Raw genomic sequence first — 837,506 nt, forward strand, 5'->3', positions numbered from 1 at the left:
TACCTGTCCCTTTTGTCTGGGAAAATGATGGGCCTTGGATCTGCAGGAGGACTTCTCCTGGGCCTCACCTCTCCTACTCCTCCATTATCATTACCCGTATCTCTGCTTTGCGGAGGCCTCAAATTTCAGACTCTAGCTCTCATTGACTCCAGTGCCAGAGGTAATTTCATTCTGAAGCACTTTGTTGAACATCTACGGATTTCTACCATACCAATAGTTAAGCCTCTGCTATTGTCATCCATCCATGGAGAACCACTTCCTGGAGAAGTTTCATTGACCAGTCAGGCCATCGGCCTGTGCATGGGAGCTCTACATTCAGAATCAATTTATTTTCTAGTGTTGGAAAAGGCCATGCATCCGGTGGTATTGGGGCTTCCATGGCTTCAAGACCATATGCCACAAGTTAATTGGGTTACCTTGGAACTGTCCTGGTGGGGACCAGACTGTCATTGTCAGTGTCTTGCTGAAGTTTCACCGCTCATCTGCATGCCTACTACACCATGATTACCTGGCTTACCTCCACAATACGCCTCCTTCCAAGATGTTTTCTCAAAGCAAGCAGCTGATGTTCTTCCGCCACACAGAGAGTTTGATTGTGCCATAAATCTGAAGCCAAATTCAGAATCTCCCAAAGGAAGAATTTACCCTCTTCAGTAGCTGAGACAAAAGCTATGTCTACCTACATACAAGAAAATCTACAAAGGGGATTTATCAAACCTTCCAAATCACCTGCTGGTGCAGGCTTCTTTTTTGTAGGGAAAAAGGATGGCACCTTACGCCTCTGCATCGACTAGAGGGGTCTGAATGAGATTACCATCAAGGACAGGTACCCCCTGCCCTTAATATCTGAACTGTTTGATAGGCTCCAAGGGTCCAAAATATTCTCCAAATTTGACCTAAAAGGAGCTTACAACTTGGTGCATATTCGAGAAGGAGACAAATGGAAAACTGCTTTTAACACCTGTGATGGACACTTTGAATACCTCATCATGCCCTTCGGTTTAAGTAATACACCCACAGTCTTTTAAAATATGATGAATGACATCTTACGGGACTTACTGTTTCAATGCGTAGTAGTATATCTTGATGATATACTGATCTTTTCTGAAGATTTGCAAAGTCATCAGGAGGATGTTAAGAAAGTCCTAAGATGCCTGCGTAAGTACCACCTTTATGCCAAGCTTGAAAAGTGCGAATTTCACAAAGAAGCTGTACCCTTCCTGGGATACATTGTTTCTAAGAATGGTTTTCAAATGGACCCCAAGAAACTTGAGAGTATCCAGGACTGGCCTCAACCCACAGGCCTGAAGGCATTGTGTCACTTCTTGGGATTCACCAATTACTACTGATCCTTTATTAAAAACTAATCATCACTGACAGTCCCTCTAAGTGCTATGACCAACAAGGGAGCCAACCCTGCCAATTGGTCTCCAGAAGCCATCTCAGGCTTCTTGATGCTCAAAGAGGCTTTTCAAAAGAAGCCATGTCTCTGCCACCCTGACCCACATCGTCCTTTCATCGTGGAACTCAACACATCTGACGTAGGTGTGGGGGTGTTTCTGAGTCAGTACAACAAGTCCAACGTGCTCCATCCTTCTTCTTTTCTAGGCGATTCTCACCCACTGAGAGAAATTATGGGATAGGAGATAAGGAGCTTCTCACAATCAAGCTGGCTTTTGAAGAGTGTCATCCCTGGCTAGAAGGCACACAACACCAAATAGTCATATTTGCAGAAAGTTCATCAGACGATTCCTCAGTGGACGAAATTGGGGCCTCTACTGTACCCACAGCACCTATTCAATCGGCTCTAGATTTTGGTCCTTCTACTTCATCCTCTTCCTTCTCCTCTTTATTAGAATCAAATCATCCACCACCCCTGCTCCGTCACCTTCAAAATCAGTCCTGTCCTCGTCAGAAGCCACCAGACCCCACTCCCCAGACCACTCGATATCAACCTCGGACATTCGACCCATGGCAGTAACTTCTGTTTCTTCCACTTTATTTAATTTGTCTTCTCGCTCTTTATCCAAAACCGAGCAACAATTTTTACAACACGGTCTCTCTTTTGTCCCTACTACACAATATGATCCTTTTAAGACTCAAACCTTTTTTCAACGTTTCTTGAGGATGTTAAAGATCAAACTTTTATTTTCAACCTGGATCTGATATTTCTATACTTTCCTGGAAGTCTCTTTGGGTCCCTCCTGGCTCCTTACTCGCTACTTTTGAAAAATTGGTTTTGCATGACCTGTCTCTTCGGGAGCAAGGCTTTGTCAATAAATTCTGCAACATCTCATGGCACGAGAGGGCTGCTATTTCTTCTCTCACATATGACTCCCTCCTCAATCATCATTAAACCAGCTGACAAAGGTGGGAGTATTGTTATACAGAACCATACTGACTACGAAGCGGAAGTGTTTCAACAATTATCTGACAACACCTATTATCTGCCTCTTTCAGTAGATCCTTCTCCACATTTATATACAGCCATTGCACATTTGATTCAGCAGGGCCTTGATCAAAACTTCTTTACCCACAAAGAGGCAGATTTCTTATGCGAGAAATACCCTGTTACCCCTGTATTATTATGTGGAAGAGATACATGGATGATGTCTTTCTCCTTTGGAAAGGCAGCACGGTATCACTAAAATAATTTTTTGCATGGCTAAATACTTTAGTTCCAAATCTTAAATTCACCATGACTCACAATAAAAAAAAACAATCTCTTTCTTAGACATTCAGATCAATTATAGCAATGGTTCATTCAGCACAGATATCTATAGAAAGCCCACTGACACCAATAAACTGCTACATTATAAGAGTCATCACAATAAATCTTTACTTAAAAATCTACCGTATTCACAATTTTTACGACTTAGAAGGTTATGTGCTGATGAAACCACTTTTCAAAAAAGAGCTATAGAAATGAAACAAAGATTTATTGCTAGAGAGTACCCAGCCAGACACGTACAGAGTTGTTACTTAAAGACATGTAATCAAAATCGATCAGATTTATTAAAAAAAAAGGAAAAGAAATCAACAGATCGCATTGTTTGTCCCATTACTTACACATCAATGTCACATAAGATCATTACCATTTTGAAAAAATACTGGCCCATCATCCAAGCGCTACCCTCTTTTGAAAATAAAAATCTTTTAGTTGCCAAAAAATGAGAAAAAAATTTGAAAGATTTAATAGCGCCTTCAGCATTACCACGTAAGCGTATCCCTGATATTAGACCACCTGGACATCGCCCATGTGGGAGATGTTCAGTGTGTGATGTTAACATAAAAACATCCTCTTTAAATACATCATTTCATTACAATAAACCAAAAAAAAATATTGAAATATCATGATGACTGAGTTGAATTAACACCTAGCCGCTCCTGCTCTCCCCAATGCGCTGCACTGCTCCTGGGGTCCTCGGGATGACAGGGAGTCATCTTCACCATTGCCGGGGTCTTCGGCTGGCAGGGAGGCCGATCCTGCCAGTGCCTCCTACAGCCTGGGTCCTTGCCCAGCAGGGAAGCCATCCCTGCCTGTGCCTGCAGCCAGCCTGGAGTTCTCTCTCTGTCTTCGTGGCTAGAAGCCGTTCCTGCAGCCTGCCTTCCTCCAGCTTCTTGGCAGGTCTGCTCCCGTGGCCTGCCTTGCTTCTCCTCGTGCCTTCCACGTGGCTGGGGATGCCACCAGCCTGCTCTTTTCTCCCAGCACTCCTTAGGCGCGGGCGCGTGCCTCTCTCCTGCTCTTCAAGGGCCAGTCAGGTGTGGCCCCCTGCTGACCCCTCCCTGGGCGTTGTCCTCTTCAGCCCTACAAAATGGCTCAGCGTCCATTCCAGTGTTGCCTTCGCAAGGAGTTAGACACTCCTGGGATCCTGCTGTTCTTTGCTCCAGGAGTTGTCCCTGTTCCAGCACTTCTTCAAGGTCCTGTGTTTCCTGTTCTTCGTTGGAGCTCCTCGTCTTGTCCTGATGTCCATGTTCTAGTCCAGATGTCCGCCTGCTGTTCCTGATGTTCGTGATCCAGTTTTGAGGTCTGTCTCCTGACCCTGTAATCTGTGTTCCAGTCCAGATGTTTGTTCTCCTGATCCTGATGTCTGTGATCCTGTCCAGTTGTCCTGAACCCCAGTTCCTCGTACGTGCCATTTCGTGGTCCGCGACCAGCCCCATGGACAGGCTGTGTAGGGCGCTCCGTGGTGCAATGCCTTCCTCACTTCTGGAGCATAAGCCTCCGGGAGACTTCCGCTTCTGTCCTTATCCTAGTCTACAGAATCCCTTGTGCTTGCTCCATCCATGCCAAAGACTCTGCCAGAACCTGTACAGTCCCAGCGTGGTCCGCAACCAGCCACTGGCGGCTGAGTAGGGCGCGCCTCGGTGCAGGCCTCTACAGCTTCTGTGACATGTTCCTTTTCATTGCTCCACATCTCGTCTAGAGGCTCTTCGAGTCCAGCGTGGTCTGTGGCCAGTCCCGTGGGTGGACTGTGTAGGGCGTGCTGTGTCGCAGTCTCAACCCAGTACTTTGCCTTTAACCTAGCTTGAATCTTCTGAATACCTAGAATCCTGCCTGAGTCTTCTGAGTCCCTAGAACCTTGCCTGAGTCCTCGTCTGAGCATCCAAGTACCTTGTTCCTGAGTCTCGTCTGAGCATCCAAGTACCTTGTTCCTGAGTCTCGTCTGAGCTTCCAAGTACCTTGTTCCTGAGTCTTCTTCTGAATCTCCATGTTCCTGTCTTTGCTGCCCTAGCCTCCATCCGGCCTGCCGTTTCTTGCCATACCCTGCGGCAGGTCCAAAAGGGCTTGGAACGGTTGGATGACTGTTCATAAGACCACCATTGCGTTGCTGGTCTTCCAAAGCGTGCAGGTCCGGAGGAGGGTCAGTATCTCCAGTCATCTGTCTTCAGTCCAGCCTCGCTCCTGTCCAGCTCATGCTCGGGCATGCCTCCCCTCCCGCGGCACCTCTTCGGAGTTCCTCTGGGGTCGAGCCATGGTGCAAGAACACACATCCCCTGGTAAGCAGAACCGCTCTCCTTGCACTTCCTAACATATTGTGAAGGCCATGTGTTCAGTGTTCATGTCCTCGTGATGGGCTCATGCCAAGTCCCGGAGTTTCTTTGCCAAGGAATTTTTTTTTAGGAAAAAAACTTTTGTTCCAGTTTTTTCGCTGAAAATCTACCGACCTGCTGGAGTTGAATTTTTGTTTTTTCCACATTGCTAGAGGCTTTAGCATCTGTTTCCACCAAGTGCCTTCTTGAGACTTTGGCCTGGGTACACTTGCTGTATGACCTGCAGGAGGCGCCTGTGCCCAGGTTCACCATCATCTTCCAAGCAGCAGCATCTGGTTCCTGTTCTGCACGACCATCTTGTCCATAATTTTTTATTTTTTTCCCCTCTGAGCACTTCTTGTTCTACCCAAAGGACTCGCCTGCTCTGTAGAGCTTATCTTGCTGGAATATTGTGCTTCTCATTCACCATCTTGCAAGAGAAGTCTTCGACTCGCCAGCCTGTGACCCTTCTCTCCAGACGACTTGCAGGAGGCACCTACACCCCATCCGTTGTCATCCGTCCAATGGGGCCTGGAGCATCACAGTCTTGCCTCATTCACCATCCCGAGCTCAAGACCACTGACCTCTTCTCTGGAATCCGCTGCAAGCTTCACCATCCAAGTAAAGGTGCCTGTCCAAGTGTGCCTTTTCAAAGTACATCTACTTCCAGCTTGCTCTCAAGTAGTCCAGAGGATGTCCATCTCCTACCATCTGTCTAGGACCACTCTAGTGTGAGTGTCAACTAACCAAGCATCACTAAGATTCTGCCCTGCCTTAGGGCCTACTCGTAAATGGGAGTTACAGAACTTTTGTGCCTACAACATTTCTGCTTTCCTTGAATCTTGAATCTCACCACCAGTGACTTAGAACTACCAGTTCAACTAGCCTGAACATCGGCCATACGTCCACACTAGGGAATCCAATTACCAACCAAAGAACTTCAGCTTACATGCTTTGCCAAGCATTATTCCGTCCGTGACCGCCAGCAGTGACTAAACAGTCTTCTACCATCCATAACTAATGTATACTAGGAAGTCATGCTTGCCTTTACTTCCTGTCATCTAGAGACTGCCAAGCCATCCGGTCACCAGAATCCCTAAGCTCTAATCTTTGAACAACTTTGGGATGCCTGCCATCATTAGAGACCTCTACACCACTCCTCGCCGCATCCTGAACTGCTATCTTGACTCCATGCTTCAACTTCTTCCACCTTGTCGCTGGAGTGTTATGTCTCTGGAACTGTCAACTCAGCGCCTAGTCTTCGCCTTGTTATTCCATCCTGCACTACAGCTTCAGCATTAAGAAGTATTACGGACTTTCGTTCAAAGCCAAGTCTTGGATGGAGCCTTGCCTCTGCTACTTTGATCCTTGAACCAAGATGCCATCTTGCGGTTCTGTACCCTGCACCCTGCCTAACCTGCGCCTTCAGCATTCCATGTTCTGTGTTCGTCTTGTCTGGATCTTGACCACTTCTGTCTTGTCTTCTGCCCAAGTATTCTTCTCGCTACAGTTCCTCACCAAGAAGTTCAGCTTCATCCTTGGATCCTTGATTGTCCCTGACGGTATATGGAATACAGCCTTCTTCCCAGGAAGCTTGAGGAGGGGGTACTGTTGTGAACCTGCCCGCGAGGAGCAGGGGCAGGTCCCCTACCTTGCCGTGGCCAGTCGGGCCGCTGGCGCTACTTCCGTTCTGGCGGGCGTTCCGCCGTCGCCGGGCTCATCCACGGCTGCCTCCAGCCCTGCGTGGCAGGGTCGGGCCGACGAGGGCTCTCCCTCATGGCCGGGACCAACGCTGTCACTCCTGCTCTCCCCGATGCGCTGCTCTGCTCCGGGGGTCCTCGGGATGACAGGGAGTCGTCCTCACCGTTGCCGGGGTCTTTGGCCGGCAGGGAGGCTGATCCTGCTGGTGCCTGCTACAGCCCGGGTCCTTGCCCGGCAGGGAAGCCATCCCTGATGGTGCCTGCAGCCAGCCTGGAGTTCTCTCTCTGTCTTCGCGGCTAGAAGCCGTTCCTGCAGCCTGCCTTCCTCCAGCTTCTTCGCACGGCTCCGCACGCGGCCCGCCTTGCTTCTCCTCGGGCCTTCCACGTGGCTGGGGATGCCACCAGCCTATCCTCTTTTCTCCCAGCTTTCCTTAGGTGTGGGCACGTTCCTCTCTCCTGTTTTTCAAGGGCCAGCCAGCTGTGGCCCCCTGCTGACCCCTCCCTGGGCATTGTCCTCTTCAGCCCTACAAAAGGGTTCAGTGTCCATTCCAGTGTTGCCTTCGCAAGGAGTTAGACACTCTTGGGATCCTGCTGTCCTTCGCTCCAGGAGTCGTTCCTGTTCCAGCACTTATTCAAGGTCCTGTGTTTGCTGTTCTTCGTTGGAGCTCCTCGTCCTGATGTCCATGTTCCAGTCCAGATGTCCGCCTGCTGTTCCTGATGTTCATGATCCAGTTCTAAGGTCTTTCTCCTGATCCTGTAATCCGTGTTCCAGTCCAGATGCTTGTTCTCCTGATCCTGATGTCCGTGATCCTGTCCAGTTGTCCTGAACCCCTGGTTCCTCGTGCCACTCTTCCTGGCATGCCATGTCGTGGTACACGACCAACCCTACGGGCAGGCTGTGTAGGATGCTGCATTGTGCAATGCTATCCTCACTTCTGCAGCACAAGCCTCCGGGAGACCTCCGCTTCTGTCCTTATCCTGGTCTACAGAGTCCCTTGTGCTTGCTCCGTCCGTGCCAAAGACTGTCATAACCTGTACCATCTCAGCGTGGGCTGCGATCAGCCACTGGCGGCTGAGTAGGGCGCGCCTCGGTGCAGGCCTCTACAGTTTCTAAGACATGTTCCTTTTCATTGCTCCACATCTCGTCTAGAGGCTCCTCGAGTCCAGTGTGATCCGTGACCAGTCCCGCGGGTGGACTGTGTAGGGCACGCTGCGTCGCAGTCTCAACCCAGTACTTAGCCTTTAACCTAGCTTGACTCTTCTGAATACCTAGAATCCTGCCTGAGTCTTCTAAGTCCCTAGAACCTAGCCTGAGTCCTCATCTGAGCATCCAAGTACCTTGTTCCTGAGTCTCGTCTGAGCTTCCAAGTACCTTGTTCCTGAGTCTTCGTTTGAATCTCCATGTTCCGGTCTTTGCTGCCCTGGCCTCCATCCGGCCTGTCGCTTCTTGCCATACCAATCGGCAGGTCCGAAAGGGCTTGGAACGATCGGAGGACTGTTTATAAGACCACCATTGCATTACTAGTCTTCCGAAGCGTGCAGGTCTGGAGGAGGATCAGTATCTCCAGTCATCTGTCTTCAGTCCAGCCTTGCTCCTGTCCAGCCCATGCTCGGGCATGCCTCGCCTCCCGCGGCACCTCTTCGGAGTTTCTCTAGGGTTGAACCGTGGTGCAAGAACACACATCCCCTGGTAAGCGGAACCCCTCTCCTAGCGCTTCCTAATACTATGTACATTCTTTTAATTATATTTTGATATTTTTATATCATATTTATTTCGCAGATACAGTTTTTTTAGTTCCATACCAAATTATTTTTTTATGTTTTTATTTTATTTATTTCTATTTCATTTGATGATATTTTTTTGCACAGGACACTTTTAAAACCACTTATACCACACACCTTTCATATCTTCTTTTATTCATGGATTCATGCTGTATTGATTCACGTGAATGTTTTCCATTAGCATTTTTTACGTCACATGCGCTGAGCCACACTCCCTTCATTCAGATCGACACATTTCTTGTGCAAACAGTTGTGACAAATACCCACTACAGTGATTTGTTTTTTCTTGATGTTTGTCTTGAGCAGAGACGGCACACACTGACCAGGGCACAACCGGCATAAATCATTTTGTTACAGTTGCAGCCTATATTCACCACATTTTTATTTTGTTACCTTGCATTGCCGCCGTTAGGCTGCGCTCCTTTATTTATTTTTATTTATTTAAATTCTTTTGATATACCGATACTCTAGACTAGTGTCTTATCGTACCGGTTTACAGTGAAACAAGGGGTAACCAATTAACTAGGAAGATAAAGTTACAATGAACAGGGATTTACAGAGTGGGAGAGTTGGGAGCAAAAGCATACGATTAACATAACAAAGTATAACATAGCAAAGTTTAACATAACAAAGTTTAACATAAGGAACGAATGTAGCAAGCTTTGACAATAGCTTAATCTTTAGGTCTATAAAACTGCAGGCACGAATGTGGGAGAAGGTGGGGGCTGATCTGTGAAAATGAAGTGCAGGGCTGTGCTGTTAGTGGGGTGTCCATCAAGGGAAGGCTTGAGTGAATAGCCACGTTTTTAGTTTCTTTCTGAATGAAAACGGGCATTGTTCCTGCCGAAGTTCCGGGGGAAGAAGATTCCAATGATACGGTCCGGCCGTGGACAAGGTTCGTTTCTTGATGGAGGTGTGACTAGTGGATTTGTTAGGGGGGGCTTGGAGCGTTCCTTTGTAAGCCGATCTGATCGGTCTTGTGGAAACGTGAAGTTCGAGTGGTATTTTGAGTTGTAGCGTAGATCGGTGATAGATGTTTTTGTGGATGATGGATAAGGTCTTAAACATTATTCTGTGGTTGATAGGTAACCAGTGTAGGTTTTTTAGGATTGGTGTGATGTGGTCCTTGCGCCAAGAGTTAGTAAGGATCCTTGCTGCGGCATTTTGAAGCTTCTGTAGTGGTTTCGTTGAGGCGGCCGGAAGGCCAAGTAGGAGCGCGTTACAGTAGTCGATCTTTGAAAACAGTATGGCTTGTAGTACTGACCAGTAGTCTTGAAAGTGAAGGAGAGGTTTTAGTTGTTTCAGGACATGAAGCTTATGGAAGCATTCCTTGGTGGTGGTGTTAATGAACTTTTTGAGGAATGTCTTTAATTAATTAATGTCTTTAATTTAATTAATTTAATTTAATTTAATTAATTAATCCTTTAATGTCTCTCATACAATGCTTTTTATATCATTTTACTTCATTTCGCACATACACATTTTTTCCTTCATTAACAGTTTTTTAGTTCTATATTAATCCCTCTTTTTGGCACAGGACACTTTTTACACCTCTTTAACATTCTTTAATCAGTTTTTATTCATGGTTTCATGCCGCAATGTTTTTCCATAAGCTTCCTATTATTTTTTTAGTTTTTTTGTTTAATGCAACCCCCTTTTTTGTTTCCTTCTCTATTTACCCATTTTTTAAAAATGTGGTCCTTTTCCTTTTTTACATTTTTTGACACACATTTTGACCCTTCAAATTTTAGCGTTCAGCAATTCACTTGAGATGTCCCATCTTTCACAAGAAAGAGATTCCCCTTTCAAGAAATATGGTGTTTTGTCTTACTATTTGTCTGTTTTTCCGCATTTTTTAATTTATTTTTTACATCACACACGCTGAGCCACACCTCTTTCATTTAGATTGACACTGTTTTTGGTGCCAATATTTGAGTTAAATACCCACTGCAGCGTTTTGTTATTTCTTGCTGTTTGTTTTGAGTGGAGACGGCATACACTGACCAGCGGCATAAACGGTAAAAAAGTATTTGGTTACAATTGCAGCCTGTATTTACTACTTTTTTATGTTCTTACTTTGCACTGCCGCTGTAAGGTTAGGCTCTAATAATGCCTCTTGTACACTTTTCCACATCAGCTAAGCGGTACTTATGTTTCTATTGTGTTTCAAGTCAATCACACCTCCTTTTATAGCCTCTATTCACTTCACTTTCTTTTATAGCCTGTATTTACTATGCTTTCATGTCCCTACTTCACACTGCTGCTTTAAGGTTGTCCGTTTGCGATGCATCAATGTCTCTCATTTAATCTTGATAATCGCGTAATAATACAGCCACACTTCTGTTCACAGTCTAAAAATTTTTCAAACAATTTTGCAAATGTCTTTCTACACTCACAACAAATGTTTGTCCAATATGTGTTATATATAGACGACGAACTTGGCATGTCACTATCAGTTTCCATCTTTCAATTATTCATTGTACACACCTCAGTCACACGCTGAGGTAGATCTTCAAAAAAGACGCACGCGAGAACAAAAGTAAACCAGATTTTATAAGATACGCGCATAGCCGCGCGTATCTTATAAAATCCGGGGTTGGCGTGCGCAAGGCTGCGCAAAATCGGCATCCTGCATACGCCGAGCTGCGCAGCCTGCCTCCGTTCCCTCCAAGGCCGCTCCAAAATCGGAGCGGCCTCGGAGGGAACTTTCCTTCCACGTCCCCCCACCTTCCCCTCCCTTCCCCTCCCTTCCCCTATCTACCCCACCCCCCAGCCCTACCTAAATCCCCCCTCTACCTTTGTTGGGCAAGTTATGCCTGCTTGAAGCAGGCATAACTTGCGCGCACCGCCCCGGCATCCCCCGGCACAGGCCACAGTGCCAGGGGACTCGTGACTGCCCTCCCGGCCCACCCCCTAACCGTCGCCATGCCCCGGACCCGCCCCGGACCGCCCCCTGCCCCAGACACGCCCCCGGACACGCCCCTCCCACCCCTTTTAGGAAGCCCTGGGACTTACGCGCGTCCCGGGGCTTTGTGCGCACCGGCGGCCTATGCAAACTAGGTGCGCCGATGCGCGAGTGCCCTGCGCATGTAAATCCGGGAGGATTTACGCACACAGGGGTTTTAAAATCTACCCCTTTATTTCTCTTCCTCTTTGCAGTTCCATTAGATTTGCTAAGGTTTTATCCATCATCATTTTTCTTTCATCAATATTTCCATAATTGATTATGTTTAGTGTTCAAATTGAGACACCCAACATGCTTTGAATAGTAATTTTCCCTGTTTTCCTCCAGTATGAGGCACCATTAAGTGCATGGAGCCATCAAGAGTTTATGAGCTACTTGTTCTTCATTAAGGTGTGTCTTTTAAAACATTTTCTTTGATACATTCACTTTTTAATGGTTATTTGGTATGCATTCAAATTTTGACCTTTTATTAATTTTTTAATAGATACGTCCATGCTGCGGATCATGTTCGATTACCTACAGAATATTTTCCAATTTGCTTCAAATTTGACAAGTTATTTGCAAGGTATCCTTTTTAAATATGGTTTGATTGTTTTTTAAAAAAAGATATACATAGGTCTGCTATATACTTTTTTAGATAAATTTACATAGGTTTATTACACACTTTTTTAAAAATATACATAGGTTTGCCACACATTTGTTTTACTTGGTTTTAGATTGATGTTGCCTATATGTTCTTACATTTAGAATGCATGGTATAATGATATGTCTCTTTTTTTGTTGCTTCCCTGTTTTACATTTATTCATTTATTTATTTATTTATTATGTGAGGTCTCTGATTTTGTTTTTACGTATTTATTCATTTTATAAGTTATTGATTTTATGCCATTTTCCACTTTTTTTATATATGTTTTTATGTATTTATGATTTCAAATTGTTCATTATTTATATATGTATGTTTGTCTCATAGCCCCTGAGGCAGCCACTGGCATGTTGCAAAACTCGGCCTGAGTCGGGTGATTTTATTGTTTTCATACGTCTCCAGCCAATAAAGATATAGAAAAAGACAATCTTTGGCATCTACTTTCCTACATTTTCTCACTGACATATGTAAGTAATCTTTAACATAAAGGCTTTAACTGTCCCATTCACAGCCCCAGCCCCCAATGTATCCAAAACCTTCTTCCTTAAACCAGGTTTTGAGCCATGCATTGAAGTTGTCTGTATGGATAAGCCTTTCCTACCCCTTTCCATGAAGAGGTAACACTACTAAAAAAGCAATAGTCTTTGTCATGTGCTCAATCTGTTTCTCCAGAGTCTGGAAATCCCTATATACTATGTGGATGCTGTTTCTAGCAAGGTTATTGGTCACTAAGGGCCTCATTTTCCAAGTGGATCGCACGCGATAAGGGACGTTTTGCATGCGAAAAGTCCCTATCGCGAGCGATACCAGGATGGGGGCGGAGTCGGCCCCGGAAGAGGAGGAGTCGGGGTGTCATCGGGGCCGACTCCGCAAAGACGCCACGGACGACGAAAAGGTAAGGGCCTTTTCACGTCCGAGTTCGCGCCCAATAGCTTCACCTTCTATGGTGGTGCTATTGGGTGCGAAACCAGCAGCGATCGCACCGTGGCGGTGCGATCGCTGCCAGCTAGCGCAAGACCGCCCCCCCAGGGTCAACACCCCACCCCCCGGGTCGACCCCCCGCCCCTCATTACCTAAAGTATCGCAGAAAATGAGGCCCTAAATGGATAAAAACATCAACTTTTGAGTCTTTATTTAGTGTATTGACTACCTGGTTTGTATTTCTACCAGGTGAGGATCCTGGAAGGCATTTAACTATTGTTTTCCCATCAAAATGAATTCCCAGATTAGTGCCTTTGATGACATTCTCACAGCACAAGGAGCTTTCAGATATGATGTTTGATAGAGATGTGAATCGTGTCCTCGATCGTCTTAACGATCAATTTCGGCTGGGAGGGGGAGGGAATCGTATTGTTGCCGTTTGGGTGTGTAAACTATCATGAAAAATCGTTAAAATCGTGAGCCAACCCCCTAAAACCCACCCCCGACCCTTTAAATTAAATCCCCCACCCTCCCGAACCCCCCCCCCCCCAAATGCTTTAAATTACCTGGGGATCCAGCGGTGGTCCAGAATGGCGGCGGTCCGGAACGGCCCCCTCAATTGAATCCTGTTGTCTTCAGCCGGCGCCATTTTGCAAAATGGCCGCCGCAAAATGGCGGCGGCCATAGACAAAAACGATTCGACGAAGGAGGTCGTTCCGGACCCCCGCTGGACTTTTGGCAAATCTTGTGGGGGTCAGGAGGCCCCCACAAGATATTTTAAATCGTCAAAAAACGATTCACATCCCTAATGTTTGATAGTGTTATGGAATTTCTGTGCGCATTGGATATTCCCTTTCAGATACCACTTTGGTTTTGATTGTTAGAGCATCTTCATTTTTCTATATTGAAAAGCCATTATGTATTGGTTTCATTTGAGAGGGTGAGTGTTTCTGTGTCACAGGTCTAATCCTACCAGTGTTCATTGTAATCCATTTATTGATAGGTTTCTGAATCATCTGAGTTAGAGGGGACAATATTTGTGAATGCTGTAAAGTTGGGGCGATTTTTCTGGTGGTTGCTAATTCCTTTTTAATTATAGTTAATTATGCTTTAAGTTGAATCAACTTGTTTTCATTGAAGAGAGCGATGAAGAAATGGGGAAAGCTCTAAGCCTTCAGATGAAATGCCTTAAGACAAATGTACCACAGTTATTATATTAAATTTTATTGATGTTTACATATGCGGAGTACTTTGCTATCAATTATTGTAATTATTTACCCTAGCAAGATAATATTAGAAAAGCAAGCCTGGGATAGGTGGGTAGAAGGGTATGCAGGGAGGGCTTTAAACAGTTGAGATTATCAGCGAACAAAAATTTTGCCTTACATGCAATTATTGGGATCTTTTATAATCCAGAGTAAAGTTAGTTTGTTTATATTAAGCAAAGAAACAGTCTAAATACCCACATTTTATGACTTTTAATTTTAATGTAAGCAGCTCCCCTCAAAAAGATGCACAATAATGCAAATATAGACAACTTTTATGCAAGATCCCATATATTTAAAAGCAGGTAGAGAGTGTCCCAAACTATGTACAGATTATTGCTTTTAAATATTTGTGATCCAGGCTAAATATCAGAGATTTTCAAGGTATAGGCAGGATAGGAGGGTTAGAGGAGGGGGAGGAGGGAAATATGGGGGCCTTCATTTTACAAATGTCATAACTGGGAAGGGGCAGGGGAGGAGGAGGTTGGGACCAGTGTGGACTTTAGCTTATCAAACAGTAAGGAAACAATGCCTAGCATTGTTACAAGCCTTGTCTTTCTTTGTTATGACAGATCCTTATCAATTGCATTCGCTTTATAGCTGAGTGTCACAGACCTCCTACAGTCTCTGATATTCAGCCTGGATCACAGCATGTTGCTTCCTTTACTTGGGACCGGTGCTTCTAGCATAGCTATGTGACCAATACTGGAAGCGTAAACTATCAAAATTGTGTGCGAATAGGGACACAGGTAGCTTATGCTTACATATATCAATGCTAGAAACACTTGGCTCTGATGCAGTAGAAACATCCATGATCCGGACTGAAGATAAGGTATTTGCAATATCTGCTAAAAGACAGGAAACAGAGAGTAGGATTAAATGGGCAATTTTCTCAGTGGAAGGGAGTGGACAGTGGAGTGCCTCGGGGATCTGTATTGGGACACTTACTGTTCAATATATTTATAAATGATCTGGAAAGAAATACGACGAGTGAGATAATCAAATTTGCAGATGACACAAAATTGTTCAGAGTAGTTAAATCACAAGCAGATTGTGATAAATCGCAGGAAGACCTTGTGAGACTGGAAAATTGGGCATCCAAATGGCAGATGAAATTTAATGTGGATAAGTGCAAGGTGATGCATATAGGGAAAAATAACCCATGCTATAATTACATGATGTTGGGTTCCATATTAGGTGCTACATCCCAAAAAAGAGATCTAGGTGTCATAATGGATAACACATTGAAATCGTCGGTTCAGTGTGCTGCGGCAGTCAAAAAAGCAAACAGAATGTTGGGAATTATTAGAACAGGAATGATGAATAAAACGGAAAATGTCATAATGCCTCTGTATCGCTCCATGGTGAGACCGCACCTTGAATACTGTGTACAATTCTGGTCCCCGCATCTCAAAAAAGATATAATTGCGATGGAGAAGGTACAGAGAAGGGCTACCAAAATGATAAGGGGAATGGAGCAGCTCCCCTATGAGGAAAGACTAGAGAGGTTAGGACTTTTCAGCTTGGAGAAGAGACGACTGAGGGGGGATATGATAGAGGTGTTTAAAATCATGAGAGGTCTAGAACGGGTAGATGTGAATTGGTTATTTACTCTTTCGGATAGTAGAAAGACTAGGGGACACTCCATGAAGTTAGCATGGGGCACATTTAAAACTAATCGGAGAAAGTTCTTTTTTACTCAACGCACAATTAAACTCTGGAATTTGTTGCCAGAGAATGTGGTTCGTGCAGTTAGTATAGCTGTGTTTAAAAAAGGATTGGATAAGTTCTTGGAGGAGAAGTCCATTACCTGCTATTAAGTTCACTTAGAGAATAGCCACTGCCATTAGCAATGGTTACATGGAAAAGACTTAGTTTTTGGGTACTTGCCAGGTTCTTATGGCCTGGATTGGCCACTGTTGGAAACAGGATGCTGGGCTTGATGGACCCTTGGTCTGACCCAGTATGGCATTTTCTTATGTTCTTATCAGCAGGGTCAGAGGGTTAGGGTGGGGAGGGAGAGGTAGATGTGGGCCTTCATTTTATAAAATCTATAACCAGGAAAGGGTGGGGGAGGGGGGACTTTGTTCATACCCAAATATTTTAATATTTTATTAATACCTGGAGGTTATTGTTGGGGGAAGGGAGTGTCAGGCCAAGTGACAAACCACTTTTTGAAATATTCAGTGGGGGGTATGTATTCGGGCCACTAAGGCCATGCAGCACCTTTTTTGTAATAGGCCATCTCTACCTGAATATATCCAACTAAAGCTAAAGTTATCAAGCCACAAGAGACGGGATAACTTTACATCTAATCAGCTACTTTTTAAATATTAGCAGTGAGCTAGCTGGATAACTTTAATCATGGATATTTAGTGGGATGTTTATCCCGTTGAATATCCTGGAGAATTTACCTGGTTAAATTTAGCTGGATAAGTTATCTATTATACATTTTTTGAATACTGACTTCCAAGAGTTAGAAGAATATATTCCTTTTTTTTGCATAAATCTTTCTCTGATGAAATAGAGAACATAAGACCATGCACTAAGGGCCGGATTTTCAAAGATTTACGCGTGTAGAGTGGCTTACTCGCGCCGAGCCTATTTTCAAAAGGCCCAGCGACGCGTGTAAAGCCTCAGGGCTTTACTAAAGGGGTGGTCTGGGGGCAGGGCGATCTAGGGGGGCGGGGTCAGAGGCTCCCGGCACAGCAGCCATTTGCTGCTCGGCCGGCGTGCGCAACTTATTTCAGCCCCAAGGCTGAAGTAAGTTTGAAATAAAAGAACACAAAAGGATAAGGTAGGGGGGAAAGGGCAGGGAGATAGGGGAAGGGAAGAGTAGGTGGGGTGGGAGGGAACAGGGGAAGGCAGCGCGGCTCGGCACACACATGGGGGTAGATCTTTAAAAAGTACGCTGGATTTTATAAGATACGCGCGTAGCCGCGCGTATCTTATAAAATCGGCGTGCTCGGCGCGCTCGGTGTGCGGCGTGCTCGGCGCGAGCAAGGGGGTGCACATTTGTGCAACCGGCACGCGCCGAGCCCAGTGCACGCTGCATGTTCCCTCCGAGGCCGCTCCGATTTCAGAGCGGCCTCGGAGGGAACTTTCCTTCACCCTCCCCCCACCTTCCCCTCCCTTCCCCTACCTAACCCACCCCCCTGGCCCTATCTAAACCCCCCCCTACCTTTGTCGGCAAAGTTACGCCTGCTGAAAGCAGGCGTAACTTTGCGCGCGCCGGCCGGCAGCCCCGCTCCGTCCTCCGGTCCCGTGGGCTGGTCTGGAGGCCTCAACCACGCCCCCGGGCCGGCACCACGCCCCCGGGCTCGCCCCCGAAACGCCGCGGCACGACCCCGAAACACTGCATCATTTCGGGAATGCCCGGACATGCCCCCTCACGCCCCTTTTCGAAAGCCCCGGGACTTACGCGCGTCCCGGGGCTTTACGCGTGCCGGCGGCCTATGCAAAATAGGCGCGCCAGCGCGCAGGCCTTTTAAAATCCACCCCATGGTGCACAATTGTGCACCCCCTTGCGCGTGCCGACCCCCAATTTTATAACATGCTCGCGCCTGCACGTGGATGTTATAAAATCGGGCGTGCATGTGTGCGCGCCAGGTAGCACACGCACGTGTATGCCCCCCTAAACTCTCATCAGATAAAATACAATAAAATATGTAGCAATACTATTTTTATATATTAATTTTTATAAATAGCATATGGGATGATCACATGGTAAGCTTCTAATTTTGAACTTACAAAACAAAGAAATCCAGATCCAGGGTGGGGGATATCTAGTCCCAGCAGAAGTCTTGTGATAGAGATCATATAATCCTTCACAAATGACTGTGAGATGAAAAGAGGCTTTCATGAACAGATGAGCTGCTAATTAAAATTCATAAAATGAAACTACAGACACCAATAGCACTGCAACTGCATAGTTCATCATTTTACATTTCATAATCATTAGGATATTTTTGCTTGGTTGCTTTAAAGGAACTGTTATATAAAAAGATATTCTTCCCTGCCAAAATATGTTTAATGACAGCTGTTTCAAAGAGATATCTTGGGAAACCTGAACCATGTACATCTGCTAAAGCTTTAGAGAACCACAGTGCACTGTGGGATGAATGCATAATTCATCAAGGCTAGAATATGTCTGTAGAGTCATTCATTATGCATTCATCCGACTCATGCCCCTTTGAGTTCAACGATAAATGGATCAAGACAGACGCACATTTTACTAACTAGCCAAAACAAATTATCTTTAAACTTGAACTGTGATTCTGGAAGGTGATGGCCTTTAGGCCTCACGTTGCACAAGCAGTGGCAGAGTGAATACACTCTACCAGTCCACTGCCAGAGTTGCCTCTTCAAGGAGCTGGATTCTTACCAGTATAGTTTGCAGCTTCTTGTCATATTGTGGATAATTAAGCCACCAGTGAAACCCCACTCATTCCTACTTATAGGTTGTGGATTGCTACCTCCTGTCTGCAATGCTCTGCAGACATTTGCAACCATTTACCCAGACAGATAAAAAAAATTAATAAGAAATTGTACAAACTTAACATTGGCATTGCAGAATCCTAGTACTGAATATTGCTGAACTGTTTGTAATCCAATAATCAAGCCATATCAATTACAATGCTTAGCAAAATCTATTGCAAATTAAGAATACTTAAAATCAAATCTAAACTCATTTTTGTGTTACTGCTATCTGCATCCCCTGTACTTTGTGGACAGCACTTAATTAGTTTGAAAAGAAATTTAATTAAAAGTTGCAATAATGCTAGAATCTGCAAAAGGAAATCCTAAATGAATAAATACATTTATAGAAACAGAGAAATGACAGCAGAAAAGGACCAAAAGATCCATCGAATCTGCCCAGCAAGCTTATGGTAGTATCAGCCACCCCATAATAATGGTAGCACCAGGGGGTGGCATCTGCTGTGCCATACAAGTTACGCCCATATTTAGTTTCCCAAACTGTCAGTCAGGGTCCTTGTTGGTTGCTGTCTGAATCTAATTCCCCTTTACATCTTTTCCCCCTGCTGTTAAAGCAGAGAGCAATAATGAGTTGTATCAACAGTATGAAGGCTTTTTGGTTAAGGGTAGTAACCACCACACCAGCAAGTTACCTCCATGCACTCTTTTCCTTATCTCCATCCTCTAGCCTTTAGGGATCCACAGTGTTTATACCATGCCCCTTTGAAATCTTTCACCCTTTTTTGTCTTCACCACCTCCTCCAGAAGAGCATTCTGGGCATCCACCTTCCTCTCCATGAAGAAAAATTTCCTGACTTTGGCTCTGAGTCGTCCTCCCTGGAGTTTCTGTTGCAATCGTGGACCCTTGGCACGAGGTGGTGCTGGCGCCACCTGTGGAGGAATCCCCACAGGTCCCCACCGGCCTCACAGGTCCTCACCGTCAGATGGCAAGACCAGATAGGAGGCAAAGGCCAGCTGGAGCTTTGCCACTACCAGCCCATGTCCCCCGCAGGTTGAGCCCTTGGGTGCCGGGGCAGGCTGGTCTTAGGTGGGCCTCTGGTGGATGATCCCAGGAACATGAAGCCGGGGTCGAAGGCGAGGTCAGATCCAATCCAGAAGTCAAAGGCAGGTGGTAGAATGCGTGGTCAAGATGTGGTCGAGAGCCAGGGTCCATCCAAGGGAGGAAGGAGAATGAGCAGGAACTGGAGCGAGAGAACTGGAGCAGAGGCATAAATAGGAGATGGTGCAGGTTCAGGAACGCAGGAATTGGAATGCGAGCCAACTCTAGAACTCAAGCAGACAAGAGTGAGGAGACCTATTGTAAAAGGCAAGCTCTGACTGTCAGAGCTTGCCTTATATACTCAAGGCTGGAGATGTTATCACTAGGGGCCGCGGGAGCTTTTCCCGTCATGGCCCCTTTAAATCCCTGACAACGGCACACACACCTAGGAGCAGGGACCAAGGAGGAAGGCTGCTGTGGCGTTGATGGCAGCCCATGAGGAGGTTGGAATGGCGGCAGTTCCCTGCCATGGAGGAGAGAGAGAGAGAGGAGCAGTCTGGAACTGAAATATGGAGTCGGCAGGTGGCAGACACCCGGCAAGCCGAAGGAGAGGAGGGTCGTGGCCCAGGCCCGGTGCTGGGAGGTAGGAGCAGGCACCTTGTGACCGGGAATTGTAACAGTTTCATTTTGTGAACCCTAGTTCCTTCTCTGGCTTTCGCGATGCTTTGTTTTAATTAAACAGTCGGATTCCCCTGGTCTGCACCTGTTCTAAGTCAGCTGCTGGGTGCCAGCTGAGGCAGAACGCCGTTCTGTCTTGCCCCCCAGGAAGGGGAGGGGGAGAAACACCCACTGCAGCTGGGGCAATTCACAGGAAGGGCCTGGCTCGCATACAGAGTCACCGCCGCCCCCGAGGCAGGGGCAGTGCCTCGTCCAGCCGTGGCATGTGCCCAGCCCCGCTTCGTGCCCCAGCTCTTAGAACCAATCCTTATCCCAAAGTTACTGATTTCTTCCCACTGGAGAAGGTGTGTCAATTGTGCACCATTAAAACCTTTCAGGTATCTGAAGGTCTGAATCATATTCCCCCTGCACCTCCTCTCCTCCAAGGCAGGGAATGGAGCATTGGGCCAGCTTATCTGCTGACTGGTACCAGCCCAGCCATGAGTCATCCTTGCAAAACCTTCTCCTGTCCCAGGAACCAGCCAGGCATGTGCAGGCAGAAGAGAGGGAAGCCAGTGAGATTACAATCCAGCACTCTGACAGCCCAGGATAGGGAATCTGCTGCCGCCAGGCCTAGCAGTCGAGTGCACTCTTTCCCGCAGTGGTGCCAGTAGAGTTGCCAACTTTCAACTGTGAAAATTCCAAACACTTGGACATGTGAAGTAAAATTTTCATTATTTCCTTCCACACAATTATTTTAAACTTTTATTATTTATTTATGTATTTGTTGCCATTTGATAAGAACATAAGAAAATGCCATACTGGGTCAGACCAAGGGTCCATCAAGCCCAGCATCCTGTTTCCAACAGTGGCCAATCCAGGCCATAAGAACCTGGCAAGTACCCAAAAACTAAGTCTATTCCATGTTACCATTGCTAATGGCAGTGGCTATTCTCTAAGTGAACTTAATAGCAGGTAATGGACTTCTCCTCCAAGAACTTATCCAATCCTTTTTTAAACACAGCTATACTAACTGCACTAACCACATCCTCTGGCAACAAATTCCAGAGTTGAATTGTGCATTGAGTAAAAAAGAACTTTCTCCGATTAGTTTTAAATGTGCCCCATGCTAACTTCATGGAGTGCTTTTTGCCATGAATGGACTCAAAACAGATTACAATAAATTTAAAATTGATTACAATAGTAATAGATCAATAAACAATATTGGTTGAGCATACTTGCCTTATTACTAAAAACTGTGCTCAAAACAAGATACAACCAAATGGTCCCAAATATGAACATATCATTCTGTTAAAATAGAAAAACTATAATTATTTAACAACTTTCATCCCTAACATTAGAGAAATTAAAAATTATGCAGTTATTGTAACGCTGTAAAGTAATTTGGGTATGGGCTTGGTCCTCAGAAAGCCATGAATAAACTGAATTACAATGATAATATAATAAACCTTCCATACTATAACAGCATCATGAAGCCCATTGAGGGTGAAATGAGGGTCCTTGTCGGGAGCTGATGAGTCATGCCAATAGATGTTAGGAATTTAACCTATTGACACTGCATTGTTATTTTTTGGACTTCACTATGGATTTTGTGTGATTCCTATACTGTAATAACTGTTGCAATTGGCTGAAGTGGGGGTTTGTTCTCTTTCTATATGCAATTTTACATGGGATGATAAAACATGTATTAATGAGTGAGTATGACCGTATTATGGTATGAGTGGTTGGGAATGTGTGAGCATTGATTGGGGGGTATGGTAATGTTTTAATAATTAATATTGTGGGGTATTTACTTGTTGTAAACATTATATGCAGGTTGTACAAAGAAGATTTTCAAGAAGATAGATTATACAAGCTGTGAATAAAAAATTCAGGTGATTGTGGAAATATGTGTTATTTTAGTATATATGTACCTCTGATTATTTTGGTAATGTTCTAATATGGTTAAAGCAGTATCTGACAGTGGATACTAGAGATGAGTTTCGGTTTTCTGGGTCGGGTCGGGTTTCAGTTCGGGCACTTCGTGGGAAAACTCGTCCCATGGATCGTTTTTCAGCAAAAACGAAGCTGAAACCCGAACCTGAAACCGGAAAAATGAATTTAAAAAAATCCGAATCGGAAAAAAAAAACACCCCAACCCTTCAAATTTACTGTATTACAAACCCCCCCCCCCCCCCCCCACCATCCAGATCCCTCCCCAAGACTTAATAAAAGCCCTGGTGGTCCAGCGGGGTCCCACGAGCGATCTCTCTCTCCGGGCCATCGGGCTGTCGGGCCTGCCATGAATCAAAATGGCGCCGATGGCACTTTGCCCTTATGATGTCACTGGGGCTACCGGTGCCATTGGTTGGCTCCTGTCACATGGTAGGAAAAATGGATGGCCGGTGCCATCTTGTGCTCCTACCATGTGATAGGGGCCAACCAATGGCACCGGTAGCCCCTGTGACATAGTAAGGGCAAAGGCTTTCGGTGCCATTTTAAATACTGGCAGGCGACGGCGCGAGTGCAGGAGATCACTCCAGGACCCCGCTGGACCACTGGGGACTTTTGGCAAGTCCCCCCCCAAGACTTGCCAAAAGTCTTGGGTGGTCTAGCGGGGGTCCTGGAGCGATCTCCTGCATTCACGCTGTCGCCTGCCAGTATTCAAAATGGCACCGATAGCCTTTGCCTTTACTATGTCACAGGGGCTACCGGTGCCATTGGTTGGCCCCTGTGACATCGTAAGGGCAAAGGGCCATCGGCGCCATTTTGATTCATAGCAAGCCCGACAGCCCAGAGGGAGAGATCGCTCGCGGGACCCTGCTGGATACCATGGCTTTTAGTAAGTATAGGGAAGGCATCAGGATGGTGGGGGGATTGTAATAGAGTAAATTTCAAGGGTTGAGGTGTTTTGTTTTGTTTTTAATAAATGTTCCCCTCCCCCCATACTAACCCGAAAAACAAATTTTCCCTGAAGTTCGGGGAAAATCCGTTTCGTGGTTCGGGTCCCCCAAACCACAACGAATTAGGCAATTTCATTGAAATTGCCTAATTCATGATAAATGAATGCACATCTCTAGTGGATACCAGGGTGTCAATGCTTCACTCACACCCTGCATGTAGCAGTGAAGGAAGCACTGGGGCTGGGGTCCAGGGATCCAGAACATGCATACTCACATGACTTACTAGAGTAGTGTAGAAAAATAGCTGGACACTTCCACTGAAGCATGAAGGTGGGTGACCTCCTACGTGAAAAGCAGAGATGCCTCACAAGGTTCTCATCATAGAGGGTACCCACGGCAAAAACACACAGATAAGTGCTTGCTAAAAAGTTTAAAAATTATTTTAGAAAAAATTAAATTGATTTTTGAAATGGTTCAAATATATTATGAATGACTGATGATTAAAACTATTAGCACATGGAGGGCCATTCAATAGTCCCTTTGCATTAAGAAGGTACATAAAGCAGTTCCTCATGTGCTTGACTCAGCGCTAAAAATATGATGGTCATTCACATAATATTTTGGGCATATATGGGATCTTTATTACACATCTGTAATTTTTGAAGTGAGGTTTTGTTTGTGTAGAGGCTAGTGGAGCAGCAGACAATCCTGAATGATCTGTCTCGGGAAATGGAGTTAGGTGTGCAGGCTCCCTAGGGCATCAAGACTGGTCAGTCATGAGACAGCTTGTGAAAATCCTGAAGTCCTTTAAGGATGCCACAGAGGAGCTGAGTGCCACAAGCATCAACTTGCAATATGTCATCCCAACAGTAAACATCCTGTTAGAAAAGTTGGAGGGCTTTCAACAGGAAGAGGGAATGAGAGGAGATGTGCTGTGCTGTTTGGGGTCTATGGAAAAGAGGTGACAGAGAGACTGGCACATCTCCCCAGAAAACCTACATAATTGCTCACTACATTTAGGGGTAGATTTTCAAAGAGTTATGAGCGTAAGATATGCGTGTAACCCCCGAAAACCTACCCCTGCGCGCGCCAGCCGTCTCTTCTCCAAGCTGAACAGCCCTAACCAGCCTTTCCTCATAGGGGAGCTGTTCCATTCCCTTTATCATTTTGGTCACTCTTCTCTGTACCTTCTCCATTGCAACTAAATCTTTTTTGAGATATGTTGACCAGAATTGTACACAATAATCAAGGTGCATTCTCACCATGGAGCGATACAGAGGCATTATGCCATTTTCCCTTTTATTCACCATTCCCTTCCTAATAATTCCTAATATTCTGTTTGCTTTTTTGACTGTAGCAGCACACTGAACCGACGATTTAAATGTATGACTATGATACCTAGATCTCTTTCCTGAGTGGTAGCTCCTAATATGGAACCTAATATTGTGTAACTATAGCATGGGTTATTTTTCCTTATATACATCACCTTGTACTTATCCACATTAAATTTCATCTGCCATTTGGATGCTTAATTTTCCAGTCTCACAAAATCTTCCTGCAATTTATCTCAAATAAATATAGCATTCACTTTGTATTTATTTTATCAAATACTTAACTCTACTCCTGGTGGTCTTTTGCAAATTATTTTTGCCTTTCAAAAATATGAAACCTCTTGTCAAGATAACCCAAAAACTTGAATTCCCAGGTAAGAACTTTCCTAGGTATGTGTCCCTTTCTTTGTGCATGGTATGTGTTTTCTCTAATTTCTTTTTAAATAAGAATATTTGCTAGCAATTGTGCATTCAGTTTGGCACTTATCTCAAACAGAGCTTATATACACTGTTAGCTATCGATGCCTTGCCTTTACCCAAAGGATGATGAGAAGTTTTAGATGATTGAGTTCAATGCTTGATTTCGATGCTTGATAATGAGGACTAAGATGATTACCACCCTTGAACCTTTAGTCTGTAACAGTTCCTACTATCTATCTTTACAAACTTAATAAAAGGAATGGACTCTCTTCTCGTGATTATCTTCTGCAAACTAAATAAGTATCTTTAATTATACTTTAATACTCGCTACAAGAAAATAAATGATAATCAAAGTTTTTCCCCATCTAATGAGAGAGATATGAATCTTTTAACGTGAATGAGAGTATGAATGGAACTGGAACTTGTCAGATGAGAATGAGATGCATGAGATCAGTTGTACACTTATAGAAATAAAAACACTTTTTGGAAAAATCTCATCCCAATATCTTGTATGAGAATGGAAAGTGTGATGGGAAAAGAAAAGATTCTGTGGCTCTGGACTTTATCACATAACATACAAACTCAGTCAATCAAATTTATGCTCCTTTACTTTTACTCTTGTTTCTCAATTCCCATTATTTTAAGTAATAATGAGAAATTTATGAGAATGTACATATCACCACTTATTTATTGAATGTGGTTATGAAATTTCACCATCCAGAAACATAGAAAAGCTCTATCTGCTTGGTTAAACAACCTATTAGCTCATCAGCTTCACTTATCCTCTGTCTCAGTAATATCAGCACTAACACTGTATTCCAGGTTAGACACTACAGCAGTGCTTCAGAGGAACTCCACTCACAAGCAAGGAATTTATTTAACCAGCCAATCAGAGCTTATTTTTCTCTGTGTATGTGTTATTTACAGAGCACATGAATAAGAACATAAGAACATAAGAACATGCCATACTGGGTCAGACCAAGGGTCCATCAAGCCCAGCATCCTGTTTCCAACAGTGGCCAATCCAGGTCAAAAGAACCTGGCAAGTACCCAAAAACTAAGTCTAATCCATGTTACCGTCGCTAGTAATAACAGTGGCTATTTTCTAAGTTAACTTAATTAATAGAAGGTAATGGACTTCTCCTCCAAGAACTTATCCAATCCTTTTTTAAACATAGCTATACTAACTGCACTAACCACATCCTCTGGCAACAAATTCCAGAGTTTAATTGTGCGTTGAGTAAAAAAGAACTTTCTCCGATTAGTTTTAAATGTGCCCCATGCTAACTTCATGGAATGCCCCCTAGTCTTTCTATTATCCGAAAGAGCAAATAACCGATTCACATCTACCCGTTCTAGACCTCTCATGATTTTAAACATTTCTATCATATCCCCCCTCAGCCGTCTCTTCTCCAAGTTGAAAAGTCCTAACCTCTTTAGTCTTTCCTCATAGGGAAGCTGTTCCGTTCCCCTTATCATTTTGGTAGCCCTTCTCTGTACCTTCTCCATCGCAATTATATCTTTATTTAGATGTGGTGAACAGAATTGTACACAGTATTCAAAGTGCGGTCTCACCATGGAGCGATACAGAGGCATTATGACATTTTCCCTTTTATTCACCATTCCCTTTCTAATAATTCCCAACATTCTGTTTGCTTTTTTGACTGCCGCAGCACACTGAACCGACAATTTCAATGTGTTATCCACTATGACGTCTAGATCTCTTTCTTGGGTTGTAGCACCTAATATGGAACCTAACATTGTGTAACTATAGCATGGGTTATTTTTCCCTATATGCATCACCTTGCACTTATCCACATTAAATTTCATCTGCCATTTTGATGCCCAATTTTCCAGTCTCACAAGGTCTTCCTGCAATTTATCACAATCTGCTTGTGATTTAACTACTCTGAACAATTTTGTATCATCTGCAAATCTGATTATCTCACTCGTTTTATTTCTTTCCAGATCATTTATAAATATATTAAAAAGTAAGGGTCCCAATACAGATCCCTGAGGCACTCCACTGCCCACTCCCTTCCACTGAGAAAATTGTCCATTTAATCCTACTCTCTGTTTCCTGTCTTTTAGCCAGTTTGCAATCCATGAAAGGACATCGCCACCTATCTCATGACTTTTTACTTTTCCTAGAAGCCTCTCATGAGGAACTTTGTCAAACACGTTCTGAAAATCCAAGTGTACTACATCTACTGGTTCACCTTTATCCACGTTTATTAACTCCTTCAAAAAAGTGAAGCAGATTTGTGAGGCAAGACTTGCCTTGGGTAAAGCCATGCTGACTTTGTTCCATTAAACCATGTCTTTCAATATGTTCTGTGATTTTGATGTTTAGAACACTTTCCACTATTTTTCCTGGCACTGAAGTCAGGCTAACCAGTCTGTAGTTTCCTAGATCACCCCTGGAGCCCTTTTTAAATATTGGGGTTACATTTGCTATACTCCATTTCAAATAAGTGAATGTTAGTTTTTATGGAAGATTTTCTCAAAAAGAAATGATCCCTTTTTTTTTAAACAACCCAAGAAAATTATTTTCTAGGTTGAAACAATCAATTCTTTCTGTCACAGCACTAACTAGGCTGGCAAAAATCTGTGAACTAGCACCAATTATTTTTAAAATTGACACCTATCACTTCTTACCTTTTTCAGGATTATTTTAACTAATTTGACTCTCACACTCACACACAAACATTCACTAAGGAATTCCCTGTGTTTCACAGTAGTTTGGTTTAACTATAGCCACCAGAATCTCAGCCTGTCAGTTTGCAGATCTCTCTCTCTCTCTCTTTCTCTCAATGAAAGCAAGCAACAACAGACACAAACTAACACTGTTTGATTTGTATTTGTTTTATAGAGAATACTCCTACTTTGATGACATCATGTGAAAATAGTTCCACCCCCATTTAGTTTATGATTTTATTACCAAAAACCCCCAGAAAAACCTATTGGTTTTAAGAGATTAGGATTTTTTTAAGAACCCAAACATTTACCTGTAATTGAGATAAATCTATAAAATCCACTGTAATGTGACTGATTTATGTGCTCCTACATTAACCTGCTTACTTGCCAGCTCCTTGTAAATATGCAGTAACCATGACATTACTATATCAACATTCTCATAGCTCTGTTTTTTTTATCTTCTTCAGTGAAACAAAACTTTTTTTTTATGTTCCTTTATTTATAGATTTGCACATATAAACAAAGATGAAATCTGAACATTCCCTAAATCCCCCCCTTCCCAAGGCACACATTGCTGAAACTCTTCTTCCTGCACAGAAATTTCAAATATAAAGTACAAAGATCAAAAAGAATACACAGAACATAAAGCATAAAGGAATACCCAGGTCCGGCACTTGCAATTAAGTTGACTCTTCCACCCCTCCTTTTTAAAGCAATGCAAAAAGCACATTCTGTGCCTTAACATTCAATGACAATAGATAGTTCTGCCACACTTCCAGGAAAAAGTCATATTTGGCAGATGATATCTTCAAACAACACTAACTTATGCAGTTTTAACGTCCACTGAGTGAAAGTTGGTTTTTCCACAGTGATCCATTGATCCAAAATCAACTTCTTAACCAGCAGGAATGCCTTCTACAAAAATAATCTCTGAAATTTGGTGGAAGAAGCATTTATCTCTTCCAGATGGCTGCGACCTTTGCTGCTCACCTCATTTTGCCCTATAGCTCCGATTCTGGAAAAGATGGCCACCACTACCTCTGCACACCGACCTCCCTGGGTTCCCGGGACGGCGTGGGTGATCCCAGTCGCCATCTTGAATCTGGTGTAACTTAGGGCACACGTGTGCACGCCTGCCTCCGTCTTATCCACATCATGGCGAGAACCTCAGGGGCGTCCCCTCTGCATAACGACACTGCCTACATGTACTTAAGCCTACCATACCGTCCTACCAATGAGTTAGCAAGGATTCCATCTTGCTCAATTCCTTTTCTCTGAGACGCTTCACCTCACTGTTCCTGCATTCTAGACTGAGTGACTCATGTACCTGCTCCTCAGGGGCCTTGCTGCACTCAAGGCTATCTGCTCCTTGGAAAGCCTTCTCTGCAAGTCACATCTTCACCAGCTTAGTGAGTACCTCTCTCTACTTCTATGGACAACCCTTCAGTGTTCTTGCTCCGGGTCTCCGCTACTGTTTCCATCACATCTCTACTGCAACGCTATGGAGTGAGTACTAGACCTGATCTACAACTCTGCTTCTCTCTTGTTGTGTGGATCCTCGGGTTATCCCACTCTCCGGACCACTACTGGATCCACGCTGTCGTGTGCCTGCTGCCAACATCTATCTCTGGCCTACCCCATGCTGCGGACCACTACCGGAGCTACCACGCACAAGAACTACAAAGAAGCAAGTATTTCACGGGTTACCCCGTTCTGCGGACCACTACCAGAGAATCCATCTCAGGTATTCCTACTCAAAGACTGAGTTTACAAACCTGCTCCTCGGGTTTTTCTTTGCTGTATAATAAATATTTCTCTGACTCCTGTGTCCATCACTGCTGAAACCCTGCCTGTCATGGAGAGTCCCCACAGTGCTCCTCCCTGTGGGTGGAGTCAGCTCTCTCCATGACCCAAGGGCCCACAAACCAAGTTCAAGTATAACAGATTGCTAACTCCATGGACCCGGCTCAGCTCTCAGCCTTACAGGCCATTCCTGGCCTGGCTCAACAGATTTTGGAGCAAAAGAGGACTTTGGAGACATTGGCTACCACCTTTAATCAGCTGAACGCCAGACTGAATACTTCTCCTACTTCTGACCAGAATGCATCACCCCCGGTGGTTACCGGTCATACTACAGTTCCTTTGCCTGCCCCTACTCGTTTCTCAGGAAACTCCCTTTTCTGTATGGGCTTTCTAAATCAGTGCTGTATGCACTTCTCCTTACAACCGCTGTACTTCCCTACTGCGGTTACCAAGACGTTGTATATCTTGTCCTTGTTGGATGGAAAAGCCCTGACCTGGGCTTCACCATTATGGGAATGCAATGATCCAATCCTGAATGACTTGCCTGGCTTTCTGACTCTCTTCAAGTCTGTATTTGATGACCCCACATGCCAGTCTATAGCTGGTTCAGCACTCCAACAAGGGACTAAACCACTCCAGGACTACGTAATTGAATTTAAAACCCTGTCTTCTGAACTTCTATGGGATTCGGGTTGTTCATGAGCTATCTTTTTAGAAGGCCTCAACTCCCGGATAAAAGATGAACTTGCCGCACGTGAGTTGCCTGACACTCTAAGTTCTCTTATTGACCTCGCTGGACGGATTGACCGTCTTATACGAGAGCGATCTGCTGAGGAAAAACCTCTCAAGAGACACTCCTCCGGAGGTAATTGCCCTCACTCCTTGCCTTCAGCTCCGGTCCAGGCATTACCCAGTCCTGAAGAAGAAGATGAACCCATGCAATTAAGCCATAGCCACTTAACCTCCAAAGAGAAGCGCTTTCACAAGAAGATGGGCCTCTGAATGTATTGAAGGAGAACCGGCCATGCAGTCCAAACCTGTCCCATCTGTCCAGGAAACATGCAGACCTAGGAAACACTGAAGAACACTTCCTAGGTCTGACTGCACCATTTCCTCCACTGTCTCTCTCAGTCTCCATCATCTCTGGGCCTCTCGAATTTGCCACACAAGCACTAGTCGATTCTAGTGCAGGTGTGAATTTTATTCTGAAAAGATTGGTAGAGCACCTTCAAATTCCTACCGAACCAGTACCCACACCACTGCTTCTTTCTTCCATACATGGCGGGCCGTTGCCAGGAGAAGTCTCGCTCAGCACACAATCCATTTGCCTACGCACTGGGTCCCTGCATACCAAGACCATCACGTTTCTGATCCTCGAGAAAGCTTTCCACCCCATAGTGCTTGGCATCCCATGGTTACAAGACCATTCTCCCCAGTTCAACTGATCTTCAATGGAATTATCACAATGGGGCCCAATCTGCCATGACAGATGCTTGAAAAAAGTAACCCCATTACCATGTATGGTCACCACTACTGCTCTTCCTGGTTTACCACCGCAGTACACGTCATTTCAAGATGTAGTTTCCAAACAAGCAGTTGATGTGCTTCTACCAAAAAGCATTATGATGCTCATCACAGAGCAGCACCCCAATTTGAACCAGGAGACAAGGTATGGCTCAGTACCAAATACCTCCGCCTCAAGCTGCTTTCATACTACATTGGACCCTTTGCTGTCCTTCGCCGCCTAGGTCTCTTGACCTACAGCCTGAAGTTACCTTCATCCATGAAAATACACAGGGCTTTCCACATTTCACTTTTGAAGCCTCTCATCCTCTCAGAGTTCTCATGCAAGACTCCAGATCCACAGTCTCTTCATGCTAAAGAGAACATCGCATACAAAGTGGATGACATCTTGGATGTACATAAGAGAGTAAAGCATTGGGAATATCTAATTTCCTGGGAAGGATACGGACCAGAAGAAAACATCTGGGAACCTGCTGTCAACATCCTTGACAAAGATATGATACACCAATTCCAACTAACTCATCCTAGGAAGCCAAAACCCCTTGGGAGAGGCCCTAAGAAGGGGGGTACTGTTGTGCCCATCGGTCACAGACAGCTGCGACCTTTGCTGCTCAGTTAACAGAAAGAGTTTCAAACATGAACTGAAAACATGACTGTTTAGAAATGCATGTGATTTAATGTAAAATACTAATATTCTGATCTCGGTCAGTACCAGAGATAATGTTAGTAGAGTGAGCAATAAGTATTGAGCAATGTACTTGAGGTTGAAGTGTTGACCTAGAATACCTATTTGCTGTTGTGTTGACCTAGAATATGAATGCTGATATTGTAAACAGTTGTGATCTTCTTTTGGAACAATGGTATATAAAATGCCTAAATAAATAAAATAAAACTGCATGAGACAATTAGCTGGAGTAAATGTGTTCCGGCAAGGTCGGCAATGTATGCATCTGTACATCTTATGAAATAGAATCTGACGCAGATACTTCAGAGCACCATCTCAGAATGTGCAAAGACTGCCCCTTGTTCCCCTCATTAAAATGTAAGTGAGATATTGCAAGTATGCACATACTCTTGTAAATATCATGCACGCATGCGACTGCCATGTGACTCTTTGAGCATTCTCTCCTAACTTATAACTGTGCAAGTAAAGCTGAAGTCTACAAGCAGAAAGTACTTGCAGATATTAGCCCAAGTGATATTGAGGAAAAACTAGAAAGTGTCTTTTTGTAGTTAGCATTAAGATCTGCATCAGACACACCTGAAGGAGTAGAGAAAATGAGGAGCAATCTAAAAAAGCTTGAGGAGTGCTTAACATTTTTCCAGCTCAGATTCAATGCCAAGAAGTGCAGCGTCATACATTTGGGGTCTGGAATGATGGAGGGTAAAAGACTGATATCCACAGACCGAGAGAGAGAGACCATGGGATGATAATGTCTGATAATCTGAAGGCAGCAAAGTAATGCGGCAAGGCAGTGGCTATGGCCATAGGTAAGATTGCTAGGCTGCATAGACAGAGGCAAAATCAGCAGGTAAAAGGAGGTGATAATGCCTCATCTGGAATATTGTGTTCAGTTCTGGAGATTATATCTCAGAAAGGAAAAGGAGAGGACAGAAGTTGTCCAGAAAAATGGTGTGAGCTCTACACCAAAAGACTTATGAGAGGAGACTGGAGGATCTAAATCAGTGTTTCCCAATATTTTTGAGCCCAAGGCACATCTACAATAATAAAAGTATTGTATGGCACACCAACCTTCATGGGGCAGGCAATGCAGATATGGAAGTTGAATATGGATATGGTCATAAGAAGAGCTAGTAATGCACTGAAAGTCTCACCAATGTCTCTGCCAAATTTTAAAACAAAGGGAGAGAGGGGACGGAGACACACATGAATCCATCACAATGGACGAGCTCCCTCTATATATAAGTGCAGGAGAAGGGAGAAATCGGTGTAGTGTGGGCAACTGGCTCAGTGAGTTATCTTGGCTGCTGCATGTGACTGCCAGAGCTCTTCCACTGCTTTTGCTCCCAACACTCAGTGAGTCATATCCAGTGATCAGCACATACTCTCTCTCTCTGTTCACTCAACCTGAGGATAAGAAAGAGGCTGGAAGGACATAACAGAAGAAGCCCGGGAAGAAGAAAATGAAGAGGATGCTGTGTGCACTGTGTGTGCCACACAAAACAAGGTCCGCTTGTTTCGTGTGGCACATGCTGTCCATGTAATGCATGCTGTCCATTAATTGCTACATTCCATGGCTCATGCTATAGCTAGAAAGAAGAGGCATGCATGATTACATAGAGTATGTTCTCAGAAACAAGCTTCTAAATGTTTAAAAGCCAGCACTGGTGACTCTTGTGGCTGTGAGGTGCTGAGAGCAGAGCCCAGGTGCTGGCCTGGATCCGAGCATCAGGCAGTGGTGACTATTCCATGGCACACCTGATCAGGCCTGAAGACACGCTGGTTTGGAAGCACTGACCTAAATATGTATACCCTGGGGGTGAAGAGAGATGGGGAGATATGATACAGACTTTCAAATACCTGAAAAGAATAAATGATGTACAAAAATCAAACCTTTTTCAATGGAAATGAAGCTGTAGAACTAGGTGTCATGATCTGAAACTGCAAGGGGGAAGACTACTCAGGAACAATGCCAGAAACTATTTCTTTGTGGAAAGGGTGGTGGATGCATGGAATACATTCCAGGAAGAGGTGAAGACAAGGAATGGTGATGGACTTCAGAAAGATATGGGACAACCACAGAGGATCCCTGGTTGTCCCATATCTTTCTGAAGTCCATCACCATTCCTTGTCTTCACCTCTTCCTGGAATGTATTCCATGCATCCACCACCCTTTCCACAAAGAAATAGTTTCTGGCATTGTTCCTGAGTAGTCTTCCCCCTTGCAGTTTCAGATCATGACACCTAGTTCTACAGCTTCATTTCCATTGAAAAAGGTTTGATTTTTGTACATCATTTATTCTTTTCAGGTATTTGAAAGTCTGTATCATAGTGGTAGCTAGTGAATAGAAATGAAGAAATGGAGTAACCTCTGCACTCAGCAGCAGTTCCAATCCTTAACAGAAGGCATGGGGTAACCTGCACAGAGCAGCATTTATTTCCAAAAGCAACTTACTGGGCAGACTGCCATCATTTACTCTGAAACCCTGCAGTCTTACATGCACACATTTTCACTTCTTCCAGAACAGGGGTCAGTGTGTGCACTTACATTTATCTGGGTATCTATAAAAATCAATAGTACACATTTACATGGTTTCACCATCCCAAATCTGCTGCCCAGAATGCCTTTTTTGTGCATGTAAAAATATGTGCATGAGGCATGTGCATAATTTTGCACACACAATCCCCTCGGTAATATTCAAAAGCCTATTTATGCACATAAAACCAGGTTTTATGTGTTATGAAAAGTCTGTTTAGTGAACCCTTGGCCCGGCTGTCTGGATAGTGGAAACCAGACGATGGAAAAGGAGCCGGGAGGCGGAACGGATCTGGCGGGTAGAAGCAAGTGTTCGCCCTGGAAACCCGAGACCCCCCCAGGAGGAGCCCGTAGGGGTCCGGGTCGCTGGGACTTAGGAGGTCCGGTAGTCAGGGCTGGCTGAAGACGAGAAGGGTCAAGCAGAAGTCCGAAGATCAGGGCTGGCTGAAGACAAGATGGGTCAAGCAGAAGTCCAAAGGTCAAGGCTGGCTGAAGACGAGATGGGTCAAGCAGAAATCCGAAGGTCAAGGCTGGCTGAAGACGAAGGCTGGAAAACCTGGAGCGGAACCACAGGAACAAGGACAGGAGCAAACAGGAACGGATCCTCAGGAATAAGGACTGGAACAAGCAGGAACGGAGCACGGCAGGAACCACAGGAACAAGGACTGGAACAAGCAGGAACGGAGCACGGCAGGAACCACAGGAACAAGGACTGGAACAGGCAGGAATGGAGCAAGGCAGGATCCAGGGAAGCAACTAAGTACTCACAGGAGCGACCTCGTTGCAAGGCAAGGTAAGAGAGACTGAAGCTGGCTTATATAGCCAGCCAGCCTCTGACGTCAGGAAAGGGGCGGTTCAGCACTTCCGGGTGCTGGACCTACAAATGCTGTCCCCTCGCGCGCGCGCGTACCTCGGCAGGGGGGAGGAGTTAGAGTCGGCCTCGACGGCGTCTCCACGAGGGAGACGCCGCTGCCATGCGGCTGCACAGGCCTGAAACCCCGGCGGAGCGCGACACGAGCGGGGGCCTCGGCACGGAGGTAAGCGCCCGGTCGCTAGTCTGGCGACCGGGATAGCAACAGTACCCCCTCTCTTACGCCCCCTCTTCAAAGGACCAGGCTTTTCAGGGTGATCCAAGTGGAACTGTCGCAGGAGAGACTTGTCTAGGATGTTGCGAGCTGGTTCCCATGTATTGTCTGCATCTTCGCAACCCTCCCATGCTAGCAAATACTCCCAACGTCTGTTGACAAAGCGAGTGTCCAGTACTTCACGCACTTGAAAGGTGGGATCGTCCACTGTAGGTACCGGGGTAGCATCAGGGGGTCTAGGATGAAATCTTGAGAGTATGACTGGCTTCAGAAGAGAAACGTGAAAAACGTTGTGAATGCGCAGGGAAGTGGGTAGTCGTAAACGGTAAGAAACCATGCCCACTCTCTCTGCTACGCGGAAAGGACCGCAGAATTTGGGTGCCAACTTCTTAGATGGTTGTCTAAGGTGGAGGTGTTTGGTACTGAGCCATACTTTGTCCCCTGGGAGAAACAGTGGTGCGGCCTTTCGATGCCGGTCGGCAAATCGTTTAGAAGCTAGTGCCACCCTTTGTAGTCGGTGCTGCGTAGAAACCCAAAGTCTATCCAGTTGGTTAGCGGTTGACTGAGCGGCAGGAGAGGAGACTGGTATTGGTAGCGGCAAGGGAGGTTTAAGCTGTTTCCCGTATACAATCTGGAAAGGAGATCTTCCGGTTGCGGCGTGCACTTGATTGTTGTAAGCAAATTCTGCCCAAGGTAACAAATCTACCCAATTGTCCTGTTTGTGATTGATAAAAGCTCTCAAGAACAACTTTAATGAACGATTCATGCGTTCCGTCTGGCCATTACTCTGTGGGTGGAATGCAGTGGAGAAACTTAACTGTATCTTGAATTTCTTGCATAGTGCTCTCCAGTACCTGGCGGTGAACTGGGGACCACGGTCAGAGACAATATCATGAGGTAGCCCATGGATGCGAAAAATGTGGTGGACGAACAAGAAAGCCAGTTCCGTAGCGGAGGGAAGTTTGGGTAAAGGCACAAAATGGGCCATTTTAGAAAATCGGTCCACGGTGACCCAAACCACCGTCTTGCCTTGAGAAGGCGGAAGTTCTACTACAAAGTCTGTAGCAATATGTGTCCAAGGTTCCGCTGGGATCGGTAATGGCTGTAAGAGCCCCCTTTTGGAACCAGTTAGGGGTTTTTGTAGAGCGCAGGTAGGACAGGAGTTAACAAAAAGGGAAACATCCCTCCGAAGTCCAGGCCACCAATAGAAGCGACCTATAAGATCCAGTGTTCTTTGTACTCCCGCGTGCCCTCCAGTCAAGGAATCATGCCCCCAGCTTAAGACCTTTCTGCGAAGTCTTTTGGGTACAGGAGTCTTAATAGTGCTGTCCAGCGGAGTGAGGTTCAGTTGTATGCTTGCTGGGTCCAAAATGTGCTGCAAAGCCTCCTCCTCTTCCGGTTGAGTGGTCCGAGATAGAGCGTCTGCCCGAACATTCTTCTCCGCAGGTCGGTATTTAAGAATAAAATTGAAGCGACTAAAAAACAGTGACCACCTTGCTTGACGAGGGTTTAACCGTTGGGCTTGAGCCAAGTACTGCAAATTCTTATGATCTGTGTATACGGTCCGAAGAGTGAGGGGTCCGGTGACCTCCGAGATGTCTCCCGATAACGGAGTTCCTTGAATCGAGGTGACTCGGAGCGGAGGCTCCCGGGGTAATGTGGGAAGCCCCAGTTGATTGACCAGTTCTTTCAAGATAAAATTCCCTCCAGCTCCAGAATCGATAAAGGCTAGAGTCTGGAAGGAGCCTCCTGGGTAATCCAGGGTGACAGGTACCGTACATTGAGGAGCAGGATTAAGACAACCTAGAGAGATCTCCTCCTTCTTCTCTAGGTTCAAGCGTTTTCCGGCCTCACAGGGCACTGGGCCAACAAATGACCCTTGGTACCACAGTACAGACACAGTCCTAGGGTGCGGCGTCGCCTCCTCTCCTCGTCGGTTAGCGGCGTTCGCCCAATTTGCATGGGCTCCTCGGAGGAGATATGACTGGGAGTGGATTGTGTCTTATGGGCCGAGGTCAGAGGCCGTGAAAAGGTGGGAGCCAGAGCGACCGGTCGCCTAATAGTTCGGCCCTCCTTGGCTCGCTGCTGAAGGCGTCGGTCGATCCTCCCCGCCAAATCTATCACTTCGTTCAAGGTAGTAGGAATGTCCCGAGTCATCAGTTCGTCTTTTATACGTCCCGCGAGACCTTCCAAGAAAATGCCTCGCAAGCAATTATCTTGCCACCCAAGCTCCATAGCCAGGGTGCGAAATTCAATGGCGTAGTCCGCTAACGAGCGGCTCCCTTGTTTCAATTGAAGAATTTCTGTAGTGGCGGTAGTCTGGCGAGCCGGTTCGTCAAAAGTCTGTTTGAAGTGATCCACAAACCTTTGCAGGTCCAGTAGTAAAGAATCTTGATGTTCCCAGAGGGGAGAAGCCCATATCATGGCCTTCCCATCAAGCAGGGACAAGATGTAAGCGACCTTGACAGCATCAGAAGGAAATTGCCCCGGCAGCAAGGAGAAGCGGATGAAGCACTGATTCAGGAAGGCCCTACAAGTCTTGGCATCCCCAGAGTAACGCGTAGGAGCCGGAAGTTGGGTCTGTACGGACGGCTGAGGTACTAGTGCTGGGAGTGACGGTTGTACCACCACGTCACGCGGCTGAGCGTCCAGGCGATTCGCCAGGCGGTCTACCGTGGCAGCCAATACTTCTAAACATTGTTGCTGTTGCTGGATTCTTTGAGCCATTCCCGGAATGGCCTGCAGGCCGGAAGTGTCCGCCGGGTCCATGGCCTTGCAAACTGTTATGAAAAGTCTGTTTAGTGAACCCTTGGCCCGGCTGTCTGGATAGTGGAAACCAGACGATGGAAAAGGAGCCGGGAGGCGGAACGGATCTGGCGGGTAGAAGCAAGTGTTCGCCCTGGAAACCCGAGACCCCCCCAGGAGGAGCCCGTAGGGGTCCGGGTCGCTGGGACTTAGGAGGTCCGGTAGTCAGGGCTGGCTGAAGACGAGAAGGGTCAAGCAGAAGTCCGAAGATCAGGGCTGGCTGAAGACAAGATGGGTCAAGCAGAAGTCCAAAGGTCAAGGCTGGCTGAAGACGAGATGGGTCAAGCAGAAATCCGAAGGTCAAGGCTGGCTGAAGACGAAGGCTGGAAAACCTGGAGCGGAACCACAGGAACAAGGACAGGAGCAAACAGGAACGGATCCTCAGGAATAAGGACTGGAACAAGCAGGAACGGAGCACGGCAGGAACCACAGGAACAAGGACTGGAACAAGCAGGAACGGAGCACGGCAGGAACCACAGGAACAAGGACTGGAACAGGCAGGAATGGAGCAAGGCAGGATCCAGGGAAGCAACTAAGTACTCACAGGAGCGACCTCGTTGCAAGGCAAGGTAAGAGAGACTGAAGCTGGCTTATATAGCCAGCCAGCCTCTGACGTCAGGAAAGGGGCGGTTCAGCACTTCCGGGTGCTGGACCTACAAATGCTGTCCCCTCGCGCGCGCGCGTACCTCGGCAGGGGGGAGGAGTTAGAGTCGGCCTCGACGGCGTCTCCACGAGGGAGACGCCGCTGCCATGCGGCTGCACAGGCCTGAAACCCCGGCGGAGCGCGACACGAGCGGGGGCCTCGGCACGGAGGTAAGCGCCCGGTCGCTAGTCTGGCGACCGGGATAGCAACATTATGTGTGCATATGCTTTTGAAAATCAAACCCAGGGACTTTCAAAGTGGCACACGGGCACACACGTGCGCTTGTTCGTCAACCCGCACCCAGGGATGCAACTATTTTATAACATATGTGTGCATATGCATGCATGTTATAAAATAGCCTGACCGTGCGCACATGTGCTTAATTTAAAATGGACATGCACTTATGCGGCAAATGCTGCTTCTACTGCGTAAGTGGGGGGACTTTAAAAGGCATGTGCGCCAACGCCATTGCCAGTTTTCCCAGTACATTCCCAGTTTATCGAGGAATAGAGCTTCCAAACCTATTTTAATAGCCTCCCTTCCCCCGTTAGCCCTGACCTTTATAACTCTGCTGATCTGCCTAGAATTTTTTGGTTTTTATCACTTACACACAGAGTAGAAATAAATTTACAAGGCAGGGGACCCCAGCGTGTGCTAGTGCAGGAAAGTATTTAGCACAGATTTCATGTTAAAATCTGAGAACACCCAAACCCCACCCCTTTTTGGAAACTTTTCATTTGTGCGCACAGTAGCATATGCGCATGTATACCAGCGTGTGCGCCGGCCTGACATATTTGTGCATCCCCCAATTTCAGCACCCAAAGAGCTTTTAAAATTCACCTTTAAGAAAATTGCAACAACTGAAATTTAAAACATTTTTATAATGGACTTTAAACTTTAATTATATTTGTTTACTATTTTGAATATGCTATTGAAAATTTTCAGCTTTTTCTTTTTATTTATTTATTGGAAAGCAGTCATTACTTACCTCTCCAAAGATGAAGAGACTGTTGCACTGTTATTGACTAATTATCAACCCCCCCCCCCAAAAAAAAACAAAAAAAAAACAGTTCTTTCGCTGCACTGTTCCCTATTAGAGGACCAATTTATTATTGTCTCTTGGAAGTGCATCAGATTTATGTCAGCGGGTCAAGCCTTGAATCAGCCTATGAGAAACCCGGCTGCATATATAGATGAATAGATAGATAAACAGATCTCTCAGATCCTGTGATATCTCTGTTTTGCATCTGGCATCTAAATGTTGTTTTGCGTGAGAATAGCTTTCCTATGAGTAGTATGGACACATTAGGAGAGACTTCTCTGATTTGTGTGCTACTGGTCTTCTTTTCCCATCTTTCTCTGGACACAAAAATTTCGAGAGCAAGGCTTTCATCAGGACTTCAGTCAACTCTAGAGGCATCTTCAATGGTAAAATATACACAGAAGAAACTATAGTATCTGGATTTCATTTCATTTATTGTATATCTTATCCGCCCCTCCACAGTTCAGAGCAGGGTAGTTTATGAAAACACATGCAACATCAAATTAATTTGGTATATCTTAATGACTATTGGTAGAGATGTAAAAAAACGTGCAAACCTTTTAGTTGGGAGGATCAAACTCGAGTTTGAAAAAGTGAATGTTCAGCGCTTTCTTGAAGACTCTTGGGCCTTTATTGAAAAAAGCATTTAAAGTACATAATAGCAATTAACCATCAATCTATGTTCTTTGCCCAAGGGCCACTTCTAAATCCATTGATGCCTGCACGACTACCAATTACATGCAATGTTCCATTTGGCTCCTACAATTTCTCTCTAGGGCTACAATTTACATGACTTATATTTTTAATTTACTTCTTATTTATAAATTTGCATTTAAATTAGAAGCTAAGCTTTATATTTATCATTTGGAGTTAGCCTTTACAGTGTGCTATGTTGGCATTGATATGCATTGATTCCAATCTTATTTCTAATCAGAATTTTATAAAATAAACCCAGCAGGGGAAGGAATGCGATGATTGTTCAATCTTCAAATAAATCACTATTGTAAAAAGAAGCGTTAAAAAAGACCTTCCTGTTATTACACGTTTAATGACATCAACACTAAGTAGAGATGTGCTTTCCTCTGAAATGACAATGTCAACCACATAGTCTGTATCCCTTTATATCATTTTGTAAACAAAACAATAACAATCACTAACTTTTGGGTTTTTTCTTGCTTTTTTAGTACACACTATTTCTGAATCTATATATGTTCACTTTCAAAATTGTCAGATCATTGATTGAGTATGAGCACACATTCTCTTGCGTAACGTCATACTTCCTCTTCAGAGGGCATAACTTACACAGGTACGCTTACGTGCAAAAGTGGATGTGGGAAAATTAATACTTGTATTTTTGTTTCAGTCCATGTGTATATTTCTAATGTAAGAAAATGCATTCTTTCTGTATCCATTCTATAAATATACGTGCATATATTTTATGCACAAAACATCCAGAATTAAACGTGGAGGCGGATATTTAATATTATTTTGAGGACTTATATACTACCCACCCCACAGCCGTAGGTGGCTAACATAACAAAACAAAGCACATATGTATGTATACAGTTTTGAAAATACTTATTTGCGTGCATACTTGGAATCAGCAGTTCACTGATATCTCCCCCAGTTTACTCAGTCCTTCTCTAGTTCATCAAGACTCTCTAGCATGTTACCCTGAACCCCCAGCAATTTTCCCAGACTTCTCATCCCAAAACTGCAGACCACAAACAAGTCTGATTTCACTTGTGCGCCTATTAAAAGATGTACAAGTATTTGAATAAGTTACCTCTTATTTACAAAATAATCGGCAAGCCAATTTAAATGTATGCATGAAACCAAAATTAGGTGCATACTCTTGCCATTTATAAAATAGCATATACACACATAGTCTGCTACTTAGGCACATATATGCTACTTTTACATGCAGATCCACTTTGAAACTTCACTTCATACTTTTTAAAATAGAAAAAGATATGCATGTAAGTGCTGACACTGCCCCATTCACGTTCCTTGGAACATGATGAAACCAAGGGGGTCATTTACCAAGCGGATCACACGCGACAAGGGACGTTTCGCATGTGAAAGCACCTTTATCGCTGTCAGTTTCGCGCCGAATAACTACACCTTTTATGGTGTAGTTATTTGGTGAGACACTGGGAGCGATTGCACCGCGGAGGTGCGATTGCTGCAGACTATCGCGGACCGCCCCCCCCCCGCTCCCTGTTACTGTGGGATTCAGGGAGCCCTGCAAAGTTGGTAAATCTAGGTCCGAGTAAGTATTATTTTACAAGCACTGAGCTTGGGTCAGTTTTAGAACTACCATTCACATGCATGGCATCTGGTTTTAGGTTCATAGATGGCTTTGAAAATTACCCCCATAGGGGGGTACTTTTGTTGGTGCACCAGGCGCAAACAAAAGTACGCTGGATTTTATAAGATACGCGCATAGCCGCGCGTATCTTATAAAATCCGGGATCGGCACGCGCAAGGCTGCCGATTTTGGGCAGCCTGCGCGCGCCGAGCCGCGCAGCCTGCCTCCGTTCCCTCCGGAGCCTCCGGAGGGAACTTTCCTTCGCTCTCCCCTCACCTTCCCCTCCCTTCCCCTACCTAACCCACCCCCCCGGCCCTATCTAAACCCCCCCCCCTACCTTTATCCATGGATTTACGCCTGCCAGAGGCAGGCGTAAATCCGCGCGCACCAGCGGGCTGCTGGCACGCCAAGACCCGACCCGGGGGCTGTTCTGGAGGGCGCGGCCACGTCCCTGGAACGCCCCCGGGCCGAAACCACGCCCCGGGCCCGCCCCCCAACGCTGCTTCATTTGGCGACGCCCCGACACGCCCCCTTAAAAAAGCCCCGGGACTTACGCGCGTCCCGGGGCTCTGCGCACGCCGGCGGCCTATGCAATAAAGGCCGCCGGCGCGCGAGGGCCCTGCTCACGTAAATCCGTCCGGATTTACGCGAGCAGGGCATTTAAAATCCGCCAGATAATAATTAGTCTGGCTTCATGAAACATTAGTCAAGCCGATGACTATCAGGGAACTGCAAGCTTACCTTTTGAAAGAGAGAGTGAGTAGGAGTCCTTGACTCTGAAAAGCATGAACCTCATATTGGCAGGATGAGTTAATCTGGTAATAATACTCAAACGAGAACAACCTATACATAAAATAATAAATAAAAATCAGCATTATAGAAATCCAAACTGGATTGCCTGTAGCACTGGGGATTGTTTAACACTTTGGTAGCAAATGTCATGGTTACCTTTAAGCCACTGGAAAAAATACAAAATGAACATTTTGCTGTATCTTTCAGGAATGTTCTGTTGTTTCACAGTTTTTCAGTGTTCAGGGTAGAGAATGATTGATAGGTGACAAAAAGCTGGGTAACAACAGAAATAGGTTAGAAAGAAGAGCAAGCTGGTTTCAAAAAGAGAAGCATGAGGTAGTTTCTGAATGGTGGAATTCCTCACCAGACTTCAGGCATTATGATACCTGCAGTACTAATTTCAAATGAAAGGAGAAAATTATAAATCCCATAAAACTCTAGAATGCAATTTCAAAAAATCAAGACTGAGAAAAGTCTTCCTCCTATAAAATACACTCCATTCATTTAAGTGCAGCGACTGGTTCCACAGGATTTATAATGGTAGAAAACAAAGAGGCCAATATTCAATAGGCTATTAAGTGAACAAGTTATCCTTGTAAAGTTAGCTGGATAATTTGTCACATATAATCAGCGGGATAAACATCCCCCTGAATATGCAAACCTAACTGGCAATCTTTAAAGATATCTGGTTAAGTAGTAGAGATGTGAATTCACGGCATCGTGAATTTTTTTTCGTGTGGCCCGATCGGGTTTTGTTTTTTATATCGGCTGCGCCCGAATCGATAAATAAAAAAGCCACCCCGACCCTTTAAAACAGCTCCCTTACCTTCCCCTACCCTCCCGACTCCCCAAAAAATGTTTTAAAATTACCTGGTGATCCAGTGGGGGTCCTGGGAGCAATCTCCCGCTCTCGGGCCGTTGGCTGCCACTAATAAAAATGGCACCGATGGCCTTTTGCCCTTACCATGTGACAGGGTATCCGTGCCTTTGGCTGGCCCCTGTCACATAGTAGGAGCACTGGATGGCCCGCGCCATTTTTAAAGATGGCGTCGGTCGTCCATTACTCCCGGGACCCCCACTGGACCACTAGGTAATTTTAAAATTTTTGGGGGGGTCGGGAGGGTGGGGGAAGCTAAGGGAGCTGTTTTAATGGGTCAGAGTGGGTTTAGGGGTTGTTTTTGTGTGCCGTTTTTCCCGCCCTCCCCCAAAACGATAAGAGAACCCCACAAACAATTTCGTGGGGTTTTCCTATCGGTTTCGGGGAGCCCCCGATTTCTGACGACTTTGAAAATATCGTACAATATTTTCAATCGTCAGAAAAACGATTCACATCCCTATTAAATAGCACTATCAATAAAGAATCCCCTCCCTCCCCCTCAGGCCCTGTTGGGCCATGACCTCCTCACCCCAAATGCTTTAAATGATATCGAGACCCGCTGTCCCAGGGGTTTTTGAAAATCAAAAATCAGGCTACCCCAATCCACAATAAATCGTGGATTAACAACTTCAAGGCTCCCGCTACCCCCAACTCTCCTGATCACCTCTGATACAGTATTGTTTATTGCTGGCAGCCCTGATCCCAGCAGCTCCATACAGCTCTATCCAGCTAACCTAGTCAGATATACCCGATATTTGGGGTCTGCGCCCTTTCGGGTCAGGGCCGTCATAGGAGCGACAACGGAGGCGTAGTGGGGAATGAAAGAGCGGTAATAATTGGCGAAGCCCAGAAATCTTTGAAGTGCCTTTAGTCCAGACGGCTGTGGCCATTCCCGAATAGCTTTTAGCTTTAGTGGATCCATACGGAATCCCTGGCTGGAGACTATATATCCCAGGAAGGGGAGAGACTCTTGCTCAAACTGGCACTTTTCGAGCTTCGCATATAATTTATTCTCCCTGAGGCGTTGTAACACTTGGACGACGTGTTGGCGGTGAGCCGCTAAGTCCTTGGAGAATATCAAGATGTCGTCTAAGTATACGACCACGCACTGGTACAAGAGGTCACGGAGGATCTCGTTCATGGTATTCTGAAATACGGCAGGGGCGTTACAGAGCCCGAACGGCATCATCAAATACTCATAGTGGCCGTCTCGGGTATTGAAGGCCGTCTTCCATTCGTCCCCCTCCTTGATTCGAATGAGGTTGTATGCCCCTCTGAGGTCTAGCTTAGAAAAGATCCTCGCTCCCTGTAATCAGTCAAAGAGTTCAGAGATGAGAGGCAGAGGGTAACGGTCCTTGACCGTTATGGCATTCAAGCCCCGGTAGTCAATACATGGGCGAAGTGTCCCGTCCTTCTTCCCGACGAAGAAGAACCCCGCCCCTGCGGGTGACTTCGACTTCCGAATGAAGCCCTTTTCCAGGTTCTCTCTGATGTACTCATTCATGGCCTGTGTCTCAGCAGGCAAGAGGGCGTAGGTGCGGCCCCGAGGAGGCTCAGTACCAGGGAGGAGATTGATGGCGCAATCGAAGGGACGATGGGGTGGAAGTACCTCGGCCTTCTTTTTTGAGAACACATCTGCAAACAAGGCATAAGGGGCCGGCAGGCCCGGAAGGCTGGTGGAAGCCACGGGATAGGGGACGGGAACCACGGTTTGGAGGCAGTGGCCTTGGCACTTCGGCCCCCAGCGAGACAACTGCAGAGTTTTCCAGTTGAACTGAGGCTCGTGCTCCTGCAGCCAGGGAAGACCCAAGACGATTGGGTGTATGGAGTACTCCAGAACATACAATGGCATGCGCTCCTTGTGGAGGATTCCAACCCTCAGTGGGACCGGAACTGTGGTGTGAGTCACACGTTCTGGGAGAGGTTTCCCTTGAATGGAGGAGATGACCAAGGGCGCTGGGAGGCGAGCTTGTGGTAACTCCAAATGCTCCGCTAGACTCTTCATGATGAAGTTACCCCCGGCGCCGGAGTCCACCAAGGCCAAAGTGTGGAACTCGCCGCCGGCGAAGGTTAACACAACTGGTAGCGTTAGTGGAGGTACTGGAGAAGCACGGCCCAGGATGAGACCTCCTTTTGGTCCTAGGCCCGAGCGTTTCCCGGCCGAGTCGGGCATACTGCTATCTGATGGCCCGCTGCTCCGCAGTACAAACAGAGTCCTTCCCTTATCCGCCTGCGGCGTTCCTGCGGGGAGACTCTTCCGCGACCCAACTCCATGGGTTCCTCGGCGGACGTTCCAGGAACTTCAGAAGCATTCTTGGAAGGCGGTGAGGATCTCCTCATCCCCTTGACTACTGGGAGTCGAAGCCTCATCCGGCGATCTACTCGGTTGGCCAATTCTACCAGGCCGTCGAGGTCCTCCGGAAGTTCTTTCGCCGCTAGCTCGTTCTGAAGGCGTGAGGCTAGTCCTTCCAGAAAGATCCCGTGGAGGCAGTCGTCTCTCCAATTCAGCTCTGCGGCCAGGGTACGGAACTCCATTGCGTATTCGGCCACAGTCCGAGTACCTTGGCGCAATCGGAGTAACTCAGAGACCGCAGTGGATTTGCGGACAGGTTCATCAAACAGCTGCCGAAAGGCAGACAGGAACTGGCTCAAGCTTTCAAAGATGGGGTCCTTTCTCTCCCACAGATGCGAGGCCCAGATCAGAGGCCTACCGTCGAGCAGGGACATAATGTAGCTGGTTTTGACCAAGTCATTGGGAAACTGCGCGGGGAGCAAGGAAAAACGAACCTGGCACTGGCTGAGGAAACCTCGACACAGCTTTGCATCTCCAGCGTATCGAGAGGGTGCTGGGAGTTGAGTGGGAATTCCTTGTCCCAGGTCGCCCCCGGAAACCTGGACAGTGTGCGGCTGAGTAGGGCGGCCTCCTTGAGCCCCAGGCGGAGACGGCAGCGTGGGGTTCATGGGCCCTAATGCCTCAAGGCGCTGGGTCAGGCCCTGTACAGCAGAGACCAGGGCATCGAGGGTCTGTTGTTGCTCCTTCAGGCGCTGGGCCATTCCCGGAATGGCCTGGCGGGCAGATGCCTCGGCCGGGTCCATGGACTTGGCAATCTGTTATGCTCGGGCTTGTGGACCCTTGGCCGACAAGAGGGTGGTGTACCTTTCGGAGGGTCCGTAGGCTCTCTTGTCGGGTGGTGAGGCAGAACAGGAGGCGGGACCAGCTGACCCTTGGCACTGGAGGCTGAGGCGAATAGAGGCGATGAAAAGACGGGATGAGGCGCTGTGTTCTTCACCACTGGTGGTCTGCGGTCCCCCCGGGAGGAGCCCGTAGGGACCCGACCGCTGGGACTTAGGTGGACCTATGGAGGTCAGAGCAACGGTGCAAAGGCCAACTGGAACTTTGCCCTGGAAGCCCGCGGTCCCCCCAGGAGGAGCCCGTAGGGACCCGGGCCGCTGGGACTTAGGTGGGCCCTTGGAGACGGAGTCTTGAGGGAGTCCTAGGTCGAGTGCCAGAGGGTCGTCGCTCACCAGTCCGAAGTCGTGCACCAGAGAATCACCGCTTGCCAATCCAAAGTCAGGAACCAGAGAATCACCATAAGCCAATCCGAAGTCAGGAACCAGAGAATCACCGTAAGCCAATCCGAAGTCAGGAACCAGAGAATCACCAAGACGTAACAGGAACAAGCAGCAGGAACTCACCGCGGCAAGCAGACTCAAACAACACTCGCAAGAGACGTTGCCAAGTCAAGGAATGAGCAGAGGAAGCCTCCCTATATACTTCCTCTGCTCTGGATCATTGGAAACAGGTGAGTCTAGTTAAAGGGCCCAGGTCCCTTTAAATGCAAATGAGTTGAGGGCGGCCATCTTGGATCTCATGGCGGCGGCCATCTTGATCTCCCCGGTGAAGGAGAGACGCCGGTGAGGGAAGCAGGACGGCTTCTCCTGCAGCGGGCAGCACAGGCCCGAGTCGGAGCCCTCCCCCGGGGCTTTCATGGAACTGAGAGGCAGGTAGGGGAACGCGGTCGTGGGGCACCACGGCCGCGGAGCACAACACCAGGGTCTTACTGAGCCATTCACATTATTTTTTCTTTAAAGAGATTTCATTTAAAAAATATGAGGTCAATATTTAAACCATTTAGGTAGATAGCTCACAAATTATCCATTTAAATGACAAGTTATGAATATTGCCCTTGCTTATCCAGCTAAAAATTAGCCAAATAAGAAGGGGGCATGATATGGGCATTCAGTTAGCTGAATAACTATGATATAGTTAGCTGAAAAAATTATTTGGAAAACTCAAGACATGCCAGCTAGTACGTCTAAAGTTATCCTGCCCTGTGTGACTGGATAACTTTAGCCTTAACTGGTTAGCCAGCTAAGTGCCGAGCTGCATTTAAAAAAAATGTTAAAAACTTCTCTGGCCTAGTGCTCCTATCACTTCCACCCATACACATACATAAAAATAGGGCTCTGCCTGACTGAGTCCAGAAACCTTCCACCCTATCCCTCCAAACTGCTCAAACATCTTAACAAAAGTTAGTTTTTAAGGTTGAGTGCAGCCACCCCTCCCCTCCTCCAGCCCACTCCCCAACCCAGCCAGAAATATGGGAAAAATTTCCTTGCCAGGCCACCTTCTCACCTCACCTATGCCCTACCACCCCAACCTTCCCATCATCCAAAGATCTTTAGTCCGGATCACGATAGCAGCCTGGTCATGTTGCTTCAAAAATTGCGAGGAGAGCTACTCTAGAAGCATCCGCGGCTAGATTAGCACTTCTACCATAATTAGAGGAGATACTCTGGAAGCACTGGGACTGGGCTGCAAATCTCACATTGATGTACTGCAAGGGAGGGAAGGGAAGGGCCTGCCAAGGCAATTTGTACAGGGAGTAGGAAGGAAGAGGGGAAGCAGGGAGTAGGAAGAGGGGAAGCAGTACCTCCCTTTAAAACTAACTTTTGTTAAATTGTTTGATGAGTTTGAGGGGAATGGTTCAAGACAGCCCTGCAGGGCTCTGCTCTTGTGTGTGTATGTGTGTGTGGGAGGGCAGCTATATTTGTCTTTTTTTGAATGCAACTCGGTACTTAACTGTCTATGTTTTTTTGAATATAGCTGCTGGTTAAGGCTAAAGTTATCCAGCCACATAGAGCCAGATAAGTTTAAACCTAACTGGCTATATTCAAATGATAGCCAGTAAAGTTTAAACTTATCTGGCTACAGATAGCTGGCTATCTTTAATTGTGGATACTGAATGGGGCATTTAACCCACTGAACATCCAGGACAAATTATCTGGCTGTTTGTAGCTGGCTAACTTGTCCTTTTATCAACTTTCTGAATATGGACCTCATAAATAGCCAGAATTTTCTGCTTTTATTAAGTTGTGAGGTGTATTATTTTTGGCAATTTGCCCTGCAAGAAAATGGTTAGTAATTTTAAGTTCAGATGGAGCTCAAATGGTAATATCATCATAATTTCTGGGGGAGCTTGATTGGTAGAATCATATTAGATTTTTGTAGTTTCATTTCATTTTTTAAATTTTATATACTGCTGGTTAAACATGTTATCCAAGCAGTTGCAATAATATAATACATTCATAATCAAATAAATTGTACATAAAATATAAATAAAACATAGCAATAAACTGGATAATAATATGGTCACACATAATCAAAATAAACCTTCAGGATAAAATAAAATAAAGGACAAAGCTAAACATAAATAAAAACAAAATTTCTACATAAAAAAAAAAGAAAATGTTGCGGCCCCGGTCCGTGGCCAGTCTCTCTCACTACCTCAGGGCTACTCCAACTGACCGCAGTGTCTTCAGTGCCCATTCAGGCCTTGCTGGGGCCTTCCCGCCGTGCTCCCTCCACGAGGGAGATGCCACCGATTCCCTGCTGCTGATCCCACCCCCTAGGTGCACGCGCATGCACGCACGCAGGGGTTCGGAATTTAAAGGGACCAGTGCGGGAAAGATGGCGCCGCCTTCGGGGATGATGTCAGATGCCATCAGAGATGTAAACCCTGCTGTCAGCCCTACTCTTTGCCTTGCAATGGGTCATCTCTTCTGAGAAGTGAGTTGCTTGTTCCTGATTCCTGTTCCAGTTTATTCCTGATTCAGCTTGTTCCTGACTCCTGCTCCGTTCCAGCCTGTTCCTGTTTCCAGCTCCATCCTCGCCTGCTCCTGTTCCTTCTCCCCTTGGCTTGTCTTCCTGGCACTTGACTTTGGTACGTCCTCTGGTAATCCTGCTTCACTGCCCGTCTTGATCCCTGGCTTGTCTCCGGTTGCTGCTGTCTGATGCCGGCCCTGACTGTTGGTTCGTCTCCAAGGTTTGCTCCACTGCTGCCTGCCTCGACATCTGGACTTCTCCAGGATCCTCTTCACTGCCACATGCATCAACTCGGACAGTTCTTCAGACTTCTCTTGGTCTCCTGGCCCAGATCCGCCACCCGGCTACGAGTCATTGAGGGCCTTCCCTCAGCAATTCAACTTCTTTCTCTAGCTGGCTCAAGGGTTCACAAATTCAAATTCAACAGAAAAAGAAAAACTGGATAAAAAATTGTATATTTCTGACTATTGGACTGCTGAGCTAGGCCCTACTAATTTTATGCCAGCACATGTCAAATACATGCTGTGCTGTTTGCTATAAGGAAAGCAGCTAATTACAACTATAGGATATGGGCCTAAATCAGCGAGGCATGAAGGACATAGGAATGGCTTACATACAATATATGTATGGTCTGTGTGGAGATCAACTACAAAGGAAAATGCAGATAATGATGTCTTCCTACAAGCTGTGGGAAGATAGTACAGAAGGAGAACAAACATTTGGACACAAAAGAAAGAGAATGAATGCTTGAGTGCAGGTGGTCTAGGGAAAGGAAGCCAGGCCTGGATGACATATTTAGAAATGATCAATACTTGGCAAAGGTAACTAGAAAAAAATGTATATAAGCCATGTAAGATTGTGATATAGGTAAGGATGAGCTTAAGGGCTTCTGATAATTTGTAGTCTACACTTATCCTTCCCAGACATTTCAATTGTACAAAATAAAGTGACCAGACATTCTCTAGTATATTTCTAATTGCTTGAGTTTATTTTTATACCCTAGTAACAGTACAAAGGGAGCTACACTAAACAACATACTTCATAGATTTATAAATACATATTACAGTCTGAAAGAATATGATTTATTTATTTATATTATTACGTTTTTATATACCGGTATTCGTTTTCACATCATATCAGTTTACACGGAACGGATTAACGAAGAAAAGAAATACATTTAACCGGTGAAGCTCAAAAAAGAAGATAAGAGAAAGGTTAAGATATGTAACAGCAATGATATAATTCAACATGGTGGAAATTATGTACAATTATAGGTAGTCATATTATTTACACTTTCATAAGGGTAGGTTAGGTGGTAGGAGAGGGATGCAGGGGGGATGCTGAGGGAGTCTTATGCTAATAAGTATGAGTAGGGAAAGGAGGAGGGTGGAGTTAAGGGAAGGCCTGTTTGAAAAGTCAGGTTTTTAGCTTTTTTTCGAATCTCTGAATACAGTGTTTCTAGCTCAAATCAGGAGGCATGGAATTCCATATCATGGGCCCTGCAACGGATAAGGCACGTTCTTTTGTGGATATGCGTGAGGTTGGGAGAGGGAGCGCGTAGGGTTCCTTTATAGGTGGATCTGGTGGGTCTGTTGGAGGTGTGGAACTGTAAGGAGTCATTGAGCCAGTGTATGTCATGGTTGTGTAGGGTTTTATGGATGATTGTGAGGGTATTGTAGAGGATTTGAAAGGAGATTGGGAGCCAGTGGAGGTCTTTGAGATTGGGGATAATGTGACTTTTCTTGCGAGTGTTGGTGAGGACTCTAGCTGCAGAGCTTTGGAGCATTTGGAGGGGTTTGGTAGAAGCTTTGGGGAAGCTGTTACCGCTCTGCTAGGGAGTTAGCAAACTGTTATGGCTAGCTCTGCCAGGAGGGCGGAGTTAGCCATCTGTTAGAGCTCTGCTAGGAAGTTGGCAATCTGTTAGCTATCTGCTAGGGAGCTAGCAATCTATTACCGCTTTCCTCCTCCAGGGGGCAGGAGTTAGCTATCTGTAATGCTAGTCTTGCCAGGAGGGTGAAGTAGTAATCTGTAGCGAAACTGTAGTGAATGCTCTTGTAAGGAAGGAGATGGCAATCTGTATGGAACAACTCCCCAGGAAGGAGGAGTTGCCAACTGTTCAATGACACTCTTCAGAAGAAGGAGCTATAGTAGATATATATATATATATATATATATATATATATACTTCACTACTGAGATAGCAATCTATCATGCCTTTGCTATGGAGTAGTAATCAGTTATATATAGGCTGCTGGCAAGTCCCATAGAAGAGAAGATAGCTATCTATATAATACTTCCTTAAGCGGTGGTAGTGGTCGTTAGTGGTTGGCTCCCACAGAGTGATAGTAGTGTAAGGAATGACCACTTAGAGGAAATGGTGAGTCCCTTGGCCAATGGCAGATGACAGCGCCCCCAGGAGGAGATCCCGAGAGGAACCACCGGCTAGGCTAGAATATGAATGAAACACAAATAGTTCTTTATTAGGCTGGAAGCTGGACCACCAGTGGTGGCAGTAGTGAGTCGATATGCACCGCAGAGCTGAAGTCCTTCTGATACTGGAATGATAATCTCTGGGTCGCTGAGCTGTAGAGAGATAGGGTATAGTGGATACAAGATGGTACACTCACAATAGTAGATCTCAGCAATGGTCTCTATGCCGCAGAGAGTCTTCAGTATTCAGGAACAGAAGCCGTAGGCGAGCACTGGTTCTTATGAATAGCCTGTAATAAGAACTCACAATAGTTGTATGTGAAATGGCTTCTAGAGTAGAAGAGAGTCTGTAAAGGATTCTAGGAACATAGGCCCTCTTGGAGCGAGTACCAGTTCTTGTCTATATTCTTGCCAATATAACTCTTGATCTCTCTACCTGTGATAACATCTTAGACGGAAGGGAGTCTTCAGAGCTATAGGAATATAGGCCCTCGAGGAGCGAGTACCATTTCCTATTACAATAGAACTCACTGAGTTCGCATCTGCGATCGCCTCCAGGCTATGAGAAGTCTTCCGAGTATACAGGGATGTAGTGAGTACCGGATCCCGTCTTGGCAATCTGAAATCAAGAAGAGAGAGCGGAACCCCCGAGGAGCGGGTACTCCTGGTAAGTTTGAATAGGCCAAGCAACGGGGAAGGATTCCCCTTAGCTGACTCAGATCGATGTTGCAAGTAGCGTGGACTGCCAAAGCAAGTCCGTTGGAGATTTGTTTGCAAGTAGTGTGGACTGCCGAAGCAAGTCCATAAGGAGTTCCTTGCTAACTCGTTAGAGGTTAGCAAACAAAGACCTTTTAAAGTGGAATAAGATGACGTCACTACGGGGGGACGCCCCCGAGATTCGCGCCCTTGCTGGTACAAGTCTGGAGCATGTGCGCCTTTACGTCATCAGGAACATGGAGGATCCATAGCATCAAGCCAGCCCGGGGACGCCGGGACCAAGAGGCAGAGAGAAGCAATGGCTGCAACTGTCCGTCAGAGCCGAAGAGAGTCAATCCTAAGGTCAGAGAGGGTGGGGCGAGGGGCGAGAAGAGGCACGAATGCAACAGAGGCCTAGTAGTAGGGCATTGCAGTAATCAAGTTTAAAGAATATAGTGGCTTGTAGGACCGTGCGGAAATCAATGACATGTAGTAGGGGTCTATGTCTCTTGAGAGTGTTTAGTTTGAAATAGCACTCTTTCATAATTGAGCTGATTAATTTTTTAAGGTTTAGGTGATTGACTAAAGTGACTCCTAGGTCACGTACATGTTGCAATACTGGTATTGTGGTGGGACAAGTTTTTAAGTCAGAGATGGTCATGGTATTGTGTTAGGATGAGATGACAAGGAGTTCCATTTTGGATGTGTTAAGTGCGAGGTTAAGTTTGGAGAGATGATCATTGATTGCGGAGAGAGCATTTTCCCAGGTCCTGAGGAAGTTTTGTAGTGAGTCAGTGACGGGGATGAGTATTTGGACATCGTCCGCATAGATGAAGTGGATGAGACCTAGGTCTGAAAGGAGTTGGCAGAGGGGGAGCAGGTAGATGTTAAAGAGTGTGGCGGAGAATGAGGAGCCTTGGGGAACACCTCTGGAGAGGTTGATAGCTTTGAATTCACTATTACCTATTTTGACTTTGTAGTTTCTGTTGTTAAGATATGATTTGAACCAGTTGAGGGGTGTTCCTGAGACGCTAATTTCTGTGAGACGGTTTAGTAGGATGTTGTGGTTTATGGTGTCAAAAGCAGAAGAAATATCGAGTAAGGCGAGAATGTATGAGTGGCCTTTATCTAATCCTTTTAGGAGTGTGTCTATGAGGGAAATTAATAGGGTTTCTGTACTGTGGAATTTGCGGAACCCAAATTGTGATGGGGAGAGTATATTGTGTTTCTCCAGAAAGTCAGACAGTTGGAGGTTAACAACTTTTTCAAGAATTTTGGCAAGGAAGGGCAGGTTTGAGATTGGTCGAAAGTTGACTAGGTCTGCTGGGTCTAGGTCGGGTTTCTTAAGGATAGGTTTGACAATGGCTTATTTGAGGGGGTCTGGAACCTTTCCAGTGGAGAGGGAGCAATTTATTATATTGGCTAGGGGTTGTGCTATGGTATTGGAAATGGATAGTAACAGTTTAGTGGGGATAGTGTCAGATGGGTGTATAGTGGGCTTCATTTTCTTTAATAATTTCAAGTACAAGTAAGCAAAAAAGCAGGACTACAAACAGGGATTCAGGGAGTGGAGATAAGGGAAGGAGTATACTGGAGAAAACCCCCAAACACCTTAAAGGACTGGACCCAGAGATCAGACCCAGTCCATCTTAAGTGCCCTGAGAAGGTGGATAACTAGCCAGACACAGGAGGGAACTGAAAGCCCAGGAAAGAGAAGGTAGCTTAGAGAAAGAAAACATAACTGAACTATAAGTTGTAATACTATCTTTGTGTTGTTAAACTGTGAAGAATAGCAGAGCTGCTTTTGTTTCTTTTCTTGTCACTAATGAAGAAGTTTATGCAAGATTTCTGCCAGAGTCCAGTCAGAATCTGTTCAGTCTGAATCTGTCCTCTGATTACTCTAAGTTTGAGGATTTCTTCACTAAAACTTTGAACACAGAGAAACCACACCAAAAGAACAAAAGAAAAGGGGGACTTTTTTCCTTCTGTTACTTTCTCCTTTATTGGACCTCACTGCAGTGAGAGCCAAAAGTTTAATTTACAAACAGGCAAAGAAGGAGTGCCTCACTGAAGGGAGCTGGGTGGGTTTTTTGGTGGGCTCGGGACAGAGAATGAATAAACTGGGAGAGGGGATGGGGGGCAGCACAGTAATTGTTCACACAGGGTGCAAAAAAAGCTAGCACCAACCCTGGTAATATTTCCTGATGTTGTTCTTGAGTCGTCTCTCCCCCCCCCCCCCCCCCTCTTAAAGCATCAAATTATGACCCCCTAGTTCAACAACTTTCCCTCCATTGGAAAAGGCTTGAGTCCCATGCATCATTTATATCCTTCTAGTGTTTATATCAAATCCTCCCCTGTCCCTTCTCTCCTCCAGGATAAACCTATTTAGATCCTTCAGTGTCATTTCATATAGCTTCTGTTACAGTCCACTCACAATGTTAGTTGCCTTTCTTTGCACCGCTTCAATCCTGTCTTTGTCTTTTTTAAGATACAGAACTGAACACAGTACTCCAGATGAGCCCTCACCCAATGACCTGTACAGGGGCAATATCTCCTCCTTTTTCCTCCTGGTTATGCCTCTTTTGAAGCAGCCGAGCATTCTTCTGGCCTTAGCCAACACCTTGCCACATAGCTTTGTTGCTTTCAGATCATCTGACACTATCACCCTGAGGTCTCTTACCTGATTCATACAAATCAGTCTCCCCAGCCCCTCATCACATATAGCTCCTTTCGATTATTGCAGCCTGGATGCATGACTCTGCACTTCTTGGCATTGAATCCTAGCTGCCAAAACTTTGACGACATCTCAAGCTTTCTTAGATCACTTTTCATTCTCTTCACTCCTTCAGGCATGTCCACTCTGTTGCAGATCTTTCAACTGCAAAAAGACAAACCTTTCCTTCTAAACCTTCCAACCTTCCACTATATCACGTACAAAGATATTAACCAAAACCAGCCCTAAAACCGATCCTTGAGGTACTCAACTTATCACTTTTCTTTCCATTTACCACCACTTGCTGTCATCTGTCAATCAACCAGTTTGTGATCATTCTACTATCTTGGGACCCACTCTCAGGTTTCTTATTTTGTTTACGATCCTTCTGTATGGGACAGTATCAAAAGTTTTGCTGAAATCCAGATAACATAGAAACGACGGTAGAAGAAGACCAAACGGCCCATCCAGTCTGCCCAGTAAGCTTCACACATTTTTTTTCTCATACTTATCTGTTTCTCTTAGCTCTTTGGTTCTATTTCCCTTCCACCCCCACCATTAATGTAGAGAGCAGGGATGGAGCTGCATCCAAGTGAAATACCAAGCTTGATTAGTTAGGGGTAGTAGGGGGTAGTAACCGCCGCAATAAGCAAGCTACACCCATGCTTATTTGTTTTACCCAGACTATGTTATTCAGCCCTTATTGGTTGTTTTTCTTCTCCCCTGCCGTTGAAGCAGGGAGCTATGCTGGATATGCGTGAAGTATCAGTTTTTCTTCTCCCCTGCCGTTGAAGCAGAGAGCTATGCTGGATATGCGTGAAGTATCAGTTTTTCTTCTCCCCTGCCGTTGAAGCAGAGAGCTATGCTGGATATGCGTGAAGTATCAGTTTTTCTTCTCCCCTGCCGTTGAAGCAGAGAGCTATGCTGGATATGCGTGAAGTATCAGTTTTTGTTCTCCCCTGCCGTTGAAGCAGAGAGCTATGCTGGATATGCGTGAAGTATTAGTTTTTCTTCTCCCCTGCCGTTGAAGCAGAGAGCTATGCTGGATATGCATTGAAAGTGAAGTATCAGGCTTATTTGGTTTGGGGTAGTAACCGCCGTAACAAGCCAGCTACTCCCCGCTTTGTGAGTGCAAATCCTTTTTTCCACATTTCCTCTTGCCGTTGAAGCTTAGAGCGATGTTGGAGTCACAGTAACCATGTGTATGTTTATTGAATAAGGGTATTATCTCCAGGCAGTAGCCATCATTCTGGCGAGCCACCCACTCTTCATTGACGGCCTCTTGACTTTATGGATCCACAGTGTTTATCCCACGCCCCTTTGAAGTCCTTCACAGTTCTGGTCTTCACTACTTCCGCCAGAAGGACATTCCAGGCATCTACCACCCTCTCCGTGAAAAAATACTTCCTGACATTGGTTCTGAATCTTCCTCCCTGGAGCTTCAAATCATGACCCCTGGTTCTGCTGATTTTTTTTCCTACGGAAAAGGTTTGTTGTTGTCTTTGGATCATTAAAACCTTTCAAGTATCTGAAAGTCTGTATCATATCACCTCTGCTCATCCTTTCCTCCAGGGCGTACATATTTAGATTCTTCAATCTCTCCTCATAAGTCATTTGATGAAGACCTTCCACTTTTATGGTTGCCCTTCTCTGGACCGCCTCCATCTTGTCTCTGTCTCTTCGGAGATACGGTCTCCAGAACTGAACACAATACTCCAGGTGAGGTCTCACCAAGGAGCTGTACAAGGGGATAATCACTTCCCTTTTCTTACTCGATATTCCTCTCTCTATGCAGCCCAGCATTCTTCTGGCTTTAGCTATCGCCTTGTCACATTGTTTCGCCGACTTCAGATCATTAGACACCATCACCCCAAGGTCTCTTTCCTGCTCCGTGCACATCAGCCTTTCTCCCCCCATCGAATACAGTTCATTCGGATTTCCACTCCCCATATGCATGACTCTGCACTTCTTGGCATTGAATCTCAGCTGCCATATCTTCGACCACTCTTCCAGCTTCCTCAAATCCCGTCTCATTCTTTCCACTCCTTCCGGCGTGTCCACTCTGTTGCAGATCTTAGTGTCATCCGCAAAAAGACATACCTTACCTTCTATCCCTTCCACAATGTCGCTCACAAAGATATTGAAAAGGACCGGTCCCAACACCGATCCCTGCGGTACACCGCTTATAACCACTCTCTCTTCAGAGAGAGTTCCATTTACCATCACACATTGTCTTCTGTCCGTCAACCAGTTTGCAATCCAGGCCACCACCTCGGCACTCACTCCTAAGCTTCTCATTTTATTCACCAGTCTCCTGTGCGGGACAGTGTCAAAAGCTTTGCTGAAATCCAAGTAGATGACATCGAGTGCTCTTCCTCGATCCAATTCCTTGGTTACCCAGTCAAAAAAGTCAATCAGATTTGTCTGACAGGATCTCCCAATGGTGAATCCATGCTGCCTCTGGTCCAGCAATTCTCCCGACTGTAGATAGTTCACTATTCTCTCTTTCAACTGTGACTCCATTACTTTTCCCACCACCGAAGTGAGGCTAACTGGTCTGTAGTTACCAGCCTCTTCTCTGTTCCCACTCTTGTGAAGCGGGACCACCACCGCTCTCCTCCAATCACTAGGCACCACTCCTGTTTCTAGGGATCTATTGAACAGGTCACACAGTGGACCCGCCAGCACATCTCTGAGCTCCCTCAGTATTCTGGGATGAACTTCATCAGGCCCCATGGCTTTGTCCACTTTCAGTTTCACCAGTTCTTCCCATACATTGTCTACTGTAAATGGAGTTACATCTACTCCATTCCCCTCCAGTTTCTTGTTAACTAGTGACGGTAGTTCTCCAGGGTCCTCTTTAGTGAACACAGAGCTGAAGTATTCATTTAATATTTCTGCCATTTCTTCGTCTCTCTCCACACATTGATCCTTTCCACCTTTCAATTTCAATATACCACTTTGAACTTTTCTCTTTTCACTGATAAGAACATAAGAAAATGCCAAACTGGGTCAGACCAAGGGTCCATCAAGCCCAGCATCCTGTTTCCAACAGTGGCCAATCCAGGCCATAAGAACCTGGCAAGTACCCAAAAACTAAGTCTATTCCATGTAACCATTGCTAATGGCAGTGGCTATTCTCTAAGTGAACTTAATAGCAGGTAATGGACTTCTCCTCCAAGAACTTATCCAATCCTTTTTTAAACACAGCTATACTAACTGCACGAACCACATTCTCTGGCAACAAATTCCAGAATTTAATTGTGCGTTGAGTAAAAAAGAACTTTCTCCGATTAGTTTTAAATGTGCCCCATGCTAACTTCATGGAGTGTCCCCTAGTCTTTCTACTATCCGAAAGAGTAAATAACCGATTCACATCTACCCATTCTAGACCTCTCATGATTTTAAACACCTCTATCATATCCCCCCTCAGTCGTCTCTTCTCCAAGCTGAAAAGTCCTAACCTCTTTAGTCTTTCCTCATAGGGGAGTTGTTCCATTCCCCTTACCATTTTGGCAGCCCTTCTCTGTACCTTCTCCATCGCAATTATATCTTTTTTGAGATGCGGCGACCAGAATTGTACACAGTATACAAGGTGCGGTCTCACCATGGAGCGATACAGAGGCATTATGACATTTTCCGTTTTATTCATCATTCCTTTTCTAATAATTCCCAACATTCTGTTTGCTTTTTTGACTGCCGCAGCACACTGAACCGACGATTTCAATGTGTTATCCACTATGACACCTAGATCTCTTTCTTGGGTTGTAGCACCTAATATGGAACCCAACATCATGTAATGGGTTATTTTTCCCTATATGCATCACCTTGCACTTATCCACATTAAATTTCATCTGCCATTTGGATGCCCAATTTTCCAGTCTCACAAGGTCTTCCTGCAATTTATCACAATCTGCTTGTGATTTAACTACTCTGAACAATTTTGTGTCATCTGCAAATTTGATTATCTCACTCGTCATATTTCTTTCCAGATCATTTATAAATATATTGAACAGTAAGGGTCCCAATACAGATCCCTGAGGCACTCCACTGTCCACTCCCTTCCACTGAGAAAATTGCCCATTTAATCCTACTCTCTGTTTCCTGTCTTTTAGCCAGTTTGCAATCCACGAAAGGACATCACCACCTATCCCATGACTTTTTACTTTTCGTAGAAGCCTCTCATGAGGAACTTTGTCAAACGCCTTCTGAAAATCCAAGTATACTATATCTACTGGTTCACCTTTATCCACATGTTTATTAACTCCTTCAAAAAAGTGAAGCAGATTTGTGCGGCAAGACTTGCCCTGGGTAAAGCCATGCTGACTTTGTTCCATTAAACCATGTCTTTCTATATGTTCTGGGATTTTGATGTTTAGAACACTTTCCACTATTTTTCCTGGCACTGAAGTCAGGCTAACCGGTCTGTAGTTTCCCGGATCGCCCCTGGAGCCCTTTTTAAATATTGGGGCTACATTTGCTATCCTCCAGTCTTCAGGTACAATGGATGATTTTAATGATAAGTTACAAATTTTTACTAATAGGTCTGAAATTTCATTTTTTAGTTCCTTCAGAACTCTGGGGTGTATACCATCCGGTCTAGGTGATTTACTACTCTTCAGTTTGTCAATCAGGCCTACCACATCTTCTAGGTTCACCGTGATTTGATTCAGTCCATCTGAATCATTACCCATGAAAACCTTCTCCATTACGGGTACCTCCCCAACATCCTCTTCAGTAAACACAGAAGCAAAGAAATCATTTAATCTTTCTGCGATGGCCTTATCTTCTCTAAGTGCCCCTTTAACCCCTCGATCATCTAACGGTCCAACTGACTCCCTCACAGGCTTTCTGCTTCGGATATATTTAAAAAAGTTTTTACTGTGAGTTTTTGCCTCTACAGCCAACTGATGTATCTGAAAAATGTTTTGTTACCACTCTTTATCTCCTTGGCAATCCTCTCTTCCACTTGACTTTTTGCCATCTTGATTAATTTCTTTGTCTCCCTCAGTTCTACCAGATATTCTTCTTTGTGCTCCTCCTTTTGGGATCTTTTATATTTCTTGAACGCTGTTCTTTTAGCCTTTATTTTGTCAGCCACCTCCTTTGAGAACCAGATAGTTTTCATTTTTCTTTTGCTTTTCTTTACTTTTCTAACATATAGATTAGTTGCCTTGGTAATTGCTCCTTTTAAATTGGTCCACTGTTGATCCACATCTCTCTCTTTCTCCCAGCCTTTTAGTTCTTCCTCCAGGTACTTCCCCATTTCATCAAAGTCTGTGTTTTAGAACAGCAAAACTTGGGTTTTTGTGCTTCTTTTCCGTGTCCTTTTTGTGATATTAAACCATACCGTTTGATGATCACTGGTGCTGAGGTGGGCACCCACCTGGACGTCTGAGACATTATCTCCATTAGTGAGCACTAAATCGAGTATAGCTCCTTCTCTCGTGGGTTCCATTACCATTTGTTTGAACAAAGCTCTTGCAGGGCATCTACTATTTCTCTACTATTTTTAGATTCTGCAGATGGGATTCTCCAGTCTACATCTGGCATATTAAAGTTTCCAACGATCACCACTTCTCCTTTCTTTCCTAACCTGTGGATGTCTTCAACCAGATCTCTGTCCAGCTCTTCCTTTTGGTTTGGAGGCCTGTAAACCACTCCAATAAAAATGGTTGCCCCATCTTTTTTTAAGTCGGCCCATAGTGCTTCTTCATTGCCCCATCTTCCTTGCAGCTCAGATGCTTGGATATTGTTTCTGACATAAAGAGCCACTCCTCCCCCTTTCCTATCCTCTCTGTCCTTCCTTAACAAGTTATAGCCTGGCATTGCCGTATCCCAGTCATGAGATTCAGTAAACCACGTTTCCGTGACAGCAGCAACGTCCAAGTCCACCTCCACCAACTCACAAGTGCTCATCCTTGATCCAATTCTCTAGTTGCCCAATCAAAAATATCAATCAAATTCAATTGACATGACCTTCCTCTCATAAAAGCATGTTGCCTTGGATCCTGAAACCCATTGGATTCTTGATAGTTGCCTATCCTTTCCTTCAGCAGTTTCCATTAATGTTCCCTCCACCACTCACAAAGCGGGGAGTAGCTGGCTTGTTACGGCGGTTATTACCCCAAACCAAATGTGCCTGATACTTCACTTCGATGCATATCCAGCATGGCTCTCTGCTTCAACAGCATGGGAGAAGAATAAACTGATACTTCAATCTTCTCCCATGCTTCAACAGCATGGGAGAAGAATAAACTGATACTTCAAGCATATCCAGCATAGCTCCCTGCTTCAACGGCAGGGGAGAAGAAAAACAACCAATAAGGGTTGTATAACATAGTCTGAGTAAAACAAATAAGCATGGGTGTAGCTTGCTTATTGCAGCGGTTACTACCCCTACTACCCCTAACTTATCAAGCTAGATATTTCACTTGGATGCAGCTCCATCACTGCTTTCTACATTAATGGTGGGGGTGGAAGGGAAATAGAACCAAGAGCTAAGAGAAACAGATAAGTATGAGAGAAAAAAGTGTGTGAAGCTTGCTGGGCAGACTGGATGGGCCGTTTGGTCTTCTTCTGCCGTCATTTCTATGTTTCTATATGTTTCTATGTTTCTATGTTTCTATAAGACTTACTGGTCCGTAGTTTCCAGTTTCCTCTCTGCCACTTTTGTGAAGCAGGACTACCACCAACCTTCTCCAATCTTGTAACACCTCTCATGTTTAAAAGAATTTATTGAAGTCTTTCAGTGGATCCACCAGAACGTCTCTGAGCTCCATTAGTATCCTGGGATGTAGCTTTATCAAGCCCCATGGCCTTGTCCACATTCAGTTTTGCCAGTTCCACCCAAACACTCTCTTATGTTTGGGTGGAACTCCAGTTAAAACTTACAACCTTTATGTTTAAATCAAGATACCTTTATTACCTGCTGTAACTGCTGTAAATTAGCTAATATTTTATATATATGTGTTTAATTGTTTAATAAGTTATCAATATAATCCACCATAACTGCTGTAATTAAGCTTTCATATATATCATTATATAATCTATTTATCCTTCATTAACCGCTGTAATAATCAACCATGTTCTAACCTCGTTAAGCAACCTCTCTTGTAAATACTGATACGTTCCTTGTACCTTTCTCAACTGCTGTCTTTCCTCCTTTACCTCTCTCCCCCCCCCTTTTTCGCTCCTGCTCCATTCCCCCACTCCCTGTTTTTTGTAATTTCCTCCTTTCTCAAGTTTATTGTAAACCGGCGTGATGTGCTTGCACGAACACCGGTATATTAAAAGCTGTTAAATAAATAAATAAAATAAAATAAATGTAAATGGGGTTGTATCTACTCCATTCCCATCCATATGCTTATCTAGTTCCTCTTCCTAGAGGGATTCAGTTTTGTTAGGAACTGAGGAACCTTTTGGGGAAGGGGGAGTCTCTTCCGAAGGGATGGGCTCCACCTTAACCAGGGTGGAACCAGACTGCTGGTGCTAACCTTTAAAAAGGAGATAGAGCAGCTTTTAAACTACATCAAAGGGGAAAGCCGACAGTTGCTCAGCAGCGCATGATTCGGAGAGAGGTATCTTTAAAGGATACTAATGATGCATTAGAATTAGGGCATCCCAACAATGAGGTTCCAATAATTAGAAAATTAGTCCAAGTGCCTGTAACTAAAAACTCACCTGAGCTAAAAAATTCTAACTTATCCCTATCAATTAAAAAGCAGAATGAAAATACAAACAAAAAACAAACTTTGAAATGTTTGTATGCTAATACCAGAAGTCTAAGAAGTAAGATGGGAGAATTAGAATGTATAGCAGTGAATGATGACATAGACTTAATTGGCATCTCAGAGACATGGTGGAAATAGGATAACCAATGGGACAGTGCTATACCGGGGTACAAATTATATCGCAATGACAGGGAGGAGGTGTGGCGTATTATGTCTGGGATGGCATAGAGTCCAACAGGATAAACATCCTGCATGAGACTAAATAAAAAATTGAATCTTTATGGGTAGAAATCCCTTGTGTGTCGGGGAAGACTATAGTGATAGGGGTATACTACCGTCCACCTGGTCAAGATGGTGAGACAGACAGTGAAATGCTAAGAGAAATTAGGGAAGCTAACCAAATTGGTAGTGCAGTAATAATGGGAGACTTCAATTACCCCAATATTGACTGGGTAAATGTATCATCGGGTCACGCTAGAGAGGTAACGTTCCTGGATGGAATAAATGATAGCTTTATGGAGCAATTGGTTCAGGAACTGACGAGAGAGGGAGCAATTTTAGATCTAATTCTCAGTGGAGCACAGGACTTGGTGAGAGAGGTAACGGTGGTGGGGCCGCTTGGCAATAGTGATCATAATATGATCAAATTTGATTTAATGACTGGAAGAGGAACAGTGTGCAAATCCAAGGCTCTCGTGCTAAACTTTCATAAGGGAAACTGATAAAATGAGAAAAATTGTTAGAAAAAAACTGAAAGGAGCAGCTACAAAAGTGAAAAATGTCCAAGAGGCGTGGCCATTGTTAAAAAATACCATTCTAGAAGCACAGTCCAGATGTATTCCACACATTAAGAAAGGTGAAAAGAAGGCAAAATGATTACCAGCATGGTTAAAAGGGGAGGTGAAAGAAGCTATTTTAGCCAAAAGATCTTCATTCAAAAATTGGAAGAAGGATCCAACAGAAGAAAATAGGATAAAGCATAAACATTGGCAAGTTAAATGTAAGACATTGATAAGACAGGCTAAGAGAGAATTTGAAAAGAAGTTGGCTGTAGAGGCAAAAACTCACTGTAAAAACTTTTTTAAATATATCCGAAGAAGAAAGCCTGTGAGGGAATCAGTTGGACCGTTAGATGATCGAAGGGTTAAAGGGGCACATAGAGTAGATAAGGCCATCGCGGAAAGATTAAATGATTTCTTTTCTTCAGTGTTTACTGAAGAGGATGTTGGGGAGGTACCCATACTGGAGAAGGTTTTCATGGGTAATGATTCAGATGGACTGAACCAAATCACGGTGAACCTAGAAGATGTGGTAGGCCTGATTGACAAACTGAAGAGTAGTAAATCACCTAGACCGGATGGTATACACCCCAGAGTTCTGAAGGAACTAAAAAATGAAATTTCAGACCTATTAGTAAAAATTTGTAACCTATCATTAAAATCATCCATTGTACCTGAAGACTGGAGGATAGCAAATGTAACCCCAATATTTAAAAAGGGCTCCAGGGGCGATCCGGGAAACTACAGACCGGTTAGCCTGACTTCAGTGCCAGGAAAAATAGTGGAAAGTGTTCTAAACATCAAAATCACAGAATATATAGAAAGACATGATTTAATGGAACAAAGTCAGCATGGCTTTACCCAGGGCAAGTCTTGCCTCACAAATCTGCTTCACTTTTTTGAAGGAGTTAATAAACATGTGGATAAAGGTGAACCGGTAGATATAGTATACTTGGATTTTCAGAAGGCGTTTGACAAAGTGCCTCATGAGAGGCTTCTAGGAAAAGTAAAAAGTCATGGGATAGGTGGTGATGTCCTTTCGTGGATTGCAAACTGGCTAAAAGACAGGAAACAGAGAGTAGGATTAAATGGACAATTTTCTCAGTGGAAGGGAGTGGACAGTGGAGTGCCTCAGGGATCTGTATTGGGACCCCTACTTTTCAATATATTTATAAATGATCTGGAAAGAAATACGACGAGTGAGATAATCAAATTTGCAGATGACACAAAATTGTTCAGAGTAGTTAAATCACAAGCAGATTGTGATAAATTGCAGGAAGACCTTGTGAGACTGGAAAATTGGGCATCCAAATGGCAGATTAAATTTAATGTGGATAAGTGCAAGGTGATGCATATAGGGAAAAATAACTCATGCTATAATTACACAATGTTGGGTTCCATATTAGGTGCTACAACCCAAGAAAGAGATTTAGGTGTCATAGTGGATAACACATTGAAATAGTCGGTTCAGTGTGCTGCGGCAGTCAAAAAATCAAACAGAATGTTGGGAATTATTAGAAAGGGAATGGTGAATAAAACGGAAAATGTCATAATGCCTCTGTTTCGCTCCATGGTGAGACTGCACCTTAAATACTGTGTACAGTTCTGGTCGCCGCATCTCAAAAAAGATATAATTGCGATGGAGAAGGTACAGAGATGGGCTACCAAAATGATAAGGGGATTGGAACAACTCCCTTATGAGGAAAGACTAAATAGGTTAGGACTTTTCAGCTTGGAGACTGAGGGGGGATATGACAGAGGTGTTTAAAATCATGAGAGGTCTAGAACGGGTAGATGTGAATCGGTTATTTACTCTTTCGGATAGTAGAAAGACTAGGGGGCACTCCATAAAGTTAGCATGGGGCACATTTAAAACTAATCGGAGAAAGTTCTTTTTTGCTCAACGCACAATTAAACTCTGGAATTTGTTGCCAGAGGATGTAGTTAGGGCAGTTAGGATAGCTGTGTTTAAAAAAGGATTGGATAAGTTCTTGGAGGAGAAGTCCATTACCTGCTATTAAGTTCACCTAGAGAATAGCCACTGCCATTAGCAATGGTAACATGGAATAGACTTAGTTTTTGGGTACTTGCCAGGTTCTTGTGGCCTGGATTGGCCACTGTTGGAAGCAGGATGCTGGGCTTGATGGACCCTTGGTCTGACCTGGTATGGCATTTTCTTATGTTCTTATGTTTCTTATGTCTTCTTTAGTAAACACCGATCTGAATTACTGGTTTAAAATTTCTGCTTTTTCCTTATCTTGCTCCACACAATGACCCTTGTCTCCTTTTAGTCTTACAGTACCGCCTTTAGTCTTCCTTCTTTCTCTGATATATCTGCAAAATGTTTTATCACCATCTCTTTATCTCTTTGACAATCCTTTCTTCTGTTTGAGCTTTCACTATCCTGAATTATTTCTTCATCTCTTTAAGCTTCACCAGATAATCTTTCATCTTTGATTTCTTTTGTACTTTTTGAATGCTAATCTTTTTCTTTTATTTTTTCAGATACGTCTTTGAATAACCATATTGGTTTTCTTTTTCCACTTACTTTTATTCACTTTTCTTATATAAAGATTAGTTGCCTTTATTATAGAACATAAGAACATAAGAAATTGCCATGCTGGGTCAGACCAAGGGTCCATCAAGCCCAGCATCTCTGTTTCCTGTCTTTTAACCAGTTTGTAATCCATGAAAGGACATCGCCTCCTATCCCATGACTTTTTAGTTTTCGTAGAAGCCTCTCATGAGGGACTTTGTCAAACGCCTTCTGAAAATCCAAATACACTACATCTACCAGTTCACCTTTATCCACATGTTTGTTAACCCCTTCAAAAAATGAAGCAGATTTGTTAGGCAAGACTTCCCTTGGGTAAATCTATGTTGACTCTGTCCCATTAAATCATGTCTTTCTATATGCTCTACGATTTTGATCTTGAGAATAGTTTCCACTATTTTTCCTGGCACTGAAGTCAGGCTCACTGGTCTATAGTTACCTGGATTGCCCCTGGTAATCCAGGTAACTATATTGGGGTTACATTGGCCACCCTCCAGATACAATGGATGATTTTAATGATAGGTTACAAATTTTAATTAATAGACCAGAAATTTCATTTTTTAGTTCCTTCAGACCCTAGGATGCATACCATCCGGTCTAGGTGATTTGCTACTCTTTAGTTTGTCAATCTGGCCTACTACATCTTCCAGGTTCACAGTGATTTCATTCAGTTCGTCTGACTCGTCACCCCTGAAAACCATCTCTGGAACTGGTATCTCCCCAACATCCTCATTAGTAAACACGGATGCAAAGAATTCAGACTTTCTGCAATGGCCTTATCTTCCCTAAGAGCCCCTTTAACCCCTCTGTCATCTAATGGTCCAACCGACTCCCTCACAGGTTTCTTGCTTTGGATATATTTAAAAAAGTTTTTATTATGAGTTTTTGCCTCTATGGCCAACTTCATTTCAAATTCTTTCTTTGCCTGTCTTATCAATGTTTTATACTTACCTTGACAATGCTTATGTTTTATCCTATTTTCTTCAGATGGATCCTTCTTCCAATTTATGAAGGATGTTTTTTTGGCTAAAATAGCCTCTTTCACCTCACCTTTTAACCATGATGGTAATCGTTTTGCCTTCCTTCCACCTTTCTTAATGTGTGGAATACATTAAGAAAGGTAATTTAGTCCACTGCGCGGAATACATTAAGAAAGGTAATTTAGTCCACTGTTGTTCCACTTCACTCATTTTCATTGTCTTCTAGCTCCTCTTCAAGGTAATTCCCTATTTCAACAAAGTTTGTGGTTTTGAAATCTTCCTTTTTTCCACATTCCCTCTTGCCGTTGAAGCATAGAGCAATGTTGGAGTCGCATTAACCGTGTGTATGTTTATTGAATAAGGGTATTATCTCCAGGTAGTAGCTGTCTCTCCCGCAAGCCACCTTCTCTTCATTCACATCCTCTATACTTTATGGATCCACAGTGTTTATCCCACGCCCCTTTGAAGTCCTTCACAGTTTTGGTCTTCACCACTTCCTCCGGAAGGACGTTCCAGGCATCCACAAACAGAGCAAGGCACATCCAGGCATCCACCACCCTCTCCGTTGAAGAAATACTTCCTGACATTGGTTTTGAGTCTTCCTCCTTGGAGCTTCAAATCGTGACCCCTGGTTCTGCTGATTTTTTTCCAACGGAAAAGGTTTGTCGTTGTCTTTAGATCATTAAAACCTTTCAAGTATCTGAACGTCTGTATCATATCACCTCTGTTCCTCCTTTCCTTCAGGGTGTACATATTTAGATTCTTCAATGTCTCCTCATAAGTCATTTGATGAAGACCCTCCACCTTTTTGGTCACCCTTATCTGGACCGCCTCCATCCTGTCTCTGTCCCTTTGGAGATATGGTCTCCAGAACTGAGCACAATACTCCAGGTGAGGCCTCACCAAGGCCCTGTACAAGGGGATAATCACTTCCCTTTTCTTACTCAATATTCCTCTCTCTTTGCAGCCCAACATTCTTCTGGCTTTAGCTATCACCTTGTGTAAGGGATATTGCAGAATCAGCTGCAGCACTGACATTCGGCCTGGAATGGAGATGACCTATCCTTGAACTGCAAGAACAGATAGTGAGCAATCCTGTCCTGGCATAAATAAGTTTGCACTTCGCATGAACCCTTCGGCACCTGGCATACAGTAGGCTATAAATAAGTTTGCACTTCGCATGAACCCTTCGGCACCTGGCATACAGTAGGCTATAAATAAGTTTGCACTTTGCATGAACCCTTCGGCACCTGGCATACAGTAGGCTATAAATAAGCTTGCACCTGGCATAAAGATAAGATTACTTCGCACGCACATAAGCTTGCACCTGGCATAAAGATAAGATTACTTCGCACGCACATAAGCTTGCACCTGGCATACAGTAGACTATAAAAGAAAGGTAACTTTGGACGACAAACTGAGAGAGAATTCCTTTGCAGAAGAGCAAAGTGATGTTTTGTCCTTTGTAGACGTACAAAGTGAAGACCCCTTTTTCTTCGCCTGTGATGCGCTCTCTCCTTGCCAGGCTGATGATGAAAAGGGTGTAGTGAGTATTGGCCGAAATATTGTGCACGGATACAGATGTATATGCTTATGCTTAGAACTGTATATGCTTAGAACTGTATATGCTTAGATACTTTTAATACTTGGATTTAAGATTGTATACCAATAAACATATTATTTTACTTTTACCTTATCCTCGCCTACCTGATTCCTTACATTTGGCGACGAGGATGGGATGGCTTTATTTAAAAAGAAAACGAAGCAGCCATCCGAACCTGTTACCCCTGTGGGTGTTAAAATCCCGGCACAGGAATGGGCAATGAATATGGGATTGGCAGATGCATGGGATGCAGGTGGCGAGCCTGTAGATATTGTAAAGAAGCTACAAAAGGTCCCAGTAATTAAAGGGAAAGAACTAGGGACAGTAAGAAGACGTGGTTGAAAAAAAAAAAATGTTCAGGGTTCTCCGGTGAGAACTTGGAGCCTCACTGTGCACTGATGAGTGGCGCAGGATCTTTCCCGTTGATAGCTACGGGAAATGAAGTATGTGTACTGTAAATAAAGCTATATTTTCATTATTGTATATCTCTTATCTTGTATCATAGTGTGTGTGTGTGTGTGTGTGTTCAGTACTGTGCGAAGTCTGCCTAAGAAAGAACAGAAGAAGGGCAGAAAAGAATTTGAAGGGGCAGAGGTGAAAGCCCTAGCCGAAATTCCCAACTGGGAAGATGTAACTTACTCACTGCTGGTCAATGAGTGGGGGTGTAATATGGGGTTATGTGAAAATTGTGATAGGAAACTGGGCATAGAACCCCACAAGAGGATAGATATTTCTTACTAGACATAGGAAAGCTCACTTAAGGGTTAAGGAGTTGCAGTAGCAACTAGCCGCAGCCCGAGAAGAATTAGAGATATTAAGGCGGCATAGAGTGGCGTTGCAAGGTCAGTTGCAACTTTATAAAGATAACGTGGATATGTAACCAGTGATGGCAGAGAGAGCAGCCGTACAAGTAAAATAAATACAGCGTGGCGCAGTGAGCTGGGTTACGTAGGAAATGAAAGCATATTAGTATAGCGACTTCCTGGATATTCCGGGATGGGAGAATAAATCATATAAAATGTTATAGGAATACTGAAAATCAATGGTGAAAGTTTTATATGAGCCTTTAATTTGTGTCTGTGTATTCCTTGATCTTTTACTGTGAAGGGCTGATTTGTTTATATTGGGAACGCCTGGCCTGTGTTCAGAATTGTTCTTGTAATTTACAGACAGCAGGATAGTGCATAAGAAAATCTATTGCATATAGAATATTCTGTGTGTGTGTTTAACTTTAGCATTATGTGGCAACAAAGTGTCGCTTGTTAAGAATCACAAGGACACTAAACTAGAATTAAAAGCAGCAACTAAGAAAAAGCACTTTTTAGAGCAGCAGTATGTGGGAAGAATCCATGGCATTCTAATGCCTTAGCAGACAAATCCTTTTGATGATATAGAAAATAAGATTTCTAAGTATATTCATGCCCCAATGCTCAAAAATGAGCACAGCCTTAATATGGCTATTGTTAAATATTACAAATGCTTGGTCACAACGCTTTAAGATATTGACAAGCAAACTGTAATTGGTTAAAACTGGATATTTTAATTGTGCAGCTATAGATTTAGCTAAAAGATTTTACAGAAGCTGGAAGAGACTAAACTTTTTTTTTCTTTCTCCCATCTATCCCATATGACTAAACTTGAAGGAATGTAAACAATTCTGGTTTCCGTGATTAAGCAATTAGAATCTTTTAGTTAGAAGATACTCAAAGTAGTGATTTTTAACCTTAATGGTGCTGCTCAAGTTACTTATAGCTAGCCGTTTAATACTTTGTAATGTGATTTAAAAGATTGGAATTAACCTCTCTTTATATGTGAGATTTTTCTTTTACAGACTTACAAGAATAAAAGCTGCTGTACAGGAAGCTGAGGGTTTTTCTTTCTCCTAGATTTTGTTTTGTTTTGGTTTTTTTTTCTGAACAGATGTTTTATAAGTTTTTTGATTTTTGCTTTATTTTGGATCCAAAGATTTTTGTTTTTACTTTTAAAAGGCCTACTTTTTGAACTTTAATAATTGTTTTCTGTTTGTGGTTCTCTGTCATTATGTGTTCTGTTTGTGTATCATTATGTGTTGTACATACATGACGACAGAGTTTACTGACTGTAGAAAAGTGCACTGAATACACAATAGCTTCTGACGTCATTTAAGTGAAGCAGTCACTGCTAAAGTTTTGTGGACAAAATGTTTTAATAATGTTTTAGAGTATATTATGCTAAGGGGTGACTTTTGATTACTTGCAAGTATAGTTTTACCCAAGAGATTTTTCAGGTTATTTTCTTTTCCACTTTTAAACAGAATTCTGATTTTTTGATTTACCCTGGCCAATTCACCAGTTTTTCTTGGTCTAACTTTATTTTTTTTTTTTTATTTAATTTTTGAGCTCACAATATGTGTTAATTGTTGTTTTGTTTTTTGTGCAATGAATAGATGTGTGACAGTTTGAATGAAAGGATGTCTAAGCATCTGGGTTGTTTTTGTCTGAATATTGTGTTACTTTATAGAAAAGTGGGGAAACAAAGAAGGGATTAGATATTATGTAGCTGTTTCTTTGACTTATGATAAAATAATATTGGATATCCATATGAATAGTGTATATAGGGCTTATTGCATACCAGAAGTTATTGATGTTTAATGTAGAGTTTCTTATTTACTTAATTTTGGTTTTTATATCAGGTATTAATCCATACACACAAACATCTGAATTAGTGCTGGGAGTGCAGCGGCTGTACTGCGAGACAGCTTCCAGAGTGATGTGCTGCAAGACATATTCACTTCGTTTGTCATTGACCTCATAACTTGAAGTCATCCCACCCTTTGCCACAGAAGACATCTTGAATCTTTCATTTTATGGACTGAAGCGCTCAGAATTTCCTTGTTCCGTGGGGGTGGCCTTACTTAGACAATGTTTTTAAGTAATATGTATTTCTCTTTGAAATGTAATAACTAATAATTATGATGAAATATGATTGTGATACACTCAGTAGTACCTAGTCACATTGTTACTTGCAATTGTTATTATTTTGATTCTCACGTTAATGATACCGTTTAAATTGATGCAGTTTTATTGCTCTGTAGTTGCTCTTCTCTGTGTTAATGGTTCAGACAATAAGTTTTTGTTTTTTTTTTAGAAAGATCTAGACTAGATTTTTGAAACAGTAATTTTTGTTGTTTTCTTTTTGCCACCACCAGGGGGTGGGGGACTATGTACTACACCTGAGTTTAACTGTTCCAGATACCTAAAAGATAATGAGATTAGCAGACTGCATGCTGCCAGTGGGAGATGCTGTTGAGCAAGGACCTAAGACCATACTTCATCGAGGGGTGGAGAGGCACCCAAATAACTGCACATATGGAAGCAGGCTATACTGAGCGCAGTAGGCCTGATGCTGGATAATCAATGAAAGGTGGCCTATATATCTATCCTGATGAGCTGGGTGTCCCCCAGAAGTCAGAGAGGCCAACCACATACAAGAAGAAGAATGGAGATCGCAATGGATGATGGCCGATTCCAGATACTGAGACCAATCACTGTGGACACTCCTGGCAGGCCACAGGCACGCCTTGCTACTGTTTTAAATTGGGCAGATCTCTGTGTCATTTAAACTCCAGGGCCAAGCAGTTTAGATGGGGCTCAGGTATTGATAAGGATATTCTGACCCATTACTCAGAAGGAGTTTTTCTTGCCTATCTTGATTTTCTATATTTGCTAGTCCTAAAAGGACCAGTGTTTAATACATGTTTATACATATTGTTTTGACCTATGTAAATATAGATTAGCACACTGCCTCTCATTAATTACAGCACATGTTAGCCTGTTTGAATTAAACCATACCGTTTGATGATCAATGGTGCTGAGGTGGGCGCCCACCTGGACATCAGAGACATTATCTCCATTAATGAGCACTAAATCGAGTATAACTCCCTCTCTCCTGGGTTTCATTACCATTTGTTTGAACAAAGCCCCTTGCAGGGCATCCACTATTTCTCTACTGTTGTTAGATTCTGCAGAAGGGATTCTCCAGTCTACATCCGGCAGATTAAAATCTCCAACAATTACCACTTCTCCCTTCTTTCCCATCTTTTGGATGTCTTCAACCAGATCTCTGTCATGCTCTACCTTTTGATTTGGAGGCCTGTAAACCACTCCAATATAAATGGATGCCCCATCATCTATTTTTAGGTCAGCCCATAGTGCTTCTTCATTGCCCCATCTTCCTTGCAGCTCAGATGCTTGGATATTGTTTCTGACATAAAGAGCCACTCCTCCCCCTTTCCTATCCTCTCTGTCCTTCCTTAACAAGTTATGGCCAGGTATTGCCATATCCCAATAATGTGATTCCATGAACCACGACTCCGTGACAGCAACAACGTCCAAGTCCGTCTCCACCATTAGAGCTTGCAGATCTGGGATTTTATTGCTCAAACTACGAGCATTTGTGCTCATAGCTTTCCAGCTTTTCTCATTCAGGTTACTGCTTTTCCTGGACTCCTTTTGTGACTTTAGTTGAGTTTTGTTATCCATTTCACCCATCACCATGAGCTTTTTCCTTTGGTTACTGATCTGGAAATTCTGTATGTATTGTGTTTCTTCTCTCTTTTCAGATAACAATTCAATCTTTTTCTCAAGAACTTCTTCAGTATTTAATGCAGAGAAGGCTTTTTGTACTTTTTGCACTTGATACAGTTAACCCTTGGTAAAGGTTGTTCTCAAGACTCTATATCTGCAGTTGAGTTGGATATGACCCTCCCCCTGGTTGGCTTACTAAGTTAAAGCTTTTACTTTGCTGGACACAAGAAGCTTTAGTGCTTCCTGTCTCCTGCCTAAGCAAAAACCAAAGTATCAGATAGACCCCTGGGACAAAATAGCTCACTTTCAGGTTTCAATATCAAATTTGCCCCTTACAAACAGAGCAAGGCACCAATGTTGGTAAATAGACAGCTCTATTACATTAAAGCGCAGGTAAATAAAATAAAATTGTTCGTAGATTCAGCAGAGGTTCTCTTTCCTTAGAAGCCCAGCTCCAAAGAGTTTTTTTAGTTTGCCAGCGTGTGCTTATGGCTGAGCAAAAATCCAATTAGCCCCACCTCAAACTGGTTACAACTAGGTCTGTTCAATTCTTTTTACTTAAGAACATAAGAACATAAGAAATTGCCATGCTGGGTCAGACCAAGGGTCCATCAAGCCCAGCATCCTGTTTCCAACAGAGGCCAAACCAGGCCACAAGAACCTGGCAATTACCCAAACACCTAGAAGATCCCATGCTACTGATGCAATTAATAGCAGTGACTATTCCCTAAGTAAACTTGATTAATAGCAGTTAATGGACTTCTCTTCCAAGAACTTATCCAAACCTTTTTTGAACCCAGCTACACTAACTGCACTAACCACATCCTCTGGCAACAAATTCCAGAGATTTATTGTGCGTTGAGTGAAAAAGAATTTTCTCCGATTAGTCTTAAATGTGCTACTTGCTAACTTCATGGAATGCCCCCTAGTCCTTCTATTATTCGAGTGTAAATAACCGAGTCACATCTACTCGTTCAAGACCTCTCATGATCTTAAAGACCTCTATGATATCCCCCCTCAGCCGTCTCTTCTCCAAGCTGAACAGCCCTAACCTCTTCAGCCTTTCCTCATAGGGGAGCTGTTCCATCCCCTTTATCATTTTGGTTGCCCTTCTCTGTACCTTCTCCATTGCAACTATATCTTTTTTGAGATACGGCGACCAGAATTGTACACAGTATTCAAGGTGTGGTCTCACCATGGAGCGATATAGAGGCATTATGACATTTTCCGTTTTATTAACCATTCCCTTCCTAATAATTCCTAACATTTTATTTGCTTTTTTGACTGCTGCAGCACACTGAGCTGACGATTTCAATGTATTATCTACTATGACGCCTAGATCCCTTTCTTGGGTGGTAGCTCCTAATATGGAACCTAACATCGTGTAACTACAGCTAGGGTTATTTTTCCCTATATGCAACACCTTGCACTTGTCCACATTAAATTTCATCTGCCATTTGGATGCCCAATCTTCCAGTCTTGCAAGGTCCTCCTGTAATGTATCACAGTCTGCTTGTGATTTAACTACTCTGAATAATTTTGTATCATCTGCAAATTTGATAACATCACTCATCGTATTCCTTTCCAGATCATTGATATATATATTGAAAAGCACCGGTCCAAGTACAGATCCCTGAGGCACTCCACTGTTTACCCTTTTCCACTGAGAAAATTGACCATTTAGTCCTACTCTCTGTTTCCTGTCTTTTAACCAGTTTGTAATCCACGAAAGGACATCGCCTCCTATCCCATGACTTTTTAGTTTTCGTAGAAGCCTCTCATGAGGGACTTTGTCAAACGCCTTCTGAAAATCCAAATACACTACATCTACCGGTTCACCTTTATCCACATGTTTATTAACCCCTTCAAAAAAATGAAGCAGGTTTGTTAGGCAAGACTTCCCTTGGGTAAATCCATGTTGACTGTGTCCCATTAAATCATGTCTTTCTATATGCTCTACAATTTTGATCTTGAGGATAGTTTCCACTATTTTCCCGGCACTGAAGTTAGGCTCACTGGTCTATAGTTACCCGGATCACCCCTGGAGCCTTTTTTAAATATTGGGGTTACATTGGCCACCCTCCAGTCTTCAGGTACAATGGATGATTTTAATGATAGGTTACAAATTTTAACTAATAGGTCAGAAATTTCATTTTTGAGTTCCTTTAGTACCCTGGGATGCATACCATCCGGTCCAGGTGACTTGCTACTCTTTAGTTTGTCAATCTGGCCTACTACATCTTCCAGGTTGACAGTGATTTCGTTCAGTTCGTCTGACTCATCACCCCTGAAAACCAACTCCGGAACTGGTATCTCCCCAACATCCTCACTAGTAAACACGGAAGCAAAGAATTCATTTAGTCTTTCTGCAATGGCCTTATCTTCCCTAAGAGCCCCTTTAACCCCTCGGTCATCTAATGGTCCAACCGACTCCCTCACAGGTTTCTTGCTTTGGATATATTTAAAAAAGTTTTTATTATGAGTTTTTGCCTCTATGGCCAACTTCATTTCAAATTCTCTCTTCGCTTGTTTTATCAATGTTTTACACTTAACTTGACAATGCTTATGTTTTATCCTATTTTCATCAGATGGATCTTTCTTCCAATTTTTGAAGGATGATTTTTTGGCTAAAATAGCCTCTTTCACCTCACCTTTTAACCATGACGGTAATCGTTTTGCCTTCCTTCCTCCTTTCTTAATGCGTGGAATACATATGGACTGCGCCTCTAGGATTGTATTTTTAAACAATGTCCAAGCCTGTTGAACACTTTTAACCTTTGCAGCTACACCTTTCAGTTTTTTTCTATTTTCCTCATTTTATCAAAGTTTCCCTTTTGAAAGTTTAGTGTTAGAGCTGCAGATTTACTTATTGTCCCCCTACCAGTTATTAGTTTAAATTTGATCATGTTATGATCACTGTTGCCAAGTGGCCCCACCACCGTTACCTCTCTCACCAAATCCTGTGTTCCACTAAGAATTAAATCTAAAATAGCTCCCTCTCTTGTTGGTTCCTGAACCAATTGCTCCATGAAACAATCATTTATTACATCCAGGAACTTTGTATCTCTAGCAAGTCCTGATGTTACATTTACCCAGTCAATATTGGGGTAATTGAAATCTCCCATTATTATTGCACTGCCAAATTGGTTTGCTTCCCTGATTTCTCTTAGCATTTCATCATCTGTCTGACCATTTTGTCCAGGTGGACGGTAGTATACTCCTATCACTATACTCTTACCCAACACACTTGGGATTTCTACCCATATAGATTCTACTGAGCATTTAGTCTCTTGTATGATCTTTAGCCTGTTGGACTCTATACCCTCCCGGACATAAAGTGCCACACCCCCACCAAGTTGATCCTCCCTATCATTGTGATATAATTTGTACCCTGATATAGCACTGTCCCATTGGTTATCCTCCTTCCACCAAGTTTCTGTGATGCCAATTATGTCAATCTCATCATTTGCTGCTATACACTCTAACTCTCCCATCTTACTTCTTAGACTTCTGGCATTGGCATATAGACATTTCAAAGTGTGTTTTTTGTTTGTTTTAACAACCTGCTTTTCAGTTGTTTGGGATAATTCGGAAATCATTAGTTTTGGTGATTTTTTACATATAGGCATATGGACTATATTTGCTTTTAATGGAACCTCTCTGTTGGGATGCCCTAACTCTCCTGTTTCATTAGTATCCTTCAAGGATACATTTCTCCGAACCATGCACTGCTGAGTGACTGTCGGCTTTCCCCTTTGTTCTAGTTTAAAAGCTGCTCTATCTCCTTTTTGAAAGTTAGTGCCAGCAGCTTGGTTCCACTCTGGTTAAGGTGGAGCCCATCCTTTCGGAAAAGTCTCCCCTTTCCCCAAAAGTTTCCCCAGTTCCTTACAAAGCTGAATCCCTCTTCCCTACTTCTAAGAAAGCATTCAAATTTGCCCCTTACAAACAGAGCAAGGCACATAAATTCTTTCCTCAGATGTCTCTTTAAAGACAAAGTCTAGACTAATGATTTAACTGAATGGAGGAAGAGAGTGATAGGGTAAGACAAGCTAGAAAACTCCTTAATGCCCCCTTGAAACGTGCTGGAGCAGAAATACAATTATACCTAAAAATGGAGAAATGCACAGAATATAACATTGTGAACATTGCCCTTTAAAGTGTGCTAGTTATTAACATTCTAGTTAAGATAATCATTTGATTTCATTAGATCTAAAGATTTAAACAAATACAGTGAAAAGGTCTGCACTTTGAGACAGAAAGATTACCTTGAAACAAAGCAAAGTGTTTTTCTCATCTCCTCTTTATGAGCAATTAATTGTAAGCAGTCATGCAAGATATGACTGCCATCTAGTGAGACTGTAAGGGAAGATATGATTCAAACATGGAACAATGGCCTTTGAAAGACTCATGACCATGTAAATCCCCCAGGCTTCTGTGAAAGACAATCCTCTAAAACCTCTTGATTTCACCTTAAGTCTTAGGCTTTTAAAAAGGTAGACAGGCATCTTGAGAGGAAATGGTGGTGGAGCCTCTCTAATTCTGAAGAATTATAGGTAAAATACAGTGTAAAACATTATCTGTGTAGTCAAACATGCCAAGAAAGACTTTTAAAAAATCTCTTAGAAAAACTGATAACAAACCTAGGCCTGGATTTATTAAAAACATTTTTAAGGCAGGATGTGGTAGTTTCATTTATCGACCCACTCATTAAACTTCCAATACATTGAGTTAATGCTGGTCTTTTCTGTTGCAGTCTGGGAAGCTGCAGTCCTGATGTGAACCCTTGAGCCGAACTACCCCGAAGGCAGGGTAGGTCGGGAGGCGGAGCCACAGGCAAAGGTCTTCACCCGGGAACCAGGAACCCCCAGGAGGAGCCCGTAGGGTCCTAGAACCTTGGGACTTAGGAGCTCAGTACAGTCTCTATGAAAAGAAGGCCTGGGCAAGGGGTAACTACAGAGTCCGGTAATCAGGGAGCTGGAAGGCCCAATGCAAGCAGGGCGGTCAGATAGAGTCTCTAGCCTGCTGGATGGAAACAGTCTGAAAGCAGGCCCTGGGTCTGTAATAAGCCGTGGAGCGGAGCAGATGGGTAACAGGAACAGAGTCTGTAGCGTATGGTGGACTGTGACCAGCTGAAGGCAGGACTGGAGTCTGTAGCGTGCAAAAGAGCTGGAACGGGTGGAGAGTAGGAACGGAGACGAACCCCAGTCAGGCTGTAGCCAGTAGACGCAGTCTCAGGAACAGGCCAAGGTCGGAGGCTGGCAGCAAGCAGGAGCGGAGTCGGGCACAAGCTGAGGTCAAGGCAGGCGGCAGGCAGAAGCGGAGTCAGGAACGAGCAGTGGTCAATGGCAGGCGGCAGGCAGAAGCGGAGTCAGGAACGAGCAGTGGTCAATGGCAGGCGGCAGGCAGAAGCGGAGTCAGGAACGAGCAGTGGTCAATGGCAGGCGGCAGGCAGAAGCGGAGTCAGGAACGAGCAGAGGTCAACCGGGAAGCAGAACAGCAGAAGCGCAACTAAGAACTAAGAGTAGCGACCCTCGTTGCAAGGCAATGAGAAGGCAGGCGAACGCCGGTTAAATCTGGCTTGGGGCGTGGCGTCGTTAACCCAGGCGGGGCCAGACTTCCGGCGGCCGTGCGTCCATAATGCGCGTCCTTGCGCGCGCGTGGCAGCAGCAAGATGATCTGGCAATGGCGGACGCCCCGAAGGTCCTGCGGAGCCGCGGAAGCGGCGTTTCTCCATTGGAGGTGAGCACCCAGCACAGCCGATAGGGGGGAAGCGGTGGAGACCGCAACATTTTCTTTATGCTTTTAATCAGCAACATACCACCATCCATCCTACTTTTTTATTCAAAAACCAAAAAATCCCACCCATTAATTCTTTTTATTTATTTTAAATATTGCAATACAATCTCTTAATTTATTTAAAATTTTTCCATCTTTTACTTAGCTTGTAAATGAATTCCTGTAACTTTGTTCATTATTCTCCTAACATGGCCATGTTTTGAAACTCAAAGATTTCTTCCTCAGGAGAGACTGTTTCATATCTTTCTTCTCTCAAATCTTCAATGCGACAGAATTTCTTCTTACTCCTCACCTCCCTTCTTATATACTCCTTCGACTCAAGAAGCAACCAATCCACACACTTCTTTTCAACCAATACTCAAAGATAGCCAATCTAGTTCTTCATTAAGTCCATTCGGTATTACTGAGTTCAATTTATAGATCCACAATTGCTCCCAGTAGTTTAGTTTTGCCGCCTCATCCCCTCCTCTAATTGATTTCAACAGTTGATCGATTACAGTCCACCTAAGATCTTCAAAAACATGTTGTTTATCTGTACAGTGTTGTACTATAGGTGCAGATATGGTGCTGGTATTCAATCGTGAACGATCTTCCAATAGCCGCTTTCGAATAGACCGACTAGTACTCACTACATATATTTTCGGGCATGGACACAACAGGATATAAATCACAATTGCAGACCTTCAATCTGTTGTCTGCCTTTGTTTTATCCTTGATTTGGATACCGGTTCCACACACACTTCCCCTTCAATTGTCAACGTGTATAAATCACATTTCTGACATTTATTATGTGATCATGATCTTAAAGACCTCTAACATATCCCCCTTCAGCCATCTCTTCTCCAAGCTGAATAGCCCTAAACTCTTCAGCCTTTCCTCATAGGGGAGCTGTTCCATCCCCTTTATCATTTTGGTTGCCCTTCTCTGTACCTTCTCCATCGCAACTATATCTTTTTTGAGATGCGGCGACGAGAATTATACACAGTATTCAAGGTGTGGTCTCACCATGGAGCGATATAGAGGCATTATGACATTTTCCGTTTTATTAACCATTCCCTTCCTAATAATTCCTAACATTCTGTTTGCTTTTTTGACTGCTGCAGTACACTGAGCTGACGATTTTAAAGTATTATCCACTATGATGCCTAGATCTTTTTCCTGGGTGGTAGCTCCTAATATGGAACCTAACATCGTGTAACTACAGCAAGGGCTATTTTTCCCTATATGGAACACCTTGCACTTGTCCACATTAAATTTCATCTGCCATTTGGATGCCCAATCTTCCAGTCTTGCAAGATCCTCCTGTAAGGTATCACAATCCTCTTGTGATTTAACTACTCTGAATAATTTTGTATCATCCGCAAATTTAATAACCTCACTCGTCGTATTCCTTTCCAGATCATATATATATATATATATATATATATTGAAAAGCACCGGTCCAAGTACAGATCCCTGAGGCACTCCACTGTTTACCCTTTTCCATTGAGAAAATTTACCATTTAATCCTACTCTCTGTTTCCTGTCTTTTAACCAGTTTGTAATCCATGAAAGGACATTGCCTCCTATCCCAAGACTTTTTAGTTTTCTTAGAAGCCTCTCATGAAGGACTTTGTCTATTGCCTTCTGAAAATCCAAATACACTATATCTACTGGTTCACCTTTATCCACATGTTTATTAACCCCTTCAAAAAAATGAAGTAGATTTGTTAGGCAAGACTTCCCTTGGGTAAATCCATGTTGGCTGTGTTCTATTCAACCATGTCTTTCTATATGCTCTACGATTTTGAGAATAGTTTCCACTATTTTTCCCGGCACTGAAGTCAGGCTCACTGGTCTATAGTTACCTGGTTTGCCCCTGGAGCCTTTTTTTAAATATTGGGGTTACATTGGCCACACTCCAGTCTTCAGGTACAATGGATGATTTTAATGATATATTACAAATTTTAACTAATAGATCAGAAATGTCATTTTTGAGTTCCTTCAGTACCCTAGGATGCATACCATCCAGGCCAGGTGATTTGCTACTCTTTAGTTTGTCAATATGGCCTACTACATCTTCCACGTTTAAAAAAGGGTTGGATAGGTTCCTAGAAGAAAAAAATCCATAAATTCCTAATACAGTAATTAAGCAATAGTAGCTTGTGATTTATCTAATCTTTGGGTACTTGCCAGGTACTTGTGACTTGGATTGGCCAGTTAGAAACAGGATACTGGGCTTGATGAACCCTTGGTCTGACCCAGTGTGGCATACCTTATGTTCTTATGTAATGGTACTATCCAAGTGTTTTTGTTTGTTTTATATGGTGTAAATTGCCTTGAGATTGTGATCGGAAGGCAGTATATAAGAATTTAAATATATAAATAAATAATCATGTTAAAGAATGGTGTGGAAGAAAAAATGATTCCAATATTCTTTGAGTGATTGATAAAGTGCCATTTTTTTCACTGTAGTGTTTTCTTAGGGGGACCCACACCAAAGAGGGAAATCTTAAATTAGCAAAACTAGATGATTCAGATAGCAAAACTAGATGATTCAGATAGAAAGGTTTTGAAACAAGCCAAGGTAGCTCAGGTAGATTAAAGAAGAGCAGAAAATAATTCCAAAATACATGAAGATAGAAACATTCTATACCAAATTTTTGTGGGATGAGTAGAAAATCAGATATAAGGAAGGACGTTTTTACAATTATCCAGAAAGGGTGGCTGTTTGGGCCTTCAAAACGTTCCATTTTATTATTGGGTCTTCTCAAAAGGCCATACATATTAGGGATGTGAATCGGGCTTCAGACGATATTTTCAAAATCGTCAGAAATCGGGGGCTCCCCCGAAACAATAGGAAAACCCCAAGATATTGTTCGTGGGGGTTCTCTTATCGTTTTGGGGGAGGGCGGGAAAAACGGCACACAAAAATAACCCCTAAACCCACCCCAACACTTTAAAACTAATCCCTTAGCTTCCCCCACCCTCCCGACCCCCCAAAAAACCTTTTACAGGTACCTGGTGGTCCAGTGGGGGTCGCGAGAGCGATCTCCCGTTCCCGGGCCGTCGGCTGCCACTAATCAAAATGGCGCCGATGGCCCTTTGCCCTTACCATGTGACAGGGTATCCGTGCCATTGGCCGGCCCCTGTCACATGGTAGGAGCCTGGATGGCCCGTGCCATTTTTAAAGATGGTGCCGGCCATCCAGTGCTCGCTCCATGTGACAGGGGCCGGCCAATGGCACGGATACCCTGTCACATGGTAAGGGGAAAGGCCATCGGCTCCATTTTTATTAGTGGCAGCCGATGGCCCGAGAGCGCGAGATTGCTCCTGGGACCCCCACTGGACCACCAGGTACCTGTAAAATGTTTTTGGGGGGTCAGGAGGGTGGGGGAAGCAAAGGGATTAGTTTTAAAGGGTCAGGGTGAGTTTTTTGTTTATCGGCTCGGGCGCAGCTGATAAACAAAACCGCGATCGGGCTCGATGAAAAAAAAAAACACATGTGAATCGGAACCGGAATCCGAACCGATTCCGGTTCCAATTCACATCTCTAATACATATTAGGGCTAGTCAAGATGATTGTGAGAAATTGCAAGATGATCTTGCAAGATGGGGAGATAAATGTGGATATGTGCAAAGTGATGCACTTAGGGGTAGATTTTAAAAGAAGCGCGATCAGCCTACTTTTGCTTGCGCATCAGACTCAAGCAAAAGTACGCTGGATTTTAGTAGATACGCGCGGAGCCGCGCGTATCCACTAAAATCCTGGATCGGCGCGCGCAAGGCTATCGATTTTGTATAGCCTGCGCGCGCCGAGCCGCGCTGCCTCCCCCCGTTCCCTCCAAGGCCGCTCCGAAATCAGAGCGGCCTCGGAGGGAACTTTCCTTTGCCCTCCCCTCACCTTACCCTCCCTTCCCCTACCTAACCCACCCACCCGGGCCTGTCTACACCCCCCCCTTACCTTTGTCGGGGGGATTTACGCCTCCCGGAGGGAGACGTAAATCCCCGCGCGCCAGCGGGCCTGCTGCGCGCCGGGCCGCGACCTGGGGGCGGGTACGGAGGGCGCGGCCACGCCCCCGGGCCGTAGCCCCGCCCCCGCACCCGCCCCCAAAACGCTGCCGACACGCCCCCGGAACGCCGCGACGACCGGGCCCGCCCCCGACACGCCCCCCGACACGCCCCCCTCCGAGAACCCCGGGGACTTACGCGAGTCCCGGGGCTCTGCGCGCGCCGGGAGGCCTATGTAAAATAGGCTTCCCGGCGCGCAGGGCCCTGCTCGCGTAAATCCGCCCGGTTTTGGGCGGATTTACGCGAGCAGGGCTCTGAAAATCCGCCCCTTAGGGAAGAGTAGCCCAAATTGTAGCTGCAAAGTTCCACATTAGAAGTTACTATTCAGGCTAAGGATCTAGAAGACATCGTTAATAATACATTGAAATCTTCTGCTCAGTGTGCAGCAGCAGCCAAGAAATCAAACAGAATGCTAGGAATTATTAGAAAAGGAATGGAGAATAAATAAAAGAATGTCATAATATTGCAGTTTGTCTCCATGGTGTGACCTCATTTTGAGTAATGTGTGCAGTTCTGGTTACCACATCTCAAAAATGATATAGCAGTATTAGAAAAGGTACAGAGAAGGGCAACCAAAATGATAAAAGAGGATGGAACAAGTCCCCTATGAGGAAAGGCTAAAGAGGTTAGAGTTCTTCAGCTTGGAAAAGAGACGACTGAGGGGAGGTATGATAGAGGTCTGTAAAATGAGTGGAGTGGAACAGGTAAATGCAAATCAGTTGTTTACTCTTTCAAAAATAACTGTGAACACACAATGATATTACTAGGTAATACTTTTAAAACAAACAGAATTTTTTTTTTACTCCATAATTAAGATCTGGAATTCATTGCTGGAGGATGTAGTAAAAGCTGTTAGTGTAACTGGGTTTAAAAAAGGTTTGGATAAGTTCTGGAGGGAAATCCCACAAACCATTATTTAGGGGTACTTAGGAAAATCTACCGCTTGTCCCTGGGATAAGCAGCATGGACTCTATCAATCTTCTGGGATCCTGTTAGGAACTTGCGATCTGCATTGGCCACTGTTGGAGATAGGATACTAAGCTTGATGGACCTTTGGTCTGACTCAGTATGACAAATCTTATATTCTGATCATTTAACAAAGGCCAAGCAAATCGATAATTGTTATGTCTGTATTTACTTAATGAGTGTTTACAGGACAGATGTATAGTTGTACAAAGAACTTTGGTGTAGATTTAAAAAAAAAAAAAAAGGATTTGCGCGCATGTTTGCCGGATTTGAATATCTGCACGCTCATGTGCAGGTGTGTGGCCTCTTACACACGGGGTGGGGGGGGGGAGGTATTTTTAATTTACGTGCAGCAACACGATTTTGGTTTTTCCCAGTTCTCTTCAAGTCCTTCCTCCCTCCTCCCCAACCCCTAACCTAACCCTATCTAGCCCCATTTTTTTTATTTTAATACTTACTGCTCCCCTGGAGCAGAAATATCTTCAGCATGCCAGCAACTGCCAGCGCAGGCTTCCCCGGGACAGGGCCTAATGGCACTGTTTGGGACCACCCCCACCCCTTTGTTCAGGCCCAGCACGTATCAGGAGATATGTGCCGGGCCAGGCCCTTTAGAAAATGCGAGCAGCAGATGCAGGGCCTGGCCACGCATATACCTAACTGTTATGCACGCAGGGCTTTTAAAATTGGCCCGTATGCTTCCATAATAATACACATGTTCTATTCACAAATTTCAGTTTATTAGTTTGAAATTATGTGTGACAAAAAAAAAAAAAGATTTTGTAATAGCATCCTTGCTATCATTGTGCTGGGAGAACTAATTATATTTTAACACCAGAGGTCCCCATTGTCCTCCTTTGCTGTTTAATGTGTATTTACAGCCCTTGGATCAGCTTATTTGCAGTTTAGGTTTAAAGTTTTTCTGTAGGCAGATGATGTTCAGCTTGTTTACAGGGTGGGTCTGACATGAGATTGTCTCTGTGTCAGGTTAACGAGAGTTGAAGATGATTGCATGATGGTTAGAAATTGGAGTGGAGCACGAGTAAGACAGAATAATGGTTTATTTGTAAAGAAGCGTAGTCGTCAGTCTTAACATTAAAGGGTAATTGGTGGGCTTTGGGAGCCCAGGAAAGATGGCCCCACGGCTGTCTGGGATTAGGAAGGCCCACAGAAAGTGCCCTGAGGTTTATTTTAATCTGAAGCACAGGATAGATGACCCAATCAATGGCTGGTGGGGCGGGGAGGCCCGTGGGAAAGTTCCTCGATGTTTGGTTTTTTCTTTTTTTAAAGACGCAGCCTCCTGTTGCCAGCGCCGCTGGAACCGCGAGTCTAAAAGGAAACGCGGCCGTCAGCCGCGCTGAAGAGAGGCAAGTCCTGAGATTCCCGCACCCCCGCTGGAAGGCCGTCCGCAATTAAAAATAAAAGCGGAGGTCGGCCGCGGGAGCCTAGGGAGCTCCCGATGGTCTGAAGATGCTCCAAAGAGCCACGGCACAGATTGTTTTAAATTATTAAATCACTGCCGCTTCGGTACGACTAGGAACGCTGCTGTCGCTTCACAATTAAAGAGCAAGACCGCGTCAGAGCTGTAAGCAAGCTGCAGCGCGATACTGATGGACCAGGGGGCCTCGCTGACGTCGGGCATGATGTCAGTAAGAGGCTGCCTTGGAAAATGCCTGAAGGAAAATTGAAGGTTTTAAAAATATAGAAAAAAGTAAACCAACGATTTTAAAGATGTAAAAAGGTGGCGTTTTTGGCGGGGAGCTTGAAGAGAGGTTCTCACAAGGGCGGAGTGCAGGAAAATATCAGCGCGGGGGATTTTTTTTTTCAAAACGAGCCCACGGCGTATGTGTATCTGACTTTGTCATATGAACTTTCTCTACAGCACATTCACCATAAGTATGCCAGACACACGAAAAGTATGGCACACACACACACACACTCTCTCTGTCTGGCCAACCAGCAGCTCTTGAACCAGCGCAAATATTGAGACAACTGTACAGCCAACCTTAGACAAACACACATGCTCAGTCACACAAATAGATTTATTGATTGCAGCCCCCACTCTCTTTCTCAAACACTTTGTCAGAAACACATAAATAACCCCACACACTGAGAGTGAAAGTGTGTGTGTCTGTGTCAGAGAGAAAGAGACCACACCACACACGCTCGCGCGCCCCCACTGCATCTAACAACCGCCGAAAAGATCCGGCCTCACTAGCAGCCGAGAGCCAATGGGAGCGCCGCAATTTTGGATCGCTGGCATCCTCCCATTGGCTCTAGCCTCCGCACGATTCTCACTCTCCCCCACCCCTTCGCGCTGGACCTGACCTGTGCGCGCGCCTCTCCCCCGGTTAGGGTTCGCGGCGCGGGACAAGCCCGTACCGCTGCTCACGTGGGAACTTTTCATTTTCAGTCACCCATGAGATTGTCATAGATTAGTGGAGGAGAGGGTGAGTTCACACTTTATCCTCTCTCTCTGACTCATATACACAAACTGCCTAACAAACATATTTATTTTCTCTATCATACGTTGACTCTCATGCACACTCCTCTGTCACACACACTGGCTGTCTCCCTACTCCCTCACACACAAGCTCTCTTCCCCCTCCCCACCAATACACACAGGCTTTCTTCCCCATTGGTTGTCCCCCACACTCAGACAGGCTCTTTCACACTCATTAGCTCTCCCCCTAAGACACACACACACGTTCTCTCCTCCCCCACTCATAGACTCACATACTCAGACTTTCTCTCCCTCACATCCACGGGCTTTCACACTCGCTGGCTTTCTGTCCCTCATACACATTGCTCTGTCACACTCTCTGACTCTCTCTCTCTCCCTCATAATAGAGCACACACACTCACTGCTCTCCTCCCACCCACTCAAGAGGCTCTCTTAAACTCTCGGGCTCCTCTGCCACGGGTGGGAAAGAAGATGCTGAAGGCCCCACTCCCTTCTCTGCTCATAGATTTGCCCAACAGGGCTTGAAATCCTGCCAGTTCTCTGCTCTGTATGTGTTGCTCTCTGTGGAGCACACTGTTAACCCGCATTTGAATGCGCGTTTCGACGCGCTAGCTTTACCCGTTATTCAGAAAGGGGTAATAGCGCGTCAAAAACGCGTGTCCAAACCCCCCCCCCCCCCCCCCCCCCCCCCCCCCGAAAATAATAGCGCCCACAACATGCAAATGCATGTTGATGGCCCTATTAGTTATTCCTGCGAGATACAGAAAGTAAATGTGCACCCTCCGACTTAATATCATGGCGATATTAAGTCGGCGACCCCAAAAGTGTGCAGCCAAGCCGCACATTTTACTTTCAGAAATTACAGCCTGTCCAAAGGCTGGCGTTAATTTCTGCCGGGGAAGTGCACAGAAAAGCAGTAAAAACTGCTTTTCTGTGCACCCTCCGAGTTAATATCATGGCGATATTAAGTCGGCGACCCCAAAAGTAAAAAAAAAAGTAAAAATTAAAAAAAAAAATTAAAAATCGGCCCGCGGGTCGGAAGACGGACGCTCAATTATGTCGGCGTCCGTTTTCCGCACCCGTGGCTGTCAGCGGGTTTGAAAATCGACGCCGGCAGATCTTGCTTGCTGCCAGCCCTTCCTCATTCTGCAGTAGCCTCCTCCCTTTTCAATCCCACTCTGATACTTGCTGGTACCACAGCCAGCTGTTTTTCTCAGAGCTCAACACTGTCACCTCTGAAAGAAACCTTCCCAATACTACACAATTACTTCCTCATGGCTCACTCCCTCCCTTCCTGCGTCTGTAGCTTGTGTCCACTTCTCCGGCACCCTCCTCCACTCCACTGTATTCCCATTGACTGTGCACTATACAGTGTTGATTTTATGGTTCCCCAGGCTCAGCTCTGCTTACTTATTCCAGGGGAAAGGGGACCAGAAGTGATCCATACTTTTCCTTGGGCCTATAAAAAGAAAAAAATAAGCCCTGGCTTATTCCCAAGGTGGGAATCCTGCTTTCTCTTGTAGAGCCAGTGCAGCCAATACTGATACAAGGGTAACAGATTTTACAAGAAAAAGAACATTCAAATTACAGTCTTCTAAGGTAAAGATATCACTTACAATATATTATTTACATGCACTGCTTTGGTACCAACCTGAAAACTGCAAAAAACCTACCTGCAGCCATATGGTATTAGGCCTATTGTAAAGTGTATCGGCCCTCAGAAAACTTTGAGTACACTGAACTACAATATAGTAAACCTCCCACATGAAAACATAACTAGCTGCCAGCACTCAGTAAGAGCCCTTCTTATGAAAAGTCTATAACAGTCTTCTTATGAAAAGTCTATAACAGTCAAGCTGTTATAGATCCCTACAGCAAAACTACATGTTAGACTACCTCACCTCTGTAACGCATGCAGAACATGGACAGACTCTCACCAAATACAAAATAAAGAGATAAAATAGAAATAGAAACATGCAGACAAAAACTGAACATGAAACTGCAACAAGCCAGACTGCAGTGCAACAATGGAAAAATAGAAGTATCACCATTCCTCATTAAATATCAAACATTAGCATCAAGAAATATAAAACATCAATCATAAAGGTAAAATCAAACTCATAAAAATAATATTTCAAAACCGCTGATGAAAACAACATTCAATGATTACAAACATATAACTGTGTTTTTAATTTCCTGAACATCAATAAAATATTTAAAAATAGCAGATACATCAAACACCCATTAATTTAAATTAAGCTACAATAAATCCCCAGTCACCCTGAGATGGTTGTGGATTAGTCAGGTATGGAAGGTAGGCACAAGCTCTTTCCTCTTTCTAACACACATGTTCATTTTCACACAACTTTTCTCTCCACACATGCTCACTAGATCACATGCTGTCTCTCATACATGCTCACTGGCTCATATGCTCTCTCCCACAGGCATGTTCATTATGTCACTTAAGTCTCTCACACTCTTGCTCACACACATGTTCACTGGCTCACTCACGCTCTTTTATGCTCACACACAGGACCACCAGCTTAAATAGTCTTCTTGCTCACACTCATACTCATACTCATCTGGTTCACATGCTCTATAAACTACAACAAGCTCGACTGTGTTATGCAGTGCAACAATGGAAAAACAGAAAAATCATCACTCCTCACAAATCATCAAGCAATAAAATCAAGAGATATAAAATATCATTCATAATATTAAAAGCATACTAATAAAAAGAATAAATATGTCAAAACAGGCCATAAACATCTAATAATGTTAAAACGTTTTATACATTTGTTCTAATATTTTCCAAATACCACTAAAATATTTCAAAACAGCAGACACATGAAATAATACCCAAAATTTAAAATAATAAATCTCCAGCTCTCCATAGCATAAAATAAAGAAAGAAATACCAGGGATATTTTGATTTCCACTAACCCAGAGATCTTTGTGGATTTGGAGGAAGGGGGGGGGGGGCATACAATCTTTATCCTCTTTCTCTCCCCTTCACACACATAGGCATTGTCTTTCTCAAACACATGCAGACGCTCTCACTCTCATACACACATGCAGGTGCTCACTCTCCCAAACACACATGGGGCCTCATTTTCCAATATCGCAGTGGTAACGCATGAGGGGGCGTGTCCTATGCAAATAAGGCATTTTTCGTGCAGTGGGGAAACATCGCCGCACGCGATGTTTTCGCCATTCGCGAAAACATCGTGCACCACGATGATTCATTGGTTGTTTTATCTCTCTCTCTCTCTCTCTCTCTCTCTCTCACTTTACATATGCTCCGCCCCAACTCCGCCCCCCTGAATACCAAATTACAAATTTGCATTCGCAAAAGTAAAAAGTCATGGTATAGGTGGCGATGTCCTTTCGTGGATTACAAACTGGCTAAAAGACAGGAAACAGTGAGTAAGATTAAATGGACAATTTTCTCAGTGGAGGGGAGTGGGCAGTGGAGTGCCTCAGGGATCTGTATTGGGACCCATACTTTTCAATATATTTATAAATGATCTGGAAAGAAATATGACGAGTGAGGTAATCAAATTTGCAGATGATACAAAATTTTTCAGAATAGTTAAATCACAAGCAGATTTTGATAAATTACAGGAAGACCTTTTGAGACTGGAAAATTGGGCATCAAAATGGCAGTTGAAATTTAATGTAGATAAGTGCAAGGTGACGCATATAGGGAAAAAGTAACCCATGCTATAGTTACACAATGTTAGGTTCCATATTAGGAGCTAGCACCCAAGAAAGAGATCTAGGTGTCATAGTGGATAACACATTGAAATCATCTGTTCAGTGTGCTGCGGCAGTCAAAAAAGCAAACAGAACATTGGGAATTATTAGAAAGGGAATGGTGAATAAAACGGAAAATATCATAATGCTTCTGTATCGCTCCAAGGTGATACCACACCTTGAATACTGTGTACAATTCTCAAAAAAAATATAGTTGCGATGGATAAAGGGAATGGAACAGCTCCCCTATGAGGAAAGACTAAAGAGGTTAGAACTTTTCAGCTTGGGGAAGAGACGGCTGAGGGGGGATATGCTAGAGTTGTTTAAAATCATGAGAGGTCTAGAACAAGTAAATGTGAATCGGTTATTTACTCTTTCGGATAATAGAAAGACTAGGGGGCACTCCATGAAGTTAGCATGTGGCACATTTAAAACTAATCAGAGAAAGTTCTTTTTTACTCAACGCACAATTAAACTCTGGAATTTGTTGCCAGAGGATATGGTTAGTGCAGTTAGTGTAGCTGTGTTTAAAAAAGGATTGGATAAGTTCTTGGAGGAGAAGTCCATTACCAGCTTTTAATTAGATAGACTTAGAAAATAGCCACTGCTATTACTGGCATCAGTGACGTGGGATAGACTTAGCTTTTGGGTACTTGCCAGGTTCTTATGGCCTGGATTGGCCACTGTTGGAAACAGGATGCTGGACATGATGGACCCTTGATCTGATCCAGTGTGGCATGTTCTTATGTTCTTATAACCTGGGGCTGCCAGTCGAGGCAATCCCTAATCCCCAAAAATAAAGTGTACAATAGGCATGTGGCAGCAGCGGCACCCCTCCCCCCACTCCCTGGGCTCCCGATTGCACAATCTAATTTCTCATCTCCACCCTGAGCCACCAATGACCAAACCAAAGCCCCCTCACCCCTGACCTCGCTGAATGGCCAATCCAGTCCCACCTCCCCCTGATCTTCTCTAAATGACCAATCCAAAAGCCTCCCTCCCCATCCCCAGGCCTCCCAAATGACTAACCCAAAGCCACATGGCCTGAATCCGATCCCCAGATCTTACCCCAGTCAAATGGCTGGGGTAAGGACTGGCTAGGGGTCGGACTCAGGCCACGTGGAAAATGGCACTGACTGAGAAAGGTGTGATGGGGTGCCCGTTCTTGCCATGGGATTGATAAGGTAAAGGGGTCTCTGGAGGGGGGATGGGGAGGTTGGTTATGGCACTTGGTGGGTAAGGGAGTAGGGAGTATTTGGTTTGGTCAATCGGGGGGTTGAGGGACTTTGTATTTATCATTTGGGGGTACAGGGGAAGGAGGGCTTTGGATTGTGCAATTGGGAGACTGGAGAACGGGAGGGGGACTTTGGATTGGTCATTTTGAGGGCCAGAGGAGGGGGGACAGGGGACTTTGGTTTGATCATTCGGGGGGTGTCAGAGTGGACTTTGGATTGGTCATTCAGGGAGCCAGGGGGCAGGGGATGTGGTGCCACAGCCACCATGTCCATATTGTACACATTGGGGTAGATGTTTAAAAAGTACGCCGGAGCATACTTTTGTTCGCGCACCAGGCACAAACAATAGTACGCCGTATTTTAATAGATAAGCATGTAGCCTTTAAAATTCAGGGTCGGCGCATGCAAGGCTGTGCAAAATAGGCAGCCTGCGTGCACCGAGCCGCGCAGCCTGCCTCCGTTCCCTCCGAGGCCGTTCTGAAATCGGAGCGGCCTCAGAGGGAACTTTCCTTCCCCCCCCCTACCTAACCCCCCCCACCTTTGTTTGAAATGTTACCCCTGCCCGAGGCAGGCGTAACTCGCGCACACCAGCCGCGCGATTCCCCCGGGCCGGGAGCAGTTTCGGAGGCCTTGCCCACGTGCCCGAAACGCCCCCGGGCCAGAACCACACCCGCGGCCCCACCCCCGGATGACTCACCGCCGTGACACGCCCCCGACACGCCCCCTCCAGGAAAGCCCCGGGACTTATACGCGTCCCGGGGCTTGCGCGCACCGCTGAGCCTATTCAACATTGGTTCAGCGCACGCAGGGGTAACTTGGGGCAGGTTTTCGGGGGGTACGCGTATATCTTACGTGCGTACCACTTTGAAAATCTGCCCCATTATTTTGGGGAGTAGGGGCCATCTCGACTGACAGCCCCGGGTTGAATCAGGGTGAGCAATGACCCCCACTCAAGCTTGCTGTTTGGCTGCAAGTTGTTTTTTTTCCCTGCTATATTAAATGTGCAGCAGGTGCCTTGGGACCCACATTAAGGTCCTAGACTTCCCTCTGCACATCTAACACATGCCAGGGAGATGTATTTATTTTATTGCAGCTGACCACCTTCTTGTTTGGCCACAATAAAATATTAACATAGAATTGCCTAGTAATGACCTTCTTTATGACATTTGCATTATTCATACATGCAAATTGCATGAAAATAAGGTCATTGTAATAGGGAGGGTATATGGGTGGAGACATTCAAAAATCACATATATTGCATGAGGTAACATGTGTTAGAGCCTCAATGCAATTTGAAAAATGACACTAAGTAAGTTATCCAGGAACACATTCACGGATAACTTTGAAACATAACAGGTGATATTCAAAATTGTTGATTAGGTTTCAAAGTTATCCAGATATGTATACCTGAATAACTTTATTTAATTATATTCAGTGGGAAATTTACCTTATATATAACAGCACTTGTGTATAATATTACAAATGATAGGTGAAGAGGAATGCAGCAAGAAGAGTGGCACTGATTAGCAAGCAGAGTTAGAATGCTTGGCAGTAGCACACATTGTTTACTTGCTTACTATGCCTACTTAGTGTACTATACTTCTACAATACAATAATACACCCAATAAATGTCGCAATGTGTGCAAACATGTCTCACACACACTGTGTATGTGTTTGTGTACTGAGACCTTTTTCACAAACAAATCTTCTGAGACAGAGAGAAAAAACAGATACGACTCATGCTGGTATTCACTGCAGTTTGTCACTGGAACTAATAATAACTGCAGATTAGAAGACTAGACTGCAGTATAGGCACTGAGAGAGAGACAGAGTGGCAGCAATACACCCAAACTGTAGCATCAAGGATATGACAGCAAGGCAAAGGCATCAAATCCCCCAAGATGTAGAGAGCGAGTAACGCAAACATCGTGGAAGTTTTGAAACCCCTAGGGCATGGAGTGTAGAACATTGCAAGCAAGCAACATGGAGGCATCAAATCCCCCAAAGCATATTCTGGGGTATTGCATATAGCACAAAGGCATCAAGACTGAGTGGCAGCAAGACCCACAAGTTGTAGCATAATGTGTTTGGCAGAAAGCTACTTCCAGTTCTCTTTCCACTTGCATGGGAATTGTACAAAACCTAAAAAAGGCATATGGATTTTAAAGATGACCAACTTTTCCAATAACTTTGGCATCAACTGTAAATGATAAGAGCTCATGGTGTTCCCAGATATTGAAAGTACATGTTCACTGGGAGTACTCTTTGGTGGGCAGGAAAGATAATGCTGGTTCACCTTGGAGATGTGTGACCAGACCACGGACTTATGTGCCCAATAGCCAACAGATCTGTGGCCATGCCGCTGATGGACTTTGTCAGACAGTGTGTCACAGAAATTTTTGCTGAGGTGTTCTATTTTGTGGTAAGGCAAGGTTCTCTGCTGACAACTGCTCTAGCTACAGCCTGCATCGGGAGAGATGGTTCTCTGGGGACAATGTGGCTGTGGCATGTTAAGATGGGTGAGGAAATGGTAGCTGGCCGGAAACTACTTGTGATCACAGTTCACTTTGGGAAATCTGTTAGCTCTGTGGACCCTTGGGCCGGCATGAGTGTTGGTAACACCCTGAGGGTCAGCCCTCAGAGGACCTTGTAGCCGGGAGGCAGTACAGATCTAGAAGACCCAGCAGGAGCTTCACCTATTCTAACTTCGTTCCCCTCAGGTTGAGCCCTTGGGTGCCGGGTCCGGTAGGACTTAGGCGGGGGTCTCCTGGTGCAGGGTCATCCAGAAGAGGAGGTGGAGTCAGGAAGTCCGGGTCGAGGCAGGCTGAATACAGAAGTACCATGGGCAGTCCAGAAGTCAGGGCAAGCAGAGAGCAGGCTGAGCGCGGAAAAAGGCCAAGGGTCAGGGCAGGCAGCGTATTCAGAGAAGCCAGGAATAAGCCAAAGGTCAGGACGGGCAGCAGACAAGGAGAAACCGGGAAGCCAAGCCAAAGTCAAAACCGAGAAGACTATCCAAGGGGAAAGGAGCCAGGAACAACGGAACCACGGGTGAGAAACAGGCAGGAACACAGGAACAGGCAGGAACTCAGGACAGTCAGGATCAAGCAGGAATGCAGCAACACACACTCAGAGAGTAAGACCTGTTGCCAAGGCTCTGATTGAAGGCAGGGCCTGGCCTTAAATAGTCCCAGACTTGATGAGGTCATCAGTAAGGGCCATAGATTTCAGTCCCATCCCCCTGCTGGTGGCCCTTTAAGAGGCCAGGCTGTCCTGCACATGTGCCAAATGGGGGGAAGGGCAGAGAGAACCATGGGTGGCCTGCACAAGGGTCACCCTGACGTGGGGAGCCACGCACCGCACCGGCCCTGGCGTGTGTGGCCGCACAGTGCGCCAAATGTCAGTCCTCGGACTGGGTCATGGGGCACCCGCCTCGCAGGACTGGGAGTGAGTGCGGCGCTCTGATGGGGCAGCTCACGGGCTGCCAAACACAACAATGGCCACACAATCCTGTGCTGCATCCCCCACTGCACTTCTGCCTTTGGTGCTCCTGTTCACACATTTTAGCTCCCACTAGGGATGTGCAGGGAAAAAGCTTTCGTTGCGTTCGTGATACGTATTCGTGGGGGGTCAATTCCATTTCATGCGGAAGTATGGAGAATTCCATAAGTTGTTGATCTATAAATACGTTACTACGGCAAGTTAAATTATTGTCCCAGCTAAAATTAAAATTAACTACAACCCCCAACTCTCCTGACCCCCCCAAGACTTACCAAAACTCCCTGGTGGTCCAGCGGTGGGGTCCGGGAACTCACTCACACCCTCGGTGCTAGTTTCATCATGGCGCCGACAGCCTTTGTCGCAGGGGCTACCGGTGCCATTGGTCAGCCCCTGTCACATGGTCATCGGCGCCATCTTGTGCTCCTACCATGTGACAAGGGCTGACCAATGGCACCAGTAGCCCCTGTGACATAGTATGGGCAAAGGCTATCGGCGCCATTTTGAGTCCTGGCATCGGACGGCAGGTCGCTCCGGGACCCCCGTTGGACCCACAGGTACTTTTGGCCAGCTTGGCGGGGGCTCCTGACCCCCACAAGACTTGCCCAAAGTCCAGCGGGGGTCCGGGAGCGACCTCCTTGAACGCCGGCCGTCCGATGCCAATACTCAAAATGGCGCCGATCGCCTTTGCCCTCACTATGACACACATAGTGAGGGCAAAGGCGATCGGCGCCATTTTGAGACTCAAAATGGCCGTCCGATACCAATACTCAAAATGGCGCGATCGCCGTCATAGTGAGGGCAAAGGCGATCGGCGCCATTTTGAGTATTGGTATCGGACGGCGATTTTGAGTCTCAAAATGGCGCCGATCGCCGACATAGTGAGGGCAAAGGCGATCGGCACCATTTTGAGTATTGGCATCAGACGGCCGGTGTGCAAGGAGGTCGCTACCGGTCCCCCGCTGGACTTTTGGCAAGTCTTGTGGGGGTCAGGAGGCCCCCCCAAGCTGGCCAAAAGTCCCTGTGGGTCCAACGGGGGTCCCGGAGTGACCTGCCGTCCGATGCCAGGACTCAAAATGGCGCCGATAGCCTTTGCCCACACTATGTCACAGGGGCTACCGGTGCCATTGGTCAGCCCCTGTCACATGGTAGGAGCACAAGATGGCGCCGATGGCCATGTGACAGGGGCTGACCAATGGCACCGGTAGCCCCTGTGACAAAGGCTATCGGCGCCATGATGAAACTAGTACCGAGGGTGTGAGGGAGTTCCCGGACCCCACCGCTGGACCACCAGGGAGTTTTGGTAAGTCTTGCGGGGGTCAGGAGGGTGGGGGGTTTAAATTTTTATTTAGGCCGAATAAAACAGAAATCTGTTTTATACGTGGGGAGTCGCGATGCGTTTCGCCTCCCCACGTATTTAACAGATAGGAAAAAATAAGTTGCGGATTACAAATACGTGGAAAACGGATGCACACCTCTAGCTAACACTAACTCTTTCATCTAAGTAAGATACTGGAACAGGAAGGCAAGACTCACTTTTACCCATGGGTCACAAACTATGGCAAATATATAAGTATTGTTTTCTGTCAGAAGTTTCAGTCTTTCTTGCAACTGTTGCTGCAATAACTCTACAAATTGAAATACCTCTGCTTCAATCCCTTTTTGCTCACAGAAACTGGCTAACTTCTCCTCCAGAATATTTAATATGGGAATGACTCTGTCCAGGGTGGTGTTTCTGGAACTCACATTCTCAATGGCATTTTTTAAGAACTTCAGGGCTTGTATCAGATTCCTCATCAGTCATTATGCCCCAGGGAATTAGCCACAGCTATTTCAGTTTCCAGAGACAGATAATGAAAGGGTGTGTGCTGCTCTATTAACTTCTGCAGCATCAGAAAAGTGGAATTCCAGAGAGTACCAAATCTTAGATCAGCTGCCTAGGAGACATCCCAACTTCTTCTTGCTTCTCACAGAAAAGCTGCCCATCCTTAACACTGTGGTGAGAATGCCCAACAGTTTTTTTACACCCCTATATTAGCTCATTCAAGACTGAAATTCCTTGGGTCTCTAGCCTCAGAGCATCCCTTATAGTCAGGTGCAGCAAGCATACAAAGCAATGGATCTCTTGATAGCCCTCAACTTCCACTGTCCTTATCGTATTTTCACCACTGTCTGTCACAAACAACCTTCAAGATCATTCTTCCCTCTCCAATCTAGCTAACAGCCCTCCAGCATCTTTCTTATTGCTGTTAGGATATAGCACAAGGTATGGGTGACGTTTATCACCTGCACCTTTCTGATTGGTGTCTGCTAGAGCTGCTGCTTGCCCCGGCCTTGAGCTGCTCCCACCAGTGTGCCATTATGGAGAGGTAGACATGTGTAGCATTTGTACTGGTCCATGTGTCACTGGTGAAATGCACACTACTCCACTTTGCCTTGGCCACCTGTGGCTACAGGCAACTATGGAATTGACATAGCAATTCACAAGGTTAAAAACTCACAGGAGGCATGGACATTGATTAAAATTACCATCCTTGAGGCCCAGACAAATTGTACTTTAGGCATTTAAAAAGGTAAAAGGAAAACCAAATGAAAGCCAGCATGGCTTAATAGTGAGGTGAAAGAGGCAGTTAAAGCCAAAAGTGTATCTTTTTAAAAAGAAGAAAAAAAAACAAAGAAGGAAATTATGGAAGAACATAAGTACTAGAGGTTAGATGTAAAAAATTATTAAGATAGAATTTGAAAGGAAGCTTGCCATACAGATAAAAACAAGCAATACAAACCTTTTCAAGTACATTCAAAGCAAAAAGCCTTCAAGAGAGTCAATTGGGCCACTAGATGACTGAGGAGTAAAAGGGGTAGTCAGGCAGGACTAGGAAATAGCAAAAATAAATAAATAAATACATTCTTTGTCTTCAATAAGGAGGATGTTGTGCTCATATCCAAACACGAAACATTTTTTAAGGAAAGGAAATAGAGAATAGGTCTAAACGGTCAGTTTTTCAAATGGAGAAAAGGGCATTAATGGAGTGCCCCGGGGTCTGTATTGGGACCTGTGCTATTTACCATATGCATAAATGATAAGTAGAAAGGAATGAGTAAAATGACCAAATTTGCAGATGACAGAATTATTTTGAGTAGTTAAAATGGCAGCAGATTGTGGGGAACTATAGAAGGACCTTGTGATATTAGGAGACTGGGGATCAAAATGGCAGATGCAATTTAATGTGGACAAGTGCAAAGTAATACATGCAGGGGAACATAAGAACATACGAAATTGCCATGCTAGGTCAGAACCAAGGGTCCATCAAGTCCAGCATCCTGTTTCCAACAGAGGCCAAACCAGGCCACAAGAACCTGTAAAGTACCCAAACACCAAGAAGATCCCAAGCTATTGATGCAATTAATAGGGATGTGAATCGTTTTACGACGATTAAAATTATCGTCCGATAATTTTAATATCGTCTTAAACCGTTATGGAACACAATACAATAGAGATTCTAACGATTTATCGTTATAAATCGTTAGAATCGTGAGCCGGCACACTAAAACCCGCTAAAACCCACCCCCGACCCTTTAAATTAAATCCCCCACCCTCCCGAACCCCCCCCCCAAATAACTTAAATTACCTGGTGGTCCAGCGGCGGTCCGGAACGGCAGCGGTCCGGAACGGGCTCCTGCTATTGAATCTTGTTGTCTTCAGCCGGCGCCATTTTCCAAAATGGCGCCGAAAAATGGCGGCGGCCATAGACCAACAGGATTCGACGGCAGGAGGTCCTTCCGGACCCCCGCTGGACTTTTGGCAAGTCTTGTGGGGGTCAGGAGGCCCCCCCAAGCTGGCCAAAAGTTCCTGGAGGTCCAGCGGGGGACAGGGAGCGATTTCCCGCCGCAAATCGTTTTCCGTACGGAAAATGGCGCCGGCAGGAGATCGACTGCAGGAGGTCGTTCAGCGAGGCGACCTCCAGGAACTTTTGGCCAGCTTGGGGGGGGCCTCCTGACCCCCACAAGACTTGCCAAAAGTCCAGCGGGGGTCCGGAAGGACCTCCTGCCGTCGAATCCTGTTGGTCTATGGCCGCCACCATTTTTCGGCGCCATTTTGGAAAATGGCGCCGGCTGAAGACAACAAGATTCAATAGCAGGAGCCCGTTCCGGACCGCTGCCGTTCCGGACCGCCGCTGGACCACCAGGTAATTTAAGTCATTTGGGGGGGGTTCGGGAGGGTGGGGGATTTAATTTAAAGGGTCGGGGGTGGGTTTTAGCAGGTTTTAACGATTTTAACGATTTATCACAATATTTTACCTCCCCCAAACGGCAACAATACGATTCCCTCCCCCTCCCAGCCGAAATCGATCGTTAAGACGATCGAGGACACGATTCACATCTCTAGCAATTAATAGCAGTGGCTATTCCCTAAGTAAACGATTAATAGCAGTTAATGGACTTCTCCTCCAAGAACCTATCCAAACCTCTTTTAAACCCAGCTACACTATCTGCAGTAACCAGTTCCTCTGGCAGCAAATTCCAGAGCTTAATTGTGCATTAAGTGAAATAATTTTCTCCGAATAGTCTTAAATGTGCTACTTGCTAACTTCATGGAATGCCCCCTAGTCCTTCTATTAACTGAAAGTGTAAATAACAGAGTCACATCTACTCGTTCAAGATCTCTCATGATGTCAAAGACCTCTATCATATCCCCCCTTAACTATAGGTACACAATGCTGGATTCCCTGTTAGGAATCAACAGCCATGAAAATGAATTTGGAGACCTTGTTGACTTATATTTTAGGGATTATTTTCCAAGACATGTCATGGACAAACCCAACCAGATAGGAAGCACCAAGAAAAATGCCAGCCTATATTACTTGCTGACCTGTAAGGGCTTGTGAATATTGTTAAGTTAACCTTCATAGTGAAGAACACTTGCTAAGAACATAAGAACATAAGAAATTGCCATGCTGTTGCCATGCTGTTGAAATTTCCATGCTGTTGGAAACAGGATGTCCAGCATCCTGTTTCCAACAGAGGCCAAAACCAGGCCACAAGAACCTGGCAATTATCCAAACACTAAGAAGATCCCATGCTACTGATGCAATCAATAGCAGTGGCTATTCCCTAAGTAAAATTGATTAATAGCCATTAATGGACATCTCCTGCAAGAACTTATCCAAACCTTTTTTGAACCCAGCTACACTAACTGCACTAATCACATCCTCTGGCAACAAATTCCAGAGCTTTATTGTGCGTTGAGTGAAAAAGAATTTTCTTCGATTAGTCTTAAATGTGCTACTTGCTAACTTCATGGAATGTCCCCTAGTCCTTCTATTATTCGAAAGTGAAAATAACCGAGTCACATCTACTCGTTCAAGAACTCTCATGATCTTAAAGACCTCCATCATATCCCCCCTCAGCGGTCTCTTCTCCAAGCTGAACAGCCCTAACCACTTCAGCCTTTCCTCATAGGGAAGCTGTTCCATCCCATTTATCATTTTGGTTGCCCTTCTCTGTACCTTCTCCATCGCAACTATATCTTTTTTGAGATGCGGCGACCAGAATTGCACACAGTATTCAAGGTGTGGTCTCACCATGGAGCGATATAGAGGCATTAAGACATTTTCCGTTCTATTAACCATTCCCTTCCTAATAATTCCTAACATTCTATTTGCTTTTTTGACTGCTGCAGCACACTGAGCCAACGATTTTAAAGTATTATCCACTATGATGCCTAGATCTTTTTCCTGGGTGGTAGCTCCTAATATGGAACCCAACATCGTGTAACTACAGCAATGGTTATTTTTCCCTATATGTAACACCTTGCACTTGTCCACATTAAATTTCGTCTGCCATTTGGATGCCCAATCTTCAAGTCTTGCAAGGTCCTCCTGTAATGTATCACAGTCTGCTTGTGATTTAACTACTCTGAATAATTTTGTATCATCCGCAAATTTGATAACCTCACTCGTCGTATTCCTTTCCAGATCATTTATATATATATTGAAAAGCACCAGTCCAAGTACAGATCCCTGAGGCACTTCACTGTTTACCCTTTTTCACTGAGAAAATTGACCATTTAATCCTACTCTCTGTTTCCTGTCTTTTAACCAGCTTGTAATCCACGAAAGGACATCTCCTCCTATCCCATGACTTTTTAGTTTTCGTAGAAGCCTCTCATGAGGGACTTTGTCAAACGCCTTCTGAAAATCCAAATACACTACATCTACTGGTTCACCTTTATCCACATGTTTATTAACCCCTTCAAAAAAATGAAGCAGATTTGTTAGGCAAGACTTCCCTTGGGTAAATCCATGTTGACTATGTTCCATTAAATCATGTCTTTCTATATGCTCTACAATTTTGATCTTGAGAATAGTTTCCACTATTTTTCCCTGCACTGAAGTCAGGCTCACTGGTCTGTAGTTACCCGGATCGCCCCTGGAGCCTTTTTTAAATATTGGGGTTACATTGGCCACCCTCCAGTCTTCAGGTACAATGGATGATTTTAATGATAGGTTACAAATTTTAACTAATAGATCAGAAATTTCATTTTTTAGTTCCTTCAGTACCCTAGGATGCATACCATCCAGTCCAGGTGATTTGCTACTCTTTAGTTTGTCAATCTGGCCTACTACATCTTCCAGGTTCACAGTGATTTTGTTCAGTTCGTCTGACTCATCACCCCTGAAAACCATCTCCGGAACTGGTATCTCCCCAACATCCTCATTAGTAAACACGGAGGCAAAGAATTCATTTAGTCTTTCTGCAATGGCCTTATCTTCCCTAAGAGTCCCTTTAACCCCTCTGTCATCTAATGGTCCAACCGACTCCCTCACAGGTTTCTTGCTTTGGATATATTTAAAAAAGTTTTTATTATGAGTTTTTGCTTCTATGGCCAATTTCATTTCAAATTCTCTCTTCGCCTGTCTTATCAATGTTTTACACTTATCTTGACAATGGTTATGTTTTATCCTATTTTCTTCAGATGGATCCTTCTTCCAATTTTTGAAGGATGTTTTTTTGGCTAAAATAGCCTCTTTCACCTCACCTTTTAACCATGACGGTAATCGTTTTGCCTTCCTTCCACCTTTCTTACTGCGTGGAATACATATGGACTGCGCCTCTAGGATTGTATTTTTAAACAATGTCCATGCCTGTTGAACACTTTTAACCTTTGCAGCTGCACCTTTCATTTTTTTTCCTCATTTTATCAAAGTTTCCCTTTTTAAAATTTAGTGTTAGAGCTGCAGATTTACTTATTGCCCCCTTCCAGTTATTAGTTTAAATTTGATCATGTTATGATCACTGTTGCCAAGTGGCCCCACCACCGTTACTTCTCTCACCAAATCTTGCGTTCCACTAAGAATTAAATCTAAAATAGCTCCCTCTCTTGTTGGTTCCTGAACCAATTGCTCCATGAAGCAATCATTTATTACATCCAGGAACTTTATGTCTCTAGCAAGTCCTGATGTTACATTTACCCAGTCAATATTGGGGTAATTGAAATCTCCCATTATTATTGCACTGCCAAATTGGTTTGCTTCCCTGATTTCTCTTAGCATTTCATCATCTGTCTGACCATTTTGGCCAGGTGTATGGTAGTATACTCCTATCACTATACTTTTACCCAACACACATGGGATTTCTACCCATATAGATTCTACTGAGCATTTAGTCTCTTGTATGTTCTTTATCCTGTTGGACTCTATACTCTCCCAGACATAAAGTGCCACACCCCCACAAAGTTGATCCTCCCTATCATTGCGATATAATTTGTACCCTGATATAGCACTGTCCCATTGGTTATCCTCTTTCCACCAAGTCTCTCTGATGCCAATTATGTCAATCTCGTCATTTGCTGCTATACACTCTAACTCCCCATCTTACTTCTTAGACTTATGGCATTGGCATACAGACATTTCAAAGTGTGGTTTTTGCTTGTTTTAACAACCTGCTTTTCAGTTGTTTGGGATAATTCGGAACTCATTAGCTTTGGTGATTTTTTACATATAGGCATATGAACTATGTTTGCATTTAATGGAACCTCTCTACTGGGATGCCCTAACTCTCCTGTTCCATTAGTATCCTTCAAGGATACATTTCTCCGAACCATGCACTGCTGAGTGACTGTCGGCTTTCCCCCTTGTTCTAGTTTAAAAGCTGCTCTATCTCCTTTTTGAAAGTTAGTGCCAGCAGCTTGGTTCCACTCTGGTTAAGGTGGAGCCCATCCTTTCGGAAAAGTCTCCCCTTTCCCCAAAAGTTTCCCCAGTTCCTTACAAAGCTGAATCCCTCTTCCCTGCACCATCGTCTCATCCACGCATTGAAATTCTGGAGCTCTGCTTGCCTCTGGGGACCTGCACGTGGAACAGGAAGCATTTCAGAGAATGCCACCCTGGAGGTTCTGGATTTCTGCTTCCTACCTAAAATCCTAAATTTGGCTTCCAGAACCTCTCTCCCACATTTTCCTATGTCGTTGGTGCCCACATGTACCACGACAACTGGCTCCTCCCCAGCACTGTCTATAATCCTATCTGGGTGACGCGTGAGGTCTGCCACCTTCGCACCAGGCAGGCAAGTTACCAGGCAGTCTTCACGTCCACCAGCCCACTCAGTCCACCAGCCCCCCCAGCTATCTACATTTCTAATAATCGAATCACCAACTATGATGGCCGGCCTAACCCTTCCCTCCTGGGCAGTAGCCCTGGGAGATTTGTCCTCAGTGCGAGAGGACAATACATCTCCTGGAGAGCAGGTCCTTGCTACAGGATCACTTCCTGCTACACCAGGGTGATGTTCTCCTATTGGGAGACCTTTCTGATCCAGGGCAGCACTGGGGCTGCCAGAATGGATTTGGGACTTGGCTACTATGTCCCTGAAAGTCTCGTCAATGTACCTCTCTGTCTCCCTCAGCTCCTCCTAGTCTGCTACTCTAGCCTCCAGAGATCGGACTTGTTCCCTGAGAGCCAGGAGCTCTTTGCACCGAGTGCACACATACAATCTCTCACCGGTGGGTAAAAAATCATACATGTGACACTCAGTGCAAAAGACTGGAAAGCCCCCCTCTTGCTGCTGGACTGCTGCCTTCATCTTAGTTTTATTGAGTTCCTAGTTAAGTTTAGGGTTCTAAGGGAGTTGGAATGAGAGTACTTTAAATTTACAGGTGAATTTAGTAAATAATCAGCTAGTGTCCTACAAGGGGATGATTAAACTTTCAATAAGGGCTGGTACAATATTATGTTTTAGGTAAGACCCTGATTGATTTTTAATGAGAAAGTGTCTTGTGCCTAAAAATCAAGTCTTGAGTGGGTGGGAAAGACAGACACTAGAATTAACTATCTCTGGCTTGCTTTTTACCTTAAACACACACAAACTCTAAAGAATATATCCCTTAATTTCACCTTTTACTAAACTTTTATAAGCCCAAAAATTTATGAAAACTATACTTACCAATCCTCTTAAACCACAGTTAAATTAATCTTCACTCAGTTAATGGAAGGATCGGCGCACGCTTCCGGTCCTTCTCTACTGCAAATCGAGCGGGGCCTCTGGAAGCTGGGCTGTGGAAGTCAATCCCTGGATCGCTTGCGGTGACCTCTGGACTCCTCTCCCGGGGGACGCTGGGAGCAGTATGCAGATGAGCCTTCCGGTCCTCCTCTACTGCAAACCGAGCGGGGCCTCTGGAAGCTGGGCTGTGGAAGTCAATCCCTGGATCGCTTGCGGTGACCTCTGGACTCCTCTCCCAGGGGATGCTGGTAGCAGTATGCAGATGAGCCTTCCGGTCCTCCTCTACTGCAAACTGAGCGGGGCCTCTAGAAGTGGGCTGTGGAAGTCAATCCCTGGATTTGCTTGCGGTGACCTCTGGACTCCTCTCCCGGGGGATGCTGGGAGCAGTATGCAGATGAGCCTTCCGGTCCTCCTCTACTGCAAACTGAGCGGGGCCTCTGGAAGCTGGGCTGTGGAAGTCAATCCCTGGATCGCTTGCGGTGACCTCTGGACTCCTCTCCCGGGGGATGCTGGGAGCAGTATGCAGATGAGCCTTCCGGTCCTCCTCTACGGCAAACCGAGCGGGGCCTCTGGAAGCTGGGCTGTGGAAGTCAATCCCTGGATCGCTTGTGGTGACCTCTGGACTCCTCTCCCGGGGGATGCTGGGAGCAGTATGCAGATGAGCCTTCCGGTCCTCCTCTACTGCTAGTTCAATGGCCTGTCTGCATTTTTTATATAAAGTTCCAGTACAGTATCTGTCCAAACTCAAGCAAATCTTTCATGAAATACATGGTAGTTTTGTAATGGTGACCAGAAAGTACTGATTGTCATGGTTTTTGGTCACTATAATGGATATGTACTGCTTTTTCTTTATGTTTACCATCAAGTTTTACATAATGGAAAACTTGGTAGTAAAAAAGAGCACCATGGTTAACCATTATTGAAACTGGAGGGCTAGTAACTGCTTTGGCTGCTGTGGAACAAAGGAAACAAAATATCGCCATATCTTCAATTTATTCCAACATAACCATACAACTAACTGCAGTCTTGGAACAACATTATCTCCAGTGTGAAAAATATACTGATGGTTGCAGTATAATATTTGAAGAAGATTAGAGTAGGCTGCTTGTTCATCATTACGAGAACTTTGAGGTAAGTTCAAGGTGCCCATTTACTGAAACTAGCATACTTTCCAGTAAGCAGGATTAACCTACTCATTTTCTCTGCCAACATTTCAACATGAGGCTGCTGTTTACTTAAAAAGAAGCTCTTAAGAGTGCATTAGTATTGGGTAATATGAAAGAGGAGCATTTGCATGTTCTAAAAACTGTTCATTTGGTTTTCTTTTCAAAGTAAGACCTTAAAATCATTAGAAGATAAGGATAGTTACACTCCCCCCCCCCCCCCCTCTTCTATATAATACTGTGGTATATCTCAGAATTAGCTTTATCATGCAATGTTACCATTTCTAAAAAAATATTACCAAATAAATCCTATAAATTCATGAAGAAATGTGTTTTAATTTATTGGAATTTCACTCTTGGGAAATACGTGGTGTAGGTAATTTTATTACTGTGGTGGGATAAATTCTGCATGTACCTTCATGCACAGACTTTACCCTGAATTTTCTAAGCAAGGCTTTCAAAAACTGCATATTTGTGCCCATTTATGCACACAAATCCACCGTCACAAAGTTGCACCTTTGCTTTCGAGAATAAATAAAAACGTATGTGCTTAAATGTGAGCTTTGCCCCAGCTCCACCTCCCAGAATACTTCTTGCCAGACTACATAAAAATACATGCATAACCCAGTTCCATACATACTTTTATACTAATTGCATCATGGGCTATTTTAATTAATAGAGCCATTTATGCTCATAAAGCTGAGTTATATACACAAAAATGGTTTGGGAATCAGCCCCACAAAACTTTAACAAGCTCCTCCCATGTATAGTCCCATAAACCTAATGAATTTAGGGAAGCTGGGGAGCTTCTAAATTTTCTGGGATCACAAAACGTATGCTAGTGATAATATAAGACATAAATTGATGTTGTGTAGGTTTAGGGGAAGGATGCTTTTCTAAAAGTTGTTGGTCATAATAAAAAGGATCTATACTTTTATTCCAAATAAATGTAAAATATTCTGGAAGGGTGCAACAGATTGTGAGTGTCACTACTACCCTAAGCCTGCTTAACTATTTCAAGTCTAATAGATTACCAGGACTTTTGTTGTGCATCCCAGCCACGTTGGCTCTGTGGTCGAGCCTGGTCACCTCGCACTTCCTTCGACCAGTTCCGGGCACCCCTCCCTTGCGGCCGCAGCCAGTTCATGGCATCCTCAGGCTCTCCGCTCACCATCTTTCTCGCAGGCCTCACGGCGGAGTTCCCGTTGGGGCTCCGTGTCGTCGGAGTCCTTGGCCACGCCCCTAGGCGCGCGTGTGGCCGACGTGCAGCCCTTTAAAGGGCCCAAGGCGGGAAAACCCATGGGGGCGCCTCCTGATAACATCACTTAAAGTCACTACTTAAGGTGAGGCCCTGTCCCCAGGACCTCGCCTTGGCAATCTGGTCGACACAGTTGGTGTGCTAGTTTGCCTTCGTGTTCCAGTGTCTCCTGTTCCAGCGTCTCTGTGTTCCTGTGGCTTCTGTTCCCAGTGGCTCCGGGTGTTCCTGTTCCTTCTCAGGTAGTACCTCTCCGGACTGATCTTTAGTACTGACATCTGCCTGCCTGACCACTCTCTTGCTTGCCGCCTGGAACTGACCATTGCCTGACTGCCCATTCTCTTGTCTGCTGCCTGGAACTGACCCCTGTTTGTTCGGACTGATTCTGGTATTGACCCCTGCTTTGGCTGACCTCTCCTGGACTGATACTCTGGCTCTGACCCATTCGCTTCCCTTGGACACTCTCTTCTGGCCTACTGTGACCATTGGACCAACCTGTTTGGAAACCAATCGCGACTTCCACTTGGCTAGACCCATAGGTGCTTCCTGTTTCGCCCGGAGAACCTTCCTGAACTGTTGCCTCCCTGATGTCTCCGGAGCTTCCAGTTCAGATCTAGGCCACCTACTCTGCATCAGCTGCGCACCCTTGCTCATGTTGAGCACATCCCTCTGCTACTTCTCCGGGAGACTACCTGAGGCCCACCTAAGTCCAGGCGGTCCGGGTACCCAAGGGCTCAACCTGCAGAAACCCCGGATTGTTATTGGTGAAGCTCCAGTTAGCCTCTGTCTCCTCTGTCTCCTTGTGTGCTCCGCCTCCTGGTGGCAGGTGCTCTCTGGGTCCGACCAGAGGGCCATACCAATCCTGCACCAGGCCAAGGGTCCATCTCCAGCGCAACAACTTTTCTTTGGAAAAATGTTTCCACAGCAATGGCTTCTATCGATGTGCATTTATTTAAAATGAATGGGTAAAATGCCAAAAATAATACCATTTTTGTTTCATTTGTGGACCCCCAAAATGGATGGAGGTTGCCAATAAATTAAACAAACATTTTAGTTTCATTTGTTTAATTTTCTATTCAAGTCTTTGGCCCATTGAAAAGTGCTGCAGTGAGACTAGTAAGTCTAGGAACCAAGAAATTCCTGAGTTAGGTAGTAGCCAGGACAGAGCTGAGGTGGGAAAATGGAGAGGAAAGCAAGTAGACAAGACAGAAGACCATCAAGTTGAAGCTGCCCTGCTACTGCCCTGCTACCTTGGGAGTCTTGCTATAGTACGGAAATGAACAGGATCTAATAGAGGTTTGATATGTATTTTGATGTGCGTGGTTAAGTTTAATTTAGGATCTAGTACGATTCCTAAAATGTGGACTTGTCTCATGATGTTAATGGTGCAATTGTCATGCTGGATAGTGGAAGGGATATTTTCAAAGGGGGGATTAACTAGTATGAGTATTTCAGTTTTGGATAGATTTATGCTTAATATATTGGGGTAGATTTTAAAAGGTTGCATGCAGGCATAAATGTGTGCATGCTACCCGGTGCGCACACATGTATGCCTGATTTTATAACATGCGTGCACAGGCGCATGCATGTTATAAAATCCTGGGTCGGCGCATGCAAGGGGATGCACAATTGTGCACCTTGAGTGTGCCGAGCCGCGCTGCCTTCCCCCGTTCCCTCCCCTAACCTGACCTTCTCACCCCTTCCCTAACCTTCCCTCCCCAAGCCCTACTCTAAACCCCACCGAAATTTGTATCTTACCTTTTGCGCCTGCCTCTGGGCAGGCGCAAGATGCGCACGGCAGCAGCCGGCCGGCACACGATCTTCCGACACAGCAGCAATGGTCACTCTGTCAGAGGCCTCTGGCTCCACCCTAGGACCACCCCTTTAGTAAAGCCCTGGGACTTACATGCGTCCCGGGGCTTTACGCGCATCGCCAGGCTTTTTTAAAATAGGCCCGGCACACGTAACCATTTAAAATCCGGCCCATTGTTTGTTAACACTTCTTTACAGTTGATAGGCATAATTCCAAAAATTTGAAAGTATCTATATCCAGGTTTGTTTGGTTGGGAAGTAGAATTTGATGTCATCTGCATATATTCTGTATATCACGCCTAAGGTGAAAAGCAGTTGGCAAATGGGAGGGAGATATATATTGAACAAAACAGCTGAGAGGGCAGTTCCTAACGGGACTCCTGTAATCAAGGTAAATGGAATGGAATGGGTTTGACTGACAATTTGCTGGAATCTATTCTTTAGATATGAGGAAAACCAATTATATACTGGGCCAGATATTCCTATATTTGAAAGACAGGTTAACAAGATTTGGTGGTTTATGGTGTTGAAGACTGCAGATTGATCTAGAAAGAAGGAAATATATGAAGTTCAAGAATCAAAGCCATGGTGAATCATATCAGTACAGGAAAGTAATAACATTTCAGTACTGTAATTGGGCCTGAATCCAAATTGGTATTGATCAAGAAAAGAGGTGAGTTGTTTTAGTACAACTGATTCTATTATATTGGCGAGGAAAGGCAGTGACGAAATCGGACGAAAATCAGAGAAATCTGGATTACTACTTATTTTCTTTGGGATTGGAGTAACCACATTTTAATAATGTCAGGAAGACAGCCTGTAATAAGTGATGAATTGACAATATTGGCTATAGAGAGAGCGCTGTGTTCTTTAATGTTTTTGAATAGGGTGAATGAACAGGGTGAACAGGATGGGATGATGGTTTTGATTTGGAAATAATTTATAAGATTTCTGTACATGCTACTGTGTCAAAAGTATCCCATGACTGAGTTGCTGGGATATTCGTGATAGTAGGCAGTATAGTTGGAAAAGTGGAAACTATTGTTTGAATTTTTGAATCAAACATTTTGCCAAATAAGTTGCTAGTTCAGCCGGAGAATCTACTTTGGGATATCTGGTAGTTTTATTGTTATGCTTGGTGAATGACTTTATAATATTAAATAGAGTTTTTGGGTTGTTGTTGGATTCTTCGATACGCTTAGTGAAATATTGTTTTTTAGTGTTATTTACTGCTGTATGATATGAAGCAAGTTCTGCATTAAACAGAGAAAGGTTGTATGCACTTTTCTCTTTTTTCTTCTTTGTTTCAAGTGATTGTAATTTACGTTTATGGGTCAATAGGGAATATGAAAGCAAGGTGCAAATTTGGTCCTAGTTGGATTAATCATATGCAATGTGCAATTTTATCTAAAATATTTACTAGTGCATTATTCCGATTATCGATCAATTCTTTGGGATCATCAGTAATGATATTATTAATGAGCAGTATGAATTTTTCTACAAATGACTCTGGATCTATATGTTTTTGTTTCATTGTTGGAACTGACAAGGTGCTAATGAGATTATATGGCTGATTAATTTTAATGGTTGTATGTATGATATGGTGATCTGACCATGGAATTGGTGAACTGGTATGCACATTGTAGGTGAAGGTTGAGCGATTTAAGAATATCAAGTCGAGTGTGTGGCCTGCTTTATGCCAATCTAAGGCGGTCATGGTATTTAAAAAATATTCGGTGGATATAGATAAAGGAATAGCGTCAACATGCATGTTAAAGTCGCCTAAAATTATTGTTTTTTCAGGATGTGGCAATAAAGTAGGAAATAATTTTAGCAGAGGTGCAGAATTATTGGATAGGAGTCCCGGAGGACAAAATGTTACACAAACATTGATATCTTGAATTTCAAGATATCAATGCTTGAGACAGCCCCAGAGAGGATTATTCTGTTCCAGTGCAGATAAGGCTGTCTAAATTGGAATTACTATATAGTAGAGAATCTGTGCAAAATAGATCTCTGTATTTCTAATATTCCTCTACTTGTGCTTTGAATCTTAGCCTCTGAACTCTGTGTAATAGGAAAGTCTCTCAATTTCCCTTCTTTCAAGCGCTCTGACTCTTAATTTCTGTGGTGCTCTTCTGGGGGAAAAAAATACTCTTAATTTCTGTGGTGCTCTTCTGGGGGAAAAAAAGAAAAAAACCAAAAAAAAAAACCCTGCTGGTTTTCTTTCACTATTCCTTCTAATTCATTGCTCTGTGCTCCACTAATATCTGGGCTCTCTGTGCAGTAGAACTGCTGTGTTTTATACCTTTCTCTAGGTCTGTTATTATATAATAATTGTAATTGTTCCTTGCAAACTGTTTATTTTTAAGATCCAGTATACCTGCATTTCTATTATTGTATAGCTGTTCTTTAAGAATCTGGTAAATATTGGCACAGAAGTGCTGAGGGATCATTTAATAGCTTAAGGACTATTAAAGTTCCAGAAAGTGTCCTGCTCTACCCAGCTTGTCCCAGGTTAAACTGTTTGATTCCCTTCCACCCTACCCCTCTACCCACCCACCCCTGGGGTTAGATTTCTAATATAGACTGACTAATTTAGCATTAGCAACAAGATAAATTAGTAAGTTAACAGCTAAGGAAATACCAATCCAAAAATTTACCATTATGAGAACTATCCAATGCAACTGTTGTAGAGCCTTTATTCTGAGGGAAAGCATCTGGAGACTTGGAGCTTGCCCGATCTGTGCACAGCTCTCTTCTTTGAAAACGGGGCTGACTGAGGTTAAAGCTCAATTAGCTTCAATTACAAGAATTACACCCACATTGCATTACCCAGAAAATAATTCCCCAACACCAAAGAATAACCAGGAGTCAAGAAAAAGAAATACAGTAGACTCAGGTAGGAAAACACATGTGTCCCACAGTCACCCATTCTTGACAGATGGGAAGCCAACAAGTATACCCCCCACTCAATCAGGTCATCAAGTAAATCATTAAAAACCAGGATCACGGTGGGCTCTGGTAGAATTAGACCTGTAACAAGGAGACACAGTATCAAATGCAACAAGAACATAAAGCCCTCCCTATATTAATAACTGAAGAAGTTCTAGAGAAAAACATTGACGTGTTACCAGAAAAGAGAAAATACCAATGCATGCAGAATTTCAAGATCCATAACCAAAAGAAAAAGCGAATTGAGATGGATAACTCTGTCATCAATGGCACAACTGCAAAAGGAAAGAGTGAAGTGAATAACAAATCTCAACTAAAGTCTCATAAGGAGTACAGGAAAAGCAATAACCTTAAAGAGAGTACCTGGAAAGCTATGACTACAAATGCTCATAGTTTGGGAAATAAAATCCCAGATCTGCAGGCCCTAATGACGGAGGCAGAACTGGACCCCCAAAGCTGGCCAAAAGTTCCGGTTGGGTCCAACTAGGGTCCCGGAGCGGACGTGCGGTGAATCACGTGACGTCTGCGTCACTCCGACGTGACGCGGACATCACGTGCTCCTCGCAAAGGAATACAGGAATGGCGTCCTGACTCCCCGCTGGACCACCAGGGAGTTTTGGTAAGTCTTGGGGGGGGGGGGGGGGGATTAAGGAGGGTGAGGGGTTTAAATTTTTATTTAGGGAATCGGTGCACGTATGGACATAGCCTCAACTTATGGAATTCTACATATGTCCATATTGACCGAAATTGACCCTCACCTTCGACTTATGGACTTATGAACATAAACTTTTTCTCTGCACATCCCTAGTAGAGATGTGCAGTCGTTTATCACGAATTAGGCAATTACAACGAAATTGCCTAATTCGTAGTGGTTCGGGGGGCCCCGAAACCCGAAAAGGATTTTCCCCGAACTTCGGGGAAATTTCATTTTTCGGGTTTGCATGGGGAGAGGGGCACTTTTTTTTTTTAAATTAAAAACCACCCCAGACATTTAGATTAACTATAATACAACCCCTCCCCCCCCAATCCGATCCCTCCCCAAGACTTACGAACATCCCTGGTGGTCCAGCGGGGTCCCGGGTGCCATTTGTTCCTCCGTGCCCATGTGTGCCATTGCCAGCCTTGCTCAAAATGGTGCTGAATAGCCTCTGAACTACTATGTCACAGGGGCTACCTGCGCCATTGGTCGGTTCTCCTACCATGTGACAGGGGCTGACCAATGGTGCCGGTAGCCCCTGTGACATAGTATGGGCAAAGGCTATCGGCGCCATTTTGATTACTGGCAGCCAACAACGAAATCGCTCCCGGACCCCCGCTGGACCCCTAGGAATTATTGGCAAGCCTTGGGGGGGGGGGGGGTCAGGAGGGGGCGATTAATCAAAATGGCGCCGATAGCCTTTGCCCATACTATGTCACAGGGGCTACCGGCGCCATTGGTCAGCTCCTGTCACATGGTAGGAGCACAAGATGGCGCTGATGGCCATGTGACAGGGGCTGACCAATGGCGCCGGTAGCCCCTGTGACATGGTAGTTCAGAGGCTATTCGGTACCATTTTGAGCAAGGCTGGCAATGGCACACATGGGCACGGAGGAACAAATGGCACCCGGGACCCCGCTGGACCACCAGGGATGTTCGTAAGTCTTGGGGAAGGATCGGGATGGTGGGGGGAGTTTGTATGTATGTACAAAAATGATTTTAAATGCTTGGGGTGGGGTTTTTTTTTAGCTTCGTTTCCCGCTTCGTTTTTTGGCCCGGTTTCGGGTTTCCTCGTTTAGTTTTTCAAAAAAACTAAACGAGAAAACCCAAATTTTAACACGAAGTATCCGAGTCAAAAAATGACCCGGTAGAAAAAAACGAAGCACATCTCTAATTAAGAGGGGAAGGGCAGAAAAATAATTAAATCATAGAAAGTTGTGAGTGCTAGTCAAGGCATATGAAATTTCATACTCCTCTTTACCTTTAAGAGTTCCAGCTGGGCTGTCCACAAGACTGTAGGGTGATATGTTCTGTTTACCAATGATGCACCAATTATTAGGGGTGCGCATTCGTTTCCTACGTATTGGTAATCCGCAACATATAGGGCAATATTCGTTGTATTGGTGGGGAAGCGAAACGTATCGCAATTCCCCACGAATACAATGAATCTTCGCCAAATTATTTGGCCATCTAAAGGAGCAAATTTAAACAAACCCCCCCCCCCCAAGACTTACCAAAACTCCCTGGTGGTCCAGCGGGGGGGGGGGGTCTGGGAGCCATCTCCTGTACTCACACCCTCGGCTGCCGGTATTCAAAATGGCGCCAATAGCCTTTGACCTTACTATGTCACAGGGGCTACCGGCGCCATTGGTCGGCCCCATCACATGGTATGAGCACAAGATGGTGCCGGCCATCCATTGCTCCTACCATGTTACAGGGGCCAACCAATGGCACTGGTAGCCCCTGTGACATAGTAAGGTCAAAGGCTATCGGTGACATTTTGAATACCGGCAGCTGAGGTGCAAGTGCAGGAAATGGCTCCCGGACCCCCCGCTGGACCACCAGGGAGTTTTGGTAAGTCTTGGGGGAGTCAGGGGGGTGGGGGTTGTAGTTAATTCAATTTTAGCCAGGAAACGAATAAGAATTAACCCATGAACATATCGGGGGCCCCCCTTGCCGAATGCAACGTATCTGCCCCCCGACGAATACGAATCCCGAACGCAACGTATGGCGTCCCTCTGCACATCCCTGCCAATTATGAATTATAGCCATATACAGGATAAATTCTGACAGGCTACAGCAAGAGAAGGGATTTTGATCATGTGAACTTTAAACTGCATTGCATCAGTGGAAACTAGAGGCCTTGTTCTAAAGCAGTATTGGAAGTCTTATCAAACTAGACTATATGATTTAAGATCCTAAGCAAGTGTCAGAGATATTCGAGATGAGACCCCTGCCTTTGGAAGGAATGGGGGGGAGGGGCAGCCTGAGACAGTGCTGACACTCTGACATACAGCTTGGCATGCTAATATGGCAGGACCCCTCCCAAAGTAATGGAGGGGAGAAAAAGACCTGCAATACAGCAAGAGACCCTCCACCCATCACAAGGGTATGAATGAACTTATGCATATTTATCAGCTGGGAAGTATAAGACAGGAGGCAAGGAAGAGAAAAGGGAAAAAAAAGGAAAGAAGAAGAACCTCCTGGTAGAGTGACCTGGAAACCAAAAAGGGAGTAGGGAGACATGGCACAGACCACAGGAGAAGGAGGAGTCCCAAATCCTGAATGCAAGCCCGGGGAGAAAACCCTGAGAGTGAGAACCTGTGCTGAGGTGTTCCTGGAAGCGAAAGGAGGGTCCAAGACCAACCAGATCTCCCTGCTATCCTGAAGGGTGAGAGCCAGCCCAGACAGCCAGCGAGCCCCAAGCTAGGAAGCAAGCCCCTCCCCTGCCCACGCTCTCCAGCACTCCAATTGGAACCTCCTTCAGAGGTGAACAGAGGAATCGCCTGAAAGTTCGAATCAGGGGTAAGTAAATTAGTCATGTTAGTGTCTTAAGCAGACTAAGGTTTATGGCATGTTTTGTTACCATACAATCAGTAGCAAATCACGTAATCCCCGATGTCTGAATTTAAGCACTATGGCAGATACTAATGCAACAAACAGAGTGCCAACAGTGCCCACAATATATCAAAAGACGCTTTCATTTATCAAAATTGATCAATCATAATAGGCGTCATCGTAGGAGCAGAATCGCTTTATGACTCAACCTTATTTATAATCATCGGTCAGGTGAACATATATTTTTTTTATTTTCTTTTTTTTAATTCTTTATTTATGATTTTGATTACAAATAAAATAAAAAATGCATTTATAATATTCATTTATTTATTTTTATTTTATTTATTAACTTTTATTTACCGACATTCGTGAAGCACATCATGCCGGTTTACAATGAACTCAAGGAGGAAAATTACAATAAAACAATACAACAATAGAGCAATAAAACAAGGGAGGAGGATGGGGAAGGAGGATACGGAGGGGTGGGAGAGGGAGGGGATAGGGGGATGGGAAAGGCAGATCTGATAGAAGAAGTAAGAAACAAAATAGAGGAAAACTATATACAGTTGACAATATGTACAGTTACAATCAACTTATGTAGAGCTAAGGAGGTATTCATATTCATACAATGAAGATGATTTTTAAGGAAGAAAGGTTACCATAAATACATCCCAACATTATAAACAATACTCTAATAATTAATCACTTTCTTTCAATTACTAAACAGGTCTTGGGAGCCTTAGAATAAGCAAGTACAAAATGAAATAAGGGAATAAATCCTAAACAAAATTTCAGAAGTAGCTCAGATTCATCTTATAATTCCAACAGTTATTCTTGGCTAGAGATTCTATCTCCTTCTCTTTGGGCTCTCTGCTCTTCTAAGAACTTTTCTAGATATTGCGGTTCATAGTAAATATACTTTTTATCCTTCACCCACTTTATGCATTTACATGGAAACCTTATAATAATTCGAATTCCAAAGGTTTTAGCAAGGTTTGCCAATGTAATAAACTTTTTTCTCCTGATTGCGTTTCCTTAGCTATGTCCGGATAAATCCAGATCTTTTGGCCCAGGTAGAGAGAGGTTCTGTTTAACATAAAAATTTTAAGAACTTTATCTCTGTCTGCAGACAGAGAAAATTTTACCAAAAGAGTACCCCTATTTTCTACCTGGGCACTAAGAGAAGTCTCTATTAATTCTGTGACGTTCAAAGTTGTTTCCTGGTGTTCTCGATTTACATTCTTACCTTGGTTACTCTCCCCTATAAAATAGGCATTCGATATTGAGGGTAAATTCTCTGATGTTATAGATAGAATTTCCATAAAGTAATTTTTCAACTGTTCTCTAGGTGATATTAACTTACATCTAGGAAAGTTAACTATTCTAAGATTTAAATAGCGAACAGCATTTTCTAAAGTTTCCACTATCCTAGCCACTATATTTTCTCCCTTTATAATGTTGGCCTGTACATTTTTAATTGAATTTAATTCTTCCTCAACTTTTACCAATGTTACACTGTTATTAGTAACCAAGGGATTTATATTAAGCAAGACATTCTGCATCTATTTTATATTCACATTTAGATTGGCAATATTTTTCTGTAAAGCTGTTATTGCTTGCCACAACATTTCTAAAGACACTTGTTTAGGGTTTACAGGTTTAGCAATAGGGGTTGAGGATAAAGCAAAATTCTCTTCAAGCTCTTGTCTGGCAATGTTCCCTGAGACAGGGGAAATAAGCTTCTATCCAAGATCTTTTGATCTTCCGTCGGTTCCCAACGAAGTTTCACCTACCTTATGCTCCACTGCTTGAGATGTAAACGCGGCTTCTCCAAGCTCACTTAATTGTACTGATCTCATACCCTGAACCTCCTCATTTGGGCTCACTACAAAAAATGACTTCCGTATATTGAGTGAGCCTGATTCATTGGTATTGACAGTAGTTTGGGGCGGAGCAGGAACTGTTGGTGCCCCGGGACTGAGACTGACTTCGCCTAATAGTGGAGATACTTGCTCCTTATCTACCACTATAACAGGCCTCTCCGGGGTTACATTTTCTGATGGTGAGTAAAATCCCATTATCATTGATTGTATAGGGTTAGGTCTCACAGGTATTGAGGCCTCCTGCTTGACTTTGCCCTTTCGTTTAGTATGAAGCATTCTAACAAACAAAGGGAGTTCACTCAATAAACCTGGGATTTACTCACGCTTCTGAAGTTCAAAACAAGTATTCAGGACTCAGGGAGGTTCAACGAAAACCGTTGGTTCAGGTAAAAGGATCCTGGGCACCTTCTCGCCTTCGCCGGCCTAAGCCGCGTGCCCCTTACGGAGCGTGCGGTTTAGACGGTGCGCCGTCTGCAACTCGATTTAAAGGGCAGGCACGCCCTGCTGATGTCACTGGGCATCCTCCTTCCGGGTCTAGAGCCTGCAGCTGTTCCGGGGGATAACAAGGTGTCAAAAGTCCGTCCAAGCGCAAGCAGGTAGATATTCCACTCTCTCCTCTCTGTCCAGCGGCTCCCGGAGTTCTCTAGCATCTGCTGCTCAATTTAAAGGGCAGGCGCACCCTGCTGACATCACTGGGCGTCCTCCTTCCAGGTCTAGAGCCCGCAGCTGTTCCGTGGGATAACAAGGTGTCAAAAAGTCCGTCCAAGCGCAAGCAGGTAGATATTCCACTCTCTCCTCTCCGTCCAGCGGCTCCCGGAGTTCTCCAGCGTCTGCTGCTCAATTTAAAGGGCAGGCGCACCCTGCTGACATCACTGGGCGTCCTCCTTCCAGGTCTAGAGCCCGCAGCTGTTCCGTGGGATAACAAGGTGTCAAAAAGTCCGTCCAAGCGCAAGCAGGTAGATATTCCACTCTCTCCTCTCCATCCGGCGGCTCCCCCTTTTTTTTTTTTTTTAATATTGCTTAGTGAATATAACTTATCTCAAAAATCACCACTGCTTATTAAATAGCTCTGAAGCCTTGGTTAACACGCCCGACATGGGTCCATGTTTAAAGAACGCAGAAATGCCATGTTCAGGACTTAAAAGACTACAAATACAATGCTGTGATTAAGCCCTTGAAAAAGAACGACTACGTTCGAAATATGGACCCATGTCGGGCTTGTTAAGAACCAAGGCTTCAGAGCTATTTAATAAGCAGCGGTGATTTTTGAGATGTTATTGTTAGTGATCACCCCGCCAATTTGTTATGAATCGCTCCTCCAGAGGGGAGGAGTTAGCGATCACCCCACCAGGAGGGTGGAGTAGCGATCTGTTGTAATCTGACTCCTGTAGAAGAGAGGGGTTAGCAATCTATAATGGCTTACCCTGCCAGGAGGCGGAATTATCAATCTGTTAGAGTGTCTGCTAAGAGTTAAGTCTGTTATAGGTTAGGACTGCTGCGTAGCAATTTGTAATACAAGCTGCTATGGAGTTGCTCCCCAGAGAGGAGATGTCAGCAGCAGTTGAGGGTAGACTGCAAGGTAGCAGTTTGTTATACTCAGCTCTTGAAATGTGAGAGATGAGCACTCTAATGTAGAATGGTGAATCCTTGGGTCGATGGCAGATGACAGCGCCCTCAAGAGGATATCAAGAGAGGAACCACTGACTAGGCTGGAGTATGGAGACAGACACAGATAGTTCTTTATGAGATAGGTAGTAGAACCACCAGAGATGGCAGCAGTGAGCTGATGTGCCCGGCAGGGCTGAAGTCCCTCAGATCCTGGAACTGCAATCTCCGGGTTTAGCTGAGCTGTAGAGAGAGACTCATAGATAATGAGTAGACAGGGTATGCTGGATACATAACCAGAAGTAGATGATACACTCACATAGATATTAATAAAGCTCAGTAGCTGGAGAGAGTTAGGCCCTCGAGGAGCAAGTACCTGGTTCCAGGAACAGCTCTGAGAGAGCGATGGTAACTCACAGTTAATTATCTCTGTAATGGTTTCTAGGCAGACTGTAATAAGAACTCACATCTGTAAATGAAATAACTTCTGTAATAGAAGGGAGTCTTCGTAAGGTTTTAGGAATATAGGCCCTCGAGGAGCAAGTACCGGTTCCTATCTGCAATCTGTAATAACTCACGATCTCCGTACCTGCGATAGCGTCAGACAGAAGAGAGTCTTCAGTGTTTAGTTTAGTTTATTGTTGTTTATATACTGATGTATCAGACAAACCATCACACCAGTTTACAGGATTATAATATTATAAGAAATACAATAATTCATAAAATAGTAACAGCTAAAACTATACAGGATAAGAATAAATTAGCTGTTAAGACAAATAGTATAAGGCTCAGCATAAAAACATCATAAAATTAACTATAAAATATGTAAAACAATATAAAACACTAAAAATATTGGTAGTCTTTGCAATAAATTTAAATGATCACGCTGTTTCTATTCAATTGTTGCATCTCGAGCTTGTATTGACGCTCTTGTCTGAATTTTCATACTCCGTAAAGGCACATTTTCATACTCCGTAAAGGCACATGTTCTAGGAACATGGGCCCTCGAGACGCGAATACCGGTTCCTATATGCAACTGAAAAGGAAACTCACAATGTTCACGTCTGCGATCGCTTCCAGGCAGTAGGGAGTCCTCTGAGCGTTCAGGAACGTAGGCTCTCGAGAAGCGAGTACCGGATCCCTTCTTAGCAATCTGAAAACAAGAGGAGAGAGCGGGGCCCCCGAGGAGCGGGTACCCCTGGTGAGTTCAAAGAGGTAGAGCAGTTGTACAAGTAGCTTGGACAGCCGAAGCAAGTCCAAATGGAGTCCTTGCTAACTTGAGTTGTTAGCAAAAGTAAAGACCTTTTATATTGGAAGTGGATGACGTCACTGCGGGGGGACGCCCCTGAGGTTCGCGCCCTTGCTGATACAAACTTCGGAGCGCGTGCATCCTACATCATCAGGAACATAGCAGATCCGCAGCGTCAGGCCAGCCTGGGGACTCCAGGAAGAAACGGCGAGGAGAAGCCGCGACAGCATCTGTCCATCAGACCCGAAGGGAGTCGCCTCAGAGGTAGAGAGGGTGGAGCGAGGGTAAGAACAGGCATGAACGCAACAGTTATATTCACTAAGCAATATTTAAAAATAAAAAAAATATATGTTCACCTGACCGATGATTATAAATAAGGCTGAGTCATAAAGCGATTCTGCTCCTATGATGACGCCTATTATGACTGGTCAATTTTGATAAATGAAAGCATCTTTCATATATTGTGGGCATTGTTGGCACTCTGTTGCATGTTTTGTCACCACCCATGATACAGAACTTTCTTTAGAAAAAACTAGTGCTTAGTAGCCAGGAATTGTTATTTTCTAAATGCTATGTCCTGCCAAATCTGATAAATCAAAGTCTATTTCTGAGGAGAATACACATTGTCTTTTACCTGAGTTAGGATTGTAAGGGAGGGCAGCTGGCAGTGTCTTGTAGCAGCAGATCCCTGCACCCCCCAACCTGCCTACATCCCCAGCAGTCTGTTATACCTTTAAACAGAAAAATCAATTCATAAGAACATAAGAAATTGCCATGCTGGGTCAGACCAAGGGTCCATCAAGCCCAGCATCCTGTTTCCAACAGAGGCCAAAACCAGGCCACAAGAACCTGGCAATTACCCAAACACTAAGAAGTGTTTTCTACGTTTCTATTTGTGTATGAGAAGCACTTTCAGTTTTACATATCCACTGCTTCTCCTTATCTGCCAACTCAGCTAAATCTTTAGCTCTCTGTGTCTTTTCAAATTCTAAAACTTCCATGGCAAGTATAAATTGAGACTGTGCTGTGATTCCTGAAGCAAATCCCCACTCCAGGGTTTGAGCAGTCTGCAGTTCTTCACTGTGATGTGATAACACATTTACACATGGTAGCAATCAGTCATAAACATAAGACCCAATTCAAAACAATTTTGGGGAGGATTATCATTTTCTCCTTCCCTAGTCTGATAATAGTTCTCCTCCAAGTTCAAAACATGCAAATGCTTTTCAAAAGGCTTTCCCTTCTTATGTTCCTGTAAACAATCTTGGATCCCTGCAAGCAAGGTTGCTATCAAGGAGCCTTCCTGTAGCCCACGTAAACAAGGGCTAAATTTTGCTGCCTTGAACCACTTTATATTGTGTTCTAGTGCAAGCTTATTAAATGGAAATGCTGTGCAAACCAAATCTACAGGCAAACTAGAACTAGAATCAGTCATGATAAGCTTTCACTTACTAAGCTAGAAAGAACCTAAAAATGAGTGGGAATCCCCAAGGCAAATAAAAGTAAATAGTACACCTTATTTACAGGTGGCCAAAGAAAATCTTTTACTTGCAAACAACAGTGAAACATTATACTTAAAATCTCCTATGGAGTTGTCATCGTACAGCATCGCTTCACTTACATTCCAGTATACTTCCTGCTTGTTTCAGTCGGGATATTCCAAGGTCTTTCTGTCCTGCGGAGAAAAACAGCTTTTGCAACCTTCCGGGCCATGCTTGGGAATCATGTTGGGCTTACAAATATGTATGGATTTAGCCTCAAAATACCAGGCATGAGACTAAGAAAAATTTCAGAAATTTAGTAAAATGTTTATTATAGAAAAAAAAAAAGATAAATGATTGCCAATCACAATATAAGGGTCTTGAAAGGAGAAGCACAAGCTCAGTAAGTTACTAGATGCCTTAAGCCATGCTTGCCTATGTCACAATTTTACAAGGCTTAAATACATTTTTTCCCGATTTCCTTCACTGGCTTCCTTTCTTTAGACCACCAGCAATCCAATATTTATTCTCTTTCTTTTGTGTCCAAATGTTTGTTCTCCTTCTGTTCTATCTATCCACAGCTTGTAGGAAGACATCTATAATCTCTTATTACTATATGCACTTTCCTTTGTAGCTGTTTTTCATATAGACCATACATATGTCCCAGGTACTTCACCTTTTGCTGACCAGCCAACATTCTGCAGCTGCCATCCTTACTGCTCATACGTACTGACACATATTGGCACATAAGCTTAACAGGTCACATTTCAATCAGCAGCTTTATACAGTAGAACATAAAAGGAAATGTTCTTGTGGAGGAACCCACATACACCATATATTGGATCACCATACATTGATGAGATGGTAAGGGCTGAATCCAAGGTGATGGTCAGTAGGTTGTACTGGCATACCAGGGACTCTTCAATAAAATTGCCACCTACTTCTGAGTCAAGAAATGCCTCTATCTTAACAAGGTTCTTTATGAATGTGAGATGGATCAGTATCAAGAGTTGTGGAGAAGAACATGGTCAACATAGTGCTGCCTCTCCAACCAACCCTAGGTTTTGGAGTTTACCACTTTTTCTGGGCAGGGACTGCAAAAATTACCTTGGGCAGCACAGTAGTGGCATAAAATGAGACACCTCCATCTCTGTTTCTCCTCATCAGACAACTTGAGGTGGCCCAGTTGCTCAGTTCTTCTGGGGAAACTACGACCTCAGGAGCTGGAGGCAACAGCAGGGGGAATTGGAACTTAGGGGTTAATTGAAAGGGATGGCAAGATATCCCTTTCTCCTGAACTCATTCCTGGAACGTTAGGTCAATGCGAATGGCCAGGCCTATAATGCCTTTTAATGTGGGAGGCATATCTCACTCAGACAACTCATCTTTAATTTGCTCTGCCAGTCCTTGCCAAAATATGGCTGTCAGACTGTCATCACCCCAGCGGAGTTACGATGACAGTGTATGAAACTGGATTGCATATTCACTGACTGAGCAGTCACCTTGCTGAATCCGCAATAGTTCCATCGTTGCTGATGAGACACAGCCAGGTTCATTAAATATCAGATGGAATTGTTGCATGAAGTTGATCAAATTCCCCAAGAGCGTTTTATCATGTTTCCAAAGTGGAGAGACCCAGGCCAGGACAGAGCCCCCAAGAAGGAAAATATATAGGTGAACAAGTATGATGGGATCAAGACCACTTGTAATTCGAACTGCATCCGACATTGGTTAATGAAACCGGCACACCTTCAGGTCACCATCATACTCTGAGGTGAAGGGAGGTGTAGCATGGCTGTGGGTGGTCAAGGAGGAGCTGGAACAGACACAAAGGCACGAGAGGAATCCTGATGATCTGGCAAGCCTTGGAGTATATTCACCATGGTGTTCAGCTGTCCTTGCTGTTGCTTCACCTGGAGTGAAAATCCTGAGATGGCCTGAGCTGGAGACTAGTCCACTGAGCTCATGGCCTCAGCAAACTGTAATGATTGTGAGCCCTTGTGCTATGGCATGGTTGATGCAATCTAGTAGACAAATCTACTAGGTCCATGCTAACAGCTGGTGACCATGCCCTGGTCTGAGTCACACTGGAGCTTTGTCTATACCATCCCCATTCCTCGTAGGTTGAGCTCTTGGATTCCAGGGGCCAGTAGGACCTAATTGGGTCCCAAGGGTGGTCAGAGAGAGTCCAGAGAATGGCCAAGGTCAGGACAGGCAGAAGTCAGACAGGTAGTCAGGTGCCATATCTGGGCCAAGGGTCAGGACAGACAGCTGGTAAGCTGTAGTCAGTGTCCAAAGCAGAGGTAAGTCCCAGGTAGCAGGCAAGGGAGTAGTCAGGGTCCATAGCAGAGGTCAGTTCTGGAGATCAGGCAGGGAGGACTGGACACAGACAGACAAGGGCTAGAGCAGAAGGAAAGGCAGGTACTGGAAGAGGCAAGGCTGGAGCAAGGAACGAGATAAGGCTGTAATGACCATGATGAGCAACATGCACTGCAGGGAGCAGGAAGACCTGTTGCTGAGGCGTTTGCTTGGAGCACAACTGGGGTTTAAATACCCAGCCATGCCAACATTATCAATGATCGCCACTGTCACAATTCCTGCCATAGGGCCTACTAGTTCTAGCACACACCATGCATGTGTGCCTAGGAAGGTACAAGAAGGTAATATGGCGGTGCTGATGCCGTGTTGGCATTAGGAGCATCCTGGGCCTGTGGAGGTGCTGGGGTTCAGTGTAGTCTGTCGTGGTAGCTTGCCATGATTGGCAAATGTAACACCCGTACATGATAGAGGACTGCTGGAGCTGTGTCGGAAACTTTGGGTAATATTGGGGCATGGTGGTATGCTGCCCTGAGGCAGCATGGGGCTAAAGCATATGCATGTGTAGCATGTTAGTTGTTGTTAGGGTTGTGCATTGTTTGTAACATAAGCTATGGCCTTTGTTAAACCCATGATACGTATTGTTCATGTATTTTTTGAAGGGGTGGATGTGGAGAAATTCCCAGAGAATGCAGTACGCCCATGTTAGTATTTTACAATAAAGAAAGAAGAAAACATTACTGACTATACTATTGGGCATCATGCTATAAACCCAGCATTCCTTTTGTATTTTTCTTTTTTAAATCAGAAGCAATAAAAAAATATATTACAATTACTGTTACCTTTTGGGGGTAGATAGCAAATTGAATAGACAAGTCTAAAACATGAATTGCTACTATTGTTGACAATAAATCAAATATGCCATTTAATCATATTTTGCTTACACAGCATAAAATATAACTGTGCTTCTTTTCTCCATTAAAGTAGCAATTTTATTAGAATGGACAGTACTGAGTAATTCCTGCCAATGTGACCCATATACGTGCATAAATATGAGGTAACTTGAGAGTCCAATGGTCTTTCTCAGTGTTTGCCATACTGATTTCCAAGGCCATGTGTATGTGTACACGGGATGATTACACCTAACAAAAATAAATAGTTTAAGCTGTTTTACGAGAACAGGGGAAGATATCAATCTATAGATGTGCAATGTCTGTTTTCAGGGCATTTTACAGAGTTTCATTCTATTTTGAAGCCTGGAAAAAAGTACATGGACAATAGTATTTGCTTTGATCCTATGCCTAAATAACAGTTAATTCAGTTTCTGATGAGCTTTTTGTGTGTAAAAAGAATATTTACATACCCCATTTACTATATCATGCAAAAATCTCAAGCTCTTTATTTTTCTTTTTAAGGGGATAATTTAGAAACATTGCACAAAAAAGTTATCCTGCAAACATACACTTTTTATTTATTGATTTTTCAAAATACGAAGAGTAAACTTTGCACAGAAACACCATGAGATAACATTAATGTTCAAAGCAGATTTATGTGCATGTCCAATTTGAAAATTATCCCAGAAAAACTATGTACATATAATTACACCATACATGCGTAAGTCTGCTTTAAAAATGTCGGGTATGTGCGAGCTCTAGCGTGACATGCACAGCACATTTACACCTGCATGGGAGCAGGTATATACTTCATGTTCAAGTATACATTTCTGTACATGCTTTGACTGAAGAAAGCATGTGTGAATGGGCTCCCCGGGAATTCCTTTTTCAGGTACATGTAAAAGCATGCATGAAATTGCTTCTGTGCATAAATTCACACGTACAGCCCGCTTTGGAAATTAGCCTCCTTACACTTGAGAAACAGAAAGTCAATGTTTACAGAGAATGGAGATGTAAACAAATTACAATAAACCAACACAATAGAGACTAGAAATACAGGTAGCTACATCAAATCTTTGCCTATCCATAGGACTGAATTTCGTAAAAAAAACTCTATGGTTAGGAAAGGTTTGCTTGACAAATTAATCACTACCAAAGGTGAACTTGAAGAATGCAAGATTCACTGAGAATAATCTTTAATAAAAAAGAAAATCTCCTAAAACAACACATATACACTTTGCAAGTTCGGAAGGAGCAAAAGCATTAGAGAATGTTGGTGAAACACATATTAATAAAACACAATTATAACATTATATATATGACTAGTATAATCCTGATTAGTCAGCAGGAATGTATATAAAAATTGATTATACTCACCAAGGTAAATCGTTCATAAGTTGCCTAACAGTGAAGCTTTCACATGTTTTTAGACCTGTAATAAACAGGTTGATATTCACACTCAGTCTACCCATGTACAAAGTATGAATAGGTTGTTAATGTGGCTATAGGTGCATGAATACCCTTACATATTGTAAAATAAAGGTGCAAACCATGCACATCAGCAGCATGCCAATTGTGCTAGGACGGGCCACTGCTCACATTTGACCTGGATCGCTGCCAAATAGCTACAAAATAACCAAGCAGGCAGACAAATTTGCAGAAACAGTATCATTTATTATTGTTCTTGGTCTGCTACTTCACATATAATAACACAGTTCCTAAACACTAAATGTTCATGCATGTAATATAGGTAATTTTGTACATGCATAAAGCTCTATGAAACAACAACCTATAATAATTCCTTTTAAGAATGTAGCCTGCCACTCACTAAACCAGACCTCAAGATCCCCCAGGCTTCTTTTTAAATACTTTTTATTACAAGTACAAATCAAACCATACATAAATGGGATAATCATTATATAATAAAACCCATGCTAAAATTGCTTAATGCGTGCATTAAAAGCAGGGGTCCCCACGGGATGCAATAAGCTAATAGGATGCAGATCAAACTGGAGTTCAAAATGTATGCTAAATGGAAAATCTGCACTAAAATGTGAACTAAACTAAAAAATGTACACTAACGCAGAAAAGTGCTTTAAAATAGGAGTAAGGAAGGAAGTGCTTTAAGTGACCAACATGACCTTGTATGCAAAATTGACACTGGCCATCCTGACTTGGGCACAACCTCACATGCAAGTCCACTTGAACAAGGCATGCCAAGTGAAATCAAAAGGTAAGCTCTTTGGGGAAGGCACCCACAGCTTAAATGGTACACACTTTGGTGCTGGGCATCTCAAATGGCTGTAATTGCCTGTTCCAGAGAGATTATTCTTTGATTTCACTTGACACAATAGCCTTAAATATGAGATTGGCACTGGGCATCCCGATGGGCATAATCTTGCATGCATGTCCATTTTGGTCACACTCCTTCCAACTTCAAGTGCTTACTGCTAGGGATGTGAATCGGGCTTCTGACGATTGAAAATATTGTACGATATTTTCAAAACCGTCAGAAATCGGGGGCTCCCCCAAAGCGATAGGAAAGCCCCATGAAATTGTTCGTGGGGGTTCTCATCGTTTTTGGGGAGGGCGGGAAAAACGGCACACAAAAATAACCCCTAAACCCACCCCGACCCTTTAAAACTAATCCCTTAGCTTCCCCCACCCTCCCGACCCCCCAAAAAACTTTTTACAGGAACCTGGTGATCCAGTGGGGGTCCCGGGAGCGATCTCCCGCTCCCGGGCCATCGGCTGCCACTAATCAAAATGGTGCCGATGGCCCTATGCCCTTACCATGTGACAGGGTATCCGTGCCATTGGCCGGCCCCTGTCACATGGAGGGAGCACTGGATGGCCGGCATCATCTTTAAAAATGGCGTGGGCCATCCAGTACTCCTGGACTTCAGGAAAACGAACTCTCTCAAAATGGGGGAGTAACTCAAGGTGTCAATAGCTGGATGGGAAAATCTAGGGGAAGCACATAAGATTTACATTAAAAGATTTGCCATACTAGATCAGACCAAAGGTCCATCCTTTTTCCAACGGTGGCCAAGCCAGGTCACAAGTACTTAGCAGAATCCCAAGGGGTAGATAGATTTCAAGCTGCTTATCTGAAGAATAAGCAGTGGGAGCACTGAGAGGATTGGATCATTTTGCTGGTGGCTGAAAGGAATCAGTAAGTTTTGCTTGGAATTGTTTTAAGTATTGGGGAGAAGTAAACTATTGGGGTATATTATTTAGTGTGTTTGTGCTTTTAATAGTAAGGCAGGTAATAAAGAGAAGTTAGTGTGTGGATTACAAATTGGCTAAGAGACAGGAAACAGAGAGTAGGATTAAATGGACAATTTTCTCAGTGGAAGGCAGTGGGCAGTGGAGTGCCTCAGGGATCTATATTGGGACCCATACTTTTTAATATATTTATAAATGATCTGGAAAGGAATACGACGAGTGAGGTAATCACATTTGCAGATGATACAAAATTGTTCAGAGTAGTTAAATCACAAGCAGATTGTAATAAATTGCAAAAAGACCTTGTGAGATTGGAAAATTGGGCATCCAAATGGCAGATGAAATTTAATGTGGATAAGTGCAAGGTGATGCATATAGGGAAAAATAACCCATGCTATAGTTACACAATGTTAGGTTCCATATTAGGAGCTACCTCCCAAGAAAGATATCTAAGCGTCATAGTGGATAACACATTGAAATCATCAGTTCAGTGTGCTGCTAGCAATTATCCAAACACTAAGAAGATCCCATGCTACTGATGCAGTTAACAGCAGTGGCTATTCCCTAAATCAACTTGATTAATAGCTGTTAATGGACTTCTCCAAGAACTTATCCAAACCTTTTTTGAACCCAGCTACACTAACTGCACTAACCACATCTTCTGGCAACAAATTCCAGAGCTTTATTGTGCATTGAATGATAAAGAATTTTCTACAATTAGTCCTAAATGTGCTACTTGCTAACTTCATGGAATGCCCCCTAGTCCTTCTATTATTCGAAAGTGTAAATAGCCAAGTCACATCTACTCGTTCAAGACCTCATATCCCCCCTCAGCCATCTCTTCTCCAAGCTGAACAGCCCTAACCTCTTCAGCCTTTCCTCAAAAGTGAGCTGTTCCATCCCCATTATCATTTTGGTTGCCCTTCTCTGTACTTTCTCCATCGCAACTATATCTTTTTTGAGATGCGGCGATTAGAATTGTACACAGTATTCAAGATGTGGTCTCACCATGGAGCGATATAGAGGCATTATGACATTTTCCGTTTTATTAACCATTCCCTTCCTAATAATTCCTAACATTCTGTTTGCTTTTTTGACTGCTGCAGCACAATGAACCGATGATTTTAAAGTATTATCCACTATGATGCCTAGATCTTTTTCCTGGGTGGTAGCTCCTAATATGGAACCTAACATCGTTTAACTACAGCAAGGGTTATTTTTCCCTATATGCAACACCTTGCACTTGTCCACATTAAATTTCATCTGCCATTTGGATGCCCAATCTTCTAGTCTTGCAAGATCCTCCTGTAATGTATCACAGTCTGCTTGTGATTTAACTACTCTGAATAATTTTGTATCAGCCGCAAATTTGATAACCTCATTCGTCGTATTCCTTTCCAGATCATTTATATATATATTGAAAAGCACCGGTCCAAGTACAGATCCCTGAGGTACTCCACTGTTTACCCTTTTCCACTGAGAAAATTGACATTTAATCTTACTCTCTGTTTCCTGTCTTTTAACCAGTTTGTAATCCACGAAAGGACATTGCCTCCTATCCCATGACTTTTTAGTTTTCGTAGAAGCCTCTCATGAGGGACTTTGTCAAACGCCTTCTGAAAATCCAAATACACTGCATCTACTGGTTCACCTTTATCCACATGTTTATTAACCCCTTCAAAAAAATGAAGCAGATTTGTTAGGCAAGACTTCCCTTGGGTAAATCCATGTTGACTGTGTTCCATGAAATCATGTCTTTCTATATGCTCTACGATTTTGATCTTCAGAATAGTTTCCACTATGTTTCCCGGCACTGAAGTTAGGCTCACTGGTCTATAGTTTCCTGGATCGCCCCTGGAGCCTTTTTTTAAATATTGGGGTTACATTGGCCACCCTCTAGTCTTCAGGTATAATGGATGATTTTAATGATAGGTTACAAATTTTAACTAATAAATCAGAAATTTCATTTTTTAGTTCCTTCAGTACCCTAGGATGCATACCATCTGGTCCAGGTGATTTGCTACTCTTTAGTTTGTCAATCTGGCCTACTACATCTTCCAGGTTCACAGTGATTTCATTCAGTTTGTCTGACTCATCACCCCTGAAAACCATTTCCGGAACTGGTATCTCCCCAACATCCTCATTAGTAAACACGGAAGCAAAGAATTAATTTAGTCTTTCTGCAATGGCCTTATCTTCCCTAAGAGCCCCTTTAACCCCTCGGTCATCTAATGATCCAACCAACTCTCTCACAGGTTTCTTGCTTTGGATATATTTAAAAATGTTTTTATTATGAGCTTTTGCCTCTATGGCCAACTTCATTTCAAATTCTCTCTTTGCTGTCATCAATGTTTTACACTTAATTTGACAATGCTTTTGTTTTATCCTATTTTCTTCGGATGGATCCTTCTTCCAATTTTTGAAGGATTTTTTTTTGGCTAAAATAGCCTCTTTCACCTCATCTTTTAACCATGACGATAATCGTTTTGCCTTCCTTCCATCTTTCTTAATGTGTGGAATACATATGGACTGCGCCTCTAGGATTGTATTTTTAAACAATGTCCAAGCCTGTTGAACACTTTTAACCTTTGCAGCTGCACCTTCCAGGTTTTTTTTTTAACTATTTTCCTCATTTGACTCTCTCTATCCTTGTTCCTAGTTCATTGTAATATCGTTGACTCTCTCGATCCTCGTTCATTGTAATTTCCTTTCAGTTAAATGTGAACCGACATGATGTGTCCTACGAATGCCGGTATATAAAAATTGTTAAATAAATAAATACATAAATAAATTTTATCAAAGTTTCCCTTTTGAAAGATTACTGTTAGAGCTGCAGATTTACTTATTGTCCCCCTTCCAGTTATTAGTTTAAATTTGTTCATGTTATGATCCCTGTTGCCAAGTGGCTCCACCACCGTTACCTCTCTCACCAAATCCTGCGTTCCACTAAGAATTAAATCTAAAATAAATCCCTCTCTTGTTGGTTCCTGAACCAATTGCTCCATGAAGCAATAATTTATTACATCCAGGAGCTTTATGTCTCTAGCAAGTCCTGATGTTACATTTATCCAGTCAATATTGGGGTAATTGAAGTCTAATAACAAAAAGGTGGAACCCAAAATATTTTAAATTGTAGCCTAAGAAGGTGTCAGCAAGCCTGACGTTATATGTCTCATAAAATAGACACTAACCGGTCTTCTCAATCATCGGTATCGTAATTGAAGTCTCTCATTATTATTGCACTGCCAAATTGGTTTGCTTCCCTGATTTCTCTTAGCATTTCATCATCTGTCTGACCATTTTGTCCCGGTGGACGATAGTATACTCCTATCACTATACTCTTACCCAACACAAATTGGATTTCTACCCATATAGATTCTACTGAGCATTTAGTCTCTTGTATGATCTTTATCCTGTTTGACTCTATACCCTCCTGGACATAAAGTGCCACACCCCTGCCAAGTTGATCCTCCCTATCATTGCAATATAATTTGTACCCTGAACAAACTGCTAATAACATAAACCCTGTGAAATCGAAACTGGTTAAAAATAACCAAGGAAAGATCAACCCGTGGTTCAACTCTCACCTAAGAGCCATGAAATCCAACCTCAGGAAATTGGAAAAAGAATGGTGAAAATCCAAGTGCCCACTATCCCATCAAAGATATCGCACACAACTAGCCAGCTACAAAAAGAAGATCCTGAACACCAAGCGAGACCACTACAGTCATAAAATAAAAAACTCAAACAACTCCAACGCCCTTTTCAACATTGTAAAAAACCTCATAGACGAGAATAACAACACCCCCAAATCTGATTCGAACAATTTAAGCCAAGACCTCGCCTTTTTCTTTAAAAATAAAACAAACAAAATCACTGACACCTTTAACAATTCCACAAATACAGTAGAACTTCGAGACACAATGAAGATAACACCCTGGTCGAATTTCGATCCCATCACAAATATTGATGCTGAAAAAATGCTAAGGAAGATAAACCCAGCTCGTCATGATCTCGATACCATCCCAACCCGTGATTTAAAAGAAATGGCTCATATCATAGCCCCCTCCATAGCAGCAATTATGAACAAATCTCTTGAAGAAGGTGTACTTCCTACAAAACTAAAAATTGCAACAATCACCCCAATCCTAAAAAAAGGAACCTAGACCCAGTCGATCTGAATAACTACAGACCTATTTCGAACCTTCCCCTTCTTGCAAAAATGATAGAGAAAGCCGCACTGATACAACTGAATGAACACCTGGAAAGCAACAAAATACTACACAATTCTCAGCATGGTTTCAGAAAAAAATCGCAGTACAGAAACCCTACTACTAAATCTTTCAAACAAAATAATAAGAGGATTTGACAATAAACTAAGCCACCTACTAATTCTACTAGATCTCTCCGCGGCGTTTGATACCGTAGACCACAAAAGCCTGATATCCAGACTTGCAAACATAGGTCTGTCAGGAAAAACTCTGGACTGGTTCACCTCATTTCTAAAAGACAGATTCTTCAAAGTAACCGTTAACAACAATTCTTCTGACCCCCTCCCCCTTGAAACTGGGGTTGCGTAAGGATCCGCCCTCTCGGCCACCCTCTTTAATATCTATCTACTACCACTCTGCCATCTTATCTCAAGTCTTGGCATTACATACTACATGTACGCCGACGACATTCAACTCCTCATTCCTATAACCTCTACAATCGAAGACGCCCTGAGAAGCACAGCTAAACACCTCATCGCTATCAGAAACATGCTGAACCAACTAAAACTATGCCTCAACATGACCAAAACTGAGTGCATCCTCATTGAAAGGAACAACACTGACCAAATCACCCCTCTGCCACCCTTACAAATCGACAACACGAACATCCAACTGAAGAACAATACTAAAGACCTCGGTATATGGATCGACAACGAAATAAACCACAAAAAGAACATCGCAACAAAAACTAAAGAAGGTTTTTACATATTACACATACTGAAACACCTAAAACCGATCCTACACCAACAAGAATTCAGAACAGTCCTACAATCACTGATTTTCAACACTATCAATTATTGTAACTCGCTCCTGATTGGTCTTTCCAAATCGGCCCTAAAGCCTCTTCAACTCTTGCAGAATGCTGCAGCCAGGGTCTTAACCGGCAAGAAAAAAACCGACCACATATCCCCAGTTCTGAGAATGCTCCACTGGCTCCCGGTTGAACAACGAATCATGTTCAAGACGTTAGATGATCGAGGGGTTAAAGGGGCACTTAGAGAAGATAAGGCGATCGCGGAAAGATTAAATGATTTCTTTGCTTCGGTGTTTACTGAAGAGGATGTTGGGGAGGTACCCATAATGGAGAAGGTTTTCATGGGTAATGATTCAGATGGACTGAATCAAATCACGGTGAACCTAGAAGACGTGGTAGGTCTGATTGACAAACTGAAGGGTAGTAAATCACCTGGACCGGATGGTATACACCCCAGAGTTCTGAAGGAACTAAAAAATGAAATTTCAGACCTATTAGTAAAAATTTGTAACTTATCATTAAAATCATCCATTGTACCTGAAGACTGGAGGATAGCAAATGTAACCCCAATATTTAAAAAGGGCTCCAGGGGCGATCCGGGAAACTACAGACCGGTTAGCCTGACTTCAGTGCCAGGAAAAATAGTGGAAAGTGTTCTAAACATCAAAATCACAGAACATATAGAAAGACATGGTTTAATGGAACAAAGTCAGCATGGCTTTACCCAGGGCAAGTCTTGCCTCACAAATCTGCTTCACTTTTTTGAAGGAGTTAATAAACATGTGGATAAAGGTGAACCGGTAGATATAGTATACTTGGATTTTCAGAAGGCGTTTGACAAAGTTCCTCATGAGAGGCTTCTAGGAAAAGTAAAAAGTCATGGGATAGGTGGCGATGTCCTTTCATGGATTGCAAACTGGCTAAAAGACAGGAAACAGAGAGTAGGATTAAATGGGCAATTTTCTCAGTGGAAGGGAGTGGACAGTGGAGTGCCTCAGGGATCTGTATTGGGACCCTTACTGTTCAATATATTTATAAATGATCTGGAAAGAAATACGACAAGTGAGATAATCAAATTTGCAGATGACACAAAATTGTTCAGAGTAGTTAAATCACAAGCAGTTTGTGATAAATTGCAGGAAGACCTTGTGAGACTGGAAAATTGGGCATCCAAATGGCAGATGAAATTTAATGTGGATAAGTGCAAGGTGATGCATATAGGGAAAAATAACCCATGCTATAATTACACGATGTTGGGTTCCATATTAGGTGCTACAACCCAAGAAAGAGATCTAGGTGTCATAGTGGATAACACATTGAAATCGTCGGTTCAGTGTGCTGCGGCAGTCAAAAAAGCAAACAGAATGTTGGGAATTATTAGAAAAGGAATGATGAATAAAACGGAAAATGTCATAATGCCTCTGTATCGCTCCATGGTGAGACCGCACCTTGAATAATGTGTACAATTCTGGTCGCCGCATCTCAAAAAAGATATAATTGCGATGGAGAAGGTACAGAGAAGGGCTACCAAAATGATAAGGGGAATGGAACAACTCCCCTATGAGGAAAGACTAAAGAGGTTAGGACTTTTCAGCTTGGAGAAGAGACGACTGAGGGGGGATATGATAGAGGTGTTTAAAATCATGAGAGGTCTAGAACGGGTAGATGTGAATCGGTTATTTACTCTTTCGAATAGTAGAAAGTCTAGGGGACACTCCATGAAGTTAGCATGGGGCACATTTAAAACTAATCGGAGAAAGTTCTTTTTTACTCAACGCACAATTAAACTCTGGAATTTGTTGCCAGAGAATGTGGTTCGTGCAGTTAGTATAGCTGTGTTTAAAAAAGGATTGGATAAGTTCTTGGAGGAGAAGTCCATTACCTGCTATTAAGTTCACTTAGAGAATAGCCACTGCCATTAGCAATGGTTACATGGAATAGACTTAGTTTTTGGGTACTTGCCAGGTTCTTATGGCCTGGATTGGCCACTGTTGGAAACAGGATGCTGGGCTTGATGGACCCTTGGTCTGACCCAGTATGGCATTTTCTTATGTTCTTATGTTCTTATGTTCTTAACTATCCTACACAATGCCATCTACAGAACAGTGAACAACGCCATTGATAACATGATCCAGCTACACAATCCACAACGAACAAGAACAACCAGCAAACCACATCTAACAATACCCCCTCTCCCTTCAGCTAAGCTCTCTAACACGAGGAACAGAGCCTTCTCCCTACCAGACTACCTAATCATGATCAACGACTCCAAATCTTTCAAAAAGGAGCTCAAGACCTGGCTCTTCAGGCAATCTTTCACATCTGGTGACGACTAAGCTGCCCGCCCACACTCCGAAGACGAATGCAAGTAGTGCTCCCACACTCGCTAATACCCCGTCTGTACACCGTATTTCCCAATCAATCCCTGTTGGTACAACGCCTGTTACCTGTTGATGTTTTTACTATGATTATTTTATATTATGCTTCTCTCTCCATTTTTCTCGTTGAATTACATAGAAATATGTTATGTATTAATGTTACCTATTTTTGTTTACTCCTGTAATATGTTATTTAAAATGTAAACCGGAGTGAAGGCAGACTGCTATACCCCGGTATATAAACTCTTCTAAATAAATAAATAAATAAATAAATAAATAAATAAATATAGCACTGTCCCATTGGTTATCCTCCTTCCACCAAGTTTCTGTGATGCCAATTATGTCAATCTCATCATTTGCTGCTATACACTCTAACTCTCCCATCTTATTTCTTAGACTTCTTGCATTGGCATACAGACATTTCAAAGTGTGTTTTTTGTTTGTTTTAACAACCTGCTTTTCAGTTGTTTGGGATAATTCGGAAATCATTAGCTTTGGTGATTTTTTACATATAGGCATATGGACTATGTTTGCTTTTAATGGAACTTCTCTGTTGGGATGCCCTGTTTCATTAGTATCCTTCAAGGATACATTTCTCCGAACCATGCACTGCATTCCTAGTGACTGTCGGCTTTCCCCCTTGTTCTAGTTTAAAAGCTGCTCTATCTCCTTTTTGAAAGTTAGTGCCAGCAGCTTGGTTCCACTCTGGTTAAGGTGGAGCCCATCCTTTCGGAAAAGTCTCCCCTTTCCCCAAAAGTTTCCCTAGTTTTGCTAAAATAGTCAGTGGTCTTCATTCTAAAGCATATGGGATATAATTAAAGATCTACACATGTATACCCTAGAGGAAAGAGGAGATAGGAAGACATGATGGAGACATTCAAATATCTCAAAGGTTTCCATGCACAGGAGGTGAGCCTTTTTCAATGGAAAGGAGGCTTTAGAATGAGGGGTCATGCAATAAGTTTGAAAGAGGATAGATTCAGGAGTAATCTTAAGAAATATTTCTTTACAGAAAGCATGGTGATTGAGTGGAACAGCCTCCCAGTAGACGTGGTAGAGACAGTATCTGAAATCAAGAAAGCATGGATTAAATACAGGTAACCTCTAAAGAGGTGATGAGAATTATAATATTAAATTAATTGGACTGATGGGTAGACTGGATGGGCCATATGGTCTTTTTTGCTGCCATGTTTCTGTGAATGATTATTGACATTACAGCTTACAAGTTTCCAACTTGGTATAATTCACCCCCTTCTTTGTCTGCTACCCAGGACTTAATTTCTGGTGGAATATCCCAGAATTGTTTTCTACCACCTTTTTTCCAGGACCCAAGGAAGCAGAGTAGAACTGGTGGTATATTTCAGTTCTTGCTCTCCTGCAAAAACAGAGCCGAAATGTACAGGATTATTTTCTGGGAAGAAGGAATTAGTGACCATCGGAAATAGGGAATGGAACTCAAGAACCACCAGGGATTGTAGATGAGACTTGGGAACTATAGGACCACTGGGAGTAGATGAATACCACTGGAGAAATCATAGTGGGTTGGTGGGGATGGCTTGGCAGGGAGAATCAGGGATATCAGGGCAGAGATGAGAAAAGGGTAGACCACAATGATCCCCATTCTCTCTACACTCCTCCTCCTCACCTCAATGACCTCCCATCCATAGCCCCTAAAGTGTTCAGCCCCAGTTGTCTGTCACTCGACAGTGCTTACTGAGCATTAATGGGTGAAGAATGGCTAGGAGTTGAGTACTGGTAGGGACTGGGGATGAAGGATCACTGGGATAAGGAGGAGCCTGATGAGTGTGTTCATATTTGTATGTGTATGTTTAGGAGGGATAGTGAGAGTGAGAGTTCACACTTGGCCTTGGTTCCCTTCCCCATCCACTAGGGTTGCTATTTCAACTGTGAAAATTCTGAACACTTGGACACACGGACTAAAATTTTCACTTTTGTCCTTCCACACAACTATTTATTTTAAATTTGTATTATTTGCCTTATTACTGTACACAAATCGAAGTACAACCAAATGATCCCAAATATAAAACACCAACACCATTCCTTTAGAACAGTCAGGAAAACTACAATGACTTAATAACTGCCACTCCCACCATTAGGAAAACATGCTAAAGGTTTGGGAACCCCTACTGTAAGCTTTGCTTAAGACACCTTCTACCAGCTCTGTGGTGGACAAAGGGGTGTGATATCAAGTGAAAATGACAACATAGTGGGGGGAAGCTGGTGTTGGATTGCATGTGAGAATATGTATTCTCATCTTCCCAAAACAGTGGAAACTCAACTGGGCAGACTGGATGGACCAGTTTGGGCTTTATCTGCCATCATCTGTATCTTACTATGAGATTGATCACTAGCTCAAGGGATAAACAACAGTAATGGAGCAAAATAGATTTAATGAGTTATTAGAAAGTTTGTGTGATTTGAAAAAGAATCAAATACTTTTTATTTATCAGATCACACAAACTTTCTAATAACTCATTAAATCTATTTTGCTCCATTACTGTTGTTTATCCCTTGAGCCAGTGATCAATCTCATAGTAAGATACAGATGATGGCAGATAAAGCCCAAACTGGTCCATCCAGTCTGCCCAGTTGAGTTTCCACTGTTTTGGGAAGATGAGAATACATATTCTCACATGCAATCCAACACCAGCTTCCCCCCACTATGTTGTCCTTTTCACTTGATATCACACCCCTTTGTCCACCTCAGAGCTGGTAGAAGGTGTCTTAAGCAAAGCTTACAATAGGGGTTCCCAAACCTTTAGCCAATGTGACCCAAGAGGATGATCAAAACAAAATTAGCAGGGGTGTGGTTCCCCTCCAACAATTGCTCCACTCTCACCCTTCCTGTATACCAGCTGATCCTCTCATAAGCTCCACCCCCCCAGAAGACCTTCAGTTTTAACCTCCACCCCCTCTAGCAGATTCCCTCTTATAGTCCTCAGCTCTTCTTATCTCCGTAGCCCACTTCCTCTCTCACCCCATCAGCCCTTTTGCATCAACCAACGGATCCTCTCTCACCCTCAAATCCTTCTTCTAACCCCAACTGATCCTATCATCTCCTCATTTCATCCCATCCTCCATTCCCTCCTATCTCTCCCATCCCCTATCACTTCCCAGCCTCACCAACCCTCTCTCACATCCCACCAGCTGATCCTCCCTCACTCCCAGGTCCTCTCTTACATCTTCCAGTCAGTCAATCTTCTTTCATTTCCCCCATCTCTTACCCTCTACAGCCAAGCCCTCTTCAGCTGATCCAACCCTGAAACCCCTTCTGCATCTGATCCCTCCTGTCAAACAGCCCCTTCTCTAAACATCCCTCTGAGCCAGGGTCTTTGGGAATATTTTCCTTTGGGCCCTGGGCCAAAAGTGGATGAGTATTTGTGAAAGGAGAAGGCAAGCTGATGATAGAGGCAACATATTTCTCTTGGATTGGTTCAGTGGTGAATGATGAGTCGTGGCAATCTTCACCAACACGTGCACACTCAGCCCTGCCCTTCCCATCATGGCTGATAACAAGCCCAACTGTGATCTGAAAGTGGCACCTGCATTAATAATGAAAGTCAGCATAGAGAGAGTCAGTGCAAGCTCACAGGCGATGTAACAGCTTCAATCCCACAGAAATTCATGCAATAGTGTGGCTTCTGCAGGACCTGTGATTGCGTGTTGGCTTGCAGGTTCCACACAGAATTCCACTACTAATGCTGCTGCTTCTGATACCTAAAGAGTGCTTCCATTTGATGCACTTATGACCCCAGCTAAAAGAATTTCTGACACCATTTGGGGTCCCAACCCAGTTTGAGAAGCCCTGGCTTATAGTCTCTCTCACACACAATTAAAAATGATGCAATTATAACAGATTTTATATGGCTAAGGGAATTCAAAGTACAGTCTTCTGAGGTAAAAGACATGACTTACAGCATATATATTATATTCACATTCACTGCTATGGTGCCGAACCGAAAACCCTGCAAACAAGAAACATAGAACCTATATGTTATTAGACCTATTGTAATGTGTGTTGGGTGTAGACTTAGCCAAAAGAAAGCCATGAGGAAAGTGAATTAAAATTGCAATATACTAAACCTGCTATACCAAAACAGTGCTAACTGTCAGCATACAAATAGTAAAAACCCTACCTAAGAAAAGACATTACAAATATTGTACCATGCATTAAAATACCAATGAACAAACTATTAGGCAAACAAAACAAGCCAGTCTTCTATAGATCCCAAATAGAAACTAAAGGCTAGCAGAATATCTCATCTTGATCACACATGTAGAACACTGACAAACCCTCACCAAATACAGGAAAAAGTGACCATAAAATCTAAATAGAAACAATCTGCTGGAAACTGCAACAAGCCAGACTCTGCATATAGTACAAGAATAGAAAAACAGAAACATCACCATTCCTCACAAAAACAATAAACATCTTAACAGCAAAACCATATTTCAATATGGTTCATAAAAATTTCAATATGGCTCAAATATTTTGAAAGAGCTGATGAATAGAACATCCAATAATTAATAACTTATATTACCAAACATCAAGATTTCAAAACAGTGGACACATATCAAATAAAGTCCAATAACTCAAGCAAATGGGGTACAAAATATCCCTGGGACCTGGTGACCTGGGAACCTTTGATTTCCAGTCACCCTTAGATTGTCATGGATTAGTGGAGGAGCAGAAGGGCACACACTTTATCCTCTCTCTCATACACACACACTCTCCCTCACACAAACCTTCATTCTCTCACTCTCACAGATTCATACATTTTCATTCTCATGCATGCTCCCTCTCTTTCTGACACACACAAACATACCTGTGCTCATACACTTACAAGACCTCTCTTGCATGTTCACTTTCTCATTCACACATGCAAACAAACTCTGGGCCTCACACACCTACTTAGCTCTCCCATACTCACTCATTCCTTCCCGCAAACATACATGCGCTCATGCGCTCTCCCCTAAACACAGACTCTCTCATTCATTAGCATTATCTCCCTCATGCACACACAGGCTCTCCCATACTCACTCAATCACATACACACAAAGGATACCCCCACCACACACACATAGGTTTTCACACATACATACCCTCCCTCCAGGCTATCTCATACTCAGTGATGCTCTTTCCCTCACACACAAAGGTTCTCTCACTTACTGACACCCTCCCTCCCCCCCCCCCAGGCTGTCTCACATTTACAGGCTTCTACCCCTAAACACACACATGCACTCTCTCACACTGACAGGCCTCTGCTTTAGCACACCAGACCTGTAGCCAGGCCATTTGGCAATTATGACCAAGTGAAAAAGTGAGTCCTCACTCTGAACATAAACATACAACACACAAGCCAGGAGACTAAAATAGCATTAACCACCAGCACTTATCTATCAGGAAAATAGAAAAAGCCAAGCTACTACAGACACCAATACATAACAAACTAGCAGAATCCCTCATCTTGGTCATTCCTGGAGAACACAAAGACTATTTCAAATACAGAATAAAGAGACTATAAAGTATAAATAGAAATGTGCAGACAAACACTGAACTGGAAACCACAAAAAGTTAGATTCTATACGGAGTGTAACAAATAGAAAAACAGATAAATCACCATTCATCATAAAACAAACAAAATCAAGAAATATTAAACATCAATTATAATAGTAAAACCATACTATTAAAAAGAATAAATATTTCAAAACAGCTGTTGAATAGAACATCCAATAATTAAAAATCCATAAAACGTTTCTGAACATCAATAACATTTTTCAAAACAGCAGACACATCAAACAACAACCAACAATTGAAATTAATAAGGATTTAAAAAAAATCCTATTTTCCATTCCTGATGCCCTGATATTGTCATGGATTAACATGGGAAGACTAGCAAGTTGTTGCACACAAAATTTCTCTTCTCTCTCTCCCATGTTCAATCTCATGCACTCACATACTTGATCTCTGCCATGCTCAATCTTACGCTTATGCACACACACACACACACACAAACACACACACCCTCTCTGTTGTGCTCAATCTCATGCATACATACTCGTTCTCTGCCATGATCAATCTCATGCACACACACGTGCACCTGCTCTTTGCCATGCTCAAACTCCTGCACATACACATGTATTTTCTCTCTGCCACGCTTAATCTCACGCACACTCACACACACACACACACACGCACGTGCACTCTCTCTCTGTTTTGTTTAGTTTAATGTGCAATGCACTCTTTTTCTGCCATGCTCAATCACATGCGCACAAACACCGCTTGCTCTCTGCTATTCTCACACAGACAGATGTATTTATTTATGGATTTTATATACCGGGAGTTCCTGTATACAATACATATCACTCCGGTTCACAGTTAAACGGTAATAACTACTGCCGTGTAGCAGTTTACATGGAACAAATCAGAAACTTGATCTAATAAGCATAAGCGAAACTAACTAGTTACAACTTTAAACATATAAGTAAGGCAATATAAATATTAGCTAAATAGTGTAGAGAATAATACATTAGAACCAAAGGACCAGGGTTGTTATGGGTTGTTATATCAGTTTGTTCTTAGCTCTCTGGGAATGCTTGCAGGAAGAGCCAAGTCTTTAATTTCGCCTTAAAAGTGGTATGGCACGGCTCCAGGCGGAGGTCTGGTGGTAAGGAATTCCAGAGGGACGGGCCCGCGGTTGATATAGCGCGTCTTCTCAGTGAGGATTTTGCGGGCTGAGTAATCATTCTGTTTTGGTATGCACTTCTAGTCGGCTTGTCCGAAGTATGTAGTTGCAGCTTGAAGGTTAAGTTGAGTGGGGATATGTTATGAAGGGCCTTATGCATCATCATGCTGCTTTTGAACTGTATCCTGTATTTAATGGGGAGCCAGTGAAGGTGCTGGAGGATCGGGGTGATGTGGTCTCTTTTTTTGGTGTTGGTGAGAATTCTTGCTGTGGCATTCAGCACCATCTGGAGGGGTTTTGTAGAGCAGGCAGGAAGTCCTAGCAGAAGTGAATTGCAATAGTCTAGTTTCGGGAGAATGATGGCTTGGAGTACTGTGCGGAAGTCTCTGTAGCGTAGAAGTGGCTTTAGTTTCTTTAAAACTTGTAATTTAAAGAAGCATTCTTTGGTGGTGTTGTTGACGAATTTATTGAGGTTGAATCTGTCGTCTAATATCACACCCAGATCTCTGACTTGTGGTGAGGTGGTGTATCCTGAGGTGTCTGGAGAATTGCTTGAGGTCTGTGAGGTATGTTTTTCCGGTGCTATTATCAGGATTTCTGTTTTGTTGGTGTTCAGAACCAGGTTGAGGCTGCTTAACAGCTCGTTGATGGATGAGAGGCATTTATTCCAGTAGGCCATGGTCTTGTGTAAGGTGTCCGTTATGGGGATGATAATTTGAATGTCATCCGCGTATAGGAAATGGGTAAGCTTGAGGTTGGAGAGAAGGTGACAGAGTGGGAGAAGATAAATGTTGAAGAGGGTGGGGGAGAGTGAGGATCCCTGTGGTACTCCCATATTGGCTTGGATGGGATGAGATTCCTTGTTATTTATTTTGACTCTGTATGTTCTGTTCTCTAGGAAGGATTTAAACCAGTTGAACGCTGCTCCTGTGATGCCGATATCTGTGAGTCGTTGTAGTAAGCTGGTGTGATTCACGGTGTCGAACGCCGCTGACAGATCCAGGAGTGCGAGAAGGCAAGGATGGCCTTTTTCAAGATTGAAGATGATGGTGTCAGCTAGAGTAGTTAATAGTGATTTGGTGTTCTTATTCTTCCGGAATCCAAATTGGTTATTGGTGAGGATATTGTTGTCATCGAGGAATTCCGAAAGTTGTCTGTTAACCACTTTCTCCATAATTTTGGCTAACATAGGAAGGTTTGCTATAGGTCTGTAGTTAGCAGGATCTGTTGTGGGAAGGTTGGGTTTTTTGAGGAGAGGTTTGAGCCTTGCAGACTTGAGTTGATTGGGAACTTGGCCTTGGGCGAGAGAGCGGTTAATGATGTCTGCGAGTGGCTTGGCTACGATGTCAGGGATGGAGCTAAGCAGGTTTGATGGGATATGGTCCAGAGGGTGAGAAGATGGTTTTATCTTCTTGAGAATGTTTGCTATTTCCAAGGTGGACGTGGGTTCGAGGGATGTGAGCTCTGGTGTGTGAGTGTTAGGTTGAGGAGCGGGTGCTGTAGATGCTTGCGAGCTATGGAAGCTGGTGACGTTAGTGTGCGGGGGTGTCCCTTTGAGAGGGGCAACGAGAGTGGTAATTTTTTTGTCAAAGTAGTTGGCAAGCTCATCGGCTTTTTTAAGAGCTTGGTCGTCTGGGATGCACGGTCCAGGTGGTTTTGTGAGGGCTGAAACATAGGCGAAGAGTGCTCTTGAATCAAATGAGAAGTGGTGTATTTTTTTGGAAAAGAATTCTTTCTTGGTTTTGTTGATTTCGGTTCTGTATGTGTTAAGACATGATTTGTAGTTGAGGAGGGATGTTTTAGTTGGGTTTTTTCGCCATTGGTTTTCTTTGCTTCTAAGCTCGTGTTTGCGAGACTTCAGCTCTGTAGTGAACCATGGCTTCTTGTTGTCTTTGTCTGGGTTGATGGTCTTTGTTTTCATGGGACATACTTGATCAGCGATCTTGTTAGTGATGTTGAACCAAGAAGATGTAGCTGAGTTGGTGTCTGTGAGGTCTAGATTCTTTAGTTCCTTAGTCAGATGTTTGCTTAGGTGATCTCCTGAGCACTGTTTTCTTACCGAAATGGAGATAGTTTGAGTTGTGTGGGGTGGAGGTTCAGGTATCTCTAAAGTAGATGTGATGATGCTGTGGTCAGACCAAGGTACTGTGGAACAGGTAGGAGTGGAGTGAGATGAGAGACCTTCGTTTATAAAGATGAGGTCTAAGGTGTGACCTGCTTTGTGGGTGGGATCTTTTACTATTTGTCTGAAACCCATATGGTTGAGGGAGGAGAGAAGAGTTTTACAGTTAGAGGATTGAGGTTGGGCATCCACATGGAGGTTGAAATCTCCCAACAAGATTGCTGGTTTTCCGGAGTTCAAGTGTTTTGCTGTTAGCTCTATGATAGGGGAAGGGTTTGATTCCAGAATGCCGGGGGGAGCGTAGATTAGTGCAATGATCAGATGTTTAGAGTTGAATAGCGCAAATTCTATGTTTGCTATGGAACTGGATGTCTGTAAGGTCAGGCCTAATGGTTTCTTGGTTGCTAGGAGAAGGCCTCCTCCTCTTTTTTTATGTCTGGGTATGGATAGAATATCGTAGTTCTGGATAGGAAGCTGGTTAATAAGGGCAATGTCGGTAGGTTGTAACCAGGTTTCTGTTATAGCGCAAATATCAGATTTTGAGTCGGATAAGAGGTCATTGAGTATGGTGGTTTTCTTGGATAAGGATTGCGCTTTGAACACACATGCACACACACTCTCTGCCATGCTTATTAATACATGAACACACACACTGCCGTACTCATTCACACATGAACACATAATCTCTGCCATGCTCAATCTCTCACACACACACACATTCTGCTATGCTCATTCACACAGGAATACATATACACTCTCTCTACCATGCTCATTTACACATGAACACACATTCTCTCTGCTATGCTCATTCACTCATGCACACTCTCTGCTATTCTCAATCACTCACACACACTCACTCTGTCATGCTCAATTTTATACACACACACAAACCCCCACACACTCTCTGTGCCTTGCTCATTTGCACTCAAACACACACTCTCTACTATGCTCACTTGCACATAAACATACACTCTGCCTTGCTCAATCACACACATATACACACACACACCTCACTTTCACTTGTTTTCCCCCTCTGTAAGCAAAAGGAGCAGAAGCAGCAACTGTCTTTTTCAGTACCACAGCATAGTCTTCCTCCTTCTAGCCTCAGGGCTAAGCTGCTGTTTGCGTCTGAGGGAAAGTTGTTGTTCCACTTCTGCAGTGGGTGGCATCATTGGCATTTTTGCTCCAATTTACAAGGAGGGCCCTGAGTGGAGGAGGGACACAAAGAGCAGGTGCAGCAGTTCAGTTCATCTTTTCCTGCCCCCCCCCCCCCCCCCCATGGTAGAGTTCTTGAAGGGCTAAGGGTTGTATCGGGAGGAAGGGAGGCAGCTTCTAACTCCCATTGTGAGAGTAGTGGTGCCCCATGCTGGATGTACCTATGGCTGTGGCCATATTGGCCATAGACTAGCTATGGATCTTCAGCACACCCATGGCCTGTGTGCTGATGTGAGAGGTACCAGTGCTAGTGCCCTTTACCTGTTGCAATGCAGACGGGAAGATAGATAATGGTGGCCCCCACGTCTTTCTTGCACCACAGGTAGAAGGATAAGTGCTGGCAGCCCCACTGTTATGCTGCAGGACTGAGGTTATGTGTTGGCAGCCCTGCTTGGCCTCTTCTTGTTTCACCGCAGAAAAGTGGAGTCCAGCCATCATGTTGGAATTCTGTTTGTTTGTGGGCTGGAGGGCAAATGCCAGTGGGCCTGCAGGGCCTTTTTTCGTCGTACATATGTGGGAGGCAAGGTCCCAGGGGCTCCTCTGAGCTTTTCCTTGAAGTTGGGCTGTGGGCAGGAGGGTAGGTACCTGTAGCCAGTATTGTAGCAGGGAGTTGTAGATATAGCGCTACTATTGGCTGTGGAGTTAAATCACAGGTCCTTCAGGCTGCCGATGCGAGAATAGTTGCTGCACTCGACAGGCATGCTAAAATCCGGACAATTTCTGGACATTTTAGCCCTCCGTCTGGCTTTCGGACAGTACCTTAAAATTCTGTACTGTCTGGAGAAAATCTGGACATTTGGCAAACCTACCACCCACAGGTCACAGCCTATCTTGGCTCAGCTCCCCTGACTCAACTCCCCCAACTTTGTAATCCCTATAGAAGCAAGAAATGTATGCAATAAATGCCACACAGAGTGAACATGTTTTGAGATATAGCGTTACCATTGGCTGAGGAGTTAAATCACGGGTCCTTCAGGCTGCTGATGCGAGAATAGCTGCTTTGATCACATTTAATTTTACTTTTTGAAGAGCTCTAATGAAGGAAGATTGTGAGCTGCTTCCCTGTGCAACTGCGCTATACTTATTGATTCTTTGATGAACTTTCGCCTCAGTTGAACATTTACAAATTACTTGCACAATACATTAGGCAAATGATAGCTGACTGAAAAAGTTTCAAATAGCTGTTTCTTTTCTATTTATTACAAGCATACTTATTATTTTTGGTTAATTATGATAATATATGCAAGATCCAGCCAAGACAATATACTCTTTCTGAAATTCACTAAACATTGAGTAATGTTTCACATGAGAGAAATTATAACATATGCTAATTAGTGTGTTATTGAGCAATTAACATATAACTTGTATATATTCTAACATGTGAACTTCAGTTTTTGCTCATTGTGATGAATCTTTGTGTCATTAATATTATATGAAATTGTTTTCCTATGTTCAAAATATAATCCTACAATATATCCTTTTAGATGTTTTAACTCACAGGAAGCACTATTTAAGTGATCTGGGGATAAAAGTCTTACGTAATAAATATGTTATATGTTGACTGTGAAACTCAAGAAAACTGATTTCCTAAGCCAGTGGTTCCCAAAAGATGGACTTGGGCCCAGTAGTGTTTCTAGAAGACTTAATAAGTCACAAGATAAAAAGTTCCACTGCATTCACATAGAAAGGGCAACCAGAAGTACGTATCAGAAGAGTAATGCGGGAGTGTGTAGGGTGTCATATAGCATCACATTTAGAATAGGAAATCTAAGGAAAACAATGCAGTTTGACATTGTCATCATATTTTGAGGCTGCTGTTCTTTGATTCTGTTGTAGCTCAAAAGTTAGTCGCAAACAGAAGAGATTAGGGGCCACTATGCTAAGCACCATCCATTACTTGGTATTAGTTAGAGCACAGACCTGTGGATGTGGCGAGATTGGTTCATACTGCATTACCTTGAGCAAATCACTTAATCTGATGAGACAAATTCAGATAAGGAGCTATTTGGAGCAAGGATATTAACATATGAATTATTTTCCACAGTATATATTTGTACATACTGCCAGCCTTGTTCACAGTCCCAATTATTTTCCTGGGGTAAAGAGAGGGAAATCCCCCCCCCCACTAATACCTTCTCCCCAGGTGGAGGCACCAGGTGCCAAGAACATGAAGGCCGACAGAGTCTGCACTTGGGGGCTCCTGGCAGGTTGGTCCCAGACCCAGGAATACTCTACGAGGTAAGCGGTCAAGGGTACATTACATCTTGTTTTAACATCAGAAGATGAGATGGGTCAGAGAGTAGCTCCGCTATTTGTGGGACTAGCAGTAGTTTCAAAACATTGATGTAACCCTGCTTTTTAAAAGTGATATACTTCCAGTTCACACAAAATAAATTATTTATTTCTGGGGCTATCTTCCTCTGCCATAAGTCCCCTCACTGATATTTCCCCAGGTAGTGAGTTCTTTCTAAGGAGGAAAGCAAAGCTTGTGGCCCAAGCAGCAAAGTGATTCCTTTTCTTGTGTGCAGCTTTGCAGTGTAATTCCAAATGCTAGCCAGTACACAAGAGGAAGGACACAAATCTAGTTGTTCAAAAATGTTCTCCAAGTTCATCCCCCCTGTTCTATGTAAGACATTATAATTTATTCATTATATTGTCATTGTAATTGTTGAAATGTGAACCGAAGTGATTAGTAACATTGTTACCTGAACTGCAGTATATGAAACTGTTAAATAAATAAATAACAATAACATTTATGGATTTCTTTAGAAAGGAATCAATGTTCAGGTGATATAGATGGCTGTACAGATGAGTGTCCTTTCTCTTTCTATGTGTATGTGCTGATGACTTAGGTCCCTTGGGACTCCTCTCTTCAAGCAAGAGCTTCGTCGTCCCCTATTATGGAGGGCTCCTAATCTGCAGGGAAGGTCTATGAAAACCCTTACAGGTTTTCACACTCCTACCTGAGCTCCAGCCATCCTCACACCATTAACCAGCCTGTGTCTGTGTCCCACAGGGAAAATTCTCTGGAGGGTGTTCTCTTATGCTCTTCTGTTTCTTTGATTTCTTTAGTTGAACCTCTCTGAAGGAAAGGCCTTGTGTTATGAGTCAGGCTCCTTGCCTAATCTCCAAAATGAGAGGAGGGTAGCAAAAAGACCTCCTCTAAACCCAAGAGAATACTATACTAAATGCCCATAAAACCTTCTGGAATGTCACTGTCAGTGCAGCTCTTCTCTGTCTCTAGATGGTTACTGACAGATCTTTGATGCCTTGGCCTCCAGATTTGGGGGATGGCCACCTCCAGGAGTACCAGGCTGAAGCCCAACAAAATAATTCCTTATTGCAGTCAAAAACCCCAACCAGGTCTTCCTCTTCTAACTGGAAAAGTGCCCAACCTGGTAGGTAGTACACAGGCAGGAGGACCTCTAAAAATATACAGAGCAAAGCTGTAGGCTCCACCAAAAAGAATTACTTAAACAATAGCTCCTCTCTCATTAAAATCTCAGCAAAAATGCCACAATGAACCTAGCCCTAGCCATTAGTTAAGTAGGGTTCACCCACTCAGATGGCTCTAGGGGAGGTGCTGCAAAATGATACTATCTCTAGTTGGTTGATATCTGTAGAGACTAGGTGACACCTAGTGGTCACCCTGTAAGGATGCCACATTAAGATGGTTACTGTTTTGTACTATCTTCAAGACCTATTTGTCTGTGGTTAATTTCTTCCAGGTTGCTAAGTAATGCTAGATTCTCTCACCCCCCCCCCCCCCCACACACACACACACACACTTGTGAATGGGTTTTGTATTGGATAAATAAAACTCAGTGCTGGCTTAGCTGGCTGTTGTTGCTGATGTTTTGTTGTTGTTTTTCACTTGGACAACCTCTGGTTTGCATTGTTTGGGGTTGTTTTTAATTGGACTGGAAAGAAGGCAGACAATATTGGTGATGCAATCAGTATGACCTCCCTGGGTAATAAGGTCATTTGTAGGACATAAAAGGATGCTTTCCAGTAGAAAGTGGCTCAGTCAATGTGGATAAGAACATAACAATATGCCATACTGGATCAGACCAAGGGTCCATCAAGTCCAGCATCCTGTTTCCAACAGTGGCCAATCCAGGCCATAAGAACCTGGCAATTACCCAAAAACTAAGTCTATTCTATGTTACCATTGCTAATAGCAGTGGCTATTCTCTAGGTGAAAATAGCAGGTAATGGACTACTCCTCCAAGAACTTATCCAATCCTTTTTTAAACACAGCTATACTAACTGCATTAACCACATCTTCTGGCAACAAATTCCAGAGTTTAATTGTGCGTTGAGTAAAAAAGAACTTGCTCCAATTAGTTTTAAATGTGCCCCATGCTAACTTCATGGAGTGCCCCCTAGTCTTTCTATTATCCAAAAGAGTAAATAACCTATTCACATCTACCCGTTCTAGACCTCTCATGATTTTAAACACCTCTATCATATCCCCCCTCAGCCGTCTCTTCTCCAAGCTGAAAAGTCCTAACCTCTTTAGTCTTTCCTCATAGGGGAGCTGTTCCATTCCCCTTATTATTTTGGTAGCCCTTCTCTGTACCTTCTCCATCGCAATTATATCTTTTTTGAGATGCGGCAACCAGAATTGTACACAGTATTCAAGTTGTGGTGTCACCATGGAGCGATACAGAGGCATTATGACATTTTTTGTTTTGTTCACCATTCCCTTTCTAATAATTCCCAACATTCTGTTTGCTTTTTTGACTGCCGCAGCACACTGATCCGACGATTTCAATGTGTTATCCACTATGACGCCTAGATCTCTTTCTTGGGTTGTAGCACCTAATATGGAACCCAACATTGTGTAATTATAGCATGGGTTATTTTTCCCTATTTGCATCACCTTGCACTTATCCACATTAAATTTCATCTGCCATTTGGATGCCCAATCTTCCAGTCTCACAAGGTCTTCCTGCAATTTATCACAATCTGCTTGTGATTTAACTACTCTGAACAATTTTGTGTCATCTGCAAATTTGATTATCTCACTCGTTGTATTTCTTTCCAGATCATTTATAAATATATTAAAAATTAAGGGTCCCAATACAGATCCCTGAGGCACTCCACTGACCACTCCCTTCCACTGAGAAAATTGTCCGTTTAACCCTACTCTCTGTTTCCTGTCTTTTAGCCAGTTTGCAATCCACGAAAGGACATCACCACCTATCCCATGACTTTTTACTTTTCCTAGAAGCCTCTCATGAGGAACTTTGTCAAACGCCTACTGAAAATCCAAGTATACTACATCAACCGGTTCACCTTTATCCACATGTTTATTAACTCCTTCAGAAAAGTGAAGCAGATTTGTGAAGCAAGACTTGCCTTGGGTAAAGCCATGCTGACTTTGTTCCATTAAACTATGTCTTTCTATATGTTCTGTGATTTTGATGTTTAGAACAATTTCCATTATTTTTCCTGGCACTGAAGTCAGGCTAACCGGTCTGTAGTTTCCCAGATCACCCCTGGAGCCCTTTTTAAATATTGGGGTTACATTTGCTATCCTCCAGTCTTCAGGTACAATGGATGATTTTAATGATAGGTTACAAATTTTTACTAATAGGTCTTAAATTTCATTTTTTAGTTCCTTCAGAACTCTGGGGTGTATACCATCCAGTCCAGGTGATTAACTACTAGACTGTACCGCTACATTCTGTCCTTTTATCTAGGATACAGTTTCTCTAGAAATTGTTGCCCAAATGGAAGGTCCACAAGTTTTTCATAGATGTCCTCTCTTGCTTGCTCTAAGCCACACCATGCGAAGGGTTCCTATGGATGTTACAGAATGTTAGTTTTGTTTATTAAAATTTGTGGATTGCTTGGTGCACAAGGCTCTGAGTGATTTACAAGGTTACATAATAATAAAATGCATAAATAAATAATATAACATACATCACAATGCAACATTAGATTAATAAGATCATTAAAATTATCAAGCAAAAATGAAACAGAACAAAACTAGGCTTTGATAATACAACCTTATTAAGGATCAATCAAGATGTACATGCGTTAGTGTCAATTGATTCATATACTGATCATAGAAGTTATCTGATTCCCTCCTCCAGATCACATCTGATTCAGAACAGATAAAAAGCTTCAAGTTTTGGGCATGTAAAATTGATGCTGAGTGATTCTTGCTACTGATGTGGTGCCTTGAAACAATTTTCTACCATTTTTCTAGGATTTGCTATATATTCTAACTCTCCCATCTTATTTTTAAACCAAAATTTCAAAGTATTGTTTTTATTTTTATTAACAACCTACAGGGGTAATTTGGAATCTTTGTGCTCTACTTAAAGGCACTTGGTCCATGTTAGCATTTATTGCAACCTCTCTACTGGTATCCCCTAAATTCCAGTACTGCTGGTTTTTTAGATTATTTCAAAGCCTTGTGGATAGGCATGGGAAAGTTGGCTGTTTGGGGGAAATAAGTTAGGATCTTTTATGTTTTTCTACCAAAGATGATGAAGTATAAAAAAGGAAGACAAAAAATATTGTTCTACATAAAAATAAATCATGTAGGTTGTCACATTCTATGGATTTAACTAAATAAATGTATCCTCAGCAGTATGGGAAGAATAACTGGGCATAAGGGTAGATAGGATGGTGTTTTTGTTAGGATCCTGCCTGCGGGCCGAGCCACAGTTTCTTACCTCCAGCCAGGCAGTTGTTGATGCCGTCCCTCGCGTGACCTGGAGGCCTTCGCCGCCACAGCCTCTTCCCATCGCAGCCCAGAGGCTGCTTCTGATGCTCCATCCTCGCGGCAGGCAGAGCCACCGCCATTGAGTCTTCTTGCAGCAGGGAGCTGCTGCAAGCCTGCTCTCCCTTGCAGCAAGAAGCCGCCGATGTCAGGCCCTCGTTTCGTAGCCTAGTGCTGCCTCTGCTTGCTCCTCTGCATGGGGTGGACGCTGCTGATGCTGTCTTTGGTCCTGTCCCTCTCTAGGCGTGCGGCTGCGCCTCTTCTCGGCTTTTAAAGGGCCAGCGGCAGGAAAAGCCCCGTGGCCCTTGCTGATGATGTCATCCATCTTCGCTGGATCAGCCCTATAAAAGGGCCCTGCTTCTGTTCCTCAGGGCCTTTTGGATCCAGTCTTTGCAGCGTCTGTGGTCTTCTTCCTGATCCAGGTCCTCCGTGGTCTTCCTGTGCCTTGATGGATCTTCATTCCATGTTCTTCGTGTTCCTAAACTTCCTCACCTTGATGTTCCTGGTCTCGTCCCTTGTCAGAGCTCCCTTGTCACCTGTTTCATGTTCTTGATCTTCCAGATGTCTAGTTCTCCTGATGTCCAGATGTTCCATGTCCAGATGTCCTGATGTTCCGTGTCCTGAGGTACGATGTTCCTTTCCTGACTCTGTCTGTCTCATTTTCAGCTCTTCGTCCAGTTCCCAGGTCCCTTGTCTGTTCACCCTTTCCTGGCGTGCCACCATCATGGTCCGTGACCAGCCCATGGGGAGCTATGCAGGGTGCCTCTTGGTACAAGGCCTTCTTCTTGTCTGCAGTACAAGCTTCTGGAAGACTCCTATTTTTAATGCCTTGCTTCTGAGAATCCTGAGTTTTGAATCCTGAGTCTTGAATCCTGTCCCGGTCTTCAGAATTCCTTGTGCCTGCTTCCGTACATGACCAAGACTCTGCCAGAACCTGCTTCGCTCCAGCATGGTCCGTGACCAGCCTCGGGCAGTTGTATAGGGCACACCCCAGTGCAGGCCTCTACTGAATCTTTGACATGTTCCAGTCTGAAGTTCTACTTCTTCACCTGGAGTCTGCTTCGCGTTCAGCCATGGGCGGCAGTGTAGGGCGTGCTGTGATGCAGTTCTCACCCAGTACTTTCACCTGAGTCCTGAATCCTAGCCTGAGACCTCCAAGTAACCTGAATCCTTGTCCGAGTCTTCTGAGTAACCTGAGTCTACATCTGAGTCTTCTGAGTATCCTACATAAGAACATAATAACATAAGAAATTGCCATGCTGGGTCAAACCAATGATCCATCAAGCCCAGCATCCTGTTTCCAGCAGAGGCCAAACCAGGCCACAAGAACCTGGCAATTACCCAAACACTAAGAAGATCCCATGCTACTGATGGAATTAATAGCAGTGGCTATTCCCTAAGTAAACTTGATTAATAGCCGTTAATGGACTTCTCCTCCAAGAACTTATCCAAACCTTTTTTGAACCCAGCTACACTGAGTCCTTGTCCAAGTCCTCCGAGTATCCAAGTCTACGTCTGAGTCCTTTGAGTATACTGAGTCCTTGTCTGAGTCCTCCGAGTATCCTGAATCTTTGTCTGAGTCTTCTTGTTCCTGCCCTCAGCCTCCATCTGGCCTCACGCACTCGTCATTCCCATGTGGTGGGTCCAGAACGGCTATCGTTGGGTCTATCGGTGGGTCTCATTAGTGCCTGTAGGTCAAGTGGAGGGCTGAGCCTGCCTTGTTCCTGTTCCGGGTATTCCTTGCTTTGTCTTCACGCCAGCCTTGCTCCTGCTCTGCCTGTGCTCATACCTGCTCACCTCTCGTGATGTGTCCAAGGGCTCACATCCTCCCTTGAGATGGGACCGCACCTCCGCACTCCTAATAGGGCCTGAAGGCCATGCTATTAACAGTTTTGCTGCAGTCATTTTCTATACTAATACGTAAATAACCCATTTAAGGTCACACAGGCCAGTTTTCAAAGGGTTTAACTGGCTAACATTTAGAGTTAGCTGATTAAAGCCCTGCTTTTAAAATTCCCACTCATGGACTAAATTTACACACTTAAATTCACAAGGTGGGCAAATGTTGTCTGCCAAGAAAGGGACAGCTCCTGGAGTGTTCCTGGGGCAGGCTTAAGATTTTCAGCACTAGTGGACTAAGTTTTTCTCTCTTAAATCTGTCTGGTCAAATTTTCACCAACTAGATTTAGGAGAATTTTCAGCTGAAAACCTAGCTGGTTAGATGTGGCTGAAAATCTGTCAAAAAATAACCAGATAATAATAATAATCCCACTAGCTTTTTGAAAATTGACTGCCACAGTGATCTGTATAAAGGAATTAGATGCAATTCTACAGGTCTGGAGATCTGAGCCTTTAGTATGGTGCTACACAAGCAGACTAATTTTCATTTTATTCAGATTCTGTAACTTTTTTTTTTTTTTTACAGTGCCTACAGGAAACTTATTAGTAAATACAATTTTTAAAAGTGTTTGTGGTGGTATATTAAAACCATTTCAGTTAGCAGGGTACTAACAATCTACACTATTCACATCCTCGTTGCTCTTATCCTTTACCCTTCATGCCACCCTTAGGAGATCACCCCTGCTTTTCTCTCTTTCATCCACTTGTGTTTTCTTATGATTCCTGAGAGTTCTCACAAATGGAAAGCAAAGCTCTCTCTCGTTTGTCATTTTTACTCATTCCTTTGACTGCTGAATATATTTTCACCTTGTAGCAGACAGAAAACAGGGAAACTAGGTATAGAAAGCTATTGCACCACTATTTGTTTCTTTATCTAAACAAGACTTCTTCTTGGAAGGGTGTAATGTGACTCACACATTGTTGCCCCCTAAATGCCCTGCATGGGATGGTTTGCTGGGAAGAGCAGTGAAAACAAGTGACTAGGATTGCATTCTTTGCCAAGTTTGCATAGTTTATCTGTGCTTGGATGTCGAAAGAGAATTAGCTGGAGTGCCTTGCAAAGTAGGGATTAAAAGCAAATTCCTGAATGTTTTCCATAGCAGTTTGATGAAGTAACTGGGCAGAGTCATTGCCAATGCTCAATATACCATCTGCTACTAGATGTGCCTGATCTGCTCCTGAGATGGCTTTATTGGGATATATTGCTCTGTTAACACTATGGAGTTTCTGCTTTGCACAAGGTAAGTTGATTAAACGCTATAGAAAATGTTTAATTTATTCAGTTGACAGCAAAGTAAAAGTAATCTGTAACTAAACATTCTAAGGAACAAGTCAGAATTTGTTTCTTTACTTTAGTTCAGCATCATAAAAACTCAAACTCCAAGTCATTGACTGTTTTATGGTTCATTTGTTCTAGCGGCTCAGCTAAAATGCTATTTGACTGAGGTTTATAATATAAGTACTGATAGAATCAAGACAGAATCCTAGGTTTTATTTTAGTATATGGGTGTCCCAGGAGACTACAATAATTTCTATTTTATATTTAAATGTTGACCTTTCCCTCCCAAAAAGGGGAACCAAAATGGTTTAAATTATAAAAAATTATTTAAAAAACCCCCCAAAACAATGCAATATAATCACAATGTAATATATCAAAACAGCATAATCTAACAAATACAATAATAAATTAAGAACTAACAATACAAACCAACTCCATTTCTACTTTCATTAGGGAAAATAATAATATTCTTTAGCATATACAGTACTGCACAAAATGAAAACATACTGTAACTATACCTCCTTGTGGTGTAGCTCTATTTCACAGGAAATCACTCATTTGCATGATTTTTCCACACAAAATGCAACATTCTGAATCACTAATGAACTGATTTGCATGATTTCTCAGCTCATTAGCAATTTTTCAAAGTTTTGTGAATTGGTGTACAAGTGAAAAAATAGTATGCACTAAAATTTGCAAACACAATAACATATGTGATCTGGTGTTTTACTGTTTTTGCATATTCTCATTCGCAATTTAGTACATTGGCCCTACATTTGAGCCTAGGGAAATAAAATGCCTTTCTTGGTGTCATGCAATAAATGTTGAATTGGGGAAATGAATGAGAGTTTTCAGCTTCTGAGCATACTGCTCTAATCAGAAATCTGCATTGCCGAATATGTAGATGAACACATGGACACTGAAATCAGTGCCAGATCCAAGAATGGCCAAAAAATGATTGGGCACAGGGGCAATCCATATACATTATGATCCTGATGTCCTAGAAAGCATTTCATTTATGAAAAAATATCTATTATTTCATGTAAGGATTGGTGCATGAGACTGTTCATGACAGGGTCTAGAACAGGGGTGGGCAGTTCCGGTCCTCGAGGGCCACAAATCAGTCTGGTTTTCAGGATATCCCTAATGAATATGCATGAGAGAGATTAGCATGCACTCTGCCTCAGTTGTATGCAAATCTATGTCATGCATATTCATTAGGATATCCTAAAACCTCGACAGGTTTGTGGCCCTCGAGGACTGGAATTGCCCACCCCTGGTCTAGAAGAACCAGGATATATCAGGATGAGCCAAAATTATAAATTGGAAAAATCAATGGAAATTGTTTACACTGTGATTGATATGGCAACTCAACAATATACTGTCAAAATTAATTGTGGGAAATTGAATATAGTTATTAAAAATAAACTACTACATCTTACTTGATATTATAAAAGTAGACAGTATTATAGACAGAACAGAATCAAGAATGGGAGTTCGAGACATAAGAAGGTGATAGATAAATATCTATCCTGATATTTTAACAATGACTAAAGGTCTGCTCTTCAGAAGCTGGTGCATACACCATTTCAGTGCATACTGTTCCAGTCCCGGTTGCGAGGTTCGCGACCGGGTCCTTACCTTTCTCTCCCTCGGGCACTCCCCAGCAAGCCCCGGCATCTTCCGGGCCTAGGCAGGCCACTCTGCAGCGGCGTCTCCACAAGGGAGACGCCGCTGAGCTCCGTTCCGTGGCTCCACCCCTCCTAGGTGCACGCGCGCGAGGGGGAGCTTTTACCCAGCGTCTGACTAGCCTCATTGCCTTGCAACGAGGTTCTCCTGTTTGGATTTCTAGTTGCTGTTCCCGCTTTCATCACTGCTTTGTTCCAGCTCCAGTCTCTGTTCCTGCTCCAGTCTCCGTTCCTGCTCCAGTCTCCACTCCAGCTCCAGGCCTGTCTCTTCTTTGGATTATCTTCTTGGTCCCTGACTCCGGTTCGTCTCTCCGCACTTCCTGTTGCCACCTGCCCTGCTATTGGACCGTCTCGATGCAGTTCTCTGTCTTCACGAGAGTATCTGCCTAAGTCCTCGTGGTCTGGGTCCTCAAGGGCTCCTCCCGGGGGGACCTCGGGCTTCCAGGATGAAGATCCTGCCTCAGCGCCTGTCTCGTTGCCGCCTCCCTGCCTGCTCATTCTCCGTGGAGTTCTTCTAACCATCCTTCACTCTCCGCCAGGCCGGCCCAAGAATCCACCTCTCCGTCTGCAACACATACCTTTTAGCAGCCTTGTTTATGTCAGCTGAGCCCTGCCTCAACATGCTGGAGGAATTCAGATCTGCTAAGGATGCCTATGAGGTAAACTAAAGGAAGTTCTAGTTCTATTCGGCTCTGGATCTGAAAGTAAATTCTATGCAAGTTTCCAAATATCTGAGCACTCTTTAATCAAATTAGCTTGGGAAGGAAAGAAAGAACCATATGTGCTCCAGTGATTGACAGAGACCCATATACTGCTTCAAGTACTTTATTTCCTTCTCTTTCCAGTTACTTCAATTACTCAGATTACTCAGATTGAAGAGAGTTCAATCCTCTTAGAGATTCCCAATTTTATCCCAGTTTCTTCCCACTTTAGTTGGTTAGAATATAGTCCCAATACTTTATCAGAATTAGTCCCTGCTCTCAAACATTTCTTGGATCCTTAAATTCCTTGTGCCTTACCTGATGGGCACTTTACTGTCACTTGCTTTTTTCCTGAACTAGCAGCAACACAGTTCTTCAGCTTCACTCCACGTTGTATCATCTGGCTCCTTCCCTATATGCCATAGAGCAGAATCCTTTCCTCCAGATGAGCTCCTCCACACTTCAGTTTCTTTCAGATTGATAGATACAACTCTCCCTTTGGTTTGGTTACTGATTCTCAGGCACCAAGGTCCATCAGCTCCCAATGGAACAAACATAGGGGGTCATTTTCCAAGGAGTTACCGCAGGAGATAATTCCGCAAATCGCGCTAACAGCCGTTAATGTGATTTGCGAATGCAAATTTTTAATTTTGTATTCAGGGGGCGGAGTATATGTTAAGTAGGAAAGAGTTATCGTGTGCCGCGAAACAGCCGCAGTGTTAGCGCGGCTCCTAACGCGGCCAATAGCTACACCTCTTTCATTTGCGGTACGTTGTGCACTAGAGGCCGGTAAAGGTTTATCATGGTTCACGATGTTTCCGGACAGCCTATTTCAGTGGGGGGGGGGGGGGGGGGGAGAGGGAGAGAGAGAGGGAGAGAGAGAGCCTTGCTATAGTAGCTCCTCCCTAGACAGGTATTTGTATCCGTATGGGAGGCCCACCTAGTAACTCGAGGTGGGGATTAGGTATGAGTGTAGGGGGTTGGGGGGCCACTTTCACATTCAACGTGAGATGTGCGAACAGTACAGTGGTCTCTTGTGAAGCTTTGCTGGCCTTCGGAGTGAGGAAACTTACTCCAAGATGAGATTTGGGCAATGTTCTCTCAACCTAGCTTGTTGTTGCCCAGGTAGAGTGTCCATCAAGCTAGGTTGAGAGAACATTGCACAAATCTCATCTTGGAGTGAGTTTCCTCACTCCGAAGGCCAGCAAAGCTTCACAAGAGACCACTGTACTGTTCGCTCATCTCACGTTGAATGTGAAAGTGGCCCCCAACCCCCTACACTCATACCTAATCCCCACCTCGAGTTACTAGGTGGGCCTCCCATACGGATACAAATACCTGTCTAGGGAGTAGCTACTATAGCAAGGCTCTCTCTCTCACTCTCTCTCTCTCACATAGGCTGTCCAGACACTTTTGTGCACTGCGATGATTCCTTGGGTGTTATATCGTGCAGCGGGGAAACTTCGTGTGCCATGATGTAATCGCAAAAACATCACGGCACGCGAAGTTTCCCCGCTGCACGAAAAAAGCCTCATTTGCATGGGAAACGCCCCTTAATGCGGTACCAATGCGATATTGGTAAATGAGGCCCATAGTCTCTAAACCTAAAAAGGGGAGGGGGATCGAAACAGAGGCAGGAAAGGGTGTGAACTTTCTTGCCTCACAACAGAGGAGGTAGTCCAAAAATAGTTAATTTAAAGTTGCAACTTCTCTCCATTGGGTCACTGACAGATTTCCTAAAGGAGGAATAGCACATTGCAGGTCTTCCCTACCCTTGATCCAGCCTTGGACACAGGGATGCCCCAATCCACTGCAACAAGGGTGGACCAGGTTCTCACAGGGAATTCTACAAAAATGAATTTAATAAAATCTAAAACAAGCCGGAAATAAGTCACATAGGAGGATGACCCCCAAAAGGGAAAAATAAAGGGGCAGGAGACAACAAGCTCCTGTCCTCTTAAAAGTCTAACTCAAAATCCATGAGAATAGGTGGTTCTTGGGGATGATAAAGATCTAGGGCACACCATCTGCAGCTTTCACTTGGGAAAGTAAAACCCAAGCCTCTCTATAATTAATCTGCACTGAACCACCCAGAAATTTAGTATATCATTAGTAGTGAGAGAAACAAAGGGTTCCCTACGTATATATTTCTTGCTTTCTACTTCATTCCTGCCTGTCCATTCTGCCCTGGTTTCTGCCAACTTTGATCAGAGCCTACCTGCTGTTCCTGAACCTATGTACTGCCCAGTCAACAGCACTGTAGGGTTCAACCCAAAGAGAAGATGGCTGGTCAGGCAGAAGATCTGCACTGGTCTACCTGCTCTGATCCCTGTAGAAGACCGCACACCTGACTTGCCTGATCCTAGCTCCAGCTCCCCCCCTGCTTGAGGGCATCTTCAAGTTGGCCCTTGCAGTCATGACACTTTTTAAATTCGGTCTTAGCTTGGTTAATTCCTTTTTGCATCTAACTCTTGTTGGTTCCATGACCATCTACTGCATAAAGCAATCATTAATGGTATTTAGGAACTTTACCTCCCTGGCAATTCCTGATGTGACATTTACCCAATCAATAATTGAAGTCTCCCACTATCACTGTGTTGCCCATTTTACTAGCCAGCCTAATCTGTTTAAGCATTTTAAGGTCTGTTTCCTCATCCTGGCTAGGCGAGTGGTAATATATCTTCACCTCTATACTCTTCCCTTTTATCCTTGGAATTTCAGTCCATAAGGATTTCAGTTTCTTTTCTGAAAAACCTTTAACTGGCTTAACTTGATGCCATCCTTAACATATAGTTCCACCTCTCCACCAATTTTATATGCGTCATGTTGATATAATCTGTAACCTGGAATCACAGTGGTTAATGGTTATCCTCCATCAGGTCTCCTAGTTGCCAATTATGGGCCTCATTTTCCAAGCACTTTACCGTGTGCAATAAATTCACAAATTGCATTAACAGCTGTTAACGCGATTTGCAAATGCAAATTAGTAATTTGGTATTCAGGGGGCAGAGCATATGTAAAGCGGGAACCTGTTTATCGTGTGTGGCGAAACAGCCGCAGACAGCCTGTTTCAGGCTCCCTGGGGGGGGGGAAGAGAGAGAGAGAGAGAGAGAGAGAGAGAGAGAGAGAGAGAGAGAGAGAGAGAGAGAGAGAGAGAGAGAGAGAGAGAGAGAGAGAGAGAGAGAGAGAGAGAGAGAGAGAGAGAGAGAGACTTACTATAGTGCCTATGCCCTACATAGGTATTTGAATCCCTATGGGAGGGCTACCTACTAACTCGGGGTGGGGATTAGGTATGAGCGTCGGGGGTTGGGGGCCACTTTTGCATTCCACATGAGACCTACGGACAGAACAGTGGTCTCTAGTGCAGATTTGCTGGCCGTCGGAGTGAGGATGCTCACTCCAAGAAGTGGTTTGGGCAACGTTCTCTCTACCTAGCTTGATGGACACTCTACCTGGGCAACAACATGCTAGGTGGAGAGAACGTTGCCCAAATCTCCTCTTGGAGTGAGCATCCTCACTCTGACGGCCAGCAAATCTGCACTAGAGACCACTGTTCTGTCCGTAGGTCTCATGTGGAATGCAAAAGTGGCCCCCAACCCCCGACGCTCATACCTAATCCCCACCCCGAGTTAGTAGGTAGCCCTCCCATAGGGATTCAAATACCTATGTAGGGCATAGGCACTATAGTAAGTCTCTCTCTCTCTCTCTCTCTCTCTCTCTCTCTCTCTCTCTCTCTCTCTCTCTCTCTCTCTCTCTCTCTCTCTCTCTCTCTCTCTCTCTCTCTCTCTCTCTCTCTCTCTCTCTCTCTCTCTCTCTCAAACAGGCTGTCTGGGACTATCGTGGCCCGTGATAAAAGAATCATCGTGCACTGGGAAAACATCGCGTGCAGCGCTAATGTTTTCGCGAATGGCGAAAACATCGCCGCATGCGATGTTTCCCCACTGCACGAAAGAAGCCTCATTTGCATTGGTAACGCCCCCTAATGCGATATTGGAAAATAAGGCCCTATGTCTATATTTTCCTTTAGTGCCATATATTCCAACTTTCCTATCTTATTTTTCAGACTTGAATTTGCATACAGAGATTTATGTAGGTTAATTAGAATTTTTCTTTTTATATGTACCTACAGCCTGAGTGTTATCAGACGATTTATATTTATATATATACCTGGGCTTTTTTACCTTTTATAACAACCTCTCTATTGAAGGGGGTGTCCCTGTGATATTTGGCCCTTCGCAGAAAAATAATGCAACAGTTTCAATCACAGAAAATGCAGGGGAAATAGAAGGAACATGCAATGAAGGCTCAGTTTGCTTGGAGCCAGCATCATGTTAGAAGGCCACATGGTCCAAAAATAACTTTCCTCCTAAAGGACCAAAAATTCCCTCCTGGGGATCTGCTTTGAACCCTACTCCCTCTCTCCACCATAGTCTTAAAGTTTCAAAAGTCAAATTGAAAGTCACACAGCGACAACTCACCCTTTACCAAACTCCTCCCCTTTAAAAAAAAATTGCCTCCAAATTAAATCCCTTTTCCCATTCAAACCTCATTGCATCCCCCGGTATCATCCCTCCTCATCTTCCAGACTCCACAACATAAAACAAATACCTGGTAGTATAGTGGCCCCACCCCTTCCTTTTCATAGAAAAGGATTCCCTCTGCTCTAAGGCCACCCCTCCCCAACCTCAGAGCTTCCCTTACCTAAGAAACACAGGCCCTTATGGTGCAGTAGCAGCCAGGCATGCCCCCAAAGCTCTAGTCCAGTAGATGCCATTTTCCAAAATGGCGCTGGCTAGTCTTTACCCCATCATGGAATTTTTATCATAATATCATGTGATAAGCAATGTTTTATGCACCATTAATGTTATGAAAGTGGACCCTTGTTTCGAGGTAGATGACTACCGTCGAAGGGCGAGGCCTCTTGGACTGTAGAGACTTGCTAGAAGTCTTCACCCTGGAAACACGTGACCCCCCCCCCCCCCAGGAGGAGCCCGTAGGGGTACGGCCACTGGGACTTAGGCGGATTTGGGAGGGAGGTTGGGAACTCAGTGATCACAGGTGGAAGGGTGATAAGGAAAGGAGGGAAGGATGGGGGGAAGGGAGAGAGGAAGAGACAGAGTGGATGGAGTCAGGGAAGGGAGGTAGTGAAAAGAGGATGATGCAGAAGGGAGGGAGAGATGGGATCGTGATGGAGAGGGAGAGCATGGTGGGATGGGGGGGGGGGGCAGGGGTGTACCAGGGTAAATTGATTCATGAGGGGAGAAGGATTTGTGATGGGGAAGGAACCAGAAATTGGGTGGGGGGAAGAAAGATAAAGTGGGAGATGAAAGACAGGATGAGATGGGATGGAAGTGTGATGGGGGAGGTGGTGGCTTCCTTCCTTTTTCATCCTATCCCATTCGTCATCCCCATCTGTAGCACTCCTTCTTTCCCCCTTTTCTTCATCCCAGTCTTCTCTCCTTTTTTACCCCATTCCTGATCCTCTCTCCTCTATCCCTCTCCTTACCACTCTTCTCTTCCCTCCCTCCTTTCCTCCTATTTTTCTTTTCTTATGCTCCCAGAAATTCCCCCATCCTTTCCTCCCTCCCCCTGTCCTCTTCCATCTCTTATTTCTCTACCCTTCCTGCCTTCTTTGTGGTGTCCTTTCTTCCTGTTCCCAGATCCCTTACTCTCCCCAGCTACAATCATTAAAATCCCTTTTCCTACTGATAGAGAACCAAATAAATTAACTGGACACAGAAAAGATCACAAAAAAATTTTATTTTTATAAAGTTAACTATAATACATTATTTAAATTGCAAATATATACAAAATTATGCAAAGGTGATACCTCACTTTAGGTAATTTTTTGATGTCAATAAAGTGATTAAATATTTTTTTAATACGAGCATACTTACTGCAGAATTTGCCAATTTTTGCCACAGAATCTTGAAAATTCTGCCTAAGGAAGCCAGGGGCTCTACCTATAAACCGATCGCCGCACCATGTGACCCACATATCTTTCTGCTCCTTTCCACCTTCATGGCAGCTCCATCAATCTCTTATTCCTTTACAACAGCACCAGATTGAGAACTTTACTTCTTGATGCAATCTTTCCCCCTCCCCTCCCTTCAAATCCTGAAATCATCCCTATATCCACCAAGCTTACTACCAAAGAAACTGAGATACCAAGAGGAAGCGAAGGGGGATACCAGCCAAACATTTATTTATTTTGGCAGGTAAGTAGATGCCATCCAGAGCAGTTTTCATTCTGCAACATGTTGTGTTAGTGGTGGAATTATGCAAGGCTTTCTATTTCTTATCTTCTGGCAGGGACCTGCCTCTCCTGTTAATTTATTTTACTAGACATTGCTGTGCAAGAGCTGTTTTGCTGTGAGCCTTTGCACTGCTAGTCATGGACCAAGGCTCTTTGCTGAAAAGAAAAATAACTTTAACACAGTTTGCTAGAAGCACTAGATCAGGATTCAGGAGCTAGGTCAGGAACTCAGCTGACACAAGAACAGCACTCTACCTTGTTATTAATGCATCATGCAGTCAATGCATATCTAAACATACGTAGGGCTTCGCATACTAAAAGGTAAAGCAAGTGTTTACAAGTTGTCTGGAACAGCCCATGTTTTATCAGAAGCACTATATGCTCAATGCTTCTGCTGGAGGGGTGATGTGATCAAATTCCAGTAGAGGAGCTGACCCTTAACCCTAATTAAACAGCAGCTAATAAGATGCTGCCGTGGCTTTGAGTCAAATGGCCAAAGGTTGTGCTGTGCTGGGCAAAAGATCAAAAGAAAAAGATTGCGATTGTGCTAGAATTTAAAAAAATATTAACAGTTATGGAATGTATGCTGTTAAACTTGCCTTCTCTGTATCTGTATACTCCATGTGCTGGATTAATATTACACTTTTCAAGTACTTTAAAGTGGATTACATTCAGGTACTGACAATCTAAAGGGGTCATTTACTGAACAGCAATAGGGCATGAACATATAAAAAATGGCCAGTTTTCAGGCAAATTTTAAAAGGTGTGTGCGTGCGCAAAGATACACTTAATTTTATATCATGTGTGCCATTTAAAATATCCCTGCTGCATGCTTTACCTGCACAAGTGATCATGGGATGGGGAGGGGGAGGAAGAGAGAGGGAGAGGGGGAGAGGTAATCTGACACTCTATACATCTCCCACTGTAAGGGGGCACTTTCAACTCAGGGTGAGTTTTGGCAGAGGACCCTTGTGCCCTAGACAGACCAATGTAACACTGCCCCCTCCCCAAAACTCACCCTGAATGGAAAGTGCCCTTCTTACAGTGGGAGATAGATAGCGTGTCAGGTTTTCTGTCTCTCTCTCTCTCATGATCAGACCCGTCTGGCTCAAAATCTCCAGATTTGTTCCTCATCAGGACCAGTAGTAAAGTTACGCAGGTAACATGGCACATGCAGCCATTTTTGCACGAGCAACGCTTTTAAAATCTACTTGTTTGTGAGAAACATTTTCTCATCACATGTAAAAATATTTTCTTGATAATTTTTTGTAAATATGCAAATGCAAAATATGCTGATAAATGAGGCATATCACTTTTGCTATCATACATAAAAGCAGGAAATATCATTCATTTAGGGAAAAATAACTCTGGATTTATTATTTGAATGAAGACATAAAAGATCATGTGAAAAACACATTTAACTCACAATAGGGTCAATGTTCAGCTGCTGTGTAGTTTGGCTAGTTAGCTGGATAACTTTATCGGCTAACTAGCAGTGAATAATCAGCGGTGCAGTCGTGCCACTGAATATACTCGGCTATGGTAAGGAAGACTTGATAAGTTTATCCAGCTATCTTTAGGACAATTCTGTGGCACAGTCAGAGTCACTTATCCGGCTAAATGGTACCTGCTGACCATATATTATGAATAAATGGTATCCCAATTTTATACAATGATTTTTGTTCTGATAAAATTATTTCAGCCAATTAAACATTTAAACATTCATTACCAAACCATATCCACCCACCCTATAAAAACTATCCCAAAAATATCCCTACTAATGACACACAGTCGTCTTCTTCAGAGGGTACCCTCCTATTATAATCAACCCCTATTTTTCAATTAAATGATCATTCCACCATTCCACCTGCTGACCATAGCTAGATATTCAGCAGTGTCACTTAGGGCCTCATTTTCCAAGCACTTTACCGCGTGCGAATTAGTAATTTGGTATTCAGGGGGCAGAGTTGGGGCGGAGCATATGTAAAGCAGGAACCTGTTTATCGTGTGCGGCGAAACAGCCGCAGTGTTAGCGCGGCTACTAACTACAACTTCAAATTTGCGTTATGGACTGCGCTACGGGCCAGAAAAGGATTATCGCCATCCACAATAGTTCCGGACAGCCTGTTTCAGGCTGGGGGGGGGGGGAAGGAGAAGAGAGAGAAGAGAGAGAGAGAGAGAGGAGAGAGAGAGAGAGAGAGGAGAGAGGAGAGAGAGAGAGAGGAGAGAGAGAGAGAGAGAGAGAGAGAGAGAGAGAGAGAGAGAGAGAGAGAGAACCTTACTATAGTGCCTATGCCCTACATAGGTATTTGAATCCCTATGGGAGGGCTACCTACTAACTCGGGGTGGGGATTAGATATGAGCGTCGGGGGTTGGGGGCCACTTTCGCATTCCACATGAGACCTACGGACAGAACAGTGGTCTCTAGTGCAGATTTGCTGGCCGGAGTGAGGTCGCTCACTCCAAGAAGTGGTTTGGGCAACGTTCTCTCTACCTAGCTTGATGGACACTCTACCTGGGCAACAACATGCTAGGTGGAGAGAATGTTGCCCAAATCTCTTCTTGGAGTGAGCATCCTCACTCCGACGGCCAGCAAATCTGCACTAGAGACCACTGTTCTGTCCGTAGGTCTCATGTGGAATGCGAAAGTGGCCCCCAACCCCCGACGCTCATACCTAATCCCCCACCCCGAGTTAGTAGGTAGCCCTCCCATAGGGATTCAAATACCTATGTAGGGCATAGGCACTATAGTAAGGTTCTCTCTCTCTCTCTCTCTCTCTCTCTCTCTCTCTCTCTCTCTCTCTCTCTCCCTCTCTCCTCCCCCCCCCCCCCAAGCCTGACACAGGCTGTCTGGGACTAAAACATCGCATGCGGTGCTAATGTTTTGGCGAAAACATCGCCACATGCGATGTTTCCCCACTGCACGAAAGAAGCCTCATTTGCATTGGTAACGCCCCCTAATGCGATATTGGAAAATGAGGCCCTTAGCTGGCTAAGGCCTACTTATCTGGCTAAGGGGTCATTTTCTCACCCTATCGCATACGAAAAGTCCCTTTTCACGTGTGATAGCTAAATTGGGGTGGCGTCGGCACCGGAAGAGGAGGAGTCAGGGCAGTACCGGGGCGGACGTGGCGGAAACAGCACTGGCGGCGAAAAGGTAAGAACCCTTATCGCTGCCAGTAGCATGCCCAATAGCATCATCTTTTATGTTGGTTCAATTGGTTATGAAAGCCGGCAGCGATAACACAGTGGTGGTGCGATTGCTGCCAGCTTTCGCAGGCCGTCCCCCATTACCACGCGATCCAAAGAGCTCTGCGCCGTAGGAAAATCCAGGCCTGTATTTTTGGAAATATGGGGCTGAGATTTTTTTGATGCACATCCTTCAGACCCACCTATTGAGCTGTAAACCAATAAAAAGACCTTCCTTGTTAAAATGTTTGGCTTCTATGCTCTGCTTTTGTCTACCTTGCAGCTGAGGGAAGTGAGCCAGAACCAATAAATGGGAGAAAAGGGCAATATATGGAAAGATGTGTACTCTAATTCTCATAATAGGGGGAATGAAGTAATTGAAGAAGCTAGTTTAGATATAGTACTGTCAATACACGAGATATAGTACTGTCAATACACAAGTTTGTTGCTCTCTTCAAACAGACCTTCGGAGACCCAGGCCGCCAAGCTGTAGCCAGCCATTATCTACTCCTCCTCTGTCAAGGGTCATGGACCCTCTCTGAGTATACGGTGGAGTTCAGGACCCTGGCTAGTGAGCTTGGGTGGCAAGACGATTGTCTGCAATCCATCTTCCTAGATGGACTCTCCAGCGCTCTCAAAGATGAACTCTCCATCCGTGAGACTCCAACATCTCTAGAGGACCTGATTTCCCTCACTGGGAAGATCGAACATCGTCTCCGGCAAAGGCACCTAGAAGTAAATGATTCCTGCTCTCCTACACCGCGTCCCACGCGTGTCCAGAGTTCTCCAGCCAAGACTCCAGAACCACCACCTTCTCCCGTGGTGGAACCTATGGAGGTGAACCATGGACGACTATCTCCAACCGAATGTTTCTGTCAGAGGAAGGAGGGTCTTGCCTTTATTGTGGCACCTCCGGACATCTTCGGCAGTCCTGTGCGATTCATCCAGAAAACTGCAACGCCTGAGCCCGGCGGGGTTCCCGAGCTTAGGCGCTACTGTCACTGGCCCCCAACTCCTGCTTCCAGTCTCTCTGGGCATTGAGGCCCACTCCTTCGCCACCACTGCTCTTGTAGATACAGGAGCAAGTGGCAGCTTCATCATGGATGACATTGTCAAGCTTCTGAACATTCCTCTTCAGCCATTAGACATGAGCCTCCTCATTGCCTCCATTCAAGGAGAACATCTTCCAGGGCTCATCACCCATTGAACAGTGGTTGTCTGTCTTACCTTGAGCACTCTACATGAGGAGGAGATGTCCTTCTATGTGTTAAAACGTTCTACACATCCAGTTATCCTGGGGCTGCCCTGGCTCCAGGTCCACGAACCCGTTTGATTGGCATTCCCTGCAGTTGGTGCAGTGGGGTTCCAAATACCAGAAGACATGTCTACGTCAAGTATCTCCAGTAGCTTTTGTCATGAAGTCTACCACTCTATCTGGTTTGCCTACTCAGTATGCTGAGTTCAAAGACGTCTTTTCAAAGCAGAAGGCGGATACCTTGCCTCCGTTATGCAAGTTTAATTGCTCCATAGAACGTCTTCCAGGCACAATGCCTCCAAAGGGCAGAACTTATCCATTGTCTCACCCAGAAACCCTAGCCATGCCTGAGTATTTCAAAGAGAACCTAGAAAAAGGGTTCATTCGTACCTCTGTTTCTCCCAATGTAGTGGGATTTTTCTTCTTAAGAAAAAGGACAGTGGTTTACGCCTCTGTATTGACTACAGAGGGCTAAACTCCATAACCCACAAAGATCGATAACCCCTGCCCCCTATCAGAGAGCTGTTTGACCACCTTCAAGAGGCACAGATCTTCACCAAGTTGGATCTGAGGGATGCGTACAATCTGGTACGCATCCAACCTGAAGATATCTGGAAAACCGCATTCAATACGAGGGTTGGTCACTATGAATATTCTGTGATGCCCTTTGGGCTATGCAATGCCCCAGTGGTCTTTCCATGCCTTATGAACGAAATACTCCGAGACCTCTTGTACTCATTCATAGTCGTATATCTTGATGACATCCTGATCTTTTCCAAAGACCTTGAATCCCATTGAGATCATGTTTGGATCATCCTCCAATGTCTAAGAGAAAATCATCTTTATGCCAAATTAGAAAAGTGCCTCTTCGAGCGAAATCACATACCCTTCCTAGGGTACATCATATCTGATCGAGGTTTCTCCATGGATCCGGATAAAATCCAGGGGATCCGAGACTGGCCCCAGCCAGTAGGCCTACAGGCCTTACAAAGTTTCCTTGGCTTTACTAATTATTACAGGAGCTTCATTGCCAATTATTCTTCCCTAGCTGCTCTGCTCACCGCCATGACCAAGAAAGGGGTTAACACTCGTGTGTGGACTCCCAAAGCACAAGCTGCCTTTCAGACACTAAAAGAAGCTTTCTGTTCCGGTCCTTGTCTTCAACATCCAGACCCAAGACATCCATCGTCGTCAAAGTCAATGCCTCTGCAATTGGAGCAGGAGCCGTCTTAAGAAAGTTTTCTCCAAAGGGTAAATTGATACATTGTTCATTCTACTCACACAAGTTCTCTCCTACAGAGCAGCACTACACCGTTGGTGACCGAGAACTTCTCACCGTCAAGTTGGCACTCCAAGAGTGGTTGGAAGGCGTGCAACACAAATTTACCATTTTCACTGACCATAAGAATCTTGAGCATCTTAAGGAAGCTCAACTCTTGAATCCTAGACAAGCCCGATGGGCACTCTTCTTTGAACGGTTCAATTTCATTCTACGTTATCGCCCAGCTTCCAAGAACCTCTGTGCTGATGCACTATCAAGATCCTTTGAACCAGAGGATGTTCCTGATGTTCCCAGACACATCATAGATCCTGCCTGTGTATCCCTTGCCGTGACCACTACAGTTCTAGTTGGGAAAACCATCATTCCACGTAGATTACGTGAACAATGAAATGAGCCCATGATTCCAAGTTGGCAGGGTACCTGGGTCGTGCCAGGACCCTAGAGATGTTGCGGAGATATTACTGGTGGCTCATCATGGTGCATGACTCTTGTAACTATGTATATTCATGTCCCATCTGCGCCCAACAGAAGCTGCCTACTGGACAGCCTTGGGGCCTACTCCAACTGCTTCCAGCACTTACCGAGCCATGGTCCAGCATCTCAATGGACTATCACAGAGCTGCCTCCGTCACAGAACAATATCATAATCTGGTAGGGGGTGTACATTCGTTTTGAACTTATTCAACTTATTCAACATAGCTATGTTGAATACGTTGGAAATCGCGATTTTTGATCCTAAATAAAAATTTAAACCCCTCACCCTCCTTAATCCCCCCCCCAAGACTTACCACAACTCCCTGGTAGTCCAGCGGGGTCAGGACGCCATTTCTGAACTCCTTTGCGAGGAGCACGTGACGTCGGCGTCACGTCGGAGTGACGCGGCGTCACGTGATTCCCTGCGGGTTCGCTCCGGGACCCTCGTTGGACCCAAAAGGAACTTTTGGCCAGCTTGGGGGGGGGGTCAGGAGGCCTATCACCCACATGCCAATGGTCAAGCTGTGGGTGATAGGCCTACGTGAAATTCAAAGCAATATTAAACTTTTTGCATAGGGAGCACCAGTACCTGGCAGCACACTGTGGACCTCGGTCGGATAATATTAAAGGACCAACCAAACCTTGAAAACATTCCTCCATTCCTACGTGAATGACCAGCAGGACAACTGGTCTGATCTGCTACCCTGGGCTGAGCTGTCACACAATACCGTTGGTCACTGCTGCCACCAATGAACCTCGGCTGCCACTTCCAGTTCCTCTGACTGTTCTTTCTCAAGCTGCGCAATCCATGGCCCACACCATTTGTCGTGTGGAATCAAGTCAAAGAACGCCTTACCCAGGCCACTGAATACTCTAAGTGTACTTGTGATTCCCATAGACGTCCCGCTCCACTCTTCTGTCCTGGTCAGAATGTGGTTAAGCACCCAACGCATGAGGTTGAGACTTCCTTCTCATCGCCTGGCTCCTAAGTACATCTCCCATTTCCAGTGCTTTGAAGAATGGGAGCAGTGTCTTATCAGCTCCAGCTACCTCGTGTCATGGGCATCCACAGCACATTCCAGGTCTCTCTGTTGAAGCCTTTGGTCCTCTCCTGGCCCTCTTGTAGAGATCCTTCACCTCTGTGGATCTCTACCAAACCAGACTCATCACTCCAGGTAAGAGAGGTCCTCGATGTCCGTTGGCATCGAGGTAGATGGGAATACCTCTTAGCCTGGGAGGGTTATGTGGCCGAGGAGAACTCATGTTAACCCTCCCACAATGTTCTCGATAAAGAGCTCCTCAGAAAAGAAAAGCCACGGCTGCGTAGAGGGAGGCCTAGAAGGGGGGTACTCTTACGTGCCCTATCCGTGCCCGGCCCATGTACGGGCCTGCTCACCTCACTAGCTCCTCTGCAGGTCACGGGTCGGCCTCTCCAGCGGCAGCCACAAGCTCCTCCAGGCCTCGGCATTCCGCGGAAGCAGTTGCTGGGCCTTCCATTGTGCACCAGGCCTTACACTGGAGTTCGGCATCTCCAGTGGCATTGGCCACACCCCTACGTGCATGCGCGAGGACCGCCTGGCCTCTTGTAGGCCAGGGGTGGGTCCTAGCTCCGCTGTGCTCCCTGATTGAATGTTCAGTATAAGGAACTCCCTGCCTGCACTTCCTTGCCTTGGCAAGCTGGACTTTTGGAAAGTCTTGTGGGGGTCAGGAGGCCCCCCAAGCTGGCAAAAAGTCCCTAGGTGTCCAACGGGGGTCCTGGAGTGACCTCCTGCACTCCGGCCGTCCGATGCCAGTATTCAAAATGGCACCGATAGCCTTTGCCATCCTACATGGTAGGAGCACAAGATGGCGCCGATGACCATGTGACAGGGGCTGACCAATGGCACCGGTAGCCCCTGTGACAAAGGCTATCGGCGCCATGATGAAACCGGCACTGAGGGTGTGAGAGTGCAGGGGATGGCTCCCAGACCCCCCTCTGGACCACCAGGGAGTTTTGGTAAGTCGGGGGGAGTCAGGAGGGTGGGGGGTTGTAGTTAGTTTTAATTTTAGCTGGGACACGAATAGAAATCGCCATATTAACGCATCGGGGCGCCATACTGCCGAATGCAACGTATCTGCTCCCCGACAAATCCAAATCACGAATGCATTGTATGGCGTCCCTCTGCACATCCCTAGCGTCCTACTGTTCCAGCCTTTTCCAGCATCCTTCTGTTCCAGTGTCCTTCTGTTCCAGCATCTATCTGTCCTGTCTCCCCAGGTAGTACCCTCGGACTGTCTCTTTGGTACTGACCTCGGCCGACTCGTTGACCATTCTGTCCGCTGCATTGATCCAGACCTCTGCCTGTCTTGTGAACTCATCTGACCTCCAGAACCTGACCCCTGCTTCGTTGACTACTCCTCGGACTGATCCTGGGATTCTGACCTCGGCTGCCATTGACCACGTCTCCTGATTCTGGCTCTGTCCCTTGCCTTGCCATCACCTATGCTGTTATGGTCTTTCTTGCTCCACCAGACCTATAGCCTAGAGTCCGACCATGTTCCCTTGCTGTTTGTGGGCACGCTTCTCTGCTACCTCTCCGGGAGACCCTGCGAGGCCCACCTAAGTCCAAGCGACCCAGGTCCCTACGGGCTCCACCTGGGGGGACCGCGGGCTTCCAGTGGTGAAGCTCATCCTAGCCTCTGTCTCCTCCTGTGCTCCACCCCCTGGGAGCAGGTGCTTCCTGTCCCTACCACTGCTCCAGGATGAGGGTCCCCCTCCAAGCGCAACATAAAATGTTTTACTAACTATACTTTTCTGTTTATCAATTGTAAAGCTCTGTTGCTAATTTCAAGTTATCTGTAAACCGATGTGATGTTACTAAACGAATGTTGGTATAAAAAAACCTATAAATAAATAAATACATTTTAGTTTAAGTTGCAAAAGTTCTTGTTGTATTGCTTTCATATAGGTTGAAAGTATTGATACTGTATTTTGAAATGATCTGGAGAGTGGGATGTAAAACTGTAAGTCATCAGCATACAAGAAGAAAGTTATTCCTAGATTCACCAGTAATTTACATAGTGGGAGCATGTAAATATTGAATAGTGTTGCTCAGAGAGATGATCTGCGAGTGACACCTGTATCAATATAGAAAGTCCCCCACAAGACTTGCCAAAAGTCCCTGGTGATCCAGTGGGGGTCCGAGAGCGATCTCCTGCACTTGGGCCGTCGGCTGCCAGTAATCAAAATGGCGCTGATAGCCTTTGCCCTTACTAAATCACAGGGGCTACCAGTTCCATTGGTCAGCCCTTGTCACATGGTAGGAGCAATGGACGGCACCGGCCGTCCATTGCTCCTACCATGTGAATGCAGTCATAAGAATGGAATGCATGAACGGATCGGGGGCCTCCCTTGCCGAATGCAACATATCTGCCCCCCGACGAATACGAATACCAAATGTAACGTATGTGGTCCCTCTGCACATCCCTATAAGACAGTAAGATTCATCTGCATCACGCCCTTGGAAAACAGAGTCCATTAATGAGAGGAGTAATGTCTCAGTTGAATGATGTTTCTTATATCCAAAATGATTTGGAGACAGGATATTTTGGTCTTCCAGGTGATTTACAAGCTGGGATAACAATGTTTTTTCAATAACTTTTGAGAGAAATAACAAGTTGGATATTGGACAATAATTGTCCCAGTCATCAGTTCTACCAGTCTTATTTTTTAGGATCAGCTTTATCACAGCTTGTTTTAACCCATGTGGAACCATTCTTCTGAGAGAGAAAGGTTAATTAGGGATGTGATTGTCGGAGTGATAACACCATGTACTTGTTTCAAGGAACTGGCTGGAATTGGGTCACATGGGTGAATAGCAGGATTAATTTTAGCAATGATTTGACTAATTTCAAGATTAGATAATCTGTCAAACATGGACCACTTAAGCAGGCCATGTAAATCTTCAGGTGCTCTTGTTGGAGAAAAGATAGAAAATTGTGCTTTTAACTTATTGAATTTGACTAAGAATGAGGTGGCATATTCATTGCAAGTGGCTTTTGAGAAGCTGTAATTTCTTGTGATGGAAGATGTTGGGTCCTTAATTAACAGCTGATTTTTAAAACAGTCATGTGAATAAAAAATGGGGGTTACATGCATGGCCGGGCCTTGTGCTCACCGCACGCATTTTCAAAGGGGCCAGGCCATGCATGTAACCCCCATTACATGCAGAAGTGCTGGGCCCAGAGAAAGGGGTGGTCTGGGGGGTGGAGATGGGCAGGGCTGGAGGCGGCCAGTACAGCGGCCATTTGCCGCTGTGTTAGGGAAGCAGCTATCGGTGCGTTCAAGTTGCTACTGCTCCTGAAGAGGAGCAAGAGGTAAAATAAAAATGTTGTGGTTAGATAAGATAGGATGGGGGTGGGGAGGAGAGGGGAAGAGGGAGGAAGGCCAGTTTGGTGAGTTGAAAAGTTCCCTCCCAGTCTGTTACCAGTTTCCTTCCAGTTGACTCCTTAATTGGACTGGGAGGCCCAATCTCGTCACCACAAGGAGATTGTATAATTTCTCCCACCCTTGCGTGTGCCACCCACACATACGCACGTGGATTATAAAATCTGGCACGCATGTGCGCAAGGCCCATGGATTTTCCACATTGCACACCTTGAAGTGCTTGCACATGGACGCATGCACGCAAAGTGGAAAATCTACCCCTAAATGTTTAACAATTTCAAAGAGCAATTTGGAATTAAATATTACCCCTTGAATCTGTTTAGCATAGTAATCTTTTTTTGCTTTATTGTTTAGTGCACTGTATTTTGTGAAGAAAGAGTTGTATTTTCCTAGGGATTCTGTTTAGTGCTTCTTAATTCATCATTGTACCAGGGCTTCTTATGTTTGGAGGTATTCCTTTCTTTGTTAATAGTTTTCATCTGGACAGGACTAAGGTTTTTAGCTATCTCATTGACAATCTTATCCCAGGAATCAAATGCTGATGAGGAATTGGATTGATTTAGTTGGTGGAGCTTTTTTCCTACTGATTCTACAATATCTTCTGTATCTATCTTTTTCCTGAAGGTAAAAGTAAGCTTATTATCTATACTTTTCTGAATCTGTTTGATAAAGGCTATTTCTGCCTTTATTAATTGGTGATCAGACCAGGGCAGTACTGTGTGGGAAGTATTGATTAGTCAGTTACTAGTATTAGCAAATAGTAGTCTAGAGTACGTCCTGCTTTATGAGTGGCTTTCGAGACATATTGTGACTATCCCAGGGCTTCCATTTTTTCTAAAAACATTTCATAGGCTAAGGTTTTTGGTGTTTTGTCTACATGGAGGTTGAAGTCTCCTACAATTTAGGTAGAATCTGGTGTTGGAAACCCCTCAGAGTATAATTCAATCAGTGTTGAGCAAAGGAACATAAGATAAGAATATAAGATATGCCATACTTGGTCAGACCATGGGTCCATTAAGCCTAGAATCCTGTTTCCAAGTCACAAGTATCTGGAAATTACCCAAACATTAGATAGATCACAAACTACTATTGCTTATTAATTACCATCATAGCAGTTTATTGATTTATCCTATAGGATAAATCAGCACCAGTGATCATCAAACAGTATGGTTTGATATTGCAAATAGGATCCAGAGAAGTGTCACAAAGACCTGAGTTTTGAACTTAACAAAAACAGACTTTGTAGAAATGGGGACATATCTGGAGGCGGAACTTGAAGACTGGGAGAAAATGGGAGAGGTTGAACAACAGTGGGCCAAACTAAAAGGAGCAATTACAAAAGCAACAAATCTATGTGTTAGAAAAGTAAACAAAAGTAAGAGAAATAAGAAACCAATCTGGTTCACAAAGGAGGTGGCTGATGTAATAAAAGCAAAAAAAGCAGTTAAGAAATATAAAGAATCCCAAAAAGTGGAAAACAGGGAGGATTATCTGGCAAAACTTAGGAAGATGAAAAAAGTATCAAGAACGCAAAAAGTCAAGCAGAGGAAAGGATTGCAAAGGAGATAAAGCGAGGTGACAAAACATTTTTTAGATATATCAGAGAAAGGTACATAGTGGTATAACAAAATTGAAAGGGGATAAGGATCAATGGGTGGAGAGAGATGATGAATTAGCAGAAATATTAAACAAATACTTCAGTTCAGTGTTCACTAAAGAAGACTCTGGAGAAGGAACGTCACTTGTTATCAAGAGTGTAGAAGGGGATGGAGTAGATGAAACTCCATTTATGGAAGAAATTGTAAGCGAAGACCTAAGAAAACTGAAAGTAGACAAAGCCAATGGGCCTGATGAGGTTCACCCCAGAATACTAAGGGAACTCAGAGATGTGCTGGGTGTCCACTGTGTGACCTGTTCAATGGATCCCTGGAAAAGGGTGTAGTGCCTGGAGAAGAGCAAGGGTGGTCCCGCTTCACAAGAGTGGGAGCAGAGAAGAGGCTAGAAACTATATGCTAGTTAGCAACACCTCGGTGGTGGGAAAATTAATGAAGTCTCTGCTGATAGAAAGGATACTGAATTATCTACAATCCAGTGGGTTGCTTGATCAGAAGCAGCATGGATTCACCAGGGGAAGGTCCTGTCAGATGACTAATTGATTTCTTTGATTGGGTGACTAGAGAACTGAATCAGGGAAGAGCTCTCAATGTACTTTACTTGGATTTTGGTAAAGCTTTTGATACAGTCCCTCAGAAGATTCATCAACAAAATGAGAAGCTTGGGAGTCAGCTCCAAGGTGTTGGCGAGGATTACAAACTGGTTGACAGATAGAAGACAACAGGTGGGGGGGGAAGTGACGTCATCCCAACAGCATGGACGTCTGAGGCGTTAGCTCCGCTCCCCTTCATCCTGCATTAAGCATTAAAAGCTTTTTCACGGCGAATTTTTTATTCTGGACAGCGTCAGGGGTTGTACAAATCCCTACCGATGCACCCCAGGAGGAAAACGGCGGATCTTAAGGCTTTTTCCTACGAACCGGGAGGTTCTCGTTTTGCGGCCTTGAGCGAAGAATCCGACCCAGGAGCTCCCGCAATGGCGGATGCCGTGCCGCACGCTGGGGTGCCGGCGCTTGAGGCGGCGCTTGATGATTTGGATCCGCACTCACGTTCCGCACCGGCTGAACCGACTAAAAATGATTTTCAGCTTTGGTTCCGGGAAATTCAAAGTGACATTAAATCGATGCGTTCCGAAATGCAGGCGGCGCTGACTGAATTTCGCACTGAAATCGGAGATATTGGCAGACGAGTGGAAGATGTAGAAGGGATTGTTGAGGGGCAGGTAGTGGAAACCTCGACCCTTAAGAAAGAAGTTGCGCTGCTTCACAAAGCAAACGAGGAGCTGCAACTCAAAATGGAGGACTTAGAGAATCGTTCTCGTCGAGCCAACATCCGGGTGAGAGGAGTCCCCGAAACGGCGGAATATGCTGATGCCACAGGGGTGGTACAGAAAATGTGTGAGCTCATTCTCCATAACAGCCCTGCATCAGCGGGGACCAAGGCTGGCGACATCATAATGGATAGAGCGCACCGTGCACTGAGGGCGCCCCGCCCGAATGTCTCTAGACATTATTGCCTGTTTACATAGTTTTCGCCTGAAGGAAGCTATTATGCAACAGGCCCGTAAGTTGGGCACAATAACCTGGGAGGGGCACAGTGTTACGGTTTATAACGACTTGGCAGCCGCTACACTTCAGAGACGACGGGATTTTCAGCCGGTAACCTTGATTCTCCGAGAGGCAAATCTGAGATACCGATGGGTGTACCCTGCAGGACTTGCTTTTACTAAAGATGGCCGTACACGATTTATAAAGATGGTGGCGGATGCGGCTTCTATTTTGGCGGAGGAGGGTATGCAGCTTCCGGATTCGGGACATGGTTTCTCTAAGCCGCTGGCTGCGGATCGGCCCCGGTGGCAACGAAAGGGGACATCTGGATCATGTCTACATAGAAATTCATCTGAATCCAATATGACTCTGAGTACCGGTTCTGAGGCCAAGGTTCCTTGAGTGGCCCTTCATGCATATTCACCCGGTTGGGTGGGGTTTTTTTTTTTTTCTTTGTATTGCTTGTTCCAGGGGCGAACTTGTGCTGCAGGGTTTTATCCCATATTATCTATATGGGGAAATGCTGCAGAACTCGGTTACAGGTTCCTAAGTTTATACCCTAATGGGTGGTCTTTTGATAAGAGCTGGCTGTATGTTTCAATTTCTGTGTTTCGTTATATGCTGTTTCTGTTTTTCTGTATGAAAGGATGAGGGGGGGGGGCGCACTTCACCCCAGTATTCCCTGGCCCATGGTCATTGGCGGGGAACATGTTTTTTGGGTGGGGGGGAGGGGGGTGAGGGGGGAGGGGGATGGGGGGTGTATTTTTGTGGGGGTTTATTTCTTTTTGGATTACTCTGTGGTAAGGTGGGACAGCCGTTATTGGCCATCTGTGGAGCATGCTCTGGTCAGACTGGCTGGGGGGCGTAATTTAGGCAAGAAAGGGGGAGGTGTGGATGGTTATGAATATGACATCTCTTAAAATAGTGTCTCTGAACGTGAAGGGACTCAATCATCCCGCTAAGCGCAATAGTTTATTTAAAGATGCGCTGCGGATGAAAGCTGATATTTTATTTCTTCAGGAGACGCACTTGCGTAAACGTCATGAAAAGTTATTGCATCACGCGGGTTATCCCATGGTGTTTCTGGCAGCAAGTACTCCCCAATATAAGTACAATGGGGTGGGGATTCTGATTTCCAGGGATCTGGTGGGGCAGGTGGATTCGGTATTTCGGGATCCTGAGGGTCGGTTTCTCATAGTGTCCATATATTTTCAGCAGATTTTGTACACCTTGGTTAATGTTTATAATCCTAACAAGCTGCAGAGGGCTACTATACAGCGAATAGATGACCAGCTGCTAAATTTCTCTTGTGGGCGGTTGATTTTCGGGGGGGATTTAATTTAGTTTGCGATCCACGAATGGATTGTTCCACAGGAGTCGGACATTATGCACAAATGGATAGTAGAGCCCTACATGCCTTTATTGCTAAATGGCATTTAGTGGACGTATGGAGGGAACGTAACCCTACGGCGAGGGATTACTCGTATTTTTCGACAGCACATGAGATCTACACTAGAATTGACTTCCTGCTGGTTGACTCCGCATGTGTGGGGGCCACGATAGATACCGGTATTGGCTCGATTACCTGGTCGGACCATGCCCCGGTCTGGTGGTCATTTAGTACTGCAGGCTCTGATACTGGTCGCCGGTTTTGGCGATTGAATGACTCTCTTAAGGATAAGCAGATAGAGCAAGACATAAGACTCGCCATTCAGGAGTATATGCACTTGAATGACAACGGGGAGTCTACACCAGTGGTGATTTGGGATTGTCTGAAAGCCGTTGTAAGGGGCAAGTTGATAGCTATTGCTTCTTACTGGAAAAAGGAAAAGATTAGGAAAAGCAATCTATTGAGAACTAAATTAGGACGAGTGGAAGCGGCTCATAAAGCCGCGCCTACTAAGGCTCTGTTACGTGAATTAGGGGAACTTCGGTATCAGTTGCAGCAGCTAGACGCTGATGAGAGGGCCCATCAGCTAGATCTGGTGCGCCAAACTTATTATGAGCATGGTAATAGAGCGGGGAAATTGTTAGCCCATACTTTGAAGGCTAGGGCAGCACAAACCCAGATCACCAAGATTAAGACTCCGGGAGGGGCAGTGACGACGGAAGGGACGGAAATCAGAACGCAATTTAATACTTTTTTTGCCCATTTATATTCTAGAGACCAGACTGCCTCGGAAGAGGCCATTCGGGACTATTTAGACGGGGTTACCTTACCATGCCTGGAAGCCCATCTGACGGAGGGAATGGGTCAGGCTATTACTTCAGCGGAAGTATTGGCAGCCATAGCTGAGTTGAAACCAGGGAAGGCCCCGGGATTAGACGGGTATTCACCTCTTTTTTATAAAAAATTTAAGGATGTGTTAGTGAGTCCTATGGTGGCTATGTTCAACGCATTGGGTACGGGAGCTCATATGCTCCCTGCGGCTAATGTTGCGGGTATAACGATTCTCCCTAAGCCCGGAAAGGACCCAATGTTATGTAGCTCCTATAGACCCATCTCCCTTATCAACATTGATTTAAAATTATTAGCCAAAATTTTGGCCACCCGTTTGAAGTTTGTTCTCCCCTTATTGGTGCACGATGATCAAGCCGGCTTTATGCCCGGGAGGATGGCGGGCGATAATATTCGCAAAGTGGTCAATATTATACACTACGCTAAACGGCAATCCATCCCTTCGGTGTTGTTCGGGGTCGATGCGGAGAAGGCCTTTGACCGGGTCCACTGGCCATTTTTGTTTCAGGTGCTCCGAAAGGTGGGGCTGGGAGGGGGGTTCCTCACGTGGGTTCAAGAATTATATAGATCCCCGGCGGCCTGCATTAAAATTAATGGGGGATACTCTGAGAATTTTGAAGTACAGCGGGGGACCCGGCAGAGATGCCCGCTTTCACCATTATTATTTGCCTTAAGTTTGGAGCCCTTGGCCACCAGGATTCGGGACGCGGAAGGGGTTCAGGGGATTCAAATTGGGGATGCTACCTATAAACTTGCGCTTTATGCGGATGATGTTTTGTTTACCCTGGCTGATCCGGCTTGTTCTTTGGCGAGCCTGCTGCCTCTCTTGGAGGATTATGGTTCGGTTTCAGGGTTTAAGGTCAACAAAGACAAATCGGAGATATTGCCTATCGTTCTGGCCCCACCTCTGGTTGATCAACTCAAAGCTCAATTTCCTTTTGTTTGGGCCTCCAAATCAGTGAAATATTTGGGGGTTTTTCTGGGTCCGGAGTATAAAGAATTATTCCAGTTGAATTATGAACCCTTACTTAAGAAGTTAGACTTAGACTTGCTAACATGGGATAGGTTGACACTTTCTTGGATGGGAAGGATTGCGGCTCTTAAGATGACTTTTTTGCCTCGGATTGCTTATCTTTTCCAAACATTGCCATGTTTGGTGCCTGCTTTGGTGTTAAAAAAAACTGCAGGTTAAAGTTTTCTCTTTTATTTGGAAGAGACGACCTCCAAGAGTAGCTCGTGTGGTGCTGTATCAACACAAGCGTGATGGGGGAGTGGGGGTCCCCAATTTCCTACACTACTATATTGCCTCACAATTACGGGCCATGGTGGATTTTCATAACCATCAGGATGTCAAACAATGGGTCCGCCTTGAACGTTTCTTGCTCCAGGGTGCTTATTCGGATGAGTGTTTCTGGGGACTGGAGTCTATCCCCCATGATCTGGGTATCCAATCTCCATGTACGATGGTTACGTTACTGATTTGGCGAAAGTGGCGACCGCAGTTTATTGGGGATCGGAAATTCTTGCACTCGACTACAATCGGAGCCTGCAAGATTTTTCTTGCTGGATGGGCGGAGAGAACCTTTCAAGTATGGAAGCGTAGTGGTTTGCTGACACTGGGGCAACTGTGGTATGATCAGGGGGTACGCTCTTGGGAGGAGCTTCGGTCCACGTATCATTTGGGGGCCAACCAGTATTATGCCTATTTACAAATTTGTCACTTTTTGTATTCTAAGCCAGTGCGCACAGACTTGCTTAGAGGGAGGACGCTATTGGAAGGCTATTGTGCTACTGCACATACGATACGGGGGGTAATCTCCAAGCTTTATATTGTCCTGAATGGGGCGCTGAAGGGCAAGCCCACTCATGTGAAAGCTTGGGAAAAAGACTTGGGGGGCCCCTTATCCGAGGCTGAATGGGAAACATGTTTTTCCGCTGTGGGACGGTCGTCTACGTCAGCCTCTATGGTGGAAAATGGGTACAAGATGTTATTCCGGTGGCATCTTACCCCCTATAAGCTGTATAAGATGGGGCTTAGGCAGGATTCGTTGTGCTGGCGGGATTGTGGGCTGGAGGGAGATTTTTACCACATGTGGTGGACGTGTCCCATAATTCGTGCCCTCTGGGAACAAGTGGAACAGTGGTTTGGGGTTCTAGTGGGTGTGCATGTCGTCTTTCACCCGAAGGAAGTTTTGCTCCACATTCCAGTTTCGCAAGACACTCATAGGCATAGTTTACTACTCAGGGCGGTAGCGCACGCGGTGAGGGGTGAAATTGCCAGGCGGTGGAAGGAGCCTAGATCCCCTACTCTGTCTGACATATTGCGGAGATTGAAATGGATCTATTATATGGAGAATCTGACGGCAATTCGTAGAGACAATATGGCCAAATTGGGCAAAGTTTGGCATCTTTACACACACACTGGTCTGATACCACCTTACCGAGCTCAGCAGGAACATGTTAGTGGGAATGGGAATGGGGGGGGGGGGGGGGGGGGGGGGGGGGGGTGCCGGGGGGATGGGGTTTTTGTTATAGGGGATTTAGGGGTAGGGAGGCACCTCAAGGGTGGTTCTCCCACGGGGGTTATAACAGACATGAATAATATTGACCGTTTGTTTATTGCAATGTTGGTTGCTGGTTTTCTACTATGGGCTAGATTGTATTTGTATTAACCTGCATTGCCTACTGTTCTATGGAAATGTGTACTGGTATTTATGTCAATAAACATACAATTACAAAAAAAAAAGAAGACAACAGGTGATGGTAAATGAAACCTACTCTGAAGAAAGAATGGTGCTAAGTGGCATGCCACAGAGATTGGTGTTGAGACTGTTTAACCTTTTTGTGAGCGACATTGCGGAAGGGATAGAAGGTAAAATTTGTCTGCGGATGATACTAAGATCTGCAACAGAGTGCACATGTCGGAAGGAGTACAGAGAATGAGACAAGATTTAAGGAAGCTGGAAGAGTGGTTAAAGATATGGCAGCTGGGATTCAATGCCAAGAAGTGGAGTCATGCATCTGGGGTGTGGTAATCTGAAAGAACTATATGCGTTGGGGGATGAAGGGCTGATGTGCATCGAGCATGAGAGAGACCTTGGGGTGATAGTGTCTAATGACCTCAAGTAGACGAAGCAGTGTGACATGACGATAGACAAAGCCAGAAGAATTCTAGGCTGCATAGAGAGAATATCTAGTAAGAAAAGGGAAGTGATAATCCCCTTGTACAAATCCTTGATGAGGCCTCACCTGAGGTGTTCTAGGGATGTGAATCGTTTTTTGACGATTTAAAATATCGTCCGATATTTTTTAAATCGTCAAAAATCGTTAGAGGCGATATTTAATAGGAATTCCCCCGATTTATCGTCAAAAATCGTAAATTGGGGGAATGGGGAGGGGAGGGGGAGGGCGGGAAAACCGGCACACTAAAATATCCCTAAAACCCACCCCGACCCTTTAAAATAAATCCCCCACCCTCCCGAACCCCCCCAAAATGTCTTAAATTACCTGGGGTCCAGTGGGGGGGTCCCATTGTGATCTTCCACTCTCGGGCCACGAGTGCGTTGATAGAAAATGGCGCCGGCGCCAGCTTTGCCCTGTCATATGACAGGGCAAAGGTAGCGCTGGCGCCATTTTGGTTCCTGTCCCCGACGTCACAAGCGTAGAAGATCGCTCCCGGACCCCCGCTGGACCCCCAGGGACTTTTGGCCAGCTTGGGGGGGCCTCCTGACCACCACAAGACTTGCCAAAAGTTCAGCGGGGGTCCGGGAACGACCTCCTGCACTCGAATCGTGTTGCCGTATGGCCGGCACCATTTTGCCGTACGGCAATATGGCCGGAGCCATTTAGCAAAATGCAAGGTGTTGCATATAGGAAAAAATAACCATTGCTGTAGTTACACGATGTTAGGTTCCATATTAGGAGCTACCACCCAGGAAAAAGATCTAGGCATCATAGTGGATAATACTTTGAAATTGTCAGCTCAGTGTGCTGCAGCAGTCAAAAAAGCAAATAGAATGTTAGGAATTATTAGGAAGGGAATGATTAATAGAACGGAAAATGTCATAATGCCTCTATATTGCTCCATGGTGAGACCACACCTTGAATGCTGTGTACAATTCTGGTCGCCACATCTCAAAAAAGATATAGTTGCGATGGAGAAGGTACAGAGAAGGGCAACCAAAATGATAAAGGGGATGGAACAGCTTCCCTATGAGGAAAGGCTGAAGAGATTAGGGCTGTTCAGCTTGGAGAAGAGACGGCTGAGGGGGGATATGATAGAGGTCTTTAAGATCATGAGAGGTCTTGAACAAGCAGATGTGACTCGGTTATTTTCACTTTCGAATAATAGAAGGACTAGGGGGCATTCCATGAAGTTAGCAAGTAGCACATTTAAGACTAATCGGAGAAAATTCATTTTCACTCAACGCACAATAAAGCTCTGGAATTTGTTGCCAGAGTATGTGGTTAGTGCAGTTAGTATAGCTGGGTTCAAAAAAGTTTTGGATAAGTTCTTGGAGGAGGAGGAGTCCATTAATGGCTATTAATCAATTTTACTTAGGGAATAGCCACTGCTATTAATTGCATCAGTAACATGGGATCTTCTTAGTGTTTGGGTAATTGCCAGGTTCTTGTGGCCTGGTTTTGGCCTCTGTTGGAAACAGGATGCTGGGCTTGATGGACCCTTGGTCTGACCCAGCATGGCAATTTCTTATGTTCTTATGTTCTAGCAAGGTTGTTTATTCCCAGATGGATGATAACATTAACTTTAGAGTCTTTGCTTCTTTGATCACTTTGATTATCTGAATAGCATTTCTGCTGGCCAATGATCCTGGGAGGTTTTTAACTGTAGTGTTTCCCTAAAAAAGAGGAAGATAAACAGCTAACACTTGGCCAGGGCAGTTCACTGGACACTGTATCAGCTATTGATTTTGAACGGACCCTCCCCCAGATTGGCAAGCTAAGTTAAGCTTTTTCCTTAGCTCTCCCCAAAAATCTGTAGTTATAGCTGTCTCCTTGAAGTTCAAAGCAGACTGAGGACTTGATTGCCCCCTGCAATGCCTTATAAGTCAACTGCCCAAAGCTAAATAGCCCACTCCCTTTTTTTTGAGGGGGTTACTTTTTTTTGTTGCTTAAACAAACACACAGCAATTTAATGCAGCAATATCAATATCTAGAAAAATATAGCGATAAGGCTAGCACTACACAAAAACCAGAAAAATATAACTAAGAAGCCCTCTAAAATAAGGATAAATTAAACTTTTTCCTTAGCTCTCCCCAAGAATCTGTAGTTGTACTTGACTCCTTGAAGTTCAAAGCAGGACTTTCTTTTTTAGATCTCTGTACAGGCCCTGTACTAGCATGGGCTTAATAAAGCGTATTTGATCCATGATTGTAGTAGAATCGGCCAGGAAGCCAGGATGTAATGGTATAAGCTCTTTGGGCTTGCACTTCAGGCATGCACAAAGGGGCAAGCTCTTTTGTTGTGCTCCTTTGTGCACTTGTCAAGGGTGCATTCCCTTGGCATCACTGCCACACTTGTGTTGGTCGCTGGGCGATTGCTGGGCGCTCGGTTTCACCTGCTGCGATGCCAGCGTTTACCTGCTTGCTCCGGGGGAGCATTCTTACCACTGCTGCTGCCGGTAGTGTAGGCCACTGATGCTGGAGGCCAGACAGGCTGTCCGCCTTTCCGCAATGCTGGTGTTCCCTCAGCATCCCCGCCGTGCTTGTGTTGGTTGGTAGGCGATCAGACAGTCCCAGCCACTGCAACACTAGCGTTTCCCTGCATGCTCTGGAGAGGGAGCAATCTACTGCTGCTGCTGCCAGTGGTGTAGGCCACTGATGCTGGACGCAAGGTAGGCTGTCCAACTTTCTGCCATGCTGGCAATCCCTTGGTGTTGCCTAATCACTGCATCATCATGATACCCCAGGGGGCAAATCTGAATTTTTCCTATGTTCTGAGACAGATTGGGGCGGATTTTCATACTCCGCGAATAGGCCTACTTTTGTTTGCACTCCAGGCGCAAACAAAAGTACGCTGGATTTTAGTAGATACGCGCGGAGCCGCGCGTATCTGCTAAAAACCTGGATCGGCGCGCGCAAGGCTATCGATTTTGTATAGCCGGCGCGCGCCGAGCCGCCTACCCCTGTTCCCTCCGAGGCCGCTCCGATTTCGGAGCGGCCTCGGAGGGAACTTCCTTTTGCCCTCCCCTCACCTTCCCCTCCCTTCCCCTACCTAACCCACCCACCCGGCCCTGTCTAAGCCCCCCCCTTACCTTTGTCGGGGGATTCCCGCGCGTCAGCGGGCCTCCTGCGCACCGGGACGCGACCTGGGGGCGGGTCCGGAGGGCGCGGCCACGCCCCCGGGCCGCCCCGGGCCGTAGCCACGCCCCCGGGCCCGCCCCCAGAACGCTCCCGACACGCCCCGAAAACGCCGCGCGGTTCGGGCCCGCCCCCGACACTCCCCCTCCGAAAACCCCGGGACTTACGCGAGTCCCGGGGCTCTGCGCGCGCCGGTAGGCCTATGTAAAATAGGCTTACTGGCGCGCAGGGCCCTGCTCGCCTAAATCCGCCCGGTTTTGGGCGGATTTAGGCGAGCAGGGCTCTGAAAATCCGCCCCATTATGAATGGGTGTCTGCTGTTCCACTAACCTTTGCAGCATTAGGTACATTGAATTCCACTGAGTGCCAGTATCAACAATGAGGCCTTAGCTAGCAGCACCAGAATGTGACTACTATGAATGTGCATTCATTTTAAATGAAATAGATAATGGCAACAAAATCATCTTGTTTTGGGAGCACCACGAAATAAAATAAAAAATGATGAAATTTCATAAAAATTTGTATTTCGTGTTGGTACGCACTATCTGAAAATGTTAGCAATCAGTAAAAAAGTGTCAATTGGGAGAGCAGTTTGTTAGCTAGAGTTATGGCACTGCATTCCCATAGTTACTTGTTTGAGTTGCCAAGGTTGCAAGGTGGTATTTATGGGGATATGGCCAGGGCCTGGTAACAAATGTAAACAAACAAGTGATATAATAATACCATTGAGCTCTGCTCAGCAAAAGCATATAATGCAAATGCATATTTTGAATATTCCAATCCCTTTGTATATTAGGAACGAGGCCTTGGCATTTTGGGATATGCATGCTTTTAATTCCCCTGTTGTCTGTATGTTTGGGGGTGGGGGGTGGTAACTGGTAAGAAAGCAATTGACTGGGGTGGATATACGGGGTGACAGGTGGGAGAGAGACTGGTTGGGATGGTGACTGGTGAGAGAGAGGCAGCCTGGTGTGTATGGGAGTGACTGTTGAGAGGGGGAGTGACTGGGGTAACTATAAGAGATGACAGGTGGGAGAGAGACTAATTGGAGTACTGAGTGATAAAAGGGACATCCATTTTATAACAAATATGTACATGTGTTCTAAAATAGGCTGACTGCATATACATGTGTGCACCAGTTTATATGGACGCGCGCATGTGTGTGCAAATGCTGCTGGTATCGTGCAAGTGGGGGGAATTTTATAAGGGATGCATGTCAACACCATCCCGTGTTTTCCCAGTTCATTCCTACTTCGCTGAGTTTAGGGATAGCACTTCCAAACCCCCCTAATTCTATAGCCACCCTTCTCTTCTGTTAGTCCCAACCCTAAAAACTATGCTGCCTGGCCTAAATTTTTTTTTACTACTTATACATCCTCCATAGCAGAAGTAAATTTATGCAGCAGCGGTCCTTGGCACACACCTATGCGCATAAGTATTTGTATGCACATTTTTTAACCAGGCCAGGCCACATGTGTGCCCCACCCAGACCATGTCTACGTTCCAGCAACTTTTAGAAACTCTTCACTTGTGAGCGCAGCAGGAAATTCGCGTGTCTACGGGCAGCTTATAAAATCTGTTCAGCGCATACAAGCCCAACTTGTGCACGTATTCTCCTGCTTTTGGCGTGTGCAGGGCTTTTACAATCTACCTGTATGGTAGCAATTTTCAAAAGCCATTACAAAAGTAAACCCTATTGACAATTCAATGGAATATATAGTAGCAATTTTCCAAAGCCCACTTACAAGGGCAGAGTGCATTTACACATGTAAAATTGATTTTATATCCAATAATTTTTATTCGCAAAGTGCAATATCAAAAACAATTCAAAAGAATTACTCAGCATAACAAAGCTGGAATTAGAATAACATCACAGCTGAGCATGAGTATCAAACATAAGGATTATATATAAGAGAGTTTTGAGCTGTGCCTAATTTTTCCCCTCTATTCCCACCTCCCCTCCCTTCCCTTCCCCCCAACAAATCCATATAATCAGCAGTGAATAGATAATAATAGGAAGAATGCAAATTGCAAATGTCAAATTTTGATGGCACTCTCTCTCAATAGTAGCAAACTAAACTGTAATCCCACAGCACCTACAGTACAATATAGCATGTAAAATGTGAATCATAGACCAAAAAGTAATGACTTAGCCTGAGAGGACAACAAAATGCACATACCCTCCCCAAATATCCATCATTTGAGCATATTTTTTAGGTGATGACTTTGTGGCAGTTAGGTACTCAAAACCCAATAACTTATGGACCTGTTGCTGCCACTGAACCAGCAGAGATGGGCTGGTATTGGTCCAGTTAGAGAGAATTACCCACTTGGCAACTAGAGAGATCGAATCTAGAAAAGATTGTTGAGATTTAATCAATCAAGGTAACATCCCTTCATATAAACCAAAAAACCATATTTTTAGGTTCTAAAGGCACAACTAACCCTCATAGTGAAACAGTAAATTTGTTAATATCAGCCCAAAATTGCTGAATAATTGTACAGAACCAAAACAGTGCATAAAATTCCCTTTCTCCTTCTGGCATTTGATACATAATTGTTAGGAAACAATTATGTATCCTAACAATTTGGATGGGGGATTCCCGCTGACGCGCGGGAATCCCCCATCCAAAAAGCTCTTGATTGTGAGAGATACACCTGATGCAAAAACTTAAAGTGCATCTCTCACATAGATATGTTTTCAGACAGAAAGTGCACCTTCTCAAAACTCTTCTGTAGCTCAAAATGAGTAAGCGTAACAACGGGAATAGGATTCCAGAGGTCCAAAAGGGCTTGAAAGTCTGGCACTTTTGGGAAAGCTAGAAGAGCTTTATAATATTGTGAACATGTATATCGTTTTATCGTCTACCCTGCTCAAAAGCTCTTCCAAAAGCGACTAGTATCCCCTACTAAATCATAAACATAGTGTTGAATTTGCAAGTAACCATAAAAATCCTTAGAAGAAAGGTTAAAAATAGACATTAAATCTTGAAAATTGTGATGAGACAAATTCCTAATTGAATACAACTGAGACATCCTTGAAAGTCTCTGCTTACCCCACTGAAAAAATAAAGCATTATGTATTCCTGGGATAAAAGAGGGATTTTCATGAATTGGCAAGCACCTGTCAGTGAGCCTTTGAGGTGCAGCAAAGAGCAAACAGATTTCCAAACTTTTCTGCAAAAAATAACCATAAAATTATATTTCAAAGTCTCCGGGAGATCTTTATACACCACTTGTAACACAGCACTTAATGATAAAGGACTAACCCAACCCTGCAAGAAAACCAGTGGGGTAGTATAAGCCGTTTCAAAAACCTAGTCACGCAGTTGTCATAGTAAACAGGCAATGTTGTAAAGCTGCAAGTTTGGGCAGTTTAAACCATCTACCTTAGGGGCGGGGCCGCATTAAAATATGAAAAGGGATCATCTGTTTCTTCTTCCCCCCCCCCCCCCACCCATAAATAGGAGCCAATACTTCTATTTATCTCCTGGATATCCTTCTTATACATCCACACAGGCAACATATGGAATATGTATAACCACTTAGATATTTCTATCATTTTCAGTAGGCAAACTCTTCCAGTCAAGAATGGTATGGAATGGTTTGTAAAGCTCATGTACAATATTTTTAGATAATTCTTATAGAGATGTGTATCGTGTGATCGATCATCTTAACGATCGATTTCGGCTGGGGGGGGGGAGGGAATCGGATCGTCGCGGTTTTGTTTTTTAAAATATCGTGTAAATCATAAATCGGGGGAGGGCGGGAAAACCGGCACACTAAAACATCCCTAAAACCCACCCTGACCCTTTAAAATAAATCCCCCACCCTCCCGAACCCCCCCAAAATGTCTTAAATTACCTGGGGTCCAGTGGGGGGGTCCCGTTGTGATCTTCCACTCTCGGGCCACGAGTGCGTTGATAGAAAATGGCGCCGGCGCTACCTTTGCCCTGTCATATGACAGGGCAAAGGTAGCGCCGGCGCCATTTTGGTTCCTGTCCCCGAAGTCACGAGCGTAAAAGATCGCTCCCGGACCCCCGCTGGACCCCCAGGGACTTTTGGCCAGCTTGGGGGGGCCTCCTGACCCCCACAAGACTTGCCAAAAGTCCAGCGGGGGTCCGGGAACAACCTCCTGCACTCTAATCGTGTTGCCGTAATGAAAAATGGCGCCGGCCATATGGCCATATTGCTGTACGGCAAAATGGCGCCGGCCATATGGCCGGCGCCATTTTTTATTATGACAACACGATTCGAGTGCAGGAGGTCATTCCCGGACCCCCGCTGGACTTTTGGCAAGTCTTGTGGGGGTCAGGAGGCCCCCCCAAGCTGGCCAAAAGTCCCTGGGGGTCCAGCGGGGGTCCGGGAGCGATCTTCTATGCTCGTGATGTCGGGGACAGGAACCAAAATGGCGCCGGTTTTCCCGCCCTCCCCCTCCCCTTTCCCCCGATTTACGATTGTTGACGATAAATCGGGGAAATTCCTATTAAATATCGCCTCTAACGATTTTTGATGATTTAAAATATATCGGACGATATTTTAAATAGTCAAAAAATGATTCACATCCCGAAATTCTTATACTGATCTAGTAAAAAATTTCAGAATCTGCCACAATTCCCTGTTAAGAATGACATTTTCAGTATTAAGTTATTGTAGGTTCTATGTACAATTATTTCTGAAAGAGGCAATTAAGGCCCAAAGGGCATCTTAGGAAATTGGAAATCAGACCCAAATGTGGAAACATGGAAGAGCTCAAGCACTGGCAAGTGATATGTAAAACAGTAATAAACATGCTAAGACAGAACTGGAAAAGAAAGTTATCATAGAGGTAAAAATAAGAAAGAAAAATGTTTTCAAGTATAATTGAAGCAAAAAGCCTTTGAGGGAATCAATTGTGTCACAAGATGACTGAGGAGTAAAAGGGATATTCAGAGAGGACAAGGGACAGCACAAAAATGAAATTAGTTCTTTGCCTCTGCCTTTACTGATGAGGAGTTAGGGTCCTACCCATACTGGAAAGATTTTTTTATGAAACTGGAGGATGTAATAAATCAAATTGACGGAACACAAAAGTAGAAGAAGTTGCCTTTCTGGGTTAGACCGACGGTCCAGTAAGCCCAGCATCCTGTTTCCAACAGAGGCCAAACCAGGGTACAAGTACTCAAACATTAAATAGATCCCATGCTACTAATGACAGTAATATGCACTGACTATTCCTTATTGATTAATAGCAGTTTATGGACTTCTCTTCCAGGAACTTATCCAAACCTTTTTTAAAATCAGCTATGCTAACTGCCTTAACCACATCATCTGGCAATTAATTCCAGAGCTTAATTGTGCATTGAGTGAAAACAAATTGCCTTTGATTTATTTTAAATATGTTACTTGCTAACTTCATTGAGTGCCCCATAGTCCTTTCATTATCTGAAGAGTAAATAATCAATTTCCATTTACCCATTCTAGTCCTCTCATGATTTTATAGACATCTATCATATCCCCCAACACCCATCTGTTCTCCAGCTGAACAGGTCTAACCTCTTTAGCCTTTGTTCATAGGGAAGTTGTTGTTGCGCTAGGAGGTGGACCTTTGGCCTAGTACAGGATTGGTAGGCTCCCTGGTCGGACCCAGAGAACACCTGCCACCAGGAGGCGGAGCACAAGAGGAGACAGAGGCTAGCTGGAGCTTCGCCACTAGCAACCCTAGGTACTCCCGGGTTGAGCCCTTGGGTACCTGGGCCGCCTGGTTTTAGATGGGCCTCAGGATCTCCTTGATAGGAAGTTCAGGGGTGTGCCCACCACAATCAAGAGTGTGTGGTCAATACTTAGGCCGGAAGTCCTTGGTGTCTGAGAAGGCCAGAAGAGTGTCTCTGAATGTATAGCAAGGATCAAAGCCAGATTCAAGGAAGCATGGTCAGCCAATGCAAGGGTCAGAGCCAGTAATCAGTCCATGAATAGTCAAGCAAAGCAGAGGTCAAGTTCCAGGAGGCAGTCAGACGTGGTCGAGTTCAGGCAGAGGTCAGTTCCAGGCAGTGTGAAGACGTGGTCGTGGAAGCAGGCAGAAGGTCAGAGGCAGGAAGTGGTCAAATGTAGTCAAGGAAAGCCGAAGTCAGTACCGAGAAGACAGTCCGAAGGTACTACCTGGGGAGATAAGGAGACAGAAGGATGCTGGAACAGGAGGACCCTGGAACAGAAGGATGCTGGAACAGAAGGACGCTGGAACAGCACTGGAACGAGACTGGAATGCAGAGGCAAACTAGAAATCACAAGGATCGACCCAATTGCCAAGGCAGGGAACAAGGGAATGAGCCCTGCCTTATATACTGCAAGCTGGTGACATCATCGTGGAGCATCGGACCCAGGTTTCCCACGCTTGGGTCTTTAAATGGGATGATGTGCCTAGGGGTGGGGCTGAGGAGCAGGAAGACGCGAAGCCCCGGCGGGAGCTCTGCTGTGAGGCCTGGTCGGGCGAAGGCGAGCAGGGAAGCAGGGGATGCCGCGAACTGACTGAGGTCACAGAGGAGGTAAGCCCTGTGCTGGTGGATGGAGTAGCAAGGTGATTGGGGCTGGCCACGCTGCGGAAGCGGCCAGGGACCGCAACAGCACCCCCCCTTCTAGGCTTCCCCCTTACCGGTCTGGGCTTCTCTGGATGGGTCCGGTGGAATTCGACAAGAAGGCTCTTGTCAAAGATGTGGTGGAAGGTCTCCCAGGAGTTTTCCTCTAGCCCGAAGCCCTCCCATGATAGGAGGTACTCCCAGTGGCCCTTGTGTCGTCTGACGTGGAGGACCTCTTTAACCTGGAGGGTGTGTTGAGGCTCGGCCTCCAGCTGGGTAGGTGCAGGTGGCTTCCGGGAAGGCCAGTTCAGGACTAACGGCTTTAGTAAGTAAACATGGAAGGTATTGTGGATACCCATTGATGCAGGTAGTTGGAGCTGGCAATAACGGTACCTACATGCCGGATGATTGGGAAAGTTCCGATGAACCTAGGGGCCAATCTTTGAGAGGGGAAACGTAACCCAATGTGCTTGGTACTTAACCATACCTTTTGACTGGGCTTGAAGAGTGGAGCTGCTCTTCTATGTGCAACAGTAAAATTCTTATCATGTTCTGCGGCTTGGGTGAGACGTTCTTTCACTTGGTTCCATACGTTACGGATACTTTGCGCCATGAATTGCGCTGCTGGCGAAGGCACAGAGAGTGGTATCGGCAATGGGAGTTGTGGTTGACGCCCGAATACCACCGCAAATGGGGATACGTCTGTGGCGGCAGCAAGGTGTGTATTATGAGATAATTTGGCCCAAGGGAGCAAGTTGGCCCAATTATTTTGCTGATTGTTTAAGTAAGATCTGAGAAAAGTTTCAGGGTCCTGTTAGTTCTTTCAGCTTGGTCGTTCGCCTGAGGATGGCATGCTGAAGTGAAGCTCTATTGGATATTAAATTTTTGGCAGAAGGACTGCCAATACTTTGCGGCGAATTGGGGGCCTCTATCGGATACAATTTCTTTTGGTAATCCATGAATTCTGAAAATGTAAGTCAGGAATAGATTAGCAAGTTCAGGGGCCAATGGGAGGCTCCAGAGTGGGATGAAATGTGCCATCTTGGAAAAGCGGTCAATTATGTCCCAGATGACAGTGTTGTTAGAAGATGGTGGAAGATCGGTGATGAAATCTGTAGATATACTAGCCCAAGGTTCAATGGGCACTGGCAGTGGCTGTAGGAGTCCCCATGACCGGCCGGTGGGTGGTTTCTGCTATGCACATATTGGACATGAGTCCACATATTTATGGGAGTCTGATACTATGCTGGGCCACCAGTAAAAATGCCTCAGCATTTCTAGGGTTCGTGCTCGCTCCCGGATGGCCAGCCAGTTTTGAATTGAGGGCCTAACAGAGACACGTTCACGTAACCACCGTGGAATGACTGTTTTGCCAGCTGGTACAGTTGTGGTTACTGCAAGGGACACACAGACCGGGTCAATAATGTGCCTTGGGATGTCTGGGGTATCTTCAGGCTCAAAAGAGCATGACAGTGCATCAGCACGAATGTTTTTGGAGGCTGGGCGGTAACGCAATTCAAAGTTGAATTGTTCGAAGAATAATGCCCAGTGGGCTTGTCTCAGGTTTAATAATTGTGCTTCCTTGAGGTGCTCCAGATTCTTGTGGTCTGTGAATATAGTAAATAGGTGTTGAGCGCCCTCCAGCCAGGGGTGCCACTCTTGGAGTGCGAGTTTAACCACGAGTAGTTCCTGGTCACCAACAGTGTAGTTCTGCTCCGCTGGTGAAACTTTATGAGAATAAAAGGAGCATGGTACCAGTGTACCCTTGGCAGAGTACTGACTTAGTAATGCACCGGCTCCGATAGTGGACACGTCTACTTCGACAACAAATGGACGACTGGGATCAGGATGTCGTAAGCAGGTTTCAGAGCAGAATGCTTCTTTCAATGCATGGAATGCGGATTGCGCTTGAGGACTCCAAACCCGGAGATTAGTCCTCTTCTTGGTCATTGCGGTGAGTGGAGTGGCTAATGTTGAATAGTTGGCTATAAAGCTTCTATAATAATTCGTGTATTCAAGAAATCTTTGTAAGGCCCGGAGGCCAACTGGTTGGGGCCATTCAAGAATTCCCTGGAGTTTTTCGGGATCCATAGTAAACTCTTGATTAGAAATAATGTACCCTAAGAATGGTAGATGATTCTGCTTGAAGATGCACTTCTCAAGCTTTGCATAAAGGTGGTTTTCTCGGAGGCGTTGGAGAACAGTTTTGACATGGGAGCGATGGGACTCCAAATCTCTTGAGAATATCAGGATGTCATCTAAGTACACCACCACAAAGGAGTAAAGGAGATCTCTAAGGATTTCATTCATCAGGCGTTGGAACACCGCAGGGGCATTGCAAAGGCTGAAAGGCATCACTATGTACTCATCCCTGGTGTTAAACGCGGTTTTCCATATGTCCTCGGGCTGGATGTGCATGTGGTTGCATGCGCCACGTAGAGCTTCGTGAAGATCTGAGCTCCTTGTAGACAGTCGAATAATTTGCTGATGAGGGGTAGTGGGTAACGATCTTTATGGGCAATGGCGTTTGGCCCTCAGTAATAGATGCAAGGCCGAAGTCCTCCATCCTTCTTTTTAACAAAGAAGAAGCCTGCTCCCACTGGTGAATCAGAAGCCTAATGAATCCCTTCTCGAGGTTTTCCTTTATATATTTAGACATCGCCTGGGTCTCAGGGAGCGAGCATGGATAGGTCCTACCCTTGGGAGGTGTAGTGCCAGGTAGGAGTTCGATAGGACAATTATATTTTCGGAGTGGAGATAATGTAGCTGCTTTCTATTTTGAGAAAACATCCTCGAAGTCAGAGTACTGAGCCGGTAAACCGGTGAGGGTGGTGGCCTTCAGGACGGTCACTGCTGGAGATACTTGTTTCAGGCAATTCTTTTGACATTGTGAACCCCACTGAACTAGCTAGAGGGATTGCCAGTCAAATTAGGGTCCATGAGTTGGAGCCAAGGGAGGCCCAGTATCACTGGGTGTGTTGAATACTTTAGGATGAATAGGGATATCTCTTCTTCATGTAGAGTTCCCACGGTGAGACGGAAAGCCACCGTGCAGTGCGTGATATGACCAGGGAGATGTTCCCCTTGAATAGAAGCTATGCGAAGAGGAACTTCTAGGAGTTGTACTGGAATTTTCAAGTTTCACTATGTCATCCATTATGAAGCTGCCACTGGCTTCGGTATCAATGAGAGCAGTGGTAGCAAAGGATTGAGACTCCACGGATAGAGTAACAGGAAGTAGAGGTTGGGGGCAGGTAACAGTAGCGCCCAAGCTCTGGACCCCCACCCGGGCTTAGGCCTTGAAGTTTTCCATATGGACCGGACAGGATTGCCTCAGATGTCTGGAGGCACCACAGTACAGGCATAGGCCCTATTTCTTGCACCAAAGATGCTCCTCAGGGGACAACCGCCCACGGTTGATTTCCATTGGCTCTTCATTGGAGGAAGGTGGTTCCGGTAGAGCCTTCAACTGAGGGCTAAGGGCGCGTGCTTGGTGTTGAGCAGGGGGCCGGGGTGCCTTCACATCATGGTGCCGTTGTCTGAGGCGATGGTCAATTTTCCCAGGGAGGGATATCAGGTCCTCTAGAGATAAGGGAATCTCACGGACAACAAGTTCATCTTTGAGAGCAGGAGATAGACCCGCGAGGTAGAGTGCCCGAAGACAATCCTCTTGCCATCCTAGTTCCGTTGCCAAAGTCCAGAACTCCACCGTGAACTCCGAAAGGGATCTGGAGCCTTGAAGAAGGTGGAGTAGTTGATGGCCAGCAACCGCCTGACGACCAGGATCTTCAAAGGTCCGTTTGAAGGTGATGATGAACTGAGACAGTTGCTTGAGGATAGGGTCAGAACACTCCCAAAGTGGAGAAGCCCAAGCCAGGGCCTTCCCCTCAAGGCGAGAGACAATGAAGGTTATCTTAGTAGACTCCTTCAGGAACAAGGAGGGTTGGAGAGCAAATTGCATGAAGCACTGATTGAGGAAGCCTCGGCAGAGGCGTGGATCCCCATTGAAGCGAGGAGGTGCTGGCAGTGCCAGTGATGCTCTCGGTAGCAGAGTAGAAGTTAGGCCCACTGGATTGGCCATTGCTGCGTCCTGCATTTGAGAGTGGAGTTCCTCTACAGAGGAGGCTAGAGTCTCTATGGCTCTTCGTTGTTCTTGAACAGTTGTGGCCAGACACCAAATGTTCCGTATGGCAGAAGGCTCTGCTGGGTCCATGGCCTTGGCAACCTGTTGCACCAGGAGGTGGACCCTTGGCCTAGTGCAGGATTGGTAGGCTCCCTGGTCAGACCCAGTAAGCACCTGCCACCAGGAGGCAGAGCACAAGAGGAGACAGAGGCTAGCTGGAGCTTCGCTTCTAGCAACCCTAGGTACCCCCGGGTTGAGCCCTTGGGTACCCAGACCGCCTGATCTTAGGTGGGCCTTGCAGGATCTCCTTGATAGGAAGTTCAGGGGTGTGCCCACCACGATCAAGGGTGCATGGTCAATACTTAGGCCGGAAGTCCGTGAGAAGGCCAGAAGTGCGTGAGAAGGCCAGAAGATTCTCTCTGAATGTATAGCAAGGATCAAGGCCAGATTCAAGGAAGCATGGTCAGCCAATGCAAGGGTCAGAGCCAGTAAACAGTCCGTGGATAGTCAGGCAAAGCAGAGGTCAAGTTCCAGGAGGCAGTCAGATGTGGTTGAGTTCAGGCAGAGGTCAGTTCCAGGCAGCGTGTAGAAGCATAGAAGCAGGCAGAAGGTCAGAGGCAGGCAGCATCAGACGTGGCTGTGGAAGCAGGTAGAAGGTCAAAGGCAGGCAACAGTCAAATGTAGTCAAGGAAAGCAGAGGTCAGTACTGAGAAGACAGTCCGAAGGTACTACCTGGGGAGACAAGGAGACAGAAGGATGCTGGAACAGGGCTGGAACAGGACTGGAACGAGACTGGAACATAGTCTGGAACGCAGAGGCAAACTAGAAATCACAAGGATCGACCCGATTGCCAAGGCAGGGAACAAGGTAATGAGCCCTGCCTTATATACTGCAAGCTGGTGACATCATTGGGGAGCATCAGACCCGGGTTTCCTGCGCTTGGGTCTTTAAATGGGATGATGCTGGCTGCGCGAACACTTAGGGGTGGGGCCGAGGCGCAGGAAGACGTGGAGCCCCGGCGGGAGCTCCGCAGTGAGGCCTGGTCGGGCGAAGGCGAGCAGGGAAGACGGGGACGCAGCGAACTGGCTGAGGTCGCAGAGGAGATGAGCTTGGTGCTGGTGGATGGAGTAGCGAGGTGAGCGGGGCCAGCCGCGCTACGGAAGCGGCCGGGGAGCGCAACAATTTTCCCATCTCCTTTATTATTTTGGTCACCCTTCTCTGAAATTTTTCCAGTGCAACTATATCTTCTTTGAAATGTGGCAATAAGAACTGCACACAGAGCTCAGGATCTGGTCTCACTAAAGAATTACAGATCACTGGAACCAGGTAATATTTATCCCAGAGTTCTGAAGGAACTCAAACATGAAATTGCAGACCTGTTTCTAGTGGATTGCAAACTATCATTTAAAGCAGTCACAGTACCAGAATACTGGAAGGTGGCCAATGTGATGCCAATTTTTATAAAGGGCTCGGGGAGAGATCTGAGAAACTATACACTGATGAGCCTGACATCAAAATTACTAACCACATACATAGATGTGGTTTAATGGGGGAGGGCCAATATAGTTTTTGGAAAGAGATGTCTTGCCTTACCAGTTTACTACATGTTTTTTGAGGGAATAAATAAAGGATAAGGTGAGCTGGTTGATACAGTGTATTTAGATTTTAAGAAGGCATTTGAGAAAGTCCTTAATGAAAGGAAATTGGGAGGCCATGGGAACAGAGGCAATGTCCTATTGCAGATTAATAACTGACTAAAAAACAGGAAACAAAAGTTAGAACTAAATGATCACTTTTCCAGATGGAAAAAAGTGGTTAATGGAATGATGCAGGAGTCTGTATTGGGAGCTGCACTGTTTAGCATATTCAGAAAATATTTAGAGAAAGGAACAGTGAGTAAGGTGGCCAAATCAGCAAATCTCAAAAAATTATTTCAAGTCATTAAAACAGAAACAGATTGTGAGCAATTGTAGAAGGACCTTGTACAAATAGGAGACTGGGCTACTAAATGGTAAATGCAATTTAAATGTATTCCTGATTCTTCTACTGATTCTAAACAGTGAATGTGTGCAAATTTGGGTGAAGTTTCAAGAAAATTGGCAAACTTTTCCTAATTATTTGAAGCCTAGGTTTCTCAATGGTATGTTTTAATCTTCATACTTGATTTACAATACAACACAGAAACAGAAGGATAGACTGAGTCAGTTCTGGTTTTAGTTTATTGCCTTCTTCCAAAAAAGGAAAACCTCAAAAAATCTTTTTGTTCTCTCAACGCCACTCACGGTTATTTATATAATGAACAATAAAATTATTTTTATTTTTATTATTATTATTGAAACCACATCATCAAGCCTGACAACGTGCCTACCCAGTATTCAAAAGGAGGCTGACCGGTCTTGTAATCATTTGCGGTGAAGATCTTTAAACAGTTACAGTGCTACAGTAGTATTTCAAATGTTAGTATTTCAAATGTGTTTTATTTCATCAACTCTTATTTGACCAGTCATGGTGATATTGGTGATGCATATTATTTGGATGAATTTCTATTGTTTCAATAAAATATGTTTAACTCATGTGTTTCTTCATCATCTATATTCAAACACGATATTTTTAACTCATATAATTTTTTCATCAGCTCAACACCTGGCCGATGTTTCGCAAAACAGCTTCATTAGGAGCTGCTGATGTTAATTCATTTCAGCCATTAATAAATGAATCACCGCTTCATTCACATTCTGTTCAAGTTCCTATATAGACAAAAAAAATCATATGTAAACTACTAACAATTTTATAGAATGAATTTTCTAGAATGAATTAAAATGAATTAACATCAGCAGCTCCTGACGAAGCTGTTTTGAGAAACATCGGCCGGGTGTAGAGTGGAAAACATATTTAGCTCTTTTTTTTTTTTTTAGTTTATTGCCTCCATACACTTGTAGCCTTGCTTTGAAAATTAGAAGCAAATGTCCATAGATGAAATGGGGGAAGAGCAGTATGTCATTGAGGACAGAGGACTAACTGATAATCCAAACTATTCTTGGAGAGGGCAATTTTTAAACCATGGGCCTGCATGAAAATTTGAGCCATTGGGGGAAGACAGAGTTGGAATCCATGGACTTTGCACTGCTTCAGTACATGGGAGAAATTCCCCTGCAGGCTTCCTTTCTCCTACCCTAACCTTACTCCCTGACCCCTACTCCTTTATGCCATTCAGGTGAGGACAAGTTTACCCTGGTAAGCCCTCAGTACCTCAGCAGCAGCAGAGGTTTTAAGAAGGATTTTCTGGATAGCTATCTGATAAATCTTGTATTTAATATTCATACTCAATAACTGAAATGCAGAGGACTGAACACTGAAGTGGCCTGAACCATCATAGAATACATTAAATACTGCTTTCCAAATCTTTGTGAGCAAAATTAAGAGATTCTCTGTATATCCCTTTGATATAATCTGGATCTTTCATGGCAAATGAGTGACCTCTTGTGGTCATGAGGAGTATTTTAGACCTCACAAACATTTTACGGTAAATTTTCAAAAGTTTTGCACATAAACAACATTTGTGCACGTAAAATATAATATATAGGAGATCACGTGATGTGGTGAACAAGGAAGGACGCTGACTTTCCTTGCTCCGGGTTCTGCCCTCCCCGAACTCTAAGAACAGCGCTGAAAAACCGAAGAATATAAGCGAAACCCCCAGGGTAAATCTTGGGAACGTGTACTGCTACACCGGAAAAAGTGGGGCCGCTGAAATGAGTGCCAAGCCGGTGAGGAAAGACAAAACAAAAGTTGCTGAGCCGGAGCCCAAAATGGCGGACGCCCCTGCTCCCCGTGACTGTGCAGGGCTAGACGAACAGACCATAGCCCGAATCACGGAAGCGGTGATAAAAGGGCTGGAGCCGAAGTTTGATGATTTATCAGGGCAATTTGGGGCCTTAAAAGAAGCGCTGGGAGACGTCGGCCGACGGCTTGATATAGCGGAGGGTCGGGTCTCAGCAGCAGAGGAAGACATCATGGTGGCCACCACGAGGCTAACAGCGGTGGAACGGAGAGTAAAATCAGCGGAAGAAAAACTTGAAGATCTAGAAAACAGAGCCCGTCGAAACAATTTGAAATTTATGGGCTTTACAGAAAATATACCGGAGACGGAGATTAAAACTACGCTGGAACGTTGGTTGCCGTCTGCCCTTAATTTGCCCGCTTTGGAAGGCAAATTGCAGATTGAAAGGGCCCATCGCCTCGGACCAAAACGGGACTCGGACAGGCGCCCCAGGCTGGTAATTGCCCGATTTCTAGACTGGGATCAGAAGAATTTAATACTTACCGCTTATAAAAAAAATAGGGAGCTGCGTTATCAGGAGGGTAAGATAATAATTTTCCAAGACTTTTCCGCCGCAGTGGCGGCCCAAACGGAAGCTGTTTACGCCGACTTGCAGTACCCTCTTTAATAAAAATATCCGGTTCGCACTGCAGTTCCCAGCGGTCTTAAAAATATGGAACGAGGGGCAGATTCTGGCATTCGATGTCCCTGAGAAGGCAGCAGACTGGCTCACAGCCTTAGTAAAAGAAAAATGAATGTCTTGCTGAGGGGGGAGTTGTCTCTTAATAGGAGTATGGCACATAGCTAAGAAAGCAGCAAATTATGGGTGGAGTGTGATAGTTTAAATATTAGGCCCATTCCCAGTTTAGTAATTCTGTTCACTAGGTTATATGGCCTTTATATCTTCATGATTGCACCCGGTACATGGGGGGTGGATGAGGAATGGAGAGGGCTGGTTATTTGTGACAAGGGGAGGGCAGAACCTGGTCACATCAATACGGATCTCCAACCCCATAGGATTGGGGGCAGTGATTTGTGGGTCTGAGGGGACTCAGTTTGAGGGGAGCGATAAATCTGGGGAACACTAGAGGGGGGGGAGGAGGGGGATTGGGGAAAGTGGGAATAGGGGGATCGTCAGTTGTACATGGACTAGGAAGAAGGGAACTATGGTACATTAATAAGGGTCTTGACAAGGGGGGAGACAGGCTTGGTATGGCCTTCCATGCAAGGTCAGGGAGACATCTGGAAGCAGACGGACTGGGAGCCCAGGCTGGGGGGCTTACCAGTAACAGATGACTAGTTCTGGGACCACTCTTCTTGGTATCCTATGGATAAATGAACAAATTACGGGTGAACTCGTGGAACGTAGGAGGACTGGGTTCCCCTGTCAAACGCCAGAAAATATTGAGCACACTACAACGTCTGAAGGCGGATATTGCGGGGCTTCAAGAGACACATTTGACAGCTGTGGAGAGTCAGAAGCTGAAACGGGGTTGGATTGGGCACTGTTTTTACAACCCGGCAGTCAAGAAGAAGGCGGGCACGGCCCTACTGATACACAAAAATTTGAGATTTGAATTGGTACAACAATTTGCTGACACAGAAGGACGGGTATTAATTGTAGTAGGCAAGCTACAGGGGAGGGAAGTAACCATTTGCTCTATATATGCTCCTAATCAGTACTCACATATATTTTTTCAAAAGCTCGTGGGGCAACTAATGACCATGATGAGAGGACAGCTAATTCTTTTAGGTGATTTCAACTGTGTTCACGATCCCGCGGTAGACAGATCACAGCCTGGGGCGAGAGCAGATATTGCAACCGGGAAAGGGATTGCATATTTATGCAGAGAACTTACCTTGATTGACATATGGAGGACGTTGCACCCTACCGAGCGTGATTACACGCATGTGTCACGCGCACATGCGACGCTGTCCAGGATTGACTATATTCTGATATCTGAAGCAATGTTTCCAAGGGTCCTGGAGGCGACTATAGGCGATGTGGCAATCTCGGACCACGCAGTGATTGGGATGGGAGTGCAAGTAGGCCTTAATACGCCTACACCGAAATTGTGGCGATTTCCTGTGCATTTGGCAGAAGATCAGAAGTTTGGGAAGTTTTTGATAGCTAAATGGAAGGAATTTGCGGAACATAACAAGGAACATGTAGATCAGCCAGGACTATACTGGGAAACTAGCAAAGCCGTTATGCGGGGTGAGATTTCCTCCTACGTGATAGCGCAATCGAAAGTTATGCACAAAAAAATCTTGGATTTGGAACAGAGTCTGGTGAAAGCCAAGAAAGAACTGGGGGCTTGCCGGAATAAGGAGAATTTGGCCAGCTACAGGGAGTGTCTCCAGGCACTTAATGACGTGTTACATCTCAGAGCGCAAAGAAGTCTGTTGGCGGGGCGAACACAAACTCTTCCGGTTTGGTAACAAGGCTGGACGACTCTTGGCCAATCTCGTAAGAGTGCAAAAAGGCAAATCTTTCATAGATAAGTTAAAGGATGACCAGGGGAGGCCCCTTACTACTGGTGAAAAAGTGGCCGCGGAATTTCGACGATTCTATATGGCTCTGTACCAAGAAGATAGGGTGGGGGGTTCTGCAGAGGAAAACCAGTTCTTCGAGGGCCTGAATCTACCACAGGTCAATGGCGATCACTTGCGCAAATTAAACGAACCCATAACTTTGGAGGAACTCAAAGGGGTTATTACTGCCAGTAAAAGACATAAGGCATCCGGTCCGGATGGATTAAGCGCTGAATACTATAAAATACTCAAGGATGATGCATCGGAGGCTCTGCTGGCATTCTTCCATGAGGCCCAGGCCAAGGGGCAGTTCCCGGACGGAGTGACTAAAGCCTTCATCACGGTTCTTAAGAAACCGGGCAAGGACTTGTCACATCCCGCAGCCTACAGACCAATATCTCTGCTAAATTGTGAAGCGAAACTCTTTGCTAAAATACTTGCAGACCGATTAAGTGTTGTCTTCCCATATTTGATCATGGAGCACCAAGCGGGATTTGTCAAGGGCAGAGCTATAAGCACTAACATGTCAAAGTTATTGGTATCTATGGCTGAATGTCAAACCAACGAACTGGAGGCGATGATAGTCACATTCGATTCGGAAAAAGCCTTCGATAGGGTCTCCTGGGCTTACTTGTTTTCTGTATTGGAGCGTTATGGTTTTAGGGGGGAAATTTTAAAATGTATATCTCTGCTATACCGTAATCCAATTTCAGCAATTCTGGCGAATGGTCAGGTTTCTGCAGACTTTCGGCTCTGTCGAGGTACACGCCAGGGATGCCCGCTTTCTCCCCTACTATATATTTTGTCCATAGATCCACTATTACGGAAGATAGCGGGAGATCCTCAAATCAGAGGTTATACCATGGGCGCCCAGAACTTTAATATCTCTGCTTTTGCGGATGATGTGTTAGTGTTCCTCACATCCCCTCAGCAGGCTTTACCTAAAGTCTTACAATATCAGAGGGAATTTGGGGCGTTTGCTGGATTGAAAATTAATACGGAAAAATCTGAAGCCATGGCGCTAGGACCCAACCTACGGAGGGAGTGGATGGGTCCCTTTCCCCTAAAGTGGGTTGATAAAGATATGAGATACCTCGGGATCCGTCTCACCAGTGAGGTTCAGCATTTACATAAGGCCAATATAACTCCCCTATACCAGAATATGCAGAATAGGTTGAAAGGCTGGGCGAGTTTACCTTTGTCCCTTACGGGAAAGATTTTTCTTTTGAAAATGATGGAATTACCAAAATGGATTTATGTGTTACAACAAATTCCTCTCTGGTTAAAGAAAGTAGAGGTCCTGAGAATACATGGGTTGGTGCGACGGTTCTTATGGGGGACACATAAGGCACGGCTACCGTTATCTATACTGATGTTGCCCAAATTGCAAGGGGGACTGGCGTGTCCAAACTGGAGGGAGTACAATCTTACCTGTATCCTTCGCCATATATATGATTGGTTCAACGGTACTAGCACTTACTCCCCAACGCAGTTTTTAGTAGAGTGGATGTATCCTTACAAACCTATGAATCTAGTACAAGTCCCGGGGAAAGATGTACCCTTCAGATTTAAACGTAATCTGATTGTCTCCTCGAGCAGAGGAGCCTGGAGATATCTGTCGGACAAAATTAAAGTTGACTAGTACAATCACCCCTTATGTGTCCTTCATAGGAAATCCGCAGTTTCCTAGTGGAATGTCCTCTCATGTGTTTCAGGTTTGGGCTAATCAGGGGCTAGATAATATTCAATGCTGTTTTGATCTTAAATCTTTAGTTCTAAAAAGTTTCCAGGATCTACGTGTCCAGTATGGTTTGGTTTCTCAAGATTTCTTTGCCTATCTCCAGATAAGGCACTACATATTCTCCCTTAAACATATAGCGGAAGATTTTTCCAAAGCCCTTGATCTGCAACTCTTCTTTACTACTCTGGGGAAGAGACCTAATTCCAGTGGGACCTTCTCTAGGGTATTGAAATCGTTGGTGAATAACTCCGCCATTGAGGGTATTCAGGAAAAATGGGGAAAAAGGGCGAATCTTGTCTTAAGTACTGACGAAATAATAATTAGTATTCGGGAATGCCACAGATTGACTGACAATATAATTCTTAATGAAGTCCGCTATAAAATCTTGCACTGTATGTACATGTCACGAACACAGATGTATGCGGCCAAACTGTGTGATGATGCTAAATGTTTAAAATGTGGCATATCAGAGGGATCTTTGTACCACCTTCTCTGGGAATGTGGGGAGCTTGTCATATTTTGGTCTGCGATTACTTCGGAAGTCGGTAGAGTTTTGGGTTTTCCAATGCCTTGCGATCCTAACTTTTGCCTCCTAGGTATACCAGCTAAAGACCTAGACATGTTAGACCCTGCGGCTGCTGCATTTGCAAGGAAAGCTATGCTGATTGGACTACAGACTATAATGGCAAAGTGGATAGCGGTGGATCGACCAGAGAAGGCCCAGTGGCAGGCACGGATGGTGACCTTAATGCGTTTTGAATATTTGTCGGCCAGACATTCGACTAACAGATGAGCTTATGGGAGGCGACATGGCTGCGATACCAGCATAGTCTACCACAGACGCTACAGGCGTCCATTCAACTACAATTGCGAATGGATTACAAGGAATCCACCCGAGAGACAAGTGGGATCTGACGCCTTACAAGCTCCCTTATCTAACCAATCACCAAGTACTATGTACCATATTAAGAACTTTTGAGAACTTTTAAGATCTTTTAAGAACTCTAAACTTCCTAGCACGGACGGCATAAAGGGGGGAGGGGGGATGTCAGGAGGGAAATGGGTGGGGATAGTTGTATCACCTGTTTCTTGTTACCGAATGTTCTGCTGTGAGAGTTTGTATTATAAATAACATAAAAACTTCAATAAAGAAATTATACAAAAAAAAAAATATAATATATACGCAAGTATATCTTTTTATAAAAACTGTAACATACCTGTGTAATTCAGGATCCACAAGTAAATTTACACATATAGAAAAGGGTTATTGCAGGGAAGGGCCAAAATTTACACAAGTAAATTGCTATTTTATAAGCAATTTATTCATATAAATGTCACATCTTATTTGTGTATATTCACTCCTGCTCAGTATCTGGAGTACGTGATCATAAACATCGTAAAAGTGAAAAAAAAAAAGACTGGATGGGGAGGGAGGTCTGGGTGAAATGGGGGGACTTCAGAGTCAGGAGGGTCTTTAGGAGCTCAGATGGACTAGGTGAACAGGTAGACTAATTGATAAAACTGGTTATTTCATTGCTGTGCACATGTTACAAAATCCTCTGACTTACGCATGTAAAAGCTGACTTACAGGGTGGGGGATAAATGTGTCTAAATAATGCAAGTAAAATATGCTCATGAATCCCTTTAAAATTTGAAGTACAAACATGTGGATATATCAATTGTGCACACTTATCTGGCTAGATTTTGACTTACCGGGCTAACTAGCACCTTTGCTGTTACTTAGACAGCCACATTTGAGCTTACCTGGATAAATAGCAGTGTGTATCCGGCTATATTCTGACTCATCCATCTAAATAGCAGCAGGTGCTACTTATCTGATTAAGTCTGAAAACCACCATTTGTCTATTAAAGTAGCGCTTTTAAGACTTAAAATAACTAGATAAGTTTGAAAACTCTAATTATCTGGCTATCAGATTTAGCAAGATATGCAGTGCTTTTTAGACTAATCCAACTTGTCTTACTTATTTAGACAGATAAGTAGCATTTTAAGACTTATTCAGTTAAGTAGCACTTTTTGTTGACTTATTGGGCTATCTTGTATACCCAGATAAGTCTGAAAAGTGCTATTTAGAGGGACAAGAAGTATTTTTCAGACGTATCTGGCTAAGTGCCACTCCTTAGCTGGATAAGTCTGAACTTGCATGGCTCGAAGGTTTTTAGATACATCAGCATGTTTGTGCACATATGTACCCATATTTTATACATTTTGCATACTGTATTTGCACAGGACACACGTGGGCAGTTTCAAAAGTTATCCTCCCTGTAATGACCAAATATTCTGTTACTTTTTGCACACTTTACTAGTTACATACTGGCATCAGTAGCAGGGGATCGTCTTAGTGTTTGCGTATTTGCCAGGTTCTTGTGGCCTGGTTTGGCCTCTGATGGAAACAGGATGCTGGGCTTGATAGACCCTTGGTCTGACCCAGCATGGCAATTTCTTACGTTCTTAAGAACAATCTCATAAAATCAGTTGGTAACAAAAGAAAAAAGAACTAGATTTAATGATAATTCAGGCTCATATTTTTCTCTAAACCCAGTTAACTGCAAATAATCATCTAGAAAACAGTTAGTTTTGGTTATTTACTTATTTATTTATTTTACAAGTTTTCTAAACCGACATTCGTGAGTGCATCATATTGGTTTACAATGAACTAAGAGAAATACATCATAGAGGAGAAGTACAGCGCACCGGGGGGAGGGGGGGGGGGGGGCGACAGCAAAGGGGGATAAACAAAGGCAAAAGACATAATGAAAGGGTGATTCAATGGGTGCAAATATCAAGAGGAATTAAGAATATAATATGGAGCAGAATAGAATCAGAATATAAGCTAACACAGAGATAGCATAAGATAATTGACATAATTAAGATAACATTGTGGGGAGAATGAAAAGTAGGACTAGGAGACCTATGCTGGGAATGCCTGTTTAAAGAGCCAGGTCTTGAGCTTTTTCCTAAATTTGTACTGGCAGGGCTCAGTGCGGAGTTCAGTGGGGAGAGCATTCTAGTGGATGGGTCCTGCAACAGAAAGGGCTCGCTCTCTCGTGGTGGTGAGATGAGCATTCTTGAGGGAGGGGGGGGCAGAGGGTAGCTTTGTGGGTTGTGCTAGTGGGGCGGTTGTGGAGGATGAAATGCAGTGGCTCCTCCAGCCAATTGGAATTGTGAGTGTATAACGTTTTGTGGATAATGGTGAGAGTTTTGAAGAGGATACGTGAGGGTATGGGCAGCCAGTGAAGTCCTTTGAGGACAGGTGTTATGTGGTCGGATTTGCTGGTATTAGTGAGGGTTCTAGCTACCGCATTCTGTAACATTTGAAGTGGTTTGATGATGACATATGGGAGGCCCAGAAGTAGGGAATTGCAGTAGTCCTTTTTTGGGCAGATGGTTGCTTGTATGACAGTGTGGAGGTCATGTGCATAGAGTAGGGGTTTAAGTTTCTTCATAACGTGTAGCTTGTAGAAACCTTCTTTTAGAACAGTGCTGATGTGCTTTTTGAAATTCAGTTGATGGTCAATCATGACACCAAGGTCACGTACAAAAGGCTGAGTGGAAGTCGAATTGTACAAGGGGATGCTTAAAAGGGCTAGCCTGGGTTCTGTGGAATTGTTTGCTATTATTCTTATTCTAAAGAATAAGCATATTTTGGAGTGCCCTTCCAGAAGCAAAAGGTAAACATTAGAAGTTATTAGTACTATAACTCTTTATACACTGTTATTGTATAAAGCTCTTACATAACAAGATCTAAGAGTTTATGACTAATAAAGTTTCTGAGAAAATGGTTAAAAGGCCTTAAGTTCTCCTCCTCAGATAACAATACAATACATATTTATCCATCATTTCCCATGTTAGAAACTAATAATGTCGGGGGGCCTTTATAAAAATAAATTTATATAATTACTCATAATGAAGGGACAATATCTTCTCTAATCTCTATAGCTTCTCCTAGCATTGATTCTTGGTTACTCTTAGGACCAGATTTATCTCTCAGGAAATTTTCTAGCTGTAATGGTTCATTGAAACTGAATTTCTTACCCTGGAAATTAATAAAACATCTAGAAGGATATCTCAAATAAAAAGTTGCTCCAATTTCCAGGATTTTACTTTTCAGTGCCAAGAACTGTTTCCTACGGACCTGCGTAGATCTTGAAACATCAGGGAACATATAAACTTTCTTACCACAAAATTGCAGGTCCTTATTTCTAAAAAGTTTTTCCATTAACAATTCCTTATCTCTCTCAGCCATAAAAGATACAAAGAGAGTTGCTCTTTTATTGATAACGTCTATTGATTCCTCCAAGAATGTGGTAATTCCCATACTACTTTCCTCATTTATCTTATCTTTTATATCAGGTTGAGGTAAAAAATAATGTATTTTAGAGAAAGTTGGAATATCTTTCTCTTCATACATTAAAATCTCTTTTAAATATTTTATTAACATTTCTCTGGGGGACAATAATCTAGTCATTGGACAATTAACCAATCTTGTTTTTAGCTCTAACCAGATTTTCTAAATTTTCCAAATCAGTATGTATTAGGGTGTTTACATTTTCCAAACTTTGCATGTTATTTATTTTCCCTGATACTTCATTCAACATTTCTTCTACAGCACTCAATCTTTTACCTTGTTCTAAAATAGAAGTTCTATTAACATTAACCAATGATGTGAGAGAAGAATTTACTTGGGTCAAATTCAGGTCCAATTTTACCAGTACCCTCCACAAGTCCGAGAGAGTCACATTAGAAGAATCCACAGAATTAATCTGTGCTTTACCAATGGTTACAACTAGATTCCCCTCTTGTGCCTCAACTATAGAATCTTTGAGGCAATCAGAGGGGTCAGAAACATCCGCCGCGACTTGCACAATATTTGCACTCACGTTGGGTGAATCCTTTACCTCAAGTTGTCCTTCTCTTGAATCCTCATGCGGTTGAGGGGGAGTTGCTGCATTGCCTGGACTAAGCGAGGCTTCTGACGAGTCTCGCAAACTGTCCATTCTTGGTGGTCCCTGCCGACTCACGTGGGCATCCATGGGTCCAGTTCTTATTGTGGTCACTGCTGGTGAATAAGTGGCAAACCTAGCTTTCCTCTTACAGCCCATCAAACCTTTGATAATTCCGGTTTCCAGTCAAATCTCGGTCAAAGCTGGTCTAAGCCGCGCGCTTCTTCGGCACGCGCGGCTTAGGCAGCGCGCCGGCGTCGACTGCACACCGGCATCTCTCGGGTTTTAAAGACCCGGACTCCTGATGATGACGTAGGGACTCAGGCTCAGCTGATGTTAATCGCTGGTTTTCATGCCATTGGCTGGCTCCTGTCACATGGTAGGAGCACTGGATGGCCGGCACCATCTTTAAAGATGGCAGCAGCCATCTTTACAACGGCGGCGGCCAGCCAGTGCTCCTACCAAGTGACGGGGCTGGCCAATGGCACGGATACCCTGTCATATGGTAAGGGCAAAGGGCCATCGGTGCCATCTTTATGAGTGGCAGCCGACGGCCCGAGAATGGAAGATCGCTCCCGGGACCACCACTAGATCACCAGGTAATTTTAAAATGTTTTGGGGGGGATCAGGAGGGTGGGGGGAAGCTAAGGGGTCATTTTTAAAGGGTCGGGTGGGTTTTTTTTTTTTTATCGGGCCATCGGCGCCATTTTTGAGTGGCAGCCAAAATGGCGCCGATGGACCGAGAGCGGGAGATCGGTCCCCACACCCCCACTGGACCACCAGGTACTCGTAAAAAGCTTTGGGGGAGTTCGGGAGGGTGGGTTTAGGGTTTTTTTTGGTGTGCCGATTTTCCCCGCCCTCCCCCCTCCCCCGATTTACAATTTTTCATGATAAATCGGGGGAATTTCTATTGTATCGCGACTCTTAACGATTTTTGACAATTTAAAATATATCTGACGATTGTTTTAAATCATCAAAAAACGATTCACATCCCTAATGCACATCCCTAATAGGAACCCAGTTACCACTTGTAAAATGATCTACGACTTTCCCTTGTTTTATGGGCTGGAAGTACAAATCACACTGAGGATATGGTCTTAGTGCTGGTTTATTAATAGATAGTCACAATTGCATATGAAACTGCACAAAACAAGGAAAATGTTGCAAAAAAATCTTTACACTTTATATTTTATGCTTTGTATTTATTACTTCCAGAGATATTCTTAACTTATTTAATGTGAGAACGAAGGACCATCATACCACCCTCATTCAGTATTTTTTATTGACAAGGGTCTTTTATAATCATCGGTCCTAAGTGCAAACACACACCTGTGGGAGAAAATTATATTTTTTATATAAAGTTTTTTTGCTTTTTAATAAATATGGGCCAGATTTTAAAACATGCGTGGGCGTAGATTTGTGCGCGCAACCCGGCGCGCACAAATCTACGCCCAATTTTATAACATGTGCACGCAGCCGCACGCATGTTATAAAATCCGGGGTCGGTGCGCGCGAGGGGGTGCACACTTGTGCACCTTGCGCACGCCGAGCCCTAGGGGAGCCCCAATGGCTTTCCCTGTTCCCTCCCTCGGAGGGAACTTTCCTTCCACCCCCCCACCTTCCCCTTCCTTCCCCTACCTAACCTGCCCCCAGCCCTACCTAAACCACCCACCTAACCTTTGTCTTGTAAATTGCACCTGCCTCCGGGCAGGCGTAGGTTGCATGCGCCAGCCAACGGTCGGCCCGCGATCCTGGGCACAGTGGCAAATGGCCGCTGTGCCTGGAGGCTCCTTCCCCGCCCCCGCCCTGCCACCCAGACCGTCCCACCCCTTTTTTCAAGCCCCGGGACATACGTGCGTCCGGGGCTTGCGTGCGTTGCCGGGCCTATGCAAAATAGGCTTGGCGCGCGCAGGAGCGGATTCTCGGGGTTACGCGCGTAACTTACGCGTGTAACCCTTTGAATATTCGTCCCTATATGTATACTTCTCCTTCAATCAGTTCAGCAATTCTGATTCAGCACACCCAACATGATACCATGCTTCAATAATGTACTGCCTCAGGGACTTCCTGTTTTCTTTGCTAATAAATGGTGAAGGGTGACATTTAATTGAATTCAATTCATAAATCCTTAGACGTCATAAAATCTCAATGCGTCAGCCATCTTTTTTAAGAAGCAAAAAAACTTTACAAAAAAAATTATTTTCTCCCACAGGTGTGTGTTGATTATAAAAGACTCTTGTTGGTATAAAGAACTGAATGCAATTTAAGCTCACTCACTGCGGGTAGTATGATGGTCCTTCCTTCTCACATTCAATAATTTAAGTATATCTATGGAAGTAATAAAGACAAAGCATAAAATATAAAGTGTAAACATTGTTTTGCAACATTTTGTTTTTTTTTTATTAACTGATAAGCCAGGAATTCTTTTTATCATCACCTTATGATGTACTATAGGCATAAATAAACAGGTAATTTCAATCAAGCTTGCAAACACTTATGTTTGGGGAAATTTTTTAAATCCAGTCCACTTGGCTCTTCATTGAAGCCTTTCTTTAACTTTTCCTAATCAACACTTCAAAGGCTGTGTGACAACTGTGTCCAGAGGACAGCAAAGACTTCTTTTGTGATTCAACATCTGGCATTTCTTCATTTAACTGAAGCCTCTTCCTCATTAACTCTACTTCTCTGTATTTATTTTATTTATTTATTTTATTTATTTGATGAGTTTTATATACCGTTATTCAGTTGAGCCATCATAATGGTTTACAAACGTGTACAATATCTTGTAACTGAGCATTAGTGAGAACAGTAAACAGATTCTTAATAAATGTGTAGTTGTATAGAGACATTTGAACCATTGAACAGTATTAGCAAATGGATATCAAGTCCAGAATGAGATAAAATTTGGGTAGAGGGGGAGGGGAAGTAGGAATGGGGGAAAAGGGGTACCATGTCCCTGCCTTTTTACCTATGCATCCTTCCCAGTGCTGTCTTCCCTGTTTCCCTCTCTTTACAACCCATCCTGAAATTTTCCTTTATGCTAAAGGACAGATTTTTAAAGGGCCGTACACATAAAAACTGGGATTTATTTGTGTGGCTGGGCCCTGTGCGCACTGCGCGCATTTTCAAAAGATCCTGGCCACGAGTAAGTACCAATACGAGCACAAGTGCCGAGCCCTGAAAAAGGGGCAGGATCGGGGGCATGGTCTGATCAGGGAGGAGCAGGGCAGGATGGAGGCCAACCAAGACAGTGGCCAATGGCCGCTGTCCTGGGGAAGTGCGCACCGGCAGCCAGCCAGCAAGCGCAAAATGCTTCTGCTCAGGAAGAGAAGTAAATTGAAAAATAAAAACTTTTTGGGTAGCTAGGTAGGGTTTAGAAGTCATGGTAGAGAGGGTAAAGGGAAGGAAGTTTAGGCAGGGGGTAGGGAAGTTCCCTCCCAGTCTGCTTCTTAATTGGAGTGGACTGGGAGGGAATTGGGGAAGGCCCGAGTGCATTGCTGTGCGCAATTTACTAAAATTCACCCCAATGAATGAGCTGCCCGCAGATGCGCACATGGCCAACAGATTTTATAACATGCATACGCCGGCACGCGCATGTTATAAAATCAGCGCGTCCATACACACGCGCACTCCTTTTAAAATCCACCCCTTAATATGAACATAAACGCCAATGTATGAGAATTCTACTATTAATTGAATCTAATCTATCTTGAGACCAGCTTGGTTAAGGTAGAATATGAATGTTTTCAAATAAATAAATAATAAATACATTTATCTAGTCTAGGCCATGTTATACAATAATTCCCTTCCAGTGCAAACTCAGTAAATACTTAAGATACTTCTTCTGCTTATAGGTTTAAAAGTTTCAATACTTTAGCAACACATAAGTATTAAGCACTCATCAATTTCCACCGGGATCTCACACTATCACTTTGTCTCTAGGTCTTCTAAATGGTGGAAATAACTTCCTGGTGTCCCAGTATACTTTTTGAATCCTCTGAGGACTAATCTGGATCCTCAGGGACAGGGCCATACACCAGGCTATCAGTAATCTGAGCTTGCCTACCTCTGAGCCATTCGGTGATTCTGTACACATCACACTAGCTCTAAAATTAGCCAAAGCTGGTTCATGGCTGCCTGGATGGAACATTTTTTGCCCTAACGCTTTTTTTAAGAAGGAAAACAGAATTGTTTTGAGTATTTAGGCCAAATGGAAAGTATCAGATTTTTGCCCAACCCCATCTCCATTTCCACCTAGTACCTCCTTACAGGCCTCAGTCTCCAAAAAATCACTTTCCTGAGATAAGCAGGTACACAATAAAGTTTAGAAGTCAGGAAATTCCAACCTACCCATGTCTACTTGTACTGTGAACATAGAAAGCTTAGTTTTATATTTTGCCATAACCAAATCCATCTAAACAATATTGAAGAGACATTTAAAGAACCCTCTTGGAACAATGATAGACAACATGTGTAGCAGATAAAAACCTAAGTAATTAAATCATCTTATAGCAGTTATCCAACCAATTATTCCGCGTAATAGCATCATGGATTATTTTTTAACTAAAAGGTTGACTTTATGCTAGACTCCTTTTGTAATAGTACTGGATACACTTTGATTCTCAAGTCTTTGACACTAAAATTCCCATCAGCATTCTTGCTGACTCCTGAAAATAATTTTACTGAACAATTCCAGATTCTCCATGCCATCCTTCTTACTAGCTCAACTTTGTATTTTTTATCACGTGCAGACTGTGGATATCCTGAAAATATACCAACAGCACAAATCATCGGTGAATGGAATAAGGAAAGCTATCCCCCTGGAACTGAGGCAACTTATAATTGTCGGCCCGGATACATAAAAGTGGGGCGTCAAATATGGAGATGTCAAGATGGAGGATGGTATGAATTAAACCCTTTAGCGAGATGTAGAAGTAAGTATATTCATTCTCATTAAAGCAGCAGTACTACTGAAACTCCACAATTGCTAGCTTGTTCAGAATTTGGCTTTGTTTTTCTACTTTTGATTGTAAGTCATAAACAAGGATATATTTTGAACAAAACCCTGAGTGTCCCACTTAACCAGCTAGATTTTAGCCAACTAAGGGGGTCATTTTCAAAAGGGAACGGGGCAGGTTCTGGGCGGCGTCCGCTCCGGAAGGGGAGGAGTCGGGGCGGACGCCGCGAAGACTTCGCTGATGGCAAAAAGGTAAGGGCCCTTTTCGACGCCAGTTTCGCCGCCAGTTCTGCGAAAGCCGGCAGCGACAGCACCGCGAAGGTGCGATTGCTGCCGGCTTTCGCAGACCCATTCCCTGCTTCTCCACCCCGCCCCCCTTTATCGCTGGATTTTCTAAGCTCTGTGACCTTAGAAAATCCAGGCCTAAGTTTAAGCTTGCCTTCATTTGGTCCTTTATCCACTGCACCCCTGGACCAAGTGCAACTGGCCACCTATCCCTCCCACCTGTGACACCCATTGTAAAAAAATTAAAAAGATACCCCTCGAAGCCTCCAATTCCCCTCTTCCTGACCATTCTGAATTGGTTCACTGAAACAGACACTTATAGCCAGCAGATGTAGAGAAAACCTCTCTATTAAATGCTACAAAAAAAATATAATAAGGCTGAATGGAGAGAGAGACTGGCAGAGTGCTACAGAAAGCACCAATATAATAATTTTACTGATAATAAGACATTATGTAAGATTTTACACTTGTACATTTCCAATCCCTAAACTAGATTATACAATTGACAAAATGTCTATGATTGGCTTTTTACTATAAACTTTTCATCTGAATAGCTCTATGTAGATTCATTCTCGCTTTGCATGTAAACTCATTCTCAATTTGTATGCAAATGTTATCCCTGGGCTTGCTACTAAAAGTGCCAGAATGATCTTGTTGATTCTAAACATATTTACTGTAGCTCTGTAACCCAGTTCTTGTCTGTTAACCCAACATTTTCAGTTTAGCCTGCAACGCCTTCCTGTCTAGGAAAAGCAAAGCTCAAAACTGAAGCAGAAATATTATATAATACTTATTAGCAATTAGAACGTTTTTCTGATCAAAATCTTAGGAGAACAAGAATACCGACTTCTTGTGTGACATATCAAAAAGTGTTTCACTCTCTCTTTACTGCTCTTTATCACAAGTCATAGGGCTTTGTCTACCTACAACAATCCAAGTTGCACTGGATGTAAAAATGAAAAAAACAAACAACTCCTTGAGTAGCTGCTTCCTACTCCTGACCTACCAAATGGCAGCCTACTTTAAAAGGATAAATCCCTTAGCCTTTCCTGACCCCTCCCCAACTTAAATGCCATTGCCCCCCCTCCCCCAACCTCTTAGACTCTTCCCCTTCTATCTAGCATGGCGCTTCAAAAATGCATACAACCTAACCCAACTCAATTAGGAGTCTAAATTGATACTTAATGAACTAAACAATTACATTCTCAAATAATTCTCACTCAGACAACACGTAACCTAAAGTGAAGAACGATTATTTAGCATACTCTTTGTCTTGAACTATGACTTTTGCTCACTATGTCATCTACTATTCCTCTTTCAAGTATTGACTGAGTTATGAATGTATAGACCCGTATTATGAATGTCTCAAACTATCGAATAACCATGATCTATGAATGTCTCTTATGAACTGTTGAGATTTTTATTAGGCATTATGGTATATAAAATGCTTAAATTAATCTGAATTTATGATTCACCGTTTTGATATTAGGTGAATATCAGAATATAAAAAAAATGCCAAAATGCTATATTTCTTAGACTGTCTATATTATATTTGACTTCAATAAGACGCTTTTCTGCACGTATTTCACACAAGGATATGACACAGAATTTAGTTAGAACAAATATAAATTTAATATTTCATATCTTTGGGAGACACAGAGAGCCCATTCTTTGGTAAGGGCTCTCCCTGCATGTCTCAGCATTTGTTAGTCAGGGCTGAGTTTTTATAGATAAAATACATCCAGAGACTGTATAAAGTATCAGGTACCACTTGTGTCCTATCCAATCAGGCAAACTGTATCTATGCTTCCCTGATACCACCTCCCACCTTAAGATCCAATTAGGCCTAAGAAGGGCCCACGTGGCTATTGAGTACTGTCAATCTTCTGTTAGTTCGTCCTGTCAATATATCAATCATAGTAGTAGGTCTGTGTTCTGTCGCTGGTTCCAGGCCTTTGATCAGAGTCCTGACCTCAGGGGATCTTCAGTTTACCTGGCCTCTTTCAGTCGAGATAAGAATCTGTGAGAACAGAGCTTGGAATGTGGCTTCAGCCATCTGCCATCGATAACCTCATGACCTTTCATCATATCTGGTTAGGTCTGAACTCATTCCAGATGGCTCTCTGTAGCCATTCACACTCAGGTCAGCTTAGGTTCATTGCATGCCAGCAGGTTCAGTTAAATCAGAAGAGCAAAGGCTTCTGGGATAAGCTGAGTGAACCAAAGTCCTGAACCAAAGCCTTCATACATCAAGACTCAAAATCTTCAGGAGCAGAAGAGATGTCAATGCCCTCCAGCCAGCACAGTGGCTTATTATTAAATAGCACTACTGGATTTTCCTTTTAATACTGGGTGCCACTTGGATGGTATAGCAGAAGAGATTAAAGGGTCATGATTTTTTTCTTGAAGCATTTGACTCCACTTTGGGGTTTGGAAGGGAGATGGAAGACTCAGTGGGGTTGTTTTTTTATACATTACATACCACAACTGAGTGGGAGGATTGTTTCACTGCCTCTGGGTGCAGGCATAGCTGTCTAGATATAAACCACCTGTCCTTCACCCAAATTTAGCTGCCGGCTAAAGGCTAGCACATAATCTTACCACAGGGACACCCACAACTGAGCAGCTAAATTTAGGGACCTATTGCAAATGAGTCAGCTAAATGTAACTGCTTTTTGCTGGTAAATATTCAAAGGCTTTGATCTAGTTGTCAAACTCTGTTGCTAGTCTACTGAATGAATGGCTTTAAATATTTATCCAGCATTTCCTTACTCTTTACTTTTTGCTTCTTATATTCTGATGCTTGTTTTAAACTGTTTGTTTTGGCTGTCCCCCCTTGGCTTTAAAGATGCACTGTCCCTTGGTTCACACTTTGTAATTAGCCTTTAGATATTTCAGAGTAGGGATTAGGGTTGCCAACTGTTCTGACTTTGAGATAGTGTACAGAAAAAGGGATGGCTAAAATAGTCAGATATCCCGATTTTAGCTCTCAAGCTGCACTTAGTGTCTGATCTTCTACTGCGATCATATAATACAGTTTGAACATTGGTAGCTATTCTATAATCTGTATGATTTGAATTCATTTATTTTGTTTCACTTACATAGAATTCTAGCTATGGATTTAATCAAAAGGCCTAAAACATTTTACAAAACAGTAGTTTGGCCCCTGTGCTACTGAAAGGAGGTTGAAAAGGGTTATGGCAGCAAAGCATAGTGGCAGCCTGACCCCGAGGGTATAGCATAAGGGTTATGGATGGAGCAAGACCCCCAAGGCATAGTGTTAGGGATATGAATTACAGCAAGTCAGAGTGTCAACAAGATTCCCAAAGTGAAGCATCAGGGGCATGGATGGCAGCAAAACCCCAAAGGGGTAACATCGGGGGATTTCAGAAAGTCAGAGTGGCAGAAAGACCCCTAGAGGATAACTTTAAAACTTGCACGAGTATGCCCATCTATGCAGCTATAAGGACAAGCATGTACACATATGTTATATCATGTGCACAAATGCACACAAATTATGTAAAATATGCATAAACCTACCGAACATCTGCCTATATTTGAAACATAGCTGCATACATTTTGATTTATCCAGCTAAATGGCAACACATATCTGATTAAATAATGCTGATGTGACATGAGGCTAAGTAGTGCTGTGGTGACATATCTAACTAAGTAGTAGCACTTTGATCTGGCTAATAGGGAGATTCATCAAGCCACAAGAGGGCTATAACATGCGTTAAACAGCATATATCACATGATGAATGCTGTATATTGCGTGATATTGCCCTATCGTGATGATTGATATTGTGCAATATCATGCATAAGAACATAAGAAATTGCCATGCTGGGTCAGACCAAGAGTCCATCAAGCCCAGCATCATGTTTCCAACAGAGGCCAAACCAGGCCACAAGAACCTGGCAATTACCCAAACACCAAGAAGATAACATGCTACTGATGCAATTATTAGCAGTGGCTATTCCCTAAGTAAACTTGATTAATAGCAGTTAATGGACTTCTCCTCCAAGAACTTATCCAAACCTTTTTTGAACCCAGCTACACTAACTGCACTAACCACATCCTCTGGCAACAAATTCCAGATTATTGACCAGATTCCCAACTCTATTTCAATGATCTGCTTTGGCATTTGCCTGAATGAATTTTGTATATTCATGCAAAGCAGCTCATAAATATATAATCCTATGTAAATAAAATAATGCAGCTGACTTGGAATTTTGACAACCAAGTTATGCTATCTATATCTTTTTGAAATTAATTAAATTCCAAAATGGCAATGACTAGGCCTAGAGTTAGCTTCCTAGAACACAAACTTAGTCTCTGTCTTTGTAGAGCTATCCTTCATTCTGCGTGCATAATTTCTCTATCAAACACATACATGTACAGTATAGGTATGTACATTGCTAATTGTCTCCTTTTGCACATACAAAATAAACTGTTAGATAGAAAACCAAGAAGTTTGGCAAGGCTCTGCTTCTCAAATCTGCCTGCAGTACACTCTGCATAATGTGCTGCATCATGTAGACAAAGAGATACAAAACTCAGTCCTCTATGGCACTGCTATAATCTCCAATCCTTCCCTGCCTCAGTGAACAGACAGAATGCATCTGGCTCTCTGTCATAATGAGTGAGAACACTGTGACTGCAGCAGTTAAGATCATAAAAAGCCCTTTCCGAGTAAGAACTTAAGAAGTTGCCCTACTGGGTCAGACTAAGGGTCCATCAAGCCCAGCATCCTGTTTTCAACAGTGGCCAATCCAGGATACAAGTACCTTGTAAGTACCCAAATATTAAGTGGATTCCATGCTACCTATGCCAGTAATAGCAGTGGCTATTCCCTAAGTTAACTTGATTAATAGCACATAATAGACTTCTCCTTAAAAAACTTAATCAAACATTTTTTTAAACCCAGCTAAACTAACTGTCATAACCACATACTCTGGTAACAAATTCCAGAGCTTAATTGTACATTGAGTGAAAAAGAATTTTCTCTGATTTGTTTTATGCACACTACTTGCTAACTTCATGGAGAGCCCCTTAGTCCTTCTATTATCTGAAAGAGAAAATAACCAATTCACATTTACCCATTCTAGACCTCTCATGATTTTATAGACTTCTATAATATCCCCCCTCAGACGTCTCTTCTCCAAGCTGAACTGACCTAACCTCATTAGCCTTTCCTCATAGGCGAGTCATTTCATCCCCTTTATCATTTTGGTTGCCCTTCTCTGTACCTGCTCCATTGCAACTATATCTTTTTTGAAATGCAGCAACCAGAATTGCACACAGTACTCAAGGTAAGGTCATACCATGAAGCGATACAAAAGAACATAAGAAAATAAGAAATTGCCATGCTGGGTCAGAACGGGTAGATGTGAATCGGTTATTTACTCTTTCGGATAGTAGAAAGACTAGGGGACACTCCATGAAGTTAGCATGGGGCACATTTAAAACTAATCGGAGAAAGTTCTTTTTTACTCAACGCACAATTAAACTCTGGAATTTGTTGCCAGAGAATGTGGTTCGTGCAGTTAGTATAGCTGTGTTTAAAAAAGGATTGGATAAGTTCTTGGAGGAGAAGTCCATTACCTGCTATTAAGTTCACTTAGAGAATAGCCACTGCCATTAGCAATGGTTACATGGAATAGACTTAGTTTTTGGGTACTTGCCAGGTTCTTATGGCCTGGATTGGCCACTGTTGGAAACAGGATGCTGGGTTGATGGACCCTTGGTCTGACCCAGTATGGCATTTTCTTATGTTCTTATGTTCTTAATCCTGTTTCTAACAGAGGCCAAACCAGGCAAATACACAAAACACCAAGAAGATCCCTTGCTACTGATGCCAGTAATAGCAGAGGCCATTCTCTAAGTCAACTTGATTAATAGGAATTAATGGACTTCTCCTCCAAGAACTTATCCAAACCTTTTTTAAATCCAGCTACATAACAGCACTAACCACATCCTCTGGCAACAAATTCCAGAGCTTAATTGTGTGCTGAGTGAAAAAGAGGCATTATAACATTTTCTATTTTATTCACCATTCCCTTCCTAATATTTCCTAACATTCTGTTTGCTTTTTGGACTGCTGCAGCACACTGAGTTGATGATTTCAGTGTATTCTCCATTATGACATGGTAGCTCCTAATATGAAACCTAACATCATATAACTACAGCAAGGGTTGTTTTTCCCTATAAGCATCACCTTGCACTTTTCCACATTAAATGTCATCTGCCATTTAGATGCCCAATCTTCCATTCTCACAAGGGCCTCCTGCAATTTATCATAATCTGCTTGTCATTTAACTACTCCGATTAATTTTGAATCTGCAAATTTTATTACTTCATTTGTCGTATTTCTTTCAAGATCATTTATAAATATATTAGGAAGCAGTGGTCCAAGTACAGATCTCTGAGGCACTCCATGTTACGCGCCCCGCCCGTGTCCGTCCCGCACACGGGACCGCTCACCTGCATAGTTCCTCAGTAGGTCCCGGGACGACCTCCCTCACGGTGGTTGCTAGTCCAGCTAGGCCCCTGCGGTTCGCAGCGGTGGTCCCGTGCCTTCCACTGCACGTCAAGGCTCACGCCGAAGTTCGGCATCTTCCTCCATGCTAGCCACACCCATACGTGCACGCGCGTGGGGCCTGCCCCGAGACTTGTAGGGCCGAGGGCAGGAATGGGTTCTGCGGCGCGCCCTAATTGAGCTACGATATAAAGAAGTTGCCTGTAAAATAGACCATATTACCCCCATTCTCAAAGACCTCCACTGGCTCCCTATCCCCTCTTGCATACTTTACAAAACACTCACTATCATCCACAAAACCATTTACTCCCACCACTCCAACTGGCTTGACCTTCCTTTCACCTCTGCACACCTTAATCGTCCCACTAGAACAATCAACAAAGGAACCCTTCACATGCCCTCTCTAAAAACAGCACACCTTTCCACCACAAGGCAAAGTGCCCTCACTATCGCAGGCCCCTCACATTGGAATACCCTGCCCTCAGCACTCCGTCTCGAATCATGTTCTCTCAAATTTAGGAAGAAACTAAAAACCTGGTTATTTAAACAGGCATTTCCTCACTAGCAAACCCCCCTGCTATAACCATCTATCATCTTCTTCCACCATAGTACACTGTGATCTTTTTCTAATAATGTATATAATAATTAGCATTCATGATAGTATCCAACATGATATGTTCCAATAGTTACCTATGTTAAGAACTCTACACCAGTTGTACTATCTTTCTATGCTGCTTTCCCGCGTTTCTCTTCGCCCACCTTTTTTATTCCCTTGTTAATTGTATTTTCTACTCATTTTGTTATATTGTAATCCGATGTGATGTTCACACTAACACCAGTATAAAAAAAGGTTTTTAAATAAATAAATAAAATAAGTTCCTGACTGCATTTCCTTGCCTTGGCAATCGGGTTAGTACTCTGCTAGATTGTCTTCGCGTTTGTTCCTGCTTGTTCCTAGTCTTGTTCCAGGATCATTCTGTTCCAGTTCCGTTCTTGACCTGCTCCTGTATCCTTGTTCCTGAATCCTGTCTATTCGTGTGTTCGTCTATCTGCCTTCCCAGGTAGTACCCTCGGACTGACTTCTGGTACTGACCTTGGCTTGTTCTTGACCTGTCTGCCTGCCTGCTGCCTGTCTACGACCCTCGCTAGTTCCTGACTCATCTGTCTGCCGCCTGTCTCAAGGACCTCAGCCTGTTCCTGATCTACTCGTCTATCTGATGCCTGTCTCAAGGACCTCTGCTTGCCTCTGACTACATCTGACCTCCGGTATCTGACTCTTGCTTCAGTGACCAATCCTTGGACTGATCTATGGACATTAACCTTTCACCTGCCTGATCACACTTCCAGATTCTGGCTCTGCTCCTCGCCTTGTCGTCACCAGCTCTGTTCTGGTTCTCCTTGCTCCAGCTCGAACCTGACCACACTCCTTCTCTGTCTGTGGGCACGCCAGACTATCACTCTCCCAGGAGACTGTGTTGCCCATCTAAGTCCAAGCAGCCCGGGTTCCTATGGTCTCCTCCCAGGGGGACCTCGGGCTTCCAGTGGTGAAGCTCTTCCTAGCCTCTGTCTCCTTCAGTGCTCTGCCTCCTGGGGCCAGTTACTTCCTGTTTCCTTTCAGGAGACCTTCCACCCTTGCCCCAGGCCAAGTGTCCACCCCCGAGCTCAACAGGTTGCCAAGGCCATGGACTTGGCGGAATCTCCCGTCTCCAGGGCCCTACCAGGACTGGCCACCACAGTGAAACATCACCAAGCCTTAGAGATGCTGGCTTCTTTGGTATAAGAACTGCACTCTCAATTACAAGATACATGATGCCAATCCGGTGGGCCTCTCGGCATCTGTGCTTCCTAAAGCAATGTTGGCACTTCCTGCACCCCCCAGGAACAATGGGGATCCACGCTCCTGTCGTGGCTTCCTTAATCAGTGCTTTATGCAATTTGCACTGCAACCCGCATTGTTTTTGAAGGAGTTTACTAAAGCCACCTTCATTCTCTCCCGGTTGGAAGGAAAGGCTCTGGCATGGGCCTCTCCCTTATGGGAACATTCTGACCCTATCCTTTCCAAGTTATCAGACTTTTACTCTGTTTAAGCAGACCTTCGGAGACCCAGGTCGTATGGCTGTCACCAGTCATATTCTACTCCACCTCCGTCAAGGGTCAAGAACCCTCTCTGAAGATACAGTGGAATTTCGGACTTTAGCCCCAGAACCTGGGTGGCAAGAAGATTGTCTGCAAGCCATCTTCCTAGATGGACTCTAGTACTCTAAAGGATGAACTCGCGGTCTGAGAGACTCCCACATCTCCAGAAGACCTGATCCCTCTTGCTGGTAGGATTGATCATTGCCTCCGGCAAAGATTCCTAGAAGTAAAGGCTCCATGCCCTTCTGCTGCACATCCCACAAGTGCATCTTGCTCTCCAGTGAAGAACCCAGTGTTACCATCTTCTACCACCGTGGAACCTATGGAGGTGAATCATGGGCAATTAATATCCACGACTGAAAATCTCCAGAGGAAGGAAAGGCTTTGCCTTCATGACACTTCTGGACATCATCTGCAGTGTTGCCCGGTCCATCCATGAAACTGCAATGCCTGAGCCCAGTGGGGGTCCCAAGCTTGGGCGCGACTGTTTCTGGCCCACAACTCTTGCTTCCTGTAACCTTGGGCGATAAGGCCCACACCTTCGTGACCACTACTCTCATCAATACCGGAGTGAGCGGTAGCTTAATAATGAACATCGTCAAACGTCTGAAAATACCTCTTCACCCTTTTGAGTTGAGTCTTCGTATTGCCTCCATTCAGGGGGAACATCTGCCAGGTCTCATTACTCACCAGACAGTGGCTATTCATTTCACGAGGTACTTTGCATCAGGAGGAAACATCCATCTACGTCCTCAAGCGCTCTACCCATCCGGTGATCCTGGGGCTTCCCTGGCTCCAGGCCCATGAACCTCAGTTCGATTGACAGTCCCTGCAATTGGTACAGTGGGGTCTGAAATGCCTGAAGACTTGTCTGCATCCAGTGTGCCCTGTGATACCTGTTTTGAAATCAGTTACTCTTCCAGGTCTACCTCCACAGTATTCTGACTTCAGTGATGGGTTCTCTAAGCAGAAAGCGGATACCTTACCTCCATTATGCAAGTTCAGCTATCCTATTGAACTTCTGCTGGACACCATGCCTCCCAAAAGCAGAACCTACCCGTTGCCTCAGCCTGAAACCCAGGCCATGTCGGAATATATTAAGGGGAATCATCCTTCTGTTTCCCCCGCAGGAGCGGGGTTCTTCTTTGTGAAGAAAAAGGATGATAGACTCCATCCCTGTATTGATTACAGGGGTCTCAACCCAATAACCCATAAAGACCGTTATCCGTTAATCCTGATCAGTGAGTTGTTTGACCGTCTTGAAGGGGCACGAATCTTCTCCAAACTGGATCTGAGAGGTGCATCAACTTGATACGCATCCAACGCGATGATATCTGGAAGACAGCGTTTAATACCAGAGACGGCCACTATGAATACGTGGTAATGCCTTTTGGGCTATGCAATGCGCCAGCCGTCTTTCAGCACCTCATGAATGAAATCTTCCGAGATCTCCTGTACAATTTTGTAGTTGTCTCTAGACAACATTCTGATATTTTCCAAAGATATAGAGTTACACTGTGAACACGTCCGCATTGTTCTCCAACGTCTGAGGGAGAATCACCTGTACACAAAGCTAGAAAAATGTTTGAGCGGAACCGCTTACCTTTCCTGGGATACATCATCTCCGATTGAGGATTCGCAATGGACCCAGAGAAGCTTCATGGAATCCATGAATGGCCTCATCCAATAGGCCTCAGGGCATTACAATGCTTGCTAGGATTCACTAATTATTACCGGAGCTTCATTGCGAACTACTCTTCAATAGTTGCCCCACTCACTGCTAGGACTAGGAAAGGGGCCAACATCCGAGTCTGGACAGCTATTGCTATCTGAAAGCTATTGCCGCCTTCCAGAGAATTAAAGAGGCCATCAGCTCTGGCCCATGTCTCTACCCCCCTGATTCCAGATGTCCATTCATTGTTGAAGTTGACGCTTCCGTGGTTGGTGCCGGAGCCGTCCTGAGTCAACATTCTCCTACAGGCAAGCTAGTACCCTGTTCGTTTACTCTCATAAGTTTCTCCCTACGGAACAACGTTACACCGTAGGTGACCACGAACTCCATGCAGTCAAACTGGTGCTTCAGGAGTGGCACCCCTGATTGGAAAGGGTGCAACATAAGTTTACTATCTACACGGACCACAAGAACCTCGAACATCTCAAAGAAACCCAACTTCTGAACCCCCGTCAGGCCCGGTGGGCCCTATTCTTTGAGAGATTTAACTTCAACCTCTGCCTCCTTCCAGGTTCTAAGAATCTGTGTGCTGATGCGCTCTCTAGATCTTTTGAGCCGGAGGACATTCCAGAGGCTCCCAGTTTCATTATAGATCCTGCTTGTATTACCTTGATGGCTCCCACCACAGTTCTTGTTGGGAAGACCATTGTTCCCTGCCAATTACATGAACGTGTGTTAAGATGGGCTCACCATTCCAAAATGGCAGGCCACCCTGGTCGTGCCTGGGTCTTGGAGATGCTGAGAAGGCATTATAGGTGGCCTACTATGATACAAGATTCCCGAAACTAAGTGGACTCATGCCGCACTTGTGCTCAGCAAAAACCACCTACAGGGAAGCGTTGGGGCTTGTTCAGCCTCTCCCGGAACCTACTGAACCATGGTCCAGCATTTCTATAGATTTTAATACAGATCTGCCTGTTTCCAAGAACAACATGATGATACGGGTCATTATCAACCATTTCTCGAAAATGAGACACTTTATTCCTCTACCGGGTCTCCCTTCAGCCCCGGAACTTGCTAAACTCTTTCTGAAGAATATTTTCCATCTTCATGGACTCCCCAAGGAGATTGTGTCTGACCGGGGACCACAGTTTGCCGCCAAGTATTGGTGTTCCTTATGCCTAAAATTCAATATTACTCTGAACTTTACATCGGCCTATCATCCTCAGGCAAATGGGCAGGCCGAGAGAACCAATCGGACCTTGAAGACATTTCTACGTTCCTACATTAATGATCTACAAAACAATTGGTTGGAGCTCCTTCCCCGGGCTGAGCTGTCGCATAACACTCATGTTGCAGCAGCCATCGACACATCTCCATTTGCAGTAGTCTTGGGAAGGCAGCCCCTTCTGCCTCTTCCTGTACCTTTGACGGTTCCGTCTCCAGCAGCTCAATCCATGCCTCAAACCATTTGCCACGACTGGCACAAGCTGCAGAAAGTGCCAAGCGCTCCTCTGATCTTCATAGACGACCTGCTTCACTCTTTCATCCAGGCCAGAAAGTGTGGTTGAGTGCTTGACACATCCATCTAAGACTACCATCGCATCGCCTGGCTCCTAAATACATAGGACCATTTCCAATAATCAGAGTAGTAAGAGCTGTTTCCTATCAACTGCATTTACCTCGTTCATTGGGTATCCACAACACGTTTAACGTGTCCCCGTTGAAGCCATTGGTTCTCTCCTGGCCCTCTCATAAAGACCCTCCTGCTCCGCGTGTCTCTACAGAACCAGACACGTCTCTCCAGGTAAGAGAAGTCCTCGATGTTCGATGACGCCAAGGCAAGTGGGAATACCTTTTAGCCTGGGAGGACTATGGGGCCGACAAGAATTCATGGGAACCATAATATTCTCGATAAGGATCTTTTGAAGACTTTCCATAGAATGCACCCTGAGAAACCACGGCCGCGTACAGGGAGGCCTAGAAGGGGGGTACTGTTATGCGTCCTGCCCACGGCCGTCCCGTGCACGGGACTGCTCACCTGCATAGTTCCTTAGTGGGTCCCGGGACAACCTCCCTCGCAGTGGTTGCTAATCCAGCTAGGCCTCGGCGGTCCACAGCGGCGGTCGCTGGGCCTTCCACTGTGCGCCAGGCCTCACGCTGAGGTTCGGCATCTTCCTCCATGCTAGTCACGCCCAAACGCGCATGCACGTGGCCTGCCCCGAGACTTGTAGGGCCGAGGGCGAGACCGGGTTCTGCGTGGTGCCCTGAGTAAGTTCCTGACTGCACTTCCTTGCCTTGGCAATCGGGTTAGTACTCTGCTAGATTGTCTTCGCATTTGTTCCTGCTTGTTCCTAGTCTCGCTCCAGGATCCATCTGTTCAAATTCCGTTCCTGACCTCCGATAACTGACTCTTGCTTTGGTGACCACTCCTCGGACTGATCTATGGACATTGACCTTTCGCCTGCCTGACCACACTTCCAGATTCTGGCTCTGTTCCTCGCCTTGTCGTCACCAACTCTGTTCTGGTTCTCCTTGCTCCAGCTCGAACCTGACCACGCTACTTCTCTGTCTGTGGGCATGCCGGACTATCACTCTCTCAGGAGACCCTGTGAGGCCCACCTAAGTCCAAGTGTCCCGGGTCCCTACGGGCTTCTCCAGGGGGGACCTTGGGCTTCCAGTGGTGAAGCTCTACCTAGCCTCTGTCTCCTTCAGTGCTCTGCCTCCTGAGGCCAGTTACTTCCTGTTTCCTTTCAAGAGCCATTCCACCCTTGCCCCAGGCCAAGGGCCCACCCCCGAGCGCAACACTCCATTGTTTACCCTTATTCACTGATGAAATTGACCTTTTAATCCTACTCTCAGTTTCCTTTCTTTTAACCAGTTTGTAATCCACAAAAGGACATTGACTTCTTACACATGACTTTTAGTTTTTTTAGAAGCCTCTCATGAGGGACTTCAAACACCTTCTGAAAATCCAAATACACTTTATCCAAATCATTATTAAATTTTAAATAGATCTGAAATTTCATTTTTTGGTTCCTTCAGAACCCCAGGGGTGCATACCATCCAGTCCAAGTGATTTGTTACTCTTTAGTTTGTCAATCTAGCCTACTAAATCTTCCAGGTTGACAGTGATTTGATTCAGTTCATCTGACTCACTCTTTGAAACCATCTCTAGAACTGGTATCTCCCCAGAATCCTCATTAGTAAACCCAAAAGCCAAGAATTAATTTAGCTTTCTGCAATGGCCTTATCTTCCCTAAGTGCCCCTTTAACCCCTTGGTCATCTAATGGTCTAACCGACTTCATCACAGGTTTCCTGCTTCAGATATATTTTTAAGTTTTTGCTTCTAAGTCCAACTTTATTTCAAATTCTCTCTTATCCTATCTTATCAATGTTTTATACTTAACTTGTATACCAAACAATGGGTTCACTACAGGTATTCTACATATATAGAAAAAGCCATACAAAAACAATTAACAGAACACTTAGAGAACAACAATATACTATACCCATCACAACATGGCTTCCGCAAAAACTTCAGCACTGAAACACTACTACTTGCACTAACAGACAACATCATGAGAGGATTCGACAGCGGTAAACAGTACATTTTAGTAATGCTTGATCTTTCAGCGGCATTCGATATAGTTAACCATGACATATTGATAAATAGATAGAAATAGGACTAAGCAACTCGACAATCAGATGGTTTAAATCATACCTACATAACAGATACTTCCAGGTACAAATCAAAGAAGTAATGTCAGAAAAAATAAACCTTCAAACAGGAGTTCCACAGGGATCTGCCCTATCCGCCACACTGTTCAACATAAGAACATAAGAAAATGCCATACTGGGTCAGACCAAGGGTCCATCAAGCCCAGCATCCTGTTTCCAACAGTGGCCAATCCAGGTCATAAGAACCTGGCAAGTACCCAAAAACTAAGTCTATTCCATGTAACCATTGCTAATGGCAGTGGCTATTCTCTAAGTGAACTTAATAGCAGGTAATGGACTTCTCCTCCAAGAACTTATCCAATCCTTTTTTAAACACAGCTATACTAACTGCACGAACCACATTCTCTGGCAACAAATTCCAGAGTTTAATTGTGCGTTGAGTAAAAAAGAACTTTCTCCGATTAGTTTTAAATGTGCCCCATGCTAACTTCATGGAGTGTCCCCTAGTCTTTCTACTATCCGAAAGAGTAAATAACCGATTCACATCTACCCATTCTAGACCTCTCATGATTTTAAACACCTCTATCATATCCCCCCTCAGTCGTCTCTTCTCCAAGCTGAAAAGTCCTAACCTCTTTAGTCTTTCCTCATAGGGGAGTTGTTCCATTCCCCTTATCATTTTGGTAGCCCTTCTCTGTACCTTCTCCATCGCAATTATATCTTTTTTGAGATGCGGCGACCAGAATTGTACACAGTATTCAAGGTGCGGTCTCACCATGGAGCGATACAGAGGCATTATGACATTTTCCGTTTTATTCATCATTCCTTTTCTAATAATTCCCAACATTCTGTTTGCTTTTTTGACTGCCGAAGCACACTGAACCGACAATTTCAATGTGTTATCCACTATGACACCTAGATCTCTTTCTTGAGTAGTAGCACCTAATATGGAACCTAACATTGTGTAACTATAGCATCGGTTATTTTTCCCTATATGCATCACCTTGCACTTATCCACATTAAATTTCATCTGCCATTTGGATGCCCAATTTTCCAGTCTCACAAGGTCTTCCTGCAATTTATCACAATCTGCTTGTGATTTAACTACTCTGAACAATTTTGTGTCATCTGCAAATTCGATTATTTCACTCGTCGTATTTCTTTCCAACATATACATGCTGCCATTATGTCACCTACTAGCAGGTTTAGGAATTTCGCACTACATCTACGCCGATGATATTCAGTTAATACTCCCAATTGATGACACAATTGAAAAAACACTAAACATAGCAAACATGTACCTAGATATAATAAAACAACTTCTAAACCAAATGGAACTAGTAATCAATATAGATAAAACAGATTTCTTACACCTAGAACGAAAAAACATAACAATCATCCAGAACCCAATTACACTCAACAACCAAAAAATACATCTAGCTGAGAAAGTAAGAAACCTGGGAGTGATAATTGACCCAGAACTAAGTATGAAACATTTTCCCGTCGATAGCAGGGCTGAATTAGCCATGCTGTCATGGGATCTGTCCATCAGGTCCGGGAGGCGGAGCTTGCTTTTTGTATCCTCTGCGCCTGCGCGTGTGTGTTCCCGCGCAGGCAGATCTACTCTCCTCAGTCTGTTTTTTCCACGCGCGGGATCACACGTGGAGCCAACTCTTTCCTCATGTCGAAATCCGGATTTAAACGCTGCCGCTGCAATCGTGTAATGTCGGTCACAGACGGCCATGACCGGTGTTACCGGTGCCTCGGCAGTGCGCACGATGTTTCAAACTGCGAATTTTGTTTGAAAATGTCCCCCAGGGCGAAAAGGCAGAGGGCCTACAGGCTCCGAGAGCTCCTCAGCACTCCTGAAGCGTCAGAGGCCCACTCTTCACCGGGACCGGTGAAAAAGGTAAAATATTCGGCACCAAAGGCTCTTTCGGATAGCCAGGTAACAGGGGAGCAGGGCCCTACAACCTTTCATAGCCGAAAATAGTCTACTCAATCGACGTCCAGTCGAGAATCGAAACGAGGCAGATCGCCTCATAGACACACTGAGAGCTCGCGCCATATGGCGCCGAGACCAAGCCCCACATCACCGCGCCCTAGGGAGGGAACGGCGCAGGAGCCGCAAGAACGGCACCACAAAGCTCCGAAATCCAATGAAACAGTGCCAGCCTTACAAGACACTAAGGCGCCGAAAAAGCCGGAGCGCAAAATGGCACCGAAAGATACGGCTCCGAAAGTCACGGCTCCTAAAAGCCAAACGAAGCGAATCGGCCACACGGCACCAAAGATCCTTACGGCGCCGAGCAGCATCACGGCGCCAGAAGTCTGCAAGGAGCCGAAAACCCACACTGCGCCGAAAGACCTAACGGAGACAGAAAACCGTACGGAGCTGAGAAGCCATACGAAATCGAGAAATCACACGGCGCTGGAACGCCATAGCACTGCGGAAAACCGTACGATGCAAGGGAGCTACAGGAAGTCAAATAACTATACGGCACCAAGTACTCATACGGCGCCGGAATCTTCGAAAATACCATCGCAAACAGAACGGGAGACATCGTATTCTTCCACAGATGCATTGTTCCATTCATCATTGGAACAGCCAAAGGAGCACACAGGATTGTTTGTGGCGATACCTGCAAACAGAGATCCAAAATTATACTCGTTGTCAACTAACAAAGAGTCTGTAACACAAAAGGGGAGTCATAAACGCAGAAGATCGGATAACCACAGCTCCACTTCACGTAGTTCTCAACACAAGAGATCAAGTTCCTCTTCACACAGCTTCCGAAAAACTCATACCCCATCAGACGACCCAGCTTCTCTTCATAGGAAGAAAAGGAAGCTGGACCCATACCGGGACCACAAGAGAAAACATCAAAGGCCTAGAGAAATTAGTCCTTCGACGTCTAGGTCCTCACGATTGTCCCATCACCGGGAACACGACTCCCCGATATATCTCACATCATCTCACGCTTCTCCGGGTTCGGTGTCTGAACCGGAACACCCACATCATACTCCTAGTCCTCAGAAAGATCAACAAGGACAGAAGACAGCAAAATTGATGCCGCAGGCTACAAAGTATGCCTTCTGGCAAGTATCACAATCCTTGTCAGGGTTTTACGAAGCCATTCAATCATCCTTTATCATAGAGAAAGATAAATCGGGCTCGATACAAGATCAGGAATCTTCGGAACTGTTAGAGGACCTTAGCGTCAAACAATCTCCCCTTGCAGAACGAGCTATTCCACTTTCACCTGCCTGTTCAGTATCACAAGAACCTGACGATTCCTTTTCTGATTCACCTACTTCATCAACTGGGTTTCCCTCAGACTCTCCAGAAGGTCAACAAGAACCATACTCACCACCGGAAGATCTTTCCTATCCGAAGTTTTTAGAAAAGATAGGGAACATACTTCAACTGCAAATTCAAAAAGAACCAGACCCCAGAGCTGAAACGTTGGGGCTTCTAAAAGTTTTCGATGTTCCGGGAGAACCGACCACGCTCCCACCTCATGACCTACTACATCGACTATTATTGAAGTCTTGGGAGACCCCTCAAACCATACAACCAGTATCCAGAAAATTGGATATTAAATTTAGAATCAAAAAAGAAACTCCATATGCACTCCCACAACTACCACGTGAGTCAGTAGTTGTCAAGTCCGCTATGCAACGCTTCAGAAAACCAAAAATACACACAACCTATCCACCAAATAAGGACCATAGGTATCTGGATGAGGTGGGAAGGAAGATATACCAAAACTCTATGCTCACAACACGGATTATGCACCACCAATTTTATATGGTGCAATATTTATACGACTGCATCCAGGCAACTAAAGGCTTCCTTTCTACAGTGGGTGGACAAACACCTCAAACCCTGCATGATATGGAGGAATGTTCCAGACACCTACTCCGCTCAGTCTATGAGGGCATGGAGACCTCCTCAAGAGCTTCCGCGACAGCCATCGCAGCTCGCAGAACGGCATGGCTTCGTTCCAGCTCCATCAGGGAAGATGTGCATGGGAAACTTGCCAACCTTCCCTGTACAGGCGATAACCTGTTTGGGGCGAAATTGCAGGAAACGGTCGGTAAACTCAAAGATGAGGCGTTAGCGGTACAATCTCTTCACTCTCATGCAACTTACCAACTAACGAAACGCTTTTATCCATACCAGCGTAAATCCACCTACGGACGGAGACCTTTCCACCAATATCAAGGATACCGCTCTCAGGCCTACCACACATATCAACCCTATCAGAGGCAACAGCAACAGTCTAATCTACCTCGTAGGGGTAAACCACGCGCTCAACGTCAACAAGCGCAACAGCAATCGACTGCTCTGAAAACCACCCAGTCTTTTTGAGCCTGCAGCCACCATCACTCCACCCATCACCGCCAGGGAGAATCCAGTCCCGTGTTGCGGTTTGGAATCAAATAACATCGGATCAGTGGGTATTGGACATTGTAAATCAAGGTTATCGTCTTCAATTTCAGTTCAAACCGCATCTCCCGCACGTCACGTCCGTCAGACCTTTCCGGGATCATCCACAACTCCAACAGGAGATATTACACCTATGCCAACAGAAGGCAATAGTGTGACTAACCTTGAACAACTACAATCGAGGATTTTATTCCCCATATTTCCTAATTCCCAAGAAATCGGAAGGCCTACGACCTATTCTAGATCTCCGGTAACTCAACAAATGTCTGATAAAGGAGAAATTCAAGATGGTATCCCTGAAATCAATCCTACCCTTACTGCAACCCAACGATTGGATGTGTTCCATCGACCTGAAGGATGCATATACTCACATTCCAATCCATCTTTCTTCTTGGCAAGACCTTTGCTTCACTTACAGACAGCAACATTACCAATACAGAGTACTCCCCTTCGGGTTGTCAGCGACACCCAGGGTGTTCACCAAGTGCATGGTAGTGGTGGTGGCTCATCTCCGACGAGGGATGACGATTTTCCCTTATCTGGACGACTGGCTAGTGGTAGCGCCATCACAGGACCGCCTCCTCTGTCAGCTCAGTCAAATCCTTCATTGTTTACACCAACTAGGTCTAGTGGTCAATTTCAGGAAGTCTCACCTGACACCGACACAGCAACTACAATTCATAGGGGCGTACCTGGACACCACCCAATCCAGGGCATATCTGCCACAGGACCGACAAGCACAAATGCAAAATCTTCTGCACGATCTCCTACCGAGACCAGCCTCATCGGCCAGACAAATCCTAGTCCTTCTTGGCCATATGGCAGCGGCCAATTTTCTAGTGCCGAATACCAAGTTACACATGAGACGGCTACAGTGGGGACTCAAACGGCAATGGAGTCAACACTCCCAACCACTCACTCAATCGATTGCCCTCACCACAGAAATGAAGAGGGACATAGCCTGGTGGCTCCTCCCGTCCACACTAGTAAAGGGAGCATTATTCAGACAGCCAATGCATGACTCTGTTCTAACAGATGCCTCGCGGAAAGGCTGGGGGGCACATCTGGAGATTCACGAGACACAAGGTCTTTGGTCCTTAACAGAACAAACAATGCAAATAAATTTACTGGAACTTCGAGCGATTCGCAACGCTCTCCAGGCTTTTCAGCACTTTCTGAAAGGACGAAGAGTCATGGTCTACACGGACAATCAAGTGGCAATGTTCTATGTCAACAAACAAGGAGGCTCGGGCTCATGGACCCTATGCAAGGAAGCGTTACTCATCTTCCAATTTGCGCACCAGCATTGCATACATCTCCAGGCCACATACTTGCCAGGGATAGCAAACACGAGAGCGGACAGATTGAGCAGAATCTTCCACCCACACGAATGGTCCCTCAACTGAGAGGTAGTGCTCAGTATTTTTGCCAGGTGGGGCACGCCATTGATAGACTTATTTGCGACGGAACTCAATGCACAGCTTCCAAAATTCTGTTCAATTTGTCCAAGCAAGTTCCAGATGGTACAAGATGCCTTCCTCATTCCGTGGACGTCGGGTCTGCTATTTGCGTTTCTGCCCATCCCCTTGATCACCAGAACAATTCAAAAATGCATAATGGACAAGGCTCAAATGATCCTCATTGCTCCAGCCTGGCCAAGACAACCATGGTACAGTTACCTCCTGCACCTCTCCAGCGACACACCGATGTGACTTCCACAGCGCCCAGATCTACTATTGCAGGACCAGGGAACGCTGTTACATCCACTGCATTCATCCCTACACTTAACGGCGTGGAGATTGACAGGTGGGTGCTAACTGAACAAAACGTCTATTAATGCTCAACGTATCCTACTGGAATCTAGGAAACCCTCTACCCGACGCAATTACCAATACAAATGGAAAAGGTATACCACATGGTGTATAGACCAGCAAGTATCACCTATGGACTGTTCACCACAACAGTTGCTGGACTATCTTCACACCTTATTCGAAACAGGCCTAGCCACGACTTCGATTAGAGTTCACCTCAGTGCCATTGTGGTCTACCACAAGCCATATAAGCAGGGCTCTATAGCAACTCATCCTTTGCTTGCTCGTTTCCTCAAGGGTCTCCTACATATCAGACCTCCCACGGCCAAACCACCGGTTCCGTGGAATATTAATATAGTATTGGAACAGCTCATGCTTCCTCCATTTGAACCAATGGAATCGACACATAAAATTCCTTACATGGAAGGTGGTATTCCTCGTAGCAGTCACCTCAGCTAGACGAGTCAGTGAACTGCAAGCACTAGTGCACTATGAACCATATTTACAGTTCTTTCATCAAAAGGTGGTCCTTCGAACTCACCCTTCATTTTTACCGAAAGTCATTTCTCAATTTCACCTTAGAGTATAGAACTCCCAACGTTTTTTCCAAAACCACATACAACGCCGAGGGAAGCTTTGCTTCATACCCTGGACTGTAAGAGGGCTCTAGCTTATTACAGGAATAGGACGACATCTTCAGCACGTCCATCACAACTATTCCTATCCTTCGATCCTAAAGCACCAGGACTATCAGTCTCGAAACGTACCATATCCAGCTGGATAGTCCAATGTATTCAATTCTGCTACGACAAAAGAAATGAGCTTCTCTCACGCAAGCCAAAAGCTCACCAAGTTCGTGCCCTAGCGACGTCATGGGCTCGTCTCAGAAACATACAGCCCATAGACATTTGTAAGGCAGCTACTTGGACTTCCTTACACACGTTTACTAGACATTATTGCCTAGATCAGCAAACGTCAGCAGATGCAAGTTTAGGTCACACAGTCCTACAATCTGCAACAGAGCATAACCAGTGATTGCCACTTCTATCATAAAGTTTGGGAGCTTGCGACTCCCATGACAGCATGGCTAATTCAGCCCTGCTATCGACGGGAAAAAACAAGTTTGCTTACCGTAAACGTTGTTTCCGTAGATAGCAGGATGAATTAGCCATGCTGACCCACCCTCCGCCCTGGCAATCACAGTACATCAAACACTTATACTGCTTAATCACAGACTGAGGAGAGTAGATCTGCCTGCGCGGGAACACACACACGCAGAGGATACAAAAATCAACCTCTGCTTTATCAAGCTCCGCCTCCCGGACCTGATGGACAGATCCCATGACAGCATGGCTAATTCATCCTGCTATCTACGGAAACAACGTTTACGGTAAGCAAACTTGTTTATATCTCAAAAAGTAAAAGAAGGATACGCCAAACCTATGACTCTCAGAAGATTAAAACCACTACTAACACCCACCAACTTCCAATCAGTCTTACAAGCCCTAATCTTTTCCAGTACCGACTATTGCAATGCCCTCCTACTGGGACTGCCATATACCACAATAAGACCATTACAGATTTTACAAAACTCAGTGGCTAGAATTCTAACTGGGAAAAGTAAGAGATCATATCACTGAAACCTTAATAGAATTACACTGGTTACCCATTGAACAAAGAATACAATACAAAACTTTATGCACCATTCATAAACTGATACAGGACGAAAAAGCAGAATGGCTGAACACAGCCCTCTGCTTACACACCCCACACAGAAACCTAAGGTCAGCAAACAAAGCACTGCTAACTATACCATCAGTCAAAACAGCCAGATTAACACAAGTAAGGGACAGGGCCCTATCACTAGCAGGACCGATAATATGGAACACCATGCTGGTAGAAATCAGATTGGAAAGAGACATCAAAACATTCAGAAAACATTTAAAAACATGGCTATTTAAGCAAGCATACCACAAGGAGAATCAAGAGTAGAACCCAGGGGACTGTTAGTTGCGGTCAAGCAAACACCCACACAAACACACTCATTCCTTCTTAAAGTGTGTCTCCTCTCCTATATTCTAATCTCCACCTTATCTTAAACTTCAAAGAACTAAAGTTAAGTAACACCAAACTTTTAACAGAGTTAGAAAATCTAGACATAAATTATAACACTCACCAAATAGTACTTATTATGATATAATGTTACAGTATTTTTGATGGCTCCTGTGTAAGTTAGAATTCCAGACACTTTATGCAACAGTTTTTGTACCTTATTGTGAACCATTGTGATGGCACCTGCTTAACGACGGTATAGAAAAGATTTTCAATAAATTATGTGAGTTTATACAAAATATACCCGTTGTTATCATTAAACAAATTTAATTCTTTATTATAAATCACTTATAAAAAGGCAACATAACATATCATATATTACGCAACCATTCACACCACACATTCATCCATAAAGACAATACACATTAAATACATGTTAAAATGTGCTGTTAACACAATATTTGCTAAATACATTTAAACAATATCCTTTATTCCCACAAATTTCATTTGCAATTTACTTTTTTTTTATAATACTCTTTGTATATATAACACAACTAAAATGTTCCCTCTTTCATCATCCCAATGTTTCACAATTCCACAATGTGTTCCCTTCCAATATTCAATTTCTGCTAATCTTCTATTCTTTTATTAACCTATTCTTCACAGGAATTTCTCCCAATTCTCCTGACAAGAGACTCCTGTTTCACCCGATGGTTTCCTCAGGGATCAACTTTATCACCACTCTTTATTATTCCATCACATAGGGAACATCCAACAAATATGTATCACTAATCACTTCTTATAGGGAATATTCAATTGCACCTCCGATCTTATTATTCAATTGTGCTTCCAATCTTCACTGATCTATTTTTATATTATAAATCAATAAATTCAATTTAAATTTGACAAGCCCTAATCTCTTTAAAATACTCAAACATCTTAAGACCCTCTTAAACATTGTTATACCATTAATTACACGATTCTTCTAGTCACTCAAATTCAAAATCACCTCACTCATCTTCATTTCTACTACAAACGGTTCCGCCAAACATTTTCATTCTCCTGTTACCATTTCTTCATAAAGCCGCCGTACTGTTCTACGGAAGATTTTAATCATATTTTACCTTCAAAATATTAACACTACAGACCTTGATACTGTTTAATCAAACCAAAATCTCAAATACTAACCTTCATCACTTAACTCCACTTTCTCAAACCCGTCAACCTTTTCCATCCAAGACACTGTGGCTGCACATTGACCATATATCCTACCCTTTTTAAACGCCTCTCTACGTTCACATTATGTACGTCCTTTACATGTTCCACACCTGAAAACACCATTACATTCCCTTCCTAGTCCCAAGCATATTAATTAGATAAGCTCTTGCATTTAAAATAAACACATTCCATTCTGTTATGGCCGCCGGCCGCGGCCAGGACCGGACACTCACCCGCAGCGTCGGGGCAGGGAGCCTCAGAAGATGCTCTCCGCTGTACGGCCGGCTGCAGGCCTCCGACTCCTGCTGTGGCTCTGCCCCCTTCTCTCCACTAGGGCCGCGCACGCGGCTGAAGACAGCATTTAAAGGGGCTTTTGGACTTCAACCCCTGGACCGGCTTCGGATCTCGCTTTGGACCGCGCTTTGGACCGACCCTTGGACAGCTTGTTGGACTCTGAGTCTTGGACGACTTCTGGACTTTCTTCAACTTTTCTTTGTGAGATACTTATGACCTGCTGGAGGCGCCAGCCGTCTGGAACCCACGACCTGCAGGAGGCGCCTGCATCCAGACCATCCTCTAGCTTCAGGGAGTCGCCTAAGTCCCAGCGGCCGTGTCCCTACGGGCTCCTCCTGGGGGGACCACGTGCTTCCAGGGTGAAGTCCAATCTACAGCTGCAACAGGCCTCGCCATCTGATGGTAAAGACAGACGAGGAGTTCGCCCCTTGACGGCAGTACCAACTCTACCTCAGAACAAGGGTCCACACTCCAGGTACTAACAGAATACTAAGGCCATGGATCCGGCAGAGGCCTCAGCCCGGCAGGCCATTCCCAGGTTAGCCCAGAAGGTCATGGAACAACAGCGTATCTTGGAATCCATGGCAGCTTCCCTAGAAAGACTTAATGCCCGGATGGACTCTATGGTGGCTGCTCAGGCTATTCCGCCTCCCGTACCTCCAATTGTACAGAGTAATACCCGGACCGTGATTCCTCTACCTACTCCTCCACGCTACGCTGGAGACTCTCAATCATGTCAAGGATTTCTCGACCAGTGCAGTATGCACGTCCATCTGCAAGCTTCCTTGTTTCCAGATGATCTCACCAAGACCACATATATCCTATCCTTGTTGGAGGGTAAAGCTCTTGCATGGGCTTTTCCGTATTGGCGATGGGCTGATCCAATCCTACGAGATCTGTCTAAATTCCTTGAATTATTCCAAGCCGTGTTTGACGACCCAGGGAGACAAGTAGTCGCGGGCTCCAAACTTCTACAGCTTCGACAAGGAGGGAGGCCATTGGCCGACTATACCATAGAATTCAGGACTCTGGCATCCGAGCTCCATTGGGAGGAGATCTGTCTTCGATCCATATTTCTTGAAGGTCTGTCACCCAGAATAAAGGACGAGATGGTAGCTCGAGAGTTACCGCGATCCTTGGACGCTATCATAGAATTAGTGACCCGAATCGATCGGCGGCTACAAGAGAGAGCACGGGAAGGTTCTAGTACGAGGAGGCACATATCAGGAGCCGCTTCTCCTCGCTCTGTTCCAGCATCTCAAGCCGCTCCTAAACCTCAAGGAGCTACTGAAGAACCCATGCAGTTGGGTCGGGGTCCACTTTCTCCTGAAGAAAGACTAAGACACCGGAAAGCGGGACTTTGCCTTTATTGCGGGGAAGCGGGTCATCTGATTGCCCGTTGTCCTACACGTCTGGGAAACTCCAAAGCCTAGGTTCCATCGAGGGAGTAACCCTAGGCATCACCTCCCTGGCTCCCCCACTTATTCTGCATGTTTCCCTGGGATTTGAAGACCATCAATTCTCCGCACTAGCATTAGTAGACTCCGGAGTGGGTGGAAATTTTATGCTCCAAGATGTGGTCAAACAATTACACATTCCCACACGCTTATGTCCAAAGCCGTTGATTATCTCCTCCATCCATGGAGATCCCCTGCCGGGGAGGATAACTCATCACACCGTTCCACTGGAATGCCACATTTCTCCGAACCATTCCGAGATCATATCTTTCTACGTCATTCAGGGAGCCATTCACCCCATAGTCCTGGGCATTCCGTGGTTACAGCAGCACAATCCACAGTTCGATTGGATCTCCTTGAAACTGATCAGCTGGGGACCAAATTGTCAAAGGACTTGTACCTCCGGATCCACTTCATCTTGTAGTTTCATCTGCACTTCCCGATTGGAGGGTCTGCCAGTACCATATCAGCAGTTTTCTGACGTGTTCTCCAAAAAGGCTGCGGACATTTTGCCTCCACATCGGGAGTATGATTGCAGTATCAATTTGATTCCTGGCACCACCCCGCCTCGAGGAAGGGTCTATCCATTGTCCGCCCTGGAGACCCGAGCCATGTCGGAATATATTCAGGACAATCTACAGAAAGGTTTCATCAGACGCTCCAAATCTTCAGCTGGGGCTGGTTTCTTTTTTGTGGGGAAAAAAGATGGGACTCTACGTCCATGCATAGACTTCCGTGGGCTTAACGCCATTACTATAAAGGACCGATATCCGTTACCACTCATAGCAGAGCTCTTTGATCGTTTACAGGGAGCCCAGATTTTCTCAAAATTGGACCTCCGAGGAGCATATAATCTTGTCAGAATTTGAGATGGGGATGAGTGGAAGACTGCATTCAACACCAGGGATTGACATTATGAGTATTTAGTCATGCCCTTTGGGTTAACCAACGCTCCAGCGGTATTCCAACATTTCATAAATGAGATATTCAGGGATCTGTTATATGTATGTGTTGTCATTTACCTTGATGATATCTTGATTTTCTCACAGAACTTACAGATACATCGACAACATGTGATTTTAGTATTACAACGTTTAAGAGAAAATCATCTCTATGCCAAGCTCGAAAAATGTATCTTCAAACAAGAATCCTTACCATACTTCGGGTATATAATCTCAAAACAAGGCTTTCAGATGGACGAGTCCAAATTAAAATGTATACAAGAATGGCCTCAACCCAACGGACTACGGGCGTTGCAACGCTTCCTTGGTTTTGCCAACTACTACCGCAGCTTTATCTTAAATTTCTCCAAATTAGTAGCACCTCTCACAGCGCTTACACGCAAAGGTGCTAATATAAAAGCTTGGCCTCCAGAGGCAGAAGAGGCATTTCAGGCGCTCAAGAACTCGTTCCTCAAGAAACCATGCTTGCGGCACCCGGATCCTAGACGTCCGTTTGTAGTGAAATCTACTTTCACTACAAACGGACGTCTAGGATCCGGGTGCCGCAAGCATGGTTTCTTGAGGAACGAGTTCTTGAGCGCCTGAAATGCCTCTTCTGCCTCTGGAGGCCAAGCTTTTATATTAGCACCTTTGCGTGTAAGCGCTGTGAGAGGTGCTACTAATTTGGAGAAATTTAAGATAAAGCTGCGGTAGTAGTTGGCAGAAGGTGTGGGGGCCGTTTTAAGTCAGAACGACACTTCGGGGACATCTCATCCCTGCTCTTACTATTCTAGGAAATTCTCGTCTGCCAAGCGGAATTACTCTATCGGTGATAGAGAACTTCGCCATCAAACTTGCCTTTGAAGAGTGGCAACAGTGGCTGGAGGGAGCCCAGCACCGTATCACAGTCTACACGGACCATAAAAATTTGGTATACCTTCAACAGGCCCAACGTTTGAACCCCCGTCAGGCTCGATGGGCATTGTTTTTCACACGTTTTAATTTTGAACTCCGGTACCGGCCTGCTAACAAGAATATTAAGGCAGACGCTTTGTCTCGATCCTTCTCGGCAGAAGATACGGAGGAACCCATTCAACACATTGAGCCAGCTTGCATCAGCTTGGCTGCGACCTTCACAGTAACACCCGGGAAGACAGTGGTTCCCAAGAGATTACGAAATAAAGTTTTGGCCTGGGGACATGACTCACTGCTGGCTGGATACCCTGGACGAGCATGGACTCAAGCACTGATTCAGCAGCATTATTGGTGGCCAGGTATGTGCAAGGACATTCAAGCTTATGTGGCCTCCTGTCCAACGTGTGCGCAACTTAAGATTCCTACAGGAAAAGCACAAGGTCTGTTGCAACCACTACCAGCTGCGTTGAAACCTTGGACACACATCTCCACAGACTTCATTGTGGAATTGCCACTCTCCGAAATAGTTAAAGTTAAACAAACTAGAATTCCAGTATACAAGGTTTAAAAACATACCTGAAATTTTTGTCAACAAAAGTGTTACTGGGAGAGCAACGCGAGCAGTACGCCGGGCGCCATTTAACTCCAAAGTTTTGGCGCAAAAAATTCAGTGACCAATCAGAAGAGGTCTCAAAACTGGACGTGATGGGGAACTGTCCATGGTAATATAACGTCTAAAGAGGACCTGAAGGACAACTTAACAAACTTTAACAAAACCACCATAAGCATTTAAGTAATCTAAATGATCAGGGAAAGAAAGAAACAGAAACAAAAATCATAGCGATACAGGTTGAACCAAAAGGTGTGTCAAGTGAAATAACGCTATTCAATTTCTTTGTTAAGACCATATGGTATGAGACTGTGCAAATTGTATATCCATCTTTGTTCACGGCATATTATTATTTCTGACAAATTGCCACCCCGACGTGGAGGGGGTATCACATCAATAATGCAGAAACGGAGGTCAGAGATATTATGTGATTTTTTGGTCCAGTGAGCTACTAAAGGGACATTTTCACATAGGTTTGTAATGCTAGATTTATGCTCAATGATTCTCTAATTGGTCTGATGGTTTTCCCAACATAGATAAGGTGACATGGGCAGATGATGTACACTACACCTGATGTAGAGCAAGTCGAATTAAATTTCAAAGTGTAGGTTTTTTTAGATTGAGGATCCGTAGAGGAATTGGTGGATAATGAAAGGACAAACCGAACAGGTTTCACAGGGGTGATGACCGTTGTAGGACGGAGGTGAACAGTCCACAGGGCGCAGTTCTGAGTGGACCAAAAAATCACGTAAATTTCTGCCTCTATGATAAGTGAAACGAATTGGAACTTGAAATATATTATGTAAAGCCAGAATGGACCAGTGTTTGCGAATGATAGAAGCAATTGTTCTCGTATGCACTGAATAGGGAAGAATACAATTACCCCATCGGAGGATCTTACTTGAGGCGTGAACAACAAATCACGGTTAACAAAAAGAGCTGCGGTTTACTGTGATTTAATACGTGCAGAACGCTCCTGTTTTGCTATTTGGATTGTTTCTGGTTTTGGAGCCGGTTGAATGGAGCCTTCGATTGATGTCACTACATTTAGCTACTCTGATGAAACTTTGAAAGCCATTTTGACAGACGTTCCTCTTTTCTTCGCTGACTCAGCTTCTTCTACCTCTGCTTCCGCATCTTGGCTTGACATTATCAATCTCCAAAAACGACTTACACGGGCAGAACTTCATGCTTTGACTTTGTTAGAATATCGCCATGTTAAAAGAATTCCACGTGGCTTAAGGATTCGCAAGGACCCCAGTTACATACAGACAACAAAGATTTTCTAGTCCTATGGAACCAAATCCTAAACAAATGTTCGTTTGATCTGATGATCTTGATTATAGAAACTACGAAACAACTTACCCCATCCCTGCAAGATGAACTTACACTCCAACTGGATACCATCAAGACACTATCAACATTAGAAGAATTTGATCGCCAATTTTCAGACTTCAAACAAAATTTGGAAAAATTTAAATAATCTCAAAGCCGAAACATTCCAAAAATTCCAGAGAGACGATCAAGACTACCGGAAAGGCTACGTCTATCCATGTATGTCGGCAACTCACCAGGCAAAATGTTCGGTGACCTTTGCACAATCCTCCTCCGAGGATTCATCAGGAGACGAACATGTTCCAGTTCCAATACAAGAAGTCCATCAATCTGTACCAATCGAGTCTTCTTCTGGTTCCTTTTTTCAATCTTTTGTACCACCTCAGCCTTCTGCTCCTTTTTTAGAGACTCCCTACCCTCCCAAAACCAGAGGTTATGCTCGAACCCGTGGACGTCCGGCCCCTCAACAGAACACTCGGATCACCAGAGCCACACGTCAACAACAACATCCAGTGGATCCCTGGCAATGACCAACAACAAGGATGATCTTGTCTTCAACTTATCATCCCGAGTGATTACCGATAGTGAACATCATGTCTTAGCAAAAGGACTGTCATTCATTCCAACTTGTTTATATGATCCGTTTGATATCCAAATACACTTATATCAATTTTCGTTCATTGAAATTGAAATTGTTTTTTTCCCAATCAGCATCTTATAATGATCTTTCTGTTATGACAAAAAAAATCGAGATGGATTCCACCTGGCCCTCCAGATCCCACCTTACTGACGTTTGAGAATTTAATACAATTTGACATCGACCGCTGTGGCTCTGGTCCGCGCCATACACGCTTTAATACAACTAAAGCTGAAAAGCTGGCTATTACCTCTTTAGCATCTGACCAAAGTATAGTGATAAAGCCTGCTGACAAGGGAGGTGGGATTGTGATCCTCAACAGAATAGATTACATAGCGGAAATCCATAATCAACTAAATGATCCCACATTTTACTTGCCACTTTCAGGTGATCCCACGGCTGAGTTACAGTTATTAAAGATCTCATTTCTGAAGCACAAGATCAACATTTTCTTACCACCCGTGAAGCATGTTTTTTGTACACAGAATTTCCAGTTATTCCAACCTTTTACATTCTCCCTAAAATACATAAATCTTTGGTCAAGCCCCCCGCACGCCCGATTGTTTCAAGCATAGGTTCTTTGTTGGAACCACTATCCAAATTTGTGGACCACTTTCTTCAGCCGTTTGTTTTTCTTAGCAGATCATACATAAGAGATTCTGCCCACTTCATCACCATCTTACAAGATTTACAATGTACCCAGGTTCCCTTTTTTCTAGTGACTCTAGATATATCACTTTATTCTAACATTCCTCAAGATGAAGTAGTTACACTCATTGAAACAATTTTGGATTCTCGACCGAACCCACATCGTATTCCAACACAATTTGACAGCACTCACTAGATTAGCTCTGTCAAAAAATTACTTTCTTTTTGACTCCACCTTTTACCAACAGGTAAAAGGAACGGCAATGGGCGCCACTATGGCGCCCAGTGTCGCCTGTTTATATGTGGCTAATTTTGAAAATGAATTCCTGTATTCTAGTTGGTGGCCTAAAATTGCTTTGTGGGTACGATATATCGACGATGTATTCTTGATTTGGTTAGGTACTGACATGCAATTTTTTATGTTTCTAGATTGGCTCAATAACTGCAATCCCCATCTGCAATTTAATTTTGACATTCACTCTTCTCTGATATCTTTTTTGGACATCAACATTACTCATAATTCACAAGTGTTCTTGACCACTATTTTTAGAAAATCCACAGATCGCAACACGCTTCTATCTTTTGATAGCCATCACCCCCAATTTCTTAAGAACAATATACCGTTTGGACAATTAAGACTAAGACGTCTCTGCTCCACCAAATCTGAATACATTTCAAAAGCCCAAGATATGATGATTCGCTTCAAAGCCAGGGGTTATCCCCATTCAATTTTGAAGAAAGCTTTTAAACGAGCTCTTTTTGTTAACCGTGATTTGTTGTTCATGCCTCAAGTAAGATCCTCCGATGGGGTAATTAATTGTATTCTTCCCTATTCAGTGCATACGAGAACGATTGTTTCTATCATTCGCAAACACTGGTCCATTCTGGCTTTACATAATATATTTCAAGTTCCAATTCGTTTCACTTATCATAGAGGCAGAAATTTACGTGAATTTTTGGTCCACTCAGAACTGCGCCCTGTGGACTGTTCACCTCAGTCCTACAACGGTCATCACTCCTGTGAAACCTGTTCAGTTTGTCCTCTTTCATTATCCACCAATTCCTTTACGGATCCTCAATCTAAAAAAACCTACACTTTGAAATTTAATTCGACTTGCTCTACATCAGGTGTAGTGTACATCATTATCTGCCCATGTCACCTTATCTATGTTGGGAAAACCATCAGACCAATTAGAAAGAGAATCATTGAGCATAAATCTAGCATTACAAACCTACGTGAAAATGCCCCTTTAGTAGCTCACTGGACCGAAAAATCACATATCTCTGACCTCCATTTCTGCATTATTGATGTGATACCCCCTCCTCGTCGGGGTGGCAATTTGTCAGAAATAATACGCCATGAATAAAGATGGATATACAATTTGCACAGTCTCATACCATATGGTCTTAAAGAAATTGAATGGTGTTTTTTAACTTGACACACCTTTTGGTTCAACCTATATCGATATGATTTTTGTTTCTGTTTCTTTCTTTCCCTGATCATTTAGATTACTTAAATGCTTATGGTGGTTTTGTTAAAGTTTGTTAAGTTGTCCTTCAGGTCCTCTTTAGACGTTATATTACCATGGACAGTTCCCCATCACGTCCAGTTTTGAGACCTCTTCTGATTGGTCACTGAATTTTTTGCACCAAAACTTTGGAGTTAAATGGCGGCCGGCGTACTGCTCGCGTTGCTCTCCCAGTAACACTTTTGTTGACAAAAATTTCAGGTATGTTTTTAAACCTTGTATACTGGAATTCTAGTTTGTTTAACTTTAACTATTTCGGAGAGTTTATTGATGTTAAACACACTAAAATATTACAGGAGCCTTTCAGCCTTATCTTCTCGCCGGCTTGTACTCGAGTTAGCTATATTTACATATTGTATGATACCTGAAAGGTGACTATTTATGGTTTAATTTTGGCTACCTCTCATATTTCTTAAGTTATTGTTTCTTTGTCTGTCAGACATGCTTACTCCCGATGTTTAATGAACTCCGTTTTTTTAAAATTATTAGACTGTTTAACATTACTATGCATTGACATTTCATCACTGCCAAGCTCCTCATGTCTTTGTGTCCACTATTCTCACATACATTTTTCAATTGTTATTTTATATTTTCTAGAATAAAAAAAGCCTTGTTTTTCCCGTCCCTCCCAACGCAGCCTGGTGGCGAAACACGGGTCCGTGTTGGGGGACCTGCTATACAAACCTTTGCATTACACTGTGGAGTTGCCGAAATAAACCTCAAAAATTTATTTTTGCATTAAGAAGTGTGGACATTCAAATTTTTTCTGCACATTTTCCTGCGGTTTACTGTGAGTTTTTATTTTATCACTTTGGTATGGGTAATCTTATTTGTTCATTTTCTCTCATCCTTATAGGCAAACCCTGTGGTCATCCTGGAGATCTTGAAAATGGCTTTCTTGAATTAACACGTGAAACAGAGTTTGTATTTGGTGCTCGTGTGGAATACCAATGTAATGACGGGTATGTCATTTAACAATGCAGTAGCATCAATGCACAGTCATTGATGGTGATTAGTAGGTAGGAGGTGGAAGGGGTTAAATGATAAATCTCTCTCTATCATGCTGTTTCTCATTTTCATTCTCATTAATAGTTCCTGGAAGCTGTAATTTCCTTGCTTCTGAGAGAAGCTAAGGATGAGGTTTCAGAATAAAAAAGTTCAGTGTACACGTTTTAGGAATCTAGATATAGTTAGATTTTCATCCAAAATTAGGAGCCTAAGAGGCCCATATTCAAAAAGCCGCATTCCTAATTATTGTTTCCTTAATGGGAGAGTTATTATGTCCCTGTAATATTTGTCTCCTCCCTGACAAACTATCATGGCTGTACCATGAAGTTATGATTTATCACAGCACAAATGAGTGACAATAAATCACATCAAGGTACTTCCCCTTCCCACATGAAGGTGGTTCACCTTGGCCGGGCCGCTATTGCTTAAAGGGCTAGAGGCGTGAAAAATGGTTCTCCCCAAATAAGAAAACTCACCACATGGTCAAAGGTGATTTCTGCCCACCTTCTGCCACCTACCAAGATTGTACTGCTCCCAAACATAAAATAAACCAAGGCCAAATGTGGTGACTGCCTGCCTTTTCCCCACCTGCTCTCCTTAGACCCCCAAAATGGCCCTTTGTTAAAGAACTCCCTGGCCTGTCCCAACCCCCCTTTCCAAATAAAATTAAATCCCTGATGTCTAGGGTTCATGCCAACCCCCACCCCAATTGAAAAATAAGAGACTGGTGATCTAGAGGGATAGGTTGACCCCCTACCCCCCCTTTACCTGAAAATGTTATCATCGATAGTCAGCTAAGGGCTTGGTGTGTCCCCTTGCCTCAGACCCAGTCAACACCATTTTTCAAAATGGTGTGATCAGCTCTTGCCCCTATCACTTAACAGGGAGAGGTTCAGGGACCTAGATCAAAGTCATGTGGCCATGGTTCAGGCCCAGGACTTTTCCCGTCATGTACAGGTTTAAGGTCAGGACAGTGCCATTTTGAAATATGGTGCTGACTGGGCCTAGCGTAAGGGGACCTACCAGTCCCTCCACATGAACATCAATGCTATTTTTAAGGTAATGGGGTGTGGTGGGATTCAGGGTGGGAAGCCTCTAGCCTACTGATGACATTTTTGGAGAGTTGTGGGTGGGGGCTGAGGGGGGCCAGTACCACCCTATTATTTTTATAGAAAGATTGAGCCAGGGAGTGAGGGTGCTAATCTTTTAGGGTAGGTTGTGTTAATAAGAAGGGGGATAGCTAGGGGAAATGTGCATGACACATTTAAGCATTTCTTTTCTTTTTGGTGAGGCCACCTTGATTGGTCATCCAGGGGTGAGTGGTGGTGGGGGGGGGGGGGGGGGGGTCTAATAACACCTCAGGTGTTTTTGTTTTTTTTTCTTGAAGGGGAAGACATGTTAGGCCATAGGGCCCTTTAATTCTAACAAAGGAGCTGTGATACCTGCATTAGTCTCGACACTCCCATGGTAGAATAATGTTTTGAAATAGGTGTAGATAAAATAATCTGTGTTATATTATTTACATAGGATTAGGTATACATGAACTGCTTTGCATAGATTTGCAAAACATCTCATTGTAATAGGGGATGATTTTTGATCTGAATATCACATGATATTGCTATAATAGGGCTGTATCACATGACATGTAGCATTTATAGTGCAATATATGCTGTTTAACATGCATTATAGCCCTATTATGGTTTGATAAATCTCCTTATATGTTAGGTGCCTAGTGTATGAAATCAGTGCTAAGAGGATACTATTAACTCACAGGCTGGATTGATAAAATAGGAAGATAAATTTATCTGGCTAACTTTGGAGGGATATTCAATGGTGGGGCTGCCATATAGACTATAGCTGGTTATCTTAAAGATCGCCAGATAAGTTTATCTGGCGGTCTTTAGGACTAATCTACAGAACAACCATTGTTAGCTAGATAATTTAATTCTGGCTAACAATGAACAGTAGCTGATAATTTATCTGAGTAACTTAACTCTGACTGGAGTGATCCCAGAATGCCCCTACATAACAAGATAATTAGTTATCTGTCTAAACTTTAGCCAGTCAAGTAGGAGAAATATTTATGTCAGCATTTAGCTGGATAACTTGTGAGTTATCCATCTAAATGCTTCTGAATATTGACTCTTAAATGCCTAATGTTTTCCTTATCCAAAACGTATCCCAATAGCCACTCATTTCTTTAAGCCCCTATATTCCCCTCCTACTGAAACTAGCCACCTAAATTTAGGCACAAAATCCTAGTCATTTGTTAAGAAGGCCTTGCATTCTGTTGAGATGGGGGGTGTTTTATTTATTTATTTATTTATTTAACAACTTTTAATATACCGACATTCGTGTGGCACATCACGCCGATTTACAGGTAACTCAAATATAGGAGGAAATTACAATGAACAGGGAGCAAGGGATTGGAGCAGGCCAGAAAGAGGAGAGGGGAAGGGGAGACAGGAGAAGAGAGGGAAGAGATAGGTAGCATGGTTTTAGTGTGCCCTTGGGCCTCAGCCCGACCCCAGACGGATCCAGGACTGAACTAAGGATTGACGGCATGTTCCGACATGGTGGGATTACGGTCTTACCCTCTGCCAGGCCTGCAAGCTCCCAAGGCCAACAACGTGATGATGTTGGAAGGTGAACGGTCCTCCGACCATTCCGAACCCTTTCGGACCTGCCGCTTGGATCGGCATGGAGCAGCAGGCTGGTCTGAGGATGAGGGCAGACGGACTTGACACCAAGACATGACACCAAGGTTGATGCGACGGCATCCAAGACGAGGACTACAAATCCTTCTAGTATATGCCCCCCCAGGACTTCTAGAAGCGGATCCATCACCCTTCCTAGAAATCTTAGCATCTTATCTAAAACCAGACTCCCCAACGATAATCCTAGGAGATTTCAACTTGCACGTTGATAACACCACACTCTCTACCAGCTGCGAAACCATTCTTACAGCCATGTCTGCAATGGGATTCAAACAAATAATCAATGAACCTACCCACAAGGCAGGTCACATACTGGACCTTATCTTTGTGAACTCAGGTATAACACATTCAGTACAACCCACTTGCAAAAAAGTTCCCTGGTCAGACCACTCTTTAATCTCCACCACCTTCTCAATGACCCAAACGAGCAATAAACCCTCTCCTCAACACTCATTTCTCTACAGAAAAGTATGCGCCTCAGATGAACTCAGCAATCATCTAATCACGGAACTCTCACACATAGACGTCACATCACCTAATGCAGCCATAAATTCCTGGTCTACTATAACAGAAACTGTGGCAAACAAACTTTGTCCGTGGACAACAAAAAAAGTCAAACAAGGCGAGTCAAAAAGACAGCCATGGTTTACTAACGAACTTAAAAACCTCAAACTTAACCTGCGTCAAAAAGAAAGTAAATGGCGTAAAGCCCCTTCCCCCTTTACACTTTCTACATACAAACTCGCCCTCCAATCATACAAGAGCTCCACTTTAAAAACAAAAAGGGACTTCTACGCACATAAGATTCATGACATCATATTCGACTCCAAAGCGCTATTCACATTTGTCTCCAATCTAACTCAGGCCAACCTTCCTGACATACCACCTAACCAAGCTCAAACAAAAGCTGATGAGCTGGCATTCTTCTTCAGTAAGAAAATCACAAACCTGCTAACACAATTAAAGCCTAATACAGGCACACCAGCCAGCAATTATGCACTCCATAATAAAGACATCTCCCTCCAGTCTCTTGAACTCACCACTTCCTCAGAGATCCAAACACTACTTAAGAAAATGAAACCCTCATCTCATCCACCAGACCAGATCCCATCTAAACTACTACTGCTAATCCCGGACACCATAACCAAAACCCTAGCGGACATCATAAACTGCTCATTCACCCAGGGTTTCTATCCAGACGACCTCAAACTAGCATCCATTAAACCGCTCCTCAAGAAGCCTAACTTGGACCCCAAAGATCCTAACAACTTCCGTCCAATCTCCAATCTGCCTTTCATTGCCAAGGTGATGGAGAAACTAGTTAACACACAACTATCTGAATACATAGAAGAACACAAAATTCTATTCCCTACTCAATTCGGTTTCAGAAAAGCTTCAAGCACAGAATCCCTTCTAATCTCACTGACTGACTACATTATACTGGGCCTCGACAAAGGACAGGCCTTCCTACTGATTTTATTGGATCTATCGGCAGCTTTCGATACTGTTAACCACGCCATATTACTAAAGCAACTGGCGAACATCGGTATTGCAGGATCAGCACTAACATGGTTCAAGACATTCTTAGAAAACAGAGGTTTCAAAGTTAAAATCCACAACAAAGAATCCCCCAGATACCCATCTTCACAAGGAGTTCCTCAGGGTTCCTCTCTCTCACCAACACTTTTCAACTTATACCTTCTCCCACTTTGCCAACTGCTAAACAAATTGAACCTAAAACACTTCATATTCGCCGACGATGTCCAGATTGTGATCCCCATCAAAGAATCCATCACTAAAGCTCTAGAACTTTGGGAAAACTGTTTTCAAGAAATTAACGATCTCTTATCCAGCTTAAATCTTATTCTAAACCAATCAAAAAGCGAATTCATGCTAATCTCTCCAGATAATTGCAAAATCACTACAAACCCGCCAGCCAACTTGCAAATCTCAAAAGTAAGAGATTTAGGAGTTTCTATAGACAACCGGCTAAATTTAAAATCGTTTATCAACCAAACAACCAAAGACTGCTTCCACAAACTGCACATATTAAAAAGAATAAAACCCCTATTTCATTTCCATGATTATAGAACAGTGCTCCAAGCAATAATATTTGCGAAAATTGATTACTGCAACTCTATCCTTCTAGGCCTCCCATCATCCCACACTAAACCTCTCCAAATGATACAGAACACGGCAGCAAGAATTCTAACAAACAAAAGGAGAAGAGATCACATTACACCAGTCCTCAAAGACCTTCACTGGTTACCAATCCACTACAGAATAATTCATAAGTCCCTCACCACAATCTACAAAAATATCCATGGACTGGCTCCACTCCATCTACAAATAGCTCTCAAAAAACATTCCTCCAACAGACCCATCAGAGAAGCATATAGAGAATATCTACAAGTACCTCACAACAATACCACCCAACATATAACATTGAGAGATCGGGCCTTCTCCACAGCAGGTCCCCCACTATGGAACTCAATCCCCTTAGAATTACGACAGGAACCATGTCTTCCAACCTTCAGGAAGAGACTTAAAACATGGCTGTTCATGAAAGCATTTCCGGACCCTTAATGATTCACTTCCATCAAATGCAGCAACACTGAGCATCTTCTATTAAACTGAAACAGACAATACCAACCAATCACTACAATGTTTTACTTCTTGTTAAACTTTTTATCTCTCCTCTAACTCTAATCCCAGTTAGAATAACCCCTGTTTTATTGTAACTTTTTCTTCTACGCACTTGTTATACTTTTGTAATGTATACTCTTACGTTTTAGCTATGTACGTTATAATGTATTGCTCACCCCCTTGTTTTATGTAAACCGACATGATACGAACTGCCGTGAATGCCGGTATAGAAAAACACAAATAAATAAATAAAATAAAGACATGACACCAGGGCTGTTGAAGACATGACACCAGGGCTAATGCGAAGACATCACGGACCAGGGTCAATGTGATGGCATCACGGACCAGTGGTCGATACGATGGCATCAGGAACAAGACATTTAAGTGCAGCATGACACCAAGACTGATGCAACTGCATCAGGGACGAGACAAGGAACTTGACGAAGTCCAGACGAGACAAGAAGCTAGGAGGGTGAACATTGGCACCGTCTCTCAGGGCGCCCTATTCAACCCACCTTCACGGGCAGACCCAATGGGCTGGTCACGGACCACCCTGTCCCACTGCGTGCCCGAGGAGGCTGTCACAGACCACGCTGAGAGTGGGACAAGTGCAGGCGCAGGGAAGTATCCAGTCGAGGTGGAACTCCAATGATGAAGCTGATGTCATCCGAAACACCACAACGGCTGGCAGGACAAGATGACTCAGGAGCACAGGATGCCAGTCCAACTGCAGGCCACTCCATGCTCGGGAAAGACGTCATCCGAGGGAGCAAGGCCAACAGGACCAGAAGGCTCAGGAGTGCTGAAGACACAGGAGCAAGACACCAAGAAATCCGGGACATCAGGAAGCGAAGATCAAGACGAGACACCAGGACACCTGGACGGGGACCTCAGGCAATCGAGACTTGACATGACATGGCGAGACAAGAAGTCGAGATGAGGAGCTCCATGAAGAAGATAGAAGACCTGACGGAGCTCTGGCAGGCAGGAGCCTCCAGAGTGAAGTAACTCTGATGCAAGGCAAGGCTGAATTGATGGAGCAGCCCTTAAATAGGGCTGAACAGGAAATCAGTCCAAAGGTGGGGCCAGCCACACTTCCTGTGGCTGGCCCTTTAATTATTGAAGAGAGGCGCAGCCATGCACCTAGGAAAGACAGGAGCTTGTGCAGGACCGCGGACAGCGGCCTGCACCAACGTCCTCACGCAGAGAGCAGGGCTGGGCCAGGACGCAGGCCCCGATGACGGCTGTGGCTCCAGCTGCTGCAGGGGGCCCCGGGGGCAGCTCCAGCCACCAATCCAGTCCAGGGCTGTGGCCTCCAGCCCCCCGAAGAGGACCAGACGTAGGCGGCAGCTCCATGCTGCAAAGATGGTAGAAAGTCCGCGGCTCCAGTCGTGGTGAAGCAGGCACAAGATGGGTGGCCTCCAGGGCACATAAGGAAATCCAGTCCATGGCTCTGGCCACAAGGGAAGGCCCGACCTCGACGGCATCCGTTCTGCATTGGGCAGCAAAGCAAGGTGAGCAGTGCCTGCTCGCGGGGGGACCTGCGGGCAGGGTTCATAACATCATTTTTCAAAGGAACCAATTGAGGTCCCTAACTTTAAAAGCTAGATACTTAAACCCTTTGAAATTTGACCCATAAGTAAAATCAATTGGATGCTCACACATTATCAAGATATGGAAACTTTACACTAACAAATGTTTCAATTTCATTGTGCAGTTTTCTTCAGGACCAGTGGTTAGCAAAAAGCTTTTGTATCTTGATGTGATATACTGGCTCAAAGTTTTTTATTTCATTCCCTGAAATATAAAATAGTGACATGTTATTGCAATACCAATATCACACCACACAGTGACCTTTGAATGGAAAATAGTTTCTATTTTAACACAAAATGTTTGTAACAAAAATGCACTACTATATCATCAGAAGGACAATCATCAATGCCATTTACCCAGTTGTCATGATATGACTGATAATTTCCATCCTCAAATGAGGCTGAAAGTATGTGCAGTTGCCACAACCATGATAGATGAAACTTGCCTCCTCCCTGCTCCAGCCTATTTTATTCCAACTCCCTTCCCCACCCAAACCCCCATTTCTTTCCATGAAACATTGGATGTATATGGCTGGAACATAAGTCAATTGTATGCCACAATTCAATCACTGAATATAAACAAACATGCCCACTAATTTCTCATATACTTTTGGGGTGAATTGCCCTCATCATCTGCTGAATTTCAATTTGCAAATATTCAATAAGGATTGTCCATATGAGTTAATGACTTTTAAAGCATTTCACTGTCTGGAATGCAAGACTATAGAAGCCTTCCTTAAAGTTATCCTGCAATCTGGCCCCAAATTCAGGTAGGACATTGTCTGCTGTGTGCTGACATTCTGGTCCATAAAAGAGCAGGAATCACTAATGAATATGCAACATAATTTGTGGTGAGCAAGCTATTCCCCACTGTCAAAATCAAATGCTTATCAGCTGATTCATCTTAGTTCTTACCCACTCATCTAATAATCGGACAAGACCAGTTAGCTTTTACTTGCTGTGTGCCCCGGGACATGGCTAATCCTACCACAGCCCACAGAAGTAAAACATTGCTTACCAAGGGCTCCCACCAACCTATCTATGGCTATATCTCAAACTCGAAACAGCTGCATATTACTGTAGACATATCCAGATCTATAATCCAAACTTGATAATCCTAAATATTGCTGTAAACATATAGCTTTAAACATATTGAGTGCCATACCTGAAACTCATTAATGCTTACTGTATATTGCCATAAACATCATCTAATTCCAGTCACTGCCCCACCCCACTCTCTAATGTAAAGACATCCCCTTATGTGGGGAGAGAGGAGAAAAGGCTCCTTGCTGGGCACAACCAGAAGATTCTCACACAGGATGTGTAGTCTAGGCAAGATTTGAAGGGTATCTCTATCACATAAAATATCTTAATCTATCCACTTCTGACCACTGCACCTCTAGACAATATCCATAGTACAATGTGAAGTCATTGGAAATGATGTTTAGAGTTCACCCTCCCTTAATAAGCACAATCACAACATTCTCCTACAGAGTTTACCATGCTTCTTTGCAAGAATACATGCACAATTAAGGGAATAAAGCTTGTGAGCAAATAAAGCCCAGAGGCAATTTTCCTACATGGAAAATTATAGCCAATGGGCGGTTACAATTCAAGCTATGTTAACACTGCTAAAGATGCGTATTTGGAAAATAAACTAACCAAATGTGCATAAATGTATAACCATCCAAAAACATACCTGCAAAATATAAATTTTTATTTAATCAGGAAGTCATCATACTATAGAGTTAACTAACACCACTAATTCACCTTGATTGTTTATGTCACTGCAGTGTTTAAAAGCTCTTTAATTTAATCAGAGGTCTACTCTATTTTTATATAATATTTTTTTAAATTGCATTGTAAAATAAAGGAAAAGTAGCCACACTTATAAGAATGCCAGCATGAATTAAATCATATCACTTGACCAATTATACAGCCCAACACAAGCTGTGTCTCGATACCTTCATCAGGGGCCAATGTGAATAGGTATGTGATATTAGCTGGATTTCTGCAATAAGAAAGTAAAGAATGGTGACCATTCATATGGTACTTACTCTTTTAGAATCCACACATATTAAATCATCCTCTAAAGTATTTTACCTATATACCAAAAAATTATGAAGAGAGGTGAAGAAATGTGCAAACAAGAATCACCTCAAACTGTACCAGAATCAAAATGTAACGAAATCGCCGAATTCTTCAGCAACAAAATTTTTAACTTAACAAACTTCCAAACACTACCAACCAAGAAATTAAAATGCAGAAAAGAGATGTCAAACAATGGTCATTATTTACTGAGATATCCGAGCTGGAAATGGAATACATGCTAAAAACATTAACCCAGCCCCACACAAAATAGACTCAATACCAACATTTGAACTTAAGAAATCAGCCAACACAGTCGCCCACACATTAGCTAAAATCATAAACCTATCCCTAGAAGAAGGATCTATGCCAGATATACTGAAAGGAGCAATTATAAAACCAATCTTAAAGAAAATAAAACAACTACCACCCAGTATCAAATCTTCCCTTAATAGCTAAACTAATAGAAAAAACAGTACAGAAACAGCTGGCTGAACACCTAGATGACAATAACATACTGTACCCATCTCAACACAAATTTCAAACACACTATAGCACCGAGACACTACTTCTCTCGCTAACAGATAACATTCTAAGAGGTTTTGATAGCGGTAAACACTACATTCTTATAATGCTTGACTTATCAGCAGCCTTCAACACAGTGAACTATAAAATACTGCTAAATAACTGGAAGAAATAGGATTACATGGCAAAACACTAAACTGGTTCAGTTCATATCTAAAGAACAGGTTCTTCCAAGTTCAGGTCAATAATGTTTTATCAGAAAAAGTCAATCTCAAAACAGGAGTACCGCAGGGATCAGCCCTGTCGGCAACCCTCTTTAACATATACATGCTGCCCTTATGCCATCTACTTGCAGGACTTGGAATCATACATTACATCTCTGCAGACAAAATTCAACTAATCCTACCCATAGAAGACACATTAGAAAAAACACTAAATCTAGCTAACATGTACATAGACATTATAAGGCAACTACTAAACCAAATGGAACTTGTGATTAATATTGATAAAACAGAATTTCTATACTTAGAATGAAAAAATACTGAAATCAGCCAAACCTCAATAATTCTCAAGGACAACCAGAAAATTGAACTAGCTGAAAAAGTACGTAAACGTGGTATAATAATGGACCTTGAAATCAAACACAGTACATATCACTGAAAGTAAAAGAAGGCTATGCAAAACCAATGATACTCAGAAGGCTAAAACCACTACTAACACCAGATCATTTCAGAACTGTACTTCAGGCACTAGTCTTTTCCAGCACTGACTACTGCAATGCACTTTTACTAGGTCTCCCAAATATAACATTAAGACCACTTCAAATACTACAAAACACAGTAGCCAGAATACTAACTGGAAAAAGAAAGAAGGACCATATAATTGAAATTCTAGTGGAATTACATTGGCTACCCATAGAACACAGAATAAAATACAAAGCCTTATGTATCATACATAAGCTAATATATGATGAAAAATCAGACTGGCTAAACACAGCACTACGAGTACATGTCCCTCACAGAAACCTTCGATCAGCAAATAAAGTACTCTTAACCATTCCTTCAGTAAAAACTGCAAGACTAACCCAAGTAAGAGAAAGGGCCCTATCACTAGCAGGCCCCACACTTTGGAACACAATGCCTACTGAGATCAGATTACAAAGAGATCTCAAGACATTTAAGAAAAGCTTGAAAACATGGCTTTTTAAGCAAGCATTTTATAAAGAGACGGGAAAATAGAAGTGTGAGCATTCAATCTTGTGATGAGCACTGGAGCACCCAGTTTAAACTAACATCATATAAAGTCACATGATTAAATCTTTGCCAATTGGTTAAAGAGAAAATGTGTGTCAGATAAGTATTTAAAATTTTAAAAGTATGTTAAAGAAGTTATTTCATCCAGCCAATAGAAAGGCAAGTTGAGCAAAAGCTATGTTTATAGGACTTTATCAAAAACAAGTCTGTATATGAAAAAAAAACAAACAATCTAGCTGCCATCATCCAAAAGTCAAATGATTGACAAGCACATCCATAAATGGAACATTCTGTCTACCAAGTCTGTTCATAAGAACATAAGATATGCCATACTGGGTCAGACCAAGGGTCCATCAAACCCAGTATCCTGTTTCCAACAGTAGCCAATCCAAGTCATAAGTACCTGGCAAGTACCAAAACATTAGGTATATCAGAAGCTACTATTGCTTATTAATTACTGAATTAGCAGTTTATGGATTTTTCCTCTAGGAACTTAAACCAAGTTGCACTAAGTGCAGTTACCACATCCTCTGGCAATGAATTCCAGAGCTTAACTATGCGCTGAGTGAAAAAGAATTTTCTTTGATATGTTTTAAATAAACATCAAAATATAATATAATCAAAATACAGAAAAAAATCATTTTTTATGTTGGGAATTCAGAACAATTATTAATTGAAGAGGTAATTCAATTAGTCAAAGAAAATAATAAGTATTCAATGAACTTTCATTCTGAGGGAACTTGCATCAGATGTGCTTCTCCTCTGTACGGATAATTCTCTCACTGGTTCTTTTCCATCATTGCTGAGGGTTCTTTTGAACCTCCCTGTTGCATTATTTATTTATTTTATTTACAATTCTTATATACCGCACAATGGGTAGGGAACTATCCGTCTAGGCGGTTTACATATTAGAACATACACAAGTAATATTACACTAACATTGCATTCAAACAAATAAAAAATAAAATTAAGTACAAATTCATTAAAATCATAAAATAAGCATAAAATACCAGAGACTTATAATGTAGTGGACTTAGTATATGTTGTATGCTTGAGAAAAAAGATAGGTTTTTAACAGTTTCTTGAATTCTATACGGCTAGCAGTCAGACGAATGTGTTCAGGCAATGCGTTCCAAAGTATTGGACCGGCAACAGAGAATGCTCGTTTACGGGTTAGTGCTAGACTGACAGTTTTTATGGTAGGTACTTCAAGGATACATTTATCAAGTGAACGGAGCTGTCTAGTAGGTCTGTAAATTCGTAGTAAGGAACATAACCAGATGGAGTTAGTATTATAGAGTAGGTTATGTATTGTAGTCAGAATTTTGTAAGTGATGCGGTATGTAATTGGTAACCAGTGCAAGTGTTGTAAAACAGGAGTGATGTGTTCCGACCGAGGTGTATTATATAACATGCGGGCAGCAGCATTTTGTATTAATTGTAATGGACGTATAGATGCTTGTGGTAAACCAAGGAAAAGAGCGTTGCAGTAGTCCAATGAGGATAAAATTAAAGCCTGAGTAATCAGTCGAAAGTCATTAGGAAGAAGGAGTGGTTTGAGTTTCTTTATCATATAAATCTTGAAAAATGATTTTTTTACAAGTTCAGATATATGTTCAGACATTGTCAGTTTTTAATCTATCATTACGCCAAGATTTTTTGCATGTGGTTTTATATTAATGAGTTGATTCTGAAAAGTAAAAGTAGGTGGTGGCCGATGAACTGAGTCAGGTACAGTGGATAAGTAGACTAATTCTGTTTTATTTGTATTCAATTTGAGTCTATTGTGGGAAAGCCATGTTTTTATTGTGGATAGATATAATTGTAACAGAGAATGTTTTTGTCCAGGAGTCAGTAAAAGGAATGATGAATTGTATATAGTCTGCGTAAATTTTGAAATTGAGATCTAATCCGGCAAGCAGGCGACAAAGAGGTAGTAAGTAAAGATTAAATAGGAGAGCTGAAAGTGCAGAACCTTGTGGTACACCTGACTTGGTAGTGTACCAGTCAGAATAGTAAGGACCAATGGTGATTCTTTGTTTACGGTTGGATAGGAAAGAGGTAAACCATTGTAGTGCCAGGTCTGTAATACCAATTTGAGATAATGTAGTTAATAAAATGTCGTGGTTTAGCGTATCAAACGCGGCTGAGATGTCAAGTAATACCAGTATGTAGTTGGAATTGGAATCAAAGCCTCTGATAATTGAATCGAAAGATGATATTAACAAAGATTCTGTACTGTGGCCTTTTCTAAAACCATGTTGGTTGTTATGTAATATATTGTTTTCTTCAACATATTCGGATATTTGGTGAAGGACTACAGATTCTATAATTTTTGCAATTGATGGTAAAGAGGCGATAGGTCTATAATTGGATAAATCGGTGGGGTCATGGTTTTTCTTTTTGGGAATTGGAAGAACAGATGTTTGTTTTAGAGAGTCAGGGAAAATTCCTTGAGATAAAGAGGCATTCACTAAATTTGTAATAGCAGGAGCTAAATGATCTTTGGAGTCCCTGAGTAGGGATCCTGAGCAGGGGTTAAAAGGACTATATGAGGGTTTGGATTTTGATAGTATATTAATTATTGTTTTGTCGGATACTGCAGAAAATTCTGAAACGGTATAAATCATTTGTGGAGAGACATTTTTGGAATAGGTAGTTAACTGAATTCAGCTGAAATGTCATCTGTTTTGTTTTTGAAATAGCTGGCAATTTTATCGCAATGTTCATTGCATGTAATACTTGAGGAAGAGTTTTGTATTGTAGTTAAATCATGTACGATTGAGAATAGTATTTTGGGATTACCATACGCATTTTTAATTTGTGCAGTATATTATGAGCAAAATGTGGGAGAAAATATCCTGGTTTGTGCAAGCAGCTTACATAGGAATGCAAGAGGAGCTTCAACGATCCCCCTTATAAAAGGGACTGAAGGGATACTCGGTCAATGTTCTCATTCTTTCCATTAGGAGCTATGGTATTTAATCTGAATATCCAATGCTGCTCTCTAAAAATTAAGGAAGAAATATAGTCACTTCCGACAAAATGGTGTGACAGTGTCTATTACACTCCAATGTAAATTACTGAATGTATACTGAAAAGAAATGTAGTGCTTAACTAAAAGTGCCTGTTCTTTCCCCATGTTAAGAAAGCTTCGATGTTCATGCAGGCAGATGCATGTCTTTTGTTTTTGCCGACATACAGCAAAGGGCATGGATACTGAATTACATAAACAATATTGGCGGTTTCACAGATGATAAATGACTTTAAGTTGATTTTAAACTTAGTTACCAGATGTTCCCAAATGGGTCCTGTGATTGCCGAAATGCAAAGATCACATTTCTGACAAGAGTAATATCCTCTTAATGTTAACATTTCTCTTTTGTCTTTTATAACTGGGGTAGCTGCTTTCACTATACGGTCACAGATATTAGGTTCCAAGTGACTGCAAACATATGGGGTTTACAAAACAGCAAATACATTGCCAAAACATGCCAGTGCTATTTTATAATATTAACAATATGTTTAGACAACTTGGGGTCCATATTCAGTAAGCCGGTTAGTGAACAAATTATACCGTTAAAGTTAGCCAGAATACTTGTCTCATATATTCAGCAGGATAAACATCCCCTTGAATATAACCAACCTAATGTTATCTGGCTACCTATGGCCGGTTAACAAAAACCTAAGCAGCTATGTTTGAATATAGCCGGTTAAGTTTGTTATCTGTCCTTGTGTGGCCAGATACACTACTTTACCTGATACCTTTAAAATATATCCAGGTAAGTAGAGCTGTCATGACCATACAAACAAAATGTAAGATTAGAGGGTAGCAATCCCCTCCCTTCCTTGCCCTGCCCCAAAAAAAAATGATAATAAAATCTTTCCAGCCTGTTGTCTTCTACTCCCACCCCCCACCCCCTCTCCCCAAACCTTTTTAAAACTAGAAAAATTACCCCCAGTCCATGGACAGGATTTTCATCATGTCCTTGCTTCAAGTTCCACTGCTTCATCTGGCGTCTGCTTTACTTTTGGCATGGTCCGCAATGAGCCATGGGCGGCTGTATAGGACGTGCTGCGATGTAGCATTCACCCAGTACTTTCTCCTGAATCCTTGCCTGAGCCTTCCAAGTATCCTGAAACCTTGTCTGAGTCTCCTAGTATCTTGAAACCATTCCTGATTCCTCCGAATATCCTGAGTCTATGTCTGAGTCCTCCGAGTATCTTGAGTCTGCATCTGAGTCTTCTAGTTCCTGTCTCATCTTCTTCCTGCTCTCAGCCTCTGTCTGGCCTCATGCACTTTTCGTTCCCAAGCAGTGGGTCCGGAAGGGCTATCGAGTGGCTGGAGAGCTACTCCTGGGCCCAGCATTGCGTTGCTGGGTCTCATTGGTGCGTGTTGGTCCATGTGGAGGGCTGAGCCTGCATTGTTCCTGTTCCAGGCGATCCTTACCTTGTCTTCAGTTCAGCCTTGTTCCTGCTCCATCCATGCCTGTACTTACTCACCTCTCATGGTGCATCTTGAGGATCCTCTCTGAGCATTGCCATGATCCAAGGGCTCACAATCTCCCTTGAGAAAGTGACTGCACCTCCACACTCGCAACATGAAGGATTTTGTTAAGGCTGTGAACAGGAAATTCAAAGCTGAAATAAAAGGATGAATTGCTTTGAATTACAGACTCAAGCTTTCTTAGAACAGTATAACCAAATAGGATATTAAGTAGCAATGAGCTACATGGCATACATACATAACATTTACTTACTCCCTCTCTGTCAGTTTCTCTCAAGCCTTGGCATCACATTCTTTTTATACGCCGATGACATTCAATTGTTCATCCCTATAACCTCCACAATGGAAGATGCTATCAATCTTACAACAAAACACCTCATCGCTATCAGAAACATGCTAAACCAATTAAAATTATGCCTCAATATGAGCAAAACTGAATGCATCCTCATCAAAAGAAACAACTCCATTCAGACAATCACAATGCCGCATATACAAATCGACAACACAATAATCCATCTGAAGAGCTTTGTAAAAGACCTTGGTATCTGGTTAGACAATGATCTGAACCTAAAAAAGTGTATAACAATGAAAACAAAGTAAGGCTTCCACAAGTTTCACATTCTAAAACACCTTAAACCTCTTTTATTCCCAGAAGACTTCAGAACTGTCCTACAATCGCTTATCTTCTCAAGTCTTGAGTACTGCAATTCTCTCCTCATTGGCCTCCCCAGATCAACATTAAAACCATTTCAATTATTACAAAATGCTGCAGCCAGAGTTCGCCAGCAAAAAGAAAATTTGATCACATCACTCCAGTACTGAAGAGTCTTCTCTGGTTGCCGATTGAACAAAGGATCAAATATAAGTCTCTAACCATACTTCACAACGAAATACACAAAGCAGACAACAATGCCCTCTATCACATGATCCAACTTCTCAAAACACCTCGCTCAACAAGAAATACCAACAAACTGAAACTAGTAATACCCTCCCTATCCTCTGCTAAACTATCCATCACCAGAAACAGAGCCTTCTCAATCGCAGGACCGAAAGCATGGAACTCTTTACCAGACTACCTTAGCTCTATCAATGATTACAAATCCTTCAAAAAAGAACTTAAAACTTGGTTATTTAGACAAACCTTCACAGACTGCATTGGATAAACTTATCTCTCTTATCCAGTTCTACCTCCACCCATTCAATATTAACATCTCTCTCACCCTCCCAACATCTATTACTTTACTCTTTCCTGATTCATCCCCTTTCTGTTCCACTAACCCTCCCCTTCCTCCTGCTCACTTGTCCGCCCCTCTATCACCTCTCACCTTAAAAGCTCAACTAACACTCCTTTCATCGTAAAGTAAACATCTATATTACATTTCATGTTCTACCAATCTTCCAGATTCTCTCTTGATATATCTGACTTATTTTATATTCTATTAACTGAGACCAAAATGTAACTAGTTTTAGTTTTTAGTTTTCTAATTATATTGTAAACTTGTAAATTTAGCATTCGGAAGTGTTACATGTATTAAGTTGTTTAAAATGTAAACCGGAGTGAAGGCATTTTGCTACACTTCGGTATAAAAAAGTCTCTAAATAAATAAATAAATAAATAAATAAATAAATATGATAAACACTCAACCATAAACCAGAGCTGTAGTGCACTTTACACCATAAATTGCACAGCCCAAAAAGTGCACGCAAAACTTCACTTGGTCAGTGTTTCAAAATTCAAACAGTTTATTATTCCATCTGGTGACTCCTTGCATTCACACCACAGAATTCTGTTACAATTCTTGACAACAGTCCCCGACACGGACCCGTGTTTCACCTGTCGGCTGCTTCAGGGGGAATTCTTATCAATTTCTATGAACAAAAGCAGTAAGAATGTGACCAAAGTGTAACAACTGGGCTATCCACAGAACAGACCAAATACAGAAATTCACATACCTATGTGGTAATCAGTCATACGCGCCAAAATAGCCTGAGTTGGGGTTTTAAATACCGTCTTCCGACACAGCACTCCGTGCTCCTGTTAACATGTATGACTGATTACCACACAGGTATGTGACAATGGGGTCTGGTAGGGAAGCTGGGTTCTGACACCTGGGCCTTATCCTGGACCCAACCAAGTGAAGTTTTGCATGCACTTTTTGGGCTGTGCACTGTAATAAACACTTCATAAATATCAGCTTCAATGTGAAAGACAAATGGTACCTATTAGATAGGAAATGCATTTCTGTGATTGGGAGAGGAAGGAAGGCCTACATGTTGTACCTATGCTGGGTACAGGCACGAAAGACTCATGAAAGATGTGCTTTGTGTACCAGAAGTAAAGGAAAACCTACTATCAGTGAAACACCATTTAAATCTGCCACACACCAAAATGGTGACCTCCACTGAAGAGGAAGGAGCTGGAGTTTAATTAGGTCCCCAGTGGATGCCATCATTTCAGCTACAAAGAAAGAAGAAAGAAGATGGCTAAAAAAGATCTCCAAGGCCTGTGCTCCTGGCCTGGGCCTGACAGGGCCCTCCTTCTGAGCCAGGCCTCTGCATCAGGCTTGGGTCCAGGATGAGGCCCAGGTGTCAGAACCCAGCTTCCCTACCAGACCCCATTGTCGGGCCTGTGCCTGGATCCCTGATGAAGCAGAGAAGTGGGAACAACTTTTGGGTTTCAGCTGAGGCCCCTGTGTTGTACTTGGGCCTAGGCCATGTGTGATGCATTCACTGGTCCATGCACTACCACTTGTGTCTGTTCCGGGGATCCAATCCCTGACCAAGCTTCCCTGGTTGCTCAGGAACTCAAATAGTAGTTAAAGTTATTTTCCTTTACAAAGTTCTCAGGTGGGTTTTGAACCTCCTCCACCTGGATGGGAGGCAGATGCCTTCCCCACTGAGCTAGCAACTCAGTTTCTGAAGTCTAGCTTCAAAAGTCCATCTTTAAACAATAAATCCAATGTTCAAAAGTCTGGCCCTGCTGGGCCTAACTGCCACCACCCACCGTATCTCTTGGGATGTTTTTTTTCGTCCCAGGATACAACCACCCGCTTGGCAGTTCTCCAGGCAAAGTATCTTTATCGTAAGTCTAAACCAACAGAAGTCCCCGCGCTCACCTTCCTTGTGATAGTGGTTGCAGTCCTTCACACAGTCAGGGGAATATCCAGTTTCCAAGAGCAGCCAGGTGTAGTCCGTTCCTTCCTCCTCAGTCCCCGGCAGGAGACTGCCACAGCTCTACTAGGGAGTCCTTTTTATCTTGTGGAAACTCCTCCCCTTACCGTATGCGATTGGCTTTGGAAAAGGCTCCTCCTCAATTTGGCCCTCCCCTTGAAGCCAGGGATTGGTTCCCAGCAATCCACCCTCCATTTCCCACACCTGTGTCTCCTCTGGTCTTATAACCTCTGGGGAAGGGAACCAAGGGACATCTCTAGCCTGGTGTTGCCATATTTTCCTTCCCCCTTCTCCTGAATCTTTGGTTCCTGGGTCTTTACCTGACGGTTCTGGTTTGGGACATAGACTCCATCACACCATGGCTCCCGCATTGGGCCATGGCCTATGACTAGGTAATACTGCAGCCTCTGGCCTAGATCCATGCACAGGCCCTGGCATCATGCTAAGAATAGGCCCCCTGCTTTGGGCTTTGGCTTATTCTCTAAGCAAGGCCCTGGCCTTGGGTGTGGGCCTAGGCTTGACCGATCACTTTATTTATTTATTTTCAAAATGGAACGTGAAAACCAATGAAATTTCATTAGATTTTCAATCATTTAGTTTTGAGAATGAAATGAAACAAAATAGGAAATGTTGTCTCTTTTCCTGTTTCATTTGTCCCAATGCCTATCCCTAGTATCCAGATCTTGACTCTTATCCCAGGGTAAATGAGGCGAGGTCTTATAGGTAAAGGTACATACTGTCCTTGGCCCATTATAACAGACATTGATATCATACCTAAGTAGAAATAACAAAAAAGATTTAAGGTAAGTGAATTACCTGAGTATTCAATTGAAGGTTCAAGAGAAGGGGCATGCAATGAAACAAGGTTTCTTTCTCTTTGCTCATCCTGATTCATTGTGAGGCACTTTGACTTCTATCTGCACTCTTTCTTTTTCTATTTCTGTCTGTACTTACCTGGCTTAGAAGCTATGAACTGCAAAATGCGGCACCTGGCTTTCATTGGGAACAGCTGTCCATCTACTGTGCCATACATGAATAAATACATAATGCAAAGAAAAAGAATTGTGGGTCAGCTTTGTAACACATTTGTATTTTTCTAATAAACCTTTTCCAACTCTCAGAAAACAGAACAAACTTATCAAATCTCAGTCTCTTGGCAGAAAGATAGACACACCCAGAAATTATTTTGTTCAAGGGAACAATGAGAAGAGATAAATGAAAAAAAAAAAAAACAGTTTAGTGGCTCAAAAACACGACAATCTTAAAAAAGTAGCAAACAATCTAAGCCATGCCATACCACAAGTTGACATCAGATGTAAGCAGAGAACAATAATTAGTACAGTACAAGCTCATGTACACAAAAATATGTAACTCGAAGTTCTAGGGTGTTTCAATATTTGGAGGAAAATTGAAGGGCTGGGAGGGGGCAAATTATCAGAAATTGAAGGTTGCTGTAAATGAAAAGTCTTGAAGATTCAACCTGCTTATGCAAGCTTTTAAAGTTTGCACATGCATGAAAATGTGTATTCGGCGATTCTACTTAAGGGATCACTTATAGAAATATTGAAAGAATTTCTGCAAATGAATATGACAAGAAGAAAATGTACACATTCCAAGCACTTATCATTTAACAAGTGATTCAGTAAAGTTTATGTTGGAACACATTATCCTGGAGTCATGAGCTTTAGTAACGTTTAGAAAATCAAAGTAAACATAATGCCTAGGGCCTTGGAGGTTTATCTCCCCCACCTAGAAGTGGAGCAGATAGAGAGAGGCAACAACTTAGCCCTGGAACTGACTGTGAGCCTCTTCATGCAAAGGACAGTCCACATCAAGGTTACATAATGTTCAGAGGGCCAGATTCCAAAAATAAAACCAATCACTAATCACTAGGTTTAGGCTTCTTGGTCTGTGACTCAAGAATCCTACATTTTGGATCAGCCAGTGTCTGTTGCATAGCAGACATGTTTGGGAAGGAAACCAACTATTGATCATATTACTCAAATAAATATCAGTAAATGCATTTAAGTAAACAGACTATTCACTGGGCTCCCTGAAGATATAATAAATAACTTATATTCATTCCCTGTTGACATTTTAAAAAATTCCCCCATTTTGTTTTATCTCATCACCCATTAGAGAATAGGCTGTAAATAATGTATGTGTCAATACTGTATCTCTCACCAGTTCTTAGAGAGGATTTTTAATTCACCATCTTGTTAAATTTGATTGTTGTTTCATACTGGACTGGGAATTTGCTTCAGCTTGTTTTAATTTCTATATTTTTTGTATTGTTAGATATCGAATGGTTAGTAGATTAAATTATCGGGAATGCACAGTAACTGGATGGAGCAATTACATCCCAGACTGTGAAGGTAAGAGAATTTGTTCAAAGTTTAAAAAAAAAAAAGAAGGCCATTTTTAAAAAATGAGTATTTTAGAAAGTAAGGGGCGGATTTTAAAAGGGTCACGTGCGTATATTATGCGCATAACCCCAAAAACCCGCCCCTGTGTACGCCAAGCCTATTTTGCATAGGCCCGGTGATGTGCGCAAGCCCCGGACGCGTGTAAGTCCCGGAGCTTGAAAAACGGGCATGGGCGGGGTGGGGTGGTCTGGGGCGGGGGTGGGCGTGGCCAGAGGCACTCGGCTGGCACAAGCAACCTTCGTCTGCCCGAAGGCAGGCGCAAATAAAAAAATAAAGGTGGGGGGGATTTAGGTAGGGCTGGGGGGTGGGTTAGATAGGGGAAGGGAGGGGAAGGTGGGGGGCAGAAGGAAAGTTCCTTCTGAGCGGCCTCGGAGGGAATGGGGAAAGCCATCGGGGCTCCCCAAGGGCTCGGCGTGCCCAAGGTGCACGCCGACCCCGGATTTTATAACATGCATGTGGCTGCATGCACATGTTATAAAATCGGGCGTAGATTTGTGCGCACCTGGTTGTTCACACAAATCTACGCCCACACGTAGGTACGAATATCTGGCCCATAGGGTCTTAAATATATTTTTAATAATTTATTTTTTAGGTGCATTTCACAAGAAGCAAAAGCACCTTCTATTGCGGCAGTAATTATCTGTTCATTCATATACATTTGTTTGTTTACACACACACACACACACACACATACAGACACCCACGCAGACATACACATAGCAGGGAGCCCAGGCCCCACCACCTGAAGAAAGAGCAAGCAAGGCAGTGGATGAAACTGAAACTGTGGGTGGCGGTGAGCCTGTCCCTTCTACTCGAAAAGGAAAATCAGCAGTGGCTGAAGGCATGAAGAGCCCAGCCCACTGCAAGAGGTCCCCTTCCCCATCTTACTTTATCTGCAACCCTCACTAGGAAGGATCAATCTCTTGTCATTCCTGGCTCTCCAGTGCAGTAATAGAAAATGGGTCAGGCCAAGACAAGGCCAGAGTCATTTTGAATTACTGCTATACAACAACATTGTATCAGCCTTGGGTCAGTCAGTGCCATTTTGTTGTAGTGTTTTGCTGCAGCCCTACAAAGACCAATGATGGGGTCAAAGACTTGGAGGGGAGGTGGCAAGTCTAGGAGAACATTTTTTGCCCCTCACACACATATTTCCCACAACTCCCTAAATGACCTTCCCACCAAAGAACTTTAACTATACATATGCCAAACACACATACCTCTCGGAACCTCCTTTCAAACATGGCCTGCTACATCTACTCCAAATATCCCTGTCCCTCCTCCCACACACACTCCTATACTCCTCATGCACACAATGCATATACATCAATCACTCTATAGTAGATACCTTACAGACAGCACTCCCTGTGGCTGGATTTTTAACAAATCAGTCCAGATGTTTCCTTGTAATGAAGCTATGGAGATTAGTACTTGCAGAGAAGGTTGCATTGAGAAATTGTCTCCATTCTGATTCACATTCGGTATCTGAAGTCGGTGCTTGGGGGTGCTTCCATGTTACGTTGCAAGTCCTCCTGAGTTTTTTTTAAACCTTTATGTTTAGTAATAAAGGTGATGTCATTTTTTTTCAGATGAACCTAGAGGGGCATCTGGTTTCTGACTATTTTATGATTGGACCAGCAAGCTGCACCTCTCGTAGTGCAGGACATCATTATATCATGCACATTCTTCTGTCTGCCAATAATATGGTCTAAAACATGCCATTGCTTGGAGTGGGGGTGCATCCTGTTAGCCTTGTATTCACAGGCAGCGGAAATGCCCCTCACCCCCACAAAAAAAAAGAAATTTCAGGCCACTGCCAGCAATGACTGCATCCCCATGCCCTTCTTAAGTTCCATTGGGCTTACCGAGCATATCTGGGAATTGTATTCTTTGATATTTTATGATGAAGGGTGATGTTTCTGTTTTAATAATTTCTAAAGGCAAATAGTGAGTGAATTCCTAAACAGTTCAGTGATACTTTTGATTTGTTGATGTGTCTGTGTTTTCATTGCTGCACTGCAAAGTCTGGCTTGTTGTGATTTCTGGTTCAGATGTAGTCTGCACATTTCTATTTCTATTTTATTGTCTCTTTATTCTGTATTTGGAGAGGGTCTGTCTCTGCTCTGCATGAGTGACTGAGGTGAGGTATTCTGCTACTGTGTAGCAATTTATAGCAATCTGTCTTGTTCTGTTTTTCTAATTGGATCTGTATTGTTCTGTTTTTCTAATTGGATCTGTATTTGGTGTTTTTAAGCCTGGAGTCATATTTGCAGTGTCGCTTTTTCATGGGTAGAGTTCTTACTGTTTGAATGCTAGCAGTTAGTGTTGTTTTGGTATGAGAAGTTTAGTATATTGTAATTGTAGTTCTGTTTACTTGTGGCTTTCTGAAAGTCAAGTGCCTAACCCTTCACACTTTACAATATGGGTTCCAAGGAACAAGGTATTTAGTAACTGTAAAATTATGTTCAGTGCATTGGGACAGAAGCAAGAGTCTGAGTTGGTTTTGCCAATGCAGAGCCGGATCTAGGCTAAATGGCACCCTGTGCAAAAACTGATATTGCCCACCACCCCCACTCTGGTGAAAAGTGCCTGCTTTCCTCAGGCCATGACCTGCATCTTCATTCTTACTTTCCATCCTCTGCTGTTCCTCTCCACACCTGTTTTCCTCATTCCATCCTTGTTCCTCCCACACCTTCCATCCCTGCTCTCCTCCTTTCATTGCTACCCCCATAGCTTCCATTACTGTCCTTCCTTCCATTTTTGCTCCTATAGATTTCATCCATGTCCTTTTTCCCCTCCTTGCCACCTTATCTCTCATCCTCCACATGCCTGCCCCTCTCCTTCCTTCCTTGCCCCCTCACACATACATTCCATCCTTCCCTCTTCCCTTTTCCCTTCTTCTGCTGCCCTGGTCACTGACAAGAGAACAGCACCTGAGATGCAACATTTCCAAATATTACTTCCTACTGGTGGCATTTTGCTCTCTCTGCTGAGCCATTCAGTGTACAATGGCTGTCTCATGTAACTGGAGCCTCCCAGGTCCCCTCCACTTTCCCTAACTGCAAACAAATAAGCAGGAGCTAGAGCCAGGACCTACATACGCCAGGCTAAGCAGAGCGGAGCTGGGCCTTCCCTAGTTTCTCTGCCTTCCAACCCCCATAATAAACTATAGCCACACTGAAGACCACCTTGGAAGGGGTAAGTGAAAGCAGGGGAAACCCCATCCCAGGATTATTTGTGGGGATAGTGAGTGGAGACGGCTTGGGAGGCGCTGGTCACGCAAAACAGTAGAGGGGGTTGGAGAATGTTTGGGGAGACCAAATTTAGTTTATTTTTTTAATTGGGAGGCCCATATTCAGATGTATTTAGTTGGATAACTCACAAGTTATCCAGCTGAATGCTGACATTTGAATAGGGGTACTCCAGCTTTGGTTGCCTTTTCGAAATTATGGGAGGAGATACCGAGATCTCTGCGCAAGAAGATTCGGCGCAGGACGGGGGAGCAACACCCTTGTGCTCCCCCTGTCCCCAGCCTCCCTATCCGGCTCTCTCTCAGCGCCAGCACCCCCCCCTCATCGGCTAGCAAGCCTGCTGCCCCAAAGCCCACCCTGTGGAGGTGGCGCTGCCACCGCCGCGCCCGGTGATCCCACTCAAGCCTCCTGCCCATGCTGATCCGCTGAGGCTGCCGCATTCTGCCAGTCCTCATGCCGTGATGTACTCGGCTCCTCGACATCCCGGAATGCCGCCACCAACTGCGAAGAAGCAAAAACAGATGCATAGGGAGTCACCGAACCCTCCGCTGCACCCCACTTTCTGTCCACCCCGGCACTCTGAACAATTGGCGTACCACCAACCCAGCTCTTTCCCCGGGACCCCCCCCAGCCCCCTGCATCGAGGCCTCTGAAAACCGGAACAACACCCCCCCCCCTGTCCAACTGCCCCCCCCCCTCGGTGCAAACCCTTGGAGGGGCCCCCACACACGGCAGGGGACCTCACCCTTGCCATGCATGCCCATTCACCTTCCCCTACACCCCACTCGGGCCTAGTCACTTCCATCCACTCTGGCCCCCCTACCACAGGGCCTCCCCAGGGGTGAAGAAAATGCAGCGCAAGCCATGGACTGTCTCTCATCCCGTCACAACGCCGATGACTGCCCATCTTCCTACTGCCCCCCCACACCAGCCCACTCCCACTCCCCAAAATCAAGCTGTGGATCCGACCCATGTCAACCTGCCACCGATCCCGGCCTCCCCCGGTCCAGGACTGGCAGCACAGAGCAAGGCACTGCGGGGCTGGACCCCGAAAACAGCAACAGCAAACCCGGGAAGCTCAGTGGAGCCCAACCCGCGGGTCACCGCGATGCCCCCAGCCCCCTGCCTGCCCCCTCCCAGTCGACCTGGCAGCAACAGGCCCTCCTCCCCGGCCCCCTCTCCTAATCTGGGTTGCTCCCGGGTTCCCTGCTCCACAGCCCCCACGGGCGCGAGACTGGGACCGGGATGCCCGTGTGGGCCCACCCCTCGCCGAACCACGGATAGGCTGAACAGCGGGAACCGCAGTCTCCCCTCGATCCCCCCCACCTGCCCCCACTGGGGAAGGCACTGCAGGGAACACAGAACACCCACTAGCAGCAACCGTAGGGGAAAGAGCACAGAACTCACTCACCGAGTCCGCCACCCTCTGCAAGACACCGCTCTCCAGGAACAGCTCCACACCAACCTCATCCGACTCTCCGGACACGAAAGCCGCCTCCTCTGACTTCATCCCAACTCTCTCACCGTCCAGCTGCACCACACTCCACCAGCACCAAGCTCCCCGAAGATGCTTTTCCTCTCCTCACCGTCCGGTGTGCGGTTTCTGTCTTTGTTTGTCCTTTTCCCTTTTCCTTTTTTTTTTTTTTTTGTAGTCCCCCTCTCTCAGAGGAGCTCCAATACACAGCAGGGATTCCTCCCCTGCTGCGCCCCCCCCCCCCCCCCCCCCCCCCCCGTGTCCGGGGACCAACGGCCAGCAGAAACCAGAAAGGAAAGCACTTCCCCAACACAAGCCGTCAGCACATGGCCTGCGCTGCCCACCTCCGGCAGCACCGCTCTCTTCTCTAGGCGGCCTGAGGCATGCTCCGTGGGAGAAACCCCATCCACCATGAAACCGAGGCGCTAGCACCACCGCTGCTGCACACTCCTGCCCTCCCGACTCGGGTAACTCACCCGCCGGTCCCAGGCCTCACCAGCACCAGCCCCAAGGCAACCAATGACCAGCTGTTTGCAGCAGTTCCAGCTCACACTTTAACACTAAGATACACTTTCTTAATTGTTAAAAGTAAGAACATGCCATACTGGGTCAGACCAAGGGTCCATCAAGCCCAGCATCCTGTTTCCAACAGTGGCCAATCCAGGCCATAAGAACCTGGCAAGCACCCAAAAACTAAGTCTATTCCATGTTACTGATTGCTAGAAATAGCAGTGGCTAATTTCTAAGTCAACTTAATTAATAGCAGATAATTGACTTCTCCTCCAAGATGTGGTAGACCCAGTGTGCTGTCAGAGAGAGGTAAGAGTGTGCAGCATTCATGGTAGTCAGCTTGGGCTGACTCTGCTGCTTTTGAACCTCTGCACACTGCTTGGAAGGGGTCCCCCGACTGGTACTGCCACCATCCCCAGATGTCAGTAATCTTGCTGCCACTGTCACTGCTGCCACATGGCTATTGGGGAGGCGCCGATTGCTGCTAATGACACTGAAGCCCATTCTGCTGCCTCCTCTGTGCAGGCCCCGTGGGCTTCCACTTTCTCCATGCTGATCTCGTACATTGTGAGATCCGCATAGAGAAAGTGCTATTCTTGCACATTCCCAAAGATTACATGTGCCAATCACTAAAAAGTAATTAATATTTTTTTTACCTTTGCTGGCTGATGTTAGTTTTCTAATCGGTTGGTCACAGGCTTTTTTTTTTCCACCTTCCCTTTCTTATTTTTTTGCCAATTCCTTTTATATTGTCCTTTTTTCTTCCATATTTCTTTTCTCTCCGTCTTCTTCCCTCAAACACAGTCAGGTTCTCATTCTCACATGCATTTCTCTCTCTCTCACACACAGAGACCCTCACTGTCACATGCTGTCTCTCATACAATCATTCATACACACAGTCTCTCACTGGCACATGCTGTCTGACGCTCACACACACAGGCTCTCTCTCACTCCCACATGCTGTCTTGCTCAAGCATAGGCTCTCACCGTCACATGCTGTCTCTCACACACACAGAGGCTCTCACATGCTGCCTCTGCAAACATTCAGATCCTCACTCCCACACACAATCTCTCAACTCATCTCATACACCGCACGCACACACCCTCTACAGACCCTCAGCCTCTCTCTCACCTCTGGGCCTCCTCTTCGCGGGTCACCGCAGGATGGGCTCTGCAGCGGCCCTGAACTTCTCGGGCCTCTTCCTCGGCCCTGCTACCGGGCCTCTTCCTCTTCTTGGGCCGCTGCGACTTGGGATTCGCAGCAGCCCGCGGCGGCTCCTCTTCTGTACACGCTGATGCTCTTTCTCCTTCCTGCCCACGCGGCTCCGGCAACGTTTACTTCCGGGGCCGCACAGGCAGGAAGGAGGAAGAGCATCAGCGCATTCGAATGCGATCTTTTTCTTCGGGCATGGAGGCTCAGCGGCCGCATGAGCCTCCTTGCGCCCGGGGGCATCGGCTCCCCTCCGGATACCACTGCAGGCCTCCTCTTCGCGGGTCGCCGCAGGATGGGCTCTGCAGCGGCCCTGAACTTCTCGGGCCTCTTCCTCACTACTGGGCCTCTTCCTCTTCTTGGGCCGCTGCGACTTGGGATTCGCAGCAGCCCGCGGCGGTTCCTCTTCTGTACACGCTGATGCTCTTTCTCCTTCCTGCCCATGCGGCTCCGGCAACGTTTACTTCCGGGGCCGCACAGGCAGGAAGGAGAAAGAGCATCAGCGCATTCGAACGCGATCTTTTTCTTCGGGCAAGGAGGCTCAGCGGCCGCATGAGCCTCCTTGCGCCCGGGCGCATCGGCTCCCCTCCGGATACCACTGCTCGCGTCTGCCCCTAATACTTTGGAAACTTTATTTAAAAAAAAAAAAATGACGTCACAGGATTGACCGGCCCACCAGGGGAAGCCCGATCCCCCGATAGGTCAATCCGCCCCTGTTTACAAGGGATGTCTTACTTTCGGGGGAGGTCTTATATTTAAGAATTCAGCAAAATCCCTACTAGGTCTTATTTTTGGGGGATGTCTTATTTTCGGGGAAACACGGTACCTGTCAAGAACCCAACAGTAAATAGATCCCATGCTGCTAATGCTTGGAAATAAGTAGTGAGTTTCTCCATGTCAACTTGCTTAACAACAGTTTAAGGACTTCTCCTCCAGGAACTTGTCCAAACCTTTTTACAACCCAGCTATGCTAATTGCCTTAACCTCATCCTTTGGTAATAAATTTCAGAGCTTAATTGTATGTTAGGTGAAAAAGAAATTTTGCATATTTGTTTTAAATGTGCCACTTGTTAACTTCATGGCGTATCCCCTAGTCTTTCTGCTTTCTGAAAGAGAAAATAACAGATTCATATTTACTAGGGGTGTGAATCGTGTGATCGATCGTCTTAACGATCGATTTTGGCTGGGGGGGGAGGGAAATCTTATCGTCGTGTTTTTTAAAATAAAAAATCGTTAAAAATCGTAAATCGGGGGAGGGCGGGAAAACCGGCACACCAAAAAAACCCTAAAACCCACCCCGAACCTTTAGAACAAATCCCCCACCCTCCCGAACCCCCCCAAAATGTTTTAAATTACCTGGGGTCCAGTGGGGGGGGGGGGTCCCGACGCGATCTCCCTCTCTCTGGCCACGACTGCGTTGAGAGAAATGGCGCCGGTGGCCCTTTGCCCTTATCATGTGACAGGGCAAAGGTAGCGCCGGTGCCATTTTGGTTCCTGGGTCCCGACGTCATGCATGCAGGAGATCGCCGCCGGACCCCCGCTGGACCCCCAGAGACTTTTGGCCAGCTTGGGGGGGGGGCCTCCTGACCCCCACAAGACTTGCCAAAAGTCCAGCGGGGGTCCGGGAGCGACCTCCTGCGCGCGGGCCGTATTGCCAATCTTCAAAATGGTGCCGGCGCTACCTTTGCCCTCACTATGTCATACGGGCGACGTCGCCTGCGCGCAGGAGGTCGCTCCCGGACCCCCTCTGGACTTTTGGCCCGTATGACATAGTGAGGGCAAAGGTAGCGCCGGCGCCATTTTGAAGATGTTGCCCTCACTATGTCATACGGGCGACCGTCGCCCGTATGACATAGTGAGGGCAAAGGTAGCGCCGGCCCCATTTTGAAGATTTTGCCCTCACTATGTCATATGGGCGACCATCACCCGTATGACATAGTGAGAGCAAAGGTAGCGCCGGCGCCATTTTGAAGATTGGCAATACGGCCCGCGCGCAGGAGGTCGCTCCCGGACCCCCGCTGGACTTTTGGCAAGTCTTGTGGGGGTCAGGAGGCCCCCCCCCAAGCTGGCCAAAAGTCCCTGGGGGTCCAGCGGGGGTCCGGGGGCAATCTCCTGCACGCGTGACATCGGGACCCAAGAACCAAAATGGCGCCGGCGCTACCTTTGCCCTGTCACATGATAAGGGCAAAGGGCCACCGGTGCCATTTCTCTCAACACAGTCGTGGCCAGAGAGAGGGAGATCGCGTCGGGACCCCTCCCCCCCCCCCCACTGGACCCCAGGTAATTTAAAACATTTTGGGGGTGTTCGGGAGGGTGGGGGATTTGTTCTAAAGGTTCGGGGTGGGTTTTAGGGTTTTTTTGGTGTGCCGGTTTTCCCGCGCCCTATTTAACGATACAATACAAATGCCCTTGACGATAAATCGGGGGCATTTGTATTGTATCGTGCCACTCTAACGATTTTGGATGATTTTAAATTATCTGACGATAATTTAATCGTTCAAAAACGATTCACATCCCTAATATTTACCTATTCTATTCCTCTCATGTTTTTATAGACCTCTATCATATCTCCACTCAGCAATTTCTTCTCCAAGCTGAACATCCCTAACCTTTTTATCCTTTGTTCATATGGGACCAGTTCCATCCAATATCATTTTGGTTGCCCTTCTCTGTACCTTTTCCAGTGCAACTATATCTTTTTTGAGATGCAGCAACCAGAAGTGTACACAGTACTCTAGGTACAGTCTCATAATGGAGCAATTAAGGTACTGTGACATCTTCCATGTTATTCTCCATTTTTTTTTTCATAATAATTTCTAATGTTTGGTTTGATTTTTTGACCATCACCATTCACTGGGCCCATGATTTCAAAATATTGTCCACTATCACACCCAGAACGTTTTCCTGGGTGGAAACTCCTAATGTGGAACCTAACGTTGTATTGCTACAATGTGGATTACTTTTCCCTATGTGCATCACGTTGCACTTCTCCACATTAAATTTCATCTGCCATGTGGTCTGTGGTCTGATGAGATTTGGTGTTTAATAACAAATCCCTGTCTGCATATAATCCCCATTTAAATGCTAATTTCACCACTTTGGCTTGATAGCTTCTCATCAAAAATCTTGTATGCATCTGGTGGGCTTTTATTCTATATTCTTCGTGGTTTGACAGAGGCATCTTAGCCTCAAAAAATTGCCCAAACAATAAGTTCATATCCAAATACTTTGGGTACAATCAAGCAAGAAGATAGAATCATTACAATAATTTTTTTGAAAAGATACTGATAGGAACACATTGCTACACTATAACAACTTTCACCCAAGCTAAATAAGTTATCTATATTTCACTGCATATATAACCAGACTAGAAATTGTGGCCAAACATCACTAGGAAAGATAAACACAAGCATTAATAGGTAGCAGACTTTCCAGTCTGATGGGAGGAGTTGCTGTTGCTAATCCAGACCAGAAGAATGCAGATTGAGTCTCGTCTCCTGGTGAGTGATCTTGGCAGGTTGATCACGAGGCACACAGAATAATAGGAGAGTATTCCCCTGACTTTCAGATGTAAAGATGAAGAAACAGAGGGGTAAGCAAAACATACATTATATTCAGAGAAATAGGCAAGTCGGGCTCTTCCTGATCAGACTCTCTTACGTTTCTTGTGGCAAGACTCCATTCACTGCTCCCCCCTCCTCATATCCCACTAGAAGCTCAATAAGTGACTGAAAAGAAATTGTCACCATCATCTGAGTCTTGATTGTCACCAAGGGGTGTGGTGACCAACACTTTCCGTATTAGCTGGCCAACCTCAATTATGTTAGTACCAAATCCAGTCACCCAACATTGAAAGTAACCAACTGTAATACGACTCTCTAACATCCCCTCTATAGGAAGGCACTTAATAGTATGGAGTAGAGCCAACAGCTGAAAGGCTGAATGAAGGGTGCCATCATTGGAGTACAGCTTCTACAAGATTTCCATAATATGACCTCCTAGTGATGGCAAATTTCCTTCCCTATAACCTTTCTCCAGGCAGATCTAGAGGTACATAAGAGGCCTGTAAATATAAACTTAGTGTCCTCACCTTCCCACAGTCTCAATGAGACATTCCCCTGCTACCTGTCTGTAAGCTTTATCCAGGGAAGCTAACTCCTTTGGACTAGAGGAGTGAAACTTCTAACTCCACTTGTGCTTGTATGAGGGACACTCAGTTCCATTATCTGTCATCCACTTCTCCTCTTCCTCCACTGCTTCCAGCTTCTCATCAAACTCATTTAACCTATCAACTTTCTGTGTCTTTTCAGGTTCTAAATCTTCAGTACTGATAATCACATATTTGGTATTATAATCATTAATGTCTTCTATTAGGGATGTGCAGAGCAAAATTTTATGTTCATATTTCTTATGTCCGAAAGTGGGTCCCACTTGCGGTCAATATGGACATAAAAAAAATTCAATGAGTTGGGTATATGTACATATGTCGCCCATTAAAGTCAATGGGGGAAGGATTTCCAGCCTATTTTTGGCTGCAGAATTGTGGTTTTCTTATCAATTGGCCCAGGAGAGAGTTCCCTTTCCTTTGTGCAGGGAAGTACTCCCTGGAAAAGGTCCACCCCTAGAGTTGTGTGTACCCGGTGTTTACATTGGCGTCCACTGAATATCGTTGGCGTCTAGTGAATTCCGTTGGCGTCTAGTGAATTCAGACGGTACTTACGCACTTCAGCAGATGACAAAGGAATTGGAGGATCTCTCAGAAATAAGAATACGTGTGGGAACACAAGGTCTGGATGAACAGGCAGGCACAGCAATGGAGTTAAAACAGCAGTAGGAACACAAGGCCTGGATGAACAGGCACTTCATTCGAGGACAGAGGTCAATCCCAGCTAGGGACACAAGGCCTGCATGAACAGGCACAGGAACTAGGTTAAAACACTGGTAGCTCGCCAGCATCTTTCTGATGCATGCTAGAATATTGGCAGCGGTATGGGCATGGTCCGTCAGGTGGGTGTGCAGTAAAGCCCACCTCCACCCTCATGCTTGTTCAGGGAAGGACTCCCTGGAACGGGTCCACCCCTAGAGTTGTGTGTACCCGGTGTTTACATTGGCGTCCAGTGAATATCGTTGGCGTCTAGTGAATTCCGTTGGCGTCTAGTGAATTCAGACTGTACTTACGCACTTCAGCTGATGACAAACGAATTGGAGCCTAGGATCTCTCACAAATAAGAATATGTGTGGGAACACAAGGCCTGGATGAACAGGTACATCATTCGAGGACAGAGGTCAGTTCCAGCTAGGGACACAAGGCCTGCATGAACAGGCACAGCAACCAGGTTAAAACACTTGTGGGAACACAAGGCCTGGATGAACAGGCACAGCCACTGAGTTAAAACACCTGTGGGAACACAAGGCCTGGATGAACAGGCACCGCCACTGAGTTAAAACACCTGTGTGAACACAAGGCCTGGATGAACAGGCACCGCCACTGAGTTAAAACACCTGTGGGAACACAAGGCCTGGATGAACACGGATACTCGGATAGTAATTATGTGTTTTTTTAATGTATTTATATTCTTATTCGAAAACGTTTCTAGCACGTCATACTTGATTACACTCAGGTACTGTAGGTATTTCCCTATCCCCAGAGGAACACAAGGCCTGGATGAACAGGCACCGCCACTGAGTTAAAACACCTGTGTGAACACAAGGCCTGGATGAACAGGCACCGCCACTGAGTTAAAACACCTGTGGGAACACAAGGCCTGGATGAACACGGATATTCGGATAGTAATTATTTGTTTTTTTAATGTGTTTATATTCTTATTCGAAAACGTTTCTAGCACGTCAGCCTTGATTACACTCAGGTACTGTAGGTATTTCCCTATCCGCAGAGGAACACAAGGCCTGGATGAACAGGCACCGCCACTGAGTTAAAACACCTGTGTGAACACAAGGCCTGGATGAACAGGCACCGCCACTGAGTTAAAACACCTGTGGGAACACAAGGCCTGGATGAACAGGCACCGCCACTGAGTTAAAACACCTGTGTGAACACAAGGCCTGGATGAACAGGCACCGCCACTGAGTTAAAACACCTGTGGGAACACAAGGCCTGGATGAACAGGCACCGCCACTGAGTTAAAACACCTGTGGGAAAACACAAGGCCTGGATGAACAGGCACCGCCACTGAGTTAAAACACCTGTGGGAACACAAGGCCTGGATGAACAGGCACCGCCACTGAGTTAAAACACCTGTGTGAACACAAGGCCTGGATGAACAGGCACCGCCACTGAGTTAAAACACCTGTGGGAACACAAGGCCTGGATGAACACGGATATTCGGATAGTAATTATTTGTTTTTTTAATGTGTTTATATTCTTATTCGAAAACGTTTCTAGCACGTCAGCCTTGATTACACTCAGGTACTGTAGGTATTTCCCTATCTGCAGAGGAACACAAGGCCTGGATGAACAGGCACCGCCACTGAGTTAAAACACCTGTGTGAACACAAGGCCTGGATGAACAGGCACCGCCACTGAGTTAAAACACCTGTGGGAACACAAGGCCTGGATGAACAGGCACCGCCACTGAGTTAAAACACCTGTGGGAACACAAGGCCTGGATGAACAGGCACCGCCACTGAGTTAAAAACACCTGTGGGAACACAAGGCCTGGATGAACAGGCACCGCCACTGAGTTAAAACACCTGTGGGAACACAAGGCCTGGATGAACAGGCACCGCCACTGAGTTAAAACACCTGTGGGAACACAAGGCCTGGATGAACAGGCACAGCCACTGAGTTAAAACACCTGTGTGAACACAAGGCCTGGATGAACAGGCACCGCCACTGAGTTAAAACACCTGTGGGAACACAAGGCCTGGATGAACAGGCACCGCCACTGAGTTAAAACACCTGTGGGAACACAAGGCCTGGATGAACAGGCAGGCACAGCAATGGAGTTAAAACACCAGTAGGAACATGGATGAATACTGATACTCGGATAGTACAATTTTTTTTTTATGGATTTATATTCTTTTTTTAAAAAGTTTATAGCACTTCATTTATTTTTATATTTATTTGTCATTTTTATATACCGACATTCTTGTATTCAATGCAAATCATACTTGATTACACTCAGTTACTGTATGTATTTCCCTATCCCCAGAGGAACACAAGGCCTGCAGGAACGGGCCCAGCAACGGAGTTAAAACACTTGTGGGAACACAAGGCCGGGATGAAGAGGCGCAGCAGTCGAGCACAGAGGTCAATCACAGCTAGGGACACAAGGCCTGGAGGAACAGGCACATCATTCGAGGACAGAGGTCAATCCCAGCTAGGGACACAAGGCCTGGAGGAACAGGCACATGAACTAGGTTAAAACACTTGAGGCAACACAAGGCCTGGATGAAGAGGCACATCATTCGAGGACAGAGTTCAATCACAGCTAGGGACACAAGCCGCGGAGGAAAAGACACTAACCAGGATCCTCCAAGCCCTCATTTTCTCCAAATTAGACTACTGCAACTCTACATTTCTTGGACTCCCTTCCTCATACACAAAACCACTCCAAATGGTTCAAAACGCAGCAGCCCGTCTACTAACAAACACTAGGAAAAGAGACCACATTTCCCCAGTCCTAAAAGACCTCCACTGGTTACCAATTCAGTTCAGAGTCATTTACAAACCCATCACCTTGATATACAAAATCATTCACCAACACACCATAATCGACCTACAAATTCCTCTCCGTTTATACAAATGCACAAGACCGACCAGGGAAGCCTACAGAGAATGCCTCCTTGTTCCACCCTCCAAAACCACTTATCACAGCACCTTTAGAGATTGAGCCCTTTCCACAGCAGGTCCACCGTTATGGAACTCCATCCCCCCAGATCTCAGAAATGAACCTTGCCTCCTAACCTTTCGAAAAGACTCAAGACATGGCTTTTCAGGCAAGCCTTCCCGAACTCCACCTAACACGCACCATCAATAAATTCTCAGCTCAGAAGCTGTATATATTGGACGCCATATTTGTAATGTACTCTTGTATATTTTTATATTCTACACATGTATATAATTAACCTCCTCTATCCCTCTTTATTTCTTACACTCACAGTTCATAGCCCCAGTTAATTGTAACTGCATCTCTTCAGCACGTGTATTTATGTTATAGGTTGTTTTCTTTGCACCCCTGTTTTCTGTAAAGCGACATCATGTGAACGATTTCATGAATGCCGGTATAAAAAAACCTTAAATAAATAAAATAAATAAGTAAGTACCGCAAGGGAAAGTTGAAAACAACTTTGAAGAGGGAGTTCAAGAGGGAGTGAAATTGTACAGAGGTAAATGGGTGGGGTCCGTGCAGTCCGCCCGCAGGATTCAACCTGGCGGGTTCGGTGGGACCGGGGTTTCGGCGCATCCCCCACCCCTTTCGCGGGGGGGCGGGGAACGCCTCCCGGACGGCCCCGGCCCCGTCCAGGAATAAAAAAATAAAGTAAATATATAAAATCAATAAGTACGTAAGGGAAAGTTGAAAACAACTTTCAAGAGCGAGTTCAAAAGGGCGGGAAACCGTTAAGAGATAAACGGGTGGGGTGCGTGCAGTCCGCCTGGAGGATTCAACCCGGCGGGTTCGGTGGGACCGGGGTTTCGGCGCATCCCCCACCCCTTTCGCGGGGGGGCGGGGAACGCCTCCCGGACGGCCGCAGGGCGCATTTCCTCCGCGGCGGAGCACCGCAACCGGCTCCGTGTCGGCTGGGAAGGCCCAGGGGGGGCAGGTGGCCCGCCGCTCCGGCGGCGCGTGTTATAGCCCCCCCTGGCAGCAGCTTTGCCGTTTCCCCCACCGTTTCCTCCTTCCCCTTTGCCAACTGTTAAGTAGTCTTAACCTCATTCACTACATCTATGCAGACGATGTTCAGATTCTTATTCCCATAACAGAATCTATTAACAAAACCATCGCACTTTGGAACAACAGCTTACAAGCCACCACTAATCTCCTCAACAGTCTAAACCTGGTCCTCAATGCCTCTAAAACTAAACTCCTCTTCATTTCCTACTAGCAAGAAAACCTCCCATCTCAGATCCATCACAAACACCTTCTCACCCACAACCATGTGAGAGACCTGGGAGTAATTATAGACAACCGTCTTCACCTAAAGAATATGATCCAAACCACAACTATAAGATATAATATTATATCTTAATGGGCCTCGACAAAGGAAACTCTTTCCTATTGATCTTGTTAGACCTTTCCGCAGCGTTCGACACGGTCAACCACGCCATCCTCCTAAACCAGCTTTCGTCCATAGGAATCAGCGGCACCGTCCTATCCTGGTTCAAACCATTTCTCAATTACAGAGGTTACAAAGTTAAACTCCAAAACAAGGAATCCTCAAGATTTGACTCTGTCATAGGAGTCCCTCAAGGTTCTTCATTGTCTCCGACCCTATTTAATATCTATCTTCTTCCTCTCTGCCAACTTCTTACCGACCTCAATCTAAAGTACTTCCTTTACGCAGATGATATTGAAATCATCATCCCTATCAAAGACACATACTCTAAAACTCTTGACTACTGGGAAACATGCCACCAGAAAATCAAACAAGTAGTAAACAACCTACACCTCATCTTAAACTCATCCAAGACAGAAATCCTACTCATCTCTCCTGAAAACAATATCTCCAACACTACTCTTCCCACCAACCTACCTACCACACAAGTTACAGACTTAGGAGTGATAATAGACAACCGGCTAAACTTCAAGGCACATATCAACAAAACAACCAAAGACTGCTTCTATAAACTCCAGGTTCGGAAGAGGATAAGACCTCTTTTCCATGCTCAAGACTTCAGAACGATCATCGAAGCAGTCATTTTTGCGAAATTAGACTACTGCAGTTCCCTATTGCTAGGTCTGCCCTCATCCTATTCCAAACCACTACAGATGGTTCAAAATTCAGCAGCCCGATTACTAACAGGCGCAAGAAAGAGAGACCACATATCTCCCATTCTGAAAGAGTTACATTGGCTACCCGTCCACTTCCGTATCATCTATAAAGCCATATGTGTCATCTTCAAAACTATTCATCAACGCATCTTATGCACTTTAGCTGATGACAAAGGAATCGGAAAATCTCTCAGAAATAAGAATACGCGTGGGTACACAAGGTCTGGATGAACAGGTACATAATTTGAGGACAGAGGTCAATCCCAGCTAGGGACACAAGCCGCGTAGGAAAAGAAACTAACCAGGATTCCCTCAGTAACGGCGAGTGAAGAGGGAAGAGCCCAGCGCCGAATCTCCGCCACTCCGGGTTCGGGGATCTGAACCCGACTCCCTTTCGATCAGCCGAGGACGACGGAGGCCATCGCCCATCCCTTCCGAACGGCGCTCGCCTATCTCTTCGGACCGGCTGACCCATGTGGAACTGCTGTTCACATGGAACCCTTCTCCACTTCGGCCTTGAAGAAGAATGCTCAGTCTGTTTAAAATAAGAAAACGAACGGACCCACTCTGAAGGACCATGCTCAGTCTGTTTAAAATAGCAATATCAACAGACCCACTCTGAAGGACAATGCTCAGTCTGTTTAAAAGAACAAAATGGAACAGACCCGCTCAAGAAGATTGCTCAGTCTGTTTAAAATAACAAAATGGAACTGCCCAGCTAGGGACACAAGGCCTGGAGGAACAGGCACATCATTTGAGGACAGAGGTCAATCCCAGCTAGGGACACAAGCCGCGTAGGAAAAGAAACTAACCAGGATTCCCTCAGTAACGGCGAGTGAAGAGGGAAGAGCCCAGCGCCGAATCTCCGCCACTCCGGGTTCGGGGATCTGAACCCGACTCCCTTTCGATCAGCCGAGGACGACGGAGGCCATCGCCCGTCCCTTCCGAACGGGCTCGCCTATCTCTTCGGACCGGCTGACCCATGTGGAACTGCTGTTCACATGGAACCCTTCTCCACTTTGGCCTTGAAGAAGAATGCTCAGTCTGTTTAAAATAAGAAAACGAACGGGCCCACTCTGAAGGACCATGCTCAGTCTGTTTAAAATAGCAATATCAACAGACCCACTCTGAAGGACAATGCTCAGTCTGTTTAAAAGAACAAAATGGAACAGACCCGCTCAAGAAGATTGCTCAGTCTGTTTAAAATAACAAAATGGAACTGCCCAGCTAGGGACACAAGGCCTGGAGGAACAGGCATATCATTGGAGGACAGAGGTCAATCCCGGCTAGGGACACAAGGCCGGGAGGGACAGGCAGGCACAGCAATGGAGTTAAAACACCAGTAGGAACACAATGCCTGGAGGTACAGGCAGGAACAGCAACGGAGTTAAAACACTTGTGGGAACACAAGGGCTGCACAGTAGATGCCGGTCAGGCACAGCGATTCATGTCAAGAACATGTGCTGCAGTGCTTACATTATCTTGAGCATAGGAGGCAATTGGAACTGCTGCAAGGCTCCTTTCAATAGCTTTTATTCATCTTGCCATTCACAAGGAAAATCGGGAAAGCCAAGCAATGGCAGGTTTACTTTCAAAAACACTAGCATTTCCATCAAGACCGGTGACAGCCTTGAGCGGTGAGGGCTCATGATATCCCCTGTCATTGAAAAAACACGTTCACTGGGCACACTGGTTGGTGGACATGACAGATATCCTTCAGCCACTTTGGCTAGGTGTGGCCAGACAGTGGACTTGTGTGCCCAATATGCCAGCGGATCTGTCTGCGTGTTCTCTATCGGCTCTGAGAGATACCGTGTCACTGACAGCTCTGCTGCTGTCTCCTCCTGTGCTTGGGAGGGCTGAGAGTCACTCAATCCAGTTACTTTCTCTCTCGCCTGTTGCACAACTGATGTATCTTTATGGCCAACATGCCTTGGGCGTTCTGACGTTGAGGTGGACGCACTAATAATAGTATCTGTCACTGACACAGTCCTTCTCCTGCCAGGGCTAGCAGCAGCACAACTCTGTGACGTGCCTGCTGTTTCCACCTGTGCTTGAAGCCTAATCTGTCTCCGCCTATGGTGCTCCTGTTCACGGACCTGTGCTAACAACAGCTCCTTCACAAATGACAGACAATTGGTCTGTAGGGCGAGTTTACCTTTCACACGGGGATCACAGACAGAGGCGAGCATGTATGTGCTGTCCTCTGTTAAAGGCCTTAATCTGTCTTTCACCTGCTGCTGCAAAACGTCCACACACTGCAGCACCTCAGCAGTCATTCCCTCTTGCCGTTTAATGCCTTCCAAATGGTCATCCAGGAATTTCACAATAGGGATGATGTCAGCCAAGGTGGAACTTCTGGAACTCAGCTCCTCCGTGACGTCCTTGAAGGGCTGCAGGATTTTAACAGCTGACTCATGACTAACCAATCGTGATGCCCTAGGGGATTCTGTACACCTATGTCTATTGTACCAGAAAGTTCATGAAGGGGTGTCTGCAGCTCCAATAACCTTTCCAGCATCATAAAGGTGGAATTCCACCGGGTGGGAACGTCTTGAATGAGACGCTTCTCTGCCATATCCAAATCAGTCTGCTTTTCTCGGAGAACCTGCCCCGCCCTGACACTTCTGTGGAAGTGTGCTGCTATGTTCCTGCACTTGTGTATTAACCGACGCAGGTATTCAGTCTCCTTGTCCTTGGACTCCAAGCCCAAACCTGACTTCACTACCAGATGCAGAGTGTGTGCAAAACATCGGATGTTCTTAAACCGCCCATCGCTTATTGCCTTAACCATGTTTGCACCGTTGTCTGTGACAAAAAAGCCTGCCCGCGTTTTACTGTCTCGCTGGTGTACTTTCCAGCTCGCCAGCATCTTTCTGATGCATGCTAGAATATTGGCAGCGGTATGGGAATGGTCCGTCAGGTGGGTGTTCAGTAAAGCCCACCTCCACCCTGATGCTTGTTCAGTAATAGAGCTGCTGGCTGCCCCTGCCTCTGCCATGTCCCACCAGTGTGCTGTCAGAGAGAGGTAAGAGTGTGCAGCATTCATGGCGGTCCAGATATCGCAGGTGAAATGCACTCTTCCGTCTGCCTTTCCTAGCAGTGCTTGCACGCGACTGACACAGTGCTTGTACAGGCTGGGGATGACCTTTCTACTAAATGTGGTTCTGGAGGGGACTTTGTAATTTGGAAGTACGACCTTCAAGAAACGTTTGAAACCCACATTCTCCACTAACTGCAGGGGCTGGTCATCAAGGGCAATCATTTCCCCAATGCTCCTGGTTACTACTTTTGTGGCTGCCTGCCTCCTACCCCGGGATAGCGTTACCGCACTCCACCCCATTTCCTCCATGGTGCATTGTCGCTTCTCCCACATGTCAGTGGGTTTCTGGCCTGCCGCCTGACTGCTAGAAGGGTATGAGGGCGTGGGCTGACTCTGCTGCTTTCCTACCACTGCACCCTGGTTGGAAGGGGAAGGGGTCCCCTGACGGAAAATGCTACCATCCCCAGATGGCAGTAATCTTGTTGGGTGTTGCCTCTTAATATGATACTCCATGCCAAAATTTGACAGATGTCCCAGCTGCTTGCCTCTGCTAATATCCCTGGCACAGTAATTACACCGAGCATAACGCGGGTCTTCTGTCACTTTAAAATGTGCCCAGATCGCAGATTTCTTTTGTGATCCTCCTCTCTTTCCCGCCCTGGGGGTGGATGGTGGCACTGGAGTTGAGGTACTACTGGGTGTGGGTGGTGCACCCACTGCACCCGGCGAAGCAATGCCAGCGGGGGCAACAGTCACCCTCTGTCTCCCTTCTGACAGCTCTTCCTCCTCCTCGATATCAGTGGAATGTCTCCCCTGCCGCAGATTTCTGGAGGTGGAGGCTAAAACAGGACTAACTGACAATTCTACCGAAGATTGCTCAGGTATTACATCTTCCGTTTCTGATGAGAATCCCATCCAAGAAGATTCTTCTTCTGAATCAGAAGCTAACAGTGCCAGCGCTACCTTGTCACCGCGAAGTTTTGCAGGACACTTCTGTCCCCTGGCTGCTCTTGGGTGTGTAACTTTTGTCTGGCTAGACTCTGCCTCCTCTTCACTCTCCTCCAAAACTACAGTGCCAGAAACACGTGGTGGCGATTGCAAAGTTTCATGGTCTGATTTCTTTTTCTTTGCCATGGAACTGCCATCCCCTACAAGACGTTTGATTGCGACAGTTGCCTTTTTACCTGTACTGGTGGTGTTGCGCTGGTGTCTTTTGCGGTGCCTCCGCTGCCATTCCCACTAAGTCGCTTGCATCTCCCTTTCCCTGACATTATGGATTTAATGTCAATGAGTACTAGTGGTAACACTGCCCACTGTCCCACAATAATAATGTTCGGTCAGTTTAAAATAACTAAATTAACAGACCCACTCAAGAAGAATGCTCAGTCTGTTTAAAATAACAAAATGAACGGACCCAGTCAAGGACAATGCGGTTAAGTCTGTTTAAAAATAACAAATTGAACAGACTCGCTGAAGGCCAATCTTCACTCTGTTTATGCCCACTGCCTGCCTGGCAATGCACGGAATGTGTCTGTCTGTGTGTGTGCAGTGAGTGCACAGAGAACAAGCTTCCTTTTCAGTAGATATGAGGCAGAGAACTGCCAGTGCCAGCCCTGGCACTGCCCACCCAGCACTGAACCACTCAAGGAGAATGCTTTTAAGTCTGTTTAGAAATAGCAAATTGAACAGACTCGCTGAAGGGCAATGTTCACTCTGTTTACAATGCCCACTGCCTCACTGCCTGCCTGGCAATGCACGGAATGTGTCTGTCTGTGTGTGTGCAGTGAGTGCACAGAGAACAAGCTTCCTTTTCAGTAGATATGAGGCAGAGAACTGCCAGTGCCAGCCCTGGCACTGCCCACCCAGCACTGAACCACTCAAGGAGAATGCTTTTAAGTCTGTTTAGAAATAGCAAATTGAACAGACTCGCTGAAGGGCAATGTTCACTCTGTTTACAATGCCCACTGCCTCACTGCCTGCCTGGCAATGCACGGAATGTGTCTGTCTGTGTGTGTGCAGTGAGTGCACAGAGAACAAGCTTCCTTTTCAGTAGATATGAGGCAGAGAACTGCCAGTGCCAGCCCTGGCACTGCCCACCCAGCACTGAACCACTCAAGGAGAATGCTTTTAAGTCTGTTTAGAAATAGCAAATTGAACAGACTCGCTGAAGGGCAATGTTCACTCTGTTTACAATGCCCACTGCCTCACTGCCTGCCTGGCAATGCACGGAATGTGTCTGTCTGTGTGTGTGCAGTGAGTGCACAGAGAACAAGCTTCCTTTTCAGTAGATATGAGGCAGAGAACTGCCAGTGCCAGCCCTGGCACTGCCCACCCAGCACTGAACCACTCAAGGAGAATGCTTTTAAGTCTGTTTAAAAATAGCAAATGTAACAGACTCGCTGAAGGGCAATGTTCACTCTGTTTACAATGCCCACTGCCTCACTGCCTGCCTGGCAATGCACGGAATGTGTCTGTCTGTGTGCACTGCAGTGCACATAGAACTAAAGTAGATATGAGGCAGGGTACTCCCAGCACTGGAACTGCTGCCCACCCAGCACTGAACCACTCAAGGAGAATGCTTTTAAGTCTGTTTAAAAATAGCAAATTGAACAGACTCGCTGAAGGGCAATGTTCACTCTGTTTACAATGCCCACTGCCTCACTGCCTGCCTGGCAATGCACGGAATGTGTCTGTCTGTGTGCACTGCAGTGCACATAGAACTAAAGTAGATATGAGGCAGAGTACTCCCAGCCCTGGAACTGCTGCCCACCCAGCACTGAACCACTCAAGGAGAATGCTTTTAAGTCTGTTTAGAAATAGCAAATTGAACAGACTCGCTGAAGGGCAATGTTCACTCTGTTTACAATGCCCACTGCCTCACTGCCTGCCTGGCAATGCACGGAATGTGTCTGTCTGTGTGTGTGCAGTGAGTGCACAGAGAACAAGCTTCCTTTTCAGTAGATATGAGGCAGAGAACTGCCAGTGCCAGCCCTGGCACTGCCCACCCAGCACTGAACCACTCAAGGAGAATGCTTTTAAGTCTGTTTAAAAATAGCAAATTGAACAGACTCGCTGAAGGGCAATGTTCACTCTGTTTACAATGCCCACTGCCTCACTGCCTGCCTGGCAATGCACGGAATGTGTCTGTCTGTGTGCACTGCAGTGCACATAGAACTAAAGTAGATATGAGGCAGGGTACTCCCAGCACTGGAACTGCTGCCCACCCAGCACTGAACCACTCAAGGAGAATGCTTTTAAGTCTGTTTAAAAATAGCAAATTGAACAGACTCGCTGAAGGGCAATGTTCACTCTGTTTACAATGCCCACTGCCTCACTGTCTGCCTGGCAATGCACGGAATGTGTCTGTCTGTGTGCACTGCAGTGCACATAGAACTAAAGTAGATATGAGGCAGAGTACTCCCAGCCCTGGAACTGCTGCCCACCCAGCACTGAACCACTCAAGGAGAATGCTTTTAAGTCTGTTTAAAAATAGCAAATTGAACAGACTCGCTGAAGGGCAATGTTCACTCTGTTTACAATGCCCACTGCCTCACTGCCTGCCTGGCAATGCACGGAATGTGTCTGTCTGTGTGCACTGCAGTGCACATAGAACTAAAGTAGATATGAGGCAGAGTACTCCCAGCCCTGGAACTGCTGCCCACCCAGCACTGAACCACTCAAGGAGAATGCTTTTAAGTCTGTTTAAAAATAGCAAATTGAACAGACTCGCTGAAGGGCAATGTTCACTCTGTTTACAATGCCCACTGCCTCACTGCCTGCCTGGCAATGCACGGAATGTGTCTGTCTGTGTGCACTGCAGTGCACATAGAACTAAAGTAGATATGAGGCAGAGTACTCCCAGCCCTGGAACTGCTGCCCAGCCAGCACTGAACCACTCAAGGAGAATGCTTTTAAGTCTGTTTAAAAATAGCAAATATGAGGCAGAGTACTGCCAGCCCTGCCTGGCACTGCCCAGGATAAAATGTACAGACTCACTCAATAAGAATGTTCTTTTTTTTTTTTCCTAACAAAGAATCTGTTCTGTGTTGTCTATCAAATCTGGTTCTGTTCTGTGTTGTCTATCAAATCGGGTTCTGCTATCTTCTCTGCCTCAGCCTGCCTAAGCCCACCCTGCACGATCCCGATCCCACCTCCCCACTGAATCGCTGACAATGTCCGTCAGTCCTCGTGCTGCTGCTGCTTTTATAGTGCTGCTGGCTCGTCAGGAAATCCTCAGAGAAGCACGGAATGACAGCGCGATTCGCTGCATTCAGTGCTTCTCTGAAAAGGTGAACGCAGATTCGCTGCGTTCCGGTATCCATGCCGACCTGTCCCACCCTTTCCTGTGAGTCACTGAGACTCACAGGACAGGGTCAGACAGGTTGGCATGGTTACCGCAGGGGCGCCGCCATTTTCAGGTAATCCGGGGCTCCGAACTCGAGTCGCAGGTAATGGCGGCGAGAAAGCGCGCGCATGGCGATTCGCCGTATCCGACATATCTATGTTCATTTATGTCGGAAATCTGCTCGTATACGCCCCATCTTTTTTTTAAGTTAAAAAAAAATATTGAGTTGCGTTTTCCATATGCGGTCAATCCGAATGCACATCCCTATCTTCTATTATGAGCACACTGTTGAAGGCATGGACCCTTGGGCTGAGGTGCAGTTGGAACAACTTGCAGGTTGGAGACCTGCAGGTCCCCATCATCAGCTGGAGGAGTCAGATGCTCAGCTGGAGCTTCACCTATACCAGCCCACATTCCCCTTAGGTTGAGCCCTTGCATGTCAAGATCAGCAGGTCTTAGGTCTGGGGCCTTTGTAGAAGGACAGATGATATGTAGGCAAGGCAAGGACAAGCAGGCAACTTTGAAGGCAAGTCAGGTTTGGATGGGTGGCGTTTAAGAATGTCCAGTAGTCAGGCAGTGGTCAGTCACAGGCAGCAATCAAGAAAGGTCATGTAGTCAGGCAGTGGTCAGTGGCAGGCGGCATTCAAGGAAGATATGGAAACAAGCCAAGGTCAAAGCCGAAGATCCATTCAATGGAAAGTGGGATGGATGAGCAGGGCATGAGAACAAGGAGTAACACAAGAGGCAAGGCACGTCAATGGAGGGAAAAACTAAAGACTGACTTCACAAACTGACGGATGAGATGAAAACCACAAGAACAGAAAACTAGGACAAGGACCAAGAACTAAAGATAACAAAGACTGAAGACAATGAGCACCAGGAACTGAAGAATGCAGGAGAAAAGCTGAGGCTACTCACACTACAAGCTGTAGGAGATTTGTTGCTGAGGCAAGGTTTGAAGGGATGAGGAGGCCTTTTTGTTATGACCACCGGCTGCGGCAGTCCACGACCAGGGGGGTCACTCACCCGCGCGGCAGGTCCAGGCTCCGACATTGGGGCCGGCATCGGCAGCCGCCTCAGCGGCAGTGCTGCTGCCACAAGATGGCCGCGGCGTCTCCCCGGCACGATTTGCCACGCCCCCTGAATTCTACTAGGGCCACGCGGGCGGATTGTTTCTGGCCTTAAAGGAATCCCTACAGGAAATAGGGGGTTCCTTCCTGCTTGACTCCATCTTCTATCAACTATTTAAGGCAAGGTCTGAGCCTCCAGACCTTGCCTTGGCTTCGTGGCTCTGGTGGTGTTTTGCTTTTGGTTCCTGGTTTGCCTCTCCGTTTGGATCCCTGGACTAGCTGTCGTTCCTGTTTGGCTCCTGACTCCTGGATTGGCTGTGGACTCTTTCTGATTCTCGACTCCTGGACTGGCTGCGGATTCTTCTGGCTCTCGACCCCTGGACTGGCTGTGGATTCTTCTGGCTCTCAACCCCAGGACTGACTGAGGGGTATTCTGGCTCTTGATCCTTGGACTGGCTGCGGAGTGTGTTGGCTCTTGATCTCTGGACTGACTTCTGTTATCTCTTCGGTTTCCACGACCTGCTGGAGGCACCAGCTTCTGTTCTTTCGACCTGCTGGAGGCGCCAGCTATCTGGACTAAACGACCTGCAGGAGGCGCCTGCATCCAGATCTTCTTCAATTACCTCCAGCGACCTTCGTGATTGGCCTCGCCTACCGACGAGAGGACTTCATCCCTCGCCGGACCAAGGGTCCACCTCCCAAGTCAGAACACTTTTGTAGGCCGGGACCTATGAGGACATCCGTGGGTGCCATGGGTAATTTCTCACCACGGCCCTTTAAATTAGCATTTGCCAAGTGAGCACATGCCTAGAGGGAGCAGGAGGAGATGCTGGAAGCATCCCTGCCATGTGTCACATCGGGAGCAGAGGAATGCATCAGCCTACTGTGCAGCTACACTGGAGTCTTCTGGCAGTGTCAGGGTTGGAGGCCGGTGACCCGGAACCTGAGGTAAGGGAGGTGAGTTTCAGGGTGGGACCGCTGAACGCAACACACACACTGATACTTAGCACAGTCTCCTGGATTTAAGGCTGAGTCCTTTTCCGGACTTGGGCACATAGCTGTTCAAACTGGTGTTGTAAGTCAGCCACACCCTTCTGAAGTGTGTCCTGACTGCTAGACAGCTTCTGGCAGACAGACAAAGCATTCAATATGCCCACAGACTGTCCCTGGCATTTCCCATCTTCAACAGCTAACACTATTGTTGCATCCGTCGGTCGCAGACGGCTCCGACCGCTCTGCCTCACCTCTCTTCTGCCCTTTTCCTCCTCCCTTGGAAGGATGGCCACCTCTGCTGCTGTTTGCTGAAACCCTCAGTGTCTCCGAGCAGCATGGACGTCCCTGTCTGACATGCTTCTTCCTGAGGCCTCCTAGGGCACACGCGTGCACACTGCCTACGTTTTTGAATACGTCATGGCGGGAACCTTGGGGGCGGCCCCACTGAATTACGTCAGTACCTCCGGGTATTTAAACCTCCGCTCTGCTACAATTCAATGAGTTAGCAAGGACTTCGGTTTTGCTACTCTGACCACTTCTAAGCTTCTCACCTGGATTCTTCACTACCCTCCATGGTATCTTGCTCCTACAGAAGCTCTGGGTATCCGCTCCTTGGGGTCCTCTCTCTTCTACTTGCCTTCCGGGGTTCATCTGCCTAACCTTAAGGACATCCACCTTTCGGGGGTCCTGTCTGCTTTCTTTCAGGAACCCTCGGCGCTCCTAGGTACTCGCTCCTTGAGGCCCTCTCCTGCTCAGGGTATCCTGCACCTTGGACCATGGGTCCTTCTCTTCAATCAACTACCAAAGGAAGCTATCAGCGCTGTGAGTCTGTGAATATCATTATGCTCCAGCTCTCCTTATTCCATCCTTCAGGTTCACGGCCTTACCCCGTGCTGCGGAACACTACCGGACCTTTGCTACATCTGGGTGAGACCATCTACTACAGAGACTGTCTGAGCTGTACTGTGATATCTCTGAACTTCAGCACTGTCCATTCCTTGGGCAAGATTCAGCTCTTCAACAGCAGTATAAAAAAGCTTTCTTTCCTCAGTGTCTGCTTACTAGAGTCTATCCAATCCGAGTGGTTCCTCACGGGGCCCCTCCCCGTGGGAGGAGTCATTGCCACTTCGACCAAGAGTCCACAATATGCCACAAACCCAACAGATTGCTAACTCCATGGACTCGGCTCAGCTCGCAGCCTTGCAGGCTATTCCTGGCCTAGCCCAGCGGATCACTGAGCAACAAAAATCTCTGGAAAGCCTGACTGCTGCCTTCAATCAATTACATGCACAACTGAATACTTTGGCAATTCCAGTGAAAGAATTGCTGTCTCTGGTGGTGACTGTCAAGACCACCATACCATTATCCAAGCCTACCCGCTTCACGGGTGAAGCACCAATGTGTAGAGGGTTTGCTAACCAATGCAGTATGCATTTTTCTTTGCAACCTACCCTCTTTCCCACAGAAGCTTCCAAGACCACCTATATCCTATCTCTACTAGAAGGAAGAGCCTTGGCTTGGGCTTCACCATTATGGGAATGTGAAAATCCTATCCTGAATGACCTATCAGGATTTCTAAAACTTTTCAAGTCTGTCTTCGATGACCCAGCTTGCTACTCTGTCACTGGATCCACTCTGCTCAAGCTCCAGCAAGGTAATAAGCCGCTAGCAGACTATGCGATCGAATTCAAGACTTTAGCATCCAAACTACACTGGGACATAGGATGTTTACGTGCTATCTTCATGGAGGGCCTTAACTCTTGCTTAAAGGACGAACTGGTGGCTCGCGATTTGCCTGATACCCTTGAATCGCTCATGGAACTGGCTGGGAGAATAGACTGCCGGATTTGAGACCGGACTCAAGAGGCTAAGCGTCCTCAGAAACCTGTCCTGGGAGCTAACCGTCCTAAACCTGTGCCAATTGCCTCAAGCCTACCGTCTGCACCCTTAGAAGAAGATGAGCCTATGCAATTAGGACGAAGTTATTTAACAAGCAGCAGATGTACTTCCACCTCACAGAGTTTTTGACTGTGCTATAAATCTGAAACCCAATACAAAGCCTCCAAAAGAAAGAGTTTACCCTCTTTCCGCAGCTGAGACTAAGGCTATGTCCGCCTAGAGATGTGAATTGTTTTTTGTGTTCGTGTTGTTTTGTTTTTCGGTCGCTGCAGGAAATGTAGTTTTTTTGCGGTTCGGGTCTTTTTTTCGTGAAAAATCGTTTTTTGAGTTAGTGCGCGCTAACTCCCCATTAGTGCTCACTAACAAAAACCGTTAGATTTTGTTACTTTTTGTTACTTTTTGTTACTTTTTGTTAGTGCGTGCTAACAGGAGTTAGCGTGCACCAACGAGGAGTTAGCGCGCACTAACTCCTGTTAGTGCACACTAGTCCGAAAAACGAATTTTTGCGAAAAAATCCCGATCGTTTTTCGGGCTCCCCGAAACATGCCAAATTGGACAATTTCATTGAAATTTTCCAATTCGGCAAACACAAATGCACATCTCTACCGCCTATATACAAGAGAACCTTCAAAAAGGATTTATCAGACCCTCCAAATCCCCGGCTGGTGCAGGATTCTTTTTTGTGGGAAAAAAAGATGGCACCTTAAGTCCCTGTATTGACTATAGGGGTCTGAATGAAATTAGTGTCAAGGACCGGTATCCCCTGCCCTTAATTTCTGAATTATTTGGCAGACTCCAGGGAGCCAAGATATTTTCTAAACTTGATCTTAAAGGAGCTTACAACTTGGTGCACATTCATGAAGGAGACGAATGGAAGACAGCCTTTAATACCAGCGATGGACAAATCTCTCGTCATGCCCTTCAGACTAAGTAACACACCTGCAGTCTTTCAAAAAATGATGAACAACATCTTACGAGACTTACTATATCAATGTGTAGTAGAGTATCTTGATGACATCCTGATCTTCTCCCAGGATCTTCCAACACATCAAGAGGATGTCATGAAGGTTTTAAGATGCCTACGGGAGTACAACTTATACGCAAAATTTGAGGTGTGAGTTCCACTAGGAATCTGTACCCTTCCTGGGATACATTGTTTCAAAAAACGGGTTTCAGATGGACCCCAAGAAATTAGAAAGCATCTGAGATTGGCCCTAACCTACATGCCTGAAGGTACTGCACCGTTTCTTGGGCTTTACGAGCTACTACCGTTCCTTATATCAAGAACTATTCATCATTGACGGTGCCTCCCACTGCAATGACCAGAAGGAGTCAACCCTACCAACTGGTCTCCTGAAGCATTATCAGTCTTCCTGTTTCTCAAAGAGGCTTTTCAAAAGAAGCCATGCCTCCGCCATCCAGATCCGTATCACCCATTCATCATCGAGGTCGAAGGATCAGACGTCGGCGTGGGAGCGGTTTTGAGCCAGTACAGCGAATCCAGTGTGCTCCATCCCAGCTCCTTCTTCTCAAGGCGGTTCTCGCCTGCCAAAAGAAATTACAGAATCGGAGACAAAGAGTTACTCACAATAAAGCTAGGCTTTGAGGAGTGACGACCTTGACTGGAGGGCGCACGACATCAGATAGCAGTGTACACCGATCACAAGAACTTGGAGTACCTCAGACATGCACAATGACTCAATTACTGTCAAGCAAGATGGTCACTGTTCTTTAACAGATTCAATTTCCTTTTGAAATACCGTCTGAGAGAGAAGAACACCCGGGCTGATGTCCTGTCACGATCTTTCTCCCCTCAGGGTACAAATTATATTGCAATGACAGAGAGGAGCAGTCGGGAGGAGGTGTGGCGCTTTATGTCCGGGATGGCATAGAGTCCAACAGGATAAACATCCTGCATGAGACTAAATACAAAATTGAATCTTTATGGGTAGAAATCCCTTGTGTATCAGGGAAGACTACAGTGATAGGGGTATACTACCGTCCACCTGGTCAAGATGGTGAGATGGACAGTGAAATGCTAAGAGAAATTAGGGAAGCTAACCAAATTGGTAGTGCAGTAATAATGGGAGACTTCAATTACCCCAATATAGACTGGGTAAATGTATCATCGGGTCACGCTAGAGAGATAACGTTCCTGGATGGAATAAATGATAGCTTTATGGAACAATTGGTTCAGGAACCGACAAGAGAGGGAACAATTTTAGATCTAATTCTCAGTGGAGCACAGGACTTGGTGAGAGAGGTAACAGTGGTGGGGCCGCTTGGCAATAGTGATCATAATATGATCAAATTTGATTTAATGACTGGAAAAGGAACAGTGTGCAAATCCAAGGCTCTCGTGCTAAACTTTCAAAAGGGAAACTTTGATAAAATGAGAAAAATTGTTAGAAAAAAACTGAAAGGAGCAGCTACAAAAGTAAAAAACGTCCAAGAGGTGTGGTCATTGTTAAAAAATACCATTCTAGAAGCACAGTCCAGATGTATTCCACACATTAAGAAAGGTGGAAAGAAGGCAAAACAATTACCGGCATGGTTAAAAGGGGAGGTGAAAGAAGCTATTTTAGCCAAAAGATCTTCATTCAAAAATTGGAAGAAGGATCCAACAGAAGAAAATAGGATAAAGCATAAACATTGGCAAGTTAAATGTAAGACATTGATAAGACAGGCTAAGAGAGAATTTGAAAAGAAGTTGGCTGTAGAGGCAAAAACTCACAGTAAAAACTTTTTTAAATATATCCGAAGCAGAAAGCCTGTGAGGGAGTCAGTTGGACCGTTAGATGATCGAGGGGTTAAAGGGGCACTTAGAGAAGATAAGGCCATCGCGGAAAGATTAAATGATTTCTTTGCTTCGGTGTTTACTGAAGAGGATGTTGGGGAGGTACCCGTAATGGAGAATGTTTTCATGGGTAATGATTCAGATGGACTGAATCAAATCACGGTGAACCTAGAAGATGTGGTAGGCCTGATTGACAAACTGAAGAGTAGTAAATCACCTGGACCGGATGGTATACACCCCAGAGTTCTGAAGGAACTAAAAAATGAAATTTCAGACCTATTAGTAAAAATTTGTAACTTATCATTAAAATCATCCATTGTACCTGAAGACTGGAGGATAGCAAATGTAACCCTAATATTTAAAAAGGGCTCCAGGGCCGATCCGGGAAACTACAGACTGGTTAGCCTGACTTCAGTGCCAGGAAAAATAGTGGAAAGTGTTTTAAAAATCAAAATCACAGAACATATAGAAAGACATGGTTTAATGGAACAAAGTCAGCATGGCTTTACCCAGGGCAAGTCTTGCCTCACAAATCTGCTTCACTTTTTTGAAGGAGTTAATAAACATGTGGATAAAGGTGAACCGGTAGATATAGTATACTTGGATTTTCAGAAGGCGTTTGACAAAGTTCCTCATGAGAGGCTTCTAGGAAAAGTAAAAAGTCATGGGATAGGTGGTGATGTCCTTTCGTGGATTGCAAACTGGCTAAAAGACAGGAAACAGAGAATAGGATTAAATGGGCAATTTTCTCAGTGGAAGGGAGTGGACAGTGGAGTGCCTCAGGGATCTGTATTGGGACCCTTACTGTTCAATATATTTATAAATGATCTGGAAAGAAATACGACGAGTGAGATAATCAAATTTGCAGATGACACAAAATTGTTCAGAGTAGTTAAATCACAAGCAGATTGTGATAAATTGCAGGAAGACCTTGTGAGACTGGAAAATTGGGCATCCAAATGGCAGATGAAATTTAATGTGGATAAGTGCAAGGTGATGCATATAGGGAAAAATAACCCATGCTATAATTACATGATGTTGGGTTCCATATTAGGTGCTACAACCCAAGAAAGAGATCTAGGTGTCATAGTGGATAACACATTGAAATCGTCGGTTCAGTGTGCTGCGGCAGTCAAAAAAGCAAACAGAATGTTGGGAATTATTAGAAAAGGAATGATGAATAAAACGGAAAATGTCATAATGCCTCTGTATCGCTCCATGGTGAGACCGCACCTTGAATACTGTGTACAATTCTGGTCGCCGCATCTCAAAAAAGATATAATTGCGATGGAGAAGGTACAGAGAAGGGCTACCAAAATGATAAGGGGAATGGAACAACTCCCCTATGAGGAAAGACTAAAGAGGTTAGGACTTTTCAGCTTGGAGAAGAGACGACTGAGGGGGGATATGATAGAGGTGTTTAAAATCATGAGAGGTCTAGAACGGGTAGATGTGAATCGGTTATTTACTCTTTCGGATAGTAGAAAGACTAGGGGACACTCCATGAAGTTAGCATGGGGCACATTTAAAACTAATCGGAGAAAGTTCTTTTTTACTCAACGCACAATTAAACTCTGGAATTTGTTGCCAGAGAATGTGGTTCGTGCAGTTAGTATAGCTGTGTTTAAAAAAGGATTGGATAAGTTCTTGGAGGAGAAGTCCATTACCTGCTATTAAGTTCACTTAGAGAATAGCCACTGCCATTAGCAATGGTTACATGGAATAGACTTAGTTTTTGGGTACTTGCCAGGTTCTTATGGCCTGGATTGGCCACTGTTGGAAACAGGATGCTGGGCTTGATGGACCCTTGGTCTGACCCAGTATGGCATTTTCTTATGTTCTTATGTTCTTAGGATGTGCCTGACAAATACTGACACAGTATTGATCCCGGGAGAGTGGTTCTTGCCGCCACTCATGTTGGTACCTGCTGAAAAGATGTTTGTGGCTAGAAATCAAAGGAAGAAACAGTTGAAGTGGGCGCATGATTCTTGCCTGGCTGGCCATCCTGGTCAGAGTCATACTTTGGCCATGTTACAGCGGTATTACTGGTGGCCAATCATGAGAAAGGATGTACAAGCTTATGTGGGTTCCTGCGCTGTCTGTACCAAGCAAAAGCCGCCAGCCGGACGTCCTTGGCGTCTGCCTCAACCCCTACCAGCGTCGGATGAAACCTGGACCCCTATAGCAAGCAATTTTATGGTAGACTTACCACTCTCCGATGGGATCGCTTCTCCAAGATGGCACATTTTGTAGCCTTACCAGGATTACCATCAGCCGTGGAGTTAGCGAGACTCTTCATCAAACATATCTTCTGTCTTCACGGAATGCCTAAGCATATTCTGTCTGACAGAGGAGAACAATTCACTGCTAAGTTCTGGAGAGCCCTTTGTCAAATGTTTGACATCACCTTGGACTTGACCTCCGCTTACCACCCTCAGTCTAATAGACAGACTGAAAGAATGAACAGAATGCTTAAACAATTTCTACACTCCTATGTTAATTCAAGACAGAGTGATTGGATGGAACTGCTGCCTTGGGCAAAATTTGCTTTCAACTCACATCCTGCTACATCTGTGGGGTCTTCTCCCTTCCAACTCATCTATGGACGACAACCGCTTCCTCCTCTTCCAATTATCTTATCAGTGGCTTCTCCTGCTGCACAGGCCACTGCAGCAGAGTTATCTCGACTTTGGAAGCAAACGAAGAATCTACTCCTTAAAGCAGGACAGAAAGCAAAAAAGATCTACAATGCTCACCATTGAGAGGCGCCTCAGTTTCAGCCTGGAGACAAAGTCTGGCTGAGTACCAAGTTTCTCCGTGTTAAACTTCCTTCAGCATGTTTTGCATCTTGCTATGTATGATCCTTTGCTATCATTCAGCGCTTGGGAAATCTGACGTACAGTTTGAAACTACCCCCATCAATTATAATACATAACGCCTTTCATGTCTCTCTGTTAAAGCCCTTGATGCTCTCAGAGTTCTCTAACAAGACCCCAGAATCCACTAACCTGGACACAGAGGACGATATTTAATATGCTGTAGATGACATCTTGGATGTTCATAAGAGAAGCAAAACGTGGGAATATATCATATGCTGGGAGGGTTATGGATCAGAAGAAAACTAATGTGAGCCTTTGGCCAACATAAAGAAATGGTACATCAATTTCATCTCGCACACCCTCGAAAACCCAGACCACCACAAAGAGGTCCTGGAGGGGCCCTTTGAAGGGAATACTGTTGCGTCTGTCGGTCACAGACAGCTGCGACTGCTCTGCCTCACCTCTCTTCTACCCTTTTCCTCCTCCCTTGGAAGGATGGCCGCCTCTGCTGCTGTTTGCCGAAACCCTTGACGTCTCCGAGTCAGCATAGGCGTCCCCATCCACCATGCTTCTTCCTGAGGCCTACTAGGGCATGCGCGCGCATGCTGCCTACGTTTTTGAATACGTCATGGCGGGAACCTTGGGGGCAGCCTCACCGCATGACATCAGTACCGGGTATTTAAACCTCTGCTAGGTTACAATTCAACAAGTTAGCAAGGACTTCGGTTTTTCTACTCTGACAGCTTCTAAGCTGCTCTCCTGGATTCTTCACTACCCTCCGGGGTACCTCACTCCTACAGAAGCTCTGGGTACTCGTTCCTCAGGGGTCTCTCACTTCTACTAGCCCTCTGGGGTTCATCTGCCTAACCTTAAGGACACCTGCCCGTCGGGTGTCCTGTCTGTTTTCTTTCAGGAACCCTCGGCGCTCCTAGGTACTCTGTCCTCAAGGGCCTATCCTGCTCAGGGTATCCTGCACCTTGGACCACGGGTCCTTCTCTTCATTCAACTACCGAAGGACGTTATCGGCACTGTGACTCTATGAATATCATTACGCTCCAGCTCTCCTCATTCCACCCTTCAGGTTCACGGCCTATCCCGTGCGGCGGAACACTACTGGACCTTTGCTACATCTGGGTGAGACCATCTACTACAGAGACTGTCTGAGCTGTACTGTGATATCTCTGAACTACAGCACTGTCAATTCCTTGGGCAAGATTCATCTGTATAATAAAGCTTTCTTTCCTCAGTATCTGCTTACTAGAGTCTAACCAATCTTTGTGGCCCCTCCCCATGGGAGGAGTCACCACTTCAACCAAGAGTCCACAATATGCCACAAACCCAACAACTATACAGGGAAATAGAATAATAAATACCATGTCCTGGTGTCCAGTACTATGTTATTCAGTTATTGTTTACATTTCACTACGGTATCATTTTTGCTTTATTTGATGTGTACTTTAAATATTCATTTTTAATTTTTTAATTTTAATTTTATATGTGATAGAGCTGTTCAATGTGTCTTTACCACTAATTTCACAAATATCCATAGCTCTCTTCCACAGTCCACAGTCTAACCTCCTTAAACTATCTAGTTTGCTTCAAGTCTGTTCTTGTATGACTATCTGTCTTCCTTTGTTTCATTTTTACAAGTTTTATTTGTTTGACTCATTGTGATAATTTTTATCATGAATTTCTTACTACGCATATTTGCATTGTAACCCATCCTGAACTTTGGAGGGCTTGGCAATAAGTCCTTTCTAAATAAATAAATAAGAAAATAAATAAATTAATTTGGGAATTATTCAAAATGAATCAAAGGCCCCCTTGAATGAAACAAAACGTATTCATTGCATTCATTTAAAATGAAAACATTGGGCCTAGGCCCAAGACCGGGGCATCTCCTATGGCAAAGGCTAAGGCCTAAAGCAGGGCCCATGGCTCACACCCAAGTGCAACACTAGCATCTTGAACTAGGCTGACACTGGGGCCTTGGCCAAGACCTGATCTCCCTTGAAAAATCATTTACCTGATGTATTAGGTATCTGTAGAAGTGGCTAAGCCAGCTCATAATGCTGAAGTCTCAACCTAGACCCAGGCCCAATGCCACGCCCTGGCTTAGAGGCTGGGACCTTGGCCTGGACTCAGGCTCAACAGCAGAGTCTGGCCTAGGTTAGACCCAGGCCCAGAGCCCAGTTCTCAGAACAGCTCCCACAATGTCCTCTTCTTTCTTCTTTTCTTCTTCCACTGATGCCGCTAGAGTCACACCAGAATTAATTAACTCCAGTGCCTTCACCCCAGTGGATTGCACCATTTTAATGTATGGCATTGTACGGCAATTGCTATAAATAAAAATGGCACCATCCACTGGGATAGATGCACCAGATTTTATTAACGCTGGAGTGACACAGTGGATGGTGTCAGTTGAAGAAGAAAAAAAGAAAGAAGTAGATATTGTGGGAGCCTAGCTGAAGCCTGGGCTCTGGGCCTGGGATGTCCCTAGTCCAAGACCCAGGTGTCAGGAAACAGCCTCCAGGTCAGGCCACTGTGTCAGACCTAGGCCTGGGCTCTGGGACGAAGACGCAGTATAGGAACCTGGCCTCCTGGCTGGGCTGCAAAATTCAACCTCAGCCTGGACTCCGGCCTAGGCCAAGATGTTGGGACTTGGCCTCTGGGATGGACCTTGGAATTAGGCCTAGATCTGAGTTGAGACCACAGCATCGACCCGGCCTTTGGGCTGGGCCACGGCATCAGGCCTGGTCCCATGCTTCAGCCTAGGCCGAGGCCAAGGCATCAGCCTTGCTTAGGCTGAGGTTGAGGTTGTCACGACCTATCACGGCCTCAATCTATGCAAGGCCGAGGCTTTATCCTGGGCGTAGGCCTTGCTGGTGGATCCCCACCAGTAAGTGGGAGCCGAGGGGATCTTAGCCCCAGTATTTTTCCAGGAGAGTGGGAGGTTGGGAAGTTCTTTTTTGTTTTTCTGTTTTGTTTTTAAATGTTTGATTCATTTTTTCACATGAATGAAATTAATCAAACATTCCATGGACAAAAATTCATGGGGGGAAAACTCCCCAAAATAAAGCAAAATTAAACATTTTTTCCCTGCATACCCCTAGTGGATGGTAGCCTGGTCATTATTACTTCTATAGGACTGGAACATTTTCCAGTGTCAGAGTACAATACCCCCACTCTCACTCTGCAAAAGACAGGACTTGTAATCCTATTTATGAGTCCAAAATATTGCAGATTGAGCCAAGAGAAAATAGATATATGCAAAATATACTATGCTACAAAGAACTTCCTCAAACAAGAAATATAAAACCCTAGTACTCACATATGAGAATAAGCACGCATAACATACACAAGAGAGAGAGATAGAAGAAAAGCAGCAATAATAAACATAATAGCTATAATACAGGTATGCGCCAACCGAAAATTACTTGCCTGAGCAAGCTCTCCTCTTTGTAAGCAGTGATTGCAAGCTTTCTCATGAGGGCTAAAGAATGGTACTGGAGACTTAAGGTCATGATAAGCGTATCTCAGTTCAGAGCTGAGCAGAAGTCTGTCCTTCCTCCCAGGTGTTAGGGCCTTGTTTCTTTGGTTGGCACATGGCTATATAGTTTCCTTGGTATCTTTCAGTTGCATACTGTGTCTGGGCAGATGCCAGGGTCTTTCCAGCCCTCATTTCTCACTTATCACACTGAGATGCTGACTCTATGCTTCACTGAAACCAAAACTTTAACTCCCTAAATGCTAGCTTGTTTGCTTTTTCATTTAAGTGGTGTTCTTATTCTCTGACGAGGTCATGATTCCATCTTACATTTTTAATTTCTGTCTGTGTTCTTGAATTTTTCAGCCTGCTTTTTTTTATCAGACTAGAAGAAAAAGAGGGCTGCCTGATACACTAAGGGGTAGATTTAAAAAGGTGCGCGCGGGAGTAGATTTGTTTGCGCAACCCGGCGCAAACAAATCTACTCCCGATTTTATAACATGCGCGCGCTGCCTTTTACTAGCTTTGAAATCAGACACACACCAACTTAAATAAATTATGTATCTTTTGCTAGCTTTTTAATCAGGCACACACAGTAAAGATTAATTCCCCAATTAATTCCCCAAAGCAGTACTTACTGATCCTCTTCAGCCACCAGCAAAATCTTTTTCTCCTCTTCACACTTCATCTTCTTTATATGCAGCACAGTGCGTTCATGTTCACTTTTACACTTAAGTTAAATGTACAAATGGTTATGAATAGATCTGTGGGCAGAGTTGTGAGCATTAATGGAGCAACTGCTGGGGCTCCTCTTCTTTATTGGTTTTAATATTGATTTTCATATGATTTACTTTTCTTTTATTCCAGAGATATACTGAGCAAAAGTTTGCACTTAACATCAATATCATGTGAACAACATAAGTGCAAAAAGTGTAACTTAGTCCAAGAAACTTCTAATTCCTGTTTTATTGAATATTTATACAGTTCGTAAAGCGGCAACTCCACTGTTTAAAGTTACAAAAGGTCGGCTCCCACGACACGGACCCCTGTTTCGCCATAGCTGCGGTAGGAGGGAGAAGGGCTTCAAATCATTCTGTAAACAAATGTACAATAAAGGACTAAGTAAAAATAGGCATTCATACCGGCAACATAACTACATGCTTAAACATTTAAAGATACAGACATACCCGTATATTCCAAAGTGATGTTGTGGCAGGGAGCGCACAGTAAAATGGAGTACTGGAGTTTTAAAGCCTTTGAAAAAGGCGCCAACAAATCCACCAATCAGGATCCAGAAATAAAGAACCAATCAAAGGGGGACCTTCCAAAACTAAGTGAACAAATGCCATTCAAGATCTTTATTTAAGCCTTTAGAGGCAACGGTGTCCAAAGTAAATATCCACCTTTGTTCTCTCCGTGTCAGAAACTCTGAGTAATCTCCACCCCGGGTTGGATGGTCAACTACTTCCAAAACAAAAAAGAATAAGTCTCCAATATAATGTGTGAAGTGAGTCCAATGTTCCACTAGGGGGGCATTTTCACGGGAGTTCTTAATATTTGAGCGATACTCTATAATTCTAGTCTTAATCATACGTGATGTCTTTCCCAATCTCGGACAGGGGCATCGAATAATATATACAATACCTTGAGTAGTACAATCAGACAGTCCTCTTAAATTATAAACTTTGTGTTGTGTTGGATGTTGAAAACTAGAAATAGTGTCTGTGTGTGAACAAACAGTGCATTGTCCACATGGTCTATGTAAGCCAACCGAAGACTGGTCAGAGTCTTTATAATCAAAATCTGAATGGACTAGCATATCCTTCAAATTCCTCCCCCTACAGCAAGTGAATCTTAGGGAGCCTGGAAACATTTTGTGCAAAGAGAGAGCCACCCAATGTCTGCGAATAACGTCAGATATTGATCTACTTAAAATAGAAAAAGGTAAAATGCAATTGGTTACCATGTCAGTGAATGCGACACGGGGCAGGACAAGCAATTCCCTATTAACATTTGAGACTTGTTTGCAGGCCTTTTGTACTACTTTAGTGGGGTACCCTCTTTCCCTGAACTGCTGAGACATCTCCTTAGCTTTAATCTGAAAACAAATTGGGACCACTCTGATGGATAAATAAACTTGTCTTCAAAATCTTAAACATATAGGCATGCTAAACTGGGGGCCATGGTTGCCCCCATGGCGGTGCCCTTGATTTGTTGATAAAATTTATTGTCAAATCGAAAATAGTTTTTAGTCAATGCTAGCTCTGCCAACTGCATAAGAAAATTTGTTGGAACACGAACTGGTTCAGATCTTAACTTTAAAGTTTTCTCTATGACCCTCAATGCCTCAGAATGGGGTATATTGGAATATAGAGACACTATATCCAAAGCCACAAAGTAAAATGGTGTTAATGGAACAGGCAAAGCCTCAAGAATCTGAATTAGATGAGTTGAGTCTCGTACATACGATCTGCTCTTGGACACAAATGGTTTTAGAAAAATGTCCACAAATTTAGACAATGGTTCAAGAACAGACCTCATCCCTGAGACAATCGGGCGACCTGGAGGATTTTTCAAACTTTTGTGTACTTTAGGGAGAATATAGAAAATTGGAATCAGTGGAAACTCTATTGCCAAAAAATGAGCTTCCCGGGATGTAATGAATTTACGATCCATAGCCACATGTACCAGTTCTTCAATTATGAGTTTCAAATCTGATGTAGGGTCATTAGTCAATGGACAATAAAAGGATGTATCATGGAGTTGATGCCCACATACCACTCGGGACACTATACAAACTCCCACGATACCACCTCCTGTGGCATCAACTGCCACAGGAGGTGGTATGACATCCTCTTCACATTACTCATCTATATCAGCATCTTTTTTAGACTCGGGACAGCCCCAGCGGGACAATCGCAGTACATGGCCTCGGGGAAGGCCGTTCCAACAACAGACACAAAGGATTACCAGAGCTACCCGCTGTCAACAGGATCCATGGCAGTGAATACAAATGCAATTTTCAATCTTACTTCCCAAATATTTTCCCCAGAAGAACTGAATGTTTTGCAAAAGGGTCTTTCCTTTGTACCCACTGCCAGATGTGACCTTTTTTATTTACAGGTTCACTTATACAGGTTTTTCAGGTTGTTGACAATTCACTGGTCTATAAGAAATCTAGATGGGTCCCCCCTGGTCCAGTGGACCCTATGATAGCATCTTTTGAACGTTTAATACAGATGAACATCCAAGATCTAATATTGAATAATAAATATGTTTATTATAATCTTTCTAAAAGGGAAAATGATGGTATTAAGGGTTTATCTAATGATGTTAGTATTATCATAAAACTGGCTGATAAGGGTGGTGGGATAGTCATCCTTAATAGGGAAGACTATAAAGCAGAGGTGTTGCGTCAACTCCATGATACATCCTTTTATTTTCCATTGACTAATGACCCTACATCAGATTTGAAACTCATAATTGAAGAACTGGTACATGTGGCTATGGATCGTAAATTCATTACATCCCGGGAAGCTCATTTTTTGGCAATAGAGTTTCCACTGATTCCAATTTTCTATATTCTCCCTAAAGTAGACAAAAGTTTGAAAAATCCTCCAGGTCGCCCGATTGTCTCAGGGATGAGGTCTGTTCTTGAACCATTGTCTAAATTTGTGGACATTTTTCTAAAACCATTTGTGTCCAAGAGCAGATCGTATGTACGAGACTCAACTCATCTAATTCAGATTCTTGAGGCTTTGCCTGTTCCAGGCATTGAGGGTCATAGAGGAAATTTTAAACTTTAAAGTTAAGATCTGAACCAGTTCATGTTCCAACGGATTTTCTTATGCAGTTGGCAGAGCTAGCATTAACTAAAAACTATTTTCGATTTGACAATAAATCTTATCAACAAATCAAGGGCACTGCCATGGGGGCAACCATGGCCCCCAGTTTAGCATGCCTATACGTTTCAGATTTTGAAGACAAGTTTATTTATCCATCAGAGTGGTCCCAATTTGTTTATCTTTGGTTACGTTACATTGATGACGTTTTGTTAATATGATTAGGCACAGATTTAGTTTTTTATGTTCTTGGACTGGTTAAATAATTGCAACACACATTTACAATTCAATTTTGATATCAGTTTTAAAGAAAATGCTTTTTTGGATGTTACTATATCGATTAATGTGAATCAATTTTGTACCACAATTTTTAGAAAGCAAACCGATCGGAACACTCTGTTAAATTTTGATAGCTGTCATCCGAGATTGTTAAAGAACAACATACCCACAGGTCAATTCCTCAGACTGCGTAGGCTCTGCTCCTCGAAAGCAGATTTTCAGAATAAAGCTAAGGAGATGTGTCAGCAGTTCAGGGAAAGAGGGTACCCCACTAAAGTAGTACAAAAGGCCTGCAAACAAGACTCAAATGTTAATAGGGAATTGCTTTTCCTGTCCCATGCTGCATCCACTGACACGGTGACCAATTGCATTTTACCTTTTTCTATTTTAAGTAGATCAGTATCTGACATTATTCGCAGACATTGGGTGGCTCTCTCTTTGCACAAAATGTTTCCAGGCTCCTTAAGATTCACTTACCGTAGGAGGAGGAATTTGAAGGATATGCTAGTCCATTCAGATTTTGATTATAAAGACTCTGACCAGTCTTCGGTTGGCTTACATAGACCATGTAGACAATGCACTGTTTGTTCACACACAGACACTATTTCTAGTTTTCAACATCCAACACAACACAAAGTTTATAATTTAAGAGGACAGTCTGATTGTACTACTCAAGGTGTTGTATATATTATTTGATAGGGATGTGAATCGTGTCCTCGATCGTCTTAACGATCGATTTCGGCTGGGAGGGGGAGGGAATCGTATTGTTGCCGTTTGGGGGGTAAAATATCATGAAAAATCGTGAAAAATCGTGAAAAATCAAAAAATCGCAAAACCGGCACATTAAAACCCCCTAAAAACCCACCCCCGACCCTTTAAATTAAATCCCCCACCCTCCCGAACCCCCCCCCCCAAATGACTTAAAAAACCTGCGGGTCCAGCGGCGGTCCGGAACGGCAGCGGTCCGGAACGGGCTCCTGCTCCTGAATCTTGTTGTCTTCAGCCGGCGCCATTTTCCAAAATGGCGCCGAAAAATAGCGGTGGCCATAGACGAACACGATTGGACGGCAGGAGGTCCTTCCGGACCCCCGCTGGACTTTTGGCAAGTCTCGTGGGGGTCAGGAGGCCCCCCACAAGCTGGCCAAAAGTTCCTGGAGGTCCAGCGGGGGTCAGGGAGCGATTTCCCGCCGCGAATCGTTATCGTACGGAAAATGGCGCCGGCCATACGCATATGGCCGGCGCCATTTTCCGTACGGAAAATGGCGCCGGCAGGAGATCGACTGCAGGAGGTCGTTCAGCGAGGGTTCCGGCGCCTCGCTGAACGACCTCCTGCAGTCGATCTCCTGCCGGCGCCATTTTCCGTACGAAAACGATTCGCGGCGGGAAATCGCTCCCTGACCCCCGCTGGACCTCCAGGAACTTTTGGCCAGCTTGTGGGGGGCCTCCTGACCCCACGAGACTTGCCAAAAGTCCAGCGGGGGTCCGGAAGGACCTCCTGCCGTCCAATCGTGTTCGTCTATGGCCGCCGCCATTTTTCGGCGCCATTTTGGAAAATGGCGCCGGCTGAAGACAACAAGATTCAGGAGCAGGAGCCCGTTCCGGACCGCTGCCGTTCCGGACCGCCGCTGGACCCGCAGGTTTTTTAAGTCATTTGGGGGGGGTTCGGGAGGGTGGGGGATTTAATTTAAAGGGTCGGGGGTGGGTTTTAGGGGGTTTTAATGTGCCGGCTCACGATTCTAACGATTTATAACGATAAATCGTTAGAATCTCTATTGTATTGTGTTCCATAACGGTTTAAGACGATATTAAAATTATCGGACGATAATTTTAATCGTCCTAAAACGATTCACATCCCTATTATTTGATGCCCCTGTCCGAGATTGTATGTGGGAAAGACGTCACGTATGATTAAGACTAGAATTATAGAGCATTGCTCAAATATTAAGAACTCCCGTGAAAATGCCCCCCTTGTGGAACATTGGGCTCACTTCACACATTATATTGGAGACTTATTCTTTTTTGTTTTGGAAGTAGTTGACCCTTCAACCCGGGGTGGAGATTATTCAGAATTTCTGACACGGAGAGAACAAAGGTGGATATATACTTTGGACACCGTTGCCTCAAAAGGCTTAAATAAAGATCTCGAATGGCATTTGTTCACTTAGTTTTGGAAGGTCCCCCTTTGATTGGTTCTTTATTTCTGGATCCTGATTGGTGGATTTGTTGGCGCCTTTTTCAAAGGCTTTAAAACTCCAATACTCCATTTTACTATGCGCTCCCTGCCACAACATCACTTTGGAATATACGGGTATGTCTGTATCTTTAAATGTTTAAGCAAGTAGTTATGTTGCCGGTATGCATGCCTATTTTTACTTAGTCCTTTATTGTACATTTGTTTACAGAATGATTTGAAGCCCTTCTCCCTCCCGACGCAGCTACGGGGGACCCGACCTTTTGTACCTTTAAACAGTGGAGTTGCCGCTTTTCGAACTGTATAAATATTCAATAAAACAGAAATTAGAAGTTTCTTGGACTAAGTTGTACTTTTTGCACTTGTATTGTTCACATACTTTTCTTTTATTGCCAGATATCTTCCAATCTGCTTTCATGTCCCTTGCTATTCAAATTGTGTTCCATATTCACCTTCCAGAGGATAAAAATATTTTAGGTTAATAGACATCTAATACAGCATGAACATTTATTCTGCATTCTCTGGGCCGGATTTTACATAGGCCGCCGGCGTGCGCAGAGCCCCGGGATGCGCGTAAGTCCCGGGGCTTTGTAAAAGGGGCGTGTCGGGGGCGTGTCCTAAAATGATGCGGCGTTTCGGGGCGTGACGCGGCATTGCGGGCGCGGGTCCGTGGGCGTGGTGATGGTCCGTGGGCGTGGTCGAGGCCTCCGGACCAGCCCCCGAGTCGGGTGATGGCGCGCCAGCAGCCCGCTGGCGCGTGCAGATTTATGTCTGCTTTTAGCAGGCGTAAATCGTGCAACAAAGGTAAGGGGGGGTTAGATAGGGCCGGGGAGGTGGGTTAGGTAGGGGAAGGGAGGGGAAGGTGGGGGGAGGGCGAAGGAAAGTTCCCTCCGAGGCCGCTCCGAAATCGGAGCGGCCTCGGAGGGAACAGGCAGCGCGCGCTGGGCTCGGCGCGCGCAGGTTGCACAAATGAGCACCCCCTTGCGTGCGCCGACTCCGGATTTTATAAGATACGCGCGGCTACACGCGTATCTTATAAAATCCAGCGTACTTTTGTTCGTGCCTGGTGCGCGAACAAAAGTACGCGCTCGCGCAAAATTATAAAATCTACCCCTATGTGTATAGTTGCCTATTATTGATGACCATAACTGCTTGTGTTTGATTGTTTATCCTTTCACTCATTATATATTAATTAGTACTCTCAAAATGCATATTTTGGTAACAAATATACCATAACAATCTGTTCCTATTATACAACACACATACCTGAGACTATTGTGTCTCTATACAGTACATTATATCTACATTAAAATACTGAAAAAGCAGAAACAAATTACAGAAGCAGAAATAATCTTTTTTCTTCTGATATCTGTGTTGATGTGCATGTAAATCATTGTCAACAAATAGTATCTACTTATCAGATTGTGGCCATTTGTAGAACATAGGTGATCAAAACGTCTGTGAAAGTGTATTTCTGTTTTCATTGACAAACAGGATTAAATTATTACAGTTTCCCTCCTTTTCTGTATCTGTTACCATGTGTTCAACAGACAGTATGTGCATGTATTCTTTTGTGTCTTTACAGTGGTAAAGTGTTTACCAGTGCAGTCACCCAAAAATGGAAGAATCGTTATGACTGGCTTATATAATGTTGATGATGAGTTTCCCTATGGCCACGTCCTACGGTTTGAATGTGATTCTCCAATTTTCAGACTTACAGAACCTAAAGAAATCTATTGCATGAAACATGGACAGTGGAGTAGTGAGACACCAAAATGTGAAGGTAAAAATATACTCTATCTTCCAATATCTTTTTTAATGTGTAACTTTCTTGTAAGCTAGTGGGGGGGGGGGGGGGCTGTACATTTCTTACCAATTAAGCCTGTATTAATCGTCTATTGATTTGTCTGTGTTTTCTTTGTAAATCACATCATACAGCTCATGCTATATAAAGTAAAGGTAACGTTTTATTAGGCTCATACTCAAAGTTCCCAGCCGAGCTCACACAGGACATTGACAGAGGTGCAGTATCTTATGTGACCACTAAGCAACATTCAGTAATTGCTCACAGACTTGGCTGTTAGTGGAATTGTCAGGTGAGCATCTTGTCAGATAGATTCAGCTGAACATTCACCTAACGATAACTCTCTTTAGAAAAATACAAAAATTCACAAATCCAGTGAACCCTTTGATTCCATTACTACCTCACAAGTGGAAACAGAGGCCCTGGCTGCCTCAATCCCCCCTCATGATTTCCCTCCTGCCTTGACAGTAATATTGCCCTGACAACAACATTAGGATAGCAAGCTAGCAGAAGATAAATCTGGATCTTCCTTCTGGCTCAGATTAAGGGAAACTAGGGTTCAGAGGGGGATTAGGAGCATTGTGGAAGGGGTCTTTGGGATCAGATGTAGGGAGTGAGGCAGCTGAGACCTCTGTTTTATTCCTTTTTACATGTTGGATAGGAGAGAGGAAGGGAAGAGAATGAGGGCAATCAGGACATGTTTTTTAATTGTCTAATGAGAGGAAGGGTGGAAAAGGGGATCAAAACAGCTGGGACCTTGTTTTATTACTTGTTGGATAGGTGGGGAAAGGATATGGACAGTCAAGGCCTTTTTTATTTATTTATTTATTTATTTATTTATTTTATTTATTTGTTTGTTTGTTTTTTCTATAACGACATTTGATCTGGCATATCACATCGGTTTACATATAACAATATGTCTAAGGCGGACCTTATAATGACATGGTACATTATAACAGCTTAACTGAGTAACTGGCTACATACAGATAATGGTTTTACACAAATTATTATTATAATATGCTTGATAGCATAACTTAATACAGCATATATAAAAGGTTTAATAAATTAACTATGTACAGAGGAAGGGTGGGGCATGATATTAGGTGGGAGGGGGGACTGTGGCAGGATTATTTGTCTTGAGTGAAAGCTTTCCGGAAGAGCCAGGTTTTGAGGTTTTTTCGGAAGGTAGGTGTAGAAGGATCAATTCTAAGAGCGGTTGGAAGGTTGTTCCATAGGTGAGGGCCCGCTACGGATGCGGCGTGTTCTCTCATGGAGACTTTATGCACTTCCTTTGTGGGGGGACTGGGGAGTAGTCCTGTGTTGGTTGAGCGGAGATTTCTAGTGGGGATGCAGGGGGTCAGAGGTCTTTGTAACCAGCTGGCTTCATCATTATGTAATACTTTATGAATAAGCATGAGTGATTTGTATTGAGATCTGAACTGGACAGGCAGCCAGTGGAGTTGTTTGAGTGCTGGCGTGATGTGATCCATTTTTTCTTATTCACTAGTGACCGTGCTGCGGCATTTTGTAGGAGCTGGAGGGGCTTGAGGGTGGACGTGGGGAGGCCAGTTAGGAGGGCTTTGCAATAGTCACTTTTGGCGAAAAGGAGGGATTGCAGTACCGTCCGGTAGTCTGGGGGATGAAGTAGAGGTTGGAGTTTCTTCAGGATTTGGAGTTTGTAGAATCCTTCTTTTATCAGTGTCTTGATATGTTGTTTGAAGTTTAGTTCCTGGTCCAGGATGACTCCGAGGTCTCTAACCGTCGGGAGTATGTTGTATTTGGTTAGAGTTGAGGGATCCGATATGGGTATTGAGGATTTTCTGGTGAGGTGAAGAATTTCTGTCTTGTTCTGGTTGAACGTTAGTGCCATTTCTGAGAGGATGGTGGTTATGTTTGTCCTGTATGCTTCCCATTGGTTTAGTGCATTGTCAATGTTGTCTCTGATGGGGAGCAGGATCTGTACATCATCGGCGTAAAAGAAAGTAGGTGAGCTCTGTTTTGTCTAAGTAATTGCATAGTGGCAGCATATAGACATTGAAGAGGGTGGGGGATAGAGATAAGCCTTGGGGGACTCCCTGTGAGAGGAGTATTCTTTCTGATGTTGTATTTCCTAGAGTTACTTTAAAGGTTCTGTTGGTGAGGAATGATTGAAACCATTGGAGAATGGTGCCGGTGATGCCTATTTCTTTTAGTCTGTGAATTAGAATCTTATGGCTGACGGTGCCAAATGCAGTGGAGATGTCTAGTAGGATTAGGAGGAAGGATGCACCTTTGTCAAACCCTCTTAGTATAGTGTTTGTGAGGGTGAGTAGTAGCGATTTTGTGCTGTGAAATTTTTTGAAGCCATGTTGGGCAGGAGCAAGTATGTTGTGGGTTTCCAGGAATTCTGAGAGTTGGTGGTTAACTGTCTTCTCGATGATCTTCACCAAGAACGGTAGGTTCGAGATGGGCCAATAGTTGGATGGGATGGTTGGGTCGAGTTGTGGTTTTTTTTAGGATGGGTTCGACTATAGCACATTTAAGGGAATCCGGGAGTACTCCTTGCTCAAGGGAAAGATTGGTGATGTCCGCAATGGGTCTAGCTAGGCAGTATGGAATTAGCTTGAGGGTTTTTGTTGGGATGGGGTCTAGCGGGTGTGCTGCTGGGTTAATCTTTCGAACAATGTTTTCCACTTCGGTAGAGGCTACGGTCTCGAACTGTGGCCATGTTGTTGCTGTAGGGGGTGTTTGTATGTTGGGTTTTGGATTGATTGGAGGTTCTTTTGGGTTAAGTTTGGCTGTTTTTTCTATGAGGTGTTGGGCGAAGCTGTGGCTGGATATTGTTGCTGAAGCTTCTTTTTGTGCTGTGTTGTTGATGGGTCGTGTCAGCTGAGTTACATGCTCGAACAGGACTCTTGGGTTGTATTGGTAATTGTGAATTCTTTGGGACTAGAAGTTTTGTTTGGCTTCATTGATGTCAGTTGTATATATGTGTAGTAGAGTTCTATATCTGTCACGTAGTTGGTTTATAGGGTTGCTTCGCCAGGCTTTTTCTGCTTGTCTAAGTTGGTGTTTCGTGTTTTTTAGATCCTGGTTGTACCACGGTGATTTGTGTTTTGTCGTGGTTCAGATTTCCTTTTCGATGGTTGGGCAGATCCTTTTCACTGTCTCCATGTTGATTGTGGCCCATGAGTTGACTGCATTGATGGTATTTCAGGTATCTAGTTGTTATAGGGCTCTGGTAATGTTTTTTCTAGGGTTTCACTGGAGCAAGGTTTGGTGAAGATTATCCATTTTTTTGTCTATTGGGGTGTGGGTGTGGGTGTAGGCCACTTGGAGTTTGGTTTTGATTATCATGTGATCGGACCAGGGAACAGGACAGATGGTAGGAGGGGAGTTGAGTGTTATTTTGTTGTTGATGAAAATCAGGTCCAGCATGTGGCCTGATTTTTGCGTGGGGGAGTTTATTATTTGAGTGAAGCCCATGGCAGATAGCGAGTTGAGGAGGAGCTCACCTGAGGGGGAGAGGGGAGATTTGTGAAGGTGGAGCTTAAAGTCTCCTAGGATGATGGTAGGGTGGTTAGTGTTGATGTTAGAGGCGATGGTTTCAATGAGTGGGCAAGGATCTTTGTTGAGAATGCTTGGGGGGGGCATAGATCAGCAGAATTTGGAGGATTTTGGACTTGAAGAGACTGATTTCACTGGGTGGTAGGGAGTTGATGGGCAGCGTGCTGAATTTAAGTTTTTTTGCTGCTAGGAACAGTAGGCCACCTCTTTTTTTTTTGCGTCTTGGTATGGAGAAGATGTTGTAATTGTTGGCAGTTGATTGATGAGAGGAGAGTCCGTGTCTTTGAGTCATGATTCTGTGATACATAGTAGGTCTGGTTTTTGGTCAAACAGGAGGTCGTTAAGAATGGGGATTCTCCTTGTAATGGATTGTGCATTTAGTAATATGAGGGTTAGGATTGATAGGGCGGCTATGTGAGGGGCCAGGAAGATGGGGATCTGGAGTAGTCTTCTCTGTAAGTTTTCTGTTGATGTGTTGTAGGGGTGGTGTTTGCGGAGAGGGTAGAATCCTTGAGTGGAGTGTGGGTATCTTGTATCCATCTTTGTCGGGGAGGGGGGAAGGGGGTGGGGAGTGGTGTCTTTTTGTGGTGTTACGAGGGGGCGTGTATAGGGTAAAGCCCCTTTGTTGCATTCCTAAGGCGCTAGAGGTGCTATGCTTTTCTTTTGTGGGACCTTTGAATGGCCAATCCAGTTCCGGTTCGCCACCTAGGGTATGCTGATGAGAGGGGTCAGGGGATATTTTTTAATATCATTGGTATCTAGTAAAGGATTGGTATCTAGTAAAGGTTTTTGATCTCTAGGCATTCACTCTCTTTCCCTTACAATATCTTGAGTCCTGAAATCTACCATGCAACATTAAACCACGAGAAGACGTCTTTGCCTTATTATCTGGAAGTCTCGTTATTTTAGAATATCCCCAAGCCTACACCATCTTCTCTAGGTCCTCTACAAACAGAAGCCAATCCTTAAAGGGAAGGTCCATCAAATTAATCTTAGATGTGGAATTTCCTGATTAGTGTCGCAGCCACAGAAGCCCTTTAGCAGCTACAATCAAAGCCCACTCCCTGGATCGATGGACGCAACAAATCATAAAAAAATATCTTATCAAATATGTTGAACCAGGCTCACATTGAGAAGAATCTTCCAAAGAACCATCCTGCACTTGCTGCCCCAAGTGCAAACCAGCCCTTGGAACAATACAATATATATTAATATAAATAATATTGATATTTTTTAATATCAGATGGGAGGGAGGGAGGGTCTGGATACCATTTTTCCTGTTTAGGGTCCCCAGGAAGGTTCCTGATTGCTGGTTAGAATGATGCAGGCCACTAAATTTGCCCAGACAAGTTAGAGTGTAGTTTACACTTCCAGCACAGCTTTGACCGAAGCTATGCTGGACTTCTCAAGGAGTGGGTAAGTTCTGACCTTTCTCCCGGCAGGCATTTTTTGGCCTAGGGTGTTGCGCCGCAGGTGGACCCTTGGGCCGAGGTGGGGTTGACGCTGGAGCAACGCTAGGGTTCGCGCTCAACCTGGGTGACCAGCAAACTTCGAGTCATGTACCCACCGGAGGACTCTTTCACTGCGTCGATGGGGCACAACAGTCTTCCCAGTTGGAACTGGGTGAGTCGCAGACAAACAAATACAAGCCGGGTCAATAATGTGATCGGGTTCTTCAGGAGTATCTTCTGGTTCAAAGGAACGTGACAGGGCATCTGCCCGAAGATTTTTCCCAGCTGGATGGTATCGATGTTCGAAGTTGAACCTAGAAAAGAACAGGGCCCATCGAGCTTGACGGGCATTAAGATGTTGGGCATGAGTCAAGTGTTCCAGATTCTTGTGATCTGTGAATACGGTGAATTTGTGTTGAATGCCCTCTAGCCACGGGCGCCATTCTTCTAGAGCCAATTTAATGGCAAGTAATTTGCAATCTCCTATGCTGTAGCTTTGTTCCACTGAAGAGAATTTGCGAGAGTAGAATGAGCATGGGACTAGGGATCTGGAAGCAGAACGTTGGCATAAGACCCGTCCCAGCTCTGATAGCGGAGGCATCCACCTCGACCTGGAAGGGGCAGTTTGGGTCTGGATGGTGAAGACAAGATCCAACTAGAAAGGCCTCTTTGAGGCAGTGATAGGCTGAAATAACTTCCGGGGTCCAGTTCCGGGTATCTTGGCCCTTACGGGTCAACACAGTGAGAGGAGCTGCCAGTGTGGAATAATGAGGAATGAAATGGCGGATTCATATGGCTGGGATTTGCTCTCCGTTCCTAAGGTACTCTGCCACTCCAGCTCTATCTAGAACTCTTACTACCCTTCAGGGTCTCTAATGGGGTACCCACTCCTCGGGGGCCTCTTTGCTTCTTTCAGGTGCTATCAGGAAACTGGTACTTGCTCCTCAAGGGCCCATGTTCCCTGAGTCACTGCCTGCAACCTCTACCCTTCTACTTGCGAGAACTAACCTACAGCTACCATCAGTGAGTACCGTAACCATCTCTATCCACAGTACTACTTCAATGGAACCAGGTACTCGCTCCTCAAGGTCTGCTCTCTGCTCTGGTGCCAGACCTCTTCTCTAGTGGAATCTCTGTTAATGCTACAAGAGTACAACTCTACCGAGTCTCTATGCTCTAAGGGATCAGGTACTCGCTCCTCGAGGGCCTGCTCTCCCTGTCTCGGAGCTCTCCTATTTCAACATTGGGACTCTGAATGCTATTCTCATTTTGTGCTCATAACTCTCAGTCTCTTTCCACTGCAGCAGTGCCCTGCAGAGGATCCACTGTTCCAGCGTTCTGTGTGAGATGCGCCTAGCCAGGCTCTACAACCACTACACACTACTTCCACCTCTGGTGGTTACTCAAACCTGTTTAAATAAAGATTCAATTCTGTGTTTGTGTGTCCAGAGTTTAGCCTGACACTGTGGTCCCTCATGGGACTGCCCCCCATGGGCATGGTCAGCTGCCACAGTGTCCAAGGATCCACCCAAACACCTTTAACCATAACACAGAAGACTGCAGAGCTGTGTATGACCTTCCAAGGGAACAAGACAAAAATACAAAGAGAAATAGGAAAGCCATCAGTATCTACAGCCTTTTGGTCAGTTCATAGCCTGGAAGCCCCAGGGTCATGGATTTGAATCCCATTGACTCAGAGTTATGCAGCAAGTATGCAAAGCATCAGATTGCTAGAGCAAGACCAAAGATTGGCAATTACCGTAAGCATTTTATAAAGATAAAGAAAAGGAGAAAAATAGTTGAGCGATAAGGATGCACCAAACTAGAAGTTTTTAGTAACCTACATAAGCATATTAATGTTAAAATCAAACTGCCTAATTTGTTCTTAACAATCAGGTTTAACTTACACACCTAGTTTATTATTTTAAATTGTTACCGTACTATGATGGCACACAAGTAATTTGTAATCTATACCACCCATATTTCTCTTTATCTTGCCCTTCTGTAAACCGTTGTGATGGTATTTAACTTAATGACGGTATGGAAAAAACCTAGGAGACAGTTAGGAGGAGGAACTACCTAAATGTAACAATCTTGAAGCAGGAGTAGCAATAACAGAAATGGCACTGACAATTCTAATCAAATATGAGAGGTTCAGAATAATACAGCAAGATGAGTAACACTGTTTAGCAAGGAGAGTTAGAATGCTTGCCAGTTGCACATGCTGTCTACTGGCTGGTGATGTCTATGTAATATACTACAGTTGTACATTACAGTACTATACTGATTCCTTCTTGCATACACACAAACTCTGAGACAAAGAAGATATAGGCAAGGCTCAGGCTAGTGTTCACATCAATCTGTCTCTACAAACAGTAGGTACAGATTGAAAGTCAAAACAGTAGTGTACAGTGTAAGACATAAAGAGTGGCATCAAGAAACCCCAAGGCTTACAGTGTGGGAACTGTAAATTGTAGGAAGGCATCAAAATCCCCAAGGTATAGATTGCAGATGTGGTACCACAAACAACACAGAGGCATAAAAACCCCAAAAGCATACAATGTTGGTGGAGTATTGCCAACAAAATGGAGATATCAAAATGCCCATGACGTAGAGTGTGGGTGGTATACCACAAATAGCACAGAGGCATCAAAACTACAAGGCATAGATTGTGGATATGGTATCACAAACAACATGAAGTTATCAAAATCTCAAGACATAGAGTGCAGGGTATTATAAATAGCACAGAGCAATTAAAGACCTTAAGGCATACACTGCAGGTAGGGTTTTGCAAACAGCTCAGAAGAACCAGAACTTCCAAGGCCTAGAGGGAGAATGAGGCATCCTCTAGAGTGTGGGTTATTGCAAATAGCACAGATGAATCAAATCCCACACAGTGTAAAGTGGGGGTGGGGTATTGCAGTGTGGAAGCATCAAAATCCCTATGGGGTATGGGGTATAACAAAGCACAGAAGCATCAAAATCCAAAAGATGTTGAATGTGTTGTATGGCAAAGAGCATGAAGGCATGAATACCCCTAGATATTATAAACAGCACAGAGGCATCAAAATCACCAAGGCATCATGAATTGGGGAAAAGGGAACGGACAATATTTTTAGAAACAGCCAAAGTATCAAAGGAACAAAAAAGCATCAAAGATTGCACCAGCAGTGGAATGAATTCCTAAAAGCACTGCAAAGTGGCAAAATTGTACTCAAAGTGGTAATGTTCTCCAAGGTACCATAAGAATGCGAGAAGTAGGTGGGTAGTAATAGTGGCAGGCAGGAAAGAGGTAAGGTTAGAGGGGAAACATATTTTCCTTTCTTTTTATACATTGCATTATGGGGACAAAATCATAGTATAACCAAGAAAGAAGGAGGGTTGGTGAACTAGGCCAGTATCCAGGAGGCAAACAACACAGAAGCATCAAAACTGCTAAGGTGTAGCATCAGAGGCATGGCAGCTAGGCAGAGTATCAGCAAGACTCCCAAGAAGTAGCATTAAGGACCAGGGCAACAAGGTAGAATAGCAGAAAAATAATGAGGGTGTGGAGTCAGAAGCATGGCAGCTAGGCAAAACGGTACTAAGGCCACAAAGGTGTAACATTAGGGGAACTGCAGTTACACAGAGTGGCAGAAATACACCCCCCCCCCCCCCAGGTATAGCATCAGAGGCATGGCAGCTAGTTAGAGCAGCAGCAGCAAGACCCCTAAGGTGTGGCATCATGGGCATGGCACCTAAACAGAGTGGCAGCAAGAACCCCAATGTATTTTCAGTTGTCCTGCTATTTGCTTAGAAATTCTGAGAAACCCAGGAAAGGAAGATTGAATTTTAGAAAGACCAAATTTTCAACAAAATCTGGCACAAGTCTTAACTAATGAGGGCTCATGATGTCTTTTGCCCTTGAGAAGATACATTCACTGGGCATTCTATTTGGTGGGTGGAAAAGATAATGCTGAGCCACCATGACCAAATCTGGCCAGAAGGAAGATTTATATGCCCTATATATCAGTGCATCTGTGGCCATGTCCTCAATGGGATCTATCAGATAGTGTGTCACAGAAATGTCTGCTGGCCTCTTTGCTGAAGTGGGGTAAGGGTCTCTGTTGCCACATGCTTTAGCTATAGCCTTGATCAGGAGACAAGATTCTGTGGAATCAATATGACTGTAACATATTGAAGAGGAAGAGAAAAGGTAGCTGACAGAGTGCTTCTCATCCACATTCTACTCTCTGGGGTGACCATTCTTTCCTGCCCTCTGTCCCTACTGTGCCTATACCTCTAACACTCTTGTTCGTGTACCTGGAGGTGAGGTGCTAGGCCGGCCCAGAGACTGAGACTCCTTTCTACCCATGGATCACAAACAGTGGAAAGCATGTAAGTATTGTTTTCTGTCTGAGGTACCTGTTGCTTTAAAGAGCATATAAACTGCAAACCTTCTGCTTTCATACACAATTGCTCATGGGAACCTTTTAACCTTTCCTCCAGAATCATTATAGTGAGGATCAGGCACAGGTGGCACTCCTGGAACTCAGACCCTCTATGGTATCATTGAAAGACTTTAGACTTGTATCATCTGCCTCATCACTACCCCAATCAAGATGCCCTAATGGGAGATCCACACCTATTTCTATTTCCATAGACAGGTCAGGAAGTGTAGTCTGCTGATTCACTAACCTTGCAGCATTAGACAGGTGGAATTCCAGCGGTTGCAAATATCTTGATTCAGATGCATATGTGGCATCCCAAATCTCCCTCCTTCTCATGGGCAAGCTGCCTAGCAGTCATGCTATGAGGAAAATGCTCCACTATATTGCAATTTGTCTGTTTTAAATTGGTTATAATCTACCTTGAGGCCAGTTTTAATAAAAGGCAGAATATCAAATGTCAATTAAAAAAATAAATACAATTTTCTGCACTTGTCTATCATGTTCTTTAGGACTGGAATTCCATGCTTCTTAGGGGTTCCGGACCGCCGCTGAACGACCTCCTGCAGTCGATCTCCTGCCGGCGCCATTTTCCGTACGGAAAACGATTTGCGGCAGGAAATCGCTCCCAGACCCCCGCTGGACCCCCAGGAACTTTTGGCCAGCTTGGGGGGGCCTCCTGACCCCCACAAGACTTGCCAAAAGTCCAGCGGGGGTCCGGAAGGACCTCCTGCAGTCGAATCGTGTTGGTCTATGGCCGCCGCCATTTTGAGTCGCCATTTTGGAAAATGGCGCCGGCTGAAGGCAACACGATTCAATTGAGGGGGCCGTTCCGGACCGCCGCCGTTCCGGACCGCCGCTGGATCCCCAGGTAATTTAAAGCATTTGGGGGGGGGGGTTCGGGAGGGTGGGGGATTTAATTTAAAGGGTTGGGGGTGGGTTTTAGGGGGTTTTAGTGTGCTGGTTTTCCTGCCCTCCCCCTTCCCCCGATTTACGATTTTTTGACGATAAATCGGGGGAATTGGTATTGTATCGTGGCCCTAACAATTTTTGACGATTTAAAATATATCGGACGATATTTTAAATCGTCAAAACACGATTCACATCCCTATTAAGCAATACTCCCCAATGCATAGAGATGTGCTGGCCGAGCCCGGCTTTTTTTTTTTTTTTTTTAGTGAAGGAAACTCAACTCCAGGTCAAAGATTAAGTTAAGGCTCCAGTGCTATGCTTTGGCATTTAACCCACAAAACAAAGTTTAAAAAAGAAAAAAAAAGGACAGGAACACTTTAGCCATATAAATAAAAAAAAAAGAAATTGTGATAGTGAAGAATGGCGCTAGCAGGAAGCAGATATCTTAAATAAGTTATTTATCTTGCTGTATACAGAGGAAATGGAAAATTATGAGACTAAAGCAGGATTCAGAGACATAAATTCATATAGTAATATACTGATGTAGTCAGATAAAGACCAAATGGTCCATTTGGTCTGTCCAGCAAGTTGCTCATTATGGGGTAGATTTTCAAACCGCGCGAATTGGCGTACTTTTGCTGGCGCATCAGGCGCAAGCAAAAGTACGCGGGATTTTAGTAGATACGCGCGTAGCCGCTAAAATCCTGGATCGGCGCGCGCAAGGCTATCGATTCCGTATAGCCGGCGCGCGCCGAGCCGCGCAGCCTACCCCAGTTCCCTCCGAGGCCGCTCCAAAATCGGAGCGGCTTCGGAGGGAACTTTCTTTTGCCCTCCCCTCACCTTCCCCTCCCTTCCCCTACCTAACCCACCCGCCCGGCCCTGTCTAAACCCCCCCCCTTACCTTTGTCGGGGGATTTACGCCTCCCGGAGGGAGACGTAAATCCCCGCGTGCCAGCGGGCCGCTAGCGCACCGGGACGCAACCTGGGGGCAGGTACGGAGGGCACGGCCACGCCCACGGACCGCCCCGGGCCGTAACCACGCCCACGGACCGCCCCCAAAACGCTGCCGACACGCCCCCAAAACGCCGCGCCGACCGGGCCCGCCCCCGACACACCCCCGACACGCCCCCCTCTGAAAACCCCGGGACTTACGCGAGTCCCGGGGCTCTGCGCGCGCCGGTAGGCCTATGTAAAATAGGCGCACCGGCGCGCAGGGCCCTGCTCCCCTAAATCCGCCCAGATTTAGGCGGATTTAGGCGAGCAGGGCTCTTAAAATCCGCCCCTATAGCAATTGCTGGTCTGTGTAGATTACCCTCGTGCTTTTTCTTATGGCTAGTAACTTCCGCTCCATGCAGGTTATCCCCCATGCCTTCCATTAAGGGAAGTAACTGTTGCTCTCTTTCATTAAGAGTAGCAACTGCCATTCTGTGTAGGTTACCATCATGCCTTCCCTTAAGGGAATTAATTGCCGCTCCATGCAGGTGACCCCATGCACCATTTTTTCATTTCCAATCTCTAGCCTCTAGGGATCTACAGTGTTTGTCCTATACCCTTTTGAATTCATTTACTATTCATCCACCACCCTCTCCGTGAAGAAATATTTCTTGAGGTTCCTTCTGAATCATCCCTCATGGAGTTTCATTTCATGACCCCTATTTCTACGGTTCCCTTTCCAACAAAAATGATTTGAAGTTTGTGCATCCTAAAAGGCCTTTTAGTTATCTAAAATTCTGTATCATATCTCCCTTGCACCTTTCCTCTAGGGTATACATATTTAGATCCTTCAGCCTCTCCTCTTCCCATACAGACCCCATACCATTTTGGTCACCTTTCTCTGGATCACCTCCATCCTATACTTAGCCTTTCTGAGATATGGGCTGTAGAACTGAACACAGTACTTAGGGTGAGGACTCATCAAGGACCTGTACAAGGGCATTATCACCTTCTTTTTCTTACTGGCTATCCCTCTCTCTATGCAGCTCAGTATCCTTCTGGCTATAGCTATTGCTTTGTCACATTACTTTGCTGCCTTCAGATCACCAGACACTAATACCTCAAGGTATTAGTGTCTGGTGATTATGAAAGCATCAAAATCTCATTTATAGAACAGAAAGGACTGGAGGTATTTACACAAATGTGAGTAGATTTATTTATTTATTTATTTATTTATTTATTTAAAGGCTTTCATATACCAATGTTCATGTACTGGTACATATCACGTCGGTTTACATAGAACCAAAGTTGGAAATTACATCAAACAAGAGGGTACAGATAACAGGGCTAACTTCGTAAAAATTTATAGATAAAGCTGAGAACGACTTAAAATTAAAATTAATACAAATAACTTATTACAGATAACTGCTAACAGATAACAGTCAATAAACTCGGATTTACGACAGAGTTAATAAGCATGGGTACATATTACAGTACAACTAACAGGAGAATTTATGGTTACGGCATCAGGCATCTAGCATCAGACATCTAGATAAGACATCTAGATAAGGGAATGGAAACTGACAGTACACCCCAGATTACTGGAAGAGCTCAAAAACGTTCTCATTGCATCCCTCATATTTTTAATTTAATTTGTCCTTGGAGGCTAGTAAAGTCTCAGGATTGGAAGAGAGCTGGTATAGCCACACTTCACAAATGTAGGAACAAGACCTGTCAGGCTAACTTTATTAACAGGTAAAACTATGGAAATACTAATACAGAAAAGGGAATATAATATCTCAGTTGAGCTAGATTACAGACCCTATTCAATGTCCACATAGCAGTGATCTTGTCAAACTTGACTGAGTTGTTTGAAGTGACAAATGTAGTGGATCAATAGGCAGCAATAGATTTGCTTTTAGGCCTCCTGAAAGGCTTATGACTGTACTTCACATAAAAGTGCACCCAAATACGTGGCTGTTTTATAGCTTACATGCACATATGTGCACGTTATAAAATAGCCTGGCCAATGCATGTAGGTACCTAATTTTAAGTGGGCATGTGTCTAGGTATGCAAATCCTAATTCTGCCATGTAAGTCAGGGTATTTTATAATGGGCGTGCATCCACGCCATTGCCAGTTTCATCTCTTCGTTCACCAGTTTGCCCAGTTAACAGCAAGGTCCTCCAAAGCCCCATGGTTTGATAGCTTGCACTCTCTCCAGTAACCCCAGACCCTTTAAACCCAGCAGAAATGGGCTAATTCCTTTGACTTTTTAAGTTATATCTCCTCCATAGCAGAAGTAAAGTTATGCTGTAGATGACCTGGGTGCGTGCCAGGACGTGTAAGCATTTAAACGCATATCACTTGGCCATGCCCCAAAATGCCCATTCTCCATCCATACCTTGCTCCTTTTTAAATCAAGTGAGAAGTAGCGAAGCAGGAATTATGTGTGCATCTGGTTGGCTTTTAAAATTAGATAGGTGAGCATAAGCCCGACTTGTGTATGATTCCCCTAATTTACAAGCATGCCGGGTTTTTAAAATTCACCTTTTAGGGGGGCAAATTGCCTGAATTTCTGCAAAGTCCAGTGGCACATTCTACTTATTTGTTTCAGTAAAAAGTACCTGCAAAGATCTGTACCTGCTATTTCTGACCAGCACCAATCTCAATCTACATGAGAATGCCTCCATTTCAATGCAGGTAGATATGTGCCTCATAGAATTACATCTGTTCTTATTTTCAGGGTGTGCAATTTTCAGATAAACTCTTTTTACCCCTTTGAAAGTTAACCTCCCTAGGATTAGGGCAGAAAGTTGTTAACCAAGTGAGGAACTGGTTAAGAAACAGAAATCAGTGAGAGGTAGTTAGTAGACACTATTCAGGTGAAAGCAATATTACCAGGGCTTCAGGTTAGACCATTCCCAGTAAAATTGCAGAGGGACTTGGGGAAAAAAAATCTGCTTACACATGACACCAAAGTCTATAACAGAGGTGACATGTCAGAAGATGGATCTAGTGTGAGAAGGACCAATAAAGCAAGAGGGTAGGCTATCTAAGAAGGCCGTTTAGGCAACAATGTAGATTAGATGCCAAGAATAGTCCAAGTTTGACTTTTATTTGAGAAGAGACATATATTTTCTATTTGTGCCTGACTCAATTCTGTTTATGATCTTTTATCTATGTGTCACCTTGTTTTAAACATTGTTGATGTTTTTAAATTATGTTTTTAATTGATTTATCTATGTCCGGTATTGTTCAATTTGTTTATTTGTTGATTTTAGCCCCTGAGGCAGCCCCTGTTGGGGCGAAACTTGGCCTGAGTCAGGCACAAATACAAAATATATGTCTCCTCTCAAATAAAGGTCAAACTTGGACTATTATTGGCGTCTAATCTACATTGTTGTCTAGTGTGAGAAGTCCATTAATCATATCACTTAGGACAAAAAGATCTAGAAAATGCAAAGCAGGAAATGGACTTAAAAGTAATCAGCTCTGATGACCTGAACATAGCCAATCAGAAAAGCAAGGAAAACTGGTGGGAAAAGTTACCAGTACCTTTGAGAACATAAGGAGGAACATCTCCAGAAGAAAAATGAGGTAATACTGCCGTTATATAGGTCATAAGGAAGACCCTACCGTCAGTGCTGTTCAATTAAATTGTTTAATCCAAAACCAACACCCTCTTGGAACTTTGCCAAAATGGACACAATTCAATATCTTATCTCAAAAGTTTAATATAAAACTATCTCAAGGATTTAATATAGAAAGAGTTGGTGGTTTCATATTGGGCTAATGCTGATATCCCCAAATGATCATGGATGTTGTCTATCTATAATCATCAACCGCCAACCTCCATCAAAAGATGTATAATTTTTTGAAAAAAGATTTTTAAGCAAATTAAAGGGTATGATGCACACAAAAAAATGAAATAGTTCCATATATATAAGGGTAGATTTTAAAAGGAGCGCGTGCAAGCATACATGTGCGTGCACTACCCAGTGGGCACACTTGTATGCCCGATTTTATAACATGCGTGCGCAGACACACGCATGTTATAAAATCGGGGGTCGGTACATCAAGCCGCGCTGCCTTCCCCCGTTCCTTACCCCCCCACCCCACCTTCCCTTCCCCTACCTCCCCCACCCTTTTCCCCCTACCTTTTCCTTTTTCTTTCTTTTGTCACAAAACTTACTTCAGCCCTGGTGCTGAAGTAAGTTTTCGCGTGCCGGCATCCACGCTGGCTGGATGCCGGCAGGCGATCCCCAGCCCAGCGGCCATTTGGAGGCCTCTGGCCATGATCCCACCCCGACCCCAGACCGTCCCACCCCTGTTTTCAAGTCCAGGGACTTACATGCATCTCGGGGCTTTGCGCACATCGCCGGGCCTTTTGAAAATAGGACCAGCGCGCGTAACCCCCCCTCCAGTCAGCAGAAAAGACTTGTCAATTCCCTCCCTCTTTATCAGCAGCAAATGAGGGCAAGAAGCATTAAGGAGAGCAAGATGAGAAGGCAGCAGCAGTGGATCTATAGAGCACGCACCTCTCTCCTTTATGCTCCTGCTTTCACATCCAGGCCCCATGGGGTGAAGAGAGCATCAGCTGCCTCACTGGCAGACCAGGCAGAGAAAGATAAAGTTGGTGTCCTGCCAGGCCAGTATGAACAAAGGTTGGTGATATCATGCTTTGAGCTGAGTGAAGAAGGAAGGAACAACCTCCCACTGGTCAGGAAGAGGAGAAGTAAGAAAGAGCAGCTTCCTGTCATACCCAATAAAAGAGAAGTCAGGCAGGCAACTCCCACCCAGACTGAAAGCTTGTTACATTGTGAACCGAGGTGATGTTTTGCAAACGTGCCTCGGTATATAAGAAACCCTTAAATAAATAAATAAATAAATAAAATGTAGTACAGCCAGTCCTCTGCTGGCTGTACTACACAACTCCCAGGACGTTGCGAAACACCTTGTCCTGCCACACCTGTTGAGAACCACTTTCTTTAAGGAGCTACTTCACTTCACTGCCCCAAGAGTAACTTTACTTGGGAAGGTCACTAAACAGTGACTTCTCACTTAAAAACAGTAGTGTTTGGATTCTCTGTGTGTCTCACAATGGCACCTACACAAAAATGGTATCCCCTCTTTAGCACACCTCAGTTCATTTGGAGAATGTGACAGAAGTGAATTGAAAACTGGAAGTACATTACCCCACTTGAAAACTCTGGAGTTTCTCCCTCACTCTGGTTGCTAGGTAAGAATCAAAGGGCATTCTCTCTCAGTCAAATTCAATGACAACTTCGTATGTGAAATTGTTGTTCCTTTTCTCTCTCTCTCTCTCTTTCTAGCTCCTTTGATAGAGCACTGGGGCTAGGACCAGCTGACTTTGGAAATTAATCCTCATTTTAGTCTGTTCATTCAATACAACAGTTGCTCCACAAACCAGTTGTTAAAACTGGTTTTCAGACCTGGAGGCTTCTGACTTCTTAAAGCTAGTTAGAATGAGAAAAATCTCCTTTCTTGTTTTTATCTCTTCAGAATCCATGTTTATTCATTCACATCAATGAATGTTGTTATCTTTTCCTGATTCTCTAAACTAAAGTCACTGTTCATGTGGGATGATAAACTAACCTATTAAATTGAAAGAGAAAATATCACACAGGCTGTTTTTCTCACTATAGACTTCTTTTCTATAAAGGTTTGACATTTTCACCTTTGGCTGGGGGCAATCAGAGTAATCTCGGATCGGGATTAAAAGACCCTCACAATGGAATATCTTGTGTATTCTGAGGAGAGTTGTATGCATTTGTCTCAAATGTATTAATTAACCTTTAAGCATCTGCTTAAAAATAGAATATACATTTGAAGTCTGGGGAATTCCCATCATGTGGATTTTCACCTATAACAGCAGGATGGGGCTTTAATTCAAATTCCGATTTCCTTTATTTTACACAACAGAGAATATTTGTAGTTTAGAGGGGACACCTATAAACAAAGATATATTATGCAGAATAAAGATAATAAAAAAAAAAAAACTCAGTTAAATATCGTTTCAGCAACATTCGACCTTCACCAGATTCATAGTCAGGGAATCTAGTGTAGTCACTGCCATCCTGTGGTTTCTTGAGAGAATAGTTTCTGCTAGGAATGCTGTGTTCTGGTTCTCTGGTAATGCATACATCACTCAGTCATTCTTAGATGTGGACTGGAACTCCTGTCTATTCACTCTGGGGCAGATTTTTAAAAAGTACGCCCGCACGTACTTTTTTTCACACGACCAGCGCAAACAAAAGTACACCGGATTTTATTAGATACGCACGTAGCCACGCGCATCTTTTAAAATCCGGGGTCAGCATGCGCAAGGCTGTGCAAATTCGGCAGCCTGCGCGCGCCAAGCCATGCAGCCTGCCTCCGTTCCTTCCACCCCCCTGCACCTTCCCCTCCCTTCCCCTACCTAACCCACCCCCCCAGCCCTATCTAAACCCCCCTACCTTTAATCCGAATGTTACGCCTCCTCGAGGCAGGCGTAACTTGCGCGCACCAGGCCGGCTGCCGGCACGCCAAGTTTGGTCTGGGGGCTGCGGCCATGCCCCCGGGCCAGAACCACGCCCGCAGCCCCACCCCAGAATGCCCCGATGACGCGCCGGCTATGACATGCCCCCTGACACGCCCTTAGGAAAGCCTTGGGACTTACACGTGTCCCGGGGCTTGTGTGCGCCGCCAAGCCTATTCAACATTAGAGATGTGAATCGTGTCCTCGATCGTCTTAACGATCGATTTCGGCTGGGAGGGGGAGGGAATCGTATTGTTGCCGTTTGGGTGTGTAAACTATCGTGAAAATCGTGAGCCGACACACTAAAATCCCCTAAAACCCACCCCGACCCTTTAAATTAAATCCCCCACCCTCCCGAACCCCCCCAAATGCTTTAAATTACCTGGGGATCCAGCGGTGATCCAGAACGGCGGCGGTCTGGAACGGCCCCGTCAATTGAATCCTGTTGTCTTCAGCCGGCGCCATTTTTCAAAATGGCCGCCACAAAATGGCGGCGGCCATAGACAAAAACAATTCGACGCAGGAGGTCATTCCGGACCCCCGCTGGACTTTTGGCAAGTCTTGTGGGGGTCAGGAGGCCCCCCCAAGCTGGCCAAAAGTTTCTGGGAGTCCAGCGGGGTTCAGGAAGCGATTTCTTGCCGCAAATCGTTTTCCGTACGGAAAATGGCGCTGGCAGGAGATCGACTGCAGGAGGTCGTTCAGCGGGGGTTCCGGACCGCTGCTGAACGACCTCCTGCAGTCGATCTCCTGCCGGCGCCATTTTCCGTACGGAAAACGATTCGCGGCAAGAAATCGCTTCCTGAACCCCGCTGGACTCCCAGAAACTTTTGGCCAGCTTGGGGGGGCCTCCTGACCCCCACAAGACTTGCCAAAAGTCCAGCGGGGGTCCGGAACGACCTCCTGCATCGAATCGTTTTTGTCTATGGCTGCCGCCATTTTGCGGCGGCCATTTTGAAAAATGGCGCCGGCTGAAGACAACAGGATTCAATTGAGGGGGCCGTTCCGGACCGCCGCCGTTCTGGACGACCGCTGGATCCCCAGGTAATTTAAAGCATTTGGGGGGGGGGGTTTGGGAGGGTGGGGGATTTAATTTAAAGGGTCGGGTGTGGGTTTTAGGGGGTTTTAGTGTGCCGGTTTTCCTGCCCTCCCCCTTCCCCCGATTTACGATTTTTTAACGATAAATCAGGGGAATTGGTATTGTATCGTGGCCCTAACGATTTTTGACGATTTAAAATATATCGGACGATATTTTAAATCGTCAAAAAACGATTCACATCCCTATTCAACATAGGCTCGGCGCACGCAGGGGGAGCTTGGGGCAGGTTTTCGGGGGGTACACGCATGTACCCCTTCCTAACTGACTAAGCAATAGCTCTTTGTTTCTAGTCCAATCAGCAGAGGGGGAAAAAAATCACCTCCATGGAAGATGATGCCGGCTTCTTGGATTTCACTTAGGCACAAGGTTTCAGCTAGGGAACATCCTTTGCTGTAACATTACCATTAATCATTAACTGAAGCAGATCACATTTTACACCCATTGATTTAGTTCTCCTTGCAACAGACAGCTTTCCTTGTGCAGAATTTTCAAACTCTTCAGTTTTATGTTTAACATACAACTGAGACTTCTGAAGTCCAAATTATTTCAGGTATCTCACTCACAAAAACAGGCTTTAGAATAAACTCATTTTCTTTACAAGGGATGAATATCTTACTGTAAGATATATCTTTAAATGAATCTGTTACGAGTTTTATTACTTTTGCATGTTTATTCTGCTGTAGGCATTGTTCCCAGCTCCAAGTGATCTCTACTTGGAGATTATTTACTTTTGACAGACAGAATTTACACATTACCCTAATACTGTCTGCTTGGGAAAATAATCTTTTTCACTAAAACCTAAACCATAAAGCTTCCTATTTACTGGTTTGCTTGGCAGAATACTTTAATTAGGATGCTTTTCATCCATGTTGTGTTGGTAAAGCACAATTTTATTTTGCTCTGAAACACACAGCATTTGATCTATATGGAACTTTTCTATCAGAAAGCAGGTAAGGTTTTAATGTTAGTTATCCATTGCCCTGTGAATTATCTCTTTGTTGCATTATGACCATAAGATCTTGCAGCTTCAGATTATGCCTGACTATTCTCTTTTTTATTCTATAATTGGAGCTAATAGCCCAGAATAGGTCTGGGGATCTGGGAAAATGAACAGTCAGCACTGTTTCCTTCTACATCTAATTTTAATGCATTGAAGAATTCTGAAACAATCTTATTTAATCACTCTTCTAATTCAAGAAATGTTTGTTTGTTTTCTCTGATTTACCTCTGTACACCTTGACAAACCCTGCATTTCACCTTCAGTTTCTCATTTCACATACAACTTTTGGTCTCCTACGGAGCAGTAAGGAGCCAGCAGTAAGGAGCCAGCTGTAGAAGAATGTGTATGCTTGTAGAGTTTAAACAATTTACTCCATACTTACTTAACTGTTATAAGTAATGATGGGCTTGTAAGTATGCATAAAAATCTTTATGTGAGAAGCCAAACTGTTCCTGCAAACCCTGAAAGCACTTAATTATGTTGGAATTAGGCTCGTAAAACTGTTGCAAGCAGCCTAGCCCCAGCTGAGTCCACTTATAGAATATCTGGTAATCTATCCCTGGAGTAAATTAAGGATTCACAATCGCAAAGAATACCAATAGTGTCCAAATTAATTTTTCATTTACCAAGAACCTGTGAAGTGAGTATACATGCTAGGCTTCATTGACCTTCATAATAGGTGTCATCGTATAGCTTAGTTTCACTTTAATACTCCACCTTCTATTTAATCATTGGTCAATGTTGGTGTACTATTTTTGTTGTTATACTTTTTCAGTTTGCAAAATCTCTCGAGTAAATGCCACATGTATTGTGCTCTTTAAATTCTCTTTAAATTCACAATACTGAATCATATCAATGACGTAACTTAGCTTAACAACAGGAAATGTGCAGAATAAATTCAATGTCCACACAAACTTCTTTGTGGTATAATTTTTTCATTTCAGATGGCAACTCCACAGTATGTAAATTACAACATTTGAAGATGCAAAGCGGGGTCCCCCAATACGGACCCATGTTTCGCCGCAAGGCTTTGTCGGGAGGGACAGGCAGGAAATTTTTAGTAGTTCTTTGAACAGTTCAGAAGGTGGCGTCACTGGGAGTGCCTTAGCTTAATAAATGAAAGCCAAATTGTCCAAATAGAATGCCCCGATAGACTCTGCCTCTTTGCCCAACACGGGACTGTGTTTCAGATGTTGAAAATCCTTTTTCAAGGGCTCTTTTACTACAATGTAAAAAGGTTCAAATATAAATTCACAAACAATTTTATATAATAACCGCTGATGCAGAACCAAACATCAAAATGTTAGACACAAGTCCGGAAAAAGAACTTACTTTCACCCGTTCAATTTTTCAGCTTGCTTCAGCAGAAAGATGTGTTTCTTGAATCCCAGCTACTAAAGCTTTATGTCACACTGCAAAGCTGAAATAATTGTTTTTCTTTTAATGGGAAAATCTAGTCCCCCCACATTCCAAGAAACAAATCTTGTGCTCCCCATCACGTAAGCATATATAAAGACAGACCTATCAGTGCCTTAATGAATTGTGCCATAGAGACTGATCGCCACCCAGCCTGGGAACCAGCATGCTGAGTTGAACTCTCTTACTAGAGACTCTAACGTTAACTGTCTCCTGTGAAAGACTATATAACCTTACCCCCTCAGTAGCAATATACCCCGTCCAACCCTTATTAACTATAGTCCCTACCCTCCCCCTTCCCAATCTGTCACTCCAAGTTCTCATATCCTAATGTATTCTCCTCTTGTATAGAGATGAGATCCATAAATAATGTGGTCGAGTCCCACCCCTCTACCTTCTGCAGCTTATACAGAGGGATCCCCTATCAGGATCACATTTTAACATCTCAACCTTTTTTTTTTTCTCACGTCTGTCATAACTTTCAAACCTGCTTACAACTTACAACCGTGAAAGTACTTGAAAGGTTTTTGCCATCTCTGCAATGTGCTATAAATTGGCAAATAATTTAATCTTCCTCAAAGGCAAGTTCTCATATGCCATCAGTCAGCATTACCACACAGGATGAAAATCTTCAGCAAAGTTGCTTAAATTCATGTCATTGGAGTGACGGATTTGCCATCCAAAATCACATGTGCTTCAGTTGGTGACTCACAGGTATAAATTTTGTCCTCCAGCCACAGGGACGGATTGGCCTATCAGGGGATCGGGCATCCCCCGGTGGGCCGGTCACGCTAGTCATGTGGTCTGCCGAGCACGGCCATGACAGAGCCACTCTCAGCAGACCATGTGGTATCTCCTGGGCCAGCCTGGGTGGCGAATCCACAGGTGGGCTTCATTGGTAATCCGCCGCTGTCCAGCCATATTTTTAATTTCGCCGGATAAACCATTGCAAAGCGGGTTCCTTTGTTTATCATGTCACTGCATATGGCTAAATAAGCCTTCCTTTAGGCTGCCACCCTAGCAGAGAAATCTTGGAAGATTAGAACCTTATGTGCATGTACTTTATGCTTCTGCATCGCTTGAATGCTGTGAGGATCAGGGTTTTTTGCGCACAATTCAGAAATTTTGCTATGACAAGATAGGGCCTATCTTCTGTTTTCCATTTATTTATTTATTTATTTATTTATTTATAATTTTTATATACCGACATTCTTACATTAAAATGCAAATCATACCGGTTTACATAAAACAGAAAAAGCAGGAAAAATATTTCCATAGTCAAATACAGAGAACATTTGAGCCCAATCCTGTGCACACGCTCAATAATTAGCTTATACTCCAGCATGGGTAGTTCTAATTCTTTTGGGAGTCACTGCTCCAGTACGGAGATCAAATTTCCATCTGGTATGTCTTCCGGGAGACCCAGGAATCTGAGATTGTTGCGCCGAGATCTGTTTTCAAGATCCTTGGCTTTCTCCTTTGCGGCCTTGAGTTTGTTCCCTAGCTGGCGTGACGTGAGCAGGATAGTGTCGTCCTCCACAACAGATATTCAGCCCTCAGTCACCTCTACACGATGGCCAATGTCCTGAATTGTTTCCTTTAGCTTTATAAAATGATTCGAGATGATGTTGAATGTATATTCCAGAGCGGCTACCACGGACATGGTCAGCCGTCTAATTGTGTTCTCATCTGGCTCGATTGACTCACGCTTGTCAGTCATCTTGAGATCCGCAGGTTTTCCTCTTTCTTTGCGCTCCAGTCTCGCGGTCATATCATGTTGACCAGCAAATTATCACTTATGTTTTCAGGCGAATGATGGTAATGAGTTGTGTACCTTTTCTTCCGGATCTGTTCGAGCAGTGCGATTGTGGCTAAATTCCAAGTTTAGAGCGGTGGCACCCAGAGCTCTAGTGAACGCAACTGACAAGGCTCACCACATCATATGGTCTCCGCCCATGATTTTTTAAGATGTCCTTTAGCTAATAATCATGCTCCACTACACTACTCACTATATTTATTTATTATTTTATTTATTTATGAACTTTTAATATACCGACATTCGTAGAACACATCATGCCGGTTTACAATTAACTCAAAGAAAGGAAAATTACATTTAACGGGGGTGGGGTGGGGCGATGGGAGCAGGCAAGAAAAGGGGAGAAAAGAAGGGCTGGGAATGATAGAGACTAAGAGTAGAGTACTGAAACGAAGTAAAGAGGAGAAAGTGGAGAGGAACCAAAATACCTATAGAAGCTTACTATATTTACATCATTGGGAGAGTACAGAAAGTAACTGGGCTAGCTATATATATAAATATATTGTAATATATATATTGGAGTAGATTTTAAAAGGTGTATGTGTGTGTCCATGTGCGTACAGTTCCCGCCATGCGCATGTTATAAAATCCATGGGCCACATGCACATATACGCTGGATTTTAAAATCCGGCATGCATGTGCAGGTGGCACGTGGGGGGTTAATTTAGTAGATTATGCGTGGCGACAGAATCGGGCCTTTCCCAGTTCCCTCCCAGTCCGCTCCAATTAAGGAGCGGACTGGGAGGGAACTTTCCTACCCCCCCCAAAACCCCCGCCCTATCTCCTCCCCACCCCCTTAACCTGTCCCAGAAACTTACATTTCTTTGTTTTACTACTTACTGCTCCCCTGGAGCAGAAGTAATTTGCGCGTGCTGGCCAAATACTGGCGTGCATTTCCCCAGGACAGCAGCTAATGACCACTGTCCCGGCCAGCCTCCATCCCATCCCGCCCCCTCCATGATACCTGGCTTCAGTTGTCACCCGCAAGTGAGCTGGGTAAAGCAGGGAGGCCCGGACGCCCTGGACCAATAATTGAGAGCAAATAGGCGCCATAGCCCACCTCTGAGCAGCAACGGCCACTGAGAACTCTTGAAAAACTAGCACCTTAGCATTGTCATATTTAAGTGCTCTCCCCTTACACACCGCATTTAATATTTCTTGCTTATGTGCAAAGTTGAATATATTACTCGGCCTGGTAGCAGTCGGATTCCGGGCACCCAGACGATGAGCTTACTCTATATGCAGGCTGCCATGTGCTTGAGAGAGCCCAAGCTCCTTTTTCAGCTACGATTCCAGCAAGGCCAGGAGCAGGCGGTCATCTAGGGACTCCGGCAAACCGACGAACCGCAGGTTAGACCTGCGGGATCGGTTCTCCAGATCTTCGATTTTGGCAGTATTTTTTGCTACTGCTTCCCGCAGCGCAGTGATGTCGAGTTGTGCTGTCTGGAGGCCATCTTGCACCTTCGCGATCCTCAAGCTCGGCGAAACGGGTTTCAAATTTGTTTAAATTCGCCAAAATTTCAGCAACCGCGGTGGAAATGTTTTTCAACTCTGGCCCCAAGGCTTCTAAGACTGCGTTCTTAATTTCGGCGAGGGCCAGCGTGACAGGCGGTTCACCCGGGCCGGCAACGACCATGACAGGTGCTGAAGGAGCTGGCAAGAAGTCTTTCCCTTTGTCTTTGGCCAGTTTCGCAGGGCGAGCGGGCATGCTGGGCAAAAAAAAAAAAAACGAGCGCAGGGAATGAGCTACAGCTTGGGTTGTTACAGGTTTGACTTATCTGGCGTTAGTGATGCAGATGTAGTTTGATGTTGAAGGCCAGACACTGGAGAGAGAGGAATCACGTCCTCCTCTCGCAGTGCATCACATGATCTCTCACCCTGGATTTTATAACATGTGCATGCCTGCACGCGCATGTTCTAAAATCGGGTGTACATGAGTGCACGCTGGGTAGCACGTGCACATGTACGCCTGTGTGCACCTTTTTAAAATCTACCCCATTATTCTGATACATTCATTGTTGCTGACATGTGGATTCTTTATAACTAAGGGGTCATTTATCAAAATGTGCTAAGGTGTTTTCGCATGCGTTAAGGGCTTATCGCTTGCGAAAGCACCATATCGTATGGTGTGATGCAAATTTGAAAAAGAGGAGGAGTGGGCTTGCCAGTCTGTGAAGTGCTATTGTGCAGACTTAACTATACCTTTTTCAGTAGGTTTGAAGAAGAGAGAGAGAGACTAGCCATAATGTCCTCTCCCTAGATAGGTATTTCTATCCCTATGGGAGGCCCACCTAGTAATTCGAGGTGAGGTTTAGGTATTAGTGTAGGGGGTTAGGTGCCACTTTGACTTTCAACTTGAGATGTACGAACAGAACAGTGGTCTCTTGTGAAGATTTGATGACCTACAGAGAGAGGAAACTCACCCAAGATGAGATTTGTGCAATGTTCTCTCCACCTAGCTTGATGTTACCCAGGTAGAGTGTCCATCAAGCTAGGTTGAGAGAACCTTGCACAAATATCATCTTTGAGTGAGTTTCCTCACTCCGAAGGTCATCAAATCTTCACAGGAGACCACTGTTCTGTTTTTACGTCTCATGTTGAATGTCAAAGTGGCACCTAACCCCCTACACTAATACCTATTTTTTACTTTGGGACCTCCGACTTAATATCGCCATGATATTAAGTTGGAGGGTGTACAGAAAGGCAGTTTTTACTGCTTTTCTGTACACTTTCCCGGTGCTGGCAGAAATTAACGCTTACCTTTAGCCTGTTAACTGTTCGCATAGGTAAAAAGCGTAAATTGCGATAAACTGTTTATTAGCATAAGCCACGCCCCTTTTGCTATTGCATGCGATACTTATTGCATTTTGATAAATCCAGGCCTAAGCTAGTTTAGAGTCACCTAGCTTTGTCTGTTTTCCACACATATATTCTTTTATTGTTCTTGCTCTTTTGTGTGTGTAGAAGAGGTATTCCTTGTTTGCAAGTTGTTCTGCAAATAATCTTTCTTTTCAGAGAAAGACATGCCAGGTGTTAAGCTGCTTGGTCTGGAGATTCCTTCAGGTCTTCATACTCAATGTAAAGAAAAACAGGTCCAGCATCCATTTTCTTTTTAGGCCAGAGACTCAATTTTGGCAGCATTCAAAGTTATAAAGTTTCTGAGCTTTGCTCACAAAATAAAATAGAGAGTTCAAATCCCACTGTTGCTCCTTGTGACCTTGGGCAAGTCACTTTACCCTCTGTTGCCTTAGGTACAAAATTAGATTGTAAGTCCTGTGAGGACTTACCTGAATGTAATCTACTTTGATGTACACTTTGAAGTGGCAAAAAGCGGAATATACAAATCTAAAAGAAATAAATTAATTAATGTCTTAATGCCTCTATATCGCTCCAAAGTTCAACCTCCCTATGTGCAATTCTGGTCTTTGCATCTCAAAAAAGATAGAGTAGAATTAGAAACAGTACAGAGAAGGGCAACCGAAATGATAAAGAAGATGGAACAATTCCTCAATGCGGAAAAGCTAAAGAGGTTAGGGCTCTTCAGCTTGGGGAAGAGACGACTGATGGGAGATATGATAGCAGTCAATAAAATAATGAGTGGAGTGAAAAGGGTAAACACAACTCGGATGTTTACTTTTTCAAAAAGTACAAAGACTCAGGGACATGCAATGAAGTTACTAGGCAGGATATTTAAAACAAATAGGAGAAAATATAGTTTTATCCAAAGCATAATTAAGATCTGGAATTTGTTGTTGGAGGATGTAATAAAATATGTTAGTAAAAGTGAGTTTAAAAAAGGTTTTGACAAGTTCCTGGAAAATAGTCCATAAACCATTATTAAGATGAAGTTGCAGAAATCCACTACTTATTCCTGGGAAAAGTAGCTTGGAATCTATCTACTCCTTGGGTTCCTGTCAGGTACTTGTGACCTGATTGGCCACTGTTGGAAACAGGATACTGGGTTTGATGGAGTTTTGGTCTGACCCACTATGGTAAATCTTAGGTTCTTAAATATTTGCATTCTTTATAAAATGGGAGACATTTTGCATAAAAAAGAAATTCACTGACTAGGAGTTCATGACATGAAGCTGAAAAGAATCAGAGAAAATAGGAGGAAATAGCAATCAATTCTGTGGTAGACAAATATGCTTGAGACAGAGAGTGGTAAAAGTGGTTGGGGAAACAGAAAATACAAGGAAATACATAACATATAATTGATTATTGAGTCCAGTAGTTATAAAGTTATTCATTCTAAAAATTCCTCAGTTACAGTTGAAGATGTTTCTAATTCTGATTGATACCCCTGGGATCTATCAATTTAATAATAATAATAGATACATTACAGTCCATTAGAGTAGATTTAATGGTATAAACATTGAAAATTCCAGACCCTGAATGGATTCCAGTTCTACTTCCTTCTCTGGCACCCATCATGCCCTCCTTCCTTCCAGATTCCCATCATATCCACCCATTATCGTTCCTGACTCCAAGGATATCTCCTTCTCCCTTAGTCTAATCATCTCTCCCCATCTCTTTTTCCTCTCCCCATCATTTTCTTCTCTCCTTCTTCCCTAGTCCTACTTAGTGGCAGCAGCAGCAGCAGGTTCTTTAGGTTTCTGCTTTATTCTTTGGCCACAGACAAATTGGGCTATAAGGCACCACTTCTGACAGGGTCAGCTTATAACGCAAATCTGTTCCACTGCGACATATACCATAGAGTTAAACTTCATGACCTGGAACTGTCAAATAACATGTTCAGTGGATCTGTGATCCTAGAGATCCCCAAAACCTGTTGAGTTCCTACAGAACTGCTTACATCATTGGGAATGTAGTTCAGAAGGCTTTATTTCCAATGACGGGAATGGTTCCTGCATTGACGTTTAGAGATGGTGCATTGTGAGTTCACTTTATTTAAACATATTCCTTCTCTAGAAAAGATTCATTGAAGGAAACTGAATGATACTGAAATCACATAAATTATTAGTTGAAATTCTATTATGTAATGGAGAACAGTTTATCTTGAAGGTACGTCATTGTTTTAAATAAGTAAATTGCCATCTTAAAAAATGTTTTTGAAAACTTCTCTAATATGCTTCATTATTTTGAAAGTCACAGTAGATCTACTTTGCTTCAATTTCTAACAAGGCTCGAATCTGATGATAATATAAATCTGTATGAACAATAGTTTGGCTCCATTCTGTTGTGAATGTATAGTATTTCCTTCCGTTCTACTGAAAATTGAAAGACAATTGAGAGAGGAATTTTCATAGTCATATTTTTAGTTTAAATGATTCCTATAGTATATTTGATTCACTTTGATGTCAATTTTGATCTCTTCATTTGTATAATGTGGCAAATATCCACAGAAACATGTAAATAATTTTGTACTTTCATATCAAAATTTGTACTTTGTTTAATAACTGTTTAAAAACTTTTTTTTTTCTGTGCAGAGATTTCATGTCAAGAACCTTCAATACCGAATGGAAGTGTGCTCAGCAGGACATTGAATAAGAAACGATATGAAAACAAAGAAAAACTGCAGTATGAATGTAATTCTGGATATAAGCACGAGCTCAAAACTTTCTCAGAATGTACTGAAAATGGATGGACTCCAGTCCCCATTTGTACAGGTTACCTTATTTTATTCATTTTATTATTCTTAGATTGTGATTTTTTGAAGTCATAGTCTGTTTAATTTTTTGCAGAGCAATGCTTGTCAAATCCTAGTAACATATAGGAAAGCATCCGTTCTATGTGCCTTCACCTATTCCCTGTGTACTGATTTCCTCATTTGGCTTTGGCCTAGCTTTAGTATATGCATGGCTATGACAGTTCTCCAGGTTCTCTAGGCATGCTCTCATGTTGACGATTCTTATCCCAGATGAACGTATCAGTTAGCACTAGTCACATTGGCTGTGATTGTTTAATCTGGCATAGCAAAAATGGTTATCAAATAATATCTGTAACCTCCAAACTCAAATATACATCATGCAACCACAGGTAGACATCTTGTAGGCGGCAACCCCCACAACTGATGTGCTGGCCACATTAAATCACAACTCCGCACACCATATCATACCATTGTCAGAAAAATGTGATCAGGACAGAAATTGGGTTTAGATCTTTAGGACTTTTTCAAATAGTATTAGTCTTGTTTCACTTCCAACCCCACGCTTAAAATATGGACAGCATTAGAATGTCAGTGTAGTGGCTTGTAAACGTCTTGCTAGAACAACCTACTCTGGTAATAGATCCCTAGCTGCCAGGAATACTCATTTTGGAGAGGGTTTTAAGAACTATTTGAACTTCTTAAAGATTACCATTTTTAAATTGACCAGATTTAAAAGTGTACCATTTTCAATGTGGTTTTCAAAATACTCATAGAACAGAAACCCTGTTGGTTTCAGTAATAGATTCTTTTCTTTGACATTTATATAACAATAGTGTGGTGTTTTTGTTTTTTTTTATATTACAGCAGCATACGACTGTAAATCATGAGGTGCTTCTATGTTGTCTAAGGCAACTGCATATTAGGCTTGTCTATAAGTGGTTTAAAGCCTATTTGAGTGAGAAGAAACAACAGGTTAGCTTACAAGGAAACTCTTCAGACTGGTATGATATGAGTTGTGGGGTTCCACAAGGTTCAGTCTTATGGGCCGCTCTTTTTAATGTTATATAGTCCCTCTTTGCTTTTTAATTGAACAGTTTGAAGTGGCGTTCAGATTGTACACTGACAATTTACAGCTTTACTTCCTGGTTAATGGCTATTTTTCATCTACAGTGTATCAAATTTCTAAATGTCTTTTCACTATTAGTAGCTGGATGAAAGAGAATAACTTGGTGTTAAATTTATTAAAAACTGAAGTACCGGAAATATGTATTTTTTTCATAAAAGTAAATCCCTGCCAGATCTTGAAATGTATCCAATTTTAGTTAATGGAGTAAAAATCCAAGTCAAATTTGTGACAAAAAATTTGGGGGTTCTTTTTGACTTACATTTAAGTTTTCAGCCACAACTAAGATCAGTACTGAAATCAGGTTTTTTAAAATTGCATATTATGGCATGTGAGATACATCTTTCGTACATTAGTACAATCCTTCATATTGTCAGTAATAAATTAATGTAACACTTTATATATAGGATTACCTTCTTCTAGTTTATGAGCCTTGAATTTTGACAACATTTGGTGGCTTGGATGGTATCAAGTCAGCCCCCTACTGTGAGAGTTACATTGGTTACCCCCCATCAGCACATTCACTTTAAAATACTGCTTTTACTTTTTAAATCAATAAAGCAGGATGGACCATCATATTTGTCAGGGCTTTTAGAATTTTGTTCTCCAGTTTGGACTCCAGGAAATGGGTCTTAAATGTTCCTTCTATAAAAGAAGCCCACGAGAAATTGGGCTTTCTCTTTAGTAAATCCTACCATAGAGAATGCTCTGCCCCAAGCACTTCATTTAATTGAGGATATAAAAGTATTTCTTAAGCAAGGAAAGGCCTATTTATTCCAAGAAGCTATTGGTGTCAGTACTTGATGTTCACATTGGGTCAGATGGGTTTTATTAAATAAATGCCCTTAACACAGGGCTTGGGGTAACCTGCATGGAACGGCATAGAAACATAGAAAATATGGCAGAAAAGGACCAAATGGTCCATCCAGTCTGCCCAGCAGTTACTACCTGTAACATGGGGGTAACCTGCATGGAGCGGCAGTTGCTACCATAGGAAAATTGCTGGGCAGACTGCATGGACGATTTGGTCTTTTTCTGCCATTATTACTATGTTACTATATTAAACTCTGAGTCTCAGTGCCTAAACTTCAAAATAGAAGAATTACAAAAACCCTTAATATAAATTTAGAGGATTTAAAAGATAGAATTGCCCTGTTACAAACCTGCCTCACCTAAATAGATAACATAAGAACATAAGAAATTGCCATACTGGGTCAGACCAAGGGTCCATCAAGCCCAGCATCCTGTTTCCAACAGTGGCCAAAGCAGGATACAAGTACCTACCTGCAAGTACCCAAAAACTAAGTATATCCCATACTACTGATACTAGTAATAGCAGTGGCTATTTTCTAAGTCAAACTGATTAGTAGCAGGTAATGGGCTTCTCCTCCAAGAACTGAGTGCCTCAGGGATCTGTAGTTGGACTGGTGCTTTTTAATGTATTTGCGGATGACATACATTATGCAGAATAGTTAAATCTCAAGCAGATTATGATGAATTGCAGGAGGATCTTGCGAGACTAGATTGGGCTTCCAAATGGAAGATGAAATTTAATGTGGACAAGTTCAAAGTGATGCATATAGGGAAAAATAACCCTTCTGTAGTTACACAATGTTAGGTTCTATCTTAGGTGTTACCACCCATGGACGATATCTAGGCATCATAGTGGATAATACATTGAAATCCTCTGCCACTGTGCTATGATGATTAAAAAAAACAGAATGTTAGGAATTATTAAGAAGGGAATGGAAAATAAAACAGAGGATGTCATAATGCCTCTGTATCTCTTCATGGTGAGACCAGTTCTGGTCACCGCATTTCAAAAAGGATATAGCTGGCACTGCGCTGGAGAAAGTGCAAAAGAGGGTGACCAAAATGATAAGGGGCATGGACCGGCTGCCCTATGAGGAAAGGCTAAGGAAGTTAGGGCTGTTCAGTTTGGAGAAGAGACGACTGAGGGGGATTTGATAGAAGACTACAAAATCATGAAAGGACTTGAACAAGTTAATGTAAATCAGTTATTTACTTAGATAATAGAAGGACCAGGGGGCACTCCATGAAGTTAGCAAGTAGCTCATTTAAAACAAATCAAAGAAAATTCTTTTTCACTCAGCACATAGTTAAGCACTGGAATTCATTGCCAGAGGATGTGGTTATGATAGAGGTGTTTAAAATCATGAGAGTTCAAGAACGGGTAGATGTGAATCGGTTATTTACTCTCTCGGATAGTAGAAAGACTAGGGGGCACTCCATGAAGTTAGCATGTAGCACATTTAAAACTAATCGGAGAAAGTTCTTTTTTACTCAACGCACAATTAAACTCTGGAATTTGTTGCCAGAGGATGTGGTTAGTGCAGTTAGTATAGCTGTGTTTAAAAAAGGATTGGATAAGTTCTTGGAGGAGAAGTCCATTACCTGCTATTAAGTTCACTTAGAGAATAGCCACTGCCATTAGCAATGGTTACATGGAATAGACTTAGTTTTTGGGTACTTGCCAGGTTCTTATGGCCTGGATTGGCCACTGTTGGAAACAGGATACTGGGCTTGATGGACCCTTGGTCTGACCCAGTATGGCATTTTCTTATGTTCTTATGTTTGTGTAACTGGGTTTAAAAAAGATTTGGATATGTTCCTAGAAGATAAATCCATAAACTGCTATGACGGTAATTAATAAGCAATAGTAGCTTGTGATCTGTCTAATGTTTGGGTTCTTGCTAGTACTTGTAACTTGGATTGGCCACTATTGGAAACAGGATACTGGGCTTAATGGACCCTTGGTCTGACCCAGTATGGCATATCTTATTTTCTTATGTTCTTATCTCCAGATCAGGACCACTCAGACACTCACCCGTGTCATCTTTTCTGCAGAACAGTCCCACTCTAGGACCATATACTGTAGATGGCATCTTTGATCCAATTTTCATAATAATATTCCCCCTCTAAGAATGGGTAGTTTTTCAGAGAATGTCCTCAATTATTTGTAAAAAGTATTTTCATGCTTGGGCTTCCTGGCTATCTCCATTACTTTGCCTACAGCCAATATAAGAAATGCTGTACCCCGAGAGATTCTGCTGGGGCAAACATTCCTTTTACTTCTGTAATTGACTTTTCTTGGCAAGGAAATCAGTGAGCTCTTCTGTAAAAGTGCTTCCACTTGGTGCTGAATCACCTTCTCTGCCAGCCGCTCCTCACACTAGAAATTTTCAAGGAGTGGCCCCTTTTGTGGCGCCCTTAGATAACATGTTTAGTATGGTGGCAAACAGAAAAGACAATCAATCATTCCTATCACTTTTACATTCTCCAGACTAGTGACTTCTTCTATTATGCTTATAGTCTCTTGCAGACCTGAGCCCAAGGGGATGTTTTGCACCAGGTATTTCCTAGCAGGGTCCACTACCTCACCTCTACACCAGTTTTCAAGAATGTGCAAAACCATTGTTAATTATATTTATTTATTTATTTTTATAGAGGATGCCACTAGAATACTACACAAAACTTTTGGCATGATAGACTTTAATTTTCATGTAAATAGGCCACAAGTTCTATTTAAACCCTTCTGAGGTATTTTACTTCACCTTTGCCAAGGGAGGGGAAATCACTATAGAATAAAATAGTTTAGATATATTTGTGAGTTCAAAATTATTTTTTTTTTGGGGGGGGAGGAGGGGGAGGGTGTCAAGACAGCATCCCCAATCTTTAAGGAAATAATTGAAAGCCCATTACTTTCAATTGGCTTCCACCTAAAATCCTGTGTTATTATGATTAATGTATGATATTGTTTTATTCTATGCTTTGTATTTTGATTGCTTTATTTTTACTTTTGTTGTAAACTGCATAGCACAGTTTGTCTGTTATAGGCGGTATAAAAAGAAGGCTGTTTATAAATAAATACATAAACACCAATGCTAAAACTATGGCCTGTATCCATTCCAGGAGGCCCCTGATCATCCATATCCTTCTCATCCTTCCAGAGACCCAAAACACAGTAATGACACCAAGTAATGTTTAAAAGATTTGCTAGAAATATTGGCGATGAATACAATGCTCAGTTATAGAGCCAATGCAGGTAGAGAGTGTGATAGAGAAATAGTCCTTACAAATGTTTCTTGCGCCAATTATTTAAACTTTATTGGAAGTGCAGAACTCCACTCGCAGCACCACCTGTCTGCTCTTTGATGCCCCCCAAGGGTTGGCACCACAGCCAACCACCTATAGGGGTCATTTTTCAAAATGCGATAAGGCGTTTTTGCATGTGAAAAGCCCTGTTAACGCATGCGATCGCACCATATCGTATGGTGCGATGCAAATAGGAGGAATTAGGGGTGGGTTAGCCTGTCTGCGAAGAGCTATTGTACAGCTGTAACGCCGATTTTAACTACACCTCTTTCAAATGCGTTAGGCTGTGTGGTAAGGTTTCATTGCCATTTGCAATGTCTCCCGTAAGTCCAATTTCAGCTGAATTGACAGCTTCAGAGCCTGGGGGGGTGGGGAGGGAGAGAGAGAGAGAGAGAGAGAGAGAGAGAGAGAGAGAGAGAGAGAGAGAGAGAGAGAGAGAGAGAGAGAGAGAGAGACTGGCCATAATATCATGGCCCATAGGCAGGTATTTGTATCCCTATGGTAGGCCCACCTAGTAACTCGAGGTGGGGATTAGGTAAGAGTGTAGGGGTTAGGGACCACTTTGACATTCTACGTGACACATACGAACAGAACAGTGGTCACTTGTGAAAATTTGCTGGCCTTGCTTGATGGACTCTCTACCTGGGTAACATCAAGCTAGGTTGAGAGAACATTGCCCAAATCTCATCTTGGAGTGAGTTTCCTCACTCCGAAGGCCAGCAAATCTTCACAAGAGACCACTGTTCATAGGTGTCACGTAGAATGTCAAAGTGGTCCCTAACCCCCTACACTCTTACCTAATCCCCACCTCGAGTTACTAGGTGGGCCTACCATAGGGATACAAATACCTGCCTATGGGCCATGATATTATGGCCAGTCTCTCTCTCTCTCTCTCTCTCTCTCTCTCTCTCTCTCTCTCTCTCTCTCTCTCTCTCTCTCTCTCTCACACATTAAAAATGGTCCCTCAGTGGTTGAATGCAGGAAATACAACAGGTCTATCACTTAGCTCTTCACACAGGTAATAAATGCTATATTAGCATAACACACACCCCTTTTGCTATCGCATGCGGTACTTACCGCATTTTGATAAATCCACCCCTAAGTTTGGCTAATGGATGCACGGTCCCTGTTCAGAACCGCCAGTCATTGTGAAGGTGGCAGTGGTACCCTGTGGGTCTAGTTCATGAAAAGTACTTCCAGCTCTCATGGAGAAAATAAAGCTCCCTGCTGACTCTCAGTTCATTTATCTCAAATCGGCTTCCAGGTCTCATATTTCTTAACCAAATCTGTGCTGCTGCAGCCTCTTTTTCTCAGGATCCTCAGAAGCACAGGTGCCCTGCTCCTATTTCTTGTACAAACAGACCCCAGACAAACAGGGACAAATGGGAGATTCAAAAGCCAAATCAGCATTTATTTTTAGTTCCTGGTTGACTCAGCAGGAATCTCAGCTCCAATTGGCTCTCAAGGTCAAGTGATCCTTTTTTTTTCTCCTTTAATTTGATGTTGCATTCAGTCTCACTGCTTAATGCTTCAGTGTTTTGTTTTTTTTAAGGCAGTATTTAAAACTGCAAAACAAATGTTTTTAACTTTTAATAGTTTATTGATTCCTCTTTTCCATAATGCCAGGGCAGTTAGAGGCTGAACTCCCTCAAGCTCAGTAAACAAAATCTTAAACACCAGTTGAAAAACCTCATTATGGCTTCTGGTCCAGTCCTGGTATAACATAAGCTCAGGGGGCCAGGAAGGCATCATTTTGCGAACCAGGTCACAGCTACATTGGAGGACATTTTGGACACCAAACTGTACCTTTTAATTGATTTGAAATATTCTTTGTGAAGAATATAACAAAAACAAAAGCAAACACAATGAAACCAGAATCCAATATCACTCAATACAGTGTTTCAAGAACAAGTCAAATACATAGGATTACAAAGGATACAGAAGAGTCAAACAGTGGGAGTCACACCTGAAACAGAAAAAAATCACACCCCATATATTTTTTTGAGTAGGACCTTGGCTATCTTTTTCTGACACAGCCAACTCATACTTAGAATACAGGCACAGAGTATTTTAGCACAAATTCATGTCCAAAACTGAATTGTCTTTCTAGGGATGCAAAGTAAGTTGAAGTGCAACTGAAAGCATAAAGCCCAAAGGTAATTTATCCTGATGCAATAACTAAATTCCCAAGGCCAAAGACTTCCAAATAACAATTTTGTAGGAAAGAGATATCTGAAAATGCAATACAGCAAAAATATGCTCCAAAATCTTGTCCTTGTAATATTGCAAATTAATACAAAAATCAGAGAGCAAACCGGCAGAATTATCACAAGAAAGGCAGATTATCCGTGGACTGCACACATTTGACAATTTTGACAGGTATCCACAGAACCCAATCGGCTATGAAAAACATGGATTTTCATAGCCCATTGTGATATTCAAATTATTTTGTCCCAGAATTTAGACCAACTCCATACCAGCATCTTTCTCCCACACCTTCTCAGTACCCACACCCCTGGAGCTAACTTTGTTTCAAAAATTTATAAAAACTAGAAACAGGCTTGGTGAAGGCAAAAACCACAATACAAGTTGACTTTTAGTGATGATGGTCTGGTAGAGCAGAGAAATTAATGTTATATGCTACAATATAATTTGAATTTGAAGCAGGCAAACTATACAGTATACATCTGGTGTAAGGCTTAAATGATCATTAGAAAGCACATGAGCTAGACACCATATACCTTTACTGTATCAATGACTTCATGGGATAGGAAGCATATTAATTTGAAATTTAGCATTATACCACAATGGAGACTGGAAAAGTGAAAGCCCAGATTGATTCTGTTAGAGAGAAAGTTGAAAGCTGCAATAATAGCTGAAAATAGAAAATTGTCTTTGTTAGAGAGAAGAGGGACATTTCAATGAAAAACCACAAAGGAATTGAAGGGAACACTTCCTTCAACAAAAGCCAGACAGGCTTAGCAGCAATCAGATTGTCAAAAAGCCACAATGAATCCTGTCACAATATAAAAGCTTTATGATATAAAGCAAGGTTTGGGAAATTAACCCCACCTAGATCCATTGGAAGTTTCAGATTCTTCAAAGCAATATGAGGTATCTAACTAGAAGAGTTTCCAGATGTTTGTACAATCCAGCATGAAAAGGCAATGGAAACACTGAACAAATGTAGTTTATCTTAAGAGAAATGACAATGTTTATTGCTTCCATCCTACTCTACCATCTAAGGTACTGAGGAGGTAACTTAGTTGTAACATTTGATATATTCTGATTAGGATGGGCATCAGGAGAAACGAAATAGGAAATGAGATGAAATTTCCTATTTCACTTTGGATTGTTTTCAAAATGCAACAAGTTAAATTTAAATTCCAAGAATCTCGTTTTGTTTTGAAAACATATATTAAAAAAGAAAGTCAACAGTCAAGCCTAGTCCCAAAATCGGGTCCTCAGCTAGGGAGTAGGCCGAGTCCCAAAGCAAAGGTCCCAGCATAAACCCCAGCACGACTCCGGCACCTCGACCTAAGCCTAGGATAAAATTGTGGGCCTCACCTAGGCAAAGGCCATGAGCTGAAAAAGGAGCTGTGGCCTATGCCCAAGCAGGATGCCCGAGTCTTGGCCTAGGCCCTGGCCAGATGCTGGGGCCAGGCTGAGACCCAAGCAAAGGCCCAGGCCTGGTAAATTTCCTGATGACCCCCACCATACTTGCCAAATCCAATGCTGTGTCCTTGCCTGATCATGATGTTGGGGCCTTGCTCCAAATCCAGACCTGAAGTTGAGCATGTCTGGAGGCCTTGTCCTGATACCGGGGCCTCGGCCAAGACGCAGACCCAACACCAGGACCTAGCCTGGAAGCTGGGTCCCAATGCCTGGGCATCAGCCTAGGCCAGGACCTAGGCCCAGGACCAATGCTGCAGCCCAGCCCGGAGGCTGGATCCAGATACAAGGACCTCAGTCCTATCCCAGGCCTGATGATGGGCCTGGCCCGGAGTCCAAGTCCTCATCCCTGGGCCTTGGCCTATGCCAGGACCTTAGCCAAGGCCCAATGCCATGGTCCAGCCCAGAGGTCAGATTCTGATGATGGAGCTTCGGCCCAATGACAGAGGCCTGGCTGAGCCCAGGCCTAAAAGCTCTTTTTAGTCTTCTTTCTTCAGCTCTTCTTCACTAACTGATGCCATCCACTGGGCCGTTTTGCCAGAGTTAATGAACTCCTACACAACCTCCCCAGGAGAGGGGGCCATTTTGATATATGGCAGTTACAAATAACAGACTGAGCTCCTAACTTAACCAGTAACATTTTAGCCACCTAAATTAAATTGATTTTAAGTAAAATCTAGTTGTTAGATCCTATATCTAAGAGGTGAAAATTTAGCTGCCTAGAATTAGGGTGCTTAGCCTTTTGACACTTAAACTTAGCTATTTAGTGCTGGCAGAACTAGCCAGCTAAGTTTTCTCCAGTTTATTCTGAATGGGGATTGGTTCCATCTCAACAGTGCACTGAATAATAAGTGTTTGAAGGCTTTGTTGCTACTGCCAGTGATGGAAACAGCATGTTTCAGCTGAGAATAGGAGGTAAGCCTTTATGCCCTTCCTGCTTCCACCTGGGAAGTTTCGGGGGGCAGTGTTTTAAGGCATCATGGAAGATGGTAGAAGAAGGGGAGAAGAGAGGGTCCATTGGGTGGGTGGGAGGAGGTTCTAGGGGCTGTCAAAACCTGAGATGCATTTTTAATTGGGCAAGTGAGAAGGAGGGTTCTTGTGAATTTATATTTAATCTGGTGGGCAGAAGGACTATTGGCTTCAGATAAGTTTTAAATCAGGCAGGAAGGGTTCATGAGGGGGTGTCTGCTCTTTCACTTCATTTTGCTTTGGGCAGGTGGAAGATAGATGGTTATTGAATACTGGCTGACCAAATATCTACTTGCATTTGCAGTGCCTAGATTTGGCCAGACCAGTTAGGCACCTAACACTAGAAATCAGCACCAGGTGTTTAATTTATCCCACCCAACCAAATCCCATCTCTAAACATGCCCACTTTTAGAAGTACCTACATTTAGTCACCTATTGAAAAAAATGGTAACCAGTGGGAGTAAATTTTAATTAGGCAGATTTAAAATCCTAACTCCTTAAGGCCTGGATTCATCATTCTTCGCAGAATGATGAATCCTGCAAAAAATGGTGGGGGGCAAAGGGGGGGCGGGCCTGCGAAAGCTGCCAGCTTTCGCACCGAATAGCGCCACCGTGAAAGGTGGCGCTATTCGGCGTGCTACTGCCGATGATAATGTTAGTAACATTATCGCTGGCAGCGAAGCCACCTCCGACTCCACCCCCTCCCTGACTCCTCCCCTCCCCCTAATTTGCATCATATCGCATGCGAAAAGACCCTTTTCGCATGTGGTATGGTTTTATCGCGCGCGTTAGGGCCCTAACGCATGCGATAAAGCTTTAGAAAATAACCCCCTAAGTTAGCTGCCTAGATTTTTGGAATGTCATCCTCATTATGCTTTTGTTTTATAATTTACTGTCTTATTTTCATATGTTCCATTATCCATTTTTCCCTAGAAATTGTGTGTTATTTCCAAAATGTGGTCAACGGCAACCTCAATCCAGAAAGAAATGTGTACCGTGAAAATGAGAAAGTTAATTTAATATGTGATCCTGGATACCAACCAGAATACAGGGATGACTTCCCCAAATGCACAAAGTCAGGCTGGACTCCCCCACTAACATGTATCCGTAAGTAGCTTATGCACCGGTAATTTTACCAAGTTTACCAAATGTCTATTAATATTATGACAGTGAAAAGCAAAATCAAACATAAAAAGCAAACTGAAAGTTAAGTTACACTTTCTGTTGATTGATGTGGAACATTCTATGGCTTAAACTGGAGACTCATTATATGAGATATGGCTCAAATTAAAGCATCAGAACTGAAATGACAGTTATGCTGGGGTTTATGTTTGTTTCTTGCTGAAACACAACTTATTTCATTAGTAAAACAGAGTGATGTACATAACAAATTAATGTAAATAGCTAACAGATTAAAACTCGCTGTAAAATATTAACATAAAAATGAATAACGCAAGTACTCGGGACCAGTCGTTCAGGCACGCCCTTCAAACATTTCACCATTATCAAAACAAATTGAACACAACAACAAGTTGGAATAAATAAGGCCGCAGTTTATTAAACCTAACCCGAGCCACATTTAACATTGGTATAAAATTAAACTCTCCCCCCTCCACCTCCTGTGCCGCACGCCATTCTTCACCTACCATCGCGGCCCAATGGTAAGCATCTTAGGGCCCCCCCCCCCTTTCACCTACCCCGCCACATCCTCGGCGAGGGTAAGTTTGCGGCCTGAGCATCGGCCCCCTCTTGCTCTTTAGGCCTTCTCGTGCAGCAGCCCCAAACTGCACGAGCATTACCACTCCCTCCAACGTACCCTTCCCCACATACAAATAATACATAACCACATAGGGCTCGGGTTTACCGCCTACTGCGACAAGCCAAGAACAAGGCAAACAGAGCGTAGAACAACTGATAGGGTGGGAGGGAGGGAAGCAAAATCGCCTCCTCTTTCGTCGCTGCCGAATGCCTCACTAACTGCTCTTCACTAGCCCTGCTTCATTAATGGACTCCTGCTGTCCAATGGCAGTGCAGCTTTTTAAATTGCCTGCTGCCATTGGTCCCCCAGTCCCCACTCTCCTACACGCACCCCCCCCCCCCCTTTTCTGTCTGTCTGCCTTACCTCCCACCCGCTCCTGCGTTATTTTCGGCGACCCCCAGGACAAGCCCGGATCGCCTCTTTTAACGCAAGTACTCGGGACCAGTCGTTCAGGCACGCCCTTCAAACATTTCACCATTATCAAAACAAATTGAACACAACAACAAGTTGGAATAAATAAGGCCGCAGTTTATTAAACCTAACCCGAGCCACATTTAACATTGGTATAAAATTAAACTCTCCCCCCTCCACCTCCTGTGCCGCACGCCATTCTTCACCTACCATCGCGGCCCAATGGTAAGCATCTTAGGGCCCCCCCCCCCTTTCACCTACCCCGCCACATCCTCGGCGAGGGTAAGTTTGCGGCCTGAGCATCGGCCCCCTCTTGCTCTTTAGGCCTTCTCGTGCAGCAGCCCCAAACTGCACGAGCATTACCACTCCCTCCAACGTACCCTTCCCCACATACAAATAATACATAACCACATAGGGCTCGGGTTTACCGCCACAAACAAGGCAATTAGTTGCCCTTGTTCCCCCACTGCGGCCCAACTTGCAACTGCGAATGAATGGCTTCTTCCAAGGCATTATTAAAGAGGTCCAAACCAACGTCAGAAAGATGAACCCCGTCGCTAAGGAAATAACCCTCCAGGACCTCCCAAGACCAGTCATGTCTGATCCAAAATCCCCCTTCCCGCACCAGCCATTTGCCAATTTGGCGATTCAATTTTTTGACCCCGGAGCGCCACAGAGGCTCCTCCCGGTGACGCAGTCGAATGATGATGTCAGACCATCCGACTTTAGTACCCGGTAAGTGATTCAGGAGAAACGCTAAGTCCTTGCGTATAATTTTAATGAACTCACGACAAGTGAGCCGCCCAATGTCATTCCCCCCCAAATGAACTACTAAAATGCGCGGGAATCCGAAAACTTCTACGTTGCCTTGCAAGAAGTCGCATAAAGCATCCCATTTCAAGCCCCCTTTTCCAAGCCAGCGCACCATGCCATCCGTCTGCGCAGCCACGCGCAGATTCTCCCCGTAAGGGCGCCGCCGAGCTCGACGTTGAGCCCGATGGACAAAAGAGTGGCCCACAATCCAAGCACAATCTCGGGGCGATTCAGCAGCCGCGAACACGGGGGTGTCTGAAAGAGAAAAAACAGCTATCAGTAATCAAGGCCGCCGACGGCTGTCTCCCGACCCTGGCCCTTCCGGACGTATCTCTTGAACACCGGCGACCTCCACCTACCCAAGGCTTGAATGCGGGCCGGCGCCCACCCCAACTCAGCCGCCACCGTGGCCGCACCGATGCGAAAGGAATGCGAGGTATAACGTCTCGCGTCCCACCCAAGGAGAGTTACTACCCGCCGCAGCACCGCCGTGAACTGAAAGCGTGTGAGCGGAGTCCCGTCCGCATGTACTAAAAAATGCCGCCGAGTCGGAGGCCGCAATACCACATACCGCAGAGCGGCGCCGACTGGACAGACCAGGGAATGGGATGCACGTGGTAAGGATACCCACGCTCCAATACCCGAGTGGTCCGTCTTGGAGCGCTGAAGGCGGAGCGTCACGCTATGCGCATACAACCGGACATCATCCACTAGCAACCCCGCCGTTCCAGTGTCGCCTTTGGACCGCGCCACGAGCTCCCCGAGCCTGAACGCCCCAAAGAAAGCCCACGTGAAGGCAAGCCGGAATAATGCAATCTCGCACTCCGACAGGCAGATCCTGGGCAATGCTACTGCAAGCCGGAACAAGTCAGGGAAGCGAATAGGCCAACGCCTATCCCTCTGTCGGCCTACACCCTTGCCCCACCCGGCCAGGAGCTTGCGCACCAAAAAACTACTGAACGGGCCAGCGAACCCCGCCAGCTTGCGAAAGAAGGCAAAGCCAGCTAAATGACGCCGCACCGAAGCGACCGTGAACCCCGCCCGTTTAGCCCACAGGATAAAGCCGACGACATCGCCTTCCCGCACCGCACCCCCTTGCCACCCGGAAGAAAGCAGAAAACGGGATACAAATCGGTTGCCTGATAGGTAAGCCTTCCATGTAGTAGGCGCCACAGAGCGCTGGAGGAGGTCCGACGTCACTAATTGCCAATCGTCCACAGGGATACCGGAACTCTCTCCCCGAGAGGTCGGGCGTGCGGAGCCGCTGCTCGAAAGACGTCCCACTTAAAACGAGAGAGAGCGTCAGCAATGATGTTCAGAGTGCCAGGAACATGTCGCGCTTTAACATTAACATTCCAGCGGAGACACAATATCACCAATTCTCTCAGTAATGCCGACACCTTTGGACACCTAGCCGCCAGCTTATTAACCACCTGCACGACTCCCAAATTGTCGCACCACCACACCACGCGTTTGTTAGCTAAATCGTCCCCCCACAGCGTCAAAGCCACAAGGATGGGAAATAGTTCCAGAAAGGTGATATTCTTGACCGTGCCGTCAGCGACCCACTGCGCCGGCCATCGTTCCGCGCACCATTTACCCCGGAAATAGAGGCCAAGACCAGACGCACCCGCCGCATCAGAATAAAGGGACAGGTCCTCATTAGAGACCTCAGGCGTTTGCATGATGCACACCCCATTGAAGGATGCGAGAAAGTCCTCCCAAATGGTCAGCTCGTCCCTGACCGCTTTAGTAACACGTATAAAATGATGTCCAGCCCGTACGCCCGCCGTCCGCGCAGAGAGACGGCGAATGAACGCACGCCCAATAGGTATGACCCTGCAGGCAAAATTAAGGGAGCCGATTAGTGCCTGCAACTGCGTTAACGTGACCTTCGCCGACCTTTTAACGAGCGCGACTAGGCCCTGCAGCTGAACTAGCTTGTCAACCGGCAACCGGCAAGCCATGGACACGGAATCCAACTCAATGCCCAAAAAGGTGAGCCGGGTTACCGGACCTTCCGTTTTGTCATGAGCAATTGGGACTCCCAAACGCTCGGCGGTATGGAGGAAACCAGCTAGTTGACGACTACACTCATCGCCGTTTCCCGGGCCTACGAAAAGAAAATCATCTAAATAATGGACGGAAGCCTCACAAGCATTGTGCGTGTTCGTAGCCCAATGCACAAACGTACTAAAAGCCTCAAACAGGGCACAGGAGACAGCACATCCCATGGGCAGGCACCGATCCACAAAGTAGTGACCGTCAAAATAAAAACCGAGTAGCGGAAAACTATGCGGATGAATGGGTAGCAAACGAAACGCCGACTCAATGTCCGCCTTTGCCAGGAGAGCCCCAGGACCAGCCGCGCGAACCAACGCCACCGCATCGTCAAAGGAGGCATATGTAACGGCACAGGCCTGTGAAGGGATAAAATCGTTGACGGACGAACCTGCCGGGGCCGACAAGTTAAGAATGAGCCGGAATTTACCTGGCGCCTTCTTGGGTATAACCGCCAAAGGCGATAAATGCATCACTTCAAAAGGCTGGCTGGAGAAAGGGCCCGCTATTCGTCCTAAGGCCATTTCCTCAGCCAACTTGGTCCTAACTACCGAAGCCAACCGAAACGCTGAACGGGAATTTCTAGCCCGCCCCCCATACCCTGGGCCTTCATAAGGAATGCGAAAACCAAAACGAAAACCTTCATCAAGAAGCCGAGCCGCACGACGATCCGGATAATGCTGTAAGGAAGCAAGCAGCGCACTCAAGTGGATCGGAGAGTCGGCCTTGCTAAAAATGTACCAGTCAGTTGGCTCCTTTGCCGGTCCCAGCAGTTTGCCCTTGCGGGCATCGCAGGGCGGAGTGAGGGCCGCCACAAGTGGCGCACGCATGTCTAAATTTGCAGTCGGGAAAGAGACAGGTAAGTTTATTGAACCGCCAACATATGTCGGTTGCAGCACCCGAACGTTTGCTCCCAAGGTCGGTTTTTCTTCCGGGGCCAGTCCGAAAGGACTGCACAGCCGTGACCACAGCGGGATCCGGGTGCGCCGGAGCAGTCGCTCCCCCCGTTTTCAGGCCACTCCGGTTGGACTGCACGCCTTTGTTAGTCATTTGCGTGAGCCATAAGTGAATATCCTGGGACCCCCAGGACATGAACCTGTTTCCCGCCATTTTGTCACGAAACTTTTCGTCGTAGTTGAGCCATGCCCAACCGTCGTAGTCCTTGAATGCGCCAAGTATACTGTCCGCATAAGAGAGTAAGGAGCCGTATTGAGAAGCATCAAAATGACTAACCACACTGGCTAGCCGAAGGAAACCGCGTACCCAGTTAACAATATTTTTGGGGATTCGAGGCCCGGTACCCCGCCGCGTAGCTCGTTTCTTGGCTTTCTTGGAGCCTTTCTTTCCCCCCCTACGCCCCTCCAACAACTTAAAAATGTCAACAAATTTTCTTTTCCGAATGCGTTTGACCAGCCTCCTAGGCACCTCTTCCCATAATTCGGTCAAAGATGCCAATGCAGGGTGGCCAACATCGCATATTGGACCCTCGGATCCGGCTAGCCTCGTGCGAGCCGTGCTTTCGCTGGAGCTAGAGGCAGAGGAGGCAGACGGGGAACGAGAGGCAGGACGGGACCTCTTACCCCTAACTCGGACGCCGGAAACCCCCGTGGGGGCTAGGGCCTTACCTGCAGCCGCCTCGTCCTGGGCAACGGCGCCGCTCCGGGTACCGGGTGTCGCTCCAGTCACAATCCGATCACGCCAGGCCTCCCGGTGAGAAGGACCGGGACGTTCATCCTCCGTATGGACCGCAGTCCCTGCAGCCCTGGCAAGCGGACCGCCTCTTCGGAAACCGGATCCGTCTCCCTCCTCGCCAGGAGGAAATAGTAGGCCACCCGAGGGGGGGGGCAGGTCCTGAGTGCCACGTCCCGAAACCCTGGCTGTCCCTATGGGGGGGCTCAGAAACCGGGAAAAACCCGTATCCGGCCTTGGCCATCTGCTCGAGGAAAGCAGACACCGCAGCAGCGTCGTGAGGGCTGCTGAATGAGATAGGGAACAGGGAGGCAAGTGAGGCCGGGGGCGCCCCGGGGGGCAGGGGGGCACCCGCGGCATTTAACGCGGCATGGGTAGGAAGGGCAGTCGCATCTACCCGGGCAGGGGGGCGCCCGGGAGGCAGGGGTAGGATGGCGGCCAAGTCTTCACGTGGGCGGCGGGATCGCGGCCTGGCAGTCGCAGTTCCGCTGCGGCGCCTACCGGCAGAAACACTGGGATTGGGAGCCATTCGACGCCACGAGGCCAGAGGGGGAGGGCTTGGAGAGAGCCCGGCGCGGGACACAGCGTAGCGGGCAGAGCCGCGACCGCGCGGTCTGGGTGCCGAGGGCTTGGAAGTTCGCGGCTCTCGGAGGTGGCGGGTACCACGTGGGAACTGCGAGCAGTCAGCAACGGCCGGAGCGGAAAGCGCACGGACGGAAGGGAAAGCAGCAAAACCGGCATTGGTATCGGCCATTTCGCCATGTGAGCGGTCCAGAAAAGTAAAAGTAAGAGCGGTGTCCACTCGGCCGAAGGGGGAGGGGGGCGGAGGGGAAGCTAATGGGGCGGCAATAGGGGGGCTGGGGCACGGCCCGGCAGCAGCTTCTGGCCCGCTCTCGCCCGAGTCAGAGAGGTAAGGGAGGAGCGCGGCGATGGGGGGTCCCGGGATCGGGGGGGAGGTACCGGGGATACTCGGATCCGCCGCTGTACTCACGCTGACGAGTTTTGAAGTGGCAGCCGCAGCCGCGACTCGGGCCGATCGGGACCTCACAGGCGGGTGTGCTCGGGATCCCGTCTGCAGCCTGCCCACCGCCTTGGTTTTTGCGCGCCGCATGGCAAAGGAACCAAGCCACACGACAGCTATGGGACCTCGGGGCCGGAGAGGAGTTGGACAGCAAATAAAGGGAAGCAAAATCGCCTCCTCTTTCGTCGCTGCCGAATGCCTCACTAACTGCTCTTCACTAGCCCTGCTTCATTAATGGACTCCTGCTGTCCAATGGCAGTGCAGCTTTTTAAATTGCCTGCTGCCATTGGTCCCCCAGTCCCCACTCTCCTACACGCACCCCCCCCCCCCTTTTCTGTCTGTCTGCCTTACCTCCCACCCGCTCCTGCGTTATTTTCGGCGACCCCCAGGACAAGCCCGGATCGCCTCTTTTACAAGTAGCTAAATAAGTCTGCAGTTAAAATTAACAAACAAATAGTAAAATAAAACAATAAAACATAATACAACAATAAAATGAAACATAAAATCATATTAAGTGTGAAAAATGTGAAAAAAAGATTGGATATTAAGTGGTAATGAATTCCATAAACAGGAAAATAAAAAAGAGAACAAGATTTCCCTAGATCTCTCAATGTGTATTTCTTTAGTAGAAGGCACTAGAGATGTGAATCGGAACCAGAATCGGATCCGATTTCAGTTCCGATTCACATCTCTAGAAGGCACCACTAAGAGCTCCTGCTAGGAGGATCACAATGAAAATGAGGGCAAATAAACAGAGGCATAAAGGAGTGCCCCAACTTAAAGCTTTGAAAGTTAGGCATTCAGTTTCTATAACTACTTCTGCTACAGCCAATGATGCTTAGAGCAGTTAAAAAAGGTGAGGGGAAGAAACGGGTACAGGACAGATGCTGGAGTGCGGGGAAAGGAGCCACAAAGGGGCCATTGGAGGAAAAAGGATAACGTCAGTGCAAATAAAGGGAAGGGATGATTTTTTCCAGGAGGGTGAGAAAGAAGGGAAGATAATTATGCAAGGAGGGCAGGAGTGGGGGAGGGGAGAGAAGGTGATTATACTGGGGGCGGAAGGGAGGGAGAGGGGAGGTGATTATGCCTGGGGGATAGGGATAGTGAATGGAGGGGAAGGTGATTATACTGGAGGGGTGGGAGAAAGGGAGAGGGGAGGTGATTATGCCTGGGGGGTAGGGATAGTGAATGGAGGGGAAGGTGATTATACTGGAGGGGTGGGAGAAAGGGAAAGGGGAGGTGATTATGCCTGGGGGTAGGGATAGTGAATGGAGGGGAAGGTGATTATACTGGGGGGGGGGGGGAGGTGATTATGCCTGGGGGATAGGGATAGTGAATGGAGGGGAAGGTGATTATACTGGAGGGGTGGGAGAAAGGGAGAGGGGAGGTGATTATGCCTGGGGGATAGGGATAGTGAATGGAGGGGAAGGTGATTATACTGGGGGGGGGGGAGAAAGGGAGAGGGGAGGTGATTATGCCTGGGGGGTAGGGATAGTGAATGGAGGGGAAGGTGATTATACTGGGGGGGGGGGGAGAAAGGGAGAGGGGAGGTGATTATGCCTGGGGGGTAGGGATAGTGAATGGAGGGGAAGGTGATTATACTGGGGGGGAGGGGAGTAGATTATGCTTGGGGGTAGGGATAGTGAATGGAGGGGAAAGTGATTATGCAAATAGGATGTGTGTGGGAGAGCAGAGAAAGTGGCTCTGGTAGAAGGGGGTGAGGAGAGGGAAAGGGAAGGGGGAGTAATTATTTTGGGGACAGGATGGATAAAGGGACACTGATTATGTCAGAGGGTGGAAGTGGGAGAGAGAAGGATGGAGATTAAGCTGGGGGAAGGGGAGTGAAAGAGATTATGCCAGGAGGGTGTGGGTGAGAGGAATGGGAAGGATAAGGTGATTATACCAGGGATATGGAAGGGAAGAGGAAGTAAGGAGAAAGTTATTTTACCAGGGTGGTGTGGGGGTGAAGTAATGGAAGAGAAAGTATGGAGGGAAAGGTGATTATGCCAGGAGGATGGGATATGAGGGAAAGACAATTATTATGGCAGAAGGTGTGGGGGAAGGGCAATTGTCCCAGGGAGGTGTGGGGGAGAAGGAAAGGGAGGGGATTATGCCAGAGATATGTGGGGGTGAGGGAAGGGAGGGTCATTATGGCAGTGAGACAGTGGGAAGGGAAGGGAGGATGAGTATAGCAGTGGAAGAGATGGAATAGGTGATTATGGCAGGTGTATGTTAGGGGTTAGGGAAAGGAAGGGATATAATTATGCCAGGAGAATGGGTGGTTAGGAAATGGAGTGATTATGATTATGCTGGTATTAGTGCTGGTGGGGTAAGGTTGGGTGAAGAGTAAAGAAAGGGGAAGGTGATTATACCAGGGAGGTTTTGAGGAAGAGGGAAATAAAGAAGATTATGCCCATGGGATGGGAGGGGAGTGAGGATGGAAGGTGATTATGGCAGTGAGATATGAGGTAGATGGTGGGAAGGGTTTGTGATTATGGCAGGAGAGTGGGAGGAGAGACTATGGAAGGTGAAGGTGTGCAATGAGTAAATCACCGCATGCCACTAGCTCTAATACTGAATACTGATCTTCCTCACAAACAACAGAAACACTGCCCTCATTGGATAGCACGAAGTCCAATATCACCGTCTGCATGTGGGTTCCAGTACCAGTTGACAGAGCAATTCTCCCTGCAGGGCATCCAGGATCTCACCGGGTCTAAAAGACACTGCAGGCAGGGTGTTCCAATCAACACTTGGAAGATTGAAATTCCCTAGCAATAGCACCTGCTGCTTATTCAAAGCAATTTTGTGAAGAAAGACAGAGAGGTAGGGGATAAGATGCTGCCAAGGAATTCTTGAGAGATATTGCAGAACATGAAGGGTAGGGGATTAAGGGAGAGGGAGAGAGAGAGAGAGAGAGAGAGAGAGAGTGTGTGTGTATGTCGGGGGGGGGGGGGAGAGAGATTATATAGAGGTTGCAGGGCAGGAGTGAAAGAAAGAGAAGGGGCAGATGTTAAGGGCCTGAGATGGGGAAGAAGATAAAACATTACAGGGCACAGGGCTGGGAGGAAGAGAGAAGATAAGAGGCAGGGGTAGGGGGAGATAAAGAAGCAGATATTGTAGGACAGGGAGTGGGGGGACAAGAGAGTGGGGGAAGATATTTCAGGACAAGAGTGGAGAGAATAGATGAGGAAGATATTGCAGGGCAGGGGGTAGGGAGAGAGGAGACAGATGTCAAGGACAGGGGATTAGGAAGAGAGAGAGGCAAAAGTATGGGGGGAAGAGAGGGGGAGGAATTTGTAGGGCAGGGGAAGAGGGAAGAATGGGCAGATGTTGCAGGGCAGGAGATAGGGAAGAGAGAAGGACAGAAATTGCAGAGCAGGGGATGGGGAGAGAGGGTAGATGTTCCATTGCAGGGGGTAGGGGAGGGGACAAATATTGCATAGCAGGGGTGGGGGAAAGAGAGAGGGAGATATTAAGTGCAAGAATGGGGAAAGAAAAAGGGGTAAATTTACAGGGAGGAGTGGGGGGAAGAGGGGTGATTATGCAAAGGTGATGTGGAGGGAGAAGGATGATTATGCTGGGGATTTGGGAGGAGAAGAGAAAAGGGAGGAGAAGATGCTGGAGGATGACATAGGTGTCAGCTGGGGATTTAAACCTCAGCTGCACTCTTGGCCAGCACCTCATCAACAGGTCTTCCTGCCTTGCAGTACATGTTGCTGTCCTTGCCTCATTTCTGATCTTGCCTTATTCTCCAGCTCCTGTTCCTGCCTTGTTCTCCAGTACCCATTACAGCCTTGCTTCTCCTGCACATGGCCCTGCCTTGCCTTGCTTTACCTAGTGTACTAACTCTTGTGCCTATCCTTGTCTTCATCTGCCCAGTTCAGATTCTTCTCCCACCTTCTTCTGTCCTGCCTTTTGCCTCTTCCTCCCGTTTTCCCTTGGATTGATCTCTCATGTTTGACTTCTGCCTGGAAACCTACTTTGCCTGAATGCCACCTGCCTCAACCTTTGGCCTGTTTCTGGACCTTCCTTCACTCATCAAAACCTCGCCTAAGTCCTGCCATCCCCAGAACTCAAGGGCTCAACCTGAGAGTTAAGGGGTTGATACAGGTGAAGCCCAGTCCCAGTCCCAGAGTGTGTCCACCTACTGTCGGTGTGGGCCTAGTGGATTCACCTACTAGGCTGTATCAACCACACCACAATCCTAAGGGCTCACAATCCATGACATCTGGGAGCAAACTTCAGGTGATGCCATTAGGTGTCTTTCTCTCTGGCATGTTCTTGAAACCTGATACCTATCGTTATACTCAGGGTGATGAGCTCCTCAAGACCCGTAGGAACTTCTCAGCCTGAAAGCTCATCTTTGATGCGTTCTGCCAGTTCTTGCCAAAAAAACAGCTGTAAGGATTTCTTCCTTCCAACACAATTCAGAAGCTAATGTTCAAAACTGAATGGTCTACTCGTTAATGGTCCTAGCCCCTTGTTTGAGTTAGTGGTGGCCGAAGAGGAGCTGCTGGGTTCATCAAAGACAATTTGGAAGTGCCTTAGGGTTTCTTCTAAATTCGTCATGAGAGGATCATCTCATTGCCATAGAGGAGAGGCCCACATGCTAGGACCGAACTAGTAAAAAAAACAACATTATGAAAGTGATCTTGGTCAGGTCAGATGGGAAATTGGAAGGTTGCAGCTTAAAGTGCATAAGACACTGATTTAAAAATTCTATGCAGGTTTTAGGATCTTTATCATATCTGGGCGGTGATGCCAGGTATTACAATCAATGGCTCCTGTTGCAAAGAGGAGTTAGCAATCTGTTGTCAATAGACTGCTGGGATAGCAATCTATTACTGATTGTAGGTGTTTGTAGGTGGATCCCTGGGCCGGTGGCTGATGACCACACCCCCGGGGGAAAATCCCGAGAGGTGCCACCGGCTAGGCTTAATATTGAGACAGACACACACAGGTTCTTTTATTAAACTGGTTTTGAAACCACCAGAGGTGGCAGAAGTGAGTTGAAGAGCCCGGGTGGGCTGTAATCCCTCTGATACTGGAACAGCAATCCCTGGATGGCTGAGCTGTTGAAAAACTTCAGATAGTGAGTTGATAGAGTAGGCAGAGTTCAGGAACAGTGCTAGATGACAACACTCACATAATGGTTTCAGGTAGCTCAGGAGCTGGAAAGGGCTAGGCCCTCGAGGAGCGAGTACCTGGTTCCAGGGAAAGCTCAGAGAGAGCGATGGTAACTCACAGATGCAGCAGGTAGCAATGTCTTCTAAGCAGAAGAGAATCAGCAGGTAGTCCAGGAACATAGGCCCTCGAGGAATGAGTATCGGTTCCATCAATAACCTGGAAAGCAAAAGAAAGAGCGAGGCTCCCGAGGAGCGGGTACCTCTGGTAAGTCCGAGGAGGCAGAGTAGCTTGGAAATCCAATCCGTTTCCTTTATCATTTCCTTGCTAACTTGAATAGTCAGTGTTCAGAAGACCTTTAAATATCAGCAGCGGATGACGTCATCTCAGGGGGACGCCCCTGAAGTTCACGTCTTTGGCGGTACTTCAGTCGGGGCCGTGCTGCGCGCGCGTGCGCGCCCCTAGGCCTCCAGGAAAGATGGCGGAACATAGTGTTGTGCTGCTCCGGGGACGCCGGAGGACTGCGGCAGAAGGACGCTGAGGCAGCCAATCTTCCCGCGGATGAAGAGGGAGTCACCAAAGAGGTGAGGAGGGCGTCGAGAAACGATGGACACAACAGGTATCGTATAGCTCCAGGAGCATGGACTGGAGCTGGTGCAGGTGGTGGAGGTGGTGCCAATTTCAGAAAACAGGCCTGTAAACCATCCATCTGGCCGGCCAGACCCTGGAGGATGCCTGCAGTTTGGCTGAGCTGCTTCCAACTTGTCACAGAGCATGAGCCCTTCTAGCTTTAGTGTGGATGACACAATTTCACAAGCGAACCTGTTAGGCTCACACTAACACCTGGAAAATTTGCTCATGCTGGGGCAAGGTAGAGATTTATCTATACCAACTCCATTTCATGCAGGTTGAGCCCTTGTGTATAGGTGGACGGCAGAACTTAGGTGATGGTCCTGGAAAGATTGGATAGGCAAAGTTAGGAACAAGGTCAAGGCAGGCAGCAAAAAGTGGTGATGAGATCCAGGCAATGGTCGGGGCAGATGAAGATCAGGCAGTGTCAGGTCTGGGCAGTGGTCAGAAGAGGCGGAGATCAGGCAGTGTAAGTTCAGGGCAATGATCATAGCAAGTGAAAATTAGGCAGCATCAGTTCCAGGCAATTGACAGGGCAGACAGAGATCAGACAGCATCAGGCAAGGTCAGATCACAAGTATCAGTCTAGGAGGAGGAGGACAGGATAATTGCAGGAGCAGGGCAAAGTAGACAGCAGGCAAAGCTGGACTAGATTGGGCTGGCAGGAACAAAGTAAGAGAGTAATGAGGCAAGGCAGGCTGGAACAAGGCAGGATAGGCAGGAATGAAGCAGGAACATGCAACATGCTGGTGGCAAGGCAGGAAGACTCCTGTAAAGAGGAGCCTTGGTGGCATCCATGTCTTGGCTGTGTTTGTGCCCTGGGATGAGTGTGGCCAGTCGCAGGGCTGTCCCACAGCTGGCAAAACATAACACTGCCATGACCTTGGATTGTTACTGGACTCGCTGCTCGCTGCCTGCCCTGACCTTGGAATGTTACTGGACTTGCTGCTCGCTACCTGCTCCAACCTTGGATTGTCTACTGGAACCACTGTTCACTGCCTGCCCTGACCTCGGATTGTCTACTGGACTTGTTGCTTGCTGCCTGCCCTGACCCTTGGATTGTGCTCTGGACTTGTTGCTGTTGTCTGGCCTGATCTTGGACCCCTTTCGTTGCTGACCGCCTACTCCAACAGTGTCCCGCCTCCTGACTGCTTCTGTGAAACCTGGTCTTAAGGATCCTGGAAAGCCTTCCCGGTAACCAGCACTGCCAGCCTACGGTAAGGACCAGCAAGAGCCTTCCTTGCGGGTAGTAACAAGTTCACCTTGGCACAAGGGTCCACGAATGCAACAGATTACTGAGTCCATGGACCCGGTAGATCTCTCAGGCCTGCAAACTATTCCAGGATTAGCTCAGTTGATTCTACAACAGCAACAATGTTTGGAACTCCTTGCCAATTCCTTAGAGCATTTGAGTACATGTTTGGATGCCGCAGCCACCCCTACAGTTTCCCCTCCTCTGGAGGCATCTGCTACAGTGACTTCCGCACCTATAATTCATCTGCTTGTACCAACAAGGTACACGGGAAATCTGGCTCTTTGCAAGGGGTTCCTGAGCCAGTGGTTTTTGCCCTTCAACCCGAGCAGTTTCCCTCAGACTCAGTAAGACTACCTATATCCTTTCCCTCCTGGAAGGGAAAGCCTTGGCCTGGTCCTCTCCTCTCTGGGAGTGAGGGGACCCATTACTTCAGAATCTGCAAGAAATCGTCAAAGCCTTCAAGCAAGTTTTTTATAAACCCGGCAGACTTGCTACAGCCAGCACGAATCTCCTGAATCTTCACCAAGGAACACGTCCTCTCATGGATTATGCCATTGAGTTTCAAACCCTGGCCACCGAACTGTGGTGGAGAGAGGACAGTCTTTGGTGCATCTTCTTGGAGGGGTTTTCCCCCAAAATTAAAGATGAACTGGCAGCCAGGGATTTGCTAATTCCTTGGAGGATTTAATCAACCTAATGGGTCGGATTGATCACAGACTACAGCAGCGATCTTGTGAACTCAAACCACAATGACTGGTGATATTGGCCCCAGCCTTCTTCCACCCATTGATTGGACCCTCGTTGGCTGCCCCTAACACTTTGCCAACTGAGTAACCCATGCAGCTGGGAAGGACTCACCTCTCTGCAGAGGAAAAACTTTGCCATCGAACCTTGGGGCTGTGCTTCTATTGTGGCGAAACAGGGCATCACCTGTCACAATGCATACAGAAACCAGGAAATGGGTGAACCTAGGAGCTAGTGGGGAGTTGCTCCTGGGTCTGACTGCACCAGCTCCCCAAATTACTCTAGCTATTACCCTCTGCATGGACAAGCACGAGTTTCTGATGACAGCCCTCGTGGATTCCGGAGCAGGAGGGAGTTCCATCTTGAAAGCACTCAAACACTTGGAACTCCCAGTAGTTCTTTGGGAGATACCATTGGTTATCTCATCCATACATGGAAAACCGCTTCCAGGTCATATCATCACCTCCACGGCTAACATCCGCTTTCGCACAAGAATCCTCCATATGAAAAGCATAACCTTCCTGGTGATCTAAAAGGCAGACCATCCTATTGTCTTAGGAGTCCCCTGGTTGCAACATCAATTCAACTGGGAGTCAGTAGAGTTATCCAAGTGGGAACCCCAGTGCCATGATTCCTGCCTCAGGCAGGTCCATCCTGTGCCTGGATTATTATTGGCCTCCAGGACTACCACCGCAGTTTGCCGATTTTTCAGATGTATTCTCCAAGACCAAGGCCAAAGAATGACCCCCTCATTGCCCTTACAACTGTGCCAACAACCTTATACCTGGTATCACTTCTCCGTCTGGGAGGATCTATCCTTTATCTATACCAGAGACTGCAGCCATGGCCCAATACATCAAAGAGAATCTGGAGTGGGGTTTCATCAGACCTTCAATTCTCCTGAAGGGGCGGGATTCTTCTTTGTTTCTAAAGAGGACAGATCACTCTGGCCTTGCACTGATTACCGGGACCTGAATGCAATAACCAAAAAGGACCACAACCCTCTGCCACTCATTACTGAACTTTTCAATCGATTACAACAGCTCGGGTGTTCACTAAGCTGGATCTCTGGGAGGCCTACAATTAAATCCGTATAAAATCTGGAGATGAGTGAAAATGGCTTTTAACACACGAGACAACCATTGGGGCCGATTTTAAAATTTAAGCACAAGGGCTACATTTGTGCATGCTACCCGGCGTGCCCTCCAAGGCCGCTCCGAAATTGGAGCGGCCTTGGAGGGAACTTTTTCTTTGCTCCCCCCAACCTTTCCCTCCCTTCTCCTATCTAACCCACCCCCCAGCCCTACCTAAATTCCCCCCTATCTTATCTCGCTGTGTTATGCCTGCCTCTGGCAGCCATAACTTGTGCATGCCAGTTCGCCATCCCCTGGCACAGGCTGCTGTGCCAGAGAATTCGGCCCCACCCCCGAACCACCACCATGCCCCGGCCCCACCCCCGGAGCACCCCCAAGCCTCCACCATGCCCCTGCCCCGCCCCGGCCGCCCATTTTTGAAAGCCATGGGTCATAAGCCATGTATTGGGCCATGGCGCGTGCAGGGGCAGATTTTCTCGGGTTACGCGCATAGCCTTTGAAAATCTGCCCCATTATGAGTATCAAGTAATGCCTTTTTCGTCTTTGTTGTGCCCCCGCAGTATTCCAGCATCTTATGAATGATGTGTTTCTGGACCTCTTATACCGCTGTGTGGTCATCTGTCTTGATGATATCCTTGTTTTTTCTCGAGATCTTTACTCCAATCGCTCTCGTGTCCAACTTGCTCTTCAATGACTGTGAGAAAATAAATTATATGCTAAATATAAATATATATATACGCACCATCAAATCAACAAGACCTATCAGAAAAGCCTACCAAAACACCCTGGTCATCCCTCAAGCCAAAACTCCGTTAAGGAATAGAGCTTTTTCTACCGCAAGCCCTTCTCTATGGAATTCACTACCACTAGAACTAAGACAAGACTCCTCCCACCAGTCATTCAAGAAAAATCTGAAAACTTGGCTATTAAGTCAAGCATTTCCCTGACTACTCACAAGCAGCTTTCAATTTGTTATTTTTATATCTGCCACGCTCTAAAATGCATATATCCAGCTCCACCCTCCTCCCCTCCTCTTCATTTTCTTTCCCACAATGGTTCAGTCGATGCACTCAAGCAGAAGTTAGTTTTCCAATGACTTCTGTTTTCCAGCAAGACATCTATACATTTAGGAATAGGAATAATTCCTAATACCATGTTTGAGTTAGACGTTGTCCTTTGGCTATCTATTTTTATTTCTTCATCCTTTATAAAAGCTATTTAAAAGTTTTATTTAAAACATTAAGACATTTAGACATTTATAATTCAGTGTATTTGTCTAATATATTTCTCTATTTAACTTTTGTTTAAAAAGTTCTATTTATCTGTTTGTTCAAAAAGTTATTCGTTATATGTAATTGCTCCCAAGCAAACCTTTCAATGGTTCTCTGTAAACCGATTTGATTTGCATAGTGGGGTAGATTTTCAGAGCCCTGCTCGCCTAAATCCGCCCAAAACCGGGCGGATTTAGGCGAGCAGGGCCCTGCGCGCCGGTAAGCCTATTTTACATAGGCCTACCGGCGCGCGCAGACCCCGGGACTCGCGTACGTCCCGGGGTTTTCGGAGGGGGGCGTGTCGGGGGCGGGCCCGGTCGTCGCGGCGTTTCGGGGGCGTGTCGGCAGCGTTTTGGGGGCGGGTACGGGGCGTGGCTACGGCCCAGGGGCATGGCCGCACCCTTCGTACCCGCCCCCAGGTCGCGGCCCGGCGCGCAGCAGGCCCGCTGGCGCGCGGGGATTTACGTCTCCCTCCGGGAGGCGTAAATCCCCCGACAAAGGTAAGGGGGGGGTGTAGACAGGGCCGGGTGGGTGGGTTAGGTAGGGGAAGGGAGGGTAAGGTGAGGGGAGGGCAAAGGAAAGTTCCCTCCGAGGCCGCTCCGATTTCGGAGCGGCCTTGGAGGGAACAGGGGGAGGCAGCGCGGCTCGGCGCGCGCAGGCTATACAAAATCGATAGCCTTGCGTGCGCCGATCCAGGATTTTAGTGGATACGCGCGGCTCCGCACGTATCTACTAAAATCCAGCGTACTTTTGCTTGAGTCTGATGCGCAAGCAAAAGTAGGCTGATCGCGCTTCTTTTAAAATCTACCCCATAATGTAAGAAGACCGGTATATAAAAAACATAAATAAATAAATAAATAAATTGGAGAAGTGCCATTTTGAAGTAGAGAGTTTGCCATTCCTCGAATATATTGTCTCCAATTGGGGGTTTCACATGGACCCCGAAAAGGTCCACAGTACCAAGAATGACCACAATCCACTGAACTTTGCACTATACAGAGATTCTTAGGGTTCGCTAATTACTATCATCATTTTATACCACACTAATCCAGGATTGCAGCTCCTCTTATGGCTCTTACCAGGGAGGGAGCCAACGCAAGGGTTTGGCCGCCAGAAGCAATTAAGGTTTTTCTTGAATGCTATTACGATTCTGCTCTCGGGTCTAGCCGCGAGCAGCCTCTCATCTTCACTGCAGACACTGCCGCTTGCCATGTGGCCTGGGAGCTGTCGCCGCTCTCTCTCCATGGCCAGGAGGCCGCTGCCGTCGTGGGACCTTCTCACAGCAGAGCGAGCCGCCATCATTGCTCCTCTTTGTGGCTAGGCTGCCACTGGTGTTCCTTTGCAACCTGGAAGCCGCTGTTTATCTTCCTCGGCCCGAAGGCTGCCACCGATGCTACTCTTCCATGGCCCGGAGGCCACCGTCGACCAGGTGCTCTTCCACGGCCTGGAGGCCGCCCTGGAGCTCCTCTTCCTGTGGCAGGATGCCGCCATCTTCTCTTCTTTGCGGCTGGGTGCCGCTGACATTGGGGCCTGCTCCTTCCCTCGCAACATGGATGCCACTCTCCAGGGTCCTGCCTCCTTAGGCATGCGGCCGTGCCTCCTTCAGCCTCTTAAAGGGCCAGCAGTGGGAGTGTCCCCACGGCCCCATTTGATGATCTCATCCGGGTGTTTCCTCTTCAGCTCTTTGCAAGGAGCTGCCTGCTCCTGGAGTCTCTTCAGTTCCAGCTCTTCTTCCAGGAGGCTCCAATGTCCATCTTCGCTTCTTCAAGGCATTCTGTTCTTTGGCAGAATGCCCTTGTCTTCCTTTGTGGTTCCTGATCTTTTGTCTTCATCTTCATTCCATGTCCTGGTCTCTCATCAGATCCTGTGTCTCCGTCCACAGATGTCTCTGTCCACAGATGTCTTCGTTTATAGATGTTACTGTTCACAGATTACTTTGCTCCCAGATGTTCTGCCTCTCCTGATGTCTTTGTTTACAGATAGCCCTGTTCGCAGATGTCTTCATCTGAAGAAGTCCTCGTCACTAGACGTCCAGTTGTTCTGTCCCTTGGTGCCTCGTTATGCTCTTGACTGAGTGCCCTGCAGGTCCGAAGTCCGGAAATCCTGACATTCGGATGTTTCATCCTTCAGTGCCTCCTTGTTGCTCTTGATTGAGTGCCTTGGAGGTTCGAAGTTCTGATGTCCTTTTCGTGGATACCTTAGATGAATCTGCCTTCAGATGTCGTCATCCTTAGATGTCTCTGAGGTCCTTGTCTCCAGATGATCTGCAAGTCTAGTCTTCAGATGTCTTGCCTTCAGGCATTCTCCATTTCCGGCCTTCTTCTGAAAGCCTTGTCCTCATATATTCTGGTTCTGGATTTGACTCCTTGTGACCTTCCCTCCTCTGTTTCACTTTGAGATGACCTTCTGGTGTGTTTTCCATGCTGGGGATGCAGCGATCACACTGGGTCACTGGAGTCTGTAGTCCAGGTCGGAGGTCCCTTCGAGTGCTGCCCGGATTCCACTTCATGCCGAGTTTTATTTCTGCTGTCTTCTGTCCACTCATCAAGTATCCTCGTCGATGTTCCTGATGTGTCTTGTCTTAGCCTCATCACAGTCTTGCCTCAGTCTTGCCTAGTGTCAGTACTTTATGCATTTCACCATCCAGTTAGCACAGTTTTCCAGTGATTTTATCAACACCGCCTTCATTCTCTCCCTTTTTGATAGGAAGGCCTTGGTATGGTCTTTCGCTGCCCAATTGCTCCCCTAAGTTCTTTTAGGTGTGATAGGGCAAGTGGGAGCTGTCTCCGGAACTATGTCGGAGGGAAGGAGTTCCGTTGAGGTGGTGGGAGAATCCACAGTGAATGGTGAAACATCTGAGAGAGGGAGTCAGGAATCCAATGCCTCTAGACAAACAGACCAACTGCTGTGTGGTACAATGCAGCCAGAGATGGTAACTCTTGAAACAATTTTGGACGTTGTATCTGAGCTGAGTTTAGCCATAAACAGGCTTGAGAATAAAATGGACTAAGTTTCTTTAACTTTTCAAGGGAAGATAAATGACATTCAACAACAATCTAATGATATTTCTCATAGAGTGGGGGAGAATGAAAAATGTATTAAATATTTTCAAAAATTAAACACAATAGTTGATACAGATCAGCTTGCATGTTCAAGGCGTCTTGAAATGATTAAAAATCATTTAAGACATCTTAACGTTAGAATATTAGATTTTCCTAAGGATGTGGGTGAAATTTTGTTTATTTCTTTAAAGAGGTTTCTTAAGGAAGTCTTAGCTCTGACTCCTGGTAGCAGGCACTCTCTGGGTCCGACCAGAGGGCCATACCAATCCTGCACCAGGCCAAGTGTCCACCTCCAGCACAACAGGTTGCCAAGACCATGGACTCGGCGGAGTCATATGCCTTGCAGTCAATCCCTGGTCTGGCTACGCATGTCCGAGAGCAACAACAGGTCCTGGAAGTGTTGGCCTCCTCCATGGAAAGGATGGTTTCTCAAATGGAGGAATCTACCATGGCCAACCCAGGGGCACTCGCCCAGCCCTCATGGGCACCACTGGCCCTCCCAGTTCCACCCCATTTTAATGGAGATCTGCGCCTCTGTCGTGGCTTCATAAATCAATGTTATATGCAGTTCTCACTGCAACCCTCGCTTTTCCCCGACAAGGCAACTAAGATCAACTTCATCCTGTCACGCCTTGAGGTGAAGGCCCTGGCATGGGCTTCCCCACTCTGGGAGCATTCCGACGCAATTCTTCACCAGCTCCCACAGTTCATCTCTGTCTTCCGATGCACCTTTGAGGACCCTGGTCAGCAGGCGGTCACTGGCCACCACCTATTCCACCTCCATCAAGATTTGCACTTGCTCGCTGAATACATAGTGGAGTTCAGAACTCTAGAAAATGAGTTGGGTTGGCAAGAAGACTGCCTGCGGGCACTCTACCTCGAGTGTTGCGTTCGTGCCTGTTCTCGCCCTCGCTCTACCCTCTCTACCTTTGTGGCGACTCCCTTCGGGTCTGACGGACAGTTGCTGCCACGGCTTCTCCTCCCCAGAATCCCCGGGCTGGCTTGACGCTGTGGATCCACCATGTTCCTGATGACGTAAGGGTGCATACACATGCTCCAGACTTTGTACCAGCAAGGGCGCGAACCTCGGGGGCGTTCCCCCATAGTGACGTTATCCGTAGTTGCAAGTTTGCTTGCAACTACGAATCAAGTTAGCAAGGGGAAATCTTTCTCTGCTGCTCTGCCTCTACAAACTTACCTAGGCGTACCCGCTCCTCAGGGGCCCCGCTCTCTTCTTGAATTCAGATGGCTAAAGACGGGATCCGGTACTTGCTCCTCGAGGGCCTTCATTCCTGAATGCTCAGAAGACTCCTTACTGCCTGGAAGCGATCGCAGACGTGAACACTGTGAGTTCTATTACAGATAGGAATCGGTACTCGCTTCACGAGGGCCTATGTTGCTAATCTCTGAAGACTTCCTTCTGTCTAAGACGTTATCGCAGGTATGGAGATAGTGAGTTATTATTGCAGATTGCAGATAGGAACTGGTACTCACTCCACGAGAGCCCATGTTCCTAAAACCCTTCAAAAACCCTCTTCTATCTCAGAAGCTATTGCATACCTATATCTGGTGCATTACTATTTCATATTGCAGATAGGAACTGGTACTCACTCCACGAAGGCCCATGTTCCTAAAATCTTTTACAGACTCTCTTCTATTCCAGAAGCCATCCCATACACAGCTATTGTGAGTTCTTATTTCAGACTGCCTATAGGAACCAGTACTCGTCTATGGCTCCTGTTCCTGAATATACTGAAGACTCACTGTTGCATAAGAGGCCATTACAGATATCTACAATTGTGAGTGTATCATCTTCTACTGGTTATGTATCCAGCATACCCTGTCTACTCACTACCTATAGTCTCTCTCTACTGCTCAGCAACTCAGAGATCGTAATCTGAGGGACTTCAGCCCTGCCGGGCACATCAGCTCACTACTGCCATCTCTGGTGGTTCAACTTCTAGTTTAATAAAGAACTATCTGTGTTTGTCTCATACTCCAGCCTAGCCAGTGGTCCCTCTCAGGATCTCCTCCTGGGGACGCTGTCATATGTCATCGGCCCAGGGATTCAATATTTCTACTAAGTGTTTATTTCTTACACCACTAGAGCAGTATCGTACTGACTGCCACTCTGTGGGAGCCATCCCACATTAGATTACTACACCTATGAAGTATTACATATCACTAGCTCCTCTCCTTGGGGAAACAGCATTCTACAGAAGACTAATTCTGTCTCCCTGGCGGTTACATCACTAACAGATTGCTATCCTCTCTTCTCGAGGAGTGATTTACAGCAGATTGCTATTGTCTTCCCTCTGAAGGAGCTAAGTCATACATATTGCTAATTTCTACTTCCAGGTGGGGTGAGTGCTACTGGGGGGATTATCCATAACAGATGATAGCTCTTTCTTCTACAGGAGTATTTAGCATCCAGATTGATACCAGATTGCAAACACCTCCCCTCTGGGGGAGTAGATCCATAACAGATTGCTAACTCTGCCCTCCTGGTGGGGTGATCCACTAACATCGAGGTACTGTCTCCTGCCCTTAAAGATGAGCTAGCCGCCCGCGAGATCTTTGTATCTCTGGAAGAACTGATTTCCCTGGTCGGTAGAATCTTCTACTATCTTAGGCAATGACATCAGGAGGTAAGAGCTCTCTGACCTTCTACTCCACGGCCAATCCGTTTGCTGAGTCCCCGGTTGAAGTCCTTACTAGCGGCCCCTCAATTGCCTGAGGAACCAATGTAAATCAACTGTGGCCGCCTGACTCCAGATGAACCTCTCCGACGAATAAAACAGGTCTATGCTTGTTGTTGCGTCCGTTGGTCTCAGATGCCTTCGATCTCTGTGTCTCATCTTTCTTCCTTCTCTCTCCTCAAGCCTTGGGAAGATGGCTGCTGCCGCATCTTCATGCCTCTCTCTCCGGTGTCCCTGGAATGGCAACGGTGACAGTATTCCCCATGATTCTCCTGAGGGCCTCCTAGGGTGTGTGCGTGCACGCCACCCACATCTTTATCCATGTCATGCGGGAACCTCGGGGGCGTACCCTCCGAGTGATGTCATCACATCCTGGTATTTAGCCTGCCCTTCGTTTGCTAACAAACTGAGTTAGAAAGGATTGGACTGCCTCCAGTTAAAGCTGCTCTGCCGCTTCCTAGCTGCCACAGGAAGCCCTCTCTCTGCCCTTCGGAGTAATTCATCGCTAACCTGGGTACCCGCTCCTCGGGGGCCCTTATTTTCTCTTACAGGTACCTATTTGGGATATCAGGTACTCGCTCCTTGAGAGCCTGCTCTTCCTACTCTGGTGCCTTATTGATCTACTTCTGCCTGCCAGGATCTTCATCAATACAGCTATCTACTTCAGTGAGTAACTAACCTTGTCAGTCTGCCTCAATTTCAGCTTCAGCGCTCGGAGTCTGCATCCGGGACTTTCCTCTACTACCCTACACTGCCTACCATTTACTCGAATGTGGGACTGGTCTCCTCTGCTGAGGACCCCTGGACTACTTCTACTGGGTTACCTCACTGCTGTCGCTCCCTGGGCAGTACCACCAAGCTGTATAATAAATACAAATTTTCTGTGTCTGAGTGTATAGAGTCTAGCCTAGAACTGTGGTTCCTCACGGGGCTCCTCCCCATGGGAGTGGCCATCACTGCAGTACCTGAGAATCCACTCCCACTTCAAAACCATAACACTTGTATTGCGGGGCTTCCGGACATTTTTTATTTAAAAATTTTCTATACCGTCGTTTAGTAATATACCATCACAACGGTTTACATTTCGGCACAAAATAGGTTGGTTAGGTTTCTAAGTTATCCATGGTGTGCCAATATTTTACAGTTACATAGTTCAGTAATATACTCTAAATGAGAGATGGGTTGGGGTTACCATTTATATGATTTTGGGATAATCATATATGTGTATACTGTTTCAATTTAATATTTAATAATGGGTAACAAATAATAAAATTGTCAATTTTCTGTTTGTTGGTGACTTTCAGCTGTATGTATTGTTAGTCATTGCTCTCATTGTGAAATGCTTTTTTGAAAAGCCAAGTTTTTAGGCCTTTTTTGAAAAGTTTTAATTCTTTCATTAATCTCAGTTCAAGTGGTAATGTGTTCCACAATAATGGTCCTGCCAGAGATAGAGCTCTCTCACTCACTTGGGTCAACTTTGCTGTTCTGACTGAGGGTATGGTTAGCAGTGCTTTACTGGCCGACCTGAGATTTCTTTGTGGGACATGTAATCGTAAAGCAGTGTTTAGCCAGTTGGCGTTTTCGTCATTAATTAATTTATGAATTGTGCAAAGTGTTTTGAATTGTACTCTCTGTTCTATTGGGAGCCAGTGTAAATCCGCAAGTGTTTGGGTAATATGATCTCTTCTGCCTTTTCCATTAAGTATTCTGGCAGCTGCGTTTTGTAGTATTTGCAGTGGCTTGATTGTGGTGTATGGTAAACCTAGGAAGAGTGTGTTGCAGTAGTCCGTGCTGGCAAATATTAGTGCTTGTAGTACTGTACGAAAGTGTTCCTGGGTTAATAAGGGTTTTAGTCTTCTAAGGACCATTAGTTTGGCATAGCCTTCTCTTACTTTTATTGATATGTGTTGTTTAAGGCTGATTTCGATGTCCATAATAACTCCTAGGTTTCTAACCTTATCGTTTAACTCCACTAATTTATCATTTTTAAGTTTGATTGGATTTTGAATTCTTACAATGCTTTTTCGTTCAAGGTGTATAAATTCTGTTTTTTCTATGTTAATTACTAGTTCCATTTGAGATAATAGTTGTTTTATTATGTCTAGATACATCATTGCAAAGTTCAGTGTTTTCTCAATTGATTCTTCCACTGGTAGAATTAGTTGGATGTCGTCCGCATATATGTAGTGTATAATAGGGATGTGCAGAGCAAAATTTTATGTTCATATTTTTTATGTCCGAAAGGGGGTCCCACTTGCGGCCAATATGGACATAAAAAAAATCCAATGAGTTGGGTATATGTACATATGTGCAAAAAAAAAATTTAAACCCCCTCACCCTCCTTAATCCCCCCTCCAGACTTACCACAACTCCCTGGTGATCGAGCGAGGAGTGAGGACGTCATTTCTGCAATCCTTGGCGAGAAGCATGTGACGTCGGTGGCACGTCGAGTGACGCGGCGTCACGTGATTCCCGGCGAGTTTGCGCCGGACGGCTCGTTCGGCCCAAAAAGAACTTTTGGCCAGCTTGGGGGGGCCTCCTGACCCCCCCCAAGCTGGCCAAAAGTTCTTTTTGGGCCGAACGAGCCGTCCGGCGCGAACTTGCCGGGAATCACGTGACGTCGGCGTCACGTGATTCCCGGCTCGTTCGCGCCGGACGGCTCGTTCGGCCCAAAAAGAACTTTTGGCCAGCTTGGGGGGGTCAGGAGGCCCCCCCAAGCTGGCCAAAAGTTCTTTTTGGGCCGAACGAGCCGTCCGGCGCGAACGAGCCGGGAATCACGTGACGCCGGCGTCACTCGACGTGCCACCGACGTCACATGCTTCTCGCCAAGGATTGCAGAAATGGCGTCCTCACTCCTCGCTCCATCACCAGGGAGTTGTGGTAAGTCGGGGGGGGGGGGGGTTAAGGAGGGGGGGGGGGGTTATATTTTTATTTTGGCTCAACAATCGCGATTTCCCACATATCGAACATATCTATGTTCGATATGTGGGAAATCCGATCGTTTATGTCGAATCAATTTTTTAAGTAAAAAAAAAATATGAGTTGCGTTTTACTAATGCGGTCAATCCGAATGCACACCCCTAATGTATAATACCTAGCCCTGCTAGTAGGTGGCAGAGGGGGAGCATGTGAATGTTAAATAGAGTCGCTGAGAGTGCTGAGCCCTGGGGGACTCTTGTTTTTAGGCCAATCTTGTCTGATATTGTGGGGGTTTTTTTTGGGGGGGGGGTTTAAATTTATATTTTATTGAGTTATAACTTTAGTTACAAATACAATAAACCAAGAATTATCAGAAACATTTTTTAACAATTCAAACAAATACAAAACATGTTTTATTTCCTAGCCCACATCTAGAGGTACAGGAGGAGTATTCTAACTGATGCAAGTCTAACATTTAATACAACCCTACTCCTATTAACTTCATTTTTTTTCTGATATTGTGTTTTTTATCTTTACCTGATAAGATCTGTTTGTAAGATAGGATGTGAACCAGTCAATTGTTTGTTTTTGTAATCCAATTTCTTCCAGTCTTTTTAATAGTATATTATGGTTAACTGTGTCAAATGCTGCGGACAGATCTAGTAGTATCAAAACGTAGTGTTTGCCGCTATCAAATCCGCGTAGTACGCTATCTATCAGTGAGATTAGTAATGTTTCGGTGCTATAGTGTTTTCTGAAACCATGTTGTGATGGGTAGAGTATGTTATTGTTGTCTAGATGTTCTGCTAATTGCTTTTGTACTGCTTTTTCTATTAATTTAGCGAGCATAGGCAGGTTTGAAACCGGTCTATAGTTACTTAAGACGTTAGGGTCATTATTTCTTTTTTTCAGAATTGGTTTGATTATTGCATTCTTCAGTGGGTCTGGCATTACTCCTTCATTGAATGATAGATTAATTATTTTTGCTAATGTGTAGGAGGTTATGTCAGCTAGTTTTTTTATGTCTATGGTTGGAATGGTGTCAATTATATGTGGAGCAGGGTTTAATTTTTTTTTAACAAGGATTCTACTTCAGTTTGTGATACCTCGTCAAATGTGGAGAACTGTGTCACATCTCTTTTTTGCATTTTGATTTCTTGTTTATTTAGGATCGGAATCTTAGCCCTAAGGTTAGTGATTTTGTCTGAGAAATAGTGTGCTAATTCGTTGCATTTGCTTTCTTGTGGTGTTTGGGGTATTTCTGCTTTATCAATGGTCAGATTTTTTACTATGTTGAATAGTGTCCTTGGGTTATTTGAAAATTTTTCAATTTTTGAACTAAAGAATTGTTTTTTTGTGTCAAGAATTACTTTTTTATAATAGGCTAGTTGTTTCCTAAATTTAGTTAGGTTAACTGCAGATTTGTCTTTTTTCCACTTTTTTTCTTTTTTCCTTAGATTTTGTCTGATTTCCTTTATTTTTTCGTTAAACCAAGGGTTTTTTTGTTTGGGCTCATGTATTTGCATCATTCTTGTAGGATTAATGTCATCTGCCAATTTACTTGTGTTTGTTCGCCATTCTGTTGTTGCGTTTATACAGTTTTTGTGTTCAAAGTTTTTTAGGCTATTAGAGATGTGAATCGTGTCCTCGATCGTCTTAACGATCGATTTCGGCTGGGAGGGGGAGGGAATCGTATTGTTGCCGTTTGGGTGTTTAAAGTATCGTGAAAATCGTGAAAATCGTGAGCCGGCACACTAAAACCCCCTAAAACCCACCCCCGACCCTTTAAATTAAATCCCCCACCCTCCCGAACCCCCCCCCCAAATGCCTTAAATTACCTGGGGGTCCAGCGGCGGTCCGGAACAGCAGCGGTCCGGAACGGCCTCCTGCAATTGAATCGTGTTGTCTTCAGCCGGCGCCATTTTTCAAAATGGCGGCGCAAAATGGCGGTGGTCATAGACCAACACGATTCGACTGCAGGAGGTCATTACGGACCCCTGCTGGACTTTTGGCAAGTCTTGTGGGGGTCAGGAGGCCCCCCCAAGCTGGCCAAAAGTCCCTGGGGGTCCAGCGGGGGTCCGGAAAACGATCTCCTGCCGCGAATTGTTTTCCGTACGGAAAATGGCGCCGGCAGGAGATCGACTGCAGGAGGTCGTTCAGCGAGGGTCCGCCAGCGGGGGTCCGGAACGACCTCCTGCAGTCGAATCGTGTTGGTCTATGGCCGCTGCCATTTTGCGCCGCCATTTTGAAAAATGGCGCCGGCTGAAGACAACACGATTCAATTGCAGGAGGCCGTTCCGGACCGCTGCCTTTCCGGACCGCCGCTGGACCCCCAGGTAATTTAAGGCATTTGGGGGGGGGGTTCAGGAGGGTGGGGGATTTAATTTAAAGGGTCGGGGGTGGGTTTTAGGGGGTTTTAGTGTGCCGGTTTTCCTGCCATCCCCCTTCCCCCGATTTATGATTTTTTGACGATAAATCGGGGGAATTGGTATTGTATCGTGGCCCTAACGATTTTTGACGATTTAAAATATATTGGACGATATTTTAAATCGTCAAAAAATGATTCACATCCCTATAGGCTATCCTCTAATTTGCTTTTCAGTATGTCATGGTTAAAGGGGGGACGAAATTTAAATTCTAAGGGCTCATTTTTCTGTGTTTCTTTTGGTTTTGTGAATTTAATGTTGGACTGGATTAAGAAGTGATCGGACCATGGGATTTGACTATAGCTAGTATTCATGTGTTCAAAGAAGCTATGATTGATGTATGTTAGGTCAAGGGAATGGCCTGCTTTGTGTTTGGGTTTATTTGTAATTAAAGAGAATCCCAGTGCCTCCATCATGTCGTTTAGTGTCTGGCATGTATTTGATAATGGAGAAATGTCCATGTGAAGGTTGAAGTCTCCTAGTATGATGGTTGGTTTTGATGTGTTTAGATTTATTGTTAAATATTCTATTAATGGGGATATATTTAGGTCAAGTAAGCTGGGTGGGCAATAGATAATGCATATTTAGGTGTGTTCGGTGTCAAATAGTACAATTTCATGGTTTAGAGGGGGTGTTGTTGGTATCATTTTACATTTAAATTGTTTTTCAATAATTAGAGCTATTCCACCACCACGTTTATTTATCCTTGGAATTGAGAAAACGTCATAGATTTTGTGAGCTACAAAAACTTGTCCTGTGCATCCAGGAGACTCCAAAGTCTGAGCCCGGCGGGGGTCCTGAGTTTGGGAGCTACAGTTTCTGGCCCTCAACTGTTGCTACCTATCTCCCTCCTTAGGGAATCATGTTCATTTGCCACCACCACCCTCATGGACATTAGGGCGAGTGGAAATTTCATTTTAGTGGAGGTCGTCACACTCCTTCAGATACCTGTCCAACCATTGGAGGTCCCACTATGAATAACCTCAATTCAAGGAAAACCTTTCTCTGATCGGATCACTCATTGTACTATGGCCTTTTGCCTCACCATTGAGACCCTCCATGACAAGGAGATCTCCCTCCTGATCTTGAAATGATCAACACACCCTGTGGTCCTTGGACTTCCTTGGCTCCTGCTACATGCACCCCCATGTAGCTGGAGTTTTTAACTGATAGTTATCACTAAAGGATAAGTTACAAACACAAAGCTAGTGTTGTACTCAAATCTGATATAGAGAGACCTGGACATGATTTATCACATTTAACAATTAATATTGATTACAAACTATATTACCGAACCTTATGGCACCTGTGTAAACTGACAGATTTTAGTATCACTACTTTTATGTGCCTCACTGTAAACTGGTGTGATGGTACCCATCTTAACGATGGCATAGAAAAGATTTAAAATAAAATAAAATAAATAAATCCCTGCAACTCACCCAGTGGGGCCCTCAATGTCAAACCCACTGTTTTTTCAAGTGTCTCCATCCGTGACAGTCCTAAGCTCTACAATTCAAAGACAAGTTCTCCAAACTAAAAGCCGATATCCTGTCTCCACTCCGAGAGTTCAACTGTCCCATAGAACTCCTACCTGGAACCACACCTCCCAAGGGTAGAACCTATCCTCTTTCACTCCCAGAAACCCAAGTGATGTCAGAATATATCAAGGAAAATTTGGCCAAGGAGTTCATAAGACCCTCGACTTCCCCGGCAGGCACGGGTTCTTCTTTGTAAATAAAAAGGATGGCAGCCTCAGACCTTGTATAGTCTGCAGTGGTTTGAACACAGTCACCCATAAGAACTGATATCCACTGCCACTTATCAGTGAACTGTTCGACTGCCTACAAGGCACTCGTGTATTTACCAAACTAGATCTACGCAGGGCATATAATTTAGTACAGATCCGACCAGAATACATCTGGAAAAATGCCTTCAACACAAGAGACAGATACTATGAGTACGTAGTAATGCCCTCTGGGCTTTTCAATGCCCTGCAGTCTAGGATCTTTTATACTCATTCGTGGTAGTGTATCTAGACAATATATTAATCTTCTCCAAAGACCTGAAGTCCCATCATTCCCATGTTCAAACAGTCCTGCAGCATTTCAGAGACCACTATATGCTAAATTGGAGAAGTATATCTTTGAGCAACCCAGTCGCCCTTTTCTGGGCTATATTATCTCCCATTGCAGTTTCATCATGGACCCCGACAAACTCCAAGGTATTCGAGATCGGCCTCAAACAGTGGGCCTCCGAGCCGTACAGAGATTACTTGGATTCACAAATTACTATTGAAACTTCATCACCAATTATTCCACGCTGGACGCTCCACTCACCAGGAAAGGATGTGATCCTCGAGTGTGGAGCCCCAAGGCTCAATCAGCATTATATGCCTTGAAAGAGGCCTTCTGTACCAGCTCATGTCTATGCCACCCGGATCCTAACTGCCCCTTCATAGCTGAAGTCAACACATCTGCTATCGGTGCAGGGGCAGTCCACCAAGGGAACCCTAGTTCCATGTTCCTTTTCCTCACATAAATTCTCCTCCACAGAGCAAACATAAATTCTCCTCCACAGAACAAACCTATAACATAGGAGACCTTGAACTCCTAGCAGTGAAACTTGCTCTATAGGAATGGCGCCCCTGGCTTGAAGGGGTGCTACATAGATTCACGATATTCATGACTATAAAAATCTGGCACATTTAAAAGAGGCCCAGCTCCTTAACCCATGACAAGCCCGCTGGGCCCTATTCTTTGCATGCTTCAACTTCGAGCTCCGCTATCGCCCAGTGGCGAAAAATCTCCATGCAGATACACTCTCTCGCTCCATCAAGCCAGGCGACACACCTGAGACTCCCAGGCACATCACTGACCCAGTCTGCATATCCATTGCCGCCACCACCATAGTGCAAGCTGGGAAGATGGTGGTCTCCCACCATTTCCGCGGACGAGTGCTCCGTTGGGCTCATGAATCCAAGTTGGCTGATCATCCTGGCCGAGCCCACATTTTTTAGATGCTCCAAAGGCACTATTGGTGGCCGGGTATGACAAAAGACTCCCGAGAATATGTGGACTCCTGTCCAGTTTGCGCACAGCAAAAGCCCCTGATTGGCTGCCCATGGGGGGCTTCTTCAACCACTTCCTGCATCTACCGAGTCATGGTCTAGTTTGTCCACAGGATTTATAGTAGATCTGCCTCCTTCAAAAGGAAATATTGTAATCTGGGTCATCATAGACCATTTCTCAAAGATGGCCCACTTTGTCCCCTTACCTGGACTCCTATCAGCTCCAGAATTAGCTCATCTTTTCTTAACCCATGTATTTCGTATACATGGACTACCACAAGAAATTGTCTCCAACCGTGGTCCTCAGTTTGCCACTAAATATTGGAGGTCTCGCTGTAGAAAGTTCAATATTTTGTTAAACTTAACATCACCATATCACCCGCAAGCAAATGGCCAGGCTGAGAGGACTAATCGGTCTTTGAAGACCTTCATACGATTTTATGTCAATGACCCGCAAGATAACTGGGCTGACCTCCTGCCACGGGCAGAACAGTCCCATAACACACATATCTCCTCTGCCACAGAAGTGTCCCCCTTCATTGTAGTCTTCGGTCATCAACCTCATATACCCCTCACTGTACCCTCATACGCAGGCTCTGGAACCAAGTAAAGGAACAACTTTGCCAAGCAGCTGATCGGGCCAAATGTTTCACAAATGCCCATTGTCGGACCGCACCTATGTTCCAGCCCATACAGAAAGTCTGGCTTAGTACTAAGCACATCTGGCTATGATTTCCATCACACCGACTAGCTCCCAAATTTATTGGCCCATTTCCTATCCTTTGACGCGTAGGAGCAGTCACTTACCAGCTACAACTTCCAGCTTCCATGGGAATTCACAACACGTTCCACGAGTCGCTACTTAAACCTTTGGTCTTATCTTGGCCCTCCTGAAGGCCTCCTCAACCTACGTAACATTCTTCAGAACCTGAGAATACCTTACAAGTCAAAGAAGTCCTGGATGTCCGACGCCGTTGAGGCCACTGGGAGTACATCCTGATTTGGGAGGGCTTCAGCCTGGAAGAAAACTCTTGGGAGACCTCTCATCCTATTCTCGACAAGAACCTGCTCCAGGACTTCCATTGAGACCACCCAGAAAAAACCAGACTGGTAAAGCGTGGGTGCTGCGACCAGGCCTGCTCACCTTACATTGCCCACAACCAGCTCCAGTCTTGCCGCTGCAGTCAGTTTCCACCATCCCCGTCGCTCACCATGGCCCTCTCTGGCTTACTCCATGACACAGGCCTCGCAGTGAAGGTCCCGTTGGGGCTCCGTGTCTTCGGCCGCTTCGGCCCCGCCCCTAGGTGCAAGTGCAGCCAATGTGCCAGAACTTAAAAGGCCAAGTGCGGGAAAACCAAGTTGGGCACTGATTGATGACATCACCTAGTTGTCCTATAAATAGTGAGGTCCTGTCCCCAGGACCTTGCCTTGGCAATCGGGTCGACACCGTGGTGTTAGTAGTTTACCTTATCCTATGTTCGAGCGTCTCCGTGTTCCTGAGTCTCCGTGTGTTCCTGCATCCTTACTCAGGTAGTACCTCTCCGGTCTGATCTCTGGTACTGAACTCTGCCTGCCTGACCATTCTCATCTGCTGCCTGGAACTGTTATTGGCAAAGCTCCAGCTAGCCTCTGTCTCCTCGTGTGATCTGCCTCCTGGTGTCAGGTACTCTCTGGGTATGACCAGAGGGCTGTACCAATCCTGCACCAGGCTAAGGGTCCACCTCCAGCGTAACACTTTGCACTTGTCAACGTTAAATTTCATCTGTCATTTGGAAGCCCAATCTTCTAGTCTCACAAGGTCCTCCTGAAATTCATCACAATCCACTTGAGATTTAACTAAACGCCCATAAAACTGAAATGATTCTACTAAGTAGTAAATCATCCCCTGACAATATAATTGATTTTAAAACCGATTTCATGCAAATTAAATCCGCTGCTCAAGTTTATGACTTAGGTTTTATCATTTATCAAGAATTTCTTTTTAAATTAGATATTAATGGAAAGATCAAAGAGGGTTATTTAAATTACAAATTCTTAGACGTTTAGAGCCACTCTTAGAATTCAATGATTTTCGAACAGTTCTTCAGTCTTTGGTTTGTTCAACTCTAGATTACTGTAATGCTCTTTGTCTTGGGTTGTCTGCCTCTACTATTAGACCACTGTAATTATTGCAAAACACAACTGCCAGAGTACTAATGGGAGGAAGGAAGTTTGATCATATTACTCCCACTTTGGTTTCTCTGCATTGGCTTCCGATTAAAGATAGAATCGAATACAAGGTATTATGCTTAGTTCATAAATCATTAAATTACAATAAAAATATATGGTTAAACTCTGCTCTTCACTTTCATGTACCAGAAAGGAATCTAAGATCAGCAAACAAAAGCATTCTTAATGTCCCGTCAATTCAAACTGCACACCTATCTGAAGTAAGGGAAATAACTTTATTGATAGCAAGTCCAAAACTATGGAATATGCTCCCAGCAGAACTGAGATTACAAAAAGAATACACAAAGTTTAAAAAGTACCTTAAAACCTGGCTTATTAAAATAGTTTATGATAAGTGAGGATTAAATGGAAATTATGAATAGAGAACAGCTTCATAAATGGACAATCTAAGGCCTGGATTCACCATTCTATCGCAAATGGTGAATCCAGCGAGGGCGGGGGGCGGGCCTGTGAAAGCCAGCAGCCTTCGCACCACCGCAGTGTTTTTGCTGCTGGCTTTCGCACCCAATAACGCCACCGTGAAAGGTGGTGCTATTGGGCACACTACTGTGACGATAGCGTTGTTTAACTTATTGCTGCCCCGACTCCTCCCCTCGTCACCCCAACTCCGCCCTCAGAATGCTATCGCACACGGAAAGGGATTTTTCACGTGCAATAGCGGCTTATCGCATGTGATAGTGGCTCATCGCACGCGATAAGCATTTGAAAATGACCCCCTTAGTTTTTAAATTTGTATTTTCATTTGATCAACATTATTTTAGATATTTAATTGGATCTATCTTATTTTTATTTTATTTTTACTTTTTACTTTGTATTTTATTGTTTTTGTTTCATATTTATTATACTGTAAACATGTAATATTATATATTTTTAGAGATTGACGGTATAGAAAACTGACAAATAAGTAAATAAATAATTACTCTACATAATTTTGTGTCATCTGCAACTTTGATCACCTCACTCATTGTACCCCTTTCCAGATCATTTATAAATATATTAAAAAGCACCGATCCAAGTACAGATCCCTGAGGCACTCCACTGTTTACATTTTTCCACTAGGAAAACTGACCATTTAATTCTACTCTCTGTTTCCTGTCTTTTAACAACTTGCAATCCACAAAAGGACATTGCCTCCTATCCCATGACTTTTTAGTTTTCTTAGAAGCCTCTCATGCGGGACTTTGTTGAACACCTTCTGGAAATCCAAATACACCACATCTACCGGTCGACCTTTGTCCACATGTTTATTCACCCCTTCAAAAAATATGTAAGAGATTTATGAGGCAAGACTTCCCTTGGGTAAATCCATGTTGGCTGTGTTCCATCCAACCATGTCTATCTAAATATTTTGTGATTTTACTCTTTATAATAGTTTCCATGATATTTCCTGGTACTGGAGTCAGGCTCACTGGTCTATAGTTTCCTGGATCACCCCTGGATCTCTTTTTAAATATAGGGGTTGAACTGGTTATCTTCCAATCTTCAGGTACATTGATGATTTTAATGATAGGTTATACATTTTTACTAACAGTTCTGAAATTTCATTTTTTAGTGATGATATCTGCTCTGGAGACAGTTTTCAAGGGTGACGATTCTGATGAACTGAACCAAATCATGGTGAACCTGGAAGATATAGTAGGCCACATTGACAAATTTAAGAGTACAAATCACCTGGACCAGATGGCTACCACCCCAGGGTTCTGAAAGAACTAAAAAATGAAATGTTATACCTATTACAAGTAATTTGTAACCTATCATTAAAATCATCCATTGTACCTGAAGACTGGAAGTTAGCCAATGTAGCCCCGATATTTAAAAAATGACTCCAGATGTGATCCAGGAAGTTATAGACCGGTGAGCCTAACTTCAGTGCTGGTAAAAATCATGGAAACTGTTATAAAGAATAAAATCACAGAACATATAGATAGACATTGTTTAATGGGACACAACCAGCAAGGATATACCTAAGGAAACTCTTGCCTCACAAATCTGCTATATTTTTTTGAAGAGATGAATAAGCATGTATATAAAGGTGAACTGGTAGATGTGGTGCATTTGGATTTTCAGAAGGTATTTGACAAAGTCCATCATGAGAGGCTACTAAGAAAACTCAGAAGTCATGGGATAGGAGGTGATGTCCATTTGTGGGTTCCAAACATATTAAAAGACAAGAAACAGAGAATAAGATTAAATGGTTTGTTTTCACAATGGAAAAATGTAAACAGCGGAGAGCCTCAGGAATCTGTAATTGGACTGGTACTTTTTAATATATTCATATATGATCTGGAAAGTGGTATAACTTAATCAGCGTAGCTAAATCACAAGTGGCTTGTGATAAATGCAGAAGGACATTGTGAGACTGGAAGATTGGGCTCACATGTACATGCTGTAGTTATATGTTGTTGACTCTCCTCCTTTGTATTTCGCATATTACCCAGTTAGCCCTTCCCTTGTTCATTGTAATTTCCTTTCTCAGTTACTTGTAAACCGACATGATGTGTCCTACGAATGCCAGTATAAAAAAGTGTAAAATAAATAAATAAAATAAATGTTGTTATGTTCCATATTAGGATTTACCACCCAGGAAAAAGATCTGGGCATCATAGTTGATATTACATTGAAATTGTCATATCAGTGTACTGTGGCAGCAAAAAAGCAAACTGAATGTTAGAAATTATCAGGAAGGGAATGGAAAATAAAATGGAGGATGTCATAATGCCTCTGTATCATGCCATAATGAGATTGCACCTTGAATACTGTGTGCAGTTCTGGTCGCCACTTCGCAAAAGATATGTAGTTGCACTGGAGAAAGTGCAGAAAAAGATGACCAAATGATAAAGGATGTGGAATGGCTTCCTTATGAGGAAAGGCGAATGAGGTTAGGGCTGTACAGCCTGGAGAAGAGACAGCTGATGGGGGATATGATAGAGATCTACAAAATCGTGAAAGGACTAGAATGGGTAAATGTGAATTGGTTATTTACTCTTTAGGATAATACACAGACTAGGGGGCACTCTATTAAGTTAGAAAGTAGCACACGTAAAACAAATTGAAGAAAATACTTTTTCACTCAGTGCACAATTAAGCTCTTGTATTTATTGCCAGAGGATATCGTTAAGGTAGACAATGCAGCTGTGTGTTTATAAAAGGTTTGGATAAATTCTTGGAGAAGTCCATTAACTGCAATTAATCATCAATAGGGAATGTCCACTGCTTGTTGTCGGCATTAGTAGCATGGCATATCTCATGTAAAACCTCCATATTAAAACATCATTAACTGCCTTCACTCAAAAGGCAACAATACAATTTATGAAAAGGAAAAATTGAAAATGTTACACCATGTAATAAAATACCAGCACATTTCCTTTTAGGAAAACAGAACAAGTCAAGATATTATAGATGTCTATACAGAAACTACTCATCAGCAGAATATCTCACCTTGTTCACAAATGTAGAACACAAACAGACTCTCACCAAATAAAGAATAAATATACTAGAAACAATAAATAAAAATGTGCAGAAAAAAACTGAAATAGAAAGCCCAGCAATTCATTCTGTTTGCAGACAATGGAAAAAGACTAGATAAATTACTATTTCTCATTTAACTTTAAACAACAAAATCAAGAAATATAAAACATCAATAGTAGTAAAATCACACTAATCAAAAGAATACACATTTAAAAGCAGCTTATGAATTGAATAGTATCCAATAATTCATCTTTAAAATTTTCTAAACACCAATAAAATATTGTAAAACAGCAGATACATCAAATAACACCCAATAATTCAAATTTATAATGATAAAAATAATCTCTCGTGCTCCATACCTGGAAAATGTTATTTCCAGTTTCCCAAAATTTGTAGTGTATTAGTGAGGGAAAAGGATGGCAGATGCCAGGAATAGCCTTCCAGTGTTGGTGGGGAGCACAAAATTGGTGCTGGAATTTTAAAAGTCTGGGATAAGCTATTTATTTATTATTCCTCACTCTACAACATAGCCTGACACGGCTTACAATATAAAAACATTCATATAGAATATAGAAAAAGCATAAAGCCAAACATAAGGACAAAAGTTATTTGCTCTGGACATTCAAGTGACTTCAAGTGAAGGTCTTTGAAGAAAAGGAAAGTTTTCAATGCCTTTTTGAAATGGTTTGAGCAGGAGGTATCTCACAAAGTCCCTGGGTTGGAATTCCAAAGGGATAAGTACTAATTTTCCTTATTGCTTTTCTTTCTTTTTCCTGGCTGTACTGTTGTTGTTGCTGTAACTCCTGAGCTGTGAAAATCATAAACCCACAGCAGTTGAAAGCTCTATCACTGGCTCTTGTGTTAAAGACACCCCATGCAGTAAACATCACCACAGGGTGAAAGAATTGTAGGCATGAAAGGAAACAGGACAGAAGAATGCCATTTTTCCAGTTCACCTTCTGAACAGCTAAGTGGGTGAGGGAGAAGTAGAGTGAGGATGTTAGGACTCCCAGCCACAGCAACCCACGACCGGGCCCTCTTACCTGCGCTGGCAGGTACTCGATCCTGGCTCCCTCCTCGGCGGCCCAGGGCGGCCTGGCCCCGAACTCTGCAGCAGCATCCTGTCCACGCGGCACAGGACGCCGCCGACTTGGCATCAGCATCCGCCTCACTAGGCACGCATGCACGCCTCTCTCCTCTTCTTAAAGGGCCGGCAGCGGGATACTTCGCTGCAGCCCCGGATGATAACGTCATTGCACTCGGGTATTTAAACCTGACTCAGACCTCTGCACTTCACCTTGGCAACAGGCCTGGCTCATCCTTGAGTATGTTATTACTTGTTCTTGATCCTGCGTTCCAGTTTGCCTTCCTGCTCCTGCCTTCCAGCCTCATCTTCCTGATCCTGTGTTCCTGTCCTGGTGTTGCGGCTCTGGTTGCGCACCTCGCGACCGGACCCTTACCTCCTCTTCCCCGCGGGACGCCACCAGAACCGCCGGATCCGCTGGGCCCTTTCGGGCCTACATCGCGGCATCCCCATGAGGGAGACGCCAACAGGCCTTGCTGACCCCGCCCCCTGGGCTCACGCACGGAGGGCCCTCTTTTAAAGGGCCTCCGGCGCGAAGCTCGGGCCGGTCCCTAGGATGACGTCAGACGCCGAGGGGAATTTAACCTCGGTGTTCACCCCGGGACTTTGCCTTGAAACATGGTCGACTCTTGTGAGTAACTAGTTGCCGTTCGTCTGCCTGCCTGACCCTGCTCATCTGTTCCTGTTTGTCTGCCTGCCTGCCTAATCCTGCTCATCTGTTCCTGTTCGCCTGCCTGCCTGACCCAGCCTTCCTGCTTGCCTGTTCTAGCCGCCTGCCCTAAACCTGGTCTGTTTGCTCGTCTACGCCTCTAGCCGCCTGCCCTGAACCTGGTCTGCTCGTCTACGCCTCTTGCCGCCTGCCCAGTATCTGGCCTGTCTACCTATCCACATCGTCTGCCGCTCTCCTAAGTCCCAGTGGCTCGGGTCCCTACAGGCTCCTCCTGGGGGGATCGCGGACTTCCAAGTCGAAGTCTCCATAGGATCTCCAGGAGAAGCTACAGACCTTTCGGGCTAAAGGGATACCCTCCTGCAGCGGCAGTATCGCCTACCGACCTACATCATCTAGCGGGGATCTACGTCAGTACCTCTCGGCGGGTCAGACCAAGGATCCACCTCCTGACTCTCAACACCTGGTTCCATTCCTGCTCCTGCCCTCAGACTTCCTGCTCCTGCCCTCAGACAGCCTTCCTGGTTTTGATTCCTGCTTGGTACTTTGTCTTCGCTACTTCACTGCCTGTCCTGACCTTTGGCCTGCCTGTTCGCTGTCTGCCCTGACCTCTGGCCTGTCTCTGGTTTCGCCTGTGTGCCACTTGCCTCGACCCGGTCTGCCTGATGCTGCCTTACCTTCTCCCTGGACTCCTCGATGTGAGAGACCCGCGCCTAAGTCCTGCTAGCCCTGGCACCCAAGGGCTCAATCTGAGGGGAATGTGGGCTGGTATAGGTGAAGCTCCAGTTGGGTCTTCTCCACCTATACTGCCTCCCGATGACAAAGACAGCTGAGGGCCTGCCCTCGGTGGTGGTTCCAACCTTGTCTCGGTTCAAGGGCCCACAAACACAACAGGTTGCCAAGGCCAATGACCCAGTGGACCTGAGGGGTCTTCAAGTCATTCACAGACTGGCTCAGCAGCTCCAGCAACAGCAACAGTGCCTGGATGTCTTGGCTGCCACAGTGGAGTATCTAGCCAATCAACTGGACTCAGCACTGATGTCTGGTGCCTCTCCACCAGTGCCCATGGCAGCACCGGTTCACACCGCACCTCTCCACCTTCTGGCACCTCCCCACTATGCTGGAGATCCAAAGCAGTGCCGCAGCTTCCTGAAACATTGCTTTATGCATTTTTCCTTGGAACCAGCACAGGTCACCAGTGACTAGGTCAAGACCATCGTTATTTTGTCTCTGCTTGATGGCAAGGCTCTAGTGTGGGCCTCCCCCTTGTGGAAATGCATGGATTCCCTACAAATGGATCTTCCCCCGCTTCATACAGATCTTTAAACTGAAGAACCTGGTCGGCAGTCTACTGATGCCTCTGACCTCCTCCACCTCCATCAGGGGTCACGCTCCTTGGTGGATTACTCCGTGGAGTTCTGCACCCTGGTGTCAGTTCTGCACCCTGGTGTCAGAACTAGGGTGGCACAAGTACAGTCTTTGCAGAATTTTCCTAGAGGGTATGGCCTCGAGAATCAAGGATGAACTTGCCACCCTGGAACTGCTGGAGGACTTGGAGGCTCTCATTGACCTCACCGAATGAATCGATCGCCACCTACAACAGCGCCTCTGAGAACCAAAGCCAAGCCATAAGGCCATTCCCCTGACGCCATCCTTCTCCTGGCCCTGGCTCCACCCCTTTCTCCTGAGCCAGCTCAGACTCGGAGAAGAGTCCATGCAGGTCGGTCGCAGTCACCTCACTACAGAGGAAAGACAATGGCCCCAGACTTTAGGCCTATGCCTCTACTGTGCCGGTAAGGGTCACATGCTGGCCCAGTGTCCTGAGAGGCTGGGAAACTCCAGAGCCTAGGTGTTAAGGGGGAGATGACCCTAGGCTGCGTAAACACTGCTCCCTAATGCACTGCTCCAGTAATTCTTGTCTACCCCAAGGGCTTATTTTCCACGCTGGCCTTCATCGATTCCGGAGCCGGAGGGAACTTCATCCTTTTGGAACTAGTCAAAGAACTGAACCTTCCTGTCACCCCAGAACACCACCACTAGTGATCTGCTCTATCTGAGGGGACCTGTTACCGGGCCAGGTTGCCCACGTCACCGCTCCAGTGAGACTATGCACTGGGATCCTGCATGAAGAGAAGATCTCTTTCTTCATATTGGAGAAGGCGATTCATCCAGTGGTACAGGGACTTCAATGGCTTCAGAGACATTCTCTCCACATTGATTAGGAGACCTTGCAACTGGCTTCCTGGGGGCCCAATTACCACATGACCTGTCTCTGCGGATTACCCCAACCCAGGCTTCTGCTTGCTATAACCTCGTCGGTCCAGCCAGCCCAGTACGCTGACTCCGTGGACATGTTCTCCAAAGAAAAGGTGGAGACGCTTCCCTAGCTCCGTCCATCTGACTGCACTATAGATATCCTTCCAGACACCATGCCCCCCCCCCCCCCCCGGGGCCAGGTATACCACTGTCTCTCCCCAAGACTCAGGCTATGTCGCAGTGCATTCGGGAGAAGTCAAGGCAGCGTCAGGCAGACAGGGCGATGTAGGCAAAAGACAGGCAGAACCAAGAACAGGCTGAAGTTCAGGACAGGCAGCAAAGAAGTGGAGGCGAGGTACCAAGCAGGAGTCAAAACCAGGAAGTCAGTCCGAGGGCAGGAGCAGGAATGGAACCGAGACAGGAACACAGGATCAGGAAGACGAGGCTAGAAGGCAGGAACAGTAAGGCAAACTGGAACACAGGATCAGGAAGGCAAACTGGAATGCAGGATCAGGAACGAGCAACAACGCACTCAAGGATGAGCCAGACATGTTGTCAAGGCGAAGTGCAGAGGTCTGAGCCTGGTTTAAATACCCGAGTACAGTGATGTCATGCTCTGGGGATGCAGTGAATTTTCCCACTGCGGGCCCTTTAAGAAGGGGAGAGAGGTGCGTGCGCGTGCCTAGTGAGGCAGACGCTGAGGCCAAGACGGCCATGGGGTTTGGGGCCAGGCTGCCCTGGGCCGCCGAGGAGGGAGCCAGGACCGAGTGCCTGCCAGCGCAGGTAAGGGGGCCCAATCGCGGGTTGCCACAGCTGGGAGTCCTAACAGTCCCACCCCTCCTTTATGCCCCTTCTTAGAAGGACCAGGTTTGCCGAGATGTGCCAGGTGGAACTGTTGGAGGAGCGCCTTGTCAAGGATGTTCGAGACAGGTTCCCAGGTGTTCTCCTCTGGTCCAAATCCTTCCCAGGCAATCAGATATTCCCAGTGTCTGGATGGCATCTCACATCCAGTACTTCCTTTACCTGGTAAATCTGGTCCTCTTCAGATGAAATACCTGGTGGCTCTGGTGGCTTGCGGTGGCGCCAGGAGAGTCCCAGTGGTTTCAAAAGGGAGACATGAAATGTGTTATTTATTTTCAAGTTTGAGGGTAGGCGCAGGTGGTAAGTAACCGGGCCCAGATGTTCAATCACCGTGAAAGGCCCAATGTACTTGGGCGCTAACCTCATCAATGGCACTCAGAGGTGGATGTGGTGGGTACTCAACCATACCCTATCCCCAGCCTTAAAGAGAGGAGCTGGGTGGTGGTGTCTGTTGGTCCCTTTCTTGGCTGTTTCGGCTGCTCACTGGATGTTGTCCTGGGTGCTGTTCCAGAGGGAATGGAGCTGTTGTGCGGTGAGTTGAGCAGCTGGAGAGGGCACTGAAAGCGGCATGGGTAACGATGGAGCCGGATGGCATCCTGGCATAGGTAATGGTGGAGCCAGATGGCACCCAAAGTCCAATTGGAAGGGTGAGGCACCAGTTGCTGAATGAGTGTCAGGTTGTGAGATAACTCTTCCCAGGGTAGCAGAGCAGCCCAGTCATCCTGTCTCATATTGACGAATGAGTGGAGAAAGGACCTTTTCAAGGTCCGGTTGGTGCGTTTGGCTTGCCCATTACCTTGGGGGTGGATGCCAAAGTGAAGTCAAGTTGCACCCTGAACATCCTGCACAAAGAGTGCCAGTATCTGTCTGTGAACTGGGTCCTTTGGACATATATGTGTTGGGGCAGTCCGTGGAGGTGAAAAATGTGCTGGGTGAGCTTGGGCACCGTGGGTAGCTTGGATAGTGTGACAAAGTATGCCATCTTGGAAAATCTGTCGATGAATGCCCAGATGATTGATTCCCATTAGACGGAGGTAGGTCCACTATGAAATCCATTGAAACGTGGGTCCATGGCTCCTTGGGTACAGTCAAGGTTGTAGGAGGCCCAAGGGCGCCCGGGCAAAGGTTTCTACTGGGCACAAGTCGGGTAGGAGTCGACATATGCCTGGACGTCTCACTACATTTGTGGCCACCAGTAATAATGGTGCAGTAGTTACAATGTCTGTGCCCTTCTAGGGTGATCAGCAGTGAGAGAATTGTGTGCCCATGCCAGGAATTTGGACTCCTCAACGTGAGAGACCCGCACCTAAGTCCTGCCAGCCCCGGCACCCAAGGGCTCAACCTGAGGGGAATGAGAGCTGGTATAGGTGAAGCTCCAGTTGGGTCTTCTATGCCTGTACCACCTGCCAATGATGAGGACCACTGGGGGCTTGGCCTCAGTGGTGGTTCCAACCTTGTCTTGGTTCAAGGGTACACAAATGCAACAGAGGAAATAGAAGGACTGCAGAAAATGAGACAGTCTCAAAGGGGACAGTGGGTGAAGAATGGGAAGCTGAAGGCTGAGAAGATGGAAGATGGAGGTTATAGGAGAGGAAGGTGGAGGGGTGGTTAGAGATACAAAAGATATGGGGACAGTTAGGCAAGAGGAAGAAGGAGGTGGTGATGGAGGGGATGGCTTGAGATGATAGGAAGGGGAAAGGTGGAAAAAAGAGAAAATGCACAGATAGCCTTTTTCTGCCCCTGGGAAAGAAGACAGCTATTACAACTGTTGTGGCTGTTGGCGCCATGTATGCCTGACCTGACTGATGCTTTCCCAAACCCAAACCTTGTTGGCAACTCTGCTCCCCTCATGATGCCATCTGCAGCTCACTTTAAACAGCAATTTGCCACTGCAGGTGGGTTATCCTTTTGGGGACAACCTGAGGGACCGGAGATTGTTACTCAGGATTAGGGATGTTTTCTGCTTGTCAGTTTTAACTTCATGTGCACAATTTTTTTGTGCACACTAATTAACATTTAAAACAGTTTAGTGGTCTATAAAACAAAACAAAAAAAAAAAACCCAGAAAAAATTAAATGACATGAACAGTAACAAAAATAAATGAAAAAAACAACATGTTTTGTCTGCACATCCCTTCTCAGGGTGTGATAGGGTATGCAGTCTCTGTTTCCTGGCATGAGTGGAATCAGTTTACTGTTGTTTGGGGAGTTTAGTATATTGTACTTTGATATTTAGATGGGAGGTGAGAGATGGGGTATTGTGGTTTATTTGAAATGGCTGCCCATTTTTTACTGTTTATCACAGCGTTATCCTATCCACTAGTGAAAGTGGGGTATGGATGCTATTCGGCATTATAATATAGTTGTTGAGAAGTAAGACTAAAGCTGGAGCTCACATTGGATTTGTGATGTAATAATAAGCTTGCAGGAAAAGGGGCAGATTAGACAGACCTTCCAGTCCTTATTTGCCAGCTTCATCAATGTTTCTCTTCATCTTTTCTTTTTTTAAGATAAACAGTGTGACTTTCCAGAGATTGGAGATGGCAAACTATATGACACCTATTTAACATATTACAAGAACCATTATTTCCCAATGGTGAAAGGGAAGAAAATCTATTACGTATGTAATGATGATTTCTTTACGGAAGAAGGGACTACGCTGGCAAGAATCGAATGTACTGATCAAGGATGGTTCCCCATACCAAAATGCCTCAGTGAGTAAATCTTTATTAGTTACTCAATATTTATGTAAAAGTCCTGCTGCATGTCAATATTAGGAAGTATAAAAATGAGTTTCCCAAACAGAAAAATAGAAGTGTTTCACCTTCTCTTAAGCAAAGGCAAAGAATCATTGTGTGTCTTTTTATTTAATGATGTTTGTGAAGGATTTGAGTTTTACGATGATGTTCATTGATTTGAGCATCACAAGGAAAAGTAATTAATACATTCCAGGCAATAAACATAGAAACCACACTTTTTTTTTCTCTCATACTTATCTGTTACTCTTGGCTCTTAATAACCCTTTGATTCTATTTCCCTTCCACCCCCACCATTAATGTAGAGATCAGTGTTGGAGCTGCATCCAAGTGAAATAAGAGTGAGAATGGCACCAGTGGGATTCAAACCCATGCCCCCAAAGAGACTGGACCCTTAATCCAGTGCCTTAAACCACTCAGCCATGATACCCCACAGATTTCATTTTATAATCAAATCCCTTAGATTCCAATAGAGGCCTTAATAAACTTGAAAATAAATCCATTCATGAAATGTGAAATGATTTTATGGTCCTTAAAGTCATTATCAGTGATGTTCATTTCTTTAAATGCTGAAGAGATCTGAGAACATTTTCTAGCCGTTCTTTATTAGAATTTAATTTCTTCACTTCAGTTGCTTTTCTCTGGCTCTTCTCTTCCACCTGTCTAATTCTCTTCTACTTCTCCTCCACCTTTCCTTCTTTCACCCTCATTTCCCCCTTATCTGGTTCTCCTCTTTCCTCCCTCCCTCTCTTTCTTTCAAGTGACCCTCCTTCTGCCCTCACCCTTTAAAGTTCTTCTCCTTCCCCCATGTCCCCTTTTTAGGAACCTCTTGCTTTCCCTTCCTTTTCTAATTTTGTTCATTTCCCCCTTCTCCTTTTCAAGTGCTTCCTCTGTATCCTACTTCCTCTTTCAGGTTTCTGTTATGTTTTTGTATGGATGTGAACCCTAGGCTGAGATGAGATATGGGTCCGCCCACAGGGAGGAGCCCTATGGGCCTCACTGTCGGTAGGCGGGGTCTCAGGAGTACAGGACACAGCTGTATGGAGATACTTTATTGTAGGAAGGAAAGGCAGAGCCCACAGAACAGGAGACTAGTAACAGTTCTGAGCAGTGGGGTATACCCAGGCGATACAGCTGATGTTGTAGAGCTGGTAGTGACCCGCGGAGCGGGATATGCCAGGAAGCTCCTTAGGCAAACGGAATACCTCAGAGGTGCAGATCTAGTAGTGGCTCACAGCTCGGGGTACGCCAAGCAATCTGTGGAGCAGATGGTTTGACTGAGTTGCAGGAAACCCAAAGGAGTTGATAGGTGGAGCGGTAGAACCAGTAGCTCAGGAAGTGCTGGAAATAGCTTCACTGATGAGGAATGGTAGTGGCCCGAGGCATGGGGTACACCATAGAGATACCCAGGAAGTAAAGTGTTGAAGTCAGAAGTAGGTACTCACTAAGGAAGACCCAGAATAGCTCTGGAGAAGCGGGTCAGGTAGAATCCCAAGTCAGGAAAGCCCTCCAAGGAGCTGATAGCCAGGAACGCAGAAGGGCCCTTGAGGAGTGTCAGGACCCAAAGCAGAACTGGAACAGGAGGTACAAAGGTAGGGTGGATTCAGCAATGAGGAAACTCCTTGCTAACTCGTATTAGCAGAGGGCTGGTCAGCTTAAGCACAGCGGCAGGTATACGTCATCCAGAGGGGATGCCACCAAGGTTCCCGCCATGACGTGTACAAAAGAGGCCCTTGTACATGCACGCGCATGCCTAGGTGATTCTGGATCCAAGATGGTGGTCAGCATCGCTCACGCCATCCTGGGGATGCCGAGGAGGTCATCGTTGGCTGGCGAACGCTGCCACTTGTCCAAGGATTGATGGTGCAGGGGAAAAAGAAGTGAGCATGAGAGGTCGCAGCTGTCTGTGACTGACGGGTGTAACAGTTTCTTCCCTCTTATACTCCTTTCAGGCTCTTCTCCTTTCCACCATCACCTTTTCAGATTCTCTCTCTCTTCCCTCCCCCCAATTGCAATAAGAGGTAATTGCTGAACCCAGTTTTTGAGACCTTTTTTTTTTTGCAATTTACTATTTATTAAATTTTTCCAATATTCATACATAATGAACATTTACAGTGCGCAGATATTTATTTTACTTTAACAACAATAAGTTCACCCAAATGTAACTAACATAGATTCATATCTGCTTTTCTAAGAAATCCTTAGGGGGAATCTTTAACAAGCGGAAAAAAAGGAAAAGATAAAATTATATCATCATAAGTAAAGGTAACGCCGCATGAGATAGAGAGATTCTTTGACTAGCACCATAACTTGGCAGAACATTATGGGCTTGATGGAACTAGAAAACCTTGTAGCTGGTTTGGTTAAAGAAAAATATACTTACCATTTTGATAATTTATAATCCTTGTCCACCAATCCCACTGTAAATATGTTTTGAACTGTATATGCTTTGAATTGTATTTCTTTTTGCTAATCATGTTTTGAATTGCATTCCACTGGGTTCTCTGTAAGTTTCAGTTTCAACCATTGTTTCAATGTATCCGCCCCTGAGGTGACAGTTCTGTTCTCTGTAAACCGGTGCGATATGTATTCTATACAGGAACATCGGTATATAAAAATGAAAAAAATAAAAAAATAAAAAAATAAAAATAATGCATTTAGAGGGATATCTAAGGCTAAAAATAGCCCCTCTTGCCATTACATCTGATTTTAATGATAGAAACATTTTTCTTTTTCTTGACTAATATGTGATATGTCGGGGTATATCCACATTTTTTCCCCATAGTATAATTCAGATCGATTCCGCATGAATCTCTTCATGATCAGTTCTCTATCTGCTGCGAAAGTACAATATAAGAACAAAGTCATTCTTTTATGAATTTCAAAATCAGTCGACATTTCCAAGATTTCAGTCAGATTTAACTGTTGCTCCTTCTCCTTATCCACATTGCCTTCTATCTTACTCCCTTTCACTGGGAGATATTAGAGTCTAGATATTACAGGTAATCCTTCCGCTGGTATTTTTAAAACTTTAATCATATAAGTTTTAAACAACTCATACGCAGAGATTTCTTTAACAGTTTATCTGACTTTTGAATCACTGTTACAAATGCAGTCAGGCCCCTGTGGGGCAGATAGAGAGGCACTGGGATTTTTATTTTATTTATCATCAGATATTGACTTCAAAAACAGGTGGAAAATCTTAACAAGCAAACACATTTTTGTGTATAAAAATTCAAACAATCTTGCTTGTCTCTTTCTTGAAAAACAGAAACTACACACTCGAGGGTAATTCAAAAAAAAGGGGAAAAATGAAAACCAGCAGAGCTGACACTCTCTGGCAGCAGTGCAATTCTTCAAGCACAAACTATGGGCCTCATTTTCCAATATTGCAGGTGATATCTTATGCAAATAAGCATGTGTATCATAAAGTGTGATAACAGCTATGCAACATGCTCTTAACCCAATTTGGTTACATTGCCAGTACATGATGTTTCTGGACAGCCTGTTTCAGTATGAGAGAGAGAGAGAGAGAGAGAGAGAGAGAAAGAGAGAGAGAGAGAGAGAGAGAGAGAGAGAGAGAGAGAGAGAGAGAGAGAGAGAGAGAGAGAGAGAGAGAGAGAGACTGCCTTGCTATACTGTCTCCTCCCTAGACAGGTTTTTGTATCCCTATGGTAGGCCCACCTAGTACCTCGAGGTGGGGATTAGGTATTAGTGTAGGGGGTTGGGGGCCACTTTCACATTCAACATGAGACGTACGAACATAATATGGACATCCATGACTTCGCTCACTCGCCATTCTCCTACCCTTGCCCCAATAAACACATTGCACCATTCTTTGGGTAAAATAAGGCCGCAGCTTTATTAACCTGGAGACCCGAGCCCCCACAACATAACAACCATATTAACACTTCGTTAACAATATATTAACACTATATTCACGGTAGCAGTTTCAGCTTCCCCCCTTTTCTGACCCTCCGCCGCTCCCCCGGCAGGAGCGGTCCCCCCTCCAGCCTTCGGCTCAACCACCGGCTTTTCCCCCACCGGGTTCAGACTCCCGCCACCTGCCTGCAAGGAGCCCTCCCGGGTGGACTCCCGCCGCCATCCTGCAAGGAGTCCCGCCGGCCAGCTCCCGCCACTTCTAGCAAGGAGCTCCCCCTTTTGACAACAGCCCCCCTCAGTTGTCACCACCATCTTCTGCTGAAACCCCGCTTTTTAACAATAAACCAAATATGCAACTCAGGCTCTGGCCCTCCGCCAAAGACACGGGCAGCACCTGCCCGTAACCCCCAAAGATGCGGCCTACAGCAATGGGAATATCCCTTCCAGGACCTCCTGGATGGCCACCAGGAAGAGGTCCATCCCCAGAAAGGACAAGTGCACCCCGTCCCTGCCAAACAACCCTCCGGCACTACCCCACGACCATTCGTGTCGAATGTGTCTCCCCCCCATCCGGGCCAACCACGCACCAATCTGCTGATTGGCCTTGGCCCGGCTCCGCCGCCAAATGACCCGCTCGGCCTCCGCCGGTCGGAGAACCATGTCCGACCAGCAGAGAATGGTATTTGGCAATAACAGGGAGACTGTCATCAAATCCTTCCGGACATTGCATATAAACTGCTTCCCCAGCAACTTCCCCCAATCATTCCCACCCAAATGGATCACTAAGGCCTGCGGCGGGCCCCTCCACTCGCACTCCCACCGAACACAAGGAATTAATTCATCCCACTTCATCCCCCTCCTCCCCAACCAATATACCCGAACACCCCGGCAGGCAAGATCCAGATGAGCTCCGTACGGGCGTCCGCAGGCGTGCTGGTGAGCCCAGTGCGTATAGGAATGTCCTATGATCCACACCGACCTCCCTTCCACCACCGCACCTGCAAAGAAACCCGCATTAGAACTGTTCACCACATGCCCTGTCCCAAGCGGACATACCCCTGGAACGCCGGCGAAGTCCATTGACCGATTCTCTGTATGACACCCCCTCCCAGACCCGCCCTCGCCGCGGAAGTCGCTGCGCCAATCCGAAAGGAATGTGTCCCGAATTTGCGCGCCTCGAACCCTGCCACTGTCAAGGCGCGCCTCAGCACCATTTCGAACTGGTATTTCGTCAGCGGACAAGAATCCGCGTGAACCAAAAACCCCCTTGCCCCTGCCGGCCGAAGCTGACAGTAACTCACTGCGTTGGCCACCGGGCACGACCTCAACCCCGGGACCGCCCTGAGCACAACCGAGGCCCCTGTTCCCCGCTGGTCCGTCTTGGAACACGGAATACGGATAAACACCGAGCCGCTGGTTACCACCACATTACTAGCCAGCAACCCCGGGCAGTCGGTACTACTCGCCGACCGAGCCACCAGCTCGCTCACCCGAAACGCCCCGAAAAACGCGAACACGAACGCTGCCCGAAAGAGAAGCGCCTCGTACAAAGACGAACAGAGCTCTGTCAAGACATCCCACAAGCGCAACAAAACCTCGTGCGTGATTGGCCGACGCCTGTCCGGCCTCCTCCCCACTTCCCGCAGCCAACCCGCGAGCACCCTCCGAACCACGAAGTGTCTCGCCGGAAAACCCCATCCGTGCGCCCGCATGAAAAAGGAAAACCCCGCCATCTGACGCCCCACCGCCGCTTGCGTGTAGCCCGCTTCCCTGGCCCACTCCAAAAAGCGCACCAGGGCCACGTCCGACACCGGACCACCCGGCCACCCCAGGGCAGACAGAAACCCCACCACCTTCCTGGCCCCTCCTACGTAACCTGACCAAGTAGATGGGGCTAATGAAGCCCGCAGCAAACTCCAGGCTTCCAGGCACCGAATCTCCATAGGGAAGAGGGCACGACCGCCCCGTTCGGGTCTGCATTCGGGGCCAACTCTCGGAATAACTCCCACTTGAAACGAGAAAGAGAGTCAGCCACCCCGTTAGCCACCCCAGGAACATGCCACGCCCACACCGAAGCGTTGAGCCACATGCACTGTTTCACCATCTCCCACAGCAACTCCGAAACCAAAACGCAACGCGCCAATCTCTTATTGATAACATCCACTACCCCCCGGTTATCACACCAGAAAACGACCCGCTGGTCCCGGAGCCTCCCCCCCAGACATGCAGCGCCACCATGATGGGGAACAATTCCAGGAACGTGATATTCTTAGTCGACCCAGCCTCCACCCAGTCCGCCGGCCACGCGGTCGCGCACCAAGCCCCCTGAAAGTATGCCCCGAATCCCGCCGACCCCGCCACGTCCGTGAACAGCTCCAGTTCTCGATTGGACGCCGGCCTGGATTGCCAGAACGCCGAACCGTTGAACTGCTCCAAAAAGGCGTCCCAGACACGCAGGTCCGCCCGCAACCAGGCCGTCACCCGAATCCTGTGATGACGCTTCCTAACACCCGCCATGGAATGCGACAACCGCCGCAGGAAGACTCGCGCCATAGGCATCACCCTGCAGGCAAAATTGAGACTACCCACTAGCGATTGCATGTCCACCAACGTCATCTTAGGCCGCCCCAGCACTGTACGCACGAGACCCCGCAAGCGCTCCACCTTATCCTCCGGCAGCCTCGACACCATGGCCTCCGAATCCAGTTCGATCCCCAGAAAAACCAACCGCGAGCAGGGACCCTCTGTCTTCCCTGCCGCGAGCGGAACACCAAACTCCACCGCTACCCTTTGGAATTCTCCCAACACTCGCTGGCACTCCCCGGAATAAACTGGGCCCACGAAGAGAAAATCATCCAGGTAGTGGACAATATCCTGCGACCCAGCCCTCCGGCTCACCACCCAGTGCAGGAACGAACTGAACGCCTCAAAGTAGGCACAGGCAATCGAACACCCCATCGGCATGCACTTAACCACAAAGAACGCCTGCTGAAAGCGAAATCCCAATAAGCGGAAGCAGTCCGGATGGACCGGCAGCAGCCGGAACGCCGACTCTATATCCGCTTTGGCCATAAGGGCTCCCGGTCCGCATCGCCTCACCACCCGCACCGCCGAGTCAAATGACGCATACCGCACCGTGCACAGCTCTTTAGGGATCCCGTCATTCACCGACCGCCCCTCCGGGAACGATAGGTTATGAATCAGGCAAAATTTTCCCGCCTCCTGCTTGGGAATCACCGCCAACGGTGAAAGCACCAGACCGGGAAGCGGAGCAACCTCGAACGGACCCGCCATCCGCCCCAGCGCCAGCTCCGCCCGCAACTTGTCCCAGACCACCGCGACCAATCACCTCACTGTAGGACAGTTGGCCCCCCCCCCCCCCCCCCCCCCCCCGAACCCGGGATCCGGAACCCCTCCGCGAACCCCTCCCGCAACAACCGCGCCGCCTCCGCCTCCGGGTAATCTCCCAGCCAAGGAAGCCTAGCCGCCAGTCGGATAGGCGTCACCGCTGTGCCTAACCCGTCACTTGCCTGTACCCTTGGCCGCCGAAGCGCCCGCTGGGCCATCACTCTGCTTTTTGTTGCACCGGACGGCCGGATGCCCTGCTCCGCAGGACGAACACTCGTGCCGAAACTTGCAGTCAGGGAAGAGGCACGTGGCGCGGTTAAACCGCCAACACACATCGCTGCGTCCCGACCCCGGCTTAACCGGGCCCCCGGACGGGACCTCCCTCCGAAAGGGCCGCCCGACCCCCCCACCGGCTGACGCGCCCAGTCCAGTCGCTCCCCCCGACACTTTGGCTGCCATTTGAGTGAGCCACAAGCCCACATCCTGCGTACCCCAGGACATAAACTTGTTCTCCTCCATGCGGTCCCTGAAGCGCTCGTCGTAATTCAGCCACGACCAGCCTTCATACTTCCTACTTGCCGCCAGTATGGCATCTGCGTACGCCAGCAACGGCCCATACTGCGCCGGGTCTGAATGTCCGACCACGCTTGCCAACCGCAGGAACGCCCGCATCCAATTATGGATGTTCCTGGCCACCTTCTGGGGCCCACCCACGACTCGCTCACCCTTACTCTTCTTCTTCTTCCCCTTCCTACGCCCCCTCCGCCCCTCCAAAAGGCGGAAAATATCTATAAACTGACGCCTCCGGATGCGCCGCCGCAAGGACCGCGGCACCTCTTCCCACAACTCGGTCAACGCCACCAACGCCGGAGCCCCTCGCCCCTCCACGTCCGCCGCACGCCCTGCCGCCTGCAATGACACCACATCCGCCGACGGAGAGTGTGCCACGCCACTCCACGCAGCCCCTCCCCTCGACCTCCTGCGGGCCGGCAGTGCTAACCCCCACTCCCCCAAGGCCCCCCCAGGTTGCCAAGCCCAGTCCTCTCCCCCTCCCAGTCCTCCCCCCACGGGCACACCCGCCCCCACCGAGCTCCGGCCCCCCTGCCCGGACTCCGGTGGCAGGCGCCACCACCCTTCAGACTCAGCAACGCCAGCCGGGCCGACAGGCCACACAGCGCTGCCCCACCCCCCTTCCAACCCCAGCTCCTCACCGTCCTCCCACGGGGAGCACCCTAACCCCGCCCCATCCCGCCTCCTCCCGCTCCGCGAGCGGGACCCCCCACCCGCCCCGGCCCCCGCGTTCCACGACTTGGCACCCCAGACAAAGCGCTCCTCCCCCACCGCCGCACCTCCCCCACCTCCTGAGACCCTGCCCGACCGCCCCGGCCTACCGCACTCCCCTGGTCTCCCAACCCCCCAACCCCCCCACCATCTCCCCTATCGGGAACAGCAGCACCCCCTGTCCCACGAAGCAGCCCAGCGCCCCCTCGCCCTCCACCAGCCCCCCCTGTCCTCCCCCCACTCCCTTTCTGCCCTCCGGCAGACTGTGAGCTCTCCACAGCTCCCGACAGCCCCCTGCCCCGCCCCCTGCCCCGCGAACAGGCCGCTCTCGGTCCCCTGCTTCTACTCCCCCCCCCCCCCCCCGCCCGTCCACCAACTCTAGGCCAACCAGCTCGGCCTCTGGCACCCCCTCCCCCTCCAGCGGCATCTCACCAGCCCCCCCTCTCTGATCTCCACCCCCGTATCCGCCGCTCCTACTTACCCTCTCCAAAACTGCCAGCCCCCGACGGTAGACCGCCAAACCGCCAACCTCCAAATCCGAGTCCTCACCCAGCACCTCGTCCTCTCCCGGGACACACGCCGCTTCCTCGGACTCCGCTCCCAGCTCCGGATCCATTGGCCGACCGACCCAGCCGCTGAACAAGCAAAAAAAATTTTTTTTTTTTGTTTGTTTATACACCGGCTGGTTTCTAACCCTGGTCTCCTAGCTCCTATCCCACTGCTCTACCCTCGTGCTACCAGAGACATAGAATATGCTGCTGCTAAAAGCACCCGAATTCGCTCTGCTGCTTCCTCCTGCTGCTGCCCCGAGCTTTCTGACGCACGTTCCCGTGCCTGCACGCCTTCCTCACCTCCCACAACCCCCTTTTTGGCCAGCCGGCCAATCAACTCCTCGGGGACTATGGCAACCAGCCCTTCCCCCAATCTCTACCTTCCTTTCCGTGTCCCCTTAACTCCACGCTCCTAGCCTCCCGCTGACCTGCCGTTTGTCCTTTCGACCCCCCCCCGCGTTCCCTGCCCCTCCCCCGCCGCTTTCTCCACGAGGCTCCCGAGCGGCCTGGGTCCACATTATCTGGCCCGACCGATCACGGGGCTCAGTCGGGCGTCCAGAACAGTGGTCTCTTGTGAAGATTTGATGGCCTTCGGAGTGAGGAAACTCACTCCAAGATGAGATTTGGACAATGTTCTCTCCACCTAGCTTGATGGACACTACCTGGGCAACAACAAGCTAGGTGGAGAGAACATTGTCCAAATCTCATCTTGGAGTGAGTTTCCTCACTCCGAAGGCCATCAAATCTTCACAAGAGGCCACTGTTCTGTTCGTACGTCTCATGTTGAATGTGAAAGTGGCCCCCAACCCCCTACACTAATACCTAATCCCCACCTCGAGTTTCTAGGTGGGCCTACCATAGGGATACAAATACCTGTCTAGGGATAAGACATTATAGTAAGGTTCTCTCTCTCTCTCTCTCTCTCTCTCTCTCTCTCTCTCTCTCTCTCTCTCTCTCTCTCTCTCTCTCTCTCTCTCTCTCTCTCTCTCTCCTAGCCCACAGGATATTGAAACAGGCTGTTTGTGAACCATGAGATAAACCTTTTGTGGCACATATACTCCACCCCCTGAATACAAAATTGCAAATCACGTTAACAGCTGTTAGTGTGATTTGTGTAACTAACTCCTTGGAAAATGACCCCCTAAATTTATGAAAAAGACCAAAACATTTTCAAGGTATAATTAAACATGTGGATAAGTCTGAGCGAATCTGAGAAGACATTTGACAAGGTCCTTCTGTCTTTGCAAGCAGGAAGGACATGATCTGCCTTCTGCCAGCACAGTATAGTGTTATCTGCTGTCACTGGAAGACTTCATTGTGTGTTACTCAGCAGTATAAGCAGGAAGGAGATTGTGAATTTTCTTCTTGTAAAGACAAAAGACCCTCCTGAATCAGAAACTGAAATTCCAGAGGAATGTGATTTGTAGCCCTGGGATCTTTGGGAGGGGCAGAATTGCCTGAGGATCCTCATTGCATCAGGGAGGTTGTTTAACAGATCAGACTTTGAAGAAGAGGAAGAGGATTGTGGCTTGAGGAGGAAAATGGGTGTTTAACAGATCAGAAGAAGGGAGGATCATTGGCTCAGGCACAGGGACAGTGCCTAGATTAAGGTCAGCTACCTCTGCACACAGTTTTGGCCCACATCAGACATATGCTGCTGAAAATCAGCACTGAGTTCCTAATTTGACTCCCCTAATCTAAGTCCATCTACCAGTCTATCCACATTTTAGGCCCCTAAACCTAAAAGGTTTGTGAATTTAGGGACCTATATTTAGTGGCTGAAAGGAAGGACATTTTTACTCAGTGCCATCTAGACATCTAACTCAATTCTTGGGCGCTAAGCTCCTGCTGACAAAATTGTTCCTATAGTTCTCTCTCCTGGAGGGTGTGGATTTTTACTACTTGCATATAGTCTTCATGTTACAGATGCTATGTATGAGACTTTATAAGTTGCTAAGGATATGAAAATCAGTGCCAGGGAGAGGTTGTAGTTTATGTATCACCCATGAAAGGTAGTAATTCTCTAAAGGCCTTTGAACCCAATTAGTGTTAAAAGTTATGTTTTCAGGATAAAGTCCAACTCCCACCATTTTTGGACCTTTTTCTGTCTTCCCACCTTGCCCCCTAAGAATATTTCTTTAAATGTTTTCTTATGTTCCATTAAAGTGGAAAACTATTTCCTGTTTGTCTATGACATGTTACTGTTATTGTATCCCTTTTTTGTTTAAAGGTCTGCCTTGGCTTTTTGCATCAGTATGTGTGAGTGCATTGAGGCTGCCTGTGATCAGAGAAAGTGAAATTAATTATTCGAGATGTGTGCTTTTACAGCAGCTCAAGTCAGCTCCCTTCTTCCCTTTTAGGGAGTTCCTCTTTCTTCCTCTTTGCTATGTGAGCACTTGAATGGTAGTCGGGTCTGGCTGTCTTGCAGGTTTCATATCATGCATGTGTGAACATTTCTCCGTCTCTTCCTGTGGCCCCGACAGGCAGGCCACGTCAGGCCTCTGCCACAGCATTCTCCCCATGAGGGAGATGCCGCCGGCTGCCTCCTGAACTCCCCCTCCCTAGGCGTGTGCGTGGGGTCTAGCTCCAGATTTAAAGGGGCCGCAGCAGGAAACCTCGGCCCGGCCCCTAATGATGACATCATGGCTTAGGGCTATTTAAGCCCACTTCTGGCTCCCCTTCCTTGCCTTGGCAACAGGTCAGCTCGTGTAAGTAGCTAGTTGCTTGTCCTGCGTTCCTGCTTCCTTTCCAGCATTCCAGTTTGTTCCAGGTCCTGTGTTCCTGCTTGTTCCTGTCTCTATTCCTGATTCCTGCTTGCTCCTGCCTCCTTTCCTGTATTCCTGCTCCTGTGGTTCCGCTCCTCTTCCACTCCTATCTTCAGCTGTCTCCTCGGCTCTGATCTTGGCTTGGTATCCTGACTCACCTGCCCGTCCTGAGCTCTGGCATTTTCTCTGGTTCTTGCTTGTCTTCAGCCTGCCCCGACCTCTGGCCAGGTTTACGGGTGTTGCACTGCTGCTGCCTGCCTTGACTCCTGGACCATCTCTGTTACTTCTGATCTCCACCAGCCTCGACTTGGACTGCCCACTGGACTCTCTCTGCCAGGAAATCCTTGCCTAAGTTCTGCCGGCCCTGGCACCCAAGGGCTCAATCTGCGGGGAACGAGGGCTGGTAAAGGTGAAGCTCCGGTATGGTCTCTTGGTCTTGTACTGCCTCCTGGCTAAGAATATCATTAGAGCGCCTCCGCTCGGTGGATTCATCTGTTCTCAGCCGGCTCAAGGGTCCACAAACACAACATAATCCTGACATAATAATAATGAAACTTTAGATCTGCCTCCCATGTTCAGACAAGATTGCACTGGTTTCCAGAAATTTAGTCAGAGTCTTCATCAGTGGCTTCCAGATGGCCATGAATGTCATCCACTCCCCAATAAAGCCAACTCCAGTATTGTCATTTTTTTGCTTAAAGGAGCACAAAAATAAGTTTATGTAATAAAGCATACAGAACACATAAGAATTTCATCAAAAATGAAATATTAACAGCATATATATCTAGCCAGCAGAAAAAGTGGATTTTCAGTTTTATCCCTTGAATAGTGTACCTACAAAGAGAAAGAAAGCTTGGCATTTCCTAATGAATATATATCTACCTATATGCCTTGCTATTTTAAGTCTATAATAGCTTTGACTCCATCAAGAAGGAGGTTGATTTTGTTTGCACATTTTAAATGTGGTGCCAAATATATTTAATTATGACATGACTTATATTTTATGCAAGTGTTTCATTCCAAAACAATCCAAAATGCAGTACAAATATCACTGTGTGCCACATGTACAATTTTTTTTAAAGTTCTGTTTATTGAATCATCTCAGAAACAACCATAAAAGCCAAACAACAATAAAGTACAATGAAAGGGCTCACTAGTTCCAATCAAAACATTATACATTAAACATTTGAATAAGATATAGACAAAACCAAGATGATCGATAATCTTTTCATATTAAGATCTTCATAGACGACTCATACCCAATCACACACAAACATAACCACACAAACACAAAGCAAATGTTACGGAACAGGGGTGTTTAGTGTGCCCTTGGGCCTCAGCCCATCCCCAGATGGATCCAGGACCGAACCGATGGTTGACGACGTGTTCCAGCATGGCTGACGGTCTTACCCTCTGCCAGGCCTGCAAGCTCCCAAGGCCAACCACATGATGTTGAAAGTTGAATGGTCCTCCGACCATTCCGAGCCCTTTCGGACCTGCCGCTTGGATCGCCATGGAGCAGCAGGCCTGGCCTGAGGATGAGGGCAGACGGGCCTTGACATGAAGACATGACACCAAGGTTGATGCAATGGCATCACAGACGAGAGTTGTTGAAGACATAACACCAGGACTATTGAAGACATAACACCAGGGCTGATGCGAAGATATCACGGACCAGTGGTCGATGCGACGGCATCAGAGACATGACACTGAAGTGCAGACATGATGAGGAACTTGAAATCCAGACAAGATGAAAAGCTGGGCAGGAGGACATTGGTACGGTCTCTCAGGGCACCCTACTCAGCCCACCTTCACGGGCGGACTTAATGGGCTGGTCGCAGACCACCCTGTCCCACTGCGTGCCCTACACAGCCCGAGGAGGCTGGTCACGGACAACGCTGAGAATGGGACAAGTGCAGGAAAGAATCCAGCCAACGCAGAACTTCATCTGAGGGAGCTAGGCCGGACAGGACCAGAAGGTTCAGGAGCGCTGAAGTGAACAACAAGAAGGGCAGGACACCAGGAGGCAGGAACAAAAGGAGACGAGACCCCAGGACACCTGGATGGGGACCTCAGGCACAAAGACTTGACATGACGAGAAGACAAAACGATGAGGAGCTCCACGAAGAAGACCTGATGGAGCTCTGGCAAGTAGGAGCCTCCAGAGTGAAGTAACCCCGATGCAAGGCGAAGACTGAAGTGACGGAGCAGCCATTTTATAGGGCTGGAGCAGGAAGTCCAATCAAAGGTGGAGCCAGCACACTTCCTGTGTCTGGCCCTTTAAATTCTGTAGAGATGCGCGGCCGCGCGCCTAAGAGAAGAGGCAGGAGCTTGTGCAGGACCGCGGACAGCGGCCTGCACTGATGTCTTCAACGCCGACGCAAGGCGGGGCCTGTGAAATATGCCCCGATGACGGCAGCGGCTCCAGCTGCTGCAGGAGGCCCTGGGGGCGGCTCCAGCCACTAATTCAGACTGGGGCTGCGGCCTCCTGGCTGCAAAGGTCAGGATGACGTCGGCGGTGGCTTCCAGCCGTGAAGAAGGCAGGCAACGGTCTGCGGCTCCTGCCGCATGAAGAGTGGCTCAATGGGCAGCCTCAGGGCTGCAGAAGGAAATAAAGTCTGCGGCTCCAGCAGCGCGGGAAGGTCCGACTCCGGCGGCATCCATGCCATGTCAGGTGAAGCATGGGAGGTGAGTGGAGCCTGCTTGCGGGGATTAGCTCCGCAAGCAGGGTTCATAACAGCAAATATCAAAAAAAATATGAAAATAGCCAAGGTTAGGCATTCATCATATGAAAAAAAAGCCCAAAGAATTAGATCATAGTTTCACATTTTTTCCATAAGTTGAGATATGCCTTGTTTCAGGATGTTTTAGAATTCTGCATATTCTGAAGTCTCATTTTCTCTATAATGGCTTAATTTTTCATCAGGGCTATCCATTGCTAAGACATTGGAGTTATACGTGACAGGCCTCAGTGGTTAGGATTAGAAAATGGCATGAAATTGGTGTGATAGACTTCAGTAGGGTTTTTTTATGTTTAAATCTCTTTATTAAGAGAGGTAAACAAGTGTACAAGTATACATAACAAGTGAACAAGGAACGACGCTCTATAATGTTCATTGGAAAGATACAGCATTGCTAATAAATAATAAACCTCTTAGTTTCCAAGAAAAGAGGAAGGAGAGAAGAGAGGGGAAAGAAAGAAAAGGTATAAAGAGAGAAAAGAAAAGAATGGAGAGAAAGAAAGGAGAAAAACAGAAAAAGATCAAGAATGATGGAGAGGGTAGGGGAGAAATAGCCAGCATATAAAACTAAATAAAGGTAAAAAGCAATGCATTGTACAGAGTCTGACACTCAGACGCCACCTTAACTATGAAGAAAGTAAAATTACATAGTCATCTAATGGCTTCCACACCTGGCATCAAGACTTCATCCTATGAAATTTTATCGCCATTGCCTTTTCATACTTGCTAAATAAGCACATAGAATTCCACCATAGTTGTTCAGAAAGCAGATCGCTATGCTTCCAATTAGCTGGTATGTTTGTAGTGCTACCAGAATAAAAAAATCTAACAATTTACCTTGAGCCAACGGAAGATGTACCATAGGGTCAGAACTCTATAAAACAATTAGAGTAGGTTACAGGTTGAGTAAGGCCTAAAATTGCAGAGATGGTGTTCCAGACGTGCACCCAGAAACGGGAAACATAAGGACAGTAAAATAACATATGGGATAATGTGCCTTTGGGCATATGACATGACCAACATGCATGTGAGGCAATTAAACCGGTGCGGTGTAGCTTCCAGGGGGTCCACAATGCTCTATGCATTGTAAAAAAGGGTCAGGCTAGAGGAGAGCGATATGCGAACTGACACCTGCCATATATATATTTCCAATTGACAGACATCAACGTCTGTAAGCCAAAGAGAATGTTCACCGGTGGTGGATCTAGAAGACCACAGCAATTTAATACTTTTGTATAGGCGAGACGAAAGGTGACCTAGATTACCATATGCATTATACAATGAGATTAAATAGGGTAACTCTGACGAGATGATGCTAGTTGAAACAGTGTTGGTTAAGGCATGTCTTAACTGAAGCCAAGCATAAAACTGAGATGAGGATGACCATGACTGTCCCTTAACCTGTTGTAAGGCAAAAGAGTATTATTGTCTAGCAACTTGGAGAGGAGCCATATACCATGTTGTTGCCAAAGTGGTCAATTAAGCGGACGTCCATCTATTTTGATCCTGGAATTATGTCATACTGGTGCGAACCTCGACTGTCACCAAGGAATCACAGGTAATGGCCTAACGGAGTCCATTTCCGCCATTGTTCGATGTAAAGAGCAAATGATCGGATTGGTCGCACAGCGTTTGGACAGAGGAATGCCAGGAAAATATTCCATAAGAGCTGGGTGTATTACATGGCATTCTATGGTGAGCCATCTAGGAGAGTCTAGGAAGGAAGAAGAAGAGGGGGCATAATAGTGATACCCCTGTTGTAATATAAAAGCTTGATGGTAAGAATAAAAATCTGGGAAGTTAACCCCTCTGTGCTGTGTAAGTCTTTTTAATTTGGATAGAGCTATGCAGGGAGTTTTATTATTCCATAAGAATCAGGAGAGTAATTAGTCAACATGTTTATAAAAACCTTTAGAAAAAAAAGATAGGGAGCATAGCAAGAGCATAGGTGATTTGAGGCGCTAATACCATCTTAATAGTATCCAATCGGCCCCACCATGTAAGGTGAAGGAGCGACCATTTTAGTTGAGCATCATGGATCTGTTGAAGAACTGACTCTTCACAGTGACTTATGATACTGAGGGAGTCCATATGAAATCTAATGCCAAGGTATTGAAGACCTCCTTTAACTTTTTGTATAGGAAAGCTTGTGAGATCTGTTAGTGAACCGAGGGAATTTAAAGGCAACATCTTAGTTTTATGCCAGTTGATTTTGTAGCCAGAAACCACAGAATAGGCAGAGATAACCTCAAAAAGAGAGGGGAGGGAGAAGTGAGGATTAATTAAAAAAAGAAGCACATCATCTGCATATGCCAAAAGTTTAAATGATTCACCCTCAATCAAGAAACCTTCAATGGATGCAGTTTGTCTAATAGCAAGTAACAGGGGTTCCAAAGCCAGGTTGTAAAGTAGGGGTGACAATGGGCAGCCTTGCCTTGTACCTCTTTGGAGTTGAAAAGAGGGAGAGGTGCAATTATTGACATATAGGAAGGCAGTGGGGGACGAGTAAATGAGCTTTACCCACGAGATGAAAATGGGACCAATCTCAAACCATTTAAGCGTGTCAAGCAAAAAAGGCCATTCTACGCGATCAACGCTTTTTCTGCATCCTATGAAATGGCCACAGCAGGGGACACTAAATTAGGCGCATGATCAAGTATATGGAGGAATAATCAGGAATTATGGGCAATTAATCGACCTTTGATGAATCCCGACTGGTCAGAGTGAATGAGGGTGGAAAGTATTGTGGTTAAGATTTTAGCAAACATTTTATAGTCCGTATTAAATAAGGATATCTGTCTATAAGTGGACATTTGGGTGGGGTCTCTACCTGGCTTTGGAAGGACAACAATACATGCCTCAGTGAAGGTAGAGAGGCCAGAAGGGTGAGAAAGGAAAGACATAAAATAGTCATGTAAATGTGGTACTAAGTCCGACTTGAAAGCATGGTAAAAATCCAAGGAAAATCCATCGGGACCATGGGCTTTTCCGCTGGAGAGGGAGGTGATAGCTGATGTTATTTGCGCCTGTGTGAGAGGATCATCCAATGTAGCGGCTTGAGACTTAGTAAGTGAAGGATGGGAAAACTGTGATAAGAAATGAGAAGTCCCTTCTGATGTGGGGTCCGTTTCAGATTGGTAAAGCGATTCATAAAAGAAACAAAATGCAAGCAGAATGTCTGTGTCTGATGTCAATGGAGTTTGGTTGGGTGACATTACCGTTGCAATATGTTTCTTCTCTTGGCATTTTTTAAGGTGCACCGCTAACAGATGACCACATTTATTGTTCTCTGCATAATACATTGCCTTAGTGCGAGTGAGGCATAATTGTACTTGTGCGCTTAAATGCTGGTTATACCGGTATCTTGCTTGCAGAAGAGACGTGAGAGTATCAGCAATACGTGCGGTGATATGTACTTGTTCCAGGGTTTCAACTTCCTGTTGCAAAGTAAGTCTTTTAGCCTTTTGAGATTTCTTAAGCTGTATAGTATGACTGATTATCAGACCTCTGATAGTAGCTTTAAATGCATTCCAAATAGTGGCCGGTGAAACTTCTGGTGTGGAATTGATCTGAAAATATTCCTTTATATTTGATTGGAAATCACTTATAAAAGAAGAGTCTGCTAGAAGAGCAGAGTTGAAGCGCCATCTATAATCGGGCTGAATAGATGTAAGAAGTTGCAAAGTGAGCTTCACTGCAGCACGATCAGAAACCAATATAGGACATATAGTTTCTGACTTTATAGAAGGAACTAGAGTACGAGAGATAAGAAAATAGTCAATTCTGGAGTATGATGTATGTAGATGAGAGTAAAAGGTAAAATCCTTATCTTTAGGATGGAGAAGATGCCAGGGATTGGAAAGACCATATGAATTTATCAGATGTTTTAATGTTTTGCAAGAATTAGATATGTGCGGCTTCAGAATTGTTTTCTTGTCAAGAAAGGGATCTAGAGGCTGATTAATGTCTCCGCCGATGATTACAGAAGATGAGGCTGTGGAAAGTAGTTGAGCAAAGGTAGATTGAAAAAACTCCGGAGTATCTGCATTTGGAGCGTAGAGATTAAGCAGAGTGTAGGGATGGTGAGCAACTTGGATTTGAGCTAAATTCCATCTACCTTCAGTATCAGAGAATTGGTGAAGTATTTGAGCATCTAATTGCTTATGAAGAAGTATTGCTGTCCCTATCTTGTTATGCACCTCAGGGCTATAATGAACATGTCCAACCCATTGTTGTTTTAATTTAATTGACTCAGAAGGAGGGAATGTGATATCCGTATTTAGAGAATGTAGATATGTCAGTATTTTTTTTCTTTTGATAGGGTGTGAGAAGCCATTTACATTCAGAGATACAATAGAAATGGAGGTGATAGAAGATGCCATAATGATGTTAGATAACCTGATGCATATATAAGGCTGCTTAAACGAAGATGGGACAACAAGAGGGGGTGAGAGAAGAGAAAGAAAGAAACAGAGGAAACAGGAAGAAAAGATCATACACCGAGTTAAAAAGTACTCGGAAGCCATAATGGCTGCTTACTGTAAAAGATCCTCTTGGCTTGCCAGAAGCTACTACCAACCAATGTCACTTGCCAGACCAAAACAGGGATATAAATTACAAACCCATATTTGGAAAGACAGTAATGAAAAACAGATAACCAAAAATGTCCGAAGTAAATTGTCATTGATCCAGATAGTCCATTCCCATATTACAGGGAGCCCTGCAAATGAAGGATTATGCATTCATAATATAATAGTGTGAACCAAAAAAGGAAAAGTTGTAGAATAGAATGTATGTGGAAATCATGGTAATGACATGCCTTGAATCTTAGTGCATGTACTCCTCAGGCAAAAAAAAAACCCAACATCACATCTGAGATACAAATTCAGGTCACCATGCTAGACCCTTGTTCTTGAGCCTGAGAAAGTCCTCAAGGACTGCAGGCTGCTGGAAAATGTTGGTGTGGTTTTGAAAGGTTATTTTCATCTGCGCTGGGTAAAGGAGGCCATATTGCGCTCCAAGGGACCTGAGGTGCGGTCGTAGGGCTAAAAACCCCTTCCTCTTCGCTTCCGTAGCTTTAGCGAAATCAGGTACAAAAAGAATATTTTTACCTTGGAATTGAATGGGTGATTGGCTTCTTGCAGCAGCCAGGATGAGTGGAATCTGGGGGTAATGAAGCACTTTGAAAATAATAGGTCTTGGATGTGGTGCATCGTGGAGGGACCCTGTGCACCCGTTCAATTTCAAGAGGACTATCGAATTTGAGTTTCAAGCATGCTGGGATGAGATTAATGAGAAAAGCAGCTGTGTTGGGGACGTCAGCGCCTTCCGGGATACCCAGTATGCATAAGTTATTTCATCAATTCCTATTAGACAGATCTTCAATTTCCAACTGCAGCTGCTCCAATTTTCGACTGAACTTCGGCAGTGCCGCGGTGGTAATCAGAAGTGATGATGTTTGCGCTTTGACGTCCTCCAGACGGGTCTGAAACAGGGCCATTTGCTGGGTAACAGATTGTAAATTGGTCCGAATAGCAGCTGAGGTCTGGTGGAGCACTGTGGTTAGGCAGCCATCTTGGTCGCTGCTCAAGAGCGCCCCCCGATAGACTTCAGTGTTAATGTTTGGAACATGGCATGCCGTAGCTGTAAATGACAGGCCTCATTGGTAATGGTTGGAACAAGGCATGCTGTATCTGTAAGTGACAGAGGTATGACTCCGTTGAGTTCATCTGCCTCCTTTTAACAAACACTACCTCAGAGGAATGACTCCACTGAGCTCCTCTGCCTCCTTTCCCCAAAACTCACCACTGAGGCATGACTCCACTGACTTCCCCAGCCTGCTTCACCCCAAATAGCTGTTGAGGAGAAGCAGGCAGGGAAGAGAGTGCACAAGTGCTGGGCCCTGAAAAAGGGGCGGGCCGGGGGGATGGTGGTCTGGGTGGAGAGGGGCGGGGAAGGACAGAGGCTGGCTGGGACAGTGATCATTAGCCACTATCTTCCCCCTGCATGTCACCCATACATGTGCCCTTCTCATTTTATAACATACACATGCACATTTTATTTATTTAGATTTATATTCCACTTTTTGTACTTTTTTCAGCACCTCAAAGCAGATTGCATTCAGGTACTGGAGGTATTTCCCTATCCCCAGAGAGTTTACCATTGAAGTTTGCAGCTGAGGCATTGGAGAGTAAAGTGATTAGCCCAAGGTCACAAGAAGCAACAGTGGGACTTGAACCATGGTCTCCTATAATCCACTGTTATAACCACTAGGCTACTCCTCTACTCTACACAAGCTGCTTCTTCTTAAAATAAGTGATGGTTAAGCCTGCATCCTACCAAATGTTACAAGCTGAGCAGCTGAAAGGATGCTAGTGCTCTCCTTCCTCCCACCATGTAAATCAGAAACCCATGACCCTGACTCTCCTCTCTCTCCAGTGGCACCACAAGTTCTATTTTAATGTTTTCAGTTGGCACTTTGAGTTATAAGTGTTTTGCATTCAATGTTTGTTTCCTTTATTTTTTCTGTGGAAGGGACAGATCCTTGGCTGTAGTACATTTCTGATAATTGCTCTATGACAAGGAGGAATATGAATTTTTATTTTTTTGAGGCATTTAGAATTCTATCATACATGTAAACTAGCAGCAGGGGATCAACAAAGTTTGCATCCTGATGCCTGGCCCTCTACCTAGGCCCATGCCAGCCTTGTTTAGGCAGAATCCAGAGTAAGTCACCATGAATTCAGCCTCAGCCTAGTGATAGGCCACCACATCTACCTTGGCTTAGGCTGGAGTCTGAGCCCACAGCCAGAGGCTGAGTCCTGATGCTTAGCCCTTGAAACATATCCATGCCTGACAATGGGGCCCAGTTAGGAGACTGGGCCCTGATCCCAAGGCCTAAACCTAGGCTAGGGCTCGGACCCAAGCCTGATGTTGGGGTCTAGCCCAGAGGGTGGGTCCCAATGACAGGCCTTGGAACGGGGTCAGGCCCAGGCCTCAGAGCATTTGTCTTCTGTCTTCATTATTCGGCTTTTGTGGATTCAACCCAGAGGACTCCACTATTGATGTAAAGTAATGCCATACAAAGATGCTGTCCACTGGGGTGGATGTGTCAGAGTTGATTAACTCTACTGCGATCTCAGAGGAGGACCTCACTTGCCTCAAGAGCTGAAGAAAGAAGACTGAAGAGGAGCATGCCAAGGCCTGGCCTAAGAAGTCTGGGCCTGACCTTGGACCGAGGCCTAGGCATTGGGACCCAGCCTCCAGGTCAGGCCCTGTTGTTGGGCCTAGGTCCTGATTGAAGCCCTGGTGTCAGGACCCTATTTCTTGACTGGGCTACAGTGTTGGGCCTGGGTCATGCTGACCTGTTGACTAATAATGGCATAGGAAATGTAAGGCTTTTGCTGAATCATGACTTTGTAAAAACAGTATATAAGCCTTCCTATATGTAATGAATTTGGGAATGCCCACTAAGAGTCTGCTCAAAGTGTGGTCTTCTCCATGAAATATTACATTAAAAACAAATTTGGTAGCATTGTACTGCAACAGATTTGTCTATTTTTGTGAAGCAAATGAAAGAAAAATGTAAAAATATCCACATTAATGAAATTACATTTAAGATAAATTTTCTTTCTGTGTTAATATAACTTTTTCTTCCTTTTTTAGAAATGTGTGGAGAGTTTACAGTTACAAATGGGTATCCATCTAGTTCTGCTAATAAATATTATATTGGAGATAAAGCAAAATATAATTGTAATTGGGGCTTTAGTACTCCTGAAGGAATGGATGATGGAGAAATAGAATGTCTTCCAAATGGATGGTCTACTCAACCAACATGTATCAGTAAGTACTTTAATGCATTCCTTACATTATCAGTCAATTACTGAAGATGACGTGTGAAGAAATTCCTATTCCAGTCTTAAATTCAGATGGCATGCCCAGCATGGGATGCATGATGATGAGCATTATCTATGTACTCTATAGCTCATAGGAAAATTGCATATTAAATATATGAATTCATATATATTGAAATATGTATTGCTATATTGCTCATTCATATACCATATACTAAAATGGATACAGTACTCTGAATTAATATTATACATGTTGCATGCTGATATGCTTTCAAGGGAAATGGAAATCAGCATGTTGCAGGGTAGCTTGATGAGGTAAGGAAGGGAGCAGACAAGCCAGGATTATAGTGAAATTCTTCTCAATAAGGTTTGAAAGAGAATAAAAAGAAAAGTTGGTACAATGAAAGGAGAATTCTGGATGCCACTCACAGTCATGTGAAGAGTAAAGAGTAAAGAGGAGAAGAAAGCCAATGAATGTTTCACATCAGAAAGTCAAAGGAATAAGAATTGTTCTAGAGAGATGTTGGAGATGCCAAACCCTAGAGCAGGGGTGGGCATGTCCGGTCCTCGAGGGCTGCAAACCAGTCGGGTTTTCAGGATACCCCTAATGAATATGCATGAAATAGATTTGCATACAACTGAGGCAGTGTGTATGCTGGTCTCTCTCATGCATATTCATTAAGGATATCCTGAAAACCCGACTGGTTTGCAGCCCTCGAGGACCGGAATTGCCCACCCCTGCCCTAGAGGATCAAACACAAAGAGAAAAGGAGAGCGCTTGACTGATCAGAGGAAATTGACCCTGATTAGTCTGTCTTAAAGGGCAAAGACATGGCATAAGGTCTGCCTATCACATATAGTGTAAAATGTGGGATTATTGTGATTTCCTGGACAGAAAAAGGGTGCCTGAGTTCAACCTGATAAATGACTTTTAACAGAAAACAGCTAGTCCTCATACCCAGGCACAAGAGGTCATGAAAAAAAAAAAAAAAAACCCTCCAGAAAAGAAAAGGGCTAGATAGATTGAAAAGCCAAACTGTGTGTGTGTGTGTGTGTGTGTGGGGGGGGGGGGGGGGGGGGGGAGGGAGAGGGGTTTCCTTCCTTTTGTTGGATAAAAGGCAGACAGAGTTTGAGCCTGACATCTCTATCAAATATATAGCACCTGCAGCAACATCTGTAGCAGCAGTTCCTACAGAAATCTAACCTGTACAAACTACAAGCACAAGTAGTGCTGGATAATCAGCAGTTAATGATCCAACAGCAGGAACAGCAAACACCCCCAGTTGGGATTGTAAACAGAAGAGCCAGTGCTGGAAGGGAAGCATGGCAGCCCCACAGCTGAATGAAGGAGGCTTTTTTATAAAGCTAGGATCATGCAACAAACCCAGACTTTTTTTCTCATAACATTTGAGTAGGTCACTGAAGTAGAAGAGGGGACAGGGGAGCCAAAAGCTACTTAATTTGACACTTTCCTAACATCTGCCCAAGGAAAATTTCAAAACCTTTCACTAGAGCAGTGGTTCTCAACCTTTTTTCGGCCGGGACACACCTGACAGATGGTTCTCATATGCGTGACACACTGAACATGTGACCGTCAAGGGGCAAAATGTAAATATACATTCTGCATCCTCAGGAATCCCCTCCACCCCCAAAAATGGGTGCAAAGCAGATCTAGGGCATTACCCTGTACAACTCGCCATACAAAAAAATATATTCTGGTTCTGATGACATCTCAGTAAAAGCAAAACAAACTCTCTTTACTGGCAGGCACAATACCCCTCCTTATGAAAAGAGAGTAATTTACCACTACAAATATTTAACCAGGCCCTAAACACTAATACACCTCCTATTAGGAAAACAGAGTAAGCCAAGCTGCTATAGATAGATACCTACTTAGAAATAATTGTAATACTATACTAATAAATGTTACAAAACAACTGATGAACAGAATAACATCCAACAATTAAAAACTCATAAAAATTATTAAAAATTGTCCAAATATCAATAAAATATTTCAAAACAGCAGACATATCACATAATACCCAATAATTAAAATGGCAATCAAGAAAAATAAACTTAAAAAGCCGCCTTTACTTACCCTCTCCAGCAACTCTCCTACTCCTTTCCCTTGCAGACCAATAGCACTCACCAGAAGCAGCAGTGGCTGCTGAAGCTCTGTCCTCACAGTCCTCTTCCTTAGGGCCCACAACCAGTCACAACCAGTCTCTGTCTCACACAGACCAGTATCTCCCTAACTAGTATCTCTTCCTCACACTCACACCAGTCACCTCACTGACCAGTCTGTCTCTCTCTCTCTCACACACACACACACACACCAGTCATCTTCCTGACCAGTCTGTCTCTCTCTCATAGAAACAGATCACCTCTGACCAGTCTCTCTCTCAATCACATACAAATGTTCTTGCTCCCATTCTACCACAACCCACAAAGCTGCCACTCACACACCCAGGCACCAATTCTACCTCACACACAAAAAACTGCCACTCATGCACCCAGGCACCCATTCTACCACACACACACAAAAAACTGCCACTCACGCACCCAGGCACCCATTCTACCACAACCCACAAAGCTGCCACTCATGCACCCATTGTACCACACACACACAAGCTCTCACTCATGCACCCAGGCACCCATTCTACCATACACACACACAAAGCTGCCACTCAGGCACCCATTCTACCACACACACAAAGTTGCACTCTCACACCCATTCTACCACACACACACACACCCATTCTACCACACACACAAAGTTGCACTCTCACACCCATTCTACCACACACACACACACACCCATTCTACACCACACACACACACACACCCATTCTACCACACACACAAAGTTGCACCCAGGCACACATTCTACCACACACGGAGTTTCTTCTCATTGTTTTCCCCAATAAGCCTGGCCTCCGCTTATCAGCTGCCGCTGACCTGACTTCCGGGGGTGCGCAGGGAATCTCCGCTCTTCAGTCCCTCCGGCTTAGCCTCCAGCAGCGGCGCACAGGTCTTTTCATTCTTGACTTCAGTCCCGCCGGCGGTGCACGGGTCTCTCCATTCTTCGGCCGCCGGTGGCGGCGCACAGTCCTCTTCACTCTTCGGCCTCTGGCAGCAGCGCACGGGCCTCTCCATTCTTCGGCGGCGGCAGCGCACGGGCCTCTCCATTCTTCGGCGACGGCAGCGCACGGGCCTCTCCATTCTTCGACCTCCGGCGGCGGCGCACAGTCCTCTTCACTCTTCGGCCGCCGGCGGCCAAGAAGAAAGAATTCCCGCGGCACGGCCTTTCTTCTTCCCGCGCACCGCGTATCACTTCCTGTTCCGGGTCCGGGGGTGGAATGCAGGCGCGGGAAGAAGAAAAGGCCAGCCGCGGATGCCACAGTTGGTTTTTTTTTGCACTGCTGCCGTTCCCGCTGGGCTTGAACGTGCTGATAGCCCGGCAGCAACGGCAGCAGGGAAGAAAGAGCAGCGGGAGGGACCGGGAGCCACGCGACACACCTGCCGGTGCTTGGCGACACACTGGTGTGTCGCGACGCACCGGTTGAGAACCGCTGCACTAGAGGACACTAGTAATTTTAAAAGAGTGACTCCCCCTCTTTTCCATTTGATGCCCGGAGGTGTAGGCTCACTGCTGGATAGTCCCAGAATCAGTTGGGATTCAGCAGAGCTTGGAGAGATTGCTCCCATTTCCAAATTGGGTTCTGGAACTGTTCTTCTCATGGAGGACCAAACCGATATGGGAGGACTTGTTCCTCTCCCATCTGGGCATGTTTCTCTGGACAGTCCCCAGATTCAGGCCTTGACCCTGGTACCTAGAGGGGATACTGATAACAACAACATCAATTAGAGTGAATGTGGTGAGGATTCCAGGGTAAGCTCAGTTTAAAGAGTGACTTTAAATAAACCTACAGTTATTACCTTACAGGCAGTTTGGGATGCCCTAGTTTTTTTGCAGTCATCAATTTCATCTCTAATGTTACAATGGATACTAAATGGAGTGTGCAAGTTACTGAGGACCTTATTGTTTCTCATGAAACTATACTGGAACCCTTGCATACTCATTTATCCAAGGTAGAGAATATTCAACATAGTTTGATTTGGAGTGAATTGGGACATGCAAAAAATAAGGGGAACATTGAGAATTGTATCAGAAGTTTAAATATGAGACTGATTTTTAAAAAGTCCATCTGAAGCTGTGCCTGTTATTTCCAGGGCATTCTATTTGCCATTAAGAGAGGTTGGAGCCAGTGGAGAACAGGCTCAAGAAACAACTTTGAACCTGATGCATTTCATAGAATCCGTATAAGAGTTTTCTATTTCAAAAAGAGGAACATTATTGGTTACCTTTGCTTTTTTGAATGATAGAAATTCTGTTCTCAGATTCTGTTTTCAAAATAGGTTGGTTCCCAATTTAAGGACGGAGAATATGAACATATCTGGACATTTATTAAGATTACTAAGAAAAAGTTTCTTCCTATGCGTCCAGATGTTTCTGCATTTGGCACACAATTTATAATGAAATATTCATGTGTCTAGTACAATATCACAATGTTAATTATGTGTATTTTGAACCTTCTCAGTTTAGATATTTTCTGGACTCCCACCTTAACAATTAGCTGTCTATAAGAACATGCCATACTGGGTCAGACCAAGGGTCCATCAAGCCCAGCATCCTGTTTCCAACAGTGGCCAATCCAGGCCATAAGAACCTGGCAAGTGCCCAAAAACTAAGTCTATTCCATGTTACTGTTGCTAGTAATAGCAGTGGCTATTTTCTAAGTCAACACAATTAATAGCAGATAATGACTTCTCCAATTCTTTTTTAAACACAGCTATACTAACTGCATTAACCACATCCTCTGGCAACAAATTCCAGAGTTTAATTGTGCGTTGAGTGAAAAAGAACTTTCTCCGATTAGTTTTAAATGTGCCACACGCTAACTTCATGGAGTGCCCCCTAGTCTTTCTATTATCCGAAAGAGTAAATAACCGATTCACATCTACCCGTTCTAGACCTCTCATGATTTTAAATACCTCTATCATATCCCCCCTCAGCCGTCTCTTCTCCAAGCTGAAAAGTCCTAACCTCTTTAGTCTTTCCTCATAGGGGAGCTGTTCCAGTCCCCCTATCATTTTGGTAGCCCTTCTCTGTACCTTCTCTATCGCAATTATATCTTTTTTGAGATGCAGAGACCAGAATTGTACACAGTATTCAAGGTGCGCTCTCACCATGGAGCGATACAGAGGCATTATGACGTTTTCCATTTTATTCACCATTCCCTTTCTAATAATTCCCAACATTCTGTTTGCTTTTTTGACTGCCGCAGCACACTGAACTGACGATTTCAATGTGTTATCCACTCTGGGCCTAATTTTCTAAAGTATCACAGGCCTGCGATACTTTAGAAAATTTGCGGTACTGGGGGTTGGGCGGGGGGCGGTCCTGCGCTAGCCGGCAGCGATCGCACCGCCGCAGTGCGATCGCTGCTGACATCGCGCCCAATAACTACACCATAGAAGGTATAGTTATTGGGCGCAAAATAGCCAGTGAAAAGCGCCTTAGCTTTCCGCTGTGCGCGCCACCCTCACGGAGTCGGCCCCGGTGACGCTCCCGACTCCTCCTCTTCCGGGGCCGACTCCGCCCCGATTTCAGTAGCGCAGGCCTGCACAACTTTCGCTAGCTATCGCGATAGCTTTGAAAAATGAGGCCCTATGACGCCTAAATCTCTTTCTTGGGTTGTAGCACCTAATATGGAACCTAACATTGTGTAACTATAGCATGGTTTATTTTTCCCTATATGCATCACCTTGCACTTATCAACATTAAATTTCATCTGCCATTTTGATGCCCAATTTTCCAGTCTCACAAGGTCTTCCTGCAATTTATCACAATCTGCTTGTTATTTATCTTCTCTGAACAATTTTATATCATCTGCAAATTTGATTATCTCACTCGTCGTATTTCTTTCCAGATCATTTATAAATATATTGAATAGTAAGGGTCCCAATACAGATCCCTGAGGCACTCCACTGCCCACTCCCTTCCACTGAGAAAATTGTCCATTTAATCCTACTCTCTGTTTCCTGTCTTTTAGCCAGTTTGTAATCCATGAAAGGACATCTCTACACAACAAGAAACTGGAGGGAAGTGGAATAGATGAAAATCCTTTTACAGTAGAAAATGTGTGGGAAGAGCTAAAGAACCTGAAAGTGGACAAAGCCATGGGGCCTGATGGGATTCATCCAAGGATATTGAGGGAGCTCAGAGATGTTCTGGCGGGTCCGCTGTGTGACCTGTTCAATAGATCCCTAGAAACGGGAGTGGTGCCGAGTGATTGGAGAAGAGCGGTGGTGGTCCCGCTTCACAAGAGTGGGAACAGGGAGGAGGCTGGCAACTACAGACCGGTTAGCCTCACTTCGGTGGTGGGAAAAGTAATGGAGTCACTGCTGAAAGAGAGAATAGTGAACTATCTACAGTCCGGAGAATTGATGGACCAGAGGCAACATGGATTCACCAGGGGAAGATCCTGTCAGACAAATCTGATTGACTTTTTTGACTGGGTAACCAAGGAATTGGATCAAGGAAGAGCGCTCGATATCATATACTTGGATTTCAGCAAAGCTTTTGATACGGTTCCGCACAGGAGACTGGTGAATAAAACGAGAAGCTTAGGAGTGAGTGCCGAGGTGGTGACCTGGATTGCAAATTGGTTGACGGACAGAAGACAATGTGTGATGGTAAATGGAACCTTCTCTGAAGAGAGAGCGGTTTTAAGTGGTGTACCGCAAGGATCGGTGTTGGGACCGGTCCTGTTCAATATCTTTGTGAGCGACATTGCGGACGGGATAGAAGGTAAGGTCTGTCTTTTTGCGGATGACACTAAGATCTGCAACAGAGTGGACACGCCGGAAGGAGTGGAGAGAATGAGATGGGATCTAAGGAAACTGGAAGAGTGGTCGAAGATATGGCAGCTGAGATTCAATGCCAAGAAGTGCAAAGTCATGCATATGGGGAGTGGAAATCCGAATGAACTGTATTCGATGGGGGGGGAAAGGCTGATGTGCACGGAGCAGGAGAGGGACCTTGGGGTGATAGTGTCTAATGATATGAAGTCTGCAAAACAATGCGACAAGGTGATAGCAAAAGCCAGAAGAATGCTGGGCTGCATAGAGAGAGGAATATCGAGTAAGAAAAGGGAAGTGATTATTCCCTTGTACAGGTCCTTGGTGAGGCCTCACCTGGAGTACTGTGTTCAGTTCTGGAGACCGTATCTACAAAAAGACAAAGACAAGATGGAAGCGGTACAGAGAAGGGTGACCAGGAAGGTGCAGGATCTTCATCGGATGACGTACGAGGAGAGATTGAAGAATCTAAATATGTACACCCTGGAGGAAAGGAGGAGCAGAGGTGATATGATACAGACTTTCAGATACTTGAAAGGTTTTAATGATCCAAAGGCAACGACAAACCTTTACCATAAGAAAAAAATCAACAGAACCAGGGGTCACGATTTGAAGCTCCAGGGAGGAAGATTCAGAACCAATGTCAGGAAGTATTTCTTCAAGGAGAGGGTGGTGGATGCCTGAAATGCCCTTCCGGAGGAAGTGGTGAAGACCAGAACTGTGAAGGACTTCAAAGGGGCGTGGGATAAACACTGTGGATCCATAAAGTCAAGAGGCCGCTAATGAAGAGTAGGTGACTCGCCAGAATGATGGCTACTGCCTGGAGACAATACCCTTATTCAATAAACATACACATGGTTACTGTGACTCCAACATCACTCTAAGCTTCAACAGCAAGAGGAAATGTGGAAAAAAGGATTTGCACTCACAAAGACGGGAGTAGCTGGCTTGTTACGGCGGTTACTACCCCAAACCAAATAAGCCTGATACTTCACTTTCAATGCATATCCAGTAGGGATGTGCAGAGCAAAATTTTATGTTCATATTTTTTATGTCCGAAAGGGGGTCCCACTTGCGGCCAATATGGACTTAAAAAAAATCCAATGAGTTGGGTATATGTACATATGTGCAAAAAAAAAATTTAAACCCCCTCACCCTCCTTAATCCCCCCCCCCCAGACTTACCACAACTCCCTGGTGATCGAGCCCAAAAAGAACTTTTGGCCAGCTTGGGGGGGCCTCCTGACCCCCCCAAGCTGGCCAAAAGTTCTTTTTGGGCCGAACGAGCCGTCCGGCGCGAACGAGCCGGGAATCACGTGACGCCGGCGTCACTCGACGTGCCGCCGACGTCACATGCTTCTCGCCAAGGATTGCAGAAATGGCGTCCTCACTCCTCGCTCCATCACCAGGGAGTTGTGGTAAGTCGGGGGGGGGGGGATTAAGGAGGGTGAGGGGGTTTATATTTTTATTTTGGCTCAACAATCGCGATTTCCCACATATCGAACATATCTATGTTCGATATGTGGGAAATCCGATCGTTTATGTCGAATCAATTTTTTAAGTAAAAAAAAAATATGAGTTGCGTTTTACTAATGCGGTCAATCCGAATGCACACCCCTAATATCCAGCATAGTTCTCTGCTTCAACGGCAGGGGAGAAGAAAAACTGTTACTTCACACATCCAGCAGAGCTCTCTGCTTCAATGGCAGGGGAGAAGAAAAAAGGGATTCGCACTCACAAAGCGGGGAGTAGCTGGCTTGTTACGGCGGTTACTACCCAAACCAAGCTGGCCAAAAGTTCTTTTTGGGCCGAACGAGCCGTCCGGCGCGAACGAGCCGGGAATCACGTGACGCCGGCGTCACTCGACGTGCCGCCGACGTCACATGCTTCTCGCCAAGGATTGCAGAAATGGCGTCCTCACTCCTCGCTCCATCACCAGGGAGTTGTGGTAAGTCGGGGGGGGGGGATTAAGGAGGGTGAGGGGGTTTATATTTTTATTTTGGCTCAACAATCGCGATTTCCCACATATCGAACATATCTATGTTCGATATGTGGGAAATCCGATCGTTTATGTCGAATCAATTTTTTAAGTAAAAAAAAAATATGAGTTGCGTTTTACTAATGCGGTCAATCCGAATGCACACCCCTAATATCCAGCATAGTTCTCTGCTTCAACGGCAGGGGAGAAGAAAAACTGTTACTTCACACATCCAGCAGAGCTCTCTGCTTCAATGGCAGGGGAGAAGAAAAAAGGGATTCGCACTCACAAAGCGGGGAGTAGCTGGCTTGTTACGGCGGTTACTACCCCAAACCAAATGTGCCTGATACTTCACTCTCGATGCATATCCAGCATGGCTCTCTGCTTCAACGGCATGGGAGAAAGACTGATACATCACAAATTTCCAGCATAGCTCTTTGCTTCAACGGCAGGGGAAAAGAAAAACTGATACTTCACGCATATCCAGCATAGCTTCAATGGCAGGGGAGAAGAAAAAAGGATTCGCACTCACAAAGCGGGGAGTAGCTGGCTTGTTACGGCGGTTACTACCCCAAACCAAATGTGCCTGATACTTCACTTTCGATGCATATCCAGCATAGCTCTCTGCTTCTACGGCAGGGGAGAAGAAAAACTGATACTTCACACATATTTAGCATAGCTCCCTGCTTCAACGGCAGGGGAGAAGAAAAACAACCAATAAGGGCTGTATAACATAGTCTGGGTAAAAACAAACAAGCATGGGTGTAGCTTGCTTATTGCGGCGGTTACTACCCCTACTACCCCTAACTAATCAAGCTAGATATTTCACTTGGATGCAGCTCCATCAATGGTGGGGGTGGAAGGGAAATAGAACTAAGAGCTAAGAGAAACAGATAAGTATGAGAGAAAAAATGTGTGAAGCTTGCTGGGCAGACTGGATGGGCCGTTTGGTCTTCTTCTGCCGTCATTTCTATGTTTCTATGTTTCTATGACATCACCACCTATCCCATGACTTTACTTTTCCTAGAAGCCTCTCATGAAGAACTTTGTCAAATGCCTTCTGAAAATCCAAGTACACTACATCTATCGGTTCACCTTTATCCACATGTTTATTAACCGCGGTGATGTATGTCTTTACGTACTGCGGTATATAAAAACCCTTAAATAAATAAATAAATAAATAAATAAATAAACTCCTTCAAAAAAGTGAAGCAGATTTGTGAGGCAAGACTTGCCTTGGGTAATAGAGATGTGAATCGTGTCCTCGATCGTCTTAACGATCGATTTCGGCTGGGAGGGGGAGGGAATCGTATTGTTGCCGTTTGGGGGGGTAAAATATCGTGAAAAATCGTAAAAAATCGTGAAAAATCGAAAAATCGTAAAATCGCAAAACCGGCACATTAAAACCCCCTAAAACCCACCCCCGACCCTTTAAATTAAATCCCCCACCCTCCCGAACCCCCCCCAAATGACTTAAATAACCTGCGGGTCCAGCGGCGGTCCGGAACGGCAGCGGTCCGGAACGGGCTCCTGCTCCTGAATCTTGTTGTCTTCAGCCGGCGCCATTTTTCAAAATGGCGCCGAAAAATGGCGGCGGCCATAGACGAACACGATTGGACGGCAGGAGGTCCTTCCGGACCCCCGCTGGACTTTTGGCAAGTCTCGTGGGGGTCAGGAGGCCCCCCACAAGCTGGCCAAAAGTTCCTGGAGGTCCAGCGGGGGTCAGGGAGCGATTTCCCGCCGCGAATCGTTTTCGTACGGAAAATGGCGCCGGCAGGAGATCGACTGCAGGAGGTCGTTCAGCAAGGGTTCCGGCGCCTCGCTGAACGACCTCCTGCAGTCGATCTCCTGCCGGCGCCATTTTCCGTACGGAAAATGGCGCCAGCCATATGCGTATGGCCGGCGCCATTTTCCGTACGAAAACGATTTGCGGCGGGAAATCGCTCCCTGACCCCCGCTGGACCTCCAGGAACTTTGGCCAGCTTGTGGGGGGCCTCCTGACCCCCACAAGACTTGCCAAAAGTCCAGCGGGGGTCCGGAAGGACCTCCTGCCGTCCAATCGTGTTCGTCTATGGCCGCCGCCATTTTTCGGCGCCATTTTGGAAAATGGCGCCGGCTGAAGACAACAAGATTCAGGAGCAGGAGCCCGTTCCGGACCGCTGCCGTTCCGGACCGCCGCTGGACCCGCAGGTTATTTAAGTCATTTGGGGGGGGTTCGGGAGGGTGGGGGATTTAATTTAAAGGGTCGGGGGTGGGTTTTAGGGGGTTTTAGTGTGCTGGCTCACGATTCTAACGATTTATAACGATAAATCGTTAGAATCTCTATTGTATTGTGTTCCATAACGGTTTAAGACGATATTAAAATTATCGGACGATAATTTTAATCGTCCTAAAATGATTCACATCCCTATTGGGTAAAGCCATGCTGACTTTGTTCCATTAAACCATGTCTTTCTATATGTTCTGTGATTTTGATGTTTAGCACACTTTCCACTATAACTGGTCTGTAGTTTCCCATATTGCCCCTGGAGCCCTTTTTTAATATTGGAGTTACATTAGCTATCCTCCAGGTACAATGGATGATTTTAATGATAGGTTACACATTTTTACTAATAGATCTGAAATTTCATTTTTTAGTTCCTTCAGAACTCTGGGGTGTATACCATCCGGTCCAGGTGATATACTACTCTTCAGTTTGTCAATCAGGTCTACTACATCTTCTAGGTTCACCGTGATTTGGTTCAGTCCATCTGAATCATTACCCATGAAAACCTTCTCCGGTATGGGTACCTCCCCAACATCCGTTTCAGTAAACACCGAAGCAAATAAATCATTTAATCTTTCCGCGATGGCCTTATCTTCTCTAAGTGCCCCTTTAACTCCTCGATCATCTAATGGTCCAACTGACTCCCTCATAGGCTTTCTGCTTCGGATATATTTTAAAAAGTTTTTACTGTGAGTTTTTGCCTCTACGGCCAACTTCTTTTCAAATTCTCTCTTTCCTGTCTTATCACTGTCTTTATTTAACTTGCCAACGTTTATACATTATCCTATTTTCTTCTGTTAGATCCTTCTTCCAATTTTTGAATGAAGATCTTTTGGCTAAAACAGCTTCTTTCACATCCCCTTTTAACCATGCTGATAATCATTTTGCCTTCTTTCCACCTTTCTTAATGTGTGGAATACATCTGGATTGTGCTTCTAGGATGGTATTTTTTAACAATGACCACGCCTCTTGCACACTTTTACTTTTGTAGCTGCTCTTTCAGTTTTTTTCTAACAATTTTTCTCATTTTATCAAAGTTTCCCTTTTAAAAGTTTAGAACGAGAGCCGTGGATTTGCTTACTGTCCCCCTTCCAGTCATTAATTCAAATTTGATCATATTATGATCACTGTTGCCAAGCGGCTCCACCACTGTTACCTCTCTCACAAATCCTGTGCTCCACTGAGAATTAGATCTAAAATTGGTCCCTCTCTCGTCGGTTCCTGAACCAAATGCTCCATAAAGCTATAATTTATTCCATCTAGGAACTTTATCTCTCTAACATGTCCCGATGATACACTTACCCAGTCAATATTGGCGTAATTGAAGTCTCCCATTATTACTGCACTACCAATTTGGTTAGCTTCTCTAATTTCTCTTAGCATTTCACTGTCAGTCTCACCATCTTGACCAGGTGGATGATAGAATACTCCTATCACTATAGTCTTCCCCAACACACAAGGGATTTCTACCCATAAAGATTCAATTGTGCATTTAGTCTCATGCAGGATGTTTATCCTGTTGGACTCTATGCCATCCCAGACATAAAGCGCTACATCACCTCCCAGATGTTCCTCTCTGTCTTTACGATATAATTTGTATCCCGGTATAGCACTATCCCATTGGTTGTCCTCCTTCCTCCATGTCTCTTAGATGCCAATTAAGTCTATGTCTTCATTCACTGCTATACATTCTAATTTTCCCATCTTACTTCTTAGACTTCTCACATTAGCATACAAACATTTCAAAGTTTGTTTTTTGTTTGTATTTTCATTCTGCTTTTTAATTGATAGGGATAAGTTAGAATTTTTTTGCTCAGGTGAGTTTTTAGTTATAGGCACTTGGACTACTTTTCTTATTATTGGAAACTCACTGTCAGGATGTCTTTGATGACTCAGTTTGAAATAATGGTATTGGGTAGAGATGTGAATCGTGTGCCAGATCGTCTTAACGATCAGGTTCGGCTGGGGGGGGGGGGGAATCTGATCGATAAGATATGTGAATTGGAATTGTTTCCGATTCCAATTCATATCGCTAATTTTTTTTTTTTTTAGGGAGGCCCGCACCGCTAAAAAAAAAACCCACCCGACCCTTTAAATCGACCCCCCCTTAGCCTCCCCCCTCCCCCCCCCAAAAAAACCTTTTAAAATTACCTGGTGGTCCATGGGGGCCTCGGGGAGCTATTTCCTGTTCCCAGGCATCAGCTGCGCTAAAACAAAATGGCGCCGATGCCCCTTTGCCCTTACCATGTGACAGGGTATCCGTGCCATTGGCCGGCCCCTGTCACATGGTAGGAGCACTGGATGGCCGGCGCCGGCGCCGGCCATCCAGTGCTCCTACCATGTGACAGGGACCGGCCAATGGCACGGATACCCTGTCACATGGTAAGGGCAAAGGGGCATCGGTGCCATTTTTTTTTAGCGCAGCTGATGCCTGGGAACGGGAAATCGCTGCCTAAGGCCCCCCTGGACCATCAGGTAAATTTTAAAAGGTTTTGGGGGGGTCGGAAGGGTGGGGGAGGCTAAGGGGGGTCGATTTAAAGGGTCGGTTGGGTTTTTTTTTTATTGGGCCATCGACGCCATTTTAATTAGTGGCAGCCAAAATGGCGCCGATGGCCCGAGAGCGGGAGATCACACCGGGACCCCCCCACTGGACCACCAGGTAATTTAACATTTTGGGGGGGGGGGTTCGGGAGGGTGGTTGAGGGTAAGGAATTGGTTTTAAAGGGTCGGGGTGGGTTTAGGGGTTGTTTTGGTGTGCCGGTTTTCCCGCCCTCCCCCAAATAATTCCCGTGCCCTATTTAACGATTTAGGACGATTTATGACGATAAATCGGGGGCATTTGTATTGTATCGTGCACTCTGACGATTTAGGACGATTTTAAAATTATCTGACGATAATTTTAATCGTTCAAAAATGATTCACATCCCTAGTATTGGGGAGTCCAAGATGGCCACCCATTAGATGAGACGTATACAACCTCACTCCTGGCTCCTTTTCTGAATTTGCCTTTCTTTGGAAAATTATCTATAAAATAAATTACTACTTATGCCTCATACGAAGCGAAAGGCTAAACTAAAGCCAAATATTACCTTAACCCATGGATAATAGGCAGCCAAGTATTGAGTGTTTGTTTGCAGGTCCTAGAAGGATATTGCTGGCTCGAGGAAACACGGAGATCTCCTGGAGTGGAGCAGGCCATGGGGACACAGGTGGAGTAGACATCCCTCAGTCCCGCAGCACCGGAGGCTCCGGTCACGCCGTCTGGGATCTTTAATACATTAGGTGAAGCCTCAGCTGGGTGGCTAGAAGAAAAAATGGCTCCCATAAGAACTATGACCCCGAGAAAGAACGCCGTTGAGGCATCGCTTTCGGAGAGCCAAGAAGATCAAGGATCCAAGGGTCAGGCGGCATTGGATAATCAAGAGGTTGGGAAGAACAGAAAACTTGGGGCAACAGGAAGAAGTGAGTCAGAGATTCAGGTAGCTGGTGTATATCCTTTTGTAAAACCTAAAGAAATTAATGTGGATACAATTTGGGGTATGTTTATAGCAATGGACTCCTCTATTAAAAATATGTCTGGATTGCTTAGAGAAAACCTTCAACATACTAAGAATTTTGAGATTAAAATCAATGCACTGGAAAAACGAATAACGGAGAATGAACAAAGGGTTGAAGGTATAAGAGATATACAAAATAGTTTGGTAAAATCTGATATTATAAACAATATCCAAATTGAGAAAATGGAGAATGAGCAAAGATGCCTAAATCTTCGTATTTTGAATTTCCTGAGGCTCAAAAGTTTGTCATCAAGGGATTTATTCAGAAGCTATATAAAGGACATTTTAAAACTTCCTGAAGAGGCGATACCGGTTTTATCCAGGATATACTACCTGCCTAGCGCTAAGGAAAAGAAAAAATAATAATTATTACCACATTTGCAAAAGGAAAAAGATGAGTCAATGGATGTATCTGTGCTCCTTGAAATGACTCTGGAAACAGCGATAACAACAAGGGAAACTCTGTATCTTTTGTCTTTATTTCTGATAGGGATACTATATTGAAAAGTTACTTAAGAAATCAAGATCTTCAATTTCATGGCTATAGGCTATGGATATATCCTGATATAACAAAGGCTACCCAGGAGAGAAGGAGTTTCCTACAAATGCGACCAGAAGTCATAAGTAGGGGAGCAAAATTTATATTAAGATGTCCTTCAAAGTGTGTCTTGATTTTCCAGGATGCTGTGTATGTGTTTCAAGATCCAGCCCAGCTGCGAGTTTATCTCGACTCACACTCCTGAATATTGCCTCACGTCCGGGCATAGAATTAATTAACCATCCAGGAATCATTTATTGGTTGGAATATAGGTTAAAATATAATATTGTTAGTTTTCTTTTAAATAGCTGCTCACGTATACATTGGACTCCCTATTTCTTATAATTTTTCAGATACAGAAGTAATAATATATTTTATACAATAATATGTAATGAAGGGTTACTTATTTCTGTAATCTGATATTTTGAACTTATGTTCTGTTAAATTGTGTAAAACTTAATAAAAATATAAATTAAAAAAAAAAGAAATAATAGTATTGGTAGCTTATAATTCTTTTCTATCTTATATTTCAAATATTATTTGCTCTTTTTCTTTTGGGTATCACCTCTGTTTTCTTATTACATAGAAGTATATGTATGAGAGACTTATAAGTGTGTATATAACCTTTGTAATATTGTATTACACATTTCCCCTTGTTTTTTGGTCCAAGGATGCTTAGTTTAGATTAAGAACATATTTGAGCAGGCTTTTATTCAAGCTAATTAACATCTATACATGGCTTCCCTCTACATGAATACTTACGTATCTTATATATATTTTATGACTAAATAATTATAAGGCAGTTTTACTTTTTTTAATTAATGTTATTTAATTTTAGTTTAATGGATACATTATTTAATGTTAGTTTTATGGATAAGTAACAATATTAGAGTTAAGGTCCGATGTATTTTATTTAATATCTTAGAATTACTGATTAAGGGCATTTTATTATGTTTTTGTTATGCTCGGGCTTGTGGACCCTTGGGCCAACAGGAGGATGGTATACCTTGGAGGAGGATCCGTAGGCTCTCCCGTCGGGCAGCGAGGCAGGAACAGCAGTGATGACCACCAGACCCTTGGCACAGAAGGCAGAGGCGATGGTGGAAGCAGACGAGGAGTTGTGACGTCAAGGAACGGTGGTGTGTCTTCACCTCTGGAAGTCCACGGTCCCCCCGGGGAGGAGCCCGTAGGGACCCAGACCACTGGGACTTAGGTGGACCTTTGAGAGGTCAGACATACGGTGCAAGGGCCAACTAGAGCTTCACCCCTGGAAGCCCACAGTTCCCGGGCCTCTGGGACTTAGGCGAGCCCTTGGAGGGGATGGTCAAGAAGAAGTCCTAGGTCAAGAGCCAGAGGGTCGTCGCTTACCAGTCCGAGGTCACACACCGAAGGATCACCACTTGCCAGTCCGAAGTCACACACCAGAGAATCACCGTAAGCCAATCCGAAGTCAGATGCCAGAGAATCACCGTAAGCCAATCCGAAGTCAGGAACCAGGAACACCAAGACGAGACGGGAAATCAAGATGCTGGAACTCATCGAAGCAAGCAGACTCAAACAACACTCACAGGAGATGTTGCCAAGTCGAGGAATGAGCAGAGGAAGCCTCCTTAAATACTTCCTCTGCTCTGGATCATTGGAAGCAGATGAGTATCATTAAAGGGATCAGGTCCCTTTAAATCCAGCAGGGCGGCGCGGCCTTGCTCCTAAAGATGGCGAGGAGGAAAGCCAGCAGAGCGCCGCAAGGGAGGAGCAGGGATGGTGATGGACACTGGCCCCGGCGAGCATTTCAGGAGTTGCCACGGTGGGTCGCCGCCGCGGTAGAGATAGGGGGCCGTGCCCGTAGACGGCCACGGGCGCGGAACACAACAGTTTAAATGTAAGAGTGATAATTATATGTTATTGAATGCTGAATTTTTTAATTTTGTTAACCGACAATGCTGAATTTTTTATTCATTATAAACCGACATGAAATCAATATGAATGTTGGTATATAAATTTACTAAATAAATAAATACATACATAAATAAATAAGAGCCTAAGAAATTGCCATGTTGGGTCAGACCAAGGCCAAACCAGATGACAAGAACCTGGCAAGTACCCAAAACATTACGAAGATCCCATGCTAATGATGCCATGCTACCGATGCCAGTAATAGCACTTAATGGACTTCTCCTCCAAGAACGTAACCAACCTTTTTTAAACCCAGCTACACTAACTGCACTAACCACATCCCTCTGGCAACAAATTCCAGAGCTTAATTGTGCCTTGAGTGAAAAAGAATTTTCTCTGATTAGTCTTAAATGTGCTATTTGCTAACTTCATAGTCCTCCTATTATCTGAAAGTGTAAATAACCAATAGGGATGTGAATCGTTTTAGGACGATTAAAATTATCGTCCGATAATTTTAATATCGTCTTAAACCGTTATGGAACACAATACAATACAGATTCTAACGATTTATCGTTATAAATCGTTAGAATCGTGAGCCGGCACACTAAAACCCCCTAAAACCCACCCCCGACCCTTTAAATTAAATCACCCACCCTCCCGAACCCCCCCCCCAAATAACTTAAATAACCTGCGGGTCCAGCGGCGGTCCGGAACGGCAGCGGTCCGGAACGGGCTCCTGCTCCTCAATCTTGTCATCTTCAGCCGGCGCCATTTTCCAAAATGGCGCCGAAAAATGGCGGCGGCCATAGACGAAAAAGATTGGATGGCAGGAGGTCCTTCCGGACCCCCGCTGGACTTTTGGCAAGTCTCGTGGGGGTCAGGAGGCCCCCCACAAGCTGGCCAAAAGTTCCTGGAGGTCCAGCGGGGGTCAGGGAGCGATTTCCCGCCGCGAATCGTTTTCGTACGGAAAATGGCGCCGGCCATACGCGTATGACCGGCGCCATTTTCCGTACGGAAAATGGCGCCGGCAGGAGATCGACTGCAGGAGGTCGTTCAGCGAGGGTTCCGGCGCCTCGCTGAACGACCTCCTGCAGTCGATCTCCTGCCGGCGCCATTTTCCGTACGGAAAATGGCGCCGGCCATACGCGTATGGCCGGCGCCATTTTCCGTACGAAAACGATTCGCGGCGGGAAATCGCTCCCTGACCCCCGCTGGACCTCCAGGAACTTTTGGCCAGCTTGTGGGGGGCCTCCTGACCCCCACGAGACTTGCCAAAAGTCCAGCGGGGGTCCGGAAGGACCTCCTGCCATCCAATCTTTTTCGTCTATGGCCGCCGCCATTTTTCGGCGCCATTTTGGAAAATGGCGCCGGCTGAAGACGACAAGATTGAGGAGCAGGAGCCCGTTCCGGACCGCCGCTGGACCCGCAGGTTATTTAAGTTATTTGGGGGGGGGTTCGGGAGGGTGGGGGATTTAATTTAAAGGGTCGGGGGTGGGTTTTAGGGGGTTTTAGTGTGCCGGTTTTTCGATTTTTCGATTTTTAACGATGTTCCGGCGAGGGATGGGGTTCGGGAGGGTGGGGGATTTAATTTAAAGGGTCGGGGGTGGGTTTTAGGGGGTTTTAATGTGCCGGTTTTTCGATTTTTCGATTTTTAACGATTTTTAACGATTTTTCACGATATTTTACCCCCCCAAACGGCAACAATACGATTCCCTCCCCCTCCCAGCCGAAATCGATCGTTAAGACAATCGAGGACACGATTCACATCCCTAATAACCAAGTCACATCTACTCGTTCAAGACCTCTCATGATCTTAAAGACCTCTATCATATCCTCCCTCAGCCATCTCTTCTCCAAGCTGAACAGCCCTAACCTCTTCAGCCTTTCCTCATAGGGGAGCTGTTCCATCCCCTTTATCATTTTGGTTGCCCTTCTCTGTATCGTCTCCATCGCACCTATATTTTTTTTGAGATGCAGCGACCAGAATTGTACACAGTATTCAAGGTGCGGTCTCACCATGGAGAGATAGAGATGCATTTTTTATGACTGTTGGATGCAGACGGCTGTCACCGCTATTACTCACTTCGTGCCTCACTGCCCTCTCTCCTATGGGAAGACTCATGGGTGCGGCTAGCCGTCTCTGACCCCCCATGGCTCCATTTCAGGCCTTCTCTGTGTGGTAAGGATGCCGCCGACTGCCATCTTTCTCCCAGACCTCCCTAGGCGCGCATATGCTCCAGGCCCTTCTTTATTGACGATGGGGTGGGAACCTCAGGGGTGCCCCCCTTGATGACATCCTAAGCTCTGGATTCTTATGCACCATTGGGGCCTGCTTCTAATTGACTTGGCAACGAGTTCCCTTCTTGCTGAATCCTACTACGCTCTCTATGGATGTTGGTTCCTGCCTCCTGCCTCCTGCTTCCTGTGGCATGAGACACTCTTGGGTACCCGCTTCTCAGGGGCCCTGCTACGGTACTATATCTGGCTATCCGCTTCTCAGAGGGCCCTGTGCCTCAGATGCTGTTCTCCTTTCCCCTTCCTTGGAAATTGTTCCAGAAACTACTCTGCTCGCGAGTCTCCACTTCGGTGTACCCCGCTCCGTGGACCACTGCTGAACTACCAGCTCGTGAACCTCCACTTCGATGTACCCGCTATGTGGACCATTGCCATACTACTCTGCGTTGTGGAGAACTAGCGGGCCACTGCCATCACTAGGGACCAGCCGCGCCTCCCATTCCTCGGGTCTGCACTTGTGAACTGTGACTGTTTGGCACTCTCCCGCTCCTCTCCCGCTCTCTCCCGCTCCTCGGGCCATCGCCTTCTTATTGCTACTTCCTCTTGCTCCCCGCTCCTCAGGGCGTATTACCGCCAACACTCTGAGACTGTGCCACACTTCCCTGCTCCTCTGGGTATTGTTCCTTGCATCACCAGAGACCCCTGGTTGCCCCGTGTCTCAGTACACCTATATCATTCCTCCGGTACAAGACACTCTCTGTGGCTCCACCCCTAGGGTTGCTCTCTCTGCACTCACCGATCCTCAGGCCTATTCAGTACTCGACCATCAGAGGGATCCTATCTGGCTCATCTCCTCCCCAGCCCTGCCTCCCACTCTTTTCCTACTCGCTGGCCTGTGCTACACCTAGCTCTGATCTCGCCTCCCAACGGTGAGGCTCAATGGGGCTCCTCTCCGTGGGTGGTATCATCTCTTACCTCGGGCAAAGGGCCCTTTAACCCACGAATCCTAATAGATTGCCAAGTCCATGGACCCGGCAGAGGTCTTGGCTCTTCAGGTCATCCCTGGCCTGGCACAACGAATTTCTGAACAACAAAAGTTTTTAGACACGCTGGCTACAGCCATCATTAACTTAAGTACCCGGTTGGACTCCACTTCGTTGTCTGCCAAACCTAATTCTACGCCACTCTTCCAGCCTTTGGTGCCCTTGCTGGCACTGCCACATTTCTCAGGAGACCCTCGCATGTGCAGGGGTTTCCTGAATCAGTGTAATATGCACTTTTGCCTACAACCCACATGCTTCCCAGATGTGATTGCCAAAATGACGTACATACTTTCACTCTTGGACAGTAAAGCCCTGGCCTGGGCGTCACCTCTCTGGGAGTGAGATGACCCAGTTCTTCATGATCTGCTGGGCTTCTTGCCATTTTTCGCTCCGTATTTGATGATCCAGGTCAGAGAACCATATCCGTATCTTCCCTTCTCCATCTCCAACAAGGCTCCAGGGTATTGACTGACTACGTCATTGAGTCAGCTGAACTACTCTGGGTTTCGGACTGTTTGTGTGCTATCTTCCTTGAAGGCCTAAGCCTGCGTATTAAAGATGAACTTTGGCCTGGGAGTTTCCTAAATCCTTGTATCGATCATTGCCTTCGAGAACATTCTCAAGAGGCTAGAGCGCCCAAAAGGATGTCACCGATTGCACTCCGAAGTCAGCCTATGCCATCTCCCATGCCTAACACCACCCCAAGTAAAGAAGTGGAAGAACCGATGCAGATGGGTCGAAGTAGGCGTTCTCCAAAAGAAAAATGTCACTGCCAACAATCCAGGCTTTGCTTGTATTGTGGCCAACCTGGACATTCCTTGGCAACATGCCTTGTTTGTCCTGGAAACTTCCAGGCCTAGGTTCTGCTGGAGGACTACTCCTAGGCCTGACTTCACCTTCTTCTCCAGTAAATCTGCCTGTTTCCATAAAGCTAGATGCTGAAGAATTTCATACACTCACCTTGGTGGACTCTGAGACTGGTGGGATCTTCTCCCTGAGGCAGCTTGTAGAACATCTCTGAATCCCCACCATCTGCTCCCTGGTACCCTTATTGCTGTCCTCCATTCATGACGAACCTATACCTGGCAAAGTCACACACTCCACGGTTCCTATTCAGCTCCGCACCGGCTCTCTTCATGTTGAGACCTTAACCTTCCTCGTGCTGGACAAAGCTATCCACCCTGTGGTCCTGGGGCTACCGTGGTTATAGTTACACAGTTTGATTGGATCACATTACAACTATCTCAATGGGGCAACTCCTGCCACCATAAATGCTTGGAGGCCTTATCACTGGTACCCTGTCTCACCACTTCTGGACCTCCCTAGGCATGCACGTGCACTCCAGGCCCTTCTTTATGGACACCAGGGCAGGAACCTCAGGGGCTCCCCCTTGATGACATCACTAGTTCTGGACTCTTAAGCACCATTGGGGCCTGCTTCTAATTGACTTGGCAACAAGTTGCCTCCTTGCTGAATCCTACTACGCTCTCTACGGACGTTGGTTCCTGCCTCCTGCTTCCTGCAGCCTGAGATACTCTCGGGTACCCACTCCTCTGGGGCCCTGCTCCTGTCTCTGGCTATCTGCTCTTCGGAGGGCCCTGCGCCTCAGATGCTCTCCACCTTTCCCCTTCCTCGGGGATTGCTCCAGGAACTACTCTGCTCATGAGTCTCCACTTCGGAGTACCCCGCTCTGCAGACCACTGCTGAACTACCCAGCTTGTGAGTCTCCACTTCGGTGTACCCTGCTTGGACCACTCCTGAACTACCCAGCTCGTGAGCCTCCACTTCGGTGTACCCTGCTCTGGTGATGATTGCTGTACTACTCTGCCTCGTGGAGAATTAGCGCCTGTGTACCCCGCTCCACAGGCCACTGCCATCAGTAGGGACCAGCCTTGCCTCCCGTTCCTTGGGTCTGTGCTTGTGAACTGTGACTGTTTGGTGCTCTCCTGCTCCTCGGACCAATACCTTGTTATTGCTACTTCCTCTTGCTCCCCGTTCCTCGGGGCAGCATACCGCCAATACTCTGAAACTAGGCCACGCTTCCCTGTAATTTAGCACAGCATTTAATGGGGCAAAGGTTACTGTATGAGTGAAATATATTTTGTAATATTTTGGATGGCACTAGAACTGCAAGTTGCAAAGCATGTAGTGGTTCAGTGATAGCCACGTCAGTGATGACAGCCACTGCAGCGAATATACTAGGGATGTGAATCATTTTTTGACGATTTAAAAAATCGTCCGATATTTTTTAAATCGTCAAAAATCGTTAGAGTGCGCGATACAATAGAAATTCCCCCGATTTATCGTGAAAAATCGTAAATAGGGGATTTGGGGGGAGGGGGGAGGGCGGGAGGGCGGGAAAACCGGCACACCAAAACAACCCCTAAACCCACCCCGGCCCTTTAAAACTAAACCCTTACCTTCCCCCACCCTCCCAAACCCCCCAAAAACTTTTTACGAGTACCTGGTGGTCTAGTGGAAGCCCCAGGACCGATCTCTCGCTCTCGGGCCATTGGCGCCATTTTGATGCCACTAATAAAAATGGCACCGATGGCCCGATAAAAAAAAACAAACCACCGACCCTTTAAAAATTGACCCCTTAGCTTCCCCCACCCTCCCGACCCCCCCAAAAACATTTTAAAATTACCTGGTGGTCCAGTGGGGGCACGGGGAGTGATCTCCCGCTCTTAGGCCATCGACTGCCACTAATAAAAATGGCGCCGATGGCCCTTTGCCCTTACCATGTGACAGGGTATCCGTGCCATTGGCCGGCCCCTGTCACATGGTAGGAGCACTGGATGGCGCCGGCCATCCAATGCTCCTACCATGTGACAGGGGCCGGCCAATGGCACGGATACCCTGTCACATGGAAAGGGCAAAGGGCCATCAGCGCCATTTTTATTAGTGCAGACGATGGCCTGAGAGCGGGAGATCGGTCCCCGCGCCCCCACTAGACCACCAGGTAATTTTAAAACATTTTTGGGTGGGTCGGGAGGGTGGGGGAAGCTAAGGGGTCGATTTTTAAGAGTCGGGGTGGGTTTTTTGTTTGTCGGCTCGAGTGCAGCCAATAAACAAAAACTCAATCTGGCCGGACGATAAAAATTTTAAAATTTGAATCGGAACCGGAACTGATCAGATTCCGGTTCCGATTCACATCTCTAGAATATACTACCTTTATAGTCATCTTGCAAGACATACTGAAATACTGTTAAAGTAAATACTAACCGGAAAAAGGAGGAGGGACCACATAACCAAAACCCTAGCGGAACTACATTGGTTACCGATTGAACACAGAATTAAATACAAAACCCTATGTACCATCCATAAACTAATTCAGGATGAGAAATCAGACTGGCTAAACACAGCATTACGGGTACCCGTCCCACACAGAAATCTTCGATCAGCAAATAAAGCACTCCTAACCATCCCGTCAGTTAAAACAGCAAGACTAACCTAAGTGAGGGAAAGGGCCTTATCATTAGCAGGACCCACAATTTGGAACACAATGCCTCCAGAGATCAGATTACAAAGTGATCTCAAGGCATTTAAGAAAAGTTTAAAAACATGGCTTTTTAAACAGGCATTTTACAAGGAGACAGGAGAATAGAAATAATTCAGGAATAAGCAGATAAATACCGACACACAGTATTTATGACAATACAGTAGAGTAGTCTATGAACCCCACATCACAACTAGCATATTGATAACACTATGTATAATAAATGTACCCGTAAAAGTACTTTCAATACACTCGGTCATGACCCACTTCTCTAAAAATTATTTTGTCTAATGATATATTGTAACTGAACCTTTGAAGGCACCTGTTAGAATGTACTATAGTACACTTTTACTTACATTAAATATGTGCCTAAATGTAAACCGTTGCGATGGTATATAACTTAGCGACGGTATCGAAAAGATTTTAAATAAATAAATAAATAAATAAATAAAATAATTACCTAAAAAGTATATTATACAGTGAATAAAACTGTATTTGAGGAGATACCTGCCTATGCTCAGGTGCATAATATGGTGAACAAATTGGGAAGAAACTAGTATGTGTGAAATATTCTAGAGAGAAAGAATTAAATAAAAGACTTTATGATGAAGCTGTTCTTTCAGTTATAAAAAAAAAAGAGATAGGGCAAATAAATGATCTTTTTGTTTGGTTTAGTTAGTCATACAGTAACAATTAGCTCTCAAAGACAGAATACGCAAAGTGACACAGACTAAGATGCAGAAGATCTGGAGCGTTGAAAGGGAGTCTTTCTTATTGATTTATTTAAAGCAGCGCTTCTCAACCGGTGTGTTGCAACACACCAGTGTGTTACCAAGCACCGGCAGGTGTGTCACGTGCTCCCAGTCTCTCCTGCTGCTCTTCCTTCCCTGCTGCCATTGCCGCCGGGCTAACAGTACGTTCAAGCCCAATGGGAACGGCAGCGTTGGTAGAGGAAGCTGTGGTATCCGCGGGTGGCCTTTTCTTCTTCCGGCGCCTGCCCCGGAACAGGAAGTGATACACAGTGCAGTGCGTGGGAAGGAGAAAGAGCCGTGCTGCGTGGAAAAGTAGCGGCGCTGGCAGCAGTATTGGCCCCCAAGCAGTAGTGTTGCCCGGAGCAATCGAAGCAGCCGGCAGTCGGCAAAGGAGACAGCAATATAAGCCTCCAGCGGTCGATGGGATTCTTCTTTCTTGTCCTGCAGGGGCTGGAGGAGGCTGCTGCAGCTACCATTTATGCTCGGTGGGGGGGGGGGGGGGGGGGTGTGGAACTAAGTGAGAGAGAGAGAAGACAGCTAACCTGTAAGTGAGAGAATGTGTGTGTGATTGAGAGCATGTATTTGATTGAGAGCATGTGTGTAATTGAGAGCATGTGTGTGATTAAGAGCATGTGTGTAATTGAGAGCATGTATTTGATTGAGAGCATGTGTGTAAGTGTGTGAGAGAAAGCATGTGTGAGATTGAGAGAAACTGGTCAGAGAGGCGATGTGTGTATATGTGAGAGACAATAAAAGTGACTGGTCAGGGAGATGACTGGAGTGTGTGTGAGATAGTGAGAGATTGGTCAGGGAGGTGACTGATGTGTGTATGTGAGAGAGAGAGAAAAAGCATGGAAGTGAAAAATATGGGTATGTGAGAAAGCATGGGAATAAGAAGCCTGGTGTTGTGGGAGTGTGAGTGAGTGAGTGAGCGAGCGAGTGTGTGTGTGTGTGTGTGTGTGTGAGAGAGAGAGAAAGCATGGAAGTGAGAAATCTGGGTATGTGAGAAAGTATGGGAGTAAGAAGCCTGGTTTTGTGGGGGTGTGTGTGAAAGAAAGCATGGGACTGAGAAGCCTGTATATGTGAGAGAGAACATGGGAGTGGGAAGCCTGTGTGTGTGTGTGCATACATGAGAGAGAGACTGGTTGGTAAGGTGACGGTGTGTGAGAGAGAGAGACTGGGGTATGTGATTGTGAAAGAAAGTGATTAAGAGAATGAGAAGCCTGTGCATGTGAAGAGAGCGAGTATGGGAATGAGAGAGAAATTGGTGCGTGTGTGTGTGTAAGAGAGAGAAAGTTATTATGGGAATGAGAAGCCTGTGCATGTGGAGAGAGTGAGCATGGGAGTTAGAAACCTGGGTGTGTGTGTGAGACACAGTATGGGAGTGAGAAGACATATATGTAAGTTAGAACATGGGAGTAGGGAAGCCTGTGTGTGTGTATGGCATGAGAGAAACTGTTCAGGAAGGTGACTGGTGTGTGTGTGTCAAAGACTGGTTGGGAGATGATTGGTTTGGAAGAGACAGAAACTGGTCATGGGGGTGTGACTGGTATGATGTGTGAGTGAGAGCCAGAGAGACTGGTCATGGGTCCTAAGGAAGAGGACCATGAGTATAGAGCTTAGCCACAACTGCTACTTCTGGTGTGTGCTATGGCCTACATGGAAGAGGACAGGAGTAGGAGAGCTGCTTGAGGGGGTAAGTAAAGGTGACTTTTTAAGTTTATCTTTCTTGATTGACTGCCATTTTAATTATTTAATATTATGTGATGTGTCAGCTTTTTTGAAATATTTTAATGGTGTTTGGAGAATTTTTAATAGTTTTCTGAGTTTAATTGTTGGATGTTATTCTGTTCATAGCTGTTTTGAAACATTTATTCTGCTTAGTATAGTTTTACAATTATTTCTGTATGGGGATCTATAGCTGCTTGCTAGTTCTGTTTTCCTAATAGGAAGTGTATTGGTGTTTAGGGTCTGATTTAATATTTGTAGTGTTGCCTTTTCATAGATAGGGTTGTTACTGGTTGAGTGCATTCCATAATACAGGTGTAACTGTGTGCGGATTAGTTTATGTACATAACTGCAGATCTTGGGAGTATGTTAGGTCAGTTCTGTGTGTGTTACTGAGGTGAGATATTTTACTAGCATGTAAGTGTTTGTATCAGTCTTATTTGTTGTGTTTTCTCAAGAGGACATGCATTGGTGGTAAACTGCTGTCTTTTCATAAGTATTTATTTATTTATTTATTTATTTATAATTTTTATATACCGATGTTCCTGTAAAGAATACATATCGCACCGGTTTACAAGGAACTGAACAGTCACCTCCAGGGCGGAAATACATTAAAACAGTCGCCTCAAGGCAGAATACATTAACACAAGTATACAGGAAAACTATTAAAGAGAACTTTCATAAACTCAATTAAATGTAACTAGGAACCATAGATCAGTAAATCATAAATCATAAATAAGTAGGGCTATTGAGCCTGCTAGTAGAAGGGCTTTGAGTTGCTGTTACTGAGATGACACCAGAACCAGAATATCTTTTTTGTAGGGTGAGTTGTATGGGGAATGTCGTAATTCTGCTTTACATCCATTATTGTGGGTCAGGGAGGGTTTCCATGGATGCAAACTGTACTTTTACATCTAGCCCCGTGACAATCATGGGTTCAGTGTGTCATGCATGTGGGAACCATCTGTCAGGTTTGTCCCAACAGAAAAAAGGTTGAGAACCACTGATTTAAAGTATAGGATAGTAGGCTCAAGAAAGAATAAACAAGACACAGTGATTGAGAAAAGGAAAGAAGAAGACGAGAGGACCATCTGACCAGCATCGATTAAAGAAGAAGACGTCAGATGTTAAAAAAAGAATTGAACAGTAATTATTAAGCCAGGCCTGAGCTCATACATACACATGTGTAACTGTGAGTAACTACAGACAACATATAGAAAGAGACATAAAATACAAAGAGAAAGAAAAAGACTATAAAACATAAGGAAATATTACTTACCTGAACACATCAAATGGAAGAATCCTTCAAGGACACCTTAAAAAGAAAAAGAAAGCACAAAGAATCAATTATTTTTTTTAGTTAAATAAACAATATATGGATCATTAACTATTATACAGAAATAAAAGTGGAAATTAGAGAGTAACACTTATCTGATATGTAGCTAAAGTAGAAGCAACATAAGCATTTTTTTTGCAATTTCTTGCTTAGTTGTAGGTTATAATTACTTTAGAAAAAAGATGAGTAATATATGTTAAAGTTTATTGGGATAATTGTTTAAATGTGCACATTATTATTAAGAAACAGTATATTTTCTTTCAAAAAGTGTTTTAAATAAAATATCAAATAGTACAGTATTGTTCTATTTATCCTTGCCTCCCCTCTTTACCGCCAAGAGACTTCACTGGGAAGATGGTAGTATTCCAAATCCCTATGCACCCCAATCCTAAGGGAGACCCAGAAGGGAGGAAGGCATTGAACTGAACTCTTCTGTGGGTAACATCTGAGAGCTTGCTGCCCATTCTGAAGAGTACATTTTCAACACTAATCCCAGTCATGACAGTGATCCCATCCTACAGGGGTGGCGGTTTACAGAACCTAACATCGTGTAACCACAGCAAGGGTTATTTTTCCCTATATGCATCAACTTGCACTTAACCACATTAAATTTCATCTGCCATTTGGATGTCCAGTCTTCCAGTCTCACAAGTTCCTCCTGCAATTTATCACAGTCTACTTGAGATTTAACTAGTCTGCATAATTTTGTGTCATTTGCAAATGTAAGCACCTCACTCATTCCCCTTTCCAGATCTTTTGCAAATATATTGAAAAACATTGATCCTTGTACAGATCCCTGAGGCACTCCACTGTTCACCTTTTTCCACTGTGAAAACAGACCATTTAATCCTACTTTCTTTTTCCTGTTTTTTAACTAGTTTGCAATCTACAAAATTATATCACCTCCTATCCCATTACTTTTTAGTTTTCTTAGAAGCCTCTCATGAGGGACTTTCTCAAATGCCTTCTGAAATCCAAATTCACCACATCTACCATTTCACCTTTGCCAACATGTTTATTTACCCCTTTATAAAAATGTAGATTTGTGAGGCATATCTTCCCTTGGGTAAATCCATGCTGACTGTGTCCCATTAAACCATGTCTGTCTAAATGTTCTGTGATTTTATTCTTTATAACAATTTCCACAATTTTCCCTGGCACTGAAGTCAGGCTCACCAATCTATAGTTTCCTGGATCTCCCCGGAGCCAGGAAACTATATATCAGAGTGATATATTATATTATATATCAGAGTGATATTGGCTCCATCCAGTCTTCAGGTACAAGGGACAATATTTTTTTTAGAACTTTTAATTTATAACTGCACAAACATACAAAAAACATATGTTTACTGTCATAAACATAAACTTACATTAACTACTGACAAAGAATGGCAAAGAATGGAAGGTTGTGGACATGATGTGGACATGATGGAAAATACATGCATATTTGGTGGGAATGCTGCTATGTTCAATCCTTCTGGGCAGAAGTATCAACTTGTACTGAGGAAATTTGTGCTCAAGGCTAACATTGACTCCTGCCTTTTGTCTTGCGGGGTGCTGGCCTGACAGGTCTAGTATGTGGGGCAACCAAAAGTTGGTTGGTCATTTGTTACATGATTCCATCTAACATGGCCCAGCGGTGGTAGAGGAATCCTACACTTTCTTGTTGGAAGATTAAAGAGGTTGAAATAGTTCAATTGGAAAAACTTCCATATATGCTGCGAGACCAATTAGATCAATATGATGAAGTATGAACGCCTTATTGGGAATGATGCAATAAATATAAATTCAAGCTTGGTTGGGAGAACAGGGGACATCTTCCAGCCTGACACAATCATGGAATGAAGATCTGGGTACAGCTTGGGATGGCAAAGAATGGAAGGCTATTTGGAGAAGGTCTCGCGGCATAGCAATCTGCTGTAAGGGGCATGAACTCTTGTATAAATTGTGCACTGGTTGTATCATACCCCAGTCCTCCTGCTAAATTCAGCAAAGGAGGAAAATAATACATAGTCAATATTGCATTTCTGTGAAAGGTACACAACCTTAATGCCAGTTTCTAACTTTGCCCTCCTGTTACCAGAGAAGGAAATTCTACAGCTTACCCACTTATAATATCTTTATTGCATCATTCCCAATAAGGCGTTCATACTTCATCATATTGATCTAATTGGTCTCGCAGCATATATGGAAGTTTTTCCAATTGAACTATTTCAACCTCTTTAATCTTCCAACAAGAAAGTGTAGGAGTCCTCTGCCACAGTTGGGCCATGGTTAGATGGAATGTATGTAACAAATGACCAACCAACTTTTGTTTGCCTCACATACTAGATCTGTCAGGCCAGCACCCCGTAAGACAAAGGGCAGGAGTCAATGTCAGCCTTGAGCACAAATTTCCTCAGTACAAGTTGCTAATTCTGCCCAGAAAGATTGAACATAACAGCATTCCCACCAAATATGCATGTATTTTCCATCATGTCCACAACATCTCCAGCATTCTTTCCCTACTTTGCTGAATTTAGCAGGAGGACTGGGGTATGATACAACCAGTGCAACAATTTATACAAGAGTTCTTGCTCCTTACAGCAGATTGCTATGCCGCGAGACCTTCTCCAAACAGCCTTCCATTCTTTGCCATCCCAAGCTGTCCCCAGATCTTCATTCCATGATTGTGTCAGGCTGGAAGAGGTCCCCTGTTCTCCCAACCAAGCTTGAATTTATATTTACAATATAGATATTAAATGTTTTGCTCTTAGTTTGCAACACAAAACCCCCTCCACCCCCTCACATTCCTCCAGAATTGCATTTACAGTCATTCTCTTTGTAATGTCCTTACTCAATTGCATGTATATATATCTAGTGGAAGGTGAGATCTGAAACTTCTCCACTAAATCTGTAAATGATTTCAGCCATCCCTCCTCCACCAATTGACCCAAATATTTTAAACCCATCATTGCCCACCTTTCAGGTCTGGAGAAAATGTACATTGAGATATATGTGGGTTGTTCCGTATAGGAGTCATGTAAGATCTTGAGCCCTCAGGTATTTTCATACATTGTTGGACCGACCTCCATACCCTCAAAGTGTGTGCCATTATCAAGTGATCCCTGCTAATGATCTGGAAGTATTCAAAGAAGAATGCATATAGAGGAGCAATGCTAAACTACACACCCTTGTCACCTATCTTTCCAACTCCAACCATGTCTGTGGTGGGTCCTCACCCATCCATGCCCTTAAACATGTCAACCGTCATGCTCAGAAGTACCATTGAAACTCAGGTAAACCTAACCTGCGCGGGTTCCTGTGCTTTACAAGTTTGGCATATTTCAGCCTTGTGAAAAAGCTTGTAAGGGAACTCTTGAGAGTTTTAAACATTGGCACTGGTATATTTTGGCAAGTGCATGAATGGATACACTAAGCAGGGCAATATTGCCATCTTTATCAAATTAACTCTCCCTATCAAGGACACAGGTAACTGCACTCAGCTTTCAAAGTCTCTTCTAATCTTGGTAAACAGAGGAGTATAATTATCTCAATTTTGAAGAGTCCTTAGACACCCAGAGTCCCAAATACCTAAAACCCATATGTTCCCTCTGAAGCATGTCTAACCCCTTATGTTTTGTCCTTTATACCCAACTAGCATAATTTTGGATTTGGAATAATTGACAGTGTACCCTGACAAGGATCCATATTGATCCAAGAACTGTCGCAACACTGCCACTGAACTGGAAATATTTATCAGATATAAGAATGTATCACCTGCATATAAGGATATTTTATGAGGCTCACCACCTATTTGAATTCTATGTATCATCTGTGATATCCTAACAGCTTGAGCAAGTGATTCCATTACAAGATTGAATAATAGAGGGGAGAGAGGACACCCTTGTCATGTCCCCATTTCTGTCCCACAAGAATCCAAAACAACTTCCCCTGACACCACTCTTGCCCTTGGCTCAGTATAGAGTGCCCTTATCCAAGAAATGAAGGCATGTTATTAAGAACTGCAGCTTTGACTTTTACAATGTAGTAGCTTGCAATATTATTATGCAGCAATTGGAGTTTTTTTAATAATTTTTTTTGTTTTTTTCTGTTTTTTTATATGTATTTATTATTATGAATGTTTTTAAATTTTGCACATTGCGTAGGCTTTATTTGAGTTAAGTGATTAATTAATTTGATAAATGAATGAAAAAATGATTAAGTACTGCGAACATGAAAGACCACGACTCTCAGTCAAATGCTTTATCCACATCAATAGATAATATGGCTACTCCCATTCTCTTTTTACTCACTATATGCAAGAAATTAAATAATTGCCTCGTATTATTGGTGGAAAGCTGTTCCTTAATAAATCCAGTTTGATGTGGATGGATTAAAGCAGGCATAACATCTTCTAGCCTAAGCTGTAGTATCTTCGCCAGAAGTTCGACATCCGCATTTATCAAAGAGATTAGCCTATATGAGGACATTCCAGAGGGTTTGGTCTTTTATATATCAAAACTATGAAAGCCTCTGTTAAGCCACCCACCTCTGTCCTAGGTGTACAAAGATAATTAAACAATGTATTCAAATGGGGAACTACTTGCTCAGCAAAGGCTCGATAAAACTCGATTAGAAATCCATTTGGTCCAAGACTCTTACCTCCTGCCATTTTTTTTTTTATTGCACAAGTTCTCATCTGCCATGATTGGGGCTATCTAGCCCACAACATCCTCTTGAAGAAGAAGCCCCAAACCAAAGACTCCAAAAAGGCCGCCACCTCCCCCACAGCTGGTGCACATTGGGCCTTATAAAAGGTAGAAAAATGTGAAGCAAACTGCTTATTGATATCCGCAGGCAAATATTTAATATTACCCTGCTTATCCCCAATCCCTTAAATAGTCAATTCTTCTAAGAGATACCCTGCTTCCCCCCATGTTCATACCATTTTTGTTTAGAATATCTCAAAGCCATTTCTATCCTCGAGACTTCCAATTGCTTTAATTTATCATTTACTAGTGTTAATCTCCACAGCATTTTAATGGAACTCTCCGATTTGTGTTGCTGCTTCAATGTTTTAATTTGACTCTCCAACTCTTTTTGTTTCTGCTTCCCTGGTGATTAACCTTTCAGCTTGGAGAAGAGACAACTGAGGGGGGGATATGATAGAGGTGTTTAAAATCATGAGAGGTCTAGAACAGGTAGATGTGAATCGGTTATTTAGTCTTTCGGATAATAGAAAGACTAGGGGGCACTCCATGAAGTTAGCATGTGGCACATTTAAAACTAATTGGAAAAAGTTCTTTTTCACTCAAAGCACAATTAAACTCTGGAATTTGTTGCCAGAAGATGTGGTTAGTGCAGTTAGTATAGCTGTGCTTAAAAAAGGATTGGATAAGTTCTTGGAGGAGAAGTCCATTACCTGCTATTGATTAAGTTGACTTAGATAATAACCACCGCTATTACTAGCAACGGTAACATGGAATAGACTTAGTTTTTGGGTACTTGGCAGGTTCTTATGGCCTGGATTGGCCACTGTTGGAAACAGGATGCTGGGCTTGATGGACCCTTGGTCTGACTCAGTATGGTATGTTCTTATGTTCTTAACTTGCATGTGAGATAATAATCCCTCTTACCACTGCCTTGAGAGTCTTCCATCTCAGAGTAGGACTGCAACCCTCAGCAGGATTAAGTAGCTCATACTCTTGTATGACTGCTTTAATTTTATCAGTGAAATCTTTTCCCCCAGCAGAGAAGTATTTAGTCTCTATGGCCTGAAGGTGCCCTGACATTGATACGTCAAACATAACAGACACTGTATGGTGATCTGAGATTGTGCAAGACAACATATCTGCATTTAAAATAGCTTCGGTAAATAGCCCATTACATAAGAAGTAATCTATTTGACTATAAGTATGGGGAGAAAAAGGTATAGTCATGACTACTATTGTTCCATTTCCTCCAGACATCTACTAACTGAAATAATTGCATTAGGTTAGTAAATTCTCATCCAGTCTCACAGCTGGATTTTGTACTTCCAGACCTGTCAACTGAAGGATTCACACAACAATTCTAATCTCTGCCCATACACAAATTTGTAGTATTGTACCCCACCAATATTTGTTGCAATTCCTTTTAGAAATCTGATTGCCCACTATTAGGGCCATACAGATCCACAAATGTCATTGTCTTAATAAACAGGCTCCCTTCTAAAATTACAAAATGATCCTCAGGGTCACACCTTGATCTGTGTACCATGTATGGGTGCATCTTTATGAATCAAAATACAACTCCCCTGCTATGAGAGGATTAATAGGCTGTGTATATCTGTCCCACCCAGGATCTTTTTAGTTTCTTGTGTTCCCTTGCTACTAGGTGTGTCTCCTGCAAAAACAAAATCCATTGCAGCATGCTCATTGTTCTGGTAATGCAAAATTCTGGAACACTTTATCGGGGAAGAGAAACTGCTAACATTGAGAGAGATTATCTTTAAATCATGTCGCATCTTCACATATTATGCAATAAACATTGAGCATACAACAGATTTCTTTGAAAAGTACAAATTAAACATGTAAACCTCCAGAAAAAAGAGCAACCGGTGAACCCTGCATACTTACCCAAATACTGTGCCATGTGCTTCCTTTAAACTCTCCCTGTTTTTTAACCTTGCCCTTGACAAATCTGGTCCCCAAACTCCCCTAAAACCTCCCCACCCCTTTTCCAACCACTTCTCCCCATCTTATCGTACTCCCATCGTACTTGTACCCTAACCCTTTTCCCATTCAGTCCCTCTTAACCCTTTGAGAACCCCCCCATTGAACCACTCTACCCCAGTTCTGGTTTCTCTGCTCTACTTTACCCCAAGCCTCCTCCTCTAGAGAGGATGTGCCCCATTAAGGGACATGTTTAAATCCAATTCTTAACAAAAAAAGCAGGGATCATCCCCAGAGAACTCATCTGTGTCCAGAGGCTCCTGCTTACAACCAGAGCATACCAATTTGAAAACAAACACCATCCCTTCCAATAAACAAAAAATGGAAGACATGGCTTCTCAATCACGCAAATATCATTTAATCCCCCCCCCCCTTCCTTCTAGTACCCCAAAATTATTATGGAGCCCTTTCAGAATATTTTTTCTCAGCATTCATAGATCTTTTCTTTGAGAACATCCGTGAGTGCCAAAAAACTATTGTGCCCCAAAAGTAACAGTTCATACGCTGTTTTCATCCATTCAGACTGCACTAGCCAAATAAACCTTGAAATGACAAGTTCTCTTCTCACTCTCTGCCCAAAATACTTGCAGCCAGGACTGAAAAATACACTTGAGGAACTTGTCAACTGACAATTATGTTCATCTTGATAGAAACAAAAAATGATTAGGACCAAGTTCACAGCTTGCGCCTGTTCCAAATCATCCACAGAGTGTCAGCAAGTTTACTCTCTCACTCACTCAATGCCCACTGCCCAATGAAATCAGCCCTTTCTCGCAGTCCACTTGCATAGCAGGGCCAGGCAATAATAATACCCCTGCCACTGACATCTACAAGGTTATATGTCCTCTCCCGTAGCTATCCTAAACCCTCCCCCCACCCTAGAAACAACAAAAAACATGTTCAAGAAAGCAGAACTGGGTCACTCACACATTGATCGCTTCCCCTTGCCCAGAGAATTCAATGGCTTACCCTCAGTGCCAAACTACCATTTTTCTTAACTTGCTGCACCACATGTCTCTGCCGGCTCACTCATCTCCTCCGAGCCTGCTCTGGGAGTCATCATTCCCAGACGTTAAGAAGTGCTGCATCTTAGCCACAGACTAGAACACATGTGTGTGATTATTCACCAATACTCACAGCCTCGCCAGGTAAAGTATTATATATTGAAGACCACGCTGACACAACTGTTACTTAACTTCCAGAAAGCCCACCCTTTCCTTCTCTACCTGCTGGGAGATGCCCAAAAAGAAAATGTTCCTGTGCTTTTGGTAAATAATTGACTTCAGTGCCTGAGCCCTATCCAGCACTTTAACCTTATCGGTATAATGATGAAATTGCATGATAATTGCTTGAGGCCTACCCCTTGGTGAAGGAGGGGTTCCAAGGCTCGTTGCCCCCTTTCTAGCTGGATGCGGCCCATGAGCTCCAGGACCCAGCTAGAGAAAAAGGCCACAGCATTACTACCTTCAAGCTGCTCCAGTTCCCCCCCACAATTCTTATATTTTTCCTTCTCCCTCGATTCTCCAAATCATCAAGTTTATCTTCCACAGCTGCCAACTTTCATTTGAGAGTATCCACTTTCTTTCGTGCCTCAGTCAGGGAAAGTTCCAACTCCTCCACGTGGCCCTCCGTTTCTCTTATGCTAGTACTATCATCCTGCACTGTAGACACTAATTAAGTGACTTTTTCCACCACCACTGCCAGTTTAGTGTTAATGTCAGTTGTTATCTTCTCAGAGAACTTTACAAACATTACGTGCAATTACTTAGTCATATCTAGCAGGGTGGCAAGTAGTGGCCATTCCTCCTCAGATATTGAGTCATCTCCAGAGTTTGATATTTCTGCCACTATTTCTTTACTATTCCTTGGAGATTGAGGCTTCTTATCCACCCAATATGATGGCAGGGATCTCTTTTGTGACACATCATCTTGAGTAGGCAAAACCTTTACGTTTTCCAGGATTTTTATCGTTGGCAAGGGGAGCTCAGCAGCGACCTTCTGCTAACAGCATATCACGTGCCCTCCACAATGGATAATTTTAATGACAGGTTAGTTGGTCTCCTTCTCCCAAGGCATCCTGGGACAGTTTTGTTCATTTGGAGGGATTTTTTGTGTTCCAAAACTCATGGAAAGTGTTGTTTCTTATTACTTCATTATAAGTTCAACTAAAGCATCCAGAGAAATTCTCATAGCTATGAAAAATATATGTGCAGTTATTCTTGATTCTGTCTCATTTCAGTGAGTACTCATTTCATTGTTCTAATAATTTTTGAGCATGAGTTCGAAATCGAACTCATGCTCAAAAAGATGAAACCATCCACACACCCCTTTGACTCTATTCCCACTAAATTATTGCTCACCATTCCCGAAATCATTTCCAAGCCTCTAGCAGAGATTATCAACTGTTCTCTTTCTCAAGGATCTGTACCGGACACACTGAAACTCTCCACCCTCAAGCCACTACTCAAGAAACCCAACCTGAACCCAACTGACCCAGCAAATTTTCGCCCCATCGCTAACTTGCCATTCGTAGCTAAACTCATCGAGAAAGTAGTGAACAGACAACTTTCGGAATACCTCGAGGAAAACAAGATTCTTGCTCCAGCACAATATGGTTTTCGTAAATCCCTCAACATGGAATCCCTTCTCATTTCACTGACAGACAGAATCTACACAGGCCTAGAAAAAAAGACCCCTTATTTGCTGGCTCTACTCGACATATCCGCGGCCTTTGACATGGTGAAGCACTCCATCCTTATCAAACGGCTATCAGAGATTGGTATATCAGGAACAGCCCTAGACTGGTTCAAATTTTTCCTCGACAATAGAAAATTCAAGGTTAGAGTAAATAACATAGACTCACACCCAGTCGAAGCCACTCTTGGAGTCCCTCAAGGATCCTCTTTATCCCCCACTTTATTCAACATCTATCTTCTACCCCTTTGTCAACTTCTCACAAACTTAAAGGTTACATATTACATTTACGCTGACGACGTCCAGATCCTGATACCAATCTCGGAATCAATAGAAAAACCTTTTAAGTTCTGGAGCAACTGCCTACAATCCATAAACACAATCCTCACCAGCCTTAATCTCTTACTTAACACTGGAAAAACAGAACTACTGCTCATCACCCAGGACGAAACCCCCCCACCAATTCAACTGACACCGACTACACATGTAAGAGACCTAGGAGTAACCATAGACAACCGACTGAACCTAAAAAAAAATCGTCAATAACACAACTAAAGAATGTTATCACAAACTACATATACTAAAAAACTTGAAACCTCTCCTCCATTTCCAGGATTTCCGTACAGTTCTTCAGTTGATCCTATTTTCAAAAATCGACTATAGCAACTCCATATTAATCGGCTTACTAGCAGTCACTACTAAGCCATTACAAATGCTACAGAACTCCGCAGCCAGGATCCTAACCAATACCAGCAGAGGTGAACACATTACCCCTATACTCAAGAGCCTACACTGGCTCCCCATAAAGTTCAGAATTTTATACACAAAACCATCCACTCACAAACAACACTTGAACTAAATTGCCCTCTCCGATCTCATGCAGCAGTCAGACCCATTAGAACATCGGATCTAGGCACCCTTTATGTACCCCCTGCCAAGTCGTCAATGAAGAAACTCGCCTTCTCGATAGCCGGCCCTATTCACTGGAATAATCTTCCATCGGAACTGCGCTTAGAACCATTCCTGCGGACATTCAAGAAGAATCTGAAGACCTGGCTCTTTACCGAAGCCTTCACTTAAACTTTTTACCGAAGCCTTCTTTTACCGAAGCCTTCTCTTAAACTTCTCTCTTAAACTCACACACTATCATCTACTGAACTTACCACCTTTACTGCACTTTACATTTTACGCTTACATGCATAATTCAAAGGGTTCAATGTATACCCTACCTATTTATTTATAGTTCACTGTATATATCTAACTTTATGTTCCAAACACATGCTTCTTGTTTAAGGTATACCTTATTTACTTACCTATTTACTAATTGCTATCTGTTTATTGCTTACGTTCAATGTTCACCATATATTTGGTAATTCCTGGTTATATGTAAACCATATATTTGGTAATTTCTGGTTATATGTAAACCGAAGCGATATGTACTAGTACATGAACTCTGGTACAGAGAAAGTCTTAAATAAATAAATAAAAAATGTTTTTGAAGTCAAGAATTGAATCTGAAGTTAGATTAACTGATATCTGGATGTCTAGCAATACAAGAAAGAAAAGATGCTGCGAGGACAGCACACTTATCTCAGAATGAGATGGTAATCTCAACAGGCCTTGCTGAGAAGACTACAAGGCTTTCAATGCCATATAAGAAATTAATAAATTGTCCAGGTAGCTTGGTTGGTTTCCAGATTATGATTTAAAGACCAGGCATAGTATCAAACTTGATTCTAGTTAAAACTGAAAGCCAGTGCAATCACTTTACCAAAAGTGGAGAAACATGATTGCATTTTTGAAGTTAAAAAAATTAGTTTAGTCACAGAGGGGCGGATTTTAAAACCCCTGCACACCGGCGCGCCTATTGAGGTAGATCTTCAAAAAGTACGTGATTGCGTACTTTTGTTCGCGCACCAGGCGCAAATAAAAGTACACTGGATTTTATAAAATACGCGCGTAGCCGCGCGTATCTTATAAAATCCGGGGTCGGCGCGCGCAAGGGGGTGCACATTTGTGCAACCTGCATGCGCCGAGCTCAGCGCGCGCTGCCTGTTCCCTCTGAGGCCGCTCCGATTTTGGAGCGGCCTCGGAGGGAACTTTCCTTCGCCCTCCCCCCACCTTCCCCTTCCTTCCCCTTCCTTCCCTTACCTAACCCACCCCCCGGCCCTATCTAAACCCCCCCTTACCTTTATTCCACGATTTACGCCTGGAAAAAGCAGACGTAAATCTGCGCGCGTCGGCCGGCTGCCCCGCTCCGTGTTCCGGTCCCGGGGGCTGGTCCGGAGGCTGCGGCCACGCCCCCGGAAAGCACCCGGGCCGAAACCATGACCCTGGGCCCGCCCCCCAAACGCCGCATCATGTCCCCAAAACGCTGCGTCATTTGGCAACGCCCCCGACACCCCCCCCGACACGCCCCCTTAAAAAAGCTCCGGGACTTACGTGCATCCCAGGGCTCTGCGCATGCCGGCAGCCTATGCAAGATAGGCGCACCAGCGCGCGAGGGCCCTGCTCTCATAAATCCGGCCAGATTTACGCGAGCAGGGCATTTAAAATCCACCCCATTTTGCATAGGCCGCCGGCGCGCGCAGAGCCCCGGGACGCGCTTAAGTCCAGGGGCTTCCTGTCGGGGGCGTGTCGGGGGGCGTGCCGAAATGACGTGGCGTTTCGGGGGCGGCGACGTGGCGTGGTTTCGGCCCGGGGGCGTTCCGGGAGCATGGCTGCGGCCTCCGGAACAGCCCCCGGGACCGGAACACAGAGCGGGGCAGCCGGTCGGCGCGCGCAAAGTAACTTTGCCGACAAAGGTAAGGGGGGGGGTTTAGATAGGGCCCGGGGGGTGGGTTAGGTAGGGGAAGGGAGGGGAAGGTGGGGGGAGGGCGAAGGAAAGTTCCCTCCAAGGCCGCTTCGAAATCGGAGCGGCCTCGGAGGGAACGGTGGCAGGCTGCGTGGCTCGGCGCGCACAGGCTGCTGATTTTGGGCAGCCTTGCGCGCGCCGACCCCGGATTTTATAAGATACGCGCAGCTACGCGTGTATCTTATAAAATCTGGTGTACTTTTGTTCGTGCCGGTGGTGCGAAGAAAAGTACATGATCACGTAAGTTTTGAAGATCTACCTCTAAATTTGGATATAATTTTAAACATTTTAGTCCACTGAGGGGAAAATCTTGAAATAACACATTACAGTAGTTGATTCTAAATGAAATTAGTACATGAACCACCATTCATAAGTCATGCAGTTTCAAGAATGGTTTCAACCAATGGATAGAGCATAAATAAAAAAAAGATCATTGAAGAAGTAATGCTGCCACTTGATTACCCATCATAGGCTTGGAATGAATTCTGATCTCTAATAGCAACTCTATTTAGACCCTATTTGTTTTCTTGTTGGTTGTTGTATTTTATTTATTATGTATTATTGTTGTTAAATGTTCTTGAAAATCTGAACATTGAAAACCTAGCCTTGTTTGACAGATAAGGTTCCTTTTCAAATATACACATTAGATTCTGATTTATCAAGAATTTCTTTTTCCATCTGCATGTGTGGGGAAAGCCCTTGATAAATCTGGTCCCTAATCACATAAAATGCTGAAATCAGATCCTTTTAAAATAAATATGTATAGTTTGGGATATGTATTTTATCAATCATGTATCATTTACAATCATATTTGTCAGAGAAGGATCTGTTATGGTATATGTTACTAATCAATCACTGGATGAACATAAAAATGTCACTAATATGTCTCTTTTCTACAGAAACCTGCTCAAAGCCTTCCTTGCAACACGGTCGCTGCTACCCAGATAAAGCTGTGTTCGTGGCTGGAGACATATTACAATGTGAATGTGATGATGGTTACATGAGTCCAGAAAGGGCAATAATAGAGAGAACAGAGTGTACCGAAAGAGGGTGGACAAAGAATCCCGAGTGTGTTGGTATGTGGCTTTGCATGAAGAAAACAAACCTAAAATATATAACCTATAAACATAGTAATGGACTATGAAAGAGCAAAATTCACATTAAAAATTGTTCTTCATGCACCAGTATTCTGCATGTACTATAAAGAAAATAAGTGCCAATCTGGGTCAGTCCATTGCCCATCAAGCCCAGCATCCTGTCTCCAACACTGACCAGTTCAGATCACAAATACCCAGCAGTTTCCAAAGAGTTTATTTCTTTTTGATACTCTCTTCCAGGGATAGTTCTACAAATCTAATAATGTTGTTAAATATCTTTTAAACTTAGCTACTTACCTTAGCCATGTTATCTGGCAATGATTCCACAGCTTGATTGTGCACCAAGTAAAAAAAAAAAAAAAAGACTTTATTTGATTTATTTTAAATATGTTGATTGTTACTTTCATGGAGCATCCCCTTATTTTAGTATTATAAGAAAGAGTAGACAACCATTCTTTATTCACCTGTTCCACCCCACTCATGATTTTGCAAATTTCTGTTGGTCATCTCTTTTCCAAGCCAAAGAGCCCTGAGCTTTGTAGCCTGTCTTCAAATGGGAGCTGATCCATCCATGTTTCATTTGTGTTGCCCTCCTCTATATGTTTTCTAGTTCTGCTAGGTGTCTAAAATGGAATGACCAGTACTGCACACAATGCTCATGGTCTGGTCTCAAAATGGCTCAGTGCAGAGGCAATATGACATTTCTGCTTCATTCTCTTTTCAGATCATTGCTAACATTCTATTTTTTATTTTTTTTTTAGTTTTAAAGTATTCAGACAACGTGATATAAATTTTGAACAGAAACATAAAGTAATTACTAAACAAAGACAAGCCACTTAGGTGGCTGCCACCAATAAAGTTTTTGGGGAGGAAGAAAACTTTGAGGAGAGCATACAGAGAAAACAAATCAAAAAGAAAAAAGCTTTAGCATGTGCAAAGCCTCCTGCGAAACTTACTAGGAAATGCAACAATTTCTCAGAGTCTATAAAAACTCTCAACTGTTCATGAGAAAAGAAAATGAAACAATCAGATTTAAGCCTAACTATACAAATACATGGGTATCTTACACCTAAAGATTGGACTTCCTAATGGAAAGCTAGGAATTCCTTCATCCTTTCCTGTGTAATCTTGGCAAGATCTGGAAAGATCTGTACAGCCCGAACCATAAAACTAGCATTCGAATTCTGAAAGTAACTACACATTACAAAACTGATGTCTTGCTCATAAACAAATAAAACTAAAAACATCACCCTTTCAGATATCTCTAAAGTAGTAGTTTCTAAGAAAAGCAGATAAATGTTCTAACTCTGAAGGAGGTTGCACATTATCTAAGACCAAGTAAATACATTCTATTAAATGAAGGAATATTTCTAGGAGAAATATGCAATATTTCAGTTAAATATTTATGCAAAGTAACTCTTGGCAACTCCCCTATAACTTTAGGAAAATTTAAAAATCACAAGTTTAGATGTCTTAAACAGTTCTCGATAAATTCCATTTTCCTTACAAGAACGCCCAATTCTTTGGTCATCGTGGCATTAACAGTCTGAACATTTTTGATATCTTCTTCCAATGTTAAAATCCTTCCAGTATGTGAAGACAATAGATTTTTATGCTCCTGAGTCAAGGAGTCTAGTCTAGAAGACATCAATAATACAAGTCAGGGAGTCTAGTCTGTTGCAGAAGTAGACCCTTGGACTAAGGTGAGTTTGTTGCTACCCACAGGGAGGGGCCCTGCAGATCCTCACTATTGGCAGGCAGAACTGGCTGGACCAGAGGCTCAACAGGAACTTCACCAATAACAGCTCCAGCTGGACATAGGCACAGGCCTCTGTGAAGAGATGAATTAATTGCAGAAGGTATTGTTGGGCAGCAGGAATAGAGAAAAGTCAGTCCAAGCAGTGGTTGGGACAGGCTGCAGACAGTACACATGAATGCAGGCAGAGGTCAGGGGCAGGAGGAGTTCAACAAGACAAAGAACAAGCAGTGTCACAAGGCAGGCAGAAGTCAAACGTCATCGAGGAACTGTCCGAAATCAAGCCAGGAATCCAAATGAAGACAACCCAGGATTCCCAACCAAGGTCAAGCTGAGAAGTCAATTCATGGGGAATAAGGTGAGGCTGAACAGCAGGAAGACAGTGAAGATGGACAAGGGGAACCTCAAGGCAAGAATGCAGGAACTCTGAAGATACAGGAAAGAAAGAGTAACATGAAGATAAGGCAATGGAACAGGAAAAGGAAACGGAACCAGGAACGAAGAGGCAATCACCTACTCTGAGGAATTCAACCTATTGCTGAGGTGTCTGAGGCAGGGAAGAGCAGGCCTTATAGAGGGGAAGGCCTGTTATGTCATCGAGGGGCACCGTGGTGGATTTCCCACCACGGGCCCTGTAAATGTGTCTGAACCACATGCGTGCACGCCTAGGGATGCCCTGCTCATCTGAGCGGTGTTTCTAGCATGGCACATTGGGCCTGCACGGTGGCTAGCTGCATCTTCACCTGGAGCCCATCCGGGGCATTGGTAGGCCTCTTTTGACCCAGGACTAGAAGCAAGAATGGCCGGTCATGAGATGGACCTGCAACAGGCCAAACGCAACAATAGAAACATAGAAATGACAGCAGAAGAAGACCAAACGGCCCATCCAGTCTGCCCAGCAAGCTATGCACTTTATCCTTTTTTTTTTTTCCTTTTTCTCTCTCCCACCTGTTACTATTGGCTTCCAGTACCCTCCAGCCCTAATTCCCCTCCACCCCACCACCAATGTAGAGAGCAGCGCCGGATCTGCATCCAAGTGAACATCCAGCTCAATTAGGGGTAACAACCGCTGCAACAAGCAGGCCACACCCCTGCCCCATACTCTTTCCCACCGCTGTTTTTTTATTTATTTTTTTTTTGGAGATGGCAGCACTCCATCCTTCCGCTCCGTGAAGGTGGAACACCAACCACTGGCATCCCGCTCCATGAATGCCTCTGTGGCTACTGCCGCTCTGTGCAGTGTTTTGCTGCCTCCTCTAAACCCCCTCCAAGGGACTTGGGTTTCTTGGGGTGCAAAGCATGGAATGTTCTTAGGATACTCTTGTCCAGGATGTTCAAGGCAAGCTCCCATGTATTCTCTTCTCCCACTTCTTGTTCTGATGTCGAACATCCAATATCATCTTTACTTGGTAGACATGTTCTTTTTGGTGGACTCCTCCTGGGGTCTTGGCACCTTTCAGGAAGTAGTGAGTAGTAGGGGCTTGAGGAGGAAGACATGAAAGACATTATGGACTCCGAAGGAGGCAGGTAGGCATATTTGATAGGTAATAGGCCTCACTTGATGGGAAGCAGGGAAGGGCTCATTGAAGCAGGCAGCGAGCCTCATGGAGGGCATCCTGGGATGGATATGGCAGAAACTTAGCCAAACCTTGTCCTCAGGTTTATCTTGTGGTGCCAACCACTGGTGAGCATCTGTTGCCTTCTTGGCTCTTTGAATCACTTTCCAGAGCATCTCTGCCATACAAATCCAAAGTTCTTGGAGCTCCTGATTGGTTAGTTGAGCTGGGGGGAAGGAATGGTCAATGGGACCAGTAATAGAGGAGAAGGCTGTCTCCCATACACAATTTGGAATAGTGATGATCCTGTGGCAGAGCTAAAATGGGAGTTATGGGAGAAATTTGCCTATGGGAGGAAGGTCCCAGTTATCCTGTGATCATTTGTTCAGGCCTCCAAGCCTTTCAGTGTCCAGTTAGTCCATTCTGACTGTCCGTTGGCTTGTGGATGGTAGGCAGTGATATAGTCCAATGTGATATTAAACTTCTGGCAAAGGGAATGTTATTGATCTCCTCCTGTAGAAGGAGGAGTTAGCAATCTGTTATGGATCTCCTCCTGGAGAGGGAGGAGTTAGCAATCTGTTATCAATCTCCTGCTGCTAGGAGAAGCAATCTGTTAGAAATCTGCTCCTCAGGGGGGCAGAGTTAGAATCTTTAATAAATCACCCTGCCAGGGGGAGGAGTAGGCAATCTGTTATAAGTCCACCAGGGAGTTAGCAATCTGTTATGGATCTCCCTGCCAAGGGGAAGAGCTAACAATTGTAATACTCCGTAGGCAGAGTTAATGATCTGTGGTGGGTTGGCTTCCCACAGAGTGGCAGTCTGTATAATACCGCTCTAGTAGTGTAAGGAATGAACACTTAATGCAAATTGGTGAATCCCTGGGCCGATGGCAGATGACACCTCCAGTAGGATATCCTGAGAGGGACCACCGGCTAGGCTGGATTATGGAGACAAACACAGATAGTTCTTTATTAGACAGGAAGTAGAACCACCAGAGGTGGCAGTAGTGAGCTAATATGCCCGGCAGGGCTGAAGTCCCTCAGATAGTGGAATTGCAGTCTATGGGTTGCTGAGCTGTAGAGAGAGACTATAGGTAGTGAGTAGACAGGATATGCTGGATACATAACCAGTAGTAGATGATACACTCCCAATTGTAGATATCTGTAATGGCTTCTATGCAACAGAGAGTCTTCAGTTAATTCAGGAACAGGAGCCGTAAGCGAGTACTGGTTCCTATATGCAGTCTGGAATGAGAATTCACAATATCTGTGTATGAGATGGCTTCTGGAATAGAAGAGAGTCTTTGGAGAGTTTTAGGAACATAGGCCCTCATGGAGCGAATACCGGTTCCTATCTGCAATCTATAATAGTAATTCCCAAGATATAGGTATGCGATAGCTTCTGATATAGAAGAGAGTTGAGAAGGTATTTAGGAACATGGGCCCTCGTGGAGTGAGTACTGGTTCCTATCTGCAATCTGCAATGACTCACGATCTCCGTACCTGCGATAATGTCTTAGACAGAAGGCATGTTCTTAAGATCTACCATGAAATTGGTGGACACATGGGTCCAGAGTTCCCTGGGGGCCAGCAATAGCTGTAACAGCCCCCAAGATCATCCCACCAACATTTTTTGCTGGGTGCTCTTAGGACAAGATTCCATGTAGGCCCTGGCCCTGGTATCTCTCTGAATATGGTCCACCAGTAATACTACTGATGCAGCGTGAGAGTCTGGGCCCATCCAGGGTGACCTGTGACATGGGAATCGTGGGAACACTTCAAAACTTTATCTCAGAATCAGCGTGGAATGACCATCTTCCCTGGAGGGATGGTCACAGAGGAGGCCAAGAGGATCCAATCCAGATTGATAATATGTCTGGGGAGATCACATGTGTCCTCTGCCTCAAAAGATTGGAAGAGGGTGTCTGCCCGAGTGTTCTTAGATGCAGGCTGGTACCTCAATTCAATGTCAAAACGTGTGAAGAACAGGGAGCATCGGGCTTGGCGTGCATTCAGCCATTGTACATGATGAAAATGTTCTAAGTTCTTGTAGCCAGTTAATATTGTAATACAGTGTTGCGCACCCTCCAACCATTGCTGACACTCCTCAATTGCCAGTTTGATGGCTAGCAACTCCCTGTCTCCGATTCTAGAGTTCTGCTCTGTGGAGAAGAACTTTTGCAAAAAGAAGGAGTAGGGGTGAAGAATCCTTGTACTAGAGTTCTGGCTCAGAATGGCCCCTACATCTAAGGAGGAGGTATTGACTTCCAGAATAAAGAGACATGTGGTGTCTGGATGATCGAGGCATAGATCCTGGAGGAAACCCTTTTTCAACTCTAGGAAAGCAGTGACCGCTTCAGGAGGTCAAACCTTGGTATTGGCTCCTTCCTGGCTGAGTGCTGAAAGTGGAGCTGCAATCTGGGAATACTTGGGATAAAGTGCTGGTAGTAGTTTGCAAATCTCAAAAACCTTTGCAGAACACAGAGACCAGAAGTTTGCGACCAGTCCTGGATACACATGACCTTATATATATCCATATGGAAGCCCCTACTGGAAATGATGTAACCTAAGAAGGGTAGACTCTCCTTTTTGAAGAGACACTTCTCCAGCTTTGCATATAATTTATTTGCCATAGCCTCTGGAGGACTTGGTGAATGTCCTGACGGTAGGATGTGAGGTCCTTTGAGAAGATGAGGATATCATCGAGGTACACGATGACACAGATGTACAGGAGTTCTCTAAAGATTTCATTCATCATTTTTTGTAATACTGTGGGAGCATTACACAGGGCAAAGGGCATCGCCAGATATTTATAGTTGCCGTCCTGCATATTGAACACCGTCTTCCACTCGTCGCCTTGTTTAATGTGAATTACTTTATAGGCCTCAAGGAGATCTTTATAGGCCTCAAAGAGATCAAGCTTCATCAAGCTTCATCTCTGAAGGTAGTCAAAGAGCTTGGAAATGAGCGGTAGTAACGGTCTTTCTTTTTTATAAAATTCAGCCCTGGTAATCTATACAAGGGCATAACGATCCATCCTTTTTGGACACAAAGATAAACCCCATACCAGTGGAGGACACAGAGGGCCTAATGAAACCCCAGTCAAGGTTCTCCTTGATATACTCAGACATGGCTCTTCAATTCTGCAAACCAAAAAAGATTACTACTCTCAAAAAATTCACAACTACCAATATGATGTGAAAGCTCTCTTTGCCTATGTCTCTCTCCTCACAAAGTCAGCCCTCCCCCCATTCACAGACATCGATGCAAAAAACAAATGCAATGAAATGGCAACCTTTTTCCATATCAAAATCAGCAACCTCATCTCAAAATTCCCCCTCCCCTCCTTCCTATACCACTCACAAAAACTCATGCATCTCCCTAGACTCCTTTGAAACCACCTCCATTTCTGAGATATCAACACTACTAAAGAAAATGAAACCTTCTATCCACCCCGAGGACTCTATCCCTACAAAATTACTCCTCTCCATTCTTGACATCATTGCCAAACCACTATCAGAAATCATTAACTGTTCTCTCACCCGAGGGCTGGTCCCTTCTGCTCTGAAACAAGCCATCCTCAAACCTATCTTAAAGAAACCGAACCTAGACACTTCAGACCTGGCTAATTTTAGACCAATATATAACCCACAGATTGCCAACTCCTCCCCCTGGTGGGGTGATTTATTAAATATTCTAACTCTGCCCCCCTGAGGAGCAGATTTCTAACAGATTGCTACTCCTAGCAGCAGGAGATTGATATCAGATTGCTAACTCCTCCCTCTCCAGGAGGAGATCCATAACAGATTGCTAACTCCTCCGTCTACCCACAGGGAGGTGCTCAGCAAGTCCTCACTGTCAGCAGGCAGAACTGGGTGGAGCAGAGGCCCAACAGGAACTTCACCAATACCAGCCCTCGTTCCCCTTAGGTTGAGCCCTTGGATGCTGGGGCTGGCTGGACTTAGACGTGGGCCCCTGTGAAGAGATGAATCCATTGCAGAAAGTATTGCAGGCCAGTTGGAATAGAACAAAGTAAGTCAAGGCGGTGATCAAGACAGGCAGAAGACAGCAGAGATGAGAGCAAGCAGAGGTCAGGGGCAGGCAGAGTTCAACAAGACAAGGAGCAAGCAGTGGTCACAAGGCAGGCAGAAGTCAATAGTCATCGAGAAGCAGTCTGAAGTCAATCCAGAAATCCAAATGAAGACAAACCAGGGTTCTGAACCAAATCAAGCCAAGAAACCAATCCAAGGGGGAATAAGGTGAGGCCGAACAGCAGGAAGACACTGAAGATTGACGAGGAACCACAAGACAGGAACACAGGAACTCTGAAGATACAGGAAGCAACCAGGAACACGAAGACAAGGCTTTGGAACAGGAGCAAGAACCGGAACCAGGAACGAAGAGGTAATCAGCAGTAGGTAATTGGCAATAGGTCCTTGGAGTTTGACCTATTGCTGAGGTGTCTGAGGCAGGGCAGAGCAGGCTTTATATAGGGGAAGTCTTGTGATGTCATCCAGGGGCGCCGCGGTGAATTTCCCACTGCAGGCCCTGTAAACATGCCTGAGCCGTGAATGCACCTAGGAATGCCCCTCTCAGCTGAGCAGCATTCCTAACATGGTGCATTGGGCCTGAATGGTGGCTGGCTGCATCTTCACCCAGGGCCCAGCTGTGACATCAGTGGGCCCCCTTTGACTGGGGGCTGGAGGTAAGAGCGGCCGGTCGCAGGATGATCCCATGACCAGACAAATGCAACATAGTCTGCAGGACATCAATATTACCTTTGTTGTACATTCTTGAAATTCTGAGACCAGCTTAGACACTAAATCCCAAATAAAGTCCAAGGTAACAACAGCTGGCTTCAGAATTAGAGTTGCAGTCTTAGAGCCACCGTAAACAGATGATAACAGGAAAGGTTGCAGACTTGAATTAGCAAAAACTGAAGTAAAAATCTCACCATTCGAAGAAATTAGTAGCTTGCAAACCTTTCAGGCTCTCTTCCTGGAGCTTATATCCCCCAGTGATGATAATGCCATTAGGAACATTCAACCCATGGCAACTTCCTCTGACACAGCTGCAGTGACCTCATCCCCTGGAGATTCTAGTTCCATACTGGGTAAGTTGAAATGTTCTGCTGGTGAAGGTCTCAGATCCAGGGGATTCAAGGTAACTTCCTCAGCCGAGTATTCAACCCCCATCATTTAGCTGGATAAATCCAAATTTATCTTGCTAAGTGGCACTGAATATCAAGTCCAATATGTTTCTATTGCTTGTAATTGATTTTGTTGTATCATGCCCTGAGCTTTGGGAATGGCTAGTGACTAATAAGAAATAAAACAAATGAATTAATAGTATCTAAAGCATTCCATCTCCTTTTACTGACTTGAGGAAGCCTTGACATTACTTTCTCTTTTTCATGTTGCTTCCTTTTGACTGAAGCAAAGTGTCTGTATCTATACAGCATTATTTCTGATTATGATTCCTTCCATCCCTAAATGAGACAATCTCTACCTTGCATTTCATTTTGGTATTTATGTAGTTGCAGAAAGATTTAGAGTTACCTTTTATGTTTTATTGTTCTTGATTTCAATGTATGTCACATAATTTACCTTTTCTCATTCTTTTCTTTAGCAATTACATGTCCTGTTGATGATGAGATACCAAATGGATTTTCTACACCTCGAAGGCAGGAATATGAAAATGGACATGTACTGAAATTTTCTTGTGATGAGAATTACTATTTAAAAGGAGAAGAATTGCGTCAATGCTATTATTTTGGATGGTTCCCACAAGCATTACCAGAATGTAAAGGTAAACTATTAGAAACAAGAAAAAGCTTCCATGCACTATTAACCATCACTATTATTCTGTGGATACTGAAATGCAAGGGGATCAAGATACAGCAGAAGAATAGGGTATGAAACAGTAAAACACAGTCTAATGCTGACACATTTAAGATCATGTGCTTAGGGAGAACCCTTTGGGAGAACCCTTATCAAGATATTTATAATTTGTCCTGAAAAACACTTTGACAAATTGAAAATGATATTAGAGAATCAAGAAGCAGCTGTCTTAGAGTATCTAAGAGAAAGATGATCAGCAGAAAGGAGCAGGAGGCAATATTAACACTGTATAGCTGTGGTATAAAGCATTGGTATAGCTTAGGTATATAATTTAAGTTGCTTTTGTGGAGCAACACAATTTTATTTATTTGGGTAAATTAAATTCATCATCTTTCATTGCTCGCCATATGGCAGCTAACAATAAAACATAAAAACATATATAATAAGATAAACACCGTAACAAATATAGTATACCATACAGGAAAGCAAAATCCTTCTCCCCACAGCACTTCTCAGATGGATCTGCCTACCCATCAAACCGTACCTGCTCATAAATGTGCTCAAACAACCATGTTTTAATCTTTTTTGAATTGCTAAATAACTATTCTCTGTTCAAAGTTCTATTGGTCTTGAATTCCAGAGCATTAACACAAAGCAACTAAAAGCACAGTGTTGAGTTGAAATAGAATGTATTAAAACTGGTCCTGGAGTTTTAAGTAATGCTTGATGTGTAGATCTGAAGGCCCTTACAAGTTCATAGTGCACTAATATAGCTGCAAAATATTTGGGTCTTCCACATTGCAAGAAAATAAATATAACTGAAAGAATTTTGATCATAAACCTAGATGACACTGGGAGCCAGTGTAGTTCCTTTAAAAGACGCATAATTTTATTTGTATTCTTATTACCTATAGAAATGTTGAAAAATGATGACAGACTAAGACCATATGCATGGATGACTCAAGGCAATTTGCTGGCTGAGATGAGGGATGAGATGGCATTATCCTCTTTCCCCCCAAGACCCAGCACTGGTCAAATTATCAGGAGGTCAAGGGGAGCGGGCCTCTTTGTACTCTGGGCCTTTCTGTGATTTCAAGTGCAGTGGAAGAGGGGAAAGCAGAGGTCAGAGTTCCCAGAGGACTGACAGAGTGTCAGTGTTACCCTCCATGGATCTCAGAGACACGGCCGGCTGCCGAACCTCACCAAGCTGTGGCGGACAAGCTGCTGCGGATTCTCCCAGGTGCACGCACTCGCTATAGCCTTTTCTTTAAAGGACCCGAAGTGGGAATTCTCTGTGGCACGGGTGAAGGACGTCTTCAAGCTGCCCTTATTTAAGGGTAGTTCGACCTTTTATCTGTGCCTCAGCTACAGGTCTCCTGTCTGATGTGTTTTACTGCTGGTTGCTTGTTTGCCCTGATTTGGATTGTGCCTGGATTCTACTTGCTTGCCGCCTGCCCTGGGTTTGGACTGTGCCTTGGACTCTTCTCTGCCTGCCTCCTGCCCTGATTCGGATTGTGCCTTGGATTCTTCTCTGCTTGCCGCCCGTCAGAATTTGGACCGTGCCTTGGACTCTGCCTGCCTCTGGCCCTGATTCATATTTGGACTTGAACCCTTCTTTGCTTACTGCTGACCTGATTTGGACTCTGTCTGTCAGGCCTCGTACCAAGCCCTTGGTCTTCGAAAGGGTGTCTGCCTACTGAAGGCAAGAACCTTTTGGGCATCTCCATTGGCCATCTTGTTGCAGCCCAAGGGTCCATGTAAGTAACAGATAACTGAGGCCATGGACTCATCAGACCTTTCTGGACTTCAAGCCATACCAGAGCTAGCACAGAGAATACAACAGCAGCAACAATGTCTGGAACTCCTGGCAAACTCCTTGGACTGCCTCAGTGCTCGACTGGATGTCACCGCAACTCAGGCATCTATGGCTCCTCCTGAGACATCTACAATGGCTGCTGCTGCACCCATCATTCACCTGCCTCTACCGCCATGATATACAGGAGATCCAGCGCTGTGTCAAGGATTCCTAATTCAGGGCTTTATGCACTTCGCCCTTCAGCTGGGACATTTTTCTACAGACTACCTAAAGACTACCTTCATCTTGTTCCTCCTCGATGGGAAGGCTCTGGATTGGGCCTTGCCTCTTTGGGAGCACGGAGACCCTCTGCTCCAAAATTTACAAGAGTTTGTAAAGTCCTTCAAGCAAGTCTTTTACGAGCCAGGGCAACACACCATTGCAGGGTCCAATTTGCTACATCTCTGCCAGGGAGCTCGCCCTCTCATGGATTATGCCATAGAATTCAGGACATTGGCCACAGAATTAAATTGGAGGGAGGGCAGCCTTTGATGTATCTTTTTTGGAAGGATTGTCATCTAGGATAAAAGATGAATTGGTGGCTCGAGATTTATCTGACTCCTGGAGGAACTTATCAATCTAGCTGGATGAATCGATCAACGCCTTCAACAGTGCTCTCGGGAAATGAGGCCTGTACTTCTCACCCTGGCCTTTTCTCGCCCTTGTGTTGAGCCAGTTTTGGCATCTCTTAGCCCTCCAAGTGCCATCGGAGTTGAGGAACTGATGCAATTGGACAGAACCCAACTCTCTACCTAGGAGAAACTCCGACGTCAGAATATGGGCTTATGTTTTTATTGTTGTGGAGCTGGTCACCTTCTTGCAAGATGCCCTCAAAAGCCAGGAAATGGGAGAACCTAGGAGATGTTGGGGAGTTGCTCCTGGGTATCACCACACCTGCTCCCCAACTCACCTTGCCCATCACCTTGGAATTGAAGGGAAAAGCACATTCCATGCAAGCCCTCATCGACTCTAGCGCCGGGAGAAATTTTATTACAGAGGATTTGGTTCATCTCCTGGGTATACCAGTGGTTCCTCGAAATAATTGTTTCTTCTATCCATGGAGACCCTCTTCCGGGAAACATCACTTCCACCATAATTCCTCTCCGATTTCACAGTGGAGTCTTGCATACAGAGGATCTTTCATTTCTTGTAATCAAGAAAGCCATCCAGCAGGTGGTTCTAGGACTGCCCTGGTTATGACATCATACTCTGCAATTGATTGAGAATCCTTGGAACTTGTCAAGTGGGGGCTTCGGTGCCAGGACTTTTGTTTGGACCAGGTGCAACTTCGGTCAACCTATGTAGCAGCTACAACCCTCTCAGGCCTTCCTTTACCATATACACATTACTCTGATGTATTCTTCTCACTACCATATGATTGTGCAAGTAACTTGCTCCCAGGCATCACACCACCCCATGGCCAGGTGTACCCTTTATCAGCTCCTGAGACGGCAGCCATGAATTTATATATATCATAGAGAATCTAGATCAAGGATTTATTAGACACTCTTCCTCCCCCACAGTAGCGGGGTTCTTTTTTGTCACCAAGAAAGACGGTTCTCTTAGACCCTGCATAGACTATCGTGGACTAAAAGCTATAACCCAAAGAGACCAGTATCCTTTACCTCTCATCACAGAATTATTGGGTTGATTACAAGGAGTTTGAATTTTCACCAAGGTGGATCTTTGAGGAGCTTACAATCTAGTACATATATGACTCGAAGATGAATGGAAGATGGCTTTTGACACTTGAGATGGACATTATGAGTATTTAGTAATGCTTTTCGGGCTATGCAATGCCCCTGCAGGTTTCAGAATATCATGAATGATGTCTTCCGATATCTGTTAAATCAGTGTGTCATAATTTATTTGATACCACAAATTTTAGCAGAACTGTGTGTTCTAGAGGGATTTATCAAAACTGACACCCAAAATTGCAATAGATATCACCTCTTAATATATGAAAAAATCGTTTTACAACAAAGATTTTAATCAATTATATCCCCCGATGAGGGTTATCCTTCTTTTTTTGTGTTGAAAGATAATATTTTCTCAAAATAAATTTTTTTATGGAGGGAAGTAAAGTTTCATATCATTATCCCACCCATCTTTATGACATATTCTCCATACCTAGACTCAAAAAAAGAGGTGGAGGCCTACTCATAGCAGCAAAAAAAGGCCTAGGACTATCGCTTCAAACCACTAACACCTACCACAACATAGAAGCTGCCTTTTTCCATTCTACCCATCTTCAAATTTGCTTAATATACGCTCCACCTGGAACCATAGAATCCAATCCCTCCCCTATCATTGAACTCTTAACCAAACACATAAATGCAGCTAAACCGGCGATAATTTTAGGTGATTTTAACTTACATGTTGATGCCCCCCACCGTTCCCATAACTGCGAAACTTTACTCTCTTCACTCAATTACCTAGGTTTCACACAAATAGTGAACAGTCCTACTCACAAAGCTGGCCATATCTTAGACCTTATATTCATTAACAAGGGTATCTCCATTACCTCTAACCCAACAACTACTCAGATCCCTTGGTCGGATCACAGACTCATCAATTCTAACCTCATAGTGAATGAACATCCTCCTCTCTCTTTCCCAAAAACTATAATTCATTATAGAAAACCTTGCTCTTCTGATCTCATCAAACTGCAACTTGAAAAAGAATTACCCAAGCTTAATCTTTCAGATGTAGACACAGCAATTAATATCTCCACAAAGGTCGCAGAACAATCATGTCCGAGTTCCACAAAAGTACTTCGCAACCCTCTTCCTAATAGGAAACCTTGGTTCACACCTGAACTAAAAGCTTTAAAACAAAATCTCAGAAAGAAAGAAAAAATCTGGAGAAAAACACCTTCCTCAGCAACACAAGCGGCATACAAAACCCTACTTGCTACAAACAGAACGGCCATCCTTAAAACAAAAAGGGATTTCTTCTCTAAAAAAATTCATCACTTCTTCTTTGATACTAAAGCACTAGGGCTGGAGGGTACTGGAAGCCAATAGTAACAGGTGGGAGAGAAAAAAAGGGGAAAAAAATGGATAAAGTGCGTAGCTTGCTGGGCAGACTAGATGGGCCTGGAATGCCCTTCCGGAGGAAGTGGTGAAGTCTAAAACTGTGAACGACTTCAAAAGGGCATGGGATAAACACTGTGGATCCATCAAGTCTAGAGGGCGTGAATAAAGAGGAGGCATTCAAACACTGCACGGAGCGACAGTAGCCACAGAGGCATTCAAACACTCCACGGAGCGGCAGTAGCCACAGAGGCATTCACGGAGCGGGATGCCAGTGGCCAGTGGTTGGTGTTCCACCTTCATGGAGCGGAAGGATGGAGGGCTGCTATCTCAAAAAAATAAAAAAATAAAAACAGGGGTGGGTAAGAGTATGGGGTAAGGGTGTGGCCTGCTTGTTACAGCGGTTGCTACCCCTAATTGAGCTGGACGTTCACTTGAATGCAGATACAGCGCTGCTCTCTAAATTGGTGGTGGGGTGGAGGGGAATTAGGGCTGGAGGGTACTGGAAGCCAATAGTAACAGGTGGGAGAGAAAAAAAAGGGGGAAAAAATGGATAAAGTGCGTAGCTTGCTGGGCAGACTCGATGGGCCGTTTGGTCTTCTTCTGCCGTCATTTCTATGTTTCTATGTTTCTATGTTTCTATTCTCATATGTCTCTTCCCTTACCAAGCCAGCCGCTCCACTCATCCCAGATGATGTGGCACTCAACAAAGCAATTGAACTTTCAATCTACTTTAAGAAAAAATCTTAGACCTTACAGCCAGGCTCTCTTATCCACCTACTTCATCTCCTCCCTTCACCACCACTCCTCCTCAACTAAACTCAGCACTAGAAACTTTTGAACCCTCATCAACATTGGAAATTGAAAACATCATTAAAAAACTGAAACCAGCAATGCACCCTATCGATCCAATTCCGACCAATCTACTCTTCAATATCCCAAACTCCATCTCTAAACCTATCTCGGACATCATTAACCTTTCTCTAGACCAAGGTCTAGTTCCAGAACAACTAAAGTTTGCTATTCTCAAACCCATATTAAAAAAACTAAATCTGTCCCCTTCGGATCCAGCTAACTTTCGTCCAATTGCCAACCTACCAATGATTGCAAAAATCATGGAAAAAGTGGTAAACAAACAGCTATCTGAGTACCTTGAGGATCAGCATATACTTTTCCCATCTCAACACGGTTTTAGGAAGTCGTTTAGCACAGAAACTCTACTCCTATCCCTCGCTGACAACATTCTTATCAACATGGAAAAATCAAAAGCACTTACTAGTAGAGATGTGAATCGTGTGATCGATCGTCTTAACGATCGATTTTGGCTGGGAGGGGGAGGGAATCGGATCGTCGCCGTTTGGGTTTTTAAAATATCGTGCAAATCGTGAAAATCGAAAACCGGCATACTAAAACATCCCTAAAATCCACCCCGACCCTTTAAAATAAATCCCCCACCCTCCCGAACCCCCCCCAAAATGCCTTAAATTACCTGGGGTCCAGTGGGGGGGAGGGCGTGAAAACCGGCACACTAAAAAAACCCTAAAACCCACCCCGACCCTTTAAAATAAATCCCCCACCCTCCCGAACCCCCCCCCAAATGCCTTAAATTACCTGGGGTCCAGAGGAAGGGTCCCGCTGTGATCTTCCACTCTCGGACCTCCGGTGCTTGTAGAAATGGCGCCGGTGCTACCTTTGGTTTTTCCGTACGGAAAAACGATTCGCGGCAGGAGATCGCTCCCGGATCCCCGCTGGACCCCCAGGGACTTTTGGCCAGCTTGGGGGGGCCTCCTGACCCCCACAAGACTTGCCAAAAGTCCAGCGGGGGTCCGGAACGACCTCCTGCAGTCGAATCGTGTTGTCTACTGCCGGCGCCATTTTGCCATATCGCAACCTGATTGTAAAATAAATAAATAAATTATGTTGTAACCCCAGCCGGGTGATATCAGAGCATTATAATCATCAACGATCATTGATGCTCTGATAGATAGCTAGAGCATGTTTGCAGTCCAAGGAATGCAGAGCCTGTTCTCCTGGGTTCAAATGGGGCCTGGGAAAAAAGGTAGGTAGGATAATAGATTGGTTAGTATGAAATTCCGACACTACCTTTGGCAAAAATTTAGGGTGAGCGTGGAACACTACCCTGTCATGCAGAATTTTAGTGTAAGGTGCGTAGGTAACTAATGCCTGTAATTTACTAACTCTGCGAGCAGACGTGATCGCAAGAAGAAAACCTACCTTCCAGGTGAGAAGGCGGAGATCACAGGAGTGGAGAGGCTCAAACGGAGTTTTCATGAGCCATCCCAAAACCACATTAAGGTCCCAAGCAGGGGCAGGAGGGCGAAGTGGAGGTTTTAAATGCAGCAAGCCTCTAATGAAAGTGATACTAAGGGTTGCATGGAAATGGAGACATTACCTATACCCTTATGGTACACAGACACTGCACTAACATGTACCCTGATAGAGGAAGTTTTTAGGCCTAATTCTGACAGGTGCCAGAGATAGTCTAGGAACCTCACAGTGGAACAAGTGAAGGGGGTCTATGGACATGGAAGTGCACCAGACCGTAAACCTCTTCCATTTAGAGCGATAAGACCTTCTTGTTGAAGGCTTTCATGAAGCCACCAGGACTCGGGATACTGACTTTGAAAGGTTAAAAGGTTGGAGTATTAACCTTTCAACATCCAGGCTGTCAGAGACAGAGCTTGGAGGTTGGGATGTCGCAGATACCCTTCGTCTGCGTGATTAGAAGGGGATCCTTCTCCAGAGGAATGTGTTGGCATACTGATAGGTCCTGAAGGATTGGAAACCACACCTGGCATGGCCAGTGGGGAGCTATCAGAATCATTAATCCTTTGTCCTGCTAGAGCTTCACGAGAGTCTTTGAAATGAGAGGAAGTGGAGGGTACGCATAAAGGAGACCGCTGGCCCAGGAGAGGGCGAAGGCATCTCTTGGTTGTGAGTGGTGACTGCGAATGAGAGAGCAGAAGTTGTCTACTTTGTGGTTGTGGACCGACACAAAGAGGTCTATGCGAGGGTACCCCAAACGTTGGAATATCGTGTCCGCTACCACAGGGTTGAGAGACCACTCGTGCGGATGGAAAGTGCGACTCAGCTTGTCTGCCAACACATTGTCCACTTCCGGCAAGTAGGTTGCTTTGAGGGACATCAAGCGAGAAAGGGTCCATGCCCATATCTGTGCAGCTTCCTGACACAGGAGGTAGGAGCCCATTCCCCCTTTTTTGTTGATGTTCCATATCGCAACCTGATTGTCGGTTTTAATCAGGATAGCTTTGTTTGATAGGCAATCCTGAAAGGCCTTGAGGGCATATCTGATTTCCCGTAGCTCCAGGAAATTTATCTGGTGTTTGTCTTCCTCTGGAGACCAGGTTCCCTGAGTCTGCAGGTTGCCTACATGTGCACCCCACCTGAGGTTGGATGTGTCTGTTGTTAAGGTAATTTGAGGATCTGGAGCCTGAAATGGAAGGCCTTGAATGAGATTGGTGCATCCACCAGGCTAGTGACAGACGGAGCTGTTTGGTAACCTGGATAATGCTGGACATTGGCTGACAAGCTTGAATCCACTGGCATTTTAAGGTCCACTGCATTACTCTCATGGTGAGGCAAGCCATCGGGGTGACATGCACCGAGGACGCCATGTGACCCAGCAGAATGAGGAAGTGACGAGCAGTTGAAGATACTCGAGTCTGCAGTTGATGCTCCAGAGATGTTATGGTGAAAGCACGATCCTGGGGGAGAAAGGCTTTCGCCTGTATAGTGTTTAGGTCAGCCCCTATAAAGAACATAAGAACATAAGAAAATGCCAAACTGGGTCAGACCAAGGGTCCATCAAGCCCAGCATCCTGTTTCCAACAGTGGCCAATCCAGGCCATAAGAACCTGGCAAGTACCCAAAAACTATGTCTATTCCATGTTACCACTGCTAATGGCAGTGGCTATTCTCTAAGTGAACTTAATAGCAGGTAATGGACTTCTCCTCCAAGAACTTATCCAATCCTTTTTTAAACACAGCTATACTAACTGCACTAACCACATCCTCTGGCAACAAATTCCAGAGTTTAATTGTGCGTTGAGTAAAAAAGAACTTTCTCCAATTAGTTTTAAATGTGCCCCATGCTAACTTCATGGAGTGCCCCCTAGTCTTTCTACTATCCGAAAGAGTAAATAACCAATTCACATCTACCCGTTCTAGACCTCTCTTGATTTTAAACATCTCTATCATATCCCCCCTCAGTCGTCTCTTCTCCAAGCTGAAAAGTCCTAACCTCTTTAGTCTTTCCTCATAGGGGAGTTGTTTCATTCCCCTTATCATTTTGGTAGGGTTTGGGATGGAACTATCTTGGATTTGGGATAGTTGATTAGAAACCCTAAGGAAATCAGGGTGTTGATAGTGAGACACAGGGAGGTTAGCACGCTGTGCTGAGTCAGAGCCCTTATCAACCTATCATCAAGATAAGAATAGACATGCACACCCTGATTCCTGAGGAAGGCTGCAACCACCACCAGGCACTTGGTGAATACTCGTAGAGTGGACTCCAGGCTGAATGGTAATACACAGTACTGGAAATGACGGGGTACGACCAGGAATCGCAGGTACTTGCGATTTGATGGAGTAATTGAGATGTGTGTGTAAGCGTCTTGGAGATCTAGAGAGCATAGCCAATCTCCTCTTTGTAGAAGAGGAAGAAGAGAGCCCAAGGTTATCATTTTGAATTTTTTTCTCTGCAAACATTTGTTTAGGGTGCGGAGGTCCAGTATCGGGTGTACGTCACCTGACTTTTGGTATTAGAAAATACCGGGAATAAAACCCTTACCCCTACTGGGAGAGGGGCACTGCTTCTATTGCTTGGGATTTGAGGAGGGATGAGACCTCCTGTTCGAGTGAGTGAGCGTTGTCAGACATCCCCCACATCAACCGAGGCAGAGAGTCCACTGGAACAGTCAAGAAATGTAGGTGGTAACCCTGAGTGACTACTGCCAGTACCCACTGATCTGTGGTGACTGTATGCCAAGCACTGTTGGTGGCAGAGCCTACTGGCGACTGGTATGGATGGAAGAGGAGGTTGGCTTACACTTTCTAGGAAGGAGTCAAAACCCTGATGTTGGTCCAGGCTGAGAAGCTGGCTGAGACTTTTGAGGCCGAGTCTGCCTGGATTGACCTTTTTGGTAAGGTCTGGAAGGGCATCCTCTAGAAGCCGGAGGATAAAACTTCCTTGGCTTGTAGGCTGGCTGCTTAGAATCCTGTCTGCAAGTTCTCTTAGGGGCATATGGGAACTCAGTCGGCACAGAAGAAAGTTGGCGCAGTTTCCTGGTGATCCTTCATCTGTGCCACAGTCTCTCGGATCTTTTCCCTGAAGAGATTATCACCCACACAGGGTAGATCTGCTAACCTGTCTTGGACTTCTGGTCTTAAGTCCAATGATTTGAGCCAGGCCCATCTTCTGGCACTAACTCCTGCTGCAGACACACTAGAGGCCGTGTCAAAGATATCATATGCAGTGCGGACCTCGTGCTTTCCCGCATCTAGACCTTTCTGTGCCAGAGTATAAAGTTGAGTCTGGAGTTGCTCTGGTAAAGAATCAGAGAAGTCCTGGATCCTTTTAAAAAGGTCTCTGTTATACTGTGTCATGTATAACTGGTAAGAAGCAATGCGAGATATGAGCATGGAGCCATGGAAGACACGCCTGCCAAAAGTATCCAGGGATTTTTGTTCCTTCCCTGGAGGTATGGAGGAATGAGGTTTTGAATATCGTGCCTTCTTCTGGGCTGATTCAATAACCACAGAGTGATGATCCAACTGCACCAGATAGGTGGCATCTGTCTTGCGGTTGACCAGTGGGACCGAACATGGGTGTTCCCAGTTTCTCTTCAGGAGATCAAGCAGGATTTCATGAATGGGTATAGACATGATTTCCTTAGGAGCATCTAGAAATTGGAGTACTTCCAGCATCTTGTGCCTAGAGTCCTCTTCCATCTGAAGCTGAAAAGGAATGGTTTCAGACATTTCTTTGATTAAATTAATAAAAGACAGATCTTCTGTGGAGAGTGTCATCTTTCATCTGGGGGAGAGGGCTCTGATGGTAGATCATCCGTATCCTGGTATGAATCATCAGTCCAAGGATTATAGGGCTTAGCTCCAGCACCTAGTGGGTCTCCAGCAGGGAGAAATGGTGCTAATCCTGAAGGAATCCACAACACAATGCAGGAGCAGAAGCCTGTAAAAATAAAAAGAAACCTTTGATTAAAAGAATCTGAAGTTGAGGGGACTTATTGAATTATCTGCACTTCCCTCTGGTGCTAATCCTGAAGGACCAGGCCTAGCGTCGACAGCATTGGAGGAAGCACTGACGGCATCAAAGGAGGTATCGACGGCATCAATGGAGGCACCGATGGCATCGATGGAGGCACCGAAGGGACCAGTGACATCGATGGATGAGTTGGTGGTAAAACTCCAGATGGTGGAATGGGTATCGGTGTTTCCTCATCATCTGATGATAATGGAATCGGTGTGGAATGTCTCTTGGTTCGGGCAGGGCACCGATCAACGCGTCCAGTCTACCCAGTAGCGGTGCGAGTGCTATGGGAATCAAATCGATGACCGGCTTGGGAACCAGTACCAGCGTCAATGGAGGTTGGAAACCCTGAAGTGCTTTACTGATGGCCTCTTGGATCATCCGATCCAATTCCTCGCGGAAGCCTGGGGCATGGAACCCCGGCACCAGAGTAGGAGGCAGCACTGGCGTAGCCAGAGGGTCCACCGGTGAAGGTGGAATCACGGATCCCGGCACCACTGAAAGTGGGGAGAGCCTCGGTGACCCGGTCACAGAAGAGGATGGGGCCTTTTCTGGATGGGGCTTTTGTCGGTGGCTCTGTTGACCTCGATGCCGATGATGTGCCTGGATCGACAGACTGAGACTTCCGAAGCCGGTGTCTACGCTTTTCATGATGTTCTCCTCGGTCCTTTTCTTGAGGAGGCAAGGAGGCAATCGACACCTTTGGAATCATTGACACCGGTCGAACAGCAGCGGTGTCCCAGTGCGAGCGAGAAGTCAATGGCACCGGCTCGGACGACGTTGAAGATATCGATGGAGTCGGGGTTTTTAACTGAAAGAGAAAGTCCATCTTCTCTAAACAAGCCTTACGGCCCTTCGGTGTCATTTGGGTACATTTTGTGCAAGTAAGGACATCGTAGCTGGACCCCAAACATATAACACAGACCCCATGCGGGTCAGTGATGGACATTGTTCAAGTACAGTTGGGGCACCGACGAAAACCCGACACCATGACTCCGACAAAAATTTAGCCGTGGTGCAGTTGCTGGCCGGTAGGCCCCGAAGGGATATCTCGATGGAAACCAACCACAACAAGGGTAAAACCTTACCTTTCGACTGTGGAGTATGAATATCGATAGGGGGACCCCTATGTGGTAGAAGTTTTTGAACATTTTTGAATGAAGTTCTCTGAGGAAAATTTCTGTCAGGATCTCCAAAGAGCTCTTTAACCCATGTGGATACTGCTGCATGGAAAAAAGAAGACTGAAGGGGGACCCTTGCTAGATGCAGGGTCAGTGCATTGCTGGGCATGCCCAGTAGGTACCAGTCAAAGTTCTAGAAACTTTGACAAAAGTGTTCTGTGATTGGGCTCCATCCTGATGATGTCACCCATATGTGAGGACTACCATTCTGCTTGTCCTGTGAGAAATAATGGAACCACCTCAATCCATAATAGACCTTGCCTGTATTCTCTTAGTGTCTTCAGTGACCATTCCTCCTGGTAAGATGGCTGTGGCTCACCATCTCCAATCTAAGGTCTTAAAATGTGCCCATGATTCATGAATTGCCAGACAACCTGGGCAAAAGCGAACATTGAGTTTCTCCAGTGTTACTACTGGGACTCTCTTTTCTTTGACCATCGTTGGCCCTCCTTTCTTCTTTGGCCTCCAGTGGGTTGGGAGCCACTGGTGGCAGCTGTACCTCTTCTCATTTTCAGCCCTTCGGGTGTATCATTTTGCCATGCCACCACGGGGCTCTTCTTTGAGCATGTGGAGTTTGGGAAACCTACAGGTGTGACATTGTGCTCTGCTGCCATGGGGCTCTTCTTCTGGTCTGCAGGGGGTGGGGGAGGAACCACACAGGTGCATCATTTCACGGCACTGCCATGGGACTCTTCTGAACTGTAAGAGGTAGGAACCCTGTGGGCACATCATTTCACTGTGCCAGCGTGGTGATCTTCTTCCAGCATATGGTGGATGAGAATCCTGCAGACACATCATTTTGATAAAGTAAGGCAGCTGCTGGAGGAGCATTTTGGGGACACTTTTTGCTGCTCCAAAAGTTTGCTGCTTGACGTGGCAACCTCACTCTACCTCATTATAGAACTCATCCTGACATATGGCCTCTATAGTCTGTTTATCCACACCAACTATTCAACTTTATAATCCCTACCATTCCCTCAGAGATTCCCTGTGTTCATCCAATACTTAATTCAGTTATTGTTCATGTCTCCACCACCTCTATAGAAAGGCTGTTCTGTATATCTACTACTCTTTCTGCAATGAAATATTTCTTTAGATTACTCCTGAGTTTACACTCTTTCAAACTCATCCAATGACTCCTCATTCTAGAACCTTCTTTCCTTAGATAGAAGCCTACCTCCTGTGCCTGAAAAACTTGGATATATTTAAATGTGTCTCATATAACCTATATCATGCCTTTTCTCTCTACATTTATTTATTTATTTATTTATTTATTTATTTATTTATTTGAAAGTTTCTTTTAGACCACTTTAATCCAAAGCAGTTCACAATAAAACATGCATATAATTAAATTGAACCAACAAAATACAATGTCATCAGTACAAAACAATCTTAGTCACTGCATATAAGATATGGTTATAGCTTCGGTATCCTTAATATTTCTAGCCAACTGCAACAACAAAATATGTACAGCCCTCAATTGGTAGTAATTCTCTTTTACTACATTTATAATTCACTGAAAACTTGCTGATATAGCCAAGTTTTAAGCCCTTTTTTAAATGTTTTTTTATCAGCCAATTTTCTGAAAGCTTCAGCCATTGTATTCCAGAAGATAGGCCCAACCACAGAATTTGCTATATCCCTTACCTCTCCCAGATGTACCTTTTGAATTATAGGAATAAGTAATAATCCTTTATTTGCTGAGCAAAGTTTCCTGGATGATACCTTTGCTCAGCAAATATAGAAATTCAGTCTTGTGTCTAACCGGGAAGTATCACTGTTTTAGATCATGCAATGAAGTAAAGATTGAATTAAATTATTAAATTATTATTACATTATTATTATTAATTATTAAATGTAATTAAATGAATTAAATTATTGAATTAAATTAAATTAAATGTATTGAATCCTAAATTATACTGGCAACCAATGCAATTTATTCAAAACAGGGGTTATGTGATCATATTTACATGTACCAGAGAGAATTCTGGCTGCAATTGGAGAAGTTTAATGGTATTCTTAGGAACCCCAAAAACAATGAATTATAGTAATTTAAACCCATGAAAACGAGGGTTTGAAGCACTAATCTAAAATTATCCAATTTTAGGAAAGATTTAAGTCTCTTCAGCATTCTAATCTTTTCAATAGCCAGATTTAACTAAAGTATTCACTTGATGTTTCATAGAGATTCCTGTATCTAACAAGACACCCACATCCCATGCCACAGACTGAATTACTATCTCTTGATTCTTAAAGTTGAAATTTGGTAAAGCTTCAACATTGGTGTTCTTTGAGATAAGTAACATTTCAGTTTTTTTTATGTTAAGAGCGACTTTATTTTGATAAAGCCATCTCGAGATTGCTGACATATATATTGTTGCGATGCTGCTCGTGGGCCTAGCCGTGAGCAGCCTCTTACCTCCGCTGCCAGCCACCTTGATGCTGTGCGCTGCGGCCTTGAGGCCGCTGCCTGTGCTCCGTGATGGTCAGGGCCACCGCTGTCCTGGCTCTATGGCCCAGAGGCTGCCATTGATGCTGGTACCTTTGCAGCCCAGGGGCCGCTGAAGTCATCCTCTCTCCTGTGTCAGGTGGGTCCATTGCCACTGTCCTCCAGTGTGGCCCAGAGGCCGCCTCCACCCTTGTTGTCCTTGCGGCTTGGAGCCACCATTTCTGGGCACTGCTTTGTGGCCTAGTGCCACCTCCAACCCTCCTCTTCGCGGCATGGACGCCACCTCCACTGTCCGGGGTCCTGCCTCCTAGGCACGCGGATGTGCCTCTTCTGCCTTCTTAAAGGGCCCAGGGTGGGAAAAATCCCTGCTGAGCCTCTTGATGATATCATCTGGGAGTCTACTTTTCAGCCCTATAAAAGGGCACGTCACCAGTCCTTCAGCGCCTTTGCAAGAAGCCAGTCCACTCCTGATCTCCTTGTTGATTCCAGCTTCTTCAAGGCACTCTGTTCTTCTTGGGAATTCCTTTGTTTTCGTCCATGGTTCCTAGCTTCTCGTTGGATCCTGTGTCTTCATCTGTCCTGTCTTCAGATGTCCTATCTTCAGATGTTCCTTTCTTCAGATGTTCTCATCTTCAGATGTCCCTGATGTCCTCATCTTCAGATGTTCCTGATGTCCTCATTTTCAGATGTCACGTCTCCAGACGTGACACTATATTGTTCCTCCTACTTCCTCCTAAATTCTTATTTTTCTCTCCCCCTAAAGCCCCCTCCCTCATCTTACCCCTTACACTAATATCACTGTACCTTAGTATATAACATGAATATCACTGTACCTTTGTATATACACTAATATACACGAATTTCACTGCACCTTTGTATATGACATGACCATGCTCTTGTATATATTTCTGTACCCTCGGATCTATTATATATTACCATACCTCCCTATCTACTGTATATACCTGCTCCAGCTAATACTGTACAAGTTATTCCCCCCAGTTCCGATCCCCCCTGTTTTTTGTAATTTCTCTGTGCAGTTCCATGTAAACCGATATGATGTTTCGATGAATACCGGTATATAAAACGTTTAAATAAATAAACCTAAACACACAACCTCACCTAGCATTTTATAGCTATTATGAAACTCTGTACCGTACTTTACAGGCACCTGTCTAGATGTTAAAATAACAGTTAAACAACATTATTTTAAGTGCCTTATTGTACACCATTGTGACGGCTTCTAGCTTAATGACGGTATAGAAAAGAATTTAAATAGATACAAATAAATACATAAATACATACATACATACATTTTCTCCGGCTCCTCTCTTTGGATACCTTGTCCTCGGATGTTCCTGGTTCTGGTTTTGACTCCTAGCTCTCCTGCCAATTTCTGCTTCCAGATGATCTGCCAGGGCTTCAGTCACGCTGGGTCACTGTAGCCCCTGCCTGAGCTGGATTCTGCTTCGAGTGTCATCCGGATTCCAGCTCATCATGAGATTTAACCTTGCTGTTGTCTTTTCCACTCACCAAGAGTCTTCATCTCATCCAAGTCTTCAAGTATCTCAACCTTGTCCATCTAGTTCCCTTCGGCTCCTCTGTTCGGATGTTCCAGGTTCTGGGGCCAGCCCTAGCCTCCTCCAGTGGATTCTGCTTCCAGATGACCTTTCAGGGAATTGCCACGCCAGGTCACTGAAGCCTTTTCTGGCTGGAATCTGCTTTGAGAGCTGCCCAGATCCTCTCTTCATCCTGAGCCACATCCCTGCCTTTGCCTTATCCACTCGCCTAGTGTCTTTGCCTTGTCCAATTCTCTAAGTACCCTCATCTCAACCATGTCTCCAGGTATCTTTATCTTGTTCCTGTTCCAGAACCATCGCCTGTCCTTGACCTCTGTTCGTCCTGTCGCATCTGTAGTTTCCAGGCGGCAGGTCCAAAAGGGCTATCGAGTGGCCGGAGGGTTACCCCAGAGACCAGCATTGCATTGTTGGGTCTCTTCCAGTGCATTCAGGTTCAGCAGAGGTCAGGGCTCCTGGTCGTCAGCTTGTCCGCCAGTGCTTGGACACATCTTGCCTGCCTCGGCGCTTCCACGGAGCTCCTCTGCAGTCGCGCCATGGTCCAAGGGCACACCAACATCCCCAGAATTTGGACCACTCCTTAGCACTCCCGTAACATATATCTCAAGTTCTTTAAGGCGATGACTACTGAAGATCCTGTTGAAAATGAAAACCATATATTGTCTGCATACATCTGAAAATTATGCCCCAAATCATCAAGAAATTTACAAAGAGGGGCCAAGTATATATTTAAAAAGTTGCAAACTCAAACCCTGAGGGACTCCAGTTTTAATATCTACCCATGCAGAACAGTTGGAACCAGTTCTCACAAATTTCTTATAACTAAGGAAGGATTGAAGCCTAAAAACTGAGTTACTTATACGAAACATGGTCAGTCGAGTTAGCAAGATATTATGATTGATGGTATGAAAGGCAGCAGAGATATCCAGCAATACCAAGAAGAATCTTTGGCTGTATTCAAAACTTTAAAAATTACTATCTGCCCAAGATAACAACAAAGTTTCTGGTTTTTCCTAAAACTATATTGTCTATGGTGCAGCAAAAAATTATTCTCTAGATCAGCGGTTTTCAACCGGTGCGTCGCAACACACTAGTGTGTCGCCAAGCACCAGCAGGTGTGTCACGTGGCTCCCGGTCCCTCCCGCTGCTCGTTCTTCCCTGCTGCCGTTGCCGCCGGGCTATCAACACGTTCAAGCCCAGCGGGAATGGCAGCGGTGCAAAAAAAAAAAAAAAAAAAGCTGTGGCATCCGCGGCTGCCCTTTTCTTCTTCCCGCGCGGGGGGGGGGGGGGGGGAGCGGAAGCGCCGCGTGCAGCTTCCGCTTCCTCCCCCCAATGCAGGAAGATCAGCTGCCTCTCCTGCTGCCACCCGTTCTCCTGCTATCTTCGGGCGTCGGGCCGTATGGTCCGTCGATCTTCCTGCTTGGGGTGGGGGAGCGGAAGCGTCGCGCACAGCTTCCGCTTTCTCCCCCAAAGCAGGAAGATCAGCTGCCTCTCCTGCTGCCACCGGCCTCCTGCTATCTTCGGGCGTCGGGCCGTATGGTCTGCCGATCTTCCTGCTTGGGGGGGGGGGGGGAGGGAGGAAGCGGACGTTGTGCGCTGCGCTTCTGCTACCCCCTCCCCCCCCAACAGGAAGTTCGGACGCCCGAAGATAGCAGGAGGCCGGTGGCAGCAGGAGAGGCAGCTGATCTTCCTGCTCTGGGGGAGAAAGCGGAAGGGAAAGGAGAGAGCAGCATGAGCCTCCCGCGATCGATGGAATTCTTCCTTCTTGGCCTGCGGGGGCTGGAGGAGCAGCTACCGTTTGTGCTGGGGGGGGGGGGGGAGAGGAAGTGAGTGACAGAAAGAGAGAGAAGCAGCCAGCCAGCCTGTGTGTAAGTGAGAGAATGTGTGTGATTGAGAGCCTGTGTGTAAGTGAGAGAATGTATTTGATCGAGAGTATGTGTGTGATTGAGAGAAACTGGTCAGAGAGCTGATGTATGTGTATATGTGAGAGACAATGAAAGTGACTGCTCAAGGAGATGACTGATGTGTATGTGAGAGTGTGAGTCAGGGATGTGTGTGTGTGAGAGAGAGAGAGAAAAAGCATGGAAGTGAGAAATCTGGGTATGTGAGAAAGCATGGGAGTAAGAAGCCTGGTGTTGTGGGGGTGTATGTGAAAGAAAGCATGGGAGTGAGAAGCCTGATTATGTGAGAGAGAGCATGGGAGTGGCAAGCCTGTGTGTGTGCATGTATATGAGAGAGACTGGTTGGTAAGGTGACGGTGTGACTGGTGTGTATGTGAATGTGAGAGAGAGAATGTGATTCAGGGAATGAGAAGCCTGTGCACGTGGAGAGCGAGCATGGAAATGAGAGAGAGACTGGGTGTGTGTGTGTGTAACAGAGAAAGTGATTATGGGAATGAGAAGCCTGTGCATGTGAAGAGAGTGAGCATGGGAGTGAGAACCTGGGTGTGTGTGAGACACAGCATGGGAGGGAGAAGCCTGTGTATGTAAGACAGAACATGGAAGTGGGAAGCCTGTGTGTGTGTGTATGCATGAGAGAGATCAGGTGACGGGTGTGTGTGAGAGAGAGAGAGATAGAGAAAGTGATTATGGGAATGAGAAGCCTGTGCAGGTGAAGAGTGGGCATGGGAGTGAGAAACCTGTGTGTGTGTGAGACACAGCATGGGAGTGAGAAGCCTGTATATCTGAAAGAGAACATGAGAGTGGGAAGCCTATGTGTGTGTGTATATGCATGAGAGAGATCAGGTGACTGGTGTGTGTTTGCGTGTATGTGAGAGAGAGAAAGAAAGTGATTGTGGGAATAAGAAGCCTGTACATGTGAAGAGTGAGCATGGGAGTGAGAAAGCTGGGAGTGTGTGAGATACAGCATGGGAGTGAGAAGCCTGTATATCTGAAAGAGAACATGGGAGTGGGAAGCCTGTGTGTGTATGCATGAGAGAGATCAGGTGACTGGTGTGTGTGTATGTGGGAGAGAAAGAAAGTGATTATGGGAATGAGAAGCCTGTGCATGTGGAGAGATCAAGCATGGGAGTGAGAGACTGGTGAGTGTATGTGAGAAAGAGAAAGTGATTATGAGAGTGAGAAGCCCATATATGTAAGTGGAACACGGAGTGGGAAGCCTGTGTGTGTGTGTATGGCATGAGAGAAACTGTTCAGGAAGGTGACTGGTGTGTTTGTCAAAGACTGGGAGATGATTGGTGTGTGAGAGACAGAAACTGGTCATGGGGGCATGACTGGTATGGTGTGTGTGTGTGTGTGAGAGACATGGGCCCTAAGGAAGAGGACCATGAGTATAGAGCTTAGCCACTACTGCTGCTTCTGGTGTGTGCTACAGCCTGCATGGAAGAGGAGTAGGAAAGCTGCTGGAGGGGGTAAGTAAAGGTGGCTTTTTAAGTTTATTTTTCTTGATTGACTGCTATTTTAATTATTTAATATTATGTGATGTGTCTGCTTTTTTTGAAATATTTTATTGGTGTTTGGAGAATTTTTAATAGTTTTTATGAGTTTTTAATTGTTGGATGTTATTCTGTTCATAGTTGTTGTGAAACATTTATTCTGCTTATTAGTATAGTTTTACAATTATTTCTGTGTGGGGATCTATAGCTGCTTGCTAGTTCTGTTTTCCTAATAAGAGGTGTATTGGTTTTTAGGGCCTGATTTAATATTTGTAGTGTTGCCTTTTCATAGTTAGGGTTGCTCCTGTTTGAGTGTATTCCATAATACAGGTGTAACTGTGTGTGGATTAGTTTATGTGCATTACTACAGATCCTGGGAGTATGTTAGGTCGGTTCTGTGTCTGTTACAGAGATATTTTACTAGCATGTAAGTGTTTTATCAGTCTTATTTGTTGCGTTTTCTCAAGAGGACATGCATTGGTGGTAAACTGCTGTCTTTTCATAAGTAGGGCTATTGAGCCTGAAAGTAGAAGGAGTTTGAGTTGCTGTTACTGAGATGACACCAGAACCAGAATATCTTTTTTGTAGAGTGAGTTGAACGGGGAATGTCATAATTCTGCTTTACATCCATTATTGTGGATCAGGGGGGTTCCCGTGGATGCAAACTGTACATTTACATCTAGCCCTGTGACGATCATGGGTCAGTGTGTCACGCATGTGAGAACCATCTGTCAGGTGTGTTCCGACAGAAAAAAGGTTGAGAACCACTGCTCTAGATAATCACATAATTGTTTGTGCACTGATTAAGATCCTTAAGCTTGTCACCATATGATTTAGAATGAAGACCACTAGTAGCCTTCCTTTGGACTGACTCCAACTGGTTTATATCCTTTTGAAAGTGTGGTTACCAGAATTGTACACAGTACTCCATATGAGGTCTCACAAGAGACTAATACAGGGCAATATTGCCTCCCTTTTTCCTCTTCCCATTCCTCTTTTTTTTTTTTTTTTATAATTTTATTTTTATTGCATTTCAAATTTTAATTTCAAACGAATTATAAGATGTATGCAATTCACAAACTTATAAAAAAAAGAATAATAAGTTTAATGATAGAATAATATTACATAACATCCACTCATTAGAAATATAAAAGTAAAATGGAGATCATCATCATCAACTAAGTTATTTGGAGCAATCAAACAAGTAAATTTTTTACCCAACTTTTCCAATAAACTTTCCCACATTTATCTCTATCGATCTCCACATAAAATAATATCTACGGGTGAGTATCCAAATAATTTCGAAGCTGCTCCGGGGTGTTGAAGACATACCTATTTTCTCCATGCTTAATAAAACATCTACATGGATATTTTAAAGTAATTTGTATCCCTTTTTCTATCACTTCTTTCCTTAAAGCAATACAATTTTTTCGTCTCAATTGAGTTACTTCGGTAACATCTGGGAATATTCTTATAGGAAACCCATAAAAATTTTGATTTTGACTTTTAAAATGTTGTTTCAATACTCCATCTCTCTCAAAGAGAGATGTGAATTGAACCAACAATGTTGCCCTATTATCAATCTGCGCTTCATAAGACTTTTCCAGGAAGTCAGTTAAATTCACATCTCCTTGATTCTGTTGTTCTTTTTCTACTTGAGGTTGTTGAAGGTAATATATTTTTGATAATATAGGGATAGAACTATCCGAATATTTCAAAATATTCTTCAAGTAACTGTTAAACAAATCCCTAGGTGCCATTAAATGTGTCTTAGGAAAATTTAATAATCTCAAATTATATTTTCTGTTTTGGTTTTCCAAAAATTCAGTTTTACCCTCTGTTTCTACAACCGATTTAATCAAGTTTGTTTGAACATTCTGTATTTCCACAATTTGTATATCAATTGATCTAGATTTCACCTCTAATTTACCAATTTTTTCTTCTATTAGAATATTATTTTTTAAAGCTTCCTGGACAGTCCTAGTAAGATTATTTATTGACCTCTGAACATTCACCATCATTAAACCTAGTTCCTCCATTGAGAACTTTGTTGGAACTATAATAGTCACGTCCTCAATTCCTATTTGTTGTATAACCCGTTGTTGTTTTAATGTCCCACTCTCTCCTTCAGATGACAAAATAGAGCAGTCTTTAATCTCAGCATGGGAACTCTCTCCCATGCTCTCAGAAACTTTGGATTCATTTGAACCTCCGTCCTGGGTATTTGTAAGTTCTTTCAATACAAATTGAGTTTCAGCTGCCCTGTTAGATGGTGGGATGGGTTTTTCTGGAACACCGGGTGAAAGAGATGTTTCACTGGCCTGATAACATTTCTCTTGCTCCAAAGCTATGTTATCTGCGGCCCCATCCGGTGTATTTGCAGGAAGAGTTTGGAAGCACTCCTTAATGCTGGGTTGAATCATCTTATTTGGAGTTGATGTCATAGAGGCTTCCCTCAATTTCGCTTTCCTCTTTGTATGAGGCATTGCGATTTTTCATCCAGATAGTCAGATTCCTCAAGGCTAACCCAGCGAAGAGCTTACAAATTTTATATTGGAAAACAAAAAAAAAAGAATAAAACTTAGCTTTTGATGATCTCCCGGCCGCAACTGACAGCAATCCGTCCCAATCTGGGCAAAGCCGCGCGCCCCTTGGCCGCGCGCACCTTGGCCACGCGCGGCTTAGCCGTCGCGCCGGTGGCGTCGCGCCAGTATAGGCAGGTTTAAAAACCTATCCGGCTCCTCCTCCGAAGGGTGACGTCACCGGGTCTCTGCCCTGACAGAAACTTGAATTCCTCAAACCTCTCAACGGAGAGGCTCCAAGTAAGGAAATGTTCATGGGCCCTCTCGGACCCCAAGAAAAGGTCAGAGCGCAGCAGTGTCGCACCGATATAGGCAGGTTTAAAAACCTATCTGGCTCCTCCTCCAAAGGGTGACGTCACCGGGTCTCCGCCCCGACAGAAACTTGAATTCCTCAAACCTCTCAACGGAGAGGCTCCAAGTAAGGAAATGTTCATGGGCCCTCTCGGACCCCAAGAAAAGGTCAGAGCACAGCAGTACCATTCCTCTTTTTATGCACCCAAGCATCTTTCCAGCTTTTGTTGTCACTTTATCCATATTCTTGTCCACCTTAAGATCATCAGATTCAATCACTCTGAGATCCTGTTCTTCTTTCATACTTCAAACAATTTCACCCCTATTCTATACCTCTCCCTTGAGTTTTTGTATTCTAAATACATTTGTTCATTTGTTAGCATTAAATTTTAATGGTCAACCCTGGTCTATTCCGTGAGCTTTGCTTGATCTCTCCTCATGTTTTCATCACTTTCCTGTCTGTCTAACCTATTGAAGATTTTTTCTTTCTTTATTTAGACATTTTTTATATGATCGTTCCACGTAATGATCGCAATATTGAGTGGTCATTGACCACTTTTCTAAAATGGCTCATTTTGTACTTCTCAAGACCCTGCCTACAGCTCTGGCTCTGGTCCAACACTTCTTCTAAATATTTTTAGAATGCACAGATTCTCTGAATGACCAAGGGGTGCAATTTACATCAAGGTTTTGGCATAGACACTATGAGTACCTAAAAATGACCTTGGAATTTTCTTCAGCATACCATCCTCAATCCAACAGTCAGACATAAAGAAATAATCTAATCCTAAAAGGGTTCCTCAGAGCCTATATCTCAGCTCAGCAGAATAATTGGACTCAGTTACTTCCATGGGCAGTATTCTGCTACAATAATCATGTCAGAGTCATCTAGATCCTCTCTATTCCAGATAGTGTTTGACTGACACCCTAAAGTTCTAGCTATCCCCAAATACCCCACAGTTGAACAACTGACTTGCAAATTTCAGGAGACCTGGAAAAGCTATCCTCAAAAAAGCCACTGAATGTTACCGATATCACATGGATAAGAAGCACAGGCCCACCCCGTGATTCCTTCCAGGGAAAAAGTGTGACTTAGCACAAAATAAATGCATCTAAAGGTACCCTCTGTTAAATTCACATCCAGATACATTGGACCCTATCATGTTTGCTGACAATGTAATCTGGTAATTTAACATCTCTAATTTACCCCCTGTTATGTTCCATGGCTTGCAGGTAGGAACCATGAGCCCAGTCACTCACCCCATTGCTGGCCAGACCTCACCATGGCAGGACACTGCCATACACTGCCACATGGAAAGATGCTGTCAAGACGGCAGCATCCAGACCTCCCTTTTAGTAGTGCACTCACCCAAACTCAGGACATTTAAAGGGCCTGTAGTGCCCTTTGATTACATCACCCACAGCTGCCCTAAAAAAGGGCTCCTCGGATGCTTCTTCTTCGTCTCAGCAATTGATCGTCTACAGCCATTGTGGTATGATTTGCTGCACTCCTGCCTGATCCTGCCTTCATCTCTCCAATTCCTGCCTGCCTTTGTTTCTTCAAGTTGCCTGTTTTCTTCTCTCCAAGCCCTGCTGCTTTTGCCTCCCCAAGTTTGCTTGCCTTATCTCTCCAAGACCTGCCTGCCTGCCTCATCTCGTTTAGCCCAGCCTTTCCTTGGACTGACTACAGTATGGACCTTGACCATTCTCATCTGCCTCCTGCTCCTGACCACAGCCTGGGCCTAAACCAGTTTTTCCTGCCACTTATCTCTGACCTCAGCCTAAACTGCAGCCATCCCTGTCTGCCACTTGTCTCTTAATTTAGCCATGATCAGGGCTTCTCACTGTGACCCACTTTATGAGACTCAAACCTAAGTCCTGCTGGTCCTGGAACCTGAAGGCTCAACCTAAGGGGAAATGGTCTGGTAAAGGTGAAGCCCTAGACCAGTTTCACACCAGCCTAGTCCCATCAGCCATTGAGGAGGACCTACAGTACCTTTTGCTGTAGGCTGAGTCAACCTCCCTACAGCAACAAAGGTTCACAATCCTTAGTTCAAATCTTTTTATTATGATAAAAGATGTACAAGCAGTGAGCAGAAATAAAGCAAATACAAGCAATTGATATATATATATATATATAGATATAGATATATATAGATAGATAGATAGATAGATAGATAGATAGATATAGATATATATACATAGCTCAATAAACAAAGAGAGAGTTCATTACCATTCAAATTAAAACATGTTAGGACTGATCACACTGGTCTAACAAGCACCACATAAGAAGCAGCTAATCAATCGATAATAGCGGACTGCTGCCACCTTTTCATATTTATAAAATAAACAAAAAATATCCACCAGAAATGAACATTGATAAGGGAAGCATTCAAATTAGTCAGAACTAGTTTAGTAGCAACTGAAAGTAAAGAATGTAGCAACTTTGCCTTCGGATGAGACAATGCAGGTTTCTCAGCTAAAGACTTAAGAATGATTATTATTTTTTTTTTTCAATTTATATTTTATTGAATTTCTTGTCATTTTTACAAATACACATGAAAAAAGAAAAGAATAGTTTATACAACATTAACTCAGGAAAATAGTTTTCACTCTTACATTCATTAATAAACCAAACATAAATAGCCCACTTTACGGGGAGCAATCCACAACAATCATAGGAAAATTAACTTATAACCATGAGTATTTTTAAGGAGAAAGAGATGTATTATTCTAAACCAGTCATACACTCCCATTCCCTGAAGTTGTAAAAATGTCCTGACCTTTATCTGTAAGAAAACTCTCAAGATGGCTTGGTTCCTGAAAAACAAATTTATTATTACGATACGTGACTAAGCACTTGCAGGGAAATTTAAGATAAAAGGATGCCCCTAGGGCCAATACCTTTTGTCTTAATAAAAGGAACTGCTTCCGTCTTGCTTGAGTATCTTTCGATACATCAGGGAATATCTGGATTTTCTGGCCACAGAAATTTATTTCTTTATTTCTAAAATATTTCTGGAGTACTATATTTTTATCTTGTTCTAAACAAAATTCCACTATTAAAGTGGATCTAGACTGGATGTCATCCACTGATTGCTCAAGGAAAGCTGTTAAGTTAGGACTCTCTGTACTTAGCACATCTATTTCCCCTTCGGATTGTGCTACTGCTCTTTTTTTCATTGGAATATAATACATCTTAGATATTATTACTTCCTTAATTATACCCAATACTTCTTTGAGATATTTACCAAATAACTCTTGGGCTGATAACAGCCTAGTAGAAGGAAAATTTAAAAATCTTAAATTTTTCCTTCTTATTGCGTTTTCAAAGCCCTCCATTTTCCTGTACAACATTAAAGAATCCTTCATAAAAGCTGAGCCAGTGGTTTGTAAAGTTGACAATTGCTTTGATGTTGATCCACAACATACTTCAAGATGTTTTATCCTTTCACCATGATCCTCCAGAGTCTTCCCTGTTTCAGTGGAAAATTTAAAGGACTGACTCATGGAGGATGAAACCATCTTCTCCAATTTTGTTACAACTTTCCATACATCTACTAGAGTTATTTTCTCAGGGTCAACATTTCCTTCCCCTAAAGTATCAGGTATTGATTGTCCCATCACATTAGTCTCAGAATGTCTCTCCTGGATTACTAGCAGATCTGCTGAGGGCGCTGCAGTTGTCATTGCCAGCGTATTTGGGGTAGTAATACTTACTGCCCCATTTCCTTCAGCAAGTGTAATGGGCGTCTGGTTTTCAGCAGGACTAAGGGAGGTCCCAGATGAAAACGAAATGGAGGTATCTGGAGTTGCCTCTCCAGTAGGCTGACTCACCAATCGCAGGAAATGCTGATCTAGAGGTCCTGAAACTTCCTTCCTCACCGGGGTAGAGATCGCCATTCTGGCCTTCCTCTTCCTTCCCATTGAAGATGTTATTTTCTTAGAAGATTACTTCTAATTTCTGGGAAAACGCTACCAGGGGCGCGCCCCTTTGGCGCGCGGCTTCGGCAGCGCGCCGGCAGCTGCGCACCGCAGCCCTCTGTTGAAATAAGGGCCCGGGCGGATGACGTCACTGGTAGGCGGGACCAAGATGTTTCAGGCAACCGGGTAATCTCCCTTCGTTTCGTCCTTCCGTGCCGTGGCTCTCTCTGTGATGCCGACCAATTTCAGCGTGGCCTCCTCGGTAAGCTCCCGCTTTCCTCGCCGCAGCCCTCTGTTGAAATAATGGCCCGGGCGGATGATGTCACTGGTAGGCGGGACCAAGATGTTTCAGGCAACCAGGTAATCTCCCTTCGTTTCGTCCTTCCGTGCCGTGGCTCTCTCTGTGACGCCGACCAATTTCGGCGTGGCCTCCTCGGTAAGCTCCCGCTTTCCTCACCGCAGCCCTCTGTTGAAATAAGGGCCCGGGCGGATGACGTCACTGGTAGGCGGGACCAAGATGTTTCAGGCAACCGGGTAATCTCCCTTCGTTTCGTTCTTCCGCGCCGTGGCTCTCTCTGTGACGCTGACCAATTTCGGCGTGGCCTCCTCGGTAAGCTCCCGCTTTCCTTGCCGCAGCCCTCTGTTGAAATAAGGGCCCGGGCAGATGACGTCACTGGTAGGCGGGACCAAGATGTTTCAGGCAACCGGGTAATCTCCCTTCGTTTCGTCCTTCCGTGCCGTGGCTCTCTCTGTGACGCCGACCAATTTCGGCGTGGCCTCCTAGGTAAGCTCCCCAAGAATGATTATTTTATATGTTAAAGAAGAAGTGACAGATAACATTATAGAAATCTTATCCCATACATTGCACAAAAAAGAGTTAGTTGATCCACAGTAAAACAAAATGTGGGATAATGCTGCTTGGGTAGGACCACAAGATCAACAACAGGCAGAAGAGATAAGCCTGCTAGAAACAAAGCCCAAGGAATCCAAATGGCATGATGGGCTAGAAAGAACATAGATTGTGTCTACTGGTAAGAAAGAAAGACAAGCAAAGAAGTGTTCCAATAAAAAAGACCAAGGGAAATCATCTGGTAATGTAAATTCAAAAGCCCATGATTTTTCAAGGACTATGCAACGGTAAAAATGTTTTTTAAGATATTCAGCAATATGAGATGCAACGTGGCCTCCAACAGTCAAAGAACAAAGCAAACCAACCACTTGTGGTTGTAGTCAAAAGGGCTCTAACACAGGACTGGAAATGGAGCCATTGAAAATATTGGGTATGGGGCAGAGCAAATCTCAGTTTCAGCTGAGAGAAGGGCAGTAGCTGAACCCATTCTAGCAATTGTTCCAGAGACCATATTCAATTTTGCAGCCATAAAGGTCAAAATATGGGAGAATTTCTATTTTGAAATATAGAATTGTACCACAAAGTTGTGAAGACAGATGACCCTGGAGAAGGACCGTCCTAAAGAGGACCGTCCTAAAGAGGAACCTGGAGAAGGACCGTCACTAGTTAACAAGAAACTGGAGGGGAGTGGAGTAGATGTAACTCCATTTACAGTAGAAAATGTATGGGAAGAGCTGGTGAAACTGAAAGTGGACAAAGCCATGGGGCCTGATGAAGTTCATCCCAAAATACTGAGGGAGCTCAGAGATGTGCTGGCGGGTCCACTGTGTGACCTGTTCAATAGATCCCTAGAAACGGGAGTGGTGCCGAGTGATTGGAGAAGAGCGGTGGTGGTCCCGCTTCACAAGAGTGGGAACAGAGAAGAGGCTGGTAACTACAGACCGGTTAGGCTCACTTCGGTGGTGGGAAAAGTAATGGAGTCACTGTTGAAAGAGAGAATAGTGAACTACCTACAGTCAGGAGAATTGCTGGACCAGGCAGCATGGATTCACCATTAGAAGATCCTGTCAGACAAATCTGATTGACTTTTTTGACTGGGTAACCAAGGAATTGGATCGAGGAAGAGCACTCGATGTCATATACTTGGATTTCAGCAAAGCTTTTGACACTGCCCCGCACAGGAGACTGGTGAATAAAATGAGAAGCTTAGGAGTGAGTGCCGAGGTGGTGGCCTGGATTGCAAACTGGTTGACGGACAGAAGACAATGTGTGATGGTAAATGGAACTCTCTCTGAAGAGAGAGCGGTTTTAAGCGGTGTACCGCAGGGATCGGTGTTGGGACCGGTCCTTTTCAATATCTTTGTGAGTGACATTGCGGAAGGGATAGAAGGTAAGGTATGTCTTTTTGCGGATGACACTAAGATCTGCAACAGAGTGGACACGCCAGAAGGAGTGGAGAGAATGAGACGGGATTTAAGGAAGCTGGAACAGTGGTCGAAGATATGGCAGCTGAGATTCAATGCCAAGAAGTGCAGAGTCATGCATATGGGGAGTGGAAATCCGAATGAACTGTATTCAATGGGGGGAGAAAGGCTGATATGCACGGAGCAGGAGAGAGACCTTGGGGTGATGCTGTCTAATTATCTGAAGTCGGCGAAACAATGTGACAAGGCGATAGCTATAGCCAGAAGAATGCTGGGCTGCATAGAGAGAGGAATATCGAGTAAGAAAAGGGAAGTAATTATCCCCTTGTACAGGTCCTTGGTGAGACCTCACCTGGAGTACTGTGTTCAGTTCTGGAGACCGTAACTCCAAAGAGACAGAGACAAGATGGAGGCGGTCCAGAGAAGGGCGACCAAAAAGGTGGAAGGTCTTCATAAAATGACTTATGAGGAGAGATTGAAGAATCTAAATATGTACACCCTGGAGGAAAGGAGGAGCAGAGGTGATATGATACAGACTTTCAGATACTTGAAAGGTTTTAATGATCCAAAGACAACGACAAACCTTTTCCGTAGGAAAAAAATCAGCAGAACCAGGGGTCACGATTTGAAGCTCCAGGGAGGAAGACTCAGAACCAATGTCAGGAAGTATATCTTCACGGAGAGGGTGGTAGATGCCTGGAATGCCCTTCCGGAGGAAGTGGTGAAGTCCAGAACTGTGAAGGACTTCAAAGGGGCGTGGGATAAACACTGTGGATCCATAAAGTCAAGAGGCCGTCAATGAAGAGTGGGTGGCTCGCCAGAATGATGGCTACTGCCTGGAGATAACACCCTTATTCAATAAACATTCACATGGTTACTGTGACTCCAACATCACTCTAAGCTTCAACAGCAAGAGGAAATGTGGAAAAAAGAATTTGCACTCATAAAGCGGGAAGTAGCTGGCTTGTTACGGCGGTTACTACCCCAAACCAAATAAGCCTGATACTTCACTTTCAATGCATATCCAGCATAGCTCTCTGCTTCAACGGCAGGGGAGAAGAAAAACTAATACTTCACGCATATCCAGCATGGCTCTCTGCTTCAACGGCAGGGGAGAAGAAAAACTGATACTTCACGCATATCCAGCATAGCTCTCTGCTTCAATGGCAGGAGAGAAAAAAAACTGTTCTCACAGGACAAGCAGGATGGTTGTCCTCACAAATGGGTGACATCGAGGATGGAGCCCACCACGGAAAACTTCTGTCAAAGTTTAAACAGAACTTTGACTGGCCCCTACTGGGCATGCCCAGCAAGGCACTGACCCTGCAGCCAGCAGGGGTCTCCCTTCAGTCTTCTTTTTTCCGCGCAGCAGTTGCCACGCGGTGAAAGGAGCTCTCTAACCACGTTCCTGACAGGAATTTGGAAATTAATTTCCTAAGAAAATTTGCCCCTCAGGGGTCTCCCTTCGACAAATTTTTTAGTCATCTTTCGGAACCCGGTAAGTTTTTTGCCTTCTTCCATCGACTGCCGTCGATTTTGGCCCTTGAGGCCTGTTGGCACTTACCGATCCCCAGCCTAAATTTTGGCTTCCAGCCATGGCAACGGGGTTCCGCCGTTGTCCGGATTGTACCCGGACTATGTCCATCACAGACCCCCATAGGGTTTGTGTAATGTGTTTGGGTAGTGAGCATGATGTCCTGACTTGCACCAAATGTGCCTTAATGACACCCAAGGGTCGCAAAGCCAGGATGGAGAAGATGGGGCTCCTCTTCCATGCACCCACCCCAACGCCATCGATAGCATCGACGTCATCGGAACCGGCACCGTCGAAGTTGTACCATCATCGCCAACCCTCCGGTGACCGTCCGCCATCGATCGCTTCTCGGCCATCGACTCCCATTCCTTCCCCGGATGGGCGAGGGGACCGGACAGAAAAGCATCGCCATCGATGGCACAAGTCTCGGCCTGTCGAGGATCCACAGCCATCGACCTCTGTTCAAGCCGAGCCACCGACAAAGAAGCCGCGAACAGACCGGACATCCTCCACGTCTTGTTCGTTGGCATCGAGGAAACCCTCACCCTCCCGGGGTGCGGGGGCCGTGATCCCACCGGTTACGGTGGTACTTCCGGCCCTGCCTCAGCCTCCCTCTCCCGTCGAGCCGGGTATGGTTACCCCTGGTCTCCGGGCAGAACTGGACCGGCTGGTCCAGGAGGCCATCGAGAAAGCGATGAAGAAATTACAACCTCCATCGGCACCGTCTCCGGCACCGGTTCCAGTGCCGCCCCCAGCACCGACACCGGCACCAGCTTCGCCACCGAGGAGGGAACCGACCACCGAGCCGTTGATACAAGCGTTAGCACCGCTACTCAGCCGTATGGAGGCGCTCATGATGGCCCTTCCATCGGTGATTCCAGTGCCATCAACAACACCACCGTCTCCGACTGGATTCTCATCGGCAGGAGAAACACCGTTTCGGATTCCCCCTTCCGGAGTGGTTCCATCGGTACCTCCTGGCATATCTCCACCGATATATCCTTCGGCTCCATCGATTCCACGCCAGACACCGATTCCATCGGCAGCACCGAAGCCATCGATGCCATTTCTGATTCCACCTATGGCACCGATTCCACCTCGGTTTCCATCGATGCCCTCAGAACCTCAGCCAGGTCCATCAGGGCTACAAGCCCCACATGATCCCTACGATACCTGGGGTGATGATGATGATACGTCTTCTGACACAGATTTGCCGTCGCCGCCATCTCCTACAGAGAGTAGAAAAAGATCTCCTCCTGAGGATCTCTCTTTTATTAATTTTGTAAAAGAGATGTCAGAAGTTGTACCTTTTCAGTTACAATCTGAAGCCGATGATAGACACCAAATGATGGAACTCCTTCAATTTCTGGATGCGCCAAAAATCATCGCTTCCATCCCTATACACCAGGTGTTTTTGGATCTGCTCAAGAAAAACTGGGAATCTCCTTCATCGGTGTCTCCAGTTAATAAGAAAGCTGACTCCACATACCTTGTCCAGTCAGCACCAGGTTTCCAAAAGCCTCAACTGGATCATCGCTCTGTTGTAGTTGAGTCTGCACAGAAGAAGGCCAAGCGTCTTAAGCCGCACTCTTCTACCCCACCTACCAGGGACAACAAATTCCTGGATAGTGTGGGACGAAAAGTGTACCATGGAGCTATGTTAATTTCACGCATAGCTTCATATCAACTCTATATGACTCAATACAACAGAGCTATCCTTAAGCAGATGCAAGACTACGCTGACACGTTGCCGGACCAGTACCAACCGCAACTTCAAACCCTTCTTCACAAAGGATTTGAGGCAGGGAAGCACGAGATTAGGACTGCCTACGATATATTCGATGCTTCCACGAAGGTTTCAGCCACAGCCATCTCAGCTAGACGTTGGGCTTGGTTAAAGTCATCCAACCTTCGCCCAGAGGTCCAAGATCGTCTTGCTGATTTACCCTGCTTAGGCGACAATTTGTTTGGAGAACAAATTCAACAGATTGTGGCAGAGTTAAAAGACCACCATGAGACGTTGAAACAACTCTCGTCTATCCCACCTGAGGTGATCTCCAAGCAACCGCAAAAGAAGGACTCTAAAAAGTCGTTCTTTCGACCACGCCGCTACTACCCTCCGTCAACTAGGGCTCGTCCTGCACAGTCCTCTAACAGGCCTCAGACTCGTCAGCCGAGAAAGCAAAGGCCTACTGTAGCCCCACCTCCTGGGCCTGCGGCGGGCCTTTGACTTCCCTGTATTGAGCACAAGCCAACTCCCTCTTCCACACATCCCTGTGGGAGGTCGTCTGTACCACTTCTTACACCGTTGGAAACAGATCACCTCAGATCAGTGGGTGCTAGCAGTTATCGCACAGGGTTACCACCTCAACTTTATAACACTTCCGCCAGACTCCCCGCCCCTTCAGGCATGGAGTCTAACCAGCCATTTGACTCAATTACAACAAGAAGTATTCCTTCTTCTACAATCAAATGCTATAGAACCCGTCCCTCCATGTCAACAAGGGAAAGGATTCTATTCCAGGTACTTCCTAATACCAAAGAAATCAGGGGGGCTTCGTCCAATTCTGGACCTTCGGGCCCTCAACAAGTATCTGCAAAAAGAAAAGTTCAAGATGGTAACCCTGGGCGCCTTGCTCCCTCTGTTGCAAAAGGGGGATTGGCTGTGCTCTCTCGACCTCAAGGACGCTTATACCCACATTGCGATAACACAATCTCATCGCAAGTATCTGCGTTTTCTGATAGGCCACGACCATTATCAATACCGGGTACTACCTTTCGGTCTGGCATCTGCTCCACGAGTCTTTACCAAGTGTCTCATAGTAGTAGCAGCATTTCTCAGGAAGGAAGGTGTCCACGTCTACCCCTATCTGGACGATTGGCTCATCAGGGCCTCTACCCCTCAGTTTGCTCAATCCTCCCTAAAATTAACAATTCACACACTCCTTTCCTTAGGGTTTCTTGTCAATTATGAGAAATCCTGCTTGGTCCCATCTCAGACCTTATCCTTCATTGGGGCAGACTTGGACACCTTACAGGCAAAAGCCTACCTTCCAATTCAACGAGTCCACACTCTCATGTCCTTAGCTCGCCAGCTCCAGTCGCAACACACTGCCACGGCTCGCCAGTTCCTCATTCTCCTAGGACACATGGCATCCTCGGTTCAAGTCACTCCCATGACCCGACTAGCCATGAGAGTAACACAATGGACTCTACGACACCAATGGATTCAAGCTTTTCAGCCTCTGTCCTCCATTATCACAGTCACACAGGCGCTACGCCTATCCTTAACCTGGTGGACGACTCAGGTCAACCTCCTTCAGGGCTTACCCTTTCTTCCACCGGATCCGCAAGTAATCCTAACCACCGACGCTTCTCACATCGGTTGGGGAGCCCATGTGGACGACTTCCAAACCCAAGGCTTATGGTCCAAAGAGGAAGCCGAACACCAGATCAATTTCCTGGAACTTCGAGCAATCCGCTATGCGCTCCGCACTTTCAAAGATCATCTCTTTCATCAGATAATCTTAATCCAGACGGACAACCAAGTGGCCATGTGGTACATAAACAAGCAGGGAGGCACAGTCTCTTTCCTTCTGTGTCAGGAAGCTGCGCAGATCTGGGCGGAAGCCCTCTCCCACTCCATGTACCTCAGGGCCACTTACCTGCCGGGAGTAGACAATGTATTGGCAGACCAGCTGAGCCGTGTCTTCCAACCACACGAGTGGTCACTCGATCCTCTGGTAGCGACCACTCTGTTTCACAAGTGGGGTTCTCCCCGCATAGACCTCTTTGCGTCCCCTCAGAACCACAAAGTGGACAATTACTGCTCTCTCATTCGGAGCCAGCACTCTCGGCCGAGGGATGCATTCTCCCTCAAGTGGACAACCGGTCTGCTCTATGCATTCCCTCCACTTCCTCTTGTGTCAAAGACTCTTGTGAAGCTACGCCAGGACGGAGGAACCATGATCCTGATAGCACCTTACTGGCCACGCCAAGTATGGTTTCCAATACTCCAGGATCTCTCCATCCGCAGGCACATTCCTCTGGGAATGGACCCGCATCTTCTCACTCAAAACGACGGATGCCTCCTCCATCCCAACCTCCAAGCCTTGTCCCTGACGGCATGGATGTTGAAAGGTTAGTCCTTCAACCATTTAACCTTTCAGATTCAGTTTCTCGGGTCCTGATAGCTTCACGAAAGCCTTCCACAAGAAAGTCTTACTCATACAAATGGAAAAGGTACACATCATGGTGCACTTCTCAGTCCCTTGATCCCCTTTCCTGTCCAATCTCTAAGTTCTTGGACTATTTATGGCACCTATCAGAATCCGGTCTAAAGACCTCTTCCATTAGGATGCATGTCAGTGCGGTAGCCGCCTTCCATAAAGGTATAGAGGGTGTCCCTATTTCAGTACAACCCCTGGTGACACGCTTTCTTAAAGGCTTGCTCCATCTGAAGCCACCCTTACGTCCTCCGGCCCCATCTTGGGACCTTAATCTGGTTCTTGGTCGTCTTATGAAACCTCCTTTCGAACCTCTGCACTCCTGTGAATTGAAGTATCTCACATGGAAAGTATTATTCCTGTTGGCTATTACTTCAGCTCGCAGGGTTAGTGAGTTACAGGCCTTAGTCACCTATCCGCCTTACACTAAACTCCTACAGGACAGGGCGGTACTCCGCACTCACCCTAAATTTTTACCCAAGGTAGTTTCTGAATTTCATATCAATCAATCCATCATACTACCTATCTTTTTTCCCAGGCCCCATTCCAACTCTGGGGAACAGACTCTGCATACCCTAGACTGTAAACGAGCTCTAGCGTTTTATCTAGACCGTACAGTTGCTCACAGAAAGAGTACTCAATTGTTTGTCTCCTTCCATCCTAACAAGTTAGGACAACCTGTGGGTAAGCAGGCTCTTTCCTCCTGGTTGGCGGACTGCATTTCCTTCTGTTATCAGCAAGCTGGCATTCCTTTCCAAGACCGTGTCAAAGCACACTCTGTGAGGGCCATGGCGACTTCAGTAGCACACCTTCGATCGGTGCCGCTTCCTGACATCTGTAAGGCTGCAACCTGGAGTTCTCTCCATACCTTTGCAGCCCACTATTGTTTGGACAAGGCTGGAAGACAGGACTCCATCTTCGGCCAGTCCGTCTTGCGTAACCTTTTTCCAACCTGATGTACCAACACCCTTCCACCTACCCGGTTGGGTGCGGATGCCCTTTCCCAAATTTCTCCTCACTTATTGTGCCTGCTGCACACCGTTGGGTACATTTGGTGCAAGTCGGGACATCCTCAGCTCGGTACTCACCCATTTGTGAGGACAACCATCCTGCTTGTCCTGTGAGAAAGCAAATGTTGCTTACCTGATGTAACAGGTGTTCTCACAGGACAGCAGGATGTTAGTCCTCACGAAACCCGCCCGCCACCCCGCGGTGTTGGGTTCGTTTTATTTTTACTTTTTAGGCACTGCCTGTAGCTTTGAAAATCAGACTGAAGGGAGACCCCTGCTGGCTGCAGGGTCAGTGCCTTGCTGGGCATGCCCAGTAGGGGCCAGTCAAAGTTCTGTTTAAACTTTGACAGAAGTTTTCCGTGGTGGGCTCCATCCTCGATGTCACCCATTTGTGAGGACTAACATCCTGCTGTCCTGTGAGAACACCTGTTACATCAGGTAAGCAACATTTGCTATACTTCACGCATAACCAGCATAGCTCTCTGCTTCAACGGCAGGAGAGAAGAAAAACTGATGCTTCATGCATATCCAGCATAGCTCTCTGCTTCAACGGCAGGGGAGAAGAAAAACTGATACTTCACGCATATCCAGCATAGCTCTCTGCTTCAACAGCAGGAGAGAAGAAAAACTGATACTTCACGCCTATCCAGCATAGCTCTCTGCTTCAACGACAGGGGAGAAGAAAAACAACCAATAAGGGCTGAATAACATAGTCTGGGTAAAACAAATAAGCATGGGTGTAGCTTGCTTATTGCGGCGGTTACTACCCCTAACTAATCAAGCTTGATATTTCACTTGGATGCAGCTCCATCACTGCTCTCTACATTAATGGTGGGGGTGGAAGGGAAATAGAACCAAAGAGCTAAGAGAAACAGATAAGTATGAGAAAAAAAATGTGTGAAGCTTGCTGGGCAGGCTGGATGGGCCGTTTGGTCTTCCTTTGCCATCATTTCTATGTTTCTATGATTTCTATGGGGTTAATATGTGTTTAATAGTTTGTTCTAGCAATGTAAAAGCTGAGTAGGTAGCGAGAAAAATTGGTTTAGTACAAAATGTGGCATAAATGGAAAACCAACTTTAGAGAGGGAAATAGCAATAAACTATTATCTCATACGAAACTTACAACCAGACTCGAGACAATATCATTGGTATATACTCAATGAAAGATTTAATCTGCTGTCTCTCGCCCTTACAGGGCCCCAGGCAGTAGTCAGCCTTCAGAGTATTGATATTTTAATCATTTATTGTCTCTTTGTCTCTATTGTAAACTTTTTTATAAATAATTTTAATACTATTTAAATTCCAAAAACTATTTTTGTGTTTTATATTCTGTAGCATCTATTAAAGGGTATATGTTATTACCCAACCGGCTTAAAAGCTTAATATCAAACTTTAAATAACAAAGTGTACTTAGCCGTAAGGTCATTCAAATACCCAACCCGACATGGGCCATGTTTCGACTAACAACAAGTCTTCTTCAGGGGGAACTATTAAGTTCAATGTTCTTTAAATGCCGGAGAAACTTATTCAGAGATCCGGGACGAATCACACATCTCTCAAGATCTCACCATGGAGTATCAGACATGGCCCATGTCGGGTTGGGTATTTGAGGTGCTTTACACATTTGCAGAGAAGAAAGAGCTCATGTGATTTCTGATAGTGCAAATGGAGATTCTAACTTATCAGCTTATTCAGTGGAAAGAGTGGAATGATTCAAGCCAGATTAAAATTTTGTTATAAGAAATGAAACATTGCGAGATTGAGAAGCATACAATGAAGCATAAAAATCCTTAAATTAAGCAATAATATTTGTTCTTTAAATAAAGTAATCCCAGAAAATGATTTAAGAGAGACAATCCTCTTATACTCTTTATGACCTTTTAAATCAGTGGGCAGAAATTTACCAGATTTATTATTTTCAGCATATCTGGATTTTTGCAGACAAATGGCTTTCCCAGCTTTGGCACTCAATGATTTAATATATTGATATTTTATAGAATGCAGGAAGAAGAGTATTATTATTAGAATATATATGTTCACATTCTAAGCTTGAAATTTTAGTTTCCAACAAGATCAGCTCTTTTCTCTGCTGCTTGCATGTCTGAATAGCATAGCTAATTATCTCCCATGAATCATACTTAAAGGCTTCCCACACCACTTGCTGAAATATTCCATAATCAGCATTGTTCATAAAAAATTCCTCCATGAGCACTGTTAAGCACTGTCGGGTGGATTTTAAAAGCCCTGCTCGCATAAATCCGCCCGGATTTATGCGAGCAGGGCCTTGTGCGCCGGCGCGCCTATTTTCCATAGGCCGCCGGCGCGCGCAGAACCCCGGAACGCGCGTAGGTCCCAGGGTTTTTGGAAGGGGGCATGTCGGGGTGGGGCCGATCGAAGAGGCGTTTTGGGGGCGGGACGCGGCGTTTCGGGGGTGGGCCCGGGGGCGTGGTTTCAGGCCAGGGCGTTCCGGGGGCGTGGCCGTGCCCTCTGGAACTGCCCCGGGTCGGGTCTCTGCGCGCCAGCAGCCCGCTGGCGCGTGTGGATTTACGTCTCCCTCCGGGAGGCGTAAATCCATGGATAAAGGTAGGGGGGGGGGTTTAGATAGGGCCGGGGGGGTGGGTTAGGTAGGGGAAGGGAGGGGATGGTGAGGGGAGGGCGAAAGAGAGTTCCCTCCGAGGCCGCTCCGATTTCGGAGCGGCCTCGAAGGGAACGGAGGCAGGCTGTGTGGCTTGGCACGCGCCGGCTGCCCAAAATCGGCAGCCTTGCGCGCGCCGATCCAGGATTTTAGAGGATACGCGCGGCTATGCACGTATCTTATAAAATCCAGCGTACTTTTGTTTGCGCCTGCTGCGCAAACAAAAGTAAGCGATCGCGCAGTTTTTAAAAATCTACCCCTCTATGAATATATATGTTCCTCCTTGTCTGTAATATATACCCCTTCTACATAGTTAATTTTTTTCTGTTCCATTTTATTTCTTATCATGTTGCTACATTTTGTTACCTGTTCAATGTAAAGCCTCTTGCTGCATTAAGTTACCTGTAAACCGAGGTGATGTTCCCAACGAAACTCGGTATATAAGAATGCTTAAATAAATAAATAAATAAATAAATTAAATAAATAAAAGGGGATCTTCTAAGAATTCCACATTAAATTTTTAAATTTCTAACTAGAAGGAGCAGGAGGTGTTACATCCAAGCAGAGATTCAGAGAAACAGCAGCATGATCAGAGATGAGAATTGGAAGAATGTCAGGGTTCACATTCCTTACAGCTTGTTAGGGCCATGGACCTCATGGTCCTGTCTTCTCTCCAAGCCATTCTGGGCCTGGCCCAATGTATTCAGGAATAACAGGCCATCCTGAACCAGGTCACCATGGCCTTGGCGAACCTGGCAATACGTATGGATGCTCTGACCACGGAGCTTGCTCCTTCTGTCACAGTCACCTCCATTCCTAATACCGCAACAATATCTAGGCCAGTACCCCAACTTTCAATGCCACCTCACTATTTGGGCAACCCGAAGGAGTATTGAGGGTTTCTGAACCAATACAGAATGCATTTCGAAATGCAATCCAGTCTGTTCCCCAGGGATCGCTCTGAGATTCTCTATATCCTCTTGCTCCTTTGCAGTATCACCTTAGCATAAACTTCCCCCATATGGGAGAGAGAGGACCCTTTGCTCCACAGCCTGCAGGTCTTTTTTCAAACATTCAAGCTTGTCTTTGAAGAACTGTGATGATCATCTTCATTAGCCACCAACCTCCTGCAGATATGCCAAGGGGGGGCATACCTTAAGTGAATATGCCATAGAATTCCGCACTTTGGCCTCCAAATTACATTGGGGAGAAGGTATATTTCTGCAGGGACTATCTTGGAGAACCAAGGATGAACTAGCAGCCCATGATATCTCTACCTCGCTGGATACCTTAATCGCTCTTGCAGGCCAAATAGACCTCTGCTTTCATAAGAAGGCTAAAGAAATAAGCTCATATACACCACATTTCAAGTGACTGGTGTCTCCAGTACCCATCTCAGACACATGAACACCAGATGAACTCATGCAACTGGGAAGGAGCAAACTTACTTCAGAAGAAAAACTCAGCCAAAGATTGTTGCGCCTATATCTCTTCTGTGCAGGCTGGGGCCACATGGTTTCTAATGCCCCAAGAATCAGGGAAACTGGTATGCCTAGGTTTGACCAGGGAGGTAATCTTAGGCCAAACATTTCCTCCCCTCAACTTCTCATGCTCACCATAGGGGAGTCCCAGCTTCATTCTGAAGCCTTTCTCGACTCCAGGGCTGGAAAAATTCTTTATAGATCTAGCCCTGGTCTGTTGGGAACAGGATGCTGGGCTTGATGGACCCTTGGGGGTAGATTTTCAAAGGGTTACATGTGTAAGATACACGCGTAACCCCCGAAAAGCTGCCCCAAGCTGCCCCTGCACCCGCCGAGCCTATCTTGCATACGCTCGGCAGCGCACACAAGCCCCGGGACACGCATATGTCCCGGGGCTTTCAGAAATGGGCGGTCCAGGGGTGGGGCGGGGGCATGGCGATAGTCCGGGGCAAGTCTGGGGTTGTGGCGGCGGGCCGGGGGCGTTTCTGAGTCCTCCAGCAGTGTGGCCGTGCCGGAGGTTCACATGCCGGCACGCGCAATTTATGTCTGCCTCGGGCAGGCGTAACTTTTGAAACAAAGGTAGGCAGGGGGATTTAGATAGGGCTGGGGGTTGGGTTAGATAGGGGAAGGGAGGGGAAGGTGGGGGGGGGGGACGGCAGCCTGTGCGGCTTGGTGTGCGCAAGTTGCACAATTGTGCACCCCCTTGCGATTGCCGACCTTGGATTTTATAACGTGCGCGCGGCAGTGCGCGCATGTTATAAAATCAGGCATAGATTTGTTCGCGCCGGGTTGCGCGAATAAATCTGCGCCCACGCACAGGTTTTAAAATATGCCCCTTGGTCTGACCTAGCATGGCAATTTCTTATGTTCTTATGTTCTTATTGGCATTCTAAATCCTGGTGTAATATGTGCAGTGTTGCCTTTTCATAGATAACGTTGTTAGGGTTGTTTTGGTATGGGATTATTGCTATATTGTAATGGTAATTCTTAATGGCTTTCAGAGGGAGAAGCTCACACCAAACATTTATTGTAAAAAGTTGAATTCCAAAGGAGTTCCAAGTGTCTTTTTTGCAGAGTTTTCTGGTTGGCACTTCAGGAGTGCTTGTAAATATAATATGCATGTTGTAAGTGATATTTTTGCTCCAGAAGACGGTACTTTGGAATGTTCTGTTTTGTGTAAAATTTGTTATAAATGCATAGTTTAATTGTGGTTGTCTGTAAAGGGAGTGTGCTTGTGTGTGTGTGTGTGTGTGTGTGTATGAGGGGGGGAATTGGTGTGTGTGTGTGTGCAAGGCTGTACGGTTTGCCTTAGGTACCTAATACCCTTCACTATCCATGAGTTCTGGGGTGGGGGTGGAGTGTCAGTTTAAAAAAAAATAGATTGCAGGACGGATCTGGGCTTTATTTGATGGGCTTGGGACAGACACTGAATGAAATGTGTGTGTGGGGGGGGGGGGGGAGTGCAGCACTGTAATTTTTAGCACAGGGCAGTAAAAAAGCTAGCACCGGCTCTGCTGTGGGGATATCTTTGCTGTTACATTTTCATTGCATTTAATCTCTCTCCTTTTCCTGCTCATCTATCTGCTTGTTTGCCTGCTCCTGACTCTTCGCCTGTCCTTCTTCTTGCATGTCCTGCCTTTTTAATTTACCTTTGGACTAATTTCTTGTTGCTGAGCAGGCCTGGACATCCACTGGATGGCCCGCGTCATTTTTAAAGATGGCGCCGGCCATCCAGTGCTCCTACCATGTGACAGGGGCCGGCCGATGGCACGGATACCCTGTCACATGGTAAGGGCAAAGGGCCATCGGTGCCATTTTTATTAGCGCAGCTGACGGCCCGAGAGCGGGAGATTCCCCGCTCCCCCACTGGACCTCCATGTGATTTTAAAACATTTTTGGGGGGTTTGGGAGGGTGGGGGAAGCTAAGGGGTCAGGTTTAAAGGGTCAGGGTGGGTTTTTTGTTTATCGGCTCGGGTGCAACTGATAAACAAAAAACCAATCGGGCTGGAAGATAAAAATTATAAGATTTGAATCGGAACCGGACCCGAACCGATTCCGGTTCCAATTCACATTTCTACTGAATATACAGGACAAGTTATCCAGCTAACTTTAGCCTATTACCTTGTCCACTAAATGGCCTACTGAATATGAACCTCTTGTTTTTTTGTTCTTACCTTCTGTCTGCAAATTTCACTGTCTAAGGTACTGAATTTTTCTTCTAGAAATTACATGTAACTTTACCAGTCAACAAAATAAATTGTCATGGTCACCAAGGAATTCAAAAACTTACAAAAATCTCGACACGGTGAAATTTTCTTGTGGTAGTGGTTCTCAGATAAATGGATCAGAAGTAATTCAGTGCTACTACTTTGGATGGTACCCAAAGCCACCAAAGTGCAGAGGTAACATTCTCCTAATATTTATTTACACTGTATTTAAGATTTGCAATTTATTCTTCTATGGTATGCTAGATTATTGTATATGTTCAGTCTCTATAGATGGAGATGGAGAGAGAGTAAAGTTCAATATGTTAATAATGTTAATGCTGTATGCTGTGGTTAAACATGAGAAAGCAGCTTTTCAACAGATGACATAGTAGTTATCTTTCTTTTTGGATCAGTAGCACCTAACACAATATACCTACGCTCTGTTTCATTTAATGAAACTGGAAATGATGGGAAATGCTCTGATGGGCATCCTAACATGTAATTCTAAAGTACATTAAAAGCCAGAGTGTGTGAGAATGTTTCCTAATAAACTTCATAACCACGCCAAGTTTTCAGGACATGTCAGAGAGGTACAAGAGGACACTGACAGAGTTTTAGGAGTAGGAAGAAGAACATATTTTGTTTCATTTTGGGGTGTTGGTTTTCCATTAATTTTGTTTCATCTAATGTTTATTTTGTATAAAAAAAATGAAATATAAAACAAACAAACCCAAATTTAAAAACAAAAAGGCCTCATATTCAGAGGCCTCATATTCCCCCCACCCATCCCTCCCAACTCAAAAAAATCTGGAGCTAGGATCCTCCCTAGTCCCCACTTTACCCAGTTAGGAGGGATCTGACATCAAGGTTTAGGCCAAGATCACAGCGACCTATCATGACCTAGGCCTATGCAAGGCTGAGGCTTCAACCTTGGTCTAGGCTTCAAGGCCTGGTCCCAATGCCTAGGCCCAGGATGCGGTAGGTCACTGTGAACTCAGCCTAGGCCCTTAGCAAGGCCCAGGTTTTGAAGCGTAGACCCGACACCTTGGCCTAGGACAGGGCCCAGGCCCGATTTTGGGGCCTGAGCTCAAGATGGGGTTCCAATGCCATAGTCCCAGCCTGGATCCAGGCCCGATGCCAGGTCCCGTCACTTGGGCCTCATCCTAGAACAGAGTCTGAGCCCAGGCCCAACACCACACCCCAGTCCAGAGACTGGCTCTCCATGCCGGGACCTTGTCTGACCAAAGTCTGATGCTGTAACTGTGCTCTGGCCTAATGCCGGGGACCCTGCCTAGACACAATGCTAGAGCCTGGCCTGGAGGCTGCATCTGAAAACCGGGGCCTTAGCCCAGCATCAGACTCTGGCCCAATACCCAGGCCTCAAAGATGTTTAGTTTTCTGTCTTCTTTCTTCTTCGATGAAATGACACCATCCACTTAGTTTGATATTTTGGGTCTCCACCAAGGCCCTTGCATTGGGCTTGGGCTTGGGCATCAGCTGAGACCCTGGCTTTGAACTTAGCCAGATAAGTTATGCATGTAAGTTATATCTACTAATGAGTAGTTATAACTTAGCCAGGTATTACTTCTCCAGCTAAGTAGCGCCTAGACCGCGGTTATTCAGCTGAATATCATTTGTAACTTAGCAGGATAAGTCATATCTGGCTAAATTACTTGATTGGCCAGCACTCAATATTGGGTCCTATATTAATCAAATTATTGCCCTGATTTTATTAGTAGTTTAATTTGTCATGTGATTGTTTGGGGTGGGTGAGCTGAAAAGGGAGGGTGTGAGTTCCTATGTAAAGTTTATAAAATGCATGTTAAGTTATACAAAAATTGGAGATAGATAATGTGTCTAATTACCTGTTCAGAAAACTATGTAACAGCTCATGTTGAAATGAAAATTGTGTTAATTTGGTTCATGGTGTTATTAGGAGTTTGAAGAAATAAGTGGCAAATATAAAGGTTGTATTGTATGTGAGGAGAAAAGTGAATAGATTTCCTTTGTAAATACTGTACTAGCCTTTCCAGGTGATATCAGTGTGATTTGAAGGTTTTCTTCTTAGATTTAGTAGTATGGGCAATTCTATCAGTGTTCATTTACAAGCAATACAAAATGTTCCTACTTTGAGAAAACCATTAAACTGTAAATTAAAATGTAATCCATTGTGGTTGATTTACACAAGGCCAGGTGTTTTCTTCATGAATACAACCCATCTTATACAAAGACTAGTTGAATGGGTTCAAAAGATGTTACATTTCAAGAAGGCTCCATTGTTATGACTTTGCAAAGTTGGCATTTAAAGCTAATATGTAGGATATCTGAATACAATTTATTTTAGAAAATGAAGAGGAGGATATAGCTTCTGAAACTGGTACTGATAATGCTTCTAATACAAATGGAAATCAAGATGAAAATCATGAAGGTAACTAAGTGAAATTTAATTTATTACATATTGTAATTTGAGGTTTAATTATCTGTTGTTCATATAACCCCTTTGCAAAGAAAGACCTGTATGACCTGGACAGGTGTAGGCAAATCAACAACTAATACAAAACCAAGCGATGTATGAGACGTTCATAACTATATAGATTTACACTGCAGGAACCCCTCAGGTGCATAAAGTTTGGCCATCCTTAATTCTGTATGCCAGACAGTTCCACTCACAGATGTAGTAAGTTACCATAGCTGAATCACCTATTTAGGGTGTCAGTCTAGCTTATAACTGATCACTTCTTCACTTATTATTCAACTTATGACTTATTTTTGCATTATCTGCAAATATACTAAAACTGAAGCTGAACGTTTGTTTTATGAATAGGAACCCATTTGTGGGGTCCTGAAGCACACTTAACCATTATCTCTTATGTCAGCGCATAAGGGGGTAGATTTTTAAAAAAAGCGTGTTCGCGTAATTTTGTTTGCGCACCAGGCGCAAACAAAAGTACACTGGATTTTATAAGATACGCGCTGAGCGTTCCGGAGGGCGCTGCCATGCCCCGGGCCGAAACCACGCCCCCGGGCCCGCCCCCGAAACGCCGCATCCCGCCCCCAAAATGCTCCCGACACGCCCCCTTCAGAAAACCCCGGGACCTACGCGCGTCCCGGGGCTCTGCGTGGCACACGCAGAGCCCCGGGACGCCTATGCAAAATAGGCGTGAGCAGGGCTTTTAAAATCCGCCTGAAGATATCTCAGGGTAAGAGGAAAGATTATTGAATAATGAATGGTTCGTGTCTTTTGTCTAGGATGTGGAACAAAGAATCACAATGGTTAAGGATATTTCAGGTTATCTCTTATTTGCTGATGATATTCAGCTGTATTTTCCCCTGGGGAGGAATACAGCTGGAACAGTACAATCAGTGTTTGGCCACAGTAACAGAATGGTTAAAGGCTAATAAAGAAAAGTTCAATGCTAGCAGCCAGTGGGTTGGCGGTGTCCCAAGAAATGATGCTCAGTTTATCATGGAGGGGTCACAACTGCTATTTAAGCCCAAAGTTGGAGATCTTGGGGTCTGGTTAGATGCTTCCTTATCCATGGAACAACATACTGCAGTAATTACTAAAGAGGGACGTGCACAGGTACAATTTTTGTTTGGTTTATTTATTCATTTCATAGGTCATTCTCATTCTTCCATTTGTTTTTTGTTTCCCATTAAAGTCAATGGGAGAAGCCATGCAGCTTACTTTAATTTCTAAAATTGGGGTTTTCTAATCAATCTGACTGGAAACTTTAGGAAGATATTATCAGAAGGAGGAAGAAATCTCCATGGCACTGAGACTGTGGCAAACTGACACCAAAAGTGACATGAATAGCCTAAATCACCATAGGGAGCAAAACTGAACCAGCAGTGCAGGGCAGATGCAAGGTTATTAGGTGCCCTGGGTGAACATTACAGACTTGCACCAATGCATGTCCCTTCCCTAAGCCCCCCTCCCCCCTGTCCTGGCTCCAGCTTCCTCCCCCAGCCTACCTCACACTCAATTAAAAACTATCCAGTTATAATGACAGATTTTACATGAAAAGAACATTCAATGCACAGTTTTCTAATGTAAAGATATAATTTACAACATATATATTTTATTTAATGGAAAGCTGTATGCCAACCTGAAAACACTGCTAAAATGCAAAAAAGACACTATGAACCCATATGATATTAGGTCTATTGTAACGTGTGATAGATGTGTGCTTGGCACTCAGAAAGCCATGATCATACTGAATTAATCTAGTAAGCTTCCATAATCAAAACAGCATTAACCGCCAGAACTTAACAGCAAAAACTCTGACCTAAGAAAAGGCATCACTGCAAATACACCTCCAATTAGGCAGACAGAACAAGCCAAGCTGCTTATATCTCCTTACACAGGAATTGCATGCTAGCAGAATACTTTGTTTGGTCACATATGTAGAACTCAGACAGACCCTCAGACCCTATACATAAAAATGTGTAGATAAAAACTGAACTGGAAACTGTAATAAGTCATACTCTGTATACAGTGCAACTATGGAAAAACACCATTCCTCATAAAGCATCAAACAATAAATAAAGAAATATAATGCATCAATAATAGGAAAACCATAATATTTCAAAACAGTTCACAAAGAGATAACATCTGCTAATTAGAAACTCATATAAAACGCTAAAATAAGTCCATATTCCAAAAAAAGCAGACACAACAAATAACACCTAATGATTAAAACTAAAAAGGATAGAAAATCACCTTCTCTCTATAACTGGGAAACTTTGATTTCCACTTAACTAAAATGGCGGCCAAAATGATTAAGGGGATGGAACAGCTCCCCTATGAGGAAAGACTAAAGAGGTTAGGACTGTTCAACTTGGAAAAGAGATGGCTGAGGGGGGATACGATAGAGGTGTTTAAAATCATGAGAGGTCTAGAATGGCTAAAAGTGAATCAGTTATTTACTCTTTCGGATAATAGAAGGACAAGGGGACACTCCATGAAGTTAGCATGTGGCACATTTAAAACTAATCATAGAAAGTTTTTTTTCACTCAACACACAATTAAACTTTGGAATTTGTTGCCAGAGGATGTGGTTAGTGCAGTTAGTATAACTGGGTTTAAAAAAGGTTTGGATAAGTTCTTGGAGGAGAAGTCCATTACCTGCTATTAATTGAGTTGACTTAGAAAATAGCCACTGCTATTATTAGCAGCAGTAACATAGGATAGCCTGGTTTTGGGTACTTGCCAGGTTCTTATGGCCTGGATTGGCCACTGTTGGAAACAGGATGCTGGACTTGATGGACCCTTGGTCTGACCCAGTATGGCATGTTCTTATGATTGTTGTAGATTAGTTGGTTGGGTGGGGAGGCAGTGCACATACTTTCTCTCTGTCTTTCATACACCTATGTACACATACTGGGTCAGACCATCAAGCCCAGTATCCTTTTTCCAACTGTTCCCAATCCAAGTCACAAGTATCCTATCAAGTACCCAAATGTTAAATAAATCACAAGCTGCTATTGCTTATTAATTGCCATAAAAGCAGTTTATGGATTTTTCCTCTAGGAAGTTTTCCAAACTTTTTTAAACCTATTTACACTAATTGTTTTAACCACAGTCTCTGGCAATGAATTCCAGAGCTTAACTATGCACTGAGTAAAAAAAAAAAATTTTCTTTGATTTGTTTTAAATGTGCTACTTGCTAACTTCATGGAGTGCCCCCTGGTCCTTCTTTTATCTGAGAGAGAATATAGCTGACCTGTTCAAGTCCTTTCAGTTCTCCAAACTGAACAGCTCTAACTTCTTTAGCCTTTCCTCATAGGGCAGTCATTCCATGCCACTTATCATTTTGGTCGCCATTCTCTGCACTTTCTCCAGTGTAGCTATATCCTTTTCCAGTGGGAGCTCTGAGAGGAGAGGATCACCTTGCTGGTGGTTGAAAGGAATCAGTAAGCTTGCATGGTTTTTTTTTTTTTTTTGGGGGGGGGGAGAAAGGGCACATTAAAAAATAAAAACCCCAAACCCAACCCTTCAAATTTAATTAATTAGTTGCTGTACCCCACCCTCCCGAACCCCCAAGACTTGCCTGACCTCCCCTAAGACTTACTGAAAGTCCCTGGTGGTCCAGCGGAGGTCCCGGGAGCGATCTCCCCTTCTCGGGCTGTCGGCTGCTACTAATGAAAATGGCGCCGATGGCCCTTTGTCCTTATTGTGTGGCAGGGGCTATTGGTGCCATTGGTCGGCCCCTGTCACATGGTAGGAGCAATAGATGGCCCACGCCATTTTTTAAGATGGCGCCGGCTGTCCATTGCTCCTACCATGTGACAGAGGCTGGCCAATGGCACCGATAGCCCCTGTTATACGGTAAGGGCAAAGGGCCATCGGTGCCATTTGGATTACTGGCAGCTGGCATCCCGAGAGTGGGAGATCGTGCCTGGGACCCACTCTGGACCACCAGGAAATTTCATCAAGTTTTGGGGGGGGGGGTGGGTCGGGAGGATAGGGGGGTTGCAATTAATTAAATTTGTAGGGTTGGGGTGGGTTTTGTTTCGGGGGCAGCCGAAATAAAATTGGCCCAAACCGCAGGAAAAGAAAATTTCCTGCGGCGGGGCGATAACGAAGGCCAAACTGAAAGGTTTGGTTGAATCACATCTCTACTATTAATAGTCAGTAAGGCAGCGAATAAACTGAAGTTAGAGAGTTTGTATTTCCCAACCGTCCCATCCTCTACCCATCCACCCCTAGCTCATCCTTTAATTTATAGGGTGGTGCCACTTTCACACTAAAAAAAAAAAGAAATACAAATTCAGCCTTTTAACTTTACTTCATGAATTCCCCACACCTTATTGAGAGTTTGATCACTCCCCTGTAGGCCACTACCAGACATATAGTGAATTCACTAATACATTTAAAGGATGCTAATTAGTCACATTCCTACTTGCATAACAACCTAAAACTTAATAGGAACTGAACAAATTTGAGATGAAGGCAGCAGTCCAGCAGCAAGAGGGGGGCTTCCCAGTCTTTTGCATCGAGTGTCCTATGTATGATTTTTTACCTGCCGGTGAGAAATTGTATATGTGCATGCGATGCAAAGAGCTCTTGTCACTCAGAGAATAAGTCCAATCTCTGGAGGCTACAGTGGCAGACCTGGAGGAGCTGAGGCAGACAGAGAAGTATATAGATGAGATCTTCAGGGACATAGTAGCCTAGTCCCAACTTCAGACTGGCAGCCCTGGTGCTGCCTTGAAGGAAGAAGGTCTCATGATTGGAGAGCATCAACCTGGTGTAGCAGGAAAGGATCCTGCAGCATGGGCCTGCTCTCCAGGTGGTGCATTGTCCTTTCGCACAGAGGATGTGTCTCCAAGGGCTACTGCCCAGGATGGAAGGCTTAAGTCGGCCGTCATAATTGGTGATTCGATTATTAGGAATGTAGACAGCTGGGTGGCTGGTGGACATGAGGATCACCTGGTAACATGCCTACCTGGTGTGAAGGTGGCAGACTTCACGCGTCACCTAGATAGGATTTTAGACATTGCTGGGGAGAGGCCGGCTGTCATGGTATATGTGAGCACCAACAACATAGGAAAATGTGGGAGGGAGGTTTTGAAAGCCAAATTTAGGCTCTTAGGTAGAAAGCTTAAATCCAGAACCTCCAGAGGCGGGCAGAGCTCCAAAGTCTCAATGCTTTGATATGATGGTGCAAGGAAGAGGGATTCAGTTTTGTAAGAAACTGGGGAACCTTTTGGGGAAGGGGGGTCTCTTCCGAAGGGATGAACTCCACAACCAGGGTGGAACCAGACTGCTGGTGCTAACCTTTAAAAAGGAGATAGAGCAGCTTTTAAACTAGGAAAAAGAGGAAAGCCGACAGTTCCTCAGCAGCGCATGGTTCAGAGGGAGATATCTTCAAAGGATACTAATGACACCTTTGAATTAGGGAATCCCAACTGAGAGGTTCCAATTATAAGAAAAGTAGTCCAAATGCCTGTAACTAAAAACTCACCTGAGCTAAAAAAAACTTCTAACATCCCTATCAATTAAAAAGCAGAATGAAAATAAAACCAAAAAACAAACTTGAAATGTTTGTATGCTAATAACAGAAGTCTAAGAAGTAAGATGGGAGAATTAGAATGTATAGCAGTGAATGATGACATAGACTTATTTGGCATCTCAGAGACATGGTGGAAGGAGGATAACCAATGGGACAGTGCTATACCGGGGTACAAATTATATCACAATGACAGAGAGGAGCACCCGGGAGGCTGTGTGGTGCTTTATGTCCGGGTTGGCATAGAGTCCAACAGGATAAACATCCTGCATGAGACTAAATGCACAATCAAATCTTTATGGGTAGAAATCCCTTGTGTGTTGGGTAAGAGTATGGTGAAAGGCGAATACTACCATCCACCTGGCCAAGATGGTGAGACAGACAGTTAAATGCTAAGAGAAATTAGGGAAGCTAACCAAATTGGTAATGCAGTAATAATAGGAGATTTCAGTTACCAAAAAACAAAAACAACAAAGTGGAAACCAAAAATTATATTATTCCTTAGCCTTGAAGGTGTCAGCAAGCCTGACGTTGTGTTACTTGAAAAGTGACCAACCAGTTTTCTAATCTTGCACCTTCAAAAATCTTTTAATGCAAAAAATATATTTTTTTATTTTTATATTGATTTTTCTAAAAAGTCCTCTTTTTCAAAAAGGTATAGAACAAAAGACTCTTTAATACGGTTATCCAAAACAGTCCAACACGGCCGGTGTTTCGCGGTATAGCTTCTTCAGGGGCATGCAAATATTTATATATATAAAGAGTCATAAAGATTCCACCTAGGAACAACATTAACAGTATTATTAAAAGTCAGTTTCTATAATGAGAAAGAAGGGTACTTAAGTGAATGTAAAAAGACTACCATCTTGAAATGGACACTGCATCTCGAATCCTCTTCACTAGGAACAGAGGAACCGAAGCCGAGGCTTGTGTCTCTTTAAATACCAAGTTGTAGAATGACATCACTGGGATGCAAATCTTCACTGACAGGTCTCCTCATTCATCACGAGATCTGTCAACAAATCTTGGTAACTTGACAGCACATCTTTACCCTAGAAAAACATGTAACCTTGTAACCTTGTAAATAAGTTCCTGTAAGTTAAATCCCCCTCTTCTCACCTCCAAGTCCCAGTTATTTATTTCCCTGTTTTATTGTAACTGTCACTCTCCTTACAATGCTCTTGTTACAATTGTTTGAGTTATCTCTTATCTTGCACAGTTTGTTAAATGTAAACCGGTTTGATGTGATCCATGTTATGAAAGCCGGTATAGTAATAATAAATAAATAAATAGATAAATATATAAATAAATAAATGAAAGAAGTTCAGTATTTAGCCCACATGGGGCAACAGTATTAAGTCTATGAATCCACAGCTGATCATTTTGCAGCAGAAGCAATTCACAATCGCCCCCACGCCAGTGTGTTGGAACATGATCAATGGCACAGAACGAAAGATCATCAAAACAATGTCCAGATTCAATGCTGTGCAATACCAGCAGTTCATCTACTCGATAATTTCTTATGTTAGATCTATACTCTATCATTCAAGTTTTCGAAAAGGCATTTCGTTTTGCCAACACATAGTAGTTCGCAAGGGCAGCGAATCAAATAGACAACCATGGTATACATACATGTAGTTCTGTATTTCAATTTGATCTTGTAACCAGAACTGACAGTCTATGAGTTCTGATTGGAACAGTTATTGAAGGGAAAATGTGACTCCTTTAGAATATCATTTGCTTCTGAAGAGATAGAGCAATCAGATCTCACCAATATGTCTTTTAAATTAGTTGGATGTGAAAAAGTAATACGTGGAGGGACGTGAAAAACATCATGTATTTGTAATACATGTCAGTATTTAAATATTGATTGTCGAATCAGATGAGCATCTGAAGAATAAGGTAAGACACAAGTGTGATGGGAGGTGTCATCTTCTCTTTGTGGAAGAAACAACCACTCTCTTTGAGAAAATTGTGCCCGTAAATAAGCTTTTCGGACACTTGAACGTGGATAACCACGAGCCAAGAACCATTCACGTAGCAATTTTGACTGAGTTTCAAAATCAGCCAGGGTGGTACATAGCCGTCTTAAAGGAAGATTCAATTTGAAATTCTTAGGATGAGCACTGTCAAATTGCAAATAAGTGTTAGAACAAACTGGCTTGCGATATAATGATGTTATGAATTTGTCATCGATCATGGTGATCCTTATGTCTAGGAAGGAAATGGATTCTCATTGTATTTCAGCTGTAAAATGAAGATGATGATGATTAAGAGAATTCAACCAGTGTAGAAAGAACTTAAAACGTTTGTTGTCACCTCTCCACAAGACGAAAACATCATCAATATATCATTTCCAAACGACCATATTGTCTTTGAAAGGATGATGGGTCAACCAGCGTTCCTCAAAAATGTTCATATACCGGTTGGCCAGATTTACAGGCATTACTCGACAAACCATCCTCCTACTCATCCGCTTCTAATTTGCCTTCATCTGATTTACAGCTGTTCACTTTACAGAAACTCACTCGTCATTCATTCAATTCGCACTACATTACATGCCGACATGCTTCTGGAATACTGTCGTGTTCAACACATTCCACGAGGGCTTTGTATCTTTAAAGAACCTCATCTGTACTATGTTCCACCCTGGCTGATTTTGAAACTCAGTTGAAATTGCTATGTGAACGGTTCTTGGCTCGTGGTTATCCACGTTCAAGTGTCCGAAAAGCTTATTTATGGGCAAAATTTTCTCAAAGAGAGTGGTTGTTTCTTCCACCCACTTGTCTTACCTTATTCTTCAGATGCTCATCTGATTCGACAATACTGGCATGTATTATAAATACATGCTATTTGTAACATCCCTCCACATATTACTTTTTCATGTACAACTAATTTAAAAGACATATTGGTGAGATCTGATTGCTCTGTCTCTTCAGAAGCAAATGATATTCTACAGGGGTCACATTTTCCCTGCAATAACTGCTCAGTTTGTGCATTTTCGATGTCAATTCAGAACTCATTGACTGACAGTTCTGGTTACAAGGTCAAATTGAAATACAGAACTACATGTCTGTCTACCATAGTTTTCTATTTGATTCGCTGCCCTTGTGAGCTACTATATTTTGGCAAAACGAAACACCTTTTAAAAACTCAAATGATAGAGCATAGATCTAACATAAGAAATTCTCGAGTAGATGAACCGCTGGTATTGCACTGCATTGAATCTGGACACTATTTTGATGGTCTTTCGTTCTGTGCCATTGATCATGTTCCAAAACATTGGCGCGGGGGCGATCGTGAATTGCTTCTGCTGCAAAATGAACAGCAGTGGATTCATAGACTTAATACTGTTGCCCCATGTGGGCTATATACTGAACTTGACTTACATGTTTTTCTAGGGTAAAGATGTGCTGTCAAGTTACCAAGATTTGTTGACAGATCTTGTGATGAATGAGGAGACCTGTCAGTGAAGATTTGCATCCCAGTGACGTAATTTGACAACTTGGTATTTAAAGAGACGCAAGCCTCAGCTTAGTTTCCTCTGTTCCTAATGAAGAGGCATCAAGACGCAGTGTCCATTTCAAGATGGTAGTCTTTTTACATTCAGATAAGTACCCTTCTTTCTCATTATAGAGACTGATTTTTAATAATACTGTTAATGTTGTTCCTAGGTGGAATCTTTATGATTCTTTATATATAAAAATATTTGCAATCCCCTGAAGAAGCTATACTGCGAAACACCAGCCGTGTTGGGCTGTTTTGGATAACAGTATTAAAGCGTCTTTCGTTATAAACTGTTTTGAAAACAGAGGACTTTTTAGAAAAATCAATATAAAAATAGCAAAAACATTTTTTGCATTAAAAGATTTTTGAAGGTGGATGATTAGAAGACAGGTGAGTCACATTTCATGTCAGGCTTGCTGACACCTTCAAGGCTAAAGAATAATATAATTTTTGGTTTCCAATTTCTTGTTTTTGATTATAATTTGTGGTTATCCACTGACTCCCTTTGACTAAGCTGTAGATTTCAGTTACCCCAATATTGACTGGGTAAATATATCATCGGGACATGCTAGAGAGATAAAGTTCCTGGATGGAATAAATGACAGTTTTATGGAGCAATTAATTCAGGAACTGACGAGAGAGGGAACAATTTTAGATCTAATTCACAGTGGAACACAGGATTTGGTAAGAGAGGTAACAGTGGTGAGGCCGTTTGCAATAGTGATCATAATATGATCAAATTTGAATTAATGACTGGAAGGGGGACAATAAGCAAATCCACTGCACTCGTGCTAAACTTTCAACAGGGGAAACTTTAATAAAATGAGAACAATAATTAGAAAAAAACTGAAAGGAGAGGCGGGGACGTTGTTAAAAAATACCACCCTAGAAGCACAGTCCAGACGTATTCCACACAATAAGAAAGGTGGAAGGAAGGCAAAACGATTACTGATATAGTTAAAAGGTGAGGTGAAAGAAGCTATTTTAGCCAAAAGATTTCCATTCAAAAAGTAGAAGAAGGATCCAACAGAAGAAAATAGGATAAGGCATTAGCATTGGAGGAGAAGTCCATTAACAGCTATTAATCAAGTTTACTTAGGGAATAGCCACTGCTATTAATTGCATCAGTAGCACGGGATCTTCGTAGTTTTTGGGTAATTGCCAGGTTCTTGTGGCCTGGTTTGGCCTCTGTTGGACACAGGATGCTGGGCTTGATGGACCCTTGGTCTGACCCAGCTTAGCAATTTCTTATGTTTTTAAGACAGGCTAAGAGAGAATATGGAAAGAAGTTGGCCATAGAAGTAAAACCTTTTTAAAATATACCCGAAGCAGAAAGCTGTGAGGGAGTCAGTTAGAACGTTAGATGATCGAGGGGTTAAAGGGGACTTAGAGAAGATAAGGGCATGTCAGAAACATTAAACAATTTCCTAGCTTTGGTGTTTACTAAAGAGGATGTTGGGGAGATACCCGTTCCAGAGATGGTTTTCATGGGTAATCAAATCATGGTGAACCTAGAAGATGTGGTAGGCCTGATTGACAAATTGAAGAGTAGTAAATCACCTGGACTGGATGGTATACACCCCAGGCTTCTGAAGGAACTAAAAAATGAAAATTCAAATCTATTGGTAAAAATGTGTAACCTATCATTAAAATCATCCATTTTACCTGAAGAATGGAGGGTGGCTAATGTAACCCCAATATTTAAAATGGGCTCCAGGGGCACTCTGGGAAACTATGGGCCAGTTAGCCTGACTTCAGTGCCAGGAAAAATAGTTGAAATGTTCTAAATAACAAAATCACAGAACATATAGAAAAACATGGTTTAATCAAGCAAAGTCAGCATGGCTTTACCCAAGGCAAGTCTTGCCTCACAAATCTGCTTCACTGTTTTGAAGGAGTTAATAAACATGTAGATAAAGGTGAACCAGTAAATGTAGTGTATTTGGATTTTCAGAAGGCATTTGGCAAGGTTCCTCTTCAGAGGCTTCTAGGAAAATTAAAAAGTCATGGGATAGGTGGTGATGTCCTTTCGTGGATTACAAACTGGCTAAAAGATAGGAAACATAGAGTAGGATTAAATGGACTATTTTCTCAGTGGAAGGGAGTGGGCACTGGAGTGCTGTTATGGTTAAGCGGTGTTTGGATGGATTCTTGGGTACTGTGGCAGGTGACCATGCCCATGGCGAGGAGCCCCGTGAGGAGCCACAGTACTGGGCTAGACTCAGGATGCACAAACACAGAGTTAGTTCTTTTATTAATCAGCTTGAATAATACCACCAGATGGGGCAATAGTGAGGTAGTCTGGATGGTGGCAGTCTCAGGACCCTCGGCAGAGGGAGCCCTTCTCACCCCGTTGGTATAGGGAGATTCTGGTGTAGGTTTCCCAGCAAGGCAGTACTGTGGATGAGATAGACTGAGAGTTAGATTACTCACTAGATGGTTGCTGTAGGTATGCAATTCCACTAGGTTGAAGTAGATGGTATAGGCACTGAGAGAGGGAGAGCAGGCCCTCTAGGAGCAAGTACCTGATCCCTGTAAGGCACCTGAAATAAAGCAGAGGGCCCCCGAGGAGTGGGTACCCAAGTTAGTGATTACCCCGAAGGGCAGAGAAAGAGCTTCTAGCGGCAGCACGGAAGTGGCAGAGTAGCTTAGACCGGCCGAGACCAATCGTTGCTAACTCAACGAGCTAGCAAAAGTGTACAGGCTATATACCCGGATGACGTGACGTCAGTAGAGGGCAACGCCCCCGACATTCATACCAATGCTAGAATAAAGACTTGTGTGGCGCTCGCTCGCGCGCGCACCATAGTAGGTTCTTGGGAGGAGCATGGTGAGATGCAGCACCATAGCCATTCCTGGGACACCGGAGAGGGCGGCTTGTAGATGTGGCAGTAGCTATTTTCCCAAGGTAAGCGGAAGGAGCCGTGAACAAGTTGAGGCAAATGGGGAAAAGCCATCTAGCACCGATGGACACAACAGTACCCCCTTCAAAGTGCATCCTCCATGCTTCCTACCAAGTCTTCGTTTCTGCGGATGTATTCTGTGGAATTCTTGAAGCATCTCTTTATCCAATATATTAGCCAAAGGTGTCCATAAGTAATCTTCAGGTCCATAACCCCCCATGAAAGGAGGTATTCACATGGGGGCGGATTTTAAATGCCTTGCTCGCGTAAATCCGGCCAGATTTACGCGAGCAGGGCCCTCGCGCGCCGGCGCGCCTATTTTGCATAGGCTGCCGGCGCGCGCAGAGCCCTGGGATGTGCGTAAGTCCCGGGCCTTTTTTAAGGGGGTGTGTCGGGGGCATGTCGGGGGCGTCACCAAATGATGCGGCGTTTCGGGGGCGTGACGCGGTATTTGGGGGGCAGGCATGGGGGCGTGGTTTAGGCCTGGGGGCGTTCTGGGGGGCGTGGCCGCTCCCTCCGGAACAGCCCCCGGGTCGGGTCTTGGCACGCCAGCAGCCTGCTGGCGCGCGCGGATTTACGTCTGCCTCTGGCAGGCGTAAATCCATGGATAAAGGTAGGGGGGGGGGTTTAGATAGGGCCGGGGGGGTGGGTTAGGTAGGGGAAGGGAGGGAAAGGTGAGGGGAGGGTGAAAGAAAGTTCCCTCCGAGGCCGCTCCGATTTCGGAGTGGCCTCGGAAGGAATGGAGGCAGGCTGCGCGGCTCGGCGCACGCAGGCGCCCCAAAATCGGCAGCCTTACGCGCGCGCCGATCCCGGATTTTATAAGATACGCGCGGCTACGCGCGTATCTTATAAAATCCAGCGTACTTTTGTTTGCGCCTGGTGCGCCAACAAAAGTACGCAATCACGCTACTTTTTAAAATCTACCTCATGCTTTGCCTCTTTTTCTTACATCAAGGATAGCGTCTACCTTGTATTCGATGTCTTCTTCTGCATCTATTGGTGTAGGTTCAGGTCACTTGTTAGAGAACTCACTAAGGATTAACGGCTTCAATAGTGAGACGTTGAACACATTATTAATCTTCAATTAGGTGGTAGCTTCAGACTATAAATGAGATTGCCTAATCGTCGTAGAATGGGAAATGGTCCAGTGAAGCGTGGAGCGAAGCAAGCTGAAGGTAGTTTGTCTCAAATGCTTAGTTGATAGCCAGACTTTGTCACCAGGCTGATATTCTGGAGCCTTGCAGTGATGAGCATCATATCCTTTTTTAGCTCGAAGCCCTGCATTAAGAAGCATATCCTTTGTCTGAGTCCAAAGTTGTTGAATTTTTTTGGCAGTAGATTGAGCTGCCGGGGACGACACTGACAGTGGAAGTGGCAGTGCTGGCAATGGTAGTCATCCGTAAACCACTTCGAATGGGGTTGATCCAGTGGATGTTGCTGGATGAGAGTTGATGGCAAATTCAGCCCAGGGCAACAGTTCAGCCCAATAATACTGGCGAGTGTTCACATAGGCACGAATAAACTTCTTGAGTGTACTATTCATTCTCTCTGTTTGCCCATTGGATTGTGGATGGTATGCTGAGGTGAAGTCAAGAGAAATATCAAACTTCTTGCACAATGCCTTCCAGAACTTAGCTGTGAATTGGGCTCCTCGATCGGAGACTATGTGCTTAGGCATGCCGTTCTACAGTTACCCAGATCGTGTTGTTTCCCCCTGAGAGTGGTACATCTACCACAAAGTCTGTAGCAATGTGTGTCCATGGCTCGTCTGGTACTGGCAAGGGTTGGCGTAGACCCCAAGGATGGCTGGGTGGCATCTTCTGTCTGGCACAATTAGCACAGGAAGCAACATAGGAGAATGTGTCTTCCTTCATGGTGGGCCACCAGTAAAACTTTTGCAATTTATACAGAGTTCTATGTTAACCAGGATGTCCAGCCAGTTTAGAGTTGTGAGCCCATGCTAGCAACTTTTTCCTGAGGTTCTTGGGTAAGATGGTTTTACTTGCAGGTACTGAGTGAGTAGCTGCCAAAATAACTCTTTTCAGATCGATGATATGTTGCGGTTCCTCTGGAATGTCCTCAGAGAGGAATGAGTGAGATAGGGTATCTGCTCTGATGTTCTTATCTCCAGGGCGGTATTTCAGCAGAAAGTTGAATCTGTTGAAAAACAGAGACCATCTCGCTTGCCTATGGTTTAGGCACTGTGCGTGGTGGAGGTACTCCAGATTCTTATGGTCCTCAAAGACTGTGACATGATGTTGTGCTCCTTCGAGCCAAGGGCACCACTCCTCGAATGCCATCTTTATAGCCAGGAGCTCTTTATCTCCTATTCCGTAATTTTTCTCTGCTGGTGAGAAGCGACGGGAGAAGAATGAGCATGGGTGTAAAGCCTTGGAATCACCGACCTGGCTTAGCACGGCCCCTAAGCCGACATCTGAGGCATCAACCTCAACGATGAAGGGCTTAGTGGGATCTGGGTGTCGGAGACATGGCTTGCTCAAAAAGGCATCTTTTAGTTTCTGGAATACAGTTATTGCCTCCATAGACCAATTAGCAACACTGGCACCTTTCTTCGTCATTGCTGTAAGCGGAACAGTAAGTGAGGAGTAGTCTTGATAAAAGTTCTGTAATATTTGGTGAAACCTAGGAAACATCTGAGAGCCTTTAGACCGGAATGCTCTCCAGCTTCTGTGGATCCATCTGGAAATCTTGGTTGGAAACAATGTAGCCCAAGAAAGGCACAGATTCCTTGTGAAATTCTCACTTAGACAACTTAGCGTATAGATGATTCTCATGGAGTCTTTGCAGCACTCTTTAGACATCCTTCAGAGGAGTGGTCATGTCTTGGGAGAATATCTAGATGTCATCTAAGTATATAATGACACATTTATAGAGGAGATCCCAGAAAGTGCCATTCATTAAATTTTGGAAGACAGCCGGGGTGTTGCACAGGCCAAAAGGCATCACTAAATATTTAAAGTGACTGTCCCGAGTGTTGAAGGGCGTCTTCCATTCATTGCCAGAGAGAATGCGAAGTAAGTTGTAGGCTCCTTTAAGATCAAGCTTGGAGAATATCTTGGCTCCTTGTAGTCTGTCAAATAACTCTGAGATGAGAGGCAGTGGGTAACGATCCTTCACAGTTATCTCATTGAGACCCCTGTAGCCTATACACGGACATAATGTTCCATCCTTCTTCCCCACAAAGAAGAAGAAGCCTGCGCCAGCAGGAGACTTGGAGGGTCTTATGAAGCCCTTTTGGAGGTTTTCCTGAATATATTCAGACATGTCTTTATTCTCTGCCACGGAGAGAGGGTACAACCGTCTTTTGGGTGGTTCAGTGTTAGGCTTCAGATTAATAGCGCAGTCATAGGATCTGTGAGGCGGTAGTATGTCTGCAGCTTCTTTCTTTCTTTCTTTCTTTAACATTTTTCTATACCTTCGTTTGGTGGGAACCGTCACAACAGTTTACATTAAGGCACATAAAATGAGGCTAACGTATCTTAAGTTACATAGGTGCCATTTTAGGGTCGGTAACATAGTTTGTAAATGATATAAATTGATAAGTGTAATGAGTCATTTCCAATTCACATTTTAACAGTTTAGGTTACTAGATTACCTTTATCATTGTACTTTCACCCTTTTGCTGAGCTTTAAAAGAATGAAACTTAATCTGATTAAAATTACACACATTGATTTTGGTTATGTGTTTGTTGTTCAATTGTTTGTACCTGCTTTCCCTTGAGTACTATTCTTCTTTCTCTTTTTGGTAAGCTAGTTTAAAAAGCCAGGTTTTTAGATTTTTTCTGAAGGTTTTGTTGTTGCTTTGTAGTCTCAACTTTGTGGGCATGGTGTTCCAAAGTATGGGTCCTGCCAAGGATAGAAAAGACATCTTGAAATGATGCATATTGAGGCGGCATGCAGGGTAGTTGGCATGCAGGGTATAGGAGAGACCTCCATCAGGCATTTACTATGGCAGTCTGGGCCCCAATGTGAAAGCTGCAGCGTAGCCCAATTAAATTGAGGCATGTGTTGCTGCAGCCACGGTAGCCCCAGTACTATAGGGTGCATGGCCTTCTCTAAAACAAAGAAGGAGATAGTTTCAAAATGGAGAGCACCGGTCCGTAGACCTACTGGTTCAGTGAGCTGGGTTACTTCACCCGGCAAGGGCTTTCCATGAATTGAAGATAGGAATAGCGGAGACTTCATAGTGGTAGTGGGAATCCGCAAGTGCTCCACTAATCGTTGTAGAATGAAATTGCCTCCTGCCTCTGAGTCCACTAGGGCAAGAGTCTGATACTCTAAAGGTCCGCAGATCAAGGATACAGGAAGAGAGAGCAGAGGAGAGTGAGCAGTAAGACCTAAGAAGAGTCCTCCCGGTTTCCGAGTTCTTCTCTCTTTTGACGTCAGATGGCTGCAGCCTAATTACATTGGTTCTTCTTCGCCAGTAACTGGACCTGAGGAAACAGACCTGGGTGTGTGGACTTAACTCGAGCTTCACCCTGAGTCTTCTTGGAATCTAGGTCTCTTGAACCTTGTCACGAAGTCGGTGATCAATCCTTGTTGCCAACTTCACCACTCAGCCAAGGTCTCAGGCATTTCATGAGCTGCAAGCTCATCCTTCAGATGAGAATTCAGTCCTTCAAAGAAGAGGGACCTCAGGCATTTCGGGTCCCAATGTAATTCAGATGCCAGTGTTTTGAATTCAATAATGCTCAGCTAAAAATTTAGTACCTTGCTTCAGGTGAACCAATGAAGATCCTGCAGTGGTATATCGGGCAGGGTCATCAAAAACTGATTTGAACAGCTCAAGGAATCCTTCAAGGTCATGTAGAATAGGATCCTCGCACTCCCACAGTGAAGAGGTCTAAGTCAACACTCTTCCATCCAGATAAGACAGGATACAGTTGGTCTTGGCATAATCTGTGGGGAAATGGCTAGGTTGCAGGGAAAAGTGCATGAAACACTGGTTAATAAAACCTCTACATCTCTAAACTTCCGCAGAGAAGCGTGTTGGAGCAGTTAGAGGTACAATAGTTTTGACTTCTTTACCTGAGGTGGTGGATAAGTTCATCTGTGTGTGCAGCTGGTTGAATGCAACAGTCAGATTCTTCAGCACACTCTGCTGTTCGGAGATTCGCTGGACCAGGCCCGGAATGGCCTGCAATGCGGTGAGCTGAGCCAAATCCATGGAGTTAGCAATCTGTTATGGTTAAGCAGTGTTTGAGTGGATTCTTGGGTACGGTGGCAGGTGACCACGCCCACGGGGAGGAGCCCTGTGAGGAGCCACAGTACTGGGCTAGCCTCAGGACACACAAACTCAGAGTTAGTTCTTTTATTAAACAGCTTGAAGGATACCACCAGAGGGGGCAGTAATGAGGTAATCTGGATGTGGCAGTCTCAGGACCCTCGGCCGAGGGAGCCCTTCTCACTGCGTTGGTATAGGGAGATTCCGGTGTAGATTTCCCAGCAAGGCAGTACTGTGGATGAGATAGACTGAGAGTTAGATTACTCACTAGATGGTTGCTGTAGGTATGCGATACCACCAGGTTGAAATAGATGGTACAGGTACCGAGGCAGGGAGAGCAGGCCCTCAAGGAGCGAGTAGCTGATCCCTGTAAGGCACTGAAATAAAGCAGAGGGCCCCCGAGGAGTGGATACCCAAGTTAGTGATTACCCCGAAGGGCAGAGAAAGAGCTTCCAGCAGCAGCACGGAAGCGGCAGAGTAGCTTAGACCGGCCAAGACCAATCATTGCTAACTCAACGAGCTAGCAAAAGTATACAGGCTATATATCCAGATGTTGTGACGTCAGTAGAGGGGAACGCCCCCAAGTTTCGCGCCAATGCTGGAATAAAGATATGGGTGGCGCTCACGCGCGCACCCTAGTAGGTTCTTGGAATGAGCATGGCGAGAGGCAGCACCATAGCTGTTCCTGGAATGCCGGAGAGGGCGGCTTGAAGAAATGGTGGTAGCCATTTTCCCAAGGTAAGCGGGAGGAGCCGTGAACAAGGTGAGGCAAACGGTGTGAAGCCGTCTAGCACCGCCGAACACAAAAGTGCCTCAGGGATCTGTATTGGGACCTGTGCTTTTCAATATATTTATAAATGATCTGGAAAGGAATACAATGAGTGAGGTAATCAAATCTGCAGATGATACAAAATTATTCAGAATAGTTAAATTGCAGGAAGACCTTGTGAGACTGGAAAACTGGGCATTCAAATGGCAGATGAAATTTAATGTGGATAAATTTTTATTTTTATTTATTTATTTAAGGTTTTTTTATACCGGCATTCAAGAACTCGTTCTCATCATGTCGGTTTACAGAAAACAGGGGTGCAAAAATATAACCAAAAACATAACTAAACGTGGAGAAGAGAAGCAGTTACAATTAACAAGGGATCATGAACTGGGATTATAAGAAATAAAAGAGATAGAGGAGGATAATTATATACAAGTGTACAATGTAAATAAGGAGTTCTCTATAAATACAAGAGAACAAAATAAATATGGAGTCCATTATATACAGCTACTTAGCATAGGAGTCATTGATGGATCTTGTTAGGTGGCGTTCGGGAAGGCTTGCCTGAAAAGCCATGTCTTAAGTCTTTTCCTAAACGTTAAGAGGCACGGTTCGTTTCTTAGATCTGGTGGGATAGAGTTCCATAGCGGAGGGCCTGCTGTTGAAAGGGCTCGGTCTCTCAAGGTTCTGTGATTAGTAGTTTTTACGGGTGGAACAAGGAGGCATCCTGTGTAGGCTTCCCTAGTCGGTCTTGTTGATTTGTGAACACGGGGAGGAATTTGTAGGTCGATTGTGGTGTGTTGGTGAATGATTTTGTATAATAATGTGATGGATTTGTAAATTACTCTGAAGTGGATTGGTAACCAGTGGAGGGCTTGAAGGACTGGAGAGATGTGGTCTCTTTTTCTGGTGTTTGTTAGTAAACGTGCTGCTGCGTTTTGGACCATTTGGAGTGGTTTTGTATATGAGGAGGGGAGGCCAAGAAGAGTCGCGTTGCAGTAGTCTAATTTGGAGAAGATGAGGGCTTGGAGAATGGTTCTGAAATCTTTGGCGTGGAAGAGTGGTCTTATCCTTTTTAAGACTTGCAGTTTATAGAAGCAGTCTTTGGTTGTTTTGTTGATGTGGGCTTTGAAGTTCAATTTATTGTCGATTAGGACACCTAGATCCCTTACATGAGTGGTTTGAAGGTTGGTTGGAAGACAGGCTGTGGGTTTGTTATCGGGTGTTATGAGTAGGACTTCAGTTTTAGATGAGTTTAGTACCAGATTAAGGCTGTTGAGGAGGCTTTTAATTTCTAGGTGGCAGGATTCCCAGAATTCGAGGGTTTTTGAGTATGATTCTTTGATAGGGATCAGGATCTGGATGTCGTCCGCATAGAGAAAGTGTATTAAGTTGAGGTTGGTGAGGAGTTGGCATAGTGGGAGGAGGTAAATATTAAAGAGTGTAGGGGATAAGGAGGAACCTTGTGGGACTCCGACGGTCGAATCGTGGCGTGCTGATTCTTTGTTCTGTATTTTTACCTTGTAGCCTCTGTTGGTTAGAAATGATTTGAACCAGGAGAGCGCTAAGCCAGAGATTCCTATAGCAGCTAACTGTTTAATGAGGATCGCGTGGTTTACGGTATCGAAAGCTGCTGAAAGGTCTAGAAGGACCAGCAGAAATGATTGTCCTTTGTCTGTACCTAGGATGAGGAGGTCTGTTAGCGATGTAAGAAGGGATTCTGTGCCGCGATTTTTGCGGAATCCATGTTGTGAGGCGGAAAGCAGTTTGTTATCTTCAATGAAGTCCGATAGTTGGGAGTTAACAAGCTTTTCCATAATCTTGGCTATGATAGGTAGATTAGCTATTGGGCGGTAATTGTTGGGGTCTTTTAGGTCCAGGTTGGGTTTTTTTAAAAGTGGTTTGAGTGAGGCTTGTTTGAGGTCTTCTGGGAAGGAACCTTGTGAGAGCGAACAGTTGATTATGTCAGCCAATGTTTTGGAGATGGTTTCTGGTATTGTGAGGAGAAGTTTTGTTGGTATATGGTCCGCTGGGTGTGAAGATGGTTTCATTTTTCTAAGGATGGTTTGGATTTCAGAGGAGGAGGTAGGTTCAAACATTTCTAGGTGGGTGTTTTTGATGTGGGGCATTAGCGCTTGAGTTAGGGGAGTGATATTGGAAGGAAGTTGAGTGAGAAGATTCTTGATTTTTTCTTGAAAGAAGAGAGCGAGTTCATCTGCTTTGGCTTGAGCTTGATTACTAGGGCATTCTGGTGAGGGTACTTGGGTGAGGGTGGAAACGTAGTTGAATAAAGCTTTCGCGTCAAAGACTAAGTTGTGAATTCTGGAGGCGAAAAAGTCTCTTTTTGCTTTGGAGGTGTAGGCCTTGTATTGTTGTAGCGTGCGTTTGTAGTCTGAGAGTGTGCTGGGATTTGGAGTTTTCCGCCAGTTAGATTCCTTTTGTCTTAGTATTTGTTTAATCCTTCTAAGATCATTTAAGAACCATGGTTGTTTTTTGGAGGCATCTGGGTGAGATTTTTTTGTTGTAAGTGGGCAGAGCTTATTGGCTATTGATTCCGTGATCGTATTCCAGGAGTGTAAAGCAATATTAGGATCAGTGAGAGTTATATCGTGAAGGTGTTCGGTTAGTTGATTGGTAAGGTCTTCTGGATTGCAGGGTTTCCTGTAGGTAAAGGATGGAGATGGTGTGTGACTGGTGGTAGATTTTTCCAGTGAGAATGATGTAGAAATGAGGGAGTGATCAGACCAGGGTACCTTCAGATTTTTTATTGGAGAAGTCAATTTTATGCCTTTGTTGATAAAGATCAGGTCTAGTGTGTGGCCTGCTTTGTGTGTCGGGTTATTGACTATTTGGGAGAAGCCCATCGCTGAGAATGCTAGTAGAAGAGTTTGGCAGCTCGGTGAGAGAGTAGGGTTGTCCATGTGGAGATTAAAATCTCCGAGTATTATTGCTGGGGTGTCCAGGTTGAGGAGTGTTGTTGTTATTTCGATGATGGATGAGACGTCAGATTCTAAGAGTCCCGGGGGGGCGTAGACTAGAAGTATTTGGAGTTGGTGAGATGTGAAGAAGCCTATCTCCAGTTTATTATTGGAGTGGATCGGATGTTGAGAGAATTTGAGGTCTTTTTTTGTAGCAAGAAGGATTCCTCCTCCCCTTTTTTTCAGTCTAGGAAGGGAAAAGATATCGTAGGTTAGCGTCGGTAATTGGTTTAAGATTGCCGTATCTGATGGTTTCAGCCATGTTTCTGTTATTGCGCAAATGTCAGGCTTGGTGTCGGTGAGGTAGTCATTGAGAATTAGCGACTTTTTAGTTATAGATTGCGCATTGAAGAGCGATAGGGTGAATAGGGTGAGGCCTAGTAGTTGTGTTATGGGTGCTATTAGTATTGGTGTGAGTGATTTTAGGTTGTGGAGGTTTGCTTGTCTGGTCAGATTTCTTTTCTGTGGGAAGTAGTGATGTATGATTGGGATTGAGAATGTTGGATGCATTTTGGAGGCTGGATCCTTTTAAATTGTATGTGTTATATAGGATGTTTGATTCGATTGATTGCAGTTGTTGAATGGATTTGTTGAGTTGTGGGGTAGTTGCTGGGTTGATGCTGGAGTCCTGTAGAATTGTTTGAGTGTGGCTTGTTTTGTCCTGTAGAATTGTTTGAGTCCTGTAGAATTGTTTGAGTGTTAATTGTTTGAGTCCTGTAGAATTGTTTGAGTGTGGCTTCAGTTGTGAGGTTGATTGTCTTTGTCTGGAGTGGTTGAGTGGGTGCTGTATTCCTGTGCATTGTCAGAGTATGTCACCTGAGCAGTCGTTTGTCTCTGGCTGTGTCGTCATGCATTGGAAGTTTCAGATGGAGTGCTTGAGTGTTAGATGGTTGACTTGGGTGGTGTAGGCGGTCCTGTTCTGGCACGCTAGAGGGCTTGGTGGGTTTTAGTAAGAGTCCGGCTGGCTTCCGGTAGTTAGGAGAGGTAGGTGGGAGAAATGGATGGTTAAGGGCTCAGGGTCTCTCAGGGGCTGCACGAAGGGGCGCACAAAGGGGCAGGCCCCTTTGTCGCGCTCCTTCGGCGCGTGACGCTCGGCGCTCAGCGCCTCGGATGTCCGTGATTAAATACCTCGCGTGCTTCTCCTGGATTGGTTGATGAAGATTGGAAATAGGAGGGCCTGTCTTGTGGCTTCCTGCAGCGGTGGGCGGAGAGCGGAGAATCAGCCGGATCGGCGCGATTTCAAGCAGGAGGAGGTAAGTGTGGAACTTCCCCGTGGCCGGGGCGGGGGCCCACGGAGGTAGGGCGAGATTTAAAGGCCTTACCCCGATGGGCTCAAGCGCCGGCTGCGCGGGCCTCTCTCCCAGCACCTATCTGCTCCGGGGACCTGCTCTCCACGTTGCAGTCTGCGGCAAAGAGGGCAACTGAGATCGAGCCGGCGTTTTAAATTTGACGCGGTCGCGTTGGATTGACGTCACTGGCGCGACAGGGTCGTCTTGGGCGTCGTCGGACTATCGGTCGGTGCCGGAGGGCCTGGCTTGTGGCTTCCTGCGGCGGTGGGCGGAGAGCGGAGAATCAGCCGGATCGGCGCGATTTCAAGCAGGAGGAGGTAAGTGTGGAACTTCCCCGTGGCCGGGGCGGGGGCCCACGGAGGTAGGGCGAGATTTAAAGGCCTTACCCCGATGGGCTCAAGCGCCGGCTGCGCGGGCCTCTCTCCCAGCACCTATCTGCTCCGGGGACCTGCTCTCCACGTTGCAGTCTGCGGCAAAGAGGGCGACTGAGATCGAGCCGGCGTTTTAAATTTGGCGCGGTCGCGTTGGATTGACGTCACTGGCGCGACAGGGTCGTCTTGGGCGTCGTCGGACTATCGGTCGGTGCCGGAGGGCCTGGCTTGTGGCTTCCTGCGGCGGTGGGCGGAGAGCGGAGAATCAGCCGGATCGGCGCGATTTCAAGCAGGAGGAGGTAAGTGTGGAACTTCCCCGTGGCCGGGGCGGGGGCCCACGGACGTAGGGCGAGATTTAAAGGCCTTACCCCGATGGACTCAAGCGCCGGCTGCGCGGGCCTCTCTCCCAGCACCTATCTGCTCCGGGGACCTGCTCTCCACGTTGCAGTCTGCGGCAAAAAATGCAGTCTGCGGCAAAAAATGCAAGGTGATGCAGATAGGGAAAAATAACCCATGCTATAGTTACCCAATGTTAGGTTCCATATTAGGAGCTACCACCCAAGAAAGAGATCTAGGCATCATAGTGGATAACATATTGAAATTGTTGATTCAGTGTGCTGCGGCAGTCAAAAAAGCAAACAGAATTTTGGGAAATATTAGAAAGGGAATGGTGAATAAAATGGAAAATGTCATAATGCCTCTGTATCACTCCATGGTGAGACCGCACCTTGAATACTGTGTACAATTCTGGTTGCCACATCTCAAAAAAGATATAATTCTGATGGAGAAGGTACAGAGAAGGGCTACCAAAATGATAAGGGGAATGGAACAGTTCCCTTATGAGGAAAGACTAAAGAGGTTAGGACTTTTCAGCTTGGAGAAGAGACGGCTGAGGGAGGATATGATAGAGATGTTTAAAACCATGAAAGGTCTAGAACGGGTAATTGTGAATCAGTTATTTACTCTTTCAGATAATAGAGGGACAAGGGGGCAGTCCATGAAGTTAGCATGTGGCACATTTAAAACTAATCGGAGAAAGTTCTTTTTCACTCAACACACTATTAATCTCTGGAATTTTTTGCTAGGGAATGTGGTTAGTGCAGTTAGTGTAGATGGGTTTAAAAAAGGATTGGATAAGTTCTTGGAGGAGAAGTCCATTACCTGCTATTAATTGAGTTAACTTAGAAAATAGCCACTGCTTTTACTAGCAACAGTAGCATGGGATAGACTTAGTTTTTAGGTATGTGTCAGGTTCTTATGGCCTGGATTGGCCACTGTTGGAGACAGGATACTGGGCTTGATTGTCCCTTGGTGTGACCCAATACGGCATGTTCTTATGTTCTTTTGAGATACGGTGACCAGAATTGCAGACAGTGTTCAAGATGTGCTCTCACCATGCAGCGATGCAGAGGCATTTTGACATCCATCCTTTAATTTGCCATTCCCTTCCTAATAATTCCTAATGCTCTGTTTGCTTTTCTGATCACCAAGGCACACTGAGCCGATGATTTCAATGTATTATTATTTATTCTTTATTATTTATTAAGAACATAAGAAAATGCCATACTGGGTCAGACCAAGGGTCCATCAAGCCCAGCATCCTGTTTCCAACAGTGGCCAATCCAGGCCATAAGAACCTGGCAAGTACCCAAAAACTAAGGGGCGGATTTTCAGAGCCCTGCTCGCCGGTGCGCCTATGTTCAATAGGCCTACCGGCGCGCGCAGACCCCGGGACTCGCGTAAGTCCCGGGGTGTTCCGAGGGGGCGTGTCGGGGGCGAGTCAGGGGGCGGGCCCGATCCGCGCGGCGTTTTCGGGGCGGCACGTAGCGTTTTGGGGGCGGGCCGGGGGGCGTGGCCGCACCCTCCGGACCCGCCCCCAGGTCGCGTCCCGGCGCGCTAGCGGCCCGCTGGCGCGCGGGGATTTACGTCTCCCTCCGGGAGGCATAAATCCCCCGACAAAGGTAAGGGGGGGGGGTTTAGACAGGGCCGGGCAGGTGGGTTAGGTAGGGGAAGGGAGGGGAAGGTGAGGGGAGGGCAAAAGAAAGTTCCCTCCGAGGCCGCTCCGATTTCGGAGCGGCCTCGGAGGGAATGGAGGTAGGCTGCGCGGCTCGGCGCGCGCCGGCTATACGGAATCGATAGCCTTGCGCACGCCGATCCTGGATTTTAGCGGATACGCGCGGATACGCGCGGCTTTTGTTGGCACCTGATGCGCCAACAAAAGTATGCCAAATCGTGCTATTTGAAAATCTACCCCTAAGTCTTTTCCATGTTACCATTGCTAATGTCAGTGGCTATTCTCTAAGGGGGTAATTTTCAAAAGGAGTTACATGCGTAAATGTAGCTACTATTGTAGCAATTTTCAAAAGCCATTTACTCAAGTAATGTCATTGGCATATATTGTAGCAATTTTCAAAAACCCACTTACTCAAGTAAAGTGAATTTACTCCAGTAAACCTGGTTTTTACTCGAGTAAATGCTTTTTAAAATCAGGGCCTAAGTAAACTTAATAGCAGGTAATGGACTTCTCCTCCAAGAACTTATCCAATCCTATACTAACCGCACTGACCACATCCTCTGGTAACAAATTCCAGAGTTTAATTGTGCGTTGAGTAAAAAAGAACTTTCTCCAATTTAATTTTAAATGTGCCCCATGCTATTTATTTATTTTATTTATTTTATTTATTTAAGGTTTTTCTATACCAGCATTCATGATAAGATCATATCATGCCGGTTTACATATAACAGGGGGTGCAAAAACTGTTCTTTTAACAAGTGCAACGGAAGCAAAAGTTACAATAAAACAAGGTTGTAGAACTGGGAGAGGAAGGAAATAAGGATAGTAGCGTAAAAATTTACAGAGGTAACTTATTTACATTGTGCAGTGATGTCTCTTTATGGATATTAACATTGTGCAGTGAGGTCTCTCAATGGATATTTGACTCCGGAAAGGCTTGCCTGAATAGCCAAGTCTTAAGTTTTTTTTTGAATGTTGGTAAGCAGGGTTCAAGTCTAAGGTCCGGTGGTAAGGTATTCCAAAGAGAGGGGCCCGCTGTAGAAAAGGCCCGGTCTCTGAGTGCCTTATGGAGTGTAGATTTAGTTGGAGGAACGGTCAGGGAGCCTTTGTAGGCGTCTCTGATAGGTCTGGATGATGAGTGCATTCTGAGGGGGATTTGGAGGTTGAGAGGGGCCTGTGAGTGGATGGATTTGTGGATGATGGTGATGGACTTGTGTAGGATTCTGTAGTGTATTGGCAGCCAGTGAAGATTAGATAGAATTGGCGAGATGTGGTCTCTTCTTCTGGAATTTGTCAGAATTCTGGCTGCCGCGTTCTGTAGCATCTGAAGTGGTTTTATGTATGAGGCTGGGAGACCTAGCAATATTGAATTGCAGTAGTCCATCTTGGAGAAAATTACTGATTGCAAGACTGTTCTGAAGTCATGAAAGTGTAGTAGTGGTTTCATTCTCTTGATTACCTGCAGCTTGTAGAAGCAGTTCCTGGTTGTATTGTTTATAAATGCTTTTAGGTTCAGGTGTTTGTCTATTACTACCCCTAGGTCTCTTGCATGTGTAGCAATGGTGTTAACTGTTGCAGAGTGTGGGGAGTTGCTATTTTCAGGGGAGATGAGGAGGAGTTCTGTTTTGGCCGAGTTTAGAATCAGGTTTAGGTTAGCGAGGAGTTGGTTGATCTCTTGTAGGCAGTTTTCCCAGTATTTGAGGGTTTTAGAGATGGTTTCTTTGATGGGTATCAAGATTTGTACGTCGTCGGCGTATAAGAAATGTTTTAGTTGTAGGTTGGTTAACAGTTGGCATAGAGGAAGAAGGTATATGTTGAAAAGGGTTGGGGATAGTGAGGAGCCTTGAGGAACTCCTTGTGAGGAATTGTAGCGGGGAGATTCTTTATTATTGATTTTAACTTTGTAGCCTCTGTTACAGAGGAAAGACTTGAACCAAGTGTAAGCAGAGCCTGTAATTCCAATGTCTGAAAGGCAGTTGAGGAGGGTGGCATGATTGACCGTATCGAAGGCTGCCGACAAGTCCAGTAGGATTAGTAGGAACGATTGTCCTTTGTCCAAGCCCATGGTGAGATGGTCAGTTAGTGATAAGAGAAGAGTTTCAGTGCTTAAGGTCTTGCGGAACCCGTATTGTGTGGGGTGAAGTATTTCATGATCTAACTTCATGGAGTGCCCCCTAGTCTTTCTACTATCCGAAAGAGTAAATAACCGATTCACATCTACCCGTTCTAGACCTCTCATGATTTTAAACACCTCTATCATATCCCCCCTCAGTCGTCTCTTCTCCAAGCTGAAAAATCCTAACCTCTTTAGCCTTTCCTCATAGGGGAGCTGTTCCATTCCCCTTATCATTTTGGTAGCCCTTCTCTGTACCTTCTCCATCGCAATTATATCTTTTTTGAGATGCGGTGACCAGAATTGTACACAGTATTCAAGTGCGGTCTCACCATGGAGCGATACAGAGGCATTATGACATTTTCCGTTTTATTCACCATTCCCTTTCTAATAATTCCCAACATTCTGTTTGCTTTTTTGACTGCCGCAGCACACTGAACCGACGATTTCAATGTGTTATCCACTATGACACCTAGATCTCTTTCTTGGGTTGTAGCACCTAATATGGAACCCAACATTGTGTAATTATAGCATGGGTTATTTTTCCCTATATGCATCACCTTGCACTTATCCACATTAAATTTCATCTGACATTTGGATGCCCAATTTTCCAATCTCAGAAGGTCTTCCTGCAATTTATCACAATCTGCTTGTGATTTAACTACTCTGAACAATTTTGTGTCATCTGCAAATTTGATTATCTCACTCGTCGTATTTCTTTCCAGATCATTTATAAATATATTGAAAAGTAAGGGTCCCAATACAGATCCCTGAGGCACTCCACTGTCCACTCCCTTCCACTGAGAAAATTGTCCATTTAATCCTACTCTCTGTTTCCTGTCTTTTAGCCAGTTTGCAATCCACAAAAGGATATCACCACCTATCCCATGACTTTTTACTTTTCCTAGAAGCCTCTCATGAGGAACTTTGTCAAACGCCTTCTGAAAATCCAAGTATACTATATCTAACGGTTCACCTTTATCCACATGTTTATTAACTCCTTCAAAAAAGTGAAGCAGATTTGTCAGGCAAGACTTGCCCTAGGTAAAGCCATGCTGACTTTGTTGCATTAAACCATGTCTTTCTATATGTTCTGTGATTTTGATGTTTAGCACACTTTCCACTATTTTTCCTGGCACTGAAGTCAGGCTAACCGGTCTGTAGTTTCCCGGATCGCCCCTGGAGCCCTTTTTAAATATTGGGGTTACATTTGCTATCCTCCAGTCTTCAGGTACAATGGATGATTTTAAAGATAAGTTACAAATTTTTACTAATAGGTCTGAAATTTCATTTTTTTGTTCCTTCAGAACTCTGGGGTGTATACCATCCGGTCCGGGTGATTTACTGCTCTTCAGTTTGTCAATCAGGCCTACCACATCTTCTAGGTTCACCGTGATTTGATTCAGTCCATCTGAATCTTTACTCATGAAAACCTTCTCCATTACGGGTACCTCCCCAACATCCTCTTCAGTAAACACTGAAGCAAAGAAATCATTTAATCTTTCCGCGATGGCCTTATCTTCTCTAAGTGCCCCTTTAACCCCTCGATCATCTAACGGTCCAACTGACTCCCTCAGAGGCTTTCTGCTTCGGATATATTTTAAAAAGTTTTTACTGTGAGTTTTTGCCTCTACAGCCAACTTCTTTTGAAATTCTCTCTTAGCCTATCTTATCAATGTTTTACATTTAACTAGCCAGCAGGGGTCCGGGAGCGATCTCCTGCTGCGAATTGTTTTCCGTACGGAAAATAGCGCCGGCAGGAGATCGTCTGTAGGAGGTCGTTCAGCGGGGGTTCCGGACCCCCGCTGAACGACCTCCTGCAGTCGATCTCCTGCCGGCGCCATTTTCCGTACGGAAAACTATTCGCGGCAGGAGATCGACTGCAGGAGGTCGTTCAGCCGGGGTTCCGGACCACGGCTGAACGACCTCCTGCAGTCGATCTCCTGCCGGCGCCATTTTCCGTACGGAAAACTATTCGCGGTAGGAGATCGACTGCAGGAGGTCGTTCAGCCGGGGTTCTGGACCCCGGCTGAATGACCTCCTGCAGTCGATCTCCTACCGGCGCCATTTTCCGTACGGAAAACGATTCGCGGCAGGAGATCGCTCTCGGACCCCTGCTGGACCCCCAGGGACTTTTGGCCAGCTTGGGGGGGCCTCCTGACCCCAACAAGACTTGCCAAAAGTCCAGCGGGGGTCCAGAACGACCTCCTGCAGTCAAATCGTGTTGGTCTATGGCCGCCGCCATTTTGCGCCGCCATTTTGCAAAATGGCGGCGCAGAATGGCGCCGGCTGAAGACAACACGATTCAATTGCAGGAGGCCGTTCCGGACCGCCGCTGGACCCCCAGGTAATTTAAGGCATTGGGGGGGGGGTTCGGGAGGGTGGGGGATTTAATTTAAAGGGTCGGGGGTGGGTTTTAGGGTGTTTTAGTGTGCCGGTTTTCCTGCCCTCCCCCTTCCCCCGATTTAGCTATGGACCGCCGCTGGACCCCCAGGTAATTTAAGGCATTTGGGGGGGGGTTCGGGAGGGTGGGGGATTTAATTTAAAGGGTTGGGGGGGGGTTTTTAGGGTGTTTTAGTGTGCCGGTTTTCCTGCCCTCCCCCTTTCCCCGATTTAGCTACGGACCGCCGCTGGACCCCCAGGTAATTTAAGGCATTTGGGGGGGGCGTTCGGGAGGGTGGGGGATTTAATTTAAAGGGTCGGGGGTGGGTTTTAGGGGGTTTTAGTGTGCCGGTTCACGATTTTAACGATTTTCACGATACTCTAAACACCCAAACGGCGACGATACGATTCCCTCCCTCTCCCAGCCGAAATCGATCGTTAAGACGATCGAGGACACGATTCACATCTCTAGCCCTTATCTATGTTAAATTTAATCTGCCATTTGGAAGCCCAATCTTCCAGTCTCACAAGGTCCTTCTGAAATTCATCACAATCTGCTTGAGATTTAACTACTCTGCATAATTTTGTGTCATCCACAAATTTGATCACCTCACTCATTATATCCCTTTCCAGATAATTTATAAATATATTAAAAAGCACACATACACACATGCTATTTTACTCTCATAGGCTCTCTCTCTCTTTCTCCCTCATACAAGCTTCCTCCCTCTCTCACTCACACAAACACAGGCTCTCTCACAATCTCAGATACACACAGGAGCTCCCTCTCACACTATAATATGTATGCACACACACACACACACACACACACACTGGCGTTCCATCTCACTCTTAGATACACACACACACACACATACACACACATGCACACATGCTCTTTCAGTATCACAGGCTCCCTCTCGCTCTCCCTCATAAAACCTCATTCTCTCTCTCACTCACACATAAACAAGCTTCCTCTCACAACTCAGATACCAACAGAGACACACACACATACACACAGACTCTCTCTCAGATATACATGCACACACCCACATATACTCTTTCTTATTCTTGGTTACATAAACACACCCAGGATCCCTCTTACTCTTATATACAAATGTGCACACACAACACTAACTTTCCTTCTCAGATACACATGTGCAAATAAACAGGTCCTTCTCCCCTCATATACACATGCACACATTACACACACTCCCTCTGATTCTTAGATACATTTGCACATACATGTATACATACACACACAGGTTCCCTTTTACTCTTATATACAAATCTGCACACACATTTTCAGATTATACATGTACACATAAACAGGTTGCTCTCTTCTCATATACACATGCACACACACACACACAAACACCAAATAAAAACATAGAAACATAGAAATGACAGCAGAAGAAGACCAAACAGCCCATCCAGTCTGCCAGCAAGTTTCACACTTTTTTTTTTCTCATACTTATCTGTTACTCTTGGCTCTTAGTAAACTTTTGGTTCTATTTCCCTTCCACCCCCACCATTAATGTAGAGAGCAGTGTTGGAACTGCATCTAAGTAAAATATCTAGCTTAATTAGTTAGGGGTAGTAACCGCCGCAATAAGCAAGCTATACCCATGCTTATTTGTTTACCCAGACTAAATAATTCAGTCCTTGTTGGTTGTTGTCTGTATATAGATCCACGTTTCTTCATTCCCCCTGCTGTTGAAGCAGAGAGTTATGCTGGATATGCATTGAAAGTGAAGTATCAGTCTTTCTCCCCTGCCATAGAAGCAGAGAGTTATGCTAGACATGCATTGAAAGGGAAATATGAGACTTTCTCCCCTGCCGTTGAAGCAGAGAGCTATGTTGGATATGCGTGATGTATCAGTCTTTCTCCCCTGCCGTTGAAGCAGAGAGCTATGCTGGATATGCATTGAAAGTGAAGTATCAGGCTTATTTGAAGTCCTTCACAGATCTGGTCTTCACCACTTCCTTCAGAAGGGCATTCCAGGCATCCACCACCCTCTCCGTGAAGAAATACTTCCTGACATTGGTTCTGAGTCTTCCTCCCTGGAGCTTCAAATCGTGACCCCTGGTTTTGCTGATTTTTTTCTGAACCAGGGGTCACGATTTGAAGGGGCGCGGGATAAACACTGTGGATCCATAAAGTCTATAGGACGTGAATGAAGAGTGGGTGGCTCGCGGGAATGATGGCTTCTACCTGGAGATAATACCCTTATTCAGTAAACATACACACGGTTAATGTGACTTCAACATTGCTCTAAGCTTCAATGGCAAGAGGAAACGTGGAAAAAAAGGATTTGCATTCACAAAAAAGCAGGGAGTAGATTGCTTGTTACAGCGGTTACTACCCCAAACCAAATAAGCCTGATACTTCACTTTCAATGCATATCCAGCATAGCTCTCTGCTTCAACGGCAGGGGAGAAAGTATCATACTTCACTTTCAATACATATTTAGCATAACTCTCTGCTTCAACGGCAGGGAAGAAAGTATGATACTTCACTTTCAAGGCATATCCAGCATAACTCTCTGCTTCAACAGCAGGGGGAATAAATAAAGTGGATCTATATACAGACAACAACCAACAAGAGCTGAATTTTTTAGTTTGGGTAAACAAATAAGCATGGGTATTGCTTGCTTATTGTGGTGCTTACTACCCCTAACTAATTAAGCTAGATATTTCACTTAGATGCAGTTCCAACACTGCTCTCTATGTTAATGGTGGGGTGGAAGGGAGGAGCAATGGATGGCCGGCTCCATCTTGTGCTCCTACCATGTGACAGGGGCTGACCAATGGCACCGGTAGCCCCTGTGACATAGTAAGGGCAAAGGCTATCAGCGCCATTTTGGTTACTGGTAGCCGATGGCCCGAGTGCAGAAGATCGCTCCCGGACCCTCGCTGGACTTTTGGCAAGTCTTGTGGGGGTCAGGAGGGTCTCGCAAGACTTGTCAAAAGTCCCTGGTGGTCCAGCGGGGGGGTTTCCTCTCTGTATCTCTCATATACTGGAGCTCTCTCTCACTTTCTCTTTCATACATACAGAACAGTTTCTTCTACACAGATTTCCTCTTCTCTCTCTCACACAAATACAGGATTCCTATTTTATTCTCTCTCACACACACACACAAATGCTCCCTTTGTCTCTTTCTCTCTCACTCACATGCACAGTCACAATACAGTAAGTGTTAGGGAGTGCTAGAAGAGCGGTCCCATTTCCAAGGAGATAGTGTGCCCTTGGACCTCGGCACAACCCCAGAGAACTCCAAGGCAGAACCAAGGCTTGTGAGACATGTCCGAGCCTGGGCTGAGACCAGGAAGCCAAGCCCCTGCTGACCTTCATAGCCTCAGTGAGACCAACCTTGCAAGGTTGGTCTTTGAGTGGTCCTCCAACTACTCCAAGCCCTTTCGGACTTGCCGCTGGGAACTTCAAAGGCAGCAAGCCGGACAGGAGATGGGGGCAGATGAAGGCTCTGGAACATGAAGACTAAAGATGAGGAACTTGGAGACGTGAAGACACAGACGAGAGGCTTGAGCACGAAGACTCAGGATGAAGGTTCAAGAACAAAGTCAAGTACTGGGTTGAGGCTGCGATGCAGTGCACATTACACAGCCCACCGCAGGGCGGACCCACGGAACTGGTCACGGACCATGCTTGAGTACGAAGCAGACTCCAGATGAATACACGGAAGATGAAGCCGGAACATGGCAAAGATTCAGTAGAAGCCTGCACCAAGAAGTGCCTTACACAGTCGCCCATGGCTGGTCATGGACCATGCTGGAACAGAGCAGGTTCAGTCAGAGTCTTAGGCATGGACGGAGCAACCACAAGAACATCCGAGGGCCAAGACAAGTTCAGGATAAGGGACCAAGACGAGACTTGGCTTCAGGCATGAGACACAGGACCACTTGGATTCAGGCATGAGACATGGGACCAAAGCGAATCTTGGCTTCAGGTGAGGATGACCCTCCAGAGGCTTGCGCTGCAGATGAGAAGACAGGCTCATGCCAGAAGGTGACAAGACACGACATGGCACACCAGAAGAGGAAGCAATGAGGAACCACGGGTCCAGGAAGCAGCAGCGGAGGCGAGGCATCAGGAAGGAACATCAGGGATATCATACAACATCAGGAAGACCTAGAACATCAGGAGAAGATGAGGGATATCCATAAGAGACCAGGAACATGAAGAACGATGAGGGATCCCAAGGAGAACAGGAAATACTAGCAGGAGCGAAGACGAGAAGTCCTTAAGAGGAACTAACTTCTTGCAAAGGCCACTAAGGACTGAAAACTGAGCTCTATATAGGGCTGAAGATCAGGAAACGTCCTGGGAGAAGTCCAGGTGGGGCCAGGAGGCTGGCCCTTTAAATCACTGAAGGAGGCGTGGCCTGCGCCCTAGCAACAGGAAGCAGGAAGTTGTGCAGGACCATGGCCAGTGGCCTTGCACAGACGCTGACAATGGAGGAGAACTGGGCCGAGGAAACATGCCCCAATGTCAGCAGTGGCTCCTGCCACTGCGGAAAGGACCGAGAGCGGCTCCAGGCGCCAGGAAAGCCCGGAGACAACGGCATCCGGGCCGAAGATGGAGAGAGTCGCGGCGGCGGTTCCAGCCACATTAGAGTACAGCAGCAGGGCCCACTGAGCAAGAGAGCATTACCAAAGTCCGTGGTTCCTGCCGCGGTGAAGGAAGACAGCTGAATGTGACTCCGTGCCGCGAAGGTAGTCAGCGGCTCCGTGCCGCGTTGGTAAGTACAGGAGTGTAACAGTTACCCCTCCTCAAAGGGGTCCCCTCCCTTCTTTGGGGAGGTCGAAAACTAGGCACAAAACATCTGGAACAGAAATGGGTGCAGGCACCTCCTGCAGGTCGTAAAGAAACCCATTAGAACGTGAAACTTGAAAACACGGAAACCAAACACTGGAGATGAAACTCTGGGTGCAGGCGCAGAAATGAGGATTTAAAAAGTATGGCTCTTAGCAGTCCAAAGGTATCAGCTCATTACCAAACTACTGGAACAACAAAGAGCACAAAACACAAGAGAACAAGACACAAGAAACATGGCAACAAGCCAAGCAAGACGCAAGAAATATAGGAAGGCAAAAAACAGCCACAGAAAGCAAGGCAAAAAGGCAAAATACAGCCACAAGAAAGCAAGGTAAAAAGGCAAAAAACAGCCACAGAAAGCAAGGCAAAAACACAAAAAACAGCCACAGATATCAAGGCAAAAAGCAGCCACAGAAAGCAATAGCTATTCACATCAAACACACAAGCTTAACACTTAGTTAGTCAGCCTGAGTGACTCACTGCTCTCTTGATTAACAAATGTTGGACCCTATTCAAACCCAATCACACTACCTCAACACCTTTCCAAGGTGAGTAACTGAACTGAACTATTCAACTTTTTTACTTAGCTATACACTGCTCCTAGCTTATTTCTAGCTTCTGGCTACTTTTTGGGTTGGGTTTTTTTTTCAATACAAACACTCAGTATTAAATACAAACACTCACAGGTCGATACAGTAACGTTGAGTGAAAGATTCCCCGTCTGTAACGTGCTGGGAGCGCACAATACAGACGAGTAAGGCCATCCAGCGATACAGTCTCCAGTTTCACGCGTCCCTAGCGCTTCCTAAAATAGACACATAACCCTTTCCGCACCCAGCATGTAAATGAACGAAAAAGCTGTATAATGAAGGAATTAGCTATTCCCCTCCGATACTGTAACGGGCGCTGATACTACCTCCTCCGTAACCCGCTGTTCTGCCGCAGCCTTAACGTGCTAGTTTACCGCCTCCCCCTAGTAGGAGTTAGTGTAAGGAGAGACAGAAGGTCATGAAGCACCAAGCAGTGCAATCGGAAACCAGAAAGATGCTGCAGCAAGATAAAGAAATGGAATCAACTGAAGCCACCCACCTGATTAACAAGACTTTCTGAGTGCACTTCGGCATGTTGCTGGTATATATTAGATCTTAGGAGCTCCAGAAGGAAGCTTTCTTTGGTACAAAGCAAACATCCCGAAGAGCATTAGCAGTACATTTGAGACTGAGATCGTACTCAACAAACCCTGACTTGTGAATGAGGTCCCCGCCTATCATGGCAACTCTGACCCCCAGAGGCACCCACTGCCCTGAAATACCTTCTTTTAACCCACCTCTCACAGAAAACCAGCTCGGCTTAATAGCTCAATGACAAGGCAACCCCCAACCCATGCCTCAGGCAGTGGCAAGGGCTGTAAAAAAAAAAAAAAAAAGAGGCACCTGTTTTCTAAAGGGATCGGGGTGGGGGGGTGGTGTTCGATCGGGCGGGCGGGTAGGTGAAAGCGGCGCAGCAAAAAAAACCAAAGCGACAAAAGTAACTTACTTTTCCGCGGCAGCGGGGCCGTGGGGGGGTTCGACCGGGCGGGCGGGTAGGTGAAAAAAAACCAAACTTTTCTGAGCCATCAGTAGCCATCAGTAGCTCCCCCGACGAAGACAAAAAGATGGCCGCCTGCACGGGGAAAGCATGCAATTGGCCGCTGAGGACGTGTCTTCAGCGGCCAATTGCACGCTTTCCCCGTGCAGGCGGCCATCTTTTTGTCTTCGTCGGGGGAGCTACTGATGGCTCAGAAAAGTTTGGTTTTTTTTTCACCTACCCGCCCGCCCGGTCGAACCCCCCCCCGGCCCCGCTGCCGCGGAAAAGTAAGTTACTTTTGTCGTTTTGTTTTTTTTTTGCTGCGCCGCTGTCACCTACCCGCCCGCCCGATCGAACACCCCCCCCCCCCCCCGATCCCTTTAGAAAACAGGTGCCTCTTTTTTTTTTTTTTTTTTTTTACAGCCCTTGCCACTGCCTGAGGCATGGGTTGGGGGTTGCCTTGTCATTGAGCTATTAAGCCGAGCTGGTTTTCTGTGAGAGGTGGGTTAAAAGAAGGTATTTCAGGGCAGTGGGTGCCTCTGGGGGTCAGAGTTGCCATGATAGGCGGGGACCTCATTCACAAGTCTTTTGTCGCTTTGGTTTTTTTTGCTGTGCCGCTGTCACCTACCCGCCCGATTGAACACCCCCCCCCCCCATCCCGATCTTGCTGCCACTGCCCCGCTGCCGCGGAAAAGTAAGTTACTTTTGTCGCTTTGTTTTTTTTTTGCTGCGCCGCTGTCACCTACCCGCCCGCCCGATCGAACACCCCCCCCCCCCCCCCGATCCCGATCCCGATCCCGCTGCCGCTGCGGTGAGACACAGTGGCAAAGCAAAAAAACCAAAGGCAGGAAGTAAGTCGCTTCGCTGCCTCCCTCCTCCCGGTGCCTGTCATTCCAAATGTCATTTGAAATGACATTTGAAATGACAGGTACCAGCGCACCCAGGTTACTGTATAGGCGCTGTATTAAGTGCCTATACAGTAAAATGGGTTGCGCGGGCATAACCCTTCCCTAACGCTTCACAGCCGCGGCATGCATTTGCATGCGATTAGAAGAGAGTATCAGGCGCTAGGTCTAGAGGACTGTGGGTGCGGGGGGGGGGGAAGGGTGCGCCTGACACTGCCGCACTGCTTCTACCGCGGCCTTACAGTATCGAGCTGTAAGTTCTTTAAAAGTCTGGAGAACACTGAGTTCTGCAGACTTTTAAAAATAACACACTGCCTACTGCTACCTTATTGACTGACTATTTAAAAATACAGTCTAACTTGTTTATTCACAGCCTACCTACTGCTACCTTATTGACTGACTATTTAAAAACACAGTCTAACTTGTTTATTCACTGCCTTTCTGACTATTAAAGGCACAAACACACAAACACACTAAATAATATTCCAAAATAGTTAACTTTGCCCCAATACTTTTAAAAAAGACAATGTCTCAAGCAAAAACTTACTGATTCCTTTAACTAACTGAAGTGTACATTTCCTAAGGGATTGTTTTGCACTAATTTACCTTAGAAGCACATTATAAATTAGAAGGAAAGAGCTCAGTAACCCACATTCCAGTGGGAACACTGAGAGGAGAGAATCACCTTGCTGGTGGTTGAAAGGAATCAGTAAGTTTTTGCTTGAGACATTGTCTTTTTTAAAAGTATTGGGGCAAAGTTAACTATTTTGGAATATTATTTAGTGTGTTTGTGTGTTTGCGCCTTTAATAGTCAGAAAGGCAGTGAATAAACAAGTTAGACTGTTTGTATTTTTAAATAGTCAATAAGGTAGCAGTAGGTAGGCAGTGAATAAACAAGTTAGACTGTTTGTATTTTTAAATAGTCAGTCAATAAGGTAGCAGTAGGTAGTGTGTTTATTTTTAAAAGTCTGCAGAACTGAGAGTTCTGCAGACTTTTAAAGAACTGAGTGTTTGTATTTAATACTAACTGAGTGTTTGAATTGGAAAAAAAAACACACAAAAAAAAAAAAACAACCCAAAAATTAGCCAGAAGCTAAAAATAAGCTAGGAGCAGTGTATAGCTAAGTAAAAAAGTTGAATAGTTCAGCTCAGTTACTCACCTTGGAAAGGTGAGGTAGTGTGATTGGGTTTGAATAGGGACCAACATTTGTTAATCAAGAGAGCAGTGAGTCACTCAGGCTGACTAATTGAAGTTAGACTGTTTGTATTTCCCAATCCTCCCACCCCTCGCCCACCCACCCCTAGCTCATCCCTTAATTTATAGGCAGGTGCCACTTTCACCAAAAAAAAAACAACAACTCAACAAAAACTTTATTGAGAATTCGATCAGACCCCGGTAGGCCACTACCAGACACATAGTGAATTCACTAATACATTTAAAGGACGTTAGACACATTCCTACTCCCATAGCAACCTAAAACTTAACTAGGAACTAATCAAAATTGAGATGAAGGCAGCAGTCCAGGAGCAAGAGGGGGGCTTCCCAGTCTTTTGCATAGAGTGTCACATGTATGATTTTTTACCCACCAGTGAGAAGTTGTACATGTGCATGCGATGCAAAGAGCTCCTGGCTCTCAGAGAACGAGTCCGATCTCTGGAGGCTAGAGTGGCAGACCTGGAGGAGCTGAGGCAGACAGAGAGGTGTATATAGATGAGACCTTCAGGGACATATTAGTCTAGCCTCAACATCAGACTGGAAGCCCTGGTGCTGCCTTGGAGGAAGAAGGTCTCATGATGGGAGAGCACCAAGCAGGTGCAGCCAGGAAAGGATCCTGTAGCAAGGACCTGCTCTCCAGTGTGATGCATTGTCCTTTCACACTGAGGATATCTCCCCAAGGCCTACTACCCAGGAGGGAAGGGTTAGGTCGGCCGTCATAGTTGGTGATTCGATTATTAGGAATATAGATAGCTGGGTGGCTAGTGGGCTGGTGGGCTGGATCGCCTGGTAACATGCCTACCTGGTGCGAAGGTGGCGGACCTCAAGCGTCACCTAGATAGGATTTTAGACAGTGCTGGGGAGGAGCCGGCTGTCATGGTATATGTGGGCACCAATGACATAGGAAAATGTGGGAGGGAGGTTCTGGAAGCCAAATTTAGGCTCTTAAGTAGAAAGCTTAAATCCAGAACCTCCAGGGTAGCATTCTCTGACATGCTCCCTGTTCCACGTGCAGATCACCAGAGGCAGGCAGAGCTCCAGAGTCTCAATGCGTGGATGAGACGATGGTGCAAGGAAGAGTGATTCAGTTTTGTTAGGAACTGGGGAACCTTTTGGGGAAGGGGGAGTCTCTTCCGAAGGGATGGGTTCCACCTTAACCAGGGTGGAACCAGACTGCTGGCACTAACCTTTAAAAAGGAGATAGAGCAGCTTTTAAACTAGAACAAAGGGGAAAGCCGACAGTCGCTCAGCAGCGCATGGTTTGGAGAGAGGTATCTTCAAAGGATACTAATGATGCATTAGACTTAGGGCATCCTGACTAGGGATGTGAATCGTTTTTTGACGATCTAAAATGTCGTCCGATATAATTTAAATCGTCAAAAATCGTTAGGGCCACGATACAATACCAATTTCCCCGATTTATCGTTAAAAAATCGTAAATCGGGGGAAGGGGGAGGGCAGGAACTTACTTACTTGCCCTAAACCAATGGCAGGAAAACCGGCACACTAAAACCCCCTAAAACCCACCCCCGACCCTTTAAATTAAATCCCCCACCCTCCCGAACCCCCCCCAAATGCCTTAAATTACCTGGGGGTCCAGCGGCGGTCCGGAACGGGCTCCTGCAATTGAATTGTGTTGTCTTCAGCCGGCGCCATTTTGCAAAATGGCGGCCGCAAAATGGCAGCGGCCATAGACCAACACGATTCGACTGCAGGAGGTCGTTCAGCGGCGGTCCGGAACCCCCGCTGAACGACCTCCTGCAGTCGATCTCCTGCCGGCGCCATTTTCCGTACGGAAAACGATTCACGGCAGGAGATCGCTCCCGGACCCCCGCTGAACCCCCAGGGACTTTTGGCCAGCTTGGGGGGGCCTCCTGACCCCCACAAGACTTGCCAAAAGTCCAGCGGGGGTCCGGAACAACCTCCTGCAGTCGAATCGTGTTGGTCTATGGCCGCTGCCATTTTGCGGCCGCCATTTTGCGGTCCGGAACCCCCGCTGAACGACCTCCTGCAGTCGATCTCCTGCCGGCGCCATTTTCCGTACGGAAAACGATTCGCGGCAGGAGATCGCTCCCGGACCCCCTCTGGACCCCCAGGGACTTTTGGCCAGCTTGGGGGGGCCTCCTGACCCCCACAAGACTTGCCAAAAGTCCAGCGGGGGTCCGGAACGACCTCCTGCAGTCGAATCGTGTTGGTCTATGGCCGCCGCCATTTTGCGGTTGCCATTTTGCAAAATGGCGCCGGCTGAAGACAACACAATTCAATTGCAGGAGCCCGTTCTGGACCGCCGCTGGACCCCCAGGTAATTTAAGGCATTTGGGGGGGGGGGTTCGGGAGGGGGGGGATTTAATTTAAAGGGTCGGGGTGGGTTTTAGGGGGTTTTAGTGTGCCGGTTTTCCTGCCATTGGTTTAGGGCAAGTAAGTACTTCCCTCCCAAAGTTGATGAAGTATTAAGGCATTTGGGGTGGGGGATTTAATTTAAAGGGTCGGGGGTGGGTTTTAGGGGGTTTTAGTGTGCCGGCTCACGATTTTAACGATTTTCACGATATTTTAAACACCCAAACGGCAACAATACGATTCCCTCCCCCTCCCAGCCGAAATCGATCGTTAAGACGATCGAGGACACGATTCAAATCTCTAATCCTGACAGTGAGGTTCCAATAATAAGAAAAGTAGTCCAAGTGCCTGTAACTGAAAACTCACCTGAGCTAAAAATTCTAACTTATCCCTATCAATTAAAAAGCAGAATGAAAATACAAACAAAAAACAAACTTTTAAATGTTTGTATGCTAATACCAGAAGTCTAAGAAGTAAGATGGGAGAATTAGAATGTATAGCAGTGAATGATACCAACAATTATCAATGGGCACCCAAACAATTGTAGAAGGATCCTTACTGTACTAAATAGAACCTCAAAAATAGAACCTTCATGATAGATGTAACAACTCTTTCAAAAATTCTTAAATCCTCGTAGAACGAATGAAAAATTTTTTTTTAACTATTAATAGAACAAAAAAAAATTTTTGGAAGGAAAGGAATGTTTCATATACCAGATCATAAATCCCCAACCGGGGTAATATGACTAGAAAGTGTAATCATAAACATCCCTCCTCCGACCAATGTGTGTAATGTGTGTACAAAACAATATTGTAGTCAAAACAGCTTTTTGTTAAAGAACTTTTTTTAAAGAAATTTTTATATGATAATCTAAAAAATGTTTAGTTCTGTAGAAAGTAGTGCAAAAATACACTCAAGTGTTCAAATAATTCAAAGTGTTATCAAATGAACACTCCTCGCAGCCTTGATAACTGATCCCAAACAAAGGGTATGAAACTTGAAAAGCCGCTGATGGACGCGACCCAAGGAGGCTTAACCGGCAGTCTCTTATGGCTTACAACAGAAGCTCCTGCAACACCCCGACTTATCTGATGGTTTGATGGGTCACCATCAAACCAGTGAATGATGACATAGACTTAATTGGCATCTCAGAGACATGGTGGAAAGAGGATAACCAATGGGACAGTGCTATACCGGGGTACAAATTATATCGCAATGACAGAGAGGAGCACTTGGGAGGAGGTGTGGCGCTTTATGTCTGGGATGTCATAGAGTCCAACAGGATAAATATCCTGCATGAGACTAAATACAAAATTGAATCTTTATGGGTAGAAATCCCTTGTGTGTTGGGGAAGACAATAGTTATAGGGGTATACTACCGTCCACCTGGTCAAGATGATGAGACGGACAGTGAATCGAGCGGAGACAACAACCAGCTTGTATATCTTGGAAATTTTCAACTAAATAGATTTAAAGGGTTTTTCATTCATATACATTTGATTGATCATACACAGCCCCTGAGGCAGCCCCTGACAGGGGCGAAACTCGGCCTGAGTTGGGCATATGTGCAATATTAATGTCTCCATACAAATAAAGCTTGAATTGGACATTTTCTTGGCTTCTAATCCTTTTTTGTTGCTCTAGGCATAAACATCGCCACAGGCACGCTTCGGCTTCACCGTCCGGATCTAGCCGAGGAGAACCACTGGAGAAACGGCCTAAAGTTATCATACCTTCGGTGCCTGAAAGGCCTACTCCGTCGACTCATTCGCAACCAAAGGAGGCATCGATACTTCCACCGGTCACACCGTCTTCGTCGATACCGCAAGACTTCATGGCCTATATAAAAGAGGCAGTCTTACAGGCGATCAAGGAACACTTACCGGTGCCTTCACCAATGCCAGCGACATCGCTGATGCCGGTGATGTCCACTTTAACGTCGACGTCACCGATGCCGGTACAATCGGTACTGATGTCTGTTCCATCGAAGATGACATTGATTCCGGGACATCTTCCGATGCCGGGTACTGACCCGATGCCGGGTATCGACCCGATGCCGGGCACCGTCCCGATGCCGGGCACTGACCCAATGTCGACAACTGTCCTGAGAACAGGTACTCACTCGATACCAGACACTGGGTCGATGCCGCTCACTGCCATGTCTACAGCCACCATAGCAGTGCAAAGCCCCATCCAGTTTTCGGGTTCATTCATAGCTCCAGAACGGGCAACAACATTATCCACGATGCCCTCATTGATACCTACATTTTAATCGGGTACACCACCGATGTTTCCTGTGCCTTTTCATCCGGCATCGACGTACATACCTACTATTGGTACGGAACAGTCATGGAGAGGAAAGGCACCGATGTCATCGATGGCAAAATCAAAATCTGTGATGCCACTTCCTTCTGCAGTGGATATATCATCTGAAGCAAGGTTATACACAATTCTTCAGAAAAAATATCAAGATTTGCTAGATTCCTTACCTTCAAACCCGGTGGAAGAGGAGGCTTCTTCCCAAGAACCCATTCCAGGACCCTCTGGTGTACCACCTCCACATCCAACTGGAAAACCAGGTCCCATACTCCAGAATATGACTCATGGAGTGACACACAGTCTGACACCTCAGAAACTTTAATGTCTGGCCCGTCTCCTCCACATCCAAGGAAACAGTCTCCACCAGAGGACCTTACTTTTTCCTCTTTTATACAAGAGATGGCCGACTCTATTCCATTTAAGTTAGAGTCTGAGCAGGATATACGTCACCAAACTCTTGAGGTGCTACAATTTGTAGATCCCCCCAAGCAAGTCATGGCAATACCTATCCACGATATTCTTCTCCAACTTCAGCAAAGAATGTGGGAACATCCTTGCTCTGTTCTTCCCATCAATAAAAGAATGGATTCCACCTATTTAGTCCAACCTGCACCAGGTTTCCAAAAATCCCAACTCCCACATTCTTCTGTGGTCATAGAATCAGCACAGAAAAAAGCGAAAAGATCCAGAGTGCACTCCTCTAATCCTCCAGGGAAAGATAATAGGTTCTTGGACACCTTTGGATGTAAGGTGTTTCAAGGTGCCATCCTCAACTCTAGGATTGCAGCCTACCAGTTGTACATCACACAGTACCAAAGGAACCTATGGAAGCAGATGGAGGACTTTATACCATCTTTACCACAGGAATTCAGAGACCCAGCACAAAATCTAGTTCAAAAAGCTTCTGAAGCGGGGAAACATGAAGTGAGAGCTGCATATGACTCATTTGAGACAGCCTCAAGAGTGGCAGCTTCTGGTATAAGTGCTAGGAGGTGGGCCTGGCTAAAAGAATCAGACCTCAGGACAGAGGTCCAAGAAAAATTAGTAGACTTACCCTGCGCAGGAGATAACTTATTTGGAACAAAAGTTCAAGAAGCGGTCTCTCAACTAAAAGAACATACTGAGACCTTACGACAGTTATCTTCCATGCCTCATGATGCCACTACCCACGCTGTACTTTGCACCCAGCAGAGGGATATTCGCAGGCCCTATTACCGTCCTAAAAGATACTATCCTCCTGCAACTAGGCCTCGCCAGTCAAGAACACAGCATAGGACAGAGCCTCGCCAACAAAGAACAACCAGACCTGCACCTGCCACTCAAACAGGTCCCACGGCTGGGTTTTGAAAACATCTCCAGAGAACTAAGCCAATCTCTGAATCCTCAGCCAGAGCTTCCTGTGGGGGGAAGATTATCCAACTTTTACAATACATGGAAAACCATAACAATGGATCAATGGGTTCTTTCCATCATATCTCACGGGTACAAGCTCAATTTCCTAGCAGTACTTACAGAACTTCAAACACCTCTGGTTCCTCCCAACAGAAATCACATTATTCAACTACAAATAGAATTATCCACCCTTCTGAAATCCAGGGCCATAGAACCAGTGCCCCAGTCTCAGCAGGGCAGAGGATTCTACTCCCGATAATTCCTCATTCCAAAGAAAACAGGAGGCATATGGCCCATCCTAGACCTCAGAAATCTAAACAAATTTCAAAAAAAGGAAAAGTTCAGAATGGTCTCGCTAGGTACCATGCTTCCACTCCTCCAAAAAGAAGATTGGCTTTGTTCTCTGGACCTTCAAGATGCGTATGCTCACATCCCAATATTTCCTCCTCACCACAAGTATCTGCGGTTCATGGTGGGTCATCAACATTTCCAATACAGGGTACTGCCCTTCGGACTCGCCTCTGCTCCCAGAGTCTTCACAAAATGTCTGGCAGTAATAGCAGCACACCTGCACAAGCAAGGTGTCCATGTCTTCCCATTTCTAGACGACTGGCTCATCAGGAGTCAATCTCAACAAGGAGCAATAACTTCTCTCAACCAGACAATTGCTCTACTTCACTCCTTGGGATTTCTCATCAATTATCAAAAGTCCCATCTCATGCCATCTCATATACTCCAATTCATAGGAGCAGACCTGGACACCACTATTGCAAAAGCCTTTCTACCCGAGACTCGAGCAGAAACACTATCCTTCCTAGCAAACTCGATTCTCTCAAAGACACAAGCAACAGCTCATCAGTTTCTAACCTTACTAGGCCACATGGCCTCCACAGTTCATGTAACTCCTATGGCAAGGTTAGCCATGAGAGTAACCCAATGGACTTTAAGATCACAATGGATTCAATCCATTCAACCACTGCATTCTCCAATTCAAGTAACCCACCAGCTACACTCATTTCTGCTTTGGTGGGCAAACAAGGACAATTTGCGCAAGGGCCTACCCTTCCAACAACCAGTCCCACAGATAACATTAACTACAGATGCGTCCACCTTGGGTTGGGGAGCCCACATAGACAACCTCCAGACCCAAGGTACTTGGACAAAGCTCGAATCAACATTCCAAATCAATTTCCTGGAACTTCGAGCTATACGTTATGCACTGCATGCGTTCAAGGACTGCTTTTCACACAAGACTGTTCTCATGCAAACAGACAACACAGTAGCCATGTGGTACATCAACAAACAGGGGGGTACGGGCTCGTATCTCCTTTGTCAAGAAGCTGCACAGATTTGGGGATGGGCCCTGAACCACTCAATGTTCCTCCGGGCCACTTATCTAGCAGGCATACACAATGTAGTAGCAGATCGACTCAGTCGTCAGTTCCAACCACACGAGTGGTCCCTGGATCCTTCAGTAGTGACCAGGATATTCCAGCGTTGGGGACAACCAACAATAGACCTCTTTGCGTCACATCTGAATCACAAAGTGGACAAGTTCTGTTCTTTGCACAGACAGAAGAATCAACCAACCAAGGACGCTTTCGCTCATCCTTGGAACTCAGGCCTACTATACGTGTATCCTCCAATACCGCTCATAACCAAAACTCTAGTGAAGCTACAACAGGACAAAGGGTCCATGATACTCATAGCCCCATACTGGCCTCGTCAAGTATGGTTTCCCTCACTTCTAGATCTATCAGTCAGGGATTCCATTCATCTGGGAATAGCTCCCACTCTAATAACTCAGGATCAGGGTCGGTTGCGCCATCCCAACCTCCAATCCATATTCCTGACAGCATGGATGTTGAAAGCTTAACCTTACAACCACTCAGTCTCTCAACTCATATCTCCCAAGTGCTTATAGCTTCACGTAAACCTTCCACTCGAAAGAATTACGCTTCCAAATGGAAAAGATTCACCTTCTGGTGCAAGCAAAACAACATTGATCCCTTCACTTGCACCACTACCTCGTTACTGGACTACTTATACCATCTTTCAGACTCTGGTCTTCAGACTTAATCTGTAAGAGTACACTTAAGTGCAATCTCAGCTTACCTTAACAAGGTGGGAGATGCACCAATATCCATACAACCTCTTGTCAGCAGATTTATGAGAGGCTTAACTCAACTCAAACCACCAATTCGACCTCCAGTCACAGAATGGGACTTGAATCTGGTATTAACAAGGCTTATGCATTCTCCTTTTGAACCCATAGACTCCTGTGAACTTAAATTACTCACATGGAAGACTATCTTTCTCATAGCCATTACATCGGCTAGAAGAGTTAGTGAACTACAAGCGCTGGTCACATATGCTCCCTACACAAAGTTCCTACATGACAGAGTGGTCCTCCGTACGCATCCAAAATTCCTTCCCAAAGTAGTTATGGAATTCCACTTGAACCAATCCATAGTTTTACCCACATTCTTTCCAAGGCCTCACTCTCATCAAGGAGAATCAGCCTTACATACCTTGGACTGTAAACGTGCCCTATCCTTTTACTTAAACCGCACTGAAACACACAGAAAATCAAATCAGCTTTTTGTTTCTTATGATCCAAACAAACCGGGTAAAGCAGTGGGTAAACATACTCTATCCAATTGGCTAGCAGATTGCATACAGTTTTGCTACGAAAAAGCAGGCCTTCCTCTCAAAGGACGAGTAAAGGCACACTCCGTAAGAGCAATGTCAACCTCAGTTGCGCACTTCCATTCAGTGCTAATCCTTGATATATGTAAAGCAGCAACATGGTCTTCTCTTCACACTTTTGCAGTTCATTACTGCTTGGACAAGCAAGGAAGACAGGATTCGGCCTATGGACAATCTGTCTTAAAGAACTTGTTTCCAGTATAATCCCAACTCCTTCTACAACCAATCTGCTGTAATTTTCGACTGACTCATTTTCACAACAACATATTACTGTTGCCTTCATATTAAATGACTCAGCCTCTAGCTTGCTAATCACCCATATGTGAGGACTAGCATCCTGCTTGTCCTGGGATAAAGCAAAATTGCTTACCTTGTAATAGGTGTTATCCCAGGACAGCAGGATGTAGTCCTCACAGAACCCACCCGCCACCCCGCAGAGTTGGGGCCTTCTTATTTTTTCTAACTTTATTTTTGATAAAGCTTATTGCTACATACGAGACTGAAGTGAGACCCCTGTGGCACAGAGTATCATGGCATGCTCAGTAGCCTCAGGCTGCCAGTCAAAAGTTTCTAGAAACTTTGGCAGAAGTTTTCCCGCACTAGGGCTCCGCTGATGACGTCACCCATATGTGAGGACTACATCCTGCTGTCCTGGGATAACATCTATTACAAGGTAAGCAATTTTGCTTTTCCAAATGTTCTGTTAGTTGTTTTTACACTGTTTTTTCTAATACTTTGGATATAGATGAGAGAGTCGATATGGGTCGATAGTTATTGAGGACTGATGAGTCGAGATTATCTTTTTTTAGAATTGGCTTTATTTCAGCAGTTTTTAGAATTTCAGGGACATGTCCTTCAGAGAGGGATTGGTTAATTATGTTCATAATTGGAGGGATAATTATATCCTTAATCTGTTTTAATGTATGAGTTGGAATATTATCTAAGGGATGATTTGCAGGGTTACTTATTAATAATAGCATTAATTTCCTCGGCACTAGTTAAATCAAATTCTTCCCAGGCATTTACTTCTTTTGTTCCTATTTCAATAGATTGATCCTCTATTTTAAGATTTTCATTAATTAAGTTAATAACTTTTTTCCCTGAAAAAAGTTCAATTTCGTTACATCTAACTTCTGTTAATTGTGGTTGGTTATAGCTGATGTCTTTTGTCAAGTTTTTTACAATAGAAAATAATACTCTCGGATTGTAATTTAATTTTTGGAAGTTTTTTTAGTGTAAAACTCCTTTTTTGAATTATTAATCAATCATTTATAGTAAGTCAGGTAGGATCTGTATGCTGATAGAGTTGAGGTATTTTTAGTTTTCTCCAGGTTTTTTCTCTTTTCCTGAGTTCTCTTTTTGCTAATCTAATTTTGGAAATATACAAATGATTGGTCATATGTGGGAATTTTATGTTTTTAAAATGAATAGGGTTAATATTATTTGCCACATTGCTTGTCATGTCAAACCATGATATGATTTCAAAATCAGCATCTGAGACATCCAGATTTTCAACCTTAGCTTTCATTGCTTCATCAAGGGTATCTAGTTTGAATGGGGATGATAGGGGAAGGTGACCAGTTTCGCGTATTGACGAAGTTGATGTGTATTAAATGTTATTTTGGCATGAATCAGAAAGTGGTCAGACCATGGGCCTGGGGTCTTGGTAGGAGGGACTGACTCTGTTAATCGTGAGTTGATACAGATTAAATTTGCCACATTGCAGGGTTAGTCTTCAATAATTTGTTTGAAACCTAATGCTGTAAAAGCTTCTAGTATATTCTGGAAAGCCGGGGTGGGCCGAGCACAGTCTATATGGATATTAAAATCTCCAAGAATAATAGCAGGTTTATCAAGATTTATTCTATGAGTTACAAATTAAATAATGGGGGAGCAGTTGTGGTCAAGCAATCCAGGGGGACAGTAAAATATACAGATTTGCACATTTTTTGAATCAAATAAAGCAGTTTCATAGGGTGGAGACATATGATCAATTAATTTTAATTGTAAATTATTTTTTTCCCGTTCATGGAATTGTAAATTCTTTTTTCTCATTTATGGAATTAAAAAAATCGAGTATCTGTCATCATCAATTTGGTTCACTAATACCTTATCAGTCTTTTGTAATCAGGTTTTAGTTATGGCTACAAAATCGGGTAAGGAGTCCATAAGCAGATCATTTATTATTGGAATTTTCTTAGTGATCGATTGGGCATTGAAAATTAAAAAAGCAAGGATTAGGTAGTTATTATAAAAAGTATTCATATTACTTGCTATGTTCGTAATTGTTCGTGGGCGGTGTGTTTTTTCCTTGGGTTTATGATATCTTGTGCTGTTTTTTCCATTCCCTGTGCAGACCGTAATTGGAGCTATTTATATCTTGAGATTCTGTAACAAAAAATAGTTAATAGAGAAGATAGAAAAAAGAAATAAGTGTTCAGTATATTGTTGTTTCTCTGGTCACACTAAGGAGCACACACACTCCTTAGGCTCACGACGCCAGGCACATGGCACCTACAGCCCTTCACAGATGCTTATGGGCCCACTTGGCACCTTGATGATGTCAGGCGAGGGCGTGGTCAGCCACCGATGGGGGAGGCAGTGCTGTGGGTGATCCGGAGCTTGGAGTTCAGGTAGGCAGGTAGTCAGCCTCTTTGTGTTGCAAGGCAGCAGTTTTCAGCAGTTTTCTGTTGTGTTTTAATGGGAGAATGCTACAAAAAAAAAAAATCAAAAGACTGAGAAAACAGCTTTTTTTTTTTAAATTGTGGGGATCTAGGAAAGCAACTGAAATGCCAAATGTAACCAATTTTCACCTGGGTTGACCATCTTCCCTCTCAAATCTATGACACAAGTTGCCAAAATTGTTGGCATTTTGTGCTATAGCTGATGTTCTCTCAATGAATAATTTTTGGGGCCACAGCAAAGGGAAACTGACAACTATTTAATTAAAAACATGATGTGTATGGGGATTCATGTGTTATTTTGCCCAAAACAGATTTGGTAAGCTTGGGTTTGGATCTACTAAGTCCCTAATATCACTATTCCAGTTCTGGGTCTCCTAAATCCAAACCCCTGATGTTTCAGACAGCATATATTTATAATGAAATATTTTGACTCGTATATTTGTTTTTATAAATATATATTGGTTTTGTTACTACCATGCCTGTAGATTTATTTTATAAACCAGCACAAACTTCTGTAAAAGATTGGTCTGTATAGAAATTTGTTTTTTTTTCTTACATAGGCATGCCAGTAGAAAATTATTTGAATAAATGGGTCCACACACTTTCTTATTTACCCTTAATATACTTGTGAACCCTGTAAAGCCTCACATATTTAACAATAAGCCAAAATATTAATTGCTCATACTGTCACAATCATAGATTTATAGGGTAAATGTCATAGGATATTAAGTTAAATGATTAACTAGCTTTGGTTCAAATAGGAAACAATATCAATCTTCACATATTACAATGGGCCTAATTTTCCAAAGCTATCGCAGGCCTGCGCTACTGAAATCGGGGCAGAGTCGGCCCCAGAAGAGGAGGAGTCGGGGGCATCACCGGGGCCGACTCCGCGAGGACAGTGCGCACAGCGGAAAGGTAAGGCCCTTTTCGCTGGCTATTTCGCGCCCAATAACTACACCTTCTATGGTGTAGTTACTGGGCGCGATGCCGGCAGCGATTGCACTGCGGCGGTACGATCGCTGCCGGCTAGCGCAGGACCGCCCCCCAGTAGCGCAATTTTCTAAAGTATCGCAGGCCTGCAATACTTTAGAAAATGAGGCCCAATGTTTGGTATCACAAATTTAATGTATTTATCATAATTTTTTTATAAGTGCTCATAGAATTAAGATTATAGGTTAATAAAGATTTTTGTATGCTCTTTATTTTCAGCTATGCAGTCTAAAAAGTCCCCAACAGTCATTGCTGATAGGAATATTACTAATGAAGAAGAAGGTAAACGTGTTCAAGGTAACTTAGTAAATAAGGCTTTCATTGTACCCTGTGATCTGTGTAACTTTGTGTTGGGGTTTGGTTCTGGCATGAGTTGCATGGGTAGCAATTAGTGGTTGATTGGTTGTTAAAGTTGACCTGTAGGTGAATCTTTAACTGGTAAAGGCAGAGGAGGCATATCCTTGCATCATTAACACTTCCCTGTATAGTTTAGACATGAAGTAAAGAAAACCACTGATTGACCCCTCAGCCGTTAAAAGGCTCTGTAAGTCCATATTACTGCAAATTCTTTAGTTCAATAAAGAGATCTGTCTTTATTTACAGAAAGATGATATTTACAAAAGCCAGTTTACAGGATACCTCACTGTTAAGACAGATTACGTTTTTGTACTTAAAGAACAGTTTTACACATGTAAATGTAGTTTACCCATGACAGTGGAATTTTGAAAATTGTTACATGCCATTGAATAGTTAATAGGTTTTGCCTGTGTTAAGTTCACTTAATATGGTTAAAAGGGCAGGGGCTGGTTGTGGGAAAATAGTGGCCGAGGGGATTTTTCTCCATACTGGCCCATGGGTACCCAATTACACATACAATTTGGTGAGTCACCAAATACAGAATAAAGGGACCATAAAATATACACAGAAATGCACAGACAAACTGAACTGGAAATCACGACAAGTTAGTCTGTATGTAATGCAGCAATGGAAAAACAGAAAATACCATCATTCTTCATAAAACATCAAACAATAAAATCAAGAACTATAAAATATCACAATTGGAAAATCATACTAAAAATATATATTTCAAAACTGCTGATGAATAGAAATTCCAGTTATTTAACTCGGGGAAATTTTCAAAAATTTGTATATAACACCAATAAAATATTTCAAAAAGAGCAGTCATCAAATAATATTCAATAATTAAAACTAATAAGGATTTTAAAAAGCCCCTGCTGTCCCCTTCTGTGGGAGCTCTTGATTTCCAGTCACCCTGATATTGTCGAGGATTAGGAGGTTATCCGCTCTCTCTCACACATACTCACATGTCCATTCTTTCTCACACATACACTGTCACATACATATACATTCATGCTCTTATATCCACCATAACCTCTTGCTCTCACTGATACTGACACACTCTCAGGCTCTAAGACACTCTCTTCCCCTCCACACACAAACTCTTACTCCCTTGGATTTTCTCATACACACTCACTGGCTCCCTCACATACACACAAACACACACACCCAGGCAAGCTCCCAGTCATTCTCACACACACACACACACACTGACCCCCAGGCAGGCTCCCATTAATTTTCACACCACTCCCTCCCCATCCCCCAGGCATGCACCCATTCATTCTCACACATACAGACCCCCAGGCAGAGTCCCATTCACGCACATGCACAAACTAAAGGCAGACCCCCCCCTCTCTTTTGCCAGCAACCTCATAGCCTCTCTCATTCCTCTGCTGCCACTGTCACTGCTGTCACATGGCTATTGGGGAGGTGCCGATTGCTGCTACAGACACTGAAAGCCCATTCTGCTGCCTCCTCTGTGCAGGCCCGGTGGGCTTCCACTTTCTCCGTGCTGATCTCGTACATTGTGAGATCCGCATAGAGAAAGTGCTACTCTTGCACATTCCCAAAGATTACATGTGCCAATCACTAAAAAGTAATTTATTTATTATTTATTTATTTATTTATTTAGGGCTTTTTTATACCGGCATTCATGATAAAATCACATCATGCTGGTTTACATAAAACAAGGGGAGTGATAACTTTGAACGAAAAACAGGTGTTGAGGGGTAGAAAAGTAAGTTACAATAAAACAAGGGAAATTGGAACTGGGAGAAGAAGAAGAGTAGAAGCAATGATATAGGCAGTAACAACGAGAGGAATTATTTACATGGTGTTGACAGGAAATTTACAAGTTGATGTTGTTGTCTGTCTGGTGAGAAAGTTAGAAGAGTCAGTTGTGATCAGGAAAGGCTTGCCTAAAAAACCATGTCTTTAGTCTTTTTCTGAATGTTAATAAGCAAGGTTCCTGTCTGAGGTCAGGGGGAATGGCATTCCATAAAGATGGTCCTGCAGTAGAAAAGGCCCGATCTCTGAATGTTTGATGGTGTGTAACTTTTGTTTGTGGAATGTGTAGTGATCCTTTGTATGCTTCTCTGATTCGTCTTGATGAGGAGTGTAGTCTGAGCGGGATTTGGAGGCTGAGAGGGGCTTGCGAGTAGATGGTTTTATGGATGATGGTGATGGACTTGTGAAGGATTCTGAAGTGAATTGGGAGCCAGTGTAATTTTTTGAGAATGGGGGAGATGTGATCTCTTCTTCTGGCATTTGTTAAAATCCTGGCAGTGGCGTTTTGCAACATCTGGAGTGGTTTTATGGAAGAAGCAGGGAGACCCAGCAAGATAGAGTTGCAGTAGTCTATCTTGGAGAAAATTATGGCTTGTAGGACAGTTCTGAAGTCTTGAAAATGAAGAAGTGGTTTTATTCTTTTCAGAACCTGAAGTTTGTAGAAGCCGTCTTTGGTGGTACGGTTGATGAATGTTTTTAAACTTAGGTGGTTGTCGATTAGGACTCCTAGGTCTCTAGCTTGGGAGACAAAGATGTTTGATGGTGTAATTTGTGTGGTGTTGCTGTTTTCTGTGGAAATGAGGAGGAGTTCGGTTTTTGCCGAATTTAAAATCAGGTTTAGACTGGAGAGGAGGAGGTTGATTTCTTGTCAACAGGATTCCCAGAATTCGAGTGTTTTTGTAATTGATTCTTTGACGGGGATCAATATTTGCACGTCGTCTGCATAAAGAAAGTGTTTTGTTTGAAGTTTAGATAATAATTGGCATAGAGGAAGTAAGTAAATGTTGAAAAGGGTGGGGGAAAGAGAGGATCCTTGTGGAACTCCTAGTGAAGAATTTCAGCGAAGGGATTCCTTATTGTTTATTTTGACTTTGTACCCTCTGTTACTGAGGAAGGTTTTGAACCAGGACAGAGCCCTTCCTTTTATTCCGATGTCAGATCTAGGAGAATTAGTAAAAAGGATTGTCCTTTGTCCATGCCCATGATGATATGATCTGTCAGAGAAATGAGGAGGGATTCAGTACTTAGTGCCTTGCGGAATCCGTATAGTGTTGGGTACAGTATTTTATGATCTTCCAAGTAATCGGAGAGTTGAGAGTTGACTAATTTTTCTAATAACTTAGCTATAAAAGGAAGATTGGAAATAGGGCGGAAGTTGTTGTTGTCGTTTGGATCCAAATTTGGTTTCTTTAGAAGGGGTTTGATAGATGCTAGTTTTAGGGCATCTGGGTAGATTCCTTGTGCTAAAGAACAGTTTATAATATCGGCAAGGGTGTTTGATATGGTGTCCGGTATTAGCAAGAGAAGTTTAGTGGGGATTTGGTCGGATGGATGGGAGGAAGGTTTCAATTTCTTTAGGAGAGAGTGGATCTCTGAAGCAGTAGTTGGTTCGAATGTTTCGAGAGATATTTTTTTGTTTGTTTGAAGATAGTGGCTGGTACTAGGAGATGTGCCCGGGGGCAGCAGAGCTAATAGGTTGGATATTTTGTTTTGGAAGAAAAGCGCCAAATCGTCTGCTTTGGATTGTGCCTGATCGATGGGGATGTTGGGGCATTGGTTTGTGTTAGATCGGATACATATGAAAATAAAGCTTTGGGGTCGAAGATAATGTTGTGGATCTTGTGGGCGTAGAAATCCCTTTTTGCTCTTAAGGTACAGTTCCTGTATTGGTGAAGAGCAAATTTGTATATGGATAGAGTGCTTGGACAAGGTATTTTACGCCATTCACTTTCTTTCTTTCTGAGGTATTGTTTGAGTTTTCGGAGGTCTTTGGTGAACCAAGGTTGTCTTTTTGGGGCATTGGGATTAAGTTTTTTTGAAGAAATTGGACATAATTTATTTGCTACTGACTCTGTGATGTTATTCCAGGAAAGTAGGGCAGTGTTGGGGTCTGCCAGGTCAATGTGTGGGAGTTCTTTAGCCAGGTGGCTACTGAGGTCTTCAGAGGAGCAGGATTTCCTGTAGAGAAACAAAGATTGAGTGGGATGGGTGTTGAGGTTTTTTGTCAGTTTGAAAGAGGTTGAAATTATTGAATGGTCCGACCAAGGGACCTGAGTGCATATAATGGGGGATGAGTGTGTAAAGCCAGAGTTTATGAACATAAGGTCAAGGGTATGACCTGCTTTGTGGGTGGGCTTGTTGATGATCTGTTTAAAGCCCATAGATGAAAGTGTAGTTAGAAGGGCCTCACAGCTAGATGTAAGGATGGTATTGTCGAGGTTGAAATCTCCTAGGATCAAGGCTGGTGCATCTAGGTTCAGGTGTTTTGTGATGATTTCTACAATGGAGGAGGGATCTGATTCAAGAAGCCCTGGAGGGGCGAAAACGAGGAGAATTTGGAGTTGGTTTGCTTTAAAGAGGCCTATTTCTAGTTTAGAGTCAGATTTTGCTGGGAGTTGGGAGAGTCTGAGCTCTTTTTTGGCTGCTAGAAGAAGACCCCCGCCTCTTTTCTTTTGCCGGGGAGGGAAAAGAAGTCATAGAGCTGGGTGGGGAGTTGATTTATTAGCGCTTTTTACCTTTGCTGTCTGATCTTAGTTTTCTAATTGGTTGGTCACAGGCTTTTTTTCCCCACCTTCCCTTTCTTATTTTTTTTGCCAATTCCTTTTATATTGTCTTTTTTTCTGTTTCTTTTCTCTCCATCTTCTTCCCTCAAACACACAGGTTCTCATTCTCACATGCATTTTTCTCTCTCTCACACACACAGGCTCTCACTGTCACATGCTCTCTCATGTAAAATCATTCATACATACAGTCTCTCACTGGCACATGCTATCTGACTCTCACACACATAGGCTCTCTCTCACTCCCACATGCAGTCTTGCTCAAGCAAAGGCTCTCAGTGTCACATGTTCTCTCTCATGCAATCATTCATACACACACACAGGCTCTCACTCCCACATGCTGTCTTGCTCAAGTACAGGCTCTCACACACACAGGCTCTCTCTCATACAATCATTCATACACACACAGAGGCTCTCATGCTGTCTCTGCAAACATTCAGGTCCTCACTCTCACAGACAATCTCTCAACTCATCTCATACACGCGCACACACACACTCTACAGACCCTCAGCCTCTCTCTCACCTCAGGGCCTCCTCTTCGCAGGTCGCTGCAGGATGGGCTCTGCAGCGGCCCTGATCTTCTCGGGCCGCGGCGGCCCTGCTACCAGGCCTTTTCCTCTTCTCGGGACGTTGCGACTTGAGATTCGCAGCGGCCCATACGCGCTGCTCCTCTTCTGCACATGCTGATGCTCCTCCTCCTTCCTGCCCACGCGGCTCCGGCAACGTTTACTTCCAGGGCCGCACAGGCAGGAAAGAGGAGGAGCATCAGTGCGTTTAAACGGGATCTTTTTCTTCGGGCCGTGGTGACATGAGCTCCACCACAGCCCTGCCAATCTGCCTGTCGCTGCTCCGCATGAGCCTCCCTGCGCCCGGGGGCATTGGCTCCCCTCAGGATACCACTGCTCACAGTGCCTCAGGCCCTGGCCTAGTGCTTCCACCGGCCCTGCCCGCAGGTTTCTCTTCGGGCCGCAGCGCCAGCAGACCTTCTTCTTGTCTTTGGTCGGGAAGTTTAAAAAAAAAACAAATCACGTGATGGCAGCGACCGGCCCACTGGGGGAAGCCCGATCCCCCCGATAGGCCAATCCGCCCCTGTGAAAGGGCTTGTAAACCTGCTATGATAGTATGTAAACTTTATTGGCAAGATATTTAACACCCCCCCCCCCCCGCGTGTAAAAACCAGGGGTTACGCGCGCGGCCAGGCCTTGCGCGCGCTGCACACATTTTAGAAGACGCCCGGCTGCGGGCGTAACCCCTGTTACGTGCACAAAAGCCAGGCCTCTGTGAAGGGGCAGGCCGGGCTGGGACAGTGCCATTCCTCGCTGTCCCGGCTGCCGGTGCACGCAAGTTACTTCAAGTCGAGCCATGAAGTAAATTGCGAAATAAAAGGTAAAAAAAAAGGGGGGTTAGAGAGTGGGGAGGAGAGGGGAAGGGAGGTTAGGGTAGGGGGTAGGAAAGTTCCCTCCCAGTCTGCTCCTTAATTGGAGCAGACTGGGAGGGAACTGAGGAAGGCCCTGATGCGTCACCGCACAAAAGTTGCCAAATTCAAACACCCCCCCCCCACTTGTATGTGCCATCCCAGATTTTATAACGTGCACGGACTGGCACGTGCATGTTATAAAATTGCACGTCTATGCACGCATGCCAGGTAGCTTGGGCACATGGATATGCATGCGTATTTTTTAAAAATCTACCCCATACGTGTAATCTTTTGAAAATGTACCTGAATATGCATAGATAATGGATGGTATTTCAAATACTATGTATTATCTCCCTCCGAAAAACCTGGTGCAACACAGATTTTAAAATGAACCGAATATAAATCAGATCATTACTGGCAGTTCCTAGGCAATTTACATAATATAGCTTGCCTCAAAATTTGCAGACCAAAGAGGTATAGCTAACTTTCCCTGGGTGTATTGGGGACAGCAGTGCAGAATTTTATCTAATTCAAAGACCATGTAGCCCACAGACTGCACCCTTCTGGTAGGATAACCTCTAAGGGTCTTATGGGACCCTCTTTCCCACCATGTCCACTGCTCCCTGAGGTGGCCAAAGAAGAAAAAGTTTCAAGGCTCCACCCCTGCCTCCCAGTTCCAAACCTCAGCTTCCTTGCCCTCCCAACCTCCCTTGGCTCCCTTGACCAATACTTTATGTTCCATGTAGCCCATCAACCACTAATGTGGTTTCCCAATGCTTCTGCAGGAAAATTAAAGCGCCCGATACACACCCCATTCCAAAGGCACAAAACAATCACTCTGGGAGTGCTTGGAGACCTGATCTATCCCCCTCCCCCACACCCAGGGCTGGGGCAAGGGTATTAGGCGCCCTAGGCAAATCTTATAGTCTAGTGCCCCCCCTCCCACCACAGACTTCCCACACAATTAAAAATTATGTATTTATAACAAACTATTTTATATGGAAAAGGACATAGCAATACAAATATAACTTACAACCTGCATATTATGTTTATGCACACTGCTATGGTGCAATTGGAAAACCCTGCCAAAGCAAAACACTTGGAACCGATATGAACTTAGCTTTATTACAACACATATTGGGTTTGGTCTTGACCCTCAGAAAACCATGAATAAACTGAATTATAATTACAATATAATAAATCTCCCATACCAAAACAGCATCAACTGTCAGGCCCTAATACACCATTGCACCTCCTATTAGAAAAACAGAACAAGCCAGGCTGCTATAGATCCCTACACTGAAACTACATGCTAGCACAATCTCACCCTTTGGTCACTTCTACAGAATACAGACAGTCCCTCATAAAATATAGAATAAAGAGACCATAAATTATAAATAGAAACTTGTAGACAAAATCTAAACTCAGAACTGCAACAAGCCAGACTATGCACTGTTACAATGCAAAAACAGAATAACTATGCCTCATAAAGCATCAATCATAAATAGTAACGCCATGCCAATAAAAAATAAATATTTCAAAACAGCTGACAAAAATAATAACATCTAATAACTAACATATACAAATAAAATATTCCAAAACAGCAGACACATCAAATAAGATTCAATAATAATTAAAACTAATATGGATTACAAAAAAAACCCAAAAAACCTTTCTCCATATCTGGAAACTTGATTTCCAGTCACCCTGAGATTGTTGTGTATTAGTTGGGGGATGCAAGGTGGGAGTACACTAACTTTTTCCTCTCTCTCCCCCTTACTTGCTCTCTGTTGTCCACCACCCCACCTCTCCACACACAAATATACACATGTTCTCACACCAATACATGTTCTCTGTCTTCCCCTATACACACATACTTTCTGTCCCCTGTATTCTCCCCACACACTCACTCTCTTTGCTCTGTTGTCCCCCCACAAAGACGCACTATCTGTCCTCCATACCCCCCCAACACACATTTTCAGTCCCCATGTCCCTCCCACATACATACTCTGTCCCCCATTCCCTCCAAACATACACTCTCTGTCCTCCTGTCCCCACAATACACCTGTTCTTAGACACACACATATGGATGACAAGTCCCCTCACCTTCCCCAAGCTCATACATATACATGCTTACTATCACACAAAATTTTCTCTGTTCCCCATCTTGCAATATTTTCTGTCCCCTCTCATGCACATACATATATTATATGCTCTGAAGAAGGGGTGTAGGGTGACTGCTGAAGTTGGTGGTGCATCAAAATATTTGCTGCTGCCATGTGGCCTACTCTCTGAGCTGCCTCTCCAGCGACATCATCAATAAAGGTCAGGCTCAAAATACACATACACATACACAGTGAGTGTAGTATCATGCTGTGCACTAGTGTGGAGACTGCTGACAGGCTCCACATACAAAAACAGACTGGCAACCTGGCTGGTATTCTTCAGCATCTGTGCACTGCTCAACTCACTGGACTAGTGCCTAGACAGATACTAAGTAGCACTACTGCAAATCTCAGCACTCTCTCCTACCCATTCTCAGACTCTCTACCCTCCCCCAGAAAAGAGAAAATCAGCAGCAAATTGCCACTGCCTCTGTTTCTCTGCTGGTTATCACAGTGGATGAGACCAGTACAACACAGATTAAAATTAACAGCAGCCAGAAAGCTTTTCTGAAAACTCTGTGAGAGCTCCAAATGCTACATACATTTTAGACAAAGTCTACAGAAGAAATGCTGTACTTCTCAAACATGCTCAAACTTCAGGGTCAGCGTCACTTAATGGCAGTAATAGGGTAGGTTAGAAAAATATTTCACTATGATATATTGTATCAGCGGTGTCCTTGCCATCATGTCCTGCCCAGGCGCTGAGAAGACAAGTCATTCATGGCTCACAGGGAAGGGATGGTTGATATAGTTACTTATACCTGTTCTCTATTCACTTCTATGGCCCATAGACATCAAACAATATTTGTTTAATTAATGAGACCCTATCCATTCATTTTGGGGATCTACAAATGAAATAAATATGGTCCCATTAGTTTCAGAATACCCATTCATTTAAAAGAAATTGACATCCATAGTATTGTACATATACATTTTGTGGAACTAATGTACAGTATAAAGCATATAGATTAAAAGATTCTATACAAGCTTTGGAATTCTGGCTACTAAATTGGAAATTAATTTCCTAGTTGCATTAACTACTAAAAGTAAAGTCAATCAATGTGCATAGATTACAAAATCTTGATTTACTTGTTTCCCAAAGGTCCAAACAGTACTTCAGTCCAAACAGGCCTGGATGATTCCATCTTCTTTCCCTTAGGAGAAGAAATGCTTTCCAGCCTTTGGAATTCCAACTCAGATGAGCTGGGTGGGGGTGCAGAGACCACAACTCCCTATAGAATAGGCTTTTAATTTATTATTTTTATTGATGTTGTACTCTGTTCTATTTGTATTGCCTACAAAAGTTTATTTTCTGAAGTTTTTATTATTTTGTTTTAATTTATTTTATATGGCTTTTAGCATTAGAATGATTTTATTTTACTACTGATTCTATGATTTATGAATGTATGATAAGTTTACATTTGCAGTTTGTGCTATATTTTTTCTTGGTCATTGTTTTGAATATATGTTATAAAAAATGTTATATGACAATGAAATCAATGAAATAAAGAATCTCCATATGTGTGTGCTCCAAGCCTGTTTATTAGGTGTCTCTGCTATGCATTGGAGGTCTGTGAGCACTGCCTGTGCCTCAGCACTGTCATTGAGTCCATGGGTCAGGACAAAATATATCCTGCAATTATTTATTATGGTTTTACTTCTGGTGCCCCACTAAGTGGAACAGTCATTATTTATGGAAATAATATGGAGAAATATAGTTGATATCACAAAGCTAATTAATGTTCTTTTGTTAAAGGGCAAGATATCAAATGTCCTCCTGTACCACAACTGCTAAATGCTGAAACACTGCCAGATATTGAATATTATAGTGGTAACAAAGTAAAGTATGTATGTAAAGAGAATTATACACTTCAAGGAAGGGAAGAAATACAATGTAAGAATGAAAAGTGGTCATCACCACCTCGCTGCATTGGTTAGTATTTCATTTGTTTTCATTTAATTGATATTTTAATTTCCTTTGCATGCTGTATCTATTGCAAAATTATGCTAGTGTGTTACTTAATGATAAGTGGGTACATTTTCAAAGGGGGCTAATTGGCTTGTTAAGACTTAACTGGCTAGACTAAAACCTTTGAAATTTTACTGGCATTCAATGGCTAAAATTAGCTGTTCAAATTCTGGGCATTACTGAGGGCAGGGTAGGTCAGGGGAACAAAGTTAGCAGCAGTAACATAGTTGGCCAAACCTAGATACTGTGAAAGTTGGCTTAAATCTAGCTGGCTATGCCTATGTCCAGATCAACTGATTCACTTTCTTCTTCATCTAAAAACTAGAATCTTACTCAAAAGTCCCCAATCCCTCTCGCACCCAATCAATCTTGAATAGAAAATGTCTGCCACATCACCTCCCTCACACCAGACCCTTTCTTCCTTCTCCCAGAACCTCCCTAAGTGTTCCAAATATCAAGTTGATAGAGGAACATAGCCTTATCATGTACCATACTAATGTGCAGTCTCTCTGGTGCTAGGCACTTAATAATAGAGATGTGAATCGTGTGCCCGATTATCTTAACGATCGGGTTCGGCTGGAGGGAGAAAAAAATCTGATCGCTGGAGATGTGAATCGGAATCGGTTCCGATTCACATCGTTAATTTTTTTTTAGTGAGGCCCGACCCTTTACCTTCCCCCACCCCCCCGAAACTGTTTTTGAGTACATGGTGGTCTAGTGGGGGCGCAGGGACCGATCTCCCGCTCTCGGGCCATCGGCGCCATTTTGACTGCCACTCAAAAATGGCGCCGATGGCCCTATTAAAAAAAAACCCACCCGACCCTTTAAAGATGACCCCTTAGCTTCTCCCACCCTCCCGATCCCCCCAAAACATTTTAAAATTACCTGGTGGTCTAGTGATAGTCCCAGGAGCGATCTCTCGTTCTTGGGCCATCAGCTGCCACTCATAAAGATGGCGCCGATGGCCCTTTGCCCTTACCATGTGACAGGGTATCCGTGCCATTGGCTGGCCACTGTCACATGGTAGAAGCACTGGATGGCTGGCGCCATCTTTAAAGATGGCGGCGGCCATCTTTAAATCCACCCCGATCTTCAAATCCACCCCGATCTTCAAATCCACCCTGAAAGTGTCGTAAGCGAGGATTGGAATGGGAGATATCCAGGAGCTCTCCATGACCGAGCAATATCATCTCTCCATGATCGAGATGATATCGCTATGTCCAGTGGCCCCAGAGGTGCCATCACCGCCTCAAGGCCAGACTGGGGATGAATTGGAAGATCTGACACGCGCCCCGAGGTTGAAGACGAGGGAGATGGTATCCCTGGTCCGGACGGAGAAGGCGGAGAAAGAGCGAACGAGGGAGGTGAGGGAACTCCTGTGGGTGGTATTGCATCCACACCTCAGCCCCTAATGGATATGTCAGCATGAAACAACAAAAAGGTAGCACATTTCATGAACCGTTTACTTTAATACCTGCAAAAGTATTTACCTTGCAGAAGCCTCCAATTGTGACTCTAGAATCATTATGGAATGACTTAGTTTCTATAGAGTCAGCGATATCGACATTAACACAGGCATTTTTGGAAACAAGTAAAAAGGGATTAAATATAGAAAAGACTGTAAACCTACATCAGGAAAAAAATTGAGAAAGTGGAGGAAAAATTATCGATGGAGAACATCCAAACAAATTTAATTAAGTCTGAAAATATAGCTGAGAACATAAGAACATGCCATATTGGGTCAGACCAAGGGTCCATCAAGCCCAGCATCCTGTTTCCAACAGTGGCCAATCCAGGCCATAAGAATCTGGCAAGTACCCACAAACTAAGCCTATTCCATGTTACAGTTGCTAGTAATAGCAGTGAAACTATAGAAAATACCCTTCAATATTTGAATCTTAGGCTTGTTAATTTCCCTATTTTGAAGAAAATACCTATGGTTAATATAGTCAAAATTTATTTGTTGGAATGTCTTAAAATCCCAAAGGAAGCTATTCCAGTGGTCACTAAAGCTTTTTTGTATATCAAGTAAACCAATGATTCCTCTGGGTACAGAAATACAAGATCAATAGTTGTTGAACATTACTGAGATGCTTGAGATGTCTATACAAATAGAAATATAAACAAGGGGAACTTTGTTAGTTTCATTCACATTTGAATGCAATCGAAGCCTGGTATTAAAATTCTTCTTTAGAAATAGGATGATACAATACCACGGTCAACAAGTTTGGATTTATCTAGACATAGGCCTGGATTCACTAACGCCGCAAGGCTTAGTGAATCCTGGCACTAATGGTGGTGGGGGGAACGAAGCGGGGGGCAGTCCTGCACTAGCTGGCAGTGATCACACCTCCACGATTCGATCACTGTTGGTGTCATGCCAAATAACTACACCTCTTCCGGGGCCGACTCCACCCCGATGTAACTAGCGCAGGCATGTGCTAAGCTTTCTAGCTATTGCACGCTTGTGCTGGTAACACAAGCATGTGATAGCCTTAGAAAATAAGGCCCATAGTTCGTCCTAAGCAAGAATGTAGAAAAACGTTTTTACTTATGAGAACTGAAGTTTTCGGCTAGCATGATATTAAGATATCCAAGTAAATGCTATATGAAATACCAGGAAGAAAAATATATGTTTCTAGAACCAGAACAATTAAGAGGTTTCTTAGACAGGACTGTTAGAGATGGTAGCTAGGATAATTATTATTATTATTTAACAGCTTTTCTATACCGACATTAAAGTACACATCATATCGGTTTACATTTCAACTAGAAGGAGGAAATTACAATAAAACGGGGAGGGGAGAAATTGGGCAACTGGCAGAAGACGGTTTGAGGCTATAAAAGTAGAGAGCATTGCACAAAATTGCAACAAGTAGGCGAGAAGGATAGCGATAACGGAACTAATTTTACAAGAGTACAAGAATTTAAAAGAGTACAAAAAATTTAAAAACGTATTTACAGATTACATGACATGACAAAAAATTTACTGAGTACATGGCCAAAATATTACAGATTACATGACTAAGAATTACAGTTTTTACAGATTAACAAATTTCAAGAGGTCGGGGTTGGTAATCAAGGGAAATGGGGAAAGGACGTCGCGGTTAATCCGGGAAGGCCTGGTGGAAGAGCCAGGTTTTTAGCATTCTTCTGAATTTATGGGGGCAAGGTTCGAGGCGAATATCGGGATAAGTAGGGTGTAAGCAGCTTATGTGTTGGTTAATGCTTAATATTATATCGAGATATGTGAGCTCCCTTTTATTTTTTGTTTTATACATCTTGGCTCCTTATTTCCTTAAATATTAGAGATTTGATATCGTATTGAATTCCTTTGTATTTGTGCCTTAAGAGAAATATTCTGTATAAACTCTATTTCCTTGATATATGATATTGTAATATATCTGAAAATGCAAAATTAAAAATTAAAAAAAGTAAAGAAAAGAAAGTATGCACATGTACAAACTCTACCCCAAGTCCATCCCCAGGAATGGCTCTATATATTCTTTGTAAACCTATGCACAAACTCATAGGGTCATTTATCAAAATGCGAAGTGGAGTTATCATGGGTTTTCGAGCATTATTGCATGTGATAATGCCCTATCTCCTCTCCATCCCATCCACCATCGCAAACGCTTAGCTGATTTAATCAATTGCTCCCTCTCATACGGTAAAGTCCCAGATCCCCTCAAACTTGCAGTTGTCAAGCCCCTCCTCAAAAAACCTACCCTCGATCCCAACAACCCTATTGACTACCATCCCATTTCCAACCTCCCCTTCATATCCAAAAACATGGAAAAGGTAGTTAATTCCCAGCTCTCCGACTTCCTGGAAGACCATAACATTTTACACCCATCCCAATTCAGCTTCCGTAAAGCTCGCAACACCGAAAGCCTCCTTCTCTCACTCACTGACACCATTCTTAAGGGTATGAACCATGGACAATCTTATATTCTTGCCCTGCTTGACATATTGTCGGCCTTTGACACTGTCAATCATCAAATCCTCCTAACCCACCTAACAGAGGGGGTCATTTTGCAAAATGCGGTAAGGCGTTTTCGCATGCGTTAAGGGCTTATCGCATGCGAAAAGCCCCATTAACGCATGCGATAGGCCTTTAACGCATGCAATTGCACCATATCGTATGGTGCGATGCAAATTCCAAAAATAGGAGGAGTGGGCTGGGTTAGCCTGTCTGCAAAGAGCTATTGCACAGCCATAACACTGATTTTAACTACACATCTTTCAAATGTGTTAGGCTGTGATGTTTCTTGTAAGGCTTATGAGAGAGAGAGAGAGAGAGAGAGAGAGAGAGAAAGAGAAAGAGAGAGAGAGACTGGCCATAATAACATGGCCCATAGGTAGGTATTTGTATCCCTATGGTAGGCCCACCTAGTAACTCGAGGTGGGGATTAGGTAAGAGTGTAGGGGGTTAGGGGCCACTTTGACATTCTACATGACTCCTACGAACAGAACAGTGGTCTCTTGTGAAGATTTGCTGGCCTTCGGAGGAGGAAACTCACTCCAAGATGAGATTTGGGCAAGGTTCTCTCAACCTAGCTTGATGTTACCCAGGTAGAGAGTCCATCAAGCTAGGTTGAGAGAACCTTGTCCAAATCTCATCTTGGAGTGAGTTTCCTCACTCCGAAGGCCAGCAAATCTTCACAAGAGAACACTGTTCTGTTCGTAGGTGTCACGTAGAATGTCAAAGTGGCCCCTAACCCCCTACACTCTTACCAAATCCCCACCTCGAGTTACTAGGTGGGCCTACCATAGGGATACAAATACCTACCTATGGGCCATGATATTATGGCCAGTCTCTCTCTCTCTTTCTCTCTCTCTCTTTCTCTCTCTCTCTCTCTCTCTCTCATTGAATGCAGGAAATACAACAGGTCTGGCACTTATTGCAGAATCTGAAATGGTATTGCAATTTGTGCTAACTTAGCTCTTCACACGGGTAATTAGTGCAAATTGTGATAAATGCTATATTAGCATAAAACACACCCCTTTTGCTATCACATGGGGTACTTACCGCATTTTGATAAATCCACCCCAGAGAAAGGTATCTCAGGTACAGCTCTCCTCTGGTTCTCCTCCTATCTCAATGACAGAGATTTCACTGTAAACATTGCTAACTCCGAATCCTCCCATGTTCCCCTCACACAGGGATCGTCCCTCTCCTCCACACTCTTTAATATCTACCTCTTGCCACTCTGCCACCTTCTTTCCGACCTTGGCTTAAACTTTTTCTTATATGCAGATGGCGTACAAATCCCCATCCCTATTCAAGAATCACTCACCAAAACCCTCCATTTCCTGGAATCTTGCCTTGTATCCATCAACACCCTGCTCTCCATCCTCCATCTTGCTCGTAATGCCTCCAAAACAGAACTCCTCATCATCTCAAACCACCCTGACAAAACACTCCATCCGTTCTCTGACAACACCCCCAGCACATATGCCTTCCCCCAAAATGTGAGAGAGCTTGGTGTGTCCTTAGACCAACAACTACATTTCAAACACCACATCAATACGATGATAAAGGGAGGCTTTTTCAAACTCCACATCCTAAAAAAACTTAAACCCCTTCTCAATGCTCAAAAATTCCGTACAGTTCTTCAAACGACCTTATTATCAAAATTGGATTATTGCAACTCTTTACTACTTGGACTACCCTTCTCTACCATTAAACCCCTGCAAATGTTGCAGAATGCCATGGCCAGGATTATAACAAATACCCGTAAAGGTGACCATATCACCCCCATACTAAAAGCCCTTCATTGGTTACCCATCTCCTCCCGCATAAAATACAAAACTCTCACCATCCTTCATAACTCCCTGCACAAGCACAATAACGCTTGGCTCGAGGATGCATCACACTTCCGCTCATCCAATCGCCCCACCAGAACCCACCTCGCAGGAACTCTGTATACCCCCACCCTTAAAACCGCACACCATGCTCTCACCAGAGAAAGAGCACTCTCTATAGCAGGCCCCTCCCTCTGGAACACCCTACCCACAGAATTCTGTCTAGAACCATGTCTGCACAAATTCAAAAAAGGAGTCAAGACCTGGCTTTTCAAATTGGCTTATTCAGACCCAGACCAAACATAACCTGGTCCCAAAAATGTATATTTTCTTCGCGCTTTTCATTACCTCTTTACATCGCCTTTGACTCTGCTTATCTATCCCTCCCCCTTCCCTTTCTTTCCTCCCCTGCTATATCCCTTTTTGCTTTAACCCTTTGCTTACAATTCCAAGCGCCCTCAAAGTGTACAGTCCGTGAAGTTTTTTTTTCTGTATTTCTGTATCTCTATGAAATCGTTATTGTATTTAAGGAACGTTTTACTGTGAATCTTTTTATTTTTGTGATTGTGCCAGCATAGTACATTATGAATTTGTTTATATAATCCTCCCCTTACGATCTCCAATTAGAGTGTATTTTCAGTGAAGGTTTTATCATTGTTAAATTGTTATTATTGTACTTATCATGCGGCCCTTTTTGTTCACTAAGTTATCCCCTGCTGTTCCTTCCCCCTTTCCTTTCACCCCTAGTACAGTCTGTATTGTTATTATTGTACTCTTGAGCTCTGCTATTGATTATATAATAAGTTAACATTACCTGTACCTCCTCCGAGGTACTTGTTCCTATCTCGTTTCTCTCCTCTGCTCTCCTTTCTCCGCTGTTGCTTCTCTCCTCTCTTCTCGCCTGATTCCCTTCCCCCTCCCTGTTTTTTGTATTTCCATTCTGTGAGTTATTATGTAAACCGGCGTGATGTTCTCACGAACGTCGGTATAAAAAAGTTCATAAATAAATAAATAAATCACAGGCGATAACTACTGTATCACGGTGGTAAAATTTAAATGAGGGAAAGGTGAGGGGTTAGGGTGGGGTAAGGGAAATGTTTTTCTGGTACCACTGTGGACGATAATGTTTTAGACATTATCGCAGACAGTAGCACTGGAAATAACACCACCTTTTACGGTGGTGCTATGGGGGCGATAGTGTGCACCACACCACAACTGCAGTGGGCTAAAATGCACCGCCATGATGCAACAGGGTGCACACTATTACCCCCTCACCCCTTTTTCCTTCGGGGCTCATCATTCCACTGTAAACATTGTGGAATGATGAATCCCCCTAATAGTGTATGTGCATAAGTTTACCCACATATCAACTGGCAGTATTCTTAAAGGCCATTTCTATACATAAAATCTTGTTTTACCAATAGAAGTCCCTTTTAAAATTAGTGTGTACTAAATTGATTTAGCAAAGGTGAATAAGAAAAAGAATTTGAAATAAAATTTAAAAAAACAAGCAAAGTGAAAAAAACTCTGAAAAATAATAAACAGCATGATGGTAGTGAAACATCTCGTTTTAAAAGCCCTTTTACCCGAGAAAATAGGCATGTAAACAGGATAAAGAAGTTTTGGAAATATCCCTCTTCAGTGATAATTTGGCAGCTTGCAGAAGTTTCAAGACAATTATCCACATATTTTACACCACTTTTCAAAGGGAAAGTAGGGATGTTTTTTCCCTTTCAAAGTTATCCCACTAAGACTACCTGCACAGATTGGCACCTGCTAAAGTGTATTGGTATTTCTTTTTTTTTTTTTTGGGGGGGGGGGGGAGGTGGATAATGTATGCATACAGGATTTTCTAGCCTTCCCTTCCATATTCCCTCACCTTCTTGAAAAATACAACATGGAAATCAAGAAATAAACATGCAAAGTAGAGAAAGCTCAATAGAAGAAATAGAAAAATTGATATTAACATTAAATCCTGCGATCAATATTTTAGATACAATCCTAGTACTATCGTTAAAAATGATTGCTAAAACTATTAGAGATGTGAATCGTGTGATCGATCGCCTTAACGATCGATTTCGGCTGGGGGGGGGGAGGGAATCGGATCGTCGCGGTTTTGTATTTTTAAATATCGTGTAAATCGTAAATCGGGGGAGGGTGGGAAAACCAGCACACTAAAACATCCCTAAAACCCACCCCGACCCTTTAAAATAAATCCCCCACCCTCCCGAACCCCCCCAAAATGCCTTAAATTACCTGGGGTCCAGAGGGGGGGTCCCGGTGTGATCTTTTACTTTCGGGTCTCCGGTGCGTTGTAGAAATGGCGCCGGCGCTACCTTTGCCCTCTCATATGACAGGGCAAAGGTAGCGCCGGCGCCATTTTGTTTTTTGTCCCCTGATGTCAGGAGCGTAGGAGATCGCTCCCGGACCGCCGCTGGACCCCCAGGGACTTTTGGCTACCTTGGGGGGGCCTCCTGACCCCCACAAGACTTGCCAAAAGTCCAGAAGGGGTCCGGGAGCGACCTCCTGCACTCGAATCGTTTTGACGTACAAAATGGCGCCGGCCATACGGTGTATGGCCGGCGCCATTTTGTACGGCAAAACGACGTCAGGAGCGTAGGAGATCGCTCCCGGACCCCCGCTGGACCCCCGCTGGCTAAAGGTCCCTGGGGGTCCAGCGGGGGTCCGGGAGCGATCTCCTATGCTCCTGACGTCGGGGGACAAAAAACAAAATGGCGCCGGCGCCATTTCTACAACGCACCAGAGGCCCGAGAGTAAAAGATCACACCGGGACCCCCCCCCCCACTGGACCCCAGGTAATTTAAGGCATTTGGGGGGGGGGTTCGGGAGGGTGGGGGATTTATTTTAAAGGGTCGGGGTGGGTTTTAGGGTTGTTTTAGTGTGCCGGTTTTCCCGCCCTTCCCCTCCCTCTTCCCCCGATTTACGATTTTTGATGATAAATCAGGGGAATTCCTATTAAATATCGCCTCTAACGATTTTTGACGATTTAAAATATATCGGACGATATTTTAAATCGTCAAAAAACGATTCACATCCCTAAAAACTATTGCCCCTACTGTGACTGCCATTATTAATTTATTGTTAAAGGAAGGAATAGTACCCGAAGTAATAAAATGTGCCACTATTAAGCCAATTTTAAAAAAACAAAATCTAGATCCCTCTATTTTAAACAATTTTCGACCAATATCCAATCTCCCATTTTTAGCCAAGGTTTTAGAGAAAGTAGTCCAAAGACAACTAACAGAGCACCTAGAACAAAATAATATTCCTTTCCCAACACAATTTGGCTTTAGAAAAAATTACAGTACTGCAACATTGCTACTTTCACTATCTGATACAGTTCTTAGGGGTTTCGACAGCCAACAAATATATCTTCTCATATTACTAGATATTTTGGCAGCCTTTGCTACAGTGAACATGCAATAGTTATAAACAGGCTACAAGAAATCAGATTAGATGGAATAACCTTACAGTGGTTTAAATCATTTTTAGAGAACCGTCCATACATTGTACAAATTAATAACATCTGATAAAATCTCTCTTGAAACAGGTGTTCCACAAGAATCAGCACTCTCTGCCACATTATTTAGCTTATATATGTTACCCCATGCCATTTCCTATATGGCTCGGTTTAACATATTTTGTATATGCAGACGACATTCAGCTCTTAATCCCAGTAAATGAAACTTTGGAAGAAACATATAAACTGGCAACCATGTACTTAAACATTATTAAACTAATACCCATATGAGACTAAGCTTAAGCATGAATAAGACAGAGATAATCCTACTGGAAAGAAAAATGAGACAGGATCCACCAGCTGATATCACTTATGATAATAATCTAAGTATAAAACTAACAGACCAGATTAGAGTTCTGGGTATAATTGTTGATACAGAATTCAACTTTAAAAAACACAACCCTCTCTAATTTTCGCTGTGATATGGTAAACTAATAATATTGAGACAGCTTAAACCACTTTTAATAGAAGAAGATTTTAGAACAGTTTTACATCTTTTAATTTTCTCAAACATCGACTATTGTAACTCCCTGCTCTTAGGTTTACCTGATTCAACTATACGTCCTTTATAAATTTTACAAAATACTGCGGATAGGATTTTAATAGGGATAAAAAAGAGCGATCACATCACGCCCATACTACAAAATCTTCACTGGCTACCCGTGAGATATCGCATTCAGTAAAAAGTATTATGTATCTTACATAAAATAATCTATGGAGAACAGAGTAACAAAACATAGCGATCAGACTTCACAAACCCAAGAGAAATTTGAGATCAGCAAACTCCGGAATGCTTACAATACCCTAATTTAAGTCAGCACATCTCTGCCAAGTAAGGTAAAGAAGTATCTCACTTGCTGGCTCAGAACTTTGGAAAGATATGCCTATTGAGTTAAGGACCCAAATTGAACTAAAATCATTTAAAAGAACCTGAAAACATGGCTCTTTGGAATCACATTTGGGGGGGATGACTAACTGTTGTTATCTTAAACTATTCTTTTTATATCATTTTATCTTATTTCCTATTCTTATTCTATTTTATACATTACACATAACATGAGGCACTTAAAGGTAGTATCATTTGAGAGAGAGAATTGATAACATTTTTTGTTAATGGCATGGTATAAAAATGAAGCACTTATCTTCTACTTTTTAACATCTGAGAGCGAGAAAACCTTTTTTAAATACTTTTATGAATTATTTTAAATATGTATGATTTATTTTTTATCTTTTTTATCTTATGTAATTTGTTTTATTCTGTGATATTTTATGAATAATTGATCTTTTTATTTTTATTGTTATTTATGTTTTTATATATGGAAACCATTGTGATGGCCAGTCTGAATGATGGTATTGTTGTGTCCGTCGCTGTACGACGTCTCTGCTCTGCCCACCTTATCTTGTTGGCGACTCCCTTCGGGGTTGATAGAAGGCTAGCTGCTGCAGCGTCTACAGGCCGTCCTCCTCCGGCGTTCCCGGACTGGCTCGATGCTACAAGCCACCATGTTGACCAGATGCCTAAGGGCGTGCGCTCGTGCGCGGCCCGACTGATGTACCAGTGTTGGCTGAATCTCAGGGGTGTCCCCCTGAGATTATGTCACCAGCTCCAGATATTTAAGGTCTCAGTTTTAACTAACAAGCCCAGTTAGCAAGGGGTTTGCTTCCTCCTGGTCGCTGCGGATGGGATTCGTTCTCCGCGACCCTAGCTACTCTGCCTCCTTGGAATTCATTAGAGGTACACGCTCCTCGGGGGCCTCGTTCTCTCTTTTTCTTTGCAGGTCGCAGTCCAGAACCGGTACTCGCTCCTCGAGGGCCCACGTCCCGGACTTGTTCTTGAATACCACTTCTGCTAAGAAGTTATCGCTGCTTACAAAATTGTGAGTTTCCATCTATCTCTCGGAGCTTTCCCTGGGTACAGGTACTCGCTCCTCGAGGGCCTAATGTATACCATCTCCTGGGCAGCCTTAAGAGACTATTGTGTGAGTGTTACCATTAAGGACTTGTTCCAGTACTCTGCATATACTTCCTACTCACTGTCTTAGTTTCTCTACAGCTCAGCCACCCTGGGATTGCTGTTCCAATACCTGAGGGACTACAGCCCAGCCGGGCGCTTCCAGCTCACTACTGCCACTTTTGGTGGTTTGATATATTGCTTCTAAGAAGTCTTTGTTGCTGAACATCAGTGAGTTGTATCTATCTCTCAGAGAGTTCCCTGGAACCAGGTACTAGCTCCTCGAAGGCCTAATGCATACCAACTTCTGGGCTGCCTTAAGAGACTATGGTGTGAGTGTTACCATCAAGGACTTGTTCCAGTACTCTGCAAATTCTGCCTACTCACTGTCTTAGTTTCTCTACAGCTCAGCCACTCTGGGATCGTTGTTCCAATACCTGAGGGACTACAGCCCAGCCGGGTGCTTCCAGCTCACTACTACCACCTCTGGTGGTTTACCATATTGTCTAATAAAAGAACTAGTGTGTGTCTGTCTCCTACACTAAGCCTGACCAGTGGTCCCTCTTGGGATTTCCCCCGAGGGGGTGGTCACCTGCCACTGGTCCAAGGATCCACCCACAACTACTCTAAATAACTACAGATTGCTAAATACCAGCTTTCTCTACAGAACTTTGACATCAGATTGCTAACTCCACATGGAGAACACATCAGATTACTTTCTCCTCACGGAGATCACATCAGATTCACATCAGATTGCTAACTTCGCCCAGAGAACATAAAAGATTGCTAACTCCAAGGATCCGGCCTGTGTCCAAGGTTCCAGTTAACTCCATGGATCCGGCTTGTCTCCAAGTTTCCGGCTTGTCTCCTAGGTTCCGGTTTAACTCTATGGATATGGCTTGACTACTTGATTCCGGCTTGATTCCAGGGTTCCGGCTTAACCTCAAGGATCCGGCTTGTCTCCAAGGTTCCGGTAAATTCCTAGGATCCAACTTGACTACAGGGTTCGGTTTGACTCCAGAGTTCGGGTAACTACATGGATCTAGCACAACTCAATGCTTTGCAGGCTATACCAGGCCTGGCTCAGCATATTGCGGAACAACAGGACGCCTTGGAAAAACTTACTTCAGCTTTTCATCAGCTACATACACAGAGAGTTCAAAGTACTGCTTCTAACCATGAAAGTCAGTTACAGGACTTAACTTTAAAGACTGCTGTACCACTGGTGGCTCCGATCCGCTTCTCTGGAGAAATACAGAAGACTCGGGGCTTTTTAAACCAGTGTTGCATGCATTTTACCTTACCACCATCTTATTTCCTACTGCTCTCTCCAAGACTACCTACATCCTTTCTTACTTGGATGGTAGGGCCTTGTCTTGGGCATCTACTTTGTGGGAGCACAAGGACTCTGTTTTGCAGGACATAGAAGGATTTATGGACTTATTTAAATCCGTTTTTGATGACCCGGCTCGAAATTCTGTAGCCGGTTTTGCTTTGGTTGACTTGAAGCAAGGCAACAGATCATTGGTGAAATTTGCCATAGAGTTTAAAACTCTTGTGGCAGAACTTTTCTGGGACCCCAAATGTCTCAAGACCCTCTTTTGCAGAGGCCTGGATACCCGCTTAAAAGACGAGCTGGCTGCTCTTGAAACACCTGACTCGCTGGATGAATTAGTAGCCTTGGATACTCGGATCGATCATCGGCTCCGGGACAAGGTGAAGGAACTCCGGCCCAGGATGTTATCTGGGTTGAATCAGCCTAGCTCTATACCTGCACCTCGAAAGGTTCCAGTAATTTCTGCTGCTGATAAAGATGAACCGATGCAACTTGGTCGTGGACATTTGACTTCTAAAGAGAGAAGATTTTGGAAAATGCGTGGCCTCTGCATATATTGCAGTCAGCCTGGCCATGATGTCTCTTCATGCTCTATTCGTCCGGGAAACGGATGGGCCTGTCCTGCAGAAGGACTGTTCTTGGGCCTTACCTCGTCTTCTCCTCTGCATTCTCTCCTAGTCTCTTTGACCTGCAGACCGGGTTCGGTTCAGACTCCTGCCCTGGTGGACTCAGGGAAAGGAGGCAATTTTACTCCTCAAACTCTAGTGGAATATCTGAAGAGTCCTCTCACCAATTCAGAAGATCCACTATTGCACTACAACTTGAAGTGGGCTTTGGACGTTTCTCAACACCGTCACTTCTATTGAAGAACACTACGACGTCCCCAGCAGCCTTTCCATTGCTGCTGATATTCTTCTGCCTTCAACGTTCAATGTGGCTCAAAGGCACTCAACATCATTACCGTATTCACGGATCCTATACCTTAGAGCAGAGCTTTCCAAACTTTTCATGTTGCTGACACACTTTTTAGACAAACATAATTTCGGGACACAGTAATTAGTCTACAAGCAAACCGGAGGTTAAAGGTTAAATGAACGTAATGTATTTCGACAATTTATGTATGTTTCCTTAAATATATACATAATAAAATGTTTCACCACACAACATATCTTGTGAAAACATTTCGTTTATATTAAAAATATATAATATTCCAAGATTAATGTTATTGTTATAATTTATGAGTAACAATAATAAAACAAAGTTATTGTGTTATTCAATTTACCTCTTTAATGAGATATGAGCTTCATGGGATGAACACAGCTTTTGAATATTTGGTGTTAATAAAAAAGTCCAAAGGGTCTTCTGCATAATTTTAAAAAGCTGGCCAGTTTCACACTATATAATTATTTGATAGCCTCATTCAACTAATTCTATATGGCTATGAGAGTGAAGTCTGGAATTTATAAGAAGGGACAGAATGTCAATATAAATCCTGCACCTCCAGTTCTCTAACTCTGTGCATCCACTGAAATTCCCCCAAACAATGGAGCTTGGATGTTTCCCTTACAGCTCATCATACTAAAAGATATTTTCAAATGCTGGTGTCACCTCACAGTAACAGCAGCACAAACACCTTCCACTGCCAGGCACATTGTGAACTAAAATAAAACCTCGCAAAAAAGACACTCAAAATCTATACTGCAATCCCATTGTAACATAACAGTAATAACACCAAGGACTCAAACAACAATAACCCTACCTGTGAAAAAGCATGGGTAAATATTACACTGGGTCCTAGAATACCAATACACCACCTACTGAGGAAACAAAACAAACCCGATTGCTATAGATCCCTATGCTAGCAGAATCTCTCTTCATGGTCACACACACAGAGCAGAGACAGACCCTCACCAAATACAGAATACAAAATAAAGGAGCACAAATTAGACAAAAACTGAAATGGAAACTCCAAGAAACCAGACTCTGTGTATTAACAATGGAAAAACAGAACCACCATTCCTCATAAAACAAATAAAATCAAGAAACATAAAGCATCAGTTATAATAGTAAAACCATACTAATAAAAGAATATTTTAAAACTACTGATAAATAGAATTTCTATTAATTAAAATCATATACATTTTTTACAATTTCCCAGAGGTTATCCTCTCTCACACAGACTCACATGTCCATTCTCTCTCACACATACACTGTCACATACATACACATTCATGCTCTTATACCCACCATAACCTCTCGCTCTCACAGACACTGACACACTCTCAGGCTCTAAGACACTCTCTCCCCCTCCACACACACCCCACACACAAACTCTTACTCCCCTGGATTTTCTCATACACACTCTCTCTGGCTCCCTCACATACACACAAACACACACACCCAGGCAAGTTCCCAATCATTCTCACACACTAAAACTGACCCCCAGGCAGGCTCCCATTCATTTTCACACCACTCCCTCACCATCCCCCAGGCAGGCACCCATCCATTCACACACATACACCCCCAGGCAGGCACCCATTCATACACATGCACACACTAAAGGCAGACCCCCTCTTTCTTTTGCCAGCAACCTCGGAGCCTCTCTCATTCCTCTGCTGCCACTGATGCCGCATGGCTATCGGGGAGGCGCTGATTGCTGCTATTGGCACTGAAGCCCATTCTGCTGCCTCCTCTGTGCAGGCCCCATGGGTTTCCACTTCCTCCATGTTGATCTCGTACATTGTGAGATCCGCATAGAGAAAGTGCAACTCTTGCACATTACCAAAGATAACATGTGCCAATCAGTAAAAAGTAATTTATTTCTTCTTTTTTTTTTTTACCTTTGCTGTCTGATCTTAGTTTTCTAATTGGTTGGTCCCAGGCTTTTTTGTTCCACCTCCCCTTTCTTATTTTTTTGCCAATTCATTTCATATTGTCTTTTTTTCTATTTCTTTTCTCTCCATCTATCTTCTTCCCTCAAACATACAGTCAGGTTCTCATTCTCACATGCTTTCTCTCTCTCACACACACACACACACACACACACAGGCTCTCACTCTCACATGCTCTCTCTCTCATACAATCATTCATACACAGTCTATCTCTTGCACATGCTGTCTGACTCTCACACACCCAGGCGCTCCTTCACTCCCACATGCTGTCTTGCTCATGCACAGGCTCTGTCACATGCTGTCTCTCTCTCACACACACAGGCTCTCACATGCTGTCTCTGCAAACATTGAGATCCTCACTCCCACACCCAATCTCTCAACTCACACAGGCCCCAATCTCTCAACTCACCTCATACACGCACACAATCTCTCAACTCACTTCATACACGCACACAATCTCTCAATTCAGCTCATACAGGCACCCAATCTCTCAACTCAACTCATACAGGCACCCAATCTCTCAACTCAGCTCAGCTCATACAGGCACCCAATCTCTCAACTCAGCTCAGCTCACACACGCACCCAATCTCTCAACTCAGCTAATACACGCACTCTACGGGCCCTCAGCCTCTCTCTTACCTCTGGGCCTCCTCTTCACGGGTCGCTGCAGGATCGGCTCTGCAGCAGCCCTGATCTTCTCGGGCCGATCCGATCCGCGGTGGGGGCCCTGCTACCGGGCCTCTTCTCGCCCGCTGCAACAACGCGGCTCCTCTTCTCCATGCGGCTCCTTCATCTCCTTCCTACCCGTGCAGCTCCGGCAACATTTTTCTTCCGGGGCCGCGTGGCCAGGAAGGAGGCGGAGCACCTGCACGTTTAGACGTGCCCTTTTTCTTCGGGCCGTGGTGACGTGAACTCACCACAGCCTTACCGATCTTCCTGCTGCGAAACTTCACTGCTTAGCTGCCAGTGGGATGAGCTCCACCGGCGGCCGCATTGGCTCCCACTTGCCGGTGTGTCACGTGCACCGGGCTTGCGCGACACACCGGCACACCTCAGGCGACACAGTAAAGTGTCGCGACACACACTTTGGAAAGCTCTGCCTTAGAGTATTTCTGTCACGCTTTTTTCCATTCGGAGGATGTGCATGATGAGCCACAGCACATATTACACACAGCACATATTACACACAGCACACTGCTCCTCCCGTTAACCCCCTCCCCCTATTTATTTGTATTTCCTACTTTTAAGTTACAATGTAAACCGGTATGATGTTGTATACTAATGTCGGTATAAAAAAGTCATAAATAAATAAATAAAATAAATATTAAGATCAAAGAAGATACTCTTGGTAACTACCCAGTCCGTATCCGCTGGCAACATCATCAATTCTCATCCAGCTATATGTACTGGACTGTCATCTTTGAAGTGGTTTTTGGATGTTCTCAACATCGCCACTTCCACTGAAGTTCAGTGACGTCCCCAGCAGCTTACCACTGCTGATGAATTCCATAGACTGGGGCTTCAGATCAAGGACATGCTCATTTAAGCGAGTGACTGTGCTAAGAAGTACTATTATGTGCTCCTTGCGCAGGCTTCAGTCTTCAAGTCAGGAGTCAAGGTCCTGTTGTCAATCAAGCACCTCTGATTCATCTATTCTCCCTTTGGATTGCTTCTCACTATGTGGGTCCATTCCCAGTCCTTCATCATGTTGGCAAAGTCATCTATCGTCTGAAGCTACTACCTGGTCAATTTCCATATATCAGTCTATATTTCATCTGAAACCGCTCATTCTCAGAGAACTGTCTTCAAAATTTCAAGATCCACCTGTTATCTATGCAGAAGAAGACTTATCAAAATCAAGAGATACTGTATGTTCATAACAGAGGCAAGATTTTTGAATACCTTCTAATATGGGAAGGGTTCGGCCCCGAAGTACACACTTGGGAGCCTCAGACCATTATCATGGATAAGTGATGCTTTGTCGATTCCATCTCGCACATCCTTCAAAACCCAAACCTGGTAGCCGAAGAGGAGACCGCCCTTTGAAGGGGGTTACTGTTGTGACCATCGCTGTCCGACGTCTCTGCTCTGCCCACCTTACTTCATTGGCGACTCCCTTCGGGGTTGATGGAAGGCAAGCTGCTGCGGCGTCTCCAGGCCGTCCTCCGGCGATCCCGGACCGGCTTGACGCTGCAAGCCGCCATGTTGACCAGATGTCTAAGGGCATGTGTGCGTGCATGGCCCGACTGATGTACCAGTGTTGGCGCGAACATCAGGGGCGTCCCTCTGAGATGATATCACCAGCTCCAGATATTTTACGTCTCAGTTTTCGCTAACAAGTTGAGTTAGCAAGGGGTTTGTATCCTCCTGGTTGCTGCCGATGGGATTCGCTCTCCGCGACCCTAGCTACTCTGCCTCCTTGGAATTCATTAGAGGTACCTGCTCCTCGGGGGCCTCGCTCTCTCTTTTTCTTTGCAGGTCACAGTCCGGAACCGGTACTCGTTCCTCGAGGGCCCACATCCTGGACTTGCTCCTGAATACCACTTTTGCTAAGAATTCATCGCTGCTTACAACATTGTGAGTTTCCATCTATATCTCCGAGCTTTCCCTGGGTACAGGTACTTGCTCCTCGAGGGCCTAATGTATACCATCTCCTGGGCTGCCTTAAGAGACTATTTTGTGAGTGTTACCATTAAGGACTTGTTCCAGTACTCTGCATATACTGCCTACTCACTGTCTTAGTGTCTCTACAGCTCAGCCACCCTGGGATCATTGTTCCAATACCTGAGGGACTACAGTCCAGCCGGGTGCTTCCAGCTCACTACTGCCACCTCTGGTGGTTTACCATATTCTCTAATAAAAGAACGTGTGTGTCTGTCTCCTACACTAAGCCTGACCAGTGGTCCCTCTCGGGATTTCCCCCGAGGGCGTGGTCACCTGCCACTGGTCCATGGATCCACCCACAACTACTCTTAATAACTACAGATTGCTAAATACCAGCTTTCTCTACAGAGCTTTGACATCAGATTGCTAACTCCGCACGGAAAACACATCAGATTGCTTTCTCCTCACAGAGATCACAGCAGATTCACATCAGATTGCTAACTCCGCTCGGAGAACATAACAGATTGCTAACTCCTCCCAGAGAACATAACAGGTATATAAAAGCTTAATAAATAAATAGATAAATAGATAGATAAATAAATGATGAAATTAAACAAGACCACAGTTTATTGTCAACTTAGACATGAACACAACCTGAGACCAATATACAATATCAATCAAACTTCCCCTAAACTTCATTACTACCCAGTCTTGGGTCAGACTACCAGCTCATGATAGCAGTAACATGACTACTAACAGCCTGCTCTAGTTTAAAAAGGGTTACACGTGCCGAGCCTATTTTGCATAGGCCCGGCAACGCGCGCAAGCCCGGGACGCGTGTATGTCCTGGGGCTTTGTGAAAAGGGGGGGACGGAGGCTTATGGCACAACGGCCATGCCACTCGATCGCGCGCCAGCACTTGGCCGGTGTGCACATCCTACGCCTGCCCAGAGGCAGATGCAATATATTAAACAAAGGTGAGGAGGGATTTAGGTAGGGCTGGGGGAGGGTTAAGGAGAGGAAGGGAGGGGAAGGTGAGGGAAGGTGGGGGGGGGGGCAGAAGGAAAGTTCCCTCTGAGGCCACTCTGATTTCAGAGCGGCCTCAGAGGGAATGGGGAAAGCCATCAGGGATCCCCTAGGGATCGGCACACGGAAGGTGCACAAGTGTGCACTCCCTTGCGTGCGCCAACCCCGGATTTTATAACATGCACGCGGCTGGTTCACCTTTATCTACATGTTTATTAACTCCTTCAAAAAAGTGAAGCAGATTTGTGAAGCAAGACTTGCCTTGGGTAAAGCCATGCTGACTTTGTTCCATTAAACCATGTCTTTCTATATGTTCTGTGATTTAGAACAATTTCCAGAATTTTTCCCGGCACTGAAGTCAGGCTAACTGGTCTGTAGTTTCCCGGTTTGCCCCTGGAGCCCTTTTTAAATATTGGGGTTACATTAGACACCCCCAGTCTTCATGTACAATGGATGATTTTAATGAGACGTTACACATTTTTACTAATAGGTCCTTCAGAACCCTGGGTTTATATCATCCAGTCCAGATGATTTAATATTCTTCAGTTTGTCATTCAGGCTAACAACATCTTCTAGGTTCACCGTGATTTCGTTCAGTCCATCTGAATCATTACCCATGAAAACCTTCTCTGGTACAGGTATCTCCCCAACATCCTCTTCAGTAAACACCGAAGTAAAGAAATTGTTTAATCTTTCCACGATGGCCTTATCTTCTCTAAGTGCCCCTTTAACCCCTCGATCATCCAACAGTTTAGCATGAGCGCCGAAGATTTTCTTACTGTCCCCCTTCCAGTCATTAATTCAAATTTGATCCTATTATGATCACTATTGCCATGCAGCCCTACCACCATTATCTCTCTCACCAAATCCTGTTCTCCACTTAGATCTAAAATTGCTCCCCCTCTCGTTAGTTCCTGAACCAATTGCTCCATAAAACTGTCAATTATTTCATCCAGGAAATGTATCTCTCTAGGATGTCCCAATGATACATTTACCCAGTCAATATTGGGGTAATTGAAATCTCCCATTACTACCGCACTACCAATTTGGTTAGCTTCCCTAATTTCTCTCCGCATTTCACTGTCCATCTCACCATCTTGGCCAGGTGGATGATAGTATACTCCTATCACTATAGTCTTCCCCAACATACAAGGGATTTCTACCCTTAAAGATTTGATTGTGCATTTAGTCTCATGCAGAATGGTTATCCTGTTGGACTCTATGCCATCCCGGACATAAAGCACCACACCACCTCCCTGGTGTGGGTGAGAGAGAGAGAGAGTGCCTCTTTATAGGGCTCAATTTGATACACTACATATGGACCATTGTAAGAACAGAACATAAGAACATAAGAATATGCCATTCTGGGTCAGACCAAGGGTCCATCAAGCCCAGCATCCTGTTTCCAACAGTGGCCAATCCAGGCCATAAGAACCTGGCAAGTACCCAAAAACTAAGTCTATTCCATGTTACCGTTGCTAATGGCAGTGGCTATTCTCTAGGTGAACTTAATAGCAGGTAATGGACTTCTCCTCCAAGAACTTATCCAATTCATTTTTAAACACAGCTATACTAACTGCACTAACCACATCCTCTGGCAACAAATTCCAGAGTTTAATTGTGCGTTGAGTAAAAAAGAACTTTCTCCAATTAGTTTTAAATGTGCCCCATGCTAACTTCATGGAGTGCCCCCTAGTCTTTCTATTATCCGAAAGAGTAAATAACCTATTCACTAGAGATGTGAATCGTGTCCTCGATCGTCTTAACGATCGATTTCGGCTGGGAGGGGGAGGGAATCGTATTGTTGCCGTTTGGGGGGTAAAATATCGTGAAAAATCGTGAAAAATCGTGAAAAATCGAAAAATCGTAAAATCGCAAAACCGGCACATTAAAACCCCCTAAAACCCACCCCCGACCCTTTAAATTAAATCCCCCACCCTCCCGACCCCCCCCCCCCCAAATGACTTAAATAACCTGCTGGTCCAGCGGCGGTCCGGAACGGCAGCGGTCCGGAACGGGCTCCTGCTACTGAATCTTGTTGTCTTCAGCCGGCGCCATTTTCCAAAATGGCACCGAAAAATGGCGGTGGCCATAGACGAACACGATTGGACGGCAGGAGGTCCTTCCGGACCCCCGCTGGACTTTTGGCAAGTCTTGTGGGGGTCAAGAGGCCCCCCCCCAAGCTGGCCAAAAGTTCCTGGAGGTCCAGCGGGGGTCAGGGAGCGATTTCCCGCCGTGAATCGTTTTCGTACGGAAAATGGCGCCGGCAGGAGATCGACTGCAGGAGGTCTTCAGCGAGGGTTCCGGCGCCTCGCTGAACGACCTCCTGCAGTCGATCTCCTGCCGGCGCCATTTTCCGTACGAAAACGATTCGCGGCGGGAAATCGCTCCCTGACCCCCGCTGGACCTCCAGGAACTTTTGGCCAGCTTGGGGGGGGCCTCCTGACCCCCACAAGACTTGCCAAAAGTCCAGCGGAGGTCCGGAAGGACCTCCTGCCGTCCAATCGTGTTCGTCTATGGCCGCCGCCATTTTTCGGCGCCATTTTGGAAAATACGCCGACTGAAGACAACAAGATTCAGTAGCAGGAGCCCGTTCCGGACCGCTGCCGTTCTGGACCGCCGCTGGAACCGCAGGTTATTTAAGTCATTTGGGGGGGGTTCGGGAGGGTGGGGGATTTAATTTAAAGGGTCGGGGGTGGGTTTTAGGGGGTTTTATTGTGCCGGCTCACGATTCTAACGATTTATAACGATAAATCGTTAGAATCTCTATTGTATTGTGTTCCATAACGGTTTAAGACGATATTAAAATTATCGGACGATAATTTTAATCGTCCTAAAACGATTCACATCCCTACTATTCACATCTACCCATTCTAGACCTCTCATGATTTTAAACACCTCTATCATATCCCCCCTCAGCCGTCTCTTCTCCAAGCTGAAAAGTCCTAACCTCTTTTAGCCTTTCCTCATAAGGGAGCACTTTGATTTGGAGTGAGTTTTGGGAGGTGAATTGGGGTTAAGGGGATATTGTTACAGGCACAGTCAGAGATATTCATTGTAAAATTCACATCATTAAAGAATTTTTGACCTTATTAGGTCAGCAAATAAAAATTTCTATTCCAACCATAAGAAGAGACTGCATGGAAGGTCAAATAAGGTTGAATAGTGTGAAGTGGGCATTTAGGGGTCTATCTACTAACCAGCATTAAAACTGGTTTTCTGTCTTTGCAGGGTAGGGATTTTCCTTGTTCTTGGTGTCCTGATTATCTTTGGTGGGTTAAGGAGATTATGGGCCCAGAAACCCAACAGCACTGAGTGTAGGGCAGTCATGAGCCAATAGTTCTGATCATCTTTGCTGGTGTTGGAAGGGTGGGCTACTAACGTAAACCTGATATGCAGACAGGGCTTGCACTATCAAGCTGTGCTATCCCTGCCCTTGGTAACACTATCATATGCTGCAGATCATTAATTTGGTACATCAGGTATTAAAGCCTGATGCAGTTCCAGCTATAAAACCAGCAGATTACCCCCATTATTTGACTGAAACATATAGGGGAGGATTTTAAGAGCCCTGCTCGCCTAAATCTTCCCAAATCCGGGCGGATTTAGGCGAGCAGAGCCCTGCGCGCCGGTGAGCCTATTTTACATAGGCCTACTGGCGCGCGCAGAGCCCCGGGACTCGCGTAAGTCCCGGGGTTCTCCGAGGGGGCGTGTCGGGGGCGGGCCCGGTCGGCGTGGTGTTTAGGGGGCGTGTCGGCAGCGTTTTGGGGGCGGGTACGGGGGCGTGGCTACGGCCCGGGGCGGTCCGGGAGCATGGCCGCGCCCTCCATACCCGCCCCCAGGTCGCGTCCCGGCGCGCAAGAGGCCCGATGGTGCGCGGGGATTTACGCCTCCCTCTGGGAGGCGTAAATCCCCCGACAAAGGTAAGGGGGGGGCTTAGACAGGGCCGGGTGGGTGGGTTAGGTAGGGAAAGGGAGGGGAAGGTGAGGGGAGGGCAAAAGGAAGTTCCCTCCGAGGCCGCTCCGATTTCGGAGCGGCCTCGGAGGGAACGGGGGTAGGCTGTGCGGCTCGGCGCGCGCCGGCTATACAAAATCAATAGCCTTGCGCGCGCCGATCCAGGTTTTTAGCAGATACGCGCGGCTCCGCGCGTATCTACTAAAATCCAGCTTACTTTTGCTTGCGCCTGATGCGCCAGCAAAAGTAGGCCAATTCGCGCTATTTGAAAATCTACCCCATAGTTGCCTGTTGTGTGTACCTGTTTCACTTGATATAACTAAAAGCATTCACAATTTAGCATGTACTGTATATTCAAAGTGCTTGAAGAATCATATTATCTCCAGAAATACTGTGATTTTTGAGTACTAGATATCTGTAAATATTTTCAGGAATCCAAACCAATCAGAAGAAATAAGAATTTTGTCTTTTAAGAAAAATACTTATATTCAGGCTAGATTTTTATGGATGATTTTTAATCAAATGATAACAAATCCAAAACTAGATGGGATTAGAAGAGGATAAAGCCAGAACTGGCAAGTCTGGTTGGATGATTTGGTCTTTTCAGTCCATTTCTCCCAATGGGGTTAGGCAATTAAATTGACTATTTTTTCATGGGTATTTGTATGAAAATAATGTTGCCCTTGGAGGTGGACCCTTGTCCTGGAGCAGTGGAGAATGGCTCCCTGGTAGGGACCATGAAGCACCTGCCCCCAGGGGGTGGAGCACAGGAGGAGACAGAGGCTAGGATGAGCTTCACCACTGGAAGCCTGCGGTCCCCCCCGGGAGGAGCCCGTAGGGACCCGGGCCACTTGGACTTAGGTGGGCCTCGCAGGGTCTCCAAGAGAGTTAGTAGAGAGGCGTGCCCATGAGCAGCAAGGGAGCACGGTCAGACTCTAGGCTGTAGGTCTGGAGGAGCAATGAAGGCCAGTATAGCGTAGGCGATGACAATGCAAGGGACAGCCAGAATCAGGAGACGTGGTCAATGGCAGCGAGGTCAGAATCCGAAGATCAATCCAAGGAGTAGTCGACGAAGCAGGGGCCAGGTTCCAGAGGTCAGATGAGGTCACAAGGCAGGCAGAGGTCAGGATCCAGGCAGCGAACAGAATAGTCAAGGAGCAGGCCGAGGTCAGTACCAGAGAGACAGTCCGAGGGTACTACCTGGGGAGACAGGACAGAAAGACACTAAAACAGAAGGACGCAGGAACAGGACGCTGGACAAGGCTGGAACAGTAGGATGCTGGAACAAGACTGTGAACGCGGAGGCAAACTAGTACACTTACAGTGCCGACCCGATTGCCAAGGCAAGGAAGTGCAGGCAGGGACTTCTTTATATCGTACGTTCAATCAGGGCGCGCTGTGGAACTTGGACCTGCCCCTGGCCCTCCAAGAGGCCAGGCAGTCCACGCGCGCATGCGCGCGCATAGGGACATGGCCAACACCACTGGGGACTCCAAACTCCGGCGTGAGGCCTGGAGCGCAGTGGAAGGCCTGGCGACCGCCGCTGCGGGATGCCGAGGCCTGGAGGAGCTTGTGGCTGCCACTGGGGAGGCTGACCTATTATCTGCAGAGGAGCTAGTGAGGTGAGCAGGCCCATGCTGTTACGGCTGGGAGGTGGACCCTTGGTCCGACGAAGAACGTAAGTCCCACTGTCGGAAGGCGAGGCCAATCCCACGGGTCACTGGTGGAGGTAGATGAAACTCTGGCTGCAGGCGCCTCCTGCAGGTTGTGTAATCCAGATAGCTGGCGCCTCCAGCAGGTCGTAGGAACAGAAACTGGTGCCTCCAGCAAGTCGATAGATCAGAAGCTGGCGCCTCCAGCAGGTCGTGAGGGATAAACACAGTTCTGTGAACAAAATCAGAAGAATACTCCAGAGCCAATTCAGGGGTCAAAAGCCAGCGTACTCCGCAGCCAGTCCAGGGGTCGAGAGCCAGAATACTCCGCAGCCAGTCCAGGGATCGAGAGCCAGAAGGTACCACAGCCAGTCCAGGGATCAAAAGCCAGAATACTCCGCAGCCAGTCCAGGGGTCGAGAGCCAGAAGGTACCACAGCCAGTCCAGAGATCAAGCACGAAGAAACAAAGCAGGCACCATGAACAGGAACAAGCACAAGAGCCAAGAAGCCAAGGCAAGGTCTGAGGCTCCAGACCTTGCCTTAAATAGTCTAAGCCCCATTGGAGCCCACAGGAAGGTCCTCTTCCATTTCCTGTCGAGATCCCTTTAAGGATCAGCAATTGCGGGCCCTAGAAGCTCGGCGGGGGTGGAGCCAAGAGCGAGCAGGGAACTGGCCGACGCCGCGGCCATGTTGAACAGCAGGAGCCGCTGCGGGACGAGCCTGTCGACGCTGAAGAAGTCACCGGGAGCGGGGCGGTCTGCCGCGCCATTGAGTGCCTGGTCCTGGTCGCGGCTTGCCGCCATTGGCGGCCATAACACATGCGCGGGCCGGGCACAGACAATAACAACAACTTAGTCATGAAGGTCAGATCAATCAAAAGGACTATCCTGGTTTCACAGCATTCAAACAAATGCCAAAACCTTTTAATAAGTTCACCTGTAAACACAGTAGTTAAGAAATTATAGCTTCATAGTTTTCAATCACTTTTTATAAAATAAATGTTTTCTCTCAGGCAGTGAGGTTAATACATCTTCATGGAGTTTGCTGAATTTTTACTATTATGTTGTGGTTCTATTCCCTTTTTTTTTCAATGTAATCTTTATAGAACATTTCTCAGTAAACAATTTACAACTAAAAGTGTGTTTGTCTTCTAGTGTAAAATGGCATAACATAAGGCAAAGTAGAAAAATATGAAGTGTTGCACCTCTCCAACACTTATCACCAAATAGCAATCAAAAATTGTATAAAGTCCAACAGTGCAGTATGTGGACTAAAAAGAACCATATACTAAACATTCCATGTAGAATGGCCTTCTATGAATGACAACATTAGATTAAGATGACCCCCCCCCCCCAAGCCTCCCCCTCCCACCTCTAACCAGAGCATACTTTCAGTTGGGAAAGTGGACCCTTGAGCTGAGATGAGGTTGTTGCTACTCCCAGGGGACAGCCCCTTTGGTCCTCATAATCGGGAGGTAGACCCATCAGGACCTTCACCTATACCAGGCCTCATTCCCTGCAGGTTGAGCCCTTGGGTACTGGGGCCAGCAGGACTTAGACGTGGGTCTGTCAAGCGTGAAACGAGAAGACAAGAGGCTGAATCAGCGTCGGGAGAATCAAGAGTCGAGGAAGGTAGCTGACGAGAAGAACCAGGAACAGGCCAAAGATCAGGGCAGGTGGCAATCAAGTAGAGATGAGGATCCAGGCAGAAGGTCAGGGCAGGCGGAAGTCAAGCAGAGTCAAATTACCAGGCAGAAGTTCAGGGCCGAGAGTCCATTCCGAAGGGAAGAGGAGCAAGGCAGGTACCGGAGGCAAGGATCGGGAGCGCTGGAACCAGGAGTCAGGAACAGAAGGCAAGACAGGAATCAGGAATGCAGGGAGCAGGAACGCAGACAACTCACACCCACTGAAGAGCAGGACCCATTGCTGAGGTGAGGTGGAAGCGGCAAGGCAGGTTTTAAATTAGGGATGTGCATTCGTTTAGAACGAATTAGGCAATTTCAATGAAATTCACCTATATTTTAATGAAATTGCCTAATTCGTCCTGGTTCAGGAGACTCAAATCCCAAAACAGAGTTTTTCCTGAACTTTGGAAAAAAATCAATTTTCATGTTAGCATGGGAAGGAAGGGCACATTTATTTAAAAAAAAAACCCTAAACCCAACCGAACTCTTCAAATTTACTTAATTACAACACCCCCCCTCCCCATTCTGAGACTTATTGAAAGCCCTGGTAGTCCAGCGGGGGTCCCGTGAGTGATCTTCCGCTCTTGGGCCATCGGGCCTGCCAGGAATCAAAATGGCGCTGGTAGCCCTTTGCCCTTACCATGTGACAGGGGCTACCGGTGCCATTGGTCGGCCCCTGTCACATGGTAGGAGCAATGGACAGCCGGCACCATTTTGATTCCTTGCAGGCCCAATGGCCCGAGAACAGAAGATCGTTCCCGAGACGCCTGCTGGACTACCAGGGCTTTCAGTAAGTCGTGGGGGGGTTGTAATTAAGTAAATTTGAAGAGTTGGGGCAGGGGGTTTTTTCGGTCCATTTCCAAAAGCGAAATGAAAAAAAGTTTCCGAGTTCAGGGAGTGGACCGAAATTGTCCACCCCGAACCTGGACCCAAAAATGAACTGAAAAAAAAAATTGTGCACATCCCTAGTTTAAACACCTGCCAGCTTGACATCATCTCCGTGGGCCGCGGGGAATTTTCCTGCCGCTGGCCCTTTATATCTCAGGAGTTGGCGCATGTGCATGCCTAGGTGGCCTGCCCTGAGGTCTCGGCGTCGGCATCGTCTGGGGAGCTATAAGAGCAGGCCATGGGCAGCGGCAGGAAGTGGCGATGGAGGGAGCTGGAATGGGCCTCCAGCCTGCCCAGGTGAGGGAACTCGTCGCGGCCCTGCATGGCTGGGGATCCTAACACTTTCTTAAAACAGGGAGAAATAAAAATCACAGCATAGTATAAAATAAAAAAATGGAATTGAGAACAATGTAATACAGCATATAATATATGTCATACCCATATATATCAAACTGTATAGGCTCTCAGACAATACCTACAACTTGCAAGCAATAATGAAAAGGCAACGTCCACAAACATAAATGTTGTGTTTCTGATGTTTTCTAAAATGAGCAGTAAACATTTTTTTTATGGAAATGTTGAATCAGATGAACATTCATCACTCTAGGATAGATTTGGACTAGAGCTAGAAGGTTTTTGTTTCCAAAGAATCAGATCAGTATGGGAAAATAAGTGTGGGAGCTTGCTGGGCAGACTGGATGGGCTGTCTTTTTCTGCCATCGTTTCTATGTTTCTATGAATCACACTGGATCTAATCTGAAGTTATATTATTAAGACAAAGAGAGAAAATCCATCATATTATATCACTTATCCCAGGTTATATTAATCACATAATTGATTTAATTGCTGTTAAAGTGGTGAAGCCATATTATATTGTATGCTAATTGTTCAATTTAATTATCTGTTTTTGTAGAAAGCAAGGAAAAATGCCCACGTTCACCTAAACTGGATAACACGCTTCCAGGATCACTTCAGAAGGAGTACTATGAGAATGGCACAGTCCATTTCACATGTAAACCAAAGTTCAAACTTCATGGTTCTGAAAGTATTCAATGTAGGAAAGGATCCTGGACATCGCCACCACAGTGTATTGGTCAGTGTTCCCATCCCTTACAATTGTGTTTCCTGAATAACATAAACATTGTTTTTAATATCAAGTCATATGTTTTTAACATTAATATGGTAATTTCCTACATTGGAAAACAATTTGCATATAATTTGCACATAACGATTAAAAGAGGAAATGTATGCCTACTTTCACTTTGAAACTTCCTGCATGTACAAAGGATCCACAGATTTGGCACCTGCTTTCCATGCAGGCAGACTAGAGCTGAAAATTCAATCTACACCTGTTATTTTCCTCCCCGGACCCAAACATACCCCCAGGAATACCTCCTATAAATTCTTTCAACATAAATCACTATTTATCTGCATAAATCCACCTTTGGTGATTTAATTACATCAGGGAGGTAGGTATCAAATTTGTTAAATAAATGGCTTTGAAAATTGTGCTCATCAGTAGCTGAATGGAATGGAAAGAGAATAGTTTCAGCACAATAGGAAACCTTTTAGTGGACCATTCTGGTCTGAATGAAGGGGATTAAAGCTGGTTTTGAAAAAGAAACTGGAAAGGATAAATGAAAATTTCCTTTTTGACAGAGTGCTTGATCTTGTGAGGGTCAATTTTGTGATTGTCTGCCAGGCTAGCAAACCCAATTCCAAAAGGAAACCCCCACACAGAACAGGGCTGTTTTCTGGATACAGAGGAAACAGGTGCAGCAGAGAAAAGAGGAGCTTTCAAAAAGAAAGCTCTGTACACATGGGTCCTTTCCCATCCTCCCATCCTCCCTCCACCCCGTCTCCCCCTGTAGTACAGGCTGAGAAAAGTATGTGCAATAAAGGAGGAGGGAGAAATCCGACATATAAAGCTTTGAGAAAGTTTTCCCTCTTTATTATTGGAGAATCAAAAATTGTTCACTGACTCACTTGGAATTTGCATAAGCAGCAAAGAGCAATGTGAGGTCAGCTGGCACTAGAAATGTGCACAGAATATTTTGGTTTGGTTCATTATTTCATTTCTGTTGCTTTTTAAAAATTTGTTTTGTATGTTTCAGTTCCCAAACTCAGTTCATTTCATTATGTCATCTCATTTGTTTCCATTCAAGACAATGGGTGAAGCAATGCATCCTATTTGGACTCTGTTGGGGTTCCTATCCAAGTTTAATTAAATTTGCAAGCAAGCACCAAATGAGAGGGAACAGCACTCCATAGCATAAGGGTAGAGCAAAGTGGCACCAGCAGTATCATGAACAGCCCAATATTCTGCGAGAGAAGCAAAACATCATAATTAGTGGTGAGAACATACCAAGGTACCAAGAAAGGGGTAAAGCAGTATCTAGGCCTGGATGTGTCAATAGACACAATCGGGTCAATTCAGTAAAGTCCGCGGGAGAGCAGGCGAATGTCCGCTCTCCCGGCGCGCGCTCAGGCCACTCGCCTGTGCACGCAATACAGTAGGGATGTGAATCGTTTTTTGACTATTTAAAATATCGTCCGATATATTTTAAATCGTCAAAAAATCGTTAGGGCCACGATACAATACCAATTCCCCCGATTTATCATTAAAAAATCGTAAATCGGGGGAAGGGGGAGGGCAGGAAAACCGGCACACTAAAACCCCCTAAAACCCACCCCCGACCCTTTAAATTAAATCCCCCACCCTCCCGAACCCCCCCCAAATGCTTTAAATTACCTGGGGATCCGGCGGTGGTCCAGAACGGCGGCGGTCCGGAACGGCCCCCTCAATAGGATCGTGTTGTCTTCAGCCGGCGCCATTTTTCAAAATGGCCGCCGCAAAATGGCGGCGGCCATAGACCAAAACGATTCGACGGAGGAGGTCGTTCCGGACCCCCGCTGGACTTTTGGCAAGTCTTGTGGGGGTCAGGAGGCCCCCCCAAGCTGGCCAAAATTTTCCTGGGAGTCCAGCGGGGTTCCGGGAGCGATTTCTTGCCGCGAATCGTTTTCGTACGGAAAATGGCGACTGCAGGAGGTCGTTCAGCGGGGGTTCCGGACCGCCGCTGAACGAAAAGCAGTTTTTACTGCTTTTCTGTGCACTTTCCCGGTGCCCGAAGAAAAGCAGTTTTTACTGCTTTTCTTCGGGCACCGGGAAAGCAGTTTTTACTGCTTTTCTGTGCACTTTCCCGGTGCCCGAAGAAATTAGCGCCTACCTTTGCGTAGGCGCTAATTTCTGAAAGTAAAATGTGCGGCAAAACATGAATCCACTGCAGGCAACTCCAATGACGGAGGCGTGTCACCCGGAGACCCAAAGAGCCGGCAGAACAAAAAGGCTCAAGAGCACAGGAGAAAAACATCAGGAAGAGCTGGAACATCAGGAAGCAAGACATCGGGAAGCCTGGACGAGGGACCTCTGGAATATGGAAACATCTGACAACACCGACATCAGGATCAAGAACAAAACAACATGAAGCCAAAACATTAGGCACCAGGAACACGAAGACATCTTGATCCGAAGGCGGACATCAGAACTGTGAACAAGGAACATGAAGATACTGAACATGAAGCCATCAAAGCAAGAGAAGACCACGGAGGACCTGGAACGGTCTGAAGATACAGGCAACTGTGGTACCCGATCCAAAGGCAACGAGAGACTGAAGAGGAATCCTTTTATAGGGCTGAAGCAGGAAATCATCATCGGGAGAAGCCAGCAGCACTTCCTGTGGTTGGCCCTTTAAATGGCATGAAGAGGCGCGCACCGGCACCTAAGGGAAGGCTGAAGAAAAGAGGTGAGTTGCAGCACTGCGGACAGTGGCAGCTGGCCGTGCAGGAGCAAGGAGGAGCAGGCAGGCCACAGGATGGCCTCCTGCCATCTGAGGAGGACCCGAGGATCGCCACGAAGACAGGCCGGCGGTGGCTCCCCGTCACAGAGGCAGGCTTCAGAGCGACCCCCCCGGCCACATGAAGATATCGGAGCGGCAGCGGGCTATCCCTGCCGCTTAGAGGATTCAGGGCGGCGGCTTCCTGCCGCGAGGGTGGCACCCCGGAGGCAGTGAAGGCCGCCAGAAGATGGCGTCGGCGGCCACGGCCTCCGGGCCACGGCAAACAAAGCTGGCGGCGTCCAGGGAAACCAGGTGGGTGGCGAGGCCTGCTCGCGGAGAGTAGCTCCGCGGGCATGAATCATAACATGAATAAACAGATTTTTTGTGTTTGAAATGAGAAGACCTAAAAAAACAAATAAATGAACCAAAATGAAAATGTCTCTGCACATCTGTTCAGCTTGGAGAAAAGATGGCTGAGGGGAATTTGAAAGAGGTTTATAAAATCAGGAGTAGAATAGATCCAGTAAATATAAATCGGTTATTTACTCTTTCAAAAAATAAGAACATAAGAAATGCCATACTGGGTCAAAACAAGGGTCATTCAGGCCCGGTATCGTTTCCAGCAGTGGCCAATCCAAGTCACAAGTACCTGGCACGTACTTGTTGCAACCGTCAATTTACGACGGCTTCACTCCGCCTACCTTTCCATTTTTGTGGCTCCTTCTGCTCTTCACGGACGCCTGACTGCCGCGGCGGGTGCCTGCCATCCTCTCCCGCGTCCTCGTACCCACTTGGGCGCTGCCTCCCACCATGTTCTACAGGTACCTTAAGGCGCGCGCGCAACGCAGCCCTCATTCTTATTTCTTCATTGGCGCGTTCCAAAGGGGTGTCCCCCTGTGATGACATCATGCTGCCCGAATATTTAAGCCTACAGTTTATTGCTAGCTGTTGAGTTAGCAAGGGTGATTCTTACAGATGGGATTCGCTCTCCATACCCAGCTACTCTGCCTCTCCAACTTCTATTGGACTCTTTCTGCTAGCGGGGTACTCCCTCCTTGGGGGCCTCTTTTGCTTCTTTCAGGTTGCTATCAGGTAACCGGTACTCGCTCCTCGAGGGCCCATGTTCCCTGACTCGCTGCCTGCATCTATCTCCTCTTCTACTTGGAAGAATTCGCTACAGACACCATCAGTGAGTACTACTATCATCTACTCCTCAGAGCCGTCTCCCTGGAACCAGGTACTCGCTCCTCGAGGGCCTGCCTCTGTTCCAGCGCCAGTGCCATCTCCTACGTGGAACCGCTGTGTGAGTACTTTGCCAATGAGTCTCTCTGCTCCCAGGGATCTGGTACTCGCTCCTCGAGGGCCAGCTCTCCCTATCTCGGAGCTTCTCCATATCTGGGACTCTGTGAATGTTCTATTGTACTCATTATCTCAGTTCTCTCCGCTGTAACACTGCTACCAGAGGAACCGTTGTTCCAGCGCCCTGGGGAATACTAGTCCAGCCGGGCTACATCTTCTACTCACTACTGCCACCTCTGGTGGCTTCTAAAACTGACTAAATAAAGATATAATCTGTGTTTGTGTGTCCAGAGCTGAGCCTGACTTGTGGCCCCTCACGGGACTTCCCCCCATGGCATGGTCAGCTGCCAAGGTGTCCAAGAGTCCACCCAAACCTCAATAATTATAACAGATTGCTAACTCCATGGATCTGGCACAGCTCAATGCCCTGCAGATCATTCCGGGCCTGGCCCTGCGCATTGCTGAACAACAAGACGCATTGGAGAAACTCACTTCTGCGTTCCATCAGCTGCACGCACAGAAGAATCAATGTGCTACTTCCAGTAATGAAGGTCAGTTACCTGAAGTAACTATAAAGACTACAGTACCTCTGGCTGCTCCAGTTCATTTCTCTGGAGATTCAAAGAACTAGAGGTTTTATTAAGTATTTCAAGTTTTCAAGTTTTTGACTAAGTATCATTAATCATTTTGAGTAAAATCACATAGCTCTACAGATTACTTCAAGCCCACACCCTATCTAGTTACTTGTTTTTCCCTTGTTTTATTTCGTCTACCTTTTATTTTCAATGTTACGCACATGTGCGATGTTTTTTGTTCAAAGTTCACGCAATCTTATTTGTTCCATGTAATGCTCTCATGCGATGTTATTGTTTCATTGTAAACCGGTGTGATTTGTATACTATACAGGAATGTCGGTATATAAAAGTTAAAAATAAATAAATAAATCAGTGCTGCATGCATTTTGCATTAAAGCCTTCTCACTTCCCCACAGCCTACGCCAAGACTACTTATATTCTATCTTATCTTGATGGAAGGGCCTTGTCTTGGGCCTCAATGCTGTGGGAACATAAGGATCCAATTCTGCAGGATATTGATGGATTTTTGGATTTGTTTAAATCCATTTTTTTTTTATTTATTTCTGTTTCAAATTATATAATTCAATAATACAATTGAACATCAAACAAGAAATTAAATTCCATCATTACATTCATCATTTTAAACCATTTAAACTTCTTCCTTCCTTGTTTCCAATGTACTAAACAAAATACTTCAGGGAGAGATCATAAGCAAGAATATAAAAAAAAATATTAAACATTCCTAAGGGAATTAAATATAAGGGTATTTACAGGCCTAACCATAAACCCAATTTCTTTAGGACTAGGACTGATCTTCCCTCTTGTGACTACGATATTCTTCTAAGAAATTCTCAAGATGTTCTGGCTCATAGTAAATATATTTCTTACCTTCAACGTACATCACTACTTTACATGGAAATCTTACAGCAATGTTAATTCCAAATGTTCTCGCCTGGTTAGCTAATATCAAAAAAAATTTTCTTCGCAGCTGAGTTTCCCTAGCAACATCAGGGTATACCCAATTCTTTTGGCCTAGATATAAGGAGGACCTTTTTTCCAAAAATTTTTTAAATATTTTTTCCCTTTCTAATAATTGGGAAAATTTTACCAATAAAGTACCCCTCCTTTCAACTTGAGCACTAAAAGACGCCTCTATCAATGCTGTAACATTCAAAGTTGTTTCCACCTGATCTGTAGTTACCTCAATATTTTTCCAATTAATAAAATAAGCACTTACTATTTTTGGAATTTTCTCAGGAGAAAATAATAGAATCTCCTGGAAATAGTTTTTCAACTGTTCTTTTGGGGAGGTCATCCTACACTTAGGAAAATTGACCATTCGCAAATTTACTTGTCGAATGCTATTTTCTATCATTTCTACTTTTTTGGAGAGGATTGTTTCGCCCTGTATGATAGTTGCCTGGGTCTGTTTCAGCTGGGATATTTCTTGCTCTACTTTTTTAATTACTAATTCATTATTTACTACCGATGGATTCATATTAGATATTACTTTTTGCATATCACTAACATTTAAATTTAACCTCCCAATATCCTTATGGATTACATTTACTGCTTTCCATATCATTTCCAATGTAACATTTTCAGGATCTCTTCTAAATGAATCCCTCTCATTTTGTACGAGCTTAACATTGGAATTCTCAGAGATATCTAAGCCATCTGGTGAGGAAGAAATTCCCAGTCCGTCAGCCGGTACAGTTCTTATACCGGTTGTCTCTCTGTCACTTAATGGACAGAGGCCCCCTTTATCAGTAAGGGGATCATTCCCTCTTACTTCTTCTTGTATTACAGTCAATAGACTTTTCACCTCCTCGATCGGGCTTGATTCCATGGACGCCTTCCGTCTCTGAAACAGGCCTGGCTCATTGTCTGACGTAATACTCTTTGGTGGGGTCGGTGTATTGGGAGCCCCGGGACTTAGAGTCACTTCTCCCAATAATGTGAGTGCTTGCTCTCCACTCTCCATTATAGCAGGATTCTCCGGGGTTTCTTTGCCTGTTTTAGGATAGAATCCTGGCAACGTAGTTTGAATGGGTGTAGGCCGAGCTGGGGTCGAGGCATCCTGCCTTACCTTCCCCTTCCGTTTAGTGTGTGGCATTTCTTAATTGAAGTCCACTCACTCCGGATCAAAAGTCATATAACAAAAATAAATCTAGCCAGAATATCTATTCCCTTATATAATCTGATCCAAAATTTAAGGAAAGAGAGACGGAGAGTTGATGTAAATACCTCAGTGTGTAGAGAATGGACCAGGGGTTCTCGCCTCCTCGCCTTCGCCGGCCTAAGCCGGCCAAAGCCGCGCGCCCCTTACGGAGCGTGCGGCTTAGGCACCACGCGCCGACGGCACAAAGCGCCGTCTGCCGCTCGTTTAAGTAGCGGCGGCGTGATCCGATGACGTCACCAGGAGGACGCCCTGAAACCCTCCTCAGAGCTGTTTGTAGAGATTGAATTAAGTCCCGATACGAATGTCCCGGGGACTCTCTCCGGTGCTGGTAAGTGGCTCGACCCTCCGGTCTCTCTCCTCTCTCTCTCCCTGTTTAAATCCATTTTTGATGATCCTGCTCAAGTGACTGTTGCTGGTTCTGCTCTGGTGGACCTGAAGCAAGGCAACCAACCACTGGCTGATTTTGCAATAGAGTTCAAGACTCTATTGCTGAGATCCCAAATGTCTGAAAACCCTCTTCTTCAGAGATATCTAAGCCATCTGGTGAGGAAGAAATTCCCAGTCCGTCAGCCGGTACAGTTCTTATACCGGTTGTCTCTCTGTCACTTAATGGACAGAGGCCCCCTTTATCAGTAAGGGGATCATTCCCTCTTACTTCTTCTTGTATTACAGTCAATAGACTTTTCACCTCCTCGATCGGGCTTGATTCCATGGACGCCTTCCGTCTCTGAAACAGGCCTGGCTCATTGTCTGACGTAATACTCTTTGGTGGGGTCGGTGTATTGGGAGCCCCGGGACTTAGAGTTACTTCTCCCAATAATGTGAGTGCTTGCTCTCCACTCTCCATGAAAGACGAGCTGGCCGCTCTGAGACACCTGACTCGCTGGATGAACTAGTGGCTTTGGCTACTAGAATTGACCACTGGCTTCGTGATAAGGTGAAAGAACTCAAGCCTAGTAAAGGACCGGTTCAGAAGGATGTTCACGCTAAACCTGCACTTCGGATGGTTCCAGCAATACCCGTTGCCAGTGGAGTGGAACCGATGCAATTTGGTCACAGTCACCTGACTTCAAAAGAGAGAAGACTTTGGAAGAGGTATGGCCTGGGTATGTACTGTGGACAAGCTGGTCATGATGTTCCAACATGCCTAATTCGTCTAGAAAATGGATGGGCCTAAGTCCTGCAGGAGGACTGTTCTTAGGCCTTACTACGCCCTCTCCTCCGCTCTACCATTCTCCCTGATCTGCGGACCATCCAAATTTCAAACTCTTGCCCTGGTGGATTCAGGGGCAGGAGGCAACTTTATACTTCGACGCCTAGTGGAACATTTGTGGATTCCCCTTGTCACTTTCAAAGTTCCACTGCTCTTATCTATCCATGGAGAGCCTTTACCGGGTGACGTGACCTGTCACACTGAACCGGTAACCCTCCACACCGGAGCCCTCCATACTGAGATAATTCCCTTCTTTGTGTTAGAAAAGGCTATGCACCCTATCGTTCTGGGGTTACCCTGTTTGCAGTTGCATCAGCCTCAATTCGACTGGGCCGACTTGGAACTCTCCAGCTGGGGCCCAGGTTGTCATGGCAATTGCCTTAAGGAGGTTTCTCCTGTCCTCTGCATGCCTACAACTCCAGTGATGTCAGGACTGCCACCTCAATATGCATCATTCTGTGATGTGTTCTCCAAATAAGCTGCTGACATCTTTCCTCCACATAGATCTTACGACTGTGCCATAATGCTGAAACCAAACACTGAACCTCCTAAAGGAAGTGTCTATCCACTCTCTGTAATACAGATTAAGGCTATGTCTGAGTACATTGAGGAGAATTTACAGAAAGGATTCATTAGACCATCAAAGTCTCCAGCCGGCGCAGGTTTCTTCTTCGTGGGGAAGAAGGAAGGTACCTTATGTCCTTGTATCGACTATCTAGGTCTGAACAAGATCACGATCAAAGACCGATATCCCCTGCTTTTAATCTCAGAGCTGTTCGACCAGCTTCAAGGTGCCAAAATATTCTCGAAATTTGACCTTGAGGGAGCCTATAACTTAGCTCGCATTCGCAGTGGCGACGAATGGAAAACAGCCTTCAACACTTGAGATGATCATTTCGAGTACTTAGTAATGCCCTTTGGCCTTCGCAACGCACCCACTGTGTTCCAGAACATGATGAACGACATCCTGCAGGAACTGTTGTACAAGAGTGTCAGAGTATACCTAGATGACATCCTGATATTTTCTCAGGACTTGTCTACTCATCTAGAGAATGTCAAGCAAGTACTACGAAGACTTCGAGAACATCGGCTCTATGCCAATCTATCCAAGTGTGAATTCCATAAGGACACTGTGCCTTTTCTTGGCTATTGTGTCTAAAGATGGCTTCCAGATGGCTCCCCAAAAATTAGAGAGTATTAAATATCGGTCCCATCTTACCAGCCTGAAGGCTCTGAAACAATTTTTGGGGTTTATAAAGAATTACTCTTCTTTAACTGTGCCCTTAACTGCAATGACCCAGAAATGGGCCAATGCTTCTAAATGGTCTGCGGAGGCCATCTCCGCATTCGAGGATTTAAAGACTGCTTTTTCTACTGAACCATGCCTGCTTCATCCAGACCCCAACAAGCTATTCATCATAGAGGTTGATGCTTCTGATATCAGTGTGGGGGCTGTATTGAGCCAAACAGTAGACTCCAAATTCTTACGTCCCTGCTCCTTCTTCTCGCGACATTTCTCTCCGGCAGAGAAGAACTATGGGATTGGAAATAAAGAGCTCCTGGCTATTAAGTAGGCATTTGAGGAATGGCGGCCTTGGCTTGAAAGCGCTCAACATCAAATTACTGTGTTTACGGACCATAAGAATCTAGAGTATCTCCGCCATGCACAACGTCTTAACCATAGACAAGCCAGATGGTCCTTATTTTTTAACCGTTTTGTCTTTGTGCTCAAATATCGCCCCAGAGACAAGAATACCAGAGCTGATGCCCTGTCACGCTCCTATTCTCTCAGAGGATGTTCCAAAAGAACCTCAGCATATTAACGACACGAAGAAAGACGTCTTGGCGGCTACTCATACTGTGCCAACTGGTAAAACCATTGTGCCTAAACACCTCAGGAAGAAAGTGCTCTATTAGGCTCACGATTCCAAGCTGGCTGGCCATCCTGGTCAACGCCGTGCCCTGCTGAAGCTACAGAAATATTATTGGTGGCCAACTATCAAGGAAGATACACTCTCCTATGTGGCATCTTGTGCCAACTGTGACAAGTACAAACCTACTTCTGGCCAACCGTGGGGATTGCTGCAACCGCTTCCAGCTCCGGAACAGCCCTGGAAGCATATTGCTACTGACCTTGTAGTTGATCTTCCCCTCTCTGGAGGTATGAATACCATTTGGGTCACAGTCGACCACTTCAGCAAGATGGCCCATTTTGTGGCGCTGCCTGGCTTACCTTCAGCCTTGGAGCTTGCGAAGCTCTTCATAACCCACATCTTTCGCCTTCACGGCCTACCAAAGCACATAGTCTCGGATCGAGGATCACAGTTCACAGCAAGATTCTGGAAGGCTTTGTGCAAGCTTTTTGACATCTCTCTAGATTATACATCAGCCTATCATCCTCAATCAAATGGCCAAACAGAATGGAGGAATAGGACCCTGAAACAGTTCATTCGGGCCTATGTGAGTTGCCATCAGAATAACTGGGCCGAACTGTTACCATGGGCTGAATTCACCATTTATTCTCATCCAGCATCATCCACTGGATCAACATCTTTTGAAGCAGTATATGGATGTTTACCATCACCGCCACTTCCACTGAAGCTCTCAGTGACGTCCCCAGCAGCTCAATCCACTGCTGATGATATCCATCAATTATAGACTCAGATGAAAGAAATGCTACTCAAAGCAAGTAATCGGCTAAAAGATTTTATGATGCTCACCATTCCAAGGCGCTTGTCTTTCAACCTGGTGACAAAGTCTGGCTATCCACTAAGCACCTTAGACTGAAGTTACCCTCCACTTGATTTGCTCCTCGCTACGTTGGACCATTTCCAATCCTCCGATGTCTTGGCAACATTACTTACAGTCTGAAGCTACCACCTGGATTAAACCTCCAGAACGCTTTCCATGTTTCACTTTTGAAACCCCTCATTCTCAGTGAGTTATCTTCCAAATCTCAGAAACCATCTCCCATCAATGCAAAAGATGACCTAGAATACAAGGTCGAAGCCGTCCTTGATATCCGAAGATGAGGCAAGACTTGGGAATACCTTCTTTCATGGGAAGGTTTTGGCCCCGAAGAAAATTCTTGGGAGCCTCTGGCTAATATCCTTGACAAAGAGATGCTCCATCAGTTTCATCTCTTGCATCCTTGGAAACCAAAACCTGGTACCCGCAGAGGAGACCGCCCTTTGAAGGGGGGTACTGTTGCAACCATCACTTCCTGACAGCTTCACTCCACCTACCTTTCCTTTTTTGCTTCTCCTGCTGCTCTTCATGGACGCCTGGCTGCCGCGGTGTCCGCCTGCCGTCCTCTCCCGCGTCCCCGGACTGGCTTGGGCACTGCCTCCCGCCATGTTCTACAGGTACCTTAAGGGGCATGCGTCGCGCGGCCTTCATTCTTATTTCCTCATTGGCGCATTCCTCAGGGGTGTCCCCCTATGATGATGTCACGTTGCCCGGATATTTAAGCCTACAGTTTATTACTAGCCGTTGAGTTAGCAAGGGTGATTCTTACGGATGGGATTCACTCTCCGTACCCAGCTACTCTGCCTCTCCAACTTCCATTGGACTCTTTCTGCTAACAGGGTACCCGCTCCTCAGGGGCCTCATTTGCTTCTTTCAGGTCGCTATCAGGTAACTGGTGCTCGCTCCTTGAGGGCCCATGTTCCCTGACTCGCTGCCTGCATCTATCTCCTCTTCTACTTGGAAGAATTCGCTACAGACACCATCAGTGAGTACTACTATCATCTACTCCTCAGAGCCGTCTCCCTGGAACCAGGTACTCACTCCTCGAGGGCCTGCCTCTGTTCCAGCGCCAGTGCCATCTCCTACGTGGAACCGCTGTGTGAGTACTTTGCCAACAAGTCTCTCTGCTCCCAGGGATCTGGTACTCGCTTCTTGAGGGCCAGCTCTCCCTATCTCGGGGCTTTTTCAAATCTGAGACTCTGTGAATGTTCTATTGTACTCATTATCCAGTTCTCTCCACTACAGCACTGCTACCGGAGGAACCGCTGTTCCAGCGTCCTGGGGAATACTAGCCCAGCCGAGCTACATCTTCTACTCACTACTGCCACCTCTTGTGGCTTCTCAAACTGTCTAAATAAAGATATAATCTGTGTTTGTGTGTCCAGAGCTGAGCCTGACCTGTGGCCCCTCACAGGACTTCCCCCCGTGGGCATGGTCAGCTGCCACAGTGTCCAAGGGTCCATTCAAACCTCATTAATTATAACAGTACCCAAACATTAGATAATTCACATGCGACAATTGCTGTAATAGTAGTTTATGGATTTATCCTCTATGAACTTACCCAAACCTTTTTTTAAACCAGTTAAACTAACTGCTGTAACCACATCCTCTGGCAATGAATTCCAGAGCTTAACTATGCACTTTCTTTTAAATGAGCTACTTGCTGACGTACGTATTTGTACATATGTTATAAAATCGCCACATCCCTGGGCAAGTGCAGACATACACACATCAATGTGCGATTGCGTAACCCTTTGAAAGTTACTGTCTATAATGGTAACTTTAATACTGGTGCACAGGTACACATGTATGTGTGTATGCCTGCTCATGTCCAGAGATGCAACCATTTTATAATATACTCACATATATGTATGCATGATATAAAATAGGCTGAATGCTTGTACATGTATATACGATTTTATATGGACATGCACATTTGCATGCAAATGCCACCTCTACCGAGTGAGGGGACTTTGAAATGCACGCTGACACAATTACCTGTGAAACCACTTCATTCCCATTTTTCCCAGGTAAGGGATAGGACTAATCCACCTATTTAAATAGCCTTCCTTTTCCCCTCTTAACCTTCACCCTTAAAACCCTGCTGACATGCCTCTATTTTTTAGTTTTAGGATTTATACACCATCCATAGCAGAAGTTAATTTGTGCGGTAGAGGGACCATAGGGTACAATGTGCGCATACATTTTTATGCACTGGTTTCATTTATAAATCCAGGAATTCCCATACCCCAACCAGACCACACCTATACCCTGCCAGTTTTTGGACTTTTCCTTTTGTGTGCACTGGGAGATATGCATGTACTCGAGCGGCATTTAAAATTCATTTGGCACACGCCGGCCTGACATATTGAAGTATCTCCTTGTTTTTGTGTGCCTTGGGCTTTTAAAATTCACCTAAATGTGTGTACTGTAACATATGACAATAACTTTCAAACAACTCTGCATGGCTCCTTATACATGTGCAAATGGCCATGTGGAGATCTATTAAAGTATTTTTTACCTTGCTCATATCAGGTAAGCGCAGATTATGAAATACACGTATGCCTACCCCAACATACTTGCTAATGTTTGCTTACACATGATTATAAGCAATACATTGGAAGCGTGTACTTCAACACATTGAACTCTTGAACATTTACTACCTAATTTATAAACATTTGCACATATATTTTACACGTGAAAAAAATTATGGCTTACTCATGTAAAATCCTGATTTACATGCACAAGTCAGTGTATTGTAAAATGTGTGCATTATTGAAATCACCAGTTTGCTGATACCTCCACCAGTTCTCCTTCTTCAAGTCATGAAGACCCTCCTAGTTCTTCACCCTGAACTCCCCCCCAAGTCACTCAGACTTTCCACCCAACCAATAGTAGACAATAGACAAGCTTGATATCAGTTACACGAGATAATTAGCAATATTAAAGTACATAAATAAGTTGTCAAATGTACTCACGTAAGTCCTTGAATGCTGCTAGATTTCCCCTTTTTTTGTAGGTGCAAAATCAAAACTACACACATATTAGTGATGTTTACAAAATGGTGTGTACATGAATACAGGCTACTTATGCTGAATATATAGGCTGATTTTATGAGCATAAGTGTTTTGGAAATTCACGCCTGCGTGAGCACTTTCGGGGAGGTGATACATGGTATGTTATAAACTATGCGGCTTCAGCTATACAGTTTATAAAATAAAGGTATAACTTCAGATGCATCTACTTATCTATTTAAAATGTAAATATAGTTTGCTATAATCAATAACATCATGCTAAGCAGATCTTACGCAAGGTCACCAACCAAACATATGTGTATGTGCTGTGATACATGCACTATACAAAAAAAGTGCCTTGCTTTGTAACACAATCAAATGGTCATAACAAAAGACAAAGTATACAACACAAATTACATAATATTACACCACTGTTAACACACAAAAGTTCAAATAGAAGGTATCAGCAAACTAGTAGATTGGCATTAACGATTTTATATACTGTATTAGAAACAAAAATAAAAATAGAGTACTTTATTTTTTTGAGGAAATTATTGAGTAGACCAGCAGTGGTCAAAGCATACCACCTACTAAATATTACTAGGGATGTCCAGACAAATTATTTTTATTTTGGATTCTTTTTTTCTATTTAATGGTTATTTTGATTTAATTAATTTGCCAAAACCAAAATAAACATTAAAATAAAACAAATGAGTCCTTATGAACCCCCACCATCACTTCCCAGGGCATGCTCGGGGCCTAACAATTCTTTCCAACCTCGCCAAGATTCAGAGGCATAAGGCTACCAGGCTGGGCAGAGCCAAACCTAGCTGGGCCTTCCTTAGGCTTCACTGACCCCTTCCCACTCACAGAATGAACTGTGGCCAGGAACTTCCAGAGTGCCTACTTACTCCTTTCATTGTAGTCCTGGAAGGAGAAAGAACAGAAGCAATTCCCACTCACTCTTGCCCCATCACATCTATTTAAAAATGTCACTCAGACCATTGTCAGAGTGATAGTAGCATGGCAGTGGTCTCAGGCCTTATAAACATATGGTTGTACAAGAAAATGCACCAACCAGCCCTGAGACCAGTGCCATGCTGATGTCGCTTTGGTGCCTGTCTCTGTGCTATAAGCATATCAAGTATAAATACAAGTGACAATCAATTCCAAGAGATTTGTTAATACTTATATTTATTTAGTACAAGGCCATAGAAAAGTTCATATCCATAGATAATCAGGGAAGTCCACCAATAGAAAAAGTCCTCTACATCCCCTTTGTATATCTCATGTCCTCTTCATCATTTATGTGTATTCTGTTTACTCAAACATTGTAGCTTGTCTTATATTCCCACTCTTTCCCCCACCGTCTAGCTCCAGCCCCCAGAATTATGGACCCCATGCACAGTACTAGAATGTGTGCCTTTTTAGTGGTGATCAAAGGGTGTTCACATTAAATTAAGGGATAATTTTGAAATTATTTTGCTGTTATTTCATGTTTTAAATAGAAGTACAATACTGTTCGAAGCCATCCACTATAAGAAATGGGAAATTTGCCACAAAATTAAAGTCCAGCTACACTGATGAAGATATAGTGGCATACAGATGTGACAATGGTTACAATATAAAATCAGGAACATCAAATGAAATAACCTGTATTGGGGGACAATGGTCATCACCTCCTCAATGTATTGGTAAGTATACTATTTTATTTTAATTTTTAAATCTTTCTATGTCCATTTTGCATAAGATATTCAGATTGCACATGCAAACTCATAGCGGTATAATTTTATGCTGCTGTCCTGCACAATATACTGAGGTAAATTCTTAAAAGGTTAACTGCTTAATTTTGCTAATTAGTCTCCTAAATTCATCCTTTTGAAGGGGCTGACTTCTTAAATTTAGACTACTAGAGGTCGATTTTTAAAGAATTTAGTCTACTAACTTTGGAGTTTGAATTCTGCATTGGCCTTTTTGAAAATTTACTAGGACTGAGTCCCTAAATTGAGGATTATACATTTTAGGCCCCTAAATGTTGTTGAATTTTCAGCTTAAAACTTAGGGTGAAATAGGTATCAAACATAAAAGGTAAATTTTAAAAGCTGCATGCAGTTCCCGGTGCTCGCATATAGTAACGACGATTTTAAAACATGCATATGCGAGTGCCGACTCGCATGTATAAGAGGGAGACATTTTATAAGTTGCGCATGGCAACAAGATAGGCCCTTTCCCCAATTTCCTCCCAGTCCGCTCCAATAAAGGAGCAGTCTGGGAGGGAACTTCCTAAACCCCTAGCTAACTGCCTTGCTTTTCCCCTATCTTTCCCGACCCCTAAAACCCCACTAACTAACTTGTGGTTTTTTTTGTTTTAATACTTAACTGCTATCCAGAGCAGTGGCAGGTTGCGCAGGTGGGCCAGCTGCCGGTGTGCGCTTCATTGGGACAGTGCCTAATGGTGCTGTCCCAGCCTGCCCATGCCCCATCCCCAGCCCACCCCTTTTTTGTAATCCGGTTCTTCGGCACATACCAAGAGATATGTGCATGGCTGCAGGCCTTTGAAAATCCCCACAGCTTGCATGCAGCCTGGCCACGTACATATCTCCCGGTTTAACACACACCGGGTTTTTAAAATCAGGCTATTAGAAATAGCCGCTGCTTATTATTGGCATCAGTAACATGGGAAATATTTAATGTTTAGATACTGGCTAGGGATGTGCATTTGTTTCAAATGCACATCCCTAGCCAGTATCTAAACATTTCATTCGAGGGGGCCCCCTCGAATGAAATGAACCTTATTTGTTGCATTCATTGAAAAGAATGCTTTGGGCCTAAGTCTAAGCTTGAGGCTGGATCCTTGCTTAGAGCAAAGGCCAAGGCCCAAAGCAGGTGCTGTGGCCTACGCCCAAGAGGAATGTCGGTGCCTCGACTAAGGCCTAGACCTAGGCCTGAAGCTGCAATCTTGCCTAGGACATAGGATAAGGCCCAAAGCAGGGGTCATGGTCTAGTTCCTAGCATGATGGCAGAGTCTATGCCAATGTCCAAGTTGATGCCGGTGCTATGGCTGAGACTTGTGCCTCCTTGGGAACAATCACCTGATCCATCGGGTATACGATGGCAAGGCCATGTCTTGACACCTAGGCCGAGGCCTAGGTCAAGCCCAGGCCGTTGGCCCAGTGCTGTGGCCTGGCTCATAGGTCAGGTTCTGACACCTGAGCCTCAAACTGGACCCAGGCCCGACATCATGACCCAACCGGGTTCCAACAACTGGACATCAGAGCCCTGGCCCAGGCTGGAACCTCAGCCTCCGGGCTGGGCTCTGGTAGTGGGCCTGGATCCAGTTCAAGGTTCCAGCATCAGGCCTGGGTCCGGGTCAAGGTCCTGGCATCAGGTCTGGGTATGGGTTGTAGCTGAGTCTCTGGCTGAGGATGAGGCATCAGCCTTGCATAGGCCAATGCAAAAGTCATGGCAACCTACCACAGCCTTGGCTTACACAAGGCTGGGGCTTCTACCTGGGCCTAGACCTCACCGGTGGTGGATCCCGACCGGACTGGCTGTGGGAACTGGGCGTGGGGGGGGGGGGGGGCGGGTTCTGGTTCCTGAATTTTCCTGGGGGGGGGGGATGGGGGAGCAGGATGGGAGATTTGTGGAGGCCCTGTTTTTATTTTTCAATTGGTTTTTGGGGGTTTTTTTCTTTTTAATGTTTTCCTTTTTTTTTTTTTCAAATCAAATGAATCAAACATTCCATGAACCAAAATTCATGGGAAAAAACCATCCCGAAAATGAACCAAGAAACTAAAATTAATTTTTTTTTCCCGGTATACCATTTGTACTTGGCAGGTACTTGTAACCTGAATGGCAACTATTGGAAACAGGATGCTGGGCTTGATAGACCCTCTGTATGACCCAGTATCACAGCTTCTTCTGTTCTTCTTAAATGGAAAATAATATGCTAACATCAATTTGAAACAGACCAGAATGAATTGATAGAAATATAAAAAGGTTCTACAGAACCCAAATATCTTCCATGACATGACAATTTGACCATTCTCAGAATGCAGAATTTCAAATCTTCAAGTTTGCGACTGAATTCCATGCAATAATCAACAATGGGTGCTTCAGCTGTACTGCTTTAATGCAGCCATTATGCTCTAATAATCTGGTTCTTCATTTTCTCTTATACATGGACTGTAGATGTGCAGCCACATTGTTCAAAATTCAATTAGGAGAGTGCATCAAGTAGTATTTTGTAACTGAAGCAGGATATCGATTGGTCATTATAGCCTAAGGATATGGGTTGCATTTACAACATGTGTAGTGCCTATGAGTCTCATTGCTATAATCACTATTTTCTTGTTCTAAAGCAGATGGAACTAATCTGTTTCTGTTATTGTGTTCCCAGGCGAATGCTGCAATATTTTTTTTTCTGAAAGCAGTTCAGTTTTTGAATAATGTACTGGTGCACCTTTAAAATGTTTCTGATATCTGATGCCAAATAAAAGGTGAATTTTGAAAGCCCAATGCCTGCATTAAACAGGGAATGCATGAATAAGTCAGGCTCGCATGCCCCGAATGAATTTTAAAAGCCATCAAAATATGCACATATCTCCCGCAGTGTGTACATCTCAAAAGTTTTCAAAAAGGGGAAGGGCATGGTTTAGGTTGGGCATGGGCATTTTGGGGCGTGAACCTGAGATATGCGCATACATTTTTACACGATCCAGCATGAGCCGAAGCCCCTTGCTGCGTAACTTTACTTCTGCTACGGAGGAGGTGTAAGTTAAATAATAAAGAAAACTAGGCTGATCTGTGGGGTTTTGGGGTTGAAGTTCACTGCGGGGAGTGATGGCTGTTCAACTAGGGTGAACTGGGAATGAACTGCTTAAACTGGGAATGGTGTCAGCATGCGCTTCTTTTAAAATTTCCCGATTTATGCAGTATAAGTGGGAAATTTCGTGCACATGCACACATCCACTTAAAATTTGGTGGACATGTGCGTACGGCCAAGCTGTTTTATAACATGTGCGCATATACATGCACAAATATTAAAATAACAGCCTCCCTGGGTGTGGGCAAACTCATGTGTGCAACCGTGTGCCTGTGCACCGATTTGAAAGTTACTGTTTTTGAGATTTGCAATGGACAAACACGTTTCCAATTCCCTGACTTTTCTGAGCCCATTAGTAGCTTCTTTCTATCTAATTGTAGGGTGTTTCAGTTTGATTATTCATTTCATAGGCAGCAATCATTTATCTGGTTCATTTCAGATGCAAATATTTTTTGTTTGTTTTATTTAACTCATTTCCTATTGAGGTCAATGGGGGAAGCAACATTGGGGTTTTCTAATTGTTTCTTATCAATTTTTATGGGCAGGCATCATTAGGAGAAAGAACAGTATCCCAATGCATCAAGACTAGGGATGTGAATCATGTGATCGATCGTCTTAACGATCGATTTTGGCTGGGGGGGGGAGGGAAATCTGATCGTCATGTTTTTTTTGTTAAAAAATCATAAAAAATCATAAATCGGGGGAGGGCAGGAAAACCGGCACACCAAAACAACCCTAAAACCCACCCCGACCCTTTAAAACAAATCCCCCACCTCCAGAACCCCCCCCAAAATGTTTTAAATTAACTGGGGTCCAGTGGGGGGGTCCCGGCGCAATCTCCCGCTCTCGGGCCACGGCTGCATTAATAGAAATGGCGCCGGTGGCCCTTTGCCCTTACCAAATGACAGGGCAAAGGTAGCGCCGGCGCCATTTTGGTTCCTGTCACCCGACGCCACGAGTGCAGGAGATCACTCCCGGACCCCCGCTGGACCCCCAGGGACTTTTGGCCAGCTTGGGGGGGCCTCCTGACCCCCACAAGACTTGCCAAAAGTCCAGCGGGGGTCCAGGAGCGACCTTCTGCACTCGGGCCGTATTGCCAATATTCAAAATGGCGCCGGTGCTACTTTTGCCCTCACTAGTATGGCATCATTAGAGGAAGGGGCTTGGAGTTTCAGGTTTGGAGTCGGTCTTCTCCTTTCCTGGGATATAATCTGGCTACTGACTAAAAAACCCTAATTCTCTTCTGTCACTATCTGTTCAATATCCTGTGATTCAGGGAATCTGATTTTTCTTCTGAATCAGTTTTTTGCAAATTCTGCCTCCATTACCTGAGAAGCAGTAATCATGGAGGATCAAAGTCCTGCTTTTAGCCAGGTGCTTCATTTCTGGTTCCCCTGCTTTTTGCTGTGTTATAATCTGTCAAAGCCTAAATACCAGATAAGACCAATGGTCAATAAGAACTGTAAGGGAAAGTAAATTGAAGAAAATGTTCAAGAAGTGCCTAGATATACATGAAGGCTGAGGCAGGAAGAAGTATGGCATCAAAAGCTTGAGAGGCAAAGTGGTGGTAGAAATGGACTTAAGAGTATGGATGTGAATCGTGTGCCCGATCGTTTTAACGATCGGGTTCGGCTGGGAGGGGGGGAAATCTGATCGTTACGAGATGTGAATTGGAATCGTTCCAATTCCAATTCACATCACTAATTTTTTTTAGTGAGGCCCGCGCCGATAAAAAAAACCCCACCCCGACCCTTTAAAATTACCCCTTAGCCTCCCCCATTCTCCCGACCCCCCAAAAAACTTTTTACACATACCTAGTGGTCCAGGGGGGCCGCGGGGAGCGATCTCCCGTTCCCACGCTAATTTGATTGTATTTTAATGTTAAAATGATATTGGTGAGTGGTACAATACATCAATAAAGTATATTCTGACATTAAACTCCCACATAGCCACTTCCAATTCCATTGTGCTACTATGAGCAAAGGGGAGAGGAGAAATAGCAGGGGCTGTGGTGCCCTAACCCTCTATACCTTGTGGTTTTTAAAGCCTGAGCTGTTTGCAATACCCTGAACACTTCACCTTGGGGGCTTTGATTCCTTTCCTTCATGCTGTTTGCAATACTCTTCTTTCTAAGCTTTTCTCTCACTCTCTACACTGTAGTCTTGTCTTCTAATCTGCAGCTACTATTAATTTCAGAAACAGATTGCAGTAAACATCAGCCTGAGCCTTGTCTGTTTCTTTCAAGAGGTTTTGTGTATACATAAGGAATCAGTACTCATACATACATTTCTTCACACACTGAGTATTGTACTGTGCAACTGTAATATACTATGTAGGCATAGAAAGCCAGTATAAAGTGTGACCACTATCAAGAATTCTAACTCTGCATTCTAAGCAGTGCCACTAGTTGCATTGTTTTGCCCCTATCATTTGCAATTTCAATTGCCAGGGCTTTGTGTGATTCCAACTCTCCTCCAGCTGACTTTGAGGTTCTTTCCAAATTCCCTTCCCTTTTAGTACTTGCTGGATCTTCATCTTTCCAGGGCAATCCAATGCCTTGCACACTTGCTGCACCACTCATGGTCCCTTGGACTCTTAAGTAGGGATGTGAATCGTTTTTTGACGATTTAAAAAAATCATCAGATAATTTTTAAATCGTCAAAAATCGTTAGAGTCGCGATACAATAGAAATTCCCCCGATTTATCGTGAAAAATCGTAAATCAGGGGAGGGGGGGAAAACCGGCACACCAAAACAACCCCTAAACCCACCCTGACCCTTTAAAACAAATCCCCCACCCTCCCGAACCCCCCCCAAAATGTTTTAAATTACCTGGTGGTCCAGTGGGGGGTCCCGGCGCGATCTCCCGCTCTCGGGCCATCGGCGCCATTTTTGGCTGCCACTAATATAAATGGTGCCGATGGCCCGATAAAAAAAACCCCCACCCGACCCTTTAAAATTACACCCTTAGCCTCCCCCACTCTCCTGACCCCCCAAAAAAACTTTTTACACATACCTGGTGGTCCAGGGGGGCCGCGGGGAGTGATCTCCCGTTCCCACGCTATCAGCTGCGCTAAAAAAAAAATGGCGCCGATGGCCCTTTGCCCTTACCATGTGACAGGGCAAAGGTAGCGCCGGCGCCATTTTGAATATTGGCAATACGGCCCGCATGCAGGAGATCGTTCCCGGGCCCCCGCTGGACCCCCAGGGACTTTTGGCAAGTCTTGAGGGGGTCAGGAGGCCCCCCCAAGCTGGCTAAAAGTCCCTGGGGGTCCAGCGGGGGCCCGGGAATGATCTCCTGCACGCGGGCCGTATTGCCAATATTCAAAATGGCACCGGCGCTACCTTTGCCCTGTCACATGGTAAGGGCAAAGGGCCATCGGCGCCATTTTTTTTTTAGCGCAGCTGATAGCGTGGGAACGGGAGATCACTCCCCGCGGCCCCCCTGGACCACCAGGTATGTGTAAAAAGTTTTTTTGGGGGGTCAAGAGAGTGGGGGAGGCTAAGGGTGTAATTTTAAAGGGTCGAGTGGGGGTTTTTTTTATCGGGCCATCGGCGCCATTTATATTAGTGGCAGCCAAAATGGCGCCGATGGCCCGAGAGCGGGAGATCGCGCCGGGACCCCCCACTGGACCACCAGGTAATTTAAAACATTTTGGGGGGGGTTCGGGAGGGTGGGGGATTTGTTTTAAAGGGTCAGGGTGGGTTTAGGGGTTGTTTTGGTGTGCCGGTTTTCCCCCCCTCCCCTGATTTACGATTTTTCACGATAAATCGGGGGAATTTCTATTGTATCGCGACTCTAACGATTTTTGACGATTTAAAAATTATCTGACGATTTTTTTAAATCGTCAAAAAAACGATTCACATCCCTACTTAAGAGTCCAAGGGACCATGAGTGGTGCAGCAAGTGTGCAAGGCATTGGATTGCCCTGGAAAGATGAAGATCCAGCAAGTACTAAAAGGGAAGGGAATTTGGAAAGAACCTCAAAGTCAGCTGGAGGAGAGTTGGAATCACACAAAGCCCTGGCAATTGAAATTGCAAATGATAGGGGCAAAACAATGCAACTAGTGGCACTGCTTAGAATGCAGAGTTAGAATTCTTGATAGTGGTCACACTTTATACTGGCTTTCTATGCCTACATAGTATATTACAGTTGCACAGTACAATACTCAGTGTGTGAAGAAATGTATGTATGAGTACTGATTCCTTATGTGTACACAAAACCTCTTGAAAGAAACAGACAAGGCTCAGGCTGATGTTTACTGCAATCTGTTTCTGAAATTAATAGTAGCTGCAGATTAGAAGACAAGACTACAGTGTAGAGAGTGAGAGAAAAGCTTAGAAAGAAGAGTATTGCAAACAGCATGAAGGAAAGGAATCAAAGCCCCCAAGGTGAAGTGTTCAGGGTATTGCAAACAGCTCAGGCTTTAAAAACCACAAGGTATAGAGGGTTAGGGCACCACAGCCCCTGCTATTTCTCCTCTCCCCTTTGCTCATAGTAGCACAATGGAATTGGAAGTGGCTATGTGGGAGTTTAATGTCAGAATATACTTTATTGATGTATTGTACCACTCACCAATATCATTTTAACATTAAAATACAATCAAATTAGCAGACTGAGTTCACTTCATTGCTTAGCAAGCACTGCCATCTTTATTTTTTTTATTCCAATTTTCGATACTTCAAAGTAGATTACATTCAAGTACTGTAGGTATTTCCCTATCCCTCAGAGGGCTTACAATCATGGATGGTAACTTTCAAATCTGCACACGGGCACATATGTGCACTAGAGATGTGCATCATTTAAGGTTTTCGGGTCGGGCTGCGTTTTGGGCGCCTTGAGGAAAATATCGTTTTCCTGTGGCTCTTTTTTTTTCGGTGATTTTTGACAAAAAAAACCTCCACCCCCAACCCTTCAAATGTACTTAATTACAACCCTCACCACCATCCTGATCCGTCCCCAAGACTTACTAAAAGCCCTGGTGGTCCAGTGGAGTCCCAAGAATGATCTCTCCCTCTCGAGCCGTCGGCTGCCACTAATCAAAATGGTGCCGATGGCCCTTTGCCCTTACCATGTGGCAGGGACTACCGTTGCGATTGGTCGGCCCCTGTCACATGGAAGGAGGAATGGATGGCCCATGCCCATACCTGTCACATGGTAAGGGCAAAGGGCCACTGGCGCCATTTTGATTCCAGGCAGCCCCGACGGCCCGAGAGTGGAAGATCGCTCCCGGGACCCCCACTGGACCACCAGGGCTTTCAGTAAGTCTTAGTGGGGGGGTCGCTATGGTGAGGGGGTTGGAATTAAGTAAATTTGAAGGGTTGGGGTGGTTGTTTTTTCTTAATAAATATGCCCCTCCCCCCCCCCCCACGCTAACCTGAAAAACACATTTTCACGAATTTCAGGAAAAATCCGTTTCGGGATTCAGGCCCCCAAACCTGGATGAATTAGGTAATAATTCGTAATAAACGAATGCACATCCCTAATCTGCACACGTTTGTCAGCACACGTTTGTCAGCCTGGGCCCAGGGACATGGCTATTTTATAACATATGCATGTATCTGTGTATATGTTATAAAATAGCCTGGCTGAGCACATATGTGCACTAAATTTTAAGTGGGTGAATGCCTCTGCATGCAAATCCCACTTCTACTGCATAAGTGGGAGAGATTTTGAAAGGGGTGCATGCTGATGCCATTGTGAGTTTTCCTAGTTCTTTCCCAGTTTGCCCAGTTAATGGATAGGACTTCTGAATCCCCCCCCCCCACACACACACACACACACAAACACACACACAAATACACACACAGTTTACTAGCCCCCTCTGTTAGCCCTGACCCTTAAAACCCCACTGATCTGTCTATTTTTGTTGTTGTGTTATTACTTACACATTATCCATAGCAAAAGTAAACTTATGCATAAAGGGATCCTGGTGGCTGCCAATGTGCATAACTATTTCATGCTAATTTCAAAGTAAAATCAAAATAACCCAATTGAAACTTTGTGTGCACAGTGGGAGATACCCATGGCTTTTAAACCAAGCTCTGAGTGCACTGGTCGACATATTCTCAAATCTAATTGATGTGCATGTCGGGCTTTTAAAATTCACCTTTAAGTTGTACCTGAGCAATGGAAGGTAAAGTGAATTCTCACAGGACAAGCAGGATGGTAGTCCTCACAAATGGGTGACATCGAGGATGGAGCCCACCACGGAAAACTTCTGTCAAAGTTTAACAGAACTTTGACTGGCCCCTACTGGGCATGCCCAGCAAGGCACTGACCCTGCAACCAGCAGGGGTCTCCCTTCAGTCTTCTTTTTTCCGCGCAGCAGTTGCCACGCGGTGAAAGGAGCTCTCTAACCACGTTCCTGACAGGAATTTGGAAATTAATTTCCTAAGAAAATTTGCCCCTCAGGGGTCTCCCTTCGACAAATTTTTTAGTCATCTTACGGAACCCGGTAAGTTTTTTGCCTTTTCCCATCGACTACCGTCGATTTTGGCCCTCGAGGCCTGTTGGCACTTACCGATCCCCAGCCTAAATTTTGGCTTCCAGCCATGGCAACGGGGTTCCGTCGTTGTCCGGATTGTACCCGGACTATGTCCATCACAGACCCCCACAGGGTTTGTGTAATGTGTTTGGGTAGTGAGCATGATGTCCTGACTTGCACCAAATGTGCCTTAATGACACCCAAAGGTCGCAAAGCCAGGATGGAGAAGATGGGGCTCCTCTTCCATGCACCCACCCCAACGCCATCAATAGCATCGACGTCATCAGAACCGGCACCGTCGAAGTTGTACCACCATCGTCAACCCTCCGGTGACCGTCCGCCATCGATCGCTTCTCGGCCGTCGACTCCTGTCCCTTCCCCGGATGGGCGAGGGGATCGGAAAGAAAAGTATCGCCATCGACGGCACAAGTCTCGGCCTGTCAAGGATCCACAGCCATCGACCTCCGCTCAAGCCGAGCCACCGACAAAGAAGCCGCGAACAGACCGGACACCCTCCACGTCTCGTTCGCCGGCATCGAGGAAACCCTCACCCTCTCGGGGTGTGGGGGCCGTGATCCCACCAGTTACGGTGGTCCCTCCGGCCCTGCCTCAGCCTCCCTCTCCCGTCGAGCCGGGTATGGTTACCCCTGGTCTCCGGGCAGAACTGGACCGGCTGGTCCAGGAGGCCATCGAGAAAGCGATGAAGAAATTACAACCTCCATCGGCACCGTCTCCGGCACCGGTTCCAGTGCCACCCCCGGCACCGACGCCAGCACCGGCTTCGCCACCGAGGAGGGAAACGACCACCGAGCCGTTGGTGCAAACGCTAGCACCGCTACTGAGCCGCATGGAGGCACTCATGACGGCCCTTCCATCGGTGATTCCAGTGCCATCGACAACACCACCGTCTCCGACTGGTTTCTCATCGGCAGGAGAAACACCGTTTCGAATTCCCCCTTCCGGGGTAGTTCCATCGGTGCCTTCTGGTATATCTCCACCGATTTATCCTTCGGCTCCATCGATTCCGCGCCAGGCACCGATTCCATCGGCAGCACCGAAGCCATCGATGCCATTTCTGGTTCCACCTACCGCACCGATTCCACCTCGGCTTCCATCGATGCCTTCACAACCTCAGCCAGGTCCATCAGGGCTACAAGCCCCACATGATCCCTACGATACCTGGGGTGATGATGATGATACCTCCTCTGACACAGATTTGCCTTCGCCACCATCTCCTACAGAGAGTAGAAAAAGATCTCCTCCTGAGGATCTATCTTTCATTAATTTTGTGAAAGAAATGTCAGAGGTTGTACCTTTTCAACTACAATCTGAAGCTGATGACAGACACCAGATGATGGAACTGCTTCAATTTCTGGATGCTCCAAAAATCATCGCTTCTATTCCTATTCACCAGGTGTTTTTGGATCTGCTCAAGAAAAACTGGGAATCTCCTTCCTCTGTTTCCCCAGTTAACAAAAAGGCTGACTCCACATACCTTGCCCAGTCAGCACCAGGTTTTCAAAAGCCTCAACTGGATCATCGCTCTGTTGTGGTTGAGTCCGCACAAAAGAAGGCCAAGCGTCTGAAACCACATTCTTTTACTCCACCTACCAAGGACAATAAATTCCTGGATAGTGTGGGACGAAAGGTATATCATGGAGCTATGTTGATTTCACGCATAGCTTCATATCAACTTTACATTACTCAGTACAACAGAGCCATCCTTAAGCAGATGCAAGACTATGCTGACACATTACCAGACCAATACCAACCGCAGCTTCAAGCCCTTCTTCACAAAGAATTTGAGGCAGGGAAGCACGACATCAGAACTGCCTATGACATATTCGATGCTTCCACGAAGGTTTCAGCCACAGCCATCTCAGCCAGGCGTTGGGCTTGGTTAAAGTCCTCCAACCTTCGTCCAGAGGTCCAAGATCGTCTTGCTGATTTACCCTGCTTAGGCGACAATTTGTTTGGAGAGCAAATTCAACAGATTGTGGCGGAGTTAAAAGACCACCATGAGACGTTGAAACAACTCTCATCTGTCCCGCCTGAGGTGTCCTCCAAGCAACCACCAAAGAAGGACTCTAAGAAGTCGTTCTTTCGACCACGTCGCTACTTTCCTCCATCAGCTAGGGCTCGTCCTGCACGGTCCTCCAGCAGACCTCAGCCTCGTCAGCCGAGAAAGCAAAGACCTACTGTAGCCCCACCTCCTGGGCCTACGGCGGGCCTTTGACTTCCCTGTATTGAGCACATGCCAAATCCCTCTTCCACACATCCCTGTGGGAGGTCGTCTGTACCACTTTTTACACCGTTGGAAACAGATCACCTCAGATCAGTGGGTGCTAGCAATTATCGCACAGGGTTACCACCTCAACTTCATAACTCTTCCGCCAGACTCCCCGCCCCTTCAGGTATGGAGTCTAACCAGCCATTTGACTCAATTACAACAAGAAGTATCCCTTCTTCTACAATCAAATGCTATAGAACCCGTCCCTCCTTGTCAACAAGGGAAAGGATTCTATTCCAGATACTTCCTAATACCAAAGAAATCAGGGGGACTACGTCCAATTCTGGACCTTCGGGCCCTCAACAAGTATCTGCAAAAAGAAAAGTTCAAGATGGTAACCCTGGGCGCCTTGCTCCCTCTCTTACGAAAGGGGGATTGGCTGTGCTCTCTCGACCTCAAGGACGCTTATACCCACATTGCGATAACACAATCTCATCGCAAGTATCTGCGTTTTCTGATAGGCCACGACCATTATCAATACCGGGTACTACCTTTCGGGCTGGCATCTGCTCCACGGGTCTTTACCAAATGTCTCGTAGTGGTAGCAGCATTCCTCAGGAAGGAAGGTGTCCATGTCTACCCCTATCTGGACGATTGGCTAATCAGGGCCTCCACCCCTCAACTTGCTCAATCCTCCCTGAAGTTGACAATTCACACACTCCTTTCCTTGGGGTTTCTTGTCAATTACGAGAAATCTTGCTTAGTCCCATCTCAAACCTTATCCTTCATTGGAGCAGACTTGGACACCTTACAGGCAAAAGCCTACCTTCCACTTCAACGAGTTCAAACGCTCATGTCCCTAGCTCGCCAGCTCCAGTCTCAACACACTGCCACAGCTCGCCAATTCCTCATCCTCCTAGGACACATGGCATCCTCGGTTCAAGTCACTCCCTTGACCCGACTAGCCATGAGAGTAACACAATGGACTCTACGACACCAATGGATTCAGGCTTTTTAGCCTCTGTCCTCCATTGTCACAGTTACACAAGCGCTACGCCTGTCTTTAACCTGGTGGACGACTCAAGTCAACCTCCTTCAAGGCTTACCCTTTCTCCTACCAGATCCATAGGTAATCCTAACCACCGATGCTTCCCACATCGGTTGGGGGGCCCATGTGGACGAATTACAAACCCAAGGGTTATGGTCGCCAGAGGAAGCCGAACACCAGATAAATTTCTTGGAACTTCGAGCAATCTGCTACGCGCTCAGAACTTTCAAAGATTATCTATCGAATCAGATAATCTTAATCCAGACAGAGAACCAAGTGGCCATGTGGTACATAAACAATCAGGGAGGCACAGGCTCCTTCCTTCTGTGTCAGGAAGCTGCGCAGATTTGGGCAGAAGCCCTCTCCCATTCCATGTACCTCAAGGCCACTTACTTGCCGGGAGTAGACAATGTATTGGCAGACCAGCTGAGCCGTGTCTTCAAACCACACGAGTGGTCACTCGATCCTCTGGTAGTGACCTCTCTGTTTCACAAGTGGGGTTTTCCCCGTATAGACCTCTTTGCGTCCCCTCAGAACCACAAAGTGGACGATTACTGCTCTCTCATTCGGAGCCAACACTCTCGGCCCAGGGATGCATTCTCCCTCAATGCTTTATGCATTCCCTCCACTTCCTCTTCTGTCAAGGACTCTCGTGAAGCTTCGCCAGGACGGAGGAACCATGATCCTGATAGCACCCCACTGGCCACGCCAAGTGTGGATTCCCATACTCCAGGATCTCTCCATCCGCAGGCACATCCCTCTGGGAACGGATCCGCATCTGCTCACTCAAAACGGCGGATGCCTCCTCCATCCCAACCTCCAAGCCTTGTCCCTGACGGCATGGATGTTGAGAGGTTAGTCCTTCAGCCTTTTAACCTTTCGGATTCGGTTTCTCGTGTCCTGATAGCTTCACGAAAGCCCTCCACCAGAAGATCCTATTCATATAAATGGAAAAGGTACACATCATGGTGCACTTCTCAGTCCCTTGATCCCCTTTCCTGTCCAATCTCTAAGTTCTTGGACTATTTATGGCATCTATCAGAATCCGGTCTAAAGACCTCTTCCATTAGGATGCATGTCAGTGCGGTAGCCGCTTTCCATAAAGGTATAGAGGGTGTCCCTATTTCAGTACAACCCCTGGTGACACGCTTTCTTAAAGGCTTGCTCCATCTGAAGCCACCCTTACGTCCTCCGGCCCCATCTTGGGACCTTAATCTGGTTCTTGGTCGTCTAATGAAACCACCTTTCGAACCTCTGCATTCCTGTGAATTGAAGTATCTCACATGGAAAGTATTATTCCTGTTGGCTATTACTTCAGCTCGCAGGGTTAGTGAGTTACAGGCCTTAGTCACCTATCCGCCTTACACTAAACTCCTGCAAGACAGGGCGGTACTCCGCACTCACCCTAAATTTTTACCTAAGGTAGTTTCTGAGTTTCATATCAATCAATCCATAATACTACCTATCTTTTTTCCCAGGCCCCATTCCAACTCTGGGGAACAGACTCTGCATACCCTAGACTGTAAACGAGCTCTAGCTTTTTATCTAGACCGTACAGTTGCTCACAGGAAGAGCACTCAATTGTTTGTCTCCTTCCATCCTAACAAGTTAGGACAACCGGTGGGTAAGCAGGCTCTTTCCTCCTGGTTGGCGGACTGCATTTCTTTTTGCTATCAGCAAGCTGGCATTCCTTTTCAAGACCGTGTAAAAGCACACTCTGTGAGGGCCATGGCGACTTCAGTGGCACACCTTCGATCGGTGCCGCTTCCTGACATCTGTAAAGCTGCAACCTGGAGTTCTCTCCATACCTTTGCAGCCCATTATTGTTTGGACAAAGCTGGAAGACAGGACTCCATCTTCGGCCAATCTGTCTTGCATAACCTTTTTCCAACATGATGTACCAACACCCTTCCACCTTCCCGGTAGGGTGCGGATGCCCTTTACCAAATTCCACCCCAATTGTTGTGCCTGTTGCACGTCCTTGGGTGCATTTGGTGCAAGTCAGGACATCCTCAGCTCGGTACTCACCCATTTGTGAGGACTACCATCCTGCTTGTCCTGTGAGAAAGCAAATGTTGCTTACCTGATGTAACAGGTGTTCTCACAGGACAGCAGGATGTTAATCCTCACGAAACCCGCCCGCCACCCCGCGGTGTTGGGTTCGTTTTACTTTTTACTTTTTTAGGCACTGCCTGTAGCTTTGAAAATCAGACTGAAGGGAGACCCCTGCTGGCTGCAGGGTCAGTGCCTTGCTGGGCATGCCCAGTAGGGGCCAGTCAAAGTTCTGTTAAACTTTGACAGAAGTTTTCCGTGGTGGGCTCCATCCTCGATGTCACCCATTTGTGAGGACTAACATCCTGCTGTCCTGTGAGAACACCTGTTACATCAGGTAAGCAACATTTGCTTTGTCCAAGGTCGCAAGGAGTTTCAGGGGGATTGGAACCCTTGTTTCCAAAACTTATAGCCTGCTGCTCTAACCATCAGGCTACTCTATCAATTTAACAGAGCAGCTTACCAGGGTCACACACTTTCTCCCTCACAGTATATGTAAAACTGTCTGTCTCATACACACATACATACACACCAAGGAGTAGATTTTCAAAGGGTTACACACGTAATATACATGTGCAACCCTTTAAACCCCTCCTGCGCGCACCAAGTCTATTTTACATAGGCTCAGTGGCGCGCGCAAGCCTCAGGATGCGTGTATGTCCCAGAGTTTTGAAAAAGGGGCGGGGCAGGGGCTGGCGCTGGGGGTGGGGCGGCGGTCCGGGGGCGGTCTGGGGAGGTCCCAAGTCCTCCGGCATAGCGACTGTGTCAGGTGATGGTGCGCCGGCAGCTGGCCGGCGCACGCAAGTTATGCCTGCCTCAGGCAGGCGTAACTTAGACAACAAAGATAGGAGGGATTTAGGTAGGGCTGGGAGGTGGGTTAGATAGGGGAAGAGAGGGGAAGGTGGGGGGGGAGTGAAAGGAAAGTTCCCTCCGAGGCCACTGCGATTTCAGCTCGGTGCCTCTTCTTGGGCTCGGCCTCCCCTAGGGCTTGGCTCGGCGCCTCCCCTAGGCTCAGCACGCACGCATGTTATAAAATCCGGTGTACATTTGTGTGTGCTGGGTAGCACGCACAAACGTACCCCGCGCGCGCTCCTCTAAAAATCTGCCCCAGAGTGTATGTGTGTGCCCTGCCAACTGACTCTTTTTCCGTGCACAAAACGGTCAAGACAGTGAAGAAACTGACTACGCTGGCAAGGTAGTGCTTCTGTTCACCGCATTCTGTCTCTTTGGAGTGCACTACACAGAGTCACATAGATAAGAACATGCCATACTGGGTCAGACCAAGGTCCATCAAGCCCAGCATCCTGTTTCTAACAGTGGCCAATCCAGGCTATAAGTACCTGGCAATTACCCAAAAACTAAGTCTATACCATGCTACTGATGCTAGTAAATCAGTGGCTATTTTCAAAGTCAACTTGATTAATAGCAGGAAATGGACTTCTCCTCCAAGAGCTCTGCAATTCATTGCTTCTTAGGAATGTGCAGAGGGATGCCATATGTTGCATTCAGGATTTGTATTCATCGGGGGGCAGATACATTGCATTCGGCAAGGGGGCCCCCCGATACGTTTATACGTTAATTCCTATTTCTTTCCCCGCTAAAATTAAATTAACTACAACCCCCCACCCTCCTGACCCCCCCAAGACTTACCAAAACTCCCTGGTGGTCCAGCAGAGGGTCCAGGAGCCATCCCCTGCACTCACACCCTTGGCTGCTGGTTTCAAAATGGCGCCGATAGCCTTTGACCTACTATGTCACAGGGGCTACCGGTGCCATTGGTCAGCCCCTGTCACATGGCCATTGGCGCCATCTTGTGCTCCTACCATGTGACAGGGGCTGACCAATGGCACCAGTAGCCCCTGTGACATAGTAAGAGCAAAGGGTATCAGCGCCATTTTGATTACAGGCAGCTGACGGCCCAAGTGCTGGAGATCGCTCCTGGACCCCCACTGGACCAACAGGGACTTTTGGCAAGTCTTGGGGGACCCTCCTGACCCCCACAAGACTTGCCAAAAGTCCAGCGGGGGTCCGGGAGTGACCTCCTGCACTCTGGCCATCGGCTGCCAGTATTCAAAATGGCACCGACCGTCAACCCCTGTGACATAATGAGGGCAAAGGCTATTGGCTGTCAGTATTTAAAATGGCGCCGACCGTCGGCCCCTGTGACATAGTGAGGGCAAAGGCTATCGGCGCCATTTTGAAATCGGCAGCCAAGAGTGTGAGTGCAGAGGATGGCTCCCAGACCCCCCTCCCCCCCGCTGGACCACCAGGGAGTTTTGGTAAATCTTGGGGGGGGGGGTTTGTTTAAATTGGCTCCTTTAGGCAGCCGAATAATTCGGCATTGTATTCGTGGGGAATCGCGATACGTTTTGCTTCCCCACGAATACAGGGGTAGATTTTCAAACCGCGCAAATTGGCGTACTTTTGCTGGCGCATCAGGCGCAAGCAAAAGTACGCGGGATTTTAGTAGATACGCGCGTATCTGCTAAAATCCTGGATCGGCGCACGCAAGGCTATCGATTCCGGATAGCCGGCGCGCGCCGAGCCGCACAGCCTACCCCCGTTCCCTCCGAGGCCGCTCTGAAATCGGAGCGGCCTCGGAGGGAACTTTCTTTTGCCCTCCCCTCACCTTCCCCTCCCTTCCCCTACCTAACCCACCCGCCCGGCCCTGTCTAAACCCCCCCCTTACCTTTGTCGGGGGATTTACGCCTCCCGGAGGGAGACGTAAATCCCCGCGCGCCAGCGGGCCGCTTGCGCGCCGGGACGCGACCTGGGGGCGGGTACGGAGGGCGCGGCCACTCCCCCGGGCCCGCCCCCAAAACGCTGCCAACATGCCCCCAAAATGCCGCGCCGACCGGGCCCGCCCCCGACACGCCCTCCTCAGAAAACCCCGAGACTTACGCGAGTCCCGGGGCTCTGCGCGCGCCGGTAGGCCTATGTAAAATAGGCGCACCGGCGCGCAGGGCCCTGCTCGCCTAAATCCGCCCGGATTTAGGCGGATTTAGGCGAGCAGGGCTCTTAAAATCCGCCCCATAATGAATAGGGCCCTATACGTTGCGGCTTCCCAATTTGTAGGGAACGAATGCACACCCCTATCTCAATGCTTCTGTCTCCTTTGCCCTAACCTAGCAAACAGACAGAAAGCAGTATATTTCTGTCTCTCTCTCAGAGCACTGTACTGCAGAATTGAAATAACAAAAAGCTCTTTGCCAATGCCAAAATTATTATTCTCCTTTTTTAAACTGTTTGTTACACTCTAAGGGACCTTTTGAAAAGAAAAATGTTCCCTCTTGTTCAGAACTTTCAGTGGAAGGACATCAGTGTCACTTGGTCAGGTGCCAGCTATAATGCTAGTTTTAAAAATGCTTCATCTTGTTTGGTTTTCCATCTTGTATATTTGCTTATTTCTCTGCCTTGACTTCATCCAGGCTACTTTCTCATACAGGCATTGCTTAATTTCTATAGTTACAAGTCTCACTGCAGCACTTTTACATGACCTGTAGACTTGAATGGGAAATATAAATGAATGAAACTAACATTTTTATTTACATTTGTGATTAGTGAGTACCCTCCTTTCTTTTCAGAGAAACCCAAATGAAATTGCATTTGTTGCATTTTACCAGTTCATTTCAAACAAAGGCACAAAAGCAAGTTTGCTTACCGTAAACGGTGTTTCTGTAGATAGCAGGATGAATTAGCCATGCTGTCATGGGAACTGTCCTTCAGGGCCCAGGAGGCGGAGCTTCAGAAGTAGAATACAGAGCTTTGCTTTGTGCGACTGCGCATGCTTTGCCGCGCAGCAGAAGAGATTCTCCTCAGTCTGTGATTAAGTAGGATTCATTGACTGACTATCCAGGGAGGTGGGCGGGTCAGCATGGCTAATTCATCCTGCTATCTACGGAAACACCATTTACGGTAAGCAAACTTGCTTTTTCCCATCTATAGCAGGGCTGAATTAGCCATGCTGTCATGGGAGTCCCAAGCTCCCTATCACGCTGAACAGTACAAAACACACCATCAGATTCACCAGTCCAAGAGATAGTGACTGAGTCGTAGAGAGCCAGTTAAATTTTTTTTGTTTTTTGTTTTAGCGTGATCTTGGTGGTGGATAGTGCAGTTCACGATTAATGAACGACAGAGTGTAGTACGGCTGTGCCTACTGTCGCATCAGCTGTTGTTTGTTGATCTAGACAATAATGCGACGTGAAAGTGTGTAAAGATGACCATGTTGCTGCTTTACAAATGTCAATAGGTTGTACACAACGGAGATGTGCCACTGAGGCTGCCATCGCTCGTACTTGATGAGCGTTCGGAGTAGAGGTTAGGATTAGCTTTCACTTTTGGTAACAGAATTGGATACACTGAGCAATCCAACTGGAAATAGTCCATTTTGCTACTGGAAGTGCTGGAACATTTGGATTAAATGAGATGAACAACTGTGATGGTCGGGATGTAGAGTGTGTTCTACATTTGTAGTAAGCCAGTGCTCTCTTATAGTCTAAGGTATGCAGGAGTTTATCCCTATCATTGTGATGTGGTTTAGGAAAAAAGATAGGTAACTCTATAGTTTGATTTAAATGGACTGCGAAACCACCTTTGGCAAAAAGGAGGGATGAGTTCGCAGGATCACCTTGTTATGGTGAAATTGCAAGTAAGGGCTGTAATGCACCAGTGCTTGAAGTTCACTTACTCTGCGTACTGACGTTACCGCAACCAGGAAAACCACCTTCCACATGAGATACTTTATGTGAGCAGATTCAATTGGTTCAAATGGAGGTAGCATGAGTTGTTCCAGGATGACATTGAGATCTCAGGATATTGGTGGCTTGGAAATTGGAGGTCGCAATCATATGAGACCTCTGAAAAATCTGGACACCATTGGATGTACCGAAATGGGTTGACCTCTGTGTGGTCTATGGCATGCTGACATAGCAGTAAGATGCACTCTAATTGAAGAGGTGGCTAGACCTGCTGTGTACAGGGTGTGGAGATAGTCCAATGGCGTCTCCGGAGAACAATCTATGGGTTGGAACCCATTAGTCAGACACCAGTTGACATATCGTTTCCACTTGAAACTATAGTTACGTGTCGTGGATGGCTTTCTGGAGTGGAAAAGGATGTCCTGAGCCACCATGGATATGCCCTGCTCAGTCAAAAGGAGCCATTAAGCCTCCACGCCATCAAGTGGAGGGATGCTTGCATCGGATGCAATAGAGTCCCTTCTTCTTGCGTTAGAAGGTCTACTTGAGGTGGTAATGTGAATGGTTCGTCTATGGACAGATATAGAAGGTAAGTGTACCATGGTTGTCTGGGCCAAGTTGGTGCCACTAAAATCATCTCAGCTCGTCTCGTATGCAGTTTTGTATAGTGGCATTGGGGGGAAAGCATACATAAGAGGTTCCGTCCATGGAATCAGGAATGCGTCTTGCGCTACTCTGTGATTGCTGCTCCAGACAAAGTAGAAGCGAGGAACGTTTGCGCTGTGTTCTGTAGTGAACAGATCTATTGAGGGTGTCCCCCATTTCTGGAAGATGGTTAATGCCATTTGTTGATTCAATTCCCATTCGTGGGGGTAGAAAATTCAACTGAGCCTGTCCGCTCGAGTGTTTACCACTCCTGGTAGATATGTGGCCTGTACTTGTATACAGTGCTGATGTGCGTGATCCAGAATCTGAATCATCTCCTTGCACAGTATCCAGGAACCGGACCCTCCTTGTTTGTTTATATAAAACATGGCTACTTGATAGTCGGTATAGACCATGATCCGTCGACCTGGAGATGGGGAAAGAACGTACCAGTTGCATTCTTGATCACTCAGAGCTCTAATAAGTTGATTTGTAGATGCTGTTCTTGTGTGGACCATATCCCTTGAGTCTGCAATTGATCCATATGTGCTCCCCATCCCTTGCGGAAGGCATCGGTGGTCAAGACTGCATTGTGTGGAGGTGGGATAAACAATGCCCCTTTCGTGAATGTCCAGTTTTTTAACTACCAATCCAAATCCTTTGCCATTTCTGCAGTGAGGGATATCTTTGTTGTGAGAGGTTGCGAATGTTGTCTCCACTGCCTCTTTAGTCCCAATTGCAAGCAGCGCATGTGTAATCTTGTGTTGGGACCTATATAGATGGCTGCTGCCATGTGTCCCAGGACTGTGAGAACTTGCCGCACTGTCAGACGTGGTGTTAAGCGGAGAGATCGTAGTAGATGACGCATCTTTAAGGTCCTGTTGTGTGGTAGAAACGCTCTTGTCTTGATGGTATCCAAATGCGCCCCAATGAACTGAAGAATCTGCGTTGGTCTGAGGATGGATTTCTGGAAATTGACCAGTATGCCCAGACGATCCAAGCTCTGGAGCATCTGGTGTAGATGGCCTTGCAGCTTTTCGGGTTGGGATGCTACCAACAGCCAATCATCCAGATAAGGAAAGATTCGGATGCCTAGTTTCCGTAGATGCGCCACCACTACTGCCATGCATTTCGTAAAAACTCTGGTGGCCACCGAGAGACCAAATGGGAGGACTTTGTATTGATAATGTTTGTTCTGAAATTGTAAGGAGAGGTAGTGCCTCGAAGAGGGGTTGATTGATATGTGCGTGTACGCATCCTTCAGATCGATGGAACACATCTAGTCCTTGGGTTGTAGAAGTGGTAGAATATTATTTAATGATACCATCTTGAATTTCTCCTTCGTTAAGTGTTTGTTGAGCTCACGGAGATCTAAAATCAGTCGGTGACCTCCTGTCTTTTTTGGAATTAGGAAGTATGGTGAATAAAAACCCCTGTGTCGAGCATACGGTGGAATCAATTGGATCGCTTGCTGTTTTTGAAAGGATAGTATTTCCTTCTTCAGTAGGGATTGGTGTGGGATGTTTTACCTTGCAAACAGGATGCGGGAGTTGAGGTTTGGTAGCAAACTGCAGTTGGTATCCCTTTTCCACTACTTCCAGAACCCACTGCTCTGATGTTATATTCTTCCATTCGAGTAAGCGAGTCGCAATCCTGCCCAGGGGATACGGATGTAATAGTGGCGGCGGTATTTTTAAAAAGAGGACTGAGACTTAGTGGAAGATGTGGTTTGTTGACTTTGTGGGCGTTGCCCTCATGGTCGACCCCTTCTTTGTTGTGCTTGATTTTGTTGTTGTTGTAGGGGCACATTGTGGTTGATGATAAGGTTGAGGTCAATATGATGGGTACTGTCGCATTGGCCTATTCTGATAGGACTGTTTGCGCAATGGATTATAGTATTTTCTCTGTGATGAGAATCTGGATGGCTGAGTCAGGGACTGGACCGCTACTGCTTGTTCTTTCAAGTTAGCTAAGTCTCCTGAAATGTATCCCCAAAGAGATTATCCCCTTTGCAAGGTAGATTGGCAAGTTTTGAATGGAGATCCTCACGGATGGCGCTTGAGCGAAGCCATGCGAGCCTTCTCGCCACTATTGCCGATGCTAAGATGTGAGAGGAAGTTTCAAAAGATTCATAAATTGCAATAGGTGTCGGACACCTTCTTCCATATCATTTAGTTGATGATTAGCATTGGTGTACAGATGCTCCGATCCCTGAACATTTTTCTTCATTTGTTAAATGCACTCAAACAAATATTGGGCAATATAAAACTGATGTTGCTGAATGCATGCAGACAACATTGCTCCCTGTAAAGACTTTCATGCAAATTCGTCGAGGAGCTTTTGATCCCTACCTGGTGGGACCAAGGCATGTAGCTTGGATCTTTGGGCCCTCTGCATCACCGATTCCACGACTACCGAAGAGTGTGGAAGTTGTTGGACCGAATAGCAGGGGTCATTCCTCATTCTAAACTTTAAATCAGTTTTCCTGGATATGGCTGTAATGGAAAATGGTGTTTCCCATGACTTGTCAAGGACTGAATTTAAGACCTTATGTGAAGGCAAGGATGTCAGCTCAGCTGGTACGTCAAATATTTTGAGTAAATCTAAGGTATCCGTTCATGGATTTTGCAGTTCCTGTATCTCAAGATTCAACAGCGAACCAACCTTTTCCAGGAACTTCGGATATGATAGATCCTTCGGAGGAGAGTATGGGTCCGGGGGATCGTCCGGAGGATCAGATGGGAATCCCATAGATGAGGAAGGTGATGTTTGATCGGAATTCGGATCCGTATCATACCCAGGTTCTTGCTCAATGTATACAGGTACCGCTGGTGGTGATGTACGCTCCTTTGCCGGTGTTGTTGCTTCCTCCTGGGAGGATGGCAAAGAAGAATGCTGTGCTTCACTGCCCGTTGGTGAAGTCAGCATGTAAAACGACATTTGCATGACTCCAAAAAAGTCAAAGAGGGCCAGAGAAAGCTGCATAAAGTTTTCTTTTGTCTGGGTCGGCATTTTTGGATTGGAGTCATTTCGGGTTGGTTGAGACGATGGAGGGTGTAAACCATGAGGAGATTCTTCTCCTTTTCTGTTGCAGTTCCTGTGAGAATTCATCAGTCAGGACATGCTTGGATGATGTATCAGAACAGACCCTGACAGATGAGCAGGACGACCTGGAAGAAGAATGTGATGTGGGCCGTCCTCTTTCTTTGCCCGATGGTAAGAATTCCCTGGAGGAATGACTACTTCTGGAAGAAACTTTCTGTGTTTGTGAATGCATATGAGTCAAGGGTATAATACCCTGCATCGCTGTTTGTGTCGTGAGTGGCCTTTCATGTGATCCAGATGTCCTGGATGGCGCTCCGTGCGTCTCTCTCGATGCTTTGTGCGCCGATGTCGATGCTGTGTCTGTCATACTTGATATCTTATGCGTCGATCCCGACGCTCCTCTGGAGAAGTGCTTTGATCCCGAAGCTCCCTTCAATGCCTTTGATGAATGGGACATCGCTCCCGATGCATGCGTCGATGGCAACGCTAGTGGAGTCGATTGCGACGCAGCTTGCATCGATCGTGACGTTGAGGGCATCTTCATCGATGCTGTCGACACCGGCGTCGACGCTGGAATCGACAGTAACAAGCTTTAAGGATTTTTTGTAGCTTCGCGTGGTTTGTGTGACTCAGCGTCCCCCCATCTTCGATCATTCTGAGAGCAACAAAACATCCCAAATGTTAAGTCCTGCTGTGTCTCCAACACTGTCAGTTGGCTAACACTTCAACAAAAACACTACTGCTGTGGAAAGAGGATAACCAATGGGACAGTGCTATACCGGGGTACAAATTATATCGCAATGACAGAGAGGAGCAGTCGGGAGGAGGTGTGGCGCTTTATGTCCGGGATGGCATAGAGTCCAACAGGATAAACATCCTGCATGAGACTAAATACAAAATTGAATCTTTATGGGTAGAAATCCCTTGTGTATCAGGGAAGACTACAGTGATAGGGGTATACTACCGTCCACCTGGTCAAGATGGTGAGATGGACAGTGAAATGCTAAGAGAAATTAGGGAAGCCAACCAAATTGGTAGTGCAGTAATAATGGGAGACTTCAATTACCCCAATATAGACTGGGTAAATGTATCATCGGGTCACGCTAGAGAGATAACGTTCCTGGATGGAATAAATGATAGCTTTATGGAGCAATTGGTTCAGGAACCGACGAGAGAGGGAGCAATTTTAGATCTAATTCTCAGTGGAGCACAGGACTTGGTGAGAGAGGTAACGGTGGTGGGGCCGCTTGGCAATAGTGATCATAATATGATCAAATTTGATTTAATGACTGGAAAAGGAACAGTGTGCAAATCCAAGGCTCTCGTGCTAAACTTTCAAAAGGGAAACTTTGATAAAATGAGAAAAATTGTTAGAAAAAAACTGAAAGGAGCAGCTACAAAAGTAAAAAATGTCCAAGAGGCGTGGTCATTGTTAAAAAATACCATTCTAGAAGCACAGTCCAGATGTATTCCACACATTAAGAAAGGTGGAAAGAAGGCAAAACGATTACCGGCATGGTTAAAAGGGGAGGTGAAAGAAGCTATTTTAGCCAAAAGATCTTCATTCAAAAATTGGAAGAAGGATCCAACAGAAGAAAATAGGATAAAGCATAAACATTGGCAAGTTAAATGTAAGACATTGATAAGACAGGCTAAGAGAGAATTTGAAAAGAAGTTGGCTGTAGAGGCAAAAACTCACAGTAAAAACTTTTTTAAATATATCCGAAGCAGAAAGCCTGTGAGGGAGTCAGTTGGACCGTTAGATGATCAAGGGGTTAAAGGGGCACTTAGAGAAGATAAGGCCATCGTGGAAAGATTAAATGATTTCTTTGCTTCGGTGTTTACTGAAGAGGATGTTGGGGAGGTACCCGAAATGGAGAAGGTTTTCATGGGTAATGATTCAGATGGACTGAATCAAATCACGGTGAACCTAGAAGATGTGGTAGGCCTGATTGACAAACTGAAGAGTAGTAAATCACCTGGACCGGATGGTATACACCCCAGAGTTCTGAAGGAACTAAAAAATGAAATTTCAGACCTATTAGTAAAAATTTGTAACTTATCATTAAAATCATCCATTGTACCTGAAGACTAGAGGATAGCAAATGTAACCCCAATATTTAAAAAGGGCTCCAGGGGCGATCCGGGAAACTACAGACCGGTTAGCCTGACTGCAGTGCCAGGAAAAATAGTGGAAAGTGTTCTAAACATCAAAATCACAGAACATATAGAAAGACATGGTTTAATGGAACAAAGTCAGCATGGCTTTACCCAGGGCAAGTCTTGCCTCACAAATCTGCTTCACTTTTTTGAAGGAGTTAATAAACATGTGGATAAAGGTGAACCGGTAGATATAGTATACTTGGATTTTCAGAAGGCGTTTGACAAAGTTCCTCATGAGAGGCTTCTAGGAAAAGTAAAAAGTCATGGGATAGGTGGCGATGTCCTTTCGTGGATTGCAAACTGGCTAAAAGACAGGAAACAGAGAGTAGGATTAAATGGGCAATTTTCTCAGTGGAAGGGAGTGGACAGTGGAGTGCCTCAGGGATCTGTATTGGGACCCTTACTGTTCAATATATTTATAAATGATCTGGAAAGAAATACGACGAGTGAGATAATCAAATTTGCAGATGACACAAAATTGTGCAGAGTAGTTAAATCACAAGCAGATTGTGATAAATTGCAGGAAGACCTTGTGAGACTGGAAAATTGGGCATCCAAATGGCAGATGAAATTTAATGTGGATAAGTGCAAGGTGATGCATATAGGGAAAAATAACCCATGCTATAATTACACGATGTTGGGTTCCATATTAGGTGCTACAACCCAAGAAAGAGATCTAGGTGTCATAGTGGATAACACATTGAAATCGTTGGTTCAATGTGCTGCGGCAGTCAAAAAAGCAAACAGAATGTTGGGAATTATTAGAAAAGGAATGATGAATAAAACGGAAAATGTCATAATGCCTCTGTATCGCTCCATGGTGAGACCGCACCTTGAATACTGTGTACAATTCTGGTCGCCGCATCTCAAAAAAGATATAATTGCGATGGAGAAGGTACAGAGAAGGGCTACCAAAATGATAAGGGGAATGGAACAACTCCCCTATGAGGAAAGACTAAAGAGATTAGGACTTTTCAGCTTGGAGAAGAGACGACTGAGGGGGGATATGATAGAGGTGTTTAAAATCATGAGAGGTCTAGAACGGGTAGATGTGAATCGGTTATTTACTCTTTCGGATAGTAGAAGGACTAGGGGACACTCCATGAAGTTAGCATGGGGCACATTTAAAACTAATCGGAGAAAGTTCTTTTTTACTCAACGCACAATTAAACTCTGGAATTTGTTGCCAGAGAATGTGGTTCGTGCAGTTAGTATAGCTGTGTTTAAAAAAGGATTGGTTAAGTTCTTGGAGGAGAAGTCCATTACCTGCTATTAAGTTCACTTAGAGAATAGCCACTGCCATTAGCAATGGTTACATGGAATAGACTTGGTTTTTGGGTACTTGCCAGGTTCTTGTGGCCTGGATTGGCCACTGTGGGAGGCGGGATGCTGGGCTTGATGGACCCTTGGTCTGACCCAGTATGGCATTTTCTTATGTTCTTATGTTCTTATGTTCTTCCGGGCCTAAGAAGCTATTCCCATGGTCACAACACACTAATGTTAAGTCCTGCTTTGTCTCCAACATTGCCAGTTTTGCCACACTTAACAAACACAATGCTGCTGTCTCCAAAGCCTGAGAAGTCATTCTCAGGGCCACAATGCACTAATGCTGAGTCCTGTGTCCCCCAACACTGCTACTTAGGCCTCACACACATTCTGTTTCCTCCTGCCAGCATGACTCAGCATTGGGACCCGCATGCACTCACACCTTCTGCCTGCCTTGCGCTTACCAACATCACAGGGACCAACATGCACTGACACCTTCTGCTTTCTTTGCCCTTACCAACATCACATAGGCTAACATACACCTTCTGCCTGCCTTGCCCTGTTTACCATCACTAAGGTCAGCATGAATGACACCTTCTGCCTGCCTTTCCCTTACAACATTACAGGAGCCAACATGCACTGACATCTTCTGCCTGCCTTTGCCCTTACCAACATTAGAGGGGCCTACATGCAATGACTCCTCCTCCTACCTCCTGTCTCCTGCCTTGCTCTATTTATCATCACTGGGATCAACATGCACGGACACATTCTGCCTGCCTTTGCCTTTACCAACATTAGAGGGGCCTACATTCAATGACACCTTCTCCTATACCTGACATGTCCTCTGCCTCGCACTGTTTACCATCACTGGGGCCAACATGCAGTGATATCCTCTGCCTGCCTTGCCCTGAATACCACCACTAAGGTCTGATCAATTCTGCTTGCTCCTGACAAATCCTCAATCAACAACACTGGGGTCTGTCACATCCTTCTGACACATCCCCAACAACAAGACTGATGCCTGTCACATAGGGGTGTGCATTTGTTTCCTACGTATTTGTAATCCGCAATGTATAGGGCATATTTGTTGTATTCGTGGGGAAGCGAAATGTATCGCGATTCCCCACGAATACAATGAATCTTCGCCAAATTATTTGGCCATCTAAAGGATCCAATTTAAACAAACCCCCCACCCTCCTGACCCTCCCAAAACTTACCAAACCTCCTTGGTGGTCCAGCGGGGGGTCTGGGAGCCTTCTCCTGCACTCACACCCTCGGCTGCCGGTATTCAAAATGGCGCCAATAGCTTTTGACCTACTATGTCACAGGGGCTACCGGTGCCATTGGTCAGCCCCGTCACATGGTAGGAGCAATGGATGGCCAGTGCCATCGCATGGCATGGATGGCCTGTGCCATCGCATGGCATGGATGGCCTGTGCCATGGATGGCCAGTGCCATCGCAGATGGGAGTACCTTCTCTCTTGGGAGGGTTATGGCCCTGAGGAGAATTCATGGGAGCCATCCTCACACATCCTGGACAAGAACATGCTTCGCCAGTTCCACTTGGATCATCCTGCAAAGCCCAAGCCCTCGGGAAGGGGGCGTAGAAGGGGGGTACTGTTACGGTACCGGGCCATGCCCCGGTCCCTCCACTCACCTCGGGGCCAGCCCGGCCCGCTGTTGCTCTGTCCCAGCCGGCAGGCCTGTCGAGGCCTCTCCTGCGGTACTCCCTCCTCAAGGGAGACGCCACAGATCCATCGCAGCTGGCCCCACCCCTAGGCACGCGTGCACGCAGGGGCTGCAGATTTAAAGGGGCCAGCACGGGAAGACACAGGACAGCCTCCCAGATGACGTCAGACGCTGCAGGGGTATATAAACTCTGCAGTCAAGCCTTACCTTGCCTTGCAACGAGGTTCACTCTACGGAGGTTGTAGTTGCTGTTCCTGACTCCTCTTCCCTGGCTTCTGACTTGGCTTCTGATTCCTGGCTTCTGACCTTGGCTCGTCCACCGACTTCTGATCCAACTTCAGTCTCTTGGCTTTTGTCTTCGGCTTCTGACTTCTCAGCGTCCACCGGTACCCCTGCCACTCTCTCCAGGAGGTCTCGCCTAAGTCCCAGCGGCTCGGGTCCTCACGGGCTCCTCCTGGGGGGACTGCAGCCTTCCAAGGGTGAAGTTCCAGCTGACCTCCTGGCCTCAGCTTCTCTCTCCGGGATGCACTGTCGGATCCTCGGTCTCAGAGGAACGTGCCTAAGTCCAAGAGGTCCAGGTCCTCACGGGATCCTCCCAGGCGGATCTCAGGCTTCCAGTGGTGAAATTCTTCGAGTCCTCTCTCCTGTGCCGCCTCACGGCTTCGACGTCCACTGTGGGCCTTCCCACAGAGCATCACCATCCGTCCCAGCCGGCTCAAGGGTCCACGAAGCTAATAGTTCTGCACACTTGCTGCACCACTCTATAAATTGTAACTGATTTCATGGCCATTCACGGTTCCACTATACTGCACACATAGGTACCTATAACATGTGTGCCTTGGCTTACCCCATGACACAAATATATGCTACCGGACTGATGGATCAGCCAGGTACAATCATACTCAGGGAGAGGAATCCCTCCTCTCTGGCATCTCCCTTGTCATTATTCCTTAATCCTATGCCCCTCATCCTACACATTGGGATTCTTGTGCTGCTCAGACTTGCTGCCATGCTCAAATTTTACAACTTGGAGTTCCTAACTTCTTTCTGCCACTGCACCATCCTGGCATACTCCAGCTCTCACATTTTGAGGTCTTCTTGCCCATCTGGGGTGCTGCTATGTGCCCCTCTCCTATGCTTTTGAAATCTTGATACCACTCTTTCTGATTCTTGGTCCCTTTAACTGTACCTTGGGATTTTTCCAGCCATGTTTTCTGCTTTGTTCCCCCTTCATGTTGCCTTAGGATGCTGATGCCACTTTTGGTGCCAATTTGCCTCTCGTGATGCCATCAAATGTTCATCACACTATTGCTGGTGTCCTCTTTTTCACCATGAGATGTTCTTCCTCCTCTTGCTGCTTCTTTGCTCCTCTCATGATATTTTGGAGAACCCCTGCCAATGCTGGAAGCCTGGTATACCCCTTTTCCCCTTTACAGTACCTTAGGCTACTTTATGCCACTTTTTTTATTCCACTGCAACTGTCTAAGTATCTTGCAGTTCTTTACCACTTTTCATGATTTCATCTCACAAGTTTCATTAGAATTGATAAGATAATCACTATTCTGGAGCACAGAATAAACTGCAATGCTTTCCACATAGCTTTTAATGGCAAACAAATAAACTAATGAAATGAAGAAACTTTTTTTTTTTTCATATTGAAACTAATGAAATGAATTTAGGTCCCAACAAAATGAATGAACAAACTAAAATAAATATTTTTCTTTTGCATATCCCTAAAAAATAATACTATTAACAGATCATTCTCTTGTACTAAATTTGACAAGTGACAAATACTCCAACAGGAAGACAGTTATTTCCCATTTGATTCCACCTTGCTGCTCTTCCCCATATCCTATTCCTTATGCGTATGTCTTCCACTCTGCTTTGCTGTCGTACCCCAGACTTTATATCTTGGGGTGGTCTTGCCAATCTGGGGGGCTGCGTTACATCTCTCATGGTACTGTGGTATGTCGATGCCAACCCTTAGTGCTGCTTTGCCCCTTTGTCAGGTTCTTGGGCTTTCCTCTGCCATCTTTTCTGCTTTGCCACACTTTGTACCACGTTGCCTCTCGTGTTGCCTTCAGGGATCATGCCATTGTTTGTTGTTGGTGCCCTTTTTGAAGACTTGGGGTATTATTTCCCCTTTTGCTGGTTCTTTCTTCCTTTGATGATGCCTTAGATCACTCCTGCCAGTGCTGGTATCCTTTTGTCCCTTCATGGTGCCTTAAACTATTCATGCCACTTTTGTTGTCATGATGACACCATCTTGATTTGTTGGCATACCTTCACCCTTCTGATGATATATACCTACCAGTTTCATTATATATGTCTAGAATTCGTCAATTTTGGAGCCCAAAATAGACTGCAGTGATTTCCCAATTGACTTTAATGGTAAACAAATGAACAATAAGCTGAACCAATGGAATTTTGCTTTAGTTTGAAACTAATCAACCTAATGGAGGTGCCCTATGATACAAATGAACAAATCAAAACACAAACATTTCCTCTGTTCATCCCTAGTAAAATTGTGTTTTGCAGATGGCTGTTTACAAAACTGCCCAGCTGATAGTCCAATAATTTTTTGTGTATATGTCAGGTTCATAAGTAATTTTATCCTTTTGCACATTTTTTTTAATTTTTCAAATGTATATGCACACATTTTCAGGAAACATTTGTGCAAATATATTAGCAAGTAAAATGTGTAGATAGATTTGGTGAGATAATTTTCAAAGTATATTTGGATTTTCAGAAGGCGTTTGACAATGTCCCTCATGAGAGGCTTCTACGAAAACTAAAAAGTCATGGGATAGGAGACGATGTCCTTTCGTGGATTACAAACTGGTTAAAAGACAAGATGGTCAATTTTCTCAGTGGAAAAGGGTTAACAGTGGAGTGCCTCAGGGATCTGTATTTGGACGGGTGCTTTTCAATATATATTATAAATGATCTGGAAAAGAATACAACGAGTAAGGTTATCAAATTTGCGATGATACAAAATTATTCAGAGTAGTTAAATCACAAGCGGACTGTGATACATTACAGGAGGACCTTGCAAGTCTAGAAGATTGGGCATCCAAATGGCAGATGAAATTTAATGTGGACAAGTGCAAGGTGTTGCATATAGGGAAAAATAACCCTTGCTGTAGTTACACGATGTTAGGTTCCATATTAGGAGCTACCACCCAGGAAAAAGATCTAGGCATCATAGTGGATAATACTTTAAAATCATTAGCTCAGTGTGCTGTAGCAGTCAAAACAGCAAACAGAATGTTAGGAATTATTAGGAAGGGAATGGTTAATAAAATGGAAAATGTCATAATGCCTCTATATCGCTCCATGGTGAGACTGCACCTTGAATACTGTGTACAATTCTGGTCTCCGCATCTCAAAAAAGATATAGTTGCGATGGAGAAGGTACAGAGAAGGGCAACCAAAATGATAAAGGGGATGGAACAGCTCCCCTATGAGGAAAGGCTGAAGAGGTTAGGGCTGTTCAGCTTGGAGAAGAGATGGCTGAGGGGGGATATGATAGAGGTCTTTAAGATCATGAGAGGTCTTGAACGAGTAGATGTGACTCGGTTATTTACACTTTTGAATAATAGAAGAACTAGGGGACATTCCATGAAGTTAGCAAGTAGCACATTTAAGACTAATCGGAGAAAATTCTTTTTCGCTCAATGCACAATAAAGCTCCGGAATTTGTTGCCAGAGGATGTGATTAGTGCAGTTAGTGTAGCTGGGTTCAAAAAAGGTTTGGTTAAGTTCTTGGAGGATAAGTCCATTAACGGCTATTAATCAAGTTTACCAAGGGAATAGCCACTGCTATTAATTGCATCAGTAGCATGGGATCTTCTTAGTGTTTGGGTAATTGCCAGGTTCTTGTGGCCTGGTTTGGCCTCTGTTGGAAACAGGATGCTGGGCTTGATGGACCCTTGGTCTTAACCAGCATGGCAATTTCTTATGTTCTAAAGTGGACTTGTTCATGCAAATCCACTTTGAAACTTGGTGTAACTTATGTATGTTTTGCTGACTTTCTTCTGTGGGCTGAAAATTACTCTTCCTGTGTATTACTTTATTGGCTTGACAATTTATACATATTCTGCCAGAGTTTATTGAATCTTACTTTCACCCCTTCTGTCTGTTTATGGTACTTCAAACATATGGAATTCTTTACCTCTACAGAAAAGAATTCTTTGGGAATAGTGTCCCAAGGTAATTCTCCAAACCAGGTGACAAGGTAATACTGCATATATTGTAAATACTTTGTACATGCTTCGTAAAACTAGTTGATATCACATTTGATATACACAGACTATATTTAAAACTCTACTTAAAATATATTCTTAATAGAATCTAAGAATTTTATCATATTAATTTATATCTTTTAGGAGATTCATGTGACCACCCACCAGAAATTGAACATGGTTATTTTCAAAACAGAGAAAAATCATCATATGACCATGGTGAGAGTGTAAAATATAAATGTAACCCTGGGTATATCCTGGATGGTAACTCAGAAGTAAGATGTTTTGAAGGGACCTGGTCAATACATCCTCAGTGTCTAGGTAAGTATACTTTTTTTATTTAAAATTACAAATTTCAATATAGGTGTATTTTCCTATTTTCTCTTTATTAACAAAAATATGAGCTAAATATAATCCATAGAGTCAAATCTACCTATAACACTCTCCCCCCATACTCTCTAGCTCACCCCACTAATCCAGTTGCAACCCTTTCTCTCTCTGTATTGGAATTGAGCTCTTTCTTCCTGTGCTCTTCAGCTCAGCCCCTTTACAGCTCCACCTTCTCTCTCTCACTCTTTCTCTCTGTATTGTCCAATTCACTCTCCATTACCGCATAATTATATTGAGTTCTGCCCCTCTCTGGCTGTACTCTCCACCTCCAACCTCATCTCACTCTCTGAATAGTTAATTTAATCTTTACTAGCAGACAGGGCACTTGAATTCAGTATACACTCTCTACTAGCACAGTAATGCAACTCCTATACTTCACAGTGTTTCTAGCACAATAATAAAGCAATGTGGTATGCCACACAGTTCAAGCCTTCAATTTAAGGAAACACCCAGACAATGGACAGTAAACAATAAACAATAATTAAAGCCATCATATACAGTGGCTTGGACATATATCCTCTGCTAGAGTTTCTACATTTATTTTTTTTTATTATTATTTAAAACATTTATAAGCTGCAGCATCCAAAATAGAATAGATAACAAAAAGGTACCTACATAAAACACTATTGCTAGAATTTGTTGTGGATCATTATTAGGGATGTGAATCGTTTTAGGACGATTAAAATTATCGTCCGATAATTTTAATATCGTCTTAAACCGTTATGGAACACAATACAATAGAGATTCTAACGATTTATCGTTATAAATCATTAGAATCGTGAGCCGGCACACTAAAACCCACTAAAACCCACCCCCGACCCTTTAAATTAAATCCCCCACCCTCCCGAACCCCCCCCCCCCAAATGACTTAAATAACCTGCGGGTCCAGCGGCGGTCCGGAACGGCAGCGGTCCGGAACGGGCTCCTGCTACTGAATCTTGTTGTCTTCAGCCGGCGCCATTTTCCAAAATGGCGCCGAAAAATGGCGGCGGCCATAGACGAACACGATTGGACGGCAGGAGGTCCTTCCGGACCCCCGCTGGACTTTTGGCAAGTCTTGTGGGGGTCAGGAGGCCCCCCCCCAAGCTGGCCAAAAGTTCCTGGAGGTCCAGCGGGGGTCAGGGAGCGATTTCCCGCCGCGAATCGTTTTCGTACGGAAAATGGCGCCGGCAGGAGATCGACTGCAGGAGGTCGTTCAGCGAGGGTTCCGGCGCCTCGCTGAACGACCTCCTGCAGTCGATCTCCTGCCGGCGCCATTTTCCGTACGGAAACGATTCGAGGCGGGAAATCGCTCCCTGACCCCCGCTGGACCTCCAGGAACTTTTGGCCAGCTTGGGGGGGGGGGCTCCTGACCCCCACAAGACTTGCCAAAAGTCCAGCGGGGGTCCGGAAGGACCTCCTGCCGTCCAATCGTGTTCGTCTATGGCCGCCGCCATTTTTCGGCGCCATTTTGGAAAATGGCGCCGGCTGAAGACAACAAGATTCAGTAGCAGGAGCCCGTTCCGGACCGCTGCCGTTCCGGACCGCCGCTGGACCTGCAGGTTATTTAAGTCATTTGGGGGGGGGTTCGGGAGGGTGGGGGATTTAATTTAAAGGGTCGGGGTGGGTTTTAGGGGGTTTTAATGTGCCGGTTTTGCGATTTTACGTTTTTTCGATTTTTCACGATTTTTCACGATATTTTACCCCCCCAAACGGCAACAATACGATTCCCTCCCCCTCCCAGCCGAAATTGATCGTTAAGACGATCGAGGACACGATTCACATCTCTAATCATTATAGTTTATCAAGTTGTGGTCCAGTGTCCTAAAGAAATCCTATATAAGCACCCCTAAATTATGTAAAATCATTTAATATTGCATAATTATCATGAAGTTTAACTTTTCCCTGCAATATCAAGCATCCCCTCAGCATCATCAAGTGTGCAAACCACACATACAAAGCACTTAAACCCCCTCTCAAGACAAACTCATCTATTGCTGGAGTACTCCACCCATCTCCCACCCTACAGAATGAATCCTTACCATTGTGGAGAATGTCCCATCTTTACTACCACAAATAGGGTGGATTTTATTTTTTTGTTTATCATTTTTACTACCACAAATAGGGTGGATTTTATTTTTTTGTTTATCATTTTTATTGAGGATTTTGCATTTAATAACATCAAGGAAACAAGAGCAGGGTTACATACAATTTCAGAGAGTACCACTACATATATTCAACCCAGGTACAATTAAGCATTTGCATTTGCTCTCTTGCTTTTGTGGTTAATAGTAAGTGCAAAAAAGAACAGTAACACCAGAAACATCAATAATGTGTGTAACATTTGTAAAATCTGATGTAACCACAGCTAGGACTATAGCTGACCTTAACGTGAACTTAGCGTAAGTGTTTCCCCCCTCCCTATACCCATCAAACCTATCCCCCTCTCTCCATCCCTCCCTCCCGCTCCCGACATCCTACCCTTAACCCCCAGTGTTGTATTTGTTGGTTTGCCCAGGTACAGAGATGGTCTTTGTATAGACTTGCAAAAAAAAAAAAAAAAAGTATGAAGGTTAAGAATGAGTGGATGCCTAAATAAGTAAGAAGGAGGGTGCATTTGGTAGTGCCGGCCCTTAAGCCTTATACGAACCCCTTCCAACTGGCCTCTGTTCTCCCTGTTGTTTGTAGAGCTACCATAATACTACCATAAGACAACCTCTACTTGAACCCCCACGTATCAATATAGTAAGCAGTTGTGCAGTTACAGTGTAGCCCCTTAGTGTGATTAAGAAGCTGTTGCTCAAATGAGTTTTAATCCCCCCTGTATCTTACCCGAATGACATAAGTTTAAGTTTTTAACCCAGGTTAAGTTCCCCTGCTAGTGTAGGTTAGGGAGTACATCAAACTTAAAATATAATTAAGTGCAATCTCCCTGCCAGAGTCAAAGTTGAGGACGGTCCTTTTTAAGTTCATCCGATAGGGCAATTTGAAAGGGGAGCCAGATTAAACGCGTTTCCTCTTTCTGTTTAACAGAAGATATGGTAGCTGACACATATTCCATGGTTAATTGTTTAATCATTTTCTTTTCCCATACTGTATATGAAGGAGGATTTGAATCTATCCAACACGCAAGGATAGATTTTTTGCTGCTAGACTGGCTTTGTTTATTAGCAGTTTTGTAGCTGCGGACCAAACAGGAGCGTCCGCCCAGATCCTTCCAAATAGCCAAGTGTACATCTAGAGGGATTGTAGTCGAAATGATAGTAGAAAGTTTCTGGTGCACGGAGTGCCAAAAGGTCTGTATTTGTAGGCAAGCCCAGAAACTATGTAAGTAGTCATTAGCAGATAGGGTACATTTATCACATATTGAGGACATGCTTCTGTTCCATTTGGACGCTATGGTCTGCAGTATGTAAAGTCGCCAAATACATTTATATTGTAGTTCCAGTAGCAAGGTATTCTTGGAGACTTTCAGGATTTGTAAAAGAACTTTTGAATCTTAGAAAGCGATAATTCTACATTGGCCCACCTGGACCAATGTGTGAGAACTAACGGCATGTACGAGGGAGGGGAGATCTCTGATAGTCTTTTAGCAAAAGAAGCACAGGATGGGTTTTGGGCATTAACGAAATGGAAAAAGGAAGAAAGAGCCCCACTGTCTCCCAAATTCAGATTTTCTGCTAGTAAGTTGGTAATGTAATGGCGTAACTGCAAATATGCAAAGAAATCAGAACGTTGAATTTGGTACCAATTTTGCAACTCTTCAACGCTAAAGATGGCATTGGAATTGGGTCCAAAGAGTTGATGCATATGGGCCAGGCCTAAATGTTTACATCGTAAGAAAACCCCTTGTATGCACCCTGTGGGAAAATCAGGGTTATCACATATTTCCATAAGGGTAGTATTCTTTGTTTTGAGACCCATTTTTGTACATAATGCTACCCATGCCTTTTGGCAGGCATGTAGATTGATGAAGGCTGGAGAGAGATAGATTTATCCGAACATTGGAGTAGAGCCGAAAGGGAAAAACCCCCTAGCCAGGCTTTGATATGATCATGTGGGAGAAAAGTGAACAATTTAAAGAGCCAGTCATGAATAATATACAATATGTAAGCAAGGTTAAAGAGGCGTAAGTCCAGGCATTTTAGGCCTCCTTTAGACCAAGGGGCTTGAAGGACCTGGATTGGGAGTCGAGCTTTCTTCTCTCTCCATAAGAATTGCGAGAACTCTCTTTCAATAGCCCAAATGTCTTTCTGAAGGAGCCATATAGGAGCCATTTGGAGTAAGTAGAGCCATTTAAGAAGCTCAACCATTTTAAATAAATGAATTCTGCCTATTAGAGAGAGTGGTAAGTTCATCCATTTTTTAATGTTATTATGTAGGGCTTTGTATAATGGTTGAACATTTGCTTTATAGAATTGGGAGGGGTGTGTGGGAATGTGAATTCCTAAGTATTTCATTGTTGAAACAAGCCATTTTAGAGGAAAGGGGCCCGAACAGGTTTGACGAAGTTGCCCTGTGACATCTAACACTTCTGACTTATCCTGGTTGATTTTGAGACCTGCAAGCTTCCAAAGAGTGATTGGTGATTTAGAACTTGTTGTAGAGAACAGGTGGGGTTCATTTAGTATATGAGGACGTCGTCAGAAAAAGCAGCCACCTTAAAGGATGTGGCCTGTAATTCTTACCCATGAATGGAAACATCTTCTGCTATCTTTCGGAGAAGCGGATCAATGGAAAGAAGATAAAGAAGAATGGATAATGGGCAGCCTTGTCTAATGCCGCGACCCACCGGGAATGAATCTGATCTACCTCCATTAGCCAGAATATATAATTTAGGGAAATTATACAAAAGAGCAATATTGTTAACGAAGTCTCCTGAAAGTCCAAACCTGCCAAGGACCGAGAACATATAAGGCCATTAAATTTATATCAAAGGCTTTTTCCGAGTCAAAACTGATCGTCAAGGCCAGTATATCTTTTTTTTTATATATATTGTATGGATGTGATAAGTTTAATAATATGGGACCCAGCTGATCTACCTTTGACAAAGCCCACCTGGTGATTTTAAATAATAGAGGGGAGAATGACCTTTAAAAAGGAGATAGAGCAGCTTTTAAACTAGAACAAAGGGGAAAGCCGACAGTCGCTCAGCAGCGCATGGTTCGGAGAGAGGTATCTTTAAAGGATACTAATGATGCATTAGAATTAGGGCATCCCGACAGTGAGGTTCCAATAATTAGAAAAGTAGTCCAAGTGCCTGTAACTAAAAACTCACCTGAGCTAAAAAATTCTAAAGTATCCCTATCAATTAAAAAGCAGAATGAAAATACAAACAAAAAACAAACTTTGAAATGTTTGTATGCTAATGCCAGAAGTCTAAGAAGTAAGATGTGAGAATTAGAATGTATAGCAGTAAATGATGACATAGACAATTGGCATCTCAGAGACATGGTGGAAAGAGGATAACCAATGGGACAGTGCTATACCGGGGTACAAATTATATCGCAATGACAGAGAGGAGCACTCGGGAGGAAGTGTGGCACTATGTCCGGGATGGCATAGAGTCCAACAGGATAAACATCCTGCATGAGACTAACTACAAAATTGAATCTTTATGGGTAGAAATCCCTTGTGTGTCAGGGAAGACTATAGTGATAGGGGTATACTGCCGTCCACTTGGTCAAGATGGTGAGACGGACAGTGAAATGCTAAAAGAAATTAGGGAAGCTAACCAAATTGGTAGTGCAGTAATAATGGGAGACTTCAATTACCCCAATATAGACTGGGTAAATGTATCATTGGGCCACGCTAGAGAGATAACGTTCCTGGATGGAATAAATGATAGAGGTGTGCATCCGTTTTCCACGTATTTGTAATCCACAACTTATTTTTTGCTGTTAAATACGTGGGGAGGCAAAACGCATCGCGACTCCCCACGTATTAAACAGATTTCTGTTTTATTCGGCCTAAATAAAATTTTAAACCCCCCCCCACCCTCCTGACCCCCCCAAGACTTACCAAAACTCCCTGGTGGTCCAGCGGTGGGGTCCAGGAACTCACTCAGACCCTCGGTGCTAGTTTCATCTGGCGCCGATAGCCTTTGTCACAGGGGCTAACGGTGCCATTGGTCAGCCCTTGTCACATGGCCATCGGCGCCATCTTGTGCTCCTACCATGTGACAGGGGCTGACCAATGGCACCGGTAGCCCCTGTGACATAGTATGGGCAAAGGCTATCGGCGCCATTTTGAGTCCTGGCGTCAGACGGCAGGTTGCTCTGGGACCCCCGTTGGACCCACAGGAACTTTTGGCCAGCTTGGGGGGGGCTTCCTGACCCCCACAAGACTTGCCAAATGTCCAGCGGGGGTCCGGGAGCGACCTCCTTTCAGGCGGCCGGCCAATCCCAATACTCAAAATGGCGCCGATCGCCTTTGCCCTCACTATGACGGCGATCGGCGCCATTTTGAGTATTGGCGGGATGGCGATTTTGAGTCTCAAAATGGCGCCGATTGCCGTCATAGTGAGGGCATAGGCGATCGGCGCCATTTTGAGTATTGGCGGGACGGTGATTTTGAGTCTCAAAATGGCGCCGATCGCAATTGCCCTCACTATGACGGCGATCGGCGCCATTTTGAGACTCAAAATCGCCATCCCGCCAATACTCAAAATGGCGCCGATCGCCGTCATAGTGAGGGCAAAGGCGATCGGCGCCATTTTGAGTATTGGCGGGACGGCGATTTTGAGCCTCAAAATGGCGCCGATCGCCATTGCCCTCACTATGACGGCGATCGGCGCCATTTTGAGACTCAAAATCGCCGTCCCGCCAATACTCAAAATGGCGCCGATCGCCGTCATAGTGAGGGCAAAGGCGATCGGCGCCATTTTGAGTATTGGGATCGGACAGCCGGCGTGAAAGGAGGTCGCTCCCGGACCCCCGCTGGAATTTTGGCAAGTCTTGTGGGGGTCAGGAGGCCCCCCCCAAGCTGGCCAAAAGTCCCTGTGGGTCCAACGGGGGTCCTGGAGCGACCTGCCGTCCGACGCCAGGACTCAAAATGGCGCCGATAGCCTTTGCCCATACTTTGTCGCAGGGGCTACCGGTGCCATTGGTCAGCCCCTGTCACATGGTAGGAGCACAAGATGGCACTGATGGCCATGTGACAGGGGCTGACCAATGGCACCGGTAGTCCCTGTGACAAAGGTTATCGGCGCCATGATGAAACTAGCACCGGGTGTGAGTGAGTTCCCGGACCCCACCGCTGGACCACCAGGGAGTTTTGGTAAGTCTTGGGGGGGGGGGTGGGTCAGGATGGTGGGGGGTTGTAGTTAATTTAGTAGTAACGTATTTACAGATTGACAACTTATTGAATTCTCCATACTTCCGCATGAAACGGAATTGACCCCCTATGAATACGTATCGCGTACGCAACGAAAACTTTTTGCCTGCACATCCCTAATAAATGATAGCTTTATGGAGCAATTGGTTCAGGAACCGACGAGAGAGGGAGCAATTTTAGATCTAATTCTCAGTGGAGCACAGGACTTGGTGAGAGAGAGGTAACGGTGGTGGGGCCGCTTGGCAATAGTGATCATAATATAATCAAATTTGATTTAATGACTGGAAAAGGAACTGTGCAAATCCAAGGCTCCCGTGCTAAACTTTCAAAAGGGAAACTTTGATAAAATGAGAAAAATTGTTAGAAAAAAACTGAAAGGAGCAGCTACAAAAGTAAAAAATGTCCAAGAGGCGTGGTCATTGTTAAAAAATACCATTCTAGAAGCACAGTCCAGATGTATTCCACACATTAAAAAAGGTGGAAAGAAGGCAAAGCGATTACCGGCATGGTTAAAAGGGGAGGTGAAAGAAGCTATTTTAGCCAAAAGATCTTCATTCAAAAATTGGAAGAAGGATCCAACAGAAGAAAATAGGATAAAGCATAAACATTGGCAAGTTAAATGTAAGACATTGATAAGACAGGCTAAGAGAGAATTTGAAAAGAAGTTGGCTGTAGAGGCAAAAACTCACAGTAAAAACTTTTTTAAATATATCCGAAGCAGAAAGCCTGTGAGGGAGTCAGTTGGACCGTTAGATGATCGAGGGGTTAAAGGGGCACTTAGAGAAGATAAGGCCATCGCGGAAAGATTAAATGATTTCTTTGCTTCGGTGTTTACTGAAGAGGATGTTGGGGAGGTACCCGAAATGGAGAAGGTTTTCATGGGTAATGATTCAGATGGACTGAATCAAATCACGGTGAACCTAGAAGATATGGTTTCCCGATTGACAAACTGAAGAGTAGTAAATCACCCGGACCGGATGGTATACACCCCAGAGTTCTGAAGGAACTAAAAAATGAAATTTCAGACCTATTAGTAAAAATTTGTAACTTATCATTATTTATTTATTTATTTATTTATTTATTTATTTATTGTTTTTGTTATACCGAGTTTCATGACTGGCATCACATCAACCCGGTTTACAATTAACAATGTGTGAAAAGCATAAGGTAACGTGATAACAATATTCCCAATAGAACTGTGAACTTTAAATACAGAGAATCAATTGAAGGGTGAGAAAGTTACAATAAAACAATAAAACAGGGAAAATTAACTTGGAGCTGGAAGAGGGGAGAGATTGAACAATGCAATATTTACATTTCAGCCAATTAGTGTAGTAGTATAGCGGAGTGAATAAATAAGCCTATGTGAATAAATGGGACAGTACATAAATATGAAACGGTAAAATAAGTAACCAAGAGAATAAATATGACACAGTAGTGAATGATAATAATATGATAAAACTCCGCAGGTAATGATGTGCGTAAGTTTATGGTAGTTGGATTCTTATTTAGATCCAGTTATTGCATGCGAGTTTGTGTTGAAGAGTGGAGGTTTTATTCAAGGCTTGGAAATGCTTTTTTGAAAAGCCAAGTTTTTAGTCTTTTTCTAAATGTTAGAGAGCATGGTTCCTGTCTCAAATCCGGTGGGATAGAATAAATCATCCATTGTACCTGAAGACTGGAGGAGAGCAAATGTAACCCCAATATTTAAAAAGGGGTCCAGGGGCGATCCGGGAAACTACAGACTGGTTAGCCTGACTTCAGTGCCAGGAAAAATAGTGGAAAGTGTTCTAAACATCAAAATCACAGAACATATAGAAAGACATGGTATAATGGAACAAAGTCAGCATGGCTTTACCCAGGGCAAGTCTTGCCTCACAAATCTGCTTCACTTTTTTGAAGGAGTTAATAAACATGTGGATAAAGGTGAACCGGTAGATATAGTATACTTGGATTTTCAGAAGGCGTTTGACAAAGTTCCTCATGAGAGGCTTCTAGGAAAAGTAAAAAGTAATGGGATAGGTGGCGATGTCCTTTCGTGGATTGCAAACTGGCTAAAAGACAGGAAACAGAGAGTAGGATTAAATGGGCAATTTTCTCAGTGGAAGGGAATGGACAGTGGAGTGCCTCAGGGATCTGTATTGGGACCCTTACTTTTCAATATATTTATAAATGATCTGGAAAGAAATACGAAGAGTGAGATAATCAAATTTGCAGATGACACAAAATTGTTCAGAGTAGTTAAATCACAAGCAGATTGTGATAAATTGCAGGAAGACCTTGTGAGACTGGAAAATTGGGCATCCAAATGGCAGATGAAATTTAATGTGGATAAGTGCAAGGTGATGCATATAGGGAAAAATAACCCATGCTATAATTACACAATGTTGGGTTCCATATTAGGTGCTACAACCCAAGAAAGAGATCTAGGTGTCATAGTGGATAACACATTGAAATCGTTGGTATAGTGTGCTGCGGCAGTCAAAAAAGCAAACAGAATGTTGGGAATTATTAGAAAGGGAATGGTGAATAAAACGGAAAATGTCATAATGCCTCTGTATCGCTCCATGGTGAGACCGCACCTTGAATACTGTGTACAATTCTGGTCGCCGCATCTCAAAAAAGATATAATTGCGATGGAGAAGGTACAGAAAAGGGCTACCAAAATGATAAGGGGAACAAAACAACTCCCCTATGAGGAAAGACTAAAGAGGTTAGGACTTTTCAGCTTGGAGAAGAGACGACTGAGGGGGATATGATAGAGGTGTTTAAAATCATGAGAGGTCTAGAACGGGTAGATGTGAATTGGTTATTTACTCTTTCAGATAGTAGAAAGACTAGGGGGCACTCCATGAAGTTAGCATGGGGCACATTTAAAACTAATCGGAGAAAGTTCTTTTTTACTCAACGCACAATTAAACTCTGGAATTTGTTGCCAGAGGATGTGGTTAGTGCAGTTAGTATAGCTGTGTTTAAAAAAGGATTGGATAAGTTCTTGGAGGAGAAGTCCATTACCTGCTATTAAGTTCACTTAGAGAATAGCCACTGCCATTAGCAATGGTAACATGGAATAGACTTAGCTTTTGGGTACTTGCCAGGTTCTTATGGCCTGGATTGGCCACTGTTGTAAACAGGATGCTGGGCTTGATGGACCCTTGGTCTGACCCAGTATGGCATTTTCTTATGTTCTTATGTTCTTATGAAATTTAAACGATTCGCTAATACCTTACTACACACCCTTACTACACACCCATGATTTCCATACAGTGATCCAAACCACCCTCTCATCTAAACTGGACTATTGCAACTCACTCTTCCTAGGACTCCCTTATTCCACCATAAAATCACTCCAAATGCTCCAAAACGCAATGCAGGAATCATTACAAATGTCCGTAAAAGAGACCACATTACCCCCATCCTCAAAGACCTACATTGGCTTCCCATCCCCTCACATATGCTCTATAAAACTCTCATCATCATCCACAAAGCTTGATTTTCCCTTCACCTCTGCACACCTGAATCGGCCCTCTAGAACAATCAACAAAGGAACCCTTCACGTGCCCTCTCTCAAAACAGCACACCTCTCATCGACAAGGGATCATGCCCTCACAATCGCAGGCCCCTCACGTTGGAACTCCTTGCCCACAAATCTCCATCTTGAACCACTCAAATTTAGAAAGAAACTAAAAACATGGTTGTTTAAACAGGCCTTTCCTGATTAACTTTTCTCCCCCTTCTATAATCAGCCACTGACTCTGTTGTTCTTATGTATTCTGTTGTTTATGCATTCTTGTGTATAATACCAAACAATTATGATATTACCCATCTCGTTATGTATTAATAGTTACTTATGTTAAGGATTTCTCATCAGTTGCACTGTCTTTCTATTCTGACTTCTGCTTGCTCCCCGCCCTCACCGTTTAGTCCTTGTTACATGTACCCACTAATGCCGGTATAAAATCCCGCACTTCATATACGCAGATGATGTGCAGATCCTCATCCCCATTAAGGACTCTCTACCCAATGCTCTGAAAATCTGGGATACTGCACTTGAAGAAATAAAGAATCTACTCACCGAAAATTTTCTAGCAATCAATACCAGCAAAACAGAACTTCTCATCATCTCCCCACAAAGCAACATCCCCCTCATCCCTACCAATTATCCACAAGCTGGCCTTCTCGTCTACAGCAGGTCTGCAGCCTCGGTGTTATCATAGACAACCATTTCTCATTAAAAACATTCATTGCGGCCACTGTTAAAAATGGCTTCTTTAAACTCCATACGCTGAAAAAAATCAGATCTCTTCTACCCAAGCTACTATATTGTCAAAACTGGACTACTGTAATTCTATCCTGCTTGGACTGCCAAAAAATTCGCTACAACCCTTACAGATGCTACAAAACACAGCCGCCCAAATACTCACTAACGCACATCGCCATGATCACATTACGCCGGTACTCCAATACCTTCACTGGCTACCAGTAGCATCTAGGATCACATACAAAGTCCTTACCCTCATACACAAATCCGTCTACAACATAGAAATGCAATGGTTCTCTGACCATTTTACATTCCACAATTCCATCAGACCTACTAGAACAATACACCAAGCCAAACTCAAGACTCCCACTCTCAAACATATTAAACATGTTTCCACGAGAGAACGATCATTTACCATAGCAGGAACAAATGTTTGGAATAAAATGCCCACAGATCTGCGCCTGGAGCCATGTCACAAGAAATTTAAACAAAACTTAAAAACTTGGCTCTTCAGAAAAGCTTATACATAATGACCTCTTACTCCGCAAACAGCCGTCCTACCTTAAACAGCCATCCACTCCCCCCCTACACCTTTCACCTCCGTCTTTGCCTGAATATACCTAATTATACTTAGTTTGTATATTATTATTATTATTATTATTATTATTATTATCATTTATTGTTATTTGAACCTAATGCACCTTATCATATATAGTTTGTAATTATACATTGTTTCTCCCAGGAGATTAGACGGGATTCAATTGTACTATATGTGGACTTATTGCCTTGTTCGCTGACCTTATTGATATATGCTTGTTCTATCTGAATTGATTGTAAAGCCTGTTGCTAAATTATTGTTCATTGTAAACCGAGGTGATGTTTTGAAACGTGCCGCGGTATATAAAAAACCTTTAAATAAATAAATAAATATAAATAAATAAGTAAATAAATAAATAAATACCTTAGCAGAGATTTTAAGGTCACAATTTAATAAAGAAATCGGGCGATATGATGTGGGGAGAGTGGTGTCCTTCCCAGGTTTTGCTAGTACTGTGATGTAGGCATCAGTAAAGTTTTCGGGGAAACTCCCATTCAAGAGAGCCTGCTGGTAGAAGGCTTGTAAGTGAACCACAAGATTTTCTTTTAAAATTTTATAATAATCAAAGGAGATTCCATCTGGGCCCAGTGCTTTCCCCAAATTGCTATCTTTGATCGCTTCTCAATATAAGCTAAAATCACTGCAAGGAAGTTGGGTCACACAGCCCAAAGATATCTGCAACTCTTTCAAGGATGGTTTTGCCAATATATAAATGGTTGCATGGGCACAGAATCACATAGATGACTCCTGCAGTGCTACAGGTGGATGTGTGATTCAGAAAGTAATCCTGCCCTATAGTAGGGTGTGTAAACATAGATAAAGTTAATGACATTGGGCAAGCTGCACAGTTACCACATGGGGAATGCACTGAAAGAGTATCATGTGATAAAATTGCCAATTTCAAAAAGGAATTAACCAGAATGTCCCATAGGTTTCTTTACTCTTTTAAACATGAATCTAGGCAAATTTGAAGATAGAAAAAGGGGCCAGTGTTTTCCCAATTTTTTTTTTATCATTGAGAAGATTTCTCTAATGCTGTCTGAAAAAGGGAGGGCGCATGTCATGTTATCATCTGAATGTGTGGTAGAAGGCAAAAAAGCCATTTGCAGTGAGCATACAAAGTACATTTATACGCCTTTTTCAACAAACTGTGAGGATAACCCCTTGCAAGAAAATGGGAAAACAGATCCTGAGCATGTGTAGAGAAATTGGTGTTGAAGGCGTAATAACTGGCCAGTTGGAATATTCTGTACTAAATAACATGGGTAATCACTTGCCCATCTCCTGATTATCTTGAATTTTTTTATTCACCGCCTGCTCTCAGAACTGCTGCTTTGTGGTGCTGGTTGCTCTTCATTTATTTATTTATTTATTTATTTATAATTTTTATATACCGACATTCTTACATTAAAATGCAAATCATACCGGTTTACATAAAACAGAAAAAGCAGGAAAAATATTTCCATAGTCAATATTTCATCCCCATAAGCTTTGATTGTGGGGGTAAGAATGTGCTAGAACAAGGGTCCATTGTGTTTTTCTACAATTGATTGGAAATATATATATATATAGAGAGAGAGAGAGAGTAGGCAGTGAAAGAGAGGGATGCAGAGGGAGATCGAGAGAACCTCAGGAGGGGATGCTGTGAGTGCCATCGGTTCATCAATGAGAGCGGTTGCTTCTGTAAGTGCAGTGCATTGTGAGAGCAGTCCTTCCCCCAGCTGTTAGCATCTGGTGACCTCATCTAGTTGCACTGCACCATTTATTTAACTGAGGGTTCTGCAATGCAGAAGTTTTGGCATGCTCCAGAAGCCATGCACCAAAGGGGTGTGACCCTACTGCTCAATAGGATGAAAGAGAAAGGTCAAGCCACTGACATTGTCATCTATTCCTGTGGTTATACAGAGGCCTATGGTCAATCATTATGCAGGGTATTGTTGGAACACCAGTAATAAATATGAATGTAGGTGGAATCTCTTTGGAAGTTTCCTTAAGTCCTAGTGAAAGTCAGCCTCCTCCACAGTCAGTTAGTGAATCCTTTAGTATTGGTGCGGAGAGATTAGATGCCATCCCAACTGTAGTTAAAGGTACTGTATCTTCTGGACATGAGGTTGGGGAGAGAGTATCAGCATCTCCCAGTGGGACTATTTCTTTAGGCCTGTGGAGTGCTTCTTGCACAATTGTTGTACTTTCCTACCTAACCCAATTCCTCCCGGTCCTGTTGACTCAGGTTGATAGAGGAACAAGTGAATGTTGTTCTGATGGATCTGTGGAGGTTGATTGCAAAAATGGATAAGAATCTGTCTTATGCCACCCAGCAATTCAGAAAGTTTTCTATAGTTACTAGATCCAAAGTGTAAGAGTAGGAGTTCAGAGTCAAGGGGCTGGAGAATAGGTGAATACTGTCTCTTCAAATAAATTCCAATATACAATAATGTCTTTGATTAAAGACAGTTTGTATATTCAGAATCAGCTGAAATGACTGGAGAATAACCAGAGATCAAGAAACTTACATTTCCTCAATTTGCCAGTTACTAGTTTTTTGTCACCATTGGAATTCTTTAAAAACATATTTCCAAGGTTCCTCTTTTCCTGATGGTAAAATTCATCTTCTTTCTATGATGTATTATTTGCCTAGGAGATCTCTGCTCTCTCATGAGGGGTTAGACACTTTGCAATTGCAGAGTCCAGGTTTATCTTCCTTCTTGGAAGCCTCTATTCATGCTATTTCTGTTAGATCAAATTATTAGTTACCTTCTGCTCAGAACAGGATAAAGCTCTCATGTTTAAGAAATATTTTGCCTCAAAAATGTTTTCTTTTTGCGGGCAGAAAATACAAATATTTCCTGATATTTCCCACAACATCCAGGCATGGATGAAGCAGTTCCTTTTGTTAAGACTATGGGTTTTGGATATTGGTTTTATCTTTTTCCTCAAATTCCCCTGTAAGTGCCTGATTTCCTATCAAAATACAAAATTTGAATTCTCAGATCCACTTCACTTAGAGTCTTTCCGTCATGATAACAATGCTGGGAGTTGAGGTAATGATTCTTATTAACTAGACTGGTTACAAATGTTTTCACCCTCCTACTCTATTGGTAATTATTATGGTTTTGTTCTGATATTTCCTTCTCTTTTTTCCTTAGCAATGTGGGCTTTTTCATACCCAATATGATTTTTTGTATTTATTTCTTATGGTTATAAATCCTTGATTTTCATTTGTATGTAAATTAAAGAAATTCAATAAAAGTACACATTGAAAAACAAAAGAGAGGGATGTAGAGCAGACGGCAAGATTTAAATCTCCCACCAGCCCCGCGCCCCTCCACCGCATCATTGCATCAGCCCCAGAGCCAATCCAGAGCTGGTGACATGGTTGGCAGAAGTCAATGATGTTTACATGCCCCACAGCAGCCAATCACTGGGGGTGTCATCATCAGGCTGCACAAGGAGGAAGAGCCAGAAACGCACCTGCTGTGTAGCTATGCAGCCAGCAACATTGGCGAGTGCCACAGAAAATATTCCCCCTCCCTCCCGAAATTTCTAGATGCGGGCCCAGGACTCAGTGAGTCCCTGCAGCCTCCCACCTGGGTGCACGGGTGACATGTCATAGGCAGCACCCACACATCCATGCTACAGGGCTGCTCATTACTCTTAGGAAAAGGAGGTGGATTCATGCACAACCTCCTAATGGAGAAGGTGGGAGCCAAAATGTTATCAGAATTAAGCAAAGCATGGGATGAGCACGAAGGATCCTTAGCGATGTGTAAGAAAAATTTAAAGCCAAACACCAAAATGATTGTAGTAAAAAGTGAAGATGGAGTGCACAGATGAGCCTTGTACTCTTTAACTGCCAACATACTCTGCTGCAATGTGCAGAACTGAAATGTTCATACACTGAAAATGTAATGCACCCACACAAAACTCTTGTTTTTATCTACATCCTATTTAATGCCTATTTATTTATATCTTCACAGATACATCATGTGGAACTGCTCCAAATACTGAAAATGCTGAACTGATAGACGCCAGAAAAGAAAGATACACATCTGGAGAAAAAGTTCGCTATCGATGCAAGGAAGGTTTTGTCCTTCATGAAGGCATCCTGGAGTCCACATGTCAGGACAGAGTATGGTCACAAGCACCAAGCTGCACAAGTATGCCGATTATTTCTAAATAAGCAGATGTGACATGAAATCAGGGCAGGGATGTTCATATGGGAGTCATTTTCAGCCTGTCTGCTTAGGGAAAAAGTCTGCAGAGATGTTTTACTCACAGACTGCACCAAATCCCAAAGTGAAAATATCTTTATTTATTTACTAACAGCAATTTATCCCACCTATAGCAGACCAGCTGTGCTAAGCAGTTCACATAAAATTTTGCTATAAGACCAAAGCACTCTGAAACTTGATACAGCTGCCAGGTACCCATGGATTTCTATGCCAGATTTTTGTGCAAGTTGAATGTGTAGACTTGAAAATAAAAGCTACCCCTGGGAGGGGTTGCTATTTTCCAAACCCGCCCAACGTAGTAACACCGCTCCCGGGGAACAGAATACCTCCCTGAAATGCAGCTAAAAGTCTGCACATTGTGGGACACCATGGTAATTTGAGCCAGACTGAGGGAGTACAAACTTTAGACAATCGGGAAATGTGGGTAAATTGTACTGAAAATTGTCCTCATCATGATAGCAAGCAATGAATACACCAAAAATGATTTAAGAACAAGAGTGCTAAAAAGGAGTGTAGAGCTGATATTATACATATTGATGTCCTTTAATTAGAATATTTGCTCATTTATCTTTTATTTTATTAAGCAAAGAATGGATTATGAAGGTAATATTCAAACAGGCCACATAAGAAAGTCAGCAACAGCATGCATAAATTACATCAGTTTTCAATGCCCCGGAACCCCAGTCTACCTTAAGACAGGGAATTCTGGGTACAGGAGATCTCCTGGCTAAGTTGAGAGGAGGCCTGCGACTCCAGCTGGAGGTAGCTCCTTACTACAACTGACCTACATGAGGAAATAGGGAAAGGCTCCTTGACTTGCTTGGTGTTTTGTGAATGGTGAAATAAAAGCGCTTAAAAGAGGGAAGAGCCTTGCCTGCTCATCTGTGTCCACTTTGAATGTTATTCCACCAAATCTACCTGAACAAGTTACAGCTGCTAAAATGTCTACATAGATTTTCCTGAAAACGTATATGCATGTTTTTACAAAACAAAATTAAAGCCCGGATTTTAAAAGCCCTGAGCGCGGAAAATCCTGGCTTTACATGCGCCGAGCCAGTTTTCGAAGGAGCAACGAAAAAAAAAGAAAAAGATAGGATTTAGGAGGAGGGGAGGAGAGGGTAAGGGAGGTTAGGTAGAGGGGTAGGGAAGTTCCCTCCCAGGCCACTCCTTAATTGGAGTGGACTGGTGGGAACTGGGGAAGGCTGAAATGCGTCGTTGCACAGAAATTGCAAAAATTCCCTCCTTGCACGTGGTGCCCACACATATGCACACGGATTATAAAATCTGGCGTGCATATGCGCGCGGCCCACGTAAGGGTAGATTTTAAATGGGGCACACACTTAAATCCCGGTGTTTACGCACGTGGCTTGTCCTTGTGCACACCGGGTGAATTTTCGAAGAGGCTCGACCGCGCACATAAACGCCGGTGTGCGGATAAAGGCCGAGCGTCTTCGAAGGGACAGGCTGGAGGGATGTGTTCTGGGAGGTGAGGGGCAAGGCAGGGGGGTGGGTCAGGACAGCGCCATTGATCGCTGTCCCAAAGACCCGGCTGCCGGAACGCGCAACTTACTTCAGCTTAGGAGCTGAAGTAAGTTGTGAAACAGAAAAAAAAGGAAAAAGGTAGGGTTTAGGGGATGGGGAGGAAAGAGGAAGGGGAAGGGAGGTAATGCATCGCCGCATGGAAATTGCAAAAATCCGGCGCATGTGCACGCAGCCCACGGATTTTCTACCATGCACACGCCGGCGCACACGTTATAAAATCGGTGAGTCCATGCGTGCGTGCGTGCCGAGAAGCGCACATTATAAATCTACCCCTATGTGTGTAAGTGCAAAATCCTTCCCCACTCTGCCCCCAGGAATGGCTCTGCATAGTCTGAGTAATCTTATGTGGGAACAGGACATACATAAGTATATTTATCAATTTATTGGCAGACAATTTTGTAAAAGGCCATTTTTCCATGTAAAACATAATTTTACCCACAGAAGTCCCTTTGAAAAAAAAAACCTCTTAGGGTTAATATTTGTGCCATACTCGCAAAAATGACCACATCTAAAAATGTCTGCCCAATGTCAAGTACATTTTATAATAGCTGGATCGCATAAAAACTGCGTGTTCCCTGTACGTACCAGGATCAGTCCAGGACACCTGGGTTGTGACTCCGCACCAGTAGATGGAGACAGACTAAAACTTGTGGGCGGAGCCATATATGCCCCTGTGTCAGTCACAGCCCCTCAGTCTTACTCTGTCTCCAGTAGATGGTGCAGGTGCGGTCACAGCTCCTCCCTGCCCTGGTTCTGGTACTCCGTCAGGGTTGGTTATTTCTTTTTGGTTTTAGGCCAGTTTAGGCTACGGTGTTTGTAATTGGGATTTTTGCCAAATTGTCACTGACGTCCGTCCGCCCTGCCTCCCAGGGGGGTTGAGAGGTCCTGAGGGGACTACCCCCCCTGGTTGAGGCCGCTGCTAGGGTCGAGGACCCGGCTTTCCTAGTAGCAGCGTCAGGGGTGACACCGGGGAGCCCGGTTCACTCACCCCTGCTGGATTAGGGCTCCAGGACCACGGACAGCGACAGGCGTTTCTTTGTAAAAAAAAAAAAAAAAAAGTGTGTTTTTATTTTTGTGCCGGCTCTTTGTTTTCTTCGCGTCTGCTCTCGGGGGGGGCGCTGCTGGCAGGGGGGGAGGCCGTTCGCGCGAATTTTATTTATTTATTGTTTTGCTGCCGTGGTCTCCTTCTTCGCGCCGTTTTCGCCGGCATGCCTCGTGGCTCGGTTGCAGGGCCTGCGGCTCGGCGCGCGCGAGGGCTTTTGTGCTGCCTGCATCCCGGGAGATGAAGGGTCGTCCGGGGCGTCTCGGGGGGCTCGTTTGCGACCCGCGCGACCGCCGCCGAGCGGGGGGGGGCGCGGTTGAGAGGCCCCAGGAGTTTTTCTCGCTCAGTGCGGGAGCGGCGGCCATTTTGGCCACGGGCCGCGAAATGGCGCGGGAAACGGCAGGGCCTTCGGCCTTGCCTCCCGCGCTGTCTCCTCAACGAATCGCGGCTGGGGGGGTGTCCCTCGGGGGCCCCCCCCGGCCTTGCCTCCCGCGCTGTCTCCTCAACGAATCGCGGCGGGGGGGTGTCCCTCGGGGGCCCCCCCCCTGAATCGCGGCGAGGGGGGGTCCCTCGGGGGCCCCGGGGAGCCCCGCTGAGGTTTCTTCCGATTCTGGCTCCTTTTCTGAGGACTTTGCGCTTTTGCTGCGCAAAGTCCTGAAATATAAGAAAAGCAAGTGCGGCCGGAGGGAATCCTGCAAGGCTCCACTGCTGAAGAAATCCAAGAGGCCATCGGGGGTTGCGGAAGTGCCCCCGAGGCCTCTTCCAGGGGGAAGAGGCCTCCACGTGGCGTCCCACAGGAGGCGGACTCAGATTCCTCCACGGGGGCAGACACTGATTCCCCTGAAGAGCCCCTAAAGGGGGCCGACAACGTGGCAGCGGGCGGATCCGCTCCATCCGGCGCAGGAAAAGGATCACAGGCAGTGGAGGGAGACGATCCCAAGGTGGTCCGGCTCTTCCGCAGGGAGGAACTGCCACCCTTAATTCCGGCCATTCTCCAGGAGCTGGGTATAGAGGCCCCTCCGGTAGTGGTTCGGCAGGAGGCGAGCATGGATCCGGTCCTGTTAGGCCTCACGGGTCCGGCAGTGGCTTTTCCGTTTCATTTTTCTTCAACGGACATCCTGTTCCGGGAATGGGACACCCCAGAATTGGGTCTGAAGGTCAGCAAAGCCATGGACAAGCTTTACCCGCTCCCGGAGGATGCGCTGGACCTTCTCAAACTTCCCAAGGTGGATTCGGCGGTTTCTGCGGTAACAAAGAGATCCACTATCCCACTCACGGGAGCGACAGCCCTCAAGGATCTTCAGGACAGGAAGCTGGAAGTGCAGCTTAAGAAGATTTTCGAGGTTTCCGCGCTGGGAGTACGAGCCGCCATCTGCACGAATTTCGCTATGCGAGCTAGATTGCGCTGGGCTCAAGTTCTACAGGCCAATGCGGATCTTTCTGCAGACGAGGCAGCGCAGGCGAACAGGTTGGAGGCGGCAATAGCATATGGCGCAGATGCTCTCCACGATCTGCTGCGCACGTCGGCGAGATCCATGGTGGCTGCGGTTTCGGCGCGCCGACTCCTGTGGCTATGCAACTGGGCGGCAGATGGCTCTTCCAAGGCTCACCTCTGGGCGCTGCCATTCAAAGGTCTTCTTCCTCCCGTGCCCCGCAGTGGCAGCAGCAGCAGTCCTCTCGGGGGAAGCACTTCGGAAGGCAAGGGGTCCCCTGGCGATCACGGGGGCCAAGTCTTCGCAATGAAAGGTGGTCGGCCCCTCTCCCGCCGCGCACCCAGCAGAACATCGGGGTGCGGTTGATGTCCTTTTGCGAGAGATGGCCCGGTGTAACGTCGGACCAGTGGATCCTCAACGTGATAAGACACGGCTACGCGTTAGATTTTGCTCGCACTCCAGCGGACAAGTTCCTTGCCTCGCCCTGCAAGGCCCCCGAGAAGAAGGCGGCGGTGCTAGACACCATCCGACGCTTAGAAGCATTGGAAGCCATTTCCCCCGTCCCGGTCAGCCAACAAGGCAAGGGCCGTTACTCCATTTACTTCATCGTCCCAAAGAAAGACAGCACGTCCAGACCAATTCTGCATCTCAAGGGGGGTAAACCGATGCTTTCGCGTTCCTCACTTCAAAATGGAGACGATTCGGTCAGTCATTGCTGCGGTACGGTACGGCCCGGCGAGTTCCTGGCCTCCCTGGATCTCACGGAGGCGTATCTTCACATAGGCATTCAGCCGTCGTTCCAAAGCTTCCTCAGGTTCTGCATTCTAGGACGGCATTATCAGTTTCGGGCGCGCCCGTTTGGGCTCGCCACAGCTCCCCGTACATTCACGAAGGTGATGGTTGTGGTGGCAGCGCAGTTGCGCCGAGCAGGTCTCCTGGTCCATCCTTATCTGGACGATTGGCTGATTCGGGCGAGGTCCGAGGATCAGTGTCGGAAGTCGGTGGCCAGGGTCCTCCATCTCCTGCAGTCCCTGGGATGGGTGGTCAACTTCAGCAAAAGTCATCTGGCACCCACGCAGACCTTGGAATATCTAGGAGCGGTGTTCGACACGAAGCAGGGCAAGGTGTTCCTGTCGCACGACCAGGTGTGCAAACTACAATCTCAAGTACGGCGCTTATTGTCTCTCCGCCGACCGCGAGTCTGCGACTACCTTACGGTCCTAGGGTCTATGGCCTCCACGCTGGCGCTGGTTCCCTGGGCATTCGCTCATCTGCGACCATTACAGTCCTCCTCACTGTCCCGCTGGAAGCCGGTCTCGGAGGACTTCCATCTCCCGCTTCCTCCAGCGGGACACGCGAGGTCCAGTCTACTCTGGTGGCTGGATCCCAGTCATCTGTCTTCTGGAGTCTCCCTTCTGGTGCCCGATTGGACAGTGGTAACCACGGATGCCAGCCTCTCCGGTTGGGGGGCGGTCTGCCTAGGCAGCTCGGTCCAAGGCCGATGGTCAGTGTCGCAAGCCCAGTGGTCTATCAATCGCCTAGAGACCAGAGCGGTCCGTCTGGCCCTACAAGCCTTCCTGCCGTTGCTGCGGGGAAAGGCAGTCCGAGTGTTGTCGGACAATGCGACCACCGTGGCATACATCAACCGCCAGGGCGGAACAAGGAGCCCCCAGGTGGCGGAGGAGGCTCAGCGCTTGATGGCTTGGTCAGAGCTGCATCTCAGCAACATAGCAGCATCTCACATTGCGGGAGTCGACAGCGTTCAGGTGGATTTTCTCAGCCGTCATCGCTTAGATCCCGGAGAGTGGGAGCTGGGGGACGAAGCGTTCCTTCTCATTTGCGAAACGTGGGGTGTGCCCCACATGGATCTGATGGCCACGTGGCACAATGCGAAGGCTCCGCGATTTTACAGTCGACGTCGAGAACGGGGGGCAGAAGGCGTCGATGCGTTGGTGCTTCCATGGCCGACGGATGTGTTGCTCTACGTGTTTCTCCCGTGGCCGATGATCGGCAAGATTCTACGGCGCATAGAGTTGCACCCGGCCAAGGTGATCTTGGTGGCACCGGAGTGGCCGCGCCGGCCGTGGTTCGCAGACCTCGTCCAGCTGGCAGTAGCGGCACCCCTTCGGCTCCAAGGAATGGCGGGCCTACTCCATCAGGGCCCCGTCTGTTTGGAGGATGCGGATCACTTCTGTCTCGCGGCATGGTTTTTGAGAGGAGGCGCTGAAGAGTAAAGGTTACTCAGATGCGGTGGTGGCTACGTTGCTGCGTTCCAGGAAACAGTCGACATCTCTGGCTTATGTCCGTGTCTGGGTGGTTTTTGAGGAATGGTGCGTGCAGCGTGGGGTGGACCCCACTTCGGCTTCAGTTTCCGACATTCTGGTGTTTTCTCCAGGCAGGTCTAGCCAAAGGTCTGGCGTGCAGTTCTCTAAGGGTTCAAGTAGCGGCGCTTGGTTGTTTGCGAGGTAAGGGCCGTGGTACGTCCCTGGCGCTTCACCCGGATAAGCACCTTCGTCCTCCATTGCGTCTCCCTTGTCCGGCTTGGAACCTCAATTGGGTTCTCTCCGCTCTATGCGCGACGCCGTTTGAGCCCTTGAAACGCGTAACTCTTAAGGATCTCACTTTAAAAACGGCGTTCTTGGTGGCGATTGCCTCGGCACGGCGTGTTTCCGATTTACAGGCCCTGTCCTGTAGGGAACCTTTCTTGCGTATTTCAGATTCCGGAGTCTCTTGCGGACGGTTCCTTCCAAAGTTGTTTCGTCTTTTCACGTGAATCAATCGGTGGAGCTGCCCGCTTTGGTGGGCGGGGAGTCCTCCGTCCCAGAAGCAAGGGACTTAAGGAAGCTTGACGTGCGGAGATCCCTCCTCCGATATCTGGAGGTCACTAATCCGTTTCGGGTCACGGATCATCTGTTTGTCCTGTTCTCTGGTCCAAAGAAAGGGGCCGCAGCGTCCCGCACAACGATCGCCCGTTGGCTCAAGGAGGCCATTGGTTCGGCGTACTTGATGCGGGGAAAACCACTTCCCGTGGGCCTGAGGGCTCACTCGACTCGATCTCAAGCGGCGTCTTGGGCGGAAGCGTCGCAGGTGTCGCCTCAAGAGATTTGCAGGGCGGCTACCTGGAAGTCATTACATACCTTTATCAGGCATTGCCGGCTGGATGTCCGGGCTACCGATTCCGGGGGTTTTGGAGAGAGGGTACTCCGAGCGGGACTCTCTGCTTCCCACCCTCAGTAGGTTTGCTCTGGTACATCCCAGGTGTCCTGGACTGATCCTGGTACGTACAGGGAAAGGAAAATTAGTTTCTTACCTGATAATTTTCGTTCCTGTAGTACCAAGGATCAGTCCAGGATCCCGCCCGCAGTGCTGCGCTGAAGTAACGGAGAGTCCGCTCATTGTTCTGAATTATTCTGTTCCGCTTGTTTAGCTCTCTCGGTTGAAGAGTCCGTTTCCAGGAGGGGTGTTTCTTTCCCCGTTCTTTTAGCGGTTTATAGCTAGTTTAGTTCTCTGGTTGTGTTCTACTTTGACATTACGTATGACTGAGGGGCTGTGACTGACACAGGGGCATATATGGCTCCGCCCACAAGTTTTAGTCTGTCTCCATCTACTGGTGCGGAGTCACAACCCAGGTGTCCTGGACTGATCCTTGGTACTACAGGAACGAAAATTATCAGGTAAGAAACTAATTTTCCTATACATGCATGGCTGGGCCGCACATGCACAGCAGTCATTTTAGAATGGCCGCGGCCACGTGCGTATCTTGCGTTAAGCATGGAGTAGCCATCTGTGAGGAAAGCCGGGGGCAAGGTCTGCTGCTCTGTTGAGCAGGTAAGTGCTGCAACAAAAAAAAGCTTGGTTAGTTAGGGTTGGTTTAAGGATCGGGGTGGAGAGGAGACTAGGGATAGTTACGGGGATAGGGAACTGGGCAAAGGCTGGATTGTGTCACTGCGTGCTTTTTACAAAATATCCCCCTTTCACATGCAAGTCGTACCCGTGTGCACATGCATGCCTCAATATGAAATCAGGCGTACATGTGCACGTGGGCATCTGATTTTATAACATGCGCGCAGAGACGTGTGCCTGTTATAAAATCGGCACATCCATGTGGGCTTACCAGGAACCATGCGCACTTGGACGCCTGTGTGGTGTTTTTAAAATTTATCCCTGTGTGCATAAATTTATGCACAGGTAACAAAAAACGTGCAGTCCCTCTGAAGAAATATCATATACACATTACCATGAATAGAGGAATATTGAACTACTCTAGGAAGCATATTGAGGAATGGTTAAAATAGTATCAGTGCTTCCAATATAATAGTGTGATAGCTTTTTAGTTTGCTTTGGGGGATTTTCCCCAATGATGTGGATTTTATGTGATTTGAATGGGTATTAAGTATGAATGAGTGTGTGCAATATAGTATGAATGGAGGGTAATGCATATATTGGTGTATTATATAATATTACTTGTGGGGTTTAATATGTCATTTTATATCTTTGACGGCTTCGCCCCGCCGACCTCTCACTACTTCCGCCTCCTACCGTTCACCTCGGACTACTGGCTGACGCGGCATCTGTTTGCCGTCCTCTCCGGCATCCCTGGACCGGCTTTGGTGCTGCTTCCCGCCATGCTCCTCCAAGATACCCTAGGACGCGTGCGCACACGCCGCCCTCATCTTTATTTCCACGTTGGCGCAAACCTCAGGGGCATCCCCCTGATATGACGTCACGCTGCCCAGATATTTAAGCCTACAGTATTTGCTAGCTCATCGAGTTAGCAACGGATTCTCTACGGATGGGATTCGCTCTCCGTACCGAAGCTGCTCTGCCAATCCAGTGCTATCTAGAACTCTTACACCCTTCGGGGTTACTAACGGGGTACCTGCTCCTCGGGGGCCTCTTCTGCTTCTTTCAGGTGCTATCAGGAAACTGGTACTCGCTCCTCGAGGGCCCTTGTTCCCTGAGTCGCTGTCTGCATCTTCAAACCTTTCTACTTGGAAGACTTCAATAACAGTTTCCATCTGTTAGTACAACTACCATCTATTCCACAGTACTGCTTCACTGGAACCAGGTACTCGCTCCCCGAGGGCCTACCCTCTGTTCTGGTGCCAGACCTCTCGTCTAGTGGAATATCTGTTACTGCTATGTGAGTACAATAAAACAGAGTCTCTCTGCTCTAAGGGATCAGGTACTCGCTCCTCGAGGGCCTGCTCTCCCTGTCTCGGAGCTTCTCCTAATTCTACCTGGGACTCTGAATGCTTCTCATTGTGTACTCATAACTCTCAGTTTCTTTCCACTACAGCACAGCCTAGCTGAGGATTCGCTGTTCCAGCGTTCTGTGGGAGACCTGCCCAGCCAGGCTCAACATCCACTACTCACTACTGCCACCTCTGGTGGTTCCCAAAACTAATAAAAGATTCAATTCTGTGTTTTTGTGTCCAGAGTCTAGCCTGACACAGTGGTGCTTCATGGGACTGCCCCCCGTGGGCGTGGTCAGCTGCCACAGTGTCCAAGGATCCCCCCAAACATCAATAAACCATAACAATATGGGGTGACATGTATGTTAATTTGATACTAATGAATATGTCTGTGTAAACATTTTTGTCAAACATTGATATTGTCCACAATATAATCTATAAACCAGCAAGACATCTAAGATCACTAACCCAAAACCTACTTGACACTCCCTCCCCCCGACAGGCTAGACTAGACATTACCAGAAAGAGGGCCTTTTCAGTAGCAGGCCCCTCTCTCTGGAACTCACTACCCAACCCACTTCGTCTAATATCCAACCCTCAACAATTCAAAAAATCATTAAAAACACATTTTTTCCAAATGGCATTCAATACTCCTCCACAAACAACTCATCATCACTCCACAACCTAGTAACTTCTCAATTTCCATATCCTTATTTCATTGTTTCCTTCATTCCTAACTCCCCCCCCATTCCGTTACCCTTTCTGATCTTAACTCGAATTTAGGCCCAGCTCCATTATTAGCCATTTTTGTTAAATATTTTATTTTTTACCTATAAGGTATATATCAGTTTTATGTATTTTTATAGTATTTTTTTTTAAGCTCGTTTCATTTATTTTGTTTTACTTTTATTCTTATTGTAAACCGTTTTGACAAGATACCCTGTTTTGAAAAGCGGTATACAAATACTTTTAAATAAATAAATAAATAAATAAATGCATTCACTTGTTGAATTTGTATCGATAATGAACATGTATGGTCAATAATAAAAGAGTAAGAGTGTTTTAGAATAGTTCAATATTTCTCTAATCATGGTAATGTGTAAATTTACGCACAGACATGGCTTCTGAGTGTAAATTTATCCACCCATCGGTATACATGTTTTGAGGGTAGAGTCTGGGTAGGTACATACTTGTTATTTTAAAAAGTATGCTCCTAAATTTTGCTAGAAGAACCTGCTACCCAAAGCAGTAGTTTTCACTTTGTACAGGGAGTTGTGTTAGGTTAAAATTCAAAGCTGATTTGCATGCACAGAACCACTTTGAACATCAGGGTAACTTTTATGTATAACAGCTACAAACTTATGTGGGTTGTTACAAAATTACTCGCGATGGAGATAATTTTAAAGGAAGTTACACATGTAAATGTAATATACTATCATTGCAATTTTAGAAAACCATTTACTCATGTAAAGTGCTCTTACATTTAAATATCCAATGGACAATTCAATAACTTATATCGTAGCAATTTTCAAAATCCCAATTACATGGGTAAAGTGCATTTACACGTGTAAAACACAATTTTAACATGTCTGTATAAACATTTTTGTCAAACATTGATATTGTCCGCAATACATTCATTTGTTCAATTTGTATCGTTAATGAACATGTATGGTCAATAATAAAAGAGTAAGGGGCAGATTTTCAAAGGGTTACACGCACAAGATACATGCATAACCCCCGAAAAGCTGCCCCTTCCACCCCCTCTGCGTGCCGAGCCTATCTTGCATGGGGGGGGGGGGGGTTTGTAAACCCGGCATCTGCTAGGTTCCCTTGCCTTGCAACGCGGTCACCTAGAAAGTTGCTGTTCCTGCTCAGTCTGCCTGCCTGCCAGTCTACCTGCCTGCCTGCCTGTCAGTCTACCTGCCTGCCTGCCACTGCCTGCCAGTCTACCTGCCTGCCTGCCAGTCTACCTGCCTGCCTGCTTACCTGAACTGACTCCGACTTGTCTCATCGCTCCGTATTCTGCTGCCTGCCCAGACCTCGGTCCGTCTGTCTTCACTGCCTCTGGTGGCCCGTCCAGCTTCTACTCCGCTCCTGGTCTTCTTCCACAGCGCCTTATCTCCTAAGTCCCAGCGATCCGGGTCCCTACAGGCTCCTCCTGGGGGGACCGCGGACTTCCAGGGCGAAGCCGCCTAAGTCCTAGCGATCCGGACCCCAACAGCTCCTCTGGGGGGGTCACGGGTTTCCAGGTGAAGATTCAGCTCCAGCAGCGTGTGTCTGCCTCCCGACCGTCCTCCATCGTCGGTCGGCCCAAGGATCCACTTCCGGATTACAACAGTTTGCAAGGCCATGGATCCGGCAGACCTCACTGGTCTTCAGGCCATTCTGGGACTCGCTCAACGCCTGGTGCACCAGCAACAAGTCCTAGACTCCTTAGCAGCCACTGTGGAGCGGTTGGCTATTCGGATGGATGCGGAACCTCCTGTACCTGTGTCCGCACCACCACCACCAGTGGTACCTTTCCACGCTTCTACCCAACTTCTGGCACCCTCACGTTACGCCGGGGACCCCAAGGCATGTAGGGGATTCTTGAACCAGTGCTTCGTGCGGTTCACTTTATTGCCCAATCAATTCCCGATGGATGCCGTCAAGGTGGCTTACATATTCTCCCTGTTGGACGGTAAGGCCCTGAACTGGGCATCACCCATGTGGGAAAAGAACGACGCCATCCTCAGCAATCTGATTAGTTTTGTAGAGAATTTCAAGGCGGCTTTTGACGAGCCTGCGTGCCAAACCTCGGCAACCTCGGAGTTGCTCCAGCTTCGACAAGGAACTCGGACTCTGGCGGATTATGCTCTGGAGTTCTGCACGCTTGCTTTGGAGGTAGGGTGGCGCGACGATGCTCTGCAAGGAATCTTCTTGGAGGGTCTAGCAGCCAGGATAAAAGACGAACTGGCCGCCAGGGACCTTCCGGAGGATCTCAACGCACTGGTTGACCTCGCAGGATGCATTGATCGCCGTCTGCAGCAAAGGGCGAAGGAAGGACGACCTCCTCGACGTATGGCTCCTCTGGCCCCGGTCTTTTCGAGACCACTTCCTCTGAGTCTCCGGAGTACCAGTACTCCTTCTGAACCTTCCATGGAAGAGCCTATGCAACTGGGAAGGGCCTCTTTGACTCCAGAGGAGAAATGACGCCGTCGCAACCTAGGGCTATGCCTTTATTGCTTCTACCCAACTTCTGGCACCCTCACGTTACGCCGGGGACCCCAAGGCATGTAGGGGATTCTTGAGCCAGTGCTTCGTGCGGTTCGCTTTATTGCCCAATCAATTCCCGACGGATGCCGTCAAGGTGGCTTACATATTCTCCCTGTTGGACGGTAAGGCCCTGAACTGGGCATCACCCATGTGGGAAAAGAACGACGCCATCCTCAGCAATCTGATTAGTTTTGTAGAGAATTTCAAGGCGGCTTTTGACGAGCCTGCGTGCCAAACCTCGGCAACCTCGGAGTACTTCAGATCCTGCGCGATCATCATCTCTATGCAAAGCTTGAGAAGTGCTTATTTGAACAGGACACTTTACCTTTTCTGGGGTATGTTATCTCTGCCATGGGGTTTTTCATGGACCCTAATAAGATATCCGCAATCAGGGAATGGCCCCAACCCATGGGCCTAAAAGCACTGCAGCGGTTCTTAGGATTCGCGAATTTCTACAGGCACTTCATACCACGGTATTCGCAACTAGTTGCTCCTCTGACCGCCCTAACCAAGAAGGGCGTGGATACTCGACACTGGTCCACTGAGGCCTGTAAAGCATTCAAGGACTTGAAAGAGGCCTTTCTACTGGACATCTGTTTGCGACATCCCGACCCATCGCGCCCTTTCATTGTCGAAGTTGATGCCTCCAGTGTCGCTGTTGGAGCGGTGCTCTCTCAGTGCTCCAGTACTGGACACCTTCTACCATGCTCTTATTTCTCAAAGAAATTCACTCCTGCCGAGGCCAACTATGGAATAGGTGACAAAGAATTGTTAGCTATCAAGTTAGCTTTTGAAGAATGGAGGCAATGGCTGGAGGGGGCTCAACACCCGGTCACTGTTTATATTGACCATAAAAATTTGGAATTTCTCACTCAAGCCCAACGGCTCAATCCCAGGCAGGCTCGCTGGTCATTATTTTTCAGTCGATTCGACTTCGTCCTCAAATATCGGCCTGCCTCAAAGAACGTGCGGGCAGACGCTTTATCCCGCAATACTATCTTTGAGGAAAAAGAAGATCCTCCTCAGCATATCATCGACCCAGCCAAAATCTGCCTCGCCAGTACCAGCGTCCACACTCTGGGGAGAGTAGTGGTTCCTCGTCGGGATCGCACAAAAGTTCTCGAGTGGGCCCATGACTCCCTCATAGGAGGTCATGCCGGCAGAGACAGGATGCTAGATCTCCTGAATCATTACTACTGGTGGCCCAAGGTTCGTCAGGATTTACGTGCGTACGTTGAGTCTTGCCCGGTGTGTGCTCAACAAAAACCAGTCAGTGGTCGGCCTTGGGGCCTCTTACAACCTCTACCGATTCCCACCGAGCCGTGGACTCACATTGCCACGGATTTCGTGGTTGATCTACCGTCCTCTGAAGGAAACACCGTAATCTGGGTCATCGTTTCTCTAAAATGGTTCACCTCGTTCCCTTGCCTAAACTGCCCTCGGCACCAGAGCTGGCTCTCCTCTTCACGCAACACATCTTTCAGGCCCACGGGCTCCCTCAGAGTATCGTGTCCGATCGGGGGCCACAATTCACAGCCCAATATTGGCGGGCCCTCTGCAAAAAGTTCAGAATACAGTTAAATCTGTCCACGGCGTTCCATCCTCAGAGCAATGGGCAGACCGAGCGAATGATTCGCTCCCTTAAGACATTCCTCCGCAGCTTCATTTCCGAAAGAAGGGATAACTGGGTCTCCCTTCTACCATGGGCCGAGTTTGCATACAATAACCACACACATTCGGTTACAGGGCTATCACCCTTTCAGTCGGTCTTCGGTCGGAACCTTAGACCACCAGTACCAATTCCTATGGCCGTTCCCTCACCTGCAGCGCAAACATCGGCTCTCCAGCTTTACCAGTGGTGGAAGGTTATTCAGCAACGACTCTCTCATGCTGCTATCAAAGCACGAAGGGTTACCAATCGCCATCGGCGCCCGGCACCGGTTTTTCTGCCCGGTACCAAAGTGTGGTTAAGTACCAAGAACCTCAACTTGCCTGCATCCTCACGGAAGTTAGCCTCCAGATATTGTGGACCTTTCCGGGTGGCAGAACGGATTGGCTTGGTGTCCTACAGGCTCCGGCTTCCCTCCTCCTTTCGCATTCACAATGTGTTTCACGTCTCCCTGTTGAAGCCTGTGGTAGTTTCCTGCTTCCATCAACCCAGTGCTGATACGGTACCGGCCCCCTCTAACGAAAAACCCACGTATCAGGTACGAGAAGTATTGGATGTGCGCTTCCACAACCGTCGTTGGGAATACCTCCTGGCTTGGGAGGGGTGCAGATCTGAGGAGGACTCTTGGGAACCTGCTCGAAATATACTGGACAAGTCCCTGTTAACCCAGTTTCATCACGACTATCCCAATAAACCCGGACCCTTGAGGAGGGGGCGTAAGAGGGGGGGTACTGTTGTGACGTCAGCCGGACACGCCTTCTTCTGTGACCTCAGATGCTGGGGGGTTGTAAACCCGGCATCTGCTAGGTTCCCTTGCCTTGCAACGTGGTCACCTAGAAAGTTGCTGCTCCTGCTCAGTCTGCCTGCCTGCCAGTCTACCTGCCTGCCTGCCAGTTTGCCTGCCTGCCTGCCTGCCAGTCTACCTGCCTGCCTGCTTACCTGAACTGACTCCGACTTGTCTCATCACTCCGTATTCTGCTGCCTGCCCAGACCTTGGTCCGTCTGTCTTCGCTGCCTCTGGTGGCCCGTTCAGCTTCTACTCCGCTCCTGGTCTTCTTCCACAGCACCTTATCTCCTAAGTCCCAGCGGTCCGGGTCCCTACAGGCTCCTCCTGGGGGGACCGCGGACTTCCAGGGCGAAGCCGCCTAAGTCCTAGCGATCCGGACCCCAACAGCTCCTCTGGGGCGGTCACGGGTTTCCAGGTGAAGATTCAGCTCCAGCAGCGTGTGTCTGCCTCCCGACCGTCCTCCATCGTCGGTCGGCCCAAGGATCCACTTCCGGATTACAACACTTAAGGGTTAGTGCCTGCCTGTGTAATTCCACAGGCTTGTATGATACCAATATATTTGTATTTGACATATACACTAACTTTGTGGAGATTTTGTGTGCTTAATTGTGTAATCCCTGGGATAGTGGAACCTGGATAGCAGTTCCAGAGGCCATATCTCAAATTTAATTTTAAATGGAAACACTGTACTTCAGGCCTTATCAATAATCATATGGCATCAAGCAGGCAGTGTTTCAAAGCACATTTTTTTACTTTTTTTTTCAAATAAAACATATCTTACTAGTGTACTGGCTTTTACTTATACAACTTCAGTCATTACCCCAACACGATACATGTTTCAAAGCACTGTTCTGCATCAGCGGTCACTTAAAGGTGTTTTTCCATTGTAGAATAGATGCACTGTCATGTTGGCATCTACGGACAGTTTGGCGCCATCTCTTTTAAGATGTTACAAGAGCTTTTTAATAAGTTTTTGACTTCCTTCAGTCTTTTAATAAATCAGATAGTAAAGCCAGTTGATCTAGTTCTTTAAGTCTTTGACTTCCCATAGTCTTGGTTAAAGTAATTTCAATTAACTCTCAGGTTGATTTATATTTTCCCACCCATTGGATACAGGGTAAGCTAACAGTTTCTCCCCCAATGTAGTGAATTATCAAAGAAGGAATTTATATTACCAGGCTTGGATTTGTCAATAGGCACACTAGGCCTGTGCCTAGAGCGGCAAAAATCTAGGGGGTGGGGGGGGGGCGCAGCAGGCCGGCTGAAGATTTACTGCCTTCCAGCTGTGCTGAATCTCAGCAGAGAACAGCTCTCAGTTTCCTCCCCTCCTCTCCTTCCTCAATCTCAGAGCTTTCCTCCCTCTCCTTCCTTGACTTCCAATTCAGATTCAGATTCTTAATCTCAATCCCACTTCACTTTTCTCCATCTCCAGTCCTCCACCCTTCCTCTCCTCATCCCTAAGAGCTTTTCCCTGTACTCACACACATGAGATCCTATTTCTTCACCCAATAAATGGAAAATGAATTATACAAACATAAACAAGGTTTATAATGTGTAATATAAAAGATAGAAATGTTTGTTAGTGTCCTTCAGAATTCTAACATTTTTGCCACAGAATCTATCTCTGAGCTGCTGCAGGGAACTCTGGGTCTGTGTCTTTGAGACATTCCCTGTTGTTCAACCTTTCTCAGGGGCTTGGAGTTGAGGGGTGGGGGGCAATAGCACCATCAATGCCTAAGTGTGACAAAATCCTAAATCCATCTCTGTATATTACACAGTCATTTTTATCCTCCTACCTCCTTCTTGTAGTTTTCTCCTTACTAACCCTCAGTTTCCTCACTGTACTTGAAAGGAACATGTCATCCTCTTTTCTCCCCAGCTCAGTATCATGATGATACCAATAGTTTCTCTTCTCCATCTTTTGTAGAGGTTCATGGGCTCCTATCTCCCCTCTATCCTTCTTCCTCTCCCAGGATGGCTTAAAGTCATCCTCTCCTTGGATCTTGGTGATCACAGGTCCATCTTGCATAAAATGAATCTCTTCCAATTGACTGTAGAGTAGAAATTATCTCAGCTTAACAGAGTTCCAAAGTATCAAGAACTCCAAAATCAAATAAAGTAAAATCTTTAAAGTAGATTGAGAGAGGAAAGAAACTCTCATCCAAAGAAAATACTCCATGGAGGAATAAATTAATTAATCAAAAATTAGAAAGAATACAAGACAAGCTGCCTCTCCAAAAGAAAAAGGGAAATCCACAAAGTAAAATGGTGCACAGTACCAGAGGGACCAACTTCCACATAGGGGAGCTGCAAACCTGTACTGTTACCACTAAGACTCTCTCCACACCCATTGGCATATTACATAGAAACATATAGAAACATAGAAATGACGGCAGAAGAAGACCAAATGGCCCATCCAGTCTGCCCAGCAAGCTTCCCTCATTTTTTCTCTCATACTTATCTGTTTCTCTTAGCTCTTGGTTCTAATTCCCTTCCACCCCCGCCATTAATGTAGAGAGCGGTGATGGAGCTGTATCCAAGTGAAATATCTAGCTTGATTAGTTAGAGGTAGTAGGGGTAGTAACCGCCGCAATAAGCAAGCTACACCCATGCTTATTTGTTTTTACCCAGATTATGTTATACAGCCCTTATTGGTTGTTTATCTTCTCCCCTGCCGTTGAAGCAGGGAGCTATGCTGGATATGCGTGAGGTATCAGTTTTTTTCTTCTCCCCTGCCGTTGAAGCAGAGAGCTATGCTGGATATGCATCGAAAGTGAAGTATCAGGCACATTTGGTTTGGGGTAGTAACCGCCGTAACAAGCCAGCTACTCCCCGCTTTGTGAGTGTGAATCCTTTTTTCTTCTCCCCTGCCGTTGAAGTTATGCTGGATATGCGTGAAGTATCAGTTTTTCTTTTCCCCTGCCGTTGAAGCAGAGAGCTATGCTGGAAATTCGTGATGTATCAGTCTTTCTCCCATGCCGTTGAAGCAGAGAGCCATGCTGGATATGCGTCGAGAGTGAAGTATCAGGTACATTTGGTTTGGGGTAGTAACCGCCGTAACAAGCCAGCTACTCCCCGCTTTGTGAGTGCGAACCCTTTTTTCTTCTCCCCTGCCGTTTAAGCAGAGAGCTCTGCTGGATGTGTGAAGTAACAGTTTTTCTTCTCCCCTGCTGTTGAAGCAGAGAACTATGCTGGATATGCATTGAAAGTGAAGTATAAGAATGGAGTGATCAAGCTAGTTGAAAGGCATCAGGAATAGAGGAAGGTGGAGGTAGTAATTTGGATATTTGGTTTGGGGTAGTAACCGCCGTAACAAGCCAGCTACTCCCGTCTTTGTGAGTGCAAATCCTTTTTTCCACATTTCCTCTTGCTGTTGAAGCTTAGAGTGATGTTGGAGTCACAGTAACCATGTGTATGTTTATTGAATAAGGGTATTGTCTCCAGGCAGTAGCCATCATTCTGGCGAGTCACCTACTCTTCATTGGCGGCCTCTTGACTTTATGGATCCACAGTGTTTATCCCACGCCCCTTTGAAGTCCTTCACAGTTCTGGTCTTCACCACTTCCTCCGGAAGGGCATTCCAGGCATCCACCACCCTCTCCGTGAAGAAATACTTCCTGACATTGGTTCTGAATCTTCCTCCCTGGAGCTTCAAATTGTGACCCCTGGTTCTGCTGATTTTTTTCTTATGGTAAAGGTTTGTCGTTGCCTTTGGATCATTAAAACCTTTCAAGTATCTGAAAGTCTGTATCATATCACCTCTGCTCCTCCTTTCCTCCAGGGTGTACATATTTAGATTCTTCAATCTCTCCTCGTACGTCATGCGATGAAGATCCTCCACCTTCCTGGTTGCCCTTCTCTGTACCGCTTCCATCTTGTCTTTGTCTTTTTGTAGATATGGTCTCCAGAACTGAACACAGTACTCCAGGTGAGGCCTCACCAAGGACCTGTACAAGGGAATAATCACTTCCCTTTTCTTACTCGATATTCCTCTCTCTATGCAGCCCAGCATTCTTCTGGCTTTTGCTATCGCCTTGTCGCATTGTTTCGCAGACTTCATATCATTAGACACTATCACCCCAAGGTCCCTCTCCTGCTCCGTGCACGTCAGCCTTTCCCCCCCCCCCCATCGAATACAGTTCATTCGGATTTCCGCTCCCCATATGCATGACTTTGCACTTCTTGGCATTGAATCTCAGCTGCCATATCTTCGACCACTCTTCCAGTTTCCTTAGATCCCGTCTCATTCTCTCCACTCCTTCCGGCGTGTCCACTCTGTTGCAGATCTTAGTGTCATCCGCAAAAAGACAAACCTTACCTTCTATCCCGTCCGCAATGTCGCTCACAAAGATATTGAACAGGACCGGTCCCAACACCGATCCTTGCGGTACACCACTTAAAACCGCTCTCTCTTCAGAGAAGGTTCCGTTTACCATCACACATTGTCTTCTGTCCGTCAACCAATTTGCAATCCAGGTCACCACCTTGTCACTCACTCCCAAGCTTCTCGTTTTATTCACCAGTCTCCTGTGCGGAACCGTATCAAAAGCTTTGCTGAAATCCAAGTATATGACATCGAGCGCTCTTCCTTGATCCAATTCCTTGGTTACCCAGTCAAAAAAGTCAATCAGATTTGTCTGACAGGATCTTCCCCTGGTGAATCCATGTTGCCTCTGGTCCATCAATTCTCCGGACTGTAGATAGTTCACTATTCTCTCTTTCAGCAGAGACTCCATTACTTTTCCCACCACCGAAGTGAGGCTAACCGGCCTGTAGTTGCCAGCCTCCTCCCTGTTCCCACTCTTGTGAAGCGGGACCACCACCGCTCTTCTCCAATCTCTCGGCACCACTCCCGTTTCTAGGGATCTATTGAACAGGTCACACAGCGGACCCGCCAGAACATGTCTGAGCTCCCTCAATATCCTTGGATGAATCCCATCAGGCCCCATGGCTTTGTCCACTTTCAGGTTCTTTAGCTCTTCCCACACATTTTCTACTGTAAAAGGATTTTCATCTATTCCACTTCCCTCCAGTTTCTTGTTGTGTAGAGATGGTCCTTCTCCAGGGTCTTCTTTAGTGAACACAGAGCTGAAGTATTCGTTTAATATTTCTGCCATTTCTTCGTCTGTCTCCACACATTGATCATTTCCACCTTTCAATTTCACTATACCACTTTGGACCTTTCTCTTTTCGCTGATGTATCTGAAAAATGTTTTGTCACCATTTTTTATCTCCTTGGCAATCCTCTCTTCTGCTTGATTTTTTGCCAACTTGATTGTTTTCTTCGTCTCCCTCAGTTGATACAAATATTCTTCTTTGTGCTCCTCCCTTTGGGATCCTTTATATTTCTTGAATGCTGTTCTTTTAGCTTTAATTTTGTCAGCCACCTCCTTTGAGAACCAGATAGGTTTCAATTTTCTTTTGCTTTTCTTTATGTTTCTAACATATAGAGCAGTTGCCTTGGTGATTGCTTCTTTTAGATTGGTCCACTGCTGATCCACATCTCTCTCGTTCTCCCATCCTTTAAGTTCTTCCTCCAGGTACTTTCCCATTTTTTCAAAGTCTGTGTTTTTGAACTGTAAAACTCGGGTCTTTGTGGTTCTTTTCCCTATTCTATTAGTGATATTAAACCATACCGTTCGATGATCACTGCTGCTGAGGTGGGCGCCCACCTGGACATCTGAGACATTATCTGCATTATTGAGCAATAAGTCGAGTATAGCACCTTCTCTCGTGGGTTCCAACACCATTTGTTTGAACAAAGATACTTGCATGGCATCCATTATTGCTCTACTATTTTTAGTTTCTGCAGATGGGATTTTCCAGTCTACATCTGGCATATTAAAGTCACCCACGATCACCACTTCTCCCTTCCTGCCTATCTTATGGATGTCTTCAATCAGATCTCTGTCCAGCTCTTCCTTTTGGTTTGGAGGCCTGTACACCACTCCAATATAAATGGACACTCCGTCATCTTTTTTTAGGTCGACCCATAGAGCTTCTTCTTTACCCCAACTTCCTTGTAGCTCAGATGCTTGGATGTTGTTTCTGACATAAAGAGCCACACCTCCCCCTTTTCTATCCTCTCTGTCCTTCCTTAACAAGTTGTAGCCTGGTATTGTTGTATCCCATTCATGAGATTCTGTGAACCATGTTTCTGTGATAGCAACAATGTCCAATTCTGCCTCAGCCATTAGGGCCTGCAGATCTGGGATTTTATTTCCCAAACTATGAGCATTTGTGGTCATAGCCTTCCAGGTACTCTCTTTAAGGTTATTGCTTTTCCTGGACTCCTTATGAGATATTAGTTGAGATTTGTTATTCACTTTACTCTTTCTGTTTGTAGTTGTGCCACTGTTGACAGAGTTATCCATCTCAATTAGATTTTTCTTTTGGTTATGGATCTTGAAATACTGCATGCATTGTGTTTTTTCTCTCTTTTCTGGTAATACTGCAATGTTTTTCTCAAGAACTTCCTCAGTTTTTAATATAGAGAGGGCTTGTTCTTTTTGCATTTGGTACATTGTGTGTCTCCTCATCACAGGTCTAATTCTACCAGAGCCCACTGTAATCCTGGATTGTAAAGAATTTCTTAATGACCTGTTTGAGTGGGAGGGTGTACCTGTTGGCTGCTCATCTGTCAAGAATGGATGACTGTGGGTCCTACCTGAGCCTAATGGATCTCCTTTTCTTGACTCCTGGTTTTTCCATGATATTGGGGAATTATTATCTGTGTAATGCAATGTGGGTGTAATACTTTTAATTGAAGCTAATTGAGCTTTTATCTCAGTCAGCTCCATTTTCAAGGAAGAGAGTTGTGCACAAATTGGGCAAGCTCTAAGTTTCCAGATGCTTTCCCTCAGAATAAAGGCTCCACAGCAGTTACATTGGATAGTCCTCATCTTGGTAGTTTGTGATTTGTATTTCCTTGACTGTTACCAATGTACTAATTTATCTCGCTGCCAATGGGAAGTTAGGCAGTCTTTATTAGAAAACAAGCCCCAGGGGTGGGTGGGTAGAGGGGTAGGGAGGGAGGGAGTCAAACAGTTTAGCCTGGGACAAGCTGGGTAAAGTAGGGCACTTCTGGACTGTTGCCTTTGCTTTTGGTCAATTGTTTTAAAAAACAGTCTTTATGCCCCAATTTTTAGTTTGAACCGATTTTTTGTGCCAGCTAACTCCAAGGGAGAGTTTAAAAGCTGTTTTAAAAGCTGGAGAGCTGTCTGCTTGGAGGTTTCTTTTTTGGGGTTTTTTTTTTCCTTCTAGCTTTATTCAAACAGCAAATCAACTTACTAGATTAATAACTAGATTAATAACTTACTATAAAGAAATGAAACACAGACTATATATATTCTGTTGCCTAACTCTAGTAGGGGGACTAACAGGATCCCTACAGTTGATTATATATTTTGGGTATTCTTTTAAATTATTCAGAATTAAAATTGTAACAAATTAAATATCTATAATTTGTGTAAACCAATATTAAATAGCAGGTATCTTTACTACGTCATTACCAGCTTGTTCTTTTCAGGGGTGTAAGAGCATTGACCTGACCCCCACATGGAGTGGGAGGGTTGTACAGAGTCAATCAATGTGAGAAGAGAGATTCATGATAGTGCTGGACACATGGGGGGGGGGGGAGGTTCATGTTATTTAAAACGTTAAATACAAAAAAGTCTACTGAGCTACACAAAAATTTCTAGTATTAAAGTCTGAAGAATGGGTACCTTTCATAATTTACAACTTCAGAATTTAAAGATATGAACTCCTCTCATAAAAACAGAAAGACTCCTAGTTTGCAAGAACTGTAATTTGCTTTTATGGTCCAAGAAAGATAAGATTCTATAACACAAACTTAAAATGATGCAAGAAGATAAAATAAAAATGCTCCCATTTACAAGGACAGGTTTTGTTGCAAGGAATTATGGTTTGACTCAACTGTAAGAATGCCCCATTCTGTGAGTGCCCTAGTAGAATGTGCTTGCAAGGTTATACAGAGACCTTTAGGAATAAATATCAAAAAAGGTTTTGCATGTAAATATAGCGCATATGGACAAAGGTGGCATGTACTCACGTACTTGCTATTTTATAAACTTTAAGAGTACACTTGCATTTTCCAATTTGTATATGTTTTACCTGTGGGAAAAAAGGATAAGAGAGAGCTTCAGAAGCAGGCATTGCTATTTTGCAACATATTGTATATTACCAAACTTATTTGTACATTTTTAAACCTGCTAATTGACTCACACAAGTAAAATCGGACTTGTCTATTCTCTGTAGTTTTGGGGAGGTTGTGGGTGAACTGCTAGCGGTTCAGGATGAAGTATTTTGGTGAACCGCTTTGATACTAATTGAAACGCAGTCAAACAATTAAATAAACTAAACTAAACTGGAGATACAGTGGGTGAAGTGGCAGAGATATCAGTACAAGTATTTTCAAAATGGTATGCACATTTACTTTATAAAATACCTACCTCCACATATAAATTGGGGTTATTACACGTACACAGATTATTTTTTATACACCTAAATGTACGCCCATAAAACGGGTAGAGAAACAACTGTGTTTGCTTGCATTGGAAACATTTGCAATTACTGAAACACAGGAACATACTTTTGGAGCAGAACTAGGCAGTATTTTATAAAGTGTTATAAAATATTAGTATTAATCTCCATGTATCTACTTCCATGTTTCAATGCTGTAATGTGGATAGGTCTGAAAGTTCGGCTCAGAGAGACATTTTTGAAAGCATTTACATGCTTAAAACTGGGTTTTACAGATGTAAATGTACTCCATGTAAGTGGGCTTTTGAAAATTGCTACAAAATATGCCATTGAATTGTCCATAGGTTTGACCCACATTAAATGCACTTAACACAGGTAAAGAGGCTTTTGAAAATTGCTATGATAGATGCTACATTTACATGCATTCCTCCTTTGAAAATGCACCTGTTATAATTTCCAGAAGATTAAGAAGACCCACACAGAGAGCAAGGAAGCGTAAGGAGGATGTTGCTGAAGACCCAAAGGCGGCAGACAGAGAAAAGCAATGCAGATACTTTCCTTTTCATTCAGATTTCCTAATGTCCTAAGGTTGAGGACTAGGAGTGAGAGCTCCTCAAGTAGTGCAAGCTGGCACTTAGATTTGATACTTTTTCAGGAAAGAAAATAATCTTATCCATGCAGCAAGGAGAGTTCCAGTTTTTCCATGTCCAGAAGGGATGTGGATCCTGCAGCAGCCTGACATGATTCTTCACTATCCAGTCAGTGTAACAAAGCGCCGACAAAGTACTTTACAACTGGGGAAAGAAGGAGTCTGTGCAACATGGTACAGAAGAGAATGAAGAAGAGAGATCTTCCTGCAGAGGAGCAGTTCAACTATACCAGATTCCAGGTGTTTGGGGTGTCCTCAAAGCCTGAACTGTAGGATAAAATGCGATATTAAAGAAAGATCTTGTCTGTCTGAATTGTGGATGTGTGAATCGAAACTTCTGATTTTTCACAATGAAGGACATAAGAGAGGGGTTACATTATCGAAACATTGCATACTAAAGATTAGATAATCTGTAACAACATTTTGATTTTGTTGCTGCACTGTGGTTCTAAATGGTTATTAACCATGTAGATTTAAGAAATAGCCACTACTTATCACTGCGCGATAGCAGCATGGGATCTATTTAATGTTTGGGTATTTGCCAGTTTCTTGTGTCCTGGATTGGAAGCAGGATGCTGGGTCTGATGGATCTTTGGTCTGACACACTATGGCAAATTCTTATGTACAATGTATATGCTTTAAAACGTCTGCTCCATTAATTTGTATTTCTGTGATATTGTTTCAGAGGCATTAGATAAGTGCGGTCGGCCTCCTATGATTGATAATGGAGACATTGAAGCATCACCATTAATTCATTATAAATCAGGAGAATCAGTCAATTATAGATGTAAAAACTATCATATCATGGCTGGATCATCAAGAGTCACATGCTTACATGGCAAGTGGTCAAAAGCGCCAACTTGTTTCGGTAAGTACAAAGAGAGCATTTTAAGCTATGCAGTCTTTATTTGTATGTATTTAGCTTATGCCTTTTCAATGATAGCTCAAGATGTGAATACTTTTCTTAACATGTATTTGTGACGAGGATATTGTGAAATCATACAGGAAGAAAGGACACTGAATCATAAAGAGAAGCTCAATCTTTTTGGAAAGAGGTTTGCAAAATAATGCAATCCATTGAAGTTTGATTTATTTGCAAATTGAGATATTCAAACTTTCTAACATTGTGAGTAATTTTACAACAGCTCACCTAAATTAGGCAGCAAATATGTGGGTAAATTACATCAGTTATCATAGCGTATTTATGCACAACATTCCACTTGTAAAATAATCTCATCAAATATACCCACGCAGCAGCTATAATGAATAATTTTATGATTATTCTATTGTGAGTCACACTGATCAATCCTGTATTGAATTTGCAGGGTAAAAAAATATGTAAATAAATAAATACAAGGAACATTTTCAGAAACATTTACATGTGTACTTTTGAAAATACAAAAAGTATGTGAGAAAACGCAAACCCCACCCCAATCCTGAACTCAGGAGCACCCCTCCTCAGTCTGAGTAAGCTTGTGTATGAATAGGACGTGAACATACGTGTGCCTGCAAGGTGGGTGGGCAGTTTTATAACCAGCCATGGGCATGGGTAAAGAATTGTTTTACCCATGGAAATGCCTTTTAAAATACCCTCATTCAGCCCAAATCAGAAAGCTATTGACCTGTTTACAATTCAAATATTCAGCTTTTCCCAAGATCTAATGAGAATATCTATCATATAAGGGAAATATCTACAATTTTCTCATGAATATAAGGGCAATCTGAATCCTTAGAAATCCAATGCAAATCCAAGAAAATCTGACACAGATTTCCACAGGTTTTGCCAACAATAGGTCTCTCCCTTTGAAAGAGATTCAGAATCTGTCCAACAAACCTGAGCATTTTACATGCCTTTACTGAAATAATTCAGAAACCTCTTTCTTAGGGATTCAAATACTCTATTAGCAAATTTTCCACATCATTCTTCAAAATGCGTTATGACATTAATGCATGTGAAAAATGCTGTAGCGCACATGCAAATTTTTTGGGGGGTGGGATCAGGGAGGAATTTGGGGTGGGAATTAGTTAAATTAGGGGACATATTGCACTGTGCGATAGCATAACGCATGCTATTTTATGGTCTTAATGCCAGAAATAACTAAACCTTTTTCCCTGGCGTTAAGCTGTGTGATATGCCCGAAATCGCCATAATGTGATACAATTTTGGAATTGCATTTTGTCCATTTCTGGGCTGAGAGAGAGAGAGAGGGAGAGGGAAAGAGAGAGAGAGAAAGAACACCTCTGGGGAGGAACTCACTGTGTGCAGCTATTTAAATCTGTATAGGAGGGCCACCTAATAAGTTGAGGTGTTAGTGGTGGTTTAGGGACCAGTTTTGCATGTAGCATGAGATGTATGAACAGCACAGTACACCTTGGTGAAGGTTTGACATCAATTAGAATGAGGAAAGTCTTATAAAGATGAAATTTTGTACCTTGTTTTCTCATCGTAGCATGATGGTACCCTGGTTTATAGGTGGATAACAATTGTTTATGGAGTGGGAGAAGAGGTGGCTTCCTGGAAGAGAAAGACATATTAAAAAATTTCTGGGAGGGATGATATCCTATGGATTGGGGATAAAATCACAAAAAATCAAGCAAGAATCCAACATTTTCATTAAACCTCCCACAGTCCTCAATCATTTTATAAATTTAAAACATTTAAATATTTTATAGATTTTTAGACTTTCCAATTTAATTAAATATATTCCTAGTACAGTCAAAGCTCAGTGAGGATCTCAGCCACTAAGGAGATCTATTTCCTTGTATTTGTAAAGATAGTAAATTTTTGTGATGCTACACAAACCAAAAGAGCCTCTTTAAAAAGACACCCTGTCTATGAATAAACACACAGACAAAAACAGAATAAGTAGTATAAATATCTTATTAGCTATAAATAATAGGGATGTGCATTCGTTTGCAACAAAATAGGAAATAAAGATAATATTTCCTATTTCGTTGCAGTTCGGGGGGCCAATGAAACGATAGGAAATCCCACAAAATTCCGTGTGGTTTTCTTATCGTTTTTGGCGGGGGGAGAAAGGGCACATAAAAAAAAAACAAACAAACCCACCCCAACCCTTCAAATTTAATTAATTGCAACCCCCCACCCTCCTGACCCCCCAAGAATTGCCCGTTCCCCCCCCCCCCAAGACTTACCAAAAGTCCCTGGTGGTCCAACGGGGTCCCGAGAGTGATCTACCTCTCTCAGGCCATCAGCTGCCACTAATCAAAATGGTGCCGATGGCCCTTTGCCCTTACCATGTGACAGGGGCTATCGGTGCCATTGGTCGGCCCCTGTCACATGGTAGGAGCAATGGATGGCCCGCACCATTTTTTAAGATGGCGCCGGCTGTCCATTGCTCCTACCATGTGACAGAGGCCAGCCAATGGCACCGATAGCCCCTGTCACATCGTAAGGGCAAAGGACCATCGGCATTATTTTGATTACTCGCAGCCAATGGCCCGAGAGTGGGAGATCGCTCCTGGGACCCCCGCTGGACCACCAGGGACTTTCAGCAAGTTTTTTGGGGTGGTCAGGAGGGTTGGGGGTTGTAATTAATTAAATTGGTAGGGTTGGGGCGGGTTTCATTTTTCGATTCGGGGGGTAGCTGAAATAAAATCGGCCCGAACCACAGGAAACGAAATTTCCCGCGGCAGGCCGAATCACATCTCTAATAAATAATGTCCAATATTTCTGAAATGGGCACACACCATAACTGTGGCTGTGCCTTACTTTGCTTGATATATCATTTTTAATTTCTAGTCTTAAGGTTCATGCTATGAAGGCCCATTTTTCATTTATTTTTTTATTTTTATAATGAAAATAAAATATTTATAGCTAATAATTATTTATAGCTAATAAACTAAGAGAGTATTTATGACAAATGTTCCTAACTGTAATTACACAGACAAATACATGCACTTAGGTTGGACATACAGTAAGTCAAAAAAAGGGAGGTGAATTAGCATACATCTTGAAACTTGTTAGAAGTAGAACCAGTTCTCCATGTTTCAACCCTGGTTATTATCCATTTGCAAATCTTTCATATAAATTCATAATTCAATCATTGTTTTATAAAAAATCTATCTAAAGTGCAAGTGCACTTGCTGTTTTACCTCAGTCTATATTAATAGCTCTCTTTGGGAAGCTGGGATGAGATTGCCACTCATACTTCCAGGTTCTTTTCTTGATGGGGAGGGGGGGGTGAAGGTAAAGTCTTTTAAGGCTGTTAAGCTGATTGGAGGTCTTCTAGCACGTTTAAAAAATGACAAAATATGCAAAATTATGGAGCTGAGGCAGACAGAGGAGACATTCAGCAGCATAGTAGAGTGATCCCAACTTTAATTTAGCAGTGCCTTGTGATGCTTTGGAGAAGCAAGGTCACCTGGATGGAGACCATCACCTTGGTGTAACAGGAAATGATTCTTCAGCTAGGTCCTGTCCTTAGGAGATGCCTTATCCTCCTGCACTGAGGATGTTTCTCAGGGGCATTTGATCAAGAGAAATAAATTAGGACTGCTGGTATACTTGGTGATTCGATCATCAGGACGTAGATAGCTGGTTATCCGGTAAGCATGAGGATCACTTGGTAAAGTGCCTGTCTGATACAAAGTAGCTGACTTCATGTGCCACTTTGATAAGATTTTATAGAATGCTCGGGGAGGAGCCAGCTGTCATGGTACTTGTGGGTACCTATTGACATATGAAGGTGCAAGACAGAGGTTCTACAACTAAATTTACGATTTTAGATAGGAAATTGAAATCCAGTGCCTAATAAGCAGCATGTAAATACAAATAGAAATAAAAGTACAATGTATGTGAATGCCAAAAGTCAGAATAGGAAGATTGGAGAACTACAAGTTTGAGTATTATATGAAGATATAGATTTTATCCCAGGACAAGCAGGATGCTAGTCCTCACATATGGGTGACGTCACTGAATGGAGCCCTATCGCGGGAAAACTTCTGTCAAAGTTTTTAGAAACGTTTGACTGGCAGCCTGAGGCTACTGAGCATGCCCAGCATGCCATGATATTCTCTGCCACGGGTCTCACTCTAGTCTTCGTTTTTCTGCACTGCCATTAGCATCGCCGTTACTGGAGCCCTGTGAGACTTCTCACATTTTGACTGAATTAAGTCATCAAATACTTTTCATTTTCTCCCACATCGGGTCTCATTTCCATTTGCCACTGGACGGTGACAAAACGTTTTATAGAATTCTCATTCTTATTGACAAATTTTCTCACAGATTTTCATCGACGGCCGTCGATGTAAACATGGCCTCCAGTTTCAAGAAGTGCCCTTCTTGCAACCGCACCATGTCGGTAACTGATCCACATTTAGAATGCGTAAGATGTCTTGGTGAAAAGCATGAGATAGCCTCATGCTCCCAGTGTCAGGAAATGACCACAAAGGGTCGAAAGCTTAGACGCGAAAAGATGGCCTCTCTTTTTCAGTTACAACTAATTCCATCGCCATCGGCATCGACCAAGTCTTCTTCAATAGGTGGTACCAAGAAATTACTGATTAAAAAGAAACACCTCGAGGGATCCGGAGACGCTACTTCACCAACCGCATCCATGTCATCGACGAGGTCTGGATAGAACCAGGGGTAAAACATAAACATCGACACCATCGACCTTCATCGTCCCCGTCGATTCCGTCCTCGAGTGAACCGAGCAAAGCGCCAAAAACCTTCTGATGCTGCAATAACACCTTCGTTACCAGCATCCACTACACCAGACCTAACATCCCTGATTCAGAAAATAGTGATGGAAGTTTTGCAAAAGAAAGTTCTGGCAATATTGCCGATGCCGGCGTCCACACCTATGCCAGCATCATCGCCAATGCTGATGTCACCGTCGATGCCGGCGATTCAGCCGAAGCCAAAATCATTGTCAATGCCATCGGTTCCACCGATGCCGATGACATCGTCCATGCCAGCGGTTCCACCGGTGCCGATGACGTTGACCATATCAACGGTTCCACCGGTGCCGATGACGTCGACCATGCCAAAGGCTCCGCCGATGCCGTCGATGTCCGCCATGCCATCGGATCCACTGATACCGATGACATCATGCTGGCCAGCAGTTCCACCTATACCGATGACATCGTCGATGCCAGCGGTGGCACCGATGACAATACCATCAATAGAGCCTGTAATGACAGCTATCTCGCCTACCTCGATGCAAACATCATCGAGACCAATTTCCTCGATGCCCATCTCTCAGTTTTCTTTTTTAACATCGGACATTTCCTCCACATCAGGAATAATGTCCATCTATACTACAGCGCCCACCGTACCGCCATTGAAGATATCAAAACTCAAGTCATCATCAAAACATAGATCATCGATGACCAGCCAGCTTCCACCCTCACCTGAAACTGCACTACATGATATATTAACAAAAAGGTATCATGATTTGTTATCTTCATTACCATCTTGCCCAGAAATTGAACAAGACCAAGAAACTCCACTGGAAGAGCCAATTCCGGGACCCTCCGGTATTCCCCCTCCACCCAAAGTTCTGCCTCCTCAACAGATGACTCACTATGACACTTGGTCTGACACAGACACTAACACTTCTTCAGAGGACTTCATGTCAGACCCCTCTCCACCTGCTGCAACAAAACAGTCTCCTCCAGAGGACCTTTCCTTCCCAATTTTCATTCAGGAAATGGCTGACTCTATTCCTTTTCAAATACATACAGAACAGGATGTAAGGCAGCAGACTTTAGAGATCCTCCAATTTGTGGATCCCCCGAAACACACTATGGCTATTCCTGTCCACGACATTCTTTTACAACTGCAGCAATGACTATGGGAACACCCATGTACAATCCCTGCAGTCAACAGAAGGATAGAGTCCACTTACATCGTACAACCCACAGCTGCATACCAAAAAACTCAACTACCCCATAATACTGTGGTAGTAGAATCGGCACAAAAGAGATCTAGGAGGACAAAAACTCATTCCTCAATGCCTCCAGGAAAAGATAATAGATTTCTTGACCAACTAGGGCGCAAGGTTTTCCAAGGGTCAATGCTGAATTCTAAGATCTCAGCATATCATTTATATATGACCCAGTACCAGGGGAACCTCTGGAAACAAATGGAGGAATTTATACCACACCTTCCCACACAGTTCCAGGAAGCTGCGCAATCTATTATCAATAAAGGTTTAGATGCAGGGAAGCACGAGGTTAGAGCGGCCTATGACAGCTATGATACAGCCTCTAGAGTAGCTGCATCTGGTATCGCCGCCAGACGCTGGGCCTGGCTAAAGGCCTCTGATTTACGACCTGAAGTATAGGACAAACTTGTCGATCTACCCTGCCAAGGAGATAATCTATTTGGCTCTAAAGTGCAGGAAGCAGTTTCACAGTTGAAAGATCAAACTGAAACTTTACGACAATTGTCCTCACTTCCACATGATTCTACTGCACATACCACCAGGCGGCCTCCACGTAGAGACCACAGACATCCTTTTTATAGACAACAAAAATACTATACCACCGCCACCACCAGGCCACGACAACCTAGGTCTCAACAGAGACCACAACAAAGACAACAAAGGACAACAAGACCTCTGCCAGCTCCACAAACTGGCCCGGCAACTGGTTTTTGAAAGTCTATCCAGAGAACAAGGCCTCTACATCAATCCCCACTCAGAAATACCAGTGAGAGGCAGACTGTCCAACTTTTACAGCAACTGGACATCAATCACATCGGACCAATGGGTCCTAGCCATAATACATCAAGGATACCAGCTCAATTTCACTTCAATCCCTCCAGATTTTCCACCGAAACACTCTCGTCTCAGCGAAGATCACACTCTTCAACTTCAACTAGAATTATCCACCCTTCTGAGGACCAGGGCTGTCGAGCGAGTGCCCCGGGCTCAGCAGGGCAGAGGTTTCTATTCCCGTTATTTCCTCATTCCAAAGAAAACCGGAGGCCTACGTCCCATCCTAGACCTCAGGAATCTCAACAAATTTCTCAACAAAGAAAAATTCAGAATGGTATCCCTTCTTCAAAAGGGGATTGGCTTTATTCTCTGGATCTCCAAGATGCTTATGCTCACATCCCCATATTCCCTCCTCATTACGTTAACTACAGATGCATCCACCTTGGGTTGGGGAGCTCACACAGACACTCTCCAAACTCAGGGGACTTGGACAAAACTCGAAGCAACATTTCAAATCGATTTCCTGGAGCTTCGAGCTATACGTTATGCATTGTATGCATTCAAGGACTGCCTTTCACACAAGACTATTCTAATCCAAATGGACAACACAGTTGCCATGTGGTACATCAACAAACAGGGAGGTACGGGCTCGTATCTCCTTTGTCAAGAGACCGCTCAAATTTGAGATTGGGCCCTGAACCACTCAATGTTCCTTCGGGCCACTTATCTAGCAGGCATTCACAATGTAGTGGCAGATCAACTCAGTCGTCACTTCCAACCACACGAATGGTCCCTGGATCCCTCAGTAGTGACCAGGATATTCCAACGTTGGGGACAACCAACAATAGACCTCTTTGCATCACATCTGAACCACAAAGTGGACACATTCTGTTCTCTATACAAACGAAAGAACCAGCCAGCCAAGGACGCCTTTGCTCGCCCTTGGAACTCAGGCCTACTATACGCGTATCCTCCGATACCACTCATAACCAAAACTCTAGTGAAGCTACAACAAGACAAGGGGTCCATGATACTCATAGCCCCATATTGGCCTTGACAAGTATGGTTTCCCACACTTTTAGACCTCTCAGTCAGGGATCCCATTCGCTTGGGAGTAGCTCCCACTCTCATAACTCAGAATCAGGGTTGGTTGCGCCATCCCAACCTTCAATCCCTTTCCCTGACAGCATGGATGTTGAAAGCTTGATTATACAACAACTCAATCTTTCCAGCGACGTATCTCAGGTACTTCTAGCTTCACATAAACCTTCCACTAGAAAAAATTATTCCTCTAAATGGAAGAGATTTACTCTGTGGTGCAGGGAAAAGAGCATAGATCCTTTCACATGCCCCACCACTTCTCTGCTAGACTACTTATACCATCTTTCAGACTCTGGTCTCCAGATCTCATCTGTAAGAGTACATTTAAGTGCAATTTCTGCTTACCATAACAAAATAGAAAATGCACCAATCTCCACACAACCTCTCGTCACTAGGTTCATGAGAGGCTTAACTCACATTAAACCACCAATTCGGCCACCAGTCACAGCATGGGACCTGAACTTGGTTTTAACAAGACTAATGCGTTCCCCTTTCGAACCCATAGATTCTTGTCATCTTAAATTCCTCACATGGAAGACTATCTTCCTCATAGCCATTACATCAGCTAGGAGGGTCAGTGAACTACAAGCACTCATCACGTACGAACCCTATACAAAATTCCTCCATGACAGAGTAGTTCTGCGAACACATCCAAAATTCCTTCCCAAGATAGTTACGGAATTCCACTTGCACCAATCCATAGTCTTACCCACATTCTTTCCAAGGCCTCATTCTCACCAAGGAGAACAGGCTTTACATACCTTGGACTGTAAACGTGCTCTATCCTTTTATTTAAACCACACTGCAGTTCTCAGGAAATCCAATCAGCTCTTTGTATCTTATGATCCAAACAAACCAGGCAAACCAGTGGGTAAACATACTCTATCCAATTGGCTAGCAGATTGCATACAGTTGTGTTATGAAAAAGCAAGCCTTCCTCTCCAAAGGCGAGTAAAAGCACACTCAGTAAGAGCAATGTCAACCTCAGTAGCACACTATCGTTCAGTGCCAATCATTGACATATGTAAAGCAGCAACATGGAGTTCTCTTCACACCTTTGCAGCTCATTACTGTTTGGACAAACAAGGACGACAAGATTCAGCCTATGGACAATCTGTTTTAAAGAACTTGTTTCCAATGTAAACACAACTCCTTCAACCAGCCTGCTAACATCTTCGGCTGACTCATTTCAACAGCAGTACTACTCTGTTGCATCAATTCAAAATGACTCAGCCTCTAGCTTGCTAATCACTGATATGTGAGGACTAGCATCCTGCTTGTCCAGGGATAAAGCAAAATTGCTTACCTTGTAATAGGTGTTATCCCAGGACAGCAGGATGTAGTCCTCACGAAACCCACCCGCCACCCCGCGGAGTTGGGTCTCAGATTTCTATTTCTTCTTTTATTTTTGCTAAAGATTATTGCTACCTATGAGACTGGAGTGAGACCCCTGTGGCAGAGAATATCATGGCACGCTGGGCATGCTCAGTAGCCTCAGGCTGCTAGTCAAAAGTTTCTAGAAACTTTGACAGAAGTTTTCCCGCGATAGGGCTCCGTTCAGTGACGTCACCCATATGTGAGGACTACATCCTGCTGTCCTGGGATAACACCTATCACAAGGTAAGCAATTTTGCTTTATAAGCATTTCAGAGACATGGTGGAAGGAGGATAACCAATGGAACAATGTATTACCAGAGTATAGATATGATAGAACAGATCAAATTGGTGGAGGGGTGGCATAAATGTGAAAAATGGAATAGAATCAAGCATGACAAAAATCCTGCAGCAAACAAAATGCATTGTGGAATCCTTGTAGATAGAAATTCCATTTGTTATGTGTTAGAGTATACTAGTGGGTGTATACCTCTGTCTACCTGGCCAAGATTAAAAATCAACCTCTGAAATGCTAGCTAAAATCAGAAAGATAAATACATTTGTCATCACAGTAATAATGGGATATTTGAGTTACCCTAGTATTGAATAGGTCAATGTCTCATTGGGCCTACTAGAGACAATAAGAGGATAACTTTAATACAAGTGTGAGTGTGCCAATGAATTCTTGTAGAAGCACGCGTAATTAAATGCATTTCGTATCATGCTCACAAATGTGTCATATTTTGCAAAATATGCACAAGATGACCCTGCCAATTGCACATGCACTTGAGAGTATATATGTGTGGGCCATTTATGCGGTGCACATGAGCACGCATTTGCAAGCTTCCATGACAGCGATACTTTCAGTACTTCTAGTGAGTGGAACAGAGCATCAAAATCCATCAACATGGCAGGCAACCCAACTTTACCACAAGGGACATCGCCTGTCTGGAGTCCCTGGTGTTGGAGTATGAAAAGGAGCTGTTTGCCATCCCGGCAATCTGCCAAAATTTTATGGAGGTGCAAGCTGCCTGGTGTGCTGTGTGTTGGGCCTTTAATAGGGGATTCCTCATCCCACATGGGGTAAGTATAATGTGGGTAATGGAGTTAGGTATTGTAGTGCATGGATAGGTACTTGGGGGGGGGGGGGCCCAAATTGGCCAACATTTAGCGCTAGAGTAAATATGTATGTTGCGACTGTCACTTCCCAACGGCTTCACTCCGCCTACCTTTCCTTGTTTGTGGCTCCTCCTGCTCTTCACAAACGCATGGCTGCCGCAGCGTCTGCCTGCCATCCTCTCCGGCGTCCCAGGACCGGCTTGGGTGCTGCCTCCCGCCATGTTCTACAGGTACCTTAGGGCGCGCGCGCCGTGCGGCCCTCATTCTTATTTCCTCATTGGCGCATTCCTCAGGGGCGTCCCCCTGTGATGACATCACGCTGCCCGGATATTTAAGCCTACAGTTTATTGCTAGCCATTGAGTTAGCAGGGGGATTCTTACGGATGGAATTTGCTCTCCATACCCAGCTACTCTGCCTCTCCAACTTCCACTGGACTCTTTCTGCTAATGGGGTACCCACTCTTCGGGGCCTCTTTTGCTACTTTCAGGTCGCTATCAGGTAACCGGTACTTGCTCCTCGAGGGCCCATGTTCCCTGACTCGCTGCCTGCATCTATCTCCTCTTCTACTTGGAAGAATTCACTACAGATACCATCAGCGAGTACTACTATCATCCACTCCTCAGAGCTGTTTCCCTGGAATCAGGTACTCGATCCTTGAGGGCCTGCCTCCGTTCCAGTGCCAGTGCCATCTCCTACATGGAACCACTGTGTTAATACTTTGCCAACGAGTCTCTCTGCTCCCAGGGATCTGGTACTTGCTCCTCGAGGGCCAGCTCTCCTTATCTCGGGGATTATCCATATTTGGGACTCTGTGAATGTTCTGTTGTACTCCTTTTCTCAGTTCTCTCCACTACAGCACGGCTACCATAGGAACTGCTGTTCCAGCTCCCTGGGGAATACTAACCCAGCCGGGTTACATCTTCTACTCACTAATGCCACCTCTACTGGCTTTCTAAACTAAATAAATAAATAAATATCTGTGTTTGTGTGTCCAGAGCTGAGCCTGACCTGTGGCCCCTCACAGGACTTTCCCCTGTGGGCGTGGTCAGCTGCCACAGTGTCCAAGGGACCACCCAAACCTCACTAATTATAACAGATTGCTAACTTCATGGATCTGGCAAAGCTCAATGCCCTGCAGGCCAGTCCCGGCCTGGCCCGGCGTTTGGCTGAACAACAAGATGAATTGGAGAAACTCACTTCTGCTTTCCATCAGCTGCATGTACAGGAGAATCTAGGCACTGCTTCCAGTAATAAAGGTCAGTTTCCTGAAGTAACTATAAAGACTACGGTACCTCTGGCTGCTCCAGTTCATTTCTCTAGAGAGATTCAAAGAACTAGAGGTTTGCTAAATCAGTGCTGCATGCATTTTGCATTACAGCCTTCTCACTTCCCCACTGCCTATGCCAAGACTACTTATATTCTATCTTATCTTGATGGAAGGGCCTTGTCTTGGGCCTCAATGCTGTGGGAATGTAAGGATCCAATTTTGCAGGATATTGACGGATTTTTGGATTTGTTTAAATCCGTTTTTGATGATCCTGCTCGAGTGACTGTTGCTAGTTCTGCTCTGGTGTACCTGAAGCAAGGCAACCGACCACTGGCTGAATTTGCAATAGAGTTCATGACTCTTTCTACGGAACTATGCTGGGATCCCAAGTATATGAAAACCCTCTTCTTCAGAGGTCTGGATACTCGCTTGAAAGACAAGCTTGCCGCTCGTGAGACACCTGACTCGCTGGATGAACTAGTGGCTTTGGCTACTAGAATTGACCACTGGCTTCATAATAAGGTGAAAGAACTCAAGCCTAGTAAAGGACCGGTTCAGAAGGAGGTTCATGCTAAACCTGCACTTCGGATGGTTTCAGCAATACCTGTCGCCAGTGGAGAGGAACCGACGCAACTTGGTCGCAGTCACCTGACTTCAAAAGAGAGAAGAGTTTGGAAGAGGCATGGCCTGTGTATGTACTGTGGACTACCTGGTCACGATGTCCCAACATGCCCAATTTGTTCGGAAAATGGACGGGCCTAAGTCCTGCGGGAGGGCTGTTCTTGGGCCTTACTATGCCCTCTCCTCCGCTCTCTCTCCCAGTTTCCTTTATCTGCGGACCATCAGAATTTCAAACTCTTGCCCTTCTGTATTCAGGGGCAGGAGGCAGCTTTATACTTCGATGCCTAGTGGAACATTTGAGGATTCCCCTCGTCACTTTGAAAGTTCCACTGCTCTTATCATGTATCCATGGAGAGCCTTTGCCGGGTGTCGTGACCTGTCGCACTGAACCGGTGACAACTTCGAACCAGAGCCCTCCACACTGAGTCAATTCTCTTCTTTGTATTAGAGAAGGCCATGCACCCTATCGTTCAGGAGTTACCCTGGTTGCAGTTGCATCAGCCTCAATTTGACTGGGCCCAGGTTGTCATAGCATATGCCTTAAGGAGGTTTCTCCTGTCCTCTGCATGCCTACAACTCAAGTGATGTCAGGACTGCTGCCTCAATACACATCATTCTGTGATGTGTTCTCCAAAGAAGCTGCTGACATCCTTCCTCCACATAGATCTTACGACTGTGCCATAAGGCTGAAACCGAACACTGAATCTCCTAAAGGACGTGTCTATCCACTCTCTGTAATAGAGAATAAGGCTATGTCCGAGTACATTGAGGAGAATTTACAGAAAGGATTCATTAGACCATCAAAGTTGTTATAGATCTGCTCCTCCAGAGAGGAGGAGTTAGCAATCTGTTGTAGATCTGCTCCTCCAGAGGGGAGGAGTTAGCAATCTGTTGTAGATCTGCTCCTCCAGAGGGGAGGAGTTGGCAATCTGTTATGATTCTGCTGCTCAGAGTTAGCAATTTGTTATCGTGCTCCTCCTGTAGGGGGAGCAGTTAGCAGTCTGTTATGGATCTTCTCCTGGAGAGGGAGGAGTTAACAATCTGTTATCAATCCCTGCTGCTAGGAGTGGCACTCTGTTATAAGTCCGTCGCGGAATTAGCTATCTGTTATGAATCACCCTGCCAAGGGGAAGAGCTAACAATTATAATATACCGTAGGCGGAGTTAATGATCTGTGGGTTGGCTTCCCAAGGAGTGGCAGATGTAGAATACCACTCTAATAGTGTAAGGAATGAACACTTGAGATGAAGTGGTGAATCCCTGGGCCGATGGCAGATGACAACACCCCTAGAAGGATATCCTGAGAGGAACCACCAGCTAGGCTGGAGTATGGAGACAAACACAGATAGTTCTTTATTAGACAGGAAGTAGAACCACCAGAGGTGGCAATAGTGAGCTGATGCGCCCGGCAGGGCTGAAGTCCCTCAGATACTGGAATTGTGGCCTCTGGGTTGCTGAGCTGTAAAGAGAGACTAAAGGTAGTGAGTAGACAGGGTATACTGGATACATAACCAGTAGTAGATGATACACTCACAATTGTAGATATCTGAAAGGGTTTCTATGCAACAGAGAGTCTTCAGTATATTCAGGAACAGGAGCCGAAGGCGAGTGCTGGTTCTTATATGCAGTCTGTAATGAGAACTCACAATATCTGTGTATGAGGTGGCTTATAGGGATGTGCAGACCAAAAGTTTATGTTCATAAGTCCATAAGTCGAAAGGGGGGGTCATTTGCGGTCAATATGGACATATGGAGAATTCCATAAGTTGAGTCTATGTCCATATGTGCAAATAAAAATTTAAACCCCTCACCCTCCTTAATCCCCCCCCCCCCAAGACTTACCAAAACTCCCTGGTGGTCCAGCGGGGTCAGGAGCCATTTCTGAACTCCTTTGCAAGGAGCACGTGACGTCGGTGTCACGTCGGAGTGATGCGGCGTCACGTGATTCCCCGCGCGTTCGCTCCGGGACCCTCGTTCGACCCAAAAGGAACTTTTGGCCAGCTTGGGGGTGTCAGGAGGCCCCCCCAAGCTGGCCAAAAGTTCCTTTTGGGTCGAACGAGGGTCCCGGAGCAAACCCGCGGGGAATCACGTGACGTCGTTGCCACGTGATTAAGTTGGAAATCCGATCATTTTCGCCTCATCACTTTTTTAAGTTAAAAAAAAAAAAAGTAGCGTTTTACATTTAAGTTCAAAACGAATGCACACCCCTAGTGGCTTATGGAATAGAAGAGAGTCTGGAGGGTTTTAGGAAAAGGAGCCCTCGTGGAGCGAGTCACTCCTATTGGCAATCTATAATAGTAATGCACAAGATATAGGTAGATAATAGCTTCTGATATAGAAGAGATGATAGCTTCTGATATAGAAGAGAGTTGAGAAAAGATTTAGGAACATGTGCCCTCGTGGAGCGAGTACCAGTTCCTATCTGCAATCTGCCGTAATGACTCACGATCTCCATACCTGCGATAACGTCTTAGACAGAAGGGAGTCTTTGGAGATTAAGAACATAGGCCCTCGTGGAGCGAATACCGGTTCCTATCTGTAGAACTCACTGTGTTCACGTCTGTGATCGCTTCCAGGTAGTAAGGAGTCCTTTGAGCATTCAGGGACGTAGGCCCTCATGGAGCGAGTACCGGATCCTGTCTTAGTAATCTGAAATCAAGAAGAGAGAGCGGGGCCCCCGAGGAGAACCCCTAGGTAGAGGCAGAGCAACGGAGAAAGAATTCCTCTTGCTAACTCGATTCGTAGTTGCAAGCAAAAACCTTTTAAAGTGGAAGCGGATGACGTCACTACGGGGGGACACCGCCGAGGTTCGCGCCCTTGCCGGTACAAACTCTGGAGCGCGCAAATGCGCCCTTACGTCATCAGGAACATGGCGGATCTGCAGCATCAAGCCAGCCCGGGGATTCCAGGAAGAAGAGGCGAGGAGAAGCCATGGCAGAATCTGTCCGTCAGATCCGAAAGGAGTCGCCACAAAGGTAGAGAGGGTGGAGCGAGGTCGAGAACAGGCACGAACGCAACAGTACCCACCTTCAAAGGGTGGTCTCCTCTTCGGGTACTAGGTTAAGTACCAAGGATGCGCGAGATGCAATTGATGAAGCATCTTTTTATCCAATAGGTCTGAGGTTCTCAAAGTTGGTTTCGGGGCCGAAGCCCTTTCAGACAAACAAAACTCAGCCTCTGTTCAAACATCCAGGATCTCTAAATTCTTGAGTTCATTTCACAAAGGCAGATGGAGTTGAGATCTGAAGAATCTTGCAGAGTGTATAATGAAGTCAGCAGCAATGAGAGGGCTGCCGTGGACGTCACTGAGGTTTCAGTGGAAGTGGTGATGTAGAAACTTGTCCAAAATCCACTTCTAATTGGCTCTTCCACAGGATGCTGGAAGAGAGATGATAGCAATACCAGCAAAACGATCAGGCTGATGAATAGAGATATCTTCCTCCCCGGAATCAAACAGTGCTGTAAACCTCCAGCACGACTTCCGAGTAAACCAAACGTAAAGTTGATAGTCAGAGATATCTTCTTCTTCTTCGGAATCAACAGTGGTATAGGTAGTTGGGCATGACTTCCGAAAGAACTAATTGCAAAAGCTGGTAGCTAGAGATGTCTTCTTCATTGGAACTGTTGGTGGCACCAGCAGACAGCCAGGCTGGTAATTAGAGATATCATCTTCTTCTTCGGAATCAAACAGTGCTGTAGTCCTTCAGCACGACTTCCGAGTGGGTAGATCGTAGTGGATATCTCCAAAATTGTAATCCAAGAAGACAATAAAGATATAGAGCGCCACCTAGCTATGGCACGCATAGCAACCACTATGAATAACAGCAGGTAATAAAAAAACTGCTGGTGATGTTGATTAGATCCTCAAAAGAAGTGGTGGTAAAAACAATCGTCCAAGGCCCACTTCGAATTGTGATACAATAGTGGATCTTTAAATTGCTGAATGGACTCCTCAGATCTTCCACAAAATGTCTGAGATTAAAGTTGCCTCCTGCCCCTGATTCCTTCAGAGCAGACGTTTGAACCGTCACTGGTTCATTGATCACAAAAACTGGACGAGAGAGTGGGGGAGATATTGCTGTATAGCCCAAGAACAGTCTTCCCGTGGGATTCAGGCTTGACCTTTTCCCAGACGAATAGGGCAGGCAGAAACATCATGGCCTGGCTCACCACAGTACATGCACAGGCCGTTCTTCCTCCTAAATCTTCTCTCTTTAGAGGTCAAGTGACCGTGACCAAGTTCCTTTGGTTCCTTCTTCTCCACAGCAGGAGGTGCTGTATCCCCTCGTAATGCAGGAGCACTGGTTTGCTTCAACCCACATAGCACCTTAGGCAAGAGTTCCTTCACCTTGCTTCGGAGTTGCCAGTCAATCCGAGTAGCTAAGGCTATCAATTCTTCCAGCGAGTCAGGTGTCTGACGAGCAGCCAGCTCGTCCTTTACGCGGGTGTCCAAGGCTCTGCAAAAGAGTGTCTTCAGACATCTAGGGTCCCAGCGAAGTTCCGCTGCAAGAGGTTTTGTTTTTTTTTTAATTTTTTTTATTTATTAAGTCAGAGTATAACATGCAAAGAATCAATATGCAATGTAACCAGGAACATAAACAGTAGTTGCAGTCCAGTAATTTCATTTCAGACAACTGACTAGTTTCCTAACTTTATTTCCCCTTCTCTACAACCCCTCCCCTCTACCCTCTCGCTGCAAGAGTTTTAAATTTGATGGCAAATTCCGCCAGACTTCTGTTGCCTTGCTTCAGGTCCACCAAAGCAAATCCAGCAACAGACATACGAGCAGGGTCATCAAAAATGGATTTAAACAGGTCCATAAATCCTTCTATGTCCTGCAAGATAGGGTCCTTGCATTCCCACAAGGTAGATGCCCACGATAAGGCTCTCCCATCCAAATAAGACAGAATGTAGCTAGTCTTAGAGAGGCCTGTGGGAAACAATGAAGGTTGTAAGGTGAAGTGTAAGCTGCACTGGTTCAAGAAGCCCCGAGTCTTTTGGAGTTCTCCAGAGAATTGAACAGGCGCAGCCAGTGGAACAGCTGATTTCAAAGTCACTTCTGGTAACAGACCTTCTTGTATAGAAGCTGTGCCTTGAGCCTTCTGTGTGTGAAGTTGGTGGAAAGCTGCAGTAAGTTTCTCCAAGATTTCTTGCTGTTCTGAGAAGTGTTGAGCCAGGCCCGGAATAGCCTGCAAGGCAGAAAGGTGAGCTGGGTTCATGGGCTACAGACATCAAAACCTTTTAGCTGAATCCCCAGGAGTACTGCTTCTCCAAATACATTTCTTGAAAGCTGACTTCACTGAAGTTAGTGTTTCTCCAATTCTTCTCGAATACTTTTAGCCGGATTCATGGAGTTAGCAATCTGTTGTAGATCTCAGAGGGGAGGAGTTAATCTGTTGTAGATCTTCTCCTCTAGATGGGAGTTAACAATCTGTTGTAGATCCCAGAGGGGAGGAGTTAGCAATCTGTTAAAGATCTGCTCCTCCAGAGGGGAGGAGTTAGCAATCTGATGTAGATCTGCTCCTACCATGTGACAGGGGCCGACCAATGGCACCGGTAGCCCCTGTGACATAGTAAGGGCAAAGGCTATTGGCGCCATTTTGCATACCGGCAGCCGACGGCCCGAGTGCAGAAGATCGCGACAGGACCCCCGCTGGACCCCCAGGGACTTTTGGTAAGTCTTCAGGGGGTTAGGAGGGTGGGGGGCTGTAGTTAATTAAATGTAAGGGTTGGGATGGGGGTTTTTTTTGGGAAACAAATACATACATAACTAATGAATGGACCGGGGTCCCCTGAAAAAGGATGCAATGGATTTGGCTCCCCAAGAATACGAATACCGAATGGGACGAATCCGTCCCTGCTGCACATCCCTAGTGACTACTTCCCTTTCATATCCCAGAGAAAATAGCATTCCTTCATTATACCATTATAATAATTGCATCTATAGGTTTCTGTCCTTCCTTGTACATCTTGCCTACTCTTTCTATAATATTATATGATATTGGCAACATAGGTACATTCATGCTATTAAAGGAATGTACAACAGTTACAGTATCCATTCATATTATAATTAGTGAGGTTTGGGTGGACCTTTGGACATGTGGCAGCTGACCACGCCCATGGTTGAAAAGCCCCGTGAGAGGCCACAGGTCAGGCTCAGCTCTAGACACACAAACACAGATATTTCTTTATTTAGACAGTTTGGAAAGACACCAGAGGTGGCAGTAGTGAGTAGAAGATGTAGCCCGGCTGGGCTAGTATTCCCCAGGGTGCTGAGTTCCTCCAGTAGCAGTGCTGTAATGGAGAGAATATTTTATTGTGCTATAATTTGCGTGTGTGTGTGTGTGTCCTTTATTTACTATTTAGAAGGTCTTCCTTTCCATTCCAGAAATTGTTTTTATTTCTATAGAGGCAGAGTAGCAGGGGTGTTCTTTAGGCATTCCCCTCTTCTTCTCCCTTCCTCCTAGCTCTCATCTAGTATTGCTGGGACCTGAATGGGAAGGGGTGATACCGAGCAGACACTGCAAAGCACAGAACAGACACACAAAGGGATTGGTTTTGCACTTGTATGAAACTTGTGAGCAGGAGATTTCCTGTGTGTCCTACAGCTTCTGCTATCCTGTGTGGCATTCCAGGCTTTGCTGTCTCTGCTGCTAGTGACCACCTTGATTAGGTGAAAGGGGCAAGAGAGTGAATCTGGGAAGGGGGGAATGAGTGAATCAGGATATCAAAGGTGCAACAAATTGTGAGTGTTAAAATCTGTGGGATCGGAGGAGGAACAAAGGAGTTTATTACCTGGAGAAGGGTGAGGAGGATTACCCGGCCCTTTTTGGAACATTTGCTGTTCTTTTTCCTTTGAGAGACGAGGAGGGTGAGGACTGCTTGGCCTTCCCGGCCCCCCCGACTACCCGCAATTTCTCCGTCGATCGCTGACGTCATCAAGGGGTGACTGGCTGAGTATAAAGGCCAGCCCCCTCCGGTGCATCGACGAGGAGGAACGAAGGAGTTTATTACCTGGAGAAGGGTGAGGAGGATTACCCGGCCCTTTTTGGAACATTTGCTATTCTTTTTCCTTTGAGAGACGAGGAGGGTGAGGACTGCTTGGCCTTCCCGGCCCCCCGACTACCCGCAATTTCTTCGTCGATCGCTGACGTCATCAAGGGGTGACTGGCTGAGTATAAAGGCCAGCCCCCTCCGGCACATTGACGAGGAGGAACGAAGGAGTTTATTACCTAGAGAAGGGTGAGGAGGATTACCCGGCCCTTTTTGGAACATTTGCTGTTCTTTTTCCTTTGAGAGACGAGGAGGGTGAGGACTGCTTGGCCTTCCCAGCCCCCCCGAATACCCGCAATTTCTCCGTCGATCGCTGACGTCATCAAGGGGTGACTGGCTGAGTATAAAGGCCAGCCCCCTCCGGCGCATCGCCGAAGCTGCGCACGCCAAAGGGGCACGCGGCTTTGTTGGAGATTTTGGTCAGGAAAGTTTTCACGTTATATTTGCAACAAGAAGAAAAAGAACTGTGAGTACAATATTTCTTCCTCCCTCAATAAACCTCCTTCAGCCACTAGAGGTGAATTTATATACCGTATTTTTCGCTCCATAAGACGCACTTTTTTCCCCCCAAAGTTGGGGGGGAAATGTATGTGCGTCTTATGGAGCGAATATAAAAAAAAACCAAACAAAAATCTAACAAACCCCCCCCCCCCGACTCCCCCAAGACCTGCCAACTTAATTTCCTACAACCCCCCCCCTGACCCGACAAATTAATTTCCTGCAACCCCCCACCCTCCTGACCCCCCCAAGACCTGCCAAACGTCCCTGGTGGTCCAGCGGGGGTCCGGGAATGATCTCCTGGGTGTGGGCCGTCGGCTGCCAGTAAACAAAATGGCGCCGACGGCCCTATGCCCTTACTATGTCACTGAGACCGACCAATAGCAGCGGTCGGTCTCAGTGACATAGTGAGGGCATAGGGCCGTCGGCGCCATTTTGTTTACTGGCAGCCGACGGCCCTATGCCCACACTATGTCACTGAGACCGACCGCTGCTATTGGTCGGTCTCAGTGACATAGTGAGGGCATAGGGCCGTCGGCGCCATTTTGCTTACTGGCAGCCGACGGCCCTATGCCCTCACTATGTCACTGAGACCGACCAATAGCAGCGGTCGGTCTCAGTGACATAGTGTGGGCATAGGGCCGTCAGCTGCCAGTAAACAAAATGGCGCCGACGGCCCTATGCCCTCACTATGTCACTGAGACCGACCAATAGCAGCGGTCGGTCTCAGTGACATAGTGAGGGCATAGGGCCGTCGGCGCCATTTTGTTTACTGGCAGCCGACGGCTCACGCCCAGGAGATCGTTCCCGGACCGCTCCTGGACCCCCGCTGGACCACCAGGGACGTTTGGCAGGTCTTGGGGGGGTCAGGAGGGTGGGGGGGTTGCAGGAAATTAATTTGGCAGGTCTTGGGGGGTCAGGGGGGTGGAGGTTGTTAATTTAAAGGGTTTTGGGGGTTCCCAGAGAAAGAAAAAGTTTTCTGATCTGGGGAGTGGACCAAAATGGCCCTCCCCAGACCCGAAAACAAAATGGGGAGAAAAAAAAAAGCTATGCACTCCCCTAATTTGCTCCATAAGACGCCCAGACGCAGAGCCGGTTTAGCACAATTTTTTTTTTTTTTTAATTTTCCCCCTCTGAATCCTAGGTGCGTCTTATGGTCAGGTGCGTCTTATGGAGCGAAAAATACGGTATATAAATAAGGAAGTGAGGAGTTGGAGGGATTGAATCTGTGAAACTTTTCATATTAATCAATGCCTCATACTAAAAGAAGGGCAAGGATTAGGGAGGTACTAACCTCATCTCCCAATCCTGTTCAGTCACAGATACCTGCCTTCTCACCAGCTGCTTTAAATATATCGGTAGATATGGCCGCTGAGGGAATAGCTATAGAGCGGATGCAAAATCCTCTGGCTGAGGCATCTTTATCACCGGGAGCTCCTATTACTCCTCCTCCACCACAGTTAGTTTCCTCTGATCATTCGACAAATGAGTCTTTAAGAGGACTGGTTGGAGATGGAGACCAAGCTAAAGGAGGTCAAACTGGACCAAATGAACAATTACAGTCTAATAAAACTGAAGATATAACAATGAGCTCTATATGGTCAGCAATTAAATCTTAAGAAGCTGCAATTGTGAATTTAACAAAGATTACAGAAACTTCAAATCAACGCTTCAATAAAATAAAAACTGAGGTGCTAAAATTGGAAGTACAACAACAAGAATTGGATAGGAGAATAATTGGTTTTCAAAGTAGTACTCAAAAAATTACTAAAATGGAGATATTATATGATAAAAGGCTTAAAGCCATTGAAAACTCACTGAAGTATTTGAATTTGAGGATATTAAATTTTCCCCAACATGATTTGATATTACCACTAGAGATGTTTAAGGAATATCTTGTTAATATACTCCAAATGTCACAAAAATCTATTCCCCCTATTGCTAAGATCTATTATGTGGGAATTAAGAGGGGTAAAGAGGAGATAGAAAGTAAAACTGAGAAGCCACAATTAAATATATCTGAAATTCTTGAAGTGACAGCAGACACTAAAATTGAAACCAGAGCTATTTTGCATGTATCTTTCGTTTTTTCTGCAGATAGAGATGCAGTGTTCTGCATTTATATGAGGAAGAGGTTAGAAAATTTTTATGGTGCCCCTGTTTGGATTTATCCTGACCTGTCTCGCCAAACACAGGTTAGGAGAAAACAATTTCTTGCAATGAAAAATACAGTTGAAACTAAAGGAGGGAAAATGTTAGTAAGATTCCCCTGTAAATGTGAAATAACTCGTCTAAATCAAAAATATATCTTCTATGATATTTCACAACTGAAAGTTTATTTGGATTCACTGACCTGAAAAAGCCTTAGTTTTGGTTAGGAGATATGATTGATAGAAAGCGCAACCTTATTTTTTCAATTGTATAATGAGTTGATTCTCATTTCCTAATACCGCTCGGTTATTTATCACCTCCAGTAGATTACTAATATTACTTTATGGTGGATACATTTTGTAAATGTTGTTAAAGGTAAATTTCCTTCTTTTGTTAGATGAATGTGATTACTGTATCTAATTTTAATTTTCTATGTATTATTTGAAATGCATAAATAAATTTAAAAAAAATCTGTGGGATCATGAGATGTGAAAGAGAAGATTAGGTTGGGTGAAAGTGATTTATTTACAAAATAAATGAAGAAGAGGAGCAGACAAATATGAGTGTGGAGGGCTAGGGAGACAGCATGTGGTATTGCTCCCTTCATTCTACCTCTTTGGTAGAAACCATGACATGACAGTCAATCCACTCCTATGTGCACAAGTGTGTGTACAGAATGATATGTCTTATATATTGTACCTTGTTCAGATATACCTCATTATTGTTAAGTGATGCTCTAGTGCATCTGTGTAGAGCAGAAGGACTAAAATCTCCTTGGTCTCCACAACTGCAGGTTTTATGTACAAGGTACAGAGCATAAAGCATAGTATAGTGTCATCCATAATACACTTTTACCTGTGAGACATTTCATGGTTCTTAGTAAAACTGTCCCAATAAACAATCTGCAGACATATGAAATAGATGAATAGATAGATGGATAGATGACTTCCTATCTGTATGCACACAGTACCAACTAGAACCCACTTTCCAGTTCCTTCTTGACCCACCACACAGGACAGTTCTTAATGACAGCTATGGCTATATTTCAGGACCTCCTCTCCACATATAGAGCTAGAAAACAATCTTTCTAGAGTGCCATAGCTTTTAGTACAACCTCTTTGCAGCTTGGCATGCTGGTGCCCAGGGAAATATATCATTAGTATGGGAATTTTTCCTATAGTTTTTGTGGTGTGCCAGGAGATGTGCTGTCAGGAATAATGGAGCTGCAGTGTTTGGAAGAAAGGAAAAACACAAATATCAATCCAATATTTGCTATTTACCTACTTCATTGTTTTAATGGAGTCTCCTGAATACATTGCTGGCCCTGCACCAAGTAGCCCTCAAAGGGCATGCCAGTGCTTGCGAGTGCTGTGTGCCAATTTAGATGAGGACTCCAAGGGGCAGGGACCCACTGAGAATCTACCACATCCCTTACTGAAGGAAAAGTAGAAGGAAAAGGAGTAGGAGGAGCAGAAGGAGGAAGACCCATTGGCTGATCATGTTTCTGTGACATCACCTCCTGGGAAACTTGAGGATGGCCAGCAGAAAGCAGCTCATCAGAATAGGAGCAAGACCCTTCTTAAAAGAAAGAGATGGTGGCTAATCAAGCTGAATGGCTTTTGGTCCACTAGAACAGAGATGCATGGCCTCTAGGATATGATGAGGGATGAAGAGCAGAGTCTCTGGTAGACAATGAGAGAGGAAATATAGGGCATGAAGCATGAACTACGAGCCCTTTTCCAATTCATTGTTGCCCAAACTGCATTGAGGAGGGAAATGCTTCAAAGGATGGCCCCTGCCAGCTGCAGCCACCAGCAGCTCCATTTCAGAGAACCCTGGATATATCCCCCTCCACCATGTGCCTTGATGCCACATGACCGTACTGAGGGTCCCCCTGTGCCTCTTCTACCTGCTTGTCTTGTTCAACCACCATGCACCTGATTGCCACCTCACTAGGCTGAGGGTCCACTTGCTCCACAGCCACTTGCACATCTTGTTCAACTACCACCCACCATACCACCATCATCACCATATCCCACCACCACAATCAATGCTGCAGGACCCTCCTGAGCCATGCTGTGCTACAGTCTCCAAGTCCTGTGCCCTCTGAAGGCAGTGTAAGCAGTGGCAGGACACCACTGTGGAGGAGTTCTAGATTAGAGCAGCCTAAGGCATGTAGGCTCCCCTCAACCCACAAAAGAGGCCAGGCAAGGAAGCCATGATATTTTATTTTTCTTTCATTTTTTGTACAAATTGCAAATAAATCCACATTCATCTTCTAAAATGTCTTTATATCAGAGTGCTCCTTTCTTGTATATCCCGCCTTTGACTCATGTGATGTATCTCATGCTTGTGCCTTAGTCAGCTGTTCTTCCTCCTCCTTCTTCTGCAACTCTTCCTCTTCATCCTGATTCTATTGCATTCTTTCTGGCCAGGTTATGTAGCATATGCATGCTAGAAAGATCTCACAAACGTTATATGTGTTGTAGAGAAAGCATCTCCCTGATCTGTCCAGACAGTGTTAATGTATTTTAAGTAGACCAAAGGTTCTCACAATGACATCCCTGGTCTTCTGGCATGCCTCATTGTAGTGAGCTTCTGCTGTGGTCTGTGAGGTGACTTTCAGGTTCATGAGCCAGATTTTGAGTGAATGGCCTCTGTCACTTGTAGGGAAGAAGGCATAGAAAAGCTGGGTTAGCTAAAGATACCTTAGGGTATGGGAGTGGGACAGTTCACAGGACAGCATCCGAGTAGTCCTCCAGTGCCAATGCTTTTGGTCAATCTAAATATGGAAGGAATCAATTGGGAGAGGTTATTTGGTATGTAATAAAAATAATAGGTGCCTTCCTACCTGGATAAGTGCAAGGTGATGCATATAGGGAAAACCAACCCATGCTATAGTTACACAATATTAGGCTTCATATTAGGAGCTACCACCCAAGAAAGAGATCTAGGCGTCATAGTGGATAACACATTGATATTGTCGGTTCAGTGTGCTGCAACAGTCAAAAAAGCAAACAGAATATTGTGAATTATTAGAAAAAAAATGGTGAATAAAATGGAAAATGTCATAATGCCTCTGTATCGCTCAAAAGTGAAGACCACACCTTGAATACTGTGTACAATTCTGGTCGCCGCATCTAAAAAAAGATATAGTTACAATGGAGAAGATACAGAGAAGGGTGACCAAAATGATAAAGAGGATGGAACAGCTCCCCTATGAGGAAAGGCTGAAGAGGTTAGGGCTGTTCAGCTTGGAGAAGAGATGGCTGAGGGGGATATGATAGATTATTTAAAATCATGAGAGGTCTAGAATGGGTAAATGTGAATCGGTTATTTACTCTTTTGGATAACAGAAGGACTAGGGGCCTCCATGAAGTTAGCATGTGGCACATTTAAAACTAATCAGAGAAAGTTCTTTTTCTCTCAACGCACAATTAAACTCTGGAATTTGTTGCCAGGGGATGTGGTTAGTGCAGTTAGTGTAGCTGTGATTAAAAAAGAATTGGATAAATTCTTGGAGAAGTCCATTACCTGCTATTAATTAAGTTGACTTACAAAATAGTCACTGCTATTACTAGCAACAGTAACTTGGGATAGACTTAGTTTTTGGGAACTTGCCATGTTCTTATGGCCTTTATTGGCCACTGTTGGAGACAGGATGCTGGGCCTGATGGACCCTTGGTCTGACCCAGTATAGCATGTTCTTATATTCTTTTGTTCTTATGTTTGATTGCAAGAGAATGTAGGCATCATGGGTGCATCCTGGAAATCTGGCACGCCATCCAGGATTATGCCCTTGATGTCACAGACCACCTGCATATTGAGGGAGTGGGAGCCCTTGCGGTTGCAATAGTGGCCTTATCTCCCCCTGGGGTCCTTTTGGGGACATGAGTGCCATTGAGGGCCACCAAGACAGAAAGAAACATACAAATTTATAGAAATCAGTCAATATCTGATGTTGCTGTCTTCTGAGATGGAAGGATATATAGCATTTCATTTTCCTGAGCAAGGAAACCAGGACCTGATCTATACCCATAGAGATGGCAGTTTGGCTGATTCCAGATGTGACCACTAGAGGTCTCTGGAAGTTGCTGGTAGCAAAAATGTCCAGGGTAGTAGTGACCTTTACATGTACTGGCAAGGCATGGCCTTTTGGGTCCTGCTCTAATTGCTGGCATAGGTACAATATGGTTTACTAGTTGAACCTGAACCTGTGCATGACTTGCTACTCAGACAGATCCAGAAACTGTGTCCTAGTCCTGTAAAGTTTCTGTAAGGGTATCTCGTCCTCATCATCATCCTCTTCTCTCTTTCCCTCCTCAGCCATATTGAAATGAGTTCCCATGCCGCTGTTATACCAAAAAAAGACTCTCCAAGAGTGACTATTTTGCTACAACACACTCTCCTAGCCCTCTTTAGAGACCTTTTTATTCCTGTGTCAACCCTATCTATTCCTCTAACCACCAGTATATACCTGTATATCCCAGCAACCAAGTATCACCGCTTTATCTCAGATTCACTCATTGCAGCCCCTATGGTATTTCCCTGTAGCTCCTCAGTATAAGCCAAGCATTGCCAGGGTTCTGCAGTAGGTCCAAGTTTGTCCCTGTTACACTCCATCCCACTCCCTGACCTGCTTCTGTGTCCACTTACTCAGAGAGTGTTATTGTTTGTAAGGTTTTGGGTGGACCCTTAGACACTGTGGCAGATGACCACGCCCACAGGGGGAAGTCCCATGAGGGGCCACAGGTCAGGCTCAGCTTAGGACACACAATACATAATTGTCTTTTATTAAACAGAGTTGTGAAACCACCAGAGGTAGTAGACCAAATTTTCTGTTTTCTGTTCCAAGATTTGTTCCATGTAAACTGCCACCCGGCAGTAGTTATTACTGTTAACTGTGAACCGGAGTGATATGTATTGTATACAGGAACTCCGGTATATAAAAACCATAAATAAATAAATAAATAAATAAATAAATAAATAGTAGTGAGTAGAGATGAAGCCCGGCTGGGCTTGTAGTCCCTCAGGACACTGGAACAGTGATCCCTCAATGGCTGTGCTGTACAGGAGAGAAACTGAGATAATGAGTACAGTGGAGCATATACAGAGTTCTGGTATGGAGCCTCATAGGTTGATTACTCACACAGCTCATAGGTTGATTATCACAGAAGCTGGAATAGAGGCAGGCCCTTGAGGAGCGAGTACCTGGTTCCAGAGAACAGCTCTGAGAGAGTCAAGATGGTAACTCACTGATGGTGTAGGCAGTGGGTTCTTCCAAGCAGAAATGGAGGAAACAGTACTTAAGCAAAGTAAGGTCCCAAGAAACAAAACGGAAAATGCTCTAGTGAAGTCAGAAGGCAGAAGAAATGCAAGATAGACCTGTTGCCTTAGGTTGAAAAAACTTTATTCGCACCATAGTTTAAAAAGCCCAACTCTAGCCCAGTTTTGCACAAGCGGCTGCATCAGAGCCTGGTCAGATGAAATGCACAAAGATCATATTATAACCAACTAATATGGAGAAAAATGATGAATAGCGTCTTATAAATTGAAATGTTTCTACTGATTGACAGAACTCAGTGTATGAACCAATAAAGGTTCGTACACTAATGAGTAATATAGTGAGTGTAATATAGGACAGAAACACTGTCACCGGTGTCGCTCTGTAAACCGCTTTGGAACCATTTCATCTGACCAGACCCTGATGCAGCCGCTTGTGCAAAACTTGGCCAGAGTTGAGCTTTTTAAACTATTGGACAAATAAAGTTTTTTCAACCTAAGGCGTCAGGTCTATCTCAATTTCTTCTGCCTTAAGCAAAGTAAGGACGTTTTGCTAAGCACACAGCCCCTGCAAGACATTTTCCAATAGGAGTGTAAGGGCCCATGTACACCACACCTCTCTGATATCAAACAGTCAGGGTCTATGAAGACTCTAATGCATATAGTATGGGATACTTTGCTTACTACCTTTCACTTGGATTGGAAATGGCAGAGCAGCATGCAGGCTGCAAACCCTTAAAAAATTTCCTTTGCAAATGTAAATATCAATAGAGGAGCAGGTTTGTAGGTGGATGTGATTTCTGGGGTGGGCGCTGGGGAAAGATGTCAGAGATACAGTATGAGGTAGAGAGCTGAAATCCAAATATTTTGTTTCATTTAGTTTTCATTTGATGGAGTGGTTAGCTTTTTTTTTTTTTTGCTGAACCAAAATAAACATTTAATAAAAATCAGAAATAAATAAATGAAATAAAATGATGCCTCCCTAGGCCCCCACTCATCCTTCCCAGAAAGGTTGGTCCCAACCGCAGTTAGTGGCAGAGGCTGCACCCACCACCATCTTCTCTTTTCAGTAAATCGAAGTGTTGGACTGGAGGGTGATACTTCTTTTCACTGCTGGGCCATGCAGGATTGTCAGTATGTAAAACTGCAGATGGGTAAGGAGTCGGAGCTGATATTGCTGTTGTGGCTACAAATGCTCCACTAGCATCAACATTTCCAGCGCCATTCCTTGCTCCTTCCTGAAGCTTTGTAACTTCTCCATCATAAGGTTGAACATTAGGATGATCTCACCCAATGTGGGTGTTGTGGAACTCAAGGCCTCACTGGCATCCTTGAAGGGGTTCAGGACTTGTGCTGCTTGTGCCATGTGTTGGCCTCCACAGACATCTCCTGAAGAGTTGTCTGTGGCTCTACCAACTTCTGCATCATAAGATTGGTAGAATTCCAATTGGTGCCCATATCCTGAATAAAGTGGTTCGAAGGTTCCCCAACTGTTTACTGCTTCTCCCATAGATGCATCCTATCCCTTGCACTCTTGTTAAAATATACTACAAATTTTCTGCTCCTCTATTTCATATTCTGCAGGACATAGCTGCTGCTTTACTTGGCTCCTTTCCCCCACCTAGCCTAAAGATATCCCATAATGCCTGGTAGAATAAGCTTTAAAAAAGAAAGACATTTATGTAAATGGGCACCCCCTTCCCTGCACATCTGAATCAAGCATATCCAAACTATACTGCTGGCCTTTTCTCCTGCACTGGGAGGACATTTCAGACTTTGACTTCCTCTTTGATTATTACAAGATCATAGTTTCACAACCTGTCTCCCTCACCTCTTGTGGCTTGTCACATCACCGTGGTCGTCTTCAGCCCACCGAAGGTGGTACTCTTGTGGGCTGGTCTACGCTAGGTCATCATGGTCCTCTTTAGCCTGCAGGTGGTATAATCCATGCAGGCAGGCTTCAAATGCTCTGCTGTGTAGGGATGTGCAGACAAAAAGTTTTCGTTGATAAGTTGATAAGTTGAAGTTGAGGGTCGATTTCGTTCAATATGGACATATGGAGAATTCCATAAGTTGAGGGTCTGTCCATACGTTCACCGGTTCCCTAAATAAAAATGTAAACCCCTCACCCTCCTTAATCCCCCCCCAAGACTTACCAAAACTCCCTGGTGGTCCAGCGGGGAGTTAGGAAGCCATCCCTGCACTCGTCTGCGATTTCCTCATGGCGCCGATAGCCTGTGTCACAGGGGCTGCCGTGCCATTGGTCAGCCCCTGTCACATGGTCACCGGCGCCATTTTGTACTCCTACCACGTGACAGGTAGGTCATGTGGCAGGAGGTCGCTCTGGGACCCACGTTGGACCCAACCGGAACTTTTGGCCAGCTTGGAGGGGTCTCCTGACCTCCCCAAGCTGGCCAAAAGTTCCGGTTGGGTCCAACGGGGGTCCGGGAGCGGAGGCGCGGAGGAGCACGTGACGTCCGCGTCTCTCCGACGTGACGCCGACGTCACCTGCTCCTCGCAAAGGAATACAGGGATGGCTTCCTGACTCCCCGCTGGACCACCAGGGAGTTTTGGTAAGTCTTGGGGGGCTCAGGAGGGTGGGGGGTTTAAGTGTTTATTTAGTTTCAACGTATTCAACATAGCTATGTTGAATACGTTGGAACTCGCGATGTGTTTCTAGTCAAACCTTTTTTTTCTCTTTTAAAAATATAAGTTGCGTTTTACATATGTGTTCAAAACGAATGCACACCCCTACTGCCGTGGGTCTGCTTATGTGCAGGGGTGAGATCCCTGAAGACACATCATTGCGCCACTATTGTTGAGCTCATGTGCCCGTCGGCTATTTAATCCTCACAGACACATCATTACTATGCTGCTGTGGTATTGGGCAGCTCTGTTGGTGGGCCATGGCCTAATCCCAAAGTGGGCAGGCCATGGCCCACCAAGGCCCATCCATAGCTTCGCTACTGCTCTCAACCAGAAAGAAACAGTGGACTACAATTATTCCTGGAAAGGAATGAATCTACTTTCATTCCTGGGGAGAAGCTAATAGTAAGAAGTTGTGTCCCACTCATCTGGTGTAATCCTCATACACATCATGGGATGTTGAAGGAAGGAGTGATGAGATACCATTATATTTTTTTTTATGGGAAAAGAATATTGAGGAAAAAGAAGCCTTCTCAGGCTTCTTGGTGCCAGGCCCACAGTTCTGGAAAGCTTTCTTGGGCCTTCTCAGTGGCAGGCCTACATCTGTGGAACTCTTTTCCGGACACATTACTTTCCGTACCCTGTGTGAAGAACTTTAAAAAACTCAAGTCCTATTTTTTTACAGGCCTTTGTCTGTCAGCTTGAGGCTTTGTCTGTCAGCTTGAGGCTCATTGACCATTTGTGTTGAGATTCTATATTTGCAACCTGGTTTTTCAGTCTTTTTTAAAATGTTTTTGTTCATTATGGAGCTATATATGTTTTTTTATCTTTTTGTATTCCACTTCAAACAATCTCTGTATGAGTGCAGAATATAAACCTTTTAAAATAAATAAATAAGCAGCAGGGGAAGGCATGAAGAACTGGAACAATAACAAGAGTGGGCGAGTGCAGGATTCGGTGCATTCTGGGAAAAGAGAACAAGAAGGGCATTGGTCTCAGCCGTGGTGAAATGGTAAAAGAGGAGGAGAGGTAGCTCTGGGCTTAGCGGAGGCTGCAGGCATCTGAGAAAGAAAATTGGCTCAACAGATGTGAAGGAAGAAGTATGGCTCATGGCAGCAGTAGGGTTAGTGTTATGGAAGGGGTGGAAGGGAATGGATGTTGGCACTAACAGGCAATGGCAATGGAATGAAGGAGTTTACAGAGGCTGGGATTATGGGAGGCAGGGGGCAGTGCTTGGAAGTGTCACTACAGGATGCACGAGAGACTGGAATGAGATCACGAAAACTGCAAACTCATTTCCTTCTTTCCATTTCCCACTGCCTGTGTTGATCTGCAATTGGCAGTCAGCATCCACAATACCTCCTCATATGCTCAGTACTGTTATGGTGGCAGACTAGGGATGTGCAAACAAAAAATTTAGATTTGTTATGTTTTATTATTATGTTTTTTTGGTTAGGGTTTCTTTTTTTAAACTCACAACTCATTTTCTCTCTTTCTTTGGTCAGTAAGGCCTAGACCTCCTTTTTGAGCTGGAATCAGCTGGCTCTTCACTGCCTTGGGGGGAGGGGCAGGCTGGCATACACAAGCTGCTCTCCTTAGCCTCCACAGACAGGATGGAGGAGGGTCTGGAATGTAAAAATGTATCCTGCTCTGCACCTTCTCAAGTGAGGAAGTAAGGGAGCAGTACCACGTACTCTCCTTTCTCACTTTGTCCTCTCTCCCTCTCCTACCAGCCCCCATTCCTTTCCGTCTCCTCATTCACTCTTTCCTCTCCCCCTCCTCCCCCTCCCCATTTGCCTCACTCATACCTCACAGTCCCTATTAACCCCTCACTCATACTCCACATCTTTGATCCCCTCACTCATTATCTCTTCCCACACAATTCACAGCAACTTTAATCCCCTCACATTCTTTTGCCCCATATCCCCTCACTCACTTTCCCTCACCCCAATCTCACTAAGTCTTTTGCCCCTCCCCCACCTCTACTTTCCTTCCTTTCCGGCCAATTCCATCACGCACTCTCTCCCCTTCACATCCCATCACTCACTCTCTTGCCCCTTCCCTCTCCTCTAGTGTGGTCACCAGCAGCAGCATAATAAACATCAACCATGACAGGAAGCCAACACACCCAGTAGTGACAGAAGCAGAAGGGTCTGTAGGTGTTGATCTCATGTCTCTTCAACCTCCTCAATTGTGCCAATAAATTAAAAAAAAAAATCAAGGATATGTGGATGTCCCATCTCAGTTTAAACAACTCCAACACTACTCTGTTTCCTATGGGATTTGGTGTTTAATAGTGTGATATAAAATTTCAGTAATTATATAGTACAATTGTCTGCAGTAAGTAAAAACTAAGGTTTTCCTGAATCTTTCTGCTTCCTTTCTAGAACCATGTACAGCAAGTAAAGAAGAGATGGACACAAATAAAATAATATTGAAATGGAAAGATGACAGTAAACTGTATGTACAACATGGAGATCAGATTGAATTCCAGTGCAAACGCTATCATGTTTTCCTGCCACCTTTACAGGAGTTTAGAATAACATGTATCAGAGGTTACTTGGAATATCCAAAATGTATCGGAGAATGTAAGTATTCTCTGATCTAAAATCAATCATCTCACTTAGTTGTCTAAATGTATTACAGGGCAATTGTGAGACTGCCTATAGGGGTTACAGGCCCATTGGTAAGTTGCATGCTGATTTTCAAAGGAAGTCCCCCTCTCTCTACTAGCTTTCCTTTAAAAACCGGGGCTGCACTACACAGCAGTAACTTACCATTCTCATACTTTGTGTCTGCTTTGAAACAAATACAAATGGACATCAGCAAACCATGCACAGAGCTTTCAAAATGAAAGCCCCACATACATATTCCCACCCCTAATCTAACCCTGCCCCTTTTTTTGCTCTCCTTAAAGTACCATGCTATGAACAGTGTGGGTACTGTTACCTGCATGGGGGGAGGGGGCAATGTTTGGCTGTCCTTTTTACACAGGTAAGCAGCAGTTTAATCACATTAAAAATGTCATGGAAATTCCCCTGTTAATCTGCTGAGACTGTGTACAATGGGCAGTCTGCTCTGTTTCATGTATTATCACTGGTGACATTTCCCAGCAGCCCCATCAGTCCCTGCAACTGGATTTAAGTTTAACAGCTGCAACAAATACATCTCTATTTGTTTAAATTAATGTAGTCACCACTACAGGAATGAGAAGTGGAATACCTTAAATCCAGTAGATTACAGTATCCAAGGCAGCAAGATTTTACCAGAGAGAAATCATATAAAATGTTATCAATTTCCTTGATTGGGTGACCAAACTGTTAGATCGGGGAAGGGTTGGATGCAATATTTATTTATTTATTTATTTATTTATTTGAGGTTTTTTTATATACCGAGGTTTAGCAATAAGCCTTCACCCCGGTTTACAATAGAACAATTTGTTACATAGAACGGTCAAAAAGAACAACGAAAGGTTACATGGAACGGTATAAGGGGAAAAAAAACAGAGGTTTATGTGACCTCAAACTAAATGGCTAATAGTCGGTGACTGACTTAAACATTTGAGCAAGGTTGTCAGGAGCAGATTAGCAACTTTGCTAGCATAGCTAGCTCAAATTGGAAACTTTGCTAGCTCGAATTGGAGGCTTTGCTAGCACAAGTTGGAAACTGGGAAAGAACATATGTAATTATGTACAAGATTAAGTGTCGGGGGGGGGGGGGTGAGGAACGTATCCAGGGGATGGGGTAAGGAGGGATGGGGGAAAAGGGGGGGGGAGCAGAGGGGAGGAAAGGGAAGGAGGGAGCAAAATGGATTCAAGGTGTATTTATCTTGTATGGGTGATGCTGAAGATGGTATTAAGGGATTAGCCTACGCCATCTCTGAAAATATGCGTATTTTTAGTAGAGCTTTGACATTATCCTGCTGTAACAGGATGCAAGACTATCATACTGGATTACAGCTTTACTGTAACGTAGTCCAGGCATTTCATCAAGCAACTACAAGTTTGCAAAGCTTTAAGAGACAGTTTATGCTTTCCTCCAATCAAGTGATTGGGAGGGAGCGTATGAGGGTCCTGCTCTGCTGCAGACCCAGTGCTAATCCCTCAGGTAGGAACTGACTCAAATCTGGTCAGGGCACTTCCCTAAGAAGGAAGCAGCTTGGGCAGTCTTCATGCTCAGATGAGAAAGGGACACCAAGGAGAAATTGCTACACAATCATTAGGAGAGTGCCTAATGCTCTAAGAGAGGATCTAATGCTCACTGAGAACGGCTGAGGGTCTGCTAATCTCCAAAACCTCCTACCAAAGTTTCTAGAGAGCAACTGCTGAGATTATACTGTACAGAGAAAAGTCAGAGACCTGCAAGTTTTCTTCCCTTGAAGTCTGAATGTAGAAAAAGAGTTAAAAGCTAGGGATGTGCACAAAAATAAAAAATTGTTTCGCTTGGTTCATTTGGTTTGTTGGGACCCATATTTGTTTCATTAGTTTCAATTTGAAAAAAAAAAAGTTTATTTCTTTCATTGATTTCATTCATTTTCCATTAAAACATATGGGAGAATTATTATAGTCTGTAATAGGCTCTAGAATAGTGAGTTTTTATATCAATTCTAATGAAACTTGGAAGAATAAATCATCAAAAGGGGGAAAGAGTTGCACAATACTTTAGAAAATGGCAAAGTGGCATAAAAAAAGTGGCATAAAGTAGCCTGAGGCTCTGCAAAGGGGTACGAGGCTCACAGGATCTGCAGGAGTTCTCTAATGCAATGTAAGTGAAGCAAAAAAGCAGTAAGAAGAGGAAGAACACCTCAAGGTTTAGAAAGAGGATGGCTGCTCACAATAGTGTCATGAACAGTTAATTGCAGCACGAGAGGCAAAGTGGCACCAAAGGTGGCATCAGGACCCTAAGGCAACATGAAGGGGGAATGAAGCAGAAAATGTGGCAGAAAAAAATCCCAAGGTACAGATAAAGGGACCAAGAATCAGAGAGAGCGGTTTCAAGATAAAGAATTCAAAAGCATGTGAGAGGTGCTCATAAGCACCCCAGATTGGCAAGAAGTTCTCAAAGTGTAAAAGTTGGAGTATGCCAGGAAGGTACAGGCAGAAAGGCGTTAAGAACATCAAGGTGTAAAACTTGCATATGACAGAGTGGCACAAGGATCCAAAGATATAGGATGAGGGGCATAGCATTAAGGATGAGTTTTATGGGATATATCAGTCATACTGTTGGAGCACACAGACAATCATAGAGATGGGGACAACTCCTCCTGTCAAAGTATTGGCTGCACCTGGTTGATCAATGAGTCCAGTAGGATGCTTGTGTCACAGAGTAAACCAGGTACATCATAGGTAGGTGGATGCACAGTACGGAGGAACTGCTAGTGGGCCATGAAATCAGTTATGGTTCATGAAGTGATGCAGTGAATGTCCAAATAAGTGATAGCCGTGGCAAGAGCAAGAGATGGAAAGAAAGTGAATACCATAGATGAAGAATGGTAACTTTGTAATCGAATCTATGGCTAGGGCTTCAGTGGTAATGCTTGGAAAATGGCATGCCATACCTGTAAGTGACAGGCCTCAATGCTAATGGTTGGAACATGCTGAAAGTGATAGGCTTCAGTGTTTATGGTTGAAATATGCTATGTTCTAGCAGTAAGTGATAAGTGATAAGGCTTCAGTGGTTAGGGTTTGAAAATGGCATGCTGTAGCTGTGACAGACTTGAGTGGTATGGTTGGAACATGGCATGCCGTACCTGTAACTGACAGGTCTCATTGGTAATGGTTGGAACATGGCATGCCGTACATGTAGTGACAGGCTTCATTGGTAATGGTTAGAAATTGGCATGCTGTAGCTGTGAGTAAGAGGCCTCAGTAGTTAGGGTTTGAAAATTAAATATCAAACCTATAAGAGACAGGCCTCAGTGGTTAGGGTTGCAACATGGCATGCCATAGCTGTAAGTGACAGGCTTCATTGTTAATGGTTATTGACATGACATAGCTCTAAGTCATAAGCCTAATTGTTAATAGTTGGAATATGGCATTCTGTAGGTGTAAGTGAAGGTCTCATTGATAATCATTGGAACATGGCATGCCGTAGTTGTAAGTGGCAGGGCTCATTGGTAATGGTTGGAACATGGCATGCCGTACATGTAGGTGACAGGCCTCATTGGTACTGGTTGGAACATGGCATGCCATACATGTAGGTGACAGGCCTCATTGGTACTGGTTGGAACATGGCATGTAGTACATGTAGGTGACAGGCCTTATTGGTACTGGTTGGAACATGGCATGCCGTACATGTAGGTGACAGGCCTCATTGGTAATGGTTGGAACATGGCATGCCGTACCTGTAAGTGACAGGTCTCATTGGTACTGGTTGGAACATGGCAAGCTGTAGCTGTGAGTGAGAGGTCTCAGTAGTTATGGTTTGAAAATGACATATCATACCTGTACGAGACAGGCCTCAGTGGTTAGGGTTGTAACATGGCATGTCATAGCTATAAGTGACAAGCCTCATTGGTAATGGTTGGAACATTGAATGCCATAGCTGGAAGTGACAGGACTCAGTGCTAATGTTTGGAACATGCTGAAAGTGATAGGCTTCAGTGTTAATGGTTGAAATATGCTAATCTCTAGCAGTAAGTGTTAAGTGATAAGGCTTCAGTGGTTAGGGTTTGAAAATGGCATGCTGTAGCTGTAAGTGACAGACGAGTGGTAATGATTGGAACATGACATGTCGTTCCTGTAAGTGACAGGCCTCAATAGTAATGGTTGGAACATGGCATGCCATATAGCTGTACTTAATAGGCTTCATTGGTAATGGTTGGAACATGTCATGCTGTAACTGTGAGTGAGAGGCCTCAGTGGTTAGGGTTTGAAAATGGCATACCATACCTGTAAGAGACAGGCCTCAGTGGTTAGGGTTGCAACATGGCACATTGTAGCTGTAAGTGACAGGCCTCATTGATTATGGTTGGAATATTGCATGCTGTAGCCCATTAGCGACAGGCAGGGCTTTTTGGTAATGGTTGGAACAGGGCATTTTGGTAATGGTTGGAACAGGGCATGCCATAGCTGTAAGTGACTGACCTCAGTGTTAATGGTTGGACGATCGCATGCTGTAGCTGAAAGTGACAGGCCTGAATGGTAATGGCTGTCAGCATGACATAGCTGTAAGTGACAGGCCTTAGTGGTAATGGTTAGAACATGGTATGCCATAGCTGAAAGTGGCAGGCTTCAGTATTAATGGTTTGTACAAGGTATGCTGAAGCTGTAAGTGCTAATTGGCTAGGCCTTAGAGGCTTGGGTTTGAAAATGGCATGCCGCAGTGGTAAATGACAGGCCTCATTGGTAATGGTTTTCACCTGTCATACCCTTTTCTCTCACAATAACAACCCAGGTAGTATAGTATCCATGCATCCCCAAGATTTTGCCATGCCTTCCTGAATGTCATCCCAAATTCCTTACCCTTCAAAGGTCTCAGGCAAAACACCAGCAGAAGGAAGGAGAGTATTTCCTTCCTGTCCTGCCTGCAAAAAATTCATTATGTTGCTAGCCATCCTGCAGTAAAACTATTACCTGCATGTTGTGGCTTGAGTTGTGATCATAGGAATGGAGAGACATTCATGAGCCCCAAATGTGTTGGAGGATGGGGGACCAGACTGAGGGTATTTTATGATCAGGTGCTGGAAGACAGAAGGAGGATCACAGGGTCTGGGGGCAGGGTTATTTGATGATGAGCTGCTAGGGGTGAAGGATCAGAATTGACAGCTTCATGGTGATTGGAGTTCTTTAGAAGCTTGAGCCATCAAGGTGGGAGGGAGAATGATTGCTGGTAGAGGGGGGGATCTAGCTTGAATCTAGCTGTTGGGATGGGAGGAAGGGTCATTGCCTGCTTGGGTGAGAGGAAGGTTCTTCTTGAAATTGCACATCTGGAATGGAGGGAGTGATCTCTGGCTTAGAAGGGTGGAGGAGTTTCTTCATGAGATCAAGACACTGGGGTAAGATTGTAAAGATTATGGTTCTAAGTATATAATACTTCCCTTTCTATACTGAAGCCTCTAGGCTATCAATTTTCTTACACAATAGAGAAAACAGATAGTTATGTTTGCCTTTTGTCCACATTATGCAGATAACAAGTTTAGGATGCGCACACACACATATAAGCTTAGCTGCTAGAAACCACAGTTAGAGCAGAAAAGCTCAAAGGGAGGGACCTATGTATGAATTCTGTTATGACTGCTGGCAGCAGCAAATCGCGACCGGGGCCGACTGTCATGGCCGTCGGCCGCGACGGACCACGGCCGGGACCGGTGACTCACCCGCGATGTCCGGGGAACACGGAGACCCCCGCAGGAGCAGGGAGCTCCCTCAGACGTTCGTCTCGCGGCCTCAGACGCTGCCCGGACCAGCCGCGGAACCCAGCGGGGCTGCGATGACTCCTCCCCCTTCCTGCTTCCTTAGGGCCACGCATGCGGCTGAAGATTAGATTTAAAGGGACCACAACAGGAAATGTCGTGGCTCCCTTCTGAGGCTGCTTCCTTCTGTTTCTGGTATTTAAGGCAAGGTCTGTCTCTCAGACCTTGCCTTGGTATTAAGGCTCAGTTCCTGGTTTGTGTTCTGGATTTTGGCTTCTCGTCCCGCTTCTGCTCTTCTCCCCATTGGACTGATTCTGTGGCTCCTGACCTTGGACTGGTAGTGGTGACTTCTCTGGCTTGGACGCGGACTGGCTCTGGATCCTTCTCCTTCTTGTCCCTGGATTGGCTGCGGACCATTCTCCTGTCTGCTCCTGGACCGGCTGCCGACCTCTCTCCGGACTTCGACCCTTGGACTTGGACTGGGACTATTCTTCAAGTACACTCCCCGACTTTGTACGACCTGCTGGAGGAGCCAGCCATCTGGAAACCATGACCTGCAGGAGGCGCCTGCATCCAGACCATCTCCATTCTTCAGGGAGTCTCCTAAGTCCCAGCGGCCGTGCCCCTACGGGCTCCTCCTGAGGGGGTCACGAGCTTCCAGGGTGAAATCTTCAGATCCACCTCTTCAACAGGCCTTGCCCTCCGACGGTAGAGACCGAGAAAGGTTTACTCCCTTCTCGGCAGTGCTGACTCTACTTCGGAACAAGGGTCCACTTTCCAGATCACAACAAATTCAGTTGCTTAGGAATGTTTATGCTAAAATATCAGAATAGATTGTCACAAGAGATGTATGTAACCATCACGAGGTGATAGGAAGCTGTACCTCTACCAGACAGAACTCCAGTACAGGAAGACATCTAGACAACTAACCACAGATACACTGAACGCTTCTAAGCAGATCCAACCTCTAACCATCCAATCAGGTTTAAAGTGAAATTTAGCCAATATGGTCTGAATAATGAACATAAACAAGGCGGACCCTTGATCAAGCGCTTTGTATGATCTGGTGTCTATAAACTTGCTAACCAATTAGAGACCTCAAGCAACCAAACACTAGCCACTTATGAGTCAAATTTTCACAATGACAGGCTAAGCTCTGCCCATTATGACCATATACAAAGCTAGGACAACAGAAGCTCAAACCAGAAAGATTGCAACAAGCAAAAGGAGGGGCTGAAAGCAGAAGATATTATGGAGAGGATTCTGAGAGCATCGACACATACCCTGCTGAGAACTAAATTGGTAATAACCTCTAGAACAGCTGAACTTCAGATGTTATAAGTCCTAGATTGGGGTTAGTTCTGTTTAGAATTATCTGACCAGCTACACGAGGTGAGTAATGTGACAAGCTTTTATAACAAACTGTGTGACTCTATTGTTGTTTTCCCATCATTTCATATTCATTAGAGAAGGTCCCAGGATTGGGAAGGGTGGTCCCCTTAGGACCCTATCTCAGAAGATAGGGATGGATGTTTGACTCACCACAGCTTATTCTCCCAGTACACAAGAATAATCAGCTAACTTAGGCCTGGATTTTCCATTCTCGCAGAGAATAGTGAATCCCGGCGTAATGGGGGGGGGGGGGGGGGGAGAAGGGGGGGTGAGCCTGAGAAAGCCAGCAGCGATCGCACCACCGCGGTGTTATTGCTGCTGGCTTTCGCACCCAATAGCGCCACCGTGAAAGGTGGTGCTATTGGGCGCTCTACTGGCGACTATAACATAACTTACCTTATCGCTGCCAGCGAAGATAACGCCACATCTGCCTCCTCACCGCCCCGACTCCTCTCCTCCCCACCCTGGCTCTGCCCCGACTTCGCCCCCGGCAAGCTATCGCACGTGAAAAGTCCCTTTTCGTGTGCGATAGGTTTAGAAAATGACACCCTTAGATGGTTAAGTCTTAAAATTAACATTAGCCAGCTTATATCCTTCACCCATCCTATTCTTTTCCTGATGACTATCAAGAATCTCAGCAAAGTATAGTTGTCAAGAAACTATTTTACCTTTCAGTAGCAATATTTTCAAAGCCTTTGATCTAACTTCCTAACTCCGGGGTTAAATACCTAGATCACTAACTGTCTTAAACAGAACATAGGAAGTTATGGCAAGATTAGCGTCATGAAATGATGCTCTATGTAAGGCTGGGAAAAGCACAGTATCTACTGATTATAATGGATGTGTCATCAAAATATCATATTGAACTCAATGGTTGACTTGAGAAATCATTATATACTCAGTAACTTTACATATTATCAAATCCACATTCAACAGCTGTGCATACTTACATTTTACAGATTCATGCGTATTATCACTCGTTGAACTTGTAAAAAACAACCTGGAACTGGGAAAAGAAAATACAGAAGTTCAACATGATAAATATATTCAATTTCAATGTAAATCAGGATTCAATCCAGATTCAAACGTGAACCTGAGAATAAAGTGTTATAACCGTCAATTTAGATACCCGAGGTGTACCAGCAACAGTAAGTAGTATCTTCTTACAGTTACATCTATTTTGGATGTGAATTTATAGATTTTAGTATTGCTCTACTTTCTAAATCAGAGTTCAATGTGCCTACCAAAAAGAACATTCAATCTCAATTGTACCATTTCTTGATTTCCTAGTGAGTTAAATGCATTATGTCCTTTTTTAGGATTACTTATATTAATAGTTGTATCCTAAAACAATGCTATTGAAAATAGAATTAAGGGCTTTTGTACAAAAAAACAACATATACATTAAGAAATAGACATAAACTGTAGCAATAATCACTGAGAAAAGTGATAGATTGAAAAAAATTAATTTTGAAAAGGCAAAAAGCTTAGAGAAACTATTAACAATGTGTTATAACCATAGTTCCCAGGATCCCTCAATTCCATGGCTATGGGAGAAATTGCATAATTAGGTTGTTGCTGCATAACTGACAGCTCATCCGTATAATCAACAAATTTTAAACTCCCCCACTGTGTAATAGAATTATATGAAGAAATCTGATAATGCTTGAAGGACTACTTCAATGATTGTCCAGCCATCTTTTCTCAGTGTGCAAGACTTTGATACATGCTGATTGGCTCTCTTTAACAGCCAATCAGCATAGACAGTCACTGGTCACAGACTAGTTTAAATAGAGAAACAACTCTCTGTCCAGATCCAGGATTAGTATTCTTGCTGCCATCTGCTGATACAATGAAAAATTGCTTCTTCTCACTGTTATCCATGCTGCAGATGCTATTCTGAACTCCAACTGAGAAGTATGTATTGCACTTTAGAAAATTATTTTTGCTGCTTTATTTTTTTATTTGTCCACTAGATGGTGTATTGGTCCTGTAAAACAATGGGCCCTAGGTTAAACACTGAGAGGACAATAGTCAGTGCTACTTAGTCAGATACTTACTTAGCCAGATACTTACCTGGCTAAGAGGCAACAACTAAATATCCACTCTGTTCAGAGGCTAACACTTAACCAAATAACTACTTCTCCATCTATGTAGTTAGTCGGATAAGTGGTGGGCAGGTGAGGATGAATAGGGGAAGGGCTACTTATCCATCTAACTTACGGGCCGATACACAGCTCGATACTGTAACGTTCGGTTGAAGATTTCCTGTCCGTAACTGTAATTGTGGGAGCGCACAATTCGGACGCGTAAGGCGATCCAGCGATACAGTCTCCAGTTTCACGCGTCCTTAGCGCTTCTTAAAACAGACGCATAACCCTTTCCGCACGCAGCATGTATATGATATGTAAATGAACGAATTAGCTGTATAATGAAGGAATTAGCTATTCCCCTACGATACTGTGACGCGCGCTCAGATTATCTCCTTTGTAACCCGCTATTTTGCCGTGGCCTTAACGTGTTAGTTTACCGTCACCCTCTACGTGGTGTTAGTGTGGTGTTCGAAAATTAAAACAGGAATAAAGTGTAAAAAATGGTGTAAAAAAAGTGTAAAAACATTGCTTACCTGCCCTGGCCCCGTCCGGTCTCCGGTGCAGCCCCAGTCCTCCCGAAGCAAAAAAAAAAACAAAAACCGAAAAAGTAGCAAGGCTCGGGCCTGCTACGATAGTCCCTTCTCCTCTCCTCCCGATTTCGGTGCTCAAGGCTCCGTCCGGTCTCCGGTGTAGCCCCAGTCCTGTCCCCTCCTCCCGAAGCAAAAAAAAAACAAACCGAAAAAGTAGCAAGGCTCAGGCCTGCTACGGTAGTCCCTTCTCCCTTCTCCTCTCCTCCCGATTTTGGCGCTCAAGGCGGCCGGGTGGGCGTGCATTCATCCAGGCAGAGGGAGCCGGCGGCGAAAACGGCCTCCGGCTCCCTCTGCCTGGATGAATGCACGGCCCCCGCCGGCAGTGAATGAATGCCCGTGCATTCATTTCAGCGCTCAAGGCAGTCACATGCCGTGACGTCGTGACGTCACGGCATGTGACTGCCTTGAGCGCTGAAATGAATGCACGGGCACGGGCGTTCATTCACTGCCGGCGGGGGCCGTGCATTCATCCAGGCAGAGGGAACCGGTGGCCACTTTCGCCGCCGGCTCCCTCTACCTGGATGAATGCACGCCCACCCGGCCGCCTTGAGCGCTGAAATCGGGAGGAGAGGAGAAGGGAGAAGGGACTACCGTAGCAGGCCCGAGCCTTGCTAATTTTTCGTTTTTTTGTTTTTTTTGCTTTGGGAGGAGGGGACCGGACTGGGGCTGCACCGGAGACCAGACGGGCTGGACCGGAGACCGGACAGGGCCAGGGCAGGTAAGCGGGGGCTGGGGGAAAGTTTGCTGAGCATCGGGGAACATAACTGTCCACTTCCTGGTACCTGTCATTTCAAATGACATTTGAAATAACAGATACCAGCGCGACCTTGAAGCGTTAGGCCCGCGAACCCAGGATACTGTATAGGCGCTCTATACAGTAAAATGGGTTGCGCGGGCCTAACGCTTGCCTAAGGCTTCGCAGCCGCGGCATGCATTTGCATGCAATTAGAAGAGAGTATCGAGCGCTAAGTGAAGAGAACTGTGCGTGCGGGGAGGAAGGGTGCGCCTGGCAATGCCGCACTCTTTCTACCGCGGTCTTAGAGTATTGAGCCGACAGTAAGGTGCGTTAGTGCCGGGCGCACCCGCGTTTGCCGCACGCACAGTCCGGATCACATACCGCTCGATACAGTATTTAAATGGCATGCAAATGCAAGCCGCGTCCAAGAAGCGTCCATGAAGCGTAATCCATTTTTGTTAGCGGCGTCGGCCGCGGCAGGCCGCAACCGGGATCGGGTGTCATGGCCGCCTGCCGCTGTCGGCCGCGACTGAGGCAAGGCCGACGACGCAGCTAAACGAACTCACCCGGATCGCCGGGTATGGTTGAGGGTGCCTGCGGAGGCAGGCAGCGCTTCTTCTTTTCCCTCTCTTGGCCGCTGCCATCGCCTTATTGGCAGCGTGCTCCGATGATCCGGCTCCTCCTCCTCTGCCCCTTAGGGCCGTGCGTGCGGCTGAAGAGAATTCTTAAAGGAGCCATGACAGGAAGTGTCATGGCTCCCCATGAAGCTCCTCCCCCGGTTTCCTGTACTTAAGGCAAGGGCTGAGCATTCAGTCCTTGCCTTGGTATTGAGGTTCCTGCCTGAGTGTGTTCCTGGCTCCTGGTTCTTGGTTCTTCGTCCCGCTCTTCTCCCCTGCTCCGTGGATTCATTCTTGGCTGCTGACTTCTGGACTGGTGGACGTGTCTTCTCCTGGCTTGATCCTGGTACGGCTTTGGACCCTTCTCTGGCTTGACCCTGGTACGGCTCTGGACCCTTCTCTGGCTTGACCCCGGTACGGCTTTGGACCCTTCTCCTGCTTTGACCCTGGACTGGACTCGGATCCCGCTGGTATATTGATTCCCGGACTGGCTTTGGACTCTTCCTCAATTCCATCCTCAGACTGTCTCGACCCGCTGGAGGCGCCAGCCGTCTGGAACCCACAACCTGCAGGAGGCGCCTGCATCCAGACCTTTTACAGTCTTCAGAGGAGTCGCCTAAGTCCCAGCAGCCGGACCCCTACGGGCTCCTCCTGGGGGGGTCGCGTGCTTCCAGGGTGAAGTCTTCTAGCAAGTCTCTACAGTCCAAGAGGCCTCGCCCTTTGACGGTAGCCAATTACCTCAAGACAAGGGTCCACTTTCATAACAGTTTTACTGTATAGGCACTATATAGCGCCTATACAGTATCCTGGGTGCGCTGGAACCTGTAATTTCAAATGTCATTTCAAATGACGTTTGAAATGACAGGTACCTGGAAGTGGATGGTTCTCCTACAGACCCCGCTGCCTTGAGCGCCCGGCGCCAGCAAGCCCTAGCAGCCGGCGATCGGAGGCAGGGAGCGCAACAAAGCACCCTCCTTTGGACAGGCAAGAGAGATGAAATTTCACAGTCCCAAACCAAACCAATCGTCAGGCAAGCCCCAGCAGAGAGAGACGAAATTTCACAGTCCCTAACCAAACCAACCCAATCCAAGTGTCAGGCAAGCCCCAGCAGAGAGAGGCGGAATTTCACAGTCCCAAACCAAACCAATCCAAGCCCCAGCAGAGAGAGACGAAATTTCACAGTCCCAAACCAAACCAACCCAATCCAAGCCCCAGCAGAGAGAGACGAAATTTCACAGTCCCAAACCAAACCAAACCAACCCAATCCAAGCCCCAGCAGAGAGAGATGAGATTTCACAGTCCCGGGCAAACTTTCCCCCAGCCCCTGTTCACCTGCCCTGGCCATGGCCATGCAAGCCCCCAGCAGCAGCAGTAGAAGGGCGTCGAGAGAGAGCGGCTTCAGCAACCCGGGGCGGATCGGGCGCTCCCCATGCGAGGCGGCTTCTAGCAGCCCCGCCGGCGAAGGTGAATACGTGCACGCCTGTATGTCCAATATGGGCTCTCAAGGCAGCGTAGGTGCATGCGCACACGCCGTGACCTGAGCGCCCGGCTGGACGTTGGAGGTCACGGCGTGCGCGTATTCACCTTCGCCGGCGGGGCTGCTGGAAGCCACCTCACATGGGGAGCACCCAATCCGCTGAAGCCGCTCTCTCTCTCGCCGCCCTTCTACTGCTGCTGCTGGGGGCTTGCGTGGCTGCTGCCGGTAGGTGAGCGGGGGCTGGGGGAAAGTTTGCCTGGGACTGTGAAATTTCGTCTCTCTCTGCTGGGGCTTGCCTGACGCTTGGATTGGGTTGGTTTGGTTTGGGACTGTGAATTTTCATGTGAAATTTCGTGTGAAATTTCGTAATTTACTGCCTACCCTGACCCAGGTGTTAGTGTGACACTAACGCCAGGGTCAGGGTAGGCGGTAAATTAGCAGGTAAACGACGCGGCAATATAGCAGGTTAAAAAGGAGATAGTCGGGGTGCACGTTACTGTATGGGAGGGAATAGCTAATCGGATTGTTTACATACATATACATGCTGCGGGCGGAAAGGGATACGTGTCGAGTAAAAGAAGCGGTAAGGATCAGTAAAATCAGATAGTGAATCATGGGTTAGACTTACGCGGCCAAATTGTGAGTACACAGCGGGTTAGAAACGGGGTAACTGCGGCCGCGCTTTACTGTATTGGCCTGTTAGCTAGATAAGTAGCAGTATTTGAATTTAATCATCTAATAGGTTCATTCATCAAGCCATGTTAGGGCCTCATCACACAATAAACGGTGTCTAATGCACGATAGATGTGCGATATTTATTGCGTTGCACATATTTAAATAAGATAATGAGTATGCAAAACAAGGAACATTTTGCAAATGAGGTACTTCAACCATATTTTGTGGAAAAGTATTGCATAACAACACTGAGTTTAATGTGGGATATAACAACACATTTTTGATTTGCATTAGGGTGGAAAAAAACATTTTTAGTACACAAGAATGGACATTAGTGTGGGTCATGGATAATATTGTATGCAATAAAAAGAGGCCTTCTCTCAGCACACTCTTAGAGCCCTGGTGGGCCAATAAAAACATCATTTGTTAACTGCCCTGTCTTCCTAAAGTTACAATGTTAGGGGGAAGTGTACTAGTAGTGGGATACTGGCTGCTTCAGGCTGCTCAACAACAACAAGAGCAATGACTACAACAGGCAGGGGAGCCTGTTGCGTTGGAGGTGAACCCTTAGCCCGAGGTGGGGTTGATGCTACCCACAGGTCAAGTCCTATGGGTCCCCACCGTAGGGAGGCGGAGCTGGCTGGAAGACGGAGGCTGACGGGAGCTTCACCAATACCAGCCACGTTCCCCGCAGGTTGAGCCCTTGGGTGTTGGGACCGGCTGGTCTTAGGCAGGCCTCCGTGACGACTCCCAGTTGAAGAAGTGGTAGGTAACCTGGGACCAGCAGAGGTATCAGTAAGACTGAAGCAGGTCCGGACGAGGCAGGGATCCAGAGACCTGAGCAGCAAGGAGGGCCAGGAACAAGAATGGGTGACACCCGGGTAGTAGTAAGCTGGAGCCTGAGAGGGCCAAGTCCAGGAAGATACCAAAAGGCATAATGAAGAACAGGCTGGCATCAGGGCAGGCAGGTGAGAAATGGAGTTCAACAGTGCGAGGGTCAAAGCCAGGGGTCAGTCCAAAGCATAGTCCAAAACGTAGTAAAGTTCAAAGCCAGAGATCAGTCCTGAGCATGGTACAGATGTAGCAAGGGTCAAAGCCAGAGGTCAGTCCTGAGTGTGGTCCAAACGTAGCAAGGGTCAAAGCCGGAGGTCAGTCCTAGGTGTGGTCCATGCGTAGCAAGGGTCAAGCCAGAGATTTGTCCAAGCAAGGCTAGGAAGGGACAAGGAACAAGTCAGGAACAGGAGCCAGGAATGAAGTCAGGAACAAGCAACGAGCACACGACATGCATGGAGACCTGTTGCCAAGGTGAGAAAATAGTGGTGGGCTCTGCCTTAAGTAGCAGGGCCCGATGACATCATCATCCAGGGCCGCCGGTTGGTTTCCTGCTGCGGCCCCTTTAAAAAGACGGAAAGGGGCGCATGTCTAGAGGGCAGTAGGACGCTGCACGGCAGCGTCTCCCTGTGGGACATGTGGGGAGACCCGCCGGGAGCTAGGAAAGTCCATGGTGGAGCCAGGAATGGCCAAGGAGGCAATAGAGGCTCGGGAGTGTAGGCGGCTGCCCACAGCTGTGAAGGAGGACTGGCCAGGACCGGGAGCTGGGCGCCGGAGGTGAGTAAGCCCGGTTGAGGACCTGCCGCGGATGGGACACACAATACAAACTCCTCCTAGGAAAGTACCCGCACCAGAGCCAGAGCTGCAAACCCTGCTGTTGGAATGCCCTGGACCATGCCAGGGCTTGTCACGCAGGAGGGCATGCAGGCAGTACAAGGAGTGCATCCTTCAACCCCACACAACATTGCTGGGGTTGCCAGAGGACCATGTGGTTATAAAGTATCACCTCAACTCTCAGGGTATTATGAAATTATATAAAAAAACAGAAGGGAGCTGGATACAGTCACAGAAAGGTCCTGCACTGTAGAAGGCCTCACCAAACTATTGTGGTTCATTCCAAATAACAGTTGGGGTCATTGGGGGAATGTCCCAAACATCTTTTTCCCCCATCTGGGCAAGGTCATAACAGCTGTATATAGCTGCATTAATCATGACATAGGATTACCTCATGAAAGTCAGGACTTGCTGGACTTGAAGAGAGGTTTTTATGCCATTGCAAACTTTCCAAATGTTCTGGGAATATTGACTGCACTCATAGCTATCATCCCACCTGGTGGCAGAGAGGAGATCTACCGGAACAGAAAGATCTTCCATTCCATCAATAAATAAGTGGTATGTGATACTTGACAGCACATCCTTGATGTGATCGCCAGGTAGCTGGGAGCTATGCACAATAGCAATCTGGCTTGTTTGAGCAATTTGAAGGCAGTCTTTGCAGTGCAGCTTGGCTTAGGTAATAGCGATGCTTTTTTCTATCATCCCTCTCCAGCTATGTGTTTACAGCAAATGGCAGTGACATGGGGGCTTTCAGTGATGTGACTATATCAGCTTGCTCAGTTAGGTCAACAAGACTTCGTGCCAGGGCCCACATTTCTTTTTCCATGCTGAGAAGACCTGCTAATGTTATGTATCTATATAAAGCACATTCCACTAAGGTCAGTGTATGACCGAGCACTACAGACTTTCAGCTTGATAGCTTAAAACAAGTGGCAGTTCAAATCCTCTCTCTCTTGGAGCTGTTGAAATGTCACTTTCTTTCTAAACAGTGCAGGGACTCCCAGGTCAAGTGTGCCCTGTTAATGCTCTGTCAGCCAATGGCTAATGGTGCACACACTAATGGGAGTTAGTGCGCAGTAACCCGAAATTTCGGGTCCCATGAAAAACAAAAGCCCGAGCAGCGAGAAAAACGAAATTTCCTGCGGTGGGCCGAAAACGAAGCCTGAACCAAACAGTTCAGGTGATGCACATCTCTATTGGCTATGCCTTTGACCATGTCCTACCCCTCATATGTTGGCAAGATAGTTGCATATGTATGATCGAAGTCCAGCAGGACCTATGACATGGAGTTTCTCCACTGCTTAAAGGCACAGCCTGAAGCTACAAGTTGACAGCTACAATCATCAGTCATACACTCTATATGTTACTTCCAGATTCTCTAGGTGACATCCATGTGCATCTGAATGCATCCACATGTACATCAGATGCATAGGCTCACATGGGCCAGCAAACACACAGGTGTCAGCAGTGCCTTATCAGTTTCTGAGGCAGTGTTGTCAAAGGAATACTCACATAAGTTTTCATTTAGAACGTTTTGAGAAACATATATCCAATATTGTGGCTATCCCAAACTTCTGACAGGTAATTGAAAGCTAGAATATCTCATAGGGGTTGCACATGACCATGCACAGCTGGGCCCTGCTATACCTATATAAGCAAACAGTCAACTCTCACATACAGTGAAGGCCATAGCCCTTGGTCTGTCATGTTGGTTATGTTAGCTGCACAGGGAGGCTATTGAAGGATGCTGATCTGACTATCTGAAGGTTGGATCATTCCTTCACATGGTGTAGAAAATCACTTCTGAAAGGTATAGGTCCTAGTTTATTCAATGATGATACTAACAGCACACACATGTCAGAACTAAAGGTTCACCTCTTTGAACCCAAAGCAAAGGTGTGTTAGAAGCTATTTACCTATCCTGACATGTCAAGGTGCAGCAAGGCCCTTTGCCTTTCCAGCTCAGGACTAGTCATATTGTCCTGCTTTGTGTAGGTACATAGAAAATTTGTAGTTTGTTTGCTCTGATTGGTAGTAGCAATTACAGTCCTTATCCTATATGTGCCCACCCTTAAAGCAATTAGGCTGTGGACTCCAAGGGATACATGCTCTCAGAATAGTCATTTTCAAGTCAGAGGCACCACCTTTCAGGTGTTTTCAGGTTTGAGGCCCTTGCTTGTCTGCATGGCTGCCATGACTTGTGGACAAAATAACAAAGTTGCTGTCCTATAAGATGTGTCTCCTGTGATGGTTGTCCATTATACACTTTGTGGATATGGAGACCAAGGCAGACTCAATCATCAACTCTGTGTATAGCATTAAGGCAAGAGAAGTTGTTGTCAGCTGATGATCTCATGAGCCAACAACAAGCCTCTTTCTGAAGCCTGCCACTGTGCAAATTGTGTCGTCAAACTGTTCCCAGATGTATCATGTATCATGGTAGGCATGATGTCTTCTGCACTTTTGATGTTGTTTTGTAGAAAGAAATGCCATTTTGGGCACCTGAGGCCTGGAAGATGCCTATGTCTATAATGAAGAAGATTCAATGAGCATATATGCTTCCAACAGATGTCTGCCAGGCTGCCTGGTGTAGACAATGTTGTGTGAGTAGTAATCACTATGACAAGCTCATTAGCAGGTAGGGACAAACTTGGCACAGACATCATTGATGGTTAATGACAAACAGGCCAGGAATAGCAAATTAGGGACTTGGTAGGGCTTGTAGTTTTTTCCCAACCACACCAATGCATATACCATTGCATGCATTGTGTGTGCATCCAATTTGTCCACACTGTCTTTAGCCACAAGCAATCCTGTGCTTCCACTCTTTAGGATGGATGCTACAGGTATGGAGATGTGTAGCAGGGAGAAAATGGTCTCACGCATTGTAACCTTACATTCCACCTTGGTCTGACACTGTTTATTCATTCAGTTGTTGTTGTGCCCATCGGTCACAGATGGCTGTGACCTCTCATTCTCACCTCTTTTCTTCCTGCACCAGCATTTCTCAGACAAGTAGCAGCAGCCACCAGCCAACGCCAATCTCCCCGATGTCCCCAGACAGCGTGGGTGATGCCGACCTCCATCTTGTATCAGGGATTACTTAGGCAAGCGCACAAGGGCCTGTTAAGTACACGTCATGGCGGGAACCTCGGGGGCGTCCCCTCCCGATGACGTCAGGGCACCACCGTACTTAAGCCTACAACTCTTGTGCTAAGACGAGTTAGCATGGAGTTTCCTCGTTGCTGAATTCTGCTTGATACATGGACTTCCTGTTCCTGCCCTTCCTGCGTCGTTGGTGCTCAGAGTACCCGCTCCTTGGGGCTCTTCTTGCTACTGGCTATCCGCTCCTCAGAGGGCCTCTCTCTTCTCTGCCAACCCATTTCCTCGGAACTACCCCGAGACTTCCATTCATGAGTACTTCTCTCTCTGCAATTCTCTATTTGCTGACTACTCCAACGGTGTACCCCATGCCATGGGCCACTACCGCTTCTCCACAGAAAGTCTCTCCAGACATCTTGAGCTTAAGGCTATTGCTGCGTTCTCTGATTCCTCGGACTGCCCACACCTCAGCTTTCCACCTGCACAGACTCCTCGGCATACCCCACACTGCAGGCCACTACTGGATCTGTACCCTGAGGTATCCTACCATCTGGGGAACTTCCTGGCTTACCCCACTCTGCAGACTTCTACCAGCTCTACACCTTCAGCAGTATTACTTGGGAACATCCCTATTGCTTAAGACAGTGTCTTTACCTCTTCCCATGCTGCAGGCTTAACTTTACTTCCTCCATAATAAAGCTTCTCTCTCCAGGTGTGTTCTGTGCACTACAACCAAGCCTACCAACGGAGGCTTGGTTGTAGTGCACAGACATCTCTCATCTTGGCCCAGGGTTCACTTCCATACCAATTCATAACAGTTGTGATGGGGTTAAGAACATTAATGTGGATAAGTGCAAGGTGATGCATATAGGGAAAAATAACCCATGCTATAATTACACGATGTTGGGTTCCATATTAGGTGCTACAACCCAAGAAAGAGATCTAGGTGTCATAGTGGATAACACATTGAAATCGTCGGTTCAGTGTGCTGCGGCAGTCAAAAAAGCAAACAGAATGTTGGGAATTATTAGAAAAGGAATGATGAATAAAACGGAAAATGTCATAATGCCTCTGTATCGCTCCATGGTGAGACCGCACCTTGAATACTGTGTACAATTCTGGTCGCCGCATCTCAAAAAAGATATAATTGCGATAGAGAAGGTACAGAGAAGGGCTACCAAAATGATAAGGGGAATGGAACAACTCCCCTATGAGGAAAGACTAAAGAGGTTAGGACTTTTCAGCTTGGAGAAGAGACGACTGAGGGGGGATATGATAGAGGTGTTTAAAATCATGAGAGGTCTAGAACGGGTAGATGTGAATCGGTTATTTACTCTTTCGGATAGTAGAAGGACTAGGGGACACTCCATGAAGTTAGCATGGGGCACATTTAAAACTAATCGGAGAAAGTTCTTTTTTACTCAACGCACAATTAAACTCTGGAATTTGTTGCCAGAGAATGTGGTTCGTGCAGTTAGTATAGCTGTGTTTAAAAAAGGATTGGATAAGTTCTTGGAGGAGAAGTCCATTACCTGCTATTAAGTTCACTTAGAGAATAGCCACTGCCATTAGCAATGGTTACATGGAATAGACTTAGTTTTTGGGTACTTGCCAGGTTCTTATGGCCTGGATTGGCCACTGTTGGAAACAGGATGCTGGGCTTGATGGACCCTTGGTCTGACCCAGTATGGCATTTTCTTATGTTCTTATGTTCTTATTAACAGCATAAGATTTGTTATCTAGTGCCACTTTGCCGGATGAGTTGATATCTGCCTGTAGTTGGTACTATGTAACCATATCTTGACAACTTCCACAATGTAGTTTGGCCACTGTGCCACACAGGCAGAGACCTACATACCTATGAGGCAAAGTGGCAGCTGAGTGGGAAATGTATTGGTCTGAGAGGTTAGCAGCGGTCTTACAGCTGTGTTGCCATTGTAAACCACTTCTTGTTCCCAGTATCATTCATCCAAGGCCAAATAGCTTCTCTTGTGCAATGCCATACAGTGTGGAAGTAGCACACCTGAAAATACAGCTTTCAGTGTGTTGCAATGTAGCTGAACTGAACTCATCACTACTATTGTGTGTGGTGTCCTGCTGCTGTGGAACACATTGAAAGCATGTGAGTCTTGCCTGCATCAGAGACAGCTGTGTACATGCTATGTGGGTATACTTTAAGTCACCTTCTCTATACTACTACATTTTATATCCCGAGGTCCATCATCAAAAGCCATTTAGAAGGCCAACTGTAAAATTAGTACTCTAAATGCCTAATTTGCCATATGCAACCATTTATCTAAGTACATTCTAGCCACATAAGTCATTATCTGCCTGCAGTTTATTCCTTCCCCACCCCTGGCACCTGACACACTCCTAGTAGTTGGCCTATTTGTAATGATATTGGGAGGGTGATGGTGGTTGAGAGAGCATCAGCTGCCAAGGAGGAATGGGTGTTTCGGGGGGGGGGGGGGGGGCATTAGATGAAGTCTACTTATTTTTGGGATGGAGGGAAAGGGGAGGGCAAGTTCTGCTAGGTTCCATCTACTTTCATGTTCACAGGATAAGGGGTTGGGGAGAGATTTGGGCCAGCTGGTTGATGATACCTGGGGAAGGGAAGTGGCAGGAGCCCTGCTTGGACTCCTATTCAATGTTATGTTTTTCTAGGCAGAGACTTACCCACATATCTGTAGAAGATATCCTGCTAAGTAGATACTGAATCAGCCACACAAGGTCATATCACTTTAGGCTTATTCTGCCATATTTGCACACTGGCCATTTAAGCCTACAGTTACCTGGCCTTATGTAGCCACAGATATTTTGGGTGAATAGATTAGGTGATACTTTTTTCTTGCTGAATATAGGGGACCAGTTCTGCTGCCAACTCTAGCTGCTTCATTTGTCCACTACCCAGGCTCCTGATTTTGGACCTCAGTGAACTTGCAGCTTGCTTGAACACTGTGTATTCTCAGAAAGTAGCCTCTATGTAAAGCTCATACAGCCTGATGTGTGACAACTGAGGAGTCATGGACGTGTTGAGAATAGAGAGTTTTCACTGCCTAAGTGCAGAAAGCCTGTTGTGGCTGGGGATCAGGCAGACTTCCTACAACCCCAGCACTGTCTTGGGTTGTTGATCGGTAGAGAGCTATGAGTTAGGTCTGTGTGTTTATGTCTCTTATTGGCATATATTATTTAAACACTAGCTTCCATGACCTTATAAATAATATTTGCCAATAAGGGACATAAAAAACACAGAGATCAGACCTAGCTCATAGCTCTCTACCGATCAACAACCAAGACAATGCTGGGATTGTAGGTAGTCTGTGGAATTCAGCCTGGTCCCAAGCCACAGCAGGCCTCATAACGTTCTTCTCTTAAGCAGTGGAGACTTTCTATCCTCTGTGACTCCTCAGTTGTCACACTTCAGGCTGTATGAGCTTTAAATAGAGGCTACTCTCTGAGATGATACAATTTCTAGCAGGCTGCAAGTTTATTACATATAATTTAAACTGTCATATCTAAAAAAGTGACTGTAATTCCTGCCTTTTATGTGGAGTGAGAACAAATCTAAGGGCCCCAGTAATATCTCTTATGGGCTTATTTGTGTTACTCCACCTAAGACCAGACAAGAGTTACATGTATACTATCTACTCTCTGGGCCTGGTACCTGCAGCTGCAGTGTTATCCTCATTAGAAATGAACAAGACCAAAAACTTTATGTGCTTTTCAAGCATGCTTCTGACTAAAGAGTTATGTGATGACAGCATTAGCTGCTATACCCAGAGAGAAGGCCCATTGTTTGGTCAGAGGTGATAAAATTTCACAATGGAAGGGGCTAATGATTTGCTGTAGCGGCACTATGACTTTAGCATAGCTCTCAACCTATTGGTCAATAACAGAGTAAAGACGTTAGTACATCACTCACATCCTTTACTCCAGCCTATGTGGATCTTCACAACAATGGCTGTGGAACTCTTTTATTTTCTTACAACTATCTACTGTCTCTTCACTGTCTCCCTGTCCTGTCTCTCCTGTTTTTCATTCCCTCTCTCTCATTAAGACAACTAATTTATACAAGTGTTAGTCTATCAAACTGCTGAAAAGTAATTATATAAATAGGCTTCCACACAGCTCAGGCATTCCTGAACTTTGATGGAGCTGAGAGAGGATGGGGATAAATAATTATCTGCCAAAAGTAAACAAAGACTTTGATAGCCTCAAACCTTTATATGTCTAGTCCAAGGCCTCAAGTTAGCCTTCTTAAAGGAACAGAAGATCAACAACTGTCAGTGATCAGTACATCCAGACCCTCTAACTCCTGCACCGTTAAGGAGCAGACTCATATGGGATATGATCCTGCTGCTAGGGGTGGGGGTCTGGACCAAAAGTGAGAGGATGCAGACCCCCAAAGCTCACCCATGGCTATGATTCTGGTAAGTTTGCTTTGAAAATAGATGTAACTTATGTGCTTATTTGCTGCCTAATTTAGACAGACTGTTATAAAATTACCCCCACAATGGCTTAGAAGAGAAGGGCTGCTGCAGGTCCTCACCAGACAAAAAGAGCTGAACCTCTGTAATCATGTGAAGGGGCTGTGAACAGCTACTTGTCCCTCACATCACATTCTTTCCATGGGATCAGCAGTCTAATATAGTGATAGAACTGTAGCAAACAAAACTGATACGTCCAAGTCCACTGCTAAAAGTATACGGAAAAATCTCTCTATATATACCACTAGGACTGTCTAGTCCGAAAGAAAAACTGTAAGAGAAAGGTCAGTAGTGAAGTGCCCCAGGGATCTGTACTAAATAAGAGAGAAATGAATAAGATGATCAACTTTGCAGATTACACAAAATTCTTCAAAATTGTTAAAATATGAGCAGATTATGAGACATTGCAGAAGGAACGTAAGAGACTCGGGAATTGTGCATCTAAATGGAAACAGAAATTTAATGTGATCAAGTGTAAAGTGATACACATATGGAAAAAAACCCTCCTAATTATATTTACACAATTCTGAATTTCACTTTAGGTGTCACCACTCAGCAGCAATAGGATCTTGAAGTCCTTGTGGAAAACACATTGAGGTTGATATTCAAAAGTTATCCATCTTAATGGTTACTTAGCTATATTCAAAGCCATATGTGGCTAAATTCTAGCTGCATAAAGACTTATGCAGCTGGAATTTAGTTGCATAAGTTAGGGTGTTCCGGGGCAGGTGGGAAGCATTTCTAGACACAGCAGAGTTAGCTGGAACACAGATAAGACAAAGATACACAGATGGGCTAGGCCGCCAGAAGACTTGGACCTCAGGCAAGACGGATCACTGGAAGAGCCAAAGGAAATAGGAGAGCCACAGGGAGGCGCAGACAGGAACACAAGAAAATGGCAAGGCAAACACAGATAGAGGCAAACAGGAGCCAATGGCAAGACAAGGTAAATACAAGACAGGCAATAGACAAGAAAATCCACTGGGAAGCCCAGACAGGAACTAGGATAATGAACAAATAAACAGGGACAAGACAAGTCCAGACACGAAGACCTAAACAGGAAACACTGAGAACAAGGCAAGGCAAGACAAGAACACTTCTAAGGCACACAAGGAAACAATGCAAGGCAAGAAGGCCACAAAGGCCACACAGAAACAAGAGCAAGTACAAAGTTGACCAATGCAAGGAGCCGAGGTGCCTCAGTGATAAGGCGCCGAGTAATCTGTGAAGGAAGTTCTTATAGATTGGCCTTCCTGCATCATGCAGCCTTCAAGGCAGTGGCTAGAGCAGGGCAAAGTGTGGCAAATGCCCTCACTCCACCCACAACTTAGCCAGCTAACTATGCAGCCAATTAACTAGTTATCCAGCTAAGTGGCATCCATTCAGTAGGGCCATATATATAATATATATAGCCACTTAATCCTAACTTAACTGGCTAAGTAGCATTGAATATCACCCTCCTATTTTCATTAGGTGCCTAAATATAGAAGAATAAAATGTATGCGGTGATGGGAGCAGAGTAGGTGTGGGGAAAAAAAGAGTCTGGCATTGATTTTCAGAATTAACTTATGAACCCATTGTGGGGGTAATTTTATAACAACACTTAACTTATGAACCTAAACCTAAATAACTGAATTACAGCTCTGAATTTTGGACCTACGTTTTAGGCTTCTAAACCTATGTGAATTTGCAGCTAAGAACTTAAGGGCTGATATTCCAAAAAAGCTGCGTGCCTAAATTAGGATCGTATGGGCCAGAGTCATTTAGGCTTTTCTTCCATTTTGTGTCTATGGGAAAAACTCTTAGGGGCGGATTTTCAGAGCCCTGCTCGCGTAAATCCGCCCAAAACCGGGCGGATTTACGCGAGCAGGGCCCTGCGCGCCAGTAAGCCTATTTTACATAGGCCTACCGGCGCGCGCAGAGCCCCGGGACTCGCGTAAGTCCCGGGGTTTTCGGAGGGGGCGTGTCGGGGGGCGTGTCGTGGGGCGGGCCCGAACCGCGCAGCGTTTTCGGGGCGTGTCGGGAGCGTTCCGGGGGCGGGTCCGGGGGCGTGGCTACGGCCCGGGGCGGCCCGGGGGCGTGGCCGCGCCCTCCGGACCCGCCCCCAGGTCGCGTCCCGGCGCGCAGGAGGCCCGCTGACGCGCGGGGATTTACGCCTCCCTCCGGGAGGCGTAAATCCCCCGACAAAGGTAAGGGGGGGGTTTAGACAGGGCCGGGCGGGTGGGTTAGGTAGGGGAAGGGAGGGGAAGGTGAGGGGAGGGCAAAGGAAAGTTCCCTCCGATGCCGCTCCGATTTCGGAGCGGCCTTGGAGGGAATGGGGGTAGGCTGCGCGGCTCGGCGCGCGCCGGCTATACAAAATCCATAGCCTTGCGCACGCCGATCCAGGTTTTTAGCAGATACGCGCGGCTCCGCGCGTATCTACTAAAATCCAGCGTACTTTTGTTTGCGCCTGGAGCGCAAACAAAAGTAGGCTATTTGCGCTCCTTTTAAAATCCGCCCCTTAGTAAATGAGGTCCTTTAAATTAGGTGCCTATTTTCAGCTGATCTTAGGTGCCTACATTTTCAGCTGAAACTTCATATACATTTTAGTGGTCTAGAAGTTAGGATCTGACATTTAGGCCTGCTATTTATTTGCCTAGACATAGACTCCAAAATGAGGTGCCTAGTTCTGAAAATCAATGCTCTGTTCCTAACTTTTGCCCTAATTCATCCTTGTAGCTACCACTTTTTAGGATTCTAAATTTAGGAGCCTATCAGCCTAATGAATCTATTTCCTAAATTTAGGAACGCAGTCCAGTAAAATTTTAAAGAGCCAATTTAGGAACCTAACTCCAAAAGTTAGAAACCTAAACTTCTTAAAACGTGGCCCTAAGAGGGTTATTTTCCAACTCACGTTATGTACTTTTCGCATGTGAAAAGCACCATAATGCATGGTGCGATGCTAATTTGGAAAAGGGGGAGGGGTTAGGGGCGGGATGTCCTTTGGAGTGAGGAAACTCACCCAAAGATGAGATTTGTACAGTGTTCTCTCAACCTAGCTTGATGGACTCTCTACCTGGGTAACATCAAGCTAGGTTGAAAGAACATTGTACAAATCTCATCTTTGGGTGAGTTTCCTCACTCTAAAGGACATCAAATCTTCACAAGAGTGTATTGTTCTGTTCATACGTCTCACTCTGCATGTAAAAGTGGCCCCTAACACCTACACTACTACCAAACCTCACCTCGAGTTACTAGGTGGTCCTCCTATAGAGGTATAAATACCTAACTACTAGAAAGGCCTTATAGCTACTCTCTCTCTCTCTCTCTCTCTCTCTCTCTCTCTCTCTCTCTCTCTCTCTCTCTCTCTCTCTCTCTCTCTCTCTCTCTCTCTCTCTCTCTCTCTCGCCTATTTATCACAATGTGTGATATTACCACAAAACATGCCCCTCTTCCTATTGCATGTAATAGTTTGATGAATCTAGCCCTGGTAAACTTTCAAAAGAGCCAGATTAGTATCCCAAAGTGAGGCACCTATATACTTTGAAAATCAGCCTGAATACATATGTATTTCAGTTTTTTTATGATACTGTCAAATAGGTGCTTTAGTATAATAAATTAAACTATGTATACATCATTTTTGTCAATAACTTTGCATATACTTAACATATTTTTCCCAAATTTAATGCAGCACTCAATAGGAGATGTGGTGTTCCTCCTGCTATTGAAAATGGAGATATCAAGGGCACATTAATGGGAAATTATGACCATGGTTCAAGTGTTGAATATCAGTGCTCAAATTATTATAGACTGACAGATCCTAAACCCATAGTATGCAATAATGGAGAATGGTCAAAGCCACCGGAATGCATAAGTAAGTACAACAAAACATCTTATTAATGTCAATGGGTTCAGCCATAATGCGTTAAATGAAAAATAATCATGCCTTAAATAAAATGCCTTAAATTAAAAATAATCATGCACATAGTTGGAGGGTTCAGATAACACCTGCTCTGAAAAGTAGATGTGTGTGTTTCTTCCAATATTAGACCACTCTTTACAGGGAGCTGATAGTAAAATCAAAGGTGTTGATGAAACAGATGATAACATGAATATTAGATGCTTATAGAGATTTTGACAATGCAAAGAACCTCCGATACCATTTTATAAAAGGAGATCAATGACAATGAGGATCCAATAAATCAACAGCAACATATGTGCTTCTTCAAGATAAGAATGGACAACATGTACTCAGAGTTCAATTTAAAGTCTGGATTGATTTTATTTTCCATTGGTAACTATTGACCAGCTTCTCAGGAACAAGTCAGAAAGAGAGGGAGAAACTATTATTTGTTCTAACCAAAGTTATAACTTTATTTATAGAACTTATACTTGAAAAGTTGTTTCTTTATCAATCATGAAAATAACATGAAAACAAGAATTCATTCAATAAATGTAAATGATAATTTTCTGATTTTTGTAATAAGGATAAACCAACAGAATTTCCCAGTCCTTTCCTTATAGTTCAGACTTGTTATTTCTAACCTTCTTCTGTGATAGGGGTTCATTCCCTGACATAATCCTCATTTGGTTCCACAGCTTTTAGGCTCCATCTGAAAAAGTGTCTATAACTCATTCAGATTTCCACTGGCCTCTGGCTTACAGCTGTATTATTGGAGCACAGGTTTGCTGCCTGCTCCAAGTTCTATGCAAGAGTGATAACATAATTTAACAAACTTTTAGTATAATGTTTGCTTTCTATTAACTTTCTTTGCAAAGTATTACAATATTTATAACCTCACATATTTTACATAAGATTACATCTATAAAAATATAATATTATCTGCATGTGCTATAATTACACGTTGGGTTCCATATTAGGTGCTACAACCCAAGAAAGAGATCTAGGTGTCATAGTGGATAACACATTGAAATTGTCGGTTCAGTGTGCTGTGGCAGTCAAAAAAGCAAATAGAATGTTGGGAATTATTAGAAAGGGAATGGTGAATAAAATGGAAAATGTCATAATGCCTCTGTATCGCTCCATGGTGAGACCGCACCTTGAATACTGTGTACAATTCTGGTCGCCACATCTCAAAAAAGATATAATTGTGATGGAGAAGGTACAGAGAAGGGCTACCAAAATGATAAGGGGAATGGAACAACTTCCCTACGAGGAAAGACTAAAGAGGTTAGGACTTTTCAGCTTGTAGAAGAGACGACTTGAGGGGGGATATGATAGAGGTGTTTAAAATCATGAGAGGTCTAGAACGGGTAGATGTGAATCGTTATTTACTCTTTCGGATAGTAGAAAGACATAGGGGGCACTCCATGAAGTTAGCATGGGGCACATTTAAAACTAATCGGAGAAAGTTCTTTTTTACTCAACGCACAATTAAACTCTGGAATTTGTTGCTGGAGGATGGTGGTTAGTGCAGTTAGTATAGCTTGTGTTTTAAAAAAGATTGGATAAGTTCTGGAGGAGAAATCCATTACCTGCTATTAAGTTCACTTAGAGAATAGCCACTGACATTAGCAATGGTAACATGGAATAGGACTTACTTTTGGGTACTTTGCCAGGTTCTTATGGCCTGGATTGGCCACTGTTGGAAACAGGATGCTGGGCTTGATGGACCCTTGGTCTGACCCAGTATGGCATTTTCTTTGTTCTTATGTTCTTAGATACCATTAGTTGTGCTTCTTGATAAAAATTAAATAATTTTAATTTAAGAACTAACCTAAAATGAAATTTTGCACAATTTGAGTCCTGAAACTCAACCAGATTTCCACTGGTCTGTGATAGCACAGGTTTACTGCCTCCTCAGGAGTCTGTGCAGGACTGAGAAAACCCCACCCTCCTGCTGGTTTATTCCTCCTGTAGTTTCTCCAATTACTGGGCATATGTATTGCCCTTAAGCATGGCTGCTGTAAAGCAACAGCATCCAACTGAGCCTGCTATATGCCCTACCCTCACAGGGATTCGTAATGAGAAACTCACTGTGTACATACAGTCCATGGAGGTTACATTCTCCTGCTCTAAATTACTGTTAAGAACATAAGAAATTGCTATACCAGGTCAGACCAAGGGTCCATCAAGCTCAGCATCCTGTTTCAACAGTGGCCAATCCAGGCTACATGAACCTGGCAAGTACCCAAAAACTAAGGTTACCCATGCTACTGATGCTAGTAATAGCAGTGGCTATTTTCTAAGTTCACTTGATTAATTGCAGGTAATGAACTTCTCATCCAAGAAGATCTTATCCAAAACTTTTTTTAAACCCAACTATACTAACTGCACTATCCACATCCCCTGGCAACAAATTCCACAGTTTAATTGTACATTGAGTGAAAAAGAATTTTCTCTAATTAGTTTTATATGTGTACATGCTAACTTCATGGAGTGCCCCCTAGTCCTTCTATTATCCGAAAGAGTAAATAACGAATTCACATTTACCCATTCTAGACCTCTCATTATTTTCAAGACATCTATCATATCCCCCCTCCAAGTTGAACAGCCCTAACCTCTTTAGTAGGTCCTCACAGGGGAGCTGTTCCATCCCCTTTATCATTTTGGTTGTACTTCTCTGTATCTTCTCTATCACAACTATATATTCTGTGAGATGTGGCAACCAGAATTGTACACAGTAGGTATTTGCATTTGCTTTCAACGAATATGTAATCCACTGCAGATAGATCCCTGTTTATTTGTTTCGTGAGTTCGTGAAACACATTGGAATTCATATCATATTAATTTCGTTCTTTTGGTTCGCAGTGCTTTCTTAGTAGCCATTTGAAATAGGAGAAGGCCATGTGGGAGTATAAATAGCAACATCCAGCCCTTTCCTGTGAGTCATAAGTGACCTCACAGCCCTGTCATAGAGTGTGTCAGACAGGGTTGGCAAGGAGGACCAGAATGCCAACGTATCATTTTTTTTCTAATTAGCTAATCGCTGCTCTCAGTGCTCTATAATGCTGTTCCTGCTGTATTTCTACCTTACAATTATGAAAATTCAGCTGGAAAACAGGACCTCTTTGAAAGGGTATGGCACAACCATCATAAATAGCCTCAGTATGCTTGTGGCTTACTGAGCATACTTACACAAGCATACTGAGGCTATTTATGACGGTTGTGCCATACACCCTTTCAAAAAGGTTCTTTTTCCAGCTGAATTTTTCATTATTGTGACTGTTTCTCCTTTTCAAGCTGTATTTTGGGTTATAATTATTTGACTACTATATTTCTACCTTAAGCACGTGGCATGCCATGCACTTTCTTCTCAGCTTTTGTCTGAGAAGGTCCTTCCTTTTGAGCTCTCTCCGAGTGTCTCAAATCTGTATTCAATTGCTATTGCTTGACACTTTGATAGAATTTTTCATTGAAAAATATATTTGTCCATTTTTGCTGCTGTGCCAGCCAAACTTTTTTTTACTGCACTTTTTTTTTATTGCACTCAGATTGTCTCTCTGTCTCTCCTACTGAGACAAGCTGCCAGCAGAGTGGCATTTTGCTGCTGATCTTACCCCCCTGGGGTAGGTTGCAGGCAGGGCTTGGGTGGTGTGAGTGGGAGATAGTTTAAGAGTTGCAGGTGGCTGTCTGGGAATTGGTATTTTTCAAACACAGTTTTATCTGCAGTTTCATACAGCAGATAGTGTGAGAGTTGCACTGGATGTCTGGGAGTTGGTATTTTCAAACAACAAGCAGCATCACTAGGAATTGTGCTTGCTCAGGCTTCCAGTCTTTTCTCTGGAGTTTCATATTTTTGTGGCAACACAAAGCCAGTCTCAGTTGTAGTGTACAGCAGAGCACTGCCACTGTATGTGTGGGTGTGTTTAGTTTTCCACACTCACATATATTGGCTACAGCAGTGTTCTTTTAATCCAAATCTCCAGTAGGCATCTGGAGTTTAAATGTTGTTTTTGTGCACATACAGCAGTCTCAGTTGTAGTGTACAGCAAGGCACTGCACTATGTGTGTGTGTGTATAGTTTTCCACACTCACATATATTGGAACAGTGGTGTTCTTTTAATCCAAAACCCCTGTAGGCATCTGGAGTTTAATTTTTTTTTTTTGTGGTGTACATACAGCAATCTCAGTTGTAGTGTACAGCCAGGGCTATTAGCAGAGGCAAGCAAATGGGACATCTAACTAATTTTGCATGATGCATCATATGCAGAAGCAACACACAACAGTACTGACATCTGCGGGATGGTGACAGTACCAATCAGGGGACCCCTTTTTCCATGCAGCTATAAGTGGTTGGAAAGGAGCAGTCATCCCATGCCCTCAGCCCCTTTCTAGCAGTCAGGTGGCAGGCCAGCAGCCCCCTGCAATGTGTCAGAAGCGACAACCCACCATGGAGGAAATGGGGTGGGTGTGTCAGTTACGCTATCCCAGGGAAGGAGGCAGACAGCCTCAAAAGGTAACCAGGATCATTAGGGAAATGATGCCTTTAATGGCCAGCCTTTGCAGGTAGTGGAGAATGTGAGTTTCAAGCATTTGCTGAAGGTCTTAGTTCCTAAATTATCAAAGTCCCCTCCAGAACCACATTTAGGCAAGAAAGGTCATCCCCAGCCTGTACAACTGTGCATCCAAGCACTGCTAGCTAAGACAGAGGGGAGTATGCATTTCACCTGCAATATTTGGACCGCCATGAATGCTGGTGGAACCTGGCTGAGGCAGGGGCAGGCAGCAGCTCTATTAGTGAACAAGTATCAGGGTGGAGGTGTGCTTTACTGCACACCTACCTGACGGACGTTGTCCATACCTCAGCCAATATTCTAGCATGCATCAGACAGATGCTGGTGGGCTGGCAGCTACACCAGTGAGACAGGAATCATCAGGCAGGGTTCTTTGTCACATGCAATCATGGTAAAGGCAATATCCGACAGGCACTTTCAGAACATCCAATGTTTGCACACACTCTGCACCTGGTAGTGAAGTCAGTTCTGGGGTTGAAGTCCAATCACCAAGAGAATGAATACTTTGCAATATACTTAATGAGGATGTTGGGGGAGATACCAGTTCCGGAGATGGTTTTCAGGGGTGATGAGTCAGACAAACTGAATAAAATCACTGTGAACCTGGAAGATATAGTAGGCCAGATTGACAAACTAAAGAGTAGCAAATCACCTGGTCCAGATGGTATGCATCCTAGGGTTCTGAAGGAACTAAAAAATGAAATTTCTGATCTATTAGTTAAAATTTGTAACCTATCATTAAAATCATCCATTGTACCTGAAGACTGGAGGGTGGCCAATGTAACCCCAATATTTAAAAAAGGCTCCGGGGTGATCCGGGTAACTATAGACCAGTGAGCCTGACTTCAGTGCTGGGAAAAATAGTGGAAACTATTCTTGTTATGGCCGCGGCAACCCGCGACCGGGGCCGACTGACATGGCCGCCGGCCGCGGCGGTCAGCGGCCGGGACCTGGCACTCACCCGCGGCGTCGGGGCTCCAAAGAGGCTCCTGCTGTGTGGCTGGCTGCAGGCCTCTGACTCCTGCCATGGCTCCGCCCCCTTCTCCACTCCACTAGGGCCGCGCGCGCGGCTGAAGACAGCATTTAAAGGGGCCACGACAGGAAGTGTTGTGGCTCCCTTCTGCAGCACTTCCTTTGGATTTGGTATTTAAAGGCAAGGTCTGTTCCACAGACCTTGCCTTAGTATTGAGGTCTTGCTTGTTCCTGTGTTCCTGGTATCCTGATTCTTCGTCCCGCTTCTGCTCTGCCCTCCTCGTTGGATTGCTTCTTTCGGACCCCGACCTCTGGACTGGCTTTGGACCGTGCTTTGGACTTCGACCCCTGGACCGGCTTCGGATCGCACTTTGGATTTCGACCTCTGGACTGGCTTTGGACCGCGCTTTGGACTTCGACCCCTGGACCGGCTTCGGATCGTGCTTCAGACTCCGACCCCTGGACTGGCTTGGGACCACGCTCTGGATATCGACCCTTGGACTGGCTTTGGACCACGCTCTGGTGTCCGACCCTTGGACTGGCTGCGGACCGCTCGTTGGACTCCGAGTCTTGGACGACTTCTGGATTTTCTTCAACTTCTCTACAGAGATAACTTACGACCTGCTGGAGGCTCCAGCCATCTGGAACCCATGACCTGCAGGAGGCGCCTGTTTCCAGACCATCTTTTATCTTCAGGGAGTCGCCTAAGTCCCAGGGGCCGTGTCCCTACGGGCTCCTCCTGGGGGGACCACGTGCTTCCAGGGTGAAGTCCGATCTACATCTGCAACAGGCCTCGCCATCTGACGGTAGAGACCGACGAGGAGTTCGCCCCTTGACGGCAGTACCGACTCTACCTCAGAACAAGGGCCACGCTCCAGGTTCTAACAGAATACTAAGGCCATGGATCCGGCAGAGGCCTCAGCCCGGCAGGCTATTCCAGGGTTAGCCCAGAAGGTCATGGAACAACAGCGTATCTTGGAATCCATGGCAGCTTCTTTAGAAAGACTTAACGCCCGGATGGACTCTATGGTGGCAGCTCAGGCTGTTCCACCACCCGTACCTCCAATTGTACAGAGTAATACCCGGACTGTGATTCCTCTACCTACTCCTCCACGCTACGCTGGAGACTCTCGATCATGTCAAGGATTTCTCGACCAATGCAGTATGCATTCCATCTGCAAGCTTCCTTATTTCCAGACGATCTCACCAAGACCACATATATCCTGTCCTTATTGGAGGGTAAGGCTCTTGCATGGGCTTCTCCGTACTAGCGACGGGCTGATCCAATCCTGTGAGATCTGTCTAAATTCTTAGAATTATTCCAAGCCGTGTTCGACGACCCAGGGAGACAAGTAGTCGCGGGCTCCAAACTTCTACAACTTCGACAAGGAGGGAGGCCGTTGGCCGATTATACCATCGAATTCAGGACCCTGGCATCCAAGCTCCATTGGGAGGAGAACTGTCTTGATCCATATTTCTTGAAGGCCTGTCACCCAGAATAAAGGATGAGATGGCAGCCCGAGAGTTACCGCAATCCTTGGACGCTATCATAGAGTTAGTGACCCGAATCGATCGGCGGCTAGAAGAGAGAGCACGGGAAGGATCCAGTACAAGGAAGCACATACCAGGTGCCGCTTCTGCTCGCTCGGTCCCAGCATCCCAAGCTGCTCCTAAACCTGAAGGAGCTACTGAAGAACCCATGCAGTTGGGTTGGGGGCCACTTTCTCCTGAAGAAAGACTAAGACGCCGTAAAGCTGGACTTTGCCTTTACTGCGGAGAAGCGGGTCATTTGATTGCCCGTTGTCTTACACGTCCGGGAAACTCCAAAGCCTAGTTTCCATCGGGGGAGTAACCCTAGGCATCACCTCCCCGGCTCCCCCACTTACTCTGCATGTTTCCCTGGGATTTGAAGAACATTGATTCTCCGCACTAGCCTTAGTAGACTCCGGAGCGGGTGGAAATTTTATGCTCCAAGATGTGGTCAAACAATTACACATTCCCACGCGCCTATGTCCAAAGCCGTTGATTATCTCCTCCATCCATGGAAATCTCCTGCCGGGGAGGATAACTCATCACACCGTTCCGATGGAATGCCACATTTCTCCGAACCATTCCAAAGCATATCTTTCTACGTCATTCAGAGAGTCATTCACCCCATAGTCCTGGGCATTCCGTGGTTACAGCAGCACAACCCACAGTTCGATCGGACCTCCTTGAAACTGATCAGCTGGGGACAAAATTGTCAGAGGACTTGTACCTCCGGATCCAATTCATCTTGTAATTTAATCTGCAGTTCTCGATTGGAGGGTCTGCCATTACCGTAACAGCAGTTTTCTGACGTTTTCTCAAAAAAAGCTGCGGACATTTTACCTCCACATCGGGAGTATGATTGCAGCATCAATTTGATTCCTGGTGCCACCCCGCCTCGCGGAAAGGTTTATCCATTATCCTCTGGAGACCCGAGCCATGTCGGAATATATTCAGGACAATCTACAGAGAAGTTTCATCAGAACGCTCCAAATCTCCGCTGGGGCTGGTTTCTTTTTGTTGGAAAAAAAGATGGGACCCTGCGTCCATGCATAGACTTCTGTGGGGCTTAACAAACCATTACTATAAAGGACTGATATCCTTACCATTCATAGCGGAGCTCTTTGATCGTTTACAGGAGCCCAGATTTTCTCAAATTGTCCCTTTGAGGAGCGTATAATCTCGTCAGAATTTGAGAAGGAGATGAGTGGAAGACGGCATTCAACACCAGGGATGGACATTATGAGTATTTAGTCATGCCCTTTGGGTTAACCAACACTCCAGCGGTATTCCAACATTTCATAAATGAGATATTCAGGATCTGCTATATGTATGTGTTGTCCGTTTATTCTTGATGATATCTTGATTTTCTTGCAGAACTTACAGGTACATCGACAACATGTGATCTTAGTATTACAATGTTTAAGAGAAAGTCATCTCTATGCCAAGCTCGAAAAATGCATCTTCGAACAAGAATCCTTACCATTCTTGGGGTATATAATCTTGAAACAAGGCTTTCAGATGGACGTGTCCAAATTAAAATGTATACAAGAATGGCCTCAACCCAACAGACTATGTGCGTTGCAACGCTTCCTTGGTTTTGCCAACTACTACCGCAGCTTTAGCTTAAATTTCTCCAAGTTAGCAGCACCTCTCACAGCTCTTACACGCAAAGGCGCTAATATAAAAGCTTGGCCTCCAGAGGCAGAGGAGGCATTTCGGGCGCTCAAGAATTTGTTCCTCAAGAAACCATGCTTGCGGCACCCGGACCCTACACGCCCATTTGTAGTGGAAGTAGATGCTTCTGCGGAAGGAGTAGGGGCCGTTTTAAGTCAGAACGACACTTCGGGAACATCTCATCCCTGCTCTTATTACTCCTGGAAATTCTCATCTGCCGAGCGGAATTACTCTATTGGTGATAGAGAACTTCTCGCCATCAAACTTGCCTTTGAAGAGTGGTGACAGTGGCTGGAGGGAGCCCAGCACCGTATCACAGTCTACACGGACCATAAAAATTTGGTATACCTTCAACAGGCCCAACATTTGAACCCCCGTCAGGCTCGATGGGCATTGTTTTTCACACGTTTTAATTTTGAACTCCGGTACCGGCCTGCTAACAAGAATATTAAGGCAGATGCCTTGTCTCGATCCTTCTCGGCAGAAGATATGGAGGAACCCATCCAACACATTATTGACCCGGCCTGCATCAGCTTGGCTGCGACCTTCACAGTACCACCTGGAAAGACAGTGGTTCCCAAAAGATTACAAAATAAAGTGTTGGCCTGGGGACATGACTCGCTGCTGGCTGGACACCCTGGATGAGCTCGGACTCAGGCACTGCTTCAGCAGCATTATTGGTGGCCAGGTATGTGCAAGGACATACAAGCTTATGTGGCCTCCTGTCCAACGTGTGCACAACATAAGATTCCTACAGGGAAAACACAAGGACTGTTGCAACCATTACCAGCCCCGTCAAAACCTTGGACACACATCTCCACAGACTTCATTGTGGAATTGCCACCTCGGAGGGCAACACCGTTATTTGGGTAGTGGATCGGTTTTCAAAATGGCCCACTTCATCCCACTACCCTCCCTCCCTCTGCTCCTTGTTTGGCCCAGCTGTTTATGCGCCATATCTTCAGATTTCACGGTCTTCCGCTACACATTGTGTCTGATCGAGGACCTCAGTTTACAGCTCATTACTGGCGTAATCTCTGTAAAAAATTCCGCATTGCTCTGGACTACCACCACCGCTTTTCACCCAAGCCAATGGACAGGCTGAACGCACAAACCGTGGATTGAAACAGTTTTTACGATTATACGTCAATTCTTGTCAAGATGATTAGGCGACCCTTCTGTCTTGGGCGGAATTTTCCCACAATTCTCACGCATGTGTTTCTACGAGGGCTTCCCCTTTTCAGATCGTCTTTGGCAGACAACCCAGACCCCCATTGCCGTTGCCGTTAATGGTTCCATCTCCGGCAGCTCAGCTCACGGCGGACTAATTAAAACAGCTATGGGTCCGCACCCAACGGATGCTTCGTAAAGTGTCTCTCTCTGCTAAAATCTTTGCCGATAAGCGGCGTCAGCCTGGACCCCAATTCAGTCCAGGTGAGAAAGTGTGGTTGAGTACCCGGCACATCTGTCTGCGAGTGCCCTCCATGCGTTTGGCTCCTCGTTACATTGGTCCCTTTCCGGTGCTTCGACGACTGGGGCCCGTGACCTATCAGCTTCGCCTTCCTGCGACATTACGAATCCATAATTCCTTCCATGTGTCCCTTTTGAAACCCATGGTCCTCACGTGGCCTTCCCGGAAACCCCCTGATGTACCGCAACTTCGGGCCGAGGATGAGACCATTTACCAGGTACACGAAGTACTGGACGTCCGGAAAAGAGGCAAAACATGGGAGTATCTCCTGTCATGGGAAGGATTCAGGCCAGAGGAGAATTCTTGGGAGCCTGCTAAGAACATTTTGGATAAATCTCTCCTTCAGAACTTTCACAGTGAACATCCAAGTAAACCCAAGCCTTCTAGAGGGAGGCCTAGAGGAGGGGGTACTGTTATGGCCGCCGGCCGCAGCAGCCCTCGACCGAGGCTGACTGTCATGGCCGCCGGCCGTGGTGGTCAGCGGCCAGGACCTGGCACTCACCCGCAGCGTCGGGGCTCCAAAGAGGCTCCAAAGAGGCTCCAAAGAGGCTCCTGCTGTCTTCTGAGGCTCCCTGCTGGGGCAGGGAGCCTCAGAAGACATTCTCCTCCGCGCGGCCCCGGGCCGCTGTGCAGCTGGCTGCAGGTCTCTGACTCCTGCCGTGGCTCCGCCCCCTTCTCCACTCCACTAGGGCTGCGTGCGCAGCTGAAGACAGCATTTAAAGGGGCCACGACAGGAAGTGTCGTGGCTCCCTTCTGCAGCACTTCCTTTGGATTTGGTATTTAAAGGCAAGGTCTGCTCCTCAAACCTTGCCTTAGTATTGAGGTCTTGCTTGTTCCTGTGTTCCTGGTACACTGATTCTTCATCCGCTTCTGCTTTGCCCTCCTCGTTGGATTGCTTCTTTCGGACCCTGACCTCTGGACTGGCTTTGGACCGTGCTTTGGACTTTGACCCCTGGATGGCTTCGGATCGCACTTTGGATTTCGACCTCTGGACTGGCTTCGGACCGTGCTTTGGACTTCAACTCCTGGACCGGCTTCGGATCGTGCTTCGGACTCTGACCCCTGGACCGGCTTGGGACCGCACTCTGGATATCGACCCTTGGACTGGCTTTGGACCACGATCTGGTGTCCGACCCTTGGACTGGCTGCGGATCGCTCGTTGGACTCCGAGTCTTGGACGACTTCTGGATTTTCTTCTACTTCTCTACAGAAATAACTTACGACCTGCTGGAGGGGCCAGCCATCTGGAACCCATGACCTGCAGGAGGCGTCTGCATCCAGACCATCTTCTATCTTCAGGGAGTCACCTAAGTCCCAGCGGCCGTGTCCCTATGGGCTCCCCCTGGGGGGACCACGTGCTTCCAGGGTGAAGTCCGATCTACATCTGCAACAGGCCTCACCATCTGATGGTAGAGACCGACGAGGAGGTCGCCCCTTGACGGCAGTACCGACTCTACCTCAGAACAAGGGTCCACGCGCCAGGTTCTAACAATTCTCAAGATCAAAATCGTAGAGCATATAGAAAGACATGATTTAATGGAACATAGTCAACATAGATTTACCCAAGGGAAGTCTTGCCTAACAAATCTGCTTCATTTTTTTGAAGGGGTTAATAAGCATGTGGATAAAGGTGAACCGGTAGATGTAGTGTATTTGGATTTTCAGAAGGCATTTGACAAAGTCCCTCATGAGAGGCTTCTATGAAAATTAAAAAGTCATGGGATAGGAGGCGATGTCCTTTCGTGGATTACAAACTGGTTAAAAGACAGGAAACGGAGAGTAGGATTAAATGGTCAATTTTCTCAGTGGAAAAGAGTAAACAGTGGAGTGCCTCAGGGATCTGTACTTGGACTGGTGCTTTTCAATATTTATATAAATGATCTGGAAAGGAATAACGACAAGTTGAGGGTTATCAAACTTGCAGATGATACAAAAATTATTCAGAGTAGTTAAATCACAAGCAGACTGTGATATATTATAGGAGGGACCTTGCAAGACTGTGAAGATTGGGCATCCAAATGGCAGATGAAATTTAATGTGGACAAGTGCAAGGTGTGCATATAGGGAAAAATAACCCTTGCTGTAGTTACACGATGTTAGGTTCCATATTAGGGAGCTACCACCGAGGAAAAAGATCTAGGCATCAAAGTGGATAATACTTTAAAATTGTCAGCTCAGTGTGCTGCAGCAGTCAAAAAAGCAAATAGAATGTTAGGAATTATTAGGAAGGGAATGGTTAATAGAAAGGAAAATGTCATAATGCCTCTCTATCGCTCCATGGTGAGACCACACCTTGAATACTGTGTACAATTCTGGTCACCGCATCTCAAAAAAGATATAGTTGTGATGGAGAAGATACAGAGAAGGGCAACCAAAATGATAAAGGGGATGGAACAGCTTCCCTATGAGGAAAGGCTGAAGAGGTTAGGGCTGTTCAGCTTGGAGAAGAGACGGCTGAGGGGGGATATGATAGAGGTCTTTAAGATCATGAGAGGTCTTGAATGAGTAGATGTGACTCGGTTATTTTCACTTTTGAATAATAGAAGGACTAGGGGGCATTCCATGAAGTTAGCAAGTAGCACAATTAAGACAAATTGGAGAAAATTCTTTTTCACTCAACGCACAATAAAGCTCTGGAATTTGTTGCCAGAGGATGTGGTTAGTGCAGTTAGTGTAGCTGGGTTCAAAAAAGGTTTGGATAAGTTCTTGGAGGAGAAGTCCATTAATGGCTATTAATCAATTTTACTTATGGAATAGCCACTGCTATTAATTGTATAAGTGGCATGGGATCTTCTTAGTGTTTGGGTAATTGCCAGGTTCTTGTGGTCTGGTTTTGGCCTCTGTTGGAAACAGGATGCTGGGCTTGATGGACCCTTGATCTGACCCAGCATGGCAATTTCTTATGTTCTTATGTTCATACGTTAATACACAAGTGCAGGAACATAGCATCGCACTTCCAAAGAAGTGTGAAGGCGGGGCAGGTTCTCCATGAAAAACAGACTGATTTGAGGATGCCTCACAAGCATCTCATTCAAGACATTGGCAGCCAGCAACATTCCACCTATATGATGCTGCAGACGTTAGTGGAGCAGCAGACACCCCTTCATGATCTTTCTGTGGAGAAAAATTTGGAGGGCTTTAAATAGGAAGAGGGAATGAGAGTAGAGGTGCTGCATTCTCTGGACGTTTTGCAGAAGGAGGTGCAAGAGAGACTAAGACCTTTAACAAAAGACCACAGATACATGCTCGCCACAGTCTGTGATCCCTGTATGAAAGGGAAACTCGCCCTATAGTCCGATTTTCTCACATTTCTGAAGAACCTGCTGTTAGTAAATGTCCATGAACAGGAACGCCATAGGCAGAGACAGATTAGGCATGAAGCAGAGGAGGAAACAGTGGGCACTTCAGAGAGTAGTGCAAGCCCACATTCTGTCAGCAACAGCTAGTACTTCCTCCTCCACTTCAGTACGCCAAAGCCATGATACCCCTAAAAAAAATCTGTTCTGGAACGGGCTAGAGCGAAATCAACTGGCAAGAGGCCAACCCAAGCAAAGGAGACACCAGCACAAATGTCAGTGACACAGTATCTCACAGAGCCCATAGCGGACATGCAGCAGATCCGCTAGCATATTGGGCACCCAAGTTCACTGTCTGGCCACACCTAGCCAAAGTGGCTCATCAATATCTGTCATGTCTTTGCTCTTCATGAACGATGGACTATGGCACCTCTAGGTTAAAGCACTTTTAAGCTTTAACCCGTATCCTCTATTGTATTTCTTAATTATTACCACCTTTACTTCCTTCCAGCAACATAAGCTTCCAAGTTCTTTATCCTTGTTGAATGTAACTTTGCCTTATTCATTTCTTATTCATTTCTTTTGTTTAATTTTCTTTAGTTACGCTACAGTTATACCCTTGTTAAATGTAAACCGATCCGATATGGTTATTACTATGAAGGTCGGTATAAAAAAGTGTTAAATAAATAAATAAATGTCCACCAACCAGTGTGTCCAGTGAACATGTATTTTCAATGACAGGGGATATTATTTATTTTATTTATTTATTTTTGTTTTTTCTATACTGACATTCTTGTAGAGATACAAATCATACCAGTTTACATTTAACTTCAATTTCACCATGAAGCGGTACAGAGAACTAAGTTAGAAATTCAAAAAATGTAACATTCTGGTCGAAGCTTAGCCTTATATATATATATATATATATATATATATATATATATATATATATATATATATATATAAAATCAGATACTAAGCTCATCCAAAAACAAGAGGACTTGAAATACTCATCCTAAAGGGATGAGAATAAGGTTAAAAAAAAATTAAGAGACGGATGAGGAAAAAAAGGGGGGGATTAAGGCGTAAGAGGAAGGGGCAGGCAGCAAAGGGGGGGGGGGGGGGTGGAAGGGAGGGTAAAAACCGAAGAGATAGCTAGCAGAAAGTAAAGTTGCATGGAAGGTGAGTTAAATGTCCTGAAAGTCTTGGCTAAATAGCCATGTTTTTAGTCTCTTTTTGAAGACAGCTGGGCAGGGTTCTCGTCTAAGGTCGTGGGGTAGCGCGTTCCAGTGGTGTGGGCCAGCTGTCGAGATGGCACGTTTTCTGATTGAGGTTTTAGCTTGGGGAGCGAATAGGGTGTCTTGGTAGGCACTCCTAATAGGTCTGGAGGAGGTATGCGGTTTTAGCAGAGTGGAGGTATTGAGGACAGTGAGGTTGTGGATAACTTTATGGATAATCGAGAGTACCTTGAATAAGATCCTGGATTTGACTGGAAGCCAGTGTAGGTTCTGAAGAGTGGGGGAGATGTGTTCCATCTTTTTGGTATTGGTGAGGAGCCTAGCTGCAGAGTTCTGCACCATCTGAAGCGGTTTTAAAACGATGGCTGGAAGACCTAGTAGCAGAGAGTTGCAGTAGTCCAGTTTTGTCAAGATGATTGCTTGAAGTACTAGTCTGAAATCTTTGAAATGCAGAAGTGGCTTGAGGTTTCTGAGTACTTGAAGTTTGAAAATTCGTAGCAACATCATATTCGTTTACATTATAACAGCAGATGGAAATTACAATGAACCAGGAATGTCCTTGCCTGGGTTTCCAGGAAAAAACCTTGAAATGTATACTGAACTGATTTTAAATATAATTTTAGAAATTAAGAGATCCATATTCAGTCACTGTCTGGACAGCAAAGTTAGCTGGTTAAACTAATTTGGCTAACTTTAGAGGTCTATTCAATAGTGCATCCACACAATTGAATATAGCCAGCTATCTTAAAGGCTTTAATGCCGGCTAACTATAGAAAGTCCATTACCTGCTATTAAGTTCACTTAGAGAATATACACTGCCATTAGCAATGGTAACATGGAATAGACTTAGATTTTGGTACTTGCCAGGTTATTGTGGCCTGGATTGGCCACTGTTGGAAACAGGATGCTGGGCTTGATGGACCCTTGGTCTGACCCAGTATGGCATTTTCTTATGTTCGTATGTTCTTTTGGACAGTTCTTTGGAACAACCAGACTTATCTTTCTAACTGAATATCAGAGTTAGCAAACTCAACTCCTCCCATTTGTGCCCCCCAAATTCTCCTTCCTTATCTGGCTACATTTTAGCCAAGTAACTTAATAGCTGGCTAGAATTTAGCTGAATACATTCTGGAATCGTCATTTAGCCAGATTACTTCTGAGTTAGTCTGCTAAATGCCTCTAAATATGCATCTCCAAGTGTATAAATTACAAGATTTAACACATCTCTCACCAGAACACCAAACTGTATGGCAGAATTCCAGTTTAATTAGACACTTTTCTATCTTCAGAAAATACCATTTCACTAATAATGACATGACTGGTGTTACGTCCACTGGCCGTGGCCGCCAGTGACCAGCTCAACTCACCTCATGTGATGCTTGGACCTTTACTCCTGGTGCTCTCGCGGCCGCAGCCAGTCACTGCCGCAACGTTCCTTCTGGCTTCCTGTGCTCCACGTGGCGACTGGGATGCTGCTGACCAGTGTTCTGACCCTGGGCCTCCCTAGGCGCGCACGCGTGCCATCTGTCCTTCCTTTAAAGGGCCAATGGCAGGAACTTCAGGCTCAGCCCCGGCTGATGACATCACCAGCCCAGGATATTTAAGAACTACCTCTCCCTGGTTCCTAGCTGGTGCTTGCTCCAGTACTCCTGACCTGTTGATCCTGTTCTACGGATCCCTGCTCTGCTCGTCGGAATCCTGTTACTGTTCTCCCACTCCTCAGGACCTGGATCAGCGCTTCTACATCTGGGACTCTGTCTCGGTGGTCCCATTCCTCGGGGCCCCCGTTCCTCGGGGCCTGGCTCAGCACTTTTACATCTGGGACTCTGTCTCTGCACTCCCGCTCCTCGGGGTCTGGCTCAGTGCTTCTACATCTGGAAACCTGTCTCTGTACTCCCACTCCTCAGGGCCTGCCTCAGCGCTTCTACATCGTGGACCCTGCCTCAGCGCTATCACTCCTCGGGACCTGGCTCAGTGCTGCTATATCACGAGACCCTGTCACTGCGTTTCTGCCCCTTGAGGTCTGGGTCAGAGCTTCTATGTCATGAGACACTGTCTCTGTGCTCCTGCTCAGGACCTGTCTCAGCGCTTCTACATTACGGGACTGTGTCTTTGTGTCCCCACTCCTCGGGGCATCTCTCAGCGCTTCTACATCACTGGTTCCTGCTACTGTGCTGCCGCACCTTGGGTAGTGCCTCAGCGCTTCTACTATACTAGAACCTGTTACAGCAGATTCCACTCTCTAGCCCTGCTTCAGCACACCACTATACAGACCTCTGCTCCTGCACTTCCTTTCCATGGGGCCAGCCCCACGTGGTCCTGCTCTACTGTCTCCAGAATTGCTGTAGCATCTAATTCCTTGAGGCCTTCTCTCTCTTTCTCTCCAGGGTACCTCGACCTTGGACTGAATCTGACCTTTCTGACATTCCCTGCTTCCAGCCGCCTGTTCCCTCTGGGACCAGCCACACAGAGATTCTCCTAAGACCAGCAGGCCCTGGCACCCAAGGACTCAACCTGCGGGGAACGAGGGCTGGTACTGGCGAAGTTCCTGTTTGCCTCTGTTCCCGGCCTGCCTCGCCTCCTGACAGTGGGGACCTGTGGGGCTCAGCCCTGCAGGTAGCGCCAACCCCACCTCGGGGCAAGGGTCCACAATTCCTAACAACTGCCATATTTTACAAAAAGATATATTGTTATGGATTGCATGGCTTTGAAAATACGGAGGGGAAATTCAATCTTCAAGTTTTCTGCAAGTTAACTAAAAGGGATCAGTCTAGCAGCTTATCTCTAAGCATCTTGCATTTCACTCTGCCATAATTAATTGCCTGTTTTTACTTAGACCAACATTTAAAACTTATGAAGTAAATGTTAAGACCTGCTAGGGGCAAACTTGTGCACATGGATGCAGAGATTTTATAACATACATGCATATATGAGCGCATATGCATACACGCTATAAAATTGGCTAAATGTGCATACATGCCGCACACAGTTTCATATTGACATATGCATCTGCACACAAATGGTGACTCAAGCACATAAGGAGGGAAATTTTAGTAGATACGAGCGCCAATGCAATTACCTGTTTCCACAGTTTGTTCCCAGGTCGCTCCAGTAAAGGAGAGGATTTTCTAAACCCCCTAGCTAACTTACCCCCATTTTACCCTGTTAGCCCCAACCTTTAAAACCCCACTGACTAGCCTATTTTTTTTTGTTACATGACTTACAAACCATTCATAGCAGAAGTAAAGTTATGCTGTAGGGTTCCCCGGCGCATGCTTGTGTGTGTAAAAACGTATGCGCAGACTTCATGGTGCAGTTCCATGCCACTCATGTTCTGCCCTTTCCCCGCTCAGACCATGCCTTTGCCCCACCCATTTTTGTGGAAAAAAATGTATGTGCATACCGGGAGATCTGTGCATACTCACACATTTTTAAAAATCCCCTTGGCATGTGCCAGGCCGATTCATGCAAGTATCTTCTGACTTTGGCACGCGTAGGGGGTTTAAAATCTGCCAGCATATTTTATTTGCCTGTCTCTGGACAGTGTCATTGTGCTTTCTAATCAAAATCCAAAACATCCATAATATAATGAATTCCAGTTAACTCTTTATAACACAGACAAACAGACACAATCCTTAAGGAATAATATTATCTTACAAGATTTTTCTGACATTTAAATCAAATCAAATAAGGTCCAAGTCCATATAAAGAGAGCAGAGCGTCTACACCTTTTCTTGAGGTTGAGAATAATAATTATTTTTATTTACCAACATAAAATATACAATGGTTTTATATTTATTTAATTTATTTTAAAGGTTTTTATATACTGCATATACACACACAAAGTGGAACTAGGTTGTTTACAATTAAAAGAAACATACATAATAAACAAGGTATAAAAATTAAAATAAAAGTATTGAATACTAAACACAAAGTACAGACTCTGAATAAATAAAGGTGAATGACACTTTTTAACTTGTTAGGCTGATGTTATGAGCTATGAAAGGCTTGTGAGAATAAATAAGTTTGTTTTAACAGAGTAAATCACTCTTGTTACAATGATTATGAAAAGATCTTGTGTCTTGCCCAAAGTTAACTTGCACTTCTCAAACACACTGCAAATTAATATTTAACCCACTTAAAATAGTAATGTTATGCTGATCAGATGTACATGGAGACATCTCAGGGATGGTCTCAGGCTCTCTCACTCTCCACTGCAATTGGGTCATCCCTCCCAAAGGGTCTGATCAGAGTCCTTTCTTATAGCATGGAAGCCATTGGCTGGACCACCAGTGGGCAAGCTACAGGTTAACAATCCTAGGGCAGTGGACCCAGAGTACTTAAAAAAGCTCTGCAGATCGTGTAGGCAGAAGTGATGTTTGGCTTGGCTTGCACAGGATTGTGGAAGTATGAGATTGACAAATTAAAGTTAATGGAACAGGTCTAGGCTACGGAGCTCAGACTTTACAATTAGGCTTGAGCTTCATTAAAGGTCTCATGAAAAGTCTTGGGTGCAAAGTCTCATGTGTGTGAAGTTTACATGCAAAATTCAAAATCTGTAAATACAAAGTCTTTTCTTCATCAGGACGTCATGCCTATTCATATGCATATGATCCAGTAGTGATATTGATTGGAGATTATCACAATCCCCTGGCACAGGATTTGTGGATTTCCGATATGACTTTATCTTTGCTGGTACATGCATGTAGATAATGGGGCAGATTTTAATACCTACGCACGGGCGTAGATTTGTGCATGCAAACTGGCGCACACAAATCTATGCCCGATTTTATAACATGCATGCGCAGCCGCGCGCATGTTATAAAATCCAGGGTCAGCACGCGCAAGGGGCTGCACACTTTGCACTTTGCACGTGCCGAGCCCTGATGGCTTTCCCTGTTCCCTCCGAGGCCGCTCCGAAATCGGAGCAGTCTCAGAAGGAACTTTCCTTTCGCCCCCTCCACCTTCCCCTTCCTTCCCCTACCTAACCCCCCCCCCCCCCCCAATACCTTTGTTTTGCAAGTTGCGCCTGCCTCCGGGCAGGCATAGGTTGTGCGCATCAGCCAACTTCCGGCGTGCCATCCGCCGGCCTAGAGGCCTTACGGAGGCCTCTGGCCATGCCCGCCACTTTTTTCAAGCCCCGGGACATACGATCGTCCCGGGGCTTGCGCGCATCACCGGGCCTATGCAAAATAGGCTCAGCGCTCATAAGGCTTTTAAAATCTGCCCCAGAGGATGATAATGTAGGTTAGAAGACATTTGGTGAGCTGACTTGTGCCTCATAACTGAATACAAAGTTTGTCAAGGCCACAAGTTTAGAAATGTTTGTGTCCAGCCATACCAGCTAATTTATAAGGTGATGACTGCTGGATATGAAGAACCATAGCAGTTTCTTTTCCTCAATTTAATTCCTACAGGGGCCATTGCATGGCTTGACTTCCATCTGGTGTTGCTCAGGCCTGAGCTCAGTAGGGTTCAGTAGCACACTCCTAATTAGGGTGACTAGCATATCCCTACAGCACACCTACAATCACCCACCAACTGGTAGATAATCATATTTGTGATACTCAGTGCAAAACACTAGATAACCTACATTTCACTGCTGGACTTCTGTCTGCATCTTAATATTATTGAATTGTTAGTTACTGAAGGTTGCTAAGGCAGTAGAGGTGCTATATTTATATATGTGATGTATATTCCACCTTTCAGACGCTTCAAAGCAGATTACATTGTTAATCATGAGTTGTGTCCATTTTCTCAGAGAGTTTATAACACCATAGGAAAAATACTTCTGGACTTACAAAGCAGAGGTAAATAGCCCTGTGCTTTGCAAATCCTGTGGTATTTTTCTTGGCGATAAAATTCCATGGCAGTAAATGGCCTCCAAAGAACATGTGATGGCACCACCATTGCTTAAATGGGCCCCTCAGCACTGAGTCATCTGCCAAAAGAAAAACACCACCATAAACAAGTGATGGTCTGGGACATTCAAGAGTGTGATCAAGAGATACGCACAGAAGATGCTATTTCATAAGAGGTATTCCAGTATGAATTATCTAATTTCTTTGCACAATTTTACAGCTGCTAATTAACTAGCACAATTGAAATCAGACGTGTCTGTTGCCTGCCATTTTGGGGTTGGGAGGTTCTAAGTGAACTGATGGGGGAAGTCTGTGTGATATGGAGATGGACTGGACTGGGTGAACTGGAGGAGTATCAGAAACTGTTGTTTTCAAGTACATGCACAAGATTTCATAAATGTCATATGCAAGTGTGTTATAAAATACCTGCTTTCATAGGTACATGTTCTTTTATTTATGCACCTAAAATGTATGTGTATATGTTTATAAAATAAACAAGAAAAGTAAGCACGTTCATGCAGTGGAAATATACACGTGCTCTAGAACTTGCATGCATACTTTCAGAGGAATTAGTGCCCGCTATTTCATAAAGCGCCTAGCTCCTGCTATGCAGTCCATAAAATGCTAAGATAAATTTCCAAGCACCTATTCACAAATGCACATGCAGTAATGCAAATAGATGTGAAAGTTATCCTCCCTGTGTTTAGTGTGCAGTAAATAAAAATAAACACATTTAAAAAAACAACAGCACATCCTTAATCATGATTGAAGAACAGTTGGGGATGTAATTCTCAATTCCAGAGGGACCTCTTCCCTGCTCTGAGGGGACTCTCCCCATCAGACTCCTCAGCAAATTGATCTTGAGCCAAAATGTTTGTCTACCCCTGATTTATTCTGACTTTTTGTTTCCAAAGCAGTACATTTGTTTTCTTCATAATTATAATATTCTTTTATGTTTCAGATCCATGTACTCTAAACACAGAAAAAATATTTGCAAATAATTTGCAATTAGTTTCACGATTTGGAAATGAAATATATTATAAACATATGGCATTTGTAAATTTTGAGTGTAAATGGGGATACAGATTTTCATCATCAACATCATCTCCACTGAGAGCACAATGTGTTAATCAGACAGTGATATATCCAACATGTTCCTAGAGTAAGTACAATATACTTTTCCATTATATATTCTGAATCTCCATGTATTTCATTAAAGATTATGTAACTCTGTCAAGCCTCATGTAGGGACAGCATGCAAACAGTAATGCCTTATCCCACAGTCTCATGTCAGTTGACATAATCAGAATCATCAACACTTGCTTAGAATAAACAGGAAAAAATGGCAAATATAGCTGCAGGAGTAAAAAAACCTTTTATTTCCCCATTTAATGTTTGCAGCCTGACATGATAATCCAGCTTCACATTAGGAACAAGCATACTGTAGAGGTCAATTTTAAAAGCATTGCTAGTGCAAAAATGCCCATATACACATGTTTGTAGGTTGCGTGCAAGCAACGCAGATTTTAAAAAGCTGCAAAATATGTGCATATGTACCCGTGCATGTGAAAGTAATACAGGATGGAAAAGGGGTGGGGAATGAGTGGGGCATGAGTGTTCCAGGGCGTGGCCAAGACTTACATATGTAACTTTGAATTTTAAAAACGAAGATTACAGTGCGCGTAAGCTAGATATTGAATAACTTTACTGCTGTGCCTGATGAGGAGCAAATCTGTAGATCTTGAGTTATAGAATAGAATAAGGGGTCTAGGTCAACTGGAGGGAAGGTAAGATGAAGAACAAGAGAGGACTGAAGACCTAACTATTAACTGGACAAACTGGTGGACTAATTGCAAAACTGGAAATGTGCATTGCATGGGCATGTTTTAAAATTCATTGATATACACATATAAAAGTCAATAAGGTTCTTTGGAAGTGCTTGGGTAACCTCTTAAAATTAGAGGCATACTTACACATGGCTGGGGCATTCTAAAACATATGTGCGCAAATATAAGCACAATTAATTCCAATGTATCCTTGCTCGCACACTGATAAGTGCAGGTATGGGCACACGTGGTATTGTTTTAAAATCGACCTTGTAGAGTCTAATTGACACAAAAAAATACAATAAGATTCCTAAGTCTAGTAAAAGAACAGAGGAAGGATTATCATATGATCCCTAATGCTGGCAAGGGAGAAGGGTAGAGCAGGAAGTGGTCTATGAGTACAAAGCTGATAACTGTTATTAACCAGATAACCAGAGAGATTTGAGAAAATCCACTACTTATACCTGGGTGTTATCAGAATGGGATCTATTTACCATTTGGGATTCTGTAAGGTACTTGTAATCTAGATTGGCCTACTGTAAGAAACAGGATACTGGGCTTGATGGACTATCTGTCTAACCCAGAATGGCAACTCTTATGTTCTTAAGAGAAAATGATCATGATTAGGAAAGAGAGTGAAAAAAAACCTGTGATGGAGGGCAGAGACACTCTCTAGAGGAATGAGGTGAGAATGAAAGACATACTGAAAAATTCTGTAGAATCTGAGAGCGATGGATATGTTTGATTTATGAAAGTAAGTTTGAAACAGAGACCAGTAATGACAGATACAAAGGCATTGTGAAAGAAGAGAGGAATAAGGACTTAGCAATCTATTGAGTGAATTCCTTTAGTAAGTGAGAAGAGGCCTGTTTTAGCAATAACAAGACTGTATAAGTATCCTAAAGGACTTGGTCTATAAGCCTCTGAATGCTCAAAACGAATGATTTAAAAGTTTTGGGGGCAATTTTCCTGCACACACCCATGAATAGGGTGGTCAGTTTTGAGACAGTTTACTCAGGTAAATGGCTTTTGAAAATTATCCTCATCATGGCTAAATGTGCTAGTAAATGAATTTTCTAGGAAGTTATGTGCGTAACTGTACCATACTACCACAGCAATTTTTAAATGCCATTTATACTCGTAAAGTGCAATTGCGCGGATAAATCCTATGGACAATTCAATGGCAGACATTGTAGCAATTTTCAAAAAACACAACTTCACACATATTATATTATACAATACTTTTTCATATATTCCTACGTATGTTTAATCAAGGAGGAAAAAGACCTCAGAACCTCATATAGCATATGTCTCTTCTGAATAAAATGTCCACTGCACATTTTTAGCATGATAAGGAAATTTCACTTATCTGACTGGAAGCATAAGTGAAATTTCCTTATCGTGCTAAAAAATGTGCAGTGGATATTTTATTTAGAAGAGAGAGACATATGCTATGATTTCTAATGGATGAGATTAGTACAGCTAGAGTTATCAACCAGTGAATTTTTTAAAAAATCTACAAATTCATAAAAAGAAAAAAATATATTATTGAGAAATAAAATTTAGAAATTTGGTGGTTTGAGGTTTTTTAAGACCAATGATTGACATTACCCTCTAAAATGCTGTGATGGTGGCAGACAGACAGATACAGGCGGGGTTGATGACATGATTAGGTTCATCTGGAGTGTCATCTGGTTCAAAGGAGCGAGATAAGGCATCCGCCCGGAGGTTCTTCTCCGCTGGACGATAACGAAGCTCAAAGTTAAATCGTAAGAAAAATAACGCCCAGCGGCCTGGCAAGCATTGAGATGCTGGGCATGTCTAAAATGCTTGGTTTTTATAGTCAGTGAAAATGGTGAACTTGAACTGAGCATCCTCCAACCAGGGTCACCACTCTTTGAGGGCGAGTTCAATCGTGAGCAACTCCCTATCACCAATGCTGTAATTTTGCTCAGCAGGGGAGAACTCGTGGGAGTAAAAGGAGCACGGATGGATAATTCCTTGGGTTGAGTGCTGACTCAGAACCGCCCCAGCCCCTATGGCAGAGGTGTCCACTTCTACAATGAAGGGGTGATTTGGGCAAGGGCCTGAGAGGAATGCATCCTTAAGTCTCTGGAAGGCAGCGAGGGCTTCAGGTGACCAATTCTTGGTATCACTGCCTTTACAGATCATAGCCGTGAGAGGTGCTACCAGCAAGGAGTAGTTAGCTATAAAGTGGCAGTAATAATTCGTGAATCCCAAGAGCCTCTGGAGCATCTGAAGGCCCATAGGCTGAGGCCATTCTCGAATGCCTTTTAATGTACTTGGCTCCATTGTGAAACCTCGCTGAGAGATTATATAGCCTAGGAAAGGTAGGCTTGATTGCTCAAAGAGGCACTTGTCGAGTTTAGCAAACAAATGGTTCTCTTTAAGGCATTGGAGCACCATGCGGACATCAGCATGATGTGTAGTAAGGTCTTTGGAGAAGATGAGAATATCATCTAAATACGCGACGACCTTAGTTTATAGGAGGTCGCGGAATATCTTGTTTATCATGCGCTGAAATTCTGCAGGGGCATTTCAAAGTCCAAAAGGCATGACAAGGTATTCATAGTGTCCATCCCTGGTATTAATTGCTGTCTTCTAGACATCTTCAGGGCATATGCGGACCAGATTATAAGCGCCTCACAGATCCAATTTGGTAAAAATGGTGGCACCCTGGAGGTGATTGAACAATTCCATGATCAGTGGCAAGGGGTACTTGTCTTTGTGGGTTATAGTATTTAAGCCATGGCAATTTATTTATTTATTTATTTTAAATCTTTTCTATACCGTCGTTTGGAGGATACCGTCACAACGGTTTACATCAAGGCACATAAAAATAATGACACTGATTTGCACATTTACAAGAGTGCCATAAGGTTCGGTAACATAGTTAGTGATCAATAATGTTAAATGTAATTAATCATGTCCATGTCTCTATCTCGGTTTTTTATTACAGAATTAACTTTAAAATTGTGACTTGTCCTTTAAAAACTACACACTTACAGGTCGATACTGTAACGTGCGGTTGAAGATTTCCCGTCTGTAACGTGCTGGGAGCGCACAATTCGGACGCGTAAGGCGATCCAGCGATACAGTCTCCAGTTTCACGCATCCTTAGCACTTCTTAAAACAGACGCATAACCCTTTCCGCACGCAGCATGTATATGATATGTAAATGAACGAATTAGCTGTATAATGAAGGAATTAGCTATTCCCCTCCGATACTGTGACGCGCGCTCAGATTATCTCCTTTGTAACCCGCTATTTTGCCGCGTCCTTAACCTGTTAGTTTACGCCTACCCTCTACTTGGTGTTAGTGTGGTGTTCGAAAATTAAAACGGGAATAAAGTGTAAAAAATGGGGGTAAAACCAAAGGGAGTAAAGTGTAAAAAACCATGGACGACCTCCATATTAACATTGCAGCGTAAGTTGTTTATATATATGTATAAATACCTGTCACTTTCCTGTCACTTTCCGAATCCCCCAGGCGTGCGGTCATTGAGGCAGCGGCGGGAGCCGGCGGGCGGATGGGCGCCCATTCATCCAGGCGGCGGCGGTGGTGGGAGCCGGCGGGTGCGTGTTTAATCCAGGCCACGGCCGGAGCGGGCGGGTGGGCGTGAATTCATCCAGGCCCCCGCCGGCAGTGAATGAATGCCCATGCGATTTCGGCGCTCAAGGCGGCCGGGTGGGCGTGCATTCATCCAGGCAAAGGGAGCCGGCGGCAAAAGCGGCCTCCGGAGGCCACTTTCGCTGCTGGCTCCCTCTGCCTGGATGAATGCACGGCCCCCGCTGGCAGTGAATGAATGCCCATGCAATTTTGGCGCTCAAGGCGTGACGTCATGACGCTTGACGTCACGGCATGTGACTGCCTTGAGCGCCAAAATCGCACAGGCATTCATTCACTGCCGGCGGGGGCCGTGCATTCATCCAGGCAAAGGGAGCCGTTGGCGAAAGCGGCCTCTGGCTCCCTCTGCCTGGATGAATGCACGCCCACCCGGCCGCCTTGAGCGCCGAAATTGGGAGGAGAGGAGAAGGGACTACCGTAGCAGGCCCGAGCCTAGGATTGCCCGTCTCTCCCCTCGCTCTCTTGCTACTTTTTAGTTTTGTTTTTTTTTTGCTTCGGGAGGAGGGGACAGGACTGGGGCTGCACCGGAGACCGGACGCGGCCAGGGCAGGTGAGCGGGGGCTGGGGGAAAGTTTGCTGAGCATCGGAGAACATAACTGTCCACTTCCTGGTACCTGTCATTTCAAATGTCATTTGAAATGACATTTGAAATGACAGATACCAGCGTGTCCGTGAAGCGTTAGGCCCGCGAACCCAGGATACTGTATAGGCGCTCTATACAGTAAAATGGGTTGCGTGGGCCTAACGCTTGCCTAACGCTTTGCAGCCGCGGCATGCATTTGCATGCAATTTGAAGAGAGTATCGAGCAGTAGATGAAGAGAACTGTGCGTGCGGGGAATGAGGGTGCGCTCGGCACTGCCGCACTGTTTCTACCGCAGCCTTAGAGTATCGATCTGTGTGTGAATACAGCAGTGTGTGTGGATGTTTTTATTGATTGTGCTTTGCCTGTCCCTGGTTTCTATTCTCCCTTCTCTTTCTGAAAAGCTTGTTTAAAGAGCGAGGTTTTTAAACCTTTTCCAAAGGTTTTGCTGTCTCTTTGTAGTCTTAAATCTAGGGGCATAGAGTTCCATAGTATGGGTCCTGCCAGTGATAGTGCTCTCTCTCTTACCTGTGTTAGTCTTGCAGTTTTGACTGATGGAATGGTTAGGAGTGCTTTGTTTGCTGACCTTAAGTTTCTGTTAGGGATGAGTACACGTAGGGCTGTATTTAACCAGTCTGCATGTTCGTTATATATTAACTTATGTATGGTGCACAGTGTTTTGTATTGAATTCTTTGTTCAATGGGAAGCCAGTGTAGTTCAGCCAGTGTTTCGGTGATGTGATCTCTTTTACTTTTGCCAGTTAAGACTCTTGCGGCTGAGTTTTGCAGAACCTGCAATGGTCTTAGTGAGGTGTATGGAAGACCTAGTAGAAGTGCATTACATGGTCTCAAAGACTCATCCTTCATGATGAAAAAAAAAGCCCACGCCCACAGGCGAGGTTGAAGGGTGGATGAAACCCTTGACCTGGTTCTCTTGGATATACTAAGTCATGGTGCAGGTCTCGGGCACCGAAAGCATGTAGGTCGATGGGACAATCAAACTTGCATAGATGCAGAAGGATATCAGCCTTTTTCTTAGAAAATACATCTTCAAAATCCACGTATGGAGGTGGAAGTTCAGAAGCAGTCACTGTCAGGGGAATCACAGAAGGAGGTCCCACCTTCTTCAGGCATATCTGATGACAGGTTGGGATCCACTCAGTGAGTTGTAGAGTTCCCCAGTCAAATTGGGGGGGAGTGACGCTGAAGCCACGGCAATCCCAAGACCACTATATGAATAGATTTCTACAGAATGAAGAGTTCAACCTCTTCCTCATGTAGGGCTCCAGTGAGGAGAAGGACAGATGCTATCACTAGGGAGATCCTATGGGAATGTTTCACCAGGAAAAGAGGCAATGCATAATGGTGTCTCAAGAGAGCGAGTGGAGATAACCAGGAGGTGCACCAAGTCCTTAAGGATGAAATTCCCTCCTGCTCCAGAGTCAATTAGAGCCAGGACGGTGAAAGACTGAGAGTCCCAAGTCAAGGTGACTGGCAAGCACAGTTGAGGGGCCAGAGAAGTAGTGCCCAAGTTCATAACCTCAACCAAACTTAAGCCCGGGAGTTTCCCGGATGGATAGGACAGGACTGCAGGCGGTTCCAGAAGCTCTACAATACAGGCACAGACCCTAATGCATCCATCTGAGGTGATCTTCCGGAGACAAGCACCCTCGGCCCAGCTGCACGGGTTCTTCCATTTTTGTAGATGGTGGAGTTCCGCTGGTGGTGGACCCTGATGCTGGTGGTGAATGGGAACGCTCCACGGTGGGTTGTCTGGGCATCCGCAGAAGCCACATAGACCATCGCGATGGTCTATGTGGCTTGCCTGATCAATAAGGTCCTCAAGGCAGGAAGGCAGGACTTTTCAGCTTGGAGAAGAGACGGCTGAGGGGGGATATGATAGAGGAGTATAAAATCATGAGAGGTCTAGAATGGGTAGATGTGAATCAGTTATTTACTCTTTCAGATAATAGAAAAATTAGGGGGCACTCCATGAAGTTAGCATGTGGCACATTTAAAACTAATTGGAGAAAGTTCTTTTTTACTCAACGCACAATTAAACTCTGGAATTTGTTGCCAGAGGATGTGGTTAGTGCAGTTAGTATAGCTGTGTTTAAAAAAGGATTGGATACGTTCTTGGAGGAGAAGTCCATTACCTGCTATTAATTAAGTTGACTTGAAAAATAGCCACTGCTATTACTAGCAATGGTAACATGGAATAGACTTAGTTTTTGGGTACTTGCCAGGTTCTTATGGCCTGGATTGGCCACTGTTGGAAACAGGATGCTGGGCTTGATGGACCCTTAGTCTGACCCAGTATGGCATGTTCTTATTTTCTTATGTTCTTATGAGAGTACTTCCTTGAGCTGGGTGGACAAACCATCCAGATAAATGGCTCAGAGGCAATCTTCTTGCCAATCCAATTCTGTGGCAAGGGTTCGGAACTCAATCGTATAATTGTTGAGGGCTCGATGACCTTGCCACTAGTGTAGGAAACTGGAGCTGGCCACTGCCTGCCTCCCTGGGTCATCGAATGTCCAACAGAAGACAGCCACAAAGCGAGACAGCTCTTGAAGGAGAGAGTCTGAATGCTCCCACAAAGGAGAAGCCCATGCCAATGCCTTACCCTTCAGACGAGATAGAATGAAGGTAACTTTCGTGAGTTTATCCTGGAAGATGGTCGGCCGCAGAGTGAACAGCAAATAACACTGGTTGATAAACCCTCTGCGGAGCCTGGGATCCCCATTGAAATGGGGTGGAGCGGGTAGGGCCAACCGAGCCCTAGAGGGCGAGGGCAAAGGCTGAAGGCTGTCTGGTATGGACGTTTGTGCTGTAGGGCCAGCATGAGTATCTAGCCAGGCATGGAGGTGCTCGACAGAAGAGGCCCATGCTTCTGGAAATCACTGCTGTTCCTGGATCTTTGAAGCCAGGCCCGGAATGGCCTGGAGGGCGGAAGGCTCCACAGAGTCCATGGTCTTGGCAACCTGTTGCCCGAGGCGGGGTTGATGCTAATCTCAGGGCAAGCCCCACAGGTCCCCACCATCAGAAGGCGGAACTGGCTGAGTGACGGAGGCTGACTGGAGCTTCACCAATACCAGCCCACGTTCGCCGCAGGTTGAGCCCATGGATGCAAGGGCTGGCTGGTCTTAGGCGGGCCTCCATCAGATGACTCCCAATAGATGAAGTGGTAATCAGCCAAGGACCAGCAGAGGTAATAGGAAGACTGAGGCAGGTCCGGACTACGCAGGGATCCAGAGACCCGAGTGCTAAGGGGAACCAGTGGCGAAGACAGGTAGTGCCCGAATAATAGTAGGCCGAAGCCTGAAAGGCCAAGTCCAGGGAGATACCAGAAAACATAGTAAAGATCAGGCTGGCATCAGGGCAGGCAGCAGACGTGGTGAGGCGGTCAAACGAGCGGGGGTCAAAACCAGAAGTCTATCCAGGCGTGGTTTAAACGTAGCGAGGGTCAAGGCAGAAAGTCAATCCAAGCGTGGTCAATGAGTAGCAAGTGTCAAAGCCAGAAGTTAGTCCAACAAGGCAAGGAAGGAACCAGGTACGGATCAGGACCAGGAACCAAGAGCGTAGACAGGATCAGGAACTAGGAACATAGACAGGATCATGAACCAGGAATGAGCAATGAGCACACGACAAGCGTGGAAACCTGTTGCCAAGGCAAGGATCCAGTGGCTGGGATGACATCACAGGGACCTTTTATACCAGGTCCCTGTGATGTCATCATCCGGTGCCATTGGTTGGATTCCCGCCGCGGCCCCTTTAAAACCCGGCAAGGTGCATGCGTGCACGCCTAGAACTCAGCATGGTGCTGGATGGTGGTGTCTCCCCACTGCACATGTGGGGAGGCCTGTCAGGAGACAGAGGGGTCTGCGGAGGAGCTGGGGATGGCAGAGGAGTCACGAGAGCATAGGCGGCTGCCCACAGCCGCGAGGGAGGACGAACCAGGGCTGGATGCTGGGTGCCGAGGATAAGTGGGTCTGTTGTGGACACGGGTCTGCTGTGGACGGTAGGGATGTGCAGAGCAAAAGTTTATGTCCATATGTCAATATGTCCAAAGGGGGTCCCATTTGCGGTCAATATGGACATAAAAAAAATTAAATGAGTTGGGTATATGTCCATATGTGCAAAAAAAAAAATTTAAACCCCCTCAGCCTCCTTAATCCCCCCCCCCCCGACTTACCACAACTCCCTGGTGATCGAGCGAGGAGTGAGGACTCCATTTCTGCAATCCTTGGCGAGAAGCATGTGACGTCGGCGCCACGTCGAGTGACGCGGCGTCACGTGATTCCCGGCGAGTTCGCGCCGGAAGGCTCGTTCGGCCCAAAAAGAACTTTTGGCCAGCTTGGGGAAGCTGGATAAGCAGCCCTTTTCTGACTTATCAGCAATCTTTTTTAGTTGGTTAAGTAGCGTTTTAAAGACTTATCCAACTAATGAGCAGCTTTGCTTCTACTTAGTCGGACAAATTGGTACTTGCGTGTTGCGCTGCAATGGGAGAGAGCACCAGGGGGCGCTCCCCAGCACGGGATGAGAGTTGTGTGCCCTTGCAGAGAGACGGTCCTTGTCTAGGAACTGGAGAACTGAGGACCTCCACCGGGACGTGCACACTTCCGTGAGGCCACCAACACAATGGTGGTCTCTGAGTGGTCCTCCGACCACTCCAAGCCCTTTCAGACTTACCTCTGGATAACGGCAAGAAGCGGCAGGCTGGAAAGAGGCTAAGGGTGGATGGAGACATCTGATATAGGACGAAGACTCAGGCGAGGAAGATGAAGACTCAGGCATAGGAAGATGAAGATGCAGGTGAGGCAAGGCATGGCCAGGCTAAGCAAGGCAAGGCATGGCATGGCAAGACAAGGTATGGCATGGTAAGGCAAGACAAGGTTAAAATCAAGTAGCTAAAAGTCCGTAACCTCCAGGCAATCAATGTCCCGCCGGTGCCCTACAAAGCCCAGCTGGGCTGATCACGGACCACACAAGAAGGCATCAGAACTATGGAAATTCAGAGACAGGACGGGATGAGCAGGTGGACAAGGTCCCTCAGGCACCCTACACAGTCCAGCTGGACTAGTCGTGGACCACACTGAAGAGTGAGGCCTGCCCAGGGAAGAACAGACATCAGGCTTACGGACATCGGGCATGGAAGATGTCAGGACATCAGGAACAAGGCAGTTCAGACGAGGGATGAGAAGATTCCCTGGCGCCGTTGAATGGAAAGACCCACCAGCACCCTACACATCCCAGAGGGGGTATTCACAGACCACTGGGCCACTACGCACCCTACTCAACCCAGCTGGGCTGGTCGCAGACCACGAGGGATGGGTCAGAGCAGAGCTGGAGACATCTGGACAATGGATGAAGACATCAGGACTGGAATGGAACATCAGGACACTGAAGACATCAGGACTGGACTGAAACATCAGGACACTGAAAACATCAAGATGGAGACAAGAGACCAGGAACGGATTGGGATCCCAAGAGAAAGTGTCAAGCTGGAGCGAAAGACGAGGAATCCTGGAGTAGGAAACACTCCTTGCAAAGGCAAGTTGGAAATGAAGACTGAGCCCATTTGTAGGGCTCTGCAGGAAACACCCAGGGAGGAGCTTGTAGGTGGGGCCAGAGGGACCACTCCCTCCTGGCCCTTTAACTCTGAAGAGGAGATGCTTGCCCGCCCCTAGTATGGCAGGAAGAGGAAGTCTGCAGGACCCTGGACAGCGGCCCTGCAGACGCTGAAGCAGGGAGGAGCAGGAGCTGGGCTGTGCAGGCCCCGACGTAAGAGGCGGCTCCCCTACCGCCCAAAGAAGAACAGGAGCGGCTCCCTGCCACAAAGGACACAGAGGACTGCGGCCCCCGGGCCGCGAAGAGGATGGCTAGCTCATGGCAGCTCCTGCCACGTGAAGAACCCCGGCACGGCTCCTGCCATGCCGGCACAATGGCGGCCCAGGCCGCAGGAACCAGGGCATCTGAGGCTCCTACCACAATATGTAAGAGGCCTCCCATGGCTCTGGCCATGGGAGGAATCACAACATTTCCAAGACTAGTGGCACTACTTAGCCAGATAACTCAGAATTTATCTTGATAAATACAAAAATGTATTTCTGCATTTTTTACATGCATGCACTTGTTCCTGGGTACAATTAAGCATATTTTCTAACCTGTCAACAATGTATATGTTAGCGCTATCGGCCGCGGAAGACCGCGACCGGGACCGGGTGTCATGGCCGCCGGCCGCGGTCGGCCGCGACGAAGAACGGACCCGGAGTAGCAGGGGACTCACCCGGATTACTTAGGTGGACCCCGGGGATCTGCTGGACAGCCTGCCCTGCCTGTTCGCGTCTTCACCGCCGCCTGTGCCGAGCCGGCAGCATGGCTCCGCGGCCAGCTGACTCCTCCCCCTGCTCTCCTTAGGGCAGCGCGCGCGACTGCATTGCTATTCTTAAAGGGGCCATGACAGGAAGTGTCATGGCTCCCTCCACAGCTCCTCCTTCCGCTTCCTGTACTTAAGGCAAGGGCTGTGCATCCAGTCCTTGCCTTAGTATTGAGGTTCCTGCCTAGAGTGTGTTCCTGGCTCCTGGTTCCTGTTCGTCATCCCGTCTCCTCTCCTGCTCCGTGGACTGATTCTTGGCTCGACCTTGGTACGGCTTTGGACCCTTCTCCTGTCTCGACCCTGGTACGGCTTTGGACCCTTCTCCTGTCTCGACCCTGGTACGGCTTTGGACCCTTCTCCTGCCTCGACCCTGGTACGGCTGCGGACCTTTCTCCTGCTTTTCACTTGGACTGGATTTGGATCTCGCTGGTATTTTGAACTTTGGACCGGACTTGGACTTCTTTTGAATTCCATCCTCAAGACTGTCACGACCTGCTGGAGGCGCCAGCCGTCTGGAACCCACGACCTGCAGGAGGCGCCTGCATCCAGACCTTCTACAGTCCTCAGAGGAATCGCCTAAGTCCCAGCGGCCGGACCCCTACGGGCCTCTCCTGGGGGGGTCGCGTGCTTCCAGGGTGAAGTCTTCTAGCAAGAGTCCTAGGTGAGCAAGGCCTTGCCCGTCGACAGTAGTCTTACCGCAATATAAGGGCCCACATTCATAACAGTATATGTGCAAATTATAAAACACAAGAGCAGTTTGCAATCTCTCATTTATAAATATATAGGGATGCATGTATCCATATTATAAAGTTATCTTCCCTGTTTGCAATATATTGTATAATGTGCTATTTAATTATTAGGTCTTCAGCAATCTCAATGATGAGATTTGTACATTGCACTTTCAACCTAGTTATCAAGCTAGGTTGAAAGTAAAATGTAAAAATCTCATCTTTGTGTACATTTCCTCACTCCAAATCACATCCAGTCTACACTGATGTGTACTGTGCAGTTCGTACCTCTGTCTGTGCATGTAAAACATCCCTCAAAACCTAGGCCACCACCAAAACCTCACGCTGAGTTACTAGTTTCCGTCTCCTACAGTGTATAAAAAGTTTACTTATATGAGAGCCCTATGAAGAGTCCCTCTCTCTCTCTCTCACTCACTCACTCACTCACACACACACACACACACACACACACACATACACACACACACACACACTGATAAATCTAGGACTCAGTTTGCTGCTTTAGAGGGCAATTTCAAAATCATTTGGCTCTTGTCCTGGATATAAAGGCTTTTCAAAAATGTCTCACCCTCTATTCTTTTTCGTGCAATTTTATGGCAGTGTTACTGAGGAGAAATTAAGAGAGGGAGACAACAACATGCATAGGTTTTGCATTTTCAAAACCATGCATTTTTTTTTTACCAGAAAAATTAGCTGCTGACAAAATGGGTACAGATCTCTGTGGGTACTTTTTCTTTGAAGAATTTTCAAAGGGAAAGTGCAAGAATACTTTCCCTTTTATAACTGGTGCAATATCTGTGACTAAAAGGGCCTGAAGACTTTGCACTTCCTGCAAAGGTTTGAAAATTTCTGTCATAATGATAGATAAATATCAGTGCAAACACATGCAGGGTGGATACAGTGACATTTGTTCTGACTGTGAGTCATCTCCAGGGCAGATTAAGGTCTGTAAGCCAATCAGCCATAATTCATGTCTCTCATTGTGGTTATTTCAATGTTAACATAAACTAGAATTTCATACCTTATTTTATTTCTTTTCAGGTGAATGAAAGCAATGGATAACAATCTTCTATTTGAGTATTGACATCTTCTAATTTACATCTGAAGATAGAACAGATTTTGGTCATTCTTTATGTCTAGCTTTCATTGATTATGTTTTCAGAGCATGTTGTGATTTATAATATTATGAATTTTGATAAAGCAAAATTAAAACAATGCCAGAATTATGAATTTTGAATTAGTCCCTGTCTTAGATATTCTCAAATTTTAATAAGCCTTTTATGGATGTGAATGGTCTTATAATTAAAATATTAAATAATCTTGTATATATTTTATTGGCTGATTGAATTAAATTGAACTTTCATTTGCTAGGTAGTAAAAACAATCTGTTTTATCCTCTGTGTATTCTCATTTTATATTTTTAATTATTAATGTGTCCTATAATGGGTTATTAACTAATTGCATAAATGGCAAACTCAAAACTTACAGCTGAATTTTAAAATCCCTACACGTGCAAATTCCGGCCTTTACATGTGTGGCCAGGCCTTGTGCACGCTGGGTGAATTTTCGAAGAGGCCCGGCCATGCATGTCAAAGTCGGTAGGTGAATAAGTGCCAGGCCTCTTCAAAGGGGCAGGCCGGGGGTGTGTGTTCTGGGCAGGGAGAGGTGAGGCCGGGGGCAGACCAGGACAGTGCCATTGTTGACTGTTCCAAAGACTCATGTGTTGGCAGTTGGCCGGTGCAGTTCGGGAGCTGAAGTAAGTTGTGAAACAAAGTAAAAAACAAAAAAAAGGTAGGGTTTATGGGGTGGAGAGGAGAGGGAAAGAGAGAGGGAGTTTAGATAGGGGGGTAGGGAAGTTCCCTCCCAGTCTGCTTCTTAATTGGAGCAGACTGGGAGGGAACTAGGGATGGCCCAAATGCATCACCACACAAACATTGCATAATTTATCTCCTCCTTGCGCACTGCTCACATATACATGCATGGATTATAAAGTCGCCGCGCACTCCTCAGATTTTATAACATGCGCGCGCTGGCGTCCGTGTGTGCACGCCGGGAAGCTCACAGACATGGACATGTGCATACACTTTATAAAATCTACCCCTTATTATTTATTACCTACTGCTGTCCATTCATGTCAGTTAAGTATGTTAGGAAAACATTACCTTGTCCCCTAAGTGCTTCACAAGCAGATTTGGCTCATTGGTCCATAGGGTTTTCCACCACCTTAGTAGACTCATTTTGCTTTCAATAAGAAATATATAATAGATGGAACTTGGTTTTCTTCATGATATCATTAAAAACCTAATTTTTAGATGATGAATTTCAATTCAGAGGATGTATTCCTTTATACAAACATGAAGGAGGAAAGCAATTCAGTAAAAAGCAAGTATTAATATGCATTCAAAGCACTGTTAGTACATGTAAGCTATAGTTATGGGTGTTACCAGCAGTTTTTACACATATAGCTTTTGTGAGTTTTAACTCAAAAACAATTCTAATTTTTATTTTACTTATTTATTTATCTATTGTTTATATACTGCCCATAACAAAATCCTGGACAATGTACAAGAAAACATCCATAAGTTACAATTAAAACAGAAAGAAAATGTTATGCGCAGGCTTGTGAACCCTTGGGCCGACGGGAGGATGGTATACCTTTGGAGAAGATCCGTAGCTTCTCCCGTCGGGAGGCAAGGCAGGAACAGAAGATGTATCCAGCTGACCCTCGGCACTGTAGACAGAGACGACTGTGGAGGCGAACGAAGAGTCGTGACGTCGAGGAGCAGAAGTATGTCTTCGCCACTGGAAGTCCGCGGTCCCCCCTGGAGGAGCCCATAGGGACCCAGACCGCTGGGATTAGGTGAACCTTTGAGAGGTCAAGGAAACGGACATTTGGTGCAAGGGATGACTGGAGCTTCACCCCTGGAAGCCTGCGATCTCCCCAGGGACCCGGGCCGCTGGGACTTAGGTGGGCCCGTGGAGACGATGGTCAGGAAGAAGTCCAAGGTCAAGTGCCAGAGAGTCGTTGCTTACCAGTCTGAGGTCACACACCGAGGGATCACCGCTTGCCAGTCCGAAGTCACACACCAGAGAATCACCGTTTGCCAATCCGAAGTCAATACCAGGAATCACCGCTAGCCAATCTAAAGTCAGGAACCAGGAACACCAAGATGAAACAGGAACAAGGAATCAAGACACTGGAACTCACCGAAGCAAGCAGACCTGACCAACGTAAGACATTGCCAAGTAAAGGAATGAGCAGAGGAAGCCTCCTTATATACTTCCTTTGCCCTGGATCATTGGAAGCAGGTGAGTATCATTAAAGGGATCAGGTCTCTTTAAATCAAGCAAGGGGGCGCGGCCTCGTGCCTAAAGATGGCGGCAAACATCTTGGATTTCCTCCGCGGAGGAAAGCCAGCAGAACGCCGCAAGGGAGGAGCAGGGACGGCTCCCTACCCGCGGCCAGACAGCGGACTGGCCCCGGAGTGACGGGCACTGGCCCAGGGGAATAATTCAGGAGTTGCCGCGGTGGCTCGCCACCACGGTGGAGGTAGGGGGCCACGCCCATGGCCATCCACGGTCGCGGGACACAACAGTACCCCCCTCTTTAGGGTGCCTTCCCGGAGACCTGGGCTTAGACGGGTGGTCTCTGTGGAATTGTTCAAGCAAGCCCCGGTCCAGGATATTGGACAACGGCTCCCAGGTGTTTTCCTCGGGGCCGAACCCCTCCCACGCTAGCAGGTATTCCCATTTCTTCCCATGCTTTCTGATCTCCAAGACGTCATGGACTTGATAAGTGAGGTGATCCTCAGAAGCAATAGGTTGGAAAGCCGGAGGCATACTGGAGGGCCATGACAACACCAAGGGCTTCAGGAGGGATACATGGAACGTGTTGTCTATCTTGAGGGAAGGCAGCAGACGAAGCTGATATGAAACGGCACCAACTTGACGAATGATAGGAAAGGGCCCAATAAAACGTGGGGCCAGTTGCGCTGATGGCAGTTTCAGGCAGATGTACTGAGTACTTAGCCATACCTTTTGGCCTGGCCTAAACAGAGGATAACGCCTTCTTCGCCAATCTACATACTTTTTAGCAGCTTGACTGGCCTGGACCAGAGCACGTCTTGTGGAGGTCCACTGGCGGTGTAACTCGTCTGCTGAGAGTTGAGCTACCGGGGATGTAACTGAGATGGGAACTGGCAGCGGAAGGCGTGGCTGCTTCCCATACACTATTTGAAACGGTGAGGACCCGGTAGCTGTGGAGAGGTGTGAATTATGCGTGAACTCTGCCCAGGGCAGGAGGCTGGCCCAATCATCCTGTTTCTCGTTGACGTAGAGTCGGAGGAATTGTTTCAGCATCTGGTTTGTCCTCTCTGCAAGACCATTAGACTGGGGATGATACGCCGACGTATAGTCTAAGGTAACGTCAAACTTTTGGCAGAGGGCCCTCCAAAACCTGGCGGTAAATTGAGGCCCTCTATCGGAAAAGATGCTTCTAGGTAGGCCATGCAGGCGGAAGATGTGCTGAACGAACAGCTGGGCCAGCTGGGGAGCAGACGGCAACCCTGGGAGTGGCCATCTTACTAAACCGGTCAACGACCACCCATATGACAGTGTTGCCATTAGATAGTGGCAGGTCGACCACAAAGTCGGTCGCCACGTGGGTCCAAGGTTCTGCAGGCGCTGGTAAAGGTTGAAGTAAGCCTGGGGTCAAAACAGGGATCCTCTTGTGGCGGGCACACGACTGGCAGGACTCCACGTAAGTCCGGACATCCTTATTGACTTTAGGCCACCAATAATATTGGCGCAGGGTTTGTAAGATCCAGGATTGTCCAGGGTGCCCAGAACAGCAGGAGTCGTGAGCCCAGGCCAGGACCTGTTTCCACAAGTGTGGCGGAACCAGGGTTTTTCCGGGAGGGATGGTCGTGGTAGCGGACAGGAGGATGCGGGATGGCTCAATTATGAACCGCGGTTCCTCAGTACCTTCTGTAGACTCAAATACACGTGATAGGGCGTCCGCCTTGATATTCTTCCTGGCGGGTCTGTAACGAAGGACAAATTTGAACCTGGTGAAGAATAGGGCCCAACGTGCCTGCCGTGGATTGAGTCGTTGCGCCCGCTGCAGGTACTCTAAGTTTTTATGGTCTGTGTAGACCGTAAACTGGTGTTGTGCCCCCTCTAGCCACAGCCGCCACTCTTCTAAGGCTACCTTTATCGCCAAGAGTTCCTTATTCCCTATGGCGTAGTTCCTTTCTGCCGGGGAGAACTGGCGTAAGAGGAAGGCACACGGACGTAGCTTATGACTTTCGGAGGTTTGGCTCAGAACGGCGCCTACACCTCCTGAGGACGCATCCACTTCGATGACAAACGGCTGCTGTGGATCCGGATGCCGAATGCACGGCTGTAACAGAAATGCCTCCTTGAGGCAAAGGAAGGCAGCCTCTGCTCCAGGAGGCCACTTCCTGGGGTCTGTGCCTTTCCGGGTCAGGGCTGTCATTGGGGCAACGATGGACGCATAATGTGGGATAAAAGAACGATAGTAGTTTGCGAAACCCAGAAACCTCTGGAGTGCCTTTAGTCTTGATGGCTACAGCCATTCCTGTATGGCTTTCAGCTTCTGGGGGTCCATACGAAAACCTTCTCTAGACACTATGTATCCCAGGAAGAGAAGGGACTCCTGCTCAAAAAGGTACTTTTCAAGCTTTGCATATAACTTGTGCTCTCTGAGGCGCTGTAACACTTGGATGATGGGCTGGCGGTGAGCGGTTAGGGTATCTGAAAATATCAGTATATCGTCCAAGTAAACGACCACACACTGATACAGGAGGTCATGGAGTATTTCATTCATGGTGTTCTGGAACACTGTGGGGGCATTACAGAGCCCGAACGGCATTACTAAATACTCGTAGTGACCGTCTCAGGTATTGAAGGCTGTCTTCCGTTGCCCTCCTTGATACGGATCAAGTTGTAAGCTCCTCGGAGATCTAACTTGGAGAAGATCTGTGCTCCTTGCAACCGGTGAAAGAGCTCGGAGATGATGGGCAAGGGATAACAGTCCTTGACTGTTATAGTATTCAGGTCCCTGTAATCAATGCAAGAGCACAGACTTCCGTCCTTCTTTGCAACGAAGAAGAACCCAGCCCCTGCGGGGGACTTAGATTTCCAGATGAATCCTCTCTCCAGGTTTTCTTCAATATATTCTTTCATGGCCTGCATCTCGGCCAGAGAAAGGGCATAGGTATGCCCTTGAGGAGGCTCCGTCCCTGGGAGAAGATTGATGGCACAATCGAAGGATCGATGCGGTGGAAGTATTTCGGCCTTTTGTTTCGAGAACACATCCGCGTATGAGGCATATGGAGCTGGCAGACCTGGAAGGCTGGTGGAAGCTATGGGCAGGACACCGGAACCACAGATTGGAGGCAATTGCCATGGCAATTCGGCCCCCAACGAGCCAGCTGCAAGGTCTTCCAATTGAAGTGGGGCTCATGCTCCTGGAGCCAGGGAAGACCTAGGATGATCGGATGGATGGAGTACTCCAGGACATAGAACAACATCTGCTCTTGATGCAGGATCCCGGACCTCAGATGGTGTGGGTCACCCGTTCTGGTAGAGGCTTCCCTTGGATTGAGGAGATGACCAAGGGGCGAGACAGCGGAACTTGAGGAATCCTTAAGTGTTCCACCAGGCTTTTCATGACATAATTACCGCCGGCGCAGGAGTCCACCAGGGCCAGCATGTGGAACTCCTCATCTGCCGCGGTTAACGCCACTGGCAGCATTAGTGGAGGTGCAGGAGAGGTACGGCCTAGGAAGAGACCTCCTTCAGGTCCTAGGCCTGAGAGTTTCCCGACCGCGTCGGGCAAATGGTAATCTGATGGCCCGCTGCGCCGCAGTAAAAACAGAGTCCCTCCCTCATTTGCCATTGGTGCTCCTGTGAAGAGACTATCCCACGACCCAACTCCATGGGTTCCTCGGCGGGTGCTCGCAGTATGCTTGAAGCGCTCCTAGGAGGGGGTGAGGGCCTTCTCGCTGCCTTTACCTCGGGAAGGCGAAACCGCATACGACGGTCCACTCGGTTGGCTAATTCTAACATGCCGTTGAGGTCGTCCGGCAGTTCCTTCGCGGCTAGTTCGTTTTGCAGGCGTGAGGATAGCCCTTCTAAGAAGAACCCGTGGAGGCAATCTTCTCTCCAATTTAGCTCTGTGGCTAGGGGGTGGAATTCTGTTGCATATTCAGTCACTGTCCGAGTACCTTGTCGCAACCGAAGCAATTCCGAAACGGCAGTGGGTTTACGGACCGGCTTATCAAATATCTGTCTGAACGTAGCTAGAAACTGATGCAAGTTTTCAAACACCGGGTCTCTTCTTTCCCAGAGATGAGAGGCCCAGATCAGGGGCTTCCCGTCGAGTAAGGACATAATGTAACTGGTTTTAACCAGGTCACTGGGGAACTGCGCAGGCAGCAGGGAAAAACGGTCTTGGCACTGACTAAGGAATCCCCGACACAACTTCGCATCTCCGGCATATCGCGAGGGTGCCGGGACTTGCGGGGGAACTCTGTGTCTAACGTCGCCCGTGGAGGCCTGGACGGTGCCTTGCTGAGTAGGGTGGCCTCCTTGAGCTACGGACGGAGCTGGCAGCGTGGGGTTCATGGCCCCTAATGCTTCGTGTTGCTGGTTCAGGCTCTCCACAGCAGAGACAAGGGCGTCCAGGGTCTTTTGCTGCTCCACCATGTGCTGGGCCATTCCCAGAATGGCTTGGCAGGCGGTTGCCTCGCCAGGTCCATGTCCTTGGCAATCTGTTATGCTCAGGCTGCTGAACCCTTGGGCTGACGGGAGGATGGTATACCTTTGGAGAAGATCCATAGGTTCTCCCGTCGGGAGGCGAGGCAGGATCAGAAGATGTGACCAGCTGACCCTCGGCACTGTAGACAGACGACTGTGGAGGCGAACGAAGAGTCATGACATCGAGGAGCGGAAGTGTGTCTTTGCCACTGGAAGTCCGCGGTCCCCCCAGGAGGATCCCGTAGGGTCCCGGACCACTGGGACTTAGGTGGGTCCTTGGAGACGATGGTCAGGAAGAAGTCCAAGGTCAAGTGCCAGAGGGTCGTCGCTTACCAGTCCGAGGTCACACACCGAGGGATCACCGCTTGCCAGTCCGAAGTCACACACCAGAGAATCACCGTTTGCCAATCCGAAGTCAATACCAGGAATCACCGTTAGCCAATCCAAAGTCAGGAACCAGTAGCACCAAGATGAAACAGGAACACGGAATCAAGACACTGTAACTCACCGAAGCAAGCAGACCTGACCAACATAGGACGTCGCCAAGTCAAGGAATGAGCAGAGGAAGCCTCCTTATATACTTCCTCTGCCCTGGATCATTGGAAGCAGGTGAGTATCATTAAAGGGATCAGGTCCCTTTAAATAAAGCAAGGGCGCGGCCTCGTGCCTAAAGATGGCGGCGGCCATCTTGGATTTCCTCCGCAGAGGAAAGCCAGCAGAACGCCACGAGGGAGGAGCAGGGACAGCTCCCTACCCGGTGGCCAGACTGAGGACCGGCCCCGGAGTGATGGGCACCGGCCCAAGGCAATAATTAAGGAGTTGCCGCGGCGGGTCGCCGCCGCGGTGGAGGTAGGGGGCTACGCCCATAGGACACAACAGAAAATGCCAATTATAAAAGTTAAAAACAAACTGCATTAAAAGGTGCAATACATAAACTAAAACAGTGACATAAAATGTTTAGTAACAATTGCCATCTATAAATCTCTTATCTGGAAAAGAGGATTAGCATTCAAACAACAACCAACAAGGACTAAACTTCATAATCTGGGTAAACAAATAAGCGTGGGGGTAGCTGTTTATTATGGCGGTTATACTCTAAACCAATTAAGCCTGATATATCACTTTGAAAGCATATACAGCATTGCTATCTGCTTCAACGGTAGGGGGAAGTGAGGAAAACAAGATGTGCATTCAGACATCATCCAACAAGGCATCGATCTGTGCAGTTTGGGTGAACAAGCATCGGGGTAACTTGCTTGATGCAGCGGTTACAACCCTTAACCATAAGCCTTATGCTCACCTTTGATGCAACTCCAACATTACTCTGCATCAATGACAGGAGATGGCAGGAAATTTGAATCAAACAGTTACCAACAAGAGCCTTAAGTTGGTGGTTGGTGAAACAGATAAGTATGGGAAAATAAGAGTTGAAGCTTGCTTGGCAGACTAGATGGGCCGATTGGTCTTTTTCTGCTGTCATTTCTGTGTTTCTATATGTTTCTATATTTCTATTTTCAAACTGCATTGCAACATTTATATAACCATACCTGGTAAAAACAAACTTAAACAATAAAAGGATTGTTTCCCTGCACTGATGTAAAACTAGCCACAGTCAAAAGCTATTCTAAAAATTGAGGGGCAGATTTTAAAAAAGTAGGCGTGTGCGTACTATTGTTCGCGCAACCGGTGCAAAAAAAGTATGCTGGATTTTAAAAGATATGCGCGTAGCCGCGCAGATCATTTAAAATCCGGGGTCGGCGCGCACAAGGCTCAGCAAAATCAGCAGCCTGCAAGCGATTTTGCCAGTATGGCGCCGATCGCCTTTGCCCTCACTATGTCACAGGGAGCGACCGTCGCTCCCTGTGACATAGTGAGGGCAAAGGGGATCAGCGCCATTTTGAAACCTCCAGCACCGGCACCGGCACCGAGGGTATGATTGAAGGGATGGCTCCCGGACCCCCCGCTAGACCACCAGGTACATTTAAAAGGTTTTTGGGGGGGTCAGGAGGGTGGGAGAAGCAAAGGGGTAATTTGTAAAGGGTCGGGGTAGGTTTTTTTTTATCGGGCCATCGGCGCCATTTTTATCAGTGGTAGCCAAAATGGCACTGATGGCCCGAGAGCGGGAGATCGCGCTGGGCCCCCCCTCCCCCCCCCCACTGGACCACCAGGTAATTTAACATTTTGGGGGGGATTTGGGAGGGTGGGAGAGCAAAGGGGTCATTTGTAAAGGGTCGGGGTTGGGTTTTTTTTAATCTGCTCAGGCCTCACTAAAAAATTAACAATGTGAATTGGAATCGGAACCGATTCCAATTCACATCTCTAACGATCCGATTTTTTTCTCCCACCATCTGAACCTGATCATTAAAACGATCGGGCACACGATTCACATCTCTAACTACTACTATTGCTACTAGTATGAAAATGACAATGAGTGTCCAGCCTAGAGTAAGGGAAAGTAGAAAGACATATAAGATATGGAATCAATTTCATGCTGTGGCTGATCATAGATTTGCTGAATGTATCCATTGTAAAAAGATGGTGAGCCATGGAAGAATTATTGGACATCTTACTAACAGTAACATGAAATATCACCTTGAAAAAGAACATAGAGCACTGTTGCTTGCAGAAAAAGCTGGTCCCATCGTTGTGCTTTCCCAGCCTTCAAGTAAAGCAACAGGGAAGCCACAGAAGGAAAGTAGTACATAAGATTGTGTGCATCTGCAGCAGCAGTAGTTTCCTCCTCCTCTTCCCCGGCAGCAGCGGCAAGTTACCATTGAGCAGATGGGGTGATGTCCTTCTGAAATTTCACAGAGTAGGAATCAGGCAATATCCAAAGTGGCTATATTGCTGAAATGATTGCTTTGGATGATCACCACTGCAGATTATAGAGAATGATGGATTTAAGTGGCTGATCCATTTTTTCCGCTTACTACAAAGTTCCTTCAAGAACTATATTTAGCCATCAGGTGCTTCCTTCCCTGTACACACAATGTCATGCTCAAATGCAGATTGTGATGGCAAGGACAAAGGGGAGGAGCATCCATTTTACCACTGATGTTTGGACTAGTATGAATGCAATGCATGCATATTTGTCTCTAACAGCACATTTCTGGCAGCTGGATGAGCAGTGGCAGCAGTAGCACCAGCAGCTCCAAAAAGGTTTTGCCAGGATACCGGTGGGCTTTACTACATGCTCAAATGCTAGACAAGATCTACACTTCAGAAAATATCTTTCAGGCAATTCAGAGGATGATAGAGGGATAGAAAGGGCTACTTAGAAGCAGTGATATGGAATGTTTAAATGGATATTTCATTACTGACAATGGTGCCAATATTATTAAGGCTCTGGCTGATGGTGGATTCAAGGGCATCTGATGCTTTGCACATATGCTGCATCTGGTTGCAAGGGATGCTTTGGGCTTAGTGGCAAGGAAGGTGGTACTAGTCAAGTCCTGAAGTGGTTGATTGAAAAGTGTCGAAAAATATCTGGATGTTTCAATCACAGAGTGAAAAGTGGAAGGAACTCAGAGAGAGGCAAATAGCAGTTTGTGCACCATTGAACAACCTTTTCAGGATTTGCCTACCAGAGGGAATTCCACTTATTTATTTATTTATTTGTTTGTTTAAAACTTTTATATACCGACATTCGATCGAGATATCACATCGGTTTACATGAAACAAGAAACCAATAAGGCAGGGACTGCTTTAAGGCAGGGACTGCTTATTTTACATTGCAACAAGATAACTTACATTGTAACATAGTAACTTACATAATGGTTAAAGCGGAAAATATGTTAACTGATTAATATCGTTGGAGAGGTTGTGTGAGGTTGGAGGTTGGAGAGGTTGGAGAGGTTGTGTGAACAGCAGACACCTCTTCATGATTTGGCAATGGCATCTAAAATTGGATTGGAAAGTCCTCTTGGATGTTAGGACTGGACAAACATTGCACAGACGGTGCATGTCTTCAAGCCTTTCAAATAATATACTGATGCATTAAGTTCAGCTAAGGCCATGTTAGGTGATGTCATCATTGGAATATACTATCTGGAGCAGGTATTAGAGAAATATCTGCATCAGCCAGATTTCTCGAAGGAAGTGTTGCTGCTTATGAAATGCTTAAAAGAGCAAGTACAGAAAAGGTTGAAGCCTCTCATGCAAAGGGATTTATATATGTTAATCGCTATGTGTGACCTAGTGTGAAAGGCAGCTTTGATCTCAAGTGCAATAACTGGAAAAATAAGTTGATCAACTGGAAAAATAAGTTGATTTCAATGGTTGAAAAGATAATGTCAAAGAGAGTCATTTTTAAGGATGATGATGATGAATTAGGATCATCTTCTTCTCAGTCTCCAACTCCATCCTGCTCAACTGCTTCCACCAGCAGCTCCCCTCCCATGAGACACCATTCTCATCCCAAATTTAATGAATTGGGTAACATGTCACAGGCAAGAGAATCACTTTGTGGAAGAATTGTGAGTGGCGCTGACCAGCAGCAATACCTGAAAGAAAAGCTTTCAGAAATTCAGGTTAAGAGTTTTCTGTCTGAGCCAATTCAGAGCATGGACCTAGATCTTTGATATATTGGGCACAGAAAGCTTCAATGTGGCCTGACCTTGCCATAGTAGCGCAGCACTTTCTTTCTTGCCCACCAATCAGTATGACTTTAGAAGATTTACAAAGACAGTTAATAATACATGATTTAAAGAATATGGAAAAAGGGAAAGCCACTAAACAAAGGGATAAATTTTAGAGGTTAGATCCAGGAAAATCAATGTGGTGTGTAAAAAGTAGAGATGAACAGGAAGTAATGCAACAATTAATAACATATAGAAAATGGGGAAAGACACCTTTCAAACAAGCCATAACTGGTGGTTAAGAGTAAAGTTAAATCAAGGAGTAAATAAACGTGGTGTGTAAAAGTAAGAGGGTGATTATGTGAAGGCCTGTATGAAAAGCCACGTTTTTAGGTTTATCTTGAATGTCTAGATGCAGGGTTCCTGATGGAGGTCGGGGGGCATAGAGTTCTAGATTGTGGGTCCAGCTACAGATTGTGCACATTCTTTCATAGTGATGAGATGCGTAAGTTTGGGTGAGGGTATGTGTATGTTTCCTTTGTAGGCAGATCTGGTAGGTCTATCGAGGTATGGAACTGTAGCGTGTCATTCAGTCAATGCACATTTTGGTTGTTTACTGTCTTGTGAATGATTTTGAGACTCTTGTGGAGGATTCTAAAGGAGAGAGGGAGCTAGTGGAGGTCTGGCGTGATAAGGATGGGCGTGATATGATTCTTTCTACGAGTATTAGTGAGAACTCTAGCAGCGGCGTTTTGTAACATTTGGAGTGGTTTGATGGTAGTTGCAGGGAGGCCTAGCAGTAGTGTATTACAGTAATAGATTTTGGAGAATATTGTGGCCTGAAGGACAGTACAAAAGTCATTGAAATGGAGGAGGGGTCTTAGCTTTTTTAGAACATGTAGTTTGTGGTAGCAATCGTTCATGGTGGAGTTCATAAATTTTTTTAGGTTCAGTTGGTTATCTAGGATGATGCCTAGATCCAGAACATGTTGGGAGGTAGATACTAGAGATGTGAATCGGAACCGGAATCAGTTCCGGTTTCGGATTCGTGGACCATTGGGAAATTATTTTTCCCACGGTCCAATCGTTGGGTTTTTTTAATCGGCTGTGCCGAGCCAATAACCCAAAAACACAGCCCAACCCTTTAAAATTAGTTCTTTAGTATCCCCCCACCATCTGGACCCCTCCAACCCCCCCAAAAATGTTTAAGTACCTGGTTGTCCAGTGTGGGTCCCGGGAGTGTTCTCCCGCTCTCAGGATGCCGGCTGCAAGTAAACAAAATGCTGCCGATGGCCCTTTGCCCTTAGCATGTGACAGGGTATCCGTGCCACTGGCCAGCCCCTCTCACATGGTTGGAGCAATGGATGGCCAGTGCCATCTTTAAAAATGGCGTGGGCCAACCAAGGTTTTTTTGTATTGTGGGTGGGGCTAAGTTCTTTAGTGGCTAATGGGCAGATATTGTCAGTGATGTAGTTAGTGAAATTGTTCCAAGTGGAGAGGGCCAATTCAGCATTTGATAGGTCAAGTTTATCAGAGACGTTGGTGAGGGAGTTGATAAGATCATCCTTGGAGCAGGGTTTTCTGAAATGTATAGTATTGATGTGTGTGGGAAATGAGCTAGTTACTTTCTTTATAGATAGATTGGATTTTATGAGAGAATGGTCCGACCAATGTACAGGGGTGCAGGCGGAAGTATCGGTGGAGAGAATGTGGGAATTTATATAGATTAAATCTAGGGAGTGACCTGCTTTGTGTGTGGGGCTAGTTATGATTTGTTTGAAGCCCATAGCATTGAAAGATGCAGGTAGGGGATAGAGGGATGGCGTCTACATGGAGGTTGAAATCACCAACGATGATTGCTGGGGAGTCCATATCTATGTTGTCAGCTATAAATTCAATGAGGGGGAGGTGTTCTCGAGGAGACCTGGGGGTTTGTATACTAGGCATACTTGAAGTTGAGTAGATTTGAAAAGACCGATTTCAAATCTGGGGGAGGTATTAACTGTATGGGAGATTAGTCTAAGGTCTTTCTTAGCTGCAAATAAGATACCTCCTCCTCTTTTTTTGGGCCTTGGTAAGGAGATCATGTTGTATAAGTGTGTGGGGAGTTGGTTTAGGAGGACTACATCTGTTTGAGCCAAGTTTCAGTTATGGCACATATGTCTGGCTGGCTGTCAAGCAGGATGTCATTAAGGATGGGAGTCTTTTTAACTAGGGATTGGGAGTTGAAGAGTATGAGAGAGAATACAGTTATGCCAAGAAACTGAGTGAGGGGGGATAGCATGATAGGTACAAGGGATCTTGGATGAGCGGAAGAGGTTAAATGAGGTTTTCTGTAATTGTGGTGAGATGTTTGAGAATGGGAATCCGGTGTGCTAGCATGTCTGGTTGAAGGGGGAAGAGTGTAGAGTGAGGAGGGAGTGTTGGTGGAGAAATTCCAAAAAGTAAGAGGAAGTATAGGAGAAGGTGGTCGAGGGCTACGAAGAGAGGGGTTTGAGGGGCAGAGGTGGAAGAAGAAGGGAGAAAGAGCAAATATGTGGTGGGTGTGAGAATGAAGTTCTTGCAGGGGGAGGAAAATGTGGGTGATTACTATCAGGATGAGGAGAAGTGAGAGATTGCGGGAAGCGGGGAAGTTAGGTGGTGCATCTTCGGAGGTTAGGTGCGAAGAGTTTGGGCCAGAGGATAATGAGGTGGTCGCGATGGCTCCTGACCCCGATGGGTCTACACCGAACATGCAGAGCAGTTGGTCAAGGCCCGGGAGGATCGTAAGGGTGCAATCTGGAGTTTATTTATTAGACCTATGTTGCTGGAAGTAGCTGGGATGCGGAGAATGGTCTAACGTGTGGCTTCCTGAAAGGAGTTGTTCAGGTTGAGGAGATTGGTGAGTGTTGATCAAAGTGGGCTGCACAAAGAGGCTCATCAACGGTCATGCCCCTTTGGTCACGCTCTTTAGGTGCGTGACACCGGGCGCGCGACGCCAGAAGCTTCCACTTGCCTTTAAAGGCCTCCGGTTGTCGCCGTTGGTGACATTGGTCAGTGGGTGGGTCCTTTGTCCAAATAGGAGGCGTCAATGGTGAGGATGCAGGTAGGCCTCAGGCGGTCGCGGGATGGGCCGATCGCGGGAAGGGCACCCTGACCCCGGTGGGTCAATGCCAACAGCGCAGGTCCGGCTGGCTCGGATTCTACAAGAAGAATATATACAGCAATACAGAATAAAATAAAAATATACACACCCTGGAATGTGTCTTGTGTATGTAGAAACACTTCGATGCCAAAAATTGCCATGTGTCCTAGGAGCCCATTTAAAGCGGAGAATGTAATGCTTGAAATACTGTGATTCTGCCAGTCCCAGTATTGTTCTTTGCAATAGTACTAGTAAAGTAGGACTAAGAAAGCAGGATCATGCAAAACAAACCAAAGACCTTCAGAAGTAATAAGAAAAAATAAATAAGAAAAAAAGAAAAACTGAGCGCCCAGCAGTTGTATATTTGAAGGATTTTGTTTTCATGATTCTGCATTCTTACTCCTTCTTTAGTATCACAAGCATTACATTTGCTGCTTTAAATGGCTACCTTGGTCATGCAGCAATTTTTGGCATAGAAGTGTATACTCATTGCACTAGCCTGAATGCAGTGCAGTGCACAATATTGCATTGGCCAGTTTGAAAGATGTGTAAATGGTCAGTAGCCATGGTTGAAGCCTTGACATTGGTGCTACTGCTCACAAGTATACAACTTGTGCTAATTCAACCAGACTGAATGTTTTATGAAAGTGTACGACTGAGCACCATACTAGTAAAAACAGTAGAGGAGGACCGGAAGGCTCATCTGCATACTGCTCCCAGTATCCCCCGGGAGAGGAGTCCAGAGGTCACCACAAGCAATCCAGGGACTGACTTCCACAGCCTCAGCTTCCAGAGGCCCCGCACCCTTTGCAGTAGAGGAGGACCAGAAGGCTCATCTGCATACTGCTCCCAGCATCCCCTGGGAGAGGAGTCCAGAGGTCACCGCAAGCAATCCAGGGACTGACTTCCACAGCCTCAGCTTCTAGAGGCCCCACACTCTTTGCAGTAGAGGAAGACCAGAAGGCTCATCTGCATACTGCTCCCAGCATCCTCTGGGAGAGGAGTCCAGAGGTCCCTGCAAGCAATCCAAGGATTGACTTACACAGCCCCAGCTTCCAGAGGCCCCGCACCCTTTGTAGTAGAGGAGAACCAGCAGCGCGCGTCATGAGACGCGTGAATCTCAAACCCTTCCATTAACTGAGTGAAGATTAACGGTGGTTAAAGAGGATTGGTAAATATAGCTTTCAGAAATTTTTGGACATAAAAGTTTGGTGAAAAGTGAAATTAAGGGATATATTCTTTAGAGTTTGTGTGTCTGAGGTAATAAGCAAGCCAGAGATAGTTAATTCTAGTGTCTGTCTTTCCCACCCACTCAACCCTTGATTTTTAGACAGGAGACAATTTCTCATTAAAAATCACAGGGTCTTATCTAAATCATACTATTGTACCAGCCCTTATTGAAAGTTTAATCATCCCCTTGTAGGACACTAGCTGTACGTTTAAAGTACTCTCATTCCAACTCCCTTAGTATCCTAAACGTAACTAGGAAGTCAATAAAACTAAGATGAAGGCAGCAGTCCAGCAACAAGAGGGGGGCTTTCCAGTCTTTTGCATTGAGTGTCACATGTATGATTTTTTACCCGCCGGTGAGAGATTGTATGTGTGCACTCAGTGCAAAGAGCTCCTGGCTCTCAAGGAATGAGTCCGATCTCTGGAGGCTAGAGTAGCAAACTTGGAGGAGCTGAGGGAGACAGAGAGATACATTGATGAGACCTTCAGGGACATAGTAGCCAAGTCCCAAATCCAGCCCCAGTGCTGCCTTGGATCAGAAAGGTCTCCCAGTAGGAGAACATCACCCTGGTTTAGCAGGAAGTGATCCTGTGGCAAGGGTCTGCTCTCCAGGTGATGCATTGTCCTCTCGCACTGAGGAAAAGTCTCCCAGGGCTTCTGCCCAGGAGGGAAGGGTTAGGCCGGCAATCATAGTTGGTGATTCGATTATTAGAAATGTAGATAGAGTTTGGCTGGTGGACGTGAGGACCACCTGGTAACTTGCCAGCCTGGTGCGAAGGTGGCAGACCTCACACGTCACCTAGATAGGATTATACACAGTGCTGGGGAGAAGCCGGCTGTCATGGTACATGTGGGCACCAACAACATAGGAAAATGTGGGAGAGAGGTTCTGGAAGCCAAATTTAGGATTTTAGGTAGGAAGCCGAAATCCAGTACCTCCAGGGTGGCATTCTCTGAAATGCTTCCTGTTCCATGTGCAGGTCCCCAGAGGCAGGCAGAGCTCCAGAGTTTCAATGTGTTGATGAGACGGTGGTGCAGGGAAGAGGGATTTAGCTTTATAAGGAACTGGGGAAACATTTGGGAAAAGGGAGACTTTTCCGAAAGGATGGGCACCACCTTAACCAGAGTGGAACCAAGCTGCTGGCACTAACATTTGAAAAGGAGATAAAGCAGCTTTTAAACTAGAACAAGGGGGAAAGTCGACAGTCACTCGGCAGTGCATGGTTCGGAGAAATGTATCCGTGAAGGATACTAATGAAACAGGAGAGTTAAGGCATCCCAACAGAGAGGTTCCATTAAAAGCAAACATAGTCCATATGCCTATATGTAAAAAATCACCAAAGCTAATGATTTCCGAATTATCCCAAACAACTGAAAAGCAGGTTTTTAAAACAAACAAAAAACACACTTTGAAATGTCTGTATGCCAATGCCAGAAGTCTAAGAAGTAAGATGGGAGAGATAGAGTGTATAGCAGCAAATGATGAGATTGACATAACTGGCATCACAGATAATTGGTGGAAGGAAGATAACCAATGGGACAGTGCTATATCAGGGTACAAATTATATCGCAATGATAGGGAGGATCAACTTGGTGGGGGTGTGGCACTTTATGTCCGGGAGAGTATAGAGTACAACAGGATACAGATCATACAAGAGACTAAATGCTCAGTAGAATCTATTTGGGTAGAAATCCCATTTGTGTTGGGTAGGAATATAGTGGTAGGAGTATACTACCGTCCACCTGGACAAAATGGTCAGACAGATGATGAAATGCTAAGAGAAATCAGGGAAGCAAACCAATTTAGCAGTGCAATAATAATGGGAGATTTCAATTATCCCAATATTGACTGGGTAACTGTAACATCAGGACTTGCTAGAGAATAAAGTTCCTGGATGTAATAAATGATTGCATCATGGAGCTATTCGTTCAGGAACCAACAAGAGAGGAAGCTATTTTAGATTTAATTCTTAGTGGAATGCAGGATTTGGTGAGAGAGGTAATGGTGGTGGGGCCACTTGGCAACAGTGATCATAACATGATCAAATTTAAACTAATAACTGGAAGGGGGACAATAGGTAAATCTGCAGCTCTAACACTAAACTTTCAAAAGGGAAAATTTGATAAAATGAAGAAAATAGAAAAAAACTGAAAGGGGCAGCTGAAAAGGTTAAAAGTGTTCAACAGGCTTGGTCATTGTTTAAAAATACAGTCCTAGAGGCGCAGTCCATATGTATTCCACGCATTAAGAAAGGTGGAAAGAAGGCAAAACGATTACCGTCATGGTTTAAAGGTGAGGTGAAAGAGGCTATTTTAGTCAAAAAAAAAAATCCTTCAAAAATTGGAAGAAGGATCCATCTGAAGAAAATAGGATAAAACATAAGCATTGTCAAGTTAAGTGTAAAACATTGATAAGGCAGAGTGCGAAGAGGAAATTTGAAATGAAGTTGGCCATAGAGGCAAAATCTCATAATAAAAGCTTTTTTAAATGTATCTAAAGCAAGAAACCTGTGAAGGAGTCGGTTGGACCATTAGATGACCGAGGGGTTAATGGGGCTCTTAGGGAAGATAAGGCCATTGCAGAAAGACAAAATTAATTCTTTGCTTCCTTGTTTACTAATTAGGATGTTGGGGAGATACCAGTTCCGGAGATGGTTTTTAGGGATGATGAGTCAGAGAAACTGAACAAAATCACTGTGAACCTGGAAGATGTAGTAGGCCAGATTGACAAACTAAAGAGTAGAAAATCACCTGGACCGGATGGTATGCATCCTAGGGTACTGAAGGAACTAAAAAATGAAAATTCTGATCTATCAGTTAAAATTTGTAACCTATCATTAAAATCATCCATTGTACCTGAAGACTGGAGGGTAGCCAAAGTAACCCCAATATTTACAAAAGGCTCCAGGGGTGATCCGGGTAACTATAGACCAATGAGCCTGACTTCAATGTCAGGAAAAATAGTGGAGACTATTCTCAAGATCAAAATCGTAGAGCATATAGAAAGACATGATTTAATGGACCACGGTCAACATTGATTTACCCAAGGGAAGTCTTGCCTAACAAATCTGCTTCATTTTTTTGAAGGAGTTAATAAACATGTGGATAAAGGTGAACCGGTAGATGTAGTGTACTTGGATTTTCATAAGCATTTGACAAAGTCCCTCATGAGAGGCTTCTAGGAAAACTAAAAATTCATGGGATAGGAGGCGATGTCCTATCGTGGATTACAAACTGGTTAAAAGACAGGAAACAGAGAGTAGGATTAAATGGTCAATTTTCTCAGTGGAAAAGGGTAAACAGTGGAGTGCCTCAGGGATCTATATTTGGATCGGTGCTTTTCAATATTTATATAAATGATCTGGAAAGGAATACGACAAGTTGAGGTATCAAATTTGCAGATTGTACAAAATTATTCAGAGTAGTTAAATCACAAGCAGACTGTGATACATTACAAGAGGACCTTGCAAGACTGGAAGATTGAGCATCCAAATGGCAGATGAAATTTAATGTGGACAAGTGCAAGGTGTTGCATATAGGGAAAAATAACCCTTGCTGTAGTTACACGATTTTAGGTTCCATATTAGGAGCAACCACCCAGGAAAAAGATCTAGGCATCATAGTGGATAATATTTTAAAATCGACAGCTCAGTGTGCTGCAGCAGTCAAAAAAGCAAACAGAATGTTAGGAATTATTAGGAAGGGAATGGTTAATAGAACTGAAAATGTCATAATGTCTCTATATCACTCCATGGTGAGACCGTACCTTGAATATTGTGTACAATTGTGTTCGCCACATCTCAAAAAAGATATAGTTGCGATGGAGAAGGTACAGAGAAGTGCAACCAAAATGATAAAGGGGATGGAACAGCTCCCCTATGAGGAAAGGCTGAATAGGTTAGGGTTGTTCAGCTTGGAGAAGAGACGGCTGATGGGGGATAGAGGTCTTTAAGATCATGAGAGATCTTGAACGAGTAGATGTGACTCAGTTATTTACACTTTCGAATAATAGAAGGACTAGGGGGCATTCCATGAAGTTAGCAAGTAGCACATTTAAGACTAATTGGAGAAAATTCTTTTTCACACAACGCACAATAAAGCTCTAGAATTTGTTGCCAGAGGATATGGTTAGTGCAGTTAGTGTAGGTGGGTTCAAAAAAGATTTGGATAAGTTCTTGGAGGAGAAGTCCATTAGAACATAAGAACATAAGAATATGCCATACTGGGTCAGACCAGGGGTCTATCAAGCCCAGCATCCTGTTTCCAACAGTGGCCAATCCAGGCCATAAGAACCTGGCAAGGACCCAAAAACTAAGTCTATTCCATGTTACCGTTGCTAATGGGAGGGGCTATTCTCTAGGTGAACGTAATAGCAGGTAATGGACTTCTCCTCCAAAAACTTATCCAATCCTTTTTTAAACACAGCTATACTAACTGCATTAACCACATCCTCTGGCAACAAATTCCAGAGTTTAATTGTGCGTTGAGTAAAAAATAACTTTCTCCGATTAGTTTTAAATGTGCCCCATGCTAACTTCATGGAGTGCCCCCTAGTCTTTCTATTATCCAAAAGAGTAAATAACCTATTCACATCTACCCGTTCTAGACCTCTCATGATTTAAAACACCTCTATCATATCCCCCCTCAGCCGTCTCTTCTCCAAGCTGAAAAATCCTAACCTCTTTAGTTTTTCCTCATAGGGGAGCTGTTCCATTCCCCTTATCATTTTGGTAGCCCTTCTCTGTACCTTGTCCATCGCAATTATATCTTTTTTGAGATGCGGCGACCAGAATTGTACACAGTATTCAAGTTGCGGTCTCACCATGGAGCGATACAGAGGCATTATAACATTTTCCGTTTTGTTCACCATTCCCTTTCTAATAATTTCCCAACATTGGCTATTAATCAAGTTTACTTAGGGAATAGCCACTGCTATTAATTGCATCAGTTGCATGGGATCTTCTTAGTGTTTGGCTAATTGCCAGGTTCTTGTGGCCTGGTTTGGCCTCTGTTAGAAACAGGATGCTGGGCTTGATGGACCCTTGGTCTGACCCAGCATGGCAATTTCTTATGTTCTTATGTTTTGGATTATAATACGCACATATATGCTTTCTATAATTTAGTACCATACTACTTAATTTAGTAATTAATAATAATTATTAATAAGTTAAATATCTTTTTTTAATAGTATAGTAATAAATACAGAATGACATCCATGAATGTAATCAAACACACTGGGCAGTTTGTCACATTATAAGAACTCTCAGTCCACTAATATTTCTAAAATTAGAAACAGAAACACAGTTTTTTTTATAATAAAATATATTAACAAACAGTATATAATATATAAAAAAAATGAATGGATTCCTGTTGTTCAAGGCGAAATATGATGCCAACTTCATGAAGTTGCAGACTTGTGTGGAGAAGAGGGAGGTGACCTAGGAAGATCCTGTTCTGGAGAAGAAGGCACTGGCTTCTCCTCACGAGATGTCATTGCCCTCTGCTCCTGAAAGGCCTCCTCCAGGGCTGATACCCTCCTCTCCAAATTAAATTTATGCTGTGTGTAATCTCAATCTCAGCTCTCTCACTCTGCTGCGCTGAAACTGCTGAGTGCTCTGCTGCTGTAAATGTTACTGGGCATTGAAGAAGTAAAATGGCATGGGGGAATGCCATTGAAAATGTACAGGTTAGTGTGCCCTAATTCAACTTTCCGTACACTAACCTTTGCTTGGTGCACACTGACTAAGCATTAGTGAACATTAACTCCTGGAGGGTAGCGCGCACTAATTCAAGTTACTGCACACTAACCCCTGCTTAGTGCACACTGGCTAAGCATTGGTGCACACTAATTCCATGTGGTCGGAGTGCACTAAGAAAAAGTTTTAAGAAAATGTTTTATGTCTAACTAGCTGTCCTTTTAATATTTTATTATCTTATATTCTATTTTGTATTTATATTTATTATATTGTCTTTTTAATTTAATTAATGAATGTATTATTGTAACTGCCTAGACAGATTATTACTAATCTTATTAGCAGTGTATAAAACATTTCAATAAAATATGAAACAAATAAATAAATAATTCGAGTAACGGCGCACTATCAGTGGTTAGTGTGCAGTACCTTGATTTAGTGCGCTCTAACCAAGATGTAGTACACACTATGGCCTGGATTCACTAATGCCGCAAGGCTTAGTGAATCCCGATGCTAACAGGTGGCGGGGGGATGAAGGTGTAGTTATTCGGTGCGAAATAGGCAGCGAAAAGGCTCCTTTCCTTTTCACTGTTGGCGCTATCTTCACGGAGTCGGCCCCAGTGATGCCCCGATTCCTCCTCTTCCGGGGCCGACTCCGCCCCGATGTAGCTAGCGCAGGCCGGCGCTAAGCTTTCTAACTATCGGACGCTTGTGCTGGTTGCGCAAGTGTGCGATAGCCTTAGAAAATAAGGTTCTATGTTACTTATAGTTCAGTTATGTTTCTACATTCCCATTGGCTGTCTCCATACCTCTAGCTAACAAACTGCTCATGAATTGTCACTTTTAACTTTTAAGTAATATTTTTTGTTAGTGCGCGTTAACTTTAGTTACAGCACACAACTGTACAGTTAGGGGCGGATTTTCAGCACCCTGCTCGCCTAAATCCGCCCAAAACCGGGCGGATTTAGGCGAGCAGGGCCCTGCGCGCCGGTAAGCCTATTTTATATAGGCCTACCGGCGCGCGCAGACCCCGGGACTCGCGTACGTCCCGGGGTTTTCGGAGGGGGGCGTGTCGGGGGCGTGTCGGGGGGCGGGCCCGGTCGACGCGGCGTTTCGGGGGCGTGTCGGCCGCATTTTGGGGGCGGGTACGGGGCGTGGCCGCGCCCTCCGTACCCGCCCCCAGGTCGCGGCCCGGCGCGCAGCAGGCCCGCTGGCGCGCAGGGATTTACGTCTCCCTCCGGGAGGCGTAAATCCCCCGACAAAGGTAAGGGGGGGGTGTAGACAGGGCCGGGTGGGTGGGTTAGGTAGCGGAAGGGAGGGTAAGGTGAGGGGAGGGCAAAGGAAAGTTCCCTCCGAGGCCACTCCGATTTCGGAGCGGCCTTGGAGGGAACGGGGGGAGGCAGCGCGGCTCGGCGCGCGCAGGCTATACAAAATCGATAGCCTTGCGCGCGCCGATCCAGGATTTTAGTGGATACGCGCGGCTCCGCGCGTATCTACTAAAATCCAGCGTACTTTTGCTTGAGTCTGATGCGCAAGCAAAAGTAGGCTGTTCGCGCGCCTCTTAAAATCTACCCCTTAGTGTACCCTAAGTTCTAATAGGGCACACTAACTCCTTAATAATGAAAATGGTTAGTGCGCACTAACAGACCTTAATGTACATTATCATCCAGGTAGTGCGCACTAGCGCAATCTTGATTAGTGTGCACTAATACAGAGGAAGTGCGCCTAACACAATTTGGGAAAAACCACCAAAAAAACCCCCCCGAACCACGGGAAAACAAAATTTCCCACAGGGGAAATTTTCAAACCAAAGCTTGAACCAAAGGACTCAAGCAAAGCACATCTTTCTTTGATCCCTATGTGCAATCCCCATACCACCAGTGAGCTTATAAACTTTATTCCCTGAGCCATATGATAGTAAAGATGTGCTACAAAAGAAAATGCTATGTACACAACCCTGAGTGTTTCCCTGGCTCCCAGATCTACACTGAACTAATGAAAAGTTTGGAATTGAATTTTCCCTAAATGGTGTTTCTATAGGTGTTAGATGTGCATGTAGTTGCAGATGGCAGCTATATGTGTAGATGGTGATGGTGCTGTAGATCTTTATTGGAACACTGATGCTGTTGAAACCATCATACCTCCTTGTCTTGGCAAATGGTTGTTGCTTCTTGACCATTGTAACACTTGTTGAAGGTGAAATCAAAGATAAACCTGATCTCATACTACATGTGCACAATTGTGGAATTATCACTCTCAATTTTTCTTCTGGGGAGGATTCATATCAAAGTTCTTCCTCTCTGCCTCCCCCTCCCCCACTATTTAGCCTCCACCACTGGCCCCCTCTCCTACTGTTTACCCTCCAACCCCCCCTTCTTCTCCCCCAAGCTTTCCCTCTCTCCCCTTCTCTATCTCCCTCTCCTTCCCACACTCTTTACCCATCAAACACCCCCCCTCCCTCTCCCCCTCCCTCCCCTTCTGTCACTACATATACAATAAAATCACCTTTTTAACATTTAACATTTTTTATTTCCACAAACTATTTACAATAAATTAAAAAATATAATAAGTTTTGGGTTGGGGAGGGGAGAACTAGGGTGAAACTATGTACAGTAAAAAAAAAAAAAAAACCCAGGGAGATAGGGAGGCAGGGAGGAGGTAGGATGGTCAGGATCACTGGATGCAATCTCCCAGGACCCTTACAGCTATACCCAACAGCTGTAAGAACATCAAACATAAGAACATGCCATACTGGGTCAGACCAAGGGTCCATCAATCCCAGCATCCTGTTTCCAACAGTGGCCAATCCAGGCCATAAGAACCTGGCAAGTACCCAAAAACTAAGTCTATTCCATGTTACTGATGCTAGAAATAGCAGTGGCTGTTTTCTAAGTCAACTTAATTAATAGCAGGTAATGGACTTCTCCTCCAATAACTTATCCAAACCTTTTTTAAACCCAGCTACATTAACTGCACTAACCACATCCCTTGGCAACAAATTCCAGAGTTTAATTGTGCATTGAGTGAAAAAGAACTTTCTCCGATTAATTTTAAATGTGCTACATGCTAACTTCATTGAGTGTCCACTAGTCCTTCTATTATCCAACAGAGTAAATAAATAACCAGTTCCCTTTTACCCATTCTAGGTCTGTCATGATCTTAAACAGCTCTATCATATCCCCCTTCAGCCGTCTCTTCTCCAAGCCCTAAGGATCGCATCAGTGGTTCTGACCATCCTTTCTTGGAAGGCATGCACAGCCCTCAGCTCCTCTCACACACACACCCCCACAAAAGCCCCAAATATGGCCTGAAATTCTCTCCTCATTAAAGGCTCATCATCAGGAGAATGTGCTCGCTCCCGATGATGAGCCTCGTCTGCTCACATGGGGGGAAGGGCCAGGGGAACGAGAGAGCCATAGATGCCTCCCCGGGCCAGCAAAGGCTGGTCTATTTTTGTCCTCGCATCCCTAACTCCCTGGGCAAAACAGGAAGAATACCCTACAGGTGGGGGAATGATAAGAGGCCCAGGGTGCGTCTTGATAGTATGTGTAATTACTTTGTGGTCTACCTAGAACTACTTGTCCTGAATTAGACAAAATATTAAAACAATAAATGTAAACATTTTTAAATAAATAAATATAGGGCTCAATCTGTACCTGGTTGAATTAGCAGGGCCAGGAGAAAGGCAATCAAGTAGAGAAAAGCAAAAATATCAAATGGAAATACAAGTAAAGGAAAAATAAAATTAACAATGTTAAGGAAACTGAAGATGACAATAAAGAAGCCACGCAACCAAATTAAATTACAAAATATCAGGAATGAAGAACCTCCAGTTCTCAAGGATATCACAGCAATCACACCAGAACACCAGTAACACCAGAAAAGTAATCTCATGCACATTCATTAGAAATTGTTACTTTTGGAGGTCCGCTGGCTGCCACTGCAGACTGCTACACTTACTTCCTTGGCCAGGCCTCCTCTTTATGCTCCAGACATGCCACCCATGCTCCATGCAGTGGCTTGCCATGGTCCAACATGGCAAGATGCCAATATCTTATCACGCAGCAAGATGCCACCAGCCTCATCTGCCCTCTTCTCCTTAGCTGCACATGTGTCAGACCTTACCTTATTTAAAGGGCCAGTGGTGGGAAGAGCCCTACAGAGCTGGATGATGATGTCACACTCTAAGCCCTATAAAGGGTAACTCGCTCCTGCCCTCATTGCCTCAGCAACCGGTCTACCTACTCCAGAGTAGAATGAGTTACTTCCTGCATCCTCTTCAGTTTCTTCATTCCAGCATCCCTGCATTTAGTTCTTAAGTCCATCCTTATCTTCAGTTCTTTCATCCAGTCTAATCTTTATTTCTTCAGCCCAGCTTGTCTTCTGTCTTCATATGCTTGTCTTCATCCTTGATCCTGCTGTACTTGCCCTGACCTTCCTGCCCTGCCTATCCTTCCCTTGTCTTTTCCCTCAGATGGATACCTGGTATTGACCTCAGCCTGATCTCTGACTTGATTGACTCCTGCCTGCCTCTGACCACTGCCTGTACCTAGATACTTCTGACCACTGCCTGCCTGTGACCATTGCCCAGACCTTGAATCTATCTGACCTTTGCCTGCCAACAGCTTAAGCTATCCAAGGACCACCACTTCTGCCATCAGGAGAGACCCCTCCTAAGATATGCCGGCCCTGGCACCTAAAGGCATAACCCAAGGGGAACAAAAGCTGGTTTAGCAAAAACTCCCACTGGGTCTCTGCTTCACCTGGGTCTGATTGCTGATGGTAGGAACTTACGGCACTCCTCCCTGCAGGTTGAACCAATCCTGACTCAGCCCAAGGGTCCATAGACGCAACAGAGATATTCTGAAAACTTGATCTGTCTATGGCCCCTATGGACCTAAAGTTTCCCATCCCCAAAATAGATTTAAAAAAAGAAAAGTTGTTTTTCATGAAATCCTCCCAAAAAAAAATGATAGAAAAAAAAAAAAGAGGTTCTCATAAATCACTTGACATCATCTAAATTATATTCTCTCTGGAAGCCTATAATTAAATTTCTAGGCAATATATCACTTTTCTTAATCTAAGGAAATTAAAGAAATAGAAGACTAGAGATCTGAAAAGTGAGGAAAATAGGAGTCACAGGGCAATAGAGACACTGTCATGGAAAAAAAAAAGAAGCAACTTGATGACAGTTTTAGGCACTATTACTGCAAGGTCATGGTCTGTATTGTCATACGGGGATGTGTGGAGGATATTGGACTGTTTGGAGTGATGGACCAGGAAGAGCGGCAGACCTTCTAGTTATGACTATTCATGATTCCTTTCTATGTACTTGCATATGGACCCATTGAAAGTGATTAACATTTAAGACTGTTAGTACGACACCATTTCTATGATATATATTTGACCCTAATCTCCACTACTGAGGTTTGAATCCATACCAAAATGCTTTTCCTGTTGTAGTGTTTCTATTGCTTAAGTCTTAATATGTAACTGCTTTCACAATCACTTTAGACCACATCCACTGAAAAGGTCAGTTTGGTTTCACCAGTCACAATAAATCACAATAGGTTTATATAGAAATAAAAGTCAACAAACAAGTTGTAGGCAATATTGTTTTATTGGACTAAATCATTCAGGTGAACACGGCAAACACAATACTTTGCTTGACATATTTAATGGACATGGATTCTGTGTAGTTACTTTTACAGTTTGGGAAACTAATAAGCATAGGGGTAGCCTGCATGGCACAGCAGATGCTACCATAAGCTTGCTGGACAGACTGGATGGACCATTTGGTCCTTTTCTGCCTATGTTTCTATGTTTCTATGTACATGAGTTTTGAAGACCACACTGGATGTTTATTTAGATGTGACAGAAAGTCTAATGGAAAGAAATATATATTCTCCAAGGGTGTATGGCAGGGGTGGGCAATTCCGGTCCTCGAGGACTGCAAACCAGTCGGGTTTTCAGGATATCCTTAATGAATATACATGAGAGAGACCTGCATACACACTGCCTCAGTTGTATGCCAATCTATTTCATGCATATTCATTAGGGGTATCCTGAAAACCCGACTGGTTTGCAGCCCTCGAGGACCGGACTTGCCCACCCCTGGTGTATGGTAAGGCTAAAATTCTCTGCAGGAGTTTTCAGATGGTTATAGATGACCTTTGTATCAGTTAGTAAAAGTTTATTCACTGGCAATGGAAGAAGGCTGTGAATGGGAGATGAGTAGGGAATTATTAATGTAGCACCTCATCAATGTTGAAGTAAAAGTGCAAGCTAAGAGGCACTGACAGTAAGTTCCCTGAGGGAGCTCTTCTCTGACCCCACCCACCCAACTTATTTCACCTCACTCTCCCATAATCTTTCTTCCTTCTGTCTCCCTATATAGACCTCAATCTGCCTTCTGTATCCCTTATTTCCCCTTCTAGGGATGTGAACAGACATTTTTTTTTATTTGATTCATTATTTCATTTTTTGGGACCCTTTATATGTTTATTTTGTTCATTTGTTTTCAATTAAAATCTAAGGGAGAAGCAACGTATTCTATTTTAGATGATATCATTATGTTTTTATATACAAATTTAATTAAACTTACAGGCAGGCATCAGGAGCAGAGGGAAGAACACTTCAAGACACCAAGAGTAGGGCAAAGTGGCACAAAAAATGGCATTATTAGCTCAAGACAGCATGACCGGAAAAAGCAAAACCAAGGCTTTGTGAGAAAGGCAAAGCACTACCAACAACAGTGGCAAGAACACCCTTAAGCACCAAGAGAAAGGCAAAAGCAGCTGTAATAGTGGTAGGAAGAAAATAAGGTGCCAAGAGAGGGAGAAAGGGCACAAACAGTGGCATTAACACCCTAAGGCTCCAAAAGTGGGGAAAAGGACATCAATAATAGTGGCATGAGGATCCCAAGGCATCAAAAGAGGGGCAAAGGGCATTAACAACAGTGGCATGAACATCAAGGCACCATTAGAGGGATGTGAGGAGGATCTGGCTGTGACAGCTGTCACCCCTTTAATCAGTAAAGTTGATTCAGCTCATCTGACTGGGTAGGCGAGTGTCTGCTTGCTCCCTTACTTCTCCTTGCTTGTCTGTCCGAATGCTCAGTCAAAGAGGATTAAACTCCCTGATAGAAGCAAAAATGTTCTTTGTTCAAGGTTAAACATGCCTGTTAGACTCTCCAAGACAACAAGAGAGGGGCAAAGTAGCAACAACAGTGACATAAAGGCTCCCAAAAAGCAGCAAAAGACACCAACAAAAGTGGTATGAAGACCCCCAGGCACCAAAAGAGAAGTCAATAACATGAACAACAGTGGTATAAAGACAGCAAGTTACCGTGAAAGGGGAAATGCATCAATAATACTGACCTGAAGCTCAGAGCCAGTGCTACCATTTTTGTTGCTCTGGGCAAACAATTACCATAATGCCCCCTCACCCCCCCCCCCCCCCATCCACCAGATTCTATTAGAGCCCTTCAAGGGATCTCATTTTTCCCCAGCAATAACTTTATGAGGTTTCTGTACATCGTTATGCTGGGATTAGAGTAAGGTTGCCAGATTTTTGGTCGGCAAATCTGGGAGACACTTTTTAATAGCACTAGCAATAGTGATACAGCAGTTCATTTGAGGAGGAGACCTGTGTCTGGACTGACACTAGAGAAAATCTATAACAATCTACTCTTAAAATACACCAAAAGCACACTCTTTCAATTCTGTCACCACAAAATATTTCAAACCCAGTACAAAAGTCTCAGTGCTGGTGAATATTTCCTTTATACTAGAGGATTAACTATATACTTGAGTCGTGATTCAGCCAAACCTTTCGGTTCGGCCTTCGTTATTGGCGCGCCATGGGAAATTTTGTTTTCCTGTGGCTTGGGCCAATTGTATTCGAAGCACAAAACCCGCCCCAACCCTTCCAATGTAATGAATTAAAACAAGGGGTTGTAAAAAAAAAAACCCCCAAACCCACCCCAACCCTTCAAATTTAATTAATTGCAACCCCCACCCTCCCGACCCCCCTAAGACTTGCCTGACCCCTCCTCCCCCCCAAGACTTACCGAAAGTCCCTGATGGTCCAGCGGGTTCCCGGGTGCGATCTCCCCCTCTCGGGCTGTTGGCTGCCACTAAGCAAAATGGCGCCAATGGCCCTTTGCCCTTACTGTATGACAGGGGCTATCGGTGCCATTGACCGACCTCTGTCACATGGTAGGAGCAATGGAAAGCCTGCACCATTTATTAGGAGCTACCACTCAGGAAAAACATCTAGGCATCATAGTAGATAATACATTGAAATCATTGACTTAGTGTGCTTCAGCAATCAAAAAAGCAAACAGAATGTTAGGAGTTATTAGGAAGGGAATGGTGAATAAAACGGAAAATATTATAATGCCTCTGTATCCTTCTATGCTGAGACCACACATTGAGTACTGAGTACAGTTATGGTTGCTGCATTTCAACAAATATATAGTTATGATGAAGTACAGAGAAGGGCAACCAAAATGATAAAGGGGATGGAACAGCTCCCCTATGAGGAAATGCTGAAGAGGTTATGGTTGTTCAACTTGGAAAAGAGATGGCTGAGGGGGGATATGATAGAGGTCTTTAAGATCATGACAGGTCTAGAATGGGTAATTGTGAATCGGTTATTTATAGGGGTGTGCATTCGTTTGTAACACATTGCCAATCCTCAACATATAGGTCCATATTCATTAGAGATGTGCAATCGTTTATCACGAATTAGGCAATTACAAAGAAATTGCCTAATTCGTCCTGGTTCGGGGACCCCGAAACCCGAAAAGGATTTTCCCCGAACTTCGGGGAAACTTCGTTTTTCCGGTTTGTGTGGGGAGAGGGGCACTTTTTTTTTTTTTTTAATTAAAAAACCACCCCAAACATTAAATATAATAACACCCCCTCCCCCATCCCGATCCCTCCCCCTCCCCAAGACTTACCAACATCCCTGGTGGTCCAGCGGGGTCCCCCCGGGTGCCATTTGACCCTCCGTGGTGTGCCCAGTGTGCTAGTGCCTGCTAGCCATGCTCAAAATGGTGCCGAATAGCCTCTGAACTACTATGTCACAGGGGCTACTGGCGCCATTGGTCAGCCCCTGTCACATGGTAGGAGAACCGACCAATGGCGCCGAAAGCCCCTGTGACATAGTATGGGCAAAGGCTATCGGCGCCATTTTGATTATTGGCAGCCGACGACGACATCGCTCCCAGACCCCCGCCGGACCCCCAGGGATTATTGGCAAGCCTTGGGGGGGTCAGGAGGCCCCCCGAAGCTGGCCAAAAAGCTTGCCAATAATCCCTGGGGGTCCAGCGGGGGTCCGGGAGCGATGTCGTCATCGGCTGCCAATAATCAAAATGGCGCCGATAGCCTTTGCCCATACTATGTCACAGGGGCTTTCGGCGCCATTGGTCGGTTCTCCTACCATGTGACAGGGGCTGACCAATGGCGCCGGTAGCCCCTGTGACATAGTAGTTCAGAGGCTATTCGGCACCATTTTGAGCATGGCTAGCACTAGCACACTGGGCACACCACGGAGGGTCAAGTGGCACCCGGGGGGGATCCCGCTGGACCACCAGGGATGTTGGTAAGTCTTGGGGAGGGGGAGGGATCGGGATGGGGGGGGGGTGTATGTAATGTACTAAAATTAATTTAAATGCGTGGGGTGGGGTTTTTTTTTTAGCTTTGTTTTCCCGCGTTGTTTTTTGGCCCGGTTTCAGTTTTCCCCGTTTAGTTTTTTTTTTTTTTTCAAAAAAACTAAACGGGGAAAACCGAACTTTACCATGAAGTATCCGAGTCAAAAAACGACCCGGTAGCAAAACACGAAGCACATCTCTAATATTCATTGTATTCGTGGATTCACGAAACGTATCACAATCCCCCACGAATACAAACATATCATTAGTTTTATTCTTTTGGCTTGCTCGCGGTGATTTCTTAGTGGCCATTTGAAATAGTTGAATATCATGTGGGTGTATCCATAGCAAAAAACCAGCCCTTTCCTGTGAGTCATAAGTGACCTCACAGCCCTGTCATAGAGTGGGTCAGACAGGTTGGCAAGGAGACCAGAATGCAACCTATCAGCGCTAAGCATTTTTCTAATGCAGCCAATCGCCACGCTCACTGAGTGCTCTGTGACACTGTTCCTGATGACCCAGTACTATATATACGTTAAGCATGTGGCTTGCCACGCACTTTCCTTGCAGGGGTGGTCTGGGGAGGTGGTCTGTGGAAGGTGGCTTCACTCAGAGCTAGTCTGAGTGTCTCAAATCTGTATTCAATTGCTAGCTACGTTGATATTTGTTCGATTTGGCTGCAGTGCCAGCTACTAGCCCTGTTTTTTGTTTTACTGCAAATTTTTTTATTGATCTGAGATGATCTCTCGTGCCACTGAGAGAAGCTGCTAGCACTAGCAGTGGCATTTTGTTGCTTATTTTAAGCCCCTGGGGTAGGTTGCAAGCAGCATTTGGGTGTTGTGGGTGGGAGATATATTCAATTTCTAGCTAGTTTGATAGAATTGCCATTGAAACAGATATTTCATCGATTTTTCTGTTTCAAGCCAGGCTTTTTTGTTAACTGGCATAACTGCAGTTTTTTTTTTTAATTGAACTCACTGTCTCTCTGTGCTCTTTTAATCCAAGAAGGCAGTGCACTGGGCATCAGTAACAGTGAGCATTGGGTAGTTTTGAAGACTTCACTCATATTGGGACAGCGGTGGTCTCTGAAGGCAAATCTCCAGTGGGCCTCTTTGGTAGTTACAACTTTGTTGTGTGCACATACATTATATTAGTGCACATCAAGGCACTGTGCCTGTGGGCAGTCAGTTTTGCAGACTCACATATATTGGGAGAGCACTGCTCTCTGAAACCAAATCCCCAGTGGGCCTCTTTTGTAGTTACAAGCTTGGTGTGTGCACATACATTAAATTAGTGCACATCAAGGCACTGTGCCTGTGGGCAGCCAGTTTTGTAGACTTACATATATTGGGAGAGCAGTGCTCTCTGAAGCTAAATCCCCAGTGGGCCTCTTTTGGAAATAATTATTTTAATTGAAATCCCTAGTAGGCAGTGACATTAAATCCCTAATGTCAGGGAAAGCTAGACATGTTTGGGTGATTGGGACTGGGAGACGAGACACCTCAAAAGGGAATGCCAGTCCCTCATTAAAGTTAAAAAGGGACCTGTTCCAATCTAAAATCTCTGGTGGGGCAGGCAGTTTCATCCAGAAAGAAATGAAATCTAAACATGATGCTTCACCACCACCTGTTTTTGACCCTGTAGTTTTGGAGGTGAGGGAAGGGGAAGCTGAGTCATGCAAGACAAAATGGCGACACCCAAAAGCAGCAGTGCGACAGCAGTCTTGACTTAGCATTGACAATGTAGCGCAGGCACTGTTTGCTTCTGATTCCGATGAAGAATCATCTTTTGTGGGATTCTCATCAGAAATGGAAGAAGTAATACCTGATGAAGGATTAGGAGGATTTGTTAATCCTGTCTTAGCCTCCACTTCAGTGCTGCAGGGGAGAGATGAAACTGATGATGAGGAGGAGGAAGAGCAGTCAGCGCAGGCACAGAGTGTAACTGATGCCCCTGGCATTGCTTCTCAGGGTGCACCCACTACTTCAGCTCCAGTGCCAGCATCCACCCCGAAGGCTATAGAGAAGGGATCACAAAAGACATCTGCAATCTGGAGCCACTTTAAAGTGATGGAGGACCCGCATTTTGCTTGGTGTAATTACTATGGCAGGGCTATTAGCAGAGGCAAGCAAAAGGGGCATCTATCTAATTTTGGCATGACACATCATATGAAGAGGCAACACCCAACAACAGTACTGCCATCTGGGGATGGTGCAGTACCAGTCAAGGGACCCCTTTTTCCAGGCAGCATAAAGTGGTTGAAAAGGAGCAGAGTCACCTCATGCCTTCAGCCCCTTCTAGCAGTCAGGTGGCAGGCCAGCAGCCCCCTGCCATGTGCAGAAGCGACAACCCACCATGGAGGAAATGGGGTGGAGTGTGGAAACGCTATCCCGGGTTAGGAGGCATGAAGCCTCAAAAGTTGTAACCAGGAGCATTGTGGAAATGATTACCCTTGATGACCAGCCGTTGCAGATAGTGGACAATGTGAGTTTCAAGCATTTTCTGAAGGTCGTATTTCCAAATTACAAAGTCCCCTCCAGAGCCACATTTAGCAGAAAGGTCATCCCCAGCCTGTACAAGCAGGGTCACAGTTGCATCCAAGTGTTGCTAGCTAAGGCACAGGGGACTGTGCATTTCACCTGAGATATCTGGACCGCCATGAATGCTACACACTCTTACCTCTCCCTGACAGCACACTGGTGGGACCTGGCTGAGGCAGGGTTAGGCATCAGCTCTATTAGTGAACAAGTATCAGGGTGGAGGTGGGCTTTATTGCACACACACCTGATGGACCAGGTCCATACTGCAGCCAATATTCTAGCATGTATCAGACAGATGCTGGAGGGCTGGCAACTGCACCAGCAAGACAGGAATCCTCAGGTAGGGTTCTTTGTCACAGATAATGGTGCATAGTTAAGGCAATAACCGATGGGTGCTTTCAGAACATCCGATGTTTTGAACACACTCTGCACCTGGTAGTGAAATCAACTCTGGGGTTGGAGTCCAATCACCAAGAGAATGAATACCGGCATACTTTAATACACAAGTGCAGGAACATAGCAGTGCACTTCCAGAGAAGTGTTAAAGCGGGGCAGGTTCTCCGACAAAAGCAGACTGATTTGGATATGCCTCACAAGCATCTCATTCAAGACATTGCCACCTGGTGGAATTCCACATATATGATGCTGCAGAGGTTAGTGGAGCTGCAGACACCCCTTCATGAACTTTCTGGTTCAATGGACATAGGTGTGCAGAATCCCTTAGGGCATCATGTTTGGTTAGTCACGAGTCAGCTGGTAAAAATCCTGCACCCTTCAAGGATGTCACGGAGGAGCTGAGTTCCAGAAGTGCCACCTTGGCAGACATCATCCCTATAGTTAATTTACTGGATGAAAATTTGGAGGGATTTGAATACGAAGAGGGTATGACAGCTGAGGTGCTGAATTGTCTGGACATTTTGCAGCATCAGGTGCAAGAGAGATTAAGGTCTTTAACAGAAGACCAGACATACATGCTTGCCACAGTTTGTGATCCCCGTGTGAACGGGAAACTCACCCTACAGTCCAATTGTCTCTCATTTGTGAAGGACCTGCTGTTACTAAAAGTCCATGAACAGGAGACAGATCAGGCATGAAGCAGAGGAGGAAACAGCGGGTACTTCAGAGAGTTATGCTAGCCCAAGCAGGAGCAGTACCTCCTGCTCCTCTACTTCAGTAAGCCTAAGGCATGTTGCTCATAAAGATTCATCTTTTGTGCTATGGGCTAGAGAGAAAGCAGCTGGCATGAGTGACTCTCAGCCCACCCAAGCAAAGGAAAATCCAGCACAACTGTCAGTGACATGGTATCTCTCAGACGACATGCAGACATATCAACTGGCATATTGGGCACATAAGTCCACTGTCTGGCCATACCTAGCCAAAGTGGCTCAGCGATATCTGTCATGTCCACCAACCAGTGTGCCCACCAGTGAGCATGTATTTTCAATGACAGGGGATATCATGAGCCCTCACCGCTCAAGGCTGGCAACAGAGTGGATGGAAATGCTAGTGTTTTTGAAAATAAACCTGCCTTTGCTTGGGTTTCCAAATTTTCCCGGTGAATGTGAAAACACTGTGCCTGTCCATCCACTGTCCAGACTGTACATCCCTACAAGGGCCTGACCTGAAACGTTGTGCCTGTCCATCCACTGTCCAGGCCGTATGTCCCTACAAGGGCCTGACCTGAAACGCTGTGGCTGTCTGACCACTGTCCAGGCCGTACATCCCTACAAGGGCCTGACCTGAAACACTGTGCCTGTCCATACTCTGTCCAGGCCATACGTCCCTACAAGGTCCTGACCTGAAACACTGTGCCTGTCCGTCCACTGTCCAGGCCGTGTGTCTCTACAAAGGCATGACTTCAAATGCTGTGCCTATCTGAGTTTAGTTCTGGTATTTCTAATTTCAGTTTCATGTTTTTGTACATCATTTCTTTCCAGAATATTCTTTTTATGTTTTGCAACTTTTGGAATGTAAGAACATAAAAAGCTGACTTCAGATGTTTGGACCTTGCATAGTTCATATGCTCAATAGTTTTCCTGATCTTCAAAATATGGGCCATGTTCCCAAAATCTTTCTTAGGTGCTGACAGTAATGTTTCTAGTACTATAGAAAACTGGTGGTAGCTGCACTCTGGTTTACAGAGGCACTGTGTAAACCACAAAGTCAACATAGATTGCTATTGTAGTTTTGGACTTGAGAAGCGGTTTTCTTATTTCTGAGAGCTCTTCATTTTCCTTTGTCATCAGCTGAAGTGCCTAAGTACAGTTAATAGCTTCTGGGTATTCCCAAATAATCTCCAGATTAGTTTTTGCTTCACAAATCGCAGTCTCTTTTGCTCTAAAATCATCCTCTGTTGAATTATCTTTCAAAAATGAAAATGATGCCATTTTCTTCTGGCAGTGAACCAGTTCAAGAAGAAGTGACAGATCAAACCTGCACAAAGGAAATCCTCGAATGCTGCGGCTGTCCGTCCATGCCTTATGTCCCTACGAGAGCTTGACCTCTATCCTCGAATGCTGTGCCTATCCATCCAGGCTTTATGTCCCTAAAAGGGCTTGACCTCTACCCTCAATTGCTGTTCCTGTCCATCCAGGCCTTATGTCCCTAAAAGGGCTTGACCGCTATCCTCAATTGCTGTGCCTGTTCATCCAGGCATTATGTCCTAAAAGGGCTTGACCTTTATCCTTGATTGCTGTGCCTGTCTATCCAGTCCTTATGTCCCTACGTAGGCTTGAACTCTATCCTCGATTGCTGTGCCTGACCGTCCAGGCCTTATGTCCCTAAATGGGTTTGACTTCTGTCCTCGATTGCTGTGCCTGTCCATCCAGGCTTTACGTCCCTAAAAGGGCTTGACCTCTATCCTCGAATGCTGTTCTTGTCTGTCCAGGCTTTATGTCCCTAAATGTTCTTGACCTCTATCCTCGATTGCTGGGCCTGTCCATCCAAGCTTTATTTCTCTATGAGAGCTTGACCTCCATCCTCAATTGCTGTGCCTGAGTGTCCAGACCTTATGTCCCTAGTGGGCTTGACCTCTATCCTCGACTGCTGTGCCTGTCCATCCAGGCCTTATGTCCCTACATGGGCTTGACCTCTATCCTCGATTGCTGTGCTTGTCCATCCAGGCTTTATTTCTCTATGAGGGCTTGACCTCCATCCTCGATTGCTGTGCCTGTCTGCAAGACCTTATGTCCCTATGTGGGCTTGACCTCTATCCTCGAATGCTGTGCCTGTCTGTCCAGGATTTATGTCCCTAAAAGGGCTTGACCTCAAATGCTGTGCCTGTCCATCCAGGATTTATGCCCCTACGAGGGCTTGACCTCTATCCTCGAATGCTGTGCCCATCCATCCAGGCCTTATGTCCCTAAAAGGGCTTGACCTTGATTGTTGTGCCTGTCCATGCAGGTCTTATGTCCCTACGTGGACTTGACCTCTGTACTCGACTGCTGTGCCTGTCCTTTCAGGTCTTATGTACATACGTGGACTTGGACCTCTATCCTCGATTTCTGTCCTGTCCATCTTGGCATTATATCCCTAAAAGGGCTTGAGCTCTATCCTCGAATGCTGTGCCTGGCCATCCAGGATTTATGTCCCTAAAAGGGCTTGACCTCGATTACTGAGCCTGTCCGTCCAAGCCTTATGTCCCTATGTGGGCTTAACCTCCATCCTCGATTTCTGTGCCTGTCCATCCAGGCCTCATGTCCCTACATGGGCTTGACCTCTAGCCTCGAATGCTGTGCCTGTCCGTCCAGACCTTATGTTCCTATGAGGACTTGACCTCTAACCTCGATTGCTGTGCTTGTCCGTCTAGGCTTTATGTCCCTAAAAGGGCTTGACCTCTATCCTTGACAGCTGTGCCTGTCCATCCAGGCCTTATGTCCATACGTGGGCTTGACCTCTAGCGTCGAATGCTGTGCCTGTCTGCCCAGGCCTTATGTTCCTATGAGGGCTTGACCTCTAGCCTCGAATGCTGTGCCTGTCCGTCCAGGCCTTATGTTCCTATGAGGGCTTGACCTCTAACCTCGATTGCTGTGCTTGTCCGTCTAGGCTTTATGTCCCTAAAAGGACTTGACCTCTATCCTCGACTGCTGTGCCTGTCCATCCAGGCTTTACATCCTGAAAAGGGCTTGACCTTGTCCTCGAATGCTGTGCCTGTCCATCCAGGCTTTATGTCCCTATAAGGGCTTGACCTCTATCCTCGAATGCTGGGCCTGTCCGTCCAAGACTTATGACCCTATGTGGGCTTGACCTCCATCCTCGATTTCTGTGCCTGTCCATCCAGGCCTCATGTCCCTACATGGGCTTGACCTCTATCCTTGATTTCTGGGACTATACATCCAGGCCTTATGTCCCTACAAGGGCTTGACCTCTATCCTTTATTGCTGGGACTATACATCCAGGCCTTATGTCCCTACAAGGGCTTGACCTCCATCCTCGACTGCAGTGTCTGTCCGTCCAGACCTTATATCCCTACATGGGCTTAACCTCTATTCTCAATTGCAGAGCCTGTCCGTCCAGGCCTTATGTCCCTACATGGGCTTGACCTCTATTCTTGATTGCAGTGCCTGTCCATCCAGGATTTATGCCCCTATGAAGGCTTGACCTCTATCCTCGAATGCTGTGCCTGTCCATTCAGGATTTATGTCCCTAAAAGGGCTTGACCTCTATCCTCAATTGCTGTGCCTGTCCATCCAGGCCTTACGTCCCTAAAATGGCTTGACCTCTAATGCTGTGCATGACTGTCTTTGAGCTCTTTCCTGCTCAAAGGAAAGGGAACTATCCCCGGGGTATCTGGCCAGCCTGTCTCTTAGTACCCGCCGATCCATGTTAAACCGCTGTTCACAGTGAGACCTCCTCCATGTCGTCATGCTTTGAAGGCTTGTGCTCCACTCTAGGGCCAACCCATTCTAGTTAGCCCTTTCCTGCTTAAAGGAAAGGGAACTCTCCACGGGGCCAGCCTGTCTTGCCCCTATGAAAACCACAGGGACCTGACTACCTCAGCTCTGTTAGCCTGCCTTTCCCCTATCAAAACCACAGGGACCAAACTACCCCTGCTCTGCCAGCCTGTTTTGCTCCTATCAGCTTTTTGCACTCTGCCTTGCTGCCATACACCAGATGATTCACTCAACTCCTTGTGTTCTTGCCACTATCATGGTTCCTTAGTGTGTTGGTGCTAGTCTTTCTGTTTGCTATGTTCCCCCTTCATTGTGCTGTAGGATATTGATGCCACTTGTCTTGCCACTTTGCCTGTTGTTCTGCCTTCAAGGGTTCATGCATCTGTTATCGGTGCTCTCTATTGAAGCTGTGGCGTGTTTTTGACACTGTCGCTGCTGCTTTGCGCCTCTGTTAAAGCACTCTTTCCATTCCTGGTACCCCTTTGCTCCTTTTAATGCCTTAGGCTATTCATGCCCTTTGGTGCCACTTTGCAACAGTCTAAGTACCTTGGAGCTCTTTTCTCGTTCTAATGATAGCTCCCCAGAAGTTTCATCAGAATTGATAAGAAAACTCCAATTCCGCAGCCAAAAATAGGCTGCAAATACGTTCCCCATTGATTTTATTGGGAAATCGGAAAGCGAATAAAACATATCAACAAATTGGTTTCCCCCCCTATGAAATGAATGCAACAAATTTGGGTCCCGGCGAAACGAATACCGAAAAGCAACACATGTTTTCCTTCTGCACATCCCTACTTATTTACTCTTTCGGATAATAGAAGGACTAGGGGATACTCCATGAAGTTAGCATGTAGCGCACTTAAAACTAATCTGAAAAATTATTTTTCACTCAACGCACAATTAAATTCTAGAATTTTTTGCAAGAGGATGTGGTTAGTGCTGTTAGTGTAGCTAGATTTAAAAAAGGTTTGGATAAGTTATTGGAAGAGAAATCCATTGCTGTTAATCAGGTTGATTTAGAGAATAGCCAATGCTATTAATGACATCAGTAACACTTCAAACTCACATTTATTTTTATTTTATTTATTATTTTTTTTTATATACTGACATTCATCTCAATTGAGATATCACACCGGTTTACATTCAGGTACTGTAGGTATTTCCCTATCCCCAGAGGGCTTACAATCTAAGTTTTTGTACCTGAGGCAATGTAGGGTAAAGTGACTTGCCCAAGGTCACAAGGAGTGACAGCGGGACTTGAACCTTGGTCTCCTGGTTCATAGTCCACTGCTCTAACCACCAGGCTATTCCTCCCCCCTTCTGTGTCTTTATATGTGTCCTCCAGACACATATAAAGTGTTTGTGTATTATATATTCTGTGATATGTGAAGTGCTTGGGGAAAATCCTCTCCCATATCTCTAGGTACTGCTCATGAACACAAAGCTTATAGACAACAATTTTTTAAGGGGGAAGTGGAATGTTTCATAAATGTTTAAGACATTACTGGCTTGTAATGCCTTTAAGCAGTTTAATCATAAACTTTCCACCTCCAACCTTGTGTGGTTTTTTGAAATTATTAGGTGCGCTATAAAATCTTTAAAGAGATTAATTGCTGTGGTTGCGTTAGAGTGCCAGAATTGTAATGATAATACCGACTTATATTAAAGACTGTTTTTAAAAGTCCACCCGACAAGGCCTTGTTTCTGACCGTGTATCGCTCTTTCTTCAGGGGATGTGAATGGACTTATTAAATAGTCGGAATTACTTATCTTAAAAATAGTTGTTGAAATCTCTCAGTAGTGGTTGAGCTGCTCCTGTATTGTCCATACCTCCGCTTCCGAGAATTGTTACGCGGTCAAATGCTATAAGGGCTGTTAGGCTCTTGCTTCTATGAACTATGGACTGGAACAGGGCTGTTACCACCGATGAGGTACTACACAACTCTAATCTCCACTTGTTTGGCTATTAATCAGGTTTTTGCGAGCTGGTAATCGCTTTGCTGTTTTTCCATGTGGAGTGCTGTATTGCTCTCTCGAAAACACTCAGTGTTGTTAAAGGTTTTAAAGGGGATCCTTCCCCTGTTGTTCAAACAAGCCAATCAATGTTCAGACGTGGGATGACGCTATAACGTGCATACGATCAGATTAAAGTACTCCAGTCCAGCTCTTCATTAAGTCCCTGTGGAGACTGAGTCTTTAATGTGAATATCCAGAATGCTTCTCGGCGGTTCAACAATGAAAATCGATCACCCCCTCTGGGTGACTCTTGGACTTGATCTATTATAGTCCATTGTAGATCTTTAAATGTGTGATGTAGCTGTAAACAATGAGATACCATTGGAGCTTTAACATTTTCCATTTTTATGCAGGACTTATGTTCATTTAGTCTGAGTCGTATGCATCGAGTTGTTCTGCCTACTTATACCAAGGAACATGGGCAGGTAATGGCATACACGACATGAGACGATTCACAGCTGGTTAACCATCTTCTGTATACTTTGTATTGAGTGATCAGTTGTACCCAATCTTGTCCCTCTATGGTATTACTGCAATGGATGCACTGGCCACATTTGTAATGTCCCGTTTGGGTTATAGAAGCATTATTGACGGGGTAAGCATGTACCAATTTGCCACATAGATTACTCCCCCTAGAGGTGACTATTAAGAGCGGATTTTGAAAAATTTCATGCAGTTGTAGCAAGTGCCAATGTTGACGTATTGCTTGTGAGATAGCTTGTGTGGATGTGGTATATTTTAAAATGCATATTAACTCGGGCTGATCTTTGTTAGGTCTGTGAGATAGTAGAGATTCTCTATCCGAGTATTTAGCCCGTTTATAAGCTTTTTTTATAGGTTGTTTTGGGTAACCACGTTGGCTAAATCTCTCTGCTAATATAATAGGTTGGTGTTCGAATTCTCCCTTCTCAGAACAAATTCTCCTTGCCTGAAAAAACTGACTAACGGGTAGGGATGTGAATCGTTTTTCGACGATTAAAATTATCGTCCCATAATTTTAATATCGTCTTAAACCGTTATGGAACACAATACAATAGAGATTCTAACGATTTATCGTTATAAATCGTTAGAATCGTGAGCCGGCACACTAAAACCCCCTAAAACCCACCCCCGACCCTTTAAATTAAATCCCCCACCCTCCCGACCCCCCCCCCCAAATGACTTAAATAACCTGGGGGTCCAGTGGCGGTCCAGAACGGCAGCGGTCCGGAACGGCCTCCTGCTATTGAATCTTGTTGTCTTCAGCCGGCGCCATTTTCCAAAATGGCGCCAAAAAATGGCGGCGGCCATAGACCAACACGATTCCACGGCAGGAGGTCCTTCCGGACCCCCGCTGGACTTTTGGCAAGTCTTGTGGTGGTCAGGAGGCCCCCCCCAAGCTGGCCAAAAGTTCCTGGAGGTCCAGCGGGGGTCAGGGAGCGATTTCCCGCCGCGAATCATTTTCCGTACGGAAAATGGCGCCGGCAGGAGATCGACTGCAGGAGGTCGTTCAGCGAGGGTTCGGGAGGGTGGGGGATTTAATTTAAAGGGTCGGGGGTGGGTTTTAGGGGGTTTTAATGTGCCGGCTCACGATTTTACGATTTTTCACGATATTTTACCCCCCCCAAACGGCAACAATACGATTCCCTCCCCCTCCCAGCCGAAATCGATCGTTAAGACGATTGAGGACACGATTCACATCTCTACTAACGGGTAATCCTCATTTAAAATTATATGGATGGTAACAGTGAAATCTCAATAAATTATTCCGATCAGTAGGTTTACGGAACATCGTTGTTGTAAGTTGATTATTATTCTTAATGACCATTACATCAAGAAAGGATATTTGAAGGTCTGAATGTTGCATTGTAAATTGTAAATTGTTATCTAAAGAGTTGATCCAAGTGTTGAATTGATTCAATTCTACCTCCGTGCCTTGCCATAATATGAATATATTGTCTATATAATGATTCCTGCTTATGATGTGCTGCATCCAAATTGAATTATATATCCACCGTTCTTCAAATACTGCCATGTATAAGTTGGCTGTTGTGGGGGCTAAAGGGGACCCCATTGGAACTCCATGAGTTTGCTGATAAATCTTTTCCCTATAGATGAAATAGTTATTTCGCAATACTACTTCAGCTAGTTGTAAGATACATTCGAGTGTCTGCTGTATAACTCTGAGTGCTTCGAGTTGAGGAACATTTGTACATAACGCTGAAACGTCCATGGTCACTAATCTAAAATTTGTTGTTGGCGAAAAAGTATTGTTGTGATGTTCTAATTTCTGTAAAAAGTGAGATGTATCTTGTGTGAATGATTTCATTTGTCTTACATATGGTTGAAGTAAGCGGTCTACAAATGTGGCGGGTGCCTCCAATACTGAGCCGTTTAGCGATACTATGGGTCGTATGGGCGAATGAGCTAAACCTTTGTGTATTTTTGGAACTGAATAGATGGCAGGTATCCGTGGGTGTTCCACTATCAAAAACATTTTTTCTTTGACAGTAAATCATTTAGAGGCCTACACTAATGTTCTAATTTCTTCTCTTAAAGAAAAGTAGGATCACTCTTCAACAGTCTTTAATATAAGTCGGTATTATCATTACAATTCTGGCACTCTAACGCAACCACAGCAATTAATCTCTTTAAAGATTTTATAGCGCACCTAATAATTTCAAAAAACCACACAAGGTTGGAGGTGGAAAGTTTATGATTAAACTGCTTAAAGGCATTACAAGCCAGTAATGCCTTAAAAATTTATGAAACATTCCACTTCCCCCTTAAAAAATTGTTGTCTATAAGCTTTGTGTTCATGAGCAGTACCTAGAGATATGGGAGAGGATTTTCCCCAAGCACTTCACATATCACAGAATATATAATACACAGACACTTTATATGTGAGTTTGAAGTGTTATTGATATAATAAGTGTCTTGGAAGTATACTTCTCGAGGTGTATAGTTTTTTGGTTTGTCACAATTAATGACATCAGTAGCATGGGGTGGGGTCTACTAAGTGTTTGGGTACTTGTCAGGTATGTGTAGCCTGGATTGGCCTCTATTGGAGACAGGATGCTGGGCTTGAAGGACTCCTGGTCTGACCCAGTATGGCAATTTCTTATGTTCTTATGAGCCACTTATCTGGCTAATATCTAACAGGATTTAAAAAAAAAAAAAAAAAAAAAGAGGCATTCCAGAAGCATTTTTTCAGGAGGAGTTGTTATTTGGCTAATTTAGCCAATTTTCAGTTCTAGCTAGTTAAATTATCCAGATTACTTTAGACCTACTTGAGAACAGGGAAGGGGTGGAGTGCCCTGAACTACAGACCACATCATTTTTCACCAATTTAAGAGGGATTTCGGAGTTGGGAGAGCCCTGCAAGACAGAGCCATCTACTAAATCTGGTTGGGGAAGGGAGAGTTTTGGGCTGCATACCTCTTTACATGTTTATTTTTTGACAGCATTACTTAACCTTTGGGGATATCTGATGAAGTAACAAGTTATCTAGCCACACAAGGCCAGATATCTAAAAAACAAACCAGCTCTATTGAAACACAGCTGGTTAGGTTTTTCCTTTAGCCAATCACATATAGCCAGATAATTTTGGGCAAACATATTCAGCAGGATGCCTATCTTTAACTGGATGACTTGTCTCATTGCTGGTTTATTGAATATGGACCTCATGGCTTCCTATTTTTGCTGTCTCTGGCTTAAATGCTCTGCAGTGCGTTTCTCAAAAAATGTTCTGTTCTTGTTTCCTTTCCTTTTTTTTTGTACTCTTTTGTCCTCTTGTCTTTTCTGTTAAAGTTCCCTCCATTCTTTGCCTTTTTCCTTGCAAGTAGATATTTTAATGCTTTCTCTTCCTTCTCTTTCTGCTCTCTTCTCTGCTTCTCTCCTTTCTTCCTTTCCTCTATCTCCTCTTCAAATTCTCAGGAACAGCGGGATAGATGTTGTTGGTGGATGGCAGTGACAGACTATGTTAAGCAAATAGTAGGTGAAAAAAGGAATATTATTTGGGCCTCTAGGGAGAAAAGGTGAAACCATTGCAGTATGATGACCTTCCTGATTGTGAACGCTTAAATAACTTTTTTGATGAGAAAGTTCAGGTTTTACATCAGAAGGTGTTAGAGAATCCTGAAGAGAGGAATAGTTTGAAAGGGGACAATGAGATAAAAGATATCTCATTGGAAGTGATGGATATATCAAGAGAAGGCAATATAGGGTGTCGGAGATGGATTTACAGTTTTTATTGCAAAATGTGATGCTGATTTCTTTTATGGAGTTTAAATTGTTTATGAATAAAGTGAAAAATTTAGCTTCTTTTTCAGATCCAGGTCCATCCTGTTTGATAAAAGTCTTACTGGATCTGATCTTACAAGGTTTGTGGAAAGTGATTAATCTCTCTTTAACAGAAAGAAAGGTTCCAAGTATTTTAAAGACTGAGTGATAACCGAATTCTAAAGAAAGATAGCTTGGATCCTAGAGATTGTGCTAATTACATACTAGTGGCAAATCTTCCATTTGTCAACAAAATTATAGAAAAGATCGTAGCATCTCAAATTTCAGATTTTCTGGAATTATAATAGAAATTAGATACTTCACAAGCTGGGTTTAGATAGGGGTGCAGTACTGAAACAATTCTCGTAGATTTGCCTAATGAATTTTTCAACCTTGTTTTTACTGAAGAATTTATCTATTAGGGATGTGCAGAGGGTACAAATTTGTCCGATTCAGTATTCGTATTCGTCGGCGGGCATATACATTGCATTCATTCAATGGTGCCCCCGATCCGTTGATACGTGCATTCGTTTTCCAGTTCCCATTAAAGTCAATGGGGGAAGTATTTGCAGCCTATTTTTGGCTGCAGAATTGGGGTTTTATTATCAATTTTGATGAAACTTCTGGGGAGCAATCATCAGAACAAGAAAAGAGCTCCAAGGTATTTTGACTGTGGCAAAGTGGCACCAAAGTGGCATGAATAGCCTAAGGCACTGTAAAGGGGCAAAGGGGTACCAGGAGTGGCAAGAAGAGTGCTTTAATAAAGGTGCAAAGCAGCAGCGAGAGTGTCAAAAACACACCACAGCTTCAAAAGAGAGCAGCGATAACATGAGCCCTCAAGGGCAGCATGACAGGCAAAGCAGCAAGACAAGTGGCATCAACATCCTACAGCACAATGAAGGGGGAACATAGCAAGCAGAAGAACTAGCACCAACACACTGAACAACCAATGACTACAAAACACCACTCCCCTATTAACACTATGCAAACTGATGAACCCAATATAAGACGATATTATAACACAGAACCGAAATATGTATAGATTATAGGGATGTGAATCGTTTTCCATATCGTCTTAACGATAGAAATCGTGTGGCAGGGCAAGAAAATCGTCTTAGGCACGATTTTTTAGTTAAAAAATCGTTAAAAATCGTTTTTTCCGATTAGTGCGCACTTTTCAGGTCAGTTAAGGTCAGTTTAGGAATGAATATGTATTCCTATTGGCTGCCCTCTTATTTATTCATGTTACCAAGTTTCCTACTGACAGTATATGGGGGATGGGAAATGGAAACAGTTGGTAGCTTGACAAAACAAGTAATGTGATCAGTCAATGTGACTAGAACTTGTGCCCTAACCCTGATACCAGGGGTATTGTGATCTTCCTGCACACAGTGCCCTATCCCTATTAATACCAGGAGTGTTGTGATCTTCCTGCACACAGTGCCCTATCCCTAATACCAGGGGTGTTGTGATCTTCCTGCACACAGTGCCCTATTCCTGATACTGGGGGTGTTGTGATCTTCCTGCACACAGTGCCCTATTCCTGATACCGGGGGTGTTGTGATCTTCTTGCACACATCCCGGTATCAGGGATAGGGCACTGCATGCAGGAAGATCACAACACTCCTGGTATTAATAGGGATAGGGCACTGCATGCAGGAAGATCACAACACTCCTGGTATTAATAGGGATAGGGCACTGCATGCAGGAAGATCACAACACCCCTGGTATCAGGGATAGGGCACTGTGTGCAGGAAGATCACAATACCCCGGAGGAGTGAGGGTCAGGCAGCTCCCCCCTGTCTGTGAAGCCAGCCTCTCACTAGTAATGCAGGGAGGGAGCTGTCTCAGACTTCACCATCCTCCCCCCCCCTCACCCACACACCATTCACTAGCTGGGACATGGGGGAAGTCAGGAGTGAGGGTCAGGCAGCTCCCCCCTGTCTGTGAAGCCAGCCTCTCACTAGTAATGCAGGGAGGGAGCTGTCTCAGACTTCACCATCCTCCCCCCCCCCCTCACCCACACACCATTCACTAGCTGGGACATGGGGGAAGTCAGGAGTGAGGGTCAGGCAGCTCCCCCCTGTCTGTGAAGCCAGCCTCTCACTAGTAATGCAGGGAGGGAGCTGTCTCAGACTTCACCATCCTCCCCCCCCCCTCACCCACACACCATTCACTAGCTGGGACATGGGGGAAGTCAGGAGTGAGGGTCAGGCAGCTCCCCCCTGTCTGTGAAGCCAGCCTCTCACTAGTAATGCAGGGAGGGAGCTGTCTCAGACTTCACCATCCTCCCCCCCCCCCTCACCCACACACCATTCACTAGCTGGGACATGGGGGAAGTCAGGAGTGAGGGTCAGGCAGCTCCCCCCTGTCTGTGAAGCCAGCCTCTCACTAGTAATGCAGGGAGGGAGCTGTCTCAGACTTCACCATCCTCCCCCCCCCCCCCTCACCCACACACCATTCACTAGCTGGGACATGGGGGAAGTCAGGAGTGAGGGTCAGGCAGCTCCCCCCTGTCTGTGAAGCCAGCCTCTCACTAGTAATGCAGGGAGGGAGCTGTCTCAGATTGGTATCAGGGTTAGGGCACTGTGTGCAGGAAGATCACAACACTCCTGGTATTAATAGGGATAGGGCACTGTAAGAGATGACTGTAGTAGATTGAATAAAGATCTGATGTTTCTGCTCTCCTCACACCAAACAAAAACAACACACAAGCAGAGAAGCCCTTCTTACAAAGCTGAGCTAGTGAGTTAAGTAGGAGGAAAAGTAAACATACTGGTGCCAGTGTGGCTACTTAAAAAATACACTTACCAACAATCAATTACATATATTTGAACTGTGTACAGTTCCAGCCAGGACCACCTTTCTAAAATGCACAGTGATTGGCAAATTCAACATGCACTAGCATTTCAGGTGCCTGCTAACAAAAATAATAAACAAACAAGTTCTAGTCACGTGAGTGCTGATCATCACATTACTTTTTTTGTCAAGCTTCCAACTGTTTCCATTTCACATCCCCCCAACCATTACCTCAGTGTTAGCCTTGGTAACATCAATAGATAAGAGCACAGCCAGCCAATAGGAATACATACATACATATTCATTCCTAAGTGACCTTTACTGACCTGGGAAGTGTGAACACTGTTTCATTTTCTGTTGGTGTTCGTTAGTTTCCAGTTCCATTTCCCATCCCCCCAACCATCACCTCAGTGGTAACCTTGGTAACATCAATAGATAAGAGGGCAGCCAGCCAATAGGAACACATATTCATTCCTAACTGACCTTCAGTGACCTGGAAAGTGTTTATTTGATCATTTTCAGTTAGTGCGCACTAACTCAAGTTAGTGCGCACTAACACGATTTAACGATTTTTAATGATAAATCGTTAGAATTTCTATTGTATCGTGTTCTATAACGATTTAAGACGATATAAACATTATCGGACGATAATTTTAATCGTTGAAAAACGATTCACATCCCTAGAATAGAGTGCTACGCCCCCACCTAAAGTATGCTGCTGCCTATATGGATGACATTGTTATTTATTCTAGGGAATGGAGAACCCATTTGGGCCAAGTCAAGGCGGTATTGCAGTCCTTGAGAGAGGCAGGTTTGACTGCCAATCTCACAAAATGTAAGGTGGCACAAAGGGAAGTGAAATACTTAGGCCACATAGTGGGGAGGGGAGTAGTGAGGCCATTACTGGATAAAGTGCAAAGTATAAGAGACTATGTGCTGCCACAAACTCAGAAGCAACTGAGAGCTTTCCTTGGTTTAGTAGGATATTACAGGAGGTTCATTCCCCATTTTGCAGAATTAGCCTGTTCCTTGAATGATATGTTAAAAAAAGGAGCTCCTAATAAGTTAATATGGGAAAAGGAGTCAACCCAGGATTTCAAGAAGCTTAGGCTAGCTTTATGCCAGGAACCCCTACTAAAAGCGGTAGACTTTGCCTTGCCCTTCGTGTTACAAACGGACGCCTCTGGAAGAGGGTTAGGAGCTGTATTACCTCAGCTCGAAGGGGGAGAGGAACATCCAGTTCTGTATTTAAGCAGGAAATTACACCCCCATGAAGAGAATTATGCTACAATAGAGAAAGAATGTTTAGCTG

General features: G+C 45.0%; 1 protein-coding gene and 1 long non-coding RNA gene across 3 annotated transcripts; both read left to right on the forward strand.

Moving 5' to 3' along the window:
* The first annotated feature begins 155,860 nt into the window (after positions 1-155,860).
* CFH (complement factor H) lies at positions 155,861-788,962 on the forward strand. Of its 2 annotated transcripts, XM_029617534.1 has the most exons (25): positions 155,861-156,008; positions 215,520-215,702; positions 248,796-248,901; positions 269,745-269,821; positions 314,621-314,818; positions 343,428-343,607; positions 354,402-354,575; positions 398,591-398,794; positions 421,070-421,246; positions 462,148-462,324; positions 471,285-471,464; positions 513,474-513,653; positions 515,803-515,886; positions 566,225-566,302; positions 576,269-576,445; positions 604,731-604,910; positions 620,193-620,378; positions 653,224-653,400; positions 669,620-669,799; positions 694,634-694,816; positions 727,138-727,338; positions 735,455-735,643; positions 753,611-753,793; positions 775,401-775,601; positions 788,665-788,962. In XM_029617534.1, exons 1-24 carry the CDS (start codon positions 155,951-155,953, stop codon positions 775,598-775,600), a joined length of 3,912 nt encoding a protein of 1,303 aa, XP_029473394.1. In that variant the 5' UTR covers positions 155,861-155,950; the 3' UTR covers position 775,601; positions 788,665-788,962. The 2 variants fall into 2 exon arrangements, with proteins under 2 accessions (XP_029473394.1, XP_029473395.1); XM_029617535.1 differs by lacking the exon at positions 515,803-515,886.
* LOC115099746 lies at positions 157,809-173,768 on the forward strand. The gene is made up of 3 exons (XR_003858878.1): positions 157,809-158,393; positions 164,360-164,653; positions 173,149-173,768. It is a non-coding gene; the product is annotated as an uncharacterized LOC115099746 (long non-coding RNA).
* Positions 788,963-837,506: the final 48,544 nt, after the last annotated feature.

The sequence above is a fragment of the Rhinatrema bivittatum genome, chromosome 10, assembly GCF_901001135.1.
Source record: "Rhinatrema bivittatum chromosome 10, aRhiBiv1.1, whole genome shotgun sequence".
NCBI lineage: Eukaryota > Metazoa > Chordata > Amphibia > Gymnophiona > Rhinatrematidae > Rhinatrema > Rhinatrema bivittatum.

What these genes read in the sequence shown, in the direction of transcription:
- CFH (XM_029617534.1), top strand. Translation starts at nt 155,951, where the DNA reads ATGGCTTTATTGGGATATATTGCTCTGTTAACACTATGGAGTTTCTGC. An exon ending in GAATACCAATGTAATGACGG is followed by an intron (nt 248,902 to 269,744) that starts GTATGTCATTTA and finishes TTGTATTGTTAG; the next exon opens with ATATCGAATGGTTAGTAGAT. An exon ending in AAAGAATCCCGAGTGTGTTG is followed by an intron (nt 462,325 to 471,284) that starts GTATGTGGCTTT and finishes TCTTTTCTTTAG; the next exon opens with CAATTACATGTCCTGTTGAT.